Raw genomic sequence first — 1,153,433 nt, forward strand, 5'->3', positions numbered from 1 at the left:
GAGTTCCACAGAGCTAAATACAGTGACGTGCGGTATGTTTGAAGAGGTGTGGCACTGCACTTAGGCACACTTGAGACCAAATAACATGTCTTACATTTCCTCAAAGATATATGATTTATGTATCAGACTCTTTAGAAAGATGAGTGCTACAAAATGATTCTAAATTTTTGATGTTCTGATGTGCAGAGCAGTCTGAGTTACAGTGGTGGAGAGATTTGGAGGGGGGGGGGGGGGGGGGCAGTCTCCACGTGCCCCGTGTTTACTTTTGAGACCAAATAACATGTCTTACATTTCCTAGAAGATATATGTTTTATGTATCAGACTCTTTAGAAAGATGTGTGCTACAAAATAGAATCTGAAAAGTCTTTTTTTTAAGTTTTTGAAGTTCTGATGCGCAGAACAGTCTGAGTAATAGTGGTGGAGAGAGAGAGAGAGAGAGAGAAAGAGAGAGAGAGAGAGAGAGAGAGAGAGAGGGGGGGGGGAAATGAGGAGGGGAAATGGGGGGTTAGTCTCCACATGACCCGTGTTTACATTTATTGATTTTTCTGTTTTCTCTTTGTTTACTGCTCTCACGTCAAATGAAAACAAGACGGATTTCTGTGGCTGGGAGCGATCAAGTGAATTAAAAGTACATTCACATAATTATGGAAGGCTAAAATATGTTACTATTTTATTTCCACCTTTCTTACAGTCAAGCGTTAATTGCCTTGCAGAACAATGAAGCTGTTTTTGTTGGTTTGCTAAAGAAATTTGGCTTTTATTAAGCTTACCTGCTGTGGCAGTTAATTTATTTGAAACGAAGTGTTTAATTGCACACTATTGGCTAGTTTCAACTGTTTGCTGCATTTCAAGTGCATGTTTTCATCTTCTAGCACGTATGGCATTATGCCATAATAAAGAAGCAAACATGTGATGATGCAGTACTGGTACTGCAAGAAAATTTACATCCTGGAAACCGCACTGAAAAGCTTAATATCAGGTCGAGGCCTACGTCATTGGGAATCTGGACATACGAATGTGTGCTTTAAGGCGAAATATGTATTTTAGTATGGTTCATGAAATTCCAACGCTCTTGGAGTATCCTCTGATATCTTGTTTCTTTTATGACATAATGTAGGAGAGATCTTTTAATGTTTTAGATGTACGAACTTACGGGCTTCCTGTGTCACTGTAGCTGCACAAGCGCGGCGACGCCTATTATCTGGCACTGTCTGGCAACTGCTGAAATGAATCTATTTCTAACAGGTCATGGGAAAATATTTCGAATTGTGGTTCAAAAAGTGTTATTTTCAAAGTAAATTTCCTTTTACGCAAGATGAATTATGTGCGAGAATGTACAATGAATTTCTTAAATCACAGAGTGTTTACTCTCATTTAAAAATCATCTCTTTGATGAAGAGCCATTTAGAAGAATTTCGAGACCAGAAGATCAGAGATTTATGTCAGTATTAAAAATTTTACTGGTGTATTTGTGTAATGTATCTTAAAGTGTAACATGCACTAAACAGATCAACATTATATGTGAAAGCTTAGATTCTCTTGTAGCTTATTAATCTTTGAGACAAATATTATATGTGACAGCTTTGCTTTTTGTGTAGCAACACTATGTATATTAACTTAAACCATTTTTTCCTGTTGGTGAATTTCGAATTTATACTTTCGTAATATGAAAATAAATAGCGTACATGTTGCTGCACATCAAAGATCTTTCCAAAACGTGTTTTTTTCCCCTGAGTTTCATTTTCTAAAGTACCGAGAAATTCTACGCTGCTGTATAAAACCATATCCATTCAAAGGACTGACAAGTTTTCCAGTTCCGACAGAAAGTATACTGTCACTTACTATGGAAAAAGTGTATTTTCACCCTGGAGGAAATGTATTTTTAACTTGAGATTCGGGAAAAATCCGGGAATTTTTTTTTCCTTGTCTGCGTATACACCCTGTAGTTGAGAGTTAACATGCATACCTAAAAATTTTGTTGATGGTACACATTCTATGTGCTTGTCATTAATTTTTAGCTTGGTACTGTTCAGTTTTCTGTTTAAGTGTCAACTAATACTTTTTTTTACATTTAGGGTTAATTTATTAGTCTCTATCCACTGGCATACATGCTTAAGTATTTCCTCAGCTTTTTCGTTGAGTACACTTTGAGACTCAGCTTTGATTAAGATATTACTGTCATTGGCAAACAGTACTGATTCACCATGTTTAACACTTTGTGGAAAATCGTAGATCTATATTAAAAAGAGGATTGGGCCCACCACACCTCCTTGGGGGACTCCTATGTTGATGTATTCTGGGTTTGAAAGGTATGAAAAGGTATGATTGGAGTTAGTTTGAGTGATCTCCACCTGTTGGACCCAGTTTTGCAGGTATGAATGAAACTGCATGTTTGTTACTCCTCTTACTCGTAGTGCATTTAGTTTGTTTAGCAAAACTGTGTGGTCTGCGGTATCAAATGCTTTGGTCAAATCAAGGAAGATCCCTGTTACGTGGTCTCCTTTTCTAGTGCTTTGAGGATAACATTTGAGAAATGAGCTACAACTGAATTTGTACTTTTGCCAGCCCAGGAACCAAATTGCTCTTTACTCAGAAGATTGAATTTTGATAAGTACCCCATGAGCCTGTGTTTCATTATGGTCTCTATGACTTCTATGACTTTTGAAAAGTATGCCAGTAATGAGATTGGTCTGTAATTTTCTATGATTTCTGGGTCACCTTTTATATATATAGGTAGGATTTTTGCATGCTCTAGTATTTCTGGGAAGCAACCTGTGGAGAAGTATTCATTGATGTGCACTAAAGGGTCTTTGATGTTGTCTATACAGTCCTTCAGTGACCACACAGGTACTTCATCCATGCTTGCTGAATTTTTGCATTTTAGGTTACTCACAACATTGCATACTTCTTCTGCCGTGCTTGGTCGTAGTATCATTGTGTGTGGTATTTTGTTCAGCGTCTGTAAGTGCTTTGTTTTGTTGAACTTCTGTTGTAGTTTGGTTGCTATGTTGCTGAAATACTTACTGGCAAAGTTTGCTAGTTTTTTGGCGTCATTTATTTTGGTATCAATGTGTAGAAACTGTATGTTTATTGGCTTTAAATTTTTCCTATTAGTTTCCTGTTTGGTGATTTTTCCTTATTGCTTTGATTTTATTATCAGCCTTTTCTATAAATTTGTCATTTTGGTATCTTTTAGCCGCTAATAATGATTTTCTATAGATCTTTCTGTAAGTATGATAATAGTTATGAATTGCTGAATCGTTACGGTAGTTTTTCATTGAGCTAAGGTGCTGGAGGGTTTCAGAGGATTGCCTTATCCCATTGGTTACCCAGCTGTTGTTGCTGCATGATTGAGTGATTCTTAGAACTTTAGGAAACACTTCTTCAAATCTTCATTTATTGCGCAAGTCCATTTGTGTGTCACAGTCAGTCAGTTGATTTGTGTTCAGCTATGAAAGTATTAAATCAGTCAGTTAATTCATGTTCACCTATCAAAGTATTAACTTCTTTGTGACTTACCTGTGAAAAATGTACATTTTTTTTTTATCCAGACAGGATGAATCTACATATCAGTATGCCACCAGATAACTGTGTCCACCCCCAGTAGTTGAGTGCTCAGTGCAAAAGAATGCCAATCCTACGGGTCCAGGTTCAATTCCCAGCTGGTTCGGAGATTTTCTCTGATCAGGGACAGGGTGTTGTGTTGCACTAATCATCATCATTTCACCCCCATCGACGCGCAAGTCACCAAAGTGGCGTCAAATCGAAAGACTTGCAACCGGCGAACAGTCTACCCAATGGGAGGCCCCAGTCACACATTTAAATTTATTTACCAGATAACTGTGTAATATAGTGTTAATGATATAGTCTTTATGAATGTACCTATTCACCTGGCTCTTATGCTTATTGCTTCTGACAAATCTGAGCTCCAGACAATGAACAGTGGTGGTAAATAAACATGAAAAAATAAAAAATTAATAACTACAGTATGGTGTACATTATTTGATATATGTCTCTAAAATAGTTTCATAACAGGAAAATCATTAACTCTGACATGGCATGGACTGGAATTTACTTGGTAATATAGCCTTAAAGTAGCTCACACTACACGTAATAGCATCTTGTGTATAGTATATCTTTTGTTGTGGATATACTCCATGGTTTGTGTGCATATGTAGTAGGCCGCCTTTAACTAAGTCGTGACGATTTGGGTCGAGTGACACATGCAGTTGTACTTTGAACAATTTTTTAATTAAGTGTGGCTTTTAATTGTGGCATTTACAGCAACTCTTAATGCAAACTGCACAGTCTTATCAGGAACTAATGACAGCTACACTGCAGGTAGTGTAAGTGTTAGCGAATCTAAGTAGGACATCTTCTGTGCCGCTGTGTTTGTGGCCATTCAACCATACAAGCAACCTGAAAAGTATGGACCTTTACCATCACCAATTGCATTTGTATATTTTTTGTTGTCAAATTTCTGATGTAGTGAGACAAGACTGTACTGGGAAAATTACAGCCATTAACAAATCTTGAATTTTGTAGGTTGTTTTCTCTGCGGCAAGAACATTTTTCAACAAAGAAACATATTATTGTGGCCAGATTAGAATTTTCCAGTGAAAAAAAGTTCCCAGTTAATTGTATATGGGCTGGGCTGCAGATCTACATCTACATCTACATCCATACTCCGCAAGCCACCTGACGGTGTGTGGCGAAGGGTACCTTGAGTACCTCTATCGGTTCTCCCTTCTATTCCAGTCTTGTATTGTTCGTGGAAAGAAGGATTGTCGGTATGCCTCTGTGTGGGCTCTAATCTCTCTCATTTTATCCTCATGGTCTCTTCGCGAGATATACGTAGGAGGGAGCAATATACTGCTTGACTCTTCGGTGAAGGTATGTTCTCGAAACTTAGATAAACTCCAGTGGAAGACTCTGCAGGAGAGATGCTCAGTAGCTCGGTACAGGCTTTTGTCAATCATCTCCGTAACGCTTTCGCGATTACTAAATGATCCTGTAACGAAGCGCGCTGCTCTCCGTTGGATTTTCTCTATATCTTCTATCAACCCTATCTGGTATGGATCCCACACTGCTGAGCAGTATTCAAGCAGTGGGCGAACAAGCATACTGTAACCTACTTCCTTTGATTTCGTATTGCATTTCCTTAGGATTCTTCCAATCTGTGTGGATTAAGTAGGAATTACAATTTTAAATATTTGTGTGGACAAAATTACAATTGCTCTCCAATCAGAAATTGTTGTAGTATGTTTAACATCTCCAGCCCACTAATCTGCACACTCAGTCCAGAGTTTTATGGTAGAAGAAGACATTATGGCAGTCAGCTCACAGGCACGAGTTATGTGGGAAATCACACCACCTCTGGTGGGGCCCTCACATACTCCACAGCATGAGCAACCTTATAAACCACCACATCACGACAATGGCCCACATCAGTGTGAGCGCCATTGCCTGATTGTGAATATTGTTTCCTTCATTCCACCATTCTGTTGAATCCCGCAGAAGAAGTGTGATATCCTTTTTAATGTCACTGAAATATATTTGACGATATTTCTTCTGCCATTTTCTTCTTGTCATTATGAACCAGATTATAGTGCTGTTCACAAACTGGAGGCACACTATGTCGTTTAATACAGGGACTTCTTCTTGTAAAAATGCTGCTATTCTTTTGTCTTTCATCTGTAGAATTCTAATATTCATCTGAAATAGTCCCTTCTGAAGTCCCATGTGTTGACACAATTTTCTGTTTTGTAAAAGAAAACTTAAAATGGGTTTCAGTCAGTGGAAGTAAAATGTTTGGTAAAGCGTTGTAGCTTAAGGGGAGTGCATTGACAGAAGTTAACTTACCAGTTTGTTAAACTGATCTGCTTTTGTTGCTGTTCTCTTTGTAGTTAGCATTGGTGGCATTGATGTTGCTGTTGTCATTATCAAATTTTTATTAAAGAAGAGCTGTGAAATGTTTCCTTTGTACTCACCCATTACACTGATGGCAAGTAGTTTGTATTTGATGCTGTAGTTGACTGAAGATTATCTATTGATAATGGCATACATTTCTACAATATTGTGTATAAGCATGTGTTATTTCATTGAAGATGTGTGCACCTAAGAAAGTATTTGGAAAATATATAATGTGTCTTAAAAACCAAGAAAGCAAAATGGTGTGGATTTGAGAAATTAAAAAAAAAAGTTAAATCAAACAATTGAAAGTGCAGAATTGAATAACAACAATACAGAAAGCATACACTCCTGTTCTCCACATAGAGGAGGCATTGACCCACAGCTAGGCGCAATGAAAAAGAATGCTAGAAATATTTCACGTTTTGGACAAAGCCCTCATTCAGAAGCCTGAAGTCTCCCCACACACACACACACAGACACACACACACACACACACGCACGCACGCACGCACACACGCACACGCGAACACACACACACACACACACACACACACACGACCACTGTCTTCAGGCACTAAGAATTGACTTGGTCCCTAACATCTGGACACAGTGGTCACATGTGCATCAATTTCTCTTGTGTGAATGTGTGTCTTTTCTCCTTCTGAAGAAGGACTTTGTCCGAAAGATGGAATATTTCTAGCATTCTTTTTCATTTTTCCTGTCTGTGACTCAACACTTCCTCTATACGGTGACTAGCAATAACAGTAAATGCTAGATAGAAACTCAAAACATAATATCAGAACTGTTTGAAATGGAAACTGTACATCTACTTACCAGCTGTTGAAACATGAATGATTTTACCATGTTTGTCTCTCTCTCTCTCTCTCTCTCTCTGCCCCCCCCCCCCATACCCACCCACTCAGCCACCCACCCACTCACACACACACACACACACACAAATGGGAAAGGAAGACATGATGACCTAATTTTTGAAATGTTTTAAATCATCATCCTTTCTCTTCTTTGTGTGTGTGTGTGTGTGTGTGTGTGTGTGTGTGTGAGAGAGAGAGAGAGAGAGAGAGAGAGAGAGAGAGAGGATCAGGTTGGAATGGATGGAGGGAATAATAATAATGATAAATGTCCAAATGATATCATGATGAAGGCATTGCTATAAATATCACAAATTAGAGGTTCAGCAGCCTCCTACCTTGCCATGCATCAGTATTTGTTGGCTATACTTCTATCTTCCTGTTTCAGATGCTGACATGATAACTGTCACTCAGATGAAGAGAAAAATGATCACACTGTATTAGCAAATTTTTTCCTTATGCCTACTACTTTTGTAGTTCCCCTGTGCTTCTATGAACTTTTGAGTTTTAGGAACTGCTTAGTTTGGTATCTAATTAGTATTTCAGGAGTAATTTGGGCTGGCATTGATCTTTTGTGTGTCTTTCTTGTTGCTCACTGAAACCACTTACTTGCCTGTCAAAATTGCAGTATGCTCGTAAATAATAAAAATATGTTTTCTGTTTCACATATGGGTGCAGAATGCTGGAAAATGCATAACGGCATTATCTCGTGTACAAGGCTACAACCCACTGGTTGTTCCAGTTAGTCTTTTAAGACTGATTAAATGCAGGTCAGTTTTCTTAAAATACTGTGTAAAATTATTTGAATCTAAACAGTAACATTTATTTACACAGAGAAAATATGCATCCAGTTACAATTTTTACATACAGTTAGATTTCTCATGCATTTAATATATAACTAAATTCACTCTAACAGACCATTATATTATTTATATATGTATATATACTTTATATCTGTATATATAGCAGTGAATTTTAAACTGTGTGTGTGTGTGTGTGTGTATGATTATAATCACCCTGATCCAAACATTAGTTGAAGATATGTAACATTTCCAGGCAAAACATGTCAATGAAAAGTAATTATTAAAATATTATGTTATTCAATTTGCAGACAATATTGATGTTATGACTTTATGTTTGGTAACAAAAAACTCATCAGTCATCTATTTTCAAGTGCAGTTTACAATTGCAACTTTGCCTTGGAGGATAGTATATTTGATGAAAATAACTTTTCTTTAGATTTCATGATTTCTTCAACTTTTTAAAATTCTAAAAGAGAATGCTTGTCCTTGCAATTATGATTTCTCAAATAACCAAACACTGGCACACATGATTATTGTGATTGATATCACAGGAATTGCAGTAAAACCCTGATCTTGCGTTTGTCATATAAAAAATGAAAAAAAGGAAATGCTAAAAAATTTAACTGTGCAAAGAAAGTATTATAAGCTGATTTGGATGGAAGACTTAAAATCTACTGTGTAGCTACATTCTTAAATCCTACTGGATTTAAGGGGAAGGATAAAAAATAAGATAATTGTTGTCCAGTGATTTATGCAAGAAGAAACAGAAGTCTTTGTTGCTATTTCAGATACTCAGTGTTATGCATAACTTAGAACTTTGTCTATGGAAATTAGAGCAAGAACACCATAAGCTGTGGAAATTAAAGCAAGAACACCATAAGCTACATTTTTAATCTAAAAAGCCATTTTGTTAAGCCTGTAAAGCTTTACTTGCAGAATAGATGAGTAGTATGCTTGTAAATTGCTTTTATATAAAGGGAACATTCAGTACCAGTATCATTAATTGTTTTTGTTTTCAGATTAAACATGAAATGTGTGTAAATGCTTTTAAAGAATATGAATACTTATTATCAGTGTCATACTGATGTCTGAAAAGTTTACTATTCACATGTGCATGTGTTGCTTGACAAGGAATACAAACCATTCTTCAACTGAGAGATCAGTAGCTAAATATATGTCTTATGAAAAAAGAAACTAAAGTTTGAGAATTCATTAATAAGTTGAAAATTAGTTGTGAGATCACAATTATTACATTTTTGTTCACAAAAAGCAAGCTATCAAGAATAATTCATTGTTAATTTGTGGAGCACATACACAGATTGCCTTGTAATTTGTGAGCACCATGAGAGCACAGATTTTTCCAACATATACTTGTACTGCTTATCTCCAAGGGCTTTATGTGAAGTTTTGTGCCCATAATATATTGTGGCAAAGAATAGTTCAACAGTGTGGTGTCCTTTTTTTTTTGTAGGTAAGGAAAATGCTACAGATTCTTTGTCATCAGGCTCAAGAGCAAGTTATGCAGAAATGGAACACAGCAGCTAGTAAAAAGTGGAACACCAAGGCCAATGAAACACAATGATTAGTTACATATCATGTGACTAGCAATGTAGATGTAGTTTTGTTTTGTGTTGTAGTTTTTTTATACAGTTGTGTATTCATTAACAATAATCATAAGTGCAAGAAATTAAGATAGAGGAACGTACCAGAAATTAGTTTTAGCTGAACCCAACACTGCTGTACCTCTTTGTTAAACCATTGTTGAATATGTGAGTTTTATGATATCCATTTTTTAAAATAAATAACTAACCATGCATTTGTATATATATATATATATATATATATATATATATATATATATATATATATATGTGTGTGTGTGTGTGTGTGTGTGTGTGTGTGTGTGTCCTTTTTTGTAATCCTGTTGCAGTTTGGTGTGATGAGATTGTCATCATATTTTTGCAACACTACATATCAGATTGTCATATGGCAAAACATCAAGATACATTTTTTAAAAATATCAGTTTTCATACTTCAGTCATTACTCTATGCCAATAAAAAAGATTTGCTATGTCAGCTAGGTCATACTTTGAGCAAATAGCACAACCATTGGAGCATCAGCAAGTAGGAAGAGAGTTTGTGTAAATCACATATGTTGTGTACAATTTTAGAATTTTAGGTACATACAAAAACATATGCATACATGATTGTATTAGTGTATCTGAGGATTGAAATAGGAGACAAGGAAGTTATTTTTTTCTGTAAATTGACAACTGATTGGCTAAAAATAATATGCATTGATAAAAATATATTATTAATGTATTAGTGTGTCTTTTCAATACATAACAAATTTAACCCATCTGAAATATTTGGTTTTAATTAGCATTCCTGTGTATAATTAAGTTATATAAGTAAGTGTAAAGATTTCTAGCATAATACATATTAAAAGAGCAGCCTTCAAACAGTTTATTACAGTTGTATAGTTAGTTTTTTGAAATATTGAAGAAAGACTAGGAGTGCATTTTAATGTTTTGAGTAGTAGAAAAAATAGTCAAGTTTGATATAAAGCTTTGGTCACAGATGGATTGTCAAGGATTTGTAAAAGGCAGGTGAAAATTTTGTGAGTTATAAGATGTATAACATTAGAATGCTTAACTTCAAATAGGTTTGGAACATTTAACAGTATATTTCTGATTCCAAGTAAAGTTTTGTTTAACACATATGGATGTTAGCTTGTGTTAAATTGGAACCTACAAATGAAAACTGTTACAAAGTTTTAGAATCTTTTTGAGAGAAGTGACAAGAGACTTCAATATGTTTAGTGGAAGGAAATATACAGCTTTAAAAGATTACTTTTATTTCTTTTACTAGATTGCTCTTACTACCACATGCAGTTGAGGAAAGCATAATTTTTGTGGTTGTGAAATGCCCAGTCTGTAATAGGTTACTGTATATTTAAAATTCATTTCCCCCTTATGAAATCTCCTTCCACCAAATAAACTATTTTGTTCCACTACAATATTCTACTGAAAGTAGGAATTTTATGTTACTGTTTATGACAAAAGACTTAATATCTAAAATTATTATTTCAGTTAAACTGTTATGTGATTTTCATAATGTCTAATGTGCAGATGAGATCAGAGAACCTATAATTCCCTGAGGTTATGGTATGTCAGCATTTGGCAAATATGAAAAATGAACTCAGGAATGTACCATAGCTGAAGTAATTGTTGTTAAATTGAAATTCTGTTGCTATAACATTGTTTTAAGGCAGCTGTAGTTTTTATAACAGGAAAGGCCATGAGCTATAATAAAACTCAAAACTGTTTGGTTACTTATTGTAAAAGTGACAGATCAAACATTGTTTCACACTGTGACAATTAGAAATGACATCATCTACCTTACAGTGCATACACTTTTACAAATTTCAGATTGTGATACTTGTGATAGAGAGCAAGTTCTGTTAATAACACTGGGCATTATAAAAAACATAGAAATTTTGTAGGAGCATAAGAGTGTGATTTATGAAGTAAAATTATTGTCATGGTGTATTTTAATATGTATAATTATTTTTCTGAAATATCATCAGGTGGTATTAATTATTGTTTAACAAAACTAACTGATTGTGATTAGAGATGCCTGTTTCATATTTTCATTTTGCAAGGAAACAGAATACTGAAAACAATTAATATGGTTTTATTAGTTATTTAATTGAAAGAGTTCTGGTTAAATAGATGTATTGTTATGCATAGTGTATGCACATATTTGTTCATTTTATGTTTAGAAAGCTTTATTATGCTTCACTACATCATTAAACATATTTTAGTTGATATCTTCATAAAGGTATAAAGGTATTAAATTCCTTTACTTTGATAAGGCAATGCCTAAATAAATCATGTTATATCAATATTGATTGTTTGAAACTGAAGATCTTGCTCATTATTAGTTAGGTACAAGTGTGGGGGTTGTGTACCATGCTCTGCTATTGTAACATAACATATTCTATAAATGGTAATATTCAGAATTTTTAGGAAGTCAATTTAAGTTGCTGTTTTGAAGTGCATAGTAGCTTTAATGGTAATTGTTTTGCATGAAAACATCTGTTGCATGGAAGAGAGATTGTGTTCTGTAAAGACATTATTAAGTAATATCAGAAAGTGTTATTGCTGCTGTTGGGTTGTGATTCCCTCTCTGACCGACTTTCCCTGAATATATTTACAGCTGTTCTTATAATAAGGATGTCTAAACAATTGCAGGTACTGAAAATGTTTATGAAACAGATTGTAGACCTAGTATTTATTGATGGCTGAAATATTATAATGTGGGAACGGAAGAAGAAGGTGTTTCAGGGAGATGGGTGAAGAAATAAAGTAACTGGAGAATAACTTAAACTGTGTGAAATGTTTTACAGAATTATGCCGACATTCATTTAAAAATGAATAAGAATGCAACAATGACAGATATTCATAAAAATAATAATACAGGAACAATAACAGTAGTTATAGTTTTAAAAGAATAAATAAGGTACAGAGTAGACAGTTGAATTTGAAATTCTAGGTTTCATCAAATGTGATTAAAGATAACTGTGTAGGAGAAGATTGGAAAAGTGTGAGATGATGTTGAGCAAAATGGATATAAGAAACTGATAGGCGGTAGATTAAATACTTACTGACAAACAACAAATATAAAACGGCTCAGAACCAGATTCTAGTTAGTGATGCCACGATGGCTAAATACTACACTCAATTAGCACTGGATCAAAATAAAATGATACAGGGCAGTGAATCAGTGTTTCATAGAATTTTACAGACTTGAGTGCAGCAAAGGCAAGAGAAGATCATTAGATAAATTTAAAATAATCTCATATTTAAAAAATAATGGTGAGATAGTGCAAAAGCTATTGCATGATTTTAAATAATACCATTATGTTAGAACAATATGTATATGTATAAATGGAAACAAACCTTGATTTTCAAATGGAAATTCATGAAAAATTGTGACTGAAAACCTATAGGGCATCCACAACTTAATAATACCAAATAGTGTCTGTTTCAGAGAAAAAGTTATAAATGACAAATGACTTGATGGGAAGTAAAGCACAGCCAGTTGAGAACTACAGGTGCATAAAGAAATTAATGGCACTGGACGTAGTGCAGCCGTAATTGAAGCAAGGACAAAACTCTCAAGTAATATCATAAACATTGTCAACTTTCTATTGTCTTGCAACATAAGATTGCTGAAGGAATGATAAAAGGAGTGATCAACTAAAATATCTAAAAAATGCACAAAAAAGGATTGCTATATTCTGATACATTTGAAAGTTAAGTAAAATTTGGTAGTATGCAATGAGATGAACAAAGCACAGAAAGTGGAGGAACATGTAGTTGAAATACAGGGTTGCAGATGGAAGTGCACTAAAAGAAAGGGCAAAGGGGAAACAAACCCATCAGCATCATGAAAGACAATCACAATATGACAATGGCAACAATAAAGCACACAAAAGATGAGTATCTCAGGAAGAAGCAGCAAACCTTTCAGACTACTTGAAGGGGAAAAAATTATCTACAAAGTCATTACCAATCATATAAAATGTTACGTAGGTGTACATATTATTATTTTAGGCTGGAAGCAATGTGTTTAATTGGAAAGAAGTTGAGGCCATTGGTATAAATCGAAAAGGATGTAACTGTACATCAATTAAACCGCTGAATGTGATGTTCTTTCTGTCCTTGCTCATGTGTGTGCGTGTTTGTGTGTGTGCAGGTCTTCTTACTGTCCTTCTATCAGAAAGTTCTTGTATATTGCTCAATACAAAGCAAAACATAAAACTACAGAACACAACAATGGCAGTGTAGCAATTCTTCATTTCCCCCATTTTTAAATTAAAAGTGCTTTGGTAACATAACTTATGTTACACTACTACATATAAATTTGAAGAATACAAATTCTCTAGATAGTGGCTTATTATGGCATAATAATTAATGATATATTTTATCTGAGTAAAATCAGTTTCTCTTGTAGACTGTGGCAGATCAAAAATAAGAAAGATATGTGTGAATTAACCAATTCAAGTATGTCCCCTGAAAAATTGATACATTTATGAAGTTGTGTTTCACTCTTACATTTAGTTCACAAATTATTTTAACTGAACTTGGAGGGTATTTTGGATGCTTAATAAGACATGGCTTGGCCACAGCCATAAATATGTCTTTCACAGTTTCATTTTATCATGTTTAGAAAAGTGAATATTTACTCCAAATTTTTCAGCAGTCTTTTTATTTTTGTTTACTTAATTATTGTGTTTTTCCCAGATTTTTATCCATGCCCTGTATAAATATTGCATATGATGGTGCTATTTTTGTATAGTATCACAAACTGGAGTAACTATTGTACATTCCTGGGCAATAAAATTTTGGTTTTTGGACCCTGATTTAACATTATTGCTTTCCTGATTTCAATCTAATTTGAATTTTAAGTTTTTATAATCTGCATTTATAAGAAACCAAAAGTCACAAAATTGTAATAATTGATGGAGTGGTTAAATGAATAAATTTTTCAATTAAAAGGCACTCTACGATAAATTGATTTGTGGTAGTATTCTAATACAAATAAAGCCAATTGCTTATTGCCCCAGTGTTGTAATTAAACATTATTTGAAGTCACAGATGCAATAATGTGTGACCTAGCAACATGATGTTAGAATATTTATATATAAGAATAAATTATCTTACATATTAATTGGTGTATGCATTATTGGAGATATATTCCTATATTATACATTTTTAATACCATGACAATAACTCTTAAAAAATATTTTTACACAAAGATATGACTTCCATTCAGAAATCACTAAACTATGTATGGAGTTGTATCTGAGAACTGTTTTTTTTTCCTTATAAAGAGCAGTAATACTAATAGGAAGTAACAATTGGTGTATTCAGTCATTGACTGAGATAAAACTGCCTAAAATTATCAGCTACCTACAGACAGAAATATTAGATTAAATAATAACCTAAGCTGATAAAGATATTTTGAGTTCCAGTTGAAACATTTTCTTTAGCTGACATTGTGTTGCCTTCATAGTTGTTGTATTTTTATGAAAATTATTGGTTGTAAAAGCCTCCAAGCATGCTGTAAATGAGAACTGAGAACTGTCATATAGCTTTGATATAAAGTAATGTCATTTTATTAGTTTAAAATATAGCACTGGTGTTCCTGTACTAAAACAATTCGATATATTAAGTACCCTCCCTTAACCGAGGTGTTCCTATCATTTTCATGGCACAATCATTTTACAATGACTTGTGGTTTTCAGAGGCTGTGCAACTGTCTGACAGTAGTTTGCTTATTCTCATTCATTGTGAGAGCACTGCACTACTAATAAGGGTGACTTGTAGAATAAAATGTTCCATTGTGCATCCAGTCCTGTTAGGAGTAGTACAAACTAAGATGTGGTTTACATACTGCCACAGGTGTACTGAATACCTTAAAATTTATAATCTGTCTTTCTGCATTTGTTGTGTATCAGTGGGTGGTTTTGAATCATTAGAAAGATTTCACGTCATCTCCACAAGTTCCTGTAGCAATAAATGACAGTCTTTGTAGAGTATTGATACAGAATGATCTGTTTAAGCCATTCTTCCAAATATTTTTGAACTCATGTTCCATACTTGATTTGCATGCTTATATCTAGTACGAAGAAGTGAAGTAGTGCTCTGTGCCATGGTTTTCCTGCTGATTATTATTGCTTTTTTAAAAGAAGTTGTTATCTTATGCTTTTTTGGGTTTAGAGCAAAGTTGTGTAATTTTTAATTTGTTATCAAGTATTAGCATTTACACGAAATGAATGAAAGACAGGACAACATAGAAGAACAACTTCAAAAATTAAGAGGTGAAAATTGGAAAGTATTGCATTGAGGGACAAGACACAAAGTATTCCTTTCTTAATGATAGGATGAAAGAGCCTTTTTTTAAATCTTAAATCTAGTGTTTCAATAAGTTCATTGCAACTGTTAGTATTAGTTCTATGAGCCATATCTTTGTTTGTTGAAATTTAAGGAATGCAAAGGCTACCTAATATGGATCTTTATGGGTAGCTTAATTTTTGCAGTGTTACTTGTATGTTAATTGCCTGTGATGTACTGCTGAATGTCTCTAATGGACAGTGTTCATTGCACAGAAACTGTATTTTATTTTTGCCCATCATGTGTTTCTGCCTAAATAATGTTCTGTCATGTATCCAAGTTCAAGAATGATGTTGAATTGAAACATGTAGAAGATAGATTAGCAGGTGGTGATCATTATGAAAAGAAACATGCAAAGACATGTTGCGGTTAAAATTACATTTATATTGTTTAGAAGGAATATTGTGTAAATAACATTCTATTATATCTAGTCACATATAAAGACAAACTCTCAGTTTTGTAAATAAAAAAATCTTAGAATAAATAAAGCATTTAACAGTGCAGAAACTGAAATATTGCTGTATTTGTAATGTGATTTATCACAAAATATAAATACAAAAAGTAATCATTGCAACTATATATCATCACAGCCACAACACATAGGACACAGTCAGTGTTGCACCAGATTCACAAATTTGGATCTGTGACAAGGTAATTATCTAAATTCTCTGGAAAAAGACACATATTATTCTGTTTTATTTATAGTTAATAAATCACTAGAAAAAATAACTTGGAAATGAAAAGCACCATGGTGCCAGTTATGTTAACAAGGAAATATGGCACTGACAAAAGAAAGGAAAAAAAAAACTTAATTAAAGTGGTTTGGAGTATTCACTTTCATGTTACATGTAAATTGAGTGTTTACAGCAGAGAGTTTCAAACAAGAAATATGTGATGCCTTCCAGCAGGATAAATTAGCACAGGAGAAGTCAGAAGTGCAACAGTAGTAGTACGAGAAGATGGTGACAACATTAATAATGGACCATTTTAGCCTAAAATGTACAGTTTGAGAATATCAAATCTTAATAAAGAAGAAAATAATAAAATAAATTGTACTGTGTGATGTTCATACAAATGGCAATTTCTATAAAAAATATTACTGAAAATATAGGCAATGAATAATGTGCAGAGGTAAATAAATCACTCTCTTCGACCAATGTGAGAAAGTCCCTCATTTAGAGAGAAAAAATTAATAAACATAAATACAGTCACTGGATTTTGCTGCAGAAGGGAGAAGTCCTAAGAATCAACAAGTAGGAAGCAAAATGAATAGCTATCCAGAAAAACTGAAACAGTAATGAGATCAGAATATTATTCGCTTATGAGAAGTTCTTCGGCAACATTATCACTACCATTCATTTTATAATGTTGACCTCTAATAACAATAGTTCTATTTAGAAAACACTGCTGTATCCAAATGCTCAATGGTGCAAGGGAATTGTTGACAGTACTATTGTAAATGGCAGCAAAAGACAGAGAACTGTATGCTGTCTTTTCATTTTAATAATGTAGTGTGCTGTCATGTAAAGTCAATGAAGTTACAGTGTGTATGAATCATCATAATGCATTCTGAAGACTTGTCATTGCTGAATCACATTGAAAATGTGGACTGACTTTGTAAGCAGCTTCATGACTCAATCTGTCTTTCCTTCTGTTACATGTTTTCTCAAACTATAATTGATTTTATTGTTGTGCATCTGTATCTCTTCTATGAATCCATTCTTGCACAGAAGCACATATTTTTATCTAGTCCATTTCTTTCTATTTGAAAGTGATGTAGGAAAAGAGAGTATAAAGCTTTAAGAGGAAGATAATGTACACTTAGAAATAATATTTCTTTCTTTAAGAAAACTTGGTATGATTAAGAATTTACATTTGAGGAGGAATGGTTAATAGCACATAGAATTTCAATTCGTCAGAGACTACTAAATTCCTGTGCACTTCATATGGGAGTCAGTAGAAATGGGCTAAATCTCTTTAGTAGTCAGGGTAAAGTCTCTTTCTGAAGCCCTATTATTTGGTCCTGAGAAATTTTATTCACACAGGTTGATCAAGGTTATTTGATTTAATACCAAATGATTTTTCAAATTGAGTTGCTGCCAAATGTTGAAAGTGGAACTTAGAAGTTGAAAATATCCACCAGTGACAGAGATAACGTGTTCCAATTTGATATCCATAAGTATGCAATAGAGAACATATAACTTCAGATTTTGTGCCATACTAAGTGAGTGGACCATAATTAACTGTGTTTACTAACTGTATTTGAATGATTCAACATGATCATCACACAAGGGGGGAGTCCAGAAAGTGTGCATAAACTCATCAACACATCAGCTGATAGTGTAATAGCCAGTGTAAACCAGGAAATGACCCTGAATGAATATGTTAGTCTTCATATTGACACATTTTTCATGATTTCATAGCAATGAAATGTGATGCATGTACATGTTGGCAAATTGCAGTGTTGGATTTTGGCAAGTTATTTTTTAGGCGACTAGATGTCTGAAGCTTTAGTGTTATATATATTTACAGTTCACTAACTGTTTACTTGTGGCTTGAAAGAAACTATGTTAACATTTAAGAAAGGAAGATTTGGACTGGTTTTCCCCATCTATTGGAGATAGAGTTGTTATCTAACAAATTGTAAATGACTATTCATTACAATAGCTGTATAATCAGACAAGAGTGAAGTCTACTACCAAGATCACTATTTAATTTCCCTTAATGCTTCACCATCACCTTGTAAGAAACGTGTGAATGATTTGTGCCATGTGTGATTTCTTTTCCTCCCAAAAATGTACAGGTAAACTGGAACTTGTCATTGACTGTACTATTCATATAATCATGTAATAGTTTGAGTTATTTGTGAAAATAGGTGATCCTCCAGTTAAATATATTGAATCAAATATATTACAGATAATAGAATAATGGGCTATGAATTAATGCGGAAATTTGCCCATAAAAATATTTCAAGAGAATAATTTCAGCCAGAACTCAAAAGAACATTATCAGCTTGCTACATAAAAATTCAAAAATATTTTTTTCCAATATTTGTTTATCTGTAGCCCAATCTAAGCATAATTTTCAGCTCTGTATCCTTCCACTGCAATTATAAATATGGTCTTCTTTAGCCATCTTCATTTACTAAATACACACACATCAAGTTTGGTTATACATCACACATTTCAAAAAAGATATGTTAAATCACTAGGTTTTTTGAGGTCTGTGTCTTTATTGCAAGAAATATTTTGGTTTGCATAGTCTTCGCATAATCACTGATCTGTCTATGATCTTCCAGAAAATAGCTGATACTGAAACATTAATGAAATCAATTAACATACAGACAAAGCTTATGTTTCTTGGAAACTACACAGGACTAAGGGGAATGTATAATGCAAATAATGTACTCATATGCACTGTCTTACATTTGGCACTACAAAATACTTCTAACTGTGGGAATCAGGTCACACCCACGTGCGCGCGCACACACACACACACACACACACACACACACTCTCTCTCTCTCTCTCTCTCTCTCTCTCTCTCTCTCTCTCTCTCTCTCTCTCTCTATGCCAGCTTATGCTACATTCAGTACTGCTGAAGAAACTACAGAGCTAGTATTTGCTGTTATTGGCAATGGTAAAATAGGTAAAATCCTGCATAATTTGTGGCAGGCTTTGAAACTCCAAGATCCTCTAGTACATTAGTGGCCTCAAGAAATGGCAGCACTTTAAATAAATGACTGCTGAGCAGAATGCAGTTGGCACAGTCGTTTTGAATATAACTTAAGAAGACTGTATGTAATTTTTCAGAATTTAGGTCTTTCTTTCTTAGGAATTTCACATCAGTGTAAAGATAAAGTAAGTGTAAAGCATGCGTACTACCAAAATGCACAAACAGATATGATGGTGAATTTACTTGTAATGATTCTACAACAATTTATAGTGATTCTGTACCATAATTATATTTTTTATAATCCTACTGGAAACTAGACAGGTACACAAGTTGCAGTTCATTTCTGAAGGTATGGTGCTTACTGTATTAAAAGTGATTTTATCTCTGTCTGTGATGCAGGGTAGTTAAGTTTATGTATGCTATAGTCTGCCTCAGCATAGCAGTAAACTGAGGGATGCATGCATGTATTAACTACATTTATTGATCTAGTGATCAAAAGTATTTTATTTAAAACTATGTAATGGTGAAATACAACCAAAGAGAAGCCGCCTACGTCCAGGGTCCAAATGGAAAATGTTACCTATAAAGATGTTAATGTGTGTGGTGGGGGGCAGGGGGTAGCATTTATAAGTGAAATGGCTCAGACAGGATTTCTGCCATGTTGTCTGCCAGTTATTGCTTAATTTAAGAAAATTCATACCAAAAGCTCATTTGTATTCTGGAAAAATAAGTAAACTGATTGTAAATTATGGGTCATTTGCAAGGTTTCATTACTGCTAGTTTCTTCATTATTGTGCAAAAATTATTATAGTATTTATAGTACTTGGTTGTGTGTAATCTTTCTATCACATTCAGTGGTAATCACATATAATTTGCAATAATCTAGTAAATACTTTTTTGCATTTACATTAATAGCTTTGTAGAGTTGTATCTTTTCTTCTAGGTCATTAAAAGTGTACTGATATAACGGTGTATGGAAAGTTCTGGTTGAGGATTACAAATTATTTAGGAATAAAGGAGATGACTTGCAGAAAGGCAGAAGCACTGTGTCGTCAATAGGTATGGAAACAAAAGCTTTGCTAATTTTTGGAATGAACTTCCTTTTTCAGGCTTGTAGGAGAAACATGCGCACCATCACACACGCACTCACTCACATGCACATGCCTATCTCCTAACATATACTTTTGGAATGCACTTCCTTTTTCAAGTTCATAAGAGAAACACCTGCCCCACTGCTCCTGCCCAATTAAATCACATGACCAGCCATCTGCCACCTGCCCCTCTACCTGCACCCGTGGCTAATCCACAGATTACTCCCCACTCTGCCACGAGCCACTAGACACTTTCCCCTGACCTCTCTATGCCTCCCACCTTGCTTCATCCCTCACCCCACCCTACCCCACCCTGCACCCCCATCTTACCCTGGTACACTTACCGTGGGCCAGGAAAGAGCTGGTAGTCAGCTGAGCATGGTGCAGGGAGACAGGCATGTGCATGTGATTGATTGTGTGTGTGTGTTTGTGTGCATGTTTCTCCTACAAGCTTAAAAAAGGAAGTTCATTCCGAAAGCTAGCAAAGTGCTTTACCTTTTGTTTGTGTACCTATTGACGACACAGTGGTTCTGCCTTTTGGTGAGTTGTCTTCTTTATTTCTAAATAATCTGTAAAAGTGCACTGATGTTGCCAAATGATGGCACACTGCCACATCATTATATGTTCTTTTATATAACTACATTTCTATTAATTTTTACTTTCAGTCATTGTTACCGTATATATAGGCCAAAACTTTATTGTCTCTGACCACTGTGGGGTTGAACGCCATTTGGTGGCCTTGCAAGCACATGATGCAGTACGAAAAGTTGTAATGGAACTGGTATCGATCCTGTACTTGATGGATTAAATATGCCCTTACGCTTCTTTGCTGCAGCACAACTGCATCACGTACAGGGGTGCCCCATAGTTCTAGAAGGGACAGCGTGGCACCTCAAGATCATATGGCATGAAGGAGTGAATCAGTTGTGCTAGAGTCATCACACAAGTAGGATGAGCATGTATGTGGGAAACTTGACTGTTTTGAAATTAAAATGAAATAAAAAACTATGTCATACAAAAATGTTCACATATTGCAACATCGTCATTTACTATTAGAATACTTTGCAAAGGACTGAATTACAGAACAGTGTGGAAGAATAGATAGGGCACATATCACATGCACACAATCAGAACTTTAATTATTGGCACATGTACCTTGGGGAGTAAGTTCACCCTCCAAACTGACTATGTCCGACACTTATTTTTGTAGTGAGCCAGGCTATGGCAAGTGATAATCAAATAATACAAAGTGGTGCCTTACAAAGTATGTTAGCAGAACAGACAAATGCAGAATGATTCCATGGATGGTATAAGGGTTGTAACGGGGGAAACCCACTGACCTAAGCAACTCTGACAGAGGACAGATTGTTATGGCCCAGTGCCTAGGAATGAACAGCTTGAAATGGTGAAACTGTTAAGCTGCTGACACTGCTATCAGCAGCATCTATGGAAAGTGGTTGAAGGATGTTGAAATCACAAATAGGTGACAAAATGTTGGATATCCATGCCTCATTACAGAACTTAGAAGACAGGGACTTTTCCACTGCATACATTTGTGCTTGAAGCCTTGTCTGACAGAGATTCCATCTTCCAGCAGGATAACTGTCCATGCCACAATGTGTTAATCATGCTACATTGGTTTGAGGAGCATGATCAACTCACGTTGATGCCTTGGCCACTAAACTCATTTCATCCGAACCAAACAGAACATATCTGGGATGCTATTGGATAGGAATATACGGCTGCAAACCACCAGCCCATAATTTACAGGATTTGTGTGGTACATAGACACCTAGAGCCACAAACCTCAGAAAACCCACTGAGGATTTGTTGAATCCATGTCACACAGCATTTCTGCTGTATTGCATTTTGCACATGGACCACCATTTCATTAAACAGATGGTCACACTGTTTTGATTCCTCAATGTAGGGAGGTCAAGAGATTGTAAAAACGTAATATATCTCAGGAAGACTTACGAAGCTCAGTGCTTGATGCAAAGACTGGTATTTCTCCCTTGATTTAAGAAAATGTAACATTATGCACCTAGATATATCTAAAAATCCAATATCATTGAACTACATAATTACTGACTATTCACTGTTCCACTCAACCATCAAATATCTAACAATATCTGTCTGATGTGTTAGTTGAATGACCACGTCAATACAACTGTAGGGAAGGCATCGGACAATTACTTAAAAAGAAAATACTAGAGGAATACAGTTCACTAAATACTGCTCTCTCCTCCCACCCCTTGTTAGTCTGCTTATGCATCATGCAAATGAAAGAAAGATTGTTGGTTTTAAAATAAACCATTATTCTTTATTTGTCTGTTGTGTTTTAAATACATTTAGAGACACAGAAAGTAAAATGTTTAATGTCATATACAAATAACTGTATGACAAAGTGATTGTGCGGACATCACCTACTTTTGATGATGTGTGTAGACAAATGTTGGTGCAATCTGATATCAAATTTCCTCTGGATGTATAATATGAAATATGGAACACATTCAAATGTTTTGACCACTAATGCAGATGACAGTCAGGGTGAGAATCTGTATTACGCTATATGCTATTGCATTCTCCTGCCCCTATTATCATGTGATGGGTGTGTCACCAAACTTGTTTTGTGGGGGATGGTAGGACAAGAGTGTGGTCTTAGGTTAATTTATTTATTTGATAAAAGTCAAATCAAAAGCAGTTTATAGAAAATTGGAGGAGGGCATAGATGATTGTCTTAATTTATTGATAACAAGCTTGAATTACCCAGTACAAATCAGATTAAGAGCAATGTATAGAAAGCTATATTGGTACTAGACCAGTACTGGGTAGTATAAATTGATCCCATGAAGAAGGTAATTTACAATATGGTCAGAATGTTGGCTTTCTTACACACTCTTGGAAGAATTTATTGAAACTCAGGATAGAGGTTCAGAAACAAACCTGTGTGAATTATAGAGGAAACCAGGTATTTGATGAGTAGATTTATGTCTTTTAAACATTAGTATTTTTGGCTAACGTTAAGGAAGAATCTCAGTTCAAAAACGGCAAAAAACTTTTTGCTATAAATGCAGATAGAGTATGATCATTCTAACCATGGCTCGTTATCAGTGTCAACTACATAACTTAACAATACTTGTATTTTTATAACCTTAAAACACAATTTTTATTATTTATTCATAAATTATTGGACCAAATTGCTGTTAGTACATCATGTAGTTTTTTACTGTGCATTGGATGCAGAAAATTAAGGAAGGTAACCACCAGAGAATGTGAAGCAAAGAAAACAGCAGGGACAACATGTTGATGACTCAAATAACTACCATTTAGTATTGGATGATTTTGGAAGGAGAATATGAGAAGAAAATTAGTCAAAGATATTGCTTTAGAAGGCTTAGTTGTAGCTCATAAGTAATGCCATATAAGTGTGTATTATAACATCTTAACTCTTTAGAGTCTTGCAGCAACAGATTTCAATGATGTATCATAATCACTCATATGCCAGTGAACGTACTTGACTCACAATGAAATGATTCACATATGAAAAATGGTTGTAAAGCCCAATGTAGAATGATAAGTCACTCTAGTGAGAAGACAGTGACATTTAATGTTAAGTCAAAATATCACTACAAATTGAACTTTTTCTAGGATTCATCAACATTGTACATGTAAAGAAAATCTGAATTTCATGTTAACCTTGATTGAAAAGGTTGCTCTTTTTACAGTACATGGTTAAAAGATGTGTGTTAATTCAATGTGACAAAAGTTGAGATTGTGCAATACAATACATGCTACATTCTTCTCAATTCCATTTCTTATTATATTATATCAGACCTCTTTCCTACCATTGTAAATATTGCAACACGTTCTATCACAGCATAGTAGTTAACTATTTTTTTTTTATATATTTTATCACTGTTGGAAATATTCTGGCAGTAATTGTACAAAGCTCTTGTAGCTGCCTTTAATTCAGCTTTGTAAACATGAAAGAAACATTGTAATGTGTTTCCCACACACTGAAAAACATGTGGCAAATGTGTGCTATTAGCAGCATAGAATGATTATACTGGGAGAGCTTCCTGAAAGTGTGACCTGCAGCTTCCAGAGAGACAGGATGAATAGTTTACTTTCAATGCACCAAAATGTATGGCACAGTTTGTACATAAAAAGCCTCGAGAAGGCAACATTTTCAAGCAGTATTTAAGTGGAAAGTTCTCCGTATAGCAAATTGTAGATTTTGAAACAAATATTATCAATAGCATTTTAAACATGAATTATTGATTAACTAACTATAATGTGCATAGTGGCCATAGTTTCTGGAATTCAGAGAGGCAGAGTTGTTATTTCTGTGATACTGTGACTTTCCTAGGATGGCGGCAATTGAAGTAGTCTTGTTACTATGGATTAAGACTACATTGTATTATGGAGGGTACTTTTCTTAAATTTTTGTACTTGAAACTGATGTTCTATTTGTACAATAAACAACCAATATCATAAGGACTTTCATTGTCATTTGAACAATAGTTGCTATCCATTACAGAAAAAAGAGAATGCTGCAGCTCAAACAGCTGAACCAGTACTGTAGATGATTAATCGTGATGGCTATTTGTTCAAGAATTCTTGTTAGGAAAAAGCTTTGCAAGTGCATGGTAGAGGCACCACTCACAAGTTTTGCTTCCTTTCAATTCCATCCACATCCATAAGTAGAGTTCTATAGTTGATTATCAGCAATAGTACCACACATTTAAAAGTGAATTGTCAAACAAGTGGTTGATAAGTATCTTGCATACTTGTTAGATGTGACTTATACTTGGCAGAACTAATGTGATATTATCTGTAAAGAGACTGGTTCTATTTAGATGCAAGGGTCCAAACACATAAATTATAACTTACTGTTAATGACACTTCTCACAATTGTACAATCATATATTTTTATGTTAATTATTCCTGTTTCTGTTATTAGCAATATAAGGCCCCAGAAAGTGGAGAATATAACTTAAAAAACGACCTGCAACCACATAAAAGGAGTTATAATTAATTCAGCTCCCACACAAAACTATTGTAGGTTCTATTCCACAATCTGTTTTGAGTTTGGCCTGTATTTTGCACTTCTGGATGGTGCTTCTAAGTAATGTACATAATGCGCTAATAATAATCTTGTACTTTCTGATTTTGGATTCATATATATTCTAAAATTCACTCTATTTTGAGGAGGTAGTGATTTAGAGCCTCTGTAACTTTTTAGGACAATGATGGTTTGCACACAGTTGTATTGTCACTTTATTAAACAACATTGTATTGTCACTTTATTAAACAACACGCCTTCAGGCGAAATGTGACATTATTAATCATCTGCATGACAGGTCATAAATATTAACAAACATCATACCATAAACCAATATACCACACAATAGGTGATATGCTCCAATGTTGTAGCTGGATTTAACATGTTGGTGGTGTGATCCTTGTTAGTACGAGGGTAATCCCAAAAGTAAGGTCTCCTATTTTTTTATAAGTACTTAGACCTGTTTATTTCTACAATGGTTTACATCAGTTTACAGCTTGAACATTTAGCTATTTTTCGACATAATCACCATTTCTGTCGATGCATTTTTGTAGACGCTGTGGCAGTTTTTGTATGACCATGTCATACCAGCTTGCTGCCATGCTGTTCAGAAAGTTATGAATCTCTTCTTTCACCTCATCGTCAGAGCTGAATCGCTGGGACCACAGTTAACGCTGACAGGTACTGTGGGACTCTGAAAAAACTCAAACGGGCAATTCAGAACCGGAGAAGAGGAATGTTGAGCAAGGGCGTACACATTCTCCATGACAATGCTCACCCACACATTGCTCGCAAACCGTTGCTGTCCTGCAACAGTTTCAGTGGAACATAATCGCCCACCCACCCTATAGTCCTGACTTGGTTCCCAGTGACTATCACCTGTTCCCTAGGTTAAAAGAACATTTGGGAGGAAAGCAATTCAGCTCCAATGACGAGGTGAAAGAAGAGGTTCATAACTTTCTGAACAGCATGGCGATGAGCTGGTGTGACATGGGCATACAAAAACTGCCACAGTGTCTACAAAAATGCATTGACAGAAATGGTGATTAATGTCGAAAAATAGCTAAATGTTCAAGCTGTAAACTGATGTAAACCATTGTAGAAATAAACAGGTCTGTGCACTTATAAAAAAAATAGGAGACTTAACTTTTGGGATTACCCCCGTAGTTATGATTTCTCATGCATCTCATTAATGATGTCACATTATACATGAAGACAGTCTGTTTACAACACCACCCAGTTGTTAATACAATACAGCTTTGTACAAACCATGACTTTCCTAAAATTCTAAGACTGTTTGACATTATAAAATGAAAGTACTTAGTTCCAAATATTCTTATGTTGTGTGCTTTTCAGTGTTCAGATGAGTTGTGGATTCCATTTTCATTCATAATATTATGACAACTGACCTATTTGTCTGTTTCAGGTGCTGCGAGCTGTGTTATTATGCATATTTGCACTGGGATTTCAACCAGGCTATGGAATGTTGTTGTCATATCACTATTTATATCTGAATTTGACCCCTGTCATCCTCTATGCTTCTGCTTATTAGGTTTTTGGAACATCTACTGATATTCCATGATGCACACATTCTTTCAGTGTTTTCCAGCTTTGATTGATGAGATGGCCAAAGAGATCTTAAGAAACTGTATGCTAGATCCAAAGTTTTCTTTAAATTGAAATTTCTGTCATGATTTTATTAGGTTTTGTATCATCTTTATTTTGAGAGACTTCTTAATTACACTGGCCCAGAAACTTTTGTTTCATTTCATGATTACATTTGAGGCATTGCTTGGCAACAGGTGATTTATTCAGTTGTTTTAGTCAGGGGTATTGCTCATTTTCTCTGCATTTCTTCTTGACTAGTCTAATAGACTGCCCTCACATAAGACATACCACTTTCAAATGGAACACAGAACACACCCAGCTTTTGGAGACATAGTCAACTTTAACATTAAAAATAAAACTTTGTACCCTTGCCGACGAGAGCAAAATACACTGAATGCTGTTTTTCCATTGGAGTCTATTGATCTTCCTAGAGATTTGTTCAGTGTAAGCGAAATAAGTGATACTTGGCTTTTATTTATGTTATGAAAGACCAGTATTGTCATGCAAATGCCACGAGATCCAGCACTCCATTTAGATATTACCAGCCATCCCGTCAATCAGAGCAGGAAAACTCTGAATGTGATCTACAGAATAACAGATTATGCTGTGAAAGAGAAATGAACATTAAACTGTATATGACACGCTTCGAGTCAAACTCAGCTGTAAATAGTCTTGTGGCACCAACAGTATTCCACATGCTGATTGGAGTCAAGATAGTGAGTGCAAAATAATATAAGTTGCAGGATCCAATGATGATGTCTATGTCGGTTGCTGAAAAATAATGCAGAAAGTCTAAATTGACAACTTGTCTGAAGACCCAGAGATAATAAAAAATAAATAGCAATATTATGAGAAGGAAAGTTGCTACTCACCACATAGCAGAGATGCTGAGTTGCAGATAGGGACAACAAAAAGATTTTCACACTTAAAGCTTTTGGCCAATGGCCTTTGTCAACAATAGACACACATAAGCACACACACACACTCAATGCAAATGCAACTCACATGCACGACTGCAGTCTCAAGCAACTGAATCCACACCATGAGCAGCAGTACCAGTGCATGATGAGGGTGGTGACTGGGTGTGGGAAAGGAGGAGGCTGGGGTCGGAGGAGGAGGGATAGTGTGGTGAGGATGGTGGACAGTGAAGTGCTGCAGGTTGGGTGTCGGGCAGGGGAGACGTTGGGGGGGGGGGGGGGGGAGGAAGTAGCAGAAAAGGAGAGAAATAGAGAGAAATAAATAAAAATTTTTTAAAAATGAAAAAAAGACTGGTTGTGGTGGTGGAATGACGGCTGTGTAGTGCTGGAATGGGAGCAGGGAACTTCACTGTCCACCATCCCCACCACACTAGCCCTCCCCCTCCTCGTCCCTGCCTCTCCCTTTCCCCTACCCAGTTGCCACTCCCATCATCATGCACTGGTGCTGCTGCTCACAGTGTGATTCCAGTTTCATGAGATTGCAGTCGTGTGTGTGAGTTGTATTTGAATGAGTGTGTGCGTGCTTATGTATGTCTATTGTTGACAAAGGCCATTGGCCGAAAGCTTTAAGTGTGAAAATCTTTTTGTTGTGCTTATCTGCAACTCAGCATCTCCACTATATGGTGAATAATAACTTTCCTTCTCATAATCATGTTACATTCCATCCTGGATTTTCCATTGTTTAAAAAATAAATAAAATTTACATGAACAAAAGTACATTAGGTTTTTTTTATAAAAAGATGAATACTGTGATACTAAGAAACAATGAATTAAAGAGGATACACGAAAGAAAGTGGGTGAGAACCCTGGCAGTGAAAAAGTCAAGTAAGTAGCGTTAAGGCACAGAGAAAAGGTGCAACTTATACTAAGGGTGTTTGGGTGGGGCAAGGGGGGGGTGGGGTGGGTGGGGAGCACACATGTCCCTCAATTACATTATGTCAGTATCTTGGAAAAATAATATAATAGTGAATGAATGCAGAGAACAGATTTGGGTATTGGATGTGCAAGCACAAGCCATGTTGTTGCTGTGACATACCTATGTTTTTGTCATTTGAGACCACATTTATTTATCCACCTGCTGAAGTGACATTGGACTGAATTATTTGTACCAGAGAGAAGGCCTGTTGGTGACTATTTCAGCCATCATACTACTTGGATAGCATCATCAAAGATTAAAATATTTATGTGTCAAAATTATTAGATGAGTCAGCTCATCTGGAAGTTTGCTTGCTATTTTACCATTCTAAACTTGGATAAATGATCATGAAATGGGCAATATTCAATACCTGAAAACATTCAGTGATACAAGAAAAAATTAGAGTACTTGCTGGAGTCAACTGTTGGAGATGCTGCCAAATTTCCAATACAAGCTCTTCCAGATCTCTCCAGTATATTCTTATTTTATGCAGGCAGTTTCCTTATGTTTCTTATACCTTTACTCCATATGGTTCTATATGTCCTTTTATTTCCTGACTTTTGTCTTTATTCTTGTCAGCCCCCAAGCATTCCCCATGTTTACTGCCATGTACGGTATTGTTTCTCCCCTACAACCATCCATTCATGTATAACATTTTCCTTTTCTCTGTTTCTCACTTTAGCTCATGTCAGTAATTTAATTTCTAGTATTTTGATTCACTTCACCACTATAATCTCAGTCCTTGCTCCAGTTAAGAGATCTGATCTGTCTCATTCAAGATTTAGCAGTTGGAAATCTTCCTTCTAAGGACTGTCATTGATTTTCTCAGCATCTTAACCAATCCTTTCAAGCTTATTTCTTTCTTATCATTTCCTTCTCTTGTGTGTAACGTGCCTTTCTTCATTTACAGCATATTATCTTTCTTTAGGTTATAGGCTCATAGGTTTCTTTTCCTGTATCCATGAAATGGGGGGAAAATTCGAAAGAGGGATAGTGAGTACTGTAAAACAGAAATGAATTCTAAACAAATGTTTAGCTCACAGTAACTGGTTATAATTAATATTTATGATACAACATGAAAGTCATGTCTTCCTATTTTCACTATATATTGTTATCAGTAAACACCATTGACCTGTAATGTTGATGAAAAATGAGGACAAAAATATGGTTAAAAAAAGCAGTGGACAGTCAAGGAGTAGACTGTGAAAGAAGAACGTCAAAGGTATATTTCGACTGCTTATGAAAATCAGTATCTGAGTTTTTCAACACATGTTATGGAACTATTTTACTGCAGATCTCATATTTCTTATATGAGGCTCGAATCATGCAAATAGCAGAACTAAGACATGCTCATAAATTGTGTATTTTGTGAGAACACCAAATAGGAAGAAAAGCAATGGTTATAATGGATTTCATCAGAACTGACTCAGATTTGATTTTGTGTATTCAGTATTATACTTGAATTTCTAAAAGATATTTGAGTTTCATGTAACGAAACTGTAACTGATGCTGTATATGTTAAGATTTACAAATGATTTATGAACTATTTTAGTATACAGGGTGTTTATAAATGAATATCGGGGTTTTAACACTTTATAATATTTATTATATTAAACTTACAGTTACAAATGATATGTCAAATGAAAGACCAACTGAAACAGTTTTACCAAGAACCTTATAAATGTTAAATAATAGTGAAGTACGCAGCTGGTTGAACTTCACTGTACTCAAGTGCTGGATAGGCCACAAGGTGCCCAATGACAGGGCTTGCTTTGCATGGCCTCCACGTTCACCCGACCTAATGCCATGTGATTTTTTCCTTCATCAAGGATCATGTGTACGTGCCTCCCCTACCAACAGACCTCCCTGAATTAAGAAATCGGATTGAAGCAGCTGTTGCTACAATCACTGAAGACACACTTATCAATGTTTGGGAAGAACTCGACTATGGACTTGATGTGTGCCGTGCGACAAATGGTGCTCACATTGAAAATTTTATTAGGTTCTTGGTAAAACTGTTTGAGTTGCTCATTCATTTGACATATCATTTATAACTGTAAGTTTAATATAATAAATATTATAAAGCATTATAACCCCAATATTCATTTATAAACACACTGTATTATTTTTAGGATTACTATTTGAATGAATAACTAATATCTGATAGACCAGAAGTACAAGGCATTAGATTTTCTATTTTGCTGCAAGTGTATTTTTAGATGATAATGGAGACTACAGACTTAAAAGTGTCTGCAATTTTGTTGCAATATTTATCAAGTAATGATATGAATATAATAGAGGGAAACATTCCACGTGGGAAAAATATATTTAAAAATATTTTAAATATATTTAAATATTTATATATTTAAATATTTTAAATATATTTAAATATTTATATATTTAAATATTTTAAATATATTTATCAAGTAATACATAGATGTTAAAGATTATATTTTCTTGTGCTCAAAACGTCTTATCAGCATTGTAGAATATTTAATTATATGTAATAAGAAAAGTGTGCAATGAGAGTGAGGTAAGTGATTCATTCTTCAATACAAGATGAAACATGAGAATGAGACAACCCATAGCAAAATTCTATCAATAATTTATAGTTTTTTCTATTTATATGGCAAAACTATGTAACACTCCTAAAACCAATGCCTTGCCTCAAAATGGTACATTTCTCAATATGTGGGCTAATTACCTAGTTGTTCACACTCAATTAAACTGTTGATTTCTTTTGTTGTGCAACATTGCTGTATATTTTCTGACTGTTATATTTGTTAGTCACATATAAGCATACTGTTTTCTTTGTAATCAACAAACGTAGGTACAAGTTTGCTAATGGTGTGTACGCTTTTTTTTACTGTAAACTAGAAATAATGTTTTTTTTTATTATTTACAGCTGTGCCTTTCTCTTGTCAATTAACTTTTCACCAGTTATCTTTCATACTGTTCTCAATGTTTGTCTTTCAGCCCAAATCGATTTATCACTGTTAAATTTTTGTCTGGACAGCATCACCCGCGAAAAGCCACATGGAACTTCCAACACTATCTACTAGGTCATTTATATATATTGTGAAAAGCAATGGTCCCATATGGTCCCATAACACTTCCCTGTGGCATGCCAGAGGTTACTTTAACGTCTGTAGATGTCTATCCATTGAGAACAACATGCTGTGTTCTGTTTGCTAAAAACTCTTCAATCCAGCCACACGGCTGGTCTGATATTCTGTAGGCTCTTACTTTGTTTATCAGGCGACAGTGCGGAACTGTATCGAACGTCTTCCGGAAATCAGGGAAAATGGCATCTACCTGGGAGCCTGTATCTAATATTTTCTGGGTCTCATGAACAAATAAAGTGAGTTGGGTCTCACACGATCGCTTCCGGAATCCATGTTGATTCCTACAGAGTTGATTCTGGGTTTCCAGAAATGACATGATATGCGAGCAAAAAACATGTTCTAAAATTCTACAACAGATCGATGTCAGAGATATAGGCCTATAGTTTCGCGTATCTGCTCGACGACCCTTCTTGAAAACTGGAACTACCTGTGCTCTTTTCCAATAATTTGGAACCTTCCGTTCCTGTAGAGACTTGCGGTACACGGCTGTTAGAAGGGGGGAAAGTTCTTTCGCATACTCAGGTCCAGTGGACTTTCCTCTGTTGAGTGATTTCAGTTGTTTTTCTATTCCTTCCACACTTATTTTGATGTCAACCATTCTTTCGTTTGTGCGAGGATTTAGAGAAGGAACTGTAGTGCGGTCTTCCTCTGTGAAACAGCTTTGGAAAAAGGTGTTTAGTATTTCAGCTTTACACATGTCATCCTCTGTTTCAATGCTATTATCATCCCAGAGTGTCTGGATATGCTGTTTCGATCCACTTACTGATTTAACGTAAGACCAGAACTTCCTAGGATTTTCTGTGAAGTCAGTACATAGAATTTTACTTTCGAATTCACTGAACGCTTCAGCATAGCCCTCCTTATGCTAACTTTGACATCGTTTAGCTTCTGTTTGAGAGGTTTTGGCTGTGTTTAAATTTGCAGTGAAGCTCTCGTTGCTTTCGCAGTAGTTTCCTAACTTTGTTGTTGAACCACGGTGGGTTTTTCCCGTCCCTCACAGTTTTACTCGGCACGTACCTGTCTAAAACACGTTTTACGATTGCTTTGAACTTTTTCCATAAGCACTCAACATTTTCAGTGTCAGAACAGAAATTTTCGTTTTGATCTGTTAGGTAGTCTGAAATCTGCCTCCTATTACTCTTGCTAAACAGATAAACCTTCCTCCCTTTTTTTATATTCCTATTTACTTTCAAATTCAGGGATGCTACAATGGCCTTATGATCACTGATTCCCTGTTCTGTGCTTACAGAGTCAAAAAGTTCGGGTCTGTTTGTTATCAGTAGGTCCAAGGTGCTATCTCCACAAGTCGGTTCTCTTTTTAATTGCTCAAGGTGATTTTCGGATAGTGCACTCAGTATACGGTCATTCGATGCTCTGTCCCTACCAGCCGTCCTAAGCATCTGAGTGTCCCACGCTATATCTGCTAAATTGAAATCTTCCCCTAAGACATGCTGAGGAGATTGAGTGTCCCAGTCTATAGCTGGTAAATTGAAATCTCCACCTAAGACTATAACATGGTGAGGAGATTTATGTGAAATGTATTCCAGATTTTCCCTCAGTTGTTCTGCCACTAATGCTGCTGAGTCGGGAAGTCGGTAAAATAAGCCAATTATTAACCTAGCTCAGTTGTTGAGTATAACCTCCACCCATAATTATTCACAGGAACTATCCACTTCTATTTCACTACAGGATAAACTACTACTAACAGCGACAAACACGCCACCACTGGTTGCATGCAATCTATCATTTCTAAACACCGTCTGTGCCTTTGTGAAAATTTCGGCAGAATTTATCTCTGGCTTCAGCCAGCTTTCTGTACCTATAATGATTTCAGCTTAGGTGCTTTCAATCAGTGCTTGAAGTTCCGGTACTTAACCAATGCAGCTTCGACAGTTTAAAATTACAATACCGATTGCTGCTTGGTCCCCACATGTCCTGATTTTGCCCCGCACCCTTTGAGGCTGTTGCCCTTTCTGTACTTGCCTGAGGCAATCTAACCTAAAAAACTGCCCAGTCCATGCCACACAACCCCTGCTACCCATGTAGCCACCTGCTGTTTGTAGTGGACTCCTGATCTATCGAGCAGAACCCAAAACCCCACCACCCTATGGTGCAAGTCGAGGAATCTGCAGCCCACACGGTCGCAGAACTGTCTCAGCCTCTGATTCAGACCCTCCACTCGGCTCTGTACCAAAGGTTCGCAGTCAGTCCTGTCGACGATGCTGCAGATGGTGAGCTCTGCTTTCATCCTACTAGTGAGACTGGCAGTCTTCACCAAATCAGATAGCCACCGGAAGCCAGAGAGGATTTCCTCCAATCCATAGTGACACACATCATTGGTGCCGACATGAGCGACCACCTGCAATGGGTGCATCCTGTACCCTTCATGGCATCTGGAAGGACCCTTTCCACATCTGGAATGACTCCCCCTGGTACGCACATGGAGTGCACATTCGTTTTCTTCCCCTCCATTGCAACCATATCCCTAAGGGGCCCCGTTACGTGCCTGATGTTGGAGCTCCCAACTACCAGTAAGCCCACCCTCTGTGACCACCCAGAGCTTGCAGACTGAGGGGCAACCTCTGGAACAGGACAAGCAGCCATGTCCGGCCGAAGATCAGTATCAGCTGGAGACAGAACCTGAAACCGGTACATCAGACAAACTGGAGAGGCCTTCCGTTCAGCCCTCTGGAATGTCTTTCGCCCCCTGCCACACCTCGAAACGACCTCCCACTTTACCACGGTAGAGGGGTCAGCCTCAATGTTGGCAGTATCCCGAGCAGCCACAGCCGTAGTCCGATCGGGGGGATGCATGGAACGAGCTGGCCGTACCCGACAAACCCCCATCCGGACACCCACAGTGATGCCCATTGGCAACAGCCTCAAGCTGTGTGACCGAACCCAACACTGCCTGAAGCTGGGAGCGAAGGGATGCCACCTCAGCCCGCATCCAAACACAGTAGGCGCAATCCCTATCTATGCTAAATACTGTTGTGCAAAGAACGTCTGAACTAATCTACAGAGAGCACAAACAATTCGACACGGTTATTAAAATACAGGACCGCCTAGCAAATCCAGTAATGCTGCTACTTGCGCACTGCTGACACACTGGTCCGCGGCAGATGGCTAACTGTACTGTCAGTAATGTACAAAGACTATTTGAAAGAAATAAACAAATGACACATGACTACACAACTTTACACATCACAGATATAAAAATGCAAATCTGCCCCTGCTAATTACGAAATTACATAATGATTTGACGGATTTTGAAGGCATCAGTATTTAAATAACTGGAACATTTTTTTAATGAGGAACACCTGTATTCCAAAATTGGCAGAATATATTCCAAAAGAAAAGCTATAATGAACAAGACATTGAGTTAATGCTCTGCAAGAAACAATTTCAAGGTGATTCATGTAAACTACCATTACTCAACTGTCTGTTGAAGTACATCTAACAAAATAGACAGCATTATGGGTAGATATGAAAGTCACCCATTTTCTGACAACCCAAGAGGATAAAAAGCACACTCTGCCCAATAAAAGACAGTCTTGGTCTGAGGGTTCCCCAGATTTGTAACACTCCTAGTGGGCGCAGAAATAGTTTGGTCTCTTCATACATACAGTTTCAGGATATTGTGCTGATCACTGACACCACACATATATTGAGATTTGAACAAATTAGCAGTTGTTGGGCATTGTCTCTCTAGAAAAGTGTGGAATTATATTGGATGAGATGTAAACCTTGTTCATTGCACCATCTTTCTGGTGTCTGGTCTTGAGAATGCTATTATGCTTAGAATGAACAAAAAAACAACAGCTACTTTAACAGCAGAGATACTCTTAGTGGAATATAGGAACATGCTTTCAATTTTGAGTGGCAACACAGAGGTATGCTGTGTTTTTACTTTTCCACATGATGTGTGGTGCTAAAACTATTTCTTCACTGTTAGCATCAATGTAATTGGTGGTTGTATATACAAATTCTTTTACTTCTGCACATCATCATTTTGATGCATGTTGCCCAGTTGGTAGATACATTACATGTTGATTTATGATAGTTGGATCTTGATTACAACAGAGGAAATTGATCATTGAGGCCTGACTTGGCAAGAAAACTGAAGATTTCATTCAAGAATGTTGTTGCAAGAAACTGTGTTCCCAGATAGGCTTTCTTGCAGTAAGAAAACTCTCTGTGTGATCTCATTGAATTACAATTAGTTTCTGGATAGGTATGGATTTTGCAATTGTTTGCTCACTGTTGTAGTGCAGACATTGGAAGTTTCATTGGTAACAATAGAAGAAATATGACTGTTTAGGTAATAAATTGTCAGTGTTCTTTCACAGGATGTTAAGAATTGTGAGTTTGCTTACTGCTCATGGAATTATTGGGATGAGAGTTGCCTATAATGTTCTTTCTTTTCCTGTGTGCAGTGAACAGAAGAGTAATGGAAATATAAAATGAAAATAATATTTTGAGAAGCAAATGATGAGTCTTGAGCACCAGGAGTTTTTTGGATGACCAGATGGTATCACCCAGAGATAAAGATAGGAGTACAGATTAATGGGAAAAGAAAGAGGTTATGAAACTGTAACCGGTATTTAAGTAAGAACATCATGAAATTAGTTTTTCCTTGCTATATGTCATTAAAAATGTACTGGAAGATATTTTCTGACTTTCCCACACTTATCTGCTGAAAACCAAAAATTGAATTTTGGCTACTTGTCACATGATGAAAAGTGGAGAAGAGTTTCTTTAAATGTCATGGAGGCTTTCAAATTTTAAGGAACTTCTCGAAGTTTGAAATTAAAACTTACCACAGTAGATTGTCGAAATATAATTTTCTGAGACGTGTAAAAATGCTCTCTTCTTGCGCTGCATTTTATGCAATAAGGCTATTTTAAAGTATACAAATGTTCTGATAAAGTAAACAGTAATCACACTCTGATACATATCTTTCTGGATACTGGTTATATTAAAAAGTGTTGGGTAACTTTACCGATTATGTACAAAAAAATTAGATACGCACAATGATTAGATTAATGTTGTTTATTTAGTTGATTTATGGTTCTTTCATTCCTCACATTATTGTTGAAATTCTTGGAGAATTACTTGTCTCTTTACATTGCATGTACCTGCAAAACCATTTTATTTTCATGCGTGACGTTGGTTGTTCATTGCTATCCTAAAGAATTTTTTTATTTATGGTATGTCCTATAAGTACATGGATAACAATGAAAACTGATGTTGTAAATATGTTAATATAAAGTATGTCAAACCATTAACTGTAAATACTGACATTTCAAAACACTGATACACCTTTAACAATTTTTCATTACATCTAGTCTGTATACAGTAATTTTGAATAGTAAAAATATGGACCACATTTCAAAATACTGAAGATATGTTGTCCTGAATCACTATTCATTTTCATTACTAATGGAAGTGTATAACATGAAACAGATCCTTTTCTCACTGTACCACAAATAAGATTGAGGAACAATATTTTACAAGGTATGTATGTCAAAAGTCATTGTTGGCCATTTTAGCTTGACATTGGATTTGATGTTTGTTTGATTGAAGTTGTTATTTTATATTCCAAGTGACAGCTCAAAAATAATTGAGATAATAATACCTGTATGAATTATTACAATGTATACTTGCTTTTGAAAAAGTAACTAATTAACTGTTGGAAGTAGAACTTAATAATTCCAGCCTTGAAGAAAATATCGTAGTGATGGTATGATATGCAAGTATTTCTCTTTCTCTACAGCAGAGGCACACATAGTAAATCAAAGTGGCTATATATTCATTTTCTGAAGGCACACATTTTGTTGTATCTCCTTTACATAGGATTTCTTTAACTGAATCTGTTTTTATTTCACAGGAGTAGTTCTTTTATGCATTTTTCTCTGATTCTGTTGTATCTACATGTGTGTGAGTACAATATTGTGCTCTTTTAATCAAATTAATGGGTGATTCTGTCAGTCAGAGTTTTAGCTGAAGATGACCCAAATACATGGAAAATCTAGTGGAACTGATGATATGTGTACAATTTATTATTCTTTTCTGTTCACATGAGAATGTATTACTGGAAAGGAAGAATCAGATAGCCTATGTAGCTCTGTAAACACTCAGAGCCTCTCTTAATTTGTATTCCAGACTCATTCAGATGATATTTTAATCTGCTAACTTGAATTGGGGCATTATTTGCCAGAGCAGATTGAAAATGTGAATCCCATTCTCTGTCACTCTACTTCTATTTTTGCTGTGGTGTTGTGTGTACATGTACATTAGGATTTCCTTTTCAGTGCTAATGTTCCCAAGTTATTTAAAAATAGTTGCTTTCTCTTATTGTCTTTGAGTTCTTCCAGCATTGGATTAATCATTTTATTCTTGTGTTGTCTTGCTTACGCAGTTAGGTGCTTTAGTCTGCACAGTAAACTAGCATAACTCACATACAGTGTAATACTGCATTTAAAGTATTTATGTTTTATGTAAAAATAAATTTTTCCTGTCTGTCAATTTAAATTCTTCAAGGTATTGTACCATATCATTGTATAAAATATATTAATTACAATCTGCAAAACTAATTTTTTGACCATATTAGAGTGGCCTTCCTCATGGCAAGACTTGTTTTGGTGGAGGAAGGGTGGCTCTATTTAAAGCAGATGATTGGTGTCAGTACATCACATTTGTGAACTTTTATTATTGGCCTTAGAATATAATAGGCTAGTCAAGACCTATTGGGAGAAGGCAGGAAAGAAGATATTTGTGGGCTAGCCAACTTGTCAGTGATTGGTGACAGCAAATCAGCTCTTGGCACCTGGTGGGCATGTTTTCTTCCTGGTATGTATGAAAATGCAGTGACAATTCTCTTGTAGGTGTTTGGTTAGGGTGTCACATCCGTGTCCAGTGAGGCTTCTGCTCTGCAACCACTCATGGCCTCCTGGACAGGGATAGTCGACATCCAGGATAGCATAAACTTATAGCCATCCACTCTGTTAATGTTACTTGGTGTTAAATAATTTCAGGCACCTCTCGAATTTTACTTTGGCACATTCATGACATTTTTGCCAGCACATGGGCTTCCTGGAACAAGAAAGGTTGTCCACAGTGATAGTGGTGTTCCACTATAGTCGATTTCTTATGCTGTGCTAATCGCACAAACTGTTCATGTTCTGCTACTTGTGTGATAACGTTCTTGTTGCCTCCCCTATGTAGGCAGCTCCCCACTCACAACATAATTCATATGCTTCTGTAGTGTTTATTTTGTTGACTTCATCCCTGGTGGAACCTATGATGTTGTGGTGCCTGTGGCTGCTGTGGAAAATAGGTTTAACTCCTCGTCGGCAGAAGATGTTGCCTAGCCATTCACTGATGCCATTCACACATGGTAAGCACACTAGCAGAAGCTTCTCTTCCTTGCTTTCTTCTCTCGGTTTATTTCACTTGGCCTTGGTTATGTTCCTTACAACATTCTTGTCATAATTGTTGATGCCAAATGGGTGGTGTAACGACTTCAATTCTTCTTTGGTGCTTTTAGTGTCACTTATCAGACAGGGACGGGTAGTCAGTGTGTGCAGAGCTGAATGGATTCTGAGCTGAGTGATGGTGGCTGTCAGCATGCAGGTACCGATTTGTGTGGGTTGGCTTCTGGTTCACTTTGTATCCTAGTGTACCATTCACAGTTCTGTATATCTCCTTGTCCAAAACTGTGGATGGTAAGTGTACTGGAAGCCGACTCAAACAAATTGGTACCTGCACGTGGAGAGCCACCATCACCCAGCTCAGAAGTATTCAGTTCTGCACTTGTTGACTACCTGTGCATACCATGTAAGAGACACTAACAAGAGAAAAGAAGAATTGAGGAAGCTACACTACATGTTTAGCAGCAACGGTTATGACAGCAATATTATAAGAAAGGCAACCAAGGACATATGAAATGAAACGAGAGAAGAGGGGCAAGGAAGAGAAGCTTCCAGTAGAGCACTTACCATGTATGGAGGGTGTCAGTGAATGACCAGGCAATGTCGTCTCTGACAAGGTTTCAAACTAATTTTCCGCAGCAGCCACATGACACAAAACATGGTAGGTTACACAGGGATGCAGTCAACAAACTAAACACTGCATGCGTATACAACCTATGTAGTGAGTGTAGAGTTTCCTACTTAGGGAAGACAGGAAGGCCAGTCAGCACACGAGTAGCACAAAATGAATGGAATGTGGGATTAGCAAAGTATAATAAACAGGCAATAGCAGAACACTAGCATGACAGTGCACAGCGTACCTTCTTCCAGGACGCCTGTTTGCTGATGAGAGAGTCATGGAGGCACCAACGCAAAGGTCGAATGTTAACTGAAGTTATTAATAAGGCAACCAGACACCATCAATAGAGAAGATGGCTACAAACTTCTGGTACTCTGGCTGCTAGCTACCCCTGTCTAATGGGTCATGAGTGGTTGTGGCACAGACACAATAGACATTTTTTTTTATACAGCTATAGGAGAACACCACAAGAATGCAAGTGGTGATTCGCTGACTCTTGCCAGTAACTGACAAGTGGCTAGCCAATGAATAGCTTCTTTCCTACCCTCTTCCCTTTTATCATGAATCGCCTATAATATTCTAGGCCTAATAAAATTTCACGAGAATGATATATTGACACCAATTGTGTGCAATAAACTTTCATCCACCAAAATGAGTCCTGCCCTGAGGAAGGCCCTGGTAATATAGTTGAAATGTTGGTTTTACTGTTCATAATTAAAGTATTTTGTACAGTGACATGGTACAAAACTTAGAAGAATTTTAATCATCATGACACCGGCAGTAGAAGCCTACATAGTTATTGTCCTGTCTGTGTTTATCATCAGGAAAATAAATTTTTACAAGATATTTTTTTTAAGAAGCTGTAAAATGGCAAAATTATCTCAATTATCTTTTAACAGAGAAAGCAGAATATAAAACAACAGGAGGAGTGGGAGAACATGCAGTAGTATACTGTACTACTTTATGGGAAACATGAAATTGAATTCAACTGGATCTCTACCATGAAATTAGTTGGTTCTCTATGAGATATGAGCCGAATAATGTTATACCCAAAGGTTGTTTCAAAGATATACAGGGGCTGTGATATTTGTACACCTACTGTCATGCTCTCGACTTTCTAATAATTGCATTCCATGATTGTCAAATGCCAAGCAAAAGCAGCCATATCACAAATGAGCTGAATCAATATTTAACCATCTACAGCATAAAATCTCTGAGCTGTAACAGTCTTATATAATTATCTATCAACCAACAATCAATGCTAAAATATTTTTCCATATTAATAAATATTACCATCAGATAAACAGTAGGAGTAAAGACTCAACAAGAAAGATCTCAGTGTTAATTTACACATATATGATGCTTGAAACAAGAGTAAGGTAAGTTTTTTAAAGTGAGATACATGTCTTAGGCACAAAAGACACAACACAGAACAACAAGTTAACTTCCTATATAAGGTAAACATTCCATTTAACTGTTACATGGAATTTGTCATGTTACAATTGCCTTTATCTTCAAGTACATTTGAAAATTTATCATTTTAAAATATATTTTTACATTTGTAGAAGAAATATATGTATATATATACTTTTTGATTTCATACTAAGATATTCTGCAGGTGTGAATGCTAGGTTCAACTGGCAAACACAGTGGCAAGAATGCAACTTGTATAGTATTTGCTTTCTGTGAGGATGCAAGTTTTGCTGAAAATCATGTTGTTTACTACATATGTTTAGCTTCTTGGAAGATGTCCAAAACACACTTTCTTTCATTTTAATATATTGGTTTCATAGTCAGTCATATTTGTGAAATTTACCTATACCTTATTTTGCTTGACAAATACTTACTTTTGGAAATTGCAAATTCAGAATAATTATGTAAGGTATTTTATGTTTGTAATTGAATATAATTTATCTCTCTGTCTTGTGTATCTAAATCACAAATTTGACAAAAACAAGGTTGTTTGCTGTTGCTGTATACTTGTTGTGTATCTGTAGAGACTGTTTCAGCAGTTGGGCTCTAATGTAGTATATTAAGCATTCGCTTGTCAACTTGTCTACAAGAGAACATAAATAATTTTGATTGGTTATAATGGGCTGTATTTTGCAACTAATGGATAACACAGATGCATAATTGCTTCAAAAGGCAATTAAATTTCAGTGTTATGAGTATGCCATGTTAATGGATGCTTCTCCATTTCATACTGACTCCTCAGATCTTTGTTTTTCATATCCATTTGTAAATATCACAGAAATAGTTGCCGGTTACCATGTACAGATTATTTTAGTTTCATTTTTCATGCCTTGCTTCGGCTTATAACAATTGTACAGAAATAATAACAGGCATTCTTACACAAACTAAAAATATGACTTGAAATCATAATATTATGTTAATGCTACCTGAGACTTATAATTGTGCTCTCATCTTTCTGTTCTTATTTTCCTTTCTTGGTGTATTCCCATGTTAGGGCAGGACCAAGTTGTCAGTTTCCAGTCAGAATTGTCATTGAATACCATTTTGAGTTCAGTAATTGCTTAAACTAACATAGCTGGCAGTGTTGTAGCTAGGTGGCTCAGCTGGTGTAGCATCAACATAGGAACACAAAAGGTTTGTGCTTGATTCTCACATAGTCCAGACATCCTTTTTTCATATAACTTGATCTCCATGTCAAATCATGCTTTATTATGTCAGCAAGACATGGTAAATTGTATCATGTTGTATTCTGTGTTGAAACTGTCAATACCTCAACAGCTGTTGGGCTGAACTGGTTTTCAACTCATTGCTATACAGGAACATATCAGCTGCTATATTACCAAGCTTAGTAAAATACTGTTCTGTTCAGAACAATGTAGAGTTGATGAACATTTTTAAACCAATGTTATACTCTCAGCTATTTTATGAATTCTGATTGACAAAGCTAAGAGGTGTAAAGCGCAACAGAAGGAGAAATCCGGCAAAAGATATGAAATGAGTAAACACAAATAACCATTCTATGTACTGAAGAGGCATTGAATAGCCTAATGAATAGTTAAATAAAATAGAAGTGGAACATCAAAACTCAGCATATGTCCATCCACCATTTACTGTGAACTAATTAATATCTAGCAAAATACGAAGTTGATACTTATAAAGCACATACAATAATATGATTACGGATTTTTTAAACAAGATAACCATATTTTGTCTGTCTTCTCCCTTTATCTTGTTGAAACAAAGGCCCTCAAGCAGGGAGATAAAAATGTATGAGTAAGTATGTCTGATAACAATTTATGACGAAGTATATGTCATAAGAATGAAGAGTAAAAGATATAAGTGGTTGTATAGACAATGCAGATAGTTAAGAGTATGCTACTTAGTGGCAGTATTCAGCCAACACAAAATTTACTTCCAGTCGTTGTTTAGCTACTAAAACCAGTTACAATAAAACAGAAACTAGTAAACATTTTAAAGTACTCAAAACAAAAAATAATATAATTACTGTTAGAAAAATCTGAGAACTGAACTCTCCAATTCATTGTCCCACAACTATGGAGTCTCCAGGATCACATACTTTTTAGTAAAACGGGACAAAAGAAGTAACTGTGTGGACTGCAGGTGCAAAAAGACAATTCCCTCATCAATCAGACAGATATATCTTAAGTTATTTGCCATGAAAGCACTATTGTTTTTGAACAAGCTGTTCTTTCATTATTTCCGGTAATCCAAAACCAAAAACTGTTTTAAGAAACATCACAAATGAAATAGTTATGTAATGTAATGTTAAATGCCCTGTTTTGTGCTGCTATCAGTCATTAAGATCACAAGCATTTAACAGCATCTTGAAATTAAGTGAAACATATCAGTCTCAAAAGTATTTACTTAAAGAGTGAAGTAAATCATTTAGTATGTCCATCTTCACCTAAGAATGGTTTCCTGATCTGTACCGATGGTAGTATTTGATGTTAAATGAATTTTTATCTTGCTGAATTATCAAACAAGATTGAATAAAACAGCAACTTTACATACAGGGGCACTGGATGTACATAAAGCAATGCTGAATACTGAATGAACAAGAGTGAGAGGAGCGGTACGATGTTTGCATCCAGAAGGTAAGGTAAGGTGAATGCTAAAAAATGAAGACTCTTCAATACATAATGAAAGCATATATAAGACAGATATTTGTAAACAAATGTACTGAGCATAATTAAAGAGTATGAGACAGGATAAAAAGGGAGAAATCTTTAAGGGCAATTATATAGGCAGTAAGGAAAAAGATAAAAATATAAATGAAGAGAGAATGAAGAAGAAAAAGAAAGTGAGCAAGGGAATGAATGTACATATTGCATGTAGCAATGTAGGGTGCAGGAAAGAGTAATAATAAGTTGTCAGCACTTGCTATTGAGCCTCTCATTTCTTTTGCTATTTCTGTTCAACTGATTACATATTCCTTATAGGTATTATAATATTATGAGGATATTTTTTCTTTACAGTTATCTTATGCATTTGCAATTTTCATTTATGATGTTTCCTATCCTATCTGCATTTCTCATTGCTTGTTGTTCATTTCTGTGCTGCTGAACTGGGACTCTTAATTACATGTCATTTATACTTCACCTTCCTTGCCTTGCTCTGGAATGTAGGCCATTGATTAGTAACTGACAAAGCTCTTCCTTTCACATATACTGTTGTGATTTATTTTATTTTATTCTGCATAAGGAAACTTACATGAGATCCTATGTGAGCAAACAGTTATCAATGTTTCTTTGCACTTGTTTGCTGTGCTGTGATCTCATTTTGCAGAGCAATACATCTTTCTTCTGGAAGCTTTCATTTTAGTATCTCATATTTGTTACTCTTCTGAATGGATACTTCTAAACTTGTTTGCAATCTTATATGTTATGTTGTCAGAGTTTTACACTCAGTGAAAAATAAAACTTATGGGAAGACTTTTGCTGGTTATTAAAGCTTTAAGAGATGACTATATCTATTTTGATACAATAAGGTTTTTCACTTTCTATTTGCTAGGAGAAGAACATGAAAATTATATTATGTAAGTTTCTGTTGGTTTTTGGATGACTAAGCCAATATTAACATATGTTACATAACAAAATTAGGAAGTCATCCATAGTTACTTGATTTATATATATAAAGGGACAGATTTTAGAAAATTATGCTATTAATAACAACAAATATTTTTAGATATTTGAAGCCTCTATTAAATTAAGGGCATTCAAGACAGTTGAGGTTTTGGTTTTGGAAGTCATGAGATTTTTGTGAAATAGTAACCCTGAGAGATATAGAGTTGGTAATTATCAATTTACCAGTTTGTGCTGATATTTCAAACAAGCTGTATGTGTAATTATTTTAATAGATAAGAGAAATCTAACTTTTGACTGAAATCGGATGTTAGGTACTAAATATGTAGGACAGGCACAATAATTGTTGTGGCATGATTTGGTCACTTTTATTAAAGATATGCTTTAAGAAAATTATAGTATATTGATTGCATACACACTGGCCATGAGTGCACTACATTAACTGTAAGAAGAGGAATTCTCACTGCCAATAAATAATGCACTCACTGTACTTAGAAGGAACAGGTATGAGAAAAAATGTGAGTGTAGTGTGTTTAGTGATGAGAGCTAAAATACAGTTATTAAAAAGTCATTTCTTCCAAAAATTATTGATTTCACACCATATTATGCACAGTGACACAGATATGTATTAGTAAAATTGAAATGCTAGAGGACGGAAAGAGAAAAGGCATCAAAGACTGGAATGTCAGTAGAGATCCATGTATTAGATTAGAGGCACACAATCTGAAGTGTAATGCCAAATTTTGGTTATTTCTACTGTTACCACATTTCAGGAAATGCAGGTACACTGGAAATGTAGGTGCTGGAAATAGTACAGAAGAAGGAGCAAGCAATATGTCATTTGATATCAATGTTAACAGTTGCTAATATGTAGTCATTATTGGAAACAAGACAGCATGGTTTGACTAAAGAGTTCTGTCTCCTAATTAGTATCAAAAGCTATCAGAATAGACTGATGCAAAAAATATTCTGTTGAGAAATATTAAAATTGTGTTGTCCAACCTCATTTCTCATGGATTCATACCTGTTATGATTGAATTATTAAGTGTTACATTTATATAATAGATACTTTTTGTAGGAAAGTAGCATTTAATGTCATTATTGGTCTAAGATTTCTACCAGTCTAGGTATCTAATGAATTTCCATTATATGTGTGTGTGTGTGTATATGTATGTGTATGTTTGTGTGTGTATATAAATATTCCTCTTTGAAAAAATAAATTTGTATTTTTTATAAGTATATTGTTGCATACAGTCAGTGGGATTATGAAGTGGACTGTATCACTCACTTTTTACAGATAGACTTCATGCAACAAAGACCAGCTTGATGGAAATGTATCAGTTTTATGCATGTAAATGTCAGTGTATAAAATATACGTATGTAACTCAAGTGTGTATGTCCAAAAGTTAAAAACATAATTGTAGCAAAACTTGCACCACTATTTTTTTAATCTGTTTCATTTTCTACATCCAAGAAGGACATTTCCTGACACTAGCAGTCGTGGGTAATGCCCTTCCATTCACAGGATGGTGGTAAGAGGGTCCTAGTGTAATCTGTCTTACCATGCCTGATCCGAGCTGCTGCAGTAGTCCTGATCCTTGAGAGCTGGACAAGCATGCGGATGGTCGCCGTGAGCGTATGCTGCTCATACTGGAACTCAGCAAGAATGGAACACTGCTGCTTGTGTTTGGCATGCTTCCCCCCTGCATAGGACATGAATACAATGTTTTATTAGCTGTACATATTACATATGTATAGGTGAATCATTTGTGTTAGTGCATGTGCACGCAGATGTGTTTTATTCTGCACAATATGATTTACTGACTGAAAAGTTTCATTAGTTTACAATAGTATGCTAACTTATTTATTGTTTGTATGGAATAATGTTGCTAGCAGATTTTATTTTGATATTACCAAAGATTATTTCACCTTGTATGATCAGTTACCAATAAAGATTCTTTACTGTAGATGGTCATTTACTTCACTGGCATGTAGTATGTTGAAGTACACTGATGTTATTCTTACTGCTTCCTTGCTCAATGATAATATAGTTATTATATGTTATTTTTCTGTATTTACATTTAACTAAAATGTGCAGCTTGTGTTATAAGACAATATCAGAGTATCAGGATGATGACTACATGTTCACACCAAGTACAAAAGTATGAATATTAGGTTAGATTGCTATGTACCACAAAGAGAAGGTGTTAAACAGCAGACTTGTACATTTAATAGTAGATGGTTAGATTTGAGCTATGAAAACAGTTCATCAAATGGAGAAACACACACAGACACACACACACACACACACACACACACCTCCTGGAGACGACAGTGGCCATACATGTGTTGTTGTTGTGGTCTTCAGTCCAGAGACTGGTTTGATGCAGCTCTCCATGCCACTCTATCCTGTGCAAGCTTCTTCATCTCCCAGTACCTACTGCAACCTACATCCTTCTGAATCTGTTTAGTATATTCATCTCTTGTTCTCTCTCTATGATTTTTTCCCCCCATGCAGCCCTCCAATACCAAATTGGTGATCACTTGATGCCTCAGAATATGCCCTACCAACGGATCCCTTCTTCTAGTCAAGTTGTGCCACAAATTTCTCTTCTCTCCAATTCTGTTCAATACCTCCTCATTAGTTATGTGATCTACCCATCTAATCTTCAGCATTCTTCTGTAGCACCACATTTTGAAAGCTTCTATTCTCTTCTTGTCTAAACTATTTATCGTCCACGTTTCACTACCATACATGGCTACACTCCATACAAATACTTTCAGAAAAGACTTCCTGACACTTAAATCTATACTCGATGTTAACAAATTTCTCTTCTTCAGAAACGCTTTCCTTGCCATTGCCAGTCTACATTTTATATTCTCTCTGCTTCGACCATCATCAGTTGTTTTGCTCCACAAATAGCAAAACTCCTTTACTACTTTAAGTGTCTCATTTCCTAATCTAATTCCCTCAGCATAATCCGACTTAATTTGACTACATTCCATTATACTCGTTTTGCTTTTGTTGATGTTCGTCTTATGTCATCCTTTCAAGACACTATCCATTCCGTTCAACTGCTCTTCCAAGTCCTTTGCTGTCTCTGACAGAATTACAATGTCATCGGCGAACCTCAAAGTTTTTATTTCTTCTCCATGGATTTTAATACCTACTCCAAATTTTTCTTTTGTTTCCTTCACTGCTTGCTCAATATACGGATTGAATAACATTGGGGAGAGGCTACAACCCTGTCTCACTTCCTTCCCAACCACTGCTTCCCTTTCGTGTCCCTCGACTCTTATAACTGCCCTCTGGTTTCTGTACAAATTGTAAATAGCCTTTCGCTCCCTGTATTTTACCCCTGCCACCTTCAGAATTTGAAAGAGAGTGTTCCAGTCAACATTGTCAAAAGCTTTCTCTAAGTCTACAAATGCAAGAAATGTAGCTTTGCCTTTCCTTAATCTATTTTCTAAGATAAGTCGTAAGGTCAGTATTGCCTCACGTGTTCCAACATTTTTATAGAATCCAAACTGATCTTCCCCGAGGTCGGCTTCTACAGTTTTTCCATTCGTCTGTAAAGAATTCGTGTTAGTATTTTGCAGCCATGGCTTATTAAACTGATAGTTTGGTAATTTTCACATCTGTCAACACCTGCTTTCTTTGGGATTGGAATTATTATATTCTTCTTGAAGTCTGAGGGTATTTCACCTGTCTCATACATCTTGCTCACTAGATGGTAGAGTTTTGTTAGGCCTGGCTCTCCCAAGGCTGCCAGTAGTTCTAATGGAATGTTTTCTACTCCTGGGGCCTTGTTTCGACTTAGGTCTTTCAGTGCTCTGTCAAACTCTTCACGCAGTATCATATCTCCTATTTCATCTTCATCTCCATTCTCTTCCATTTCCATAATATTGTCCTCAAGAACATCGCCCTTGTATAAACCCTCTATATACTCCTTCCACATTTCTGCTTTCCCTTCTTTGCTACGTATCAAGTGTGTTTGTGCCCCCACCCCCCCACCCGCCCCCCATCCTCCCCCTAACCCTCTGCCCTCTTACTCTCCATCTGATGAAGGACTTTCTCTGACAGCTCAATCTAACAGCCCTATTAAATGTGCCTGTCTGCTGTTCAATGCCTCATCTATATGGTGAATAGCAATCTATCCTAAGATTCATATTGTTATTGCATTCTGAATTTTCCATTGTTTGATTTTCCCAGATATAAATATGTTGTAATAGCTTATCAAATCTTTTTTTATTTGTATCCTGCTGTGTTACTCAAGAGTTCGTTTTATTAACAATCCTCTCACATTGTGAAAATATTTCTGATTATTTTATTTGTAGCAGTAATATATTTTTGACAACGTATTCAATGTTGATTCATGATGCTTACTGTCATTCTGACAGTTACCTTCATTTTGTCTGTCATCTACACATAATTTCTGGAGCAACATTGTCTTCGTTAGCCCTTTTGACTTCCAGTGAATGAAGACATCCTCTACTCTTTCCATGCATTGCAGTCTTCAGTTATGAGTATACATTTTTGGGATATCTACATCCAAATTGAAATTAAAATAGTGTGTTTCAGTGGACTGGGAATTCTATGTCTGTTTAATTAAGATCAGACACAATCTCATATTTTTTCCTTGTGTGAAAAGTAAGTTATGAAAAAAGTACTCAGTTTCTTTCTGAACAGTAAGAATTTTATATTTCACACTGACTAATTTTTTCTTTCAGTCTTACTTATAAAACCCGATTTATTGTTCTAGTTCATATAGAAACAAACATGCAAAAAGTTAGCTGTTAGTTTGACCTCATTTTTTAGTTGAAACTACTGCCTTACCTTGCACCAGAAGTAAATCTGCAGGAACAGAAATCTGTAAGAAAAAAAGGTTCTACCCCTCCTCTTGCTAGAAACAGCTTCTGTGATACACAAGCACTCGCGAGCGAGCGTGCGCGCACGCTCATGCACGCATGCACACACACACACACACACAACACACACACACACACGCATGGGCAGAATTTTGCATTCACTTAAGAAGAAATTATTATTTACAAAAAATTACTGAACTGTCCACTGTGTATTTAATCTACACATGAAATTAAGAACTGCTTTCAGTATTTGTAGTAGTTGTCAATGTTAAGCACTGAATGTGTAGTATTCTGATGAATCTGTCTTTCACCTACATTAAATCTCCCTTTTATCTATTGTTACCTTGTTTGAAACTATCCACTGTGTCAGTCTTTCTGTTTCTCATGTTGTTTTCCTGTTGCTTCCCTTCTTTGATTTATTCATTCTAACATGCACACTATCTGATCATAAGTATCCAGACACCTATTAGGTAGTAGACGTCAATATGGGAAGTGTCCACCCTTCACTTTTATGACAGCTTATGCTCCACTGGGGACACTTTCATTGAGATACAGGAATGTCTATGGAGGAATGGCAGCTAGTTCTTCTCAAGAACCACAACCAGAGATGGAAGTGATGTTAGATACTGGGGCCTGGAGTGAATTCAATGCTCTAACCCCAAAAATGTTCCATTGGGTTTAGGTTGAGGCTTTAGGCAGACGACTTTTTTTCATGAATGTTATTAGCCACAAATCATCGCTTCACAGATGCTACTTTATGACAGTGCATTTCCATGCTGATACAGTCAGTGTCTGATTGTTCCTCTACTGAACATAGTATGCAGTGCTATAAGTGGCCTCCATATCCTTCTTAATTTAGTGTCTTCTTAACTGGAATAAGGAGACCACACCCTAACCACAAAAAACATCCCTACATTGTAACACCAGCTCCTCTGTACTCCAGCACTGGCACTATGAGTAATGGCAGATTGATTATAGAAATGTGTGGCTTATGAGAAGCTGCTTGACCATTGTACACTGTCCTTTTTAACTCCTTCCATACAACCACTGTCCTAGCTGAACTGCTGGTAGCTCTTTGGAACTCACGAGCAATTCATTCTGCTGATTTAAAGTGATTTTATACAACCAACCTCCGTCGTGCTTGATGAACCATGTTGGATAGTAGATGAGTTTTACCTGGTCTTGGTTTAGTTATGACTGTTCCTTCATGTTTTCACTTCAGAATCACATGACCAACAGTCAGTTTGGGTAGCTTTAGAAGAGTTGAAATGCCGTGGATGGATTAATTACTCAGGTGACAGCCAATGACCAGTCTGTGTTTGAAGTCTGAGCTTTCCTGACAGACCCATTATGCTGGTACTGATTCAGTACTGACAACACAATTCTCCTTGCCTCTTCTTATATTGGTAGGTCTGCATCTTGTGACATCTAGTGACCAATTTTGCATTACATAGGATGTCCAGTTACTTTTGATCAGATAGTGTACCTTGTTCTAAAGTTGTTCTACACTTTTCAGGCTTGATTCCTTGTCCTGCTCATATAACTTTTATAGTTTTATCCAATTTATTGGTACTAATTTGTAACAATTCAGTAATCTGGAAGAGACATTTACTTCCATTGAATCTTTATGCTTAATTTGATGCATCACGTATTCAGTTTTTTATTTATGTGTCACATTTTGATTTTGTGTTTCGCATTACTGTATTGACCACTAATGTTGGGGGATCTACTGTTGTTTCTTTCTGTGACCAGTTATCAGTAAAGCTTTTTTGTTCCTTTCTCAGTGACTCTTTTCTACACCAATTTTCATTGTCACTTAATTCCGTTTTTATTTTGATTCCTATTTATTTTGAAAGCCTGATGTTTTCCTGTATTTAATTCAAATGAAGAATTTCCCATGACCCCTTATCCCTTGATAGATTTTTATTTTTCAACATTTCTGTATATCCTCAGTTTTAGCTACTGTTTCCTCATCTTTCCATTTCATCCAATTATCAATGCAGCTAAATATTATCTTTAGTCTTTTTATATGCAAGCTTTCCCCTTTTATAAAAAGTACCCATTTATTTCAATTTTCCAAATCTTGGGATGTGTGGTACCATAAAAATTAAACACCTCTAGCTGAATACATTTCTGTACCAAATGTTGCTGTTCCTCATTACAACCATAAAATTGTTCATTACCGTATTTACTCGAATCTAAGCTGCACTCGAATCTAAGCCGCACCTGAAAAATGAGACTCGAAATAAAGGAAAAAAAAAAAAAAAAAAAAATCCCGAATCTAAGCCGCACCTGAAATTTGAGACTCAAAATTCAAGGGGAGAGAAAAGTTTTAGGCCGCACCTCCAAATCGAAACAAAGTTGGTCCATTGTAAAATGAGACACAATTTAGGTCGAATGAATGACGATACAGCTTCAGTAGTTTGGTTCGAGTCGTAAGCTTAGCAGTTAAGCTTTACCACATAGCCATTGCTATGCGTCAGGCGCTCCGTCCGTATTTATACGGGTACCCTTCCTTTTTCACGTGCTTCGTCTGGTTTGAATCGATTGCTTATTTTGCTTTGATCTGATAAGTGCCGTTTTCTTTGTTATAGGTGTCTGCATCACTCTTAAGCTGAAAATGCATTACTGCACTATGTCGTGCATTCTTTGTCGCATTCTAATAGTGCGTGTTTACGGCCTGTCGCGGCTCGCGGCATGGCTTGCTTTTGTACGCGCTACCGCCGCGTACAATTAAAAAAAAAAAAAAAAAAAGAGGAATCGTCTCATTAGCGAAACAATGGCAAGAGACTGCTATTTGTTGTTACTTACACTGCTGCTTTCTTTGATAATGATCAACAAGTATCAAATAATAGACTGCGTATGATAGGACATGTTCTGAACGAGAGTTAGGCGAAAATTTTTCTCCGTTTGAAAATCTTTGCGGCCGCTTCTTTATTACATCAAATTCTGCACAGAAATTAGTCATCTTAGATTTAAAAATGTAGTCACTTGCCGTGCTTCATTTCTGACTGCATCACTATTAGGCATAAGAATAATATGAATATAAACATGACATGATATGTATATTCTTCCGCGTTTGCTTTTGTCTCACTCTAGTTTCGTAGTTTATTAGGCAGACAGGATTTAAATGAGATAGCAGCAAACACGAAAGAATACATGGCAAAATGTTTATATTCATATTATTCTTATGTTGAAGAGAATACTGTATGTGATTCAAATTTCATCAGGTTCCTATTAGCAACCATCTCTTCTCACAGATAGGAAAAAATTCAGAACGTAGAGTTGGCCATATTGACAAACATCCCAAACAGTCTTGCCAGTCAGATTTTCGTAAAACACTGAAATTGTGCCCACATTCTAAGATGAACAATATGGAATTTGTATTTACTTTGTTGGATAATGTATGAAAATGCAGTGGTCGAAACTCGCGGCGGAGAAAAAAAGCTCGTCTTCCACTTCTTTTTAAAAAAATTTATTTACTGACGCAGAGGTTTTGGCACCAGTATTTATCTTTGTGCCTACAAAGCATGCCTGCATAGCGCTACATATATTCAACGGCAGAAGTTAGTTGTGGCGGCACGTACCAACATGTTTCATAACTTCAGCTTGCTTTGCACTCGATTCTAAGTCGCAGGCGGTTTTTTGGATTACGAAAACTGGAAAAAAAGTGCGGCTTAGATTCGAGTAAATACGGTAATCTTACTATTTCATTAGTCATTTTAGACATACATAACATTGCTAGTCTAGTGTATAACATTGTATATGCAAGTGTAGTCAGAATATGGGTTTGCTTCTCTTGCCAGTGGCAACATAGTCCATATTGGTTCATGTCAGTATGTGTAGACTTGCTGTATATAATGCGCTCATTTAATTCCTCATTTTTGCATACAGCTGAAATCAGGGCTGGTTTGAGAACATATCTCCACACAAGCAAATTATCATTCGGCAGCGTCGCTTCCTCCTTTTCCCTCATACATTTCCCCCAGTGCCTATTTTCACTACTAATTGTGATATACTGTGTATACAGATCTTGTACTTGGGTGCCCCTTGGCACCCATCTCTGCTTGGTGCCTCAAGTGGCCATTCTAATTGTGATTAGAAATCTTACAGTTGTGGTGCTGCTGGCGCCGCAAGTGGCGGCTTGTGTTGCTTGGTTAGTGGCTGGAATATCTGGTAACAGAATGTACTTCTCACTTTCATGGTAGATGTTAACATGTCCTTTACTTAGCCCAAAGGCACCACATATTTTTAGTGGAGCCACATACAGAACTGAACCATAAACTGAAACTTCCTGGCAGATTAAAACTGTGTGCCCGACCGAGACTCGAACTCGGGACCTTTGCCTTTCGCGGGCAAGTGCTCTACCAACTGAGCTACCGAAGCACGACTCACGCCCGGTACTCACAGCTTTACTTCTGCCAGTATCTCGTCTCCTACCTTCCAAACTTTACAGAAGCTCTTCTGCGAACCATGCAGAACTAGCACTCCTGAAAGAAAGGATATAGCGGAGACATGGCTTAGCCACAGCCTGGGGGACGTTTCCAGAATGAGATTTTCACTCTGCAGCGGAGTGTGCGCTGATATGAAACTTCCTGGCAGATTAAAACTGTGTGCCCGACCGAGACTCGAACTCGGGACCTTTGCCTTTCGCGGGCACTTGCCCGCGAAAGGCAAAGGTCCCGAGTTCGAGTCTCGGTCGGGCACACAGTTTTAATCTGCCAGGAAGTTTCATATCAGCGCACACTCCGCTGCAGAGTGAAAATCTCATTCTGGAAACGTCCCCCAGGCTGTGGCTAAGCCATGTCTCCGCTATATCCTTTCTTTCAGGAGTGCTAGTTCTGCATGGTTCGCAGAAGAGCTTCTGTAAAGTTTGGAAGGTAGGAGACGAGATACTGGCAGAAGTAAAGCTGTGAGTACCGGGCGTGAGTCGTGCTTCGGTAGCTCAGTTGGTAGAGCACTTGCCCGCGAAAGGCAAAGGTCCCGAGTTCGAGTCTCGGTCGGGCACACAGTTTTAATCTGCCAGGAAGTTTCATATCAGCGGACACTCCGCTGCAGAGTGAAAATCTCATTCTGGAAACGTCCCCCAGGCTGTGGCTAAGCCATGTCTCCGCTATATCCTTTCTTTCAGGAGTGCTAGTTCTGCATGGTTCGCAGAAGAGCTTCTGTAAAGTTTGGAAGGTAGGAGACGAGATACTGGCAGAAGTAAAGCTGTGAGTACCGGGCGTGAGTCGTGCTTCGGTAGCTCAGTTGGTAGAGCACTTGCCCGCGAAAGGCAAAGGTCCCGAGTTCGAGTCTCGGTCGGGCACACAGTTTTAATCTGCCAGGAAGTTTCATATCAGCGCACACTCCGCTGCAGAGTGAAAATCTCATTCTGGAAACGTCCCCCAGGCTGTGGCTAAGCCATGTCTCCGCTATATCCTTTCTTTCAGGAGTGCTAGTTCTGCATGGTTCGCAGAAGAGCTTCTGTAAAGTTTGGAAGGTAGGAGACGAGATACTGGCAGAAGTAAAGCTGTGAGTACCGGGCGTGAGTCGTGCTTCGGTAGCTCAGTTGGTAGAGCACTTGCCCGCGAAAGGCAAAGGTCCCGAGTTCGAGTCTCGGTCGGGCACACAGTTTTAATCTGCCAGGAAGTTTCATATCAGCGCACACTCCGCTGCAGAGTGAAAATCTCATTCTGGAACCATAAACTGATCGGCAACAACTGGTGACACAAAATGTTGTCAGTCTGGATTTTATATCCTCTCTACTTTGGCCATTGTTAGTTATTTTGCTGTCCAAATAACAAAACTTTGCTACCACTTTTAATGTGTAATTTTGTATTCTAATTCTGTCAGGATTACCTGATTTAATGTGGGTACATTTCACTACTTACATTTTACTTTAATTGACATTCATCTTACAACTGCTTTTCAACACACTATCCATTCTATTCAACCACTTTTCCCAGTTCTTTGATGTCTCTGACAGAATTAAAGTGTCATCCAAAAACTTCAAAATTTTATTTTTTCTTCTTGAACATTAATTCACTTTCCAAAATTCTCCTTGTTTTTCATCACAGCTAGATCAGGGCTTGAATAACATTGTGCATTGGAAATGGGGTAAAATCATGTCTCACACCCTTCTCAACTATTGTTTCCCTATCATGTCCTATAAATTTTTATCAACAGTAATTTGGTTTCTGTACAAGTTCATATATAATAATGCAAATACTATGTGTTACGTCATCTCACTGCACCAAAATGGCTAATGGACTCTTTGTGTTGCAATGTACTTGCCATGATAATCTGTTGCTGCTGTATGTGAGACTAAAAGTGTTTCACTTACCTCAGTATCAAACAGAGATCTCATCATTTATTGAGCTATTGCATTTTTATTTACATTTTATTTGATTATAAATTAATAGCAATATAGTTCTGACATTGTGATTTGTTGATTTTGTATGCAGATATAAATGAATAATTGAAAATCCAGGATGGAATAATGACAATATTATGAAAAGGATAGATTGCTACTCACCGTGTAGTGGAGATGTTGAGTCGCAGACAGGCACAACAAAAAGACTGCCAAACAAGTCAGCTTATGGCCAAAAGCCTTCTTCTGAAGTAGAGAACACACTTACATTCACACAAATACAACTCACACATGCCTGACCACTGTCTCTGGGTGCCAAGGACAGACGGCGAGCAGCTGTGTGTGGCAGGAGAAGCAGTCTGGATGGTGGGGGTAAGGAGGAGACTAGGGTGGGGAGGTGCATATATAGCGTGGTAGGAGTGGGGATGGTGAAGTGCTGCTTGTGGAAGCATACAGGGGCATGGTGGGGAAGGGGTAGGGCAGCTTGGTGCCATCTGGGGGGGGGGGGGGGGGGAGTGGTAAAGGAGAGAAGTAAAAAGATTGTGTGAGTGTGAAGCAGAAGGTGATATAGTACTGGAGTGGCAAGAGGGAGGGGGATACCTGGTTGAAGAGCAATGATTAACGAAGGTTGAGGACAGGGGGGATTATGTGTATGTAGGATACATTGCAGTGAGAGTTCCCACCCATTCAATTCAGAAAAGTTGGTGTTGGTAGGAAGGATCCAGATGGCATGGCTGTGAGGCAGACATTGACATGAAGAATGTTGCGTTTGGCAGCATGCTCATTAACTGCGTGGTCCAGCCATTTCTCAGTCACAGTTTGTTGGTGGCCATCCACGTGGGCAGACAGCTGTGTTGCTGTCATGCCCACATAGGGCACAGAACAGTGGCTGCAGCTTAGCTTGTAGATCACATGACTGCCTTCACATGTGCCCCTGCCTTTCATGGGGTAGGTGGGTGTGGGAGGATGTATGGAACAGGTCTTGCATCTACGTCTGTTACAAGGATATGAGCCATGAGGCAAGGGTTTGAGAGAAGGGCTTGAGTAGGGATGGATAAGGATATTGTGTAGGTTCAGTGAGTGCTGGAATATCACTGTGGCAAGGGTGGGAAGGACAGTGGGTAGGAAATTCCACAGATCTCATATTGTTTCCCCATACTTAATCCATTCTGTCATTTTTGTTTCTTTCTTCCCCATATTTTTGCAAATTTTTTCACATGTATTTCTAGGTTATTTGCAAATTTTTATGTGTTTTTATCCTCCACGTTTGTTCTCCTTGGATTCTTACTCTTTCCATCTGAGCTAATACAGAAAATTTTCCTTATCCCTAGGCAGAACAGTCTCACACACTGTTTATGCAGTGTTGTCTGGCTCATGGAATCCCCCCATAAATGACCTTACCATTGAATTACCCATCTCTGCCTACAACCTCTCCTTCCACTATGACGTCCATCAGTTTAGATTTTGCCAGCTCTTAACCCTCACCAACCTAGCCCTGCAAAACCAAGTAAATCAAGCCCAAACCTCCTCGCAGTATCCCCTCTCCATCCATAAAATTCTCCTACTGTGCATCCCAAATTCCTGTATCCCATCTCTCACATCAGACTCTTGCCCTACAGAAACTAGAGCAGTATGTGCATTGCCACCTTGAAAACTGTGGAACCTGTTCACCTCCTACTCCTCCCTTGGACTAGCACTATTCACTGCCTCTACAACAGGCTCCAAACCACTCCCACATGCCCTCATAGCTGACAAACACTGCAATGTTTAGCACACCCTTGAAAACTCCTTCCCACCACCATACAGAATCCAGAACCTAAACAGACTTGGAACACAGTCATGAACCTTCCCTACAAAAGTCTAAGTCCCTCGCTACAGTGGAAACACCTTTTCACCACCAATCCTACCGATCAGACTCAACTCAAAACCAATGATGAACTCCATTCATAAAATTCTCCTACTGTGCATCCAAAATTCCTGTATCCCATCCAATTGTGATCCACCACCACTGCCCCAAAACCATGCCTTCTTAACTTTTCAGAATTTCTTAACCTTGAACCTTGCCTCACGATTATTCCCCAAATCCTTCAACATGCAAGCTAAGCTTTGTGCGCAGAAAGAACTGCAGTCCCCCACCTAAAAACTGACCCTGACATTGTAATTATACCTGTTGCCAAAGGCTCCATCACTGTGGTTTTGAACCCAAGGACTACCTGGCAGAAGGACTCTGCCAGTTGTCAGGTGCATCCACCCACAAACCCTGCCACAGTGACCCCATTCCAGAAATCCAACAGGATCTCTGGTTTCTCCTCAAATCCTTAGACCCATCCCAGAACCTTTCCCCTGAGTCTCTCTCTCTCCTCACCCCCACCACTCCCTGCACTCCTACCTTCCACATGGTTCCTAAAGTCCATAAACCCAACCACCCAGTATACTTTTGGCCGCTTACCATTGCCTCCACTGAGAGAATCTCTGGTCTCACAGACCAACATCCTTAGCCTGTTATCTGAAACCTTCCCAAAAGATACCAATCATTCCTCCACAGACTCTACATAGTTTCTGTTGCTTTGCCACATGATGCCCTGCATGTCACTATTAATGCCACCTCCCTCTACACTAACATTCCAAATGCCCATGGCTTTGCTGCTATTGAACTCTACCCTTCCCAGTGCCTGATGCTTCCAAACCTACAACCTCCTTCCTGGTCAACATGGCCAACTACATCCTCACCCATATGTACTTCATCTTTGAAGACAACACCTACAAACAAATCCATGGTATGTCAATGAGTACCTACATGGCACCATCCTATGCCAATCTATTCATGGGCCATCTAGAGGAATCCTTCCTAACCATCCAGAATCCTAAACACGTCACCTGGTTCAGATTCATGGATGTCATCTTCGTGATCTGGATCGAGGGTGAGGATACCCTATGCACATTCCTCTGGAACCTCAACACCTTCTCTCCAGTTCTCTTCTCCTGGTCCTCCTTGACCAAACAAGCCACCTTCCTCAATGTTGACCTCCACATCAAAGATGGCTACATCAGCACCTCTGTTCATATCAAATCGGCCAACCACAAGTAATACTTCCACTTTTGACAACTGTCATCCATTCCATACCAAGAAGTCCCTTACATACAGCCATCCCACATGTGACCATCACATCTACAGTGATGATCAGTCCCTCTCGAAATATAACAAGGATCTCACTGGGGCCTTCACAGACATAAATTATGCTCCTAACCTTGTACAGAAACATGTCTCCTGTGCCTTATCTCTCCAGTCACTAACCACCTCCCAGAGTCTCACTGTCCATCCCAAAAGAGTATTCGCCTCATGACTTAGTATTATTATGCAGGACTGGAACAACTGAATCACATTCTCTGCCAAGGTTTTGAATACCTCTCACCATGCCCTGAAATGAGGAATATCCTACCCACTATCCTTCGCACCCCTCCCACAGTGGTATTCCATCACCCACTGAACATTCACAATATCCTCGTGCATCCCTATTCCAACTCCGCTCCCACCACCTTGCCTCATGGCTCATATCCCTGTAACAGACCCAGGTGCAAGAACTGTTCCACACATACTCCCATCACCAGCTACTCCAGTCCAATCACAAGCATCGTATTATCCATCCAAGGCAGGACTACCTGTGAAAACAGTCATGTGGTCTACAAGCTAAGCTGCTAGCACTGTGCTGCATTCTATGTGGACATGACAACCAACAAACCATCTGTCTGCATAAGTGGCCAGTAACAAACTGTGGCCAAGAAACAGCTGAGCTACCCAGTTGCTGAGCACACTGACCAATACAACATTCTTCATTTCAGTGACTGTTCCACAGCCTGGTCATTCAGAATTACGCAGGTGGGAACTCTTGCTGCAATATAATCTATGTTCCCATAACCCCCCTGGTCTCAACCTTTGTTAGTCACAGTTCTTCATGCACATATCCCCTTTCATGTTCACACCCCAGCACTACACAGCCTCCTACTCAACCAACACACCCAAAGTCTTTTTACTTCTCTCCTTTTCCACTCCCCCCCCCCCCCCCCTCTACCCCTCTCCTCTCTCCCTTCCCTGCCTGCACTGCACCAAGCTGCCCTACCCTCTCCCCAACACACCCCTGTATGCTCCCACATGCCCATTAGCCTTACCCCTCCATAGCCCAACCTCCTCCTTATCCCCACCATTCAGATTGCTTTTCCCATCATGCAAAATCGCTCGCAGTCTGACCTTGGCGGCCAGAGACAGTGGCCGCAAGTGTGTGAGTTGTGTTTGTGTGAATGTGTGTGCATTGTCTACTTCAGAAGAAGGCCTCTTGGTCAAAAACGTACTAGTTTAGCAGTCTCTTTGTTGTGGTTGTCTGAGACTCAACATCCCCACAGTATAGTGAGTAGCAATCTATCCTTTTCATAATATTTGTGCAGATGAGTATAATGTATGGTGTGTGTGTGAAATTGTTTTGAAGTTTTGCATTTTCTGACACGATACAGAAAATCATCTTATAAATGTCATTTAGAGTTTGAGTCTTATACCCCATATGTTTCCACAAAATGAATTTATATGTACTGTGGCTCCTCAAACTGTTCAGCATGGTATTTAAGAGACAGATGCATTCTTATATTTGGGCAATAATTAAAAGTAACTGCATAACTACAGTGTGCTGAGTCTTGTGAGACAGCAACTGATTTTAGATTGTGAGGCAAAAATAGAGAGCCAGAGTTGCAACAAAAATGGATGTTTATTTAGTTGGCGAACAGTTTTGGGCTATGCCTGTTCATTAATGAACATTAGTTGGGACTATACACATATGTACCCACTTTATTTACTGCTATTTTGGATGGACATTTTAACTGACATACATTGGTTGGTTTGAGAATGGGCATGTTCTGAAGCCATTCACCAACTAAATAGACATTCATTTTAGTTGCAACTCTGGCTGTCTCTTTTTTGCTTCACAATTAAAAGTACAGTGAACTGTACAAGCTTGAGCTTGTATTGGTCAACATGTGTTCATGTAAAAGTGCCTCTGAAGTCAGATGGAAAATTAATGTACACCATAGTAATGACAACTACAAATGTTTACGTCTATATTTTGTTGTGATTTCGAAAATAATATTCATTTTACAATAATAAGTACATCACGATACTTTCATTTTTAAGGAAAAATTTTGATTGTTCTCCTTCAAAGGGTACAATAATATAGCAAAAATTGGAACAACAGAAATATTAGATAATGATGGAAACATTCAGTAGCAAGCAAGACTTTTCACTACAATCTCTACTACATCTATTTCTATAGTTTTCAGAAGGTGTATTAACTAAGAAAGCAAGCATTTCAAGCCACAGTTATTAACACTGTTAGATTAGCATGCCTCTGTGTTCACAGTGCTAGGTATTAACTAATGGGACATTTGACTGAATCAGTGGTACCACTGGGGAGAATCACATACAACCATCAGTGTAGCCAATATTTCCATTTCATTCTCTGCATGAAACATGGAAAACATTGTTTTGTTATTGTTGCTGAAATTAATGCTAACAAAGGAAAACAGATAGGTTGAACCACAGAATATAAAGTTTCCAAATAACTTCATCCCTTTAAAAATATTAAGTACTGTAGAATTCTCACAGTTTATAGAAACAACCAGATGACTTGGGGCAAATAGGCAGATAAATCTCACACAAAAATAAACTGCAAGACTTTTTTAGATGCAGGACAACAGATGATATAATTACAAGGTAATATTCGAATTATACTGGCAAGTACCTTTCTTGATTAGATGCATTCATTATGATCAAGTTCTCTTATTGTGTGTTATTTAAAAGCAAACAACATGAATTTTGAGCTAGGCAACAAGAACTTGGCTAATATATAGGGAATATCATACTGTTATAGTTCACAAAAACTGTCTAATAATATTTTTTTGGAGCTCCCAGTTTGTATGCTTGGTTAACAAATATATCAATTATAAGTGACACTGGACCAGGTAAGGGAAAACAAAAATTTTGTGAAAAATTTTTCGTTGGGTAGTATGAGTGTTGTCTGGGGAGTAAACATTCATTTCAAAGAAAATTTTTCTGAAGCTATATTTATTTTCTCTATACCCATCAATGTCCATAAATTTTGTGTGTCCAGGGTATGAGTTTTGCTTTTCAATATTCCATGTGCTTGCTCAGTTACCCTTTTTACCACCTCTCATTATTAATTGTTATCTATTTTATTCTTCACTCATTTCTTGAAGTTTGTAAATAAGTGAAACTTGACTATGTGTCAAAGCTTTCCACCTGAGGGAGAGGACTGTTCCTGGGTGCTACATCAGTTTGCGGGTAGGTGTAGGTATGCTGCATTTCAGGTTGTCTGTTTTATCAGTTCGGTACTGTTTCTGTAACACTTCACAACAAACATTATCTTGATTTGAATTTTTCTTTGACACTGAGTTTGTGTACCATTCTGCTTCTACTTGTTCTTCTTCTATCTCTCTCTCTCCCTCCCTCCATTTCTTTCTTTCTTTCTTTTTTTTTAAGAAAAGGTGTGTTGTGACTTTCCCAAACTCCCCTTTCACTGTATAACACAGAAAGCCATTTCATTGTCTCATCACAGTCAGACTCTAAAAAGTACTAATATTGGCTGTAAAATCCTGGTTTTAATGTACTTTTTGAGCACAACAGTAGTGCATAATAGCTGTGGATAATGGTGGTGCATCATGCAAACAACAGTGTAAAAAGTAGTGGCAATGATTGTGACAAGTAAGTTTCCTTTTGATTGTATCAGGTTTGTATTTTTACTTTCTGTGCAACCATAATATTAATCAAAGAAGTCAACTCATATGACATAATTGGCTGGGGGACCCCAAGGGGTAGGTACAGCCACCTAGTAGGAGAGGTTTTTCCTATCCTTCACGCACACTTCCTTTACAAAGTGGTAGCTTTGTGTGCATAAGTGTATCTGATACATTCAGTTGACTGTAATGTGTGTGTGTGTGTGTGTGTGTTTTTTTTTTTTTTTTGTGTTTGTAATATGGTATCATGTTTGCCATTCAGTTGACTGTAATGTGTGTGTGTGTGTGTTGTGTGTGTGTGTGTGTGTGTGTGTGTGTGTGTGTGTGTGTGTGTGTTTTTGTGTTTGTAATATGGTATCATGTTTGCACTGTACAATGATGAGAGAAGGGAGTGGGTGCAACCAGTGCCAGCACATGGCCTACTTCTCTCAAACAGCACTAAGAGAGCCACCGACCTTAATGTTACCATCCAATGAACATATCAGCATCATCAGTGTCATGTGCACTCCCTCTATGAGACACTGTGGAGAGATTTGGAATTTAATACAGGACATTGGCGCAAAGTCTGGTGGTCAGGAACTTAACACCACCACCCCTCGTCCATTTTGCTGGAGAGGCAAAGGGAAAATTGCCAAAAGTGTTGTGACATATCTGTGTGGTTACCCATCCAAGTACTGGCCATGCCTGGCATTTCTTAACTTTAGTGATTTGGTGGAAGCCAGAGCGAAAAAGCCATTGGAATCATATTAATGAATGCATGGTTTAATAAAACTGATTCTCTGCTACAGTTTAATATCAGTAATACCAGTACGCAGAAAGAAGTAAGAATTCTTACACGCCAGGCACCATAATGTAATAATTTTAGGTAGCAGCAATTCATCTGTATTCATAATCTTCAAATAATTATGAAGTGTACCAGAGGAAACTTTTATTTTATCATTTGTTAGTGTCTCTCACTATTCTATTCACACGCCAAGCATGAAAACAGATCGAGAGTGATTGGTTAGTACCCAAATTCTATCTTCAACATCTCCACAGCAAAAGTATGAAAATGGATGAAAAATATACACTACTTATCTTTGTAGTAATTTGAGCAGGGTTTTGCAGGATGTATTGCATCATTATTTGAGTGTCTGCCTTTTCCTTCTTTTTTCTGCTGTATTTTTGTAGGTGACTATGACCTGTAATATTTTATAATTCCTGAGAACTGATTTGATTCTCATTCCTGCAGTGGTGCAGTACTTCATTCAGAAAGGAACATTTGAAGATAGAACTCAACTCTTTTTCTGTTCACAGCACCTGTGGTATTAGTTTTGTCTAATCATTTAGTTTGCTTACTTTATTAAATGATGACAGCTCTTTTGATTCTTTAAGATTTTCAGTTAATCCTGTCTGTCAGTAAGATATGCATAGGGATGTGTTAGTTAGATCTCTGTGGCAACAATATTGGCCCATTGGTGCCTGTACCTATAATTGCTGATATAGATGCACTTTCTGATGTGTTTTATCTTGCCAGTTAATCTTCTTTCAAAGGTGAACAGTGAACAATTCATGTGAAGGATATCTGGGTGAAAGCAAATGTGGGTACTGGTCTCATGACTGTTCCTGTTCACCATAATATCAGATAAAGGGTGTTGCTGGTATGATGCCTGGACCAACACAAGTTGCTTCATCCAGTGAGAATTCAGCAGGACTTGCACAAAGAGAAGGGTTTCCTCATGAGTGAGGATGACATAGGTGACAGAGACTCCAAGGAAAATAGTTGCTATCGTAGGAAGAAGATCACTGAACAGGGTGGCAATTCTTCTGGAAAACCTGTAAATCTCAGGGAATTACTTATTACTTGGAAAAATTGAGGAAATCTTAGGGAATTTCATAAAATCTCAGGGAATTCTGTGTTTATAACCAAGCTTGGGATTTAATTTTGGTGAATTTTACAAGTCACAAACTTTAAAATACTTAATATTTCAAAGTATGTTAATCATATGAATATTATCTCATATAAATTATTGATGTCTAACAACTGTGGTCAAACTATTGCTTATGACTAGTATCTCAGTCATGAAGAAAGAAAAGTCTTCACTGTGAAACTCTGACCCCTCCCCCCCTCCCCCTTGCCTCCCATTAAATTATCAGGGACCTGTTCAAACAAATTTCAGGCTTGCAGCCGGTCGTCGTTCAATACTTCGTGCGATATTTCAAGTGGGCACCTGCCAGTCATCTTCAGGTGAGCCGTCACAGACTGCCGATAATGTCCTCCGCTCCGCAATATATAGCATACTGTAACTATTCTGCGCATGCGTTGAAAACTTGATAGTTGAACCAACACTGCCCGCCGGCAGCGCCCTCGCTGGTGGAATAGCGGAACTCAGTTGCCCTCTGCGTTGCTGTTTGCCACGGCCGTCAACGCACTCTGTCGTCTTCGATTTGAGCAAATCATGGAGATGATGGGATTCCATGCACTGTCCAGCTGGTAGCCGCTGTCACGGTTTAACAGATTTTCTGCCAGTCGTATTTCTACGGATTCTTTAATAATGGAGTCCCAGAAAGACGTTGCTGTGGAAAAAATCATTGTTTTCTCATACTCCATTGAATGTCCAGTAGAAATACAATGTTAAGCAATAGCGGACTTGCTTGGCTGCAAAAGGCGGGTGTAACGTTGATGTTCAGTGCAGCGTTCTTTTTTAAGCAAACTCATGGTTTGCGATGGGTGATGGCAACTCGATGCTTGCAGGTATAAATCAGTATGAGTGGATTTCCGGTAAACTGAATGCCCTAGAGAACCATCATTCTTCCTTCGAACCAGGACATCCAAGAAAGGCCAACAACCATCTTTCTCTATTTCCATGGTGAACAGGATGTTGCTATGAATGGAGTTGAGGTGATGTAGAAACTCCATTAATTTATCTTCTCCATGAGGCCACACTATGAAAGTGTCATCCACATACCGCCAAAAAACTGTTGGCTTCAGGGTAGCTGATTCAAGCGCTCTCTCTTCAAAATCCTCCATAAAAAGGTTGGCAACCAAAGGAGACAGGGGGCTACCCATGGTGACACTGTCAGTCTGTTCAAAATATTCTTGATTAAACATAAAATAAGTTGAGGAAAGTGCATGCCTGAACAAAGCAGTGATATCAACAGGAAACATGTTACCAATCAGTGTCAAAGAATCTGCAAGAGGAACTTTTGTAAAAAGTGAGACCACATCAAAACTTACTAGAAGGTCTACACTGCTAAGACGAAGAGCCCCGAGTCTATTGATAAAATCAGCTGAGTTTTGTATGTGATGTGAGCACTTGCCTACGAAAGGTCTCAGTAAGGAAGTGAGATGTTTAGCTAAATCATCATATGTAGGAGCTCCAATGTTGCTCACTATTGGACGCAGAGGAAGACCCTCTTTATGAATCTTTCGAAGGCCATACAGTCTTGGAGGTACACAACCATGTGGTTTTAACCTCTTGATGGTCTCTTGTGGTAAGGAGGAGGAATTTAATAGTGCTGAAGTTTTTCGTTGCACACGTCCTGTAGGATCGTAATCAATCCTCCTACAGGTAGAGTCACTTAGCAGACAATACATCTTATCTTTATACACACCACGAGGTAACAAAACAGTTGCATTACCTTTGTCAGCTTTCAATACCACTACGTCAGGGTCCTCTCAGATTTTGTAATGCAGCCCTTTCTGCAGAGGTTAAACTACTGCATTGAGTAGGAGCCTTCAACAGAGCACGGCAAGTTTCCCTTCTTATTTCGTCTGTGGCATCCAAAGGAAGACGTCGTACAGCTTCTTCAACACCACTCAAAATACTTATTAATGGTGGTGCTGTAGGTGTAGGTGCAAAATTGAGTCCCTTGCTTAATACAGACAGCGTAGCGTCATCCAAATTCTTCTCCGTGAGATTGACAACGGAACGTCGTACCATTATCCCTTCTGGCAACAGCTTCTGTGGCAACAGTCAATCAAATTTTGATATCTGCCGACAATTAGCATCATTGTGGATCCACTCGACCTTGGCCGAAGTCACTCCATCAACTCAGTCCCATGATACAGGAGAAAGATGCCTTGCAACCTTCAGATGTAACTGGTAATGTTCTGCTGAAATAGCATCTAACCTTCGTCTTGTATAGCAAATCCTCTCCTTGACAATAGCATGACTAGCCTCCTCAGTAATCTTCCGTGCAGTAGCGGTCTTAATGAAATGAGTCACTCTAGCAAATTTTGGTATTATGCCATGGTCCCGACATCTCAATAAAAAGGTTAATGAACTTAAAAGCTTTGCTCTTTTACCATGTAGCTTCTCGAAACTTCGGATATGTGAAGCCATCTCCTCGCCATAAAGGCGTCTGATGTGAATTTTAAAATTGCAAGGCATCTTTCTCCTGTATCATGGGACTGGGTTGATGGAGTGACATCAGCCAAGTTCGAGTGGATCCACAATTATGCTAATTGTTGGCAGATATCAAAATTTGATTGACTGTTGCCACAGAAGCCGTTGCCAGAAGGGATAATGGTACGACGTTCCGTTGTCAATCTCACGGAGAAGAATTTGGACGACGCTACGCTGTCTGTATTAAGCAAGGGACTCAATTTTGCACCTACACCTACAGCACCACCATTAATAAGTATTTTGAGTGGTGTTGAAGAAGCTGTACGACGTCTTCCTTTGGATGCCACAGACGAAATAAGAAGGGAAACTTGCCGTGCTCTGTTGAAGGCTCCTACTCAATGCAGTAGTTTAACCTCTGCAGAAAGGGCTGCATTACAAAATCTGAGAGAGGACCCTGACGTAGTGGTATTGAAAGCTGACAAAGGTAATGCAACTGCTTTGTTACCTCGTGGTGTGTATAAAGATAAGACGTATTGTCTGCTAAGTGACTCTACCTGTAGGAGGATTGATTACGATCCTACAGGACGTGTGCAACGAAAAACTTCAGCACTATTAAATTCCTCCTCCTTACAGCAAGAGACCATCAAGAAGTTAAAACCACATGGTTGTGTTCCTCCAAGACTGTATGGCCTTCGAAAGATTCATAAAGAGGGTCTTCCTCTGCGTCCAATAGTGAGCAACATTGGAGCTCCTACATATGATGATTTAGCTAAACATCTCACTTCCTTACTGAGACCTTTCGTAGGCAAGTGCTCACATCACATACGAAACTCAGCTGATTTTATCAATAGACTGGGGGCTCTTCGTCTTAGCAGTGTAGACCTTCTAGTAAGTTTTGATGTGGTCTCACTTTTTACAAAAGTTCCTCTTGCAGATTCTTTACACTGATTGGAAACATGTTTCCTGTTGATATCACTGCTTTGTTCAGGCACGCACTTTCCTCAACTTATTTTATGTTTAATCAAGAATATTTTGAACAGACTGACAGTGTCGCCATGGGTAGCCCCTGTCTCCTTTGGTTGCCAACCTTTTATGGAGGATTTTGAAGAGAGAGCACTTGAATCAGCTACCCTGAAGCCAACAGTTTTTTGGCGGTATGTGGATGACACTTTCATAGTGTGGCCTCATGGAGAAGATAAATTAATGGAGTTTCTACATCACCTCAACTCCATTCATAGCAACTTCCTGTTCACCATGGAAATAGAGAAAGATGGTTGTTGGCCTTTCTTGGATGTCCTGGTTCGAAGGAAGAATGATGGTTCTCTAGGGCATTCAGTTTACCAGAAACCCACTCATACTGATTTGTACCCGCAAGCATCGAGTTGCCATCACCCATCGCAAACCATGAGTTTGCTTAAAAAAGAACGCTGCACTGAACATCAACGTTACACCCGCCTTTTGCAGCCAAGCAAGTCCGTTATTACTGAACATTGTATTTCTACTGGACATTCAATGGAGTATGAGAAAACAATGATTTTTTCCACAGCAACGTCTTTCTGGGACTCCATTATTAAAGAATCCGTAGAAATACGACTGGCAGAAAATCTGTTAAACCGTGACAGCGGCTACCAGCTGGACAGTGCATGGAATCCCATCATCTCCATGATTTGCTCAAATCGAAGACGACAGAGTGCATCGACGGCCGTGGCAAACAGCAACGCAGAGGGCGACTGAGTTCCGCTATTCCACCAGCGAGGGCGCTGCCGGCGGGCAGTGTTACTTCAACTATAAAGTTTTCAACGCATGCGCAGAGTAGTTACAGTACGCTATATATTGCGGAGCGGAGGACGTTATCGCCAGTCTGCGACGGCTCACCTGAAGACGACTGGCAGGTGCCCAGTTGAAATATCGTGTGAAGTATTGAACGACGACCGGCTGCAATCCCGAAATTTGTTTGAACAGTCAATTCGCCGGGAAAATTTTAAAATTCAGTTATCAGGGACATCTTAGGACACCATCATGCTCCCCATACCTGGAAATCTCAGGGAGATTTTTTTTTTGCAAGTTTGAGTAGCCACCCTGATTGTATTCTTAATATACCTAATTTGATATTTAAGAAGTTTCTACTGACAGCTGTTACACGCATTAGGTCCAAGATTCTTGTTACAACTACATACACATCTACAACCTGCAAACCACTGCAAAGTGCATGGTAGAATGTACTTCCTGCTGTACCAGTTATTAATGCTTCTTCGCTTTCCATTCATGTAGAGAGCAGGGAAAGAATGATTGCCTAATCAGTTCTGTGCCCTGTAACTAGTCTAATCTATGCTATGTGTAGCGGGTTCTATGTTTCTATATTTCTCACTTAAAGCTAGTCCTTAAAATTTTTGTAATAACTAGATAGTTGTCTACCTGTGAGTACCTGCTAGTTCAGGTTTTCTAGCATCTCCATGGTGCTCTCCTGATGGTCAAACAAATCTGTGACTATTCATGCTGTCCTTCTTTGTGTTTCTACAACATCCCTTAATAGTCCTATTTTGTGTGGGATTCACATACTTGAGCAATATACTAGGATGGCTGGCACAAGTGCTATAAAAGCAGTTTCCTTCATAGCCATATTGCATTTTTCTAGTAGATTCTTCCAATGAATTGAAGTCTGCTACCTTCTTTACCTAAGACTGAGGCTACATGATTCTATTTCATATTGCTACAAATTCTATGTCCAGGAATTTGTATGAGTTAATCGACTAAAGTTGTGATTCATTGATAAAGCAGTCCTAGGATACTATGTTTTTTTTTCCATTTTATGAAGTGCACCATTTCAAATTTCTGAAGATTGAAAGCAAGGTGCTAATTCTTACACCACTTTTAAATCTTATCAATATGTGACTGAATATTTGTACAGCTTTTTTAGACAGTGCTTTATGCAAATAAATGCATAATTTGTGGAAAGTCTGAGGTTACTACTAATGTAGCTGCAAGGTTTTTAATATAAACCATGAACAGCAAGGGTCCCTATGGCACACATTAAGCTACTTCTACAGCTTGTCAATGACTTTTCATCCAAGATAATATCCTGCATTATTCGTATCAATCACAGATTTCATAAGATACCACATATGATCATACTTTCAGTACTAAGCACAAGGGTGGTAATGAGTCAAATGGTTTATGAAGAAAAGATATTCTGTATCTACCTGATTGTTTTGATCCATGGCTTCCAGGATGTCATCTGAGAAAACTATGATTTGGGTATCACACAAATGACATCTTTCGGAATCCATGCTGGTTGGCATGGGGGAGGATATTATTTTTGAAATACCACATTACATGTGAGCTCATAATGTATTCTAAAATTGTACAACAGACAGCTGTCAAGGATGTTGGATGGTAGTTTTGTACTGGTACATTCCTGTACTTTCATTCAACTACAGACACAATTTCTTGTTCAAGGTATATGTGGTTTTGGCTAACTCTCAAATTCAGCATAGAAACTCATACGGATGCTATAGAGCCGTGGAGCTTTGTTCAGCTTAAGTGACTTCAGCTGTTCCTCAACACCACTGACACTAATTCCAGTTCACTCATCTTTGCTGTGGTGGATAATTGTACCAATACTCCTGGATTTTCTTTTCTAAACGAACATTTGAAAATGGAGTGTAGCATATTTATATTTGTTTTGCTACCCTTGATTTCATCTCCTGTGTCATCAAATGAGTGTTTGGACACTAACTTTGGAGTCACCAACAGCCTTTACATGTGACCAGAGTTTCTGTGGGATTAGTGAGATATCTTTCAATAATTTTCTGCTGTAGCAGCCAGTGATGGCTCCACACATTGCCCACATGTCGTTCAAACACATTTCATTCAGCATCTCTCTTGTCTCTAGGTTTACGCTTTGTTTGATGTCTATTGTGCAGCAGTCTCTGTTACCTTGGAAGTTTCTTTACAGTGTCTACATATTTTGGAGGGTCCTGTTCTATTAGGTATACATCTGTCAATTACATGATCAACTATTCTTTTAAACTTAAATGGCAGTTCTTCTACATGCTCTCATTTATAGTTAAGTGCTTCAAGTTCTTCATTCAGACATAACATTACTGCCTCTCTATCTAGTTTGTACAACATATAAATCCTTCTACCTGTTTTAGCTGGCGTTTGTGTATTTGGTTTATTTGTTACTGTTAGATCAAATATACGCTGGAAAAAAATAAATTGCAACACCAACGAAATAATTAATGTAGAGTAATGAAATTTTCGGAATACATTTGTCCAGATAAGCGATCAACATTGCGAGGTAAGCCACTATAGATGTGAAATGCTGGTACATAAATAACTGGAATAACCACCAGAATCTTGAATTCAAGCATGCAGACATGCATGCATTGTGTTTTACAGGTGCCGGAGGTCAGTTTGTGGGATGAAATTTCTTACTTGTTGCTCTTGGTCAATACAGGGAAGGTTACCTAATGCTATTTGTGGACTGTGCCGGAGTTGTCGTTCGATAATGTGCCAAATGTGCTCAATTGGAGACAGATCCTTTGACTGAGCAGGCAAAGGTAACTTGTTGACACTTTGTAGAGCATGTTGGGTTACTCAATGCTATTCACAAATGATAGCACGGCGGGTCAAATTACCAGATGGACGCACAGTTTTGTAGTCAGAGAGCATGGGATAACCACAAGAGTGCTCCTGCTGTCACAAAATCACACCCAATACCTTAAGTCCAGATGTAGGTCAGTGTGTCTCACATGCAGACAGGTTCATTGTCGCCCTCAACTTGCCTCCTCCTAACCTACACACAGTGATCATTGGCATCGAGGTACATCCAGATTTCATCAGAAAACACAACAGACCGCTCCCTGCCCTCCAGTGAGTTCTCACTTGACACCAATGAAGGTGCAAATGATGATGATTTGGGTTCAGTGGAATGCACACAACAGGGCATCTGGCTTGGAGCTGTCATTGAAGTAACTGATTTGTAACAGTCTGTTGTGTCACTGTGGTGCCAACCATTGTTCAAATTTTTGTGCAGAGGCAGTACAATGCACCAGAGCCATATGCCAAGCACAATGGTCCTCTGTCTTGGTAGTATCGCACCGCTGTCTGGAGCCGGTCTTCTTCTGTCCGTACATTCTCATGATCACCACTGCCAGCAATCATGGACAGTGGCTACATTCCTGTCAAGTCTGCCTGCAGTATTGCAGAAGGAACATCCAACTTCTTGCATTTCATGAACTCATTCAAACTCAGTGAGGTGTTGATATTGGCGTCTTTGTCACCTTAAAGGCATTCTTGACTAACATCAGTTCACCAGGTGCAATCTCAAAGGTAACTAGCACTCATGACCATTACAGTGTGTATTTAAAGCAGACATGATATGCCTCCTCATAGTGGTGCTATTAGTGCCACTCTTTAGTCAGTAGTCTCCTTCTCCAGCATTCTGTCCTCCCTTCCCACCTACCTCTGCCCCATTTAGTAGTGCACAAAACACTACTATCTTGAGCTTTTACTGGTGCTGCATTCCTAACTCCATTTCTCAATGGGTCTTTCATCTCGTAAACCGTACCCCTCTCTTCTGTTTTCCTTTTTTTTTTTTTTGGTTGGGTTTAAGGGCGCTCAACTGCTGAGGTCATTAGCACCCAGTCACTGTTGTTAGAGCACATGGAATCTGGTAAAACTCAAGGGGATGGATGGGACACCAGAAGGACCCGACAAAGATGCAAACAAAATAAGTAAAAAGATTAAATGTCTTTGGACAAGCCAGTTAAAGTTATAAAACGCAGAATACGAGCAGCTGCTCGAGCGTCATCAGCTAAAACATCTGGTAAAGTAGATGGCAGGGACAGGACAACACGAAATTGACTAAAACGGGGACACGACAATAAAACATGGCGCACTGTTAATGCCTGACCACAAGGGCACTGCGGGGCTGGGTCACCGGAGAGCAGGTAGCGGTGGCTAAACCGGCAATGCCCAATCCGCAACCTGGTCAGAAGGACCTCCTCGCGCCGAGATGGTCGGGAGGATGTTGTCCAAGCAGTTGGTAGCGGTTTTACTGCCCGGAGCTTGTTTCCTTGGAGGGATGACCAAGCATCCCACCACAACGACACAAGCCTCTTACAGACATCCCCACGAATGTCGGATGACGGGACACAATGGGAGGCTGGCTGAGGCAGGAGGACTGCAGCCTTGGCTGCAGCATCCGCAGCCTCATTCCCAGGCACTCCCACATGTCCGGGAACCCACAGAAAGCTGACAGAACCACCGTTATCAGCGAAAGAATGGAGGGACTTCTGTATCCGTTGAATCAAGGGATGGACCGGATAGGGAGCTCCAAGACTCTGAAGAGCACTGAGTGAGTCAGAGCAGAGTACATATGATGAATGGTGGTGGCGGCGGGCGTACTGAACGGCCTGATGGAGAGCAAAAAGCTCGGCCGTAAAGCTGGAACATTGGTCGAGGAGCCGGTATTTAAATGTGGCGGCCCCGACGACAAAGGCACAGCCGACACCATCGTCAGTTTTGGAGCCATCGGTGTAAATAAAGGTGTGACCGGCAAGTCGAGCACAAAGTTCGGCAAACCGTGAGCAATACATTGCAGCCGGAGTACCATCCTTCGGGAGTGAGCTGAGGTCGAGATAAATATGAACCGGAGCCTTCTCACCCTCTCTGAAGGTGGTAGGGAGGGCAAAATCCAATTGTCGAAGCAGGCGACGGAAGCGGACTCCGGGGGGCAGCAGGGCAGACACATACAACCCGTACTGACGGTCGAGAGAATCGGCGAAGAAGGACTTGTAAGAGGGGTGGTCGGGCATAGACGACAGCCGGCAGGCATACTGACACAGCAGTACGTCGCGCCGGTAGGTCAACGGTAACTCGGCAGCTTCAGCATAAAGACTCTCGACAGGACTAGTGTAGAAGGCTCCGGTCGCAAGACGTATCCCCTGATGATGGATGGAGTTGAGCCGGCGTAAGAGGGACGGCCGAGCAGACGAGTAGACGAAGCTCCCATAATCCAGCTTCGATCGGACTATGGACCGATACAAGCGAAGCAGGACAGTGCGATCCGCTCCCCAAGATGAACCGCTAAGAACTCTGAGGACATTAAGGGAACGTGTACAACGGGCTGCCAAATAAGAGACATGTGGAGACCAACACAGTTTCCTGTCCAACGTGAGCCCTAGAAACTTAGTTGTGTCCACGAATGGGAGAACAACGGGACCGAGATGTAAGGATGGCGGAAGGAATGCTTTATATCGCCAAAAGTTGATACAAACCGTCTTTTCTTCAGAGAACCGGAAGCCATTTGCCACGCTCCATGAGTAGAGGCTGTCTAGACAACGCTGAAGGCAGCGCTCCAGGAGGCATGTTCTCTGGGCACTGCAGTAGATCGCGAAGTCATCGACAGAGAGAGAGCCTGAGACATTAGGTGGAATGCAATCCATAATTGAATTGATCGCGATGGCAAAAAGGGCTACGCTCAAGACGGAGCCCTGAGGCACTCCGTTCTCCTGGAGGAAGACGTCGGACAATACGGAGCCCACACGTACCCTAAACTTTCGATCCGTTAAAAAGGAATCAATAAAAAGGGGCAGGCGACCGCGTAGGCCCCACCTGTGCATAGTGCGGAGGATACCTCCTCTCCAACAGGTGTCATAAGCCTTCTCCAAGTCGAAGAACATGGCTACCGTTTGGTGCCTTCGCAAAAAGTTGTTCATGATGAATGTCGACAATGTCACGAGGTGGTCAACAGCGGAGCGGCGGCGACGAAAGCCGCATTGGACATTAGTAAGTAGCCGTCGAGATTCAAGAATCCAGACTAACCGAGCATTAACCATGCGCTCCATCACCTTACAGACACAGCTTGTAAGAGAAATGGGGTGGTAACTAGAAGGAAGGTGTCTATCCTTCCCGGGTTTGGGTATAGGAACAACAACGGCGTCACTCCAACGCATGGGGACTTGACCTTCGGTCCAGACGCGATTGTAGGTACGGAGAAGGAAGCTTTTGCCCGCCAGAGAAAGGTGTGCCAGCATCTGAACGTGAATGTCATCCGGCCCCGGAGCAGAGGACCGGGACAGTGCAAGCGCACGTTCGAGTTCCCGCATAGTAAAGGGGGCATTATAGGTTTCCAGATTCAGCGAGTGGAAGGAAGGTCGCCGAGCCTCTTCTGCCTCTTTCCTGGGAAGGAAGGCAGGATGGTAATGGGCAGAGCTTGAAACCTCCTCGAAAAAGCGGCCAAAGGCGTTGGAGACAGCCACCGGATCAACAAGGACCGCATTACCTGAGGTCAGGCCAGGTACCGAGGAGTGGGCCTTAATGCCCGACAGCCGGCGCAGGCTACCCCAAACGACGGAAGAGGGAGTAAAACTGTTAAAGGAGCCGGTGAAAGAGGCCCAACAAGCTTTTTTGCTGTCTTTGATGACTCTACGGCATTGCGCTCGGAGTCGTTTGTATTCAATACAATTCGCCAACGTAGGATGGCGGCAGAAGGTGCGTAAAGCACGTCGTCGAGCACGGATAGCGTCCTTACAAACCTCGTTCCACCAGGGGACGGAAACACGACGTGAAGAAGTAGTACGAGGAATGGAACGTTCGACAGCATGGATGATAACAGCCGTGAGGTATTCGACCTGACTGTCACAACTGGGAAAATCGTGGTCCGGAAAGGTCGCCAGGGATGAGTAAAGTCCCCAGTCAGCTTTCAGTTTGTTCCAGCTCGAAGGACGTGGGGATGGGGTGTGGTGCAGGAGACGAACGACACAGGGGAAGTGGTCGCTCGAATAGGTGTCAGAAAGGACATACCACTCGAACCGACGGGCAAGAGTGGTAGAACATATCGAGAGGTCCAAGTGGGAGTAGGTATGAGTGGAGTCCGAGAGGAAAGTCGGGGCGCCGGTATTGAGGCAGACAAGATTGAGATGGTTGAAGACATCTGCCAAGAGTGAGCCTCTTGGACAGGATGCAGGAGAGCCCCAAAGGGGATGATGGGCATTGAAGTCGCCAAACAATAAAAACGGCAGGGGAAGCTGAACGATCAGGTGCATCATGTCAGCCCGACTAACAGCAGACAACAGTGGAGTGTAGATGGTACAAACTGAAAAAGTAAAAGCAGAAAGAGTAATGTGGACAGCTATTGCTTGGAGTGGGGTGGTCAATGGGATGGGATGGTAATAGACGTCGTCCCGAATGAGCAACATGACCCCACCATGAGCTGGGACACCGTCCACAGGGGTGAGGTCATACCGCTCCAAGGTATAGTGGGTAAAGGCAATATGGTCAGTCGGGCGCAACTTGGTTTCCTGGAGTCCAAGGACGAGCGGACAGTGCAGGCGGAGGAGCAGTTGTAATTCCTCCCGATGAGATCGAATACCTCTTATGTTCCAATGAAACAACGCCATCGCTAGTCAAAAAGTTGGGGGAACGAGACGGGGGAAGAGCTGGTCACCTCGACGGCCGCGGAGGGCCAGGTTGCGAGGGAACAACGCTACAACCGACGGGAGGCGGATCTGGTTCCATCGACTGGTCGCCAGCTGCGGCCGCTGTCCCTGGTTGTGTAGGAGGGGCAGCATCATTTGCCGATGAAAGGCCAGCTGAGCGCCTGGCAGCAGAGCATCCCGGCGAAACTGAGGACGGCCGGGAGCGGCGACTCACGGATGGAGCGTCAGTCGAAACGCGCCGGGGTGGAGAGGGGGATAGAGACTTCTTCTTAGAGGCCTTCTTGGAAGGCCGAGGAGGCACAGGGATGGTGGGCTGGACCCGAAGAAGGTCCTCACGCGCGGGGTCCGTTTTGGAACGCCGGACCTCGGAAGCCGGGGTCCGGAACGTTTCCCCGATGGACGCCTGAGAAGAGGATCGCTTCTCAGGTGGTGTGTGGGGAGAAGGAGGAGGAAGGGTGGCCCCTGGGGCAGAGGGGGTGGGGGCCACGGGGGAGGAGGATTTGGAAGGGAGGGATTTGGGAGGCGGAGGCAGAGCCCCCTGATGGGCGGAGGAGGCGAAGGGGGGACAGGAGAGGGGTGAGGATACCGCGGAAGGAGTGGACACAACTGAGGCAAACGAAGTGGTCAATGGCACGGGATGGAGGCGGTCGTACTTCTTCCTGGCCTCAGAATAAGACAGCCGATCCAAAGTTTTGATTTCTTGTATCTTCTTCTCCTTCTGATATGCGGGGCAGTCTGAGGATCTAGGCGAGTGGACGCCAGGACAATTAACGCACCGAAGTGGTGGGGTGCATGTATGTTCCTCACGAAGAGGACGTCCACAATCGCCACAGAGGGGCTCAGCCTCACACCGTGATGACATGTGCCCAAAGCGCAAACACCTAAAACAGCGCATAGGAGGCAGAACGTAGGGTCGCACGTCACACCGGTAGCACATTACCTTTACCTTCTCCGGGAGAACGTCCCCCTCGAAGGCGAGGATAAAGGCCCCAGTGTCAATGCGACGGTCGTTGGGGCCGCGCTGGACTCGCCGGACGAAATGCACGCCTCGGCGCTCCAGGTTGGCCCTGAGCTCCTCATCAGATTGTAGCAGGAGGTCACGATGAAAAATAACCCCATGCGTCCTATTGAGTGCCAGATGTGGGACAATGGAGACTGGGATGTCCCCTAGGCGGTCGCACGCCTGGAGCGCCGCCGACTGTGTGGCGGACGTGGTCTTGATAAGAACGGACCCTGAACGCATCTTGCTGAGAGCCTCGATTTCCCCGAAGAAGTCCTCAATGTGCTGAACAAAGAACATGGGCTTGGAGGTGGCAAATGTCCCCCCATCGGTTTGAGAACAGACCAAATAGTGGGGGAAGTACTTCGCTCCATGGAGTGGCCAAGGGGGAAGGGGCAGGAGAACCAGAACTAGAAACGGTACCTTTTCTTTTGAAAGACTCGGCCGCAGAGCGACCCGATACGTGGTGACGTTTCATCTGCGAAACGTCCGCCCCGATACCACCCACTCCGACCAGGGGCTCTCCCCATGGGCGCCACCCAGCCGCAGCAAGGGCCACCTGGCAGGATGACCATTGCCGGGAGTCCTGATGCCCCAAGGAGACGGGCATCTACTCCTTGGCCGACTTGGGGAGGGTGCAGCTCAGGTATCGGCAGTACGATCCCTGTGTTGTCAGGGGGCTACAACCTAGAGGGTACATGACGACCCCACCACAACGGGCTGGCTACCGTGCTGGATTTCTGGTGCCATGGAAAGTCCATCATGATCACTGGTGCAGATGGAGACGCACTATGGGCGTAACTGGGACAACCCAAAAGGCGTTTAGGCCCAATTTGAGTAATAGTGGGTATGGTTACAACGCTGGTGCAATGCTGAGTGCCAAGGTCTTAGTGCACTTAGGACCAGTGGTACACCACGTAAGGTGTCCTTCCCCAAAAGGCTCATACTTCTGTAGAAATTTAGAAAAATGGAGGTCAAACCCCAAGGGGGACCAACACATGGAAGGCCGAAACGGTTGAAACTCCTTTTAGTCGCCTCGTACGACAGGCAGGAATACCTCGGGCCTATTCTTACCCCGGACCCGCAGGGGGCCTTCTGTTTTCCTGTTCTCTACTGGTCTCATCCAGTCATCTTCCTCATTCATGTCATCTACTCCACACAACACTAACATTTGCCACAGATAGATTGCTGGACCAAAACACTGACCAATCGTACAGTAAGCATAGGTGGACACTTTAACCACCCAACACTCAACTGGAAAAATCACAATTTAGTTAGTGGTGAATGTGATTAGCCATCCTGTGGAACATTACTAAATGATTTCTCTGTGCTCTCTGTTAAAAAGGAGGTGCTCTATACATATCTACATTTATTGTACATTAACTTTGTTTTTGAGTTTGCTGACAACTATAATTAACCTCAAAAAGTTTCAAGAAACCAACAATTTTTACCACAGGTTTTTCTGTTGCCATAATATAAATCTTTTTTTTTGTGTATTTGCTTCAGTTCTTACAGGTAATTAGCAATTATTTAGCTCAAGAGATTAAAGATGGTCTGATCAGCAGGATTAAATTAAAGTTATTTTTTGACTGCCTTATAATGCACCAGCTGAAATGCAGCCCCGCTGTGAATGATGTCCTTGAACATGAAATGAATTGTTGATATTTGTAAGAAGCTGGAAATCACCCTGACTACTTTCAAATGATTGGCAGCTGCTATGAGCTGATGTGTTGGAAGAGCTCCTGAGAGTCATGTACCTGTGGTACCTGTACTAGACTGTGAGTGGCATTCCAATGGTACAGCTAGTGATCCTGTAAGGGTGGATGGGGACCTAGGAGGTCTCAGGGTGTTGTACCAATTCCCATAACAACAAGTTTGAGGTGGTGCCTTTCACTGAAACTGAAACTAAGCCATTGGGACAGAGTTCACCTGTTTTGAGGAAACCTGTTTTGTCCATTGTCAAGAGGAGGCAAACTCAGAAGGGTAAGGGTCTATTAATTGCCAGCAGTTCAAACGTATAGCAGATGATAGTACCCCTTAAGGAAGTGACAGCAAGGGACAAGAAAGGACACCGAGTACATTCAGTGTGTATGCCAGGGGGTCTCATTCAATATGTTGAAGAGGCTATTCTGTGGGGGAACAGGGTGCAATGAGCTGCAGATTGTGGTTCACATTGATACCTGTTGTCTGGGCTCCAAGGTCATACTTGAGTCATTCAAGCAGCTGGCAGAGAAGGTTGACAAGACCAGCCATGTGCATTTTGGTTTTGAGTCAAATCACAGGACTGACTTGGATACTTCGAAGGTTCTGTGATGAGCTAGACTGCACGTTCTGGACTTGTTGAGAACTATAGGATCCCCCTAAATGGGTCATGGGTGCAGTACACATCAGAATCTGCTACTCAGGTAGCTGACTGTATATGTGCTACACGTGGCGGCCTTTTAGATTAGATGAAACTTCATTCAATCCAAATAACAATAGCTGTAGGAAAACCAGAAGAATCAATGTAAGATTGAAAGAAATGCCTCCCACAGGTGAGAGTTTTAAAATCCTAGTGATTAACAGCCAAAGCATTCACAACAAAGCACCAGAGTTTGAAGTGCTCCTGAAAATCAGTGAATCTCACACAATACTAGGTACAGAAAGCTGGATAAATTTGAAATTGCCAGCAGTGAGATATTTGGAGAAAATTTAAGTGTATATTGAAAGGATAGGCATATTGGAAATGGAAGTGGTGTGTTTGACACTGTAGGCAAGGAATACAAATCCATCAAGATAGATATTGAAATTGTGTGTGAGATTATTTGGGCAAGACTCACTATTATGTTTGGGCATAAAATGATAATTAGATCCTTCTATCGCCCACAAGTCTCATATACTAATGTAACCAAAAAATTCATAAGTTGACCAATCATACATAAGCATAGATGGACACTTTAACCACCCATAACTCAACTGGAAAAATCAGTTTAGTTAGTGGTGAATGTGATTAGCCATCCTGTGAAACATTACTAAATGATTTCTCAGAAAATGATCTGAAACAGACAGTTCAGAATTCCTCTCATGATGGAAATATATTGAATCTAATGGCAACAAACAGATTCGACTTCTTTGAGGATGTCTACATTGAAACTGGTATGAGTGACTATGACACAGTTGTGGAAACAATGATTACCAAAGTACAAAGGACAACTTAACCAAGCATATATATATATATATATATATATATATATATATATATATATATGTCTGCTTGTGTCTGTGTATATGCGGATGGATATGTGTGTGTGTGTGCGAGTGTATACCTGCCCTTTTTTCCGCCGACACCCCAGGAGCAACAGTGTCCCTAATTTGCTGGGAAGTGGCGGTGCGGTCCCCTACGGCACTGCGTAGGATCTTACGGTCTTAGCGTGCATCCGTGCGTCGCTGCGGTCCGGTCCCAGGTCGACGGGCACGTGCACCTTCCGCCGACCACTGGCGACAAAATCGAGGTACTGTGGAGACCTCACGCCCCACGTGTTGAGCAATTTGGCGGTACGTCCACCCGGCCTCCCGCATGCCCACTATACGCCCTCGCTCAAAGTCCGTCAACTGCAAATACGGTTCACGTCCACGCTGTCGCGGCATGCTACCAGTGTTAAAGACTGTGATGGAGCTCCGTATGCCACGGCAAACTGGCTGACACTGACGGCGGCAGTGCACAAATGCTGCGCAGCTAGCGCCATTCGACGGTCAACACCGCGGTTCCTGGTGTGTCCGCTGTGCCGTGCGTGTGATCATTGCTTGTACAGCCCTCTCGCAGTGTCCGGAGCAAGTATGGTGGGTCTGACACACCGGTGTCAATGTGTTCTTTTTTCCATTTCCAGGAGTGTATATATATATATATATATATATATATATATATATATATATATATATATATATATATATATATATATATAGAAACAGATTCGACTTCTTTGAGGATGTCTACATTGAAACTGGTATCAGTGACTATGACACAGTTGTGGAAACAATGATTACCAAAGTACAAAGGACAACTTAACCAAGCACAAAGATATATATATATATAGTTATAATAGAAGGAAACATTCCACGTAGGAAAAATATACCTAAAAACAAAGATGATGTGACTTACCAAATGAAAGTGCTGGCAGGTCGACAGACACACAAACGAACACAAACATACACACAAAATTCAAGCTTTCGCAACAAACTGTTGCCTCATCAGGAAAGAGGGAAGGAGAGGGAAAGACGAAAGGATGTGGGTTTTAAGGGAGAGGGTAAGGAGTCATTCCAGTCCCGGGAGCGGAAAGACTTACCTTAGGGGGAAAAAAGGACGGGTATACACTCGCACACACACACATATCCATCCACACATATACAGACACAAGCAGACATATTTAAAGACAAAGAGTTTGGGCAGAGATGTCAGTCGAGGCAGAAGTGCAGAGGAAAAGATGTTGTTGAATGACAGGTGAGGTATGAGTGGCGGCAACTTGAAATTAGCGGAGATTGAGGCCTGGTGGATAACCGGAAGAGAGGATATATTGAAGAGCAAGTTCCCATCTCCGGAGTTCGGATAGGCTGGTGTTAGTGGGAAGTATCCAGATAACCCGGACGGTGTAACACTGCGCCAAGATGTGCTGGCCGTGCACCAAGGCATGTTTAGCCACAGGGTGATCCTCATTACCAACAAACACTGTCTGCCTGTGTCCATTCATGCGAATGGACAGTTTGTTGCTGGTCATTCCCACATAGAATGCATCACAGTGTAGGCAGGTCAGTTGGTAGATCACGTGGGTGCTTTCACACATGGCTCTGCCTTTGATTGTGTACACCTTCCGGGTTACAGGACTGGAGTAGGTGGTGGTGGGAGGGTGCATGGGACAGGTTTTACACCGGGGGCGGTTACAAGGGTAGGAGCCAGAGGGAAGGGAAGGTGGTTTGGGGATTTCATTGAACCCTGCCTGGAACAGTTTCGTCCTCTGTCACAGCGGGACCCACCTCCTCTTCCTCAAAATCACCCACTCCAAACCTTCCAGGAATTTCTGACTTCCAGCCTTGCCTCTCAATCCTTCTTAAAAAACCTTAATCCTACTCCGAACATCACCACTGCTGAAGCCCAGGCTATCCGTGATCTGAAGGCTGACCGGTCCATCGTCATTCTTCCGGCGGACAAGGGTTCCACGACCGTGGTACTTGATCGTCGGGAGTATGTGGCTGCGGGACTGCGTCAGCTTTCAGACAACACCACATACAAAGTTTGCCAAGGTAATCCCATTCCTGATGTCCAGGCAGAGCTTCAAGGAATCCTCAGAACCTTAGGCCCCCTACAAAACCTTTCACCTGACTCCATCAACTTCCTGACCCCACCGACACCCCGCACCCCTACCTTCTACCTTCTTCCTAAAATTCACAAACCCAATCATCCCGGCCGCCCCATTGTAGCTGGTTACCAAGCCCCCACAGAACGTATCTCTGCTTACGTAGATCAACACCTTCAACCCATTACATGCAGTCTCCCATCCTTGATCAAAGACACCAACCACTTTCTCGAACGCCTGGAATTCTTACCCAATCCGTTACCCCCAGAAACCATCCTTGTAACCATTGATGCCACTTCCTTATACACAAATATCCCACACGTCCAGGGCCTCACTGTGATGGAGCACTTCCTTTCACGCCGATCACCTGCCACCCTACCTAAAACCTCTTTCCTCATTACCTTAGCCAGCTTCATCCTGACCCACAACTTCTTCACTTTTGAACACCAGACATACCAACAATTAAAGGGAACAGCCATGGGTACCAGGATGGCCCCCTCGTACGCCAACCTATTCATGGGTCGCTTAGAGGAAGCCTTCTTGGTTACCCAGGCCTGCCAACCCAAAGTTTGGTACAGATTTATTGATGACATCTTCATGATCTGGACTCACAGTGAAGAAGAACTCCAGAATTTCCTCTCCAACCTCAACTCCTTTGGTTCCATCAGATTCACCTGGTCCTACTCCAAATCCCATGCCACTTTCCTTGATGTTGACCTTCACCTGTCCAATGGCCAGCTTCACACGTCCGTCCACATCAAACCCACCAACAAGCAACAGTACCTCCATTACGACAGCTGCCACCCATTCCACATCAAACGATCCCTTCCCTACAGCCTAGGTCTTCGTGGCAAACGAATCTGCTCCAGTCCGGAATCCCTGAAGCATTACACCTACAACCTGACAACAGCTTTCGCATCCCGCAACTACCCTCGCGACCAGGTACAGAAGCAAATAACCAGAGCCACATCCTCATCCTGTCAAACCCAGAACCTCCCACGGAAGAACCACAAAAGTGCCCCACTTGTGACAGGATACTTTCCGGGACTGGATCAGATTCTGAATGTGGCTCTCCAGCAGGGATACGACTTCCTCAAATCCTGCCCTGAAATGAGATCCATCCTTCATGAAATCCTCCCCACTCCACCAAGAGTGTCTTTCCGCCATCCACCTAACCTTCGTAACCTCTTAGTTCATCCGTATGAAATCCCCAAACCACCTTCCCTTCCCTCTGGCTCCTACCCTTGTAACCGCCCCCGGTGTAAAACCTGTCCCATGCACCCTCCCACCACCACCTACTCCAGTCCTGTAACCCGGAAGGTGTACACAATCAAAGGCAGAGCCATGTGTGAAAGCACCCACGTGATCTACCAACTGACCTGCCTACACTGTGATGCATTCTATGTGGGAATGACCAGCAACAAACTGTCCATTCGCATGAATGGACACAGGCAGACAGTGTTTGTTGGTAATGAGGATCACCCTGTGGCTAAACATGCCTTGGTGCACGGCCAGCACATCTTGGCGCAGTGTTACACCGTCCGGGTTATCTGGATACTTCCCACTAACACCAGCCTATCCGAACTCCGGAGATGGGAACTTGCTCTTCAATATATCCTCTCTTCCGGTTATCCACCAGGCCTCAATCTCCGCTAATTTCAAGTTGCCGCCACTCATACCTCACCTGTCATTCAACAACATCTTTGCCTCTGCACTTCTGCCTCGACTGACATCTCTGCCCAAACTCTTTGTCTTTAAATATGTCTGCTTGTGTCTGTATATGTGTGTGTGTGCGAGTGTATACCCGTCCTTTTTTCCCCCTAAGGTAAGTCTTTCCGCTCCCGGGACTGGAATGGCTCCTTACCCTCTCCCTTAAAACCCACATCCTTTCGTCTTTCCCTCTCCTTCCCTCTTTCCTGATGAGGCAACAGTTTGTTGCGAAAGCTTGAATTTTGTGTGTATGTTTGTGTTCGTTTGTGTGTCTGTCGACCTGCCAGCACTTTCATTTGGTAAGTCACATCATCTTTGTTTTTAGGTATATTTTTCCTACGTGGAATGTTTCCTTCTATTATATATATATATATATATATATATATATATATATATATATATATATATATATATATATATATATATATATATATATCTTTGTGCTTGGTTAAGTTGTCCTTTGTACTTTGGTAATCATTGTTTCCACAACTGTGTCATAGTCACTGATACCAGTTTCAATGTAGACATCCTCAAAGAAGTCGAATCTGTTTCTATATATATATATATATAAATATAATAGAGGGAAACGTTCCACGTGGGAAAAATATATTTAAAAAGAAAGATGATGGGACTTACCAAACAAAAGCGCTGGCAGGTCGATAGACACACAGACAAACACAAACATACACACAAAATCTAGCTTTCGCAACCAATGGTTGCCTCGTCAGGAAAGAGGGAAGGAGAGGGAAAGACAAAAGGATTTGGGTTTTAAGGGAGAGGGTAAGGAGTCATTCCAATCCCGGGAGCGGAAAGACTTACCTTAGGGGGAAAAAAGGAGGGAAAAAGGGACAGGTATACACTCGCACACACACACACATATCCATCCTCATATATGAGGATGGATATGTGTGTGTGTGTGCGAGTGTATACCTGTCCCTTTTTCCCTCCTTTTTTCCCCCTAAGGTAAGTCTTTCCGCTCCCGGGATTGGAATGACTCCTTACCCTCTCCCTTAAAACCCAAATCCTTTTGTCTTTCCCTCTCCTTCCCTCTTTCCTGACGAGGCAACCATTGGTTGCGAAAGCTAGATTTTGTGTGTATGTTTGTGTTTGTCTGTGTGTCTATCGACCTGCCAGCGCTTTTGTTTGGTAAGTCCCATCATCTTTCTTTTTAAATATATATATATATATATATATATATATATATATATATATATATATATATATATATATATATATATATATATATATATACACACACTCCTGGAAATGGAAAAAAGAACACATTGACACCGGTGTGTCAGACCCACCATACTTGCTCCGGACACTGCGAGAGGGCTGTACAAGCAATGATCACACGCACGGCACAGCGGACACACCAGGAACCGCGGTGTTGGCCGTCGAATGGCGCTAGCTGCGCAGCATTTGTGCACCGCCGCCGTCAGTGTCAGCCAGTTTGCCGTGGCATACGGAGCTCCATCACAGTCTTTAACACTGGTAGCATGCCGCGACAGCGTGGACGTGAACCATATGTGCAGTTGACGGACTTTGAGCGAGGGCGTATAGTGGGCATGCGGGAGGCCGGGTGGACGTACCGCCGAATTGCTCAACACGTGGGGCGTGAGGTCTCCACAGTACATCGATGTTGTCGCCAGTGGTCGGCGGAAGGTGCACGTGCCCGTCGACCTGGGACCGGACCGCAGCGACGCACGGATGCACGCTAAGACCGTAGGATCCTACACAGTGCCGTAGGGGACCGCACCGCCACTTCCCAGCAAATTAGGGACACTGTTGCTCCTGGGGTGTCGGCGAGGACCATTCGCAACCGTCTCCATGAAGCTGGGCTACGGTCCAGCACACCGTTAGGCCGTCTTCCGCTCACGCCCCAACATCGTGCAACCCGCCTCCAGTGGTGTCGCGACAGGCGTGAATGGAGGGACGAATGGAGACGTGTCGTCTTCAGCGATGAGAGTCGCTTCTGCCTTGGTGCCAATGATGGTCGTATGCGTGTTTGGCGCCGTGCAGGTGAGCGCCACAATCAGGACTGCATACGACCGAGGCACATAGGGCCAACATCCGGAATCATGGTGTGGGGAGCGATCTCCTACACTGGCCGTACACCACTGGTGATCGTCGAGGGGACACTGAATAGTGCACGGTACATCCAAACCGTCATCGAACCCATCGTTCTACCATTCCTAGACCGGCAAGGGAACTTGCTGTTCCAACAGGACAATGCACGTCCGCATGTATCCCGTGCCACCCAATGTGCTCTAGAAGGTGTAAGTCAACTACCCTGGCCAGCAAGATCTCCGGATCTGTCCCCCATTGAGCATGTTTGGGACTGGATGAAGCGTCGTCTCACGCGGTCTGCACGTCCAGCACGAACGCTGGTCCAACTGAGGCGCCAGGTGGAAATGGCATGGCAAGCCGTTCCACAGGACTACATCCAGCACCTCTATGATCGTCTCCATGGGAGAATAGCAGCCTGCATTGCTGCGAAAGGTGGATATACACTGTACTAGTGCCGACATTGTGCATGCTCTGTTGCCTGTGTCTATGTGCCTGTGGTTCTGTCAGTGTGATCATGTGATGTATCTGACCCCAGGAATGTGTCAATAAAGTTTCCCCTTCCTGGGACAATGAATTCACGGTGTTCTTATTTCAATTTCCAGGAGTGTATTTTTTTTTTTTTTCAGTAAACTAGATAAACAGTCAGCTGTGTCATATCTCAATGAGGAACTTGAAACTTCCAGCACAGGGTAGGAGCATGTAGAGGTACTATGGCTGAAGTTCAGTTGAAATGCACTGGACAGATATGTATCCAGTAGAACAGTTCATGATAGGAGGGACCCCTATGGTAGACAGTCACTATAAAGAAACTTCTAAAGAAACATAATAGGTGTAATACAAAGCAGAGGGCTACAGATAGAGATATGCTGAATGACATACATTTGGCTGTCAAGAGAGCAACGCATGAAGTCTTCAGTAATTACTGTAGTAGAATGCTGTCAACGCATTTTTCCCAAAATGCAAAGAAATCCTGTTGTGTGTAAAGGCTAATAGTGACACCAAAGTTAGTGTCCAGCCACTAATGAAGGGACAGGAATTGAAATAGAGCTTAGCAAAGGAAAGGCTGAAATACTTAACTTGGTGTTCCTTTACAAAGTAAACCTCAAGATAATTGCCTCAATTTAATCCTTCTACCACTGAAAAGATGAGTGAAATAAGCATTTGTGTCAGTGGTATTGAGAAACAGCTGAAATCATCAAAACTAAAGAAAGCTGCAGGACCTGATAGTATCCCTATCAGTTTCTGTATTGAATTTGCAGCTGAGTTAGCCTCTCTTCTAACTGTAATCCATCATAGATCCCTCAAACAGAAACCTGTGCCCACATACCTCAAGATAATTGCCTCAATTTAATCCTTCTACCACTGAAAAGGTGAGTGAAGTAAGCATTTGTGTCAGTGGTATTGAGAAACAGCTGAAATCATCAAAACTAAAGAAAGCTCCAGGACCTGATAGTATCCCTATCAGTTTCTGTATTGAATTTGCAGCTGAGTTAGCCTCTCTTCTAACTGTAATCCATCATAGATCCCTCAAACAGAAACCTGTGCCCACATATTGGAAAAAAGTGCAGTTCACACCCATCTACAAGAAGGGTAGTAGAAGTGATCCACAAAACTACCATCTAGTATCCTTGATGTCAGTTTGTTGTAAACTTTTAGATCATATTCTGAGCTCAAACATAACGAGGTATCTTGAACAGAATAACCTCGTCCATGCCAACCAGCATGGATTAAAAAAACATCAGTTATATGAAATCCAATCTTGACTCCTGGAGAGCATTTGACTCAATACCATACTTATGTTTATTGACTGGACTGAGGACTTTTTGTTAGGGAGGACACAACGTGTTTATCTTGGATGCAGAGTCATCATCAGATGTAGAAGTAGCTTTGGGTGTGCCCCAGGGAAGTGTGTTGGGATCTTTGCTGTTCACATTGTATATGAATGACCTTGCAGACAATATTAAGAGTAACACCAGACTTTTGGCACATGATGGAGTTATCTACAATGACATACAGTCTGATAGGAGCTGCATAAATAATCAGTCAGATCTTTTTTAAGAGTTCAAAGTGGTGCAAAGGTTGGCAACTTGTTTTAAATGTTCAAAAATGTAAAATTGTACACTTCTAAAAAAAACCTGTAATATATGAGTCACTGTTGGAATAGGCCAACTCATACAGGTATGTAAGTGTAACACATTATAGGGATATGAAATGGAATCATCACATTGGCTCATTTGTGGGTAAAGCAGGTGGTAGAATACTGATAAAGTGCAAGCAGTCTACAAAGGAAATTGCTTACAAATGACTCATGTGACTGGTTCTAGAATATTACCCAAAAGTGTGGGGCCTGTATCAAACAGGCCTAACAAGTGTATTAAACATATACAGAGAAGGACAGCATGAATGGTCATGGGTTTGTTTGATCCATGGGAGAGTGTCACAGAGGTACTGAGGAAACTGAACTGGCGTACTGTTGAAGATAGATGTAGACTATCCCAAGGAAGTGCACTAACAGTATTTCAAGAACTGGCTTTAAATGATGGCTCTGGGAATATACTACAACACACTATATATCGCTCATGTAGGAATCGTGAGGAGAAGAATAGAATAATTACATGCACAGAGATGTTCTTCCTACACTCCATATGTGAATGGAATGGGAAGAAACCTGAATAACTGGTAGAAAGGGAGATACCCTGTACCATGTACTTCACGGTGGTATGCAGAGTACAGATTTAGCTCTAGCTGTAGAACACAATTTCTGGAGCTGAGATAATTATTCCAGCTCTTGTTTATGTGTCTGTCTACCACATATTGCTTTCAGTGTAAAGTGGTTATTGTTACTCATTCCATTCTTTGTATTTCAGCCACCACTTTCCAGTACTGGTATCATTCATTGCTTCATCTCTAACATGTAATTAGACATACTGTACAGGCATAATCACTGTGTATGATGAGGGGGGGCTTATGAATTACAGTATGTGTGTGTGTGTGGGGGGGGGGGGGGGGTTGGGTGTGGGTGTAAAAGTATTTTTGGGTACATCTGGTGATACCTCTGCAACTACCCACCACTAGACATTGGTTTTTGTATTTGATGCTATCCTTCAACCCCTCCTTCAATAAAAAAAATTGAAAAAGAAAAAATATGAAAAATATTTAACTCCAATGATACAGTGATGTACCAAGATAAAAGTGTCAACTTCCCAACAGAATTACTAAATCTGTTCAAGGCCCCTAGTATGGTCTTACAAAAAAGCTTCTAAAAACCATCATAGAAACAGAAATATTAAACAAAAAAAAAGAGGGATGTCATTTATGAATTCCACTCAAGTCAAATAACTTACCATTCAGCTATATAAGTCTCAAATTCCCAGTAAAATTAATGTGTAGTATAATGTCAATGAAGCACAAGGGCAAATATTCCATTGCTGTGGAGTGCATTTAGAAGACTCGTTTCTTCTGCCATGGACAACTTATTTGTCTTTGCACCCAAAAGCTTAACAGCAAATTTAGTTTATAAGACTGTACTTCGAATAAGTTATAGCTTATACCAATGAGATGGTCAACTGCACATTTTTCCAGTGCAGGAAACAAATGGGAAAAAAGACTTAGTAATATACCCTTTTTCAGCTAGTAATGAAATGAAAAGGTCTGTATGTAAAAAGGAAAAGGGCTGTCAATAATTGATGAACAAACTGACAGCATAAAAGTACTGTGTGTCTAGTAGGCATCTTTAGGGTCTTTATAAGTATGATACGGGATAAAGTGTACTAACTTCAGTGGTGAATGGGGGTTGGACATTTTCTGGTGAAAATCGTCACTAATTTTGGAGAAGGAAAACTAAAACAAGAAAACTGCTTGACTTTATGGTTAAAGTGAGGAAATGAGCTGTGCAGTGTGTTAAAAAGCAGCATATTTGCACTCACCTTTGTAAACAAGGCATAACATCTTAATTAGATGATATACTTCAAAATTACTTGAGGCAGCAATGGTAATAATTGTGACTGAAATGCAAACATCAGCAGACAACACCAAAACATACAGCATTGCTGTTTCCACAGAGATGGTACTCACGATCATGCTCCGTGCAAGCTGGATAGAAAAGAACAGATAAGCAACAATCAGAGAACATAGAACATACAACTAGCACTCTGTCTTTCATACAGTGAAACTCTAATTTCATATTTGAGACACTGGAGTTTATAAGCCTTTTCTCTTTTTTCCCCTGGATATTTCAAGGTCAAATAACACAAGGAAAAACAAATTATGATAAACATATTTAAAATGTGTGATATTACTGTTGAATATATTTTCTTTGTGTCCTTGAGCAATAAAGAAAAATGTTTGTCATTTGAACTGATACAAAACCAATAAAATTAATATGTGCATACTGAAACAACAAATAATAAAGTCACCAAGGAACATCAACTCAAGACAAAGACAAAGGACAAACACATACGCATTTGAACCCAACTTGGATCATAAAAGTTTTCTAATAGATCTTCACATTCACACACACAGATACACACATAGACAAAACATCAATGGCAGAACACATAGGACTGCCCTGTAAGGCTTGAGTTGACTACAGGAAGTGCTCATCTGTTGCAATGGTGACTATCACCAACATTTATATTACAGCTCCAGATGCTGCATTAAAAGGTGAAATTGTGAGAAATGGGTTCTGTCATGCTTGTATTACACTAATACTTGTAGCTAGATAAGTCTGAAGCATATTTTATTTATAAAGACAAATGTATTTCATAAAAATATATATTGCATGACCACTGAGCACAGTTGTACACATTTATTGTTATATTTCATTGTCTTTGAATGGATTAAGACATTGATGTCTTTTGTGGAAGTTTTTCCATTGAACACTATGTACTTTTAATGCTCTGCTTTGACAGTAATGTTCCAATATATTTGCTCACATGTGATATTTTAAGTTTAATTTAAGGGTCTATCATATTTTCTCTTTCATAGTGCTATTCTTCAATTGTCAAAAAATTTTGCTGTTTACCATATGGATTTTTGTTACATCTTTCCTTTTTCCCCAACAATTTGCAAGACCTTTCTTTTGTCTAAATTTACTGGAATGTGACTTTCAACTGTGTAGCCAATTAAATATAATGAATTGTTGCTTTTGTTCCCTATTTGTTGGAAATGGTTAACATTTCTCTTTGTAGTATCATTTCAGAAATATAAAGAAATTAAATAAATTCTGATGTTACATCTATTGTTACAGTGAAGAATACAAAAGTGTCTTAAAAACACCTGCCTCTTACTTCAAGAAAAGCTTTTTGTTTTGAAAATTAAAAGTGGAAAAGTAATCCAAGCATCCTGCAACTCAAGCCATACAGGAAAGTATTTTGTGTGCTAACTGTGAGCTGGAAGAGAAAGAAAATAAATGACGTCACAGGAACACAGGACACACATTGCGTTCGTTGTGACTTACATACGTCGATGGCACAGACAGACTGGAACCTTCCCTGGACACTGAACTGTAGTGGAGGCCCTGTAGGGGACAACATCAAATTCAGACCTGCATGTAACCTCATTCACGCAGAGCCAGTAATCAGATAAAGAGGGGGGAAAATATATACATATATATGTGTTTGTGTTTTGTGCATGAGAGAATTACAGATAAATAGATAAAAGGAGAGACAGAGAGAGAGAGAGAGAGAGAGAGAGAGAGAGAGAGAGAGAGAGGGAGAGAGAGAGAGAAGCACACACAGAGGCACAGAGAGAGAACAATTTATGTACATCATATACGCTCACATCAGAATGTTATGTATATTTTCAGTGATGGTAGAGAATGGTATTGTACTCCTTACAAGCAAATATTGTCCGTAATGTTACAAACAAGAGATAACAACCTGGACTATCTCTGTAATTTGACAGAAAAGAGCAGCAAATTTCATTTGAAAGTGGTGTTTTGCTTCTCTACATTTTTTATCTTATGTTTTCTTGTACATTCTAATTTAATGGTATGCATTTTATTATGGGACTGAATTTAACTTTTTATATTCATACAATATTTGCTTGAATCTCAAGTATGAGAGACAGCCTTCAGATCACATTCTTTCCTTTATAATTGTTTCAATTCTTAGCCTGCTTCTGCATCAGTGAAAGAATAGTTATTCTCAAAGATCACAGATAATAAATCAAAACTGTTATGACAGTGGATGATGTCGTATGTAGACACATTTTTACATTACATCTACTAGAAACAATGAGAATTTCACTTTACATTTCCATTTTATGTGTACAGATTGTGGCTATAACATATGAAAAAAATTATGTTATCTTTGTAATGAGACACGAAACATTTAATATGTGTTTTGCAAGATACAAATACTGCTTATTCCTTTGTAAATGTTTCAGTTTTATTGTTCATCAGATATTTTCCCTTTTCATTGTTGTCATACATAAACTTCTATGTAAGTATCCATTACCTCTGGGAATAATTTATAGCATACCAAACAGTTCTCATTTTTATGTCAATAGCAAAAGTGGTAATGAAAAGTACCTGGATATTCTCATGCCTCACAGCTTTTTTGGATTAGCTTTGTTCTTTTTCAGTTTTTGTTGAAAGTAACATATGCACACTTCCACAATTGTTTATGTACATGTTATTTGATGTAATTGTAGAGTAATCTGTAAGGGAGAGACTCTTTTCCTTTGTAACAAGCTAAATCAAATTATTATAAATAACAGTTATATATTCAAGTTCAACAATCTTGCCAGTATCAACTGTGCTTAAAGTTACAACTTAAGGATAATATAATTCACTTAATAGTATTAAATTAATCTGTTCAAAACACATTTATGAATTGAACTCTTAGCACATGTAGTCAGAAAAATACTTTTTAGAATTTTGAAATTAAATGGTAATAAATATGAGTGAAAATTATTTGTATTGTATATAAAATTGGGAATATTGATCATATACTAGGCACTGATTGAAAAGAAATGAAAAGTGCTATTGTATATTCACCCCACTTTATAGAAAGAATGTAGGTACACTTGGTTGGTGGTAAAATCTCACCTGAAAATGGCTAATAATGCATAAATAAAGAAAAGACTAAAAAATATCTCTGGTCAAAAAAATGCTTCATTGCTTCCGCATCTTTTTCTTCAGGAGAAGGCTTATGACCAAATCTCTCAGACAGCCACCTTGTAACCAGAACAATAACATAAGGAAACAACAACATAGGGAAAATGAAGAAGGAAACAAAGGTAGCTACATTTGATTTTTTAAAGTTTTCTTGAAGAATCTGAAAAGATGGAGGAGAAGATGACATAACTGTGGCAAAATTTAATTAATTAATTTTCATTTTTTGTTGGATATTTGTTCTTTAGCAAGTCCTCCATCAGTTAATTTTGGCAGTTTTGTAACTTATTCTGTCTGTGGCGGTAACTGTAGTGATACCTGAAGGTTTTTGTATTATTTGGAGACAAGTAAATGGCTACACAACATACCATATTTGGATTGTAGAATGTACATAGGTCATCCATAAGGTTTCCAGAATAAATTTTCAGTGTGTAGCCACTAGTACTAACTCTGACTTCTCATAGATACTGTGTCCTGGAAACGTTGTTGAGCAGTTGTTTCTATTGGCATGGTGGTGACTGTTGTGAGGAGTGAGGCACAATTTCTTTTTTTCCTTTTGTTGCAGCATATCTGTTCACCACTGTTGGAAAATGGACCAGCATGCAGCTATCATGTTTTCATATGAATGTGTGAAAACTGCACTGAACGTATTTAAATGATGATAGTGTTTCTTGCATTTGAATTTGCCTGAGTGGTACAAGCAAACAAAAAGTGCGCACCCATAATGTCACTGTAAGGCAAAAAGCATGGGTAAAATTTATGCTACATTTCCTTATACACAAACAAAAGTGATTCTATCAAATAGCCAGAGCCTAATTCCAATTTTATTACGTTCTTAATCAGTCATAATAAAACATGGTGCTTTCAGTCTGATCCATACACATTACACTTAACTAGTGAAATAAGAAGAGGAAAACAGATACCCAACAAAAATGAGAGGTGTGAAATGACAAACGGTCTTTGTCTTCCACAGTGTCATTTACACAGACTGACAGACTGTTACTGTTGAATTCTCCAATGACAGGTATCATCTCTTCAAAAGATTAAGATGTATGTAGAGCTCAAAATTTAGAAAAGCATGGAATGTTTAGTACAGCACAAAAATGCTTTGGTGTATGCCTCAACTACCATGGCTCTGTCTCTAATCAAAAATCAAGTGATGCACTGCTCTGTTTCTGTGTCACTTAATTTGGCACTTACAGACTACTTTCTTTTCCCAAAACTGAAGGGTCCCCTGAAAGAAACCAAATATGAGTAAATCTCTAGCTTTAAAAGGCAATGATCAATTACCTGTAAGTTTAATCTCCAACTTTAAAAGGCAATGATCAATTATCTGTAAGAAATCTAAAAAAAGACCTCTAAAATGCATTTAAAAATTTTCTCAAATGATAAGAACTGTGTCTTGACAGAGAGCGTGATAATACAGAAAGTAGAATGAATACAATTTTTTCTAAACCCTTGTTCCAATCTTGGAAATTCTCTGAAGAAAATGAGCATAATTCACATGTGTAAAAATTGCTGCACAAATAAGGAGAATGTGTGACCTGCAAATGAGTTTTCTGGAGGGTTGTAGCAATGAGGATAGAAAGTGGAAGAGATAAATGACAATCAGATATTTGAATATCTGATACTTGACCTTCATATGCACAGAAAGATTGGAATATAACTTACAGAGGATTGAATCATATCTGTGCACAGATTGCCATATTAGAGAATTATTGTTGTAGAACCTGAGCTAGCTGAATTTTAGGTGAGCACTATTTAAGATCTACCAGTAAAAGACAACAAAATTAAAGTTTTAGAAATAGAAGTATTTTCTAGAACATACCAGAAACAAGTATTGTAATCATTATGTAACTTGAAATGATACATTGGTAATGTGATGTAGGATACTGCTATCAATGAAAATTTGTCTTATAATTTGATCCTTTGTGTAATATGGATGAAATTGCATGTCAATGCAAAGCAACATTCTAGAAAACAGTATAAAAATTCTAATGAAGCACAGTGATATGTCACCACAGCTATCACTGATAACTGTCACAATATAGCATGGAGTGACACATATTACGATTTTTATGAATAATATTTAGTCACTGGACTGTGTATACTACAGCAATAAAATTAGAACATGATTCCTGTGTGCACATAAGAGAGCCAAAATTTAAGTTCTCAGAGAAACAATAAAAGAAAGCTGTTTTGATACATACTGAAACTGGAAACAAGATTTCCATTCTGATTTTGATGCTTAAGGGGGAAAAAAATAGATAAAAAATAAAATAAAAAAGAAAGCATTTTCGCAAGATTCAACAGTTTTGTGAGGCGCTTAAGATGATTGTACACACAATTGTTATTTCATCTGCATCCATACTCTGCAAACCACTGTGAAGTAAATGGCAGAGGGTAAATCCCATTATATCAGTTCTTAGGGTTTTTTTTCTCACTCCATTCACCTATGGAGCATGGGGAGAATGATTGCTTAAACATCTCAGTGTGTCTTGTAATTAATCTCGTCTTCACAGTCCCTGTGGTAAGAATACATAGGGGGCTGTACTATATGGCTAGATTCATTCCTTAAAGTTTGTTCTACAAACTTTCTATGCAGGTTTTTGTGGGACAGTTAGTGTCTTTCTTAAGCATCTGCCAATTCAGTTCTTTCAATATCTTCATGACACTCTTCCATTAGTTGAACGAACCTGTGACCATTTGTGCTGTCCTTCTTTGTTTCTGTTTAATATCCTTTGTTAGTCCTACTTGTTATGGATCCCACACATTTGGGCAATATTTGTGGACAAGCTGCATTAATATTTGGTATGCAGTCTCTTTTGTAGACTGATTGCATTTTCCTAGTGTTCTACCTATGAATTACAGTTGCCACCTGCGTTACCTACAAAAAAAGTTTTCAATCCAGTTGCAAATGTCACTTGATACCGCATATGATAATAAACATAACTGTGGTACAGAGTCAAATAGTTTTTGGAAATAGTGGACTACTGCATCTGTCTAGCTGCCTTGATATAAAGCTTTCAGTATGTCATATGAGAGAAGTGCAAGTTCATTTTCACATGATCCTTGTTTTTTGGAATCCATGCTGGTTGGCATGGAGGAGGTCATTCTTTTCAGGATACTTCATTACATTTGATCTCAGAATATGTCAGATTATACAACAAATTGCTGTCAAGGATATGGGACAGTAGTTTTGTGGACAGGTGTCACCTGTGCTGTCTTCTGATTACTGGGCATCATTTTTTGTTTGAGAGATCTATGGTATATTATAGTTAACCTAAGAGCTTTGTTCACTTGTAACAGTTTCAGCTGTTTCTCAACGCCACTGACTTTAATATTTATTTCAGTAATTTTTTTTTGGGGGGTATCAGGATTAAATTTGGGCAATACTTTTGGGTTTTCCTTTGTAAAGGAATGTTTGAAAATGGAATTAAGCATTTCTGCTTTTGCTTTGTTACTCTAATTTAATTTCTTGTCTTGTCCATGAATGATTGGTCTCTAATTGCCACAAACAGCTGTCATATGTGGCCAGAATTTCTTTGGGTTTTGTAAAAAGCTTTTGACAATATTGTGCTACAGTAGTCATTGAAAGCTTCACCTATTGCTATCTTGACAACCAAACACATTTCATGTAACATCTCTCTACCTGTAGCTATCTTTGCTTTGTTTGACATTTATTATGCAGCAGTCTGTGTTCCTTCAGGAGTTTATTTACAGTGACTGAATACCATGCAGGGTTCCACCAGTCATGAAGTATTCTATAGGGTATGTATCTATCCAGTGAATGGGCAACTATTCTTGTAAATTTGAGCCATAGTTTCCCTGAATGCTCCTGTCCCAATCTAAAAGTTTCAAGTTCTACATTGAGATACAACACTTCTGCTCCTTTGCTTAACTTTTTGATCATGTAAATCTTTCTACTTGTTTTAGCTGCTCTTTGTATTTTGGTTATCTTTGTTGCTATAACTGCCTCTTTGTCACTGACACCAGCTTTGGTACAGAGGTCTATTTGTTGCCATTAGATTGTATATTTCCATCATGAGTGGGATTCTAAAGCATGTGTTCTAGGTAGTTTTCAGTGAAGGCATTCAGTACTGACCACTAAAAAATGTTGGATGCTTAAACCCACCTCTGGTAATAACATTATGATTGGGAAACTTACTTTCTAGTAAACTGAGATTGTCTCTAAAGTTTTCATTTACATCAGGAGGTGAGTCTTTTGGCTGACAGAAAGATCCAATTATAACTTTATGCTCATACATAATACTGAGTCATACCCAGATGATCTCGTGTGCAGCTTTAGTTTCTATCTCAGTAGAGTTACGTTTCTTGTCTACTGCAACAAATACACCACCTCCATTTTGCATTTGCCTATTGTTTCAATATGCACTTGAATTTTCCCCAAAAATCCCACTGCTTTCAGCTTCAGGTTTTAACCAACTTTCTGTACCTGATGTTATGAGGGCTTCACTGACTTTTAGGAGTGTTTAAAATTTTGATACCTTGTTGCAAATGGTTCAGAAGTTATCATACTGAGTTATCAGAATGTCTTTCCATTCCCATTCCCTTCACATATGGGACACGAGGAGAATGATTGCTTAAACACATCAGTGCCCATTGTCATTTGTCTAACCTTGTATTCAGGAGTCCTATGAGAGTGATGTGTGGAGGGATATAGTACACTGAAGAGCCAAAGAAACTGGTGCACTTGCCTAATGTTGTGTATGGCTCCTGTGAGCATGCAGAAATGATGCAAAATGATGTAGCATGGACTCGACTAATGTCTGAAGTAGTGCTGGATGGAATTGACACCATGAATTCTGTAGGGCTGTACATAAATCTGTAAGAGTACAACAGGGTGGAGATTTCTTCTGAACAGGACGTTGTAAGGCATGCCAGATATGCTCAATAATGTTCATGTCTGAGGAGTTTGGCAGTGGGTGGAACTGTCTAAATGCAGAAGAGTGTTCCTGGAGCCATTCTGTAGCAATTCTGGACATATAGAGTGTTGAATTGTCCTGCTGGAATTGCCCAAGCCCATCAGAATGCACAATGGACATGAATGGATGCAGGTAATCAGACAGGATGCTTATGTATGCATCACCTGTTAGAGTTGTATCCAGACATATCAGAGGTCCCATATCACTCCAAATGCACATGCCCCACGCCATTATAGAGCCTCCACCAGCTTGAACAGGGTACATGGAGTCATGAGGTTGTCTCCATACCTGTACACATCCATCTGCTTGATACAATTTGAAATGAGACTTGTCTGACCAGGCAACATGTTTCCAGTCATCAATAGTCCAATGTCATTGTTGACAGGCCCAGATGAGCTGTAAAGCTTTGTGTCGTGCAGTCTTGTTGATGGCACAGCACTGAAATCTGCAGAAATTTGTGGAAGGATTGCCCTTCTGTCACGTTGAATGATTCTCTTCAGTCACTGTTGCTCCTGTTCTTGCAGGATCTTTTTCCAGCTGCAGCAATGTCAGAGATTTGATGTTTTTCCAGATTCCTGATATTCACGGTACACTCATGAACTGGTCATACAGGATACTCCCCACTTCATCACTACCTCGGAACTGCTGTGTCCCTTCGCTCCAGCTGCGACTATAACACCATGTTGAAACTCACTTAAATCTTGATAACCTGCCATTGTAGAAGCAGTAACTGATCTAACAAATGTGGCAAACACATGTTGTCTTATATAGGCACTGCTGACCACTATGCCATATCCTGCCTGTTTAAATGTCTCTTTATTTGAAAACACATGCCTATACCAGTTTCTTTGGCACTTCCATGAATATTCCTAGAGGCCTCACTTAAAGCTACTTCCTGAAACTTTGTAAGTAGCCTTTTATGGGATAGTTTGCATCTGTCTTCACACATCTGCCATTTTACATTTTCCAGCATCTTCATGACACTTTCCCATGGGTCAAACAAACCTGTGACTATTCATGCTGTTCAATATCTATGTTAGACCTGTTTGGTGTGGGTCTCACGTACTTGAGTGATATTCTATGGTGGGTTACTTAAGAGTTTTGTAAGCAATCTCTTTTTTGTAGACTAATCACATTTTCCTAGTATCTTACCAATGAGCCAGTATCTGCCATCTGCTACACCAATGACTGTGCCTGTGTTATTGTTCCATTTCATATCACTACACATTGTTTCACCCAGTCAACTGATTCCAGTTGTGGTTCATTTCTGAACATTTAAAGCAATTTGCCAAACTTGACAACATTTTGAAAATTTAACATAACCCAACTGATTATTTGTGCAACTTTTTTCAGAGATTACTTCATAACAGATAAACACATCGTCTATGAGAAGTTTGAGCTTACTATTAATATTGTCTGTGATGCCTTTAATATACAACAGTGAACGTCTGAAGACACTGCCCAAGGGCATACCGGAAGTTAGTTTTACATCTGATGATGACTATTCATCCAAGATAACATGCTGCATCTTCCTTACTAAGAAGTCCTCAATCCAGTCACAAATTTCACTTGATACCCTTTGAAAATAAGAGTTGGTGTGCCACTCAGTCAAATGCTGTTCAGAGTCAAGGATGCCACAATAAATCACCCAACAAAAACCTTCATGTGAAATTTCCTTTTTTTTCACGAGTAGTTGCTTTAAACACTCACTGTAAAAAAGCTACTCGGCTATTCTTTATAATCCTTCATTTCAACAATAAATATGACAATTTTTAAAATTACATGAATGTAGCATCACAATAGTGCCATGCATGGTTATTTGTAAAAATGTAAAAGGTGACCCTTGTTGTTAGGGCCAGCAGCCAGAAGACTGGTTTCATGTCGCTCTCTGCATTAGTCTGTCCTGTGGAAACCTCTTCATCTCTGCACATCTATTGCAGCCTACAAACATCCTACTTCTGTCGCCCCTTCCCTGCTCACACACACTTCCATCTATATTAACTATTCCTGCATATCTCAGGATGTGATCTTCCAACTGATCCCTTCTTTTAGTTGTATTTCAAAAGCTTTTAAACTCTTCTTACTGTGTTCCATTCACGTATTGAGTGCAGGAAGAATAACTGTTTGAATGCCTCTGTGTGTGCAGCAATTATTCTAATCCTATCCTCACTAACTCTATGTGAGCGATACATAGGGGGTTGTAGTAAATTCCTAGAGTAATCATTTAAAGAGGGTGTTCTGGAAAAAATTGCCCCTTTGGTAACTAACAGTTATCAAAAACATTGTTCTGATATTTTGCAGGTTTATGACATATTTACAGTGTCCGCTCTCCATGGCATGTCCTGGACATCTTGAAAAATGATGCTGCAGCTACATTTTCTTGAGAGTTGCTTGATATTGCTTGCTCTTTCATGACATCCATAAGTTGACTTCTTTCAGTTAAGTTTCTTCAGGCCAGTTATTTGTCTGGTGTGATACCTTTCAAAAAACTATTTTGTTTATTAGTCACTAACAGTAATGTATGTGGAGAAACCAGAATTTGCCAGTGTGCCTGCAGGTCTTTCACTGAGAAAAATGTTTTGTTTTCACTCATTATGAAATTCTCTGTAAGTTCCAAAGATTTCATCAAAATCAAATGTACACAGTTTCTTCATCAGACATTGGTGCTTAACTATCTCCAAATGCACATATTAACTTTACCATTCCACTGTAAAGGGCAGGTCACAAGTCCCAGTATCCCTGTAATTCCATGTAGTATAAAATGTTATTATGCAGGTTGGAAGCTACGTTCCTTCTTACCTTCATATTTGCATGTTTTTGCAGTTGCAGTCAAGTTTTAATTTGTAGCTATGGCAGATGTGAGTGGTTACAGCTACACTGTTGAGGAGTACTTAGTGACAACAGTGTGAGTGCACAAATCACAACACACAGGGAAGACAATGAGACAGATTATGAGAGCATTCTAGGAAAGATTTAATGACATGAAAGGCAACACTTTTGGACTGCGAAAGATGTGCTTTTGCTTTTGGCAATGTTAAAAAGACAGGCCGTGGAGTGGAAGGAAGAAAAAACATGTGCCACAATCTCTGCTTCAATTGCACAATCTCATTTGAAGTCAACACGTAAAGATGCTTCAGAATTCAATACACTGAGGACAACAATATGCCATATCACTTGAAAATAGACCTCAAGCTCAGACAATTTTGACCAATGTTCATAAACAAGTTATTGGCTACAGACCGGAATGAGCGTGTTTTAGCGTGCTGTGCTTTATTAAATCAATTTCAGGTGTAGTGAACTGTACCAAGGTTATACTTTCAGATGGATGTGCTATTTATCACAACTCACATGCTAGAAATATTGTCATGTGGACCAAAGCACTACCACCTCAGCTTGAGGAAAGGGGCGTTGCATATGGTTGCAGCCAGATGGAGTGCCTCCTCATTACACTCTTGCAGTGTGTGTGTTTCAAGGACAGTTGTGGTTCATCAGCAGTGCCAGCTCCCTTGAAATGGTCATCAAGAAGGCCTGACCTTACCACACTTGACAACTCATTTTGGGGAGTCATTAAGGCACATACAGGGTGTTTCAAAAATGACTGGTATATTTGAAACGGCAATAAAAACTAAACAAGCAGCGATAGAAATACACCGTTTGTTGCAATATGCTTGGGACAACAGTACATTTTCAGGCAGACAAACTTTCGAAATTACAGTAGTTACAATTTTCAACAACAGATGGCGCTGCGGTCTGGGAAACTCTATAGTACGATATTTTCCACATATCCACCATGAGTAGCAATAATATGGCATAGTCTCTGAATGAAATTACCCGAAACCTTTGACAATGTGTCTGGCGGAATGGCTTCACATGCAGATGAGATGTACTGCTTCAGCTGTTCAATTGTTTCTGGATTCTGGCGGTACACCTGGTCTTTCAAGTGTCCCCACAGAAAGAAGTCACAGGGGTTCATGTCTGGCGAATAGGGAGGCCAATCCACGCCGCCTCCTGTATGTTTCGGATAGCCCAAAGCAATCACACGATCATCGAAATATTCATTCAGGAAATTAAAGACGTCGGCCGTGCGATGTGGCCGGGCACCATCTTGCATAAACCACGAGGTGTTCGCAGTGTCGTCTAAGGCAGTTTGTACCACCACAAATTCATGAAGAATGTCCAGATAGCGTGATGCAGTAATCGTTTCGGATCTGAAAAATGGGCCAATGATTCCTTTGGAAGAAATGGCGGCCCAGACCAGTACCTTTTGAGGCTGCAGGGATGATGGGACTGCAACATGGGGCTTTTCGGTTCCCCTTATGCGCCAGTTCTGTTTATTGACAAAGCCGTCCAGGTAAAAATAAGCTTCATCAGTAAACCAAATGCTGCCCACATGCATATCGCCGTCATCAATCCTGTGCACTATATCATTAGCGAATGTCTCTCGTGCAGCAATGGTAGCGGCGCTGATGGGTTGCTGCATTTGAATTTTGTATGGATAGAGGTGTAAACTCTGGCGCATGAGACGATATGTGGACGTTGGCGTCATTTGAACCACAGCTGCAACACGGCGAACGGAAACCCAAGGCCGCTGTCGGATCACCTGCTGCACTAGCTGCGCGTTGCCCTCTGTGGTTGCCATACGCGGTCGCCCTACCTTTCCAGCATGTTCATCCATCACGTTCCCAGTCCGTTGAAATTTTTCAAACAGATCCTTTATTGTATCGCTTTTCGGTCCTTTGGTTACATTAAACCTCTGTTGAAAACTTCGTCTTGTTGCAACAACACTGTGTTCTAGGCAGTGGAATTCCAACACCAGAAAAATCCTCTGTTCTAAGGAATAAACCATGTTGTCTACAGCACACTTGCACGTTGTGAACAGCACACGCTTACAGCAGAAAGACGACGTACAGAATGGCGCACCCACAGACTGCGTTGTCTTCTATATCTTCCACATCACTTGCAGCGCCATCTGTTGTTGAAAATTGTAACTACTGTAATTTCGAAAGTTTGTCCGCCTGAAAATGTACTGTTGTCCCAAGCATATTGCAACAAACGATGTATTTCTATCGCTGCTCGTTTAGTTTTTATTGCCGTTTCAAATATACCGGTCATTTTTGAAACACCCTGTATATCTGAATGTAATTATGCTATAAAAACATTGCACAATACTGTTGAGGATGTGTTCAGCACCACAACACTAGACATACTAAAAAATACGTCAAGAAGAATATGGTGTGATATGGAAATATGTTTACAGTACGATGGTGAACATATCAATTCACTGGACACTTAAAACACAAGTAAGTACTTTTTCCAAAAACACTCAAATCAATTAGAATCACATTTGATTCAAGAGGTGTATGTGGCACATACACGGTTCAAGAACCAAAAGAGGAGGCTCTACACTTGGAAATCACCAGGGGATAAATACAGAAACCAAATCAATTTTATACTGGTAGAAGAAAGATACAGGAATGGAATCAAGAAGGTGCACACATTAGCAGGTGCAGATATTAATAGCAACCACAATTTACTTATGGCAGAAATAGAAATAAAATTGAAAAAACTGAAGAAGGCGACCATGGTGAAGAAGTGGGATCAAGAGAAGATAAGATTCAACAAAGAACAAATTATAGAAATGCTGTCACTTGTGTTTCTAAACACATTATGAGACAAAGAACCACCTGATAATGTCAATGAGTACTGGAATATGTTGAAAGAAGGAATCATTAAAGCAGGACAGCAAAATATAGGATATGTTAAAAGAAAAGCATGGGTCTCACAAGAAATGATTTCCAAGATGGAGGAGAGAAGAAAATTTAAAAAACAAGAACACTGAAGATAGAAGAAAGATGTACTGGAGGTTAAATAATGAACTGCCAAGAGAAGCAGAAAAAGAGGAATATGATGCAGTTGAAGAACTGGACAGGAAGGGAAGATATGACTTACTATACAACAGAGTAAAGACTACGACATGGGATTAAAATAGAGCAGGAAGTGCTGCTGTTGCTATGAAAATTTTGTGTAAAGGCAAAGAGGTAGTGTACAAAGATCATTACGATGTCCTCCAGAGATGGGAAGAATATCTAAAAGAGCTGTATGACACAGATCGCAAACCAGAAACTCTGGAACTTGAATGATGAGAAAGGACCAACCATCATAATGGAAGAAGTAAAGTCTGCCATAGCTGCAATGAAAAATGGCAAAGAGGTAGCACAGATACAATACAGGGAGAAATATTAAAATGCTTGAACCAGGATGGAATAAGAGAAATATTGAGGTTATGTAATAAAATATATGACAGTGGTGAATGGCCTGAGAACTTTCTGACAACAGTAATGATTCTATTACCAAAAAAACAAGGAACCAAGAAATGCAGTGAGAACAGGACAATTAGCCTCATTTCACATGCAGCCAAAGTGATGTTAAGAATAATTAATAAGAGACTTTGTAGCATTACATGAGTATGTCCAATATAGTCGGATCTACTTTGCATCACATGAATGTAGGGGAGTTGAAAAAAGCAGTGACCCATGACATCATACCAACTTGAGATTTTATTTATACATGCAATTCATTTCTAAATTTAATGATTATTTGCAGAGTAAAGAATATGATTATGTACAACATTTAATAGATAATGAGTTTTAATGAGATAGATATAAATATGTTTTGACATAGCAAATCACCTTGTTGCATTATGCATGATACGATTTCTCTTCTGCCGTGTTGCTCGAGTGCACGATCATGTAGTCGTCGAGTGCAGATCTGCTGTAACTTTCGTGAATGGGCATAGAATTGTTAATTTACAACCCAAATTGATTTAAAAATTATTCAAGGGACCACGGCTCAACTTCGGTGCAAACAAATCGCACGCGAATTCTCAAGTATCAGCGCGGAGTTTCAGATATGCGGCTGGATATTGGGCGTTACTGTCATGTGTAGGATTCAGTAACATTAACTGCAATTTACAGACGTTAGCTTGATAATAACTATCAAAGACTTATATGAGTGGCATAGTAATTGTATTGATGCTTAAAGCAAGCGAGAAGCGATTTACTGTCGGAAAACAGCAAATATTAATCATTGCATAGTTAGCTTGTTGATACATAGCTTAGCGACTCATAAACGGACTGTGATAGAATTACTGAAATGATCTTTTAAGTATCAATGACCACTACACACACATCAAAAACTAATTACTCTAACAGTGAGTGACTTCTGGATTGGACGAGTCTTTTTTCTATTTCAGCTAATTGGTATTAATAAACTTCTTTTGAGGTTGAAACTTCATCAATGGTGTCACACTCATTCAGTTTAGTAGAACGAAAGATAGTACTAGCTACACTGCTATTTATAGTTTTAAAAGAAAAGAGAGTACATACCTGTTTTTATTCTGAGAAATGTTTGTACTTCAGCCATCAGTCTTCTCAAACCAGAGGCACAAGTGATGCTCCCTCACGGCACTACGATATTATGAACCACCACACACATGTGCCCCCTTCTCACTACATTTTTGCATTGAAAACCCTGAGATACAGCCGCGGTATGAAGAAGGAAGAAACAAGAGGAAAGATCAGTGAAAGAAGTGGAGCAAAGAGAGAAGTGGAGGTCACAACTTGAAAAAGTAATGGAGGAGAATTTTGGCAAGGAACAGTTTGGCTTTAGTTGGAATATGGGCACCAGAGATGCAATAGGGCTCCTACAAATATTTGGAGAAAGGTTTATTGAAAAAGGGAGAGACCTCTATATGTGCTTCATTGATCTAGAAAATGCATTTGACAATGTGGCTTGGGGCAAGCTGGCAACTATAATTAGGGGAAAGAGAGTGGACTGGAAAATCAGAAGACTTGTAAACTCATATCTGAATCAAAAAGCCTGAGTTAAAGTGAGAGGAGAAAGTACAAACTGGATTGGACTAGGAAAAGGAGTAAGACAAGGATGTTATCAATCACCTACCCTTTTCAACTTCTACTTGGAAAATATGATTGACCAATGCTTATTAGATGACAAAGGAGAAGAAATTGGAGGAACAAGAGTAGGGTGTTTTAGGTTTGCTGATGACTTGGTCCTTCTGGCCACAGGGGAAAAATAATTACAGGATTTAATGGAACCCACTGAAGCTAAGGGAAAAAATTATGGAATGAAAATTAACCAAAGAAAACAAAAGTATTGGCACTAGGAGGGAATACAGAAATAAAAATTATGCTGAATGGTGAATGGTGAAATATTAGAACAGGTGCAAAATTTTAAATATCTTGGAAGCAGGTTAGACACCAACTGGAAGTGCAGCACAGAAATTAAAACAAGGATAGCAATGGCAAAAGTGAAATTTTATTAAATAAAAAAGAGGAGAATTTTCTGCAGCAGTCTGGACAGAGAACTGAGGAAAATACTCATAAAATGTTTTGTATGGAGTGTTCCTCTCTATGGCACTGAAACATGGACTTTGAGGAAGAAAGTCAGAGAAAGGCTGGAGGCTTTTGAGATGCGGACATGGTGGAAGATGAAAAGAATAAGTTGGATGGACAGAGTAAGAAATGAAGAGGTACTGAGAAGAGTGGGAGAGAAAAGACAGTTACTAGATGTAATAAAAAGAAGAAAAAGAAATTGGATTGAGCACATATTACAAAAGAATGACGGACTGATAAAAACAGTGTTAGAAGGTTATGTAAAAGGGCAAAAGATGCAAGGAAGGATAGATTTCAGATACAGGATGGCGTGATGGACAGTACAACATACAGCAGCCTTAAGAAGGAAGCAATAGATAACTGGAAATGGAGAGGCAAAGGACCTGCTAATTTAGCAAAAAACTGATGATGATGATGTGTATTGGGATTTCTTGCCCACCCTGTGCAGTGCATGAAAGACCTGTTTTGCATATGGTGAGAGTAAAAAATTACTACGTAGGCATCCTTATTTGCCCTGATTGCGTTAACTTGATACTCATGATCACTGTATTAGATGTAGGCATATCATGGAGGCAGTGGAAATATTGCACAGTCTGGCTCAGGTATCAGTTCTCTAATAATGTGCCATTTCTTCTAGTGATTCCAATTGCAGTTCTGTTAGCATGTGTATTGCACATTAGCATGAGTTACCAGTGTGGCCCTATCGTCACAGTACAGCCCTAAGTTACTTTGACATCTTCCGTCAGATCAGTTTCATAACCACGAACACTAAATGAGAACTTTACAGAAGGTAACAACAGAGTTTGTATGCTGTTTCCTTTATGGATGCACTGCACTTTTCCACATTCCTGCTATGTATCAATAGTTGTTTGCTAGTCATGCACATCTTCATGGTACAATGTTAGGTCTGCTTTTAACAATATTATGAAATCGAAAGTTGCCACTCCCCATATAGTGGAGCTACTGAGTCGCAGGTAGGGACAACAAAAAAGACTTTCACAAATGGCCAACACCAACACACACACACACACACACACACACACACACACACACACACACACACACAGACAACTGAATGTGGTCTCAGTTGCCTGAGACTACTGTCGTGTGTAAGAGTTTGCATATATGTGTGTGTGTCTATTGTTAATGATGGCCTTACTGACTGAATGCTTTATTTGTGACAGTTTTTTTGTGCCTGTCTGTGACTCAACATCTCCACTATATAGTGAGTAGCAGCTTTCCTTTTCATAATATTGTTACATTTCATCCTGTATTTTCCATTGTTAGGTTTCCTTTTACTAACACTGGTGTTTATGGTGGTCAGAACTGTTTTACTGTTGCTGTAGTTTGTATTGACAAGACTAATGCTCCAGGAATAATAGAGACATTGTTGAATGTGCCGTCCCCCTCCATGCTGTTACCTCCCTTTTGCATTTTCGTGTTATGCGTCAATGGGAAGAGGAGTGGCTGGCAGTCGGTGAAACTAAGCTGCGTCTGGTCAAGGCCACCACGCGGCCATGGCGTACGTCCTACCAGTCATGCAGGCGGGATGAGGTTCTCCTCACTCGCCTCCGCATCGGGCACAGTCCCTTAACGCACGGTTTTTTACTCCGGCGGGAGGACCCCCCAATCTGCAGTGCTTGTGGCGTCCAGATTATGGTCCGCCACATTTTACTTGACTGTCCTTTATTCTCTGACCAGAGGGCGGTGGTTTCCTTGCCACCGGATTTGCCCTCTATTCTGCAAGACGACGCGACTGTGGTTAAGTTGTTACGGTTTTGTGTCCTGTCCAATTTGTTGCCTCGGATTTTAGGGAGAGGATTTTAATGTGCTGCTGGGTGACTGGCTCACCCAGGCTTTAGGTAAGAGGTCCGCCAGTCACGATTACCTACTTGTTTCACTTCGATTTCTGTTCTCTTTTCCTTGTGTTTCCTTTCCTCTTTTAGTGTGTTTCTTCTCCTCTTGTTTTGCCTCTGTATGTGAGGATTTGGAACTGCGTCAGGTCTGTGTCTTTTAGCCGTTCTCCTTGTTCGGTGTCCGTCTTCATCCCTTCACTGCATGTGTTCCTGTTTCTATGCGTTTGGGCACTGATGACCACGCTGTTTAGCGCCCAAAAACCTCAAACCACACACATACACACACACACATTGTTGCTCACAATATGTTAATGTTGAGTGAAGCAGTACAGGCTTTTTCTGGTAATGCCATTGCAAATCTCCTTACTGATTTTACATGTTCTTGCTGTCTGACATCATTTTTTGGCATAATGTTTGAAAATTTTGAAGATGTGTCAGTTCCTGTAAGTTTACCAGTAATGTTGTAATCAGAGATTATTGACTCATCTTCCCTTTTTCATGAGCATTATTTTGCATTTATGAATATTTCATAGAGCGACATGATGTTTAATGCCCTTAGTGATCCTGCTTCCGTCTTAGTCGTTCGGAAGCCACTTCTCTCATGTTCAACATCTACATACATACCCACAAGACACCACATGGTGCATGGCAGAGTGTACCCTGTACCACTAGCAGTCATTTCCTTTCCTATTTCACTCACAGGAAGAGCAAGAGAAAAATGACTGGCTATATGTCCCTGTAGGGGTCCTAAACTCTCTAATCTTATTTTCGTGTTCGTGACACGAAACATACACCAGCAGTCAGCTTCAAATTCTGCTTCTCTAAATTTTCTCAATACTGTTCCCTAAAAAGAATATCATCTTTCCTCCAGGGGTTCCCAACTGAGGTGCCAAAATATCTCCATAGTACTTGCACGCTTTTCAGACCTACTGGAAACAAATGTAGCAGTCTGTCTCTGAATTGCTTCAATGTCTTCCTTTATTCCCACCTGGTGCAGATCCCAAACACTTGAACAGTACTCAACAATGGGTCACACTAGTGTCTATGAGTGGTCTCCTTTACAGATGAACCACAGTTTCCTAGAATCCCAATAAACCAAAGTTGTCCATTCACATCCCCTACTACAATCCTTACTTGCTCATACTATTTCATATTGCTCTGCAGCATTATGACTACATATTTAACCATCATAACTGTATCATGCAACACACTATTAATGCTGTACTCAAACATTATGGGCTTGTTTTTCCTTCTCATCCACCGCAACTTACATTTTTCTGCAATTTTTCTACCATTTAGAGCTAGATGCCATTCTTGACATCAACCAATATATGTCAAAAGTTACCATTGTGCAAAAAGTATAGAAACAAAAAAGTTTTGTGTAGAGAAACATATAGAAGCATGTGCCTGTGAGCTTAAATTAAAGAAAGGCACATTTATAATTCTAACTGTATATAGGTCCCCATCAGGAAATTTTCATCTATTTCTGAAAAATTTGGACTCCTTGTTGTGCTATCTGTCAGACAGGGGGAAGCAAATTATTATTTGTGGGGACTTCAATGTAGATTCTCTGAAAGAGGGTAATAGGAAAAATGACCTTGAAGTATTACTCGGTTCTTTCAATTTGACACCCGTTATTGATTTTCCTACTCGGGTGGTAAAGGATAGCAGCTCACTGATAGATAACTTCTTTATAGACCAAGATAAGTTTAACCAGATAAATGCTCAGCCTGTTGAGAATGGTCTTTCTGATCATGGTGCACAGCTAGTTACAATATATGACATAGCTCCATTCAGCAATACTAAACAGTCCTCCAAAGTAGTATGTTCAGTCAACGATTTAACAATTGCAAATTTCAGGGAAAGCCTACAGCAGTTAGACTGAGATGAGGTGTACCGTGAACCTGATGCCAATTTAAAATATAATTTATTTCATGACATTTTTGTAAATGCATTTGAAAACTGCTTCCCCAAGAAAATAGTTAAATATACTCGTAAGAAACCTTGTAACAAACCATGGCTTACTAAGGGTATAAAAATATCTTGTAACCGGAAAAGGAAAATGTATCTGACAGCAAGAAAGAGTAGTGACCCAGAAACTATCAAACATTATAAAAACTACTGTGTTATATTAAGAAAAGTTATTAAAAAATCCAGAAGTATGTGTAACATGTCTGAAATCAGCAACTCTGATAATAAAATTAAAACAGTTTGGAATATTATTAAAAGAGAAACAGGTCAACCAAGAGCACAGGAAGACAGTATTACCATCAAATTGAATGAAAACTTTACGAACAAAAAGTCAGAAGTTGAAAATATTTTTAATAATCATTTTCTAAATGTTGTGGATATAGTAGGAGCCAGGTGTTCATTAGAAGATGCTAGGCTGTTAATGGAAGAGGCCATACCTATGCAATTTGATACGATTGAAATCTCACCCACTTCTCCCTCTGAAATTAGGAAAATAATAAACTTGCTTAAAAGCAAAAACTCACATGGAATTGATGGCATTTCCAGCAAAATACTAAAAGCATGTTCTCAACAGATAAGTAAGATTCTCAGCCACCTGTGTAATAGCTCTCTGGAACAGGGCATTTTCCCTGATAGACTGAAATATGCTATTGTTATACCTTTGCATAAAAAGGGGGATAGATCTGATGTCAACAATTACTGTCCAATCTCCCTTCTAACAGCTTTATCCAAAATTTTTGAGAAAATAATGTATTCAGGAGTAGCTTCACATATCTGTAACAATGAAGTACTAACAAAATGTCAGTTTGGTTTCCAGAAAGGTTTTTCAACAGAAAATGCCATATATGCTTTCAGCAATCAAATTTTGAATGATCTGAATAACCGAACACCACCCATTGGGATTTTTTGTGATCTCTCAAAGGCTTTTGATTGTGTAAATCATGAAATTCTGCTAGACAAGCTCAAGTATTGTGGCATGAGTGGGACAGTGCACAAATGGTTTAATTCATACCTAACTGGAAGAGTGCAGAAAGTTGAAATAAGCAGTTCTCATAATATGCAAAGATCAGCACATTCCTCAAACTGGGGAACTATCAAGAATGGGGTTCCACAAGGGTCAGTCTTGGGTCCTTTGTTGTTCTTAATATATATTAATGACTTGCCATTCTATTATTCATGAAGAGGCAAAGTTAGTTCTCTTTGCTGATGATACAAGTATAGTAATCACACCTGACAAACAAGAATTAACTGATGAAATTGTCAATACTGTCTTTCAGAAAATTACTAAGTGGTTCCTTGTAAACGGACTCTCACTGAATTTTGATAAGACACAGTACATACAGTTCTGTACAGTGAATGGTATGATGCCATTAATAAATATAGACCTTAATCAGAGGCATATAGCTAAGGTAGAATATTCCAAATTTTTAGGTGTGGCCATTGATGAGAGATTAAATTGGAAGAAACACATTGATGATCTGGTGAAACGTTTGAGTTCAGCTACTTATGCAATAAGGGTCATTGCAAATTTTGGTGATAAACATCTTAGTAAATTAGCTTACTACACCTATTTTCACTCGTTGCTTTCATATGGCATCAATTTTGGGGTAATTAAGAAGTCTTCAAGCCTCTCGCATACCTGGGAACCTATTATGTATGCTTGTTGCTTCTTTAACAGTCAGCAATGTGGGATAGTGTCAAATGCTCTATGAAAATCTAGGAATATGGAATCTGCCTGTTGCCTTTCATGCAGGATCTCGTGTGAGATAAGGACAAGCTGAGTTTCACATGAGTGATGGATGCTTTCTGAACCTTGCTGATTTGTGGGCAGGGGCTTTTCTTTCTCAAGGAAATTTGTTATAGTTGAACTGTGAATTTGTTGAAGGATTCTGCAGACAACCAATGTCAAAGATATTGGTCTGTAATTCTGTGGGTCCGTTCTTTTACCTTTCTCACGCACAAGAGTCACCTGGGCATTTATCCAGTCACTTGGTACTTTGGGCTGGACAAAAATTTGTGATTAATTCAAGCTAATTAGGAGACCAATGATGTAAAGTACTCTTTGTAAAACCAAATTGGAAATTCCATCAGGATCTGGTGACTTATTTTCTTTCAACTCTTTCAGTTGTTTCTCTTCACTAGGTATGCTTATTACTATGTCCCCACACAGGAGTCTGTGAGGTTGTCAAAGAAACATATATTTTTATGATTGTCCTAAGTGAATAATTTCATAAATGCAAGATTTAAAGCTTCAGCTTTACTTTTGCTGCCTTCTACTGTCACATCAGACTGGCCAGTGAGTGACTGGGTAGGAGCGATTTTACATAGCATTTTGTCTATCCAGTTACATTATATTTTCAAAAACTAATGAATGATTATTTTTGTTGATGAAATAAAAGGTTTGATAATTATGAGACATATTTTTCTCCTGGAACTTCAGATCAAATCAAAGACCCACAACTGTACAGATGGCCATTTCCAGACCTGATGCAGAAGAATGGAGACATGCTATGAACAAAGAGATACAAGATTTTGAAGACAACAGTACTTGGTAAATCACAAATTTTCCAGAAAGTGGCAATGTTGTGCAGTGTAAGTGGTGTTCCAGATAGGAGTCAGCAGTGAAGGTAAAGTGTAGCATTGTGCTAAGTTTGTGGTAAAACTCAGAAACCAGACTCCTGGGGGTGATTCCGATGAAACCATGATAAGGTGTTCTACACTTAGAATTATAATGGCTATATCTGTTGAACTAGATTTAAACATCACACATATTCATGAGAAGGTGGCTTTTTTAAATTGCATTCTCAAAGAGAAAACCTTATCAAAGCAATCTGAAGGGTATAATCTTTATAATAATAAAGATCAAGTTTTGAAGTTCAAAAGGGGTATGGGTTAAAACAATCATCCAGAGTGTGGAATAAAAGGGTAAATGATGTTTTTAACTGTTTTGGGTACAAAACGTATAGACTAGTACCTTGCTAATTAATAAAACACAAGTTGCTACAATCTTATTTGTTGATGATTTCTACACTTTTTCAAATGATGCCTGTGAGAGTGAACTCTTGAAAAATTAAGCTTGGTTTGAAGCAAAGGGCTTAGGAATAGCTAAAACCTGGTTTGCGATGGAAATTAAATGTGATAAGATTAGTGAAGTGTTAGCTTGAAATCAAGAGAAGTAAACTGATCAGCTGTTGGAAAGGTTCAGTATGACAAATTGTAAAATTGCAAAAACTACTATTGGATCTATACTTGATTTTCTGATTTGAAAAGAAAATAAGACTGATGATTTCCTTTATGAAGCCCTAATGAAAAGCTAGATGTATTTGTCAGTATTCATAAAACCAAATATTTGTTTCCATGGGACTTTAATAATTCATATTATGATAAAAATTGGAAATGTGCTAAGACATTTTGATATATTTGAAGGAAACTAAGACTCATTATCTATAATTTACAAAAGCTGATTTAGAATTCTGTTGTTTTGTAGACGCAGACTGGGCAAATTGTTATTTAGATAGAAAATCATGTGCTGCTTTTATTGTTAAGTTTTGTGACTCTGTAGCTTGATGCAAAGTGCTAATCAGGCAACTGTTGCTCTTTCTAACACAAAGGCTGGGTATATGGTTCTTTCTGAGGCTTGTAGAGACTTATTTATTGAAGAAGCTTTTGTATGAGCCGATAAGCTATAATAAGCATACAACTTTATTTATAGCCAGAGTGCATTAAATCTTCCTGTCAATCCACCAAAGCATAAAAGGTCAAAGCATTCTGATAATGTTCGAATCATTAGTACATGGGAAGACGTATCCAACAAAACTGTAAAAATACTTTACTTACAGACAAATGATATGCCAGTAGTAGAAAGGATTGAGGAAAAAGAAAAACATTATGAATTTGTGGACTAAATGAGTCTAGGTATTTTTGAAGATGATTATTTAAATGTTTTGAAGTGGGAATGTGTTAAGCTTTGCCAAATAATTTAAATGAGTATCTGTGGTCTCACTGTATATATTGTGAGCCACTATCTTTTGTATGTTCTCTTTCATTTAATATGGTTGTTTTTATCTTTGCTTCTGATATGTATGAAACTTTTGGTGTACATTGTACAGTGCAGAAAATGTGTGAATCCTTCTTCACATGAAGACTTCTAATAAAGTTTTAAGTGATATGTCAATCAGTCTTCCCAATACAACAAAATAATGACAGAACCCTTAACATTTAGCAGACACCTCAGCAAAGGTTATGCCCCACACAGAAATCAAATTGATTGGCAAAAAAGAAAGACACTTCATCTGTATTATTGTCCATTGAAGAATTTGAATTAAGTATGCTATCTATATAGTTGACATTTGCTGAAAGCTATACAGAAGCTCATACACAGCAAATTATTCATAAAATACTTTCACTATTGTATAATTATCAGTTCATAACTTATTTAGAATCAACAATGATTTTCCTAATGAAGTAATGATTTCCAAGTTATTAACAAAAGGAAAAGTCATTAAATGCATGAAGAGCAACATAATGGAAAACATAATGATTTTGTGCCTATATGCTGTCCAGAGTTTTTCAGCTTTATCAGTGCTGTCCAAAGGCTTCATATGAATACAGGTTTTGATCTGAGAAAATGTATCTGGAGTAAAAATGTTTCAAGTGTATCAGAAGATGCTGCACTTCTTTCAGCTGCTGCATTTAATCTGTTTGTGAGCTGTCATCAAATGCAAAAGTGCTTAATTAACAACATACTATGAATTCATTTCAGTGTACCTTCCAACAAATCTGAACTATATAAACATAATTGACATGCCGACACACTTTACCATTACTTTTGATATCCACACTTATGTTCTATACTGTCCTCATATCATACCTTAACAAGAAAAACATGAGCCATTAATTAGAGTATGAGGATTAGTTGTAACATATTTAGATACATAGCACTAGCTAAGAGATCTCAGTAGAACTAAATACTATTATATCATTCTGGGCTTCCAACAACATGAGCTGGTTCAAACTTCATAAACTTTTGGCTAAAGACTGCACAGTCATCTTTAGACAATGGTTGATGTTTACCATGTAGCTAACAGTATCAGTCTAATGCAGTGATAATGCTGCTTGTGAATGACTGCTGTCTACACAATAATTACACAACTGCAGCAGGCCACTGTGTTTATTGAGGGTCATATGTTACAAGGCTTTAAAAGTTGGCAGACTTTTCATGGAGCCATGGGCAGTAGCAATTCCTGTCTTTCCAGGAACATAATTGGAATTAACCAAATTTAATTAACTGACAAAATAACTGACATAAAAAATTCAGATTCTCTAAATTTCAATCACCTATTCTCCTTTAACGACTGCAAGGTTTTGAACTTTGACAATATAACTATATTACCATATTTTTTTGAATCAAACAATACCACTCACTAATTAATTCAGCCAATAATTGGGATTTTGAATAGTTTAGAATCATGAAATGGTTATTTCACAGTGGATGCCATACTTACAAGTAGGGGATTTTAGATGAGACATAATAACAATGTTCCCTGTACTTTTGTGGATAACCTGAAATATGTTATTCATAAGCCAACCTAAAATCAAGTCTTATGAGTCCATATTATGTGATGTATCTTCACTCATGATGTGCATAATTTCAGAGATCATGCATTCATACAGTCCACATTCTGCTTATAGAGGCCACCTGGGTCAGCCCCTTGACACAATCTGGTGAGCCACCAAAGAAACAGTATTATTTAAGTGATTTCTAATGAGCGCTGAGCCTATTCTGTAACCCATCTTACTGTTGTTCAGCCAATGTGCCTGGTGCCATTCACAACCTGCATTTTATTGCATCTTACACATTTCTCTATAAAGTACTATGCTCCATAAATCGTGTTTGTTCTTGCTATAGCAAACTTGGTGACAAATGAGGGTTACGTTTTGTCTGCATGTTAGCATCAGTGCTAAGTCACCCGATGAATGTCTCAATGGAATAAATATTCCAACCTATCATTGCTCACCAGCAAGCTTTTGTAGAACAACAGCAGGCTCTCGCCACTGCCCTAAGTCAAGTGGCATCTCCATGTTCATGGCAGGTCACTCTCCCATCTGTGCAGTGGTCATCCTTCCCTGGCATTCGATGAATGGCCGAAGTCTGGGACTCTTATGAGACACAGTTATACCAACATTTCTAGCTTTTTCATGTTAATGATGCAAACCTGTGTAGAGCTTTCTTCCTTTCCTGTCTTTCACCATGTGTTTATCAATTGTTGTGCCAGCTTGTGCCTGTGCAAGAACTGGCCAGCTTATCATTTGATGAAATGTGCAAGCTTCTCTCAACCTATTACTGTGACAGAATGCATGTGACTGATGTGATGCATGTATTGGAAGCTGCTCAGTCAACCCCTGTTAGGCACATTGTAGGTGTTCAGGATGTCAAGGAAGCGATTGCAGCAGTACAACCTTCAACTCAGCATCACAGGGGCTTCCAGTTTTCAGGCCCACATTACCGTGAAAGAGTCTTCCCATTTTGGTTTTTTTTGGCACGACAGATGCCTGTCACATTTTGCAACTCTGTCAAGGCTGAATAGACTGACATTGCTTGATGTCATTTGGCCTATTTCTTCCAATGAATGGGCTACACCACTGGTCATTGTTAAGAAGCTGACGGGTAAGCTACAGCTCTGAGGGGACTTCAGTGTCACAATTAATGCACAGTTCATGACAGATATATTCTTTTTGCCCCACCCTGATGAGTTGCTCGCAAAATTGTGAGGTGGCCACTACTTTTCCAAGAGTGATTTGTCAGAAGCATACCTCCAGCTCCCTTTGGATGTGGCCACTAGATGCCTTCTTGTTGTCAATACAACTTTCTGCCTGTGCCAATATCAATGCTTGCCTTTTGGTGTCACTACCATGCCCACTATTTTTCAGCATTTTTTAGAACAGCTGATAGCCTCTGTACCTGGCTGCATCAATTATCTATCAATTACCTATCAATTGTTTTGGGTTCTTTCATCAAAGACCACCTCACCCATCTCGATTGTCATTTTCTTTTTTCCAGTCTGCGGGTCTCAAGTGCAACCTTTCCAAATCTCAATTTTTTCAGCCATCAGTTGAGTAGTTTCTTGTACAGGGGTCAAGCCATTGCATCATCATGTTGACACAATTGCAGCTTTGCCACAGCTGACCTCCATTAAGGAACTAGGGGAGTGTCTAGCTAAAGTTGCGTACTACCATATGGTTTTACTGATTGCATCCACTGTTGCTCAACCCCTGCACACACTTTTGCATTATATTGTGCCTTTTTTTGCTCCCCAGCTTGTGACCAAGTATTCATTTTGCTTAAATCGAAGCTTCAATCTGCCTTGCGTCTGGCCACTTTTCAGCTGGGTCAGCATCTCATGTTGGCTACAGATGCCGCTCAGAATGGTCTTGGCATGTTGTTGGTGCAAAAATATATGGACAGATCTGAATGACTCATTGCTTATGCTTCTAAAACTTCAACTCCTCCTCAGCAGCAGTATTCTCAGATTGAAAAGGGGGCTTTAGCAATTGTGTATGCCCTCAAGAAATTTCACGTCTTCTTGTATGGCTCTAAGTTCCATTAACCCCAGATCACAAGCTGACAGTTGCTGTTTTTAACCCTTCAGCTTCTGTTTCGGACAAGGCAGTACATTGTTTGCAGTGGTGGGCTCTCTTCCTCTCCTGTTATCATTATCAGATCCATTACCAGCTGATGTCGCAACACACCAATACTGATGCCTTATTTCGCCTTCCAATCAGGCCAGCCCCAGTGTTTGATGAGGACGAGTTGCTTTGTTTCTGTTTAGATATTGAGAAGCTGAATGCTGTCTATAGTTTTCTGATCACTAGTGCCACAATGGAATTGACCTTTGCCGTGGATGCTGTACTAAGTGGATTCTCTCTTTTGTGCAGCACAGCTGGCCAGAAAAACCTCCAGGCCCTGCCTCGGATCTCTTGCATAAGTATGTCTCCCTCCAGCTCTGCCTTTCTGCATCTGATGGGGTTCTATAGTTAACTGTGAAGGATACTGCTCCCCTGTTGAGATTCTTACTTCCTAATGCTGTAATGCACTGTGGCTTCTGCATGTCAGTCATTAGGTGACCACTCACATCACAGATTTGGCTCCTGGCATGTGTGCTGACCGCACACAGATGGGGACATTACATGCCTTATTGCCGCACTTATGCTCACTGTTTTCGGCAACATGTGGTCATGACAGCATCTTTTTCACCCTGGCCAATGCCACAGCATCTGTGGAAGTGTCTACATATTGATTTTGATGCGCTCTTCAGTATCGGCTCATTGTAGTGGATGACTGTTCCAAGTCTTCCTACATGGTGCACTGTTCATCCATGTCCACAGTGGCCACTATTTCGGCCCTTTCTAAGATTTTTGCAATTGAGGGACTTGTGCATACTGTGGTTTATTTCTTGAGAATTTGTATCTTTTTGTCAGGCTACTGGTGTTCATCATCTCACAACTCCTCCATTTCATCCTCAGCCTAATGGTGATACTGAACACGTGGTGTGGATGTTTAAAACTCAGATGCAGAAGAATATGTGGGGCAGGTCCCCGGAAGCTGTTTTAGATTGTTTTTTGAATTTGTACCATTTCATTCCAGTGGGAGACAAGAGCCTGGCAGAGCTGATAAACGGATGCCAACCATGGACCCTCCTTCAATATGTAATAAAATCTAACCTGGCCAAATCTCAAAAGACTAAGTAGTTTCAGAAATCACATCATGTTCTTACACTTGTCTTTAAATAGCCACCCCTCTCCCAAAATTGGCTGTCTGCAACTGGCCAGCACACAGATATCTCTGTAACAGATTTCATTAGATTCTGTGATATGCAAGCATTCGGATAACACTGTTATGTTAGTTTGACTGAAAGACTGTGCCTACATAGCATGATACTAACATTGTATCTGTGAAAGTTCATTCTGCTCCCCAGCATAATATTCATGACAAATACATTTGTAAATAGTCTGAAACTGAGGAATATCTTTGTGTCTTAAAATCTTGGGTGAACTAGTAAATATGCAGCCTAAAAATGTTCTTCTAGTTACTGGACCATGTCATTAATGTTGTTCATTTTACTGCAAATTATTTCATGTGCACTGTCACTTTCATTGTTCTGTCACTGCATATTATGCCACTGTGAAACTTAACAAATACTGTGACTGTGATTAATGTTTGGGCGAGTTTTCACTCTTATTTGTTCACAATGGAAGAGATGTGCATCCATTTACTTGTATAAACTGGAAACTGTAAAACTGGAACAGGCCATCAACTATGGTATATTGCAAAAAAAAGTGAGATAAATATCTTTTAAAATTCATTTCTTGTTCAGTCTAATCATTTGATAATATCCTTCATATCATTAGTTTCCTGGATATATTTACAGTACAGCATGACATGAAACTTCACGTTATCACAGAACAAGTGCAATGTCAGACTACAGGTAAGTGGGCCATCACAAGATGCGTTCCTTACTTTAGTGAACTCAGCTGTGGAGGCAGATAGCTTGAAGAAACAGCAATAAATGTAGCATTCCTCATGTTCTGGGGCTCACAGATGGGAAAAGAGTAAATGTACAGAAGTCACTCCACTATCAAAACCAGAGGACCGTGAACCTTGGAGGCATTGTATATCATTTGAGTAGCTACTCAGTTAGCCTCACATGGCTGAGTACTCCTCTTTCCAGTCCTCAAACAAGACAAAATCCCTGGCAGTACAAAGAATTCAGCCCATGTCCTACACATGACAGACACACTGACAGCTCAGCTACAGAGGTGGACATGTTGAAGAAAGACATTGATAAATCAGATTTCAATCCTCCACAATAATCTGTCAACTGCTGAAGCCTGTAAAGGGCGATCTTCGTCAAACACTGTTGTTTGCAGCAGATGAGGAGCAAAAACACTGACTTATACAGGGTTATTCATAAGTAGCTCTGGGGTTTCAAAAGACAACAACATGAAAAGTACAAGACATATAGAAAATAACCAGGTATCAGTGGATGGTACAGCTCTCCAAGTTTTTAACTCACATTACAGTAGCTGCTGCAAGTCATTACAAAAGCAAAAACAAAGCTCATTGTGTCATATAGTCAGCATTCAGTTCTCTGCTTGCACTTGTCATCAGTTTCTTTGAGCTCCTGATGAATGATTTCCATACGAACTTCACCTTCTCTGATGACAATTGCCATGACCCACCTGTTATTTCCTCCATATAAGCAGCCAATTTCATGGAATGTGTTGTACTACCTATTGACTGTTTTGTCTGTTGGAGCCTTTACCTGATATCTGGTATGAAATTGACCTTGAACTGTCACAACTGACTTGCATTTAGTGAATTCAGGAACACAAAATGAATGTGTCACTCTTATAGATGTTGTGTTCCTACATGCCTGTGCCCCCCCCCCCCTCTCCCTCCAGTGATGTAATCTGAAACATCACCACAGTGTGTATTAAGAGTCAAAACTTTGAGAGGTGCTCCTTCCACTGATATGTGTCACTTCTCTCTGTGTCTTTTAATTTTTGGGCAGACGTCTTCTGAAACCCCAGAGGTATTTATGAATAATACTATATTTTTATAATAGAAGGAAACATTCCACGAAGGAAAAATATACCTAAAAACAAAGATGATGTGACTTACCAAATGAAAGTGCTGGCCGGTCGACAGACACACAAACGAACACAAACATACACACAAAATTCAAGCTTTCGCAACAAACTGTTGCCTCATCAGGAAAGAGGGAAGGAGAGGGAAAGCCGAAAGGATGTGGGTTTTAAGGGAGAGGGTAAGGAGTCATTCCAGTCCCAGGAGCGGAAAGACTTACCTTAGGGGGAAAAAAGGACGGATATACACTCGCACACACACACATATCCATCAACACATATACAGACACAAGCAATGTCTGCTTGTGTCTGTATATGTGTGGCTGGATATGTGTGTGTGTGCGAGTGTATACCCATCCTTTTTTCCCCCTAAGGTAAGTCTTTCCGCTCCCGGGACTGGAATGACTCCTTACCCTCTCCCTTAAAACCCACATCCTTTCGTCTTTCCCTCTCCTTCCCTCTTTCCTGATGAGGCAACAGTTTGTTGCGAAAGCTTGAATTTTGTGTGTATGTTTGTGTTCGTTTGTGTGTCTGTCGACCGGCCAGCACTTTCATTTGGTAAGTCACATCATCTTTGTTTTTAGGTATAATACTATATTTTGATTGACAAGGCAGCAGTGATGACATGGCAAACAGGAGATGTGGTGTAGTAAGCTGCAATGGCATGCGGGGTAGAAAGCCGCAGTCTCTATTAGTTTGAACCACATGGTATGGCTGGAAGTCCAGAAAATTTTTGAATAAGTGTGATGTGACAGTGATGAGAGCAGCAGAGTCTGAAGTGGCGACTGACCGTTGGTGGCGACAGGTTGACAGCAGACCCACGCCGCTCCTGTGGGCCAATGCTGGAATGCCGGCGCACGGGCAGGCCACCGCCAGGCGTGCCACCAGGCGATGAGGCGCAGCTAGGTGCCACGCGGATCTTGGGTGGCATCATGAGTGCATTGTCCGACAGCCGCCGGTTGGGGAAGGCATTATGTACACGCAGGAAGTTGCTGTCTGGCGATGATGGTGATGCACCAAACCACCAGCCACCTAGCACACCTGAGTCTGCACACAGTACATTTTGCCAAAGTCAGAGGTAGACAGTTTTGTTTATAAGCATTTTTAAAGGGTAGGAGTGGACCTGGAACAGAAAATATCTACATCTATATCTGTAACCTGTAAACCACCCCGAATTGCATGGTGGTGGGTACATCTCAATATACCAGCTATTAGGAGTTTTCCCCAGTCTGTTGATGTATGGAGTGTAGGGACAAATATTGCTTAAATGCCTTTGTGTGTGCTGCAATTAATCTAATATTGTATTCAAAATCCCTATGGGGACAATATTTAGAGGGTTGTAATATATTACTACATTCATCACTTAAAGTTGGCTCAAAACCTTTCTAAATAGGTTTTCAGAGGATAGTTTTAGTCTTTCTTCAAAAGGCTGCCAGTTCAGTTCTTTCAGCATCTTCATGACACTCTTCCAAGGGTCAAACAAACCTGTGGGCCATTTGTGCTGCTCTTTTTTGTATCCATTCTCTATCCCCTGTTAGTCCTATTTGGTACAGGTCCCACACACTTGAGCAGTATTGTAGAATGGGTTGCATAAATATTTTGTATGCAGTCCCTTTTGTAGACTGATTACATTTCCCTACTATTTTACAAATGAACTGCAGTCAACCACCTGCTTTACAAATAACTTCTCGTACATGATCATTCAGTTTCATAACCCTACAAACTGTTCCACCCAGATATTTGTATGAGTTGAACAATTTATGCAGCTTCTTTCAGACAGTACTCCATTACTTCATCATCTACAAAAAGCCTTAATTACTATTAATAGTGTCCACATTGTAATAAATATACAAAATGAACAGCAAGAGTCCCAACAGACTTCTCTTGGGCACACCTGAAATAACTTCTACATCTCATCCATGTTGTGTCCTCCTTACCAAAAAATCCACTCACAAATTTTGCTTGATATTCCACAGAATCATACTTTTGGTAATAAGCATAGATGTTGTACTGAGTCAAATGCTTTTCAGAAACCAAAGCATCTATGTGACTGCCTTGATCCATGGCTTTCAGTACATCATGTGAGAAAACTGTGAGTTGGGATTCACACGATCAATGTTTTTGGAATTCATGCTGGGTGACTATGAGGAGCTCATTCCATTTGGGCTCAGAATAAGTTCTAAAATTCTACAACAAATTTATGTCATGGGCTTGCTTTGTGGCACAAAAACATATGCTTCTTTGCTTTGCATTACAATAATGCTTGTATCATGAACAAATAGGAGTAATATTCTGCCTCCTGATTAAAAAACAGTGGATCAAACTAGTAAATCATCAACATAATGGACAAACAAGACTGGGCCACTGATTAACACTGCAGAGCTCACATTGTAATTTCTCTCCGTGTGGATGACGTAGACTTCATCCTTGTATTACTTGGAACAGTATAGTGTAACTGTCTGCATTCTGTTTCTTAAATAAGAACTAAGCAAGGCATATGTGGAATTTCATATTCCTTAAAGAATTTAACTTCTGTAATAGAATATTATGATTAACACAGTCAAATGTCTTTGATAAGTTACAGAAGAGCTGAACTGGTGATATTTTGACATTATTATGTGTTTAGTGAATGAATAAATAGCTGACTCAGTATAGTGGCTCTTTTGACAAATATATTGTTTGGGAGGAAACAGTTTCTTGCTATTGTTATAATCTTTTTATATATATATACACACCAGCAGTGTCACTTCGATTCATTTGAATGGGCATATTTCTGAGAGTATTTACTCTAGAAGACTGTGATTTATGTTGTTTTTTAGTGGATAGCTTGTTCAACAGAGTTTGGTTTAAAGTCTTTTTTAGTCTGTTCCAAATTTATCCTCATGAATTTTGATGAAAATTAAGCTGACAAATACATATTTTAGCTTCATAAACAGTTAAATTCAACTAGTTTTGCTGTAGGTCTTAGAAATAAAAATAAATATTGATATTTTTGTGGTGGATACAAATAATACAATTTTAATTTACTGCAACTGCTGTTCAAAAATCTTTTTTCTTCCAATATACAAGATCTTCTTATCAAAAAACAAAGGTGCTGTGACTTACCAAAAGAAAGCGCTGGCAGGTCGATAGACACACAAACAAACACAAACATACACACAAAATTCTAGCCCTTGCAACCAACGGCTGCTTTGTCTGGAAAGAGGGAAGGAGAGGGAAAGACGAAAACACACACACACACACACACACACACACACACACACACACACACACACACAAACACATCCATCCACACATATACAGACACAAGCAGACATATTCCTGTCTGCTTGTGTCTGTATATGTGTGGATGGATATGTGTGTGTGTGTGTGTGTGTGTGTGTGTGTGTGTGTGTGTGTGTGTGTGTGTGTGTGTGGAGTGTATACCCGTCCTTTTTCCTCCTAAGGTAAGTCTTTCCACTCCCGGGATTGGAATGACTCCTTACCCTCTCCCTTAAAACCCACATCCTTTCGTCTTTCCCTCTCCTTCGTCTCTTTCCTGACGAAGCAGCCGTTGGTTGCAAAAGCTAGAATTTTGTGTGTATGTTTGTGTTTGTTTGTATGTCTATCGACCTGCCAGCACTTTCTTTTGGTAAGTCACATCACCTTTGTTTTTAGATATATTTTTCCCATGTGGAATGTTTCCCTCTATTATATTCAGATCTTCTTATCAGAAATAGGTGGCATCAATATTTCTTGTGACTCAACAAGGTAGATGCCTGATTCCTTGAGCCTTCTACAACCAACTACAGTGGACAAAAATTATACAATTCATGTGTTATGTAATAGTTGTTGAGTACTAAATGCATAAAATATAATGTATTTTGATTCAGTGCAAGTGTTATGCAACTGAATCATCTTTGTGAAAAGTTTCATTGTTTAAAAACATTCTGTAAGAATAATATCTACAATCGTTTTTAAATAAATTATTGCAGTAGTGAAAATTTTAGAATATAAACATCAAATAACAACCACTCATCTGTCAATAGCATACTCTTAAGATGACCACACTGAACAGTATTACAGAACAAGATACAAGCACTGAAAGGGTCTAATGGTCAACTTTTCTATGATTTTCCAACCTCTCTGCTGTACAATTTCATTGAGACCAAGTGAAAGGTATGGCTTGACATTATCACTCTGAATCATATAGTTGTTCATGAAAGAGAATGTTAAATCCACAAAATTGTAAAATGATCTGTATAGCTGGCACTGACAGTGTTGTTCTTATGAACTGGATCATGATCGAAATAATCTTAACTTGGAATTCTAATACATCATATGGAGTATAAGGCACTCTGTCTTCAGGCCACAAGTGGCCCATCGGGACGATCCGACCGCCGTGGCATCCTCAGTTGAGGATGCGGATAGGAGGGGCGTGTGGTCAGCACACCGCTCTCCTGGTTGTTACGACGGTTTTCTTTGACCGGAGCCGCTACTATTCGGTCGAGTCGCTCCTCAATTGGCATCATGAGGCTGAGTGCACCCAGAAAAATGTGACCAGTGCATGGCGGCCTGGATGGTCACCCACTCAAGTGCTGGCCACACCCGACAGCGCTTAACTTTGGTGATCTCACAGGAACCGGTGTATCCACTGTGGCAAGGCCGTTGCCTCTACGGACTATAAGACACACCTTAATTTTTAAGCAATTTTTAAAAAAATAACATTTTTATTATTGGATTGCAAAACCAGACTAAAAAATTCTTAGTTTATAAAACAAAAATGACCTTTACAGTCCCTGAAAATATTCATATTTCTTGTTCTTGTTGTTCTTCCTTCTTCCTCTTCATCCTCATCATTATCCTATTCATATATAAGATGGTCTTCACTGCCATCGAGAGGGTTACTATGCCACACTTCTTGAAAGATTTAGCAATAATGTCTTCTCTCACTCTAGATCATGACAGTTCTATCCATTGACACACTAGTTTGATTGTCGGTTGTTTTAAATCTCGCTTCGGGATGAATTCATGTTGCATTTCATCCATCATCCATTTGTTCCATTCCTCTCTCATACACACTGTAAATGATTTATTTAGTGAGAAATCAAGTGGTTGCAGCTGTGAAGTAAGTTCTCCCAGAGTAACAGCAAGCTCTGTATTTATGTGTCTCAATTTCTCTTTCACAGAATTTTTCAAATGACTCCTAAACTGATCTAGCACAAGAAGAGAACTCTTATTCAATAAAGCACCTTTCCTTCTCTCCCCCACTCTGTTTATCCATAATTTCATACCAGCCTCATCCATCCAGTCCTTGTCATGTATATGAACAACAACACCTGGTGGTATTTCTGAAGGTTTTGGCATTCTTTTGTGCTTGAAAATATTCATTGGAGTAAGTTTAGTACTGTCAGTGCCACATGAGAGGACAACAGTGCAGTGAATTTTTCATGTACCCTTGTTTTTATAGTTACAGTTTTAGCACCTTTCACGGCAATATTTATATTACTTGGCACATCATGTCAGAGGAGTTTTACCCATATTTGCTGTTTGGGTTAGTTCCACACTGATTTTCTTTTGATGTTGAATAATAAAGCAACGGAAAGATAATATTATCTCATCATACTCCTGTGGCATTTTCTGAGATATTTTGGTTTGGGTTCACGTGGTAAGTGCATGATGCTTCATAAACCTGTAGCACCAACCAGCTCCACCCTTGAAGCCTGTTAAGTACCATTGCAGCACTAGCTTGCAAATCAAATTGTATTTGAATCATTTTTGTATTAATTCCAATGCCATTTTGACGGTGTCTTTCAATGCATTTCAATACATCATCTTCTAGTTTTGGCCATTTTGTGATTAGTCCTCTGTTTGCACATTTAATCTTCCATATTTTCTTCAATTCTTCTTTACTAGCCTGCCAATTGTGAATGGTTTTTCTGTTGGTAGAGGGCTGAAAAGCCACTCAGCTGCTCTGTTTCAATGTTCGTCTACATATGCCATTACTTTCAACTTATAGCCTTCATCTTTTTTTTTTTTTTTTTTTTTTTCCTTAATGAAACTAGCTGTTAACAAAGATATTATTCTGTTACCAATAACACAAATCACTTGTAATTTAAGTTCACTTGCACTGTAGACTGCAATGACATATCATGGGCCAGACTGTTCTGGGTCTTTGATGGTTGGGCACAAGGGAGGCAGTGTTAGCAATGTTGTGAATCCACCCACAACTTATGTTTGTCAAGTCAGTACACTGCTGCTGCCAGTTGAATTCAATGTTTCCAGGTAGAGATAAGTTCCCTGCGGCATCAAATATTTGGCCATTTTTAAAACTGGCAGGAATTTTAAATCAAACAAGTGACATTTTTATATTAATTTTGAATATAAGATGCACCTGAATTTTGGAGGCAATTTTTTGAAGAAAGGTCATATTAAAGTCCATAAAACACAGTAATGGCATTATAAGGTTACAGATTTTGTAAAATTTTGCACATTTGTGGTGATCCAACATGGTACCATACTAGTTTGAAAGTCACATTAGTTTAGGCTCATCAACTTAAGTAATATGAAATTGTTAGCAGACTATTTATGAATGGTAGATATAAAAACAACAACGAAGGCAATATGAGGATATGTGCCAACACATAATCACAGTGGACAAATATGTCACTCCCCTAAAAGAGCTTACTGTTCACTTTTAAGTATTGTAAATGGTGTAGAACTTATACCACAAAGTCATGTGACACTTGATGACACAAGTCATAGCAGTAAAATACGTGCCAGTCAGTTGTACCGAATTAGTGCAGTAATATGGGTTGATGTGGAGACTTGATACAGTGGCAGCTCCTGCCATGTTTCGATGTGCCCACAAGAAGATGAAATGTTTGAAGTAATAGAACAGAGGCATGATGATGTAAAAATTATTTTAGTGGGAATAGTACAATTTTTTAAATAAGAGTTTAATTGAAAATCAGGAACAATTTCAAAATATGGGACAATCAATTATGAGTGTTAATTAGTCAGTTGCTAATCTCTAACTGTCTACAGACTAGAAAGTTGCAATTCTTGAACAGCTATTTGGAAATCAGATTCATAATCTTGGAGAGAAAGTAGGGGGTTTGGAAATTAGAGTTTTGGCTGTAGAAATGAATATGGGGGAAGTAGAATCTTAACTGAGTAGTGAACTTAAACAAATAATAGAAATAATTAGAGCAGACAGAAATGAGTCCAAATTAACACTGTAAATAGTTATGCCGAAATCAAAAATATAGATGAAAATTTCAAAACTTGTACCACTAATGTTAAAACTAATATCAAATGAAATGTTTTCCTGTTGTGAAAGATAAACTCTTACCTGAACTATCAAAAAGAGATGAACTTCCAACCTTAGTTATTGATAAATGTTTGGAATTTGTCACTTTAAAGGATTTGTATGGAAAGAAGTATCTGAAATTTTCAAAACTGTATCTGTTTTTCAAAGATTATTAAGGTTTCACATTCAGTTACAGCTTAACTGCTGGTCAAAGTACCTGAATGAATTATTTTTCGGTAGCCATTTTATAAACAGCTGTATACAGGTTTGTAGTAATCCTATGAATGGATATATACACAACATCAAGTTCTGAGCTGAAATTCTGTAATTTTCACTCACATATTTGAGTCACTGATAAGAAATTACACAAACTTATTTTGAAGCAATACTGTAACAATGCTATTGAGTGATGTAACTAATTTGTATGGAATGCTTGTTTTTAATGAAAAATGTTGTTACTTTTAGCTGACACTTGTTTCAAGAGAGAAAGAGAGTAACCATAACACTGTTCGACATGGGTTCTATTTCTGATATTAAAGTATGTGCTTTTAGACCATTTTACCGTGGTAAACAAAATATCGTTGTCAGAGATACTTTTTATGTAATATGTATGTATATATATGTATATTCACAATTCATGGCAAACACAGAGACGATATAGAGAAATACGGGTATGTTTCCGCATCCAGTAGCGATAGAATGTGATAATTTCTTGTGCAACAGCAGGTGGGAAGAATCAGACATCATTAGGTTATCCCCCGCCACACCTGCCATTAAGACCACCTGAAACATCTCATTAACTCGAACGGCGACAGCCGGTCGCTGCCTCGGCAGTAAAGCTTCCTAGGGGCAGCTGCATCGAGTTTACAACAGTGGTGTTAGCCGCAATTTGTGTCAGTCTTAACGAGTGGGTGTTTTTGCTGACAAATAACTGTCTATCATATTTCCGAGCATGGTTGAAATTTTTAGTTCCTGTGTGTAAACTGATTGAGCCTGGTGCTGAAGGTAAAACGACTGCTTGTTTTTACACATCAGCGTTCCTCTAGTTCCCTACTATTAATTTAATACAGGTGTATTACCAAAGTGGTATTTTTAAATTTGCAGAAATGCCACTTCGTCCTGGATGTTGATATATGCCGGACAACTTCTGCTACATCTGTGGGAAGTTCTCTTTTGCCAGAAATAGGAAGAAAATTTCTTCAGTCATGAAGAAAGCATACAAACATTACTTTGGAGTAGAGGTAGGAGACCAAGATAAAGAATGAGCACAACATTTCTGTTGTGCTACATGTTACTGCAAACTAATTCAGTGGTGGAAAGGTAAAGAGAATGTGGCGTTGTTTGCTGTTCCCATGGTGTGGAGGGAGCCTAAGGACCATGTTACTGATTGTTATTTCTGTCTAACAAAAATTCAGGGTTTTACAAACAAAAAGTCGAAGAGGCACATTGTTTACCCAGATCTGCCTTCAGGGAGAATGCCAGTACAGCATTCCGACAACCTTCCAGTACCTTCAAGAGCTCGAGGTCAAATTCTGAGTGACAATGAAATAAGCAGTACTGAAGAAATCACAGATGATGATTCTTTATATCACTGCACAAGTGAGTCATCGCCACATTTGTTAACACAGGCAGATTTAAGTGATTTTGTATGTGATCTAGGACTAAGTAAACAAAAGGCGCAGCTGCTTGGTTCAAGATTACAAGAGTATAATCTACTGCATGAAAGTACTAAAATCAGTGTGTTCAGGCACAGAGAACATGCCTTTATTTCTTATTTTTCAACTGACGAAGCACTGACATTTTGCAATGACATTGCTGGCCTGATGAAAGTGCTGAACTTCACTTATATTTCACAGGAGTGGAGACTTTTCATAGATGAAAACAAGTCTGAAGGGTGTTTTGCTCCATAACGGAAATAAAATACCCTCTGTTCCAGTAGCTTACGCTAGTTTGACAAAAGAGAATTACAAATTCGTACAAATGATGCTAAATTCATAAAAATACAATGAACACAAATGTAAAATATGTTCAGATTTCAAGGTAATTGCTATGGTACTGGGAATGCAACAAGGCTACACAAAGTATGCCTGTTTTCTTTGCGAGTGGGATAGTCAAGACCGAAATTCTCACTACGTGAAAAAGAAATGGCCTAGGCTAAGATGGAAAGTTGGCGAAAATAATGTACAACATGAAAGTCTGGTAGCTCCTGAATATATACTACTTCCACCGCTTCACATCAAACTTGGCCTGATGAAACAATTCGTGAAGGCCAACAGGCTGGGGGTTTGCATATCTAGCTACCAAATTCCCCCGTCTTTCAGCTGCAAAAATAAAGGAAGGTGTATTTGTGGGCCCACAAATCAGGGAGCTGCAGAAAGATGCAAATTTTGAAGCATGTTTAACTGATAAAGAAAAAACCGCATGGGACTGTTTCAAGATGGTGTCAAATGGTTCAAATGGTTCTGAGCACTATGCGACTTAACTTCTGAGGTCATCAGTCGCCTAGAACTTAGAACTAATTAAACCTAACTAACCTAAGGACATCACACACATCCATGCCCGAGGCAGGATTCGAACCAGCGACCGTAGCGGTCGCTCGGCTCCAGACTGCAGCGCCCAGAACCGCACGGCCACTCCGGCCGGCCAAGATGGTGTCGGAAAACTTCCTCTGAAGAAGAGGAGCTACTCACTACAAAGCAATGGTGAAGGATATGATCAAAGCATATCAGGATTTGGGGTGCAATATGTCTTTGAAGGTACATATGATGGACTCTCATCTGGACTACTTCACAGAGAGTTGTAGTGACGTATCGGATGACCATGGCGAAAGATTCCATAAAGACATTTCGACCATAGAAAGGTGCTATGAAGGGAAGAGGGTACCTTCTATGTTAACAGATTATTGCTGGAATATCATTCGAGAGAAGAAAGATTCACAATGCAAGAGATAAAAGTGATGTGCATTACAAGGCAGTGGCTCATTGTTTGTCAATTTTCTGTAATTTCTCATGTCAAATAAATGCTTCAAAGTGTATACACAAAGGTTACTGTGTTATATGTTAGATCCCACCCTCCATTAATGTGATGAACTTATAACATCATAAATATGTGCATTTGTTTGTCGAATTTCACCTCACATTTGCTGCACTGTATCAGAAACTGAAAAGAGAAATAAAATTGCGATTACTCATAAACTATCCCTGACAGAAAAAAACCAAAAACATTTTTCAATTCAGCACTCAAATGCAACTGGGATCACAATATTTTTTATCAGAAATAGAAAAAAAAGGTTTTTTTGTAGAACAGTGTAATCGGTGAAAGTAAAGCCATATCAATTTTTGTTCAGATGTGATGTAATTTTAGTATGAAAGCAAATTTTAAAAAAATGCTCAAATGTGTTAGAAATCTTATGGGACTTAACTACTAAGGTCACCAGTCCCTAAGCTTACACACTGCTTAACCTAAATTATCCTAAGGACAAACACACACACCCATGCCCGAGGGAGGCCTTGAACCTCCGCCGGGACCAGCTGCACAGTCTGCAGCGCCTTAGACCGCTTGGCTAATCCCATGCAGTGCAAATTTAAAGAAAGGATTAATAGTACAATATGAGAGTAAATGAAAGAAGCCATCTAACATCACTGGGTATAGTGTAGTATATCAATTTGTGTTCGTAAGAGAACAAGTTACTTTCTTCCTTTTGCTATGGTGTGGGTAGTGCATGAATCTATATCAGTGGGTAGTGCATGAATCTAGGTCATATAGTACACTTTAATGATTTTGTTAAGTACTATCTAAATGATTTACTACCCTGTTCTATATGAACTGATGGACGATTTTGTATGATTTGGGCAAGGCTAATGGAGAGATTTTAAATATTTAATGTTTTCTCTCATATTTAAATTTTCTTTGAAAACAAGATTAGCTATACTGTGCAATTTTTAAATTAATGTATGTAGTGGACAGTATACAAAAACTTCGGTAATCTTGGGGTAACTTGCGAACATTAGATATAGTAATAAAGCTAATGATTGAAGGAAGAAAACAGAAGTTACCAAAGCTAGTATTGAAGGCAGGGACCTCAGTGAAAGTAGTTGTGGAACTAATTATGGTAAACAACAAGGTGTATGGTTTGAGAATGGGTGAGTTAGCATGTAACTGGTGACTACTGTAGCAATAAATTGTGTATTCATGCAATTGAGACTGATAAAATAAAAATTTATCAAATTTTTCTCTATATTATACAGTTGTGGACCTTCCATTCCAAACCAGCATGTCTCGAATCAGCAAAACATTATTTTTCAACAAAATTTGTAGTGTTTATTGAACTGATCTCATTCTCACACATAAAATATATTTCACACATATTAATATATTTCACATGTTTTCATACACATATTTCACCTGTATGTCTAGCGAATTTTGCCCTGCAATCTCATAATGACGTAGCTCAACTTTTATGGCATTGTATGTCCCGAACTATGTGCTGTAAAGTGATATAATTTTGCAGGTACATCCAGTGGTATATGTGGCTACTGTGTGCTAAATGTGCTTGAATAGAAATAGTAGTAAAGAAATATTCAATTAAAATGTCATGTATGATGCAGCAGTATCTCGTGTATCTCGGTGTTTATGATGTCATATCTTTGGAACTATGTGTTGTACAATGCTATATTTTTGTAAGTACTTTCAATAAAAAATGTGGATACTATAAGCAAAAGTTCTTTCAAATAGAATAAGTAGCAATGAAGTAATGAATTTAAGCCTCTTGCATGATGCTGTAGTTTTAGATCCATTCTGTGTTTGTCATATCTCCCAAACTAATTGTCGCAAATGATGTAACATTTTTGGTAAATTCAGTGCATACTATTAGAAAAATGTGTCAATCATACTGTTGCTAGTAAAAAAGTAATAAATGTCTTGCTTTATGTGGCAGTTTTACTGCATGAACAGTGACAATGTAGTAAATAAAAAACTTTTTTACTTTCATAATTTTATGGGGCTGTCTGTATGAAAAATGTTTGTAAAGATTTGAAACCGTGTGTAAAGTTTTTTGGGAGTCTCTAAGTCTCTCATTCTCAAATAATGAATGAGTAAATTATGGGTATTCTCATGCCGTAGCTACATTGCTTTTTCTCCCTCACCCCCCTTACCTTTGACACGTAGGTGGTTCTTACCTCCACAGTGATTCTTCCCAGGTAGTAAATGATATGTGTACCATGTTTATTTGAAATTGATCTAGCGGCCTAGAGGAGATGTGGAACATACGCATGTACATATATACATACAAATGTACACTCAGGTGACACAAGAAATGGGATAACCTCTAATATCATGGCAGACCTCCTTTTACCTAGCATGATACAGCATGGACTCAACAAGTCCCCTGCAGGAATACTGAGCCTTCTGGCATAATAGCTACTCTTAATTGCAAAAGTGTAGGTGCCACAGGATCTTGATTATGTCCCATAAATGTTCAATGGGATTCATGTCAGATAATCTGGGTGGTCAAATCATTTGCTCAAATTGTCCTATACGTTCTCCAAAACACTCATGAACAATTGTGGCTCGGTGACATGGCACATACTCACCCATAAAAATTACATTGTTGTTTGGAAACATGGAGTCCATGAATGGCTGCAAGTGGTCTCCAAATAGATAAACATAACTACTTCCAGTCAATGTTCTGTTCAGATGAATCAGAAGATTAAGTCCATTCAATGTAAGCAGAGCTTACAGTGTTCTGGAACCACTACCAGCTTGCACAGTGCCTTGTTGACAACTGGGGGTCTATGGACTCATGGGGTCTGTGCCACACTCAAAACCTACCCTCAGTTCTTACCAACTGAAAGTGGGACTCATCTGACCAGGGCATGGTTTTCCAGTCATCTGGGGTCCAAACAATATAGTCACGAGTGCAGGAGAGGTGTTGCAAGTGGAGTCGTGCTATTAGTAAACACACTCACATCACCTGTCTGCTGCCGTAGATCATTAACACCATATTTCACTTCACTGCCCTAGTGGGTATGTTCGTCATACATCCCACATTGATATCTGTGGTTATTTCGTGCAGTGCTGCTTGTCTGTTACCATTGACAACTCTATGCAAACACCACTGCTCTTGGTCATTAAGTGGAGGCCATCAGCTTCTAGGTTATCCTTGGTGAGACTTAATGCCTGAAATTGGTATTTTCACCACACTTGACACTGTGGACATCAGAATAATGATTTCCCCAATGACAAAAAGGAATGTCTCATGCATCTAACTCCAAATACGATTCAGCATTAAAAGTCTATTAATTCCTGCCATGAAGCCATAATCACGTAAGACACATGAATCACCTGAGTACTGGGTGTTGTGTGATGTCCTTAGGTTAGTTAGGTTTAAGTAGTTTTAAGTTCTAGGGGACTGATGACCACAGATGTTAAGTCCCATAGTGCTCAGAGCCATTTGAACCATTTTTTTCACCTGAGCACAAATGATGGCTCTGTCAATGCACTGCCCGTATATACCTTGTTTATGCAATACTACTGTCATCTATATATGAGCATATTGCTATCCCAAGACTTTTGCCAGCTTGGTGTATAAATTGTAGTGGGACACCTTCCTCTAACATAATCTTTTTTTTATAGAAATAAATGATACCAGGAATATTTTCGAATCTTGTATAAGTTAAAATTATCTCAGCTGTTTGACTATAAGAGTTTCACTTGATTTTGAATATGATACATTATATTTCAGGCTAAAATCTAAAAAAGAAATTCATTTATTACAATCAATATGTATGAACTCTATATGTATGGTTCAAATTACTCTTCTTTTAGAGTATATAATATATTGAAATATCTGGTATACTTAAAATTCCTATTATTATTTATGCAATCTAATGCTAACTATTAAATTAACTTCTGGATTCATGTACATCTACATCTACATCTACATTTATACTCCGCAAGCCACCCAACGGTGTGTGGCGGAGGGCACTTTACGTGCCACTGTCATTATCTCCCTTTCCTGTTCCAGTCGCGTGTGGTTCGCGGGAAGAACGACTGTCTGAAAGCCTCTGTGCGCGCTCTAATCTGTCTAATTTTACATTCGTGATCTCCTCGGGAGGTATAAGTAGGGGGAAGCAATATATTCGATACCTCATCCAGAAACGCACCCTCTCGAAACCTGGCGAGCAAGCTACACCGCGATGCAGAGCGCCTCTCTTGCAGGGTCTGCCACTTGAGTTTGTTAAACATCTCCATAACGCTATCACGGTTACCAAATAACCCTGTGACGAAACGTGCCGCTCTTCTTTCGATCTTCTCTATCTCCTCCGTCAACCCGATCTGTACAAAATAAGGATATAATTTGGTGAAGATCCTTCTTTTGTCAAGAAAGTCTGTAAACTCTTTGGAATATTGTTAGTACCGCAGCATGAGTTAAGGGTACTGAGTATGCCTCTGATGGAATAGGATGTATTTTTATGTTTGGCAATAACAATGTCAGTTTGTGTTCTAAAGTGGAGATTGTAAAGTCAGTGTGAGAGGGAAACATTCCACATGGGAAAAATATATCTAAAAACAAAGATGATGTGACTTACCAAACGAAAGTGCTGGCAGGTCGATAGACACACAAGCAAACACAAACATACACACAAAATTCAAGCTTTCGCAACCAACGGTTGCTTCATCAGGAAAGAGGGAAGGAGAGTGAAAGACGAAAGGATGTGGATTTTAAGGGAGAGGGTAAGGAGTCATTCAAATATCCCGGGAGCGGAAAGACTTACCTTAGGGGGAAGATGATCTCTGCCCAAACTCTTTGCCTTTACAAATGTCTGCTTGTGTCTGTGTATATGCGGATGGATATGTGTGTGTGTGTGCGCGCGAGTGTATACCTGTCCTTTTTTCGCCCTAAGGTAAGTCTTTCCGCTCCCGGAATTGGAATGACTCCTTACCCTCTCCCTTAAAACCCAAATCCTTTCGTCTTTCCCTCTCCTTCCCTCTTTCCTGATGAGGCAACCGTTGGTTGCGAAAGCTTGAATTTTGTGTGTATGTTTGTGTTTGTTTGTGTGTCTATCGACCTGCCAGCGCTTTTGTTTGGTAAGTCTCATCATCTTTCTTTTTAGATATATTTTTCCCACGTGGAATGTTTCCCTCTATTATATTCATATCATTAATTTGAACCCAACAATTACGTTTGTTATTGTCACTGTTACATTTCGTAGTCTTTTCTGTCGTCTTATTTCCTCCTCCTGTTTCTGCCAGCAGTTTCACTTTCTATTCACCTTCTCCTTTTTTACCGTAATCCAGTATACAATTTTATCCCGCCGATATATACTCAATAATACGTAATAATACGTAACCCACTTCCAAACCATAACAAAAAAAAAAAAAAAAAAAAAAAATTCCGCTTTCAACACTACCGCTGCTATAAAATCCACCGTTTCTTGTTCACAAACAGTTCCTTTCAGCTATTAAACAACCTTTTCGGCTAGTTTTAATAACTTTCACTTTATTTCCATTTCCGTTTTTCTCGCATCACCCATCATTTTTAGCCGCTTCCCACAGGTTTTAACGTCATTATTTCTTCATCAGACAATTGTTAGCGTCATTTCCATAATCTGCCACCACCAAACCACTCCTTTTAATACATCCTCACGTAGTTATTTCGAAATTTTCCCGAATTTCTCCACCCTTTAACGTGTTTTGGTGGCAACACAACCACCTAAACTTTATGCACATCATTATCTACCTACACAAGTTCACCAAAGGATCAACATAGCCCAGCTCTAACCAACCCTTTTTCGCCTTTTTTCACACCAGATCTACATTTGCTTAAATAAAAGATCTCTGCCCAAACTCTTTGCCTTTACAAATGTCTGCTTGTGTCTGTGTATATGCGGATGGATATGTGTGTGTGTGCACGAGTGTATACCTGTCCTTTTTTCCCCCTAAGGTAAGTCTTTCCGCTCCCGGGATTGGAATGACACCTTACCCTCTCCCTTAAAAACAAAAATCCTTTCGTCTTTCCCTCTCCTTCCCTCTTTCCTGATGAGGCTACCGTTGGTTGCGAAAGCTTGAATTTTGTGTGTATGTTTGTGTTTGTTTGTGTGTCTATCGACCTGCCAGCGCTTTTGTTTGGTAAGTCTCATCATATATATATATATATATATATATATATATATATATATATATATATATATATATATATATATATATAATAGAGGGAAACATTCCAGAATTTCCTCTCCAACCTCAACTCCTTTGGTTCCATCAGATTCACCTGGTCCTACTCTAAATCCCATGCCACTTTCCTTGACGTTGACCTCCACCTGTCCAATGGCCAGCTTCACATGTCTGTCCACATCAAACCCACCAACAAGCAACAGTACCTCCATTATGACAGCTGCCACCCATTCCACATCAAACGGTCCCTTCCCTACAGCCTAGGTCTTCGTGGCAAACAAATCTGCTCCAGTCCAGAATCCTTGAACCACTACACCAACAACCTGAAAACAGCTTTCGCATCCCGCAACTACCCTCCCGACCTGGTACAGAAACAAATAACCAGAGCCACTTCCTAATCTTCTCAAACCCAGAACCTCCCACAGAAGAACCACAAAAGTGCCGCACTTGTGACAGGATACTTTCCGGGACTGGATCAGATTCTGAATGTGGCTCTCCAGCAGGGATACGACTTCCTCAAATCCTGCCCTGAAATGAGATCCATCCTTCATGAAATCCTCCCCACTCCACCTAGAGTGTCTTTCCGCCGTCCATCTAACCTTCGTAACCTCTTAGTTCATCCCTATGAAATCCCCAAACCACCTTCCCTACCCTCTGGCTCCTACCCTTGTAACTGCCCCCAGTGTAAAACCTGTCCCATGCACCCTCCCACCACCACCTACTCCAGTCCTGTAACCCGGAAGGTGTACACAATCAAAGGCAGAGCCACGTGTGAAAGCACCCACGTGATTTAGCAACTGACCTGCCTACACTGTGATGCATTCTATGTGGGAATGACCAGCAACAAACTGTCCATTCGCATGAATGGACACAGGCAGACAGTGTTTGTTGGTAATGAGGATCACCCTGTGGCTAAACATGCCTTGGTGCACGGCCAGCACATCTTGGCACAGTGTTACACTGTCCGGGTTATCTGGATACTTACCACTAACACCAACCTGTCAGAACTCCAGAGCTGGGAACTTGCCCTTCAGCATATCCTCTCTTCTCGCTATCCACCAGGCCTCAATCTCTGCTAATTTTTAATTTCAATTTGCCGCCGCTCATACCTCACCTGTCTTTCAACAACATCTTTGCCTCTGTACTTCCACCTCAACTGACATCCCTGCCCAAACTCTTTGCCTTTACAAATGTCTGCTTGTGCCTGTATATGTATGGATGGATATGTGTGTGTGTGCGAGTGTATACCTGTCCTTTTTCCCCCCTAAGGTAAGTCTTGCCCTGAAATGAGATCGATCCTTCATGAAATTCTCCCCACTCCCCCAAGAGTGTCTTTCTGCCATCCACCTAACCTTCGTAACCTCTTAGTTCATCCCTATGAAATCCCCAAACCACCTTCCCTACCCTCTGGCTCCTACCCTTGTAACCGCCGTCGGTGTAAAACCTGTCCCATGCACCCTCCCACCACCACCTACTCCAGTCCTGTAACCCGGAAGGTGTACACAATCAAAGGCAGAGCCATGTGTGAAAGCACCCATGTGATCTACCAACTGACCTGCCTACACTGTGATGCATTCTATGTGGGAATGACCAGCAACAAACTGTCCATTCGCATGAATGGACACAGGCAGACAGTGTTTGTTGGTAATGAGGATCACCCTGTGGCTAAACATGCCTTGGTGCACGGCCAGCACATCTTGGCGCAGTGTTACACCATCCGGGTTATCTGGATACTTCCCACTAACACCAACCTATCCGAACTCCGGAGATGGGAACTTGCTCTTCAATATATCCTCTCTTCCCGTTATCCACCAGGCCTCAATCTCCGCTAATTTCAAGTTGCCGCCACTCATACCTCACCTGTCATTCAACATCATCTTTGCCTCTGCACTTCTGCCTCGACTGACATCTCTGCCCAAACTCTTTGTCTTTAAATATGACTGCTTGTGTCTGTATATGTGTGGATGGATATGTGTGTGAGTGCGAGTGTATACCCGTCCTTTTTTCCCCCTAAGGTAAGTCTTTCCGCTCCTGGGACTGGAATGACTCCTTACCCTCTCCCTTAAAACCCACATCCTTTCGTCTTTCCCTCTCCTTCCCTCTTTCCTGATGAGGCAACAGTTTGTTGCGAAAGCTTGAATTTTGTGTGTATGTTTGTGTTCGTTTGTGTGTCTGTCGACCTGCCAGCACTTTCATTTGGTAAGTCACATCATCTTTGTTTTTAGGTATATTTTTCCTATGTGGAATGTTTCCTTCTATTATAACCATATCATTAATTTGAACCCAACAATTACGTTTGTTATTGTCGCTGTTGCATTTCGAAATCTTTCCTGTCGTCTTATTTTCTCTTTATTTTCTCTTTCTGTTTTTACCAGTAGTCTCACTTTGTATTCACCTTCCCCTTTTACCGTAATCTACTATACAATTTTATCCCGCCTATATATGCTCAATAATACGTAACCCACTTCCAAACCATAACCAAAAAAAATTTATTTTCCGCTTTCAACACTACCGCTGCTATAAAATCCACCGTTTCTAGTTCAATTACAGCTGCTTTCACGTATTAAACAACCATTTCGGCTAGTTCTAATAACTTTCACTTTATTTCCACTTCCGTTTTTCGCACATCACTGATCATTTTAGCCGCTCTCCACAGGTTTTAACGTCATTATTTCTTCGTCAGACAATTGTTAGCCCCATTTTCGTAATCTTGCACCACAACACCACTCCTTTTAATACGTTTTTTCGAAATTTTCCCGAATTTCTCCGTCCTTTAACGTGATTTAGCGGCAACACAACCACCTAACATTTATGCACATCGCTGTCTACCAACCCAAGTTCACCACAGGATCAACTTAACCAACACTTTTTCGCCTTTCTTCAGACCAGATCTCCAGTTGCTTTCTAGTTCACCTTTATCTCTCCCCATAGATTTCTATCTTTCATTTTCATTTCAACCTCATGTTAAACTTTCCACCTTCTAATACCATGTCACCCTCACAACACCCCCACAAAGACCCCATTAAGTTTTATTTACATTCCCTCCGCAAACATGCCTCCACCCTAGCCAGATTACGCTCGCACATGTTATTTTCTCAGAATTGTCTGACATTTGGCATAACCCCCAAAGGCCTCACACTTAAAGTTCCCATCTCTGGCTGCAACCCTTCTTTCCATCAGTCCCTATACCAGTTCCAAACTGAACAATCCATTGCCCTCACCCACCTAATCCTTCACCTACACATCAACTCAGCCAATGAACACACCCGTCAACTCCTATCCTTAATAAAAGTCCTGAATCTTTCCTCTCCCACATCCACACCGGCTATTCAGAGCATCCTCCTACAGGCCAACCGCAAATTAGAACAGCATGCCACCCTTCACCTCAAAAAACTATCCAATCTCCTGGTTTCCCACCTCCGGAAAGGCAACTCACTCACCCTTCACAACCTTTCCAGCAAACCTCAACCACCTCTCATTGCACACAAACCCAGTCTCTCCCATGTACTCAATCTCCCACTTCCAGCTCCACTCCCTCCAAAACCTCAAAATTCCAATCAACACAATCTGGTACCACAACGCCCTAATTCAGTAGTTAACCTTTCCTCCAAACCTCTCTCCCAATCCGAAACCTCTGTCCTATCCAAAGGCCTCACCTTCAGCCCCACTCCCAGATTCAACCAAACAGCCCTCGTCAAAGATTTACTGTCCTGCACTCGTACTCTCTGCTGGAAGTATCACTTTGCCACAAAGAAAAATGATGCTAATCCTACCCCTAATGATCCAACTCCCCAAGACACTATCCAAATTGAACCCTGCCTGGAACAGTTCCGTCCTCCGTCACAGCGGGACCCACCTCCTCTTCCTCAAAATCACCCTCTCCAAACCTTCCAGGAATTTCTGACTTCCAGCCTTGCCTCTCAATCCTTCTTAAAAAACCTTAATCCTACTCCCAACATCACCACTGCTGAAGCCCAGGCTATCCGTGATCTGAAGGCTGACCGGTCCATCGTCATTCTTCCGGCAGACAAGGGTTCCACGACCGTGGTACTTGATTGTCGGGAGTATGTGGCTGAGGGACTGCGTCAGCTTTCAGACAACACCACATACAAAGTTTGCCAAGGTAATCCCATTCCTGATGTCCAGGCAGAGCTTCAAGGAATCCTCTGAACCTTAGGCCCCCTACAAAACCTTTCACCTGACTCCATCAACCTCCTGACCCCACCAACACCCCGCACCACTACCTTCTACCTTCTTCCTAAAATTCACAAACCCAATCATCCTGGCCGCCCCATTGTAGCTGGTTACCAAGCCCCCACAGAACGTATCTCTGCCTACGTAGATCAACACCTTCAACCCATTACATGCAGTTTCCCATCCTTCATCAAAGACACCAACCACTTTCTCAAACGCCTGGAATCCTTACCCAATCTGTTACCCCCAGAAACCATCCTTGTAACCATTGATGCCACTTCCTTATACACAAATATCCCGCACGTCCAGGGCGTTGCTGCGATGGAGCACTTCCTTTCACGCCGATCACCTGCCACCCTACCTAAAACCTCTTTCCTCATTACCTTAGCCAGCTTCATCCTGACCCACGACTTCTTCACTTTCGAAGGCCAGACATACCAACAATTAAAGAGAACAGCCACGGGTACCAGGATGGCCTCCTCGTACGCCAACCTATTCATGGGTCGCTTAGAGGAAGCCTTCTTGGTTACCCAGGCCTGCCAACCCAAAGTTTGGTACAGATTTATTGATGACATCTTCATGATCTGGACTCACAGTGAAGAAGAACTCCAGAATTTCCTCTCCAACCTCAACTCCTTTGGTTCCATCAAATTCACCTGGTCCTACTCCAAATCCCATGCCACTTTCCTTGATGTTGACCTTCACCTGTCCAATGGCCAGCTTCACATGTCTGTCCACATCAAACCCACCAACAAGCAACAGTACCTCCATTACGACAGCTGCCACCCATTCCATATCAAACGGTCCCTTCCCTACAGCCTAGGTCTTCGTGGCAAACGAATCTGCTCCAGTCCGGAATCCCTGAAGCATTACACCAACAACCTGACAACAGCTTTCGCATCCTGCAACTACCCTCCCGACCTGGTACAGAAGCAAATAACCAGAGCCACTTCCTCATCCTCTCAAACCCAGAACCTCCCACAGAAGAACCACAAAAGTGCCCCACTTGTGACAGGATACTTCCCGGGACTGGATCAGATTCTGAATGTGGCTCTCCAGCAGGGATACGACTTCCTCAAATCCTGCCCTGAAATGAGATCCATCCTTCATGAAATCCTCCCCACTCCACCAAGAGTGTCTTTCTGCCGTCCACCTAACCTTCGTAACCTCTTAGTTCATCCCTATGAAATCCCCAAACCACCTTCCCTACCCTCTAGCTCCTACCCTTGTAACCGCCCCTGGTGTAAAACCTGTCCCATGCACCCTCCCACCACCACCTACTCCAGTCCTGTAACCCGGAACGTGTACACAACCAAAGGCAGAGCCATGTGTGAAAGCACCCACGTGATCTACCAACTGACCTGCCTACACTGTGATGCATTCTATGTGGGAATGACCAGCAACAAACTGTCCATTCGCATGAATGGACACAGGCAGACAGTGTTTGTTGGTAATGAGGATCACCCTGTGGCTAAACATGCCTTGGTGCACGGCCAGCACATCTTGGCGCAGTGTTACACCGTCCGGGTTATCTGGATACTTCCCACTAACACCAACCTATCCGAACTCCGGAGATGGGAACTTGCTCTTCAATATATCCTCTCTTCCCGTTATCCACCAGGCCTCAATCTCCGCTAATTTCAAGTTGCCGCCACTCATACCTCACCTGTCATTCAACAGCATCTTTGCCTCTGCACTTCAGCCTCGACTGACATCTCTGCCCAAACTCTTTGTCTTTAAATATGTCTGCTTGTGTCTGTATATGTGTGGATGGATATGTGTGTGTGTGCGAGTGTATACCCATCCTTTTTTCCCCCTAAGGTAAGTCTTTCCGCTCCCGGGACTGGAATGACTCCTTACCCTCTCCCTTAAAACCCACATCCTTTCGTCTTTCCCTCTCCTTCCCTCTTTCCTGATGAGGCAACAGTTTGTTGCGAAAGCTTGAATTTTGTGTGTATGTTTGTGTTCGTTTGTGTGTCTGTCGACCTGCCAGCACTTTCATTTGGTAAGTCACATCATCTTTGTTTTTAGGTATATTTTTCCTACGTGAAATGTTTCCTTCTATTATAAATATATAAAGATGGTGCAGCCAACAACGAGAAAATGAAGATAAGGAAAAAAGTATTTTGTATATCTTACTCCTCTCAAAGCATTTGAAACTAAGCAATTAATCTCCCTGAAGAGACTGAAAAATTTACTGATGATGTGTGGGAGGATAAGATTACAATTGGGGGCTCATCTGGGATCAGTTAACTGATAATGAAGTCTTATCTATTGCAGAAGGATAAGGGACAGTAAGTTGTGTCATTTGCAGTTTATATATAAATGAAGTCCCAGTCACGCGAAGCAAGAAGACCCGAAGACTGCCCGACAAAGTTGTATCAACAGTGACAAGATACTATCAACAATGACGGAACAGATAAATTGGAAGAGGACTTTACAACTATGACGAAGGACATTAAAAAGCAAAGATAAATATAAATTACTTATGAATTCTTTTTTATTTTTTTTTTTTTTTTTTTTTTTTTTTTGTGGACTCATGTGATTACTACGAAAATGAATAGAGACAGGGGTAGCAGTGATGAAGTGAAAGCTGTAAGACCCAGCCAGGACATGTTTGAACAAAGTGAATGTGATGTCAGCAAAGAAACAGTAACAACTGATATTTTGCAGTTGATTTTCGCAAAACTAGAGGAAATGAAGATGGATAAAAATAACAAATTTAGTGCAGTTGATGATCAGTTAACTGAAATAAAAACAGATAACAATAGCAAATTGACTGCAGTTAATGAGGAGTTAACTGAAATAAGGACGGACAATGACAACAAATGTACTTCACTACAAGGACAATTAAGGTACTTAAAAACTGAGAACAATAGTAAAATGGATAGGGTACAATGTCAAATTAGTATCAGGTTTCAGAGCTTAAAAATGGCTTGTCAGAGGAATTAAAAGGTGTGAATGAAAAAGTTGATGTCTTAGAATATAAATTTATTGTTTTGGAAAATGAGCTAGTAAGTGAATCTGCATGACACACAAAGAATGTTAATGATGCCAGAGTTGAAAAGAAGGCTGTAGCAGAAAAAAATGGAATAGAACTTGAGTAGTTTGGACCAAAAATTTTTTTAATGTTGAAAACAGTATGCAAACTGATGTAAATGTTTTAGATAAAAATATTTCAGCAGTTCAGGAAAATTGTATTCACAATAATCTGTATTCAAAAAATGGTACTGCATGGTCCAACATTCCAATCAAAAGTTTTCCATCAGACAATTTACATCCAGTGGATTTTCCGCACCACTGTAAAGATAGTTTTATGTCAGGTATGAGTGACAATCAAAAAATTAAATTTGTTAAAGGATATCTTGAAGGTGAAGCTCTGTCTTGAGTGAATCTAAATTTAGGTCAGTGGGAAACGTATCAAAGTTTCGAAAAAAGTTGGTTGGAAGCTGAACAGGGGAGAATTAAAAGTGAATTTTTGGATATAATAGGGATGGTACTTTGAAAGAGTTTTGTAAGAACCAACTTAAGAAATTAACACACCTTGACAAACCGTTTGATGAAATGACATTGACTGATGCACTAAAAAGGAGATTACCAGAAAGGTTGCAGTAGGATTTAGTACACAGACCTGATGATTGCCTTGAACAATTTTTACGATATGTTGACAGGCTGGATAGAGCATTAGAAAGAAGCATGTACCATAACAATCAGAATGATACAGATCACAATGGTAATAACTACAGAAACAGAGATAATGATAATTTATATCAGGGTCAAAACGGGAATAGATAAAGAAATTTTGAACTTCGCCAGAATGGGAATAAAGGAGGTAACCATGGGCAATTTAATAGGAGAAACAATCATATAGGTAACTATTTGGGAAACGGCAGCCCACCTCAATGAAGGTCCACAGTTTTGGGGCAGGAAACACAACAGCCACATTACCCATAAATTACACTTGCCATTAGATCATAATAACAGTGTTAATAATGTGGCACAAGTATCTGAAGTTGAACAGAAGGAACATTGAATTTCTCATTTATGTGAAAATCAAAAGTTTTTGGATATTATGTTTAATTATAGTGATGTACATACCAATCAAAAACTAGAATGTGAGAGTAATGAGAATTTTGATGTTGTGTGTACTAACGATTTCTTCTCTTGGTCAGAAAACAGTGTTATTGATGTATGTAAAACAGGCAATGACTGTATTGGATCTGAATTAGGTGGTATTTTTGATGTACAGGTATAACTGGGGTCTGTATGTCTGAAACTGGTAGCTTACTGCAAATGAATGTAGCTGAGGTGTGTGACTTAGATGGTGATGAGACTTGTGTTGCTAATGGTGTTGTTGATGAAGTAATTTTGGAAGAATATGGTGATGATAATGATGAGTATCAGGTAGTTGTGCAGTTTAAGAATAATGAAGTTTCAGAATTGCTTGCGAATACAGATAAGGTAAGTGATGTGTGTGATGATGTAAGTAAGAGTCATGGTATACCAGTCCAGTCAAAACAGTTTTTCATTAAGGTCATGCAAAGTGATGATCCAAACAGTAAAGGTGAGTTACCTGTAAGCTAGAGAATGGAGCTGAAAACTTTTTGAAATTTGTTTGGGACCAGACTGATGATAACATATATAAATGTGCATTCTGGAATAAGCTAGCTGTGGTTAGTCAAAATTTGTATCAAAATTGGTGGAATGAATTGAACGAAGATCTAAGTAGGATGTGTAATTTTGACAGTAACATATTTTGTGTTCCTTCTGTAATACGTGATGTTAGTTGTGCTATGGAATACATTCATTGTGTTCAATCTTTACATGAGTAACTAAAGTAATTCTATGATACCAGCAAAAATGATAAAGCCTTGCAACAAATGTGTGGATGTAGCATTGGATAAAATTGACAGTGATATGTACATGAAGTATCTAATTTTTTGTTTTGTTTGTTTGTTCTTTTTCCATTGTCATGAATTCAGTATGTAAGATGATGTGATTTCTAGAGTTCTATCTTATCCATTGACTGAGTTTAAATCTATTTGTAGATTCATAAAACTATATAATTGTGCTTAGCTTGTCATCAGTTTAGTATGTAAGATGATATGATTTCTAAAGTTTTGTCTTATCTATTGAGTGAGTTAAAATCTATGATACATTATGTAATTATGTTTGGTAATGGATTTGTGCTTTAGAATTTGATACATATATGTCTTGAGACTAAATGAGTAGATCCTTTTACAATTCTGGAATGGGGCAATGTTCATAATTTGTACTATAAAAATTGGGGATAGTATCTTGGTATATCTGTATCACCTTGTTATTTCATTTTTTTTCCATTGCATTTACCTCTGTTTATTAATGTTGCATATGTGAACACTTTTTAATCGTACCTGACATAAATCCCAAATAACTGACTTTGAAAAGTGAAAAGGGAGAGCATATATTGTGTGATATGAAGAAGGTATCGAACAGCATATTTAGTACACAAAACTATGTTTCAGGATTTTGATGTGAATGCTAGACAGTCAATTACCTATTCATTGGAGGATGTAATGAGAACACTAGGGAGGAAATTAAGAGATGTGGGGGATCCACTCCCCACACTGCTGCCCGCTCCATGAGCGATTAAAATCTGTATGAACTTAACTGTGTTCCATTTGAGCTCTAAACTAGGGAAGCAGTACCATCCCATCTGCTAGGCAGTATTTTTTGTATATCAGATTTAAATTTGTCTACCACTACCTGAATGACTTGGTTATCTTCAGCAAGAATTTTTTGAGCATGTTAGGCATGTCAAGGAACTCTTGTGTTGGTTAAAGGAGATGGGGCTCACAGTCAGCCTTCTACGGAAAAATTTTCTGTCAGACACCATTTTTGAACACATAGTTTCTCTCCAGGGCATTACTATCAATAAGAGCAGTATTGAAGCTATTCGTAACTGTGAAGCACCTGAGTCCCAAGGATGAAAGGTTCATCAGGATGATAATTTTTTTTGGTAGTTCATACCTAACATCACCTAAATTGCAGATTCGTTGAGTGAACTGAGAAAGAAAAGAAGCAAATTTGAGTGGTGTCCTTCGCAAAAAGTGATCTTTGAGGGTCTTAAGATGGCGCTAGCAACATTGCCTTATTAACAATTCCTAAGTTTTCAAAGTAATTTATAGTTCAGTCTGAAGCACCTGTGATGGGTGTGGCAGCTATCTTTCTGAAAGAACACCCATTAGGGAGATGCCAGACAGGGTATGGCTCTTGCAGTTTGTTGACAATAGAAGTTAAATATTCAGTTTACAAATTAAAATTGTTAGGTTGTGCTGTTTGCCCTCAAGAAATTCTAGATATATCTGGACCATCATCAATTCATTCTTGAAATGGATAACCAGACCCTTAGCTGGGCACTAGGAAGACCGAGGTGGACGGAGTACATTGCCAGATGCGCAGTCTGGATCTCCACCTTCCAGTTTACAGTGAATCACATACACAAAGTGGAAAGTGTTATTGCTGATGCCATTAGTTGTATGTTTGTGGAAGACAATAATGAACACTCTAGTAGACAGACATGTCAAGGAAGCAGTCAATGGGAAATAATGTTCATTAGTGCTGCACACACCCATGTGCGAGGGTTGTTTAAGGACATTGTGGAACATCAGGATTCTAACATTAGGTTAAGGGAAATTAAGGTAAAAATGAAGGTAATTGGAAGAACGAAGTCCTATAATTTAAAAGGTAATGTTCTGTGTTGTCCTGTGAGGCAAAATAAATGGATCAAAATAGTTTTACTGTCTGAACTAATACCAGTCATATTTATTACTACAAGTCACCAACTGGTATTCGTTTCTAGACACTTGAAACCCAGATGAATGCAGAGAATTTTTTGTGGCATATCATGGACAAAGAGATCAAGATGTGGGTCCAGTCTTCTAAAGTCTGTGCAGTAAGTAAACCAACACTGAGTACCTGACAGGGATTTTTACTTCCATGGAGAGGGGTGTACATATATTATGTACATAGATTATGTAGGCCCCTTTCCATAGTCATAAGCCAGAAATAGGTTCATTCTGTTTTGTATAGATGCCTTTACCCACTTTTCCTGTTTGTTACTAATGCATAATGCTACCATGCAAGGGAGCATCAATTGTTTGCAGTTCTTGTTTGACACTTTCTGGTAATTCTCTTATCACACCACAGCATTCATCTTGATGCTATTTTGTGGCTTACATTGTGGAAGGGGAATTGCGCATACCACTGCAATCTCATATTACCTTAAACCTACATTCCAGGGCATGTTAATCACAGTTTGTACTCTGCCCTCATAGCCTACCACCATCAGGTTCATTCCAGGTGGAATCAGTCACTTAATTGGTTTGCTTTTGTCTTCAATATTGCTGCCCAAGAATCTCATAAGCAAACTTCTGCCAGCCTTATGTTTGCATGCAAGTCCAAATCACTGATAGACAATATGTGATGGTTCTACCAACTGTTGCCTAAACAAATTGATGCAGTGCAAAATTGTGACATTTGGAAGTGGGCAAGTGCTAATCTGAAGCATAGTGTTTCGCTGAGATGTCCAGAGATACAAGAGGAGGTGGCGTTATGATCTCAGTCTGGGTGGCAGGGTCTGGGTGCAGAACTTTCTGGTGGTGACTAAGGAGAATTTAAACAGTAATTGGGAAGTTGCTGCCATAGATTATGTAGCTGGTACAAATTCTCTGGTCGAAAACCCACAAAGCAGAAGATTTTTGTGTGTTTATTTATCCCAAACTAAACCTGTAAGAAATAGTCTAAGAAGTAATTTATATGGATTTTGAGCCTATGTAAGGAAAACAATGAACTTATTAAAATTGTTGTGCCTATTTGAACTGCCACTGATTTATGTATAAACATGGATTTTTAACGTACATTAAATTTCATATTACTAAAGAAGTCATGATAGCTCCTTAAGCTCTAACCCAATCTCAACATGTGCTATTTTTTGTATTTTTTTTAAAGCTTACACCTTTATAATTAACTGGAGTCACAAAAATGGTATTATAAAGAAAGAACTGCTTCAGTAAGGTCATTTGAACAATATGTCTTAACTGTAGTCCCACCATTGAGTACAGAAATTAACACTGTTTGTCTGAATTGCCCTGCCCAGAAACTTGCTCCCATGGAGATGTTTTGAGGGTAGGAGGATGTGCTGTGATGGACACAGCACCATGACACTAGTACCCCATGGGCAAGTTTAGGAGGTTGTACTGTCATGGACACAGCACCACTACACTTGTGCCCTTTGGGCAAGTTTGAATTTTGCAGTGGCCACCTCGACTACCTACTGAGTGATAGGGGAAATAAGGTCAGTATGGGCCTTAGAGCAGCGATCGCAGACAGTATGACTCCTGGGCCTGAGCTGAAAACATTGGATGCGTGGTTCGGTCAGTGATTGCTTCCAGGTAGCACAGGTGACACACTTGGAAGTCTTGTCAAGTGTGGTGGAGGTTCTCTTACATGACCACATTAACAAGTTTAAAGATGCAACTGCCACATGCTAATAAAGGATAGCAAGAAGAGCTTTTGTAATCATGCGTTAAGGGTAACCCTGAGTATGTATACTGTAAAATTGCCATTTGTCTTTTTCTTATTGGAGTACTGGTGCCATTGGCAGCTTTAATGTGGCTTTTCAGTTTTGGCTGTGATACCTATCCAGTTGAATCCTATCTGTTAAATTCTGATGTTGTCCACAAAGTCTATGCCTTTTTTTAATTTGGCCATTGGAAATAACAAACTTGTTTGTGTTTTTAAAACTTGTACGGATTGGAGGCAATATCTGTGTTGATTGTTTGAATATTGTTATTAAGTCTTGTACTAAGTTGGTTGTTCTAGTAAAATTCATTACAAATAACCCATTTAAGCATCCAGCATTTCCACCCTTCTGTTACTCTGTTGCAATGTTAAAATTCAAAATTCATGACTATATATCTGTTATTATGATGTCTACAACTAAGTACAGGGTGTAACAAAAAGGAATGACCAAATTTTCAGGAAACATTCCTTATGCATAGAGGAGCTTGGATTATCCAGCAAAAGTTGTGTTTCTGATGATTAATGTGATTTTGAAGAGAAGTAGAAATAAGCTCTAACATCAAAGTGTTTGTGGACCCATGTCCATATAATATTCTTCCTTCTTCTACATGTGAGAAATGTTTCCTGAAAGTTTAGCCATGCCCTTTTGTTACACTCTGTATATCTGAAATTATATAAGTCTGTAATTATGTAGCTTATTCGCAATCGCGAATGAAGATAAAGATTCTGATTCTGATGAGTGTCATGCCATATCAATGACAACCGGTTTCAAACTATACAGGAGTTACTGTTGTCAGTGTATGTAAAAGCATCTCAGACAGTGGTCCAGTGATAATTGTGAAGAGAGCTTGCAATCGGGTCCTTCACAAAAGGCCATTGCTCACAGTGACCTTTAAAATTGCACATCTTCATTGGGCCAAACAACACAGAAACTGAATAGTAACTGAATGATGGCATGTAGTTCAACCTGATGAGAGTAGTGATTTTGTCTGTTTTCAAATAAAGCAATATTATTGCGTGTTCAACTCACAGTGTGTGGATGCCATAATTCAGGACGGAGGTGGTTACGAGATGTTTTGGGGGTGTGCTATGACTGGAGCTCACGCCTTTGGGTTACCATGGACGCAAACCAGGTTGCTATTTTAGCATACTTGGTGACCAAGTGCTGCTCTTCCTTGTACATTTTGATGATGAGTACACCGTGAACACTACTGTCCTCTAAGATGAAAACAGTCATGTTGAAAAGGCTGTATGCATACATTCCTCATTCGACAAACACTTAGGCTCCCTGTTGCACCTTGACTGGCCTGGTAAAAAGCCCAATCATTATCTGATAGAAACTGCTTGGGTCTATTTGGAACAATGGGTGAGATGATTTCTGCTCTCTCTCAAAGCTCTGCTGGATCTAATCATCAATGAGTAACTTCAGCTGGATTAGCATACTGGTGGAAACTTGTGAACTCTCTTCCTCAATGAACTGAGGCCATTATCAATGCTAGAGGCAGTGTTACAAGGTATTAGTGTTGTGTCCCCAGGTGGTGACTAATTTCTTGTGCAGTATGTTTAATATACATGATGTCTAGAAATAATTAGTGGGTATCCATATATAATTTGCATTCTGTTGATTCCTGAGTCAAAGGTCTCTTTATCAGAGAGTTTGGGCTCTCTTGACTTGCGTATATATTTAGTCTGTCTACTTGTTTTATTTTAGTTGGATTGTTCAGCAATGAATACTCTTTATGCAGACTTGATGTTTATTGTGAGCTGTGAGGTGCAAATGTTGCATCCATAAGAAGTTAGGAGATGTCTTTAGCAGCTGCATCAAGAGAGAGTGAAACAGTTACAATTTCATCTGGAAGTGCTAAACAGTAAATTATCAGACACTTACACTTTACAGCTTAACATCAACATTGTCAACATCTTTCCTAATCATTTCAAGTGAGCAATTTTTACTTGAACAGAATAGCAGTGGTTATATAGTATCTTGTTATGTCTGTTTGCAATGTAATCATAAAAACATTAGTTTGGTATGGAAATTACTGTTGTCCATGTATAATGCTTTCTGAACACAGATTATGGTACCTGTATCTCATATTAGTTTATTGAACGTCAATGAAAGTTATTTTGAATGTCGATGAAAGACAGATATTTTCTCTCACACAGTACTTGAACAATATAGGATTATGAGTACACTGAGTCGTGAGTACAAGTCTCAATGGGATGACAAACATTAGACAAGTAAAATACACAGTGTGAGCTTGTATAGTCAAAGTTGTCTCACCAGCTGAGTTCTTGCGTGCCATGTCCTCAGCACTGGAGGTCTTGCGCTGCTCGATGCGCAGGTTGGGGATGTTGAAGGGTGGCACGTGCATGTTATCTGAGCTGTACTGGTGACGCAGTGGGCGGTGGCGCTCTGGGCTCGGCAGTGTCAGGTTGTCCAACTTCAGTTTGTTGCGCTGGTTCCTGTGGAAAACACACATCCACATCACTACTCGAGTCCTCACTCTCCACTGTTGCAGCCTGTGGCTAATGACTTGTTTGTCGATATGATTGTGTGTGTATATATATATATATATATATATATATATATATATATATATATATATATATATATATATATATATGATGAGACTTACCAAACAAAAGCGCTGGCAGGTTGATAGACACACAAACAAACACAAACATGCACACAAAATTCAAGCTTTTGCAACAAACGGTTGCTTCGTCAGGAAAGAGGGAAGGAGAGGGAAAGACGAAAGGATGTGGGTTTTAAGACAGAGGGTAAGGAGTCATTCCAAGACTTACACGTGTCTGTGTACATGCGGATGGATATGTGTGTGTGTGCGAGTGTATACCCGTCCTTTTTTTCCCCTAAGATAAGTCTTTCCGCTCCCGGGATTGGAATGACTCCTTACCCTCTCTCTTAAAACCCACATCCTTTCATCTTTCCCTCTCCCTCCCTCTTTCCTGACGAAGCAACCATTTGTTGCGAAAGCTTGAATTTTGTGTGTATGTTTGTGTTTGTTTGTGTGTCTATCGACCTGCCAGCGCTTTTGTTTGGTAAGTCTCATCATCTTTGTTTTTAGATATATTTTTCCCACGTGGAATGTTTCCCTCTATTATTTATATATATATATACACACACACACACACACACACACACACACACACATTATATATACTGACGGAAAAAGAAAAGGAGTTGTGCGACATAAACTAAAGTTGGCAGCCATGTTTCTACATCTGAAAGATGTCTAGATGCTATTCAGGTTTGCTTTAAAGGCACACTATAACGGTCGTGATTATTATTTATCTTTGCAATCGGACATGGTGAGTTGATGTTAGCCAAGAATGCCTTTAAGGTGACAAAGACGCCATTATCAACACCTCACTAATTTTGAACAAGGTCATGTAATAGGGCTACCGGAAGCTGGTTGTTCCTTCTGCGATACTGCAGAAAGACTTGGCAAAAATGTTGCCATTGTACATGTCATCTGGCAGCTATATTCACGAGAATGTACAGTCGCAACGAGACCATGTTCTGGTTGACACGTGTCACTGTCGAGAAGGAAGACCATCGTGTTCGATGTGTGGCTGTGGCGCATCGTACTGCATCTGCAGCAGCGATGTGAACAGCAGTTGGCGCCACAGTGACATAATGAACTGTTACAAATCGGTTACTTCAAGGACACTTCCAAGATAGAATGTAATGTGCATTCCGCTGACCCTAAACAACTGCCATTTGTGAGTACAGTGGTATCAAGCGACAGCTTGCTGGAGGATTTCTGTTGTGTTTTCTGATGAAGGGTGGTTCTGCCTTGGTGCCAATGATGTACATGTTAGTTAGAAGGGGCCCAGTTGAAGTCTTGCAATCAACCTGTCTTCGTGTTAGACACACTGACCTACACCAGTAGTTATGGTCTAGGGTGCGATTTCATATGACAGCAGGAGAACTGTCATTATTTCACGCAAATTTTATGTCGGTCAGTTGGTTCGACCTGTTTTACTGTCATTCATGCGGCATTCCAGGATATTTTCCAGCAGGACTGCGTGGCTCCTCCCACCGGAGGTTCGAGTCCTCCCTCGGGCATGAGTGTGTGTGTGTTGTTCTTAGCATAAGTTAGTTTAAGTAGTGTGTAAGTCTAGGGACCGATGACCTCAGCAGTTTGGTCCCTTAGGAATTTACACATATTTGAACTAAAAAGATTAAGAAACAGTACTTCTACTTGCTAAATTTCATTGCTCTAGTAGACAGTATTACCGAATTACAGTAGATCTGATGTACTATTTGAGTGTCCTTTTTTGCTATTTACAAAACTAGCTAGAAGAATGATTACAGTTTTTTTGACAGTGGAATTGTGATTCTATATACACTCCTGGAAATGGAAAAAAGAACACATTGACACCGGTGTGTCAGACCCACCATACTTGCTCCGGACACTGCGAGAGGGCTGTACAAGCAATGATCACACGCACGGCACAGCGGACACACCAGGAACCGCGGTGTTGGCCGTCGAATGGCGCTAGCTGCGCAGCATTTGTGCACCGCCGCCGTCAGTGTCAGCCAGTTTGCCGTGGCATACGGAGCTCCATCGCAGTCTTTAACACTGGTAGCATGCCGCAACAGCGTGGACGTGAACCGTATGTGCAGTTGACGGACTTTGAGCGAGGGCGTATAGTGGGCATGCGGGAGGCCGGGTGGACGTACCGCCGAATTGCTCAACACGTGGGGCGTGAGGTCTCCACAGTACATCGATGTTGTCGCCAGTGGTCGGCGGAAGGTGCACGTGCCTGTCGACCTGGGACCGGACCGCAGTGATGCACGGATGCACGCCAAGACCGTAGGATCCTACGCAGTGCTGTAGGGGACCGCACCGCCACTTCCCAGCAAATTAGGGACACTGTTGCTCCTGGGGTATCGGCGAGGACCATTCGCAACCGTCTCCATGAAGCTGGGCTACGGTCCCGCACACCGTTAGGCCGTCTTCCGCTCACGCCCCAACATCGTGCAGCCCGCCTCCAGTGGTGTCGCGACAGGCGTGAATGGAGGGACGAATGGAGACATGTCGTCTTCAGCGATGAGAGTCACTTCTGCCTTGGTGCCAATGATGGTCGTATGCGTGTTTGGCGCCGTGCAGGTGAGCGCCACAATCAGGACTGCATACGACCGAGGCACACAGGGCCAACACCCGGCATCATGGTGTGGGGAGCGATCTCCTACACTGGCCGTACACCACTGGTGATCGTCGAGGGGACACTGAATAGTGCACGGTACATCCACACTGTCATCGAACCCATCGTTCTACCATTCCTAGACCGGCAAGGGAACTTGCTGTTCCAACAGGACAATGCACATCTGCATGTATCCCGTGCCACCCAACGTGCTCTAGAAGGTGTAAGTCAACTACCCTGGCCAGCAAGATCTCCGGATCTGTCCCCCATTGAGCATGTTTGGGACTGGATGAAGCGTCGTCTCACGCGGTCTGCACGTCCAGCACGAACGCTGGTCCAACTGAGGCGCCAGGTGGAAATGGCATGGCAAGCCGTTCCACAGGACTACATCCAGCATCTCTACGATCATCTCCATGGGAGAATAGCAGCCTGCATTGCTGCGAAAGGTGGATATACACTGTACTAGTGCCGACATTGTGCATGCTCTGTTGCCTGTGTCTATGTGCCTGTGGTTCTGTCAGTGTGATCATGTGATGTATCTGACTCCAGGAATGTGTCAATAAAGTTTCCCCTTCCTGGGACAATGAATTCACGGTGTTCTTATTTCAATTTCCAGGAGTGTATTTTGTAACAAAACAAGACCTACAAATTTGGAAGGGCAGTTGAGGGTATCTTGAGAAGCACCACGAGGTTAGTAACTCAGGTCTGGAAATGTCGTCCAGCGATACTGCATACTGTCGAATCCGTAGAGACAGCGCCTGTCACGAGGCCACCCATCCGGCAGCAAACATCGGTTTGGACGCTGACGTGTCGTAAGCAGACTCGACGTTAAATCCTGAGCTTTCTGGGGTAGCAGCGAGGGTCCCGAGAAAGACTCGTTCGCCTCGGGTCGCAGGTCGCGACGTGAGCCGCCAAGTACCTGACGTTAGATGACAAACTCAGCGAGCTGTTCTTTTCAAGACGTCAAAATGACTGCAATGTATTTAAGTTATTGTCGGACTTGTTGCGCACAGGCATATTTCTGCACTCTACTCAGACAGCAGGCTGTATAGATTTTATGTCTGTGAATGTATATATGAGCTTTCATCTGACAAGGGGACTTGATGGACTGGCTATGATCGATTTCCTTTACGTGTATTCGTAGAACATGAAAGTCTGTGCCCAGCCATCAGTTTACTAAATCAGTGCGACACAGTTTAAAAAGGCAAAACATTTCAAAGGTGTTTCACAGAATGTGTAACGTCGAAGACTGGACATGGAAGAGTCTCTGGTTTGAATCTTCTTAACAGCATTCTTTTCTGCTTTTATTTAAATTCTATATTTTTTTTCAAGTGCAAATTATAATACAGAAATATTGAATTATAATTTTCTACCGAAAAGAATAATTGTTTTTCAATATGGATCACATAGAACATTGAGTGACTCATATACATCAATAATACTGCAGAACGAATTTTCACTTTGCAGCGAAGTTCCGCTAAAATGAAACTTCTTCAGAGATTAAAACCAGATTATTCTGACAGGTAGTTTTGTCAATAATACTGGCGCATTTCACATGCTCGTTTCTCCATGGGGTGAAGAAAGAAACAATAATGGATATTAGCTGTAAACACAGGAGATATAGAGACAAATTCACAGGCGAATATTATTGATGTATGTAAGTCATTTCACAGGTCTACATCAAATTTCAATTTGTTTCATATGACCCATAATTTAAAATAAAATGATGTTACTATCATTAGAAAATTACGATTCTGTATTTCTTTATTACAATTTCAACCTGACAGAAATACAGAATTTAAATAAAAGTAAAATAAATTACAGGTCATTCGAACCAGAAACCTTTCCATCACTGGTCTGCGACACTACGCACCCAGCTACAGGCATCTACAAAACAGGTGTAAAATGTTTTGCAGCCCAGTATGCGCTGATATGAAATGTGAAATGCTTTGCACTTAACAGCTATCGGAAATCATTTTCAGAGGCAACTTGTTTGAGTTTTTCTTTTCTTGAAGAATTGTGCAGCACTGTTTTAGGAAACTGATGCCTGGGCACAGACTTTCAGATCCAATAATATACGTAAAGAAAATTGGACATGAGCAGTCCACAAGGTGCCCCTAAAAGCTTACATATACGTTGACAGCTTAAAATCCATACAACTGGCTTTCCGACCGGAATGTCACAATAATTCAAATACGTTGCAGTCATTATCACATTTCGAAGAGAACGATTGGCTGAATGCGTCTCGGGAAATACAGATCTTTCACCGTGTGGTTTCCATCTTTTTGCCAGGGTGAAAGTACATCAGGGGAGAAGAGGCTCTGCATCGAAGAGAACTTTCACACAGCACTTCTCGAATGACTCCGCACCAATGGTAGGATTTCTATCGTCGAGGGACTAAGTAATTGATAGAAGCAGAATGTTGTGACCGTTCTTTGCAGAGACTTTGTGACTATGTTGAAAAATAATGTCGTGTGTCGGCATCACTTTGAAGTGTAGCGCAGTATTCTATAAAAGCTACTTGGCCTGCCATAGCAATGGGTAATTTACTATATTATAAGTCACTTCCAAGTCAAAAAGTGTTATTATTACTAGCGAAATACTGTTATTTGTATGAACATGAATCTCAGCCTTTTCGTTCTCCCTCTCTTTCTTTAAACATTTACTTATAGCATGTTAACAAATCCGACTGAGAAACTTAATGATTTCAGTTTTCTCCATGTATTTTAATCTCGTCAGTTCACTAAATCACAAATTGTGTATTGAAATTTTATAATAAACCTTAAATGTTCCGTTATATGCTTTCTTCTAAAATGCTATTTTGGTGGGTTAATTATAATACACTTTTGTCTGGTGGGGTCCATACCACAGGTTCAACCTACGGTTAGAAAGATTGCAAATACTGCCCTGTTCTGGGCACGAGCTCCTTATCTTGAGTCTGTTCCTCATGATATCTTCTATAATCCCTTAAAACTTGTCAGTATCGACCGGAGTGAGGTAAGACACTCCGCCAACTTCGGTGATCTCACGAGAACCACTGCGGCAAGGCCGTTGCCCAGTGAGGTAAGACAGCCAGTGCAAAACGTTGACTTTCCTGAACGGATCTCGGTGTGAACCTGTAGTGGTGGCGAGGGAGGAGGGGGGGGGGGAGAGGGTCGCGTGAAGGCTATCTGTACGCACCTGTCGATGTGGTCGAGCATCTCCTGCAGTACCTCGAGGAGGTTGGTGAACTGGTCGAGGTTGAGGCTGGGGTTGACCGTCTGCGGCAGCAACGACGGCATCACGCGGGTCGCCATCAGGTTCACCGACAGGCCGTACTTCTTGTCGCTCAGCATTAGCCGGTAGATGTCTGCAACACAAGCACCCCTCCTCACCGCGTGCTCCTCTGTTTCACACTACTTGCTGCATTCTCATACACAAATGTTAGTAAGAGCTGCAACACAGAGAAAGGATGAATCCTAACTCAGATATCTAGATGACTGTACATCTACACGTACACTCCGTAAAATACCTAAGTGTGCATCACTCCCCCTCCCCCCGCCCCCCTCTTTTCCTGTTCCCATCACAAATGGTGCGTAGGGCCACGATCGTTGCTAGACCTCCATGTAAGCTCGAATGTCTCTAATATTACCTTCAAGATTTTTTTCGAGATACACCTAGGAGAAGGTAATACAGTGGTCGACTCTTCTAGGAGCGTACACCCTCCATTCTAATTAAACAAACCTGTGACGAAACAAGCGTCTGTTTTTCGGATATACTCGATTTCCTCTATCAGTTACATATGGGAAGGATCGAAACAAGGTCCCTGGCCTTAACGGTATTCCATTAGAACGACAGATATCTTTGAGAGAGTCAGCCACGACAAAACTATTTCATCTGGTGTACATTATGAGGCATCAGAAACACCACCAAATTTCAAGAAGGTAATACGCTGTAAGAAAGAAAAGTAAAAAAAAAAAAAAAAAAAAAAAAAAAAAAAAAAAAAAAAACGACGCACCTCAAAGGAGTTATCCGAATGGGATGGAAATCAGTAGACTGATATGCATGTACAGACAAACAAATGATCATAATTTCAGAAAAAATGGGATGATTTATTCAAGAGAAAAAGCGTCACAAGTTGAGCAAGTCAATAACACGTTGGTCCACCTCTGGCCCTCATGTAAGCAATTACTCGGCTTGGTATTGATTGACAGAGTTGTTGGATGTCCTCCCAAGGGATATCGTGCCAGATTCTGTGCGACTAGCGCATTAGATCGCCGAAGTCCCTAGCTGGTTGGAGGTCCCTGCCCATAATGCTCCAAACGTTCGCAATTGAGACATCTGGCGATCTCGTTGGCCAGGGGAGAGTATGGGAATCTCGAAGACAAGCAGTCTCTCACCGTGTGCAGGTGGGCATTATTCTGCTGAAATGTAAGTTCAGGATGGCTTTCCATGAAGGGCAACCAAAGGGGAGTAGAATATCATCGATGTACCGCCGAGCTGTAACGGTGCCACGGATGACAACCTAAGAGCTCCTGCTATGAACAAATGGCACCACAGAAGGTTGTCGGGCCGTATGGCAAGCGACAGTCAGTTTGGTATCTCACAGTTGTCTGGGCATCTCCAGACACGTCTTCGGCCTGGAATCTCATTGACTGCAGTAGAATTATCTTCAGTGATGAGTCCCGCTTCGAACGGAGCAATGATGCTCGACGAAAGCGTGTCTGAAGACGTCCTTGACAGCTGTGGGATACCAACATGATTGTTTGTTGAACCGCAAGATTCACTTTTTTTACGTTCACCTTGATTATATACCTGAAATTTTGATTAATGTCACTGAGGAACAAAGTGAATACTTTCACGAAGACATCATGACGATATCAGGGCCACTTGAGTAGCAGTATTGTTGGATACTACTGCTGATCACTTCACCGAGCAGCAGAACAATCAATTCACTGGAGGAAAGCGGTAATAGATGCTTTACGGGAAGAGAGAAATGAAATAGTCATCAGTTATCACATGATACTTATTAATCAAGAGGTTCATGCTGAAAAAATTAAATTAGTGTTACAAAATTTCCGTTTTATAACGAAGTCATATTGTGACAAAACTACGTGACAGAAAAATCAAACTGAGGTGAGACATTGATTCGGTGCCCTAAACGCCATAGAATTAATCTGTCACATAAAAAATAGTGATAATAATATTTTTTCGTTGCCCTGTGTAATTACACATTTTAACTGACAGGCGAACCGGTTCTTGATTGCCGGCCGGTGTGGCAGAGCGGTTCTAGGCGCTACAGTCTGGAACCGGGGCACCGCTACGGTCGCAGGTTCGAATCCTGCCTCGGGCATGGATGTGTGTGATGTCCTTAGGTTAGTTAGGTTTAAGTAGTTGTAAGTTCTAGGGGACTGATGACCTCAGAAGTTAAGTCCCATAGTGCTCAGAGCCATTTTGAACCAGTTCTTGATTTCAAGTGTAATTTTTCTGGATGTAGCGTGTGACTAATTACGTTGATACAGTTATACTTCGTACTTTGAGCTGCTACTTCCGAAACAATTCTTGGTGTCATATCTTTAAATGATGATCGGTAATGTGGCGAACCTCCTTCATCTACCCCAGTGATTCCCAAAGTGGTCTATATCGACCTCCATGATCGATTCCACCTTCGACGGGTCCATTTCAGCGGAAGAAAAAGGGGTGCATTAGATGCACTGAGGACAAAAATTAAGCTATTTAGGAAAATATGATGATAAGACATAGCAATCACAGTCAACCCTCAAAGCTCTGCTACCACTTGCCATTCTCCGCGAAGCAGAAAGAGTATTTTACGCTGCTTGTGATGGGCCAGGAACCGCTTCGTCACACATCAAGAGATGTGTTAATTTTGAACACGACACAAAGGGCATAACAAGGGCGGTCCACGAGAGTGGATCCCATTTAGGCGGCCGGCCGAAGTGGCCGAGCGGTTCTAGGCGCTACAGTCTGGAACCACGCGACCGTTACGATCGCAGGTTCGAATCCTGCCTCGGGCATGGATGTGTGTGATGTCCTTAGGTTAGTTAGGTTTAAGTAGTTGTAAGTTCTAGGGGACTGATGACCTCGGAAGTTAAGTCCCATAGTGCTCAGAGCCATTTGAACCATTTGAACCCATTTAGGCAGGTTGCAATCAAAATTCCAGATTCTTCTCACAGAGTTGAAGCTCGCCCATAAGTGTGTCACTGTTTGTCTCATCTGCTGAGAGAGGGGTGGAGCAAATTTTCATTTTCGTTCTCCTGCAGACAACATAATGCGACATTATTAACAATTTTGCTAGCTTCACTTCATAAGTACTGTCCATAGTCCTTCTTCGAGAGGTAGAAAGCGTATCTGGCACAGCCGATGTTGGGCCAGTAACCGCTTCATCACACATCAAGAGATGTATTAAACTGGAACACGGCAAAAACGGCACAACAATGGCGACATACGAGCAATTAATTTTCGCAGCCATTGAAGAGGTTTTAAAAACTGCTGTACACAAACCTGCTTATGATATACCGGTACCCAAAAGAATACCTTTGAGCAGCAACACATTTCACAGGCGTACTGATGAAATGAGTTCTGATGCTGAAAGCATATTGTGTAATTATGCATTTCTCCATACAGCTGAGCGAGTCAGCTTGCCTGATGATGATGCATTTTTACTGGCAATGTTCGTTTTGTTATGGACCAAGAAATCGATGAATAACTGCTCTTCGCGAAAAGTATGACACCAGACACCAAAGATGAATCAATATTTAATGTTTTGAAAGATTATTTGATGGAAAAAGCGATCCCTCAATGCAACATAATATTAGCCATAGAAAATGGAGCACCAGCCGCTGTCGTGGGTTTATAAACAATATAAAACTAAACGCGCAGGTGATGACTGCAATATATTGCGTCGTCTCTCAGCAACATTTATCTGCTAAAAATATAGGTGGTAGACTGCATCAATCTTTTGAATTTTTCGTTAATGTTATAAACAAAATTCAAAGCAAAGCGTTGAATTCTAGGTTATTTACGCGGTTATGTGAAGAAAATGATGAGAACTTCGATTCATTGCTCCTCACTGAAGTGCACTATCTATCAGAAGGCTTATGATTGACAAAGTTTTTCTCACTTTTTGAGACTGTGTTAGAATTTTTGGATGCATCAGATCCAATTTTTAAAGAAAATTTAATCACGTGGAAACGTGCCATTGTTTATTAAACATATCTGTTCATTAAATTTAATGAGGTTAATGTGGTGTCACCGCCAGACAACACACTTGCTAGGTGGTAGCCTTTAAATCGGCCGCGGTCCGGTGGTATACGTCGGACCCGCGTTTCGCCACTATCAGTGATTGCAGACCGAGCGCCGCCACACGGCAGGTCTAGAGAGACTTCCTAGCACTCGCCCCAGTTGTACAACCAACTTTGCTAGCGATGGTTCACTGATAAAATACGCTCTCATTTGCCGAGACGATAGTATAGCATAGCCTTCAGCTACGTCATTTGCTACGACCTACCAAGGCGCCATCTTCAGTTACTATTGATATTGTGAATCATGTACCGTCAAGAGCGACGTTCATCATTAATGGATTAAAGTTAAGTATTCCACCAGGTACGTCCGTTTTTTTTTTAAAGTCTAATTTCCTTGTCCTGTTCCAGACCTCACGCCAGCCTGCGTGAGCTAAAACGCGTGTCTTTCGGCCTCCTCTAGTAACACGGTGTTGGCTCTCCTGCCAACCACAACAGTTAACATGCAATTACATGGTGACACACAAAATTTAGTAAAAAAAAGTCCATCATTTCAGATTTTCTTGCCAGAATGAAACTAATGAAGCAAAATATTGACAAACTGCCAGGATGATGATGTTTTAAGCTACGTTCAACATTTAAATGTTCTTCTCACACACTTCGAAACGAAGTTTGAAGATGTTTTGGCTGTGGAAATACAGTGTATTATCAGTCCATAAAGTGATATTGAAGAAAAGGATGTCGTATTGCATGAAGAACTAATCGGAATAAGTACTAACGAAGAACTCGAGGTATTGTTTGGAAAGTGGTATCAGCAATTCTGGCTTCAGAGACACACACCTGTTACTTATTGCATAGGCCTATTGGGCTGTTATAGACTACCGTAAGAAAGTTTTGATAACTTTTCAACCTTCATACCTCGTGGAAACGTTTGGGGACATCAGATACACACCACTGTGTAATTTTGTGAGTTTTGGGACTCTAACCCAAACACGTCCAGTTGATGGATTGACCGTACTTACGAAAACATTTGCAAATGACGTGACAGCCAACACTGGCGACAATCGAAAGTAAATAAAGCTATGTTTTCATCCATTCAATGACAGCCAGTGTCGTAAAAGAACATTTTTCGGACAGTTTATCACGGTGTTGACATTAGTAGTGTATTTTCTACCGCACTAATGTTTTCTAAAACAGATATGTTAAAAAGTAGTTCTAAATTTGTCCGGGATAACTACATGCCCCAGGGAGCAATATTTACACTGTTTCTTCTTTCCCATTTAGTTTCAGAACTGTTTATTGTCTAGCTGCTAGCAAGTAAATAGCTGTTTAATTGGGCAGCAGCTGTTTCCTCGGCATGCAGTTCCATCTGTGCATCACATTCGCGTTAGTTGTTCGAGCACGTCGCAGTCCGCGTTGTGTAACTAACATCCCATAGAACGGAGATCGAAAAATAGTCTTAACGTGGTAACCAACAGCTGCCAATAAGCCGATAACTCAACAGCCGTTTGGGAAAATGTACACAAGAGCCAGCCGCTAATTACGATTTACCGATCACAAATGGAGACTCACCCCTGCGGCAGGCACCAACATGGAACACGACTGTCTATTTTAATTTATTAAAAGAATGCTGAAAGAACGCAATTCGCTTCCAAAAAAAGAAAAGAAATAAATAAATTAGGCTTTAAATGTCTATCAGAAGTTTCCAACGATGAAATATCCTTCATCAAATTTCTCAGATTTTGTTCTTCGTGTCGAAATCAACTGTTCCAGAACTTGAATATAAAATTTAGCTGCCGCCCAAATTTGAAGATCTTTTTACTGGTGACCACCTTCTTTTCACAGAATCTTGAAATTGAAACCGAGCGAGGATTCGCAGCAGCTAACGCACAATATCGCAATTCCATCATCGCAATTGAAGTTTCCCGAAGTTTCTCTATGTCGATTAAAATTCGAGGTTGACCAGTCCTTGCCCAAATCAAGACTGTGTGTTGACCTTAGTGATCGCGTTGTTGGCGCGACGTTTTGACTTGGGAAAGCGAAGTTAGACTTGATCAAACACAATTTGCGAGCTGATTCAATCATATATAATTGATAACGTTCATACGATAACGGAACAGCTCGGTGTTAGCAGTGTACGGAACTGTGCAAATTCCGACTGCCCCAGAATCTTCATTTATTTATGAATTGTCTGCTATACGACAGTAAGACGGCGTTTGCAAAATCTTTGATATCCGATAGTTTTAAACCCACCAAAAGAGTTATCCCCCTCAGTCAGAATGAAACAACTCGGCGATCGTGGGATCCTGAAGGCAAGCTACCTAAGGCACCCCTGAACGGTATTCTCTCATTTCTGTATTGCACTACTTTCTGAAAGGATAAGTCTATAACGCTACTGGGAACAGAACCCACTCACTGTATGATTCGTTTAGCAGTCAGTTATGGTGACGATTACATCGAAAAAAGACATGTCAGAAATGAAGTTGATGCACATGAATATCGAAAAATATTTTAAAATACAATATGACTATATTTTTAAAAGTTTAAATGTTTCATAGGATTATGCTGTTATTTATTCCAATAATGTAATTTTATAAATAATAATCAATATTTTATTAATTTTAAAACATCTCTTTATAACCATCAATATGCTTTACTTGCTTCTCAGTATCCTAGTTCCAGTCTCTAGGAAGGCACCATCCCTTTCATCTATCGAATGGACTGGTTCAAAGTTCATCAAGACACAAAAAATAAGTTCTATGCATAGGTTGCTTCAGATCGAGAATAAGGCATGGACTGTAGAAAACGTGATGAAATATTTTCCTATAGTGGTAGTTAATGACATTTCCCATGTGCGGCGAGCGTTTCCGTGGGGAATAAATACTGCAGCTCTAGGAAAGCGGTGCCCATTTTCGTGCGTTGCACTGGGTAGTTTTCGCATGAAACCACAATAGCGAACTGCTGTGACATATGTTACATACAGAACTTTTCAATTCATGATGACGCGTTGGCAATCACAGGCAAATTTAATTATCAGCTCTGGCTAAAAGTCGCAACACAAGTTTCACCAGTACCGAATACTTGATCTCGAAGTCGAATCTTAGTTTCAGTATGGGTGCAGGCAAACTCTTACAAACTATGTGCATGGCTTGATGTATCTTGGAAGCGGCGGGAGGGAGGGGGGGAGGGGGGGAGGGGGGAGACGGTGTTACGTAGTCTAGAAAAAAGTTATTTTAATAGCGGACAACCTGATTTCGTCTGTATTAAAATTAAGCCTAGTATTGTAGCTCTTTACCATAGCCCTACAGAGGATAGCGCCAATTCATTTCAGGGACAGGAAGTTTACCTCGGAATCAAGCCGTCAGATCAGTACGTTATGTTAATTCACGTATCTTGTATGATCAGATTTTTCACAAGTAAGGGTTCTTAGACTGACATCTAAAAATAACCAATCGTTCTTGAGGTTTGGGGTTGATAACAATAATTTGCTGAAAAGTACTAAAAGCACCCATTAATAGGAGCATGTAGGGGAACGATGTTTGTCACATTAATATGACCACCTGTCAAAAGCCTGAATAACCAGCTTTTGCAGCGCAGGCCGCTGCGAGACATACGGGAAGAGAGTCACTGACGTTCTGGAAGATACCAGAAGGGATTTGGAGCCATGACTAAACCAGTGCTGTGCCCAGCTGCGCCATGTTTCTCGGTTGAGAACCCATGGCGCATACAGTGCCATTGAGGTGGGCACGTAGACTCTCGATTGGGTTTAAATCCGAGAGCTCTGGTGGCCAAGTAAGTACGTTAATCTCATCCAGATGCTCTTCAGACCGCGTACGTAGACTGCGAGCCGTGTGACAGGTAGCATTGTCCTGCTGGTAGATGCCATCGTACCGACGAAAAACAAACTGTGTGTACTGGTGGACATGGTTCCCAAGGATAGATGAATACTTATGTTGATCCATTGTGTCTCCCAGAATGACGAGATCACCCAGGGAATGCAACGAAAACATTCCCCACAAGATACTCCTGCGTCCTCCGTCCTGGATCATTCAGAAGATTGTTGCAGGATATTTGCTTTCACATGTATCACGCCGTACACGCCAACGGCCACCTGTGCGATGGAGCAAATAACGTGATTCCTGTCAAATCGGCCATCCAGTTGCGGTACTGGCGTGAAAATTCCAGCCTTCGTCGTCGTCAGCATGAGACGCCTGCTGCGGAGGCAAAGTTCGCTGGTCGTTGAGGAGACACTATTGGTAGCCCCTTGGCTGACCCGAGTGGTCAGTTGCTCAACAGTTGCAGATCTATTAACGCGTCGCATCCACACCCCTGTCATCTAAGGCGCGTGGTGCGCCGCAGTTGCCTCGGCGCCAGTTTTCGACAGCGCCATTTTGCCATACATGGTATGCTTCAACCACTGCGACATGCGAATAGCTTACAGCCTTAGCCGTTTCGGAAATGCTTCCATCCTTGGGCCGAAAGCAGATGACCACGCTCTTTTGTACGTCTGATAAATCGTTCCCTTTCCGTATTACGAAAAGGACTGCACTGTTTTTCCGCGTCCCTCGACACGGTTTATATACCCTCCACTGCTAGTGCTGCCGTCTGTAAGTGGTTAATACAAGCTAATGCCGAAGATAGGCGATGGTCACTTTAATGTGAGTGGACTGTGTATTTACGAACTGTTTAACAAAGACTGCAGGCATCTTCTATTTGCGTTTTCAATAGGCTTTTGCTTGAGTTGATGGCTGTTCATGACCAACAGGGGTTTCCAATACGGGCTTCAAACATTTCCTCTTGAAAGATTGGTACTATTTTCTGCAAGAATAATATGTGTCAAGCTTAGTGTCTTATGCGAATGTAATTCACTGTAATCAGTGGAAAAGTAGCCAATAATATTAATATTCTAGTCATGGGTGAGTACTTTAGGTCAGTTTGACTGCTGAAGGATCTTCCCTCATTAAAATTTGATTGGACTTATGGAAGTAAGTAGAAATAAACTGGAAGGTTATTAAAAGTTCTACGCGTTCTATGTACATCAAAACACACAGTTTGAGTCTGCATAATTTTGACGCTGAAGGATGGGAACCCTCCCTTAATTTTAAGTACGAGAGCGATACTGTTGTTCTACATCCATGTACGTACACCAAAAGACAGGGTACTCAGCGTGGTAGCGCGTGTGACTTCAGGCTACAATCACGTGTGGAGCGCGGAAGGAATGGCTCCTTAAAAGCTACTGTATTAATTACTCGGATTCTTTCTTCACGGTATGATACACAGAGGGACGAAGAATATCTCTAGATGCTTCACATAGGCTCCTGAAATTTGGTATGTAAGCTTTTGTGGGAGCATTACGCAATCTACCAGTTTAGGTACTAAACAGTCCTCCAAAGTAGTACGTCCAGTCAACGACTTAACAATTGCAAATTTCAGGGAAAGCTTACAGCAGTTAGACTGGGATGAGCTGTACCGTGAACCTGATGCCAGTTTAAAATATAATTTATTTCATGACACTTTTGTAAATGCATTTACCCTGATAGACTGAAATATGCTATTGTTATACCTTTGCATAAAAAGGGGGATAGATCTGATGTCAACAATTACTGTCCAATCTCCCTTCTAACAGCTTTATCCAAAATTTTTGAGAAAGTAATGTACTCAAGAGTAGCTTCACATATCCGTAAAAATGAAGTACTAACAAAATGTCAGTTTGGTTTCCAGAAAGGTTTTTCAACAGGAAATGCCATATATGCTTTCACCAATCAAATTTTGAATTATTTGAATAACCGAACACCACCCATTGGGATATTTTGTGATCTTTCAAAGGCTTTTGATTGTGTAAATCATGAAATTCTGCTAGACAAGCTCAAGTATTGTGGCATGAGTGGGACAGTGCACAAATGGTTTAATTCGTACCTAACTGGAAGAGCGCAGAAAGTTGAAATAAGCAGTTCTTATAATATGCAAAGATCAGCACATCCTCAAACTGGGGAACTATCAAGAATGGGGTTCCACAAGGGTCAGTCTTGGGGCCTTTGTTGTTCTTAATATATATTAATAACTTGCCATTCTATATTCATGAAGAGGCAAAGTTAGTTCTCTTTGCTGATGATACAAGTATAGTAATCACACCTGGCAAACAAGAATTAACTGATGAAATTCTCAATAATGTCTTTCAGAAAATTACTAAGTGGTTCCTTGTAAATGGATTCTCACTGAATTTTGATAAGACACAGTACATACAGTTCCGTACAGTAAATGGCATGACGCCATTAATAAACATAGACCTTAATCAGAAGCATATAGCTAAGGTAGAATATTCCAAATTTTTAGGTGTGTCCATTGATGAGAGATTAAATTGGAAGAAACACATTGATGATCTGGTGAAACGTTTGAGTTCAGCTACTTATGCAATAAGGGTCATTGCAAATTTTGGTGATAAACATCTTAGTAAATTAGCTTACTACGCCTGTTTTCACTCATTGCTTGCATATGACATCATATTTTGGGGTAATTCATCACTGAGGAATAAAGTATTTATTGCACAAAAGTGTGTAATCAGAATAATAGCTGGAGTCCACCCAAGATCATCCTGCAGACATTTATTTAAGGATCTAGGGATATTCACAGTAGCTTCTCAGTATATATACTTTCTTATGAAATTTGTTATTAACAACCAAACTCAATTCTAAATTAATAGCAGTGTGCATAACTACAATACTAGGAGAAAGGATGATCTTCACTACTCAAGATTAAATCTAACTTTGGTACAGAAAGGGGTGAATTATACTGGCACTAAAGTCTTTGGCCACTTACCAAATAGTATCAAAAGCCTGACAGATAACCAACAAGTATTTAAGAAGAAATTAAAAGAATTTCTGAATGACAACTCTTTCTACTCCTTAGAGGAATTTTTAGATATAAATTAAGAAAAAAGAAAAACCAAAGAAAAAAATTATAAAAAAATAAAAAAATTGTTATATTAACTTAATTATGTTGTTAAATTAACTTAATTATGTCATGTATTGGAAAATTTGACTCGTTCCACATCATTACGAAATATCGTATTCATGATCCATGGAACTAGTATTAATCTTATCTAATCTGACATTCTGTGAGTCAAAAAACATGTGACCATTCTTTGTATGTGTCTGAAATCCCCACTTCACTTGGTCCTGTCTGGTATGGGTCCCGCACACTGTGGCAGTATTCTAAGACGTCACGCACAATTCATTTGAAAGCAGTTTCCTTTGTAGTCTGGCCACGTCCTCCCAATATCTTGTCAACGGACCGATGCCCGCCAACTGCTTTCCGTATAACTGAGCCTAAGTGATTGTTCCATACTGTCTTATCCAGGTATGTGTGTCGCCGACAGATTCTAATTGTGAATTATAAATAATGTATTCATGTGATACTACGTTTTTTTCATTTTTTCAAGTCCAGAATTTTAAACTTCAGTACATATAATGTAAAGTGCCAAGTTTTGTACGGTTAGAAACTTTATCAAGATCTTGTTGAATGTTTCTGCAGCCGTTTCTCAGACAGTAGTACAGGGTGATTCAAAAAGAATACCACAACTTTAAAAATGTGTATTTAATGAAAGAAACATAATATAACCTTCTGTTATACATCATTACAAAGAGTATTTAAAAAGTTTTTTTTCACTCAAAAACAAGTTCAGAGATGTTCAATATGGCCCCCTCCAGGCACTCGAGCAATATCAACCCGATACTCCAACTCGTTCCACACTCTCTGTAGCATATCAGGCGTAACAGTTTGGATAGCTGCTGTTATTTCTCGTTTCAAATCATCAATGGTGGCTGGGAGAAGTGGCCGAAACACCATATCCTTAACATACCCCCATAAGAAGAAATTGCAGTGGGTAAGATCAGGGCTTCTTGGAGGCCAGTGATGAAGTCCTCTGTCACGGGCTGCCTGGCGGCCGATCCATTGCCTCAGGTAGTTGACGTTCAGGTAGTTACGGACAGATAAGTGCCAATGTGGTGGCGCTCCATCCTGCTGAAATATGAATTGTTGTGCTTCTTGTTCGAGCTGAGGGAACAGCCAATTCTCTAACATCTCCAGATACTGTAGTCCAGTTACAGTAGCACCTTCGAAGAAAAAGGGACCAAAAACTTTTCCCTTTGCACAAACACCCATTCTCTGTAAACTGTTTATACCAACGTTTAATACACCACCTATCAGGTGGTTTAACACCATAATTCGTTCGAAATGCACGCTGAACAACTGTCGTCGATTCACTTCTGCCGTACTCAATAACACAAAAAGCTTTCTGTTGAGCGGTCGCCATCTTAGCATCAACTGACGCTGACGCCTAGTCAACAGTGCCTCAAGCGAACAAATGTACAACTAAATGAAACTTTATAGCTCCCTTAATTCGCCGACAGATAGTGCTTAGCTCTGCCTTTTGTCGTTGCAGAGTTTTAAATTCCTAAAGTTGTGGTATTCTTTTTGAATCACCCTGTATTATGAGTAATAGCATCATCTGCAATTATCCTTACGAAGTAAGTGACTGTCTGCTTTCTCACCGCTTGGAACGCTAGTATCGCTTCAGCTATGGTAACAACTTTCGCAACTGAGAGTGTCGTGACTGTATTATTACATTGCGATAGCAGATCCTCAGATACGCTAATTCACTCACTATGTACTGTAGTAAAATTAGATCGGACATCTGTATACGTTGAAGATGGACTGACAATAAACCTATCTTGTCGGTTTCTGAATGATTTATATTATATTGAGTTATGAATTTTTTCATGCAGTAATCCATTTGAGGCGCTAAGAATCATAACGGCCTGAAGCACATCACCGTCGATTGTGAGATTCTAGCATTTATTCGTGCTTCTGAAATCTGTTGATGTTGTCGTAAGTCAGGTTTATCTGTGCTATAAAGCCTCCACTGTGCACATGAAAATTCACAAAAAAGCTGTATCACTGTTTTCTCTGATATCCACTTAAATGTGAGATCGACGGCGGTGTGCTTTAGACCCTTATGGATCTCAGCTCCTCATTTGTATTCTAGTCAAATGACCGTGTTGGTAGATATTACTATTTGAGATTATTCATTTTGACAAACGGCAGTTTGTGTTTGGAGTTTGTTGTTTACTGTGCAGTAATCGGCTTTCGTCTGCAGTGCAAACATGAACTATGTTGAATCTATTTTAAATGCTAATAGAAAAATGAAGCTGCGAGGGAAGGTCGTGAGTCGTGCCGGGGTAAATCAGTCGGTAGAGCACTTGCCCGTGAAAGGCAAAGGTCCAGAATTCGAGTCTCAGTCCGACATACAGCTTTAACCTGCCAGGAAGCTTCATATCAGCGCACACTCCGCTGCAAAGTGAAAATCTCATTCTGGGAACAGAAGAGTAACTTACCAGAAAAAGTTAGCCTCAAAGGAACTAGAGTCTCCGAGAACAGATCCTTTGATTGAGAGAGAGAGATGAAATTAAATAAGCCTGATTACAAGCGAATATTTAATAAGGAAGTGCACGTTGTTTTGTGGGTGCAGAGTAAGAATATCTGACTTTCAGCCGGGAAGTACATTCGTGAACTAATACATCTGTTAGGGATCTTGTACATTTGCCCGGAAAAAATGGAAGAGCATGAAAACTACCACTTATACAAAAATGTGAAACGGAGAGTTGCGAAAGCTTACACATTATTTCGTTAATGGTTCAAATGGCTCTGAGCACTAAGGGACTTAGCATCTATGGTCATCAGTCCCCCAGAACTTAGAACTACTTAAACCTAACTAACCTAAAGACAGCACACAACACCCAGCCATCACGAGGCAGAGAAAATCCCTGACCCTGCCGGGAATCGAACCCGGGAACCCGGGCGTGGGAAGCGAGAACGCTACCGCACGACCACGAGATGCGGGCTCATTATTTCGTTATTGCTTAAATTTAGTTATGTGAAAAAACAACAAAATTCCACGACAACAATTATTTCTTTTGTCAGATTAGTTATGCATTTTATTATTATTATTATTATTATTATTATTATTATTACTGGCAGCGGTTGTAGTTGTATGGACTTGTTGATAAGCATAATTTGTATATAGCAGATGCTATCAATTTCACACTCTCAAATTTACCTGAATCTAAAAATCTGTGAACTGCAAGATTGTAAACTCACGAGCTGCCACTGCTCGTATAGTTAAAATTAGAGCTAACTCAGCTGCCATTATAGAATCTGATATGGATCCTATGCTGATGAGAGTAACGCGATGTGTAAGACAAATGTGTGGCGCTCGGCTGGTAGCACTGTAGGACAGAAAGGCGAGCCGGCCGTGGTAGGCTCAGCAGCGGCAGCGGCGGCCGCGCGGGTCGATGTATCGATTGTCGACGCCGCGGGCCCGCCGCGCCGCCCAATTAATCTGCGGCACAATGGCCCGTCACCAGGGCAGCGCGGCAGCGCGCTGGGCAGCCTGGCAGCCAGCAACAGGTAGAGGGGCGGCTCAGCCCGCGGACAGGGGAGCTCACCGAGGCTACAGTCCTCCGGGATTTCATTCAGATCTCGTATCTCGATGAGATGATGTACACCCGGTTTATAAGAGACAAAGATCATGTTGTGTAAAGGTAGGATGAAGCAAACAGCTTGGTGGAATGACACAGTCAAGGCAGCCTGTAAAAGGAAAAAGAAGGCGTATCAAAAATGGCTACATACTAGAACTCATGTTGAAGAAAGAAACAAAGCCAAACAGATAATTGCAGCATCCAAGAAGAAATCTTGGGAAGACTTTGGAAACAGGTTGGAGACTTTGGGTCAAGCTGCTGGAAAACCATTCTGGAGTGTAATTAGCAGTCTTCGAAAGGGAGGTAAGAAGGAAATGACAAGTATTTTGGACAGGCCAGGAAAACTGCTGGTGAATCCTGTTGATGCCTTGGGCAGACGGAGGGAATATTTTGAAGAGTTGCTCAATGTAGGTGAAAATACGATGAGTAACGTTTCAGATTTTGATGTACAATGGGATAGGAATGATGATGGAAATAGGATCACATTTGAGGAAGTGGAGAAAATGGTCAATAGATTGCAGTGCAATAAAGCGGCTGGAGTGGATGAAATTAAGTCGGAACTCGTCAAATACAGTGGAATGTCAGGTCTTAAATGGCTACACAGGATAACTGAAATGGCGTGGGAGTCGGGACAGGTTCCACCAGAATGGACGAAAGTAGTAATCACACCAATCTTTAAACATGGAAACAGAAAAGATTATAACAAGTACAGAGGTATCTCTTTAATCAGCGTTGTGGGTAAAATCTTCTCAGGTATTGTTGAAAGGAAAGTGCGAGTATTAGTTGAGGACCAATTGGATGAAAATCAGTGTGGGATTAGGCCTCTTAGAGGTTGTCAGGACCAGATCTTTAGCTTACGGCAAATAATGGAGAAGTGTTACGAGTGGAACAGGGAATTGTATCTATGCTTTATAGATCTAGAAAAGGCATATGATCGGGTTCCTAGGAGGAAGTTATTGTCTGTTCTACGAGATTGTGGAATAGGAGGCAAACTTTTGCAACCAATTAAAGGTCTTTACGTAGATAGTCAGGCAGCAGGTAGAGTTGACGGTAAATTGAGTTCAGGTTCAGAGTAGTTTCAGGGGTAAGACAAGGCTGCAACCTGTCTCCACTGTTGTTCATATTATTTATGGATCGTATGTTGAAAACAATAGACTGGCTGGGTGAGATTAAGATACGTGAACACAAAATAAGCAATCTCGCATATGCGGATGACTTAGTTGTGATGGCAGATTCGACTGGAAGTTTGCAAAGTAATATTTCAGAGCTAGATCAGAAATGTAAGGACTATGGTATGAAGATTAGCATCTCCAAAACGAAAGTAATGTCTGTGGGAAAGAGATATAAACGGATTGAGTGCCAAATAGGAGGAACAAAGTTAGAACAGGTGGACGGTTTCAAGTACTTAGGATGCATATTCTCACAGGATGGTAACATAGTAAAAGAACTGGAAGCGAGGTGTAGCAAAGCTAATGCAGTGAGCACTCAGCTACAATCTACTCTCTTCTGCAAGAAGGAAGTCAGTGTCAAGACTAAGTTATCTGTGCACCATTCAATCTTTCGGCCAACTTTGTTGTATGGGAGCGAAATCTAGGTGGATTCAGGTTACCTTATCAACAAGGTTGAGGTTACGGATATGAAAGTAGCTAGGATGATTGCAGGTGCTAGTAGATGGGAACAATGGCAGGAGGGTGTCCACAATGAGGAAATCAAAGAAAAACTGGGAATGAACTCTATAGTTGTAGCAGTCAGGGCGAACAGGCTTAGATGGTGGGGTCATGGTACACGCATGGGAGAAGCAAGGTTACTCAAGAGACTCATGGGTTCAGCAGTAGAGAGTAGGGGGAGTCGGGGTAGACCAAGGAGAAGGTACCTGGATTCGGTTAAGAATGATTTTGAAGTAATAGGTTTAACATCAGAAGAGGCACCAATGTTAGCACTGAATAGGGGATCATGGAGGAATTTTATAAGGGGGACTATGCTCCAGACTGAACGCTGAAAGGCATAATCAGTCTTAAATGATGATGATGATGATGAAAGATCATGTCAGCCGTAAGTTGCACTTTTCTCAAATGACGTCCTGAAAGTCATAGATCGGGGCTGTAGAATGTAGGAGACTTCTAGCGATTCTACATTTGATTACGATGTGTTTGTACAGCCTCAGGTAACGGCTAGGGCGGATTAACAACATTTTCGAGGGAGAGGGTGGGGGCGGTTGGCTACAAGAGAAAGAAGACTCAGGGGTCCTCCCCTTGAAAGTCAAGGGAAAAAGCGTTCAAAAACTACAGTTTAAAGCTGTTTTGAAACAATTGCTTCACTATCATTCACATTTTTATTCTGATCCAGATGTAGACGTTCAGAAAAATCCAAGAAAATATATAAACTATCACTCACTCAAGAGGGTTCATTACATCAACAAGTGCGTCTATCCATGAAAACTCACTTTTCACTGCCTAAGTAAATACAGTAAAACTAATTAATTTCATCAATTAGTTTGATCCATGGCGGTGTACCACGACCCGTTGTGTGAATGTTCAGACGCTGCAGAAAAGCACTTCTCGGTGGCGTCACCTGAAGGCGCCCGAAGTGTTTGGAGATGCTCCTGAATTCTGGACAAGCAGTCTAACAATAGTAGCAATGACAACAATTTGGGGCAAAGTAGATAGTGCCCTAAGGGACTCGTCAAGCGCGTGCTGCTTTGGCAGATTAGGAAGCCCTGCTAATATTTGGTGTCCACAATTCGGACAGGACAGTGAGCACAAACCACTGGTACAGGTAGTACATTCTCTCAGGCACACAAAGTAAGGTGGTTTGAGGTATGCTGAAATAAATAAATCCACTAACCAAGACTCTAGCGTGCTTAACTTCGGCCCAGATTACGAAAATTACCATTTAATTTTAATTTAATTTCAACATTCGGTGGCGGAAGGGGAGGGGGTGATCACCCCCTCCGCCTGCCCCCCCCCCCCCCCCCCCCCCCCCGTCCTTTAATCTGCCCTTTGGTAATGGGCAGACAAGTGATGGCAGCTGACGTTACAAATAGTACTGCACCGAACTACAAATTATGTTCTTTCTTCTTCAATGTATCGCTATTTAATAATTTTAGGACGCCCACATTTTATTTTAGTACCATCACCAACATATGTCAAGTCAAAAGTGCTGATATTCGTAAACAGCTCGTGGCCTTGTGGCTGGTGTTACTGACCCTCGATCACGGGATGCTGGGTTTAGTTCTCGTCCTTGTGCTGGTGTAAGCTGGCCCCAGCACACCAGGCGGCAAAGAGGTTGCGAGAAGATCGATAGAGACCAAAGACAAACTCACAGGAAACGTGCTACCAATGTCCTCTCGTCCGCCTGTATTTAGATCGCCACCGCGACCAGTCATTTCCAGTCTGTCATCCAGTGTACATAGAGGATTTGTACTTCAGCAGCAGTGAGGCTAACGTGGTCTACTTCGGGAGAGCTTGTACCACAACTCCTGGACTATCTTGAGTTAAATAACTTTCTATTCTTATGAATAAAGAACCCAGTTAATATATGCAGTTTGTGTTATAGAAAGAGGATACCGGCCACCAATCAGCGTCCTCTCCTTGCTTCCCGTAGTACAAAGACTATAGTGAAAACGAGGCGATACAAAAGTCCTCATATTTTTATAATTATACATGTGCACATCGATGAAGTGGCATCAAGTAAGACTTTCACTGAGCGGCGCAACATCCCAAGTGGCGGTTTCCTGTCAATTAAAGCCAAAACCACATTACCTTTCATTTTACTGATATACGAGTGCAGCCACGGGTAACCGGTGGAATATAATGCTTATACAATATCAGCGTGTTAAATCCACAGTACTATTACTAAATGCAAAAGTATCCCTGTCGATTAGGTTTTCACGACTAAACCGTTGAACTGTTCTTGATTAAATGTGGCATGGAGATGAGAGGAACCCTGAGGAAGAGCGCAGACTACTTTAAAATGAAAGAAAAAATCGGTCCTTAAGATGGTTTGGTAAGGAATGGAACATCTATTTTTGCGTCAGTTAACATAAACTATGCTAAAAAAATTATTAACTTGTTCCATAATGTACATGTTGTATAACGTGTACGTGCCCACGCCACTCCACACACACACACACACACACACACACGCACACACACACACACACACACACTGCTCGATAGCGATCCTGCGCATACTGTGTGATCGTGTGTTGGAACAGGCGAGGGGTGGGTCCTGATCTATGGTTACCCAAACAAGCAAACATATTAGGGCTGCTGACGTCATTGCATGTACAAAGCTTACTTACGAATACCCATCGTAATGAAACTTTTGATACGCAAATGCAGCCGAAGCCAACAGCTAGTTGTGAATAATTCTTTCTCATTTGCTAACAAGACGTTTTACACATCTGTTTCAAATGTTCATCTATTTTTAAGCTTTTAGGTAGTGAAACTAAAAATATATTGCTTTTATTAGAAGATACGTGTTTCATTGTTCATTAGTTAAGATTTACATTTAATAACAAATAAAGAACGTAAATAAATGTGAAAACAGTTACTACTACCGAGAATCGAACTTTCGATCTCACAATTACAAGACGTTTATGCACCACACTCAGGTATGGGCATTCTTTTATACTGTTCAAAATGTTTCGTACCTAACATCGCTTGCAAATATTTCAATTCTTAAAGCTCGTTTATCAAGTTTATTGAGAACTGCGTCGTATATCCAGGCACTGAGCTTCAAATTCTATAAGCACGAAGAAGATCGAACAAGGCCTGTCTGTAAGGTCAACTTGTAAAGTAAGCGTATGGCGGGCAGCGCTTGTCAGTACTGTTAGGGTTAGGTCACCCAGGTAAAATTCATATCTGTATTACAGTGCCGCTATCCCAGAACATAATTTCAGTAGCAGCTTGCCTATCTAACGGCTTCCTGCGGCCACAAACATTAGATTTTCAGTATTGCGCATAACTATTGACCAAATTTAAACATTTAAAATGCTGTCATAATCTACTCATTGAAAGGTATAACCTTGTGTCAAAAGTTTAACTCAATAAGACAAGTGTTACAGTTAGAAGCTGTCTCTTTTCCTCGAGGCCGTCTAATTGACAGTGCACAGATACCCAGATTACATTTGTGCAGTATTTGAGAATGAGAGCACTTAGCAACTTCGATCAAACCTTTCCTAAACCGTGGAAACATTTCCGAAACGGCAAAATTTGTAAACTGTTTCCGTGCCGCTGTGGTTAAAGTATACCGTGCATGGCAAAATGACGCTATCCTAAACCGGTAACGAGGCAACAGTGGTGCTCCACGGGCTTTAGATGAAAAGGGTGAATGGCGGCTGTGGAGATGTACGGGCGAATAGAGATGCAACGGTAGAGCAACTGACCGGAGCTACCCGAGTGTCTCGCCAACGTTGCTGCCTGGGGGCCTCCCCTGCAGCTGCCTGGAACACGCACCCCTGCTGTGTGCTGCTCTTGCCGACGAAGACTGCAATTTTCACGCCACTACCACAACTGGACGTCCAGTCTGTGGCAAAACATGGCTCTTTCAGAGGAATCACGTTTTATGCTACATCGGACTGGTGACAGTTTTTCAACAATCGTCGGAAGGGCCCAGGTGGGAGGAAGAAGCGCTATGGTCTGGGGAACATTTTCGTGGCATTCATTGGATGATCTCGTCATTCTGGAAGGCACAATCTATCAGCACAAGTATTCAGCACAAGTATTCATTTATCCTTGGCGATGATGTCTACTCCTACAGGCACTTTATTTTTCCTCAGTACAATGGCACCTACCGACAGGAAATGCAAACTGTCACACTGAAGCGTTGCTTTTGTTTCAGTTCATTTCGTTACTTTCGAGTAATAATAGTTTTGATATTGAAAACTGTGCTATCAATAACCATTTCGTACTGTTCATTGATATACTTCGCATGGCGAAAGAAAAGTTGGACTCTCTTGTTTATTTTCTGTTACGTGCCACATTCCCTTTTCTCCTTTCCCTTCCTTGTACGAGTGACCTTGTAAGAATAAGTGCATGTTGAATTTAGCGGGTAAGGGTGGACCAGAGGTAAAGAAAGCAGGGATAAGATCAGCAAAGGGAAGGTGGCACCAAAGATAACCCAGCTGGCAGAGTGAGAGTCCTCAGGTTGGTCTCAGGAGAGGTCGTCGCACCCCCACTGCCAAAGGCCAAAGTCTGGATAGCCGTTGTCGGGGAGCACGCTACGTCCTAGGCTAACGGGACCTGGAGGATGAACGGACGCAACTTGGTGCAGCTCTTCATATCTGGATCACAAAGGAAGGTATTACAATGTACTATTTCGTAGTGAAGAACGCGAATGATATGGGTTTTAAGCTTAATTTTGTCAATGAAAGTTTAAATTTCGGTAAAAATTTTCCCATTACATCGTGGCAAGCTGTTACAGCAACCGGTTTAAAAGTGTTTTAGAATAAAAACAGATGGGCTGCGAAATAATACAATATCAATGACGCGTTTCATCCTTTTGGGGCATCATCAGATTGTGTACAAGAACAAGAAACCAATAAATACGACATAAATGGAGGGACAGCGCGTGGTCCTATCTTGCACGGCTACGCAGACAAAGTGAACTAAAAGTAATAAAAACATAAGTAAAAGTAGCTGGATACATAACCCATCAGTCATAAAACAACATATAAAATAGACACCAAGGCAACTGGATACATAATTCATTCGTTATGAAACATTTAAACCATGCAGTGGACCTAGTGAAAGGAGAGAAACAGCAAGAATAACAACGAAAGAGTAGAAATACGTGGCGGAAAAATTTTCTACGCTTATTGTAGCATACCAGCCGGCTCCGCCTTGGCAGTATAACACAGAGTCACACTTACAAAACCGTGGTAAGAGCCGCATACGGCACAATGTCTGTATTGGAGCACATAGAAACATTACTATGACAAACTGAGATACAGGTGCTGCGTATAGTGCGGCAAGAAGTACACAGGTGGCACGCATGACCGATTTGAGGCAGATTTTCGAAAAACAAAAGTGCGTAAAACTAGTAATAAAATCCATATAAGCAAACCAGTGCAGACACATAAAATGCAAAAATAAAATAGAAGTATCCCCATACGAAGCACAAAGAATAGATAAGATGATTAGACGAAAAACAACGAATCAAAATATGCCATTAAAACTTCGTCACACGAAGTAAAACAGCTAAATTTTGGAGTACATTCATAGTGTACGCATTCTGAATCGATAAAACTTCAGTATACCAACTTCGGGGCCAGTATTAAGCATCGCAAACAAGAGACAAAAATATACTTAGCAGTTAAAATCAGGAAACGTAAGTTTTAATATGTAAAGAGGTAAAGACAGCTGCAATAAAAAACATCTACAATTAAATATTCACTGAGAAGCTCCCTTTTAAATATGGTCCCCCCAGTTTGCCACACAAAAACCAACAAATTGAGATTGATGCTCTCGACATAAAATAATCACTGCAGCGATATTCGGAACACTGGTAACACTGTATCATAATATATTTGATTACTGCTAATCGGTTGATCGTTCAGCTACCTGTCTTCGTCAGCATCGAGGTGTTTAACCGTTTCCAGCTCCTCTAATAGACTCAAGTTTTTCCCTTCTGAGCAAGGTGTAGTATCCTTAGGTTTTGTAGTGTGGGGGAATTGGTGGACATTAGATGCTCAGCAAACACGGAATTACGACCATAGATGTTAAGTCCCATAGTGCTCAGAGCCATTTGAACCAAACGCGGAATTTTACTTAGTCTGACCTTCCTTAGCTAACAAGTGCTCCCTGAACCTGGTCTTGAACCTTCTGTCAGTCTGTCCTGTATATTGTATCTAATGGACTGGTTTCTTGTCTTTGCAGACAATCTGATCATGCCCCAAAAGGATGAAACGCGTCATTCACGATAAATAATTTCGCAACCAATACAGCTTTTGTTCTGAGAAACTTTTAATTTCGGGTTAATTATCATGATTTTGTTGAAATAAGTGGTAGAAAGTAGAGATTTAGTCTTGAGGGGACGTGCAGTGTGGGCCTTCAGTTCTCGCCGTTGTTCCTTTTGCTAGAAGTTTTTATTTCTTTTTCATTTATGTAAAATGTTTTCCTGTTGCTGTAACAATATAATGTTGGTACATTAGTTAAATAATTTTAAGCCTTTTCTTTGCATGAAAATGTACTTGGGCACATGTTGGCACCATTTGTTGCATGCTTTCTGAAGTGTGGTTAAACTATAATGGTATGTCTCTTCCATCGAGTTGTAAACTCAGTTAAAGCCAATAGTCACAACTACAGTAATTTTGAGGGGCAATTTTATTTAATTTCACTGTTTCTTTCATGATTTGTGACTGAGACTAAGTTTGCAACTTTTGCCTTACGTGATCTTATTTAGTCTGGGATTATATTTTGTTGTTACCACATTTCATTAAAAGTAAAGTAAATTCAGAATCTTTCGCGAAGCAGTTTCTGGGGGAATGTTAGTTTATTTGAGCAGCTTTCTTTGTGTGTTGTGGTCAACCATACATCTATTCCATTTTGATGTTAAGGTCCCTGCAAACTTATTTATGAGAATACGAGCTATGTCAGAGAGGTTAGTCGTGAGAATTTTAGTTATTTGTATAGTGTTCCTCGTGCCTGGTGTATGACTGCACGTCGTGTTAGTTACATTACGTAAAAGTTACATTATACCCTTCTGCAATTCTATATAAAACATTGTAGTGTCGATCCATATTACTTGAGATACAATTACAATGAGTGATACATTTTAGCCAGGAAAGTTGGTAATTTTAGAGATTGTTTAGAAGTTAACAGACTGTGTTCAAGCATTCCACCTATTTCATATCTTCCCATGACATGTACTGTTTTAATAATTTTTCTGCATTAAAGTAATCTTTAATATCAGATCTTGCCCCGATTTGAGGGAAGGTAAAAGCACCAGAGAGGCAATTCTGACATTGCGGTTGGTAATGGAAGTAAGACTAGAGAAACACCAAGACATGTTCATTGCATTTATCGACCTGGAAAAAGGGTTCGACAATGTCAGATGGTGCAAGATGTTCGAATTCTGCGAAAAATATGGGTAAACTATAAGGAAAGTCTATTAATATACAATATGTAAAAGAACAAGAGCGAACAATAAGATTGGAAGACTAAGAACGAAGTTCACGGATTAAAGATTGTGTAAGACAGGGATGTGGTCTTTTGCCGCAGCTATTCAGTCTATAATTCGAAGTAGCAATGGCGGGAATAAAAGAAAGGTTCAAGAGTGGGATTAAAATTCAAGGTGAAAGGATATCAATGATAAGATTCGCTGCTGACGTTTCGACCCTCAGTGAAAGTAAAGAGGGATTACAGGATCTGTCGAATGGAATAAACAGTCTAATGAGTATGGAACATAGTTTCAGAGTAAATCGAAATAAGACGAAAGTATTGAGCAGTAGCAGAAATGAGAACAGAGAGAAACTTAACATCATAGTTGGTGATCACGACGTAGATGAAGTTAAGGAATTATGCTCCCTAGGCAGCAAAATAACGCATGACGGGCGGAGCAAGGAGGACATCAAAAGAAGACTAGCACTCGCAAAAAGGGCATTCCTGACCAAGAAAAGTCTACTAGTATCAAACATAGGTCTTAAATTTAAGGAAGAACTTTCTGAAAATTTACGTTTGGAACACAGCATTGTATGACAGTGAGACATGGACTGTGGAAAAACCGGAACAGTAGAGAATAGAAGGATCTGAGATGTGGTGCTACACAAGAATGTAGAAAATTAGGTGAACTTATAATGTAAGAAATGAGGAGGTTCTCTGCAGAATCGGACAGCAAAGGAATATATGGGAAGAACTAACAAGAAGAAGAGGCAGAATGACAGGACATCTGTTGAGAAGTCAGGAAAGGGTCCTTCCGGATGCCATGAAGGGTACAGGGTGCACCCATCTGCAGGTGGTCGCTCATATCGGCACCAATGATGTGTGTCGCTATGGATCGGAGGAAATCCTCTCTGGCTTCCGGCGGCTATCTGATTTGGTGAAGACTGCCAGTCTCGCTAGCGGGATGAAAGCAGAGCTCACCATCTGCAGCATCGTCGACAGGACTGACTGCGGACCTTTGGTACAGAGCCGAGTGGAGGGTCTGAATCAGAGGTTGAGACGGTTCTGCGACCATGTGGGCTGCAGATTCCTCGACTTGCGCCATAGGGTGGTGGGGTTTCGGGTTCCGCTGGATAGGTCAGGAGTCCACTACACGCAACAAGCGGCTACACGGGTAGCAGGGGTTGTGTGGCGTGGGCTGGGCGGTTTTTTAGGTTAGATGGCCTCGGGCAAGTGCAGAAAGGGCAACAGCCTCAACGGGTGCGGGGCAAAGTCAGGACATGCGGGGACCAAGCAGCAATCGGTATTGTAATTGTAAACTGTCGAAGCTGCGTTGGTAAAGTACCGGAACTTCAAGCGCTGATAGAAAGCACCGAAGCTGAAATCGTTATAGGTACAGAAAGCTGGCTGAAGCCAGAGATAAATTCTGCCGAAATTTTTACAAGGGCACAGACGGTGTTTAGAAAGGATAGATTGCATGCAACCGGTGGTGGAGTGTTCGTCGCTGTTAGTAGTAGTTTATCCTGTAGTGAAGTAGAAGTGGATAGTTCCTGTGAATTATTATGGGTGGAGGTTACACTCAACAACCGAGCTAGGTTAATAATTGGCTCCTTTTACCGACCCCCCGACTCAGCAGCATTAGTGGCAGAACAACTGAGAGAAAATTTGGAATACATTTCACATAAATTTTCTCAGCATGTTATGGTCTTAGGTGGAGATTTCAATTTACCAGATATAGACTGGGACACTCAGATGTTTAGGACGGGTGGTAGGGACAGAGCATCGAGTGACATTATACTGAGTGCACTATCCGAAAATTACCTCGAGCAATTAAACAGAGAACCGACTCGTGGAGATAACATCTTGGACCTACTGATAACAAACAGACCCGAACTTTTCGACTCTGTAAGTGCAGAACAGGGAATCAGTGATCATAAGGCCGTTGCAGCATCCCTGAATATGGAAGTTAATAGGAATATAAAAAAAAGGGAGGAAGGTTTATCTGTTTAGCAAGAGTAATAGAAGGCAGATTTCAGACTACCTAACAGATCAAAACGAAAATTTCTGTTCCGACACTGACAATGTTGAGTGTTTATGGAAAAAGTTCAAGGCAATCGTAAAATGCGTTTTAGACAGGTACGTGCCGAGCAAAACTGTGAGGGACGGGAAAAACCCACCGTGGTACAACAACAAAGTTAGGAAACTACTGCGAAAGCAAAGAGAGCTTCACTCCAAGTTTAAACGCAGCCAAAACCTCTCAGACAAACAGAAGCTAAACGATGTCAAAGTTAGCGTAAGGAGGGCTATGCGTGAAGCGTTCAGTGAATTCGAAAGTAAAATACTAGGTACCGACTTGACAGAAAATCCTAGGAAGTTCTGGTCTTACGTTAAATCAGTAAGTGGCTCGAAACATCATGTCCAGACACTCCGGGATGATGATGGCATTGAAACAGAGGATGACAAGCGTAAAGCTGAAATACTAAACACCTTTTTCCAAAGCTGTTTCACAGAGGAAGACCGCACTGCAGTTCCTTCTCTAAATCCTCGCACCATCGAAAAAATGGCTGACATTGAAATAAGTGTCCAAGGAATAGAAAAGCAACTGGAATCACTCAACAGAGGAAAGTCCACTGGACCTGACGGGATACCAATTCGATTCTACACAGAGTACGCGAAAGAACTTGCCCCCCTTCTAACAGCCGTGTACCGTAAGTCTCTAGAGGAACAGAAGGTTCCAAATGATTGGAAAAGAGCACAGGTAGTCCCAGTCTTCAAGAAGGGTCGTCGAGCAGATGCGCAAAACTATAGACCTATCTCTCTGACGTCGATCTGTTGTAGAATTTTAGAACATGTCTTTTGCTCGAGTATCATGTCGTTTTTGGAAACTCAGAATCTACTATGTAGGAATCAACATGGATTCCGGAAACAGCGATCGTGTGAAACCCAACTCGCTTTATTTGTTCATGAAACCCAGAAAATATTAGATACAGGCTCCCAGGTAGATGCCATTTTCCTTGACTTCCGGAAGGCGTTCGATACAGTTCCGCACTGTCGCCTGATAAACAAAGTAAGAGCCTACGGAATATCAGACCAGCTGTGTGGCTGGATTGAAGAGTTTTTAGCAAACAGAACACAGCATGTTGTTCTCAATGGAGAGACATCTACAGACGTTAAAGTAACCTCTGGCGTGCCACAGGGGAGTGTTATGGGACCATTGCTTTTCACAATATATATAAATGACCTAGTAGATAGTGTCGGAAGTTCCATGCGGCTTTTCGCGGATGATGCTGTAGTATACAGAGAAGTTGCAGCATTAGAAAATTGTAGCGAAATGCAGGAAGATCTGCAGCGGATAGGCACTTGGTGCAGGGAGTGGCAACTGACCCTTAACATAGACAAATGTAATGTATTGCGAATACATAGAAAGAAGGATCCTTTATTGTATGATTATATGATAGCGGAACAAACACTGGTAGCAGTTACTTCTGTAAAATATCTGGGAGTATGCGTGCGGAACGATTTGAAGTGGAATGATCATATAAAATTAATTGTTGGTAAGGCGGGTACCAGGTTGAGATTCATTGGGAGAGTCCTTAGAAAATGTAGTCCATCAACAAAGGAGGTGGCTTACAAAACACTCGTTCGACCTATACTTGAGTATTGCTCATCAGTGTGGGATCCGTACCAGATCGGGTTGACGGAGGAGATAGAGAAGATCCAAAGAAGAGCGGCGCGTTTCGTCACAGGGTTATTTGGTAACCGTGATAGCGTTACGGAGATGTTTAACAAACTCAAGTGGCAGACTCTGCAAGAGAGGCGCTCTGCATCGCGGTGTAGCTTGCTCGCCAGGTTTCGAGAGGGTGCGTTTCTGGATGAGGTATCGAATATATTGCTTCCCCCTACTTATACCTCCCGAGGAGATCACGAATGTAAAATTAGAGAGATTAGAGCGCGCACAGAGGCTTTCAGACAGTCGTTCTTCCCGCGAACCATACGCGACTGGAACAGGAAAGGGAGATAATGACAGTGGCACGTAAAGTGCCCTCCGCCACACACCGTTGGGTGGCTTGCAGAGTATAAATGTAGAATGTAGATGTAGAATAGCTTCCATCGTACTATGGGAAGCTGTACAGAGCAGAAACTGCAGAGGAAGACAGAGATTGGGATACCTCCAGCAACTAATGGAGGACGTATGTTGTAAGTCTGAGAAAAAAAGGTTGGCAGGGGCATCAAACAAGTGAGAAGACTGATGACTCAAAAAAGGAAAAGAAAAGAAATGCAGAATGAGGAGGGCGTTACTGCTATCTAGTCCTAGGTGAAATGCTGTTGATTTGCGTAGCCGAGCACGTAGCTTGCACATTTGAGTTTTGAAGGGTGCCGCTTTTATGGCGTTGCACTTTCAATGGCCAGGTTTGTACACTTTTGTCTCCTAGACTATTCATCCACGCGGACGTGTTGTCCGCGCCCGCTTCGTTAAAGACCATGTTGCTGCAACACGAGGGAACGACGGCTACTGACCTACCCCCTACGTTGAAGCGGATTTAGCACGCGTGGAAGAGATTGTGACGGAAGTTTCTCAGCGGGTGGTAGAAGAGCGGCGCTTGTCCTGCAGTGGTATGCCGACCTTATGAAGAGACTCCACCTCTAGGAGAGGTGCAGCAGAAGCAGAGGGGGTGGGGGAGGGGGAGGGGCGGCGGCGGCTGCGGCGCGCTGCCCGCCTCGTCGCCTTATTAATTTAATACTCGGCCGGCAGAGGGGAGAAACTCGGCCGTTATTTCCACGGGCCGGCTGTGAGGCGCGCCGGCTAAATTGCGCTAATGAAAGCCCCTCCGTGCTCCGACGAGATAACCTCTCTCACTGCCGCGCCTCTTCTTCACTCAACAGGCAGCCCGAGATTCTCAGTCGTGCTGTCGCTGCCTGCTTACTACTTGCGCTGACAAAGACTTTAACGTTCTAAAAGGTGTCTCAAAAGGAACGGAACTTTTAGAATGGCTGCCATCTCTGTTGTCTTTGTGGTTACTGTTATGCAGACACTATATCGTGGCAGTTTTAGATGGGGAGTGGTTTGAACTATGGTTGCGTAAGATACAAGTAGAGGTCGAGCCTGAAATATCTCTCCCAAACGCAGAAAACAGTTGCGCCGTAACCATTTCCAAATGCTTTGTGTAGTCCAGTTTGGTTTGACTTATGGATTGCATGTTTTTCTTATTTTGAAATGAGTAAGAGACTAATTCTGGTGCATAAAGGAATTCGAATGCTACTCTCACCATAACAAAAAGGAATCAGCGATCCCTACAACCGTTATGTCAGTTCTCCTTTCGTGGAAGCACAGAACGCGGAAGTGGATGGCAGCCGTGTGGGAGGGAGGCGGGGCCTGTTCCCCCTCACCGCTCCTCTCCCCCGGGGCGGTCTAAGTTATCGTTTGTTACGGTCGCGGCCGACTGCCACGATATACTATCCGTATAATAATGGAGCGCTTTAAAACGGAACTGTGTGTTGTCATTGTGAAGACATATTAAAAATGTGGTGAATGATGTGCAGAGGCTGTCTGCAAGTTCCGTGGAGTATTTGGTCAAAGTAATGCACTGAATAAGTCGACTGTCATGAGTGACTGATAAATTTGACAAAACCGGTTCGCTTGTGGCCATCAAACCATCGAGAGTTCTTCTGAGCGGACTCAATGGTTCAAATGACTCTGAGCACTATGGGACTCAGATTCTGAGGTCATTAGTCCCCTAGAACTTAGAACTAGTTAAACCTAACTAACACACACATCCATGCCCGGGGCAGGATTCGAACCTACGACCGTAGCGGTCTCGCGGTTCCAGATTGCAACGCCTAGAACCGCACGGCCACTTCGGCCGGCTCTGAGTGAACTATTGGGAAAGAAAGGTCTCATCGGTCGCGAAATGGAAACCACAGTGAAAGTAAAAAACAGTTTATTTGCAACTCTTCGCTACACCTTCAAACTACTTCTCTACATACTCGCCACTCAGACTTAGACAGCTGTCGTAGCGTTGTACCAACTTTCCAATAACCTCTTTATAGAAGGCAGCCACTAGTGCTTTTCGCCAATTCTCTACGCTGGTCTACAGCTCGTTGTCTGTGCCAAAATGTTGTCTTTATAGCCAGCTGTTCGTGTGAGCAGAGATGAAACTCAGGGCAATTAATTACGGGTTGTATTGTGGATGATCAAACATTTTCCATCCGAAACGCTGGCGCGTATTTTCATTCATTGCACCTGCAGAGAGCGGCCGAGAATTTTCATGAAGAAGGAAACGCATGAAAGTAACGTTTTGTGGGTTGCATGACATCCGGCGATATCTCTCACCAGGGTTTCATACTTGGCGGGAGACATTATTTTCTAGGCATCTTTAGGTGCTCACTGTGCGCCCAGAACTGAAAAAAAAGTACGTGGTGCGATTGACAGGCATGCTAGAGACACAGACCAAAACATCTGTGCAAAGCTTCAACGGATATTCACTGTGGTTTTCATTTCACGATCGATCGGGCTTTACTTTGCGGATAGTCCTCGTATATCTCGGCGGAGCGCCTATACGCATCGGCCACCTGCGCAACAGATCCGTCAGGCGGGTCCCGGGCCAAGTAGGAGGGAGCGTGTCGGCCGCCAAGCTCACCGGGAGCCGGCAGCAGGCGTCAGATACGCCGCTAGAGGTCGCGACGCACAAGGACTAGTTTACTGCGCGTAGACAACGTGACTGAAAATAGTGCGCAGAGTATTCTGCCACAAGCAGCCCATTTAAGGCCGTGCACGGACAACAGTATGCAGCCCCCCCCCCAAATTCTATAAGTCCCTCCACATCCTTGAGCGTCATGCACTCCGCCTCGCCTTCCGTATATGCCTCCCGTCCCCCACGCGGATCCTCTATGATCTCATTCCTTTCCCCCATCTGCTCCTATTCCTCGAACATATCCGCATCCTCTACACCTCCCGCCGTCTTGAACCCCCTCACCCCCTGGTTGCTCCTCTCCTCTCCCATCCCCGCCCCCTGCCACGTCTTCACCGTTGTGTCCCCCCTGCCCTCCACCTCTACACCCTACATCTCCTTTCCCAAGGTGGCTTCCATCAACTCCCCCTCCCGGATGATGCCCTATCTCCCTCCATTTATCCCTCTGATCCTCACCCCCCTCCTTTCCTCCGTCCTTTCCCTGGGCTCCCTCTTCCTCCCCCCCTTCCATCCTGTGTTTTCTCCCGACCTACCCTCTCCCTATCTCCTTTCTCCCCCCCCCCCCCCGCGTCCTTTTAGACTCCCCTCCTCTGCCTTCCCCACTCCCAGGCACGTCTGCTCAGCACCCCCCCCCCTCTTATGTATCCTCATCTTCCATTGGCTCCTTTCCCCCCTCCCCCTTCACTTTTCCTCTCCTCCCCCCCTTTTTCCCGTCATCTGACCAGTTTCCCCCCACCTGCTCTCGGGTGTGGTATGTCATATTTGTGCCAATTTTTTAGTGCAGTGTTTAAGTAAGTGTTCAGTGTTGTGTGTCTTTCCACAGTGTTGCGAAGAGAAATCATGCTGTCGCTGGGTGTGCTTTTTATATCTCTTGCGAACAGAAACCAGACTGTCGCCGTGTTTTTTTAATTGTCTGTCTATTATTTTTTCTGCGTCCTGTGTATTTTATTAGCATCATCCACTCTGTGTTTTATGTTTTAAGCTCCAGTATTTTCTGCCATTTTAACTTTAAGTCACCGATTTTATCGCCAACTGTTATTATTTTTATTATGTTCATCTTTTTAAAACAAATTCTGTAGGCTGAAGAGCGGCGTAATAGGCTGCTGCCAGCCCGCCCCCTTTAGGGGGAATCGAAACTCAATAAAGGAAAAAAAAAAAAAAAACAGAATGCAGTCTTCGCCGCGTAGCTGACTTTGGGTTTTGTTTTAGGGCGCAAAAACAGCTGTTGTCATAAGCGCCCATGTCATAACCTTACAACACCAATATGTAAAAGAAGTTAAAAGCGACTACACATTGAGCCCAATCGATGGAAGGAAAGAGAACTGAAAACATAAACTTCCCCTTGAAGGAAGAACTACAAAATACGCTGTAGAGATTAAACGTTGTTCGCCTTGTTGCCACGACGGCTAAGAAGTAACACGCGGTCGGCAACCCGTGCGCCTTCGCTAACACGGCCAGTAACTCAGTGCATCCGGGAAGACGCGTTGTAGTCCACCGTCGCTGCCCTGCCGATTCGTGTATCTGGGGCCACCACTACAATCCGGACCATTATCAGTCAACGTGTGGCCTACGACACCGTACCAGCAGTCTGGATCACCTATCAGCGATTAACGTCCAACTCCAGAAAACGTAACTGACGTACTCGACTATTTTTTGAATTACGATGACAGCCTTTTCCAGCCTTCCACCAGACTTTTAACGGGGGCATTAACTATTGCTGCCGGCCGTTGTGGCCGAGCGGTTCTAGGCCCTTCAGTCCGGAATCGCGCACCTGCTACGGTCGCAGGTTCGAATCCTACCTATGGCATGGATGTGTGTGATGTCCTAAGGTTAGTAGGTTTAAGTAGTTCTACGGGACTGATGACCTCAGATTTCAAGTCCCATAGAGCTTAGAGCCATTTGAGCTATTTTTTACCTGTTGTTCTATTAGAACTGGCCTTCTGCCAAGAGTTATTTTGTTGTCTGGGCATTTAGCCAGAATTTATTTGTTATTGCCGTAATTCGGCCACCGGCCAGTTGTTGTTTCTTATTTCGGCCTTCAGCCAAGGTTACCACCACTATAAAGGAATTTGCGTTTACTGGCAGGAAATAAGCACTGTTTCATTAACTAAATAAACACTGTTTTCTGCCTTGTTTCACAAATTTTATTATGGTTACTGTACAACCTGGGTTTCGGGTTGTAAGCCCATTTTCAGGCACATTACTGATTCCAAAGATACTAATGCAAAGATAAACATGATGATAAGGCAAAGAAAGTTATTTCAACTTCTTAATGTATCGATCTTCGGCTTAATGTAAAATTATTTCAATGTTCAGTTGGGACAAAACGTATGGAATTACACAATTCAGCAATTACACTATCGTGACTAAACATACCTAAGAATAAAGTTATCCATCAGCCAAGAACTTTTTATCTATTCCTAGGTATGTTTAGTCACGTTAGTGTAAATGCTGACTTGTGTAATTCCATATGTAATTTGTCAAAAATGGTCATTGTAGTAATTTTACATTAAGCCAATGATCGCTACATTAAGAAGTTGAGACAAGTATCTTTGCCTTATCATCACGTTCATCTTCGCATTATCGTCTTTGGAATCAGTAATGTTCTTGAAAATGGGCCTATAACTTCAGTCCGGAACCGCGTGATTGCTACGGTCGCAGGTTCGAATCCTGCCTCGGGCATGGATGTGTGTGATGTGCTTAGGTTAGTTAGGTTTAAGTAGTTCTAAGTTCTAGGGGACTGATGACCTAAGATGTTAAGTCCCATAGTGCTCAGAGCCATTTGAACCATTTTTTTGGGCCTATAACCCTAAACCTATGTTGTGCGGTAACCATAATAAAATTTGTGAAACAAGGCAAAAAATAGTGTTTGTTAGTTAATTTACAACGTTTCACCAAAAAACCACGGCCGATTAAATCAAAATGACTAAAACTCTGTTTCTTTACGCCCTGAGAATCGTTCTTGTCCCCTAACCGCGAATATAGCATCCTCGTGTTACTCTTTATGCGGAAAACTTCGCCATCGTGAGTGGTAATGTTGCAGTAAGTCCGCAAAATCTAACTCGCCGACGACCACGACGTTTGGATACTCTCGGAGCCAGCACGCAACGAATTCTGAGACAAGTTCTGCACCTTTGGGCCTATGAAATTTAATCGACATAAGAACTGAAGCCATATGATCACGAAAAGCCCCGAGCATTTGTCACTTGGGTATTTGCGGAACAAAGAATGGACAAAAATACGAGGGCAGTTCAATAAGTAATGCAACACATTTTTTTTCTCGGCCAATTTTGGTTGAAAAAACCGGAAATTTCTTGTGGAATATTTTCAAACATTCCCGCTTCGTCTCGTATAGTTTCATTGACTTCCGACAAGTGGCAGCGCTGTACGGAGCTGTTAAAATGGCGTCTGTAACGGATGTGCGTTGCAAACAACGTGCAGTGATCGAGTTTATTTTGGCGGAAAACCAGGGCATCTCAGATATTCATAGGCGCTTGCAGAATGTCTACGGTGATCTGGCAGTGGACAAAAGCACGGTGAGTCGTTGGGCAAAGCGTGTGTCATTATCGCCGCACGGTCAAGCAAGACTGTCTGATCTCCCGCGTGCGGGCCGGCCGTGCACAGCTGTGACTCCTGCAATGGCGGAGCGTGCGAACACACTCGTTTGAGATGATCGACGGATCACCATCAAACAACTCAGTGCTCAACTTGACATCTCTGTTGGTAGTGCTGTCACAATTGTTCACCAGTTGGGATATTCAAAGGTTTGTTCCCGCTGGGTCCCTCGTTGTCTAACCGAACACCATAAAGAGCAAAGGAGAACCATCTGTGCGGAATTGCTTGCTCGTCGTGTGGCTGAGGGTGACAATTTCTTGTCAAAGATTGTTACAGGCGATGAAACATGGGTTCATCACTTCGAACCTGAAACAAAACGGCAATCAATGGAGTTGGCTCCGACATCGACCAGTGGAATGATACCGTGCAGGCATACAGGCCCTCATTTCAAGGTGGCGTAAGGCCGTAGCATTGAATGGAGATTACGTTGAAAAATAGTGTTGTGTAGCTAAAAGATTGGGGAATAACCTGGTGTATTTCAATGCTGAATAAAACAACCCCTGTTTCAGAAAAAAAATGTGTTGCATTGCTTATTGAACTGCCCTCGTATCATCGTGAAAATTACGGACGCTGATGAGGCGCTCTTTGTGTTGAATAGCCTCGTGAACAAGCAAAAGCAAAATTACGGCATTTGGGGCACTGAAAACTCTCGTGTAATATTGGAGAAACCATTATATCCATAACGAGTGACTGTGTGGTGTGGAATTTGGGCTGAGAACGTAATTGGACCGCACTTCATCGCAGGTCGCGCCGGAATGGCGTTTACAATGGAAGACGAACACTGTCGCAATATGTTAAGAGCGTTTGGTAGTCTAACATTTTTGATGATTATACGTCCATCATCAGATGGATCGATGTTTATCAGTAAGACATCGGCGATTTGTTTCTAACACTTTTGGGAAGCCTGTGGCACTCACTGTCTTTGAGGGGCCGCAAGCTGCTTTTCCAGTCGTATTTGCGTTTCATAGTGTTTCTGTCAGTTGAACCAAGTAAAAAATATCGTAGTACAATAAGGTAGGGCAACTGTTTATCCAAACGTTATATGTGCAAATCGTCCATGCTTTATAAGCTGACATAAATCCACCTGGTAATAGAGGCGTAGTAAGAATAATAATAAATGTGGCAGGTTATAGTAAACTTTATTTTCGGTTGATGTAAAATACGTAGGTCAAACTGAATACTGTATGCTACATACTTATGTCCTGCATTGGAGGATTTTCTCGCTTGATTACTCCGTAAGTCCAAAAGCTTCTGGACTGGGGTAGTAAAAAGAAAAAAAAAACAAAAAAAAAAAAAAACGAAAAGTTAAGATGGTGGCGCTTGAGCTGTTCTACGTAGTCTTCTCCTACTTGAGTACAACGCACAGAACGTTCACACAACCATGTGAAAATAGTCCTTCTTTTGGATGTTCAATTCGCGCGTCGTATCCGCACCTTCTTCGGTCTTGGTGAACCATCAGGGACCCATTCTGAAAGTTGACTTTTTGCAGTAGGCTCGTACTGTATTGATAACGCTAATTCGCGTCATATGTGATGATTTTTTCCGGTAAAGAATTCTCCACATTTGCATTTCAGTCAAGTCGCAGTAGGTGTACACGAGTCGCTTCTTTTCTTTTTTTTTCTTTTTTTTTCAGGCACCAGTATGCACGGAACAAAATTTGTACACAGTTTTTCTTTCTGCAAAATATTCTGGGAAATGTCCCGAACACTTGATTTAGAGATGTTCAGTGCATTGCTCAATTGCGATACAATGTTGACGTATTCTGACCGCAAGTCCACTACCTACCACTGCGTGCTCACAAGTGACTAGTCTAATGCTCAACTGCTGTTTACGAAATTCGTTCTTGACGGCTGCAGGTCATCTATGGTATCTGTTCTTTCGGAAATGTCCGAAAGAACAAACACCATATCCATATAAGCATATAAGTATACTGCTGTTTACAGTTGTCATTCCAAGCTACTGCCGTAGCTAGTGCGCTGACATCGCTTGCACGAGAACAGTAAAATCAGTTTCGGAACCTTTTGGACGGAATGTGTCCTATCAATAGTCGAGTGAGAAGAACTAAATGTCGACCTTATGGTCGGAATGAGGTACTACATGGCTGACTAGGTGGTTTTATCAGCCACAGCCTACTGCCCGTCACATCCAGACGCTCTCCTTCCCACAAACGCATGTCGCTCTACTTGTCGTGTCCTAACACAGGATTGAGGGAAGACAGGTGATTTAAGGTCAGTCTGCAATTTCCGAGCAGTGAGAAGCAAATGCAGAAAGACAAATTCCCAGTGAAGGCAGGTCGATGAACTGGATCAGCGCCGAACACTGTCACAGGCCATCTACGAGCGATGTGGATTCTGGGACTCGACAGGGTGCTTGCAACAGGAGAATAATGAAATTCAGTGGTCCGGTTAACACTATTTATTTGCGACCAGACTAATTCTAAACATTGCAAAAAAGCAAAGGAGGCAACTGGCTGCACAACAGGAGTCATACGGGGCTGGTGATAACAGTAGCGAACACTAGCAGCACGTTAAGTACAAACTTGTCTGGTACCGCACGGCGCGGAATTTGAATCCCCGCCAGACGTCATGGACGTCGAAGACCCCTAGAGGTCTCTGCACCATCGCCGTAAGCTGTGGCGGCGCACGACTCCTGGCCCGCTTTTAGTGTGAGGGCGCCACAGTGGAACACGTGGTTCCAGCGGCCAATAGCGGCGCCCCCGATAGAGTACTTAAACGCCTGCCTCTCGCTCAATCAGCCCCTTTAGGGGGAATCGAAACCCAATAAAGGAAAAAAAAAAAGCTCAATCACTTGCCACGTCTTCACCGTTGTGTCCCCCCTACCCTCCATCTCTACACCCTACATCTCCTTTCCCAAGGTGGCTTCCATCAACTCCCCCTCCCGGACGATGCCCTCTCTTCCTCCATTTATCTCTCCTATCAACTCTGATCCTCACTCCCCCTCCTTTCCTCTGTCCTTTCTCTGGGCTCCCTCTTCCCCCCTTCCGTCCTGTTTTCTCCCCACTAAACCTCTCCCTACCTCCCTTCTCCCCCCCAAGTCCTTTTGCATTCCCCTCCTCCGCCTACCCCACTCCCTGTCGCGTCTGCCCCCCACCCCTCTTATGGGTCCTCATCCTCCATCAGCTCCTTTCCCGGTCCCCCCTTCACTTTTACTCTCCTTTCCCCCCTTTTTTGTTTTCCCATCATCTGTCCAGTTTCCCCCTGTTCCCCCCCCCCCCCCCCCACCAAATTATTTAAGTCCCTCCAGATCCTTGAGCATCATGCTCTCCACCTCACCTTCCGTATACACCTCCCGTCTCCCAAGCGGATCCTCTATGACCTCATTCCTTTCCCCCATCTGCTCCTATTCCTTGAACATATCCGCATACTCTACACCTCCCGCCACCTTGATCCCCTCACCCTCTGGTTGCTCCTCTCCTCTCCCATCCCTGCCCCCTGCCACATCTTCACTGTTGTGTCCCCCCCCTACCCTCCATCTCTACACCCTTCGTCTCCTTACCCAAGGTGGCTTCCATCAACTCCCCCTTCCAGATGATGCCCTCTCTCCCTCCATTTATCCCTCCTATCAACTCTGATCCTCACTCCCCCTCCTCTCCTCTGTCTTTTTCCCGGGCTCCCTCTCCCCCCTTCCATCCTCTTTTTTCCCCACCTCCCCTCTCTCTGTCCCCTTCTCTCCCCAAGTCATTTTTCCCTCCTCTGCCTTTTCCCATTCCCTCTTGCGTCTGCCCTGCCCCTCTCCCCTCTTATGAGTCCTGTCCCTCCTTTGGTTCCCCCCTTTTTCGTTTTTTCCTCTCCTCCCTCCTTGTCTTCCCCCTCCTCCAGGTCCCCCACCCCATCTGCCCTTGGCTAGGGAGTGTCATCTTTGTGCTGGCATTTTCGTGCAGTGTTCTACAGTGAGTGTTTTACAGTGAGTGTTTACCAGTGAGTGTTTACCAGTGAGTGTTTACCAGTGAGTGTTTTACAGTGAGTGTTCCGTGTTGTGTGTCTTTTGGGAAGTGTTGCAAACGGCCATCATACTGTCCCTGGAAGTGATTTTTTTATCTCTTGCAAACAGAAACCAGACTGTCGCCATGTTTTTTAATTGTGTGTCTACTATGTTAGTTGTCTGATTCCTGTGTATTTTATTAACATAGTCAACCTCTTTGCTTTCTGTTTTAACTTTCCACAATTTTCCGCCATTTTACACTTTAAGTCCCCATTTTATCGCCTGTTTTTCTTGTTTCTTTTCTTCTTCCATTTTTTTAAAAGTCTGTAGGCTGTAGAACAGCGTACTAAGCTTCTGCCAGCCCGCCCCTTCGGCGGGGGGGAACTGAAATTCAATAAAGGAAAAAAAAAAAAGCTCAATCAGCTCAGCTCTGATCCTCGCCCCCCCCCCCCCTCTCTCCTTTCCTTCGTCCTTTCCCTGAACTCCCTCTTCCCCCCTTCCCCCCTTCTATACTGTGTTTCTCCCCGCCTCCATACCTCCCTTCTGCCCCCCTCCCCGACTTCCTTTGTATTCCCATCCTCTGCCTTTCCCACTCCCTGTCACATCTGCGCAGCACTCCCCACCCCTCTTATGGGTCCTCATTCTCCATTGGCTCCTTTCCCCCCTCCCCCCTTCGCATTTCCTCACCTTCCCCCCTTTCTTATTTTCCCATCATCTGTCCAGTTTCCCCCCGCCTGCTCTCGGCTGTGGTATGTCACATTTTAGTGCAGTTCGAGTGAATGTTCAGTGTTGTTTCGTCTTCCCAAGTATTGCGAACAGAAACCAGGCTGTCGCTGGGTGTGAATTTTATGTCTTTTGCAAACAGAAACCAGACTGTCGCCGTGTTTTTTAATTGCCTGTCTATTATTTTACCTGTCTGCTTCATGTATATTTTATTAGCATCATCATCCCTTTGTTCTACGTTTTAAGTTCCACGATTTTTTCGCCATGTAATCCTTTAAGTCTCCGATTTTATCGCCTGTTTTTTATTACATATTATCTCCTTTTTAAAACAAAGTCTGTCGGCTGAAGAGCGGCATACTAAGCTGCTGCCAGCCCGCCCCCTTTGGGGGGAATCGAAAGTCAATAAAGGAAAAAAAAAGAGCTCAGCCAGCCAATCTAATCTCGCATACGTCTGTGGACACATCGCCTGACGTTAGACAGCTTACTTATCTTTTTGTTCTGTGTACGAGTGGACGTGTTTGTTAGGTTTCCTTGTGACTCCGTTGTTCGATCTTGTTGTTGTTCGTTCTGTCCTTCGTTGGTCGTGTCTGTGGTGTCACCGCCAGACACCACACTTGATAGGTGGTAGCCTTTAAATCGGCCGCGGTCCGTTAGTATACGTCGGACCCGCGTGTCGCCACTATCAGTGATTGCAGACCGAGCGCCGCCACACGGCAGGTCTAGAGAGACTTCCTAGCACTCGCCCCAGTTGTACAACCAACTTTGCTAGCGATGGTTCACTGACAAAATATGCTCTCATTTGCCGGGACGATAGTTAGCATAGCCTTCAGCTACGTCATTTGCTACGACCTAGCAAGGCGCCATTACCAGTTACTATTGATACTGAATCATGTACCGTCACGAGCGACGTTCACCATTAATGGGTTAAGTATTCCACCAGCTACGTCCGTTTTTTTCTAAATTCTAATTTCCTTGTCCTGTTCCAGACCTCACGCCAGCCTGCGTGAGCTAAAACGCGTGCCTTTCGGCTTCCTCTAGTAACACGGTGTTGTCTCTCCTGCCAATCACAACAGTGTCCGTCCTGTCCCGTTGTATTGTTGTTCGCGGGCCTCTCCGCGGGTCCCGCCGCGCCTTCCGTCATTCGAATCCTGCGACCGTCCCGGTCGCATTTACAACAACTTGAGTGCTCCACTCCAAGTGAGAAAAACAGACATGTCGGAGTTTACCGTGGCTGGCCACGAGCGAGTCGGCGCCCCAGCGACCTGAGAACTCCCTCTAAATACACGACCACGGGTTTTTAAAGAACCGTGTCGGCGCACCATTTATCCCTTCCTATAGTCGACCGATCAACACACTGGTCAATCTGGCGAGTCGTTCTACGTCTCCAGGGCGCCTCTGGCCAACCAGATTTCGATTCGTCCCCTTCTCCTGCTCGGTAGGTAGGGATGCTTCTGGACATTACATTAACCAACGCCAAGTTTGGTATCAATAGCGTTCAGCTGAAATCTAAAGGTCACTGCCACTCCTATTATGGCTAGCAACAACAGTGTTTTACGTCACTTGGCCTCGCCCTCATTGTTTTTGTGGGTGGGGACTGTAGTAGCACTCTAACCTGTGTAAGCCACTGACGTTGCAGTATCAAGCTTGCTGCTTTTGCTATGGCGTGCCTTTTCGTGGCCATCTTCTACAGAGACGCCTTACGGCAGCGTCTCGGCTGTGGATTGAGTTACCAGTTAATTCTCTGAAGTGAAAAGCGTCTGCAATTTGCAGGGCTCTAGTGTACTATTTTCTCTGCTAACCTTAAACGCTACCACTTTTGCCTGCTCTTTGCATTGTGTCTCTGATTTGCTATCTTGGAGTGCTCCTTATGGCTCCAAATAGCCTTAAGCGTAACAACGTACAAGTCATTATGACGTCAATATATGACGTACGTCAAGATCGAGGATACATCATGTAAAGAGACGGCAGACTGAGTCACACGATTTTGAATACATGCTTTCTTGGCTGCTGTATCCGATCATTCATTTCTATGAAATTTCAGGTGCCTTGCTACACACCACGATGATAGTAGCTTCTTCTTTGTAGGTGGAGAAGGGAGCCCTGCATGTTTTGGACATGCAGTGTTCAAGGAAGGAAGTGAAGCACACAGAAGGCATTGTCGGATTAGTTCCGGGGCATATATCGGCATGTATGTAAATGACTGGAGTTTCAACTGTCTGTCACAGGTAGAATGGCCCCAGCCTGCGTTAGTATATACTGGACATTAAAATTGCAACACCAAGAACAAATGCAGACGCTAAACGGGTATTCATTGGACAAATATATTATACTCGAACTGACATGTGATTACATTTTCACGTAATTTGGGTGCATAGAACCTGAGAAATCAGTACCCGGAACAACCACCTCTGGCCGTAATACCTTGATACGCCTGGGCATCGAGTCAAACAGAGTTTGGATGGCGTGTACATGTACAGCTGCCCATGCAGCTTCAACACGATACCACAGTTCATCAAGAGTAGTGACTGGCGTATTGTGACGAGCCAGTGAGAGATCTCGAGAATGTGCTGGCCAGGGCAGCAGTCGAACATTTTCTGTATCCAGAAAGGCCCGTACAGGACCTGCAACACGCGGTCGTGCATTATCCTGCTGAAATGTAGGGTTTCGCAGGGATCGAATAAAGGGTAGAGCCACGGGGCGTAACATATCTGAAATGTAACGTCCACTGTTCAAAGTGCCGTCAACGCGATCAAGAGGTGACCGAGACGTGTAACCAATGGCACCCCATACCATCACGCAGCGTGATACGCCAGTACGGCGATGACGAATACACGCTTCCAATGTGCGTTCACCGCGCTGTCGCCAAACACGGATGCAACCATCATGATGCTGTAAACAGAACCTGGATTCATCCGAAAAAATGACGTTTTGCCATTCGTGCATCCAGGTTCGTCGTTGAGTACACCATCGCAGGCGCTCCTGTCTGTGATGCAGCGTCAAGGGTAACCGCAGCCATGGTCTCCGAGCTGATAGTCCATGTTGCTGCAAATGTCGTCGAACTGTTCGTGCAGGTGGTTGTTGTCTTGCAAACGTCTGCATCTGTTGACTCAGGGATCGAGACGTTGCTGCACGATCCGTTACAGCCATGCGGATAAGATGCCTGTCATCTCAGCTATTGATACGTGGCCGTTGGGATCCAGCACCGCGTACCGTATTACCCTGCTGAACCCACCGATTCCATTTTCTGCTAACAGTCACTGGATCTCTACCAACGCGAGCAGCAGTGTGGCGATACGATAAACCGCAATCACGATAGGCTGCAATCCGACCTTTATCAAAGTCGGAAACGTGCTGGTACGCATTTCCTCTCCTTACACGAGGCATCACAACAACGTTTCACCAGGCAACGCCGGTCAACTGCTGTTTGTGTATGAGAAATCGGTTGGAAACTTTCCTCATGTCAGCACGTTGTAGGTGTCCACCACCGGCGCCAACCTTGTGTGAATGCCCTGAAAACCTAATCATTTGCGTATCACAGCATCTTCTTCCTGTCGGTTAAATTTCGCGTCTGTAGCACGTCATCTTCGTGGTGTAGCAATTTTAATGGCCAGTAGTGTATGTAAGGAAATGAAAGACTTCCAGCCGTCCTTATGATGTCGTTTGTTGTATGGATACCAGTTCCATTGCTGCAGTGCACCATCTTCAGTCCTTAGCTGATGCAGAGGGGGTTGAACACCATCCGTATACGCGATGCATCAGTGGCCAACATCTGTAACTGGTTTTCGCATACTACCTCTAACTGCAATGTTGTCTGTTGTAACGGAACATATTAAAGGCTTTACTGTACCGAAGTATGCGATACCCTCCAAATTCAACCAGTTTAACGAGTATTTATGATTATAGAAAAGTTATTGTGTATGTTAACAATGATTGCATAACATGTCTGCATAAACAGTCAACCCATTAAATTATACTGAGTAACTGACCCACACAAAAGTTTATATCACTTGATCACTGACACAGCAAGTGTCATCATGTAAAAACACTAAGTTCATCTTAAATAATTAATATGAAGTACGAAAAATAGTGGCCAACTTAGGTATTTTGGATCTCCTTAAATAAAAATCACCCAGTGAAACCTGTTTGTTCACTAGGAGCGTTTTCACTCAGTATTCACGAAATCAATCCTATTTTAGACGAAAACCAATGTAATTCTTAATAATTCATGTTATTTACTTATTTATGCAAATTAGAGAAGTCAATTGACAAACTTCTAAAAAACGGCCTTTTTGTAACAAAGAATTATTCTGTCAAGTCAACAAATATGTCTGTCATTTTAATAACATGTTAAATTATGTCACTCGATGCAAATTAATAACTTTTCTGCACAAATTATGATAACAGATGTACATGTGTCTTGTAAACTATATCTCTTTTTAGTAGTTCTTTGACAATGTTATAAATACAAGCAGCAAGAACGGTCGGGGGGCAGTCGGAATGTCACTTTGGTAAAGTGTGTTTGTGTGTTATTGTTTGAGGTGGATAAACAATGCAAAGAACATGTAACGGAAATACTACTTTGTGTTGTGTCATGGTCTTTGGTGGACAGTGGAATTAAGATGGCCACCAGAGTAATAAATATTTGAAGTTTACATATTTGTTGGTTTCGCTCGTTCTTTATCATCAAAAGCACATAAAAAACACGGGACCTCATGTTTTTAACCCTAGACAACCAAATGTAGAGCCAGCATTAGCATCGAGAGACAGCAGCGACCCAGCAAGTAGCAGCGATTACTACAACACAATGCATTTTAATGGCGCCAACCTAATATCAAGTGTTAACAAGGTCCGTAAATGGGAGTGAAATAGTGCGATTATAGCAATTAGCAATATCTACGACCAGGCGACCATTACACTGTCCAACCATCAAGTATCAACTGAAGCACCGGAACTGGTAGTCATACAATAAGGACGGCTGTAAGTGTTTCATTTGCTTAGATAAGTGAACGGCCGTAGCCCCGGAGACCTCCGATCACAAGGATGAACATACAAAAACACGCTAGTACTATTCGTTTCTAATGTTGTTACCAGGCTTGGAAGGGTATATGAGGGGCGTGAACAGACTTTGCGTGATCACTGTGAACGACATGGAGGCACCACGTATCCGTGTGACACCGCATCACCGGCACCTGACTCAGTTTTTCAAGAAGCCTCACTGTTGGTCTCATTTGGCAGGCTAGTCGAATCGGGTAACATTCAGATTTGTCAGGTATTCGGATGCGACAGTAGCCTGACGTCGGAGTGTGAGGGAATATGAGGGCAGGCGTACTCGTCATCGAGCTTCTGGTCAACTACGTCTGACCATCACAACGGGCGATCGTCGTGTTGTACATCAAGCACGTGCTAAGCCCTCCCTCCCCTCCCCACACGTACAAGTAATGGGCTCCCTGTAACATTCAGTGTCCCCACACACTACTGGTCAGAGACTGGTAGCAGCGAGAGCAGGCTATTGTAGTCCCATGCGTAAGCTGCCATTAACATCAGTGTGCGTTAGGAGTGGTGGACTACTGATGAACGGCGTCGCACGGTGTTCAGCGACGAATCATTGTTCGCTCTACTCCAGATGGCCATTGTCGGTGACCTGGATGGAGGTCCCATTCTTCGTATGCTTTGGACAGGCACAACAGTGTTACTCCTGGCGTCTCGGTGTGGGGAGCTATTGGGTATGACTTCAGGTCGTGACTGACAGTGACTGAGAAAACTCTGACGGCACGGACACGCCGCGTCCTCACGTGTTACATCTCGTGCGACAGTACCGTGGTGCAATTCTTCAATAGGACAATGTTTGACCACAAACGGCTCCTGGTATGTCAGCTGGCTGCGTAGTCTTGACGCACTCCCGTGCCCAGAATATTGACAGATCTGTTCCCAGCAGAACATGCACCAGCTCCGATGCCACCTCTCTCCCAGTGCAAGTATCCGAGGTGTCCCGAACCAGTTACAGCAGCTGTGGGCCGGCTTGCCTAAGGAGAGGCTATAATGGCTTTATGACAGCCTTCGCAACCGAATCAGTGCATGCATTCAGGCAACAGGTGGTGCAACGTCATGCTGATAAGTGGGCTCATACCATAAAGTTTGCTGTAAATTTGAGTCGATTTTGTGATCACTGATATAATATGGCATACCCTCTCAAATCGTGAAGCTTCATTTCCCGTCACCCTCATCTCCATGGTGCTCTACCGTATCTTCCTTCGCCGTCAGCGTTGTCGTTGTTACCGTGAGACACCGTTATACCAAGAGGAAAGGCGCGTCGATCTTAGAGCATGAGAGATGATGACCTTAAGCCATTGACAACACACAACGGTCACGGTAGCACCTGATTCCAGAATAGCTGCAGTAGTTAAGATCTACGAACTATCCCCTGTTGACCAGGTTCCCAAAACTTAACTCGTAACGAGATCCCTTCAAAGCAAATGGTCATAACGATCGTCTATAAGGGCTTCGTACAACGAGAAGAAATGTTACGGTTGATGGAATAATAACAGATACGACCAAACTGTCTTGTCTCTTCTGCTTTATTTAACATAACTTCGTTCACAGTTTCATTTCGCATTCACCACTCATTCACCGAAACCTTTTGATGAACAGTTTTGGTTGCTTAACACCAACAGTCAATGATAATGATACAGCTTTTCTCCTTTTTATAAATTGAAGCCCGCTCTCCGTGATATAATAAAAAAAACCGGTCTCAATACCGCGTCCCTCGTGAGATGCGAATAGACTTATCCCGGAATTGACCGCCCTGTAGGTGTACTCAATTTAATGACCACACTTCGCTGTCCGCTATTTCGCGTAACTGAATGTCCATTTGTTAGTCTGATTATACACTGTAGCTATTTAAAATTCGCCCCTATATTTCTCACAACGCACAATTAGCACTTCGTTACTTGTTTTTTTTTTTTTTTTCTAAGAGTAAACGGAAAAAAAGACGCCGTATCATGGGCTTAGTCGACATAAAGCAAAACACCTTAATATGCCCAATTTCACCTCTTCTTATAGGATCGGCTACCTTACTCATTAATTTACTACATATTGTTTCCAATAACACTAAACAGGTATCGCCGTTATATTTTAATTGTATTCAAAAGCATGTTACTACTATTATGACCAACCAAATCGTCACAAATCGCGCGGCGTGCGTTTTTAATGATAACTTTATGCTATTCAATTAAATCGCGCGGCGTGCGTTTTTAATGATAACTTTACGCTATTCAATTTCCGTTACAGCTATCTTGACTCGTAATGTTACAGTGCTTCCTTTCTCTTGTCAGGCAGTGTATTTGCACGCTTGGCATTCAGGTAGTCACAGCAGACGAGGGATTTCTCGGTACAAATGCATTCCACCTTCTCCAGTTTCTCGAGATTGACAGCGTCAGTATATGCAAATGAAACAGAAATTTATTCAGTAATCCTTCTCGGCATTTCACAGACAATAGTACTCAAGTACAGTGGTGTGTAAAATTAAAGCAACAAACTGAGCTTCTCCCGTCCTGTTTCTAATTCACGGTATAATGATAGAAACTGTCAACAGATGTCGCCACGATGGTGTTCTGAACAGAAGGTGGCATTCCGATCAACGGACAACCACGGCAGCAATGACATCAGGGCGACCTATTAAGAGGGGTTGTGTTTGTAGGGTAGTCTCACATCCACAATCGCTGTGTACAGTGTCTCAGGCGGTGCAGTGTGTCACAGAGAAGAGGCCTACCAGGCTCTGTGCTGTGGAGGGCCATAGTGAAACGGAACTTGTTGTCACGTTCCATATTTTTCTCAATAAATTCCGGTACAGTAGAATTATAGCGAGAGTGTTTTTACTCTGCAGAAGTAAGTCTGTGGGTAACAATCAGAAGAGAATGTGTTTTTTATTTATTCATTGATATTTTGTTTCGTGTGTGCCACGTTTCCTTGTATTCTTTCCCTTATGCGACCTTGGACTATATGAATAAGATATTATGTGAAGTATCTGAAAGCTTTGGTCCGAGGTCGTAGCATTGCATGAGTAGAGTGGTTCTTGTCGTGTCACCGCCAGACACCACACTTGATAGGTGGTAGCCTTTAAATCGGCCGCGGTCCGCTAGTATACGACGGACCCGCGTGTCGCCACTGTCAGTGATTGCAGACCGAGCGCCGCCACACGGCAGGTCTAGAGACACTTCCTAGCACTCGCCCCAGTTGTACAGCCGACTTTGATACCAATGGTTCACTGACAAATTACGCTCTCATTTGCCGAGACGATAGTTAGCACAGCCTTCAGCTACGTCATTTGCTACGACCTAGCAAGGCGCCATTATCCTTTGCTATTTATCTTGTGATGCCTGTACCGTCAGACCAATGTACACCAATTATGGATTAAAGTTAAGTATTCCAGAAGATCCGTACTTTGTTACTAGACTAAACTCCTATAACTGTTCCAGACCTCACGCCAGCCTGCGTGAGCTTAGACGCGTGCCTTTCGGCTACCGGTCATAATGGATTGGCTGTCTGGCCAGTCCACTACAGTTCTGTGGTAGGATAGTACCAAACACCTAAACGCGAACAAGTTTGGCAAAGATAGTGTGCAAGACAGGTCAAGTTTGGCAAAGATAGTGTGCAAGTCAGGTCAGAGAGGTCGCGAAGGCACGAGTATTGGTTCCGTCAGGTTGGCGATCCGTCCCCTCCACCACCTTTTGAACGAACAACGGTTAGGCGAGGTGTTCGCAGGCCCACTTGTTCCTGGGTAGCGGCGCTGGACAGACGTGGATTTTGGTAATGTTAACAAAGGTACCAGAATGTCTCAAAACTGCTCTTTGATAAAGCCCAGATGTTGAAATCAGGCGTGAGATTATCACCAAACCCCCATAAGGGAGTTCATTTTCATAATTTAGTCAAATTTCAGCAAGAACTTTCCGTTTGTGCCTTGGTCAGGCGACGCACGATAGGCCTTAATCTCAAGGTCGTATTATGGCTCTGTGCTTAACAGAAGTTCATTCATTCAATATACTTTAATGTGATCTTTCTTTTACAGTAATTTTTTTTTTTACTTTTTCGATGTTTTCTTTGTGTACTTGCTTTTCTGCCACGTGGCCGGTTGGAGCAACCGCCACATTGGTGGAGTCCAATTTCGGTCTGAATATGTATCGTAGACGAGTGAATAACCATACGGTAGTGGGTGAGTGTAAGATAGGGAACGAATAATCTTGTGTGTCCGTATCTTTTGCATTTCTGTTGGCTACTGCAACTTCGCAACGTGTGTGGAATAGCATTAATGTGATAATGAGTTAATGTTTCTGTGCACCCACAACTATTTGATTTGCTGGCAAGGTTGTAGGTTACATAAAGTATACGGGTTAAACTCTTGTATCTAGGAGCGTTCATATTTTAATGCCCATTGATGGAATAAAGACTTGAAATTTTTTCCAGACATATGATAGTAAATGTTCTTCCCCCCAGCTCAGTAACGTGGTGTTGTTTCTGACCGCAAGATAAAACCAAAATTTACAGTCATAAAGTGCACCACTTGCTACCGCCTCTTCAACTTACGTTTTAATGAAAATTGAAATATTTAGGCAGATACTCTTCCGCCCTGACCGAGTTCGCTCGTAGAGTCTTTGCTGAACTTGTTCTGTGTTACCTATAGTAATTGAATATAATAAGCAAGGGTTTAAGTATAATTGTGTGCCTGTATAAAATTACATTGAAGCTAGGTCTGCGCTTCCCTCTCCCTTCCCATAATTACGTGGCGAAAGTGAATCATGTTAACGAGACCAGTAGTGATGATGTATATTCAGACAGATACACGGCTAGTTGTTTAAACGCCATCGGAACTGAATAAATATCAATTAATCTATAACCTCGACTGATTATTTCCTCCCCTCAAATGGTTCAATTGGCTCTGAGCACTATCGGACTTAACATCTGAGGTCATCAGTCCCCTAGAACTTGGAACTACTTAAACCTAACTAACCTAAGGACATCACACATATCCATGCCCTAGGCAGGATTCGAACCTGCGACCGTAGCGGTCGCGCGTTTCCAGACTGAAGCGCCTAGAACCGCTCGGCCAAAACGGACGGCTCTTTCCTCCCCTCATCATAAAGAATATGTGAAAGTCAGTACCACAGTGGAATGCTGGACCATGAAAGTAAACAAAGGCTCTATGCTGCCCATTAAGTCCTGCATAGGTGCCTTCTGTAGTAGTTCTAAAAATATTGCGTTATCCTTTGCGTTCAGTTTTTTACCGGTTGGTTAAAACCTCTCGCTAGAAGTTCTTAATACCCCGGCAATAACCCGCAGGGGGCTTTAATTTCGTGGACCGCACGAGTTTGTTAAACCATTACTACAGAGGATAGCTCGCAGGGGCTGTAGGACATGACAAGTGTCGGTAATCTTCCTACCAGGTGCGGGTTTTAACATTAACAATACCGCCGGTAGTAAAAAGATTACATTGCAATAGGAAGAATTGAAGCAGCACAGTCGCAAATTCATGTGGCCTGGTGGGTTAATGTGAATCGTTTTGTTCTTTCTCGGATGAGGCGACAGTGTACAGAGACCGAAACTGTATCCCGAAGACCACGGCAGGGCGACCACGTGTGACTTCAGAAAGAGTGGACCGTTATTTGGCTGCAAGGGCACGACCGTACCGCCTTATTACCGCATTGCAACTTACATCTGACCCCAGAGCATTCCCTGCACGAGTTGTGGCGAGGAAAACGGTGTGCAGAAGGCTTCGGCAGAGCGGCCTTTGCTACTGGAGACCTGCTGCTGTCTGTTTACCTCTGGCGTGTCTTCACACAAGGGAACGTCTGTAGCAGAGCCATCAACATGCCTCCTGGACGGTCCAACGGTGGGCCAATGTTCTTCTCACAGATGAGTTCCGATTTGGTCTGGAGAGTGATTCTCGACGGATTTGCATCTGGAGGGGAAGGCGGAACACGATTTCGTGACAGAAGCATTGTGCAAAGAAACCGATATCGAGGAAGATTCCTAATGGTGTGGCTAGGGATTATGTTGACTATTGGAACACCCTTTCATGAAATTGTACAGGTGAATTGGAAAGGTTTCACTGCTGTCATTTATCGTGACGAGGTTTTGGGACCTCATGTGCGGTTGTTTCGAGGTGCTGTGCGCCCAGACTTCCTATCGATGGAGGATAATGCTCGACCTCATAGAGCATTGGTGGTTGATGTTTTTTTTGGAATCGGAAGATATTGCACACGTGGCGTGGCCTGCCCGCTCTCCCGATTTAAATCACATAAGGCATGTCTGCGTTGCACTTAGGGGACGGGTTGCAGCACATCAACACCTACAAACCACTCTCCAAGACTTGTGAGCTGCTCTGCAGGAAAAATGGCGTTATTGCTTCAACATGAGAGTGATGACACCATTCACACCATGTCCGTCGTATCCAGGCCTGTACTGCTGCCGGAGATGGTCACACCGCTTGCCCAGCACATCAACCAGTTGTCAGAATGTGCGTGCAAGTTCTGTAGGTTGTAAAAAAAACGAAGAACATTTTTGCCTACCGTTATGCACGTTGCAGTTGATTACGTTCTCCATTCTTTGCGTTGTTTCTACTTTACTATCACCTATTTATACTGGTATGTGGCAAAATAAACGCAACTTTGCAAAATTTCTGTTTGTTGCTTTAATTTTTAATACTAGTGTAGAATCTGTGCATGCTGCTCACAAGTCTTTAAAACTGGTTGGTGGATGCTGACGTGGTGCTACCTGTCTCCCTAGTGCATCCCAGATATGCTCTATGGGATTTAAATCGGGAGAGCGAGCAGGCCACGCCATGTGTGCAATATCTTCCCTTCCGCTCCCCCCCCCCCCGCCCCCCCAACACCGGCCGCGGTGGTCTCGCGGTTCTAGGCGCTCAGTCCGGAATCGCGCGACTGCTACGGTCGCAGGTTCGAATCCTGCCTCGGGCATGGATGTGTGTGATGTGCTTAGGTTAGTTAGGTTTAAGTAGTTCTAAGTATAGGGGACTGATGACCTCGGATGTTAAGTCCCATAGTGCTTAGAGCCACTTGCGCTCGTAGAATGCACAGACAAGTTACCACTTGTTTCTAACGTCTGTTGCGCGCCACTAGACGACTGGGGGTGGGGACGACGGAGTCAAGCGCCAACCCTTCCTTTCCCATTTCTTTCTTCTCTACTTCTTCTTGTTGTTGGGCGAAGCCTTCGCCTTAGACGGCGTCGTCGCCTTCTTCGGGCGCGGCGCCTTCGGCTTCTTCGTCGGAACCTTGGCGGCCTTCTTCGCCTTCGACGGCGACTTGGCCTTGGCCGGCTTGGCAGCAGCCGCCTTCTTCGCACCCGCGGGAGCGGCCGACGCCGCAGACGCCTTCTTGGCGGCGCCCGCCTTCCGACCAGTCGCCGCCTTCACGCCACCAGCCTTCTTTGCGCCGGCCGCACGGGCGCCCTTCTTCTCCTTGCTGGCCGGAGCGGCGCACTACTTCTTGGCACCGCCAGCACGAGCCTTGCCGCCCTCGGCAGTATTGCCAGTTAATACGACGGAGTACACAAAAAACGGAATTATTTTTTAAAAGCTATATATTTTCAAACTGAGAGACAATCTCCACTCCTTACAAAGTAACAATGTACCGGTAACTGTGGACTACATGTGGCTTGTATTCACAGAAATAGTATTGAAAGCAATGGAGAGCTTGAACCAAATAAATTAGCAAACGACGGAGCTGATCCCTTTTAGCACACAAAACGGGTCAGAACACTGTTGCAGAAGGAACGAAAAAAGCTTGCCAAATTTAAACTTTTTTGTTCCTGGAAATTTGTGTTAAGTTCCTAGGGCACCAAACTGCTGAGGTCATCGGTCCCTAGGCTTACACACTATTAAATCTAACTTGAACTCCGACATGGGGAGCCACACGAACCGTGGCAAGGCGCCTCAGACCACGCGGCTACCCTGCGCGGCCAAATTTAAACGAACGCAAAATTTCCGAGATTGGCGATCTTTTACAGAAGTTCGAAATTTGGCTCGGATTTCAATGTGAATGTTTACAATAATTTCCACACCGAAACTGTCTCGAAACCTGGCAGAAAATCCAAGACATTCGGGTCGTAAGTAAAATGTGCTAGTGGCAAGACACAATCAATGCCTTCTCTGCGCGATAGCAATGGAAATACTATCGATGACGGTGCTGCTAAAGAAGAGTTATGAAACAGAACCTTCCTAAATTCCTCCACCAAAGAAGACGATGTAAATATTCCAGCATTCGAATCAAGAACAACTAATAACGTGAGTAACTTAGAAGTAGGTATCCTCGGAGTAGTGAAACAACTTAAATCACTTAACAAAAGCAAGTCTTCCGGTCCACACTGTATACCAATTCGGTTTCTTTCAGTGCATGTCGCTGCAATAGCTCCGTACTTACCAATCATATATAACCGCTCGCGCCGGCCGCAGTGGCCGAGCGATTCTAGGCGCCTCAGTCCGGAACCGCGCTGCTGCTACGGTCGCAGGTTCGAATCCTGCCTCGGGCATGGATGTGTGTGATGTCCTTAGGTTAGTTAGGTTTAAGTAGTTCTAAGTTCTAGGGGACTGATGACCTCAGATGTTGTCCCATAGTGCTCAGAACCATTTGAAGCACCCACTCTGCATCACATTAAAACATCCAGCCTAAAAGCATTAGAGTGGGGAACACAAAGGGACAAAGGACATGCGTGAAAACTTATGTAGAATGATCAAAGCCACCGTCAAGTATAAAACGTAAAACTAAATTAGCCGATACGTTATCATCTAAAATTAATGGCAACGTGTCAGGTAACGGAAGAGTCCGTCGCGGGGCAGCCAAAGAAGGACAGCTCAACAAGATATGGGCGCCGACACTGAGGCGGGTCATCACGGCGCAGCAGGTAGCCGTGTGTCACCCAAGCATGGCCAATGCGGAGCCGGCAGAGAACGACAGAATCCCTGCGAGAGACCCCGGTGGAGGTCCTCCACACATACGTAGTCTCCTTAATGGAACGCAGTTTGTTGTGCGTACTGAGGTTATGCCATTCCGTCTCCCAAAGCCGCAAAACCTTGCAGCGTAGTACTGAACGCATGTCAGTTACAGAGAAGCCGCTCTCCATAAGCGGTTTCCGCGTAGCCTGTTTGGCCAGCCTGTTGGCAAGTTCGTTGTCTGGGATTCCGACGTGACCTGAGGTCTAGACAAACACCACTGAACGACTGGACCGTTCGAGGGCATAGATGGGCTCCTGGATGGTCGTTACCAAAGTATGACGAGGATAGCACTGGTAGATAGCTTGTAGGCTCCTCAAGGAGTCAGTACACAGAAGAAATGACTCCCCAGGGCATGAACGGATGTGCTCAAGAGCACGAGATAGAGCCACTAGCTCGGCAGTGAAAACACTGCAGCCATCGGGCAAGGAATGCTGTTCAGTATGTACTCCACGGACATAAGCGAAGCCGACGTGGTCATCGGCCATCGAGCCGTCGTTGTAAACCATTTCGTGGCCTCGGTGCATGTCAAGAATCGAGAGGATGAGGCAGCGGAGAGTCGCGGGTTTAACTGAGTCCTTAGGGCCATGTGTAAGGTCCAGGCGAGGCCGCGGCCTAGGTGTACATCATGGAGGTGTTCGTGAATGTACCTCAAGTATAGGTGGTAAAGGAAAGGACTCCAGTTCGGAAAGAAGGGATCGGACACGAACTGCAATTGGAAGCCCTGACCTCGGCCGTCGATGCGGGAGATGAACCGCCGTGGATGAGAAAAGGAGACAGTAATTCCGATGCGCAAAACTACGAGCGTGTGCAACTTAACTGGCCAGCAGTTGTGCACGCTTAACCTTCAATGGATGGACTCCGTCTCCACCAGGACGCTTGTCACCGGACTCGTCCTAAAAGCTCGTGTCGCTCGGCAAACGCCACAGTGGTGCACTGGATCGAGTAAACGCAACGCTGAGGGCGCCGCCGACCCATAAACCAGACTTCCATAGTCAAGGCGGAATTGAACAAGGGCTCTGTAGAGCTGCAGCAGCGTAGAGCGCTCTGCACCCCAGTTGGTGCTGCTCAAGCAGTGGAGGGCATTGAGGTGCTGCCAGCACTTCCGCTTAAGCTGACGAAGGTGAGGAAGCAATGTCAATCTGGCGTCGTAAACCAGTCCTAAGAATCGATATGTCTCCACTACAGTGAGTGCATCGTCATTAAGGTAAAGTTCTTGTTCCGTATGAACGGTACGATGCCGACAGAAGTGCACAGCACACGACTTTCCGGTCGAAAACTGGAAACCGTGGGCTAGAGCCCATGACTGCGGCTTGTGGATGGTTCCCTGTAGGCGCCGCTCAGCAACACCAGTACTGGAGGAGCAGTACGAAATGCAGAAGTCGTCTGCATACAGGGAAGGTGAGACAGATGGCCCTACAGCTGCTCCTAGACCATTAGTGGCCACTAAAAATATACACTCAATACAGAGCCCTGCGGGAGCCCCTTCTCCTGGATACGGGGGGAACTATGGGAGGTACCAACTTGGGCATGGGAAGTTTGAAGCGACAGAAAATTTTGGATAAAAGTCGTGAGCGGGCGCCGGGTACCCCACTCGTATAATGTTGCAATGACATGATGTCGCCAGCTCATTTCATACGCTTTTCGTAAATCAAAAAAGACGGCAACCAGGTGTTGACGTCTGGAAAAGGCTGCTCGGATGGCAGACTCGAGTGACACAAGATTATCAGTGGTAGAGCGACCCTGGCGGAAGCCGCCCCGACATGGAGTCACGTGACATGGCCACGTGACTCCAGGACCTATCCCAACTGCCGACCCACCATACGTTATGTGTACTCGGAGTCTTTCGCGACGGCATACGTGCGTAAAACGTTCTCGGTTTTCAAGCCGCGGCAATTCGAATAAAATCCCTGAGCTTTCGATGACCATCTCCGCCATCGTCGTCAGGAGTTGACTGACTGCCGGGGCTGCTACGGTTTCTCGCTTGTATAGGCATGATGACATCATCAGCAGCCAATCAGATAGACCCTATGTGGCGCGCGCGCCTAAGTCGACCCGGGCAGCTAGCAGAGCTGTTGCCCGTGGCAGCACCAGTGACGTCAGGTGGCGCCAGGGGCAGGAGCCACGTTTGAAACTGCCGCTCCCGCGTTGCGCATCTGTCTTTGCTTTCTTTCGATGTCCAACGGCCGTCCCCATGCCCTGCCGTGTGTGTACCCCTGGTCTCTGTTGAAACTGTTGTTGTTTAAACGAATCTCGGCCGCTTCCTTTATAAAGGAGCCCCAATATGTAGAAGCATGAGCCAACGCTTTTGTATTTTCGAACTGTATTTTATGTCCGTTCTCTAGGCAATGCTCCGCTATGGCCGACTTGTCAAGCTCCCTTTGTTTTATATGGCGCTTGTGCTCAGCACAACACTCCGCAACCGAGCGAATTGTTTGTCAGATATACATTCTGCCATATACGCGCCGAAGAGCGATGTCGTCTTTAACAGGGTGCAACATATCTCGTATCTCGGGGGCGGGCCGGAACACTGGTCTTAACCCATGTTTCTGCAGCAGACGTCCTAACTTGCTGCTAGTTGCTCCACAGTACGGCAGGAACGCAGTCCGTTTGGCCTCTTCTACTGATTCACCAGGCGTCTTTCGTCTGCAGCCCTTGACAGGGTGGTGGAAACTACTGGCGTTCAAGTACCGATCAATGTATGTTGGTTTCCGGTACACTGAATGACCAAGCTGTCCTCCTACCTTACGGTCAACCACAACATCCAAGAATGGTAGCTTGCCGTGCTTCTCCATCTCGACAGTAAATTTAATGTTGAGATGGACACCATTCATGTGTTCGACGAACTGCTGTAGTGTATCTTCACCATGAGGCCATATCAGGAAGGTGTCATCAACGTATTGTAGAAAGCATGACGGCCGTAATGTCGCAGTTTGCAGAGCCTGCTCCTCAAAGTGCTCCATGAAGAAATTTGCGACTGCTGGGGACAGTGGTGATCCTAAGGCTGTGCCGTCCGTCATCTCATAATATTCATCGCAGTACAAAAAGTACGTTGTCGTTAGGACGTGACGGAACAAGTTAATGATTCCAGACGGAAAATGCTGGGCCAAAAGATCCAGGGCATCTTGTATTGGCACAAAATCCAGGCTAACCATTAATTGGTTTGGGCCTATCTTAATTCTCTTGAGTGTCTCAACAAATTTCTGTGAGTTGACAACATGGTGCTCACAATGTCCCAGTTTTGGTGCTAATAATCCTGCGAGATGTTTAGGAAGTCTGTAGGTGGGCGAACTGATTGCGTTAACAATGGGTCTCAGAGGAACACTTTCCTTGTGTATCTTTGGTAATCCATAAAGCCTGGGAGGTCTGGCAGCGCGAGGCGTTAATTTCTTCACCACTTCATCTGTTAAACCATAATACTTTAATAACTTCCCTGTCTTTCTGACAATGGCCTGGGTGGGAGCACGACTAAGCTTGCGGTACGTGGCATCTTCTAATATATGTAGCATCTTCAGGTGGTAGCCTGCAGAGTTCATAACCACTTTTCATAACAGTTCAAAAGATTTTGGAGCCTATTTTACACTGGTATCCCTACAAGATTCAGAATGCACACCAAATGAAACCCCAGGTAAGCTACAACGCTATGGCTTTGCGCTTCGTTTTTTGGCATGCATGGAAATGAAAGACATGTGGCCGGGGAATATTCTTTGGATGGATGAGGAACATTTTACTCTGCAATGTGCTGTGAATGCACAGAACAGTCACGTATGGGATTGTATTCCATCACATGTTGCGCAGGAACATCCAATGCACTCGCTTATGTTACTGCCTGGTGTGGTTTCACGCAGTCCTGTTAGGCGTACAGGGACGTCTGCATGTTATAAGGACCTCCTTGTGATTCCAGCTACGCAAGAAAGGAGCTGTGTTCACACCACTATTTTGATGCAAGATCGAGTGACACCACATATTGATTACCAGGTGAAAAAATTACTTCGGGAAACTTTCAGTAACGACTGCATCATCTCCAGGCGATTTCAAGACGTGTGGCGTTACAGATTCTCTGACTCAAATACATGTAATCGTGTCTATCAGGGACTTTCCGTACTCCACCTGATCTGAAGGATAGCATACGACGACAAATCGCTCTGATTACACCAGATATGCAGCAAGCAACTGTTGACGACGCCATGTTCCGGATGGAGCATGTTGCTGTGTCGGGAGACGGTGTTGGACGCATTTGTAACTGGTGACTATATCCAAATAAAGCTGCCACAGTCACCGTTGTAATGCGTTTGATCGTCCCTCCTTTCTTCCTGCACACGCTCTGCATTTTGACTCAACTGGTGGTAGAAAGTGAAACTACACTCCTGGAAATGGAAAAAAGAACACATTGACACCGGTGTGTCAGACCCACCATACTTGCTCCGGACACTGCGAGAGGGCTGTACAAGCAATGATCACACGCACGGCACAGCGGACATACCAGGAACCGCGGTGTTGGCCGTCGAATGGCGCTAGCTGCGCAGCATTTGTGCACCGCCGCCGTCAGTGTCAGCCAGTTTGCCGTGGCATACGGAGCTCCATCGCAGTCTTTAACACTGGTAGCATGCCGCGACAGCGTGGACGTGAACCGTATGTGCAGTTGACGGACTTTGAGCGAGGGCGTATAGTGGGCATGCGGGAGGCCGGGTGAACGTACCGCCGAATTGCTCAACACGTGGGGCGGAGCCCGTCGACCTGGGACCGGACCGCAGCGACGCACGGATGCACGCCAAGACCGTAGGATCCTACGCAGTGCCGTAGGGGACCGCACCGCCACTTCCCAGCAAATTAGGGACACTGTTGCTCTTGGGGTGTCGGCGAGGACCATTCGCAACCGTCTCCATGAAGCTGGGCTACGGTCCCGCACACCGTTAGGCCGTCTTCCGCTCACGCCCCAACATCGTGCAGCCCGCCTCCAGTGGTGTCGCGACAGGCGTGAATGGAGGGACGAATGGAGACGTGTCGTCTTCAGCGATGAGAGTCGCTTCTGAATTGGTGCCAATGATGGTCGTATGCGTGTTTGGCGCCGTGCAGGTGAGCGCCACAATCAGGACTGCATACGACCGAGGCACACAGGGCCAACACCCAGCATCATGGTGTGGGGAGCGATCTCCTACACTGGCCGTACACCACTGGTGATCGTCGAGGGGACACTGAATAGTGCACGGTACATCCAAACCGTCATCGAACCCATAGTTCTACCATTCCTAGACCGGCAAGGGAACTTGCTGTTCCAACAGGACAAAGAACGTCCGCATGTATCCCGTGCCACCCAACGTGCTCTAGAAGGTGTAAGTCAACTACCCTGGCCAGCAAGATCTCCGGATCTGTCCCCCATTGAGCATGTTTGGGACTGGATGAAGCGTCGTCTCACGCGGTCTGCACGTCCAGCACGAACACTGGTCCAACTGAGGCGCCAGGTGGAAATGGCATGGCAAGCCGTTCCACAGGACTACATCCAGCATCTGTACGATCGTCTCCATGGGAGAATAGCAGCCTGCATTGCTGCGAAAGGTGGATATACACTGTACTAGTGCCGACATTGTGCATGCTCTGTTGCCTGTGTCTATGTGCCTGTGGTTCTGTCAGTGTGATCATGTGATGTATCTGACCCCAGGAATGTGTCAATAAAGTTTCCCCTTCCTGGGACAATGAATGCATGGTGTTCTTATTTCAATTTCCAGGAGTGTATTAGTCTTCTGAGCATACTCTACGAGCGCCCTGATTAATGAACATCCTGCAATTTATACAACACGCGTTGCAGCACTCGGAAACATCGTCAGTTTAATTATAACCAGCCGGTACAGCTGCGCTGTCTTCTGTAACGTCGCTATCGCACTCTCTAACTCCATACATGTTTTGGTGGCGAGAGCACTGCGCCCTCTTCAACCTTATGATGGTTGGGCCCCAATTTGTGCTTATCTGCAAGCCGCCGTCTTTATTGAGGACGTTTTCAGCAAGTTTTATCTCTATCGTTCTCTTATAGCATATGTGTCCGTTTAATGACAGATGCTTCCTCAAATGAAATTCGGTGTTTGTTTTCTAGAGCATGCTGTGCTATTGCTGATTTCTCGGGATACCATAAGCGGATAGCTGTCTTGTTCTGTCCGGTGCTGTTCAGTAGTGCTCCACGCTCACTCGGTTTTCTACATATTCCTAGCATTCCACGGCTTCCAAGGTCTTTCACAGGCCTCACTAGCTGTCGAATTTTCTCTGGACCCCTGAAGACTGAATCATTTTTATGCCTCCTTAGCAGATAGCTTATATTTCTTGTTACAGAGCCACAGAACAGCAAAGACGCAAGCTACTTCGCATCGTCCTCGAGGTGCCTTCTGCTTACGAGTTTTTGATGAAATAGCTTGCGAAATTTGTTGGTTGTTGCAGCCGTTCTATTTGAAAACTGTCCGTAAGTGGGTCACTTCTTTCGGCAGGTTTCTCAGCGACTGATACGCCTGCTACTGGATGCAACGACGTCCTCAAAAGAGATCGTTTCTGTGCTGGATCATGGTAGCTGGTAAAGTGCAGATACCGTTACATTTGGTATATCACACAACACACCGTATTAAAACTAAACTAAACTGCGTCCGAAGAGGCGTCGGGAGGTCCGTCGTTACTGACCGACCGCCCTGTCATTCTATGCCAATAGGCGTCACTGGATGGTTTTATAGAGGGGCGTGTGGTCGGGATACAGCTCTCCCGGCTGTTGTCAGGTTTCGCGACCGGAGCCCCTACTTCTCGAGCAAGTAGCTCCCCTGTTTCCCTCACAAGGGCTTGCCAACAGCCCTCGGGATATCGGACAGTCAGTCACCCATGCAAGTGTCAGCTAAGCCCGACAGCGCTTAACTTCGGTGATCTGACGGGAACCATTGTTACCACTGCTGCAAGGCCGTTTTAGTTGTCAAAGTAAAACGCAAAACCAATTATTGTCCGCTGGGAACACTAATTAGTTCTTTTACAATGCGACGTTCTTATCCTAACAGCTACTGTTCTTAAGTGAAAGGCGAAAGATTATGTTCCACTCGTGCCAGCGAAATAGCTGAGCATGAATCCTATTACAGTCAGTTGAGTAGCACTGAAATATTTGGAGCAGAAGGTAAGACTTGGAAGTGATCAAACACTGGAACTCAAATTTAAATTTATAATGTTGTAGCAGGTTTGTATATTGATGGAACAAAGGATTGTTGTAAGCGCATGCTGTCTCCTACCTACAATATTTCCAAACAATTTAAACTGCGCGAACAGTTGCCTGATGCAATTAATGATATAAAATGCAAGATATAGTGTGTTTCAAATAAGGCATTTTTCTCTGAGCTTGTAAAATGATAAGTGAAACGGATGTTTTTTAGATCGATAAATGGAGGAAACGTTACTCTTTCTGCTGACTTAAGAACCAAGCTTACTTTGTTATTTTCCAGAGGTATCGCAACGATATATTATTTTTTTAAATAGGATATTATTTTAATCGTGTAATTGACGTACTTAAACCCTTTGTGAAAAAATGGTTCAAATGGCTCTGAGCACTATGGGACTTAACTTCTGAGGTCATCAGTCCCCTAGAACTTAGAACAACTTAAACCTAACTAAGGACATCACACACATCCATTCCCGAGGCAGGATTCGAACCTGCGACCGTAGTGGTCGCGTGGTTCCAGGCTGTAGCGCCTACAACCGCTCGGCCACCCAGGCCGGCCCCTTTGTGAACAAATCTACTTAAATTAAATGTCTGTCAATTTTAGTTAGGAAGCTGAAAACGTTGAAAGTGTTGTACACAACTAGCTGTGCTCAGATTTGTGTTCTGGTTCCTAAACGCTTAAGTCCATTTTTCCTGAATGCAATGAGATGGAAAGTTACACGTGTCGCGGAGCGAGAAGCTTCCTCGATGTGCTGTTTGAAGTCATATTCGGTTATAATGCATGCCTATTGTCTACGCTGCCATATGCAAGGCAGATCGCAGTGCAAAAACAAAGGAGGTTCGTCCTGACACGTACACTAACGCAGAGTAGTAAATGTGGAGCACACGCGTTCCGCGAGTGCGGCTACGTGCCAGCAGACCGTTTATCTGAACACTGGCATTTATAGGCAGCGCATTACATCCAACCCTCAAACTTTCAACGTTTCTAGCTTCCTAACAAAAACTGTTACAAATGTAATTTAAATTGATCCGTAACAGTTGTACTAAATACAGGGTGATTCAAAAAGAATACCACAACTTTAGGAATTTAAAACTCTGCAACGACAAAAGGCAGAGCTAAGCACTATCTGTCAGCGAATTAAGGGAGCTATAAAGTTTCATTTAGTTGTACATTTGTTCGCTTGAGGCGCTGTTGACTAGGCGTCAGCGTCAGTTGATGCTAAGATGGCGACCGCTCAACAGAAAGCTTTTTGTGTTATTGAGTACGGCAGAAGTGAATCCACGACAGTTGTTCAGCGTGCATTTCGAACGAAGTATGGTGTTAAACTTCCTGATAGGTGGTGTATTAAACGTTGGTATAAACAGTTTACAGAGAATGGGTGTTTGTGCAAAGGGAAAAGTTCTGGACGGCCGAGAACGAGTGATGAAAATGTAGCACGCATCCAGCAAGCATTTGTTCGCAGCCCAGGAAAATCGACTCGCAGAGCTAGCAGAGAGCTGCAAATTCCACAATCAACTGTATGGAGAGTCCTACGAAAAAGGTTAGTTATGAAACCTGAACGTCAACTACCCGAGGCGATGGATCGGCCTCCAGGCAGCCCGTGACAGAGCATTTCATCACTGGCCTCCAAGAAGCCCTGATCTTACCCCCTGCGATTTTTTCTTATGGGGGTATGTTAAGGATATGGTGTTTCGGCCACCTCTCCCTGCCACCATTGATGATTTGAAACGAGAAATAACAGCAGCTATCCAAACTGTTACGCCTGATATGCTACAGAGAGTGTGGAACGAGTTGGAGTATCGGGTTGATATTGCTCGAGTGTCTGGAGGGGGCCATATTGAACATCTGTGAACTTGTTTTTGAGTGAAAAAAACCTTTTTAAATACTCTTTGTAATGATGTATAACAGAAGGTTATATTATGTTTCTTTCATTAAATACACATTTTTAAAGTTGTGGTATTCTTTTTGAATCACCCTGTACATCACCTACACGATATCGAAAATAATGTTATATTAAAACAATGCAATTTGTTGCGGTAACTGTCTACAAAATAACTGAATAAACTACATTTATAAGTCCACAGAAAGAGTAAACTTACTTATGTTTACCTGTAGAGCAACTCACAGTAACCAGAAGACCCCAGTTGTGCTGTTCAGTTGTGTTCTCGTTACCTTGTAAGCCACAGAAGAATACGCCTCATTTCACACATCCTGTATGAAGCTTAACAGTCAAATGCAGCGACTATAATTAGCGTTTCTACATGCAGTCCGAAATGACACGTAACAATGTGATAAACGTGAAGAATATAAAGTATATACTTCAATTGCGATGAATATACGCCTACGAACACTGACTTCGCAGTGGTATGGTTCCAATTGTAAATGCTTGGTAGATCACATAAGGCGAAACAAAATAGAACAGTCGAGAAATGCAAATGAAAGAAAGGGTCATGCTATCACTGTGAAGTATACGTTCAGTTTTAGTTTTAAGCAAATCTGATTATGCGACGAAAGGCCCCGAAATCTATAATCTATGGTACTATATAAAGACAAGCCGATGTTTAACGTTGTTACCAAAAATATCGAAAAGTTCTTGACCGACTTACTTCAAATTTTTACACGACACAGTGATAAAAATTCGGACGGACGTAGGCTCTACATTCTCTTAAACAACAGTGATTAGGTTTTCTATTAAAACAGTCTGCGAGACAGAAAATGTTTTGCCATACTGTGCTGGGAAGACGTGCGGTTTCGTTTTATTTCTCGCAGTCACTTTTAACTACAATAGGAACAGGGCATCTAAACCACTGGACTAATTCTCTCATATGTTCTCTTTCTTCTTATATGTAATTGCAACTAGGTGCCGTATGGTTTTCTTCCTCGCAGTCAATATCAAAAGAAAAGTAGAGTTGTACTAATGGTTTATCGGCTTATGATTAGAATAGTAGTGAAGAATCTGAATCATCCAAAACTTTGTAATCCTACCCGTTTGCAGATTAAAAGTGTGCGAAATACTGTCATTGAAGTTACTACTCTGTGATCCCCACCGGTACATCCATTTATTTTAAGCGATTTCAATTCCCAATCGAGGTTTCTTGGGTCTAACAATAAACAATGCTGATGGTCAGCGAGAGGGGTGGGGGGAAGAAGAAAAGGAACAGAGAGGGGGAGGGCGGAATGGACACAGAGAGGGGAGAGGACGAGACGTACACACACACACACACACACACACACACACACGAGGACAGAGAGAGAGAGAGAGAGAGAGAGAGAGAGCCCTATATCCATTGGCGGGTCCGCTAGTCTGAAATAAATTCAGTACAGCGCAATCTGGAGGAGTCAGCTGAGTGAGGCAACGATGAACAGTGTATCCGTCGGAGACTTGAGAATTGTTGCTACGAAGACTGGTAGAAGTGTTGGTCGTGTATAGAACCTCGAGAGGACTGTCTGGTAACGACCACGTGTATATGGTTCTCATTCCAGTGAAAGTGTTTTAACGTTATTGTACGGCGTCGAGACTTTATAGGCTTTAAATATAATTCGGAAAACCGTGATGCGGTACAATAGCTAAATCCTACTCCTTACCAGTATCGGTTAGACAAGAAACCACCGCCAGACATTTACATCCAGCTTCTGACCCGCCCTAGGTTAGCACGGGTGGCACCAACCATCTACGGCCGGACGACTTGTCTGGGGCAGCGGTGATAAAGTGTACAAACAAACCTGCCTCGTGAATCAGTCTACCCAACAGTAAACCCCCTATTCTTTCAAGAATCGAACAACCATGTATAAAAAAAGCTTCAAACGTCTCATTACTTTACAAATGAGTTAGTAATTAAATATTTGTCGTTAAGTATGTAAATGAGAATTTTTTTTTTGAAATTATGTTTTTAGTTTGTCGGAAGTCGTTAAGTGTTCCCTTTGTGAAACTATGGATCACTGTGGTCATGGCAATTCGCACCGCATTGTAAGAAAAAGATTGTTTTTCGTGCATCTTAAAGTTTGTGTCATAGCGCCAGAATTATATGTTGTACAATGATATAATTTTGCAGATGCATTCAGTGGCATACGTGAATACCGTCTGCAACATCTGATGCGAACAGAGTTCGTACTAAAGAAGTAATGCTTAAATTTATCCATGTTATATGGAATGATTTGAGAACTGCTACTGTTATTTTTATGAAATAATTTCTACCTCTTCAAACAGTTGTTAGTAACGTGTTTCGGCAGCGTGTTGCCATCATCAGGCGCATTGCAGTTACATGTTCATTACGTTACTTGGAAGTGTGATCAGATTCATTTGCTGTGTGTACCAGTGAAGTTGTTGTGCTTCGAAATACTATTCTGCATATATATATATTCTTGGAAACTTAGTTGTCTGGCACACACAGCACAGTAAAAAATACGTTACTGCTTAACTGTTTAACAGTGAAATGTTTACATGATTCTAAAACGTTTATCATCAAGATAAAGTAGTTTCCATTGCTAAGAAAGTAATATGCAGTGAAGATGAACCTTTTTCTAGTTAGATGCATTTATGTCTTGGGTAATATTAGATACTACGATTAATGCCAATTATTTATTATTAAAGAAAATGTTATTCCAATAAAATAACCATTCAGTATTGTAGAAGTTTTTGAAGAAATTAATACTGTTGTTTTCTAGTTTATCATTTAGTGACATACACTCCTGGAAATTGAAATAAGAACACCGTGAATTCATTGTCCCAGGAAGGGGAAACTTTATTGACACATTCCTGGGGTCAGATACATCACATGATCACACTGACAGAACCACAGGCACATAGACACACGCAACAGAGCATGCACAATGTCGGCACTAGTACAGTGTATATCCACCTTTCGCAGCAATGCAGGCTGCTATTCTCCCATGGAGACGATCGTAGAGATGCTGGATGTAGTCCTGTGGAACGGCTTGCCATGCCATTTCCACCTGGCGCCTCAGTTGGACAAGCGTTCGTGCTGGACGTGCAGACCGCGTGAGACGACGCTTCATCCAGTCCCAAACATGCTCAATGGGGGACAGATCCGGAGATCTTGCTGGCCAGGGTAGTTGACTTACACCTTCTAGAGCACGTTGGGTGGCACGGGATACATGCGGACGTGCATTGTCCTGTTGGAACAGCAAGTTCCCTTGCCGGTCTAGGAATGGTAGAACGATGGGTTCGATGACGGTTTGGATGTACCGTGCACTATTCAGTGTCCCCTCGACGATCACCAGTGGTGTACGGCCAGTGTAGGAGATCGCTCCCCACACCATGATGCCGGGTGTTGGCCCTGTGTGCCTCGGTCGTATGCAGTCCTGATTGTGGCGCTCACCTGCACGTCGCCAAACACGCATACGACCATCATTGGCCCCAAGGCAGAAGCGACTCTCATCGCTGAAGACGACACGTCTCCATTCGTCCCTCCATTCACGCCTGTCGCGACACCACAGGAGGCGGGCTGCACGATGTTGGGGCGTGAGCGGAAGACGGCCTAACGGTGTGCGGGACCGTAGCCCAGCTTCATGGAGACGGCTGCGAATTGTCCTCGCCGCTACCCCAGGAGCAACAGTGTCCCTAATTTGCTGGGAAGTGGCGGTGCGGTCCCCTACGGCACTGCGTAGGATCCTACGGTCTTGGCGTGCATCCGTGCGTCGCTGCGGTCCGGTCCCAGGTCGACGGGCACGTGCACCTTCCGCCGACCACTGGCGACAACATCGATGTACTGTGGAGACCTCACGCCCCACGTGTTGAGCAATTCGGCGGTACGTCCACCCGGCCTCCCGCATGCCCACTATACGCCCTCGCTCAAAGTCCGTCAACTGCACATACGGTTCACGTCCACGCTGTCGCGGCATGCTACCAGTGTTAAAGACTGCGATGGAGCTCCGTATGCCACGGCAAACTGGCTGACACTGACGGCGGCGGTGCACAAATGCTGCGCAGCTAGCGCCATTCGACGGCCAACACCGCGGTTCCTGGTGTGTCCGCTGTGCCGTGCGTGTGATCATTGCTTGTACAGCCCTCTCGCAGTGTCCGGAGCAAGTATGGTGGGTCTGACACACCGGTGTCAATGTGTTCTTTTTTCCATTTCCAGGAGTGTAGTATCACGCACTGTGCCATAGATGAAAATTCCTAATTCTTGATTCCATTTGATTTCCCCTATGCAATGGATGAAGGTCTTTCATGAAACAGGTGGCCAGTGTCCTTTATGTGTGTGATTTTTGCTGATTTATTGTAATTGTTTGAGTGGTAAGCATTTATATGTTCGTTGTATATTTTCTGGAAGTCTCCCAAGTTTGGCCTACATACAGATCTTTTTATGTAGTACATACCGTTTTATAAATGCCTGATTGTGTGTGTGTGTGTGTGTGTGTGTGTGTGTGTGTGTGTGTGTGTGTGTGTGTCTGTTCAAATGGCTCTGAGCACTATGGGACTTAATATCTAAGGTCATCAGTCCCCTAGAACTTAGAACTACTTAAACCTAACTAACCTAAGGACATCACACACATCCATGCCCGAGGCAGGATTCGAACCTGCGACCGTAGCAATCGCGCAGTTCCGGACTGAAGCGCCTAGAACCGCTCGGCCACCGTGGCCGGCGTGTGTGTGTGTGTGTGTGTGTGTGTGTGTGTGTGTGTGTGTGTGTATGTGTGTGTGTGTTAATGTTGAGTCTCTGTGTGGGTTTCAGTTAGTTATCTGTTGTGAAGGCATTGTTAATCTCGTGCAGTCTGCAAATGTTTGCTGTTTTGTAGGGGAGTTTGCTTGTGGATGATAAGCAAGCAATGGGTTTCTTTTTCATTTTCTGTGGGGCAGTTGTTAACTAGTGCTCTTTATGAAGCACATTTGTGTGTCTCAGGGTGGCAAAGTGAGCTGTGTAAGTTGGTGTCTGTTGTTGCAGTTTTTCTGTTGAATTTGAAGGAATTTGATGTTACCATTCTTTTCATATTCCACAATGAATTTTATATTTTGGCCCTGTTTATTGAGTGTATCGGGTACGTAGTTAATATCATTTGCGCGACCATCACTATACGTGGTAATATGTTACTACATTTTAAGCTAGGATAAAACTTCTTCAAAGACTTCTTTATGTTGAATGCTGATTTTATTGAAAAAAATTTTTTCTTTAGTAATAGGAAATTGTCTTTACCAAGTAATCAAATTATCCAATAGTGCCATGATGTAAATGCATCTAGACAGAAAAGATTTCGTCTTCACTGCATGTGACGTGTTCGGTATTGCGCTCAGTGCGCCAGATAACCAAGTTTCCAAGAAAAATGTAAGTAAACGCACTAATGAAATGATCTAAACACGCAAATCACTTAACGTACACACTGAAATATAAGCATCTTTCTGTACATGATTGCATTTCGATACATAACCTCACTGGTACACACAGCAAATGAATCTAATTACCGCTTCAGATTAACGTAATGTAGCCTACATGTAATTGGAATTCACCTGATTATGAGAGCAAGCTGCTGAAACGTGTCACACTAAATAAATATTAGTAAAAATTGACCGAAGCACTAATAATTATTTAATAAAACAAGAAATAAATTAAAACGTAATGCCAGAGCCGAAGTTAGACAGCAAGAACTGCAAAAATATACTAAGTGACAAACTTTTTCCCTTTCATCACTTTGTGGGAATTGTCAGCGAGAAACGTGTTGATAAAAGTTTGAAACTATGTTTAAAGCTTGTTGGAAGTCTCGAAGTGCTCTCATCCCAAATACTGCATGAATATAGTTGGGGTAATTTGTGTGTTTGTAACCGTAATAGTTGTCCCACTGTGTTAAAACTGTAACACAAGATGATACCTCAGAATGAGTAGATTATGACAGCATATAAAATTTTTTAGATTCGATAAGTAACCATACTAAGAAACTATGAACCAGGTTTGCTTTTCAGTAATACAGATTAGTTGGTTGGTTGGTTGTTTGGGGAAGGAGACCAGACAGCGTGGTCATCGGCCTCATCGGATTAGGGAAGGAAGTCAGCCGTGCCCTTTCAGAGGAACCATCCCGGCATTTGCCTGGAATGATTTAGGGAAATCACGGAAAACCTAAATCAGGATGGCCGGACGCGGGATTGAACCGTCGTCCTCCCGAATGCGAGTCCGGTGTCTAACCACTGCGCCACCTCGCTCGGTACAGATTAGTGAAAACCGTGTAAAATCCCTACGCCAGCGACCTAGCAGCTGTAGTCTCAAAATTGCGTGGTGGAGCTAAACGTTGCAGTTTCTGTTGGCAGCACCGAGCGTCGATTACGTCAGCATTTTCCCCCACACTTTTCCATCCACCGCAAAGACCATTGTTGTCATTTAGATTTTTGTTCGTTAGTTTCAGCATCTGTTTCTAAAAAATGCCAATGTGAAGAAATAGCACAATAGTTGCTTTAAAAATTGTTTTTCAAAGCAACTGGTTTACTATTTCCTCACGTCGGACACATCGTTCTTCCATTCACACCGCCAACCCCCTCCAGTGTGAAAGTTCAAATGTGTGTGAAATCTTATGGGACTTAACTGCTAAGGTCATCAGTCCCTAAGCTCACACACAACTTTACTTAAATTGTCCTAAGGACAAACACGCACACCCATGCCGGAGGGAGGACTCGAACCTCCGCCGGGACCAGCCGCACAGTCCATGACTGCAGCGCCCGAGACCAATCGGCTAATCCCGCGCGGCGCCCCTCCAGTGTAATCGGACTTCTTGTTTGTACCACCTTATACTTGCTTGAGACACTCATAAAGAAAGACGGGACGTGACGAAAGCTCAAAAAGTAGTAAAGTTCTTTCACACACTGAACGTGAAATTATGTTCTGCTACAATGTTAAAAGAACAGCTTCAAATATTTATCGAAAACTGCGTAAAAAATATAATATAAAGATATCGCCTCTCGATATAGCCGTTTCGATATCGATATATCGGTGTATTGGTGAAAAGTATCTCCGACACATATCGTTACATTTCGGAAAAGGCGTCGATATATCGATACGGCCTCCACAGCTGTCCTCGCTTCATTGAGTCGACCCCTGCAGCGTGTGGCTGTGGAGGATGCTAAGTTCACCCAACCTGGATATGATGTGACGTCATTATGACGTATATACACTTTAGTCGATTAACACACCTATCGACTTTTACGAACGTTCGAGATTCTAAACTGTCGTCAGCTAGTGGTTTGTTTTGACACATGCGATTCTGATAACAGCTCAGTGTGGCAGCGTATATGTATTTCGCCAAATCAAAAGTAAAAGAGCTGGATATTAATAGAAATATTCCTGACCGTGGCCTTGAAAACACCACGGACATCACGTTTCGTAAAAAAGTGAAGCCTTCTTATGTCCCGACCAGATTAGATTGTGTGATTGTTGTATTGAACGCTTACGCCGAAAATAATATTTATTTATTATCAATATTTTAGTATGGTTTCATACAATTGGTCTTGTCAGTACAGATTAGATTGTAGCAGCATACTCTTGCTGACTTTTTTTTCTTAATTTATATAGCTGAAAAAGAACTCGTGCAAGTTTGTTAGCTAAGTAATTTATATGTCCGTCCCAAGATAGTCTTTTATCAACCATAATTCCAAGTAATTTTACACTCGGGCCGCAGAGACAGGTACCTTAGTGTCCAGTAATGACTGGTGTGTAGAATGATTGAATTTCGAATTTAAAAAGAAAAATATGAGGCATTGTTGAAGAAAAATCGTCGGCCGGAGATGAAATACGAGGGGAAGTGGATTTCTCAATGTAATCTTAACCAAAGGTTAGTATCTTGACGCATCTAAAGATTTTGGCTGCTCAGTGCTTCTTCTCACCGAGTACGAATAACCGACGCACTTCAACTGGGTCAGAAGTACATCAATTTCTGCTTGAGATTCACAATAACCACGCAATTGCCCGTCCTCATCGATGCTGAACTCTTTCAGCTTTTCTCTCATTAGTCTCTCTGTTGTGTCTATACAAGACAGTCTAGACACAGGGTGAGGTTACCGATAGGCACGCGTACACACACGCCGGCTGGCGTGAGTTCTGGAACAGGATACTTAATTAATGCTATAAGAAAAGTATGCAGCTTCTTGAATACTTAACTTTAATGCATCCTTGTGGTACATCGCTATTGACGATACAAATGAGTCTATCTCCAGATACGGTTAATTACAATCACTGTAAGGCTAATGGCGCCTTGCTAGGTCGTAGTCATGTGCTTAGCTGAAGGCTATTCTAACTGTCTCTCGGCAAATGAGAGGAAGGCTTCGTACGTCTAGTCGCTAGCAATGTCGTCCGTACAACTGGGGCGAGTGCTAGTCCGTCTTTTTAGACCTGCCATGTGGTGGCGCTAGGTCTGCAAGTACTGACAGTGGCGACACGCGGGTCCGACATGTACTAATGGACCGCGGCCGATTTAAGCTACCACCTAGCAAGTGTGGTGTCTGGCGGTGACACCACACTCTCGAATGCTGAACACATAATTAGAGACGAGCAAACGAAAAACAACGCACAGGACACAAACACAGTACAATACACGATTTAAACGCAAGGAGCGCAAAACACATTTAGACGAATGGTGCAGAGTACAGCGCTACCCTGTCACAACCTCTCGAAAGTTCACAAAAGTAGAATAGTCGATATACGGTTTCTATCGTTTTCGATGTAGCGTGTATACGTCATAATGACGTCACATCGTAGCCAAGTCCGGTGAACTTAGCATCCTCCTGCGGCTGTGCGGCTGCGGCGCGCGACAAGATGGCGGCGGCCGCTCGGCTACTCGGCTACTCACTGACGACGCGGATGGTGATCTCGGGGTCGGCGAGGCGGACGTCCCAGAGTAGCGGCAGCACCTCGTCGATGATCTGCGACTTGTCCAGCTTGTCCAGCGTCTTCTCGATGCAGCTCAGCACGTTCATCACGAGCTTGAGGTCGGCCGTGTTCTTCTCGTAGACGGCCTTGGTCTTGGGCAGCACCATGCGCCGCACGGCCGTCTCGTCCAGGTACTCGGACACGTTCGTCACCGCCACCAGGGCCGCGCTCTGCACACGCACACAAACGTACACACATATACACAGGTGTCGTGTGCACCAGTCACCACGGAAGTCATGCACGCCAATGGCCCAAAGCGAACCACACTTGTGGAATGAGAGTGTAGTTCATGGAAGGGTTACAGAATGAGGTACAAATTCATCATAAAACGTTTAGCATACAAAATTCAAAAGTCGAAGGCATACACTACTGGTCATTAAAATTGCTACACCAAGAAGAAATGCAGATGATAAAGGGGTATTCATTGGAGAAATATATTATACTACAACTGAAATGTGATTACACTTTTTACGCAATTTGGGTGCATAGATCCTGAGAAATCAGTACCCGGAACAACCACCTCTGGCCGTAATGCCTTGATACGCCTGGGCATTGAGTCAAACAGAGCTCGGATGGCGGGCACAGGTACAGCTGCCCATACAGCTTCAACATGATACCACAGTTGATCAAGAGTAGTGACTGGCGTATTGTGACGAGCCAGTTGCTCGGCCACCATTGACCAGGCGTTTTCAATGGTTGGGGAGATCTGGAGAATGTGCTGGCCGGGGCAGCAGTCGAACATTTTCTGTATACCGAAAGGCTCGTACAGGACCTGCAACAAGCGGTCGTGTGTTATCTTGCTGAAATGTAGGGTTTCGCAGCGATCGAATGAAGGGTAGAGCCACGGGTTGTAACACATCTGAAATGTAACGTCCACTGTTGAAAGTGCCATCAATGCGAATAAGAAGTGACCGAGACGTGTAACCAATGGCACCCCATATCATCACGCCGAGTGATACGCCAGTATGGCGATGGCAAGTACACGCTTCCAATGTGCGTTGATGCTGTAAACAGTATCTGTATTCATCCGAAAAACTGGCGTTTTGCCATTCGTGCACCCAGGTTTGGCGTTGAGTACACCATCGCAGGCGCTCCTGTCTGTGATGCAGCGTCAAGGGTAACCGCAGCCATGGTCTCCGAGCTGATAGTCCATGTTGCTGCAAACGTCGTCGAACTGTTCGTGCAGATGTTTGTTGTCTTGCAAACGTCCCCATCTGTTGACTCAGGGATCGAGACGTGGCTGCACGATCCGTTACAGCTATGCGGATAAGATGCCTGTCATCTCGACTACTAGTGATACGAGGCCGTTGGAATCCAGCACGGCGTTCCGTATTACCCTCCTGAACCCACCGATTCCATATTCTGCTAACAGTCATTGGATCTCGACCAACGCGAGCAGCAATGTCGCGATACGATAAACCGCAATCGCGATAGGCTACAATCCGACCTTTATCAAAGTCGGAAACGTGATGGTACGCATTTCTCCTCCATACAAGAGGCATCACAACAACGTTTCACCAGGTAACGCCGGTCAACTGCTGTTTGTGTATGAGAAATCGGTGGGAAACTTTCGTCATGACAGCACGTTGTAGATGCCGTCACCGGCATTTTCTTTTGGTCCAACAACACAGTTCATGGCGGTGGGTTTTCGATTCTTCATTGTAAAGTACATGAGGAGTAACATTGCCTTTTTAATCAGAATAACAAAGTCGCTTGGGATACATTCAATTTTTATACATAAACATAATTATAAACAAGAACCGCAGTGGTAATTATCGCAAAAACAAATGAAGCAATAATTTTTGCGACTACTTGCGCAAAATATAAAAGCGGATTTTTTACAATCGCAGGGCGTTTGCAATAAATCTGTACAAAAACATGCCCCATTAACATTTACGAAAATGTTTCGAGTTTCTGATAATTTTGAGGCAAACCAGGCATACTGAATCATGTCTCGGAATATTGATGGTCAGTTATAGAATAAATTTTTATAAAATCTTCCCGGGAATTAATTTCACGATTTTCCTGTAACAATGCGCTGCAATTTTGCAAGCAACAGAAGGAAAAAAAAGTGCCGGAGGAGGAATCAAACCCGAGACCTCTGGCGTAAAGGTGCGAGCGATAACCATGTATGCCAGACGGCGGTTCAGCAATGGACTAACATTTTATACTCATAAGGCACGTAAGAAACTTTGGATAGATTTTTCACGGGATTTTCCGAGTAGCGCGTCCTAATATTTTAACCACGTGAGGTGTTAGGGGTCCTCTCTCACTACACAAAATTGCGGACAGATCCCTGACCCCACGGTCGTGCCGTCTCCTTGTCAGACAAACGACAAAACACTGTTGCAAACATTGAATGTTGTGGTTGTTGTCGGCGGGTATACGTCTCCTGATACAACCTTGATGCCTGTGACCATTGCCGTTTGTCTCTCAGTAAGTAAACGCCTTGTCGACAAGGTCTCGATTCGAATACGTAACCATTGTGAACAACGCTGTGTCATATCCACTACAAGGTGATTCAGCAGGAAAAGTGAATCGTACACAACATTACCAATGAGTATGGCAGTAGAGGACTCTAGGGAATGGTGCATGAGAAACAGTACCACCCTCTACGAGCAAACCATGCATACTGTGACTATGGCTGGATAGTACAGAGCGTATTAGATCGCAGTCTCTGTAACAAAGTAGGACTGAATAAATGGTCTCTAGCATGGAAACCCTGCATTTCCAGACGTAAGTTTATTAGACCGTTTTTGTTCTACATCCTCTCATTGATGAATCCCTAGAGTGTGTGCACGGTGGAAAAAAATCAGGCTCTAGAGATGTGTGACATGCATAGACGAGTATTGTCCTGTTGAAAAATTGCACCATGATACTATCGCTTGAGGGGTGAGTGGTTCAAATGGCTCGGAGCACTATGGGACTTAACTTCTAAGGTCATCAGTCCCCTAGAACTTAGAACTACATAAACCTAACTAACCTAAAGACATCACACACATCCATGCCTGAGGCAGGATTCGAACCTGCGACCGTAGCGGTCACGCGGTTCCAGACTGTAGCGCCTAGAACCGCTCGGCCACCCCGGCCGGCAACGCTTGAGGGGTAACGCATGAGGACGCAGGATGTGTGTGACGTAGCGTTGTACCGTCAGAGCTCTGGTAGTCACCAGCAGCTCGACTTGAAACCATATTCGATGGCTCCCTACACCACGACACCAAGAGTAACACCACTGTGCCTGTCCAAAACTTTGTAAGAATGCCACCTGTCCCCATATCGCCTCCATACTCACCGAAAATACTCATCCGGCTTTGTGCAGTACCTCGATTCGTTGATGAACACAACATAACGCCATGCACCAGCAGTGCATGCTTCCCGGTTATAGGACCACTCCAGACGCGGTCGTTTATGCTGTGGTGTTGACGACAGCCTACGCACTGGATGGTAATGCCCTATTCCAGATGCTGTTAATCTCCAACCAATAATGCGGAAAGACACGTAATGCTGCTGGGAATCTATTACCTGTTCCCAGATGGCAGACACGGATCTATCTGGGTGGCGATATGCCTGGTGCACAGTATTGTGAGCCGGTGGTCAGATTTGTCCAACGGAACTTCGATAACGGGTGTGTCTGCGCTCACGTTCCTACGCAATCACTATCGAACCACTGTCGTATCACGTCCAAATGCCCCAAAAATCTGGGTATTGCACGATTCGACCAGGTGACGAAATGGAGACCTATAATGACGCCCCTTCCAAAATCTGTCAGGTTGTGGATAGCGCTGTTTCATATCAGTACCCTGCATCACCGTGTCCTTCACACCGATCACTCAGCATCTGACGATATTCGTGCCCCTTACATACCCCACTACACGTGGAAGCAACTCTAAAAGCTAACATCAGTAATGCACTTGTGATATGCGTTTTGCATGTCACAGAGAGTTGCCCACTCTAACCATTTACATAACCGCCGATGCAGAGTACGTGTACGTAGTTACATGTCTTCTGGGTGCTTTTCTTCTCTTGTCAGGAGAGTATATTGACGCGTGATAATATTTTTGTGCTACATTCGACGCGAACATGACGTTCATCATAGGGGTTCTGATATTCCCGAGTCGCAGGTTCGAATCCTGCCTCGGGCATGGATGTGTGTGATGTCCTTAAGCCGTCGGCACACGGACCGTGCATCCGAACGTTGAGCGTTGAGCATGCCGAGTTTTTGACGTCATAGCGTGGAATAGCACGCTCGGGAGTCTTTCCGAACGTGCAGAGCAATATCTGGCATGTCAGATATTCTGAGCGTGCGTCTGAGCGTTGACCAATGAGATGGCACAACGCCACCTACGTCACAAGCACTCCGTCTCCCTTCAGTACAGAGTTGTGAGGCGCCATATTGGCATTCATTTCAAGCCTATATGTATATATGCCGTTTCTGAGCACCAGCAAATTGAGAATCACAGGAAAACCCGTTGTTAACTGTGTAATTCGTTACAATAAAATAATGAGAAACATCATATTCGTGGCAAAAGAATTATTGTAACTTGCGTATTGTCAGAGTAGGCTATTTGAAGGCAGCGACACACTGAAGATCGACCCAAAACGTATTTTTCTTGGTACAATTTGTTGTAATAAAATTTCAGTTAGTAACATATCTACGATTAAGGATTTCAGCAAGGGGTAAGACAACCTGATTAGTTGATGGAGATGTGATGTTGGTTTAGAAGTACTTGCTTCGGCAGTACATATACTAAAATTGGAACGATACAGAGAAGATTAGCATGGCCCCTGCGCAAGGATGACACGCAAAATCGTGAAGCGTTCAGTCTGGCGTTAGCTGCCGCAGCGGTCGCACGCTCCTCAAGTTTGCCCCGTGAACGTACAGTGTTTACGCCAGTGTTTTCGTGTTTTGTGACGTTTTGCACGTGAATTAAGCGTTATCAATTGCGCATTTGGTCTTCTTTCGTGTCATCTTTCTACGAAGTGCCGTTGGGATTTCGGCGTTGTCCGAGATTTCTTCGCTGCAGAACACCATGGCAAACTCCGTGAGAAAAAACACCGTGATTTTCACCTTCGACAAGTACACCCGTCGAGTACAGCCCTCTGCACTTGAAATACACGACTGGATTACCGAGGTAATTGGCCTTCATTCTGGATCTGTTCATACCATGCAGCTGGACTCTGATGAATACTGCATTTTTGTAAAGTTTAACGATTCCGCGAGTGTAGACCGCTTTCTGGCAAAATTTGGTTATGAAACGGAATTTATACACCGTGATGGTACTAAAAGTACTGTCAAACTCCGGAATACCGAGTCTGTAATTAGGAATGTTAGGGTTTTGAATATTCCCATAGAAGTAGACAATTCGAAAATTAAAGATGTCCTATCAAAGTATGGGGTTGTCAGGCAAATAGTCAACGAAAGGTGGGCTTCGCATTTCAAGCTGCAGTGCTTTAACGGCATTCGCTCCGTGGAGATGGAAGTGAAAGCAAACATTCCCTCCCACATCTTTGTTGACGGGCACAAGGCGCATGTTATGTACTCAGGGCAAACCCCTACATGTCATGTATGTAACGAGTCTGGTCACCTCCGTCAGGACTGCCCTCGCCGTGTATTTGTGCTAACAAATAACCTTACGCAACACCGGAAATTGACACTCAACGATTTGTTGCCAGCCAGTAATACAACAGAGCCGGCGGCGGTCGTGGATCCTGTTACTACCTCTGAAAATGTTGCACTTAATGTTAATGACTTTCCGTCTTTAAAACCTGCATTAACTGCTGAAATTCCGTCCCGTGACAGCGAGATTCCCACAAAAAAGCGTCCTCTAGAGGACACTGAAAGAAATGTTGATGAGGACTCTTCCTGTGAAACACCCGTTGCCAGGAGGCCGAAGCCCAGTCCTGAAGATCTGTTAGAAGTGGAAAAAGGAGATGGAATGACGGTCGATGTGGCTCCCACTTCCGCACAAGGACTTACACCGCCACGAACAGATAGTGACGCAGCGGATAGTGATTTTTCACGGAAATGTGACCCTGAGCCTGAGGTCACGGCTGAAATAACCGCATCAAGTGCACAACCCATACAGTGCAAACCGTACGAGGAAGTACCAGGTAAAGAACCTGCTGACTCCGAAGCGCAACGCCGCGCCGAAGGAGGAAATACACAAGCATCACCGCCTCGCCAGCAAAACAACACAGCAGACACCACGCCGGAGCCGAACATTGACGACTCGCAAGCCACGGCCGTTGCCCCATTTAGCCACCGCCGGCGGCTGCGACAGACACCGGGTCTTGCTGTCACGCGTCATCAAGCGAAAGTCACACCAGAGAAGAAAGACATAAAGAAAAAGAATATTAAATATGAAGTCATCAGGGCCAACACTGACGAGGAGAAAGAGAATGGCCACAGTGACTTATAGCAATGCGTTGTCAGGATTTCAGGATACTTTTCTTCTCAAGCTATTTGTTTAAAAGCAATGCAAATTTTTGTAGGCAGTTAGTACATGTAATGAGCACACAGCTTGTAAAGATCGTGCCTTGTAGGGAAGCACGTTTGCTGCTATAATCATACCTAACCTCATCTCAAATAGCTTCTTCCGGTATGTCTGTGCTGCAAGCTTATAGCATTACTACTATAAACATTAATAAAATACAGTCACCCTTGAAATTGGCAGCACTAAAAGAATTCTTGTACCAGTCCGGAACAGATATCGCGTTGCTACAAGAAGTTGCGATAGCGGAATTTCGGATCCCAGGCTTTTTTGAAATTGTTAATGTTTCTACGGAAGCCAATATCGGTACAGCCATTCTTATAAGGGAAGGCATTCCGGTGACTGAAATCGAACGACTAGAATCAGGAAGAGCAATAGGCATAAAAATTTTCGATGTGACAGTGATTAACCTTTACGCCCCATCAGGAACTTCCCACAAATTGGATCGTGCGAAGTTTTTTCAAGATGAACTGATTTATTTATTGAGGAAAAATCCGTGTTCTCTTATACTAGGTGGAGATTTTAACTGTGTTTTAAACCAGAAAGATCAACAACCCAACTTCAACTACTCGCCACAGTTAAAAAAGTTAGTAAGTGATCTACACCTTAAGGATGTGTGGGAACTTCAGCACCCGACGTCAGTCGGGTTCACGTATATAACCAGCCACTCTCGCAGCAGACTAGATAGAATTTACGTGTCATCAAATTTGCAAAATTATTTATTAAACGTTGAGACTATTCCAGTGTATTTTAGCGATCACAGTACACTTTTAACTTGCTTTAATCTAAGTGTACAGCCAACCCGTCGATTCAGAGGCCAATGGAACTTAAATATCTCTGTTTTAACTGACGAAGAACTGGAACAGGAAGTAAGGTTTGCGTGGACTATGTGCCTCCGCACAGTAGACAAGCACCCAACAGTCATTGACTGGTGGACAAGGAGGGCTAAACCAAGGCTGCGGAAAGTTGTCATGCAGTATAGTGCAGCGAGGCACAGGGAGTTGAGGAATACAATGGAGTTTTATTATAAGGTTTTAAGAGACTTATATAAACAGGCACATGATTACGTAATTCGTCTGAATGATATCAAAAAAATAAAAGCCAAGTTATTAAGCATTAAACGGCAACAGATGGAGGGACTAAAAATTAAATCGAAAGCCATATCAGTCATAGCAGATGAAACAGCTTCTCTGTATCACTTGGTGCGGCATGCTAAAAATAGACGTCAAACTTTTATTGATGAAGTCCAGACGCATACTGGTACAAAGCTCACATGCCAGAAAGAAATACTGGATGAAGTCCACAGGTACTATGAAACCTTATATGCCCCTACCACAGTGGAAGATGCAGCTCTCGTGGATTTTCTCACTATTTTAGGTCCACAATTGTCGGGAACAGACAACGCTGACATCCTGTCACCTATTACTAAAGATGAAGTGCATGAGGCAGTGCGTAACTCACCTCTCAAAAAATCTCCGGGACTTGATGGCCTCCCTGTGGAGTTTTATGCCCGCTACTGGTCTATAATTGGGGATAAGATCACTTCCATAGCAAATGAGGTCCTGAACGGAAAAACGGTCCCTGCAGAGTTTAAGGAAAGTAAAATAGTACTGATTCCTAAGAGTAAAGGCAAAACCAACTTAAACAATTTTCGGCCTCTTTCGCTACTAAATTCTGATTACAAAATAATTTCGCGTATTATCAACAAAAGACTCTCTGCCTTTTCCAACAAAATATTGAGTCATCACCAATCTTGCTCTCCGACCAGAACGATATTCGAAAGTCTATCTGCATACAGAGACGTCATTGCAATTACCTCAGTGACAAGTATAAAATGTGCTTTAATCTTTATAGATTTCAACAAAGCTTTTGACCGCGTTAGTCATAGATACCTCTTTGCGACGCTGTCAAGAATGGATTTCCACCCCCAGATTGTGAACATGCTAAGGAATATTGCAACAGGTGTAAATGCGAAAATAGCAATCAATGGCCAAACATCTAAACCCATACAGATAAGGCGAGGGGTTCCACAGGGCAGTCCCTTATCAATGTTTTTATTTTCAGTATCTTTAGAGCCCTTCCTCCGCACTGTCCACGCAAGATTAACAGGCATAACATTGAGTGGTGAGAAAACTGTCATACGAGCTTATGCTGATGACGTGGGCGTTGTAATAAGGAATAAGGAGGAGACAGTTACACTGGAAAGAGAAATCCAAAGATATTGTCTAGCGTCGGGAGCGACAGCAAATGAAAACAAAAATCAAATATTGAATCTACGGGGCCTAGATCACCTTCGACTGGCATGGGCAAAACAAGGCAACAAACATAAAACTTTGGGAATCACCTTAATGGCATGTCCGATGCGGATGGCTGCTTTTAACTGGACGGAAACTAGGAGGAAAGTTCATGGTGCTGTAATGGAGAACATCCATCGAACTATGGACCTCGTGCAAAAAGTCAGATTCATCAACTCCTGCGTTTTGTCTAAAGCGTATTTCACTGCGCAGGTATTTCCAATCCCTAAACTAGTAGCGAAAGGGATCATGTCCACTGTTACCAATTATTTATGGAGAGGAGACATATTCAGGGTTGGTGCGACTACGGTTATACTGGATGTCAGAAACGGGGGCCTCGGTTTGGTGGATATTCGCAATAAAGCGTCTGCTCTGTTCCTCAAACGGACTTTCCATATACTCAGAGAACTTCCACAATGTATAACCGCAAAGCTCTTTGAGGCTGTGACACCCCATAGCCTGCAAGCACCGATTGATGTGCGAAGGATTAATGCCCGTCTGCAGTATGTGAGGAACTTTTTCCTCGAAGCAAGTTATCTTAGTGACGAAATCAGAAGCAACACACGTATCACAGCGCGCGACATCATACTTGAAAGGAAGTTAAATGAGGGTAGAAACAAAATTGAAACGAAATTCCCAAATTGTGACTGGAAAGCTGTATGGCGGAACATCAACTATGCCGGGCTATCTACAGACGCTATTTCCGCATGGTACAAAACAGTTAATAATGTCATCAGCACCAACGAGAGACTATATGGGATCGGTTTAAACCAGACACACCTTTGTGGAAAATGCAATCTGGTGGATACACTCAGCCACAGATTCACCTGTGGTGGCAATGTGCATAACTGGAATTGGATCAGGCAACAAATCGCCTTTCTCACCAGATCCTCTACGCAATATATAACGCCGTCGCTCCTCATGAGACCGGACATGACATACTTTCCGAAATTAAAAACCAACGCCATTAGCTGGTTAATGGGAAAATATGTTAGTTATGTCATCCACACACTTGGGTCGGACAACGAGATAGAATTCCGCGTTTACATGAAGTGTGAATATGCAAAAATCAGCACGTATCGCAACCACAAGAAGCACTATGGCAACATGCTGAAGATCATTTTTGAAAGAATGGGTGTTGGTTAAATATGTGAAACCATTACAACACCTTGAACGAGAACGAACAGAAGAAAAATAAGTCACTTGGTTCCTTATTATTATTTACTTTAACCTTGCTTCCGGAACTTTTTCATTTTTTTTTGTATTTTTGTTTTTTTTGTGTTATTGTATGTGTTTAAACTGGTTCATAGTCAAGAAAACTGGTATTAAATATGCTATTATTTTTTATTCAATGGACAGTTTACAAATTAAACAGTGAATTCAACTTTGAAGACAAACCCACTGATTGGGTGACAATAGTTTGCACCTAGAATAATCTCAGTTATCTTGAGCAAAGTTATACTGTAACCACTTTTAAAGTTTGTTTTACCATTATTACTGTATTAGACATATTTAGCATATAAATAGTTTAAAACTGGTTCTTTTTTTTAAAGTTGCAAATGGTTTAATCATTAATTGTACTGTTGAATACTTGAAATGTATGTTTTAGTAAAATACAATAAAAAAAAAGCGTAATGAGTAGAGTCACTGACTAGAGATGAGTTTTATAACGAGGCCGTGGTTCGCGTCTTGACTCTCCCGAAATTTTTTTCCTAACATTCGTGCTTTTATTAGGTTCTGATACTTTATTATTAGTTTAATATAAGCAAATATTATAATATTTGATGTTATGTAAATATAAGTTCACCTTTTTTTAGGGGTGACTTTGTTGGATTGGCTTAATCTACAGGACAGCTTGCGCTACTTATATGAAGATATTTTGTTCCTTTTTCTTTTACGCCTCGTAGTTCACATGTTGCAAAGTTTCTGCTACTGTGTAGGAACAGTGATCAAGTAAGACTGACCTTGGGGTTTTTACTAAAATGTAGGAATGATGAAATCTTATGCGGAGAAGTAATGCACTGTTTGTAATGGAACGTCCATAAGCCTGTGTCCTTATTGATTGGACATGGTACTTTCCTTTTCGTGGACGATGGAGGAAATGTGCGTTTTAATAGAACTAGCGTGGAAATTTTACGCGCTCCCGTTGAGTAAACAGTGTGATTACGAACTAGAAGCATCCCTCAACTGCCGCTGGAGTGCGTTGTGATCGCGTATACCACGTTGGGGCCCACGCATCGTATGCACAAGTCGCATCGTTCCTGAGCGTTGAGCAGCACGTTGAACTTGTCACGCTCCACGTTAACGTTCAACAGCACGGTCCGTGTGCCGACGGCTTTAGGTTAGTTAGGTTTAAGTAGTTCTAAGTTCTAGGGGACTGATGACCACAGATGTTAAGTCCCATAGTGCTCAGAGCCATTTGAACCATTTGACATTCCCGAAAAAACTGTCATTTTCATCTAGAGTAACAGGGAACAAATAGTCCACATAAACAATACCAAGTCACAGTGGTAGCGACCAAAATGTTGGTAGTTTGATGACCTCACGACGTGGTGACACATCCAGCAGAATTTTACTGAAATCTTTTCTGGCAGTGAAAGGTATGCTCATATACAGAGTGGACAATGTACAAATGGCCCAGAAGATACACTGCTGGCAAAAATACGGCACCGCCAAGGACAAGGCTATTTCACTGAGAAGTGGTGTGACAGGTAGTCCATCAAATTCAGATTAAATGAAACACTCATTGTCACAGTGAAGGGTACCCGAACAGTCGCCTCAGTACACAGTGTACACACACCGCTATGGCGGCAACAGAGGCGTATATTCTCGTACGCAAACGATCGTATAGGTGCCGAATAACATTCTGCGATAGATTGCACCTTTTTTTGCAGGCTCTGGAGAATGATTAAGTTCCCTTTCCACTATGTCCCATATGTGTTCGTTTGGGGAGAGATCTGGTGATAGTGCTAGCCAAGGCAGCTGTACACCATGAAGAGCACGTTGCGACGCAGCAACCGTATACGGATGTGCACTGTCCTGCTGAAAAGCACATCACCCTCCTGTGGAGGAAATGGCAGCAGCACGGGGATAAAAACATGTGCTATGGAGCGGGCACTGCAGAAACACCAGTTGTGTAACCGTGAGTTTTAATCGAAACTTCCCCTCTAGCCTCCCCCCTCCACCTACACATACACACCATGAAGCATGGGATGGAACCTGTCGTGGGCGAATACACTCCGTAATATTCCGCTCACCAGGTACGTCGTACACGTGTGCGTCCATCGCCCGCGCACAGACAGGAACTACTGTCATCGCTGAATACAACAGAGCGCTATTCCACTCTTCAGTCAGCTCTTCCACAACGTCAGAGTCATCGTGTTTGGCAGTGTCGTAGTGTCAGCGGTGGCCTGCCCAGAGGGAGACGTGACTTTAGTGCTGCTGGAAGCAGACGGTTTCCACGGTCCTCGGCGACACATCAGATGCAACACTTGAACATATTTCTTTCCTGGATGATGTCTGATCGGTTACTGCTGCTTTCGTAATGTCTAATGTTGATGTGCGTCTGTACTGTAGGGAATTCCAGGACCTGGTGTGCAAGTGTAGGAGTGTATCACTGACCACCGTTGACAGCAACGACACACCACCCATAACTTGTGCCCTATATGCAACCGGCCGATATGTCTACAGGGTGGTTTGGTTGGTTTGTTTGGGGGAAGAGACCAAACAGCGAGGTCATCGGTCTCATCGGATTAGGGAAGGATGGGGAAGGAAGTCGGCCGTGCCCTTTCAAAGGAACCATCCCAGCATTTGCCTGGAGAGATTTAGGGAAAACCTAAATCAGGATGGCCGGACGCGGGATTGAACCGTCGTTCTCCCGAATGCGAATCCAGTGTGTTACCACTGCGCCACCTCGCTCGGTACAGGGTGGCCCATTGATCGTGACCGGGCCAAATATCTCACGAAATAAGCGTCAAACGAAAAAACTACAAAGAACGAAACTTGTCTAGCTTGAAGGGGAAAACCAGAAGGCGCTATGGTTGGCCTGCTAGATGGCGCTGCCGTAGGTCAAACGGATATCAACTGCGTTTTTTTAAATAGGAACTCCCATTTTTTATTACATATTCGTGTAGTATGTAAAGAAATATGAATGTTTAAGTTGGACCACTGTTCTCGCTTTTTGATAGATAGCACTGTAATAGTCACAAACATATGGCTCACAATTTTAGACGAACAGTTGGTAACAGGTAGATTTTTAAATTAAAATACAGAACGTAGGTACGTTTGAACATTTTATTTCGGCTGTTCCAATGTGATACATGTACCTTTGTGAACTTATCATTTCTGAGAACGCATGCTGCTACAGTGTGATTACCTGTAACTACCACATTAATGCAATAAATGCTCAAAATGATGCCCGTCAACCTCAATGCATTTGGCAATACGTGTAACGACATTCCTCTCAACAGCGAGTAGTTCGCCTTCCGTAATGTTTGCACATGCATTGACAATGAGCTGACGCATGTTGTCAGGCGTTGTCGGTGGACCACGATAGCAAATATCCTTCAACTTCCCCCACAGAAAGATATCCGGGGACGTCAGATCCGGTGAACGACCAATCCATCTGTCATGAAATATACTATTCAACACCACTTAAACCGCACACGAGCTATGTGCCGGGCATCCATCACGTCGGAAGTACATCGTCATTCTGTCATGCAGTGAAACATCTTGTAGTAACATTGGTAGAACATTATGTAGGAAATCAGCATACATTACACCATTTAGATTGCCATCGATAAAATTGGGGCCAACTATCCCTCCTCCCATAATGCCACACCATACATTAACCAGCCAAGGTCGCTGATGTTCCACTTGTCGCAGCCATCGTGGATTTTCCGTTGCCCAATAGTGCATATTATGCCCGTTTACGTAACCGCTGTTGGTGAATGACGCTTCGTCGCTAAATAGAACGCGTGCAAAAAATCTGTCATCGTCCCGTAATTTCTCTTTTGCCCAGTGGTAGAAGTGTACACGACGTTCAAAGTCGTCGCCATGCAATTCCTGGTGCATAGAAATATGGTACGAGTGCAATCGATGTTGATGTAGCATTCTCAACACCGACGTTTTTGAGATTCCCGATTCTCGCGCAATTTGTCTGCTACTGATGTGCGGATTAGCCGCGACAGCAGCTAAAACACCTACTTGGGCATCCTCATTTGTAGTAGGCCGTGGTTGACGTTTCACATGTGGAAGAACGTTTCCTTAAATAACGTAACTATCCGGCGAACGGTCCGAACACTTGGATGATGTCGTCCAGGATACCGAGCAGCATGTACAGCACACTACCGCTGGGCATTTTGATCACAATAGCCATACATCAACACGATATCGACCTTTTCAGCAATTGGTAAACGGTCCATTTTGACACGGGTAATGTATCACGAAACAAATACCGTTCTCACTCGCGGAATGATACGTTATAGCACGTACTTATACGTTTGTGACTATTACAGTGCCATCTATCACAAAGCGAAAAAAGTGGTTCAACTAAAACATTGATATTTCTTTACGTACTACACGAATATGCAATAAAAAATCTGGGTTCCTGTTTAAAAAACGCAATTGATATCCGTTTGACCTATGGCAGCGCTATCTAGCGGGCCAACCATAGCGCCATCTGGTTTCCGCCCTTCAAGCTAGACGAGTTTCGTTCATTATAGTTTTTTCGTTTGACGCTTATTTCGTGCGATATTTGGCCCCGTCACTATCAATGGACCACCTCTGTACCTACACAGATACTTCGCAAGCCACCGTACGGTGCGTGGCGGAGGGTACCCTGTACCACTACTTGCAAATAGAGCGAGGGGAGAACGACTGTCTGTATGCCTCCGTATGAGCCCTAATTTCTCGTACTTTATCTTCGTGGTCCTTACGAGCATTGTATGTTGGCGGCAGTAGAATTGTTCGGCAGTCAACTTCAAATGCAGGATCCCTAAATTTCTTCAATAGTATTTCTCGAAAGGAACGTCGCCTTCCCTCCTGGCATTCCCATTTGAGTTCCTGAAGCATCTCAGTAGCACTTACGAGTTGCTAGAACCTGCCGTTAACAAATTTAGCACCCTGCCTCTGAACTGCTTCGATGTCTTCCTTCAGTCCGGTCTGGTACAGATCCCAAACACTGGAGCATTAACTGACGCCCGAACAACAGGTAAGTGACATACATCGAGACTAGAAAATAGTGCACTGATAATGGCTAGGCACTAGCCTAAATCTGGATTTGCCAAATAAAACCTGCAAAAAAAAAAAAAAAAAGACGACTGATTGCCCCGTAATTTATAACTCGAGCAGTACTCAAGAATAGCTCGCGCCAGAGTCCTATATGGGGTCTCCTTTACAGGTCGACAACTTTTTCCTAAAATTCTTCCCATAACCAGTCAAACATTAGCCTTCTCTTCCACAGTTCTCACATATTGCTTTGCAACGTTACGCCAGTTCTTTGAACGACTGACTGTGTCAAGCTGGAGACTAGTAATACTGTATCCGAACATTACAGGTTTGTTCTTCCTACTCATTCGCATTAACTTACATTTTCCACATTCAGGGCTAGCTGGCATTCGTCACATCGACTGGACATTTTGTGTATTCCGTTTTGTATCTTCCTGAAGTCACTCAACTTCGATACCTTACCGTGCACCACGGCATCATCAGCAAACAACCGCAGATTGCTGCAAATCCTGCCAGCCAAATCATTTATGTATACAGAGAACAACAGCGAACTTTGTATGTAAAGAACAACAGCGGCCCTATCACGCTTCCCTGGGGCACTCCTGATTTGTCTCTGATGAACACTCGTAGTCGAGGACAACATACTGGATTCTATTATTTAAGATCTTCGAGCCACTCACATATCCGTGAACTTATTTCATGCAGCTTCCTGCAGTACCATAACGCGACTGTGTTTAAATGGCTGAAATTGTGCAACAGGAGTACATACTCGTCGTCGGAACATGTTGTACCATAGAATGAATGAGCCGTGCTTGGGTCGTGTTCCCACCATCGTGTATTTTACACCCTGTTTTTAACGTACTTCCACCTCACTACGTTAATTTAAATTACTACTGTCACTGAATTGCTGCTTTGCCTGACCGTGAGTCGCACTAGCAGCGCATGTCAATATATCCCCTCTCGTAGTATCTTTGCTCGACTCCTATTACTTCCCGGTCGTTGTCTGTCGTAAACCGAGTTCGGGCTGCCAGTCAGTTGGAACGCGTCTGGAGCGCAGTCCGGACCTGCCAGTCGGGGAGTTGCAATGCGGCACTAGTGCAGTCGGGTTGGAGCAGTGAGATCTGTGTCGACATGGATCGCCCGACCATTGCCGCCACGCATCACTTGAGCCGGGCCACGGTCTTGGTGGATCGTCAGTCGGTCGTCCTACCGGACGACGCGTTTTGGCTCGCCGATCGTACACGAGTCGGCTGTGTGTGTGTGTGTGTGTGTGTGTGTGCATCGACTCGTGATTTGTCGTCGTGCGTGCTCAGTTACTGTTGGGTATCATTCAGGTCTTCGTGCAAGGGTTTGTCAGGCTGTATGTGTAGTCGGCGTTATTTCCACTTACGACTATTTTAGATGTTGTCGACATTCTGAGGGTAGTCGTCAGTTGGTGCGGACCAGGGAGGATATCTCCATGCAGCGCAGTCCGCTGGGTCTGTTGGTGGTCCCTGCGAAATGTCAGAGCGTGTGTGGAGCTGTCCGATCGCTACGAGCATCGTGGTTCACCGACCAAGGACGTCAAAGTTGAGTACTGCTTTCAGCTACCCAAACCACGTCCATTCATGTTGTGATGGTTCGTTTCGGTGGTTTTCTGTTACGGACGTTTTCCTGTGAGCAACACCGAGTGTTTCTACTGCTGAAATTTAGCCATCATGTGATGCAATTAACTATTTTGGCCGACTACAATTTGAGAACACCAGTGGAATTTTCTGTCTTGTGGTCGTTAGTGTTCTGGTTACAGGCCCTGGGCACTGACGTAAAATTCAGACAGTGTTATTTTGAGTGAAGTTAACTATATTACCATGTTCTAAATTCAAGTGTACTAGCGGAATTTTCTGCCTAGTGGCCGTTAGTGTTTCGGTTACCTGCCCTGGCCACTAAAGTAATTTCAGGTAGTGTCGTTTCCTCACCTGTTGTCACTGTCCAACACGGTGTGTAGTTTTGACAGCTTGATAGGTATTTCATTGTGGATAATCACGTCCGTAACAGTTTGGTTTTTGAGTTTTTATGTACCGATTGGTGGCAAGCAAGTCGTTTGGTCCGTCGGTCCGTGAATGTCCCCTGTTTGGGTTACCGACGGATCAAGTGTAGTTGGGCCCACCACCTGCCTCCCTAAGTGAACGTTAATGTTTCGAGAGCAGCCCCCCTTCCCCTAACCCTCCCCCCCCCCTTCCCTGGAGGCGTCTGAGTGCCGTTGTCTATACTGTCGTTTTCATGGGTGTAAGGAAGTTTGAACTCTGGCAAGTGGATATTTTGCTGAAAATTATTGTTGTTGTGCTATCCTTTTATTTGGCGCGCTGTCAGCCACTTAAAACTTAATGATTTAAGGTATTTTGAATTTTTTGTAAAATCAACTGTGGGCCTTCAGCCGCTTAAAGCCTTATTCTTAAAATTTCCCCCTAAGGGAAAACGTTGCGGCCTTCTGCCTTAAAAGATGATGGTAATACATTTTAAAGTTTTGAAATTTAATTGTGGCCTTTAGCCGTTTGTATTGAACCTTGTTTATGTTTGTTCTATCCACTTTTGTCTTGAAGCTTTCAGCCTAGCTGTGACATATATTAATTATTTTATTTGCGATTTTAACTGCGTGTCTTCAGTCACTTGAAATTTATCTTGTTGATTTTTAAGATTTCTTGTTTGGAGGCCTTCAGCCGTGAAAGAATTGGATTTTGAAACTCGTAGTTGTAAAGGTTCGGTTATGTGCCGTTTTGGTTTAAATGTGTTATTGTTGTTGTTGTGGTCTTCAGTCCTGAGACTGGTTTGATGCAGCTCTCCATGCTACTCTATCCTGTGCAAGCTTCTTCATCTCCCAGTATCTACTGCAACCTACATCCTTCTGAATCTGCTTAGTGTATTCATCTCTTGGTCTCCCTCTACGATTTTTACCCTCCACACTGCCCTCCAATGCTAAATTTGTGATCCCTTGATGCCTCAAAACATGTCCTACCAACCGATCCCTTCTTCTAGTTAAGTTGTGCCACAAACTTCTCTTCTCCCCAATCCTATTCAATACCTCCTCATTAGTTACGTGGTCTACCCACCTTATCTTCAGCATTCTTCTGTAGCACCACATTTCGAAAGCTTCTATTCTCTTCTTGTCCAAACTAGTTATCGTCCATGTTTCACTTCCATACATGGCTACACTCCATACAAATACTTTCAGAAACGACTTCCTGACATTTAAATCTATACTCGATGTTAACAAATTCCTCTTCTTGAGAAACGCTTTCCTTGCCATTGCCAGTCTACATTTTATATCCTCTCTACTTCGACCATCATCGGTTATTTTACTCCCTAAATAGCAAAACTCCTTTACTACTTTAAGTGTCTCATTTCCTAATCTAATTCCCTCAGCATCACCTGACTTAATTTGACTACATTCCATTATCCTCGTTTTGCTTTTGTTGATGTTCATCTTATATCCTCCTTTCAAGACACTGTCCATTCCGTTCAACTGCTCTTCCAAGTCCTTTGCTGTCTCTGACAGAATTACAATGTCATCGGCGAACCTCAAAGTTTTTACTTCTTCTCCATGAATTTTAATACCTACTCCGAATTTTTCTTTTGTTTCCTTTACTGCTTGCTCAATATACAGATTGAATAACATGTGTTATTAAATTACAATAAATTACAATTTTGAAGTGAAACTGACCGCCACCTTATTCGGCCCTTTCCACAATCCTAATCACCTGCTCTGCCCTGCGGGTTTAGCGGGCGTTTCAATGAATGCTGCAGACACTGTTCACCTCTAAACTCAGCACAGTAACTGCCTGCGTGCTGCGTGGTTAAAACAGAGGCGACGCAGACAGGGCACCTGAGCGCCATCTGATCGCCAATGGGCATGACAAATGAATCACCAAAACTACAGCCCCTCGGTATGCAGACATTACACCCCTGAGCCACTAAACACAGCCCTTGAGGGTGTTGTACTTTTTTTTACGGCTGTCTATTTCATGCACACCAAGACAGGCAAAACCAACTTATATCATCCTGGCAGGACCCCGCTTTGAAAACTATGTTACCTACTTTGATGGATATATTTTGATGTTACTTTTCATAACGTGAGGGCCACAAATTTTCAAAAATGGCCCGCAAGGAAATCTCAGATCATAATATTCTTCGACGCTGGATGAATGTAATCTTAGTGACCCGGTGACCCGGAAGGTAATTTGATTGAGCGTGATGGGCCGCATGGGGTAGACGCGCGGTCTGGGGATCCTTGCCAAGGTTCGCGCGGCTCTTCCCGTCGGAGTTTCGAGTCTTCCCTCGGGAATATGTGTGTGTGTGTGTGTGCGTGTGTTTTGTCCTTAGCGTAAGTTAGTTTAAGTTAGATTAAGTAGTGTGTGAGCCTAGGGACCGATGGCCTCAGCAGTTTGGTCCCATAGGAACTTGCCATCAACTGAACGTGATGAGGACTTTATTCCAGAACAAGAAGGGTCGGAAGATAACATTGAGGCGGATTCAGAAGAAAGTCACGTTGCCAGCAGAAATTCTTATGCGGATTCCGATGAAGAAGATGAGTCTGTTGTAAAGTGGGGACGCAAGTTAACAAGTTCCATGCCCCCGGTTGTCTCGCTGTCGTCAAACATTTGAAGTGGATCTCCCGGGTCAATGCACGCAACTGATCTTGCACTCATAATGTCAGAATTTTTCAACACGTTCTTTGATGACCGAATTGCAGACATTGCACGCACCTTCACCAATGCTGAAGGGTAACGTGTTGTTCTGCATTACGGTGCAAATACTACTGCGAACCGAACGAGAATTTTGGATAGATGAAGATTCAGTCAAACTGAGAGTGTTTCTTGGTGTGGTACTGATTGCTGGTGCTGTTCGCTCCTGAAAGGAATCAATTTCCGAAAAGTGGACAACAGACGAAAATGAGAGTCATGTAGTTTCTGTTGCTGGCTTGGCAAAGAATCGATTTGCGTAGAGAGTGTTTCCGTAAAAGCGTGCACAAATTTGACAGGACATAGAGGCTGCTCCACTGAACAATTTGAGATAGGGAACCTGGGGTCGGAGAAGCCAGCTTAAGGAGACAACAGGAATAAAACCACAGTACTGTGTACTTTTTTATTTACAGCAGTTAAGTGCAAATACCATCAATGACAATTTGTACTGTATCTTACAAAGTGTGCTGAAACTGACGGTCATCAATATCAGTGCAAGCATGACATCGGCGAACAAGATTGTGACGCACCCTCACAAATATCTCTGGTGTGTTTCGAATCCCATCACAGGCAGCTACAATTCTGGCAACTAATTCCATCTCCGATAGGATAAGTGACTTTAGATATTCTAACATTCTGCGTGCTGTCTGTTTGTTCTAAGTCGTGTCTCCCTACCACTTTCGCGCAACGACGCTCTGAGCGTGTTTGTTAGGGAATTGACTAGTTTGAACCTGGGACCTGTTGCTAGTAAGGAGACGCCAGACCACACATGACATGTAGAATTCAGAAGAGTTCAGTGAGACTAGCGATGATGTAACCAAATACTTAATGATTTCAGCGTCAGCACCACTGAACTCCCTGTAAAAGAATCTTAATACTAACTAAATTTAGAGGAAGGGGTTCAAGGCTTTCCTATTTTAGTTAGCTGGTAAAATAACGTCGAAAAAGCAGTTAAGTTTACCACTGGAAATTTTATTCTACTCACAAAACATTGTTTATAAATTGCTCTATTGATAAAAGGAAATGTTTTAATACAGGATGGTAAAAACCAACTGCGTTCAACAAAAAATGTGAACGTATATTCCCTGAATGGGTTTCCAAGTTCTACAATGGATCGAAGGATGACCTATGCCATATCACATCTATAATCTAGGTTTAAATTAAGTTTCACAAAAGAGAAAACTATCAAAATGGTCTACAGTGACCCTCAATTATCTTTAATTACTTATCTAACTTGTCGTAAATTACAGTGGCTGATGTGGCTTCTCAATAACTATATAACAGAAAAATCATTGCGTTTCAGATTTTTACTTCAAGTGGCAAATGTGAACACCATGAGCTTTAATTGACGATCGACACTAGTATTACGCAAAAAGGGGGTGTAACAGATGAGACTTCTGCAGTTCTGAGTGAAGCTTTATGCACTGTTATGCGGAATCGCGTACGTTCATTACCTTGTCGGTGTTCGTCTGAGGGCGGTGGACAGCACAGCTCTGCTCACCTCGCCGTCTCGGAAGCAACTCTCGTCCTACAATTTACCGAAGTTGGTTTAAAAAAAAACTATCTGGCTGTGTTTTCATCTGACCAATCAGGGTCTCAATGTTAACCTTAAGCTCCGCCTACAAAAATTCTGTTTGTACAATGAGAAACGTTATACTTTTCGTGGTGGGGCAATGTTTTTAAAGTTTGCAACGTAACAGAGCCGCGAAAAAGTCTCACGCTAAAACTTGCGGGTGGTGTGGCCCTTTTTGTGTTATCGTAAGATCTATACTGTTCTTCTGGAGGGCTCTAGCTTTTAACATGGGCTGGGGGGTGGTCCTGACGTAACAGAGACGCGAAAAGGTCTCACGCTAAAACTTGTGGCTGGGGTGTGGTCCTAGCGGTTAGCTGGCGACGTGGGTGTCCGTCCCTTATCGTAGGACCATCAGCTTAAAACGGTTCTGCTCTCGGCTTCTGTTCTCGTTTCTCCCCTCGGAACTGCGTCTGTCTCACGGAGGGAAGGTATGACATGCATTTAGGCATTCTTGTGTTAGTCTGTGGTACTCCATTTGCTCACTCGTTACTCGTATTACTTTGGTTAATTTAATGTCACGATTTATTCGGAGCTATGTGACATACTACTGGATTTGCTTATCATGTCAGGGTTTTCATGGAAGGTGTCGGATTTGCCTGACACCTTACAATATACCCACAGGAAATTATCCAGGGGATTCAGGTCAGGTGACCTCGAAGGCCATGGAATAGGACCTCCCCTTCCAATCCAGCGACCAGGAAATACTGCACCGAAACCGCTCCATCGAATTGTACTGTACGTGTCTGCATAGCACTGAGTGATGAACGGGTCTGTCGTTGATTCATAGCACGTTCTGCCATGGGACAATGTAAATACAATACAACAGAGTCAAATTATGGGCAAGTAAAACAAACAAAACCTGAATGAGTTTTTCACTCTGCAGCGGAGTGTGCGCTGATATGAAACTTCCTGGCAGATTAAAACTGTGTGCCGGACCGATACTCGAACTCGGGACCTTTGCCATTCGCGGGCAAGTGCTCTACTATCTCAGCTACCCAAGCACAACTTACGCCCCGTCCACATAGCTTTACTTCCGCCAGTACCTCGTCTCCTACTTTCCAAACCACACAGAAGGAGGCTTCTGTGTAGTTTGCAAAGTAGGAGACGAGGTACTGGCGGAAGTAAAGCTGTGAGGACGGAGCATGAGTTGTGCTTGGGTAGCTCTGTTGGTAGAGTACTTGCCCGCGAAAGGTCCTGAGTTGGAGTCTCGGTCCGGCACACAGTTTTAAAAGAAATGTTCAAATGTGTGTGAAATCTTATGGGACTTAACTGCGAAGGTCATCAGTCCCTAAACTTACACACTACTTAACCTAAATTATCCTAAGGACAAACACACACACCCATATCCGAGTGAGGACTCTAACCTCTGCCGGGACCAGCCACACAGTCCATGACTGCAGCACCACAGACCGCTCGGCTAATCAGGCGCTGCCACAGTTTTAATCTGCCAGGAAGTTTCATATCAGCACACACTCCGCTGCAGACTGAAAATCTCATTATGGAAACATACCCCAGGCTGCGGCTAAGCCATGTCTCCGCAGTATCCTTTCTTCCAGGAGTGCTAGTTCTGCAAGGTTCGAAGGAGGCTTCTGTGTAGTTTGGAAAGTAGGAGGCGAGGTACTGGCGGAAGTAAAGCTGTGAGGACGGGGCGTGAGTCGTGCTTGGGTAGCTCAGATGGTAGAGCACTTGCCCGCGAAAGGTAAAGGTCCCGAGTTCGAGTCTCCGTCCGGCACACAGTTTTAATCTGCCATGAACTTTCAAACAAAACCTGCATCACGGCATCCTGGCAATAAGGCTCGTCCTCCTCCTCTCCTTGCAGCAAATAAAGAATGTACATGTAAATAAACAGCACAGTACGTGTAAACAGGTACGAATGTTACTTGTAAATAAGTTGGAAAACAGTAATACTACACAAAGGGGTAGACAAGTTTACTTTATTCCCCTGCCTCCTTAAGCTGGCTTCTCCGACCACAGATTCCCTACCTCAAATTTTTCAGTCCTGTTACTTTTTTCAAGCCCTTACGGAAACGCGTTGTATATTCATCAGTTTATCAAGCAATGCGTCAACAGCGCGTTTTTATTTTAAATGTATTTTTAACATCCAAAGAACCTAGTCTGAGTAAGCTTCTGTAATACCAAGCTGCGAAATTAGGAAATTAATTAAGGGGTCCCCCGAAGATTCCAGCTTGTTAAATAACGTTGACGCCTTACGCTCTGTATGTTAAGGCGCACGAAATATTTTCGGGCCAGTCGTGTTTTGTCGCAGGAAAGCGTGACGCTTACTAGAAGTGCAGCAGGCGAGAGGAGAGTGCTTTGGCAGGGCAGGCTGACCCGGCGGGCAAAGTTTGCGCACGCGGCCCGCTCGGGTTGCGGCCCCCACCCCCACCCTCACCTGACGCCCCCGCGGCCATCGGCGCCTCTCGACAGCTCTTTGTCTCCGCTGCGCTGCTGGCGTCCGATGACAGCCCGTGGCGGGCGTCGCTTTCCCAGATCCTGCCCAGCCCTCCCCCACCTGCTGCCTGCGCAGCGAGAGCACTCAGCCGTGAAGCGGCGTCTCCCACCCTGCAGAGGCAAGGCAAGCGCGGGGTGACCAGATGTAGACGCATAAAAGAGAGGAAAAACAGCTTCAAAAAGGAGGACAGGGTCAGAAGAGAGAAGACACACGGAAACACAAGCTGAAATTTAATAAATTAATCAATTAACAGACATAACATACATTCCTTAACTTCTATTGGTACTTCCCTGAAGATACAGTTTTCTGCAGAAGTATTGGCTTGCTTAGCAGATAGCTGTGAAAAGATACGCAAGGGCCGGCCCAAGTGGCCATGCGGTTCTAGGCGCTGCAGTCTGGAACCGCGAGACCGCAACGGTCGCAGGTTCGAATCCTGCCTCGGGCATGGATGTGTGTAATGTCCTTAGATTAGTTAGGTTTAACTAGTTCTAAGTTCTAGGGGACTAATAACCTCAGAAGTTGAGTCCCATAGTGCTCAGAGCCATTTGAACCATTTGAGATACGCAAGGAAATTCTTTTAAATTGTATTAGACCTGTAACACATTCAAGGTTCAGTCTGTTCCTGTCATCAGTCCACTGTGTTGTAATGAGCGGAAAACACGTCTTCTGCATTTACATTGTGCCCTGATATACTGCAAAAGTATTCCGCAAGTTTTAACAATTCTCAATGAAAATCAACAGACCCATTTTCTCAAAAATACTTGGCCCATTTATTATTACAAGTTAGCTCACTAAATTCAGGATAGTTACTATTCTGTTTCAGAAGCTGCCCAAAATGACAGAATTGGTCATAACATTTTACACCTTAAATTTCGAAAGCTTTACATTTATCTTGCAAATATGGTTCAAATGGCTCTGAGCATTATGGGACTTAACATCTGAGGTCATCAGTCCGCTAGAACTTAGAACTACTTAAACCTAACTAAGGACATCACACACATCCATGCCCGAGGCAGGATTCGAATCTGCGACCGTAGCGGTCGCGCGGTTCCAGACTGAAGCGCCTAGAACCGCTCGGCCACACCAGCCGGCTCTTTCAAATACAAAACACTTTTTTAAACATCACTGGAGTTAACATTTTTTTTAAGAGACATCCATTTCAAACAGCAGAAGTCGTGAACAGGCAGAGCAATAGTTTCAAAAATTCATGGCATAATTTACACAACGACACACATTCCTTCATAGACACTTTAATTTTTTGTCAAAGCCTTATTCTGCTGCAATTTCCAGCTTATGTATTACCTTTAGTCAAACAAATTTTTCGTTTATTCGGTCCTCAGGCTCGTTACATGCAGAATGTAAGATATGAATCACTTCAAGCACAGAACTGTTCTCCTTTTCTACTTGAAGAGCCGGCCGAAGTGGCCGTGCGGTTAAAGGCGCTGCAGTCTGGAACCGCAAGACCGCTACGGTCGCAGGTTCGAATCCTGCCTCGGGCATGGATGTTTGTGATGTCCTTAGGTTAGTTAGGTTTAACTAGTTCTAAGTTCTAGGGGACTAATGACCTCAGCAGTTGAGTCCCATAGTGCTCAGAGCCATTTGAACCATTTTCTACTTGAAGAACATTCAGTGAAACGGACATCAATGAATGCAATGCCATAATTAGGTTTCACGTAAACTATTCTCAAAAAACCGAAACAAAAGTTTGGTGGCATGCTTTTAGACAGAAAGTAAGATTTCAGAACTGGATACATTTACAATACCCCTTCAGTGGCTGGGAAAAGAGAGAACCATCGAGTTTTCATATGAGACAGGACTTGTTTGTAAATTACCTCAACAAATTCGCAGAAGGAGTGTAGCTGCTCCGTTCCAACAGAGTAAATAGAAAAAAAATAATTATGAATTTTCATGATGACACACAACGAATCAACAGGAAGATCATCAGCTCCATGCTGAATTGCATTATGTAAAATGTGATCTATAATATCGACGATCCTGCTGTCATCTATAGATGAGTTATTTAAGGAATGAGCAACAGAACGGAAATAATAGTAAATATAAATTTATTACGGTGAACTTCGCGAAAAAGGAGGACAATGCAAAAATGCGTCCGGACCCCAGGCAAAGAGACAAATAGGAGAACTTGTCTGGATCTGTCTGGACGTGTCGTCATGCTATGGAGGCGCATACACAGCATTTGGAAAAAAAACCCTAATCGCCCTATTGTAGACAACTGACTTCCAGAGATTATTTTCTGTAAGTTCTAACGCAGTTGTCACGTATACAGTTGGCATCGACGGTGCACAGTATGCATTACTATACGGTCTATCCAGACATACTTTAAGATTTAACACACGCGGAGGCGCGGACCACACTTACCATATCAAATCCGCTACACACGCCCAATCTTGCATTTCATTCAGCTCGCTCAGAGTCAATGTAAAAACATAGAACTCGTATCAGCGCCTTCCGGACGTGTTTCACAATGTTTTCATTTAAGTTTTATCGGTGGTAATAAACTTTTAAGACGAGAAACAGAAAGTTTACGAGGATGCACTCTTGACGACGTTATAGAAATATTTGATCTGCAGTAAACTCTTTTGTTATTGAACTTAGGTGAATTTGTTACAGGAAAGAAATCTGAAGAATACATATATTTTAATCTACTCCAAACCAGAACTCCCTCACAATACTCTGACGCGAGATAATTTGAGTTAAGCTGCGAGGTGTGTGAGAAAAATAATGAGGCTGACCACACTGTGAGTGGTCCGGCAACGCTGTGTTGTTCCACTTACGTAGACGGGTGTGTTCATCCCATCCAGATGCTCAGTCCGAGTTGCAGCTCCGTACAGCCATCAAGTGATCTTTGAGAGCGCCATCACTGAAGCTGTGTTTTTGTTGTGTGTTACGAAAATGGAACAGCGGTATTTTGGAGCAACGTTACGCAGTCACGGGTGTGACCTTTGAAAAGTTCAGACGGGCCTATGGGGAACATTCTTACCAAGAGCTCTTGGTTTTGAAATGCCGAGAACAATCTGACGATGTACCTCGCCAGGCAGACCTTCAAAAACCGGCGTGAACGTCGAACGAGCGTACTCTCCTCAGATCAGGCCGACGCTTAGCAATACGGATGATGGATGACCAGTTGAATTTAAGCACTTTCACCGTACATCAAATTTTGACCGAAGATTTGTACATGCGAAAGGTTTGTTCCAAAATGGTGCAGAAAAGCCTCACAATTGAGCAGGACAATCGAAGAAACGTGTGCGTTTATCTTCTTCAGAGGACTGCCAATGACGAGGAATGGTTCAGCCGTGTGATGACAGGCGATGAATACTGAATTTTTTTTAGTAGGAAACTTAGACAAAGCGGCAAAGTGAGGAGTGGCACACTAAGACCTTTCCTCGGCCGAAAGAAGCTGGGATGAGTAATTCAAAGAAGTATCGTGTGTAAAGAATTTATTCCTCCAGGACAAACTGTCAACCAAGTGTTTTACAAAGATCTCCTGGAAAGGCTCAGGAAAAAGGTGAATCGAGTGAGACCAGATATTGCACGCAAGTGGTGCTGCACCATGACAACACCCCGCATGTCACAGGGCCACTTCCATCGTGCAATTTTTGACCTCAAAAGTCATTCCTATTGTTCCACAGACCACCTGTTCACCTGATATGAGTCTTTTCGATTTTTATTTCCCCAGAATTGAAAAATGTCTCGAGAGGACGTCATTTTGGGACTCTGAAGAACGTTCAAAAGAATGTGACCTACATCTTAAAGGCCCTACCAGTTGAAGATTGGGAACGATGACTCCGCCGCTGTATTGCTACCGAAAGGAACTACTTTGAAGGGGACACTATTATCGTTTGAAAAAAAATAATAAAAAGTGTGGCAGATAAAAAAAATCTGTCTCATTACTTTTCTCAGACACCTCGTATGACGAATGATGTGCTCGTGATCTCAAACTTCGGCGGTTGTCCGTTTCATTTTCTTGAGAGAAACAGAGCACCATGTTCATAAGTAATCTGTTACTCCGTTTTCTGGTCAAATTTTCTACTTACTTCTACTATCATAAAAATGTACCTACTAACTGAAGCGATGAAACTTACGTTACATATTTGGAAGAAAGTAAAATGGACAAAATACAGTAACACAGTACTGAAACAGTTATAATGCGAACAGGAGGGGAACACCTTAGGCGAGATGAAGTCTGAGTGCCACAGACGAAACTCCTTTGGATTCAGTTACTAATATCAGTCTTTTCATTTATAGTCCAAACTTATGCATATATAATATTGCTGTGCAGGTACTTATACCACACGCCCCAGACAGTCAGCTGAATCCATCTGCAACATTTTTTTTTTGTGATGGCAGAGGGAGAACACTACTGTGACCGCTCTCGCCTCTGTCAGAGGTGCTTGAAGTGGGTGTCTCAGTCACTGCCGTCATTTAATGACGCGATAGTTCCCTATAACGACTGATTTCTTAAAAATAACTTCCTTCCGGCAAGCTTTTTGCACCATACGCTGCGTTTGATTGACGGCTTCCTTCCTGTCTTCAGAGGTGACTCTCGTGACAGCTTCGTTGCTGACTGCCTTGACTGCAGACAGCGTAACTTTTTAAATTCATCACTTAATTCCACGTTTCGATGGTGAAAGCATTATAAATAACAATTATTCGCGTGCACGCACGAAACGCTCAAACTATTTGTCTCGACTTACCTTGCACGGCAGTCCTATGGCCAAGAGAGCTATGTGGAGATTTTCCACTGAATATGTTTGACAACCTTCCCTTTGTAGTGTCGCGGAATAGTAAATAGTTGGAAACGTGGAATATTGTCAAAGTTTTGTTGCCTATGCCGAGAGCCAGAGGCATTGGTTAGCCAAGAGTTAAGAGGATTGCACATGTGTCGTCACGCAGGGGCAGTGGCCTGGTTACACACAACAGGCGAGAGAGAATAGCTTAGCACGCGGGTTTGTGTTAGACGGAGACTTTCGTAGAGTGCAAGACAGAGGTATAGCGTCAGCTGTACTGCATTTCACAACTTCGCGTAAGTCTGCCGTAACAACACGTAACTCTGTCGCAAGAACACCTAAGGGGCGAGTACGACAGATGAATCAGCAGTATAAGTGGAACGAATGCGTTCATTGAAAACGAGCATGACGTCAGGACGTCGCTCGTGCTCCCTTTAAATAAGCCAGCTTTGGTAGCAACAAGGCACTCGCAGTTAGATGTGTACTGGGTCGCTGCGTAGCGCTCAGCTCGGTGATCGACATGTTAATCTTTATTAAGGAGATGTTGCAGTAAGGGTGGCCCATCCAGCAGCAGACGTGAGGGGACAGTACCAGCTCTGATCCTCTCTGCTGCCGCTGTCATTCATCAACCCAGGATTAGCAGACATCGCGGCAGACTCGCTCGCCGCCAATGCTGACCACATCAGTGAGCCATCGTCGAGATAGTGCGGGGCCTAGGCTCTGTGCATCCGCCATCACAACCGGGTGAGCCGACGATGCTGGGGGACTGCAGCCCGTTCCGCCCGTCCACCGCGGACGAGCCACCAGGAGGAGCAGGGAAGAAGGCGGGGTGGGACAGAGTACACTCTGCACTACGAGAACGCCTCTCGTGCCTACAGCGCCGGGACTCCAACCCGGAGCCTCCTACGCGCAGCGGCTTGCTGTCCGCAGCCGAGCCGGCCAGCCAACCGGGCGCCACCAGCCACGCGCGGCCGAAGTACGAAGTACGGACATTCCTTCGCTATATCACAGCACGCGGTGCTGCGCTGGCAAGACTGTGCGGCCCGGAGCTGGTGTCATCGCTACGAGTCAGCGAGGACTTGGGAAGGTCATTGATATCACCAAACCACATTGTATTCGGCAGGAATAAAGGTGTTATTAATTCATAATGTTTCTTTGGCGTATCTGACGCTTCTACAGCCATTTCCTAGCATCCTGACAACTGGAGAGGTCACTGCTCGGTCTCCAGTCCACCGTAGGCGACCGGAACCACCGGGGCGCCTTCACCTCTGACATTGTCCAGTATCACACAACAGAAATAAAAGATAAACTGTTTACCGCACAACTGTAAGAAATTAAAGCAAAATGTTAGTGGGCAATTGCCGATGTCGCAAGACAGCGAGTTGCCAGCATGTGACAAGTGCTACAGTGCTGGTGATGAAGGTATAGGCGTCCGTAAGCAACGGGGGACGAGGGAGGAGAGGGCAACAATGGGCGTCCTCGAATCCGGAATGCACAGTTTTTATTCATTACAGAATTCTCAGACACGTCTAGAAGTGATTTACTGTGGCCCCGTTAAAAATCTCGTTTGGCCAGTTGTAGCATTTCGTGGCTTATGGCATCATGCATCTCCAGCCTGACCAGCTCTTTATAAGAAAAATGGCCAATTTTTAGTCTTGCTGTCCCCTCCCACCCCCTGTTAACGGCACGGAGCTGCTACAGATACAAGGCGTTACTCGTTGGTTCGCTCAGTGCTTGTGATGCCTTCCCCCCCCCCCCCCCCCCCCCCCCCCCGCCCTCGCTCCACTATATCCTCCAAAGCTGTCAATCCTAAAGAAATCCCGAACAGACCACAATGTAGTTATCCGACGCAACGAAACCGCTGTAGTCTTGGTCAGCTAGCAAAATTCTCAAGTACCCTGTGATGTAATTAGATGGTGTCAACTGGATTTGCAGCTTTTGTGAAACACATAACTGTAAAATCTAAAATAACAGTATATTCGCCGGTCTAAAATGTTCGGCGATTCCCAAACACTAGTCCGCTCTGGAAATGCGTTTAAATACGTGCCTTTTGGGGATAGCGGGGTTCAGTCTCGGGTGTAGGTCTTTACCGTCCTGTTCTCATCTACAGGAGAAACACCTGGTGAAGTGAGACATGCACTTTGCAACTGTTTTTTTCCCGACCCATGAGTCTTCTGACTGGTTTGATGCAGCTCACCGCGAATTCCTCTTCTATATCAACTTCTTCATCTCAGAGCAGCACTTGCAACATGCATCTCTAATTATTTGCTGGATGTATTCCAATCTCTGTCTTCCTCTACAGTTTTTGCCCTCTACAGCTGCCTCTAGTTCCACAGAAGTCATTGACTGATGTCTTAACAAATGTCCTATCATTCTGTCCCTTCTCCTTGTCAGTGATTCCCACATATTCCTTTCCTCTTCGATTCTGCACAAAATCTCCTCATTCCTCACCGTACCAGCCCTAATTTTCAACATTCGTTTGTAGCACCACGTGTCAAAGGCTTCGATTCTCTGCTGTCCGGGTTTTCCCACAGTCCATGTTTCACTACCATAGAATGCTGTGTTGCAAACGTACATTCTCAGAAACTTATTTCTCAAATTAAGGCCTATGTTTGATACTAATAGACTTATCTCGGCCAGGAATGCCTTTTTCGCCAGTGCTAGTTTGCTTTTGATGTCCTCCTTGATCCGTCCGTCACTGGTTATTTTATTGCCTAGGTAGCAGAATTCCTTAACTTCATCTACTTCATGACTATCAATCCTGATGTTAAGTTTCTCGCTGTTATCATTTCTGCTACTTCTCTTTACTTTTGTCTTTCACCGAGCGAGGTAGTGCAGTGGTTAGCACACTAGATTTGCAATTGCGATGACGACGGTTGAAAACCTGTGTCCGGCAATCCTGATTTAGGTTTTCCGTGATTTTCCTAAGTCGCTTAGGGAAAATACGGATTGTTTCAAGGAAAGGGCACAGCCCATTTCCCTCCCTATCCTTCCCCAATCCGAGCTTACCGCCCGAGTGGCCGAGCAGTTGTAGGCGCTACAGTCTGGGACTGCGCGACCGCTACAGTCGCAGGTTCAAATCCTGCCTCGGGCATGGATGTATGTGATGTCCTTAGGTTAGTTAGGTTTAAGTAGTTCTACGTTCTAGGGGACTGATGACCTCAGCAGTTAAGTCCCATAGTGCTCAGAGCCATTTGAACCATTTGAATCTGAGCTTGTGCTCCGTCTCTATGGGACGCTAAACATTAATCTCCTCATCCTTCCCTTTCGTCTTTCTTCAATTTACTCTCTAACCATATTCTGTACTCGTTACACTGTTCATTCCATTCAGCAGGTTATGTAATTCTTCTTCACTTTCACTCACGATAGCAATGTCATCAATGAATCATATCATTGATGGCCTTTCACCTTGAATTTTAATTCCACTCCTGAACCTTTCTTTTACCATGAGATAAAGATTGAACAATCAACGAAAGGATAACGTTCTACGAGTCGGAGCGTGGGATGTCAGAAGCTTGAACGTGGTAGGGAAACTAGAAAAGCTGAGAAGGAAAATGCAAAGGGTCAGTCTAGTTATAGTAGGGGTCAGTGAAGTGAAGTGGAAAGAAGACAAGGATTTCTGGTCAGATGAGTATAGGGAAATATCAACAGCAGCAGAAAATGGTATAAAGTGAGTAGGATTCGTTATGAATTGGAAGGCAAAGAGTGTGTTACTGCGAACACTTCAGTGACAGGGTTGTTGTTACCAGAATCGACAGCAAACCAACACCAACAACGATAGTTCAGGTATGTATGCCGACGTCGCAAGCTGAAGATGAAGAGATAGAGAAAGTGTATAACGATATTCAAAGGGTAATTCAGTATGTAAAGGGGGACTGTGGTGTGCGTACTGTAAGACCTTCTGTACACACACCATCAGATTATTTGACTTGTCACTCTAATGAAGTAGGCGAGTGTCAGCAATATGTCTCGTGGTCTTATTGTGGCGTGTTTATCTTCTGCCGTTAGGTCAGACGATAGAAATGCCACTTGCACGCTTAGAGTAGCAGATTGACAGTGACCAACATTAAACAGAACTTGATTAATTTTCACATTCATTTATTAAAATAATAACAAACATAAACATTAAGTAACTTGATTTCGGATGCTGTTTACAATTGACAATCTGAAGTTCCTCTGGCCTTGGTACGTTACTCTTATTCTCACACATCTCTGATACTTGACAAAGTGTCTATACATTTATCTCCATGGCTATGTACAGGAATATGATAATCCTCTTAGGTGCAGACTGAAACTTGACTGTAGACTGGTACAGACTGGTACAGACTGGTGCAGACTGGTGCAGACTGGTACAGACTGGTGCAGACAAATGCAGACTCGCTAATCGGTGGTCTGTACACTCGTTATAATACCTCGCGCGTTCAGGTATCACTGCGCGAGTGTGATCCGCGAGGATAAAAGGTTCTACGTTAGCAGCAATCTCATTGGCTGCGTTACATATTAATACGTGGATCAGTGGAAGCAGAATTTGGTCCGCCTCTAAGGCAGCGCAATCTCGTAGTGCGGAGACGGACGAGCGCTGCGCCTGCGCTGTTGTGCTTAGCAGGGCGCACTCTATTGGGAAAGTTGTGTACGCGCTGGCTACGCGGAACTATGTACACAACAGGGATGAAAATCAAATAGTCATGGGGGACTGGAATGCAGTTGTAGGGGAAAGAGTAGAAGAAAAGGTTACAGGAGAGTATGGGCTTGGGACAAGGAATGAGAGACGAGAAAGACTAATTGAGTTCTGTAACAAGTTTCAGCTAGTAACAGCGAATACTCTGTTCAAGAATCAAAGGAGGAGGAGGTGATACGGGAAGAGTTCAGTTATAACATCATGGTCAGGCAGAGGTTCCGAAATCAGATACTGGACTGTAAGGTTTACCCAGGAGCTGATATAGACTCAGATCACAATATAGTAGTGATGAAGGGTAAACTGAAGTTTAAGACATTAGTCAAAAAGAATCAATACCCAAAGAAGTGGGATACGGAAGTACTAAGGAATGACGAGATATGGTTGAAGTTATCTAAGGATACAGATACAGCAATAAGGAATAGCTCAGTAGGCGGTACAGTTGAAGAGGAATGGATATCGCTAAAGAAGGCTGTCACAGAAGTTGGGAAGGAAGACACAGGTACGAAGAAGGTAACTGCGAAGAAACCATGGGTAACAGAAGAAATACTTCGATGAAAGAAGGAAAAACAAAAATGTTACAGGAAGCTCAGGAATACAGAAACACAAGTTCAAATGGTTCAAATGGCTCTAAGCACTATGGGACTCAACTTCTGAGGTCATCAGTCCCCTAGACTTAGAACTACTTAAACGTAACTAACCTAAGGACACCACACACATCCATGCCCGAGGCAGGATTCGAACCTGCGACCGTAGCTGTCTCGCGGTTCCAGACTGCAGCGTCTAGAACCGCACGGCCACTTAGGCCGGCAAACACAAGTCGCTGAGGAATGAAATACAGTGCAGGAAAGCTAAGATGAAATGGCTGCAGGAAAAAGGTGAAGACATCGAAAAAGAAATGATTGTCTGAAAGTCAGACTCAGCATACAGGAAAGTCAAAACAAACCTTCGGTGGCATTAAGAGCAAGGGTGGAAACATTAAGAGTGCAACGGGAATTTCACTGTTAAATGCAGAAGAGAGGACGGATAGGTGGAAAGAATACACTGAAAGCCTCTATGAGGGGGAAGATTTGTCTGATGTGATAGAAGAAGAAACAGGAGTCGGTTTGGAAGAGGTAGGGGATCCAGTATTAGAATCGGAATTTAAAAGATCTTTGGAGGACTTAAGATCAAATAAGGCAGACGGGATGGAAAACATTCCATCAGAATTTCTAAATTCACTGGGGGAGGAGGCAACAAAACGTCCGCTCACGTTAGTGTGTAGAATGTATGAGTCTGGCGACATACCCTCTGACATTCGGAAAATCTTCTTCCACACAATTCCGGAGACAGCAAGAGCTGACGAGTGCGAGGATTATCGCACAATCAGTTTTACCGCTCCTAAAATAACGCAGCAGAATGGAAAAGAAAATTGAGGATGCGCTAGACGACGATCAGTTTGGCTTTAGGAAAGGTAAAAGCACAAGAGAGGCAATTCTGACGTTGCGGTTAATAATGGAAGCAAGACTAAAGAAAAATCCAGAAAAGTTCATAGGATTTGTCGACCTGGAACAGGCGTTCGACAACGTAAAATGTTGCAAGATGTTCGAAATTCTGAAAAAAGTGGGGATAAGCTATAGGCAGAGTCGGGTAATATACAATATGTTCAAGAGCCAAGAGGGAATAATAAGATTGGACGAACAAGAACGAAGTGCTCGTATTAAAAAGGGTGTAAGACGAGGATGTAACCTTACGCCCCTGCTGTTCAATCTGTACATCGAGGAAGCAATGATGGCAATAAAGTAAACGTTCAGGAGTGGAATTAAAATTCAGGGTGAAAGGATATCAATGATACGATTCGATGATGAAATTGCTGTCTTGAGTAAAGGTGAAGATGAATTACATGATATGCTGAACGGAATGAACAGTAATGAGTACAGTGTACGGATTGAGAGTAAATCGAAGAAAGACGAAGGTCGTGAGAAGTAGTATAAATGAGAACAGCGAGAAACTGAACATAAGGGTTGATGGTCTCGAAGCAATGAAATTAAATAATTCTGCTACCTAGGCAGTAAAATGACCAATGACGGACGGAGCAAGGAGGGCATCAAAAGAAATGGCAAAAAGGGCATTCCCGGCCAAGAGAAGTCTACTAATATAGGCCTTAATTTGAGGAAGAAATTTCTAAGAATGTACGTGTGGAGTACAGCATGGTATGGTAGTGAAACATGGACCGTGGGAAAACCGAAACAGAAGAGAATCGAAGCATCTGAGGTGTGGTGCTACAGACGAATGTTGAAAATTAGGTGGACTGATGAGGTAGGTTCTGCTCAGGTTCGGAGAGGAAAGAAATATGTGGAAAACACTGATAAGGAGAAGAGACAGCATAATAAGACATCTGTTAAAACATGAGGGAAAAGACTTCCATGGTACTAGAGGGAGCTGTAATGGAAGACAGAGGTTGGAATACGTCCGGCAAATAATTGAGGACGTAGGTTGCAAGTGGTACTCTGAGATGAAGAGGTTAGCACAGGAGAGGAATTCGTGGCGGGGCGCATCAAACGTCTCAGAATTCTGATGAAAAAAATATAAATAATAAATAAATATGTATCTGTGCGTAGGCACTGGCCGTTAGAGTTCATGGTGGTCAAGCGGTTAGCATCGAGCTTTGTAAGACGAACAAGTATGGAGCGCCTATTCGACTCCCACGCAAATTTAATTTTTAATCTATATTTTTTCATCACTGGTCATATTATTTAATTTCTATGACATGTCAGAGGTAATATAACTTTAAAAAAACCACGTGTATTTGATGACATTTTAGCGAATTTCACGTTATTTGAATACTTTTTATTTGTAAATTTAATTGTTAGATCAAACATATTTATAATTGTCGACAACTAAACGAACAAACGGATAGAGGTTTCGTGAACATGTATGCCAGTCGTAACTTACGAAATCCCGTATACATTTAATCTGGTAAGGTACCCGAAACCACTTTGCACCTCGACGCCTCGAGCTTCAGACACATCGGCAGGCCCCATTCGGCAGTTCACTTGCGCAGCGGTGAGACGTTGCTAATACAGCAAGAACGACTAGTGTAGTTGCAATGTTTTGGAATATCATAGAAATTGCACTTGTACTACAAAATCTAAGGTTTGAGCAGGAGTCGAACCGTCGTCTCATTACGTTCGTCTTGTGAAGCTCGAACGCTAATAATTTTTTTTTTTTTTTTGCATTTGTTCGTTATTTTTCGTTGTATTTGGTCGTACTGAAAGTCACATGACATTCGTTGAAGTTCGTTGTTGATCCCTTCACTAAGTCTTTTTTTTATTACAGAGACCAGCCAGCTCTCTGACCGAACACGCTGAGTTAGCGTGTCGGCGTCCACTTGGCTCAAATGGCTCTGAGCACTATGGGACTTAACATCTATGGTCATCAGTCCCCTAGAACTTAGAACTACTTAAACCTAACTAACCTAAGGACATCACACAACACCCAGTCATCACGAGACAGAGAAAATCCCTGACCCCGCCGGGAATCGAACCCGGGAACCCGGGCGTGGGAAGCGAGAACGCTACCGCACGACCAGGAGATGCGGGCGGCGTCCACTTGACCACCGTGCACTCTGACATCCTGCACCTGCGTGTTGTGCACGCCTGACCTATTCAGGGGGACCGTGTTCGAAGGTTTGGAGTCAATACGCCCGCGCAGAATTATCCTTCCCAACATCATACGACATGGACCACGTAAACGATAATAATGTACGACAGTGTTCCTGCGTGCATTACGTGTTGCGACCGCTCGCCAGAATCACTACCTATACTGAATCTAAGCTCATCCGAGAAGAGCACATGACCCCACTCCTCGTCGGTCGTTTCCTGATGCCCTCGCCACCGTCGGAAACTGTGCCGCCGATGTCCGGGTGTCGAAGAAGCATAACGGACTGGTCGTCGGGCAAAGAGACCATCCCGAGCAGTCGCTGGACCACTACGGAGAGAGGGACTGCCTGCCCTGCAGACCTGTTAAGTGTGGTTGCAATTGCATCCGCTATTTGGCGTACGTCGTTTCTTGCCTGTTACACAACGTAGCGGTCATCTGCTGCTGTAGCTGAGCGTGGTCGGTCATCTCCTGTCGTTCGCAGCAGACTTCCTGTGGTTCGGAACGCTCCTGCTGCACGTGAAACAATGTTACGAGCAACACCAAAACTCATGGGCTACACTCGTCACACTTCGCCCTTCTTCCAGTTTGCCGACAATTCGTCGCCGTGTTGAAACAGATCTACTGGGAGTTTATTATAGTAGAGTCTCGATCATCCGACCCAAACCGGCCGCGGCAAGGTCGGATAAGCGGGAAGATTGGATAACACGGAAAATAATACAAAAAAAAAACAACACAAAAATGAAACTAAAGTAGGCCAAATAAGTTAAACATTTAATACAATACAATTAGACTGAATAGATATTTACTGTGTGAAGAAGTTAGTAATTGTCTTTTGTTTGCCGCTTTTTGCCGCTAATTCACGTAGTCTCTTACGAAGTAAAATCTCGGTAGACGATTTTTCCTCCAGTTGCTCTACATATTTTAAAGCAGTTTCTAAGGCCTTGTGTCCTTCGTTGTGAGAAATCTCGGTCGCACTTTCCTCACTACATCCGCTTCTTCGTCTTCTTCTTTTTCGTTTACCATGTTGACTATTTCTTCATCTGTCACTTCAAATTCTTCATCTTGGACAATCCATTCATTTATGTCATCTTCTGTGGTGTCAGCACATACCGAACTTTTCGTAACAATGAAAGCAGGGTAGTACATTTTGGTTAGGTCTGCTGTTGTACATTTTCATCGTCTGGAGAATTTTCTTGATTTTCCTGTAGCAAAATTTTCCAGGATTTTGCAACTGTATTTGCTCCAACACTCTCCCTAGATTGGGCCACGTCATAAGCTACGTCTTTCAGATTAATACGGCGCAACTGCTCTGGCATGTCTTCTCCCTTGTCCATAGCATTAATTAAAGAGGAAAGCAAGTTTCTGCGGTAATTTCTCTTCAGTGTCTCTAAGGTCACTTGGTCCATAGGCTGACATAAGGATGTGACATTTGGAGGCAAAAACATGGCCTTTATATCTTGATCTTGAAGTTCATCTTCATTAGGATGACAAGCGGCATTGTCTTGAAGCAACAGTGCTTTGCGGGTAAAGTTGTTGGCTTGCAAAAACTTTTCAGTTTGTGGCATGAACTCATTAAAAAACCATTCTTTAAAAATGTCTGCGCTCATCCAAGCATTTTTGTTGTTGTAATATTTCACCGGTAAAGCATTTTTAGATACATTTTTAAATGCTCTCGGTTTTTTGGCTTACCTAACATAGACAGTTTCATTTGCAAATTTGCTGTGGCGTTACTGCATGCAAGAATTGCCACTCTTTCTTTGCTACGTTTGTAACCTGGCGCTGCCGTTTCGGCCTTTGACGCTAATGTTTTTTCCGGTAAGATTTTGTAATTGAGACCAGTTTCGTCGCAGCTAAAAATTTGATCACCTGTTAAGTTTTCCTTCTCCAATACCTTGTGAAGTTTATTCCTAAACAATTGAACAGCTTCAAAATTTGCTGAAAGCTTTTCACCACAGACATTAAGTTGCCGAATTCCGTATCTTTTCTACCATCTATCGAGCCAGCCTACACTAGCTGTAAAATCAGGTTCATCTTCATTTAGTTCGTTACGAAACTTTAAGGCTTTTTCCTGCAAAATAGGTCCCGACATGGGTACACCTTTATCTTTATGTTGAGTAAACCATAGGAACAAAGCTTCACTTACTTTTTCATAATTACATTTTTGCATGGTTTTCCGTTCTGACAAAACAGCCGAGGCTGCTCGCTGCGAACACCATTCTCAATTTCATTTCGGTTCCTTTTCCAGTCTCCAACTGTTGTTTTCACGACGGTATAACCTTGCGCCACTTTTAATAAAGTTTCACTATTGTCTATTCTTGTTAAAGCTCTAAGTTTTTCTTCCATTGAAACGACCACCTTTTTCCGTTTTGAAGCCATCACCACAAATTTTTACAATAAAGAAAGTGCAACGCGTCCCCTCCACTACAGATCTAAGTTAGCACTGAGGAGTGAGGAGCAGCAGACGGCGACAATGAACAACACGTTAGTCACTGACCAGTCGCCGGCTGGCGCACGGCCGGCGCGGTGAGAGGGTCGGATAACACAGAAGGTCGGATAACCGAAGATCGGATAATCGAGACTCTACTGTACTTGCACTTCTGGAATTTGTACACACTTTGGATGTCTCAAACGCTAAGAGACAGTTTTGAATCGCTTATTATTCGGGCGCAGTCCTTGGACAGAGTAGCTGTGTTGCTGGAAGAGTTGTTTGTTTTGTCATCGCTGCTTGGCAGTGAGGAGTGCGCGAGTTCTGCCGTGATGGTAGTAATGAGACAGACACCGAGCAGAGGACTCGTAGGAATGTAGATGTAAAGGTAAGCGTATCTGCGTTTAAGTAAAATGATTTTGGTTGAATATTGTGAAATACGGGAGAAAGAGTTGATTTGCAATATAGACCAAAATGAGATATATGAACGAAAGGGTATGAAGAGGAATGAAGGAAATACTTTTTATTCAGTGGCACTACTGTAGTGCATAGTTAGGATTCATTGTTCAATGAGACATCCATATCACGGAACTTTAGATTTTTCATTAAAGATTGTGTAATTTTCACTGAAGGTATTTGTTGTGTTCATTAATTATTTGTCTGACTATTGTGAGAGTAAGAGTTCCATATCAATGTTGCCCTTTGTCAATGTTAATGAGTGTTATAACATGTATTTCATACAAGTAATCAGATAATTAAAAAAAACAATTTTTAAAGGAATATTTCACTCAAAAACATTTTCCACATCCTCGATACAAGTCACTTTTTATTTAGAGAGTGTCTCACTCAATAACGGGTATAAAATAGTTTACTTGTTGTCTGGAGCATTGCACTAAGCTCTCGACAGTGGTAGTTAGACATTTGCAACTGGTACAGATAGAGCAGCAAGCCGCCTTTCCACGCAATTGTATTATGAGGTAAGGTATTTTCATTTCAGGATCAGTTTGCTACGAAAATTATCAATGTACAGGGACCATTTCATGAAGAGCATTGTTAGGCAGACTAGAGATGGGGGATCCGCTCCTGAACTAATTCATAGAGTTGAATCTTTCAAAGGAGTGAACAATCAGTGATTCAGAAAAAAAGAACGGTAGCTCCAAACGTTTCCCACGGCAGAGAGAGAGAGAGAGAGAGAGAGAGAGAGAAGGAGAATATCAGCGCCGCCTCTGCTGGTCAGAGCACAGTGCACGCCACACAACACAGCCGGGGCCGGCCTCTGCCCTGCTTCTACCTTGGCTGCCTGCATTGTGCAGTGCCCCATTGGATTTTGTGTTTCACATATGCCGTGCCGTCTCTGTGCTTCCTCTGCCGCGTGCAGTGTCTGGCACAGCTTAACTTAGCATTGCACTCTGTCGGCGATCGTTTCAGTCGCACGTCCTGCCCTCTGGACAGTTGATGCGAGCAACAGGACAGAGAGCCTCCTAGCGGAGAACATAAGAACTACTTGCAACAAACTGCTCGCAAGAGACAGACGATTTGTCTCAGAGCGGGTGACTGGTGGCCGTTCACCGCTCCCCCCACCCTCAGAACTCACCCACTCAACGCTCACCCCACCATTCTCGACTCAAGCCAGAGCGTTGAGCAAAGCAACTCAGGTGTCACTCCGGTCTCTGCGGTCTTAGCTCACGCAGTAATACAGCTCGTGGCTCGACCTGCTCGACTCAGCGCTTCTGCATCGGAGTTCGTCTCTACTGGATATTGTTCTTCGTAGTAATATCGCTATGTATATTAAATTATTATGTTATGTACACATCATTTGTTTTTATTTTATTTTTATTTGTTTAAACTGATCAGATTAGGTTCCTGATGACTCCTCTTACTATAGGATTTTTATTATGGACACTCGAATTTACGCTTTAATTACGAGCGAACTGATAAACGTATCGCAAAATGTGATACACCAATATTTTCCTTGTTTTATTCTGCGTAATGCTATATGCAGAACTTTAGTCTTACAGTCAAATTTATATATTTTTTTCTTATTCTGGTACGGATTTTGCGATTTTAGGCGTCTTCGGAAGGAAACGTTCACTTTAAAAATATATGGCTTGCGATGTATTTGTACGAGGTTAATGAAATTTTAATACATTATAGCCAAATATATTGTTAATGTAAATGTCAAGTTACAACATTTTCTGATCACCCAAAAACCACGATAGTGCAAAATAAATCAATAATCAAAAACTTTGTCATATCATGGAAATTTCAACAAACAATACAAAATTCTTACTCATTATCTGTGTTACTTCAAAATAGGATCAAATAAGATCGAAATACAGGTATAGTACTGGAATAAACCAAGTTTAAAGGGCAATGTGCTTTCCATTTATTTTCTATTGTGAATGAGTGGTGACTCATGAAAAAGAGCTAGTTCATTTCAGGGAGTGAACAGTTCTGATCCGATCTCTGAAAAGAACAGTTTTGCCCATCTCTAAGGCAGACCATTAACGCACAGGGCCCACTGTTTAATTAAAGAGATTAATAGTAAAATTCTGGATTTAATAAGTTTGCACATTTTTTTAGAAAGAGTAAAAACTGGGCCAGAGTCACGTTGTATTGTCGCAGGTAGATATATTTGGTTTCTATTGCAGTTGGAAATGCACAAATTTACCCAAAGCTAAAGAACAGCAAAGTTACAACCGAGCAAGCCAGTACGAGTTCAAAATGAAACGAAAATGAACATTTAAAGGATCTTTCAGTGTGAAGTCATCCTAATGTTGTTTGCGGGCCATGTAGCAGGGGAGAACACCACCACAGTGCAATGCAACAGCTCGCTCATTGATACACACACTGCGTTTTTCCCGTTCCTTCAGCTGCTTCGCGTTGCGGTGCCAGCACCAGCGCTCGCCTTACGCCACGTGACGTCCGACTTCGCGTGCACGACTGGGAGACCTCTGGCAACTTGCTCCCACACTTTCAGTCATTCCCACCGAATACTTTAAGTTACTTTATGTATCTCGTTCTTAAATTTTGCACAACTGTGTACTATCAAACATAGGCCTTAATCTGAGGAAGAAATTTCTGAGAATGTACGGTGGAGGACAGCATTGTGTCGCAGACAGTGGTAACACCGGAAAAGAAGAAAATCGAACCTTTTGGTATGTAATACAGTAGAGAAATATTGAAAATTATGTTGGACTCATAAGTGAGGAATGAGGAGATTCTCCACAGACTTGCTGAAAAATACTGACAAGAAGAAGGTATGGGATGCTTGTAAGGTGTCAGACAAATCCAACACCTCCCATGAAAACCCTGATATGATAGCAAATCCGGCAATATGTCACATAGCTCCGAATAAATCCTGACATTAAATTAACCAAATTAATACGATCAACGAGGGAGCAAATGGAATACCACAGACTAGCACAAGAACGTCTATATGCATGTCATACCTTCCCACCGTGAGACAGACGCATTTCCGAGGGGAGAAACGAGAACAGAAGCCGAGAGCAGAGCCGTGTACGCTAGAAGGCCCTACGATAAGAGCGGGACAATGGGACCCCCGGATCGCCAGCTGACCACCAAGAGGTCAAGCCCCCAGCCCATGTTAAAAGATAGAGCCCTCCATAAGAAAAGTATCGATCTTACGATAACACTAAAAGGGCCACACCAGCTGCAAGTTTTAGCGTGAGACTATACGCGCCTCTGTTACGTAGTAAACATTAAAAACATATCCCACCATGAAAAGTATAACGTTTCTCATAGGATAGGCAGAACTTTTGTAGGCGGAGCTTAAGGTTAACATTGAGATGCTGACTGGTCAGTTGAAAATACAGCCAGACACGTTTTTCCTAAGCCAACTTCGATAAACAGCAGTAAGGATAAGTTTGAGAGAGCTGCTACCGAGACAGCGAGGTGTGTGGAGCTGCGCCCCCAGCCGCCCCTGACGCTGCCTAACTACCAACAAGGAAATGAACTCACGCGATGACGCATAAGAGGGCATAAGGCTTCACTCAGAACTGCAGAAGTCTCATCTGTTACGTCCCCTTTTTATGTAATACTAGTGTCGGTCGTCAATTAAACTTCGTGGTATTCACATTTGATACTTGAAGTTAAAATCTGGATCGCGATGATTTTTCTGTTATATAATTACTGAGAAGCCACATCAGCCACTGTAATTTATGACAAGTTAAATAATTAAATATAATTGAGGGTCACTGTAGGCCATTTTTGATAGTTTCTTATTAAACTTAATTTAAACCTAGATTATAGATGTGATGTGGCATAGGTCATCCTTAGATCCATTATAGAACTTGGAAACCCATTCAGGGAATATTCGTTCACGTTTTTGTTGAACGTAGTTGCTTTTTATCATCCTGTATTAAAATATTTCCTTTTATCAATAGTACAATTTATAAGCAATGTTTTGTGAGTAGAATAAAAATTCCAGTGGTAAACTTAACCGTTTTTTCGACGCTATTTTACCAGCTAACTAAAAATAGGAAAGCCTTGAACCCCTTCCACTAAATTTAGTTAGTATTAAGATTCTTATGCAGGGAGTGCACTGGATCTGACGCTGAAATCATTAAGTATTTGATTATATCATCGCTAGTCTCACTGAACTCTTCTGAACTCTACATGTCATGTGTGGTCTGGCGTATCCTTACCAGCAACAGGTCCTAGGTTCAAACTAGTCAATTCCCTAAAAAACACGCTCAGAGCATCGTTGCGCGAAAGTGGTAGGGTGACACGACATAGAATAAACAGACACCACGCAGAATGTTAGATGCTTGGAGATGCGTTAAGACATCAGAAAATAACTTCTGCGGTACTAGAGGGAGCGGCAGAGTGTAAAAAAAAATGTTGGGGAAGACAGAGGTTGGATTGGGTCTTATTTGATGACCAAGCTGTCTTTTGATCATGTCACGAACCTTGAGCAAACAGCAGACTCGATGCCGCTCTGTCCCGAAGTGGATCTGGCGCCCTGTTTCCCAGGGTGGAGGTTCTCCAAGGATTTGCAGCGCGGTCTGTCCGGCTGGCGGGAAGTGCTGTCGCACCTGGCCTGCCCCCCCCCCCCCCCCGTCGCCTCTCCCCTAAAAACCATCCGGTGTGACGTTACGTTACAGACTCGCGAAACTCGTACCTCTCTCCGACGCCTGTCTGCTGTCTGCTACTCTTGCGTGTCAGCCGCCGGCAACTTGCTGCAGAAAGCTTGTTATTAGTTCTGTTGCAGTCGCTTCTTCCAGCGGACGGCTCCCACCGGCTCTCTACGTCGCCGGCAGAACATTTGTTTAAAGTTGATGACAGGGCGAATAACTTGCCTCGTCAGAAACAAAAGACGGTAAAAAGGCCACTGGGAAGAGCTACTGAGCTCAGACACGACACGGAGGCGCACTGGCCTAGCTAGCGTCTCATCGCTGACGTCATGCAACACGCCGGTAAAGAAAACGAACACACACTGGGTATATTGCCTACGGGAGCACAGCGGCCGTATCGTCACATGTTTTTATCACACACTCTGCCTGCAAAAAAAGAAAAAAAAAAAAAAAAAAGGGTACCAGCGAGAAGGCACGGTCGGATGTCAGTGTAAAGCCGTCGGCACACGGACCGTGCTGTCGAACGTCAACGTGCTGATAAACGCTCAGAACCGATGTGACTTGTCCGTACGGTACGTGCGCACCAACGTAGTATACGTGATCACAACGCACTTCAGCGGCAGTTGCGGGATGTTTCTAGTTCGTAAATCACACTGTTTGCTAAACGGGCGCGCATAAAAATCCCACATTAGCACTGTTAAAACACACATTTCCTCCATTGTCCATATGCTAGTCACGTTGTTCTATATGTACTAGACACAAATAAAAACTTCAATATCCATGTACATGTTTTAAGACGGAAAGGAAAGCACCATGTCCTATCAATAAGCACACAGGCTTATAAACGTTCCATTACAAACAGCGCGAACCAAATTTGCAATAGTTCTCCTCATAAGGTAAACATTATTTCATCATTCCCACATTATATTAAAACCCCAAGGTCATCCTTACTTCATCACTGTTCTTACCTAGTCGCAGAATCTTTGCACATGTGAATTACGAAACGTAAAAGAAAAATAGCTTTATACAAGTAGCGCAAACTGTCCTGTAGATTAAGCCAATCGAACAAACTCACTGCAACATCAAATATTATAGTATATACTTATATTAAACTAATTGTAAAGTATCAGAACCTATTAAAAACGCGAATGTTAGGAAAAAAATAGGTGGGAAGGGGGGGAGACGCGAACATCCAACATCTTATTCAACTTGTTTCTTGTTTTAGAATCAGTCACACTACTCACTACGCTGCACCGACAACACGTATGGGGTAGCCAATAGTAGCATGTTGCTACTTGGTAAAAGATTTAATCGTAGCTATGCTACTAATTGAAATTTAACTATAACAAATTGTACCAAGAACAATGCGTTTTTGGTGGATCCTCAGTGTGTTGTTGCCTTCAAATGGCACAGTCTCATTATACGCAAGTTACAATCATTCTTTTGTCACGAATATGATGTTTCTCATTATTTTGCTGCAACGAATCACACAGTTAACAGCGTGTTTTCGAATGAGACTCAATTTTTCTGGTGCTCAGAAACGGCATATATATGAATGCCAATATGGCGCCTCACAACTCCGTGCTGAAGGGAGATGGCGTGCATGTGACGTAGTGGCGTTGTGCCACCTGATTGGTCAACGCTCAGACGCACGCTCAGAATATCTGACATGCTAAATATTGCTCTTCACGTTCGGAAAGACTCCCGAAATTGCTATTGCACGCTATGACGTTAGAAACTCGGCACGCTCAACGCTCAACGTTTGGATGCAGGGCCCGTGTGCCGACGGATTAACGTCGTACACGTATACGAGGGAGTACCCAAAAAAACCGGAATTATTTTTTAAAAGTTACATATTTTCAAATTCTTTACAAAATAACCTTATACCCTTCAAAATACTCTCCATTACAACTAAACATTTGTCTCACCGGTGCTTTCACTGTTCGTAATATTTTTTGTAGTCACCTTTAAGAATGACTGATGGCTGGTCACTCTTTTCTTGACTTCTTCAATGTTGTCAAATACGTGTACTTTCATGCTCTTTTTCACGCGTGGAAATAAGAAAAAGTCGCACAGAGCCAAGTCAGACGAGTAAGGTGCGTGGGCAACGGAACCTTGCCATTCTTAGCCAAAAGCTGTGTAATAGAGATGGCTCTGTGAGCAGGTGCGTTGTCGTGGTGGAACAACCAGTCTCCTGTCTGACACAAAGCGGGTGTTTTCTTGACTTAACCGATCTCCAAGATAACCCACTAATCTCTGACAGTTGATCAATTGCCTGCCGACGGTGTGTGAACTCAAGCTCTCGAATGTTTTCAATATTTTCGTCGATTCGGGCAGCTGATGGACGTCCAGAACGAGGTTTGTCATCAATCGACATGTCGCCGTTTTTAAATCTAGCATACCACTCGCACACTTGAGTTTTTCCCATAGCGTCATATTGGTAAACTGTTTTCAACATTGACACAGCTCCAGAGCATTTTTACCGCGTAGAAAACAAAATTTCACAGCTGCACGTTGTTTGGCATCACAAAAAACGAAACAAGAACAAAATACCGCTAGCAAAAACTATCACTGCAGATGAAGAGAACACGACAGGTCGACAACACAGGCGTCACTGAGCTGGCAATGAGTTGCGCTGTACACGTCTAGCGGCAGAAATGCGTACTACACAAGTTTCGCCCACGGCACAGTTACTCTGTTTTTTTTTTTTTTTTACGTTGAATTTCACTATCCGTGCGTACGTAAATGATTACAGACTTGGAATACTCTGTGACAGGCAGAACAGACAAGAGTGTGCGTTAGTACTGTTCGTGTTTAGTGCTGGTACCAGGCCTGCTAGGGTATCTTGTAACCGGAAAAGGGAAATGTATCTGACAGCAAGAAAGAGTAGTGACCCAGAAACTATCAAACATTATAAAAACTACTGTGTTACATTAAGAAAAGTTATTAAAAAATCCAGAAGTATGTGTATCATGTCTGAAATCAGCAACTCTGATAATAAAATTAAAACAATTTGGAATATTATTAAAAGAGAAACAGGTCAACCAAGAGCACAGGAAGACAGTATTACCATCAAATTGAATGAAAACTTTACGAACAAAAAGTCAGAAGTTGAAAAAATTTTTAATAATCATTTTCTAAATGTTGTGGATATAGTAGGATCCAGGTGTTCATTAGAAGATGCTAGGCTGTTAATGGAAGAGACCATACCTATGCAATTTGATACAATTGAAATCTCACCCACTTCTCCTTCTGAAATTAGGAAAATAATAAACTTGCTTAAAAACAAATACTAAAAGCTTGTTCTCAACAGATAAGTAAGATTCTCAGCCACCTGTGTAATAGCTCTCTGGAACAGGGCATTTTCCCTGATAGACTGAAATATGCTATTGTTATACCTTTGCATAAAAAGGGGGATAGATCTGATGTCAACAGTTACCGTCCAATCTCCCTTCTAACAGCTTTATCAAAAATTTTTGAGAAAGTAATGTATTCAAGAGTAGCTTCACATATCTGTAACAATGAAGTACTAACAAAATGTCAGTTTGGTTTCCAGAAAGGTTTTTCAACAGAAAATGCCATATATGCTTTCACTAATCAAATTTTGAATGATCTGAATAACCGAACACCACCCATTGGAATTTTTTGTGATCTCTCAAAGGCTTTTGATAGTGTAAATCATGAAATTCTGCTAGACAAGCTCAAGTATTGTGGCATGAGTGGGACAGTGCACAAATGGTTTAATTCGTACCTAACTGGAAGAGTGCAGAAAGTTGAAATAAGTAGTTCTCATAATATGCAAAGATCAGCACATTCCTCAAACTGGGGAACTATCAAGAATGGGGTTCCACAAGGGTCAGTCTTGGGTCATTTGTTGTTCTTAATATATATTAATGACTTGCCATTCTATATTCATGAAGAGGCAAAGTTAGTTCTCTTTGCTGATGATACAAGTATAGTAATCACACCTGACAAACAAGAATTAACTGATGAAATTGTCAATACTGTCTTTCAGAAAATTACTAAGTGGTTCCTTGTAAACGGACTCTCACTGAATTTTGATAAGACACAATACATACAGTTCTGTACAGTGAATGGTATGACGCCATTAATAAATATAGACCTTAATCAGAAGCATATAGCTAAGGTAGAATATTCCAAATTTTTAGGTGTGTCCATTGATGAGAGATTAAATTGGAAGAAACACATTGATGATCTGGTGAAACGTTTGAGTTCAGCTACTTATGCAATAAGGGTCATTGCAAATTTTGGTGATAAACATCTTAGTAAATTAGCTTACTACGCCTGTTTTCACTCGTTGCTTTCATATGGCATCATATTTTGGGGTAATTCATCACTGAGGAATAAAGTATTTATTGCACAAAAGCGTGTAATCAGAATAATAGCTGGAGCCCACTCAAGATCATCCTGCAGACATTTATTTAAGGATCTAGAGATATTCACAGTAGCTTCTCAGTATATATACTCTTTTATGAAATTTGTTATTAACAACCAAACCCAATTCAAAAGTAATAGCAGGGTGCATGACTACAATACTAGGAGAAAGGATGATCTTCACTATTCAAGATTAAATCTAACTTTGGCACAGAAAGGGGTGAATTATACTGGCACTAAAGTCTTTGGTCACTTACCAAATAGTATCAAAAGTCTGACAGATAACCAACAAGTATTTAAGAAGAAATTAAAAGAATTTCTGAATGACAGCTCCTTCTACTCCATAGAGGAATTTTTAGATATAAATTAAAAAAAATATTAAAAAAATAAAATAAAAAATAAAAATAAAAAACAAAAAAAAATGAAAAAGTTGTTATATTAACTTCAGTATGTTGTTAAATTAACTTAATTATGTCATGTATTGGAAAATTTGACGCGTTCCACATCATTACGAAATATCGTATTCATGATCCATGGAACTAGTATTAATCTAATCTAATCTAATCTAATCTCTAATCTGTAAACAGTCAGATGTCGAGTGATCACTGTGAAGCACACTGAGATGCCATGTGAGACAGCGTTACCACCACCTGACCGCGGCTGAAAGCAGAGCATCATTGTGGGTCTCCATTTGGCCAGCTTATCCAATTGTGCAATACCCAGAATTTTGGGGGATTGCCGGCCGCGGTGGTCTAGCGGTTCTAGGCGCTCAGTCCGGAACCGCGCGACTGCTACGGTCGCAGGTTCGAATCCTGCCTCGAGCATGGATGTGTGTGATGTCTTTAGGTTAGTTAGGTTTAAGTAGTTCTAAGTTATAGGGGACTGATGACAACAGACTGATGACCTCAGCAGTTAAGTCCCATAGTGCTCAGAGCCTGATGACAACAGATGTTAAGTCCCATAGTTCTCAGAGCCATTTGAACCATTTTTCTTGGGGGGAATTCGGGTATGACAGGGGCTGGATGTAGGACTGCATAGCAATACGAGCGCAGGCGACGTCGTGAGAGTCTTAAGATTCTGTTCGACCACGTCTGACCACGACAGTGCAGGATCGCCGAATTATGCACGAAACACATCGTCGCCTCCTCAGATTTGCGTCTGACTCCCCGCAACATTCAGTGTCATCCCGCGTCGCTGGTCGGAGACTAGAAGGAGCGGGACTAGGGCGTTACCGTCCTGTGCGTAGGCTGGCATTATCACCACAACACAGACGGCTGAGTCTGCAGCGGTGCAGTCACCGGGAAGCATGGACTGCTGGCGAGTGGCGACGCACTGTGTGTTCGGCGATGAGTGCTGGTTCTGCATTGCCCCGGATGACCGCCTTCGGCAGGTATGGCGGAGACCTAGGAAGGAGGTCTCATTCTTCCAGTACTTTGGAGAAGCACTGCTGTGTTTATCCTGTCCTCATGGTGTGGGGAATCATCGCGTATGGCTTCAGCCAGTCAGTACAGGGTTATTACAAATGATTGAAGCGATTTCACAGCTCTACAATAACTTTGTTATTTGAGATATTTTCAAAATGCTTTGCACACACATACAAAAACGCAAAAAGTTTTTTTTAGGCATTCACAAATGTTCGATATGTGCCCCTTTAGTGATTCGGCAGACATCAAGCCGATAATCAAGTTCCTCCCACACTCGGCGCAGCATGTCCCCATCAATGAGTTCGAAAGCATCGTTGATGCGAGCTCGCAGTTCTGGCACGTTTCTTGGTGGAGGAGGTTTAAACACTGAATCTTTCACATAACCCCACAGAAAGAAATCGCATGGGGTTAAGTCGGGAGAGCGTGGAGGCCATGACACGAATTGCTGACCATGATCTCCACCACGACCGATCCATCGGTTTTCCAATCTCCTGTTTAAGAAATGCCGAACATCATGATGGAAGTGCGGTGGAGCACCATCCTGTTGAAAGATGAAGTCGGCGCTGTCGGTCTCCAGTTGTGGCATGAGCCAATTTTCCGCGGGCTACGCGTGAAACTTGCCCGCACGCGTTCAACCGTTTCTTCGCTCACTGCAGGCCGACCCGTTGATTTCCCCTTACAGAGGCATCCAGAAGCTTTAAACTGCGCATACCATCGCCGAATGGAGTTAGCAGTTGGTGGATCTTTGTTGAACTTCGTCCTGAAGTGTCGTTGCACTGGTATGACTGACTGATGTGAGTGCATTTCAAGCATGACATACGCTTTCTCGGCTCCTGTTGCCATTTTGTCTCACTGCGCTCTCGAGCGCTCTGACGGCAGAAACCTGAAGTGCGGCTTCAGCCGAACAAAACTTTATGAGTTTTTCTACGTATCTGTAGTGTGTCGTAACCATATGTCAATGAATGGAGCTACGGTGAATTTATGAAATCGCTTCAATCATTTGTAATAGCCCTGTAGTGACTGGAGGAACTCTGATGGCACAACGGACATATGCAACCTCTTAAGCAACCTCTTATGTGACAGTACCGTGGTGGTTTTTCCACTTGACAATGGTTGTATACACATGGAAAACTGGTAGAAGTCGACCTCGCGGAAGATCTGTTTGGACTTTGGAAAAATGTAGGAGCACAATTGTCAATATTGACCCTACAGTCTCTCTTAGAACACAGGTTAAGGATAGCGAAACCTACGTTTATAGCTTTCACAGACTTACAGAAAACTTTCCATTATTTTGAATGAGATTCTGAAGGTAGTAGGGCTAAAATATAGGGAGCGAAAGGTTATTTGCAACTTGTACAGAACCTAGGCGGCAGTTATGAGAGTCGACAGGCATGAAAGGAAAGGACTTTTTCAGAAGGGAGTGAGACAGGTTGAAGCCTATCCCCAGTTTATACAATTTGTACATTGAGAAGCTCTAAAGGAAACTACAGAAAAATTTGGAGACGGGATTATAATTCATGGAGAAAAAACAAAAACTTTGAGCTTTGTCCATGAGACTGTATTTTTGTCAGAGACTCCGAAGAGAAATTGAACGGAATGGGCATTGTCTTGAAAGGGAGATACAAGATGAACATCAACAAAAGCACAACAAGGTTAATGGAATGTAGTCGAATTACATCAGGTGATGCTGAAGGACTTTCATTAGGTAGTGAGATATTAAAATTGGTAGATAACTTTTGCAATTTGAGCAGCAAAATAACTGATGATGGCCGAAGTAGAGGTGATGTACAATTCATGCTAGCTGTAGCAAAAAAATAATTTCTGAAAAAGAGCATCTGTTAACATCTAATAAAAATTTAATTGGCTGTATGTATTTTTAAAGTTATTCGTATAGAGTTTAGCCTTGTACGAAAATGAAACTTGCACGTTAAGCAGTTCAGACAAGAAGACAATAGAAGCAAGTGTGGTGCTATAAAAGAACGTTGACGATTAGAGGGGAAGATTCTAAAACGAATTGGAGAAAAACACATTTATCGCACAACTTGACACAAAGAAGGCACCAATTGTCAGGATAAATTTGGTACGTCAAACTGCAGCAGTTAACGTTACCTAATAACTACAGAAAAATCGAGACACGTTCATAGGATTTTCGACCTGGAAAAAGGTTCAACAATGTAAAATCTTGCTAGATGTTCGAAATTCTGAGAAAAATAGGGGTAAGATACAGGGAGAGACAGGTAATATACAACATATACAAGAGCCAAGAGAGAATAATAAGGATGGAAGACCAAGAAAGATGTGCTTGGGTTAAGAAGGGTGTAAGCCAGGGTTGTAGTCTGTCGCCCCTACTGTTCAGTCTATACATCGAAGAAGCAACGATGGAAAGAAAAGAAAGGTTCAACAGTGGAATTAAAATTCAATGTGAAAGGTATCAATGACAAGATTCGCTGATGGCATTGCTGCCCTCAGTCAAAGTGAAGAAGAATTACAGGATCTGCCGAATGAAATGGTCGAATAAAAACAGGATATGGATTGAGAGTAAATCGAAGGGAGACGAAAGTAATGAGAAGTAGCGGAAATGAGAACATTGAAAACCTTATCATCAGGATTGACGGCCTCGAAGTAGAAAAAGTTAAGGAATTCTGCTACCTAGGCAGCAAAATGATCCATGACGAATGGAGCAAGGAAAACATCAAAAGCAGATTAGCACTGGCAAAAATGGCCTTCTTGACCAAGAGAAATCTCCTAGTATCAAATATAGATATTAATTTGAAGAAAAGATTTCTTAGAATGTACGTCTGGAGCAGAGCATTGTATGGTAGTGAAACATGGACTCAGCGAAAACCGGAACAGAAGAGAATCGAAGCATTTGAGACGTGGTCCTACAGACGAATGTTGAAAATTACGTGGACTCATAAGGCGAAGAACGAGAAGATTGCAGAATTGGAGAGCAAAGGAATATGTGGAAAACACTGACAATAAGAAAGGACAGGATGATATGACGTCTGCTTAAGACATCAGGAATAACTTGCACGGGAGCTGTAGAGGGTAAAAACTTCACAGGAAGACGGAGATTGAAATACATCCACCAAATAATTGAGGTAGGTAGCAAGTGCTTCTCTGATACGAAGAGGTTGGCACAAGAGAGGAATTCGCAGTAAAAGACTGATGACTAATATATATATATATATATATATATATATATATATATATATATATATAACCGCTGGATATATTTCGTAAACCACATCAAATACTGACGAATCGATTCCACAGACCGAACGTGAGGAGAGGGGCTAGTGTAATTGTTTAGTACAAACCATGCAAAAATGCACGGAAGTATGTTTTTTAACACAAACCTACGTTTTTTTAGAATGGAGCCCCGTCAGTTTTGTTAGCACATCTGAACATATAAACAAATACGTAATCAGTGCCATTTGTTGATTTGTAAAATGTTAATTACATCCGGAGATATTGTAACCTAAAGTAGACGCTTGAGTACCACTCCTCCGCTGTTCGATCGTGTGTATCGGAGAGCACCGAATTACGTAGGGATCCAAAGGGAACGGTGATGGACCTTAGGTACAGAAGAGACTGGAACAGCACATTACGTCCATATGCTAACACCTTTTTATTGGTATTTTTCACTGACGCACATGTACATTACCATGAGGGGTGAGGTACATGTACACACGTGGTTTCCATTTTCAACTACGGAATGGAATAGAGTGTGTCCCGACATGTCAGCCCAATAGATGTTCAATGTGGTGGCCATCATTTGCTGCACACAATTGCAATCTCTGGCGTAATGAATGTCGTACACGCCGCAGTACATCTGGTGTAATGTCGCCGCAGGCTGCCACAATACGTTGTTTCATACCTTCTGGGGTTGTAGGCACATCACGGTACACATTCTCCTTTAACGTACCGCACAGAAAGAAGTCCAGAGGTATAAGATCAGGAGAACGGGCTGGCCAATTTATGCGTGCTCCACGTCCTATGAAACACCCGTCGAACATCCTGTCAAGGGTCAGCCTAGTGTTAATTGCGGAATGTGCAGGTGCACCATCATGCTGATACCACATACGTCGACGCGTTTCCAGTGGGGCTTTTTCGAGCAACGTTGGAAAATCATTCTGTAGAAACGCGATGTATGTTGTAGTGCTCTCCGATACACACGATCGAACAGCGGAGGAGTGGTACTCAAGCGTCAACTTTAGGTTATAATATCTCCGGATGTAATTAACATTTTACAATGCAACAAACGGCACTGATTACGTATTTGTTTATATGTTCAGTTGTGCTAACAAAACTAACATGGTTCCATTTAAAAAAAAACGTAGGTTTGTGTTTATAAACATACTTCCGTGCATTTTTGTATGGTTTGTACTAAACAATTACACTAGCCCCCTCCTCACGTTCGGTCTGTGGAATCGGTTCGTCAGTATTTGATGTGGTTTACGAAATATATCCAGCGGTAACGTTAGGTGACTCACCCTCCTATATATTAGTCATCATATATATATAAGGTGCGGCAAATCAAAGTGAGCCGGGCGAGTGAATACATTTTGAAACCACTTGTGGTTGCATTGATATAGAAGGAAAAGACCTGCAGCTACTTCCAACGGCATGGAGCAACTGCCCATACGGCCGGCTGAACGTTGACATTTACACAATCTTCACAACTGACAGAATTGTTGGGAGAGGTCAGTCCGGTCGCGGCCCTAGACGGCCACCCAGGTCAGCTGACCCGTCAGTGTGCGATTTCTTTGTGATGGGAGCCCTCAAGTCTCAAGTGTATCGCAACAACGCTGACAGCCTTCACGTACTGAACTAGAACATTGCGGATGAGACTGCAGCAATTCCAACAGTCCAGTTTATATCCGCGTTCAGCAACTTGTTGACAAGGCCCCAAAACTGCCAAGGGATGAATGGTGATCACTTTCAACATGTACTCAAGTCAGGTTAGTGTTGTATTTCCTTTCCTCTGCTGGGTCTCTTTCTACATCTACATCTACATCCATACTCCGCAAACCACCTGACGGTCCGTGGCGGAGGGTACTTTGAGTACCTCTATCGGTTCTCCCTTCTATTCCCGTCTCGTATTGTTCGTGGAAAGAGAGATTGTCGGTATGCCTCTGTGAGGGCTCTAATCTCTCTGATTTTATCCTCATGGTCTCTTCGCGAGATATACGTAGGAGGGAGCAATATAGTGCTTGACTCCTCGGTGAAGATATGTTCTCGAAACTTCAACAAAAGCCCGTACCGAGCTACTGAGCATCTCTCCTGCAGAGTCTTCCACTGGAGTTTATCTATCATCTACGTAATGCTTTCGCGATTACTAAATGATCCTGTAAGGAAGCGCGCTGCTCTCCGTTGGATCTTCTCTATCTCTTCTATCAACCCTATCTGGTACGGATCGCACACCGGTGAGCAGTATTCAAGCAGTGTACTGTAACGTACTTCCTTTGTTTTCAGATTGCATTTCCTTAGGATTCTTCCAATGAATCTCAGTCTGACATCTGCTTTACCGACGATTAATTTTATATGGTCATTCCATTTTAAATCACTCCTAATGCGTACTCCCAGATAATTTATGGAATTAACTGCTTCCAATTGCTGACCTCCTATATTGTAACTAAATGAAAAGGAAATTTCTTTCTATGTATTCGCAGCACATTACACTTGTCAACATTGAGATTCAGCTGCCATTCCCTGCACCATGCGTCAACTCGCTGCAGATCCTCCTGCATTTCAGTACAATTTTCCCTTGTTACAACCTCTCGATATACTACAGCATCATCCGCAAAAGGCCTCAGTAAACTTCCGATGTTATCCACAAGGTCATTTATGTATACTGTGAATAGCAACGGTCCTACGACACTCCCCTGCGGCACACCTGAAATCACTCTTACTTCGGAAGACTTCTCTCCATTGAGAATGACATGCTGCATTCTGTTATCTAGGAACTCTTCAATCCAGTAACACAATTGGTCTGATAGTCCATATGCTCTTACTTTGTTCATTAAACGACTGTGGGGAACTGTCTCTTTGTACCCTGGAACTATGTTCCCGGGCCTCGTTTACTTGCCCCACCCTGTAGCATTCTTTTGAATTTTAGATTGATTTGTGAAAGAGGGTGGACGATGAAGCTGCTGAGACTTGGGAAAAAATGGTGTCTAGAATATATTTCTATAAGAAAAATTTCGTGCTACTTACTATTAAAAAAAACATACAGCTGTTTTTGTACGCATAATGCAAGATGCTACAATTGACTTAGGCGTCTCTCGTGTTGTGTGCTATTTAAATATCGTGTATGCTTACATACTGAAAAAAATAATTATTTTGCTGCTACCATCATTCTGACATTTCCTGGAAAACCACTCTTGCTAATTTGTACTTAAATAGTCTGAAGCGATTTAAGGGAACTGTGGACGTAGCGACCCACCTGCACTTGTATGGTGGTGCTCTCGAAGGCGTTGTAGAGCATGGGCAGCACCTCGCTGCGGATGTCGTCCCGCGGGGTTTTCTCCAGGATGACGTGCAGGTTCTCCAGCAGAGTCACCGTCGCCTGGATCGACTTCGGGATCGAGAAGACGCTCCTGCAAAAATTTGAAACTTTCTGTGGCTGCCGCATGGAGCGCAGAGTAGAAATAGTGCACGCATAGGGTAAAAACAAGTGTCCACTAGAAAGGAAATAGTGGTACACGCTTGAAAACATCAAGACAAGTTTTATTTACAACACTATTACCTGAATACATATAGACTGCTAATCAAGTCTACGGGAAGTGTGAATCAATACATACATGCTGATATGCAAAACTTTCAACGTAATCACTGTGCCTTTCAAGATACGCTTTGGTTAATTCAAGAAATTATTGCATTGTATTTGAGAAGTTTTCGGCAAATATGCATGTTAAGTCGTTAGATGGACCTGTGTGTGGTTCTCATACCAGGATGCTTTAGTTCCGAGAAAAGAAAGATGTCAGCAATTGCCAAATGAAATTCTATAAAGTTTAACGTTAACAATCCATCTATAAGGGACGAGCTGTCTGAGGATGATGCCGGAGCAGCCACAGAACACCACCCGACTGACACCCCTCACCGGACTGCCACGAACGTGTGCTGTGCTGGGCGATAAATCCATGATTACGAGTGTACTGTAAAGCGGCTTAATGGCAGTATACGATGTGATCAAAAGTTAAACAAGAGTATGTTTCCAGAATGAGATTTTCACTCTGCAGCGGAGTGTGCGCTGATATGAAACTTCCTGGCAGATTAAAACTGTGTGCCGGACCGAGACTCGAACGCGGGACCTTTGCCTTTCGCGGGCAAGTGCTCTATCAACTGAGCTACCCAAGCACGACTCACGCCCCTCCTCACAGCCTTACATCTGCCAGTACCTCGTCTCCTACCTTCATATCAGCGCACACTAAGCTGCAGAGTGAAAATCTCATTCTGGAAACATCCCCCAGGCTGTGGCTAAGCCATGTCTCCGCAATATCCTTTCTTTCAGGAGTGCTAGTTCTGCAAGGTTCGCAGGAGAGCTTCTGTAAAGTTTGGAAGGTAGGAGACGAGGTACTGGTAGATGTAAAGCTGTGAGGACGGGGTGTGAGTCGTGCTTGGGTAGCTCAGTTGGTAGAGGACTTGTCAGCGAAAGGCAAAGGTCCCGAGTTCGAGTCTCGGTCCGGCACACAGTTTAAATCTGCCAGGAAGTTTCAAGAGTATGCTTGTCCTAAAAAATGTAAATTATGTCCTCTGCAGTGTATAGTTCCCCTATATCTCGTCATCTGAATTTTCTCAATTTCTATCACCTATCCCCAATTTATAAACAATTTCTATCAACAGTTTTCGTTTTATAAACAATCTCCATCAACAATTTCCACTAATATTACGTCCTCTGAATTGAAAATTGAATTTTACAGTGAAAATACGATTTTACCTCACAAATTCAGGATTACCACCAAAATTTGGAATTCCTGCCAATTGGACAGGTGAGGGAGGGAGATGGGATAGAGGGGAGAGGAGGGGGAGAGTGGGCACCCACGAGATGGCTGGGGAGAGCCTGTGATATCTTCCAGGAGTGGGAGTATGGGCGGGGTGGGATGGGGACAATTAATTGATCCATTAATTAATTTTCATATCAACTTGATAGCAAAAGCGCACCAGAAAACCCATCATCACACTACTCACAGCACCACATCCCGCTATTGGTAGTGTGCTACAGTATAATCAAAACCCAAACTGAGACTCGGTGTGCTGCCTTTTTAAGATGCTGGTCTTTGCTAACATAGCATGTATGTGACAGTTCGGTGAAGTGTGCCACGCACCTGAAGATTCTATTGGGCATTTATTTAACTGCAGTGTAATGGGTCTATCTTTTTTAACCTAATATGTCTTGCTTTTCTTGCAAAGGAATGTAGCGGCACCATTGCTGCAATATTTGGGACATTCGTCATAATGCTACAGATGTTCACTAAAATTGGCACCAACCACATAGAATAAATATTGGATCTTAATTAACCAACGCATCAGGGTGTGGACATGGCAGAATCGGCCATTGTGATTGGTAAAATGGCAATGGTCCAATAGACCAAGTGAGTATGAAATGCGACTTTTCCTGAGATCCATAGATTTAGAGAAAATCCAGGATTCAGCTGGAACAAAATACACTGGAGTGCAAAACGTATGGACAGAAGTAACTTTTGCATGACATATCACTGCTAAGTAACAGGTCTCGATGAAATTTGGACCATACATAGGAAGAACTGTCACAAAATAGTACTGAAAGAAATACGCACTGAGACGAACAGAAATTACACTTTTATTCAAAGACAATAACTGCACTGACTTCAACGAGATTGACGATGGTCCTGCGGCATGGCGGGTTATAAATGTTTGCTCTTCGTCGTACTGTCCACTGAAAAAGTTCCACCTACCTCAGTATGGCGGCAGATCACCACCTGACCGTTTCTCTGTAAACGTAATTACTGCACTGACGACGTAAAAGCAGCGTTGAAGAAAACGCCGTCAATACTTACGTTGCAAAGGCCGCGTGAACTCTGGTAGCAAGCTATCCTGTAAATTCTTATAATACTTTTTCGGGTGGAAAGTGGTTGCTTCGTTCTCTCAGTAAAACATCAAAATACTGAAACGAGTCTTTTATTCTGTTTGAGTAAAAAAAAAAAGTACTTGCTGTCAGCCCACATGTAATTAGCGAACAACATCACAGTCCTCAGTTCACAGTTCAGGCAACCCAGTACACACGCAAGGCAACCAGAAATGTACTTAAATCCAACCCGAACAATTAAGCGATTTCACAGCAATACTCTGCTACTATATCTGAGTTTCACATTCAGTCCTTTTCAGTGGATTTCTATTAAATAAATTGCTCGCCAAATATTAGATATACGGATACGAAAAATGCCACGTGGAATTTTACAAAGGCCGAAAGTTCACACGCGTTTATCTTTCCAACAAAACAATTCTAGAACTTCCAAATTTCACAAAACTTTCCGTAAATGCAACTGCTTCTACGGCAACACAATCTGGATGCGAAATTCTAATAACTTCTTCATTTTACACATTATGACGACTGAAACGTTCAACACGACCTGCACGTCCAATAGCTGACTAGCGACTGCTTCATGCTGCTGCTTCAACAGCCTACAACTACCTGGCAGTGCGCGGGAACTGTTAAACTCTGATTGGTTGATGCCAATCAGAACAGTCGTTCGAGATCATTCTCGAGCCAAAATTGTCCTAAGCCAATCACTATTCCCAGTTGCAATCACATCATTTCAATATGCAAATATTAATACACTCCTGGAAATTGAAATAAGAACACCGCGAATTCATTGTCCCAGGAAGGGGAAACTTTATTGACACATTCCTGGGATCAGATACATCACATGATCACACTGACAGAACCACAGGCACATAGACACAGGCAACAGAGCATGCACAATGTCGGCACTAGTACAGTGTATATCCACCTTTCGCAGCAATGCAGGCTGCTATTCTCCCATGGAGACGATCGTAGAGATGCTGGATGTAGTCCTGTGGAACGGCTTGCCATGCCATTTCAACCTGGCGCCTCAGTTGGACCAGCGTTCGTGCTGGACGTGCAGACCGCGTGAGACGACGCTTTCAAAGCAGTCCCAAACATGCTCAATGGGGGACAGATCCGGAGATCTTGCAGGCCAGGGTAGTTGACTTACACCTTCTAGAGCACGTTGGGTGGCACGGGATACATGCGGACGTGCATTGTCCTGTTGGAACAGCAAGTTCCCTTGCCGGTCTAGGAATGGTAGAACGATGAGTTCGATGACGGTTTGGATGTACCGTGCACTATTCAGTGTCCCCTCGACGATCACCAGTGGTGTACGGCCAGTGTAGGAGATCGCTCCCCACAGCATGATGCCGGGTGTTGGCCCTGTGTGCCTCGGTCGTATGCAGTCCTGATTGTGGCGCTCACCTGCACGGCGCCAAACACGCGTACGACCATCATTGGCACCAAGGCAGAAGCGACTCTCATCGCTGAAGACGACACGTCTCCATTCGTCCCTCCATTCACGCCTGTCGCGACACCACTGGAGGCGGGCTGCACGATGTTGGAGCGTGAGCGGAAGACGGCCTAACGGTGTGCGGGACCGTAGCCCAGCTTCATGGAGACGGTTGCGAATGGTCCTCGCCGATACCCCAGGAGCAACAGTGTCCCTAATTTGCTGGGAAGTGGCGGTGCGGTCCCCTACGGCACTGCGTAGGATCCTACGGTCTTGGCGTGCATCCGTGCGTCGCTGCGGTCCGGTCCCAGGTCGACGGGCACGTGCACCTTCCGCCGACCACTGGCGACAACATCGATGTACTGTGGAGACCTCACGCCCCACGTGTTGAGCAATTCGGCGGTACGTCCACCCGGCCTCCCGCATGCCCACTATACGCCCTCGCTCAAAGTCCGTCAACTACACATACGGTTCACGTCCACGCTGTCGCGGCATGCTACCAGTGTTAAAGACTGCGATGGAGCTCCGTATGCCACGGCAAACTGGCTGACACTGACGGCGGCGGTGCACAAATGCTGCGCAGCTAGCGCCATTCGACGGCCAACACCGCGGTTCCTGGTGTGTCCGCTGTGCCGTGCGTGTGATCATTGCTTGTACAGCCCTCTCGCAGTGTCCGGAGCAAGTATGGTGGGTCTGACACACCGGTGTCAATGTGTTCTTTTGTCCATTTCCAGGAGTGTATAATGTTTAACAAAACCAAACGATAGGAAAAGTAGTCTGTGAATTTATTTAGGAAACTATTACTCTGCAAATGCTATTCTGGCTGCCATCTTATAAAAGCCAGTACTCTTAGAAATACATCATCAGAAATGAGGGGAAAACGCAACTTTCCCACTACACAGTTACGTAATGTGGTACGTTATATAATATTGAATTTCTGCGTGTGTCCGACTTATACACTCTCACTCATTCTCATTCATTCCACAACGACAAAACAACTAGATATTATTTAAATAATAATCTTTTCTGAATTTTATATTACGAAAATGAAAAGTAGTACGGTTTTTAATATGAAAAATCCAAATAAATTGACCTGAAATTTTGTGAACTCCAGTAATTATATGAAATGATACTAAAAGACAAACTGTTATTATTCCTAACTGAGTTTTTTAGTCCAAGATTCGGTTTGGGGTGTTTTGGGTAATTTCCTCTAACTCCGAAACTATGACAGATAGAAGGCTGAAATTTTTATACCATATTCTATTGAATAACAAAAGGCAGTGTATCGGCTTTAAACAATATTAAATAATATTTAATATAGTTTATTTAGATTCTTAAGGGTTTGAATATTCAGTCGCTCGAAGTGACACAGATACCGCTTCCCACGGCTAGCATAGCGACAGATGCGAATGAGTCATTGCTAAGACACAACTGGCTGTCTCCTTCACAGCCAATGGCTCCAATGCTACGGGCTGTTCTGCAAAGTAGTTTACTGCAATAAAGTTATCGCGACGTTACAAGCTGTGGGACATGGTTTTTAATAGCGTGTGTGAACAGCGCGGGCGGCAGTGCATATTCTAAAAAGTGCTCTCAAGGTGGCCACAAGGTTGGTAGAGAGTTGTTTTGCTGTGGTGTGCCACTTCTCCACCAGTGCAGTTGACGATTGCTGAATGGCCGTTGCTGCACGTGACGTGGACGTACTGCAATACGCCTCCCCAACACATGCCATATGTGGTCGATGGGATTCAAGTCATGTGAACAGGCACGCCAGTTCATTCACCGAATATCCTCTCATTACAAGAGCTCTACCACCTGCACTGTTCGATGTGGTCCTGCATTGTCACCCACAAAAATGAAGTCAGTGCCGAATGCACCGCTGAAAATACGCACGTGGGGGACGAATACAGCGTCACAATAACGTTAGCACGTGAACCTACTGAGTTTTAAGAATTTGGTCATTACCCTCGTACCACATTGTGGCTCTCCACATTGTAGTATCTGGACCACCAAAACGATCATGTGCGACAACATTCCTTCGCGCATTATGTGTTCCCACCTCTCACCGTATGAGGGTACGTCCAGAATCACCACTCAGACTGAATCTGCTCTCGACTGAGAAGAGCACGCGACCCCACGCCTCGTCGGTCCAATCCCTACGCTCTTGGAACCATCACAAACGGCGCCGCCGATATGCGGATGTCATCGGAACACAACATTTTGTATCCCGCCTGGAAGGCGGTGCGTGGGTATGCTCCTGAAAACTGAAAGGTTGGCCGAATGAAGGAAGCGAGTGGGAGCAGGTGGAGCTAAAACACGTCGGTACTGCGTGTAAAATTATAGATGTTTACTATAGGCAAAAACAGGCTAATAAATGTGGGACCTGAGTCCCTCCTGGCGTATACAACTTTCAAAAAACTTCCGGGAATTCAGCCAGGTGACACTTTCAGCGACCGCCGATATTTCGGCGGGAGTATAGAGGGTCTATACAAGGGTGATGCAGTTGAGGACAATATTATGGAAATGGAAGAGGATGTAGATGAAGATGAAATCGGAGATACGATACTGCGTGAAGAGTTTGACAGAGCACTGAAAGACCTGAGTCGAAACAAGGCCCCCGGAGTAGACAACATTCCATTGGAACTACTGACGGCCTTGGGAGAGCCAGTCCTGACAAAACTCTACTATCTGGTGAGCAAGATGTATGAAACAGGCGAAATACCCTCAGACTTCAAGAAGAATATAATAATTCCAATCCCAAAGAAAGCAGGGGTTGACAGATGTGAAAATTACCGAACAATCAGTTTAATAAGTCACAGCTGCAAAATACTGACACGAATTCTTTACAGATGAATGGAAGAACTAATAGAAGCCGACCTCGGGGAAGATCAGTTTGGATTCCGTAGAAATACTGGAACACGTGAGGCAATACTGACCTTACGACTTATCTTAGAAGAAAGATTAAGGAAAGGCAAACCTACATTTCTAGCATTTGTAGACTTAGAGAAAGCTTTTGACAATGTTGACTGGAATACTCTCTTTCAAATTCTAAAGGTGGCAGCGGTAAAATACAGGGAGCGAAAGGCTATTTACAATTTGTACAGAAACCAGATGGCAGTTATAAGAGTCGAGGGGCATGAAAGGGAAGCAGTGGTTGGGAAGGGAGTAAGACAGCGTTGTAGCCTCTCCCCGATGTTATTCAATCTGTATATTGAGCAAGCAGTAAAGGAAACAAAAGAAAAATTCGGAGTAGGTATTAAAATCCATGGAGAAGAAATAAAAACTTTGAGGTTCGCCGATGACATTGTAATTCTGTCAGAGACAGCAATGGACTTGGAAGAGCAGTTGAACGGAATGGACAGTGTCTTGGGACGGAGGATGTAAGAAGAACATCAACAAAAGCAAAACGAGGATAATGGAATGTAGTCGAATTAAGTCGGGTGATGCTGAGGGAATTAAATTAGGAAATGAGACACTTAAAGTAGTAAAGGAGTTTTGCTATTTGGGGAGCAAAATAACTGATGATGGTCGAAGTAGAGAGGATATAAAATGTAGACTGGCAATAGCAAGAAAAGCGTTTCTGAAGAAAGTCATTTCTGAAAGTATTTGTATGGAGTGTAGCCATGTATGGAAGTGAAACATGGACCGTAGATAGTTTGGACAGGAGGAGAATAGAAGCTTTCGAAATGTGGTGCTACAGAAGAATGCTGAAGATTAGATGGGTAGATCACATAACTAATGAGCAAGTATTGAATAGGATTGGGGAGAAGAGAAGTTTGTGGCACAACTTGACCAGAAGAAGGGATCGGTTGGTAGGACATGTTCTGAGGCATCAAGGGATCACCAATTTAGTATTGGAGGGCAGCGTGGAGGGTAAAAATCGTAGGGGGAGACCAAGAGATGAATACACTAAGCAGATTCAGAAGGATGTAGGTTGCAGTAGGTACTGGGAGATGAAGAAGCTTGCACAGGATAGAGTAGCATGGAGAGCTGCATCAAACCAGTCTCAGGACTGAAGACCACAACAACAACAACAAACAACCACCCCCCCCCCCCCTCCATTTTCAAGGCAAACTGCAACGGACAGGCGACGATCATGCAAATTTTTAAGTTAATAGATGGTTACATAACTTTGCACAGATGAGCGGAGCGTTAGACCCGTCGTAAGTAGTACAAAGTCTCAATATGAAGCGAAGTGTTCCGCCCGTCTGCTCTTGATCAAATGGGTGAATCCGGAGCGACACTCGTAGAGCTCCACAGCGCCGGCTAGAGGGCGCTGTCGTCGGTGTCTCGTAGTGCCAACTTATGAACTTACACCTACGCCGTGGCATCGTTGCTATCGATACCACACAACACACTGACCGTCGGGCAGATGCAGTCGCCGCAGCACTGTGGAGCGAAAGGTTAAGTGCCTTGCGGTCCTCTTAAATCTGACTGCAACTGCACCCGCTGTTTGACGTGGTTCCCTTCTCGCCCGTTGCACAATGTAGCGGTCATCTGCTGCTGCAGTTCACCACGCTCGACCACCTTCTCTCCCTCGGGCAGCAGTGCCTGTGATTCGGAGTGCTCCCAACGCACGTCAAATAATGCTGCGAAGAATACCAATCCTCCTTCCAGTTTTCCAAAGAGTCTTCCCATGTGAAATGATGAAAATGTAACCTCCCCCTTGGCAGTCCCCTCCCGGAGATCCGAATGGGGGACTATTCCGGAATCTTTTTGCCAATGGAGAGAGCATCATGACACTTCTTCAATTACAGGCCACATGTCCTGTGGATACACGACTTGTGGTAGCCATTAAATGTCGCCTTTGTTCAATTTGGAGGTCATAGGTTGGCCTTTCTACCAATCCGTCTTAGGTGGGGACCTTGCGAAAGCGCAGAGTCGGCTGGCGTGCTTGCTGCGTGTTGGTGCTGCGTCCTCCGGATGATACGGTGCACAGCCCACATAGAAGAAACTGCCTACAACTCAGTTTCAACATTGAGAGGGCGCACAGGATACGGACTTTGTTATGCCTCCCTCCTACATCAAACAAATTATTAGCACAAGACATCAATCCGCAAACGTGAACATGAGCACACACACTGTTTGAAGTACCGCAAGTCAATCGTGAGACAACCCCATTCAGTATAAGGTCAGTGTCTCAGCGAGTATCTCAGGACTCATATACAGTCTCCACTTAGATGAGCCAAAAGGAACATTATACAAGTGATGTTAATCATAATTCAGTGTATTTAGAATTATACCAGTGTTTAACGGCAGATCAGTGCAAGAGAACTTTGAACTATATTGACACGCACTATCTTCATGCTCCAGTTGTCTAATTAAATGTTCTACCAATTAATAACTCGAAATTGTTGCTAATCTGTTTTGCCAGCTACTTTTGTATAGCTGTCGCCTAACCCTGCTTGGTGCTGTCAGCCTAGCCAACAAAGACCGAAATCTGTCGACTGAGAGAAAAACTAGTGTAGTCTCAAATTTTTATACAGGAGTAGGAGGGGGCACCAGAACTATGAAGAACATACTGAGAAGTCCTGACATGTGGGGTTGTGTGGATGGGGGTGAGGGGGTGGGGTAGGCGTGTAAAGGTCACTTTTTTCGGTTTTACTTCAACATCTCGACAACCGCGAAAATGTCTCCCAGAATAAAACTATATTAAATTTCCTTCAACAATTTTTTCTCCTGGACTAACAATTCCTGTGTTCCAGGACACGGAAAAATCGTTGTTGTTGTTGTGGTCTTCAGTCCTGAGACTGGTTTGATGCAGCTCTCCGTGCTACTCTATTCTGTGCAAACTTCTTCATCTCCCAGTATTTACTGCAACATACATCCTTCTGAATTTGCTTAGTGTATTCATCTCTTGGTCTCCCTCTACGATTTCTACCCTCCACACTGCCCTCCAATGCTAAATTTGTGATCCCCTGATGCCTCAGAACATGTCCTACCATCCGGTCCCTTCTTCTTGTCAAGCTGTGCCACAAACTTCTCTTCTCCCCAATTCTATTCAATACCTCCTCATTAGTTATGTGATCTACCCATCTAATCTTCAGCATTCTTCTGTAGCACCACGTTTCGAAAGCTTCTTGTCCAAACTATTTATCGTCCATGTTTCACTTATATACATGGCTACACTCCATACAAATACTTCCAGAAACGACTTCCTGACACTTAAATCTATACTCGATGTTAACAAATTTCTCTTCTTCAGAAACGCTTTCCTTGCCATTGCCAATCTAGATTTTATATCCTCTCTACTTCGACCATCATCAGTTATTTTGCGCCCCAAATAGCAAAACTCCTTTACAACTTTAAGTGTCTCATTTCCTAATCTACTTCCCTCAGCATCACCAGACTTAATTCCATTACATTCCATTATTCTCGTTTTGCTTTTGTTGATGTTCATCTTATATCCTCCCTTCAAGACACCATCCATTCCGTTCAGCTGCTCTTCCAAGTCCTTTGCTGTCTCTGACAGAATTACAATGTCATCGGCAAACCTCAAAGTTTTTATTTCTTCTCCATGGATTTTAATACCTACTCCGAATTTTTCTTTTGTTTCCTTTACTGCTTGCTCAATATACAGATTGAATAACATTGCGGAGAGGCTACAACCCTGGCTCATTCCCTTCCCAACCACTGCTTCCCTTTCATGTCCCTCGACTCTTACAACTGCCATCTGGTTTCTGTACAAATTGTAAATAGCCTTTCGGAAAAATCGTAGATTATTAACAATAGTGTTTTAATGGTATTAAAGTGGCGTTTATTGTTAAACGAAGTTGGTTAAGAATAAATATTAAATTTCTGTACACATCTAAGTACAGTAGAACCATATTAAGGGATAAATTGCGTCCCGAGGGTGTAGCTGGGTCTAAAATCAGAGGTGGAGGTTAGAAGCGTGAGGGAAGCTAGGTCGCCGGGTGGTGGTCGGGCACTTCCCTCTTTTATGGTAGGTCTGAAAAATGAAGAGCGAACAGGCAGTTCCTCATCCTCTCAACAGAGAGGCCACTGCAGGGCCTTTCACAAAATTATACTGTTCCTTCCGCTGCTCGTCTTATTAATCACCGGCGATGCAGTGCGCATACATAGTTGGGAGTCTTTGCTTTCCACACAGCGCGTTAACACTACTGGGGTACTGATGTGGATTACTAATAATAGTAACGCAACAAACGCATATGGACAAAATCTACGTAAATCTCTGCACACTCTTTTTCAATGTTAGAGAGAAATTGATTCAGTCTTCCTGTAGCTTTCTTCGAGGACAGGCAATTTCCCCCACTTAAGTTTACTAACACTATAATCTCCCAGCATTACATGTTTCGCTCTCCTATATGGACAAAATGAGTTCACTGAACTCGTGTTTATATAGTCGAGTAATTTTTAGTTTACTGAGAATTTATTTGAGAGAGGTTTTACGCAAAATACCTTCCTATAAACAATGGCTCACAAGTGCTTGATATGTAAATGTGATGTCGTCAGTGACCTGTATAATGTTGGTGGGAAAGGGGCTGGACTGGTAAATATAGCATCTTGCTAATGTCTTTTGTAGACAGCATTCTGTAAACCCATATGCCGCGTTGTAGTTAGTTGCTGGTGAATTATGAATGACCAGAAACTTACTGCATTTCTCTCACCATTAATTGTCTTAGTGGTAGACTGCAAAAAAACTCTCCCATTCAGGAATCCAACGCGGAAATTATTAGTCCTAGAGAAAACATAGACATGATATTTTGTGTTGCAAATTTAATGTACTTTAATTTTTCACCGGTAAACATTTTTGCTGGAAGCAGCGGTTTTCGAGAAAAAACATAAAGAGTCACCTTTAAATGCCTCCCCTCCGATACACTCACACCTAACCGTCACGATTTTTAGTATGCTGTTCATGGCAGTCCCTTCTACCACTATAAAAATTTGCGACTACACGAGTTTTTTCCCCTCAATTTTCCTTCGTTGACTAAGTGAGGAGTCTGTATATGTGCTGTATGTAAGCAAGCCACTTCGTTAACAACAGTGACTTCGGTGGTGGGGGCTCTGTTCGTACCACATTTGCATGTTTCATGTAGAATGAAGTTGGTGAATGCGACAGGAGGCAAGTCGTGTGTCCTCTGAGGTGGAGGTGGTGTTCTAAAGTATTCAATACTTAACTGGGGAATTAGTTATTATTCATCATCAATGAAGTCATTCTTCCTATAGCGAAACTAGGATCCAAAAGAACATTCCCTTTTGCGGATGTGTATTGCTGTTTAGTCGTTTTCTGACTTTTTAGGTGAGTTCAAAAATTGGTTCAAATGGCTCTGAGCACTATCAGACTTAACATCTATGGTCATCAGTCCCTAGTACTTAGAACTACTTAAACCTAACTAACCTAAGGACATCACACAACACCCAGTTATCACGAGGCAGAGAAAATCCCTGACCGCGCCGGGAATCGAACCCGGGAACCCGGGCGCAGGAAGCGAGAACGCTACCGCACGACCACGAGCTGCGGACTTTTTGGTGAGTCCTGCCGTTCATTGAGACTGCATGGGATCGATGGGGAGCGGCGTCACATCAGATCCGATAGCCGTCAGCACGTGGGTTCTGTCTAAATTTACGGACTTGGTGCAGTCTCATTGAAAGCAAAAAAAATTATACTTCTTTCTGTAGTGTCTTGTAGCGTGGCGTTTTTGTGACTTTTGGATCTTAATTTGGATTGTTATGCAGCTTTGTGTGTGTGTGTGTGTGTGTATGTGTGGGGGGGGGGGGGAGGAGGTGGAGGTTCTTCGTTTAAGATAGCAGCCAGCTGCAAGCGGAGTATGAACTGTCAGTGCTCTACATATTCCAGTCCAGTGACCGGACCTCGGAAACTTTCCATGTGTATATAGGTAACTGGAGCGCACGAATCCTTTGGTTTTGGGAGCAGCGGCAAGTTTATTCCTGTCTCGCAGGTCGAGGGGAGGCTGGCGACCCATATTCAGACTGACTTTATAAGTTTAACGGCGGAGAAAATTGATCCAGGTTCGCCAACAAAATTTACGGAGCATATCTGCAGGCAAAAGGAATGCGTAATTTGTCTGGCGCGCGGCACGCCGCTCCAGTTTGCGCGGTTTGTGGCCGCGGCAGCGAGCGCTACTGCACGCCACGGGAGGCGAGGCTGAGCGGCGGGTCTGACCTGAAGGCGGGCAGGATGATGGACTCGTACTCCTCGATGGTGCACTCCTGGACCAGGAAGATGATGGGCTGCAGCACGGCGGCCAGCACCTCCTGCGTCTTCATCTCCTGCTGCAGGCTCGGCCACACGTGCTGGAACCACAGTTTCTGCAACAAGCGCACCGCGCCACACTCCGTTAGTACAGAGCGCACAGGGGTCACGCTAGCAGATATAAGCCAGAGACACTGTAAAGACTGGCAGTTCAGCTAAGCTCTTACTGCCTTAATCCTTTCGGTAGAGGAAGTAGTGCAAATATAGAATGCCATTTTGTTTTTCGTTCACAAATTTTTAAGTTTTTCACGTTAAGCAAACAAAATATCTGTAGCTCATACTGCGAGATGTACTTCAATGCTTCCCGTGTCTTCGCATACATACTACATTAGGAAAATTTCTAAATTAGGCTTAACACAAAGTTTGTCAGTTTTGCCTCTTAAGATTTTGGGGTACAAACATACACTACTGGATATTAAAATTGCTACACCAAATGCAGATGATATTCGGGTATTCATTGGAAAAAGATATTATACTGGAACTAACATGTGATTACATTTTCATGCAATTTGGGTGCACTGATCCTGAGAAATCAGTACCCAGAACAACCACCCCTGGCCGTTAAAATGGTTCAAATGGCTCTGAGCACTATGGGACTTAACATCTATCGTCATCAGTCCCCTAGAACTTAGTACTTAAACCTAACTAACCTAAGGGCATCACACAACACCCAGTCATCACGAGACACAGAAAATCCCTGACCCCGCCGGGAATCGAACCCGGGAACCCGGGCGTGGGAAGCGAGAACGCTACCGCACGACCACGAGCTGCGGACCCTCTGGCCCTAATAACGGCCTTGATACGCCTGGGCATTGAGTCAAACAGAGCTTGGATGGAGTGTACAGCTACAGCTGCCCATCCAGCTTCAACACGATACCACGGTCCATCAAGAGTAGTGACCGGCGTATTGTGAAGAGCCAGTTGCTCGGCCACCATTAACCAGATGTTTTCAGTTGGTGAGAGATCTACAGAATGTGCTGGCCAGGGCAGCAGTCGAACATTTTCTGTATTCAGAAAGGCCCGTACAGGACCTGCAACATGCGGCCGTGCATTATCCTGCTGAAATGTAGGGTTTTGCAGGGATCGAATAAAGGGTAGAGCCACGGGTCGCAACATCTGAAATGTAACGTCCACCGTTCAAAGTGCCGTCAATGCGAACAAGAGGTGACCGAGACGTGTAACCAATGGCACCCCATACAATCACGCCGGGTGATACGGCAGTATGCCGATGGTGAATACACGCTTCCAATGTGCGTCCACCGTGATGTCGCCAAACACGGATGCGACCATCATGATACTGTAAACAGGATTCATCCGAAAAAAAATGTCGTTTTGCCATTCGTGCACCCAGGTTCGTCGTTGAGTACACCATCGCAAGCGCTCCTGTCTGTAATGCAGCGTCAAGGGTAACCGCAGCCATGGTCTCCGAGCTGATAGTCCATGCTACTGCAAACGTCGTCGAACTGTTCGTGCAGATGGTTGTTGTCTTGCAAACGTCCCCATCTGTTGACTCAGGGATCGAGACGTGGCTGCACGATCCCTTAAGCCATGCGGATAAGATGCCTGTCATCTCGACTGCTAGTGATACGAGGCCGTTGGGATCCAGCACGGTGTTCCGTATTATCCTCCTGAACCCACCGATTCCATATTCTGCTAACAGTCATTGGGTCTCGACGTACGCGAGCAGCATTGTCACAATATGATAAACCGCAATCGCGATAAGCTACAATCCGACCTCTATCAAAGTCGGAAACGTGATGGTACGCATTTCTGCTCCTTACACGAGGCATTACAACAACGTTTCGCCAGGCAACGCCGGTCAACTGCTGTTTGTGTATGAGAAATCGGTTGGAAACTTTCCTCATGTCAGCACGTTGTAGGTGTCGCCACCGGCGCCAACCTTGTGTGAATGCTCTGAAAAGCTAATCATTTGCATATCACAGCATCTTCTTCCGATCGGTTAAATTTCGCGTCTGTAGCACGTCATCTTCGTCGTGTAGCAATTTTAATGGCTAGTAGTGTGGAATAGTCAATTTCTTTCAAAGTTGTTAAAGTTAAAGCAAAAAATGGAGAACCAAATACTGTACAACATAATAAAACAACAAAAGAACATGAAATATACCATTTTCATTTATTAAATATTCTCACATTTTCTCTTGTGAAACCTAGAGCTCTATTAAACGAGGCTGCTGTGGGTTTTCGAATCGAAACATCCCTTCTGTGCCGCTTCAAGGAAAGGCGTAACCACTCTCTTCCAGCGTCTTCACCCAAAAATGGATTCTGGATATTATTGGCTTTGGCAAACTGAAATGCGATCTGTTGAAGACACTTTAGGGTAAGTCCAAAAAATTTAGTTTCAGTTGTCATGCTGTATTCAATCAGCTGCTCTTCCTGTTCGTAAGGTAGACCAGTTTTTCGTACAAGTTCGGTCTCTGAGGCTAAATCAGCTGGTAAATCTGATTTTACTAGCCCACGTAGAGTGGCCCTACGAATTTGGGAAGTTTTTGCTGCCTTTAAGAAGTGCATCTTCTTTTCTCTAACATATTTAAGTCTTGTATGAATACAGGGCCTCGCGGCGATAACATTGAATAAAATGTTCTCGGGTTTCCAACCGCGTCAACTGCTTAAAATTACACGAGCTTTCGGCCAAGCACTCCCTGGCCATTGTCAAGTGGTATGACTGCCAGTGGGCTGCTGGTGCGCCCTTTTATACGGTAGCTGCCGGCTGTGACGTCACTGGTGCCCGTGACATTGCCATATATGGGCATGTTTTGAGTCGGCGTTCGATGTGCCCTCTTCAACCGCGAGATCGCTGGATCCCACGCAAGTCACCGTCTCTATTCAGGGTGGTTGCGGTAATTTTTATTTCAACAGCTTCCTTTATTAAAGTTCTTTTTATTACAGTTCTGGGACAGTTTCTCTTCTAGAAACCTACCGTTCACCGCTGCACGAAGGGGGGCAAGTTCCTTCGCGTACTCTGTGTGAAATCGAACTGGTATCCCATCAGGTCCAGCGGCCTTTCCTCTTTTGAGCGATTTTAATTGTTTTTCTAGCCCTCTGTCATCTATTTCGATGTCTATCATTTTGTTATCTGTGCTATAATCTAGAGAAGGAAGTACAGTGCAGTCTTCCTCTGTGAAACAGCTTTGGAAAAAGACATTTAGTATTTCGGCATTTATTATGTCATCCTCTGTTTCAGTACCATTTTGGTCACAGATTGTCTGGATATTCTGTTTTGATCCACCTGCCGCTTTGACATAAGACCAAAATTTCTTAGGATTTTCTGCCAAGTCAGTATATAGAACTATTTTCGAATTCGTTGAACGCCTCTCGCATAGGTCTCCTCACACTACATTTCGCTTCGCGTAATTTTTGTTTGTCTGCAAGGCTTTGGTTATGTTTATGTTTGCTGTGAAGTTCCCTTTGCTTCCGTAGCAGTTTTCTAACTCGGTTGTTGTACCGTGGTGGCTCTTTTCCATCTCTTACGATCTTGCTTGGCACATACCCATCTAATGCATATTGTACGATGCAGCTGTATTTCCTTTGACAGATAGGTTTTTCCTCCTCAATGCAATGACTTACTCTGCAAGTGGGGTAAGAAAATCAAAAAGTGGCTTGTTTATGGCGATACATCTAGGGAGCAGAGAGTTAACAATGAAACTTGAAGGTAGCATAGCCTAAAGATTCAGTCTGTAACTGGCTGTTTCTGTAAACTACTAGAAGGCTTCTCTTTACCCTAGGGATACTCAATCATAGCCATAACATGAAACAAATTCCACTGGTTCTCAGCTACCCTATCACGGGACACAAACGTCCCAATGGTATTATGGTTCTGAAAGGATTAACGGATACTAAGGCTCAAAAGTGTATCTGATAATGGCAGTACAAGTTTCATAAGCAGCGAGTAAGAAAAAATCTTGGTTTTAAAAAATACGTCAAGCCGCGTTTATTTGCCGACCTATATATGCGGGATGTAGCAAAAAACATACGGCGAGACTTAAAGGCGTTCCACAGAGCGTCTTGAGGAATAGATTGACGAAACGTCATGCAGCGACGCTACAGAGAGCAGAAGCTACAGGGGTCAACACTTGCTGCTAGGCCACCTATTCGGCAGCAGACGTGAGTTTGTACTCTAAAGAACCCCTACTGGTATCCCTGGCAATGGGTCTGATATCTGGGAAGAATACCGAACAAGCTCTTACACCATTTCATCTGTTGGGGGTGCGTCCACATTTACTTTGGGGGTCTGTTTCATGTTCGCTCCACTTCTCTTCAACATTTATACCAACGACCAGCAGTTGACCCCGAGCACGAGGAGATTCTTAATATGCAGATGACATAGCCCTTGCTTCGCAGAGCTCATGCTTTGAAAATTTGGAAAGAAACCTGACAACTGCACTTAGAACACTGTCAAGCTACCATAGTCGGAACCAACTCAGGCCAAACCCTTCGAAGACACAAGTGTGAGCCTTTCACCTAAGAAACAATGGTCAGGCCTCCATCTGCAGCATTATCGCGCCCCTAAGTACTTGGGAGTCACTCTCGATAGAACGCTGACATTCAAACTCCATTGCAAGAACACCACTCGAAACAACCTAATTCGCAAACTAGCAGGGTCACAATGGGGCTCACACCCACAAATTATTCGCTCTTCTGTAGTGGTACTGTACTTTTCTACTCCCGACTATGCTTCCTCAGTATGGTACAGGTTATCTCATACAAGTCTAGTAGATATTGGTTTCAACGAAACCTGCAGGTTGATCACAGGTTGCTTAAGACGTACCCCAACCGACAAGCTCTACTATCTGGCTGGAATAGCGCCACCATGGGTACGCAGAGCAGTCGCTGCCAACAAGAAATTTGGAACAGAATAGTATCCATCCACTGCAAGAGCATAATCCACCACCACAGCAACGGCTGAGCTCGCGAAAGAGCTTCCTGAGGACATCCGAGAAGCCCACCGTTTCACCAGAGAAGGCAAGGCTGGAGTCATGGAAGAGGTCGACGCCTCACCTGCGCGGGTGGATGCCAGAAGCTGGACACAATGAAAGCTGGCTGGTGTGGAAATCAGTAAATAGATAACGATCAGGAGCTGGACGATCCAGAGACAACCTGAAGAGATGGGGCTTCATAACGGAAGACACGTCCTGTGATTGTGGAAAAGGACAAACCACAAGCCACATGCTTCAGTGCCCGTAATTTTTTTTTTGGTCATCAGTCTACTGACTTGTTTGATGCGGTCCGCCACGAATTCCTTTCCTGTGCTAACCTCTTCATCTCAGAGTAGCACTTGCAACCTACGTCCTCAATTATTTGCTTGACGTATTCCAATCTCTGTCTTCATCTACAGTTTTTGCCCTCTACAGCTCCCTCTAGTACCATGGAAGTCATTCCCTCATGTCTTAGCAGATGTCCTATCATCCTGTCCCTTCTCCTTATCAGTGTTTTCCACATATTCCTTTCCTCTCCGATTCTGCGTAGAACCTCCTCATTCCTTACCTTATCAGTCCACCTAATTTTCAACATTCGTCTATAGCACCACATCTCAAATGCTTCGATTCTCTTCTGTTCCGGTTTTCCCACAGTCCATGTTTCACTACCATACAATGCTGTACTCCAGACGTACATCCTCAGAAATTTCTTCCTCAAATTAAGGCCGGTATTTGATATTAGTAGACTTCTCTTGGCCAGAAATGCCTTTTTTGCCATAGCGAGTCCGCTTTTGATGTCCTCCTTGCTCCGTCAGTTATTGGTTATTTTACTGCCCAGGTAGCAGAATTCCTTAACTTCATGACTTTTCTGGAGAGAACATACCTTCACCGAAGAGTCAAGCAGTATATTGCTCCCTCCTACGTATATCTCGCGAAGGGACCATGAGGATAAAATCAGAGAGATTAGAGCCCACACAGAGGCATACCGACAATCCTTCTTTCCACGAACAATACTAGACTGGAATAGAAGGGAGAACCGATAGAGGTACTCAAGGTACCCTCCGCCACACACCGTCAGGTGGCTTGCGGAGTATGGATGTAGATGTAGATTGACTTCGTGACCATCAATCCTGATGTTAAGTTTCTCGCTGTTCTCATTTCTACTACTTCTCATTACCTTCGTCTTTCTCCGATTTACTCTCAAACCATTCTGTGTACTCATTAGACTGTTCATTCCGTTCAGCAGATCATTTAATTCTTCTTCACTTTCACTCAGGATAGCAATGTCATCAGCGGATCGTATCACTGATATCCTCTCACCTTGTATTTTAGTTCCACTCCTGAACCTTTCTTTTATTTCCATCATTGCTTCCTCGATGTACAGATTGAAGAGTAGTGGCGAAAGGCTACAACCTTGTCTTACACCCTTCTTAATACGAGCACTTCGTTCTTGATCGTCCACTGTTATTATTCCCTCTTGGTTGTTGTACATATTGTATATGACCCATCTCTCCCTATAGCTTACCCCTACTTTTTTCAGAATCTCGAACAGCTTGCACCACTTTATATTGTCGAACGCTTTTTCCAGGTCGACAAATCCTATGAGAGTGTCTTGATTTTTCTTAAGCCTTGCTTCCATTTTTAGCCGTTACGTCAGAATTGCCTCTCTCGTCCCTTTACTTTTCCTAAAGCCAAACTGATCGTCACCTAGCGCATTCTCAATTTTCTTTTCCATTCTTCTGTATATTATTCTTGTAAGGAGCTTCGATGCATGAGCTGTTAAGCTGATTGTGCGATAATTCTCGCACTTGTCAGCTCTTGCCGTCTTCGGAATTGTGTGGATTACGCTTTTCCGAAAGTCAGATGGTATATTGCCAGACTCATATATTCTACACACCAACGTGAATAGTCGTTTTGTTGCCACTTCCCCCAATCATTTTAGAGCTTCCGATGGAATGTTATCTATCCATTCTGCCTTATTTGACCGTAAGTCCTCCAAAGCTCTTTTAAATTCCGATTCTAATACTGGATCCCCTATGTCTTCTAAGTCGACTCCTGTTTCTTCTTCTATCACATCAGACAAATCTTCACCCTCATAGAGGCTTTCAATGTATTCTTTCCACCTATCTGCTCTCTCCTCTGCATTTAACAGTGGAATTCCCGTTGCACTCTTAATGTTACCACCATTGCTTTTAATGTCACCAAAGGTTGTTTTGACTTTCCTGTATGCTGAGTCTGTCCTTCCGACAATCATATCTTTTTCGATGTTTTCACATTTTTCCTGCAGCCATTTGGTCTTAGCTTCCCTGCACTTCCTATTTATTTCATTCCTCAGCGACTTATATTTCTGTATTCCTGATTTTCCCGGAACATGTTTGTACTTCCTCCTTTCATCAATCAACTGAAGTATTTCTTCTGTTACCCATGGTTTCTTCGCAGCTACCATCTTTGTACCTATGTTTTCCTTCCCAACTTGTGTGATGGCCCTTTTTAGATATGTCCATTCCTCTTCAACTGTACTGCCTACTGCGCTATTCCTTATTGCTGTATCTATAGCGTTAGAGAACTTCGAACGTATCTCGTCATTCCTTAGTACTTCCGTATCCCACTTCTTTGCGTATTGATTCTTCCTGACTAATGTTTTGAACTTCAGCCTACTCTTCATCACTACTACATTGTGGTCTGAGTCTATATCTGCTCCTGGGTACGCCTTACAATCCAGTATCTGATTTCGGAATCTCTGTCTGACCATGATGTAATCTAATTGAAATCTTCCCGTAGTTCCCGGCCTTTTCCAAGTATACCTCCTCCTCTTGTGATTCTTGAACAGGGTATTCGCTATTACTAGCTGAAACGTGTTACAGAACTCAATTAGTCGTTCTCCTCTTTCATTCCTTGTCCCAAGCCCATATTCTCCTGTAACCTTTTCTTCTACTCCTTCCCCTACAACTGCATTCCAGTCGCCCATGACCATTAGATTTTCGTCCCCCTTTACATACTGCATTACCCTTTCAATATCGTCATACTCTTTCTCTATCTGTTCATCTTCAGCTTGCGACGTCGGCATGTATATCTGAACTATCGTTGTCGGTGTTGGTCTGCTGCCGATTCTGATTAGAACAACCCGATCACTGAACTGTTCACAGTAACACAACCTCTGCCCTACCTTCCTATTCATAACGAATCCTACACCTGTTATACCATTTTCTGCTGCTGTTGATATTACCCGATACTCATCTGACCAGAAATCCTTGTCTTCCTTCCACTTCACTTCACTGACCCCTACTATATCTAGATTGAGTCTTTGCATTTCCCTTTTGAGATTTTCTAGTTTCCCTACCACGTTCAAGCTTCTGGCATTCCACGCCCCGACTCGTAGAACGTTATCCTTTCGTAGATTATTCAATCTTTTTCTCATGGTAACCTCCCCCTTGGCAGTCCCCTCCCGGAGATCCGAATGGGGGACTATTACGGAATCTTTTGCCAATGGAGAGATCATTATGACACTTCTTCAAATACAGGCCACATGTCCTGTGGATACTCGCTACGTGTCTTTAATGCAGTGGTTTCCATTGCCTGCTGCATCCTCATGTCGTTGATCATTGCTGATTCTTCCGCCTTTAGGGGCAATTTCCCACCCCTAGGACAAGAGAGTGGCCTGAATCTCTATCCACTCCTCCGCCCTCTTTGACAAGGCCGTTGACAGAAAGCGGCTAACTTCTTATGCCGGAAGTCTTCGGCCACCAATGCTGATTATTTATCTAGATTTAGCAGTGGCGGGGATCGAACCCGGGACCGAAGATGTTTTTATTATGAATCAAAGACGCTAAACCATGGGTACACCTAGACCTGTAATATAAATACAATTTTTACCTATATGTATATGTTTATTGATGTGTATGGCTGCTGTTAATTTGTATGTTTCTGATTCGAGAATAGTAATAATTGATGGTGATTGACTCATACCGAGTTTGGTGTTTATGGCCAACACGAGCTCTACTGCAGGTGAAGCCACCGTGGAGAACTCGCCGAGACCTTCGCTTTTGCGAACGTGTCGCAAGGACTGGCTACAGAAAATGAATGGCAAAATTTTATGTACGTACTAAGCAATCAACCATTACTTCAGGGCGTCATTCCAGTCCAAAACCGGTTAGAAATCAAATAGCAAATAATTTCTAGAATGAAATTTTCAGCCGGCCGCGGTGGTCTCGCTGTTCTAGGCGCGCAGTCCGGAACCGCGCGAGTGCTACGGTCGCAGGTTCGGATCCTGCCGCGGGCATGGATGTGTGTGATGTCCTTAGGTTAGTTAGGTTTAAGTAGTTCTAGGGGACTGATGACCACAGCTGTTAAGTCCCATAGTGCTCAGAGCCATTTGAACCATTTTTGAAATTTTCACTCTACAGCGGAGTGTGCGCTGATATGAAACTTCTTGGCAGATTAAAACTATGTGCCGGACCGATACTCGAACTCGGGACCTTTGCCTTTAGCGGGCAAGTGCTCTACCAACTGAGCTACCCAAGCACGACTCACGTCCAGTCCTCACAGCTCCAATTCCGCCAGTACCTCGTCTCCTACATTCAAAACTTCACAGAAGCTCTCCTGTCCCGAGTTCGAGTCTCGGTCCGGCACACAGTTTTAATCTGCCAGGAAGTTTCATACCAAATAATTTGTTTTCGAATTTACTAGCTTCCTGATTGATTCCATGCGGCCAGCCACGAACTCCTCATCTCAGTGTAGCTTTTGTACCCTATATCCTCAATTATATGTTGGATGCATTACAATCCCTGTCTCGCCCTATTTTTTCCTCTACAGCTCCCTGTAGTACCACGTAAGTTATTCCCTGATGATAACAATGTGCGACCGCACCGAAGAGCACAAATGGGGGAGCTCTTGGAACGAGACGACATTCCGCGAATGGACTGGTCTGTCCATTCACCTGACGTAAATCCTATCGCGCACGTATTACAGCACATGCACTGTCGACCATCTAGAAATTTTAAACCGCGCTGGTGAAGGAATGAAACGCCCTATCAGAACTCCTTACCGACGTTGTGGCCGGCGTCGGAGCTCCTTTCACAACATGCGGTGCCGTCCGTGGTGAGGACACACCGTATTAAGAACCATTTCCCGCCTTTTGTAATGTCCAGAGGACCATAATGAATCTCGGTGACTTCAATGTAATTACTGTTCAAAATGGCTCTGAGCACTATGGGACTTAACATCTATGGTCATCAGTCCCCTAGAACTTAGAACTACTTAAACCTAACTAACCTAAGGACATCACACAACACCCAGTCATCACGAGGCAGAGAAACTCCCTGACCCCGCCGGGAATCGAACCCGGGAACCCGGGCGCGGGAAGCGAGAACGCTACCGTACGACCACCAGCTGCGGACTGTAATTACTGTGTTTGAATAAAAGTGTCAGTCGAGCGAGGTGGGGCAGTGATTAACACACTAGACTCTCATTCGGGAGGATGACGGTTCAAATGCCCGCATCTCGTGGTCGTGCGGTAGCGTTCTCGCTTCCCACGCCCGGGTTCCCGGGTTCGATTCCCGGCGGGGTCAGGGATTTTCTCTGCCTCGTGATGGCTGGGTGTTGTGTGCTGTCCTTAGGTTAGTTAGGTTTAAGTAGTTCTAAGTTCTAGGGGACTTATGACCACAGCAGTTGAGTCCCATAGTGCTCAGAGCCATGTGAACCATGAACGGTTCAAATCCGCGTCCCGCCATCCTAATTTAGGTTTCCCGTGATTTCCTTAAATCACTTCAGGCAAATTCTGGGATGGTTCCTTAGAAAGGGCATGGCCGACTTCCTTCCCCATTCTTCCCTCACCCGATGAGACCGATGACCTCGATGTTTGGTCCCCTCCCCCAAATCACCCACCCTAAAAGTGTGAGTTCTATTCTTTCCTTTGCGTATTTGTTCCAGATATCTCCTGAAGTATACTGTAGGAGTTCTTTGCAGTTATAGTCCAAGTTTTATAGAGCTGTAATACTTGGCAGTGTTACATCATGCGGGCCGGCCGCGGTGGTCTAGCGGTTCTAGGCGCTCAGTCAGGAACCGCGCGACTGCTACGGTCGCAGGTTCGAATCCTGCCTCGGGCGTGGATGTGTGTGATGTCCTTAGGTTAGTTAGGTTTAAGTAGTTCTAAGTTCTAGGGGACTGATGACCACAGATGTTAAGTCCCATAGTGCCCAGAGCCATTTGAACCATTTGAACATCATGCGGAAGTTACCGTCATCCTTAAGTTTTGCCCACCTGTGTATACGGTATACGTAGTTTTAAAAATATGTAGAATTTTACTCGACATAAAATTCTGTTCCTGAAGAATCAAAAATCTCTTCCAAATAGCTATAACATTTTATACAGAACTTCATGTACACAACTCAAAATACCTAAAGATTCTCCACAAAACACTCGTCATATCTAGCAACAAAAGCAGTAGAAAACGCCGGAAACCGCTTATGCCGGCCTGTTGTGCGGAACGCTTCACACGATTCCGAAATCGATCACTGGATTGAAATATGGACCAGGAAACGTCACGTGTTTCAGGCACAAAGTGCTCGGGGTCCAAAGCTTCTCCGTACCTTCGAAATTCGACTCAGGGAAAGAAAACTAATTCGGAAATAAAGATGGCTTGAAAAATTACAAATAAGTTAGAAATGTGGCCATGAAATGAAATTCAAACGTCTGCAGTTAACATAACAGATGAGAAGCCCACGCGGTTTGCAATAAATGGTTCAAATGGCTCTGAGCACTATGGGACTCAACATCTGAGGTCATCAGTCCCATAGAACTTAGAACTACTTAAACCTAACTAACCTAAGGACATCACACACATCTATGCCAGCGGCAGGATTCGAACCTGCAACCGTAGTGGTCGCGCGGTTCCAGACTGAAGTGCCTAGAACCGCTCGGTCACACGGGCCGGGTTTGCAATAAACAGCTAAAAGAAGGGGCAGAAGGAATAAACCCCTGACATATTTTCATGCTCATCTATAAGACAGCTCCAAAAAACGTCTTGTTCTGGAGGTACAGACAGTAAATTCTTTCCCGAATAATACATTTAATTACTACTAAACTGATACCAAATTCATACGCAAATGATCCGAAACAAATTTATCAGTTTTCTGTCAAATGCTTTTGGGAATCGTCTATAGGATAAAGACGGTGATGTTTTATGACGGTAATTCTGCCGGCCGTGATGGCCAAGTGGTTCTAGGCGCTTCAGTCTGGAACCGCGCTGCTGCTACGGTCGCAGGTTCGAATCCTGCCTCGGGCATGGATGTGTATGATGTCCTAGAATAGTTAGGTTCAAGTAGTTCTAAGTCTAGGGGACTGATGACCTCAGATGTTAAGTCCCATAGTGCTTAGAGCCATTTTTGAACGGTAATTCTGGAATGGACCTCCGTCATTAACTGAGGTGCCACTGTATTTCTTAAGTCGAAATCTGCTATGAATACTTTTCCGAGTAAGTATGGATACGTAGCTAGAAAAGAAAAAAGCACAAGGCGGAGAGCGCTTTTTAATTATGCACGCGGAGCGAGCTGACTTGTTTTCAGTAATTTGCAAGTGAAATACGCCTCTTAAAACTGCTATAAGCGCGCTGAATATTTAAGCACGAAAGTGAAAGACCAATTTCCTTTTGGTTCATTCCAGAGGCATAACTGAGTACTATGATAAAAACGCAGTCTCATCTGTTACCTACACTTGGCAATGATAATCATGATACCCAAACTGAAAGTTCATGTAATCCTATGAATAAAATCATTGTGCCCAAGAGTCCACTGCCACACTTATGGTAGGAGAAATTGGAAATAATGGAGGAAAAAGATAAGAGGATTTTATGAAAAATTCTGGGACCCACCATAGACGAAACTGGCAACTACAAGTTAAGAAGAAACAAAGAACTATGCAAAAATTATCAAACTCTCGCTTTAAGATGCAATCCAGAGAAGGATAGATTAACGGAAAGAATACTGCAATATTTCAACTACAAAAATAATAAGGATTAAATGAAAAGAAAAATAAAGAAAATAAAATATCCACTGTGCGGCTGGTCCCGGGGGAGATTCGAGTCATCCCTCGGGCATGGGTGTGTGTGTTTGTCCTGAGGGTAATTTAGGTTAAGTAGTGTGTAAGCTTTGGGACTGATGACCTTTTGCAGATTTCACACACATTCGAACAACATAAAATATCCAAGGCCAGTTCTGTGTGCAATGTCACTACATAGAGGTTGTGTTTACTATAATCTCTGCAGGATACTTTCGCGTTTGAACAGGACTGCCCATTAGAATGTAATTCTGGTAGCCTAAATAGATCCAGTTATTTGTATGGCTGTTTTCGTCTTGAGCACTGTAATCAGCCTACCGTCAGTCTAAACTCACTACGATGACCCAGCTGTAGCTACGGCAATCTGTCCGTTGCTATATGTCCATATAGCTACGCTAAATCCTAACCGCTTGTTTGCTGTTCGTTGTTCCCATATTCAGAAATGTCACCTGAATTACTAAAGACCTTTGATTTTTGTGAGGGATTTTCTTCTGCGAATAAATACTATATTATATGTCTACAACATTGTCATTTTGTTACACTATAACGTCAAAGTAATATTTTTTTATATTTTTTGAAGTATCATTTTATACAAGCAAAAATATTTGTTTTCCTGTAGCTACGAAATTTCACCTGTGAGTAAAACAAAATATGTTTCAAGTATCTGATTCGCATTTTGTGAAGTGATCATTAACAACCGCTGCAATTTTATGCAAGTTATTATTACACCGAGTGTGCCAGTAGGGAACTGTTAGAGTTAAGTGTTTTTACATTTGTCAGTGAACTATGAGATCCATTTCACGCATGCCTGGCAGACGTCTACAAGGAACCGTGTAAAAGGCCGTGATATGGAGAGCTATAGCGCGGTTAAAATTAGTTGCGCCTTCTGACAGATCAGTACGGAGCGAGTGGGGGGAAGCGTGGTTGCTAACAGGTTCGTTTAAAAACCTGCCACACTGCTACTTTCAAGAACTAAAAAAAAAACAAAAAAAAAACAGGCTTTAGTGCGCATGCGCAGGTATGTAGAAATCCGTTTTTGGTCTTTGAACTGCTTAAGCGCATCTCGTCTCACTTCTGGTTAGATTCCCTCGCACAGTGGTGGATAAACAGTTGATTTTTATTATCAGTGAAGCGTAAACGTGAAATAGCCGATCGCGGGACCTGCAAAAGCTTCGAAACGATTGAAAAACTCGCCACAGACAAAACACGAGACACGTGAATGGTACAGCCACTCTAACTCAGACAGCTATGCACATGCGCGAATCCGGTAGCTTGGCAGCGCCAGAAAAATTTTTCCGCGTAGGTTCTGGCTGCTTGCTCTCACTGCTTGCACACCAAACAGCCGTACACCAAGCAGCCAGGAGCGGGAAGTCGCGTTACTTATACGCGATTTCAGCTCTGTGCATGCGATTCAAGCTGTCTGGAAACTGCTTAAACGAACCCAGCACGTGCTGAGCGCGTCGGCAGGTGACAGTAACGCCACGCCAGCTAAGTGCTGAAACTATCTGGTCTGATTGACTGCATGTATAGCAAGTCGCGCAGGCCGGTCGATCTGCAATGTTTCTCAAACGATTCTAAAGAAACTGTTCGGTAGTAAACTCTGATTGTTTACAGCTCAGTTCGTCAGTTTCGTGATGAACTGCATATCATTTCGGTAATCGTCATAGTTATTGAATGGCAATGCGGGGTCGGCCTTATTACTATTGATTTGGTAGTGTTAGTTGCAGAGGGTGGGCGGATGCCCTTCCTGCCGCCACCCCGGGACGGAAGTAATGTACCCCAGCTCTCTGTGTCTGGTGTAAGCCGTGGAATAGTCGAACGTGTTTCAAACGTCTGCGATTCGTGCAACTGAGGTGGAACGTGGGGACCAGCCCGGTATTCACCTAGCGTGATGTGGAAAACCGCCTAAAAACCACATCCAGGCTGGCTGGCATACCGGCCCTCGACGTCAATCCGCCGGGCGGATTCGATTCGGGGCCGGCGCGCGCCTACGCGAGTTCAGGAAGTGGCGCCTTAGCACCTTCGGTTACCCTGGCGGATCACTGATAATAATCCAGATATTTATGGTTATTCCTCTACTCATTATTCTTCGTGTTTTACTGCTCCTCTTAATTCATATTGATAAAACAAATATCGCACAAGACTAATTTGTAACCGCTCAGTCGAATGTTTTTAACAGGAAACGAACCGAAGCAAACGAACCGACGCTTACCGTCGACACGGGCGTCGTATAAATGATGTGATGAGCCGTAATAGTCTGGGCCGAGTCCAGCTACACCCTGCAAAAACCAAACTGCAAGATCCAGAGACAATGCGCCTGACAACGCTTAGGAGGGACCCTCAGTATAGTTGGTGTGTAAATCGTGCGCTACACGCGGAGTTGGGTCGCACTGGGGTAAAGTCACATTTTACGAGGTGCAGTGGGACCATCGCATGTGGGAACATGAATTGAGCTCAAAATAACATCAAGAGGCTGCCCTGAAGTCATCTTCAATTAACCACTCTGTTCTCATAACGACGAGACAATTGAATATTGTAGACGCCAACACCGTTGCCTCGACAACATAGAGAACCCATAAGAGTGTTCACAAGAGATTAGCTTAGAACTTTGTTAAGGATATCCATTGAATTTCATTGAACGTCGGTAACTGAATGAAACACTAGTCCTGTACCTATGGATCTAACTACACGGTCTTTTCCATAAACTCAGTCATTTATATACTCTTCACGGGTATGCCGCCGTATATGATCGTCTTCATAGGTCTTAAAGGTTTTCCTTTAAGCAAGATATGGAACCCTATTTTATCTGACAGAAAACAACAACGGTCGGGTTTTCGACCCGCTACATCTTAATTTGCGTTGTAACACTTTCGCCACTTTCCACCACCGGCGGCGCTGCATTTCTCCGCTTCGCAGGGGGCAGCTCTTCCGCACCTCGCGCAGGCGTAGTGGCCTGGACCCGGGGTATAAAGCGCCTTCCGTTTCTGATGTGCATCGAGTTCCGGCGTGAGTGCTCGCACCTGAAGATGACGGTGAGATAAATCACCGAAATATCGTGTTGTGAAGACGATCATATCCGGCGGCATACCCGTGAAGAGCGTATACGTACAAGAGCGCCGGGCGTGAGTGTGTATTCAGTGCTCGCACCTGAAGATGACGGTGAGATGGATCACCGAAATATCGTGTTGTGAAGACGATCATATCCGGCGGCATACCCGTGAAGAGCATATACGTACAAGAGCGCCGGGAAAATCTATGGAATCACAACCTTAGTCATTGTTACTTGGGCTAGGATCCTGCATCTTTTCTACTGTAATGAGACGAAGATCTAATTTGTCAATTAAAAAAGAAAAGGAATATATTTCTGAATTATGTCAGTTTTTCTTTATTGGACAACTAGCCAACTTGTTCAGCAATATCGTTTCAATCAGATTGTTCAGTATACAATCAGAGACAGTGAAGATTATTGTAATGTAAATGAAAGTGCGATGAAATTATTGTAACATAATTGAAATGTAATAATACTGGTAAACTTTTCATTTCATGATTGAGTTTGTAAAAGTTGGCACGCTTGATACTTCGTGTTTTCAGTGTTGCAACGTATTTAAATTTTGGTTATAATTATTTCACGCAAAGAGTGAATTATTTAAAAGCTATTTGTGAAGCTCATGAGTTTTGTCTGTGCAGGTAAAGATTACTGTGAGGAAACCAGTTGTGTCTGTAAGCGCCAGAGCTCATCATTTAACTATTTCTGTAACAGCAATTTGAATTTTTTTCCAAATTATTGCATCAGATTTTCTTCAGTAATTTAAAACCCTAGTTAGTACTCGTATATTTCGTTGTTAATAAAATTATTCTGTTGGTAACGTGTGAGAATTATTTAATAATACACGTTTGTTGAAATTATTATGTACATAATAATTTTCTTTTCTGGTAACCAACTAGTCAAAAACGGTGTTTTTCTCCAGTTGGAATGATGATGAAATTAAAAACAGCTTCATCGGTTTGCTGTGGGTTGCTTAAATTTTCGTCGAGCTTTTCTTTGTCTTTTGCCGTGCACAATTTGTTCAACTTCATAACGATCTTTCAGAAGTAACGTACCAAGAAGTAGGAGTAGATATTTGTAGCGGAACTTGTTGCACACCTCAGCCGCTATTATATCTAAAACGATCACCTGATCCGATTAGGCTCACACGAATCACAGTCATTTTCATACCCGGGTAAAGAGGTTACAGTGTGTCTCATTTAATATTTAAAATCTCAGTATAGGACCTAATTCAGCTTCGATAATTAAACACTAGCAAATATGATTTCTTGCAGAATACTCTGGAAAACAGCATCGCGTTTATTCTGGTGTTTAAAATATTTAACTAGGTCTCGTAATTATTTTCCTAGCTCTAGGCTACAGTGTCTTTTCTACAATATACTTTGTTCTCAATCTGAAGGGACTTCATTCCATCCAAGTTGGGAGCGACGGGGTAATGCCAAAATCCGCGGCTCTCCAGCGTTTAACCGTATTTAATTTGGAAGAACGTCACAGGATATTAAAAGCCCTGCACTGCGATGGCAAAATCTCGTTTAATAACGCACATTACTGGCTTATTACATATTCATAGAAGGGCGGGCTCTGAAAGCACGTCCACCCTCTCCCAGATGAATAATGCAGTATCATCTCTATAGTACTACGTATTTTAAATGAGACATCGATCCTGCTCAGTTCTGTTTCGTTTTCATAAATAATTAGTTTGATAAATTGTGATACACTGTTAATGGGGCTCGGGGTAAATGTGGGGTATATGGATCTGTTGATAAACTCGATATTATAAAAAAAAACCTAAAAAATAACGTCAGAAGAGTATCCGCTGCAGTAAAGAAACGATGACGTTAACGCTCTGTTGCGAATTAGGGCTCTGTGAAATTTTAGTGGGCATTTCTGTAAAATATGAAACAAGGCTGTGTACGGAACGTAAGAGGATAATGGAGCGTACAGTCATAAATAAGTCATAGTTGATGAATAAATAAAAGACTGACGTCTGTATCAGGGTCGCGAATAAATATGGGCGGAGACAATGTCAGATCTCTTGTCGCCCAAGCGTATGTCAGTTAAGCCAGTAAATGTTCTTACTTGGTTTGATGAGTTTGAAAAGTAACTTTCTAAATCGCTGGGAAGTATGTATGTGTGAATAATATCTGCACTGTGTGACGTACTTAATTGTGTGTTGTGTGTTGAAATGGTATTTTTTCAGAATGTACCTGTGTGGCGATGATTTCATGTACATTATAAAATAGGTGATCACCTATTAGATACCTAAAGCGTATATGTCATGTACCATTCGGTAATGGTGTATACTGGTCAGGGATGAGACGGGTGTTGTTCTTCAGGAGTTTGTAAGGACACGTTTGTAAGACAAGGCTTCCCGTTGAAAGCTCGGAGGTGAAATTAGGCGATAATTACAGGATAGGATGAATACTGTATAAGGATTAGGTAGGGTGGACGTCCTGCAATTTCTTTTCTATGACGCATTCATATAACCGATTCGCCTCGATGGGCAATGAGGCGCTTCAGTCTGGAACCGCGCTGCTGCTACGGTCGCAGGTTCAAATCCTGCCTCGGGCATGGATGTGTGTGATATCCTTAGGTTAGTTAGGTTTAAGTAGTATAAAGTCTAGGGGACTGATAAACTCAGCTGTTAAGTCCCATAGTTCTAACAAGGGAACCTCCCCATCGCACCCCCCTCAGATTTAGTTATAAGTTGGCACAGCGGATAGGCCTTGAAAAACTGAACACAGATCAATCGAGGAAACAGGAAGAAGTTGTGTGGAACTATGAAAAAATAAGCAAAATATACAAACTGAGTAGTCCATGCGCAAGATAGGCAACATCAAGGTTAATGTAAGCATATGTGCGCAGTGGTCTCGTGGTTAGCCTGAGCAGCTGCGGAACGAGAGGTCCTTGGTTCAAGTCTTCCCTCAAGTGATAATTTTACTATCTTTATTTTCGTAAAGTTATGATCTGTCCGTTCGTTCATTGACGTCTCTGTTCACTGTAATAAATTTAGTGTCTTTGTTTTGCGGCCGCACCGCAAAACCGTGCGATTAGTCGACGAAAGGACGTGCCTCTTCAATGGGAACCGAAAACATTCGATCGCAAGGTCATAGGTCAATCGATTCCTCCACAGGAAAACACGTCTGATATATTCTATACGACACTGGTGACGGCATGTGCGTCACATGACAGGAATATGTTGTCGACCCACCTAACTTGTACACTTGGCGAATGGGTAAAAAGATTCTTCTACCTTTCCCGATTTAGGTTTTCTTGTGGATGTGATAATCACTCCCAAAAAAGTGATGAAAACATAAGAGTTTGTAACATAAACTGAAAACAAAAAATTAAAATTTCCACTCGAGGGAAGACTTGCACCAAGGACCTCTCGTTCCGCAGCTGCTCACGCTAGCGACATGACCAAAGCGCTCCTCAGCTCACATAGCCCTTGAAGTTGTTCATATTGCGCATGGACTATTCAGTTTATATATTTTGCTTATTTTTTCATAGTTCCACTTCTTCCTGTTTTCTCGATTGATCTGTGTTCAGTTTTCGAAGGTCTATCCACTGTGCCAACTTAGAATTAAATCTGAGGGTGGTGCGATGGGGAGGTTCCCTTGTAAGAGCCATTTGAACCAATTACTGTAAATGGTCTCCAAGTAGCCGAACATAAGCCTTTCCAGTCAATGATCGGTTCATTTGTACCAGAGGACCCACTCCATACCTTGTAAACAAAGCCTTCATCATTACGCAGCCACCACCATCTTGCACAGTGCCTTGTTGACACATTGCGTGCACGGCTTCACGAGGTCTGCGCCACACTCGAACTCTACTATCAGCTCTTACAAACTGAAATCGGGCCTCCCAGATCAGGCCACGATTTTCCAGTCGTGTAGGGTCGAATCGATACGGTCAAGAAACCAGTTAGAGGCGCTGCAGGCTATATCGTGCTGTTAGCAAAGACAATCGTGTCGGTAGTTTGCTGCCAAAGCTCATTAATGCCAAATTTCGCCAGTGCCCTAACGGATACGTTCCTCGTACGTCCCACATTGTTTTCTGCGGTTGTTTCACGCAGTGTTGCTTGTCTGTTAGCACTGACAACTCTACGCAAACACCGCTGCTCTCGGTGGTTATGTGGACGCCACTGTGTTGTCTGTGCTGTGAGGAGATGCTTGAAATGTGGTATCCTGGGCATACTTCGACAATGTAGAACGCAGAATATTAAATTTCCTAACGATTTCCGATATGGAATGTCCCATGCGTCTATCTCCAACTAACATTGGGCGTTCAGTATGTTCATTCCCGTCGTGCGGCCATAACAACGTTGGAAAACTTTTTCACGTGAATCGTACAGATGAAAGTTCCAACTGCCCTGTTCTTTTATACCTTGTGTACGCGACACTATCGCCATCTGTATATGTGCATATCGCTGTTCCACGACTTTCGTCACCTTAGTGCATTTTTGTGTCTTGCAAAATTTCACTTATTAAACTATCCTTGCGTTGTGCTTTTAAGTCAGTCCCGCGTGGCAGAGAGCATAAAACATATGAAACACAACGTAACAGTGTTGTGACAGCTTATACTTACAAGATCGTATGCGAGTAACTGTTTCGTTACGGGCGATAGTGGCAAGCTGGTCGGAAATATTTAAGGTCTCGTGAACTCCTCCAATTCTGATAAACTCACTTCTAGCTTTGAGCAATTGATGTAATAAATGTGCACCAAACCGGAGACTACTGAACCTCAACAATAAGTTAAGTTTTTGCCAGATTCGTTTGATAGTCGTTTACCGCCATATCATCCTCTCCCAGAGTGCTGTTGTCTTACAGTCATTCACCACCATAGTTCATATGATTGAGAACAGCGCACTCGCAACCGCACAGCAGATAAGGTCGAGGAAGTGCGGACAGACACGGACGACACGGTACCAGCAGGTACTGGCCATTAAAATTGCTACACCACGAAGATGACCTGCTACGGGTGCGAAATTTAACCGATAGGAAGAAGATGCTGTGATATACAAATGATTAGCTTTTCAGAGCATTCACACAAGGCTGGCACCGGTGGCGACACCTACAACGTGCTGACATGAGGAAAGTTTCCAACCTATTTCTCATATACAAACAGCAGTTGACCGGCGTTGCCTGGTGAAACGTTGTACTGATGCCTCGTGTAAGGAAAGAAATGCGTACCATCACGTTTCCGACTTTGATAGAGACCGAATTGTAGCCTATCGCTATTGCGGTTTATCATATTGTGATATTGCTGCTCGCGTACGTCGAGACCCAATGACTGTTAGCAGAATATGGAATCGGTGGGTTCAGGAGGATAATACGGAACACCGTGCTGGATCCCAACGGCCTCGTATCACTAGCAGTCGAGATGACAGGCATCTTATCCGCATGGCTTAACGGATCGTGCAGCCATGTCTCGATCCCTGAGTCAACAGATGGGGACGTTTTCAAGCCAACAACCATCTGCACGAACAGTTCGACGACGTTTGCAGCAGCATGGACTATCAGCTCGGAGACCATGGCTGCGGTTACCCTTGACGCTGCATCACAGACAGGAGCGCCTGTGATGGTGTACTCAACGACGAACCTGGGTGCACGAATGGCAAAACGACATTTTTTCGGATGAATCCAGGTTCGGATGAATCCTGTTTACAGCATCATGATGGTCGCATCCGTATTTGGCGACATCGCGTTGGACGCACATTGGAAGCGTGTATTCACCATCGCTATGCTGCCGTATCACCCGGCGTGATTGTATGGGGTGCCATTGGTTACACGTGTCGCTCACCTCTTGTTCGCATTGACGGCACTTTGAACAGTGGACGTTACATTTCAGATGTGTTACGACCCGTGGCTCTACCCTTCATTCGATCCCTGCGAAACCATACATTTCAGCAGGATAATGCACGACCGCATGTTGCAGGTCCTGTGTGGGTCTTTCTGGCTACAGAAAATGTTCGACTGCTACCCTGTCCAGCACATTCTCCAGATCTCTCACCAAATGAAAACGTTTGGTCAATGGTGGCCGAGCAACTGGTTCGTCACAATAAGCCAGTCACTACTCTTGATGGACTGTGGTATCGTGTTGAAGCTGCACGCCTGAAGCTGCACCTGTACACGCCATCCAAGCTCTGTTGGACTCAATGCCCAGGCGTATCAAGGCCGTTATTACGGTCAGAGGTGGTTGTTCTGGGTACTGATTTCTCAGGATCTATGTACCCAAATTGCGTGAAAATGTAGTCACATGTCAGTTCTAGTATAATATATGTGTTCAATGAATATCCGTTTATCATCTGCATTTCTTCTTGGTGTAGTAATTTTAATGGCCAGTAGTGTATGTTACAACTGAGTCTTGTACCCCTGTTAGGCTTCAGTTTCCTGGTAAAGGCAGTTATTTCTACATTGTGCTGCTGGTTAGGTTTTGTACAGTTATTTTCTCTCGATATAGAACCATATGTTTTGTTGCAGTTGACGCGAAATAGCCTAAATTCAGTTAACTACAAACACAATTGGAAGTAAAGATGTTCCAAATATGTGGAGAATATCTAGAATGCTGTCGTGTGGATAAAATAAATTCCCTGTGTGGATGTATTTCGATCTTGTATACACTATGTGATCAAAAGTATCCGGACACCTGGAAGAAAATGAGAAGTTCGTGGAGCCCTCCATCGGTAATGTTGCAATTCAGTATGGTGTTGGCTCATCCTTAGCCTTGATAACAGCTACCATTCTCGCAGGCATACGTTTAATCAGGTGCTGGAAGGTTTCTTGGCGAATGGCAGCCCATTTTCTTCACGGAGTGCTGCACTGAGGAGAGATATCGCCGTCGGTCGGTGAGGCCTGGGACGAAGTCGGCGTTCCAAAACATCCCAAAGGTGTTCTATAGGTTTCAGGTCAGGGCTCTATGCAGACCAGTCTATTACAGGGATGTTATAGTCGTGTAACCACTGCGCCACACGCCATGCATTATGGACAGGTGCTCGATCGAGTTGAAATATTGCAATCGCCATCCCCGAATTGCTCTTCAACAGTGAGAAGCGAGAAGGTGCTTAAAACATCAATGTAGGCCTGTACTGTGATGGTGCCACGCAAATCAACAACGGGTGCAAGCCACCTCCATGAAAAACACAACCACACCATAACACCACTGCCTCCGAATTTTACTGTGGCACTACACACGCTGGCAGATGACGTTCACAGGGCATTCGCCATACCCACACCCTGCCGTCGAATCGCCACATTGTGTACCGTAGTTCGTCGGTCCACACAACGTTTTTCCACTGTTCAGTAGTCCAATGTTTATGCTCCTTACACCAAGCAAGGCGTCGTTTGGCATTTACGGCGTGATGTGTGGCTTATGAGCAGGCGCTCGACCATGAAATCCAAGTTTTCTCTCCTCCAGCCTAACTGTCATAGTAGTTGCAGTCGATGCTGATGCAGTTTGGAATTCCTGTGTGATGGTTTTTATAGATGTCTGCCTATTACAAATTACGACTCTCTTTATCTGTCGGCGGTCTCTGTCAGTCAACAGAAGAGGTCGGCCTGTACGCTTTTGTGCTGTACGTGTCCCTTCCTGTTTTCACGTCACCATCACATCGGAAACAGTGGACCTAGGAATGTTTAGGAGTACAGATGTATTACACAAGTGACACCCAATCACCTGACCACGTTCGAAGTTCGTAAGTTCCGCGGAGCGCTCCATTCTGCTCCCTCACGATGTCTAATGGCTGCTGAGGTCGCGGATATGGAGTATCTGGCAGTAGGCGGCAGCATACTGCACCTGATATGAAGAGCGGATGTTTTTCGTGGTGTCCGGATACTTTTCATCATATAATGTATAGACTCTGATGCTTCAGTTGCTTCAGAAGGGTTTTCAAAGAAACTGTCGGAAAGAAGGCGGTGTTGTCATGTGAGGATTTGCCGGATTAATAATTTTTGAGAACTTGTCTCTCTGGAGTATAGCGCTTTATTTATTACTTAAAAATGAAAATGATAAGTCAGGACCGCAATAAACTTTTTTTATTTAAGTTTACTGGTTACAGTTAGTGTAGGTGTAGCACCTGCTCCGTTCACAGCCACCATCTACCATCGTTGTTTAAGATCTGAAGATGGTCTAAAAGAGACCGAAACCGGTAACCTTAAAAAAAAGTGTATTGTGGGTGAGACTGTTCATATTCATTTTTGCTGGATTAGTTCACGGAAGCCATCCGTCTCAAGACCTGTTACGTCTCCCACGAATAAGACGTGCTACTGAATTCCAACAAATATAGTAACGCTGTGGATAATTTCTGAGAGAAGTGCCAAGACCGAAAACTTGAGTCCCACGAAGATAGTTGATACTGTAGGTATATGTAAAAAGATTCATATGGAAAGAGACGGATAATGGCAAGTACCTTTATGTAGTTGTCAAAGATGTCTGTCATGTTGCCTAATAGCAAACTTCCATTATGTAAACATGTAGGTTTTGACGATCAAAAGGACTTCCCTCTGAACCAATAGATTTGGAATGGAATGAATAGTAGCAGTCCACATCGGATTTATGGAAAGAGCGGAGATTACAACACAGTATATCCCATTGTCATGAATGACTAGTAGAAATAGCGAAACAGCCTCGTCTATTGTCAATTTATGTTCCTTCGTTTGGCTCATAGCTTACATTGAGGATACCAAAATTCTACACTCCTGGAAATGGAAAAAAAAACACATTGACACCGGTGTGTCAGACCCACCATACTTGCTCCGGACACTGCGAGAGGGCTGTACAAGCAATGATCACACGCACGGCACAGCGGACACACCAGGAACCGCGGTGTTGGCCGTCGAATGGCGCTAGCTGCGCAGCATTTGTGCACCGCCGCCGTCAGTGTCAGCCAGTTTGCCGTGGCATACGGAGCTCCATCGCAGTCTTTAACACTGGTAGCATGCCGCGACAGCGTGGACGTGAACCGTATGTGCAGTTGACGGACATTGAGCGAGGGCGTATAGTGGGCATGCGGGAGGCCGGGTGGGCGTAGCGCCGAATTGCACAACACGTGGGGCGTGAGGTCTCCACAGTACATCGATGTTGTCGCCAGTGGTCGGCGGAAGGTGCACGTGCCCGTCGACCTGGGACCGGACCGCAGCGACGCACGGATGCACGCCAAGACCGTAGGATCCTACGCAGTGCCGTAGGGGACCGCACCGCCACTTCCCAGCAAATTAGGGACACTGTTGCTCCTGGGGTATCGGTGAGGACCATTCGCAACCGTCTCCCTGAAGCTGGGCTACGGTCCCGCACACCGTTAGGCCGTCTTCCGCTCACGCCCCAACATCGTGCAGCCCGCCTCCAGTGGTGTCGCGACAGGCGTGAATGGAGGGACGAATGGAGACGTGTCGTCTTCAGCGATGAGAGTCGCTTCTGCCTTGGTGCCAATGATGGTCGTATGCGTGTTTGGCGCCGTGCAGGTGAGCGCCACAATCAGGACTGCATACGACCGAGGCACACAGGGCCAACACCCGGCATCATGGTGTGGGGAGCGATCTCCTACACTGGCCGTACACCACTGGTGATCGTCGAGGGGACACTGAATAGTGCACGGTACATCCAAACCGTCATCGAACCCATCGTTCTACCATTCCTAGACCGGCAAGGGAACTTGCTGTTCCAACAGGACAATGCACGTCCGCATGTATCCCGTGCCACCCAACGTGCTCTAGAAGGTGTAAGTCAACTACCCTGGCCAGCAAGATCTCCGGATGTGTCCCCCATTGAGCATGTTTGGGACTGGATGAAGCGTCGTCTCACGCGGTCTGCACGTCCAGCACGAACGCTGGTCCAACTGAGGCGCCAGGTGGAAATGGCATGGCAAGCCGTTCCACAGGACTACATCCAGCATCTCTACGATCGTCTCCATGGGAGAATAGCAGCCTGCATTGCTGCGAAAGGTGGATATACACTGTACTAGTGCCGACATTGTGCATGCTCTGTTGCCTGTGTCTATGTGCCTGTGGTTCTGTCAGTGTGATCATGTGATGTATCTGACCCCAGGAATGTGTCAATAAAGTTTCCCCTTCCTGGGACAATGAATTCACGGTGTTCTTATTTCAATTTCCAGGAGTGTATATGTTTTATATACTATTTAACTGACAGATCTGGGTATGTTATAGTCCACTACGTAGAGTTCACGCTATCGAGGTTGCTGTCTACAGGAAGACTTCCGGTATCCCCTCTTGGTATATCGAAGGTCTACTTTCCTTACATACGGATGAATGTAAAATAATGCTTAGACAGGACATAAAGAACGAATAATATGAGATGACAACATTACCAGGAAACCCCTGGACACTGTGGCGTCATTTAAATACGTAAGGGGACGAAGTGATATGACATGAAAACGAATCCGTGAAGCCAGTAGGAAGGAAGGCGTATGGAAGGCTTTTTTTTTTTTTTGGTAGCATATCGAGATACCGTAGTGTATCTCTAAAGGAAACGCATACGTAACGCTACTACGATCAATTCTGGAGCACTCACTGCCCCAGCGTTCCGAGTTCTTATCGAGCAGTCTTGACTGCAGACGTCGGATCACAAGACTTGGTTTGCATTCAACACGATAAGAACAAACAGCGGAACAAGTGCTGACTCATTGTACAAATGGGGGTAAACAACAGCACCAGCTGTGGTTGTGGTGCAGAACGACGAACTGTTCAGCATATCTTAGATGAGCATCCGAAACGATCATTCCCTGGCAATCCGGGGGACTTCCTAATGACAAGCAAAAATATCAGTTGAGCATATTCAACAACTGGATGTATGCATGTGACCTTCTGTTCTTTGTAAATACGGTAAATTTAATTAAATTATAATGATAAACTTTTCTTTGCGTTAAATAAGTGTAATTGTATTGTTAAAGACAAAAGTATTCTTGTTTAACATGATAGAAGCTACACAAAAAGAAAATAGATCTGATGTCCACGGAGACGCGCTGCTAGGGTCGTAATAAGTAATTACAGCTCATTTGAAATTGCAGTAGAGGAGCTCAGGAGTCTTAAATGGACATCTTTGTAAGATGACTCGGGTCGTATAAGGAATCCTGCTGAGCAAATTTACAAAAGTGCTATTCGTGGAAGATTGTAAAACAATTCTGAATTGACCATCGCATATCTCTGGCACAGATTATGAGAAAGTAATAGAGATTACACATTTTCCCACGCTCGATTTGCTATTGAAATAGAAGAGGAAGCGATTAATGTTGGTAAGACAGACCCTTAATCACGTATTACACAGAGAGAGAGAGAGAGACAGAGAGAGAGAGAGAGAGAGAGGGAGAGAGAGAGAAGAGAAGTGAGACAGAGAGAGAGAGAGAGAGGGATACCACACGGTTGGGGGGGGGGGGGGAGGGGTCAAATTGAACATGCATCTCATCGTATCTGTACGTGGCAAGAATTTAACAAAGCATTGCAAATTTCGAAAAAAATGAGAAACCCCCAAGAGAAATTAAGTGAAAAGCCAGAGAAAAAGGCAAACAGCTGTGTACAGAGAGGCGGAAGCCAAACGCAAGTGGTTCATAGCGTCGGGCAGTAACAGTGTGGGTACAGGCGGAGGGCAGGTTAAAACACAACAGGGGTGGTATTTGCCGTGGCTGGCCTTGTTTGTTGAGCAAACACCTGCTGTACCTGTGGTATTGTTGCAGTCCGGGACCCACTGCACATGGTCTGGCGAGAGCTCTCGGAGCGTGTTTGAACTCTGCGGCAACGTTTAAAAGGGTTTACACTTCGCAGCCCCGATGAGAGGTAAAGTTACAGAATGTAAAACGCGTGGTAGATAGGATCTTGTAATAAGCGCGAATAACTCAAGTAGCTCAATTTGACTTCTTTTGCTATTGGAATTAGTTCATAATGTCCAATAACTCTACCTATTAATATTGTCCATAATGTCTCAACATATTTAAACACAGTAAATATTTACTTTTAAAGACGTACTATTCAACCTTTCCTCCTTTGGCGCACACTGAAGTACGTTTTAAACTGTTCAACAGCCATATCCGTTATTTTTTCCTTGGATGCAAAATACATTTAATACATTTTTTAATTGGTGGAACGACCATGACATACAAATTTTACAAATTTGTTACGTAAGATTCTTCAAAAGGAACATATGAACATAAACATAAGACATTCAATAAAAGAAAATTATTGCTCTTAAGCAGGATTATAAAAAAACAGTGAACACTGAGCCGTGGTAAAAATGTAAGTAGGCTGTTTATGTTTTCTTTATGTAAGTAGGCTGTTTATGTTTTCTTATTGGCAACGTTACGTAGCGCTCTGTATGAAAATCACTGGCTGTGCTGTGTGCAGTCTGTGGCTAGTTTGCATTGTTGTCTGCCATTGTAGAGGGGCAGCTGGATGTTAACAGCGCGTAGCGTTGCGCAGTTAGAGGTGAGCCGCCAGCAGTGGTGGATGTGGGGAGAGAGATGGCGGAAGTTTTGAAATTGAACTGCTATATATATTATGATTATTAAGGTAAATACAGTGTTTGTTCTCTATTAAAATCTTTCATTTGCTAACTATCCCTATCAGTAGTTAGTGCCTTCCGTAGTTTGAATCTTTTATTTAGCTGGCAGTAGTGGTGCTCGCTGTATTGCAGTAGTTCGAGTAATGAAGATTTTTGTGAGGTAAGTGATTTCTGAAAGGTATAGTTTAATGTTACTCAGGGCCATTCTTTTGCAGGGATCTTTGATAGTCAGATTGCGTTGCGCTAAAAACATTGTGTGTCAGGTTAAGCACAGTCGTGTATAATTGTTCTAAGGGGACGTTTCAAAAATTGCTGTTTTGAAGAGCGCGCCGCAGCGCGTAGTGTGAAGCAGTCGCCCTCCGTTTCTGGCGGTGGCGCCGCTGTGGCAATCGCAGCTTTGGTGTCTCCCTTTGGTGGGAAAGGGGAAAGGTTACCTGTTCACGTGCATTTAAGGGACGCTATAAGCTCGCCAGGGGGAGTGAAATTGAGGAGTTTGGTCAGTTGGTCAGCCAAGTCATTCTGGCTCTGTCTCTCGTCCGCTTTTGTGAGGCAGTTAGTGTCTGTCTGTCGTCTGGAACGCTAGTATGTGTTAGGCCGCCAGTCTGCTCGATTTTGTTCAGGCAATGGTCATTGGCTGTTGGATCGATCGATTGGTCGGTCGCGTAATGAGGCACAAGATGACTTCTCCGTGTTGAGCGTCGGCGCATTTGAGGTCGCCACGTCAGTCCAGGGGGCCGCGCCGTATAGCGAGGAGTAGTGGCTTCGCGGTCGACACGAGAGCAGCAGCAGTCAACTCACGACATCGGTCTGGCCGGAACGAGCTGCGACGCCATGAGACGGGAAATCGGCGCGCCTTCCTGCGTCCGTTGGAGCGGCTGGCAGCGGACGGTTCGGGAGAGCGTTTTGGGAGTGCTGCGCCGGGTCTTCACCAGAAATCGCCGTTTATTAGAAGTTAAGTGATTGCTGATATGTTGTTTCATTAACTTGTTAAATTCTACTTGTTTTCTTGGTCAGTCTCTCGTCCCCAGCTTGCTCGTCTGTTTCTCGTCCGCATTTGTTAGGCAGTTAGTGTCTGTTTGTCTGTCGGTCTGCCGTACGTTAATAGCTGCCTATGTCATGTTTGTCGGATTCGGTGTTAACGAATTTATTGTTTAAGGTGTAAAGGCCGAATTCCTGAAGTATGTTTTTATCTTGCCTATCATGTTGAGAGGCGGTATATGTGTAATGCAGAGCATGTTTGTGTATTTTGTGTAAGACTGCATTTCATGGGTTTTTATTTAAATGGTCATTTTAGTATATAAAGTTGCCACCCTTCCACCGTAAGTGTTTTCTTTAAAAACAAGTTGCATTTTCGGTGGCAAGTAATTTACTATTTTTTTTTAAATGTGCGTGTTTTGTATCATTTCCATCCCTCCTACGGGGTGCATAGTTAATGTGTTTGTGTGAGTTGTTAAAATTTTTAGTTTAAAGTAATCTGGTGTGTTGCAGATTTGCACCAGTGTAGTCTTTCAGAGGTTGTTGTGAGCGGTCGTGACTACGGCCGTGTTAAAAGGGAGTGGCAAGGTTCTCAGCCCGAAGCTCATACTGTCAAAAAATTGTTATTTCTTCCTCTGAATAAATTGTAACTTGATATTTACAGGGTGCTTTATGATTATAATTTTTAAATCTGTTTTTTTAAAAAAAAAAAAAAGAAACGAAGGGTTTTTAGGAATAAATTTTCCATTTGTTGAAATTTAATTTGTTTTCCATCAGTTACCCACTGGCAACTACTTCCACGCTCACGCAGTGTGATTAAATGTGTTAATTTTATTGATGAATCGTTAGTAAATAAAGTAAATTCGTTAAGAAAAGATTTTGAAAGTAAATCCACGGTTCAAACACATTAATTACATACAACACATTTTTCGTCATTATGAGACGACTATGAAATAAAAATGATTCACTTCTCATGGTCAGGGTTCACACTCCACGTTGTGTATCCACCGACATCTTTTACTGACGCAGCTGACAGTGCCGACGAAGAGTCAAAGACAACGACGGTCACGTGACAAAGAATCAGAGGGTATCGCCTGCCGCAAAAAAATTTCTGCCAACTCCCAAGATCATGAACAGCTTCTCGAATCAGTTCTCACTGGTATCCAAGATACGGGAGTGGTCATTAAAGAAGACCAGTCTCAGTTGCAGAGGACTGAGGTGACCCTTCTCTGACATGTCGTCAATGATGATGGTGTCAAACCCATGGAGCTTGTTCGACAGTCACTAACCCCACAGACTCATCACAAACTACAATGTTTTTTAGTCATCTTTAACTTTTACTAACATCAACTACTGCATGCGACGGCGATACAGGCTCCTTTCACTTAGGCCGTCGCTGGACCGAATGCACAAGGAAAGAGGAAACTTGCGTGGCCTTCTAACATGCAAGCTGCAATCGACCACGACTTATACGGCCTAGCGGAAGCGGCCGCCCTGGCAAACTTGAAATCGGACGCGCAACTCACTGTCACAACGGACGTTAGCGGTTTGGCCGTCAGGGTGCTTTGAACCATGTAGTTGCAAGAGAAATGCAACCACTTAGCTTCTTCTCCAAGAAAGTCACAGCTCAAAACATGGATCGAACATGGGGCAAAATGATCCGTGTTCGATCGTCAGTTACTTGCAGTGTCGAAGAACTTCGATATTTCAGTGCAGGTATCGAAGGCAGACATGTTGCTATCCATACAGGCCACAAACCACTCGCCGATTCAATATGTCAACCATCGAAGAATGGTAAGTCCAGCCGCCTTTGCCGCCTCGATCTCATCACACAATACATAACGGACATCTGTCATTTACATGGAGCCGACATCATCATCGCCGACTACCTTTCGTGGATTAGAGCTATTTGACACCTCCTCGACTATGCCGCGCTGGTGGACGAACAAGACCGTGATCCATCCATCACAGATTTACTTAACGGTGACACCTCTAATTAGCTCATCGGACAATGAGGGATTCCCGCCACTGACGCCTGAATCCTCTGTGACTCCTCAAAGAATGAAATACGACCTATCATCGCTAAATACTTAAACTGCCCAGTCTTCGACTAGTTTCACAACCTAGATCAACCGATTGTTCAAACAACAGTGTGGCTTGTAACTAAATGGTTCTTTTGGCCGGTTGTCAAACGCGATTGCCTGGATCTGGTTGCAGATGTGGCTGATATGCCAACGTAGCAAGGTTGGTCGCCGTGCACAAGCTCCCCTCGACTGCTTCGGCATATTGCATGCTCTGTTCTCGCACGTCAAACCTGAGCATCATCATGTCTCTCCTGGAATCGGAAGGCTACAAATATGTGTTGTCTATAAGTGAGAGAGGAGGAGGAGGAGGATATTAGTGTTTAACGTCCCGTCGACAACGAGGCCATTAGAGACGGAGCGCAAGCTCGGGTGAGGGAAGGATGGAGAAGGAAATCGGCCGTGCCATTTCAAAGGAACCATCCCGGCATTTGCCTGAAGCGATGTAGGGAAATCACGGAAAACCTAAATCAGGATGGCCGGAGACGGGATTGAACCGTCGTCCTCCCGAATGCGAGTCCAGTGTGCTATAAGTGAGAGAGTCGAATACTGTGTAGAAGTTGGTGTGTTGGCAGAAGAGCCAACACCGTGTTGCTAAAGGAGGCCGAAATGCACGCGCTTAAGCTCACGCAGACTGGCGTGAGGTCTGGAACATTACCATGTCATTAATATAGCAAATAAAGTACGTAGTTGAAGTAATACTTAACTTTATTCCATAATTGGTGAACATCGCTCTTGTTGATACATTATATCATCTCAATATAAACTGGTCATGGCGCCTTGCTAGGTCGTAGCAAATGACGTAGCTGAAGGCTATGCTAACTATCGTCTCGGGAAATGAGAGCGTATTTGTCAGTGTAGCTTCGCTAGCTAAGTCGGCTGTCCAACTGGGGCGAGTGCTGGTACGTCTCACTAGACCTGCCGTGTGGCGGCGCTCGGTCTGCCATCACTGACAGTGACGACACGCGGGTCCGTCGTATACTAGCGGACCGCGGCCGATTTAAAAGCTACCACCTAGCAAGTGTGGTGTCTGGCGGTGACACCACAGAAGTCCTGCCTACAAAAGGCATCACAGCGAAATCTACCACTCGGTTGTCCAGAAACTATTACCACAAACCAAGGGAGGCAATTGGAATCCTCTCTGTTTGACACCTTCTGCCACTTATGTGGCATTACTCACAATCATACAACTGTGTACCAGCCACAGAGTAACAGGCTGGTGGAGCATTGGGATTTCACTCTCAATACTGCACCCATGTGTCACGTCAGACAGTGGACGGAGTCCTTGCAATGGGCGTTGCTTGGCGTTTGTGTAGGGCGACCTATGAGCTTCCCTGGTGGAAGTCCTGTATGGCCAATCCCTTAAGCTCCCAGTACAGTTTTTCCTCCCGACACTAACTTCCGACTAGGCAGGTCTCCCAGCGTTAGTGCAAAGTGTGGAGCACCATTTCCACATTTCACTGGTACCAACCGCTACTACACAGGCGAACCTGAAAACATTCATACACGAAGTGCTATCAGATTCCGACTCTGCCATGCTACGTGGTAAAACGATCCAGCCACCGCTACAACCACCATATGCTGCTCTCTTTCCAGTCGTCAAGTGCGGCTTAAATAACTTCGACATCTTGCTCATTGTGAGAACGACGATGGTCTCCTTGCATAGTTTCAGAGCAGCAAGGGTCTTTCGTGATGCCAGCTTTACATGCACCACGAATCTGAATCTCTCTCAAGATGACCACTCTGCAATTGACACCCTCCCGGCCACATCACCATCTGACAACCCGGCAGTCACCAACCTTGGTGTGCAGGACTTCCAGCCTGAAGATATCAACGTGACTCTCGTCGATGATAACACTAAAAATCGCGCGCCACGATGCCTCTGACACACTCGTTGCAGTGATCGCTCGCTTCCTCACCCGTGTCTACCTACTACTGTCATCTGTGGATGTTGTGCTCACTATCATTGCACCTACACAGGCTTCCTGCCAAAAGTTACTTCATATTATACCACAGACTCTGCCAGACTCTGCCTCTATTACCTCCCATGCCCAGTTACCATCTGCAGCCAGTGTATCCCACTTCGGCTACCCCCAACGACCCATGGCTCAACTGCGACCCATGGCTCACTTTGGGGCCATAACAACTCTACACCACTACCGCTAGGCAGCAGATGCAGAGAAACAGCACTGCAGCCAGCTACGATACTACTGGGCACATACACCTGCTCGTGGTTCACATAACCGACGGCTCTTAGCACCATCACTTCCCACAGTGCTCACCACTACAGGGGGGAGGGAGTAGGCTCTGTGGGGACATCAGCGCCACAGATACCGCTGACCAGAGAGTTCTCATGCTGATGTGGAGTATCTGTGAGCAACGTGAGCAAGATGGTATGATCTAGAACTTGATGTAATGTGGTTGTGTTGTCCTTTGTACTAATAAAGGCATGTTACACTATATTGTGCCGACTACATTTGTAGTACGTCTCCTTATACGAGTTAGGGAAATCTACCACACTTTCAATGTGGCTACGCGATTTTAGCCTGCGTTTTCTCATATCTGAAGAAATGTTGATATACATTTCAATTTCCTTATTTGCTTATAATGTTTATCTTCCTTCTTCAGAATAACTTGGACCCAAAATTTTCCTGATTACTTTTCTTTCTCTCTTATGGAATATTTTAATGTCTCTCTATCTAAAATAAGTGTTCCAGTCCCATTAAGACAGTCTGGTTTGATGACTGTGTTGTACTGTTTTAGTTTTGAATGTTAAATTAGATGCAGTTTTGTTATGGATATCAATAGTACGCCTGAAAATTGTTTCCATTTTGAGACGATGAATTCCATAACCAATCTTTTCCAGGTCTGTTTCTTGATGGTTCCGCTTAAATATGTGAACTGAGGAACTCTTGATTTTTCCTAGATTTGCTTATTAGGACTGTGTGTGCCAGGTAGTTGCTACGGCTGTATTTTGATTTTTCAAATGATATTTGGATTTCTACTCTTTTTGTTGTTTCTTTAAGGCATTTCTATTTGTGCTGTTTGAATGTCCTAACGTAGGATTTCGAGGGGGGCCTGTAAAAGATATTCTATCCTGATACCGATTCTTCCTAATTTGATTGATTTGTCAATTCTAAGCTTCTCCTGGATAACTGTTTGTAAGACACAGCTGAAAAACAGTGGTGTCCATCACCTTGTGTCACTACTGTTTTAATTTCAAAATGCTCTGAAATATAGTATATGTATTTAAGAATGTTACAAATGGTTTTTAATGTGTATTTTTAAGTATTTAAATCTTAGTTGAAAGAACAAAAATGTTTACATATTTCGCCGCGTAAAAACTATAAAGACGGTATTGTTGTTTGTGTAAATATGCACATTTAATGTCCCTTTTATGTGTAGTATGATACAGTAGAATATAATATGTTATAATAAATATTGAATATCTGTCTGTAAAGTTTTAAACATGGCTGCGTGGTCAGCGACGGTTTACAAATTGAAATTAAAGCAATTACAGCCCTCGGTCACAAAAATTAAGACTTTTGACCTGGTTTCGACACTTCTACGAGTGCCTTCATCAGAAATAAAATATTCAAACTGGCCTATAACATAAGTACAAAAATTATGGGATTTTTTTTTTATAAAAGTGTAAGTGCTGACTAACAGTACAAGAAAGAAACAGTACTTACATGTCACGTAAGCTTTAGTCACAAAATCTCTTTAGAAGAGAATACATGAGAGGCACACCACTATCGGCTGCTCACACAAGGCAAGGCACAGGTAGCAACAGACTGAGGCGCCCGCGTTAGCAGCTGCGAGCTCGTGGACGTTACACCAAGAGTGCCATCTAGTAGCCGCAAATATAAGTAGGCTACTTAACGTTCAAAATATACACAGAAGACTGTTAACATGAACATTATTTAGTACATGAAGTAAAAGGCAATGTTTTATTTGACAGCAGCAGACATGGTAACTTTTAGTCTACGTAAAATCGTAGAAGTACAGTTTTAAGATTGAAAACTGATTAACAGTACAAAAAGAAACATTACTTACGTGTCACGTGTAAGATAAATATCAAACTATAAAGCTATAGTCACAAAATGTTTGAAGTAGAAGACGTGGAAAGAAATTTGTGAGCAGGCTGTAGTGGCTTGCTTTCCACGTATTGTACTTTAAAAATTTTGTGACTACAGTTTTATCGCTTGATATTTATTTTATACGTGACATGTAAGTACTGTTTCTTTCTTGTACTGTTAGTCAGTACTTACACTTTTATAAAAAAATATTCGCATAATTTTTGTACTTATGTTACAGGCCAGTTTGGATATTTTATTTCTGATGAAGGCACTCATAGTAGTGCCGAAACCAGGTCAAAAGGCTTAATTTTTGCGACCGAGGTCTGTAATTGCTTTAATTTTAATTGAATATATATCTATGTTTCTCAAGATGTTCTCGCAAGAGTTCTCATTAGCAATTTGTTCAAGCGAGAATACATGAGGAATTGAAAAGAAAAAGCTGGAACTGTTTTCTTCTGAGTTGCTGTTGACTAAACAGACATGCGACCGGATTGCTTACGGACGTTCATTAAATGAGGCAGTCAGAAATGGAAAGCGTGCTGCTGTGTCTAGTAATGGAAGCGAAGAAACTGCATTGTGGGTATTATAAGTGTTCGTTGAAATTGTGGTTAGCTGTATGTATTCCTCTTGGCAACAATGGTCACTCGCGAACTTGGAAAAAAAAACCTAATACAATTTCTTCAAAATATGAAACGAATCCTCAGAAACTTACTGCCAAAAGGGTTAAAAACAACTCTCACCCTAAGTATCTGGAATGACACTGGGTCGTTCACTATCATTTAGGGCTCATCTCACGTCGCCTGCAGACTAGTTAAAGACCAGGAACAACATTATTCGGAAACTAGCTCAAACATCTTGGGTGACTCAAGCTACACATTCCGTACAGTGGCCTTGTCTCTCGAATATACTGTGGCCGAGTACTGTTCACTAGTATGGTACAAGAGTGTGTATGTTAGTAAGATGGATGTTCATCTGAACGACACGATGAGCATCATAACATGTACCCTGAGACCAACTCCTCTGTTATCAGTAAAATTGCTCCCACCACACTTGAGACGAGAAGAAGCAGTGACCAGAGAATGAAAAGAGTTTTCCCGGAGGCTACTTGTCCAGAAAATTGTTCTAAGTCCATCCAGCAAGGAATGATAACATAGGCTCATTTGTGGATAAAGCATGTGGTTCTGTTTATTGCCAGAATACTGGTGAAGTGCAATCAGCCTACAAAGGAGATTGCTTACAAATCACTCGTGCGACCCGTTCTAGAATATTGCTCACTCCTGTGGGACTCGTATCAGATAGGACTAACAGGAGAGATTGAACGTATATAGAGAATGGCAGCACCAATGGTCACATGTTTGTTTGATGTGTGGGAGAGCGTCACAGACATACTGAAGGAGCTGAGCCCGATGACTCTTGAAGGTACACGTAAACTATCGAGAAAGTCTCTTAACAAAGTTTCAAGAAAAAGATTTTAATGATGACTCTAGGAATATACTACAAACCCCTACGTATCACTCACATGGGCGTCGTGAAGATGAGATTAGAATAACTACACGATGAGCAGAGGCATTGTAACAATCATTCTTCCCGCGCTCCATACGTGAATGGAATGGGTAGAATCCCTAATAATTGGTACAATGGGATGTTGCCTCTGCTATGCACCTCTCACTGGTTTACAAGCGTAGACGTAGATGTAGATGCGTCTCAAGGAAACCATTCTGGAAAGTTCGTGAGACCCAACCACTGAAGACTGAAGATGTGTGGAAGGAGACATGGAAAGATAGCACCAGCATACGTCGTTATGGCCTTGAAGACACCACACGCATACCAGGCATACAATTGCCTAGAAGAGCTTTGTGCCAGCAGATCAGAAACCGATGTGGACTGAGAAGAACTAAGTCCTTCGTATACAGATGAGTACTCTTGGACACCTTACTGTGTAACTGAAGCTTGAGAGCAGACCGTTGACCACGTTGTAGAGGAATCTCCCAAAAGATGTTTCAGTGGAGAGGAGAAGGATATCATCATTGTCTCTCCAACAGAAATGCAACGGACATACTCTTCTGGCATCACATTTTAAGGTCAACTGAGACCAAAGCTCTTGGATATTCCTTTCTTACTTCGTTGTGTAAATGTTGCTGTCAAGTGTACATGTGTAGCGATACGATAAATAAATAAAATGACTGATTGCCAAATTGTATATTTGGATTCAAGTACGACACATTCAGAATGGTATCCCACATTTATGTGCTTTGTTTTACATTAAACTAGTTACTACCCCAGAGGCAAATCCCATCTGCTAGAAATATGTCAGGCCCAACAACATACGTTGTGCTCGAGTGTTAAGCTTTGCTGCAACTGCATCGAGGTGTCCTAGGTTCAAATGGCTCTGAACACTATGGGACTCAACATCTGAGGTCATCAGTCCCCTAGAACGTAGAACTACTTAAACCTAACTAACCTAAGGACATCACACACACCCATGCCCGAGACAGGATTCGAACCTGCGGCCGTAGCGGTCGCGCGGTTCCAGCCTGAAGCGCCTAGACCCGCTCGGTCACGACGACCGGCTCCTAGGTTCGATCTGAGGCCGAGTCAGAGATTTTCTTCACTCGAGGACTGGATATTTTTCCTGTTCTAATCATTTCATCTCATCATCATCAACGTACAATTTTCAGAAGTTGCATCAAATAGTAATACTTGCAGCAGCGCCTGACGGACCCCAGACGGGGTTTCCTGGCCAATAATACTATACGAACATTTCGTAGAGTAATGGATACTAAACACGAGATATACCAACGATTCGATAATTTATTCTGTGTTCCTTTGTGATTAAAACATTTTCATTGGTAAATTGTGACCTGTGGCGGCGTTGTTCTCTCTTTGGACCCTCTGACTGATTGGCGTCCCGGTTTCTTATTCTTTCTTTCTTTTCCCCTTTTTTTTAAGTTAACAGTTTCACATAATAACAGAGAACAAACTAAGAAACAATTATATGAATTATAACACTCCTGGAAGATGTCGCGAGTGCCGCACTGATTCTCTCGGTTTATCGTTGTTTACGAGTGAGGAAAAGGCGGGACCCGTGCCGCGGTTGGAGGTGGTGTTGTTGGTAGGAAGTGGCAGCAGCTACGGATTGGGGGCCAGTGTTTTGACATGGTGGCCGTTGGGACCTCTCGGTGTATTCGGAGCCGTATGCACGATAGCATACGTTGTTGCTGATTTCTGGGTTTTGGAGAGAGGGTGCACCACCAGTTTGCCTTCTGCAACGTTCTCGCCGTGTGCAGACTGGATGCTGGCAGCCGGATTAGGCTTTGAGTAATGACATATGGAGTACTAAACAAGTTGTGGCGCGTATTGTGTTTATTCCCTCAGTACACCTCGCTTGAGTGTAACTTTGCTGATTTGCTTAGTGATTTCTATTTATGTGTGTATAAGAAGTGTTGTACTGGCACCTGGTGTGTTACAACCTCCGAGTCGGTCTTGGGTTACATGAGTGGTTGCTTACATGGCCCACTGACTGAAGTGGTAAATTTGTCTTTGAACTCTTTTGCTCCGATTCTGGTGGCGGTACTTAATGTGCACTGGTATTTACATTTGTTGTTCCTTACCCTTAAGTCATTATTTATCTGTTGTAAGTTTTGAGCAATGTTGAATCAGCTTTTGATGTTCTAAACTGACGTTCTTTTAAATTTGTTTTAGATGTGTTTAACTCTTGAGTGTCTGCAACCTCAGTCTTATCTGTACATTTTCAGCCGTAAGTCCGTGCCCTGCAGGCAGGTAAGCTTGTATTTATTATTATATCTTGTATCTACTATTTCGTAGTTTCAAAACAGCTTTCAATGTCTGTTGGTAAATCTACTATTGGTTATCACAAGTGTCTTATCCTTTTATATGAGCAGTTTTAGTACAGTAATTAAAATGTCTGCTAATAATTAAAAGGTTCAAGCCTTATTTACTTAACTTAGGGTTAAGTAATTGCTTAGCGACCGTTGCGTTATTTTAAGAGCTTCATTAATTCTTGAAAGACCTGAAGACCTATTGCCGGAGCTCTTGACTTGGAATGTTGTAATGCGGATGCTACTTGTTGACGGCTTTGGCTTCTGAGCCGTTCGGCCTGTGCATGCACGCGGAAGGCGTCTCCAGTTGCTCTCGCTGGAGTTTTGATTCCAGCTGCAGCTGCTAAACAGGTCAAGTTTCCGGATATTCTATTTGATCGGTGGTTTTAACTAACTGCATTCTCGGTCTTTCCCTGTCTTGTGATCTAACCTAACGAACCTAAAAATCTATTTTCTGTACCTGAGTTTACGAACACGCATCTGCTTTTCACTGCCCTTGGTAATCATCTTGGCCTAATTTGGTTGCACACTTTTTGTAACTCATTGCAAGATTGGCAAACTTGTAGATTTGTCCTCTTTCTCGGAGCATTTATTCTTGTTTTTGATTGTTGTGTAATTTAATTTACGAACCTTTACTTAATTCCACTGCTATACTTCTGTGGGGGCCTTATTCCTGTTTAAAAATTTGGGTTACTTGTTGTCTGAGTTTTACAGAGTGGCCCGTGCGGGGGGAAGGGTGCTTCGACCTACTCATTGTCATAAACAATTATTGTTTCTCCGTTTTAAATTCGCTTTTGTAAGCGAAACTTGTTGTTTAAATTCATAGTTCTCTTGTCTTCAAGACCGCTTATGTAAGACAAACTTGTTGTTGATTATTATATATCAGGTGCAAGAGAAAATTGAGGTTTTAATTATCATTCGGATTGATGGCATATTTTGAATCTAATTTGTAATTTCTTAATGAAAAATGTGCTCAGCTTGCGTTCGCCCTTCCACGTCACCTATCCTTTATCCGTCCTACGTTCGGACATTTGAATTGTTTCTGCAAGAGTATTAACATGATACTATGTGAAATGGATGTAAACGACTATTATGTGAGTGGTCATGGAAAGTGTTCTTTAAAATGTCACTTACGTGAAATTTTTTCCGTATTTTAGAGCGGTAATTAGACTCAACGATGACAGTCTAGTTTCACATGTTTACCAGAATTTTTTTATTGACTGTTTCTAGGTGTATTAAAAAATCAATGACATAGCGAGTCCGTAACTAAACAAAGCCGATGCATGCCTGCAATGTTAACTGTTCTTTTCCTGTTAGCGCGTATGCTTTCCACTTTTAAGTTTGCGTAGCCACGTTCGAGAGCTGAGGGACAGTATCGATAAGTCCACATAGTGTGTACATATTATGAGCACTGACTTCGGTCAGCTTCGTTAGTCGCTGTTACTGCGTCAGACGTTAATTTTAATTGAACAGTGTTCCCACAAATATAAGAAAATGTGTGACATTTTGATAGATGTTTGTTATTCCGAGAAGTTGTGCTAGTACGTTACACTGCCGAATTGCGAAATGCTTGTCTCGCGGCTACTTCACCCAGCACACGGTCAAGTCATTACGTCCACGTCTACATCTAAATCTACGTACATACTACGCAAGTCACCATACGGTGGATGGTTGAGGGTTCCTTGTACCACTACTAGTGGTACCACTGTTCCACTCGTAAGGAAAAGTGTCTATCGATATGTCTCCGCATTTTTTTATGTTGTCATCGTGGTACTCTGGCGGTAATGGAATCATTCAACATTGTCTTAAATGCCGGTTCTGTCAACTTTTTCAGTAGTATTTCGCGAAAAGAACGTCGTCTTCTCCCCGGAATTCCTGTTTGAGTTCACCGATGATTTCCGCAATTAATCGCGTATTCATTGAACCCTCTGAGTTGCTTCGATGTTTTTGCGGGACACCCGATCAGTACTCGAGAGTGGGTCGCACCAGTACTCTATAAGTGATCTCTTTTACAGATGGGCCGAGTGGTTCTAGGCGCTACAGTCTGGAGTTGCGCGACCGCTACGGTCGGAGGTTCGAATCCTGCCTCGGTCATGGATATGTGTGATGTCCTTATGTTCAAATGGTTGAAATGGCTCTGAGCACTATGCGACTTAACTTCTGAGGTCATCAGTCTCCTAGAACTTAGAACTAATTAAACCTAACTAACCTAAGGACATCACACACATCCATGCCCGAGGCAGGATTCGAACCTGCGACCGTAGCGGTCGCTCGACTCCAGACTGTAGCGCCTAGAACCGCGCGGCCACTCCGGCCGATTGTCCTTATGTTAGTTAGGTTTAAGTAGTTCTAAGTTCTAGGGGACTAATGACCTCAGAAGTTAAGTCCCAAAGAGCTCAGAGCCATTTATTTTTACAGATGTGCTACACTTTCTGCAATTCTCCCAAATATACAGAAGTCGACCATTCGCTTTCCCTGCAAGCGACCTTAAGGGGTCGTTCCATTTTATATCGCTGTACAACGTCGCACCTGAATTTTTATCAGACGCTATTGTGCCAAGCAGCACACCACTAATATGATGTTCGAACACTGGAGGATTTGCTTTCCCATTCATCCTATTCACGTGTAAAACTTGCATCTGCAAAGTTCAGTGAAAGGTCTCAGGGAAAAAAGGAAACAAGGCAAAGGTCCCGAGTTCGAGTCTCGGTCCGGCACATAGTTTTAATCTGACAGGAAGTTTCATATCAGCGCACACTCCGCTGCAGAGTGAAAATCTCATTCTGTACAGGAAACAAGAGCTAGAAACAAAGTACCTTTACTGGTCTCCAAAGTAATCACCATTAGCTACAAAGCGTTTCTATTTTAAAGCTTCTGGCAACTGCCGGTAATAGCTTGTTTTGGAATCGCTCGAAGCAGCGTCTTCACGCATTGTTTTATGCCTGCATCAGTACACGAGATGAGACCTGATGCTACCAGTACGGTCTGGAGATCAGGCGACAGTGAATAGCATGGTGTTCATCGTCTTTCCCACCTCCCACGGTTACAAATTCGTAATGGATCAAGCCCTTCTGTCGAAAGATTTTGGATGTTTGTCAGCCCAACTTTTTTGGTAGGTGGGAAAGATGACTGACACCACGCCAATGACTATCGCTTGGTCTTCCGTTCGTATTTTTAGCGCCAAGTCTCATCTCTTGTAATGATGCGGATATCCAGCAACAGTGCTTCGAGCGATTCCACAAGACGCATTTGCTGACAACTTCCAACACATTTAGACTCGATGTCAGACTGTGTTGTATCTAACGCTGATCACTTCGAAGGCCAGTAAAGATATTTTGTTTGTGACTCGGGTGTTCTCTCTATTTCCTGAGACCATGCATCGAATTTTTCGGACGCAGCTCTTATTTTTCTACCTTTAGAGCAAGCTACCATTCGTCAGAGTAGATACAACTCCTGTCTACGTCTTGTTGTACTCTCCTACAGTTATTCAACCTACACACTCTCTCGTACACTCCGGCGTCATCGGCAAACAATCAGTTTTCTGCTCACCCTATCACTCAGGTCGTGCGTGTATACAGATAAGAAGAGTGGTCCTACGACACTTTTCTGGGTCACTCCTCATGCTTAGACCTCGGATTTTAGGTAAAAACCTATTTTGTTTCTCGTTAAATGAAGGCAATAAGAGCTGTACGTACACGAATTACGCCAATTTATGATCGTAAACACCAGTCTTATAGCAGCTAAAAACACCTAGTTTCAGGTTAGTACCTGATTGTAGCTCATTTTTAATAATCCTAAAAATACCTAATTTTATTTTACAGCGTAATTTTTAAAAATCCAGTCAAATAAAATTTGTATGACTTAAACTACTTGAGCCGTGGCGGGACTGGTGCCACGGATATCTTTGGTTACGCACTATAAATTCCCTCTGGCAGAAGTTTGTCTCTGGAACCTGGGCCAGCCCAGGATATAGCGGGCAGTTCCGAGTGGAAAGTGACAACAGCGTTGGGCACGGCACGCGAAAGTGCGCGTATTAGCAAGACGTTGGAGAGACGACAGCGAGCACGGTGTACTCGAGTACGGGCGGCAGTTGGCGCCTGATCGTACTGGGGTCAGTAACAGCGGGCCGGCGCTGTGGCTTCTTGGCAACCTCGTGAAGCTATGTATGTGCTCGCTTCCGTGAAGGAACACGCTGTTACTATCGGACTAAGCAACGTCTGGTGCCTTCGCCACATCGATCCAGCAGCTGGCATCAAGTTAAGTAATTCAAGTCCTACCAACGATTAGTGAAATATAATGATGATTGCTCTTGAGGCAGCAAAGCGTTGCAAGACCTGTGATATGATATTTCATGCCTACTATTAAGTGTGTGCTTCGCTCCTTAATAGTATTGTTCTTACTTCAGCTGGCAAGTGTCTAAAACATTGATCGTGTGCGCAGCCTTACCGAACGATCTATATTCCGTGTCTAAAAATTGCCGTGTGATACCTTACAGGCCACATAAGGTGAAGCAAGGGTTGTTTGATTCCCTGTTGTCGCTTCTGATTTAGTTTTCAGAGATCGGATGCAGTGGGCCACCGAAGTGCAGAGCCTCCCCTTTTAAATTACTAGCGGGCTACGGGCGGTGGACTTCGCCTGAGCTAGCGCGTGCTGTTTGGTTCCGATTTCGGTGTTCTGAACGGGGTGGAAGTACAAACGGAGTCCACGTCTCAATTCGAAGTTAAGTACTCAGTCGCCTCCACCGTTCGTGGCCAAGTCACGGCCTCACAATCTAGGGCCTCAATTGTTGTACAAGCTGCAGTTTTTTTAAAGCTTGTGGTGGGTCTGCAAGGTTGCCCGGACTAAAAGTTCTAAATATTTGTCTTAAGAATTTTGAGGAATATCTAGAAGAAGGTGTCTTAATTGAAACCGTTTTCTAAAATTGCGGTGCAATTCAGCCTTAGTGGCTTATGTCAGTTTTGATGGAGAAATAACTGGGTTATTATTGATAAAACTGTCTATAACCTTGTAAAGTTGTTTGTTAATATCTCACCCGGGAGGGGCGGTTTTTCCATCTATGTGGAAATAATAATTGATTTCCTGGTTATTTGATGAAACGTTTATTTTAAATGATTTACTTGGCCCGAGTGGTGTTTTTTTTTAAATGTTTGTAAAGAGATTAATTCGCTTGTGGTTTCATATAACAAGCAGTTTGTAAAATTGGCCTGAGTGGCGTGTTTTTAAATGTTTGTAAAGAGATTAATTCATTTGCGGTTTTACATAACACGCAGTTTGTATAGTTTGCCTGAATGGCGTTTCTTAAAGAAATTATTATCTGTTTTATGACTGTAATTCTCTTAATGATTTACCTATGATGCAAATAAATATGTTGAAATGAAATGGTCACTGTATGGGTCAAGTCCTTCCACTCCCTTTATAGTAAAGGTTAAGGAAATTGCAGTTCAAAAAAGGAAACGACGTACCACTACTCTTCAGGTCTACCCAGCTACTTAGAAAACAGTAACTCAATGATAACTGGTTTGTTTGTAAGCGGGAACGCCAATCGCGAGTCAGAAGGCGACGGCGTACGCCAGGCTGTTCCAGCCCGCCCTGCTCCTCAGATCTTTGTCGCTCCGTGCGAACCGTCAACCGGGCCGTCACGCCATGGAGCAGCCTCGTGACCTGCCTCCGGCGCCTTCCTGCCCTGTGGGAACAGCCCGTTTAAAACACCTGCGCTGACTTCATTCAGTCGCTCAGCGTGCTGTCTGCATGTAGTGAAATATTTCACAGCGACAGTGTATCTGTGGAAAGTCAAGCATGCCGAAAGTAGCCAGCGCCAAATCATCTGTGATTCGTCGGTGGTTACAAGAATTTCCTGATATCTCTACAGACGGAAGAGCTATTCACTGCAATGTGTGCTACAAAGACGTAAGTAAAACGTTAACCCACTCAGAGAACAGCGATGCCAGTGCTTTTCCCGGGTTAACTTGGACCAGACACATGCGAATGCAAAAATATAGTTTCTAAATCCTTAATGTAGGTTAATTTTGCCAAGCAGATCTCATACGTAAATTCTACCACAAAGTATTTCTTATTTCTTTTTGTTTGATACGTTCTGAGCAAAGGTCGCATTTAAGTCAGCATGTTGCAGGTATTAAACACCAGGCAAATTTAAAAAATAAATCAAGCTTGAATCAAACGTTTGTAACTAAACCAAGTGCAACAAACATAAACGAATTTCATCTTGACCTGTGTCGAGCCATTTTTGCAGCAAATATGCAATTCAATGCAGTTGAAAGTAGGTTGGTCAAAAGTTTTCTAGAGAAATACTGTCACCGCGGCATTCCATCAGAATCCACACTCAAAAAGAACTATTTAGATACTTTATATGAAAATACATTGAGAAGGATAATTGAAGATATAGGCGATTCATACATGAGGATCTGTGTCGATGAGACAACAGTCAGACAAGGTCGGAATGATGATGATGATGTTTGGTTTGTGGGGCGCTCAACTGCGTGGTTATCAGCGCCCGTACAATTACCCAACCTTTGCTCAGTCCAATTTCGCCACTTTCCTGGATGATGATGAAATGATGAGGACAACACAAACACCCAGTCATCTCGAGGCAGGCGAAAATCTCTGACCCCGCCGGAAATCGAACCCGGGACCCCGTGCTCGGAAAGCGAGAACGCTACCGCGAGACCACGAGCGGCGGACAGACAAGGTCGGGATGTGGCTAATTTGATTGTTGGAAAGTTAGATCCTGACACTCACTCTGTACCTCATTTGATCTGCAGCAAGGAGCTAAAAAGGACTAACCAAGAAACAATTGCTCACTTTGTTAATAAAGCGCTCAAATTACTTCTCCTGAACAGTCTAGATGAAAACAAAGTAGTTGTAACCTACACTGATGCAGCCATATACATGACTGCTGCTATTAAATTGGTGAAAGTATTTTACCCACCCTTGTTCCATATCATATGCTTTCCTATGCCATGCATAGTGTAGCTGAGACTACAAGTCTCCAATTTCCACATGTAAATAAGCTACTTTCAACCATCAAAAACGTTCTTATTAAAGCACCTACAAGAATCCAGTTATTTCGAGAGGAACTTCCCAACGTACCACTTCCACCATAACCTATACTTACTCGCTGAGGAACATGGCTGGAGGACGTGGAATATTACAGCGAGCATTTGGAAGACGTGAAGAATATTGTTCTTAAATTGCGGGAAGAGGAAGTGAGCATTACTTCAGCTAAAGATCTTCTAAAGGACCCAACAATTTCCAACGACATTGCATAAATCAAATCTCATTATGCTTTTTTGGACCCTATTATCAAAGCTATAGAGTGTTCAGGGAAACCAGTCTACACGCAACTCCGATTGATAGAAGAGGTGACAGAAAAAATCTACTTGGTCTCAGGTTCTAATGGTATGAAAGTTAATGAGAAACTAAAGACAATGCTTTTTTTTAAAAAAAAAGAGCAGGAATGACTACCCTCTGCACAGTGGCTGACATTTTATCAGGTAAATCAACAAAGATGAGTGTGCGGTCCCATTGCGCCTAATACCATCATTTAAATATGCTCCGGTGAGATCTGTTAACGTGGAACGCTCATTCTCGGCATATAAGATGCTATTAACAGACAAGAGATGCAGTTTGTCAGCGGAAAATGTGGAGAAAGTTATTTACTGTGACTGTAATTATGGACATGGACAATAACATAATGTGGATTTTTGTCTACCTATTTATCTTTCTATAATAATAAAATGTCAGATTTTGGTTACCTCTTCTGATTTTTATAACCAATTCTGTAAGTGATAGAGCCTATTTTAAGTACCTAATTTAAGATTTTTAGAACCTAAAAGTCCGAGGCCTACTGATGATATCTTTGTCTGTGATGAGAAATCGAAGTCCGGCACAACGTACTGGGTTCTACCAAGCACATCAGCGTCAACGCGTTACACGTGGCAACGTTTGATGGACAACGCAGTGCCTAAATTTGTCCCAGATCGTTCTAAACCTCAAACAGTGGCTGACGATGGAGTTTGGCAGGTAAGACAATAGAAGTGTAATTATCCATAATAAGTGACGTGAAGAGCACAGAACTCCACAGCAGGGATGTCGAAACTAGTAAGGACGTGTAAATATCCTGAGAAATGCAGAAAGGAAGTTCAGCAAGAAAATTTGGTTGAAATGCGCAACAAGACGTAAAACTTGACTTGAAAATGCTATCTGGCGTAGTAATGAAGCAAGGTATCATAGACTATGATTTTGCAGATTTTGACTGTACTCAGCAATCAGAATCAGAGTAAAATCTGAATTTATCTAGTAACTTTAGTGCACTGATGAAAAGACTCGTTCTACGATTAGTTATTTTATGTGACCTATCTAAGGCATTTGACTGTGAAAATCATAGTATACTCCCCGATGACCAATCAGTGCATAATTCATATCTAACCAAAAGAAGGTAGAAAGTTGTAGTTACGGATTCAACCAATACAGTACGGGGACGTTATTTCAACCGGGGAGAAATCACATATGGGGTTTCCCAAGGCTCAGTTTTGGGTCCACTATTGTTACTCATGTATGTAAACTATCTCCCGACTGATATATAAGTAGCAGAATTAGTTATTTATGCAGATGACACTAGTATTGTAGTCAACCCATGAATACATACAGCAACAGAAGAAATGGTAAACAATGTTCTTAAAAGTATCATTGACTGGTTTTCTGCGAATGTTTTCTCTCTCAGTTCAAAAAAGACACAACGAATTTAGTTCTCCACATCTAGGGGTATTACACCAGTAGTAAGTGTAACCCATGTTGACGGAATAATAGACAGTGAGGGGGGAGGGGGAATTTAAATTGGAAGTAGTAAATTTTGGAACTCCTAAAACAACTTTGTTTAGTGAGCTTTACACTTCGAATCATTACGAATCTTGGGGAGAGTCAAATCAGTAAGTTGACATTTTTTCATATTTTCATTCAATAACATCATACGGAATAATATTGTGGAGTAGCTCATCCTTAAGAATGAAAGTCTTCATAGCTAAAAAACGTGCTGTAAGAATAATATGCGGTGCTCAATCACAGTCATCTAGGTAGACATCCGTTTGAAGACTCGGCATTCTGCCCATTGCTTCAAAGTATATTCATTTCCTCATTTGTTCATTTGCTCAGGGCTTGAAACTTGACTTGCTATCACTCGGTCACCAGCGTATAATAAATATTAGCATTCTTCATTTATGTGTTTGTCGTTTTTGTAGATTTTAAACTTAATCTGTTTGATCAGTCTATGCCTGCAGATAATTCTGTGACTGAATCAGTATTGCCTGAATTACTGTCTCGTTTTCATAGTCTGAAATGAAGTTTGTTGTAAATAATCGACTGCAGCTCAAAAGGAACAATGATGTACACAACTACAACACCGGATGGAAAAAATGACATTACTCCACATTGGTGTTGTCTTTAGTACAAGAAGGGGTCCACAACGCTGCCCTAAAATATTTGATCCCTTACCCAGTGATACAAAATGGCTGACAGACAGCAAAGTAAAATGTGAAAACAAACTGAGAAAGTTTCTCCTTGACAACTCCTTCTACTCCGCAGAAGACTTTCCATTATTGTAATGTGTAAAAGGTGGTCGGTAGAAATTACTTACTCGAATTTTATGTTTTTTTAAAGAAAATAAAAAAATTATAATTGTGCAGCATGTAAACATATTTACAAATTAATTTGCGATTTGAAAGTAAGATGATTCGTTCCACATCATAACGATTTGTTGTGCGAAATGATTCATGGAACGTGGAACTAACTTACTTACTTAACTAATCAGATAATTCCATGTTTAACTAATTAAATAGCTCATTAACGGCTGATTTGGGCTCCATACCCAATTCCCTGAGCAGAAAAACTGACTCGTCCAATTATAAAATGGAAAAGGCTCTGAAATGATAGCGTGGAAGAATTACCACGGAAGTAGGCTTGTGCTAAGAAAGAATGAGTACTTTTCGAAACGAAACTGAACCAGTCATTAGTAAACATTAGTAAGCATGCGTCGTGTATACAGGGTGTTGTTCACAGGTTATATGAACGATGTGTTGTCAGATTAAAATTGTGAATGAAAATACGACGAAAATGAGATAGTAGTTCAGTTAATACTGATTCAGTCACAAGACAATCTCCAGGTGTAGACTGATCAAACAACGGATTAAGTTTAAAATCCACAAAAACAACGAAGTCTTAAATGACGAATGCTAATATTTATTATACGCTGGTGACCAAGTGATAGCCACTCAGGTTTCAAGCCATGGGCAAATGAACGACTACCTGAGAGGATTACAAGGCAAGTGTGTGACCTCTATCGACGAGAAGCGCACGAAAATGTGTTTAGAATCCAAATCGCTCATCCCAAAAACACAGTGGTGTGAACCATTCGTATACAGAATCGAGCGTCTTACGACGAGAGAAGTCTGAATGATCACATGTTCAAGATCTAAGAGACGAACTTTGATAACGCAAAGAAATAAAATGTCCGCATAATGGAACAAAGAACACACGCCTTGTGATATTGTGACGTGTTGCTATATTTTCCTCTGCTTAAAGTAATTACTCTGTTTGAACAACAAACTTTTTCTACTGGCCTGATAAATGATAATGTTGCACTGCCATTCAGTCTCCAAAGTGAAGGTGTGTTCAATGACGCGATCAAAGCAAAGTGCGACGGAACAGTATACACACCGACTAAATCCACTTTTCTGCATTCAATATTATTTCTGCTTTCAAGCAGTCCAGTATCAGACGCAACACTAACTATATTTTCAAATAATAATATTAGTGTGTCAATGTCACCTGGCTTTGGCAAGCAAAATATAATATAGGCTGGTACATCGATTAGAAAGTTGATTGTGTAACACAAAGTAATGGAGTCCGAGGATGAAATAACGATCGTGTAACATTACTCGAGGTTTTTCGCATCCAAGTCTTACAAAATCAACGAACTTTCTCATGTAGAACTTATATTGCCTAAATAAGTATACATTAAGAGGTTGGTACCATTTCGTTGTCTTCGGTGCAAGCGTATCGCTTTATACGGAAAACTTTGATTTAACAGAGAACGACCTTAATAATCCGGACAGCAATGGCGCTAAAAGACAACAGCTGCGTTTTGAATGCGAGTGTATCATTCAACTGTTTTCAAGATGAACGATTTATATTCTACGCGCATTGTTGTGCGATTCTGAGCATTCGATGTCACTCACTTGCCTTGTCAGAACTACAGACACTCACAAATCAAACTCCACGATGCTCTAAATCTGAAGCCTGAAAATTGCTATGTAGTTCGAGAAAGGGGCCACTTTTTACTGTACTATAAAATACCACCACATTTGTGAATGAATCGTGGGAAGAATGTTTTGTTATAAAACTGCATTCAAGTTTTCGATTTGCTTTATCTCGACGAGAGAATTACGTATACCTTTTTGCGAATTTTTGACCGATTAATCCCTGAAACCAAATTTTCTGCTGCGTAGGTTTCCTATAGATATTAGACGTCTCCCTGCGGGTGCCTCTCTTCTGATATTTTTCAGTATTTCCGATAGAGTACAGTATTTCGTGAGAATCTACATCTACGTGATTACTCTGCTGTTCACAATAAATTGCCTTCAAGCTGTCTCTCTCCCTTTGATTTTATCCATACTGGATGAGAGGTCGTGGTTGTGAATGTCAATGTGAAAAAATATGTCGGCTCAACCAACACTATAAACAAATGGTTGAGCCGACATATTTTTTAAGATTGTCTCTATACCGTTTCAATCTCGAACGGCACGCGGGAGAAACGAGCACTTAAATTTTTCTGTGCGATCCCTGATTTCTCTTATTTTATCGTGATGATCATTTCTCCCTATATAGGTGGGTGCCAATAGAATGTTTTCGCAATCGGTGGAGAAAACTAGTGATTGAAATTTCATGAAATGATCCCGTCGCAACGAAAAACGCCTTTGTTTTAATGATTGCCAGTCCAGTTCACGTATCATGTCCGTGGCACTATCTTCCCTATTTCGCGATAATACAAAACGAGCTGCCCTTCTTTGTACTTTTTCGATGTCATCCGTCAGTCCCACCTGATGCCGATCCCACACCGCACAGCAATACTCCAGAATAGCGCGGACAAGCGTGGTATGAGCAGTCTCTTTAGTAGAGCTGTTGCACCTTCTAAGTGTTCCGACAATGAATCGCAGTCTATGGTTTGCTCCACCCACAATATTATCTATGTGATCGTTCCAATTTAGATTATTTGTAATTGTAATCCCTAAGTATTTAGTTGAATTTACAGCCTTCAGATTTGCGTGACTTATCGCATAATCGAAAGTTGGCTGATTTCTCTTAGTACTCACGTGAATAACTTCACACTTTTCCTTGGTTCAAATGGCTCTGAGCACTATGGGACTTAACTTCTGAGGTCATCAGTCCCCTAGAACTTAGAACTACTTAAACCTAACTAACTTAAGGACATCACACACATCCATGCCCGAGGCAGGATTCGAACCTGAAACCGTTGCGGTCGCGCGGTTCCAGACTGTAGCGCCTAGAACAGCTCGGCCACTCCGCCCGGCAAACTTTTCCTTATTCAGGTTCAATTGCCACTTTTCACACCATACAGATATCTTATCTAAATCATTTTGCAAGTCGATCATCTGATGATTTTACAAGACAGCATCATCTGCAAACAATCTAAGACGGCTACACAGATTGTCTCCTATGTCGTTAATATAGATCAGGAACAAATAATCCGTGACTGCTGCTCTTGGCGGTGGTGGTGGTGGTGGTGGTGGTGGTGGTGGTGGCGGCGGCGGTGGTAGTGGTAGTAGTAGCAGAATTCATCTGTGGATTACTTTTACAAGGATGTTAGACATGTCATGCTGTTACAGTTTAAGAACAAAGAAAAGGATAATTCATATATGCAGGCGGTTACGTACTTACGGATCTAGTTTCACAAGAGTGGGACAAGTAGTTGGTCGTGTGCTGTGTGCTGAAAATAGCTTAACCTCACTCGGTTTATCCCTAGTGTACAGTACCGTTTCACAAAGATGTTATTCAGTAATGTGAAAAGCTAGTGCTGAACTTATCATTCATTTCTTCACTTTGTGTTTCTCAATTCCTGTCCACGCTTTTTCCAGCATTCAAGAAGTGGAAGTACGTCAGATGCACGCCATTTTTGAGATTACACTTGTTATTTACCCTACACCTGAGTGCAGTAAACATATTAAGTGCTGTAAACATATTTTTTTGCCTCCTCTGCAGGCCGATGGATCTAGACGTGAATCAGCTGGAACAACTGATACAGACATGGTGCTTACCTGTCCCTGCAGCGCGACCTAATGTAATGTTATGTGTGCCTCACTGGTTTTTTTTAAAACTAATTTGTGCCTGATTTTATTCTGAGAAGCTCAATAATGTATATATACACCGTAAATGTAAATGTGATTCAAAAAGTACTTGAAATGAAGTGAAGCGCAGCTGAATTACAAGAAACTCTTTAGCGCGGAATCCCCGCAACGATAGTATTAGAGAATCTTTGAGTATGGACTCTAAAAAAAAAAGACAATTGATTTTATTTAAAAAAGACTGTTAATCTGTATCTTGTGGAAAGAGGATGTGTTGCTATGCCGTCGCTCAGAAAGTATTGTTATATTTAATGAAAATTGATATTTTAGTGATAAAACCGAGTGAAGTATGTGTAAGAGTTGCCAAAGATTTACGTATACAAATTTTCTGGAAGTGAAGAATAGAAATATCTTGTTTTTGGAAAAGAAGGTGAACTTCATTGTCGTTGCCGTCTATCAATCGACAGAATTGTAAGTGTACAAAGTTCACTAAAATACAGGAAAAGAAATGCATTCTCTATAGTTTTCATTCAATAAGTAACAACCTCTCATAATTTCTTAATTACAGTAACTGGATTATGTTCTTGTACAATAGTATGGTGCTGAACTCCCTGACCAATTTTGATGTAGCAGGGCGTGTAGTTTGGTAGAAAATCCGAAGAAATTCTGGTCGTATGTAAAGTACACAAGCGGCAAGACGCAGTCAATACCTCCGCTGCGCAGTGCCGATAGTACTGTTACCAACGACTGTGCCGCTAAAGCGGAGTTATTGAACGCAGTTTTCCGAAATTCCTTCACCAGGGAAGACGAATGGAATATTCCAGAATTTGAAACACGAACAGCTGCTAGCATGAGTTTCTTAGAAGTACATACCTTAGGGGTTTGAAGCAGCTCAAATCGCTTGATACGGGCAAGTCTTCAGGTCCAGATTGTATACCGATTAGGTTCCTTTCAGATTACGCTGATACAATAGCCTCCTACTTAGCAATCATATACAACCGCTCACTCACCGATAGATCTGTTCCTACAGATTGGAAAATTGCGCAGGTCGCACCAGTGTTTAAGAAGGGTAGTAGGAGTAATCCATCGAACTACAGACCTATATCATTGACGTCGGTTTGCAGTAGGGTTTTGGAGCATATACTGTACTCAAACATTATGAATCACCTCGAAGGGAACGATCAATTGATACGTAATCAGCATGGTTTCAGAAAACATCGTTCTTGCGCAACGCAGCTAGCTCTTTATTCGCACGAAGTAATGGCCGCTATCCACAGGGGATCTCAAGTTGATTCCGTATTTCTAGATTTCCGGAAAGCTTTTGACACCGTTCCTCACAAGCGACTTCTAATCAAGCTGCAGGCCTATGGGGTATCGTCTCAGTTGTGCGACTGGATTCGTGATTTCCTGTCAGGAAGGTCGCAGTTCGTAGTAATAGACGGCAAATCATCGAGTAAAACTGAAGTGATGTCAGGTGTTCCCCAGGGAAGCGTCCTGGCACCTCTGCTGTTCCTGATCTATATAAATGACCTGGGTGAAAATCTGAGCAGTTCTCTTAGGTTGTTCGCAGATGATGCTGTAATTTACCGTCTAGTAAGGTCATCCGAAGACCAGTATCAGTTGCAAAGCGATTTAGAAAAGATTGCTGTATGGTGTGGCAGGTGGCAGTTGACGCTAAATAACGAAAAGTGTGAGGTGATCCAAATGAGTTCCAAAAGAAATCCGTTGGAATTCGATTACTCGATAAATAGTACAATTCTCAAGGCTATCAATTCAACTAAGTACCTGGGTGTAAAAATTACGAACAACTTCAGCTGGAAAGACCACATAGATAATGTTGTGGGGAAGGCAAGCCAAAAGTTGCGTTTCATTGGCAGGATACTTAGAAGATGCAACAAGTCCACTAAAGAGACAGCTTACACTACACTCGTTCGTCCTCTGTTAGAATATTGCTGCGCGGTGTGGGATCCTTACCAGGTGGGATTGACGGAGGACATCGAAAGGGTGCAAAGAGGGGCAGCTCGTTTTGTATTATCACGTAACAGGGGAGAGAGTGTGGCAGATATGATACGCGAGTTGGGATGGAAGTCATTAAAGCAAAGACGTTTTTCGTCACGGCGAGATCTATTTACGAAATTTCAGTCACCAACTTTCTCTTCCGAATGCGAAAATATTTTGTTGAGTTCAGCCTACATAGGTAGGAATGATCATCAAAATAAAATAAGAGAAATCAGAGCTCGAACAGAAAGGTTTAGGTGTTCGTTTTTCCCGTGCGCTGTTCGGGAGTGGAACGGTAGGGAGATAGTACGATTGTGGTTCGATGAACCCTCTGCCAAGCACTTAAATGTGAATTGCAGAGTAATGATGTAGATGTAGATGTAGAAGTTTGTGTGCCATGCAATCTCCTTTTCTCACGAAAAGTAGATTGCTGTTTGATCTTACTTACTTACAACAATGGTCCCTTAGGTATGAAAAACTACGAAGACTTGGGCTCAAAGCTATCCGCAATACGGCCAAGTAACTGACAGAGTCGTATTTTAATCCTTAAAGAACGGTAACTTCCTCCAAATTGCAATATGTCAACAACTGGTGCAGAAGCTGATCATTCAAGGAGGCAGCAACTAAAATTCAGCTACCAGTTACGACTTAAAGTAAAAATCTCAATCAAAAATCCATCTCTCTCTCTCTCTCCAAACACATATTTAAATATTGATATTATTATTTAAAAAAAGTAGTTTTAGACTACAGTGTAGGCAGGTGGGCCGGTACTCACCCTGGGCACGTAGGGCAGCACGTCCTTGAGAGTGTTGCGGTAGAAGTGCGACTTCTGGGTGGGGTCCTTCATGTTGATCACGTCCAGGAACTGAAGCGCGTGCACCGAGGGGTCGCTGCAACAAACAGTTAGTAACGAATTACGCGCGACTGCTTGCGTCCGAACATCTGACCGTGATTATCAGGACGAGAAAAATATTGCCAGCGATAGGGTGACATTTGTCGACAGACAGCGTAATGGCAGGCGCAGCGCACGTCACTTTGAATCGATGTTAGTAAACGGCTGACCCGTTGCACGGCGTACAGACCCATTTGCAGGTGGTTCAAAATGGCTCTGAGCACTATGGGACTCAACTGCTGAGGTTATTAGTCCCCTAGAACTTAGAACTAGTTAAACCTAACTAACCTAAGGACATCACACACATCCATGCCCGAGGCAGGATTCGAACCTGCGACCGTAGCGGTCGCGCGGTTCCAGACTGTAGCGCCAGAACCGCTCGGCCACCAGCGGCCGGCTTTGCAGGTGGTCTACCTGCTTCCGGCCGCAACAAAAAATTGATTTTTCAGTATCTCGCATAATTACTGAACGAATTTCGAAATTTAAAATGCCGTCATACTCTTCTCATTAAGAGGCATAATATTATGTCAAAGATTTAACACATTAAAACAAGTATTACAGTTGGAATGCGCGTACATGTCTCGAGGCTGTGTAACTCACGACTCGCATATCACTCTGACTATATCGATCCAGTACTTCGAAATTAAAGCACTTAGTGACTTCCAACAAGGTTAGACATGATTTCAACAGTTTTCTCACTTGCAAGCTTATCCTTAATATGTAACGCATTAACTCAATTGGCCTGCCGAAGTGGCCGTGCGGTTCTAGGCGCTGCAGTCTGGTACCGCGAGACCGCTACGGTCATGTCATCCTGATAAGTATAAAAAAAACATTTTTTAAGTCTATGATACACCGAATACTAAAATTACCGCTAGAAGCTAATGAGATCAAAAAAGAAATGACCATCTTAAAACAAATTGCAAAAACCAATTCTTTCGACACACGACAGGTAGATTTCATTTTTAATAAAGTGCAACAATCACAAAGTATTCCACTGATAGGTAGTCCAAAATATATGAAGATGGCATATATGGGAAACATATCAGATAGAATTACTAATTTATTCAAAAATTCTGGAATAACAATAGCATTTACAACTGACAATACTCTACAACAAAAATTAAGACATACCGTAAGTAAAGATAATGGAAAATTTACCAGGTCAGGAGTGTACAAGATCCAATGTAGAGACTGTGAGAAAATATACATTGGCCAAACAGGTCGAAATTTTGCAGTAAGGTACAAAGAACATACGTCGGGTACCTCACGAACAAAGTCTGTATTCGGCCATCATATAGCATTCAATAATCATGCTGAGGGGACAGTAGAGCAGAATTTACAAGTTCTTCAGTATGCAAATAAAGGCTTACTTATGAATATCATAGAAGAAATCGAGATATATGCTCATTTGAAAACCAAATCATCAATGCTGCTCAATGAACAATTAGATTTTCGCGAAAAATATTTTTATGACCTTTTTGACGAAATTTTATAATAAAAGCACCTACTCGTTTGTTTTAAAATATAAGACTACTTATACCCATGGCAAAAGCTATGTATGTAAAATATGTTGTACAACATAAAAGTTTTATTAAATTGACATTGATTATTATAAAAACTATTAGATCAATGAGTTCTAAAAAAAAATTTAGTCAGCAGTCTCATCAGTTATTCAGACATACATAATGCGGAACGTACTCTTGGCTGCTACCCTACTGCTATAAAGAATATTGCAATGAAACTACAGTTAAAGTAAGACGATTCTACAACATCCAACAAAGATGTAATTGTGATGTAGGCGACTCGATATAATCGATATATACCACAACTCCAAGGACTTTCACATCCTTGATGTAACTGACACTGTAATAGTATTAAGGTTACCCATAGAGGGCACAACTATTACACATTGTAGTTTACTGTTTTTGTCTAAAATATAAATAAGCTGTACACATACTAACTATCCGTTAATCAAACATTTTAAATGAATCAATTTTATGTTATTAGTGTATTTCCTAGTTTTATATACTTTGACAATGGCGTCATATTATGAACGCTGATTGGCAGTTGTGAAGCAGTGTGACAGGAAGTAGGCGGAGCTTCTGCATATTTAAGCTCGTGCTCAGCACTCATAACCATCAGTTGACTTCGTAGCAGCTGAGGAGAGCTCCGCATACCATCCTAAGGGAGCCATGGGTATAATTAATTTTATTTTATCTTGTTAAATTTTGACGCCATTTGACACTTTCATTTTATTTAAAGATTGGTTTCTAGTATTTCCTAAAATTAATCCACAGGTCTGATGATGGTTGTGTAAAAATAACCGAAACCGGTTACCTATGTCATTGAAACATATATGGTGTGATCAAGACTGAACTTTAGTCAAAATATAATAATATATCGATCACTGTATTCCAAAAATGTTTACCAAAATTGTACAAAGCTTTGTGTTGTGCAATAATCAAGGGTACACGAGTGGGTCTTCGGCTCCGAAAGCCCATATCAACAATGTTTCGTTGAATGGTTCGCACGCTAACACTTGTTGATGGCTCAGCATTGAAATCTGCAGGAATCTGCGGAAGGGTTGTATTTCCGTCACGTTTAAAGATTCTCTTCATTGGTCGTCGGTCCCGTTCTGGCAAGATCTATTTCTGGTGGCAGCGATGACGGAGACTGCATGTTTTACCGGATATTCACGGTACGTTCTTGAAATGGTCGTAGGGGAAATTCTCCACTACATCGCTAACTCGGATACGCTATGTTCCCTCGCTCATGCGTCGACTTTAACACCACGTTCAAACTCGAACTTGCCATCTACAGCTGCGTCAGACACTTGTCTTACATAGACGTTGTCGACCGCAGTACCGTATCCCGCCAGTAGTTTACATATCTCTGTATTTGAATACGCATGCCTATACCAATTTCTTTGGCGCCTCAGTGAAGCTACGTCTTTATTCCAAGGTTTCCCATTTAAGTCCCTCTAACATTTCTGTTACAGTTTCGTATCTGCCATATCGATGCGTTGCGACGCTAGTAGTGGGTCTGTGAATTCATTCAGTGCGTGCTTTCTCCGCTACTTTATGAGGACCCCAATCACTGGGACAATAGTCTAGAATTCGATGCACTAGTGTCTTGGCAGAAGCGCCACACTTTCCCGGAAAACTTCGAGCGTTTCTAAGTCTTCCTTTCGACTACATTAATTCCCATTTTTAATGACCGTCCCATTTCGTACTGCTTGTTTTTACTGTAAAGGGCGGACTTTCCGTGGACTGCCTACAAGGCCTGCGTTTAGCCTCTACCACAGAATGGTCCAACTCAGTGACAAAGGGATAGCGCGCCAAGTAAACTAAATGAATAGTATTAATATTCGATTGGAGTTATTCAGAAAATTACGTTTCGTTTGATATGCGTCACGTGTTAATTAAATTGTTATTTCAATAGTCGTCATAGTTAACCTTCAGTTACTCGCTATGAAACTATTTTCCCCGACGATCAGAGATGATCATCTTAGTTGACTTAATCCGCATAAACTGTGCTTCATCAGACGGACAAGAAAAAGTTCAGACTTTTGGAGCTGAATGTTTTCTTTGTGTCTACTAAATCTACCAAACATGTTTCGCCTATTCGTACTAAGCATCTTCAGTGGTCTATAATAAAAAGAAATCTATTTCATTATGTTTATTTACAGGAAATCTGTAGTGATTATTGACAGCTCATTAGAATTATCTAACATTTACAAATATGAGGAAGGAGCGGAAAGTAACGCACAAAACCTTTTTATCCTCTGGTTTTGGGGATAGTATACTGAAATTTCACGACGGGATGGTTTAAAGTTGGCGCTACAGAGTGTATTTCGTTTTCACGTGTAGCTCCAGCGAGAGCAGACCGAACTAAGAAATAAACATGGCGCGCATGTTACTGTCGTCAACTTACGATGAGCAGCGGAGTGTAGGCCGATATTTGTGTGCCGAAGAGTGTAAACCCAATTAAGTTCACAGGTACATATGTGGCGTATATGAGGACGACTGCATGGACCGTAGCTATATCTCCAGATGGTGTGGATTATTCCAAGAGCACCGAGTGAACCCTAGTGATACACCACGCTCCGCGCAGTAACAGCTGCAGCCCCGCGAAACGTCGGAGCTATTCAGGCAGCAATTTTAAACGACAGGCGTGTGCTACTACGAACCTTATAGCAGCAATTCAACGTTTCTGGTGGTGCGTTGTACGATATTGTTCGTAAAACGTTGAGATTTCGTAAAGTTACTGTTAGCTGGGTGCCTAAGAACCTGACAGACATCCACAACGGCCAGTGAATTACGACAGCCTTGGTCCACTTAACGCTGTATTTTATCTCTGTCTTCTCTTCAGGATTTCCAAGAGAGTGTTCCAGTCAACAATGTCAAAAGCTTTCTCTAAGTCTACAAACGCCATAAACGTAGGTTTGCGTTTCCTTAGCATACCTTTTATAAGAACTCGTAGGGCCAACATTGCCATGCGTTCTCCTAAATTCCTCCGGAATCCAAACTGATCTTCCCGAAGGTCAACTTCTACCAGTTTTTCCAGTCTTCTGTTAAGAAATCGAGTTAGTACTAGCATTGTGCGAACATGACTTATTCAATTGGTAGTTCGGTAACATTCGCATGTGCCAGCACCTGCTTTCTTTGGAACTGGAATTATTACATTCTTCGTGAAGTCCAAGGGTATTTCGCCCGTCTCATACGTGTTCCACATCAAATGGAAGAGTTGTCATGGCTGGTACTCCTAAGGCTATCACTAACGCCGGCGGAGTATCGTCTGCTTCTGGGGACTTGTTGTGACTTAGATCTTTCAGTGCTCTGACAAATTCTTCTCGCAGTATCATGTCTGCCATCACATTTTTATCTACTTCATCTTCCATTTCAATAATATCGTCCTCAAGTACATTTTCTTTGTATAGATCCTCTATATACTCCTCCCACCTTTAAGTTTTCCGTTCTTTGATTAGGACTGCATTTACATCTAAGCTCTTGATACTCACACAGCTGCTTCTCTTTAATTTTCCCGTAGACGGCATTTATCTTTCCCCTAGCGATATATGCTTCTAAATCTTTACATTTGTCCTCTAGCCATTCCTACTTAGTTATTTTGCACTTTTTATCAGTGTAATTTTTAAGACGTTTATATTTTCTTTCGCCTGTTCCGTTTACTATATTTTTATATTCTCTTATTTCATCGATTAAATTCAATATCTCCTCTGTTATCAAAGGATTTCTGTTAGGCATCGCCTTTTCGCCTATTTGATCGTGTGCTGCTTTCACTATACCATCTCTCAAAGCTACCCATTCGGATTATACTGTATGCCCTTCCTCTGTTCCTGTCAGTCGTTGTGCAATGCTCCCCCTGAAACTCTCAAAAATTTCTCGTTCTTTCAATTTTACCAGATCATATCTACTTATTTTCTTACCTTTTTGCAATTTCTTCAGTTTTAATCTACAGTTCATAGCCAATAAATTGTAGTCAGAGTACACATTTGCCCCTGTAGACGTCTTACAATATAAAATCTGGTCCCGATATCTTATATTATTATTTTCTTACCTTATTATATACCGAAGGCCAAAGAAATTGGTATAGCCATGCGTTCAAATACAGAAATAGAGAGGCATGTAAACAGGCAGAATACGGCAGTGCGGTCGGCAACGTCTATGTAAAACAACAAATCTTTGGCGCAGTTGTTAGATCGGTTACTGCTGCTACGATGGCAGGTTATCAAGATTTAAGTGAGTTTGAATGTGACGTTATAGTCGGCGCATCTCCGAGGTAGCGATGAAGTGGTGATTTTTTCCCTTAGGACCATTTCACGAGTGCACCGTGGATATCAGGAATCCGGTGAAATATCAAATCTCCGACGTCGCTTCGACCGGAAAAAGATCCTGCAACAGCGGGACTAACGACAACTGAAGAGAATATTTCAACCAGACAGGAGTACAACCCTTCCGCAAATTGCTGCAGATTTCAATGCTGGGCCGCCAACAAGTGTCAGCATGCGACCCATTCGACGAAACGTCATCGATATGTGTTTTCGGAGCCGAAGGCCCACTCGCGTATCCTTGCTGACTGCACGACAAAAACTTTTGTGCCTCGCCTGGGTCTGTCAACAGCGACACTGCGCTGTAGAGGACTGGAAACACGTTGCCTGGTCGGACGAGTCTCGTTTCGAATTGTATCGAGCGGATAGACGTGATCGGGTATGGAGACAACCATGAATCCATGGACCCTGCATGTGAGCAGGGGACTGTTCAAGCTGTTGTGGGGCGTGTTCAGTTGGAGTGCTGTGGGATCCCTGATAGGTCTAAAAACGATGTGACAGCTGAAACGTACTTAAGAATCCTGTCTGATCAACTGCATCCATTCGTGTCCGTTGTGCGTTTCGACGGAAATTGGAGATTCCAGCAGGACAATGCGACACCCCACACGTGCAGAATTGCTACAGGGTGGCTCCAAGGGCATTCTTCCGAGTTTAAACAGTCCGCTGGCCACCAAACACCCCAGTGATGAACATTATTGAGCATACCTGCGATGCCTTTCAACGTGCTGTTCAGAACAGATCTCCACCCGGTCCTACTCTTACGGATTTATGGACAGCCCTGCAGGATTCATGGTGTCAGTTGCCTCCAGCACTACTTCAGACATTAGCCGAGTCCTTGTAACATCGTGTTGCGGCGCTTCTACGTGCTCGCGGGTGCCCTTCAAGATATTAGGCGGTGTACCATTTTATTTGGCTTTTCAGTGTATAACAAATCTGAAACACTCTGTTGCCTCATGGTGTCTTCCACGTGTACACCCTTCTTTCATGATTCTTAAACCAAATACCAATTACCCATTCGAGATAGACTCGAAGCCCACGCCTACTACAGTAGTACAAGTTTATATGCCAACTAGCTCTGCAGATAATGAAAAGAAATTGATGAAATGTATGATGAGATAAAAGAAATTATTCAGGTAGTGAAGGGAGACGAAAATTTAATAGTCATGGGTGACTGGAATTCGATAGTAGGAAAAGGAAGATAAGGAAACATAGTAGGTGAATATGTATTGGGGGTAAGAAATGAAAGAGGAAGCCGTCTGGTAGAATTTTTCACAGAGAATAACGTAATCATAGCTAACACTTTGTTCAAGAATCATAAAAGAAGGTTGTATACATGGTAGAATCCTGGAGATACTAGAAGGTATCAGATAGATTATATAATGGTAAGACAGAGATTTAGGAACCAGGTTTTAAATTGTAAGACATTTCCAGGGGCACATGTGGACCACAATCTACGATACTGCGCGAAGAGTTTGACAGAGCACTGAAAGACCTGGGTCGAAACAAGGCCGCGGGAGTAGACAACATTCCATTAGAACTACTGACGGCCTTGGAGGGCCAGTCCTGACAAAACTCTACCATCTGGTGAGGAAGATGTATGAGACAGGCGAAATACCCTCAGACTTCAAGAAGAATATAATAATTCCAATCCCAAAGAAAGCAGGTGTTGACGGGTGTGAAAATTACCGAACTATCAGTTTAATAAGTCACAGCTGCAAAATACTAACACGAATTCTTTACAGACGAATGGAAAAACTGGTAGAAGCCGACCTCGGGGAAGATTAGTTTGGATTCCTTAGAAATATTGGAACACTGACCTTGCGACTTATCTTAGAAGAAAGATTAAGGAAAGGCAATCCTACGTTTCTAGCATATGTAGACTTAGAGAAAGCTTTTGACAATGTTGACTGGAATACTCTCTTTCAAATTCTAAAGGTGGCAGGGGTAAAATACAAGAAGGGAAAGGCTTTTTATAATTTGTACAGAAACCAGATGGCAGTTATAAGAGTCGAGGGGCATGAAAGGGAAGCAGTGGTTAGGAAGGGAGTGAGACAGGATTGTAGCCTCTTCCGATGTTATTCAATCTTTATGTTGAGCAAGCAGTAGAGGAAACAAAAGAAAAATTCGGAGTAGGTATTAAAATCCGTGGAGAAGAAATAAAAACTTTGAGGTTCGCCGATGACATTCTAATTCTGTCAGAGACAGCAAAGGACTTGGAAGAGCAGTTGAATGGAATGGACAGTATCTTGGGAAGGAGGATGTAAGATGAACATCAACAAAAGCAAAGGATAATGGAATGTAGTCGAATTAAGTCGGGTGATGCTGAGGGAATTAGATTAGGAAATGAGACACTTAAAGCAGTAAAGGGGTTTTGCTATTTGGGGAGAAAAATAACTGATGATGGTCGAAGTAGAGAAGATATAAAATGTAGACTGGCAATGGCAAGGAAAGCGTTTCTGAAGAAGAGAAATTTGTTAAGACCGAGTATAGATTTAAGTGTCAGGAAGTCTTTTCTCAAAGTATTTGTATGGAGTGTAGCCATGTATGGAAGCGAAACGTGGACGATAAATACTTTGGACAAGAAGAGAATAGAAGCTTTCGAAATGTGGTGCTACAGAAGAATGCTGAAGATTACATGAGTAGATCACATAACTAATGAAGAGGTATTGAATAGAACTGGGGAGAAGAGGAGTTTGTGGCACAACTTGACAAGAAGAAGGGACCGGTTGGTAGGACATGTTCTGAGGCATCAAGGGATCACAGATTTAACATTGGAGGGCAGCGTGGAGGGTAAAAATCGTAGAGGGAGACCAAGAGATAAATACACTAAGCAGGTTCAGAAGGATGTGGGATGCAGTAAGTACTGAGAGATGAAGAAGCTTGCACAGGATAGGGTAGCATGGAGAGCTGCATCAAATCAATCTCAGGACTGAAGACCACAACAACAACATTCGAGTAACCTTTCGATATTCATTTATATTGAACCCAAAAAGTCATTGCTGTCAAGTTTTGTTTTAAGTAACTTTCTCTGCCTAGAGTTCAAATGGCTTTGAGCACTATGGGACTTAACATCTATGGTCATCAGTCCACTAGAACTTAGAACTACTTAAACCTAACTAACCTAAGGACATCACACAACACCCAGTCATCACGAGGCAAAGAAAATCCCTGACCCCGCCGGGAATCGAACCCGGGAACCCGGGCGTGGGAAGCGAGAACGCTACCGCACATGCCTAGTGTTGTGTGAGTTCAACTGCTTTTTAGGACTGCTTAGAACTTTGGGACTTTTTTACTAAATATTCGCCAGTTAATCACCACGATTTTAATAGTCTTGTCTGAAAGAGAATTTCTTTGGCTCTTGGGTCTTACACGAACACTTCTGGAACTTCAATAACTCTCATTAGTAATCAATACGAACATGCTCCCGGTTTCGAAACCTACCAGAGCTTAAATTTTGATTAATGATCAGCACTGGCGGCCGAAGACTTCTGGCATAAGAAGTCACCCTCATTCTTTCAGGGCAGTCTCTTTTTCTTGGGGTGGGAAACTGCCCCTAAAGGCGGAAGTGTCAGCAATGATGATGAGGATGCAAAAGGCAATGGAAATCACTGCATTAAAGACGCTTGACGTGTATTTACATTACATGTGACCTGTAATTGACAAAGGATTATGATGATCTCCTCAGTGGCAGAAGATTCCGGAATAGTCCCCCAATCAGATCTCCAGGAGGGGACGGCCAAAGGAGAGGTGACCGTGAGAAAAAGAGTGAACAACCAACGAAAGGATAATGTTCTATGAGTCGGGGCGTGAAACGTCAGAAGCTTGGACATGGTAGGGGAGCTAGAAAATCTGAAAATGGCTCAATCTAAACGTCTCGCTCCCAGAAACAATTCACGCACCCAGGGAAATCGTTGCAGAGAAGTAATTCCTCTGATCTGGGGGTTTCCCTTACACCTATTGATTTTTCGACTTTCCCTTGCGATCCCAGCTCTGCAGCGCTGTAGTGACTTGTCTTGCTGTACGTTTGATGAAGTCCTCCAGCTCTCTGCCACCATCATAGCGAATAGGGTTTGATTCCCCATATATACTGGCCCAGTACGACGCTGTGAATCCACGGCTTCGTGCCGTTCCGGGACACGATTGTTTGATGCATCTACACTCCTGGAAATGGAAAAAAGAACACATTGACACCGGTGTGTCAGACCCACCATAGTTGCTCCGGACACTGCGAGAGGGCTGTACAAGCAATGATCACACGCACGGCACAGCGGACACACCAGGAACCGCGGTGTTGGCCGTCGAATGGCGCTAGCTGCGCAGCATTTGTGCACCGCCGCCGTCAGTGTCAGCCAGTTTGCCGTGGCATACGGAGCTCCATCGCAGTCTTTAACACTGCTAGCATGCCGCGACAGCGTGGACGTGAACCGTATGTGCAGTTGACGGACTTTGAGCGAGGGCGTATAGTGGGCATGCGGGAGGCCGGGTGGACGTACCGCCGAATTGCTCAACACGTGGGGCGTGAGGTCTCCACAGTACATCGATGTTGTCGCCAGTGGTCGGCGGAAGGTGCACGTGCCCGTCGACCTGGGACCGGACCGCAGCGACGCACGGATGCACGCCAAGACCGTAGGATCCTACGCAGTGCCGTAGGGGACCGCACCGCCACTTCCCAGCAAATTAGGGACACTGTTGCTCCTGGGGTATCGGCGAGGACCATTCGCAACCGTCTCCATGAAGCTGGGCTACGGTCCCGCACACCGTTAGGCCGTCTTCCGCTCACGCCCCAACATCGTGCAGCCCGCCTCCAGTGGTGTCGCGACAGGCGTAAATGGAGGGACGAATGGAGACGTGTCGTCTTCAGCGATGAGAGTCGCTTCTGCCTTGGTGCCAATGATGGTCGTATGCGTGTTTAGCGCTGTGCAGGTGAGCGCCACAATCAGGACTGCATACGACCGAGGCACACAGGGCCAACACCCGGCATCATGGTGTGGGGAGCGATCTCCTACACTGGCCGTACACCACTGGTGATCGTCGAGGGGACACTGAATAGTGCACGGTACATCCAAACCGTCATCGAACCCATCGTTCTACCATTCCTAGACCGGCAAGGGAACTTGCTGTTCCAACAGGGCAATGCACGTCCGCATGTATCCCGTGCCACCCAACGTGCTCTAGAAGGTGTAAGTCAACTACCCTGGCCAGCAAGATCTCCAGATCTGTCCCCCATTGAGCATGTTTGGGACTGGATGAAGTGTCGTCTCACGCGGTCTGCACGTCCAGCACGAACGCTGGTCCAACTGAGGCGCCAGGTGGAAATGGAATGGCAAGCCGTTCCACAGGACTACATCCAGCATCTCTACGATCGTCTCCATGGGAGAATAGCAGCCTGCATTGCTGCGAAAGGTGGATCTACACTGTACTAGTGCCGACATTGTGCATGCTCTGTTGCCTGTGTCTATGTGCCTGTGGTTCTGTCAGTGTGATCATGTGATGTATCTGACCCCAGGAATGTGTCAATAAAGTTTCCCCTTCCTGGGACAATGAATTCACGGTGTTCTTATTTCAATTTCCAGGAGTGTATTTTCACAAAAAAAAAAAGGTTCAAATGGCTCTGAGCACTATGGGACTTAACATCTGAGGTCATCAGTCCCCTAGAACTTAGAACTACTTAAACCTATCTAACCTAAGGACATCACACACATCCATGCCCGAGGCAGGATTCGAACCTGTGACCGTAGCAGTCGCGCGGTTCCGGACTGCTGCGCCTAAACCGCGCGGCCACCGCGGTCGGCCTATTTTCACAGTGGCCACATCCTGTCCTTTCATGTTCTTTCCCCTCTTCTTAAACTACTTTATCAACTTCAAAACTACTTCTGTTTGTTGCAGAATCCTTGAAAATGTTCTCAGTTCGAATATAATAAACTTTATTGAGGCTGAAAAGCTTGTGTGAACGAATTTACATGGATTTAGAAAGCATCGCTCGTGCGAAACTCAGCTTGCCCTTTTCTCACTCGATATTGTATTGCATTGAACTGAGGACCTAGAAACGACGGAGAGATTTCGTCCCCGCCGTAGCCCTCAGTGGTACACAACCCCACAACAGGCTACAGCAGTCCACTCACCCCACCGCCGCCCCACACCGAACCCAGGGTTATTGTGCGGTTCGGCCCCCAGTGGACACCTCCATCCCCGGGAACGTCTCACACCAGACGAGTGTAGCCCCAAATGTTTGGGTGGTAGAGTTATTACGGTGTACACGTACGCGGAGAAAGTGTTTGCGCAGCAATCGCCGACAGAGTAACTGAGGCGGAAATGGGGAAGCAGCCCGCATTCGCCGAGGCGGATGGAAAACCGGCTTAAAGATCATCCACAGACCGGCCGGCACACCGGAACTCGACACTAATCCGCCGGGCGGTTTCGTGCCGGGGACCGGCGCTCCCTCCCGCCCGGAAAGCAGTGCGTTAGGCTAACCGGGCGGGCTCTCACATGGTATATGGTTCAAACGGCTCTGAGCACTATCGGACTTAACGTCTGAGGTCCTCAGTCCCCTAGAACTTAGAACTACTTAAACCTAACTAACCTAAGGACATCACACACATCCATGCCCGAGGCAGGATTCGAACCTGCGACCGTAGCGGTCGCGCGGTTCCAGAATGTAGCGCCTAGAACCGCTCGGCCACAACTGCCGGCTCACATGATATACTGAGACATGTGGACAAAGGGCATACTTCTAGATTTTTGGAAAACATTTCACACGGTGCCCCATTGCAGGCTGTTAACGAAGGTACGAGCACATGGAATAAATTCACAGACATGTGAGTGGCTCGAAGACTTCTTAAATAATAGAACTCAGAATGTTGTACTCGACGGCGACCGTTCGTCAGCGACAGGGGTATCGTCAAGAGTGCACCAGGGGAGTGTGATAGGACCGCTGTTGTTCTCTGCATGCATAAATGATTTGTCTGACAGGGTGGACAGCGATCTGTGGTTGTTTGCCGGCGATGCCGTAGTGTACAGTGAGGTGTAGAAGTTGAGTGACTGTAGGAAATACAAGACGACTTACTCAAAATTTACAGTTGGAATGATTAATGGCAGCTAGCTCTAAATGTGGAAAACAGTAATTTAACGCCGTTGAATAGGGAGAACAAGCCTGTAATGTTCGGATACAGTATTACTAGTGTTCTGCTTGACACAGTCAAGTCGTTTAGATAACTGGGCGTAACGTTGCAAAGCGATATGATTTTGTGACGGCTCCCAAACCCACGGTCCTCGGCGGTACTTTTGGAGCAGCCACCACAAGTTGTATAAAGCGTGGGTAGTGACCAGGATGTACCTATGTTTGTTGGCCGAAAAATAATTAATGACAAGAATTGCGCCAGCTACAATGAAGAGATAACTTATCTTTATTTCTGACGAAATGTGCACCAGCAATACAAGTCCAAGTAATATCCAAGAGTAACCCGTGTACTGAGCCTAGTCGAATACAATAGCAAACATCACACTGCAATGGCTCCGCTATAAACTCCACTAAAGGCTAGCAATAGACAATAGACTGTCCGTCTCGGGTTTTTTTTCCTTTATTGTAATTTTAATCACCTATACAGGCGGGCTGGCAGCAGCACATTACGCTGCTCTTCATCCTTAAGTGGAAACAATAACATGACATAGAGGTGATACAGACAATACAAAAAACGGCGGGCAAAAAATGGAGATACAAAAAAAACAATAAACATGAAGCCGTTCACGTTGGACGATAGAAACACTAACACTTGTGGACACGGCGCACAAAACACGGAGAACGGCGATGGCACATGTGAACAGTGGAGTCGTAACTGCACGAAACACAAAACGAAGCCCACACACGAGATACTGATGGCGATGATCTCCGGCGCGCGAATGTTCACTGAGCGTGTACGAGTCTGGGGACCTGCCAAGAGAGGAGGAGGAGGAAGGGGAGAGGGAGAGGGAGAGCGAGAGGGGAGAGCAGAGATGCCACAGGCAGGGGAGATAGGGGGGAGGGAGGAAGGGGGAGGGGGAGGGGAAGCCCGGGGGAAGAGGGGTGAAGGGAGGGGATGGGGGAAAAGGAAAAAGAAGGGAAGAGAAGAGAAGGGAGGGAGGGTGCCGAAAGGAAAGCGGAAGTGGGGGAGGGGCAGGGTCAAAGTTGATAGGAGGGGTAGATGGAGGGGACGAGGACATCATCAGGGAGGGGGAGCTGGCGGAAGCCACCTTGGGAGAGGGTAAGGAGGGTGGAGAGATGGAGACCGGGTGGGACGTGCGAATACAGACGCGGCAGCGGGCGGGGGTGGGAAAGGATCGGGGAGACGAGAGGGTGAGGAGGATCAAGTTTACGGGAGGTGTACAGGATCCGTATCCTCCGTCTCGGGCCAGCGCTCCTCCTTATATGCAAAAGGCAGAGGGCGCTGCGGACCCGAGCTCAGCCGTGGCGCGACCTCTTCTGTCGGCGGTGACGCCCTGAGACGCCGACGGCCGCGACGGGAACTGTGGCCAGCGATGTCACGGTCAGGGCGCGCGTGCGCGAGTTGGTTGGTTGGTTGGTTGGTTGGTTGGTTGGGTCCGTGGATACAACATATGAGATTGAACGAGCATGTGAGAACTGTGCTGGAGAAGGCGAGTGGTCAAAGTCGGTTTATTGGAAGAATTTTCAGGAAAGAGTGGTCCACCTATAAAGCAGATCTGATATAGGACGCTGGTGCGAACTATTCTTGAGTTTACTGCTCATTCTTGAGCATACTGCTCGACAGTTCGGTATCCGTACCAGAACGGATTGAGGAAACATACCGAAGCAATTCAGAGGCGGGCTGCTAGATTTGTTAGCAGTAGGTTCGGGCAACACATAAGTGTTACGGAGATTCCTCGGAAGCTGAAATGCGAATCCCTGGAGGGAAAGCGACTTTGTTTTCCGAGAAACATAACTGAGAAAATTTAGAGAATCGGCATTTGAAGCTGACTGCGGAACAATTCTACTGCGCGTTAAGGACCATGAAGATAAGAAAGGAGAAATTAGGGTCTGTACGGAGGCATACAGACAGTCGTTTTTCCCTCGTTCTGTTTGCGAGTGGAACAGAAGAGGAAACGGCAAGTAATGGTACAGGGTACCCTCCGCCACTCACCGTACAGTAGCTTGCGAAGATGTAGATATAGAACTGGTGTCAGCTTCTCGTAATAGACGCACCGGGGAGTATAAAATTATACAAGTGTGTCTCGTGCATTATTGGCCACAATTTCACGAAAATTTTTGGCTACAAAAATTTTTGCAAGTGCGTTGTTATATTTATGAACTGACTCTGATTTCAAGTAAGGTTGTAATTTCTCATCTTTCGAGTCATTCAAAAAGTTTTCAAATGTCTCTATCGAAAAATCTTCGTCAGTGACAGCTTTTAATTATTCGTGTTACAATGGACTAACACTGCTTTGTCACTTTTCACATAATGTCGTCGTGTGCTTCACCACAGTTCTATTGTGTACGTAAGTGCTCCAGATTAATACTTGGGTTAACACGGTGGTTTATGACACGATGGTTGTTATTTTGTTGGTTATTTTTTGTGATACATCTGATTATGATGTCAGATTACACCCGAAGACGGCCCGTTTATGATCGATATTGGTTGCTTAATAAGTGACACTACAGCTGTGCGGAAACTATGACTTTTGTAGTCAGACCAAAGACATTGAAAACAGTGCTCAACGTCTGTCTACAGCGTCGTGTGTGTCCAGTTGAGTGTAGTTCACGACAGCCTGTACCACGATGTGAATCAGGCTGTACAGGGGTGCGCAGAATCGTTCAACATGAAGCGGGAACACAGGACTGTGGGTTGGCGAGGCGTGCCCGACGATATAAATAGAGAGGAATGAGATGGGGGTGGGTGTGCGGGATGGGGGGGGGGGGGGTATGGCGATACACGCCAACGCGAGGAGACCACCGAGCCTTTTTACGGGGCAGCTTATGGAACAGCCATTTGGCGCTGAATTATTCAGTTCTATCGTCAGGCTACGAAGCCCTGGCGGATAAAAGCATTTGGGCGGGGCGTGTTTTAATGAAGGCGGTCAGAGCGCGCAGGTGTGTCCGCCGCACGTGTTCCGTACTGCTCCCCTTTGCCGCTGGTTCTACACCGAGCTGTTCGCTTCGCGGCGCTTGTGTGTGTGTGTGTGTGTGTGTGTGTGTGTGTGTGTGCGTGTGTGTGTGTGCGTGTGTACCCGCCGTCCGATGTCATTTACTGGCACCGGAACTAGGAACAAACGTGATCCGAAGGTAGAAAACTAATTCTTCTGCACCAACTAATGTAACCGCGGAATAAATACTTTCTCGTTTGCTCGTGTGTAGGTGCAGGGTGTCTCAAAAATGACCGGTATATTTGTAACGGCAATAAAAAATAAACGAGCAGCGATAGAAATACACAGTTTGTTGCAATATGCTTGGGACAACAGTACATTTTCAGGCGGACAAACTTTCGAAATTACAGTAGTTACAATTTTCAACAACAGATGGCGCTGCAAGTGATGTGAAAGATATAGAAGACAACGCAGTCTGTGGGTGCGCCATTCTGTACGTCGTCTTTCTGCTGTAAGTGTGTGCTGTTCACAACGTGCAAGTGTGCTGTGGACAACATGGTTTATTCCTTAGAACAGAGGATTTTTCTGGTGTTGGAATTCCACCACCTAGAACACAGTGTTGTTGCAACAAGACGAAAACAAGACGAAGTTTTCAACGGAGGTTTAATGTAACCAAAGGACCGAAAAGCGATACAATAAAGGATCTGTTTGAAAAATTTCAACGGACTGGGAACGTGACGGATGAACGTGCTGGAAAGGTAGGGCGACCGCGTACGGCAACCACAGAGGGCAACGCGCAGCTAGTGCAGCAGGTGATCCGACAGCGGCCTCGGGTTTCCGTTCGCCGTGTTGCAGCTGCGGTCAAAATGACGCCAACGTCCACGTATCGTCTCATGCGCCAGAGTTTACACCTCTATCCATACAAAATTCAAACGCGGCAACCCCTCAGCGCCGCTACTATCGCTGCACGAGAGACATTCGCTAACGATATAGTGCACAGGATTGATGACGGCGATATGCATGTGGGCAGCATTTGGTTTACTGACGAAGCTTATTTTTACATGGACGGCTTCGTCAATAAACAGAACTGGCGCATATGGGGAACCGAAAAGCCCCATGTTGCAGTCCCATCGTCCCTGCATCCTCAAAAAGTACTGGTCTGGGCCGCCATTTCTTCCAAAGGAATCATTGGCCCATTTTTCAGATCCGAAACGATTACTGCATCACGCTATCTGGACATTCTTCGTGAATTTGTGGCGGTACAAACTGCCTTAGACGACACTGCGAACACCTCGTGGTTTATGCAAGATGGTGCCCGGCCACATCGCACGGCCGACGTCTTTAATTTTCTGAATGAATATTTCGATGATCGTGTGATTGCTTTAGGCTTTCCGAAACATACAGGAGGCGGCGTGGATTGGCCTCCCTATTCGCCAGACATGAACCCCTGTGACTTCTTTCTGTGGGGACACTCGAAAGACCAGGTGTACCGCCAGAATCCAGAAACAATTGAACAGCTGAAGCAGTACATCTCATCTGCATGTGAAGCCATTCCGCCAGACACGTTGTCAAAGGTTTCGGGTAATTTCATTCAGAGACTACGCCATATTATTGCTACGCATGGTGGATATGTGGAAAATATCGTACTATAGAGTTTCCCAGACCGCAGCGCCATCTGTTGTTGACAATTGTAACTACTGTAATTTCGAAAGTTTGTCTGCCTGAAAATTTACTGTTGTCCCAAGCATATTGCAACAAACGGTGTATTTCTATCGCTACTCGTTTAGTTTGTATTGCCGTTTCAAATATACCGGTCATTTTTGAAACACCCTGTATGAATTTATGTAGCGTGCGGCAATGTGAACTGAAGTGCACCTAACATGTAGGAATTTTACAAAATAAATAGGACTAAGACAGTAAATCTAAAAATTACTATCAAAGATTTTAATCCATTCAAGGAATACTTATGTTGCTTCGAAGGAATCTTTTAGATTTCTATGGTAAGCTCGTGCGCTACAGCTTGTTACAGTGTGTGTGATGGTCTGATGTTCGTTGCCACAGTCACATGGAGAGAATGATGGCTTTCCCTACGGGGGAGACTTTCCGCATAGATACCGCGGCCTGTACGAATCTTGTCAGTTTCTTCCAAGCACGTCGCGTTAATTCCATGTCGACTGGTCTTGTACCAAGGCTTACGAGGGTGTGATATTTCTCGCGGGCTATGTTACTGATGTGTCGGCAGAAGTGCCAACACTGTTTTGTATGAGGAGACCGATTTGCACGCTAAGCTCACGCAGGCTGGCGTGAGGTCTGAAACAGGATACGTAATGAATGCTATAAAGAAAAGTACGTAGCTTCTGGAATACTTAACTTTAATCCACATTTGTAGAACATCTCTCGTTACTGTACAGGCTTTATAATCACAATATCAATTGGTAATGGCGCCTTGCTAGGTCGTAGCAAAAGTAGCTGAAGGCTATGCTAACTATTCGTCTCGGCAAATGAGAGCGTAATTCTCAGTGAACCGTGGCTAGCAACGTCGGCTGTACAACTGGGGCGAGTGCTAGGGAAGTCTCTCTAGACCTGCCGTGTGGTGGCGCTCGGTCTGCAATTACTGACAGTGGCGACACGCGGGTCCGTCGTATACTAGCGGACCGCGGCCGATTTAAAAGCTACCACCTAGCAAGTGTGGTGTCTGGCGGTGACACCACAGTTATTCCACGTGCCTGACAACTGCCTCCTCGTTTGGAAATACTCTGCTTACAGCGATTCTGCCAATATTATAGTTGGCTGCCTGGACTGTAACCTGCTCATTCCAAGTGCAGGTACATTAGAATGAATTGGGAGATACGGGATTTAATTAGATTTCCCATAGTTCTTGAGAAGCGCATTCTGCTTCCGAGATCCTGTGGCTGAGTGTGCCTCAGAGATGGTAACTGTTGAAGCGGGGTAAATCTGACGGAACCTGTTATTGTCCTCATCGCTACATGTCGTATAAGGGGCGTTCGAACAGAAATGAGCCGGGGGCATAATTACAGAAACCAGTACCTGTATGTTACAACTTTTGACCCTGGCTGTCGAGACACTTGTCCCACTGTGACACAAGGCGGTTAATGGCTGTCTCATAAAATTCCCGGGGCTGTGATGTGAACCGGTTCCCCACGTATAGCTGGGCATCGTCGTTCGAGGTGAATCGTTTGCCCCTCGGAGCCTTTTTAAGGGGACCAAAAATGGCCTAATCAATTTCGGCAGGAGTGCCGCGACCGTGTTGGCCATATGAGGCTTTGCATTGTCATGGAGCAGAATGACCCCATGGGTGGGATTGCCTGGTCTTTTTGATTTGATCGCTTGGCGAAGGGTGGTCAAGGTTTGCGAGTAACGCTGGGCATTCACTGTTGACACGTGCTGTATGAAGTGAATCAGAAGGGGACCATCTTGGTCAAAGAAGAACGTCAGCATAACCTTTCCTGCACTCGTGTGGTGGTGACCCTGGATGCTTCCACTGGAGACTTTGTTGCTTTGATTGTGGTTCGAAGTGATGGCACCATGACTCATCTGTAGCCACCACTCGTGCCAGGAAACCATTCCCTTCCCGAAGATAGCGCTGCAGATTAGCAAGACGTCGCGTTGGTGTGGTTGAAGACTGTGGGGCACCCTTTGGGCACACACTTTGCGCATGTGCAGTCCTCGCACACTTTGCGCATGTGCAGTTCCTTCATGATGGTGTGAACACTTCCAACGGTCAATCCGACCACGGCGTCTATGTCTTTCACTGTCACTCGGCGGTCCTGGGTAATGAGTGCATCCACCAGCTGGACGATGTCATCGGGACATGCAGTGTTCTCCGTACACTTCCGCTGTCAGAAAACGAACAACATCTCTTTGCTCTTCTTTTTACGCCTCTACGTCAGTGTTTGTAATGCGACTGGAAGCGTTGGATGACTGATGCATGCTGCTGCTAGCTCTGTAGAGTGACGTAAAGTGCGCGCGTGCCCTCTAGCGACGGGCTGTGAACTTCCACGCTCTGGTCGGAACCACACCTCCTTACACACGCCACGATATTACCCTCCTGTCACCGGTTTGCGCATTCCACACTCCTGCTCGTTTCTTTTTGAGCGCCCCTTACGGCTAAACATCGATTTTTTTCTCATGTAAACCATTAAGCGACAAAGGAGCACGGTACTGGGCAGCAAAGTAGATGAGTGCTTAGGAAGAATATCGAAATGTTATAGCTGTTGTGCTCTGATCCTCAATCCCCCTCCTTTCCTCTGTCCTTTCCCTGGGCTCCCTCTTCCCCCCCTTCCGTCCTGTTTTCTCCCCACTAAACCTCTCCCTACCTCCATTCTCCCCCCCCCCCAAGTCCTTTTGTATTCCCCTCCTCTGCCTACCCCACTCCCTGTCGTGTCTGCCCCCCACCCCTCTTATGGGTCCTCATCCTACATCAGCTCCTTTCCCGGTTCCCCCCTTCACTTTTACTCTCCTTTCCCCCCTTTTTTGTTTTCCCATCTTCTGTCCAGTTTCCCCCCACCTGCTCTCGACTGTGGTATGTCACATTTTCCAACTTTTTAGTGCAGTGTTCCAGTGACTATTCAGTGTTGTTTGTCTTTCTCGTGTTGCGAACAGAAACCATGCTGTCGCTAGGTGTGAAATTCCGAAGAAGGAAGGTGAGCCATATTCGACTTCCGTGGACTACAGCAGTGCCATATACTCCGACGGTTGAGGGTGATGGTTCAAATGGTTCTGAGCACTATGCGACTTAGCTTCTGAGGTCATCAGTCGCCTAGAACTCAGAACTAATTAAACCTAACTAACCTAAGGACATCACACACACCCATGCCCGAGGCAGGATTCGAACCTGCGACCGCATGGTCGGAAAACGCTATGGGCCGCACACTTCGGCAGCTCTCGTTCCCCTAACAATGGAGTGCGAAACGTAAACTCGATGAATGCCTAGTATAGTGTGTAAAGCGAGACCGATCTCCATGAACGTCTTTCCATGAGTCCACAAGCCGGAGGTTATCGACAATTGTGGCAAGATCAGCTCATGGAGAATGAAGCAGTAACTGGTCTTTGGGCGTTAGAGTGCAGTTTAAATCCCAGTACCGAGGCGTCCTGCCGTCCCAGAATGAGGGCCACGACCCCATCTAAGAAAAAAAGTAGTTAGATCCCGACGCCGACCCGATCCCGGTGACTCGTAATATGATTCCTTTAGATAGTAAGATCAGTACTTCTGGCGTCAGGGAGATGGCGTTGTCAGCAGCTACACCCTCACGGAGGAGGACCGCAACTCCACTACAGTGGCAGACACAAGTGAAACATAAGTCAAGTACCTGAATGGCCGTGTGAAATCTTCGACAAGCACCTCCCGAAGACGGACAGCGTCAATGTAGTGTGCGTTGAGTTTATCTAGGAGCGTGGGCGGTTTATGGCGTGCACGTTTGTTAGTGATACGAGGGCAGGTCAATAAGTAATGCAACACATTTTTTTTCTCGGCCAATTTTGCTTGAAAAAACCGGAAATTTCTTGTGGAATATTTTCAAACATTCCCGCTTCGTCTCGTATAGTTTCATTGACTTCCGACAGGTGGCAGCGCTGTACGGAGCTGTTAAAATGGCGTCTGTAACGGATCTGCGTTGCAAACAACAGGCAGTGATCGAGTTTCTTTTGGCGGAAAACCAGGGCTTCTTAGATATTCATAGGCGCTTGCAGAATGTCTACGGTGATCTGGCAGTGGACAAAAGCACGGTGAGTCGTTGGGCAAAGCGTGTGTCATCATCGCCGCAAGGTCAAGCAAGACTGTCTGATCTCCCGCGTGCGGGCCGGCCGTGCACAGCTGTGACTCCTGCAATGGCGGAGCGTGCGAACACACTCGTTCGAGATGATCGACGGATCACCATCAAACAACTCAGTACTCAACTTGACATCTCTGTTGGTAGTGCTGTCACAATTGTTCACCAGTTGGGATATTCAAAGGTTTGTTCCCGCTTGGTCCCCCGTTGTCTAACCGAACACCATAAAGAGCAAAGGAGAACCACCTGTGCGGAATTGCCTGCTCGTCATGTGGCTGAGGGTGACAATTTCTTGTCAAATATTGTTACAGGCGATGAAACATGGGTTCATCACTTCGAACCTGAAACAAAACGGCAATCAATGGAGTGGCGCCACACCCACTCCCCTACCAAGAAAAAGTTGAAAGCCATACCCTCAGCCGGTAAAGTCATGGTTACAGTCTTCTGGGACGCTGAAGGGGTTATTCTGTTCGATGTCCTTCCCCATGGTCAAACGATCAACTCTGAAGTGTATTGTGCTACTCTTCAGAAATTGAAGAAACGACTTCAGCGTGTTCGTAGGCACAAAAGTCTGAACGAACTTCTCCTTCTTCATGACAACGCAAAACCTCACACAAGTCTTCGCACCCGAGAGGAGCTCACAAAACTTCAGTGGACTGTTCTTCCTCATGCACCCTACAGCCCCGATCTCGCACCGTCGTATTTCCATATGTTTGGCCCAATGAAGGACGCAATCCGTGGGAGGCACTGCGCGGATGATGAAGAAGTTATTGATGCAGTACGACGTTGGCTCCGACATCGACCAGTGGAATGGTACCGTGCAGGCATACAGGCCCTCATTTCAAGGCCGTAGCATTGAATGGAGATTACGTTGAAAAATAGTGTTGTGTAGCTAAAAGATTGGGGAATAACCTGGTGTATTTCAAAGCTGAATAAAACAACCCCTGTTTCAGAAAAAAATGTGTTGCATTACTTATTGAACTGCCCTCGTATTAGTTGTAGCCAGGCGTTAAGTCTGATCGGTCGCCACTTCCAGTAAGTTGTTGGGCACAGCGTTTGCGGCCACCAGGGTCAGCTTCATCAAAGCTGCCGATGCAGCCGCGGTTACTGTGACGTCACGGTGCCAGATACAGCAGAGGGGGCGCCTCCGCTATTGTCGTCCACAGGGCACTCTGATTCTTCTTCGTGTCGCCCGCCCGAGACTCAGATATGACACTCGGTAGCCGCTGGAGAGTACCGTCAGTGGAGGGCTCCGCCAACACCGACTCAAAGGAAGGCCTCAGCGCTTGTTCGTGACGTCACGTCAGCTAGGCACGGCCAACGCCAGGTCTGTTGGAGGCATACTCATAATTGCGGTGTCTCCCTCTCTGACGCAGGAAAATGTGAAACTATTGGCGGTAGTTGACCAACACTCATTGTTCTGAGGGATTTCTGCAATCAATTAATTGTGCAATTCATTACACTTCTTAACAAATAGTGTACTGCTGAACTTAAATTTCCACCTGTTTTAAGGATTGGCATACAAAAACAACTTCACGGTCCAGCAGCAACATAATTCGTGCTTCTTTACCTTATTTGTAAATCTGAGGAAGTTACGTTTGTACTGGGTTGCTTTTACAAGAAACTGTGAACATATTGGTGCTCTTCTTTAGGTATCTTGGTTGACTATGGGGTGAGGAGCACTGAATGTTAGTGAAATATCTTGTACATGTTGGGAGAGGGGGTGGGGGACAGAAGAAGAGGAAAAAAAGAGATACTTGTTTTATCAAATAAAATTTTTTTATCTTATGAAGTTTCTCCTTTCAGTTGCAAGAGGGGAATATTTATCTTCTCTAATGTACATGTTTAAAAAAGTTTAAGCTCAGCAGTATTTTCGTTGTATGAAGCTATTTTGTTTCCTGTTTAGAATTCCTTTCGTTAAAAACGACTGTAATCTAATGACTGGCAACAGTTGGACGTTTACACATATAAATTAGTTCACATTTCCAGTGACGATGTCAAACGAAAATAAATAAATAAATAAAGGAAACGAGTTAATTGTAAGGGGGTTGGGGTAAGTTTCGATAGCAAAAATGGATCAAGTAAATATAGTTACTTGAATGTAAAATTTCCGAAGTTTGCAATGGGGCAAAGCATCTTCTCATATTGATCTACGTTTGTTTCGACAGGATTCAGTAATACAGAACTATGATCTTCATTTGTAGTTTTACGATAGTAAGAAAATCTTTCATCTAAATAAAACTGCAGAATCCAAAACAATACCAAACATTTTGTCCAAAAATAAGAGATTTATAGTGATAAGCACGCCGAGGCGTTTCTGCCTGCAACAGCCCTGGCGTTGGCCGTGCCCAGCTGACGTGACGTCACCAACAAGCGCCGAGGCCTTCCTTCGAGTCGGTGTTGGTTCCGCGCATGCTCAGTGGCAGCAGGCGGACAATCGCCGGCAGGCGAGGGCACTGCAGTCGCTGCGACATCGTGATGACAGGGGTGGGCTACCACGTTAGGGACGGGGTATACTTCTATAGGACGCCTGGGTGACAGTCTTTTGCATCATCCGATGGCGAGTCCTCGTCCTGTTTATGCATTCGAAGAAGCCAGTGATTCAAAAATGGCTCTAAGCACTATGGGGCTTAAAATATGCGGTCATCAGTACCCTAGACTTAGAACTACTTAAACCTAACTAACCTAAGGACATCACACACATCCGTGCCGGAGGCAGATTTCGAACCTGCGACCGTAGCAGCAGCGCAGTTCCGGACTGAAGCGCCTAGAACCGTTCGGCCACAGCGGCCGTCAAGGCAATGATTGGATGCCGTACAGCTGTGCTTCGTGCACTTTCGCGGGGACCGTCGTTTGTGGACCTGCTGCTCCGTGTCGGACTGCGGGCGGCAGTCATCCGACGCTACCTCGTCGGGAGGAAGACGGAAGTCGCTACAGCTCCTGGTTCAGCAGCCATCTTCTCAGGAAGGTCAGCCTGTGGGTGCGAGTCGTCGTTTTGCTTAGGCAGCTCAGTGGGAGAGAAAATGGAAGGATGTGTCTGGCCCGCCGTGCTGACGGCGGTTTCTGTTGTGGCACAACCCAAGTGTTTAGGATCTTTGGTAGTGTTAACTCTACCGCGTGGAGCGCGGGCAGAGCAGAGAGAGTCTGCCTGGAGTGTCAGTGGAGCAGGTGTGTTGTGTGACGCTCCAGCGAGTTGCCGCGCTTCCGGGGTTTGGCAGCGTGTAATTGCGCTCAATTTGCTATGATAGTTTCTGACACGGTGTCGCGGACGGGAAGCATTAGCTGGCGCACATCGAGAGCCCGTTCCGCCTGGTGACCGTGTCGAGAAGGAGGCGCGCCAACATCCAGCTTCTGCAACAGCGACGGCCGACAATGAGTGAGTGTCGCCACCTCCTCGATCGTCGGCTTCAAACCTTCAATCAACCAACAAGGAAGACTGGAAGCACGTAAAGTTTTAGAACTGTATGGCAGACCTCAGCTTTTAAAACTGTTCAAATCACAAAATTACAGCAACGTAGCATGAACCTTTGTTGCTCATTGTCCCAATTGCATTACCAAGCAGGGTCCCTTCCTTTTCCGGAATGAACCCGAGTGTCGTTGAAATTCAAACGCCAGCATTAAAGCAATATTATTCTATTTCACTGCTTTAATTTCAAAGTTCAGTTAAAGTATTCATAGCTGGCTACAATATTTAGATTACACAAGCACAAATTATGAGTGCGAGTTTTGTTACCATATTTTAGGTTACCTGTGACTGCAGCTCAGCTTGGTACGTACTAAATTTTACTATTGTTAATTGTTCAGAATCATTTAATTAAAGTTCAAAGTTAAATCTCTTATTTCTAAATTGCGTAGATTCAAGTAGCTTTTGAAATGATTGTTGAGGTAGTCCAAGACTAACCGTATTTTACTGAATTTCGATGTGCTTCAGAAAGAAAGCTCACTATTAACTTCAGTCACTAAATTAACTTCCAGTTTTCCGGTTTTATTAATTCTTTTGCTAAATTAAGTCAGAGTGTAGCGAAATTTAGTTCTTCTGACAAACTTTCAGTTTTCACACTACACGTGTCAACCTTCAGTTGCCACGCTTCAAGTGCTAATTATATGTGTAATAACCTTTCTTTTTCAGTTACTATAGTAATTGTCCTTAGGACTGGCGACCGTAATTTCACCCAAATCTCAAATACACTCCTGGAAATTGAAATAAGAACACCGTGAATTCATTGTCCCAGGAAGGGGAAACTTTATTGACACATTCCTGGGGTCAGATACATCACATGATCACACTGACAGAACCACAGGCACATAGACACAGGCAACAGAGCATGCACAATGTCGGCACTAGTACAGTGTATATCCACCTTTCGCAGCAATGCAGGCTGCTATTCTCCCATGGAGACGATCGTAGAGATGCTGGATGTAGTCCTGTGGAACGGCTTGCCATGCCATTTCCACCTGGCGCCTCAGTTGGACCAGCGTTCGTGCTGGACGTGCAGACCGCGTGAGACGACGCTTCATCCAGTCCCAAACATGCTCAATGGGGGACAGATCCGGAGATCTTGCTGGCCAGGGTAGTTGACTTACACCTTCTAGAGCACGTTGGGTGGCACGGGATACATGCGGACGTGCATTGTCCTGTTGGAACAGCAAGTTCCCTTGCCGGTCTAGGAATGGTACAACGATGGGTTCGATGACGGTTTGGATGTACCGTGCACTATTCAGTGTCCCCTCGACGATCACCAGTGGTGTACGGCCAGTGTAGGAGATCGCTCCCCACACCATGATGCCGGGTGTTGGCCCTGTGTGCCTCGGTCGTATGCAGTCCTGATTGTGGCGCTCACCTGCACGGCGCCAAACACGCATACGACCATCATTGGCACCAAGGCAGAAGCGACTCTCATCGCTGAAGACGACACGTCTCCATTCGTCCCTCCATTCACGCCTGTCGCGACACCACTGGAGGCGGGCTGCACGATGTTGGGGCGTGAGCGGAAGACGGCCTAACGGTGCGCGGGACCGTAGCCCAGCTTCGTAGAGACGGTTGCGAATGGTCCTCGCCGATACCCCAGGAACAACAGTGTCCCTAATTTGCTGGGAAGTGGCGGTGAGGACTCCTACGGCACTGCGTAGGATCCTACGGTCTTGGCGTGCATCCGTGCGTCGCTGCGGTCCGGTCCCAGGTCGACGGGCACGTGCACCTTCCGCCGACCACTGGCGACAACATCGATGTACTGTGGAGACCTCACGCCCCACGTGTTGAGCAATTCGGCGGTACGTCCACCCGGCCTCCCGCATGCCCACTATACGCCCTCGCTCAAAGTCCGTCAACTGCACATACGGTTCACGTCCACGCTGTCGCGGCATGCTACCAGTGTTAAAGACTGCGATGGAGCTCCGTATGCCACGGCAAACTGGCTGACACTGACGGTGGCGGTGCACAAATGCTGCGCAGCTACCGCCATTCGACGGCCAACACCGCGGTTCCTGGTGTGTCCGCTGTGCCGTGCGTGTGATCATTGCTTGTACAGCCCTCTCGCAGTGTCCGGAGCAAGTATGGTGGGTCTGACTCACCGGTGTCAATGTGTTCTTTTTTCCATTTCCAGGAGTGTATCTAATTAGCGCCAATTAATTGTTAACGTGACGACCGCACATTTACTTTCTTTATTAACTTTACCCCTTTTAAAAATTAATTTCCATCGGTTTCATTTGCATTTTTCCTTTCATTTAGATGTAACCCTTTCCTCCCTATTTGCCGACAAATTAACTTCGATGACGATTGCTTTTCCCAAATTTCCATTAGGTACACGCGGTTTAATTTTTCACTGTCATTAAGGTCGATAAGTGAGGGGGAGGTTACAAAGAGACAATCAAGACTGGACCCATTTCTTTAATCATAACGTCCCAGCATTTTTACTCTCTTGCTACAGCTTTCCTTTGTGCGAAATAATCTATTATTTCATCCAATCCCTTCAAACGGTTTGGTACATGAAAAATGAAAAAGTCGTTGTCTAATATTGAAAAAGCTGTTAATAAGTATTGTACCCAAGACGGGTGTGGTTTCTCAGTGTAATTACATATATTTCTCCACTGTCTGTTAGATAAACGAAATAGGCCTGTGTCATACTGCACCAGTAGTAACACACGGGAAATAAGCAAGACTGCTGTGGCACAAACGGTCATATTTATCTACCTCAATTACATAAAGTAACACGACAGAATATAATTCATGAAGTACCAATATGAAATGTCTATTAGGCCCACTACAAGCAAAAAGTTTTATGTCAGGAAATAGTTTCACTTTCCATTCATACGCTCCAGTTTCTCAAGCTTGAGATCGAAAAGTAGTAGTACACACATAAAAAAAAGTTTTGCATCTGCCCAGTTTCCAGGACTCCTGGAGATAGACGTTGACTGTGGATATTGTATCACAGACACAGACCCTTTGACTATTCAGAGATGTCACTAAACCCGCCCAAAGATGTAAACAACCATACATAAGCAGTGCCTATTAGACCGATGAGGTCTGACAGCCGGTCAGTTCCAGTTATTCGACCAGGAAGGAGGTACACGGCTCATGTTGGCTGGTTAAAATGGCTCTGAGCACTATGGGACTTAACATCTGTGCTCATCAGTCCCCTAGAACTTAGAACTACTTAAGCCTAACTAACCTAAGGACATCACACACATCCATGCCCGAGGCAGGATTCGAACCTACGACCGTGGCAGTCCCCCGGTTCCGGACTGAGCGCCTAGAACCGCTAGACCACCGCGGCCGACTGGCTCCTGTTGTCTGTAGCTCAACGATGCCTAGGACGATCAGTATCGTGGTTCGATCGCGTCCGCATTGTTACTTTGTGCCAGGAAGGGCTCTCAACAAGGGAAGTGTTGAGGCGTCTCGGAGTGAACGAAAGCGATGTTGTTTGGACATGGAGGAGATACAGAGAGACAGGAACTGTCGATGACATGCGTCGCTCAGGCCACCCAAGGGCTACTACGGCAGTGGATGACCGCTACCTACGGATTATGGCTCGGAGGAACCCTGCTGAATAATGCTTTTCGTGCACCAACAGGACGTCGTGTTATGACTCAATCTGTGCGCAATAGGCTGCATGATGCGCAACTTCACTCCCGACGTCCATGGCGAGGTCCATCTTTGCAAACACGACACCATGCAGCGCGGTACTGATGGGCCCAACAACATGCCGAATGGCCCGCGCAGGACTGGCATCACGTTCTCTTCACCGATGAGTGTCGCGTATGCCTTCAACCAGACAATCATCGGAGACGTGTTCGGAGGCAACACGGTCAGGCTGAACGCCTTGGGGACACTGTGCAGCGACTGCAGCAAGGTGGAGGTTACCTGCTGTTTTGGAGTGGCATTATGTGGAGTCGATGTACGCCGCTGATAGTCACGGAAGACGCCATAGTGGCTGTACGGTACGTGAATGCTATCCTACGACCGATACTGCAACCATAACGGCAGCATATTGGTGAGGCATTCGTCTTCATGGACAATAATTCGCGCCCTCATTGTGCACATCTTGTGAATGACTTCCTTCAGGATAACGACATCGCTCAATTAGAGTGGCTAGGATGTTCTCCAGCCATGACCGCTGTCGCACATGCATGGGTTAGATTGAAAAGGACCGTTTATGGACGACGTGACCCACCAACCACTCTGAGGGATCTACGCCGAATCGACATTGAGGTGTGGGACAATCTGCACCAGCAGTGCCTTGATGAACTTGTGGATAGTCTGCCACGACGAATACAGGAATGCATCAATGTGAGAGGACGTACTATTGGGTTTTAGAGGTACCGGTGTTTACAGCAATCTGGACCACCATCCCTGGAGATATAGCTACATGGTGGTACAACACGCAATGTCTGGTTTTCATGAGCAATAAAAAGGGAGGAAATGATGTTTATGTTGATCTCTATTCCAATTTTCTGTACAGGTTCCTGAAGTCTCAGAACCGAGGTGATGCAAAACTTTTTTTGATGTGTGTAGTATGAAATTTTTATATGAATGTGGAATCGTCATATTGTTCCATATAATTTGTGTGAAGTCACCGATTCTTCTCCTTCCTTGTTCTAACAAACAATCGCGTCATCACTAATTCTCTAACTATTTCTGCTATTTTGAAAACTTATTCTCCGGTTAACTTCGCTAACACGTGATCGTTTTCCGAACTCTTCCCAGAATAGAACTGAAGCGGCTGCTGACCGGGCACTTTACAACTGGCTTTCAGTAGTGTAGCGATGTGGCAAAAACTTTCTGTCAAAATTTCATTTTCTTAGATACATCGAGAAGATAATATGTAATATTTTGTTCCTGTTATTCCTTTTAGCCGTTTATTTCCACTCAGGTAGTCTGAATCTATGGATTTCGCTAATAATTATAACAATGCTGATTATTTCCACACCCAGTCAACCACATAAACAAACAGCGATTGGCATTCACCCGTTCGGGTTTATTCGGCTCAACTGGTATAGCCCCGTCCCCTTTTGTCTGCGGAAAGTTTTCTATTTATAGATGCGACGGGATTCACCTAGCAGAATCACGAACACTATGCACGCATTCAAAAATAAACTTATGATTCGTTCAGAAATCAACATTCAAAAATGTTCAAAAACCAACAGGGGTGCGTTTCAAAATTATGTGAATAATAAATAGACCAACGTGCGATGGATGCTAGGCGCTTTGTGAGGCAAGGTTTTTTTCTTCAAGAATATGAATTTGGCCCCCGTGAAATTGCCTCTCGGAGCAGATACTCCTGTTTGCTCCCCCCCCCCCCCCCCCCACTAGGATCCGCGCCGGCATTTGGTGTGCTAATGTTGGCTTTCCTCACACGCGTTACTCCCTATCGGGTACGTGCGCAACCGCTTTTCTTCACGGATGAAGAAAGACAGTCCTCGAGGTTTGGAACTTCATGCACGAACGACACTATGCAGTCGTACAGAACCACAAATACCAGCAGTACTTGACAAATTTTCTCCGGAGCACATTTCATAACCCACATCTCAAGTGGATTATCCATGACAGGAGAAGTCCAACCACGAACCGTTCTTTTTATTTGTTAAGATTCAACTACCAACGGCTACAACATTGATAAGAGAAGATATGCATCGATGATTCCGCAGAGAATAGTACGTAGAGCGTCCTCACGTCGTAACGAAACGACCTCTTTTGTTTTTCTTGTTGCTTGGTAGCCGACTGGCTTTGATTTACCTTCGCCTCGATGTTACGAGACATGCCATAGTAAGAGCTTTTGCAACAAGTTGGTCATGGTTAACAAAATAAATAAAAATTAAAAAAAATATATTCTTTCTTCGTTTTCCTTGATGCATTTTGGCCCTCTTGGATACTATGCCCTCCACCCTTTTTAGTTCTGAGGGGGGAACGAGGCATCGTGGCCAGGCCTCGGGCTGCGACCCATGCCCACTTTGCCCCCGACCCCGCCTTAGCAAATACGACGGTCCTGGGTTCGAACCTTACCAGTTCTTAAATTTTGAATAAAATTCACCAGCAACGGCGGCCGATGATTTCCGGCACAAGAAGCCACCCCGTACTGCCAACGGACTTGTCAAAGAGGGCGGATAAGCGAACAGAGGTTCAGGGCACTCAGATGGTTCTAATGGCTCTGAGCACTATGGGACGTAACATCTCAGGTCATCAGTCCCCTAGAACTTAGAACTACTTAAACCTAACTAATCTAAGGACATCACACACATCCATGCCCGAGGCGGGATTCGAACCTGCGACCGTAGCAGTCGTGCGGTTCCAGGCTGAAGCGCCTAGAACCGCTCGGCCACAGCGACAGGCTTCAGGGCACTCTCTTGCCTTTGGGGTGATAACCTGCCGCTAGAAGGCGGAAGAATCAACAATTATCAAGGGCATGAGGATGCGGAAGGCAATGGAAACCACTGCATTAATGACACATAATATGTATCAAATGGTTCAAATGGCTCTGAGCACTATGGGACTTAACATCTGAGGTCATCAGTCCCCTAGAACTTAGAATTACTTAAACCTAACTAACCTAAGGACATCACACACATCCATGCCCGAGGCAGGATTCGAACCTGCGACCGTAGCAGTCGCGCGGTTCCGGACTACAGCGTCCTAGAACAGCATGGCCACCGCGGCTGGCCATAATATGTATCCACAGGCCATGTTGCCTGTAATTAAAAAAAGTGCCATGATGGTCTCTCCACTGGCAAAAGATTCCGCAATAGTCCCCCATTCGGATCTCGGGGAGGGGATCGGCAAGGGAGAGGTAACCATGAGAAAAAAATTGAATAACCAACGAAAGGGTGGAATGTCGGAGTTTGAACTTGGTAGGCAAACTAGAAAATATTAAAAGGAAAATGCAGAGGCTCAATCGATGTATAATGGAAATCAGTGAACTAAAATGGAAAGAAGACAAGGGTTTCTGGTCAGGTGAGTATTGGGTAACATCAACAGCAACAAAAATGGTATAACGGAAGTAGGATTCGCTATGAATAGCAATGTAGGGCAGAAAGTGTGTTACTGTGGACAGTTCAGTAATAGGGTTTTTCTTATCAGAATCGACAACAAACCATCACCGACAACGATAGTTCAGGTATACGTGCCGATCTCGTAAGCTGAAGATGAAGAGACACAGAAAGTATATGAGGATACTCAATGCAGTACGTAAAGGTAGATGAAAATCTAATAATGATGGGAGATTGGAATGTGGTTGTACAGGAGGGAGTAGACGAAAGGGTTGCCGAAGAATGTGGGTTTGGTAGTAGGGACTGGAGAAGAGAAAGACTAATTGAGTTCTGCAATGAATATTAGTTAGTAATAGCAAATACTCTGTTAAGTTAAGAGTAGGAGGTTTACTTAGAAAAGGGCGAAATATACGGGAAGATTTCAGTTAGATTACATCATGGTAAGACAGATGTTCCGCAGCAGATACTGTATATTAAGGCATACGCAGGAGCAGATCACAATGTACTAGTGATGAAGTATAGGCTGAAGATAAACAGATTTGTCAGGAAGAATCAATAATCAAAGAAGTGGGATACTGAGGTGCTAAGGAGGAAGACATACGCTTGAACTTCTCTAAGGCTATAGTAACTGCAGTAAGGAATGGCTTGGCAGGCAGTACAGTTGAAAAGAGATGGACACCTCTAAATAGGGCAATCACAGAAGTTGGAAAGAAAACCATAAGTAGAAGCAAGATAACTGCGAAGAAACCCTGGGTAACAGAAGAAATAATTCAGTCGGTCGATGAAAGAAAGAAGCACAAAAATGTTCAGAGAAATTCAGGAACTGAGAAATACAAGTCGCTGAGGAATGAAATAAATAGGAAGTGTAAGCAAGTCAGGATGAAATGGTTGTATGAAAAATGTGAAGAAATCGGAAAAGAAATGATTGTCAGAAGGTCTGACTCAGCACACAGAAGAGTCAAAACAACCTTCGGTGGCATTAAGAGCAAGGTTCATAACATCAAGAGTGCAACGGGAATTCCACTGTTAAATGCAGCGGAGAGAGCGGACAGGTTCAAATGGCTCTGAGCACTATGGGACTCAACATCTTAGGTCATAAGTCCCCTAGAACTTAGAACTACTTAAACCTAAATAACCTAAGGACATCACACAGTAATAGGAGAAGAGAGGAATAGACTCAGAAGAGACAAGGGATCCAGTATCAGAATCAGAATTTAAAAGAGCTCTGGAAGACTTAAGATCAAATAAGCAGACGGGACGAAGGATAAAATTCCATCATAATTTCTAAAATCATTGGGGGAACTGGCAACAAAACGACTATTCACAATCGAGTGTAAAATATATGAGACTGGCCTTATACCATCAGACCTTTGATAAAACGTCATCCACACAATTCGGAAGATAACAAGAGCCGACAAGTGCGAGAACTATCGCGCAGTCAGCCCATGCATCCAATTTGCTGACAAGAACGATATACAGAAGAATGGAAAACATTATTGAGGATATGTTACGTAACGATCACTTTGGCTTTAGAAAAGTTGTGCCTTCCACTTTGCTAAACAGAGGCAGTTCTGACGCTGCGACTGATAATGAAAGCAAGACCGAAGAAAAATCAAGTTACGTTTATTGGATTTGTCGATCTGGAAAAAGCGTTCGACAATGTAGAAAGGTGCAAGATGTTCGAAATCCTGAGATAAATAGGGGTAAGCTATAGGGAGAGACGGGTAATATACGTACAATAATCAAGAGGGAACAATAAGAGCGGAAGACCACAACGAAGTGTTCGGATTAAAAAGAGTGTATGGCAGGGATGTAGTCATTCACCCCTATTGTTCAATCTATAGATCGAGGAAATAATGAGGGAAATAAAAGAAAAAATCTAGAGTGGGATTAAAATTCAGAGTGAAAGGATACTAATGATAAGATTCACTGTTGACATTGGTACCCTCAGTGAAAGTGAAGAAGGATTATAGGATCCGATGAATGGAAAGGGCAGTCTAATGAGTAGACAATATGGATTGAGAGAAAATGAAAGTAATGAGAAGTAACAGAAATGAGAACATTGAGGAACTAAACATCAGTATAGGTGATCACGGAGAAGATGAACTTAGGGAATTCTGCTACCTAGGCAGCAAAATAACCCATTACGGACGGAGGAAGGAGGACATAAAAAGGAGACTAGAACTGTTGAAAAGGACATTCCTGGCCAAGGGACGTCTGCTAGAATCAAACATAGGTCTTAGTTGGAGGAAGAAATTTCTGAGAATGTGCCTCCACAGCACAGCTTTATATGGTAATGAAACATGGACTGTGGGAAAACCGAACAGAAGTTAATCGAAGCGTTTGATATGTGGTGGTGCATAAGAATGTTGAAAATTAGGTGGACTGATAAGGAGTGAGGTGGTTCTCCGTGGAATCGGCAAAGAAAGGAACGTATGGAATACGCTGACAAGAGGAAGGGACAGGATGATAGGACATGTGTCAAACAGCCGCATCGTCTCCGAACAGATACTGCAGCCTACGTCCGTTTGAACCTGCTTATTGCATTCTCACGTATGTCTCCCGCTAAAATTTTTTCTCCCAAGCACTTCATTCTATTACCAAATTAACGAATCCTTGATATCTCAGAACGTGTCCTATCAAGCATAGAGACATAAGCGACTAGACTGTCCGCATTAGTTAGCAGTTCTCAAAAGGTACAGGGTCTTAATGACGTTAGTGAAGGCAACAACATCAAAAACCAGTTATACGTTGACGACGTAGAAGGATCTCATGATACAGATAATGAGCCATTTAGAAATAAGTTATATTGCTGGAGGATGTTGCCTTATGTTCTCATCCTGCGAGTTTGTGCGGTGTACACGGAATAAAGCTCCTAACAACTATGTTAGCAAAATTCGTTGGTATCGTTGCAGAATTCATATGCTTTTTCGATATCTGTAAGTCACTTTTCATTATCAACTAGGCCTTAACTGGTGTACAGCAATATGATTTCTTCTTGCCTTGTGTCTGCTGAACCGCGTATACTAACAGCGTAAGAAAGTTAAACAGCTAGTTAATGAGACATACGAATATGAATGAATTTGTTCTGATGTTACAGTCTACAAGATATTGCTATCGCTCACCCTGTTGGGTTCAATTATTGTGAGTTTAAGGAAGCATTGGGGATCTAAAAGATCTAACACCACACTGCCCCGCCTGATAGCTCAGGTAGAATTCCTAGAAACAAACTGTCAGAAGTTAAGAGCGCCGTCATTCAGACGGAATATTACACCACGCCCTGCAGCCGTACTAGAGCAGAAAGTTACGAACTTTTCACCTCACGGCTTCCTACCGTGAATTCTGTATTTCAGCATGTAGAATAAGTAGGCAGTGAAGCCAGCAGGATAGACTTGGTGAACACTTAGCATTTTGTTTAAACTCTCTGTTGTTCCGGGAACTGCAATTTTTTTCATAAGAAGCAATACACTAGATGGCTACTAGGACTGTTGATATTTTTAAAAATATCGGGAATCTGATACAAAGATATTTAAAGAGTGTCATTATCTGACCAAGATGTGTCGAAAAAAGTTATGTATGTATAGATATATCGACGACAAAAATATCGACGTAAAGGCCAAAAAAAATATCCGCTGCATATTGTAAATACAGGGTGATTCACGAAGATATGCGAATATTTTAGTATGTTATTCTACAAGTATAACTAAAGAAAAAAGTTCATAGAAACATAGGTCTGCAAATGTTTAGTTACGGAGTTACTGCTCGTAAAAGAGTTTGCCAGAAATGTAAGAACTTCGCTAATTGTGAAGCCATCGCAAAACCGTACGAGGGTTAAGTAAAGCACGATTTCTATTTATTTCATTGTTATTGATCTGGTGAATCTAATAAAATATGTTCCAGACGTGTATCTGCAGTTGTTTTCCAGAACGTCCAGATTATGAACGCTATGGAGGGTACCTGTCTCCCGTAACATTTGAAATACTCCACTAATGTTTCGTGCATTCGGAATCCTCTGAGTTGGATAACGTACGCGATATTCGTTAACTGCAGCCCTAGCATTACCGTCACATTTGCCATGAATAAACACCACATCGGCGTATTCCTCTGTCGTAAATTTGAAAGGCATTCTTATTTCATAAATTATCCACAAACTACAACAGTCACTACGTGTTTTCACTTAAATACACTGTTGGTATTATGTTCTCTCACTGAACAATTCAGAAAACTAACTCGTTTCAAGATTAGGAAACGACTGAAACTGCTCACTAATGGTCGCCAACAATGACATAAACGTTTCTATATTCTTAATGGAAACTAAACAGATTTACTTGTATAATAATTTTTGATTCTCTGGCTGTTCCGGAAAACTATTGCAGATACACGTCAGGGACATGTTTTAATAGATTCACCAGACCAATAACAACAAAATAAATGGAAATTGTGCTTTACTTTAACCTCGTACAGTTTTCTGATGACTTCATATTCAAATGGTTCAAATGGCTCTGAGCACTATGGGACTCAACTGCTGAGGTCATTAGTCCCCTAGAACTTAGAAGTAGTTAAACCGACCTAACCTAAGGACATCACAAACATCCATGCCCGAGGCAGGATTCGAACCTGCGACCGTAGCGGCCTTGCGGTTCCAGACTGCAGCGCCTTTAACCGCACGGCCACTTCGGCCGGCTGACTTCATATTAGCGAAGTTACTAAATTTCAGGCAAAATCTTTTACGAAACGTAACTCCGTAACTAAACATTTCTGGGCCTATGTTTATATATAAACTTTTTTTTTTAGTTTTACTTGTAGAAAAACATATTAAAATATATTGCGTATCTTCGTGAATCGCCATGTATATTTCCATTTTTAAAGCTGTACATTTAAGTACCGATTTATTATTAGATACTCTGTACATCGCCGGCCGTGGTGGCGAAGCGGTTAAAGGCGCTACGGTCGTAGGTTCGAATCCTGCTTCGGGCATGGATGTGTGTGATGTCCTTAGGTTAGTTAGGTTTAAGCAGTTCTAAGTTCTAGGGGACTGATGACCTTAGAAGTTAAGTCCCATAGTGCTCAGAGCCATTTGAACCATTTTTTTTGAACTCTGTACATCAACAAGCTAGCAGCCTGCAAATCCCCCCAGAGGAAGAACTCAAAGGAAAACAATGCACATTCACGCTTGGAGACAACCACTTTGCTAATAATGGTAACTGCAAGTAAGTGGCACAGCAAAAGATGTCGTTCGGTTTCGTCAAATATCGGATTTGTCCAGAACACTTCATGCCGACTTCCCTGTTTTTTCATTTCTACAAACAGCTACCTAGCAGTTGTAGTGTCAAAATTGCATGGGGAAGCTAAACGTTGTATGTTCAAAATGTCTCTCCGCGGTGCCGTATGATTGTTAGCCGCGCGTGCCGTATGATTGTTCGTTTGCTTGGGTTACTTCCCTTCAAGTGGACTCTCCCAACATTCCACTGTTTCGTTTATCTCAGTAAAAATGTATATTCAATAAATTAATAACTTGTATTTCACCGAGTTTCATTTCGGTATTTTCACTGCGGCATACGGCACGAGCGGCTAACAATCATACCTCACTGTGGAGAGACTTTTTGAACACCCCGTACTTTCTGTTGGTAGCGCCGTTCGCCGATTACGTCAGCATTTCCCCCTCACACGTCTCCGCCCACTCTTATCATTTAGATTTTTGTTCATCAGTTTCAGCAACTGTTCTTGAAGAATGCCGTTGTGAAGAAATAGCACACTAGATGCGTTAAAATTGTCTTTTAACGCAAGTAATGTGTTATTTCTTCACATAGGATATTTTATTATTCCATTCACACTGTTACTCCCGAGTGCGATCGGATTTCTTCCATGTGCCCCCCCCCCCCCCCCCCCATATTTGCTTCAGTCAAAGAGAAGGACAGGACGTGATGAAAGCTAAAACAGTAGTAACAGTTCTTCAAGCAGTGAAAGTAAAATTATTTTCTTCTACAATTTAAAAAGAATAATTTCAAATATTTATCGAAAATTGCAAAAATAGACAATATAAATTAAAAATATCCGCACTTGATATTGTCATTTCGACATCTATATGTCGATATATCCGTGAAGGGAATACTGCAGATATGGAGTCTTTTGGAGGAAATATTGATATATCGATACATCTAAATTTAGTAGCAGCCCTAATGACTGCACAAGGAGTAACCCGATTACAGAAGCAGGAACACTGCAAAAGCAGACGTCCCGCACAGCGGAAGGGAGACACCGGGACTTGTGTGTGCTGTCATCAACCACCGTTGTGAACATCGATGATAAAAAGTAAGTGTAACAACACACTGTACTTCTCGGGAATGTCCTGCAAGCCCATTTTATAACAAGGAGATTGATAAATGTTAATAAAAACCATCACAGCTGAATTTAAGGTACGTATCTTACGCCACAACCGGTTTGGTCTGAAATATGGCTGCGATTGTTTTTATTAAAGGGATTTAATTTCAGTTGAAGGTGGAGGGGGCAGAAGGGAAAGGAAAGGGGAGGGACTTCACGCAGAATCAGCGGTGAGGTGTGAAAATGTAGGCTAGACCAGGATTCGAACCCAGGATCTCCCGCTTACTGAGAGGCAGTTGTGTTAAACACCACGCCACTCGGACACTGTGGACTGCTTCGGCACGCCTCCCGGTCGACCCACACTCCCACCCAGCGCTACTTAACCGCAGTCCCCCGTCCACGTCCTCCGTGCTCGCTACTTTGAGATTCCGCAAGAAGATGGTCGATTCGTTGCCCATCAAGGCGCATCAATCATGTGGATGCGTGGTGTCTGCTCTTTTGGACACGTTCGAAAGAACAAACACCATGCTGTCACACTTTATGTGGGAACGTGCAGACATGGTGCTCAAAGATTTGATAACTGCAGATGTGAAAATAACCTACTTACTATAGGCGACGTCATGGCGACATCAAAGAATGAAGCAGTATCACTGGACTTCGAATAGTGTCCAGCGTGTAACACCCGCCCCCATCACAACCGATTCTTTAAGCAATCGAACGCTTATGTATAAAACAGCTTGAAACGTCTGATCGCTTAACCAGTGTGTTAATGTGTTTATATTTTTTACGTTAAACATGTAAAACCTTGATCATTGAAGACACTGTAGTTTTTCAGAAATCTCATTGTTTATGAGGTCATACCTGCGAACACGTTCATTTATATTTGTGGATATTGCCTGCAAAATCTATCGCAAATAGAACTAGCAGTAAAGAAGTAACAAAATTAAAATGCCATATCCGATGCTGACGGTTTACTGCATGAACAGTGAAAATGTCTGAAGCCATAAACTTTTTTCTGTCATTGTTTTCCTGGGAATATCAACGAGAAAAAGTTTCAGTGTGGTTAAAAATTACGTGTAAAATCAGTTGGAAGCCTAAGTGTTCTGGCTATCAAACACTGACTGAATGTAGTCTGGGTGATTTCTGAGATGTCAGTCTCGTTGCCTCAGGACGTACAGACAGTTTCTAACATTAATGTATTAAACATTTAACGTAGTATAACAACCTCTTAATACACTACTGACCATTAAAATTGCTACAACAAGAAGAAATGCAGGCGATAAACATGTATTCATTGGACAAATATATTATACTAGAACTGACATGTCATTACTTTTTCACGCAATTTGGGTGCATTGATCCTGAGAAATCAGTACCCAGAACAACTACCTCTGACCGTAACAAAGGCCTTGATACGCTTAGGTATTCAGTCAAACAGAGCTTGGATAGCGTGTACACGTTGAGCTGTCCATGCAGCTTCAACACGATACCACAGTTCATCAAGAGTAGTGACTGGCGTATTGTGACGAGCCAGTTGCTCGGCCACCATTGACCAGACGTTTCCAATTGGTGAGAGATCTGGAGAATGTGCTGGCCAGGGCAGCAGTCGAACATTTTCCGTATGCGCTGTTCAAAGTGCCGTCAATGCGAACAAGAGGTGACCGAGACGTGTAACCAATGGCACCCCATACCATCACGCCGGGTGATACGCCAGTATGGCGATGGCGAATACACGCTTCCAATGTGCGTTCACCGCGATGTCGCCAAACACGGATGCGACCATCATGATGCTGTAAACAGAATGACGTTTTGCCATTCGTGCACCCAGGTTCGTCGTCGAGTACACCATCGCAGGCGCTCCTCTCTGTGATGCTGCGTCAAGGGTAACCGCAGCCATCGTCTCCGAGCTGATAGTCCATGCTGCTGCAAACATTGTCGAACTGTTCGTGCAAATAGTTGTTGTCTTGCAAACGTCCCCATCTCTTGACTCAGGGATCGAGACGTGGCTGCACGATCCGTTACAGCCATGCTGATAAGATGCCTGTCATCTCGACTGCTAGTGTACGAGGCCGTTGGGATCCAGCACGGCGTTCTATATTACCCTCCTGAACCCATCGATTCCATATTGTGCTAACAGTCATTGGATCTCGACCAACGCGAACAACAATGTCCCGATACGATAAACCGCAATCGCGATAAGGTACAATCGGGCCTTTATCAAAGTCCGAAACGTGATGGTACGCATTTCTCCTCCTTACACGAGGCATCACAACAACGTTTCACCAGGCAACGCTGGTCAACTGTGTATGAGAAATCGGTTGGAAACTTTCCTCATGTCAGCACGTTGTAGGTGTCGCCACTAGAGCCAACCTTGTGTGAATCCTCTGAAAAGCTAATCATTTGCATATCACAGCATCTTCTTCATGTCGGTTAAGTTTCGCGTTTGTAGCACGTCATCTTTGTGGTGTAGCAAATTTAATGGCAAGTAGTGTAAGCAGATTACGATATTAATTTAAATTTGGAAATTCGGTCAATAATAAGGAGAAATACAGGAAGAAAAACTGCTATCGTCCCTGTGAGCGGTTAGACAGGCAACCTGCAGCTTATTCCGACTGACCAGGCAATTACTTGAAGGTTTCAGCAGTTTGTTGATACACAGGTAGACAGGTGTAGCAGTTTCAATGGCCAGTAGTGTAGCTTCAAAATAACTGGAAGAAATTTGCATATCAAAGCATCTTCTTCCTGTCGGTTAAATTTCACGTCTGTTGCACGTCATCTTTGTGGTGTAGCAAATTTAATGGCCAGTAGTGTAAGCAGATTACGATATTAATTTAAATTTGGAAATTCGGTCAATAATAAGGTGAAATACAGGAAGAAAAACTGCTATCGTCCCTGTGAGCGGTTAGACAGGCAACCTGCAGCTTATTCCGACTGACCAGGCAATTACTTGAAGGTTTCAGCAGTTTGTTGATACACAGGTAGACAGGACTAGGAGCAAAATGGCTCAGGAACTAGTATCACACAGTCGTACAGGTAAGTCCGTATGTCAACCGTCGACGACAAAGTGGGACAACAGGTAACGGAATGGGACAATGAGGGCCCCAGAATACTCTTCCATCGTCCCATTCCGGTGCATTCACTTCGTATTAGAAACAGTCCAAAGAAAGACTGTGCAGTGGCGGAACTGAGATTAACAATGAAATTGATCAGGAAACTGCTACCTCGTAGGCAAAATAACGTGTAACGTGTTGAGCAGGGAGAATATTAGAGACTAGTAAAGGCAGAGAGAGTGTTATTCCTCGGTTAAAGAAGCGTCCTAGTATCTAAGGTCATAGTTTGTGGAAGACACGGGAATGAACGTCTGGAGCAAGGTGTTGTATGGAAGTGAATCGCGAGTGGCAGGAAAATCTGAAAATGATGTTTGAGATGATGCATTACAGCACAATATAGCAGGTGAAACTGTGTATCTAAAATGTTAGACATCCAGAAATACAAAAAAGCTATTAGCCTTTGCGTGGGTAATTTGTACCGATGTTTCATGTTCTAACTTTATTTAATAATAATTTTATGTATTAATACTTGTAGATAGATTTGAATAACGTAATGCAAAACGGGCAAGAAAGAATTAAGTAGTTGTTTTCACGAGCGATTGCCTTTCCGATTCGTCCAATATATTAAAAAAATGTAATCAGAAAATAGATAAGTGTGCACAGAACTGTGAAATATTTTTGTTTTAAGTATTTGTATATTGTAAAAAGTATTTGCAAACGAATGACGGTCTGGTATATGGTGGTGGTGGTAAGTTCCTATGGGGCCAAACTGCTGAGGTCATAGGTCCCTAGGCTTACACTTACACTAACTTACGCTAAGGACAACACACCCACACACCCCCATGCCCGAAGGAGAACTCGAACCTCCTATGTGGGGAGCCGCGCGAACCGTGGCAAGGCGCATCAGACGGCGCAGCTACCTTGCGCGGATCTGGTATATGGATGTTAATTTGACTAGAGTAGTTTATCACGTGAAAAAAAAAACGCGGGAAAAGGACACAAGGCAGAGACCGTGATCTTTGGCGTGCTGGGAGCCGTGCGGGTAGGGTGGGCTAGAACGGCCTGGGGCCACAACTGTTTTGATACCGAGGCAGGATTAGGCCTAAAGGGCTCTTCAGAAGTTTGTCTTCGTCTTATAAGTTTGTGAGCTGTGAACAGAGTGAAATTGCTGTGACTGTGATGCAGTGAGGTGTTTCTTGCCCGTCACTGCTGTGCTAAAACTATTTATAGATTCGTTCGGACCATTGTGTGTAGGACCATCATTCATTGATAAGAACGTTTCTATAAATAAAGCAACGATATAAATCTAACGTGTGCGAAACATACATTGATATCCTTAATTCTCGAGTTCATTGCTCAGTTTACTCTTAGACACCCGTATTTCAATTACTGACCTCATAGGCCAACTTAATAATCGTTTATGTAAGGACATAAAGTATCGGTGTGCAACGAAACCCCAGTGCACTCGCCATCTGCTGGACTGCCAGCAGCAGTAGTTACCGCTAACTGTAGGTGATGTTGCAACTGGAGAATGCTCAAAACTGAATGGACTGATAGAAAAAGAAATGAGAAGCTCCTTAATAGGACTGACGAGGAACATACGGAAAATACGGAGTAGAAGGGACAGGTATAAACTGTAGGGAGAGACAGTTCCAAGTATTGCAGAATTACCGCATCTTGCGTCTGCCACCAAGTTCTCCCCACGGACAGCTCCACGTTGGCTGCTCGCGTGCATACAGCGCCAGAGGTCTCTGCATATACACAGAGTCTCGAAATGTTGTTTACAGAGACGTATCACAGTAAATTTCTGGCTCTCCATACACACCAAGACAATTACGATGTGTTCCGTGCCGGGCACGTCGCAGACAGTTGTGAAATTACTTACTCCCTCCCCCGGCACGTTTCGTAATTCTCTACTCGGTCGCGCAAATATATTTTCCTCGAGTAAACGAGTAACTTGTGACCAAGATGTATTCTGTCAGCCTCTCCTATCTTTTCAGATTTTTTTCCGAAGTGCGGTTTCCTGAGCCGCAAGTGGCTCGCTCATCAATATGTACAAGGGATAACTTTTGTAATGGCGCATACGCGTGGGTGGTGAGCTTCGGTATTAACCGCGAGTTACGCCGCGGGGTGGAGCGAGTAATATAATAATTTTAAATTCAGTGACATTTACTATTCAATTCATTGTCGTTTGTTAAAGAAATGCATTGGACAACTGAACGCACGTAACAGTAGACTGGTGATGCAAGAGCTTCGAAGGGAGGTGGGGAAGAGGAGGTCTGATGTGCTCTGCCTACAGGAGCCGTACTCTCAAGCTGGGGAACTACCCTCTGCAGCCGCTACATGGCAGATTGTCAGCGGTGGGGATGCCCCCAGAGCGGCAATAGTCGTCACCAACCAAACCCTACGGGTAACAACACTCTCGCAACACCCCGACAGTCACTGCACCGCCGTGGAGATACAATCTCCTGAGGGAGTTATAACTATCATAAATATGTATTTCCAGTATGGAGATAACATTGAACAACACTTGGGACAATTAACTAGAGTAGCCACGGCGTTGCGGGGGCGAAAATGGCTATAACAGCTGACATAAATGCGAAATCCCCTCTATGGTACATTGGCACAAGAGATGAAAATGGTGGCAAAGTGGAGGAAATGATCATGCCTGTACAACTTGTGGTGACTAATAAACATAGTAATCCTCCCACCTTGCGGCGGGAGGGGGCCAAGATACCAACATCGATATGACACTAGTCACACCGAACGCTGCAAACATGATACATAACTGGAAAGTCGAAGAGAATGCCACAACAAACGATTATAATCTTACTACCTTTACTTTAGGAGACAGAGAGTGCCACTGGGCCATGGGGTGGGAGCTGAAACTGAATTACAGAAGAGCAGATTGGGAGCGACTAGCAAGAGAGTGCGACATTCCTCCGTTGCCAGAAGGTGACTTGCAACAGGACCTAGACGTAGACAAGAGGGCTGAAGAACTGGTGAGTGCAGTATCCAGAGCGGTGAAGGCAGCCGTTCCAACCAGGAGGAGGGCCGTGGCGGCCTCCCCGTCACCATGGTCAGCTGAGCTAGAGGACTTGCGTCAGTCTGTCAGAAGGCTGAGGAGGCACTACCAGCGCAGTGTCGTCTGGTGGGAAAAGCAAAGATGGCTATTGCAATACCGGGAGGCAAAAGAGAAATTTCAAAAAAGAACTTCGAGCAGTTAGAATACAGAGTTGGGAGAGCTTTGCATTAAATCAATTAGCATTGGACCCATGGGGTGTACGCTGTAAACTAGTTAGGGAAAAGATCCGCTCCCCAATGATGATATCAACGATCAGGCTTAGGGACGTTATGACGGAATTCTGGCGGAGACTGCCGAGGTCCTTCTCGGGTCCCTGTTGCCTGATGACGATATGATTGGAGATACCGGAGATCAGTATCAACTACGGAATGAGGATCTTGACAGACTTGTAAACGATAGTGCAGTCTACCCCTTTTCCGAAGAGGAGGTGGCTGCCCACATTAAATCACTGAGAAGAGGGAAAGACCCCGGGCCAGACGGCATTGTGGCGGAGGTTGTGCAGTTCCTAGCACCCCATCTGGTAGCACCACTTACCCACTTATTCAATGAATGTCTTAGAGAAGAAAAATTCCATAAGATCTGGAAGGTAGGCAATGTAGTAATTATTAAAAAAGGACCTGATAAAGACCCAGCTGAAGCTAAGTCTTACAGACAAATTTGCCTATTAGACATTTTTGGAAAATAATTTGTAAAATTGCTAGCTGACAGACTGACCGCACACCGAGTGCTGTGCGGGATGAGCAGCAGGCAGTTCGGCTTCAGGCCGGGGCGATCGGCAACTGATGCAATCGCCCTGGCGGCTGAGGTCTGTGGCTCTACCCCGTATAAGTACGTTGTTGGCGTCATAGCTGACATCAGTGGCGCCTTTGACAACCTGTGGTGGCCTTCGCTCTTCTCCTGCTTGCGGGAGAAAGAGTGTCCAGGGCCGCTATATGGTTCCCTGAGAGGCTACTGTGAGGGTCCGGAGGTCTGGCTATCCTTCCATAGCGGTAAAGTTGGAAAAACCTTAACTAAAGGAAGTCCCCAGGGTTCCATTTCAGGTCCCCTATTTTGGGATATCCACATGGAACCACTTCTAGACAATTTGCAACAGAGTGAAGAGGTGCAAGAGGTGATAGCCTACGCAAATGACCTCCTTATGCTGGTTGGCGGCCGGAGCCGCGGAGACATAGAATCAGAAATCGAAGGGACCTTGGCGAAATTGCAACTATGGTGCAATAAGATGTCTATTTCACGTACCAAATCAGTATACCTATTGATGAAACGATAGCTAGTAGTAAGTAAACCTACAGACGACTTGAGACTCGCTACTTGGTAGTTACCATCGATGAAAGGTGGAACTTCGGGAAGCACATTGAATACGTAACCCAAAGAGCATTACAAGTACTCAATAACCTCATCTCCTTAGGACACAAAAGATTTCACCTCCCCCCCCCCCACCTAATAAAATTGTACCATAACAGTACACTAACTTCAATAGTGGGTTACGGCTCGGGAGTCTCGGCACACAGGCTTGCAAGGGTGGTGCCTGCCATGACAGTGCGAAGAGTACAGGGAACATGCTGTTAAGATCTGTGGGGTAGGGTAGCGTCTTTGATTCATAATCAAAACGTCTTCGGTCCCGGGTTCGATCCCCGCCACTGCCTAAATTTTGATAAATAATCAGCATTGGCGGCCGAAGACTTCCGGGATAAGAAGTCAGCCTCATTCTGCCAACGGCCTTGTCAAAGAGGGTGGAGGAGCGGATAGAGGTTCAGGGCACTCTCTTGTCCTAGGGGTGGGAAATTGCCCGTAAAGGCGGAAGAATCAGAAATGATCAACGACATGAGGATGCAGAAGCCAATGGAAGCCACTGCATTAAAGACACGTAACGTGTATCCACAGGACATGTGGCCTGTAATTGAAGAAGTGTCATGATGATCTCTCCATTGGCAAAAGATTCCGGAATAGTCTCCCATTCGGATCTCCGGGAGGGGACTGCCAAGGGGGAGGTTACCATGAGAAAAAGATTGAATAATCAACGAAAGGATAACGTTCTACGAGTCGGGGCGTGGAATGTCAGAAGCTTGAACGTGGTAGGGAAACTAGAAAATCTGAAAAGGGAAATGCAAAGGCTCAATCTAGATATAGTAGGGGTCAGTGAAGTGAAGTGGAAGGAAGACAAGAATTTCTGGTCAGATGTGTATCGGGTAATATCAACAGCAGCAGAAAATGGTATAACAGGTGTAGGATTCGTTATGAACAGGAAGGTAGGGCAGAGGGTGTGTTACTGTGAACAGTTCAGTGACCGGGTTGTTCTAATCAGAATCGACAGCAGACCAACACCGACAACGATAGTTCAGGTATACATGCCGACGTCGCAAGCTGAAGATGAACAGATAGAGAAAGTGTATGAGGATATTGAAAGGGTAATGCAGTATGTAAAGGGGTACGAAAATCTAATAGTCATGGGCGACTGGAATGCAGTTGTTGGGGAAGGAGTAGAAGAAAAGGTTACAGGAGAATATGGGCTTGGGACAAGGAATGAAAGAAGAGAAAGACTAATTTTCTGTAACAAGTTTCAGCTAGTAATAGCAAATACCCTGTTTAAGAATCACAAGAGGAGGAGGTATACTTGGAAAAGGCCGGGAGATACGGGAAGATTTCAATTAGATTACATCATGGTCAGACAGAGATTCCGAAATCAGATACTGGATTGTAAGGCGTACCCAGGAGCAGATATATCCTCAGATCACAATATAGTAGTGATGAAGAGTAGGCTGAAGTTCAAGACATTAGTCAGGAAGAACCAATACGCGAAGAAGTGGGATTCGGAAGTACTAAGGAATGACGAGATAAGTTTGAAGTTCTCCAACGCTATAGATAAAGCAATAAGGAATAGCGCAGTAGGCAGTACAGTTGAAGAGGAATGGACATGTCTAAAAAGTGCCATCACACAAGTTGGGAAGGAAAACATAGGTACAAAGAAGGTAGCTGCGAAGAAACCATGGGTAACAGAAGAAATACTTCAGTTGATTGATGAAAGGAGGAAGTACAAACATGTTCCGGGAAAATCAGGAATACAGAAATACAAGTCGCTGAGGAATGAAATAAATAGGAAGTGCAGGGAAGCTAAGACGAAATGGCTGCAGGAAAAATGTGAAGACATCGAAAAAGATATGATTGTCGGAAGGACAGACTCAGCATACAGGAAAGTCAAAACAACCTTTGGTGACATTAAAAGCAATGGTGGTAACATTAAGAGTGCAATGGGAATTCCACTGTTAAATGCAGAGGAGAGAGCAGATAGGTGGAAAGAATACATTGAAAGCCTCTATGAGGGTGAATATTTGTCTGATGTGATTGAAGAAGAAATAGGAGTCGATTTAGAAGAGATAGGGGATCCAGTATTAGAATCGGAGTTTAAAAGAGTTTTTGAGGACTTACGGTCAAATAAGGCAGAAGGGACAGATAACATTCCATCAAAATTTCTAAAATCATTGGGGGAAGTGACAACAAAACGACTATTCACGTTGGTGTGTAGAATATATGAGTCTGGCGATATACCATCTGACTTTCGGAAAAGCATCATCCACACAATTCCGAAGACGGCAAGAGTTGACAAGTGCGAGAATTATCGCACAATCAGCTTAAAACCTCATGCATCGAAGCTGCTTACAAGAATAATATACAGAAGAATGGAAAAGAAAATTGAGAATGCGCTAGGTGACGATCAGTTTGGCTTTAGGAAAAGTAAAGGGACGAGAGAGGCAATTCTGACGTTACGGCTAATGATGGAAGCAAGGCTAAAGAAAAATCGAGACACTTTCATAGGATTTGTCGACCTGGAAAAAGCGTTCGACAATATAAAATGGTGCAAGCTGTTCGAGATTCTGAAAAAAGTAGGGGTAAGCTATAGGGAGAGACGGGTCATATACAATATGTACAACAACCAAGAGGGAATAATAAGAGTGGACGATCAAGAACGAAGTGTCGTATTAAGAAAGGTGTAAGACATGGCTGTAGCCTTTCGCCCCTACTCTTCAATTTGTACATCGTGGAAGCAATAATGGAAATAAAGGAAAGGTTCAGGAATGGAATCAAAATACAAGGTGAAAGGATATCAGTGATACGATTCGCTGATGACATTGCTATCCTGAGTGAAAGTGAAGAAGAATTACATGATCTGCTGAACGGAATGAACAGTCTAATGAGTACACAGTATGGTTTGAGAGTAAATCGGAGAAAGACGAAGGTAATGAGAAGTAGTAGAAATGAGAACAGCGAGAAACTTAACATCAGGATTGATGGTCACGAAGTCAATGAAGTTAAGGAATTCTGCTACCTAGGCAGTAAAGTAACCAATGACGGACGAAGCAAGGAGGACATCAAAAGCAGACTCTCTATGGCAAAAAAGGCATTTCTGGCCAAGAGAAGTCTACTAATATCAAATACCGGCCTTAATTTGAGGAAGAAATTTCTGAGGATGTACGTCTGGAGTACAGCATTGTATGGTAGTGAAACATGGACTGTGGGAAAACTGGAACAGAAGAGAATCGAAGCATTTGAGATGTGGTGCTATAGACGAATGTTGAAAATTAGGTGGACTGATAAGGTAAGGAATGAGGAGGTTCTACGCAGAATCGGAGAGAAAAGGAATACGTGGAAAACACTGATAAGGAGAAGGGACAGGATGATAGGACATCTGCCAAGACATGAGGAAATGACTTCCGTGGTACTAGAGGGAGCTGTAGAGGGCAAAAACTGTAGAGGAAGATAGAGATTGGAATACGTCAAGCAAATAATTGAGGACGTAGTTTGCAAGTGCTACTCTGAGATGAAGAGGTTAGCACAGGATTGGAATTCATGGCGGACCGCATCAAACCAGTCAGTAGGCTGAGTCTTCCTCAGAATTTACACCAAAGAATGGTCTATAACATGGTCACAGAATTATGACTAAAAACGTATGATACAAATTATAAGTACGGAATTATCGTGAAAGACTGGCAGTACTTATATGTCATTTATAAAATAATAAATATGCCAAAAGGCCATTAGCCACAAAGATATTTAAGATAAAAAAAACTGATGGCGTGCCACTTAGGGCTCCTCTTTACTTGCGTGGTGCTGTACTACGGCTTTGCAGTCTGCCAGAACGGTTTGAAACTTCACCGGCGCACAGAACAAACACCAAATGTGAAGCACCAACAAGGACGTTTGTCTGTGTATATTGATGGCTTTTTTTTTTAAAAAAATGTGGGTCATAACTTATTGAAAGACCCTCGTATGTTGTGTGATTCTGCCGAACGACGCCGATGGTGTTAAGTTGTTCGCATCCTATCCTATCTGACCTACTCGTGAAGCTCCTAGAACTCGGATGCAATATATCTAGAAGTGCCACGTATATTCGCTTGCTCCCCAGGAAACGGAGCACTTCCGAGGCGTGTTGTGACCCAGCTGCCCACAAGCCGATTATAAAACTGGACATCCAGACGAGCATTTTGTGTCTGCAATCCAAAGATCTCTGGAGACAGTCAGTTCAGTCCTCAGTGCAGATAAAGTTATTTCTTTGTCTCAAGATGATAAAGCGGATGCCGCCATTGGGATAACTGCAGCGAACACGTAGCAAAATCGCTCATGAACATAGATTACAAAGTTCTCTGCCGGACCACGACTTCATGCTTGCTTCTCAACATAAATTAATTCCAAATATGTATGCTGTCTGTGAAATTAATGAGCTGTTACTTACAATGGGCCACAATACTTCGCTATCTGGAGTTCCAAGCACTGTTAAGAGAGGTCAAGTCACTCTTTCGTTTGTTTTCATATTCAATGCTATTCTTACCTCTAGACGCCAATTTTTTGTGAGATGACAGGAAGTTATCATCAGAGGGCACTGATGGTAGCACGTACATTGTTAATGCATATGGGACTTTCATGATACCTCTCCCATGAATAGTATTTTCTGGAGTTGAGAGGAAGCAAGCAGTTTGGTTGTTCAACAGTAAACGTTGCAGTGGGCATTTGGGGCTTGGAAGCTACGTGCAGCTGGTAGGGAGATGAAAATCTCAAAGTACTTGCTGGGGACGGAATACTGGTCCCAAGAATTTCTTGCACCAGTGTGCAGACAATGCCTTCAGCCGAAAAGACGAAAAACTGCCTACCTGGAACTACCTGTTAGGCGTTTCTGGCCACGGCAGGTACAGGGGCGTAGGAGAGAATGCGGGCCACCTGGACAATTCGATTCGACAGTGTCTTAAACTACCATTGTGTAAAGAACTGGCGTCCACAAAAATACGCAAATTGCTGTGTTCGTCTTGGATTGGACGCTATAGATGGAGCCGTCAGGTGCTGTCATCCCTCAGCCTGCCGAGTTTTTGGGGAAGCCTGGGGTCTCCGGAAAAATCTTTGGACGGAACGCAACGTTTATGGTAGCTCTGAAATAGTACACTACTTGCCATTAAAATTGCTACACCACGAACATGACGTACTACAGACGCTAAATTTAACCAACAGGAAGAAGATGCTGTGACATGCAGGTGATTAGCTTTCAGAGCATTCAAACAAGGTTGGCGCCGGTGGCGACATCTACAACGTGCTGACATGAGAAAAGTTTCCAACCGACTTCTCATACACAAATAGCAGTTGACCTGCGTTGCCTGGAGAAACGTTCTTGTGATGCTTCGTGTAAGGAGGAGAAATGCGTACCATCACATTTCCCACTTTCATAAAGGTCGGATTGTAGCCTATCGCGATTGCGGTTTATCGTATCGCGACATTGCTGCTCGCGTTGGTCGAGATCCAATTACTGTTAGCAGAATATGGAATCGGTGGGTTCAGGAGGGCAATACGGAACGCCGTGCTGGATCCCAACGGCCTCGTATCACTAGCAGTCGAGATGACAGGCATCTTATCCGCATGGCTGTAACGGATCGTGCAGCCACGTCTCGATCCCTGAGTCAACAAATGGGGACGTTTGCAAGACAACAAGCATCTGCACTAACAGTTCGATGACGTTTGCAGCAGCATGGACTATCAGCTCGGAGACCGTGGTTGCGGTTACCCTTGACGCTGCATCACAGACAGGAGCTTCTGCGATGGTGTACTCAACGACGAACCTGGGTGCACGAATGGCAAAACGTCATTTTTTCGCATGAATTCATGTTCTGTTTACAGCATCACGATGGTCGCATCCGTGTTTGGCGACATCGCGGTGAACGCACATGGGAATCGTGTATTCGTCATCGCCATACTGGCGTATCACGTGGCGTGATGGTATGGGGTGCCATTGTTTACACGTCTCGGTCACCTCTTGTTCGCATTGGCGGTACTTTGAACAGTGGACGTTACATTTCAGATGTGTTACGACCCGTGGCTCTACCCTTCATTCGATCCCTGAGAAACCCTACATTTCAGCAGGATAATGCACGACCGCCTGTTGCAGGTCCTGTACGGGCCTTTCTGGATACAGAAAATCTTCGACTGCTGCCCTGGCCAGCACATTGTCCAAGTCTCTCACCAATTGAAAACGTTTGGTCAATGGTGGCCGAGCAACTGGCTCGTCACAATACGCCAGTCACTACTCTTGATGAACTGTGGTATCGTGTTGAAGCTGCATGGGCAGCTGTACCTGTACACGCCATCCAAGTTCTGTTTCACTCAATGCCTAGGCCTATCAAGGCCGTTATTACGGCCAGAGGTGGTTGTTCTGTGTACTGATTTCTCAGGATCTATGCACCCAAATTGCGTAAAAAAGTAATCATATGTCAGTTCTAGTATAATATATTTGTCCAACGAATACCCGTTTATCATCTGCATTTCTTCTTGGTGTAGCAATTTTAATGGCCAGTAGTATATACGTTGGGACACAAAAGCACTTCTCTTAGTTTAGCCGAGGACTTTGGACGGATATGCTGTAACGTTTCGCCCATGATAATGATCTCTGTGATAAATGTGTTGCTCACTTTAGGCCTAAACGCAAACTCTCAAAACATGCTTCCTAAAGTAGGCATGGGAAACAGAATTCGGGAGCGTCATATTTTGTCCTTGCTGTGCGGAAATTTTTGAGTCAGAGTTGGTTGGTTCCCCAGCCGGGAAGCATTGGACAGGAGGTAGAGCTGACGAGGGGAGACGGGGCACTCGTAGAATCTTGTGATTGGCACAACACCTGTGCGGGGGCGGTTGTGGTGGTGCACTTTAGGAGTTTATGCAGTTTTGATGGAAGGGAACAAGTTGAGAAAGAGGGTTTCTAATTTAGCCTCCGGTCTGCAGAGGTGACTCTAGTCTTGACTCTCGTTATGAGTGTGTCGGTTGCACTTGGCACACTCGTCATGAACGTAACTTCGCACATGCGCTGGACATGACTGGGTAGCCGTACCGGCTGTTTAGAACCCAGTCATCTCGGACAACTCGCTGTGCCGAGGACAATCTTATTGGTGTCAGGCCTGCCGCATTGACGTTTGGTCTCCTTGTGTACACTGCCGTGTAAGTGAGTGAAGTTGGTCCACGGAATGACTGGCATGTGGGAGTGTCACACGCTGGAATCTGCAGAGATTTAAGGTCTCCGTTAGAGAGTAATTGTGTTCCGTCTAACAGATCACCCGCCACGACTTTGTATTTTTCGTCTCTGTGATAACGAATTACAGGCGCCGCAGATCGCTATTCTGCAGATGACTGCCGCACGAGCGTCACTTGAGACAGCGCTAGACGTCGAGAAATGAGTGTAGTATTGCTGCACCAGCTTGTTAGCGCAAACAGCACCACGGTCTCGCCACTTGTTCTCAGCTTCTGTGTAGAATAGATCCATCAAAGTCTACTCTTCAGTTTTGAGCAAGGATGAATAGATTAAACAGATAAACTTTAGTCTTTGCCAACCAATCGCCACCCAGTGGAGTGCTAACTATTTGTTGCTTCTGTTTGCGTTGCCAACGGTTCATGATTTGTGTATCATCTCGCTTAACTTGTGTTGTTTGTCCCATTTCATGATTAATAAACTTTTGTCAATTTTTTATATAAAAGATTAACCCCATGTTGATATATTAACCACCCATCAATAACTGGCTACAATAATGATAGGGCCACCATATCATTAAATTTTTCTGGGGATTCAAGTTTTATTTAAAATTCCGATAAAATTGATGACCGCGAATGCAGGATAGCGATAACAGCTACTGTAAGAGGGCAGACTCAGTAGATGGATGGCTAGGTGGACAAGTGGAAGACTGACAAGTTAAAGTGATCGCTGTCAGAGTCGCCCGCAGTCTTTTGAATTAATCCGCAATACCAGCGTAGTCTTGCACTGTCTACGGCGACATCTCATTTTGACGCTTTGAAAACGTTTTTGTCTTGTAAGGCTTTTGCAGCATCTATAAAGGGTAGTCAAGGCAAAGTGAAACCCATTCTTATTATTTCACGCTGTGGTGTTGTAAGGTGTCAGGCAAATCCGTGAAAACCCTGAAATGATAAGCAAATACAGTAGTATGTCACATAGCTCCGAATAAATCGTGACATTAAATTAACCAAAGTAATACGAGTAACGAGTGAGCAAATGGAATACCACAGACTAACACAAGAATGCCTAAATACATGTCATACCTTCGCACCGTGAGACAGACGCAGTTCCGAGGGGAGAACCGGAACAGAAGCTGAGAGCAGAACCGTGTTAAGTTAGAAGGCCCTACGATAAGTGACGGACACCCACGTCGCCAGCTAACCGTTAGGACCACCCCCAGCCCATGTTAAAAGCTAGAACCCTCCAGAAGAACAGTATAGATCTTACGATAACTCAAAAAGGGCCACCCCCAGCCGCAAGTTTTAACGTGAGACTTTTTCACGTCTCTGTTACGTCAGGACCACCCCCCAGCCCATGTTAAAAGATAGAGCCCTCCAGAAGAACAGTATAGATCTTACGATAACACTAAAGGACCACACCAGCTGCAAGTTTTAGCGTGAGACATTTTCGCGTCTCTGTTACGTTGCAAACTTTAAAAACATTGCCCCACCACGAAAAGTATAACGTTTCTCATTGGATAGACAGAATTTTTGTAGGCGGAGCTTAAGGTTAACATTGAGACCCTGATTGGTCAGATGGAAACACAGCCAGATAGTTTTTTTTAAACCAACTTCGGTAAATTGTAGTAAGGAGAAGTTAGGACGAGAGTTGCTTCCGAGACGGCGAGGTGAGCGGAGCTGTGCTGCCAGCCGCCCCCTGACAAACACCAACAAGGTAATGAACGCACGCGATGCCGCATAACAGCGCATACAGCTTCACTCAGAACTGCAGAAGTCTCATCTGTTACACCCCCTTTTTGCGTAATACTAGTGTCGATCGTCAGTTAAAGCTCATGGTGTTCACATTTGCCACTTGAAGTAAAAATCTGAAACGCGATGATTTTTCTGTTATGTAGTTATTGATAAGCCACATCAGCCACTTTAATTTACGACAAGTTAGATAAGTAATTAAAGATAATTGAGGGTCACTGTAGACCATTTTGATAGTTTTCTCTTTTGTGAAACTTAATTTAAACCTAGATTATAGATGTGATATGGCATAGGTCATCCTTCGATCCATTGTAGAACTTGGAAACCCATTCAGGGAATATTCGTTCACATTTTTGTTCAACGCAGTTGGTTTTTACCATCCTGTATTAAAACATTTCCTTTTATCAATAGTGCAATTTATAAACAATGTTTTGTGCGTAGAATAAAACTTCCAATGGTAAACGTAACTGATTTTTCGACGTTATTTTACCAGCTAACTAAAAATAGGAAAGCCTTGAACCCCTTCCACTAAATTTAGTTAGTATTAAGATTCTTTTACGGGGAGTGCAGTGGAGCTGACGCTGAAATCATTAAGTATTTGGTTATATCATCGCTAGTCTCACTGAACTCTTCTGAATTCTTCATGTCATGTGTGGTCTGGCGTCTCCTTACCAACAACAGGTCCCAGGTTCAGACTAGTCAATTCCCTAAAAAACACGCTCAGAGCGTCGTTGCCCAAAAGTGATCGGGAGACACGATATAGAACAAACAGACACCACGCAGAATGTTAGAGTGTAATGGGTGAAAATGGTTACACACGCCATAATTCACTTCAAAGAGAACTGCTTACGGGCCATATTATTAGTGACCAATGCCATATTGAGAAGTGTTTTTAAAAAAGTGGAAAGGCGAATGTCTGCTTTGAACGCTTATTAACAGCATATTACTGAGAGCGCACCTTAGAACTGGATAACTTCCAGAAAGCAGGCGAGATTCTGGGCAAAATGTGGAGATCGATATATTCGACTACCCTTTCTGCCTTATAACACGCTAATCGACGTTGAATTTTTTATTTATGTATACTACAGACATCACTAATACACGGACAAGAGAGTATTTGTGCGTATTAATAGGACTAACGTAGGAATTTTATGCCCATCCAGTTTCATAAAATTTGCAAGCCAGATACAGCTGACCACTGCCGCTGGAAGACGCTGCAGCAGGAAATCGAGCGGAGGAAACGTGTTCTGTGTGAGGTATCAACTCGTTTCTAGCGAGCACCAGCCGCAATGTAATCCAGGCGTGGCGTGCTGCACGATGAAAAACGCCCCATATGAGGACAGCTTTAGGCTAGGCGCCATAACACGTGTGACGTGACACGACACTACAGCGCAACACGCACGTGCCGCACGAGTCGCGCGGGTGAAGAGCATATTGCGACGCGTACACCATACTTCGCACACGCCGACTGGCGACGTTCTGCGCTGACAGAACCGAAGCGCGCGCAGCCTGTTATCTTCCTCAAACGATTTTACAGAAACTATTCACTGAAAATGTTTGATTTTTGTCTTACTTGTAGCGTTATATGTCAGCTTCGTGCCGAAGTGTCAATGATCTCGCTAATGACCATTCTTATATGATGTACACATTATAGTAAGACACTACGAAAAACTCAAAAAGTTTGCAACGAAAATTAAGGGTCGCGTTTGGTGCGTATTACTCCATATGTTTCTGCGTATGAAATTTAGCTCACATGTTGAATTTTTGTTTAGACTTGGGAGGAGGTCTCTATCTGCTTCCGATCTCGAGAAAAAAATAGATCCCTAGTAGCGCGCTCACTTCTGATCTCACGCCCGCGGGAATGAAACACTCGCAACATCTTTCATATCTCCTAAACCGCTCGAGACATCGAAACGAAAGCACACAAGGAGGAGAGTGTTTTGCCAATTCTTAAACACATGGAACTTTCTTATCCATATATCAGTACTTATCTATATATCAGTACTTATACTTCCCTTTTTATTTATTTCACTCCAGTGACTAATTTTTTATGAGTTATCGACAGCTAGCGAAACAAGAGCTTACTAGTATGAAAATAAACATGAAATTTCTTCTTTTATGTTCCTGCAAACCGACACTATGAGGTTTTCCGTAAGCTATTGACCTCTGTTGTTGCCAATTACTTGTTTAATGAGGCACTCCATTTCGGGATTCTGTCTCAATATCTGCTGTGAGATGACTTTGGCAAATTACACTCTGACAAAGAAAGTAAATTAAACCAGTCACCAAGAGAAATGTGGCCGTTACTCACAAACGGTGATGCTTCTTCGAATGAGAAAAGGTTAACAACTCACACAAAAATAGATTGCTAACTCTGTTGGAATTTTGGTAGAATCCCCGTAAACCATCGTATTTTTAACACTGAGCAACTGGAATGGAAACTTGCCAATGAATTTTATTCCTCCTCTTGATCTGAGCAGTATTAAAATAATGACGAGCGTTCCTTCAGGCGGAATGATAGGCACATGCCAGATACTGGTTACTCACCTTCGGCTTGCCAAACCGACAATGTGTGATCGCTAATAAAACAGTTGTTATTGAGAAAAATAAACAATGATCTGTCGCAAAACAGAATGTTCAAAACATGTGTGTGAAATCTTATGGGACTTAACTGCTAGCGTTATCAGTCCCTAAGCTCACACACTACTCAACCTAAATTATCCTAAGAACAAACACACACACACATGCCTGAGGGAGGACTCGAACCTCCGCCGGGACCAGCCGCATAGTCAATGACTGCAGCGCATGGATCGCTCGGCTAATCCTGCGCGGCCAACAGAATGGTCCGTGTATTCTCACCAGCGGAGGATAATGGGTGCGACAGGAATGCAGAAGCTAGCCATGTGTGCCTTGTGAGTTAGAGTTCGAAAAACATTGTCATGAAAGTAGATCTGCCTTTGTCAGCAGTCCATTTCAACAAATTAAATATATCTAATCATAACACACTTTTAGGATATTTCTACTTTCGTAATAATACCGATCATTTTCTTCATTTGTGTAGCATGTTGTATAATTAGTTTGTTGATGCTGATAATGTGCATGCAACAACTTAAATGCTTTTTCTCATCATGGCGAACCAATCAAAACATTGTTATTTGTAAGTGCTTTTCGACTGTTTCTAGCTTACAGTAGAAATGTGATGTTCACATGCATTTAGTACAGTGTGTCATATTGTATTATTACATCCATATCAAAGTAATCACAGTGAGACTTCTATACTTCACATCTTGGACGCTTTTTACCAGGAGCACGGGATCACACCTGTGGAGATTATCCTTTTACAAATTTATGTAAGATATCGCACAGATACGCCAGCATACTAGGCAGCGAAGAGATAACCTTGTTTTCCTTTCCTGCCTTGCTTCTTAATTACATAATTTTATAATATTCCTTGCTTCCTTATTCACTACCCTCTGTGCCTTCTTGTGATCTGAAAACATCACGGAGGGATATGATACAATTCCAGCGGCCAATGGCTCACCAGTTACTGAAGTATGCATTTTTCTTGACAGAAGAAAAACAATACAAAGCAAAACTATACATATACAAATAACAGAAAAGTATAATGTACTAACGAAGAAAGCTGGAGGGTTTAAATGGCGAAAAACGAAACACTACCCAAAGGCAATAAAATTTAGTATACAGTAAGACAAAAATTCTCGTATTCGCAATACTACCACTGCTCATATGCGCAGTTCCGATGTGAGCATATGGCCGGGCTACTTGTCCGCTCCCCGCCTCAAATTCCCCACGGTGGTAGCGAGGCACGCGCGACGCGCGGCGCGAGAAACTGCGACTCACCCGCAACGCCGCGCGACCTGGCGCAGACGCGTGTCGCGTCCCAGTCGCGTCGCGTCACAATTTACGCGGCCCCATTTGAACCTGTGAAGTTACAAAAATGCGCGCTGCGCTGCGCTGCGTCGCGCCACGCGCGCTATACGCGTCTCAATTTGCACCTAGCCTTAAGGCTTTCCACTGCATTTCCACTGCAAGCTAGAAACAGTCGAAAAGCAGTCACAAATAACAATGTTTTAATTGGTTCGCCGTGATGAGAAAAAGCATTTCAGTTGTTGCATGCACATTATTAGCATTAATAAAGTAATTATACAACAGGCTATACAAATGAAGGAAATGATCGGTATTATTACGAAAGTAGGAATATCCTAAAAGAGTGTTACGATTCGATATATTTAATTTGTTGAAATGTACACATGACAAATGCAGATCTACTTTCATGACAATATTTTTCGGACTCCAACTCACAAGGCACACATGGCTAGCTTCTGCATTCCCGTCGCACGCATTATCCTCCACTGCTGACAATACACTGACCATTGTGTTTTGCGACAGATCAGTTGTATTTTTTTTTCTAAGTAACAACTATTTCATTCGCGATCACACATTGTCAGTTTGTCAAGCCGTAGGTGAGTAACCAGTGTCTGGCATGTGCCTATCATTCCGCCTGAAGGAACGCTCGTCATTATTTTAACACTGCTCAGATCAAGAGAAGGAATAAAATCCTTTGGTAAGTTTCCATTCCAGTCGCTCAGTGTTAAAAATACGATGGGTTACGGGGATTCCAACAGAATTGGCAATCAATTTCTTTTTCTCATTCGAAGAAGCATCACCGTTTGTGAGTAACGGCCACATTTCTCTTGGTGACTGGTTTAATTGTACTTCCTTTGTCACAGTGTAATTTGCCAAACTCATCTCACAGCAGCTATTGAGACAGAATTCCGAAACGGAGTGCCTTATTAAACAAGTAATTGGCAATCACAGAGATCCAAAGCTTACGAAAAACCTCATCGTGTCGGTTTCCAGTAATATAAAAGAAGAAATTTCATATTTATTGTCATACTAGGAAGCTCTTGTTTCGCTAGCTGTCGATAACCCTTAAAAAATTAGAGTCACTGGAGTGAAATAAATAAAAAGGGAAGTATAAGTACTGATATATCGCCATCGATAAGAAAGTTCCGTGCCGGCCGCGGTGGTCTCGCGGTTCTAGGCGCGCAGTCCGGAACCGCGCGACTGCTACGGTCGCAGGTTCGAATCCTGCCTCGGGCATGGATGTGTGTGATGTCCTTAGGTTAGTTAGGTTTAAGTAGTTCTAAGTTCTAGGGGACTGATGACCACAGCAGTTAAGTCCCATAGCGCTCAGAGCCCATTGAACCATTTGAAGAAAGTTCCGTGTGTTTAAGAATTGGTAAAACACTCTCCTCCTTGTGTGCTATCATTCGCCAAACTTTCGTTTCGATGTCTCGAGCGGATTAGGAGATATGAGAGATGTTGCGAGTATTTCATTTTCGCGGGCGTGAGATCGGAAGTGAGCGCGCTACGTAGGATCCATTTTCTCGAGATCGGAGGCAGATTTAGATCTCCTCCCAAGTCTAAACAAAAATTCAGCATGTTAGCTAAATTTCATACGCAGCAACATATGGTGTAATACGCACCAAACGCAAAATCATAGCGACCCCTAATTTTCATTGCAAACTTTTTGAGTTTTGCGTAGTGCCTTACTAAAATGTGTACACCACAATACGAATGGTCATGAGCAAGGTGATGGGCACTGCGCCACGAAGCTGACATATAACGCTACAAGTAAGGCAAAAATCATATGTTTTCAGTGAATAGTTTCTGTAAAATCGTTTGAGAAATATAACAGGTTGCGCGCGCTTCGGTTCTGTCAGCGCAGAACGTCGCCAGTCGGCGCGTGCAAAGTACGAGTATGGTGTACGCGTCGCAATAAGCGCTGGCTGGGCCCGCGCGACTCGTGCGGCAGGTGCGTGTCGCACTGTAGTTTCGTGTCACGTCACACGGGCTATACGCGTCTCAATTTGCGCTTAGCCTTAAGGGGCTCCGGAAAGGCTCAAAATCATGAAAAGTTCAATTTTTACTTTTCTGCGTTTTCTGAATCTGCAGACTATTACCTTTTAATAGATATATAATTTATTCAATTCCGATAACTACAACTATTTTTAAATTTTTTTTGAAATGTGTTCTACATGGGCGTGACCCACTGAGGCGCTGTTAAACTGCTGTCAAATGGTGTTGTTATTAACGTCCGTGTTCATCAGGTACATTTTAGTGATGTGAGATAAAGTATGTGTTGTGGCTAACCTGTGATGGTTCAATATATATCGCTGGTGTGATTGTCGGTTGTTTCATGTTTATTTACTCTGTCGTTATCTCGAAAATATTCGTAATTAATTCTGTTTCTTGAGTCTCTGTTTTGTTGAAGTATAATAATGAGTAAAAGTAAAGTTATTAGAAATTAGAAATCCAAAGTGTCGACGAAATGAAGAAGGCTGTTTGGGCTCTTTTTTTTCATACTTCTTCAACCGATGAAAATCCCCAAAATAGCTTGTGTCCCAAAGAAGAAAGTTGGTGTAAATATAACAAAGGATTGCTAACTGGTGAAGTGTACACTCATAAGCATAGTCTGCCTCATGCAATAATGGAGGTGATAAAATGTATTTTCAGAGACTTAGCAGCACCTGAACTGTTGAAAAAGTGTATTCACGGAAAAACTCAAAACCCCAATGAAAGTGTAAATAGTGTTATATGGTCGAGAATCCCCAAGACTGTATTTGTTGGAATAGAAACACTTCACTTTGGTGTGTATGATGCTGTTGCGACTTTCAATGATGGCAACATTGTAAGGTGCAAGATATTTAGAAATATGGGAATGAAGATAGGTTCTAACATGGTACGAGCGATGCTTGCTTTAGACAAGGAACGCCTTCGGGCTGCAGACAGGGCTGTAAAGAGTCTAGAAATACAAGCAAGAGTAAACAGGGGGAGGAACAAGAGGAAGCTGGAGGAGGAGTTTGCAGAGGATGAAGATAATCTATCCTATGGACCTGTAATGCACTAAAAAGTTAATCCAATCTTTGTCGCTCGATTCCCAAAACTTTTATTTTCTCATACTAATTACATGTTTTCTAAGGATCTTCCGAACATATTTGTTTCAAACTTTCAGTAAATGCTACACAGTACCTTCTGCATAATTTAACACAGCCTTTTTCCAAAAAACTGTATATTTTTGAATATATAAATAAAAAATTGCAAAAAAATTTTGTGAATTTTCATTACAATTGAAAAAAAATCATCTTTAATAACTGAACTAAACTTTTCTAAAATCCCTGTGTTAAGTAGTAGCCCATATTCCAATAAATAATCTGTAAAAAGTTCAACTTCCTACCTCAAATACTTTGTGAGGAAAGATGAAATTTATAAGCGTTATTTTAACATTGCAAGTATAGGGCGTTCCGGAGCCCCTTAAGAGATGCAGAGCGCCGGTGGTGAGCGGGCTGCCGAGGTTGACGGCGCGGTAGCGAGCACTCACCTGAAGTACTTGATGAGGGAGAGCAGCTGCGCGGTGGGCCGCTGGCGCGTGTCGCGGCTCAGCAGGCGCACCACCGCCTCCTGCAGCGGCACCGGCACCCGCGGCAGCACGTTGTGCACCTGCTCCTCCAGCTGCAACAGCACCACAGCAGCTGTCAGTGGGGGCGCCAGTACAACAGCTCGGCAGGTGTAGTGGCGCCGGAACACGACGCATCAGGCTGTGTACTGCCTGATCCAGACGCAATAACAAACACGAGAGTAGCTCCAGTTAGCGACACCCACTGTACTGTAGTTTGTTATTGAATACCAGGGTGGTCTGTTAAGTATGGCTAATTTCCATGAAACAAATTAACGTTTTTGTTCCGTCTTCAAGGTTAGTAAGTTTGATTATTCCAAGGATTGTATAAAGAATTTCAACTATGTACAGTGAAAAGTTCATTGTTCACAACGATCTGAATCCCCTGGTTGTTGCGGGTGGCGGAGTTGCCATTGGCCACCTCCGCCATCCCCCTGTTCGACCTCAACCTCTCTTCAATGATCCTGCCGAACACCTGATCCTCAGTCTCTTCTTCCCTGGCCTTACCGTCACCTGTGACACCATTTACATCCGCCCTAATACCCCGGTCCCATATGATTTCCTCGCCTACATAGACCTAGGTGATTGCCGGCGATCTCAACATCCACAGCCGCACACCAGCACAGTTACGGCGGTGGCATTGGTTTATTGCCACCCTCCAACGTGACCTCCTGCCTCTCCCTCAACATACTCACCCAGAATCCAATACCACTCCTGATGTAACCCAAACCTCATTAAGCGCATTACTGCGGATGTCCTTAACCCTATAGGTAGCGATCACCTACCCATCTTGCTCACCCTATCAGGTGGACCTCGCCCACTCTCTGCCCACGACCCAGACCCACCCCTGAGACTCGTCCATGATTACTCCCGTGCCAACTGGGATGCTACCGGGATACCATCGATACCCAGGTTGGACGACACCCCTCACCTGCCAACACCCTGATGACATCACCCATGCCTCTTCCTTTCTCCACTGGACTTTGTCGGAGGCTGTCGAGGCGCACGTTCCCACCAAAGCCATCAACTCTCACCGCCCTACCTTACCACCACAGGCCGTATACCACCTCCACGAATCCCGTCGCGTCCACTCCTTCCTCTGTACCCGGGACCGGTACACACTCCTCCACCACAGGCAACTCCAACGCCATATTAGAAACTTCTTCGCGGCCAGAAGACGCTGGACCTGGCGACAGACATGCACCTGTCTTAATTCTTCACTGCCTATTAACTCCTCCAAGTACTGGTCAGCCTTCCACCGCCTTAATGGCACGAAACCTTCTCCCCACTATCCTCTCCTACACGATGACCACTCTTTGCCTCCCACCTGTCTGACGTCCTATCCATCCCTAAGATCCCATATTTGATTACTCCCTCTTCCCTGACATCCAAGACTGCACTGACACCTCTCTCTGCCCACTTGCTCCTAGCTTTCAGGACTTGGAGGCCGCACCACCATCTGATCTCAACACACCCACTATCACACAAGACATCGTCACCACACTTTGCACCAAACGCAACACGGCTCCCAGTCACGACTGTATTGCGTATCGCCATCTCGAAGAAGCCCACCCTCTCCTTCCTTACAGTCCTAGCCACTCTCCACCAGCTTCTTCCCAAACCTGCCAAACCCCCTTCTCACACCTACTCCTATCGCCCTATCAGCTACATGTCAGTCTTCAACAAGGTCCTGGAGTCCATCCATACCCGCTGCATTCACCACCACCTCCACTAGCACCGCCTTCTTCCCTTGGCCCAATGTGGCTTCTGACCTTATTTCTCTGCCGATGATCTCCTCCTCCACCTGACACACCTCCTTTCCAGTCACTTCAATTCCCATCGCTCCACCATCTTTGTGTCCCTTGACCTTGAACGTGCCTACGACCGTGTATGGCATCCTGGACTCCTCTTCAAACTCTAGACTTATGCCCTCCCCATCAACTATGTTTGGCTGATAGCCTCCTTCCTCTCTCACTGCCCCCCCCCCTATGTTACCATCCACAACTCCAACTGTTATGCCTTCTACCCCTCCACTGGTGTGCCCCAAGACTCCGTCCTTTCCCCTCTTCTCTAACTCATATACACGGCGGACATGCTGCAGCCCCCACCACCCTTCTATCTCCTGCAATATGATGATGATACCGCCTTCCTTGCTCTTGCCCCCCCCCCCCCATCTAAAGTTACCAGCGCCTCCTCTAGTCCCACCTTGACCTGTTCACCGCATGGTGCAACCAATGGCTCCTTAAGATCAATCCCTCCAAGACCCAGGCAATCATCGTAGGCCTCACCACCCCCCACCCCCTTCCACCTCCTAGATATCTACCTTACTATGGTCGACCTATTGCCCTCACTCCCACCCTCAAGTACCTTGGCATCACCCTCGACCACCGCCTTTCCTGGACCACCCATCTCCTCACAGTCCAAGCCAGGGCATGTAACTGTCTCTGTCTCCTCAAACTTCTCTCTGGTCGAACATGGGGATTAGACTCTTCCACTATCCTACATACCTATAAGTCCCTCATCTGCCCCATCCTAAGTTATGCCCACCCCTCTTGGATCTCTGCCCCCTCAACTACTACAAATCCCTCCAAATCCTTGAGTGCCATGCACTCCACCTCTCTTATCGCATCCGTCTCCCATCCCCCATGCGGATCCTTTATGATATGATTCCCTTCCCCCATCTTCTCCTGTTCCTAGAACGACTGCGGATCCTATATGTCTCCTGCAAACTGCATCCCCCCCATCCTTTGGTTTCCCCCATCCTCTCCCACCCTAGCTCGCTGTACCACAGTGTCCTCCCTGGTCTCCATCTCCACATGCTCCATACTCTCGCCCAAGGTGGCTTCCACCAATTCTTCTTCCCGATGATGTCCTCGTGCCTTCCATCTGCCCCTCCTACCAGATCTAATTCCTCCTACCCCCCCCCCCTCCTCAGGGCTGCGCTCCCACTTTCCCTACCTCTCCCCCTTCCCTTCTTCCTCCTCTTCCCCTGCCACACACCTTCTTTTTCCTTTTCACCCACCCCAGTCTTCCAGCTCCTTTCCTTCTCCCCTCCACTGCCCTCTTCCTACCCCCTCCTGGCTTACCACTACCGCCTCTCCCCCTTTTCTTCCCCCCTCCTCGCTTCACCTGGTTGTATGTCCTCTTCCGTGCAGTGATTTTTAACGTTTTCATTGTAGTGTAAGTGTCACTCCAGTGCTGTCTGCAGTGCTATGCTCCACCAGCAACAGCAGTGTCCACAGCGTAGTTCATTTGTGTTCCCACTGTGGTGTTTCTTTGTTTTCATGTCGACTCAGTGTTCATTCTCCGCATGTCTGCATGGCTCTCGTCTATGTTGTTTTTAAATCTACCATTTCTACTCATCTATTTTTGTTCTTGTTTACTCATCACTTTATACCAAATCCCTGTTATGTGTTATTTCTCACTTGACTGTGTTTTTTCTCTGTAACTCTCTTGGCTGAAGAGTGGCGTATTATGCTGCTGCCAGCCCACCACATTTTGGGGAGTGAAATAACAATAAAGAAAAAAAACCATCTGAATTTGTCATTGTGTCGACTGCGATTGAAAATGGGGAAAACCGAGTTTTGTGCTGTTATAAAACATTTACATTTGAAGGTTTGGACTGCCACACAAATCAAAACAGAACTGAATGAAGTTCACACGGACTCTGCACCATCACTGAAGGCCATTTACTTTTGGACTGCTGTATTTAAACGTGGTAGGACAAGCACCAAGATGGCACTCACTCTGACCGTCCACTTGAGGTCTTCTGAAAGGGAACAATTGTCAAAATCTGTGATATGCTGATGCAAGATCTCTGAATAAACATTCGCGAGATTGCTGAGACTGTTCAGTATCTCAACTGAGTGAGTGCATTACATCCCTCGTGAAGAATTGGTTGGGAAGAAGCTGTGTGCGATGTGGATGCTATGGTTGCTCACACTCGATGAAAAGTCCGTCTGGCATATCACTTCATACAATGTGTGGAGATGTTTAATTGCAGTCCGCAAGACTTTTTGCGCCGATTTGTGATTGCTTATGAAACCTGGATCGGAGTCAAAACGGTATTCAAAACCATGGTTAATGCTGCAAGAAGTTCAGCAAAGAAGGCAAAGACCATTTTGTCAGCTGGTGGTGGCCATTATTTTTTTTGGATTCCTAACGAATGATCCTCATAGATTTCTTGGAAAAATGATGTCAGAGAACACTTACTTCAGGAAGACCAGAGAGAAGAGACATACTGTCGGGAGGCCGAAGAAAGTACTTGCTTCAGAGAGATGGGTCATTGGAGACAACTACCGAGAGGGACGTCTCTGACTTGAAGCACAGTGCATAGGTTGAGCTGGACTCAGAACTCCCAACCATTACTGCCGCTGTATTCCACACTCAAACCAGATAAGTCTGGAAATCATGAGTTGGTGCTGCAATAACCTAGTTCAGGCAAATTCCGCGTCCGGCCATCCTGATTTAAGTTTTCTGTGATTTCCCTAAATCGCTCCAGGCAAATGCCGGGATGGTTCATTTCAAAGGGCACGACCGACTTCATTCCCCATCCTTCCCTAATCCGATGAGACCGATGACCTCGCTGTCTGGTCTCCTTCCCCAAAACAACCGCAACCTATGTCTGTGCACACTTGGGAAAACACAGTTAATCATAAAAGCATTCTTGTTGTTTGGAAAGAGACTACTGTCTAAGCACAGATGGGGGCGGGATCAGAACAATTACGCAAACAGTATGCTAATGCTGGGGATTTACGGGATCCTACAGACGCTGGTCTGGAGATGTCCTAATGCCACAGTGGTGGATGAGTGCCGGCAACCCCACCAGAGATGAACAGTCTGCTTCAACTTGTCTTTGAACACTTGCTTTCTCATAACTTTCTGTAGATACGTAGCCTCAATCTTGTTCGAAACAGTTTGTAGATGCTCCTATTCCATACCACGAAGGACATCTTGTGAATGAATGGATCATTCTGATCGGCCCTTACTGAATTTACCCATCAAACTGCTGCTGCTGCTGCCAGTGTGGGAGCACAGTCAGCCATTGTTTTCTGCAGACGAGACTTTCAGTAGCAGATCATCATGTTGCACTGACAGTTAAACCAGGCAAAAGTGCCATACAGATCGTTAAATACTGGCAGACTCTTACTCAATTACACTGCTCTGCCACTGAGGACGGAAGCTTGAATATTAGAGCGTAAAATCTGCCTCCAACCCGACAAAATATTACCGCATACTGCGTCAATGTAGTAAACATACAGTTCGAATCCTGCGCCACACAAAATCGGCCCTTTTCCGTCATTCATATAGCTATCGACCTCCAGACACTCGTAAATATACCGCAAAGACAGACAGTACCGTGTATACTCCTCGCTGCACTAGATATTTCCTTCGAGGTCGGGCGGTTATCCACGCCCAACGGGTGACCAGAGCGACCTCAGTGGACTGAAGTCACTCGCAGAACTGTTGTACAAAGGCTGGGTCTGTCCCATCGACACAAAGACATTACTGTCTATGGTCCCGAACTGCTTGCTTGTTTGCTTGCTTTTCTACGCCCATCTCCAGGCCGTGGGATTACAAGAAAACACGTATTTTTTCACCTGGTTTGCTGGAATATTATACCATTTACGCGATACTTCTCGATATCGAGATGTGCGAGTGCCAGAAATATGGTTCACAAGTGGCTGTAATCATTAAAGGACTTCTCCATAGGATCCAACGCATGTATGTGGTTGAATGGAAAGACTTGATTCCAAATCATAGAAAAAATTTCTACTGAAAGCGTAGCACTAGAGATCTGAAAAGCTAGTGTACCTTTCTTATGACCCCAGTCAGCACACCGTCTACTACTGTTTGTGATCCTTCTCAGTCAACTATCGCCTATAACCCAGTCGATATATCGCACAATCTCTGACATGGCATCGAGACACAATGCATTACAAATACTAAAGGAATACCTAGCGGCGGTGGAGTGAGGGAGTTTGCAAATACCAGTTTCATACCGCAATCCTTAGACGAATCACTTGGAAAATTCGGTAATTTTGTTACGAGGGGGCATCGTTGGTGATGTGTAACCGCACTGTTGGTCTGATACTACACACTCCGGCGATCACCGTCAATATTCAGTGTCTGGAAAAACCATGTAATTCGTAGGTAATGCCATATGGAAATTTATAAAGCTAGTGTAGCTTCAAACATGGATACTTGTGTCCACCTGTAGAAATAAGAGCGCTTGTGATGGTAATATGGGTGTGTTTTTTTAACATATAACGGTTGCAACTCTTTCTAAGACACAATGGCAGCACTCACAAGAAAAACTTATGATACATGTCCACACATCATTGATTTTCGGTCAGTATTATTTCGAATTGCTGATAATCAATCATTGGCGAAGTATCATACTTAGTAGAAGGGGGTGTGTGATAGGTTCGCCTTCAGCATCAGGCTTATAAAGTATGTGTTTGTGTTCCGACATGTGCAAAGGAACTGACTATGTCCAGTCGTAAGGAAGCTATGAATTTGATGTGGAATACTGTGATAGCAAAGAGAAGAGTAGGTCAAGTCATAAGAATAGTACAGATATTTCCATTTCCAAAGCTACAGCCGTCAGCAGGGTGTATTTCTGATACTTCGCTCATTGTCGAACGTCATTCAATTGAGACTGCGATCGTAATATTTAATTGTAAGTACAGGGATAAAATACATATGAGGCCGGTTTCTTTTTCTATAACGATTACATTTGTGTGTGCTTGGCGAGCAGCGCCGGTGACCTGTGGTGGGATGATTCACGTTTCTGGCTAATGGTAGAAGCTGTCTCAATGGAGAGGCCTGCTGGGGTGTAGGAATGTAGCTGACTTAAATGTGTCATTATCGAGACAGCCGAATAGCGGCCTAATACTTGGTATGTGTTGGAGCACTTTCGTGATCTCGTTGAAGTTTGAGAAGATTCAATAGGGACTTGTGTTTGCGCTGGACCGTTATACCCTCCCATGTAAATTGTTTTGTTGACTGCTTCTGCACATTGTGCGCCTTCATTTAGTTGAGGAAACATCGATTGTGGTGTGTGCATCGAGCAGGTGAAAGACAGGTGTACAACATGTTTGCTGCTTCTCTAGACATGAGAAATACCTTAGTTGTCTTTGTAAATTATAGGAATGATTTGGAATCTGTCATATCACCGACATTGGTATTCGCGAGTGGAAATATCAGGTTCCTCTAATTTTTTTTCGAATTCTCACGTAAAGGTCTTTGCTGATGGGATAACTTTATAGTTACTCAGTGGTTTACAACACGCTCCACTTCGCTAAAGTTTCGTGTTTGTACAGAAATAATTCCCAGTCTATATCTTTGGAATTACGTTGCGTGAGAGATCGGTAGGATACTGCTATGTGCTTGATGTAGAGAAGTATCGCGTAAATGGTATAATATTCTGGCAAACCATATGAAAAAATACATATGTTCTTGTAATCCCAGAGCCTGGAGATGGGTTGTTGTGTACATAGTTGTGTATAGTCAGCGCATACACAACTTTCCCACTAGCGCGCGCCCTGCTAAGCACAACAGCGCAGGCTACGAGATGGCGCTGCCATAGAAACGGACCAAATTCTGCTTCCACCGATCTGCGTATTAACATGTAACGCAGTCAATGACATTGCTGCTTACGTAGAACCTTTTCTCCTCGTGGATCACACTCGCGCAGTGATACATGAATGCGTGAGGTATTATAACGAGTGTACAGACCTCCAATTAGTCAGTCTTCATTTGTCTGCACCAATCTATACTCAAGTTTCAGTCTGCACCTAATAAGATTACCATATTCGTGTACATAGCCATGAAGATAAATGTACAGACACTTTTGTCAAGTATCAGATATATATGTGAGAATAAGATTAACGTACCAGTACCAAAGGAACTTCAGATTGTCAATTGTAAATAGCATCCAGAACCAAGTTAAGTAATTTTTGTGCTTGTTATTCTTTTAATAAATGTGTGTGAAAATTAATCAAGTTCTGTTTAAAGTTGGTCAGTGTCAATCTGCTACTCTAAGCATGCAAGTGACATTTCTATCGTCTGGCCTAATGGCAGAAGATAAACACGCCACGATAAGATCACGAGACACATTGCTGACACTTACCTACTTCGAGCGACAAGTCAAATAATCTAATGGTGTGTGTACTGAAGGTCTTACAGTACGCACATCACGTGGGTGTAGAAAAGCAAGCAAGCAGTTCGGGACCAGAGACAGTAATGTCGTTGTGTCGATGGGACAGACCCAGCCTTTGTACAACAGTTCTGCGAGTGACTTCGGCCCACTGAGGTCGCTCTGGTCACCTGTCGGGCGTGGATAACCACCCGTCCTCGCCGGAAATATCTAGTGCAGCGAGGAGTATACACGGTGCTGTCTGTCTTTGCGGTATATTTACGAGTGTCTGGCGGTCTATAGCTGTATGAATGACGCAAAAGGGGCGGCTTTGTATGGCGCAGGATTCGAACTGTATGTTTTCTACATTGACGCAGTAAGCGGTAATATTTTGTCGGGTTGGAGGCAGATTTTACGCTCTAATATTCAAGCTTCCGTCCTCAGTGGCAGAGCAATGTAATTGAGTAAGAGTCTGCCAGTATTTAACCATCTGTATGGCACTTTTGCTGGTTTAACTGTCAGTGCAATATGACGATCTGCCACTGAAAGTCTCGTCTGCAGAAAACAATGGCCGACGGTGCTCCCACACTGGCAGCAGCAGCAGTTTGATGGGTAAATTCAATAAGGGCCAATCAGAATGTTCTATTAATTCACAAGATGTCAAATGATTCAAATGGCTCTGAGCACTATGGGACTTAACATCTCAGGTCATCAGTCCCCTAGAACTTAGAAGTACTTAAACCTAACTAACCTAAGGACATCACACACATCCATGCCCGAGGCAGGATTCTAACCTGCGACTGTAGCGGCCTCGCGGTTCCAGACTGAAGCGCCTAGAACCGCTCGGCCACCATGGGCCGGCTACAAGATGTCCTTCGTCTTATGGAACAGGAGCATCTACAAATTGTTTCGAACAAGATAGAGGCTACATATTTACAGAAAGTTCTGAGAAAGCAGGTGTTCAAAGACAAGTTGAAGCAGACCGTTCATCTCTGGTGGGGATACCGTTACTCATCCGCCACTGTGGCATTAGGACATCTCCAGATCAGTAGCTGCAGGATCCCGTATATCACCGCCATTAGCATTCTGTTTGCGTAATTGTTCTGATCCCCCCCCCTCCCCCCAATCTGTGCTTAGACAGTGCTCTCTTTCCAAACAACAAGAATGCTTTTATGATTAACGGTGTTTTCCCGAGTGTGCACAGACATGATGAAGGCTTTTAGCGGTGAGAACATTTAACGTTTCTGAGATGTATGTTGACAGCAGGACGAACATTTCATTGAAATACGTCAGCCATGCTGGGCAAGTAAAGTAAGCATACGTGTCCTGCTAGACACAGCTCGCATATCCCGTTAGGATCACTAGGAAGAATGCACTGTGTGCTATTCTGGGAAGCATTGGAATGGGTTTCTATAGCGCTGGATCTGCAGCTCTGCATCACCGTGCCAGCAACTGTGCCTACGTGAACATGTATTTCGACAGGGATGCCGCCGCCACATCCTTGCGGAGTGAACTGACACCTGAGCATGGTCCAGCAGCTGACGGCCGCGTCGTCACTTCACGGAGGCTGTCGGTGCATCCTGACTCTTGGGAGTGTGTGCGGTAGCGTCCTGCGTGGTCCAGTGGACAGGGGATGGGGGAATGTGTCTTTTAGTAGCAATCTTTTGTTCACTCTATATTCCATCAATTTCACTGGACGATAGGATGTTGCAAATTAAAGAAACCGACCCCATACATGTGAAGAATATAGATTTAATTAATTTGCATAAATTTTTTATATCAACATGTTGTTAGCAGTACAATACTTAAGGGGAGGGTGTGTGTGAGTGGGTGACATGGAGCAGAGCAGGTGTTAGGTGCAGAATACTAGGTTAATTTGCATAATTGTTATGTAAAACACAGTACAATAGTTTAAGGGGGTGGGTGACAAGGAAGAATGCTCCAGAAATGGCGTTCAAAAGCATGTATAATTTGAAAAGTGTACTAGAAAATGTTGGGTGGACATAACTAATTACTTAATTTGGTATGAAAGGCGGTACAATAGTTTAAGGAAATGAGGGTGACATGGAAAACCACTTAATAGAATAATAGGTTAAGTGTCAACAAAAGGCCAAACATTATGACATTAGACACCCAGAGTACAGTGCTGAACATTGGGTTATGCAACATGTTTGCCTCAGAGTTGTTTGTGTCTCTGCACATCAGTCTGCTGCATTATTTACAAGTAGTTTGCAATTACTGTTGTAATGGTACTTTGACTTCCGCGCCTCCGCCAATACAAAGATATAATTTACGATCGCGCACGCAGAAGAGCGCTGTGTCAGCGCCCGATTTTTATAAATAATTTTGTTCATCTTTTTACTTTTGCGTAGGTTTTTTGTTTTGAACAACTAATTGATGGGACTCTCTCTCTCTCTTGTCTTCATACGAAAGACGTGTATTTTCGGCGATGTGTTGAATGTGCTTTTCGGTGGAAATTAAAATTACATTACAAAGCGAGGTTGTTTCAATAGTGATTCGAGGTGGTTATCATCAAATTTTTAAATTGATCATGACAGTGACAACTTGAAGAAGTTTTCAACAGACGGAGAAAAGTGAAAGATGGGTCGTCCTAAAAGAGAAATTAGGAAGACAGCCATGAAGACTATATTGTAATTAGCACTGCGTATCTAACAAGATTATAAGGTAAACTTCAGTTAGATTCTGATGCTATTTCCGTACAGTCGCTTTTTGTAGTGTTGCCGACCCAGTCTGCCATGCAGGGTCAAATTACAGCACGATCTCAATCAATAATACGAAGTCCGCCTTATCCGTAACTGAAACCACCAAAATTCCAAACCCAGTCAGATTTTCTATTTTATATTTTTCATGGCAGAGCCCCGAGGAGAAGGGAACACTACACTGTGACCTCAAGCATATCAGGGTGAGTGTTTTGGATCAGTGTATTAAATATACTATGTCAAATCCGTCTCTAAATAAAGTGTTCCAAAATAAATAAAGCACACTCCTTCCTCTCTCCAGGGGGCCAGAACAGGCTGAGTCATTTTCTCCCCATTTTTCCCCCTCCAGACCGCCGTCTTGGATTACGTCACGGGAGGCACAACAGTGTCCTCTGGTGGCAGTACTGTATACTAGGTCAGTTGGACTCCGGACCTCATACTGGACACACTGGATGTCTGTACTGCCTCAAACTGTTGAAATAAAGACTGCCTGCAAGATAAAGACTTACATCCATCCTATCCAGCACAGGCTCAGTCCTTTTCCCGTCAATTCCTAGAAAGAGGTGGCAGACGGATGATGTAGGTTAGTGCAGGTAGCCCAAGTGACCTATTTTTCCATCATTTTCTTAGGATAGTGGAGGTGCCTGTGGTGTGCTGCATTGTGCTGCTGGAATTTGAACTTCCCGCCATTATCTGGTGGAAGGGGGATGGTAGGGTGTTAGTCAAATTGATAAGAGGGAGATGGGCTATTCAAATAATTCAGACCTCAAAGTATACCTGTAGCAGAGAGAGGGGAGGTTGGGGGGATGGAGGGGATGGGGAGGGGCTGGGGTACAATGTACTAAGTGCCTGTGAATCAAAAGGAAGGATCCTTTTAGCAGAAGAATAGGTTAAGGACCAAGAACAATACGTTTGCCCTGAGTGCATACCTGCACCTGATGTCGGCAACCCGCACTAACTAATTGCCCTGACGCCTGCTTTGCTCTGCTACTAACATTACCAACGTGATAATTCAACCAACATTTTAGTTCCTGCAGTAAATGAGCTGTTTAAGCTCTAGAAGGGGCAGAGTTGAATCAAGTTTCCACCTCACAGTCTTGCAAAAACAGTTTTCTGTGTAGAGCTTACCTTCACCTCATCGTCCACTGCATTAAATTCAGTACTGGAATTTATCCTTCAAGTATGAACTTGGGTTTGTTGTAAGGGTTCACCTCCGTGTCTTATCTGTGCTGGGTACTCCTCAATACGCTGTTTTGTGTCCATTCACTGGTTTGTAATAGCGCATTACATAAAGGTGCAGCTGGCCGCGGTGGTCTAGCGGTTCTGGCGCTGCAGTCCGGAACCGTTGGCCTGCTACGGTCGCAGGTTCGAATCCTGCCTCGGGCATGGGTGTGTGTGATGTCCTTAGGTTAGTTAGGTTTAAGTAGTTCTAAGTTCTAGGGGACTTATGACCTAAGATGTTGAGTCCCATAGTGCTCAGAGCCATTTGAACCATAAAGGTGCAGGTACAGTTGATTGTGGCTATATTTATATACGTATATACTTATGGAAAATATTTTTTTACGTTTTGCTCGAGTACTTCCAGGCCTGTGCCCCATCACGCATTTAATTTCTGCTCCGTATTATGTAATTTATGGAGCTGCTTTTAATTTCCTATAATACGCCGCTTTTTCAGGATGTTTTCCAAGTTCCTGTTTCGTCACATATTTCAGATGATCTGGCATGTCCCTTCATTTTTTCATTTTATAATATATTTACATTTGGCTATAAATCCATATGTCAGTTCATTCATTTGATGGATCAATGCTGTTTCTAGTTACACACCACACATTAATGTTGAATGTAAATATTTTTAATTACGTAATTATGTTTTGTGTTTAATTATAAATTGACAAATTTTGCTGCTCCCATTGTGACAGATTTGTCATAGGCTATGCGCTTGACTTTAGTTCTATTCACGATGTTCTATAATGGATTCCGAATTTTCCGGCTGCGTTTGGTTACGGTACAAGGAAAGTACAAGGAAAGTAAGAGCAAGTTTGTGTACATGAACCATGGACCTTGTCGTTGGTGGGGAGGCTTGCGTGCCTCAGCGATACAGATGGCCGTACTGTAGGTACAACCACAACGGAGGGGTATCTGTTGAGAGGCCAGACAAACGTGTGGTTCCTGAAGAGGGGCAGCAGCCTTTTCAGTAGTTGCAAGGGCAACAGTCTGGATGATTGACTGATCTGGCCTTGTAACAATAACCAAAACGGCATTGCTGTGCTGGTACTGCGAACGGCTGAAAGCAAGGGGAAACTACGGCCGTAATTTTTCCCGAGGGCATGCAGCTTTACTGTATGATTAAATGGTGATGGCGTCCTCTTGGGTAAAATATTCCGGAGGTAAAATAGTCCCCCATTTGGATCTCCGGGCGGGGACTACTCAAGAGGATGTCGTTATCAGGAGAAAGAAAACTGGCGTCCTACGGATCGGAGCGTGGAATGTCAGATCCCTTAATCGGCCAGGTAGGTTAGAAAATTTAAAAAGGGAAATGGATAGGTTAAAGTTAGATATAGTGAGAATTAGTGAAGTTCGGTGGCAGGAGGAACAAGACTTCTGGTCAGGTGACTACAGGGTTATAAACACAACGTCAAATAGGGGTAATGCAGGAGTAGGTTTAATAATGAATAGGAAAATAGGAATGCGGGTAAGCTACTACAAGCAGCATAGTGAACGCATTATTGAGGCCAAGATAGATACGAAGCCCACACCTACTACAGTAGTACAAGTTTATATGCCAACTAGCTCTGCAGATGACGAAGAAATTGAAGAAATGTATGATGAAATAAAAGAAATTATTCAGATAGTGAAGGGAGACGAAAATTTAATAGTGATGGGTGACTGGAATTCGAGTGTAGGAAAAGGGAGAGAAGGAGACGTAGTAGGTGAATATGGATTGGGGCTAAGAAATGAAAGAGGAAGCCGCCTGGTAGAATTTTGCACAGAGCACAACTTAATTATAGCTAACACTTGGTTTAAGAATCACCATAGAAGGTTGTATACATGGAAGAACCCTGGAGATACTAAAAGGTATCAGATAGATTATATAATGGTAAGACAGAGATTTAGGAACCATGTTTTAAATTGTAAGACATTTCCAGGGGCAGATGTGGACTCTGACCACAATCTATTGGTTATGACCTGTAGATTAAAACTGAAGAAACTGCAAAAAGGTGGGAATTTAAGGAGATGGGACCTGGATAAACTGAAAGAACCAGAGGTTGTACAGAGTTTCAGGGAGAGCATAAGGGAACAATTGACAGGAATGGGGGAAAGAAATGCAGTAGAAGAAGAATTGGTAGCTTTGAGGGATGAAGTAGTGAAGGCAGCAGAGGATCAAGTAGGTAAAAAGACGAGGGCTAGTAGAAATCCCTGGGTAACAGAAGAAATATTGAATTTAATTGATGAAAGGAGAAAATATAAAAATGCAGTAAATGAAGCAGGCAAAAAGGAATACAAACGTCTCAAAAATGAGATCGACAGGAAGTGCAAAATGGCTAAGCAGGGATGGTTAGAGGACAAATGTAAGGATGTAGAGGCTTATCTCACTAGGGGTAAGATAGATACTGCCTACAGGAAAATTAAAGAGACCTTTGGAGATAAGAGAACCACTTGTATGAACATCAAGAGCTCAGATGGAAACCCAGTTCTAAGCAAGGAAGGGAAAGCAGAAAGGTGGAAGGAGTATATAGAGGGTCTATACAAGGGCGATGTACTTGAGGACAATATTATGGAAATGGAAGAGGATGTAGATGAAGATGAAACGGGAGATACGATACTGCGTGAAGAGTTTGACAGAGCACTGAAAGACCTGAGTCGAAACAAGGCCCCCGGAGTAGACAACATTCCATTGGAACTACTGACGGCCTTGGGAGAGCCAGTCCTGACAAAACTCTACCATCTGGTGAGCAAGATGTATGAAACAGGCGAAATACCCTCAGACTTCAAGAAGAATATAATAATTCCAATCCCAAAGAAAGCAGGTGTTGACAGATGTGAAAATTACCGAACAATCAGTTTAATAAGCCACAGCTGCAAAATACTAACACGAATTCTTTACAGACGAATGGAAAAACTAGTAGAAGCCGACCTCGGGGAAGATCAGTTTGGATTCCGTAGAAATACTGGAACACGTGAGGCAATACTGACCTTACGACTTATCTTAGAAGAAAGATTAAGGAAAGGCAAACCTACGTTTCTAGCATTTGTAAACTTAGAGCAATGTTGACTGGAATACTCTCTTTCAAATTCTAAAGGTGGCAGGGGTAAAATACAGGGAGCGAAAGGCTATTTACAATTTGTACAGAAACCAGATGGCAGTTATAAGAGTCGAGAGACATGAAAGGGAAGCAGTGGTTGGGAAGGGAGTAAGACAGGGTTGTAGCCTCTCCCCGATGTTATTCAGTCTGTATATTGAGCAAGCAGTAAAGAAAACAAAAGAAAAATTCGGAGTAGGTATTAAAATCCATGGAGAAGAAATAAAAACCTTGAGGTTTGCCGATGACATTGTAATTCTGTCAGAGACAGCAAAGGACCTGGAAGAGCAGTTGAACGGAATGGACAGTGTCTTGAAAGGAGGATATAAGATGAACATCAACAAAAGCAAAACGAGGAAATGGAATGTAGTCGAATTAAGTCGGGTGATGCTGAGGGAATTAGATTAGGAAATGAGACACTTAAAGTAGTAAAGGAGTTTTGCTATTTGGGGAGCAAAATAACTGATGACGGTCGAAGTAGAGAGGATATAAAATGTAGACTGGCAATGGCAAGGAAAGCGTTTCTGAAGAAGAGAAATTTGTTAACATCGAGTATAGATTTAAGTGTCAGGAAGTCATTTCTGAAAGTATTTGTATGGAGTGTAGCCATGTATGGAAGTGAAACATGGACGGTAAATAGTTTGGACAAGAAGAGAATAGAAGCTTTCGAAATGTGGTGCTACAGAAGAATGCTGAAGATTAGATGGGTAGATCACATAACTAATGAGGCGGTATTGAATAGGATTGGGGAGAAGAGAAATTTGTGGCACAACTTGACTAGAAGAAGGGATCGGTTGGTAGGACATGTTCTGAGGCATCAAGGGATCACCAATTTAGTATTGGAGGGCAGCGTGGAGGGTAAAAATCGTAGGGGGAGACCAAGAGATGAATACACTAAGCAGATTCAGAAGGATGTAGGTTGCAGTAGGTACTGGGAGATGAAGAAGCTTGCACAGGATAGAGTAGCATGGAGAGCTGCATCAAACCAGTCTCAGGACTGAAGACCACAACAACAACAACAAGGATATTTTGTATATGTGCGAGGTGCGTCTAAAAAGAAACAAAACTGTAATTGGAGAGATACAAAACTGTAATCGGAGAGATGTATTCGCAAATTGGGAATACGATGAAACGTCAGCTGTAGAATTTATTGGGGATACGTGGAAATATGTGCCGGAGTGATACTCGAACCCGGATTTCGTGCTGAATGTGAACGATCGCCTTAACTGCTTGGGCTATCCACACACACTTCCCAGACCGATTCAAACTTCATACGTCTCTTAGTGCTCGCATATTTTCTGCAATTCTCGCACAGGGAGAGACATTATTACTATAGTCGTTCCCGCCTGGTGTGACATGTAACACAATTTTGCAATGTATTTTCCAGTGTCTGCCTGTTGCCTGAAGAACATTGCAAAGTAGTATGCACACACTGAAGACGTAACTGAGCAGTAGAGGACTAGGCAAAATTGAGTAGTCAAAAGGGAGCGCTGTGAGTGGCAACTGGAAAATTTTGCTTCAAAAACACGTCACACTTCCGAATAACTAGAATCTGCACTGATGTGGAAGTTTTTTTAATTGGAGTGAAGTCAGAAAGGCAACTTGGGGCAGCAAGCAGAAGGGTTAGTGTGTAACGAGCCATTGGAGAAGAACGGTTTCTTAAAACTATTCGGGGAACGATCACATCAACAAGCTATCGAAATCTATCAATAGCATTAATACTTAGTAAATATTTAGGGTAGAAACTGCCTTTCTTTCCTTCACATGCTACTCATCTGGCTCTTATGCTATTCTCTGTCCACCTCCAGTTTATTTCACTACTCTTTATCCTCATATTAAGAAACAGTCTTCGAAGACGAAAGTAACACATAACTGACGGAGGATATAAAATGCACACTAGCGGAGGCAGAGGTAGTCAGATGGGGATACCGAAATAATACTTCTGTTGTGTGATAGACAATAATGAGAAAACTGAAAATCAAAATCGTAACAGACACATCAGAAGCGATGCACAATCATACGTGACGGCAGGTCACACGGCGTGTCATCTCGTTTCAGTCCGTGTTGTCTCACGTTGTTGATTAAAGTACATAATGATTCATATCAGCTTCTCTCACCAGTGGCATTGCAGCTATTCAGCGGATGGTGCAGGACACTCCATAGGTTAATTTATAAAATGGTGACTGTATTATGGGTGCCAAACAACAGCCTGGTCCCGCTGATAAAGACAACACCAGAAATCAAAAACCTGTTTGAGGTCGTCAGGGTAGAAATATTTCACTGCCTGGCCGGGGAGCCACAAGACTGCATTCGTCCGAGTCCCGGGTGGAACGTTTCATCCGGCAGAAGAAACATTCGTGCGTTGATATGGAGCGGTGTTGCACCTATGATATACGCTAAAAACTGGCACACAAGATACCTCATTGCTCTGCATCCCCACGGGTGAGCAAGCGTTCGTTGGTATTAACTTCTTGGCATTTCGGGCAAGTGAGTGTGCCAGGTTGATCTTATGAAGGCGTTCGTTTGTCTTGCTGTTGACAGAAACATACCATGCAGCTTGTGCATCAGAGTCTCTCGGCAGACCAGACGGTCACGCATCCGGGTCTTATCCCAGCTCAACGGCTGTGTTACCACTGCAGCAAAGCTGTTGGCCTATGAGGAGTAAGGAACAATGTTATTTGGTACAATTTGAAAAGGTTGCTTTGAGAATTTACCACATTTTCTAATCAGTTATTTGGGATTCTTATGGTTATGAGGCACCAACGCCTGAACTGTATGAATTTATGTATGATGTGCTGTTCTTCGTATGACTTGCCACGATATATTACGATATTTGGATTCGATCACGTGCGGCCGGCGGTTTCACTGTATTCACAGAAGAGTTGTTTTGCTACAGCCAAAGGTGGTGTTAGGGTTACTTGGGGTAGGTAACTGCGGTACACACAGAATCGCCCAAGATGAGTGAAGGGAGTTCGGAGGTCTTCTAACGTAATTGGTGGGTCAAGAGAGGCTGGTTCCACAGCAATCAGTAACGTGCTTGTAAGGCATCTACGACACAGCTTTATGTGGGCACTTATGTAGATGGCCACCGCCCTGTCATAGACGCTGATCAGCGTGAGCCCCTCTCTGTGCTTGAGTAGGGTGAGCGAGCCGTGAATTACGTGGCAGCTGGTCGCTAAGTGCATGCTTACAATTGAAGTTTCCACATACCACCATGTCTACCCGTCGACCCTGGAAGAGTTGCACTACGTCCTCTGTGAATAAACGTAAACGCTCCCTGTCCCCCCAAGCCAGAAGAAGCGTAGATGTTAACGAGACGCACGACGTTGGTCGTAATGGCCATGCCCCTTGCATTTGGGAGGTATCGCACACCAGTGGCCGACAAATCCTCACGTAGAAGACGGGTAATCCCACTGTCTCTGGGGAACGCATGTGAGACACAAGCCGTATATCCAAAGAAATCGGGAGAGCTTGCTACATACACTCCTGGAAATTGAAATAAGTACACCGTGAATTCATTGTCCCAGGAAGGGGAAACTTTATTGACACATTCCTGGGATCAGATACATCACATGATCACACTGACAGAACCACAGGCACATAGACACAGGCAACAGAGCATGCACAATGTCGGCACTAGTACAGTGTATATCCACCTTTCGCAGCAATGCAGGCTGCTGTTCTCCCATGGAGACGATCGTAGAGATGCTGGATGTAGTCCTGTGGAACGGCTTGCCATGCCATTTCCACCTGGCGCCTCAGTTGGACCAGCGTTCGTGCTGGACGTGCAGACCGCGTGAGACGACGCTTCATCCAGTCCCAAACATGCTCAATGGGGGACAGATCCGGAGATCTTGCTGGCCAGGGTAGTTGACTTACACCTTCTAGAGCACGTTGGGTGGCACGGGATACATGCGGACGTGCATTGTCCTGTTGGAACAGCAAGTTCCCTTGCCGGTCTAGGAATGGTAGAACGATGGGTTCGATGACGGTTTGGATGTACCGTGCACTATTCAGTGTCCCCTCGACGATCACCAGTGGTGTACGGCCAGTGTAGGAGATCGCTCCCCACACCATGATGCCGGGTGTTGGCCCTGTGTGCCTCGGTCGTATGCAGTCCTGATTGTGGCGCTCACCTGCACGGCGCCAAACACGCATACGACCATCATTGGCACCAAGACAGAAGCGACTCTCATCGCTGAAGACGACACGTCTCCATTCGTCCCTCCATTCACGCCTGTCGCGACACCACTGGAGGCGGGCTGCACGATGTTGGGGCGTGAGCGGAAGACGGCCTGACGGTGTGCGGGACCGTAGCCCAGCTTCATGGAGACGGTTGCGAATGGTCCTCGCCGATACCCCAGGAGCAACAGTGTCCCTAATTTGCTGGGAAGTGGCGGTGCGGTCCCCTACGGCACTGCGTAGGATCCTACGGTCTTGGCGTGCATCCGTGCGTCGCTGCGGTCCGGTCCCAGGTCGACGGGCACGTGCACCTTCCGCCGACCACTGGCGACAACATCGATGTACTGTGGAGACCTCACGCCCCACGTGTTGAGCAATTCGGCGGTACGTCCACCCGGCCTCCCGCATGCCCACTATACGCCCTCGCTCAAAGTCCGTGAACTGCACATACGGTTCACGTCCACGCTGTCGCGGCATGCTACCAGTGTTAAAGTGCGATGGAGCTCCGTATGCCACGGCAAACTGGCTGACACTGACGGCGGCGGTGCACAAATGCTGCGCAGCTAGCGCCATTCGACGGCCAACACCGCGGTTCCTGGTGTGTCCGCTGTGCCGTGGGTGTGATCATTGCTTGTACAGCCCTCTCGCAGTGTCCGGAGCAAGTATGGTGGGTCTGACACACCGGTGTCAATGTGTTCTTTTTTCCATTTCCAGGAGTGTAGATTTCTCGTAAGAACGCAACCTCTACAGGGTGTTACAAAAAGGTACGGCCAAACTTTCAGGAAATATTCCTCACACACAAATAAAGAAAAGATGTTATGTGGACATGTGTCCGGAAACGCTTAATTTCCATGTTAGAGCCCATTTTAGTTTCGTCAGTATGTACTGTTCTTCCTCGATTCAACGCCAGTTGGCACAATTGAAGGAAGGTAATGTTGACTTCGGAGCTTGTGTTAACATGCGACTCATTGCTCTACAGTACTAGCATCAAGCACATCAGTACGTAGCATCAACAGGTTAGTCTTCATCACGAACGTGGTTTCGCAGCCAGTGCAATGTTTACAAATGCGGAGTTGGCAGATGCTCTTTTGATGTATGGATTAGCACGGGGCAATAGTCGTGGCGTGGTACGTTTGTATCGAGACAGATTTCCAGAACGAAGGTGTCCCGACAGGAAGACGTTCGAAGCAATTGATCGGCGTCTTAGGGAGCACGGAACATTCCAGCCTATGACTCGCGACTGGGGAAGACCTAGAACGACGAGGACACTTGCAATGGATGAGGCAATTCTTCGTGCAGTTGACGATAACCCTAATGTCAGCGTCAGAGAAGTTGCTGCTGTACAAGGTAACGTTGACCACGTCACTGTATGGAGAGTGCTACGGGAGAACCAGTTGTTTCCGTACCATGTACAGCGCGTGCAGGTACTATCAGCAGCTGATTGGCCTCCACGGGTACACTTCTGCGAATGGTTCATCCAACAATGTGTCAATCCTCATTTCAGTGCAAATGTTCTCTTTACGCATGAGGCTTCATTCCAACGTGTTCAAATTGTAAATTTTCACAAATAACATGTGTGGGCTGACGAGAATCCGCTCGCAATTGTGCAATCACGTCATCAACACAGATTTTCTGTGAACGTTTGGGCAGGCATTGTTGGTGACGTCTTGATTGGGTCCTATGTTCTTCCACCTACGCTCAATGGAGCACGTTATCATGATTTCATACGGGATACTCTACCTGTGCTGCTAGAACATGTGCCTTTACAAGTACGACACAACATGTGGTTCATGCACGATGGAGCTCCTGCACGTTTCAGTCGAAGTGTTCGTGCGCTTCTCAACAACAGATTCGGTGACCGATGGATTGGTAGAGGCGGACCAATTCCATGGCCTCCACGCCCTCCTGACCTCAACCCTCTTGACTTCTATTTATGGGGGCATTTGAAAGCTCTTGTCTACGCAACCCCGGTACCAAATGTAGAGACTCCCCGTGCTCGTATTGTGGACGGCTGTGATACAATACGCCATTCTCCAGGGCTGCATCAACGCATCAGGGATTCCATGCGACGGAGGGTGGATGCATGTATCCTCGCTAACGGAGGACATTTTGAACATTTCCTGTAACAAAGTGTTTGAAGTCACGCTGGTACGTTCTGTTGCTGTGTGTTTCCATTCCATGATTAATGTGATTTGAAGAGAAGTAATAAAATGAGCTCTAACATGGAAAGTAAGCGTTTCCGGACACATGTCCACATAACATATTTTCTACTTTCCTGAAAGTTTGGGCGTACCTTTTTGTAACACCCTGTATATCTGCTGCATGGAGTATTTGTTGGAGCAAGGTCAACTTATGTCGCATCCAGACTGTATTAATATTAATAGTGGCTAACCAAAGGTTTGTTGTCTACGTCCACCAGCTGGAGGTGTTAGTTCAAAGTGGCTCTATGGGACTTAACATCTGAGGTCGTCAGTCCCCTAGAACTTAGAATTACTTAAACCTAACTAACCTGATGACATCATACACATGCATGCCCGAGGCAGGATTTGAAACTGCGACCGTAGCGGTCTCGCAGTTCCAGACTGAAGCGCCTAGAACCGCTCGGTCACAAGGCCGGCTGGAGGTGTTGCCACAGCAGACAAATGGGAGAAGAGAGAAGATCCGTGAACTTCACAGCCTGCAACTGCAGTTAAAGGAGCTGGTGGTCGGAGGTGGTAGGCGAATGCCATGACCCTCTATCTCCCCCAACACTACATCATCAGCATTCTCAACGTTATCAGCCCATGGGACAAGAGATGGTATTGGTTTGAGTGGTGACTCAACATTCCCTTTATCATGCACTGCTATTTCATTTGATGCCAGCTCTGGCTGGGGGGGGGGGGGGGTGATTTGATGCCTGTAGCGTGACCAAGGTGGGGACATGGGCATTCAGTACCGTCCTTCAGCGTGTCTTCCGAATCAGAATCGTGATTGCTGTTTATGGACATGGACATCTAGGTTTGTGTGTTGTGGACATTCTGTTGCTGCCTCATTATCTGTAAGGAAGGTCGATATTGGCACAACCCTAGCATCCACGTCAGTCTTCTTCTGAGATAAAGCTACAGGCAGCTGGTTGTCTGTGGAGACAGTAAGCGTCGTAAAGTAGAGGGAGAATCGTGGTCTGCAAGGCTATGACAACATCCTGTGGAGGAGAGCTCGTAAGATGATACTGAAGGCACGTCGACCTAACATGGTCTCCTTGCCCATAGATGGAGCACGTTTGGGGTTGGCTGTCATACATCATGACGCCACGACATCCACCCATGGTCATGTTTGATGATTCCAGAGATCGATTTTCACCTGACATACTCCGTTGTAGACCTTGGACGTTTCGAAAGTTTGACATTTTTCCGCCATATGTCCGATCACATTGCCATTCGATCGAAAAGCTGCCATGACAACATCTTCTAGCACCTCAAAAGGAAGCGCAAATACTGCCAAGCCCTACGTGGTCCACCGTGAAGGCTGCGATATGACCTTTGGAGTGTCTGAACTTAGGGGTTTCGATGTACTTTTGACCATGTAAGTGCATGTGGCTGCAGAAATCATCTTTACATAAACGGTATTGGCTGTGACGGAAAACCGTAAGTGTTGGATCCACTGTCAGTTGGTCTCGAAGGTATTACTCTACTTCATAAGCATATGGTTAAGCATGGTTTGGTTGAAAAGTGATATTTATTCTGTCATGCCTATAGGGATGTGCAATAGTGCGCTGAATGGAAAACAAGAACAACCCTCACGTGACAAGGAAATGAACAGACACTACTCACAGATGGCCCCACAGGCAAGATGCAGCAGACATCCTCACTTTGCCACTGTTAAAAGCCGACTGTGGTATGGAAGTGCCCACTGAAAATTAAATGACTTGATAAAAAATAAGAGGTTCTCTGCTGGATCGCTGGGAAATATTGCCTGTTTAAAAAAAGTGCCACATACTCTTACATGAGGTAAGTAGGTAAACTCTGATATTATGACACAAAGTAGACCACCAATCGAAATTCATACACAAAATAACCTCACTAGAATAATAATCTGGGACACAAAAATAGCATTATATTTCCTGGGAAATACACTCCTGGAAATGGAAAAAAGAACACATTGACACCGGTGTGTCAGACCCACCATACTTGCTCCGGACACTGCGAGAGGGCTGTACAAGCAATGATCACACGCACGGCACAGCGGACACACCAGGAACCGCGGTGTTGGCCGTCGAATGGCGCTAGCTGCGCAGCATTTGTGCACCGCCGCCGTCAGTGTCAGCCAGTTTGCCGTGGCATACGGAGCTCCATCGCAGTCTTTAACACTGGTAGTATGCCGCGAGAGCGTGGACGTGAACCGTATGTGCAGTTGACGTACTTTGAGCGAGGGCGTATAGTGGGCATGCGGGAGGCCGGGTGGACGTACCGCCGAATTGCTCAACCCGTGGGGCGTGAGGTCTCCACAGTACATCGATGTTGTCGCCAGTGGTCGGCGGAAGGTGTACGTGCCCGTCGACCTGGGACCGGACCGCAGCGACGCACGAATGCACGCCAAGACCGTAGGATCCTACGCAGTGCCGTAGGGGACCGCACCGCCACTTCCCAGCAAATTAGGGACACTGTTGCTCCTGGGGTATCGGCGAGGACCATTCGCAACCGTCTCCATGAAGCTGGGCTACGGTCCCGCACACCGTTAGGCCGTCTTCCGCTCACGCCCCAACATCGTGCAGCCCGCCTCCAGTGGTGTCGCGACAGGCGTGAATGGAGGGACGAATGGAGACGTGTCGTCTTCAGCGATGAGAGTCGCTTCTGCCTTGGTGCCAATGCGTGTTTGGCGCCGTGCAGGTGAGCGCCACAATCAGGACTGCATACGACCGAGGCACACAGGGCCAACACCCGGCATAATGGTGTGGGGAGCGATCTCCTACACTGGCCGTACACCACTGGTGATCGTCGTGGGGACACTGAATAGTGCACGGTACATCCAAACCGTCATCGAACCCATCGTTCTACCATTCCTAGACCGGCAAGGGAACTTGCTGTTCCAACAGGACAATGCACGTCCGCATGTATCCCGTGCCACCCAACGTGCTCTAGAAGGTGTAAGTCAACTACCCTGGCCAGCAAGATCTCCGGATCTGTCCCCCATTGAGCATGTTTGGGACTGGATGAAGCGTCGTCTCACGCGGTTTGCACGTCCAGCACGAACGCTGATCCAACTGAGGCGCCAGGTGGAAATGGCATGGCAAGCCGTTCCACAGGACTACATCCAGCATCTCTACGATCGTCTCCATGGGAGAATAGCAGCCTGCATTGCTGCGAAAGGTGGATATACACTGTACTAGTGCCGACATTGTGCATGCTCTGTTGCCTGTGTCTATGTGCCTGTGGTTCTGTCAGTGTGATCATGTGATGTATCTGACCCCAGGAATGTGTCAATAAAGTTTCCCCTACCTGGGACAATGAATTCACGGTGTGCTTATTTCAATTTCCAGGAGTGCATTAACCACAGTCACCAAATATGTATCTACTATAAAAATATGGAAGGGAAAGAAAATATTTTTCCTTTCTTTTTCCTAAGATTTCCTTGAGAAAATAAGGGAAACGAATTGATTTATGAGAAAAGAGATTTTTTATATATAAATCTTTTATCTTTTTTCTTTCCCAAGAAACAATTTGGACATCCATCAAGATTCTGTAAGAATTTAGTGAGATGTGGCTCAGTTAAGAAAAAGTAAAATTTTGTAAAAATTGAATTAAATTTCTTATAATTTTTGAACAGTTTTCAGTTGCTGGCCTCATATTTCCTGAAAGTCCATAATGAATAAAACACAAAATATCATCCATAGTCAATAGCAGTAGTGCAGAGCTATTGATTTCATGTTCATTTTTGTTGGTGTCCATTCATAGTGCACTGCCTTTTTCCTATATGATCTTTGCTATCGATTTGATGCTCTTTCTTTTCTGTTCATTTATAGAGCAGAGCTATCGATTTCATGCTCATTTATTTTGCTGTTCATTTAAACCACAGTGCTTTTTCCCTCTATGATTCTTTGTTATTCATATTTGCTATCAATTTGATTCCTTTTTTTGTTCCTGTTGATTTATAATATAGAGATATCGATCTGATGTTCATTTTTTTGCTGGTAATTTATAATGCAGTGCTTTTTTCCTGTATTTTTTTTATATTTCGTAAGAAATGTATAGGTTAAATATTTAAAGGTTGAACATAGAAATTAAAACCATTTTGTAAACTATCTACCTTTTTTCTGTTTCAAATAATTTTCCTCAGCTCATAAAATATCTTGTTAAAGCATAAACCGGTTTTCCATAATGAAGATAATTCTCATTTTCTGTTTCCCAAAATGTAATATGTTACTTATATTATGTAATGATGTGGCCTTAAGTTTCATCATCTTCGAATTTTTTATTATCAATTTTAACAACTTTACAGTTCTCATTCTAAATTTAAACATTTATTCTTTATGATATCTGTATTTAATTAGAAAAATTTTTGATTACATTAAACCTTAATTCCCTTATTAAATTTTTATTCTATACAAATGAATAAAATTTCTACTGTTATTTACCAATTGTGTGAACAAGAAAGAAAAGTTCATAAACAGATCAACATGAGAAAAAAAATTTATCTTCGAACAGTGGGTGTGTTAATTGCATTAAAGAGAAACTGTATAAGTATAGAGAAATTTATTTAGAGTAAAGCAAGGAACATTTCTTTGTAAAATTTGAAAAAAAGTAGATAAGTATAATGATTTATGAAGCAGAAATATGATTTAAACCTGTCAAAAAAAGGCAATATATGAAAGGAAGAAAGCGTTCAGAGTGTGATAAGAATTGTATTTCTAAAAAATGTTCCATACTCATATTCATTTGGAATTTCCCTTATCGTTTTAGGAGTGAAATACTTTGCATCCTCCCATTCAAATCCTCCAGTGGCATACATTGTGACATTGCCCATCCACATGGGTTTTTTGTGTCTATATATATCAAATAGTTCGATTTTTTGCTAGGATCATAATTTTGCACATACTTAGTGTACGTTTTTGCATATTGTTTAATGCTTTGCGAAGTACCACCATGAATTCCTTTCTAAATCATTATCATAATGCATTATCATTATCATAATTTGATAACTGTAGTTCAATTTTAGTCATTTTTAGCAAAGCATCCCATAGTAGGCCTTGTGTTGTCAAATACAATGAAAGATCAGGTTTATAATCATTAATACATGTATTCCTAAAATTTTCAACTATGTCTGTTAATATTAATACATCTGTTAATTTTTAACTGCATCTAAATACTTTTATCTGTCAGCAATTCTTTTATGAACAATGAATATCATAATTGGCAATATTGTGAATATGTATTAGAAGAAAAGAATGCTTTTGATAATTAATATTTCAGATTGTGTGAGTCACGCCTTTAAATTTTCCAGTAAAATGATGATGATCCAGCATTTACGTTTCTGTCTTAGTAAAGTTTTCTTTAGAAAAATGACATTTTATGATTTTTTATTTACTCTCTTTGTTATAATGTGAACATTTTGTTTGTACAGCTCTTTGGTTTTCCTGGATTCCTGTTTAAGCATTTCTACAAACATTTTTGGAATATCTTGTCCCATGTATGGACTATGTGATCAGAAGTATCCTGACACCTGGCTGGAAATGACTTACAAGTGCATGGCGCCCTCCATCGATAATGCTGGAATTCAATATGGTATTGCCCCACCCTTTGCCTTTATGACAGCTTTCACTCTCGCAGGCATACTTTCAGTCAGGTGCTGGGGAATGGCAGCCCATTCTTCACAGAGTGCTGCACTAAGGAGAAGTGTTGCTGTCGTTCAGTGAGGCCTGGCACGAAGTTGCCATTCCAGAATATCCCAAAGGTGTTCTATAGGATTCAGGTCAGGACTCTGTGCAGGCCAGTCCCTTGGGACCTGTGCAGGCCAGTCCATTACAGGAGTGTTATTGTTGTGTAACCACTCCACCATAGGCCATGCATTATGAACAGGCGCTCGATCATGTTGAAAGATGCAATCGTCATCCCCTAAATGCTCTTCAACAAAACGTCAATGACCAGTGCTCTGATACTGCCACGCAACATAAGTGATGCAAGCCCCCTCGATAAAAAACACAACCACACAATAACACCACAGCCTCCGAATTTTACTGTTGGCATTACACACACTCTGGCAGATGACGTTCACCATGCATTCGCCATACTCACACCTTGCCATAGGATCGCCACATTCTGTGCCGTGATTTGTCATTCCACACAACGTTTTTCCACTGTTCAATCATTCAATGTTTACGCTCCTTACACCATGTGACGCGTCGTTTGGCATTTAGCTGTGTGATGTGTGGCTTATGAACAGCCACTTGACCACAAAATCCAATTTTTGTCACCTCCCATCTAACTGTGATAGTATTTGTAGTGGATGCTGATGCAGTTTGGAATTCCTGTGTGATGGCCTGCATAGCTATCTGCCTGTTACATGCTACAATCCTCTTCAACTGTCGGCAGGTTCTGTCAGTCAACAGACGAGGTCGGCCTGTATGCTTTTGTGCTGTATGTGTCCCTTTACGTTTCCACTTCACTATCTCATTGGAAACAGTGGACCTAGGTTTGTTTAGGAGTGTGGAAATCTCACGCACAGATGTATGATACAAGTGACACCCAATCACCTGACCACATTCGAAGTCTCTGGGTTCTGCGGAGCTCCCCATTCTGCTCTCTCACGGTGTCTAATGACTACTGAGGTTGCTGAAACGGAGCAGCTGTCAGTAGGTGGCAGCACAGTGCACCTAATGTGAAAAACGGATGTTTTTGGGGGTGTCCATATACTTTTGATCACATAGTGGCTTATATTCCATGAGAATATTATATGTAGTAGCAATTTGAGTTTGGCGTATACTTTTGGTATTTGTGTGTATAAGACTTGCATTTCATGTTTAATTCTGTTGTGTCTAGACAAGACAGTCTAGACACAGGGTGAGGTTACCGAGGGGCACGCGTCACACACACGCCGACTGGCGCGAAGTCTGGAACAGGACAAGTAATGAATGCTAATAAGAAAAGTACGTATCTAAGTTAATACTTATCTTTATTCCATCATTGTGGTACATCGCTATTGACGATACAAGTGACACTATCTTCAGATACGGTTAATGGCGCCTTGTTAGGGCGTAGCCATGGACTTAGCTGAAGGCTATTCTAACTGTCTCTTGGCAAAGGAGAGAAAGGCTTCGTCAGTGTAGTCGCTAGCAAAGTCGTAGTACAACTGGGGCGAGTGCTAGTCCGTCTTTCTAGACCTGCCATGTGGTGGCGCTAGGTCTGCAAGTACTGACAGTGGCGACACGCGGGTCCGACATGTACTAATGGACCGCGGCCGATTTAAAGCTACCACCTAGCAAGTATGGTGTCTGGCGGTGACACCACAAATTCAGTGTTGTTAATTTGTTGGCTATATCTTTCTCGTAATATTTCTATGTAAATTCCAGTATCTGTCTCATCCTGTGTTACAATATCATAGTTTATAATTAATTCATATTTATGTAAATATTTGGTATCAGAAGAGCTAATAATTTTTAATAAAACTTTCAGAATCTGCATAATATTCATGTGGAACTAAGTGAATGACTGAAATTTTCAAATTTTATTGTATGACCTTTTATGAGCATTAGTTTTTTTACTTATTTTTAAAAGTTACAATCGTTTTCATGTTTATCTAATTTTTTTTGACAATAATAGTATCACAGACATCTATCAGAATAATAACATTCCCCTTTATGTTTATATATTTGACAGGTATCCGATCTAGATAAACCTTTAAGCCAATAATAATATGAGGTAACTTCATTTTTATCAGAAGTAGATTAACATGGCTATATTGTTTGTTTCTGTGTGATAAAGTGGATATACCACAAAATCGTGAAAATCTTCTTCATAAGTATAAACATTGACTGACATAATCCATTTTGTGTCACATTTTTCAATACTTCCTATTTTTATGCTAAATTATATCTTTGATCTTTGAGAAATCTTGTTGAGCTGTATACCACTATTTCTGTATTTGGATACTCTCTGCACATCATGTCCTGCTGGATATAAAGCTGATTTTATTGCATAGAGAAGACTTTTTTGATCACTTTTTGTAACATTTATTACAGCTTTCTTATCCTTGATTTTTGTTCAGTAGATCAATACATGCAGATCCAAAAATTGGGTTATGTTTATTAATGCTCAGTTCAAAACTGTTTATTAAATGTAGAGCCCAGACAATTTCGAATATCAGTTAATATTCTGTCTGTAGAACTGTAGTAATATTCTTTGATACTTGTTGATCTTAATATCAATTAATTTTTCTGTTTTAAAATTAAATCCTTATCTTTCTTCATGTCTTATGAATGTGCAATAAAATGTAATATTGTCTGTTATTGATATTTCAGGTGTTAAAAGTTTTTTATTTTTTAATTACAGAATCCTTAAGTCGATTAAAAATTCTTCTCGTTTATCAATATTATTGATCTGAAATGTGTAGATTCAATTTTTGGATGCTGTAGCTTTTCTATTAATATTTGCAGTTTTATTATATAGAAATCATAATCCAAAGTTCTTTATAAATTGGGTATATGGTATTCTATATTCTGATTTTTGAAAGTATTCTGATTTTTGATAATATAATGTTTACAATTCTTTATGAAAGCAGTTTCATGATCTTCTGTAAGTTTGATTGTTGGAATTTTTTAAGGTTAGAATGACCATTGATGCCTCCATTCTTACAAATATTTTTAAGTTCTCTTACAGTTAATGTGCTTTATGGTAGTTCTGGTAGCACATTACAATTCTTGCTGACAATTTAAATGAGTTGAGATTCAGTAAGTTTGTAATATCCTTGAATTCGCAAAATTTTATCTCTAGCTTTCAGCTCAGTTTCTTTTTGAGTTCTCAAGTTGCACATTTATACATGACCAAAATTTATTAGACTAGTGAGAAAATGAAATTCAAAAGAAGATTTAACATGATTTCATCATCTTCTTCCTAATCTCACTGAGAAGGTTTGCACTTGCAGAGAATGAGTTTTTTTATTTTTTTTTACCATAGCATAAATTTTTTCTATGTAAATTGATGACTGCTCAAGAAGGTCAATAGTGCTACATCTCTTAAGAAATTAATGAGCTATAAGTAAATGTCTTGTATAATATTACTGGTTGTGAATATTTGAATACCAGATATGGAAAGAAAATTTGTATGGAGCTCGATAATTAGTTTTTATTTTGCCAGATAGATATTTGAAACTGATCAATGGTCAGGATTTTCAAGTTTCTGAAGGGAATGAGAATATTTAGAAATAACGATAATGAATTTGCAGATTTGTAATTTTTAGTATAAATGCAACTGGTGCTCAGTTCCATTCGAATTTTTACCATACTTATTGACCTTACCTTATTTTATGTGAAAGGAAAAATGTATAGATTATTAATGATATTTTATACTTCATTTATTATGCAATTTTAGGCAATGGGAGACCAGTGCCCGAAAATTATGAAAAATTGAAAGAAATTATTTCAATATTGAAAAAAAGTGAGCCAGGTCTGATTTATTTCTTACAAAATCTTGATGGATGATCAAATTATTTTTTCAAGAAGAAAGAAATATAAAAAAAATTTATAAGGAAAAACCATTTTTCTAATAAATGAATTCATTTCCTTTATTTTCTTAGGAAAATGTTAAGGAAAATAAAGAATAAGAAATGGTTATTTTCCCTTGAATATTTTTTATAGTAGATACACATTTCGGGATTGTGGCTAATTTTCCCAGAAAATGGTAATTCTATGTTTGTGTGGCAAATTATTTGTTTAGTGAGACTATTATAGATATTGATTTCGAATGGTGACCTGCTTTGCTCCAGAACTCTGAGTGTTTACTACTGAGGTGTCATTGGTCAAAACTGGAAGGATGTGTCCTATAGTAATATGTCCAGAAATGAATACCTGCTCATATATATGGGCCATTTTACGTGTGACTAATAGCCTGTTCCATCCGGTGGTGAAGGCCATCTCACAGCTCCAGTTCATTGCACGTGTCTGCATGGCTGTAATATAAATCCCCAAGCAACCATGGGGGTGTGGCATCAGAATGGTTTTAGTATCAATATATGACATGAAATGTTGTTGACAGACTCATAGTGGCATAAACTTTAACTAACTGATTAACAAGTGCTGTGTATCATCAAGTACTGTGCCATGAACTACCAGCGCTATTGGAGAACACACCATAGCAAAAAGACGACGACTGTGTTTTATGCACGGCAGGACACCAAGCCATTTTCTGCGGATCGCGCAACAGTGAGTTACTGCAACGTCTGATGAGGGACGGATTGTGTTTACCGAAGTTGACTCCGTTAGCTGAAAGCGTTAGTTTATATCCAACCCATCGACAATTTGCAGACATTACAGGAGAGGTGATCAATGTGTGTGATGCTATCCAAATGGAGCCAGGTGCATCTAAAAGAGTGCATGATTAACTGCGAACAAGAGCCAAGGGATGCATCAGGATGCATGCTAACCACATGCAGCAATGACTGCATGTCTTCTTCTACATGCCAAACAGACAGTAAGGGGACAGACTGGCCCATGTCACAGCAGGCACAGGGTTCTGGACACATCATTACAGAAATAATTGTTCTAGTTTTCACCAGAACTAACTCCTGTAGGGATACGTGACGCGTTTTTGAACTCCATGTATCTGGGAAACGAACAAGAAATAGGGTAGGCGTGTTAAGACAATAATATTGTACTAGATGGAGCTTCAAGGGGGAAAACTTTGGGGGAAGACAGAGGTTGGAATACGTCCAACAAATAATTGAGAACGTCAGGTGCACAGGCTGCTCTGAGATTAAGAGGTTGGCACGGGAGAGGAAGTCGTGTCAGACCGCGTCAGACCAGTTAAAAGGCCATTGATTACATACAGGTATAAGTTCTCAGTGTTAACGTTCTTCTACTGTAGCTTTTGTTCCTTCTCAAAGAGATATTGACTGTACCTGAATGCCGGCCGGAGTGGCCGAGTGGTCTAGGCGCTACAGTCTGGAACCGCGCGACCGCTACGGTCGCAGGTTCGAATCCTGCCTCGGGCATGGATGTGTGTGATGTCCTTAGGTTAGTTAGGTTTATGTAGTTTTTAGTTCTAGGGAACTGATGACCTCAGCAGTTAAGTCGCATAGTGCTCAGAGCCATTTCTGTAAAAAAAAAAAAAAAAAAAAATTACCTGAATGCACCCTATGATATAATACTCCTTACAAACCGTTCCTTACAGTTCAGTTGGCTGGTGGCCGTATCACGTTACAGCTACATCTACACTCATACACTGCACATCATACTTAAGGGCCTGCAGAGGGTTCATCGAACCTCCTTCTCAATAATTCTCTATTAGTCCACTCTCGAACAGCATGCGGAAAAAACGAACACCTATAACTTTCCGCGCGAGCTCTGATTTCCCTTGTTTTATTATGATGATCGTTTCTGCCTATGTAGGTCAGCTTCAACAAAATATTTTCGCATTCGGTAGAGGAAGTTCGTGATTCAAATTTCGAGGGAAGATTCCACCGCAGCGAAAAACGTCTTTGTTTCAATGATGTCCACCCCAAATCCTGTATCACGTCCGTGACGCACTCTCCCTTATTTCGCGATCATGCAAAACGTGCTGCTCTTCTTTGAACTTTGTCGGTGTACTCCGTTAATCCTGTCTGGTAACGACTCCAGACTGCGCAGCAGTACTCCAAAAGAGGACGGACAAGCTTAGTGTAGGCAGTTTCTTTAGCAGATCTGTCGCATCTTCTAAGGGTTCTGCCATTGAGAATCACGGAACTACTGGCGGACACTACAGCTGAATGTACTGCATGTGATTGTAACATTTCCATCTATCGTTCAACTCCTCCACTATAGAAATCCGCTTCTCGGTCATAATTGCTGTATGAGCCTCCTAATTACTGGACAACCTGTTTCTCCCCAGACGTTCTCTCAGGTTGCCGATTGCCTGGACACTGTTGCTGGCCGATTTCGATGGCCTTTCTTTCTGATGAGTAATCACCCATGTTTGTCCAGCCTCGGTCAAGTTGTTGGCACTGTTTCACTACTACTGGACGCGACATTGCATTTGATCCGTGCTGCTACAAAATTTCGAGATGAATCTGTCTGCAATTTAGCGGTTTTACCAAGAAGAATTGTACTGTCCCCCGTACCTTGGAGTACGTTCCCAGCTGCCGCACCATTTCCACACTCACACTATGACGCACGTGTCACCCGTAGAGCAGCAGAATTGCCTCTAGAGGAAACCCAGAAGACGTACTTCAGCTGACAGTATTCAAGGTTCTGTAATATTTAGTAATTACTACAGTGTAGAGTTTACTGTCTTCATTGGTACAACTGTAGAGATAAGTTACTGAAAGATAGTTTTAATCTTTGAGGGCTAGCAACAATGGACATGAGGGAAGGGGTGGCAGGGAAAGAGAGAAGGAGACATATGATAAAGTACAATATTATGAAGATGGGGAAAAACGGTAGCGTCGCTGGGTGGGAAATGATCAGAACAAGAAACGCAAATTTGCTTTAGTGCCTGACAGAAGAAAAACTCGTTAACTTTTGGGGAACCGTTATGGAGGTGACAGGGGAAAGTATTTCAGCTTTTTCCACAAAGCAACAGCGCAATTAATTATGCGCAGAGCTTGTTACAGAGGCGGGCGCCAGCAACAGAGGCAGACACAGAGTTTACCAACGTTTTTGTTTCAAGAATGGCCACAGCTGTGGTGCTAGATGAGTGAGCCATTGTGTTCCGAGTGTGATGCGGTGACAGGTACTTAACATCTGATGCTTCTGCACTGGACGCCGAAGAAGTACACACAGCGCGAGGTAGTCTTGTAACTTGTTTTGCCGCAACCAAACTAACTGAAAGCATGAAGCACGGCCAGTGTCACACAGCCGAATGTTCCAGATGTAACGCACACAAGGGTCCATGTCTAACGGTATTTCATTACGGCCAGTGTTCGTCACAGGCAATGTACCGTAAGGAGTGCCCCAGGGAAGTATGGCAGAACCGGCGTTGTTCTCTATACATGGCGTTTCCGTAAGAGCGAACAGAAATTTAATAGGACATAGAAGATGCTCCACTGAACAATTTGAGGCAGGGAACTTGGTCTCAGAGAAGCCAGTTTAAGGAGATAATAAGAATAAAATCACATTACAGTGTACATTTGTTCTTACGTTAGTTACAATTAACTGGCACTATGAGCGTAGCATTAGTACTGTATCTTACAAAATATGCTGGAACTGACGGTCGTCAACTTCAATGCAAGCATGACATCGGCGAACAAGATTCTAACGCACCCTGACAAATATCCTTCACATCATAGGCAGTTACAATTCTGACAACTAATTCCATCTGCGTGTCCACTGCGGTCTCATACACAAATGACTTAAGATATAAGCATACGAAATAATCAAGGCGATTCAGGTCAGGTGACGTCTCAGGCCATGGAGCAGGAACTACGTTTCCAATCCAGCGACCACGAAATACAGCAATGAGATGGTTTCGGACATACATACTGAAGTGAGGCGGTGCACCGTCATATTGTATCAACATCCCCTCACGAACAGCCAAGGCGATAATGTAAACGCGATAAAACAGAGCCACCTTATGGACAAGTAAAGTAAACAAAAACTTCATGATGACTTCCCAGTCATCGGGCTCGTCCTGCTTGTTTCCTTGCAGGAAATAAAGGGTGTATATGTAAATAAACAGCACAGTACTTGCAAACTTGTTCTCATGTTACTTATAAACAAACTGGAAAACAGGAATGCCAGATAAAGCTCTAGAGAAGTTTACTTCCATATTTCCTTAAGCTGGCTTGTCCGACCCCTGGTTCCCTATCTCAAATTGTTCAGTGGCGCATTCGCTATGTCCTGTTACATTCTTGCACACCCTTACGGAGGAATCCTGTATACATAAGTGGTTTGGCTGACAAGGTGGGCAGTACTCTGCTGTAATTTGCTGATGATGATTGAAACGTCACCTTTGAACATTTATACATGACTGTGCTTAAACTGACACACAATATTTTTTAGCGCAACGCAATCTGACTTTCAGAAATCCCTACAAAGGAATGGCCCTGACTAACATTAACCTGTACCTTTCACAAATCACTTACCTCACCAAAAATCTTCGTTACTCAAGCTACAGCAATACAGCGAGCGCCACTTATCAAATCATTATTGGCCACTGCCCAAAACAATTTGTAAAAATTTTTGTGGGGAGCATGGGGGCTATGTAAGTAGGCTGTTTATGTTTTCTTATTGGCAACGTTACGTAGCGCTCTGTGTGCTAGTTTGCATTGTTGTCTGCCATTGTAGTGTTGGGCAGCGGCAGCTGGATGTGAACAGCGCGTAGCGTTGGGCAGTTGGAGGTGAGCCGCCAGCAGTGGTGGATGTGGGGAGAGAGATGGAGAAGATTTGAAATTTGTAAGACTGGATGGCATATATATTATGACTTTTGATGATATTAAGGTAAATACATTGTTTGTTCTCTATTAAAATCTTTCATTTGCTAACTATCCCTATCAGTAGTTAGTGACTTCCGTAGTTTGAATCTTTTATTTAGCTGGCAGTAGTGGCGCTCGCTGTATTGCAGTAGTTCGAGTAACGAAGATTTTTGGTGAAGTAAGTGATTTGTGAAAGGTACAGGTTAATGTTAGTCAGGGCCAATCCTTTGTAGGGATTTCTGAAAGTCAGATTGCGTTGCGCTAAAAAATGTTGTGTGTCAGTTTAAGCACAGTCATGTATAAATGTTCAAAGGGGACGTTTCATGATGCCGTGCTGTACTATAAGGTGTCGAATTTGAGTGACTGTAGGAAGATACAAGACGACCTAGACGAAAATTTCCAGTTGGTGTGATGAATGGCGGCTAGCCCTAAATGTGGAAAAATGTAAGTTAATGCGGATGAGTAGGAAGATCAAAACTGTAATCTTCGGATACAGTATTACTAGTGTTCTGCTTGACACAGCCAAGTCGTTTGAATACCTGGGAGTAGCATGGCAAAGCGGTATGAGGTGGAACGATCATATGAGGACATTGGTAGGGAAGGCGAGTGGTCGATTTCGGTTTATACGGAGAATTTTGGGAAAGAGTGGTTCATTTATAAAGGAGACTGCATATAGGACGCTGGTGTGACCTGTTCGTGAGTATTGCTTCTGTAAAAAATAATTGAAAAGCCACGATCGCTTCAATCGTTTATTAGATGACCGGTTTCAGCATTCTGAAGGTGCCATCATCAGATCTGAAACGTGGATTAACATTTATAAAACCATATGTACATCATGGCATATGAGGCAGACTATCTAATAAAGTCATTGTCACACCCAATAAAAATAATAAAAAACTGCTCTCATGGTCGTCCTTTCCATAAAGTATAAAACTGAAGTCACCAGATAAAACTACCACTGCTCGCCTAACACTTTCAGCATCACCAACCGGTGTTAGGCGATGCCGGCCGGAGTGGCCGTGCGGTTCTAGGCGCTACGGCCGCAGGTTCGAATCCTGCCTCGGGCATGGATGTGTGTGATGTCCTTAGGTTAGTTATGTTTAAGTAGTTCTAAGTTCTAGGGGACTGATGACCTCAGATGTTAAGTCCCATACCGCTCAGAGCCATTTGAACCATTTTTTGTTAGGCGAGCAGTGGTAGTGTGATCGCCCCACGACACACCATGTGTTCACTGCAAAATACGAGGGCAGTTCAATAAGTAATGCCACATATTTTTTTCTGAAACAGGGGTTGTTTTATTCAGCATCGAAATACACCAGGTTATTCCCCAATCTTTTAGCTACACAACACTATTTTTCAACGTAATCTCCATTCAATGCTACGGCCTTATGCCACCTTGAAATGAGGGCCTGTATGCTTGCACGGTACCATTCCACTGGTCGATGTCGGAGCCAACGTCGTACTGCATCAATAACTTCTTTATCATCCGCGTAGTGCCTCCCACGGACTGCGTCCTTCATTGGGCCAAACATATGGAAATCCGACGGTGCGAGATCGGGGCTGTAGGGTGCATGAGGAAGAACAGTCCTCTGAAGTTTTGTGAGCTCCTCTCGGGTGCGAAGACTTGTGTGAGGTCTTGCGTTGTCATGAAGAAGGAGAAGTTCGTTCAGATTTTTGTGAACAATTCTGACAGCACTACCAACAGAGATGTCAAGTTGAGCACTGAGTTGTTTGATGGTGATCCGTCGATCATCTCGAACGAGTGTGTTCGCACGCTCCGCCATTGCAGGAGTCACAGCTGTGCACGGCCGGCCCGCACGCGGGAGATCAGACAGTCTTGCTTGACCTTGCGGCGATGATGACACACGCTTTGCCCAACGACTCACCGTGCTTTTGTCCACTGCCAGATCACCGTAGACATTCTGCAAGCGCCTATGAATATCTGAGATGCCCTGGTTTTCCGCCAAAAGAAACTCGATCACTGCCCGTTGTTTGCAACGCACATCCGTTACAGACGCCATTTTAACAGCTCTGTACAGCGCTGCCACCTGTCGGAAGTCAATGAAACTATACGAGACGAAGCGGGAATGTTTGAAAATATTCCACAAGAAATTTCCGGTTTTTTCAACCAAAATTGGCCGAGAAAAAAAATGTGTTGCATTACTTATTGAACTGCCCTCGTAGTATGCCGCCCCAGGCAGTGGGACATATTTACGCCTTGTTATAAGGATGATGCCGACCGGTGTTAGGCGAGTAGTGGTAGTTTTATTTGCTGACTTCAGTTTTATATTTTATGGAAAGAACGACCATGAGAGCAATTTTTTATTTTTATTGGTTGTGACAATGACTTTATCAGATGGTCTGCCTCATATGCCATGATGTCCATATGGTTTTATAAATGTTAATCCAAGTTTCAGATGTGATGATGGCGCCTTCAGAGTGCTGAAACCGGTTATCTAATAAACGACTGAAGCAATCGTGGCTTTTCAATTATTTTAAAAACATAGTGATCGCCCCACGACGCACCATGTGTTCACTGCAAAATATTGCTTACGTGTTTGGGATCCGTACCAGGTTGCATTGAAGGAAGACATCGAAGCAGTTCAGAAGATGGCTGCCAGATTTGTTACCGGTAGGTCCGAACAACACGTAGGTGTTACAGAGATGCTTCGGGAACTCAAATGAGGTTGCTGGAGGAAAGCCGATGTTCTTTTCCAGAAACACTATTTAGAGATCCGGGATTTGAAGCTGACCGCCGATCTATTCTACTGGCGCCAACATACATTAGGAGTAAGGACCACGAAGATAAGAGAGAGAAAGTAGGGCTCATATGGAGCCATACAGACAATCGTTTTTCCCTCGCTCTATTTGCGAGTGGAACAAGAAAGGGAATGACTAGAAGCGGTACAGGATACCCTACACCACGCACCGTACGGTGGCTTATACAGTATCTATGTGGATGTAGATACAGACGTACATTGCAATAGTGGGGTTTCGGCTGAAAGAGTGATTGCACAATCACAACCACAACCACAGTCAGAATTTCACATCCTGCGGAAACACGTCCCGAAACATTTTAAGGACATAGAGGCAAGCGCAAATCTTCCTTCGTGTGGCAACCAGCTGAAATGCTCGTAAAAAGTTGACAGTTTCTCGATAAGGTATTGCAATACCTTGATGAGATATTGGTAGAACAGGTATTAGTCGATGAGGAACTTTCACAACCAGCGAGGCGGGTAGACACAGCCGGTGTGTGTGTGTGTGCGCATGCATGCAGGGGTATCTCGGCCCCCTGTGCAGCGGGAGCCTGTACACTGCCCCCGGCGCCGCCCCCGGCGCCGCCCCCGGGCGCTCACCTGCGGTCTGCCGCCGTCCCCAGTAATGCAATCGCTGTCCGCCCGTCCAAACAGACGACCCAGGGCCTCTCTGTTGTCAAAACCGCGGATAATACCGTTTATCACATCACAGGTAGTAATTACTTGCCGCTCAAATTCCGTATTTATTAATTAATTTATCGCCTCTGTAATCAACTCCCAAACGCTATTGCATCACACGAGTGAATTTAATACGCTGTTAATTAATATATAAATCCATTAACTTTTTTCATATTGCAGTATTTTCGTGGTGCGATGTATGACCATCGACAAAAAGAAAAAAAAACAACAGAAAATCATTAAATAATTTCTATACCCTGATCCCCGAAACTTTAATAGAATAACTATGATGATACTTAACGTCCTTCGTCAAGGATTATCTTCTGAGCATATTGAGACTGTAACCCCTTCAGTAAATTTTCCGTGACGCCTTGTCCGTTATTTACCGAAGATGTGAAGCGCTTTAAAACCGTGCAACCTGGAGGTCCACACCCTACGCGGTCTACTATTCGTGGCTCCTCAAGCGGCCAATAAGAGACACCAGCGAGCTGCCCCATGGGCCTGTCCGCAGACTTCAAGTGTTTGAGCAGCTGCGAGACACATCGAATCGTGCTGTGCTAAACTCTCTGCCTCAGTTACACCGCACCTTTGTGACCCGCCTGCTTACTGTTTCTGACTGCTGTGCTACGAAGTATTGGCGGATTTTCTGGACCCTGGACTATCCCAATTATTCTATTGGCGTGTTCTACAATGCACGACGACCCGGCACAGATTCGAATTGTGAATTATCAAGTGATTACAGTAGAGGAAGAAGTGAAAATGTTGAATGGAGGTATTAATATGGAATACTATGATTTCTCGCCTTGTAAGTGCTGCACTATAGTTAGCTGCTTAAAAACTAAACTTAGCGACTGTAGACTGTTTCGGGATGCATTCGAATTAAGGCCGACAGCCATTGTCAGTGAGTGTAGCCGTTTTAACGAATTCACCAGGAGGCATAATTATTGCAGGTTGCTGATTTAATTCTTGTCATAACATATTGTTAACATATTTTGTAAAGAGACGTTTAGGTAATACATTAAGCCGTAAAATGGCGAGTTTGTTGCCTGTTTAAGTTTGATTTTCGATTTTATTTGCTTTTCTGAATTTCAAGATGGCTGTACCACTATTATGGAATACTGGTATTCCATATTTGTATCATAGAATTCCGTATTTGTACCATACCTCCACAACCTCTTTTACATAGAGGAATTGCTATAGAAATGACTTCAAGAGCTAGAATGCAGTGGGATGAGTCTGCTAAGCAAACAGGTATTAAAAAGGTTAAAGAAAAAAAATGGGCCACTCCAGAAACCTGGATGTTATAAAAACTTGTACGCGAAACCATGTCAAAAGCTCGTGTCTGTCTCCTCACGCTTTCCACAACATGCGACCGCTGGATAGAATTTTCTTCAGTCCTTTGAAAGTCTATCATTCTGAACTGGTACCCGTATGGATGAGGGGAAATGCAGGTCGATTAACAAACATGGACAACGCCGAACAGAATGGGAAGGTCTATCTCAAGTGCTAGCAGGGGAGATTGGAGTTTAGGGCGACAGGTATATACCCTGTGTGCCGGACCGAGACTCGAACTAGGTCCCGAGTTCGAGTCTCGGTCCAGCACACAGTTTTAATCTGCCAGGAAGTTTCATATCAGCGCACACTCCGCTGCAGAGTGAAAATCTCATTCTGGAAACATCCCCCAGGCTGTGGCTAAGCCATGTCTCCGCATTATCCTTTCTTTTAGTAGTGCTAGTTCTGTAAGGTTCGCAGGAGAGCTTCTGTAAAGTTTGGAAGGTAGGAGACGAGGTACTGGCAGATGTAAAGCTGTGTGGACGGGGGGGGGGGGGGGGGGGCGTGAGTCGTGCTTGGGTAGCTCAGTTGGTAGAGGCAAAGGTCCCGAGTTGGAGTCTCGGTCCGGCACATAGTTTTAATCTGCCAGGAAATTTCATATCAGCGCACACTCCGTTGGAGAGTGAAAATCTCATTCAGGTAAATACCCGTTAAACCCTCATATTTTCACGTATGCGGATTTCATTGACAGCAATGAAGGAATAATTAACGATTTATCTAGTGATCCAATCAATGAACAATCTGCACGAGCGATGGCCTCTAAAAGTGGAAAGGCCAATGTTGAAGTAGAGGGCGGAACATCTGGTGCTACATCTGAAAGTACATCTTCACAAATCTCATCCACTGGACAAATAAAGAAGAGGCCAGGAATGATGTCTCCGTACAAGAGATCTCTTGAAGTATCGAAGACAGCAACAGGAGACGAAGAAGCAGAGGCGACCAAAGCCTAGGAGCCGAGAATCATCTGATTCTGAGGATGATGTTTCTAGTGTGAGAGATAATTCGTCCACCCTTAGTAGCGTTCTGGACAACAGTGTACCCACTAATGAAGACTGGAATTGTCTCTTTTTCTCAGGTAAATTTTCGCAGATGAAGCCAGGGGAAGAATGGGTAATGTGTTTAATGTGCAAAATGTGGGCGCACAGTGAATGTAAAGGACGATACGTGTGTGACTTCTGCTGGTGAAATTACTTAGATTAAGGTGTTTAATAATTGAAAATGTTACAGTTCGTGTGTTTTTCTATTGTGCTGTTATGCTTTATAGTTTTTTCTTCGACAATGAATTATTAGATTTTCCATTATTTGTTTTAACTTTAAAGAGCTTGAAACGGATGAGTATTCCATGGTTGTACCCTATAATCTAAGGTGCTAGAAATGTAAAACTCTTTGTTCAGCCTAATTTAGAAATATTCCTAATGTAGTATGTATTCGAAAGTATAACAAGCATTAAAATATATTCCAAAGTATGTGCTACAGGCATTTTGTCTGCTTAATGTAAGAAACTGAGAAATTTATGAACGAAAAGCAAAATGGTATTCCATATTTGTATCACTATCTCCAGTATGTTGCATCATAGTAGGTTTTGCAGTGGATACCAACCTCGTAGCAGTAGTTGTGTGAGGATCAGTCTTAAGACTGAAGAGCGCAAAAATCAACAACGCTACACCATCGTCCGCAAAAGAACTGAAACTCGCAGAAGATATGAATGTAACCTTGTACTCTTACACACCGTCGGCAGGTATGTAAATGATCACCAGTCCAATTCTCTTTGATAGTACAACGACCACCAGAGAATATTAGTGTTGTTGTCGTTTGGTATCGTTACTGGGAGGTAGGGTAATAAGGGGGTTGGACAGCACGAGATGTTGACTGGTCTCTGTGAAGGACATGGAACTGCGTCATACTCGCGTGTCATCCCCTGGGAGAGGTTGAAAGAGGCCTCACTGGGGGTGTGCAATTGGCCAGCTCGTCGGATCGTGCGGTGCCCAGATTTGTGGGACATTCTAATATGACAGTGGCTCGATATTGGACGGCATTCAGGACTGGTGTACTTCTCATCGACGTTCTGGTTGATCACGTCTGGCCATCACAATGGAGAATCTTTGTATTGTGCTCCGTGCACATCATAACCCCATGGCATCTGCACCTGCCATCTGAGAACACGTAGTGGACTGCCTACAGCCTTCTGGTCATCTCGCTCCATTGGTCACCGGCTAACAGCAGTCGGACCAGGAAATAACCGTCCCATGCATAGGGTGCTGAGAGCACCACAATACGGACGGCTACTTTTGGAATGATGCCGTGTTTGGGAAACATGGACTGCCGATGAAGGCCGTCGCCTTCTGTTCAGCGATAAACCGCGTTCCTGCACTATTCCTAATGACCATCATGAGTGAGTGTGGCAGTGAGCCGGGGAGAGCTGCCATTCTTCCAATGTTCTAGAGAGTGGCAGCAGTGCTGCTCGTGGCGCTGTGATGTGAGGACCCAACAGGTATGACTTTAGTCACGGCTGCTAGTGACTGAGGGAACGCTGAAGGGATAACAATGCGTCAGGGATATACCGCATCCTCATCCTCCTCCTGTAACAGTAAGGTCTACAGATCCGTCGCCAAACATGTGACGGACCAGCTGGGGCGTCAGTTCCGTTCTCCTGCCAGTATTCACATTATCGAGGGCCAATTACGTCTGTTATGGAAAAGGTTTCCTCAAGAGAGGGTACAAGGGCTGTATGACATCCTTTGCAACCCAATCAATGTGTGCACCTGGGCACGGATGGTACAACGCCACACTGGTAAAGTGGTCTCATGCTGTCAGCTTCTTTGTATAGTTGAGTTGATACTGTAATTAATGAATTGTAGGGCTGTTTATAAATCATCGATATATCGTTATCTTCTTCCAAAAAGTAACGATGAATATCGGCGATATTATCTCCCCTGAGATATCGATATCCAGTGTCGATATTTTTATTTTATATTATTTTTTCCACAATATTCGGTAAATATTTGAAGCTGAAGTTAAAATCTTCTGGGTTATTAGGTCGCATAATGTTTCTTCTAAAATGTCCGATGTTTCGACCCCTCTGCTGGAATCTTCCTCAGGATCTTTTGGTGTCCACTACTGCTAGAGCACCAAAAGATCCTGAGGAAGATCCCAGCAGAGGGGTTGAAACGTTGAACATTTTACAAGAAACATGACGCGGCCTAATAACCCAGAAGATTTTTAACTTCAGTGACAACGGGCGCGAAAGCTTGCAGACTTACACAATATTTGAAGTTAATCTTTTGGAACTGTACTAGAACATAATTTTACTTCAATGTGTGCAGAAGTCTTACTACTTTTTGAGCATTCATCACGTCCATTCTCTCACTTTGACTGTGTGAAGCAAGTATATGTGGCAAAAAAAGAACAAGAAGTCCGATTGCAGTGGTGGGGAGGAGTGGTGAATGGAGTAACAAGATTTCCGATATGAAGAAATAGCACACTAGTGACGTTAAAAAGAATTTTTAACGCAAATAGTGTGCTATTTCTTCACATCGGCATGCTGAAAATGATTAACAAAAATCTAAATAACTAAATTAGCGTTTGCGGTGGGCGGAGTCGTGTGGGGGGAAATGCTGATGTGATCGGCGCTACGAACAGAAACCGCAACGGTTAGGTGGTGGTGGTGGTAAGTTCCTGTAAGACCAAACTGCTGAGGTCACCGGTCCCTTAGTTTACACACCAGCTAATTTAAACTAACTTACGCTATGGACAGCACACATGCCCATGCCCGAGGGAGGACTGGAACCTCCGACTGGGGGAGCCACGTGAGGCAAGGCGCCTCAGACGTTTAGTTTCGCCACGCAATCAATTTTGGCACTAGAATTGCCCGCGTCCGGCCATCCTGATTTAGGTTTTCCGTGATTTCCCTAAATCACTCCAGGCAAATGCTGGGATGGTTCCTCTGAAAGGGCACGGCCGACTTCCTTCCCCATCTTTCCCTAATCCGATGAGACCGATGACCACGCTGTCTGGTCTCCTTCCCCAAAACAACCAACCAACCAACTAGAATTGCTAGGTCACTGGCGTCGGCAGAAATGAAAAAATAGGGAAGTCGATACGAAGTGTTCCGATCAAATCCGACATGTGACGAAAACGAACGACAGACCCACTGGGCACATTTTATTGTGCCACTTACGTACAGTTACCATTGTTAGCAAAGCGGTTATCACCAAGCATGAACGAGCATCGTTTTTCTTTCAATTCTTGATCTAAGGGGGATAGGCAGGTTGCTAACTTGCTGGTGTACAGCGTATCTAATAATAAAAATAGTTAAATATGCAGCTCTACAACCGGTGGTATACTTACAACGTGCACACAATATTTTTATATGCATGTACGTCGATGTTTCTTTCGTTGGTATATCGATATACCGATACTTTCTCGATGTGTAGAGTGCTGCTAAGTTTATTTTTTTTAAATGTTGATATATCTGATTCCAGATATTTTTAAAAATATCGGCAGTCCTACACTGAAGTAAATTCGCATACGCTTCCAACCCGTGATAATTCATTTCGTATCTTTCTCTTCTCCCGGACGTTTCACTGTGTCATGCGTGTAGTTTTGAAATTTATATATAGTATATTAAAAACAGGTATAAGGTATTAAGGCTTTTTAATTTTTTGTGTAAATAAGATGATATTTTACTATTTGAAAAGACCTATGCTTATGTGGTAACATAAACAAGGTTAAAAATTCGCTTAGAAACCCACAGTCCCTCACTGAATCTTGTAAACGGAACCCTGTCTAAAACTATGATGACCAAACTTGCTTTCGTAGCTGTGCTACATTTTGCAGTTTAAACGAGTTATCACCGATTATTGGTGTATACTGGGTGTTTCAAAGTCAATGCTACGACCATCTGGAGGTAATGGATCACGTAATGTGGTACAACTTTTGTTACAGACAAAATATTCGCTGACGCTTCCTAGCGACGGCAGGCATCTTTTATAATTGAAATGAGGTATTTACTTAATAGGGAGGTTAATTGAGACCCTAAAAAGTTGGTCCAAAAACAGAAAAGCCGGACTCAGTATTATTCCGGCCGGCATTGTTGACGGCTTGCACTCGCTGTAGGTGATATGGATAGAGTACTTGCCGATGTAAAATCCGCCACACACTACAGTGATTAGGAGACCCTCTTGGGTAGCAATCGTCTTTGAAATGGCTCTGAGCACTATGGGACTTAACAGCTATGGTCATCAGTCCCCTAGAACTTAGAACTACTTAAACCTAACTAACCTACGGACATTACACAACACCCAGTCATCACGAGGCAGAGAAAATCACTGACCCCGCCGGGAATCGAACCCGGGAACCCGGGCGCGGGAAGCAAGAACGCTACCGCACGACCACGAGCTGCGGACAGCAATCGTCTTTGTTGAAGTACTCGGACATTAGTGTACAAAGCGTAACACCCTTCCCTCAACGTCGGGTATTATGGGTCTGGGTCGAACTTCTCGTACATGTTGTGCGAAACGCACGGTTTATCTAAGACGCTAACGTAACCGGCTAAATGTACGCCTGTCGGGCTGCCTGTGGAGAGTGAAAGCTTTTCCGTATAATCGTGCAGCTTCAAGGGCACTGCCATTCGCTTTGCCGTACAGGAAGTGCATGTCAGCGTACTCTTCACTGGTGTAGCCTCTGTCCACGGTGCCTTCACGTTCGTAACTGATTGTGAGGCCGGTACGAGACAGTGCACTGAGCGGGAAAGGGAAGTAGTTGCAAACAAATAGATAGTCGATCCTAAACCTGGAGATACCAACGTAAATACCGCGGTATCCAGGGACTCTTACAGTTGGTTCCAAACTCGAATTAATGCGATACCTAGGCAACGGCTGATTTGCAGACCCATGTTTATTAGAGCTTTCTGTCTACTTTTTGCCTGTACTTTCGATGTGTGAATTATGACATCACTTCTGAAACACCCTGTATACTTACGGCTTGTTTACATACTCCTCGTTATGATCACTCCTCGCGCATACATTATTAGCTTGGAACAGGCCATTGTTGTGCGTTCTCTACATCGTCGTTAAGAAGCCTAACAAAAGCCACAGAGGCCGGACTTGTGTATATTTAGACGCAAACGAGCGAAAAAAGCGGGACACATCCGGTTGATGCCGGAAACTTGAAACCCTAGGAGCAGCTGTTCCTCACGTCCTCCACAACCATTCACGTATCTCGACTATGTATACCTCTCTGTGCCAACGTCTAAGCGGAGTTTTAGTTCTGGAGACAACTTTGTTACCGCCAGCAGCATTTTGCGCTTTCTACTTGGAAACTGCCAGCAGCCCTGCCAGTTGTCATGGTTCTTCTTTCGCCCTTGCAAGTATGGGAAGGGTTTAGCATGAGTTTGAAGCGACACAAAATGGGAACGTGATAGATTACACCAAATTTAACAAAAAAAAAAAAAAAATGGTTCAAATGGCTCTGAGCACTATGCGACTTAACTTCTGAGGTCATCAGTCGCCTAGAACTTAGAACTAATTAAACCTAACTAACCTAAGGACATCACACACATCCATGCCCAAGGCAGGATTCGAACCTGCGACCGTAGCGGTCGCGCGGTTCCAGACTGTAGCGCCTAGAACCGCACGGCCACTACGGCCGGCTATTTAACAAAACCATTCAGAAATATCTTTTATATCATGTGAGAAAACATCGCAATTTTGTCAAATAAAGATATGATTGGAGTTCTCGGCTCTTATATCATATAAACTGTTGATGGTATATAGCAACCAGCCACAAACTGGATTTAGATTACTTTATTAAAAAAGTACTGTTATTGCTTTCGAATTTTTCACAATTCGTCATCAGACGGTTTTTTCATGCTTTCATCAAAACAAGTTATACATTGATTTTCTGTGAGTTGCCCTAGGATAAACAATAATTTTCAATCGCAAACGTGTAACTGTAATGGTGGTGCTACGTGTTTGTGTTGAAATGCAACTTCCATGAAACGCCCATCTGGAGCATTTGTATTTTCAGTTTTCTTGCAGTTAAATACATTCTGAAGGACGCCTGTATTTTCACATTCACAAACGTTGGACTTCATTGTAAACCACTTTTCTTCGGTCACAAAACGAATTCTCAATGTGCACCACATGTTATGACTTACAACAAATCCACATTTTACATATAAACAGCTTACAAATACACAATTTCAAAGATGCTGCAATGCAGTCATACAAAGATATGGAACTTTTTGGAAAAGAAAGCGTAAATTACTGTTATGTTGGATTGAAAAAGTGTCTTACATTTATTCTAAGGCACTAAATGCAGACAGAAACGATAAATGCATGAGATTTTGTGAGCTATTGGGCTACAGACCTATTTTATATACTGATAGAGATGCAGATATTGGCAAGAAGTGTTTGAAATCTTCATGAGCTAACAATGTTCATTATTGTAGACGCAAACAATATTTTAGATTAGTTACTTGCTCTGCGGATAGGTGTACAAATATTATTTATAGGAAACATGTAAAGCATTGTTTGGCAGTTTTTCAGGAAAGGAGTGTTAGCCAATTCATTCTGCTCATTAAGGATATTATCGCAGGAAGTGTTTTGTGTGTACGTACTTCTACAGGGTTATTACAAATGATTGAAACGATTTCACAGCTTTACAATAACTTTATTATTTGAGATATTTTCACAATGCTTTGCACACACATACAAAAACTCAAAAAGTTTTTTTAGGCATTCATAAATGTTCGATATGTGCCCCTTTAGTGATTCGGCAGACATCAAGCCGATAATCAAGTTCCTCCCACACTCGGCGCAGCATGTCCCCATCAATGAGTTCGAAAGCATCGTTGATGCGAGCTCGCAGTTCTGGCACGTTTCTTGGTAGAGAAGGTTTAAACACTGAATCTTTCACATAACCCCACAGAAAGAAATCGCATGGGGTTAAGTCGGGAGAGCGTGGAGGCCATGACATGAATTGCTGATCATGATCTCCACCACGACCGATCCATCGGTTTTCCAATCTCCTGTTTAAGAAATGCCGAACATCATGATGGAAGTGCGGTGGAGCACCATCCTGTTGAAAGATGAAGTCGGCGCTGTCGGTCTCCAGTTGTGGCATGAGCCAATTTTCCAGCATGTCCAGATACACGTGTCGTATAACGTTTTTTTCGCAGAAGAAAAAGGGGCCGTAAACTTTAAACCGTGAGATTGCACAAAACACGTTAACTTTTGGTGAATTGCGAATTTGCTGCACGAATGCGTGAGCATTCTCTACCGCCCAGATTCGCACATTGTGTCTGTTCACTTCACCATTAAGAAAAAATGTTGCTTCATCACTGAAAACAAGTTTCGCACTGAACGCATCCTCTTCCATGAGCTGTTGCAACCGCGCCGAAAATTCAAAGCGTTTGACTTCGTCATCGGGTGCCAGGGCTTGTAGCAATGTAAACGGTAAGACTTCTGCTTTAGCCTTTTCCGTAAGATTTTCCAAACCGTCGGCTGTGGTACGTTTAGCTCCGTGCTTGCTTTATTCGTCGACTTCCGCGGGCTACGCGTGAAACTTGCCCGAACGCGTTCAACCGTTTCTTCGCTCACTGCAGGCCGACCCGTTGATTTCCCCTTACAGAGGCATCCACAAGCTTTAAACTGCGCATACCATCGCCGAATGGAGTTAGCAGTTGGTGGATCTTTGTTGAACTTCGTCCGGAAGTGTCGTTGCACTGTTATGACTGACTGATGTGAGTGCATTTCAAGCACGAAATACGCTTTCTCGGCTCCTGTCACCATTTTGTCTCACTGCGCTCTCGAGCGCTCTGGCGTCAGAAACCTGAAGTGCGGCTTCAGCCGAATAAAACTTTATGAGTTTTTCTACGTATCTGTAGTGTGTCGTGACTATATGTCAATGAATGGAGCTACAGTGAATTTATGAAATCGCTTCAATCATTTGTAATAGCCCTGTATTTCCTCTAACATGTTCATATGGTTCCTTTTCTGTTAAATGTAATATTTTCGTGTTGCTTTCAATGTTTGTTACTGTATGGTTTTCTTCTGCAATGTGGGATGCAAATGTAGATTTGTTCAAGTTTCCATGACTTAAGTCACCCAGGTGTTCTTTGCTCCTAATCTTCTCCGTGTCTGATCAGTGTACAGTTTTGGGCATGAATGACATTGGAGCTTGTATACTCCTGATCTACTGTAGGGGGCCTTGGAAAGATTTACATCACGGATCACTTTCTACTTTAATTTACTACTTGTAGAGAAGGTCATATTTATATTCTTCTTTTTAAGTAAGTTTGCAGTTAGGTATGGTATTGGGCCTACGCGGCGATAACTGTATATTTAGATTTGGCATATGCACGAGGGTAGTTTGTTTTGGACTGAACACAGTGTGACCTGCTGTTTTGTGGAGCTGTGGCTCTTGTGTTTATTTTATTGTGGAATTTGTCTATTATTATAGGATCATAGCCATTATTACGAGCAACTGTTTTAATTAAAGTGATTTCATTTTGTGGATCTGTGTGACTCAAAGGTACTTTTTACATTCGGTGTACCATGGCTGTGAAATATGACGTTTGGTGTTAATGGGGTGAAATGAGAAGTTATCAATGCTGACGTCTGTGGTGGTGGGTTTCAAGTAGATGCTTATTTGATGCTTATGGTTATTAGCACAGTTTTTAAGATAAAAAATTATGCTCAACTGTGATTTTAATATTTTATGTATTTTGCTGAGGTCTGTTGCCAGTCCATCAGTGTCACTGTTTGTACCATCAAAAAGCAGGACTGTGTCATCAACATATCTTCTGTAGTATATTATTTTGTTGGTGATTAGTTTGGAAGTATTTTTGTTCTATGTGGTTGATACAAATGTCAGATAATATCCCAGCTAAGCTACTTCCCATTGCCAAATCATCATCTTTTTGGTAAAACTTGTTGTTGAAGCTCAAATAATTGTGCTCCAGGATGACTGTGAGCATTTCCATGAATTCAGAAAACTCTTCAGTTCTAATTTTCTTATAAGTAAGCAGATTTTTTCTCATAACGTTAATAGACTCTTTAGCAAGGATGTTTGTGTATACACTGACTATGTCTAGTGATGCAAATTTAGTTGAGAGTGCGCTGTGTATGTCTTCAATAGAGACTGTGAGTTCATGTGTGTTGTGAATGGTGTAGTTGTTTTCAAAGATATAATATTTGGCAAAGAGGTCTTTCAGCTCACAGCTTGTAAAATATGTAGGACAGTTTCTCCAGAATATGACAAAAGAGCTTCCTTTATCAGCCTTTACTACGAGTGCTTTATTTTCAGATAATTTGATGTTGATATTTTTCATATCTTTTACTTCAGTATTTCTGTGGGTATTACTTGCTTTTTGCTGCTTCATTATCAATTTGTTTGGCAGAAGGAGGAAATGGAAATAATATTGTGAAGAAAACAAAATAGATACCTACGCTGGATAGGTCCGCAGCTCGTGGTTTTGCAGTAGCGTTCTCACTTCCCGCGGACGGGATCCTGGGTTCGATTCCCTGCAGGGTCAGGGATTTTCCTTGCCTCGAGATGACTGGGTGTTGTCATGTCGTCATCATCATCATCATCATCATCATCATCATCATCATCATCATCTTCACCATTCATCGCTATTACGGTCGACGGAAGGCAATAGCAAACCACCTGCGCCAGGACCTTGCTCCTCGGAGTATGGGACCTCATGTTGGATAGATATAACAGTGTGAGAAATTTAGAACTAAACCACAGTGAAAGTGTACGTGTGAGTGTAAGAAAGTGTAAATCACAAAAACTGTTCTCGGGAACCAAATTTGAAGTGTTCGGGTGTTTCTTCTTCTTCTCCAGTGTTTGTTCTGCAATATAGCGGGTCCGCTCTTTTGGGTTTCTGTCTCCACGTGACGTGATCTTGCGCTTGGGCAGTGCGGAGGTGCGCTATTGTACGACGGGAGGCGTTGTGTCTCTCTCACACATGGTAGTGTGTAATGTGCTGCGAATACACAGAAAGATAGATCCTTTATCATTTAGCTACAAAATAGCAGGTCAGCAACTGGAAGCAGTTAATACCATAAATTATCTGGGAGTACGCATTAGGAGTGATTTAAAATGGAATGATCATATAATGTTGATCGTCGGTAAAGCAGATGCCAGACTGAGATTCATTGGAAGAATCCTAAGGAAATGCAATCCGAAAACAAAGGAAGTAGGTTACAGTACGCTTGTTCGCCCACTGCTTGAATACTGCTCAGCAGTGTGGGATCCGTACCAGATAGGGTTGATAGAAGATATAGAGAAGATCCAACGGAGAGCATCGCGCTTCGTTACAGGATCATTTAGTAATCGCGAAAGCATTACGGAGATGATAGATAAACTCCAGTGGAAGACTCTGCAGGACAGACGCTCAGTAGCTCGGTACGGGCTTTTGTCAAAGTTTCGAGAACATACCTTCACCGAAGAGTCAAGCAGTATATTGCTCCCTCCTACGTATATCTCGCGAAGAGACCATGAGGATAAAATCAGAGAGATTAGAGCCCACACAGAGGCATACCGACAATCCTTTCCACGAACAATACGAGACTGGAATAGAAGGGAGAACCGAGAGAGGTACTCAAGGTACCCTCCGCCACACACCGCCAGGTGGCTTGCGGAGTATGGATGTAGATGTAGATGTATTAGACCCTTCACGCCAGCCCATCTTCCATTATTATGTTTGAGTCTGCATGAATGCTAGCAGCCTTTAATACGCGATGGAAATACTTCGTTATGCAAATCAGTGCTCGGATGTTCTCTACCAACAAGTAAGGGAAATAAACCTTGCGACCGCTGTAGATGTGTCAGCTGCCAGTTTAGAGCGTGGTCGCCGAGGGGAGAAAGCTGACGGATTCCAGAGCCAATCCGCAGTTGCACAGACTAGGGGCGGGCGAGGCTGCTGGCCACAGGATAGGAGCCCAAAACGTCGCCAGCGGCTCACCTTCTGACGTCAGCACTCGGCGGCTAGCGGACGGCCTGGACACCGTTTTACGGGACCGAAAGCTGTTGTCCAAAGCGGCGCGTTTTGAGACAGAGGACGGGGGACAGACGCTACGGCCTGTGGACCTGCCTGCTGGGACTTCGCTGAAGCGGGTGTCCATATCGACAGGGGGTGCGCCACTCAGTTCGCGTCTCCAAAATTAAAGCAACAAGCGGAAATTTTGCTAGATTGCTTTTATTTTGGGATAAAAAGTGTAATCAGGTGATAGTAAAGTAGAGACGGGAGAATGAGGACAGGCAAAAGTTAGTAGAGATTCGTGCTGCTGTAAAAAGAGCGACGCGCGAAGCATACAACCACTACCACCGTCATACCTTAGCAAAAGATCTTGCTGAAAACCCAAGGAAATTCTGGTCTTACGTAAAATCGGTAAGCGGGTCTAAGGCATCCATCCAGTCACTCACTGATCAGTCTGGCCTGGCAACGGAAGACAGCAAAACGAAAGCTGAAATTTTAAATTTAGCATTTGAGAAATCTTTCACGCGGGAGTATCGTACAAACATACCGCCGTTTGAGTCTCGTACAGATTCATCGTATGGAGGACATAGCAATAGACATCCCTTGGGTTGTGAAGCAGCTGAATGGGTTGAAAATAAATAAATCACAGGGTCCTGATGGGATTCCAATTCGGTTTTACTGAGAGTACTCTACTGCATTGGCTCCTTACTTAGCTTGCATTTATCGCGAATCTCTCGCGTAATGCAAAGTCCCGAGCGACTGGAAAAAAGCGCAGATGACGCCTGTACATAAGAAGGGTGGAAGGACGGATCCTCAAAATTACAGACCAATATCCATAACATCGGTTTCTTGCAGGATTCTCGAACATATTCTAAGTTCGAATATAATAAATTTCCTTGAGACAGAGAAGTTGCTGTCCATGCATCAGCACGGCTTTAGAAAGCATCGCTCCTGCTAATCTCAACTCGCTCTTTTTTCACATGACATCTTGCGAACCATGGATGAAGGGTATCAGACAGATGCCATATTCCTTGACTTCCGGAAAGCGTTTGACTCGGTGCCCCACTGCAGACTCCTAACTAAGGTACGAGCATATGGTATTGGTTCCCAAATATGTGAGTGGCTCGAGGACTTCTTAAGTAATAGAACCCAGTACGTTGTCCTCGATGGTGAGTGTTTATCGGAGGTGAGGGTATCATCTGGAGTGCCCCAGGGAAGTATGGTAGGTACGCTGTTGTTTTCTATCTACATACATGATCTTTTGGATAGGGTGGATAGCAATGTGCGGCTGTTTGCTGATGATGCTGTGGTGTACGGGAAGGTGTCGTCGTTGAGTGACTGTAGGAGGATACAAGATGACTTGGAGAGGATTTGCGATTGGTGTAAAGAATGGCAGCTAACTCTAAATATAGTTAAATGTAAATTAATGCAGATGAATAGGAAAAAGAATCCCGTAATTTTTGAATACTCCATTAGTAGTGTAGCGCTTGACACAGTCACGTCGATTAAATATTTGGGCTAACATTGCAGAGCGATATGAAGCGGGACAAGCATGTAATGGCAGTTGTGGGGAAGGCCGATAGTCGTCTTCGGTTCATTGGTAGAATTTTGGGAAGAAGTGGTTCATCTGTAAAGGAGACCGCTTGTAAAACACTAATACGACCTATTCTTGAGTACTGCTCGAGCGTTTGGGATCCCTATCAGGTCGGATTGAGGGAGGACATAGAAGCAATTCAGAGGCGGGCTGCTAGATTTGTTACTGGTAGGTTTGATCATCACGCGAGTGTTACGGAAATGCTTCAGGAACTCGGGTGGGAGCCTGTAGAGGAAAGGAGGCGTTCTTTTCGTGAATCGCTACTGAGGAAATTTAGAGAACCAGCATTTGAGGCTGACTGCAGTACAATTTTACTGCCGCCAACTTCTATTTCGCGGAAAGACCACAAAGATAAGACAAGAGAAATTAGGGCTCGTACAGAGGCATATAGGCAGTCATTTTTCCCTCTTTCTGTTTGGGAGTGGAACAGGGAGAGAAGATGCTAATTGTGGTACGAGGTACCCTCCGCCACGCACCGTATGGTGGATTGCGCAGTATGTACCACTGGCGACAACATCGATGTACTGTGGAGACCTCACGCCCCACGTGTTGAGCAATTCGGCGGCACGTCCACCCGGCCTCCCGCATGCCCACTATACGCACGTCCAGCACGAACGCTGGTCCAACTGAGGCGCCAGGTGGAAATGGCATGGCAAGCCGTTCCACAGGACTACATCCAGCATCTCTACGATCGTCTCCATGGGAGAATAGCAGCCTGCATTGCTGCGAAAGGTGGATATACACTGTACTAGTGCCGACATTGTGCATGCTCTGTTGCCTGTGTCTATGTGCCTGTGGTTCTGTCAGTGTGATCATGTGATGTATCTGACCCCAGGAATGTGTCAATAAAGTTTCCCCTTCCTGGGACAATGAATTCACGGTGTTCTTATTTCAATTTCCAGGAGTGTAGAAAAATTATTGATTCATCAAACGAATAAACTGACAGTATGGATTTATAGCCAAATGTAAATATACTATAAAATGAAAAAATGAAGGAGCACGCCAGTTCATCTGAATTTGTGACGAAACAGGAACTTGGAAAACATCCCGAAAAACCGGCGTAATATAGGAAATTAAAAGTAGCTCCAGAAATTACATAATCCGGAGCAGAAATTGTATGCGTGGTGGGACACAGGCCTGGAAGTACTGGAGCAAAACGTAAAAAAATATTTTTGGTAAGTAAATACGTATATCAATATAGCCGCAAATCAACTGTACCTGCACCTCTATGTATTGCGCTATTACAAAGCAGTGAGTAGACACAAAACTGCGTATTGAGTATTACCCAACACGCATAAGACACGAAGGCGAACCCTTACAACAAACCCAAGTTCTTACTGTAAGGATAAATTCCAGTACTGAATTTAATGCAGTGGACGATATACATAAACGTACTAAGGTAAAGGTAAGCTCTACATGGAAAACTGTTTTTGCAAGACTGTGAGGTGGAAAGAAGGAATAAATGACGATGGAATATTACTCAGACGTTGTTCTGTTTGCTTTATCTCACGTAAACGTAATGGTAGAACAAAGACGAATGATTGTACACTAGCCTGATGATCAGTTCAGTAAGATAAAAATAATGTGTATTCAGTACATCGAAAAGAAAATTAAAAATAATAATAAAATTGCTACAGTGGCTTACAGGTTTTTGCTTTTAGGGCGATTGGAGTCTATGATTCCTTGTGGAGCAAAGTAAATAAACATGGTATAAAACAGATGGAATACTTTTAAGCAAGTAAACAGTGTTTCCATAGTTAATTGCCTAATGCTGTAACGTGTCTAGAATGGAAAATTAACATACACTGTGTATTAGCCATTTTGACTAACAGCAGTGAAAGATGGACTTTAAATGTTGAAACCACTTAACTACTGCGTTTTTCTCACTGAACAGTGGAAAGAAGAATACTGGAAAAACTAGAAGGGACGTATCACGGACCGGACTGGAAGTAGAGACGTACTCGTAATTACAACAGCGGTAAAAATGAACTGGCGGTAGACAGGACACGTAGTTGTGGTTAGAATGGATGATATTGCGCAAGACTTTTCATAATCAAATTCTGCTAGTAGAATGAACCATACTCTCTCACTCTGTCTTGTGATATGCCCTGAAACACCTCTGGTTTCACTTTGACTCGTTTCGTTGATAGATTAACATGGCGCTGTCCTGTCTCCACACGGTCCTATATGGTGACCTGACGGGAGGCGTGATATATCTTGTGGGATTCTCTTTGGTTAGCGATGGCCAATCTGGAGGTTGTCTCAGTTGCTCGTGAGATTTGCACACCTTTTTTACGATACTGGCTCTGTTGAGTCACGTGGGGGCAGGTTGCTGTTCCACATCATGCTGCCACAAAACTGTTGGGATTGCTACATGTTATTGATTAAGCAATGCATTGCAGATATAATCTGTTGCATTCACGTAGGACGAGTCTGTTTTCTGATGTCGCGTTTAGGCACAGTCACTCTCTTGCCAGTGTTTGTCTTTCAATAGAAAACGGTGCTTAGTTTCTGTGTGGGTCGATTTGAGTTTCAGGTGGATCGGAATATCCATCAAGCTAACGCCATCCATGATCATGCTAGATACTGCAACTTCCTTTCATTCGGTAAAAGTTAGTTCGATTCTTTCACGTCGTTATATTTGCGCATCGTAGAAAGCTCTGTTTCAATTTCGCTACTGATAATGGAGTCGTGTGCATATTTTGTAAAATGAATGGCTTTGTGTCTTTTTTCCCCCCCAACTACGTGCTCATACAAACTCACGGCATGCGACAGGCACACAACGATTCCATGCCCTTTTTAATTCTACTGCCGCGCACAAATGTCTGTATATTTCGCCACATCTCACCACTAGTATTATGACGTATTATCTGATTTTTCAAAATTTTTCGGTAAGCACTCGTACAGCAGACTGATGGCAATATAACAACGTAGTCAGCATACGCTGCAGATCAGCTTTATCAAATGCTGTCAGAAAAACTCTTTTGTGCTCAGAGGCCAGAGTTTTTGAATTTCAGTAATATTTAGAGTTGTTTCATATTATATAATCTGTGCAGTGCGAGGAATCGTCTAAAAGAGTTCATAATCTTTGTTCCCCTTAATTCCAGTTATTCTTCTTGTTGTACTAACTAATCATTTCTTTCTGAGACACGGGAATCTCCGTTGCACTTGGAAGGGTTATCTGTTGTCGGCACCTTAATTATAGTCACATGCGTTTACATTGGGACTTGCCAGAGAATCGGCTGTAATTAATAATTCATATACTTTGTTTGAGACAACAGTGAGGCTTCAGCCTGTGCCATATGATTGTTCACACACCATTAACCACGACAGTCCAGTGAAGGAACAGACTACATATAAATATTCTCCATCTTTGGCTGAATCTCGGTTTTCGATAAACAGTTCAGACAATGTGTTTCAGATTGCCAGTTTCACCATATGACAGAAAACAGAACTACTTATACGTACCAAATAAAAACAATTCCGCAGATCAAGTTACTGACTTATCTGAGAAGGCAATGTCACAACAATATAGTATCAAAATTTCATTGTCAGCCACATCATTTCTGTCAACTGTTCTCGTAGGAATGTGATCTAACGCGTTCAAGACAACAGCAAAACATCTTGCGGCGTAACTACACTACACGTCTTACACAGTTTCATATTTTTTTGTTGAGTATCTATTTGTTTAATAGCGGTTATTGTATTAATCGATTCCATGTCATCATTGTAACTTTCTTGCTTCTTTTTTTACGTATCAGTAGGAATGTGTAGCAATTGCACCAAGGAAATTATCATTTCCCCTGGTTAGGCAAATAATATGTTAATGTTTATATCTGTGTGTATCCTGACGCAACAAGGTGGGGAAACCCCTGTAAGATAGATGCGCGCTGCATGTTGGCGTGCGCGTAAAATGTTCAGTACCCGACAGTCCGTAGTGTTGTGTGCTCCAGGAAAGACATACGGTAGCTATTCTGCACTGCGTGCGAGGCAATAAGTAGCCTTAGGGAAAACACAATTTGGCTGACGTCATCGTAAGATAATGATGATTAACCTCGGTTTCCTGTAATAAGTACCACAACCATCGACCATAAAAAGAAAGAATTATTATTTATTTCTTTTTATTTTCCTAATATGGCGTGATTAGCGTTATTCTAGAATTCTATAACATATCACGTGTCACATTCAAAGTGGTAAAGTAATTGAAATCTACCCTATTATCCAAGCTATAATTTGTATCCTACTGATATGAACGAGTTTCATTAAGCATTTGTTTCATCAACGGTACAGAGAAATCCGAAATTACCGTTGCTGCTTCATAGATATGAAGTTCAGTGTGCAATGCAAATTGCAAACTTCTTATGGACTTAGTAGAAGGGGCTTCAGCCATGCATTGTTCTGATGTCCTACTTAAGTAAGGAATCAATTCCAATGCAGCCTTGCAAACTACACTGGTAGCGAATGGATTGTTTCTCCTTTCTTGACGTTCAATCAAAGAAGACAAAACTAAAATTCAATGCAAGATTTCTATCGCATTTCCAAAAATATAAACCTGTCTCGTGGAGTGTCTAATGGTAAATACTGGCTTCTGTCTTTGCCTGTATGCACTACACTACCGCAAGACTGTGATGATGTTAAGTGAAATGATGATATAGGAAATGACATATACATTTAACAGCCATTGTTCGATGTGTCGGTGTGTCTTCAGAATTCGCTTGCTTTAGCACTGTGAATACGTCACGATTTAGCGACACAGTAACTGTTTCATTAGGTAGCTAGTCAGATACTGAGATAAAGTGCGGATAGATTACAAATATGTCATTTTATTACTAATGTAAATTAATTCTAAACATAAAATGACACCAGTAAGTGGCGTAAAAATGAATGCACGGTTCTAACGGCACTGAAAGTTCACATAATAATCCCAACTCATTTGGCGTCAAAACAAGAATAAAAAAGGATAAAAGCAAGGGATAGATAATAAAATTGTAACACTGATTAAGGAAACCTTAACCGACACTATCACTAAAGTTCATGGGAGAAATTTCAAACCATGTGATATAAAGACCGCTGTTAGACAAGGAGATGGACTCTCCCCATTAGTGTTTAACAGTGTTTTGGAAAACGTATGGCGAGAGCAAAAGTCGAGTCAAAATATAAATCAATCAATCAAATTAAGTGGAACTAATATTAGAGTAGATTCCCTCGTGTTTGCAGATAATCTGCAAATTCTAACTAGTGATATTACCACAGCTCAGAAACAAATAGAAATTCTTAAAGAAGTTGCAGAAAAAGTAGGACTACAAATATCATTCGGAAAAATGAGAATATATGACATGCAACAAACAAGAACCAAAGTTTTTGAACACGAAATATGGAAAAATAAAAAGGGTTTCTCAATTTAAATACGCGGGGGAAATCAAACAAGAAAACGATCTGGAAAAAGCTGCAAACGAAGTTCGCTGTCAAAAAATGGCAACTACGTTCATATTAACACAACATATTCAAGATAAAAATCACTTTCTACATTCAGTAAACTTACGCATTATAGCAATATAATGAAACGTGAATGGCTTTATGGAGCAGAAACTTTAATTTTAAGTAGAAAGAGGGATACTGAAGGACTTCAAAAGAGAGAAAGATAATTAGGAAAATATTAGGCCCCAAAATCACTGATGGAGAAACTGATATATAGGCTGAGAAGTAATGAGGTAGAAGAATACACAAATATACATGGTGACATGAGAAAACGGAGACTTAAATTTTTTATGGGCACATTAAAAGAACAGCACCCACTAGGTTGAGAAAACTAATAGTAGAAATCTACGAAAACAGACGTAAGGCCAAAACTGAGCCAATTAAATAGATCGCTGTGATTAAGTAGGATTTTAAAGTAACCATTATAGCTCAGGCAGACGTTACAGATAGAAAAACATTCAGACAAAAGATATTTGATTGGAAAGTTGGTCAGAGGGAAATTAGAAAGCGGACTGGAGCACCGTGGTCTGATGAAAGAAAGAGACTTCATTCTGAAAGGGTGAAACAAATTTGGACACCAAGGAAGCGCGACCATCAAACGCGACATTGATTGCTTGTACCTCGCGTCGTCTTATTGGGCCCATACATGAATAATAATAATAACAAAATTAATACACTCCTGGAAATGGAAAAAAGAACACATTGACACCGGTGTGTCAGACCCACCATACTTGCTCCGGACACTGCAAGAGGGCTGTACAAGCAATGATCACACGCACGGCACAGCGGACACACCAGGAACCGCGGTGTTGGCCGTCGAATGGCGCTAGCTGCGCAGCATTTGTGCACCGCCGCCGTCAGTGTCAGCCAGTTTGCCGTGGCATACGGAGCTCCATTGCAGTCTTTAACACTGGTAGCATGCCGCGACAGCGTGGACGTGAACCGTATGTGCAGTTGACGGACTTTGAGCGAGGGCGTATAGTGGGCATGCGGGAGGCCGGGTGGACGTACCGCCGAATTGCTCAACACGTGGGGCGTGAGGTCTCCACAGTACATCGATGTTGTCGCCAGTGGTCGGCAGAAGGTGCACGTGCCCGTCGACCTGGGACCGGACCGCAGCGACGCACGGATGCACGCCAAGACCCTAGGATCCTACGCAGTGCCGTAGGGGACCGCACCGCCACTTCCCAGCAAATTAGGGACACTGTTGCTCCTGGGGTATCGGCGAGGACCATTCGCAACCGTCTCCATGAAGCTGGGCTACGGTCCCGCACACCGTTAGGCCGTCTTCCGCTCACGCCCCAACATCGTGCAGCCCGCCTCCAGTGGTGTCGCGACAGGCGTGAATGGAGGGACGAATGGAGACGTGTCGTCTTCAGCGATGAGAGTCGCTTCTGCCTTGGTGCCAATGATGGTCGTATGCGTGTTTGGCGCCGTGCAGGTGAGCGCCACAATCAGGACTGCATACGACCGAGGCACACAGGGCCAACACCCGGCATCATGGTGTGGGGAGCGATCTCCTACACTGGCCGTACACCACTGGTGATCGTCGAGGGGACACTGAATAGCGCACGGTACATCCAAACCGTCATCGAACCCATCGTTCTACCATTCCTAGACCGGCAAGGGAACTTGCTGTTCCAACAGGACAGTGCACGTCCGCATGTATCCCGTGCCACCCAACGTGCTCTAGAAGGTGTAAGTCAACTACCCTGGCCAGCAAGATCTCCGGATCTGTCCCCCATTGAGCATGTTTGGGACTGGATGAAGCGTCGTCTCACGCGGTCTGCACGTCCAGCACGAACGCTGGTCCAACTGAGGCGCCAGGTGGAAATGGCATGGCAAGCCGTTCCACAGGACTACATCCAGCATCTCTACGATCGTCTCCATGGGAGAATAGCAGCCTGCATTGCTGCGAAAGGTGGATATACACTGTACTAGTGCCGACATTGTGCATGCTCTGTTGCCTGTGTCTATGTGCCTGTGGTTCTGTCAGTGTGATCATGTGATGTATCTGACCCCAGGAATGTGTCAATAAAGTTTCCCCTTCCTGGGACAATGAATTCACGGTGTTCTTATTTCAATTTCCAGGAGTGTAGGTGCCGTTACAATCTCTGATGGAACTTTTCCCACGAAATTGTTGCGTGTTTCCGGCACTACCCTCGCGGCGGAACTGGGTTCCAGCTGCGTTCCTCAGCGCACACGTGTTGTGTGAGATGACACAATTATGGGCAGTGGGCACCTACTGTGGCTGGTGTTTGCGTCGGGTACTCACCACTTCTAGCTGCTTGAGATAGGTGGACGCGCTGTGGTTCGCCTGTATGAGCGGACGGCCCTGGTTGAAGATGGAGCAGATGACCATGCCCAGCGAGAACATGTCGCTCAGGATGCTGCACGACGACGTCGTCTGCACCTCGGGCGCTGCAACACACAACAGGTACTCGATCAGCTGTGGACCATGTACACCGAGGTGTAGCTGCGTAAACCTTCCCGCTGCATTAACTGCATCCTTGCTGGTCCTGCAGTAGGATCGCGCAATCACGTTGACACGATATTTCAGCGCTCCATCTGGCCAGAGGCTGCATGTCCTGTAAAGCAGAACGGGCTAGGGCAGGCTGTTCCAGCTCGTCGGCTCTGTTGTGAGCCGCAGAGCGCTCCCAGCTCCAGGGAGCCGTGTCGCTCGCTGTGACCATTCAAGTGGACCGGCTCGCCGGCATGTGGCACGGCGGGCTGAGGCAGGCGGCAAGGCAAGCGTTTCGATATGCCAGCTGCGTCTTACAAGATTCACTAACAGTTTTAAAAATGTCACATCCTGTTGCGGTGTAATCGAGTGGTACAACATTCAAGAGGTCTTCAGTTACTTGCAGCTCCATGTCGACACCACGCACAAAGACTACAAGCTGAACACAATCCGATATGTCAGTGCTTTCGTCAAGCGCTAGCGAAAATGCAACAAAGCTCTCCGCCTTTTTCCTGAGTTGTGTCTCTAAATCCGCTGCCATGTCCAGGATTCGACGAGACATTGTTTGCTTCGACAGGCAAACCCCTTCAATTGCCTGCACCTCCCTTGGAAACAAACAGTCTGTAACTGCTACCATGCACGATTTTACGAGTGGTCCCACCGAAAACGGCTTGCCACTCGTCGCAACGATGTGAGCGACCCTGTAGTTTGCTGGAATTGCAGATTCAGTAGTGTTTTCTCCGCTGTCATTCACCTGAAAGTTATAAACGCATTACAGAACTATGTTGCATGTTTGGATATCCTCTGTATTACGAAACCGTTTTTAAATTTACGTCTCCTGGTATGTCGTTTTTAAGCCTGGCTACCAGTTCTCTGCGTGCAACGGCTTCTACCTGATCGTAGTGCGCTGCGTGAAAAGGTGTATAATGTCGTTGTATATTGTACCTCTTCGCAGAATTAAATACTTTATAACATACAAGACACTGTGGACGACCATCCCTCTCAATGAATAGAATGGTATCCTCCAATAGAGGTACAGGGCTCCCGCGGCTAGTCATAGCCGTCATTGAACATGGATTATTGCGTCAGTTGCGGCTGCATGCGGCCAGGGGGCAGTGAGTTCGCTTTCCCCCTCCACGCTGGCTCCGAGCTGCCGCAGTGAGCGCTCCAGAGCGCTCCGGCTCCCTGGAGCTCGGTTGGAACAGCCTGGGCTAGGGCTTGTGGCGGGATGACGACAAAGCACAGTGCCGGTGGAGGCCCAAGTGTTATTGATCACACCGTTCAGAGCACACTGTTCAGTATCGGACTCTGCTGCAGGTGTCTCCCTCATGTACCCACGCTGGCCCAACGGAATCTTCAGTTATGACTGCAGTCGGCAATGGATCACAGAGACTGGCCGGGGACCAATTGAAGGGTGGCTCTTGATCGAATGAACCACGTTTCTTGGTACGCCAGGTCAATGGTCGTTCCCGGAAGGGCCTCATCCACGAGAACGGCTGCGTGAACGCGCTCTGTGCCACGGAAGCAGGCCGGTGGGGACAGTGTTATGCTATGAGGGTCACTGACCTTGATTTCCATCGGACTAAAGCTACTAATCGGAGGCACCATGAAAGCTGTGGACTACGTGTTCAAAACTGTGCACCACCAGCATTCGCTCCTTTATCGATGTCTTCTCGTACAGCGAAAGCATCTCCCACCAAGTTAACTCTGCGTATAGCAGTGCTATAGTGGTTTGAAGAGCTTTATAGCAAACTGGCTATTATTGGCCAACAGATTCGGCTGTTCTGAACCAAATGGAACACAACTGGAGCGCTATCTGCGCCAGTTGAGTGTCCACAGACCACCGGCTCGTAATCTAAGAGATCGGCGTGACGTGTGCGTAGATACTAAACCTAATGATGGCGGGCAAATGGACCGCTGAAATATAGCGATACTATCCAGGTGTTTAAAAAAGGAGGGAGACAATGTCAAAAAATGGTTCAAATGGCTCTGAGCACTATGGGACTTAACAGCTATGGTCATCAGTCCCCTAGAACTTAGAACTACGTAAACCTAACTAACCTAAGGACAGCACACAACACCCAGCCATCACGAGGCAGAGAAAATCCCTGATCCCGCCGGGAATCGAACCCGGGAACCCGGGCGTGGGAAGCGAGAACGCTACCGCACAGAGACAATGTCAGAAGTCTGCGTTTGTAATGTATTATTTCTGACATTCATGGAAAAACATTTCTAGCACCTGTTGCATTATGTTAAAAATATTACCCAGTGGAGAAACAGTGGACAGATAATTTTAAAAAACTGTGTATTTTCCGATTGATTTTAGGTACACAGACTGTGGCCAGCAATTCCTTGTTACGCGGTGTGGCAGATCGCTTTTAAGCCATTTCATCGGGAGGCATGTGTGGATTGTTGGAATCAATTTCCCCAGTATCGAGTTTTCACTATATATATATATATATATATATATATATATATATATATATATATATATAAACGAGCACAGTTTGGCTATCACTAAGGTTTCCCGTGCATGCTCATAGGTTCCGGGTACGTTTGACCTCAGAGACAGATTTATAGAGACGTCAAACGAGTGTGTTCAGGACTTTATGCTGCCATCACTAATAATGAGATCTCAGGCAGACGTGTGCAGTGAGTAAAAGAGAGAGCAGCAAACATAATAATGTTGGACCCCTTAAAGGCTTAAGGGCGTAAAGCGATGGGTGTTGTACTGTCGATAACTTTTTCAGAGGCTGCAAATATGCTCCAGTGGGACAGGTGGGAGCACGATTTAACAACATACAGGGAATGAGATGTCACTCTTACGATCCACTTCACGATTAATGTGGACGAGGTCTCTGGAGAGATTTGATTCTCCTTTATAGTGAGTGCGTGAGATATTTTTATGGCAATCCTGTGTTTGGCCGCAAGCATAAGCTGCGAAGAAATCTTTGTCCGAAGGAAGGAACATCTAGAGTGGGGTAACGTAAGTAAACTGTGATTTTTCTGAAGGAACTAACAAACCTACATTTGAGTAATTGAGGCTGACAATCCTGACTGCAACTTTCTGATGAACACAACACTAGAAGCAGCTCCACAAATGTTTTCTTTGACACCGCGGGGCAAGTGCACACCGTTTCGTTTTCGCGTCCGCCGCATGTGGACGACATATAACACGAAACCCTTCACCTCGGTCAGCTCCGAGAAATTAAAGGCCGTAGTTCTGCTCCGCTAGGGACGATCAAACAAATTCATTCGGAGAAACATTCTCGCTGGTTAGTCCCAGAAAGTGTCGCAGCTGCCTGTGACAGTGAACGTGAGACGTTGTGCCACTCGAGGCAGGTTCGTCCGATCTTGTTCCGTTAGCCACCACAAGTAAAATTAGATGGGTTTGGAAAGGAATCAGGCAACACTATGATCCTATGAAAATCGAGAAGATCTCCGCTGTTCAGCCGATTACTTTTCTAGAGGATTGGTTGTGTGACACAACATCAGTAGAAGCCTCATTGCGAATCTCGTAATACTTACCTTCAGCCATAGCAACCATTCATCTCACTGTCAAAAACATTGTGAATAACCTCGAAAGCAGCTGCAGCCATGAATTTATCGCTAACACAACTTTTACTCTTGTCATGTTCCAAATGTGAAGATGACATATAAGAAATAAATGTTTTTCGATACTTTCCGGGATGAATACATAGTCCTAAACTCTTTCGCATAGGGGCTCGGTAATTTATTATTACTTCTTCTGATATTTGTCCTACCAGCAGCCAACAGCGTAATCAGTGCAGTGGAGTGTCTTTGACTCATTTCAGACAACGATGCTATGCTTCTTTATTCTTTGAGTAACCAGCATGATTAAACAAAGAAGTCACAGATAACATGCAGTATACGTCGTTTACAAGCGTAATCGGTATTTGGAAGAATATAGATGACAGAGTTTCACTCATTGTCTAAACTGTAACTTATTGTATGTTATCTGTGATATTTTACTTTAATGACACTGGCGTATCAAGCCTTGAATAGGCACTGAATGCTACTAAGAAGTCATTTAAAATCTTTCCAATAGATTGCTTGAATGATTTGAATCGAACTATTGGAAGAACACGTTATGCACTGAAGAGCCAAGAAACACTAAAAAACTCGTGAGACACTCGCTACATAGACACAATCACGCAACAGACCTATCAAATATATGCTCTGGCTCTGCTACTCGCTACAATACTACATAACTAAACTTATTGTTGCGCCGCTTGAAATAACATAGCGTTGACCTACTCTACCTCAGTTACGTCTTGCAGTAATAGTGTTGCTAACAATGATTTTGAGATTTCGTTAACTTTGCAGGACGCTTTCGTGAAGAATGTGCAGCGACATACTTTTTTGTCGGTGAAATTCGCCAGAATAAAATACGCCAGAATTTTGGTCAGGTGCGTCCACCAATCAAAATTATGTAATTAAATAAAAATCGTAGTTTGTTTCAGTGCTAGCTATTCCCACAACCTCAGATTTTTGCGATTTCATCTTTCCTTTAGCCTTACATTACGGTGATCATGGAGTGCTAGGGTGCTTTAATCCCACTAGGTAGATCTTGGCCCTTATGACTTCGTGGAGGAATCAATGTGGCCCGCGGACTAAAAAGTTTGGAGACCCCTGGTTTAAAGGATAGTGAGAGCACAACCCGCCCCTGTGCACACGCTACCAAACAGGTTGACTGGTGCCAGGTACGGTCAGTTCCTATCAAACGAGTTGCCTGAATGACAGAGGAGGTACCATTGCAGAAACGGCTGGAAATGCATGCATGATGGAGCACCAGCCCATTTCCTCCGAAATGTTCTGGAACACCTGACACAGACAGTTGATGGGCTATGGATTCGAATGTGTGGTCCAGTTATTTTGGGTAGCTCGTCCCACCGATCTTAATCCGTAGCATTTTTGGACACCACACTGAACAGCCATTTAGCGATGGCTCCAAGTGTAGGCTGCACATGACAGCAATCAGATATCAGTATAAGCTCGACGGTTTCGCAGTAACAAAACAGTGGGTTCTCATTTGTTTACTGCATTTTGCAGGGCGCGCGTAGCAGCACAGAGCTTGCAGAGGAAGAGGCGTGTTTCCACCATGGCGAACCTCGTAAGGTATGCATTTTCGAGCCCATGCTTACTGGATATTTTTGTCTAGTTTTGGTCCATACTGTCACCTCGTAAAATATGGAATATTTTCTTACCGAGCGGGGTGGCGCAGTGGTTAGACACTGGACTCGCATTCGGGAGGACGACGGTTCAATCCCGCGTCCGGCCATCCTGATTTAGGTTTTCCGTGATTTCCCTAAATCACTCCAGGCAAATGCCGGGATGGTTCCTCTGAAAGGGCACGGCCGCCATCCTTCCCCATCCTTCCCTAATCCGATGAGACCGATGACCACGCTGTCTGGTCTCCTTCCCCAAACCAACCAACCAACCAATATTTTCTTTTTTAGCATCTTGTATAAGCGCTGAAGAAACGGATGGAGAATCACCTGTGCCCCAACTAAGCAGACAGTAGTACCCCACTTGAAGTAAATTGCCAAATATCTGTCGCCCCCCCCCCAACCTGATGCCAACCAAATGTAAAAAGATGTCGTCTAAACCTTCTCAGGCGACCCTGGCAGTAAATGCCATAGAAGTAAACATTGCACTTAACTCCTTTTGCAAATAGGCTGTTTAGGTTTTTATGTTGGTAACGCCAAGTAGCGCTCTGTATGAAAACCACTGACTGTGCTGTCTGCAGTCTGTGGATGGTTGGCATCGTTGGAATATTCGCTATTGTAGTGTTGGGCAGTTCGATGGGAACAGCGCATAGCACTGCGCAGTTGGAGGTGAGCCACCAGCGGTGGTGGATGTGGAGAGAGAGATGCCAGAGTTTTAAGAGGTTGCTATAAGCGGACGACCTGGAGGTTTGTCTGCCAGAAAAAGGATGTTTGTAAAGATGGATGTCATGAATTGATAGATATGTATATATGATGACTTTCGAACATTATTAAGGTAAATACATGGTTTGTTCTCTATCAAAGTCTTTCATTTGCTAACTATGCCTATCAGTATTTTTTAGTGCCATCAGTAGCTAGAATCTTTCATTTAGCTGGCAGTACTGGCGCTCTCTGTATTGCAATAGTTCGAGTAACGAAGATTTTTGTGAGTTAAGTGATTCATGAAAGGCATAGGTTATTGTTAGTCAGGGCCGTTCTTTTGTGAGGATTATTGAAAGTCAGATTGCGTTGCGCTAAAAATACTTTGTGTCAGTTTAGTGATGATCAGAATAAGTTAAGAGAAAAATGTCTGAGTACTTTCAGTTTTGCTCAGCTGTTAGAAAATCAAATAACCTTTTCCAGCACTGTCATTTTTAAATTTTTCTAAGGGGACGTTTCATATGCTGGAAAACCTCTTACGTTATTTGATTTTTTAACAGCTGAGCAAAACTGAACGTACTCAGACATTTCTCTCTTTACTTATTCCGATCTTCACTAAACTGACACACAGTATTTTTAGCGCAACGCAATCTGACTTTCAATAATCCCCACAAAAGAACTGCCCTGACTAACAGTAACCTATACCTTTCATGAATCACTTAACTCACAAAAATCTTCGTTACTCGAACTATTGCAATACAGAGAGCGCCAATACTGCCAGCTAAATAAAAGATTCTAACTACTGAAGGCACTAACTACTGATAGGCATAGTTAGCAAATGAAAGATTTTGATAGAGAACAAACCATGTATTTACCTTAATAATGTTCAAAAGTCATCACACACACACACACACACACACACACACACACACACACACATATATATATATATATATATATATATATATATATATATATATATCAATTCATGACATCCAGTATTACAAATTTCCGTTTTCTGACAGACGCACGTCCAGATCATCCGCTCTCAAAACTCTGCCATCTCTCTTCCCACATCCGCCAACCGCGCAACGCTACGCGCTGTTCCCATCTAACTGCCCAACACTACAATAGCGAACATTCCAACAATGCCAAGCGGCCACAGACTGCACACAGCACAGTCAGTAATTTTCATACAGAGCGCTACGTGGCGTTACCAACATAAAAACCTAAACAGCCTACTTACACTTTTAAAGAAAGAAGAAAGCGACCTTATGGAATCATTGTAGCGATGAAAGGGGGTGGAAATGGGGTAATTGACTGACATAAACGACTTCAACCAAGGGCAGATTGTCATGGCCCAGTAACTGCAAACTAGCATCTCGAAAAAGCCAAAGTTTGTCGGTTGTTCACGTGCTGGTGTCGTGATGAGCGCTGTAAGTGCGAGTAGGCGACGTTTAGTCTGGACGTGCATGCCTCCTTCCAGAACGGGAAGGGCGAAGGCTTGCCTCCTCTGTAAAGGAGGACAGCCGTCGAACCGTGGCACTCGATATGGCGACAGGGTACAATGGTGGTGCAGGCGAACGCATTTTGGAGCACACCGTTCGACGAATGTCCTCGAACATGGATCTCCGCAGCGGACGCTCTCTACGTGTTCCCATGTTCCCGAGTATCGTTAGTTACGATGGCAATGGGAACAAACTCTTTGAGACTGTGCCGCGGACTGATGGACACATGGCATGACGAATGAAGTTTCTTATTACAACACGACCATGGCCTAGTCCGTCCAGAGGAAAGGCTGCTCGAAACACGCACCGCCTCACGGAAGCAGACCGCTGCGGGCAGTATTATGATATGGGGGACATTCATCTGGACTTCCGTGAAACCTGTGATGACAATCTAAGGCAGCTGTGGACAGAACTACGGGCCACGTGCATTCCTTCATGCTTATCGTTTTCCCAGACAGCGATGGCATCATCCAGCGGCTTAACTGCCCGTGTGACAGGGCCAGAATCGTGCTAGAATGGTTTGAGGAGTATGATGGTGAGCTCGCGTTCATTTCTTGTCAAACAGATTCTCCTTATCTGAAGCCGATGAAACATTTCTGGGACGCTGTGGAGCACAAACTCCGAACCGCAGATGACCGGTCTGTAATTTACTGGAATTGCGTAATACGTATGTAGACATCTGGGTAGCCACAAAAGACTTTCGGAATACACTACTGGCCAATAAAATGGCTGCACCACGAAGATGACGTGCTACAGACGCGAAATTTAACCGATAGGAAGAAGATGCTGTGATATGAAAATGATTAGCTTTTCAGAGCATTCATACAACGTTGGCACTAGTGGCGACACCTACAATGTGCTCCCATGAGGAAAGTTCCCAACCGATTTCTCATACACAAACAGCAGTTGACCGGCGTTGCCTGGTGAAACGTTGTTGTGATGCCTCGTGAAAGGAGGAGAAGTGCGTACCATCGCGTTTCCGACTTTGATAAAGGCCGGATTGTAGTCTACCGCGATGGCGGTTTATCGTATCGCGACATTGCTGCTCGCGTTGGTCGAGATCAATGACTGTTAGCAGAATATGGAATCGGTGGGTTCAGGAGGGTAATAATACGGAACTCCGTGCTGGATCCCAACGGCGTCGTATCACTAGCAGTCGAGATGACAGGCGTCTTATCAGCATGGCTGTAACAGATCGTGCAGCCACGTCTCGATCCCTGAGTCAACAGATGGGGACGTTTGCAAGACAACAACCATCTGCACGAACAGTTCGACGACGTTTGCAGCAGCATGGACTATCAACTCGGAGAGCATGGCTGCGGTTGCCCTTGACGCTGCATGACAATCAGGAGCACCTGCGATGGTGTACTCAACGACGAACCTGGGTGCACGAATGGCAAAACGCATTTTTTTGGATGAATCCAGGTTCTGTTTACAGCACCATGATGCTCACACCCGTGTTTGGCGACAGCGGGGGAACGCACATTGGAAGCATGTATTCGTCTCGGCGTGATGGTATGGGGTGACATTGGTTACACGTCTCGGTCACCTCTTGTTCGCATTGACGGCACTTTCAACAGTGGACTTTACATTTCAGATGTGTTACGATCCGTGGCTCTACCCTTCATTCGATCCCTGCGAAACCCTACATTTCAGCAGGATAATGCAAGACCGCATCTTACAGGTCCTGTATCGGCATTTCTGGATACAGAAAATGTTCGGCTGCTACCCTGGACAGCACAGTCTCCAGATCTATCACCAATTATAAACGTCTGGTCAATGGTGGCCGAGCACCTGGCTCGTCACAAAACGCCAGTCACTACTCTTGATGAACTGTGGTAACGTGTTGAAGCTGCATGGGCAGCTGTATGTGTACAAGCTATCCAAGCTCTGTTTGACTCAATGTCCAGGCGTATCAACGCCGTTATTACGGCCAGAGGTGGTTGCTCTGGGTACTGATCTCTCAGGATCTATGTACCGAAATTGCGTGAAAATGTAATCACATGTCAGTTTTAGTATAATGTATGTATCCATTGAATACCCGTTTATGATCTGCATTTCTTCTTGGTGTAGCAATTGTAATGGCCAGTAGTGTAAGAGTCCGAAACAGGCCGTCTTGTAAGTAGAAAGAACCTTACAACTGAATCGGTATTTTCAACCTCTGCTAAAATTAAAGAGGTTCGATCCACACAGAGGCAACAATCCATCTTCCCGCCAACAATTCGCGAGTAGAGCAGGAAAGGGGTGGGAAGTGGCTATGGTGCTCAAAGTACCCACGGTTACATATCACGAAGTGCCTTGCGAAGCGTAGATGTATACGAATGAACAGTTTCCCGCCTGCTCGCAGTACGACGTACTCCCGAGCAGCGAGCGTGCGTTAGCTGTGAAAATTCAGAGCGTTCCGAAGAGGCCGTAACTCGCTCGCTCGGCCGTGCACCCTTCTGCAGTGGAACGAGCACCCAGGCGACACGCGGGCCGCGCAACTTGGAACGCGGCCCGCCAAGTTTAGCACGCAGCGCCACAGTGGCGTCGCGACGCCCGCGCCGGCCGTCGTACTTGGCTCGGAAGTCTGCGCGGTTCGGCCGCACTCGTGTGTGAGTCGCCTTGCCCCGCTTCGCCCGGCGTTCGGCGCCTCTGCTTTTCCTCTACTTTTCCCCCCTCCCCTCCTCCGCCACCGGCAGTCCGACACCGCGGCGCCTTCCCTCCGACAGCAAACTGCAGCGAGCGCCAAAAGTCGAGCAACGCAATTGCTCGTGTATCCGAGACGTCGCGCGCGTCTCCAGCGCCCCGATGGCCGAGAGAGTTCCCGTGGCTGCAGCCATAAAAAGAAGAGGGCAAACCCGCTGACTTTGAAAAGTGTCGTAGGTTTTCTCACGAGCCACCCGAACATAACTCATGTGGAAGTGTTTAGGTAACCGCCTTTCGGTTCCGTAAACAAAACAAAAAAGTCGAAGTCAAAGATCATGGCGCGGAATCTGCTTCAAAGCACACGGACTGCTGAATTTGAACCACATTCTTCCGTCCGCGTTTGCTTGTAAATAAATTTGTTTTCGGATATGTTCCGCATGGACCCACTGCATCTTGAGTGTTTTTTATTCCCTTTCTATCAAGTAGCAAGAAAAATTATTCTTTACTGTCTGTACATATAGAATTTCAGTTTTTTAACGAATTCACTTGCTGAGAAAGGAAAAAAAAATTATACCTCTTCAACAAGTCAAGTTAAATAAGTCACGGTTACAAAGTGTAAGTAGGCTTTTTAGGTTCTTATATTGGCAGCGTTACGTAGCGCTCTGTATGAAAATCACTGGCTGTGCTGTGTGCAGTCTGTGGCTAGTTTGCATTGTTGTCTGCCATTGTAGTGTTGGGCAGCGGCAGCTGGATGTGAACAGTGCGTAGCGTTGCGCAGTTGGAGGTGAGCCGCCAGCAGTGGTGGATGTGAGGGGAGAGATGGAGTTTTGAAATTTGTAATACTGGATATCATGAACTGATATATACATTATGACTTTTGAACACTATTGAGGTAAATAAATTGTTTGTTCTCTATTAAAATCTTTCATTTGCTGACTATGCCTATCAGTAGTTAGTGCCTTCCGTAGTTTGAATCTTTTATTTAGCTGGCAGTAGTGGCGCTCGCTGTATTGCAGTAGTTCGAGTAACGAAGATTTTTGGTGAGGTAAGTGATTTGTGAAACGTATAGGTTAATGTTAGTCATGGCCATTCTTTTGTAGGGATTTTTGAAAGTCAGATTACGTTGCGCTAAAAATATTGTGTGTCAGTTTAAGCACAGTCATGTATAATTTTTCAAAGGGGACGTATCGTAAAAGTACTAACACGAATTCTTTGCAGACGAATAGAAAATCTGGTAGAAGCCAACCTCGGGGAATGTTGAAGCACACGAGGCAACACTGACCCTACGACGTATCTTAGAAGATAGATTAAATAAAGTTAAACCTACGTTTTTAGCATTTGTAGATTTAGAAATGACTCTGATGAGCACTATGGGACTTAACATCTATGGTCATCAGTCCCCTAGAACTTAGAACTACCTAAACCTAACTAGCCTAAAGACATCACACAACACCCAGTCATCACGAGGCAGATGTAGACTTAGAGAAAGCTTTTGACGATGTAGACTGAAATACTCTCTTTCAAATTCTGAAGGTGGCAGAGGTAAAATACAGGGAGCGAAAGGCTATTTACAATTTGTATAGAAACCAAATGGCAGTTATAAGAGTCGCGGGGCATGAAAGTGGACCACTGGTTGGGAAGGGAGTGAGACAGGGTTGTAGCCTATCCCCGATGTTATTCAATCTGTATATTGAGCAGGCAATAGAGGAAACAAAAGAAAAGTTCGGAGTAGGTATTAAAATCCATGGAGAAGAAATAAAAACTTTGAAGTTCGCCGATGACATTGTAAATCTGTCAGAGACAGCAAAGGACCTGGAAGAGCAGCTGAACGGGATGGAGAGTGTGTTGAATGGAGTATATAAGATGAACATCTACAAAAGCAAAACGAGGATAATGGAATGTAGTCGAATTAAATCAGGTGATACTGATGGAATTAGATTAGGAAATGAGACACTTACAGTAATAGATGAGTTTGGGGAGCAAAATAACTGATGATGGTCGAAGTAGAGAGGATATAAAAATGTAGATTGCCTATGACAAGGAAAGCGATTCTGAAGAAGAGAAATTTGTTAACATCGAGTATTGATTTAAGTGTCAGGAAGTCTTGTATGAAAGTATATGTATGGAGTGTAGCCATGTATGAAAGTGAACATGGACGATAAATAGTTCAGACAAGAAGAGAATAGAAACTTTCGAAATATAGCGCTGCAGAAGAATGCTGAAGATTAGACGGGTAGGTAACGTTGCAAAAGGAGGAGGTTCTGAACAGAAATCTGCAGTCTTAGGGAATTTAATATAAATGGTGTTTCCGTAAGGGCGAGTAAAGAGTTAACACGACATAGAGGATGCCCCACTGAAAAATTTGAGGTAGGGAACGTGGGGTGTGAGAAGCCAGCTTGAGGAGATAATACGAACAAAATCACTTTACTGTGTACATTTTTGTTTACATTAGTTACAGTTAACGGTAAATACCCTCTTTGACACAATGAACGTATCTTACAAAATGTGCTGAAACGGTCATCAACCCCAGTGCAAGTATGACATCGGCGAATAAGACTCCGACGGACCCTGACAAAAATGGTTCAAACGGCTCCGAGCACTGTGGGACTTAACTTCTGAGGTCATCAATCCCCTAGAACTTAGAACTACTTAAACCTAACTAACCTAAGGACATCACACACATCCATGCCCGAGGCAGGATTCGAACCTGCGACCGTAGCGGTCGTACGGTTCCACACTGTAGCGCCTAGAACCGCTCGGCCACTCCGGTCGGCGGACCCTAACAAATAGCACTGGTGTCTTTCGAATCAGATCACAAGCAGCTACGGTTCCGCAATTAAATCTCCGTATCCACTGCGTCCTCATGCACAAATGATTTCAGATATCCCCATAGGAAATAGTGAAGGGGATACAGGTCAGGTGACTTCGCAGACCATGGAATAGGACCTCCCCCTCCAGCGACCAGGAAATATAGCATTGAGATGGTTGCGGACATCACAGCGAAGCGAAGCGGTGCACCGTCTTGTTGTATCTACTTCCTCTCACGAATAGCCAAGGATACGTTCTGCAACGACGTCAAGTACAGGTGGCCATTCAGACAACCTACTGCATCATGACTTCCTACTTATCAGGCTCGTACTCCTTGTTTCCTTGTAAGAAGTGAAGAATGTATACCTAAATAAACAGCACAGTACGTGTCAACTTGTACGCAAGTTGGCTGTAAATAAGCTGGAAAATAGTAATGCCAGAGAAATCGGCATACAAGTTTATTTTCATTTCTCATTGAGCTGGCTTCTCTGACCCGAGGTTCCCTACCTGAAATTGTTCAGTGCAGCATTCTCTGTGTCCTGTTACATTTCTGCACGCTCTTACGGAAACACTCTGTAGAAAACTTATTTACAACCAAAATTCTGCGATGTTAAACTTCCAGACAGAGAGTTTTAATATAAACCACAATAGTTAATTTCCAAATCCAACCAAGCCCTATTAGCGCAGCTCGAACAGCTGTGGCTTGAAAATGAACAAGTCGCCAGCATAACTAAACGCAACTGGGACAAAATTACAGTAAAATATGTGTTTCTGTTTGTCTCGTACTTTTCTCGCAGTCGTCTTCCGTAACATCGTAGGTGCCAGTGAATCACAGTCTTACCGTTTTGCATAGCTAATATTCTCAGATGTGTAGCGGCTGTGTACAGTGCGGAGTTTAAGGAAAACAGTGATGAAAGTGAAGCGACGTATGCGGAAGCTACGGCACCTCGCAATCTGCAGCGGGTTGGGCTCGGCAGCACGCAAGCAGGCAGCGAGGCGGGTCGCCCGAGGTGGCCGGGCCAGCAGCTGTGAGCGCCAAGCCGGAAAATCTCCCTCGCCTCCACCCCCCCAGCTGCTGTTCAGTGGGCCCACTCAGCCTGTCCACTCCACTCCTCACCTCTCCAACAGCTCCAGTGCTGTCGCGCCACTCATCGCAGAGTGGATATCCCGGCCGCTTGCTCCTCCTCAGCTAGCAATTTGTGACGTCACAGCGCGATCATCGTTCTCTCGCAGCACCTTTATTGCTAAGGCCGGTAATACACTATCAAATTTCTTTGTCCAATATCTTTGTCAAAGATATTTGATAGTGTAATAGGGACTTTGTCAAATGTCGTCCAATATTTGATCAAATCTAGGGCCTCGCTGTATATTTGATCAAAGAAACCGCTTGTCTTCTGTTCACTGTAATGTGACATGTTACCATATGGAGCGCTAGCATCGCCGCAGCGTTCTGTCGTCTGTAGTGTTTTTATAACCATTGCCGGTAAATACAATTGGTGTGTGCCGACAACTACAAAATTAATAAAGATGTCTGAAGCTGATGAGGCGCTTTACAACGTGAGGCACCCTGAATACAAAAATAGATTAGGAAGATTGGAGACCTGACCAGAACTGACTTGACCTGACCTGACCTGACCTAACCTAACATAACCCTCTCCTGTAGCAAGGAATCTGAGTGTTACAGCGAGCCTGTCTTCTGAAGATGTAGCAGTTCTTAAGTGAATATTGTGCTTTGTGATATGAGGATACATTTCATTGAGCACATACAGAAATGTATGCTCATCCATTCTTAAGTAATTGATGTACGACTTGACGTCTTCCACTGTAAGCTCACGTAACAAGTTTTGTTGAATGCTTTTATCGTGTCGTCGTAAAACCCACGGCTTCACCCAAATTAGATTAGTTTTTCGTTCCATAGATCCGTGCTGAGGAGATCCTCGTGGATGTGGAACATGTCGATTTTTTTAAAGCTGAAATAACAATACTAATAGTATGAATAAATACAATCACCATTTGTTTCTATTAAAAATTTCGCCAATGGAGTAGAAGGAGTTGGCTAGTAGTAAGTTTTTCAGGCTCCTTTTAAACTGATCTTTATTTCTAACTAAATTTTTTATGTTTCCTGGCAAATTATTGAAGATGAGTGTTCCTGAGTAGTGGACCCCTTTTTGAACTATAGTAAGTGCTTTTAAGTCCTTGTGCAGATCATGTTTGAACTGAGTTGTTTGTTGGAAAAAGAGATATATTATTTACGACAAATTTCATTAAGAAGTAAATATACTGAGAGGCAGTAGTTAGTATATCCCGTTCTTTGAAGAGGTTTCTGTAGGACGTCTGTGAATTTACTCCACAAATAATACGTATTACACGCTTTTGGACTCTGAAAACTTTTGTTTGACTTCAAGATTTACCCCAAAATAATATCCCATATGACATTATGGAATGAAAGTAGGCAAAGTATGCAAGCTTTTTCATTTTTATGTTGCCTATGTCTGCTAACACTCGAATTCCAAATACAGATTTGTTAAGGCCTTTCTGCAGTTCTGTGGTGTGCTCCTCCCAACTGAATTTATTATCAGGTTGTAATCCCAGGACTTTAAGACTGTCAACCTCGTATGTATGGTTCCATTTTCCCCCCACTTCTTTTCCGCATGTGCACACAATGCGATTGGGGTACGTACAACTGCTGCGGTTAATAACAAGTTGTTGTCAGCCATCTTGAACTTTGACGAAAAATTTGATGACAGTGTAATACCCCTTCTAGCGCTACGTCAAAGATCTTTGTCAAATATATTGGACGGAATATTGGATCACATCTTTGATCAAATCTTTGACAAAGAAATTTGATAGTGTAATACCGGCCTAATAGAGGCAGTGGCACAGAATTATGTCGCTGGGTTCTTGGACGGCTACTTAGTAACACAATTTCATATCTATCAATGAAAAAGCCAGTTGTGGGTACTATACAGGGTGAAGAAAAATTCGCTGGCAATCCAAAAATGTCTCTCCCAAAATTTCTTCCTGCGCGTATTTCGGGCTGTAAATACACGTTAAAGACTGGCAATCTGGCAACATTGTAATCGCCTGTACCGTAACTACCTCGTCACGGGATAGTAGTAGCTCTGTGCAGTTGGTGCAGTGGATAGCGCCTTGGGTTAACATCAGGAATTCGAGGGTTCGATTTTGCGTCTGGGCTTAGTTGTTCTTGTTTGATAAAAGTAGTCCGCGTCGTATGGAATCTAGCGTCTTAATCGTCATACAGTGAGCAGAGTGGGTCATCTACACAACATTTGCACCTACGTACTACGAACAGAGAAATGGAAATACCATCTTTTTCCTGCGCCAGCTTTTAAAGATGCCTTTTGCACGGCGTGGACGCGAATTGTTTCGTGCCGCTGCACCTACTAGATTCCAAACTTGTTTTCTGTGTGTCATCCCCCAATGTTCCCATCGAAGTTATTTGCAGAGCACGTTGCTAGAGCTACTGGTGACGTAAGGCCCTAACGAAATGTAATGGAACGTGGCAAGAATAATAGTTGGTTTTAATCGCTGGAACCATGGGGGGGAGGGTACACGCAAAACAAGCTTGGAATCTAGTTGATGCAGTGGTGTGAAACAATTCGCTCCCACGACATGCAAAAGGCTTCTTTAAAATGCACTTCCATTTCTGTATTCCTATACGTAACAGCAAATATTTTCTGGAAGACCCACTGTACTCGCTGAAGACGATTAAGACGCCAGATACGGAACCACTAAGACTACTTTTAGCAAATAGAAACAAATAGCGTCGACCCAGAATCAACAAATGTTCAAATGTGTGTGAAATCTTATGGGACTTAACTGCTAAGGTCATCAGTCCCTAAGCTTACACACTACTTAACCTAAATTATCCTAATGGCAAACACACACACACACACACACACCCATGCCCGACCGAGGACTCGAACCCCCGCCGGGACCAGACCCACAATCGAACCATTGATTACCTGCATGCCAAGTCTATGCCACTGCACCAACTGCACAGCACTACGCCATCTGCCGACAGAGGTAGTTACTGTACATGTGATTACAGCGTTGCCAGATTCCCAGTCTTAACTTCCATTTACTGCCCGAAATTTGCGGAGGACGAAATTTTGTGACAGACATTTTTATAATGCCAGTATAATTTGTATTGCCATGTGTAATTGTATAATCATGTTTAACTCTCGTCAAAGCATGGATTCTACTGCACATCGATATACAGGATGATTCAAATGTTTGCGCACAAAGTCACAAAGCTGACAGAGGAGCCGGAGGACGACAACTTTGTAATAGGAACTTACAACCTTGGCATTAATCATGTGCCAGTGAAAGCTTTCGAATGTCAGGAACAACAAGGACATCAGTAGACACACACGTTAAGTTCAGCAAGACAATGTACTACTTATGCGAACATTTTTACATTGTAGAAGTTTTTTGGACCTAAAATTAAGCAACAATAATAACTAACACAAAATTGCAATTTAAAGAAAACATACAACGACAGACCTCAGAATGACACTGTTCAAAATGGTTCTGAGCACTATGCGACTTAACTGCGGAGGTCATCAGTCGCCTAGAACTTAGAACTAATTAAACCTAACTAACCTAAGAACATCACACACAACCATGCCCGAGGCAGGATTCGAACCTGCGACCGTAGCGGTCGCTCGGCTCCAGACTGTAGCGCCCCAATGACACTGTAGACGGCGCCGAAGCGGCTCGACAAAGCAACGGGTTTGGAACTATGAAATTGTTACAGTAAACACGGTAAGCGATTTGCACCTCCTGGTTGTCTGTTATTATTTTCAATTTTTCTTTATTTATTCTTCTGATTTTTATAGACAAGTAGAAAGCTATAACATTTTTTCGCCATATCATCTGAAAATGAAACCCATTCATTACACACAAAAAATAAAAAAAATGCAAGATCAAAGCTCAGTTTTGGAGTAATAAAAGAAGTGACAGCCAACACTATGTTTTTTAGGTTTGCTATTGCACTGATTCATATTGTCGAATCTGTTCTAATTAACTACGTTACAATGACCCTGTATAGGACACTGTCTTATGCAGGAATTCTTAGATACACACAAGGATTTGAACCTACATAAATATGAGAAAAATTAATCAGACTGTCATGTATAAGTTTTATATGTCTATGAACATAGCATCAATGTGTATAAATTGACTGGCAGTTTACTTAAACACACTTGGAAATTTATCTAGCACTTGTCTCCTAAACAGATGGCCATAAAGTCGCAGAAATTATCTCTACAATACACGTCTTTTTAATACCGTGTCTCCACATTTTTCAATAAATAAAGTGCCTCATATCAATATGACATTTACAATTATACATTTCTTGTAATTACCTTCGAAAAGAAACTGCTTCTCCTTTTACGCACATCTCTACTTCCGTAGAAACTAAAATACTGCGCCAAAGCTGTTACTAAAACTCAAACGTGCAGAAACGTAGGATATGTAAAACAAGGAGAATATGTGTAATATTCAAGTTTTGCAATTACCACTAACTGTAGACAAGCAGCGTCGCCACAAAATCACGTGATTAGCGCGCTTTGATGTTGGGAACATGAGTAGTAGACTAGGCTCACTCCACAAATATAAATAATCTGTGATCTAAATAATGCACAATATAGCTGGCAAATCATATCTCTGACTACCTAAGATATAATTTGCTTGCATTATTGTAACAATGTGTCATTTTACAAATATTGAAAAAGTAACACTAAATTTCTACAGGAAGTAAATCAGTGACCTATGTTAACAACATAGTACATGAAAGAACTTATGGTCCAAGATGATTTATGGACGTCACTACGTCTAGACGTAAGTATAATGTAAGATAAAATCTCATTCTATTATTATACTGTAATTGGAACGAATCTATCATTTTACAACTGTCAAAAAGATAATACGAAAATCAGCTATTATTCTTCTACAGAAAGTAAGTACGTGACCTATGTTAAGAACGCAGTACACAATACAGTTTGTATTTCAAGATGATTTATAGACGCCACTCAATCTAGATGTAAGTAGAATATAAGATAAAATCTCATAGTACTATTACAAAGACGTAGAGTAAAATGATATATAAATGTAGTGTCGATAGGAACACTTGATAATGCCACATACGCTGTAACAATTCTGTCGTGAACTTATTTAATCAACAAGTAATGAACATCTTACACGTAACTCTGCCAGAAGTAGAAGATGGATGTAATAGTAGCCGGCCGCTGCGTCCGAGCCGTTCTAGACGCTTCAGTCTGCAACCGCGCTGCTGCTACGGTCACAGGTTCGAATCCTGTCTCGGGCGCATGTGTGTGATGTCCTTAGGTTAGTTAGGTTTAAGCAGTTCTAAGTCTAGGGGACTGATGACCTCAGAGCCATTTGAACCATTTTTGATGTCATAGTAGAGACGGTATTCAAGAAGGCGACCACCGCATTCAGTACATTCATAACATCTTCGTAGAAAATTCTAGATCACTATAAAAAGTACAGGAGGCATTGCACGAACCTTATCAGCTGGTGCAAGTATCGTGGGGCGAAGTGTTTCTCAGTTCGAAACGGGTATCACGAGTGTACTGGACTCCGATACGCTCTCACGAAATAAATGAATAAATCAAGACGCATTAGATCACGGAAGCGAGATTGCCAATCACTTGAATATGCCTTCCGCTCCAGCGGTTGGGCTACGTACGTACAGAGTAGCTGGCCTGACAACAGATGGAATGCAATTTAACAAGCAATTGTACGTAGACAGAAGCAGTGCACTATATTTGCTGAACTCACAGTGCGAGCGCATTGCTTCTCCTTGGTATTCCTGATGCTACAAAAGCTCCCACTAGCTGAGGATTACTTCTAAGACCGTAAGTTCCTATTTCAAAGTTACTGTGTCTCTACTCCTATATCAACTGCCTCAATTTTTGCCCAACATTTTGAATCACCCCGTACACAAATGAAACGTATAGTTCTATAAGGTTTTTTACTATTTCTACGAAAGAAACCCATTCGAGAACGAAATTTTTAAGTAACAGCAAGGTTGTTAGATATTTTTCTCTGTCCCGTAAGTATACGAGCCTACGCGACATACCGAGTCAGCGGCCGTGCTCTGCGGTATAGGGCGAGCGTCCTCCTTCACGATTCTAATATTAAATTTATGTATTAGTGAACGTGTAAGTGAGGGCGTTATCAACTACGAAATTGCATCACCCTACGGTACTCAAAAGAACGCGTCACAACTGAACAAAAATGGTCACCTAACGTGGTTTCAAAGTAGCTACACATATGTTTCTTTCATCTCATCCTAGCAGCACTGGCTGGTTAGATCATTAATAACCCTCCGCCGTGCTCCTCATTTTGAAGGGAACCGCGTAACGCTCCTCCTGGTATTCTCCTTGAGTCTTCAAACTAAAGACGTCTCTCTCACAGTAACTCCTGCGTTTAGCAGGCGATATTTCCCCTTTAATACGGCATCGCAGTAACTCTGAATACTTCTCGCAGATGCGCTACTCGTCCACAAATGAAAAGGGTGCCAACAATCTCCGTTGGTTATTATTCTGTTAAAGTCCAGCATGTCTGTAATCAACATCACAATCACCGTAGACATTTTGATAGCACGCATTAGAAGGTACAGTAGGAAGAAAGGAACAAAGGGCCGGTCGGTGTGGCCGAGCGGTTCTAGGCGCTTCAGTCTGGAACCGCGCGACCGCTACGGTCGCAGGTTCGAATCCTGCCTCGGGCATGGATGTGTGTGATGTCCTTAGGTTACTTAGGTTTAAGTAGTTCTAAGTTCTATGGGAGTGATGACCTCAGATGTTAAGTCCCATAGTGCTCAGAGCCATTTGAACCATTTGAATCAAAGGAACAAAGTGAATGCACTGCAGACAAGTTAGAAAACAAGTTCCTCGACTGGCATGATTACGCCATCCTGTTCTTGTTATTTTGCTCAGATTTTCTTAAAATATGTTGTAGAATTCGATTTAATCTTTGTGTTTTTGCCAATTTTTTTGAGTGACCGTCTGTAGACCCCCGCATGGCACCCGCCTCCATAGCCGATGATGATGATGATGATGATGATGATGATGATGATTGGTTTGTGGGGCGCTCAACTGCGCGGTTATCAGCGCCCGTACAAATTACCAATAACCAACTTTTTCTGAGTCCAGTCTCGGCACTTTCATGAATGATGATGAAATGATGGGGACAACACAAGGACCCAGTCATCTCACAATAATCCCTCACCCCGCCAGGAATCGATCCCGGGACCACGTGCTCGGGAAGCGAGAACGCGACCGCGAGACCACGAGCTGCGGACACCATAGCCGAGGTTACTAAGAGATACTTGTGTGGTGGCTCTCGACTCGAATCTTGGTCAATGGAAGGAAATTTTACCGCTGTTATTTGACTTGCAACTGGAGTGGAGGTCGTGACGTTAAGTTCCTGATCGCCAAATTTTGTGACAGTGCCCTGGATTACATCCCAAACCTCTTTTAGCACCTCAAATATCGAAAGCTTTCCCCAAAGTAATAGTATCAGGGGCAGTAAAATGCACACTGAACACTGGCCACTTCTGATAAGGTTCGTGCGATGGCTGCTGAAGTTTTCATAGTCGTCTAGATTTCACCACGACGATGTTATGCCTGTACTGAATGCGGTGGCCGTCATCTTGAACACCTTCTCTAATATGATATCCTCTTCTTTGCACTTCTGGCAAAGTTACCTGTAAGTCATTTATTACTTATTGATTATATAAGTTCACGACAAGCTTGTTTCGGCGTATGTGCCATTATCAAGTCTTCCTGTTGACACTATATTTTATTTTTTCTACGTCTTTGTAATAGTACCACAAGATTTTTTCTTATATTCTACTTACATCTAGACTGAGTGGCGTCCATAAATCATGAAATGAATCCATTCAAAAGTAATCACCGCATGCGTTAAGACATTTATCTCCCTTGGAAACGAAACGATCAATTCCTGTCTCATAGAACGCGGTCGGCCACTGAAAGATCCGCAATCTCATCCACTCTTCCAATTCCATCTCCGACTGAAACCGACGTTGCCAAAGATGTGAAAAGCACACGGAGAAAGATTCTGGCTGCATGGAGGCTCTTGCAGTGTTTCTATACCAAATCGCTGAAGCTTAGCCTTTGTTCGTTTGACACTGTAAGGTCGGGCGTTATCGTGCAACAGGATGATTCCGTCCGGTAGCATTCCTTGTCGTTTTGACTTCATGACGCGTCGCAGTTTCTGTAAAGTGTCTTCATAGCACTTCGCATTGACTGTGATCCCATGCTCGAAGTACTCGACAAGCAGGGGTCCCCTGCAGTAGAAGAAGGTTATCATGACCTGACCGGAACTTTTGTGAATAGCTTCAAATTTCTTTGGTGAGAGAGATGTGGGATGTTTCCACTGTTGGTTTTTGCCGTCCGCTTTCGGTAAGTCGGAATACTATCACATGCAATCATCCTGTTGCACGATAATGTCCGCATCCACATTGCCAACAGGACGGAGGCTATCCTTCAGCGATTTAGTTGAGCAAAACCACTCTGGATCTTTCACTACGTAATTTTTACACATTTGATGACCTGAAGAAAGACATGCTTGGACGTCGGTTTCCCACTCCCGGGTTCCCGGGTTCGATTCCCGGCGGGGTCAGGGATTTTCTCTGCCTCGTGATGGCTGGGTGTTGTGTGCTGTCCTTAGGTTAGTTACGTTTAAGTAGTTCTAAGTTCTAGGGGACTGATGACCATAGATGTTAAGTCCCATAGTGCTCAGAGCCATTTGAACCATTTTTGACGTCGGTTTCTGTCGGATGAGGAATTATAATAGTCGGTGCGATTGTGGGTCTACCAGCGGACGATCTACGAAACAGGAATTGGTCTGCTCTCCCAGTGGGATAAATGTCTTAAAATGTGTGCTGATTACTTTTGAATGGAACCATTAGATGGCCCCGTTGTGGCTGGTGTTCAATTTTCGTTTCTCTGCCCGTCGTATCAGTTAATTAATATACACTAAAGAGGCAAAGAAACTGGTACACGTGCGTAATATCGTGTAGGGTCCCCGCGAGCACACAGAAGTCCCGCAACACGACGTGGCATGGACTCGACTGATGTCTGAAGTAGTGCTGCAGGGAAGTGACTCCGTGAATCCTGCAGGGCTGTCCATAAAATCGTAACAGTAAGGATTCATGAGGTTGTCTCTATACCCTTACACCTCCATCCGCTCGATACAATTTGAAACGAGACTCGTCCGACCAGGCAACATATTTCCAGTCATTAACAGTCCAATGTCGCTGTTGACGAGCCTAGGCGAGGAGTAAAACTTCGTTCGTGCAGTAATCAAGGGTACGCGAGTGGGCTTTCGGCTCCGAAAGCCCATATCGGTGATGTCACGTTGAATGGTTCGCACACTGACACTTGTTGATGTGCCAGCACTGAAAGCTGCAGCAATTTGCCGAAGGGTTGCACTTCTGTCACTCTGAACAGTCGTCATTGGTCCCGTTCTTACAGGATCTTTTACCGGCTCCAGCGATGTCGGAGATTTGATGTTTTATCGGATTCCTGATGTTCACGGTACAGTCCTGAAATGGTCGTACTGGAAAATCCACACTTCGTCGCTACCTCGGAGATGTTGAGTCCCATCGCTCGTTCGCCGACTATAACAGCACGTTCAAACTCACTTAAATAACCTGCCATTTTAGCAGCTGTAACCGATGTAACAACTGCGCCATACACTTACTGTCTTATATAGGCAGCGCCGTATTTTGCCTGTTTACATATCTCTGTATTTGAATACGCATGCCTATACGAATTTCTTTGGCGCTTCAGTGTCAATGAGAGGGCAGTAGTCATACAATTTCAAATAGTTCAAATGGCTCTGAGCACTATGGGACTTAACATTTGGGGTCATCGGTCCCCTAGAACTTAAAACTACTTAAACCTAACTAACCTAAGGACACCACACACATCCATGCCCGAGGCAGACCGCTCGGTCACATCGGGCTGCTAATCATAAAATTTAAATGTAGATATGTCACTCAGCTTAGATTCAAGGAAACTTTATGGTCGAATTATTCATATCTAACTAATTTCTTTGGACTGACGAGGAGAACTATCAATAACATCCTCAGGTGTAGTAATCACTGTACAGTAAGTTCTGATTCGATGGCATTAGTTGCTCATTCATTAACTGAAATCGACAATATGGTGGCCAATGAGAATCATAGAAAGAAGTGAGTGTATTATGACAACTGTACATATTATCTGTAGGGACTGATCGGCGATCATTGTTTCTAGAAATCACACTTATTTTCAGTCTATCGATAAAAGTTTTATTGTCTCAAAATTGCCGGTTTTGGGCAATATCGGTCATCTTCAGATCATAGCTAGAGTGTCATCAATCTTAACGGACACACTACTAATTGCACTGTGATGATCATTTGAGGGTGAAGCTGGTAGTGATCCCGGTAAGTCTTACTACTCTGTAGCTCAAAAAATGTTCAAATGTGTGTGAAATCCTATGGGGCTTAACTGCTAAGATCATCAGTCCCTAAGTTTACACACTACTTAATCTAAATTATCCTAGGGACAAACACACACACCCGTGCCCGAGGGAGGGCTCGAACCTCCGCCGGGACCAGCCGCACAGTCCATGACTGTAGCGCCTAAGACCGCTCGGCTAATTCCGCTCTGCTTACTCTGTAGCTACGAGCGGGTGGTGAAAAGTTATCCCTCCGCATTTTTGCGTGAAAATCCTTACAGCTTTACACATAAAACAAACGTTATTAATATCCTACATCTTTTTTCTTCATGTCCACATATTTGCTGCCCTCTGCCGCTAGAGGGCTGAGAATTGTAGCGTGTAATATGACGGTGTGTACCGTAAGTGTGTCGGTGCGGGAGAAACAACGAGCTGTAATCCAGTTTCGAAACCGAAGAGTCCGCCCACACTTTGAGCACTCTCTCCTTCAGCATGACAATGGTAGACCACACACACGAACGCTGCGACTTCTGGGGTCACTGCCATCGATCATCCTCCATACAGTGCCGACTTGGCTCCATCCTATTTTTATCTGTTTCCTTAACAAAAGACAAAGACTTCACTTTGATGAAGCGAAGAAAGCAGACGTCAGGTGTAGTGGGACGCGAAATTTAAGCGTGACCCATCCACCAGTGTCAGCCCAGTTTGCAGGTGAATATAAGTTTAATTTAGTTTTGTTTATGTATTTCTGTAATATTTTTGTAATAGCTGTGAATTATCTAAAGTTTTTTGTATTTTTTGTATGTTTCATGTACGGAGAGGGCGGCGCAACGAACGGAGACAGCATCTTCGCTGCCGCGACCAGAGAGGAAATTGCTGGCCACTATACGTCGCGGGTCGACAGCCAAAGAGCAACAGAAGATCCTGGAACCGAGTTGTTGCGTCGTGCTTCTAAAAATTGAAAATGAATTTTTTGTACTCTTTTTGTATAACAATGACGTCGTAGAGAGCTTAATCTTATTGAAAATGTCAGTCCTAGTTTGTTAACGGTCAAGTTCACATATGTATGTAGGAAGCTAATAAATTAGTGGAGGTTACTAAAGTTGAAACACGTGTTCTGAGGATTTATTTATGGAGAATTATGTGAACTGATTAATAATATATTTGACAAGATTATTGGATTTTGACAGCGTTCATCGCAATTTCGAATCTGAAAAGTTTAGTCAATGTGTTATTCTGATATCGATTAAGTCAAGATAACGTGTGTCAATATAAGTTCTGAGGAGAAACAAACGAAATTTAAATTGAAAGAGTTTACGCAAACCAATTGGCCCAAGTGACGAAATTCTTTGCTTACGACTCAACTGATGTTTTACAGTTTCGTTCAAGAACCATTCTGTGACAATTTAAAAAGAATATAAATCATTTTGAAGTGGGTTGTAACTGACGTAGGTGACGAAGTCTGCACATGGTCATAGGTCGAAAGAAAACCATTTATAAACAAACCTGTACGTCGTTACACTACACAGGTTGTGGCTCCGTCAAAACGAAGTAAAACATTCTCCAGCGACGGTATCAGCGAACTGGTCTCTCGTTGAGAGAAATGTGTTCGTCGCCAGTTAGAGGGCTCATCGAATCAAATTGACAATAGTTCTCTATTATTCCACTCTCGAACAGCCTGCGGAAGAAACGAGCATGTATATTTTTCCGTGAGAGCTATGACTTCCCTTGTATTATTATGATGATGATCGTTTCTCCCTATGTAGATCGGCGTCAATAAAATATTTTCGCTTTCAGGGGAGAAAGTTGGTGACTGAAATTTTGTGAGAAGATTCCGCACCAACGAAAAAGTCTTTGTTCTAATGGTGTTCATCTCAAATCCTGTATCCTGTCCGTGACACATTCTCCCCTATTTCGTGGTAATAAAAAGCGTGCTGCGCTTGTTTGAACTCTCTCGATGTAGACCCTTAATCCCATCTGGTAAGCATCCCAGACCGCGCAGCAGTACTCCAAAAGCAGATGGACAAGCGTAGTCTGTTTCGTAGATCCTTACATTTTGTAATTGTTCTGGCAATAAAATGCGATCTTTGGTTCGCATTCCCCCACAACATTTTCTATCTGTTCTTTTCGGTTTAAATTGTTCGTAATTGTAAGTCCTAGGTATTTAGTTGAATTTGCAGCCTTCAGATTAGACTGATTTCTCGAGTAATCGACGTTTAACGGATTCCTTTGTGCAACCTCACACTTTTCGTTATTTAGGGTCAATTGCCAATTTCCACACCATTCACATTTCTTATTTAAATCGCTTTGCAATTTGTTTTGATCTTCTGATGACTTTGCTAGACGATAAACGACAGCATCATACGGAAACAACCTAAGACGGGTGCTCAGATTGTCTCCTACAACGTGTATATAGATAAGGTGTTGTGGCGTTGCAAGACAGCCACGCCACTCGGAAGTAGCCGAAATGCACGCGTTAACTCACGCCGGCTTGCGTGAGGTCTGAAACAGGATACGTTATGAATGCTGTAAAGAAAAGTACGTAGCTTGTTTAATACTTAACTTTAATTCATCCTTGTGGTACATCTCTCTTGATAATACAAGTGAGACTCTCAGATATGGTTAATGGCGCCTTGCTAGGTCGTAGAAATGGACTTAGCTGAAGGCTATTCTAACTGTCTCTCGGCAAATGAGAGAAAGGCTTCGTCAGTGTAGTCGCTAGCAAAGTCGCCGTACAACTGGGGCGAGTGCTAGTACGTCTCTCTAGACCTGCCGTGTGGTGGCGCTCGGTCTGCAATTACTGACAGTGGCGAGACGCGGGTCCGACATGTACTAATGGACCGCGGCCGATTTAAAGCTACCACCTAGCAAGTGTGGTGTCTGGCGGTGACACCACATAAGGAATAGCAGAGGGCCTATAACACTCTCTATGGGAACGCCAGAAAGGCTTCTATTTTATTCAATGACTTCCCGTCAACTACCACTAACTGTGCTCTCTCTGACAGGAAATCATGAATCCAGTCACGTAACAGAGACGATATCCCATAAGCATGGAATTTCACTGCAAGCCGCTTGTATGGTACAGTGCCAAAAGCCTTTTGGAAATCTAGAAATACGGAATTAATTTGAAATCCCTTGTTAATAGTACTCAACAGTTCGTGTATGTAGAGAGATAGTTCACAAGAACGATGTTTTCGCAGCAATGTCGTTGATAGCAGTTCCATTGCTATCGCTCAGAGGCGCATTGACTTTTTATTTCTTTTCTTTTCTTGCCGCTAGCATACTTGACATTATTTTCCAGCCCGGCCTTGTACGTAGGGTTACCAGATTTCGGAATACCAAAAAGAGGACTTTTCCATATTTTAGGATGCAAAAAGTGGACACATTCTATTTCTTAAATTTATTACATAAGAAAAACAATAAAAACGTTACACACATCTCACACACCTACGTATTTTTCATTTGACTGAATCTTTTTTAAAACTTCCTTTTCTTGACACAAATATTTAAAAAAAGTTCTGGCAATTCAAATTTCTAAAATTAAATTTCGCCATTGCAATCCCCTTTACAGTGTCAATAGTGAGTCTATTTCTCTCCTTTGTCCACTGTGCCTCTATTAAGGAGAACAACCTCTCCACACAAGCATTAGGAGCTGGCAACGCGAAGAAGAATTGTGCAGTTTTAATTAACTCGCTGAACTGTTCCTCACTGCTACACGACTCAACCTACTTGCACCATTTCTTATGGGCCGGCTATGGCTATGAATTTTTTTAAACTAGAAAACTGATCAAAGCACTTTTCATCGTCAATTTTAATATATTTATTCAACAAAAATTTTATTGATTCTTCCACGTACGACCACGATATATCTGAAAAATCGAGCTACTTAAAACAAGAAAATTCACAAAGTGGTTCCATGCACATATTCAGGTACTCCAAACATCCTTCATTGAGGGCACGAACACGACACTTAAAATCCTTCACCTTCAAAGCATAACCATCATTTTCCATTTGAAACAATCTTTCTTTCACACTCAAAGATATAAAATTTTCATCTTTTCTGTGCTGAAGAACACCACGAAGGGAATACGGTACATTCATGACATCGATAAGGGTGTTTTCTTCCTTTTCTAAGATACTAATATAATTATGCCAACTAAAGACTGGATATGCCATAGATACAGCTCATTGATAGGGTCCATAAAAAATTTCTCTAGGACTGTTGAAGCTTTGTTTTGTGACCGAAAGAACGATTTCAGAGCGGGGAGCATCTCTGTAAGTCTCTGAATGGCTGGAAATAGCCATCGAGTCTTGCTATGGCTGAGAAGTTGTTGGTATTCTATTTCGACAAAATCACAAACATTCTTTAGTGACTCTACACGGACAGTGTATATCGAAAAATGATTATATATTTTCATTATTAATCCTTGTAAGTCAATTTCAAGGAGGTCAGTTCCGTGTTGAATGTAATTATTAAGGACATGAGCAGGACATCCCACTCCAATCAATACCTTGTTAAGTACCCTCTTTAGATTAGCAAATATATTATTTCCATCACCTCTTTTAATGCCACCAAACATTCTGTTGCAACTATCAGCACCAAACGCCACACATGTGTCCTTAATTTTAAACTTGTTAAGCGTATCAGTGATATATGTTGAAAGAGTTTCTGCAGTTTCATTTGGTCTACTTTCTATATTTAGAAGTTTAATTTGCAGTCCTCCAATCCTGTGATCAAAGTGATGAACTATAATGAGGATCATTTTAATATTCCCATGGTTGCTAGCATCTGTCGAGACACAAGCAAAAGGAATCAACTCCAGATCTTTCATGATGCATTCTAGTGAATGAGGTGCTAGAACTGAATTCACTATTGCTTCAGTTTTGGTACGTCCACACGAGATTTTTTATGATATGGACGAGTCATGGAAAATTTCTCTCAACAGTCCGCTGGTACATCAATTCAATGACCGTAGTAAAAAGTACATAAATTGTTGACGGTACGACATGAAAACAAAAATCAAAAGATCTTCATTCCCAAAACCAAAAAATGTGGACGTTAACATAAATCGCAAAAATGTAGGCGGACGCTGCATTTCACGTCGAAATTGACAACATGTCCGCGTAAATGCGGACGTCTGGTAACCTTATTTGTACGTGTATGATGGGCGACACTACCCGAAACAGATAATTTTGAGACAGTGAAAGAGCGATCGACAGACTCAAAATAAGAGTAAATGACGAGGGTGCAGTCGCTCTGGGAACAGTTCGTCATGACGCTGTGCTGCTCTTGCATCTTGAAGCATTCTTGACAACTCTGTGTATGCAGGCTCAAATTAACATTGTTGGATACAAGTACAGACACAGAATTTTAAACTTATTCTCAGAATAAAATTGCGCCCCGGAGAGGGACTCGCCCTGCGACCTCTGCAGGCAAGTGCTCTCCCGACTCACGACCCACCGTCTGCACTGGTTCAGCGTAGATGTTCTCTTTAGGAACACGACACATTCCAACTATTGTTACTGGTCTGCACGTACTTTCAGTGAGAAACATTCGAAGAGGTAACTGTAACGCCAAAATAAACGAATTTCTTTCGTGAAAGGACCGGTAGACCAAGAGTTCAGTCTATCAAAACGTCCAGCAAACAACTCCAACAACGCCTGATAGTTTGTGAGGTCCCGAAGGTGTGGGGAGAGAGAGAGAGAGAGAGAGAGAAGGGAGGAAGCGGTCAGGTGGTGGAGTTCGTTAAGAAGGCTCTAGATTTGTATTCGGGAGATCGTGGTTCGTATCCCTGTGCGGCTGCTCAACTAAGTTTTCCGTGATTTCCATAAATCGCTTAAAAGTGATGCACTAAAAGCAAGACGGCCGATATCAACCCCATTCTCGTCCATTCAGATCGGCCCTCTCTATTAGATTCGTCCCCGACTGGCATTAAACCCTAATTTTCGTTCTTCCCTTCCTTTCTTTGCAGCATTTTACAACTTGTCTTAAACAGTTCAGGTCCCACACTTCGTTGGCGCTATTGACAAGTTTATGCGAAGTTAAGCCTCCATATAAAACGACGAAGCGTAGCAACAAGTAGCTAGCAACAGGTGGCAAAATCAAAGAGAGGAACAACTTCATCACTCGAAACGTTGCTATTATTAGGTAAAGGTAAACGAAAACCTGCGGCAAACATTTTCCGTGAAAAGAAAAAAAAAAAAAACAGGAAAAGATTATGAGACTGGAAATATAGGAGGTAGAAGTAAACTTCCGTTGGCGTTGCTTCGTCTCTGAAATAAATAACGTCTCACGGTGGATATTCAGAATCTGAAGTTCCCATGGTTTGTGCTTCGTGTCATTAAAAGGTACCCTTTCGATACTCCTTCTCCAATCAAATGTATCAGATTCCAGCTGCGAATGATTGCTTTATTTGTTATTTGGCTAACCAAACTACAGGTTCAATAATAAATTTCGACCACCAGTTTTAAGTGTTTTAACACGGAAACGCTCTAAGGTGGCTCACTGCTACTTCCGGTCACACACGCGAGAAATGAGAATTAGTCCTTATCTCCAGTGGAGCACAGAAAATTTTGGTTCGGTGAGACGCAATCCCAAGTATAACAAAATTTGCTACTGACGTTTTCTGTACCATTTGCATTCTGACTGACAGTTTTTTACTTCGTGTTCTAAGTAAGCAAGGAAAGTAAAAGCGTGATTTGTATCCTTATTTGTCATATTTGAATTCGTGTCCAAAGGATAAACTTAAATCTGAAAAAATAAATCGGGAAGAGAAAAAGTGAGCAGCTACCATAAATTACCGTTAAGAATTCTCAACACACCGAAATTGCGCTATATTAATAGAAAAAAGAGTATTCCCTGCTTAGAGCAGTCACGAGACTCAAACGTATCTAATTCATTGCGGTGGACAACGACAGTGTTTCAACTTGTTCTGAGCAGAATGTGGCGTCACGGAGAAGTTTTCAACATAATGGCTCAAAGACGGCATTTGCACTCTGCTTTGCAATGTTCAATCTCGGTTCATTTTGAAGCGAGTATGAAACGTACCGTAGTTACTTCAGCTACCACGCTCGATCTTCTAACATTCCACACCCTGACTCGTAGAACGTTATCCTTTCGTGATCCGAACGGGGGACTATTCCTGAATCTTTTGCCAATGGAGAGATCATGATGACACTTCTTGAATTACAGGCCACATGTACTGTGGATACACGTTACGTGTCTTTAGTGCAGTGGCTTCCATTGCCTTCTGCATCCTCATGTCGTTGATCATTGCTGATTCTTCCGCCTCTAGGGGCAATTTCCCACCCCTAGGACAAGAGAGTGCCCTGAACCTCTATCCGCTCCTCCGCCATCTTTGACAAGGCCGTTGACAGAATAGGGGGTGACTTCTTATGCCGGAAGTCTTCGGTCGCCAGTGCTGGTTATTAATCAAAATTTAAGCAGCGGCGAGATTCGAAACCGGGACCGAACACGTTTTGATTATGAATCAAAGACGCTACCAATTTTTTTTATCATCCGAACGACTTGGTACTATCATGACACTTCAGTAGACCGTAGTCAAATCATCATGTAATATAAGCTGCATATGGGAGAAAAAATTAGTTACGATAACAGAATAATAATAATAATTAAAAAAGGAGAAAGAAACGAGAACGTAGCCGACAAATCACCACCGAGCCGATATGATATGTATCAACAATTATTTTCATATGTTTTTAGTAATATTTTAATTTTGTGTTTTTTATTTATTTTTATAGTTTGTAATAAAATCTGAAAGTTGAAGGAAAACGAAACCAGATTACATTAGAAATAGCAAACTAAGAAAAATCCCAATTTGATTGCAAGGTCTGACGACGCTCATGTGTATCTATACTTCATCTATACACATTTAACAACAGAACTTGAGCGATGCTGAGTCAATACACAAAAGAAAATGAACAGGGAAGCCAGGAGAGGACAGGCCGAAGCAAATGAGATGGGAACATACATAACAAAGAAAAACACTTATCAGAAAAATTAAATTAACCAACACCTTGCCACCGCAGAACACGATTCAACATGTTGGCGAAGAAGTCTCGATATAGAGGCATTCGCAAGCCTGTCCAATAGGCAGTGATCATGCTGTGCATGAAGTTTATATGATCTTCCCCTCGCCTTCTACAACATAATGAACGAAGTGTCCCAGCAACCACATAACGGTATGGGTTTTCGACCGTGGAAAGAAAGAATTATGTGGACGCAATATGATGTCCATAGTGTATGCAGTCTCAGAAGACTGAGTAAGGAAGACCAGTTGTGTCCTGATCCAAGACCAGTTTGCCATATTACCTCCACATCCCATAAAGCGATGTCGTATCGTACCTGCAGACGTACAACGACTACATAAATACGTATGCTAAACCCAATATGGAAAAGTCGCTCGCTTCGTTGGGCTCAAGTTACTTACTACCTTATACCACGAGGACGCTAAGCGCATCGACAAACTCGGAAGACTGATATTGAACCAAACTGTCGTCCAGGTTGTACGCGGGGATTCATTTTCAACGAGGTTCGGGCAAGGGACTGCTTCCCATCGAGTCTTTAGGAATTTCATGATGAGGACAGGTCTCCGTAAGATGTCAGCCCCTAAATAGCTCACCGCAATATAGAAGTCACGAACGTGTTTTAACTTATAATTTATTGGACCAACATCAATAGGGGGTTCAAGACTAACAGGACGTACACAGAGAAATAAATGAGACGTGAATGTGTGAGTTTCTTGAGTCAGCGTCAAAACAGTACGTCGCACATATGGCATCTGCGTACGTCGCACATATGACATCTGCGTCTTCCTTCGTATATCAATTCAATCAGGCCCCTCCCCCCCTCCCCCGAAACAATTGTTGTAGTTCCTTCACCATCATCGAGCCAGTGTACGGACTTTCTGGAGCGCCGCGCCGGGTAGCCGTGCGGTCCATGGCGCCTTGCCACGGTTCGCACGGCTGCCCCCGTCCGAGGTTCGAGTCCTCCCTCTGGCATGGGTGTGTGTGTTGACTTCAGCGTATGTTAAAGTTAGATTAAGTAGCTTAGGGACCGATGACTCAGCAGTTTGGTCCCATAGAACTTACCACAATTTTTTCTTTCTGTGGCACAGTAAGAGAACGCCTTTCATGCTCTAGTATCGCTCCCTGATTTTTTTCCGTAACGAACTTCCAGTTGAGCGTCGCAATTTTGAATGGACAACGATCAATGATGATACCGAGAGACGTATGCCGATGCACCGCAGTAGCCCATGGGACAGCAGCGTCATAAAAACCTCGCAAGGGAAGAAGCTTACATTTACCTTCATTAAGTTTTGCACCTGAACCTCGACAAAAATCATGGATTATAGCCTTCAGTCGAGGTATCTCAGCAGGATTGCGAATTAGAACCATCACGTCATCCGCGTATGCACGAACAGCTTTAGTCCCGCGGGAAAGTGTCCAACCTGTCAGCTGGGATTCTAGCACCCGAAGTAGGAGCTCCAGAGACAACACAAACAAATTCATTGACAGCGGGCTTCCTTGAGGCACTCCCATACGGGCATTTATTGGGGTCGTCAGTTGGCCATTAACAACCACCGAAGCCGAAATACCCGTAAACAGATCTGAGAGAACTCGCCGTGTGTCAACAGTGAAACCAACTGCCTCCAGAATCCGAAGCAGAAATTCGTGATTAACACTATCAGATGCCTTATCGAAGTCTAGAAAAGCAAGGGCACAGGGAGTGGTCGTTACAGCAGCAACCGAAACAACTACACGACACTCGACTATAGGGGTAAGAAAGGTACGACCAGGTACGCAGCTTTGATGTTTTGCAACAACCGTCTCCATCAGAGCCGACATACCTACAGTATGTGTTGAAAATTGTTTCCATGAGCCTCAACGCACGCGTGGACGCAACATGTTTTGTTTCACACGTTCACATCGTCCAGGCTGCACCCGATCAAGGCAGCATGAATATGCTGCTCCACATCTGGAATGGGCTCTGCATACACGATATTTTTGAGATGGCCCCATAACCAGAAATCGCAGGGATTGAGGTACAGTGAATGAGCAGGCCATGATATTGGATCGCCTTGTACGATCCATCGATCACGAAAGAGACGACTGAGATGCGTCTGAACGTTAACGGTGAAGTGGCTGGAGCAGCGTCCTGTAGCAGCCACAGAATACTTCGAATCATCGATAACGCTTCTTCCAGCGTGGGAGGCAAAGCTACCTACAAGAAATGCCGATAGTTCCGATCTTTTAGACGATGTGAAAGGAAGAGTGGTCCCAAAATACAGCTGCCAATTATCCCGGCCAACACATTCCGGCTGCACCGATAGTGATGATGAAAGGTGGCTACACTGAGTCACAGCGCCAGAGATTGCGCCAGAGAGTATTATTCAGCTGCCTCCACAGGCAGTAGTTGTTCAAAAGCGGTGGTAGGCAGTGCTTGTCGTGAAGTCGTCGTGGAGAGTGCTTGTCGAGAAGCGGTGGTAGAGAGTGCTTGTGGAGATGTTGCAGTAGCGTGTCGTTGTTGAGAATATCCCATGGAGAGTGCTTGTTCAGATGTTGTCATATTGCTTTGATGGACTAGAGTGTACTTTCTGTCAATATATATGAAGGTAAAAAAAATTCCTTTTTTTTATTATTTCAAAGTCTTAAACAATAATGCCTCTTGGTAACAGGTTCAGTCAACAAGCATCTGGCTCGTGTTCTTGTATCAGACTGTATTGTGGTTTCTATGTGCAATTATAGTATTTCAGTTTTATTTAATTAATTCAGTATAAATGGTATTTAAAATATCTGGTCTTATTGAGGAAGAACCGTGCCAGATGTGTACGTTGAATCACACTTCCACACACAGAACAGTTACACTTGTGCTTTGTTGTTTTGTAGGTTTTATAGTTGCTGGGGACTTAATTAATTAATTGTGTTAACGGAAGTTTTGTTTCATCGTTTGTTGTTATTTTATGCAGTCAGATTGCGTACTAATACTACTCAGGGCCAACCGGTTACGAGACTGCGTAACCGGACAGACAGTAAAAATTATTTGCATAATATTTAAATATTTAATTAAGCCCCCATGCAATGATTCACTGTCACCATCCCACAGATGACTTATCAAAACTGAAAATACTACTCCGCGTAAAGGTGGCGTCATTGTGAACAGGGTGGGTGACACAAATCCCGGAATCGAGGTAGCTTGGTGAAGAAACCAGTGACAAAACTGCTTCTGGTGTGGAAAGTCTGTCGCTACTAACCCCGACACATGCTGTAAATGATAAGGGTAGTAACAAATGTCATGTTGAATGTTCCACACGGTCATCTGGCTTACATTGCGCTGGTGGGCCAACTGCATGGTACTGACACAGCGGTCGCCTTCCACAGTGTTAATCACATTTTCCCCCAAGTCTGGTGTCCGAACATTTCGGGTAAGTCCTTCATGATTTAGTGCTTCCTGAAACGACCCTGTCTCAGACAAACCGCGAAACACTGTTGCAAACGATGGATACTGTTGTTGTTTTCGGCGGGAGTAGGTCTCCTGATACAACTTTGCTGCCTGCTGCCAGTTGCCATTTGCCTTTCCGTAAGTAAACACCATGTCGGCAAGCTCTCGACTCGAATACGGAACCATTGTGTACAACGCTGTATGACATCCACCACAAGACGAATCAGCAAGATAAGTGAATCGGACACAACATTAACAATTGCTATGGCAGGAGAGGGCGCTAAGGCATGACGCATGAGGAACAGTACCACACTCTGGGAGGAAACCATGCATACTGTAACTGTGGCTGCATGGTACAGCGCATATTAGACCTCTGTCTCTGTATGAAGTACTACTGAATACATGGTCTCAAGCATGGAAACCGTGCACTTACGGACCTTTTTTGTTCCGTATCCCCACATCGATCAATCCCTAAACTTTGTACACGGTGGAAAAAATCACTATGTATATTAAAGATGATGAAAAATATTTTACTCATTGTTGAATTGGTGTTTGCGATGCAGTTTTAATATAAAGACACGAACGTATATTTCTGCTCATAAAATTTCATTTAAATATAAAAATGTATCCAAAGTCAACTGTAAAATTACCATAGTCCTGAATTTATCCTGAGATTAAACCTCTCAGTTGAGGTGTTTCACAATTTTCACATGAAATTTTACAAGTGCTTTATATTGGAAACTTTCCCACTGCAATTTTGATATTGTCAAGACATAACAGATAGTCTTCATATTTATCTAGGTGTCACCACATAATCTAAGGATGGGTTAAGTGTGCTTTATGTCAAAGTCACAGTGAACGTATATAGTATAGGGACGGAACTAGATGTTAACTGCCATCTTTCCACGTCAAATCTTCTGTAATATCCTACTATTAACATGCATATAAAATCAGAAGGAATGCAGCATAAACGGTTACTTTTAAATTTGAGTGATATGTTCAAGATATCGTGCATGATATAGTGGAAGCTAAACGTGCATTTGAAAGAAAATTTGAACTTCAGGAACTCTGAAAGAATGTTGATGTGGAAGAAATGATTGACCGAGTAGTGCGTTCACAGTATGACAGAGCTGTGATGACTGCTCAACACCTATCGATGAGATATCTTAAAATTCACTAAAACTAATTTGAGGTGTAAGAACTATAAAATTGTTCTATCCGACGACAGAAATCTATGAAACGGGATACATCATTATATTTACCGGAAACAAGTATCGTCGAAATTCAGAAGAAAACGCGAGCAGATAATAGTCTGAAGTGTTGGACGAACTGTCGAACTTACACCTGTAAACTTCCGGTTGTAATGGTTCAAATGGCTCTGAGCACTATGGGACTTAACAGCTAAGGTCATCAGTCCCTTAGAACTTAGAACTACTTAAACCTAACTAACGACATCACACACATCCATGCCCGAGGCAGGATTCGAACCTGCGACCGTAGCGGTCGCGCGGTTCCAGACTGAAGCGCCTAGAACCGCTCGGCCACTCTGGCCGGCCAGATTGTAATGATTTGGGTTTAGGGCGCAAGACAGGTAGATCACTAGCGTCCAGTAAATAATGTAACGAGGAGGCTGAAAACCTGAAGAGGTACTGGACAAAAAGCACTAAGATTTCAGAAAAGATAAATATATCAGAGAGTTAATTCGTAGCTCGCATTTAGTAACGATGTAAAGAATGAAGGACATCTTCGTAAGAGTTTTAGACCTAGAGAAACCCACCGACAATGTGAGCTGATGCATAGACGAAATAGTGAGAGACGGAGGCAAAAGTGCAGCAACAGGCCAGAAATACTGAATGCCTAGAAAAGCAAAGTGACAGTAATAAGAGTCATAAATAAATAATGGTGATTCTACGTTAACGAGGAGCGGAAGAAAGAACTGAGAAAATGAAAAAGAAATCATAATGAGAACACATTCAGAATAAAAGCTATGATAAAATTTGCAGACAATGCGTTTCTTCTCGCTAAAACTGAGAAAGATTCAGAAGATTAAAGGAAAGGGACAGAATACCTTATTCAGAATAAGGTTATGGACAAAGTGAGCTAGTAAAGAACACTTGCAGAAAGAAGAATAAGGGTATGTTTACATCAAATCAGGTGGAGATATAGACGAAAGAAAATTAATCAAAGGAACTCTATCGAAAGCAACATGAAACAAGAAGAACGGACAAGGAAGGAAAAAAAAATATGTGCAGAAATTCTGTCAAATACAGAAGTGAATGCAGGAAAGTGTTCATCTGGAGTACAGCTTTGTAAAAGAGGTTAAAGGATGTAAGACGTCGTGGTCTCCTGACCTTCATTGCTAACATATTCCGCCCTCACAGTCATATTCCGCACTGAAATTAGGACAGACGGTGAATCAGAGAATAGGACAGTCGGGGAGCTGCAGAATCAGCAGGCTCAGTTAGACTGGGATAAAATTGAGACAGATCAGACAGATGGGAATCGAAGAGATAACATCGAATTTCCAGAATACGAAATTCCAGGTAGGGCACATTCTGAGCCAGAAATAGACAGCCCACGTAGGAAATGGCAAAGATTAGAAGCGCAGGAAACGCCTTTGTTTGCCGCATGTTCAGGGACAGAATACGCGTCAATACAGTCAATGAACCGGCAGTTAGCTAATGTTCAAAGAGAAGTAGACAGTGAGGAAGAGGGGAAACATTTAGAATACGTCGAACCTATCGTACACATTCTAAATATGCCCCAACAGCAGACACAGAATTTTGCGGAGTTACGAGTGCCAGGAAAAGGTTCCGTAACAGACGCAACTGTACCTGCAAACACAAGACATACACAACAGAGAGGGCAGAATGCGGAGTTGTCTGCGCCACGTAATGGTTCAATGACAAACGCAACTAGTCCTCATCACAGACAGCACGGGTTATTGCAGTTATCAAACCTAGAAACGCCACAGCATAGCCCAGTAAACGACGTAACTGGCCGAGTGGAAAACAATAGATCGAGAATACATAGTTCAGCAGAAGGTAGCGTCAAAGGACAGGACGTGATCATGGAGCTGTTGCAAAAAATGAACGCTAGTATGACGAAACAGAATCAGGAATTGAAACAGGATAATCAAAAATTGAGACAAGAGATTAAGACACAGATCCAACAGGTTAAGATCCAGATGGAAGAAGGGATCGCCAGAATTGATAGTCATATCACTCAGATAAACAAAGACGCGAAAGAATCTAGAGAAAGAATTCAGGTACTAACACAAGGTCAGCAGCAACTACGCACTGACGTGGACAAGGTACAATTGGACATCGTAAACGTTGACAAAAAGGTGGAACGTTTTACGAAAAAAGCCACTCGAACAGCAATACAAATTTCGAAAGAACAAGCAATTCAAAGCAAGGTCGCAAAGGCTGCACTGAAAAAATATGATCAGCGGATCAATAAAATAGAACTTAAGAACAAAGATCAGTTTGAAAAGCTTCGAAGAGAGTTGATACAAACTATCGAAGAAAAGATCGAGACCGATTACACCTGTAGCGAAACAACTGACGCGTCAAGCATTAATTCAGTACACGAACACGCGCCATCTAAGAAAGTTCAAGTAGAACCAAGGCTAGACGTAACACTCGCGCAGAAATCGAAACAGAAAACCCCGATTAAAGTAATACATGACATGCCACAGGACCAGGCACAGTATCTAGAAAAACGGAACACATACATTCAGCCGATACCTATCGAAAGACAGGCAACTGAACCAGTAAATCCAATGACACAACATAATAGCAGCACAGGTACTATACCACGAACGACGAAATACACGAACAACACTTTTGTTCACCAATGATACGATATGACGCGGAGTCAGGAAATTGAGAATAGGCAGACAGGCAGTGGATTACCAGAGAATAAACACGACGACACAAGCAGTGGCAGATTATTTGAGTCCATGAATCAGCCACAAACCGGATTTATGATACAGATCACTTCCTTAAAGTTAGAAAATTTTAACATTTCAAGGAAGAAGACGGTAGCTTGCATGCACGCTCATTCATCGACCAGCTTCAAGTAGGCTTACCAAACCACTGGAGCGTAGCTCACAAACTTGACTTCATTTGTGCACACATGTCAGGGACAGTAGCAGAGGTGATGCGAAAGATCGCGGCTATCTGTACCTCTTACCTACAGTTCAGAACATCATTTCCCGAAAGATATTGGTCCAAGGCGGTGCAAAACAAATACGAGTTACTTCAGATGACACCATATGAAAACTCAGGAGAGAAAAGCGTGGTAAAATTCTTTGATACAATGGACAAAAAGAATCAATGCCTAGACAAACCGTATAGTAACGGAGAGCTGATACGTCTGTGTAGAATGAGTCGGCGCCTTCGAGTATTTCAGTGGGGATCGTCGAGCACAGAAACTGACGCAGCAAAAAAGGAAAAGACTGATATAACACAAATGTAGTTAAGGAAATGATATATTTGTAAAAGTACCTTTTTCCTTTCTTGTAAAAGTAATTACTTTTATTATGTATGTAAGGCCACAATTTGTAGCTATCTTATAACATTTGTAAAGAAACTTAGTTAGTATAGTTATATAATCTCACAAACTCATGGAAAGTCTATTTATTTCTTTTGTATGTAAAATTAGAAAAGGATTTATGCAGGAATTTTCTTGTTTAAGCAACATTCAAAAACACCTTTTCGGGGTAATAATATTAATACCAAGGATAGAATTAAGAGGAAACACTCCTCCATTCATACAAAAAGTACACGTAAAGAAAAAGATAATGCCTAAATAAATAAAACAAAGTAGCACAACAGAGCTTTTACGCAACATTTACGCAAGCTTAACTAAAGAAAAGATATAACCACACTAAAACATGATACACTGTACGCTTACCAGTTTGGAAAAATTAATATTGTAAAAACAAATTTTTGGAAATGAAAAAGAAAAACAGAGACACATACTGGAAACGACAAAGAATAACAACCTTTGTAAAGTCTATATTTGCTTAACAACAAAACATAAATTGTAGAATTAAAAAAATAGAAACAATAACTATAAAGAAATCATTAGAAAAAATTGTTAAGAATGGCTGAGAAAAGTATAATGGAAAATCTAAAAGAACAATTTTTGCCTGACTTTGTCAATGTTTTCCTCGGCATTGACAAACCCCAGACAAAAATTTTGTCAGAAGGAGGGAGGTATGTAAGACATCGTGGTCTCCTGACCTTCACTCCTTACATATTCCGCCCTCACAGTCATATTCCGCACATCAAGATACTTCATTCGAACCCAAACTGGATAAGATAAAGTCAATGTTGTATGAATTCATGTAAACGATATGCAAATAACTAATAAATCGCAAGTGCGCACCGTGGTTGAAATACTCAAGGCTGGCGTACACACATACATTCCAGACATGACGGTCACAAGAGCTTTTAGTTCGAGAGAGGCAACCGCACGCCAGGAGGACAGTCCCAACCCATCTACGTCAGTCGGTGGTCGCCCATGGAGCAGACAGCATTCGCCCGAGGGAAAGGAGGAACGACTCTGTGTTCAGCTTAAAAGCAAATTCCACTTCATTGTGTGGGAGCGGCCAGCCTATGCATTCTTTACATATAACACGCAGTTTCAGAGATTTTCACAGGGAGACAGCAAACGCCAAACGCTGATACTACAGATTTCTGGATTGGTCGCCTTAAACGAGACGTCATTCTCCCGTTTGAGAAGAGCAATGCTGATTGGCAGACAATATTTCTGACGCCTTGAGCTGAAGGAATAATGGAAGAGACCGAAAGACGTACCCCTTCACGTCTGGTGTGGAGAGGCGCCATTCCGTTGTCGCTCTTGGAGCAAGGAACAAGTCTCTCCTCAGTACTTCACTGGGAGAGCACCTCTGTCGAGAGCAACTTGAAGTGCGACTCTACACTGAGTCCTTGCGATTAAGCGTTGTTCACTGTGTTGGACGACACACTTCTTGTGCGGTGTGAATGGACAGAGTTATAGTTAAACGCCTGCGAGCGAATTTTTGAGTGGCATCGCAGTGGACTGGTTATCTGACCAGTGTACCACGCCAATAGTGAGACTAGGGGCGAATAGGAATCCTTGACTTCATCAAGGCGTAGGGAGAGTTTGATTGGCGAAGGTCAATCCAGATAGAACGAGAGTTTTCTTATTTGTCAGCAGCGAGCGGCGCAGAAAGCAGTCATCGCAACTTACTGTATTGTGCCCTACAGCTATTGCGAGCCCCATATTTCCTCCACAACAGTACACTTCACTGCATTTCACATGCGACAGTCGCGACTGTACCTAGCAACATTCTAAAGGATAATTATCCAAGTTGAGTAGGCACACCTCTCAGCCATTCTGCCAAGTCAACAACAATCTTAAACTTCATATAGAAATTTCATTAGCGAATCCTATCCTTGAGAGGTAACTTCAGGTTCCGAAAAGAACCAGGATGTAACTTGTTCAATTCATAAGTAAAAGTGCCATTGTGATTTCTCAGAATTTTTGTAAAATAAATAATAATTTTCGTTAGTTTCATGTTTTTCTTACACTAACTAGCACTAATCCAGTACCCAAGTATCCCACTAATTATGTAAGAAATTTTGTGAATTTTTGTGTCATTTTCTTACAGCGGACGACTCCAGAAGATATTTATTGCTCAAAGTTTTTCAGGCCTTTCTGTTTAGAATATTAGGAGCGTCTATCTGACTTCTGTAATAGTGTGGGGGTGGAAATCGCATCTTGCAGGAGCCACAGGTTAAAGGGTACATCTCAGATAAATCCGTTGCGCAGAATAACAGAATCTCAGATCAACCCCACGCTCACAAGGAAGACTATGGAATAACTGGTAAATAAGCACCTCTAAACGAGGTAGACATTTAGGGAACGAAATGGAGAGTTAATAAATAAGCATATGGGAGGCCACAGATTGGAATGTGTGAAACAGATCATCATTGGGCATTGTAACTGCGGAGATATGAGAGTATGAGAGAATGGGAGACGGAATAAAAATAACTGAAATTCTGATGACTTGAGAAGCAAACTAAGTATAATGTGATCGCCAGCCGGCCGGAGTGGCCGAGCGGTTCTAGGCGCTACACTCTGGCACCGTGCGATCACTACGGCCGCAGGTTCGAATCCTGCCTCGGGCATGGATGTGTGTGATGTCTTTGGGTTGGTTAGGTTTAAGTAGTTCTAAGTTCTAGGTGACTGATGACCTCAGATATTAAGTCCCGTAGTGCTCAGAGCCATTTGAACCATTTTTTATGCCTGTGCGCTTAGATGTATTCCGGTGTATGTTTAGTAATAGAGCAAACCCTACCCTAATGAACATGACGAGGTTGTACAATACAGGTAAGACTGTTTCATAATATTACAATAGTGAACAGTTTAAGTCTGCATCTACATGCGTTCTCCGCAAGCTACTGTACGTACCACTACCAGTCATCTCTTTCCTTTTCCAGTTGCAAATAGAGTGAAGGAAAAACGACTATCTTACGTCTGCGTACTAGCCTCAATTTATCTTATCTTCGTACTTGTTACGCGCAAAGTACGTTGACGGCAGTAGAATCGTTCTGTAGTCAGCTTCAAATGCTGGGTCTGCAAATTTTCTCGATAGAGTTCCTCGAATAGAACGTCGCCCGCCCTCCAAGGATTCCCATTTCAGTTCCCCAAGTGTCTCCGTAACAGAGTCCGCACAGGATACGGTGGCCGATGTGCACTGCCCAGTTCCCGTCCGAAGCGCTGTGTGACTTAATTTGTTTCAGCTGGTCGGCGTTGCCAGAATCGAGGCGCACGCCGTGCAATCTTTCTCAAAAGATTTTACGGAAACTATTCGGCAAAAAAATTATTTTTGCATTTCTTATACCTTTATATGTCAGCTTCACGATCATGTGTCCATCATTTCGATAATGGTCATAGCTAATGTGATGTTTGCATGTAAATAAGACACTGTGCAAAATTCGAAAAAGTTTGCAATGAAAAATAGAGGTCGCTATGATTTTGCGTTTGGTGCATATGATATATGCTGCGTATGAAATATAGTCGATGTACTGAATTTTTGAATTTTTTTTAGGGTTGGTTGGATATCTCTCTTTCCTCTCTATCATCACCAACCTGGAGAAAATTGATGCGGTGTAGCACGGTCATCTGCGATCGCGCGCACCAGCGATAAATCCAGAATGAAACATCCACAACATTCCTTGTATTTCGTAAACGGTTCGAGATATCGAAATGAGATTTTGGCAAATGATAGGAAGCAAACAGAGTATTTTTCCATGTGGTTAGTGTTCAAAGTTTCATTATCTACCATGTTATTCAACTAACTATGGACTTTTTTTAATCTTATCGGGTACGTTCACTGTCAGTAGTTAAAATTTTAACGTAAAATAAATACGCCCTACTCGCAATGATCCCTTTACTTGAAAAAATAATCAAAGAATTATAAGCACCACATGTAATAAATACGTAACTAAAAGAATTTTAATTACATATTAATATAATGAAACAATAAGCAACTATTTGCATAAAAGAAATTTAATTTACTTACAGGTTTCGGGCACTTAGTGCCCTTCGTCAGAAGGTTATGCCTATCGCATTATTTCCGAGAGTCAACAACAAAGAGAATGCAGCTAAATGCCATGGTCTTATGGTTCATAGTATGTGTAACAAAACTAGGAACCTGATTCCTGCAGTACTTTTGCACCAACTTGCAACCTACAATTTATATTATTCTCAATGTAAGGATGAACTCACAACTTTCTCACTTTTCTCCTTCTGTACCGGCAGTAGTAATAATACCATATTATAATATCATCACCAATACTGTGACTAGACACTGTATTATTGGCCCACTGTACACAAAAAAGCGCGCTACATACGCCATTCGCCCACACCCAATGAGACTGATTTTTCTTTTCGCACCGCAAGTGACGTGGCAGTAGAGACTCGTGTCGTGTCTGTGTGAATCTGATAGGCTATTCGAGTCGTCCAGTGTTCCCATCTCTTGCTTGTCAGGTAGCTGGAGACCTGATTTCAGTATCCCTGTGTGAATAGGGCCTTACTGTGGCTCTTACACACTAGTTGTCCGATAATGTGGTCTTCCGTGTACCGTCATTATTAAATTCTAGTGTACGTACAATTTATCATGTAGCAACGTTATCATACATGTTTGTGTAAGATGCAGAACTTCCGTTGTTGACTGAGTTAAACTACTAGAGCCAACAACTCTGTAGAGGAAGCTGAAAGCGTGAAATGGGTGGCAAGTATTGACGGTGATAATGATTTAGTGATATAATAAAACATCTATTGGCTGGAATACAAACATATTTTGAGTTGCAGCACAGTACAGGGATTAGTTTAGGCCGTTAAGAGATTGCTTCTATCAAAAGTTTATTGGCGTGGACATAGACGCATATTAATACAGGGTGTGCATAAAGTCCGGTAACACTTTCAATTAGTTATTGGACAAGAATGAAACACTGTACAGATTTCATACATATGTCATTTTGAAGAGAAACCCTGAAAGGTTTTTTTTTTTCATCTACAGCGCCACAGCGTAGTTTGGTAATTTGCCGATAGTCAGCGCTAGTCGCAAACATGGCGAGTTCAGGTGCGGAGCGAGCTTTCTGTGTGTTGGAGTTCGACAAAAATAAGTGTGCTACAGCTGTTCAACGGACGTCTAGAACCAAGTACGGTAAGAAACCCTCAACAAGGAAGGCCATTTACAAATGGCACAATAAATTCGTTACGATGGGTTGCTTGTGCCCGGCAAGTAGAAGCGGACGTCCCAGCGCGAGTGAAATTAATGTGGAGCGCGTACGAGAGACATTCGTAAGGACTCCAAAGAAATCGGTGCGTCGTGCATGCCGTGAACTCGAAATGCCTCCAGTGACAGTGTGGAAAGTCCTGAGACAGAAGCTGTCTATGGAACGATTCAAATTGGAGCTAATGCAGAATCTCAATGACGACGACAAAGACAAGCGTGTTGAGTTTTGTTCGCAGTTGAAACAATTGAATGAGGATGATCGCTTAATTTTTAGCGACGAAGCCACTTTTCACACTGATGGGAAAGAGAAAAGGCATAGCTGTCGAATCTGGGGTGGAAAGCATCCACACGAATGCAATGAATTTGAGTGCGATTGCCCAAAGGTAAATGTTTTTTGTGCCTTCTCACGTCGAAAACTGTACAGTCCATTCTTCTTCGCCGAGAGCACTGTCACTGGGTATTCCTACTTGGATATGTTGCAGCAATGGCTGATGCCTCAAATGGAATCGGATTCTCGGTTCATCTTTCTGCAGGGTGGGGCTCCACCTCATTCTCATCGTGAAGTTCGTGGGTACTTGAACACGGATATGCCGCATCGATGAATCGGCCGTGTTAAAGAGGGTTTAATTGAATGGCCCCCCGATCAACAGAGTTCACTCCGTGACCTTTTTCTGTGGGGACGCATTGTAAGATCTGGTGTATGTACCGCCTCTACCACGTGATGTAGCACAGCTCCGGGAGAGAATACGGGAAGCGACTGCCACAGTCGACGTCGGGTATGGCAAAAAAATGGTTCAAATGCCTCTGAGCACTATGGGACGTAACATCTGTGGTCATCAGTCCCCTAGAACTTAGAACTACTTAAACCTAACTAACCTAAGGACATCACACACATCCATGCCCGCGACAGGATTCGAACCTGCGACCGCATGTTCCAGATTGAAGCGCCTAGAACCGCACGGCCACACCGGCCGGCGGGTATGGCAAGAATTCGATTACCGCATTGACATCTGCCGGGTCACTCATGGTTCGAATATCGAATGTTTGTAAAAAGGAAAAAAACTTCCAGAGTTTCTCTTCAAAATGCAGTATGTATGATAACTGTACAATTTTTAGTTCTTGTGCAATAAATAATTGAAAGTGTTCCCGGACTTTATATACACTCTTTTCGTTTCATAAATTTGAACGCCATTTTTTTGCCGGAGTATATATTTATTAATATCCCACACGTGTTTCACGTTTTACGCTAAAGCATTTTTGTGGATTTATGTCGCTAACACAGTCTTGCTTTTATAAGCGATACTTGTAGTTAAGAAAACAGTTCAAGTACTAACTTTTTCATTAATAAATTACTACTTACAGTTTTTCGTTTTTTTCGGCAGAAATGTGCAATTCTTCTCATCTGGGCCGGCCAGAGTGGCCGAGCGGTTAAAGGCGCTACAGTCTGGAACCGCACGACCGCTACAGTCACAGGTTCGAATCCTGCTTCGGGCATGGATGTGTGTGATGTCCTTAGGTTAGTTAGGTTTAAGTAGTTCTAAGTTCTCTGGGACTTATGACCACAGCAGTTAAGTCCCATAGTGCTCAGAGCTAGCCTTCTCATCTGGTCACAGGTTAGAAACTGAAATGTCACTTCAATACGACCATAACGTTGCCAGTAAAACAATTTTGCTCGTTCTTCAATTTTGTAAATACTTAGTTGAAAGTAGTAAATAGCATTTTTCGCGTTGTTTAATATAAAAAAGTTAAAACCCCCTGATGATGCTGAAACTTCAGCGCTAGCTGTCTGGGTAATAGAAGAAAGGAAAAACTGTGTTTTGCTCAAGGCAGATACCATCCAAAACAAATTTAAATAGGTATACATGGTGCTCCCGTAAGAGCGTGCAAAAATTTAACAGGACACAGAGGATGCTCAACTGAACAATCTGAGGTAGGGAACCTGAGGCCGGAGAAACCCCATTAAAGGAGATAACAGGAATAAAATCACATTAGTGTGTACTTTTTCATTTATAATGGTCACAGTTAACTGCAAATACTATCACTGACAAAATGAACGTACCATTTGTACTCTACCTTACAAAACGTGCTGAAACTGACGGCCGTCAATCTGAATGCAAGAACGACATCGGTGAACTGAAACGTCCCCTTAGAACAAATTATACAAGACTGTGCTTAAACTGACATACAATATTTTTAGCGCAACGCAATCTGACTTTCAAAAATCCCTACAAAAGAATGGCCTTGACTAACATTAACCTATACCTTTCACAAATCACTTACCTCACAAAAATCTTCGTTACTCAAGCTACAGCAAAACAGCGAGCGCCACTACTGCCAGCTAAATAACAGATTCAAACTACGGAAGGCACTAACTACTAGTAGGCATAGTTAGCAAATGAAAGATTTTAATAGAGAACAAACAATGTATTTACCTTAATATTCATCAAAAGTCATGATATATACAGCAGTTCATGACATCCATTTTTACAAATTTCAAAACACCGCCATTTCTCTCCCCACATCCACCACTGCTGGCGGCTCACCTCCAACTGCGCAACGCTACGCGCTGTTCACGTCCAGCTGCCCAACACTACAATGGCAGACAACAATGCAAACTAGCCACAGACTGCACACAGCACAGCCAGTGATTTTCGTACAGAGCGCTACGTAACGTTGCCAATAAGAAAACATAAACAGCCTACTTACAGAACAAGATTCTGTCGCACCCTGGCGAATATCCCCGGTGTGTTTTGAATCACATCACAGGCAGCTACAATTATGGCAATTAATTCCATATTAGTATTCACAGGGGTCTCATACGCTTGTGACTTTAGATATCCCCATAGGAAATAATCAAGGGGATTCAGACCAGGTGACCTGGAATAGGACCTCTCCTTCCAATCCAGCGACCGGAAAATGCAGCACTGAGACGGTTGCGGACATCCACACTGAAGTGAGGCGGTGCACCGTCATATTGTAGCCACATACTCTCACAAACAGGCAAGGGTACGTTCTCCAACGACACAGCTAGAAGTATTTGCACGAACCTCAAATACAGGTGGCCATTCAGATGACATCATGACTTTCTAGCAATCAGGCTCGTCGACCTTAATTCCTTGCAGGAAATAAAGAATGTACACTTAAATAAACAGCACAGTTCGTGTAAGCGTGTACGCATGTTTGTTGTAAATAAGCTGGAAAACAGTAATGCTAGACAAAGCGGTAGACAAGTTTACTTCCATATCTCCTTGTTCAGTGGAGCATTTTCAACGACCTGTTACATTTTTGCTCGCTCTTAGGGGAACACCCTGTAGATGGCAGCAAGAAAAAGGCGTTTCAACTAAAAAAAACGAATTATTTCATTCGACGTGTTAATTATTTCTGTGTACAAATACAATGCACAGAAAATGGAACATCTTTTTCGAGGTTACAAGAAGATAAACGAGTGGTGGGAAGATTGTGGAATGGCGTGGTGATGTTTTACCTTTCCTGGCAGGACCGAGCTGACCTGTTGTCGCAGATGAGTTGTGGGCTGACAAGCCTACTGTTAGCAGCCAGTCTCTCACTGGCTCACTGTTCATCACGGCGCAACAGAACTGCGAGTTTGGTGTCAGTCAGTTGAATCTCACAGGCTAAAGCAGGCTGCAGTCCTCCCAGCTTGTCCGGGCAATTTGAGTACGGTCGCTCATTGTGGTGTGTTGGCAGAAGAGCCAACACCGTATAGCTAGAGGAGGCCGAAATGCACGCGTTAAACTCACGCAGACTGGCGTGAGGTCTGGAACAGTAAAGTAGTTGAGTCCAGTAAGGAAATAACGTAGTTGCTGGAATACTTAACTTTAATCCATAATTGATGATACAGAAGTGCAATCTCAATATACACTGGTAATGGCGCCTTGCTAGGTCGTAGCAAATGACGTAGCTGAAGGCTATGCTAACTATCGTCTCGGCAAATGAGAGCGTATTTGTCAGTATAGCTTTGCTAGCAAAGTCGGATGTACAACGTCGCTCTAGACCTGCCGTATGGCGGCGCTCTGTCTGCAATCACTGAGAGTGGCGACACGCGGGTCCGTCGTATAGTAGCGGACAGCGGCCGATTTAAAGGCTACCACCTAGCAAGTGTGGTGTCTGGCGGTGACACCACACATTGCGACACAAACGCCTGTCCGTATAATACACGGACAGTGTGGCCGGTGGCAGGGTCTTCCCACTCTGCTGTACACAACTGATATACCTGCCTAATAACCTGTACGGCACCAGCGAGCATGCATAAGTGCCGCAACAAGACGTGACATGACTCGACTAATGTTTGAAGTAGTGCTGGAGGGAATTGACATAATGAATCCTGCAGGGCTGTCCATACATCCGCTAGAGTACGAGGGGGTAGATATCTCTTCTGAACAGCACGTTGCAAGGCATCGCAGATATGCTGATTAATGTTCAGGTCTGGGTTGTTTGGTGGCCAGCGGAAGTGTTTAAACTCAGAAGAGGGTTCTTGAAGCCAGTCTGTAGCAATTCTGGACGTGTGGGGTGTTGTCCGCAGCTCGTGGTCGTGCGGTAGCGTTCTCGCTTCCCGCGCCCGGGTTCCCGGGTTCGATTCCCGGCAGGGTCAGGGATTTTCTCTGCCTCGTGATGACTGGGTGTTGTGTGCTCTCCTTGGGTTAGTTAGGTTTAAGTAGTTCTAAGTTCTAGGGGACTGATGACCATAGGTGTTAAGTCCCATAGTGCTCAGAGCCATTTGAACCATTTGTGTAGGGTGTTGAATTGTTCTGTTGCAATTACCCAAGTCCGTCGGAATGCGCAATGATCATGAATGGATGCAGGTGATCAGATAGGATGCTTACGTAAGTCTCACCTGTCAGAGTCGTATCTAGACGCATCAGGGGTCCCATACCCCTCCAACTGCACACGCCTCATGCCATTACAGAGCCTCCACCAGCTTGAATAGTCCCCTGGTGACATGCAGGATCCTTGGGTTCATGAGGTTGTCTACATTCCCGTACATATCTATTCGATACAAGTTGAAACAAGAATCATCCGACCAGGCAACATGTTTCCAGTCATCAACAGTCCAATGTTGGTGACCGGCTAAGGCGAGGCGTAGAGCTTTGTGTCATGCAGTCATCAAGGGTACACGACTTCCCCTTCGGATCCGATAGCCCATATCGATGATGTTTCGGTGAATTGTTCACACGTTGTCATTTGTTGATGGCCCATTATTGAAATATGCAGCAATTTGCGGAAGGGTACACTTCTGTCACGTTGAACGATTATCTTCAGTTGTCATTGGTCCCGTTCTACCGGATTACTGGTATTTACTGTACACTTGCGAAATAGGCAAGTACATCACTGGTCTAATATTAGTGATTTTTAGGTTATTGTCATCTGTATGCAACTGAATGAAGTATATTTAAGATTACTTAAAGCACTACAGCTATCACCCCACAAATACAGAGCAAAAATTCAGACACAAGTGTAACAACAACTCACTGCTAACCCTGGCCATAGAGATGACGCACCCTCACACAAATATGAACTTTGCTCATAGTCATTACAGTTTGCAACGTTACATAACATTCAACAGAAGTGAGAGGTGGATAGATCGTGATGGTCCCATCGCATGGACTCCGTGCTCTCCTGGTATCACGCAAGTAGAATTAATCTTGTGGGGTTAGGTCAAGGATCGCGTGCTAATGATCCCAGTCATTGTCATTGCTAACACTCCTGTACAAAACAGTGAAGGAATCAGAACTGTTGAAGCCGCAATGTTGATCTGCACAGAGACATAGCTCGAATAGCGTCATGGCGCTCTAAAAATGATGAGTGGGGCACACAGTGAATTTATGGCGTAACAGAAAAGCACCTTGAGAGCTACTAAACGTTTTACAAATATAGTTTCCAAGTTATGATGTTTTAGAAATCGTTTGTGTCCAGATAACGGCGTTTTGAATAAATGGTCTCGCGGCTGCAAATCACTATCCAACTATTGCCCATCCACTTTACGAACGATCGCACAATACGATCCGTGGTCTTCAGTTCGCCTCCTTCTGTATAGCCGCCCTTGGCGTGGCCACGGAGATGCTGGACTTCCCCCTCCCCCCTCCTCCCTCCATCTGGCTCAGCACGCAGCCTCTGTTATTGGCAGGCGCTTTCCTGTCCGCCGCTCACTCAAAGTAAACAGCCGAGATGCGTTTGTTTAGGTTCGCCCGCAGACAACAATACCAACTTCTGGCTGGAATAAACAGCGCCGCTTGCTTTCAGCTCTGTTGTTTCGGAGCACAATGCGAGTTGACTTTGCAGTGTAGCGGCAGTAGCGGGCAGCTGCCAGAAATCGGCAATGGCGAGCCGCAACCGTACCTGCCTTCAAAACTCTACATCTACTCCGAAAAACATCTTCCCTGCTCCCGCCAACCATCCCCTGCACTAACTGCTCTTCCTTTCCAGAAGCTCGTTAAGTTCTGTTGTCTCTAGTTTCGTCATCGCAGTCATTTACTGCCATGACATTATGACCACGTGCTTAATGGCGCATTGGTCCACCTTTGGAAAGCACAGGTCACGCAATTCCTATAAATTATGGCAGGTGGTTTGTGGGTGAACAACTGCCTCCTGTAAGAGTGAGTAGTATGGTAACAGGGGTTCTACTCCAGTTTCGATATCAAATTGATATGCAAGTTAATCAAATTGTGACAGCTGATTGTTTATGACCTTAAACTATTGTTCTGCTAAGTGGTGTTTCATGTAATTCTTCCCCTCCCCTTAAACTATTGTTCTGTTATTGATTTATGACCCCCAGGGATTGATTTATGACCCCTGGGGACGGTCCATCTTCCTGAGAAATCCCTACCCCACCCTACCCCTTCCCCCTCCTTCTTCTCCACCACCCCTCTGGGAAATTTCCTCCCCAATATAAGCACAATCTGATATCAAATTCATTGACTAATTAATTAAATCGATAAATTAAGACCTCCCCTCTGAGAAATCTCCAGGCTGCCCCTCCCAACCCCAACTCCCCCTCCCCTTTACCACCTAAGAGTTGGCACAAAAAGGACTCTGTGCTGGAGAGGAAGGATCTCATGATGAGAAACTGAAGTCAGTGTCAATTACATAGCAGATGATATATTCTTTACTTATAAAATTCAATTTCCTGGGGTTGGATCTCTGGAGCTCTCTATTTGGTAGGAAAATCTCACATCCAGCAACAAAATGTCCTAATTACAGAATTACACAGCTACAGATTGGAGGTGTTGTCTTTTTGGAAAATTTCTCCAAGACACAGGATACGTTCAGGATAGGAACAGGATAGAGCTCATTAGTGGATTCACCACACACTAAATCAGGAATAGGAGAAGAGCATGGCTCCACCATACATTGTGATCAGGATAGTGTTCGAAGGTGGCTCACCATTAGTTATGGCCACTGATAGTGTTCGGAGGTGTGTCCACCATATATTATGGCTGGTATAGTGTTTGATAGTGGATTCATTGTGTGTTCTGGCTGGTATATGATTTGAAGGTTGACCCATCAGGCGGTATGGCTGAGATAGGGTTTGAAGGTGAATCTACTCTTTGCATGTCTGGGGTGGTGTCTGAAGATGAATTCAATGATGGTAGGTTTGGAGTGTGGTCTGGGGCTCCATGTGAAACCAATATGGGCACACACATTAAAGAAAAATAGCACAGTTCATCTAGATGTTGACAACTTTATTTTATTTCCAAGCAATTTTAAAATATGTGATGAGAAGTGATGTCATGGGCACATGAGCAGAAGTGACATAAAATCGGTAAAATTACAAAAATTGATGGAAGATAAATATAAATTAAGGGAAAATACTCCAAAATGTGGGGAAATTGAGGGGGAATGAGGGAGTACTTGCATGTTTGCTTGGTGCAGGAAAATACTGGTACATTGGAATGAGTACGCAACAGCAAGAGGAACACGAAAGAAAGTTGACATGGAAGCACTGGGAACTTGGGAAATATTCATTTTTCGTGGACAGCAATAAGACTGCTGGAATAGATTGCTTAACGTGGATGATCACCAAATGTAGAGCAATAAATTTATATGGTGTCGTGTATTTTCCGCCCTGTGAAATTTCCGCCCAGAAAATGATGAGGAAGGGCCCACTAATCCCCTGGGGACGCGATCTAGCATGCTCAAGCCATATGGAACTAGACATACTATATGTTGCGTGTAACAATTTCAGTGTTATTAGTTCTGATAAGTATCTCTTTTAACATAGAGAGTTCTTACTGATCATTAAAAAAAAGAAAAAAAAGAGACCCTGTTAATTTATGCAGAAATTTGGTTTAGAATACATACACAATGACGTTGCCCAAGTGGCGCACAAAATAAGTAAATAAATAAATGAACAAGTTAATGGTGGTCAAGTTTTTGAAGGTCTATTTGTTGGCTGGTTCAATGCTGAAACTTGTTAAACTTACGTCATAGAAGCACTTGACCCAAAGTAAATAAAAGAAGGCACAAAAATATTATAGTTCAAGAGTACATTTGTAGATGATCAAAAGATTGACGAGACGAACAAAAATTAAGAACCTATTAAGGAGGTGGTTCTTGATAAAACTGAAGGACTTAAGGAAAATGTAGAAAATCTCGCACATTACTGTCATGCGAAAGAAGATAGTGTATTAGTTGAAGAAAGAGCAAATGAAGAAGAATACAATGAATGTAGTAGTAATATTTTATTTTCTGACATCTGTCAGTGACCTTTGACTGTCTTGGAAATCTAACAATTGAGTCATCAAAATAATAAGTGACAAAAAATTCGAAACAAACACTGCTCATTCGTTTTTGTTTAACAGACAATGAAATAAAAAAAGCGTTAACTAACAGTTAACGTCTGACTCCTTCTATATCAGCCACAGCGTGAGAATGTTTTTAGAATTTCGATGGCACATTCAACTAAAAATCGCAATTTGTACTATTATTGTTGCAGTCTCTTTACCACAGGCACGAGTTTGAACAACGCATTTACTCGTAAATTTGTTAAAAGTTTTCAAGCGTGGTTGAATTTTTAAACGTTAAAACCTTAGGAACTGTAAACAGAAATACTTTACCTAGGCAGCACCTCAAACGGAAGAATGGTCCTATTGGAATTAGTAAATAAATAAATGATTTTGTGAGGATCGTAATTGGTAAGGATGACAGAAGTCCGCGTTGGGTTCCAAAATACATAGCTAAACCACTGAGTAAACATCAGTCTGAAGTAGAACAAAAAGTTCGACTTGTATGTAACAAAATAGGAAATTAATACAGTTCCGCCGGCCGCGGTGGTCTAGCGGTTCTGGCGCTGCAGTCCGGAACCGCGTGACCGCTACGGTCGCAGGTTCGAATCCTGCCTCGGGCACGGACGTGTGTGATGTCATTAGGTTAGTTAGATTTAAGTAGTTCTAAGATCTAGGGGACTGATGACCTCAGAAGTTAAGTCCCATAGTGCTCAGAGCCATTTGAACCATTTTTGAACTTCTGGCCAGTTCCAAATCAAATTGGAGACAATGTTGCAGGGAGGGTTGATTTAAGACAGAGTAAGAGTTATGAGATGTCTAGAGAGAAGCCATCTAGAGTTTTGCTCACGATCTTTAACCGATAGATTGAACTAAGGGGTAGCTCGTTTTGAAATAGAGTTAATGTCAGTTCAACACTTTACACAGATCTCAAAATTATAGAAAACAAAAGTGTGATGGTGTACAAATTTGTAGTCATAGACTGCTTGGATGTGTTACAGCAGAAAAACAATGATCACACTGCTTATGGGACGACAACAGAGGAAGCCTCTCTTGTGACAGAGTCTGTGGGATATGGTACTCGTGCAGTACGGGCGATGGAACTTTACATAGGTTCGTGTAAGCAACTTCGATCACTGGCGCCTTGCTCCAGTGGACCAATACACTTATATTTAATATGCTCGATGCCAATGTGCAGATGGTACTGGTTTTCAATATATCGGAAGATAACACGCCATTTATGTTAACACCGGGAGCACCTGTTGGGGTCTGGTACCCGAAAAACACGTTTGATCTTTGCCCAGACTTGGGAAGGTGACATATGGCACCCAATGGTCGAGACGTATCTCTCCCAACACTTCCGTCGTTTGATAAGTTGACGAACGCGAGCACGGTGCTGCTTAAAGGCTATGAGGCGCTCCAGGGAAGAGTGCCGCTTATGTCGCTGCAGAGCTCGCCGATGCTCCTTAATTGCTTCAGCGACTTCCGGCGACCACCAAGGGACTGCCTTTCGCTGGAGGCATCCTAAAGTGCGAGGGATCGCGTTTTCTGCCGCAGAAAGGATTGTTGTAGTCACCTGTTCAACCATCACATCGATGTTCCCATGTGGGGGAGATTCAACAGTGACAGCAGAGGCGAAAGTTTCCCAGTCCCCATTGTTTAAAGACCATCTGGGAAGGCGTCCGTGGGTCTGATGCTGGGGCAGTGTCAGGAAGATAGGGAAGTGGTCACTACCTCACAGGTCGTCGCGTGGTCTCCAGTGGATAGTTGGGAGAGGTCCTTGGCTGCAAACTGATAAATCAATGGCCGAGTAACTACCATGAGCCACACTGAAAAGTTTGGCGATCCCAGTATTTGAGAGGCTGATGTCGAACTGAGACAGTAAAGTTTCGACATCTCAGGCAGTAAGCACAGTGCCACCTCACAAAGGGTTATGGACGTTAAAATCTCCGAAAACTAGGAAAGGTTTAGGGTGTTGATCAATCAGTGCAGTTAATACATTCAGGGGTTCTGTACCATCTGGAGGAAGATATACATTGCACACAGTTATTTCCTGCATTGTCCTTATTCTGACAGCCAAAGCTTCAAGAGGGGTTTGAAGGGGCACAGTCTCACTACAGACTGAGTTTAGGACATAAACGCGAACTCCACCTGACACTCGGTTATGGTCGCTACTGTTCCTTAGTATCCCTCATAGCCACAGAGGGCAGGGGTCCACAACGCCAGGAACCAGGTTTCCTGGAGGGCAATGCAGAAAGCAGATGTAAAGCTTAACAGCTGCCATAGCTCAGGCAGGCAGTGGAAAAAACCGCCGCAATTCCACTGGAGGATGACGTCATCGTGAAACTGGAAAGGCATGGAACATTCAATGAGGCAGTTTACGAATCAGGGTCACCTGCTGCCACCGAATTATAGCCTTAGCACTCTACATTCATTGTGTCTGAGGGTCCGGCGAGATCTAGGTCCTCAGTGGATGCCAGAATCTCCATCTCACCTGCAGACGCAGAGATTGTATGTAGCGGTGGTGTGGGCGCCTCTGCACATCCCTTGGTCTTGGGAATCTTCTTTTTTGGATTTCTTTCACAGCTCCTTGGGTTTCCCTGGCTGGGAGCACTTCACTGATTCAGTCTCCAGACTGAGGATAAGCGTGAAGCCCTACGACCAGCTGCTTTTGGGCTCTTCAGCCACTGGTGGGTGTTATCTTTCCCACTAGCAGAAACATGGGAAGGGAGTGACCCAAGGCACCCATTCCTTGCGAGAGGAGCCGAAGAAGTTGTACGCTTATCCAACTTAGAAGTGGGGATGGATGTCCCTGATGGTTGGGGGGTGTTGCTCCTGAAGTAGGTGGTGCAGAGGCAACAGGGACAGAAGTGCCCCTCCCCCCCTCCCACCACCATTAAGGGGTCGGGTGTAGACTTCTGGCTCTCAGAAGTGACTGTGATTGGTGGAGCTGATGGGGTTAGAACTGTTGTAGTGGTAGCATAAGATGATGTCATGCATACAGGATGTAGGCATTCAAATTTCCTCTTAACCTCAGTGTAGGTCAGTTGGTTCAGGGTCTTGCACTCCATGATTTCCCTTTCTTTCTGGAGAATCCTGCAGTCTGGCAAGCAAGACGAATGTTGCTCTCCACAGTTGACACAGATGGGTTGCTGGGCACATGGAGTATTAGGATGTGATGGGTGTCCATAATCTTGACATGTGATGATGGAAGTACAGCAGGAAAACATATGGCTGAACTGCCAGCATTTAAAGCACCACATTGGGGGAGGGATATAGGGCTTTACATCACACTGGTAGACCATCACCTTGACCTTCTCAGGCAATGTACCACCCTTGAAGGCCAGACAAAAGGACTGGTGGCAACCTGATTATCCCTCGGACCCTAGTGGAGAAGCTGAATGAAATGTACACCTTGCTGTTCTAAACTGGAGTGCCGCTCATCGTCAGACTGCAAAAGAAGATCCCTGTGGAATATGATACCCTGGGCCATATTTAAGCTCTTATGGGGCGTGATGGTGGTAGAAACACCCCCCCCCCCGCACCCCCCAGCTTGTCACAAGCGAGTAACGCCCATGACTGGGCAGAGGATTCTGTTTTGATCAAGACTGATTTTGTACAGTCTCTCCACTTCCCCAAACTTGTCCTCTGAATGTTTAACAAAAAACTGAGGTTTCATCATCATGAAAGATTCCCCATCAGCTCTCGAACACACAAGGTTCCGGGGCGAATAAGAGTCGCTGCCATTCTTAGCCTGACGTTGCTACCATGGTGTGGCCAGGGTGGGGAACGATTTGGGGTCATACTTCTATGGGCTGAATGAGCCCATGAATGCTTAGAGGCTGACCACCAGCAAGAGATGACATACTACACTTCATCATCTGCCATCCGCCCTGATGCCACCCACTCTGACCAGGGGCCCTACCCATGGGCGCCACCCAGCCGCAGCAAAGGCCACCTGGCAAGATGTCCATTATTGGGATTTCTGATGCCCCATGGGGATAGGCATCTACCCCTTGGCCTATGTGGGGAGTTAATGGTGCAGGCATCAGCAGAGTAATTCCTGTGTGGTCAGGTGCCTACAACCAACAGGGCACATGGCGGCCCCACCATAACGAACTGGCTACCATGCTAGATGTCAGGTGCAAACAAGTCCATTACCATCATCAGTGGAAGAAACGATACTGCACAGTGATTGGAGGATGACCTCGCCTAATAGCAGGAAAATGAGAGGAAGTGCAGATCCACATCGACATAGGATGTGAAAGATCTCAAAACATGATGGACATGATGCACCCTTCACCAACTGGCTGGGAAAGTTTTGAAATTGGAGGTCAAACCCTACAGGGGACCATCACATAAAGCCTGAAACGTGAGAGACTCCTTTTAGTCACCTCTTATGACAGGTAGGCATACCTCAGGCCTATTCTAACCCCCAGACGCGCAGGGAGGTATGGCTCCAGGGACAATTTCTCTCTGGATGACTGGCTAGCAAAGTACCAGTATGCTGGGTGAGCAGCAAGAGAAACGAACATGTGTTTTGCTTGGGAAGATTCAATATGGCTAGTGTTTGCACTGGAAAATTGTTCCCCATCATGTAGACTGATCGGCTGGTTCAAAAATGGTTCAAATGGCTCTGAGCACTATGGGACTTAACATCTGAGGTCATCAGTCCCCTAGAACTTAGAACTACTTAAACCTAACTAACCTAACACATCACACACATCCATGCCTGAGGCAGGAGTCGAAGCTGCGTGCTGTTCCAGACTGAAACCACTAAAGCTGGTGATACTGTCTATGACCCATGAAGGTCTTGTACAGTAGACATGTGAATACCTGGAGATGGTGCTGAACTGTCAGTGTGTTTGACATACTGTAAGTGGCACGGTTATTTCTCCATGGTGCACTGTGGGCACGAGCTCAGTGGCAGATGGCACACTCTTAGCAGTCACAGGTATATGTGCTCTGTTGGAGTTTTTCACCAGATATGCTTAGTAAACACGTTGTGGTGGAAGAGTGTGCTTGTGTTTTTAAACGTTGGTGCATACAAGACCTGAGATATACACTCCTAGAAATTGAAATAAGAACACCGTGAATTCATTGTCCCAGGAAGGGGAAATTTTATTGACACATTCCTGGGATCAGATACATCATATGATCACACTGACAGAACCACAGGCACATAGACATAGGCAACAGAGCATGCACAATGTCGGCACTAGTACAGTGTATATCCACCTTTCGCAGCAAAGCAGGCTGCTATTCTCCCATGGGGACGATCGTAGAGATGCTGGATGTAGTCCTGTGGAACGGCTTGCCATGCCATTTCCACCTGGCGCCTCAGTTGGACCAGCGTTCGTGCTGGACGTGCAGACCGCGTGAGACGACGCTTCATCCAGTCCCAAACATGCTCAATGGGGGACAGATCCGGAGATCTTGCTGGCCAGGGTAGTTGACTTACACCTTCTAGAGCACGTTGGGTGGCACGGGATACATGCAGACGTGCATTGTCCTGTTGGAACAGCAAGTTCCCTTGCCGGTCTAGGAATGGTAGAACGATGGGTTCGATGACGGTTTGGATGTACCGTGCACTATTCAGTGTCCCCTCGACGATCACCAGTGGTGTACGGCCAGTGTAGGAGATCGCTCCCCACACCATGATGCCGGGTGTTGGCCCTGTGTGCCTCGGTCGTATGCAGTCCTGGTTGTGGCGCTCACCTGCACGGCGCCAAACACGCATACGACCATCATTGGCACCAAGGCAGAAGCGACTCTCATCGCTGAAGACGACACGTCTCCATTCGTCCCTCCATTCACGCCTGTCGCGACACCACTGGAGGCGGGCTGCACGATGTTGGGGCGTGAGCGGAAGACGGCCTAACAGTGTGCGGGACCGTAGCCCAGCTTCATGGAGACGGTTGCGAATGGTCCTCGCCGATACCCCAGGAGCAACAGTGTCCCTAATTTGCTGGGAAGTGGCGGTGCGGTCCCCTACGGCACTGCGTAGGATCCTACGGTCTTGGCGTGCATCCGTGCGTCGCTGCGGTCCGGTCCCAGGTCGACGGGCACGTGCACCTTCCGCCGACGACTGGCGACAACATCGATGTACTGTGGAGACCTCACGCCCCACGTGTTGAGCAATTCGGCGGTACGTCCACCCGGCCTCCCGCATGCCCACTATATGCCCTCGCTCAAAGTCCGTCAACTGCACATACGGTTCACGTCCACGCTGTCGCGGCATGCTACCAGTGTTAAAGACTGCGATGGAGCTCCGTATGCCACGGCAAACTGGCTGACACTGACGGCGGCGGTGCACAAATTCTGCGCAGCTAGCGCCATTCGACGCCCAACACCGCGGTTCCTGGTGTGTCCGCTGTGCCGTGCGTGTGATCATTGCTTGTACAGCCCTCTCGCAGTGTCCGGAGCAAGTATGGTGGGTCTGACACACCGGTGTCAATGTGTTCTTTTTTCCATTTCCAGGAGTGTATTTAGCACTGTGATCTATTTGAGGCAGAAATTTAATTACATGGTTAGCGATGTTTTTGTGTGTGATTCGCATACATTTAAAATATTTTTTACTACGAATAAGTATATTGTAAGCTGGTGGTGTGGGTTTCAAATGATCTTTTTGACTCCTGTAAACTGTAAACTATTAATTCGATAGGGAGTGCAAATGGACTAGTTCTCTCTATTTTTGGTATCTAAATTGCATCACCTCTCCCTTTGTCCCCAGCATTAGGAACACAGTATTCTGAGGAGGAATAAAAACCTACATCTGCCTGTTTTGAGACATTGGTTCACACACACACACACACACAAATAGCAAGTAGCCTCTTGAGAGAGGCAGAGACAGGAAGCAAGTCCAGAATTTCCTGATAAACAGGAAGCCACCACGTCATGCTTTGGTTGTTGGCACAAGATTTAGGCCAACAGGCAGGGGTGGGAAGTGCAGATGTGAGCTCTTCCCAAGTGGGCGAGCCCTGTCTCCAGCAAACTGATTAAATAGAGAATACGCCTCTGTATATTACTGGCATTAAGTTGAATTTCGGTCATGAGATCCTTCCTCTTGAGTGCAGACTGATTATTTTTCTCACCATTTTACCTCAGAGGGGTTGGGAATGAGGGGGCGACGGTTGGGGATAGGACATCCTCTGATGGTGGCATTTAGCACTAGTTCAGTCGATCCCTGCAGGTCAAGGGTGCACACACAAAAAAAATTTCGAATAGGACAACACTTCCAATCAGCAGCAAAGTAATAATGTAATTAGATCATGTAGTCGCTGGATGTGATCTTTTTCTCCCAAATAAACAGAGCCAACTCCTTAAAATTGAATTTTATAAATAAACAGTGTATCCTTGCTATGTAATTGACATTAACTTCAATTTCGTATCATGAGATCCTTCCTCTCCAGCACAGACTGAGTCCTTTTCCCACCAATTTCCAGGTGTGGTAGGGGAAGGGGAGTGGAGAATCAATGGGGAGGGCTGAGGAATTTCTCAGTTGGTAGGGATTAATTAATTTATCGATTTAATCAAGCAATCAATTAATTTGATATCGAAGTTGTGCTAGTATTGTAATTTCCCAGAGGGGAAGGGGGAGGAGGGGGAGAGGGAGGGTTAGAGGTTTCTCAGAAGGACGGATTATCCCCAGAGGGTCATAAATCAACCCCTGGGGTGATAAATCAATTAAGGGAACATTAGGTTAAGGGGAGGTGGAAGGTTACATGAAAATACAGTTAGTAGAACAATAGGTTAAGGTAATAAATGAATCAGCTGTCTCAAATTAATTAATTTGCACATCAATTTGATATAAAATGGCGTAGAACCCCTGTTACATTACTACTAGTGTACCACATGTGTTTCATCAGGCTCAGATCAGGCGAATATGGTGGTAGAGACATCAATATGAGTTCACTATTGTGCTCGTTAAACCATTTTACAACGATTCTGGCCTTGTGACAAGCACATTTATCATCCTGGAAGATGTCATTGGCGTTGTGAAAGACAAAGCATGATGGTCCACAGTAATATTCACGTAGTCGACAGCTGTCATGACGCTTTCGTTGTGACCAGATGTATGTCACCTGTAGAATAATACAATGTCCATCAGCCTTAGTCTGTAGCACACTGCATGTTTCGGCAGCCGTGGACGGACCATTGACCGAGTGTCACAATTAACGTTATTCATCCAACCAAGCAATATCTTTTCCATTCATCCTTCCGTCTTGCGAGGGATGAAGATTATCCCCAGAGTTTTGGTGTGACTAAGTTATAGAGATTCGATCAGTGACTGGTGAATGATACATGATTGACTCCCTGTGTCTATGGTAGAAAGTGTCAGTTTACTCCTACCAGCTGGTCGTCTGATGCCCACATAAGAAGTTTGCAAGTATTACATCTTACACGGGATGCCCTTTCCCATTTGAAACACGGCACGATTAAGACGCAGGAATCAACAGTTCTTTTTCTTCAGCATATCTTGAAAGATGTGTGCCTCAGCCGCCTTTCGTGAATGTATTATTTGGAATGATTAACTTGGCCTCCCCTAGTTCAGCTGATTGGTGCTCTACTCTTTGCTTACCATAGAGACACGCCTGGAAGAAGGATAGGGAACCAACTGTATGTTAACCTCTATTCATAACCTAATCACAGATAGCTCCGTGATGTATGAATGTGTGGTTGATGAAGGTGCATGTGCGATCGTAGAATCAGTGAAGCTTTCATGTTTCTAATTCTAGAAGTGTGGGTCTGTCCGTTGAATTTTAGCCTTCAGCGTCGGTTTGTGGCGTCTTGCGATAGATTCCCTACACAATCCTTCTTCCAGACGTGGCTCTACAGTAAGCAAAGAGTAGGCCAATGGGTGAACTGTGGAATTTTCCACCGAACTCTTGTTTCGAATTTCGTTTGGTATCTCTAGCAAGACTTAACGGCCGCTGGCATTTTTTAGCATTCACCCGATTCGGCGAAGCGTTTGGCAACGCGGTGTTGTTTTTCGTGAGAGCAGACCACGCGCCACACCCACTCCGGGGATGTTGCATCAGGCCATAGAGTTGGCAATATTTAGAAAGTTTCGTGATCTCTTGGTCTAGCGCGTACTGCTTCTGAGCGCACTTACGATGAAACATTTTGCTTGCGTTTCCAGCTAATCGTTTCTTAGGTTATTCGCGCAGCAATTACCTTCAGTTATCAAGGGAATTACGTGTCCAAGCTTTGCGTCTATAAATTTTATCGGTTTTCAATTTAGTTTTTGGAAGAGAGATTCGTTTTCATTATCAGGAATCCGATAAAACATCAAATCTCCGACATCGCTGCTGCCGGAAAAAGATCCTGCACGAACGGGATCAACGACGACTGAAGAGAATCATTCAACGTGACAGAAGTGCAACGCTTCCGCGGATGGCTGCAGATTTCATTGCTGGGCGAGTGTCAGCGCGCGAGCCATTCGAAGGCCCACTTGCGCACCCTTGATGACTGCGCGACACAAAGATTTACGCCTCACGTGGGCCGATCAACACCGACATTGGTCTGTTGATGACTCGAAATATTTTGCCGGGTCGGACGAATCTCTTTTCAAATTGTTTCGAGCAGATGGACGTGTACGGGTATGGAGACAACTGCATGAATCCATGGACTGCATGTCAGCAAGAGACTGTTGAAGCTGATGGAAGCTCTGTAATGGTGTGTGGCGTGTGAAATTGGAGTTATATGGGACCCGTGATACGTCTAGACGCGACTCTGACAGGTGAAACGTACGTAAGCATCCTGTCTGATCACCTGCATCCATTTATGTCCATTGTGCATTCCGGCGGACTGGAGCAATTCCAGCAGTACAGTGCGACACCCCACCCGTCCAGTGCTGCTACAGAGTGGCTCCAGGAACAGTCTTCTGAGTTTAAACAGTTCCCCTGGCCACCAAACTCCGCAGAGATGAACATTATTGAGTATACCTGGGATGCCTTGCAACATGCTGTTCAGAAGAGAGCTCCACCCCCTCGTACTCTAGCTGATTTATGGACAGCCCTGCAGGATTCACAGTGTCATTTCCCTTCAGCACTACTTCAGACATTAGTCGAATCTATGTCATGTCTTGTTGCGGCACTTCTTCGTGCTCGCCGGTGCCCTACACGGTATTAGGTAGGTGTACCAGTTTCTTTGGTTCTTCATTATATGTGTATAACTGAGTGAAGGGAACAACGATGAACTTACGTGACGTCCTCTACGACCAAATGTACCGAACAATAACGAAACAGAACGCAGAAAAGTATTTTGTAATCTATATTGTTTATGACACGGGTCACGTTATTTAATTTATATGACATTTGAGAGGTAAATTAGTGGAAAAATCTTCCCACGTGCATTTTTATGAATTTCATATGTTATTTATTTGTTTGCTTGTTTTAAATCAATTTTCAAGGTCTTGGGACAGATTTGGAAAGCCCAAATCAAATCTCGGTAAATAATGATGCGAATGGCGTTATTCACAATCAGTAATATAGTAAGTCACAATGTGCCAGACCACAAGAGTAACAATTACTCACCGGATGTGCTCTCGACATCACGTGTTACAGGTTGGTATTTGTCATACAGACATGGAAGACATAAACTGAAGCTTCATGTTAATACAAGTGTTTCTTTCATTATATTACCTCTCAAATGTCCTATAAATTAAATAATATGACCAGTGACGAAAAACATATAGATTAAAAAATCTATCACCTCACAAACGTTCGTCTTAGAAACCCGAACGCTTCTTAACCCCCATGAGCTCTAACGTTCGGCGCCTATGCACAGATACATAAGGAACATGATAGACGCAGAAAACTTCTCTTACGATTTTCTCGGAATTTCCAGAGTTGTGCACCTTACTACTTGCATAGTATTTTGCTTTAATGGCCTACTAAAGGTATACAAAGTTTGACGTAAGTCTGCGATCCCGGCATCGCGGCCTCCCCTTGTGAGGGCAGACTGGGCTGTTACAGAACGCGTTTCAAGTTCCGCAGCGCGATGAAGCATTAAAGCAACGAGGAGAGGAGGTAGTAAAAGTTTCGGAAAAGGAGGAGTTGCTAACCACTGCCGTTGAGCGACTTCCTCTCTGTGCATATGAAGACTCTCCTTCACCTTGCAGACGAAGAAGAGCGCCAGCGAACTGCAACAGGGAACTGCGTTGGTCGCCCGTTCTCCTAATCTTAAGGCGAGTGACGTAAACATGTGGTGGTCCTGAAGTGCAGTGTCACCGGGCATCAGAACTATGTACCGTCAGGGCTTGCTATTCCGTCTCTTTTACTGTAAAGACCTCTCCGTTTTAAATACGGTTTCACTGTTTTAACGATTTGTATTCTACTTGTATATTTTATGGATAACTGAATGAAATATTATTATAATGTATGTCGTATATTACGGTTTTCCTAAGTGAGGAATGTCTTACAGGGGACGCGCCCATCTAGCAGTCTCTTTAATACATCGGTTACATAGAGTAGTGTAATGGTTACACAGTAGATAAATCCCCAAAGTTGGACTAGGACTGTTGATATTTTTTAAAACATAGGGAATCCGATATATCGTCAATTGAAAAAAAAATAACAAAAAATTACCTGCTCTCATATATCGAAATAAACCATCGATATACCGACGGAAAGAATAAGGCATAACGGCCACAAAAAAATGTCTGCAGTACGTTGTAAATATACTGTCGGTTTTGAAGCTGTATATTGAAGTATTGATTAGATATTCCGTACATCAACAAGCTAGCAGCCATCTTTCCCCCTTGGAGCAAAAACTGAAAGGAAAACGATGCAAGTTCACGCTTGGCGATAACCACTTTACTAACATTGATAAATGGATTTGAGTGGCACAATAAAAAGTCTCCGATGGGTCCATTGTTCGATTTCGTCACATATTGGATTTTTTTTTCCGAAACACACCTTGTCGGCTTCCCTGTTTTTTTTTTCTTTTCATTTTTGCCAACGCCAGCGACCTAGCAGTTGCGGTGAAGTTAAACACTGCAGTTCCTGTTGGTAGCGCCGAGCGCCCATTACGTCATCAATTCCCCTCACACGTCTCTGTCCACCGCAAAGGACAATCTCGTCATTTAGACGTTAGTTCATTCTTTTCAGCAACTGTTTTTGAAGAATGTCGATGTGGAGAAATAGCACACTAATTGCGTTAAAAGTTGCTTTTTAACCCAACTGATGTGCTATTTCTTCACATCGGAAATTTTCTTATTCCATTAACCCCCCCCCCCCCCCCCCCCCGGACTACTTCCTTTGTGCTACTTATTCTTCCTTCACGCAGTCAGAGATTGGATGTGATGAATGCTCGAAATGTAGTAAGACTCCTTCACACAGTCAAAGTAAAATTATGGTCTACTACAATTTTAAAAAAAAGAAAAAGAAAACAGCCTCAAATATTTTCTGAAAATCGTGAAAATAATATGACACAAATAAAAATATCGGCACTCGACATTGCAGTTTTGACATCGATATATCGGTATATTGCGGGGAAGAATATCGTCGATATGTATCGACATTTTTTGGAAAAAAAATTGTCAACAGCCCTAGTTTGGACTGTTGCTGTCTGCTGGATTCTCGAGCTACGTAATCGCTCTGAGCCGTTTTTCGATTTGCTGTTTGACACTGCCTTAGCCGTCGCGTTAGTTTGGCACTGGACGTCTCAGGCTTTTTGTGCCCGAGCATTCCTCTAACTTGCGTTTCCTATTATTCCAAGCACATTTACGGGTCATATAAGACGATTTATAATGTTTTCAATTTTCAATTTAATACTAATTTTCTCTTATACTCCAGGGAATATTTTTGTCTCAGCTCATGTCCTAGTGGTGCTCTGTAAGCGTGAACATCCGGATCAATGTCCTAGTTAAACGCGTTTCCACGCTACATCAATTTACAACTTCAGACGAAGCTAATGCATAACAATCAGGGCATGCACCTACACTGGTACTACTGCATGACGCCACTGGAAAAACAAATACTGCGTGAAGAAGACGTAGAGAGAGAATCTTTCAGTTGCGCGGTCAACCATTTCAAATGGTTCAAATGGCTCTGAGCACTATGGGACTGGGGACTGATGACCACAGATGTTAAGTCCCATAGTGCTTAACATCTGTGGTCATCAGTCCCCTAGAACTTAGAACTATTTAAACCTAACTAACATAAGCGCATCACACACATCCATGCCCGAGGCAGGATTCGAACCTGCGACCGTAGCAGTCACGCGGTTCCAGACTGAAGCGCCTAGAACCGCACGGCCTCACCGGCCCGCGGTCAACCATTGTTTACGCGTTGTTAGTATCGTAGTCATTAGCCATTCAGATCTGAAAGTATTTTGCCTCACAAGAAAGTTCAACCGGCGAGCGAGTACACTTTACACCTCTAAAGCGCGAGAATCTCTTAACACCGGGTTCTTTTCTGTTACATCCCTGATGGTTGCCCCACGTGAATTGGTTTGCGGCCTGGCTGGCTGTAGAAAATATTCCAACCAGGGAAACGCTGACCGTAACTGCCAGCATCGAGGCTGATTCGGATATTGAGTCAACAGCCGGAAAGAGCAAACCACAGGCAGTTGAAGGAACGCAAGACAGAATGAGATTTTCACTCTGCAGCGGAGTGTGCGCTGATATGAATCTTCCTGGCAGATTAAAACTGTGTGCCCGACCGAGACTCGAACTCGGGACCTTTGCCTTTCGCGGGCAAGTCCTCTACCATCTGAGCTTCTGTAAAGTTTGGAAGGTAGGAGTCGAGAAACTGGCAGGAGTGAAGCTGTGAGTGCCGGGCGTGAGTCGTGCTTCGGTAGCTCAGATGGTAGAGCACTTGCCCGCGAAAGGCAAAGGTCCAGAGTTCGAGTCTCGGTCGGGCACACAGTTTTAATCTGCCAGGAAGTTTCGAACGCAAGACAGTCGGTAAGAAAAGTATAGCAGGAAAACTGACTTCCCGGAACGCTGGTGAAAGTGACGGAAAGATACAGAATTCCCACCATTTATACGCTCATTTAGTCGCAGTCTTGTGGGCCTGTCTCCACAGTCTTAACAGCCAGAAAGATGGCCGCGCCTACCCATCATCTCTGATTTCGTACAAATTTGTGGTATTAAGGGGCTCCGGAAAGGCTCAAAATCATGAAAAGTTCAATTTTTACTTTTTTGCGTTCTCTGAATCTGCAGACTATTACCTTTTAATAGATATATAATTTATTCAATTCCGAAGACTACAACTATTTTTAAATTTTTTTTGTAATGTGTTCTACATGGGCGTGACCCACTGTGGCGCTGTTAAACTGCTGTCAAATGGTGTTATTATTAACGTCCGTGTTCATCAGGTACATTTTAGTGATGTGAGATAATGTATGTGTTGTGGCTAACCTGTGATGGTTCAATATATATCGCTGGTGTGATTGTCGATTGTTTCATGTTTATTTACTCTGTCGTTATCTCGAAAATATTCGTAATTAATTCTGTTTCTTGAGTCTCTGTTTTGTTGAAGTATAATAATGAGTAAAAGTAAAGTTATTAGAAATCCTCTGAAGGCTTTTAAGAAAAGGAGAAATGTTGGAAAGCCAAAGGTATGTGTTATTACTGTAAATAATAACATTCTAACATGGTACGAGCGATGCTTGCTTTAGGCAAGGAACGCCTTCGGGCTGCAGACAGGGCTGTAAAGAGTCTAGAAATACAAGCAAGAGTAAACAGGAGGAGGAACAAGAGGAAGCTGGAGGAGGAGTTTGCAGAGGATGAAGATAATCCATCCTATGGACCTGGAATGCACTAAAAAGTTAATCCAATCTTTGTCGCTCGATTCCCAAAACTTTTATTTTCTCATACTAATTACATGTTTTCTAAGGATCTTCCAAACATATTTGTTTCAAACTTTCAGTAAATGTTACACAGTACCTTCTGCATAATTTAACACAGCCTTTTTCCAAAAAAACTGTATATTTTTGAATATATAAATAAAAAATTGCAAAAAATGTTGTGAATTTTCATTACAATTGAAAAAAAATCAACTTTAATAACTGAACTAAAATTTTGTAAAATCCCTGTGTTAAGTTGTAGCCCATATTCCAATAAATAATCTGTAAAAAGTTCAACTTCCTACCTCAAATACTTTGTGAGGAAAGATGTAATTTATAAGCGTTATTTTAACATTGCAAGTATAGGGCGTTCCGGAGCCCCTTAAGAGAGAACTGGTCCAGGATTAGCGGTGGCGGTGTGTAGTGGGCGGCACTCCCTGCCATAGTTCAGATACTTCCGCGTAACTTTATTTCCCACTATTTCGCACGTATTTTCCACGTTTGACTTACAAAATTCATAACCTAATATGAAACATTTTCGTGACATGGATATGCATTTCGCCCCCTTCAAGAGAAATAAATAAACCATCTATTAAGATAAATTACGCCTGATGATGGGCCCACAGTGTCTGAAATGCATCGTGTATTTAGTAAGACATGAAAATTTGTGACTGAAGGCGTTTTGTAATTCATACTCACAGAGTAGTGGATACAGTCCCTTTTGAAGCTGCAAAATATGGATAAAATTAAAAAGAATTATAATCCTTCAGCGTAAGATAATGAAATCAAGGAAGTTGAAAAGTTGAATCGGAAGACAATGTTGACGCTTGACTCAGTTGTCAGCTTGATGTTTACAAGAGATGAACTCACTTTTGACTTCTGCACATACACATTCAGACATCCGCACACCGTCTGTAAGCGATACATACACGTTTATTACACACTTGGTGCTGCAATGGGCGAAGTAGAAACCGTGCCCGGACTCTAACCCTTCCGGCGGCGTCCTGGTTGGCCAACGTCGAGTAGCGGGTCTCGGAGTCAGCGGAGTCATCGTCTGGTGCGTTCTGCAGGTGTCTCAGCTGGTTTTGGGGTCTGCCTCGGAGTTGTTCTTCTGGCCCACGTTCTGGTTTGGTAGCTGGCCTGCTCAGATACGTCTTCACATGTTCGGCGTGCACTTTGATAGAACGAAACGGGGAGATGATTTCAATGACTTTATACGCTGCTTTTCCATGCAATTTCAACTTATGGACGTGACCCTTCTCTGGTACTGGTCTGCTCAAATAAACTAATTCTGCAAAGCAGTATTTAGGTATAACAGCTCCGCAGTCATGTCCAGTGGCCTGCGGGGAAATGACTGATAATTTCGAACCTTTACCTGCTTTCATTACCTGAGGTAGTTTGCTTGTCAACTTTCTGACGTGTTCATTGCTGCTGCCTCTTGCTGACATTGCAAAGTCAAATGGTGAGGTCCTTCATCTGCTATAGATGATTTCTTATAGTCGTGAGTCGCGTGGTGATGCGGGCTTGTGTTGTAAGCACTGAGTACATGTGTTACGCAGGTGTCCCACAAACGTAGTGACTTATTCCCATAAGGGTTTGATGAACTCTTTCCAGTCAGCCAATGCCCCCTAGATGAGCTGGCTTTGTCCTTAGCTGAATGTCAAATCAAACGCCTGTCAGCCGTCTAAATTTCCCAACTGTTTTTTTTTTTTTTTTTTTTATTGGTCTACCCGTTTCGGCGGTATATTATGCCATCTTCAAGCCTCCTGACCGACATGTAGCAAGATTTCAAACTCGCTTCCGGCTAAAACAGAGGTCATCATTCAAAGACCGGTATCTGTAGATTTTTGATACAGCTATCATTTCAAACGTCATGGAACTTTTCAATCCAATTTAAACTTCCGGATGTGAATCTTCTTGAGTACTGGACTATTCAAATGAACTAAGTCCCCAGTGGCCTGCTGGAGAAATGACTGATGATTGCGACCCTTTACATGCTTCCGTTATCAAAAATCTACAGATACTAGTCTTTGAATGCTGGTCCCTATTTTGACCGGACACGAGAATGGAATATTCCTACACGTCGGTCAGGGTACCTGAATATGGCGTAATGTATCGCCAAAACTAGCAGCCCAATAAAATAACAGTTTGAAAATTTAGAAGGCTGAAAAGGCTTTTATTTGACATTTTATACTAAACAGCCGAGTTCCTCCTACCATCTCTGGAAAGATGGACGAACAGAGACTTGTCCTTAGCCTGTCAGATACCAGCAACCTGCATACATGCTGCAGTAAGCCAGAAGAAAATTGGAACCTTGTACTAGTTATAGGAGAAGGTGAACCATATTTCAAAATCCAGTCTTTAGCACATAGATGCTCAACAGTCTCAGCACTTTGGTTGGGACTGGTGTTTTTAATACATATCTCAATAAATCATCCAGAACAGTCGCGATATACCAATTTACATCAGAGCTCTTGATATACATACAGCTGCTTCTGTCTTCCCCAGAGGCCTCTTTAATTTTCCTCTAGGTTTTATCTATCTTTACCCTTGTGAAACATACTTCTGAATCCTTGTATTTGTCCTCTAGCCGTTCCCGATTAACCATTATGTACTTCCTGTCAATCTCTTTTTTTTAAATGTCTGTATTCCCTTTCGCATGCTTCATTCGCTGCCTTTTTATATTTTCTCATTTAATCAATGAAGTCTATTATCTCTTGTGTTATCCAAAAATTTCTACTAGCTCTTCTCTTTTTACCTGTCTGATCCTCTGCTGTCTTCACTATTTCATCTCTTAAAGTTACCCATTCTGCTTCTACTGTCTTTTTTAGTTAACCGTTGCCCAATGCTTCCTCTGAAACTCTCAGCTACATCTGCATCTTTCAACTTATCCATGTCCCATTTCCTTAATTTACTACCTTTTTTCAATTTCTTCAGTTTTAATCTACAGTAAATAGCGGTCAGAGTCTACATCGGCCCCCCGGAAGTGTCTTACAGTTTAAAATCTGGTTCCTAAACCTCTGTCCCACCATTGTGTAATCCGGCGTCTCTAGGTCTCTTCCACTTATACAGTCTTGTTTTATGAATCTTAAACCAAGTGATCGCGGTGATTAAGTTATGCTCAGCTCAAAAATTTACCAGGTGGCTTCCTCTTTCATTCCTTTCAGCCAGTCCATATTCATCTACTGTTTTCCCTTCTCTTCCTTCACCTACTGTCGATTCCAATCTCCCATCAAAATTAAATTTTCGTCTTCTTTAACCATCTGAATAATTTCTTTTATCATACATTTCTTCAATCTTTTCGCCTACGATGGTAGCTATGGGTTTCGTGACCATCTTGACTACGCTATTGGCTTCACTGTGCTGTCCATAGTGGCTTACCCCAATTCCTATGTTCTTATTCGTTATTTAACTCACTCTTACATTACCTCCATTTCATTTTTTATTTATAACCCCGTATTCATCTGACCACGAGTCCAGTTCTTTCGTGCTTCTGAACTTAATTCTCACCATATCTAACTTCAACCTAACCATTTCCCTTTTTAAATTTTCTGAACTACTCGTCCGATTAAGGGATTCCACGGTCTGATAAGTAGAACATCCGATTTGTTCCTCACGATGAGAACATCCTCCTGAGAAGTCACTGTCCGGAGATCCGAATGAGGGACTATTTTAACTCCCCATATTTTACCCAAGAGAACGCCATCATCATTTAACCATACAGTAAAGCTGCGTGCCCTCGCGAAAGATTATGGATGTAGTTTCCTCTTGCTTTGAGCTGTTCGGGCACCACCACAACGCTGTTTTCGATAATGTTACAAGATCAGATCAATCAGTCATCCAGACTGTTGCCCTTCTAACTACTGAAAAGACTGTTTGCCCCTTTCAGGAACCACACGTTTATGTGGACACTCAACAGTTACCCCTCCGTTGTGGTCGCAACTACGGCATGGATATCTCTATCGCTGCGGCACGCAAGCCACTCCATCGATATCAAGGTCTCAGATGGAAAACCATTCCTAAGCAAAGAAGGGAAAGATGGAAGGAGTATACAGAGGACCTATACAAACCAGATAAACATAAAGGCAATATTATATAAAAAAAGGAAAGAGGACGTAAGTGAAGATGAGATGCGAGATATGATACTATGACAAGAATTTGACAGAACTCTGGAAGATCTAAGTCGAAACAAGACCCCGGGAGTAGACGATATTCCATCAGAACTACTGACGGTTTTGGGAGAGCCAGTCCTGACAAAACTCTACCATCTGGTGAGCAAGATGTATGAGACAGGCGAAATTCCCTCAGACTTCAAGAAGAATATAATAATTCCAATCCCAAAGAAAGTAACTGTTGGCAGATGCGAAAATTACCGAACCTTTTTTTTTTTTTTGGTCATCAGTCTACTGACTGGTTTGATGCGGCCCGCCACAAATTCATTTCCTGTGCTAACCTCTTCATCTGAGAGTAGCACTTGCAACCTACGTCCTCAATTATTTGCTTGACGTATTTAAATCTCTGTCTTCCTCTACAGTTTTTGCCCACTACAGCTCCCTCTAGTACCATGGAAGTCATTCCCTCATGTCTTAGCAGATGTCCTATCATCCTGTCCCTTCTCCTTATCAGTGTTTTCCACATATTCCTTTCCTCTCCGATTCTGCGTAGAACCTCCTCATTCCTTACCTTATCAGTCCACCTAATTTTCAACATTCGTCTATAGCACCGAACTATCTTATTAAACTGATTATTAGTGACAGCTGCAAAAAACTAACGCGAATTCTTTACAGGCGAATGGAAAAATTGGTAGAAGCCGACCTCGGGGAAGATCAGTTTGGATTCCGTAGAAATGTTGGAACACGTGAGGCAATACTGACCCTATGACTTATCTTAGAAGAAAGATTAAGGAAAGGCCAACCTACATTTTTAGCATTTGTAGACTTAGAGAAAGCTTTTGACAATGTTGACTGGAATACTCTCTTTCAAATTCTGAAGGTGGCAGGGGTAAAATACAGGGAGCGAAAGGCTATTTACAATTTGTACAGAAAGCAGATGGCAGTTATAAGAGTCGAGGGACATGAAAGGTAAGTAGTCGGTGAGAAGGGAGTGAGACAGGTTTTTACCCTATCGCCGATGTTATTCAATCGCTACCTTGAACAAGCATAAAAGGAAACCAAAGAAAAATCAGTAGTGAGTATTAAAGTTCAGGGAAGAAATAAAAACTTTGAGGTTTGTCCATGACATTGTAATTCTGTGAGAGCAGTTGAACAGAATCGGCAATGTCTTGAAAGGAGGATATAAGGTGCACATCATCAGCAAAAGCAAAGCGAGGATAAGAGACTGAAGTCGAATTAAGTCAGGTGATGCTAAGGGAATTAGATTAGGAAATGTGACACTTGAAGTAGTAGATGAGTTTTGCAATTTTCGCAGCAAAAGAGCTGATAATGGCGAAATTTAAGAGGATAGAAAATGTAGACTGGCAATGGTAAGATAACGATTCCGGAATAGGAGAGATTTGTTAACATCGGATATAGATTTAAGTGTTAGGTAGTCTTTCCTGAAAGTATGTATGTATGGAGTGCAGCCACGTATGGAAGCGAGACATTGACGATAAACAGTTTAGACAAAAAGAGAATAGAAGCTTTCGAAATGTGATACTACGCCGGCCGGAGTGGCCGAGCGGTTCTAGGCGCTACAGTCTGGAACCGCGCGACAGTTACGGTCGCAGGTTCGAATCCTGCCACGGGCGTGGATGTGCGTGATGTCCTTAGGTTAGTTAGGTTTAAGTAGTTCTAAGTTCTAGGGGACTGATGACCTCAGCAGTTAAGTCCCATAGTGCTCAGAGCCATTTGAGCCATTTGTGATATTACAGGAGAATGTTGAAGATTACATGGTTGGATCACGTAATTGGTGAGGAGGTACTGAACAGAATTTGGGAAATACGAAATTTGTGGCACACCTCGACTAAAAGAAGGCGTCGGTTGATGGGACACATTCTGAGATATCGTGGGATCACCAGCTTAGTATTTAAGGGAAGTGTGGGGGATTAAAATCGTAGAGGGAGACCAAGAGATAAATACGGTAAGCAGATTCAGAAGGATGTAGAGTGCAGTAGGTATTCGGACATTAAGAGTTTCGCACAGGGTAGAGTAGTATGGAGAGCTGCATCAAACCAATCTTCGGACTGAAGACCACAACAAACGATTTCCATCGTTCCTATAGCTTCTGGGAGTTCTTTCATGATGACGCTTACTGCCTGAGTCACAACGTGAAACGCCACTGTAAGCATCAGATTTAGAGCTCGGCCACTAACAGATTTGTGCTACTGGTAGGTTAGTTGCTCTTTTGCCACTGTGTCCTGCCAATGGACTATCATGGCATTCTTTCAACAGTTGTTTTCATACTACTTGAGTTCTTTAGCAGTGCTGTTGTACAGTAACCCATCAACATCTTCGAATTTAGGATCTTATTTACAGGACTGACGCCGCATGTCAGCCTCTAGCGCTTTTACTGATTCCCGTCCCCTGCTGGTTGTGAAACGACTTCTCTGCTCAATCGATCTGCATTACTGAGTCATTTCCCACGTCGGTGAAACACCTTCAATTGGTATTCACTTCAACATGAGATCCATCTGAGGTCCTTCAGGTTGAGCAACAATCGTTTACTGCAGTGAATTCTCGGCCGACTGAGAAACACCCGTTGTACTTTATGCCACAGACAACTGCACACAATTCCTTTTTGGTTGCTGAGTGTTATATTCGGTTCTGTTCATAAAATGGGAAGTGAATGGATCTGGGTGCTCTTTTCCATTGATTTCCCGTCATAAAAGCCCCCCACGGTGAAACTGATCCTGTCCATCGTTAGGATGAAGGGTTTTGAGAAGTCTAGTTAAGCCAAAATGGAGCAGTTGTCAAAGCTGGTTCAGTGTTTCCATCGCTTGTGAACATTTGGAACTCCACGTAAAAACTGCTCGTTTTTTCAATAACGAAGTAATTGGTCTTGCTCTGTCAGCATACCCCTGAATGTATCGACAGGCGGCCGAAGTGGCCATGCGGTTCTAGGCGCTACAGTCTGGAACCGCGAGACCGCTACGGTCGCAGGTTCGAATTCTGCCTCGGGCATGGATGTGTGTGTTGTCCTTAGGTTAGTTATGTGACCTCAGAAGTTGAGTCCCATAGTGCTCAGAGCCATTTGAGCCACTTTTTTGTATCGACAGCAGAAATTCACAGTGCCTAGGAATACATGCAGTTCACTCGCATTTGTCAGTTCTGGATAGTTCTTCACAGTTGCTACCAGTTTTAAGTTAGGTTGGACTCTGTGGTTATTGTGTTCTATATATTCCTCTTAAGGAACAGCGAAATGACATTTTGACACATATAGGGAAAGATATACTCTACACAGTCTCTCAGATAAGGCACTTAGTTATTCAGCGCGTTGTTGCATGTCTTGGCTAAAAAGATAAATTCGCCAAGGTAAATCAGAAATTGAATGGGTGTTAATCCTCCGAGTACAGTATCCATCAGTTCTTGGCTGGTGAATCCAAAGACCAAAAGTAAGATCGTTGTTGTTGTTTACACCTGCAGGCATAAAAATTATGTGTTAACTCTGTCGTCTGGATGTACAGTCATCTGACTGTACCTACTGGTAACGTCACAGTCAGAGAATATCAAGATATCAAAGGGGTGTACACTATGTGGCAGTGGATGAATATCCGGTAAAGTTGTCCTCCTCTTAATCAACACAATACCTACTTCTGTTCTCCCTTAGGTGATTTCTTCTTTAGAATTACTGTAGGTAATGTACTAGGTGAATCTGACGGTTCACTAGGTTGAACGAAAACCCACTTCTAGCTGTTCCCTAGTCATATTTTCAACTAAGGCTTGTTGACTATACGGAATTCTATATGATCATTGAGCAATGGGTGCTGCTCATCATGTATGTATCCTGTGTTGAACTATGGTGTTGTTGGAAAGTTACCCTTTTTCAGAAAATATCAGAGTAGCTAAGTAGCACTGCTGAAAGTATTTCCTGGTTCACTGGCGACAAATGATTTACTTTAGTGTGCAGCTCTTGTTAGTGTGAGTGCTTGATCAACTGATTTCCTCGCTCTGTCATTAGCTGGAGAGCTCCATTCTACCACTTCTTGTTGATATAGGTTCAGTACTGTTGCCGCAATAGTTCTTCGTGATAAGTCAGCTCCTGCCTCACTTACGAGTATATTAGGAAGGCTTAGTAGAGCAGGCAGTTCCCTACTCGGTTATTCTTTAGTGACACTGAAGTTCTTGCTACATAGCAATGCCTCTGGTGTAGCAAGTCATCGTTAACTGGTGGCCCTGTCAACAGCAAATTACTTCGCATTGCCCTTTGACAACTTGACGTCGAAATACAGAGTTTTGTGTCGCTGCTGGGCTTGCGTATTACATCAGCGGCGCTAACATTCCTTTGAGTCTGACCTTTAGCTCCTATTACAGCCGTAATCGTTACGACCCAATCGGTTTTTTCTCTGTCACACTGATATGAGCGTGATTAGCTGCCAGGAAATCTAACCTCAATGTAGCTTCGTAGCGTTTCTCTTTGCTCCTTATACTTTGCATTTTGGCCACATATATTGGTCTACTACTTAGTCACAACTTCTTGATAATTGTGCGCCTGGTTGCCATTTAACACTTCAATTGTGAAGCTTGGCTGCCGCTAAGTTTCTTCCTTAATTATGCGGCACCACATCAAAGAAATTTCAGCCCCTGTATCGACTAGGGAATCTACATTTTGCCTTAATGAGCAGACCTTTAGAACTCTCGTCAGTGGAGTTTGCAGTGACTGCTGCTTCCTGGAGGTTGAAGATAGCGGTGACCTTTCCGCCCCCTCTGTCGTTCAACGTACGCCTCCCAAAGCTCTGCACCTTCGGCCTCGAGTTCCCCTTACTGAGGTTTGGTGCTATGTGACCTTCCATCCCAAAGGTCTCTGTAGTTCGTAAACAAATCGAACTGCCGTTAATATTGCCTCTTCAAATGTCTTGGAAGGTGGCAATCTGACAGTTTGGTCGACTTCACCCTGTAGCACTTTCAGACACGTATCTAATGATCATCGTCCAGCTTTTCCCTCGTCGTGCTAATCGTGCTCATACGTGTTAGCATTAACATCCCTAATTCGACCCGCATAATGTTCGATTGATTCTCCGTCATGCTCTTGAGTTTCTCGCTGTAAAACCTTTATGTGCTTTTTCTCTTCTACCGTTGCACAATTGTCTGTGTAAATTCGTCACGGGCAGCTGCATTACTGTACGTAGTATCACACACGACGAAATCGAATGCTTCATCTTGGATTCTTAGTTCTGCCACTGTTATTTTGTCCTAGTCACTCCAGGAGCCTAAACTCAGTGCATTTTCCAGTTTACTAAAAACACGCGAGCATCCTCATCGTATCTGCTGCGGAAGACTGTAATTGTAGGCATCAAAGAAAAGTTCTTGACTACCACTGACTCCATTTTACTTTCACCGATTATACTCTGAGAGTTGCTATTTATGTCAGCCATGTCCCTCCTACATTATTCATTTGCTTGTAACCGCTGGATTTCTGAGAGTAATTACGCTACAACAGTCTGCAATTTCACACTTTTCTGTGTCTCTGTCATGATTTATTACTTGTTTAGTGATAAAAAATTTTGCATTACTGCAGTTCGCATGCATGCCGAGCAAAGCCAGTATCTGCTGCAGTCTTTCCTTCAGTGCTAGGTCTCCCTCCGCTGAATCGCCGAAGAGAAGTGCTATGACAGAGGAATGGTGTCTTCATCAGCCTTGGCTAGTTCCACGTACGAATACCACGTAGGAATCCGGCTAATAATACAGATCACTACTACATGCCATGGAAAACTACGTTTTCTTCTCTCCTCAGGAGTGGTGATGGGAAAGGCACCTGAAGAACTAACTTCCGACATTATTTTTCACGGAATCTGGTTCAGTGTGAGCGGTGGCGGGGTATGGGGTCTTGAGGATGGGCAGGTGATCAGTACTAACAGCCATAGCCCGGTTACTGTTACATAACTTCATTCACAACGCGCCCCCTACATACACTGAGGCGACAGAAGCCATGGGATACTTCCCAGTATCGTTTGCCTGATGTAATGCAGCAACTCGGCGTGACGTGGACTCAACATGTCGCTGGAACTCATACTGAGCAATGCTGCCTCTATAGCCGTCGATAATTGCGAAAATGTTCCGGTGCAGGATTTTGTACACGAACTGACCTCTCGGTTATGTCCCCTAAATGTTCTATGGCAGGGGCGGGCAAACGTTGCACGCGGCTCATGAGCGCACAGCGCTGCACGTGTGCTGCTCGCGTGCAATCGTCGACTGGGGCAGTGGCGACAGCCGGCAGGTTGCGGCAGTGTAGTACCAGGCTAAGCTGCGGACGTTGATGCGTAGCGACCACTACGTAGTCAACGTTGTATTTCAGGAACCGGAAAATGCAGAGTGGAACAAGGAAACGGAGAAGTGGAGATTTGCTATCTTCTAAAAAGTAATGGGAGAATCATTTTTTCTTTGTGCAAAAACGTGAAAATTCAAAATGTTTAATATGTGGCAGTATTCTCGCTGGTCAGCGGAAGTTTAGTATTGAAGGCCATTATAACAAATTTCACAAGGACGAGTACAATTTATTGTCGGATGGGGAAATTGATTGAGCTTAAGAAGAGTGATCTGACGATACTAGATGAATCTGTCGTAGTTGCTGTGCTCACGAGGGATCTGCGACTTCCTTTCGTCATATCTCTCATGTAATTGATTTAACATTTTATGGAGCACCGTTTTCAATTTTTCAGGACGTCAACAATAATAGCCCAGCGGTACGAGCTTAATATAGCGAGAGCTGGAAAACCATTTTCTGAATTAGTAAGTGTCGGTTAAGAGCAAACATCAGTGATGAAAATTTAAGTAGCTGCTTGCGTTTGTCTGTATGTAGACGTTTTGTTCCACCCCACCTGTGATAATTAAATAAAACGTATCGTAGGTAATAGGTACTCTTTCAAAACACGACATCTTTCAAGCACTCCTACTAACCTTATTTTGTTGCACTCCACCTGTGATGATTAAATAAAACGTATCTTAGGTAATAGGTACTCTTTCAAACCACGATATCTTTCAAGCACTACTACTACTAATCTTATTCCTACATTCAATAAAGCAAGCTAGAAAACAAAACGCATTGCAGACGAAGGAGCGGACAGAGGGTATGGTGGGGAGGGGAGATAAGCGGGTGGTCAGCTTGCCCCTGTGTGCACGCAGAACACCTGTTAACTGCACGCGTGCAAGTGCACCGCACACGTGCAGGATTCCTGCCCGCCCCTGTTCTATGGGATTCATGTCGAGCGATCCGGGTAGCCGGATCCTTTGCTGAGATTGTCCAGAATGTTTTTCACATCAATCGCAAACATTTGTGGCCCGGTGACATGAAGCATTGTCATCCATAATAATCCCACCGAAGTTTGGGAGGTCCACGATTGGCTGCAAGTGGTCTGCAAGTAGCCGAAGATAACTAATCGCATTAAATAATCGGTTCAGTTCGACCAGAGAACCAATCCATTCCAGGCAGAAACAGCCCACACCATTATGGAGCCACTACCAGCTCTCACAGAGCCTTGTTGACAGCGTAGGTCCATGGTTTATGCCCGTCCGCGCCACACACGAACCATACCGTCAGCTCTTACCAGCTGAAATTGGGACTCATCTGACGAGGCCGCGATTCTACACTCGTCTCCGATATGGTCGCGAGTTCAGGAGACGCGCTGCAGGCGATGTCGTGCTGTAAGCGAAGTCAAACGCGTCATTCGTCTGCTACCATAGCCCATTACCGCCAAATTACGCTGCACTCTCCTAAAGGATACTTCGTCGTACGTCCCACATTGATTACTGCGGGTATTTCATGCAGTGTGGCTTGTCTGTTAGCACTGACAACTCTACGCCAAACGCTGTCGCTCTCGTTTGTTAAGTGAAGGTCGTCGGCCAGTGCAGTGTCCGAGGCGAGAGGTAATGCCTGTAATTTGGTGTTCTCGGCACACTCTTGACATTGTGGATCTCGGAGTATTGAATTCCCTAACGATTTCAGGAATGAATGTCCTATGCGTCTAGTTCCATCTGACATTTCGCGTCCAGAGTTTGTAAATTCGCGTCGTGCTCCCTGCCGCCCCCTTCTGCCGTAGTAATTGCTAATGTCGTGTCCGAGTCACTTACCTTCCTGACTCACCTTGTAGTGGATGTGATATAGCATTGTGCACAATGGTTCCGTTTTCGAATCAAGAACAATAGAGGTAAATGGCAACGAGCGGCGGCCGGGAATGTTGTGTCAGGAGACCTATTCCCGCCGACAAATACCAAGCGAGGTGGCGCAGTGGTTAGCACACTGGACTCGCATTCGGGAGGACGACGGTTCAATCCCGCGTCCGGCCATCCTGATTTAGGTTTTCCGTGATTTCCCTAGATCACTTCAGGCAAATGCCGGGATGGTTCCTTTGAAAGGGCACGGCCGATTTCCTTCCCCATCCTTCCCTAATCCGAGCTTGTGCTCCGTCTCTAATGACCTCGTTGTCGACGGGACGTTAAACACTAATCTCCTCCTCCCTCCCGCCGACAACAACCACAGGATTCAATGTTTGCAACAGTCTTTCACCGGAGACAGTGTTGCTTCGGGAAGCAGGAAATCGTGAAGAACGTACCCGAAATGTTCGGACACTAAACTTGGTGCAAAATGTGAAACACTGTGGAAGGCGACCGCCGTGTCAGCACCAAGCAGTTGGCCCGCTAGTACAGGGTAAGCCAGACGACCGCCTGGAACATTCTCCAGTAGAACTGTTACTACCCTTATCACCTGCAGCGTCTGCTGGGTTTACTAGCAACAGAATTTCCACGTAGGGAGCTGTTTTGTCACTGCCTTGTTCACCTGGTAAAGATGATTCCGGAATTTATGTCACCCATCATACAAATGATTGAAGCGATTTCACAGCTCTACAATAACTTTATTATTTGAGATATTTTCAAAATGCTTTGCACACACATACAAAAACTCAAAAAGATTTTTTACGCATTCACAAATGTTCGATATGTGCCCCTTTAGTGATTCGGCAGACATCAAGCCGATAATCAAGTTCCTCCCACACTCGGCGCAGCATGTCCCCATCAATGAGTTCGAAAGCATCGTTGATGCGAGCTCGCAGTTCTGGCATGTTTCTTGGTAGAGGAGGTTGAAACACTGAATCTTTCACATAACCCCACAGAAAGAAATCGCATGGGGTTAAGTTGGGAGAGCGTGGAGGCCATGACATGAATTTCTGATCATGATCTCCACCACGACCGATCCATCGGTTTTCCAATCTCCTGTTTAAGAAATGCCGAAAATCATGATGGAAGTGCGGTTGAGCACCATCCTGTTGAAAGATGAAGTCGGCGCTGTCGGTCTCCAGTTGTGGCATGAGCCAATTTTCCGCGGGCTACGCGTGAAACTTGCCCGCACGCGTTCAACCGTTTCTTCGCTCACTGCAGGCCGACCCGTTGATTTCCCCGTACAGAGGCATCCAGAAGCTTTAAACTGCACATACCATCGCCGAATGGAGTTAGCAGTTGGTGGATCTTTGTTGAACTTCGTCCTGAAGTGTCGTTGCACTGTTATGACTGACTGATGTGAGTGCAATTCAAGCACGACATACGCTTTCTCGGCTCCTGTCGCCATTTTGTCTCACTGCGCTCTCGAGCGCTCTGACGGCAGAAACCTGAAGTGCGGCTTCAGCCGAACAAAACTTTATGAGTTTTTCTACGTATCTGTAGTGTGTCGTGACCATATGTCAAAGAATGGAGCTACAGTGAATTTATGAAATCGCTTCAATCATTTGTAATAGCCCTGTACATCTACAGATGAGGCCACCTGTTCGCGAAGTGGTATCTTCAACTTTCATACCAGTACTCGGTGAGATCGTATTAAGGAGCCCCGCATGGTATGATGACAGCGAATCATCAGTATCGATGTAGCCGGATGTGGGTTGCGGTAATTTGAATCTGCATTTTGGGACCAGTCCTCCTTCCACGTCGCCGGAACTACCGGCGTATCTGGCGGGTGACTTTGCTTCCGCTGCTGCAAGAAGTGCCACTGACGATTCTAAGGGTTATGTGGCTATTACGTGATGGTGCTCCGGCCCACTTCGTCCGGATGCATCTAAATCGTGTCTTCCCTAGTCGATGGATCGGACGAGTGCGTCCAGTTTCATGGCCTGCTCGTTCACCAATTCTCAATCCGTACAATTTCTGGTTGTGAGACGATCTCAAAACTATCGTGTATGCAGAGCCCATTACATGTAGAGACACTGGAGCAGCGTATTCATGCTGCCTTTGACACTGTTCGGATGCAGCCTGGCCGATCTGAACGTGTGAGACGAAACGCGCTACGGCGCGTACACACATCCGTTGAGGCACATGGTAACCATTTGTAACACATACTGTAACTGTGGTGTCACCGCCAGACACCACACTTGCTAGGTGGTAGCTTTAAATCGGCCGCGGTCCATTAGTACATGTCGGACCCGCGTGTCGCCACTGTCAGTAATTGCAGACCTAGCGCCACCACATGGCATATCTAGAAAGACGGACTAGCACTCGCCCCAGTTGTACGACGACTTTGCTAGCGACTACACTGACGAAGCCTTTCTCTCATTTGCCGAGAGACAGTTAGAATAGCCTTCAGCTAAGTCCATGACTACGACCTAGCAAGGCGCCATTAGCCTTACAGTGCTTGTAATTAAAGTCTCATTTGTATAGTCAAGAGCGATGTACCACAATGATGGAATTAAAAGTTGAGTATTAACTTAGATACGTACTTTTCTTTAGTGCATTCATACGTATCCTGTTCCAGACTTCACGCCAGTCGGCGTGTGTGTACGCGTGCCTTTCGGTTACCCGTCACTGTGGACTGGCTGTCTTGTCAGGCCACTACAGTAACTATGGCTGCGCGTATTAGACCGCAGTCTCTGTAACAGTGCATGGTCGAACAAATGGCCTCTGGCATGGAAACCATGTATTTCCGGACATAAGTTTCGTATCCTCTCATCGATCAATCCTTAGAGTTTGTACACTACAGAAGAAATCTCTCTGTATTGTATTGTAATTTGATAAAAGGTTTCAAAAAGAAAGGCAAAGGAACGTTTGGCAATGCGAATAAATGTCTTAGATGGGATTGTACTTACAGCGTCCACGAGAACTCTACAAATTACTTTAGAACACGGAATTGCAATTGAAGCGTCCAGGTACTCGTATTCCCTAGTTTCATTTTCACCTCTCAGCAGTCCTCGACAACTAATGCAACGGTTCGTGTCTATTTTTGTCGTCAGATAATTTGATCAAAAAGCTTCAAAACCGCTCCTATATAATTGACAGAAACAAACTTACACCACAAGAAGAGTGCATCAAAATATATTCCACTCTACAGCACTATGTATCCTGACGAATGTTTACTAAATGATGCGTTTCGCATGCTTTAGTGCCAAACCGTGCAATGAGAGAGAGAACCTTTAACGAATGAAAAGCAAGCTTGTTTTTTTCCAGAATCGTTAAAGCAACTACGTAATTGTTAAAATGTGACGTTTATAGCGATTGCAAGATGGCGAGGAATTACTGCTTTCCCTGCTTTTATGAAGAACATCACTCCAGCACGTGTAATTCATCAACTGTAAAATGACGAAAGTATGCAATTTTATACACCAAGTTCCTCGAAATTTATTTCCAGTGTCAAATTTTTGTCTGGCTCTCATTTTCCTGCGTTTTATGTACATATTAATAAATACAATATACTAAGCTTTATTTCGGTTTGCTTGCAGCGTAAGAAACGTAAGAAAATCTTCCTACTCGAGGAGTCAACCCTCGGATTAAAGTTCTGTACTCTTGACAATGTGGAAATGTATGTCTAGAATCTACACAAAATATACGACGTATCTGTTTGAAATCTTGCCCGACCCGAGCCAGAAATGCTATTTTTTCTCAACTTTTGGCCATCTTGAGCTGACTCTTCTGTCACTGTCATTTCTGTGCAGGCACCATAAATTTGGACAGAATCGAGTGATAACGAACAGGCATGGACCGCTTGTAAGGGGAATACTAATAAAGTAATAATCGTATGTGGACACTTCGGTTTTATATGTGAAAGTTGCCATCATAGTTATTACACCACCTGCATGACACAAGTACTTCTAAAACTTTTCGACAAATTCTTTTCAGATGATATGTCGGCCTAAATTAAAGTTTCTTCCAGTTACTTTGAAGCTACACTACTGGCCATTAAAACTGCTACACCAGGAAGATGACGTGCTACAAACGCGAAATTTAACCGACAGGAAGAAGATGCTGTGATATGCAAATGATTTGCTTTTCAGAGCATTCACAGAAGGTTGGCGCCGGTGGCGACACCTACAACGTGCTGACATGAGAAAAGTTTCCAACCGATTTCTCATATACAAACAGCAGTTGACAGGAGTTGACAGGTGAAACGTTGTTGTGATGCCTCGTGTAAGGAGGAGAAATGCGTACCATCACGTTTCCGACTTTGATAAAGGTCGGATTGTAGCCTACCGCGATTGCAGTTTATCGTATCGCCACATTGCTGCTCGCGTTGGTCGAGATCCGATGACTGTTAGCAGAATATGGAATCGGTGGGTTCAGGAGGGTAATACGGAACGCCGTGCTGGATCCCAACGGCCTCGTATCAACAGCAGCCGAGATGACAGGCATCTTATCCGCATGGCTGTAACGGATCGTGCAGCCACGTCTCGATCCCTGAGTCAACAGATGGGGACGTTTGCAAGACAACAACCATCTGCACGAACAGTTCGACGACGTTTGCAGCAGCATGGACTATCAGCACGGAGAGCGTGACTGCGGTTACCCTTGACGTATCAAAGTCAGGAGCGCCTGCGGTGGTGTACTCAACGACGAAACTGGGTGCACGAATGGCAAAACGTCATTTTTTCGGATGAATCCAGGTTCTGTTTACAGCACCATGATGGTCGCATCGGTGTTTGGCGACATCGCGGTAAACGTACATTGGAAGCGTGTATTCGTCATCGCCATACTGGCGTATCACCCGGTGTGATGGTATGGGGTGCCATTGGTTACACGTCTCGGTCACCTCTTGTTCGCATTGACGGCACTTTGAACAGTGGACGTTACATTTCAGATGTGTTACGACTCGTGGCTGTACCTTTCATTCGATCCCTGCGAAACCCTACATTTCAGCAGGATAATGCACGATAACATGTTGCAGGTCCTGTAAGGGCCTTTCTGGATACAGAAAATGTTCGACTGTTGCCATGGCCAGCACATTCTCCAGATCTCTCACCAATTGAAAACGTTTGGTCAATGGTGGCCGAGCAACTGGCTCGTCACAATATGCCAGTCACTACTCTTGATGAACTGTGGTAAAGTGCTGAAGCTGCATGGGCAGCTGTACCTGTACACGCCATCCAAACTCTGTTTGACTCAATGCCCAGGCGTATCAAGGCCGTTATTACGGTCGGAGGTGGTTGTTCTGGGTACTGATTTCTGAGGACCTAGGCACCCAAATCGCATGAAAATGTAACCACGTGTCAGTTCTAGTATAATATATTCGTCCAATGAATACCCGTTTATCATCTGTATTTCTTCTTGGTGTAGCAATTTTAATGGCCAGTAGTGTATTTGCTAAGCACTATTTGAAATAAATTTAATAAAGCCTTTTAATACAATAGTGATACGGTATTATCATTTTTAAAATGCAGTGAGAAACGCGGCCTTTCAACACGAGAGCTGGGGGAGCGGAGGGCGACGCAGTGGCGGGGAGCGGCGGAGGGTATTTTGCGTGGATCAGAGGCGCTTTGTTCCTGGGTCGGCTTTACGACAGGTAGAGAGCCGCGTAGTCGGCGAAGCGTCTCCCATCCAGCGCCGTCGTAAATCAGAACACCGCCCCCAGTCGCTACTGCGCGTATAAAAGTTTTTATACGGCACCAGGTGGGGGCGGATTATAGGCAGGCGTGTGCGGCGTTGCCCACCAACACCCGCACCGCTCCACTACCACCGGGTGTGCGCTCCTGTCGGTCTGATGCAGTTACTGGTCGGGACTGCGGAGGTCATTCTGGTGTAGACAGCAGGCTTACTCTGTACTCGGTGGGGGGTCGGGGGTGGGGGTGGCTGGCGAGGAGACGGGGGCGGGGCTTTGGGGGGGGGGGGGGAGCGCTCCTCTCATCATCACCACCGACCCCACTGTGCTTTGGTCGGTGGACACAGAAGAGGCCGAACAAAACTAATTCATCAGCAAATAATGTACGCTCACTGTTCGCCATGCTTATGCCATGCTTTGGACGGACTGGTTGTACATTGAAGCTCCAAAGAAACTGGTGTAGACGTGTGCATTCAAATACAGAGGTAAGTAAACAGGCAGAATACCGCACTGCAGATTTAAGTGAGTTTGAACGTGGTGTTACAGTCGGCGCACGAGCGACGGGACACAGCATCTCCGAGGTGACGATGAAGTGGGGATTTTCCACGACTATACTGTGAGTATCAGGAATTCGGTAAACATCAAATCTCCGAAGTGCAGCCCTTCCGAAAATTGCTGCAGATTTCAGTGCTGGGCCATCAAAAAGTGCCAGCGTGCGAAACAGTCAACGAAACGCCATCGATATGGGCTTTCGGAGCCGAAGTCCCACTCGTGTACCCTCGATCTGTACTCCTCGCCTGGGCCCTGTAATATTATTGGTATTTCCGTCCTACGAAAGCTTTGAGTACCCTTTGAAAGACATTTGTTTTGTATAATGTACATACTGTAAAGATGCGCATCTAGCGCGGACGCTAATACATCGATTGCGCAGTCAAAGAAACATTTTAACAGAAGCTGAACTGTCGTTCCGCTTCGATCTAAATAAAAGATGACGGTAGAAAACTTTTGTAGATCTTCAGATTTTAATGTGCTTCTGCTTGTTATGTGAAAACGTAAAGGAGGTCGACTTTAAGTTAAAAATGTGAGCGGTCTTGCTAGCGTGCAGACAACATTATTAATTAATAAAATTAAGGTAATTCATGTTCGAAACTGTAAATCAGCAAGTTATTGTTATCGGAGGTGTTGAACAGTGCAAGAATTGTCTTCAACGAAAGGAGAAAAGTAGTGCCTATAATTTGTGACAAACGTGAACCAAGGAGACAGCACAGGACAGGCTGAAATCTGATCGCACCATACTGTTAGAAAAGTAATTATGTAAGTTGTATTGTTTATAAATAAGCTCTAATTTTGCTAGTGAGAATTGTTTGAATATATTTAGTGTTTACCAGACTTCTGTTCTTTTCCTTTATACTTTTTTATCCTCCATGCCATATTATTTTTATAAATGTCAAACAGCCTTTACTACAGCAGAGAATACTGCGGCATCCTGGTCGTAGACAGAAGGCCGCTCCTTGTCTTCTATGCAATTCATAGCTGCCCCATTTACTAATGATTTCATTTGCAAATGCATTTTTTTTACTGTTCATTGTGAAAGGTCCCTTAGGTAATTATAAAATTCATACTAATTACGTAAAGAAATCCGGGTTGTTCTTTTCCCAATAATAGAAGTCTTTGCGTAATCAAAACCTAGCCTCCTTCTGACAACGATCAGGAGCCGACCAGAAGACGGACGTCTTCGACGGCTTTCGTGTCTCCTGTGGCAAAGCTGTGCCAGACTGGAAACACAACATTCTAGTATGAAATACAGATTTAAATTGATAGAATTGAAATATATTTAACGTAATAATAATAATAATTTTTTTTTATCATAGTAGAGCCCGTCAACACCGACTTGGCACTGTTGATGACTGCAGACATATCGCTTGGTCCGACGTTTCAAATTGTATCGAGTGGATGGACGCGTACGGGTATGGAGATAACCTCATGAATGCATGGATCCTGCATGTCAGCAGTGGACTGTTCAATCTGGTGGAAGCTCTGTAATGGTGTGGGACGTGTGCAGTTGGTGTGATATGGACCGCTGATACATATAGATACCACTCTGAGAGGTGACACATACGTAAGCATCCTGTCTGATCACCTGCATCCATTCGTGTCCATTGTGAATTCCGACAGACCTGGGCAATTCCAGCAGAAGAATGCGAGACTCCACACCTCCAGAATTGCTTCAGCGTGGCTCCAGGAACACTCTTATGTGTTTAAACACTTCCGCTGGCCACCAAACTCGGCAGACATGAACATTATTGAGCATATGTAGGATGCCTTACAACATGCTTTTCGACCCCCTCGTACCCTTACAGATTTGTGGACAGCAGTGAAGCATTCGCGGTGCCAGTTCCCTCCAGGAGTACTTCAGACATTAGTGGAATCCAGGACTCGTCTTCAGAGGGGGTCGTTCATGAAATTTGCGATGTCATCATAAGAAATCACTCGTGCGCTGGTCGTCAAAAGCAGGCCAGCTCTAACGTCAGAATCTGCGGCCCCGAGGGTTGGCGCCAGCGTGGCAGCCTGCGTAAAGCCTAGTTTACACGACGACACTAGGTTGCAGGCAACTGCGCTACTGGCCACTGCGCAACTCGTCGGTGAAACTAAACACTTTCGGCGTGTTCCAACTCTGGTGACACTAGTTGCATGAGTTTTGAGGTTATGTGTGTTCGTAGAGTGTAGACAAACTGAAATATGCAGTGCAGAACGGAGAATAATGTTCGATTTCTGTATATCTATGCTTTACATAGGTTTTTGTGGGAATTCAGTGATGCTGATTACAAAAATAAACGATATATTGCTGCTCCTGAGACCTTTACATGCTATCAGAACACAGATAGTTTGACAATATCTGAGCTGCAGGGCAAAATGTATTGAATTAGGAGCACATATACAACTGAATTAAGAAAAATACAAGCAAATGTAATTCTAGCTGTGGAAATGCTTTCATCTACAAGACTTAAATTCCATCGAGTTGGCCGACATTTTTTTAAGGAATTTTGTTGACCGGAGGGAACGCTACACGAATCAAGAAGATGCATACTTTATTTAATATTCACCTATTTAAAACGTTGCAGCAGTGCTCCCCATTCACATATGTTTGAATTTTGAAATGTTGCCACTGTACAGATCTATCTTCAAGAGAGCAGTTTGCCAATCAATCTCTACTTAATGCGGCCTGCTTCGAATAATTACTGCTGTTAATGTTAATTATTATTACTGTTAATGTTTATAATTATTGGTGTTAATGAAAAAGCGTCATCACGAACTAAAACCGCATTATATAGCATGCCGAGTGTTCTCGATTGTAATGCACGCAATGTGATATATAATTTCAGTTCTGGCGACAGTGCTTCATGCATTACGGTTCCTTTATTCCTTATCGTATAATGAACTCTATTTAGAAGAAACGTTAACAGTTCTGGTGACATTCTAAGATAATTAAAAGAACTTCTTGGGTCTTCAATTACAAATTATTTCAGCAAGGATGCTGAGCAACCAAGCTGACGTCTTTTCTTCATCCAGTCACGAATCGAAACCACGTTTCGTATTTTTTTCTTATGCAGCGATTCCACGCAACAAGCTTTAACTCCATCACAACTCGTGCGACGTACAGCTGCCAAAACTTTCATTTTAGACACGACTCAGGAACCCACAAAACGACGAAACAAGCGTATTCTGGTTTCGCCGTGTCTACAGTCAAATATGAGACCATTTGCGTGCAACTCATTCCACGCAACGAGTGGCGCAACCCAATGTCGTCATGTAAACTAAGCTTAAATCAGGCTTCGCACCTCCTCTGGGGGAAGACTACTCGACACCAGCGCCCTCTCCGGCGCTGGCATCAAGGAAGCCGACGATAGCGCTCAGATGCCAGTTCGTCGACACTGGTCTTGTCCTCACCTCGGCTCCTGCTGACGACGTCATAGTTACCTCCGCGAGAACCAACACAACTAGGAAGATAGTTTACTATCGAGTTGGCAAAAGACTTTATTCAGAGAATGGTAATGCTTATAATGTTCTACATGACTGCTTCTCAAAAGAGAAGTAAATGTGTTTGGTTATTCAATTATTCCACTGTCTATCGATATTCTGTAGTTTGCCCATGTACCCTGTACTGTCATCGGCTTCCAAGTCTACAAATCACTGTTGTGAGCATCCGACATGCAACAAAGTTGACCGAAAATGTCAATTTTCAATTGAATCTTTATTTAATTGTAGAACTCACAGACAATAAGTTCCAAAAGTTCTGATGATGAAATCGCATCCAAACTGCCACGTCCACTTTTCGAAGCCTCACTTCAGTACTGGCTGAATAACGGTTCCTTGCATCGCTTTCGAGAAAACTTGAAGGGGTACATGTGGAAGGCTGTGATATATAGATCGTCTGTGACACTGTATCGTATCTGCTGGAGTACGGATTATTGTTCATGTTTTACTGTCCCTTTCAAAACGTATCGATAAAACAAATATCGCACTAGACGAACTTGGGACTGCTCTATGGAATGGGCACGTTAAATTCCACTTTAAAAACAATTTTGTTTGTAATAGGAAATAAACCGACATTTTCCATCTACTCTTAGACATGATGAGCGGTACTTGTGTGGGCTGACTACAGCTACACACTGTCAAAACGACATTGCAAGGTGCACAAAGGTGGCAACGGAAATGTCGCTGTCTCCCTCGAATACCAGCTCTATAAATGTACCTAAAAGAATCTCGTGAGAGATATGTTGTTTTCCTTCCATAGATTCTGATACAAGTTCCCCGAGAGTCTCTGTTACACCTTCATATGGCGTATACCAGCCTGTGGCTCCTGATTCCGTTCCCTAAATAAATGATATAACTACTCGTACATTGTGTAATAACATATGGTTATTAAAAAGACCCGAATTATGGTCAACTGAAAGAAAAAAAAAGATTGCAGTCCACTTTTCTGTCCAACTTCCATTTCTGCTCAGACATGCCCATCTGCATGTAGAGGCCCTGCAAGTCCTATATTGACCACACAACGTGCCTATAATGCAGAGCAGCCAACAAGTGGGGGATAGAAAACATTGGTTTGCCCTGTCACAGCTCATATGAGAGCTAGGAGGCTCTAAGCCCCACATTGCTGGTTCTTATGTAGTAAGTAGAGTATGCATAGAATTTAGTTGAAATCAGTCCAGTTTTTTAAGAGGAGATATATACATACATACATGTTTTTTATTTATATACTAGTCTTTTTCCTGTGGCATACACTTTCAACACATATAATGCACACACCTCTTTTTCCCCACATTCTGTTCGTCTGTCTCCAGCTCCCCCTCCCCACATCTGCCACACACTGTCTCTGTCCATTTCCTCCCCCCTTCTCTCCCCATCCATCTCTTCTGCTGCCTCTCTCTTTTTGCAGCTAATCATCTGCCCTTTTTGTAATCTCATCTCCCATTTCCATCCCCATCTCCTCTTTCCCCACCTCTCTGCCCACCTCCTCTTCCATCCAGTCTGTTCATTAGTTCCACCCCTACCTTTGTCCCTTCTCTCCTTCCTCCTCTCTGTCTATCCTGTCCTAGCCCCTCCCCCAGTCCATTCCCTTTTGCACCCCCACTCTGTTCATTCACAAAACTATCCCTCTCAACTTCCCCCTCCCCCCCCCCCCACAAACTATGCCCATTCCCAGATGTAGCCTCTGTGAAATAGGTTGATGAAGCAGGCGATTATAACTCCCACAATATGCCTGTCATGTGGGATAGCCAACACATTGAGTATTTGCACATTTCATCTGGCACACATCTCCTTACAATGTGTCCTCTTGCCACCCGGACACACACACACTCCACATCTTCCACTTCACACCCTATCTCCCTTCCAGGTACATTCTCATCTCCACTTTCTTTTTGCCTGCTGAATATTTCTTCCCCTTCTTACTGTTCCATCTTCCCACCCACCACTCTTTGTCCATCTTCTTCACCCACCTCTCTTCGTTCACCTCCTCCTACTCACTATCCATTTCCCATTACCCCATTCTCTCTGTATAACTCCTCGTGCCCTGTTCTGTGTGTCTATATCCTCCTCCCCATAATCACTTTCTGCCCATCTCCTCCTTGCCCACAGTCCTCTCCTCCCCCTCTCTACCCATCTCCTACTCCCATCTTTCTACAATCTCCTTCTCCCACCTCTCACTGTCTACTTCAACCCCTATCTCTCTCTCTTCAACCATGTTCTCCCACCTGTTTCTCTGTGTCCATCTCTTCCTTCCCCCTCTAGATATCCTTCTCATCATGGCCTTTGTGTGTCTCTGTCCATATCCTCCTCTCCCTCTCACTATTCACCTCCTCCCATCCCTATCTACCTAACCTTGTCCTCTCTCCCTGTCCAACTCTCTTTGCCCATCTTGGTCCATATCTTTCACCTCCTTCCCCCTCTCTTTTCATCCCCTTTGACACCTACAGTCCTTTCATGTTTTCCTGTTGCTATCCATCCACTTATTCTTCTCTATTTCTGAACACTTCATCCTCCCATCTCTGTTCATCACATCTTTCCACTTTGTATACCCATATCTTCCTTGTGCCAATACCAGACCATCTCTTCCATCTCCTCCCTGACCATCTCTTTCTCCTCTCCTCTCTGCTCATCTCTTAATCCCCCCTCTCTTCTCATCTACTCTCTACCCCTCTCTGCATACCAGCTCCTCCGCAATCTATCTGTCCAATCACTCCTGCCCTCCTCTCTGTCCATTCCCTCCTCCATCCATCTCAACCTTCCCCCACTCAAGCTCATCAGCGCATGTGGCCCCTGGAAAACAGATTGATAAAGCATACTGATATTAATGTCACAAATCACATGTTGTTCAGTGCAGACTACATGTTAAAGGCTTTAAAACTGCTACATGCAGTGCAGGTCTGTAGGCTTCCCTGCATTGCAGGTCCATAAGGCAGTTGCTACTCAACACGTTTGTTGTGCAGAGCAGCCTACAAAGCAGGAGACGAAAAAAACATTCTGTCTGTATATCAGCTCCTGTTGGACATAGGAAGTTGTAAAACTCTTGGTGCTGGTGCTTATGGAGTAAGTTGTTAGTGTACCAGATTTGTTGAAATCGACCCAGGGGTTTGGAAGGAGCTCCTGGACATACACACATGTGTGCTGCTTTACACACATTAGACTTTCTAGCTTCGCCTGTGTACTTGTATGTCACATATAATGTGTACATTTCATGGTCAACCTGCTCTTCCTTCCTCTCTGTCCACCACCTTCCCATATCTTCATATCCTCTTAGCCCATCTCCTCTTCCCTTGCCTTTTCTGTTCATCTCCTCCACCCCCTACCTATTTGTACATCACTTCCTCCCCCTCCCTCCCTGTCTTTATATCCTCATCTTCCCTCTCTCTGCCTATATATAAACTCCTGCCATTTCTCTCCCTCTCCTGTCCATCTCAACCTTCTTCCAGGCACGCACACTGACATATGTAGCCCCTGCAAAAATGGTCAATAAAGCTGGCTAGTGCTGGTCACACAATACACCTCTTGTGCAGCATGACCTGGGCTTGAAAACCGCTATTTTCCCATGACTTGTAGGTTGCCATACAAAGCCAGCCGATTAAGCAGGCTGATACGATTCTAACAAAATATGCCTTTTGTGCTGGGCACCCTACATGTGGTGGGATGGAAAACTGTTTCCTACCACTGATGTGTAGCCTGCTCCGCAAAGCAGGTCGATACTATTACCACAGAACACACCTGTCCTAAAGAGTGGAACAGTTCCAGTACAGCACTCGTGGCTGCCGCATAGCGGTCGCAAAGTGGGCCGAGGAAGTTCCAGATAAGTTTTATAGTCTGACGATAATTTATGGATTTGTAGTTTTAGATTGACGATGTCCACTATGGACAAACAGTAGTTACTGTTATTCTGAAGAAGGTTGGATTATTCCGACTGAAACCTAGGTAAATTATACGTAAACGGTGTAACTGAGGCTGTTGATTATTAAAATTAAAATTAATATTTATACAATTGCTGACAGAGCCGCGAAATGTTGAAATATTTAAGACGGAATTTAGTTATACTTTAAGAAAACAACAAAATTCAAGTAGCTTACGTTTACATTCGAAAAGTGTCTTTATAAACATGTGGATTATCTTGAGGACATGTTCGTTTTTTTAAATTTACATTCGACGCTTATCTCTTCACCTGTTTTCGTCCGTTGCTGCAGAATACGTGCGTAGGTATTTAAATAGCTCAGTGGTAGCTAACTAATAAGAACAATCCCTATCGCATTGGAAGGCAAACTGACGATGGCCTACTCCGTACCGTTTTCACTACTGTCTCCTTTCCGGCGTGGAGTGGTAATTCCTCGTATCATCTTAAATAATAAATTGGCACCCAGTATGAAGTGTATTGGTTTGAAAACGGTGCAAACATTTACGATAAATTCATTTTCGAAATTTGTTTTCAGCCAGTATTCAACGAAACTGGCACACAGATTGCGCAGATCACTCTTACAATTTATCGAACACTTTCGTAGAAGGTGTACAAGGGAGCTAATGCAACAAGCATTACGTTCATTGACGTATCATTCACTTATATGCCTTTATTCATTTCAGTAGATACTTGACTTTAATCACACGGATTACCTTTAGCATAAGCACACTGAGTTTGAATTCATGCACCTATTTCTTTAAAAAAGAAATACGTTGTCCTCAATGCAAATGTTAGTGGGGAGTCCACAGTGCTTTATTAGGCGTGTCGTATTGAAAGTCGTATCCTGTAACCTCCATCCGACCTTCGAAGTGACTTAACTATCCACACAGTTGTAGGAGGACCTGTGCACTCAAAACACCAACCACATGCAGGCCTGGAAAAAGTTTTAATTTTATCTAACATTCACTAACCTCAACTCTTTTTAAACAATATGTTCTAGTCCCTTCTCCAAATAAATACATGATTTCGCTATTGTAGCGTCTCTAGAGAAGAACCATTACGGTTTCGCCAGTACGTGCGTAATATCCAGACTTTTACGGTAGTGTTGGTTAATCCTATGCAACATTTAGTACTTCGGGACGCAGCCTTGAAGGATCTGACTGCGACGGCTGGGATGCCGCTTTCGCAGCTGCGCTGCCGGTACTCACCGATGTAGTCGAGGTCTGGCTGCGCCATCTTGGGCAGGCGGCTCGACCACGGCTGGCACGGCACCGACTCCAGGCCGTCCATGTCGTTCACGCGATCTGCGACACAACATCCACTTCAGCTTTAACCAGTCACCAATGTTGTACATATACAAGAATATGTATGACATCATATTCTGAAATGACAAAAAATTTCCTGCAATAATGATATACGAGGTTTGGAACTTTAATAGTGGCAACTATTTATTTATAGCACGTAGAAAAGAGATACGTGTTTCTAAGTTTTACTGACCTTCAAAGTAGTCACCAGTATTGTTTATAACCAGTTGCTAGCGATGTGGAAGTCGTAGGATACTCTTAGCAGTGCAGGTCCTGCAGAAAGTGTCATCACTTCTGTCTCTAAGCTAGCCGCAGGTTGTGTCCCAAAACTGAGCACGTAGAGACAGAAGTGATGACACTTTCTGCAGGACCTGGCCATCATTTTGCAGGACAATGCTTGAGCACGTACAGTGCAAGCCGTTACTGATTTGTTTGGCTGATGGGGCTGGTAAGTGCTATACCACCTACTGCACATCCCTGACTTGAGCCCTTGTAAGTTCAACTCGATTTCTAAACTGAAGGAAACACTTAACGGCATTTGCTTCAGAACCGCTACAAATTCGTCGGGCAATAGACCGCGCCGCTCGAACTGTCAACGCAAATGGCACTGCTAAGAGTATCCTACGACTTCCACATCACTGGCAGCGGGTTATACACAATGCTGGTGACTACTTTGAAGGTCAGTAAGACTTAGAAACACGTATCTATTTTGTACGAGCTATAAATAATAGTTGCCACTATTAAAGTTCCAACTCTCGTATTAAATCAGTAGAACGTTATTAACAATGGAATCATACTGAGAATTTGCTAAGGCAGCATGACATCCTGAAGCAAATTTTTTTGAACAGTAAATACAGCACGTTAATAGTTCTTACATGTACCACGGAAAACAATGTGTACCTGTTTCCTATCGGCCACGTATCAAAGGACACGCAGAAACAAATTTGATTTCTGAACCACAGTGTTACATGCTGGGTCCCGTGTTGTTTCTGGTCTACAGGGGGAATCACCTAAACTTGCACCACAAATATTGCGGAAATGTAAAGTGTTACTGATGTGCGGTTTTCACAGAATGGATTACAAACCAGGGGCTCGTACTGTCAGCCAATCAATATTGTAATAATTCTTATAAAATACATTTTTCTGCAAACATATGCATTTTTAAATGGAACAATGCCTATTGACATTAACAGTCTAAAAGTATAGTAAATCAGAATGTCAGTGGTGTTTATTGTAGGATTCTGGTGCGACTCGTTTACGAAATTTCATATTTTGACAAGTTTCCACTCCGACACTTGTTTGTGCAGAAAAAACCGACATACGTATGGTGGACGGAGAGCTTAGGATGATTGCAGTTAGTTCTTGTACGTGTGTATGTGGCAATGTCAACCACCTCAACAATTATTTATCAACCTCTTCAATCATTTACATGAAAGCACTACTGTAATATCTAGGCAACGTAACGTTACGGGTTACTGTGTGCTACAACAGATACTGGACAAGTGTCGGTGTGACAACTTCTCCATATACGATACCTGGTAAACGACTGGCACTACAATCCTGCAGCAAACACCACTCACATTATAATTTACACTGATTTTTGTTTGTTAATGTCAGTAGGCATTGTTCCATTTATTAAAGTGTAAGTTTGCACAAAACCGAGCGAGGTGGCGCAGTGGTTAGACACTGGACTCGCATTCGGGAGGACGACGGTTCAATCTCGCGTCCGGCCATCCTGATTTAGGTTTTGCGTGATTTCTCTAAATCGCTCCAGGCAAATGCCGGGATGGTTCCTTTGAAAGGGCGCGGCCGTCTTCCTTGCCCGTCCTTCCCTAATCCGATGAGACCGATGACCTCGCTGTCTGGTCTCCTTCCCCAAAGAACACACACACACACACACACATACACACAAGTTTGCACAACAATACACTTTACAAGTATTTTTTGATTGGGTAACAATACGAGACCCTGACTGCCAATCCATGCGATCTATATAACGATGACCTTTTGCTTTATTGTTAGATGATACAAATTTTAACCTTTCTGCAGATGATGGACATATGAAAATAACCTGTAGGTCCAGTCCTCTTACTTAAGAAGTAGTTGATGATGTAATGGTTCAAAATATTAACAGACGGTTGTAGGTAAATGGATTTTCATTACATTTTACCAAGACTCGGTACAGGCAGTTTACTACTTGTTATAAAACTCTAGAAGCCACATGATTGTCTACTCAAACACTGAAATACAAAACGAGATATTATTATATTTTTTGGGATGGCAGGAAAGTCACATTCCAACTAGAAGAATTATTGAACCAGCTTACTTCATCTACATTTACCGTACACAGTTTTCTTGTTGTAAGTGACTGATGATGACGGAGCTAATTCATGCAGCATAATTCTGTTCACTAACGAGAAATTAATAATTTTTTGAGGATGTTTTCATAACAGAGAGAAAAATCGCTTAAGAATTATATATGATGTTAAGTTAGACTTATTAGACTATAATATAATGAATATTAGCAATAATACTGTACTGTGTCATAGTGTTAAGTCATTTCTTTTTATGTTACAATGAAAAAGATTCACATTTTGACGTTTTCTTTGGCGCCTCATAGACCCACTTCTCGTTATTGATGCACTGCGACCGATGAGGTGCATTCGTTGAAAGCCCAAGATGTATAGGTAAGACAACGGTTAAGCTGACAGTTACATTATCTCATTCCAGATTACCTCGAAACGGTGACTTTCTGTAGCTCTCTGTTAAGTGAAGACGTAAAAATGTCCAGAATAACACATTGGTGATTTCAGTACATTTCAGTCTAGAATTTTTATATCTTGAATGTACGTTTTTGAGTTTCCAGTTAAGTTGACGATCTCATTAGCATACAGTTTTCGACAGCCCTTCTTTTCAGATGTTGCGAGTTGTGGTCTTACGTGTAGACCTACTCGCTGGCTGGGCTTCTGCTAGATCGCTACTTATTAGCAGAGTTTGATTCCAGGCGGCTGCTATGTCGTTAGACGCAGACTTCTCTTTTATGCCCCCCTGTCGTTATTCCACTGACGTCAATTGTATAGTTTATTGGCACCTGGTTCAGATTGCACTATGTAAACTATGTAATTGTAAATGTTTCTTTAGTCTGTAGGCTGATCCATAGATACTGAAACATTATTCTAAAAAGCTATTCTGAGTGAAAGTGAAGAAGAATTACAGGATCAACTGAATAGAATGAAGTCTAATGAGTACAGAATCTGAACTGAGAGAAAATCGAAGAAAGACGAAAGTAAAGAGACGTAGCAGGAATAGCAACAGCAAGGAACTGATTCATAATCACGAAGCAGATGAAGTGAAGGAATTCTGCTACCTAGGCAACAAGTTCAAGACATTAGTCAGAAAGAATCAATACGCAAAGAAGTGGGATACGGAAGTACCAAGGAATGACGAGATACGTTTGAAGTTCTCTAACACTATAGATACAGCAATAAGGAATAGCGCAGTAGGCAGTACAGTTGAAGAGGAATGGACATCTCTAAAAAGGGCCAAGTTGGGAAGGACAACATAGGTACAAAGAAGGTAGCTGCGAAGAAACCATGGGTAACAGAAGAAATACTTCAGTTGTTTGATGAAAGGAGGAAGTACAAACATGTTCCGGGAAAATGAGGAATACAGAAATACAAGTCGATGAGGAATGAAATAAATAGGAAGTGCAGGGAACCTAAGACGAAATGGCTGCAGGAAAAATGTGAAGATATCGAAAAAGATATAATTGTCGGAAGGACAGACTCAGTATACAGGAAAGTCAAAACAACCTTTGGTGACATTAAAAGCAACGGTGGTAACATTAAGAATGCAACGGGAATTCCACTGTTAAATGCAGAGAAGAGAGCAGATAGGTGGAAAGAATACATTGAAAGCCTCTATGAGGGTGAAGATTTGTCTGATGTGATAGAAGAAGAAACAGGAGTCGATTTAGAAGACAGGGGATCCAGTATTAGAATCGGAATTTAAAAGAGCTTTGGAGGACTTACGGTCAAATAAGGCAGAAGGGATAGATAACATTCCATCAGAATTTCTAAAATCATTGGGGGAAGTGGCAACAAAACGACTATTCACGTTGGTGTGTAGAATATATGAGTCTGGCGATATACCATCTGACTTTCGGAAAAGCATCATCCACACAATTCCGAAGACGGCGAGAGTTGACAAGTGTGAGAATTATCGCACAATCAGCTTAACAGCTCATGCATCGAAACTGCTTACAAGAATAATATACAGAAAAATGGAAAAGAAAATTGAGAATGCGCTAGGTGACGATCAGTTTGACTTTAGGAAAAGTAAAGGGACGAGAGAGGCAATTCTGACGTTACGGCTAATAATGGAAGCAAGGCTAAAGAAAAATCAAGACACTTTCACAGGATTTTTCGACCTGGAAAAAGCGTTCGACAATATAAAATGATGCAAGCTGTTCGAGATTCTGAAAGAAGTAGGGGTAAGCTATAGGGAGAGAAGGGTCATATACAATATGTACAACAACCAAGAGGGAATAATAAGAGTGGACGATCAAGATCGAAGTGGTCGTCTTAAGAAGGGTGTAAGACAACGCTGTAGCCTGTCGCCCCTACTCTTCAATCTGTACACCGAGGAAGCAATGATGGAAATAAAAGAAAGGTTCAGGAGTGGAATTAAAATACAAGGTGAAAGGATATCAATGATACGATTCGCTAATGACATTGCTATCCTGAGTGAAAGTGAAGAAGAATTAAATGATCTGCTGAACGGAATGAACAGTCTAATGAGTACACAGTATGGTTTGAGAGTAAATCGGAGAAAGACGAAGGTAATGAGAAGTAGTAGAAATGAGAACAGCGAGAAACTTAACATCAGGATTGATGGTCACGAAGTCAATGAAGTTAAGGAATTGTGCTACCTAGGCAGTAAAATAACCAATGACGGACGGAGGAAGGAGGACATCAAAAGCAGACTCGCTATGGCAAAAAAGGCATTTCTGGCCAAGAGAAGTCTACTAATATCAAATACCGGCCTTAATTTGAGGAAGAAATTTCTGAGGATGTACGTCTGGAGTACAGCATTGTATGGTAGTGAAACATGGACTGTGGGAAAACCGGAACAGAAGAGAATCGAAATATTTGAGATGTGGTGCTATAGACGAATGTTGAAAATTAGGTGGACTGATAAGGTAAGGAATGAGGAGGTGCTACGCAGAATCGGAGAGGAAAGGAATATGTGGAAAACGCTGATAAGGAGAAGGGACAGGATGACAGGACATCTGCTAAGACATGAGGGAATGACTTCCATGGTTTCTAGAAGGAGCTGTAGAGGGCAAAAAGAGTAGAGGAAGCAGAGATTGGAATACGTCAAGCAAATAATTGAGGACGTAGGTTGCAAGTGCTACTCTGAGATGAAGAAGTTGGCACAGGAGAGGAATTCGTGGCGGGTTGCATCAAACCAGTCAAGAGACTGATGACTTGAAAAAAAAATAATTTATGTCTTCTACTTAACAGTTTTTTATGAAGGCATTCGAAAATGGCCAGCCCGTGAAGTGCCCTTGCTAAGACCTCAGTTGTTACATTTAGGTAAATATTAATTTCCCAAGATTGCCAACTAACACTTGACAAAGCGTAACTGTCCTGCATTAGACGTTGCCTTCGCTGTAAACGTTCGCCTGTTTAATTATTCAAAGGGCTTCGTACGTGACCCATCGCAGTTGGACAGATAGTTGGCGGCGCCGTGTTCGCAGCCGATGACATTTGTGAGTCGGGGTAACGAGAGGTGCCGTGAGGGCTGCCTACGGACAAGGGGCGCGGCGTCACGCGAACAGCGCGTTATGCGCTGTGGTGAACCTGCAGAGCCGCGCAGTGGCGGGCGCTGTGCGATGCGATGCGGGGCTGCTGCAGGCGCCTGCGGCCGCGTCACACACACACACACACACACACACACACACACACACAAAGTGAGATACAAAAGAGCCGCCGTGCCGCGCTGGTAGCCACCGGCACTATTCGTCACGCAACAAACGTTCCCGCATTCGCGCTCGAAATACAACCGAAGGCCTGTTTACCGCCAGCAGGTAACGGCTTTGCACGCATGCCTTGGCGTCCAGTTGGTTTAGAGAGGCACAATGCGGTAGCAGAAATATGTCTGCGTGTCGAGTCATTTCGTTTGAGAACTGATTTTTTTATCAGCAAGTGGCCAGGAAAAAAAAGTAAACCTAGACAAGAAACTGGTTGAACGAGTACGTACTGTGCATCAAATTTTGTGTCCGTAGTCTGACAAATCTTGGTCACTTCACTGCCTTGAATTACATCGATGCTAAGCCGACGGCGGAAAAAATTTTTTTTGAAAATTTAAAATGCTGTCATAATGCGCTCATTAAAAGATCTAATCTTACGTTAAAGATTTAAGAAATGAAATGTTTCTTTCTCGACAGTTCATAAAATACCCGTCAAACATTTAAATAATGGTAAAAGACATTAAGATTAAATGTTGTTCTCTGTGTAAATAAATCTGCAAGTAAGGAGAAAAGGTCATAATTTAATATAAAAATGTATTTTTTATACTGTTAATATAAAGAATGTTCCACAGAAACGTTTATCTATCGAAACATGATAAAAGACACTCTGAAAAGCAAGTTTTAGGCAGTCACAATAAATCGTTTCGCCTGTATAAAAGCAGGAGCTGTGATCCTTCTCGGGCTCTCTCGCCTGTTTTTGATTGCTGCCTCATGAAAGGTATATGTCGCTATCGTATCTGTAACTTTTCGTTAAACAGTAAGGTTAATTTAATGATAACAGCCGAGTTTGAATCAAGAAACCTACTTTCAAAAATGGTTCAAATGGTTCTGAGCACTATGCGACTTAACTTCTGAGGTCATCAGTAGCCCAGAACGTAGAACTAATTAAACCTAACTAACGTAAGTACATCACACACATCCATGCCCGAGGCAGGATTCGAACCTGCGATCGTAGCGGTCGCTCGGTTCCACACTGCAGCGCCTAGAACCGCACGGCCACTCCGGCCGGCAAAACCTACATTTATCTCTTCCATTAACGTCACAACTGCATTTACGAGGGTTGCCTAGAAAGTAATGCAACCCATATTTTTTCTCAGCCGAAATAATGCTACGCATGCGAAACGTTACGTATATTTTATTTGAAGTCTCGTGAGTGAGCGCGCAGAGTTTCCGTCAATTCCGACTGATAGCGTAGCTGCAGGACAGTTTCAAAATGGCGTCTGTAGGTCATGTACGTTATAAGCAACGTGCCGTCATTGAATTTCTGACTGCAGAGAAAGAAACTGTGGGGAATGTTCACAAACGCTTGTGCAATGTCTATGGAGCATCTGCTGTCGACAGAAGTACTGTTAGTCGCTGAGCACGGAGGGTCAGGTCATCGAAAGGCGGTTCGGCAGAGCTCCACGATTTGCAGCGGTCGGGGAGACCGTCTACGGCTGTCACACTTGACATGATGCAGCGAGCTAAGTTTGTTTGGGTCATTAAAGGATGCCATTCGTGGAAAACTTTTTGAAGGAGATGTTTCACTCAGTGAAGCACGGGCTCCCCCACCAGGACAAGGATAGGTACCGACAGGGCATTCACGCCCTTGTTTCGCGCTGGAGGATGGCCATGGAACGAGATGGAGATTACGTGGGAAAATAGTTTGTGTAGATAAAACACCATTCTTTCGTGTGTGTAAATCTATGTTCAATGAAGAACTGTTGGAGAAAAAAACGCGGTGCATTACTTTCTGGACAACCCTCGTACTACGTTGCATTTTAGAACTTTTCCGGGTTGCAGCGAAGGAGAGTTGCCAACGAATTGTTTGGTGGCGTCAGCCGAAGGCTTCCATTGTTCAAACGGCATTTGCTATATCAGACTTTTATTTCAGCGTCCCTGACATCTCTTTTACCGATCTTTTCTATCAGCATCCGGGCAAAGTAATAACGCAACCTGGGTAATTATGAGATCGATCGCTGGCCTCTAAACAAAGCCCTGTGTCAACGTTCTCGTCGGTCTGATGGAACTCGGGTCCTTGATGGCGGAGTGCCAATTCATTATCAAGCAAGTAAAATTTTTGTATACAGCAATTTACCATTTCAGAAGCTTTGCCACCATGAGAAGTGATCAAAAACTTTATAATCCACACATCAAAAAAAGTTTTGCACCATCCCGGTTCCCAGAACTCCTGGAGATAGACGTTGACACTGGATATTGTATTACAGATACAGCCTCTTTGACTGTTCAGAGATGTCACGAAACCCGATCAAAGATGTAAACAACCATGCATGATCAGCACCTATTAGACGGATGGGGTCCGACAGCCGAACAGTTCCAGTCATCCTACCAGGAAGGAGGTACACGGCTCGTGTTATCTGTATTTCAACCATGCCTAGACGGTCAACACCGAGGTTCGATAGTGTGCGCATCGTTACTTTGTGCCAGGAAGGGCTCTCAACAAGGGAAGTGTCCAGGCGTCTCGGAGTGAACCAAAGTGATGTTGTTCGGACATGGAGGAGATACAGAGAGATAGGAACTGTCGATGATATGCCTCACTCAGGCCGCCCAAGGGCTGCTACTGCAGTTGATGACTGCTGCCTATGGATTATGGCTCGGAGGAATCTTGACAGCAACGCCACCGTGTTGAATAATGCTTTTCGTGCAGCCACAGGACGTCGTGTTACGACTCAAAATGTGCGCAATAGGCTGCATGATGCACAACTTCACTCCCGACATCCATGACAAAGTCCATCTTTGCAACCGCGACACCACTGCCCGCGGTAAGATGGGACCAACAACATGGCGAATGTACCGCTCAGTATTGGCATCACGTTCTCTTCACCGATGGGTGTCGCATATGCCATCAACCAATCGTCGGAGGCGTGTTTGGAAGCAACCCGGTCAGGATTAACGCCTTAGACACACTATCCAGCGAGTGCAACAAGGTGGACGTTCCCTGCTGTTTCGGGGTTGACATTATGTGGGGCCGATGTGCGCCGCTGGTGGTTATGGAAGGCTGTACGATAAGCGAATTCCATCCTCCGATTGATAGTGCAACCATTTCGGGAGCATATTGGTGGGGCGTTCGTCTTCATCGACGACATTTCGCGCCCCCATCGGCTCATCATGTGAATGACTTCCGTCAGGTTAACGTCATCGCTCGACTAGAGTGGCCAGCATGTTCTCCTGTCATGAACCCTATCGAACATGCTTGGGATATATTGAAAAGGGCTGTTTATGGACGACTTGTCACACCAACCACTCTGAGGGATGTTCGCCGAATCGCCGTTGAGGTGTGGGACAATCTGGACCAACAGTGTCTTGATAAACTTGTGGATAGTATGCCACGACGAATATAGGCATGCATCAATGCAAGAGGACGTGCTACTGGGTATTAGAGGTACCGTTGTGTACAAAAATCTCTGAAGGTCTCGCTGTATGGTGGTACAACATACAATGTGTGGTTTTCATGAGCAATAAAAAGGGCGGAAATGATGTTTATGTAGATCTCTATTCAAATTACTGTACAGGTTTCGGAACTCTCGGGACCGAGACATCAGCAGTATTATGAAAATAACGCAAGCACAAAGCTACTGTAAATGATTCATTTGTTTTCAGAGTTCGATATTTTCTAAAGAATTACATGTAAAATGATGCTAAGTGCAAAGTTAGAGTGTCTGCATTACGCTTGGAGTACATTGAAAAACTGACCATAAACCTAGAAAAGAGTTTTTGTGTGTTGAATATGGAGATGTTTATATGTTACGACAATGCAGTGCGCATTCGGAATGAAGTATGAAGAAGAACCGCAAATACAAACAGAGCGTTGTACGTTGGTATCGACAATTTAGGGACATTGGTTGCATGGTACGTGAATAAAACTTTACTAGTCAAGATCGCTAGAAAGCATTTTACTGGGTGACCGGTTTCGACTGAACCATGCTGTAATAATCGGATGTTATGCTGTAATATTTTAAAGCATAGGAAATGATGATAACAGTCTAACTCTGTCAAAATGGGTCATCCAGTAAAATGGTTTTTCAGTGATCTTGGCTTGTGAAGTTTCCTTCAGTTACCATACATTGCCGATGGCCACCATACTGACAGTGTCAGAAATATATATAATATTGGTTGTTTCTATAAACAAGACAAGCACCAGTCGCAAATTATGCCAGATGCAACCGAGGAGAGGGTGACGGAAAATTTCGTACGCAGCCCTAAAAAATCAAAGGTCCGCGCAAGCTGCGAACTGGAGCAACTGTGCGCAAGGTTTTGCGACGACACATTTCAAACCACACCGTCTGCTGCTCGTGCAACAATTAAAACCACAAGATTATGGCCGATTACTAAAATTTTGCATTACAATGCAGGAAGTAGTTGAGGATGAATATTCAGCCTCCAAGCTGATATTTAGCGGCGAAGCCACCTTCCATTCAGCTGGAAAGGTTACTCGCCACAGTGAGAAAGTATCTGACACTGAACATCTTGACGCGTGAACAAGATTTGTCTAAGGTTAATTTTTTCCGTGCAGTGTCATAGACGAAAATGTACGGGCCGTTTTTCTTCTGTGAGAACAATGTGACAAGTACTTTCTACCTGATTCATCATCCTATATGACGGGCACATGTCAGCAGCATCTGTCTACCTAAACGATGCGCGTCTTTGGATTGGTCGTAATGGTGACGGTGATGTGGCTGTTCTCCCTTGGCCGCCCCAGGTCGTCTGACCGAACACCTTGCTACTTTTCCCTTCACAGCCAAGACCGCTGGAACAGCTCAGAAAACTCCTCGACGCTACTGTGAGACATTTACAGGTAGTTACTACAAAAGGTATGGAACAACTGTCGCTTTTACGTGTCTCGTGTGAAGAGAGCGGCACTCATACAACATTCATACAGTACAAAATGCAAACTTTGTGTTGTGTGAAGCCATGCTGCTCTTACATTTCAACAAGATAATAGCCGCTCGCATACGGCGAAGGTTTCTAGTGCTTGTATTTGTGCTTGCCAAAATGCACCTTGGCCAGCAAGATAGACTGACCTCTCCTAAGCTGAGAGCGCTTGGACCATTATGGGCATGGTCCTCCAAACACCTCGGGATTTTCACGATTTAACGCGCCAATTGGACAGAATATGGCGCGACGTCCCCCAGCAGGACATCCAGCAAATCGGTCAGTGGCAAGACAAATAACTATTTGCATAAGGGCCAGAGACAGACCAACTTGTTATCGATTTTCTCAGTTAGTGAAGACATTTCTCTGGAATACATCATACAATTTTTCTGAAATTGTATTGATTTGTTTGCCTGTACATGTACTTCACATTTACTGGTTTCCGTCCCATTCTGAAAATTCGTTCGTGGCGTGTCGTTTCCTTGTCGAAAGCCCATTTTACAGGAACGACTTCCTGGTCAAACTCTACTACACGAAGTGCGTGCGCCTTTCGTGCCTCCGTTTCAGTTAGCGACCAACCACGATGCGAGTACGTCTGTGATGTCAGTAATCTATTCAGGGTGATTTTTTTCCACCGTGTACAAACTCTAGGATTGATCGATGAGAGGATACGGAACTTGTCCGGAAATGCATGGTTTCCATGCCAGTGGCCATTTATTCAATATAGCGTCCCCAGTGAAGTAATAAGAAAAGACTTAAGAACAGTATTTATGAAGAAGAGACATTTAAAGATTGAATAATAAGTGGACACCAGCCGCTCAGGCGAACATATATTTTTCTCATGTATCCGTATTATAATAATTTCTCTGTGTAAGTTTCGAGGGCAAAGAAATATAACAGAATGATCTAAAGAGACGACGAGATACGCTCTTTTGTTAATTATTTAGAAGCCTTCACGTCTTCTTTTGTCTTGATTGCGTGTAGACGGACATCCTGCGAGAGCTGGCAAATGTAAACATACACTCCTGGAAATTGAAATAAGAACACCGTGAATTCATTGTCCCAGGAAGAGGAAACTTTATTGACACATTCCTGGGGTCAGATACATCACATGATCACACTGACAGAACCACAGGCACAGAGACACAGGCAACAGAGCATGCACAATGTCGGCACTAGTACAGTGTATATCCACCTTTCGCAGCAATACAGGCTGCTATTCTCCCATGGAGACGATCGTAGAGATGCTGGATGTAGTCCTGTGGAACGGCTTGCCATGCCATTTCCACCTGGCGCCTCAGTTGGACCAGCGTTCGTGCTGGACGTGCAGACCGCGTGAGACGACGCTTCATCCAGTCCCAAACATGCTCAATGGGGGACAGATCCGGAGATCTTGCTGGCCAGGGTAGTTGACTTACACCTTCTAGAGCACGTTGGGTGGCACGGGATACATGCGGACGTGCATTGTCCTGTTGGAACAGCAAGTTCCCTTGCCGGTCTAGGAATGGTAGAACGATGGGTTCGATGACAGTTTGGATGTACCGTGCACTATTCAGTGTCCCATCGACGATCACCAGTGGTGTACGGCCAGTGTAGGAGATCGCTCCCCACACCATGATGCCGGGTGTTGGCCCTGTGTGCCTCGGTCGTATGCAGTCCTGATTGTGGCGCTCACCTGCACGGCGCCAAACACGCATACGACCATCATTGGCACCAAGGCAGAAGCGACTCTCATCGCTGAGGACGACACGTCTCCATTCGTCCCTCCATTCACGCCTGTCGCGACACCATTGGAGGCGGGCTGCACGATGTTGGGGCGTGAGCGGAAGACGGCCTAACGGTGTGCGGGACCGTAGCCCAGCTTCATGGAGACGGTTGCGAATGGTCCTCGCCGATACCCCAGGAGCAACAGTGTCCCTAATTTGCTGGGAAGTGGCGGTGCGGTCCCCTACGGCACTGCGTAGGATCCTACGGTCTTGGCGTGCATCCGTGCGTCGTTGCGGTCCGGTCCCAGGTCGACGGGCACGTGCACCTTCCGCCGACCACTGGCGACAACATCGATGTACTGTGGAGACCTCACGCCCCACGTGTTGAGCAATTCGGCGGTACGTCCACCCGGCCCCCGCATGCCCACTATACGCCCTCGCTCAAAGTCCGTCAACTGCACATACGGTTCACGTCCACGCTGTCGCGGCATGCTACCAGTGTTAAAGACTGCGATGGAGCTCCGTATGCCACGGCAAACTGGCTGACACTGACGGCGGCGGTGCACAAATGCTGCGCAGCTAGCGCCATTCGACGGCCAACACCGCGGTTCCTGGTGTGTCCGCTGTGCCGTGCGTGTGATCATTGCTTGTACAGCCCTCTCGCAGTGTCCGAAGCAAGTATGGTGGGTCTGACACACCGGTGTCAATGTGTTCTTTTTCCATTTCCAGGAGTGTATTTGTACCAATTAAGCAGATAATATGCAGTCTGGTGAGGTACCCGGAACTACTTTGCTCCTCGACAGTTCGAGCCACAGAGACAGAGCCAGGCACCAGTTGTGGTGGCGGGGAGACGTTGCTAATGTACCAAGAACGAAAGGAATAGATGTAAATTTTTTGAGTATCACAGAATGTACATTTGTACTACAAAAAGGACGGTTTAAAAAAAATTGTTCAAATGGCTCTGAGCACTATGCTACTTAACTGCTGAGGTCATCAGTCACCTAGAACTTAGAACTAATTAAACCTAACTAACCTAAGGACATCACACACATCTATGCCCGAGGCAGGATTCGAACCTGCGACCGGAGTGGTCGCTCGGCTCCAGACTGTAGCGCCTAGAACCGCACGGCCACTCCGGCCGGCGGACGGTTTGAACAGGACTAGAACCGTTGCCTTATACACGTTCGTCTTACGTAGCTCGAACGCTAACCACTTTTTTATTTATGTTATTTTCTTCGTTATTGTCCGTTGCAGTTGTTCTGGGCGGATGTCTCATGACACGCTTTCGAGTTCATCGGTGACTCGTTCGCGCAGTTCCTCTATTGCAGAGGGCAGCTAACCCTGTGACTGGGCACGCTGAGCTACCGTTCAAATGGTTCAAATGGCTCTGACCACTATGCGACTTAACTTCTGAGGTCATCAGTCGCCTAGAACTTAGAACTAATTAAACCTAACTAACCTAAGGACATCACACACATCCATGCCCGAGGCAGGATTCGAACCTGCGACCGTAGCAGTGAGCTACCGTGCCGGCATCACTTGCCCACCATGAACTTGGAGATCCAGTACCTACGCACAAGTACATCCGCTAAATAATAGAAGCGTAAAACTTCTCTTGGGATTTTCTCGCCGCGCGGGATTAGCCGAGCGGTCTTAAGCGCTGCAGTCATGGACTGTGCGGCTGGTCCTGGCGGAGGTTCGAGTCCTCCCACAGGCATGGGTGTGTGTTTTGTCCTCAGGATAATTTAAGTTGAGTAGTGTGTAAGCTTAGGGACTGATGACCTTAGCAGTTAAGTCCCATAAGATTTCACACACACTTGAACATTTTTGGGATTTTCTCGGAATTGCCAAAGTACTGCGCCTTACTACATGCACACTGTGTTGTTCTACTAAAGGTGTGCAAAGTTTGAAGTAATCCTTCACTCTAAGTCGTGACCTCACCTTCGGAGTCTAGTCCACGCCGAGTCAAATCAGCCTTGATGTGTGTAATTTTTGTGTAACAGGTCCTAAAATGAATTCATTTCATGTTTAATCATCTAATCAATTTGTTACATTCGTTTATTCATCCCTAATAATGATAACCTTTTGTTTTTTTGATTCCATTGAATTATTGACATTACTTAATTATTAGCTCCCAATGCGGAGCAACGTGAGGAATATTCTGAATGCCATTTCATGTAAGACATCAAAGAATTATCAAATCGCTATAATACTTTGTTATCGGAGGTGAATGAGTGCTATCCAGTCAACTATGGCAAGACCTGCAGCCCGTTTCGGATCATATCATGAACTCTTAATTGCAAAATTCCGGCTGTAAGTAAGAATAGCAGACGAAGTTACTCCATCTTACCTTCTGATTGTACTATAGAAGTCAACAACAGATCTAATGCGTTTGAGCAATACGACAAAAACCCACAACAGATGTCGACAGAAGTAGCTTACGCTGTCAAGGAGGAAGCAGAAAAACACTTTCCCAGGAAAACTAATTGCAAAAAAGGCCAGATGGCTATCGGCTGAGGCAGCGCAAATTGCAGAAGAAGCAAAGAAAACCAAAATTGAAGAGGGTAGATTAACAATGTTTGAATTACATCTAGAGTATCGGAAATTAGCTAGAAGAGACAAGAACATCTTCTTAAATGCACAGTGCAAAGACGCTGAAGTGAATCGCAGAATAATTTTTCAGAATCATTGTAAAGAATGCAGTGAAAGCGTTGCATTGAACAGTCAGAAAAAAATGGAGAACAGTGGCCAAAAGACTGGAAAAGCTCAGCATTCATCCCGTTTCCAAATAAGGGAATTTATAAAGACTATTAAAATCACCGAAAAATTGCGCTTATGACACACGCTAGCAAAATCATAATTAAAATCTTACAAAACATATTTCACCAATATATAGAGAACTACGCGAAGAACAAGCTGGATTTCGCAAAGGAAGAGAGGCCAGACATGAAATTGCCAGCAACCGATGGAAATACAGAAATATGTGTATCTCTGTTTATTGATTGTGCTAAAGCCTTTGACTGGGTTGACCGCAATAAATTGTGGGAAGTACTCAAAAACATGAGAGTACCAGAGCTCCTCAATTACTTCATATGGAATTATTAACACTCTGACCAAGAAGGTACAGCAAGGAACATATATGTTGTTGTTGTTGTGGTCTTCAGTCCTGAGACTGGTTTGATGCAGCTCTCCATGCTACTCTATCCTGTGCAAGCTTCTTCATCTCCCAGTACCTACTGCAACCTACATCCTTCTGAATCTGCTTAGTGTATTCATCTCTTGGTCTCCCCCTACGATTTTTACCCTCCACACTGCCCTCCAATGCTAAATTTGTGATCCCTTGATGCCTCAAAACATGTCCTACCAACCGATCCCTTCTTCTAGTCAAGTTGTGCCACAAACTTCTCTTCTCCCCAATCCTATTCAATACCTCCTCATTAGTTACATGATCTACCCACCTTATCTTCAGCATTCTTCTGTAGCACCACATTTCGAAAGCTTCTATTCTCTTCTTGTCCAAACTAGTTATCGTCCATGTTTCACTTCCATACATGGCTACACTCCATACAAATACTTTCAGAAACGACTTCCTGACACTTAAATCTATACTCGATGTTAACAAATTCCTCTTCTTGAGAAACGCTTTCCTTGCCATTGCCAGTCTACATTTTATATCCTCTCTACTTCGTCCATCATCGGTTATTTTACTCCCTAAATAGCAAAACTCCTTTACTACTTTAAGTTTCTCATTTCCTAATCTAATTCCCTCAGCATCACCCGACTTAATTTGACTACATTCCATTATCCTCGTTTTGCTTTTGTTGATATATGGAGCAACTAAATGGGTCCAGGTTCAAAAAGCAGTACACAAGGCAGCATATTGTCACCTTATTTATTCAGTCTCTATGCCGAGCACATTATGAGGAATTGCCGGGTTGGATGAAGAAGAAACCGGAATTAAAAATAGCTGGGATAGCTACGCATAACCCTAGGCACATAGATGAGACCGTGCTGATGGCAGAAAGTGAAGAAGAGTTAAAGTTCCTCTTAGTGAAGATGAAAGACGAAAGTGCAAAGGCTGCAATAATGGTTAATGTCAAGAAAACGAAAATTATGGCTTCTACGCCTTTTACTTCGTGGCTTATAGGAGGAGAAACAATGGAATTACGTAGTTTCTATGTTCAGTTATCTGGCTCTCCTGTTGCAGCCACGAAATCTAGAGATCATTGTCACTTGGTAGAAAGGCAAAGTCCAATCTTGATAACGTTTTTAAGAGCAGAGACATAACTTTAACAAGAAAGATCCGTATAGCATGGGCTATTGTCTTTTTATTTGTGTTGTTTAGATGTAAGACTTGGACCAGAAAAAGGTGAAACGGCATAGGGCAGATTCCTTTGACTTGTGTTGTTGGAGCAAACTCCGTAGAGTTTGTGGACCGCATAGAGAACGAGTAAGTCAGTACTACAGAGAATAAAGCCAGACTTCTCCTTGGTAGCTCTGATACTGAAACAAAAACCGACCTGTTTTGGGTACACTATGTGAAGATGCTATGCAAAGTTGGCAGGAAGTGCAAAATGGCTAAGCAGGATTGGCTAGAGGACAAATGTAAAGATGTAGAAGCATATATCTTTAGGGGTATGATAGATATTGCCTACGGGAAAATTAAAGAGCCATTTGGAGAAAAGAGAACCACCTGTATGGATATCAAGAGCTCAGAAGGCAAGAAGGGAAATGTGAAAGGTGGAAGGAGTATATAGAGGGTCTATGCAAGGGAGACGTACTTGAGGCCTATGTTATGAAAAGGGGAGAGGACGTAGATGAAGATGAAATGGAAGATATGATACTGTGAGAAGAATTTGACAGAGCTCTGAGAAACCAAAGTCGAAACAACGCTCCGGGAGTAGACAACATTTCGTTAGGCCTACTCATAGCCTTGGGAGAGCCAGGCTTGACAAAACTCTTCCATCGGGTGAGTAAGATGTATGAGACAGACGAAATACCGCCAGACTTTAAGAAGATATAATAATCCCAATTCCAAAGAAAGCAGTGGCTGACACGTGTGAAAATTACCGAACTATCAGTTTAATTAGTCACGGCTGCAAAATACTAATACGAATCCTTTACAGAGGAATGGAGAAACTAGTAAAAGCCAGTTTGGATTCCAGAGAAATGTAGCAATGCGCAAGGCAACACTCACCCTACAACTTGTCATAGAACATAGGTTAAGGAAAGGCAATCTTACGTTTACATCATTTGTAGACTTAGAGGAAGCTTTTGGCAATGTTGACCATAATACTTTCTTTCAAATTCTAAAAGTGGCAAGGACAAATTACACGGAATGAAAGGCTATTTACAATTTGTAAAGAAACCAGATGGCAGTCATAAGAGTCGAAGGGTACGAAAGAGAACAGTGGTTGAGAAGGGGGTGAGACAGGGTTGTAGCCTATCCCCGAAGTTATTCCATCTGTACATTGAGCAAGCAATAAAGAAAATCAAAGAAAAATTTGGAGTTGGAATTGAAACAAAAACGTTGAGGTAATTCTGTCAGAGATAGCAAATGGCTTGGAAGAGCAGTTGAATGGAATGGATAGCATCTGGAAAGGAGAATATGAGATAAATAGCAACAAAAGCAAAACGAGGATAATGGAATGTAGTCACATTAAGTCAGGTGGCGCTGAGGGAATTACATTAAGAAATAAGAACTTAAATTAGTAAATGAGTTTTGCTATTTGGGAAGCAAAATAACTAATTATGGTCAAAGTAGAGAGGATATAAAATGTAGACTGGCAATGGCAAGAAAAGCGTTCCTGAAGAAGAGACATTTACTAACATCGAGTATAGATTTAAGTGTCGGGAAGTCCTTTATAAAAGTATTTGTAGGCAGTATAGCCATGTATGGAAGTGAAACATGGACGACAAACAGTTTAGATAACAGAATATAAGCTTCTGAAATGTGGTGCTGCAGAAGAATGCTGAAGATTAGACGTGTAGATCACATATCTAATGAGTAAGGCACTTGACCCCGTCCCGCATTGCCGTTTAATGAAAAAATACGATCTTACGGAGTATTGGAGCAAACCTGCGATTGGATTCAAGAGTTTCTTGCAGACAGAACGCTTAACGCAACTAAATCGACAGGTTGTAAGACGTTGTGGTCTCCGGACCTTCATTGCTTACATATTCCGCCCTCACAATCATATTCTGCACATGTTTTTAAGAACTGAACTCGATAAGATGAAGTCAATGTTGTATGAATTCATGTAAACGATACGCAAATATCAAGTGCGCACCGGGGTTGAAATACTCGAGGCGTACACACATACATTCCAGACACGACGGTCACAAGAGCTTTAATTCGAGAGAGGCAGACCACACACCGGGCGGCCGGTCCCTTCAGAGGATGAGTCAACCTCGGCCGCCCGTGGAGCAGACAGTGTGTGCCTGAGTGAAAGGGGGAATGGCGACTTAAAAGCAAATTCCACTACATTGTGTGGGAGCGTCCAACCTACGCATTCTTTACACACAGCACGCAGTTTCAGAGATTTTCACAGGGAGACAGCAAACGCCAAACGCCGATACTACAGATTTCTGGATTGGTCGCCTTAAACGAAACGTCATTCTCCCGTTTTCGAAGAGCAATGCTGATTGGCAGACGATATTTCTGACGCCTTGAGCTGAAGGAGTAATGGAAAAGACCGAAAGATATACCCCTTCACATCTGGCATGGAGAGGCGCTGTTCCGTTGTCGCTCTTGGAGCAAGGAACAAGTCTCTCCTCATTACTTCACTGGGAGAGCACCTCTGCCTAGAGCGAATCGAAGTGCGACTCTCTATATTGAGTCCTTGCGATTAAGCGTTGTTCACTGTGTTGGCCGACACACTTATTGTGCGGTGTGAACGGACAGAGTTATAGTTAAACGCCTGCAAGCGAATTTTTGAGTGGCATCGCGGTGGACTGGTTATGTGACAGGTGTACCACACCAATAGTTAGACTAGGGGCGAATAGGAATCTTTGACTTCATCAAGGCTTAGGGAGAGTTTGATTGGCGAAGGTCAATCCAGATAGAACGAGAGTTATTTGTCAGCAGCGAGCAGTGCAGACAGCAGTCATTGCAACTTACTGTATTGTGCGCTACAGCTATTGCGAGCCCCATATTTCCTCCACAACAGTACACTTCACTGCATTTCACATGCGACAGCCTCGACCGTACCTAGCAACATTCTAAAGGATAATTATCCAAGTTGGGAAGAATCTTAAGGAAATGTAAAAACAAATGTGTGTGAAATCTTATGCGACTCAACTGCTAAGGTCATCAGTCCCTAAGCTTACACACTACTGAACCTAAATTATCCTAAGGACAAACACGTACACCCATGCCCGATGGAGGAATCGAACCTCAGCTGGGACCAGCCGCAAGGAACTGTAACTCATACACGAAATAAGTGGGAAATAAGGCGCTTGTTCGCCCGATTCTTGAGTAGTGTTCGGCTATCTGGGATCCCTATCCGGTAGGACTGATAGAGAAGATCCAACGAAGAGCGACGAATTTCGTCACGGGATCGTTTAGCTGGCGAGAAAGCGTTATGGAGATGCTAAGCAAACTCCACTGGGAGACGGAGAGGCGTTGTACATCACTGAGAGATTTACTATTGAAATCTTGGGACAGCACTTTTCAGGAGGAGTTGAACAACACATTACTCCCCCCGGACACAAACACATACATCTGCATATTGACCATGAGGAGAAAATTCTTCCCACGCACTATTCGCGACTGGAACAGGGTTGAGGGTTGGTGGGATCAGATAGTGATACCGAAAGTACCCTCCGCCACGTACCATTAGTTGGCTTGTGGAGTATGATGTAGATGTAGGTAGATGTACTGAACAGAACTGGGGAGAAATTTGTGGTACAACCTGACTAAAAGAAGAGATCGGATGATAGGACACATTCTGAGGCATTAAGGGATAACCAGCTTAGTACTGGAGGGAAGCGTGCGGGATAAAAATCGTAGAGGGAGACAAAGATATGAATACAGTAAGCAGATTCAGAGGGATGTAGGTTGCAGTAGTTACTCGGAGATAAAGAGGCTTGCACAGGGTACAGTAGCATGGGGTGCTGCATCAAACTAGTCTTTGAGCTGAAGACCACAACAATAACAATGTGAAAACAAGATTGTCTTGAATCTGGAAAAATGGAAAGGGACAACATGAAGAGGGCGACAAAAGATGAGATGGATGGATGGCACCGCAGTAGCAAAGGATTTCAACTTGGAAAGTCTGCGGGACAAAGTGGCATGCCCTAATTCTAGGGGTCACAGAGGGTCGGAATCGACTAAAGCGATAGAACTAGAGAGGATGGGAATGTGGACTAAAAAACAGGGTTGACGTCGTTGTATTAAGGTTGGAGTTCCCGCGATAAGGAAAACCGAAGAAAAACAGTGGTATGTTACGCGGGCAACGCTTTTGAAGGGAGCGGTGATCGCCAGCGAGGCAGCAAAACACTCCGTTGGCCTGAGCGCCGCCCTGGGCCAGAGGCTGCGGATTAGGCCCGCCTCTGAGCCGTGTTTTCTGAGATCCCCTGGGGATCTGAGGCTCCGGCGACGTAGCCAAATCTGAGCAAACACCGGCACACCGACCCACCCGTCTTGCGCCTGCCGGCTCCGCTCTGGCGAACGATGGCCGCATCTCGGGTGCCTCTGTACGCCGTAGTCTTACGTATCGTCAAGTTGTTATCTACACCTGCAAACTCATTGCACTGCTCAGCACAGGGAACTCTCTAAGCCCGACTTACAACGGAGTGACTAGAGACGAGCAGAATCAACGCACCTCGGGGCAATGAAGCAACTCACATCACTGACTAAAAGCAAGTATTCCGGTTCAGCCTGTATACCAGTTAGCTTCCTTCGAGAGTACGCTGATGCAATAGCTCCATATTGAACTATTATATATAACAGCTCGATCGACGAAAGATCCGTACCAAAAGACTGGAAGGTTGCAGAGGTCACGCCAATATTCAAGAAAGGTAGTAGGAGCAATCCACTAAACTACAGGCCTATATCATTAACGTCGATGTGCAGCAAGATATATATTGTGTTCGAACTTCATGAATTACCTCGAAGGGAACGGTCTGTTGACACACAGTCAACACGGATTTAGAAAACATAGTTCAAAAAATTGTTCAAATGGCTCTGAGCACTATGGGACTTAACTTCTGAGGTAATCAGTCCCCTAGAACTTAGAACTACTTAAACCTAACTAACCTAAGGACATCACACACATCCATGCCCGAGGCAGGATTCGAACCTGCGACCGTAGCGGTCACGCGGTTCCAAACTGAACCGCTTAGAACCGCACGGCTACACCGGCCGGCGAAACATAGTTCTTGTGAAACACAAGTAGCTCTTTACGCATACGAAGTGTTGACTGCTATTGTCAAGAAATGTCAAACTGATACCGTATTTCTAGAATTCCAGAAGGCTTTTGACACTGTACCACACAAATGACTTCTTGTGAATTTGCGTGCTTGTGGAATATAGTCTTAGTTATGTGACTAGATTCGTGATTTCCTGTCAGAGAGGTCACAGTTCGTAGCAATTGACGGAAAGTCATGGAGTAAAACAGAAGTGATTTCTGGCGTTCCCCAAGGTAGGGTTATACGGCCTCTCCTGTTCCTTACAGGGTGAGTCACCTAACGTTACCGCTGGATATATTTCGTAAACCACATCAAATACTGACGAATCGATTCCACAGACCGAACGTGAGGAGAGGGGCTAGTGTAATTGGTTAATACAAACCATAAAAAATGCACGGAAGTATGTTTTTTAACACAAACCTACGTTTTTTTTAAATGGAACCCCGTTAGTTTTGTTAGCACATATGAAAATATAAACAAATAGGTAATCAGTGCCGTTTGTTGCATTGTAAAATGTTGATTACATCCGGAGATATTGTAACCTAAAGTTGACGCTTGAGTACCACTACTCCGCTGTTCGATCGTGTGTATCGGAGAGCACCGAGTTACGTAGGGATCCAAACGGAACGGTGATGAACCTTAGGTACAGAAGAGACTGGAACAGCACATTAAGTCCACATGCTAACACCTTTTTATTGGTCTTTTCCACTGACGCACATGTACATTACCATGCGACGTGAGGTCCACGTACACACGTGGTTTCCGTTTACAGTTACGTAGTGGAATAGAGTGTGTCCCGATATGTCAGGCCAATAGATGTTCAATGTGGTGGCCATCATTTGCTGCACTCAATTGCAATCTTTGGCGTAATGAATGTCGTACACGCCGCAGTACATCTGGTGTAATGTCGCCGCAGGCTGCCACAATACGTTGTTTCATATCCTCTGGGGTTGTAGGCACATCACGGTACACATCCTCCTTTAACGTACCCCACAGAAAGAAGTCCAGAGGTGTAAGATCAGGAGAACGGGTTGGCCAATTTATGCGTCCTCCACGTCCTATGAAACGCCCGTCGAACGTGTACCTCACCCCTCATAGTAATGTACATGTGAGTCAGTGAAAAAGACCAATAAAAAGGTGTTAGCATGTGGACGTACCTAAGGTCCATCACCGTTCTCTTTGGATCCTTACGTAATTCGGTGCTCTCCGATACACACGATCGAACAGCGGAGGAGTGGCACTCAAGCGTCAACTTTCGGTTACAATATCTCCGGATGTAATTAACATTTTACAATGCAACAAACGGCACTGATTACGTATTTGTTTATATGTTCAAATGTGCTAACAAAACTAACGGCGTTCCATTTAAAAAAAGGTAGGTTTGTGTTAAAAAACATACTTCCGTGCATTTTTTTATGGTTTGTATTAACCAATTACACTAGCCCCTCTCCTCACGTTCGGTCTGTGGAATCAATTCGTCAGTAGTTGATGTGGTTTACGACATATATCCAGCGGTAATGTTAGGTGACTCATCCTATATAAACGATGTAGGAGACAATCTAAGCAGCCGTCTTAGGTCATTTGCAGATGGTGCTGTCGTTTGTCCTCTAGTGAAGTCATCAATAGATCAAAACAAATTGCAAAACGATTTAGAATAGTGCAAAATGGTGCAAAAATGACAACTGATCGTAAATAATGACAAGTGTAAGTTCATTCGCATGAGCGGTAAAAGGAATCCATTAAACTTCGGCTACAAGATAAATCAGTCGAATCTGAAGGCCATAAATTCGACTAAATACCTAGGAATTACAGTTACGAACAACTTAAATTGAAAAGAACACATAGAAAATGTTGTGGGGAAGGCAAGCGAGAGACTGCGTTTCATTGGCAGGACACTTAGAAAATATAATGTATCTAACAAAGAGAGAACCTACATTAAGCTTGTCCATCCACTTTTAGAGTACTGCTGTGTGGTGTGGGATCCTTATCAGATAATATTAACGGAGTACATAGAGAAATTTCAAGGAGGGCAGCACTTTTCGTATTATCGCGAAATAGGGGAGAGAGTGTCACTGACATGATACAGGATTCGAGTTGGACATTATTGAATCAAAGGCGATTTTCGTTACGGCGAAATCTTCTCACAAAATTTCAATCACCAAATTTCACCTCCGAATGCGAAAATATTTTGTTGATGCCGACCTTCATAGGGGATAACCGATCATCACAATAAAATAAGGGAAATCAGAGCTCGCACTGAAAGATACGTGGTGTATCAGGGGGAAAGGTACGTGTTTTGATGGGTGATAGAATTAGTCATTCTGAACAAAAAACTTAATGTGGATATATGCCCTGTTCCAGATGGTTTCCGAGATAGAACACTTTTAATGTACATTTCTACTTATTCACTGTATTATTCAAAGTCATTGTTTATGAAGTACCACAGTAATATAGAGGAAGTTGAGATGAACATTTGATACAGGACGCTTGTGGTCTATCAAGTCCGAAAACTACTTCAAACTGGCCTGCAAAAAGCACCTAAGTTACAGCGCACGCGCGTCGCGGGAGATTTTCAATATTCTCACCATCTCTCCGCGCAAGCTGTTAGTCCTAGACAAAAAATTAACAGGACCTTTTTTGTAGCAAATTTAATTTAGTTTAGTTGTGTGCTAAGACACATTTTCGTTGGAGTGTGGGGTTTTCGAGTTATTAAAGAAAAATGCACAAAAGTGATATTAAACATGTTCTGTCTCAGAAACAATTCGCAATAGGGCATATGTCCACATGAAGTTTTTTTTGTTCAGAATCACTAATTCTATCACCCATCTCAAAGCATGTACCTTTCCTCCTGACTCACCTTGTATAAGTGTTCTTATATTTACGTTCGCTGTTCGACATGGGAATAATAGAGAATTATTGTGAAGGTGGTTCGACGAACCCTCTGCCAGGCACTTAGTTGTGAGATTTGCAGAGTGTCCAAGTAGATGAAGATGTAGATGTAGAACAAACACAATATGAGATAACGAGCACAGCTACTGAATGCTGCGTTATTGTTCTTTAACGCTAACAATCTTCTTCTTCTTTTGCTACTGCCTTTATCCCGCATTGTGTGCAGGATCGGCAGGGTTAAGTACGGAGTTGGCATGGCTAATTTTATTTATTTTAAGGGGTGGCCGGAAGCCCTTCCTGTCGCCACTCCCTCCCCCCCCCCCCCCCCCCCCCCGGGACGATTAGTGTACCCCAGCTGTCTGCATCTAGTGTAAATCGTAAAAAATTGTGTGAATGTGTTTCAAATTTCTGCGAGTCGAGTAACTGAGGCGGGCCGTGGGGACCAGCCCGGTATTCACCTAGTAGGATGTGAGAAACCGCCTAAAAACCACATCAAGGCTGGCGGCCGTCGTCGTTAATCCGCTGGGCGGATTCGATCCGGGACCGGCGTCCCTACCCGAGTCCAGGAAGCAGCGCGTTATCGCTATCGGCTATCCTGGTGGGTTCTTTAACGCTAACAATCGTCACCCGTAAAACTTTAATATTCTCAGAAGATTATTTCACATGGCGCAGGCACTGTTCTTGACGAAGTAACTGAAGTGGCGTAGGAAAGGAACAATTTGTGTGTCTGGCTTTGTATGTAGGGTTGAAATGGGTGGCGGTAGTTCATTTAACAATGAATTGCACCTTCAACTTTCCTTAACACTATTGCAAAACTTAGCAGAATTGACGGTTGACACATTTTGCTGTCTCATACCAACTTAGGAAGAAACTGAACAGAAGAGCATTAATTAGCGACCACCGTCATAAGAGGTAGAAAGGCTAGCTGATTATTATCGACTGGACATATTTACGTAACTGATTGTTTCGTATTCCAGCAGATACTCTATCTCAAATAGTTTCTGGTATCTGCAGTGACACATGAGAAGCATTTCAACGATTTCATTAAAGTACGTATTTGGAATTTAGTGTCAATAGAATATGATTAATGAAATGTGAAATATACATTCGACCTGTCGCATAGTCATTTAATCTGGTATATATACCGATGGGACTGCCTCGTGATGACTGGGTGTTGTGTGATGTCCTTAGGTTAGTTAGGTTTAAGTAGTTCTAAGTTCTAGGGGACTGATGACCATAGATGTTCAGTCCCATAGTGCTCAGAGCCATTTGAACCATTTTATACCGATGGGGAAAAAATTCTGCAGCAAAAAGGTGTTGTGCCACAGAAACGAAAATTGGTAGGCGTGTTTCTGAAAGATGATGTCTATTCAAATTTCTCGCAGGGATGCAAATCAGGTTTGGTTTAAGAGACGCTGTCAGCGTTAGTTACACTCGATATTAGACGTGGTGGGTTGATGTTAGTCAGAAATGCATTTAAGGCGACAAACAGGCCATTATCAACACATCGCTGAGCTTGAACGAGGTCGTGTAATAGCGTTACAAGAAGCTGGAAGCTGGATGTTCCTTCTGCGATACTGCAGAAACACTTTGCAAGAACGTAGCCACTGTACATGATTGCTGGCAGCGGTGGTCAGGAGAAAATACGGTCGCAAGATGACCGTGCTCCGGACGGCCACATGGGCTACTAACAAGGGAACCTCCCCATCGCACCCCCCTCAGATTTAGTTATAAGTTGGCACAGTGGATAGGCCTTGAAAAACTGAACACAGATCAATCGATAAAACAGGAAGAAGTTGTGTGGTACTATGAAAAAATAACCAAAATATACAAACTGAGTAGTCCATGTGCAAGATAGGCAACATCAAGAATAATGTAAGGTTAGGGGCGCCGTGGTCCCGTGGTTAGCGTGAGCAGCTGCGGAATGAGAGGTCCTTGATTCAAGTCTTCCCTCGAGTGAAAATTTTACTTTATTTATTTTCGCAAAGTCCGTTCGTTCGTTCATTGACTTCTCTGTTCACTGTAATAAGTTTAGTGTCTGTGCTTTGCGACCGCACCGCAAAAGCGTGCGATTAGTAGACGAAAGGACGTGCCTCTCCAATGGGAATCGAAAACATTTGATCGCAAGGTCATATGTCAACCGATTGCTCCACAGGAAAGCACGTCTGATACATTCTATACGACACTGGTGACGGCATGTGCGTCACATGACAGGAATATGTTGTCGTCCCACCTAACTTGTACACTTGGCGAATGGGTAAAATGATTTTTCTACCTTGCCCGATTTAGGTTTTCTTGTGGGTATGATAATCGCTCCCAAAAAGGGATGAAAACATAAGAGTTTCTCACATAAACTGGAAATGAAAAATTAAACTTTTCACTCGAGGGAAGACTTGAAGCAAGGATCTCTCGTTCCGCAGCTGCTCACGCTAACCACGGGACCATGGCGCCCCTAACCTCACATTCTCCTTGATGTTGCCTATCTTGCACATGGACTACTCAGTTTGTATATTTTGCTTATTTTTTTCATAGTTCCACACAACTTCTTCCTGTTTTATCGATTGACCTGTGTTCAGTTTTTCAAGGCCTATCCACTGTGCCAACTTATAACTAAATCTGAGGGGGGTGCGATGGGGAGGTTCCCTTGTAAGAGGGAAGACTGTCGTGTTCAGCACATGGCTTCGTATTGCAACTGTAGCAGCAATTTCAACAGCAGTTGGCACCACAGTGACAAAACGGACCGTTACAAATCGATTACCTCGAGAGCAGCTCCAAGCCGGACGCCTGTAGAGTGCATTCCAGTGACCCAAAACACCGCCATTTGCGACTTCAGTGATGTCAAGCGACAGCTCTCTGGAGGGCGGAGTTCTGTTGTGTTTTCCGATGAAAGCCTGGTCTAACTCGGTGCCAGTGATGCCAGTGTGTTGCTCAGAAGGAGGGCAGTTGAGGACCTGCACCCAATCTCCCTACGTGATACACACACTGGATCTGTCCAGCAGTTATTGTCTGGGGTGCGATTTCGTATGACAGCAGGAGCACTGTCGTGGTTATCCCATGCACCCTGGCTGCAAATTTGTACGTCAGTCCGACCTATTGTGCTGCCGTTTTTTTTTTTTTTTTTTTTGTGGTTTTAGGGCGCACAACTTCAATGGTCATTAGCGCCCTGAGTACTCTAAGAATGCACCGCGAGGCTCAAGTGGACAACAACAACTAAAAGGGAAAACACGATAAAAGACAGACTGACAGGCATAGGATTAAAAAACAGCATCATCAAATGTCCTGAGAGAGGTTTGTCAAATTGATAAAACGAAGAACACGAGCAACTGCTCGTGGGTCATCCGCTAAAATGGCATCTAAAGTACATGGCAGGTTAAGATCTAGACGCAGTGTGTTAAAATATGGACAGGACATTAAAATGTGTCGAACCGTCAGCAAGTGCCCACATGGGCAGAACGGCGCTGGCGCAGCCGTCAGTAGATGGCGATGGCTGAACCGGCAGTGTCCAATTCTTAACCGGGCCAAAACTACCTCCTCCCGCCGAGAAGGGCGTGAGGAGGACGTCCAAGCCACGGGAAGAGGTTTTAAGGCCCGAAGCTTGTTGTCTGTAAGGGCAGCCCAATCGGCATGCCACAGCGACACGATGGGCCGACAAATGACCCTGCTAAAATCGGACGAAGGGACACAACAGGAAGCTGTCCGAGGCTGGAGGACCGCAGCCTTGGCCGCGGCATCTGCAGCTTCGTTCCCAGGGATACCGACATGGCCAGGAACCCACATAAAGCTAACCGGAGAACCGACGTCCACCAGCTGCTGAAGAGAGCGTTGGATCCGGTGTACGAAACGGTGAACCGGGTACGGATCACTGAGGCTCTGGATGGCGCTCAGGGAGTCGGAGCAGATGACATAAGCAGAATGTCGGTGGCGGCAGATGTAAAGAACAGCCTGGTAGAGGGCAAAGAGCTCAGCTGTGAAGACCGAACAATGGCCATGGAGCCGGTATTTGAAACTTTGTGCCCCGACAATAAAGGAACACCCGACCCCGTCATTGGTCTTAGAGCCATCTGTATAAATGAAAGTCATGTTGATGAACTTCGAACGAAGTTCCAGAAAACGGGAGTGGTAGACCGAACCGGGGGTAACCTCTTTTGGGAGCGAGCTGAGGTCAAGGTGAACGCGGACCTGAGCCTGGGGCCAAGGTGGCGTGTGGCTCTCGCCCACTCGAAAGGTTGCAGGGAGTGAAAAATTAAGGTGTTGAAGGAGGCGACGAAAGCGAACTCCAGGGGGTAGCAGGGCAGAGACATACAACCCGTATTGACGGTCGAGAGAGTCGTCAAAAAAGGAACGATAAGACGGATGGTCGGGCATTGACAGTAGCCGACAGGCATACCGACAAAGCAGTATATCGCGCCGGTAGGTGAGTGGCAATTCGCCAGCGTCAGCATGAAGACTCTCTACGGGACTAGTATAAAATGCTCCGATCGCAAGTCGTAAACCCCGATGTTGTATGGAGTTGAGGCGGCGTAAGATGGATGGCCGTGCAGAGGAGTATACGAAGCTCCCATAATCCAGCTTGGAGCGGGCGATCGACCGATATAGACGAAGTAGGACAGTTCGATCCGCTCCCCACGACATACCACTGAGAACACGGAGGACATTTAAAGAACGGGTAGAACGGGCGGCCATATATGACACATGTGGAGACCAGCTAAGTTTCCTGTCAAATGTAAGGCCTAAAAATTTGGTTGTCTCCACGATGCTGCCGTTTATGAACAGCATTCCAGGGGACGTTTTCCAACAGGATAACGCTCTCCCACGTACCTCTATTGTAACCAAATACACTCTGCGGAGTGTCAACATATTGCCTTTGCCTGCTCGATCACCAGATTTGTCTCCAATCGAGCACATATTGGAATTCATCGGACGACATCTCCTGTGTCATCCACAAACAGCATTACGCGTCCCTTTATTGACCGACGAACTGAAACAGGTATGGAAATCCATCTCAAAAACTGACATCCAGCACTTGTACGACAAAATGCATGTACGTTTGCATGTTTGCATGCAACTTGCCTATGGTCACAACAGTAACTGAAGTATCAGCGTTTCACATTTGCAATGGGTTATCTCGAACTTACTTTAACCTGTCATCTTACAATGTTTACCACTTAAATATGTTACCTTGACAAATGTATTCTCGAAATTTCTTTACCGTACATTAATTGTATTTGGCGCTGCGAATTTTTTCTTTCAATGTAGTTTGTTAGATGCCAGACAGCATGATTCCAGGTAAAGCATTTTTATTTAACAACAAAAACTGCCAACGTAACCGTGACACATGAGTCATGTAATTACAGATACCATGAACCGGAGCAACGACAATGACTAGGTTCTTCGTATTTAAAAAAAAATCAATTATTATAATAGATACATATTCGCACTTGTTTACTTTCAATGAAATATATTGTGCCTTCAACAAAGGGGATTACAAAACTCGTGGTTATGCACTTTGTTCCCGTCTCATGCGAGCATCTAGTGAATTTATCGTCTTTTTCAAGTCCCCAGTGCGACCTCTGTGTGTTTTTCGGCAGTTTCCACCAATCGTACTAATTTTCTTTCGGCATTTGTGCTGTGTGTCTCCCACACATCAGAAGCACTTATAATAACCATATCTTTGCGTCAGCAACATTAAATTGTCTTGAGACCATCCATCACTTACCCAACTCAACAAGAACAATAGCAGACTAAGCTTTCTGTACTGCTGGCTGGCGCAGAAGTGGAGGAAACGCGAACTTCCTTTGATGTTTCACTAAAGGACCGACAACCCGCGAAATACGAACGAACACTAGCTGTAGATCGTTGCCTATGTTCGCTGTGGTGAAAACCGGATTTTATTGTTTCGTCCCGTTCCATTCGCGTATGGAGCATGGGCTGAATAACAGCGCAATGCAGTCCGTGCGTGCTGTAATTATTGCAATGTTGTTCGAGAACCCGAGGGGAATACAGCAGTGTGACGTTTTCGAGACTGCCGATACTTGGACAGGTGAAAACGCTGTCATTTTTAAAGATCACTGTGCATGGAAATTTGAATCTTTCCCAGGCAGGGCTACGCCAATCACAACCATAATGCGGCATATGAAGAAGATCAAACCGCACCCACCCACCCTCCCGCCCGCCCACCGACCCACCCACTCACCCACCCACCCACTCACCCACCCACCCACACACCCACCCACCCACACAGACACACACACCCCGTAAAGAACTAGTGCCGCCACACAGTGAATATTAGACATCTATGGTGAGCAAGTAGCATTAAGTCTCTGTCCCTCTGTTGTTTGAGCAGGAAGATAGCAGAATGCCATTCAGAATTTAAGCAAAGGAATCCGTTTGTATTCATAAGGTCACTGTATCCTTAATAACACTATCCTACTACCTGGAAGTGCACGTTGGAATCTCTGTGTTGTTGGATTGCATATGATGAACGGTGCCCGCCGATGATCTGCAATGGCACATGTGGTCGGCTGTTCCAAGTATGTGTGAAGCTTGTGGGCTATACACCTGTCTTCCACGGTCCTGGTGGTCTAACCAATCTACGACGTGACACAGCTGATCGCGAGGCGGTAGACTCGCACCTTACACAAATCGAGACGATCCTTTAAGACCCTGAAAAATCTCTAATCTCAGATGTAGAAGAAAACACTTCATACCAGTTTTTCGCAGAATCTTGTTGCAAATACTACCTGCATGAGCCAAAACGTCTGTAGACGTCAGTGGCACCTCGTTATTTTCATTACTCACCGGATCCAAGGTTGGTCGATAGTGCAACGCCCGTCTGATATGTGTTTCATCACAACTGTTGTGCCGAAAATTTCAAGATAGACGAACTCAGCTGAAAAGCTTTCAAGATATGACATGAACCAAAGTATGACACATTTCTTCACTCCGAGCAAATGGTGACAACTGTTAGCATGAAGATAAAAATCAGTGTGAGTTGACGTCCTATAAATGACATGTCTCAAAGAAACATCCATTCTGCTGACCCAACACATCAAGTCAGAGATGGCACCTACCCTTTCTCTCCTCCGTAATGAAACAAATATTCAGGTGCCTTGAGTTCAAACGTTCTGAGAAGCTGTTCAGATTCTCACTCCCGTGAGGCCAAACCACAAAACTATCATCTACGTATCTAGCACATCTGTTTCAATGCCGCAGATTCCATGACATATTCCTCGAACTCTTCCGTAAACCGATTAGCAATAGTAGGTGACAGAGGGGTCTCCTTCACAGAGCCATCTCTTTGCTCTCAGGACTCAATTCAACACCAGGCCTAACATCAGTTAACTTTAATGAACTAGACATAAGGATAAAAGTAGAGAGAAAAACTACATCAAAACTGACTAATTTCCAGAATCATACAAACGCAAGCCCTCTAATCGATGCAAGAAATCCATCGAGTTTCTGATGTGATGCAGACACACCGACTTCCTAGTAAGTTCCACAGAGCAGGAAACTGTCTTGTAGCACAGTATGTCAGAGCACCAACGTTACTGACAGTAGGCCGAAGAGCGGTCCCTTCCTTGTGGATTCTTGAAAGGCCACATAATGTAGGAGGCATAGCACAATAAAAGACTCTTTGTAATCTCTTGTGGCAACGAACTTTCCAATAAGAGGTTGTTAGTCTTCCACTCAAACGCTTTTGTTGGGTCAACACTGAGGCTGCGATAGGCTGGATCAGATAATAGACGCTGCACCTTCTGATCGTCTTGCTACTTGTCCAACAAAACTGTAGCACTGCCCTTGTGCGCGGATGAGATAAGAATATCAGGATCCACTTGAAGTGAACGCAGAGCAGCCCTCTCATCTCTCGTAATACTGTTGTCTGTCGAACGTGCCCCAGTCGACATAGGATTTGCTTCGCTCCTAAATTCGTCGGTGGCGTCTGGAGGTAGTTTAAAAACGGCTTGTTCGAGAAGACTATTAAAATCAACAACTGGCCAGCAATTAGACACCATTGCAAAGTTCAAACCTTTCCCTCGCACAGATGTGTCGTTTAACGATTTTTCCGCTAGATTGATCACAGAACATCATAATGCGATATCACACTCCGGGCCACAGGAACTTTGAAACGTAGCCGAATGCCAGTCAGACTGTGTCCAAGAAATTCAATCCAGCCAATCCCCAAGAAAATGCCGAAATTGTCGAATCAATCATAAAATCATTTCATAGAAATCAAATCCCACTGTCAGCGAGAATAATGGCCCTCTTGATGAACAAGAGATAAACCAGTTCATTGCTTGATGCTGTTATCGGCAGAAGAGTTAAATGCACAACTTCGGCAAACATCAGAACAATATTATGGTCTTAACACTGTAATACAGACGAAAGTTTACAATGAAATTTCACTCTCTTCTTTCGAAGACAATCTAACTCCCGCAAAGAGCAATACAATGCAATCCCATGGACTATATAGGCAAACAATATTAATGGTTCAAATGGCTCTGAGCACTGGGAGTTAACATCTGAGGTCATCAGTCCCCTAGAACTTAACTACTTAAACCTAACTAACCTAAGGACATCACACACATCCATGCCCGAGGCAGGATTCGAACCTGCGACCGTAGCAGTCGCGCGGTTCCGGACTGAAGCGCCTAGAACCGCTCGGCCACCGCGGCCGGCAAACAGTATTAATCTTGTCTTCGCGGTCCCTGGAAGAGCGATACATATGTGTCTGCTGTATGCTCCTCGATTTCTCACTTACAACTGACTGGTCCCTCAAACTTTGTCAAAGGACAGCTGACGTTCGTCTTCAGTTTCGTCTTGGAGTTTATCGTGACGTTCTCCCACGACCCAAACAAGCCTGTGACGATATGAGCTGCTTTTCTTTGTGCACGTACAGTGTTCACTGTTAGCCCAACTTGGTATGGATCCTACACAATTGAATAAAGCTTTAGGATGAGTCGAGCAGTCGTGTAGGCAATCTCCTTTGTATACTGACTGGATTTCCACAGTATTCCGACAATGAACCGAAGCCTGAAGATTTGCTTTACCTGATACTGAGCTATTGTGATCATTTCATGTCCTCGCAGACTGTTATACTGCGCCGGCCGGAGTGGCCGTGCGGTTCTGGGCGCTACAGTCTGGAGCCGAGCGACCGCTACGGTCGCAGGTTCGAATCCTGCCTCGGGAATGGATGTGTGTGATGTCCTTAGGTTAGTTAGGTTTAATTAGTTCTAAGTTCTAGGCGACTGATGACCTCAGAAGTTAAGTCGCATAGTGCTCAGAGCCATTTGAACCATTTGTTATACTGCAGGATACACAACATCTTCACTCCGATTATTTTAACATACCTATCTTAAGTGTTTTACTTTTCATACACAGTATATGCAACCAAGGTGCTAAGAAGCAGAACCACAGTAAAATAGTGACCGCAGTGTTTGAAATTGCAAGTAGTGGGTAATCTCTGCACCAGATCAGAGAAACATTCATCGGCTCGCGATTCTATTAAACATGTTGAACACTTAGGTGTCTCTTTATAATCATGTGTCTTTAAGGAGATTGTACAGTGTTAAGTCTTAATAGTCTATGACGTACGATGTCGTAATATCTCAGTCTTCACTCAGTATTTATCGCTCAGTACATTGCGTGTAGATGTTTTTCAGTGCAAGGTTGAATAATCGTCCCTAACTTGTCTTTGTCTGCTCTGAACGAGATGCGAGGTGTCTTACGTAAGAGTCGCCAGGCGCACTTTCTCTGGTATTTCAGTAGATATTTTCAACTTCGTTTTCGCACTATGCAGCTGGAGTCAGCCCAGACAAACATTGCTCATCACATCATTCATGCGACACCCATTACGATGGAAAGCGTCAGTTTGTTTCCAGTTGCAAACCAAATGATTTTTAAAGCGGAATTATTCACGCCAATTCGGTAGAGCGGTCCCAGATTACTCTAGTGTGGTATTCATTTTATCGATATATATTGACAGGGACTATAAAACAAGAAGAATAAACAGCAGTTCAGCAGCAACTCACTAGCGAAACTTCCCATCGCAGTCCCCTTAGACTTTGTGGTAAGATGGCCCAGTGGATAGCCCGTAAACTGAACACAGATCAAGAATGAAAACATGTAGAAGGTGTGTTGAACTTAGAAAACGAAGCAAAATAGAAACAGTAAACGTTCCAAAGACAGGAAGTTCAATATACAAAGACGATCGTGAGGTGGTTAAGTGGGTACCGTGTTGGACTACAAAGCAGGCGAGCCGTGTTCGAACCGCCCTTCCACCTTTTTTTTTTTTTTTTTTTTTTTTTGCAGCATTGATACCATCGCGAAGAGCAGGAAACCGGCGTCACGCGGAGGAGGGCGCAGCAAGACGCCAGACTCATTCAGACTATCGACGTATAGGTTTTCCGAGAAGAACATTCAGGTGATCAGAGAATATATCGGTTCTAAGTGTGGAAGAAGCAGGGATCAAGTCTTCATGACAGGAACAGCCCAGCTCTGGGATGGGTTAAGGAGGACACTGCAAAGGAAGTTGGAGAAAAATTGTCTGTCGTTTGGATTGCGGACAACTGCACAATGGTGCCCATTAAGGAACTGCCAAAAATCAAGGATACTTTTCTCGCCATCAGAAATCGAGTAGTGAACTGCGTGTGCACAAATCAGCCTCACAGAGTTCGTCTTTCTCGCGTCCGATAAGAGGAGCAGTTGAGTAGGTATCTGATGAGGAGTCACGTTACCGGCCGACAATTTACGAGAATCTCACGTTAAATGAGAGTAAACACCTGGCCTCACACACCTCCAGAAGGATATGAAGGAAATATCGGATCCACACAACGCCGAATCACTACTGTACTGCGTTTCAAAGGTGGATCAACTAGCTGTATATGCTAGTGCTCGTAAAATGACTTGGCTCATCAGCGTATTAACATAAGAATGAGGTCCCTTGAAACTCACAAATTTATCTTATCAGAACAGCCGATAAAATTACTCCACAGTGTTAGTAACATCAGAAAGGCAAAGGCGTTGTTTTGAAAACCTAGTGGGTAAGGGGCGATGAAAATGCTATGAAACATCTAAACGCCTCACCTAGTAAGCGCTTGGTAGGCCCGTACCCCCGCAGGCGAGAGTATAGAGTGGGTTGCCGCATCGCAGGGGCTTCGCTGCACCCTGCGGCCAGAATCGGCGCGTCCTCGAGTCCTGTTTGCTGGGCTCAGGCGCTTATTAGCCGGTCTGCCGTCTGTAGTGGTGGAGTGGGCTCCTCTCGCCTCTCCACTCCCAGAGACAAAAGCGCCGTTTCAAATTAATTTTAATTTGGCTTCTTTGGCTCGCCCACGCGTTATTAAACTGCTACAAAGTGGACTGCTTTCGCGTCTTCCGCGCCGCTAGCATCTTCTAAAATATTCGCGATACACTTAATTGTATAACCAGTTTTATAAAGAAGTGACAGATTTTTTTACAATCTGTCTTTGCCGTTCAATATCACCATAACCATTTCCCCCTAACTGTTGAGGACTAAATCCGTTTTATGGAGTTCGTTTTTAACGCCTCATTTCTCAGGCATGATTTCGTAGTAGCATACCAGGCCTTCTGTATATCAATCTGGTGTATCATGTGACATAGTGTGATGACGTGTATTATCGCCTTTCTTCAGAAGAGAGGGAGAGAGAGAGAGAGAGAGAGAGAGAGAGAGAGAGAGAGAGAGAGAGAGCAGAACGGTTTCGAGCATCGCCTCAATTATTACGTCTGATGTAGACTAAGTCAGACTGGTCCAATAAACCTAAATCCCTGCTACAGCTACCAAATGGTATGGTGAAATCCTAGAACACCCGACAGCACATTGTTAATATTGGTTTCGCAGAGAACATGCAGTGTCAACCAAAATATGTTGTTGTGGTCTTCAGTCCAAAGACTGGTTTGGTGCAGCTCTCCATCCTACTCTATCTTGTACAGGCTTCATCATCTCTGAGTAACTACTACAACCTACATCTTTCAGAATCTGCTTATTGTATTCATCTCTTGGTCTCCCTTTACAATTTTTACCCCCCCCCCCCCCAACCAGTTTCTCTCCAGTACTAAATTGGCGATCCCTTGATTCCTCAGAATCTACGCCGGCCAGAAAGAAGGACCACACGTGAGCGGCACGGAAACTCAGTTTCGGTGCCGCTCACGTGTGGTCCTTATTTCTGGCCGGCGTAGCTCCGTCTACGTTCGCCTTAATGGTTTTAATTTTGACAGACATAATTTTATGATTATGCGTCTTTATTGTTTTAATTTTTAATCTGTGACATGGCCTGTGTTTGGCTCTCAAAATAAATTAATTTTTTGTTCTGAAGAAGATTCGATTACTGGAATCGAAACCTAGGTAAACGAGTAAAAATTACCTTGCAACTGAAGGCTGAAAAAATTGTTTATTTTCTGTACATTTGACGGTTGCTGACGCGCTGCAATATGTTAAAGATTTGCTAAGGACATCACACACATCCATGCCCGAGGCAGGATTCGAACCTGCGACCGTAGCGGTCACGCGGTTCCAGACTGTAGCGCCTAGAACCGCTAGGCCACTCCGGCCGGCGGAAGCGATCGAACCGCGGCAGGATTGAACTACAGACAACCCGAGCCGTCTACCTCCTTCCTGGTGGAATAACTGGAACTCATAGACTGTCGGGGCCCTGCGTCTAATATGGGTTGCCCATGCATGGTTGTTTACATCTTTGGACGGGTGGGAGGGTTTAGTGACACCTCTGAACAGTCAAAGAGAGAGTGTCTGTGATACAATATCCACCGTCAACGTCTATATTCAGGGGTTCTGGGAACTGGGGTGATTCAAAACTTTTTTCGATTATATATATACTGTTTAGCTACTCAGCATAGACGTGGACAAAATACTAATATGTACTTACTCGACTCGTGCCCCACAGTCTCCTACGAGGGCAACGGAACTAAAAAGTGTTAAAATTTAGCACGGGAAATCTCTATCGAGTAGAGAAGTGACATCAACTGATTCCTCTGCTCTGGATACCGGGATATATTCGAATTAGAGGCAACGAAATTGCAGACCATGTGGTAAAAATGGTGCAGCATGTACTTGCCATCGGCGTACTTCTACTACACACTGATTTTCATTGTAGACTCGTCAACCAAGCAAAAAAGGGACGGACAAAAGTTGTGAACATGGACTGTAACCTCAAAGGCACGTCATACTGGGTGATTCAACAATAGATTTCTCGCCACCCTTGGTTTCTCATCTCACGGAAAGAGTAATTGCTACTATTAACAGACCAAGAACAGGTCTCTTTAATACTAATAAAACATCTTATAATTAAATTTTCCCTGAGACATTAAATTCTCGCCTTTATCTACGATAAGGATAAAAGCTGAAGGAATGACCTGAATTTGCGCCATGGTCGGGACTCGAACTGGAGTCTCCTTACTGACTTGGGTAGTCCGTGCAGCAATATTGACTACAGTGATGCGGTGGTATAAGGGTCAGCGTTTCTGCCTAGTAAATAAGGAGACCGGGTTTCGAGTCCTGGCCTCGGCACAGATTTTAATTCATTTCTTCAGCTTTCATCGTTATTGTACACTAATAAAACAAGTTATTTGTTAAAATGTTTTTCCAGGCTGTGATTTCAGCATAATTGGCGAGGAAATTGTACATATATTAATAGTGATAAATAAGTCATCCAAAGAATAATTACAATGCACAATATTTTAAAAATTAAGGACAATTAGCCTCTTAGAATTTCATGAAAAGGTTAGAGCTTTATGTAGAGGTCTGCTGCCACGTCTATTTGCCACTTTATCGGTCTTTCTGAAACGAAACTTTACAATTAGAGTATCTTTTCTTATTTTTCATTTCGTATTTATAGAACTGTATTTTATGTTCAAATATGGTGTCTTTTTATTGGAATGGTTCAGTGCATCAGTATGTCATTGACTGATCGTATCGTTCAAATATGTTTTTATAAATTGTAATGAATTCAGGCAAATTTCCTGCGTGTATAATTATATGAAGTAATTTATCTGATGAAATTTGATTTGCCTGAAACCAAACAAAATTAATAAGTATAAAAATGAATGAAAATCGGTTCGAGCTGTTGCAAGTGGAGCCTCTCATTCACGAGGTACCGGAACAGTGTCGACTGATTAAAACGAGTAGCTGCTTTCGGAAATTTTTAGTTTATTCCGCTAGCAAGGTAGCGTTATGGAAACAGGAGAGGTAAAGGCTTTACGCCAACATCAGGAAACGTGCTACTGCTCCTCGGATCCCCACCCCCACACCCTCATCACTTCATTTTTTCAACCAATAAGCAATGCATTGCAGTATGTACCCATTAAGAAAGTTAAGTGTGGAAACCTGAAAGAGAAGAGTGAGTTCTAAGAGATTTCCAGAGAATAGGGGAATATTTCAATATACTGAATGGCCAGACGTAGTACGAGTTGTTTTGAATTTACGAGGACAAAACTGTCATTTTTTTCTCCATTTCGAGAAAATATTGGTGACGGGTAATAATTCGTATTGGAGGAATGGTAATAATACTGATTCCATAGAACACAACTTAGAAATCTGACAGTGGATTTTCGACCGATGTGCAATGGACGTGACCAAACAAGATCTAAAAGAAAGCGTTAGACGGAAGGGTGAACCTTTACACTGATTAGTTTTTGAATGATTGAAAATCTAAATACACAGTTTTACTTACTTGTACATGAACTAAATAATATTTTTGCTTTGTGAATTTTAAAGCTAGGAATGCTAAACATTTTTAGTACAGTGCTTAGTTAGTTGCTATACTTTGTTTGAGGATGCTGATTTGATTGTGTCAGAAAAGCTGTGAACCACTGATACAGACGCAGTGGGGCGGTTACCGAGTTGGAGTTGTATTTGCGAGGCGCGGTAGTCATTACCTACCGCAGTTATCCAGTTTTAGGTTCACCACGGTTTACCTGATTTCATTAAAATGCCTGTCCGAACTTGAGGATCTGTAACGATCTCCTTCGACAACTGTTAACGTAATAGTACTCATTCTTCTTTGCTATCCGACTTTTAATTATTGCCTTGAGAGTTTCCTGCTCAGAGATTCGGGGAGTTTAACTGAAATCAGTAGGGCGATAAGTGGGATAAGTGGGGACGTACGGCCTGTTGCTCAGGTCAAGGATTCTCCGAGTGCTGTCAGACAACACCAGGACACTAGACAATGGTAGAGGGGAGCACACTAATTAGCCTTGTGCCGCAGGTCAAAACAAAAACAATTTAATGAACGCAATAGAGCAGCAGGTGGATCCGAACACGCCAATTAAAAACGTTCGCATTCTCTTTCGCGAGAGTAATTGCGTCGGGTCGCGGAGTGGCTTGCGTGATTAAACTGAGGACCACGTGTCCGATAGCAGTGAGAGTTCTTCCGCCACTACGTTGGAAAAAAACATTGACACGTGTCTGCTACTCCTCGTTTCGCGAAAATAGATCACAATTCATGACTTTTATTTCTCAGTGATCTTTCCCCGTGCTAAAGACACTTACAATAAGGGATGTGCACAACTGACGCACGGAATTGCGTATCCGACAGTTGAAAATAATCATGACAAGACGTAATAGTACCTACAGAGCGTTCTAAACGCTGATTACCTCAAAGCATGAATGAAAATGATAATGGGCTGCATGGACTTACGGTTAAGACTATAGGCCTTATTCGCACTCACGAGTTCTGGGAGTAGTGTTTAAAAGGATTTCACTTATCTGATTCTCCTACAAACATACGTTAATGAAACACTTATATTTTTCACACATTAGTTTCAAACGAGATGTATTTTCTACAAGTTATGTGAGAAAATTCCGTAACGAGATGAGGTTCAAACAGAAATGTTACCGAAACTTCAAATTTTCTATCTTTGAATGGAATGTCGTCAATGGAGACTAACGTAAGTCGAAAAGAGAGTTTTCTGGTTAACAATAGCAGCATACAAATCTGCGTTTTATTTACATTTCAGTTTTATTTCTTTTAGAAAACAGGCATAAAAATTAATTAACACTTTGCAACACTGGAAAACGAATGATCTGCTGTTCGCTTCAGTGAGCCAAGAATTAACTTCTCTCGACAACAGTAAGTTGTTTTGAGCAGAATAAGATGTTTTTCACGTGGAACGTAAACCTCCATTCTCCTGAAACTTTACGTCCATATTACTAGCAATGTAATTTTGATATCTACTCTAAAACACCTGCTGTACTATTCTATTGTGGAACAGACAGCTAAGGACGCCCGAGTCAGTCCGCCACTAACTTTCGCTATGACTGCCTCAAGTCTCCAACGGCAGTTGAAACTGGATGTTGACATTTTATCTGTTTGTAGTGAATACCCACAATGGCAGAATAGACGAATAATATTCCTGAATGACACCCAATCACGGGTTACCGATATGCTGCAGAATAGGAAGCAAACGCATCGAGTTATAGAGAACAGAGAAACAAAATTACAAGTGGTGACTGGTTCTTAATATAACAATTATATTAAAGATAGGAAAGTGCACTTGCAGTTTTAACATTAATAACACAAAAAGTACTGTATTTTAAACATAGCTGCGCAACAGCAACGGTTCCACGTAATAAGACTAAAAACAGCCGACCAGTTGCAATGGATAAAGTAATCTTTACCTAGGTTTCGACAGATTTAAATCTATCTTCTTCAGAAGGCGGCAGTATTACATTAATATGGGATGATGTATCATCATCATTTTTACAAATATCTGCATAAATCCATTAGTCCAAATTAAAATATAGCCCTGTAAATAGGGTTTGTCATGTAAATAAAATTTTAGTACATGGATGTTGCAGAGCTAGGGGACGTATGACCTAAGATGTTGAGTCCCATAGTGCTCAGAGCCATTTGAACAATCTTCTGTTCAGTCTACAAGCTGAGCAAAATAAAAGAACCAGAAAAGAAAGTGAAGCACTTGTGTACTTCACAAAACGGAAAAAACCTGGTGTTCTGTAAACATAATATTAGTGAGTCATAATTGGAATCTGTACCCAAATATTTAGTAGGGCCCGGTCGGTGTGGCCGAGCGGTTCTAGGCGCTTCAGTCTGGAACCGTTATTTAAGTTAGAGCGAGGTATGGAAATGAGCATGTCTTCCGTTCAGCCGGCCGCGGTGGCCGTGCGGTTCTAGCGCTGCAGTCCGGAACCGCGGGACTGCTACCGTCGCAGGTTCTAATCCTGCCTCAGGCATGGGTATGTGTGATGTCCTTAGGTTAGTTAGGTTTAAGTAGTTCTAAGATCTAGGGGACTTATGACCTAAGATGTTGAGTCCCATAGTGCTCAGAGCCATTTGAACCATCTTCTGTTCAGTCTACAAGCTGAGCAAAATAAAAGAACCAGAAAAGAAAGTGAAGCACTTGTGTACTTCACAAAACGGAAAAAACCTGGTGTTCTGTGAACATAATATTAGTGAGTCATTTTTGGAATCTGTACCCAAATAGTTAGTAGGGCCCGGTCGGTGTGGCCGAGCGGTTCTAGGCGCTTCAGTCTGGAACCGCACGACCGCTACGTCGCAGGTTCGAATCTTGCCTGGGGCATGGAAGTGTGTGATGTCCTTAGGTTAGCTAGGTTTAAGTAGTTCTGAGATCTAGGGTACTGATGACCTCAGATGTATAGTCCCATAGTGCTCAGAGCTATTTGAGCCAGTTAGTAGGAATATGAAGTGAAACGATCACATAGGCTCAGTTGTAGGTAAAGCAGGTAGCAGACTTCCGTTTATTGGTAGAATGCTAGGGAAATACAGTCAGACTACAAAGGAGACTGCTTACTGCCCATACCAAATACGACTAGCAAGTGCTATTGAGGCCTTGCATGCAAATCTGATGGCACAACACTACGCAACAGACGAGGCGACAGTGCCAAGAAGCCAATTTTCACATGACAGTGCTCTTCTGCCCATGGCACGTGTCTCTTTGGACTGTCTGCCTGATGTTGAGGTTCTCCTGTGGACAACAAAAACCCCAGATCTGTTCCCGACAGAACATGTGTGTGACCATTCCAGACGTCAACTATGTCCCAGTGCTGGTGTCCAGGATATCAACAGTTGTTCATCAGGCTGCCGCAGGAGAAGACGGAATGGTTCCCAACCGGATCATTGCACGCCTACAGCCACACGCGGTGGGATGGGTTGGGTGGGGGGGGGGGGAAGGAGAGTGTGGTGGGGGGCGAGGGGGGGATGCATTGTCTTACTAGTACATGGGTTCCAACTGCAAAGTGTAATCACTGAAATATCCTTTCGATCTGGGATGATTCTGGAGACCAGGAGGTCCTTTGTTAAATGATTACTGTATCCAGCATTGCCTAAGCCTTGTGTCCAGCATCAGTGTGACTGTCTGGAGGAGCGTGTCGATCTGTCTGAGAATGTTTGTTTGTTAGATGCCGATCTACCATGCATTGCTCTTGTTGAGATTACGAAGGTTGACCCCCGATTATCACGGGTACATAAAACAACTTGGGCTTAAGAGTTATATTAACTTGTTTTTTAGCTTGTTCATGCCACAGTACCTGTATTTAAGTGTGGTATGCCCTACACGAATTCTTTACAGACGAATGGAAAAATCAGTAGAAGCCGACCTCGGGGAAGAGCAGTTTGGATTCCGTAGAAATATCGGAACACGTAAGGCAATATTGACTCTACGACTTATCTTAGAAGCTAGATTAACGAAAGGCAAACCTACGTTTCTAGAATTTGTAGACTTAGAGAAAGCGTTTGACAATGTTGACTGAAATACTCTCTTTCAAATTCTGAAGGTGGCAGGGGTAAAATACAGGGAGCGAAAAGCTATTTACAATTTGTACAGAAACCAGATGGCAGTTATAAGAGTCGAGGGACATCAAAGGGAAGAAGTGGTTGGGAAGGGAGTGAGACAGGGCTGTGGCCTCTCCCCGATGTTATTCAATCTGTATATTGAGCAAGCAGTAAAGGAAACAAAAGAAAAATTCGGAGTAGGTATTAAAGTCCATGGAGAAGAAATAAAAACTTTGAGGTTCGCCGATGACATTGTAATTCTGTCAGAGACAGCAAAGGACTTGGAAGAGCAGTTGAACGGAATGGACAGTGTCTTGAAAGGAGGGTATCAGATGAAAATCAACAAAAGCAAAACAAGGATAATGGAATGTAGTCGAATTAAGTCGGGTGATGCTGAGGGAATTAGATTAGGAAATGAGACACTTAAAGTAGTAAAGGAGTTTTGCTATTTAGGGAGTAAAATAACTGATGATGGTCGAAGTAGAGAGGATATAAAATGTAGACTAGCAATGGAAAGGAAAGCATTCCTGAAGAAGAGAAATTTGTTAACATCGAGTATAGATTCAAGTGTCAGGAAGTAGGTTCAGAAAGTATTTGTATGGAGTGTAGCCATGTATGGAAGTGAAACATGGACGATAAATAGTTTGGACAAGAAGAGAATAGAAGCTTTCGAAATGTGGTGCTACAGAAGAATGCTGAAGATTAGATGGGTAGATCAAGTAACTAATGAGGAAGTACTGAATAGGATTGGGGAGAAGAGGCTTGTGGCACAACTCGACTAGAAGAAGGGATCGGTTGGTGGGACATGTTCTGAGGCATCAATTTGGTATTTGAGGGCAAGGGCTTCGGGAGACGCCACGGTGTTGCCAGGTAACCGGCAGTGACCTGCTGGTAGCATAGCTCGGCATTTTGTGGCCGATGCTGGCGTGGGTGCTTTTACGACTTACAGACCCTCTCGCAAGACGGAGCGATCCGCTGAAAATTGTTCTTCTTTGAATCTGAGATGGTCCCCATACTGTTGGATGTCGGACAAGCTTCAGCCAATTCAGCCGGTATATTTTTTTGGAAGCTGGCTTCTCAAGGCAAGTGATTTACAACGGTTGCTAAAAAATAAGCGCCTTGTTTGGGAATCAGGTGATAATATCACGGACGTACCGGTGGCGTCAGTAACTTGTCGTCTTTCTGCTGGGGAACTGGCTTTGCCCACCTCCTGGAGGGAGGCGGTGTGCCTGTTTTTGATTTCGCAATTGGCTAGTAACACATTTCCAGGGGCAGATGTGGATTCTGACCACAATCTATTGGTTATGAACTGCAGATTGAAACTGAAGAAACTGCAAAAAGGTGGGAATTTAAGGAGATGGGACCTGGATAAACTGAAAGAACCAGAGGTTGTAGAGAGTTTCAGGGAACAATTGACAGGAATGGGGGAAAGAAATCAAGTAGGTAAAAAGACGAGGGCTAACAGAAATCCTTGGGTAACAGAAGAAATATTGAATTTAATTGATGAAAGAAGAAAATATAAAAATGCAATAAATGAAGCAGGTAAAAAGGAATACAAACGTCTCGAAAATGAGATCGACAGGAAGTGCAAAATGGCTAAGCAGGGATGGCTAGAGGACAAATGTAAGGACGTAGAGGTTTGTCTCAAGAGGGGTAAGATAGATACTGCCTACAGGAAAATTAAAGAGACCTTTGGATGAATATGAAGAACTCAGATGGCAACCCAGTTCTAAGCAAAGAAGGGAAGGCAGAAAGGTGGAAGGAGTATATAGAGGGTTTATACAAGAGCGATATGCTTGAGGACAATATTATGGAAATGGAAGAGGATGTAGATGAAGACGAAATGGGAGGTAAGATACTGCGTGAAGAGTTTGACAGAGCACTGAAAGACCTGAGTCGAAACAAGGCCCCGGGAGTAGACAACATTCCATTAGAACTACTGATGGCCTTGGGAGAGCCAGTCATGACAAAACTCTACCATCTGGTGAGCAAGATGTATGAGACAGGCGAAATACCCTCAGACTTCAAGAAGAATGTAATAATTCCAATCCCAAAGAAAGCAGGTGTTGGCAGATGTGAAAATTACCAAACTATCAGTTTAATAAGCCACAGCGTCAAAATACTAACGCGAGTTCTTTACAGACGAATGGAAAAACTGGTAGAAGCGGACCTCAGGGAAGATCAGTTTGGATTCCGCAGAAATGTTGGAACACGTGAGGCAATACTAACCTTACGACTTATCTTAGAAGAAAGATTAAGAAAAGGCAAACCTACGTTTCTAGCATTTGTTGACTTAGAGAAAGCTTTTGACAATGTTAACTGGTATACACTCTTTCACAGTCTGAAGGTGGCAGGGGTAAAATACAGGGAGCGAAAGGCTATTTACAATTTGTACAGAAACCAGATGGCAGTTATAAGAGTCGAGGGGCATGAAAGGGAAGCAGTGGTTGGGAAAGGAGTGAGACAGGGTTGTAGCCTCTCCCCGATGTTATTCAATTTGTATATTGAGCAAGCAGTAAAGGAAACAAAAGAAAAATTCGGAGTAGGTATTAAAATTCATGGAGAAGAAGTAAAAACTTTGAAGTTCGCCGATGACATTGTAATTCTATCAGAGACAGCAAAGGACTTGAAAGAGCAGTTGAACGGAATGGACAGTGTCTTGAAAGGAGGATATAAGATGAACATCAACAAAAGCAAAACGAGGATAATGGAATGTAGTCAAATTAAATCGGGTGATGCTGAGGGAATTAGATTAGGAAATGAGACACTTAAAGTAGTAAAGGTGTTTTGCTATTTAGGGAGTAAAATAACTGATGATAGTCGAAGTAGAGAGGATATAAAATGTAGACTGGCAATGGCAAGGAAATCGTTTCTGAAGAAGAGAAATTTGTTAACGTCGAGTATAGATTTAAGTGTCAGGAAGTCGTTTCTGAAGGTATTTCTATGGAATGTAGCCATGTATGGAAGTGAAACATGGACGATAACTAGTTTGGACAAGAAGAGAATAGAAACTTTCGAAATGTGGTGCTACAGAAGAATGCTGAAGATAAGGTGGGTAGATCACGTAACTAATGAGGAGGTGTTGAATAGCATTGGGGAGAAGAGAAGTTTGTGGCACAACTTGACTAGAAGAAGGGATCGGTTGGTAGGACATGTTCTTAGGCATCAAGGGATCACAAATTTAGCATTGGAGGACAGTGTGGAGGGTAAAAATCGTAGAGGGAGACCAAGAGATGAATACACTAAGCAGATTCAGAAGGATGTAGGTCGCACTAGGTACTGGGAGATGAAGAAACTTGCACAGGATAGAGCAGCATGGAGAGCTGCATCAAACCAGTCTCAGAACTGAAGACCACAACAACAACAACAATTGGCTTAAAGAGACCGTGCTGCATGCAGTTGGCGGGACAAGCTTCTGAGCGTGTATCATGTAGAGTGACATTACTCAAAATTGGAGATTGAGGGGAGTTATTTGAGGAGCACGGGAATGAGGATTTCGTTCGGGAAGAATGTGGGGTACACATCGGGGTTCCTTTTGGGAACTCCGAGGAGTGACTACTTCCTTTGAGGATGTATAGTGGCTTCATTCCGGAACTCCAAGGAGTGAGGACTGCATTTCGGGTACGATGTTGTGTACACATCGGGGATCATTCCAGAACTCTGAGGAGAAGAGCTGACTGCAATGTGCAGGCATCGTGGAGATGGTGCTCAAGACGGACGTTCTAGCCTGAGCACGGACTTGCTGCGTGCGGACTTGCAGATTCTTCGTAGCACTGCGCACAGGATTTACCCGTGACGGACAGCTATACGGCTCCGGCACGTAGGGAATCTTCCGTGTTGCTTTACAACCTGAGTGGCATAGCTTTTCAGTTTCACGGTTGGCCATTAGTGTCACATACAGTCATTCAGATAGTTACCGCTGTTTGTGGGGAGGCGTCTGAAAGATAATCTCATCCACTCATCTAACTTTGTCAAGCATGTATTCCTTCTGTGGTCATTCTGATCTACATGTGTTTTGCACGATTTGTTTTCCATATTGTGTAATGTGAACATCAATTCCATACACTATTATGTTGTACTAAATTAGTCATTTCAATGAATAGCATGCACTCTCTTCATTTACTAATTTTAATTCCTTTTTGTGGGGTATTACATGTCAGTTACTGTTTTCTCACAAGTTGCCAACTTAGGTTTCACTGCCAGTGTCAGAAAACATCCATAAGCGTTCAGATATGCCGTTGCTGGATTGCCTGAATAGCACTACGAGAGTCTGAGCAGACAAGAAACATCTCTCCACATAAAAGTCTCTTTTGCTCCAGTGCTTTCTTGATCGGCCACACCTCTACAACGTACACTGAAATGTGTCTTGGTAGACGGGATTTAAAGATACAATGAGGGAGATAGTTAACTAGCCGACATATTCCCCCACGCCTCCCGTTTAGTTTGCCCAGTAAAACACCGTAAAAACATTTTTCCAAAACTATAGGCTGAGTGTGTATCTTGTTCTGCTCCGTCATGTTCACGTTTTATGTGAGCTTGGCAATGATCCAGGAAGGTTGCACCATTGTCTAACAACTGTTAGATACGATTTGTAGAATGCTAAGAAACTCCAACACAGACTGATGAGGCAACTCAGTATGACCGTCAGCTTAGTGTTGATTATTGGTAGGTTTCCGATGGTATCTGACGCCAAATGTCTACGTACAGGTCACGCAATTCCCATAAATTACTGGATGGTGGTTTGTATGTGCAGGACTGCCATGCAATAGCGCCCTGGTTGTGCTCCATCGCGTTCATATCAAACCAAGACATCAACGCGGCATCACTACCGTCCTTCTTAAGCCACTGTAGCACGACTGAGGCCTTATGACACGAACTGTTATCCTGCTGGAAGATGCCATTGCTTTTACGGTGACATCTGTTACTGCTGGAGGTTCGTTGCAAGCCCAGATGACTGTTCCCAATAGCATAATGCTACCCCCATTGGCTTATATCCGCGGTGTGGTGCAAGTTTGGTGCCGACGTCCGCTTGAACGACATATCTCTACTCGGTCCATGAACTGTTGTAACATGAAACGTGATTTACTCGAGCAGGTAATATATTTCATTTATTCCAATCTAGAATCTCTATGATCACTGACCGAGCGAGGGGGCACAGTTTTTAGTATGCTGGAGGACGACGTTTCAAATTCGCGTCCGGCCATCCTGATGTAGGTTTTCCGTGATTTCCATAAATCGCTTCAGGCAAATGCTGGTATCGTTCCTTTGAAAGGGCACAGCCGACTTCCTTCCCCATCCTTCCCTAACCCGATGGGGCCGATGACCTCGATGTTTGGTCCCCTCCCCCAAATAAGCCAGTGAGCCGGTCTATGATCCTACAGCCACTGCAGTCGTGGTTGACGATGTAGTTCACTCAAAATGGGAAGGCATAGATAGTGGTTTGCTGTAGAGCCCCCTGTTCAGTAATATGCACTGATCACTTGTGCTTTCACCAACATTGCACTCTGCCGCTAGTTCCCCACAAAGATCGCCGCCGATCTTGGCTGGGCAAGAGACATGTACGTCCATTAGCTTGTCGCCTTTTCTTAGGTTCACTGTCTCACGACCATTTACCATCGACAGCAGCCTGTGAATAGCAGACCAGCGCCGCCCTTTCCGAGCTGGTCCACCCTGCACCACAAGAATCTGTCTTCTGTCAGTCAATTACGTCAGTGGATTTCTCCATTTGGGACCCAAGATGGAACGAAACAAATTGGTGCAAAGAACAAACGGAAGATACAGTACAGAAGAATAATAAGAAGAATAGAGCCTTTAGGGTATAGTTTCTAGAAATGGGCATTACAAACAAGAGTACCAGACAAGAATGGAGCAGAGGAGAGAAGAGGGTGGACTGAAGAGTGGGCTACAGTGATGGAAGCGGCTAGTAAAGGTTCAAAATGGTCCTGTATTATATGGTTAAAATTAAGATGTTGATTATAGATGGAATAAATTTTAAAAGCGAATAAAATTGTATAAGGAGTAGAAAGTATGGATGGACTCGAGATTATTTGGAGTATTTCGAAGTATTCCTCGAAAAAGACCTGCATAAAGAGAAAGATATTGAGTCGGAATAAGAGGAAATTCAAACAGAAAATGAATTAACACGGAGAGAAATGGAATGGGTATGATGAAGGGAGGGAAGGCACAGGGTTTGGATGAGCTGAGGGTAGTGACTGTGAGGCCAGCATCAGAGGTGGGCATAAAATGACTCCATCCAGAAATTGTGTGGACAGAGAGGAAGACCAAAAAGACTGAAAGAAACGAATAATTAACCAGATTTCCGGAAAGGTGATAGAAAAGAGCTCAAAATCTATTGGGGAACCACACTGAAGACCCACTGTTCAAAGATCTTTGAGAAAATTTTGGAAACACCAATTCGGACGAAAGCAGACGGAAATATGAGAGAACAACAATGTAGTTTCAGTGCAGGAAGTTCGACCGGATAATTTTCGGAAGAGGACAGCTACAGGTACACCACTATGAATATGCAATAAACCTAATGATGGTAATCCTAGACACTGAAGAAGCGTATGATTGTGAGTGTAGAACTAAGGCATGGAAGTCTGCGGGAACAGAAGGGTAGAAAAGGAGACTCTTTGGAGGATAAGAGAAATGTACAATGGGTGTGTGGGAGGAGATAAGGTCAGGTTGGCTGCAGCAGAAGAATGGCTTGAGGCTGTGAAGTGCACTCTCACCTGTGCTCTTCACTGTGCTGACGCTTAACGACCCAAGTAATCGGTGAAGGAATTTTATTAATAAGATTAAGTAGGAATAATTAATATTTGTCATGTTGGAAATAATTGTGGTAGCAGGGAATGTCTGCACCAAAGTATTGTTGGTTGGAGAGACCGCACATTGATATAATTTTAAAAAGGGCGGGAGAGACCGCGTATGGATACATTTTAAGAAAAGAGCGGGAAAGACCGCCCATTGATACATTTTGTAACGGTAGTAGGGATTGTTTGCACCAGAAAGCATTGCTGGCGGGAGAGACCGCACTTTAGCGTTCATAGGAAGTGAGAAGTAAGCGAGATGTGAAGTGAGTCGGTAGCAGGTCTGAAGCGAGAGGTTAAGAGGAGCGGTGTGCCTGCCAGCCACCAGCTATGATTTACAAGAGATTATAAACGGATGTATAGAGACATCAGTTAACTATAAGAGGAACTAATATTATTGAATTATTTTTTTTAGAAACTCAAGACTACTGAAGGTATGTTTGCGCAATGTTAGTTGTAAGATTATTGTAAAAAGTAAGTCCCATTTGAACGTTTATAAAATCATTTCATTCAGAATATAATTAATTTTTGCCAGCAATATTGCATTACTGATTATAATCCATCCCAAAAACCATCAACGTAAAACTTTGCAAAATTTTGTTGTTGTCAAGGAAAAGTTTAACTATGAATTACGTAACTTCAGTCAAATTAATTAAAAAATAGCGTCAACTTTGGTAATAAATACAGCTACTTATTATGACAGCCCACCAGCAGCTAATAGAGTATAGTAAAACAGAGTAAGTATATTCATGTCGCAGTTCGATGTAGCAGTCAGATGGCGATCCAGTAACAGTAAAAAAGGTAAGGAACAGTTTTGGGTTATTGCAGGCAACGACTGAAGGCTACGACGACGATACATTCTATGTTTCGTCGAAATAATCAGAAAATCACTTTTAATAAGCAACATTTAAATTTGTATGCGAAGATTGAGAAAGAGAATTAATTTCAAAGGGAAGATTTCATTTGTTATTATTAAGCAAGAGATATAAATCCTAAGGGAAGGTTTCATAGGTTAAATGATGACTAACTGAAACCCTCAGCTGCCGACAGGTGTAGTTGATATACCTTGTCCGCAGCTCGTGGTCGTGCGGTAGCGTTCTCACTTCCCACGCCCGGGTTTCCGGGTTCGATTCCCGGCGGGGTCAGGATTTTCTCTGCCTCGTGATGACTGGGTGTTGTGTGCTGTCCTTAGGTTAGTTAGGTTTAAGTAGTTATAAGTTCTAGGGTACTGATGACCATAGATGTTAAGTCCCATAGTGCTCAGAGCCATTTGAACCATTTGATACACCTCGATGTGGACAGCTGAAAATGTGTGCCCCGACCGGGACTCGAACCCACGATCTCCTGCTTACACGGCAGACGCTCTATCCATCTTTTTTTTTTTTTCCTCCAATTTATTAGTCATAACATTCCACAGTAGTACATAAGTTTCAACTGACATTTAAAAGTAATAAAACAAACTAAAATTAATTACAGGTTCCTTGGCATTTTAGAAAAAAATCCAAGTCTAAACCAGATAGTGATGTTCGTCACTTGATCGTATTTGTTTTTCAAAGATCAAATTGTCTCTCGTTTCTTCATGTTCTGAATCGCATCATCGGAAATGGAGTTCACATGACTGTTCTTCTGAGGAAATTGGCGTATGTATCATAATAATTATTCATGCGTAGTAGCTTGTGATGCTGGTCGGAAATGTAAGTCCAAAAATCTCCTTCGCTCCTTTCTTTACTGGACAGCAGGTAAAATACCGCGTGTCCCTTCAATCAGTTGACGGCATTTTTCTTCCAGGTGGGGTATAGCTCTTCTTCCGGGTACAAAAGTCACGCTGGCGCTATCAAATACGGCGGTTTTCTCTGCATAGTTGCTAATTTTTTTCTAATTGACAACCATATATTATTAGCATTTCCACAGACAAATTGATGTTCATCTGTATCAATAAGGTTGCAAGTGGTACACAAAGGGGAATCAGCCAGGTGAATGGAATGTAGTCTGGAGTTCGTTGGAAATTTCCTATTCACAAAATAGTACCACAATGACCGCACTTTTGTTGGTAAATACGGGTGGTGTATGTTCCTCCAGACATCATGCCAAGAGTGACCGACGTATTTTTGGTCTATGATGTTCTTGGTCTGAAAGTTCATTTGGTATATTTTCTTGACTTTGATGACATCTTTCTCGGATGATCCCAGTCTAATGTAGCTATATTTTACGAAGAAATGTTTTAGGTGGTAAAGTTCATTTGGGATGTGGTGAACGTCAATTGGGGCGTCCTGGCTGGCCGGCGCTATTTCATTTAACAGAAATGCGGCAACACTGTCGACTGACCGCATCCACAGTTTATATGTTTTACAGAGGTACAGTGATTGTGCTTTATTGTACACGTCTGTAAGATTCAATCCTCCGTTCTCAATCGATAGAGTCAACGTTTGGTACTTGACTTTGAAGATGTGACCGCGGCTCACGAACTGGCCAAAAGCAGCCAAAATCCTGTTCGCCACTTCCCTCGGCATTGGCAGGGCTTGCGCCACGTAATTTAATTTAGAAGACAAATAGATGTTGACGAAAGCCACTCTTTGTATCTCATCAAGAGTACGGAGATTGTGCTGACGTATACAGGCACGGATGGTGTTGAGGATGAGCCACCGAGGACACAGATGAATAGCGCGACTGCAGGGACTTATCCCTCGCACGCTTCCCGTGAGACTCACATTCCCAACTGTCCACAATTCTAGGTTGTTGAAGATGGGAAGGTTGCGTAACAAAAGAGATATGTAGAGGAGACGGGAATGTTTCAGTGTTTGCAGGCGATTTGTTGAGTTGGGGAAACGAGGAGGAGGAAATGCAGGAGTAGTTGGATCTGTAGCAACGAACAGAACGAGGATAAGGCAAGAAATTTAGCATAAGTAATGAAGTGATGATCAGAACCATGAAGACGCAGACAGTTGTAACTGGAAAACCAACTAATGGGGACCGACTGAGAAAAGTAGCGTGTTTCGAGTAAAGGGAATGGAACGAACGACACAGAAATAAATGAGCGGAGAAGCCTGATATGGAACAAAGACGTCCCTCAGAACAGCAAAAGGATTATACAGGGTGTTTCTGTAAGAGCGTGCAAAAATGTAACAGGACATAGAGAATGGTGCACTGAACAATTTGGCTTAGGAACCTGGAGTCGGAGCAGCCAGCTTAAGGAGACATGGATGTAAACTTGTCTACCGTTTTGTCTAGCGTTACTGTCTTCCAGCTTATTTACAACTAACTTCCGTTCAAGTTTACTCGTACTGTGCTGTTTTTCTTATGTGTATTTTCTTTATTTACTGGAAGAAAAGGAGGAGGACGACCTTGCTTACTAGGAAGCCATGATGCAGATTTTGTTTACTTTAATGGTCTATAAAATGACTTTATTGTATCGTACACTCCTGGAAATGGAAAAAAGAACACATTGACACCGGTGTGTCAGACCCACCATACTTGCTCCGGACACTGCGAGAGGGCTGTACAAGCAATGATCACACGCACGGCACAGCGGACACACCAGGAACCGCGGTGTTGGCCGTCGAATGGCGCTAGCTGCGCAGCATTTGTGCACCGCCGCCGTCAGTGTCAGCCAGTTTGCCGTGGCATACGGAGCTCCATCGCAGTCTTTAACACTGGTAGCATGCCGCGACAGCGTGGACGTGAACCGTATGTGCAGTTGACGGACTTTGAGCGAGGGCGTATAGTGGGCATGCGGGAGGCCGGGTGGACGTACCGCCGAATTGCGCAACACGTGGGGCGTGAGGTCTCCACAGTACATCGATGTTGTCGCCAGTGGTCGGCGGAAGGTGCACGTGCCCGTCGACCTGGGACCGGACCGCAGCGACGCACGGATGCACGCCAAGACCGTAGGATCCTACGCAGTGCCGTAGGGGACCGTACCGCCACTTCCCAGCAAATTAGGGACACTGTTGCTCCTGGGGTATCGGCGAGAACCATTCGCAACCGTCTCCATGAAGCTGGGCTACGGTCCCGCACACCGTTAGGCCGTCTTCCGCTCACGCCCCAACATTGTGCAGCCCGCCTCCAGTGGTGTCGCGACAGGCGTGAATGGAGGGACGAATGGAGACTTGTCGTCTTCAGCGATGAGAGTGGCTTCTGCCTTGGTGCCAATGATTGTCGTATGCGTGTTTGGCGCCGTGCAGGTGAGCGCCACAATCAGGACTGCATACGACCGAGGCACACAGGGCCAACACCCGGCATCATGGTGTGGGGAGCGATCTCCTACACTGGCCGTACACCACTGGTGATCGTCGAGGGGACACTGAATAGTGCACGGTACATCCAAACCGTCATCGAACCCATTGTTCTACCATTCCTAGACCGGCAAGGGAACCCGTGCCACCCAACGTGCTCTAGAAGATGTAAGTCAACTACCCTGGCCAGCAAGATCTCCGGATCTGTCCCCCATTGAGTATGTTTGGGACTGGATGAAGCGTCGTCTCACGCGGTCTGCACGTCCAGCACGAACGCTGGTCCAACTGAGGCGCCAGGTGGAAATGGCATGGCAAGCCGTTCCACAGGACTACATCCAGCATCTCTACGATCGTCTCCATGGGAGAATAGCAGCCTGCATTGCTGCGAAAGGTGGATATACACTGTACTAGTGCCGACATTGTGCATGCTCTGTTGCCTGTGTCTATGTGCCTGTGGTTCTGTCAGTGTGATCATGTGATGTATCTGACCCCAGGAATGTGTCAATAAAGTTTCCCCTTCCTGGGACAATGAATTCACAGTGTTCTTATTTCAATTTCCAGGAGTGTATTTACGTTGTCCCATGACAGAATGTGCTACGACTCAACGAAAGACCCATTCACAACTCAGTGCTCTTCAGAGACGTACAGTACAATAAGATGGAAAAGTACCGGTACAGTCTCGCAGAACTCACTGACATGAGCAATCACCTTGTGTACGGGGAAGTACGTTGCAATAATCTCGCTGCTGAATGGAAACCATTTCCTAGTAGGCACAATCCGTCACGACGAGTGTGTATTTCTCTCGATCGATGAGTGCAGGAGACCGGTTTATTGGAAAGAAGAAACGAGGGATCTGGCAACTTGAGGACCACTCGCATACCTGATTTTGAAGAGGAGTTGCTGAAAAGTATTGCAGCGCACCCCACACAGGTACTCGTCGTACTGCACATGATATGGTCGCTACATACTAGCGTGTGGCGACTACTCCACCCGAATCACCCACGAGTCCATGCAGTGCTTGTGACTGAATTTTGGTGCAATGTCGCATTGAGTCAGAAGTTTCTCCAACAATGGATTGATCGAGCAGATTTTCTCCAAATCGTGTTGTTTACTGATGAGGCCTCATTTGATCGTGATGGTATTTCGAACAGCAGGCATAGCCAGCCATGCGTGGTATGAGGAAAACCCTCACGTTGTAGTAGAGTCACACCATCAAGTGTTCCTATCATCCCCAGGTTCACTACCTAAATTTGTTCAGTGGAGCATCCTATACGTCCTGTTAAATTTTTGCACGCTCTTACTGAAGCACCCTCTATATCGGCATACTATGTCCCAATCCCGGCGCATACTTTGGATACCTAGATAACGAAATGAAGAGAAAGAAGGAAGATGCAAGCTGAGACCTTAACTTTTCCCGGCGAACTGAATGTTCAAATAGCTTACGGGTTTGTTGCCGGGTGACGTCGTCGACCACCGCCGATATTTCGACAGGAGCACACCCTGCCATTCTTAAGGCACAACTGGAAGGAGGAAGCAATGTGCAAGGGAATTTTAATACCTCGGTTCGGTTCACAGAGGAGAAACAAGGAAGATACCACACACAGAACAAGTTACCGCAGAGTCAACACACAACCAAAGACAACCAACATCAGAAATGTCGATAGTGACTATTAACGGGTGAGGTAGCACTAATTCTGTCCCTCTGTTTTTTGATGAGAGACAGAGCCGGATTCGAAACAGCATTTTAAAAAAAATACACCATCTCTGTTTATAAGGTTGCTTGATAGTTTGATTTCAATAGCTTCCTTAATAACACTGTCCCAATTGCTGGACGTGCAAGCCAGAATCTCCGTGTTGTTGTATTCCATAGGATGACCGGTGTCAAGGCAATGTCCTGCAATAGCGGATTTGCTTGGCTGTTGTAAGCGTGTTCAGTACACCGGTCTTCCACAGTCCTGATTGTCTGACCAATATATGACATGGCACATCTGCAAGGAATACGATAGACACCAGCTTTACGCAAACCAAGATAATCTTTTACGGACGCCAATAGGGCTTTAAATCTTAGAAGGTAGTCGAAAAACACATATCGCATCATATTTCCGCAAAATACGGCCAGTCCTTTTGGAAATGCTTCCTGCGTAAGGCAAAAAGGCCGTAGACTTAGGTGCCAGTTCGTTGCTATCGTCACTCACCCGTTGCACAGAAGGTGCAACGCACGTTTAATCTGCCTCTCACTATAACCACTCTGGCGAAAGGTGACTTCGGGATGTGACAGCTCAGCTGCCAAACTTTCAGGCCCTGAGATAACGTGGGCGCTGTGGACCAAGGTACGAAGTACTTCTTCACGCTGAGCTGGATGTTGACAACTATCAGCTCGCAGATACATGTCAGTGTGAGTGGGCTTCCTATAAACAGAATGTCCCAACGTACCATCAGTCTTCCTTCTGACCAACACATCAAGGAAGGGAAGACATCAATTTTTTCCACCTCCATAGTGAACTGAATATTAGGGTGGATTGAATTCAGGTGTTCCAAAAACCGATTTAAATTCGCACTACCATGAGGCCAAACAACAGAAGTATCATCTACATATCTGAAAAAAACACGCAGGTTTCAAGGTCGCTGACTCCAATGCACGTTACTCAAAGTCCTCCATAAACAAATTGGCCACAATAGCAGACAACGGGCTTCCCATTGCAACTCCACCAGTCTGTTTGTAGTACTGACCATTGAATACAAATCAAGAAGTGGAAGTCAGCACATGTCGAAACAAATTTGTGAACTCGACACCAAACTTAACCTCAATTAGGTGCCACGAATCAGAGAGAAGGACGCGAGTGAAAAGAGAAATCACATCAAAACTGACTAAAATATAAGAGTCATTCAAACGCAATCGCTGCAATCGACGTAAGAACTCTGCAGAGTTCTTAATGTGGTGTTCACACCTACCTACTAGTGGGCTCAACAAACTAGCAAGATGTTTAACTACACGATATGTCGGAGCATTAATATTAGAAACAATGGGCCTCAACGCGACTGCCTCTTTATGGACTTTAGGGAGGCCATATAATCTAGGTGGTACAGCACAGTAAGAATTAAGACTCCTGATAGTCTCCTGTGACAATGAACTTTTCTTCAGGGGGTTATTAGTCTTTCTCTCAACACTCTTACTAAGATCAGCACCGATTTTGAGATACTCCGAATCAGAAAGTAGACACAGCATCTTTTGAATGTAATCGTGCTTGTTCAGCAAACCGTGGCATTTCCCTTGTCCGCAGGTAAAATAACAATATCAGGATCCATTCTGAGTGAACGTAAAGCAGCCGCCTCAGCTGCTGTAATGTTACACTTGGGTGGACGGGCCCCAGTCAATACACGACAAGCTTCCCTCCTAAAAAACAGAGGGACAGAATTAGTGCTACCTCACCTGTTGATTAACAGTCACTATCGACATTTCTGATGTTGGTTATCTTTGTGTTGACTCTGCGGTTACTTGTTCTGTGTGTGGTATCTTCCTTGTTTCTCCTCTTTGAACAGAGGTATTAAATTCCCTTGCACATTGCTTCCTTCTTGCAGTTGTGCCTTGAGAACAGCAGGGTGTGCTTCTGTCGAAATATCGGCGGTGGTCGACGACGTCACTCGGCACCAAACCCGTAAGTTATTTGAAGATGCAAGCTGGCGAGATGTCAAAGGTGGACAAGTTAAGGAATGAGAGGACCAGGGAGTTAGTGAAGTAGGAGCCATTACAGGATAGAGTAATCGAGGCTTTGATGATGTTGACATTGGAAGCGAATGAAGCAGAAGACACACACACACATTGTAACGGAACATATTAAAGGCTTTACTGTACCGAAGTATGCGATACCCTCGAAATTCAACTAGTTTAACGAGTTTTTATGATTATAGAAAAGTTATTGTGTATGTTAACAATGACTGCATAACATGTCTCCATAAACAGTCAACCCATTAAATTATACTGAGTAACTGACCCACACAAAAGTTTATATCACTTGATCACTGACACAGCAAATGTCATCATGTAAAAACACTAAGTTCATCTTAAATAATTAATATGAAGTACGAAAAATAGTGGCCAACTTAGGTATTTTGGATCTCCTTAACTAAAAATCACCCAGTGGAACCTATTTGTTCACTAGGAGCGTTTTCACTCAGTATTCACGTAATCAATCCTATTTTAGACGAAAACCAATGTAATTCTTAATAATTCATGTTACTTACTTATTTATGCAAATTAGAGAAGTCAATTGACAAACTTCTAAAAAAACGGCCTTTTTGTAACAAAGAATTATTCTGTCAAGTCAACAAATCTGTCTGTCATTTTAATAACATGTTAAATTATGTCACTCGATGCAAATTAATAACTTTTCTGCACAAATTATGATAACAGGTGTACATGTGACTTATAAACTATATCTCTTTTTAGTAGTTCTTTGACAATGTTATAAATACGAGCAGCAAGAAGGGTCGAGAGGCAGTCGGAATGTCACTTTGGTAAAGTGTGTTTGTGTGTTATTGTTTGAGGTGGATAAACAATGCAAAGCACATGTAAAGAAAGTACTACTTTGTGTTGTGTCATGGTCTTTGGTGGACAGTGGAATTAAGATGGCCATCAGAGTAATAAATATTTGAAGTTTACATATTTGTTAGTTTCGCTCGTTCTTTATCATCAAAAGCACATGAAAAACACGGGACCTCATGTTTTTAACCCTAGACAACCAGATGTAGAGCCAACATCAGCATCGAGAGACAGCAGCGATCCAGCAAGTAGCAGCGATTACCACAACACAATGCATTTTAATGGCGCCAACCTAACATCAAGTGCTAACAAGCTCCGTAAATGGGAGTGAAATAGTGCGATTATAGCAATTAGCAATATCTACGACCAGGCGACCATTACAACATGAAGGGAAGGGAAATAGATCGACAGGTCTGGAAGGAGAGAAGGAGTGTATGCGAAAGGAGGGAGAAGACTGGATCGGGGTGTAGATGGAGAGAAGATGCGATGTTCCTGACAGACCTGGGAACTCAGCAAGGTGATGACCCTCGCTAGAACGATTCCCCATTCGCCTCTGCTCCGCTGATACACTTTCCTTACTAGTTCGCGTGCCCGCGGTGGGCGGTGGTGGTAACGTTCCAGCTCTTCAGTGTAATGGCCCGCTGGCTGACAGTGGGAGGGTGGAGCAGCGCCCGCGCCCGCGGCCGCTGCCAAGAGTTGGGCGCTTGGCGCGGCGCGGCCCGGCCTGCAGGCCGCCTGGGCAGGGCGGCCCTGGCGCAGCTCGCTTACTAAATATAGCAGAGTGCCGCGGAGGCGAGGGCGAGGGCGGCCGATCGATACCTGGGGTCGACACCTGCTGCTCGGGCCCGCTACCTGTGGCGGCGGCCGCCGCCGCGCCGTGCTGGGATTCGTCGCCCGTTTCAGGGGAATTACCGCGTCTTCAGGGCAGCCAACCTGTCCGCGCGTGCAGTTAGCACTCGGGGCGCCGGCGCTGTGCTGTACACGCTTGCTGTGAGGCACCAGGTAGCGCAGCGCACTGGACGCCTACTGTGGGTGACCCGGTGCCGCGGGCGGCCGAGTGAAAACTGGCCCTCAGTGCAGCCAAAGGTCGGGCATTCGTCGTGATTAGTTGCTTGCTCCTAGTCTATTTACGGCCACGGAGCAGCACGGCTAACTTCACAGGTGTCATTTATGACGAGCCTCTCCAACTTTGCACCAGGCATAACTTGGACAGGAATATTTGTTTTGAAAAATTCGGGAACTGGCTGAGAAATGCTTCCTCAGCAGATAAACTGGTTTATACAAAAACTCCCATCACTAGCATAGACAATCTACAGCAGCACCTACATCTGCACGATTACTCTGCAGTTTACAGGGTGACAATTATTGAACTGTATGAAAAAAACGTAAATTAGTTACAAACTGTGGCCTGTACACATATTGAGCCGTGTGTCGGCTCTCAACATATATCGCGCTACTAAGATTGTTCTGAGTCCTTCCATTCCATCATTAATTGATTCTTTCATATTTATCGTTATGCTGCGTACGATTCTGTTGAGATTCTCCTCTGGCGGCGTGTCTGGTCTTATCGATCTTCGAGTCGTTGCTTCCTGTTAGCCATGTGTAAGGGAATAAGTTCTTTGGACGGATGGCCGGTTGGTTGCCTAGCGGTGACGAGTCGGTCGGTCGGTTTTTAAAATCGGGAATTTGAGAACGTCGTACGATGAGACCGCGGCGTGGCGTGGCGGTGGAGAGTTGGCTGTTGTTCCGAGAAGCCGCGTGGTCTATCCTGGTGGTGCGAGACGTGTGGGACGAGTTGACGGGACGAGGCTGTAAGCTCTTGCTGTGATCACCCGGGGCCACGGCCGTGGTTCCGAGTCACTACTTGGTGGGAGCGGCAACGGATGTCTTTAAATTGTCCGTCTGGAGGCGGGAATGATGAAGAGTGGTATTTCGCCGCCGTGGGTGCAGAGAAGACGAGGGCTCCGGTCACAGAGCGAGTGGCTGCGTGTCTATGTCCATTTGGGTACGCTGGCGACGTTGACACGGTCGGGTGTGAGGAACCTTTGCATCGAGTTCACCTGGTGTTTCTCTGATAAACTGCAAGTTAAGGTGGTTAAAGGTTTAGATGTTAATTGAAGAATTTTGGTTTGTGCAACCAGCGTCTTTTCTGCCTTGTGGCCTGCTGCGTTCGGGTTTCCTGTCTCTGTAGACGGTGTATTTATAGACAGTGATCTTTTCCGCTTCTTATTAGTACTGCCCGGTAGGAAGTGTATTTTTGGGCAGGGATTATTGTTTCAGATTACATGTTTTCTGCCTTGTGGCCTCTTGCGTTCGAATTTCCTGTCCCTGTCGCCGGTGTAATTATAGACAGTGATCTTTTGACTTCTTATTAGTACTGCCGGGGAGGAAGTGTATTTTTGGGCAGGGATTATAGTTCCTGATTTGATTCCTTCTCCTCCCCTGGCCTCGCGTGAGGTCGATGTCATTGCTGAATGTGAGGCGTTCTGGGTCTGTTAGTCCGCTTCTAGCCTGAGCATCCTTCGGGAGACAATTGTGGCCGCCCTTGCACCCGGTCGGTTAATTATTTCTATCCCAGGACATTTTGGTGGCAGGACATGGATTAAAGTTGTTAGTTATTCTAAAATGTTAAATGGTTGTATTTTACTCTGATTGTTTTTGGCCACTTTTTACAAAGGTCAAGCTTGCCTTTCATTGGTGAGTTTTTTAAAATTATGTGGCTTTAAAATTGTTAGTTATTGTAAAAGGTGAATGACTGTATCTTTACTTTGATTGTTTTAATCTACTTGGCATCCTTTGAAAATGCTAGTTCTGCCTCCCTGTTAGCGAACCCTTGTAATTTAATATCTTGTTGTGGCAAAATTTAAAAGAAGTGGCTCCCTACACGTTCGGTAGCGAAATTGTATGCAAATTGGTGTTTTTGTTTCATTACTTGGAAAGCTTTAATTTTGTTATTAAATGCTTCATCAAAGTCTGCTTTAATTAAAATGGTTTGGCTATTAACGGTCAACTAAAGTTTGTAATTTAATTACTTGGAAAATTTTGATTTGTTATCAAATGTTTTATCAAAGCCAGTTTTAACTAATATGACTTGGTCGTTAACTGTAAACTAAATTGTTTTGTAAAGGCACTCATGCCTGCTAGCTTTTCTGGATCTGTTCCTGGTCAAGTGGTACGGAAATGACTTTTAATGGTTGAAGTAATCAATAAAGAAATTGTAAATTGCAACTCGACAGTAACCAACTAATTTTGGCCCCGTTTCCCAACTGGGGGTTTTCCTGGATTAATCGTAACATCCGTCTCACATATAAACGTTGCTACAGATTCTCGGATTTAGGTTATGACATATTTGATATGCCTGCCACCATGGGCGATGACGTGCCGCAGAAGAATAGCGAAATTCTGCATGACCCGCTGAAGTGCCAGGAACACCGATGCTTTCGATTACCACCTTAATTTCAGGCTAGCAATGGTTTTGGGGTTATTGGCGTAAAGCTTGTGTTTATTATAGCCCCACAAAAGGAGTCGCTAGGGTTCAGATCCGGAGAATATGGCGGCCAATCAAGGCCCATGTCAGTGGGTGCCCCAGAGCCAGAGTGCGGCCCCTAAAGTGCTCCTCCGTGACGCCAAACATTCCACTTCTTCGATGGCGTCGAGCTCCGTCTTGCACGAACCACATCTTGTCGCTATCAGAGTCACTTTTCACAACGGAGATGAAATCATCTTCCAGAACCTTCAAGCACCTTTCGGTAGACACGGTGCCATCAAAGAATATCGCACCGATTATTCCGTGACGGGACATTGTACACCACACAGTCACCCTTTGAGGGTGCAGAGACCTTCTGAACCGCGAAATGAGGATTGCCAGTCCCACAGATGAGCCAGTTATGCTTACTGACGAACGCATCCAAATGAAAGTGGAATTCGTCGCTAAACCAAATCATACAGCGCATGCCCGGCGGCCAATCGTGCAGTTGGAACGTCGTAAGGCAAGCCGTTCAGCAGTTATAACGATATTATTTTCATACCGTTTAATAACTGAAACGCTCGAAGTGACTTGCAGACGGTTCGTCAAACCACTTTCAAGCTATTTCTCTACTCTTCCACTCTAAATAGTTCAAATGGCTCTGAGCACTATGGGACTTAACTTCTTAGGTCATCAGTCCCCTAGGACTTAGAACTACTTATACCTAACTAACCTAAGTACATCACACACATCCATACCCGAGGCAGGATTCGAACCTGCGACCGTAGCGGTCGCGCGGTTCCAGACTGTAGCGCCTTTAACCGCTTGGCCACCCCGCCCGTCTTCCACTCTCGTTTTAATTACTGCGACCTCAAATTCGCCTATCACATCCGTGGCGCTCTTTCCCCTATTTCGCGGCAGTACAAGACGAGCTGCCCTTCTTTGGGAAAAATGCTTTCTGCTGGAAATGAGGATGCACTGAACTAGCGGGCATAACTTGATCGGTATTAGTGGCTTTCCGAAAAATTCCGAACAAAGTCCGTCGTTGTCAATAGCAATTCTGAGGCGTAAGTAATTACGCTGACGATCGTTATTTTCTAATCTACAAGTGAAACTGATCTTTTCATGAAGTTCCACCGACCCCTCATCATCCTCCCCCCCCCACCCTTCCCTTCTCACACGCACTTGTTCTTAAGTATATACTGATCTCCTGAAAATGGAAGATATTTGCCAGCCTGATCTGTCAAATTTTTATTTTTGACAAGTGTTTACAGTGATTGTTTTAATAATCGCCTGAAAATGGAAGATATTTGCCAGCCTAATGTGTCAAATTTTTACTTTTAACAAGTGTTTACAGTGATTGTTTTAACAATAAAAAATATGTGACTGAGGTGATAAAATATTTAGGCTCAGGCAACGTTTCCAATACAGTAATTATTTTCAGGTTTAAAGGCACAGGAATCAGTAAACTAACATGGAAGGTAACCAATACTGCCTGTAAGTACAGATAAGACGACAGCAGGAGCTTCTGAAATGTGGTACCACATAAAGATGCAGAAGATTATATGGGCGGATCGGTAACTAATGAGGAGCTACCTTGTCGAAATGGAGTGAACAGTAACCTTTATGACGCAACTTGACTAAGAGAGAGGTTGGTAGGGATCGTCCTTGGGCTTTAAGGTATGTGTAAACTGCTACTGGAGGGAAGTATGGTGGGGGTAGTAGTTGTAGAGGGCTGACAACAGAACATAGGCTCAAGTGGCCTTACGTTACAGTAGACATGCAGAGATGATAGATGGACTAGTGCGAAGAACTGTATCAACCTAGTCTTCGCCTTAGCACAACGAAAACAAACAACATACACTCCTGGAAATTGAAATAAGAACACCGTGAATTCATTGTCCCACGAAGGGGAAACTTTATTGACACATTCCTGGGAACAGATACATCACATGATCACACTGACAGACACAGGCAACAGAGCATGCACAATGTCGGCACTAGTACAGTGTATATCCACCTTTCGCAGCAATGCAGGCTGCTATTCTCCCATGGAGACGATCGTAGAGATGCTGGATGTGGTCCTGTGGAACGGCTTGCCATGCCATTTCCACCTGGCGCCTCAGTTGGACCAGCGTTCGTGCTGGACGCGCAGACCGCGTGAGACGACGCTTCATCCAGTCCCAAACATGCTCAATGGAGAACAGATCCGGAGATCTTGCTGGCCAGGGTAGTTGACTTACACCTTCTAGAGCACGTTGGGTGGCACGGGATACATGCGGACGTGCATTGTCCTGTTGGAACAGCAAGTTCCCTTGCCGGTCTAGGAATGGTAGAACGATGGGTTCGATGACGGTTTGGATGTACCGTGCACTATTCAGTGTCCCCTCGACGATCACCAGTGGTGTACGGCCAGTGTAGGAGATCGCTCCCCACACCATGATGCCGGGTGTTGGCCCTGTGTGCCTCGGTCGTATGCAGTCCTGATTGTGGCGCTCACCTGCACGGCGCCAAACACGCATACGACCAGCATTGGCACCAAGGCAGAAGCGACTCTCATCGCTGAAGACGACACGTCTCCATTCGTCCCTCCATTCACGCCTGTCGCGACACCACTGGAGGCGGGCTGCACGATGTTGGGGCGTGAGCGGAAGACGGCCTAACGGTGTGCGGGACCGTAGCCCAGCTTCATGGAGACGGTTGCGAATGGTCCTCGCCGATACCCCAGGAGCAACAGTGTCCCTAATTTGCTGGGAAGTGGCGGTGCGGTCCCCTACGGCACTGCGTAGGATCCTACGGTCTTGGCGTGCATCCGTGCGTCGCTGCGGACCGGTTCCAGGTCGACGGGCACGTGCACCTTCCGCCGACCACTGGCGACAACATCGATGTACTGTGGAGACCTCACGCCCCACGTGTTGAGCAATTCGGCGGTACGTCCACCCGGCCTCCCGCATGCCCACTATACGCCCTCGCTCAAAGTCCGTCAACTGCACATACGGTTCACGTCCACGCTGTCGCGGCATGCTACCAGTGTTAAAGACTGCGATGGAGCTCCGTATGCCACGGCAAACTGGCTGACACTGACGGCGGCGGTGGACAAATGCTGCGCAGCTAGCGCCATTCGACGGCCAACACCGCGGTTCCTGGTGTGTCTGCTGTGCCGTGCGTGTGATCATTGCTTGTACAGCCCTCTCACAGTGTCCGGAGCAAGTATGGTGGGTCTGACACACCGGTGTCAATGTGTTCTTTTTTCCATTTCCAGGAGTGTATTTACAGTGGCTGGTATCCTACAGGATAATGTTTTTAAGTTATTCTAATAGTATTATATGCGGGAAAGTTATTAATTAATGTTAAGTTCTTGGCACACACACATAGATCTTGTAAGTAGCTACACTGCCTGACAGAAAACGTGAAGCACCAAGAAGACGTGGTCCGATGTCCACGTAACGTCGTACACGTAGATACCATCGGCGGGTGTGTAAATGGTTGGAGTAGCGATTGTCTGTGGAAGGCAGAACGGCCACGAGAGCGCGTTAGTGTTGTTCATGGTTAGTGGTGTCATCAGACCTGGTAAGGTAACCAAGAGGAGTGAACAACGTCAGATGCTGAGCGATCACAGAGACGGCGACGGAAATGCTAGGTACTCGTATGAGACAGCGCTATCAGCACCTGATAGAGTTTATAAGGAGTCTCATTGCAGGGCTCCATTGGCAGGCTGGTCGATTCGTCCAGTATTGAGATTTGTAGGGCATGTGCGACCCTATGTGGGAACGAGAGAGGAGCATAATAGTCGCCAAGGGTCCGGTTAGGACTGTTGATATTTTTAAAAAACATCGAGAATCCGATATATCGATATTTAATAAATTACCTTTACTGGCTCACTGTATTAAAAAAATAAATATCGATATGTCGAAAGAAAATGTATCAATCTACTGAGCAGAAAGAAAATATCGGCTGCACATTGTAAATATACTGCCAGTTTTAGAGCTGTATGGCTCACATGGCTCTGAGCACTATGGGACTTAACATCTGAGGTCATCAGTCCCCTAGAACTTAGAACTACTCCAACTTAACTAACCTAATGATATAACACACATCCATGCCCGATCCAGGATTCGAACTTGCGACCGTAGCGGTCGTGCGGTTCCAGACCGAAGCGCTTAGAACCGCTCGGCCACATCGGCCGGCTTAGAGCGGTATATTTAAGTATTGATTTATTATTAGATATTCTGTACATCAACGATCTAGCAGCCTGCTTATACCCCTGAGAGCAAGAATTGAAAGGAAAACGATGTACGTTCACCCTTGGCGATAACCATTTTTCTGACAATCTTAACTGCAGGTAAGTGGTAGGACAACAGGTGTCCAATAGGTCCGTCGTTCGGTTTCGTCACATATCGAATTTGTCCTGAGCGCTTCGTGTCGACTTCCCTGTTTTTTTCATTTCTGCAAACGCCAGCGACGTAGCAGTTGTAGTGTCGAAATTGTGCGGTAATGTTAAACGTCACAGTTTCTGTTGGTAGTGCAGAGCCCACTGCAAAGACCAATATTGCCATTTAGATTTCTGTTCATCATTCTCAGCAACTGTTCTTGGAGAATGCCGATGTGAAGGAATAGCACACTAATTGTGTTAAAAAGTATTTTTTAACAGAACTGGTCTCCTATTTCTTCACATCGGATCTCTTGTTATTCCATTCACAAGGCCACCTCCCAGTACGATCCGAGTTCTTTTTGTCACCTATACTTGCTTCAACCGTCAAAGAGAATGACTGGATGTGATGAAAGCTCACACAGTGGAAGTAAAATTACAATTTCTAAAGAGCAACTTCAAATATTTATCGAAAATTGCGAAAAAAATAAGGTAAAATAAAAGCATCAGCACTCGATACTGCCATTTCGAAATTGATATATCAACACATTTGTGACAAAAATATCGCCGATATATACACTAAAGCGGCAAAGATACTGGTATAGGCATGCGTATTCAAATACAGAGGTATGTAAACTGGCAGAATACGAGACTGTGGTCGGGAGCACCTGTAGTATAGCGAAATAGACGACAGAGGGATAGAGAAACAATTAAAATCGCTCAAAACGGGAAAGACCGCTGGACCTGATGGGATATCAGTTCGATTTTACACAGAGTACGGTGTACCGTAGGTCTCTAGAAGAGCGTAGCGTTCCAAAGGGTTGGAAAAGGGCACAGGTCATCCCCGCTTTTAAGAAGGGACGTTGAACAGATGTGCAGAACTATAGACCTATATCTCTAACGTCGATCAGTTGTGGAATTTTGGAACATGTATTATGTTCGAGTACAATGACTTTTCTGGAGACTAGAAATCTACTCTGTAGGAATCAGCATGGGTTTCGAAAAAGACGATCGTGTGAAACCCAGCTCGTGCTATTCGTCCACGAGACTCAGAGGGCCATAGACACGGGTTCCCAAGTTGATGCCGTGTTTCTTGACTTCCGCAAGGCGTTAGATACAGTTCCCCACAGTCGTCTAATGAACAAGATAAGAGCATAAGGACTATCAGACCAATGGTGTGATTGGATTGAAGAGTTCCTAGATAACAGAACGCAGCATGTCATTCTCAATGGAGAGAAGTCTTCCGAAGTAAGAGTGATTTCAGGTGTGCCGCAGGGGTGTGTTGTAGGACCGTTGTTGCTATTCACAGTATACATAAATGACCTTGTGGATAACATCGGAAGTTCACTGAGGCTTTTTGCGCATGATGCTGTGCTATATCGAGAGGTTGTAACAATGGAAAATTGTACTGAAATGCAGGAGGATCTGCAACAAAATGACGCATGTTGCAGGGAATGGCAATTGAATCTCAATGTAGACAAGTGTAATGCGCTGCGAATACATAGAAAGAAAGATCCTTTATCATTTAGCTACAATATAGAAGGTCAGCAACTAGTAGCAGTTAATTCAATAAATTATCTGGGAGATAGGCATTAGGAGTAATTTACAATGGAATGATCATATAAAGTTGATCGTCGGTAAAGCAGATGCCAGACTGAGATTCATTGGAAGAGCCCTAAAGAAATGCAATCCGAAAACAAAGGAAGTAGGTTACAGTACACTTGTTCGCCCACTGCTTGAATATTGCTCACCAGTGTGGGATCCGTACCAGACAGGGTTGATAGATGAGATATAGAAGATCCAACGGAGAGCAGCGCGCTTCGTTACAGGATCATTTGGTAATGCGAAAGCGTTACGAAGATGATAGATAAACTCCAGTGGAAGACTGCTCGGTACGGGCTTTTGTTGAAGTTTTGAGAACATACCTTCACCGAGGAGTCAAGCAGTATACTGCTCCATCCTACGTATATCTCGCGAAGAGCCCACGAGGATAAAATCAGAGAGATTAGAGCCCACACAGAGGCATTCCGACAATACGAACAATACGAGACTGGAATAGAAGGGGGAACCGATAGAGGTACTCAAAGTACCCTCCGCCACACACCGCCAGGTGGCTCGCGGAGTATGGATGTGGATGTGGATGGATGGATGGATGTAGAAGACGACAAGTGTCTGGTGCAGTTGTCAGATCGGTTGCTGCTCCTAGAATGGCAGGTTATGAAGATTGAAGTGAGTTTGAACGTGGTGCTATGGTCGGTGCACGAGCGATGGGACACACAGTCTCCGAGGTAGCGGTGAAGTGGGGATTTTCCCGTACGACTATTTCACGAGTGCACCGTGAATACCAGGAATCCGGTAAAACATCCAATCTCCGCCATCGCTGCGGCCGGAGAAAGATCTTGCAAGAACGTGACCAATGACGACTGGAGAGAATCTTTCACTGTAACAGAAGAATAGAAGTGCAACTCTTCCTCTAATTGCTGCAGATTTCATTGCTGGGCCATCAATAAGTATAAGCGTGCGAACCATTCAACGATACGTCATCGATATGGGCTTTCGGAGCCGAAGGATCGGTCGTGTACGTTTTACGCCTCGCCTGGGAACGTCAATACCGGCACTGGACTGTTGATCACTGGATATAGGTTGCCTTGTCGTTTCGAACTGTATGGAGCGGGTATTGAGACAATCTCGTGAATCCGTGGACCAGAGTTTCAGCAGGGGACTGTTCAAGATGGAGGAAGATGTGTAATGGTGTGAGGGGTGTGTGTCTGGGACCCCTTATACCTCTAGATACGACTCTGACATGTGACACGTACGTAAGCATCGTGTCTCATCACCTGCATCCATTCACGTCCATTGTGCATACCGACGGACTTTGGCAATTCCAGCAGGACAATGCGATTCCCCACACGTCCAGAATTGCTGCAGAGTGGCTCCAGGAACACTCTTCTAAGTTTAACCAGTTCCGCTGGCCACCAAACTCCCCAGACATGAAAATTATTGAGCATATCTGGGATGCGTCGCAACGTGCTCTTCAGAAGAGATCTCCACCCCCTCTTACACTAACGGAATTATGGACAGCGCTGCAGGATTCATGGTGTCAACTCCCTCCAGCACTACTTCAGTGTTACGGCACTTCTGCTTGCTCGCTGGGGCCCTACACGACATTGATCAGGTGTACCAATTTCTTTGACTGTTCAGTCTAAATCACTGGTTTTTCAAAAAAAAATATCGATAAGTCGATATTTTATTAAAGCACTAGTTCCGGGTAACATCTGACCACTATAAAAAGAAGATCGCCCTAATGGGCAGCAAACACTTGGTAAAGCCTTGACATCTGTGCCTTTCATCTGAGGACAAGTATTGGACTCTTCGCAACATTCTGTGTCATACTTCACCACTGATCGCAAAGCGCCTCTAGCCGGACTAGTGAACTACCGTCTCATGCGTAGGCTGGCGTTAACGCCTCGACACATGCGGCAGCGTTTAGAGAGGAAGTGACCGGGAAGCATACACTCCTGCCGAATGGCACCGCATTGCGTGCAGCGATGGGTCGAGGCTCTGCACTGTTTCGGTTGAACATCGTTGACGAGCATGTTGCCGACTGGGGGAGAGGGCCCGTACTTCAACAGTTTTGGAGACGCGTGGCGGTGTTATACCCATGTCATGATGCGGGGAACCATTGTGTTTGACTTCAGTTCAGGTAGTGATTAACGGTACGTCATGGACATCCTGAATCTCCTTGCGTTACCTCTGAGGCGACAGCAGTGCGGTGCCAGTTTTGAAAAGGACAGTGCCCGTACACGCGTAGCACGTGTATCTATGAACTGTCCGCGTGATTTTGAGGTACTCATGTTGCTCAGAAGCCCTCATATCTGCCCACAATACAATGTGTGTGTGTGTGTGTGTGTGTGTGTGGCACCTTCTCACACAGCAACTTCGTCCACTCGAAGGTGTGGAGGACCAGTAACAACAGTAGTGGCCCAGCTTGCCTCAGCAGAGTACACAACTGCTGTACGACACCCTTGCCAATCCAACCAGTACCGTCAAACGCTGGACTTCATACGTTCATTTTCGAAAAGATAGAAATAAAAATACATGGAACCCTTTTATAACGTGGCTGTTCAAAATGTGAGTTGGTGACGTCATTTTACGTAACGTGGTCATGCCATTTGGTTCTTGTATGTCACCGAGGTGCACATCATAGAGAGAGTGAGAGAGAGAGAGAGAGAGAGAGAGAGAGAGAGAGAGAGAGAGAGTTACGTTACTTTTAAAACAATCTTTGGTCTTGTCACGGCACAGTATTTACTTCTAGGCAGTCTGATACATTCACAGTTGAAGTGTCGCAGGTGATGGACGTATTCAGTTGTGCTGTGTTGACTTGTGATTATATCTGTTAGATAAGGGTTTATTGTCAACGATAACAAGGATGAATATGATATATATAATGAAATGTGAAAGAAATATAAGTTTTGAACAATGCAACTGTTTTTGAAGAGAAGTAGTTCGACGTAAGACTGCAGCAGTGAACAGCTAATTTGTTGGAATGATTACTGTCAGCTAGTTAACTTGCTCAGAGCTGAGAGAAAGACCGCCCCACTTCCTTGAGTCATGGATTAATTGATTAAGCTGTTTGACTTTCATAGAAATTCTTTAAAGCATTGTTCACTTTTTTAGGTATAGTATTGTTCAGACCCTTGTTGTGTGTGAAGATCATGCAAAGTATTACTCTGCCTTTTTGGATATATAGTTCATTCTAAAATCGATGTCTTGGCATATCATTTCCAAGGAATAGTTACTCTCCTCACCCAACTGTTTGTCATTACGCATTACCAAATACAACAGTTTGAATATGTATTTAGAAACAGAAATCTAGCTTAGCCGCTCCCTGCTTTCTGTTTGCTGTTGCGCTTTCGAGAATGTTGTTAAGATGCGAGATAAGTGGAAATTTAGATTACGGCCAGATAATGGGTTTTGTTACCGTTGCGGATTTGGTACAAAAACAAGCTCCAGTCAGATAAGTTACAGTTCAGTTTAGTTTAAGTTCTGTTTAGTCAAAGGTTAGCGTACGAGCGTAGGTTGGATAACAGTTTGTGAATACATAGCTTTGGTAATACGCAGACTTTTATAGGGCGGTGGGTAAAGTTGGGCTGAATTTCATACAGCAATAAGTATAGTGGGGGGGCTACAAAGTTAAGTGCCTACTAGATAACAGTAGCAGTTTCAAATGTAAATCACAAGTGTTTCTTGTTCATAATGCTTCTGTAGGTGTTCAGTTACCTAACTGCAAGTAGCCAGCCATATATATATATATATATATATATATATATATATATATATATATATATATATATATATATATATTACTGAAATATTCGTATCTTTGGTTCCGTTGACTCATTCCAGAATAAAATATTCCTCACGAATATAATTTGAGCAACAAGTTACTAGTTAAAAAAACATCTCCTGCTGCCAGTTTTCCGAACGACTAGGTAATACATGGCCTGGTGCACAGAAAATTAAATTGCTTTCCTGGAACGGCAATCGACACGTGACACACCCAAAAGGTCAGAAAGATCAGAAGTTTTTTCTGCGAAACACACGAGTTCGTATTACTTTGCGAGCTCCGCGTATATACTCACAAGCTTCCTGGTGGCGAGTAGGGAACGGCGGAAATCGCGTGGGGTTTTATGCGAGGCGGCAGCAGTTGAAGCGCAGGTTGTTAAATGTGACTAACGACCCGTGAAATTTATGAATGCGACTGCCGGAACTTTAAATAGGACGTGAAGTTTGGCGTCTAAATAACGCTGCCCCTGGAGACGGAAGTGATATGATCGTAACGTCGTTTATGGAGTAAGGTAGTTTGGCAAAATTATAAGGTATCAAATGACTTTATGAATATGCTTGTAATGAATTTGCACTGAGGAACGTCGTGAGACAAACGGAGATTGTTATCCTTTGGGGAAAATTCGTGGCATGGTTTATGAAAAATCCCAGCTTTTACTTGATATCAAACAACATGGAGAGAGTAATTTTAGGGAGAACTACATGCAGGAGTTGAGTGATGGAATACCGATGACGAATTTAAATGAAATCATCGGATGAAGTAAACCATGAGAGTTCTTAATCAATAAGGAACAGACGTGCCATTAAAATAAATAAATTACAAAAGGACACTTCTGTGAAATTTTATAATAATGAGCCTGCTTGTAACAGAAGTCGCTGAGTTCAACGATATCTCATAACAAACTTGCGATATGACGGAACTGAAGACAGGAATAACCCGAGAGAGTAGTTTGCTGCACTCTAGTAATAAAATGGGAGCAGATCCGTTGTACTAAGGGATTCGAACACTCTGCTACGGCTAAGAATTCTGTTATAGTCACTTAAGACGGAAAGTCTGTTTTATGTCCATGACATATTCATTGAATTTTTAGTATTCTCTTGTAACGCCACATTTCAAAAACTCCAGTTTTCTTCTTGTCTGAAATGTTTTTCGTCCATGTTTCACTTACATCAAGGCCGTTCTCAGAATACCCCTGAAAAGCCTATCTGACACTGAAGTCTATATTTAACAAATCTCTCTTCTTCAGAAAGGTCTTTCTTGGTATCGCCATGCTGCATTTCATATCCTCTCTAATTCGGTCATCGTCGCGTATTTTGCTGCCCTAGTAATGTAATCATCTACTGTTTTCAGTGTCTCATTTCCTAACCCTATTCCCTCAGCATTCCCTGATGTAGTTCGACTGCATGATTTTACCTATGTTTTATTTTTCCTGATGCTCCTTTTGTAACCTATCAATTCCGTTCAACAGCTTTGCCAAGTATTTCGATCCTTGTGACAGAATGGAATTGTCACCGGTAAAGCTCTTAGTTTTAATTTCTTCTCCCTGAATTTAAGTTACCTTTCCAAATTTCTCCATGGGTTTTTTCACGGCTTCTTCAACATAACAATTGAATGACACAGGGGATAGGCTACATCCCTGTCCCATTCCCTTCTCAACCACTGCTTCCTCTTCATGTCCTTCGACTCTTATATCTGGAGTTCGGTTTCTGTCCAAGTTTTAAATAACATTTCACCCTTTGTATATTATTACTGAGTAATATTGTGTGTCCGCCTTCATGCAAAAAACTTATGTTGTTTATTTATTTATTCCTCAAACTCACTCCAGCAACCATATCGCCATCATCAGTACGTTCTTTACTTCTAAAATATGTCAAGAGCAGCAAACTTATAAACATTGTAAAATATTATTACATGAGTGCTGTTTGGTTACAAAATTTCACGTTTTGTTAGCCGTTTCATAATACCTTATGTACTCTACGTCACAGCATGGTTTTTACGTTTGTTGCCGCCGTGTCAGATATTATTTTCTGTGTTTTTTATTGCCCTTTTTCGGTATACAGTATGTTATCTGCAGCTGTATGAGTGGCTGTTAGTAACCAAGTATGAAAAAGTGAACTTACGCATGTCAGAGTTATACTACTACAGTAGTATCGTTTGATGAGTTTTAGTGTGCACTAGGTTGCTATGTAATTTGTCATGTACTCACGTTCGTTGGACGGCATGCAGCTGCTTTTAAACACAGGAAAACATAACTTTTGTCACATCGATCATAATCCAAAACATTACGCCATCTTGATCTTGCTGTTCGTTCCCGAGAATGCATCTCGTATTGCGAGAAGGTTTTGAAAATTGTAGGAGGATTTCTGGCGACTTCTGTTCTTTGTTTATGTCTCCCTCCCTCCCTCCCTCCCTCCCTCCCTCCCTCCCTCCCTCCCTCCCTCCCTCCCTCCCTCTCTCTCTCTCTCTCTCTCTCTCTCTCTCTCTCTCTCTCTCTCTCTCTCCCTCTCTCTCTCTGTGTGTGTGTGTGTGTGTGTGTGTGTGTGTGTGTGTGTGCGTGCGTGTTTTTATGTCTGTTCCTGTCCTATGTCCTGTTTCAGTTGTGTTGTTGCAATGTTTTGTGTTTTCATTTATATTTTTCGCTTCCACTAAAGTCTTTTGCATGTAATAATTTTCTTCTGTTGTTAGTTTTTGGCATAAATTGTAGACGTGTCGCAGAATGTGTAGATCAGTTTCGATATTACTGGGGTTGTGGTTTTTATTCACTAGGTGTTCTCCGATAGTGGAAAGTATGCCGCCACTCTACAGAGCTCTCATGTGCTCTGTGTACCTTGTTAGGAAGTTTGTGCTTGTTTGTCTTATGTATTTCGCCTGACTGGAGTTACATATGACTTGGTATACTCCAGCAATGCTGAATTTTGAGTTTTCTTTGTCTCAGCCTTTGTTGAAGTATGTTGTTTATTCTGAATGTTATCGGGATCCATTGCTTTTTCAATATATTTCCAGTTCTGTGTGCTATTTTACTATTGTTCTTTACGGTGTACCATCTATTTCTTTTTCCTGGTATGATGTGCCCTGCTGTGTTTTCTGTGTTCTGCCACTGTGTTTTCAGACCCTTTGGTTGTGCAGTTGAATGGGTGATCCCTGTTATCATCTTTTATTTTTGACTTGTTGTTGAGTTTGTTTATGTTGTCTGATTGTTGTCCATTTTCAACATCAATTTGTTTGATTATTTGATTATACTTAATTTTTGTGTACCGTTATCCGGTTTAAGAGGTGTTCCCATTATCCTGTGGAGCATGTGTGAGTGAAACCGGCATATTTATAAGCTGTCATGTGGTTGCATGAGCTATGCATGATAGAACTTGTGGATGTGGATTTTCTGTAGAGGGAAAATTCATGGTGACTGTTGTGGTTTGAAATTGTAAGATCGAGAAAATATAGTTTCTTGCATTCTTTTCGATTTCCACTGTGAAGTGCATTTGTGGGTATACTGTGGTAGGTTACTGTGTTACATATTGTTGCTTTTATGCAAACACGGACCAGTGTAAGAGTTTCAAGATAAAATGATTGTTTATTACTGTGGTTCCAAAATTTTAGAGAGAATATTCCAGTCAACAAGTCTTCAGTCTAACGTAAAATGTTAATTTCATCACACGAAAAAGGTCCTCAACGTGAATCATCTAGCCGCAAGGGCTCTCATACACAATATGAAAAAAAAGGAAAAAAAATAAAGCATCCAGGAGGGGAGGAGAAAACGAAACGTAGCTTCAATGGTTGGAAGTGTACGTGATATTATTTCTGTGATTACAAGGCCAACTCGCCGGCCGGTGTGGCCGAACGGTTCTAGGCTCTTCAGTCTGGAACCGCGTGAGCACTACGGTCGCGGGTTCGAATCCTGTCTCGAGCATGGATGTGTGTGGTGTCCTTAGGTTAGTTAGATTTAAGTAGTTCGAAGTTCTAGGCGGCTGGTGACCTCAGATGTTAAGTCTCATAGTGCTCAGAACCATTTGAACCATTTTGGAACAAAACCCACTCAGATTTACAAGGAATTTTGCGGTATGGGCCGACGGCACACGATGTTTTAAGTGACTCTGTATCAAGCAGAAATCTACAGATACCCGCCTTTGAATGCTGTCCCCTATTTTGACGGGAACCGAAGCTCGAATCTTTCTGCCCGTCCATCAGGGGACCTGAAGATGGCATAATAAATCGCCGAAACTGATAGCCTAATGAAATAACAGTTTGAAAATGAGACGGCGGAAAGGTATTGGATTTGACGCACTGTACCCTCAATCGCTACCAACTGCGCCCTGAAGTCGTACTAGTTTTGTTTCGGCGTAACGACAAACGCCGGCATGACGATCAAGAACAGACGAACAGAGAGGGCTGTGAGACGACTCCAGTCAATAGCGCGCTGATGGACCCCTCTCTAGGACGACATCGAGACAGCAGCGGTCTCTACACGAAGAGAATACAAGCGCCGCGCCACCTGGACGCGGCCCGAGTGGAAGACGAGCCATCATACACTCCTGGAAATTGAAATAAGAACACCGTGAATTCATTGTCCCAGGAAGGGGAAACTTTATTGACACATTCCTGGGGTCAGATACATCACATGATCACACTGACAGAACCACAGGCACATAGACACAGGCAACAGAGCATGCACAATGTCGGCACTAGTACAGTGTATATCCACCTTTCGCAGCAATGCAGGCTGCTATTCTCCCATGGAGACGATCGTAGAGATGCTGGATGTAGTCCTGTAGAACGGCTTGCCATGCCATTTCCACCTGGCGCCTCAGTAGGACCAGTGTTTGTGCTGGACGTGCAGACCGCGTAGACGACGCTTCATGCAGTCCCAAACAAGCTCAATGGGGGACAGATCCGGAGATCTTGCTGGCCAGGGTAGTTGACGTACACCTTCTAGAGCACGTTGGGTGGCACGGGATACATGCGGACGTGCATTGTCCTGTTGGAACAGCAAGTTCCCTTGCCGGTCTAGGAATGGTAGAACGATGGGTTCGATGACGGTTTGGATGTACCGTGCACTATTCAGTGTCCCCTCGACGATCACCAGTGGTGTACGGCCAGTGTAGGAGATCGCTCCCCACACCATGATGCCGGGTGTTGGCCCTGTGTGCCTCGGTCGTATGCAGTCCTGATTGTGGCGCTCACCTGCACGGCGCCAAACACGCATACGACCATCATTGGCACCAAGGCAGAAGCGACTCTCATCGCTGAAGACGACACGTCTCCATTCGTCCCTCCATTCACGCCTGTCGCGACACCACTGGAGGCGGGCTGCACGATGTTGGGGCGTGAGCGGAAGACGGCCTAACGGTGTGCGGGATCGTAGCCCAGCTTCATGGAGACGGTTGCGAATGGTCGTCGCCGATACCCCAGGAGCAACAGTGTCCCTAATTTGCTGGGAAGTGGCGGTGCGGCCCCCTACGGCACTGCGTAGGATCCTACGGTCTTGGCGTGCATCCGTGCGTCGCTGCGGTCCGGTCCCAGGTCGACGGGCACGTGCGCCTTCCGCCGACCACTGGCGACAACATCGATGTACTGTGGAGACCTCACGCCCCACGTGTTGAGCAATTCGGCGGTACGTCCACCCGGCCTCCCGCATGCCCACTATACGCCCTCGCTCAAAGTCCGTCAACTGCACATACAGTTCACGTCCACGCTGTCGCGGCATGCTACCAGTGTTAAAGACTGCGATGGAGCTCCGTATGCCACGGCAAACTGGCTGACACTGACGGCGGCGGTGCACAAATGCTGTGCAGCTAGCGCCATTCGACGGCCAACACCGCGGTTCCTGGTGTGTCCGCTGTGCCGTGCGTGTGATCATTGCTTGTACAGCCCTCTCGCAGTGTCCGGAGCAAGTATGGTGGGTCTGACACACCAGTGTCAATGTGTTCCAGGAGTGTACAAACGCTACGCCAGTGACTTATAAACTGTATTGTTTTGCTTGGATTGGAATTGTATTCACCGAAGGACATTGATTATTTGAATGTCGGCAATTGCTTGCGATACACCTTTGTGGATACACAAAGAATTGTCATTTATTTTACTGTAATAAACTTCATCAATACGATTTGCTTGAATTGCTGTCTAGCGACCCGAAAAAGCAGCTTTTGTAGGCATGCTATATCGGACGAGTGGGCAGAACACAACAAGTTTGATGCCATTCGTCAGCAGTCCATCATACACGGTGTCGGCACCACGCGAAGTTTAGTCGTGTGCGTTGTTGTGTCAACGGAAGCCTGCGCCTGGGACCGCAATTTCCTAGTTCGGCTCCTGCTAGTCTCCCACCTATGGTGCGAGATGACACAGATGCCGTGTTTCTTGACTTCCGCAAGGCGTTCGATACAGTTCCCCACAGTCGTTTAATGAACAAAGTAAGAGCATATGGACTATCAGACCAATTGTGTGATTGGATTGAGGAGTTCCTAGATAACAGGACGCAGCATGTCATTCTCAATGGAGAGAAGTCTTCCGAAGTAAGAGTGATTTCAGGTGTGCCGCAGGGGAGTGTCGTAGGACCGTTGCTATTCACAATATACAGGGTGATTCAAAAAGAATATCACAACTTTAAAAATGTGTATTTAATGAAAGAAACATAATATAACCTTCTGTTATACATCATTACAAAGAGTATTTAAAAAGTTTTTTTTCATTCAAAAACATGTTTAGAGATGTTCAATATGGCCCCCTCCAGACACTCGAGCAATATCAATCCGATACTCCAACTCGTTCCACACTCTCTGTAGCATATCAGGCGTAACAGTTTGGATAGCTGCTGTTATTTCTTGTTTCAAATCATCAATGGTGGCTGGGAGAGGTGGCCGAAACACCATATCCTTAACATACCCCCATAAGAAAAAATCGCAAGGGGTAAGATCAGGGCTTCTTGGAGGCCAGTGATGAAGTGCTCTGTCACGGGCTGCCTGGCGGCCGATCCATCGCCTCGGGTAGTTGACGTTCAGGTAGTTACGGACAGATAAGTGCCAATATGGTGGCGCTCCATCCTGCTGAAATATGAATTGATGTGCTTCTTGTTCGAGCTGAGGGAACAGCCAATTCTCTAACATCTCCAGATACTGTAGTCCAGTTACAGTAGCACCTTCGAAGAAAAAGGGACCAAAAACTTTATTGGCTGAAATGGCACAGAAAACGTTCACCTTAGACGAGTCACGTTCATACTGAGTTGTTTCCCGCGGATTCTCGTCGATTCACTTCTGCCGTACTCAATAACACAAAAAGCTTTCTGTTGAGATGTCGCCATCTTAGCATCAACTGACGCTGACGCCTAGTCAACAGCGCCTCAAGCGAACAAATGTACAACTAAATGAAACTTTATAGCTCCCTTAATTCGCCGACAGATAGTGCTTAGCTCTGCCTTTTGTCGTTGCAGAGTTTTAAATTCCTAAAGTTGTGGTATTCTTTTTGAATCACCCTGTACATAAATGACCTGGTGGATGACATCGGAAGTTCACTAAGGCTTTTTGCAGATGATGTTGTGGTGTATCGAGAGGTTGTAACAATGGAAAATTGTACTGAAATGCAGGAGGATCTGCAGCGAATTGACGCATGGTGCAGGGAATGCCAATTGAATCTCAATGTAGACAAGTGTAATGTGCTGCGAATACACAGAAAGATAGATCCTTTAACATTTAGCTACAAAATAGCAGGTCACCAACTGGAAGCAGTTAATACCATAAATTATCTGGGAGTACGCATTAGGAGTGATTTAAAATGGAATGATCATATAATGTTGATCGTCGGTAAAGCAGATGCCAGACTGAGATTCATTGGAAGAATCCTAAGGAAATGCAATCCGAAAACAAAGGAAGTAGGTTACAGTACGCTTGATCGCCCACTGCTTGACTACTGCTCAGCAGTGTGGGATCCGTACCAGATAGGGTTGATAGAAGATATAGAGAAGATCCAACGGAGAGCAGCGCGCTTCGTTACAGGATCATTTAGTAATCGCGAAAGCGTTACGAAGATGATAAATTCCAGTGGAAAACTCTGCAGGAGAGACGCTCAGTAGCTCGGTACGGGCTTTTGTCAAAGTTTCGAGAACATACCTTCACCGAAGAGTCAAGCAGTATATTGCTCCCTCCTACGTATATCTCGCGAAGAGACCATGAGGATAAAATCAGAGAGATTAGAGCCCACACAGAGGCATACCGACAATCCTTGTTTCCACGAACAATACGAGACTGGAACAGAAGGGAGAGCCGATAGAGGTACTCAAGGTACCCTCCGCCACACACCGTCAGGTGGCTTGCGGAGTATGGATGTAGATGTAGAATACTGGAGGAAGACCATTACTTCTTTTCGGATGGTAGGTGAAAACGTGTGCACAATACGGTGACCCACCCTCGTGGTAGTTCGACATGCCTAAATTAAATCTCGACGAGTATGCCTGCTGTAACGTCGTTGTGTCCTGACACAGCAAAGAGGATAGGGGGTCTGAGGTCCGTCTGCAGTTTCCGAGTGCTGAGGAGCAAATTCGGTAAAACAAATTCCCTGTGAAGGCAGGCTGATGATTTGGATCAGCGCCAACAGCGCCAATCACTATCACAGGTCACCTACGAGAGGCGCGGATTCTGGGACTCGACAGACGCCTGCATCAGAAGACTCGTGGAATTCAGCGGTCGGATTAGCACTACGTGTCAGGGAGCAGACTAACCACTGCACTGAAGACCAGTTCTAAACATTAGAAAAAGAAATGATGCAATTTGTTGCACAGCAGAAGACAGTATCTGAAGCCACAGGGGCGGATGCTAAAGAAAGTACCGAACACTAGCAGCACATGAAGTACAAACTTGAGATCAGCACTCCAAATGAGAAAAACAGACGTGTCGGAGCTTACCGATTCAGGCCACGAGCGACTCGGAGTCGGCGTCGCAGCCATCTGACTGAGAACTCCCTCTGAATACAAAAACATGGGTTTTTAAAGAATCGTGGCTCCGCACCGTTTCTCCCTTCCTATAGCCGACCCACACTAATCCACCTAAAGCTTCGGCGAATCTGGCGAGTCATTCTGCACTTCCAGGGCGCCTCTGGCTAACAACATTTAGATCCTCCCCTTCTCCTACTCGGTAGCTAGGGATGCTTCTAGGTAGGGATGCTTCTGGACTTCACATTAACCAGCTCCAAGTTTGGCAGCAACAGTGTATCGCTGAAAGCTAAGTGTCACTGCCACTCCTATTATGGCCAGCAGCAACACTGTTTTACGTCACATGACCCAACCCTCCGCCTTTCTGTGGGTGGGGACTGCTGTAGTAGCACTCTAACCTTACTAAAGCCACTGACGTTGTAGTTCTCAGGAGCAAGTGCCGAGCTTGCTGCCTCTGCTAAGACGTGCCTTTTCGCGACCACCTACTGTGACACCTCACAACGGCCTCTAGGCGATCGGTGGAGTTACTCGTTAATTCTCTGAAATGAAACTTCTTCCCTGGGACAACTGCACGGAGAGTCTGCACTTTGCACGGCTCTAGCGTTACTGTTAAGTCCCGGTAACCTATAATCCGTTCATCATAAGAATAAACCTCGTGTAAAAACTACACTATACATTTTTCCGCGTTTTATGGGACCTCATTGGATTTTGTTTCACTTGGAGCGGAAGCCAAGTTGTCTCGAGTACAGTCAAGCAAGATAATAGGGATACGTTTTATGCTGTGCGTTACGCGTCGACTCGGCGATAATTCGGGGCAACAGCGTTACTGGCGCATTTAACTTGGACAACACTGGCCAGGTAAGTGATCCAACTAACCTGCAGCGATGTGAACAGCTGCAGTAAGGTACTAAAAAGAGACGAGCAGAGAATAATATAGCTTTGAATGTCATTTCATTTTTAAGCAGAAGAAAACAATATATGGTAAAACTCAGGCGATACGCTTGTCAGATGACCGGACGGAAAACATAACATGCTCTCGATCTTAGCTGACAATTATTGTAATTAAAAATAAGAGTGATGAAAATTTTTCTGTATGAACTGTGTGTGGTATAAAAGTGCACTGCTGGGATTTCACCATGTAGATAAATATTGAAGCCACTGAAGGTATTACAGTCAGTCGTCTGGTAATTTCTGAACTCCTTCCATATCGAACTCCGAGGAATACATTTCAGTGCAGCTACGTTGATAACGAGGCGATCAGCAACAGAATCTCAAGCCACAAGAAGTGTCCGCATTTCCCCCTCCTCTTTTATGACGGGCTGTTCTGCATTTCGCCATCGTTCGGCGGTAGGTATCACAAAGCTTCGTGCATTACTTCCAATACGTTTGACAGCTTAAACGACTTGTTATTTCTCGCGACAAATCTCTTAACTTGGCTCCACATAAATTCTATTGCGTTCTGACCGTAATGTTAAAATGACACCTGTAAAAACAAAGCATTTGTACAGCGTGCTCGACGCCGGGAAAATTGCTTTCCGTGTTTCTACGACACTTACCACTCTGGCTCGTGTGAGACCACATATGACCTACAAAACAATGAGCATATTCAAACAGATTTTTTTCATTTTTCTCCAAAAATTTTGCGTAATGTAATGTAATATAAGTGATTCACCATACATTTGATGAATTTCTTATTTAAATGATTTAGGTATTTAAACCGGACAAAAAAATTATAGATCACAGGGAGTTTCGAACCACAGTCCGCCAGCATTCATGTGTATTTAACTACGACGCCAAGCATAAATTAGAATTAGCCTTTTTATGTTTAGTGTCTCTCGACAAACATCAAGCTGATTTTTCTCTGTAATCTTGCGAAAAACGTTAACAACTTATTTCTCTCCATTAATGATATTCTACTTGAGTATTTTAATACGAAGCAGGAAGCAGTGTCGTCCATTTTCGAGCTACGTATGAACAGAGAGATAATCAGATCACAAGTAGCGTTTACAGAAACTGTGACTGTACACGACTTTCGAAATAGAAATTACGTAGCTAAAGTATGATTAGGAAAAACGTTGATGATTGTACAACGTACAAGTTCAAATGGCTCTGAGCACTATGGGACTCAACATCTGAGGTCATCAGTCTCCTAGAACTTAGAACTACTTAAACCTAACTAACCTAAGGACATCACACACATTATACAAACACACATTATACAAACGACGGAACAAGGAAGAGGAAGAGGCCTTCAGGTCGACTGTTTATCTACCATTTATTGGGAATATTTCTTCACAGATAGGCAGAATATTGAGAAAGTATCAAGTGAGAGTCATCTTTCGCCCTCCTTCCAAAATTTCATCACTGGTGGGATCCGTTAAAGACGACCTGGGCCTGAGTAAACCAGGTGTTTACAAAATTCCGTGTGAATGCGGCAAATCATATATAGGGCAAACAACACGAACTGTACAGGAACGCATTGTGGAACACCAACGGCATACTCGCCTTCTCCAACCCACCAAGTCCGCAATCGCCGAACATTGTATTTCCATAGACCATTCCATGAATTACAACGACACAAAAATTTTGGCCCATACATCAAACTTTTGGAGCTCGATTATCAATGAATCTGTGGAAATAAGATTGTCTGACAACGAGACTCTCATCAATCGAGATAGCGGTTATCAGCTGAACTCTGCTTGGAATCCTGTTATAGAGAAACTTCGTAGTCGACGTAGTTATCTGCATAAAGATGGAAATCGACCTGACACCGATACGCCAGGCTTTCGCAGTGGAGGGCGCGAGGCGCGGCGCACGGATCCGTTATGAACTCGCACGCTGAGCAGCGCATGCGCAATGTCACCTCAGAAGGCTTTAAGTAGCGGAGCTCTGCGCGTACTCGCCAGTACTACTACAGTGGCATTCACCTGAAGATGGCCAGAAGACTCTGCGCCGAAATATCGTGGCAGGAAGTTACTGATATCCGGCAGTTCTCCCGTGTTTTTATGGAACAATCACACACATCCATGCCCGAGGTAGGATTCGAACCTGCGATCGTAGCAGTCACGCGGTTCCGGACTGAAGTGCCTAGAACCACACGGCCACCGCGGCCGGCACAACGTAAAAGTCATCACGTCGTCAATATATGACAACGTTCGCATTCAATCCAACATTGGCTCAGTGGTGCATCCGAATGCGCGACACCCACAATAAGGCACTTCTCAAATCTCTCAGGTCTTGACTACGTTGCGCGACACGACATGTGCCATTGCTCACATCCTCTACATGCCCTACCAGATCTGGTAGCAAAACTAAATACGAACGACAGTAATGGACTCTGGTGCTGTTGTCCCTTTCACAGAGAACTGTAACTTTAACCACTTACAAATCCTCCGGTGGTGTGTTCGTGTACGAAGTTACGCGGCCATCCGACTATGTTTTCTTGAAACTTCAGTTCTTTTGTCAGGATTTGTAATTACATTGTAACGAGCATGCTACAGACCACACGTCTGTCCTGAGAGGCTGAACTAAACAAAGCGTTCTTTGAACATGTTCAAATGGCTCCAAGCACTATGGGACTTAACATCTGAGGTCATCAGTCCCCTAGATTTAGAACTACTTAAACCTAAGGACATCATAAACATTCATGCCCGAGGCAGGATTCGAACTTGCGACCGTAGCAGCAGCGCGGTTCCGGACTGAAGCGCCTAGAACCGCTCGGCCACAGCAGCCGGCTTTGACCATGAAACTGAGTAATGACAACAGGTGGTCTGACGTAGTGTAAACATGGTAGGGCAGCGACGCGCTTTCGAGACGATATTTGTAATCTCCTCGATAACACTCGTTCGATGCATTCACATATCGTGCCCAGTTCCGCTACGAATCGTGCCACCAATGAACGTAGAGGGAACGCACAGTATAAGCAGCCTAGTTTACGATGCCGTGTTTAGATCGCTGCACTCGCTGAGATAAAAAGAACTTCAGCGGCACTGCACCGGTCTACGACGCATCGTTATTAGGTAGGTCGTAAACACGACGGTCTGTAATGTCTCTTGCAGCGGTCTCTCCGCGATATTTTCAGAAATTTTATAAATTATATAACTCAGTACATATCTCGAAATATCTCTTCTTACCTTACCGATTATCAATGCAAAGTAGTTTCAAGCCCAATTATTCCTTGGAGCGTCCATTTACTCCATGGAATAGCTTCTCTGCTATCTATGTTTTCTCTTAGGAAAAGAATGAGAACTTCTTGCCGATTAGTCGTGAAAGAAGGAGGATGTACACTCCTGGAAATTGAAATAAGAACACCGTGAATTCATTGTCTCAGGAAGGGGAAACTTTATTGACACATTCCTGGGGTCAGATACATCACATGATCACACTGACAGAACCACAGGCACATAGACACAGGCAACAGAGCATGCACAATGTCGGCACTAGTACAGTGTATATCCACCTTTCGCAGCAATGCAGGCTGCTATTCTCCCATGGAGACGATCGTAGAGATGCTGGATGTAGTCCTGTGGAACGGCTTGCCATGCCATTTCCACCTGGCGCCTCAGTTGGACCAGCGTTCGTGCTGGACGTGCAGACCGCGTGAGACGACGCTTCATCCAGTCCCAAACATGCTCAATGGGGGACAGATCCGGAGGTCTTGCTGGCCAGGGTAGTTGACTTACACCTTCTAGAGCACGTTGGGTGGCACGGGATACATGCGGACGTGCATTGCTTGTTTATTATTCTAAGGACAAAAGTTGTGCAGTCTCCTTTAAGCTTTCCCTCACTGTCAAGAAAGATCTCATCGAATTAGGAACATTGTCACCAAGACTGCATGGCTAACCAAAAATTAACAGACCTCGCTTTACGTTTAAGCCTATTGTTAGTGCTATCGATTGTCCTACCTACGGGGTTGCCAAACACTTATACAGGGTGAAAAGTATTTAAACCGACAAACTCTGGGAGGTTGTAGGGGACATCAAAACAAATATTTTTCCCTATTGTCATTTTTTCCTATGAGGAATATTTAAACCGGTTGAGGAAGATTTCTATGGTGGCAAATTAACTAAACCAACAAACACTTTTCCATTTTTTTATGACCAAGAGGCAACACATTAACACAACCCAATTTCAATTACAGTAGATTTTCAAAAATGCCTCCACTGACACGTAAGCAAAGGTTAGACTGTCGGATCATGTTCTGTCTGACAATGGCAAAAATCCCAGGAGTATCCTGAATTGTTCCTGCTGCTGCTACTATCTGGGTAACCAGATCCTCTTCTGATGCAACAGGAGTTGCATGAACAAGGTTGTGCATTCGCCCCACACAAAAAAGTCCAGAGGGGAAATATCTGGGGATCGAGCAGGCCATGGTACAGGACCACCTCTGCCAGTCCACCTTTCTGACAACCGTCGGTCCAGGAATCGACGCACACGACGACTGAAATGTGCCGGCGCCCCGTCATGTTGGAACCACATGCGTTGTATTGTAGGGAGCGGTACGTCTTCCAGGAATTCTGGCAATGCTCTGACGAGAAAATTGTAATACTGCCTGCCATTTAATGGCCTAGGTAGCAGATACGGCCCAATTAAACAGTCCCCACATTATCGTACCACACATTATCGAAGAACCGCACTTGATGAGCGCTAGTAACTGTGGCATGTGGGTTATCCTCACTCCAAACATGCGAATTGTGCGTGTTGAAGACTCCATCACGCCCGAACGTTGCTTCATCGGTAAATAACACACAGGATGGAAATGTAGGATACATTTCACACTGTTCCAGGTACCACTGCGAAAACTGTGCTCTGGGTGGCTAATCAACTGGTTCCAGGTTGTGGACACGCTGCAAGCGAAATGGACGTACAAATTGCACTCGAAGGACTGTTCTTACATTCTTCTGATTCGTCCCCATGTTACGTGCAATTGCACGAGTGCTGATTGGAGGATCCCGCTCCACATGCTGCAAAACAACTTCCTCAAATTGCAGCGTTCTTACCGTGCGACGTCGTCCCTGTCCAGGTAATCTGCTAAATGACCCGGTCTCATGCACATGTTGGTACACAGCAGCAAAGGTCGTATGATGCGGGATACTGTGATTAGGAGATTGTTGTTGATAAACCCGCTGTGCAGCTCGTCCGTTGTGGTGCACTACGTAATATGCACCAACCATATCAGTGTACTCACTCCAGGTGTATCGCTCCATTAGTAAACACAAACAATGCACTGCTACACTGGTGGACAGCAGTTGCCTACAACTGAAGATCGTAATACGGCCCCTCACGACTGAAGAGCGTAATATGGCCTCCACCGGTTTAAATAATGCTCACAGGAAAAAAATATTAGGGAAAATTATTTGTTTTGGTGTCACCTACAACCTCCCAGAGTTTGTCCGTTTAAATACTTTTCACCCTGTATATACAGGGTGATTCAAAAAGAATACCACAACTTTAAAAATGTGTATTTAATGAAAGAAACATAATATAACCTTCTGTTATACATCATTACAAAGAGTATTTAAAAAGGTTTTTTTTCACTCAAAAACAAGTTCAGAGATGTTCAATATGGCCCCCTCCAGACACTCGAGCAATATCAACCCGATACTCCAACTCGTTCCACACTCTCTGTAGCATATCAGGCGTAACAGTTTGGATAGCTGCTGTTATTTCTCGTTTCAAATCATCAATGGTGGCTGGGAGAGGTGGCCCAAACACCATATCCTTAACATACTCCCATAAGAAAAAGTCGCAGGGGGTAAGATCAGGGCTTCTTGGAGGCCAGTGATGAAGTGCTCTGTCACGGGCTGCCTGGCGGCCGATCCATCGCCTCGGGTAGTTGACGTTCAGTTAGTTACGGACAGATAAGTGCCAATGTGGTGGCGCTCCATCCTGCTGAAATATGAATTGTTGTGCTTCTTGTTCGGGCTGAGGGAACAGCCAATTCTCTAACATCTCCAGATACTGTAGTCCAGTTACAGTAGCACCTTCGAAGAAAAAGGGACCAAAAACTTTATAGGCTGAAATGGCACAGAAAACGTTCACCTTAGGCGAGTCACGTTCATACTGAGTTGTTTCCCGCGGATTCTCAGTGCCCCATATACAGACATTGTGACGGTTGACTTTCCCGTTAGTGTGGAAAGTTGCTTCATCACTAAACACAATCTTTGAAACGAACGATTCATCTGTTTCCATTTGAGCAAGGATAAAATCACAGAAATCGATTCTTTTAATCTTATCAGCTGCAGACAGTGCTTGAACCAATTTCAGACGATAAGGTTTCATAACTAACCTTTTTCGTAGGACTCTCCATACAGTTGATTGTGGAATTTGCAGCTCTTTGCTAGCTCTGCGAGTCGATTTTCCTGGGCTGCGAACAAATGCTTGCTGGATGCGTGCTACATTTTCATCACTCGTTCTCGGCCGTCCAGAACTTTTCCCTTTGCACAAACACCCATTTTCTGTAAACTGTTTATACCAACGTTTAATACACCACCTATCAGGAGGTTTAACACCATACTTCGTTCGAAATGCACGCTGAACAACTGTCGTCGATTCGCTTCTGCCGTACTCAATAACACAAAAAGCTTTCTGTTGAGCGGTCGCCACCTTAGCATCAACTGACGCTGACGCCTAGTCAACAGCGCCTCAAGCGAACAAATGTACAACTAAATGAAACTTTATAGCTCCCTTAATTCGCCGACAGATAGTGCTTAGCTCTGCCTTTTGTCGTTGCAGAGTTTTAAATTCCTAAAGTTGTGGTATTCTTTTTGAATCACCCTGTATATTAAAGATTCTAGTATTATTATCGACAGATTAAAATTCTTTAGGTTGAATCCAAAAGATGTTATGGTCAGTTTATTACATTGCTGTTTACTATCGTTCTTCATAATGAAGTGATTCACGGTTGGAAATCAGAAGTGGAAAGTATTTTCGCGAAGGATACGGCAGATCTCATTAAACATTGTCCCAAGAACGTACTTTCAATGAGACAAGTAATTCTATGAGCAAACTGATGTGGCTGCTTTGGCGAGTCGACTCAGCGGAGCTGTAGCGAACTTTCGTGCCTCAAAATTTGAAGAAATAGTCTTTCAGCGGGCTAAGAGTGTTGGTTTCGGTACGTTGACAATAGTTCCGTTATGTGGCCTCGTGAAGAAAAAGAAGTATCAGAATTTCTAACTTCTGGCTACGATATGACTTCCAATGCAAAGTTAACTGTGTAAAACGGGAAAGAAGGTCAAATTTAGTTTTTAGATGTACAGGTACCCAGAAAAAGAAACGGAACCTCTGGGCACTTGGTGTACAGAAGGTCAACTCACAGCATCCCTAACGTTCAAGAAGCGTCACTGGCCTAAAGGAATCTGTGAACTATAGATTATTCCCCACAAGAAAAAAAAAAATGTTCATATGTGTGTGAAATCTTATGGGACTTACGGGATTCCGGAAAGGCTCAAAATCATGAAAAGTTCAATTTTTACTTTTTTGCGTTTTCTGAATCTGCAGACTATTACCTTTTAATAGATATATAATTTATTCAATTCCGAAGACTACAACTATTTTTAAATTTTTTTTGAAATGTGTTCTACATGGGCGTGACCCACTGTGACGCTGTTAAACTGCTGTCAAATGGTGTTATTATTAACGTCCGTGTTCATCAGGTACATTTTAGTGATGTGAGGTAAAGTATGTGTTGTGGCTAACCTGTGACGGTTCAATATATATCGCTGGTGTGATTGTCGATTGTTTCATGTTTATTTACTCTGTCGTTATCTCGAAAATATTCGTAATTAATTCTGTTACTTGAGTCTCTGTTTTGTTGAAGTATAATAATCAGTAAAAGTTAAGTTATTAGAAATCCTCTGAAGGCTTTTAAGAAAAGGAGAAATGTTGGAAAGCCAAAGGTATGTGTTATTACTGTAAATAATAACATTCTAACATGGTACGAGCGATGCTTGCTTTAGACAAGGAACGCCTTCGGGCTGCAGACAGGGCTGTAAAGAGTCTAGAAATACAAGCAAGAGTAAACAGGAGGAGGAACAAGAGGAAGCTGGAGAAGGAGTTTGCAGAGGATGAAGATAATCCATCCTATGGACCTGGAATGCACTAAAAAGTTAATCCAATCTTTGTCGCTCGATTCCCAAAACTTTTATTTTCTCATGCTAATTACATGTTTTCTAAGGATCTTCCAAACATATTTGTTTCAAACTTTCAGTAAATGTTACACAGTACCTTCTGCATAATTTAACACAGCCTTTTTCCAAAAAACTGTATATTTTTGAATATATAAATAAAAATTGCAATAAAATGTTGTGAATTTTCATTACAATTGAAAAAAAAATCATCTTTAATAACTGAACTAAAATTTTGTAAAATCCTTGTGTTAAGTTGTAGCCCATATTCCAATAAATAATCTGTAAAAAGTTCAACTTCCTACCTCAAATACTTTGTGAGGAAAGATGTAATATATAAGCGTTATTTTAACATTGCAAGTATAGGGCGTTCCGGAGCCCCTTAACTGCTAAGGTTATCAGTCCCTAAGCCTACACACTATTTAACCTAAATTATCCTAAGGACAAACACAGACACACCCATGTCCAGGACTCGAACCTCCTCCGGGATCAGCGGCACAGACCATGACTGCAGCGCCCTAGACCGCTCGGCTAATCCTGCGCGGCTCCCCACAAGAGGATCCCCATCAGACGTCAGCGAGACTCCTCGATCTTAACTACCTGTCTGGTGACTTCACTAACCGATCGTTGCGTCGATACGAAAAAACAGTTCGGTTTCCTGAGTTTAAGTTCGAAAGTGCTGTTTCAGTCTTGATAGCCTCTGATTATGTCTTCAGCAATGGAAGATGAAACGCTGGGCAGAGAATTGTGCCTTGGACATCGATCTTTTCCCCTTAAAACGAAAATCAGCGATAACGCAAATATCTGTTTTGAAAGCCTGCAATACATTACGCAATAGCGTTTAAAAGAGTACATGCAGCAAATGCACTGCGTGTATAAATGGTCTCGTACCCTCTCAGAGCTCTACTGGTGAGTGCCTCCTTGGACAATTCCTTGCGAGCTCTTCGTTTCGTCCCGCTCTGGGAGGCATCGTCACCCAGGATTCGGGATTGAGCGCGTTATACGCTCGGCCGGGCGCCGGTCCCGGAACACGGGCTGGCTGGGGGCTGAGTGCCGCCCCCGGGAGGCCGTGCCCTGTGCCCGGGCAGGGCCGCCCCCACCCCACCCCCACCTGCACCCTCCGGCCCCCGGAGGAGGCAGGTCAGCCGGCGACTGATTTCCAGGGGCAAACACGGAGGAGGCCGAGGCAGTGAATCGATTCCAGTTTCCAGTCGGGCGCAGCCGGTCTGTTTGCAGCGGCGTCCCGCGCTCCAAACGGAGGTCTCCGCCAGACTCCAGCAGTCTCCCGGGTCGAGCTCTCACAGAGAAGCTTTAAAACTGCCGTGGCCGTTCAGTAAATACACTGCCGTCCAAAGGTTGGAATACACGACAACTGGGAGCACTTTTGTAAAAATTATGTCGGAATCTGCGCTGAGACAATTAACTACTTGTCGTCAGTTTTACATACAAAGATTATAAACTTTTCAATTTTTTACATTTTTGGGCCATCAGGCTTCCGCCTGGATTGTTGCGACCCGTCACCAATTCCTCTCCTGTGCCAACTTCTTCATCTCAGAGTCGTACTAACGCCCTACGTCCTCAACTGTTTGTTGTATGTAATCCAATCTCTGTTTTCCCCCTACAGCTTTTACCATCTACAACTCCCTTTACTGCTATGTTCGCTGATGTCTTAACACATGTCCCATCACACTGTCCCTTCTTCTTGTCACCGTTTTTTATATGTTCCTTCTTCGACGAGTCTGCGGATTATCCTATCGTCCCTTATCTAGTGAGTCTACCTAATTTTCAACATTCCTCTGCAACACCACATCACAAACACTTCGATTATCTTCTTTCCGGTTTCCCACATAGTCCGTTTCACTTCCAATCGATGTTGTTGGGTTGGGTTGTTTCGGGGAAGGAGACCAGACAGCGAGGTCATCGGTCTCATCAGATTAGGGAAGGACGGGGAAGGAAGTCGGCCGTGCCCATTGAAAGGAACCATCCCGGCATTTGCCTGGAGCGATTTAGGGAAATCACGGAAAACCTAAATCAGGATGGCCGGACGCGGGATTGAACCGTCGTCCTCCCGAATGCGAGTCCAGTGTCTAACCACTGCGCTACCTCGATGTTGTGCTACGAGTGTTCCTTCTCAGAAACATCTTCCCCATATTAAGTCCAATGCCTGATACCAGAAGGTTTTGGTGATGAAATCCCTCTTTGCCTATGCTGGTCTGATTTAATGTCCTCCTTACTCTATCCATTATGGGTTATTTTCCTTGCAAGATGGCAGAATTTCTTAACTTCGTCTACTTTGTGGTCAACAATTTTGACGTTAGCTTCTCGCTATTCTCATTTCTGCTGCTCCTCATCACTTTCCCCTTTCTTCGGTTTACTCTCGATCTACATAAATTCTTGTGCTCATTAGACTATACATTGCGTTCTACAGAACCTGTCACTCTTCTTCACTTTCACTAAGAATAGCAATGCCACCAGCAAATCTTATCATCGATATTCTTTCGCCTTGATTTTTAATACCACCCTTGAACCTTTCTTTAATTTCAGTCATTGCTCGTCTTTGTATAGGTTCAAAAGTAATGCAAAAAGAGCGCATATCTGCCTTGCCACTTCTTATTCAGAGTACTTTGTTCTTGTTCCCACTTGATCTTGTACATATCTTTCCTTATAGCTTACTTCTATTTCTTTTCAGAATCCCTGTCATGGCGCGACAGCAACGTATCCTTTTCAATAATATCCGCTCCCTCTCTGCCAACAAGAACCTCTTCCTGCACACCCTTGCCACCCACCGCTTGGATGCGTTCCTCCTCAATGAAACCTTCCTCCAACCCCACCACTCCATCCACACCTCACCCTATCTCCTCCACCGCTCCGATAACCCCCTCCCAATTGCGCGTGGCGGAGTTGCCATTGGTCACCACCGCCAGATCCCCGTTCGGCTCCAACCTCTCCTTCCCGACCCCACCGAACACCTGCTCCTTAGTCTCTTCTTCCCCGGCCTTACCGTTACCTGCGCCACCATCTATGTCCGCCCTACCGCCCCTCTTCCCTTCGACTTCCTCTCCCACATTGACCGTACCTTCTCCTCCTACGTGATCGCCGCCGACCTCAACATCCATAGTCGTTCCGCCGCCCAGTTACGGCGGTGGCATCGGTTCCTCTCCTCCCTTCAAGGCGACCTCATCCCCATCCCCCAGCACACCCGTCCCGAATCCAACTCCACTCCTGATGTTATCCTCTCCTCCCCCAACCTCCTTGGCCGCATAACGGTGGATGTCCTGGAGCCTATTGGTAGCGACTATCTCCCTGTCCTCCTCACCGTTTCAGACGGTTGTCGCCCTCGCCCCGACCCTCGTACTGACCCTCCCCCTACGTTTGTCCACGACTATTCCCGTGCCGACTGGAATGCCTACCGGGATACCCTTTCCACCCAGGTCGCTAGCCACCCCTTCACCTACCACCACCCTGACGATGTCACCCATGCCGCCTCCTTTCTCCAGCAGACCTTGTCTGAGGCCGTGGAGGCCCACGTCCCTACTGTCGCCATCCACCCCCACCGTGCTACCTTACCCCCACAGGCCGTTCTCCTCCTCCGTGAATCCCGTCGTCTCTATTGTGCCTTCCTCCGCACGCGTGACCCGGACACACTACGACGCCACCGGCAACTCCAGGGACACATTCGTAATTTGCTCGCGGTTAAGAAACGCCGGGACTGGCGACAGACATGCACCCGTTTAAATGCTACCCTACCAATCAACTCGTCCAAGTTCTGGTCGGCCTTCCGTCGCCTTACCGGAACTAAACCCTCCCCCTATTATCCTCTTCTCCATGATGATCACCCTTTCCCTGACACCCTTAGTAAGGCCAATCACTTTGCCTCCTACCTCTCCGATGTATTTTCCATCCCCGATGACCCCCGGTTCGATTACTCCCTCTTCCCGGATGTCCGCGATCGAACTGACACCTCCGTCCCTCCCCTCGCTCCTGGTTTCCAGTACTTGGACAACATTGCCCACACGGAATTCAATGCCCCTATCACTACACAGGATCTCATTGCTACACTCCGCACAAAACGCAACACCGCTCCTGGTCACGATCGTGTCACCTACCGTCACCTTCGTGAAGCTCCTGTCTCTTTCCTCTCCACCCTGGCCAGGCTCTACAATGTAGTCCTGTCCACCGGTTACTACCCCGACCTATGGAAAACCTCCCATATCCTCATGTTCCTTAAACCTGGCAAACCGCCGTCCGCCGTCTCCTCCTAGCGTCCCATCAGCCTTACCTCGGTCTTCAGCAAGGTCCTGGAATCTATCCTCACCCGACGCATCCACCAGCATCTCCGCCAGCACCACCTCCTTCCCGTTACCCAGTGTGGCTTTCGGCCGTCCTTCTCTTCCGACGACCTTCTCCTTCACCTCACTCATCTCCTTTCCGAACAGCTTAATTCCCGTCGCTCCGCAATCTTCCTCTCCCTGGACCTCGAACGTGCATATGACCGCGTATGTCATTCTGGTCTCCTCTTCAAGCTCCAAACCTTCACCCTTCCCATTAACTACGTCCGTCTGATCAGCTCCTTTCTCTCCCGCCGTCCTTCCTATGTCACCATCCATAACACCGATCCCTACACCTTTTTCCCCTCTGCCGGTGTGCCCCAAGGCTCCGTCCTCTCCCCCCTTCTGTACCTTTTGTACACGGTGGACATGCCGCCGCCGTCACCCCCCGTCCACCTCCTCCAGTTTGCCGATGACACCGCCTTCCTTGCCCTTGCCCCCACCCTGCAGCGCTCCCAACACCTTCTCCAATCCCATCTTGACCGGTTCACCGCTTGGTGCAACCAGTGGTTGCTCAAGGTCAATCCTTCCAAAACCCAGGCGATCACTGTAGGCAAAACCACTCCTTCCTTCCGCCTCCTTGATTTCTACATCACCATCTCTGGCCGTCCTATCGCCCTCACTCCCACCCTTAAGTACCTTGGCGTCACCCTCGACCGTCGCCTCTCCTGGACTCCCCACCTCCGGACAATCCAAGCCAAGGCACGCTCCCGACTCAGTCTCCTCAAGCTCCTCTCCCGCCGTACGTGGGGTCTGGACCCCTCCACCATCCTCCACACCTATAAATCCCTCATCCGCCCTATCCTTTGTTATGCCCATCCGGCTTGGATCTCTGCCTCCCCTACCTTTTATAAATCCCTCCAAATCCTCGAACGCCATGCTCTCCGCCTTGCCTATCGCATCCGTTTCCCCTCCCCCACGCGGATCCTGTATGATCTTATCACCTTTTCCCACCTCCTCCTTTTCCTTGAAAGGATACGGATCCTGTACACCTCCCATAAACTTGATCCTCCTCACCCTCTCGTCTCCCCGATCCTTTCCCACCCCCGCCCGCTGCCGCGCCTATATTCGCACGTCCCACCCGGTCTCCATCTCTCCACCCTCCTTACCCTCTCCCAAGGTGGTTTCCGTCAGCTCCCCCTCCCTGATGATGTCCTCGTCCCTCCATCTACCTCTCCTATCAACTTTGACCCTGCCCCCCACACTTCCGGTGTCCTTTCCTTTCGGCACCCTCCCTCCTTTCTCTTCTCTTCCCTTCTTTTTCCTTTTCCCCCATCCCCTCCCTCCACCCCTCTTCCCCCGGGCTTCCCCTCCCCCTTCCTCCCTCCCCCCTATCTCCCCTACCCGTGGCATCTCTGCTCTCCCCTCTCGCTCTCCCACTCCCCTTCCTCCTCCTCCTCTCTTGGCAGGTGCCCGGACTCGCACACACATATTGAACATTCGCGCGCCGGAGATCATCGCCATCAGTATCTCGTGTGTGTGCTTCGTTTTGTGTTTCGTGCAGTTACGACTCCACTGTTCACATGTGCCATCGCCGTTCTCCGTGTTTTGTGCGCCGTGTCCACAAGTGTTAGTGTTTCTATCGTCCAACGTGAACGGCTTCATGTTTATTGTTTTTTTTTTGTATCTCCATTTTTTGCCCGCCGTTTTTTGTATTGTCTGTATCACCTCTATGTCATGTTATTGTTTCCACTTAAGGCTGAAGAGCAGCGTACTGTGCTGCTGCCAGCCCGCCTGTATAGGTGATTAAAATTACAATAAAGAAAAAAAAGTCTTTTCAGAGCTTGTTGTCTCACAAGAGCAAAAGAGTTAACAGGTTATATGACACTCCTAGCTGTCACATTTTTTTTTGAGGAACGTGCCGTATTCGATACTACGAGGGATATTCGGAAAGTAAGTTCCGATCGGTCAAGAAATGGAAACCACTGTGAAAATCTAATAACGTTTTACACATATGTGCTCGACAGTGTCTCTAGTACGCCTGTCGGTTGCATCATTTCACTCTTTTCAGTTCTGAGTGCATGGTGAGCACATAAAGACGAGTAGAAAATAGTGTCTCCCGCGTAGTATGAGGTCCTGGTGAAAGACTTCGCCTGCAGTTATGCAACCCACATTACAGAACTGTCATACGGTTCCTACTTCTGCAGGGCAATGAAAAGTCTCCTGCAGCGTTTTCGATGGAAAGTGTTTGATCACCCGCACTACAGCCCCTAATTGGCTCCCTCTATGTTTCATCTCTGCTCGCATTAACTACTGGCTATGAAGACAACATTTTCACACAAATAACGAGTTATAAATGAGCGTAGAGAATTAGCGGGAAGTATAGGCGGCTACCTTCTATGATGAGGTTGGAAAGTTGGTACAACGCTACGACAAATGTCTAAGTCGGAGTGGTGACTATGTAGAGAAGGGGCTGGAAGCTGTAGCTAACTGTTGCAGATAAATTATTTCTGATTATCACAGTTGTTCCCATTTCGCGATCAATCGGAACTTACTTTCCGAATAGCCCTGGTACATGTGTGAAGAGCTGTATCGAAAATCGGTCCTTTCACCTTGAAGCAGTTGTGGGCAAGACTGGATGAGTCCTTGGTGGAGAGAAATCCGTCTCCCATAGTCTTCTACACGTTATGTAGCATTAACATATACAGAAGCGTAATACGGCAGGAAATTATTGCCCTTAATTAGAAGAAAACACGAAATGTGCTGCATGTGTTCGCAGACACGAAGTGTACGCACCACACAACTTCCGTCCGACGAAAATCGACCGAGCGAGGCGACACAGTGCCTAGCACACTGGACTCGCATTCGGGAGGACGACGGTTCAAACCCGCGTCTGGCCATCCTCATTTATGTTTTCCGTCATTTCCCTAAATCGCTTCAAGCAAACGAGAGGAGGGTTCCTTCGAAAGGGCACGGCTGCCTTCCTTCCCCATCTTCCCTAATCCGATAGGACCGATGACCTCGCTGTTTGGAACCCTCCCCTTAACCAACCAACAAATGAAAATCGAATTTCAGATACCGTGCTTCGCTGTGTTACCGATTTCGCTAACCGAATACAAAATTGGTTTTCCGAGCATCAGTTGTTTTACTCGAATCGTGTAAAAACATTTGCGGTTCCAATTTCATCAGCGCGGCGAAGTGAGGTTATCAGTATTTTGAAAACATTTGAAAAATTTTCAAAAGATATTATTTCCTTAGATATCTCAGTGACAAGGAGGAAGTTAAGGAGATTGTTCCGGGCGGTCATAATTAAACTGCAGCTACTCTCGGAGATGTAGTGTGGGCTGTATTATCCTGTGGCAGCGAAATTTGGGACATATGCTAATGCGTTAAAGCGAACCGATTTACGCCGGAAAAAAGATTAGTTACAGTTTCGGCTGCCAGGTGCAAATCTGGCGGTGTACACAAGCTCTCTGACTGTATGCGATCCACACTGTCGTTCAAGAAGCCATAAAGTGAGTGAACAGTTCGGCTTAAAGAAGAGAGACCGTGCGCTATTAGTGAAACTCTAGTATGTGACCTGCCGTAGTTGCAGTGTTTCCGAGTGAAACGTCTGAGGAGAGACTTGATGTCATTAATCGGTTTAAAGAAGATGATAATAAAACTCGAGAACTGGGACGAGCTTGGTGTGGCACCTGAAAGAGAAAAGCGTCCTACCCGAGATTGCTGTCGCTGTAACTGGCCATGCAGCACGCGCCCTGGTAGTGATAGTGGTCGTGCAGTGTCACGAGAATTGCCCATCCCATGGCCGACAACACACAAAGTTTGGCGGTTCTATTTCACACTGGTACCCGCGCAAGGTCCAGACGGTGCAGCAACTGAATGCTCTCGAGCCGCAGCATCATTCTGAATTTGATCTTCAGTTTCTAGCATGAGTTGATGACGTGTAGCTGGGCAACGTTCTTGGAGTGACAAGGCACATTTTTACACTACAGGGTGTAACGAATACACAGAGGTGCTGAATTTGCGGTACTTTTAAACAGCGTGTTGCGCACGAAGAACTATTCCAGTCGCCGAATGTGACTGTGTGATGTGGAGTCACAGGCTGTTTCATTCTCGGTCCGTTTTTCTTTGAAGAGAATACACACAGAGGGCCTGTCAGATGTACCGTTACCTCCCTACGATATCGAGACCTCCTTGTACAGCATGTGATTCCTGCTATGGAAGAGCGGAACTGCGTGGAAACCTCTGTCTTTATGCAAGATGGGGCAACATCTCATTTTGCTCGCCCAGTGAAACAACTGCTTGCTGGAACTATCCACGAACATGTTACCTCCAAGGCTTTTTCAGCTGCGTGGTCTGCAAGAACACCTGATCGCAATCCATGTGACTTCTGGCTCTAGGGGTATCCGAAATAACGCGTTTACCAGGGACACAGTCACTGTACAGGGATACGTTGCTCCGATTCCACCGGAACTTCTGTGAGCAAATGTTGTTCATGTCGTTTTACGGATGCAGCGTCTCGTCGACATCTCCGATGCTACTACTAAACGAGTTTTGTAAGGGGCGGTTTATAATATCAACATTAGGTCTTTCTCACTTGTTTGACCTTCTCTGTCCATGTCCCGTTGCTAATCCATTTCATACGGAAACATTTCTATACGTATTTCTTCCATTCACAGCGCCGGATTTGTACATCGTTGCGAGAAGTGGAACTAATGTTTTTACAGTGTAAATAGGTTCGTTAGCGCATTGGAGTATACTGAGTTTCGCTGCTAAACGACGATTACACCCACACAGGACCTCTGTGAAGGCCGGCCGCGGTGGTCTAGCGCTTCTAGGCGCTCAGTCCGGAACCGCGCGACTGCTACTGTCGCAGGTTCGACTCCTGCCTCGGGCATGGATGTGTGTGATGTCCTTAGGTTAGTTAGGTTTAACTAGTTCTAAGTTCTAGGGGACTGATGACCATCGATGTTAAGTGCCATAGTGCTCAGAGCCATTTGAACCACTTGAACCTCTGTGAATGGATGCACTTTAATTACACTGAAGAGTCAAAGAAACTGGTACACCTGCATAATATTGTGTAGGGTCCCCGCTAGCAAGCAAGAAATGCCGCAACACGACGAGGCATGGAAGTAGTGATGGAGACAATTGATACCATGAATCCTGCTGGTCTGCCCGTAAATACGTAAGAGTACGAGGGGGTGGAGATCTGAACAGCAAGTTGCAATACATCCCAATATGCTCAGCAATGTTCATCCCTGGGGCGTTTGGTGCCCAGCGGAAGCGTTTAAGCTGTGCAGCAATTCAGCACGTGTGGGGGCTGTCGTATTGTCCTGCTGGAATTGCCCAAGTTCGTCGGAATACACGATGGACATGAATGGATGCTGTGATCAGATAGGATGCTTACCTACGTGTGACCTGCTCGGGTCGTTTCTAGACGTATTATGGATCCCTTGAACTACGCACGACCCACACCATTACAGTCTCCACCAGCTTGAACGGTCCCTTACTAACGTGCAGGATCCATGGATTTATGAGGTTGTCTCCATACCTCTACATGTCCATCCGCTCGATACAATGTGAGACGAGACTCGTCCGACCAGGCAACATGTTTCCAGTCATAAACAGTCCAACGTCGGTGTTGACGGGCGCAGGAGACGTGTAAAGCTGTGTGTCGTGCAGTCATCAAAGGTACCTGAATGGACATGCGGCTCACAAAGCCCATATCGATGATGTTTCATTGAAAGGTTCGCACGCTGACACTTGTTGATGGCGCAGCACTGAAATCCACAGCAATTTGCTGAAGGGTTGCACTTCTGTCGCACTGAACGATTCAGTCGTCTTTGGTCCCGTTCTTGCAGGATGTTTTTCCTGCCGCAGCGATGTCGGAGATTCCTGATATTCACGGCACACACGTGAAATGGTCGGACGGGAAAATGCCCACTTCCTCTCTACCTCGGAGATGCTGTGTCCCATCGCTCGTGCGCCGTCTGTAAGACCGCGTTCAAAGTCACATAAATCTGAATAAACTGCCATTGTAGCAGCAGTAACCGATCTAACAACTGCGCCAGACACTTTTCTTATTTTAGGTGTTGCCGACCGCAGTGCCGTATTCTGCCTGTTTACATATCTCTATACTTGAATACGCATGCGTACACCAGTTTCTTTGGCGCTTCAGTGTACAAGAGGAGACGTTTCAGCACCTTATCAATGCCACTTCATGTATCCAAAATGGTTCTGTTACACGGACCCATATCACGCGAGTTGGGAAAAAGTGTGGAGGGATCACTGTTGCCAGATTATTACAGTCAAACATTTTGGGGACTTGAAATGTTAGAAAATTTCCCACTGTGAAAATATACACATTCGTGTTTCTGCTCGCATAATCAGCGAACGTTTTGTTACCAGCCACTGCCTGTGTACGAAAGCCTTTTTCACTAAAACAGAGAGCGCTTACTGAAGTTTACCATTAGCGAGCTGTACAGAATGTAAGGACTTGTCCCAATCCGTTTCGTTTTTACATTTCAGTAAATATATCCTCATCTATTTCCTCCTATAAAGGTTTGTTTGTCTTCAGTTAGTGAGAAAATCGCTTCGTCCATAGTAACCAATATTTTAAAAGCACGTAGTAATCTGATAAACTAAACAGTGTTCAAATGCGGTAAAGTGTTTCATGGAAAAATCGGTTCTGAAAGCTGAAACCCGGCAGCCAAAGTCGCATTTACAGACTGATATTAGCGTTCTCACGATATGCGGCATTACTAAATGCATTTCCTTATTGCAGTTAGCTGGGGAAACTGTTTGTGGTACCATATAGCATGTATATGACCAATGAAATGGCCGCACGCTGGGAACCAACAATTACGTGACGTCAATAATTAAATGAAAGCAAAAACAAAATGTTGTCTTGTTAAAAAGATGACGTATGAATAGAACAGATTGCTTTGATGATTAAAATATGAACGAAATGTACTTGTTTCAGTATTGTTTATATAAAACCAAAATTTACAAATCTCAGGACCAGTTTGACTGGGCGTGGACTCGACTCAGTTATTAAGGGGAGGGACGTGGGAAGAAATCGTCTCGCCACTATTCGTGACCATTCGTCGTGTAGTGGTGTCGGTGGCAGCATCTGTGTCGGCACGATGCGTCGCTTCTAATCTCTGCGGCGCGAGTAGCTGCGTTCATTGGAACCCGCGACTTTGCGGCAAGACACAGGTACGATCTTAAATGAAACAACAAGTTTACTATTACCAGTCACCGTTTTATTTTATTTTTTCCATGACGCGTTTCGAAGGTTTAAACCTCCATCATCGGGTGGATTTACATTAGTTAGTATTACATATGTGTGTATGTTGTGTTACGATTTTGGAGGAACTTGTGGCACTGCCTCCAGTGGTCACAGGTTCCTTTTTCTGTCGTAACACTTCACATGTATACTGCCATATACTGCCACAAATGTGGCAGTATACATGTGAAGTGTTACGACAGAAAAAGGAACCTGTGACCACTGGAGGCAGTGCCACAAGTTCCTCCAAAATCGTAACACAACATACACACATATGTAATACTAACTAATGTAAATCCACCCGATGATGGAGGTTTAAACCATCGAAACGCGTCGTGAAAAAACAAAATAAAACGGTGACTGGTAACAGTAAACTTGTTGTTTCATTTAATGTCAGTAACAGTCACGGTAAAGCCTAACCTAAAAATGTTCGCATCCAGGTGCGATCGTCGCGTTGTCTGCCCTTGTGCGGGTTGCGTGGCCGAAGCAGTGATATCGCGGGGTCGGATGGCGGATGGATGGATGGAGAATACCCTATGCCCTCTTGCTTCCACACTGTCTCACAGAACCCTTCCACACTTCATCCATCTCTCAGCTCCACGGTTCCTCGAAATTTTCTCCTCTCGCGGCGTTCTCGTTGGCGGACTCAGTTTGCCATACCGCCCAGCGACTGACCGCCATTTCGTGACCAGTGCAGTGTGTAAATTGTTTATCTTGCGCGCGCTGGTGTGCAACATGGGAACTGGCATCTTTATCACGATTTCACTTTCTTCCGATGTTTTTCTGCATTCCGAAGTTGTTGTGAAAGCAGCTACACAACACTTCTTTGTAACCGATAGGCCTGCACAGACTCGTGCATGTGCTACATTTCAGAGTCTGCTGGGTTCCGTGATTTACGATGAACGTCCTTACTGTCCAGAAAAGATCTTTTTAAGAACGCTGTCCTCTTTCAAACGCTTCCCTATGCGAATTCTTCACGCTTTGTGACTCTCCTCCCAGCGTGCGTGGGGTCCTGGAATTGTCGACAAGTTCTTGCATTGTAAGGCAGGTAAAACAACTGTTGCCATGCCAGAAGAGTCACATGCTTTCGTGAGTTCATTCTCGCTGTTCCATCCTAATGGCTGCCGGGGTCCATCACTTTTCAGCATGGTATACTAAACGTGAACAACAAAATGGTTCACATGGCTCTGAGCACTATGGGACTTAACGTCTGAGGCCATCAGTCCCCTAGAACTTAGAACTACTTAAACCTAAGTAACCTAAGGACATCACACACATCCATGCCCGAGGAAGGATTCGAACCCGCGACCGTAGCGGTCACGCGGTTCCAGACTGTACGTGAACAACACTAATGCTCTATATGAATATGAAGATGGTTTCTATACATGTCAGAAAGAACAGATACAATCTTCATATAGTTAAGGCTAACCGGCCATTGACTTCCTTCTGTGCGGATGCACAGGCATTGTCCGAACTCCGATGGGACTCGGTAAGATTGTCTGACGTGAGTAACGAGTGTAATGGGCAGGGCCACTACGAATGTAGTGTGTGAAGTTGGGAATGTGGGTCTCACTGGGAGCGTGCAAGGGATAAATCCCTGCAGTCGCACTATCCTCTGTGTCCTCGGTGGCTCAGATGGATAGAGCGAGCGTCTGCCATGTAAGCAGGAGATCCCAGGCTCGAGTCCCGGTCGGGACACACATTTTCAACTGTGTACATCAACGCCTATCGACAGCTTAGTGTCTTGATTTAATTTTCTTCACACTAATGCAACTCTACCGATAGAGCGTACGTGTAGGAAGTTAATTGACATTAGACCTTTTTTCACTTTTTTATCGTCAAGCAGCGTGTAATGTTCGTGGCTCGACGATGGAGTTGAACGTGTGCGTCATCTTGCAAGAGCAGTAGGGAATACGTCACAGCGAGTAAGAGTTCAAAAATGGCGTAAGAGAGCGACAGCTGTGGTATGAGCACTGATTTTGGCCAACAGCTGGTCAAAATAACTTGCTTTTCCTTGATTCCTCGTCTGCGTGTATAAATCATACTCCTTTAGAACAAACTATCCTTTCTGAAAAGTGCGTGACATTGCAGTTCACAATCACATGGAACCACTGACATATTCAGCCTCTGGCTGTTTGTTTTCCTTCTGCGCCTGTAAAACATGTTATTCCACTATCTGCTGTTATGGCTCAAACGATAGCCACTTTCACGATAAGTTCCACGACAGATTCTCTAACATTCGGTTATATGATAACCATTTCGACCAGTTCTCATCACCTCGTTACACCAATATGATTCTATACGCATTCTATGAGAGTGAATACCTAGCTGAACGTCCTACACGGTTTTTAACTCCCAAGGAGTTCGCCTTCGATCCTGATGCTGCGAATTTTTGTGATCTCTGTGGCGCGCCACTTTTCATTCGGTGTTGATTGTGCAAGTTAATGTTCCGTTTTTAACATTTCCTGAGTGTCAATGAAGTACATTTTTGACGTGTGATACATACATCCCACAGAAGGTTGGTCTCTGCACCTTCCGGACACATTTTCTGTCGCCCTCCTGACGCACATGGTGAGGCATTAGAGCTAATATTTTTCCTGTCAGATCTGTTAACTCAACACTTTCAAATGAGCCTTACTAAAGCTTAAAATTGCGACCTCACACTCAAGGGGTTCCTTGTGAGATTCTCACTAAATCATATTAATGGATGCGATACAGAAAATTACATTTAGAGGTGCACAAATTTGTAACTTAACAATACAATATTTTATATGTTACATTTTTGTCACTCTGTTATCATACGGATTGCGTCCCCATATAAAGACTTTGCGACCAACCAGTAATCCCCATTACCAGCTCTTTAAAAAGACTCGAAATCGCATTTATGAAACAGCTCCAAATGCCTGATTACATTACAAACGAGTTAATGTCTGAAGCAATGCTTAAAAAGCTATTCTTTCTCGTATGTCTGTTTGTGACGTCATGTCTCCGGAATTATGTGCCTTACAGTGATATATTCTAATGCATAGGCCTACATTCAGCGGTTTAGGTAGATACTGTCTGAAAAACTTGTTGCGGTTGACCTAATAGTAAATAATCAATAAATTGAAATGTAGTGCTGAAATTATACAGCATGACCAGTGAAAATATAGTAAGCTATAAACTTATTTGCTTTCATTATTTTCTATAGCGTGTCAACGAGGAAAAGTTTCGAAAAGATTTGAAATTACATGTAAAATTTGTTTGATATCGCTAAGTGCGCTCATTCTTAAATAATGGATGAATATAGTCCGGGTAATTTGCGGGCCATGGGCTGCACTGCCGCTGGGGATGACACAGTTTCTAATACTCGACTTTATGTGTTAAACCTTTAACGTAAGATAATGTCTGTTAACGTTTACATTATGACAGCATTTCAAATTTTTAAATTAGACCAGTAATCAAACGAAATAATTAAAATGAAATTTTTGTTGCTCTTGGAAGATGCCGATAGGCAGGCAACCTGAATTTTATCACTTAGGTGATATGGGTAATTATGCAGCTGTTGCTTTATATGTCATGTGTATAATACCTGTTTTGCAAAGCAAGTGCTTTAATTATTTAAAAAATGTTAACTTTGTCAAAACTTGGACACGTAAATAAATAACTGAGCCTCATCTGATGGATCATAATACTATTTTTAATCTTGGTCTCACACCATTCAGTTGGTGAAAGTGCTACGTTTTTTCCTTTGGTGCCTTTTCTAACGTTGGTCCGCAATGTTACGGGAGCACAATTGAGTCCGACGTGGTCAGACGACATTATAGTGGAGTAAAGAAGCAGATACGAGCAGCTAGTTTGCCATTGCAGTGTTGGACGAAGGGTTCAAATGACTTTAATTGCACCAGTAAGCCTCAGATGCAAGATTTTTGGAGGTATAATAAGTTAATGTTGTTCACTCCACAACTTCATCAAACGCGATCGTTAGAGAAAAGCAATACGGTGAGGGGAAGCTATAATTGTTGTAAGAGACAACGAGATACTAGCGCCTACTTGCAGCCCTGTGGAATCTGAGGGGTGGCGAAGGGGTTTGTGTATCCACAGCCACGGACTCCCTCACGGGTTATCTCTGCACAGGCCCATATTTAAAGTGCTCAACAAAGGTGAACGGGTGCCACTGAGTGTGTTCCTGAACTGTGGGGTGTTAGAGGGTATCTTTTCCGCTTCATTAATGCACGTGTCAATATTGCGTGGTGAGGGATCCTTACCAGAAAGGTTTGACGGAGTACATCGAGAAAGTTCAAAGAAGAGCAGCACGTTTTGTTGTATCCCAAAATAGGAGAGTGTCACTGAAATGATGCAAGATTTGGAGTCGACATAATTGAAACAAAGACTTTTTCGTTGCGGCGGGATATTCTCACGAAATTTCAATCACCAACTTTGTCCTCCGAATGCGAAAATATTTTGTCGACGCCGATCTACATCGCGAGAAACGATCACCATAATGAAATAAGGGAAATAAGAGCTCGCACGGAAAGTTATAGGTCATAGTTCTTTCCCCGCGCTATACGAGATTGGAATAATAGAGAATTGTGAAGGTGGTTCGATGAACCCTCTATCAGCCATTTAAATGTGATTTGCGAGTATCCATGTAGATGCAGATTGTAACGGAACATATTAAAGGCTTTACTGTACCGAAGTATGTGATACCCTCCAAATTCAACCAGTTTAACGAGTATTTATGATTATAGAAAAGTTATTGTGTATGTTAACAATGATTGCATAACGTGTCTGCATAAACAGTCAAACCATTAAATTATACTGAGTAACTGACCCACACAAAAGTTTATATCACTTGACCACTAATACAGCAAATGTCATCATGTGAAAACACTAAGTTCATCTTAAATAATTAATATGAAGTACGAAAAATAGTGGCCAACTTAGGTATTTTGGATCTCCGTAAATAAAAATCACCCAGTGAAACCTATTTGTTCACTAGGAGCGTTTTCACTCAGTATTCATGTAATCAATCCTATTTTAGACGAAAACCAATGTAATTCTTAATAATTCATGTTATTTACTTATTTATGCAAATTAGAGAAGTCAATTGACAAACTTCTAAAAAACGGCCTTTTTGTAACAAAGAATTATTCGGTCAAGTCAACAAATTTGTCTGTCATTTTAATAACATGTTAAATTATGTCACTCGATGCAAATTAATAACTTTTCTGCACAAATTATGATAACAGATGTACATGTGACTTACAAACTATATCTCTTTTTAGTAGTTCTTTGACAATGTTATAAATACAAGCAGCAAGAACGGTCGGGAGGCAGTCGGAATGTCACTTTGGTAAAGTGTGTTTGTGTGTTATTGTTTGAGGTGGATAAACAATGCAAAGAACATGTAACGGAAATACTACTTTGTGTTGTGTCGTGGTCTTTGGTGGACAGTGGAATTAAGATGGCCACCAGAGTAATAAATATTTGAAGTTTACATATTTGTTGGTTTCGATCGTTCTTTATCATCAAAAGCACATAAAAAACACGGGACCTCATGTTTTTAACCCTAGACAACCAGATGTAGAGCCAGCATCGAGACACGGCAGCGATCCAGCAAGTAGCAGCGATTACCACAACTCAATGCATTTTAATGGCGCCAACCTAACATCAAGTGCTAACAAGCTCCGTAAATGGGAGTGAAATAGTGCGATTATAGCAATTAGTAATATCTACGACCAGGCGACCATTACAAGATGAACAACTGTTTGATGTTTGTTTGTCCGTCTTAGGAACGAAATATATCACTTATTTTGCTTGTGTCCTTCCGACACTTGGTTGCTAGGTTTGAGGAGGTAAGCGGCATTAGAAGTCAGCGCACAGCTCATACGATTCGCGTAAATGATGGGCTGCTGATCTGCGTAAGCAGCGGTGGCGCCCGACAGCGAGGCAGATTGGTTCCGTAGAATTCATATCAGGCGAGTATGGTCGCCGAGACATCAGTATGATTTCAAAGAAGCTTTTCAAACCACTGCAGCACGGTCCTGGCTCAGAGAAACGGACAATTATACTGCTGAAAGATGAAATGGTTCAAATGGCTCTGAGCACTTAACTTCTGAGGTCATCAGTCACCTAGAACGTAGAACTAATTAAACCTAACTAACCTAAGGACATCACAAACATCCATGCCCGAGGTAGGATTCGAACCTGCGACCGTAGCGCCGGCCGCGGTGGTCTCGCGGTTCTAGGCGCGCAGTCCGGAACCGCGCGACTGCTACGGTCGCAGGTTCGAATCCTGCCTCGGGCATGGATGTTTGTAATGTCCTTAGGTTCATCATCATCATCATCATTATTTAAGACTGATTATGGCTTTCAGCGTTCAGTCTGGAGCATAGCCCACCTTATACAGTTCCTCCATGATTCCCTATTCAGTGCTAACATTGGTGCCTCTTCTGATGTTAAACCTATTACTTCAAAATCATTCTTAACCGAATCCAGGTACCTTCTCCTCGGTCTGCCCCGACTCCTCCTACCCTCTACTGCTGAATCCATGAGTCTCTTGGGTAACCTTGCTTCTCCCATGCGTGTAACATGGTTCATGGTGTGGGTTCCTGTAGTCATGTCCTAGTTCATGAACCACGGGCAACGTATGAGTGGCCAAGTAAGTGGTCCCGACAGTCGGGAGACCAGTTACTTTGGAATAAGGCTGGCCATCTCGGACATATTCTGAGTCGTGGTCACCTTTGTGCTCATACGGCAAAGACTACCAAATCCACCGGTTAGTCCCTCAGTCGTTAGGGGTAAAACCCAATGGGACTCGGGGCAAGTAAGGCTAGCAACCTGCTTCCCTGGTACTCTAAATATGATGCTGGCAATAATCAGAGCAAAATGCCTCGGACCTTTGGAGGTGACGGAGTCCCACCTCAAACTGACAAACCAGGGACTCCAAAGATACGACTTGTCCTTAGGTTAGTTAGGTTTAATTAGTTCTACGTTCTAGGGGACTGATGACCACAGCTGTTAAGTCCCATAGTGCTCAGAGCCATTTGAACCATTTTTTGCGACCGTAGCGGTCCAGACTGTAGCGCCTAGAACCGCACGGCCACTCCGGCCGGCGCTGAAAGATGACATCGCCGTCGAGGAAGACATCACACATGAAGGGATGCAGGTGGTTCGCAGCTGTCAGCGTGTCTTCGACTACCACCACAGGTCCCATGCAAGCACAGAAGAATATCTCCCGGAGTATAATACTGTTCCCTCCGGCTGTGTCCGTAGCGCGCTGCGCGTCTGGAGCCACCGTTCACCTCGATGACGGCATTTGTGGAGACGATCAGCGATCTAGTGCGGCAAAAACGTGATTCACCCGAAGAGTAGACGCGTTTTCATCATTGACTATCGAATCCCGATGGTCCCGTGGCCACTGGAATCCTTACTGACGATGTCGTTGCGTCAACATGTGAACGCACAGTGGTGGCCTGGTCTGCTCTGGAGCTCAAGTTCAACACTGCACGATGAACGGTATGATCCGAAACACTTGTGCATGCGCCAGCATTGTGCTCTTTTGGCAGAGATGTCACACATCACCATCTATCCTACTTTGCGCAGCAGTGAAGCCTACGAATCCCATGTTCTGTGAAGAGACGTGGACACCCAACCATTTTTTTTTTTTAAATCTTTATTCAATTGAATTATTTCTTACATTTTAACCCACCACCTAATACATTAGTGGGTCTTAAATCTACATTACATTTTTATTGAATATTAGCAGCATTTTTACTTCTACTCTAGTGTTAGTGAACTTACTTGCTACAGGAAATGAGGAGTTAGTTTCTTGTTGGGTAAGATCTAATTCTACACTTTGCTAACTAATCTAGGGCCTACTTCCTGCAGCGTTACAGGCGTGCCAGATGTTTTGTATAAACCTACTGTGTGGCCGTGCCCACTGAGCTAATCCCAGTGAGCATGCCCCTGGCACTGGGCTGGCCTTTTTGAAGATCGCTGCAGGTTCTGTTAGGGGTCTTCTATCTACTATCTACTTAAAGGTTAAACTATTACTAAGTCACAATCGGTGCGCAATTGTCAATTTCGGGTGTTGGCGCTCCCTCCCCCTGTTCCAGAGCGTGGCGGATTCCTACCGTCACGGCGATTGGCGAGTCCACGCCCCGGCGGAATGGGATGGGTCGCCTTCAGTCATGTCATGTCCGGTGGTTCATATGTTTTCCCTTAGGTATTCTCGCAGGACCTTTGCTGATACCTCGCTGGCAAGGCGGTTTACTATGTTAAATGTGGTAGGGTCTCTGATTAATTGATATGTGTTGTTGTGAGGCAACTGGTTTCTTAGGTCACTGGCTACATCATCGAAGATAGGGCACTCATAGATCACGTGATCCGGAGTACCCCATTCAGCTCCGCAGTCACACGAGGGGGCAGCCCTTTTCCCGAATCGGCAAAGATATGCCGGATACGGTCCATGTCCTGTGAGGAAGTGCGACAGTCCCTTACTTGGCTGGAAATGCGAGAGTTGGAGACGTTCTTTAATGTTTGGGAGCAGCTGGTAAGCTTCCCAAAGTTCTTGCCATAACTCTTCTTCTCTCCTCTTGATTGCAAACTTGTCCCCCACCCGCACTCCCAAGATGCTTTCAGTCTTTTCTACATCTCCCCTTTTCACCCAATACCAGGCTGCCTGTTCCCGGATTTTGATGTCTAGGGGACACACCCCCATAAGTGTTAGTAGTGCCCCTCCTGGAGATGTTCTGTACGCTCCAATGGAGCGCAGAAGCATGTTGCGCTGCACCCTCCTCACAGACATAGCGGGCACGACCCTCGTGAGCCTGTGCGCCCACACTCCGTATCCGTAAACCATGATAGAAACAAGAATGGTATTGTGGTATAACTTTATGAGTTATGGTGGAAGATGAAATCTACTGTGTCCTATTGTGATTAAGTTGTTTAGGGCTTCTAGTGATCTTTGTGTAACTGTTTCTATGTGTTTAGCAAAATTCCACCTTTCATCGATTATTACCCCTAAATACCGGGCCTCACGACGCCGAATCACTGGTGAGCCCTCGATTCTTACCGTTGGATTTCTGGCCAATTGGCCTTTCAGTAATAGGTATGTTGACTTGTTAGGCGCACATCCAACCATTTAGCGTCTAGTCATCTAGTGGTAGATTCACTGTCCTACCTCTTTCCGTACATGCCCACGACAGCAGCAAGAACATCGACCAGCTTCGCCGTTTACGAGATATTCTTTCACAGGCTCTGCGTAATGATAATCTGCTCTTTGTCAAAGTAGCTTACTTCAATGGGTCTCCCGATTTGTAGTCCATACTTCCGCTAAGGTGATACCCCGTCAGTGTCTGCTCCGCTTACACACTTTCGTTACCGCGTCACGTGCCTGCAACGCCACCAGATGGCGTCCAATATCACGGTGGGCAGTGATGATCATGCTTTGGCTGATAAGTGTAGCACACTTGTGTGAGCCCTTCTTGAATACTGAGGAAGTGTTTGGGATCCATAGCAGATCGGATTAAAGGCAGGCACCGAAGCAATTCACATGTGTGCTGTTACGTTTGTTACTTTCAACGTACGCGAGTGTTGCGGAAATCATTTGCGAACTCAAATGAGGAACTCTGGAGGGAAGACGACATCCTTTTCGCGAAACACTATTGCGAACATTTAGAGAACAAGTATTTGCAGCTGCCTAAAGATGGATTCTGGTATCACCAACGTACAATTTGCGTAAGGAGCACGAACACAAGGTAACATAAATTTGTTGTTGTGTATTCACCAACAGCCGCGTACTTTTAAGATAGTATTTTGTTTTATTCTGTAGGCGACGAGTTTCGGTATTTCATTATGCCATCTTCGGGCCCCTGCATAATACGAGTATACAAGTAATATGGGCTACAAGGTTGTACAAAGCAAGCTTACAGAGAGTGACGGATAATCATAATACCGCTGAAGCGTACAGAGACACATAGAAAGTCGGTTTCCTCTCACTCCATTTACACGAGGAAAAGAAAAAAAAATGTCTACTAATCGTACATGCTATCCTCCGTCATACACCACGCAGTGACTTGTGGAGTATGTATGTAGATGCAGAAATTTCGGGAAATGGCGATAATCTTTGCAATACGCTGTTCAAAAGAATTACAGTAACACGTGTATCAACGTCCAGTATCTATTCCGATATGGATGGTACATGTGCTCTTACTGCAAGACTTGAGATCTTCGCTGTTAACGTAGGCAACAATTAAAATCATTCGCCATCTATTGGCTGAGTTATGCATTGCAGTGTCAAGTGACCCCTTATAAGGAGATGAGTAGTGATGTCTTAGAGTTTTCTAGTGAGATAGACAGTGTAATGGTCGCCTGGTCGTAGATATTGCTAATTGCTATAATCGCACTATTTCACTCCCATTTACGGAGCTTGTTAGCACTTGATGTTAGGTTGGCGCCATTAAAATGCATTGTGTTGTAGTAATGCTGGATCGCTGCTGTCTCTCGATGCTGATGTTGGCTCTACATCTGGTTGTCTAGGGTTAAAAACATGAGGTCCCGTGTTTTTTATGTGCTTTTGATGATAAAGAACGAGCGAAACCAACAAATATGTAAACTTCAAATATTTATTACTCTGGTGGCCATCTTAATTCCACTGGCCACCAAAGACCATGACTCAACACAAAGTAGTACTTCCGTTACATGTTCTTTGCATTGTTTATCCACCTCAAACAATAACACACAAACACACTTTACCAAAGTGACATTCCGACTGCCTCTCGACCCTTCTTGCTGCTCGTATTTATAACATTGTCAAAGAACTACTAAAAAGAGATATAGTTTGTAAGTCACATGTACATCTGTTATCATAATTTGTGCAGAAAAGTTATTAATTTGCATCGAGTGACATAATTTAACATGTTATTAAAATGACAGACAGATTTGTTGACTTGACAGAATAATTCTTTGTTACAAAAAGGCCGTTTTTTAGAAGTTTGTCATTTGACTTCTCTAATTTGCATAAATAAGTAAATAACATGAATTATTAAGAATTACATTGGTTTTCGTCTAAAATAGGATTGATTTCGTGAATACTGAGTGAAAACGCTCCTAGTGAACAAATAGGTTTCACTGGGTGATTTTTATTTAAGGAGATCCAAAATACCTAAGTTGGCCACTATTTTTCGTACTTCATATTAATTATTTAAGATGAACTTAGTGTTTTTACATGATGACATTTGCTGTATCAGTGATCAAGTGATATAAACTTTTGTGTGGGTCAGTTATTCAGTATAATTTAATGGGTTGACTGTTTATGGAGACATGTTATGCAATCATTGTTAACATACACAATAACTTTTTTATAACCATAAATACTCGTTAAACTGGTTGAATTTGGAGGGTATCGCATACTTCGGTAAAGTAAAGCCTTTAATATGTTCCGTTACAACAGGTGACAGTTTTCTTTTGTGGACGTTGTATTCAAGCAAGCACACGCAATGCAACATCTTGAAGCAGTGCAAATTGCAAGGGCGGTCTGTTTGACCCAAAAATGATTGACCTTCGGTCGTATTACTGCAGATGCCAATGTCTCTCCGTGTGTCCGCCGTAGGTTGTGGACACGTTACAGGGAAACAGGGTCACGGACGCATTACTTCGTCTTGTGAAGGCATATCTGGCTATCTCTGTTTTGCCGCGTCCTAAGGATACGGCCAGAGCATTGCAAGACTGTATCGGGAAAGCCACTGGAGCCGTTGTGTCCGATCGCAATTGTGTCCTTACGATCCAGGCGTCCTGCCTGACACATCTTGCAGCTCGCCTTAAGTTCTACCATTCTCATGTCAACTGGCAGCTTCGTCACTTGAGGTCACGAGCCCACATATCTTCTGACGTAATGTGATGACCATGTTCGTGCGCAGAGACCCGTGCTGAGCTGTACCTTCCAAATGTTCACCAGGAAATCAATAGATGTCCAAGGTTTGTGATGTGGGTAGGCTTCATTGTTAACGGCGACATGGATCTTGCAGTGGTCTATATTAGCCTTGGCGCAAGACAGTATATCGAACAGATCCTGTTGGACCATGTAGCGGCTGCTGCATACGGTGATGGCCAGCCCTGAACTCCTTCTACCGCCATGGTCTATTTGGGAGACGTCAACAGTGATGTCTTGGGAAGCCTGGATATTGAAGTATTGGAGTGGCCGGCGGTTAGTCTCGACGTAACCCCGTCATGCGTACGTGGAACATGGCTGACATGTGTTAGTGTTCGTCCTGTTTCACCACAGTCTTTCCAAGAACTCTCATGAGCTGTCATTGAAGAATAGGAACGGATAGCACACGGTGATCTCTGCAGGCTTACATAGAGCAAACCACGTAGGTGTCAGGCAGTGATAAACGCTCACAGCGGGCATACACGTTGTTGAAACTCTCGAAGTCCAACGAAAAGCATCCACATTGAGGATACGAATGATGTTTTCCGCTCTGTTTCCGAGACCTGTAGGGCATTTGAGTTCTTTTTGTGTAAACGATGTTAGATATAATGTTAATTTCTGAAAGATAAAGATATCATTTGGTACCATACCCAGTCCTCAATTATTGCTCAAGTTGTATGGCAGCTGTCCTCATTCTTTTGAGCAGTGTAGTTTGGATAATTGTTAGAACACGTTAAACGCTTTGCTAAATTAAAATCATTGAAGTAATTCTTAAGGGGCTCCGGAAAGGCTCAAAATCATGAAAAGTTCAATTTTTACTTTTTTGCGTTTTCTGAATCTGCAGATTAATAGATATATAATTTATTCAATTTTTTTTTAAATATGTTCTACATGGGCGTGACCCTCTGTGGCGCTGTTAAACTGCTGTCAAATGGTGTTATTATTAACGTCCGTGTTCATCAGGTACATTTTAGTGATGTGAGATAAAGTATGTGTTGTGGCTAACCTGTGATGGTTCAATATATATCGCTGGTGTGATTGTCGATTGTTTCATGTTTATTTACTCTGTCGTTATCTCGAAAATATTCGTAATTAATTCTGTTTCTTGAGTCTATGTTTTGTTGAAGTATAATAATGAGTAAAAGTAAAGTTGCTGTTGCGACTTTCAATGATGGCAACATTGTAAGGTGCAAGGTATTTAGAAATATGGGAATGAAGATAGGTTCTAACATGGTACGAGCGATGCTTGCTTTAGACAAGGAACGCCTTCGGGCTGCAGACAGGGCTGTATACAGTCTAGAAATACAAGCAAGAGTAAACAGGAGGAGGAACAAGAGGAAGCTGGAGGAGGAGTTTGCAGAAGATGAAGATAATCCATCCTATGGACCTGGAATGCACTAAAAAGTTAATCCAATCTTTGTCGCTCGATTCCCAAAACTTTTATTTTCTCATACTAATTACATGTTTTCTAAGGATCTTCCAAACATATTTGTTTCAAACTTTCAGTAAATGTTACACAGTACCTTCTGCGTAATTTAACACAGCCTTTTTCCAAAAAAGTGTATATTTTCCAATATATAAATAAAAAATTGCAAAAAAATGTTGTGAATTTTCATTACAATTGAAAAAAATCATCTTTAATAACTGAACTAAAATTTTGTAAAATCCCTGTGTTAAGTTGTAGCCCATATTCCAATAAATAATTTGTAAAAAGTTCAACTTCCTACCTCAAATACTTTGTGAGGAAAGATGTAATTTATAAGCGTTATTTTAATATTGCAAGTATAGGGCGTTCCGGAGCACCTTAATTCAATACCAGATTCATTAAAAGTAATCACCAAGAGTGTTAATATATCAGTTTCCTAGAATATTCAGATGTTTAGGTTACGTGCCTGTGGCAACTCGAAGTTGTAGCGGGGTGGAGCAAGTAAGCAGGCGCGACTTAACGCTGCAGTGCTGGCAGCTAAATACCTAAAATAAATTTAAATAAGGAAAATGGATCGTTAAAAACTGTCAAAGGTTTTTTTCGACAGTGCTGCAACATTACAGAAATACCCAGTGAGTTCCAATGGTGGACACTGCGAAAGACGAGTTCTGCATCGCAGAGAGCGCTACTCTCAAAACTCTGCGAGTCCACTTGTCAGTACGGAACACCTTCTACACACACACACACACACACACACACACACACACACACACACAGACACTTCATACGATGACCGCATCGATTAAATTAGAAAAAAATCTGCTTATGCACACTGAGATTGAAACGTCCCCTTAGAACAATTATACAAGACTGTGCTTAACCTGACACACAATATTATTAGCGCAACGCAATCTGACTTTCAAAAATCCCTACAAAAAAAAATGGCCCTGACTAACATTAACCTATGCGTTTCACAAATCGCTTACCTCACAAAAATGTTGGTTACTCGAACTACTGCAATACAGCAAGCGCCACTACTGCCAGCTAAATAAAAGATTCAAACTATGGAAGGCACTAACTACTGATAGGGATAGTTAGCAAATGAAAGATATTAATAGAGAAAAAACAATATATTTACCTTAATATCATCAAAAGTCATAATATATATATGAGTTCATAACATCCATTCTTACAAATATCAAAACTCCGCCATTTCTCTCTCCACATCCACCACTGCTGGCGGCTCACCTCCAACTGCGCAACGCTACGCGCTGTTCACATCCAGCTGCCGCTGCCCAACACTACAATGGCAGACAACAATGCAAACTAGCCACAGACTGCACACAGCACAGCCAGTCATTTTCATACAGAGCGCTACGTGGCATTACCAATATAAAAATCTAAACAGCCTACTTACAAGATTAACAGCCGTCCTTCCTATTCACCATAGCTCGAATGGGACGGGAATAGCGGGAAACTGTTCTTTAAGAGCTTGTGGATCCTACTTCACTGTAACGACGCAAATGTTTATTTTCACATGATTCTTTTAGGAGAACGCTGTAGTACTTCGCTTCCAAAATACGCAGAAACTCGATTATTTCCCTCGCAACCCACTGCAGACAAAGAAGACCGAACGAGAATTCTGCCTACGGTGGCTCCGACGCCCTTTCCACTGCCACGGTGGGGAAGCCAGACGATACGCAAAACAAGTCTGCCTGGTGGGGTGGAAATGTAATTGCCGCTAATGCTGTAACGATTGCGTTCCCAGAAACATGACGCGCGGCCAACCCGAATTCTTAATGACGCAACATAGTTTCCACGCTTCTGTTTCCGAGAACAAAGGCACGGCTTCCTTTCTTTGCCACAAAAGAGGCGACATGCAGCGACCAAACCGAGCTAATTTTCTATGCTGTATGCTTGCAGTAAATTCCATCCTCCCAGGGTACGTTTTGTTTATTTACTTTGGTGAAAATTGTGCTTCCCTTTCGAGTAAAATACACATTGCTGACCATCTACTCTTCAACAGCAAGGAGGATAGCAAATAACGAAATTTTACTTATTGTTGGAATACACTGCAGTTGGAAGAATACATGATTAAATCTGTAGGTTATTTGCGTGTATACAGGGTGCGTAATTTACTCCACAGAGGTACCGCCTGTGTGAGAAACAATGGCGGAACACGGCTGGGCTCTAACTAAGCTTGGACGGTACGAACTTGAATGTCATTTCATTCTGCTTGAACTCTACGCCAGCCTAGTGGTGGTGTACCAGTTTCTAAAAAAATTACGTTTATATGTCACATCTGTTTTTATGGTGTATGTCACTAACGCGCTTCTGATAACTGGAAATATCTGTGCTCCAGTTGTATGCGCCGCCTTTTCAACGGCGTTACAGATTTGTCCAGAGTTAACGACGTACAACATCAATGCCTCTTTAAGTCAGTATTTGAGGCAACTGTGTTTGATACATCAGAAACCAAGATGCTAAAACGACCTTTTCTCCAGTACGTACTTACTATCAAGCACGCAACGTATTATAAGAATATTTATCAGTTTTTTGCGATTTTATGTTGACATCAATGCCTCTTTCTTTTACAGTTCCAGATGATGCTCCACATAGACTGAAACTATTCGCACATTTCAGTAAAGTTTTATACATTTATTTGCAGCATGGTACATGTATGCACTGTGCGTGCGTGTGTGTGTGTGTGTGTGTGTGTGTGTGTGTGAGAGAGAGAGAGAGAGAGAGAGAGAGAGAGAGAGAGTGAAAGGAGTCAGCATGAAGCCCTGTGCTGCACCACAATCTACTCCTAGCGAATAGCTCCAAGGTTGCCTCCAAGGCTAACGTCCTTATCCGACGGACAGATTACCACCAACATTCTCACATGCCCTCACTTCATGAGACACTATAGAGAGGTTTGGTATTTAAAGCTGGACATTGGCGCAAAGTCTGTGATGAGGGACTTTAGGCCACCACATCTTCTCCCCTTTTGAGCCAAATACTGGTAGTGAAATTATTTTGCTCCACCAGGATTCGAGCCGGCTTACCCACAGGTGTGCGCCAGAGCACAAGGGTGCGTTAGCGAACTCGGCTGAGGAGGCCGGTTCGGCAAAGTTTATGCAACAACTGTTGTATATTAACATGTCCTTCGCTGAAATACTTGTCTTAGTACATCTTTCACAATAACATTTCTCGAGAACTTGATACTGGGAATATTATTCCCACGATTTTTCACAGATAGAGTGTTGTGTTTTGTTCACTGTTATCTTAAAGAACCTTGCACTTTATCACCGACGTAGACGTGAATTAGTTTACCTTTATGTTCCAAAGAGATGTTTAAATAAAAATAAACATCTATCTATAAAAATAACCAGTTGATCACATTCCTTCTTTAGTGCTTAGATACTTACGAAGGAGTCTGAACTCATATTACCGTCTACAGACTTAGTACAAAACTAACCTAACTGCTAAAAGATAACTATGTGCATCAAGGCAGCAAGCAGCAAGTGCAGGTCAAGCACTGGAAAGAGAGAGAGAGAGAGAGAGAGAGAGAGAGAGAGGAGAGAGACACAAGGTAAAACTGCGTGCTAAAACGCGATCTTGTTCGCAACGCAGTTTAAGGTGCCAAGTGGTTTTTCGGAAAAGGGAATACTGCGCTACAAAATGAAACATTCATTCAAGAACGGATATAATTCAATACAAGCTCATTAGTGTGGTTCAGCTCAGGTTATACTGCGGTTCATCCGAGCAACACCAACAATTTTTGAAGATACAACAAATGATGCGTTTGCCTTGCAGAAAAGACTAATCTGGACTTCACATGTTTCTTAACATTTTTGGGAGCATATTTAAATACGTTTACTGTAAAATATCTTTCCCACAGTAATTACAAGAATCTAAATAAACCAAGCCTGCTTCATTACTTATGGAGCATTGCAACACTAATTCCTTTCCTTATAAAAGCAGCAACGACTCAATTTTTAAAGAAAGAGGATGACACTGACTTAAAACTGTTCGAATAAGGTTTTTACTATCAAAACATATGAGAATTATCTTTTTCATATCACTTCCGATTTACTGGAATCACTTGCTCGAGGGAGATGTTTTGCGGTTGATGTGTTCAAAAATCCTCTTAGATACCCTTTTTTCATTCATTCGAATCACATCACCGTAAAACATCATTCTATGTTTTCTCAGCGTTACATTTAGTTGTTCTATCATCTGGTACAGATCTTCATTACTTAGTTCTGTTTTACTTGCCCCCAATATTTTTCTTAGTGCTATCCTCTCTTTCATTTCCATGTTTTCTATTTCTCGTGTCTTACTCTAATCCAGGCACTCGGCTGCGTGTAAGCATTGTCGTCCGTTGATGTGGAATATGTGCTCGACTGGGAACAGATCTGGTGGTCGAGCAGGCCAAAGCCACATGCTGACACTGTGTAGAGCATTGTTGGGTTATAACAGCGGTATGTGGACGAGCGTTATCCTGTTGGAAAACACTTTCTGGAACGCTGCTGATGAATGACAGCACACCAGGTCGAATCACCAGACTGACGAACAAATCTGCAATCAGGGTGCGCGGGATAGCCACGGGAGTGATCCTGCTGTCCTACGAACTCGCACCCCAGGTCCAGGTGCAGGTCCAGTATGTCTAGCAAGCAGAGAGGTTTGTTGCAGGCCCTCTACTGGCCTACTCCCAACCAACACACAGCCATCACTGGTACCGAGAATGAATCAGCTTTCATCAGAGAACACAAGAGAGCTACACCTTGTCCCCTAATTAGCTCTCGCTTGACACCACTGAAGTTGAAAATGGTAGTGGTTTGGGGTCAATGGAATGCACGCTAGACGGCGTCTGGCTCGAAGCTGTCTTCAAGTAACCGATTTGTTACAGTTGCTTCACTATGGTGCCAACTGCTGCTGCAGATGCAGTACGATGTGCCAGAGACATACGCCGAACACGATGGTCTTTGCTCTCGGTAGTGCCGCATGACCTCCTGGAGCCCGGTATTCCTGCGACAGTACATTCTCTAACGGCACTAGAGAGGGTTCACAGACATCACCGTACGAATTTTCTTGTCTGTTCCGACTCTCTTAGTGCACTGCAAGCGCTTCACCAAATGTATCCGTTAGACCCGCTGATTCAGCTCATCCATGACTGCTTACAGCAGGGGCGGACAGGAATTCTGCACGTGTGCGGTGCACATGCACGTGTGCAGTTAACAGGTGTTCTGCGTGCACATAGGGGCAAGCTGGCCACCCGCTTCTCACCCCTCCCCACCATACCGTCTCTCCGCTTCTTCCTCTGTAATGCGTTTTGTTTCCTGGCCTGCTTTATTAAATGAAGGAATAAGGTTAGCAGGAGTGCTTGACAGAAATCATGGTTTGAAAGAGTACCTATTACCTACGATACGTTTTATTTAATTATCACAGGTGGAGTTTACAATACGTTTAATGTCTGGAACAAAATTTCTACATACAGACAAACGCAAACAGTTACGTAAATTTTCATTACTGATGTTTGCTCTTAACCGAGACTTATTAATTTTCATAACAGAAAAAAATCTCTCACAAAAGTATGTCAAGCCCAACATTGACTATCTTCATGGCTTCACGATGGAGACGAGGAAACTCTTGCTGTGGAAAGTCGTGATAAAAATCTATTACACGTCTTGCCAAAAGGCACTTGTCTCTCAGACGAGAATTACACTGTAGATCTATTAATTCCATTTGCAAACTGAGATGAATATCATCTACAGAAACCAGATTCTCTCGAGAACTATTCAAAACCTTGGGATAAGTAAGATATATCCCCAAATCGCTTGAGAAAATCCTCTTTTATTGTACGAAGAACGGCAACATACTGAAATTTATTATAATGGCGTTCAATATTAAACTTCCGCTCACCAGCGACAATACTGTCACATATTATACATTTCCAATTTTCACGTTTTTCCACAGAGAACAAATTATTCTCCCATTTCTTTTTAAAAGATAGCAAATCTCCAATTCTCCGTTTCCTTGATTCACTCTGCATTTTCCGGTTATTGAAATACAACGTTCACTGCGTAGTGGTCGCTTCGCTTCAACGTCCGCAGCTTAGCCTGGTACTACACTGCCGCAACCTGCAGGCTGTCGGCACTGTCCCGTTCGACGATTGCACGCGAGCAGCACATGTGCAGCGCTGTGTGCTCATGAGCCGCGTGCAGCGTTTGCCCGCCCCTGGCTTACAGCGACTCCAACGCCGTGGCAAGGAGGTGATCTTTTGCTGGGTACCTCGCCACGTTGGGATACAGGGTAACGACATGGCTGATAGAGCTGCCAAGGAAGCATGTTGGGATGGTGCTGTCGATCAATGTCCCATCCCGTTGCACGCCATTATCTCATTTTCTGACAGATGCGTCAGTGGGAGGCTGAATGATTGCAGGTGTCGGACAACAAACTGCGGTCACTCAAACCGACCACGAAAGCTTGGCGGACTTCGTGTCAGCTCCGCCGCTGGAAGGAGGTTTTGCTTACCAGAGTGCGCACCGGGGACAGCCCTTTCACACATGGCTTCATCCTCCGGGGGGGGGAGGATCCACCTTTCTGTGAAGTTTGTGGCGTGCCGCTTTCAGTTCAGCATATGGTGGCTCCGTGTGTCCTGTATACCGATAATAGGGCAGCCCTCGGTCTCGCTGGAGATCTGCCCACCGCCCCCCCCCCCCCCCCCCCAGATACCGACACCAGTGATAACAGAGTGGTGAAATTTTGTAAACTATCAGGCCTCATCCCTAAACTGGTGGGGAAGGGCGGCAGACTTCAGTACGTTATAAACTGCTCTGCATGTGGTGGGGACAGCCTTCGTCCCCACCCGTGAGATTTCCTGTTGATTTTTCGTCAGGGCGCTGATGACCGTGATGTCGAGCGCCCCCTCAACCCAACTCATCATCAGTACATTCTGGTGGCCATCGCTGCCAGCAATGATGTACGGTGGTTACATTCGTGCCACGTCTTTCTTCCAGTTTCGCGTAACCCTACTGCACGACCTCTTCCAAACTGGGTGAGACGTTGATAATGGCGTATTTGTCGCCTTAAAGGCATTTTTGACTAACGTCAACTCACCACGTCCATCGTCTAAGGTAACTAGCGCTCATGACCACTACAGCGCGTATTTAAAGCAAACATGACTCGGACGCTTATAGTGGCGCTACTAATGCCACTCTTATGCAACTGGCGCGAAATCTGAATAGACATCATCTGTCAGATGTAGGAACAGGCCTACCAACTTCTGCTTATGTCGCACAACTCCTCCTTTGTGCTGCGACTTCGTCAGTGTATGTTCTGTTTTTGTGTACGATAATGTATGGCCTGTTGTTTCTGCTGTTCTTTTAAAAATGCTGATGTTTGATGTTTTCGTTGCTACATGTTGTTGTTGTTATGATCTTCAGTCCACAGACTGGTTTGACGCAGCTCTTCATGCTACTCTATCCTGTGCAAGCTTATTCATCTCCCAGTACCTACTGCAACCAACATCCTTCTGAATCTGTTTACTGTATTCATCTCTTGACCTCCCTCTACGATTTTTACCCTCCATGCTGCCCTCAAATACTAAATTGGTGATCCATTGATACCTCAGAATATGCCCTACCAACAGATCCGTTCTTCTAGTCAAGTTGTGCCATAAATTTCTCTTCTCTCGAGCCGCGCGGGAATAGCCGAACGGTCCGAAGCGCTGCAGTCATGGACTGTGCGGCTGGTCCCGGCGGACGTTCGAGTCCTCCCTCGGGCATGGGTGCGTGTGTTTGTCCTTAGGATAATTTAGGTTAAGTAGTGTGAAAGCTTAGGGATTGATGACCTTAGCAGTTAACTCCCGTAAGATTTCACACACAATTGAACAATCTTCTCTCCAATAGCTGCATAGCTGTATAGTCGCCAAAAACTAATCTCTGAATTTTAGATTCTTGTTTTTACAGCCCAGTTCCATCTGGTCATCTCATTGTTGTAAAATTTTGAAGAACGCAGTTCATCAGAACAGGTATACGTTATCATCTTCATATGGTTCAAATGGCTCTAAGCACTATGGGACTTAACATCTGAAGTCATTAGTCCCCTAGAACTTAGAACTACTTAAACCTAACTAACTTAAGGACATCACACAATCCATACCCGAGGCAGGATTCGAACCTGCGACCGTAGCACGCAGAGAGGTTGGATGCAGGCCCTCAACTGGCCTACTCCTATCCAACACATAGCGCCTAGAACCGCTCGGCCAACACCTATTCGCACATGGAAAGCTTCAGATACCTATCCTATTAGTCTGTAAACTAATTATGTGAATTTTGGCTGTAGAGCCAAGATGTTCTAATTGTCACCGACTGACGTATTCCGAACTGTAGGCCTCAGTCAGGCGTCCAAAGAGCGTTATGAATCGTACTGGTATAGTTCTCAGAGTCTCAGGAGCGTTCTTAGAAGAAACTGCGCGAAGGAAGATGGTGGCGCGCCCGCCTCTCTGCCCTCGGGGACAAGAGTGGCGGCAGTGACGTGATACCGGGGTTGGTTAGAGGGGGGGGGGGGGAGCCGGGTGGTAAGGCGCTTACCGCCCACCGCAGGATTACGCGAGCCGCGATCTGCCGCCGCTGTCGCAGGTAAGGGAAAAAGGGAAAAATGGGGCTGGAGGAGAAATACGACAGCCAGCGGGGAGCAGAAACCTGCGCTTGGTCTCGCGAGGCGTAACCCCGAGGGAGCAGGGAGCCCGGGCAAACCTGCAGCGGCGCAAGTCAACAGGATCACCGGCTACCGGGGCGCACCACGCCTCGGCGAGTCTTACGACCGCTTCCGTACCGCAGGCCGTGTCACAGATCAGCTCTTCACGTCTCTCAGTGGAAGCGCTGATATCCCTCACTAACGAATCATTTCTGAGTATAGTCCTACGAGGGTGAGTCAAATGAAAACCTTAAATATTTTTTAAATGTTATTTATTGTGCAGAAGTGGTACAAAGCTGTATCACTTTACAACATAATCTCCCCCGCGGTCAATGCAGGTCCTCCAACGCTTACAATGTGCATAAATTCCTTTAGAAGTTGCAGGCAACTGGTATATTTTGTGATCTGTCAAAGGCATTTGACTGTGTAAATCACAATATCCTTTTAAGTAAACTGGAATATTATAGTGTAACGGGAAATGCTGCAAAATGGTTCAAATCTTATATCTCTGGCAGGAAACAACGGGTGTTATTAGGAAAGAGACATGTATCAAGCTAACAGGCATCATCCAACTGGGAACTAATTACATGTGGGGTCCCACAAGGTTCCATTTTGGGGCCCTTACCTTTTCTTGTGTATATCAATGACCTTTCATCAGTAACATTACCAGATGCCAAGTTTGTTTTGTTTGCCGATGATACAAACATTGCAATAAATAGCAAATCAGTCTTAGAAAGATCAGCCAATAAAATATTTGTGGACATTAATCACTGGTTCCTAGCCAATTCTTTGTCACTAAACTTTGAAAAAACACACTACATGCAGTTCAGAACTTGTAAGGGGTGTCCCAAGAGTATACGTCTAACATATGATGACAAGAAGATAGAAGAAGTGGACAGTGTTAAATTCTTGGGATTACAGCTTGATAATAAATTCAACTGGGAGGAGCACACCACAGAACTGCTGAAGCATCTTAACAAATCTCTGTTTGCAATGCGAATTTTGTCAGACATAGGGGATATAAAAATGAAAAAGCTGGCATACTATGCTTACTTTCATTCCATAATGTCATATGGGATTATTTTTTGGGGTAATTCATCAAGCCAAGCCAAAGTTTTCCGGGCACAAAAACATGCAGTAAGAGTTATATGTGGTGTGAACTCAAGAACATCCTGCAGAAGCCTGTTTAGGGAACTAGGGATACTAACTACTGCTTCCCAATATATCTATTCCTTAATGAAATTTGTCATTAAAAATATATCACTTTTTCAAACCAACAGCTCAATTCATGGAATCAATACTAGAAATAAGAATAATCTTCACAAGGATTTAAAGTCACTTAGTCTTGTACAAAAAGGTGTGCAATATTCAGGAACACACATTTTCAATAACTTGACAGCAGCCATAAAAAGCTTAACAACCAATGAAATTCAGTTTAAGAGAAGCCTAAAGGATTTATTGGTGGCCAACTCCTTCTACTCCATTGATGAATTTCTTAGTAAAACCAACTGATTTGTATATAAGTACAACATAACTTCTGCACAATTTCAGTGCAGTAATGTGTTCATTGAAAATGTGTGTGTGTGTGTGTGTGTGTGTGTGTGTGTGTGTAAGCATAATCTAACTTCTGCACCATTTAACTGCAGTAATGTGTTCATTCTAAATAAGTATTACAGTAGTTGTATTACATGTTTATTACCTTATAAATAAATAAAAAAAATTTATTTTAAATTCAGTGCATTAGTATTTGTAAAATGACTCTTAGTGTTCATTAAAAAATGACGATCATTCCACTTGGGACCTGTGGAATGGTACATTAGCTTACTTGTTTTAGTTGTAAATATTTGTAGTGTATTGTTGTTTTTCTGACATGTTCCACATCCTGGAGGACCTCCTCACTACGGATCAACTGGAATGAAAGTAAATCTAATCTAATCTAATCTAGAAAAAAATTCTTTTGGTAGTCCGCGCAACCACTCATGCACCGCGTGGCGTTCCTCTTCATCAGAACGGAACTTCTTTCCTCCCATTGCGTCTTTGAGTGGTCCAAACACGTGGAAATCACTTGGGGCAAGGTCTGGTGAGTATGGTGGGTGAGGAACTCAAAATGTAGGTCTGTGACTGCTGCAACTGTTGTACGGGCAGTGTGGGGCCTTGCATTGTCATGTTGCAAAAGGACACCTGCTGACAGTAATCCACGTCGCTTTGATTTGATTGAGGGCCGCAGATGATATTTTAGGAGATCTGTGTATGATGCACTGGTGACAGTAGTCCCTCTAGGCATGTGATGCTCCAAAATGACGCCTTTTTCGTCCCAAATAAGTGTCAGCATAACCTTCCCTGCTGATGCTTCTGTTCGAAACTTCTTTGGTTTTGGTGATGAAGAATGGCGCCATTCCTTGCTCGCCCTCTTCGTTTCCGGTTGGTGGAAGTGAACCCAGGTTTCGTCCCCAGTAACGATTCTTGCAAGGAAGCCATCACCTTCTCTTTCAAAGCACCGAAGAAGTTCTGCATAAGCATCAACACGTCGTTCTCTCATTTCAGGAGTCAGCTTCCATGGCAACCATCTTGCAGACACTTTGTGAAATTGGAACACATCATGCACAGTGTGGTGTGCTGACCGATGACTAATCTGTAAACATGCTGCAATGTCATTCAGTGTCACTCGGCGGTTTTACTTCACAATGGCTCCAACTGCTGCAATGTTCTGTGGAGTCACAACTCGATGTGCCTGACCTGGACGAGGAGCATATTCCATTGAAGTCACACCATTTGCGAACTTCCTACTCCATTCGTAGACTTGCTGTTGTGACACAAATGCATCACCGTACTGAAACTTCATTCGTCGATGAATTTCAATAGGTTCCACACCTTCACTACGCAAAAACCGAATAAAAGAATGCTGTTATTCCCTTGTGCAAGTCGCATGTGGGGCGGCCATCTTTATACTAATACTGCGACGGTATGTGTGCCTCTGCACTATGTTGCCATCTACAGACCATTCTGCACGCTGTTCGTAGCACGCTTACCAACTTACAGGATAACGGCTCGAAATTCCGATTTGTTATTACAAATTTAAGGTTTTCATTTGACTTACCCTCGTATTAAAATTACTTCCTGTTTCAGTGTTGCCACACTCCCTGCCCGCTACCGCTCGGTTGTAAGCGACACACAAACACGGCGGAGTAATGTTGGAAGCGGCCGCCGCGAGGTATGACAGAAATGGAGGAGGAAGGAAGATTGCGTTTAACGTCCCGTCGACATCAACGTCATTAGGGATGGAGCACGGCTTCGGATTAGTGAAGGATTGAGAAGGAAATCGACCGCGCCCTATGAAAGAAACCATCCCGGAATTTAGTTGGAGCGATTTATAGAAATCACGGAAAACCTAAATCTGGATGGCCGGATGCTAACTACTGCGCCATCCCGCCCGATATGACAGAAATGAAAGACCAATAACTAAACTGCGGCAAACGACACGTTTTCTTAGACCTGAATTTAAACTCATGATCTAACCTAATCACAACCTCGCGATGTGCAGTGTATCCGAGAAAATGGCGATCAAAAATCTGCGGTAGAACTAAAATAACGATCACTTTCATCGCGGACTTTAAGAGGATAACCTTTACGAGAAAACTCAAGGCAGAAAACTGCGTAATATGTTTCTTTGCATAGCCATCTATCGCAGCGAAATTTAAGTTTTATGGGCAAAAGCAAACTGCAATTTCTCGCTGTCACTGGATACCTGAAACCTTCGTCACTCTGGTTACACGGTATGCCGAGTTACCAACTGATGAGCAGTTCTCATTTGCGCTTAGTTACAGATTATAGACGACACTTGGAGATTCCGAAAGAAAAAAGAGTTATAGGAAGAAAAATAAGGGCAAATAAAAAAGTCAGAAAAATGATGAAAACGGAGCGGGAAAATATTAGAAATAAAAAATTACACTTCACTCATTTAAGTGAATAAAAATAATAAAGTGTTTTGATTAGATTGAGAAAAATAATAAACGTCGTTGCATTTGACAGTATTCAATAGTTTGATCTTCTACACGTAAGTTTTGTACGTACGCTAACGACAATGCTATGCCATTACACTGCGAAACGTTGTCGTATTTATGTCTCTGGTGTCTCAGTCGCAGCATCTGGCAGCCTTCGAAAATGCGGCTTTACGCAGTGTCTTGCGAAGCTTATGTGACATAAGTCGATCTCTGTGATTATAATGGTCCGCAGCTCGTGGTCGTGCGGTAGCGTTCTCGTTTCCCACGTCCGGGTTCCCGGGTTCGATTCCCTGCGGTGTCAGGGATTTTCTCTGCCTCGTGATGACTGGGTGTTGTGTGATGTCCTTAGGTTAGTTAGGTTTAAGTAGTTCTATGTTCTAGGGGACTGATGACCATAGATGTTAAGTCCCATAGTACTCAGAGCCATTTGAACCATTTGATTATACACTCCTGGAAATTGAAATAAGAACACCGTGAATTCATTGTCCCAGGAAGGGGAAACTTTATTGACACATTCCTGGGGTCAGATACATCACAAGATCACACTGACAGAACCACAGGCACATGGACACAGGCAACAGAGCATGCACAATGTCGGCACTAGTACAGTGTATATCCACCTTTCACAGCAATGCAGGCTGCTATTCTCCCATGGACACGATCGTAGAGATGCTGGATGTAGTCCTGTGGAACGGCTTGCCATGCCATTTCCACCTGGCGCCTCAGTTGGACCAGCGTTCGTGCTGGACGTGCAGACCGCGTGAGACGACGCTTCATCCAGTCCCAAACATGCTCAATGGGGGACAGATCCGGAGATCTTGCTGGCCAGGGTAGTTCACTTACACCTTCTAGAGCACGTTGGGTGGCACGGGATACATGCGGACGTGCATTGTCCTGTTGGAACAGCAAGTTCCCTTGCCGGTCTAGGAATGGTAGAACGATGGGTTCGATGACAGTTTGGATGTACCGTGCACTATTCAGTGTCCCCTCGACGATCACCAGTGGTGTACGGCCAGTGTAGGAGATCGCTCCCCACGCCATGATGCCTTGTGTTGGCCCTGTGTGCCTCGGTCGTATGCAGTCCTGATTGTGGCGCTCACCTGCACGGCGCCAAACACGCATACGACCATCATTGGCACCAAGGCAGAAGCGACTCTCATCGCTGAAGATGACACGTCTCCATTCGTCCCTCCATTCACGCCTGTCGCGACACTACTGGAGGCGGGCTGCACGATGTTGGGGCGTGAGCGGAAGACGGCCTAACGGTGTGCGGGACCGTAGCCCAGCTTCATGGAGACGGTTGCGAATGGTCCTCGCCAATACCCCAGGAGCAACAGTGTCCCTAATTTGCTGGGAAGTGGCGGTGCGGTCCCCTACGGCACTGCGTAGGATCCTACGGTCTTGGCGTGCATCCGTGCGTCGCTGCGGTCCGGTCCCAGGTCGACGGGCACGTGCACCTTCCGCCGACCACTGGCGACAACATCGATGTACTGTGGAGACCTCACGCCCCACGTGTTGAGCAATTCGGCGGTACGTCCACCCGGCCTCCCGCATGCCCACTATACGCCCTCGCTCAAAGTCCGTCAACTGCACACACGGTTCACGTCCACGCTGTCGCGGCATGCTACCAGTGTTAAAGACTGCGATGGAGCTCCGTATGCCACGGCAAACTGGCTGACACTGACGGCGGCGGTGCACAAATGCTGCGCAGCTAGCGCCATTCGACGGCCAACACCGCGGTTCCTGGTGTGTCCGCTGTGCCGTGCGTGTGATCATTGCTTGTACAGCCCTCTCGCAGTGTCCGGAGCAAGTATGGTGGGTCTGACACACCGGTGTCAATGTGTTCTTTTTTCCATTTCCAGGAGTGTAATAATGTTATAAATGACGCTGAATCACGTCTTGTACGGAAGGATACACAACAGTGTTTAGTTAGTGCCGTGTATGAAACGTATGTATTTCGTTAGCATCATCGTGTGTGTGTGTGTGTGTGTGTGTGTGTGTGTCTGTAGGTTGGGGGGCGTGTTTTCATGTGTGATGAAATAGGAAATAAAAGTGCCAGACCAAGGATTCGAGATCCAAACACACCAAACACATGAAGAAAGAAAGCCGTATAAGTAACAGGAAGTGAAGTACTGTTGTGGCTGTTTGGCAACGGCGAACGTTTCGGACCTGACATTGAGTGCTCTGATTGGAGAAAACCAGACAGAACGCGTGAAGTATCAACTGTCAAGTAATTTTAATCGGACTGTAGTTAGAATGTGTCACACAGCCCCACTCTTCACATCTCTCAATGGAACAGTTTAGTACCCCGCATAAAGTAACATTTCTGTCAGCGTACTAATCTGATTTTCATTTTGACTTGCGTAGTTAGTTCAATACAATAGGCTGCTCATGAATTGCGAAACTCTTGTTGTTTTCTTCATTTGTGTGGCCAAAGTGGATGTCTATACAAGTAGGAGAAAGCACAAAAGCACTCTGAAGGACGTCACCTCCAACAGTGACCGAAACGTCGGTAGTTTTACGTATTGACAATGCGGTCACAAACACAGAAAAATTTTACTAACATTTCGTTTTACTGATAAAATACATCTTCAGTGATGGCATTTTATATCCAACTTTCGCACTTGGAACGGGATGTAAAGAAAAACACATTTTCTCTGACTTACGCTGCTGCAAAATGTAAGTTGGTTTCATCTCCGCCATTTTCAAGGTTTAGGATTTCCTTAACACAATGGAGATTATTTACCGAGATTACTACAGCTCACGACACTTATATCACGGAGGTTACAACAGCAAGCAGTGTTCTGCTGGTTTTCCAGTGAGGTCATACCAGCCGGCCTGGCGCAGCGTGGAGGCGTTACGCAACCGCTCCTGACGCCATAGCATGCGTCTGACGTCACCATCCGTGACTGATGTCACTCCTCCGACGAACTTGCAGTTAGTTTTGTGCTGCGTGCGCAAGCCTACAAGTGTTTGGAATCGACGCTCGCCTCAGAACTTTCAGTCGCTCGTATGTCACCTTGATAGAGGACAAATCTGTGCCAAAGACCTCACCATAACTGAACAGAACACTTATTGAAACCGTTTTCATCAAACAAGAAAAAGAGATGTGTATATATTAATTTTTTTCCGTTGTGTAAAAGTTGAATGAATACTCACAAAGGAGCAACGAACTGTATCGTAGTCACTCAGGGGACATTGTAATGCCCCTTTTCTAACAACCTACATTTTATGTAAAAATTTGTCTAAAAGTTTTCCAACTAAACTGTCGATGTTGAAATTTGTATTATCCGTGTAACAAAAGAAGGCACAGCCTTCAAATTTTGTGACAGCAGCTAGGAGAAGCCTGACTGTGCGTACTTGTCTTCCGGCTCTCAAACTCCGTGATGCAGGAATCGTAAGCTGTAGTTGTATTGATTTCAGAATACACTAACTTATTGTGAGTTACTTATGTGATGTCTTGTGGTAAATCCTCCATTTCATGTTTAATTTAATTGTTCACTCCATCATGAGTTTAATCTTTCAGCATTTCTAGCGGGGAAGACTCAAGACTTCGATATGGTACCGATCCGCCACTGGCGTGATTTCGTTACTAATTTACAACGTTCATTCATATATGGATGTGCGGAACGTGGTATAATTCAGAAGAGAATTCTGAGTTTCTTTTTTTTTATTTATTAAAATTAATCAGACTGGAAGGATGAGCAGATTACACATTTTAAATTTCAATCTGTCCACATCCTGTATTACACCGCCTGCTTCATGTATTTCAAGCTACATGCACCGCTATAATCTTTCTCTTCCACTCCCTCTCTGGTTTCTAGTTGAAAGTTGATGTTTTCGTATTATTCTGTCAAACAATAATTTGTTTCAACATATTAAAGTATTCACTATGTTTATTCCTTCTTCAGCTTTTCTTTATAATACATCTCTGCTTTTTACTTTAGCTATACACAACTTAGGCAGCGCAGGGTCAATCTTAGGACAATAGGTTGGATCTGAGCTTCTAAATTAGGTCCGTGTTTAATTAGTCTTTTATTTACTCAAAATCTCGACAAATACTACATTAAAATGACAGAAAATAACTAAATGAACACAGAGTCTCGTAATATTGACTGAGAAATTAGTCCAATGGAATGAGTCAAATGAAATGCAGAAAGCAATTTTGCACTCTGTTTTCATTTAATATGAGGGTGATTCAGTAATTGGAGGATAATAATGGTACAGATTCCAACAGCAATGTTTATCAAAGTATATTGGGTGACCGTCTTTCTAGCTTCATTTGTTTGTATCTTTTTCTTCAAGTATAACTGTTCACCACCATGCACATAACCAATACACTTCCGCCTTATTGACCGTATTAAATTAATCACCATCCTTTCCGTTGCCAAAACGTTCGTAAATCAGGTCTTCACAGTTGTCAAAACTGCACGCATTGGCGTCAGAGAACCGGTTCCGTGGTCAATGCTTCCTTCGTTGCATTCGTGAGATGTTTAGTGCTGCTTCTAATGGTTCAAGTGTTTATCAGTGTCAAAAATACGTAGTAGACTTTCAGTTTTCTCGTGTTGGCACTCTGGTAGACGCTCAGTCAGCTGTTTCAGGGCTGAGTTAGCATCATTCGGCGTCATTCAGAGACGAATGTTTTTATTGTTCGGTGTAAAGAGAAAATCAGTTTTGTTTGGTATTATTCACATTTAAATCGTCAAAAATGGACCGGAAAGGCGAAGAAATGCGCCGATTCTGTGAAGACAGAGAAGCCGGAGGTGATGCACTCAGCGACAAAAAGGGCTTTGAAGGGGAAAACGAGAGCTCATCAGATCAAAGTAGCCGAAAACGATCGTCCACTAGCCGGGGCCAACGTTATTACCGACCAGACATAAGTTTCAAGCTCTGTCCCTCTTTTTTATATGATAATTACTTGGCAAACTTTAAACGCGTTTTTCTCAAAACCTTCTTTTTCGGCATGGCTGTCGTCCCCCACGCAACATTTTTCCTCCGATTTTAAAGGATTTTTGTTCTCCCTTGAAACAAACAGTTCTCTTCAATTCACTGTAGCAAAATTTTTTATGTTGATATTTAGTATTTTTTCCCACCAAAATAGAGGGTTTGAAAAATGTTCATTATTTCAAATATATATATATATATATATATATATATATATATATATATATATATATATATATATACAGGGTGAGTCACCTAACGTTACCGCTGGATATATTTCGTAAACCACATCAAATACTGAGGAATCGATTCCACAGACCGAACGTGAGGAGAGGGGCTAGTGTAATTGGTTAATACAAACCATAAAAAATGCACGGAAGTGTGTTTTTTAACACAAACCTACGTTTTTGTAAATGGAACCCCGTTAGTTTTGTTAGCACATCTGAACATATAAACAAATACGTAATCAGTGCCGTTTGTTGCATTGTAAAATGTTAATTACATCCGGAGATATTGTAAACTAAAGTTGACGATTGAGTACCACTCCTTCGCTGTTCGATCGTGTGTATCGGAGAGCACCGAATTACGTAGGGATCCAAAGGGAACGGTGATGGACCTTAGGTACAGAAGAGACTGGAACAGCACATTACGTCCACATGCTAACACCATTTTATTGGTCTTTTTCACTGGCGCACATGTACATTACCATGAGGGGTGAGGTACACCTACACACGTGGTTTCCGTTTTCAATTACGGAGTGGAATAGAGTGTGTCCCGACATGTCAGGCCAATAGATGTTCAATGTGGTGGCCATCATTTGCTGCACACAATTGCAATCTGTGGCGTAATGAATGTCGTACACGCCGCAGTACATCTGGTGTAATGTCGTCGCAGGCTGCCACAATACGTTGTTTCATATCCACTGGGATTGCAGGCACATCACGGTACACATTCTCCTTTAACGTACCCCACAGAAAGAAGTCGAGAGATGTAAGATCAGGAGAACGGGCTGGCCAATTTATGCGCCGTCCACGTCCTATGAAACACCCGTCGAACGTGTACCTCACCCTTCATGTGTGGGCGAGCGTTGTCATGCAGAATGTGTACGCCCTCGCTCAACATTCCTCTTCTCCGGTTCTGAACCGCCCGTTTGAGATTTTTCCGACTCTCACAGTACCTTCCAGCGTTAATTGTTGTCCCAGTGGGCATAAAGTAGACCAACAACACCCCTTTCCCATCTCAGACCCGGCTGTCATGACTTTGTCAGCAGACTGTGTTTGTTTGAATTTCCGCGGCTTAGGCGAAAGATGATGCCGCCACTGGCGTGATTGCTGCTTGGTCTCAGGTGTAAAGCGGTATGCCCAGGTTTCGTCACCCGCGACAAGTGAGTCCAGAAAGTTGTCCTGTTCGGCTGCAAGGTGGTGAAGAAATGCGCAGGGAGCATCAACTCGTTGCCGCATGCGGTCCTCAGTCAGGATGTGTGGCACCCGTATTGCACACACTAACCGGTAGTTCAATGTTTCCGTTAAATTCTGTGAGCGGTGCTTCGTGAAACCTCAGGAACCAACGTGCAGAGATCATTCAGGGTGATCCGCCGATCTTCACGCATGCTTTGCTCAACCTTCGTCTCCTCAGAAATTGATGGTCTCCCGCTCCTTTGTTCGTCGTGAATTTCGGTCCGACCAGCTGCAAACGCTCTACACCACTCACGAACATTTTTGACATGCATGCACGACTCGCCATACACTTCCGTCAATTGGCGATGGATTTCAATGGGCGCAGTGCCCTTTGCGTTCAAAAACCGTATAACTGCACACAATTCGCCATTGGCGGTAACATCCAACGGGAGCTCCATTCTCAACGGCTGCCAAGCCAGGACTAAGGGCCTCAGCGCGGCGTGCGCATGTTTACACACAGCACGTGAAGCACTCTTCATAACAGTGAGACCAACTGCCACACAAACAGAGTTCTGTACTTATAAAAAAAATAGGAAACCTTACTTTTGGGGTTACCCTCGTAGGTCAACTGAAGTACGAGATACAAATTTTACAGGTGTTGCTTTTTTCGCCTCCTCTACTACTAGCATCCTGTTCTTCGACAGTACCAGTATCGGCTGAAAAATATCGTAGTAATGGTGGTCCTAGAGAAGGCGTAGTGCAGTTGACGAACTCTGCTTCAAGTCTTCCACATTCATAGGTATAATAGATAAATTATTATTCAGCTCCGGCGACGAGGTGAAAGAAGAGGTTCATAACTTTCTGAACAGCATGGCGGCGAGTTGGTATGACACGGGAATACAAAAACTGCCACAGCGTCTGCAAAAATGCCTCGACAGAAATGGGGATTATGTCGGAAAATAGCTAAATGTTCAAGCTGTAAACCATTGCAGAAATAAACAGGTCTATGCACTTATAAAAAAATAGTGAGCAACATTGGAGCTCCTACATATGATTTAGCTAAACATCTCGCTTCCTTACTGAGACCTTTCGTAGGCAAGTGCTCACATCACATACGAAACTCAGCTGATTTTATCAATAGACTGGGGGCTCTTCGTCTTAGCAGTGTAGACCTTCTAGTAAGTTTTGATGTGGTCTCACTTTTTACAAAAGTTCCTCTTGCAAATTCTTTGACACTGATTGGTAACATGTTTCCTGTTGATATCACTGCTTTATTCAGGCACGCACTTTCCTCAACTTATTTTATGCTTAATGAAGAATATTTTGAACAGACTGACGGTGTCGCCATGGGTAGCCCCCTGTCTCCTTTGGTCGCCAACCTTTTTATGGAGGATTTTGAAGAGAGAGCGCTTGAATCAGCTACCCTGAAGCCAACAGTTTTTTGGCGGTATGTGGATGACACTTTCATAGTGTGGCCTCATGGAGAAGATAAATTAATGGAGTTTCTACATCACCTCAACTCTATTCATAGCAACATCCTGTTCACCATGGAAATAGAGAAAGATGGTTGTTTGCCTTTCTTGGATGTTCTGGTTCGAAGGAACAATGATGGTTCTCTAGGGCATTCAGTTTACCGGAAACCCACTCATACTGATTTGTACCTGCAAGCATCGAGTTGCCATCACCCATCGCAAACCATGAGTTTGCTTAAAACGCTTGTTCATAGAGCTCATACTGTCTCAGATCTAGATAGCTTATCTCAAGAACTCGCCCATCTAAAGACAGTATTCAGCGAAAATGGGTATTCCATCCGGCCGATTAACAGGGCACTAACAGTTAAAACTAAGAAGCAGGAAGTGAATAAAGAGGAGAACATGCCGGAACAATCTTTAGCTTTTCTTCCTTTCGTTGGCAACACTTCGTTTAATATAGCAAGAATGCTCCGAAAATTTAAGGTGAAAGTGGTTTTCCGCCCACCATCGAAGATTGCGGACCTTGTGGGATCAGTTAAGGACAATCTGTTACTACGAAAGGCCGCAATTTACAAGATATCGTGCCAATGTGGTATGGCTTACATAGGTCAAACCACACGCACCGTGAAAGAACGCTGCACTGAACATCAACGTTACACCCGCCTTTTGCAGCCAAGCAGGTCCGCTATTGCTGAACATTGTATTTCTACGGGACATTCAATGGAGTATGAGAAAACAATGATTTTGTCCACAGCAACGTCTTTCTGGGACTCCATTATTAAAGAATCCGTAGAAATACGACTGGCGGAAAATCTGGTAAACCGTGACAGCGGCTACCAGCTGGACAGTGCATGGAATCCCATCATCTCCACGATTTGCTCAAATCGAAGACGACAGAGTGCGTCGACGGCCGTGGCAAACAGCAACGCAGAGGGCGACTGAGTTCCGCTATTCCACCAGCGAGGGCGCTGCCGGCGGGCAGTGTTGGTTCAACTATCAAGTTTTCGACGCATGCGCAGAATAGTTACAGTACGCTATATATTGCGGAGCGGAGGACGTTATCGCGACCCCATGAACGTCTATATGTCCATGCCTTTTTACCTCCATTTTCTCCCCTTACTCTGTTTTATGTTCCCTTTTTTTATCTCCTTATGTATGTATCATTTTATTCTTGTTTTAGTTGTCGTGTCTCTCGGCTCAAGAGCGGCGTATTGTGCCGCTGACAGCCATCCCCTGCCCATATGGGGCAGGGGAATGAAAAAAAAAACAAGACGTTATCGCCAGTCTGCGACGGCTCACCTGAAGATGATTGGCAGGTGCCCAGTTGAAATATCGTGCGAAGTATTGAACGACGACCGGCTGCAAGCCCGAAATTTGTTTGAACAAGTGGGCATATGTTAAATTTGTATCCCGCGCTGCAGTTAACCTACACAGATCAACTGAAGTTGGGGATACAATTCATATATGTCAACTGACGTATTCCATGCTAACGTTTCTAAGCACTAGTATCCTATTTTCAGTTGAGCTGTATAGGTCAGTTGAAAAATACGATACTAGAACTCTAAGTAGCGATAAAGTTAACAGTATATTCGAAATATGAATGTACGTGATAAATGTCTACCATGTATTTTCTGTGTCCTAGATTCCTTTGTTTCTCAACATTCGTCTTTGCTGTTAAATCTGTGCAATACATCATCTCCGGTAACTACTGATGTCATTGCTCAAAGGCGACGGGTTGTATCCCATTCTTCAGTAATCCCGAAACGTTCGCAGGCAAGTCGGCGAACAAATGACGGTGGAAGTGGAAGGCAGAGGCACCAGCGTCCTCTGTGCTGAAGTCGAGACGACCCGTCACCTGCCGCCGAGAGGCGGCGTCGGGGCAGAAGAGAAGCGAGCGGTACTCACCGGTGAACTCGAGGCCGCCCAGCTTCCAGGTGCCCTTCTTGGTGACGAGGATGCTGGAGGGGCAGACGTTGCGGTGCAGCACGTGTCCCGAGTAGTGCAGGAAAGACAGCGCCTCCGTGATCTGCGGCACAACAACAAAGACAACATTACTGGAGCTCAGTCGTGTAGGGGGCGACAGGCAAGCACACAGATGGCCATTAAAATCGCTACACCACGAAGATGACGTGCTACAGACGCGAAATTTAACTGACTGGAAGAAGATGCTGTGATATGCAAATGATTAGGTTTTCAGAACATTCACACAAGGTTGGCGCCGGTGGCGACACCTACAGCGTGCTGACACGAGGAAAGTTTCCAACCGATTTCTCGTACACAAACCAGGTGACCGGCGTGGCCTGGTAAAACGTTGCTGCGATGCCTCGTGTAATGAGGAGAAATGCGTACCATCACGTTTCCGACTTTGATAGGCAGTCGCGATTGCGGTTTATCGTATCGCGACATTGCTGCTCGCGCGCGTTGGTCGAATATGGCAGAATATGGAATCGGTGGGTGCAGGAGGGTAATACGGAACGCCGTGCTGGATCCCAACGGCCTCGCATTACTAGCAGTCGAGATCACAGGCATCTTATCCGCATGGCTGTAACGGATCGTGCAGCCACGTCTCGATACCTGAGTCAACAGATGGAGACGTTTGCAAGACAACAACCATCTGCACGAACAGTTCGACGACGTCTGTAGCAGCATGGACTATCAGCTCGGAGACCATGGCTGCGGTTACCCTTCACGCTGCATCACAGATAGGAGCGCCTGCGATGGTGTACTCAACGACGAACCTGAGTGCACGAATGGCAAAACGTCATTTTTTTCGGATGAATCCAGGCTCTGTTTACAGCATCATGATTGTCGCATCCGTGTTTGGCGACATCGCGATGAACGCACATTGGAAGAGTGTATTCGTCATCGCCATACTGGCTTATCACCCGGCGTGGTGGTATGGCGTGCCATTGGTTACACGTCCTGGTCACCTCTTGTGCACTTCGAACAGTGGACGTTACATTTCAGATTTGTTAATACTCGTCGCTCTACTCTTCATTAGATCCCTGTGAAACCATACATTTAAGCAGGATAACGCACGACCACATGTTGCCGGTCCTGTAGGGCCCTTTCTGGATACAGAAAATGTTCGATTGCTACCCTGGCCAGCACATTCTCCAGATTTCTCACCAATTGAAAACGTCTGGTCAATGGTGGCCGAGCAACTGGCTCGTCACAATACGCCAGTCAATACTCTTGATGAACTCAATGCCCAGGTGTATCAAGCCCGTTATTACGGCCAGAGGTGGTTGTTCTGGGTACTGATCTCTCAGGATCTATGCACCCAAATTGCGTGAAAATGTAATCACATGTCAGTTCTAGTATAATATATTTGTCCAATGAATACCCGTTTATCATATGCATTCCTTCTTGGTGTAGCAATTTTAATGTCCAGTAGTGTAGAATCTTCGTCAGCGTTTTCCTGTTGTACACTGCCTCATAGAAAAGAGTGAAACGCCCAAAACGTGAACAGGAAACGAAATCGAACTTCACGGTTTGATAGGATATATAGAAAATGGTTCAAAAGGCTCTGAGCACTATGGGACTCAACTGCTGTGGTAATAAGTCCCCTAGAACTTAGAACTACTTAAACCTAACTAACCTAAGGACACCACACACATCCATGCCCGAGGCAGGATTCGAACCTGCGACCGTAGCGGTCGTGCGGTTCCAGACTGTAGCGCCTTTAACCGCTCGGCCACTCCGGCCGGCTAGGATATATAGATTGTTTTCGTAAGAGCATGCAAAAATTCAACAGGACATAGATCATGCTCCACTGAACAACTTGAGATATTGAACCTGAGATCGCAGAAGCCAGCTTAAGTGATATAGTAGGAATAAAATGACATCACTGTGCACTTTTTATTTACATTAGTTAGAGTCAACTTCAAATTCTATTACAGACACAATGAATGTACCATTTGTACTGTATGCTACAAAATGTGCTGAAACTGATGGTCATCGACCTCAATGCAAACATGACATCATTGAACAAGATTCTGACGCTCCCTGACAAATATCCGTGGTGCCTTTCGAAGCGCATCAGACGCAGCTACAATTCTCGCAACTAATTCCGTCTCCGTATCCACTGGGGTCTCATGCACGAGTGACTTTAGATATGTCCATAGGAAATAATCAATGGGATTGAGATCAGGTGACTTCGCAGGCCATGGAATAAGACAGCGGCTTCTTCCAATCCAGCGATCAGAAATACAGCATTGGGATGGTTGCGGATATCCACACTGAAGTGAGGTGGTGCACTGTCGTGTTGTATCCACATCCTCTCACGAACAGCCAATGCTACGTTCTCTAACAACTCAGGAAGAACTCTTTGCACGAACCTCAAAAGCAGGTGGCAATTCGGAGGGCTAAAAAATGGTCCAAATGGCTCTGAACACTATGGGACTTACCATCTGAGGTCATCAGTTCCCTACAACATAGAACTACTTAAACCTAACTAATCTAAGGACATCACACACGTCCACGCCCGAGGCAGGATTCGAACCTGAGAGCGTAGAGGTCGCGCGGTTCCAGACTGAAGCACCGAGAACCGCTCGGCCACACCGATCGACTCCGACGGCCAGGTAGAAGATATGGGCCAGTGAGATTTTCGCCTACAATGGCGGCCGAGATATTACCAACAAAACGCGGTTGATGGTTTGATTCTACTACAGCGCCAGGGTTTTCTTCATCCCACACATGGCTATTCCATATGTTCGAAATACCATCACGACCAAGTGAGGCACGATTTGGAGGCCTTGTGGTCGATCAATCCATTGTTGGAGCAACCACTGATACAATGCGACTCTTGGTGCAAAGTCAGTCACAAGCATTGCATGGATTCGTCGTGGGTGATATTGGTGTAATTGTTTTTTGTGGATTACTCGACACATGCTAGTATGTGCAACGCCCATTTCACGTGCAATACGACGAGGTAGTGGGTTCCGCTGCAACAAGTCCCGGCACCTTCTCTTCAAAATCTGGTGCGCGAGTGATCCTCAAGTTGCCATGACCCTCGTTTCTTTTTTTCAATGGACGAGTCTCCCACATTCGTCGATCGGGAGAAACACTCCGTCCTCTTGACGGAGGATGCCTGTTAGGAAATCGCTCCCTGTACAGCTTTTCAGCAATGTAAGCGTTGCAATGTACTTCGTCACACACAAGGTGGATGTCAGTGAGTTCTGTGCCGGCCGTGGTGGCCAAGCGGTTCTAGGCGTTTCAGTCCGGCACCGCGCTGCTGCTACGGTCGCAGGTTCGAATCCTGCCTCGGGCATGGATGTGTGTGATGTTCTTAGTTTAGTTAGGTTTAAGTAGATCTAAGTTCTAGGGGACTGATGACCTCAGATGTTAAGTCCCATAGTGCTCAGAGCCAGTTGAGTTCTGCGAAACTGTACTGGTACTGCTCCATCGTACTGTATTGTACGTCACTGAATACCGCTGCGTAGTGAATAGGTCTGTCGTTGATTGATAGCACGTTCTGTCGTGGGACAATGTAAATACGTCCGCAGCTCGGGGTCTAGGGGCTAGCGTTGCTGCCTGTGGATCACCGGGTCTGGGGCTCGATTCCCGGCCGGGATGGGGATTTTCTCTACCTGGGGACTGTGTGTTTGTGTTGTCCTCCTCGTTCAGAATGGCTCTGAGCATTATGGGACTTAACATCTTAGGTCATCAGTCCCCTAGAACTTAGAACTACTTAAACCTAACTAACCTAAGGACATCACACACATCCATGCCCGAGGCAGGATTCGAACCTGCGAGCGTAGCAGCCCCGCGGTTCCGGACTGCAGCGCTAGAACCGCACGGCCACCGCGGCCGGCTGTCCTCATCGTTCCATCATCATCATCATCATCATCATCATCATATGTGAACGTGACTAGATTGGCTTGTGAAAAGAAAATGGTCTGTGTAAAAATTGGGACTTTCTACGGGCGCTAATGACCGCGGAGTTGAGCGCCCCACAAACCAAACACCACAATGTAAATACAACATAATAACCTTATGGACAAGTAAACAAAAACTGCTAGTGGCCAAGCTCCTCCTCATTCTTTCCTTGCAGGAAATAAAAAAAGTGCATGTAAATAAACAGCACATTACGTGTAGAGTTGTACACATGTTAGTTGTAAATAAGTTGGAAAACTGTAATGTTAGACAAGTTTACTTTCATACTCCTTAAGTTGGCTTCTCTGGCCCCAGGTTCCCTCCCACAAATTGTTCAGTGGAGCATTCTCTAACTCCTGTTACATTTTTGCACGCTCTTACGGAAACACCGTGTATCATGGTACTCGAGGTATTACAAAATCTAGTAAGATTTACAAGGATCTTGGTAGTATGAGCACACTTATCGGTATGACGGTGCGCGCCCTCTTGCCTGCATTGGGAAGGCTGGCATAAGTGCGAAGTATCCTGTGCTGAGACAAGCTCGCCCGTAACTGTTGGAACTGCTCCTTGATGTCCTCGTAACTAGCACAGGAATGGAGTTGACGACCGATCCAGTCTCACACATGTACTATCAGGAAAACATCTGTGGATCCTGCTCTCCATGGGACTACATCAACACCACGCAGACAGTTCATAGAGACTTGTTCAATGTGTGGACGAGCATTGTCCTGTTGAAAATGCCACCAAGATGCTATCGCATGGAGGGTAACACACGAGTGCCCATGATATACTGCTATAAGGGTTCTCTCAATCACTACAGGCCGTGACGTGAAGTTATATAGCTCCTCATATCCGTGACGATAGGGGCAGCATCACTCTGCCTCTCCAAAAAATTGGAAGAATGGGACCTTTTCTCAGGCCGCTGGTATATCAGCCGACGACGCTCATCCTGGGCAGTGCAAAACCACAGTTCAGTGCCGGACACAGCGCGATGCCGTTCATCAGCAGTCCATGTTTTCCAGCCAAGGCCAGCCCACGCGTGGGACGCTAATTCTCTAGTCGGGCTGCTTCTAGTCCTCGATCAGTGGTGCCGGATGACACAGAATGCTGCTGGGAGTCCACTACTTCTTGACAAATGGCAGGCGCACATGTGACGGGGCTACCATCCAATAGCACTGTTGATATATTTAAAAATATCCGGAATCCGATACATCAATATTTAAAAAGCATCGACATCAGTTGTCTTAATATCGACGTCACGTATCGATATATAGCTATACGGACAAACATATCGACGTACCCGCCTATAAAAATGTCGGCTGCTCTATGAAAATATATTGCCGGTTTTAGAGCTGTTTGTTTAAGTATTGATTTATGATTAGATATACACTACTGGATATTAAAAATACTACACCTCGAAGATGACGTGCTACAGGCGCGAAATTTAACCGACAAGAAGAAAATGCTGTGATATGCAAATGATTAGCTTTTCAGAGCATTCACACAAGGTTGGCGCCGGTGGCGACACCTACAACGTGCTGACATGAGGAAAGTTTCCAACCGATTTCTCATACACAAAGAGCAGTTGGCCGGCGCAATTTGGGTGCATAGATCCTGAGAAATCAGTACCCAGATCAACCACCTCTGGTCGTAATAAAGGCCTTGATGCGACTGGCCATTGAGTCAAACAGATCTTGGATGGCGTGTACAGGTGCAGCTGCCCATGCAGCTTCAACACGATACCAGAGTTCATCAAGAGTAGTGACTGGCGTACTGTGACGAGCCAGTTGCTCGGCCACCATTGACTGGACGTTTTCAGTTTGTGAGAGATCTGGAGAATGTGCTGGCCAGGGCAGCAGTGGAACATTTTCCGTATCCAGAAACGCCCGTACAGGACCTGCAATATGCGGTCGTGCATTATCCTGCTGAAATGTAGGGTTTCGCATGGATTGAATGAAGGGTAGAGCCAAGGGTCGTAACAAATCTGAAATGTATCGTCCACTTTTCAAAGTGCCGTCAATGCGAACAAGAGGTGCCCGAGACGTTTAACCAATGGCACCCCATACCATCACGCCGGGTGGTACGCCAGTATGGCGATAACGAATACACGCTTCCAATGTGCGTTCACCGCGATGTCGCCAAACACGGATGCAACCATCATGATGGTGTAAACAGAACCTGGATTCATCCGAAAAAATTACGTTTTGCCATTCGTGCACCTAGATTCGTCGTTGAGTACACCATCACAGGCGCTAGTGTCTGTGACGCAGCGTCAAGGGTAACTGCAGCCATGGCCTCCGAGCTGATAGTCCATTCTGCTGCAAACGTCGTCGAACTGTTCGTGCAGATGGTTGTTGTCTTGCAAACGTCCCCATCTGTTGACTCAGGGATCGAGACATGGCTGCACGATCCGTTACAGCCATGCGGATAAGATGCCTGTCATCTCGACAGCTAGTGATACGAGCCCGTTTGGATCCAGCACGGCGTTCCGTATTACCCTCCTCAACCCACCGATTCCATATTCTGCTAACAGTCATTGGATCTCGACCAACGCGAGCAGCAATGTTGCGATACCATAAACCGCAATCGCGATAGGCTACAAACCGACCTTTATCAAAGTCGGAAACGTGATGGTACGCATTTCTCCTCCTTACACGAGGCATCACAACAACGTTTCACCAGGCAACGCCGGTCAACTGCTGTTTGTGTATGAGAAATCGGTTGGAAACTTTCGTGATGTCAGCACGTTGCAGGTGTCGCCACCGGCGGAAATCTTGTGTGAATGTTTTGAAAAGCTAATCATTTGCATATCGCAGCATCTCCTTCCTGTCTGTTAAATTTCGCGTCTGTAGGACGTCATCTTCGTGGTGTAGCAATTTTAATGGCTAGTAGTGTATGAGGGGGTAAACACCACTGCCGTGGGGTGAGCTTGTGTAGTACGCATTTGTGCCGCCTGGCGTGTACGGAGAAACTCATTGCCAGTTTATTGCCACCTGTGTTGTCCACCTGGCATGTTCTGTTCACCTGCAGTGATTGCTTTTGCTACCGCCGTTTTGTTCTTGTTTCGTTTTTTATGAGGGCAGGTTTACGTGAACAGCGCGCAGCTGGAGAATTTTGTTTTCTACTGTAAAAAAGCTACTGAAACAGCTGACCAAGATGACGCTATGGGGAAACACTCAAGCGTACGAGTGGTTTGCTCGTTTTAAAAATGGCAGCATGTCGACTGGTGACAAACCCCCCCCTCCAGTACACCTCTTGCAATATGCTGATGACACCGCATTCCTCGCCCTCGCTCCTACCCTCCAACGGTCCCAACGCCTTCTCCAGAATCACCTTGACCTTTTTGCTGCATGTTGTAACCAGTGGCTCCTGAAACTCAGTCCTTCCAAGACCCAGGCAATCATCGTAGGTCGTACCACTCGCTCCTTCTGGCTCCTGGATTTCTCCCTTACTGTCTGCGCACGTCCTGTCCGCCTCACCCCCACCCTCACCTACCTTGGCCTCACCATTAACCGTCACCTCACCTAGATACCTCATCTCCGCTCCATCCACTCCAAAGCCCACAACCGCCTCCGACTCCTCAAACTCCTCTCTGGCCGGACGTGGGGGTTGCACCCCTCTACCATCCTCCACACCTACAAATCCTTAATCCGTCCCATCCTCTGTTATGGCAGTCCTGCCTGGATATCTGCCCCCCCCCCAAATTCTATAAGTCCCTCCAGATCCTTGAGCGTCATGCACTCCGCCTCGCCTTCCGTATCCGCCTCCCGTCCCCCACGCGGATCCTCTATGATCTTATTCCTTTCCCCCATCTGCTCCTATTCCTCGAACATATCCGCATCCTCTACACCTCCCGCCGTCTTGAACCCCCTGGTTGCTCCTCTCCTCTCCCATCCCCGCCCCCTGCCACGTCTTCACCATTGTGTCCCCCCTACCCTCCATCTCTACACCCTCCATCTCCTTTCCGAAGATGGCTTCCGTCAACTCCCCCGCTCGGACGATGCCCTCTCTCCCTCCATTTATCCTTCCTATCAACTCTGATCCTCACTCCCCCTCCTTTCCTCTGTCCTTTCCCTGGGCTCCCTCTTCCCCCCCCCTTCCGTCCTGTTTTCTCCCCACTAAACCTCTCCCTACCTCCCTTCTCCCCCCACAAGTCCTTTTGTATTCCCCTCCTCTGCCTACCCCACTCCCTGTTGCGTCTGCCCCCCACCTCTCTTATGGGTCCTCATCCTCCATCAGCTCCTTTCCCGGTTTCCCCCTTCGCTTTTACTCTCCTTTGCCCCCTTTTTTGTTTTCCCATCTTCTGTCCAGTTTCCCCCCACCTGCTCTCGACTGTGGTATGTCACATTTGCCAACTTTTTAGTGCAGTGCTCCAGTGACTATTCAGTGTTGTTTGTCTTTCTCGTGTTGCGAACAGAAACCATGCTGTCGCTAGGTGTGAATTTTATGTCTTCTGCGAACAGAATCCAGACTGTCGCCGTGTTTTTTAATTGTCTGTCTATTGTTTTCCCTGTCTGCTTCGTATGTATTTTATTAGCATCATCATCCCTCTGTTGTTTGTTTTAAGTTCCACGATTTCTTTTCGCCATGTTACTCTTTAAGTCTCCGATTTTATCACCTGTTTTTCATTATTTATTCTCTTGAACTTTCTCGCAAAATCTGTAGGCTGAAGAGCGGCATACTAAGCTGCTGCCAGCCCGCCCCCTTCGGGGGGAATTGAAATTCAATAAAGAAAAAAAAACTGGTGACAAACATCGTTCTGGACGTCCATCAACTGCCCGAATCGGCAAAAATATTGAAAAAATACGAAAGCTTGTCCTCACAGACCGCCGACAGATAACAAATCGAGTGTCAGAGATTAGTGGGTTATCTTGGAGCTCGGTTTGCGAATTTTAACGGAAGGTTTGCTGCCAAGTTTGTTCTGACTTATCCAGATTTTCTGTCAAAGGTCATTAATGGTGATTAGTCATGTTGCAGAAACAGAGCAACAGTCAAGCCAATAGTAGAGGTCATCGTCACCCCGTACATAAAATGTCATCAAGTCAAATCAAACACCGAGCGAGGTGGCGCAGTGGTTAGACACTGGACTCGCATTCGGGAGGACGACGGTTCAATCCTGCGTCCGGCCATCCTGATTTAGGTTTCCCGTGATTTCCCTAAATCACTCCAGGCAAATGCCGGGATGGTTCCTCTGAAAGGGCTCGGCCGACTTCCTTCCCCATCCTTCCCTAATCGCTGTCTGGTCTCCTTCCCCAAATAACCCAACAACCAAATCAAATCAAACATCAGAACAACGCTGATTTGCTGTTTTGATGCTAAGGGCACGATTCATTCAGAGTTGGTTCTCCCAGGTCGCACCGTCAGTCAAACCCTTTATTTGGGATGCGCTAAGTGTTCATATAAAAAATGTGGCAGACAGGAGATTGGTTCAGTCACCACGACAACGCACCTGCACACACACCCATGTCTGTTAGGCAGTTTCAGGCTAAAAATGGCATGGTTCTGCTGCCCCAAGCAACTTACTCTCCTGACCTTCCTCCATGCGACTTTCTCTTATTTACACGCACGAAAAGGAGCATGAAATGATGGATGCCGATTTGACAACACTAAAGAAAAAAAAAAAAATGTTTCGAACCGTGGAAGCACCGGTGGGACAAATGTCTTAGCTGTAATGGAGAGTATTTTGAAGAGAATAAGGTTGTTTCCTAAAAAATTTGAAAGTATATAACTTTTAAAAAATAATTCCGATGTTTTTGGGTACCCCTCGGAATGCATGCATCCAGGCGAGAGGAGGTGTAATTTTATAATGACAAGTCGGCTCATACTGCGAAATTCTTTGTAAATTTGACTTGATTTTGTTGCCACTGAAATAACATCAGATACACTCTCAACCTGTGAAGTTTCATTTCGTTTCTTCCTCTCCTTCTGTTTGCTCCACTTTTTTTTTTTTTTTTTGTCGGACGGTGTAAATATGCGTGTGATCCATCTCCTAGAGTGCATCATGCTCGCCTTTTGAGAATAAAAGGAAATCTTGATTCGCTCACAACGTCTGCACCTGGAGATAGAACGAAACTCGTGCCCGTATTGCTTAATGTATTTCCTCGAGCCGAGTCTCAATTTGTACACGTTCGTTCATGCTTTCGTTTTCAGTTTTGTACTAGATGGTTATACACTCGGACGTGTATAGAGTCTTAAAGAGCTTCATCTCGAAGACTCCAGCTTAGTACAGCAGTTTGGCAATTCAGCGGAGACCACCAACAGGTAGGCTCAACTGCATAGTAGGAAAGGATTTTAACCTATCTTACTTCTGTATAGTGTGTTGCTATATTTGTTTTGTATGATGAAGATGATGATGATGCTGATGATGATGAAAAGCGAGAGGGTGAAACCTGGTGGCGCTAGACGACGCACTCCTGTCGAATAGCAGTAAAGGGGCTCCATGAAGCATTCCGAAGTTAGGGTGTAGCCAATAAGAATTCAACTCCCTCGAAATAACGGGTGTTCGGGAAGTAAGGACGAATTTGAATTTTGCGCCATTTTGTCATTTGACGGTTGGCAGCCGTGGTTTTTTCATGTTTGTTATCTGCGATGCTTCCCATTAATTGCCTGATAGCTTTCGTGTGGTGAGCATTGTTGTCTGATGTTTATTTTCGTCAAGGAGCAGATGAAAACTGAGCAACGTATCCACGTGATAAGAAGTTATTACAAAAACAGTGAAATTCCCACGGCAACCGTGAATTTCATGTAATGATACGCCTACATTATCATCAATTGATCCGGAAGTTTGAGACAGCGGGTTCTGTTTCAAACGTCAAGAAAACAGGACGACCGCGTTCTATCCGAACACACGAAAACACTGCTGTAGTGTGTGATAACGTGACCGTAAGCTCCAGAAAATCAGTTCGCCGACGAGCTCAGCAGTTGAATTTATTACCAAGTTCACAGCATGAGATCCTTTAAAACATCTGTAAGTGCATGCTTGCGTACGAGTTTCAACGTATGCAAGAGTTGAAGCCTGCAGATCACGGAAAGAGACATTGATTTGCTTAGTGGGTCTTGGCTCGACAAGCGGAGTACGAGAACTTCAGAAAAAGAATAATTTTCTCAGATGAGGCGCACTTCCACCTCAGTATGTCAGTAAGCAGAGCTGCAGAATTTAGATTAACGAAAATCCGCGAGTGACTGTGGAAGATGATACGCATCCACAATGCACGACTGTGTGGTGTGGGTTCTGGGCAGGAGGAGTGATTTGTCCGTACTTTTTTGAAAATGATGAGGGAACTGCTGTCATTGAACGGCGGCTGTTACCGAAACATTCCTTCTGATTGGTTTTTTCCTCTAATTGATGAAAATGACGATTTTTTGTTGAAACAAGATGGTGCGACATGTCACACACCCCATGAAACGATTGCTCTGCTCAATCAAAACTTTTCTCAAAACATTGTTTCTTTGAGTGGCAACCAGGACTGGGCTGCTAGATCATGCGATCTTACGCCTTGTGACTTTTTTTTTGTAGGGATTTGTGAAATCAAAAGTGTATGTGAACAAACCAAAAAGAATGAACCAATTGAAGGATGAAATTAAAACGTTTATTAACGGCATCCCACCATATGTGTGTGAAGGCGTCATCAAGAACTTCAATGAATGCATTGCTCGTTGCCGCGCGGCCTTGGGTGTTCACGAGGAGGAAATAATTTTTCATGCATAAATGGGAGAAATTACTTTATAAAATTACGTTTTCAATGCGTTTTGTATGTTCTATAGCACTTTAACATTCGTCACTACTTCCCGGACACTCTCTATTGCTGGAGCACTAAACTTTCGCTTGTACGAACAGAGCCACGACTGATTTTAAAATTCGCACATTATCTGAAGGGAGGAATTGTCCTAGTTACCTGGGGATGTCCCAATGAAATATTTCAATGTTGTTCTGATCTGATAGTTCCCTCCTTCACTACTGTAGACATGGTCGAATGAAGTATGGTTTATACCCGGAGATAAATAAGTATCCTTTAATCAGGTACAGACCTATCGAAACTTGGAAACTTGCCTAACTGTTCTCTGTTACAGCAGGAGGTCACTAAAAATGGAAGTATGGGGTGATTAATATTATTATTTTCATATCCAGTTGGTGCCTTATATCGCTCCTCTCTAGAGCCTGTGCATCGGGAGAATGACTGATGCATGCACAGTGACAGATGGTCTGAAGCGGTTGGTTGGTTGTTTTGGGGAAGGAGACCAGACAGCGAGGTCATCGGTCTCATCGGATTAGGGAAGGACGGGGAAGGAAGTCGGCCGTGCCCTTTGAAAGGAACCATCCCGGCATTTGCCTGGAGCGATTTAGGGAAATCACGGAAAACCTAAATCAGGATGGCCGGACGCGGGATTGGTTCAAATGGCTCTGAGCACTATGGGACTCAACATCTTAGGTCATAAGTCCCCTAGAACTTAGAACTACTTAAACCTAACTAACCTAAGGACATCACACACACCCATGCCCGAGGCAGGATTCGAACCTGCGACCGTAGCAGTCCCGCGGTTCCGGACTGCAGCGCCAGAACCGCTAGACCACCGCGACCGGCGACGCGGGATTGAACCGTCGTCCTCCCGAATGCGAATCCAATGTGCTAGCCACTGCGCCACCTCGCTTGGTGTCTGAAGCGCGTTCAGTCGTGTACGTAGTTCTAATTTTCATCCAAGAGAGTACAGCAGCGGAGAGACACTAAAGAAACAGGTCAAGAGAATGTTGTGTGAATTATTCTGTTTATTTCTGGAAGGTGTTTTTTTTTATTTACGTTTGTACAGATCTGTACGTGCTTTTAGTAGTGTGAATGATGCGTGGATGTGGTCTAAAGTAAATTTCTAGATCATTGTTCGACTGATAAACGCTGTACGAACTTATTGTTGTTGTGATCTTCAGTCCTGAGACTGGTTTGATGCAGCTCTCCATGCTACTCTATCCTGTGCAAGCTTCTTCATCTCCCAGTACCTACTGCAGCCTACATCCTTCTGAATCTGGTTAATGTATTCATTTCTTGGTCTCCCTCTACGATTTTTACCCTCCACGCTGCCCTCCAGTACTAAATTAGTGATCCCTTGATGCCTCAGGACATGTCCTACCAACCGTCCCTTCTTCTAGTCAAGTTGCGCCACAAATTCCTCTTCTCAGTTCTATTCAGTACCTCCTCATTAGTTACGCGACCTACCCATCTAATCTTCAGCATTATTCCTGTCTAATCTATTTATCGTCCATGTTTCACTTCCATACATGGCTGCACTCCATACAAATACTTCCAGAAAAGACTTCCTGACACTTAAATCTATACTCGATGTTAACAAATTTCTCTTCTCCAGAAACGCTTTCCTTGCCATTGCCAGTCTACATTTTATATCCTCTCTACTTCGACCATCATCAGTTATTTTGTTCCCCGTACGAACTAGCGTGAGAAAATTTTAAGAGTGTGTGAATATAGACGACGAGGAATTTTGTATCGTAATTTGTTAAGAAAGTTTATTGTAAAAGAAAAGCTAATGCGAGTGCAAATGAGAATAGTCAATAACGCAAAGATGATGAAAATATCAGAATGTTAAATATTTATTTCGGGAAAAGTACAATTCGAAAGCCTGTATTTTGTTGATTGGTTATCCATGAAAAGTGCGGACTAACGCGGGAGAATAATGTTTTTCTATTGGCCTTTAAGAAAACTGACCAATCAGAACGGAGTATTCTTCGCGCGTCTTTTCTCATGGAGATACAGAATGTTTACAGCAGTGTAAGTGGTCAGAGACCAGCTTTTCAATGGTACGGTCGTGTGTAGTGTGAGCTCCGAAGGATGTTATAATTTGCTGGTTTTAGCTGTGCTACATGCCTCAAAAGTGCTTTAAAGTGAGGGCATGTTTATTCCCGAGTTTTTTTTTTTTTTTGGAAAGTACGAATTTTTAAGTAATTCTGTGTATGAGAAAAGACAGTAATTCCGCGTGGCATATTGAGCAGATGGGTGACTAAAAACTTGATTGCATTAGACACCTATAAACTTACTAGTGTGGCGAGCATTTTCATTTAAGAACAATCCGTGCTTAGTAATTATTCAGATTTCGGCAAATACGTTACTATAAACTTGCTAACGTGAATGAAAAGGTTTGTGCATGAATGTGTTAGGACTAGCACGGGCTTGGCAGTGAACGTGTAATTCTTGACTTCAGAATATACCGAAGTTTTCACCTTTCATTTCAAAATTAAGACCTTTCCCCGATTCTTGGAATAGTTGCATTGTATGCAGCTTAGTGCGAGTTGCAGTACGGTAGGTTTCTGCTCGGCTTTCCTACCGGCGATCTGCTGACACGAGTTCACGGGTAGGTCCTGGTTAAAAGGACGAAAGGAACCGCGCCGTCGCACAGTATAGTGCATTTATTTGCAAACTCAAAACATATCTACTATGTATATCAAAGGTTCAGATATTAAATTGATTTTGAGGCCCAGAATTCGGTAATCTAGATTATTGGGACGTTTCCCGAAACCAGCTGCTCCAGTATACAGACCTCAGGCAACAAGAGAAGTTCAGCATCTTCGCAGGTTGCATGTACAGGAATGTAGATAAACCGCTTCAACTTTGTTTACGCCTAGCCACTGCAATTCACATTGGGTTCAAAACCTTCGTCTGATATGGTAGTAGGAAATTAGCTTAGACTGCCACGCTTTCGGGTCGCGACGGCACGCACTCAGAAGCGTCGTTGGACCAGCCTCACCTCCGGCTCCTGCTCCGACACCTGCCGGACGTGCTCTCGGCAGCTGATCCCGCGTATCCCCACGCGGCTTCATCAATTGCCGCACGTCGCGGACAGCAGAATTTCGCACGTGCGTCCAATTTTGTGTTTTTTTCGCAGCCCTGTTAAGGGAGTTCGTACATCTTATTCTATAGTGTTAAATTTGGAATATTGATGACCCATTATCTCAGAACCTTTGTCAAATAGTGATATGAAATTTTTGGGAAGTATAGTTTCACTGCTTTTCCGTTTACTGTACCAGAATCATAATATACAAATAATTAGTTAGTTATGAGTTTTTTATGATTTATTTTCATTTTTTTTTAAATCCACTTTTGCTTCTGTAAGTAAAAAACCACTATAGGTAGAAACGGTTTGGTGGTTTAGCAGCAGCAGCAGCAGTATACAAAGAGGTAACATAATGTAAAACCAGATATATGTATGTGTAACACTTCGTGAATAATGTGTCAAATATTTAAAGAAATCGTTTTCAGTAAATCAAGTTGAAACTTTTCATTTGATATTAACCCACACACAGAAGCATGGAAGCTCCTAGAAACAGCCAGGCCCGTAATCAGCATTATCTGGATCCTGTTCTTGATCATCCTGCAAACATGAAAATTTCTTTCTTTTCTTGCCTCTCTCTTCTTCAGTCATTTCCTCTCCTGCACGCTGGACTTTCATGAACCTAAGTCGGTCCATTCGCTGGAAGGTTTGCAGTGTGTTGGCTCCTGGAGTGTTACCGAGTTGCTCTAGTACCCCAATTCTTCAATCATTACCATCATTAAAACTTATCACAGCATCACAAACAGCCAAGCATAGAGTTTTAATTCCTACAAAGACAGTTTTTGGTATGCGGGTAGTCAGGTCTCCTGATCAGGGTAGAAAAAAAATATAGGCTTGTGCACACGTTATCAAATGAGAAGCGACAACGGCACTGTAAAGGTTCTAATGAATTTTGTTTGCATTTGAGGTGGTTATTATTACCACGCTTGTATTATTTGTTGGGCATTTCAGGATGGGGTACAACCTTCGTTCCGCTTTGGGATTCAGAAGAACAGACTATGAAACTTTTACCAATAATCACCAATCAACCCAAGATTTTGAACATAACACTACTAATTCTACGCCGGGCCGTCTGAAAGATTCACTTGCGTTTTGCGTTCGACCATCGAGACATTTGGAAAGAAGATCAGGATGAGCTACCTCTCTATATGTTGGTTTAATAGCTTCCATCACTGCAGATGGTATGCTATTTTTGTGCCTAAATTGTTCCTCTGTACCCGCTGTCTGAACTTTGCGGTACCTGCACCATGAATCAGCACTAGGTGGGCAAAGACCATGTATAGGTGTATCATCAGTGGATAATTTGTGGAAGAATGTAGCCCACACTGCTATTGTCATCCCTTGTGAGTCGTGCGTATTGTTTCTTATTGCCATTCCATAATACTGCTGGAGTTCATCAATATTTTTGTCTGTAAGTCTTCCTTTACCATTAATAGCCTCCACAAAATACATGTGCATGTATCGCCATTTCTGTTTACACACTACGTCCAACCTCTTAACAAGAACATTAACATGAATTCAACGAAGAAATAGTTGAAAACGACAGCCTTCTACATTGAATAATTCCCGATAGGTTTTTTTTCTTTTTTTTTTTTACACTTGCACTAATAACTTTGAAATAATAAAACTACGTTTTCAATTGGAATTAAGGGACAAATGCTGCATCAAATTATTCAGGAGAGATCAAATGTTATTAAGAGATAATAATCGGAAAACGTCACACTTTGACCAATTTCACCACACGTACTCCTCAAACGAGAGAACTGCTACCGCTCCTGCCGCGCCGATTTCCCGTGCCGCTTTACCTCGATGGGCTTCGCTTGACTGCGGCTGTTCAAAGTCAGACGCCGGAAGCCCGTTTCGTCGCGATATCAGCACCTGGATTTCTGTGTGCAGTGTACTGTATTGCCGGCCGGAGTGACCGAGCGGTTCTAGGCGTTACAATCCGGAACCTCGAGACCGCTACGGTCGCAGGTTCGAAACCTGCCTCGGGTATGGATGTGTGTGATGTCCTTAGGTTAGTTAGGTTTAAGTAGTTCTAAGTTCTAGGGGACTGATGACCCCAGCAGTTAAGTCTCATAGTGGTCAGAGTAATTTGAACCATTTGACATGTACCTAGGGCGGTAAAGTTCACTGAGCGCCAGGAGTACTACGCGGGTTTATTACCGTTTCATCCCCCAGTATTCTGGTGACCCTTCACTGCCAAGCGCGCCACCGAAACGAGTTTTCTCTCCGACCGTGCTGGCTCCCTTGACCGCCAGGCAAATCCGTCTCATTCTCAAACTTACCGCTTTCTCCTATCCCGTGGATAGACGTTGTTCCAGCGAAACCTTGTGTTGACGTCCCCCTCCTGGCCACTTGTCTTCTCACGCCGCCAGACGACGCCGAACAAAGTATTGTAAGCCATTCATAATTCGCTCTTTTCAAAGAATCTACGACGAGCGAAGATCTACCTTGATTAAGAGGTTATGACCCTTGAAATTTTATTGTAGTCGTTAACTTTTAGAAATAAATATCTCACGAATCAGCTCGCGTACCTCTTTCGGTACGCTTAGTCATTTATTATTGTCTTTAATGACTACTGTGCCTTTATAAACGTGCCACAGAACTTAATCCTTAAATCGTTCCTTCAAGAGTGTTCGAAAGTGACTTCAGGGAGCGTACTTAAACTCCGATACGCTGCACGTAACTTAATCCCGACGTGATTCAACACTGAGGTAATCGTTAGTGATAAAGAAGAAATTACTGGCCATTAAAATTGCTACACCATGAAGATGAAGCGCTACAGACGCGAAATTTAACCGACAGGAAGAAGATGCTGTGATATGCAAATGATTAGCTTTTCAGAGCATTCACACAAGGTCGGCGACACCTACAACGTGCTGACATGAGGAAAGTTTCCAACGGATTTCTCATACACAAACAGCAGTTAACCGGTGTTGCCTGGTGAAACGTTGTTGTGATGCCTCGTGTGCGGAGGAGAAATGCGTACCATCACGTTTCCGACTTTGATAAAGGTCGGATTGTAGCATATAGCGATTGTGGTTTATCGTATCGCGACATTGCTGCTCGCGTAGGTCGAGATCCAGTGACTGTTAGTAGAATATGGAATTAGTGGGTTGAGGAGGGAAATACGGAACGCCGTGCTGGATCCCAACGGCCTCGTATCACTAGCAGTCGAGATGACAGGCATCTTATCCGCATGGCTGTAACGGATCGTGCAGCCACGTCTCGATCCCTGAGTCAACAGATGCGGACGTTTGCAAGACAACAACCACCTGCACGAACAGTTCGACGACGTTTGTAGCAGCATGGACTATCAGCTCCCGGGTTCGATTCCCGGCGGGGTCAGGGATTTTCTCTGCCTCGTGATGGCTGGGTGTTGTGTGCTGTCCTTAGGTTAGTTAGGTTTAAGTAGTTCTAAGTTCTAGGGGACTGATGACCATAGATGTTAAGTCCCATAGTGCTCAGAGCCATTTGGACTATCAGCTCGGAGACCATGGCTGCGGTTACCCTTGACGGTGAATCACAAACAGGAGCGTCTGCTATGGTGTACTCAACGACGAACCTGGGTGCACGGATGGCAAAACGTCATTTTTTCGCATGAATCCAGGTTCTGTTTACAGCATCATCATGGTCGCATCCGTGTTTGGCGACATCGCGGTGAACGCACATTCGTAGCGTGTATTCCTCATCGCCATACTGGCGGATCACCCGGCGTGATGGTATGGGGTGCCACTGGTTACACGTCTCGTTCATCTCTTGTTCGCATTGACGAAACATCGAACAGTGGACGCTACATTTCAGATGTGTTACGACCCGTGGCTCTACCCTTCATTCGATCCCTGCGAAACCCTACATTTCTGCAGGATAATGCACGACCGCATGTTGCAAGTTCTGTACGGGCCTTTCTGGATGCAGAAAATGTTCCATTGCTGCCCTGACCAGCACATTCTCCAGATCTCTCACCAATTGAAAACGTCTGGTCACTGGTGGCAGAGCAACTGGCTCGTCGCAATACGCTAGTCACTACTCTTGATGAACTGTGGTATCGTGTTGAAGCTGCATGGGCAGCTGTACCTGTACACACAATCCAAGCTCTGTTTGACTCATGCCCAGGCGTCTCAAGGCCGTTATTACGGCCAGAGGTGGTTGTTCTGGGTACTGACTTCTCAGGATCTATGCACCCAAATTGCGTGAAAATGTAATCACATGTCAGTTCTGGTATAATATATTTGTCCAATGAATACCCGTTTATCATGTGCATTTCTTCTTGTAGCAATTTTAATGGCCAGTAGTGTATTACTTTCTCGCATTATTCACAGCTACACATGAAAAAAAATGCCTTTCTATTCATTATCGTTCACTATTAACACAGTTGACTAAGCAGACAAATAGCACTACTTAACTCGGTAACGAGAGTCTATGGAAGTCTTATTTAATTCAAAAATCATTGTGAAAGGTGATAACAATATAACACGCATCTGTAAGCAAAGACAGTAGTAAACGTCACAAAACCAACACAGTCGGATACGTTTCTCCCGAGATCAGACAGATATGCTCAGACGACCATGTCCGATGACAGACCCAGTTCAGCCAGACATTATTTGGAAACACCAACGCTGGCGAAAAGACCTTAGGGATGGGGCGAGAGATATGTTGAGCTTAAAAATGACCAACCAGAATCTATCGCTCCGTTATAACTTTTAAATCCTTGTCTGAGCCCGTCTTCCGTTATGTCTGTGTCTCTTTTTTTTTTTGAGTCATCAGTCTGATGACTGGTTTGATGCGGCCCGCCACGAATTCCTCTCCTGTGCCAACCTCAAGCACTTACAACCTACGTCCTCAATTATTTGCTGGATGTATTCCAATGTCAGTCTTCCTCTACAATTTTTGCCATCTACAGGTCCCTCTAGTACTACGAAAGTCAGTCTCCTTCCCCAAACAACCCAACCCAACTACGGAAGTCATTCTCTGGTGTCTTAACAGATCCCTTCTTCTTGTCAGTGTTTCCTGACCGATTCTGCGCAGAACCACCTCATTCCTTATCAGTCCACCTAATTTTCAACGTTCGTCTGTAGCACCATATCTCAGATGCTTCTATTCTCTTTTGGTTTTCCCACACACCATGCTGTGCTCCAAACGTGCATTCTTAGAAATTTCTTCCTCAAATTAAGACCTATGTTTGATACTAGTATACTCCACAGGCTAAGGAAAGCCATTTTTGCCAGTGCTAGTGTACTTTTGATGTCCTCCTTACTCCGACCGTCATTCGATATTTTGCTGCCTAGGTAGTAGAATTCCTTAACTTAATCTACTTCAAGACTGTCAGTCCTGATGTTTTCTCGCTGTTCTCATTCCTGCTACTTCTCATTACTTTCTTCTTTCTTCGATTCACTGTCAGTCCATTTTCTGTACTACTTAGTTTTTTCATTCCATTCAGCAGATCATGTAATTCTTCTTTATTTTGTCTCAGGATGTCGTGAGTGAATCGTATCTTTGATATCCTTTCACCTTGACTTTTAATTCCTCTCCTGTACCATTCCTTTATTCACATAATTGCTTCTTCTCTGTACAGATTGAACAGTAGGTCAGAAAGGCTACATCGCTGTCTTACACCCTGTTTAATTCGAGCACTTCGTTCTTGATCGTCCACTCTTACTGTTCCCTCGTGGCTGTTGTACATATTATCTATTACCCGACTCTCCCTGTAGCTTACCCCTATTTTTCTCTCAATTTCGAACATCTTGCACCATTTTACATTGCCGAACGCTATTTCCTGGTCGACAAATCCTATCAACGTGTCTTGATTTTTCTTTAGCTTCGCTTCCATTATCAACGGCGTCAGAATTGCCTCTCTGGTGCCTTTATCTTTCCAAAAGTCAAACTGATCGTCATCAAACACATAATTAATTTTATATTCAGTATCTACCACCATGCAATCCCGAGAATGGTCCCTCCGTTTAAAAAACTAGTGGGGAGAGATTCAGTGGGTGATCAACCACTCTCTCGCTTCAGGCTCCTTGCAACGTTAATTTTCTAACACCCGCACAATCATTTAACGACAGCCACTCATGAACCAGGATAAAAGGAGTTAAAATAGCAGCCATAGGCATAAATCAAATAAAACTCCTAGTCTGAGCCCTTGTCTCACCAGAGGTTTTAGTTCAGTCTTTCCATGGTGAATTTAACGTGGCAAACTCATCAAACATGACGCGCAAGTGAGAAATTCAGTCAAGTTATATGAAACGAACCAGCGGGTACGATTCAACTTTTTGCCTAGCCACCATACGGCTGTTCAGGCAGGCATCTGTAGAGAAGGCACAATATGTACACATGCTCCGACAGAAGGCATTATATGTACACATGCTCCGACAGCAGAGCTCTCCATCCAGGTAGTACAGAGGTGAGTGACTACCCAATGATGGCATGCTTCTGATACTACTGGCGACATCAAACGTCCAGATAACCGAATTGTTACCGTGCGGGCTATGGTACATAATTCAACGAATTATATTATTTGTTTAAGAAATGTCAGGGCACAACCTGACTGAGGTGACAACTTGCCTACCATTCATGTGCCCGCGCAGTGACCCTGACGGTAAACTGGAATCCTAAGCAGTGTCACCCACTGCGTGAACATTCTATTGATTATGTTTATAGTAAACGTTCGTTTATGTAGTGAGACATAGTCAACATCTTCTCGGTCGTAGATCGCCTTGCAAGCGATCTAGTATTGGCACTAATGAGGCTAGCTCCGTACCACCACAGTTACACTGTTGCATAGTTTTTGAAATAGTGTAGATCGTAGACTTTCCCGGGGCGATTCATGATCACATTGACAAGGCCACGACAACCATTACATCTAGCCTCCATAAACAAAGAGCTGAAGGCACTTAAATTCCGATCACAGCTGTCAAAATTACAAACTGAATGACCAAAATCACCAGTCGATTACATCTGTAGTAAGCAAGTAGGAAATCTTTCCCGCGTATCGACTAACGTAGAAGGTCTGAAAATATCAACGTGTTGTGATATCAGACAGTGATATCTGGACAATTCCGTGACCACGTAAAGCACTTTTGTTACCAATCCCAAAATGGCGATGGCAGTTAGGAATAGCCGTTTACTTTCAAATTTTGTTCGAGGCCCAAACGATCTTCGCGTGGGAACACTTTCATTTGATTTTATCCCTCTTTGTGAGAACCAAGGTTTCACTCCCCGGACAGCAGAGACATCACACCATAGTTTTATAAAACGTCTTTTCTCTTACTCCGTTCTATAATTTTCTATTAATCCGCGCAACAAAGGGAGAGGGGTGGGGTAGGTTGGAAGCGGTACTTCATGCCCATCTTTTGAAAATATTGTTATCTATTCAACTGATATACGTTTTAAAATTTTCAATAACATATTTTCTTGTTTGTAGTGGCCTTATACCAGATTCATTAATTGTTTTAAATGTTTATTTAACACGTAACCCAAAAATTGAAGTATTACTTTTTAGTAGTGAATGCGACGTTTCTCAACATTCGTCATATTCATATTTTCAAGTTCAGGACCCTTCTTATGCATCTGCTTATCTCCAGCAAGTATATTGTGAATAATGGTCAACAACAATTAACGACATCTGCACCTTTTTAATTTTTTTGTTGTGGCCCTGAAGTACCTCTACCCTATATTCCGGAAAATGCGTTTGTGTTGCTAACATTGTGCTAAAAGATATTTTCGTCTTCTGGACCCTGCTTGTAATTAGTACCTATTGAGAAATTATGTCGTTAGTAAACGTTAACACAATTGACGGTATTTGTTTCTTTTTGTAATTCTTTTTTGTAGTGGGCGTAAAGTCTCCCCCCCCCCTCCCCCAATCCCCCTTAGTAGTAAGCGTAGTCGGTAATGCGTAGGGTTAATAGTACCATACATATACTGAATTTTAAGAAACTTGTTACCTTTATCTCTATAACGCTGGTAAATTATGTGGCTTCCAAAGTAATCAAAAGTCTTAACTCATTCAATGACTCTATTACTGATATTAATTTTCGATACGATTGGTTGAACTCCTTTAACTTTCATTACCTTTGTGTCATTAACTGAGATCTTCACATTTTATTCTCTGCGCAACAGATGCATACTGTAACTTACTTTCATCGTCAAATGCAATAAACTGATCGTCTGCTGTTCATGGTTTCATACTGTGATATTTGTAACCCACGACGTATTTCTTGGTTCCATTTTCTTAAGATGTCATTAATGTATAAATTAAATGACGTCGGTGATAAAATGCACCCTTGTCTGACATATTGATTCACAGGTGTCATATTTTAACTCCTTTCTCCTGTTATTATTTTAGTGTTGTGAATGTATTTTTCGCCGGCCGCGGTGGCCGTGCGGTTCTGGCGCTTCAGTCCGGAACCGCGGGACTGCTACGGTCGCAGGTTCGAATCCTGCCTCGGGCATGGGTGTGTGTGATGTCCTTAGGTTAGTTAGGTTTAAGTAGTTCTAAGTTCTAGGGGACTTATGACCTAAGATGTTGAGTCCCATAGCGCTCAGAGCCATTTGAACCATTTTTTGTATGTATTTTCCGCAACCTTTATGACGCGTTTACGACCATGTTTCCCTAGTATGCTCTGTAGTATCTGCCTGTTTACAGGACTGAAGGTTTTTGTGTAATCTAAAAAGGCTGCATGCGTTTCCGGATTAAATTCGCGCCTGTGCACGCCTTTCTCTTTCTGTAATAATTATGTTGTTCTAAGCGGACTGTTTCACTTATCGCTTGAAGTCTCTTGCCAGTCATTTTAGCGTATATCATTGAGGCTGTGTCTACCAAGCTTATGCATCTATAATTAACACAATTATTGCGTTTTTCTTCTTTAAAAATAGTGATGACAACTGCACACACCCATACGCTAGGTAAATGGTTCAAATGGCTCTGAGCACTATGGGACATCTTGGGTCATAAGTCCCCTAGAACTTAGAACTACTTAAACCTAACTAACCTAAGGACATCACACACACCCATGCCCGAGGCAGGATTCGAACCTGCGACCGTAGCAGTCCCGCGGTTCCGGACTGCAGCGCCAGAACCGCACGACCACCGCGGCCGGCACGCTAGGTAAATGCCCGTTCTTCCAGCAAATATTAAATAGATGGACTGTTCTTATCTGTACCACCATATTTTATAAACTCAAAGAGTTCATTCCATCCTTCCTGGCCTTCTTTCTATTCTTTAAACTTGGTAACAGTTTCTTCAAGTTCTTCATATGCCAAAAGATTACGCGAGTAAGGTTCGTCTGTGATATTGTCTACTACTATCTATTTTTCACTGTACCGTAACCCCTTGCAATGCTTCTCCCAATCTTCTTGTGATATTGGGTTTATGTTGGCCGTATCCTTCTCCTTGATAGTAAGATGTTTCATCACTTTATGAGCTGCTTTCCAGCTATGAGGAAGTAGAGCATTAACTGAGACTTAATAACCTACAAAAAATAGAAGAGTTGTTCTTTGCAGCCTAGATTCCGAAACTGCAAAACTCGCGGTGTCGTTAAGAGTGGATAGCGGTAGCGACTGGAGAGAGAGACAGCGGTGTTAATGAAAGACTTAAGGTTCCAAAAGGCAGAGGCGGGTAGGGGTAGCAGTTACGACTCTCCAGAAGTGGGTGGGCGTTCCCGTTGCGCCATTAAAGCCGCAGTTAGGCCGGGTTAATCAGCGCCCCGCTCCACGCGTTTCTCCAGCCGTGAAGAGCTTCCCGCAGTAACCACGGTGCCTCATTGTCTTCCAGCAGAGGACCCTCCTGCACACAGCGGCCACTTCACTGCCAATTCCCGCAGCCGAGAACGTCGTCAAACCAGGCTCTTACAGACACTGTCTCTCAATCTGTGTATCCGTCTACCGACATGACAGTCTGCGTCAGATACACATTTATTCTGTTCCCGCTTTTATTTAGCTCTCAGTATGTCAACTGATGTTTGGGAGATTTTTTTGCTATACTTACCGATTTAGAAAAAAATGAAGCTTCGCAACACAATGTCGATGTGTGACTAAGGCTTCCCGTCGTGTAGACCGTTCGCCGGGTGCAAGTCTTACGATTTCACGCCACTTCGGCGACTTAGGAGTCGATGGGGATGAAATGATGATGAGGACAACACAACACTCAGTCCCTGAGCGGAGAAAATCTCCGACACAGCCGGGAATCGAACCCGGGCTCTTAGGATTGACATTCTGTCGCGATGACCACTCAGCTACCGGGGGCGGACACAATGTCGATCTTGTGGCAGGACTGACTCCGAAGACAATTAAATTCGTAATTTTGAAGTGTTTATAAATACGACTATTTCCAAACTCTTAGTACACATCTGTACACGCATTTCATCAGTTTTTCTAGTGACTTTCGACCCTGCAGTTGCATATGAATTCTGAAAATATTAGTAATTCTGCGTGTAACTGATTGTCGTTTCGGGAAAAAGAAATGTTGCTGGAAACTGAAAAAAAAAGTTCAAATGTGTGTGAAATCTTATGGGACTTAACTGCTAAGGCCATCAGTCCCTAAGCTTACACACTACTTAACCTAAATTATCCTAAGGACAAACACAGACACCCATGCCCGAGGGAGGACTCGAACCTCCGCCGGGACCAGCCGCACAGTCCATGACCGCACCGCCTGAGGCCGCTCGACTAACCCCGCGCGGCCTGGCAACTGATTCTCGGCGGTTTTACACCGTGAGACTGTACGGAGGACGTTAAATGTATTTGTGGTTTTGAGCCATGTGGCATGACCTTTTCCCCAAAACACAATAAGGATGATGCACTGAATGACACAAATGAAAGCCAGAAGCGCTTCATACTTCTAAAGTATCGAAGGCAGCTAAGTAGACGAAAGAAATACCAACAGGCCGTTTCTATATTTCACTCCTTCTCATCGCCACAACTACCTCTGGCTTACTCCCACAGTATTTTTATGTAAATATTATCTTATACATACCAAATATGGGTAAAATTTCTCCAGACATTCCTGATTTATGGTTTTATGTGACAAGTTTTGCTCCGAAACCCTCAGCCATAGGGGTGACAAGATTATCTTACTGTCCGAGTAAATTTTTCTAGTCAGCAAGCGATAGGTTTGCCAACTGTGATAGAAATTCCTCCAGGTATTTCAGAGAGATGCTGATGTGTGACTGTCGTTGCACACTCCCACCCCTCCTATACCCTGTCTGAGGGTCAAACGTCATCGTGTGTCACCACCAACGGGTTTGGTGAGTCCAAAAACTTTGGATTTCAAGCTAATGTTGGTTGTTATCGAATATTTTTACGCTTCACGTCTTCTCAATTTTACGCCGTCCCCTCAGGAGAGATGAAAATGCACTTGGTTGAGGAGCTGGTGACATCAGAGCCTGGAATTCCGCTTTCCACTACACTGAGGAACGTAAAGACTCTGGCACGACAGATTTTTGTATCGTCGAGAGAAACAAGACCAATAAGATGAGACATCGTTTGACGTCATAAACGGAACACAGGGGCCGCCATATCGTATGGCGTTAAACATCGTATTTGGTCGGTTATTTTCTCATATAGTACTTCGTATGAATATAAACCATTTCAAAGCATCAGAAAACTGATAGCTCCTGAAAACGCATAGCTTAATTACGATTTGTTACAGTAAAATGGCACGAAAATATATATCGATAGGTAAAGGCTTACTGTAGTTGATGTTTTCAGGGTTAGAACTTGGGTGGTACGAAAGTATACCGTTACATTGCTGTTGTGCAATGATGATACATCAAAAGCGTGTCTTTTTGGTACAATTTGTAGAAATCAAATAAAGACTGTTGTACATACAGTCTGTAGACAGTGTGTGCCTTACAGGGAGTCACAGCTTGGCTAAGTTGAAACCGTTGTGGAGTTGTACGTGTCGAGAACTGTGAGCTATGAAGATAAGGGTAATAGATTCGTGTCCACCTCTTCCAGTTACTTTTTCTCACCTTGTGTTTTCTAAAATATTCTGGGTTTTTCCTATCATTTCAAAATGGTTCAAATGGCCCTAAGCACTATGGGACTTTGCATCTGAGGTCATCAGTCCTCTAGACTTAGAACTACTTAAACCTAACTAACCTAAAGACATCACACACATCCATGCCTGAGGCAGGATTCGAACCTGGGACCATAGCAACAGCGCGGTTCCGGACTGAATCGCCTAGAACCGCTCGGCCACAGCGGCCAGCGCTATTCATTTACTAGAAGCATTATCTCAAAAGTCGGTGTTATTTATAATACATAATGTATTTGCTGCAATTCTTGTCTTGAAGGACAACGACAGGAATGTTTCTGTAGTGGCCAGAAATCTTAAGGTGGCTGACAATCAACGTCAGATTAGTAAACACGAGTTACACATTTCTGATACTGAAAACTTTGTGTGAAATGTATACAGGTTTGTCTGGGATTAAGGACTGACTCAGGTCTGTATCTTGCCAGCAAATATCTTTCTCAGTGTTGGTGAGCAGCTTCGAGAAATGTCCTCTTCCATTGGAATGAAATTACGGAAAGAATCTCAATCTTGAAATCTGTCCGATAAAGTACCTTATTTTGGAGTCTGTAGCCAATGCAACACAGAGAATGTACGCACAAATTGATGTTAGTCACTTTACCTTAACCATACTCAATTTAAAATCGAAAATGGGATGAAACTTCAAATTAGTTAACGAACGATGGCGGAGGAATTTAAGCTTGTTCTGCGCATCTCCGTCACGTATTCTCAGACAGACAATGATCGTTCATTAATGTTCTCAGTGCTCTGCTGTGAATGTCGTAGCCAATGCGAGCATTAAACTTGATCGTAGCGATTTGTTTAGACAATTTTTATTCCATTTGTGAGAATTGTTACTCCTGGTGGTGGCGGTAAGCGACAAATTCTGCACGTGAAAGCGAGAGACATAATTTGCAGTGCACACGCTTTCTTCAAGTGCAGAGCACGTGTATGCGATTGTCGCAACCGTCGCTTGGAGCCGGCAACAGTGCAAGCCCCCTAAGTGTCTCGACCTGCGCGAACCGCCATCGTTCGTGGATCGGGCTATAGCACGTATCTCGGACCATTGTACAGCAGTACGGTGCGCCCCTCTACCAGCAATTCGCTGTTCAAGCCGTCGAAGAGTCCAGAATCTTTTCATGATATTCTCCGGTCGTCTTCGATAACAGTTAACAGCACAGCTATTTTTTGCGCGTCCCTTTTCGTAAGAAAACTGTGCGGTCTTCGAGCCAAATAAAGCCGAAAACTATCGCCAGAGAGCGCTGAGAGCGCAAATCTCCTTGGCCATCTCGTCCCGTGTGAGGACGGCGCTGTGCGCCTCAGGTGAGGCCGGACGCCACGACCACGCCCACGTCTACGTTAGCTGCCTCGTCCCGTATGAGGATGGCTTCAGCGGTGGCTATCGTAATCACCTGCACAATATTTTTATACAAACTGTGATTCATGTATACGCACAATTTGATTGAAACTGTTCGTGACTTAAGTCTGTGTCACTCCCTTTTCACGCCCTTTCCCCTCCCACCCTGCCTGTAATAGATGGTACGTGGTTCTTACTAGGTTTCTTGATATTTTTAAAAACATCGGTCTCCGGTGTGTTGACATTTAAAAGATATCATTACAAGCCCTCGATATATTCAAAAAATATCGATATATATACGGAGAAAATGTCGATTTATCGCTAAAAAAAAAGGTCAGCTGCTGCTCATTTTTAATATACCGGCAGTTTTAGAGCTCTACATACAAGTACTGATTTACTATTAGATATTATGTATCAATAAGCTAGCAGCCTGCTTATCGCCCTTAGAGCAAGGAAAGCGACGCACGTTCACTCTTGGCGATAACAACTTTGCTAGCGGAATGAGATTTTTACAGCGGAGTGTGCGCTGATATGAAAGTTCCTGGCAGATTAACAGTGTGTGCCGGACCGAGACTCGAACTCGGAACCTTTCCCTTTCGCGGGCAAGTGCTCTACCAACTGAGCTACTCAAGCACTACTCACACCCCGTCCTCACAGCTTTACTTCTGTCAGTACCTCGTCTCTTACCTTCCAAAACTTTACAGAAGCTCTCCTGCGAACCTTGCAGAAGTAAAGCTGTGAGGGCGGGGCCTGGGTCGTGCTTGGGTAGCTCAGTTGGTAGAGCACTTGTCCGCGAAAGGCAAAGGTCCCCAGTTCGAGTCTCGGTCCAGCAGTTTTAATCTGCCAGGAAGTGTCTTAACTTGGCTAACAGTGATAAATGCATGTAAGTGGCACAATAAAAGGTGTCCGGTGAGTACGTCGTTCGGACGCCACATATCGGATTTGTCTGGAACATTTTATGTCGACATCCCTGTTTTTTTCATTTCTGCAAGCGCCAGTGACGTAGAAGTTGTGTCAAAATTGCGTGGTGAAGCTAAACGTTGCAGTTGCTGTTAGTAGCACCGAGCACAGATTACGTCAGCATTTCCCCACGTATGTCTCCGCCCATCGTAAAGAAATATCTCGTCCGTTAGATTTTTGTTCATCAATTTCATCAACTATTTTTGAAGAAAGGCGAAGAAATAGCACACTAGTTGCGTTAAACTTGTTTTTTAACTCAACTGTGTGCTATTTCTTCACATCAGGTATCTTGTTATTCCATTTACATCGCCAACCCCAGTACAATCGAACTTCTTTGTGACATCTATACTTGTTTCACACAAAGAGAAAGACTAGACATGATTAAAATCTCTTCAAGTGATAAGACTTCTTCACACAGTGGAAGTAAAATTATATTCTACTATATTAAAAAAAACTTCAAATATTTATCGAAAACTGAGGAAAATATAGTATAAAATATAAATATCGGTTCTCGATGTTTCCATTCCCGATACCGATGTATCGATGATAAAATCTCCACCCTATATCGTGTTGTGGGTTGGCAGGAGAGCCAACAGCGTGATACTAGAGGAAACCGAAAGGCACGCGTTTTAGCTCACGCAGGCTAGCGTGAGGTCTGGAACAGGACAAGGAAATTAGACTTTAGAAAAAAACGGACGTAGCTGGTGGAATACTTAACTTTAATCCATAAATGGTGAACGTCGCTCTTGACTGTACATGATTCAGTATCAATAGTAACTGGTAATGGCGCCTTGCTAGGTCGTAGCAAATGACGTAGCTGAAGGCTATGCTAACTATCGTCTCGGCAAATGACAGCGTATTTTGTCAGTGAAACGTCGCTAGCAAAGTCGGTAGTACAACTGGGTCGAGTGCTAGGAAGTCTCTAGACCTGCCGTGTGGCGGCGCTCGGTCTGCAATCACTGATAGTGGCGACACGCGGGTCCGACGTATACTACCGGACCGCGGCCGATTTAAAGGCTACCACCTAGCAAGTGTGGTGTCTGGCGGTGACACCACATATCGATATCGTTACGTAAAATTATCGATATTTTATCAACAGCCCTAGTTCTTACCACCACAGAATTATCGTGGGCATGAGCACAAGAAGTCACCACTATATCATCATAATCGTTCGAATGGTGTAGGAGCGCCCATAAGACGAACGAACAAATATTGATTTTTATGTATTACGTGTTTCGCCTGTGTGTTAAGTATATTCTGTTACAATTTATATTTGTTTCTGACTTTGTACCAAATATGAATCCTTTCTATACATGTAATCTGCGAAAATATTGTGTGTGTTTCTGATCGATCAATTGTAACATGACCATAGAGAAAACTGGAGGGAAGTCCGTCTGTGTTATGGAGGCAAAAGAGCACCAATGGGAAACGTGTATGGCACGTGGAGAGCGCACCAGGTGAGGGCAAACCACTAGTCAACAGCCAGCCGTCATAGCGGGCACATCTCGGAACGCGCCAACGGATAAAGTTTGCAAAAATTGCGTGCGGAGTGTAGTTCGGATGGTCTTTAGCTCTGGCAGCAAAAATGTGGAATGTGTAAACAGCTCTGCATCGGAGTAGTTAATTACAAGAAGAGCCATGCGTGGGCGTTGAAAACGCTGCGGCTGAAACTACACAGTATTCGTCGACGCCGACGTAGTGCTTCGCATCTCAGTCTCCAGAAAATGTTCTCTGCACTTTACCATTGTAAACTACGTCGGACGGTATTAACTGCGTGTTGTTTTATCAGCAGAGTTTAGTCTACCCCTGCTTACAAATTCTTGCTATTGTTATACAACTGCGATTGTTTTCTCTTTAAAATTGTCACACAAAGGTAACTTCTTCGGTTTTCCATGGGAACCCATCTTCTCTTAACAATAAGTGTAAGGAATCTGTGTTATCTCGAAAAATAATTTACGAATTGAGTCTGCTTAGAAACGGTCATAAACTTTACCTGTTATGTTATATTGTAATAGAATCAGTTTTTCGTAGGAAGTAAATTAAATCTGACAGTATTGTACAATAATTATTAAAGATGACCGATAATTTTTTGCATTTCACTTTTTTTCAAGGTGTTGGAAGTATATGTTTATTTACGCGTACTTTTGTTTATGAGAGATATGTCTAGAGTAAATAAGGTAGGGGATTAAATTCCATGGTTACTTTACATGCTGGTTAGCTCGAGATCATACACAAAGCTTTCGTAACCCTTAATCTGAGGGAGTAATTTGTTGATTAATGAGTGTTCCACAGTACAGCGCATAACAAGTTTTATACGTCAAAGTTGCTTCAAAAGTTTTCTCACGAAGTAATTAATGCAGGTATTTAATTAGTTAAGAAATTTTAGCTTCAGTTATTGAAAATTGTTTATCCGTTAAGAAGTATGTCCGAATGTCACTGCTTACTATAATTTTACCTTCCTACTATACATTATTACATATTAGTGTGATGTAACAAAAGATTCGTAATCTTCATTGTTTTGTAGACAGGATAAGTTACGTTCTGGAGAAGAATAATTAAGACTGAGTCCTGTTGCTTAACTCCATCGTTAGTGGTATATCCAAAGTCAAATGTTTTGCAAAATAATAGTTCGCGTGGCTTGTATAGTGCTGTGTCTGAGGAGATGTTACACACTACTTGCAGTTTTGTGTAAAAGTGATTCTGCTGCCTCTGTTATCGTGAATTTTATGAATCGTTATAGTTTATGACGAAGAATTTCCGGTAGTAGCTTATTAATGTTGTGGCTAGCAGTGTGTGCAGTTCCTTGAAATTGCTTTTATCACTATAATTGCGCACAGTGCAGAAATGTTTGGTGTTGTTGGCGCGGTTAAGAAAATTTACCATCCTTAGATGTCAGAACTTTCACAGCGGTGCTAAGGAAAATAAAGATACTATTATGGTGCCTAAATTGGTATAAGACACTCTTCATTTAAAACGACTTAGTAAATGGCAATGATCTTGCTAAAATAGCATTTTTGATTTGTGTGGCTTCCTTGCCAAAGAATCTGAAATTTGAATACCAGTATTACTGCTCTTTATGTTAAGATTAGTTATGACGATGCCGCAAATTCGTAGAACTTTTGGAATACTTTAGCCGGAATCTATCTGCAATTTCTAGGATTGATTTAGATTAGCTAATGATTTTACCACAGCTAGAAAGCTACTGTTGTACTGACCGGTGTTCCGTGTCCGTGTCTGAGCGGCATTCGATATTCTCAGGTGAATGACAATGCATTCGTACAGGTAAATATTCGATGTACCACTTAATTTGCGAGTAGGAGTTCTCGTAAACGGATTTAAATCAAAATATTCAGTCATTAACTAGAAATAAATTATTTATTAACCGCTAGCTTAATCGGGAAAAAAGTATTTTATTTAGCCTTGTCAGTATTTACTAGGTAAATCGGCATACAGCACTGAATATGTTTCTTTTATTGCGGGGTGTTCTTTAGATTCTTGTTTTGCCTTCAGCTGCGCCGCTTATGTAACATGCAGGCACGTGAATGCTACCCACGCCATATGTTGTTGTTGTGGTCTTCAGTCCTGAGACTGGTTTGATGCAGCTCTCCATGCTACTCTATCCTGTGCAAGCTTCTTCATCTCCCAGTACCTACTGCAACCTACATCCTTCTGAATCTGCTTAGTGTATTCATCTCTTGGTCTCCCCCTACGATTTTTACCCTCCACGCTGCCCTCCAATACTAAATTGGTGATCCCTTGATGCCTCAGAACATGTCCTACCAAACGATCCCTTCTTCTGGTCAAGTTGTGCCACAAACTCCTCTTCTCCCCAATCCTATTCAGTACCTCCTCATTAGTTATGCGATCTACCCATCTAATCTTCAGCATTCTTCTGTAGCACCACATTTCGAAAGCTTCTATTCTCTTCTTGTCCAAACTATTTATCGTCCATGTTTCACTTCCATACATGGCTACACTCCATACAAATACTTTCAGAAATGACTTCCTGACACTTAAATCTATACTCGATGTTAACAAATTTGTCTTCTTCAGAAACGCTTTCCTTGCCATTGCCAGTCTACATTTTATATCCTCTCTACTTCGACCATCATCAGTTATTTTGCTGTTCTACAGGAAGTGAGGTGACAAAATTCAAGGGATATCTCGTAATGTCGTGTCGGATCTCCTTTTGCCGGCGTAGTGCAGCAGCCCGACGTGACATGGACTCAACAAGTAGGTGGAGCCCCCTGCAGATATACTGAGCCACGCTGCCTCTATAGCCGTCCATAATTGCGACAGCGTTGTCGGTGCAGTATTTGGTGCACGAGCTGACCTCTCTATTACGTCCGATAATTGTTCGACGGGATTCATTTCGGACAATATGAGTGGCCAAACCATTCGCTCTAATTGGCCAGAATCTTCTTCAAACCAATCGCGAACAATTGTGGCACAGTACTGCCATCAGTCAAATTTTCATTGTTGTTTGGGAACATGAAGTCCATGAATGGCTGCAAATGGTGTCGAATCGGCCGAACATAGCCATTTCGAGTCAAGACCGGTTCGGAGAACCCAGTCCATTCAGTTATAAACACAGCCCAGACCGTTGTGGAGCCACCACCAACTGGCACAGTGCCTTGTTGACGACTTGGGTCCATGGCTTCGTCCGGTCTGCGCCACACTCGGTCATCAGGTCTTACCAACTGAAATCGGATTTCATCCGACCAGGCGACGGTTTCCAGTCATCTATGGTCCAACCGATATGGTCACGAGCTCAGGAGGGGCGCTGTAGGCGTTGTCTTGCTGTTACCAAAGGCACTCACGTCAGTCGTCTGCTGTCATAGCCCTTAACGTCAAATTTCGCCGCATTATCCTAACGGATACGTTCGTCGTACGCCCCACTTGATGTCTGCGGTGATTTCACGCACAGTTGCTTGTCAGTTAGCACAGACAACTCTACGCAAACACCAATGCTCGCGGTCGTTATGCAAGGCCGTCAGCCCCAGTGTTGTCTGTGGTGAGAGGTAATACTTGAAGTTTGGTATTCACGGCACACACTTAATACTGTAGATCTCGGAATATGTAACTGTCAAACGATTTCCGAAATGGAATGTCCCTTGCGGCTAGCTCCAACTTCGTTCAAAGTCGACCATAATCACGTTGGACACCTTTGTGCACGGGACACTAGCCGGCCGCGGTGGTCTAGCGGTTCTAGGCGCGCAGTCCGGAACCGCGCGACTGCTACGGTCGCAGGTTCGAATCCTGCCTCGGGCATGGATGTGTGTGATGTCCTTAGGTTAGTTAGGTTTAAGTAGTTCTAAGTTCTAGGGGACTGATGACCACAGATGTTAAGTCCCATAGTGCTCAGAGCCATTTGAACCATTTTGAACGGGACACTAAAGCCACCTGTCTATGTGTATATCGCTAACCATGACTTTTGTCTCCTCACTGTATGCAACCGTTGTATATCGGAAGGAGATCGAGTAAAAAATCACGAGACCTCAGGTCAGGATTAAGTTACTTTATTTAGCGAACATACTCGCCCACAAAAGTTTCGTACTGAAATTGCAGTTCCATGGATTTTACAAAATGGTTCGGCTACGGAAAAGCAATGTTCGTCTGGCAACTCGGGACGTTCAATCAATGTAGCAACGTTTACTGCAATATGTAGAGCTCTCCGATTACATACACGCGCACAAATACACGTGAGCCCGAACATTATGACCACGTCCCAATGTGAGTTTGAATGCCACCTAATTGTGCTGTAGACATCTAGATAAGTATTTAGCAGAGCATACACAAATGGGGAACCATTCTAGCGATGGTACGAGTCATTAGTAAGGAAACTGACATAAAAAGGGAAGACTATTACAACCATTACTGAATAATGGTGACAAAACCAGTGGCTGTATTTGAATCTAACGTCGTTTATTATTTTTAAAACATGCCCGAAAGTAAACTGCCAGTTGTAGTGAACAGAACCGTATACAGGGTGAGTCACCTAACGTTACCGCTGGATATATTTCGTAAACCACGTCAAATATTGACGAATCGATTCCACAGACCGAACGTGAGGAGAGGGACTAGTGTAATTGGTTAATACAAACCATAAAAAATGCACGGAAGTATGTTTTTAACACAAACCTACGTTTTTTTAAATGGAACCCCGTTAGTTTTGTTAGCGCATCTGAACATATAAACAAATACGTAATCAGTGCCGTTTGTTGCATTGTAAAATGTTAATTACATCCGGAGATATTGTAACCTAAAGTTGACGCTTGAGTACCACTCCTCCGCTGTTCGAGCGTGTGTATCGCAGAGCACCGAATTACCTATGGATCCAAAGGGAACGGTGATGGACCTTAGATACAGAAGAGACTGGAACAGCAGATTACGTCCATATGCTAACACCTTTTTATTGGTCTTTTTCACTGACACACATGTACATTACCATGAGTGGTGAGGTAAACGTACACACGTGGTTTCCGTTTTCGACGGCCGCTGGTGGCCAAGCGGTTCTGGCGCTACAGTCTGGAACCGCGCGACCGCTACGGTCGCAGGTTCGAATCTTGCCTTGGGCATGGATGTGTGTGATGTCCTTAGGTTAGTTAGGTTTAAGTAGTTCTAAGTTATAGGGGACTAATGACCTCAGCAGTTGAGTCCCATAGTGCTCAGAGCCATTTGAACCATTTATTTTTGTTTCCGTTTTCAATTACGGAATAGAGTGTGTTCCACTGGAAACGCGTGGATGTATGTGGTATCAGCATGGTGGTGCATCTGCACATTCCGCAATTAACACCAGGCTGACCCTTGACAGGATGTTCGGCGGGCGTTTCCTAGGACGTGGAGGACGCATAAATTGTCCAGCCCGTTCTCCTGATCTTACACCTCTGGACTTCTTTCTGTGGGGCACGTTAAAGGAGAATGTGTACCGTGATGTGCCTATAACCCCAGAGGATATGAAACAACGTATTGTGGCAGCCTGCGGCGACATTACACCAAATGTACTGCGGCGTGTACGACATTCATTACGCCAGAGATTGCAATTGTGTGCAGCAAATGATGGCCACCACATTGAACATCTATTGGCCTGACATGTCGGGACACACTCTATTCCACTCCGTAATTGAAAACGGAAACCACGTGTGCACGTGTACCTCACCCCTCATGGTAATGTGCACGTGCGTCAGTGAAACAGACCAATAAAAAGGCGTTAACATGTGGACGTAATGTGCTGTTCCAGTCTCTTCTGTACCTACGGTCCATCACCGTTCCCTTTGGATCCCTACGTAATTCGGTGCTCTCCGATACACACGATCGAACAGCGAAGGAGTGGTACTCAAGCGTCAACTATAGGTTTCAATATCTCCGGATGTAATTAACATTTTACAATGCAACAAACGGCACTGATTACGTATTTGTTTACATGTTCAGATGTGCTAACGAAACTAACGGGGTTCCATTTAAAAAAACGTAGGTTTGTGTTAAAAAACATAATTCCATGCATTTTTTTATGGTTTGTATCAACCAATTACACTAGCCCCTCTCCTCACGTTCGGTCTGTGGAATCGGTTCGTCAGTATTTGATGTGGTTTACGAAATATATCCAGCGGTAATTTTAGGTGACTCATCCTGTACATTGAGCCAAAATTTACGCTGCATGCGATTTTGTTCACTGCCCCTGAAAACGGTTGTAGACGGCAGTTTACGTTGGGGGCCTGAAGATGACACCATTTGGTGTCGAAACTGGCTTTAAAAAGAATAAAAGACGTTAGATTGAAATACAACCGCTGGTTTTGTCATCACTATTCAAGTACGAGTAAGGCTGCAGTCCCACTTGATGGATTACCAGAGATTACGGCCATTCTCCTTGAACGAGCATCTCGCAAACGACGAAGCTAGTCGGATTTTGGGGTTCTACAGTGGCGATCATCTTTGTAAAGTGGTTGAAGGGCGGTGGAACCACGAGTAGGCGACGAGATGCTGGACGTCTGTATCTCATCACAGAATATAACGTTGGAGCCTTCGCCTATTTTATAAAGCAGGAAGGTCGGTGATCTGTGGGAGAACTGACGGAAGAGTACGAGGTGCATTCAAGTTCTAAGGTCTCCGATTTTTTTTCTCCGGTCTGGAAAGAGATAGGAACATGCGCTTTGTTTTAAAATGAGGCCGCGTTCATTGTCAATACTTCCCAGAGATGGCAGCACCGTACGGCAGATGGAATATTACCGGCAGCGGCGAGAATGAGAACTGTTATAAATACTTAAAACGGCGACGTTTTCCTTATTTGAACGGCGTGCAATCATTCGTTTTCTGAATTTGCGTGGTGTGAAACCAATTGAAATTCATTGACAGTTGAAGGAGACATGTGGTGATGGAGTTATGGATGTGTCGGAAGTCCGTTCGTGGGTGCGACAGTTTAATGAAGGCAGAACATCGTGTGACTACAAACCGAAACAACCTCGGGCTCGCACAAGCCGGTCTGAATTGTTTTGGGGGATCGCCGAATGACTGTTGAACTGATCCCCTCCAGAGTTGGCATTTCGATGGGTTCTGTGCACACAATCCTGCATGACGACCTGAAAATGCTAAAAGTGTCATCCAGCTGGGTGCCACGAATGCTGACGGACGACCACACGGCTGCCCGTGTGGCATGTTGCCAAGCAATGTTGACGCGCACCGACAGCATGAATGGGACTTTCTTTTCGTCGGTTGTGACGATGGATGAGACGTGGATGCCATTTTTCAATCCAGAAACAAAGCGCCAGTCAGCTCAATGGAAGCACACAGATTCACCGCCACCAAAAAAATTTCGGGTAACGGCCAGTGCTGAAAAAAATGATGGTGTCCATGTTCTGGGACAGCGAGGGCGTAATCCTTACCCATTGCGTTCCAAAGGGCACTACGGTAACAGGTGCATCCTACGAACATGTTTTGAAGAACAAATTCCTTCCTGCACTGCAACAAAAACGTCCGGGAAGGGCTGCGCGTGTGCTGTTTCACCAAGACAACGCACCCGCACATCGAGCTAACGTTACGCTACAGTTTCTTCGTGATAACAACTTTGAAGTGATTCCTCATGCTCCCTACTCACCTGACCTGGCTCCTAGTGACTTTTAGCTCTTTCCAACAATGAAAGACACTCTCCGTGGCCGCACATTCACCAGCCGTGCTGCTATTGTCTCAGCGATTTTCCAGTGGTCATAACAGACTCCTAAAGAAGCCTTCGCCGCTGCCATGGAATCATGGCGTCAGCGTTGTGGAAAATGTGTATGTCTGCAGGGCGATTACGTCGAGAAGTAACGCCAGTTTCATCGATTTCGGGTGGGTAGTTAATTAGAAAAAAAAATCGGAGGCCTTAGAACTTGAAGGCACCCCGTACAATGTTGATGGAGGCATAAACGTTTCGGAGCTCACCGCACGGCGGTCTTCGTTGAACTTGGGACACGTTGGCAGGCGAGCCAAACGTGTTCCGATGTTGACGGAATTGCTAAGTGCGATTGCTCTTGGCAAGGGACTGTCGAGATTGGACAGTGTCGCTTGGTCGAGTGAATATCGTTTCTTGTTTGACCAGGTTTGTGGCCGTGATCGTATATGCCGTTATCCAGGCCAACGGCTGCTGGAAACATGCACTGTGCCACAGACACAGGACGTAGTGAGCGGTATTACTTTATGGAGAACATTTATCCGGTCTTCTGTGTGACGTGTGGCAGTGACAGAAGGCACCGCCCTGACAGATGTGGACCACGTGAAGATTACTGCGGACCACCTGCATTCCTTCGTACCTGATTTCTTCCCTACTGACAATAACCTCTTCCAGCAGTATAACGGCCGATGTCGCAAAACCAGAGTCGTGCTACACTGGCTTGAGGAGCGTGGCAGTGAACTCTCGTTGTTGCGTCCGCAACCAAATTCGCTCGAGCTGAGGTCGATGGACGCAGACCACCGCACTGGCTCGCAATTTTAGGGAATTGCAGAGACATAGACGCGTATCATCTATTCGTTTTACTACTGATTTATTTCGTATTTAATATATCGATTAATCGATTATTTATTATCGTATTTAACACTTGATAGCCCAAAATTTCAAATTATACCAGTTTCTTCTTGAATTCCTATGGCTTAAGTTTCACTTCCGCATAAGTCTGTGTTCCAGACATACACTTTCTGAAAATTCTTCTTTTTCATCTCATACCAGTCGAGCTTTTATTGAGGACATGAAAAATTAAGATCAAGAACTCATAGAATTACGAAATTCATTACTATGCGTGAGGATGGCTAAAACAGGATATCGGACAATACTCTGAGGCGATTCCACCGCTCATGTCGATGTCCAAATGTTCGTCCCGACCATCCTTGATGGTGGCATTATACGTGTACATCACATACACACTCCGCAGTCCATCACACGGTGCCTGTCAGGGGACACCTTGTACCACTGTTAGATATTCCTCTTGCTGTTCCACTCGCAAATGCGGCGAGGGAAAAACGACTGTCCATTTTTAATATTGAAACACTATCAAGTAACGTAGTTCATGAAATAAGCTCATGGCTTGTGGAAAATAATTTGATGCTAAATCACAGTAAGACTCAGTTTTTACAGTTTCTAACTCACAATTCAACGAGAACTGATATTTTAATCAGACAGAATGGGCATGTTACAAGCGAGACGGAACAGTTCAAGTTCCTAGGCGTACGGATAGATAGTAAGCTGTTGTGGAAAGCACATGTTCAGGATCTTGTTCAGAAACTAAATGCCTCTTTATTTACCATTAGAACAGTATCTGAAATAAGTGACATTTTAACACAAAAAGTAGTGTACTTCGCATATTTTCATACGCTTATGTCATATGGTATTATTTTTTGGGGTAATTCTTCTGATTCAAGAAGGGTATTTTTGGCTCAAAAACGGGCTGTTCGAGCTATGTGTGGTGTTAAGTTCTAGAACCTCTTGTCGACCCCTATTCAACAGTCTGGGAATTCTGACATTGCCCTCACAGTATATATTTTCTTTAATGTCGTTTGCTGATAGCAATATTAGCTTATTCCCAAGAGTTAGCAGCTTTCACTCAGTTAATACTAGGCAGAAATCAAATCTGCATGTGGAATGCACTTCCTTGACTCTTGTGCAGAAAGGAGTGCAGTATTCTGCTGCATCCATTTTCAATAAGCTACCACAAGAACTAAAAAATCTTAGCAGTAGCCCAAACGCTTTTAAGTCTAAACTGAAGAGTTTCCTCATGGCTCACTCCTTCTATTCTGTCGAGGAGCTTCTGGAAGAGCTAAAAAATTAAGCAAATTCCAGTGTTAGATTGTTGATTTTCTTCATTTAAACTAATGACGTGTCGCCTGAATATGTTTCTTATATTTTAATTTATCTGTTTCTACAATTGTGTTATAATTTCATGTATTGACTCGTTCCATGACCATGGAGACCTCTCCTTAATGTGGTCCCAAGGAACAATAAATAAAAATAAATAAATAAATAAATTTCCTTCCGTACGTGCCCAGATCTGATCTTCACGGTCCTTACGCGACATATACGTTACTGGCTGTAGGATCGTTCTGCAGTCTGTGGCACATTTCGGTTCTCAACACTTCCTCAACGACGTTTTTGCTAAAAGAGCATCATCTTCCCTCCAGGGACTCCCATTCGAGTTCGCTAAATATCTCCGTAACACTCGCCTACAGATCGAATATGCCGGTAACAAATCTAACAACACGCCTCTGAACTGCTTGTACGTCTTACCTTAATCCGACCGGCTGGGGATTCCAAACACTCCAACAGTACTCAAGTGTGGCCGGCCGAAGTGGCCGAGCGGTTCTAGGCGCTGCAGTCTGGAACCGCGCGACAGTTACGGTCGCAGGTTAGAATCCTGCCTCGGGCATGGATGTGTGTGATGTCCTTAGGTTAGTTAGGTTTAAGTAGTTCTGAGTTCTAGGGGACTGATGGCCTCAGGTGTTAAGTCCCATAGTGCTCAGAGCCAGCCACTACTCAAGTGTTGGTCGCACTAGAGTTCTATCGCTGTCTGATTTGTAGATGAGCTACGCTCACCTGAAATTCTCGCAATAAACCGAAGTTGACCGTTCGGCTTCCCCAATACCTCCCTTAAGTGCACGTTTCGTTTCATGTTCGCAATGTTACGCCTAGATATTTAATCGATGTCACTGTGCGAAGCTGCACACTACTAACGCTGTATTCCAATATTACGGGAATATTTTTCCTATCATCTGCATTAGCTTACATTCTTCTACTTTTACACCAAGCTGCCAATCATCGCAAGAACAAGAAATTTAGTCTGGAACCGAGCGACCGCTACGGTCGCAGGTTCGATCCCTGCCTCGAGCATGGATGTGTGTGATGTCCTTAGGTTTAGGTTTAATTAGTTCTAAGTTCTAGGCGACTGATGACCTCGGAAGTTAAGTCGCATAGTGCTCAGAGCCATTTGAACCATTTTGAACAAGAAATTTTGTCTAAATCATCTTGTATCCTCCTACACTCACTCAAAGACGATACGTTCCCGCACACCAGCTTCATCAGCGAACAGTCACACATTACTGCTCAGATCATTTACGTACACAATTAAAGCAACAAACTATTTCCCTGTCCTGCGTTTAATTCACGGCATAATCACACAAACTGATGGCCGTACGTTTGATGTTCCACACAGAAGATGGAATTCCGGTCAACGAACAATCACGCCAAAAATGGCGTCAGGACAACTCTCAAACTGAGTTTGCCGGGTAGTCCCACATCCACAATCGATGTTTACACTGTCACAGACGGTGCAGAACGCCACACAGACGACGGTTACCAGACTCTCTGAGGTGGAGGCCCACTGGAAGAATGGAAGCAAGACAGACCCAAACTGATATGGCCCGATGCTTAATGTGAATCGTTCTGTTATTTCTCGGACGTGGCGACAGTCTGTATCCCAAAGACCAGAGCAGGGCAGACCACGTGTGACGTCAGAGACAGAGGACCGTTTTTGGCTGTAATGGCACGGCGGTACCGCCTTAGTACTGCACGGCAACTGGCATCCACTGGAAGTGTCGTATCGAGACAAACGGCGTACAGAAGGCCTCGCCAGAGTGGCCTTTACTGTCGGAGACAAGCTGCGTGTGTAAATCTTGTAAGTAGGCTGTTTATATTTTCTTATTGGCAACGTTACGTAGCGCTCTGTATGAATGAGATGATGAGCTTCAAGGTAGAGAAGATGACCTAGCTATGGGCACTTGTTCAATACAATTGATGTGTTTCTCACCAGCGGAATTGAACTAGCTGAGAGCACTTGTTCAGTAGGAGACACATGTTTTAGAGTAGAGAAGATGTCGAAGTGCTTGTAAGTCTTAAGGTAAGCAGTTTAGAGTCCATGTTAACTGGATCTTTCTGCTTCAAATAACCGTTCCTGTCATATCCCTGTATACTGATTATTTCTCTTGGAGCCAATGCATTGTGACGGCTGCCGACTGATGGCGGTGTGGGAATATTGTGGGACGATTTGGGCCGAAAATTAGAACTACGATGACATAAACGACTTTGTACGTAAACTGAAGGGGAATCACTGCTGTCAGCTGCAGCGGGACGTTAAGAAGGATCAGCGGCAACGGGTGTAAATGTGTACCCGACTGGGATTCGAACCCGGGATCTCCTGCTTACTTGGCAGGTGCGGCAACCACTGCCCCATCCAGAAATACAACGTTGTCGCAACTGCATTTTCTATGTCGGCACGCCTTACGGCCGACACACATTCCCACGAGAGCCCGCTATTCACAGTCCCTGTCCATTATACTCCCGTTCCTACTCAAAGATTCCCACCGGAGGTCGGGCACATTTTTGCATCCGCACTGAATAAGATGGATCCGTTGCCCAGCTTATCAATTATATAAATGTGTGCTGTCTGTGCTTTCTCATGTGTCCGAAAGAATAGACAACAACACGCATTCATATAATTCATATAAACGAGTTTGAAAGAGACCAGATTGTTATGGCCTGTCTGCTGGAACCACACATATCTGAAACAGCAAAGCTGGTAGCCTGGTCCTAAGCCACTGTAACTGTAAGTAGGCTGTTTAGGTTTTCTTATTGGTAACGCCACGTAGCGCTTTGTGTAAAAATCACTGGCTGTGCTGTGTGCAGTCTGTGGCTAGTTTGCATTGTTGTCTGCCATTGTAGTGTTGGGCAGCGGCAGCTGGATGTGAACAGCGCGTAGCGTTGCGCAGTTGGAGGTGAGCCGCCAGCAGTGGTGGATGTGGGGAGAGAGATGGCGGAGTTTTGATAATTTGTAATACTGGATATTAAGAACTACTATATATATTATGACTGTTAAGGTAAATACATTGTTTGTTCTCTATTAAAATCTTTCATTTGCTAACTATCCATATCAGTAGTTAGTGCCTTCTGTAATTTGAATCTTTTATTTAGCTGGCAATAGTGGCGCTCGCTGTATTGCAGTAGTTCGAGTAACGAAGATTTTTGTGAGGTAAGTGATTTGTGAAAGGTATAGGTTAATGTTAGTCAGGGCCATTCTTTTGTAGGGATTTTTGATAGTCAGATTGCGTTGCGCTAAAAATATTGTGTGTCAGTTTAAGCACAGTCATGTATAATATTTCTAAGGGGACGTTTAAATCTGACGCGTCTTCACAGAAGGGAACGTCTAGAGTGGAGTCGTCAACATGCCACCTGGGTAGACGAACAGTGGGCCAATGTTCTTTTTACAGGTGAGCCCGATTTTATCTGGAGAGTGATTCTTAACAGATTTGTATCTGTAGTGAACGTGGAACACGATTTCGGCGTCCAAACATTGTGGTAACAGACCGATATCGAGGAGGATCCCTAATAGTGTGGGCAGGGATTATGTTGATCCCTCGAACATCTCTTCATGAAATCGTACGGGTGAATCGGAAAGGTTTAACTGCCATCAGGTATCGTGACGAAATCTTGGGATCTCGTGTGCGGTTGTTGCGAGGAGCTGTCGGTTGAGACTTCGTACTGATGGACAATAACGATCAACCTCTTAGAGCACAGGTGGTTGATTTTCTTTGGAAACGGAAGATATTGCACGCATAGCGTGGGCTGCTCGCTCTCCCGATTTGAATCCTATAGAGTGTGGCTCAAATAGCTCTGAGCACTATGGGACTTAACATTTCGCATTCGGGAGGACGACGGTTCAGTCCCGCGTCTGGCCATCCTGATTTAGGTTTTCCTTGATTTCCCTAAATCACTCCAGGCAAATGCCGAGATGGTTCCTCTGAAAGGGCACGGCCGACTTCCTTCCACATCCTTCCCTAATCCGATGAGACCGATGACGACGCTGTCTGGTCTCCTTCCCCAACCAACCAACCAACTTAACATCTGTGGTCATCAGTCCCCTAGAACGTAGAACAACTTAAACCTAACTAACCTAAGGACATCACACACATCCATGCCCGAGGCAGGATTCGAACCTGCGACCGTAGCGCTCGCGCGGTTCCGGACTGAGCGCCTAGAACCGCTCGGCCAACGTAGCCGGCTATAGTGTATGTCTGGGATGCACAAGGGAGACGGGTTGCATCACGTCAGCATCCACCAACCACTCTCCAAGTCTTGTGAGCAGTTCTGCAGGAAGAACCGGCATTATTGCTTCAACATGAGACTGATGACATACACTACTGGCCATTAAAATTGCCACACTACGAAGATGACGTGCTACAGTCGCGAAATTTAACCAACAGGAAGAAGATGCTGTGATATGCAAATGATTAGCTTTTCAGAGCATTCACACAAGGCTGGCGCCGGTGGCGACGCCTACAACGTGCTGACGTGAAGAAAGTTTCCAACCGATTTCTCATACAAGAACAGCTGTTGACTGGCGTTGCCTAGTGAAACGTTGTTGTGGTGCCTCGTGTAAGGAGGATAAATGCGTACCATCACGATTCCGAAATTGATAAAGGTCGGATTGTAGCCTAACGCGATTGCGGTTTATCGTATCGCGACATTGCTGCTCGCGTAGGTCGAGATCCAATGACTGTCAACAGAATATGGTATCGGTGGGTTCAGGAGGGTAATACGGAACGCAGTGCTGGATCCCGATCACTAGCAGTCGAGATGACAGGCATCTTATCCGCATGGCTGTAACGGATCGTGCAGCCACGTCTCGATCCCTGAGTCAACAGATGGGGACGTTTGCAAGACAACAACCATCTGCACGAACAGTCCGACGACGTTTGCGGCAGCATGGACTATCAGCTCGGAGACTATGGCTACGGTATTCGTCATCGCCATACTGGCGTATCACCCGGCGTGATGGTACGGGGTACCATTGGTTACATGTCTCGGTCACCTCTTGTTCGCAATGACGGCACTTTGAACAATGGACGTTATATTTGAGGTGTGTTACGACCCGTGGCTCTACCCTTCATTCGATCTCTGCGAATCCCTACATTTCAGCAGGATAATGCACGACCGCGTGTTGCAGGTCCTGTACGGGCCTTTCTGGATACATAAAATGTTCGACTGTTGCCCTGGGCAGCACATTCTCCAGACCTCTCACCAACTGAAAACGTCTGGTCAATGGTGGCCGAGCAACTGGCTCGTCACAATAGGCCAGTCACTACTCTTGATGAACTGTGGTATCGTGTTGAAGCTGCATGGGCAGCTGTACCTGTTCACGCCATCCACGCTGTTTGACCCAATGCCCAGGCGCATCAAGGCCGTTATTACGGCCAGAGGTGGTTGTTCTGGGTACTGATTTCTCAGGATCTATCTACCCAAATTGCGAGAAAATGGAATCTAGTATAATATATTTGTCCAACGAATACCCGTTTTATCATCTGAATTTCTTCTTGGTGTAGCAATTTTAATGGCCAGTAGTGTAATATACAGCATGCCTCACTAGGTCTATGTCGTTGGCAGAGGTAGTCACACCCCATACTGAGCACATTAACCAGTTGTCAAAATTTCTGCTCAAATCCGACAAGTTGGAAAAAAGAAAGAAATTATTGTTTATCGCCATGCATGTTGCAGTTTTTTACGCTCTGTATTCTTTATATTGTTTCTACTTTAGCATCACCTGTTTATATTTTTTTGTGGGAAAAAAAAGACAACCTTGTAAAATTTCTGTTTGATGCTTTTATTTTGGACACCTGTGCATGTAGAGAATAAGAGTCCGCCCCTAACCTTTCCCTGGGGCAGTCTCGATGACACCCTTATCTCTGATGAACACTTACTGTTGAGGACGATGTACTGAGAACCTAATCCATATACCCGGACATTCGTTAACAATCTGCAGTGGGGCACCGTGCCAAATGCTTTCCGGAAATCAAGATATGAGGATTTTGCCTGTTACCCTTCATCCGTGGATTGCAGAGTATCGTGCGGCAAAAGAGGACGGAAGATTTTTCTCTCAGGGAAACATATTTTACTCGGACTTACAATATACTTATTCTGCAGAAAACCAGTGTTAAGGACACCGACCTGAAAATTTGCGTGTCAGTTCCTTTACCCTGGTTATACACGGGAGTCACCGGCGCTTTTTTCCATTCGTCTGCAACTTTCCGCAGGGCGAGAGATTCGCTAGACAAGGAAGCTATGTAAAGGGCCTTTTCGAAGCTGTAAAACCGAACTTGAATTCGTTAGGGACCTGGCAACTTATTTAATTTCAACTCTTGCAGTTGCTTTTCGACGCGAGTGACGCCTATTTCAGTGTCGTCCACTCGTGCTACTGACGGTCTGAATCCCGGCATCTGTAATGCATCGGAGTTTTTTTTTTTTTCTGGAGTCGCGTTCCGACGCGCGAGGGCCAGTGGGGAGCCGTGTAGAGCTCTTGTCGGCTGCACTCTGCGCGTAATGAGCAGCGAGCGCGGGCGGAGTGCCGCGGAGCACATGCTGGCCGCTTCCCACCCCACGCCGCCTCGCGCAATATCAGCGGCGGGCAGCGCGCGCTAAGCGGTCTGGACGGCTGGAGCCTGGAGGCGCGGCGCTGGAGGCGGCGCAGCCCTGCGGCCATCAGGGTCGGCTGCTCTCTGTGGGCGGCGGAGCCCGCAGCATGCGTCAGGCCTTCCTAGTGCTCCAGCCGCCACCTACGCGGAGCGCGTGTTTTAAAAGCAGAGGCCACCCCACAACTCAATCAGTCGCCATCAGTTTATTTGAACAAGTGCACGTCTTCGCAGTTAAGCGGTAAAGTCGCAGACTTTTTCTTTTTTAGTCATTATTGTTCAGAGTGATTCGATGCGGCTCGCTACGAATTTCTCTCTTGAGCCAACTTCTGTACTGTGTCCAGACTAAGCGCCTGCAACTCTCGCTTCCCGCGAAGCAGACCGGTACAGCGGGCCCCGGACCGAATAGGGGTCAGCCTGACCGGTCGTCCCGGAAACATAGACGCTTCCCAGAGACCACCAGGAGGCGTCCACAGCGCCGCAAGAGGTCGCTACAGACGCGAACCTCTTTCCTTCCGCTCGACACGTGACTGAAAATAGAGCCGGCCATATACATGCGCCGAGCAGTATTTAGGCTTGCGCAGGAGCCTGGAGAGGTTCCTTTGTTACGCCCATCCAGCCTGGATCTCCGCCCCCCCCCCCCCCGCCTACCTTTTATAAATCACTCCAAATCCTTGAACGCCATGCTCTCCGCCTTGCCTATCGCATCCGTCTCCCCTCCCCCACGCGGATCCTGTATGATCTCATCCCCTTCCCCCACCTCCTCCTTTTCCTTGAAAGGATACGGATCCTGTACACCTCCCGTAAACTTGATCCTCCTCACCCGCTCGTGTCCCCGATCCTCTCCCACCCCCGCCCGCTGCCGCGCCTGTATTCCCACGTCCCACTCGGTCTTCATCTCTCCACCCTCCTTACCCTCTCCCAAGGTGGCTTCCGCCAGCTCGCCCTCCCTGATGATGTCCTCGTCCCCTCCATCTACCCCTCCTATCAACTTTGACCCTGCCCCACCCCCCACTTCCCGTGTCCTTTCCTTTCGGCACCCTCCCTTCCTTCTCTTCCCTTCCCTTCTCTTTCCTTTTCCCCCGTCCCCGCCCTCCACCCCTCTTCCCCCCGGGCTTCCCCTCCCCCTTCCTCTCTCCCCCCTCTCTCCCCTGCCCGTGGCATCTCTGCTCTCTCCTCTCGCTCTCCCACTCCCCATCCTCCTCCTCCTCTCTTGGCAGGTCCCCGGACTCGCACACGCGTAGTGAACATTCGCGCGCCGGAGATCATCGCCCTCGGTTTAGTGTCTGTGCCGTCGTGTTTTTGAATCAGTGTTTTTCGCCGCCCACGCTCCTTCGTTCGCATGTGTCGTCTAACTCGTCAGTGTTTGTGCACAGTGCCGACAGTTTTCTTGTTTGTTTCGTCGAGTGTGAACGGCTTCATGTTTTTTAATTATTATTGTATCTACTGTTTTTTAACCACCAGTCTGTTACTTTTCTGTCTTCCTTTTCTCTTTTATTGTACTGCTTATGGCTGAAGAGCGGAGTAAACTTTTCCGCTGCCAGCCCACCTTGTATGAGGCGCTAAAATTCCAATAAAGAAAAAAAAAAAAAACCTGGAGAGGTCTTCCGTCCTGTTTTCTCCCCACTACACCTCACCCTACCTCCCTTCTCCCCCCCCCCGAGTCCTTTTGTATTCCCCTCCTCTGCCTACCCCACTCCCTATCGCGTCTGCCCAGCGCCCCCCACACCTCTTATAGGTCCTTATCCTCCATCAGCTTCTTTCCCGGCTCTCCCCCTTCGCTTTTACTCTCCTTTCCCCCCCTTTTTTATTTTCCCATCATCTGTCCAGTTCCCCCCCCCCCCCCCCCCCCACCTGCTCTCGGCTGTGGTATGTCACATTTGCCAACTTTTTAGTGCAGTGTTCCAGTGACTGTACAGTGTTGTTCGTCTTTCTCGTGTTGCGAACAGAAACCATGCTGTCGCTAGGTGTGAATTTTATGTCTTTTGCGAACAGAAACCAGACTGTCGCCGTGTTGTTTTAATTGTCTGTCTATTGTTTTACTTGTCTGCTTCGTATGTATTTTATTAGCATCATCATCCCTCTGTTCTTTGTTTTAAGTTCCACGATTTCTTTTCGCCATGTTACTCTTTAAGTCTCCGATTTTATCGCCTGTTTTTTATTATTTCTTCTCTTCATCTTTCTAACACAGTCTGTAGGCTGAAGAGCGGCATACCAAGCTGCTGCCAGCCCGCCCCCTTTGGGAGGACTTGAAATTCAATAAAGAAAAAAAAAAGAAAAAAAAACCTGGAGAGGCAGTTCACGCCGAGCCAGCCCACTGGTGACATTGTAGCCGCTGCCTATGCCTCGGACTCAGGTGACGCCAACGTGGACGCCGCGCCGCTCTTCACGAGACGCCCGGGGCTTGGTTTGGTGAAGTTGTATGGTTACTACAGACAGTTTATGTTTGGAAGAATCGCTCGTTTAGTTATCGGTAGGCTTGGAGGATCAGTCCTACCTCACGAATATTGTTTTGTAAATTTTGAAGAAAGACTTTAAATAAAACCGCTATAACTCACACTCTGAGATTTTCCTATCCGTGGACGGCGGATATATTATTCTGCATCTCAGAGTAGCATTTGCATTCTAGGTCCTAAATTATTTACCGCATATATTGCTGACTTATTCGAGTGCTTCGTTACAGCATGAAGATCTTTGAGCGTGTTTAGTCCAGGCTCCGCACAATTGTTTCTGTTGTTGTCGTTGTGGTCTTCAGTCCTGAGACTGGTTTGATGCAGCTCTCCATGCTACTCTATCCTGTGCAAGCTTCTTCATCTCCCAGTACCTACTGCAACCTACATCCTTCTGAATCTGCTTAGTGTATTCATCTCTGGGTCTCCCCCTACGATTTTTACCCTCCACGCTGCCCTCCAATACTAAATTGGTGATCCCTTGATGCCTCAGAACATGGCCTACCAACCGATCCCTTCTTCTGGTCAAGTTGTGCCACAAACTTCTCTTCTCCCCAATCCTATACAATACTTCCTCATTAGTTATGTGATCTACCCATCTAATCTTCAGCATTCTTCTGTAGCACCACATTTCGAAAGCTTCTATTCTCTTCTTGTCCAAACTATTTACCGTCCATGTTTCACTTCCATACATGGCTACAATCCATACAAATACTTTCAGAAATGACTTCCTGACACTTAAATCTATACTCGATGTTAACAAATTTCTCTTCTTCAGAAACGCTTTCCTTGCCATTGCCAGTCCACATTTTATATCCTCTCTACTTCGACCATCATCAGTTATTTTGCTCCCCAAATAGCAAAACTCCTTTACTACTTTAAGTGTCTCATTTCCTAATTTAATACCCTCAACATCACCCGACTTAAATCGACTACATTCCATTATCCTCATTTTGCTTTTGTTGATGTTCATCTTATATCCTCCCTTCAAGACACCATCCATTCCGTTCAACTGCTCTTCCAAGTCCTTTGCTGTCTCTGACAGAATTACAATGTCATCGGCGAACCTCAAAGTTTTTATTTCTTCTCCCTGGATTTTAATACCTACCCCGAATTTTTCTTTTGTTTCCTTTACTGCTTGCTCAATATACAGATTGAATAACATCGGGGAGAGGCTACAACCCTGTCTTACTCCCTTCCCAACCACTGCTTCCCTTTCATGTCCCTCGACTCTTATAACTGCCATCTGGTTTCTGTACAAATTGTAAATAGCCTTTCGCTCCCTGTATTTTACCACTGCCACCTTTAGAATTTGAAAGAGAGTATTCCAGTCAACATTGTCAAAAGCTTTCTCTAAGTCTACAAATGCTAGAAACGTAGGTTTGCCTTTCCTTAATCTTTCTTCTAAGATAAGTCGTAAGGTCAGTATTGCCTCACGTGTTCCAGTATTTCTACGGAATCCAAACTGATGTTCCCCGAGGTCGGCTTCTACTAGTTTTTCCATTCGCCTGTAAATAATTCGTGTTAGTATTTTGCAGCTCTGGCTTATTAATTGTTTCTATCACCCTAAATCAATACGGGTTTATCAAAGGAAATGGAACCACAGATGCCATTCATTCATGAAAGTCGGTTACTTACTGACAAACACCTGAAGAAGAACAAAGATATTCATATGTCATTCCTGTATCTGGAAAAGGCCTCCGACCGTGTCCCACATCAGCTTATTTGGCATGTATTACGATCTCACACTGTCCATAAAGGCTACGTCCGATGGGTCCAACTGCTGTATCGAAATGTCTTCAGCAATGTCCGATGTGCAGTGGGAACATCACCCCCTTTTACTATCAATGTCTGAGAACATCTTTCAGCACTGTCACATCTATCGTTTATCCTCTGTATGGACACTGTGACATACGACCTGCAGTCACCACACTCCTGACGATATTTTGCTGGCAAGACGACAGCGTCAAGATCTCCAAGAATAGACATAGCAATGGAATCAATGACTCGGCGTATTTGGTCTTCGACTGAATATCACGATCAGAGAATACATGGTGTGTGGTATTCAAATCAATTGGAGGGCACCTGAAGAAAGTGGAGCAATTCAAGTATCTTGGCTCACTCATATGCAGTGACGCTGTACTTCTACCGGATGTCCGTGCCCTTGTTAACACGACCTGGATAAAATGGCTCCAGGTGACAATCGTCCTGTGTGATCGCCTATGCCTTTAAGTCAAAGATTTACAGGACTGTAGTACGCCCAGTCGCACTTCGTGCGTAGGAGTGTTGGCCAACGACAACGCAGCATGAGCAGGCTCTCCATGTGGCGGAAATGCCTATGCTCCGATGGTACCTTGGCCTGTCCGATATGATCATGCAACGAACGTCAACGTTCAACGGCGACGTGGATCTGCACCTGCCTCAGACAAACTACGGGAAACCAGGTTAAGATAGCACGGACACGTTATGCGCAGTAAAGCAGACTCGGTGGCAAGAACAACTACGCGCCTGGAAATAAATGGCCGACAATCTCGTGGTAGACCCAAGACACGATGGTTGGTTTAAACTTGTTACTGGTGAGCCTCTTTAATTACATATTTATAGAACAGTTTCCACGCCAGATAACAGAGACTAGCCTTTTCAGACCCGCCGTGGGTGGGTAAATTTATTCACATTGGCGGAGGTTTAACGTTTCCTTTACTCCTCATTGAGCTTTACATGCGGTCACTTTTTTTCTATGACATTTTCTGGCAGTTAGACTGAGTCACGAAGATCTGCTCCACGATTTTTCGATCGCCGGACTGAACCTATGAGATGCCTTCGCGTGAGATTTTCGCAAAGATAAACGTCTGAGTCATCAGTATTGCCGCATTAGGGATGAGAAGTGGCTAATTATACTAATAATGATTTTGAAAGTACAAATTTGTGTTACGCAGAAATTAGAGGAACACTACAGAACACTACAGAAGCAGAAGTACTAAAGTGGTAGCTCTTGCTCAAGCCTTTCACTAGCTTGCTTTTCTTGTAACAGTGGTATTATTACTCCCTTTCCTGGCACCCCCGTTCCCAGATCTTCTGAAGATATACGTTGACTGTCGATATTGTGTCAGACACAGTCCCTTTGGCTCTTCAGAGATGTCACTAAACCCGCCCAAAGAAGTAAACAAGCATGCATGAGCAGCGCCTATTAGAGGAAGCGGGGGGGGGAAAGGGTCCGACTGCCGATCACTTCCAGTCATTCCACCAGGAAGGAGGTACATGTCTCGTCTGCAGATCAACCATGCCTAGTCGGTCAATACCACGATTCAACGGCGTCCGCATTGTTACTTTGTGCCAGACCGGACTCTCAACAAGGGAAGTGCCCAGGCGTCTCGGAGTGAACCAAAACGATGTTGTTCGGACACGGAGGAGGTACAGAGGGATAGGAACTGTCGATGACATGCCTCGCTCAGGTCGCCAAAGGGCTACTACTGCAGTGTATGACCGCTACCTATGGCTCGGATGAACCCTGACAGCAACGCCGCCATGGTGAATGATGCTTTCCTCGCAGCCACATATATAAATTTCTCTCCTTCAGTAAAAGATCTAGGAGTGATAATAAATGAAAATCTGAATTGGATTGAGCACATAACTGCAATACGCAAGAAGACATCAGCATCTCTCCATGCCCTACAAAGATATAAAAATCTTCTCCCTCTTGATCTGAAAAAGGAACTTTGAAAAACACTTATACTTCCAATTGTTGATTAAGAGGCTGTTATCCTGCAAGGCATTTCTCAGGACAGCTCACGGTACCTGTAACTGGTTATGAGAACCTGTGTTCGTTATATCTGTGCTGATCAACTGGTTGATTCCCAGAATCCTTTCTGTCCCACTCCATCGTTTAGGCACTTTCCCCATTTCTTTCTCGGTAGCAGGAACAAGACTCAGATAAACTACCGCATTACAGGGTTATTACAAATGATTGAAGCGATTTCACAGCTCTACAATAACTTTATTATTTGAGACATTTTCACAATGCTTTGCACACACATACAAAAACTCAAAAAGTTTTTTTAGGCATTCACAAATGTTCGATATGTGCCCCTTTAGTGATTCGGCAGACATAAAGCCGATAATCAAGTTCCTCCCACACTCGGCTCAGCATGTCCCCATCAATGAGTTCGAAAGCATCGTGGATGCGAGCTTGCAGTTCTGGCACGTTTCTTGGTAGAAGAGGTTTAAACACTGAATCTTTCACATAACCCCACAGAAAGAAATCGCATGGGGTTAAGTCGGGAGAGCGTGGAGGCCATGACATGAATTGCTGATCATGATCTCCACCACGACCGATCCATCGGTTTTCCAATCTCCTGTTTAAGAAATGCCGAACATCATGATGGAAGTGCGGTGGAGCACCATCCTGTTGAAAGATGAAGTCTGCTTGCTTTATTCGTCGACTTCCGCGGGCTACGCGTGAAACTTGCCCGCACGCGTTCAACCGTTTCTTCGCTCACTGCAGGCCGACCCGTTGATTTCCCCTTACAGAGGCATCCAGAAGCTTTAAACTGCGCATACCATCGCTGAATGGAGTGAGCAGTTGGTGGATCTTTGTTGAACTTCGTCCTAAAGTGTCGTTGCACAGTTATGACTGACTGATGTGAGTGCATTTCAAGCACGACATACGCTTTCTCGGCTCCTGTGGCCATTTTGTCCCACTGCGCTCTCGAGCGCTCTGGCGGCAGAAACCTGAAGTGCGGCTTCAGCCGAACAAAACTTTATGAGTTTTTCTACGTATCTGTAGTGTGTCGTGACCATATGTCAATGAATGGAGCTACAGTGAATTTACGAAATCGCTTCAATCATTTGTAATAGCCCTGTATATTAGAGAACTGAACAGCATTTACAATTTAAGAAGATAGTTAAAGACACAGCTACTAAAGCATAAATAATGATTATAACTGTTCCTGTATACATCTTTAACTTTTGAACATCCTTCTTTGTAACCATATTTTCCTCATTTTCCAGTATTCTCTGTTGGTGCAGTCGACTTAAATTTCCTTTCCTCAGATCTCGCTGTATCAGAAAACATATGTTTTATACACATATAAATTCTTTTCAAATCTGCGACAATTATTATTATTATTATTATTGCCGGCCGCGGTGGTCTAGCGGTTCTGGCGCTGCAGTTCGGAACCGCGGGACTGCTACGGTCGCAGGTTCGAATCCTGCCTCGGGCATGGGTGTGTGTGATGTCCTTAGGTTAGTTAGGTTTAAGTAGTTCTAAGTTCTAGGGGACTTAACACCTAAGATGTTGAGTCCCATAGTACTCAGAGCCATTTTTTTTATTATTATTATTTATTATTACTGTTAGTTGTACTAGTGGCAGCAGGAGTAGTACACATACTACACAGTATGAACTTTATTAGTTCAGTCAGCCGGTCGGTGTGGCCGTGAGGTTCTAGGCGCTTCAGTCTGGAACCGCGTGACCGCTACGGTCGCAGGTTCGAATCCTGTCTCGAGCATTGATGTGTGTGATGTCCTTAGGTTAGTTAGGTTTAATTAGTTCTAAGTTCTAGGCGACTGATGACCACAGATGTTAAGTCCCATGGTGCTCAGAGCTATTTAGTTCACAAAAGATGGTTCAAATGGCTCTGAGCACAATGCGACTTAACTTCTGAGGTCATCAGTCGCCTAGAACTTAGAACTAATTAAACCTAACTAACCTAAGGACATCATCCACGTCCATGCCCGAGGCAGGATTCGAACCTGCGACCGCAGCGGTCACGCGGTTCCAGACTGAAGCGCCCAGAACCGCACGGCCACATCAGCCGGCATTTAGTTCAGTCAGTATTATTTACCCACACTGTCACTATAGTCACTTAAATCATTTTAATATTTGATGTCATATTGACATTGTTATTTCCTGGGAAACAACGATTTAAAAAAAGTTACTGTATGTGTGAAACCATAGGCAGATGCAAAAGAGGGCCTGAAGATTATAATCATACGAGGTTAAATAAATAAATAATTAAAACGGTATATTACAGCTGTTTGGAGGATATTCTTCAGTTACTGATGTTTATAGCGAGTAAAATTCCGAATAGTTTACTCGTTGCTGTCCAGGTACGATGTAAATCGTAAAAACTCGCTTTTTCGTTGATGAATGCTATATGATGTTGCAAATTCGATGGTGTGCAGCGTCGAACGCTTTATTTTCTTGGTAGGTACGACTCAGTGACAGCGTTATTTTAATATTTACGTTAAATATCGATCACAGCTGCAAACTGTACTGTGGTTACCAGTCTGGAAGTATACACACATTGACGAGGTTCTGTTTGCTGCCGCGGCGGCCCGTTGCGGTTTCAGTTGCGGAAGGCCACGTAACGGGCGAGCAAGAGTGGTCCGATCGCCAGCAACAGGTGTTGTGTTGACGCCGACCCGCGGTAAGTGGGGTGTGTGTCGCTGCACAGCCATCCCGCAGGCGGGCCGCCTTCGGCGATGCGCGTTGCCTGCTGGTGCGCTCACGTGGGCGCCCCGCCCTTTTGCGTACGCGACAGTCCCTTAGAGCACAACATTAACCGTGGCACATGCCACACTTTCTACACTGGACAGATGGGCAGTTCATTTAACACGAGGTTCAGGGAAATCCTCTTCCTACGACAGCAATGCTGCGTCATTTAACTTTCACCTGCACAGTGAGAGCCAAGTCACTGTAGACAATAGTCACTTTGTTTCCGGTTTCTGTCGTTTTTAGCTGCTTCAAAATTCATGGAAGTATGTTCCGTCTTTGCAGCTAAATGACAGGTAGTTTTGTTTTTGCCATACGCATTTACCTTATTTTATTTACGAACCATCTTCAGTCACTTGTAATAAATGTTTGTTTTTATGTGCACTTAACCACCAAAGAAACTGGTATAGGTATTGATGTGTTGGCAGAAGAGCCAACACCGTGTTGCTAGAGGAGGCCGAATTGCACGCGTTAAAGCTCACGCAGACTGGCGTGAGGTCTGGAACAGTCAAAGGAATGTATAGTAGCAAATAAAGTACGTAGTTGATGTAATGCTTAACTTTAATCCATAATTGGAGAACATCGCTCTTGTTGATACATGATTTATAATCTCAATATAAACTGGTAATGGCGCCTTGCTAGGTCGTAGCAAATGACGTAGCTGAAGGCTATGCTAACTATCGTCTCGGCAAATGAGAGCGTATTTGTCAGTGTAGCTTCGCTAGCAAAGTCGGCTGTACAACTGGGGCGAGTGCTAGGACGTCTCTCTAGACCTGCCGTGTGGCGGCGCTCGGTCTGCAATCACTTACAGTGGCGACACGCGGGTCCGACATACTAGCGGACCGCGGCCGATTTAAATGCTACCATCTGGCAAGTGTGATGTCTGACGGTGACACCAGAGGTATATGTATTCAAATACAGAGATACGTGAACATTCAGAATACGGCAATGTGTTTGACAACGCCTTTATAAGACAACAAGTGCCTGGCGCAGTTGTTAGACCGGTTACTGCAGCTACATTAGCGGGTTATCAACACTGCAGTGAGTTTGAACGTGTTGTTATTGTCGGCGCACGAGCAATGTGACATAGCATTTCCGAGGCAGCGGTGAAGTGAGGATTTTCCCGTGAGACAATTCCACGAGTGTACCGTGAATTTCTGGAATACAGTAAAACATCAAACCTCCGAAATCGCTGCGATCGGAAAAAGATGCTGGAAGAACGGGACCAACGACGACCGAAGAGAATCGTTCAACGTGACAGAAGTGCAACCATTCCGAAAATGGTCGCAGATTTGAATGCTGGGCCATCAACAGCGTCACTGTGAGACCCATTCAACGAAACATCATCGATATGGGCTTTCGGAGTCGAAACCCCCCTCGTGTAGCCTTGATGACTGCATGACACAAACCTGTACTCGTCACTTTGTTTCATCAACATCGACATTGGACTGTTGATGACAGGAAACATGTTGCGTGGTTGGACGAGTCTCGTTTCGAATTGTCTCGAGCGGATGGACGTGTACAGATATGGAGACAACGTAATGACTCCATGGACCCTGCATTTCAGCAGCGGACTGTTCAAGCTGGTGGAGGCTCTGCAGTTGTTTAGGGCGTGTGCAGTTGGAGTGATATAGGACCCCTGATACCTCTAGGTACGACTCTGACAAGTGACATGTACTTAAGCATTCTGTCTAAATACCTGTAGCCATATCCATTCATTCCCATTCTGCATTCCAGCGGTCTTGGGCCATTCCAGCAGGACAATGCGACACCCCACACGTCCAGAATTGCTACAGGGTGGCTCCAGAAACACACTTCTGACTTGAAACACTTACGCTGGCCACCAAAATCCTCAGACATTGCAACACAAGTTTCGTAAGTTTAAGTTACTTAGACAACATAGCTGTGTGGAGATAAGAGTGATTAATTTACCTTAATCAATTATTCAAAATGACAGTCACAATCGCATTAGTTTATTTTGCCGCCAACCGGTTTCAACCCGCGATGGGGTCATCTTCAGGGCAATTTACATCGTTTGGTAGCTCCCTGGAGTTGTCACCCTACCTGTGCACGGTTGGTAACTGTGATAGTTACCAGTCGTGCGCAGACAGGGTGACGACTCCAGCGAGCAACCAAATGTTGTAAAATGCCCTGAAGATGACCCCATCGCGGGTTGAAAACAGTTGGCCGGCCGGAGTAGCCGTGCTGTTCTAGGCGCCCCAGTCTGGAACCGAGCGACCGCTACGGTTGCAGGTTCGAATCCTGTCTCGGGCATGGATGTGTGTGATATCCTTAGGGTAGTTAACTTTAATTAGTTCTAAGTTCTAGGTGACTGATGACCTCAGAAGTTAAGTCGCAAAGTGCTCAGACCCATTTGAACCAGTTTTGAAACCGGTTGGCGGCAAAATAAACTAATGCGATTGTGACTGTCATTTTGAATAACTGATTACTGTTTGTTGTTGATTTCGTGGCAAAGATGACCAGTGAGTTACTGCTTATACTGGTTTAGTCATTAATTCTTTCTTTCTCTTTGCAACGGCTCGTCCATGAAAGTTTTCCTGGAATGTCAGGTGTTTTTTGTTGCTATTGTTAAGTCTCGTAACTTCCATATCCTGTTCCATGCTGTATGGTTCATGTCCATGTTGTTTTAGGTGTTCGGCAAAGATAGAATGGTTGTTTTCATACTTCCAGTTCCTTAAATGTTCCTGATATCGACTTCTGGAATTGCTATTTGTCATTCCCAGATATACTGATTCACGTTATTCGTATTGTAAATGTGATGTACACGCTCCTTGGTATTTATGCTGTTTGCCCATTATTGTTTGTAACTGTGACTGGAGTGGTTTTCCTGTTCCGTAAGCCGTCTGTAATCCTTGTTTCTTCAGTATATTTGCTATTCTGTGTATTGATTTGTGTTTGAATGCTACAGATAACGATGATGCAAAAAGGGGATAAGAGGTGTCTCATTAGTATTTTCGAAGAAATCGAGATTTATAACCACTTAAATAAATACCCATAAAAGATAACAAACGAAAGAAAGGAGTTGAAAAACAGACAGCTGACGACTTCTATACAGCATTGAACGATTTGTAACTGGTTCTTTCCTTTGTTGGTGGAGAGGACCTTCCTGCCAGAAACAGTATGGGATATCATTTTCTCATTTTGATAGTGGACTTCCATGATAGTGGACCTCCATGTCACAGATAGTAAAAAAAAAAAAAAAAAAAAAAAAAAAAATTAAGAATACATTTAAAGCACCATGAACGGAACTGTCATCTTAAAAATGAAGCACTCCACTGTTTATAAAAGTTGCGGGAGTTGCCTTCGAAAAAATGGTCTATTCTTGGAGAGAAAAAGCTATGGCGTTTAGTAGGGAAGCAAGGTGTGGGAAGAAGTATGGATGACAGATTGTATCGATGGAGAAGAAGTGAGTGTTAGAGAGGCAGGAACGGAGAATTAACTATGGGTGTTGGGACTGTCACGTGAAGGAGAAACTCGGTATCAAAAGATTGGAAGGTAAGTGGAAAAAGAGCGGGGAAAACTGAGGAGGGAGAAGAAAGGGAGCCCCAGTGATGTGAGTTGTGTGGGGTAGCATTAACGTTACTACCATGTGTAATGTCAGGAAGGCTTTCATTCTCTGAGAGTGAGACGGTTGAAATTTTGTTAGGAGAGGATGTTAGGCCAACAAAATCAGAGTTCTACCTTCAAAAAATAATTGGAGTTCTGTAAACTGTTTTAATCTCTGAAATAGGCCTTTGGTATGATTAATTTGTGTCTGCCTGGATTCCTGCGTCGAGCATCAGCATTGATGAAAAGAAAACCACCAAAATTTCGGACTTCTCCGTTTTTTTTTCCAACTAAGCCTTTAATCGAAACACCCAAAGTTACCAATAAATTATGCAACTACTGAGACGCTGTTTGATCAAATTTTCCTATATCAAAGCCACGTCAGAGAACAGCAATTTTCACATTTTTCGAAAAATCTCGTTTAGTCTATAAACGTGCAACTTCTCAGAAATGGCCAATTTGACACAAAATTTTGTAGGAGAAGTGCTGTAAGGCTGTAGACTGTGAAATTTAAAAGAAGAAATAGTTCCTATCTCTAACTTGTATGCCATCTAAAACGACAATGCGATACAAGTACATCCCTAATAACGCTGAAACGAGTTTTCACAGATTTGCTTTCCACAAAGGTCCAATGAAGAGCTTCAGGACTGTTTAACTACAAGCTGGCCCAACTCATGTATCTATGTCTGACGACACAGCTCTGCAGAAAGCACAAAAAACTATGTTTTACAAGTTGTTTGACGCCTTTGAAGATACAACTGACTTCGAACGGTGGGAAATGGTTGTAGATGGAGGATTTCTCTCGCGTAGAGTGGCATTGAATGCGAAAGAATATTCTGGTGACATCTCTATTATTGACGAATGTGACATAGGCAATGGCATTTTGGAGGAAGGAAGAGCGATCCCAACCAGGATATGAATACGGAAGAAAGGGACGAATTAGACATAATATTATTTAGACCCTCATCCTCTAAGCGTGTAAAGTGGTAGTGCTGTACAATTAAGAAAACGGATTGTATAAGCCAAACACGAATCTTTTACTCGAAGTAAAGCTACCTATTTTAATTGTATTACTTTAATCCAATTTCATAAAATCAAATCTTATTTAATTTATTGTTATTGAATTCAGTTTCTTTATTCTTTATAAAACAATAATAAACCTAAGATATTTCTTTTCACTAACACCCTAGTAAACCAATTTTTGGCCTTTATATAACATAATTATCCTTATTTCATAGTTTTCAAAACTATAATCTCGACAATGCATGGGTTGGAAAGTATGTAGCAACAGAAAAAATTTAAAAAATTGAATACTGGAAAAATTCATTGAATGGAAAGTAGAAAGTTGGTGTTGGTCGTTAATTATGTGATTTGCATTTAAATAACGGCGGTATTTACTTACCAGCTAGATTTTTGTAACTTTGTTGATACTGTACAACTTTTCTCCCATAAAATTTTCCGTCAAACTGGCCATGTTCAGATGTTGCATGTTTTACAGAGATAAAAGAGTGTCAATCGAAAGGTGTTAAAAATTATCTTCTTTTCTGTAGGAAAAATTGATCAAATAGCCAAGTTTTTCTACTCGATCTATACAAAATTTAAGCCTCTATATTTTTGGTAACTTTGCCTTTTTCGATTAAACGCCTAGTTTTGAAGGAATTTGATTAACAAACACAAGAACTCCAAAATTTTGATGTTTTTATTTTCATCACGGCTGGAGCTCCAGAAATCGGAGCAAATTCAGATTATTCATATCAGAGGCTTGCTTGAGTGATTAAAACAGTTTCCACAATTACAATAACTTTTGGAACGCAACCTCCTTTGTGGACTTAATTTACAAAAGGATCCATGTGGGGTAAGGTAAACGAATGCGGAAGTGAGGCACAGTGCATAACGTTTAAGGATTTGGAGTGACTGATAGAAGTGGAGTGGAATTCCTTGCAGCATTCACATAGGGGACAATGAATCGTATCAAGTTTTTATAGGTGTGGAGCATGTGCAGGGCTGTCGTCCTAGAGTTTTTCCAATGAGTTGTACTAGTAGTCCATTGTCGGCAGCCTGCTGGATGTTTAGTAGGCGAGATTTACATCCTAACTGCCGATCGAGGATTATTCCAAAACACTGTAGCACATCAGTTAACTGGGTAGGGAGGTTGTTAATTGTTGGGGTGGAAATCGTGGAGGCGGAAGTTGCAGGTGGAGTGTCCTATAATATTGCCTGAGTTTTGGTGCGGTTGATCTACAGGAGCAGTGAGCAGGAGGTACTTTGATTGGAATGGATTTGGAGGGATCCTCGGTATTTCTGGAGTGCAGGATAGAGAACAAGGAAAGCGGTGTCACCAGCATACTGAAGGAGGTGGACCAGTGGAGTTGGTTTGGGCATGTCGGCACTGTAGAGGATATAAAGAAGGGCAGAGAGGGCAGAGCCTTGAGGTATGTCTGCAGTGGGAGCGAAGGTACGCGATTTAGTATTCTTAATAGTGACAAAGAATTGGCGACTGTAAAGTCACAATTTTATATCTACAATTTTATTTGTGAAATGACTGACATTGTGCGATGTATGTTGGTATCAAAAGCACTATAATCTTGCAGAAAGATATGAACAATACTATTATCGCTGATCCATATATAATATTTGTTGTTATCTGGAATGTTAATTATTCTGACTGATGTTCTTCGGTCTACTGGTCTCGTTAAGATTATCTTGAAACTACTACAGCTCTATAGATATATTGTATTGTACCAGAAACAAATAAAAAAGCTCATCACAGCTGATTAATAGGTGAGACTCTAAAGAGATTATTCTTCTACAGTTACATTATCATCTATGTTGACGTGCATCTGGAGAAACGCTGAGACGTGGCGAACGAACCTGCAGTCACACAGCGATTCTTTACAGACTAAAGAACTCGCATTTAAATAGCGTCACCAGCGCTTTACTGACATTTTGTCACTAAACATATTACGCAAACGTCTAGTTTAGGTAACTGTACGTTACTTGAAAGCCAACAGTAGAAACCTAAATCTCGTCCAAGTAACATTCCAACACAACATACAACACCACAACAATTTAAATAATATAATGATTCTAGAGGAATTTTCAATAATGTGGACATAGTTAGCTGGAAGTGAGTAAGTCTGGAGTTTGAAAAGGAGACCGGAATGCTGTACACGGCCATAGACTTTCTCCATGTCGACGGAGACAAAAATTGAGGATTTTTCGTTGCTTCGATGGTGGGGTAGAGTGAGTGAGGTACAGCAGATGATCATCGGAGGCGAAGTTGAGACAGAAGCAACACTGGTGAACAGGTAGTAGTTGGTGTTGGTTCAGACGTTCATTGGTGCATCGAGGGAAGATGGATTCAAAGAACTTGCTAAACATTGAGGTGAGACTGATGGGGTTATAGAAGGAAGTATCAGTAGGGGAGGTTCGGGCGGTTTAAGGAAAAGTAGGATCCTCATTTTAAAGCTTCACATGTATTTACGTTTTCTATAAAATAATTTCTGAAAGCAGGTTAGCAGCAGCAGCAGCGATTTGTATCTTATTTTAATGGAAATAATTAATCGTTATAGCAAGTAACGCTTTATATCATTACTGGTGATCGGTTTATGTCTTAGCAGACCGTCTTCAGACCAGAAGGTGAAACAGTTGGTGACCCATATAAACAATGAGCAGTTTTTCTCCCTTTTTAGATACAGGTTTGACGCCTGCATCATACGAGTATGACAATAGTATGAAATATTTTACCTTTTTGGTGTGAATTACGCTAAACATACAGATTGTGTTCATAATTACTGTGGTTGTGTGAAACTGTTGTTAAGGGTGGCACGATATGTTGCTTCCTCACTTTATATATGATTACACTGTTTTACTGTGATGCAAGTAACATGAGTATTTAAATCTTTATACTTTTGTTCTTTTTTCTTGAAGCTGCTTCACTTGTGGTATTGTTTACCAGTAGATAGTTTGATAATGCCCAAGGGGGTGAAATTAGCTACCGGAAATATGATGAAATTAACCGGTTATTTCAATAATAAAACAGCCTACGCAGAAGATGACTACATTAACGAAATAGAAGTCATAAAAGTGAAGTTGAAAGCTGCCTGGATACACCCGAATAAAGTTTCATCACAGTAGCTTTCGAATTTTTTTATTTTGAATGTACTGAAGACACGATCTGTTTTACTTGCTAAAAAAAAAATATATTTATTTATTAAAGGCAACCGATTTCGACAGACTTTGATGTCATCTTCAGGTCTGTAACAAAGCGGATATACATGGAATATGTCAAAACGTAAGATTTAAGACAAAAGTTTTAGTTTGTCATTACAAAAGCCGGAAGTGGAATTGTGCAATTGCATATCTTAAAAATCTTTTCGTTGTAAAACGTGTTCGTTTTACGTTGAACCTCATGCATGTTGTCAAGTGGATAAAACTCAGCACATTGTAAAAGGTTTGTGATAGGTAAAATATTTAAGAACATAAAGCGCATGGTGGAAAAAGCCATGTACGTATAGCCTATAAATCCCTCACGGATGCTTATTACTTCACAAAACAAATTACACAGTAGCGCATCTTCTTACATAAGTTAGAAATAATCTAAGTAGTGAAAATCCACTTTAAATGGCGTATAAGGTACAACTGCCAGGTAGTATTGAAAAGATAACATTTCTATAGCATATTACAGGCACTAGATAGCTCTTACACCGGAAACATGTAACACGCCGTAAATAACTCTCTTTTCATATTTAAAATTAACCACTGTAGCGAGGGATCTTTAAGAATAGTAACGTTTACAAAACTGTACTTTACTTAAAAACTGAAACGCATTTTTAATTCTCACAATCTGCAAGTTCTTATTGCTGCACGCATGACAGCAAATTTAAGATGTTTGCTCTGCAGTAGCTTATTTCCTACTTGGGAGGATTTGTATATGCTTTGCGGTTTGCTGGTGTCTGCTTAAGCTATGCACCGTGACCTCTCCCCATGTGCGCCTGGTCTGAAGTGGTTAAATTTAAATATGAGCAGAATTATTTACGGTTAATTACATGTTTCCGATGTAAGTGCCATCTAGTGGCTGTATCACGCTATAGAAATGTTATCTTTGCTGTTTTACCTGACAGCTGTACGTTATACGCCGATTAAAGTGAATTTTCACTGGTTAAGACTATGTAAAACTTCTGTAAAAAGATGCGCTATGATGTGATGTGTTGTTATGTAACAAGCATCTTTGCACAAGATGCTTTGTATTTTTAAATATCATACTTATGACCATATGTTAATAATGTGCTGATTTTTATCTGTTTGACAACGTAACGTGAGGTTCAACGTAAAATGAACACGTTTTACAACAAAGATTTTTAAAGTATGTAAATATACAGTTTCACTTCCGGTTTTTGTAATGCCGCGCTAAAACTTTTATCTCAAATATTACTCATGTTATGCGATGTATTCCATGTTTATGCACTTTGTTATAGACCTGAAGACGACAGCAAGGTCTGTCGAAACCGGTTGTCTTAAATAAACATTTTATGCGAATTATGCTGCTTTTTTTTTTTTTTTTTTTTCTTTTTAGCACAGTATCTTTCATCACGCTGCCAGTACTGCTTCAGCATGCAGCAGACGAGATGTCTATTGAACTAAAGATACCTCAACATTACCGATAAACTTTAAGCAGGAAAGTCTTTCGAACCGGACATAGAATAGGAATACCTCTGGAGTCAGCATTGTGTTCTGTGCATGTTGTATTCGTAATAGCCGTGGTGAATTACTGTTATTGCTACAAACTCAGAGGGAAATACGTGAAAGAAGAAGTAGTAGGTGCTGCGTTTTTTTGCTCTACCATATTCTGTTGCTTTGGTTGCATTTTTCAATGAATGTATTAAATCTATTACATGTGCAAAATGTGTACGACTGTTGAGCAGCGTCTTCGGTCATTTGCAGCAGTCGTTTATACTAGTGCACTCCGTTTGGATTTTACACACATAAAAAGCAATGAAAATCCACTTCTTGATAGTGATGAAATTGAAAACAGACTACCTGGAAGTTAGACCTTCCGTCCCCAGTTCCCTTACCATAAAGGGAGGTGAGACGGTGCAATTAACCACAACTCTTTACAGAACAGAAAACTGAAAGTAGATAAGAAGTTAAATATGTTCAGCTAGCAATGTGGAATGAAGATCTGTGAACTAAATAAACGCTGTAAGGCATGAAATGTTGTACTGGGTGAAATTTCAGCATGTTTCTTAAATACACGTCCTGTATAATTCTCGTACACAACACTATATACATATTGTGAAACAAATCTCTTCTTATGCTTATCCATTACGGATATTTTAGAACCGTGACTGTATATTAATGTAAATAAGTTATACACAATTGCAACCAGTCACTTTTTTCAATAATAATGCTTTATTACATTAACCGGTTTTCGAACCCTTTCGGGTTCATCTTCAGATGATTTCGGGAGGATCCGGGAAGTTACATCATTACTGATAGTAGCATAATGCTGGGTGCTGGTTCTATGGCAGAAAGATAAGTGTGACCCATCTTCCTGCCATAGAACCAGCACCCAGCATTATGCTACTACCAGTAATGATGTAACTTCCCGGATCCTCCCCAAATCATCTGAAGATGAACCTAAATCTCTTCTACTGCAAGCTCTTTGCTTTCCCTATTTTGGGAAGTGGTAGTATGGATTAAAACAAGAAAAAAAGTCTAGTATACAGGTGCTGTAAAATGCATGCCTTAACAGCTATGAGCACCTGTTTATCTTCGGTTCTTTGGAACAACTCTTCTAATGAACAAGTGATCATAACTTTAAATGTATGCATTTTAGAGCACATGTTTACTGGACAGTTTTTTCTTGTTTTGGTCCATAATACCACTTCCAAAAATGTGGAAAGCAAAGAGCTTGCAATAGAACAGATATGTTTCAAAGTATTGAAAATCAAGAATACCTTATAGTTCTTAAGCTATACATTTTAGAACCCATGTTTACTTGACATTTGTGCTTCTGTTATCGTGCACTTTCAGCCGTGTAAATTTGCGCCATCCTTTTTGATATACCCTGTATATGTATGTATAGACGCAGACCTAGGCCGTGTATTACGCTATGTAAACGGTCAATATGAGATCAAAAATCAAATGACTGAATGCATATCATGATAATGGATACAAAAATAAGACAAACAAAACAAAACACAAAAGCAGTACAACCATTTTAATACATATTAAGCTGCTTTGGTAAAGTTTGCCTTCAGATTAACATGCATCAAATTTTAATACTTAGGATGCCAGCTACCTCTCACATGTGTCATATTTTCCACTTCCTGTGATACTGTTACATTGGCCTGTGATTCAAGAGATGACACTGAAGGGACAACTGGAGAAGAGTGGGATAGTGGACCATTTAAGACCTTGGTTCTGGTGACACAATGATGTGTAACGTAGCTCGAGGTATGTGTTAAATTGGAAGGTGGAAAGTGATAATTATGTTGTTAGTTAGCAAAGCCAATAAATATGAATACGAAATAAATGCCGTGTTAACACATTGACCTGTAGTATATGCTGATATCTAATTAATGCACTTCTCGTTATAAAAATTATACCTTAAAGGAAAATTCAGAAAACTTATACAATGGATAGCCTTGCGACTAGCAATTTGCTGGATTTTGTGCATGAATATCGAACATAATTTACGAGAAATGCAAGGTGCGTCCATCACTTAACTTTTACCAACAAATGTATTATGCAAACTCCGCCCCCCTTTCCCCCCTCCCTCGTCTCCCTCGTCTCTCTCTCTCTCTCTCTCTCTCTCTCGTGTGTCTGTGTGCGTGCTCCTTCAGTTTGCTCTTCAAAGAGCATAGTTCATCCCAGGTACTGTAACGGAGATTTCCTCCGACTCATAACAACAAAGCGCAATTTCAACGATTAACTACATGTGCAATGATGACTATATTTAATTTGCACATCATTAATCCATCTATTTGTGTTTAAGTGTAAATGAAATTTGATGTGTTGTAACATATAACGTAACTCTGATTTTTTGCAATTTATATGTAAAAAAACTTTGAGCGGGCACGTCGAAGACTGACGAATGACAAACGCCAGAGACGTCAACTCTTCGAAGTCCAGCCACGTCCTCCACCTTCCATTATTTGTAAATTCTGTGGTCGTGTGTTTCGTGCTAGGATTGGACTACGTCTTGTAGCAGAGTTGCAAAAAAAAAACAGCAAGTTTGAAGAAGGGAAACAGTTTTTGAGGTTGCCAGTGAAAAAGAGCAGCCGCAGTAGGGGAAGGTTACAACAAAGAAGATAGCAAAATGGAAGATTTAAGACAGCAAAATTTGTCGGTTGTTCGACTTAGAAGAACAGAGGAATCGAGACAGCCAAAGGGGGAGAAAGACGAGATGCCATCACAAAATACGAATATACGGAGAATTCGCTGAGGCACTGTACTGAACAATTATCAGCTCATCTTTTGTTGAAGAGAGTCTGAACTACAGCGGTAATATGCAAAGTGTTATGAAGCGTTAGTGTTTCTCAATCTTTGATGTTTAGAGAATTTGAACTGTGAACACACTAGTATTATGACGACCTGCGTTCTACCCCAAAGTACCGTTATCCAAGATGGCGGCGATGACGTCATCCAAGATATCGACAATCAAGATGGCGGATTTTGGAGGGAATTTTGAATTATGGTGGGAAAGTGCCACGCGCCCCCCCCCCCTCCCTCGCCCAGAAAAATGGCGCGAAGTTCGAATTCCAACTTGATAATGCATCACACCTTAGAAAATGGCGGGAAAAAGGACTTGTCCTTATTATTTAACCAATTTCAAGCAGATGTGTTCGCCGCTGGATCTGGTGCAGCTGGCTTAGTTCATATCAGTGCCAGCAGAGGGGGCCACCGTGACATCAGATCATGACGCAAGTACCGTCATTCAAGAGGGCTGTACCCGATGTGTCCACCAGGAGCTCCAGAGCCCAACTGGCTTAGTTCATATCGTGGCCACCTGAGGATGCTACCATGACGTCGGTTGATGACACAAGATCGTCCGCTCTCTCTCTCTCTCTCTCTCTCTCTCGCACCGCGCCACCGGCCCGCGGGCGTCCGACCGCTTACGTCACACACCCTCGGTCGCCATCGCGCATCTAACCTATCAATTACCTAAGTACTTAATTCCAGTTCAGTCATATTCAATAAATCAATTTACAATTTCAATATTCAATTATCAGATGAGAAGTTCCACATTTTCCCACTATCAGCGCGGTGTTCATTCATCACCTAGCGCACTCCCCTTCCCCCGCCCCACCCCTAGAATGCTGCACTCCTATTGGCTGCTGCATTAGTCACGCGATTTGACTTCATAGAACCTAGAATCGATTTTCACCAATGCCACACCCACCTGGACTTGGAATCGAAGTGTCCACAACGATGCCTGAGTGCACATTGCTCATCACACAGTCGCCCGTTGAAGAGACTTCTCGATGGCGAAATGCGGCTTCTCAGTACCCCAAATGCACCAATTTTGCTTATTGAGAAACCCATCACGTGCAAATATACGACAACAAGGTGCGTGCACATACGAATATTTTGTCCCATCGTAACCCGCGGCCAACCGTGCGCTTTGAACGTCCTAGTGCAAACCGTTCAGAAATTATGACGATTTTATTTCACATAGTTCAATAATTATCACCCTGTATTTCGTGGACACCCTGTATTTGTGATCAATGAAACTAGGAAGGTCTGGAACGGAACTCCACTCGAAGGCAGTCAACACTTGTTGTTCTCCTTATTCTTGTCCTCTCTCTCTTGTTTTAACAGATTCGACGAAGATACTCGTATGTAATCTCACCGTAGTACCAGGAGAAAATACTAGAAAACATGAGAGCTGCGTTTGTCTGGACTCTCGACTGTAACAGAAGGGAGATTAAAGAATGGGTGGTGGTTGGGGCTGAGGGGCTGAGTACTGATCCAATCGATTAGGGCCAGCTCCGGCCGCCTCCGTCTCCGCCCGCAGCTCAGCTCGTATCTGGCACATCAACGGAAAGCCAGCACTCCGAGTTTCGCAGGAAAGTGATTTAATTCCACGGAGATGCATCTGGAATGAGAGCGAGTATACCCGGGGGAAACAGCGCACCCTTTGTCGTGCCTGCCGATGGCGTGGAGAGAACGGAGGTGGGGCTGCAGAGGGAGGAGGGGAGAGAGGGAGGGAGTGGGGGTGAGAACTGAGTCCCGGCGGTGTTTTAAACGCGTTTCAGCGTCTCGCCGCGGTTTTTAGAACTCCGTGCCGAGTGCTTTACTTCTACAGGCTTCCCCCCGCGTGTCTCGGCTGGTAAAACGCGCTGCAGTCGACAGCCAAAGACGTGCTGGCGTCTTAGCAATACGTGACCGACTCACAAACTTTCGCAGTGAGAAATGAAATTCTTTCATTGATTTTTCCAGCTTTTGGTCACATAAATGGCACCATAAAGGATTTGGCTTCGTGGAATGTCGTTGTAAAAGATCTCTTTAAACGGGCCGCTGTGGTCGAACGGTTCAAGGCGCTTCAGTCCGGAGCCGCGCGCCTACTACAGTCGCAGGTTCGAATCCTACCTCAGGCATGGATGTGTGTGATGTCCTTAGGTTAGTTAGATTTCACTAGTTCTAAGTCTAGGTGATTGATGACTTCAGATGTTAAGTCCCAGAGTGCTTCGAGCCATTCGATCTCTTTAAAAATAATGTGAAAAACGTGATTAATAGAATACATTTTCACAGCCTCGCTTCGGGGATCTGTCATGTTGGAAACGTCATGTAAGACGCTGAAAACTGACTCATCAATGATTCTCACTTTTTGCACTATCACCTCTATTGGAGACTTGACATTATAACGATACTTTGCGGGTAGGCGTGTCAATTAGCATCATATTACTTAAAATCGAGGATAAATAGACTTTATTTTCGAAGAATTAAAAAGGGGAAAGTAATACGAAACATTAATAACTGCACAGTATTACTAAGAAGCAATATAATGAAAAGTAATAAAAAGTAAAGTAGCAAAGACCAAGCGGGACACAAAGATAAAGGGGCGCGTTTGTTTTTTAATAAATATAAAAGAACATGTAACACATTATTGAGCTCTCTACCTTCACTTATCGCGATCGGGCTAGTCGATGAAAAAGTGGTACGCGACTGCGAAATTCGTTAAGGAGAGTATGTAAAGACTCTTCAAGCACGTTTAAAATACATTACGTGTGACGAAGTGATCAGAGACGTTTATTGTCGGGTGAAGTGAAAATGATTCCGACAACATAATTCGAACTTTGTGTTAGCTGGAAAAAATACTCTTGGGAAACTATTATGGTTGTGGAACCCACGAAAGTTGTACGCAACGGAAAGCTATAGTTTAGGTAATTCTGCATTTTATAAAATTGTGAAACGCGTGTGCGCGGAACATTAAGAGAATCTTATCCTTGGACGGTTGCGGGGGTAACTGATACAAACAACGCGCTAACATAAAAATAGTTCACTTATTGACTACCAGATATTAATTAACGGGGACCTAAAATACTAAAAACAGTGCATACACCGTTAAATTGAACCCTGCGTGTGAAAGACAATCACATCGAACATTTCGAGAGCGAAGAATAGACATTTAAGTGCCGAATTGAGAGCCTGGGTCGTGTCGATATTTGGACATTACATGACACGCGTTATTCAGAACACGATATTGACTGTTCTAATATTGAAAAGAAGGATAGGATCATCACCTCCAATCCCGATTCATATTTCATATTTAGATAGTGAAAAGAAAAGTGTTAATAAACAAACTACATTTCAATTTTATCCACGATTTTGGCTTCATTACGTAGTCTTGACTACATGATAAACAATATCTGTGGAAGTTGTATACAACGTATCGTCATAATATTTAGCCAACCAATATTGTGGGACACCAAAAATGTAAATGCATGAAATTGTTCTTACAGCGGATGTATAATGTATGAGTGCGACGAACTAGATTGAGAAATTGAACATCCATTGCGTACTTGCATGTTTATCTGCGAAAATAGAATCGCTGGAACATCGCAAACGATTCAGATTAATCGAACATCTAAATACCCAGCCGGCCGAAGTGGCCGTGCTGTTAAAGGCGCTGCAGTCTGGAACCGCAAGACCGCTACGGTTGCAGGTTCGAATCCTGCCTCGGGCATGGATGTTTGTGATGTCCTTAGGTTAGTTAGGTTTAACTAGTTCTAAGTTCTAGGGGACTAATAACCTCAGCAGTTGAGTCCCATAGTGCTCAGAGCCATTTTTCTAAATACCCATAATGCTGGTATCACCAGGATGTGTTCTTTCTCCTGACCCCCGTGGCAGAAATTGAATTAAGAGTCAGCCGGGGATAACATTTAAATCAATTGACGACCATTGAGCTAGCGTCACGAATTTTCAAACGTCCACTGCCATGTATGAAGGAAGGCGAGTGACACCACGAGTGCTAACGTCGATCGAGGGGTGTCGTCGTGATCGTACTGAATGACATTGAGCGGTCACAACATGCTTGACACAGACATCACATCAAACATCACCTGCCGATGGCTGGTCGGCAGATGATGTGTGAAGCGACCGCTGTGTCAGGCAGGAATCTTCAGATACCAGTCTTTGAATGCTGGCCCCTGTTTTGACCGGAACCGAGGTTGGAATCTCCCTGTGCGTCGGTCAGGGACCTGGAGATGACGTAGTGAATCTCCGAAACTAGTAGCAGAATAAAATGACAGTTTGTAAATAGTGTTTGATTTGAAATTCTGTACTGAACAGCCGACTCCTGCAACATCTCTGAAAAGGTGGATGTACAGAGAGAGAGAGAGAGAGAGAGAGAGAGAGAGAAATTCGGTTTGCTTGAGACCATTTGCAGCCTTTCATGTATTTTATTTTCCAAACCAATGGTGGAATTTTTATGAATGACAATGCGCCATGTCACTGAGGCACAGTTGTTCGGAATTGAAGAACGGTCTGGACAGTTAGAGTGAATGACATGGCCATCCTTATCGCCGACATGAATTCCATCAGACATTTATGGGACATTGAAACGTCCCCTTAGAAAAATTATACAAGACTATGCTTAAACTGACACATAATATTTTTTTTGCGCAACGCAATCTGACTTTCAAAAATCCCTTCAAAAGAATGGCCCTGACTAACATTAACCTATACCTTTTACAAATCACTTACCTCACAAAAATCTTCGTTACTCGAGCTACTGCAATACAGCGAGCGCCACTGCTGCCAGCTAAATAAAAGATTCAAACTACGGAAGGCACTAACTACTGATAGGCATAGTTAGCAAATGAAAGATTTTAATAGAGAACAAACAATGTATTTACCTTAATAGTGTTGACAAATCATAATATACATAGCAGTTCATGACATCCAGTATTAGAAATTTCAAAACTCCGCCATTTCTCTCCCCACATCCACCACTGCTGGCGGCTCACCTCCAACTGCGCAAACGCTACGTGCTGTTCACATCCAGCTGCCGCTGCCCAACACTACAATGGCAGACAACAATGCAAACTAGCCACAGGCTGCACACAGCACAGCCAGTGATTTTCATATAGAGCGCTACGTAACGTTGTCAATAAGAAAACATAAACAGCCTACTTACATAAAGAAAAAATAAACAGCCTACTTACATAAAGAAAACATAAACAGCCTACTTACATAAAGAAAACATAAACAGCCTACTTACATAAAGAAAACATAAACAGCCTACTTACATAAAGAAAAAATAAACAGCCTACTTACATAAAGAAAACATAAACAGCCTACTTACATAAAGAAAACATAAACAGCCTACTTACATAAAGAAAACATAAACAGCCTACTTACATAAAGAAAAAATAAACAGCCTACTTACATAAAGAAAACATAAACAGCCTATTTACATAAAGAAAACATAAACAGCCTACTTACATAAAGAAAACATAAACAGCCTACTTACATAAAGAAAACATGAACAGCCTACTTACAACATAATCGAGGGGATAGTTCGTGCACAAAATCCTCCGCCGGCAACACGGACAGACTGAACCATGACAAGTGGTTGGAGATGTTCGGCAGAATATCTCCTAAATAAGCTCCTGGCAGATTACTCACACAAAGGACGAACGACATCACAGTGGCCTTAGTGACGAAATGAAAAACGCGTACGTAAATGAGGGGTATCAGCCTCCCCTTCTCGCAGGAAGAGGTAGCTCTAGCAGTAAATAAACTTAAGAATAGAAAGGTGCCACACATAGGAACACTGAAGAACGCCAGTGTATTGATCACCCCATATTTGATTAACCTTTTAATGAAGCCCTTCTACAAGGAAGAATCCCTGCACTCTGGGAAACTGCAGACGAAATTATTAAAAAGTCCGAAGATAGGGATCCAACAGACCCGAAATCTTACAGACCTATCTGTCTCCTGAACACACCTGTTAAGGTGCAGGAGAGGCTCCTGTGATAGATTACAGGCGCATGGGCGTCTTTTTGGCTTAAAACCCCACCAATATGGGTTTAGAGAACATGAATCGATATATGACGCCATAAACCGCGCCTTACAAATTGGGAAGGGCGGGGGGGGGGGGGGGGGGACACGAAAGAGAAATGTACAGTCGCTGCACTTATTGATATTATCGGAGCTCTTGATAATCTTTGGTTCCCATCACTGTTTGCTAGACTAAGGGAAATTCGAATACCTACTGCTCTAGGTTCCAGCTTTATGGACTACTGCAGGGGAAGAATTGTAGAATGGAGGGCAGAGGCACAGAAGGTGGTTAAGAGAATAACCAAGGGCTGTCCACAGGGATAAATCTGCGGGCCAATTTCTTGGGATATAGCGATTGAGCCTTTGTTGGACATCTTGGATAGGGACACGCGTATAAAAGGTGTTGTCGCCTATGCGGACCTTTCGGTTGTAGTTTATGCACGGTCCAGACTGGAATTAGAAAACAAATGTACACAAAAATGGAGACGATCGATTACTGTTGTAATCAGAACAAATTGAAAATAGCAGGAAAAAACAGTTTACTAATTGCGTAAGGGAGTACTACAGAGGAATCCAAGTATAAAACTGAATACCAGCAATATACAAATAAAACAGGTTACAAGATACTTCGGACATATCTAGATGGACGGCTCTCCTTCAATGAACACGTAAAATTGACTGTAGACAAAGGTGCTAAAATCATGTATAAACTTGCCAGATTAAACTCAATACAGTTCCGATTAGCATTACTGACGATGCATTATAAAGCATTATTTGAATCCATTTCGTGCTTTATTACTATTGCCTGGGCATATTGCCTATGCCTAGCGAGCAACAAGACAATAGTCAGGAGAGGACAAAAAAGTGTGCTACGTAAGATGGCGGGAGCGTTTAGCACAACACCAGTGGAGGCCTTGTATGTAGTCTTAGGAACATGTCCAGTAGGCCTCACTATACGTTATAGAGCTGTCTCATATTAGTTGAAGTAAGGTGAACTAGAAACGGTGTTCCAAATAACAGGGGAAAACATACAAACCAAACAACATTTACACAAATGGAAAATAGACACCTGGCAAAGAGAATGGGAGATATAAGATAAAGGGCGTAGTGTCTTCTCTTCTTTCCAAATATGTCAGAGATACTAAAACTAAAATATGTGGATCCTAGTCGTGGCGCGGTTGACTACTTGACAGGGCATGGACCTTACACAACAAATCTACATCGTATGGGACTGAGGCAAACCGACGTATGTACATGCGGCAGTCCAGGGAACATCTGAACATGTCGTACTAAAGTGTAATTTACTTGACCACGCAAGACCTGCTGTGAGAGGTGACGATGTCTGCACGATTGCCCGAGAACCCGATAAATGGAATACTCTAAATAATCTGGCTGACGCAGTGTCGAGAACACTGCTTGAAATATAAAAAAATAAACATCCTGCTGCTAGAACTAGAACACAGATAGAAACAATACCACAACACAACACATGGCAAGACACAAGTTCCGGCACAGACACGGACACTGGAACAGACATAGACTAACGCTGATACCGACGTTGTAGAAGGGTGAAACTCATTATCACAGCTTCATAAGACTGATTAGTATAAATCAGTTGATATATAATGCAGGTTTCCCTCAGCTGGATCACAACCTTGTCACTTGACTTGCTAGATGTACTATCTGTGTACAATTTTTATAAATTATTATTTATATGTAATCATTCTGTATACATCAATATAAATATAACATACAAACCTAGTTAACAATATATGAACCATGTGTATTTAGTTTCAATTAATTGAATTAATTCAACTATATTTTGAAACATTGTATCCCATATCTAACCTTTTTAGTATATTCAAAACATTTAAGATATATTATCTACAGGGAATTTTCATTACTTGTTCTACAATGTAATATTTTTAATCATTTGCTGTTTTTAATTATTTGTGTCTTTATTTTATGATTTATAAGACAATGTTCGTATTTTAGTAAATCTGTCACTACTTGACAGGGCACGGACCTTACCCAACATATCTACACCGAATGGGACTAATGCAAACCGAGATATGTACACGCGGCCAAGAAGATACAAACGCGAGTGAACCTTGTGAGAAAGCTGGTAGGCAGTACATGTGGAGCAACCACATCAGTCCTCCGAGGAGCATCCCTTGCACTGGTATGCTATGCAGCAGAATACTGTGCTCCAGTCTGGCTCAAAAGCGCCCACATAGTGGAAGTAGACGTCCAACTGAACTCAGTTATGAGAGTAATTAGTGGTGCAGTCCGGTCTACACCTGCTTGCTGGCTACCAGTACTTTCAAACATCTGTCCTCCAGACCTCCGTCGAAAGGCTGCTCTTTACAACCTCTGTCAGCAAGTTTCTGAAGACAACTCGATCCCTCTTCATGGCGATTTGCCATCGCTGCCCAGGAAACGCCTCAAATCTAGAAGATCAGCATATGAAATGGGAGTCCAAATGCCATCCACAGGATTCGACCAGGACGCAGAGTGGAAACGTGAGTGGCAAGCTACAAGAACCCGAATCCACGAACTTGTAGACAATCCAACAGTTCCAGTTCCAGGCTTGCACCAACCAAGGCATGTGTGGGTGCAGTTAAACAGATATCGGACTGAAGAGGGTAGGTGTAAATACAACACGCACAAGTGGGGCTTTCCGAGTAACAGTGTTTGTGACTGTGGTGACACCCAAACAATGAGCCACATTGTGAATGACTGTCCAACCAGACGCTTCCCTGGTGGCACTGAGAAGCTGCATCAAGCATCTCACGAGGCACTCCGCTGGATCGAGTCCATCAACAGCCGAGTGTAGTCTGAGCCGTTTTAAAACTTGTGTACTGTATATAATTTCACATGTTCATTTTTATATATATTTCTTTGTTTCGCTAAACGTGTATTACTGTAATTGATACATGGGATAACAATAATAATAACTAACCATTGTTGATTTTGTAACAATATACTTCATTCACAATTTCATATAGAGAAATTTGGATACGTGCAACTTACAGCTACACGAATATTTTTTTGCATCTAGAATTGTATACGCTTGAATTTAACTTAAGTTGGTTCTAATTATTTTTAAAATTTCATCTTTTATTTTTATTTTTTGTATTATACGTTTATACTTTTATATATTTATATTGTTTCTATTAGTTACGTGGAATTCAAACATCACTGACTGTATTAAATAACATACAGACACACAGACACACACAGAGCAACAGCCACAGCAGAATAATCAGAAACAGGTCCGCCTGCTCCTGGCGGGGAATGACAACGGCATGGCGTGCTTGTCAAGCCAACCGAACTTGGGAGCAGCCTTGATGGCTAAGTGACCTATATGCTGTTTGGCTTGTTACTTGTTTTATGTAGCGCACGGCCCACGTTAGTAACCCATGTGGTGGGCTACTCTTAGTAGCTTTCGCAATTATGGACGGCTATAGGGGCAGCATGGCTCAATATTTACGCAGGGGACTTCCAGCTGCTTGTTTGGTCCATACTACGGCGAGTTGGTGCAGTACACCAGGCAAAAGGAGGTCCTACGCAACATTAGGAGGCATCGCACGACTTTTTGTGACTTCACTATATGTCCTAAAAGGCCTATCAACAACACTAAACGCTAACAACACTGCTGCAATCTGACGGTCGTCCACCTCACAGAGAACTGCAACTGTAATCATTTACATATCCGCCAACGGTGTGTACGTGTATGACGTTATACGAGGTGCATTCAAGTTCTAAGGCCTCCGATTTTTTTTTCTCCGGACTGGAAAGAGATAGAAACATGTGCATTGTTTTAAAATGAGGCCGCGTTCATTGTCAATACGTCCCAGAGATGGCAGCACCGTACGGCAGATGGAATTTTACCGCCAGCGGCGAGAATGAGAACTGTTTTAAATACTTAAAATGGCGACGTTTTCCTTACTTGAACAGCGTGCAATCATTCGTTTTCTGAATTTGCGTGGTGTGAAACCAATTGAAATTCATCGACAGTTGAAGGAGACATGTGGTGATTGGAGTTATGGATGTCTCGAAAGTGCGTTCGTGAGTGCAACAGTTTAATGAAGGCAGAACATCGTGTAACAACAAACCGAAACAACCACGGGCTCGCACAAGCCGGTCTGACGACATGATCGAGAAAGTGGAGAGAATTGTTTTGGGGGATCGCCAAATGACTGTTGAACAGATTGCCTCCAGAATTGGCATTTCTGTGGGTTCTGTGCACACAATCCTGCATGACGACCTGAAAATGCGAAAAGTGTCATCCAGGTGACGGACGACCACACGGCTGCCTGTGTGGCATGTTGCCAAGCAATGTTGACGCGCAACGACAGCATGAATGGGACTTTCAAAAAAATGGCTCTGAGCACTATGGGACTCAACTGCTGAGGTCATTAGTCCCCTAGAACTTAGAACTAGTTAAACCTAACTAACCTAAGGACATCACAAACATCCATGCCCGAGGCAGGATTCGAACCTGCGACCGTAGCGGTCTTGCGGTTCCAGACTGCAGCGCCTTTAACCGCACGGCCACTTCGGCCGGCGAATGGGACTTTCTTTTCGTCGGTTGTGACAATGGATGAGACGTGGATGCCATTTTTCAATTCAGAAACAAAGCGCCAGTCAGCTCAATGGAAGCACACAGATTCACCGCCACCAAAAAAATTTCGGGTAACCGCCAGTGCTGAAAAAATGATGGTGTCCATGTTCTGGGAGAGCGAGGGGGTAATCCTTACCCATTGCGTTCCAAAGGGCACTACGGTAACAGGTGCATCCTACGAAAATGTTTTGAAGAACAAATTCCTTCCTGCACTGCAACAAAAACGTCCGGGAAGGGCTGCGCGTGTGCTGTTTCACCAAGACAACGCACCCGCATATCGAGCTAACGTTACGCAACAGTTTCATCGTGATAACAACTCAGAAGTGATTCCTCATGCTCCCTACTCACCTAACCTGGCTCCTAGTGACTTTTGGCTTTTTCCAACAATGAAAGACACTCTCCGTGGCCGCACATTCACCATCCGCGCTGCTGTTGCCTCAGCGATTTTCCAGTGGTCAAAACAGACTCCTAAAGAAGCCTTCGCCGCTGCCATGGAATCATGGCGTCAGCGTTGTGAAAAATGTGTACGTCTGCAGGGCGATTACGTCGAGAAGTAACGCCAGTTTCATCGATTTCGGGTGAGTAGTTAATTAGAAAAAAAATCGGAGGCCTTAGAACTTGAATGCACCTCGTGTATGCTGTTTGGCTTGTTACTTGTTTTAAGTAGCGCACGGCCCACGTTAGTAACCCATGTGGATGGCTACTCTAGTAGGTTTCGCAATTATGGACGGCTATAGGGGCAGCATGGCTCAACATTTACGCAGGGGACTTCCAGCTGCTTGTTTGGTCCATACTATGGCGAGTTGGTGCAGTACACCAGGCAAAAGGAGGTCCTACGCAACATTAGGAGGCATCGCACGACTTTTTGTGACTTCACTATATGTCCTAAAAAGGCCTGTCAACAACACTAAACGCTAACAACACTGCTGCAATCTGACGGTCGTCCACCTCACAGAGAACTGCAACTGTAATCATTTACATATCCGCCAACGGTGCGTACGTGTATGAAGTTATACTGACGTCCGACCATGCCTTGTGCGTGCTTCCGCATTTTTTGTCAGACAGTGTGATAGAAACTTCCTGGAACATTAAAACTGTGTGCCGGACCGAGACTCGAACTCGGGACCTTTGCCTTTCGCGGGTTAGTGCTCTATATCAGCGCACACTCCGCTGTAGAGTGAAAATTTCGTTCTAGAAACATCCCCCAGGCTCTGGCAAAGCCATGTCTCCGCAATATCCTTACTTCCAGGAGTGCTACTTCTGCAAGTTTCGCAGGAGAGCTTCTGTGAAGTTTGGTAGGTAGGAGACGAGGTACTGGCGGAATGAAAGCTGTGAGGACGGGGCGTGAGTCGTGCTTGGGTAGCTCAGTTGGTAGAGCACTTGCACGCGAAAGGCAAAGTTCCCGAGTTCGAGTCTCGGTCCGGCACACAATTTCAATCTGCAGGAAGTTTCATATCAGCGCACACTCCGCTGTAGAGTAAAAATTTCATTCTAGTGTGATAGAGATTGATATCTCTATCCTCCTAAGAGGACGTGAACATACGTGCTGCGTTTGGACAGCGGGAACAAGCAGGCTACTAGCTATTATTGCCGGCAGAATCCAAACGGCTTTGTGTTGGGAACAAGGACCGTAGTAAGGAGTCACTGCAGCAGGCGTCGAGCGTTACGAAGATTCCAGCTGTTGTCGTGCAGCGGCGAGATTAGTCGTGGCCTGAACGTGATTTGGGGGGCAGATGTGGCGCTGGCTCAGTCTACGGGACAGCAAGGCGAACACACGACGCGGCGCGTTACGCAGCACATCTGCGTGGATGATTAATGTCTGCCGCGCTCCTAATCTGCACTCCATCTGCACACGGGGCAGCAGCTGACGCTACAGCCCAGACTGCTACTGCTAGCTTTGTTTCACGCTGGATTTTGGGTACCACCAGCAGTGAGTGCGCCCCACACGGGAACAATACGGCGTAGGGTAACCGCCAGCAACGCTTCGCTGCGTGTGACTCTGGAAACTCTCATCGGATCCTTGCATTCGCGCCCTACGGTGTCTCAGACCGGTCTACGAATACCTGTATACGGACGAAGGGGACCGCCGCGAATTTGAGTGTCGTTTGCTTACTGTAATGTTTCTTCTGCCACGGTCACCAGTTAGATCGCTAGATATTTTTTCCTTATTTGTAGTCCTGCTGATTTGCTACCATTCTTCTCCCTCCTTCTCCATTTTTCAGTCTACGATTTACTCAGAACACCATTAAATATCTCTTGCACTTACTTCAATGTTGGACGTCCCATGCAGTTCTATCTCTTCTCTCACTGTCTGCCTTTTTTTTTCCTTTCTTGTGCTGTCTCAGAATTCCTACTCGCAGGTTTCTTATAAGTCGTAAGACAACCCAGCCTAGAGTCCTCTGTGGTCTAAAAATCCCTTTTTTCCGTCTCTCAATGCTGATTGTTATCTTGAGATAATAAACTTCGGCAGACAGACCTAAAAATATATATATTTTTTTTAAATGAGGACGAAGTACAGCTCCTACCTGACAATTATGGTAAACTTTCTTTTTATATTGTTTAGTTTGTCTTCTACTTTTCACACTTTATCTACCTATACACATTCCAGTATTCCATTTCAGCAACACACCTCGTCATACACTAACTATACATTAAAACAATATATAACTACGAAAACTGTTCATTACGAAACGTCTTCTGACTCATTTATCTTTGGTTGGCTGGTTGATTTGGGGTGAGGGGACCCAACAGCGAGATCATTGGTCCCATAGGATTAGTGAAGTGTGGGGAACAAAATAGGCCGTGCCCTTTCAAAGGAATCATCCCGGCATTTGCCTGAAGAGACTTAGGGAAATCACGGAAAACCTAAATCAGAATGGCCGGACGCGGGTGTAAACCATCGTCCTCCCAAATGCAATTCCAGTGTTCTAACCACTACGTCACCTCACTCGGTCCATTTATGTTTACGCGAGTTATAAGACGCTCCGTACAGGAGTGACACAGGTTTTAGGTGCATAGCGAATGTACATCTGCATAATGTACTTTGATGTGGCAGCTCAGTGACCTATCCTGGATCAGCACGGTTGAAATTTGAACTAGCATGCCAAAGTGGACGGTAAGACAAAGCACACCACAAATTTGTTTCCGGGGCCTCTGCGGCTGGATGCGTCATGCGCGCGCTGCCTCATTTTTCACGGCTCTGATTGACAACTTCTCTAATGTTTGGTTTCGACAGCCTTTCCTTCGCTGCAACAAAACGGAGTTTATAGTGGCGAGAACGTTGCTCCCAAGCGCACTTTGGAGCCGTATTCGCAGAATTATCAGCTTTCGTAGACTTCGTTCCACGCTCAGAGATCAATATTGGCATTTAATTAATTATCGGTGAATGTAGGCCACCGTTAGTATCTCACTGACTTAATGTTATTACCCGGATTAGAAATTATATGGAGCTTACTTTTTTCTATTTTTGGTGCTTTGCTTTCTTGTAAGGCACGTGGTCCCTTAAAGGACATACACTATGTAACGTTGCTACCCATTCGATAAATAATAATTCAAAGTTATGTTACATTCTCTTAAGTCATTTTTCACCCTGATGCAACTTATATTAAATTACTTTTCTCCTGGGTTGTTTCCATGTGATCATTTATTCTTATTTAAATCGGTAGTTGATGCGAGCACAATTTACTAAACATGTTCTTCCTTCAGAGGAATCTTTACTCAGATATGCTGCCGTCTGTTGCAATAGTTTTGATATCTTTGCATGCACTTTACAAGAAGGGTAAGGTAGGTCTGTGTTTCCGAGAACTTCGAGAATTCATTCTGATCCTGGACATGTTGATAGTGACCGTAGTGAGTCATGTTTATCGTGAACGGGTGTTATATCATACAACGTATGGTTTACGTCTCTAAAGCACGGGTTCTCTCTATGAGAGCGGATGCCTCTCAGATCGTACTGCGAGGTTCGAGTGTGTTGGTAATAATTTTGAATTTACTCAAGTACGTTTTCATGGTCCCTTTATATTTACCGATCAACTATGGGAGCCCTTCCTATTCCTGAATTCATCGTCAACCGAAGTCAGACCGCGTTGTTAAAATTCATGGGTCAGAATTTCGTATCAAAAGGGAAATATTTTCAGGGTATTTACAATGAAGTTATACTGGTTACGTACTCAGAAAAAGTTCAAAGATGAGTAGAAGCCTTTCAACCGTTTATTGAAAAACTTGTAATAACTACGTTTTACTTTATAATATAATTTTTTGTTTCATAAGAAATCACACTGCGTTTGCCCAGAATTTACGTCTGACAAAGGTAGAAACGATTGTGAATCTGCTATTAATTCGAGGGTCGGTTTGAGTACTGCAAAATTTCCTAGGCAGGGACCTGTTGGAAGTGGTTTGCACTTGGCATCCTCTGCCATTTGAACTACGCTGGACGTCACTCACCAGGGGAATACAGTTCACTATGGGCTGCAAACCACTGGGCATCTTGGATAGTCTACATCTACGGAAACCACTGCCAGGCACGGAAGAAGCGATAAAAAGCGAGAGAAACCTAAGCCCGACTGAGATTGAAAAGCTTTAGTCTGTAGTCTGAGCTTTACACACTTAGCCGCCGAACGAGTCTACTATACAATCTGTGTACTCTCACGTTAGTGCAGGTGCCGTTTAAGATGTGCATCTACAATCTGCTTCGACAAATAACATCTACGATGAAGAAGATGTTATGTAATTCGCTTTATGGACTTGGATAAAAACTTTTATTAATGTACCTGTTTTGTAATGGATTGTGGAGCCAGCTGTCTCCCAAATTTAACTATACGTTAAGGAAAATGACTTCCTTCTCTAAGGCCGTATCAAAATCTCTACTTGGTTCCGGGATGAAAATAGCAGCGAACTCACCGAATGTGATACCGTGCTTCATGGTTTGCAAACTATAGTGTGCGTTCGCTGTCATTTTCATTTCGACGAGAGCTTGTGTACTTAATCAGAGGTCCTAATAAATACAGCCTAAGTGGAAAATACATCTTTATTCAATAAATTTGTGGATGTTGGGACCACCATGAAAAAGATACGTACCTAGACACACTGAATTTGAAGTAAAGTGACACGTTTGGTTTCTAACTGACAGAAAAAGTTGGTGTCTCTTTGTTTTAAATCAACGAAAGTAGACTGAATATTTTTACGGTTCCGTGCCTAAATATGTAAGAACGTAAGCCTTACAGGATGTCTTTGTTATCCGGTTCTTAAAAACCCTTCTTCTCATGAACAGGCAGACGTATCGAGCTCAAATTTATGTCACATGCTAGGGGCTACGATCCCTTGATGATGTATGAGATTGAAGAGTCTAAGTCAGTGAAATAAAAAGATACAGCCATGTACATCACATATATTGATACTCGCAAACTGACTCATCGGAACCTGTAGGGTACTTCCACCGTTGATCCACAATGAAGAAATTTGGCAAGAAGTAAGGATTCACAGTACAAGTAAAGGAAAAATCCGAAAATTCTTAATTTGTAATTTCACACGAGAAAATATTGCTTTTATCATTTGTTATCTCATCAACCTGAAATTAAAACAATCAGCAGTTCTCTTTTAAGATTGACTGGGTCGCAATGGTAAAAGTCAAACATTAGGCTAGGAATGACTTTATTGTTCATACACTCAAGAGCCAAAGAAACTGGTACACCTGCCTAATATTGTGTAAAGCACCCGTGAGCACGCAGGAGTGCCGCAGCACGACGTGGCATGGACTCGACCAATGTCTGAAGTAGTTCTGGATGGAATTAACGCCATGAATCCTGCAGGGCTGTCCACAAATCCCACGAGTATAAAGGGACGGACATCTCTTCTGAACAGCATGTTGCAAGGCATCACAGATATACTCAATATTCATGTTTGGGCAGTGTGGTCGCCAGCGGAAGTGTTTGAACTGAGAAGACTGTTCCTGGAGGCATTCTGGACGTCTGGGGTGTCGCATTGTCCTGCTGGAATTGCCCAGCTCTGTCGGACAGGAATGGATGCAGATGATCAGCCAGGATGCTTACGTACGTGTCACCTATCAGAGCCGTATCTAGACGTATCAGGAGTCCCACATCACTCCAACTGCACACGCCACACACCACTACAGAGACTCCGCCAGCTTGAACAGTCCCCTGCTGACTTGCAGGATCCATGGATTCATGAGGTTGTCTCCATACCCTTAGACGTCCATCCGCTCCATGCAATAAGAAACTAGACTCATCCGACCAGGCAACATCTTTCCAGTCATCAACAGTCCAATGTCTGTGTTGACAGGCCCAAGCTAGGCGTAAAGCTTTGTGTCCTGTAGTCATCAAGGGTACACGCGTGGACCTTTGGCTCCAAAAGGACATATCGATGTTGTTTCGTTGAATGGTTCGCACGCTGACTCTTGTTGATAGCTCAGCATTGAAACCTACAGCAGTATGTGTATAAGGGGTGCACGTCTGTAACGTTTAACGATTTTTTTCAGTTGTCGTTGGTCTCTTTCTTTCAGATTCTTTTTTCCGGCCCCAGTGATGTCGGAGTTTTTATGTTTTACGGGGTTCCTGATATTCACAATACACATCTATTCCACCACATTCTGACTCACTTAAATCATGATAACCTGTCATCACAGCAGCAGTAACCAATCTAACAACTGCTCCAGACGTTGTCATATAAAGTCCTTGCAGACCGCAGCGCCGTGTTCTGCCCGTTTACGTATCTCTGTATTTGATTACGCATAATTATACCAGTTTCTTTGGTGTTTCGGGATTTATCACATCATCTGAGATCCAGGAGTGATTAATGCACGTCGATAAATGGTTTCGCATACTACCTTGATGTGTCATATCTACGTGCAGTAATCGCTCTTGTATGTCAGATGCTGGATAAATTCCGAAACGCTTCATATGAGCGATAAAGTCATTCCTTATCTGATATCTGACTTTTACCATTGCGAACCCGTCAGCCTGAATGCAAAACTGCTGTTATTATTGAAATTAAAACATTCTCGAAAGTCTTGGAATCCCTGGGACCTATATCTTGACAGTATCGGTGACAATGGCAGTCAAAATGGTTCTGATTCTCGATTTCCCGGTGGATCAACTGTCTGTACTCTTATACGTAATTAAGTTCGTACGGACCTACGAGGCCTACTCGCACGTGGCCAGTTTTATTTGTTGAAATGACGACACCATAGAGACATCTGGTAGTAGGGCGTCACAACACGGCGGATCTTCGTAACAGTCTCAGTTCTGCGAGAGAGAGAAAATCGACGAGCTTCTACAGAAACTCCATATCTTGCTGATGTTACTCATTGGTGATCAGATCTGGTAGCGGTACCACATTGCGGGAATGCTGACTGTTACGTTTCACCCAGTGTTGCAAATGGTCACTGGCGTTTGCTATGGGGTTAATACCGGGTGATTTCGCAAGCCATTCGATTTGTAGTAGCATGCCTGATGAGCGTTCGTCAAATCAGGTACGAGTGCGTGTAGTCCTGCGGAAACACGGCTTTTGTCATCCCGGAAAAGTGGACTGTCCACAGCATGCCCATCACGCTGTTACGCCCAACAAAAGGGGAACAGGTACTAACCGAGAGTCTCGAAATAAACATCCAGGTTCATGTTCACGATGCGTGACTCCGCGTACCGAAGTAGTGATACCAAGGAGAGCCCCCAGAACGTCACACACCTGCGTCTGGGCTGAACTGCACGCTCTGTTAATTGCAGGTTAGAGGCCTCACGGGGCTGTCAGTGCTCCGTGCTCCCGACGCCTTACGTCACCGGGAAGCAGGCCAAATCGCGACTCGTCGAACTGTAACACCCGCCTCCAGTCACGACCTTTCGAGTTTCTGTGTTGTTTGCGTTTTTAACGGCGTTCAGTTTCATTTGCCAGTGTGAACAATGGCCCTTTGGAAGCAATACATCTCCAAATGACCGTTGCACTCAGTTCCCTTCGCAATGTTTGTTAGGGAACTGTTGGAGATCGACCTGCATTGACTGACAACAGCAGTTTCTCTCATATTTGAAACCGATTGTCATCGAAATGGCGCTTGACATTCGACGTAAGTCCCTATGGAATGGGATCTTTCCACGACCATTGTTCATACGCTGTGAGCGGTGCAAAATTGTTAGTAGACACGTGGGACAGTCAGCGTTGATACATCAACGACTCGAGCCGTTTCATTCACGATGTTGTAACTCGCACGTTTAACACGTCCTCGCCGTCATGTACCACCGATGCGTAAACTAGACCATGTACCACCAGTGGCTCATGCTGCACTGTGCCATCGAGCGGCATGTATCACGCTCGACTCTACCAATTATGCTACCACCAATACAATACCGTATAATGTATTCCTAGCGTTGCGCTCTACCAAAACAAGTTCGTTGTTTTCGTACTCTAAATAAATGTAGCAAATGTTAGATTTACCAGCGGTACTGGTGGAATTGGTAGGGAAATAAACATAAATCAATGTGTAACAGAAATACTTGGAGCCGACGACTTCTCTTTCTTTTTTTTATTCGTTTAGTCGTTTATCTGTACAATTAGAACCACAGCCCACTCAGCGTTAGTCCATTGCGGATTGTATATCTTTACAGGACATAAATTGCATGTTAAAAGGAATAAAAATTACTTGATCACATAACTTGTGGGGTGTTATTTAACGAAAGCAATTACTGTTGATTCAGGTGTAGTTTTCATGTGCAATCATAAAAAATATATGGAGTGTTTAATCACTGACAAATCAAATTGCTTAAACAAACAATATACTGCACTGTGAACAGAATAATTTATTTACTTCAGTTTTATCCAGCGGCCCAGCACAGACTGAGTCCTTTTCCTGCCAATTTACAGACAGGGGACGGGATGGGAGGGGAAGGGAGTTGATGTGGGAGGGCCAACAGCGCCCTCTGGTGATGCTGTTGTGAACTGGGTCAGTTGGTCTCCGAAATTCAAGGTGAACACACAAAATTTGAAATCCCAGCTAATAAAATTGAATTTCCCGCCATTTTTAAATTTCCTGTCCAAATTTCAATTTCCCACTATTTACAGGGATGGAGGGGGGAAAGTAGGGATGGGTAGGAAAGGGAAGGGCAAGGGAGATAAGGGGTGGGCAAGAGAGACAAAGAGTGGGCAAGGGTGATAAGGGGTGTGCAAGGGTGAATGGGGTGGGCATGGAGATGTGAGGCGAGTGGAAGGGTGGGGGGGAGGAGGGGGAGGGTAGAGTAGGGGAGTGTGGGTGAGAGTAGGGGAAGGTAAAGCTGGGGAGGGGAAGGGTGGAGAGGGAAGGGTGGGGAAGGAAGGGAGAGGAGATGGAAGGGACCCAATTGCCAGTTGAGGAGAAACCATGACATTATCAGTGGGTGGGGGATAATTGATCAAATTAATTAATTTGCATAATTAATTTGATATCAATTTTGTTCTGGCATGAAGTCAAGCACTGTCATGCCAGTTGGGAACAATAGAGCAGAGAAGGCTGTGAGAAGGTGTCAGTGAATCGCACACTGATCAGACCTCCCTCAGGGATGACAACATGACAGCAACAGCCCCTATGTGAAGGAGACGTAAGTGGCACAACCGACTGGTGATGCCCAGTTATATAGTGGTGTCAACTCTAGTCACTTCGTTTGTAATCCTGTATGTAGCACAGACTTGGGATTGTCTGTATTGAAGAAGATAGTTTATTTTGTATATTGCCCTTTGTTTGTGACTCACCTATGTAATTGCAAAAGTGAAGTATTGTAATTTTCTTATTGTAGTAAAACTCATTAATATGATTGGTTTGATTTGTTTGTCTATGGTCCAAGTATACAGGCGTCCTAGACGCCACAAATTTGACATCAGAAGTTGTCTACAGCTGTCAATCAAAAGAGAGCAACAGTTAAGGTGGGATTATTAATTTGACAACCAAACAAAGTGGGGTGATAATGCCATTCAATCTTCAATAAATTTGGCAACGATGCAGAGTGGGGTGATGCTGGTGTTACCCTGCTACTGAAAGGAGGGTTGAAGGGAAGGCGAAATGTCGACTGCTGTTTGTGCTACCAAAGGATGATGACGATGATGACGATGATGACGATGACGATTATGACGATGACGATTATGACGATGATGACGATGACGACGATGACGACGACGACGATGACGACGATGACGATGATGATGATGATGATGTTTAGTTTGTGGGGGCGCTCAACTGCGCTGTTATCAGCGCCTGTACAAATTCCCAAACTTTGCTGACTCCAGTCTCGCCACTTTCTAATGATGAAGAATTGATGAGAACAACGCAAACCCCCAGTCATCTAGATGAAGGTGAAAATCCCTGACCCTGCCGGGAATCGAGCCCAGAACTCCATGTTCAGAAAGCGAGAACGCGACCGCGAGACTACGAGCTGCGGACAAGGATGGCGGGGGTAGCACTGGTCGATAGCTTATAGGTTGCTCAGTACAGAGAAGAAACGACTTGCCAGGGCATGAGCGGATACGCTCAAGAGCAAGAGAAATGGCCGCCAGCTCTGCAGTGAAAACACTGCAGCCATCTGGCAAGGAGTGCTGTTCAATATGTCCTCCATGAACATATGCAAAGTCAACGTGACCACCAGCCATCGAGCCGTCAGTGTAAACTACTCCAAGGTCCCAGTACATGTCAAGAATCGAGAGGAAATAGCAACGGAGAGCCATGGGGTTAACTGGGTCCTTAGGACCATGTGAAAGGTCCAAGCGAAGCTTCGGCCTAGGTGTACAACATGGAAGTGTACGTGAATGGACCTCGAGTATAGGTGGTAAAGGCAAGGATTCCACTTCAGACAAGAGATCGGACACGAACTGCAATTGTAAGCACTGACCTGGGCATCCTATGTGGGATATGAAAAGGAGGTGGTAATTCCGATGCTCAGGAGAACTATGAATATGTGCAACTTAACTGGCGAGCAGTTGCGCACGCCTAACCTTCAATGGAGGGACTCTGGCCTCCACCAGGACTCTAGTCACTGGACTCTTCCTGAAAGCTTCTGTTGTCAGTCGAACGTCACAGTGGTGCGCTGAGTTGAGTAAATGCAACGCCGAGGGCGCCAACGAACCGTATTCAAGGCGTTATTGAACAAGGGCTCTGTAGAGCTGCAGCAGCGTAGAGCGATCAGCACCCTCAGTCAGCGGAGGGCATTGAGGTGCTACCAGCACTTCCGCTTCAGCTGACGACGATGAATCCACGTCAATCGGGCGTCGAAAGCCAGCCCTAAGAATCGATATGCCTTCACTACAGTGGATCGTTGTTAAGGTAAAGTTCTGATCCGAAGAAACGGTACGACGCCGACAGAAGTGCATGAGACACGACTTCGCGTCTCAAAACTGGAAGCCATGGGCTAGAGCCCATGGCTGCACTCTGTGGATGGAGGAGCAGTCCGAAATGCAGAAGTCGTCTGCATACAGAAAAGGTGAGACCTACGGCCCGACAGCTGCTGCTAGACCGTTAATGGACACTAAAAAATCGAGATACACTCAATACAGAGCCCTGCGGGACCACATTCTCCTGGACATGGGGGCAACTATGGGAGTCACCAACTTGAACACTGAAAGTACGGAGCGATAGGAAATTTTGGATAAAAATGGGGAGTGGGCTCCGGAGAACCCATAATGTGACAAGGATATGATGTTGCCAAGTCGTGTCGTAAGCTATTGATATACATTCCGGGATGTGAGGTCGTGGTCCAAGAACTTTTCTGCTCCTTATATTTCGTCCAGGACTGCGCTGGACTTCCTAAGAGGCGCTGCTCCGCTGAGTCTTGCCGACAGTCGGCCTTTGAGGAAGTCCAGCGCAGTCCTGGACGAAACGTAAGGAGCAGAAAAGTTCTTGGTCCACGACCTCACATCCCGGAAAGTATATCAATAGCCATGTCAACCGGTCGTGAAAGCCTTCATTCTACAATCGTGTCGTAAGCTTTTCGTAAATAAAAAAGACGGCAAATAAGTGTTGGCGTCTGGAAAAGGCTGTTTAGATGGCAGACTCGAGGGAAACTAGATTGTCAGTGGTAGAGCGACCCTGGCGGAAACCGCCCTGGCATGGAGCTAGTGGGCCATGTGACTCCAGGACCCTACACAACCGCCGACTTAACATACTTTATAACAGCTTCCAAAGAATGTTGGTGAGGCTCATTGGCCGATAGCTGTGCACATCAAGCGGATTTTTACCGAGCTTTCCCGCCATTGCGATGGAAAGACGCCATCGCAACATATCCAGTTGAAGATAACGAGATGATGTCGCTTGTAGTCGGACGAGAGATGTTTGATCATTTGACTGTGGATCCGATCTGGCCCGGGAGCTGTGTCGGGGTAATGTGCAAGGAGGAGCTCACTCTCTGTAAATGGAGCGCTTATGGATTTCCTTTCCATCCGCTGTTTGAGGGTGCAAAATACTGAGGGATAATTCTCTGACACGGAGGCTCGAGCATAGCGCTCAGCGAAATGCTGGGCAATTGCATTTGCGTCGGTAGATAACACGCCATTGATGTCAATGCCAGTAACACTTGTCGGGGTCTGGTACCCACAAACTCGTCTGATCTTCGTCCAGACTTGGGAGGATGGCATATGGCACCCAGTGGTCGAGACTTACCTCTCCCAACACTCCTGTTTCCGTATTTTCATAAGCTCGCGAACGTGGGCACAGAACCGTTTAAAAGCTATTAAGTACTCTGGGGAAGGCTGCCACTTACGTCGCTGTAGAGCTCGCCGACGCTCTTTAATGGCCTCAGCGATTTCCGGCGACCACCAAGGTACTGACTTTCGCCGGGGGCACCCTAAAGAAAAAGAGATCGTGTTTTTCGCCGCAGAAACGATCGTCCTAGTGAGTCGCTCAACCACCACATCGATGGTACCATTTGAGGGAAATTCAATGGTGAGAGCAGAGGAGAAAGCTTCCCAGTCTGCCTTGTTTAAAGCCCATCTTGGTAGACGTCCAGAGGAATGGCGCTGGGAGAATGACATGAAGATGTGAAAGTGGTCACTACTACACAAGGCATCGTGGGCTCTCCAGTGAACAGATGGGAGAAGTTCTGAGCTGAAGAGGGGTAAATCAATGGCCAAGTAAGTGTCATGAGCCACACCCACGCTGAAATGTGTGGCGGCCCCAGTATTTAAGAGGCAGAGGTCGAGTTGAGACAGTAACATTTCGATATCTCTATCTCAGCCAGTAAGCACAGTGACACCCCACAAGGGTTTATGGGTGTTAAAATCTCCCAAAAGTAGGAAAGGTTTAGGGAGTTGATGAATCAGTGCAGCCAATGTGTTCAGGGGTACTGCACCATCTGGAGGAAGATATACATTCCAGACAGTTATTTCCTGTGTCGTCCATATCCTGACAGCCACAGCTTCAAGAGGGGTTTGAAAGGGCACAGGTTCACTGCATACTGAGTTCAGGATGTAGACACAGACTCCACCTGACACTCTATTATAGTCGCTACAGTTCTTGTAATATCCCCTATAGACGCGAAGGGCAGGGGTCTGCATTGCTGGGAGCCAGGTTTCCTGGAGGACAATGCAAGAAGCAGGTATAAAGCTTAACACTTGCTGCAGCTCAGCCAAGTGGTGGAAAAAACCGCAGCAATTCCACCGGAGAATGACTTTATCGTGAGGCTGGGAAGGCATGTAGCATCCAAAGAGGCAGGTTACTCCTCAGGGTCACCTGCTGCCACTTATTGAGTATTTTTATCCATTTCTATTGTGCATGAGACATCAGTGAGATCCAGGTCCTCTGGCGCTTCAGTTTTGGGGGCTTGCTGGGGGGACCTCCGAAGTATCTTAGGCACGGCGGAAGACCGTGAAGCTCTTTGTCCAGCAGCTTTTGGTTGCTTTAGCCACTGGCTGTGGCCTTAGTGGAGACTTTGGGAGAGAGGATCTTGAGGGACCTCTTCTGGACGAGAGGAGCTGGAGGAGGCTGTTGTTTCTGCAGCTTGTGGGAGGGGCCGATGTCCCCTTCATTTGGGGGGTCTTGCTCCCGATGTAGGTACTTTGGGACCAAAGGAAGGAGATTTTCCTCCTACCACCAAGGGGGCGGATGTATTCTGGAAGTGTAGAGGTCTCACTGTTCGCAGCACAGAGTGTGGCACGTCTCGTACTTGTCATGGCGATGGTAATGTAGCTGCAGCGTATGTGGACGTCAACTGAACAGAGTGTAATACTTCAAATTTACTTTTAGCCTCTTGGTAAGTCAATCGGTCCAGGGTCTTGTACTCCATGATTTTCTCATATTTTTGGAGTACTGTGCAGTCTGGCGAGCAGGGGGAATGCTGCTCTCCTCAGTTGATGCAAGGGGGAGGAGGTGCACAGAGAGTATCTGGATGCAGGGGACGTCTGCAGTCTCGAATTGTGGCGTTGGAAGTGCAATGGGAAGATACGTGCCTGCACCGCACAGGGGAGTGGGGACGTATGTTTTAAAGTAACAGCGGTGAACCGTCACCTTCATCTTTTCAGGCAGTGAATCACCCTCAAACGCCAAGATGGAGGCACTGCTAGCAACCCTGTTGTCTTTGGGTCTCCTGTAATTGCGCCATTCTAGATTTGCGCGAAGCTCGTCGTCAGACTGCAAGAGAAGGTCGCAATGGAAAATAATCCCCTGGACCGTGTTGAGGCTTTTATGGGGAGTGACAGAAACAGGAATATCACCCAGCTGGTGACAAGCGAGTAACGCCTGGGACTGCTGTCTGAATCTAGACTGCACCACTTCTCATCTTGGACAGCTCTGTCACTTCCCCAAACTTATCCTCAAGATGTTCAACAAAAAATTGAGGTTTCATAGCTAGAAACGAGTCCCCGTCCGTTCTGCTACAGATTAAATATCAAGGAGAATATGGCTTTCTTTCTGTAGCCCTACGTTGCTCCCTTGGTGTACCGAGGGAGGGAAACGAATTAGGGTCATATCTGTCAGCATTGTACTCGATACTCGATTTGTTCTTCTTAGAGACTGCTAGCGCCGTATGGTCACCAGAAAGAGATAGTCTGCTTTATTGCAGATCATCTGCCCTGATGCCACCCACTCTAATCAGGGGCTCTTCCCACGGGTGACACCCAGCCACAGCAGAGGTCACCTGGCATGATGGCCGTTGCCGGGAGTCCTGATGCCCCAGGAAGACAGACCTATATGGGGAATTTACAGCTCAGGCATCAGCAGTGCGGGGGTACATGATGGCCCCACCACAACAGACTGGCTATCGTGCTGGATATTGGGCGCGAAGAAATCCAATACTTTCATGGGGGTGAATGAGGACAGAAGACAACGGAAGAAGATGACGTACACCGGAATAGTTGAATTGCAGGTGAATATGCAAAGCCGTGACAAGAGGATCAGGAGATGGAATCTAAGGGCACTATGGACAGCTCATGCACCTCGTAAGGCGTCATTCCTCATAAGGCTCGCCCTTTTGTAGAATTTAGAAAGTGGCAGGTCAAACCATAAAATGGGACCTGAACTTACAGGGCACAAAAGTGTGAGACTTCTTTTAGTCGCCTCTTGCAACAGGCAGCGATGCCTCGGGCCTATTCTAACTCCTGGACCTGCAGGGGGAGCACCATTTGGTGGCTTTCGGAGTATGTATGTAGACGGAGAAATTACAGTACTCCCGTTGCGCTCTGAACTCGCCTAACCATTTCACCCACTAATAGAGTATCTGCAGCCCCCCATTTAACAGACGCCATCCTGCAACCTCCCACACCATCGGTGGATGCAGTCAGGCTCGGAACGCGGCTTGCAAGGCGAGTCACGTAGGTGTGGATCGCGCTGGCTGCCGAGGATGGCGGGGAGGGTGGCAGAGTAGGGGGGGGGGGGGATGCCGCTTTCTGTGAGCCATCTGTAGGCCGATGCAGGGCGCGTCTGCCGAGTGCAACTTCTCAGGCGATAGCAAAGAGTTTTCTACTTGTAGCTTCCAGGTCGGAATCTTGGGAGGAAAGAGTACGGAGGTGCCACACAGGAAAATAAGGAAAACTATTGCCGCTTCTGCGATGTGGCTTACGTTGGCAAAGTTCGCTGCTAAATCGCCTGTATCAGATTAAACAAATACGATAATTCCCTCTAAAGTAAATTTTTGATATTACGAATATTCAAAGTTTCTTTTCAGGGGAAAGACAATAATGTCTTGGCTCCTGTAAGGTAAACATCTGATAGGGAAATTTACGCGAACAGCTTTTTTCCTGCTGTGCTTGTGGCATGAGATGCACACACGCATGGAAGGAAAAGCGGAACAAGAAATGAGGAAAGAAAGGAAGGAAAGAAAGGAAGGAAGAAAGAAAAAGAGAAAGAAAATGGAGAGAGGCAAAGAGAAAAAAAATCTCGATCAAAAAAGTCAGAGGAAGCGTTATTCGATCTTAATAGCAGAAGTTAAAGGGTGTATTCGACTCCTAAACTAAACCTCTTCTAAAAAGATAATACTCAGTACGCTGTCTGAAACGAAGGAAAAATTGTTTTGGATACAGGTCTGTAGAAATAACAAAAATTTTACAGCGAACTCTAATTTGATAAAATATTCGTTGTTACACTTTCTACACAACTGATGAAAGGCAATCCTCTCTATTTGTACAAGCGTAGAAACGATAGTGGTGCTAAGAATTTGCTGAAAATACACAGACAGTGAGTACGCCTCGGTAAGTGTACTCATTTCGGACAACATTGCTGATCTGATCGTCTCTATAAGTTAAGGACCCATAAAACTAAAAATGATTTTATTTTTCAAAAATCGGCAGTCATCAACTCGGTCACACAGTTAGGTTAAGAGTTATGTGGAAGCCTTGGTCACTACTTGGGACCAAGCCTTACACACCGGTCTCAATAACTGCTCTAACGTACTTCATTTACGATCGCGCATACTGTTACAGAAAATTTAAAATCCACTTTCATTTCAGAAGTGGGCTTCCAAACTGCGCCTTTCGCTCCACGGAGAGCGTCATAACTAACGCACTAAATACTCGAGAGTAGCTGGAGGGCTTTCAGTCTAAACATTGAAGAAAGAAGTAATGATTCCAGAATGAGCGACCGAGAAACGAAGTAACATTAAACCCATAAAAGTCCCACACACTATCAGTACTGCAAGTAAAAACACTTTCCAATAGTCTTTGCTTGCAAAATGCTTTTGCGTAGAGGATTTTATTTCTCCAGAGGGGTCTTTTATGATTATATAGGTGAAGAACTGAACGAAGAGAATTAATGGTCTCCGGCGGCGTGTGGTGCGATGCCAAGTCGTTGTTGACGGCAGCTCCTGTTTCTGGCAGTAAGGCGACGTGATGTGGACGACCCTTTACCGATTGTTCCTACGTCACGAATAAAAGGCAAAGACGTCGTATCCTGCATCAGGGAGAGACGTAACAATACAGAGTGTTTCGGAAGTGATGAACAATATTGAGGAATATGACAGGAATGATCATTCAAAACAAAAATGTCAAGTAAACATAGGCTCTAAAATGCACATCTTAAGAGCTATGAGCAATTCTTGAACTTTGATTCTGTGAAACAAATCTCTCCTACTTCAAGTTCTTTGCTTTCCATTTGTTTCACAGTACAGAAGGTCAAGAATTTCTCATAGTTCTTAAGGTATGCATTTTAGAGCCCATGTTTACTTGACATTTTTGTTTTGAATGATCATTCCTGTCATATCTCTGAATAATCTGAAACACCCTGTATATGTATTTACTATCAAAAACAGTCTTGATCACAATTTATTTATTACGGTGACCGCTTTCGACCACTACTGTGGTCATCCGCAGACCAATGAGTAAGAACCTCCTTCTGGTGGTAAATCGCTAGCGATAGTCATTGAAATAAAAACATAAAATTTTGCTTAATCATACTTTAAAACATAGTATGAAGATTTCCATTTCTTCCTAGCTTGTAATCGTCAATCAAAATTTTTATTTAACGGCTTTTAACGAACGCATACAAACATTTTAATTGCTTGACGGCGTTGTATAGTACTCCATGATAGGCTGATTAATTGCAGTTATCTACACAAGGTCGCAAGTACTGGTACATTTGGCATTTGCAGTGGCTTTCAGGGAACAATAGGCTCCCGTTCATAATGGAAACTTTGTCGCACGCGAGACATATTTTACTGCAGCCGGAGTGCTCAGACCGCTGGCTTTATTTCTTTTCTAGCAGACAAGTACTCAGAGAGTGCTGCGAAATGGCACTCAAAGGGAAAGTCCATCTGCGTTCTGGCTCTGTCAGCGGAGCGTTCTTTCCAAACAATGCAGCACGCAAAACGAGCCACACCTCGCCCCACCACCAGTACCTGTTGCCTCTTCTACCTGCTACTGGTGTCTGGTACCTCGTACCTGGTACCTGGTATGTGCTCGTGGAACAAGAGCGGTAACGATGCGCCTAGCGGGTAGGCAGTCTCGAGCTTTTTGCGTAACTGGGACTGCGGTGTGCCTCAGTTAAAAAAAAAATGGTTCTAATTGCTCTGAGCACTATGGGACTTAAGTGCTGAGGTCATCAGTCCCCTAGAACTTAGAACTACTTAAACCTAACTAACCTAAGGACATCACACACATCCATGCCCGAGGCAGGATTCGAACCTGCGACCGTAGAGAACCTGAGAGATCCCTCCACTACCCACTACACTGTCACTTATAAGCTTTGCCAGCCTCCCCTTCCCATACAAACTGAGGTGCAGGCCATGCCTAGTGAAACCCGATCTACTGACAGGCTCAATTGGCACTACTGCAGTGTGAGCCATGCCCTCTGCCATCACTGCCTTCTCCAGCTCGATGGTAACACGCCTAACAGCAGCATTAAGATGAGGGCGATCATGATGCTGAAACAGCTGCACGAAATGCACATTAGTGCCACCAGTTTGACTAGCTATCTTTACCAGGTCACCCCTTACGTCATATTCCCCGTCCCTACCAAGATTGTTCCCTGCTCCACCCACTATCACTACCTGATCCTCCTTTGTAAAATTCCTACATAACTCCCCTATGCTGCCAATCACCAGAGCCAACCCTGCACTAGGCTTCACAATGGTGGTGACCTGGTATTCACTCCCCAACACTTCCTGCAACTGCTGGCCCATACCTCTACTGTGCGAACTACCTAGCAGCAGAACCTTCTTTCTGTTAGACTGTGCTACCAACCTAGGCCTCCCAACTGCTGGGGACTGCTGCAAGTTCCCTACATCTACAACTACAAGAGGCTCCTCTCCACTCAACTCTGACACTTGGTCAAATCTATTGCATATACACAAAGTACAACTGTCTGAATACCTCGCTACCTTCTTGCCAACTGCCTGTTCCCATTCCCCAGCACCCTTCACCCTCCTCAGGCTATCTAGTTTCTCCTTTACGCACTGTAACTGCACCTGCTCCTCTATCAACTTATTTCTGCTACATATTCTGCACTCCCAAAAGACAAAAGAGGATCTCGCTATAATGCTCACTGGCTTCCCCACTGCATCCCTCCTCCCCCCCCCCCCCCGAATGAAAATACTTTGAACGAATCCCACATCGTAACCCACTACTCACAAACCTATGACAGAGCCCACACTTTTCACTCATGATGGAATTTTACAGTTACTGAAGAAAACTAAACGTCTATGTTTCCTAAGGGCACTTACACCAGTACAACTGTTTATAGAACTAACAATAGTGGTCTCGAAACACCTTTTATTAATACTACTAAACCACAACTAATACCAACACTTTTATTAATACTAATAAATCACAACCAATACCAATACGAACAAAACTTCACAAAATTCATTAGCTAAAGCCAAAAATGGAAGCGCCACTGGAACACTCAACGAAGTTAAAACAGTGAGTAAAATTTGTACTGTAATATTTCACAAGAAACAATAAGATACGTCAGCTGAAAACTTAAGCACGAAATTTACTAAATGACTTAAAAGTACAGAAAACTCTAAAAAACACTGCGAACGAACGTTTCCAAAAGTTTATTAAATCGTTATTTCTCCACAAAGAGCTCGAAAAACCGTTGAAAACTATTAAGTTTAATAACTGTATAACCGTGCACAAACAACTTTGTCAGTACTTAGATTTATAACCGCTACTGCTGCAGTGCACACCACGGAGGCGTGAGGCTTGGACGAACGACGTAAGCACACTCACGAATAATAGACCACTCGAGTCAATAACAGAGAAAGAAAGACTGAGATTAGTGAAAATCCACTAATAAGTTACTTTTACAGCGAATATTAAGGCAAATAAAGTTTAAAATAAGTAACTGAAGACTAAAACATTGTAAAATATTGACGAACAATTTCAAGAGCAGTCCAGTACACGTGACGTCACACCAAAGACGCACAATGCAACTTGTCTTTACATTAAATGCGCAACTGAAATAAAACAATTATCCTGCCCTAATCAAAATTTCCACTTACATCCCGTCTTGGCAACATGGTTGCAGATTTCAGGAAAGCATAGCAGCAAGCAGGCAGCGGGGAAGGGAGGTGTTCTCTCAGCTATGAGCAAGTTAACTATCTGACAATAACCTTTCTTAGCTGCGCAATGCTGCAGCCTTATCTGAAACTTCTTCTTTTCAAAAATAATATTATTCATAATTTATGTTCTTTTCTCCTTTCATTGTATATTTCACTTCCATCCTTGGTGTCCTTTCTTCATCTAATAGATGAAGTCCACACAGCAGTACTAAATACGTCCTTCGCCTACGACACTTTGACTAAGAATGTATCAGATTGCGCCGAGGCAAAGACTGTGCCATGACAAGACCAAAGATTTTTTGACAGTAACATAACTTGCTCTCTCTTTCTCTCTCTCTCTCTCTCTCTCTCTCTCTCTCTCTCTCTCTGTCGTTCGCACCGATTACGCATAAAAATCAAAATCACATGACCGTCTTACAAAGTTGGTGAACAAGTCATCAAAGTGAGATTACCCTCTAACCACTCAGAGCACTGTAGCACGATTGTCTTGTGACACCATCGAGTGTAGTTGGCATCCGGGCTGTGAGTGCACGTAACGGCACAGCTAGCAACACCTGAAGGAGACGAATAAGTCGGTTTTTGGAACATCGTGCAAAAACAGAAACTACTCGGCTGTACAACGTCAGTCAGTCACATCGAGAAAACCGGACAGGTCGCGTGCGTATGTGGAATTGAATGTGGCAGTGACAACGTATCAGTCCTCGTGGCCCAGGGGGCAGGGGGGGGGGGGGGAGATGAAGCGTTTGGTGTACGAGACGCCGACACACACTCCAGAATAGCTGGTTACCCGTTCGGCTAAATCTGCAGCTATTATTCGTGACACGTCTGATTGTCTTGAGTGTATTGACCATCAGTATCAGGCTGTTATCAGTGGAGCATTAATGTAAACGGACGGTATTTTCACAAACGTCTCTAAAACTACATTCATCATCACACGATGGTTTGAACGCTCTCTCTGAACGTCAAAACCTTCATAGATTCCCACCGAGGAAACATTCCTGTCACATAAAAAAGTATTTCTACACATTTCCTCTAAATATTCTACATCCTTCTACACTTACTTTTTTACTCCCTCTGTACTGATACAGGGTGACAATCATAGAACTATAAGAATTAAAAGCATCATAACGTCAGAACGGTTTGCGTTAGGACGTTGAAACTGCGCTGGTCATGATGCGAATTAGTATGGTTTGGTTTAGCGAAGAAGCCCACTTTCATACGGATGGGCTCGTCAATAAGCAAAACTGGGGCGTTTGGAGGACTGTGAATCCCCATTTCGCGATCGAGAAGTTTCTTCACTCTCAACGGTTGATTATGTGGTGTGCAACGTCCAGTCACGGAATAATCGGTGCGCCGGCCGCGGCGGCCGTGCGGTTCTAGGCGCTGCAGTCCGGAACCGCGGTTCGAAACCTGCCTCGGGCATGGATGTGTGTGATGTCCTTAGGTTAGTTAGGTTTAAGTAGTTCTAAGTTCTAGGGGACTGATGACCTAAGATGTTAAGTCCCATAGTGCTCAGAGCCATTTGAAACATTTTTTTGAATAACCGGTGCGATATTTCTAAATGGAATGGTGAGTACCGAACGGTACTTGCAAAAAAATGGCTCTGAGTACTATGGGACTTAACTTCTAAGGTCATCAGTCCCCTAGAACTTATAACTACTTAAACCTAACTAACCTAAGGACACCACACACATCCATGCCCGAGGCAGGATTCGAACCTGCGAACGTAGCCGTCGCGCGGTTCCGGACTGTAGCGTCTAGAACCACTCGGCACCCCGACCGGCTCGGTACGTGCAGGTTTCGGAAAATGATTTCATTCCCATTTTGCAAAGTGGCATTGATTTCAACAAGAAGTGGTTAATGCAAGACGGAGCTCGACCCCATCGAAGCAGGAGAGTCTTTGAGATCCTGGAGGAGCACTTTGGGAACTCTGCGGTATCCAGAGGCCACAGCAATGGGCCCCGATTGGCCGCCATATTCTCCGGATCTGTACACATGTGACTCCTTTTTGATGGGCTATATTAAACACAAGGTGTACAGCAGTAACCCCAAAACCACTGCTGAGCTGAAAACAGCCATTCAGGAGGTCATCGACGGCATCGATATTCCGACACCTCAGCGGCTCATGCAGAATTTCGCCACGCGTCCGCGCCACATCATCGCCAATGATGGCATCCATATCGAACATCTCAAAACCTAAATCCGAATAACTCTATTGACGTTTACATTTTGAATAAAGTATGTACTCGCTATAGTTTGTAACTAATTTGCGTTTTTTTCATATAGTTCAATAATTGTCACCATCTTATTTCAGAGGTCAGAAACATTTTGGATAGTTATACAAGTATCGCAAAACGCAAAGTCACGATGTCGAGAAAGTAATAATATGATTCTGCGTTGGCTTATTTGCCATACTAGTGTCAAAGAAGTCCTGCACTTGTAAAAATCTGCAACTTAAAAGAACCGCTATGCTGTTAAGGAAATTACGGTTTTAGAGATGTTTTAAGAAATATTTCACCTAAATGAATATTTCACTCTGCAGTGGAGTGTGCTCTGGTAAAAAACTTCCTCACAGATTAAAACTGTATGACAGACGGGGGTTAGAACCTGAAACACTTCGCGGGCAATGCTCCACCGACTGAGCTACCCGAGCACCGCTGAAGACCACTCCTCACGACTTTACTTCCGCCAGTACCTCATCTCCCACCTGACAGACTTCACTGAATTCCTCCCAAGAAACTGGCGGCACTAGCGCTCCTGGAAGAAAGGCTACTGAGAGAACATAGCTGAGTCACAGACTCCTGGATTGTTTCCAGAATGAATTTTCACACTGCAGCGGACTGTACTATGATACGAAACTTCCCGGGAGATTAAAACCCTTTGTTGGATGGGGACTCGAAGCAGGATGCCTTGTCCTTAGCAGGCAGATGTCCCAGGTTCGGGTCCGTGTCCAATAAACAGTTTTCATCTCCCGCGAAGTTTTTATATTTTACCTTGCGCAAGCACTAATCGATTGGCAAGTTTAGAGTCAATAAATTGGCCTAGATGTCACGCTGCTTGTGATACATACTATCTCGAAATGTCGACAGAGAAGGTACCAAAACGATTACACTATTTGTAAGACTGCAGAGTCTCGCGACGGCAACATTTTATTCAGTGTTCTCGGGCCTCTAGCCGCGTCAACTGGTTAAAATGCCACGAACTTTCAACCGAGCTCTCCTCGGCCTTTCTCTATGAATACTTGCTGATGACCTGCCAGTATCACATTACATACGGTTGTGACGTCACTGGCGCTCACAGCATTGGCATATAAGGGCACACATTGGCTCCACGTTTGATGCACCGACTTCAAGCTTGTGGTTACTGGTTCCCACGCAGTGCTGAGCTGAAGACCTCCGTCTCTATTAAGGGTGTTGTCATTGACTTTTATTTAGATGGTTCTTTTGTAATACGCAGTCCCAGAAGCCATTAGTGAGAGCCACTACAGAGGTTTGGCCAAAGTTGATCTAGTGGCCTAGTCTAGAGCGTGCTCAGCTAAAGCTCGTATTTCACGGCAGAGTGACCGATAAAACCCTTTATGCTCCTTCCTGCGTTGTGTACTGCTTATCCGACGTACCGATGGTGGCAATCGCAACGCATCTTGTAGATCTCAGGTGTTCTGAGAACCGCGCGTCTTTAAATGGTGCCAGTCATTGCCGGATTTTTGTCAGAGTCCTGAACAAGTCAAACCGATCTTCAGGATCGAGGAAAATGGCATCAACCTGGATACTGGCGTCTACGGCGCTCTAGATCTGATGAACGAACAGAGCAAGCTGAGTTTCTCAAGATCTCTGTTAGTTAAAGGCATTTTAATTATTACATAGTGGGGATTTCCGTTCTCCAGAAACGTCGTAATATATTATGTGGTCCAAAAAACCAGACACATGTTATTGGACATTAAAATGAGATGTGTTCACCCATTGCCTTTACGACGGCGTGCTGGAGACACTTTCAACGGGGTGTCTGGATGTCTGTGAAGGACTGTCAAGCCCATTCCCCCTCAAGAGTCGAAACCAGAGAATCTAGTGATGTGTGAAGTCAGCAGCGAAATCGATGTACAGCGGAGGCGTGTTCTAATTCATTCCAGAGATATTCCACTGCTTTCTGATCGGGCCTCTGGGCAGGCCAATCCACTTCAGAAAGTATATGAATGTTCTTTCGGGAAGAACAGACACCACACATTCACATAATTGATTTGTCTTGCTGGGAAACGGATCAACCTCCTTCAGTGCGGATGTACAAATACGTTCGACCTCCTGTGGGAATCTCAGGGACTGCGGATAGGTGTCGCTCGACGGGAGTGTGGATCGGCCGTGATGATTGCCGAGGTAGTGAGCTCGGTTGCGATGATGGTGCATACCGGATGCTGCAGTGGTTAACGCACCTGCCCAGTAAGCTGGAGGTCGTGGGCTCGAATCCACGTCCAGTACACATTTTCACTCGTCGCCGCTGATTCCACTTAAGATCTCATGGCAGCTGACAGCAGTGTACCCCTTCCTTTCCTTTCTCCCCCTCTCCAGCTACAATTCACATTTCATAAATGTTATTGTCCACAAACAACTGCCTTTATGAGAGGGTGCATTGTTATGCTGGTACAGTCATTATCTGCGAATGGATCCTCTACCGCAGGGGTTCCCAACAAAATTTTCTCGAGGACCCTGTAATGTCCCCACAGAAAATACCCTCTACCACGCACCAATTAATCATTTTCAATCAAACCATACACATTCATTCACTTTGGAAAAGTTATATGATCTGATTTTCTCGTAATATATGCGGCGACAGCTCGACGACGCCAAAGTATTTTCTAGTGCGTTTATTCTTTGAAATAACAGAGATGCATATATGCATTCTCCATGGTTGTTAGAGTGGTAACTAGGACAGCTTCTGGAGTATCTGTTGAGGGATTGACGTGTTTCTGAGAGATACATATTCTACTTTTCTTCTCGCTAAACCGAGCCAATTAACATTTGTGCCGCTAGCGGTTTGTTTGCGGAGAAAGAGACTGTAAAAGGAAACTAATTAAGGCGTGGAATCACCGGAGATCTGGATATGTAATGGAGATGGATTTAGTACACAATTTCCTCCATAAATAAGGTTTGCGACTTTTTTGTTCTGGAGTAAATGAACGGATGAGTTTTTTTGGATCATTTTATGAGCACGTTGGCCCTGTAATTAGTGGGGAAGTTTCAGCTGTGTCGAAGAGAGCCTGCAATCACTGAGTCTGTGTTAAATCGTCCAAAAAGGCTTCGTACACATTTGGAATTCGCAATCTTTCGTAAAAGGAACAAATTGTTCAAAATATTGATTCTCCCGACTGACTGCAGTGTTTAACAGTAATAATAAATGTAAAGATCTCTTACAGCAAGCCAGCCGCTGATTACCAAGACGAAGGACTCCACCAAAGATCCTATTTGGCTGATTTCACGTAATGAAATATTATATTAAAAACTGTACATAGATAAAGGAGAGAAAGAGAGAGAGAGCGAATGAAAATAGAGATAATACTAATAATCCTCCATTAGTCTAATTTTTCGCCTGTCTTATCACGGATCAGCCAAGAGGCCTTACTTTACTGTATAGATTTATGTGTGAAGGTGAAGGGATCTTAAAGGCAACAGATACACATCTATACAGACAAGACATTACACAGAGATAGCGGCTAGCTGCATTCATCATCTATTCTTAGATAAAGAGACGGCAACTTATTATCCGGACATTTAAAAATGTTAAAACCCCGTAATCGAGCATGATTGGTGCTTGTCATATCGCAGTATCAAGTACCTAAAACAGCCAAATGAAGAGTCTTTTTATACGTTTTATATATTTGGTACTTAGAAAAAACATTGACACATTCATTATTGAAAAAATATTGAGCTTAAAACTTTTTTAATTTAGCCATCATTGTTATTGTTAAGTTTTTGATTATAGCTCAAAATCTTTGTCTTCAAATCTGGGGGTTTAGTATAACAAACTGCTTAGTGTCAGTTATCTCCAGCAAGACGCTAGACGCAGAAGTTAGCGTTCGCTAAAGCTCTGCTCATGCACGAAGCGGCCAAAACAAAAAATGTGTTATCATACGAAATATATTTAATATATTTTTTATTCTAATATCGTGTTGCGGACCTCTCTGACATAGCTCGTGGACCTCTGGGGGTCCGCGGACCACCTGTTAGGAACCACTGCTCTACCGTAGGCAGCACACAAGCTCGTAAAATGTTTACATTCCATTCCACATTAAGCATTTTCTTGAGCGCAATATAGTGAGCACATCCCAAGAAGACCCCCATACAGAGACCTCACCTCCTCTTTACTTCGCTGTTGCCAGTAAACATGACGGCAAGTAACTTTCCCAGGCATTCGCCGATCCCAAACCCTTCCATCGAATTTCCACAGTGTAAAACGCTGTTCATCATTCCGAGTCACTCGTTTCGACGCATCTATTAACCAATGGCGTCGCTCTTTACATCACCTCAAGTATTGCTTTGCATTGACTATAGGAATATGTGGCTTATGTGGAGCAGCTCGACCGTTACATTACTCCCTACGCACGGTACTTGCGCTAGGTGGACTGCTGGTAGCCCTGTGGAACTCTAGAGTGATTTGCCCAAGCTCGTGGTCTAGCGGCTAGCGTTGCTGCCTCTGGATCACGAGGTTCCAGGTTCGATTCCCGGCCGGGTTGGGGATTTTTCTCTGCCCAGAGTCTGAATGTTTGTGTTGACCTCATCATTTCACCATCATCATCATTATTTGTGATAGTGAGTAGATTGGATTGTGTAAAAATAGGACTGTGTACAAATTGGGCTTTGTATAGGCGCTGATGTCTGCACAGTTGAGCGCCCCACAAACCAATCATCATCATCTACAGTGATTTGTTTGACTAATATCACACGATTTTTTACAAGTTCCCTCGGCAATGCTCGATGCCTTCCGACCCTCCATGCATGAGGTCTGGCTCGTTTCGATTTCACGACTACATCACAAGCATTCGCCTTGGGAAGCTGTAGAAGCTTTGAAATGTCCGAGATTTTACTCTTACTCGCATGACACCCATTGTTCGATGGTACTGATCTCTCCTGACCTTCCCCTTCTACTGTTACTGCCTGTCTGCCCACACCCCGCCTCCTTTTATACTGGCGGGTCCGCCTCTCGTGACATCTACTGGCGGGGTGTTCGGATACTTTTGATCACATAGTGTACGTGAGTGTGAAAATTTTTGCATAAATCTACAACACTGACGTCAGCGATATGGGCCTAAGATGATGTGCATCTGTCTTTAAGACTCTTCCTGAAAAACCGGGCGCCAGGTGCCTCAGTGAACCAAGATAAACTCCTACTACAAGCGAAACAGACCTTTGTATTCGACAGGGAGCTGTCTCAGCGACAGATCGAGAACCGCTCGGCCGACTACTGTCTAGTTTCGCATTCCGTAATTACAGGCAGAAACCGCGCTGCGTGACGTCACGAGGTATTTGCGGCGCGGCCGCCGGCAACGCTCCTGGTGGGCGGCGGCGTAATTACCGCCGTAGCCGCAGAGACAAACAAACAGCGCGAGAGCGCGTCTGCGGCGGCCGGCCAGCTTCCGGAAGCGGATTGGCGGCGCCGGAAATCAACGGCGCCGCCCGCTGAGAGCGCTCTCCAGGGGCGGTGGCGAGCCGGCGAACTGCGGGCGGCCGAAACAGCCTCCTTGAACACGTCCAGTGCGGTGGTGCGTGCCGTCCGGCAGTGGGAATTCTGAAGGTGCACCTTCCGTAAATGGCGTATTTATACTAGTGTCCTGATGCACAAAAGAAAAAGAAGATATCTATTTACTGCTTCATTCATTTTTATTTTAAACATCATAACGTTTTAGAAGCATATCATCAACAGGGGGACATCGTGACCACTTCCATTGTATATAAAGAGAAACAACGATTAGGTCACTTTTATATTTTGATGGATAAGCGGCTTCAGTCTTATGGTAATTAACTGAAAGGTCAAAAGAGGGGTACGATCAAGGGCGTCGACAGAAATTTATCTGGGAGTGGGAGGGGGGGGGGGGGGGAAGAAGTGGAAGATTGTGACCGTGGCATTTTTCATATAAATGAGCTGATGAGGTGATTAGTTTCAAGACATATCATGTCATTCCTTTATCTTCCGCCCCCCCCCCTCCCCATCAACCAAACCTTTCCCCCCCATGGGTGCGATGGCACAAAGATAGTCGAAAGCCGACACTAAAAGACACACACTAGCAGTATGAAAAATTAAAATACAATTATGTAACGTAGGCAGCCATAGTCATTAAACCTCATAATGAATTGAAACAAAATTAACCGCAACGGCATGGTGTGAGAAAGGGTCCAAGACGGGTGGGAGTTGGTTATCTAGCTCGTTGGAAACCGTAGTTTTGATCTTTCCTTATTTGTGTCTCTCGCCTTCATTCATGTGCGAGCGTCACTCCAAAAGAAATGCACACTATTTTTGTAAAAATACAGTTTTCATTCTGCATTTATGAAAGTCTTACAGTGTGTAGATACATCCTTGCCGCTTGTTAGTTCAACCTGCTCCCATGAGTGACGCTGTCACAGCATGTCTTCAAGATGGCTGCTACGCTTGACGTTCGTCGGAAGCAACGTGCTGTCATAGAATTCCTGTGCTGTGAAAACGAGACAGTGGGAAACATCCACAAGAGGTTGAAAAAGTATTGAGGATTGTTCTCACAGTGGCAGGTCACGTACTGCACACGCTTGTTAGTTCAACCTGCTCCCATGAGTGACGCTGTCACAGCATGTCTTCAAGATGGCTGCTACACTTGACGTTCGTCGGAAGCAACGTGCTGTCATAGAATTCCTGTGCTGTGAAAACGAGACAGTGGGAAACATCCACAAGAGGTTGAAAAAGTATTGAGGATTGTCCTCACAGTGGCAGGCCACGTACTGCACACACTCCACACAATGTGCAGAGGGTTAACAAATTGGTGACTGCTGACAGACGCATCACAGTGAACGAATTGTCACGCTACATTGGGATAGGGGAAGGAAGTGTTTGCAGAATACTGGAAGTGTTGGCGTTAAAAAAGGTTTGTGCCAGGTGGGTTCCCTGGATGTTGACAGTGGCTCCAACAGATTGGTCCAGAATTTTACCGTGCAGGTATACAGGCGCTGGTTCCAAGATGACGTAAGGCAGTTGAGAAAGATAGAAATTATGTGGAGAAATGAAAATATTGTTCCTAAAGGATGTATCTACACACTGTAAAACTTTCAGACATGTAGAACAAAAGATGGATTTTAAAAAAATAGTTTGCGTTCCTTTTGGAGTGACCCTCGTACTTACGTATGTTTTTTTTTCCCTCGTAGTGCGCCCCCACGTTATTCGCCATGATGTCCATTTTTATTTATTGAGATGGTTTCCCTTCTTCAGTGGTTTAATTTTTCCACTAGGAACTTGGAGTGCATCTCAATAATGTGACACTGTTGCAAGCAAGTTTTAATTTTTATTTTTCTGTCTGTCTGTCTTTACATATGATCGACATGATAGTAGAAAATTTTTCTTAATATTTCTCTAAAAAATGAAAAATTTGTAAAATGTTTTTAAATGATTCTCATAGTATTTGTATTACATGGGATCCTTCTTCTTATATAGTTCACATGAAGATGCTGTTCCCATGAACCGCACCCGGTCGTAACAATAAAAAAATCACCAATTACAGATATCTTGCGGATCATTTTACTTCCACTCATTTCAAACTAAAATACATGAAACAAAATATATCCAATTTTTGCGAATCACAAGTTGTCGGTCGACAATGAATCAGTTAGAACTGCTGACGTTATGAAGCTTGACGGCAGAGAAGTCTACTCACATGTTGTCACCTGGTACAGAACTGACGCCTGTCTCCTCGTTTGTGTTACTACACGGCTAAAATTTAAAACAGTTTAGGAAGTGTAATACACTGTCGGTTCAATATTCTTATTACGGCCGCTGGAAACAGTATTAAGTTTACAGTGTCTGGTCGCCATTTACTGCTCTATAAAGACACATCTAGAACCAGCCGTAGACAGGCCCGGATCTAGGGGGAGGGCAGACCGGGGTATCAGCTCCGGGCGGCAATTTCAGGCGGCGCCAAATCCATATTCTTGAAGAAAAGAGTCTTGTTCCACAAAGCGCCCGAACATGCAACGCGCGTTGGTCTATCGATTGTTCCTATGGTATCGGAACACATCCCAGATGGTTTTTGAAGATTTTTGAACATATTCTAAGTTGATTTCTGAAAGAATCTTGACTTTTGAATGCGTGCATAGTGTACATGATGTCTCTGCGAGGGGAATCCTCATCGCATCTAGAAATACAAGACTTTCCCGCAGACAAAAGGGGACGGCGCTATAAGAGCTGAGCCGAATAAACCCGAGCGGGCCGGCCGGTGTGGCCAAGCGGTTAAAGGAGCTACAGTCTGGAACCGCGTGACCGCTACGGTCGCAGGCTCGAATCCTGCCTCGGGCATGGATGTGTGTGATGTCCTTAGGTTAGTTAGGTTTAAGTAGTTCTAAGTTCTAGGGGACTGATGACCTTAGAAGTGAAGTCCCATAGTGCTCAGAGCCATTCAAACCCGAGCGGGTGAATACCAGTCGCTGTTTGTTATGTGGTTGACTGGGTGTGGGCATGGTAAGTGTTATTATAATTGTTAGTAACATCCACAGATCCGGACTACCAGGGTGGAAATAAACAGGTAATAAAGATTTCATATTCTCGTTGTATCCAAGAAAATGAAATTTTGACAGAAAATTTTCGCCAGATCGCTACACTACCAGTTGTACACTAACCAGTTAGCAACCACTTCAAGTTCCATTCCCAGAATAGTTCGGAAAACGCATAACGGGAGAATAAACGCAGGATAATTGAACCTGTGATTCTAGCAGGGTCAGTGAAGTTGGATGGAGGAAAAGGTTTCACAACGGCAGGTATAACTACAGAATTAATGATGACAAGATTGTTTTTTAGAACGAAGAAGAAGAAGAAGAAGAAAAGGGGACATCACACAAATTATATGGAAGAATATGACGATTCCAAATCTACATACAAATTCCTCCAATATATATGTTTTATATACCAAACTCTTCAGAAAGATGTGAGCTACAAAATATAACGTAATTTTGAATAACCGTTTTTTAAAGATTTTTGACGTCATATCTCAAACGCAAGATGGGGAGGGGGGCACTATCAAGTTTCTGCCGCTGCTCGGAAATATCGTAGATCCGGGGCTGGCCATAGACTAAGTCGGCCACTAACTATCTCCAGGCGCCTTCCAGTTCAAAGGAGTGAGCACCGTTGCCTCGTCGTACAAGAACGGAAATTGGTCAGTTATAATTGCATTGCAGGCTGATGGAAAAATGACGGAAAGACCAAGGAAAAGGTCAAAATAGGCTAAGACGATGGCGTGCAAATTAATATAGGAGGCACATGATACTGGGGGTAAAGGGATTCAAGTACCTACTCGACGGATGAAGAATCAAAGTGCGCGCATAAATATTCGGTTGATGATGAGGGTAAATCTACCCATACATATTATGAAATGTAGATATGTATGCCGGCCGAAGTGGCCGTGCCGTTCTAGGCGCTGCAGTCTGGAACCGCGAGACCGCTACGGTCGCAGGTTCGAATCCTGCCTCGGGAATGGATGTGTGTGATGTCCTTAGGTTAGTTAGGTTTAACTAGTTCTAATTTCTAGGGGACCAATGACCTCAGAAATTGAGTCCCATAGTGCTCAGAGCCATTTTTTTTTGTAGATATGTATGCATGTGTGCATATATTTTCAACATACCAGTTAGTGTCAGAGCAGAATGGCTGTGACGGTTAAGAATCACAAAGTTATGAAAGGATTGGGGGTGGGGGTGAAAAAGAAGTGTAGTCGAAGAGGCACACATACCCAGATTCTGCTCGTCCAGTATTTGAGAAAAAAAGCATTCACCGACTTGAAACACACTTTACACATAATTTCAAGCCTTAACGAAACTCTTTCTCGCTGACAGACCACACAAAATGATGAACGGAAGAACATCGTCTACCGTGGCGACGCTCCCCTTCCAGTTGCTCGCACGTTTTCACGACCCACTTGCCATCGTAGTCTGTTCTGGTCATCAGTTCACTTGGCCAGCTAACATCTGCTCGCTCCACACAGAACGCATGTAAACACTAGAGAGGGGTGCGCGTCAGTGCAGCGTTCAGCTGTAATAATATTTCTTGCCACCAACTAAGCCACAGCTGCGAAATACTAACACGAATTCTTTACAGACGAATGGAAAAACTAGTAGAAGCCGACCTCGGGGAAGATCAGTTTGGATTCCGCAGAAATACTGGAACACGTGAGGCAATACTGACCTTACGACTTATCTTAGAAGAAAGATTAAGGAAAGGCAAACCTACGTTTCTAGCATTTGTAGACTTAGAGAAAGCTTTTGACAATGTTGACTGGAATACTCTCTTTCAAATTCTAAAGGTGGCAGGGGTAAAATACAGGGAGCGAAAGGCTATTTACAATTTGTACAGAAACCAGACGGCAGTTATAAGAGTCGAGGGACATGAAAGGGAAGCAGTGGTTGGGAAGGGAGTGAGACAGGGTTTTAGCCTCTCCCCAATGTTATTCAATCTGTATATTGAGCAAGCAGTAAAGGAAACAAAAGAAAAATTCGGGGTAGGTATTAAAATCCATGGAGAAGAAATAAAAACTTTGAGGTTCGCCGATGACATTGTAATTCTTTCAGAGACAGCAAAGGACTTGGAAGAGCAGTTGAGCGGAATGGATGGTGTCTTGAAGGGAGGATATAAGATGAACAACAAAAACAAAACGAGAATAATGGAATGTAGTCGAATTAAGTCGGGTGATGTTGAGGGTATTAGATTAGGAAATGAGACACTTAAAGTAGTAAAGGAGTTTTGCTATTTGGGGAGCAAAATAACTGATGATGGTCGAAGTAGAGAGGATATAAAATGTAGACTGGCAATGGCAAGGAAAGCGTTTCTCAAGAAGAGAAATTTGTTAACATCGAGTATAGATTTAAGTGTCAGGAAGTCATTTCTGAAAGTATTTGTATGGAGTGTAGCCATGTATGGAATTGAAACATGGACGATAAATAGTTTGGACAAGAAGAGAATAGAAGCTTTCGAAACGTGGTGCTACAGAAGAATGCTGAAGATTAGATGGGTAGATCACATAACTAATGAGGAAGTATTGAATAGGATTGGGGAGAAGAGAAGTTTGTGGCACAACTTGACCAGAAGAAGGGATCGGTTGGTAGGACATGTTCTGAAGCATCAAGGGATCACCAATTTAGTATTGGAGGGCAGCGTGGAGGGTAAAAATCGTAGAGGGAGACCAAGAGATGAATACACTAAGCAGATTCAGAAGGATGTAGGTTGCAGTAGGTACTGGGAGATGAAGAAGCTTGCACAGGATAGAGTAGAATGGAGAGCTGCATCAAACCAGTCTCAGGACTGAAGACCACAACAACACAACCAACTAAAATGGAGTGTTGCCCGAATTCTGCCTGCCACTAAATCAATCAGCGAGTTGGGTGACGAGCAAGTAAGGGTGGCCACGTGCTGCAGATAAAACCGTGCCTGATTGGGCGAGGCGCCCGCTGATTGCGCGAATCGGTTCTTGTCGGGCGATGCTGCCTTTGGACGCATGGCTGGACTCGCCAACTAGATTTGTGATTTGTGAGCACCTCCGCCGCTACACCTGGGGGAGGGGGGGGGGCGCTACCGTCACGCTGCCGGCGGTGTGTGTCTGCCCCGGGGACACGGGGTGCGCGCGTGTAGTCCTGACAGCCATCGAGTACAGTCTGCATCTACAAATCTACAAGCGAGTACAATTCTCTGAAAATCACTGTCAACCCCATCACAGAGGTTACTTCATGGAGTACTACACTACTGGTCATTAAAATTGCTACACCACAAACATGACGTGCTACGGACGCGAAATTTAACCGTCAGGAAGAAGATGCTGTGATATGCAAATGATTAGCTTTTCAGAGCATTCACACAAGGTTGGCGCCGGTGGCGAGGCCTACAACGTACTTACGTGAGGAAAGTTTCCAACCGATATCTCATACACAACCAGCAGGTGACCGGCGATGCCTGGTGAAACGTTGCTGTGATGCCTCGCGTAAAGAGGAGGAGTGGGTACTATCACGTTTTCGACTTTGTAGCCTATCGCGATTGCGGTTTATCGTATCGCGACATTGCTGCTCGCGTTGGTCGAGATCCAATGACTGTTAGCAGAATATGGAATAGGTGGGTTCAGGAGGCCGTGCTTGATCCCAACGGCCTCATATCACTAGTAGTCGAGATGCCAGGCATCTTATCCGCATGGCTGTACCGGATCGTGCAGCCACGTCTCGATCCCTGTGTCAACAAATGGCGACGTTTGCAAGACAACAACCATCTGCAAGAACAGTTCGACGGCGTTTGCAGCAGCATGGACTATCAGCTCGGAGACCATGGCTGCGGTTAACCTTGACGCTGCATCACAGACAGAGGCGCTTGCGATGGTGTACTCAACGATGAACCTGGGTACACGAATGGCAAAACGTCGGTTTTTCGGACGAATCCAGGTTCTGTTTACAGCATCATGATAGTCGCATCCGTGCTTGGAAAGATCGCGTTGAATGCACATTGGAAGCGTGTATTCGTCATCGCCATACTGGCGTATCACGCGGCGTGATGGTATGGGGTGCCATTGGTTACATGTCTCGGTCACCCCTTATTCGCATTGACGGCACAGTGGACGTTACATTTGAGATGTGTTACGACCCGTGGCTCTACCCTTTATTAGATCCCTGCGAAACCCTACTTTTCAGCAGGATAATGCACGACTGTGTGTTGCAGGTCCTATATGGGCCTTTCTTGATACAGAAATTATTCGACTGCTCCCCTGGCCAGCACATTCTCCAGATCTCTCACAAACTGAAAACGTCTGGTGAATGGTGGCCGAGCAACTGACTCGTCACAATACGCCAGTCACTACTCTCGATGAACTGTGGTATCGTGTTGAAGCTGCATTGGCAGCTGTACCTGTACACGCCATCCAAGCTCTGTTTGATTCAATGCCCAGGCGTATCAAGGCCGTTATTACGGCCAGATGTGGTTGTTCTGGGTACTGATTTCTCAGGATCTATGCACCCAAATTGCGTGAAAATGTAATCACATGTCAGTTCTAATATAATACATTTGTCCAATGAATTCCCGTTTATCATCTGCGTTTCTTGTTGGTGTAGCAATTTTAATGGCCAGTAGTGTACATTTTGTTAGTTAATGAAGTACATATTCCATAGATCGCTTGAACAATTCCTTTATCGAAATGACGTGGAACGAATCAATTTACAGAATATGTGTGCAGGATTAGTGTTAACATTAATGACCGCATTATTATTTTATTCCTACTCATGCAACTACATTTAAAAACCAGTCGTTTCTTCTGTTTTCTTGTTTTGTTTTTTGTTTTGTTTTTTAAGGTTTACCAGTCTTTTGATAGAAATTAGTCAGAGGAACATAAGCAGTTGTGAGGACAAATTATTTTAAATTACATTTACAGCTTGCTTCGCTACGTGTCAAACATTTTATGTTAGCAAGCCAATAATCAAAAATATTTATTGTTGCATATTAAACACTTCTCTGAGCTACTGACAGCTTTAACAATGCGTAATAAAAATCATTTTTTCCCCGTGTTGTTGTAGATATGTACGTCACTGTTTTTCTCAAAATGTGATGATTTATTTATGGGGAATTTCATTAGCGAAAATATGTATTGTGACGTGCAGTTAAATTGACTAGTTCCTTGGAAAGGTATTAACATGATGGACATATTGTTCGTACTGCTCGCTTTTGTGCAATCAATACTTGCTTTCTAAGGGATGAATAACACCCGAAACTTATTCCGTACGATATTATTGAGCTGGAATACGCAAAATATGTCAGGAGCTTGATACGTTAGTTTCGAAGGTCTGCAATTATACGAAGAGCAAAAGTATTCGAACCTAGTTCTTTGAGTAGCTCAGTAATACGCTTCTTCCAGTTCACGTTTTCGTCAATATGTACAACAAATATGGAGTATTCCACCCTACTTACTGACTCAAGTACTAAATAAACTGGTGGTATAACTCTATTTGTTGTACGGAACCGAAGGTAGAGTGTTTTTTATTTTTAATTTTTTTTAATTTAGGGAAAATACATTTTCAGAGAAGCACCTAATAATTCATTAGAAAATATCATTTACCAACTCTTCTGTCGCTTCCTCTCTAAGGTTTTTTTTTATAACACAAGTATTGTCTGCAAAAGTAGACATTTTGTTTTTTAAATGTTAAGTGAAAGGCTATTCACATATATAAGAGGTATGAGTGGACCCAAAATTGAACTCTGTGGGACTCCATTCTTTTATTTTTACCCCAATTATTAAAATTTTCTACATTTTCCACATTGTGCGACTTATTCAGCGCAACTTTTTGCATTCTGTTTGCCAAGTATAATTGAAATCAGCTGTGTGAAAAGTGACCAATTCCATGAAACGCGAGGTTTTCAAACATCATATCATGATCTACACAGTCTAAGGCCTTGAAGAGATCACCAAAAATACCAACTGACTATATGTTATTATGTAACGTTTGTACTATTTGATGAGTGAATGTATAAAGAGCGTTCTCAGTCGACCTACCTATATGGAATCAAAACTGTGATTTGCTGGTAAATTGTTTCCTCGTAAGTGTGCAACTACTCTTGGGTACCTTACCTCTTCGAATATTTTGGAAAAAGATGTCAATAAGGAAATTGGACGATAACTGGCTAAATCTGTCTTGTCAACTTTCTCACGAATTGTGTAATAATTACATATTTTAACCTGTCTGGAAAATTCCCCATGTCACTCATGTAGTGCATTTATTACTAAGAACATGACTTACTAAGTTTGTACAAGTTTTCAAAATTCTGTATGAAATTCCACCAAACCCACAAGAGCTTCTGTTTTTTTAGAATGTTTTTAACTGTATTAATTTCAGTGAAGGATTTTGGTGCTACTTCTAGTTGCTTAAAGTTATGTTTAACATATTCTCTTGCTTCTTTAGTTAAACCATTCAATCCTATATGTGCCACCATATCTGGAATGTGGTCGTTAAAAATACTTGCAACCTGTGAATTATCAGTCACAAAAATGTCATTTAGTTTAATTTTTTTGGAATGTAGTCTGACTGATGGTCCTGTCTATCATTTAAAAATGTCATAGATAGTTTTAATCTTATTACCTACCTTATTTACTTCTGTAAGGACATGCATACTTCTGGACATTTTAATGACTTTCCTTATACACACTGTTTTTTTGTGATAGGTAAGTAATGTCGGATCTTTACTTACTCTGACCATTACATAAATTTCCCTCTTCCTTTTACATGAGACTTTAATTCCCTGAGTTACCTATAGCTTACTTGCGTTTTTTAATGGATCTTTTGCATAATTTTTTTGGATAGAAACTTTCAAATATTTACAAAGATTTACTATGGAATAAATTGAATTTGACATTAGCATCTCTTTTTACATATATTTCATCCCACAACACATCTTTTGAAGCATTTAATCCTGTTCTCATTAATAAGCCTTACTACTTTCCATGAACGTGCCTCTGGGATTTAAGATGCTATACTCTTTATTTTCATTCATTTTGCATCATGGTCAGATAGTTCATTAGCAAATGGGTACGCATTAATTATCTCAACCAGAGCACTGTCTATAAAAATATTGTCAATCAGTGTCTTACTATTTACTGCAAATGAGTTGAAAGTTGGCTACTGAAATTAGATTAAAACACGGAATTAACAATTCTGATTCTTTTTAACTGTCCATATCTACATAAAAATCTCCAAAGACTTCTGTTTCTTCTTGTGTGACAGGTAGCTCAATTATGCATCTAGTTTTCTCATAAAGAGCAGAAAGTTTCCTAAATGAGATCTGTAGACTGCTACAACTTTCACAGAGATAATCTGCAGTAACAACTTACATGCATGGCTTCAAGGTTCTGATAAACACAAAATCTATTTGTTTCAGTATGTTTTACGTATGTTTCAACTCCTCTTTTCTTTCTTTGTGTTTGAACTGTAACTGGCTGGTAGTTAATTTCGTTTGTTGGGGTTGTCAGAACCAATGCTGATTATAGCTCTCGATACTAACTTATATCTAGATTATGTGGTATATATAATCAGATATAAGTAGAGGAGAGAGTTGTATGTAGTGGATGGTGTACCTAGAACACGTTGGTTTTTCGCCGAAAATTCAGTCTATGACATGAAGGATTACAGACTAGAGACTATCATATATTCTTTTTGTTACTGTTGAATTTTTTGCAGCATTTGTAAATATTAAATTTTGCAGCACTTGTAAATATTTCGTGTTCTACGCATTTCAAACTTAAGAGCTGTGTAATAAACTCTAAGAAAAAGAAAGGGGAGAGAGAGAGAGAGAGAGAGAGAGAGAGAGAGAGAGAGATGACAAAACACGAAGAAATTATCGGAATGGGAACGAAATCGGTAGATGTGATGTAAATGTACAGACAAGCATATTATTACAAAATCAGAAAAATTGTTTGAGTTATTCAAGAGAAAGAGTTTCACAGATTGAGCAAGTCAATAACGGGTTTCTCCACCTCTGGCCCTTTTCAAGTGGTTATTCGGCTTGGCATTGACTGATATAGTTGTCGGATAATCCTCCTGAGGGATATCACACCAAATTCTGTCCAGCTGGCGCGTTGTATTGTCAATCTCGATCTGGCTGCAGGGTTCCGCCCTTAATACTCCAAAGGTTCACATCTGAGGAGAGATCCGGTGATCTTGCTGACCAAGATAGTTTTTGGCAAGTACGAAGACAAGCATTAGAAACTCTCACCATGTGCAGGTGGGCGTTATCTTGCTGAAATGTAGGACCAGGATGGCTTTCCATGAAGGGCAACAAAACGGGACGTAGAATATCGTCGTCGTATCGCTGTGCTGTAAAGGTGCTGCCGATGACAACCAAACGGATTTAGATACGAAATAAAATGGCACCCCAGAGCATCACTCCTGGTTGTCGGGCAGAATTTGGCACGATATACCTCAGGAGATTCTAAAAATAACCCCAAAAAACTTTGGTCGTACGTAAAATCTATGAACGCTACAAAGAATTCAGTACCTTCTCTTGCTGACAGTGCGGGTAATGTAACGGATGATGATAAACAGAAGGCCGAAATTCTAAACCTAGCTTAAAAAACCCGTTTACGGTAGAGAACTGGAGCACCATTCCCCTTTCAATTATCGAATAAACGTAAGGATGACTGTCAGTGTTTAGTATATCTCGGATTGTAAAACAGTTAAGATCCTTAGATGCCAGGAAAGCATCTGACCCAGACGGTATCCCCGTAAGATTATATGTTGACTATGTTACAAATATAGTACCATTCTTATCCATCATCTATCAGAGGTCATTGGAACAGCGGGAAGTACCATGGGACTGGAAGAAGGCCCAGGTCATAGCAATCTATAAAAAGGGTAGAAAATCGGATGCACATAATTAACGATCAATTTCACTGACATCGATTTGTTGTAGAATCATGGAACATATTTTTTGTTCAAACAAAATGAACTTTCTAGAATCTGAGAAGCTCATCTGCAGCACCCAGCACGGTTTTAGGAAACAGCGGTCATGCAAGACACAGCTGGCCCTCTTTGTGCGTGATATACAACAGGCTCTAGATACCGGCTCCCAGGATATTGCCACATTTCTCGACTTTCGAAAGGCGTTCGACTCATTTCCGCACTGTCGCTTGCTCCAAAAACTGGGCGCTTACGGTCTATCCGATGACATATGCGGATGGATACAAAGTTTTATAACAGACAGAGAGCAGTATGTCGTCCTGAATGGGGTGATTTCAACAGAAACAAGCGTAGCCTCAGGTGTGCCCCAGGGCAGCGTAATAGGTCCTCTGCTTTTTACGATTTACATAAACGATCTGGTTGATGGTATCGACAGCGGCATTAGACTGTTTGCCTATGATGCTGTAGTCTACAGGAAAGTGGTATCACACTAACGTTGTGAACAAATCAATAAGGATTTGCAGAAAATAAATGCGTAGTGTAATGACTGGCAGTTATCTCTCAATATTAGTAAGTTTAACCTACTCCGTATAACAAGGCGAAAATCCCCATTAATGTACGAGTACAAAATAAATGGCCAGTCTTTGGAAGCGGTAACATCCGTCAAGTATCTGGGTGTGACTATTCGAAATGATCTCAAATGGAATGATCAGATTGCACAACTAACGGGCAAGGCGAACTCTAGATTGCGGTTTATTGGTAGAATCCTGAAGCGATGCCTTCCTTCAACAAAGGAAATTGCTTACAATACGTTAGTTCGTCCAGTCTTAGGGTATTGTTCGTCTGTATGGGACCCTTACCAGTTGGGTCTGATTCAAGAAATTGAGAAGGTCCAAAGAAGAGCGGCAAGATTCGTGACTCGTACATTTAGCCATGGCGAGAGCGTTAGAAATCTCATAGAAAGTTTGAAGTGGTACTCACTTGCAGATAGACGACGCGCTAAACGGAAGGGGCTCCTCACTAAATTCCGAAATCCGATCTTCACCGAGGATGTTGAGCATATATTATTACCACCAACTTCTAAGTCGCGCAATGATTACCATTCAAAGATAAGGGAAATTAGAGCTCGTACTGAGGCGTTCAGACAGTCGTTTTTCCCTCGTGCGATCCGCGAGTGGAATAGAGAAAGGGGGGGGGGTGAAATATGACTTTGATGCGAATAGTACCCTCCGCCACACACCGCTTGGTGGCTAGCGGAGTATATGTGTAGATGCTGACCATTATACTTGCAACATACCGTAGAGATCGCCTCTGAACTGCTAATAGCGGTGTATCTGATAGGGACCTCATTATTATTATTAGGAGTATTATTTTATATTATGCGTGATCACTTTTATTGAGCTAGAACTCAAAACATTTGTTTATAGTCATAGTTCCTGATCCCGCTGAATAAATAGATATTAGGAAGATTTTCTTTCATTGAGCACAAGAATAATGCGGACTTACAGACTGGTAATTATAGTCAGTGTGTTCTCCATCGCTTTCTGGCTAACCGCAAAAATAGTTTCCAGACTGTTATAAACGGCGACTATAATTTATCCGCCGCCCCACGCTATGATCGATGTGGTCATGTAGACGTTAAGCCTGCAGTGTGACATAAATAAATGAAGGAGGATCAAAGTTTTCGAAGTAGCGGCTTCCTTTTTAATCTTGCTGTATTAAATAGCTTGGAGAGGGACAAGCCGTCTGGTGTTCCACGTCCCGAAAAAGTCTTCTTCGTGGTGGAGTTTAGGATACATGATGGTCAATCACTTCGATACAGGAATGAGTGTGGTTTTGTCAAAGCTGGGCGAACGGCTACTGGGACCCAGTGCAGCGAGAAATGTTCTTCAGTGTTACCTTGTTCTGGTGACACTCGGATTTCCTGCTCCGTTGTAATCAAACGTATGGTAATTTTGAGGTATGTAAGTGTCTCTATTTGCGGATCTCTCACTTCAGAGGGTAGTGTTCCATCAATATTACACGATACGAAATCTGTGGTGGTTTTCGTTCAGGACAAATACACGCCATTAGAGGCTTGACTCGAATGTGGCAAGCGCGTTTATCACGTATTGTGGAATGGTTTTGCTAGTCTTAGAGAGTGAAGGCTCAGAAGAATTGTTGTTGCTGCTTGGGGTCAAAGGACGCATATATCATTCCAGCTACTAACAGAATTTGATATCTAAATGTTAATGGAGCGTAGTATCACAGTACTAGAATGTTGAATAGTATAGAATATCCGATAACTGTTTGGACGAGCAATTCCTTTCGTTTCTGATATGATCACTGAAAAGTCTGCAGTTACTTTTATGCCAAAATGTTGCAGGCAAAAATACACTCCTGGAAATGGAAAAAAGAACACATTGACACCGGTGTGTCAGACCCACCATACTTGCTCCGGACACTGCGAGAGGGCTGTACAAGCAATGATCACACGCACGGCACAGCGGACACACCAGGAACCGCGGTGTTGGCCGTCGAATGGCGCTAGCTGCGCAGCATTTGTGCACCACCGCCGTCAGTGTCAGCCAGTTTGCCGTGGCATACGGAGCTCCATCGCAGTCTTTAACACTGGTAGCATGCCGCGACAGCGTGGACATGAACCGTATGTGCAGTTGACGGACTTTGAGCGAGGGCGTATAGTGGGCAAGCGGGAGGCCGGGTGGACGTACCGCCGAATTGCTCAACACGTGGGGCGTGAGGTCTCCACAGTACATCGATGTTGTCGCCAGTGGTCGGCGGAAGGTGCACGTGCCCGTCGACCTGGGACCGTACCGCAGTGACGCACGGATGCACGCCAAGACCGTAGGATCCTACGCAGTGCCGTAGGGGACCGCACCGCCACTTCCCAGCAAATTAGGGACACTGTTGCTCCTGGGGTATCGGCGAGGACCATTCGCAACCGTCTCCATGAAGCTGGGCTACGGTCCCGCACACCGTTAGGCCGTCTTCCGCTCACGCCCCAACATCGTGCAGCCCGCCTCCAGTGGTGTCGCGACAGGCGTGAATGGAGGGACGAATGGAGACGTGTCGTCTTCAGCGATGAGAGTCGCTTCTGCCTTGGTGCCAATGATGGTCGTATGCGTGTTTGGCGCCGTGCAGGTGAGCGCCACAATCAGGACTGCATACGACCGAGGCACACAGGGCCAACACCCGGCATCATGGTGTGGGGAGCGATCTCCTACACTGGCCGTACACCACTGGTGATCGTCGAGGGGACACTGAATAGTGCACGGTACATCCAAACCGTCATCGAACCCATCGTTCTACCATTCGTAGACCGGCAAGGGAACTTGCTGTTCCAACAGGACAATGCACGTCCGCATGTATCCCGTGCCACCCAACGTGCTCTAGAAGGTGTAAGTCAACTACCCTGGCCAGCAAGATCTCCGGATCTGTCCCCCATTGAGCATGTTTGGGACTGGATGAAGCGTCGTCTCACGCGGTCTGCACGTCCAGCACGAACGCTGGTCCAACTGAGGCGCCAGGTGGAAATGGCATGGCAAGCCGTTCCACAGGACTACATCCAGCATCTCTACGATCGTCTCCATGGGAGAATAGCAGCCTGCATTGCTGCGAAAGGTGGATATACACTGTACTAGTGCCGACATTGTGCATGCTGTGTTGCCTGTGTCTATGTGCCTGTGGTTCTGTCAGTGTGATCATGTGATGCATCTGACCCCAGGAATGTGTCAATAAAGTTTCCCCTTCCTGGGACAATGAATTCACGGTGTTCTTATTTCAATTTCCAGGAGTGTTTGTCAAAAGTGTTTTTATGCGTCGACGTTGAAGTTAGCAGACATGTAAGAGTACGTCAATAGTTCTTTGATGGGGAAGTAGCAACATTACTGTGAGTCACGGGAATGGCAAATCCTGTGGCTGATTGCCCGTTTTGTCGCCACAAACACGAATTATCGCAACCGAGAAAATTCGTTTTGTTCTATGTCTTTCGTATTTCAGCTACTACTGTATGTGGGAAGTTTCTGAGATGAAAACGGGAAGCATCTGTCTATTTGTTACGCGAACTTGGGAAACCAGTCAAACATATGACTTGTGCTGAGGGTTGTACCAGACAAAGAATCGTTAATCTCAAACATCGTTCAGATCTGGTTGCTGTGAACTTCCCTCTTTTCAGGGGACACATTGGCACTAACATATCCATATCTCTTACGTGTTTTGTTAAATCTCACTAAAATTTTGTACGCTCATTTCGAGGGATCCAAAATGATTTAAATAATTTTTACAAAATTTTTAATAAATTACTGTTCTGTGAGATAATTTTGAATTTTTTTGACATTATTATTTTGCGGCAGACTTTTTCATTATTTATAGGCATATTTTTCTAACTCTCTTATATAGTAAAGTAATCTACACTAGTAAATGTAGATTTACGTGAAGTAGCTCTTTATTATTTCAATTATCTGCTATGATGTTCCTGGTTATGAATTTTTTAAAGACAAATTTTCAGTATATTTCCCCCCGTAAACTGTTTATAGTGTATATACTAAAACTCAGTTCCACTTAAATATTGCATCTCTTTAAAGGAATACGTTTGCCAACTTCAATCTAAGTCGATTCTACAGTTTCTGATATATGTATTCCTCAAAGATGAAAATTTTGTTTTAGAAAAATTAATTTAAATTTTGAATGAAAATTTCTTTAACTGTACCTTAGCAAACCTGCCGATATCCAAATTCCGGTCATTTTTCACCATCTCCTGGTGCTCTTTCAACTCCTCCACTCTTTTGTCTAGGAATTTTTTCTATAATCTGCAGTCGACACTAACGACAGTTGAAATTATTCAGTGAAGTATGTCCCCTCTTCATCCGGGAAACGCCACAGGAAACGGAATATCTTTGCTCTTAGTTGCCCAACAGTTTTCTGGAATAGCCTCCTGAAATGCCACTTTCATGCTCCATTCATCTATATCTGCAACTGCTTTGAGGAGAGTAATGTTCATTGCAGCAAATTTTGGCGGAGCACCAAGCATGTTCATGATATCACATAAAAAGTTTCCACCTTTTCTTGCAAATCTGCACATCTTAGTCCACAACCAAACCTTATATTGGCTTCATAGTTCTACTAATTTCATATGATGTCTTGAATGATATTCTAACATCACAGTTTTGACATAAAATGTGTAATGTACGAGCCAAACCTTTCGTCTTTCCATCATCCACCAAATTCACATTTCCTCCACAAACAGAGCAGTAGCACTCTTTTCTATGTGCCTCTGTTACCAGTTCCAGATTCACAACTCTGAAATAGTTGTTCCTGTCATTATTTGCTTCTCCTGGCACAATACCTGTCTCATGTATTACTTAGTATGCACTCAGTACCATTTTACCTCTTTGTATTCGTATTATGGGACGTATTACGCTTATTAAATAGTTTACCAGGCCATGGCAATGTAAGAAAGGATGAATATATTCACCTTGCATTAAAATATTGCACTAAACAGTAGAAAATTTGTTTCTGAAGCTTAAGAGCAAAAGAAAGATCGAGCAAAAGAATCGTTCCTCCAGTGGAAACCTTAAAAAGTGCGCACCGCACATGATTACACTGTTTAGGCTTCTAATTTTTCATACCATCTGTAGCTCAAATTTCAAAGTAAAAATATGGGCTAATAATCCCAAATATATGTACTTTCAAATAAGCAAATAAAAATATTTTGTGTTTCTTTCATGATGATTACCACCGCCTCCACTTTAAAAATTCGGGGAGCTGATGTTAAGCTATACGGCACAACAATATATATTCGAAATACCACCAGCTGTTCACCAAACAGACAGACAGTTCTGAAATACACAAATTAAAAAGAAGAATGGCTTGAATGCACCAATTGTTCGGACGGATTATGTCGGACCAAATCGCGCATATAGTTGTTGGAAACAGCAGCGCGTAATATTGTCACTGATCGCAGTAGCCAACGAAGCAGGCTAAATGAAACTCACGTGCGATTTAGCGCTAATCTGATGAAATTTCGAGGTTGTTAACTGCTACTCGAATTTTGCAGATAATGTCAAAGCATACCTATTTTTCGCTGAACGCCAAATGTGTTTCAATCAGCAGCCTGTAATACAATACAAGTGACAGTGATCTAATTCTTGCGCTACAAATGACCTTTTGAGTTTCATTAAACAGATTTCCGTCCAAATTTAGCTTCCCTTTATAGGCGATTAGGCTAATCAATCAGCTACTGCGATCCTTGCAGAGTCGCCAACGGCCACCTCCAAAAATTTGTTGCTACTGACTACTTTAGCACAAGCTGAGATCTTCTATTCATTGATGTGTGGACAATTTAGAGCCAATGAAGAAGCACGTTTTGTCAAGGGTCGTGTATTTAAAAAGAAAAAAAAAACGTTGTAGGTTTTGGTTAATATCATAACCAACGAAATGCAATATTTTTGTCTGTTACAATAATACGAGAATCACTTTCAAGAAGTAAAAGTCCAGATCCATGACATAAATTTCTAACAATGCGTGGTATTCATGTTTAGATGTCAAAGAAAGAGAAGCACACTTACAAACCAGGTTACCTGCTTAATGATGTGTTGATCCACCTCTGTAACGCTGCGTAACAGCCATTCTGAGTGTCATGGTTTCGACGAACTGGTGACAGGTTGCGGAGGTATGTGACACCAGATTTGTACTCACAGGTCACGCAGTTCCCGTGAATTACGGGCCGCTGATTTGCGGGCGCGGATCTGGCATGCGATAGCATTCCAGATGTGTTCCATAGCAGTAATTATCTCCCGAAACTGCACATTGTCACTCATGGCACGCCATTTGAGTTATTCAGATATCGCACTATACAGGTATACAATGACAAAGCTGGTCAGTTTCCACCGTTAAGCAAACATCTAAATCCATGCAGCTCCCACAACGAATTTTCACTCTGCAGCGGATTTGAAACTTACTGGCAGATTAAAAGTGTACTTATCTGCAAAAAAGTTTCAAATTAGCACACTTCGCTACAGAGAGAAAATTCATTGTGTAAACAGTGGCCTAGGTTGTGGCTCAAGCTATTACATTCTACGTATTCTTTCTTCCAAAAGTATTAGTCGGGCAGGATATTGAGGAGAATTTGTGTGAAGTTTGGAAGGTACTGTTAGGTGCTGGCGGAAGTAGGGCTGCGACGGCAGGTCGTGAGTAGTGCTTGGGTAGTTCAGTCAGTAGAGCACATGCCCGCGAAGGACAAAGATCCCAGATTCGAGTCCCAATCGGCCATACAGTTTTACTCCTCCAGGAAGTTACATAGCAGCACACACACCGCTGCTGACTGAAAATTCATTCTTGACGTTCTAGTTGTTTCTGCTCCGTAACGCCAGGCTACGATGGCGGATATCGATAGGCAAAATGTATTGCACGGTCCACGAAAACTGGAGTGTTGATTGTCTTCGTACTTCAGTGCTAGTAACAACGGTCCTACTTGTGCTCGCTGCCGTCTGAGGTGTGACGGAGGCGAATGGGTTGGTCTCCAATTCGCATAAAACTGGCGTTTCTACTGCAGCACCACGGCCAAAAATTTAGACGTCTCACTCGCAGCGTGGAAACAGACCTAGGTTCGTCAAAGACCCTCAAACGGTCACTGTCTATGTACGTACTGTGAGCTGAATTTACTGCTTACGTCCTTAATCACTGAAGTTAGAGCACCAATTATCGGTATGTAAATAGGAGGGGAGTTCAGTGACTAATCCAACACTTCTTTTCTCTCGGCCAATTTAGGCTGAAAAAATCGGAATGTATTGTGGGACATCGTGTAATATCCCCACTATAACCTCTACAGTTTCATGAAGTTCCGACAGATGGCGTCGCTATACGTAGACTTCAAAGTTGCCAAAAATATTTATTTTCAGGTGACTGTCAACAGCATCGATATACGTGGAGAAACGCATGATACAGATTGTGCTGTCTTACAAAAACACAGGATAGTGTATATCACTTTTCTCAAAGTAGGTCTACTTCAAAATGTACATCTACATCTACATCTACATGGACACTATGCAAATCACATCTAAGTGCCTGGCAGAGGGTTCACAATTCTTTATTATTCCAATCTCGTATAGCGTGCGGAAAGAATGAACACCTATATCTTTCCGTACGAGCTCTGATTTCCCTTATTTTATCGTGGTGATCATTCCGCCCTATGTAGGTCGGTGTCAACAAAATATTTTCGCATTCGGAGGAGAAAGTTGGTGATTGGAATTTCGTGAGAAGATTCCGTCGCAACAAAAAACGCCTTTCTTCTAATGATTTCCAGCCTAAATCCTGTATCGTTTCCGTGATACTCTCTCCCATATTTCTCGATAATACAAAACGTGCTGCCTTTCTTTCAACTTTTTCGATGTACTCCGTCAGTCCTGCCTGGTAACGATCCCACACCGCGCAGCAGTATTCCAAAAGAGGACGGACAAGCGTAGTGTAGGCAGTCCCCTTTGCAGGTCTCTTACATTTTCTAAGTGTCCTGCCAATAAAACGCAGCCTTTGGTCAGCCTTCCCCACAACATTTTCTGTGTGTTCCTTCCAATTCAAATTGTTCGTAATTGTAATACCTACGTATTTAGTTGAATTTACGGCTTTTAGATTAGACTGATTTATCGTGTAACCGAAGTTTAACGAGTTCCTTTTAGCACTCATGTGGATGACCTCACACTTTTCGTTATTTAGTGTCAACTGCCACTTTTCGCACCATTCAGATATTTTTTCTAAATCGTTTTGCAGTTTGTTTTTATCTTCCGCTGACTTTATTAGTCGATAAATGAAACCGTCATCTGCAAACAACCGAAGACGGATGCTCAGATTGTCTCCCAAATCGTTTATATAGATAACGAAGAGCAAAGGGCCTATAACACTACCTTGGGGAACGCATGGAATAACTTCTGTTGTACTCGATGACTTTTCGTCAGTTACTACGAACTGTGACCTCTCTGACAGGAAATCGCAAATCCAGGCACATAACTGAGACGATATTTCATAAGCACGCAATTTCACTACCAGCCGCTTGTGTGGTACAGTGTCAAAAGCCTTCCAGAAATCCAGGAATACGGAATCGATCTAAAATCCCTTGTCAATAGCACTCAGCACTTCATGTGAATAACGAGCTAGTTGTGTTTCGCAGGAACGATGGCGTATATAACGGAGAGCTATCAAGGAGTTTCTTTTGCCGGAAAGCCAGAGCATCGCATATATTCACAGGCGCTTGCAGAATGTGTAAGGAGACCTGGCAGTGACCAAAAGCACGCTGAGTCGTTGGGCTAGGCATCTGTCGTCATCACAACAAAATCGTGCAAACCTGTCCGATCTCCCACGAGCCGGGCGGTCGACGTGCAGCTGTGACTCCTGCATTGCTGGAAAGTGCGGACAGTCTCATTCGAGGTGATCGACAGAACACAATGAAACACCTCTCTGTACAACTGGATGTCTCTGTTGTTAGTCCTGACACACTCGTCACCACTTGAGAGGTGGCATGAGCCCCCTCTCATATTTCTATCTTACGATTCTCCTCTCTAATTGCATGCGGTGGAAAGTTGCTATTCCTTCACACGCGGACTTCCCACGCAGCGTCTCTCGTCACCCTGGTGGTCCAGTGACAGGCGGGCTCTGCTGATTTTGAAAGGGTAAGCCGACAGGTGTGAGGGAGTCGAGTGAATGCTTTCCAGACGCCGACGTTGTCAAGAGACACGCCCGCAGGGGCCTGAAGTAGTGGCTGGGCTAGAGGTTTCGTTACTTCGCAGAAACTTGGCGAAAACACTTTCTGGCGGGCTACCAGCGAGGCGTGGGAATGACTTGTGTACCCAGGCAGTTGTGGCGGGAAAATTCGCGCGCTTTCTGCAAAATAGTAACTGTGATTGGCTTGCTCAGGGCATAGCTCCGTGACGTAGCAAAATCAGCGAAGAAATTGGCGCCAAGAATCTCCATTGGTGGAATGGTAGTGTTCCGGCAATAGAGTGGAATTTTCCGCCGGTTTTCGAGTTGCTGATTGGAACGGTTAACCACGGTCACTGTCGTGGGGGCGTGAATGTTCTGTGTTCGGTTTTGTACGGGTGCTCTTGTGAGTAGTCGGCTCTCGCCTGTCGGTCGGAGTAGGTTACAAGACTGATCTCTCGCTGCTCTGGACAGCCTGCTTTCCGTTAGCTGTCTAATATACTTTTATTTAATTGTAACTGTTTGACGAAGTTGCTGAAGTTTCGACTTCAACGTAACTTTCCGAGTACAGTTGCAAATTGAGCGTTCTGCGTACAAGCGGCCTATGTTGTCTGTCTGAGCAGTTTTGACTAAAGTTGACTGTATCGGAGTTACAGTGTGACTTCGCTTGTTGAAATCAATCACTGTACCATCAGTGATTGTGTGGCGAGCCTTCTTCGTCTCCCTCAGAGGCGCATTTGTATTGCTAGGAAGTCTTTAGTCTGGAACAACCAAACCAGGATAATTCGTTTCGGGCTATACTCGCGACATTATCATCACCACGAAAGGACGTCGAAGCAACCAGCCATCGCCTCCGGTACGCCAGATCGTGTTCTGGCAGTTAAGAAGACAGTTTGGTAATGTATGTCCGCAGCACTGGCAGATAGGGATTTTCCTAGGTGATAATCAGAGCTCAGCAGAGCGCGCCTGTTCGTCTTTTTCTAACTCTGTTCTGTCCTGGGTAGCAGCAATTAATGTTGGGTTAGCTGTGTGTCTCTCTTAAGATTGAGTGGCAAGGTATTGGCTCCACATACCACTTCGTCATAAACCTCACAATCTAGTTTAGGGACAACTTCACCTTCACAGCGTTTGTTTGAGTATCCAATTTGAGCCAATTTGATGTATTATAAGTGTTTCATGTGTTTTTGTTTATTATTTTGTGTTTAGTCTTAATAAATCATATTGTTATTTTGGACAGAACTTTCATTCTGTTAATCGGTAGAGCAACCCTATCATTTCTCACTACGTTAATGAAACCTTCCTTTATTTAACTCATTTATCAAATTAAATTATTGAAGGTGCCAAACTCTTTTCTACTCCACTTGCAGGGTTGATTACAGTCAGTTCACGTATATTTTTTTATCCATGTGCAACAGCAAAAGTCGGAGTTAGAATAGGGGGGGCTTAGAGCATCATTTACATATGTAGATTCTAGAAGAACTTAGTGTCAAATACACTGCTAGCCGCGGCACCTCGCACACTTACGGTGTGGACCGCTGGATTCCTCGCCGCCTAACGGAAGACCACAAAGAGAGACGAAGGACCATCCGTGTGGGATTCCCTAAACGTTATAAGGTAATAATGACAATTTTTTGTCGAACAGCGTCACAGGCGATGAAACATGGGTTCATCATTTCAAACCGGAAACAAAAAGGCAATCCATAGAGCTGCGGCACATCACCTCCCCTCTGAAGAAAATATTCAAAGCCGGTCCAAGCACGGCGACAGCCTTCTGGTACTCTGAAGGGGTTATTCTGTTATATGTCATGTGCAACGATCCACTCTGAAGTGTATTGTGTTACCCTTAGGAAACTGAAGGAACGACTTCAGCGTGTTCGTCGCGATAAAAATGTAGTCGAACTGTAAGTAGGCTGTTTATGTTTTCTTATTGGTAACGTTACGTAGCGCTCTGTATGAAAATCACTGGCTGTGCTGTGTGCAGTCTGTGGCTAGTTTGCATTGTTGTCTGCCATTGTAGTGTTGGGCAGCGGCAGCTAGATGTGAACAGATGTATATGTTATTTCTATTCTTTTGTAAAGCCGGTATTACTACAAATGTTATCTGTATTGTTATGTTCTTTAATGATGTATTTTGTACCTTTGTTATTGTATTCTTATGTTATAAAATCGTAATTGACACCGGTTCATCATATTAGTAACTTGTAAGTTACATTTCACTGCACACGTTTCTGTTGGTCATAGTATATGGACAATATGTGAGAAGTAGGTACTGTTAGTGTTGGCACGTGTGTTAATAATTCAGCGAGGGACTGGTTAACAGCATTGCTGCTTCTAAGGATAAAAAAAAACTTTGTGAGTGCACAAGTGGTGGTTTCTGGACTTGCTATATTCTCCGCAAGACTCTTTGCTGGTGAATGTGCACCTGCACAGTCGCAACAGATGGCTGCTGGCTGTCTCTACAAGGACTACAGTGGGTCTGCATCTTTGATGACCCACCAATACCATTACTTCTACATGGACTACAGTGGGTCTGCATCTTTGATGGCCCACCAATACCATTATTTCTACAAGGACTGCAGTGGGTCTGCACCTCTGGTGGCCCACCAATACCATACTCTCTACCAGAACTACAGTGGGTCTGCTCTGTGATGACCTACCTACCAATATTCTTCAAAACGTCGAATGACTCTGCTGTGGGTTTGCGCTGTTGTGGCCCATTACCTGTCAGCATGTCAAGAATCAGCACTGTCTTTCCGTTGGAAGGACAAAACTACTTCTTCAAGACTCCATGGAAATCCACTACTTCCGTGTGCATTTTCTTTTACTGCTGAGACTTTGAGGAAAACACTGCAATTTTACAGTGATGAACAATCTGGACTGTCTTTATGGACTGTGAGCAAATTTTAGCTTTTGACCAACATTTTATCAATTAGTGTGTGCATTTGACATCTTTGTTATTGTAATTATGAAAAATTTTATCAAATCATTATTGGCCACTGCCCAAAACAATTTGTAAAATTTTTTGTGGGGAGCATGGGGGCTATGTAAGTAGGTTGTTTATGTTTTCTTATTGGCAACGTTACGTAGCGCTCTGTATGAAAATCACTGGCTGTGCTGTGTGCAGTCTGTGGCTAGTTTGCATTGTTGTCTGCCATTGTAGTGTTGGGCAGCGGCAGCTGGATGTGAACAGCGCGTAGCGTTGCGCACTTGGAGGTGAGCCGCATTTGGAGGTGGGGAGAGAAATGGCGGAGGTTTGAAATTTGTAAGACTGGATGGCATATATATTATGATTATTAAGGTAAATACATTGTTTGTTCTGTATTAAAATCTTTCATTTGCTAACTATGCCTATCAGTAGTTAGTGCCTTCAGTAGTTTGAATCTTTTATTTAGCTGGCAGTAGTGGCGCTCGCTGTATTGCAGTAGTTCGAGTAACGAAGATTTTGGTGAGGTAAGTGATTTGTGAAAGGTACAGGTTAATGTTAGTCAGGGCCATTCCTTTGTAGGGATTTCTAAAAGCCAGATTGCGTTGCGCTAAAAAATATTGTGTGTCAGTTTAAGCACAGTCATGTATAATTTTTCTAAGGGGACGTTTCAGAACTTCTCCTTGTCAGTGGCAACGCAAGGACGCAAGGCCTCACTCAAGTCAGCGCACCCGAGTGGAGGTCACAGAACTTCATTCTGTTCTTCCTCATCCATCCTGCAGCCCGGATCTCGCGCCTCCGACTTCCATCTATTTGGCCCAATGAATGATGCACTCCGCGGCAAGCAGTACTTGGATGACGGAGAGGTTACTGACACAGCCAAGACGTTATCTTCGACGTCTCTCAGTAAAGTGGTACTGTGCGATCGTACAGGTCCTCCCTGTAAGATCGCGTAAGACCGTCGCATTGAACGGAGATTAGGTTGAAAAATACGGTTTTTGTTGCCAAAAGTGTTGGGAATAGTATGGTGTACTGGAAGCCCAAATAAAAGTAACCTGTTTTCAGAAACCATAATGTGTGTTGCGTTACTTACTGAAAGCCTCTCGTAATTGTTTACTACACACAATCAGTTTCATAAATTCCTAAACTCCTGCTGAGGTTATGTGACCACTTTCCACGACTCATCAACTCATTATTCATTTTAAAAGTCTCTTACACCTTCAGACTTGTTTGTCCGACATGGTTTAGAAATTTCTCGAGTGATGTACTTTCAAACTCTTTCCCGATCACAGGAACTTGTCCTTCACTACAATTAAAATTTATTGTTTCATTTAATATCATGCTGTCTTCTGGACTGACATTTTACCATTGAGTCTTCGTGGATTACCCATTCCTGCCCGCCGTCCCAATAGTATAGAAAAGAAACCAGCTGGCTGTACGTCAACCGGTTAGAATTACGGACCCTTCTTGGCTATAATCTTCTGTGTGTTAGGAGGATTCTCACTACAAACGGTGTACAGTGTCGCCCACTCCCACTGAAGAGGAAATCTGTAAGGAAATTCCGTGAAGTGAGATGTCATGAGCGCAAAAACGATTCTGTTACGTTTCACAAACATTCAGAACATAAAAGGCAGCTGATAAGTTTCTTTTCTTTATTAAGGTGAAGGTGTTGGAGAAAACTTTACGTGTTGAGCGCTACAGCATTTCCGAGGAGGAACGTTTGCTCGTGGCTCTCTAATAAAATCTCTGTACTTCTGATACTAGGATCCAAGTGAGGGAGTAGGTGCATGCAAAGAACTATTCCAAATGGGACACTCATAACAATTTACATGACCGTGACTGGGGTTTTGTAATTTGACAGTTTAAGTACGTGAAGATGCACAAATGGTTAGGCTTACAGAAGTGTATATGATCTCTCAAATGGTTTTTTTTATTCCAGTCTTCGATCACAATATTAATTCTTCTGACGATGGCCAGTTTCAGTCAGTAATGACCAAACTCAGATCTTTTCTACACTATGTCCTAAAGCTTTCGAAATGTAGTGCAACAGAAGAATGCTGAAGATTAGATGGGTAGATCACATAACTAATGAGGAGGCATTGAATAGAATTGGGGAGCAGAGGAGTTTGTGGCAAAACTTGACAAGAAGAAGGGACCGGTTGGTAGGACATGTACTGAGGCATCAAGGGATCATAAATTTAGCATTGGAGAGCAGCGTGGAGGGTAAAAATCGTAGAGGGAGACAAAGAGATGAATACAGTAAGCAGATTCAGAAGGATGTAGGTTGCAGTAAGTACTGGGAGATGAAGCAGCTTGCACAGGATAGAGCAGCATGGAGAGCTGCATCAAACCAGTCTCAGGACTGAAGACAACAACGTATTCGAGTTCTAAACAGATTCCAGTCGACTCGAAATTCTTCCTGCAAAATACACTACTGGCCATTAAAATTGCTACACCAAGAATAAATGCAGATGATAAACGGGTATTCATTGGACAAATATATTATACTAGAACTGACATTTGATTACATTTTCACACAATTTGGGTGCATAGATGCTGAGAAATCAGTACCCAGAAAAACCACCTCTGCCCGTAATAAAGGCCTTGATACGCCTGGTCATTGAGTCAAACTGAGCTTGCATGGCGTCTACAGCTTCAACACGATACCACAGTTCATCAAGAGTAGTGACTGGCGTATTGTGACGAGCCAGTTGCTCGGCCACCATTGAACAGACGTTTTCAGTTGGTGAGAGATCTGGAGAATGTGCAAACAACAAAATTCAGCAACACTCATCAACATTCAAAAATATTTGGCAACACTGAACAACAGACAGAAACGCCAAACATATAGGAACACTTGATACGAACAGTCCACAACACTTAGCAACCAGCACTGGACAACACTAAAGGCGTTCAACATCATGTAGTAACACGCAGCACTTGACAGCAACCGTCACCAAGTCTCAACGAGACTTAACATCAGTCGAATTCTGCTTTCCTTATTCGGCGGCACATTATTAACTTTGTAAAAACATAATGTCTGATAGGACAGCAGCAATCAGTGATTTTACAATGTTACTTAAAATCCGTCTTGATTGCAAAATTTTTATTCATATGATCGGTTTCGCTTCATCTAGAACCATCTTCAGATCTGTAACGATAATGATACTAATTTACTATTTCACGAATGCAAATCTTCTTCATCCTATCTAATCAACATCAAATGTACCAGAACGTACCTGATATTTCGGTTACAGGAGCAACCCGTCCAAATCCAGCAACTTCCACTATTCGTGAAATAGTTAATTAGTATCATTATCGTTACAGATCTGAAGATGATTCTAGATGAACCGAAACCGGTCATATGAATAAAAATTTTGCAATCGAGACAGATTATAAGTAACATTATTAACTGCCTCTTTTTAATTTCTGACACAATTCCACGAATGCTATTCGCAAAGTAAGGTCCGATCAGTCGTGAAATAGAAACTACAGTGAAAATAAAAAATATTTTATTTGCAACGGTCTGTTACATCTTCCAGCTACGTCTCTAGGTATTCGCCGCTCCGACTAAGACATTTGTCATGGCGTTGTACTATCTTTCCGTACAAGGCACCTGCCTGTGCTTCCCGCCACTCTCTCCATTGTTCTGCAACTCATTGTCTGTGTGAAAATGATGTCTTCATAGCCATCAGTTCATCTCAGCAGTGATGAACGTCAGACGGAGAGACGGAGCCAAGTCCGGACTGTATGGTGGGTGATCGAATATTTGCTATCGAAAACGCTGCAGAGGCGCCCTCATTGTCCCTGGAGCGTACGGCAATGATTTGTCATGAAGAAGGAGCTGCACGATAGTTACGTTATGTGAGGTTGCATGAAATCAGTCGGAACTTTGCAGTGCACACAATTACTTGGCGGGAGACACTATTGTTTTAGGGATCTTTACATCTTTACGTGCTCAGTGTGTGCTCAGAACTGAAAAGGGCGACGTGACAAGATCGATAGAGGTAAAGAGACACTTCTTTTTCGCGACATATCGGACCATATGATGACTGACTCTTCTCTCGGTTCTTGGTAGAACAACTTCATAATGTTTCTGTAGGTACACTTTTCTTCCTAAGTAAGAGAGATTCTTCGATGAATTTTGCACAGCATACAAGCAGTACTTACAGGTGTATGAAACGCTAGAATTTTCCAAATCTATTAAAAACTGTGTTAGGAATTGAGATAATTAACTATAAAATTTGAGTTTTTTCTAAACAAGAAGTTTAAAATGTAACAGTTCGTTCATTTTTTCATAAATTAAATAAACTCTAGAGTTTCATACACATGTAACTATAGTTTCTGTGCTGTGCAAAACTCATCGAAGAAGCTCTCTTAATTAGGAAGAAAAGTATACCTATAGCAACAAATGCAGCCAGTAGTAAGTGAAAAAATGATGAAATTTCACATGTAAAAAAATGTATTTTGTTACGTTTTTGAGCTTCCACTACTATGAGTATGAATTCTGAATCCTTCCTGATCATGCTTTCAAAGTCTTATGAATTTATTTGTAAAAGTATAGACAGTGGAAATTAAAATGGCCTGTGGTGCCTCTCCTGTTCCAAGTCGGCCCGTTTGACGTCCTACCCCCCTCCTCCCCCCTTAACTGGTTTTCGGATTACAAAGCCAGCTTCAGACTTTTGTTGCAATGTTTCTAAACAACTTGGAAAAGCAGTTACACGTCTACAATGAAGGAGGAAAGTACGGTAAATAACAGCTATGACAGTGTGGTGGTAATGTAATGTAGAAAGTAAATGTTGGACAGAATAAATGTAAACAGAGTAAACAGGAAAAGTTTTAACACAAAACTGGAACAACAAGCCTATATAACAGTTTATAGTAATAAACAAAAGCAATAAAATAAAATTAGTACTTGACAAGGCTACTTCAGGAGGTATAAAACATGGAGAGTGATGCACAAATCAATTGAAAGAAGAAAGACTAAAATGTACGTACTGAGTATATGACGAATTTGAGCAATATCAATAAGATAAACAGAAGTCAATAAATGCAGGAAAATGGAGGAGTGTGAGGGAACATGCAGTAAACGCCATCTTTCAGAGTGTGGTAGTACTGCATTTTAAAAAGTCGAGCAAGATACGAATATAAAATGAGGAATCAGAAAAAAAGATAAACATTAACATTATACTCAAAGTTGTGCTTGTGTAACACTTCGCAGTAAATAAATGAACCAAGTAAAATAAAAGCAGTACTCGATGAGACAGCTACAACAGGTTTTAAATGGCTCTGAGCACTATGCGACTTAACTTCTGAGGTGATCAGTCGCCTAGAAGTTAAAACTAATTAGACCTAGCTAACCTAAGGACATCACACACATCCATGCCCGAGGCAGGATTGGAACCTGCGACCGTAGCGGTCACTCAGCTCCAGACTCTAGCGCCTAGAACCGCACGGCCACTCCGGCCGGCACAAGAGGTATTAATATTAATGCCAGTGTTACACAGTATAATGTTAATGTTTTGCTGTTTGCTCGTTTTATATTCGTATATTGCTCAACTTTTTACTTTCTAAAACGTAGCACCACCAAACTCTGAAAGATGGCATTTACTGCATGTTCCCTCACACTCCTCCATGTTCCTGCATTTAATCACTTCTGTTTAGCTTACTGATGTTGCTTGAGTTCGTGCTACATTCAGTAGTTACATCGATAATCCTTTCCTATTTCAGTTGGTTTGTGTATCACTATCAATGTTTTTTACCTCCTGAAGTAACACTGTCAAGTACTAATTTTATTTTATTGCTTTTGTTTATTAAAATAAACTGTTATGTAGGCTTGTTGTTCCAATTTTGTGTTAAAGTTTTTCCTGTTTACTCCGCTTATAGTTATTCACTGCCTTACCGCCACACTGTCAAAACTGTTATTTACTGTGTTTCTCCTTCAGTGTAGATGGTAACTTCCTTTCCAATGTAGTTTACAAATGTCATAACTTCTTTGGCGACAATAGTCAGTAAATGTCTGAAGATGGCCTTCCAAGCCGTAAACCGGTTAACACAATACAAGTAACACTATAGAACAAAAGCAAACTATCGCCTTTCATTTATTAGCTGACATTGCTTCCCGAAAAGCCCTCACATTTCGAATGAATTAGAATCCTCCTTGTACTTGTCCTTACCGTCATTTTCTGGGAGTCCCCCCTCCCTCCTCCCCACCCCTCCCATCGCACACCAACTTCCACGCCGATATCGTAAGCACACTGGTCGCTGTGAGTCAAGGTTACTAAATAATAAGGTTGGACAGTAAGCGCTCTGCTCTGCCATTGGCTGGCCTCGTGACGTCAGTGTGGGAGCAAGCGCTCACAAGCAGACGACACGGCATGCGCGTTTACGTCAAGTTTTTGGCGGAAGATTTTGTTTATACCAGAAATGAGATGTCTAAACTGCTTTTCTGCTGCTAAAATATTACAGTTAAAACTGATGAGTTATATTCTTTCGCAGCTTATGCCTCACACATCGGTAAAATGTCAGATCACAACCACATTGACACACACTTGAAATTCGAAACCTCGGCTCAAATAAATCAGAAACTATTCATTTAATCGCATTGAAATGAATTTACTTAAGAGCTCGAAGTTGCACACACTTGTTTGTAAGAACAGCATTCCTTCTTTCTAAAGTATTCATGAAAGTATTCATGAAAGTAACTTTATCTGTGTCTGAAAAAACAACTGTCATCTGTACATGTGCTCTTATTATGATGTTTCTTATTTGGTGACAGCTTTTCCAGAGTTTCCAGAGATTTCTTATGTAGTTCTCGTTTCTTATACCGTTTGGTTCTGTCTTCTGTTGCGGGTGACACATTGACAGTCGCACTACTGCACGGCAAATTGCACGAAGGAACTGCTTCTGGCTTGAGCATTCTTTTTCGGGGCAAATTAAGCAATTCAGACTGTAAATCCCTTAAGTAATCTGTTTCTGCGAAATGGCGAGAACATATTCTTGCATGCGCAACACTTAGACTGTCTTTCCTACAACATTTCGACAACCATAGTTTTTGTAATGTTTCATTGCGCGGGAAACTGTGATACATTACGTCAGTTCCCTTTGTGCTCCAGTTGTAGGAAAAACAGCCCGTTACAGCACAGCCTGGCATTGTAAAAAATAATTTTCTCACTCACTTGTAGATTCTCCAATAAGAATTTCACAGGACGAACCATAAACTATAGAGCTGGCGAACACAATGTTGATTCCGCTGTCCACTATCGCTAACTATTTCAGTTCCGAATCAAACATCAATTACAGCAAAAACCGTTAACACTCCCGAATGTTTCCGCTGTTGACTGAGTACCTCAGAAGAAAGAACTCAATCAAAATACTCCTTCAAACACAAAACAACACAAGAAAAACAATCACACACAATTCGAACTGTGTACTGTTTGGCACAGCTGCTTCCACCGTGACGTCATGCGCACAACTGAGAAAACACGTTGCTTTCTGCGCATAGCTTTCTGCGCCGCCCTGGCTGTGAGTTACCACTCGCTCGCACGCTACGCCTCTGACGTTGTCCGGGCAGCCGCGCACTGACCTGCAGGATGCCGTACTTGTACTCGATGTCGAGGAAGCGGTACTCGCGGCCCGCCTGCGGCGCCTGGCCGTCCGGCGTGGAGGCGCCGCCCCCGCCGCCCGCGCTGGCGTTGGCGGCCAGCAGGTTGGCGAGCGAGCCGAGCACGGGCTCGCAGGCGAAGGCGAGCGTGTCGGCGCACTCCTCCACCGGGTGCACCACCTGCACCAGCTTGGGGTGGCGGAAGCGCTCCAGCTGGCGCACGCTGCCGCGCAGCACCTCCGTCACCATCTCCTTGCGCTTCGGCTTGTGCAGCTTCTCCGCGCACCGCTTCTCGAACACGAACACCGACACCTCCTGCAACACGCGAACCCCGCGCTCTTTCACTAACCGAGCAACACATTATTTTTAGAACAAGACGCGCACTTAATAGTGAAGGTACGAGAAAACATGGACAAAGATATTAACCGAAAAATACGAGGGCAGTTCAATAAGTAATGCAACACATTTTTTTTTCTGAAACAGGGGTTGTTTTATTCAGCATTGAAATACACCAGGTTATTCCCCAATCTTTTAGCTACACAACACTATTTTTCAACGTAATCTCCATTCAATGCTACGGCCTTACGCCACCTTGAAATGAGGGCCTGTATGCCTGCACGGTACCATTCCACTGGTCGATGTCAGAGCCAACGTCGTACTGCATCAATAACTTCATCATCCGCGTAGTGCCTCCCACGGATTGCGTCCTTCATTGGGCCAAACATATGGAAATCCGACGGTGCGAGATCGGGGCTGTAGGGTGCGTGAGGAAGAACAGTCCACTGAAGTTTTGTGAGCTCCTCTCGGGTGCGAAGACTTGTGTGAGGTCTTGCGTTGTCATGAAGAAGGAGAAGTTCGTTCAGATTTTTGTGCCTACGAACACGCTGAAGTCGTTTCTTCAATTTCTGAAGAGTAGCACAATACACTTCAGAGTTGATCGTTTGACCATGGGGAAGGACATCGAACAGAATAACCCCTTCAGCGTCCCAGAAGACTGTAACCGTGACTTTACCGGCTGAGGGTATGGCTTTAAACTTTTTCGTGGTAGGGGAGTGGGTGTGGCGCCACTCCATTGATTGCCGTTTTGTTTCAGGTTCGAAGTGATGAACCCATGTTTGATCGCCTGTAACAATCTTTGACAAGAAATTGTCACCCTCAGCCACATGACGAGCAAGCAATTCCGCACAGATGGTTCTCCTTTGCTCTTTATGGTGTTCGGTTAGACAACGAGGGACCCAGCGGGAACAAACCTTTGAATATCCCAAATAGTGAACAATTGTGACAGCACTACCAACAGAGATGTCAAGTTGAGCACTGAGTTGTTTGATGGTGATCCGTCGATCATCTCGAACGAGTGTGTTCGCACGCTCCGCCATTGCAGGAGTCACAGCTGTGCACGGCCGGCCCGCACGCGGGAGATCAGACAGTCTTGCATGAGCTTGCGGCGATGATGACACACGCTTTTCCCAACGACTCACCGTGCTTTTGTCCACTGCCAGATCACCGTAGACATTCTGCAAGCGCCTATGAATATCTGAGATGCCCTGGTTTTCCGCCAAAAGAAACTCGATCACTGCCCGTTGTTTGCAACGTACATCCGTTACAGACGCCATTTTAACAGCTCCGTACAGCGCTGCCACCTGTCGGAAGCCAATGAAACTATACGAGACGAAGCGGGAATGTTTGAAAATATTCCCCAAGAAATTTCCGGTTTTTTCAACCAAAATTGGCCTAGAAAAAAAATGTGTTGCATTACTTATTGAACTGCCCTCGTATTAGTAGCAAAACATAAGGCGATCGAGCCGGTGGGTGTCAGGCGCCAGGCGATATCGATTCTTACTTCCATCTTTGATCGTTGTCTCTGTGCATTGCTCGCTTTGCGTCCTTGAGGCAGGCTGTTTATGGTGGCGCGCGAGCGCAAGTCGAGGGGAGTGGGTCTGCGTATGAGCCGAGTCAGTCTGTGACGTGACATGTCTTCGATCTACATCTACATCCATACTCCGAAAGCCACCCGACGGTGTGTGGCGGAGGGTACTTTGAGTACCTCTATCGGTTCTCCCTTCTATTCCAGTCTCGTATTGTTCGTGGAAAGAAAGATTCAAAAATGGTTCAAATGGCTCTGAGCACTATGCGACTTAACTGCTACGGTCATCAGTCCCCTAGAACTTAGAACTACTTAAACCTAACTAAGGACAGCACACAACAACCAGCCATCACGAGGCAGAGAAAATCCCTGACCCCGCCGGGAATCGAACCCGGGAACCCGGGCGTGGGAAGTGAGAACGCTACCGCACGACCAAGAGATGCGGGCGAAAGAAAGATTGTCGGTGTGCCTCCGTGTGGGCTCTAATCTCTCTGATTTTATCCTCATGGTCTCTTCGCGAGATATACGTAGGAGGGAGCAATATACTGCTTGACTCCTCGCTGAAACTTCAACAAAAGCCCGTACCGAGCTACTGAGCGTCTCTCCTGCAAAGTCTTCCACTGGAGTTTATCTATCATCTCCGTAACGCTTTCGCGATCACTAAATGATCCTGTAACGGAGCGCGCTGCTCTCCGCTGGAGCTTCTCTATCTCTTCTATCAACCCTATCTGGTACGGATCCCACACTTCTGAGCAGTATTCAAGCAGTGGGCGAACCAGCGTACTGTAACCTACTTCCTTTGTTTTCGGATTGCGTTTCCTTAGGATTCTTCCAATGAATCGCAGTCTGGCATCTGCTTTACCGACGATCAGCTTTATATGATCATTCCATTTTAAATCACTCCTAATGCCTACTCCCAGATAATTTATAGAATTAACTGCTTCCAGTTGCCGTCCTCTTTTATTGTAGCTAAATGAGGAGGAGGAGGATATTGGTGTTTAACGTCCCGTCGACAACGAGGTCATTAGAGACGGAGCACAAGCTCGGATTAGGGAAGGATGGGGAAGGAAGTCGGCCGTGCCCTTTCAAAGGAACCATCCCGGCTTTTGCCTGGAGTGATCTAGGGAAATCACAGAAAACCTAAATCAGAATGGCCGGACGCGGGATTGAACCGTCGTCCTCCCGAATGCGAGTCCAGTGTGTTAACCACTGAGCCACCTCGCTCGGTGTAGCTAAATGATTAAGGATCTTTCTTTCTATGTATTCGCAGCACATGACACTTGTCTACATTGAGACTCAATTGCCATTCCCTGCACCATGCGTCAATTCGTTGCAGATCCTCCTGCATTTCAGTACAATTTTCCATTGTTACTACCTCTCGATATACTACAGCATCATCCGCAAAGAGCCTCAGTGAACTTCCGATGTTATCCACAAGGTCATTTATGTATATTGTGAAAAGCAACGGTCCTCCGACACTCCCCTGCGGCACAGCTGAAATCACTTCGGAAGACTTCTCTCCATTGAGAATGACATGCTGCATTCTGTTATCCAGGAACTCTTCAATCAAATCACACAATTGATCTGATAGTCCATATGCTCTTACTTTGTTCATTAAACGACTGTGGGGAACTGTATCAAATGCCTTGCGGAAGTCAACAAACACGGCACCTACCTGGCAACCCGTGTCTATGGCCCTCAGTCTCGTGGACGAATAGCGCGAGCTGGGTTTCACACGACCGTCTTTTTCGAAACCCATGCTGATTCCTACAGAGTAGATTTCTAGTCTTCAGAAAAGTCATTATACTCGAACATAATGTTATCGTTGTGGGGAGTTGGCGACACCATGTCACGTGGCACGGCCGTATGCCGTGAAGACCAGCTGAGTCGGAGGAACGAAGAAGCGCCGGAAAGTAAAAAAGTTGTATTGACACGGCTGGCCAGTGGCGACCAGGATTTGCTAACACCTTGAGAGCTATGTGGATGGATGGCGTGTGAATTTCACATGAAGAAGAAATAATTAATCGCCAAGCTTTCGCGGTGGGTACCTCCTTCTATATACACTCCTGGAAATGGAAAAAAGAACACATTGACACCGGTGTGTCAGACCCACCATACTTGCTCCGGACACTGCGAGAGGGCTGTACAAGCAATGATCACACGCACGGCACAGCGGACACACCAGGAACCGCGGTGTTGGCCGTCGAATGGCGCTAGCTGCGCAGCATTTGTGCACCGCCGCCGTCAGTGTCAGCCAGTTTGCCGTGGCCTACGGAGCTCCATCGCAGTCTTTAACACTGGTAGCATGCCGCGACAGCGTGGACGTGAACCGTATGTGGAGTTGCGGACTTTGAGCGAGGGCGTATAGTGGGCATGCGGGAGGCCGGGTGGACGTACCGCCGAATTGCTCAACACGTGGGGCGTGAGGTCTCCACAGTACATCGATGTTGTCGCCAGTGGTCGGCGGAAGGTGCACGTGCCCGTCGACCTGGGACCGGACCGCAGCGACGCACGGATCCACGCCGAGACCGTAGGATCCTACGCAGTGCCGTAGGGGACCGCACCGCCACTTCCCAGCAAATTAGGGACACTGTTGCTCCTGGGGTATCGGCGAGGACCATTCGCAACCGTCTCCATGAAGCTGGGCTACGGTCCCGCACACCGTTAGGCCGTCTTCCGCTCACGCCCCAACATCGTGCAGCCCGCCTCCAGTGGTGTCGCTACAGGCGTGAATGGAGGGACGAATGGAGACGTGTCGTCTTCAGCGATGAGAGTCGCTTCTGCCTTGGTGCCAATGATGGTCGTATGCGTGTTTGGCGCCGTGCAGGTGAGCGCCACAATCAGGACTGCATACGACCGAGGCACACAGGGCCAACACCCGGCATCATGGTGTGGGGAGCGATCTCCTACACTGGCCGTACACCACTGGTGATCGTCGAGGGGACACTGAATAGTGCACGGTACATCCAAACCGTCATCGAACCCATCGTTCTACCATTCCTAGACCGGCAAGGGAACTTGCTGTTCCAACAGGACAATGCACGTCCGCATGTATCCCGTGCCACCCAACGTGCTCTAGAAGGGGTAAGTCAACTACCCGGGCCAGCAAGATCTCCGGATCTGTCCCCCATTGGGCATGTTTGGGACTGGATGAAGCGTCGTCTCACGCGGTCTGCACGTCCAGCACGAACGCTGGTCCAACTGAGGCGCCAGGGGGAAATGGCATGGCAAGCCGTTCCACAGGACTACATCCAGCATCTCTACGATCGTCTCCATGGGAGAATAGCAGCCTGCATTGCTGCGAAAGGTGGATATACACTGTACTAGTGCCGACATTGTGCATGCTCTGTTGCCTGTGTCTATGTGCCTGTGGTTCTGTCAGTGTGATCATGTGATGTATCTGACCCCAGGAATGTGTCAATAAAGTTTCCCCTTCCTGGGACAATGAATTCACGGTGTTCTTATTTCTATTTCCAGGAGTGTATAATGAATATTATTGTGTACTTAAGTATTCTTCACTGTTGCAGTTGCTCGTGCTAGTTGCCAGCAAATCATTCACTGCAGTACTGGCGAGGCGAGTTATGTTCTGGAAGGGTCACGAAATTATGTTACTAAAGTGGCTAGAAATAGAGCCTCGCATTTGTATGTTTGGATTTGGTGCTTAGTTGCACGCTGAAGGTAGCTGGTTCACTTGAACGTCATTTCTTAATTTAGTTATAGATTTAGAATTTTCTGGTTTTACGAATTAGTGGTAGTTGTTGTTTCTTAATAATTTCTTGTGTCTATGGAAGGCAAGTGGCCATGATAAATATACGCCACATCGTGTTTTATGGTCGGATAGAGGCCGTGTGTATTTTGGTCTGCGGCCATCTGGGCCGTGCATACTGCATTAGCGATCTATTGAAGTGACATTAGTTTTCTATTTCAAATACCTATCTGAAGGTTGATTGTCACTTTAGGTACTGCACGTTTGATTTATGTGGTATCAGCCATTCACCAAAGACAGATTATCTTGTAAGTTCCTTAAGTCATTGGGTGTGGACTGACACATCTTTTCACGTAGTATCTAGAATTTTTTTTTTTTTTTTTTTTTTTTTTTGGGGTGGGGGATCAGAGGAAACTAAGCTCCTTAATTCTGTTCATTGGTTAACTTGTAATATGTTTTCTATATATGTATTTGTGTAACTTGTATATACTACAGTGTGTCTGCCGCTCATGTTTCCCTGTTTTCGGAAACGTGTATACTGGTCGAAGCGAGCGAACCTCGCCCCGCGAGCTTGCAGTGTGACGGAAATCTCAGGATTTGAACTCAGGGCCGTCAAGACGCTGTTAACGCGCGATTTCTCTATTCCATTCAAAGAGAGGCTTGTTTTAGGCAGAAGATTTCCTACTGCCCAAAGCTGAGTATACGTTCACCATTTGGATTGTGTGTTGGCCGGCCGGAGTGGCCGCGCGGTTAAAGGCGCTACAGTCTGGAACCGCACGACCGCTACGGTCGCAGGTTCGAATCCTGCCTCGGGCATGGATGTGTGTGATGTCCTTAGTTTAGTTAGCTTTAAGTAGTTCTAAGTTCTAGGGGACTTATGACCACAGCAGTTGAGTCCCATAGTGCTCAGAGCCATTGATTGTGTGTTTGTGAAATCTTAATGTATTAACGTTTGCTCGCGTCCATCACATGTTCATCAAATTGACGTTATGCCTTAAGCTTGCATAAAGTCTAGAATCTTCCGGACGTTGAGTATAGTAGAATGCTAAGTGTAAACAGAACAATTAATAGTACCTTTCAGGTCAGATAGCGTCACATTAATTTTACCTTTTGAGTAAGTGTAAAACTGAGTGAGAAAGGCGATAGCCGACATTGTAAACATTTGGTTATCTATTTCATCTATTATTTTGGTTGTTGTTACCGGCACCCTAAGGGGCCGTTGTCACAAGTGTAATATTGTAAATACTAATTGTGGATAGGGCCTTGATAGGCAAATGTTGTTAATTGATTATTACTGCTGATGAATTCATGTGTATGTGTAATCAATAAAGAAGTGTTGAAACTACAAACTGGTTGCGTTATTGGTATACAAGGTTAGATTGTGCAATCGCCACACCAGCGATAACGTCGTAAATGAAACAAAACTTGAGGACTGAAACAGTTATAAATGTAGACCAAGAATGCAATTTTAATTAGTTTTTACTGCGAGTAATGCCCCGGTAGAATAACATACAGAAGAACGGAAAAGAAAACTGAGGAAGTGTTAGATGACGACCAGTTTGGCTTTACGAAAGGTAAGGGCGCCAGAGAGGCAATTATAATGTTGCCTTTGATAACGGAACGGAGATTAAAGAAAACTCAAGAAACGATCATAGGATTTGTCGACATGGTAAAAGAGTTCGACACAGTAAAATGGTGCGGGATGTTTAAAATTCTCGAGAAGAATAGGAGTAAGTGGGAGGGAAAGACAGGTAATATTCAAGGGCCAAGAGGGAACAATAAGAGAACCAAAAACGAAGTGGTAGGATTAAAAAGGGTGTAAGACAGGGGTGTAGTCTTTCGCCCCTACTGTTCAATCTGTACATCGAATACATCGAAGAAGCAATGATGGAAATGAAACAAAGTTTCAAGAATGGAACTAAAATTCAAAGTGAAAGGATGTCAATGATACGTTTTGCTGATAACAGTGCTGTCCTGAGTGAAAGCGAAGAAGAATTACAGGCTCTGTTGAATGAAATGAACAGTCTAATGATTACAGAATATGGATTGAGGGTAAATCGCAGAAAGACGAAACTAATGGCAAGTAGCAGGAATAAGAACAGCGAGAAACTTATCAGCATCGATGGTCACGAAGTAGATGAAGTTAAGGAATTCTAGTACCTAGGCAGAAAAATAACCAATGACGGACGGGGCAAGGAGGACAGCAAATCACTAGCAAAAATAGACGTCTACTAGAATCAAACATAGGTCTTAATCCCAGGAAGAAATTTATGAGAATGTACGTCTCTAGCAGAGCATTGTATCGTAGTGAAACACGGATTGTGGGGAAATGAAACAGGAGAGAATCGAAAGATTTGAGATGTGGTGCTACAGACGAATGTTGAGAATTAGGTGGACTGATAATGTAAGCAATGGGCATGTTCTGTGTAGAAACGGAGAGGAAAGCAATATGTGGAAAACACTGACAAGGAGAAGGGACCGAATGGTAGGACATCTGTTAAGACATCAGGGAATAACTTCCATGGTGTTAGAAGGAGCATTAGAGAGCAAAAACTGTAGACGAAGACGGAGATTGGAATACATCCAGCAAATAAATGAGAAAGTATGTTGCAAGTCCTTCCGTCATTGATAACTGTATTAGAGACAGTCGCCTATTTGGATCTAGTTACACTAGATTTTTTCCGTGTTGTCAGCAGCTATGCTAGTGCTGGCGACACGGACACGGCTAATTACGAACGCCTTCTGTTGTCAGTCCAATAATGTCTGAACCAGGAGCAAACACATTTTAGACGCCCGGGGTGGCCGAGCGGTTCTAGGCGCTACAGTCTGGAACCGCGCGACCGCTACGGTCGCAGGTTCGAATCCTGCCTCGGGCATGGATGTGTGTGATGTCCTTAGGTTAGTTAGATATAAGTAGTTCTAAGTTCTAGGGGACTGATGACCTCAGCAGTTAAGTCCCATAGTGCTCAGAGCCATTTGAACCAAACACATTTTTTGTTCGCGCATTGTGTTCCGTGAAGTTGCACAAAAACTCGGTGCATCGTGCTCTCCGTTTTTCGCAGTTTATTACAAAACCGGATGTTCATATTTTTCACCACTCCATAATGACACTAGACTAGTGCATTTCACTGCCCACAGCAGGCCAGCATATCAGGTGTCCCTACGTCTCACGCAACGAGGCGCTTCTTAGTGTGACAAATCGTAAGTGTTACTAACAAAAATTTACTATTTTTTTCATCAGTTGTAAGTAGGCTGTTTAGGTTTTTATGTTGGTAACGTCACGAAGCGCTCTGTATGAAAATCACTGATCGCGCTGTGTGCAGTCTGTGGCTGGTTCGCATTGTTGGAATATTCGCTATTGTAGTGTCGGGCAGTTGGATGTGAACTTCCAAATCGTCCATTCAGCTGTCAGTATTGGCGCATGCTGTATTACAGTAGTTTGAGTAACGAAGATTTTTGTGGGGTAAGTGAGTCATGAAAGGTGTAGGGATTATTGAAAATCAGATGGCATTGCGCTAAAAAAATATTGTGTGTCAGTTGAGGGTTGATCAGAATAAGTAAAGAGAGGAATGTCTGAGTACGTTCAGTTTTGCTCATCTGTTTGAAAATCAAATAACGTAAGACGTTTATCAGCACAGTAATTCACTAATTTTGCCAAGGGGATGTACACCGTCAGTTCATCGACCGTTTCCGGGATCCTCTGTGTACGAAACATGAGTGACTTTGGTTATCGGAGTATTTTAGTTAGGAAACCGAGGGAATGTACGCTTTCAGTTGGAGAGCAGTCTGTTGGACCACTGGCACCGTTTGTTCCTCCAACACGGTTCCCCTCGCGCAGCCAGTCTAGCGACACGGCGGTAATGACATTTTGCGGCTTCCTTTTCAGGCAGGGCAACTCTGTCACGCGGGAGCGGCACTCCACTCCAGTCGGCGTCCGGTTTTGCGACTACTAATTTGTTTGACAGCGACGTAATGGCCGTAATGCGGACGTTTGGCGCGCCGGGGCGACTTGTTGATGCGGTGGGCACTCAACAGGTTGCGGCGTGGCCGCGCTCGGCGCGTCCCGGAAAGTTTCGGCAGAGGTCGGTGGGCGGCGGTCGGGCGGCCACAAGTGTTCTGCGGCCGTGTGACAATAAAGGAGCCGCCGACCGCAGCCACAAAGGAGGGGCCGCGCACAAAGCCGCCCGCCGCCCTCTGCCTCGATAAACGCGGCCCTCCGGCAGGTGGGCGGCGGTGGCGCCGGGCACTGTGCAACTAACAGCGCACCCGCTCCACCCAGAAGGGGGACGCATCGGCTTCCCGATGAGGTATCCCACAGGGTAGCGAACAAAGTCTCTCGTGCAACTGCCAACGTATTTGTGCCGAGTAAACTACGAATCATTTTGTCTGAGAAATATTGACCCAGAACTAATGAAACAGTCAAAAACGTTTCCAAACTGAATCTTCAGATCCGTATGACCGTTTTCGCGCAATCGGCCCATCTTGAGATCATTTGTCACAGTTACTGAGTAACCTGTAGAATACGGAGCTGAAAGTTTAATTCTGAAAGTGCAATTATGACAGCGAATTACTGCTCCACATTCGATAGGTTACTCACTAACTGTGCCAAATGATCTGAAGACAGGCAGCTGGCCCAAAACAGTCGTTACGAAATGAAGGAAAACGGTCTGTAGACTCAATTTGGATAATTTATAAGTAACGACCATGGTAACTCCATGAAGACGAAATATAGAGGGATCTTATACACCAGTTCTGATTAGGGCTGTTGATAAGATATCGATATATCGATGCTTTCTTCCAAAAATGTCGATATATGTCGACGACATCTGGCCACGGTATATCAGTACAATAACGGTGGAATCGAAAGCAGATATATACACTACAGGTCATTAAAATTGCTATACCAAGAAGAAATGCAGATGATAAACGGGTATTCATTGGACAAATATATTACGCTAGAACTAACATGTGATTTCATTTTCACGCAGTTTGGGTGCATAGATCCTGAGAAATCAGTACCCAGAACAACCACCTCTGGCCGTAATAACGGCCTTGATACGCCTGGGCATTGAGTCAAACAGAGCTTGGATGGCGTGTACAGGTACAGCTGCCCGTGCAGCTTCAACACGATACCACAGTTCATGAAGGGTAGTGACTGGCGTATTGTGACGAGCCAACTGCTCCGCCACCATTTACCAGACGTTTTCAATTGGTGAGAGATCTGGAGGATGTGCTCGCCAGGGCAGCAGTCGAACATTTTCTGTATCCAGAAAGGCCCGTACAGGACCTGCATTATCCTGCTGAAATGTAGCGTTTCGCAGGGATCGAATGAGGGGTAGAGCCACGGGTCGTAAAACATCTGAAATGTAACGTCCACTGTTCAAAAAGCCGTGCATGCGAACAAGAGGTCACCGAGACGTGTAACCAATGGTACCTCATACCATCATGCCGGGTGATTCGCCAGTATGGCGATGACGAATACACGCTTCCAACGTGCGTTGAACGCGATGTCGCCAAACACGGATGCGACCATCATGAGGCTGTAAACAGAACCTGGATTCATCCGAAAAAATGACGTTTTGCCATTCGTGCACCCACGTTCGTCGTTGAGTACACCATCGCAGGCGCTCCTGTCTGTGATGCAGCGTCTAGGGTAACCGCAGCCATAGTCTCCGAGCTGATAGTCCATGCTGCTGCAAACGTCATCGACCTGTTCGCGCAGATGGTTGTTGTCTTGCAAACATCCCCATTTGTTGACTCAGGGATCGAGACTTGGCTGCACCATCCGTTACAGCCATGCGGATAAGATGCCTGTCATCTCGACTGCTAGTGATGCGAGGCCGTTGGGATCCAGCATGGCGTTCCGTATTACCCTTCTGAACCCACCGAATCCATATTCTGATAACAGTCATTGGTTCTCCACCAACGCGAGCAGCAATGTCGCGATACGATAAACCGCAATCGCGATGGACTACAATCCGACCTTTATCAAAGTCGGAAACGTGATGGTACGCATTTCTCCTCCTTACATGAGGCATCACAACAACGTTTAATCAGGCAACGCCGGTCAACAGCTGTTTGTGTATGAGAAATCGGTTGGAAACTTTCCTCATGTGAGCACGTTGTAGGTGTCGCCAACGGCGCCAACCCTGTGTGAATGCTCTGAAAAAGCTAATCATTAGCATATCGCAGCATCTTCTTCCTGTCGTTTAAATTTCACGTCTGTAGCACGTCATCTTCCTGGTGTCGCAATTTTAATGGCCAGTAGTGTATAAGTGGCACAAAAGAAGAAGCCGATTGCACTGGGGGTAGGCGGTGGAATGGAATAACAAGACTTATGATGTGAAGAAATAGCACACCAATAGCGTGCTGTTTCTTCACTAAAAGTTGCTAGAACAAAAATATAAATGACACGATTGGACTTTGCTGGGGGCGGAGGCGTGTGAGAGGAAATGCTGACATAGAAAAAAAAAAATTAAAAAAACCGGAAACAACATGGACACAAGAAAGGAAGAGATCTCATGGGGAGAAAATGAGGGAATACTGGAAAAATAGGAAACAGCATTTATTGTGCAACTTCCACGCAGTTACCCTTGTTAGCAAAGTGGTTATCGGCAAGCGTGCATTGTTTTCCTTTCAATTCCTGCTCTAAGGGGCACAGGCAGGCTGCTAGTTTGTTGATGTAGAGAATATCTGATAATAAATCAGTACTTAAATATCCAACTCTAAAACCGGCAGTATATTTACAACGTGATTCCGAAATTATTATGGGTCGGTGCGTCGATGTTTCTTTCCTAGACATATACTGTAGATATGTCGATACTTTATCTCAATATATCAGATACCCAATATTTTAAAAAAATATCAACAGTTCCAGTTGTCACCCAGCTTTTCGAGAGGTTGTCATTGATTGTAAGCAGGACCGTACGGAGTGGGTGGCGACATAGGAACAGATGGGACTGAAAAAGAAAGTCATGTGAGAATGGTTAAACATTGTAATTTCATGTGGGAGTGCTTATACAGGGTCAATTTAAATTCCATTTAGATGTTACAGAACAATCCAGATGATTCAAGATTAAGAGGAATACACTTGAGATTCTTTAACTTTCAAAATATTTTTATTTCCCCACTGACAATGAAGTCACTTAGAAAACACCTTTAGTAATATTTACAAGCTTTTCTCCCAAAATACGACACTCAACCAAAAAGCTCATGACTAGAGAAGAGCCCTATGCTGATTTTCATGTATACACACTTTTTGTTACACAGCTACTTAGAACTCCTAATGGAAGCATACTGTACAATCGAAAAAGGTGAGTTACACATTTCAGTTACACACTATGGTTATACATCATACCAATGAACACAACCAAAGCATATATATTTCTTTCTTTAGTGAACCAGTGTGATGTAAGGCACTTTCTATAATGAACCATCGTGACCTACGGTATGTAAGTAGACGTTTCCACATATTTTGTAACATTTTTGTCATTTTCCTATATATTTTCCTTGTAGCATGTATTTATTTTTCTTTTACCGTTTATTTCATTGCCACTTCTTTTTCGAGTGTTAGAATACATTGAATGGCTGCCTAATAGCACCTTATTACATTATTTGACAATATTACCACATTTTTGCTATGCGAGCTGTTATGACGATGCATCACAACCCCTATCTCGTAGACCACCATTTGGCCACGGTAGGTGATCGGGACTGCATATACACTAGACATTGATAGTACGTCAGTGCTACAGCGGCTCTCTGCAGAGATAGCCAACGGCGACGAACTACTTTGCACGTCCTATTATATAAGTCGTGCCCGCGGCGTAACCAGCGTTTGTTATCTAGCAGTATGTTCGACGGAGAGATCCAGCTGTGAGAATCTTCGAGAATGTCCATAGCAGTAGCAACTACAGCTCCAGCCATGCCGTGCATCATACCGACGAGAGGGTGACACTCCTAGACGTTGTTTAGAATGGGACAGAGCCTGCTTTGTGTAATTGGACTTAGTCCCTGGAGGAATTGTTACGGACTTCTAATTTAAACCAATCTTGAAGTTGAGTATTTACGTTCTTTTAATAAAAGTGTATTTTGGAACATTGCACTGTGATAATCTCAGTAGTTATGTTTTACGGCGCTTGCCTGGGAGTAGCGTGCCATTTATACTGGCATCAACATCATCTCGAGAATAGCTGCTGTTTTTATCACATACGGTAGTTGACAAGCCAGTACTAAGATATTTAATTTATCTTACTCGGTACTACAATCTTTTTCTGTACGAGAAAAATGGCAGCCCATGCCGCTAGCTATGTGATTGGCGACGGTGGCGTGTAGCAGAAACCACTTTGACCCATCACTTCGACATTTGCCATCAGATGGAGTTACTATAGTGAAAGCAAAAGCAAGTGCACAATTTAAAACTTTCATTTTTAGGGAATAAAAAAGTATTAAACGAGAGATACTACGGAAGCAAAAGCAGGCAGTGGAAAATTTAAAGCATAAAGAAGTAGTATATTGTATCTGAGCAATATTATTTTGGAAGGGAACAGCCACATTTGTTTGAAACAATTAAACATTACTTTCTACGTACAGGAAGAATGTTTAATTACACACTTCTGTCCTGGCATGACTCAGATGGTGTAATGTATAAAGCTCTTTTGTATTAGCCATTTATGTAAGTTCGGTAAGAGCTGACATAAAAACATAGACATAAAAAATTGTTTAGAGGCAGGAAAGTCTTTACAGTATTTTTTTATGGGGAATAATCATTTTGATTAGTGCTTTTATGAGCTCCTGTGTTTATTATTGAAATGGCATGTTAAACCTATCTCCCTGAACAAGACGCACCAACCTAGGGACATTTTTCCCTGTATGTTAACGGAATTAATAACACTCACAATTATCATGTGCGTATTAAGTGATACCATTGTTTGAATATAATTATTTCATTACATTTTCTTTAAGGTATAGTTGTGCTAGAAAAATAATGTCAAAATTAGTCGTCATTTGCCGGTCTTTAAAAATTTATGTGAGGTGACCAAGACCAAAGGTTACAGATGTAAGTTACTTCAAATATAGGTCTGAAAGGAACATTAATACCAGGATGAAACTTATGTTTCATTTTTACCGAATACGCTCTTCAATTTACTCATGTTAACGTGCAGTGAGCATTTCACATAAAGTTTTTATAGTTTTTGCGAAAGACCCAGTAAAACTTGAGCGCTTATACAGAGCAATAATAACAGACGAAAGAGAGAGAATTATTGGCTGCCTCGAGAAATTATTTCTACTTTTTTGATTTGCATGCAACAGTTTCTTCGATGCTGACTGATGCATACATCTTTATTCTCACAAAGAATAAACATAGTATTGCTAAGCAGTATTGTATTGACAGTACAATACTTGAAAATTTAAATGTGGAATATTATTACTGCTGATGACAAACACTGTGCTTAGCAAAGCGAATACGCATTTCTCATTATAGCACGAGATTCCGCTGTGTAAATATAGAAACGATTTTGAGGTGGAACTAAGGAAAGAATCTGCAACTTGCGGTTCTACAGTTTGTAGAATATTAGAAGCTGGTGCTTAATGTACCTACAGTTTGTTGGTGGCCTCCACTTGTCATTCATTCTCATTAAATTTCATTTTTTTTGTAAATTTTTTTCTCTCTTTCCATCTTCCTGTTATAATTGATTTTCAAAGTTTCCGCTGCTCCTCTCTTCCTCTCAACTTTCTCCATTTTTCTGCCTAAAAATTTCTCAGTCCCTTTTCGATATAATGTGACGACTATCTATTTGCTACGCGCATATGTTTTCTTGCAGTTACGCAACCTACCGATGTTTCCTACTTAGTGCACAGTGATAACTTCGTGGCACCAGCCACATACGGGCCGTTTCACTGCCTTCTAATTCCGTGTACATTTTAATGTGAAGACTTTACGGGTTACCACATATCTAATGGGAATGGTTTTTAATGGATTTCATTTGGTTTTACTGACGTTCACACACATCATGTTATTTGACATGAGCTTCGTAGCTCAGAAATTTGTCGTCCCTAATAAGTGATTTTTACGTGTAAGTAATTTCGTTTATTATATTTTTATCCTCTACAACTTTTAAAATTTTATAATTCTTTTTAATTATAGTAAAAAACTCCTCAATACGTTCACATACTTCTGGAGAAGACATTTTCAGAATTCTTGAGACCATGGTCAAGAGTTGTTAATAAACCATTATACCTGAAACTCATTGGCTGATTTTCTTGAATAATTCATTCACATTCACCGTTGGTGAACAGCAGCTATTTTCAAAATTTTGATAGAAAAGACATGTTTATGTATGCCATCAGCTGTTCTGTAAACATATTGAAATTTAGTATTACTTTTGGTTTGTGTGGATGATCTTCTGGAAGTCTACAAAAAGTTGTGTCAACAGATTACTTTCTGATTTGTTAAAGATAGTTGCATTGATATTGGCATAGACAGATAAACATCAGAATTTATAATACATACCACTAACAAACTTTCGATTGGTGGACACATCTATACTTTTCAGTGGGAGTTTTTATCAAAAATATGTTAGTGACATGAAATAGAAATATTGATGTTTATCTGTTTAAGGCAGCATTAAGGTAAAAACGTTTAATACATCATAAAACAAGGGGTTGAACAACTTTGTGACCAGTGCCAAAAGATGGTCCACACAGAGTAAAAATAGTAGTGCCTCTCAGTAAAGATTACGCTGTAGCTGATGGAGATAACATAAATGGTGGCACTTCTATGATGTTACTTTTAGTTGCATACCTGCAGTACCTACTGCAAAAATATTTTGCACTCCAAACTTTCACTGTGCTGAGAACTTTTTTCTTAAAAATATTTTTGCTAGTGCATAAACTTACCTGCAAAAGCAGCCCTGTTGCTCCTTACACAACATAAATAATACTTATTCCACGTTTTTTGTTGTTGTAGGCGAAGCATAGAAAAAAAGGCCTTGAGTCACATCTATGTAAATACAACCCTCCATAGCAAAATACTACTTGCACATATCTATAGAAATTGTTAAGCGTCCAAGCTCTGCCCAAAGAAACGATAGCTTTATACTTCTGTTATCTCAAGTTGTCACAAATACCTCCACAAGTGACGTGTTGGTTTTAAGTGCATTGGTTTATGTTATTTTACCATGTTATATTGTGTTTGTGCTTTGATCGTCTCCTTTCCTTCAACAGTTCCACGTGTTTTATACTTGTGTCTGTTGTGTCTTACTTTGTGACAGCCTACCTATGGTTTCTCATTCTGGGACTAAGTCAAAAAAAAAAAAAAAATGGTTTAAATGGCTCTGAGCGCCATGGGACTTAACTTCTAAGGTCAGCAGTCCCCTAGAACTTAGAATTACTTAAACCTAACTAACCTAAGGACATCACACACATCCATGCCCGAGGCAGGATTCGAACCTGCGACCGTAGCGATCGCGCGGTTCCAGACTGTAGCGCCTAGAACCGCTCGGCCACCCCGGCCGGCCATACTAAGTCAATCTTTATTTGTATTTCAATGTAAAGGAACTCAACATAGATTTCCAGTGTAAGGTACGGTAGTAGAGTTATTATACACTGATAAGCCAAAGCATTGTGACCACTGCCCACCGCAACGTGGCGGGCACGTGACGCGGTAACAAAAGTATGTGAGCGGAACAGACTCGGACGGGGGATCACCTCACCTCAGAGGAGGTATGGACTGCAAATGTGGAAATCCAATGAGATCCTTACCACACTAAAATATCATAGACTACCCATCGATCGGCAGCTAATGTGGAGCCCTCACCTACCAACTATCAGCAGAAAGCCCACAATGGACTGAAACTGATAAAACTAACAGGCCGAACTTGGGGATTACATCCCTCCACTGTTCTCGACACCTTCAAAATGATTGTCTGACCCATCCTCTCCTATGCAAATGTTGCATGGATTTCCGCCCCATCAAACTTCTGTAAGTCCCTCCAAACCCTCGAAAGCTGTGCGCGCCGCCTCGCTTCCCGCATCTGTTTACCTTCCCCCCACATGGGTCCTCTACCGTCTCATCAAAGTCCCACCCCTCATCACCCACAACGAACACCTCCGCATTTCCTATACTGTCCGCAAACTAGATTCCAATCACTCCATTGTCTCCACTCTGATCACCAACCCTGATATACTGCCGCGTCTTCACAAACACATCCCTCCATCCCTGCACTAAACACGCGCCATATCCCATCGCAACGCAACTTTAATCAAGGCCCTCGAGAGCAGCCCCGATATTTATACCTCCTACCAACTTAAACTCTTTCCCCCCTGTCCCAGTCCACATCGGGGTTCCTCTCTCTTTTCCCTCTCTGTCCATTCCCATCCCTTTCCTCTTGCAGCTACTGTGCTACCCACACGACACACTACTCTTCACCCTCTGTCTTTCACACTGACTGTATTTCCCGCTATCCACCTCAGCTCCTACTTCTCATCTCCATAGTTTTCCTGCCTGACAGACCCCTATGTTTCTACCCTCACTTCTTAACCTTGTGCAACATACACTCTACTTAATGGAGGTCCTTCACATTTTAAGTGGAAGTGCAGTGCTTCTGTGTATTCATCTGCAGAATTTTACCTTTTTGCGATGTGTTTTTAAAATGTATTCCTTTCTGTTTTTTAACTGCTCGTCTTTCTTTTTTAATTAGAAATAGAAAACAGCCCGAAATTTTGTTCCTACTTCTCACTGTAAACTTTTTTTACTTCGCTTGGCTGAAGAGCGGAGAATTGTAGCGCTGACAGCCCATAAGGGAGGACGATGAAGTAACAATAGAGGAAAAAGTGTAGTTCTTTGTTGTGGGCGTGCATGCCGCAAACGCGATAGGCGCGCGAGCGCACGGGTCAAGGTGTTAGACAAAGGAAGGAAGGGGGGGGGGGGGGGGAGAAGGTGGAGCGCGCAGGCCCCAAACCGCAGCACCCACCAAACTTCATACACAATCCAGTCTTAGAAATAATAAAGCACTGTCGGAGAGAGAAAGGGGGGGGGGGGGATTGGGAACATATGCCCCAGACACTAACAAAGTAGAACTTGCAGTGCAGAGGTTCAGTACACATCATCAAACTACAAGTATGTACAAACCTTCCATTGAAGATTATTAAAGCCCTGAGATATAACTATTTACAACAGTTGTATGTAATACAATATAATCCATAATCGTGTACCTGGTGAGACTAAAAGGAACCATAGTTCAAGCATCAGAAGTGTAGAACTGTCCTTTAGTTGGACACGGTTATACTTCATAAAACTTGCTATAGGTAGGTGCAAGACATACTTAGCTATGGTGGGCTGTGCGTACATAGGTGTGAACCAAGTTGTACTGTAACAGAAAATATATAGATATGTATGACAGAGCAGTTGTCACATAAATAGGAGTATGTGACCTACCACAACAAAAACGTGTAGCACATGTTATTTATGTTATGTAGGCTGCAACAAGGCTACTTTTTAAGGTTAGATTATACAGAAATAAAAATGTTTCTTAAGAATAAAGGTCTCATCAAAACGAAAGCATAGAAATACTATCACTTTTGTGGAAAGGACTCAGACATTAAAAAGCAAAAAGGTACAGTCATTTACGATAAAAATACGGCAGGTCTCTACATTGGAAGATATATGAGGTAATAGTAATATCATAAAACATTTAATAATATAATGGACACAGGGGTTTGTTGAATACTATAACATGATAAAAAAATGAAATTATCGTCTGGCATCGTTGGCCGGGAGGCCCCATCCGGGGAAGTTCGGCCGCGAGTGAAAGTCTTATTTCAGTCGACGCCACACTGGGCGTGCTAGTGATGAATCTGAAATGATGGTGAGGACAACACAACACACATCCCGGCCGGGAATCGAAACCGGGCCCGCTGCATGGGAGACATGCACGTTACCTCTCAGCTAAGCAGACGTACTATAACATGATGATATAGCGTGTCTATCTGTATGAAAACTAATTTTGTAAAACAAGGCACATGACGGTCATTAACATACACTGATGAGCCAAAACGCTATGACCACCTGCTTAATAGCTTGTTTGTCTGGAACGAAATACATGGCTCATTCTGAACGTCGGCGATCCGACAGTTTTGGTATGTTTGTGGAAGTATGTGGCATTACATGTCTACGCACAGGCCGCGTAATTCGCGTAAATAGCGGGCCGCTGATTTGCTTACCCCGTGATAGTGCCCGATAGCGACCCAGATGGGTTGCATAGGATTTACACCAGGCAAATTTGGTCGCCGGGACCACTGCTCCGAGACACGGACAGTTAAACTGCTGACAGATGACATCGCCTTTGGGGAAGACATCAAGCATTAAGGAATGTAGGTGGTTTGCAGCTGTCAGTGTGTCTTCGATTACTACCACAGGTCCCATGCAAGGACAGGAGAACGTCTCCCTTAGCAGAGCTGTGCTCCCACCTGCCTTCATCCGTGGCGCGCTGCAGTTCTCGAGCCGCCGTTCACCGCGATGACGGCGTGTGTGGCACCGAAGATCGACCTAGTGTAGCAAAACTTTTATTCACCCGAAGAGGAGACACGTTTCCATTGATCGACGGTCGACTCGCGACAGCCTCGTGCCCTCTGCAATCGTAATTGACGCTGTCTCCGGGTCAGAATGTGAAAATGCAGGCTTTTGTCTGCTGCGGAGCTCCATGTTGAACACTGTGCCATGAATGGTGTGCTCCGAAACATATGTTGTGCGTGCGCCAGCATTGTGCTCTTCCGTCAGAGGTCCCACAGATCACCATTCGTTCTACTTTACGGAACAGACAAGCAGGAATGGAGGGACGGAAACCGTAGTATCTGCCACGGGCGGCAATTTCAGGAGGGAGGGGGGGGGGCGCAAATTCATATTCTCTAAGCAAACGTCCTTGTTTCACTATGGGCCTAGTACCAAGCGCACGTTGTTATCTTGATTAATCATATGATTTTGAAACGCATCTCAATTGGTTTCTGAACGTTTTTAACACGTTCTTTCCGAACGAATCATAAGTTGATTTTTGAATACCTGTACAGTGTACGTGATGTCTCTACCATACAAACACTCGTCGCATACAGAATTAGCAAACCTTCCCGTAGAAGAAAGGGGACGGGGCTATGCAAGCTGAGCCCAATACATCCAAACGGGTGAATGCCGATCGCTTTTTATTTATGTTGTTGATAGGGTGTACGAATGATCAGCGTTATTATAATTACTAGCGAAATCCACAGATTCAGAACACCGGAGTGGAAATAAGCGACTAACAGAAATAACAGGTAAGAAAGATTATATACACTACTGGCCATTAAAATCGCTGCGCCACGAAGATGACGTGCTACAGACGCGAAATTTAACAGACAGGAAGAAGACGATGTGATACGCAAATGATTAGTTTTTCAGAGCATTCACACAAGGTTGGCGCCGGTGGCGACACCTACAACGTGCTGACATGAGGAAAGTTTCCAACCGATTTCTCATACACAAACAGCAGCTGACCGACGCCTGGTGAAACGTTGTTGTGATGCCTCGTGTAAGGAGGAGAAATGCGTACCATCACGTTTCCGACTTTGATAAAGGTCGGATTGTAGCCTATCGCGATTGCGGTTTATCGTATCGCGACATTGCTGCTCGCGTTGGTCAAGATCCAATGACTGGTAGCAGAATATGGAATCAACGGGTTCAGGGGGGTAATACGGAATGCCGTGCTGGATGCCAACGGCCTCGTATCACTAGCAGTCGAAATAACTGGCATCTTATCCGCATGGCTGTAACGGATCGTGCAGCCAAGTCTCGGTCCCTGAGTCAACAGATGGGGACGTTTCCAAGACAACAGCCGTCTGCACGAGCAGTTCGACGACGTTTGCAGCAGCATGGACTATCGCATCCGTGTATGGTGACATCGAGGTCAACGCACATTGGAAGCGTATTTTCGTCATCGCCATACTGGCGTATCACCCGGCTTGATGCTATGGGGTGCCATTGGTTACACGTCTCGGTCTTGTTACATTGACGGCACTTTGAACAGTGGACGATACATTTCAGATGTGTTACGACCCGTGGCTCTACCCTTCATTCGATTCCTGCAAAACCCTACATTTCAGCAGGATAATCCACGGCCGCATGTTGCAGGTCCTGTACCGGCCTTTATGGATACAGTAAATGTTCGACTGCTGCCCTGCCCAGCACATTCTCTAGATCTCTCACCAATTGAAAACGTCTGGTCAATGGTGGCCGAGCAACTGGCTCGTCACAATACCCCAGTCACTATTCTCGATGAACTGTGGTATCGTGTCGAAGCTGCATGGGTAGCTGTACACGCCATCCAAGCTCTGTTTGACTCAATGCCAAGGCATATCAAGGCCGTTATTAAGGCCTGATTTCTCAGGATCTATGCACTCAAATTGCGCGAAAATGTAATCACATGTCAGTTCTAGTATAATATATTCGTCCAATGAATACCCGTTTATTATTTGCATTCCTTCCTGGTGTAGCAATTTTAATGGCCAGTAGTGATTATCTTATCAGTGTACCCAAGAAAACGAAATTTTGACAGAAAATTTTTGTCAGATCGCTATACTACTAATGGCCAGTTGCACAGTCCCCGGTTAGCAGCCGCTTAAGTTCTGTTCTCGGAATCGTGCGGAAAACTCATTGTACGAACACGTAATAATGCCTAATCGGAGAATAAACGCGGGATATCCGAACCGGTGATTTTGGCAGGGTTAGGGAAGTTAACTGGAGAATAAGTTTTGACAATGGCAGGAATAGTTTCAGAGTTATTGATGACTAGGCTATATCATAGAACGATGAAGGAGAAGAAACGCGAACATCACACAGATTATATGGAAGAATATGACGATTCCAAATTTATGTAAAAATATCGTACTACTACTTTTCAATCTCGTGCTTGAGAAACTAGGGTGTACGAATTTCGTAACATAAAACTTTTGACTTGCAGTAGTCCTAATAGGCATTTCATGTATGTACTTCCTGAATTATATCCTGTAGTGTTATTTATGTAAATAAAGAAGATAAAAATGATCATTTTTGCCAAAACAGTCTCGCTTTTTGGTGTGTGTAACAATTGCTGCAACGTTTGAAAGAGTTATTTCGTTTTATCTAGCGACAGTGACTAAACAGACATAATCAAATCCAGAAACCACACCAGTCTTGGATACTATTCGTGTCAGCAACTTTTTAAGTATTGGACAACGACATTTTGATTTTTCTTATAGCAAAACGTTTGACAAACTTCAATGAGGTAATAGATTCTTTTGCAGAAAGAAAAGCAAGCCTTGTAAAGCTGCAGCAAGATATAGAGAAAAAACTTCTGGGACCTAAGAACTGAAGAAATGTCTCTCGTCTTTACTAGTTTTATATTTCCTATATTTAATGTTATGTCACGTAAAAGAAAAAGGTATTAGCTAATAGGCAATAATGAGAGCAAATTTTGTGAATGGTTCTTATTCTCACAGTCACAAATAATCCCACCAAGTATTAATTCTGAGGATTTTTTAAACAATGAGGAGGTGCCGAAGATGTGAAACTAACCGACGGGGAGCAGGAGAGGCATCACAGGACATTCCAATTTCCACTGGCCTAGGCCCGGCTCCATCACAAAATATACACGCTTGAATTCCACAGAGCGGAATACAGTGACATACGGTAGAAGAATGCTGTGGGATGAGACGTGGTGCGGAATACAGTGACACACGGTAGAAGAATGCTGTGGGATGAGACGTGGTGGGAAGAGACGTGGCACTGCTGCTTGGCACACTTGAGATCAGAGAAGAATGCTGTGGGATGAGACGTGGTGGGAAGAGACGTGGCACTGCTGCTTGGCACACTTGAGATCAGATAGCATGTCTTACATTTCCTCGAACATATATGTTTACATACGAAGCCCTCAAGTTTTTGCCCCGGTTCGGAAATATCGTAGATCCGGGGCTGCAGACGAAATTACAAACCCCACGTTTTGTGAAAAATCTTGGGCGTCCAAGTATTTTTCGCCCAATAGTAGTAGCTCCACTCTCCTTCTACCTCTTTCCGTAGATGCTCACGGCAGTAGCACATGAACATTCGACCAGCCTCTCCGTTTTCGAGATACTCGTTCACAGGTTCTGTGGCACTGCTGCTTGGCACACTTGAGATCAGATAGCATGTCTTACATTTCCTCGAACATATATGTTTACATACGAAGCCCTCAAGTTTTTGCCCCGGTTCGGAAATATCGTAGATCCGGGGCTGCAGACGAAATTACAAACCCCACGTTTTGTGAAAAATCTTGGGCGTCCAAGTATTTTTCGCCCAATAGTAGTAGCTCCACTCTCCTTCTACCTCTTTCCGTAGATGCTCACGGCAGTAGCACATGAACATTCGACCAGCCTCTCCGTTTTCGAGATACTCGTTCACAGGTTCTGCGTAATACCTTAACTTTTGTATTACGCATGCAGTATAAAGAAGGTCTGGGAGGGCATTGTGCGAATTAAAAATATGTTTAGTTCTAAGTCAAGTACAGTTTTGTAATTGTTACTATTCTTAAAGGTCACTCACTAAAGTAGTTAATTTTAAATGTTAGAAGTCTGATTGCATGGTAGCAACGGAATAGGCATCTAATGGCTCCGACACTCGATATAAGTGTTATCTTGCGATACTATCTACCCGTTGTACATTATACGCCGTTTAAGATGGACTTTCAAGGCTTAAAATACGTTCACCTTATGTAAACAGAAGTGCTACTGTGCTACAGTGTACTGTAAGACGCGTGCAAATATTTAACAGGACATAGAGGATGCTACAGTGAACAATTTGAGGTAAGGTACCTGGGGTCGGAGAAACCAGCTTAAGGAGATAATAGGAATAAAATCACATTACTGTGTAATTTTTTTATTTACGTTAGTTACAGTTATTTACAGATACCATCATTAACACAATCAATGCACCGTCTGTATCTTACAAAGATACGTTCGTCAAACTCAGTGCTAGGATGACATCGGCGAACAATATTCTGACGCATACTGACAAATATTCCTGGAGGATTTCGAGTAATATCGCAGGCAGCTACAATTCTATCCACTAGGGCCTCATACGTGACTTTAGATCTCCCTGTAGGAATGAAGGAAATTCAAATGAGGTGACTAGGCAGGCCATGGAGTAGAACCTCCCCTTCCAATACAGCGGCCAGGAAAAACATTGAGATAGTTGCGGACATCCACACTGAAATTAGTGATGCCTGTTAGGAAATCGTTCCCTGTGCAGGCTTTGTGCAACGAGAGCACTGCAACATACATCACCATACACAAGGTGAAGTCAGCAAGTTTTGTGAAACTGTGCCGGTACTGCTCCATCGTACTGTACTGTATGTCTATGAAAATCACTAAGTAGTGAATGGGTCTGTCGTTGAGTCATAGTGCGTTCTGTCATGGGACAATGTAAACACGATACAACAGAGCCATCTTACGGACAAATAAACAAAACCGGCATCATGACCTCCTTGTAGTTAGCCACGTCTACCTTGTTTCCCTGCAGGAAATAAAAAATGGTTCAAATGACTCTAAGCACTATGGGACTTTACATCTGAGGTCATCAGTCCCCTAGACTCAGAACTACTTGAACCTACCTAACCTAAGGGCATCACACACATCCATGCCCGAGGCAGGATTCGAACCTGCGACCGTAGCAGCACCGTGGCTCCACACTGAAGCGCCTAGAACCGCTTGGCCACAGCGACCGGCCAGGAAATAAATAATGTGAATAAAGAGCACAGTACGTGTAAACTTGTACGCATGATAGTTGTAAATAGACTGGAGAACAGTAATGCAAGACAAAGCTATGTAGAATTTTACTTCCACATCTCCTTAAGCTTTTCAGCACAAGATTAAGATCCTTAAGCTGGCTTCGCGGACCCCAGGTTGCCTATCTCAAATTGTTCATTGGAGCATTCTCTGTGTCCTGTTACTTTTTGCATGCTCGTACGGAAGCACCCTGAACATGGATATGGCCTTTTGCATGAGGTGCTTTCTGGTTTTAAATACACTCCTGGAAATGGAAAAAAGAACACATTGACACCGGTGTGTCAGACCCACCATACTTGCTCCGGACAATGCGAGAGGGCTGTACAAGCAATGATCACACGCACGGCACAGCGGACACACCAGGAACCGCGGTGTTGGCCGTCGAATGGCGCTAGCTGCGCAGCATTTGTGCACCACCGCCGTCAGTGTCAGCCAGTTTGCCGTGGCATACGGAGCTCCATCGCAGTCTTTAACACTGGTAGCATGCCGCGACAGCGTGGACGTGAACCGTATGTGCAGTTGACGGACTTTGAGCGAGGGCGTATAGTGGGCATGCGGGAAGCCGGGTGGACGTACCGCCGAATTGCTCAACACGTGGGGCGTGAGGTCTCCACAGTACATCGATGTTGTCGCCAGTGGTCGGCGGAAGGTGCACGTGCCCGTCGACCTGGGACCGGACCGCAGCGACGCACGGATGCACGCCAAGACCGTAGGATCCTACGCAGTGCCGTAGGGGACCGCACCGCCACTTCCCAGCAAATTAGGGACACTGTTGCTCCTGGGGTATCGGCGAGGACCATTCGCAACCGTCTCCATGAAGCTGGGCTACGGTCCCGCACACCGTTAGGCCGTCTTCCGCTCACGCCCCAACATCGTGCAGCCCGCCTCCAGTGGTGTCGCGACAGGCGTGAATGGACGGACGAATGGAGACGTGTCGTCTTCAGCGATGAGAGTCGCTTCTGCCTTGGTGCCAATGATGGTCGTATGCGTGTTTGGCGCCGTGCAGGTGAGCGCCACAATCAGGACTGCATACGACCGAGGCACACAGGGCCAACACCCGGCATCATGGTGTGGGGAGCGATCTCCTACACTGGCCGTACACCACTGGTGATCGTCGAGAGGACACTGAATAGTGCACGGTACATCCAAACCGTCATCGAACCCATCGTTCTACCATTCGTAGACCGGCAAGGGAACTTGCTGTTCCAACAGGACAATGCACGTCCGCATGTATCCCGTGCCACCCAACGTGCTCTAGAAGGTGTAAGTCAACTACCCTGGCCAGCAAGATCTCCGGATCTGTCCCCCATTGAGCACGTTTGGGACTGGATGAAGCGTCGTCTCACGCGGTCTGCACGTCCAGCACGAACGCTGGTCCAACTGAGGCGCCAGGTGGAAATGGCATGGCAAGCCGTTCCACAGGACTACATCCAGCATCTCTACGATCGTCTCCATGGGAGAATAGCAGCCTGCATTGCTGCGAAAGGTGGATATACACTGTACTAGTGCCGACATTGTGCATGATCTGTTGCCTGTGTCTATGTGCCTGTGGTTCTGTCAGTGTGATCATGTGATGTATCTGACCCCAGGAATGTGCCAATAAAGTTTCCCCTTCCTGGGACAATGAATTCACAGTGTTCTTATTTCAATTTCCAGGAGTGTATTTTAGTTATGACAAGCCTTTTGTAATGTGCTATTTTTATACACATGTCAATTTGGCGTGAGGACCAACTTAAAACGAACATCTTTCATGACAAATAGATTTTTTAAGGTACAAAAATGTATTGTTCGACTTTGGTTTTTTGTAATGCTAAGATACATCTTTTGACTCAAACGTTACGTCTCAGGTCATGTTATGAGACATATTTCACGTATAAGTACTTTGTTATAGACCCAAAGATGACAGCAAAGTCTGCCGAAACCGATTGTTTTAAATAAAGAAATATTGATGCGATCTTGGTTTTTTTAGTAAGTTCAGTAGATCTATCGTTCTGTGTTTTCAAAATCAGCAAATTCAATAAAATCTTAAAATAAAAAAGCAGCAAAATACAGTGTAACGGTACTCGATAATCCACGAGAAAAAGAAATGTATTTACGCTGACACGCCTATTTAAGTTTGACAACGCTGACGGTACGTGTTATGTTGTGATTAGGTCTGCCTCGGGAGCTGAGGGATCAGCGTGGCTGAAGGTCAAATGAAGGTCCCTGTGTCTGATGCCCGACTGGGTCGGAGATTTTTTTCCCGCTTGGGGACTAGTCGTGTTGTCCTCAGCATCATTTCATCACCACCGACAAGCAAGTCGCCTAAATGGCGTCAACTAAGAAGACTCGCAACTGGCGGTGAGCCGCCATAAGGCAGAGACAGATTCTTGTGACCAATATTCTAAGCGATGAAGTTCACTTTTTTTATACGTGAGTGAAGATAAATGCTGAATGTATTAATTTACTTTCATTTGTCCAAATCTTTCTTGCCTCACTATTTCGGGCGTTAATGCTCATCACCTGCGGCAACAGCATTAAAATGTATCATCGATGTACGCGCCCTCATGTACAACTTATATGGTGTCGTAGGATGAACTTGACACAGATTGTTCGAACGATGAAGCAGGTTGTTTGCTATACCATCACACAAGCTGTGCCTCAGAGATTATAATGGCCGGCTACACGAATGAGACATTTTAGTACCCATTGACTACATATGCTCTATCTGCAGGTGATGGGCGCTAAAACCAGAAACAGTCAAGAAGGTTTGAATAAAAAAAAATGATTAGTACAAACAGTTTTTGTCGACACTTTCTGTCATACACAGGCTTCATCGCGTACATCAAAGCTACACGGCACCAACATAATGTCTTATAGGTTTTAAGAAACGTAGTGTACTAAGCGAATCACGAAACCCACGTCAGAGAGCGTTTTTGCTGCGCTGAGTGCTCCAGGACGGCCGATATAGGGCGGGGGTGGGGGTTTCTTTGAGAGCGGACGCCGTCGCGCAGCCGGGAGTGGGAGGTGCGGTCTGGTGTCTCATCTTCGCGATTAGGATTCCAGGGCCAGAGTGTCTGTCTGGAGCTGGAGCTGGAGGCAGCCAGCCGCGAAACGAGCCGCTTCAAAGGCGGCGACGGGATTCCTCGTGGCCGCTGCCACCATCACAGAAATAGCGCTGGCACAGCGGCGGTCGTCTTTAGCGGCGCCTCTACACCAATTGGAACTCGCTTACAGGGCCACACCGTTCCACAATCCGTCTCCAAAGGCTGGCCATTTTTCTGTTTACACACATACTTTCCTCGCATCACTTTGATGTGTACTGAGTGCTATCTGTGAAGTACTTTGTTGCAAAATGCTCTTTGGTGTTGTAACATCAGCTAAATGCAGAAATTGGTAAGGTAGAATGGCTATCGTATATCTTTCGGCTAGGACTGAATGAATCTTTTATTATTTCCATTACCTAAGTTTCCAAGTTGCACAGCAAATTAGGTGCTCGAAACGCTGCATTTAAGACCTTTACTTAAGAATTAAAGAAAAATTGCAACGAAACGTTTGATTAAGTTGCTCGTATTACAGAGTTCTAAGGTTCGTTTTCCTCAGTGTAACAAGGAAAGGTGAACTTCTCCTACTCATTGTTATATGGCTCCACATGCCAGTATTATTGTTTTTCCCTTTGTGATCTCTTTTGTTAATAGCACATACACGATGACCACAGGAAATAAGTAAATAAAACATTTTATGTAAAGAGGTATTTGTGATATACTTAACCCATACATCATTTGAACGTAACAAATCAGCTATACTAAAAATTGTATGTTTTAAGATCGACAGAGCACACTTAAAACCCCTCATTTTCGTCTTTTTGACAAACGTCTTGTTGTTGTTGTCTTCAGTCCTGAGACTGGTTTGATGCAGCTCTCCATGCTACTCTACCCTGTGCAAGCTTCTTCATCTCCCAGTACCTACTACAACCTACATCCTTCTGAATCTGCTTAGTGTCTGCAACCTACATCCTTCTGAATCTGCTTAGTGTATTCATCTCTTGGTCTCGCTCTACGATTTTTACCCTCCACGCTGCCCTCCAGTGCTAAATTTGTGATCCCTTGATGCCTCAGAACATGTCCTACCAGCGGGTCCCTTCTTCTTGTCAAGTTGTGCCGCAAACTCCTCCCACGGTACCCGTGGTCTAGGGGTAGCGTCTTTGATTCATAACCAAAACGTCTTCGGTCCCGTGTTCGATCCCCACCACTGCCTAAATTTTGATAAATAATCAGCATTGGCGGCCGAAGACTTCCGGCATAAGAAGTCAGCCTCATTCTGCCAATGGCCTTGTCAAAGATGGCGGAGGAGCGGATAGAGGTTCAGGGCACTCTCTTGTCCTAGGGGTGGGAAATGGCCCCTAAAGGCGGAAGAATCAGCAATGATCAACGACATGAGGATGCAGAAGGCAATGGAAACCACTGCATTAAAGACACGTAACGTGTATCCACAGGACATGTGGCCTGTATTTGAAGAAGTGTCATGATGATCTCTCCATTGGCAAAAGATTCCGGAATAGTCCCCCATTCGGATCTCCGGGAGGGGACTGCCAAGGGCGAGGTTACCATGAGAAAAAGACTGAGTAATCAACGAAAGGATAACGTTCTACGAGTCGGGGCGTGGAATGTCAGAAGCTTCAACTTGGAAGGGAAACTAGAATATCTGAATAGGTAAATGCAAAGGCTCAATCTAGATATAGTAGGGGTCAGTGAAGTGAAGTGGAAGGAAGACAAGGATTTCTGGTCAGATGAGTATCGGGTAATATCAACAGCAGCAGAAAATGGTATAACAGGTGTAGGATTCGTTATGAATAGGAAGGTAGGGCAGAGGGTGTGTTACTGTGAACAGTTCAGTGACCGGATTGTTCTGATCAGAATCGACAGCAGACCAACACCGACAACGATAGTTCAGGTATACATTCCGACGCCGCTAGCTGAAGATGAACAGATAGAGAAAGTGTATGAGGATATTGTAAGGGTAATGCAGTATGTAAAGGGGGACGAAAATCTAATAGTCATGGGCGACTGGAATGCAGTTGTAGGGGAAGGAGTAGAAGAAGTGGTTGTAGGAGAATATGGGCTTGGGACAAGAAATGAAAGAGGAAATAGACTAATTGAGTTCTGTGACAAGTTTCAGCTAGTAATAGCGAATACCCTGTCCAGAATCACACGAGGAGGAGGTATACTTGGAAAAGGCCAGGAGATACGGGAAGATTTCAATTAGATTACATCATGGTCAGACAGAGATTCCGAAATCAGATACTGGATTGTAAGGCGTACCCAGGAGCAGATATAGACTCAGATCACAATATAGTAGTAATGAAGAGTAGGCTGAAGTTCAAGACATTAGTCAGGAAGAATCAATACGCAAAGAAATGGGATACGGAAGTACTAAGGAATGACGAGATACGTTTGAACTTCTCTAACGCTATGGATACAGCAATAAGGAATAGTGCAGTAGGCAGTACAGTTGAAGAGGAATGGACATCTCTAAGCAGGGCCATCACAGAAGTTGGGAAGCAAAATACTGGTACAAAGAAGGTAGCTGCGAAGAAACCATGGGTAACAGAAGAAATACTTCAGTTGATTGATGAAAGGAGGAAGTACAAACATGTTCCGGGAAAACCAGGAATACAGAAATACAAGTCGCTGAGGAATGAAATAAATAGAAAGTGCAGGGGAGCTAAGACGAAATGGGTGCAGGAAAAATGTGAAGACATCGAAAAAGATATGATTGTCGGAAGGACAGACTCAGCATACAGGAAAGTCAAAACAACCTTTGGTGACATTAAAAGCAACGGTGGTAACATTAAGAGTGCAACGGGAATTCCACTGTTAAATGCAGAGGAGAGGGCAGATAGGTGGAAAGAATACATTTAAAACCTCTATGAGGGTGAAGATTTGTCTGACGTGATAGAAGAAGAAACAGGAGTCGATTTAGAAGAGATAGGGGATCCAGTATTAGAATCGGAATTTAAAAGGGCTTTGGAGTACTTACGGTCAAATAAGGCAGAAGGGATAGATAACATTCCATCAGAATTTCTAAAATCATTGGGGGAAGTGGCAACAAAACGACTATTCGCGTTGGTGTGTAGAATATATGAGTCTGGCGATATACCATCTGAGTTTCGGTAAAGCATCATCCACACAATTCCGAAGACGGCAAGAGCTGACAAGTGCGAGAATTATCGCACAATCAGCTTAACAGCTCATGCATCGAAGCTGCTTACAAGAATAATATACAGAAGAATGGAAAAGAAAATTGAGAATGCGCTAGGTGACGATCAGTTTGGCTTTAGGAAAAGTAAAGGGACGAGAGAGGCAATTCTGACGTTACGGCTAATAATGGAAGCAAGGCTAAAGAAAAATCAAGACACTTTCATAGGATTTGTCGACCTGGAAAAAGCGTTCGACAATATAAAATGGTGCAAGCTGTTCGAGATTCTGAAAAAAGTAGGGGTAAGCTATAGGGAGAGACGGGTCATATACAATATGTACAACAACCAAGAGGGAATAATAAGAGTGGACGATCAAGAACGAAGTGCTCGTATTAAGAAGGGTGTAAGACAAGGCTGTAGCCTTTCGCCTCTACTCTTCAATCTGTACATTGAGGAAGCAATGATGGAAATAAAAGAAATGTTCTAGAGTGGAAGTAAAATACAAGGTGAAAGGATATCATTAATACGATTCGCTGATGACATTGCTATCCTGAGTGTAAGTGAAGAAGAACTAAATGATCTGCTGAACGGAATGAACAGTCTAATGAGTACACAGTATGGTCTGAGAGTAAATCGGAGAAAGACGAAGGTAATGAGAAGTAGTAGAAATGAGTACAGCGAGAAACTTAACATCAGGATTGATGGACACGAAGTCAATGAAGTTATGGAATTCTGCTACCTAGGCAGTAAAATAGCCAATGACGGACGGAGCAAGGAGGACATTTAAAGCAGACTCGCTATGGTAGAAAAGGCATTTCTGGCCAAGAGAAGTCTACTAATATCAAATACCGGCCTTAATTTGAGGAATAAATTTCTGAGGATGTACGTCTGGAGTACAGCAATGTATTGTAGTGAAACATGGACTGTGGGAAAACCGGAACAGAAGAGAATCGAAGCATTTGAGATGTGGTGCTATAGACGAATGTTGAAAATTAGGTGGACTGATAAGATAAGGAATGAGGAGGTTCTACGCAGAATCGGAGAGGAAAGGAATATGTGGAAAACACTGATAAGGAGAAGGGACAGGATGATAGAACATCTGCTAAGACACGAGGGAATGACTCCCATGGTACTAGAGGGAGCTGTAGAGGGCAAAAGCTGTAGAGGAAGACAGAGATTGGAATACGTCAAGCAAATAATTGAGGACGTAGGTTGCAAGTGCTACTCTGAGATGAATACATCTACATCTACATCTATACTCCGCGAGCCACCTTACGGTGTGTGGCGGAGGGTACTTATTGTACCACTATCTGATCCCCCCTTCCCTGTTAGGTTAGCACAGGAAAGGAATTCGTGGCGGGCCGCATCAAACCAGTCAGTAGACTGATGAAGGAAAAAAAAAAAAAAAAAACAGTAAAACACGAGTGCCTGGGTGTTACTTTCACTCATAGTGACAATAACACAGAATGCCGAGACAAAGCAAAGTAATTTTGATTTCATTGCATCAGTGTACAAAAAATCAAGTGGCTCACATAACACTGTTACCAAAGTACAATTTTGATAAAAAATATTAATAAATGTTTTTTATTATGTCGTATTTCGTTGTCACATATCTGTTCTAGATCCTCCTTGCCAAGTAATTGTATCAGTAGAAATAAGAAGCAGACAATTAAAAAATTTTGTATTAAATTTTTATAAAACTTTCTGATTTCTGGTAAAATTACCAAATAAAATAAAGCAGAGCAAATGAGTAATTTCTATAATGGAGATGTCACAAGCTGATTATTTTACGTGCATTGCACCGTTTTCAACATCGTGGGAAACGGCAGTGACTTTTTTGTCGTCCCATACAAAAAGAAGGGTGCATAATGCAGCGAATTGCATTATACACTGATGGATCATGCTGTAATTGTATGCTTACTCTTCTTTGATTCTGATTGCTGCTCAAACAACTATCATGACAACAATACCACGTGGTGCATTGCAGTAATCGTGAGATAACTTTCCTGCAGTGTAGGCAGCTTCTGAGAACGCCTACTAGGGGTGAGGTGGGCAGAGGAGAAGCAGTCCTTCCCCTCGCTTCATTCTTCAACTCTGCTGACCATGGTCCGTGTTACTGACGGTCCAAAACAATGTTGCCTCACCACGACATCATTGTCAGCCTTTTTGTGTTTCATTCTTTCTCACTGACAGCCTCCCCTTGCCTTTACTTTTTTCATTCTGTGGTTCAAGATCAAATGCGATTCAGTCGCTGCCTCACGCCATCCCTGAAAAATCTGAATGCTAGTTGTTTCCGGTCTTAGTCTACCGAAATCCACGGGATTACCTGAATTTCGAATCTAATGTCCAGAATGTCCCATGTTGTTAATAAACGTTATGCACTAAACTAACTCACCAAGCCCCCTTACGCAGGCTACACTTCCTTTCAGCATTATGAAATGGTGAAATTAAGAATATCCCAAATGTGTACGAACGGCGATTTATCATTTCTTATTGTGTTACCAGTAGGGTTTTAGAAGTATACAACCTCTTTGTATCCTTTGTTCCATCTCCGTCTTGCTTACTCGTTCACGACACTGTGTATGTAAAATTTGTTTTATGTCCAAATATGTCCTTTGTTAAGCCTATGTCATTTCGTGCTGTTATACGGCTTAAAGTAATTCATACGTTGAATTGTTGAGCAGACTGTAGAATAACATTTCCAGTTTGAGATGGCTGTGTGGGAACGGTCCGAAGGATGACAAATTTAAAAAAAGAATCGAACGTACTCTTTGATGTCTTCTCGCGAAGTCGCCGGCCGCGGTGGTCTAGCGGTTCTGGCGCTGCAGTCCGGAACCGCGGGACTGCTACGGTCGCAGGTTCGAATCCTGCCTCGGGCATGGGTGTGTGTGATGTCCTTAGGTTAGTTAGGTTTAAGTAGTTCTAAGTTCTAGGGGACTTATGACCTAAGATGTTGAGTCCCATAGTGCTCAGAGCCATTTTTTTTTTTTTCTTCTCGCGAGAAAGACGACAAAGCCGCTGTGAAAGCGATCATTAAGCATAGCGCAGTACGCTGGTTCCCGCTCGTGCCGTTGTTCTAACGAAACAATGCTACACGAAGCGCTGTGTTAAGCTATTGTTGGAGACTGGTACGTGGAATTTGATTCCGCTACAATTGCAGTACGCCTTGTAGGCAACTTCAAAATAATACATCGAGGAAGCATGTAAAGGAAGTCGGCACAGCACACAATAGCGGCTTCTTTCAGCATTCGTTTAAACCACAGTACACCGGCATTCTCGTTATTATGGAAGGGATAACGGCCCACAAACGAATGAAGCCCGTGTTCCATAATCGAGTGAAAGTCAATTGTAGTGGAAGCGGAAACGGATGCGGACGAGGGAGGGGAAGTGTATATATTAAGAAAAAAGTAACAGTTGTCTATCAAACACTATTTTCATTATGCAGGATGAATCAAAAAAAATACACTACTGGCCATTAAAATTGCTACACCAAGAAGAAATGCAGATGATAAACGGGTATTCATTGGACAAATATATTATACTAGAACTGACATGTGATTTCATTTTCACGCAGTTTGGGTGCATAGATCCTGAGAAATCAGTACCCAGAACAACCTCCTATGGCCGTAATAACGGCCTTGATACGCCTAGCCATTGAGTCAAACAGAGCTCGGATGGCGTGTACAGCTTCAACGCGATACCAGAGTTCATCAAAAGTAGTGACTGGCGTATTGTGACGAGCCAGTTGCTCGGCCACCGTTGACGAGACGTTTGCAACTGGTAGTAGATCTGGAGAATGTGCTAACCAGGACAGCAATCGAACATTTTCTGTATCCAGAAAGGTCCATACAGGACCTGCAACATGCGGTGGTGCATTATCCTGCTGAAATGTAGGGTTTCACAGGGATCGAATGAAGGTTAGAGCCACGGGTCGTAACACATCTGAAATGTAACGTCCACTGTTGAAAGTGCCGTCAATGCGAACACAAGGTGACCGAGACGTGTAACCAATGGCACCCCATACCATCACGCCGGGTGATACTCCAGTATGGTGATGACGAACACACGCTTCCAATGTGCGTTCACCACGATGTCGCCAAACACGGATGCGACCATCATGATGCTGTAAACAGAACCTGGATTCATCCGAAAAAATGACGTTTTGCCATTCGTGCACCCAGGTTCGTCGTTGAGTACGCCATCGCAGGCGCTCCTGCCTGTGATGCAGCGTCAAGAGTAACCGCAGCCATGGTCTCCGAGCTGATAGTCCATGCCGCTGCCAACGTCGTCGAACTGTTCGTCAGATAGTTATCTTGCAAACGTCCCCATCTGTTGACTTAGGAATCGAGACGTGGCTGCACGATCCGTTACAGCCATGCGGATAAGATGCCTGTCATCTCGGCTGCTAGTGATACGCGGCCGTTGGGATTCAGCACGGCGTTGCGTATTACCCTCCTGAACCCACTGATTCCATATAATGCTAACAGTCATTGGATCTTGACCAACGTGAGCAGCAATGTCGCGATACGATAAACCGCAATCGCGATAGGCAACAATCCGACGTTTATCAAAGACGAAAACGTGTTGGTACGCATTTCTCTTCCTTAAACGTGGCATGACAACAACGATTCACCAGGCAACGCCGGTCAACTGCTGTTTGTGTATGAGAAATCGGTTGAAAACTTTCCTCTTGTCAGCACGTTGTAGGTGTCGCCACCGGCGCCAACCTTGTGTGAATACTCCTAAAAGCTACTCATTTGCATATCACAGCATCTTGCTACCTGTCGGTTAAATTTCGCGTGTGTAGCACGTCATCTTCGTGGTATATCAGTTTTAATGACCAGTAGTGTATAATTATTATGGTATTTGAGATACGTGCATGAGAAACGTAGTGTTGGAAAGAGGAAACTCGAGTTTTACTTGGTTCCCGCTAGGAAGCAGCAGTGAGCGCCCACTGCAAGTCTAGGAAAAATGGTGTCGGGATAACAGAAAGCGTTTTGTGTACTACGGTATGCGCTGTGCGGGTCAGTAATAACTGTTGAGCGTGACTTTCGTAATAGGTAAGGTATGGATCCTCGTACAGTAGAGACCATTAGACGATGGCATGAACAATTCCAAGAAATAGGTTATTTGTCCAAAGGCAAACCGTCGAGGTGTCCGAGAGTGTGTGACACAGACGTCTAACGCATCCGCCATAGTTTCACATGGAGTCCGCAGAAATGCTTTCGCCGTGCATCACGTTAGGTCAAGCCCCCGGTATCTGTCTGGCGTGTGTTGCGTCGAAGTTTACACATGGAACCATAAAAAATTCAGCTGATGCAAGCTCTTTCCGTACATGGCAAACAGCAACGTGTGGAGTTCTGTAATTTCTTTGTTGGCAAGATGGAGAATGGCAGTTTTCTACTGCGCTCAGTGTTTAGTCACAAGAAAAATTCCACTTAAATGGAAAGGAGAACCGTCATAATGTGAGAATATATGGTACGGAACAACCGCATGAAGTTGTACAACGAGAGAGGGACTCTCAAAATTTAATGTACTTTGTATAGTTTCATGGAAAAAGTTATATGATCCATTTTTCTTTGCCGAGAACACTGTTACAGGAAGCACATATCTCGATATGCTTGAGAACTTTGTTTTTGCACAGTTGGAGACTGATTCGAACGGTTTCATTTACCAAAAGGCCGGGCCACGCTGTCGTCAGGAAATGCGGGAATTTTTAAATCGGAGGGTTACTGAACGATGGATCGGTCGCACTGGATCAAATGATTCGGCCTTACATTATGGGGCTCCAAGGTCACCGGACCTGACTGCATGTGATTATTTCTTGTGGAGTTTTATAGAAGACTGTTTATGTGCTTCCTTTACTAACAACAATGAATGAACTGAGGCATCGCATAACAGCAGCTGTGGAAGCTGTAACTCAAGACACGATCGCTACAGATTGGGAACAATCTGAATACCGTATTGACATATGCTGTGCACCTCAAGGAGGGCATACTGAACTCCTATCCTAAGGTATGAAAAAACTTTTTGAGTTTCCCATTCGGCAAAAAACAAAATTCATTGTATATGTTTATTAGTTTCAGAAATATACAGGGCTATTACAAATGATTGAAGCGATTTCATAAATTCACTGTAGCTCCATTCATTGACATATGGTCACGACACACTACATATACGTACAAAAACTCATAAAGTTTTGTTCGGCTGAAGCCGCACTTCAGGTTTCTGCCGTCACAGCGCTCGAGAGCGCAGTGAGACAAAATGGCGACAGGAGCCGAGAAAGCGTATGTCGTGCTTGAAATGCACTCACATTAGTCAGTCATAACAGTGCAACGACACTTCAGGACGAAGTTCAACAAAGATCCACCAACTGCTAACTCCATTCCGCGATGGTATGCGCAGTTTAAAGCTTCTGGATGCCTCTGTAAGGGGAAATCAACGGGTCGGCCTGCAGTGAGCGAAGAAACAGTTGAACGCGTGCGGGCAAATTTCACGCGTAGCCCGCGGAAAATTGGCTCATGCCACAACTGGAGACCGACAGCGCCGACTTCATCTTTCAACAGGACGGTGCTCCACCGCACTACCATCATGATGTTCGGCATTTCTTAAACAGGAGATTGGAAAACCGATGGATCGGTCGTGGTGGAGATCACGATCTGCAATTCATGTCATGGCCTCCACGCTCTCCCGACTTAACCCCATGCGATTTCTTTCTGTGGGGTTATGTGCCAGAACTGCGAGCTCGCATCAACGATGCTTTCGAACTCATTGATGGGGACATGCTGCGCCGAGTGTGGGAGGAACTTGATTATCGGCTTGATGTCTGCCGAATCACGAAAGGGGCACATATCGAACATTTGTGAATGCCTAAAAAAAGAGTTTTTGTACGTGTGTGCAAAGCGTTTTGAAAATATCTCAAATAATAAAGTTATTGTAGAGCTGTGAAATTGCTTCAATCATTTGTAATAACCCTGTAGATGTGCCAAACCGGATGATTCTTCTTGATACACCCACTCTATATTTATGAATGGCAGATTGTATTTAACAAAAACTAATTTTGCCGCTTTTCACCATGCACAATCTATTTCGATGTTCTTTGTATATGAGGCCAGCTCCACTGAATAACTGTTCACTGGCTGCGCTACAGGGAGGAGCTGACAAATACTGGCGAGCTAGTGGCAATAGATGGTGGTGCCTGTGTGCATTTGGTTTACACCACATTAGAGTAAATCTTCTTTTCCTTTTTGTACTCCAGAAGGTTTAACTGTAGCATCGAAAGCAGATTGTCATTTTCGTTAACCATAGTCAGATCTTGCTGATATTCGTTCGTATTTGACATGAATTCTAACGTTTGTAACTATGTTTCTATTTGAGATTCTGTGATTAAGCCACAAATTGTTGAAGGCTGATATTCACTTTCCAATCAGATCCTTACAGAGCCAGTAGCTATGCAGTAATCTTGAGATGAGTTTGGATCTCTTGGCTTTCATCATCATTCAAATTAAGTGTTCGGAACTCAACTTGATCTGTGACGATGCCATTTAAAATCATGGCTGTTATCACGGATCTAAATACGTCGTAATTTTGTACTTATCATTTATGGTCAGTTCTCCAAATCGCATGCTCGTTTTCAATTCATTGCGTAATTTTCTCGTAAAATATTGGAATTGTTCTGTAAAGTGGTCACAAGAACTTGAACTAGCGGTATTGCAACACTATCGACCTATTAGGAGTCGAGACACTTTGCACTAATGAAGCAAAGAATGATATTGGTAAAGTATGTAGTTTATGTGAGTGTCTGCAGAAGACAATATTCTTTGACTATGTAAAGTTTAATGTTTATATGTAATTAACAGATGTTTATAATGCTATGTAAGTAACAATAACTATCTGTTATTGAACTATGTATAATTGTTTGAAAAGTGAAGACAGAACCAGCTCAGAGCTAAAGTCAAATATAGGTGATAACCAGTAGGGATCTCCCGACGTTCTAGAAGGTCGGAAAAGGTGGATATTTTTTACTGTTAACAGAAGCAGGTAGGAGAGGTGAGAAGGGAAGCGGGTCATACAGGCGCAAGATACTGTGGAGGTAGGTGACGAAAGCTGATGCGCGCTTTGCTCCGTAGTATTGTTTAAACAAAGGCAAAATTTTAAGTGGTTAATAGACGTAAGTGAAGGGTAAGTGCTAAGGCACATGTTTGCAACGTTTTAGAAAATTACGTCTGCAACGATTGTTGGTTCCTGGATGCGAAAGGTCTAAGGCATCCATTACTTAGACCGACGCAGATCCCCAGGAAAGCCAAACTCATAATTGCGCTGGTGTAAGTCGCATAATTCGATGCCACGAAGACAAGTAATAATTTCCGTCGTTGCAAAACGGTACATGCCTTCTAAGCATCTAAATCTCCAGCAACTGTGCGCACGACGACAATACTGAAATCAACTGTCCACAGTTCTGTATACGAGCTGTGTTGACAAGTTTTTTGTGTTTTATTCAACAATCATTTAATTGTTTTTTAAACGCAAAACAACTCATTTAACCTAAAATGTTCCAAATAGGGAAGCTTTCCTATATTCAAGAGAAAGAAACCGAGAATCCATTACTGTGGAACATTATTACGCATCTGAGTATTTTCTTTCAAAGTAAATTTAAGTTATCACTCAAATGCAGCAATTAAAGTAAATGTGGAGAATTGTACATTGCATTGAAAGTGCATTAAGTAAATAACAATTCTACCTAGTGTGTGAACTTGGTTATTGGGACCTTTTGCCCAAAAAATTACGTAAAGTAACTTGTTCAATAAAAATGAGAAAAACCAAGTACAAAACCTCTTGCAATCATTTTGTTACTTACAAAAGTATCGTAAAATATTTCTTGTGTATAATACGTGTTTTCAGAAGCAGTGTTGCTGATCTTACCTTCAGAAACGTAAGTAGGTATTATTGTCATTGCGGCGTTATTTTCATGGACCAAAGCTTTCTAAGTGTGTACGTGTGACATATTCCCCAGTCGTTATTTAACTATAGTGATAGAAATTATTAAGAGAAAGTTCTAATAAGAACCAAAATATAGTAAAGGCCAAATTTGGTGAATTTGCTGAATAACGTCAATCGATTCGTCATTTTGGCTGGCGACCGTGTTTTCCAGTATTATCGTCACTCGCAAGAACTAGTTTCGGCATATGAGGTCACCAGCAGTTATTAAGAGGGTAGTTGTGTTTAAGTGCTTCGGTTACCGAAGCTAGAATAACATCTGAGGTTCAAATGGTTCGAATTGCTCTGAGCACTATGGGACTTAACTTCTGTGGTCATCAGTCCCCTAGAACTTAGAACTACTTAAACCTAACTAACCTAAGGACATCACACACATCCATGCCCGAGGCAGGATTCGAACCTGCGACCGTAGCAGTCGCGCGGCTCCGGACTGCGCGCCTAGAACCGCTAGACCACCGCGGCCGGCAACATCTGAGGTACTAAACGTAATTGCAAGACTAGAAACCATGGGTGTTGTAAGCGGCCTTTAGAAAGTGACAGAATAGCACTTACATCGCCATACTACCTTTATAGTATGACTGAAGAAACGCTCGCTTGAGAAATGCTTAAGTTTATAGTAATTTTTTCGAATGGTTTCATTGCTTAAACATTTATCCAGTCTTCAGTTGTGATCATCATTTTAACATAGGTATGAAATTAGTGAATCCTCCAACATTGAAAACTGTTCCATCATACAGAATGTGCTATTCCAGATGGAAATAGAAGAAATTAAATTAACTGACAGGGCCCGCATCTCGTGGTCGTGCGGTAGCGTTCTCGCTTTCCACGGCCGGGTTCCCGGGTTCGATTCCCGGCGGGGTCAGGGATTTTCTCTGCCTCGTGATGGTTGGGTGTTGTGTGCTGTCCTTAGGTTAGTTAGGTTTAAGTAGTTCTAAGTTCTAGGGGACTGATGACCATAGATGTTAAGTCCCATAGTGCTCAGAGCCATTTGAACCATTAACTGACAGGATTTTCATAAAAACAAAACACACTATATTTACTCTAAAGATATACCATAAAATTAAAATTCATTTAAATATATTTCATAATATTTACCACGTTGGGCAATCCTGAATGACAGACAAAGCGTTCCCATCGAATTTTAACTCTGTGCCACCAAGCAATGACTGAAATGAGAGGCAATTTTTTTTTTTTTTTCATTTTAGCAGTAAGTTGCAGGAGCCAGTCCTGTGATTGCACAGCAACCCGAATACAAAGTTGTATCTGATCTATTGCACAACTCACACAATCAAAGCCAGACAGCTACAATATTTTAATCATGTTAGATCCACGAACAATACAGTGTACTGCTTGGTGATATATGCCCCCATCATGAAGTATCGTTTCAAATTTTGCCGATATTACGTCACCTGTATGAAGCTGTCATGATTTCACATTTCAGAATTACGGACATCTTGTGAAAATCGTTTGAAATACCATGAGAAGTCAAACTAAGTAATGAAGTTCCAGAATGGAGATCAGACCATACGTCAGCTGTGAAAATTATTTTTTCAGATTCTTCAAGTAAATTTTTGATTTTTCTTGCCAGCTTATTGAACAATCTATCGCACAAATAGCAAGTACAAAAATCACGACCTTTTAACTTATAATTTGGAAGAGGAGCATTCATTACTCTGCGAACGCAGGCGCCATCCACAAAATTAAACGATAAGTTTTGGACGGAAATAATTTCAGCAATCCCTCGAACCATTTGCTGAGAGTTTAGGTATGAGAAATACCAATAATCATTTACTTGCAGACGTCATTGCAATATAAGTTGTTGCTTATCATCTTTGGCTGAGTAAAAGAAACCAATAACAACGACGCAATAAAAATAGTGACATTTGCGTAGAGTTGTCAGTGCTAACAGACAAGCAACACTCCGTGAAACAAACGCACTAATCACTGTGGGACATACGACGAAAGTACCCGTTAGGCCTGTGCGGCGAAAGTTGGCGTTAATGGGCTATGTATGACAGCAGACGACCGACGCGAATGCCTATGCTAAAAGCACGACATCATCTGCAGCGACTCTCCTGGTCTTAGCGATTGGAACCTAGACGACTGGAAAACCGAGACCTGGTCAGACGAGTCCCGATTTCAGCTGGTAAGAGCTGATGGTAGGTTTCGAGTGTGGCGCAAGACCCCACGAAGCCATTTACCCAAGTAGTCAACAAGGCGCTGTGTAAGCTGGCGGTGACTTCGTAATGGTGTGGTATAGTTTACATGCAATGAACCCGCTTCTGTGGTCCCAATGAACCGATCATTGACTGTAAATGGTTATGTTCAGCTACTTGGAGAGCATTTGCATCCATTCATGGACTTCATATTCCCAAACAACAATGGAATATTTGTGGGTGACAATGAGCTGTGTCACTGACGTACAATTCTTCGCGATTGGTTTGAAGAACATTCTGGACAAATCGAGCGAATAATTTGAGCACCCAGATAGCCTCATATACACTCCTGGAAATTGAAATAAGAACACCGTGAATTCATTGTCCCAGGAAGGGGAAACTTTATTGACACATTCCTGGGATCATATACATCACATGATCACACTGACAGAACCACAGGCACATAGACACAGGCAACAGAGCATGCACAATGTCGGCACTAGTACAGTGTATATCCACCTTTCGCAGCAATGCAGGCTGCTATTCTCCCATGGAGACGATCGTAGAGATGCTGGATGTAGTCCTGTGGAACGGCTTGCCATGCCATTTCCACCTGGCGCCTCAGTTGGACCAGCGTTCGTGCTGGACGTGCAGACCGCGTGAGACGACGCTTCATCCAGTCCCAAACATGCTCAATAGGGGATAGATCCGGAGATCTTGCTGGCCAGGGTAGTTGACTTACACCTTCTAGAGCACGTTGGGTGGCACGGGATACATGCGGACGTGCATTGTCCTGTTGGAACAGCAAGTTCCCTTGCCGGTCTAGGAATGGTAGAACGATGGGTTCGATGACGGTTTGGATGTACCGTGCACTATTCAGTGTCCCCTCGACGATCACCAGTGGTGCACGGCCAGTGTAGGAGATCGCTCCCCACACCATGATGTCGGGTGTTGGCCCTGTGTGCCTCGGTCGTATGCAGTCCTGATTGTGGCGCTCACCTGCACGGCGCCAAACACGCATACGACCATCATTGGCACCAAGGCAGAAGCGACTCTCATCGCTGAAGACGACACGTCTCCATTCGTCCCTCCATTCACGCCTGTCGCGACACCACTGGAGGCGGGCTGCACGATGTTGGGGCGTGAGCGGAAGACGGCCTAACGGTGTGCGGGACCGTAGCCCAGCTTCATGGAGACGGTTGCGAATGGTCCTCGCCGATACCCCAGGAGCAACAGTGTCCCTAATTTGCTGGGAAGTGGCGGTGCGGTCCCCTACGGCACTGCGTAGGATCCTACGGTCTTGGCGTGCATCCGTGCGTCGCTGCGGTCCGGTCCCAGGTCGACGGGCACGTGCACCTTCCGCCGACCACTGGCGACAACATCGATGTACTGTGGAGACCTCACGCCCCACGTGTTGAGCAATTCGGCGGTACGTCCACCCGGCCTCCCGCATGCCCACTATACGCCCTCGCTCAAAGTCCGTCAACTGCACATACGGTTCACGTCCACGCTGTCGCGGCATGCTACCAGTGTTAATGACTGCGATGGAGCTCCGTATGCCACGGCAAACTGGCTGACACTGACGGCGGCGGTGCAGAAATGCTGCGCAGCTAGCGCCATTCGACGGCCAACACCGCGGTTCCTGGTGTGTCCGCTGTGCCGTGCGTGTGATCATTGCTTGTACAGCCCTCTCGCAGTGTCCGGAGAAAGTATGGTGGGTCTGACACACCGGTGTCAATGTGTTCTTTTTTCCATTTCCAGGAGTGTATTTTGAGGTTCATTACAACGACTTTATTCAAATTGATAAATTGATTGTTTTGACAGCTGCCAAATGGCCCTCAAAGATCGCGATTTTTTGAAAATAATTTCTGCAAATAAGTAAATACAAATTAGGCGGCGATACCACCGTCGCTAATTCCTCACTCAGTCGTGTGCTTCCTCTACTGTAATCTGTATAAAACACTCTACTAACGTACACATAAACTGAAAAGCTTTTTATTTGTAACTTCCTGGCAGATTAAAACTGTGTGCTCGACCGAGACTCGAACTCGGGACCTTTGCCTTTCGCGGGCAAGTGCTCTACCATCTGAGCTACTAATCTGCCAGGAAGTTTCATATCAGCGCACACTCCGCTGCAGAGTCAAAATCTCATTCTGGAGCTTTTTATTTGCTTTCCAGTATTTATTAGAAACACTTTAATGAAAACATGTTACTGTAGGAAACTGTATTAAACACTTTTTTAAGACCTTAGATCATCTGCTTTAAACACACCAACCTTGAGCAGGCCCTACTATTCATGTCTATAGCTATCGGACAGATCGACAAGAAGGTTCCTGAAAATAGTAGACACGACTGTTTTAACTGATCGTAAAAAATTGACCTTTTACTGATATAGACTAATGTCACTGAACCTTACTGTTCACATGAAAGACAACATTGTTTGTATCATCTTCCGAGCCTTATTGTTATGTACCTTCTCAATTTCTAAATTAATGTGATGCCTAGGAGAACTCTTGTCAGTTAACCTGAGCAGGAGTTGACAGATGTGAAAATTACCGAACTATCAGTTTAATAAGGCACGGCTGAAAAATACTAACACGAATTCTTTACAGACGAATGGAAAACTGGTAGAAGCCGACATCGGGGAAGATCAGGATGTATTCCGTAGAAATGTTGGAACACGTGAGGCAATACTGACCCTACGACTTAATCTTAGAAAATAGATTAAGGAAAGGCAAACCTACTTTTCTAGCATTTGTAAAGTTAGAGAAAGCTTTTGACAATGTTGACTGGAACACTCTCTTTCAAATTCTGAAGGTGGCAGGGGGAAATACAGGGAGCAAAGGCTATTTACAATTTGCACAGACACCAGATGGCAGTTATAAGTGTCGATGGGCATGAAAGGGAAGCAGTGGTTGGGAAGGGAGTGAGACAGGGTTGTAGCCTTTCCCCGATGTTATTCAATCTGTATATTGAACAAGTAGTAAAGGAAACAAAACTTCTCCATGGAGAAGAAATAAAAACTTTGAGGTTTAATGATGACATTGTAATTCTGTCAAAGAAAGCAAAGGACTTGGAACAGCAGTTGAACGGTATGGACAGTGTCTTGAAAGAAGGATATAAGATGAACATCAACAAAAGCAAAACGATAATGGAATGTAGCCGAATTAAGTCGGGTGATGCTGAGGGAATTAGATTAGGAAATGAAACACATAAAGTAGTAAAGGACTTTTGCTATTTGGGGAGCAAAATAACTGATGATGGTCGAAGTAGAGAAGATTTAAAATGTAGACTGGCTATGGCAAGGAAGGCGTTTCTGAAGAAGAGGAATTTGTTAACATAGAGTATAGATATAAGTGTCAGGAAGTCCTTTCTGAAAGTATAAATAGTTTGGACAAGAAGAAAATAGAAGCTTTCGAAATGTGGTGCTACAGAAGAATGCTGAAGATTAGATGGGTAGATCACATAACTAATGAGGAGGTATTGAATAGAATTGGGGAGAAGAGGAGTTTGTGGCACAACTTGACTTGAACAAGGGATCGGTTGGTAGGACATGTTCTGAGGCATCAGGGGATCACAAATTTAGCATTGGAGGGTAGTGTGGAGGGTAAAAATCGTAGAGGGAGACCAAGAGATGAATACACTAAGCAGATTCAGAAGGATGTAGGTTGCAGTAAGTACTGGGAGATGAAGAAGCTTGCACAGTATAGAGTAGCATGGAGAGCTGCATCAAACCAGTCTCAGGACTGAAGACCACAACAACAACTATAAAATTTAAGGCACTAGGAAAGAACAGTGTGAAGAGAGTTACCATTGGGCAGATAAATGTAAGAAATTTTATTATTTCGGCGATAGCATTCATTGAGCACAGAGACCATTATTTTCAAATTGATCAAGTTTTGTTTTATTACCAGCCCCAATTTCAAATCAACAGTGTTACATGTATACAGTTTGTGTGTTACGTAAATTCACAGAGTTTTGATTTGGTTTAAAGTTATTGACACTTTACATTCTCGCAGCTAAATTAAATTTACATGCTCACAGTCATAAAAGTTCAGTACAGGGCAAAGCACATAAGCGAGAGATAAAATACACGTTCACATGCGATTCCCATTCTAACAGTTATGTTTCAGACTACAATCCGTTACGTAATTTCAATCATATTTCAAACGTGCATGTTTCAGTTTGTCTCGATTTTGGAATAGCTGAAATAACACTGCATACCCTCTCAACCCGTGAAGTTTCATTTCGTTTCCTCCTTCTCTTCTTGGTGCTCCACTTCTTTGTCAGGCACTTATTACTAGATGGCAAAACCGGTTACCTGTCACCTGTTTGCAGTTGCAGTTGGAGTTCTACGTGTACAGGGAAAACGAAAAATTTCAGTATTTCTGACCGAATTTAAAATGGTGTCGTATTCTACTCATTAAGACGCATAATCTTATATTAATGGGTTACCATAAAAAGTGAAGTATTAAAGTTAGAACAGTCTTTATGTCTCGGGGCAGCATAAATCAGGGCACGTAGATGATGCAGACTATGTTCATGCGAACTTAGTGACTTCCTACAAACTTTACAAGTAATTTCAAATCTTTTTGTGATATCTTCTCGCTGACACCACCTACAAAATAATGAAAAGAAAATAGTTTGTGGTTTACTAGATTTTTGCTATTAATGCAATTCAACTTCAACATCTGGCATGACATTTCATTTCTCACTCCTTTACTTCTAACTTTATTCGCAACACCACGCCCGGGTTCCCGGGTTCGATTCCCGGCGAGGCCAGGGATTTTCTCTGCCTCGTGATGGCTGGGTGTTGTGTGCTGTCCTTAGGTTAGTTATGTGTCAGTAGTTCTAAGTTCTAGGGGACTGATGACCGTAGATGTTAAGTCCCATAGTGCTCAGAGCCATTTGAACCATTTTTTTTATTCGCAACACATTTTTGAGTCGGTATCCACATTTGCTACCTGCAGAATTATTTGCATTGTACGACATATAGTTCAGGAGAGATGATGTCATAAATATTGGGATGCGTGAAAAGCTAGTTTTTACGAAAACGAAGCTATTGAAGCTGTTTTACGCAAGGGAATTTCATGCTTCAGAGGATCGGTGGTCGAAGGTGGTGGGGTTACTGGTGTTTGTTGTAAACACAGATCGAGAGCATACACGAATAGAAGATCAGGAGAGAAGTCTTCGGATAAGATAAAACTACTGTGTGACCTGTTTTGCCTGTAGCCAACGAAGGAAAGAAAAGAAAGATTCAGTGAGGTTAAAATTCAAGGCGAAAGGATAGCAGCAAAAACATTTGCTGGTGACACTGGTATGCCTTCTGAAAGTCAGGAAGAATTACAAGCCCGGTAGAACGGAATTGTCTACAGCTTACAGAGTGAGGACTGACAGTAAATCAACGAAAGATAATTGTATTTTGGAAGGGTAAAAATTAGACCAGCGGAACCTAAAAAACTGAAGATCGTATGGTAAGTGAAGTGAAGGAATTCTGCTATCTTGGAAGAAAAATAACACAGGATGGACGCAGCAAGCCCATAAGATACAGATTAGTACAGAAAAAGAAGTCTAGTAGCAGCAAACATGGCTCTTAATTTGATAATGAATTAAAGAGGTTCCGCATTTTTGCAAGAATACTTTTTCTGCTTTGTTTGAACTTCGAACATGTTTCACCAATTCGCCAATGGGCACGGGACAACGCAACAAAACACCGTTATAAATCCTAAAGATGATCTGTAAATAGGAAAGCACATCAAATACTTTTCCAAACGAAAACATCACGAAACATTACCAATTTTTGACTATAAAAACAACAACAACAACAACACATTTATCAGGCACAAAGTGAGCATGTATAACTCAGTTACAGAAATGGTAAGCGCAGGTTCGAATCCTGCCTCGGGCATGGATGTGTGTGATGTCCTTAGGTTAGTTAGGTTCAATTAGTTCTAAGTTCTAGGCGACTGATGACCTCAGAAGTCGCATAGTGCTCAGAGCCAGAAATGGTAAGCGTCGAAACGGGACCTATGGTACTGTTTTACTGGAGTACACCGTTCAGAGGTTATATTCTAAACAACAATTCAGTTTAGACTTTGACCTACGATTCTTGGGTCGCAGGTGACATCCTATATTATAATTGTTGCCGATTTTTATTGGCAGTTACAGGGAACATATAATGTAAGACGAAGCTAATGCCGACATCCAATCTAAGGAACAAAAGAAATCTGATGTCTACCTACAATATTTGTATCAATATGTTTCAGAAACAAGAAAATAAAATAAAAAAGTACAACGCTGAAATTGCCACAACTGTGGAGAAACGTGTTTGGGGATTTTAAAAAAGTGCACTTGCAACAGGGCGAACATTCAAAACCATGAGGTATAAAGAGCAGCAAGATCAGAGACGGATTTAGGAGTGACATATGATATAGGCGAACAGGATTTGGTGACACATACTGGGCAGTTGTATGTGGAATACGACAGAAGACATCCTGAGGAATTCACAGCACTACCTGGAGAAGTAAAAGAAGATTTGCCAATGTAGGAAGTGAATCTACAACAAAAATAGTACGGGACGCAGAGATCGTACAGGAAACAAATACCTTCTACAAAGAAGTAAACAATAAAACACAGACCAGTCATACCCGCGACAGATTTATGAAAGCACTCACTGTACTGGAATAGCCGATGACTCTTACTACACCATTAACACATCTGGTAAGGTATAAGCATCCAGAAGGGGAGTATATTACATTTCCTGTACCTTATATCGTAGATAGAATACATCTCAGAGTGTACAATCTGTCAACAGAAGTGGGAAATCCGGATAAGTTACTGAAGCAGGTTTCTGCCAGAAGACATGAAACATTCTCCTTATTTACTTTGTGCAAGCACTTTGTGATGACGCATGGTCGTATAGCAATCGATTATAGTCGAGTAGGGCAAGACTATCGAATATATACCGTCAGCCATTATGGATATATAGGACAGATTAGTGCCATGAGAAGTGTTAGCGTATTGCATGGGGCTAGAAGAGTGACAGAGGAGTTGCAGTTAGATGTATTGTGCCTCCAAGAACCGTATACGAACCAGGTTACTTTTCGTTAGGAGCGCGAGTGCACTCAACGACTGTTTTATGACTTTCAAATGATGGAGCACAACAATTAGTCGCCCTTTTCTTGCAGGTTTTATTCAGCAAATCTAGATTTCAGATAGTGCCTAGCCATTATCAATGTTCTAGTACGTCAGTCCCCTGTTGTTCGGGTTCTGCCACCGTTCTTTTTCAGAACTGTGACAGAAGCCCGATTGCTGTGTCTCTATCATCTGAAAGACCGTATTAGTATTTTGTAGTTGTGACTTATTAAACTGATTGTTCGGTAATTTTCACATCTGTCAACACCTGCTTTCTTTGGGATTGGAATTATTATATTCTTCTTGAAGTCTGAGGGTATTTCGCCTGTCTCATTAATCTTACTCAGCAGATGGTAGAGTTTTGTCAGGACTGGCTCTCCCAAGGCCGTCAGTAGTTCTAATGGAATGTTGTCTACTCCTGGGGCTTTGTTTCGACTCAGGTCTTTCAGTGCTCTGTCAAACTCTTCACGCAGTATCGTATCTCATCCTCACCTACAGCCTCTTCCATTTCCATAATATTGTCCTCAAGTACATCGCCCTTGTATAGACGTTCTATATACTCCTTCCACCTTTCTGCTTTCCCTTCTTTGCTTAGAGCTGGGTTTCCATCTGAGCTCTTCATGTTCATACAAGTGGTTCCCTTTTCTCCAAAGGTCTCTTTAATTTTCCTGTATGCAGTATCTATCTTGCCCCTAGTGAGATAAGCCTCTACATCCTTACATTTGTCCTCTAGCCATCCCTGCTTAGCCATTTTGCACTTCCTGTCGATCTCATTTTTGAGACGTTTGTATTCCTTTTTGCCTGTTTCATTTACTGCATTTTTATATTTTCTCCTTTCATCAATTAAGGTCCCCGGTATGCCAATAACTGCCCAGGTAATCACAGAAGGGCAGCGTACTATCGCAGCAATAAGAGTACTTACCAAGGCCATAAGAGTGACAAAAATATCACAATATTGTTCAGTACACGTAATCTGAATGAAAGTGTTAACCAGAAGGGAGAGTTGCATCCTGGCTTCCATGTACTTTCAGTGATGAGATCGACGAGCATCTGAGGATATTTGTCACTTAGGGCAAGCTAAGCTTCTTGTGTACTCCGCTGATGCAAATGCGTAGTCAGTATTGTGCCATAGCCTGATGATCGTGGAAGACAGTTAGAAGAAGCCATTAAAGGATTCAACCTTCATGTATTAACTGCACCTCACAATCCGCCAACCTACGAAGGGAGGGTCGGAGCAACGTCAAATATTGGCGTCACTTTGGCGAATACGGCAGGCTGGACAGTTGACAGTGACCATAGTATCACGCGCTGTACCAACACTGGAAGGGAAATCCAAGACGATAGAGAAAACGTGCGCATAAGGCCCAAATATATCATCAAGGACGCCAACTGTGGAGAAGGGTGTTTCAGTGTCTGGGAAGTCCATCGCTGGGTGATAATGTAGACATTAAAGGGCAACAAGTGACAGTGGCTGTACATAAGGCAATGGAGGCATCGATAACTGTCAGCAGAGGTTATTCTAAAGGAGTACCTTGTATCTGGACCGAGGCGCTGTAGAAATTAAGAGCAGCATGACCCAAGAAGAAAGAGTACCAAGGTTGCATAGATACAGGTATATTAAACAACGTTTCAAGTGAGAGTTGTGGAAAAAAATGAAACGATGGAACCAATTCGTGGAGGCTAACTTAGAAACCGATCCCTGGGGTGTATCACATAAAATAGTCTACAAGAAAAGACGATCTCCAACAGTCTTATCCACACTCAAAAGGACTGATGGGACAGTAACAGTAAGTTGAGAACAGTCAGATGTCCTGCTTATGGAAACACTACTTCCTGAAGGTCGATAAGAAGGCGAGACGGATGATCAGCGTAGGTTACGGGTAATGTTATTGGAAGAATAAGGAACAATAAACTTGTGTACCCTTTGCGCAAGAAGAAATTAGGTACATAATATTAAGACTGAAAAAGAAAAAATCTGCAGGTCCGGACGGGATCCCTGTCAAAGTAATACAAGCCTTGTGAGACCAACTAGATAGTTACTTGTCCGAGATGTACAATAAGTGTGTCTCTGCAAGGAAGGGTCCCCTGCACCATGGAAGAACGCTGAAGTGGTAATAATTAGTACAGGGCTAGTTAAGGATCCAATAATACCCAAATTCTACAGAGCAATTTCTCTTTTGGACGGTCCCTGCAAAATATTTGAGAAACTGTTATGCAAAAGATTACAAGATCACAGACTGCTACGCGGGGTGAGCCCCCACCAGTACGGATTTAGAAGTGGCAAGTCAGCTGAAGGCGCCATTAATAAGGCGATTTTGCTAACGCCAGATACTCATTCTACGTACATCCTAGCGATGATGGTTCATATTGCTGGCGCTTTCGATAACCTGTGGTGGCCGACTTTTTTTTTGGTCACCTTTGCGATTTCGAGTGCCCAGAAGTGCTGTATAACTACCGGAGAGATTGTTCCTGGCAGATTAAAACTGTGTGCCCGACCGAGACTCGAACTCGGGACCTTTGCCTTTCGCGGGCAAGTTGGTAGAGCACTTGCCCGCGAAAGGCAAAGGTCCCGAGTTCGAGTCTCGGTCGGGCACACAGTTTTAATCTGCCAGGAAGTTTCATATCAGCGCACACTCCGCTGCAGAGTGAACATCTCATTCTATCGGAGAGATTATTGTCACAGACGACATACTTCTTTAACATGCCTAGGAGAGAAAATAACGAAGACAAAGTAAAAGGCTGTCAGCTGGGATCAGAGTGTGGTGCGGAGCCTTGGGTGGTGGCACTGGAGGCCATACTACAGGAGTTACATGACAGCGGTAACATAAGCGGTCTGGTGGCATTTTGAGATGACGTGCTGGTCGTTGTAAGGGTGACTGCAAAAGAATTTTAGAAGACAAATGTAGTGCGACCCTCCAAGAACTTGAACGCTGGTGTCGAAGTGTTACATTGTATCTAGCACCTTACAAAATAACGTACTTCCTGCTTAAAGGGAACCTAATAAGAAACTCCAATATAAAATTAGATGCTGTAACGATTAGGAGAAGCGCAGTAAAGAGTTGTCTAGGGGTATTTCTTGACGAACGTCATAACTTTACACGTGACATACAGGAAGTAGGCAGGAAAGGTACCAACGTAATGAATAAAATTATAACCATTGCAAATAGGTAATTTCGGCTTCCCTTGAAGACAATCAGAATATACCATCAATCTACAGTACATTAGCATCAGTCGTAGGATGTGGTGATATGGAACGGCTAGTGAAGCCAGAATCAGTAGTGAGAAGAGTTCAAAAAGGCGTGCTACGAGGTGCATACAAGTTCTAAGGCCTCCGATTTTTTTTCTCCGAGAGAAACATGCGCATTGTTTTAAAATGAGGCCGCGTTCATTGTCAATACGTCCCAGAGATGGCAGCACCGTACGGCAGATGGAATTTTACCGCCAGCGGCGAGAATGAGAACTGTTTTAAATACTTAAAATGGCGACGTTTTCCTTACTTGAACAGCGTGCAGTCATTCGTTTTCTGAATTTGCGTGGTGTGAAACCAATTAAAATTCATCGACAGTTGAAGGAGACATGTGGTGATGGAGTTATGGATGTGTCGAAAGTGCGTTCGTGGGTGCGACAGTTTAATGAAGGCAGAACATCGTGTGACTACAAACCGAAACAACCTCGGGCTCGCACAAGCCGGTCTGAATTGTTTTGGGGGATCGCCGAATGACTGTTGAACAGATCGCCTCCAGAGTTGGCATTTCTGTGGGTTCTGTGCACACAATCCTGCATGACGACCTGAAAATGCGAAAAGTGTCATCCAGGTGGGTGCCACGAATGCTGACGGACGACCACATGGCTGCCCGTGTGGCATGTTGCCAAGCAATGTTGACGCGCAACGACAGCATGAATCGGACTTTCTCTTCGTCGGTTGTGACAATGGATGAGATGTGGATGCCATTTTTCAATCCAGAAACAAAGCGCCAGTCAGCTCAGTGGAAGCACACAGATTCACCGCCACCAAAAAAATTTCGTGTAACCGCCAGTGCTGAAAAAATGATGGTGTCCATGTTCTGGGACAGCGAGGGCGTAATCCTTACCCATTGCGTTCCAAAGGGCACTACGGTAACAGGTGCATCCTACGAAAATGTTTTGAAGAACAAATTCCTTCCTGCACTGCAACAAAAACGTCCAGGAAGGGCTGCGCGTGTGCTGTTTCACCAAGACAACGCACCCGCACATCGAGCTAACGTTACGCAACAGTTTCTTCGTGATAACAACTTTGAAGTGATTCCTCATGCTCCCTACTCACCTGTCCTGGCTCCTAGTGACTTTTGGCTTTTTCCAACAATGAAAGACACTCTCCGTGGCCGCACATCCACCAGCCGTGCTGCTATTGTCTAAGCGATTTTCCAGTGGTCAAAACAGACTCTTAAAGAATCCTTCGCTGCTGCCATGGAATCATGGCGTCAGCGTTGTGAAAAATGTGTACGTCTGCAGGGCGATGACGTCGAGAAGTAACGCCAGTTTCATCGATTTCGGGTGAGTAGTTAATTTAAAAAAAATGGGTGGCCTTAGAACTTGCATGCACCTCGTACTAACATTCAAGGGCGCCTACCGCACTACGCCGAATGATGCTTTGTTAGTAATTCTAGAAATATGCCCACTTGACTTGGAAATTGGGAAAAGGGGAGCCTTTTAATTGTTAAAGAAAGGCAGTCAAATGGAAGTACGAACGTGCTTGGAACTGAGGCCAGTTCGGAAAAGGCAATGAAACATCGCGTGTTACGACTGTGGCAAAATGAATGGGATTCTTCAGGCACTGGCAGGAGAACATACGTGTTTCTTCCTAACACCAGGGAGAGAATTAAAAATGAGATTTCTTAACCTATCGAGTGGACTGATACATTACCTGACTGGCCTTGGCCCTTATGCCACGTATCTGTACAGAATCAGAAGACAGATGAACGATAGCTGCGCCTGCGGCATTGTGGGCACACCAGAACACGCGTTATGGGTCTGCGCGCTGGATGAAGACGCAGCGGGTAATGGACGTTGGGTATTAAGGATGTCGGATCCCAAAGCAGCACGAAGGAGCAAGTCGACTTGGTGCATCTTGGACGACATTGCAGCCGCAGTATCCAGGAAGGCCGAGGAAGACTTCACGAGGCATTCAACCATAAGTCAGCATGCTGCCACCCAGGCTAGACAATATACTCTGCAGATGGAGAAAAGATAACAGAGGTCGGTGAGCACCGAGTGAAAGACTGTTCCAAGACTCTCCACTATTTGGTGTAGGTGATCATGGAAGCGTGGATTTTAAGAAGTAACAGTGGTGGGTGGAAGTGCTTGCTAGTGGAAACGCTGCTGACGCGCTGCCCGACACCCAAGGAATCCAGCAACCAGTGGCTGTTGACAGGGGTAGTACGAGGGCGGATCCAGTAGCGGAAACAACCACCTACAAGTAAAATGCACCAAAATAAATGAAGAAAAAGGAAACAAATTCTGTAGTTGATTGTAGTGGATTACTACTGAGTAACTGGTTAAGGAGTTTCATATAGTTTTATAGTAGTAGAACTAGTTGCAGTTTTTTAATCCCTTCTTTAAAAATTAAGTATCGGAAAAAATAGTTAACACACAACTTATAACTATCCAAGGCAATCTGATCTGTATGGCCTATTTTAGCTTCTTAGATAATAGGCTGTGGTTATGAAGAATAAATAAATAAAAATAAATAAATAGATCTAAAACGTCAATACGACGTAATTTGACACGGTATCTCTGAGTAGGACGTTCAAAAACTCTTGCATAAGAGCCAGAGGTGGACTAATTCGTTACTGACTTGCTCAACTTGTGAAGGTCTTTCTCTTGATCAAATCAACCAATGTTTCTGTAACTGTAATCGTTTGTTTGTCTGTACGTGTACATTACATCTAAAAATTTTCATCCCATTCGGATAATTCCTTTGTGGTGCGTCTTTTCTCTCTCTTCTGCACCATAACTAACATACATCGTTCCCTACGGCTGTTACATATCTCGACATCATGTGAGTAGCTGCTACCATCGTTCCAATACTGAATACTGACCACCACCTGTGGTAACGCCGTGCTAAAACACAAATACATACTGCCCATAATTAATACAAATCAACAAGTAGTTCATTTTGTCCCGATTACATCGAGAAAATGCCACTTTTTAGGGCTTACTTCTGAGTTCTAATCTGCCCTGTTACGCATCTTCGAAATTCACCGTAAGATATAACGATTGCTCGGAGCGGGAAACTTCTTTATGGGTTGCAGCCGTCGTTATTAGTCCTTCACGTGCAGAATTTACAATCACTTCAGGTCCTATTTGATCTCTAATGCTGTCAGGCGGTAGCGTAAAAAGGAACGGAGCTGTTTTTTTAGAAAATCTACATGTCGTTGCGTCCACTACTGACCATAATTCTCGGTGTCTATTGTTGTAATAATAATAATAATAATAATAATAATAATAATAATAAAAGGTTGGGTAAAATCTCACAAGAAGCAGCGATAGAGCAATTAGATGAAAAAAAGCAGAAATTGCAAGCATTGGCCAAACGACTTAGAAGATACAAAAAAAGTGAAAATAGAAGGAAACAAAACCAAACATTCAACACAAACCAAAAGAGATTTTACCAAACAATGGATAACACACACATTAAAATAGACAATCCACCAAACATAACAGACATGGAACACTTCTGGAGCAGCATATGGTCAAACCCGGTACAACATAACAGGCATGCACGGTGGATACAAGCAGAAACAGACACATACAAGATGATACCACAAATGCCTGAAGTGATAATTTTGCAACATGAAGTCACCCGAGCAATTAATTCTACACACAATTGGAAAGCCCCTGGAAATGATAAAATAGCAAATTACTGGCTAAAGAAGTTCACCTCAACACATTCACATCTAACTAAATTATTTAACAGTTACATTGCAGACCCATACACATTCCCTGATACACTTGCACATGGAATAACCTATCTGAAACCTAAAGATCAAGCAGACACAGCAAACCCAGCTAAATATCGCCCCATAACATGCCTACCAACAATATACAAAATATTAACTTCAGTCATCACACAGAAATTAATGACACATACAACACAGAACAGAATTATAAATGAAGAACAAAAAGGCTGCTGCAAAGGAGCACGAGGATGTAAAGAGCAACTGATACTAGATACAGAGGTGACATATCAAGCTAAAACTAAACAAAGTTCCCTACACTACGCATACATTGATTACCAAAAAGCCTTTGATAGTGTACCCCACTCATGGTTACTACACATTTTGGAAATATACAAAGTAGATCCTAAGTTGATACAGTTTCTAAACACAGTAATGAAAAACTGGAAAACCACACTCAATATCCAAACAAATTCAGATAACATCACATCACAGCCAATACAGATTAAGCGTAGAATATACCAAGGAGACTCATTAAGTCCTTTCTGGTTCTGTCTTGCTCTGAACCCACTATCCAACATGCTAAATAATACAAATTATGGATACAATATTACTGGAACATACCCACACAAAATCACACATTTGCTATACATGGATGATCTAAAACTACTGGCAGCAACCAATCAACAACTCAACCAATTACTAAAGATAACAGAAGTAATCAGCAATGATATAAATATGGCTTTTGGAACAGACAAATGTAAGAAAAATAGCATAGTCAAGGGAAAACACACTAAACAAGAAGATTACATATTGGATAACCACAGCGACTGCATAGAAGCGATGGAAAAAACAGATGCCTATAAATACCTAGGATACAGACAAAAAATAGGAATAGATAATACAAATATTAAAGAAGAACTAAAAGAAAAATATAGACAAAGACTAATAAAAATACTGAAAACAGAATTGACAGCAAGAAACAAGACAAAAGCTATAAATACTTATGCTATACCAGTATTGACCTACTCATTTGGAGTAGTGAAATGGAGTGACACAGACCTAGAAGCACTCAATACACTTACACGATCACAATGCCACAAATATAGAATACATCACATACATTCAGCAACAGAAAGATTCACATTAAGCAGAAAGGAAGGTGGAAGGGGATTTATAGATATAAAAAACCTACATTATGGACAGGTAGACAATTTAAGAAAATTCTTTCTAGAACGAGCAGAAACTAGCAAAATACACAAAGCAATCACTCATATAAATACATCAGCTACACCATTGCAATTTCATAACCACTTCTACAACCCTTTAGATCACATAACATCAACAGATACAAAGAAAGTAAATTGGAAAAAGAAAACACTACACGGCAAGCACCCGTATCATCTAACACAGCCACACATAGATCAAGACGCATCCAACACATGGCTAAGAAACGGCAATGTATACAGTGAGACGGAAGGATTCATGATCGCAATACAGGATCAAACAATAAACACCAGATATTACAGCAAGCATATTATTAAAGATCCCAATACCACAACAGATAAATGCAGACTTTGCAAACAACAAATAGAAACAGTAGATCACATCACAAGCGGATGTACAATACTAGCAAATACAGAATACCCCAGAAGACATGACAATGTAGCAAAAATAATACATCAACAACTTGCCATAAAACATAAACTAATAAAACAACACGTTCCCACATACAAGTACACACCACAAAATGTACTGGAGAATGATGAATACAAATTATACTGGAACAGAATGATTATAACAGATAAAACAACACCACATAACAAACCTGACATCATACTCACCAATAAAAAGAAGAAATTAACACAACTAATTGAAATATCCATACCCAACACAACAAATATACAGTAGAAAACAGGAGAAAAAATTGAAAAATACATCCAACTGGCTGAGGAAGTCAAGGACATGTGGCATCAGGATAAAGTCGACATTATCCCAATTATACTATCAACTACAGGAGTCATACCTCACAATATTCACCAGTACATCAATGCAATACAGCTACATCCAAACATATATATACAACTACAAAAATCTGTAATTATTGATACATGTTCAATTACCCGAAAGTTCCTAAATGCAATACAACATATACCATACAGTTACAAGGAAGTCACGCTTGACCGAGGTCCGCGTCACGTTCCATTTTTAACCAGACTTTAGTCTGAGAAAAAAAAGTCAATAATAATAATAACTATTATTATTACTGACGATAATTCCAAGTTAAGGAGAATGCTAAAACAATCAATTTTCATGGCTTTTTTATGTCTTTTTCTGTTTTCTTCCCAAAATCTCTGATATATTCACTGTATTTCTTCTTCTCTCCTCTGTTTTCGTTCACCCTATTTCCCTTCTTCTCCTGATGTTGGTTGTAATCGCCTCTGTCTGTTCGTACAGTTCTTTTGTCTGTCTCTTTATCCAGATCTCTCTTTCTGAACTGGCCAGTAGATCTTCCTCGGGATTTTCCTCTCTTGTTTTTCCATCCCCTTATTTTCGTCGTTCCCTTGATTACTGTTGCTTCTGAGGCAGACAAGGCTTCTGGTAAGACTACATTACTGTGGATTTTGCGTGCATGTACTGCGTGTTTTCATTTGAGATTTGTAGTCCTGTTTTGGCTGAGATTTCATGGTCTTTAGAGCTTCCATGGCTTCTTTTATGTTCTTTGTTGTCATGATGGCTACGCCATCGCCAAAAGTCAGCATTTTACGTTGACGGTTCTATCCTTGTGTCTCCCCATAATTACATCGTTGACTCCTTTGTCCCATGTTCTGGTTATTTTCTCCAAAACTGAATTAAATAGGATGGGTGACAACCCCTCTTCCTGCCTCACTCCTGTGTTGATTTAGAATAGTTCCGAAATCTCTTCCATAAACTTCACTGTTTGTTAATGTTTCCTCGATTAGCTTCCTGGTTTTGTTGTCCACTTTCATTTGTTCCAGTACGTTGAAGAGCGTTTCTCTATCTGTGGAGTCGTAGGCGCTCTTGAACTCGACGAATGTTACTGTGGTGTTTACTTGTTGTCAGTATTATTCTCGGTTTATATTGTGATTCTAATAATCTTTTGGGAGTGATCTGCGTCCACAGATGACAGGGGGACCACACGGTAATCGTTTTTTGTACGTTTTTTTATTAAGTTTATGGTGCAAGAAGTTCAAAACTCTAATATTAATACCCCAAAACTGTTCGATGTAACTTTTGAAAAATTCTCTAGAAAATAGAATTTGAAGATTCCTGGCCATCTTTATTATGCTAAAGCAAGGTCGATTTTTCTCGACAGACCTTCTGGCTGTGTGGTAGAATGCTCATCTGCCGTCTAGTGGATTTAGGTTCGATACCTGAGTGATGCACATTTTTAAAAGAGGTACCTGACCTACTAGCAATTCCATGCAGTTTAAAATACATGGAAATGTTGGGAAAAGTCAATAGCTCTTGAGACTGGTTTGAGCCATATTTCGTACAATATTTTTTTCGTTTATTTTCCGTTCAGCCAGATACCAACGTCATTTAAGGATAAAATTAATCAAAAACAGCTACCTAATTGCTACTTTTATGAAAAATGCACGTGTTCTTATTTTTAATTACATATTGCATGCAAGTCCAGTTTCCATTACAAACCTATATTTTTAAATACTGATCTTATATAAAAGATTGTTGAAATAAAAAACACAAATTAAATTCTTTTTCCATCTTTACGTATTTTACGGTTCATGAAAATGTTATTGAAACACGCACCTTTACTTGAAATTTTTGGCAGGGATATGAATCGCACCCGTGTAACACAAGTGGTAGATGAGTATTCTACCACAGGACCACACGACTTGTCGAGAAAAACTGACCTTACTTCGGAATATTAAGTGCGACCGCAAAACTTCAAAGTCGATTTTCTCAAGCATTTTTTAGAGTTGCATCAAACTGCTCTTGTTGTTGTTGTGGTCTTCAGTCCAGAGACAGGTTTGATGCAGCTCTCCATGCTACTCTATCCTGTGTAGGCTGCTTTATCTCCCAGTACTTACTGCAACCTACATCCTTCTGAATCTGTTTAGTGTATTCATCTCTTGGTCTCCCTCTACGATTTTTACCCTCCACGCTGCCCTCCAATACTAAATTGGTAATCCCTTGATGTCTCAGAATATGCCCTACCAACTTATCCCTTCTTCTAGTCAAGTTGTGCCACAAACTCGTCTTCTCCCCAATTCTATTCAGTACCTCCTCGTTAGTTATGTAATTTACCCATCCAATCTACAGCATTCTTCTGTAGCACCACATTTCGAAAGCTTTTATTCTCTTCTTGTCTAAACTACTTATCGTCCACCTTTCACTTCCATACATGGCTACACTCCATACAAACACTTTCAGAAACGACTTCCTGACACTTAAATCTGTACTCGATGTTAACAAATTTCTCTTCTTCAGAAACGCTTTCCTTGCCATTGCCAGTCTACATTTTATATCCTCTCTACTTCGACCATCATCAGTTATTTTTCTCCAGAAATAGCAGAACTCCTTTACCACTTTTAGCGTCTCATTTCCTAATCTAATACCCTTAGCACCACCCGATTTAATTCGACTACATTCCATTATCCTCGTTTTGCTTTTGTTTATGTTCATCTTATATCCTCCTTTCAAGACACTGTCCATTCCGTTCAGCTGCTCTCCCAGGTCCTTTGTTGTCTCTGACAGAATTACAATGTCATCGGCGAACCTCAAAGTTTTTATTTCTTCTCCATGGATTTTAATTCCTACTCCGAATTTTTCTTTTGTTTCCTTTACTGTTTGCTCAATATACGGATTGAATAACATCGGGGAGAGGCTACAACCCTGTCTCACTCCCTTCCCAACCACTGCTTCTCTTTCATGACCCTCAACTCTTATAACTGCCATCTGGTTTCTGAACAAATTGTAAATAACTGCTCTTGAAATAATACAAAACCCGACTGCCATGTGAAGCCGTTGAAAATGGTGTTAGCGCGGTAGCTCCCTGCGTTCAATCAGGGCGGCTGGTCATCCTCTGTGATTAGCACTGTGAATGAAAGTTTTATCGTTACGTTATGAGAGAAGTCTGGCGCTGTCAGCGCAGAACCAGTCTGCCCGAAAAGGAGGGCATCGCGGCCGTGTGGGGGATCCGGGTTCGATTCCCGGTACTGCCTGGGGTTTCTCCATTGTGGGAAACTGATACTGGGTGCATTCAGCTTCTTGAGGCCAACTGAGGATCTGCCCGACCGACTAGTAGCGGTTCCAAGGTAAAGCAGAGCGGCGTGCTCACGTTACGCTCTACCATACCGCACCCAATGACGCCACTGGTAGATGATGACACGGCGGTCGGTCATCTCCGACTGGCTCGTCTTTAACTAACTTAATTAATGTTGTGCAAGTACATGTTCCCTGCTGAATTAGCTAATGCCTACATGTTGCCCGATTTAGTGAGATCAGACCACTCAAGTTGCTACTCGATTATTTTCCATAATTTAAGGTTACCTTTGTACATGGGTCTATAACGAGTGATTTTACAGACCCTGTTGGGTGACGTCACCATAATCGGTATTAGGCGGCGTCACCATAGTCAGTACTACACAGCTGTACCGAGCGGGGTGGCGCAGTGGTTAGACACTGGGCTCGCATTCGGGAGGACGACGGTTCAATCCCGCGTCCGGCCATCCTGATTTAGGTTTTCCGTGATTTCCCTAAATCACTCCAGGCAAATGCCGGGATGGTTCCTCTGAAAGGGCACGGCCGACTTCCTTCCCAATCCTTCCCTAATCCGATGAGACCGATGACCACGCTGTCTGGTCTCCTTCCCCAAACCAACCAACCAACCAACCAACACAGCTGTATACGATGGGCGTTCACTGAGTAACGCAACACTTTATTTTTGTATGAAAGCAGGTTATTTTTAATATATCCGCCGTCCGCGGATAGGAAAATCTCAGAGTGTGAGCTATAGCGTTTTCATTTAAACTAAAGTCTTTCTTCAAAATTTACAAAACAATATTCTTGAGGTAGGACTGATCCTCCAAGCCTACCAATAACTAAATCAGAGATTCTTCCAACCATTGTCTGTAGTAACCATACAACTTCACCAAACCAAGCCCCGGGCGTCTCGTGAAGAGCGGCGCCGAGTCCACGTTGCCGTCACCTGAGTCCGAGGATGGCTCCGGTACGCTGGCGGCGGTGGGCGATGACGCGGCGGCTACGAGGACACCAGTGGGCTCGCTCGGTGTGAACTGCCTCTCCAGGCTCCTGCGCCAGCCTAAATACCTATTGCTTGGCGCATGGATATGGCTGGTTCTATTTGCAGTCACGTGTCGAGCGGAAGGAAAGAGGTCCGCGGCTGAAGCGAACTCTTGCGGCGCCGTGGACGTCTCCTGGTGGTCTCTGGGAAGCGTCTGTTTCCGGGACGACCGGCCAGGCTGACCCCTACTCGGTCCGGGGCCCGCTGTACCGGTCTGCTTCGCGGGAAGCGAGAGTTGCAGGCGCTTAGTCTGGACACAGTAGTTCTTGTTCAGGATTGCAACACAACATATTATTCTCCACTGTTTTGGCTGCAGAGCTCTATTTTTCAACACAATCTCCGTTCAACGCGACAGCCTTACTCCACCTTGCTAAAGGGCCTGTATACCTGAATATTACCACACTAGTGGACGGCATGGGAACCAGCATCTTGCTGCAAAAATAACATCCCTATCATCCACGTAATGCTTCCAGCGGAGTGCGTCGCTCATTGGATCCAACAGATGGAAATCGGAACGTACGAAATTCGGGCTTGTAGGACGGATCCGGAAGAATAATGCAGTGAACTTCTGTGAGATTCTCTCGGGTGTACAGACCTGTGTGAGGCCTTAGTTATCATACAGAAGTTCGTTTACATTTTAGTGACGAGAAAAATGCTGAAATCGTTTCTTCAATTTCATGATGATAGCACAACCACACTTCAGAGTTGATGGTTGCACCATGAGGGCAGACACAGAACGGAATAACCCGTTCCAGAAAACCGTCGCCACAAGCTTTCCGGTTGAGAGATCGACTTTGAACGTTTTCTTCGCAGGAGATGTAGTATGGCAGCATTTCATAAATTGCCGTTCTGTTTCCGTTGAACCCAGGTTTCATAGTCATGTTCGACGAAACTATCGCGATCAGCCTCGTAATGCGCAAGAAATTATTTTCAAATGGTATTTCGTTGCTTTTTATCATCTTCTGTTATGCGGCGAGGAATTCAGCGGGCACACACCTTCGAGCACTCCAGCTGGTGGATGTGAGAATCAGCTTTAACAGAGACGTCCCGTAGTGCAGTGAGGTATTTGTGATCCGTCCATCACCTCGAGTGAGAGTGTCCGCACGTTCCAATGTTGCAGGAGTCACAGCTGTGTGCAGCCGCCGGCACCCGGGAGACTGGACAGGTTTGCGCGACCTTGTTGCGATGATGACAGACGCCGCCTCTCCCAACGACTCGCCGTGCTTTTGTTCACTGCCAGGTCTCCGAAGACATTCAAACTCATTGAGAGCTCTGCTCGGGACGCACCTCCATTACGGACGCCATTTTGAAGTCTACGTATAGCGCCACCACCTTCGGAACTTTGTGAAACTGCGAGGACTGAAGCGGGAATATTCCACGATACCCCACATCAAATTCCACATTTTTTCAACCGAAGCTGACAGAGAAAAAAAATACCTTGCTTTACTTATTGATCCTCCGTCGTGTCTCACAATTATGTCAACTAGTTATTTTCAGGTGTTTGTGCACCGTGACTGCGTGGGATAATTATTTCTTTCAAGTTTCTGTTACCAGTCACTTTTTATTTTATGCTTAATCTGACATAATGCAATGCGTTTCGAACATGTTCTGTTCATCTTCAGGCGTTTATACATACATACATACACACAGAGAAATTTTAATTAAAAATAAACAAACTAGATTAATCTAGAACTCTTTGTTCATTGTCTTTTACTGTAGCTGCTGGTGTGGCATTTGGGGGGAAGGAGGGGGCAGTGTATGGCTAGAAATGGAAATCAGTGATGTCTTCTGCTGGTTTTCTTCCTTGTGGTTGACTATGTATATCACAGCCAGTATCACAGCCTGTATTAACACATAACTGATGAAATCTATCTGCATTCTATACTGGTTGTGATATACATAGTCAACCACAAGGAAGAAAACCAGCAGAAGACATCACTGATTTCGATTGCTAGCCATACACTGCCCCCCTCCTTCCCCCCAAATGCCACACCAGCAGCTACAGTAAAAAACAATGGACAAAGAGTTCTAGATTAATCTAGTTTGTTTATTTTTAATTAAAATTTCTCTGTATGTATGTATGTATGTATGCATAAACGCCTGAAGATGAACAGAACATGTTCGAAACACGTTGCATTATGTTAGATTAAGCATAAAATAAAAAGTGACTGGTAGCAGAAACTTGAAATAAATAATTATGTCAACTAGGAATACTCCAAAAATCAAAACAGGGCTTTTGTCAGTGTTGTCCTAAAAGCTCTGGAGAGTCTACGTAGCGCCCGCACCTGCGTGAACGTGTAACTTTTCAATCTCTCTCCAGCGTGACTAGTTCACTGAAGATTACGCTCTGATATCCGCGGTATTAGACAATCTGCAGCACTTACGCGTGCTATCACGTGAAAACTGTTGACTGCATTCTGCGAAACTGGCTGTGTGTCTAGAAAAAATTTCTTTTCTCATCCAAAAGCACAACAAAGAGATCAACAATTCTGAGGAAATGTAGTCTATTCAGTGGCCTTTGAGCGTTATGTGAAATTTTTACAGCACTGAATTCCTCATCTTATTTACTTCCTCTCCCTTTATGTACGAAGTAACAAAAGAAATGTATCTTTGCGATTGTATACATCTTATCTTGATGCTCCACATTCGTCACCGAATAGCATGTTGTTACATAGCATATTGTAACGTTTCCATTGTCCGTAAACTGCGTTGTGTGTGTGTGTGTGTGTGTGTGTTTGTGTGAAAAGCAGGCAGACTTGTTAACTAAGTCCCGCCTTAATTTTCCGCTTGCCCCACTTCCTCTGTGTTTGCCTTAAGCGGACACACCCTTTTCTCTCCGCCGGCACTCGCGGCGTGCTTTCAGTCTGACCGCGAGTGGTTTTACTGAGAGGGCGTAGTTGGGTGGAGGGTTGGGGAGGGAGGGGAAGCACAGGTAACGGCAGGACCGGACTGCTGGCCTGGGGTCAAGGGCGCTCCACACAGCCCTAACGACCCGGCGCTCGGAACTCAAAGAAGCGCGGGGGCGCATTCACTGTGCGTGACTGGAGAGCGCCAGAGGCCTTTGCTGGCGCAGGGCTCGTAGCCTCCACCCGCGCAGCGTCTTATAATGTTTTACCCCCGAGTACCGCATACCAGAATACTCAGGTCGTGTATCAGTTGGTACAATACTTTATGTCGTGTATCCGGTATTACAATAGAAGCTTCCGCGGCGAAACGTCACCGAATAGTACCAGCAGACGAGTAAATACGTATCAGGATACAATTCTTGATATTTACACTCACGTAATTTTACACTGCTGAATATGTGTTCTCAAGAAAAATTACAATCATGTTTACGACGTACGCACATCGAAAAGTAATATCTTGCGGTGCAATTGAATAATTTTAGATTTTTAACAAAATGATCACATACTGTTTGGAAAAAAAGGAAAAAAAAGCAACATTAAACAAACTATTACAGAACAGAGATTCGTACATAAACTGACGAAACACTTAGCTTCAAAATTTACTTTTTTTTTAATAAGCCACTATCATGAGGTAATTCATGTTTCGTTGAACAACTACGAGGATGGAGTAAGCACAACGTATTTTAGATTACGCCAAAACAGGCTCTGAGCACTATGGGACTTAACATCTATGGTCATCAGTCTCCTAGAACTTAGAACTACTTAAACCTAACTAACCTAAGGGCACATCACACAACACCCAGTCATCACGACGCCAAAACTGTTGAGTTGGGATAAAATCCAAGTATTAAAAACGTACATTGCGTGTCTAATTGAAATTCTAAATCACGACCGATCCGCATAACTGCGGATACTAATATTATATTTAGATTTTTGTCACATTTCAACAATGCAGAAAAATATAGAGTCATGTTCAGAGAAAATTTGTTGTTATGGTTCAGTAAGTACCACAACAACCACCATCGTGGTCCAGTTCCTTCGATTGTTGAAAAGAGGAACGCTGCATTATATTTTTATGGAATGTGATATTCCAAATAAAGAACAATATTTCTTTAAAATTTCCCACCTCTACTGACTAATTAGCAGACATTTAAACAATTATTAATGATCTGCGTAAAGAAGTTAAAATATTTGTTGCATGGAGGAAGGCGTCGCTGACGAGATGTATTGGGATCCAGGTATATTGTATAAATTCTCCTCAAGTTATCGCGTTGCGTAGTTTTACAACCTTTGTTGCAACTTTAGCGCTTCTTAGACATAAAGAGCAAGAAACGAAAATAAATCATGAAGATTATTAAAAGTAGTTGCCAGTTTTATCTACCGCAGTTACATCTAAAAGCAAGTGCCGACAAAGCTGAGACTGCAAGCTCGGAGTTATTAACTACTTAGTTTCAAGTTCCACAGATTATCGACAAGAAAGCGAAGTATACACTACAATCTACATAATAGTCTTAAGAGAATTCGATTATATCCTTCGAATACTCTGGTTCATCTTCAGGTCTAAGTAACTGCACCAGCAACCCGCCTTGTCCGCGTGATAATCGAGTAATACAATCTACAGCTGGGTTAAAAATATTTGCCGTCACGATTTACACACACTGTTTTTCATAAGGATGTAATTGAAAGCCCCAACTCTCTTCGCGTTGTGTTCTTCGGAGTGCTCATTTCATGGACTTTCAGCTGTTTTTTGATGGATTTTTCATATTCTACTGCGCCGACAAACCCTTGATGTGAGCTTTGATCATTTATTTGATTAAACCAGTTATTCATACATTTTTGTCCCCAGTGATGTATTTTGCAGCATTCAGACGACATTTGTTGTAAAATTTGGCGTCACTGCTTCTGATGGGGCAGGCTTTTGCGAAACAAAGGCAGTGTGCCACACGTGGTAAGGCACGCATAAAGGCCTGGAAAATATTTCACGCAACTTAAGGCAGGCAAGCGAACTTATATCATGTATTCCCAACGGAAGGTGTAGTGGAAAACAAAAGAAAATGTGGACAAAAGGCATCAAAGAACTCGTGTGATAGGGGGTGTAAACGTCCAGCATTTCACGGAGGGACACCTTTCATCATGTCACCAGCAATCGGAGACAACCACTCTGTTCGGTTGCATATCATAAGGAGCATGGAATATTTTTCGATGAGCTTTCATTTTTGCCCGCTCTCAGGGTTGATGCTGTAAACTGGATTTCCTGTCTTGAGGTGCATGAAATATTTTCTAGACAACTTTTATTTTTACCAATTTATACCTTGTACCACCTGCTCATTTCCAGTCACGGGTTTGTCAAAGTTCTTAGTTTTGAATGCTGCAACGAACTTGAATACATACACCCATGTTTCTGAGGAGAACTATGCTCCCGTTTCTCCAGCAAACTGCTACGCAACTACTTAGCGCTAATCTCGTCTAGAAGAAAGACATATATCTACTCCAGTGTCTACAAGCTTAAAGGTAATCAAAATGCGAGAGCAAATTTTCTGTACTGATGCCAGGGAGAGTGCTTAAAAAGGTAAATACCCACAACAAAAAAAGTTTTGCATCACCCTGGTTTCCAGAACTTGTGAAGATAGACTTTGATTGTGGATATTGTATCACAGACACAGTCCCTGTAACTGTTAGAGATGTCACTAAACCCACCCAAAGATGAAAACAACCATGCATGAGCAGCGCCTATTAGACGAAGGGATTCCGACTGCCGATCAGTTCCAATCATTCCACCAGCAAGGAGGTATACGTCTCGTGTTGTCTGTAGTTCAACCATGCCTACATGGTCAATACCGCGGTTCGAACGCGTCCGCATTGTTACTTTGTGCCAGGAAGGGCTCTCAACAAGAGAAGTGTCCAGGCATCTCGGAGTGAGCCAAAGCGATGTTGTTCAGACATGGAGAAGAGACAGGAACTCTCGATAACATGCCTCGCTCAGGCCACCCAAGCGCTCCTACTGCAATGGATGACGGCTACCTACAGATTATGGCTCGGAGGAACCAAGACAGCAACGCATGTTGAATAGTGCACTTGGTGCAGCCACAGGACGTCGTGTTAGGCCGCATGAAACGCAACTTCACTCCCGACGTCCTTGGCGAGGTCCATCTTTGCAACCACGACACCATACAGGGCGGTACAAATTGGTCCAATAACATGCCGATGGAGCGCTCAGGATTGGCATCACGTTCTCTACACGGATGAGTGTCGCATATGCCTTCAAGCAACGCCGGAGACGCGTTTGGAGGCAATCCAGTCAGGCTGAACACCTTAGACCCACTGTCCAGCGAGTGTAGCAGGATGGAGGTTCCATGCTGTTTTGGAGGGTGCATTATGTGGGACCGACGTACGCAGTTGGTGGTCACGGAAAGTGCCGTAACGGCTGTATGATACGTGAATGCCATCTTCCGACCGATAGTGCAACCATATCGGCAGCATATTAGCGAGCATTCGTCTTCAAGGGCGACAATTCGCGCCCCCATCGTGCACATCTTGTGAATGACTTCCTTCAGAAAACGACATCGCTCGACTAGAGTGGCCAGCGTGTTCTCCAGATATGAACCCTATCGAACATGCGTGGGATAGATCGAAATGGACTGTTTGTAGACGACGTGACCCACTAACCACTCTGAGGGATCTATGCTGAATCGCCGTTGAGGAGTGGGACAATTTGGACCAACAGTGCCTTGATGATCTTATGGATACTATGGCACGACGAACGAATACAGACATGCATCAATGCAGGAGAACGTGCCACTGGGTATTAGAGGCACTCATATCTGCAACAATCTGGACCACCACCTCTGAAGGTGTCGCTGTATGGTGGTACAACATACAATGTGTGGTTTTCATGAGCAATAAAACGGGCGGAACTAATGTTTATGTTGATCTTTGTTCCAATTTTCTGTATAGGTTCCGGAACTCTCGGAACCGAGGTGATGCAAAACTGTTTTTGATGTGTGTGTTTTGCAACAAAACTTTTCAAACCTTGCAATTTGAAACCGACAATACCGCTTTAAAAAAGTGCAAAACAAGATAAAGTATTCCACTGTCACAGAACAATCAACTGACAAGGGAACCTCCCCATCGCACGCCCCTCAGATTTAGTTATAAGTTGGCACAGTGGATAGGCCTGGAAGAACTGAACACAGATCAATCGAGAAAACAGGAAGAAATTGTGTGGAACTATGAAAAAATAAGCAAAATATACAAACTGAGGAGTCCATGTGCAACATAGGCAACATCAAGGACGTTCTGAGCTGAGGAGCACCGTGGTCCCGTTGTTAGCGTGAGCTGCTGTGGAAAGAGAGATCCTTGGTTCAAGTCTTCCTGTAGGTGAGAATTTTAACTTTTTATTTTCAGACAATTATTATCTGTCCGTCCGTCCGTCCGTCCGACCGTTCGATGGGAGGTAACTGCGCCGTAGTATTGTGACGCTACACCTAAACGGAAAAATTTGAAAACGTCAAAAAAATATGTTTTGACAGAGCACAGGGAAAACCGTGCCACTGTGAAACTGTTGCATTCATTTGTTGCGTTTATCTGACAAACTCTTTATGTTTTCATTACTTTTTTTTGGAGTGCTTATCACATCCACAAGAAAACCTAAATCGGGCAAGGTAGAAGAAACTTTTTACCCATTCCCCAAGTGTACAAGTTAGGTGGGTCGACAACATATTCCTGTCATGTGACGCACATGCCGTCACCAGTGTCGTATGGAATACATCAGACGTGTTTTCCTGTGGAGGAATCGGTTGACCTATGACACTGCGATCAAATATTTTCGGTTCCCATTGGAGAGGCACGTCTATTCGTCTACTAATCGCACGGTTTTGCGGTGCGGTCGCAAAACACAGACACTAAACTTATTAGAGTAAACAGAGACGTCAATGAACGAACGGACAGATCATAACTTTCCGAAAATAAAGTAAGTTTAAGTTAATTCTTCACTCTAGGGAAGGCTTGAACCACGGACCTCACGTTCCGCAGCCGCTCACGCTAACCACGAGACCACGGCGCTCCTGACATCAAACTAACCTTGATGTTACCTATCTTACTCATGGACTAGTCAGTTCGTATATTTTGCTTATTTTTTTCATAGTTCCACACAACTTCTTCCTGTTTTCTCGATTTTGATTTGTGTTCAGTTTTTCCAGGCCTATCCACTGTGCCAATTTATAACTAAATCTGAGGGGGGTGCGATGTGGAGGTTCCCTTGTGAGTATGTGCCACATATGCTTGACATTCCATCTGGAAGGGAGCCAGAGTGACTGATGACGTTCAGTGACAATCCATAGAAATAGCTGCGGAGAGTACTGGAAGGGACGTTGGTGTCAGATGAGGAGTTGCTCAACCGTGTCATGAGTACGAATCATCATGAAGCTCAGTTCAGATGGGCTGCTTCGTCTATGAAGAAAAAATTCAGAGCAGCTGCATCTCTGAAAACTCAGATACGTTGGTATTAGGAACTTGAATCATTTCTGACTGTTCATGAAGAGGGGGCAGCAGTTGTAGTAGTGCAGCGCTGCGGACAGCAACATGAGACCTGTTTAACAGTAGAAACATTAGGCTGTTAGATGTGTGTATGATAGCCGAATGGGGGTAAAAAGAAAAAAAAAATACTTAGCGCCTTGAACATGCCAGAACCTGTCCCTAAAAACGGCATTTGTGGGAAGTGTTACTCTTCTGCTTTTATGCCAAGCAATGTGCTAGAGGGATCGTGTTGAGAACGTGGTCTGTAGGAAACAACAGGTAAAGATTTTTGGATGAGTAACAAAATGCATCCTGGTTGATATGAAGTACCATTAGTTGCTCAAACCGTATCAAACGGTTAATACTGAACGCTACGAACCGCAATTATTCAATTTCTATCACGCGCTTAAAGTCAGACCCCCGCAAATACGCTCCCCAACCGCCAAGTTCACCAGACACTATTTATTTTTGTCCAAGCGGCATGGCCTTTCAGTTCATATCTTTTGGCGCTCTACAAAACGGTTTCTATGGGTAAACCACCTCAAAAGAACCTGATTTTTTTATCGCAGAATCTGTTTGTTACCCAAAATGTGGGAAAGGGTTGTAGCTGTACTACCTTAAACAATTCTGTCAAAACGAACAAGTATTGCGGGCCGGGGTCGCCGAGCGGTTCTAGGCGCTACAGTCTGGAACCGCGCGACCGCTACGGTCGCCGATTCGAATCCTGCCTCGGGCATGGATGTGTGAGATGTCCTTAGGTTAGTTCGGTTTAAGTAGTTCTAAGTTCTAGGGGACTGATAACCTGAGAAGTTAAGTCCCATAGTGCTCAGAGCCATTTTTTGAACAAGTATTTTTTTCCAACGAACAGTGAGAATTAAGTCAAGCAGCCAGTGGTATTCACCTGAGGACCAACGAGGATATAAAGCTTCTGCCCATTAACCTAAATATTACATCACCACTAACGTGGTCTCCTCGAAGCGTATTCTTCTAGCTGCATCAATTTCCATCCCAACTGGCAGCAACGGGAAATATCCGAATTAAGTGAAAATGTAAGTTATGAAGTAAAGAAGAACTTGAAGTGAGTTTGGTAAAATATAGTTTAATATTGTTACTTTCATATGTGTAAGTGTCCAGTGTTACAGGAACGATACGTTCCATTTTTAACGCCGATCTATTCTACGTTCTTTACAGCTATATGTTTATAAACTGCGTTGCTTGTTACGCTGGGGGTATATACGTCGAGATAAATGTGCGAGAAACATCTGGGGAGCTCTGGGAACACCGTTTAAGCCGCCGGGCACGAGGGTCGCGACCAGTCTCCGAGGAAATCAATGTGAGGCGAGGCGTGTAAGGCGAAGTAATCAGCGGAATGGCCGCCGCCGGCGCGCCGGAAAGACGCGCCAAAGGCTGCCGCAGGACAAAGGCCGCCGGCCGCGCGCGGGGAAGTCCCGGACACCGCGGGGGAAGTACCTGGCAGCGTTGGGAAAGTCCCCACTACTGCCGCGCCTCTGGTGGCCGCTACTGGTACGATCTATAGCTTTATATTTATTTATGGCCTTTCGCAACACTGACTATACAATCAGCAATAGTCATAACTGCACAGACGTAACACAGAACTTTCGAGTTAAACTAAAATTGGAGAATAATTTAGCTTTGTGGACTGCACAATATACCAAGGTGATTACATTATGCACACATCTTTTCGTATAGTAGTTTCATATGGAGTATCTTATCTAAGATACTTTGAGTCTACATATACATGTACAAGTTCTTATTTAAAAAAAAATATACAATGAAATGATAATTTGGGTCTTGATGTAAGAATATAAGTTCTTAATTTTGTATATTTTACTGGAGTCATGTGAAATCTGGCATTCTATAGATGTAATGTATAGAATGCCTAAAATCGAATGTCAAATTATGAAAAGACTGATATTTTATACATTCCTTAGGCATTCTATATTTTGCTGGATTGTCTGCTGGAAAAGTATATAATACGTGTTAGCTTCCCATTCCTTTCCCCGCCACCACTGTTTGCAGTGGTGTTTGGTCTTTGTTTAGTGGTTGTGAAGACAGCATATTGTTGTATGACATTGAACTATCATGCCATGAATACCGCCATAATAGTTCTCCAGTGTGTAGCATCCAGCCAAAGTTCCACAGACGCCCTCTCGCCATCCAGTCTCATGCCGACAGGCAATGACAGTTCTGTGATGAATTATCTCATCTAACAGCCAGTGCTGCTGAAAACTGTGTTTCCTAACTGAAACCAGTACCTAAATTAGTCTACAATGTCAAAAACACTAAGACGATCAAAAAGAAGGAACCACTAGTCTACTGGCTGCTAAACATTGTAACATAATGATGGTTAAGAATAAGACTAAGTTGATCTATTATCTCAAAGAAGGTAAGAGTGCTATTCAATTTTATGCCTTAGAATCATTTATTTGACATACTCCATACAGACCCATTTGGCTAATGTTCATGGAGGGTGGGTCAGGATGTTGAAAGAATTATCACTCAAGTGTAAGAACATGACATTGTGTTGTACATCACTTTTGTGAGTCTTGCCAGGAGATGCTACAGGGTGTAAAAAAAGGTGTCGTGGTCAAGCTGATTTTTTTTTTTTTTTGGATTCGGTTCCCATTGTCAAGTCGATCTCATTGATTTGCAATCCCATCCTGATAAGAGAGTACAAGTTCATAACGATCTACCAAGATTATCTCACTAAGGTGGTAGTTCTCAGGGCTCTGACATCAAAGAGAGCGGAAGAATTAGCCTACAATCTCACCGATTTCCTTTTGTTACTTGTTGCTCAAATTATTCTACAATCTGGTAACGGTAGGAAGTTATCAAACAATGTTGTAAGCAGCCTAAAGCAGTGCAGGACCCCCTTGAAGATCGTCCGTTGTAAGCTGTGCCACTCACAAAGGTAGGAGAACTTTTTAGGGCAAATCAGATTGGATGCAAGATGAAAAAGCTAGCTGCTGAAGTGACGAACTGCAGTTTGTCCAAATTATTAAAAACAGTTTTTCACTCTCGGAATAACAGGTCACCATACGAAGCTCTGTCCTGCTGCAGTGCAGACATTTTACAAGAGGAAAAGCTGGAAAAAATAACAGAGAGCACGCAAACAACACAACAGCAGAAAGAAAGACGAGAGGAGTCAATGCAAGAGGCACAGCTCCCTGCAGAAGACGAAGATGAGGGTGCAATCCATGAAAGAGGAAACCAAAACAATAATGAAGGCATCGTTATTGAAGAGCTTCCATTTCTGTGGTTACCGAAAATCGTCCTTGTACTGGTATCTGTTGTATCTGCTTAAAAGAAACCAGCAAGGCTGATACATGTAAAAAATGTAGCCAAAACTTTCATGCCATCTGTGGACAATCTCCTGAAGGCAATGCTGGCGACAATTTGTTGGTGTGGGTTACACACGTTCAGGGGCAGACTTGATTGGTTTATGATCCCTTCCCCCTCCCCTTAACTTATCATTCTGTTAATTGATTGCCCCCATCTCGTGGTCGTGCGGTAGCGTTCTCGCTTCCCACGCCCGGGTTCCCGGGTTCGATTCCTGGCGGGGTCAGGGATTTTCTCTGCCTCGTGATGGCTGGGTGTTGTGTGCTGTCCTTAGGTTAGTTAGGTTTAAGTAGTTCTAAGTTCTAGGGGACTGATGACCATAGATGTTAAGTCCCATAGTGCTCAGAGCCATTTGAACCATTTTTTTGTTAATTGATTAATGACCTCTGGGGGTTGACATATGGCCCCCTGGCCCCCGTTCTGAGAAACCCCCTACCCCTTGACATTGTTACGAGAGAGCGGTTTACTCTCAAGTATATGTGTTGACTATGCATATAGCATGTGCAGTTTTAATATCGTGTTTGCGCTCTGGAAGGGAGAAGATAAATCAAATGCCTGCAGTAGCCTACTTTTCTAGAATAGTACTAATGGGGCAGCTGAAGGACACATCATCATCAGTGTCAGATGAAGGAACCATATCAGACACTGAGGATATGTTTAGGATTTAACACAGAACAATGGCGTCAAGTGAGGCGGTTAGTAACTGTACGTCATCAACTAACTTTCACTTTCTGTCTTTTTTCATTTTTTTTTTCAAGCAACCTGTGTTTCAACTGATTTGACGTTGTTTTCTTACCTGCTGCTAATCTTCACATCGAGAATGATATGAAGCCAGTTTTGCATACTCTACAACTTGTCTATCACAACTACTTTTTCTTCCTACCGCTCCTTCCAGGGCCCAGATAACAGTTCTCGGATGCTGGAGCCGATTTTCCACCAGCCTTTACTTTCTTCAAGTATGTGTTTCCAATAAGTTTACTTCCTCATTTATCCTTTTATCTACTTGTTTTCCACTTAACGTTTAATGGGGTTTTTCCCTCTAGCACGGTCAACGTAATACTTCTGAATCAACTGTCACTGCAATTCCTATCTGCGGTGGATATAGCAATGTAGAACTATCACTTTCACTGACATGTATCTTGGAGCAAAGCAAACATCGTTGACTCTGCTTCATCACTAGTTTTTTTAGCGCTTATATTCCTGACAAACATACTGCAGCGACACAAGTCTAGCGAGGTACCCAGAGCCGCAACTAGGTGTCATTCGCCGCTGACTGCTGCAGTCGATGACCTCTCAGCCACTATTGCACACGATCCTACGACTGTCCCTGCGGACTAGATCTTCCTTTGGGAAGCTTTCACGGGACATAGGAACGCAGCGGCACGACTTCTTCTGCATGGTCAGCTCCAAACAGCAGTGTCTAAACCCCTGGGCCATCCGAACAAACTGTGGGTGCAGCTCGTAATGGTAAACGTCACACTGACGACACAGCCACCACCACCATTTGGTCTCAATTAGCCAACTGGTGCCTGACTGAACAGGCTCTTGAAAGCCAGTGCTCCGACCAAGGCACGACGTGAGGTGTCGTGATGTTCCGCTGCCACCCGCCGCGTTCATCAGACTGGGCACTTCTGCCATCTTCTGCTCGTCTGGGATGCCAGATCCTACCTATCAGCTGTCGTGCTGCTGCCCTTCCATGCTGACAACACAGCAACCGACCACCACAATCCAGAGGTGAAACTAAATGTGCGTGTAGCTAGGGCCTCCCATCGGGAACATTGGTCGCCACTTCGGCGAGTTGCGTGTTGATGAGGGTGAAATGGTGATGAAGACAACACCCAATCTCAGAGATGAGAAAACCTCCGACCCAGTCGCAAATCGAACCCGAGCCCCCGGCATGCCGTTCTGCCTCGCCGACGATTCCTCTACTCAGCCGTGGAGACAGAATTGGCGAAGTAGCACGCTACTGTTCATCTCCTTGAGAGTTGCTTGTATAGGTGCATCTGAACCAGTCCTCTTGGATCTGAGACTCGACAACCGCCGCCTGCCATTTGCCCTCCGGAGGCGCTCTGGTCTACGCTCGTTTATGACAGGAAATAAACAACAAAATATCTGTCACAGTCACTTACACCCTCCTCCAGCAGAGAGCCGCTCGCCTGTACTTTCCTGTCGACAGCCATTGCAATACTGAGAATACTGTAGCATTGACGTGCACTTGACTTGCGAAATGAGAAGCCAAAAATTTCGAAGGGTCGACTGTGATTTTTGAGGTACGTCTTGTAGCGGGAAAAAAACCCGCACACACATTGCTTCAATGATTTGGTTTTAGCCGGCCAGGGTGGCCGAGCTGTTCTAGACGCTTCAGTCTGCAACCGCGCGGCCGCTACGGTCGCAGGTTCGAATCCTGCCTCGGGCATGGATGTGTGTGATGTCCTTAGGTTAGTTAGGTTTAAGTAGTTCTAAGTTCTAGGGGACTGATGACCTTAGATATTAAGTCCCGTAGTGCTCAGAGCCATTTGAACCATTTTGAAGCATTTGCTTTTACGAAAACGCGTCTTTCCTTATGTGATTTTGTAGACATTTTTTTTATTCATTATGAAAATGCTTTGTTTCTCCGAGTGCGGAGTAGAATGTAGGAGATCCACTGTACAAACGTGGCCTATATTTGATTGCTTACATCAATAGTTATGCCAAATTCAACATTATAACTACTTGTCTATTCATGAAACCTTTTTCTAATTCGAAAGCGCCTCGCAATGCAAGCATCTGCAACTGCATTCATAAAAATGGTCCACTTGATCTGAACACTATGGGACTTAACTTCTAAGGTCATCACTCCCCTAGAACTTAGAACTACTTAAACCTAACTAACCTAAGGACATCACACACATCCATGCCCGAGGCAGGATTCGAACCTGCGACCGTAGCGGTCGCGCGGTTCCGGACTGAAGCTCCTAGCACCGCTCGGCCACACTGGCCCGCCAACTACATTCATACACTGAAAATCACTGTGAAACGCGTGGCCGGGGACACTTTCCCCAATAATTTATTAGGACTTGATTACTGAAACGCCTCTACATGTTGTGATGTTACTTTCGCATATCACTATTTGATATTTCATTTTCTGTGCCTATTTCCCGCTTTCCAGTGGGTTTGAGCAGCATTTCTGAAAAAGAAGCCTTGCACCCACCATGGCGGGTGGTTGGCCGCCGGAAGCGTCCTTATGAGTCTGTTGTCGGCAGAAATACCACCGCTGGATCTCATTAGTTTTGGGGAGAATAGACAGTTCGCATAACCCTGAAAACGACCAGGTATGCGGCTACTGAAATCTGTGCTAGCACCTGCATCCTGGGGTTCAGTGTACTCCAGGGCCGCCCTACGTCCTCCAGGGAATTGCTGAGAGCACTATTTCTCCTTTTCTGCCCTCGTGAGTGAATTAGTTCATTCTAAAAATTTGCTTCTGCTATTAGTGTGGTGTCACCGCCAGACACCACACTTGCTAGGTGGTAGCTTTAAATCGGCCGCGGTCCATTAGTACATGTCGGACCCGCGTGTCGAAACTGTCAGTAATTGCAGACCGAGCGCCACCACACGGCAGGTCTAGAGAGACGTACTAGGACTTGCCCCAGTTGTACGGACGACTTTGCTAGCGACTACACTGACGAAGCCTTTCTCTCATTAGCCGAGAGATAGTTAGAATAGCCTTCAGCTAAGTCCATGGCTACGACCTAGCAAGGCGCCATTAACCATTTCTAGAGAGAGTCTCACTTGTATCATCAAGTATGCTGTATACAAATGATGGATTAAAGTTAAGTATTCCAGCAGCTACGTACTTTTATTTATAGCATTCATTACGTATCCTGTTTCAGACCTAAGCAAGCCTGCGTGAATTAAGCGCGTGCCCTTTCGGCTTCCTCGCCTTGTGTCTAGACTGTCTTGTCTAGACACAGCAATTAGTACACTTCGTCTTAGGAAATGTGCATCTTGTATGGAAAAGGAGGAAAGTTACGCATGCTTTCTCCCGCTTTGTCATGGATTTAGCAGCAATTATCGCCCGTTACGCTGGCAACAGAACCTACTCTATGTACAGCTTTCGTGGGCAGCGAGTTGAGGGCCGTGTGAAGTTACATTCTGAACAATCTGCTCTTGGCTGGCGGGGGAACGGCGTTATCTCTGGCTCTGGTTGGTGCTCACTAGCCGTTTAAGTGGATTTCAGCAGCGTAATAGCGTCGGTACGCTGTACTGTTGACTGCTGTTGCCTGTAAGCTCCAAGCATAGCACATGGGTCGACTCGCGCACCCACACGAGCACACGAGACATTCAACTGTTCAGTGTGTTGTGATTAGTTTTGATGTATTCGCAAATTCATCACTTAAAGTTGATTCTTGAAAGTTTGTAAGTTAGCTTTCACTGAATATTTTGCACGTACCTTCAAGTATCTATCAGTTCCGTTTCTTCGCCATCTGTGTGACATTCTCCCATGTGACCATTCGTGACGTCTTTTCTCGTACACATTCAATATCTCCCATTAGTCTATCTGGTACGCGCTCCACTCACTTGAGCACTATTGTAGGCTGGGTCACATGAATGTTTTGGAAGCAATTCCCTTTGTAGACTGATTGCATTTTCCTGTTATTCTGGTAACTGGCCGAAGTCTGCGACACACTTTACCTACAAGTGAGCTTATGTGACGTGTCATCTCAAGTGCCTACAAACTGTTACATCTTATTATTTGTACCAATTGACAAATTCCTGTTGAGACTAATTGATATTGCAGTTTTGAACATGGCTGCTATTCAGCTACCGTATACTAGTTTCAATCTAGGTTTAAACAACCAACCAGTTGCACATAAACGGCACGTACATTGACCTAGGTTTCGACCCTACTTGGGGTGTCTTCATTAGAATGAGATGTTGCTAAATCATAAAATTATATTGCTAAAAAGTGATAGTCAGAATCTGGAGCAGCTACACTTATATCAAAAGTAAAACAACCTGATGTTATTCCCAGGTGGGTACACTTGGCAAAGGCTAGAACGCAATGTTTTACTTTTGATATGAGTGTAGCTGCTTCACATTCTGACTATAGCTTTTTAGCAATGTAATTTTATGCTTTAGCAACATCTCATACTGATGAAAGACCCCTAGTAGGCGTCGAAACCTAGGTGAATTTACGTTCCGTTTTTGTTCAGCCGATTGGCTGTTTAATCCTAGGTTGAGACTCACTGCTATTTTAATCATACTATAATATAATATTTCGTTTTGTGAACTGCACATTTTTATACTGATGAACATTTAAAGCAAGTAGTAAATTTCAACACCACTTTTAAATCTCATCAATATCCGGAGCTTTTCTCTGGCAGTACTTCATTATAGATAACAGAATCACCTGCGAAAATCTGAGATTGCTATTGATAGTGTTCTCAAAGTCATTAATACACAATACGAAGAGCGAAGGAACTTCCCTGGGGCACACCTGATGTTACTTATACACCTGTCGACGCTCTACGCAAGATACCCTGCTGCATTCAAGAAATCCTTCTCCGTCCAGTCACCAATTTCTCTTGATACCTTATAAGATCGTATTTTCGATAGTAGATGTAGCTATTGTACTGACTCAAATACTTTTCGGATGTCGAGATACACTGATTATACCGAACTGCCTCGATCCGTGGCTTTCACAATGTCATGTGAGGAGAGAAGCTCATTTGATGTCAAACATACATGAAAATTTTCGGACCCGCCAGGATAGACGAGAGCGCTAACGGGCTGCTTCCTGTACTCGGGTAGGCGCGCCGCCCCGGATTGAATCCACCCGGCGGATTAACGACGACGGCCGGTGTACCAGCCAGCCAGGGTGTGGTTTTTAGGCGGTTTTCCACATCCTACTAGCTGACTACTGGGCTGGTCCTCACGTCCCGCCTGAGTTACACGACTCGCAGACATTTGACACACATTCACACTATTTCACGATTTACACTAGATGCAGACAGCTGGGGTACACGCATTCCGTCCCGGGGGTATAAGGTGGCGGCAGGAAGGGTATCCGGCCGCCCCAAAAAATTAACCATGCCAAATCTGTACTTAACCCTGCCGACCCTGCGCACGATGCGGGATAAAGGCAGTAGCAAAAGAAAGAAAGAATGAATACATGAAAATTTTCGAAAGGGCAATGAGTTTGACTAGATGTTGCTTGGCACAGAGCGTAAGTCACAGCAAGCAGAAGCACTACGCCCCGAGCTGCTGCAAACAACTGCCGCTCTAGACACTGTGCAGCGGCAGGGGTCAGGGGCAGAGTGAGCACCCTCCAGCCTGTGGTGGGACTGATGTGTTGGCAAATGTGCCAACACCTTGTAGATAGAGGAGGCCGAAATGCACGCTAACTAACGCAGACGGGCGTGAATTCTGGAACAGGATAAGTAATTGAATGCTAATAAGAAAAGTACGTATCTAAGTTAATCCTCAACTTTAATGCATCCTTGTGGTACATCGCTCTTGACTATACGAATGAGACTATCTCCAGATACGGTTAATTACAATCACTGTAAGGCAAATGACGCCTTGCTAGGTCATAGTCATGGACTTAGCTGAAGGCTATTCTAACTGTCTCTCGGCAAATGAGAGAAAGGCTTCGTCAGTGTAGTCGCTAGCAAAGTCGTCATAAACTGGGGCGAGTGCTAGTCCGTCTTTCTAGACCTGCCATGTGGTGGCGCTAGGTCTGCAAGTACTGACAGTGGCGACACGCGGGTCCGACTTGTACTAATGGACCGCGGCCGATTTAAAGCTACCACCTAGCAAGTGTGGTGTCTGGCGGTGACACCACAGGGACGCCCGACCACTTTCCGTCGCGGCACAGCCAGAGGGAAATTGACTTTGTCGGCAGTGAATTATGGGAGCTGTGTTTTAATCTTGGGAGTGGTGCGAGAGACGGTGGCACACTGTAGTCTGTTCAGAATTATTTTGGCGCCGGCAGCTACGAAGCAAGTAATAGGGCGAGGCCCAAGCACAGGACAGCGCACACATTCAGCCAACCTCACGGGAACTACTGTCCAGCGGCAGCAAACACTCGCTGTTGGCAGATCTTCACCCTACCAGTACAACACTACCGGCTTGCAGGTGGCTTGCTCTATTGTGAGATCGTTCGTTACACACTGAGTGTATGTCTACTTTTACTTCTACAGTCGCAGGATTAATATTTTTCTTCATCACTTTGTTGTGTGTGCTGTTATAGTGAACAAAGTCAGAAGCTAGTTCGTCGAACGTTATTCAATGGTTAAGTTCGACGTCTCTCTCTTGGCCAGAGGATCGCTGCTTCGAGGCCAGTCCACAAAAATGGTTTACTTGTTACATGCTTACATCATAAATAATTGTTCTTAAATGGTTCAAATGGTTCCGAGCACTATGGGACTTAACTACTGAGGTCATCAGTCCCCTAGAACTCAGAACTACTTAAACCTAACTAACCTAAGGACATCACACACATCAATGCCCGAGGCAGGATTCGAACCTGCGACCGTAGTGGTCGCGCGGTTCCAGACTGTGGCGCCTAGAACCACTCGGCCACATCGGCCGGCAATTTTTCTTAATTATGCATCCAAACATCATTTTGTTATTTACAAGACGCCAACTACACCATATCATTTTATTTGATTTTTTTGGCAGAGACGCTTGCGTGCGTAGTTCAAACCACTGCAGTCATTTTCCTTCTACTTGCTGGCTATTAGAAACTATAAAAGACACAACGGATATCTTATGAACACCATCACTACAACAGATCTTGGTTAGGCTTCTCTGACACGTTAGCACTTGTTGAATCGGTCAATTATAATACATCTTGAGAAATATTTCATGGTACAGGTTCAACCTCTCATTGTGAGCATAGTGATGAGGAATGCATTCCAGAGTAATATAACTTGTAAAATCAATAAAAGAATCCATAGTGGAAACTTATTTATAACAGTGAATTACTCAGCGACACTTATCACTGCAGTACTTACGAAGTATCAGTTCGACCGGCAATAATTCAAAATATAAGTGTCAGTTCCGTGATCTTATCTAAAAAGCCGGAATCTCAGAGTCGCTACTCAGACTAATCCTTATCTTTTTGATGAGTCAGACGTGTCAGACTTAAACATTTAGGTTTAAGCCTACAATAATTATAAAGCTTGTAAATAACAGATTTCAGCTATCAGTCGTCCTTTAGAATTTTTATTGGAAGATCTAGATTTCAGCTAGAAACTAGCCATTCTCAATGCATTGACCAAAAATGATAGTGCATTGAGAGTGGCTAGTTTCTAGCTGAAATCTAGATCTGCCAATAAAAATTCTAAAGGACGACTGATAGCTGAAATCTATTATTTACAAGTCAAAATAACAGTCGCTGCGTGCAACGGCCTCTGAATGGAGGGTAACCTGATGAAATATGAAGCTTATGCAACGCCACTTGCCGCCAGGTGAGAATGGTGTTGTCGCACTCAGTATTAGCGCTCGGAAACAAAGCACAGTTGTCGTTATTCTCGTAGTAGTCGCAGTTTTGTAATAATGCCTGGTAACCAGTATTACCTTACCATGGCAAAGCGAAAGAAGGAAATGATTGGATTTAGTCTCGAAACGTTGAGTTGACTGTTAGCTTAAGAAAGGTACAGCGTATGGATCTAATATATCTCAATAAACTACGCTTCACACAAACGAAATCGACGAGCTGATAGAAACGTATGGTCACACAGTCATTAGGATGCAGACTTGTCACTGCCATTCCAACTCAGCAGATATGACATGAACTCAATTTAAAGATTAGTCGGGGCAATCAGCGACGTAGCGGTTATTTTTAGTCACTTCTGAAAGTTGGAAGGAAGCCGTCATTAACCAAAGCGCGTCTTGGAAACAGCATGGGTGAAAAAAGCAGTCGTTATAGGAAACGATCACGTCATGAAATGACGGCAGTGACTGAGTCACCATAACCATCTGTAATAGCGGCGAGAGTAATGACAGTAAGTAAGTTTTGATTATCAATAAAAAGGCTGTTATTAGTAACCGAGACCAAAAAGAAGTTCATCTCAGGAACTCACAAAAGAAGTCCCTCTCATGTCTGGATTATAACTGTTGCAATACTTCCAAACAGATATCCTCCCTCTCCTCGATTAACAGGTATATTTTCTATTATGTCAGAAATAAATAGAAAAATGTTAGAAATAAGTAGGTTAATTATGAAGGCAGTCCTTTGTTTGTCTCGATGAAACCAAACGGGCCATGCTGAAATTTTCACTCTCGAGTACATCATTCGCCATAACTCCACGCAAATTATCTCGTGTTAGAGGATTCCGACAGAATACAGATTTGGCGCAGATGAAATTATAATGCAAACTTAACATTTTGCTCCCGCAATGTATTCAACTAAATTCAATGCGACAAAAAGTTGCCTGCATCTCGAAAATTCGGTAATTCCATTGGAAAATGCGTCTTCAGAAACTTCTATGTCAACTAAAAAATTTGTCGCTTTAAATAATCGCTGTGAACGGCGACCGTTACCGAAACATGTACCTGATTGGTTTTTCCCTATTATTGATGAAAATGACGATTTTTGGTTTCAACAAGATGGTGCGACATGTCACACATCCAGTGAAACGAATTCTCTGCTGAATGTAAAGTTTCTTCAAAAAATTATGTCTTTGCGTGACAACCAGCAATTGTCTGCGAGATCATGCGATCTTACGCCTTGCGACTTTCTTTTTTTCTTTTGAGGGGATCTATGAAATCAAAAGTGTACGTGAACAAAACACAAACAATCCACCAACTGAAGGACGAAATTAAAAGGGTTATTAATGGCATCCTACCAATTGTTTGTGAAAGCGTCATCGAGGACTTCAATAAACGCATTGCTCTATGCCGCGCGCCCTTGGGTGGCCATATGGAGAATACAATTTTCGTGTGCATAAATGTGAGAACGTGTTTGTAAAAAAAAAAAAAACATTATATTTATAATAAATTTTGTATGTTTAATAGCACTTTAATATTCATCCCTACTTCGCGGCCACCCTCTAGACACTATAGACCATCAAAGAAGATCATTACAGATCGTCAAAACGTGGAATCAGATCGAAACAACGTGTCGTTACAGATAGTGGATAGCAAAACATCTGCCATTTTAATTCTTTGTAGGTCTAAAGCTACCTCATCGTAAATTGTCATTTCGAGGTAGTTATATGGCAGGAAACAGTCGCTGCGGTGCCTCGTCTTACCACACCATTCATCGGAGCTTTTTGCAGTAAGCTTTTCAGAATTTACGTAATTACTCTGACATTTCCGCACTACTAAAACAATACATTAATAACAGACGCAACTTTATATTCAATATTCTCTGTTTCACGCGTTAATGCAACTTAAGAACGGCCCCTCACTGAGAAATAACAGTCCACGATCAGTGAATAAATTAGCTGGAAGCTAGCGTCCACCTACCAGCCCAGTGCCCTGTTCACCAGTCATATTTTCGCCGATTTCATGACCTGCCACCGTCGTGCAGTACAGTAACGAGAATGCTACAGACCGTGTAGTCCATCTCACACCACGCCGTCGCGTGCGGAGCATAAATGTGAATGTTAATGTTCTGATGTCGATGATTTATCTTGTCTTCCCGTCTCTTGACGATGATAAGCTTACATCTGTGCTCTGTGTACGACTGTAACCAGTGCCTGCGCTACACTAGTATGTGGTGAAGACAAACCCTAGACAGAGTTTTGTCCCTTTATGACTGATGAAACGTAGAAGTGTTCTCAGCATCACACTGTACATAGATTTAAGAGTACAGCACATAGAAACTGGCTGAGTGCGTGCTAGATGTCCACATCTTGCCGGCCAAATGCTACTGGCGGTGTTTGATCCAACACCGAACCTACTGATGGAGAGCCAACACGCCACTGTTGTTCTACATTTCGTGTTCTGACTACAGTAGCACATTTCTTAATGTTAGTTTAGACACCTGTTAAATACACTCCTGGAAATGGAAAAAAGAACACATTGACACCGGTGTGTCAGACCCACCATACTTGCTCCGGACACTGCGAGAGGGCTGTACAAGCAATGATCACACGCACGGCACAGCGGACACACCAGGAACCGCGGTGTTGGCCGTCGAATGGCGCTAGCTGCGCAGCATTTGTGCACCGCCGCCGTCAGTGTCAGCCAGTTTACCGTGGCATATGGAGCTCCATCGCAGTCTTTAACACTGGTAGCATGCCGCGACAGCGTGGACGTGAACCGTATGTGCAGTTGACGGACTTTGAGCGAGGGCGTATAGTGGGCATGCGGGAGGCCGGGTGGACGTACCGCCGAATTGCTCAACACGTGGGGCGTGAGGTCTCCACAGTACATCGATGTTGTCGCCAGTGGTCGGCGGAAGGTGCACGTGCCCGTCGACCTGGGACCGGACCGCAGCGACGCACGGATGCACGCCAAGACCGTAGGATCCTACGCAGTGCCGTAGGGGACCGCACCGCCACTCCCCAGCAAATTAGGGACACTGTTGCTCCTGGGGTATCGGCGAGGACCATTCGCAACCGTCTCCATGAAGCTGGGCTACGGTCCCGCACACCGTTAGGCCGTCTTCCGCTCACGCCCCAACATCGTGCAGCCCGCCTCCAGTGGTGTCGCGACAGGCGTGAATGGAGGGACGAATGGAGACGTGTCGTCTTCAGCGATGAGAGTCGCTTCTGCCTTGGTGCCAATGATGGTCGTATGCGTGTTTGGCGCCGTGCAGGTGAGCGCCACAATCAGGACTGCATAAGACCAAGGCACACAGGGCCAACACCCGCCATCATGGTGTGGGGAGCGATCTCCTACACTGGCCGTACACCACTGGTGATCGTCGAGGTGACACTGAATAGTGCACGGTACATCCAAACCGTCATCGAACCCATCGTTCTACCATTCCTAGACCGGCAAGGGAACTTGCTGTTCCAACAGGACAATGCACGTCCGCATGTATCCCGTGCCACCCAACGTGCTCTAGAAGGTGTAAGTCAACTACCCTGGCCAGCAAGATCTCCGGATCTGTCCCCCATTGAGCATGTTTGGGACTGGATGAAGCGTCGTCTCACGCGGTCTGCACGTCCAGCACGAACCCTGGTCCAACTGAGGCGCCATGTGGAAATGGCATGGCAAGCCGTTCCACAGGACTACATCCAGCGTCTCTACGATCGTCTCCATGGGAGAATAGCAGCCTGCATTGCTGCGAAAGGTGGATATACACTGTACTAGTGCCGACATTGTGCATGCTCTGTTGCCTGTGTCTATGTGCCTGTGGTTCTGTCAGTGTGATCATGTGATGTATCTGACCCCAGGAATGTGTCAATAAAGTTTCCCCTTCCTGGGACAATGAATTCACGGTGTTCTTATTTCAATTTCCAGGAGTGTATTAGCCAGGGGAGGAGCCGGAAAAAAAATCCTGCCGTCTTCCGAGACATCCACATCGGGCCGATTACTCCTCCTGCTCAGAACCCACACAACACACTTGTGCGTTGTGAACGCATCTCATCTGACACAGTGTCCGGCCCCGGTAGCTGAGTGGTCAGCGTGACGGAATGTCACTCCTAAGGTCCCGGGTTCGATTCCCGGCTGGGTCGGAGATTTGGTCCGCTCAGGGACTGGGTGTTGTGTTGTCCTAATCATCATCATTTCATCCCCATCGACGGGCAGGTCGCCCAAGTGGCGTCAAATCGAAAGACCTGCACCAGGCAAACGGTTTACCCGACGGGGGGCCTTAGCCACACGACATTTTTTATCTGACACAGTCACTCGCGGGTTTTCGTTACCCAAAATTCTGCAGTTCTACTTATTGACGTACCCACTGACGTGGAAGTGCGCCTCATCTGAGAAAATTATTCTTCTTGTGAACTTCCTGTTCTCCGCTTGTCGAGCCAAGACCCATTGAGGAAATCGACGTCTCTTTCCATTATCTGCAGGCTTCAACTTTGTGTAACTTCAGTCTTGTGCGCATGCGCGATCTTTTCAGTGTACTGCATGCCGTGAACTTGGTGACAAAATGTAGTTGTTGAGCTCGTCGGCAAACCGATTTTCTGGGGCTTACTGTCACATTGTCACGTTTTCTTGTGTTTCGAACAGAACGCGATCGTTGTGTTTTCTTAACGTTTGAAACAGAACCCGCGGTATCAAACTTACGGATCAACTTCCGAGCAGATTGGAACAGTATTGTGTCACACGCAGTTCACGAATGGTTGCCGTGGAACTATCACTGTTTTTTTAATAACTCTTTATCACTTGGATACGTTGATCATTTGTCAACTGCTCCATGATGAACAATAACAAAATCTATCGGGCTACTAATGGGAAGGATCGCAGATAAGAAACATGAAAAAGCCACCGCTGCCAACCGTCGTATCACAAAATGACACAAAATTCAAATTCGCTCAACAACTGAATTTCGTCACCAAGTTAACGGCATGCAATACTTTGAAAAGATCACGCATGCGCACAAGACTCAAGTTACACAAGAGTTGAAGCCTGCAGAGCATGGAAAGATACATCGATTTCCTCAGTGCTGCGTGTCCAAGATGGTTTCAGGAATGACAGAGTCTGAACATTTGCGCAGGGTTCTTTGATGGACGTGTGACTGGGCCATTCTGTCTTCCATCACATCTAATGGGTGCTGCGTATCTGTTAATCCTTGACGGTGTACTGCATGGGCTCCTGGAAGATATACCACTGGATATGCATCAAGACATGTGGTTCCAGCACGATGGTGCACCACTTCATTTTCCACATGCAGTCTGAAGCATCTGGACCAGCGATTTGAGCAACATTGGATAAGTCGTGGTGGCCCATATTCTTGACTTGCATGTTCTCTCGGCTTACTACCTTTATTTACGGGACCCGTATGGCATGCCAGGAAGACCTACTGATGCGGGCTATGGCTGCAGTGTATGCTGAAGGACCATGGCTTAGTGACCGTGTATACCGGAACATTGTATGGAGGTACTGTATCTGTTGTGATGTCAGCGGTGTAGACCGAGACCTGGTCTCAGGTGACGAGCAGAGAAGTCAGAGGAAAACGAGTGCTGCACAGTGGGAAAATAGTATATTTCAGGATATGAGTTTCTGTGCTAGATTTAACCATTTTGATCTCCACTACAGGGTCAGAAAGTATGTAACAGAAATTCAGATACACTCTGTCTTTTATAACACACATCACCCACCCCCATGAACCGTGGACCTTGCCGTTGGTGGGGAGGCTTGCGTGCCTCAGCGATACAGATAACCGTACCATAGGTGCAACCACAACAGAGGGGTATCTATTGAGAGGCCAGACAAACGTGTGGTTCCTGAAGAGGGGCAGCAGCCTTTTCAGTAGTTGCAGGGGCAACAGTCTGGATGATTGACTGATCTGACCTTGTAACACTAACCAAAACGGCCTTGCTGTGCTGGTACTGCGAATGGCTGAAAGCAAGGGGAAACTACAGCCGTAATTTTTCCCGAAGGCATGCAGCTTTATTGTATGGTTAAATGATGATGGCCTCCTCTTGGGCAAAACATTACGGAGGTAAAATAGTCCCCTATTCGGATCTCCGGGTGGGGACTACTCAAGAGGATGTCGTTATCAGGAGAAAGAAAACTGGCGTTATACAGATCGGAGCGCGGAATGTCAGATCCCTTAATGGGGCAGGTAGATTAGAAAATTTAAGAAACGTTTGTGGCATAATTTGACTAGAAGAAGGGATAGGTTGGTAGGACATGTTCTGAGGCATCAAGGGATCGCCAATTTAGCATTGGAGGGCGGCGTGGAGGGTAAAACTCGTAGAGGGAGACCAAGAGATGAGTACACTAAGCAGATTCAGAAGGATGTAGGTTGCAGTAGCTACTGGGAGATGAAGAAGCTTGCACAGGATAGAGTAGCATGGAGAGCTGCATCAAACTAGTCTCAGGACTGAAGACCACAACTGACACAGCTGCTACATCTGAAAATGGCCACAGGCCAAAACAGTCCAGCAGCGCTATGTTATACCACTAAATGATGCAGTCAAGGCGATCGTGTACAACGAACTTGACAGCCTCCGGTGGATGTTTAAAACAGTTTTATCGTTCACAGATTTCCCATTTGCCTCTGCTCTGCATATGGATCTCCCTCCTCGTGCCTCCTACACCACCAGGCGTCATTCAGCCTCGAGCCCGGCAGCGTCATATTGTTTTGGGTCTTCAGTGTCAGTAAGTCCACCACCCGAACTAAATCCCTCTTCATGCCTGGGATGCCGGGAAACGTGACGTCACAAACACTGAGCCGGCCTCAGGAGACGGCCGTCAGGAGCCAACGGGACGGCAGGTGTTGTGCCTCAGGCCCGCCGCCTTTTAATTAAGGAGTTGGGAACCTCATTCCGGCGGGATGGGCGCCAGATTGAGACGGCCTATGTGCGGCTAATTAGTTTCGCATTAGGCGACGCGGCCCGCGGCTGGCCTAGTGTTTGCCTGCTGGGGCGCCCTCAGCGGTTAAACTCTGCCCCCACCTCACTGGCTGATGCCCGAAGGGGGAGGGGCAGGGTGGGCGCTCCTTACGTAGGCGGTTGAAATTCATCTGCAGTACACGGGAACAGCATAATGTCATGGATAAAAAAAGACAGTGTTTTGATTAACTACATCAGAGCCTTTATCAAAAAATATTCAGAGGACAAACTGCAAACTACACTGAAGCGCGAAAGAAACTGGTACAGGCATGCATATTCAAATACAGAGATAACCAGGCACAATACGGTGCTGCGGTGGTAACGCCTATGTAAGATCTACATCTACATCTACATTTATACTCCGCAAGCCACCCAACGGTTTGTGGCGGAGCGGAGGGCATTTTACGTGCCACTGTCATTACCTCCCTTTTCTGTTCCAGTCGCGTATGGTTCGCGGGAAGAACGACTGTCTGAAAGCCTCCGTGCGCGCTCTAATCTCTTTAATTTTGCATTCGTGATCTCCTCGGGAGGTATAAGTAGGGGGAAGCAATATATTCGATACCTCATCCAGAAACGCACCCTCTCGAAACCTGACGAGCAAGCTACACCGCGATGCAGAGCGCCTCTCTTGCAGAGTCTGCCACTTGAGTTTGCTAAACGTCTCCGCAACGCTATCACGGTTACCAAATAACCCTGTGACGAAACGCGCCGCTCTTCTTTGGATCTTCTCTATCTCTTCCGTCAACCCGATCTGGTACGGATCCCACACTGATGAGCAATACTCAAGTATAGGTCGAACGAGTGTTTTGTAAGCCACCTCCTTTGTTGATGGACTACATTTTCTAAGGACTCTCCCAATGAATCTCAACCTGGTACCCGCCTTACCAACAATTAATTTTTTAGGATCATTCCACTTCAAATCGTTCCGCACGCATACTCCTAGATATTTTACAGAAGTAACTGCCACCAGTGTTTGTTCCGCTATCATATAAAGGATCCTTCTTTCTATGTATTCGCCATACATTACATTTGTCTATGTTAAGGGTCAGTTGCCACTCCCTGCACCAAGTGCGTATCCGCTGCAGATCTTCCTGCATTTCGCTACAATTTTCTAATGCTGCAACTTCTCTGTATACTACAGCATCATCCGCGAAAAGCCGCATGGAACTTCCGACACTATCTACTAGGACATTTATATATATTGTGAAGAGCAATGCTCCCATAACACTCCCCTGTGGCACACCAGAGGTTACTTTAACGTCTGTAGACGTCTCTCCATTGATAACAACATGCTGTGTTCTGTTTGCTAAAAACTCTTCAATACAGCCACGCAGTTGGTCTGATATTCCGTAGGCTCTTACTTTGTTTATCAGGCGACAGTGCGGAACTGTATCGAACGCCTTCCGGAAGTCAAGGAAAATAGCATCTACCTGGGAGCCTGTATCTAATATTTCCTGGGTCTCATGAACAAATAAAGCGAGTTGGGTCTAACACGATCGCTGTTTCCGGAATCCATGTTGATTCCTACAGAGTAGATTCTGGGTTTCCAAAAACGACATGATACTCGAGCAAAAAACATGTTCTAAAATTCTACAACAGATCGACGTCAGAGATATAGGTCTATAGTTTTGCGCATCTGTTCGACGACCCTTCTTGAAGACTGGGACTACCTGTGCTCTTTTCCAATCATTTGGAACTTTCCGCTCCTCTAGAGACTTGCGGTACACGCCTGTTAGAAGGGGGGCAAGTTCTTTCACGTACTCTGTGTAGAATCGAATTGGTATCCCGTCAGGTTCAGTGGACTTCCCTCTGTTGAGCGATTGCAGTTGCTTTTCTATTCCTTGGACACTTATTTCGATGTCAGCTATTTTTTCGTTTGTGCGAGGATTTAGAGAAGGAACTGCAGTGCGGTCTTCCTCTGTGAAACAGCTTTGGAAAAAGGTGTTTAGTATTTCAACTTTACTCGTGTCATCCTCTGTTTCAATGCCATCATCATCCCGGAGTGTCTGGATATGCTGTTTCGAGCCACTTACTGATTTAACGTAAGACCAGGACTTCCTAGGATTTTCTGTCAAGTCGGTACATAGAATTTTACTTTCAAATTCACTGAACGCTTCACGCATAGCCCTCCTTACGCTAACATTGACATCGGTTAGCTTCTGTTTGTCCGAGAGGTTTTGGCTGCGTTTAAACTTGGAGTGAAGCTCTCTTTGCTTCCGCAGTAGTTTCCTAACTTTGTTGTTGAACGACGGTGGGATTTTTCCCGTACTTCACAGTTTTACTCGGCACGTACCTGTCTAAAACGCATTTTACGATTACCTTGAACTTTTTCCATAAACACTCAACATTGTCAGTGTCGGAGCAGAAATTTTCGTTTTGATCTGTTAGGTAGTCTGAAATCTGCCTTCTATTACTCTTGCTAAACAGATAAACCTTCCTCCATTTTTTAATATTCCTATTAACTTCCATATTCAGGGATGCTGCAACGGCTTTATGATCACTGACTCCCTGTTCTGCACTTACAGAGTCGAAAAGTTCGAGTCTGTTTGTTATCAGTAGGTCCAAGATATTACCTCCACGAGTCGGTTCTCTGTTTAATTGCTCGAGGTAATTTTCGGATTGTGCACTCAGTATAATGTCACTCGATGTTCTGTCCCTACCACCCGTCCTAAACATCTGAGTGTCCCAGTCTATATCTGGTAAATTGAAAACCCCACCTAAGACTATAACATGCTGAGAAAATTTATGTGAAATGTATTCCAAATTTTCTCTCAGTTGTTCTGCCACTAATGCTGCTGAGTCGGGAGGTCAGTAAAAGGAGCCAATTATTAACCTAGCTCGGTTGTTGAGTGTAACCTCCACCCATAATAATTCACAGGAACTATCCACTTCTACTTCACTACAGGATAAACTACTACTAACAGCTACAAACACGCCACCACCAGTTGCATGCAATCTATCCTTTCTAAACATCGTCTGTGCCTTTGTAAAAATTTCGGCAGAACTTATCTCTGGCTTCAGCCAGCTTTCTGTACCTATAATGATTTCCGGTACTTTACCAATGCAGCTTCGACAGTTTACAATTACAATACCGATTTCTGCTTGGTCCCCGCATGTCCTGACTTTGCCCCGCACCCTTTGAGGCTATTGCCCTTCCTGTACTTGCCCGAGGCCATCTAACCTAAAAAACCGCCCAGTCCACGCCACACAACCCCTGCTACCCGTGTAGCCGCTTGCTGCGTATAGTGGACTCCTGACCTATCCAGCGGAACCCGAAACCGCACCACCCTATGGCGCAAGTCGAGGAATCTGCAGCCCACACGGTTGCAGAACCGTCTCAGCCTCTGATTCAGACCCTCCACTCGGCTCCGTACCAAAGGTCCGCAGTCAGTCCTGTCGACGATGCTGCAGATGGTGAGCTCTGCTTTCATCCCTCTAGCGAGACTGGCAGTCTTCACCAAATCAGATAGCCACCGGAAGCCAGAGAGGATTTCCTTCGATCCATAGCGACACACTTCATTGGTGCCGACATGAGCGACCACCTGCAGATGGGTGCACCCTGTACCCTTCATGGCACCTGGAAGGACCCTTTCCAAATGTGTAATGACTCCCCCCGGTATGCACACGGAGTGCACATTGGTTTTCTTCCCCTGTCTTGCTGCCATATCCCTAAGGGGCCCCATTACGCGCCTGACGTTGGAGCTCCCAACTACCAGTAAGCCCACCCTCTGCGACCGCCCGGATCTTGCAGACTGAGGGGCAACCTCTGGAACAGGATAAGCAGCCATGTCCGGCCGAAGATCAGTATCAGCCTGAGACAGAGCCTGAAACCGGTTCGTCAGACAAACTGGAGAGGCCTTCCGTTCAGCCCTCCGAAATGTCTTTCGCCCCCTGCCACACCTCGAGACGACCTCCCACTCTACCACAGGTGAGGGATCAGCCTCAATGTGGGCAGTATCCCGGGCAGCCACAGTCGTAGTCCGATCGGGGGATGCGTGGGACGAGCTGACCGTCCCCGACAAACCCCCATCCGGACCCCCACAGTGATGCCCATTGGCAACAGCCTCAAGCTGTGTGACCGAAGCCAACATTTCCTGAAGCTTGGAGCGAAGGGATGCCAACTCAGCCTGCATCCGAACACAGCAGTTGCAGTCCCTATCCACGCTAAAAACTGTTGTGCAAAGAACGTCTGAAATAATCTACAGAGAGCACAAACAAATCAATACAAAATTTAAACGGTTATTAAAATACAAGACTGCCTATTAAATGTAGTAATGATGCTACTTGCGCACTGCTGACACACTGCTGGGCGGCGGAAGGAGAATACGCGATTTTACACTATTCAGGTACTAAAACGCGATGCTAAAACTCTCAAATACTATAATACGCCCGAAATTTATGAATTAAACTGTGGTGTCACCGCCAGACACCACACTTGCTAGGTGGTAGCTTTTAAATCGGCCGCGGTCCGCTAGTATACGACGGACCCGCGTGTCGGCACTGTCAGTAATTGCAGACCGAGCGCCACCACACGGCAGGTCTAGAGAGGCGTACTAGCACTTGCCCCAGTTGTACAGCCGACGTTGCTAGCCATGGTTCACTGACAATTACGCTCTCATTTGCCGAGACGATAGTTAGCATAGCCTTCAGCTACAGTTGCTACGACCTAGCAAGGCGCCGTATTCAATTGCTATAATACTTCTGTATCATCAAGAGCGACTTTCTACAAATGTGGATTAAAGTTAAGTATTCCAGAAGCTACGTACTTTTCTTTATAGCATTCATTACGTATCCTGTTTCAGACCTCACGCCAGCCTGCGTGAGCTTATAGCATGCATTTCGGTCTCCTCCAACAAAACAGTGTTGGCACATCTGCCGACACTTCATAAACAATGCAAGTACCAAAAACACGCAAAGAAATTAAGAATTAAACTATGTAACAAATAAGTGAGCTAAGAGTATACGACATGCTGCTGACAGCTGCTTATCCAATGGCGGCAGGGAGATAAGTGTGTGGCGCACTTGTTGGATCGGTTGCTGCTGCTACAATGGCGGGTTGTGAAGATTGAATTGAGTTTTGTTGTAATCGGTGCTCGAGCGATGGGACACAGCATTTCCGAGGTTGTGATGAAGTGGGGATTTTCCCGTAGGAACATTGCACGATTGTACGGTGAATATCAGGAATCAGGGAAAACATCAAATCTCCGACATTGTTGCGGCCGGAAAAAGATCCTGCAAAAACGGGACCAAAGACGACTGAAGAGAATCGTTCAACGTGACAGAAGTGCAACCCTTCCTCAGATTGCTGCAATTTCAATACTGGGCCATCAAGAAGTGAAGTATTCAACGAAAAATCATCGATATGGGCTTTCGGAGCGAAGGCCCACTCGTGTACCCTTTATGACTGCACGACACAAAGCTTTACGCCTCGCCTGGGCCCGACAACACCGTCTGTTGATAAATGGAAACATGTTGCCTGGTCAGATGAGTCTCGTTTAAAATTGTATCGAGCGGTTGGACGTGTACGGGTGTGAATCCATGGATGCTCCATGTCAGCAGGGGACTATTCAGGCTGCCGGAGGCTCTGTAATGGTGTGCACCGTGTGCAGCTGGAGTGATACACGTCTAGATACGACTCTGACAGGTGACACGTACGTCAGCATCCTGTCTGATCAACTGCATCCGTCCGTGTCCATTTACATTCCGACGGACTTGCGCAATTCCAAAAGGAGAATGCTACGCCCCACACGTCAAGAATTACTACAGAGTGGCTCAAGGAACACTCTTCTGAGATTAAACACTTCCGCTGGCCAGCAGCTTCCCTGGACATGAATATTGTTGAGCATATCTTGCGAAGTGTTGTTCAGAAGTCTCCGTGTATCAGTTTGTTTGGCTCTTCAGTGTATATTCATATCTATACACATCTGCAACCAATCCGTACCATTTTAGTCAGATAATGACGCTTCAGTCTCATTAATCATACTTACGAGCAACTGGGACACAGTCAGTTCCAAAGATGACGTCTACATCTGACAGCCTATAACAGCGACACTACGTCTCTTCTTGGGGCGAACAGTTTGCAAGCAAAATATCGAAATACCACTCCAGTAGTGCCTATCGCAAGATTTCAGTCATGACCGAGGCTCAATATTTTTGGCGCCGATGCATCTGATTAGTTTGGATTATGTTCAGGACAATGCCCATCCTATTGATACGCAAGTTTCCCATGACAGCATTCATGAGGTGTGTGAAAACAAATGGACATTTGTTCGATGGCACTTTGGAACATGCATAGAACTTGCAACCACACATTACACTCGAAGATAATGCTCAACCATAGTTTTAACGCGAACGTCCGGCACCTTACGCCATTGGCAATGAAGTTGCTTCTTAACTCAACAGATTAGAACAAGCTGATGTGTTGAAATCTGTTCATGCTAGTGAATGGCCATCTCCTCTGGTTATTGCAAAAACATCGAACGGGACAGATCAGACCTGGTGACGACTTAAAAGCAGCTGTTAACACTCAAACGGTTTTTGATTCCGGTTTTGGTCATATCACATGACCATCATCAGACCTGGAATTTAATTTAGAAAGTAATAGAAACCTTACTAGATTGACAATAAAATATGACAAAATGCTTATAAGGATAAAATACAATAAGACTTGTTATACCCATGGCATCCTTCGAAGATGGTAGGTGGAGCACTCTTCTCAGCTGCTGTGATTTCAACTGGTATAGTAAAGCTCCGGCCAATGTATATTTTTTTTTACAATCACCACATCGGATCTTGTAAACCCCTGATCTGATGCTATACGATATAAAGAAGATGCATCAGGTACCGCACGAGCAAAATCAGTCTTCGGCCATCACATAACTTTTAATAAGCATGCCGAAGAGACGGTACAACAGAGTTTGCAAGTCCTTCATTACGCTAATAAAGGCTTATTATTAAATATTTTGGAGGAGATCGAGATACGAGGTGCATTCAAGTTCTAAGGCCTCTGATTTTTTTTCTCCGGACTCGAAAGAGATAGAAACATGCGCATTGTTTTAAAATGAGGCCGCGTTCATTGTCAATATGTCTCAGAGATGGCAGCTCCATACGGCAGATAGAATTTTACCGCCAGCGGCGAGAATGAGAACTGTTTTAAATACTTAAAATGGCGTCGTTTTCCTTACTTGAACAGCGTGCAATCATTCGTTTTCTGAATTTTCATGGTGTGAAACCAATTGAAATTCATCGACAGTTGAAGGAGACATGTGGTGATGGAGTTATGGATGTGTCAGAAGTGCATTCGTGGGTGCGACAGTTTAATGAAGGCAGAACATCGTGTGACACAAACCGAAACTACCTCAGGCTCGCACAAGCCGGTCTGACGACATGATCGAGAAAGTGGAGAGAATTGTTTTGGGGGATCGCCGAATGACTGTTGAACAGATCACCTCCAGAGTTGGCATTTCTGTGGGTTCTGTGCACACAATCCCGCATGACGACCTGAAAATGCGAAAAGTGTCATCCAGGTGGGTGCCACGAATGCTGACAGACGACCACATGGCTGCCCGTGTGGCATGTTGCCAAGCAATGTTGACGCACAAGGACAGCATGAATGGGACTTTCTTTTCGTCGGTTGTGACAATGGATGAGACGTGGATGCCATTTTTCAATCCAGAAACAAAGCGCCAGTCAGCTCAATGGAAGCACACAGATTCACCGCCACCAAAAAAATTTCGGGTAACCGCCAGTGGTGAAAAAATCATGGTATCCATGTTCTGGGACAGCGAGGGCGTAATCCTTACCCACTGCGTTCCGAAGGGCACTACGGTAACAGGTGCATCCTACGAAAATGTTTTGAAGAACAAATTCCTTCCTGCACTGCAACAAAAACGTCTGGGAAGGGCTGCGTGTGTGCTGTTTCACCAAGACGACGCACCCGCACATCGAGCTATCGTTACGCAACAGTTTCTTCGTGATAACTACTTTGAAGTGATTCCTCATGCTCCCTACTCACCTGACCTGGTTCCTAGTGACTTTTGGCTTTTTCCAACAATGAAAGACACTCTCCGTGGCCGCACATTCATCAGCCGTTCTGCTATTGCCTCAGCGGTTTTCCAGTGGTCAAAACAGATTCCTAAAGAAGCCTTCGCCGCTGCCATGGAATCATGGCGTCAGCGTTGTGAAAATGTGTACGTCTGCAGGGCGACTACGTCGAGAAGTAACGCCAGTTTCATCGATTTCGGGTGAGTAGTTAATTAGAAAAAAAATCGGAGGCCTTAGAACTTGAATGCACCTCGTATATACCCATTATAGAGATGAATCGTCAGTGCTTCTCAATGAACAGTTGAATTTTCGTGAAATACATTTTTATGATCTCTTTGACGGAATTCTATGAACACGTATGTACTCTTTTGTTTAGAAAATCATAGGAACCAGTTGTATCCATGGCAGAAATGTACCTCAGAACAGTAAGTAAATATTTATATCACAATCTTAAACTTCCAACTAGAAATATTACGAAATATGAATCCCTTTTTAATAAATCACTTTTATGTCATTTTAAAAAGCGTATGTAATATCATAGCACTCTGCAGCCGACCATTCCATTATTACATATACCTCCAGTGGCAAATAAAGTTAATATAAGACAGACAGACTGAATCTAGCAAAGGTGTATACTTGCAGTCGAGTCACAACTCACATATCGATATGATGCCGTAATGCCAAAGACCTTCACAACATCGTTGACCTTGAAAACATTGTGGTAGTACCACCTTAGCCCATAGAGGGCACACTGAGTATACATCGTCTGTACAGATATTTTAAAGCTTTTAATTGATATTTTATGCAATATTTAAGTGGTTTCATCGTTGTAAAGAGATATTTTATACATAACTATTTTTACGTTATTATTGTTCTTTTTTTTACGTTTTGACGGTTATGTGAACCCGTTTTACACTGATTGGTTGACGTGAGGTAGAGGGAGAAGAGGTAGGCGGAGCATCTTCGTATTTAAGCGTAATCCCTTCACTTGCTGGCACAAGTTGACATCGCAGCAGCTGAGAAGAGTGCTCAACCTACTATCTTCGAAGGATGCCATGGATATAATAAGTCTTATTGTATTTTATCCTTATAAGCATTTTGTCGTATGTTATTGTCAATCTAGTAAGGTTTCTATTACTTTCTAAATTAAATTACAGGTCTGATGAAGGTCATGTGATATGACCGAAACCGGTCACCTATGTTCTTGTAGCATACGTGGTGCGATCAAGACTGAATTCCAAAAAGAAAAAAAGAAATTTTAAAATTTTTGGTCGCTGTTCCAAAAATGTTTAGTAAAATTATTATTATTATTATTATTATTATTATTATTATTATTATTATTGTCGTTTAGTTCAGGGATGGCGGTGCCACATGAAAGTCGGCAACGCTTATCGATACTATAGAGGTTAGCGAAGTCTCGCTGCAGTCCTCAGGGACGAATGGAAGGCGCTTCTGAACGCCACGCTTCTACTTTCACCCCCTCGCCAGGAGGTCAATATAGAGCGGAGCCATCTCGTGGTCGTGCGGTAGCGTTCTCGCTTCCCACGCCCGGGTTCCCGGGTTCGATTCCCGGCGGGGTCAGGGATTTTCTCTGCCTCGTGATGGCTGGGTGTTGTGTGCTGTCCTTAGGTTAGTTAGGTTTAAGTAGTTCTAAGTTCTAGGGGACTGATGACCATAGATGTTAAGTCCCATAGTGCTCAGAGCCATTTGAGCCATAGAGCGGAGCTTGCAAGTGCTGTTGCCCAGTGTAGTCAACACCGTAGTGGAGAACCACCGAGTTGTTAAAGGTTCTAATGAACTTCTGAAACGTAGTGCTGTGTTGACCGAACAAGACACAGACTGGGCAAAAGCATCACAGGCGCAAAGATGCGAGCTGGTGGCAGTGCCATAGATACTCGCCACTTGGCCAAGTTCCACCAGCGCCACAGGCGGCGCTGAGGATGAAGATACCGACTTCGCCTCGGCCAATTGACGGCCGTGTACAATCCGCCAGTGACCTGAAGACAACGAACAGAAGCCTACACACAAGATACAAGAGCAGCTCTCGCTCAGTGGGCTATACATCATCGTCCAGCGCTGTCCTAGACAGGAAGGTCGTTTAGCGAACTCTCAGAAGTGAACAGAGAGTTGTTGTAATTGCATTTGTTGTGCGCTGTGTACCTACGATTATCACAATTAGTGGCAGCAGCAGCTGCAGTACAAGGACTGGCAGTATTAACTTCATTGCTTCGTGGTCGGTATTACTTACTCACACTGACACTATATACACTTACTCATTTTAATACCATATGTCATATTAAAACTTTAATTTCTAAGGTAAGTGTGACATAAGGAAAGTGCTGTAGGTGTGAAACCCTGGTCTACGTCTGTACTCTGAAAACCATCGTGAGGTTCAAAAATATGTGTGTGAAATCTTATGGGACTTAACTGCTAAGGTCATCACACACTACTTAACCTAAATTATCCTAAGGACAAACACACACATCCATGCTCCAGGGAGGACTCGAACCTCCGCCGGGACCAGCCGCACAGTCCATGACTGCAGCACCCCAGACCGTTCGGCTAATCCCGCGCGGCCATCGTGAGGTGCATCGCAGAGGGTACGTCCCATTGTACCAGTTATTAGGGTTTTTTCCTTTTCCAATCACGTATGCAGCGTGGCTAGAATGACTGTCTGAATGCCTCTGTGCGTGCAGTAATCATTCTAATCTTACCCTCACGATCCCTGTGTGAGCGATACATGTGGAGTTGTAGTATATCTCCGGAGTAATCATTAAGCCTACTACTACTACTACTACTACTACGTGATCAGGCCCAGTGGACCGCACGCATCTACGAGTTTCCTCCTCCACTGTATTCTGCCCAATGTTGCTATCCGCCATCCATTCACATCTATTGACACTTGGTTTAAATCTTCATAGAGTCCATACCTCCAACGTTTCTTGGGTCTCCCTGGCGGTCTCTTTCCTGTAGGTGTGAAATCCAGGGGCTTCTGAGGCCATCTGTTATCCTCCATCCGGGCCACATGTCCGGCCCACTGCATTCGTTTGTCTTTGACAGTTTCTGCTGTGATGGGCTGCTGGTATAGTTCCTCAAGCTCTTGGTTGTATCTGATCCTCCATTCCACTGTATCTGCATCCAGAACCGGACCGAAGATCTTCCGAAGCACTTTTCTCTCAAAAACGAGGATCTTATGGAAGTCCTGTTTCCGGATACTCCATGTCTCACAGCCATATAGAACAACAGGCTGGATCAGGGTTTTGTACAGTCGAATCTTGAACTTTCTGGAGAGATATTTGGACCGAAGCAGTTTGCTAGGCTGTGGTAAGATCGATTTCCTGCTTGTATTATGGAATTCATCTCTGCTTCACGTGACGAGTTCTCAGTGAAAAGTACCCCTAGGTATTTGAATTCTTGCACTCTCTTTTAGGAATGGTCCTCAACCTGCAGTGATTGTAGATGATCAGCAGTCTGACAATGACCACGCGTCATAACGAGGTACTCTGTCTTGGCTTCATTTATGTTTAGCCCAAATTTGCTGGCAGCCTCCTTTAGTGCTTTGGCCATTTGCTCCAACTCCTTTTCCGACCTGGAGAGTAAACAGACGTTGTCTGCATAGGCTAAGTATGCCAGTCTCTTTCCCTCGATTTCAATCCCTTCGTTCTCTTGGAAGGTCTCGCGTACGATCTTCTCGAGGGCAAAGTTGAAGAGGATAGGGAACAACCCATTCGTTGCCTAAGTCCTGTCACAATTTCAAAGTCCTCAGTTACGTGATTTCCCATCTTCACCTTTGCACGTGTTTCGTTCAGACAGATCTTTATCAGATTGATGAGTTTCTCTGCTATGCCAAACTCCCTTAAACAGTTGAGCAGGCTCTTGCGATGTTTGCAATCATAGACCTTCTTAAAATCAACGAATAAAATATGCAAATCTTTACCATATTCACCCAGTTTCTCAGTGAGCTGCCGTAGACTGAAGATGTGATCTACTGTTGACCATCCTGGCCGGAAACCTCCCTGGTACTCCCCAATCACCGATTCTGCCAATGGCTGAATTCTATGTATGAGGCAATTGGACAGGATCTTATAGCAGACGTTAAGCAGGGTGATTCCTCGATCGTTGTTACATTTCAGTTTGTCGCCCTTCTTATGTATTGGACAAATCAGAGCTGTTTTCCATTCTCCTGGTAGTTCTTCTTTGGTCCATATTGCCTGTATCAGTCGGTGTATTTTTTCTGCCAGTTTCTCTCCTCCTGCCAGGATCATTTCAGCCTGTATTCCATCTTCACCTGGACTCTTATTCTGTTTAAGGTTTCTGATTCTGGTTTTTATCTCATCCAGGGCAGGTGGGGGATAATCTGCGTCAGCTGTAATTGGGTACTGGAAATAAAACTGCAGTTAGGGTTCATCACAATTTAGCAGCTGTCGAAAGTACTCTTTCCATCTGTCAGCTATGTCCCTATCGTTCGTCAGGATCTTATCATGGGAACCTTCGACAAATTTTTGCTTGGCCTGGTGACCTTTGCAGAGGTACTTCACCCTCAGAAACATTTCCCTAGTCTTTTGTCCTCTGAAGTCTGTTTCTGCTTCTATGACGATATCCCTTATATATTTCCTCTTTGATCTTCTCGGAATTCCTTGTGTAGTCTTTCGGACCTCCTCAAATTGTGCTTTGGCCTGTGCCAGATTTGTCCCCTTCAGCCACTTGTTCCTGGCTTCCTTTCTCCTTTCCAGGGCATCTGCACATTCCTTTCCAAACCATATCTTCTTGCCCACTGGGTTTCCCATGAGTGTTTCCTTTGCTGTATCCCTAACTGAGCTCTGGGTGTTTCCCTACATTAGTTCAAGATCCTGATTCGCGTCCATTTCACTGAGTGCTTCAAAGCGGTTACTAAGTTGCAACTGGTATCCGGTCTTCGTTGCCTCATCTTTTAGTTTCTCCACATGGTACCTTTCCACTCTTTTTAACTTAGGCCCCGTTCTTCCTTTACACTGTATGTTTAAAAGGCCTCTGACCAGGAAATGATCACTCCCACCTTCGCCACCCCGCGCTGTCTTAACGTCTAACACCCATCTCTTGGCTCTGAGATAAATGGCAACATGGTCTATTTGATTTACAGTTCTCCCATCTGGTGACACCCAGGTTCCTTTATGTATGTTTTTCCGCTGGAAGTTTGTGCTGGAGATGAACATAAAGCCGGTTCTTGAAACTTTGTTAATAGGCTTTCTCGGGATATTTTACGTACATCTTCAAGAGCCTGCCATTTCAGTTTCTTCAGTCAATCTGAGACACTATGCTATGGATGAAACAAACCTGTGACCATTCGTACTGTCCTTCTCTGTATACGTTCAGTATCTCCTGTTAGTCCTATCTGGTACGGGTCCCACACACTTGAGCAATATTCTAGCACGGGTCGCAAGAGTAATTTGCGAAAAATGTCTTTTACAGACTGACTGCACTTCCTCAGTCTGCCACCTGCTTTACCCACAACTGAACCTTTGTGATCATTCCATTTCATATCTATACGAAGTGTTACACCCAGCTATTTGTGAGTGTTGGCCATTTCCAACAGTGCCTCATTCATACTATAGTCATAAAATACTACGTTCTTTCGTTTTGTGAAGTGCAAAATTTTACACTTCTAACATTTAGAGCAAGCTGACAATCTCTGCACCACATTGAAATCTTATCAACATCTGATTCAATATTTATGCAACTTCTCTTCATTATGGATAACTGCGTCATGTGGAAAAATCCTGATTTTACTATTCACAGCCGGCCGCGGTGGTCTAGCGGTTCTAGGCGCTCAGTCCGGAACAGCGCGACTGCTACGGTCGCAGGTTCGAATCCTGCCTCGGGCATGGATGTGTGTGATGTCCTTAGGTTAGTTAGGTTTAAGTAGTTCTAAGTTCTAGGGGACTGATGACCACAGATGTTTAGTCCCATAGTGCTCAGAGCCAAATACTATTCACATTGACTGCCAGGTTATTAATATACAACATGAGCTGAAAGGGTCCCAACACACTTCACTGCGGCACACCTGAAGTTACTTCTGCATTTGACGATGATTGTCCATCCAGGACAACATGCCATATCCTTCCTACCGAAAAGTCTTCAATCCAGTCACAAATGTCACTTGATACGCCATGTGATCGTACATTTGACAATAAGCATAGGTGCGGTACCGAGCCAAATGCTTTTCGAAAATTAAGAAAAACATCTACCTGTTGCCTTGACGCAAAACTTTCAGTATGTCATGTGAGAAAAGTGCGAATTGAGTTTCAAATGATCGATGTTTTGGAAAACCATGCTGGTTGGCATTGAGGAGGTCATTCTGTTCAAGATATCTCATTATTTTTGAGGTCAGAATATGGTCTAAGAATCTCCAACATATCGATCTCAAGCATATTAGACGGTAGTTTTGTGGAACACTTTTACTACCTTTCTTGTAGACAGGTGTGACCTGTGCTTTTGCCCAGTGGTTTGATATAAAAGCGGTTAAATAAATAAATAAGTAAATAATATACCCCTTCACCTCAGTTTTTAGAGTAGTAATTACACTCAACATCATTAATTGTTTCTTACATATATTGTAATCTGCGTTCTCCTCTGCCGTTCTTGCCTTCTACAGCTCACTCTTGTGTAACGGGAGTTATTTGGCGGTCGTTCCAGTATGAACTAGTGCCCTAAACTGCTCCGAGCTGCACCTATTTACAGCGAACAACAAGAGAGAAAAAAATTTGCTTCCTGATTTGCCTGTGCATTATAATTATTTTTTTTTCTGTACACAGTTTGCCAGGTCTAACCCACTAGGGACGCGTCCGTGCTCGGTGGCATGGGCTCTCTTTGAATGAGAAACAAAAGGCGTGGGCCAATAAAAAAGACTGCAGCGCTAGACAAGTAACTGCTTTGCGTGTGGCTGGATGCCGGCTTTTCAGTTTTAATTACGCGCGTCGCCGCCCGCCATTCGGGCTTTGTGTGGCGCTAGCAGCGTGCATTGTGACGTCACTCCCGATTGTTCGGAACGGCAGCAGCCGCCGCGGGGGTCTCGCCTTGCGTGGCGCATGCGCAGAAGCCGGCGACTGCACACCTGTGGCCACACATCGCTCCGCCACACTACGCAGCCTGCAAAACAAAAACTGCTGCGCCAAAAAACAAAAGAAGTGTAAAGACATGTAAACTCACAAAGATGACGCGTAAATTAAAGTTGAAGGAAATTAACACAAAAATGGAGTCATTATGAATGGACTGCCTTTCACGTACAAAGCCATTCCAGAGTGGTGGCCAGATAGGCCCAGACCAAGCAAACAAGCACAGGGAGCTCAAAAAACTGAAAATTAATGAAATAAACAAGAATGAAAGACTTCATAAATTTCACGGAAGAAGTACGTGAGTTTTCCTACCCTTCCGTTCTAGTCTTCTGCCTACCAGTAGAAACCTTTCCATCGACTCGTGGCTGTAGGTGCAAGTTATTGCCACAGCTTCCATGCTGTGGTATCATGTCGTCCGAGTGACATCTATACATTATTATAAAAACGGATGTATGTATATACAGGGTTATTCGAAAATGAAGAAACAATTTCAAAAAATTATCGCTTCCAAAATACAAAAGATGGAAACACAGTTCCAATGTTCGTGGAAAGAGAAATGTTCAATATTTTTATGCATTCAATGTAGGCACCATGTGTTACACGACAAATATCAAAACAGTGGCTCATTGTCTGCCACACACGAAGCAGCTGATCTCTCGTTATTGAATTTACAGCTTCAGTAATGTGATGTCGCAAACTTTCAAGAGTGTCAGGCACAGGTGGATAAAAACGTGATCTTTTATGTAACCCCACAGATGCAAGTCCTGAGGGTGTGAGGTGTGGGACGTTGGACTGGAAGAGGAGGGGCACAAGTTGAGCTTCATCGCCGGTGGCCTTCCAGGTCTCCAGACGTCACACCTTGTGACTTTTATCTGTGGCGTTATGTAAAAGACCGATTTTTATAACCCCTATCCCTGACACTCTTGAAAGTCTGCGACATTGCATTGTTGTTTCTGTGAATTCGATAGCGAGTGACCAGCTGCTTGTGTGTGTCGCAGGAAATGAACCACCGTTTCGATATTTGTAGGGTAACAGATGTTTCTCCCACTGAATGCATAAACATTTCTTCTGTCTTACAGGAACGTTGGAATTGTGTTTCTATCTTTTGTAGTTTGGAAGCAATAAATGTTTGAAACTTGTTCCTCCTCCTTGAATAGCCCTACATGTATGAATGGATGTATGTATGTCCCACAGCCGGCCGCTGTGGCCGAGCGGTTCTAGGCGCTTCAGTCCGGAACCGCGCTGCTGCTACAGTCGCAGGTTCGAATCCTGCCTCGGGCATGGATGTGTGTGATATCCTTAGGTCAGTTAGGTTTAAGTAGTTCTATGTTCTAGGGAACTGATGACCACAGATGCTAAGTCCCATAGCGCTCAGAGCCATTTTGAGCAATTTAACTCGTTGGGCCTCTTCATACGCTGAGATAACATTGATGCATTTGATACAGGTCATGCTGCGAAAATTATTCTAGCCAGTGATGGTGGGTGGTGGAGGCAATGGAACGGACAAGGCTGAATACATCTTGACAGCGTGTTACACATGGCACAGGTTTTTAACTGTGGCAGACAGTAGACGTCTCCAGCTGCTGAACATTTTTAAGTAATAGCTCACTTAACAACTGCAAGTTATTAAAATCGTTTAAGTAAACTGAAAATTCTGTCTACCCACATAAGAGAACTGGACAGGAAATGCCGGGGAGGTCTAAACAGCCTGTAAATTTAAAAGCTAGAAGTACTCGTGGTGGGGGAAGTTGCCTCTCCCGGAAGAACGCCACAGCCGCCGTAGAAGACGACTAACAAGGAATTTACCCTCTAACAGTGTTGAGCAATGCGCAGATATTACCGTAGACTCTGCCAATAAGCGTTTCTTGCATTGGCGTTATTAGTAGCTCATTCCTGTATTCCATGCACCATTTGATTGACATCCCTCGGCATATATGCATACTGCATAGACAGTGATTCATAAGGCGGGCTGCGGAATGTCGGTAGAATTTTGTGTAGCGTAGTGGGGTAAATAGCGTGGGGAATTACATGCTCGATCTTCGGTGTGCTGACCTGTGGACGAGGGAAGTGCATGAACACAATCCGGCGACTTCCCTTTCCTCGCACTTCTACCCCACACATCTGCTCACCTTCTCTACCCTGTTACACCCCCCAGCACACATTTTATCCCTATACATGGCCCAACTGCGCTGCACTTCTGCGAAGGCAAGAACCACCAGCCTCCTATTTGGGTGGGGATGATAACTTGGAGAAAGAGGGGGGAGGGGGGTGGAAGAGTAGATGACACAGATAGCAAAAGGAAGAAATATTCAAAGATAAACATTAACTTTAAACCGTTAAAGCAATATTTTTAATAATATACACTCCTGGAAATGGAAAAAAGAACACATTGACACCGGTGTGTCAGACCCACCATACTTGCTCCGGACACTGCGAGAGGGCTGTACAAGCAATGATCACACGCACGGCACAGCGGACACACCAGGAACCGCGGTGTTGGCCGTCGAATGGCGCTAGCTGCGCAGCATTTGTGCACCGCCGCCGTCAGTGTCAGCCAGTTTGCCGTGGCATACGGAGCTCCATCGCAGTCTTTAACACTGGTAGCATGCCGCGACAGCGTGGACGTGAACCGTATGTGCAGTTGACGGACTTTGAGCGAGGGCGTATAGTGGGCATGCGGGAGGCCGGGTGGACGTACCGCCGAATTGCTCAACACGTGGGGCGTGAGGTCTCCACAGTACATCGATGTTGTCGCCAGTGGTCGGCGGAAGGTGCACGTGCCCGTCGACCTGGGACCGGACCGCAGCGACGCACGGATGCACGCCAAGACCGTAGGATCCTACGCAGTGCCGTAGGGGACCGCACCGCCACTTCCTAGCAAATTAGGGACACTGTTGCTCCTGGGGTATCGGCGAGGACCATTCGCAACCGTCTCCATGAAGCTGGGCTACGGTCCCGCACACCGTTAGGTCGTCTTCCGCTCACGCCCCAACATCGTGCAGCCCGCCTCCAGTGGTGTCGCGACAGGCGTGAATGGAGGGACGAATGGAGACGTGTCGTCTTCAGCGATGAGAGTCGCTTCTGCCTTGGTGCCAATGATGGTCGTATGCGTGTTTGGCGCCGTGCAGGTGAGCGCCACAATCAGGACTGCATACGACCGAGGCACACAGGGCCAACACCCGGCATCATGGTGTGGGGAGCGATCTCCTACACTGGCCGTACACCACTGGTGATCGTCGAGGGGACACTGAATAGTGCACGGTACATCCAAAGCGTCATCGAACCCATCGTTCTACCATTCCTAGACCAGCAAGGGAACTTGCTGTTCCAACAGGACAATGCACGTCCGCATGTATCCCGTGCCACCCAAGGTGCTCTAGAAGTTGTAAGTCAACTACCCTGGCCAGCAAGATCTCCGGATCTGTCCCTCATTGAGCATGTTTGGGACTGGATGAAGCGTCGTCTCACGCGGTCTGCACGTCCAGCACGAACGCTGGTCCAACTGAGGCGCCAGGTGGAAATGGCATGGCAAGCCGTTCCACAGGACTACATCCAGCATCTCTATGATCGTCTCCATGGGAGAATAGCAGCCTGCATTGCTGCGAAAGGTGGATATACACTGTACTAGTGCCGACATTGTGCATGCTCTGTTGCCTGTGTCTATGTGCCTGTGGTTCTGTCAGTGTGATCATGTGATGTATCTGACCCCAGGAATGTGTCAATAAAGTTTCCCCTTCCTGGGACAATGAATTCACGGTGTTCTTATTTCAATTTCCAGGAGTGTATTTTTCCATCCACTATAGCATCCCCAATGAAATAATACGAAAAGACTTAAAACACAGTATTTATAAAGAAGAGACATTTAAAAATTGAATAATATACATTTTTCTTATGTATCCGTATTATAATAATTTCTCTGTGTAAGTTTCTAGGGCAAAGAAATATAACAAAATGATCTAAAGAGACGACAAGATACGCTCTTTTGTTAATTTTTTAGTCGTCTTCATTTCTTCTCTTGCCTTGGTTGCGTGTAGACGGACATCGTGCGAGTGCTGGTAAATGTAAGCATATTTATGCTAATTAAGCAGATAATATATTGATTTAATATTATTGTTCACTTTTAATTTGTAAGAGGTGATCCCGATTTCATGTCCGCCTTCCTTGAATTAACCTGCATTCGAGTAATTTACAGTGCAACAATCGCAGCGGCCGATGCAGCCAACGACGCCATTACGTGGCGATATTAACTTATAAAATTTAACGGAAGCGAAAAGCTCGCCCGCTATTAACATAATATACATTTTTCTCCACAGCCGCCCGACATTGCAGAAAATACATAGCTTTAAGATTCTTATTTTCAGTACAACAGCCGAGAGCCAGAACCAGGACTCCGACTACAATGCAATGGTTAACGGAGGTAAGAAAATATACTCTTGCGAGTGCGTGGGCCACAATTGTAATTAACAACTAAAGGTTTTTTGCTTTAAAGTGAACTGACTACCCGAGAAAATTAATATGAAAAATTTATTCCATTGTTCAACTTATAAACTCATGTTTTAAGATTCAGCGAGTCTAATTACACTGAAGATTAATATTGTTAAAAAATTTAATTGTAAATCAAAATCGAATGAAATATCATTTTGATTCAGGCCCGACACGTAAGACGGCAACAATCAATATTACCAATCAATTTCTGTAGTAAATAATAAATTAAATTACGACGGCCGGGAGATAGCGCAGAAAGAATTAATAGAACCATTTAAATAAGATATCTAACATAGTTGTAAGATATTTAACACAGTTCAATTTTGCATGTTCACTAGAAACCACAGTTTGGAGCTATTCAAGAAAAATGTTAAAGAAGTAATCTTTAAATGATCCTCCAGCCCAACCACTAGCTGAGTTCTGTTTCTGGCAGAGTGGAAAGACTCTCATTTTGCCGGCTTTAAAGCTTGATCCGGACGACAGACATACTAGAATGACATTTTCACTCTGCAGCGGAGTGTGCGCTGATATGAAACTTTCTGGCAGATTAAAACTGTGTGCCCGACCGAGACTCGAACTCGGTTCCGAGTTCGAGTCTCGGTCGGGCATGCAGTTTTAATCTGCCAGGAAGTTTGACAGACAGACGCTAACTGCCTAACAAATGCGGACGAGAGACAGACTAGCAAGCTGGGGACGGGAGACTGACCCAGACTGACCGACTGCCGACGCTGACGCTGCACAGGCGAGGGTGGACCCCCGACGTGAGTAGGAAGTTCTAGCGCTGGCGGGCTTCGCCTTCCTCGTGGCGGTGTGGCGAGTGGAGTCGTAGCGGTATGGAATGGCACGACGGTGTGCATATGCTTTTTTTTATATCCAAAGACGACAGGAGAGTGAGAGAGAGACAGTAGAAGTGGAGGAAAACGAAAGGCCTCATGTGGCTGGCCAAGTGGTGGTTTTTTTTTTTTGGATAGTAAGAGAGACAGTAAGAAAAGTAGGAAAACGAAAGGCTCAATTGACAAGCCGGTCTTTGAATGAGATTGGAGAGAAGAAGCAGAAGAAAGAATGAGAGAAGAAGAAAGATCAGCAAAACGAAGGCGAACCTAGCCAGTCGGTGACAACTGACGGTGAGGCAGACACGAGCAGAATGAGGGGTGGGAGAACCTAATAAGGGAGAGCAGAGCGGTCCTGGGGGGGAGAGTCTATGGAGGGAGTGGAGGACTAGAACAAGGATGGAAAGAAGGACGAGAGAACGTGGAAGAGGCATGGAGCAGCCAGCAGGGAGGGGGGGAGAAAGAAAGGAAGGGAACGTGGGGAGCGAGGAGGGGAGGGGAGAAGGGGTGAACAGGGATCAGTGGGCAAGGGGGTCAGGCCATCGGGTGGTGGCCAGGCGATGGAGGCAGGTGCCAAGGGAAAGGATGAGAGGATTGGCAGATTGGTGGGAGTGGTGGTAAAAGGAAACAGCAGAGGAGCATATGCGGTCGTGAAGGAGGGGGATACCAGCAAGCAAGTGAAGTTCGCGGGTGGGGAAATGGTACGGGAGGCGGAGGGCAAGCCGGAGAGCGCGGTTCTGCACCGTCTGCAGACGGTGGAGATATGTAGGGGCGGCGTTGCCCCACACAACCAAACCATATTCGAGGATGGGGTAGATCAGGGTCGTGTAGAGGAGGACGCCAAGATGCTGGGGAAGGGAGGAAGTCGGATTGATGAAAGGATAGAACTGACCGAGGCGCCCCAAGGCCTTGCGCCGTATGACCTCAATGTGGGGACGCCAGGTGACGGCCCTGTCCAGGGTGACCCCCAGATATTTGGCGGTCCCTGCCCATGGGGTGGGGGTACTGAGGACAGTGACGGGGTGGGGGGGGGGTTGTAACTGATGGGCCACCGGCGCCGACGCATGATGAGCGCCTGTGTTTTGACAGGGTTAAGGCACCATTTTGTGGCATACTCCATGAGAGTGTCAATGACAGATTGAAGCTTATGACGGAGGAGGGCCTTGCTCCGGGAGCGAGCATAGACCGTCTCTCAGGCTTCGTTTCGATGGGCTTGAATAGCAGCCCGTACCTTGCGTTGCATGCGGTTCACACGGCACTTGGTGGCAAGGTCGCGGTGCGTTGCCAGTTCTTAGCAGTGATGAGGGCACGGATGGCTGGGGGTAGAGGGCACAAGAAGTGGGAGGGTGGGTGAGGAGGATGTGGAGGGGTGGCAGCATCAGCAGCAGCTACGGTGGTATCCGTGAATTGGGCGAGGGTGAGGTCAGCCCCCACCCTGGTGGCGTCGGGGATAGTGGGCAGAGCCACCTCGATGCGTCGCCGATAGGAGTCCCAGTTGATGCCCCGCAAGTCCAAGGAGACACGGGGTGGCTCCAAGGACCCAACAAGGTCGATGCAGTAAATGACGGGGACGTGATCAGAGGCAAGCGCTGCACGAGTGGCGGCGGCGATAGGGATGGGGGAGACCTTTCACAAGGGCAATGTCAAGGACATCTGGAGGGCCACGATGGAGGAAGACGGTGGGGTCGAACGGGCTGACGACGTGGGCAGCTTGCACTTTGATCACGCGAAGGGGGCGACGGCCATGGTTGGTTGTTCGTGAGGCGGCTGTGCCAGGCAGTTTGCTTAGCATTGCAGTCGCCCTCAACGAAGAGGTCGCCGCCTAAAGATAGGACTGCAGCGAAGTCAGGGGCATGGAGTAGGCCGCAGGGCCGACGGTAGAGGGCCGCAAAGGTTATAGGGCCTCGCACAGTGTGCACGACGACGCTGGTGGCCTCAAGGGTGGCAAGGGCTTGGAGGGTAATGGGGTGGTGGCAGAGGGAGGCGCATATATACACAGTGGTGCCACCGAATGCAGTTGGCCGATTGGTCCAGTAGCAGCAGAAGTTGGGGACTTGGACACTGACCCCCGGCTTAAAGTGGGATTCGGTACGGAGGCAAATATCTACCCCTTTGTCAAGAAGAAACTGCCGAAATTCTCCTTGTTGGTGGTGGATGCCAGTGGCATTCTAGATGAGGTCAGTGAGGCCATGGAGTCTAACAGCCATGACGGGGGGTGGGGAGGGTGGCGGTGATGGGGGGAGGGAGTGGGAAAGGGCGGCTGCAATTTGTTGTGCAATGGGATGGAGGTGGGCGTCAAGGGCCCCAGTGACTGCAGAGGTCAAAGCATCTACGACACTGGAGATAAGATCTCCAAAGACCGGGGGACGGGGGAGGAGGGGAGAGGGTGGGGGGAAGGACCAGGATGGGCATGGGGAAGGAGGGGAGGGGGCTGGGGGGGAGCTGGGGTGAACAGGGCTTGCTGCGGGTAGGGGGAGGCGTGGAGGTGGTCAGGAGGGGGGATGGGGGCGGCGAGGAGGGGGGATGGGGAGGGGTGGGAAGTTTACGGGAGATGGGGGGGGGAGGGCTGGAGGGAAGATGGGCCGGACGGACTGGACCATGCAGGAGGACCTGCAGAACCAACCCTGTGGCGCTCCACTTTGGAAGGGGCCGCGAAGTGTCGCTGATGGGCGCTAAACGCTTTAATTTTGGGACAGCCCTGGTAGTTGCCCATGTGGGCGCCACCACAGCGAGCACAGGTGGGGGGGACATCGTGAGGTTTAGAACAGGAGGAGGATTCATGGCCACCAGCTCACTTGACACAACGCACCGCTCGAGTGCAATCACTCGCATAGTGCGCCAGGTCCTGGCACCGGTAGCAACTGAGGATGAGGCGCCGGCAATGGGGTTTCTCCATGGTGACCGAACAATTGTCGATGGCGGTTAGAGTCAGGAGGACTCTATTTGCCGGTGCGTCGTCGGCGGAAACAAAGTAAAGGGGGGTGGGGAGTTTGGTGCTGGGGGAGATGACACGGGAGGTGACAGCAGGGGTAATATTGAGGGCAAGAAATGCCTCCCAGAGGTCATCGGCAGCATATTTGAAAGGGAGGCCGCAAACAACAACCCGAAGCCGCCTCGACCTCTTTGGGGAGGTGGAGCAGCGGATGTTCTGGGCACCAAAGACATGGAGGACCTTCGCGAGGTCGGTGGGGGATCGTAGGTAAAGGCGGTAGAGGTCTTCGCCAGCCTGCTTCACGCAGAAGTCAGATTCAGTGACATGGGTGAGGAGGTTACGGAGATTGGTGTAGGGTTCAGAATATTCTACCAGAATGGGAGGGGGCGGCGGAGGTTTGGGGTGGGAGGGCTGGGAGGGCGGGGGAGGAGTGTCTGCCGCTCCGTCGGAAATAGGCGCAGACTGGTTTTGCAGCGGGACGGTCAGCGGCGCGGTAATGCGGCAGCGGGGCGCTGTCTTGCGGGGGACGGTGAATCCTTCCGCGTCAGATGCTGCCTTCTGCTTCTTGCCCCGAGCAGCGGCGGTGGGGGCGGCTTCGGAGTCGGAAGAGGCCGCAGCAGGCTTCCTCTTGCAGGACTCCTGCTCGACCTGCTTGGTGTCGTCTGCGTCGTCGGCGGCAGCGGCGTGAGGGTACAGAAACCGCCGAGCTCCCAGAGTGGGGTCAAACGGGTACTCTCCCTCCTCCGCAGCCTCACGGAGGGCGGTGAGATGTTCTTCCAGGCCCTCCGTGATGTCGCTGTCGTCCAGGAAGCCATCAAGGGAGTCGCAGTCCGACTGTTCGGAGACATTGACGGCGTCGGAAATGTCCGACATGTCTAGGGCGGACGAGGGACGGGGGAAAGACGCGGAATCCTGCCTTTGCCTCGGCGCGCGCGGGCTGGTCCCACGTGAAGGGGGCCCTGACGCGCCGTGTGCCCTAGCTACTCGCCTAAGGGCGGTGGCATCGATTCCTGAATCGATGCCACATCGCCCAGAAGTGTCAGCAGGAGAGGACGGCGACGGCGGCAAGCCGCCAGCGGAAGAGGCAGCACTCTCAGGCGGAGTTCGAGTGGGGGGCCGGATGGGGCCGCTGACGAAGCTACCTCCGCCAGGCGGCGATCCGCCACTCCCTCAGCTCCAAAACACGCATCAGTCGTAATTGACATCGCAGCTTGACTGACTGCCGAGCTCATAGCGCCCCTTAAATGCACGTGAACAGGCAACCTTTTCCCTTTCCCACCAGAGGGAGACACCAAAGCTGCGATTGCCACAGCGGCGACAACACCAGAAACGGAGGGCGACTGCTTCACACTACTCACTGCGGCGCGCTCTTCAAAACAGCAACTTTTTCCACGGCTCAACCTCATCGGTCAGGATTTTTGGTATGTTGTTCCCAGTACTCCCTCCTATCACTGTACAAAAATTTGAGACTACAAAACTTTTGCCGGCCGGTGTGGCCGTGCGGTTAAAGGCGCTTCAGTCTGGAACCGCGTGACCGCTACGGTCACAGGTTCGAATCCTGCCTCGGGCATGGATGTGTGTGATGTCCTTAGGTTAGTTAGGTTTAATTAGTTCTAAGTTCTAGGCGACTGATAACCTCAGAAGTTAAGTCGCATAGTGCTCAGAGCCATTTGAACCATTTGAACAAATCTTTTCCCCGTTTCACTTACGAAATTCATATTCTAACATAAAACCTTTTCGTGACAGGAATATGCATTTCACCTCATTCAAGAGAAAAAAATAAAGTATGTATTAAGACTAACTACACCTGATGTATCGTGTACTTAATAAAACACGAAAAGTTGTGACTGGAGGCTCTTTTTAATTCATACGTCCAGTCTATCTTACCATTAATCAAGCAATACATTACAACAGACGTCAGTTCTAGACTTGAATGTGATCAGTTCCATTCCAACAGACATCTTGGGAGACCTGCTGTGGATGTGCGATAAGCGGCCCCAGTTCGCCCTACAAGCGCCAGCAATTTATGAGTGGTAAAGATTTACGCAGCGCACCAGTAACAGAACTGGTGGGGAGAGAAGTGCAGTAACTTTCTAGACATTCATTAATTCACCACCAAGTGTCTACATCATAATTACATTGTTTTGCAATATACTGTCAGAGAAAGAAATTAGCAAGGTGCCGACATGTACTAATCCAGTTCATTTCCCACGGATATTACATAGGTCACCGACAACATCGCAGTTGCAGATTCAGCACTTCCCAGACGCTGTTTACAGCAGCGCATTTTACATAAAAACTCACTTCTGCAAAGAAGTAATAATTTAATAAACTGAAAATAATTCCACCGTACATAAGCGAGCTCGGTGAAGTAATATTGTCACTCGCATAGGTGTACTGGATAGGAAAAGCTGGTGAGGTATGGACTGTGAGCGCTTGTGGTGGGGGAAGAACAGTACAGCAGCCGTAGAGGATGACCGGGGTCCAACTTCCCCTCTAGCGTTGTAGAACAGTGTTCAGAGATTTACACAGATTCTGGCAATGTGCCTTTCTTGTATTAGTGTTATTAGTAACCCATATCTGCGTTCCACGTAGCGTTCATTTTGTGGAAAAATTGACACTCTCCGATCATGTCTGCGCACTGTATCACCAGCGATTCTTAAGGCGCGCGTGAAAACTCGGTATAACTTTCTGAAGCACCGTGCGTGTTGTTACATTGTGGGGTAGACAGCGTGGGGAACCACCTGCTCGATTTCCAGTTTGCAGACCTGTGTAGGAGGAAAGTCCATGAACACAATCCGGCAAACTCCTAGAACAATTTATGCCTATATGCGGTTCTACTTCACTTCGACGTGATACACACATTTAATATTTGTTCACAACCCATTTCATTTAACATAAACAATAATTTTACACAGTTAAAACAATGTTTTTAATAATCTGCTATTTTTTCCCTTTCCTCGCAACGCGGAAACTATTATTTCTAGAGAAAAAATGAGTAGGCTCTTTTTTGTACGGAATTAAATGTATGTTAATATTGTGCGGAAAAACCTACGCTAGAGACGCGATTTTCGAGTTATTCACGAAAAATGTAAAAAAGTATCCTTGTAATGTCCTCCCTCCCCTCCCCCCCTACCCCTCTGCCCACAGCTTTCGCCGGGAGTTTCCGCTTGTTGTTCATGGCACTCCTTCACACTAATATAGACGAATTTGCGACTAAACGAGTTTTAACCGATAATTTCCCTTCGTTGGAAATGGTTGACAGCAGTGTATTTGGTTCACCCCACAGCCAACTACACTGACAATGCTGTTCTCGCTGTTTCCCTACCGTATCGTAAGATCGTGGGGGGGAGGCTGAAGAAAACTTCGGTTGGTACGATCTGCTGTGCAAATATGAAAGGATTCAAGAATAGGCAATGTGTGGCTAATTAATAATATTGCGAAATACATTAGTCGTTGTGCCTGCTGACAGCTATAGATTGTATACAGCTAGGTTGGTTCAAATGGCTCTGAGCACTATGCGACTTAACTTCTGAGCTCATCAGTCATCTAGAACTTAGAACTAATTAAACCTAACTAACCTAAGGACATCACACACCCATGCCCGAGGCAGGATTCGAACCTACCACCGTAACGGTCACGGGGTTCCAGACTGAAGCGCCTACAACCGCACGGCCACAACGGACGGCTCCCGTAAACAAATGAATGCTCGGGCATTGGTTGTCGTCAGCATTGCTCAGGCATCTGGAGTCCTAAGACCACTAAAAGTACGAGTAGTAGGAAGTGCGAGTGAGTCTCTGACGAACGCTACAGCATCGGAAGTTTGAAGTCCCTTTCCTAATCACTACCATACTTTAACAAATGAGCTTCTCGTAGCGGGATATAAAATTGTACACTACTGCCATTAAAATTGCTACATCAAGAAGAAATGCAGATGCTAAACGGGTATTCACTGGACAGATATATTATACTAGAACTGACATGTAATTACATTTTCACGCAATTTGGGTGCATAGATGCTGAGAAATCAGTACCCGGAACAACCACCTCTGGCCGTAATAACGGCCGTGATACACCTGGGCATTGAGTCAAATAGACCTTGGATGGCGGGTACAGGTACAGCTGCCTATGCAGCTCCAACACGATACCACAGTTCATCAAGAGTAGTGGCTGGCGTATTGTGACGAGCCAGTTGCTCGGCAACCATTGACCAGACGTTTCCAATTGGTGAGAGATCTGGAGAATGTGCTGGCCAGGACAGCAGTCGAACATGTTTTGTATCCAGAAAGGCCAGTACAGGACCTGTAACATGAGGTCGTGCACTATCCTGCTGAAATTTGGGGTTTCGCAGTGATCGAATGAAGGTTAGAGCCACGGGTCGTAACACATCTGAAATGTAACGTCCACTGTGCCGTCAATGAGAACAAGAGGTGACCGAGACGTATAACTAATGGTACCCCATAGCATCACGCCGGGTGATACGCCAGTATGGCGATGACGAATACACGCTTACAATGTGCGTTCACCGCGATGTCGCCAAACACGGATGCGACCATCATGAAGCTGTGAACAGAGCCCGGATTCATTCGAAAAAATGACGTTTTGCCATTCGTGCACCCAGGTTCGTCGTTGAGTACACCGCGCTCCTGTCTGTGATTGCAGCGTCAAGGGTAACCGCAGCTATGGTCTACATCTACATCTACATCTACATTTGTACTCCGCAAGCCACCCAACGGTGTGTGGCGGAGGGCACTTTACGTGCCACTGTCATTACCTCCCTTTCCTGTTCCAGTCGCGTATGGTTCGCGGGAAGAACGACTGTCTGAAAGCCTCTGTGCGCGCTCTAATCTCTCTAATTTTACATTCGTGATCTCGGGAGGTATAAGTAGGGGGAAGCAATATATTCGATACCTCATCCAGAAACGCACCCTCTCGAAACCTGGCGAGCAAGCTACACCGCGATGCAGAGCGCCTCTCTTGCAGAGTCTGCCACTTGAGTTTGTTAAACATCTCCGTAACGCTATCATGGTTACCAAATAACCCTGTGACGAAACGCGCCGCTCTTCTTTGGATCTTCTCTATCTCCTTCGTCAACCCGATCTGTTACGGATCCCACACTCATGCGCAATACTCAAGTATAGGTCGAACGAGTGTTTTGTAAGCCACCTCCTTTGTTGATGGACTACATTTTCTAACGACTCTCCCAATGAATCTCAACCTGGTACCCACCTTAGCAACAATTAATTTTATATGATCATTCCACTTCCAATCGTTCCGCACGCATACTCCCAGATATTTTACAGAAGTAACTGCTACCAGTGTTCGTTCCGCTATCATATAATCATACAATAAAGGATCCTTCTTTCTATGTGTTCGCAATACGTTACAGTTCTCTATGTTAAGGGTCAGTTGCCACTCCCTGCACCAAGTGCCTATCCGCTGCAGATCTTCCTGCATTTCGCTACAATTTTCTAATGCTGCAACTTCTCTGTATACTACAGCATCATCCGCGAAAAGCCGCATGGAACTTCCGACACTATCTACTAGGTCATTTATATATATTGTGAAAAGCAATGGTCCCATAACACTCCCCTGTGGCACGCCAGAGGTTACTTTAACGTCTGTAGCCGTCTCTCCGTTGATAACAACATGCTGTGTCCTGTTTGCTAAAAACTCTTCAATCCAGCCACACAGCTGATCTCCGAGCTGATAGTCCGTGCTGCTGCAAACGTCGTCGAACTGTTAGTCAGATGGTTGTTTCCTTGCAAACGTCCCATCTGTCGACTCAGGGAGCGAGACGTGGCTGCACGATGCGTTACAGCCTTGCGGATAAGATGCCTGTCATCTCGACTGCTAGTGATACGAGGCCGTTGGGATCCAGCACGGCGTTCTTTATTACACTCCTGAACCCACCGATTCCATATTCTGTTAACAGTCATGTCGTGATACGATAAACCGCAATCGCGAATGGCTACAATCTGACCTTTATAAAAGTCGGAAACGTGATGGTACGCATTTCTCCTCCTTACACGAGGCATCGCAACAACGTTTCACCAGGCAACTGCTGTTTGTGTATGAGAAATCGGTTGGAAACTTTCCTCGTGTCAGCTAGTTGTAGATGTCGGCAACGGCGCCAACGTTGTGTGAATGCTCTGAAAAGCTAATCATTTGCAAATCACAGCATCTTCTTCCTGTCGGTTAAATTTTGCGTCTGTAGGTGGTGTAGGAATGTTAATGGCCAGTAGTGTATAATAGATTACCCACGGTAAAGAAAACGATTACAAAAATACAGCTGTTTCAGAAGGCAGCTTCGTAAGTAATACATACCACACAATCAAACATTACTTAGGGGTTCAGGGTGGTGGTTGATAATGACAGGGGATGACTACAACACTTTGGCACATTACAATAACGAAAATCAAGTGCCAATATCCTGAGACCAACATTTCGGTAATCATTTGTCGGCGTGGGGGAGGGGAGGGGTAGATGATGGCTCTGTTTTCCCGATAAACTGAGTGGAGAACACAGAGATGTGCATGACGCATAGTAGTACGTTTGTGCTCCTGGAATGAGTTTTCTGGACGGACGGAAGGAAAGGCAAGAGCCATAGCAGCATGCCCGTGCTCCCGAAGACTACATCTACATGGATACTCTGCAAATCATATTTAAGTGCCTGGCAGAGGGTTCATCGAACCACCTTCACAATTCTCATTATTCCAGTCTCGTATAGCGCGTGGAAAGAATGAACACCTCTATATTTCCTTACGAGCTCTGATTTCCCTTATTTTATCGTGGTGATCGTTCCGCCCTATGTAGGTCGGTGTCAACAAAATAATTTTGCATTCGGAGGATAAAGTTGGTGATTGGAATTTCGTGAGAAGATTCCGTCGCAACGAGAAACGACTTTCTTTTAATGATTTCCAGCCCCAATCCAGTATCATTTCTGTGACACTCTCTCCCATATTTCGCGATAGTACAAAACGTGCTGCCTTCCTTTGAACTTTTTCGATGTACTCAGTCAGTCCTATCTGGTGAGGACCCCACACCGCGCAGCAGCATTCTAATAGAGGACGGACAAGCGTACTCTAGGCAGTCTCCTTAGTAGGTCTGTTACATTTTCTAAGTGACCTGCCAATAAAACGCATCCTTTGGTTAGCCTTCCCCACAACATTTTCTATGTGTTCTTTCCTATTTAAGTTGTTCGTAATTGTAATGTTGTTGTTGTTGTTGTGGTCTTCAGTCCTGAGTCTGGTTTGATGCAGCTCTCCATGCTACTCTATCCTGTGCCAGCTTCTTCATCTCCCAATATGTACTGCAGCCTACATCCTTCTTAATCTGTTTAGTGTATTCATCTCTTGGTCTCCCTCTACGATTTTTACCCTCCACGCTGCCCTCCAATACTAAATTGGTGATCCCTTGATGCCTCAGAACATGTCCTACCAACCGATCCCTTCTTCTTGTCAAGTTGTGCCACGAACTCCTCTTCTCCCCAATCCTATTCAATACTTCCTCATTAGTTATGTGATCTACCCATCTAATCTTCAGCATTCTTCTGTAGCACCACATTTCAAAGGCCTCTATTCTCTTCTTGTCCAAACTATTTATCGTCCACGGTTCACTTCCATACATGGCTACACTCCATACAAATACTTTCAGAAACGACTTCCTGACATTTAAATCTATACTCGATGTTAACAAATTTCTCTTCTTCAGAAACGCTTTCCTTGCCGTTGCCAGTCTACATTTTATTTCCTCTCTACTTCGACCATCATCAGTTATTTTGCTCCCCAAATAGCAGAACTCCTTTACTACTTTAAGTGTTACATTTTCTAATCTAATTCCCTCAGCATCACCTGACTTAATTCGACTACATTCCATTATCCTCGTTTTGCTTTTGTTGATGTTCATCTTATATCCTCCCTTCAAGACACTGTCCATTCCGTTCAACTGCTCTTCCAAGTCCTTTGCTGTCTCTGACAGAATTACAATGTCAGCGGCGAACCTCAAGGTTTTTATTTCGTCTCCATGGATTTTAATACCTACTCCGAATTTTTCTTTTGTTTCTTTTACGGACAAGCGTACTGTAGGCAGTCTCCTTAGTAGGTCTGTTACATTTTCTAAGTGACCTGCCAATAAAACGCAGCCTTTGGTTAGCCTTCCCCACAACATTTTCTATGTGTTCTTTCCTATTTAATTGTAATAAGTAGGTGTTTAGTTGAATTAACGGCTTTTAGATTAGACTGATTTATCGTGTATCCGAAGTTTAACGAGTTCCTTTACGCACTCATGTGGATGACCTCACAGTTTTCGTTATTTTGGGTCAACTGCCACTTTTCGCACCATTCAGATATTTTCTCTAAATCGTTTAAAAGTTTGTTTTAATCTTCTGATGACTTTATTAGTCACCAGCGGGTTTCTATACTGTCCACAGTGACAGTGTAGAGATAAGTAGAAAACGATTTCTTCTGTTACAACTTATCTAGTGCGATCTGTGTAACAACGAAAGAACATTGTACAGTAAGGACGAACCGAATGAGGCTGAGCACTTGTTACAATGCTGACGTGTTCTGTGAATCCAATAGTGCCTGACTGTGACACTCGGAATTCTACATACATCGAACTTAAAGGACACACACGGGTCATAGGTGCTTTAGTGGATACTGTTCGCCGCTGGATTAGACAGAATAGTAATTTTTGAATAAGTACTAAGCTGTTCCAACCAAGCTGGCTTTGTAGTCAACAACACCACTGTGAAATGATCGAGGTCGGGAAAGAACTATTGGAATAATATGAAAGCTTCTATGGAAACACGGCATCATATTAATTTCACTAACGTGAAAATGGTTAACACTTTCATTTATAAATATGTCCACTCTTCTGGTTTATACCGAACTCCGTCTGAAAGTCGCATGTGGTAATCGAGGTAGCACACAATAGAATTGTTTTGTGTAGGTGTGCGTGACATCAGCGATGTACGCAACTAACGGAGCTAAATGAATCAGCAGCCTACGAAGACTACCTGAAATATAAAAGTGAAATTAGTGACGGCAAAACGGGTATCGTTGTACGAGATCCAAATTTGCAGCATACCATACTTAAAACGTCTATTGAAATACTCATGTGAGAGTCGTAATAATCAAGGGCAAATCAAACGACATTTCGAGTAAAACATTTTTTGTCGTAATCATTCCGGCCATTGAACCCATGTAAGATTGTTATCATTTTATGATGTCATTGGACGTGTTAATATTTGTAAAGGAAAATGATATATTTGAAGAATTGTGGTTAGGGAAACAGTTGTTAGGCAACAATATCTGTGTCTGCGATGGCAGCCCTGTGGAGTCGTAGAATCTTTCGATAGCCAGTAGTGCAAAGCTGCGGTGTGCAGTAGGCGGATTTTTCGTTGAGTGTACAGTGTAATGCATGGACGCAGTTTTGGAACCAAGTGCGCTGCAGATTTATTACGAGGGGGAATGGTGACTCAGAATATTGGTTGGATAGTATACGAACATAAAACAGGTTTTGAAATGAAGAGGAGGAGGATATTAGTGTTTAACGTCCCGTCGACAACGAGGTCATTAGAGACGGAGCGCAAGCTCGGGTGAGGGAAGGATGGGGAAGGAAATCGGCCGTGCCCTTTCAAAGGAACCATCCCGGCATTTGCCTGAAGCCACTTAGGGAAATCACGGAAAACCTAAATCAGGACTGCCGGAGATGGGATTGAACCGTCGTCCTCCCGAATGCGAGTCCAGTGTGCTAACCACGTTTTGAAATGAAGAACAAGGTATTATTTGATAAGGTAAAAATTTTTTCTATTGTTGATCCACTTCATCCTCGTCGCAGATGAGTTTTCGTCTGTTATTTATTGATGTTCTGAGTTAATTTCCTGTACCATAGAAGTTATTAATTTAAATTAATTTTAATTTTAGAGTCTATAATTTTTTTGCAATGTAAGTTCCTTCCTAACTGTAATTTCAGAACTAGAAGTTTGAGCCATGTGTTTCATTGGCATTCTGTGTCAAGATTTGGAACGCATTTTCCCTGGACCAACTGTAGTTAGTTTTTAGCAGGCGTCTTGCTGTGTTGCTGTTTCTGCTAGTACTTCACTTTGCAGGCGAGATTCATAATACGTGATTGTTTCGTTTCCTTTGCGCAATGTAAAATCTGTCAGTTTCTTTATTTTACCAGGGTCATATGTCAGTGCAGAAATTTTCGGGTGTTTCAGGTTACTTTCTTATACAGGTCGACATTACAGTTTTTTTCTTATTTATACAATTACGTTTTTTTCAAACAGTTCGGACTGACCAACTACTGAGCGTGGAATTATTGGTTTGCTTATTTACTTATGAATGAGATCGGTTTCCACACGCATAGGATTCTTTTCAATTTCATGTAAGTGTTGTGGCTTTTACTAAAAGGAAAGGTCAGTAGCACATCTAGGTTGTCAACTCACATTCCCAGGTTTGTATTTAAGATAACACACACTCAAGAAAATGCTGCTCAGTTAGCCTTATCAAAAACTCCACTGTGACGAGGGTGAAGTGGACCAACAAAACAAGTCTACAAAAATAAAAATAAAATTTTTACCGTATCAGATAACACCTTTTCTTCATTTCGAATCCTTTTTTATGTCCTTATACTCTCCAGCTATTGCTCTGAGTCACCATTTCTCCTCGTAATAAATCTGCAGGTTGCAAGATCCCCTCGTTTTTAACTGATTACTCAGCCGCGAGTCCGTAGAGGGTGGTACATGTGACGCACAGTATGACTGGTCAGCATTTCCACCTGGAATATGTGAGTGTAAGTCGGACCTTCCTTGATCCGCCTTGGTGAGTCGTGTCGTCCGATTTCCTCCTACCTGTGCGCGGTGCAGTTCTCGTAAATGTCGTCCCGTGCAGATTCTTCATTGGCGCATTGGATGTCTCTGTTGGTGGAAGCTAATTATCTTAAATTGCTTTCGGTCAACTTTGGGGTATCTATTTACTCGAAATTAACATTCACAATGCCGTAATATCACTTTTATTCCTATTAGATCAATAATGAAACACTCATGTCACAAACTACTCGTAACCGAGAGCATGGCTACGATCTAACAAGATAGGAAGAGCTCTTAACGCCGACTGCCGACTTTGGCGCGCATTCCGTATCTCTTAATAGTTTCGTCACAGTTCGTGGATTTCCGATCAAGTTCGTACTTACTAAGATATGCATTTGTTAATGAACGGGTGTGAATTTTAACGAGGCAAAATTATGATAAATAGTTTTAAACATCCAGAGGATCCTCCTAGTATTGATGTTGTCATAAATGACTTTAATTATTAAATATAAATAAACAAAATCAGTGAATTTGGCACCAAGATGGCGGTACTTCGCGTCATGTATATTTCCCAGGCTGACGCTTGTTGCTACAGTCCAGCGCCGAGCCCCACCCCACTACGTGCGACACATGGTTGCTTCGTCACCTAGCCAGCCAGCGTGGGAAACGCTCTCCGACTCATGGCCGGCTACGGACTACAGCACTTCCTAACTACCGTGAATACATCAATAAGAGACAATAATTTATTAAAACTGGTAAAATGACTTCCTCAAGTAAGAGGCACCTTACAAGCGCACAAAGTACCAAAAATGCGTCGATGCATTACACCGTACACTGAACGAAAAATCCGTTTACTGCTCACGGCAGCTGTCCACTACTGGCTGTCAAAGATTCTACGACTCTCACATGGATGCCATCGCAGACACAGATACTGTTGCCTAACAACTGCTTCTCTGACAAAAATTCTTCAAATATATAATTTTTCTTTACAAATTTTGTATAAACAGCTGTATAGCAGCAACAACACCAGTTTCCTAGACGGAGTCCAGACAGCGAGCACGTGTAAGAAAATGGCTCTGAGCACTATGGAACTTAACATCTGAGGTCAACAGTCACCTAGAACTACTTAAACCTAACTAACCTAAGGACATCACACACATCCATGCCCGAGGCAGGATTCGAACCTGCGATCGTAGCGGTCACGCGAGTCCAGACTGAAGTGCCTAGAACCGCACGGCCACACCGGCCGGCCACGTGTAAGACCAGTAACAGCAGCAGCAGGTAGCGGAAGTCTTCGAAATGTTGTGCACAAAAATACGGAATGGTCAGCTAATCCAGCACTGTCGGGCACTGCTCAGAAACGGCACCAGGCACTCGGATCAAGGTTTTAGCCAATAGGGGTTCCACCTGATGCAGAGCGTTCTATTCGAGGCATTTGAGCGCGAGTGAACAAAACAGTCACCGAACACTGCGCTCCGACTCAGCACTGTTGGTTTTTATGCTTGAGAAAGCCAAACTATGAAGAGCAGCGTGTGATTCCTTCAACAAATTTTAAAATCAAGTTCTGTGTACCGATCTGTCGAAATAACAGTAGTGGCATTTCTCTTACATAACATTAGTTAATTAATATAAGGGATCTATCAAGTTATCAAACTGGCAGTGAAAGGGAAGATAAAGTGCAGAAATACGAAATACTGGTTTCTGTCTTCCAAAATGGTTTCACTGAGGAAGACTGTACTTCGTATGCACTTGCCTACTGTCGGAAAATGGTCGAAGCGTTAGATATTGACATCCAGAGTGCACCGCTTAAATCCGGACGAATTTAAATTTCAATTCCCCGCCATACCATAGTTCGGCCTAAGGTCGCGATTGGCGTTCTTGAAAGCCAAAGGCATCTAGTAAACCATCAAATGGCCGAGATGTTACGGACAAGTAAGGAGTACAATCAAAGAGTCGGAATTATCGAATGTCTTCGCATTGGGCGTTAGCCCACTGAAGTAGTTCGAGCTTTTGGGTTTCCGAGATCAATTGTTTACGATATTGTGGCCAAGTACCTCTCTCATACAATCATAGACGGCGGTGACTTCAATCTACCCTCGATATGCTAGAAAACATATACGTTTAGTGCCGGCGGCAGCCATAAAACGTCTCCTGAAATTGTACTGAATGCTTTCTCAGAAAATTATTTTGAACAATGAGTTCATGAGCCCACTCGAAGCGTAAATGGTTGCGAAAGCATACTTGACCTTTCAGCAACAAATAATCCTGGACAAATAGTGAGTGTTGTGACGAATACAGGGATTAACGATCACAAGGCAGCTGCTGCTAGGCTGAATACCGTAACACCTTCACCCATCAAAAAGAAACGCAAGGCATATCTCTTTAAAAAAAGCTGATAAAAATGCTCTTAACGCATTTTTAAGAGACAGTCTTCACTCCTTCCGATCTGATCATGTAAGTGTAGAAAAGTTGTGGAATGTTTTCAAAGAGATTGTATCGACAGCAATTGAGAGACATATACCACATAAATTAATAAGTGATGGTACCGATCCCCCATGGTACATAAAACTGGTCAGATCGTTGTTGCAGAAGCTACGAAAAAAGGATGCCAAATTTAAAAGAACGCAAAATCCCCAAGATTGTCAAAGTTACACAGAAGTTCGAAATATGGCTCGTACTTCAATGCGAGATGCTTTTAATAAATTCCACAACGAAATTCCGTCTCGAAATCTGGCAGAAAACCCAAAAAGATTCTGGTCATACATAACGTACACCAGTGGCAAGGTGCAGTCAATAGCTTCACTGCACGATAACAACGGTGAAGTCACTGATGACAGTGCCACTAAAGCAAAGATATTAAACACGGTTTTCCGAAATTACTTCACCAAAGAAGAAGAAGTAAATATTCCTAAATTCCAATCAAGAACAAATGTCATGATGAGAAACATAGAAGTAGATATCCTCGGTGTAACGAAGCGGCCGGCCGCAGTGACCATGCGGTTCTAGGCGCTACAGTCTGGAACCGCGCGACCGCTGCGGTCGCAGGTTCGAATCCTACCTCGGGCATGGATGTGTGTGATGTCTTTAGGTTAGTTAGGTTTAAGTAGTTCTAAGCTCTAGGGGACTGATGACCAAAGAAGTTAAGTCCCATAGTGCTCAGAGCCATTTTGTAACGAAGCAGCTCAAATCACTTAATAAAGGCAAGGCCTTTGGTCCAGATTGTATACCAGTCAGGTTCCTCTCAGAGTATGCCGATAAAATAGCTCCATATTTAGCAATTGTGTACAACCACTCGCTCACAGGATGATCCGTACCTAAAGACAGGAAAATTGCTCAAGTCACAAAAATACCCAAAAAGGGAAGTAAGAGCAATCCGCAGAATTACAAGCCTATATCACTAACGTCGATTTGTAGTAGGGGTTTGGAACATATACTTTATTCGAACACTATGAAGTACCTCAAACAAACGATTTATTGACACATAGTCAGCACGGTTTCAGATAATATCGTTCTTTTGAAACACAAATAGCTCTTTATAATCATGAAGTAATAAGTTATATCAACAGGGGATGTCAAATTGATTCCATATTTTTAGATTTCCAGAAGGCTTTCACACCGTTCCTCACAAGCGACTTCTAACCAAACTGCGTGCCTACGGAGTAACGCCACAGTTGTGTGACTGGATTCGTGATTTCCTTTCAGAAAGGTCACAGTTCGTAGTAATAGACGGAAATTCATCGAGTAAAACAGAAGTAATATCCGGCGTTTCACAAGGAATGTTATAGGTCCTCCATTATTCCTGATCTATACTAACGACATAGGAGACAATCTCAGTAGCCCTCTTAGATTATTTGGAGATGATGCTGTCATTTAGCGTCTAGGAAAGTCATCAGATGATCAAAACGACTTGCAAAATGACTTGATAAGATATCTGTATGGTGCGAAAAGTGGCAATTGACCCTGAATAAGGTAAAGTGTGAAGTTATTCACATGAGTGACTGTGAATTCAACTAAATACTTAGGGATTACAATTACAAATAACCTAAATTGGAACGATCACGTAGATAATATTGTGGGTAGAGCAAACAAAAGACTGTGATTCATTGGCAGAACATTTAGAAGGTGCAACGGGTCTACTAAAAAGACTGCTTACACCACGCTTGTCCGCCCTATTCTGGAGTATTGCTGGGCGGCGTGGGATCCGCATCAGGTGGGACTGACGGATGACATCGAAAAACTGCAATGAAGGGCAGCTCGTTTTGTATTATCGCGAAATAGGGGAGATAGTGTCACAAAACACGATACGTGAATTGGAGTGGCAATCATTAAAACAAAGGCTTTTTCGTTGTGACGGGGTCTTCTCATGAAATTTCAATCACCAGTTTTCTCCTCCGATTGCGAAAACCTTCTGTTGGCACCCACCTTAATAGGGAGAAATGATCATCATGATAAAATAAGAGAAATCAGGGCTCGTACAGAAAAATTTAAGTGCTCGGTTTTCGCGCGTGCCGTTCGAGAGTGGAACGGTAGAGAGACAGCTTGAAGGTGGTTCATTGAACCCTCTGCCAGGCAATTTATTGTGAATAGCAGAGTAATCACGTAGATGTAGATGTAAAATAATAGACAATTGTGAAGGTGGTTCGATGAACCCTCTGCCAGGCACTTGAATGTGATTTGTAGAGTATCGATGTGGATGTAGAAGCATACTGCTTCGAAGAAGTCTGGGGAAGGTTCCGCTAAGCCGGCGAGGAAACCTCATTCGAGGAGACGCGTGTCACGAACTGCGGCAGTCATCGAAAAGGCTCAGGCTCTGACTTCTGAGGGCCTGGGACAATCGCTGATAAAACTGGCGTCAGTACTGAATGTCAACAAGCGAACAATGCGTCGCATGGCAGAGTAAGACCTCATACGAGCCATTTAGTTCTAAACTGGCTCTCGGATAACGTTGACATGTTCTGATGAAAGGAGTTCTGGCCCCCAAATATCCTGGATTTGAACTCCCTCGACTACTGTTTTTGGTGCGTAGGCGAAAGAGTTACTAATAAGACGAGGCATCGTAATGTTGCACCTCTACGCACCGCTATTGAAGCAGCATTCACGAATACGGTCAGTGCTGTTTTACAGAGTGCGCGCGATCGCTTCAGGAGAAGACTTGAGGCCGCCACTGCGGCTGGAGGGGGTTACATCTAGAAAGATACCACTACTTATATGTGAAAGGATTTTCATTTTAATTTCTATTTTGTTTTAATATTTTTGATTTTTCATTTGTCCGGATTTAGGCCACGCACCCTATAAACGCTCAACGAATAGAAAATCGACTAATGTCGCTCAGCGGAGGAGAGAGGGTTGGGTCTCAAAAGGTGCTTATGGAAACGCACCACCCTATTTTTAAACAGCAGTTCCTTGTTGCCGGAAAAATTAAGAAGAAATGGAAGAAAGAGATAATTTCATTACCGTTTCCGTACAGTTTCTATGATCATTCGGTGAACCTATAGTCACATGTTGATGACGTTAGTTTGTGCTAGGCTTGTGGATATGGAGCTACAGAGGACATTTTACGCTCGCGTCATATGACTTTTTCGGTTCCCAACAATGCGAACGCAAGCTGAAAAGTAATTCCTCCCAATTTTTATGTGAAAATTCTTACAGCTTTTTAAATAAAACACACATCATTAGCATTTTAACGGGAACACACCGTGGTTCAGGTCGGAAAAATTTGATTTACGGTTTTCATCATATTTCGATAGATCAAGGTTTTATTTTAGTACTCTGAAAAGGTATTAGCTGAAAAAAAAATTTCCGAGCATTTAAAGAGCATTTTCCTATCACGTGTGTTTATGTGCCACGCCCACTTTTATGTCACCCACTTTTCTGCATATATTATACATCTTCAAATCCCCTACATTGCATATTAGGGATTTTGGGAACAAGGCTGAGAAAACTAACTTGATATGAGAGGAAAAAAAATTTAGAAGATGGAAAATTCTTGACCGGACAGGGTCAGTTAACTAAAACTGAAATAGAAAACTGGCAGGTATACTATGGGCATGCAATTAGGAGAAATAAAGAAAATCTGCAGGCAATGCAGAGAGATGTTTGGGCCATATTCTTCCATAAGTCCTCTACTGATGATAAGCCATGTCATAGATTGTGTCCATCAGGACAAAATTCGTGATGCAAATACAATAGGTCTCAGGCAACTGGAGAATCTTATTCTCACCAGCATTCTCTTCCTGCTGCTGTTATTACAGCAATTAAACCTATTTTCAGAGACTTGGCTCATGCTGACCTTCTAAGGAAATGCCTGAATGGGCAGACACAGAAACCAAATGAATGTTTCAACAGCATAATTTGGAACCGCCTTCCTAAAACTGTATTTGTAGGCATGCATACAAGGAAACTAGGAGTTCATGATGCTGTTATTACATTAAGTTGTGGTAATATTGGAAAGTGTTGGGTACTGAAAAAGCTGGGAATTAATCCTGGTGAAAATATGATCACTGGGCTGCAACAATGCTATCAAATGAGGATATCCGATGCAGACTGGTCTGCATCTAATATGGCCAAGAAAGCAAGACAGACATCCAGGAAGGTGAAAAAGAAGCTGGAAGACCTGCCAGAGGCCAAAGAAGGGCCGTCATATGCAGCAGGACAGTTTTAATTAACTGTAAGTAACAAATTACAAAAGTTTTTTTCTTTTTCAGTTTCCCGCAAACTAAAATTTTCAGTACATGTGACCCATTATATCAGAAACTATCATAGATAATTGAATGAAATTTTCAGAGACTCTGCATAATATAAAAAGTTACCTCTGGCAGTACATTAAGTAATATCCCCCCAATTAGGAAGTTCACAAAGAAATATTTTCTGCAGAAAAAAACTCAATATTTTTGTTAATAAATTTAATAAAATACTTCTTAAAAACTATAAAATGGATAAAGTAGATTTTAGTACAGTTGCCTCTATTAACATCATGTAACATACAGTAAAAATATTAAGGTCCTACATCAAGTAGTGTTTTCAGAAATGGGTCAAACACTTGCCTAAATTAACATGGGTTAGATGGGCAGGGTGTGGTGCCCGTAAAACCTTACTTTTCATGTCTACATATTTGCAGGCCTCAGCCGCTAGAGAGCTCCAAATTGTTGCAAGTAAGACGGCGGTGTGTAACGTTAACTATGTAGGTGCGCGAGAAACAGCGTGCAGTAATCGAGTTTCGCATCTGAAAATGGCAGACCACACGCGAACGCTACGTCTACGAAAATCTGATGCCTCAGGTTAATGTCATCGATGATCTTTCATACAGTCCCGATTTGGCCCCATCCTTTTTTGATATACACTCCTGGAAATGGAAAAAAGAACACATTGACACCGGTGTGTCAGACCCACCATACTTGCTCCGGACACTGCGAGAGGGCTGTACAAGCAATGATCACACGCACGGCACAGCGGACACACCAGGAACCGCGGTGTTGGCCGTCGAATGGCGCTAGCTGCGCGATGCACGGATGCACGCCAAGACCGTAGGATCCTACGCAGTGCCGTAGGGGACCGCACCGCCACTTCCCAGCAAATTAGGGACATTGTTGCTCCTGGGGTATCGGCGAGGACCATTCGCAACCGTCTCCATGAAGCTAGGCTACGGTCCCGCACACCGTTAGGCCGTCTTCCGCTCACGCCCCAACATCGTGCAGCCCGCCTTCAGTGCTGTCGCGACAGGCGTGAATGGAGGGACGAATGGAGACGTGTCGTCTTCAGCGATGAGAGTCGCTTCTGCCTTGGTGCCAATGATGGTCGTATGCGTGTTTAGCGCCGTGCAGGTGAGCGCCACAATCAGGACTGCATACGACCGAGGCACACAGGGCCAACACCCGGCTTCATGGTGTGGGAAGCGATCTCCTACACTGGCCGTACACCACTGGTGATCGTCGAGGGGACACTGAATAGTGCACGGTACATCCAAACCGTCATCGAACCCATCGTTCTACCATTCCTAGACCGGCAAGGGAACTTGCTGTTCCAACAGGACAATGCACGTCCGCATGTATCCCGTGCCACCCAACGTGCTCTAGAAGGTGTAAGTCAACTACCCTGGCCAGCAAGATCTCCGGATCTGTCCCCCATTGAGCATGTTTGGGACTGGATGAAGCGTCGTCTCACGCGGTCTGCACGTCCAGCACGAACGCTGGTCCAACTGAGGCGCCAGGTGGAAATGGCATGGCAAGCCGTTCCACAGGACTACATCCAGCATCTCTACGATCGTCGCCATGGGAGAATAGCAGCCTGCATTGCTGCGAAAGGTGGATATACACTGTACTAGTGCCGACATCGTGCATGCTCTGTTGCCTGTGTCTATGTGCCTGTGGTTCTGTCAGTATGATCATGTGATGTATCTGACCCCAGGAATGTGTCAATAAAGTTTCCCCTTCCTGGGACAATGAATTCACGGTGTTCTTATTTCAATTTCCAGGAGTGTATTTTCGAAACTTAGAGAACACCTTCGAGGACTTCACTTTGATACTGATGAAGCAGTGCAAGCAGAGGTGAAGGTATGGCTCTGTCACCGAAGTCAAACATTCTACAATGACGGTATCAACAAACTGGTCTATCGTTGGGAGGAATGTGTTCATAGACTAGGTGACTACGCTGAGAAACAAATATGTGGACATGAAGAATAAATATGTAGAATGTTAATAACGTTTGTTTTATTTAAAAGCTTGAAGAGTTTTCAAATAAAAAATTCAGAGACGTTACTCTTCAGCACGCCCTCGTAATTAGGAGAGAGGCATTGGCACTTAAATGTGATTTACAAACTGGTACACTACAATAATATTTACATTACATTTTGTTGCGATGCGGCTTTCGGCTTTCTCGGTCATCATTATACAACTTAAGAGTGAACAAACAGTCCACGCAATATCAGCGAATGCATCTAACCAAGCAAAAACTTGACTGAAGGTTACACATTCCAGCTAAGAAAAGTGGATGTTGCGTCATAAACGGACATTAAGTCGTGGGCTGTCCGTGACTGCTAATTATATGTTAGGAATGAGTAAATTAATAATATTCGGTCTTCAGTCACGAATTTTATTTTCTGACTACTGTCCAACGAGTTTCGGAGCTACAACTCCATTTTCAAGGATAGTCTGGGCGTAACAGGCGTTATGTCTGCTTCAGTGTTTCATTTGGCACTGACAAAACGACAAAGCTATTAGGTTTAATGAGAAAACTGGGTCTCAGGCGGGATTAATGAGGGAATGCCAAAGAAACGAGAGAAAATAAAGTTTTGCAACGTATTAACTGCGTTTGTCCACGTAACATTCGTCTTCTGCATTGGTGGGAAACTTCTTTACTAGCACTTAGACTTTCAGACGATTTAATATGTTTATGACAATACCACATAACTAAAATGATGGTTATTTAACCTATGTTACAGTGCTGATGGAGTCTTGAATTTACTATTATTTTCATTTATACAGACAGACAAAATTCGAGCGGATATTCTTGAATTCAGTTCACAGCGGCGTAGCAGCAGCGACGATCTGATAAATGTGCAAAAAAACCTATATTTCCGAAGATAAGCGACAGGAGGAAGAGTATGTATTCATCCATAAGACAAGAAAAAAAATTGTTCAGGAGAAAATATAAAGTAACTGTAACTGTGAAACATCAATATACTATGTTTCAGTTTCTAAGGCGAGTATGTTCAGTAGGAAGTACCGATGGAGAACATTGGATAGCGGATCGGTGTGGCCGAGCGGTTCTAGGCGCTTCAGTCTGGAACCGCGCGACCACCACGGTCGCAGGTTCGACTCCTGCCTCGAGCATGGATGTGTGTGATGTCCTTAGGTTAGTTAGGTTTAAGTAGTTCTAAGTTATAGGGGACTGATGACCTCAGATGTTAAGTCCCAATGTGCTCCGAGCCATTTTTTTTAACATTGCATATTACATATGAATATTTGGAAGTAGAAACGCTGTCGAGTAAAGAAATTCTTCCAATCCATATGTGGCATACAGCAAACCAGTGGTTAACTGTATTCGTTGAAAACAGTATTGGTTGCAGTTTTTATTTTATTTTTTATACTACGCGTTTCGCCTTGTTTAGGCATCTTCAGGTTGATCTTAATTCGGTATTTCTTAGAACGATCCTTTAGACAGTGTAGCCAAAGGGCATCGTCGAATACATCAGGCCAACTTCGCCTTCGTTAAACTCAGTAAAAACTCGCGTCCATCTACAAAAGGATCGTTCTAAGAAATACCAAATTATGATCAACCTCAAGATGCCTAAATAAGGCGAAACGCGTAGTTGAAAAATAAAAAAATAAAATTGCAACCCAGACTGTTTTTAACCAATGCTGTTGAGTAAGTTTAGAGAAACAATATTATGAGGAACCCTGCGCATAAATTCTGATTCCACCACCATGCATGTCGGATGAGGATCATGAGAATTAGATGGCAGTTGTCAGGTTGTCTACTGAGCCATGTAGACAGTAATTCCTCCCCCCCTCCCCCCCACTCCCAAGCTACTTGAATAGAACAGGACAGAATCTGTTGCTATGTATTCTCCAGCAGGCACGGAATAGCGCTGGCAGAGTTTACCGGGCACGCGATACAGACAGAGACATCAAAAACGTTTTGGCCACCATCGAACCGGCAGCGCTGTAAATATGAGCGCTGTGGAACCGAACTTTTCTCTATCCGTTTCACAAGTGAGAAAAACAAGAACATGTTATAAAGTTAATTTTGCTGTCGCAGTTAAGTGTTTGCACATTTCCGGCAGTGCTGTAGACGAAACCTGGAAAATTACTCTGCCGAGCTTGCAGATTGGCACTCCCGTTTTATTGCGTCGTAAAGTGGAAACTCGGGATGGGATGCGAGTTTGTGCTGCTTAGTGCTTTATATGAGGCGCGCGGTTCTGTTGCCGAAACGCACCACGCGCTCCAGCTCGAAATGAAACTAATAATGAAGTGCATCCGCTGTGTAAGGAGGCAATCGCTCTTTGGATTATTGGAGAAGTTACACGAGCTACTACGTTTACTGCAAAAAGGGCAAGTACTGGCAAGTTAGCAACGAATAATGCCCCACAGTTTTTTTTCTCGTGACATATTTCTTCTTAAGAGGTAAAATCCGGTGACAATATCAATCAACATTTCTTTTAAGAGTGCTGATTTCCTAAGTAGTCTCTATCACGTTTTGTGGCCTTACGTCGGCATTTTGTTCCCTGTTGGTAAAGCTTTTGCACTGTGCCATGATTTCGACACGTTTTCGCTGCGCGAATTACGCCCACTTCATCTTCAAAGTGTGTCCCCTTAAGTGGGCCAAGTAGACGAAAGTCCGAGAGCGCCAGATCTGGGTTATAGGATCGACTAAGGCAATGATGTCCGATCCAGTTTGGCGATGGATTCCCGGGTTCTGAGACTTGTGTGTGGGGGTGTGTTGGCATGCTGGAGGAAGATTTCTTTTGGATTCTTGTCAGAGCGAATTCGTCGGAAATGCAATGAATGCAACTCCATCTGGCCGGCCGGAGTGGACGAGCGGTTCTAGGCGCTACAGTCTGGAACCGCGTGAACGCTACGGTCGCAGGTCCGAATCCTGCCTCGGGTATGGATGTGTGTGATGTCCTTAGGTTAGTTAGGTTTAAGTAGTTATAAGTTCTAGGGGACTGATGACCTCAGAAATTAAGTCCCATAGTGCTCAGAGCCACTTGAACCATTTTTTTTAACTACATCTTCTGGTGGAGTGTGGGACTACGGCTGTTCATTGTGCAATAAAAACAATACCAATCGTTGTTGTATAGGTTTATTTCTAGGCAACCAGTTTCGACGTTACACTACGTGATCTTCAGGCCGAAACTACTCCAATCCATTAAATGTTATAGTTATAACACGAAGGTTAATGGATTGGAGCAGTTTAGGCCTGAAGATGACGTATTGTAACGTCGAAACTGGTTGCCTAGAAATAAACGTATACAACGGCGATTGGTATTGTTTTTACTGAAAGTCGGAAATGGTTCTTGAGTTTGTTCAGAGTCTTCACTTATGCCTCTGAATTAATGTCTGAGTTCTTTGGCAACACATCCACGAGAATCACGCTATCACTACCTCAAAAGACTGTCATTGTGACTCAGCTGCCTCAAAGTGCTTCTTGTTTGGAGATTACAGGTGGTGTCACTCCAGTGACTTCCTTTTTATTGTCGCCGGCCGCGGTGGTCTAGCGGTTCTAGGCGCGCAGTCCGGAACCGCGCGACTGCTACGGTCGCAGGTTCGAATCCTGCCTCGGGCATGGATGTGTGCGATGTTCTTAGGTTAGGTAGGTTTAAGTAGTTCTAAGTTGTAGGGGACTGATGACCACTGATGTTAAGTCCCATAGTGCTCAGAGCCATTTGAACCATTTTGAACCTTTTTATTGTCGGTTCAAAGCGACGCACCCGGGTTTCGTCACCCGCACCGATCCGCGGCAAAGATACGTCTCCAGTGGCCTCAGATGAAATGACTTTCCTTTGAATCTTTTGTGAGCTTCCTTGGAACTCATCTTGAGCACACCTTTGAATATCCAACTGTCTCAGTCGCTTCGCACCCACTTGCAATGCTCACCGACCTGCGGAGCAAACTGTCGGGCAGTGATGCGCCGTTCTCACGCGTAGTGAGTGGCGTCATCACGATTTGCTGTGTCGTGAGCGGTGGCAGACACGACATCACGAACGTGGCTGGTGGTCATGAAGCTCAGATTCTGCGCTTCCTGACGCTTTAACTCTCTTTGGCCATCGGGAAAAAGTACTCCTATCGGCTACATCTGCATCTACATCTACATGGATAATCTACAAATCACACTTAAGTGCCTGACAGAGGATTCATCCAACCACCTTCACAATAATTCTCTGTCATTCCGTTCTCGAAAATCGCTCTGAAAAAGCGAACACCTAATCTTTCCGTGCGTGCTCTGATTTCTAGTATTTTATTGTGATGATCGCTTCTCCCTACGTAATACGACATCAAAAAAATATTTTCGCATTCGGAGGAGAATGTTAGCGATTATAATTTCGTGAGAAGATTCCACCGCAACGAAAATGCCTTTGTTTTAATGATGCCCATCCGAAATTCTGAATCATGTCCGCACAAGACGTGCTGCTCTTCTTAGAACTTTGTCGATGTAATCCGTTAATCCTACCTGGTAAGGATCCCACACCGCGGAGCAGTACTCCAAAAGAGAACGGAGAAGCGTTATGCAGGCAACCTTTTTAGTAGATAATTTACATTTTGTAAGTTTTCTGCTAATAAAAAGTAGCCTTTGGTTTGCGATCCCACAACCTTTTTCTGTGTGTTCTTTCCAATTTAAATCGTTCGTAAGTGTAATTCCTAGGTATTTAGTTGAATTTACTGCCTTCAAATTGAGCTTATTTATCTTGTAACCAAAGTTTAATGGATTCCTTTTAGCACTCATGTGGATGACCTCACACTGTTCATTATTTAGGGTCACCTGCCAATTTTCGCACCATATGGATATCTTTTCTACATTGTTTTGCAATTTGTTAAGTCCTTCTTATGAGTTTACTAGACAATACACGACAGCATTATCAAAGGGCCTATAACACTACCTTGGGGAACGCTGGAAATCGCTTCTACTCGATGACTTTCCGTCAGTTATTACACATTGTGACCTGTCTGACAGGAAATCACGAATCCATTCACAAAAGTGAGACGATAAGCACGCAGTTTCACTGTAAGCGGCTTGTGTGGTACAATGTCAAAAACCTTTAGGAACTCAGAAATAGAGAAACAATTGAAAGCCTTCGTCAATAGCACAACATGTGCATAAACAGCTAATTGTGTAGCACAAGAACGATGTTGTGTAAATCCGTGTTGACTGTGTGTCAATAGACCGTTCTCTTCCAGGTAGTTCATAATGTTAGAACACTGTTCCAAAATCCTAATGATATGAGCCTGTAATTTAGTGGATTACTCCTACTACTTTTCTTGGATATTGGTGTTACCTGTGCAACTTTCCAGACTTTGGGTACGAATCTTTTGTCGGGCGGGCGGTTGTAGATGATTGTTAAGTATGGAGCTATACTTTGAAACCTAATTCGTATACAGTGTGGACCAGAAGACTTGCTTTTATGTAGTATCATACATTGCAAACAAGCATTTATGGATGTTGTTTTTCCGCAACAAAGAATTCAGTTACAAAACGTTGTGTATAACGTGTGTCTCGTGCAGACGCCATTTTGATGGTACACTACTGCTCTACCATCTTTCGAAATTATTGGTTCAAATGGCTCTGAGCACTATGCGACTTAACTTCTGAGATCAACAGTCGCCTAGATCTTAGAACTAATTAAACCTAACTAACCTAAGGACATCACACACATCCATGCCCGAGGCTGGATTCGAACCTGCGACCGTAGGTTACATTTGAAGCACGTAAGCGGACGTTTTCGTACGCGAATTAATTTGCTGTGATAATAATCACTCTTGCCGTAAAGTGACAGTGTGCGCAAAGGACCCTTGCTGGTGGTTCGCAAATTGAACAGCGTACGCAAGCCGCAGTGTCCCGTTCACAGATAGAGACACAGTTCTCTCTAATGAATTACCCTGAAAGTACAGCTTTACATTTACCTTCGTCACAAAACAATAAGGAAGTCACGGGCCGAGGATCGGTCGGCGAGGAGTTTACACGAGACGGAGCACAAGCGCGGATTGCGGAAGGTGGTGGTGGTGGTGGTGGTGGTGGGGGTACATTTTTTTGTGGTAAGCTCTCATGGGACGAAACTGCTGAGGTCATCGATCGCTAAGCTTTTTTTTTTTTTTTTTGGTCATAAGTCTACTGACTGGTTTGATGCGGCCCGCCACGAATTTCTTTCCTGTGCTAACCTCTTCATCTCAGAGTAGCACTTGCAAGCTACGTCCTCAATTATTTGCTTGACGTATTCCAATCTCAGTCTTCCTCTACAGTTTTTGCCCTCTACAGCTCCCTCTAGTACCATGGAAGTCATTCCCTCATGTCTTAGCAGATGTCCTATCATCCTGTTCCTTCTCCTTATCAGTGTTTTCCACATATTCCTTTCCTCTCCGATTCTGCGTAGAACCTCCTCATTCCTTACCTTATCAGTCCACCTAATTTTCAACATTCGTCTATAGCACCACATCTCAAATGCTTCGATTCTCTTCTGTTCCGGTTTTCCCACAGTCCATGTTTCACTACCATACAATACTGTACTCCAGACGTACATCCTCAGAAATTTCTTCCTCAAATTAAGGCCGGTAGTTGATATTAATAGACTTCTCTTCGTCAGAAATATCTATTTGGCCTTAGCGAGTCTGCTTTTGATGTTCTCCTTGCTCCGTCCGTCATTGGTTATTTTACTGCCTAGGTAGCATTGACTTCGTGACCATCAATCCTGATGTTAAGTTTCTCGCTGTTCTCATTTCTACTACTTCTCATTACCTTTCTCCGATTTACTCTCAAACGATACTGTGTACTCATTAGACTGTTCATTCTGTTCAGCAGATCAATTAATTCTTCTTCACTTTCACTCAGGATAGCAATGTCATCAGCGAATCGTATCATTGATATCCTTTCCCCTTGTATTTTAATTCCACTCCTGAACCTTTCTTCTATTTCCATCATTGCTTCCACGATGTACAGATTGAAGAGTAGGTGCGAAAGGCTACAGCCTTGTCTTACACCCTTCTTAATACGAGTACTTTGTTCTTGATCGTCCACTATTATTATTCCCTCTTGATTGTTGTACATATTGTATATGACCCGTCTCTCCCTATAGCTTACCCCTACTTTTTTCAGAATCTCGAACAGCTTGCACCATTTTATATTGTCGAACGCTTTTTCCATGTCGACAAATCCTATGAAAGTGTCTTGATTTTTCTTTAGCCTTGCTTCCATTATTAGCCGTAACGTCAGAATTGCCTCTCTCGTCCCTTTACTTTTCGTAAAGCCAAACTGATCGTCACCTAGCGCATTCTCAATTTTCTTTTCCATTCTTCTGTATATTATTCTTGTAAGCAACTTCGATGCATGAGCTGTTAAGCTGATTGTGCGATAATTCTCGCACTTGTCAGCTCTTGCCGTCTTCGGAATTGTGTGGATGACGCTTTTCCGAAAGTCAGATGGTATATCGCCAGACTCATATATTCTACACACCAACGTGAATAGTCGTTTTGTTGCCACTTCCCCCAATGATTTTAGAAATTCTGATGGAATGTTATCTATCCCTTCTGCCTTATTTGACCGTAAGTCCTCCAAAGTTCTTTTAAATTCCGATTCTAATACTGGATCCCCTATCTCTTCTAAATCGACTCCTGCTTCTTCTTCTATCAAATCAGACGAATCTTTACCCTCATAGAGGCTTTCAATGTATTCTTTCCACATATCTGCTCTCTCCTCTGCATTTAACAGTGGAATTCCCGTTGCACTCTTAATGTTACCACCGTTGCTTTTAATGTCACCAAAGGTTGTGTTGACTTTCCTGTATGCTGAGTCTATCCTTCCGACAATCATATCTTTTTCGATGTCTTCACATTTTTCCTGCAGCCATTTCGTCTTAGCTTCCCTGCACTTCCTATTTATTTCATTCCTCAGCGACTTGTATTTCTGTATTCCTGATTTTCACGGAACATGTTTGTACTTCCTCCTTTCATCAATCAACTGAAGTATTTCTTCTGTTACCCATGGTTTCTTCGCAGCTACCTTCTTTGTACCTATGCTTTCCTTCACAACTTCTGTGATGGCCCTTTTCAGAGATGTCCATTCCTCTTTAACTGTACTGGCTACTGCGCTATTCCTTATTGCTGTATCTATAGCGTTAGAGAAGTTCAAACGTATTTCGTCATTCCTTAGTACTTCCGTATCCCATTTCTTTGCGTATTGATTCTTCCTGACTAATGTCTTGAACTTCAGCCTACTCTTCATCACTACTATATTGTGATCTGAGTCTATATCTGCTCCTGGGTACGCCTTACAATCCAGTATCTGATTTCGGATCTCTGTCTGACCATGATGTAATCTAATTGAAATCTTCCCCTATCTCCTGGCCTTTTCCAAGTATACCTCCTCCTCTTGTGAGTCTTGAACAGGGTATTCGCTATTACTGGCTGATACCTGTTACAGAACTCAATTAGTCTTTCTCCTCTTTCACTCCTTGTCCCAAGCCAATATTCTCCTGTAACCTTTTCTTCTACTCCTTCCCCTACAACTGCATACCAGCCGCCCATGACTATTAGATTTTCGTCCTTCTTTACATACTGCATTACCCTTTCAATATCCTCATACACTTTCTCTATCTGTTCATCTTCAGCTTGCGACGTCGGTATGTATACCTGAACTATCGTTGTCGGTGTTGGTCTGCTGTCGATTCTGATTAGAACAACCTGGTCACTCAACTGTTCACAGTAACACACCCTCTGCCCTACCTTCCTATTCATAACGAATCCTACACCTGTTATACCATTTTCTGCTGCTGTTGATATTACCCGATACTCATCTGACCAGAAATCCTTGTCTTCCTTCCACTTCACTTCACCGACCCCTACTATATCTAGATTGAGCCTTTGCATTTCCCTTTTCAGATTTTCTAGTTTCCCTACCACGTTCAAGCTTCTGACATTCCACGCCCCGACTCGTAGAACGTTATCCTTTCGTAGATTATTCAATCTTTTTCTCATGGTAACCTCCCCCTTGGCAGTCCCCTCCCGGAGATCTGAATGGGGGACTATTCCGGAATCTTTTGCCAATGGAGAGATCATCATGACACTTCTTCAATTACAGGCCACATGTCCTGTGGATACACGTTACGTGTCTTTAATGCAGTGGTTTCCATTGCCTTCTGCATCCTCATGTCGTTGATCATTGATGATTCTTCCTCCTTTAGGGGCAATTTCCCACCCCTAGGACAAGAGAGTGCCCTGAACCTCTATCCGATCCTCCGCCCTCTTTGACAAGGCCGTTTTCAGAATGAGGCTGACTTCTTATGCCGGAAGTCTTCGGCCGCCAATGCTGATTATTTATCAAAATTTAGGCAGTGGCGGGGATCGAACACGGGACTGAAGACGTTTTGATTATCAATCAAAGACGCTACCCCTTTTTTTATAGCGCCTTTAACCGCTTTTTTTCTTTTTTTATTTTTTTTATTTAAAAAAATACTTTTCCTCCGCTTTATGGTCCAACAACGCGACCACTTTTTTTTCAGCTATCCTAACCACGTTTTTTTTAACAAAAATGAAAAAAAAGGGAAAAATGATTTTGGAAGGTTGGTTTTTCTGCTTTTTTTATTTTATGTTATTTTATTTTATACAAATGGAGGAAAGGAAGGCCGTTCCTCTTCGGCTACATAAACAGAATAATAGGAAGTCGTCCCGTTACGACAAAGGATGCTCCATACTATAGCCCGCTGCGAATTTTTCGATGACTGTCTTCTCGTTGCTGTGTTGTTTCCATTGTTTGTTCAAATCTCATAAAAAAAAAGGGAATTGGGAAGAGGTGCTATGGTTATCTTCTCATGTCATCGATAATCCAGCTGCGAGGCGGATTATGGAATGCGCTCCAAAGAAAATTAGAAAAATATTGCCTATATTTAGGGTTCCTGACGATCGCACAATGTCGTTCGTTGAGGTAATACCAAAAATCGGGTACTGTCTTTTCGCCATTACCGAAGAGGTAGTGAACAGCGTGGCCGCTGATCCAAGTCACAGAGTTCGTTTTTGCTCTGGGGAAATAAGTCTCATCGGGGAAAAGTAGTGATCGGATAGTTATCCTGTCGGGAGTCGTGCGTGTGAGAAAAGCCAATATCTGACGCACTTAATACCAAACGTCCTTTGCCGACCCGCATTCGAAACGATGTTCATCCGTGTCAATCACTTGGCATGTGGCACACAAGGGTGAATCAGCTAGGTGGATGTGATGTAGGCGGGACTGGCACAACTGTTTCCCATTAACAGTGACGTACCATGCAGATTGCACGTCAGTATCAAGGGTGGTGGCATTCACTGCCTGCCACACAGCGCGCCACTTAGTAGTGGGGTGTTTGCTTTCAATCACATTCGGCGTCCTGTTCATTTGCATGGCAGCATATATCGCCCTCGTCATCATCAAGCGTGTGGGTAGTAGTGCGGTGCGGATGTAGCTTAATTCAAGGAAGAACTGGCTAATGTAGAAGAAAGGTGCTGGGATGTCCGATATCATCACAGGGGGTGCGAGTGAGATTGGTCGTAAGGCCTCCAATAAGAGACTTGTGAGGCACGTCGGACTTCGTCGCCACAGTTGCAGGTGACAGCTGACGAACAGGGCCTTCGCTCTGTTCTGAACATGACAAAGGCCTAAACCCCCTCTGCTCCTCGGGAGGGTTAGGGACTCGTAAACCCCTAGACCACGGGTACCTCCCTACTTAATCTAACTTAAACTAACTTGCGCTAAGGACAACACCCACACCCATGCCCGAGGGAGGACTCGAACCTCCTAGGGGGGGAGCCGCGCGGACGATAACAAGGCGTGTTGGACCGCGTGGCGGGGGTGGAGTAGGGGGTGGGGGGGTGGGGGAGGAGACCTACCATGGATTTCCAAAGGTCCCATCTCGGAATTCACCTTAAGCGATTTATGAAAATCGCTGAGGTGCTACCGAGCGAGGTGGCGCAGTGTCTATCACAGTGGACTCGCATACGTTAGGACGACGGTCCAAACCCGCGTCCGGACATCCTGCTTTTGGTTTTACATCATTTCCCTCAACCGCTTCAGGCAAATGTCGGAATGGTCCTTTGGAAGGGTACGGCTGACTTCCTTATCCATCCTTCCCTAATTCTATGGGATCGATGACCTCGCTGTTTGGTCTCCTCCCACCAAATCAACCAACCAAACAACGAAATGACATCCTAAATCTGGAAGTCGTCACTCTGAATCTTGTACACGAAAGAAGTGGCTTAGAAAATACTTATTCGAACTAATTTTTATTATTGCTCATCAGCCTTGGGACTTTATCAGGTAGAGCTTCCTGACGAGATACAGACAATCGAACGCATAGTGGCACGTCCTGACGGGGTCTCATTCAGTAACCGCGACCGCTGTTACGGAGATCCTAAACGAAGTCCAACGACAGACGTTACAGCTGTGCATCGCTGAGAGTTTCACTGTTAAAGTTTTGAGAGCATACGTTCGCAGAAGAATCGGAAACATATTATTTCCTCCCAAATGTGTCTTGAGAAATGACAGAGAGAACAGGAAATCCCTGAAATTAGAACTCTTGAGGTAATTTATAGACAGTCAGCCTCCAAATGCAACGTCCGATAATGAAACCGATGAGGATGAAAGCGAGTCGAAGCAGAGGCATCCTACGCTACAGATCGTAATGAAGCTTGCGAAGAACAGACAGTTCCGTAGTACGCACGACTGTACGTGGCGACTTCAAGTAGTCAAATGAAGATGGAGGAAAAAAACTATGTAAGTCGTTACGGTGATGCAAAACTTTTTGAGTAGTGTACTTCGGGGAGCTGTACACGTACAGGCGGTGGATAGAAATATGGCTACACCAAAAATACACTACCGTGCGCAGTATGGTGTAGGAAACCCGCTAGCATTCAAAATAACTTCCAGTCGTATCGGAGTGGGTAAGTACAGGTCCTGTATGATTTTCAAGGGAATCTTATGCCATTCTCGTTGCAAAGTACTTTCAAGTTCAGGTAACATTGCTTGAAGTGTGTAGCGATCACGCACACTTCCCTTCAAAGGCTCAACAATATTGAGAGCTGGTGGCTGTGACGGCCAGGGCAGACGGGGCAGTACATCCTCCTGCTCACAAAACCAGTCCTGGACGATGCCAATTGTGTGAACAGAAACCTGTCATCTTGGATCACAGCATCACCACTTGGCGACGACCATTGTACCATGCAATGGACCTGATTGCCGCGCAAGGTAGCCGCACTGTCTTGGGCGGCTTGACTTGTTTCGCGGGGCTCGTGCCGTCGGAGGTTGAGTTGTCCCTCGGGCTTGGGTGTGTGTGTTGTCCTTAGCGTAAGTTGGATTGATTAGTGTGGATGCCTAGGGACCGATGACCTCAGCAGTTTGGTCTCGTCGGAACTTACCACCAACACCATCTCTTATTATCCAGAGAATCTTCTGACAGTAGCGATCCGTGGTAGCAGACGTTGCACATTTCAAGAGGCAGATATAGAATCTTATGGCAGGAAAATCTGTGTGTCATTGCGCGATAATAACCGTGTTCTTCATACTCGCAGACGTAGACGAGAGCTCGCACGCAGTAGCAAACTTACTCACAAATCTTTGAAGGCCGTCTCGAGAAGGTGCTACTAATATTGCACCGTTAGCGAACACGCTCCAGATCGGCTAATGGGCGAGACTTTTTAAGTCTTACACTTCTCGCCTGCGGTAGGTTTAACACTGCGAGAGCGACGTAGAAGCGTGGTGGAAGGCGGCTTCGGCTCGGCGCTGTGCGAACAGCAGGTGTCGCGTAGCGGCGCTTCTCTTCCGCGCCCGCACGGAGGCCTCGTGTCCCGTCTCAGCGATCGATGCAGGTGGAGGACGCAGAGCGACGCTTGCAGCCGTGGCACTCGGGAAAACCGCGGCCGCAACGCGTCCTCTAGCAGTGTGTGTGTGTGGGGGGGGGGGGGGGGGGCGTTCAGCACACCGCAGCCTACCCCTGCTTCCACCGCACAGCTGGTATCTGACCCTGGATTGCGGACATTTTTCTCTCACTTCTCAACAGATACACATTCAACAGCACCAGTTTCATTAATTCATTCATGTTAAGGGGCTCCGGAAAGGCTCAAAATCATGAAAAGTTCAATTTTTACTTTTTTGCGTTTTCTGAATCTGCAAACTATTACCTTTTAATAGATAAATAGTTTATTCAATTCCGAAGACTACAACTATTTTTAAATTTTTTTTGAAATATGTTCTACATGGGCGTGACCCACTGTGGTGCTGTTAAACTGCTGTCAAATGGTGTTATTATTAACGTCCGTGTTCATCAGGTACATTTCAGTGATGTGAGATAAAGTATGTGTCGTGGCTAACCTATTTTCAGAGACTTAGCAGCACCTGAACTGTTGAAAAAGTGTATTCACGGAAAAACTCAAAACCCCAATGAAAGTGTAAATAGTGTTATATGGTCGAGAATCCCCAAGACTGTATTTGTTGGAATAGAAACACTTCACTTTGGTGTGTATGATGCTGTTGCGACTTTCAATGATGGCAACATTGTAAGGTGCAAGGTATTTAGAAATATGGGAATGAAGATAGGTTCTAACATGGTACGAGCGATGCTTGCATTAGACAAGGAGCGCCTTCGGGCTGCAGACAGGGCTGTAAAGAGTCTAGAAATACAAGCAAGAGTCAACAGGAGGAGGAACAAGAGGAAGCTGGAGGAGGAGTTTGCAGAAGATGAAGATAATCCATCCTATGGACCTGGAATGCACTAAAAAGTTAATCCAATCTTTGTCGCTCGATTCCCAAAACTTTTATTTTCTCATACTAATTACATGTTTTCTAAGGATCTTCCAAACATATTTGTTTCAAACTTTCAGTAAATGTTACACAGTACCTTCTGCATAATTTAACACAGCCTTTTTCCAAAAAACTGTATATTTTTGAATATATAAATAAAAAATTGCAAAAAAATGTTGTGAATTTTCATTAAAATTGAAAAAAATCATCTTTAATAACTGAACTAAAATTTTGTAAAATCCCTGTGTTAAGTGTAGCCCATATTCCAATAAATAATCTGTAAAAAGTTCAACTTCCTACCTCAAATACTTTGTGAGGAAAGATGTAATTTATAAGCGTTATTTTAACATTGCAAGTATAGGGCGTTCCGGAGCAACTGAGGACTGAATTATTTGAACAATTTTTCAATCTAAAGATCGAGCTAAAATACAAAGCACTCAGAAACAGCCCAATAATTTGCATATGACTCAGTTGACCGACAAGCATTTTTTTGATATCCTTGAAGAACAAGGGCTAGATCCAAAAACCCTTAACCTCATCGAAGAAACATTGACCAATACTGCCTCCAAGGAGAAATTCATGGGTGAAACATCCGAGCCCTTCCTAACCAAAATTGGCGTCCAACAAGGTGGTGGTCTGTCTCCTCTCCTATTCAATGTTGTGCTCGACAAGGTCATCCGCCAAGAGAAAAGGAATTGAAGAATAAAAACTGCTGGAATCCTTTACAGATCGGGCGAGTCAAGGATGGCAAGAATTTCATGTTTAGCTTTTGCTGACAGCCTTAATAGCGGATGATAAGATAATAGCAATCCAACAGGTTAAAACGCTTAAAGAACGTGCAGAGAAAGTCCGTCTGCAAATATCTTTCCTAAAGTCTGAGTTGATCGCCACAAAACTGACACCCAAAACTTGACTACAAAATACGGTCACATCAATAGGGTCCCATATTTTACATACTTACAAGTCCTTGAACCTATGGGGCAAAAGAAGACAGCACAAAACTTTCCCCTCCAAAAACTAAAGAGAGCGTATGAAAGAACCTACAAGGTGTACAATAAAAAATGCGTCTTCACAAACATTAAAATTAGGCTCTATAATACGGTATTAAAACCTGAAGTCCTGTATGCCAGTGAAACCCTGACAGCGCTCATAAAAGTTGACCTGGAAAACTTATTAAAGGAAGAACGTAAAATAATCAGAGAGATACTAGGGGCAAAGGAAACAGAGGAGGGCTATAAACTACAATCGCTTCAAACAACTGAGAACTTGTACAGCCTTACAGCAGACATTAGAAAAAGGCGATTAAAACTTTATGGGCACGTCTATAGGCTTCCCAAAACAAGACTTACGCACAAAATTCTTAAATACATAGAAGGACTTAAAACTATATCTTGGATACAAGAGGTCAAAAAGGACCTACAAAAAAAAATCAGATAAATTATTCAGATATTTTGGACTGAAAAGTATTTAAGCAGAAAGTTGACAGATGGGATGTTAAGCCAGAGAATGAAGCCCTGAGGAAAGCAGGAACAAAATGGACAAAGGAAAGGAAGAGAGCCCATGCAAAAGAAACGAGAGCAATGTGGAAAAAAAGAAGCTTTGCGTGATCCAACAGGGTCTAGTAGCACCCAATGATATATATTATAGAGGGCGTAAATTTTAAATTGACATACCAGAATAACTCGAAAAATAAGCTACACACGAAAAAATGTGTAGAATCCAAAGTTGATTATTTTCGATGGGGACATCTGCTGCCGCTAAAATTGGACACCCACCCCAGCCTCCTGGGAGTGGGGCGGGAGGCAACTTTAAAATTAAAGGGTAACCCTATTTTTTATTGCAGAATCAGATTCTACATTAAAAACAACATATATTTTGTCTTAAACATTTGTTTTTGGAGCTGTAATTCAAGAAAATCCATGTTCTTCCTTTTGCATGGAAAATGGTTACGGATAAATAAAAAACACTTATTTACTTCGTAAATTTTGATTTGCTGAACCTAAAACTCTCCCTCTCTCCCCATAGGGTGGGGATTGAGAGAGAGGAATTAGAGTTTTACAAATGTTGAGCCAAACTTGGACAGGGAGAATTTTAGGTTTAGCGAATCAAAATTTACGAAGTAAATAAGTATTTTTATTTATTCGTAACCATTTTCCACGCAAAAGCGAGAGCATGGATTTTCTTGAATTACAGCTCCAACTACCAAGAATCAAAACAAATGTTTAAGACAAAATGTACGTAATTTTTTATGTAGAATCTGGTTCTGCAATAAAAAATAGGGGTTCCCATTTGAAATTTTAAAGTTGCCTCCCGCCCAACCTCCAGGGGGCTGGGATGGCGGGCTGATTTTAGCACCAGCAGATGTCCCCATCGAAAATAATCAACTTTGGATTCTACACATTTTTTTGTGTGAAGCTTATTTTTCGAGTTATTCTGGTTTGCCAACTTAAAATTTACACCCTGTATATAATGAAAAGGATAGTTCCTACTCACCATATAGCGGAGATGCTATTCCTCGACAGATATGTAATACATGTTCAGATTATTAATATCTAAAAATTATTTATTATTTTCATAAAATTTACCGTGAAAAATCGGATTGTTCTCTACAACTTTGGAAGTAATTTCCCTATAACTTATTCCTGCATGTACGTTCTAACTGACCACCAGCCAGTTTTCCTGGTTTCTGTGCGGGTAGTGTTCGACCCATCATTAGCCCATTTTCCCGGTATACGTCCAAGTGCGGTACGACTCACCTTGCGAACCCATTTTCCCGGTATTCATGCAGGTAGATTGGAGATAACAGAAACAGCTGCTTTTATACCACCGAGTTTCACTGAGCGAGGTGGCGCAGTGGTTAGCACACTGGACTCGCATTCGGGAGGACGACGGTTCAATCCCGTCTCCGGCCATCCTGATTTAGGTTTTCCGTGATTTCCCTAAATCGCTTCAGGCAAATGCCGCGATGGATCCTTTGAAAGGGCACGGCCGATTTCCTTCCCCATCCTTCCCTAACCCGAGCTTGCGCTCCGTCTCTAATGACCTCGTTGTCGACGGGACGTTAAACACTAAATCTCCTCCTCTCCTCCTCCTCCTCGCCACCGAGTTTCGGTTGGTAAGGAAGAAAGGGAACGTGTTGAGAAACCCAGAAATACTCCATTCGTGGGACAGCGACATAGGTAGGTGCTTACCTACGCTCCAACGCGTCTCATTTTACTTTGTGTATTTCTTTTCAGATGGTCCACATTTACTCTCTATGCTAGATGATATTCTACTGGATCACTCTCTTGGAAGAATTTTTTACGGGTGAAAATAGGTGATCAATACATGCTGAGATCTATAGCTCAGAATTCTACAGAGAGGGTCTGGTATTATTGGGGAGGCGTACAGAGGTCGACAATGACGGAGAAGGCGAGTTAGCGACGAAGATAATGACAGGATCCATTCGAGCGATCAACAGTGATGTCATCACGGTTGAGTCTCACAAGCTATAGCAACGAGTGTCTGAGATGAATAAAGTCGACCCAGATGAACACAAATATAGATGATGAATTCCTTACACCGACATACTGTCTCACAGTTTTGGCACGCGAGTTTTAAAGTAATACTCTCCGATTAGAACACTTAAAAATCCGTGCATAAGACCCGTTATATCTCAGTCTTCCTCCACTTTTACTTTCGTGAGTACAGAGTAGTCATCTGCTGACATTAACAAGTCTGTTTCACAAAGACGAAACTGAACTTGCTTGCTGCAAAGAATCAGTGGACTCAGCCAAGTAATTTACAGAGACTGAAACTGCAGCAACTGTAAATGAATTACAAAGTACCCGCACCTTTTTCTACTATTCTAAAATCGCAACAATTCGTCCCCTTGGGTAGTGGGAAGGAGTCGTAATGTCACGAACATTTTTTTGTATTTGCCGTGAGCCGCGCGGGCATGGGTGTGTGTATTGTCTATAGCGTAAGTTTGTTTAAGTAGTTAGATTACATAGTGTGTAGCCTTAGGGACTGATGGCCTCAGCAGTTTGGTCCCATAAGACCTCACCACAATTTGCCAAATTTGTATTTGCTGTCAGCGTTTCGGCTGGTTTTCAGTGATCTGCCACAACATCCCCTCCTATGTCAATCTCTTCACCTCAGAGCGGCACTTGCAACAAAAGTCCTCGATAATTCCGTGGATATATTCCACTTTCTCCCTTTTCCCGTAGCTTTCCCTAGCTCCCTGGTATTTTGGCACATATCATTTTTCCTCTTCTTCTAGTCAGAGTCTCCTAAATATTCCTTTTACGTAGATTCTGTAGAGGAACTCCTCATTTATCAACTCTTTACCACTTAAACTTCAGCATACCTCTGTAAAGCCACAGAGCAGACGCTTGGATTTCCTTCTTTTCCGGCAGTCTCATAATCTGCACAATTCATGATTTTTTGCCATATAATGCTGTGCTCCACAACTAAGTTGCAAAAAAATTGATCGTCAAATTAGCACTAGCACACTTCTTTTAGCGGGGAATGACCTCTTTCCCCATACTATTCTGCTTCTTATATCTTTGCGCTATGTCTACATGTTGCGTTATTTTGCTTTCATGTAAGGATAATAGCTTTCAATTTGTCCAGTTTTTTACTTTTATAGGTAATCCTACTTCTGCTACCCCTCACTTCTTTCTTCTTTCTTTCGTCTATCCTCAGTCCATATTCTGCTTTCATTAGAATGCTCATTTCAGTCAAGAGATCCAGTAACTGTTACTGAGTCTCACTGAGAATAACTGTGTTACTAGCGGATCTTATCATGGACACACTTTTAGTGCAAATTTTAATCGCAGTCTTTACGCTTTCTTTTATTTTCTTCGGTACTTCTTCTATGTGCAAGTTGAACAGTGGGAAGAAAGCTGGACTACTGCGTCTCATCACACCCTTTTTAATCTTAGCACTTCCCTCTTCCTCTTCCATTATTATTGTCATTCTTTTTGTACCTGTGTTATTCGAAGTTGCTCTGACAGCTGCGTACTACGTAAACGTTATTAGGGAGCTCTGGTATCCCTTCATGCTTGATATCTTCCCCGAAAGCGATGGTATCTTCCTGCAAGATAACTATGTCAAAAGGTCAGTGTCATGCTACATGGTTGGAGGAGGATGATGATAGTGGGCTCATGTTCATGTACTGGTCATGAAATTCACTTCATCTGAGTCCTGTGGGGCATATTTTTTGGCGCTTTCAGGCGCCAACTCAGCTCCCACAAACCAACGGCCCGTAATGCACGGGAAATGCATACCTGTGCGTAGAAATATGGTGCCATATGCCTCGGGAAATCTAGCTAGGACTTGAATGCATGCCACCAAGGATCGCTGATGTATTGCGTTGCAAAGGCGGACCAACACGCTATTAAGCGGCGGACATAATATCTTGGTTCATCGTCGTTTGCTGCAACGAAGCCTCCACATACAGTGATTTGCAAGAGTACGGATGCAGGTGCAGACAACTGTTCTGCCGGAGAAAGATATCAGTGGCAATGGAAAATTTTTTTAAGCCAAGTCCAACCGGGCCAGCGTGCCGTGTAGCAGGCAGAATGACATAAAGGCTGAGAAGCGGTACTCCAAATAACGTGGCACCCACCGGGAGCTATTGTTTCACCTTGCTCGAGAGAGAAGCCTGAAGCGTTAATTTAGCAACGTGACGTCACTGAGGAGGGATCATATCGTCATTCTGCACAGCACAGCAGAATGCTACAAGAACGACAGACATTCCACAGGAACACCTTTCAGCCCACAGACATAGTGTAAAAGCACAAAACTGAAGAACTGAAAGCCACCACTGTGACACCGAGGTGCAACGAAGAATTCTGGTGAGCCCAGAAAACGAGAACACGTACTACCATTCTCGGCAAGACATAACACCGCTGTCTCGGATGGACGGCAGTAACACCTGGGCTTCCGCAGCAATATCTGTTGAGTTACAGTGAGTCAGATATGATTGGTACCTGCGGTGTGCTGCCAACCATTCGACAGATGACCGAGCGGGGTGGCGCAGTGGTTAGACACTGGACTCGCATTCGGGAGGACGACGGTTCAATCCCGCGTCCGACCATCCTGATTTAGGTTTTCCGTGATTTCCCTAAATCACTCCAGGCAAATGCCGGGATGGTTCCTCTGAAAGGGCACGGCCGACTTCCTTCCTAATCCTTCCCTACTTCGATGAGACCGATGACCACGCTGTCTGGTCTCCTTCCCCAAACCAACCAACCAACCATTCGACAGATGACTTCTACCTTTGAGCTACCTGCCTAGTCTGCCGAACCTGGTCACCGTCTCGTCCTCTAATGTGACGTCTTGCTTACTTTTACCTCCGGCTAGCTGAGAATCTGGTGCCCTGTCAACCTGTCACTGTACCCAGGAGGTGTGCGAGATGATGATGGAGAGGGCTGTACGGGCGCCCGACGGCAAAGTCTTCAGTGCCGCTCAGTAACAGATTGAGACACGTGTCAAGAAAATACTCAGAACTGTAAGATGAAACAGAACATAAAACACATGTAAGAAGCTTGGAAAAATATGTGCCTACCCACACCGAAACGTGGGACGAAGCATGCCGTCAGCAGTAAAACAAGGACAACACAAGAAGAAAGTGGTAGAGCGAGCTAAAACAATATAGGAGATGGAAGTGGCTGGCTGACCTCAAGGGAAAAAGAGAGGAGTCAGCTACTTTGCAATACACCAGGTTGTTGCTCCCGACTTGCATCTCTGAGGAGACACAAGCGTTTACGGGCTCCCTGGTGGAGGGGTTGTGCTCTGACTCTACACTATCATCTACATTCCGTGCAGAGCTGCTGGAGTTTGCTCTTCGATTTCCCCTAGAGAGCCCTAGCGACAAGAAGTCGACGATCTGGTTATTGATGCCACTGTACGACTACACCTTCTGCCCACTACCGTGTTACTTGAGCGGCAGTGACAGAGGCAACTGCCTCGAGAATGTGCTGAGATGCACGAGTCAGATTCTTCCGAGCCTGTCTGCTGTGTCCACTGCCCTCGAGGAGACGATTCAATTGCTACTCTGAAATCGAATAAATCTATACACTACTGGTCATTAAAATTGCTACACCACAAAGATGACGTGCTACAACGACGTTTAAAAAAAGGTTCAAATGGCTCTGAGCACTACGCGACTTAACTTCTGAGGTCATCAGTCGCCTAGAACTTTGAACGAATTAAACCCAACTAACATAAGGACACCACACACATCCATGCCCGTGGCAGGATGCGAACCTACGACCGTAGCGGTCGCTCGGTTCCAGACTGTAGCTCCTAGAACCGCACGACGACGTTTGCAGCAGCATGGACTTGACGCTGCATCACAGACAGGAGCGCCTGCGATGGTGTACTCAACGACGAACCTGGGTGCACGAATGGTGAAACGTCATTTTTTCGGATGAATCCAGGTTCTGTTTACAGCATCATGATGGTCGCATCCGTGTTTGGCGACATCGCGGTGAACGCACATTGGAAGCTTGTATTCGTCATCTCAATACTGGCGTATCACCCGGCGTGATGGTATGGGGTGCCATTGGTTACATGTCTCTGTCACCTCTTGTTCGCATTGACGGCTCTTTGAACAGTGGACGTTACATTTCAGATGTGTTACGACCCGTGGCTCTACCCTTCATTCGATCCCTTCGAAACACTGCATTTCAGCAGTATAATGCACGACCGCATGTTGCAGATCCTGTACGGGCCTTTCTGGATACAGAGACTGTTCGACTGCTGCCCTGGCCAGCACATTCTCCAGTTATCTCACCAATTGAAAACGTCTGGTCAACGGTGGCCGAGCAACTGGCTCGTCACAATAAGCCAGTCACTACTCTTGATGAACTGTGGTATCGTGTTGAAGCTGCATGGGCAGCTGTTACTGTACACGCCATCCAAGCTCTGTTTGACTCAATGCCCAGGCGTATCAAGGCCGTTATTACGGCCATAGGTTGTTGTTGTGGGTACTGATTTCTGAGGATCTATGCACCCAAATTTCGTGAAAATGTAATCACATGTCAGTTATAGTATAATATATTTGTGCAATGAATACTCGTTTATCATCTGCATTTCTTGTTGGTGTAGCAATTTTAATGGCCAGTAGTGTATCTTTCTAATGCTGTGGCATTAGCGGCAGCTGGCTTTCATCACTATACTTCACGCCTCACCATTATGCAACTGTAGGGCTCTCAGTCAAGGACCTTACACAATGTATTATTTGATCCGTGAAACGAGGCCTGGACGCTCTCAGTCGTCTAAAGATATAATCTGCGATGTACCATTTCACTAGACTCGTGTTACAAGCGGAAGCTATAACAGAGACGAGGGCACTGGACAGAGATGTAGGAATTCGTTACTTAAAATGGCGGTCCTCTAGTCCTGACGGAACGAGGGTACGTGAGCAGTCAAGTTTATCACGCTGTGTGCACAGTGGTGCAGACGCACGGACCGAGTGCTGGTATTAAAGCAAGTGACCCGGATTACGCCCCTGCACTACACGAAACTACTCGCAGCAACTACTGACAGAGATGTCTCAATTGAAGTCGAGCGCCAGTAACCGGCGTCAGCATAGACACGTATCTGCGCTACCGCGGACAACCATTTATGCAGTGCGGCGGCGCTGCCTTGATGCCTCACTGTGGCGGATAGCCGTAATGAGCGCTGCTGCAGAACAATGGCCACCACCGGACGCCTAATAACAAGTCGGCAGTGGGAGCGCTTTTGTGAGGGGCGCCAGATTACAGGGCCCGGCGACGGCCGCGTCGTCAGCGCCCAGGAGGGCGCGCTGAGGGCCTCTGCAGGCGCCGGTGATCAGGCCTCTGGGAGGCAGGCCGCCGGATATCTGCTCCTCTTTGTCGCTGCGTCCACCGTGGGCGATCGCGGCGGATTTCAGAATCAAAGCAAAATTCAGACAATGAAACTCGGTAGAATCACACAGCTTTTTTCTTTCGTAATTTCCTTCGGCATTGACGAGGCTATTGTTACGCTGAGATTCCGGGCTTTGAAGCAGTCACATTATTATTCCACCTCGGTATCAAAACTCTATCGTTTCCGTTGGTATACAACTTTTTGAATATTGCACTGTTTCACAATGTAAAAAAAGTATACGCAATTACAGTATCCATCTTCTTATCTTATAAATGGGCAACTGGGATTACGCCCGCATCTCGTGGTCGTGCGGTAGCGTTCTCGCTTCCCACGCCCGGTTTCCCGGGTTCGATTCCCGGCGGGGTCAGGGATTTTCTCTGCCTCGTGATGGCTGGGTGTTGTGTGCTGTCCTTAGGTTAGTTAGGTCTAAGTAGTTCTAAGTTCTAGGGGACTGATGACCATAGATGTTAAGTCCCATAGTGCTCAGAGCCATTTGAACCATTTGAACTGGGATTACGCAACAACTTCATTTACGTGACATCTACATTTGCATGAGTACTCTGCAAATTAACGCTTAAGTGCCTTGCAGAAAGTTTTTAGAACAGCCCTCAGAGTATTTCTGTACCTTTCCACTCACTAACAGTGCGTGGGAAAAATGAACTCTTAAATCTTTCCGTACGAACTCTGATTTCTCTTATGTTATTATGATGATCATTTCTCCACATGCCGGTTGGCGCCAGTAAAATATTTTCACGTTCAGAGGAGAAGGTCTCGCCACAACCAAAGCTGCCTTTGTTTAAATGACTGCCACTCAAACCTGCTTATTATATCGGTGACTCGTGATAATAGAAAACGAGCTTCTCTTCTTTGGACTTTTTCGATAGCCTCCTTCAATCCTATATGGTGAGGTTACCACCGCACAGCAATAATCTAGCAGGGGACGAACAAGCGTAGTGTAGGAACTCTCTTTTGTAGACCTGTTACCTTGTTATCTTGTAAGTGTTCTGGGAATAAAACGCAATCTCTGGTTTGACTCCCTCACCCCTGTCTACCTGATCATTCCAATGAAAATTGTTCGTAGTAGCCTTTAAATTTTTTGTGATTTTCAAATTCATGTGGATGACCTCACATTTTTCCTTATACTAAGACAACTACCACTTTACGCACCATACAAGTATTTTGTCTAAATGGTTTTGCAATTCAACTTCTCTTCTTCGTTGTTTCCTATTTTCCCACTGTTTTTTCTTCTTCTCAAAACATTTTCTTAATATATTCCATCTACATATTTCTTTTTTTTACCTGAAAGCCTTCTGGACTTAGTATTTTATTCATAGAATAGATTAACTATAATTTAAACAATAACTGGAACAACAGCCATCTTTTATTGTAATTTAACAAAAACAACCAGCCTAGATCAAGAATGCTCTTTGTAGCTCCTGACATCCCTGAGATAGCTAGCACTTGACATATGCCTGTAAGCATGTACTGCGGCTCAGTGCATCGACCCACGGGCCAGTAGTGAGTATATACAAGTTTTATTTACATTTTGTAACTGTGATGTTTGTTTAATGCCGTATAAGACAGACAGCTGTTCTATTTCTGCTTTCTTCATTTCTGTGGTGTCACCGCCAGACACCACACTTGCTAGGTGGTAGCCTTTAAATCGGCCGCGGTCCGCTAGTATACGTCGGACCAGCGTGTCGCCACTGTCAGTGATTGCAGACCGAGCGCCGCCACACGGCAGGTCTAGTGAGACGTCCTAGCACTCGCCCCAGTTGTACAGCCGTCTTTGCTAGCGAAGCTACGCTGACCAATACGCTCTCATTTGCCGAGACGATAGTTAGCATAGCCTTCAGCTACGTCATTTGCTACGACCTAGCAAGGCGCCATTCATTCACATTTGTTATTTATCTATGGATGCCTGTACCGTCAGACCGATGTACACCCATTATGGATTAAAGTTAAGTATTACATCAACTACGTACTTTATTTGCTATATTAATTACATTGTAATGTTCCAGACCTCACGCCAGCCTGCGTGAGTTAAACGCGTGCATTTCGGCCCCCTCTAGCAACACGGTGTGGGCTCTTCTGCCAGCACAATAATTTCAGAGCTACATACTGTTCTAAAAATGTTGTTTGTATGAGAAACCGGTTATCAGAAAAACAAACATGAGATCTGGACAAACTGTTTTGTTAAAATGATTAGTTCTTATATTCCATATTCAATTATTTTCTTTCTTTTTGGAATTGATACAACTGTTGATTTCTTTTTATTTAGAAATGTACAACCATTTGCAATGTTAGCCTGTTATGATTCACTAGGTAGAAGTATCAAAAGAGATTTACCTTCGTTTTGTTATTACTTCCGATAATTTCTATAGTTTTAGGTAGATTTTCTCACTAGTCTCCATTTTAGAACTCTCTGTTGTTAGTGTTATTGCCGTATTTTTGTAATAATCCCACATTCAAGTGTCCGCATTCAGTGTACCTTAAAGTGTACTGTTAATCTTTATTCCAGCTCGAATTAGGCACGAAGTAATTATAATAACAGACAGAAAACGAAAACGCTACACCACAGTCATAAGACCGGAATGTTTTCGCTGATCTCTGCTGATTCTTGCGCCTTTTACAGATAATTTGTCATCCCAGAGGCAACAGGCTGCTCCAAATCTGTGTCCTCTCCTTTGCCTTCTTTGACGAGGCCTTTCGGAGAACCACAAGAACTACTTACGCCGGAAGGCTTTGGCTGCCGCAGCTGGCAGTTTTTATTGAAAATTCGAGCAGCGGCTATGTTCGCACCCGAGATTTAAAACGCCTTTGATTCCTGTTCGAAGAGGCTACTGCTGACCCACTGTTTGCTGTTATCTAGTATTTATTTAATGTTATTGTATCTATTGATATATTTATCGTGTAAGTTTAGGGCCTTGAGACCGTTCCCTCGGCTTAACACGGTAGGCTACATATTTTACATTACGTTCACCTAACGACACAGATACTATAAAGCACACTATATACACTATAAGGCACACTATATACACTAAAGCACCAAAGGAACTGGTATAGGCATGCGTATTTAAATACAGAGATATGTAAACAGGCAAAGTACGGCGCTGCGGTCGGCATGGCCTATATAAGACAACAAATATCTGAAGCAGTTGATAAATCGGTTACTGCTGGTACAATGGCAGCTTATCAAGATTTAGGTGAGTTTGAACGTGGTGTTACACACTCGGCGCACAAGCGATGGGTCACAGCATCTCTGAGGTAGAGATGAAGTGGAGATTTAACCGTACGACCGTTTCACGAGTGTACCGTGAATATCAGGAATCCGGTAAAACATAAAATCTCCGACATCGCTGCGGCCGGAAAAAGATCCTGTAAGAACGGGAACAACGACGACTGAAGAGAATCGTTCGACGTAACAGACGTGCAACTCTGCCGTAAACTGCTACAGATTTCAATGCTGGGCCATCAACAAGTGTCAGCGGGCGAACCATTTAAAGAAACATTATCGATATGGGCTTTCTGAGTCGAAGGCCCACTCGTGTAATCTTAATGACTGCACGACACTAAGCTCTACGCCTCGCCTGGGCCCGTCAGCACCGACATTGTGCTATTGATGACTGGACGGACGGACGAGTCTCGTTTCAAATTGTATCGAGCGGATGGACGTGTGCGGATATGGAGACAACGTCATGTATCCATGGACCCTGCATGTCAGCAAGAGCCTGTTCAATTTGGTGTGGGCGGTCTGCGGTTGGGGTGATATGGGACCCCTGATACGTCTACATACGACTCTGACAGGTGACACGTACGTAAGCATCCTGTCTGATCACCTGCATCCATTCATGTCCACTGTGCATTCGACGGACTTGGGCAATTCCAGCAGGACAATGCGACAATTGCAACAGAGTGGCTCCAGGAAGACTCTTATGAGTTTAAACACTTCCATTGGCCACCAGAGTTCCCAGACATGAAAATTACTGACCGCATCTGGGATGCCTTGCAACGTACTGTTCAGAAGAGATGTTCACCTCCTCGTACACTTACGGATTTACGGACAGCCGTGCAGGATATGCGGTGTCAATTCCCTCCAGCACTACTTCAGACATTAGTCGAGTCCATGCCACGTCGTGTTGCGGCACTTCTGCGTGCTCGTGGGGGTGCTACACGATATTAGGCAAGTGTACCAGTTTCTTTGACTCTTCAGTATATTTCCTGTCGCGCAAAAACAACGGGTCATACGAGCCCATGTCAGAACTGTTGAACACGAAAACGAGAAAGGACTTAAAAGCGACAACACATTAAGCCCAATCGACCGAAAAAAAGCCAGCCAAAAGTCAGGACTTTCTCTTGGACGAAGGCCCATAAAATACGCGATAGACACAACGTAGGTCCCGAAATGATTAAATGTCCTTCGCCATATTCCTGAGACGGATAAAAAGTAAAACGTGATCGACAGCCCGCGCGTCGTTGGCTAAAACGGCTGATAGCTCAAACGGGAAACATAAATTAGAAGGTATGTGGTTAAAAAAAGGGCCTTCTGTCGGGTATGGCGAACCTTCAAATGGTTCAAATGGCTCTGAGCACTATGGGACTTAACATCTTAGGTCATCAGTCCCCTAGAACTTAGAACTACTTAAACCTAACTAACCTAAGGACATCACACACATCCATTCCCGAGGCAGGATTCGAACCGGCGACCGTAGTAGTCCCGCGGTTCCGGACTGCAGCGCCTAGAACCGCAAGACCAGCGCGGCCGGCGGCGAACCTTCAGTGGTTGACGACAATGGGCACAAAAAAGTGGTGGGGGATCACCACTTAACAAATGGCGATGATTAAAAGGCAGTGTTCAATACGCAACCTATCTAAAATGATCTCGCGGCGAGAGGGCCGATAGCAGGTGTCGGCCAGTGTGCGACAAGTGTGGCGCACTGTCGGAAGACAAAGCAAGGTGTGTTGCAGGTCTCCTGCGGACGCAGCTCTGCAGCGTTAGCGTTGTACGAGGTGCATCACAGTATGCGACTGCAATGGTGTGGCGACAGGAAACGTGCTGAAAAGTTGAAGTGCGGGCAAAATGTCAGAACTGCAGACAGCTTCACTGCGAAATTCTGGCGGTACACGGGCGTCCAACCGCAGTTAACCTGACCCATCAATTAGGGCGCTTCACAGACAACAACTCAAGTACAGCTGTTATTCCAAAATGTTATCGTGGAAGTAGGGGCCAGGAGATACTGGTGAAATAACACACACTGCTGAAGATACCTTTTTATTTTAAACGACTTTTTCAATAATAAATTTTTAAGTCGGGCATTTTTTTAAAAAATAATTTCCAATAGCTGACAAATTTTCTTTATGAAAAGGAGATTGCAAGGTATGACGTTAACAACTTGCCAATAATAAGATTTTTATATAAGACAACAGTTAAAGAAAACTCTTTTAAACAGCTGGCAAATTTTCTCTATGTAAAGGATGTTGCATGGTACGGCGTTAAGAAATTGCCAATAATAAGATATATATATTTGTACTAAAGTTAAAATAGTTGTCTCTTGCCAATTAAAGAACATAAAGATGCGTTCAGGTTAGGAAATTATGACAAATCAGCTGTTGCGAACCATATATATGAAACAGGCCATCCCCTTAATAGCATAGAAGACAATGTAGAAAAATTGCATGTAGAAAAGAAAGGGAGGAAACTTGATTTACTAGAGGAATTCGAGATAGCTATCCATGTAAAGAAACAAAGCAATATTCTAAATGCACAAGACAATTTTAAAGAAATGAGATTTTTTAGCGGGTTTTTAGAATTATTTTAGGGTAGGTATGCGACTTTAAACTTGTAGCATGTCACTGACGGAGTTGCGAGAGGCTAACGATGGCAGACCAATGCAATAAGGAAATAAGGCGCCCAATAGCATTGCGTTACCGTCAAGCACACGGATGTAACCACGCCACAACACCTAGGCACGTCAGTCCACAACAGCTCCCGAGCCGGCACAGTGCGACAGCATATTTGGTAGCTATGGGACGGCCAGCGAGTTGTGTCAACAACTTCAATGTAAGACGAGGACCCACAGTGCAATATACTTTTAATTCTGTTTTACTCTATGGACTTCCAAACTATTTGTGATGGTATTTTGTCTTTTTAGTCCGTTTAATTTCATGACATATACCTTACAACCTGATGATGAGAGCATTGTCTCTTGAAACGCGTTGTTAGAATATATGTATAAGAATCGCGGTTGAATGCTAACAGTGATAACCAACTTATATTACACCTGTCAGTTGTTACAAGACAAATGTGAATAAGCCAGCACACAAACTTTCACATATAAGGCAGTTCCCAAAAATAATTTTCCTTAGCTTGGTGAGGGAGTGACACGTCTAAAGGGGCCCAGATCACAAAAGTCAGAATAGTTACTGGTGGTATACAGGGCCACAGCAGATCAGCACTAAAACTTGCATTACAAGCCACCATCTCCCCGAGTTACCCAAAACCAGAAGATGTAGCAAGGGCGGTGCCTGTACAGACTCTGAATCACAGAGACACACGGCATAGACCCTAAATCACCCAATCAAGGTGTGAATGAAAACGGCCCGACCAAGAAGCAATTACCACATTCCCGCGGACAGGCAAACGAAAACTGTGGTGGAAAGACCCCAACAAAACCACTGGTGAGGTAACTCATACACTTCACTGGAACTTGAAAAATCCCTATAACTCTGTTACATAAAACAGTACTCAACTTCTCACACTCCACCACAGCGCCGGGAACACGTCGCACTTCCTTGTGCTCGTCAGAGCCAACAGCTGCCAGCGGTTTCAACGGCCGATAAGAAGACATACGGCCCCACGCGCTGATCTCCTGCACCACCGCTTCTGACAAGGGAACCTCCCCACACACCCCTCTGAGATTTAGTTACAAGTTGGCACAGTGGATAGGCCTAGAAAAACTGAACACAGTTCAATCGAGAAAACAGGAAGAAGTTGTGTGTAACTATGAAAAAAATTAGTAAAATAGACAAACTGAGTAGTCCATGCGAAGATAGGCAATATCAAAGACCCTGGGAGTATAGGAGCGCTGTGGTCCCGTGGTTAGCGAGAGCAGCTACGGAACGAGAGGTTCTAGGTTCAAGTCTTCCCTCGAGTGAAAAGTTTTATTTTTTATTTTCAGTTTATATGACAAACTCTTGAGTTTACATCACTTTTTTGGGAGTGATTATCACATCCACAAGAAAACCTAAATCGGGCAAGGTAGAAGAATCTTTTTACCAATTCGCTAAGTGTACAAGTTAGGTGGGTCGACAACATATTCCTGTCATGTGAAACACATGCCGTCACCAGTGTCGTATAGAATATATCAGATGTGTTTTCCTGTGGAGGAATCGGTTGACCTTGCGATCAAACGTTTTCGGTTCCCATTGTAGAGGCACGTCATTTCGTCTACTAATCGCACGGTTTTGCGGTGTGGTCGCAAAACACAGACAGTAAACTTATTACAGTGAACAGAGACGTCAATGAACGAAGGGACAGATCATAACGTCGCGAAAATAAAGTAAACTTTTCACTCGAGGGAAGACTTGAACCAAGGACCTCTCGTACCGCAGCTGCTCACGCTAACCACGGGACCACGGCTCTCCTGAGTTCACACTCTCCTTGATGTTGCCTATCTTGCACATGGGCTACTCAGTTTGAATATTTTGCTTATTTTTTTTCATAGTTGCCACAACTTCTTCCTGTTTTCTCGATTGATCTGTGTTCAGTTTGTCAAGGCCTATCCACTGTGCCAACTTATAACTAAATCTGAGGGGGGTGCGATGGGGAGGTTCCCTTGTAAGCTTCATAAGCCACGTACATGCGGGTAAGGCAGACTTAGCCCCGGACAGCCAAGAGGTCGTCCAAAGCACGTGGCGAGCAGCTGACGACCCCCAACAGCAGGACCCCGCCCGTGCCACCACCTCTCTCGGTCACCGCCCAGTACGTACTCCTCGATCATCACACGACCGTACACTTGCTACACCTCCCGCCAGAAGGCGGTAGCGATCCAAAGGGCGCCACCGCAAACACTAGACGACACTATTTGACACTCAATCCGTTTATATTTCTTTCCCACTGACATTACTTTCGTTTTGGAGATGCTAATCTTCATACCGTAGTCCTTATGTTTCTGATCTAGCTCTGAAATATTACTTTGCAAACTTTCAATCGAATCTGCCATCACAACTAAGTCATCCGCATATGCAAAACTGCTTATTTTGTGTTAACATATCTTAATCTCACCCAGCCAGTCTATTGTTTTCAACATATGATCTATAAATAATATGAACAACAGTGGAGACAGATTGCAGCCTTGTCTTACCCCTGCAACTACTCTGAACCATGAACTCAATTTACCGTCAACTCTAACTGCTGCCTGACTATCCATGTAAAGACCTTTAATTGCTTGCAAAAGTTTGCCTCCTATTCCATAATCTTATAGACCAGACAATAACTTCCTCCTAGGAACCCGGTCATATGCCTTTTCTAGATCTATAAAGCATAGATTGTGGACATACGACCGATTTGTCGAATCTCGTTGTCGTAACGAGAATGTAACAACGAGAATACCTCTGGAGTGGGCTGCAGGTGCAGCGCTTCAATATACGGCCAACAAGGATTTTACGTTTGCTGCACCATTATCTTGGGCAAGAAATTTCAAATCGGAATATAAAATTCCTCATCGGCACGTCACTAAATACGTCTCTCATAAGGAGGTAAAAAATATAGAGGATATACAGAAAGTGGCGGCCCTTTTCAGCTCGTAAACGGCGTCACTTATGGCCGGTTTCAAACGTGATTACGTGATCAACACCGATCAAACAGAATGCCAGTATCGGGTGAACATTCGAATCGCGTTACCGCATAAGGGAGAAAATCGAACTCTTGTCGCATTTGGTAGTACAAACAAACAAACACGTTCGTACACGGCGCAATATGCCATCACAGCCTCTGGAAAAGTGTTTCCTAAGGTTTTCCGGTGTACACAAGAAACGAATGTTACATTTCGTCTTCGGGTCGTCGTTTAACCGACTCGATGAAAAATGTTTACATTACCTGCTCCAAATCCGGGAAACTGACGAATGCGGTTTACAGAACATTTCTTGAGAATGTTTTAAAATCATACGTTTCTGATAACAAGTTTTGTCTGATATTGGATTCCTGGAGTGGACAAATTAATACTACAATATATGACACAATGTTTATAGATGGCGAGGGTCAGCCGACGTGCACAGTAAAAGTAATACCGCCGAACTGCACACCTGTGTGCCAGCCGTGTGATGTTTATTTCTATCGCCAGGTTAAAAACTTTATTTCCAGGATTCAGAATTGCAGTGTGCTTCTGGAAACCCAGCGGGAATTGCACAACCGCACGAATGCAATAACTATTCACAGCATAATTCATAACCAACTTTCAGCACCGATTTTTCAGGCAATGATATCGTATGCATGGTACGCATCAAAATTAACTGTCGAAAAAGAGAACGTAAACCAAGTTTGTTTTCCACCGACTATTCGGACTGAACAGTGTAGCTGTCGAAAGATTGCATTCATTAGATGTTCTTGGTGCCGTGAGTATATTTGTTTCGAATATTTATATGACAAGCACCATCCATCTAGTTGTTCGAAGAAAAGTGAGGACACCTAACAGTGACTGGAAGAGCCATTGTAAAGTAACCTGGAGTAACATTTTAGTTGTTTACTATCCCAAGAGGTTTGAGAAATTTACTTGCCTACCTTACTATTATCATTCCTTATTGATTTACTTACCTCATTAACCCTCCTATCCCTATCAATTCAGATATGGAAAAATAAAAACGAGAAGGATAACATCCGCTGGGTTTATTCGAGATTCGAACCCGGGTTCTCAGATTCCCTGCCAGTTACCTTGGCAGAAGCGGCAGTTGTAAAAGTTTCTTACCTCGATTTCTAAAAAAGTATGCGTTTTAGTACCACATACCTGATGATGAAAAATTCTCTATTTACAATTATCTACCGATCCCGCCAATTTTGAGTCGATTGCTCGTCATAACCTTTAGGGGTGATTTTTCTCAAAAACGCGGGACTGTTGACCAAAAATACCTTAGATTCCTCCGTTTTAGGTTTTACACAAGCGACCTGCCAAATTTGAGCCGAATCGGTTGGCCGTGTCTGAGGCCTTCCCTTGTAAGCCCTGACATGGCGGAGGTACTCGCATACGACTGGCCGCACGTGACCCAGTGGATGCAGCAAACGGTCTGCGGGGGGGGGGGGGGGGGGCGTCCCTTGCTCTTCTTCTCTCGTGTACTCGAGGATCCTCTGCGGGCCGGGCTGCAGAGTTCTTGGCTTGCTACACTTTCAACTTAGTACATGTTATTTATCATCAATTTACACACATATTTTGTTCCTAGATGTGATCTGGGGGCCAGCTACGTAACAGGTCTTCATGGCTACTGATTTGTAGGTATGAAAAAAGATTTCAGTCTTGTAGGTGGACGAGGTGCAATAGATAATTGGTAATAGTTTTGTTTGTTATAAAATGATATTTGCTGTTGTTAGAGACGATTAACATTTGTTAATCTTCTGCTTGATACGTTTCTGGAAATAAATTTCATTATCAAATGCGTTTTGAGTATATTAAATTTTTGCTTACAAATTCAAATTCATTGTTCTCCTCTTATGTAGAAGCTCGCACTATATATTATGCATCACACTCTTGGTAGTGCACAAAATGATGTAGGCACATTCCATTCCTTTTTAACACTTTTCTATTAGATCGCTTTCTTTTATGTCGGTTTGTCTGTCTCTTGAGTACAAATTTTATAATTGATTTTAAACTTAATTTCCGATACTTTAAGGGCTTTAAATTTTAACCTTAGCTAATAACTGGATAACGGAGCAATACTGTGGGGTAGGAACCATCTATCAACGATGTGGAGATCGGGTCAGAGTGGAAATAGGGTGACAAAGAAGTACAACGCACAGCGCCACCTCCCCAATTGGAGTTCCTACACTATGCCTATGATGGGTAGATTACGTCACAGCCCCCAGAGGTGCACAACTCATACTATTTCTACCAAACTGGGGACACATAACTTGCAACCCGGAATAAAACTGATTTATTTAGAGAGGGTCTGCATTTCGTTTTTTTTTCTCTGGCATGTTTCGCTCAAATTACAGCATCATCAGAGGGTTTTTATTATATTTCTATAAAACAGAAAAAATAATCTTTACTATGTACATATATAAATTTGAGTTTTAAGTCAGTATTTACGTATTTGAAAAGAGAGACAAAGTTTTGTGTATATTCCTTGCTACCACATTCTGTGAATTTCCTGGATTTTTATGTTATTTAATGCAGTTGTTTTGTTTCACAATTTTTGTAATCTGCAACCATATAGAACTTAATGAGATACAGTATTTGCCGGCCGCGGTGGTCTAGCGGTTCTGGCGCTGCAGTCCGGAACCGCAGGACTGCTACGGTCGCAGGTTCGAATCCTGCCTCGGGCATGGGTGTGTGTGTGATGTCCTTAGGTTAGTTAGGTTTAAGTAGTTCTAAGTTCTAGGGGACTTATGACCTAAGATGTTGAGTCCCATAGTGCTCAGAGCCATTTGAACCATACAGTATTTACTTCGAAAATCTACGTCTGGCATGTTAAGGTAATGCCTACCATTAAATACTATGTGGAAGACTGTGTGTGTGTGTGTGTGTGTGTGTGTGTGTGTGTGTGTGTGTGTGTGTGTGTGTGGTATCCTTGTGGTGGCTCAAAGGTTTATTGTTGTGTCCTTTCACAGTCTGAGACAGCCTTGCTATGTGTGTTGTGGCTTCATCGCCACTTCGCTTGTCTCGTTGGGACCTGCGACAGGTGCTCGAGGTCTACGTCTGAGTTTACTGTGCCGCCTGCGGGCTTGCGCCGCGATTCGTCGGCCGCGTACCAACTGTAATGTATTCATGCTTCCTGTGACAGGGGAAGCTTGAACGGCATTAGATTAAAGTGAGATTCGAGTAAAATTTTATTTCTTAAATTTTATTGATTCTAAAGACAGTGACATTTATCCTACTTGTTTTTTTAAGATTTGTATTGTTCTAAAGATAAGAGACGTTTATGCTTGGACATTGTACATGTTAATCAAGAGTTCTGATGTTCAGTAAATGGTTTATAATGATTGCTAAGTTGCAAGAGGTGTTCAACAAGTTTCCCGGTCTTTCATCTACGACCTGACTGTTGGTGTATTTTATGTTGGTATACGTCCTTGTTTACCGTATCAGGCAGTTAACATTAAACATTTATTTTGATTTAAACAATTATTTTTGAAGAGCGGCCAACATGGTTGCGTAAAACAGAAAAATACTTAGCAAGTACAAAGCTCGTTTTCGGAATTTAAAAAAAAAGAGATGAAAATAATACCAAATAATCTACCAATAATGTGGTTCTGTAATGAGAAAACTGAGAATGTTACCAGTAACAATTGCCTTTAACCTATTTCTTTATCTAAAGAAAGAGATTTTACGACATTTTGAGACGAAAGGAGAGCTTATACAGGCCATAGATGGGTATTTTGCAGGCGTTCCAGAACTCACAAACCGGGTTGGAACTGATTCTTTGGAATGAGGTTGCAGAAAGACCATTGACGTAAAAGCATACTAATTCCTTATGTGGCGTAAGAAGCATACACATTCAGCCAGAGAGGATTCCCTTCATTCTGTCAGATGCTCATATAGCCAAAATATTGCTGATTGACGAATATTTTTATTCGAATACAGTATCCTGCATTTTTAGTGATATGTCTGCGTAAGCAGAAGAAACTAACGATAAAGTCCGAAAACAATTTATTGGACTGTTCAATTAACCAAAACAAATTCTCCAAGTATACCACCAACACAAAACAGTGATCCGTCTTCGAATCACAACTACGAGGTGCATTCAAGTTCTAAGGTCTCTGATTTTTTTTTCTCCGGACTGGAAAGAGATAGAAACATGCGCATTGTTTTAAAATGAGGCCGCGTTCATTGTCAATACGTCCCGGAGATGGCAGAACCGTACGGCAGATGGAATTTTACCGCCAGCAGCGAGAATGAGAACTGTTTTAAATACTTAAAATGGCGACATTTTCCTTACTTGAACAGCGTGCAATCATTAGTTTTCTGAATTTGCGTGGTGTGAAACCAATTGAAATTCATCGACAGTTGAAGGAGACATGTGGTGATGGAGTTATGGATGTCTCGAAAGTGCGTTCATGGGTGCGACAGTGTAATGAAGGCAGAACATTGTGTGACAACAAACCGAAACAACCTTGGGCTCGCACAAGCCCATCTGACGACATGATCGAGAAAGTGGAGAGAATTGTTTTGGGGGATCGTCGAATGACTGTTGAACAGATCAGCTCCAGAGTTGGAATTTCTGTGGGTTCTGTGAACACAAGCCTGCATGACGACCTGAAAATGCGAAAAGTGTCATCCAGGTGGGTGCCACGAATGCTGATGGACGACCACATGGCTGCCCGTGTGGCATGTTGCCAAGCAATGTTGACGCACAATGACAGCATGAATGGGACTTTCTTTTCGTCGGCTGTGACAATGGGTGAGACGTGGATGCCATTTTTCAATCCAGAAACAAAGCGCCAGTCAGCTCAATGGAAGCACACAGATTCACCGCCACCAAAAAATTTCGGGTAACCGCCAGTGCTGAAAAAATGATGGTGTCCATGTTCTGGGACAGTGAGGTTGTAATCCTTACCCATTGCGTTCCAAAGGGCACTACGGTAACAGGTGCATCCTACGAAAATGTTTTGAAGAACAAATTCCTTCCTGCACTGCACCAAAAACGTCCGGGAAGGGCTGCGCGTGTGCTGTTTCACCAAGACAACGCACCCGCACTTCGAGCTAACGTTACGCAACAGTTTCTTCGTGATAACAACTTTGAAGTGATTCCTCATGCTCCCTATTCACCTGACCTGGCTCCTAGTGACTTTTGGCTTTTTCCAACAATGAAAGACACTTTCCGTGGCCGCACATTCACCAGCTGCGCTGCTATTGCCTCAGCGATTTTCCAGTGGTCAAAACAGACTCCTAAACAAGCCGTCGCCGCTGCCATGGAATCATGGCGTCAGTGTTGTGAAAAATGTGTACGTCTGCAGGGCGATTGCGTCGAGAATTAACGCCAGTTTCATCGATTTCGGGTGAGTAGTTAATAAAAAAAAAATCAGAGGCCTTAGAACTTCAATGCACCTCGCACAATCAAGAGTAATATAGAAAACAACTGAAATAATTTCCAACAAGTCTCCGCCAGAGACGTCTCCGATATACCAAGCCTAATCGAGAGATCAGTGAGAAGTTCCAAGCCGGGCTGCCGGGGCGGCAGCTATCCACGTCTGCCGACGGTCGATGAACTGCTGATGTGCGACCGAGCGCCGGCCTTTATAGAGCTTCGGCGGATGAGTATCTCGGAACTATTTTCCATCACGTGGTTTGATGTGCGAAAATAGTTCCGGGATCTGCAGCGACCTCTTCCCTATGTTTATGTGGGCCAGTAGTGGCCCCTAATGGCCGCTGGTGTCTTTGCTGTGTTGTTGTTGTTGTTATTGTGGCCGTTCATCAATATTGCCTGTCGGTTGTGTAGTGCTTCGGTGTGCCTGCGAAGCGGGCAACCCGCGGCTGCAGGCTGTCAGTTTGGTTGCCGATACTCTAGGCGCCATGATGTCTCGTGGAGAGGGCCACAGCATTTACTACAAAACTTCAAGTGTTGACACTAATCTGTACTACGGCCGGCCGGGGTGGTCGAGCGGTTCTAGGCGCTACAGCCTGGAACCACGCGACCGCTACGGTCGCAGGTTCGAATCCTGCCTCGGCATGGATGTGTGTGATGTCCTTCGGTTAGTTATGTTTAAGTAGTTTTAAGTTCTAGGGGACTATAATCTCCCATAATGTTCAGAGCTATTTAAACAATTTTGAACTAATCTGTACTGTTCTCATGAAAATGTAGAACTGGAATACAACGCCGCGACGGCTATAAAGCCTCAAATAGGCTGCAGTTGTTTGAGCCAGAGGGAGAGTGCGCGCCTTAATAGGTTTGCCGCTACGCCTGGGCGGATTCGCGGTGGGTGTAGTTATGGCGGCACTCAGGAGGCAGCCACGGAGATGCAAATCGTCGCCTCGATGCGACATCTGGTATGCAAACTGGCGAGAGTGGGGGTGGCCGCCTCTAAAAGCCTCTCAGCTCTCGCGAGAGACAGACTCTTGCATCGCCTGGATACCGAGGCGTCCCAAATGACGTGCAACCGCTCACTCGTTCCAGTCTGCCGTCGCCGTCGTCTCACCGTGTCACGTAATCGTTTCTGGCAGTACGTCTGCAGTTCATCACAATCACCCTACGCAAGAACACGTGCATGTCATTTAATAATTACTTAATAAAACGCGGCCTCTCCCTACGAAGTTTCGAGTACTCCCTCTGGCATGGATGTGTGTATTGTTCTTACACTACCAGCCATTAAAATCGCTACACCACGAAGATGACGTGCTACAGACGCGAAATTTAACCGGTAGGAAGAAGATGCTGTGATATGCAAATGATTCGCTTTTCAGAGCGTTCACACAAGGTTGGCGCCGGTGGCGACACCTACAACGTGCTGACATGAGGAAAGTTTCCAACCGATTTCTCATACACAAACAGCAGTTGACCGGCGTTACCTGGTGAAACGTCGTTGTGATGCCTCGTGTAAGGAGGGGAAATGCGTACCATCACGTTTCCGACTTTGATAAAGGTCGGATTGCAGCCTATCGTGATTGCGGTTTATCGTATCGCCACATTGCTGCTCGCGTTGGTCGAGTTCCAATGACTGTTAGCAGAAAATGGAATCGGTGGGTTCAGGAGGGTAATACGGTACGCTGTGCTGGATCCCAACGGCCTCGTATCACTAGCTGTCGAAATTACAGGCATCTTATCCGCATGGCTGTAACGGATCGTGCAGCAACGTCTCGATCCCTGAGTCAACAGATGGGGACGTTTGCAAGACAAGAACCATCTGCACGAACAGTTCGACGACGTTTGCAGCAGCATGGACTATCAGCGGTTACCCTTGACGCTGCATCACAGACAGGAGCGCCTGCGATGGCGTACTCAACGACGAACCTAGGTGCATGAATGGCAAAACGTCCCATTTTTTCTGATGAATCCAGGTTCTGTTTACAGCATCATGATGATCGAATACGTGTTTGGCGACATCGCGGTGAATGCACATTGGAAGCGTGCATTCGTCATCGCCATACTGGCGTATCACCCGGCGTGATGGTATGGGGTGCCATTGGTCACACGTCTCGGTCACCTCTTGTTCGCATTGACGGCACTTTGAACAGTGGACGTTACATTTCAGATGTGTTACGACCCGTGGCTCTACACTTCATTCGATCACTGCGAAACCCTACATTTCAGCAGGATAATACACGAACGCATGTTGCAGGTCCTGTACGGGCCTTTCTGGGTACAGAAAATGTTCGACTACTGCCCTGGCCAGCACATTCTCCAGATCTCTCACCAACAGAAAACGTCTGGTCAATGGTGGCCGAGCAACTGGCTCGTCACTATAAGCCAGTCACTACTCTTCATTAACTGTGGTATCGTGTTGAAGCTGCATGGGCAGCTATACCTGTACACGCCACCCAAGCTATGTTTGACTCAATGCCCAGGCGTATCAAGGCTGTTATTACGGCCAGAGGTGGTTGTTGTCGGTACTGATTTCCCAGGATCTATGCACCCCAGTTGCGTGAAAATGTAATCACATGTCAGTTCTAGTACGATATATTCGTCCAATGAATACCCGTTTATAATCTGCATTTCGTATTGGTGTAGAAATTTTAATGGCCAGTAGCGTAGCATAAGTTAGTTTAAGTTAAAGTAATGTGTAAGTCTCGGGACCGATACCTCAGCAGTTTGGTCCCTTAGGAAATCACACACATATGAACATTAGAATTTTAATAAAAATGGATTTTAAACTACTATACCGGAAAGAATTTTTGTAATATAGAGGGCATTATTCACACTACATGACGTAAACTGAGGCTGGTGTACTTGCTGTAACAACAGCTTCACTTTCCTTCTGCCTGTAGGTCATTTAAGTCCTATGGTGACATCTACTGCTGGGAGTAGGATTAAAACTCAATGTTGACTAAAATGGACCACTTTTTGGATACCATAGCGCTTTACTTCTTGTTTTGTGTCACTCATTTCTGAATCTGTGTCTAGCGGTTCTAGGCACTCAGTCCGGAACCGCGCGACTGCTACGGTCGCAGGTTCGAATCCTGCCCGGGCATGGATGTGTGTGATGTTCTTAGGTTAGTTAGGTTTAAGTAGTTCTAAGTTCTAGGGGACTGATGACCACAGATGTTAAGTCCCATAGTGCTCAGAGCCATTTGAACCATCTGATTCTGTAATTTCCGTGTATTCTAACGCTGAAGACAGCTATTTATAGCCGAAATAGTTATAAGCAAGGATATAAAAATCCAGTGACAGTGCGACTGATGGCTGTATTCCTGTCCTTCCTTACAATAACATACAGACGCCGTGCACAACGGTTCGGCGTGGAATCAAAGTTGGTGAAACTTGTTACTGTTATTCAAAATGTACTCAAGTAACTTTAAGAGTGCGTTCAAACTAGAGAATAGAGCCAGAAGCACTTCAGGGTACCAGCATCCGGACTAACACACTGCACATAACACAAGAAGAGAGGAATTTATAGTTCCTTAAAAGCTGCATATGCGGTGTGAGCTCGTGGAAACATGTCTAACAAGACATGTATTGGCCGATCCGGTTAATACCGTGGCCTGCCCTATTCTCTCCGCACTATTTCTTTATTTCCTTACGGAATCCCATGCACAAGACAGAAGTTTTTTATAATCTCAATTTTATGACGTCATCTCTCTTGAACAGTGTCTCATGCAATCAGATACTTAGGCAGATGCGTTCAGTGATGTATGTGGATACTGCCTGCAAAGCATGGTGCGATTGAAGTTGGTGGTAAAGAGGTAATAAATTAAAACGTCATAGTCATGCCTAGTCCCCCCCCCCCTCATGAACCATGGACCTTGCCGCTGGTGGGGAGGCTTGCGTGCCTCAGCGATACAGATGGCCGTACCGTTGGTGCAACCACAACGGAGGGGTATCTGTTGAGAGGCCAGACAAACATGTGGTTCCTGAAGAGGGGCAGCAGCCTTTTCAGTAGTTGCAGGGGCAACAGTCTGGATGATTGACTGATCTGGCCTTGTAACATTAACCAAAACGGCCTTGCTGTGCTGGTACTGCGAACGGCTGAAAGCAAGGGGAAACTACAGCCGTAATTTTTCCCGAGGACATGCAGCTCTACTGTATGATTAAATGATGATGGCGTCCTCTTGGGTAAAATATTCCGGAGGTAAAATAGTCCCCCATTCGGATCTCCGGGCGGGGACTACTCAGGAGGACGTCGTTATCAGGAGAAAGAAAACTGGCGTTCTACGGATCGGAGCGTGGAATGTCAGATCCCTTAATCGGGCAGGTAGGTTAGAAAATTTAGAAAGGGAAATGGATAGGTTAAAGATAGATATAGTGGGAATTAGTGAAGTTCGGTGGCAGGAGGAACAAGACTTTTGGTCAGGTGATTACAGGGTTATAAATACAAAATCAAATAGGGGTAATGCAGGAGTAGGTTTAATAATGAATAAAAAAATAGGAGTGCGGGTTAGCTACTACAAACAGCATAGTGAACGCATTATTGTGGCCAAGATAGACACAAAACCCATGCCTACTACAGTAGTACAAGTTTATATGCCAACTACCTCTGCAGATGATGAAGAAATAGATGAAATGTATGACGAGATAAAAGAAATTATTCAGGTAGTGAAAGGAGACGAAAATTTAATAGTCATGGGTGACTGGAATTCGTCAGTAGGAAAAGGGAGAGAAGGAAACATAGTAGGTGAATATGGATTGGGGGGAAGGAATGAAAGAGGAAGCCGCCTTGTAGAATTTTGCACAGAGCATAACTTAATCATAGCCAACACTTGGTTCAAGAATCATAAAAGAAGGTTGTATACCTGGAAGAATCCTGGAGATACTAGTAGGTATCAGATTATATAATGGTAAGACAGAGATTTAGGAACCAGGTTTTAAATTGTAAGTCATTTCCTGGGGCAGATGTGGATTCTGACCACAATCTATTGGTTATGAACTGCAGATTGAAACTGAAGAAACTGCAAAAAGGTGGGAATTTAAGGAGATGGGACCTGGATAAACTGAAAGAACCAGAGGTTGTAGAGAGTTTCAGGGAGAGCATAAGGGAACAATTGACAGGAATGGGGGAAAGAAATACAGTAGAAGAAGAATGGGTAGCTCTGAGGGATGAAGTAGTGAAGGCAGCAGAGGATCAAGTAGGTAAAAAGACGAGGGCTAATAGAAATCCTTGGGTAACAGAAGAAATATTGAATTTAATTGATGAAAGGAGAAAATACAAAAATGCAGTAAATGAAGCAGGCAAAAAGGAATACAGACGTCTCAAAAATGATATCGACAGGAAGTGCAAAATGGCTAAGCAGGGATGGCTAGAGGACAAATGTAAGGATGTAGAGGCTTGTCTCACTAGGGGTAAGATAGATACTGCCTACAGGAAAATTAAAGAGACCTTTGGAGAGAAGAGAACCACTTGTATGAATATCAAGAGCTCAGATGGCAACCCAGTTCTAAGCAAAGAAGGGAAGGCAGAAAGGTGGAAGGAGTATATAGAGGGTTTATACAAGGGCGATGTACTTGAGGACAATATTATGGAAATGGAAGAGGATGTAGATGAAGACGAAATGGGAGATAAGATACTGCGTGAAGAGTTTGACAGAGCACTGAAAGACCTGAGTCGAAACAAGGCCCCGGGAGTAGACAACATTCCATTTGAACTACTGATGACCTCGAGAGAGCCAGTCATGACAAAACTCTACCATCTGGTGAGCACGATGTATGAGACAGGCGAAATACCCTCAGACTTCTAGAAGAATATAATAATTCCAATCCCAAAGAAAGCAGGTGTTGACAGACGTGAAAATTACCGAACTATCAGTTTAATAAGTCACAGCTGCAAAATACTAACGCGAATTCTTTACAGACGAATGGAAAAACTGGTAGAGGCTGACCTCGGGGAAGATCAGTTTGGATTCCGTAGAAATGTTGGAACACGTGAGGCAATACTGACCTTACGACTTATCTTAGAAGAAAGATTAAGAAAAGGCAAACCTACGTTTCTAGCATTTGTAGACTTAGAGAAAGCTTTTGACAATGTTAACTGGAATACTCTCTTTCAAATTCTGAAGGTGGCAGGGGTAAAATACAGGGAGCGAAAGGCTATTTACAGTTTGTACAGAAACCAGATGGCAGTTATAAGGGTCGAGGGGCATGAAAGGGAAGCAGTGGTTGGGAAAGGAGTAAGACAGGGTTGTAGCCTCTCCCCGATGTTATTCAATCTGTATATTGAGCAAGCAGTAAAGGAAACAAAAGAAAAATTCGGAGTAGGTATTAAAATTCATGGAGAAGAAGTAAAAACTTTGAGGTTCGCCGATGACATTGTAATTCTGTCAGAGACAGCAAAGGACTTGGAAGAGCAGTTGAACGGAATGGACAGCGTCTTGAAAGGAGGATATAAGATGAACATCAACAAAAGCAAAACGAGGATAATGGAATGTAGTCAAATTAAGGCGGGTGATGCTGAGGGAATTAGATTAGGAAATGAGACACTTAAAGTAGTAAAGGAGTTTTGCTATTTAGGGAGTAAAATAACCGATGATGGTCGAAGTAGAGAGGATATAAAATGTAGACTGGCAATGGCAAGGAAAGCGTTTCTCAAGAAGAGGAATTTGTTAACATCGAGTATAGATTTAAGTGTCAGGAAGTCGTTTCTGAAAGTATTTGTATGGAGTGTTGCCATGTATGGAAGTGAAACATGGACGGTAACTAGTTTGGACAAGAAGAGAATAGAAGCTTTCGAAATGTGGTGCTACAGAAGAATGCTGAAGATAAGGTGGGTAGATCACGTAACTAATGAGGAGGTATTGAATAGGATTGGGGAGAAGAGAAGTTTGTGGCACAACTTGACTAGAAGAAGGGATCGGTTGGTAGGACGTGTTTTGAGGCATCAAGGGATCACAAATTTAGCATTGGAGGGCAGTGTGGAGGGTAAAAATCGTAGAGGGAGACCAAGAGATGAATACACTAAGCAGATTCAGAAGGATGTAGGTTGCAGTAGATACTGGGAGATGAAGAAGCTTGCACAGGATAGAGTAGCATGGAGAGCTGCATCAAACCAGTCTCAGGACTGAAGACCACAACAACAACAACATGCCTAGTACTGAAGTTTTGTTGCGAGGGCAGCGGAAATGTAGAGAGGCAGAACCGCACAATAACCCTGAGATCGGTGTGGGGCGGCGGTGAGGTGGGTGGACTGCTGTGGCATGTTGTGAGATTGTGAACCACTGAGGGCTACGGTGGTGGGACGAAGCCTCTCCGTTGTTTCTAGCTCCCCGGTTTAATACATACACACACAAAGGCATCGACAACGTTACTATTCGCAGGTGTTCTCTGATTTGCTTGGATACTGGGAAATGTGGGAGGATGTCACAATTCTAATAACAAGGAAATGGACCAGTAACAAAATGTCGTTGCACTATGAAACAGCACTCAACGAAATACAACATTTGGCCGAGGGCAGCCTTCATTGACTTTACGCCATGATAAACGACACAGAACGCATATATACAGCTAAATACAGAGAAATATGATCAAGTCGGCAGCCGGAGAGGGAGTACTGGGCCAAGAGAGCAGGTCAGAATGAGAAATGGAGAGATTCAGGTGAACCTTATGCACCCCCTTAGACGGTCAATAATATTGCACAATAATATAATGAATATTATTGAAGTTCTCCCTAGACAGTTCAATAATATTGTGGTTCGGAAAGTTGGACGATAAAGGCACTGCTGCCGTCGTAATTGCTGTAGCTTGTTGCAAGCATTAAAAAAAAGATGGATGAAAACTTGGATCAAGGAGCGTAAAATATCACTTACAAAATCTTCCTTAGATATTTGGGGTTGGGAAAAAGATATCATAACTTCTTACGTGTTGATCATTCAACATTTGATATAATACTAACAAGGGTTGCCCTCATATACTGTACAGGAAGGAGCCTCCCAACCCACCCAAACCTCCTGCAGTCTGTGGAGGTTTTATTCACTACAAAATTGCAAAACGATTTAGAAGAAATATCGCAATGGTGCGAAAAGTGACAGTTGACCTTAAATAACGAAAAGTGTGAGGTCATCCACATGAGTGCTAAAAGGAACTCGTTAAACTTCGGTTACACGATAAACCAGTCTATTCTAAAAGCCTTAAATTCGGCTAAATACCTAGGTATTACAATTACGAACAACTTAAATTGCAAGGAACATATAGAAAATGTTGTGGGGAGGGCTAACCAAAGACTGCGTTTTATTGGCAAGACACTTAGAAAATGTAACAGACCTACTAAGGAGACTGCCTACACTACGCCTGTATGGGATCCTTACCAGATAGTACTAACGGAGTACATTTCTCTCCCTATCAATTAATACCTGTATATACGCAGCTACTCCTCTAAAAAATCTAATCTATGAACTGTGTATTCTTTTGATCTGTTGTTCAGCGAGTGTTCCACATTCGCTTCCACACAACAGCGTGGGTACAGTCATCACTTTGAGTAGTTGAAGCAATGTATCTATTTTTAAATGTCGTTTAATTGTGCCACATAGATGGCGACATTTCTCTGTCTTTCCACCCAATAAATAAAAATTTGTTGACGCGATTTATTTGCTTCATGATAAATGACGACTTTGGCACTAACTTGTACACGTCCCATACATATAATTAGTGTTGTTGTTCATTGGCAGTTATTTACATTTATCATTTTGACTTACAGATGAAGCCCAAGTTATAGAATCATCATTATCATCATCTTCTTCTTCTTGGTTGGCTCTACAGTCCTTGAAGAACCTTGGCCTCCTGTATCACTTGCTTCAATATTTCTCTGTCCATCGTCTTCATTCTCCAATTTCTTATTCCCATCGCCTTTAGATCTTCTTCCATATCGTCCAGCCACCTTTTCCTGGGTCTACCTCTTCTCCGTCTCCGTCAGGTTTCCCATGGAAACTTTCTTGACACTCAGAGACACCGCCTTATCGTAGTCACCTTCAGTGCCGGGCGGGAGGGTTTTCGCGCTCTGATGAAGTCGAGAGCTGTGCCGACGGTAGTGTGGCTGCTGTAGGGTCACCCAAGCCGGATTGGTCTCGATGGAGGAATCACACAAAATTGTCCCATAACATAGGGCAGGGTGGGAGGGGGGGGGAGGCCTCCATAGGCGTAGGGAAGCCAACCCTCCTAGGGGAGCAAAACCCTAAAAAAAATCCAGGGGTTTGGCATGAGGCTAACAACCCCACCCCGGAAAAAGTGCTGTTGCGGGTACTATACACATAGAATCATCTTCTGTTGCAACTAAACTCTCTTGGTTGTTCGCAAAGAGTGTTGGGTGTAAAGTAGCGTTATTTATTTTAATATATATTTGGTCACACATTGTATAACTCTTTTTTAATGGTGCGTCAAATTCTTATCCATTTCTAAGCAAGATGAAAACAGTTGTAATCAAGATTTTCTATTAATGATTAAGTGCCCAAGAAATGCCTGTTGCTCACCTCTCCAGGAAATTGTGTACAGCAAACAGCTAGTTATTATGTAAATTACTTAAAGATATGCAGCAACAAGTCACATTTTATACGAAATTATTTCTGACAAGATGATTTTCGATGTCTCGCCATGTCCTAAAATGATGTTATAGAATTATATATTTACTGGAGATGGGTGAGAACCTGTAATGAAACTTGGTATAAATAAAATTATGTAAAAAGTAGCTGGTGGCTCTATATTTCTGCAAGTAATTTAATCCACAGGCATGGAGCTTAGCTACCAGTGTCATGGATAGCATAATGCGGTAAAGGTTGCTGAAGGTTTATTGAAGTATGGACAGTTTACATATGAGTGGCTGAATTCGAACGTACCTTGCTTGTCGTAAAGGGATGTAAATTGAAATAATACCAGATCTAGAAACAGAGACGAAAACACAAAGTAAGACCACAATATTGTACAATGAAGGCGGCAAGATTCAGCGGAAACGGGACCACCTCTGAAGACGTCCAACGCAGCACTGGATGAAATGTCAGGAACGAAAAAAAGCTTCGTGGGCCACCAACATGCAACCTGGAATATTCACTAGCACAGTATTGTTTAATGATGTCTGCGTGTCAGCTAAATTGTTGATTCCCTTTTTCTACACGGTATTTCGACGACCAAACCAGTAGTCTTCTTCAGCTCTCTGAGGCAGTGTCTGGCTGCATTCCAACCGCACCCTACATTAGAATCGTTGCATTATTACAGTCGACGTCCATCCCCATCGCCAGCTATGCCATTCGATGCTCTTCTTTCAGAACCAGCACTGTTATTTCATAAAACGCGTATTATCTCAGCGTTTCCGAGCTGTCATGGATGACATGGCAGGCGAGGTCTTAATAAACTGAGTACCAGTTACCAGTCCTTGCTTAAACTGAAACGTCCGTCCAGGTTAACTATGTTTACCGAAATCTTTATTTCGATAGGTTCTCTATCCAGACTAGGGTGTTCCAGAAACTTGTGCTTTGCACCACGGTAATCACGGTGTTTCATTTCATTATCACACTCAAAACAGTGGTCGGCGACAGCTGATTTGCTGGCCGGGACGTTCCTCACAACTCTTCTCGACTCATCTGTAATGGTCGATCAAAAAGTTTGCCTTTGAGGGCGTTGCTGCAGCATATAAGCAACCCAGAGCGACTCCACTGCGGGTATATAAGCACCGATATGCAAGCAATGACGACTGGATCACTCGTAGAGATACCATGAAAAAGAAACGGAATTAATAACTTAGTTGAAGACAGGAACGCACATCATTAACTAAACACTTTGAGTAAACCTGAGAGACCACAACTCAGTACTGTGTGAATTACCTGACGTCATCGGTATTTCAAGGAGTTAACTTTTAGAAGGCTTTGTGTAACACGCGTGCCGAATTTAATGAATGAAAATGCAAAAAAGAGCTCCCCAGCAAATCTGGTTCAAAATGGTTCAAATGGCTCTGAGCACTATGAGACTTAACATCTGAGGTAATCAGTCCCCTAGAACTTAGAACTACTTAAACCTAACTAACCTAAGGACATCACGCACATCCATGCCCGTGGCAGGATTCGAACCTGCGACCGTAGCGGTCGTGCGGTTCCAGACTGAAGCGCATAGAACCGCTCAGCCACTCTGGCCGGCTAGAAAATCTGGACTGTGTCAAAAACAGACTAACTGATTTTGTGCAGCAATTTGCTTCTGCAAAACATCGGTCTGCCATTTCATGCCAGAAACAAGAAATCAATAAAATGAAGAGTGGAAGCTAAAAGCAGAGCATCAGAGAATATGGTGTGTTTCATATGCCAGAAGTGTTTCAGCAGCAGTATTTTTTTTTTTCGATTTCCTCTGCTGACTACCTTAAAAGCAGTAAAATTATGTGAGGCAAGTCTCCAATGAAAGCACATGTGCATGATAAGAGTCATGAACTGCAAAAGAGGGGAGCTGCTCATTACTGTACTTTGGCAATGGGAAGACTGAAGGCTTTGATATACGATTTACATCTACATTACTAATCGACAGTCCACAAGTGCCTGGAAGAGGAATCATAGAATCACCTTCAGACTATTTCTCAATCTTTACGCAACAGAAAGATATACATGGTGAATGTAAAAATTTTTAAAGTTTTCCCCAGCCAGCACGGAGCCAAGCCGAGACAGGCTCGAGCACAGTGTTGCAATGGTAATGAGATATAGTGCAAATACTGTGACACAGAACCGACGGAATAGCCTAACACTGATCAAACGAGGTATCTGAATCGTCAGTTCAGCAAGATGGCCTTAGTGTGAAGGGAATATGATATTGTGACACCACTGCAGGGTAACAATACGTAAATGTTACCCAGGAATGCCATTCAGCCCACTGACACTGTTCAAAGTGCCTAACTGAAGAGCTGAGAGCCACATCCTCTCCAAGATATAACGACTTTACCTCCAACAGACATCTGTATATACTTGGGCTCCTGAGTCCTTCACCATTCCAATAGCAATGAACCACCTTCGAGATAGGACCTGTGATGTAGGCCCACTGACTACCATTCGCCAGATGACTACAACCTTGAAGATTTCAGCTAGCCTGGTCTGCTGGAACTAGATGTTGTGAGCTGCTGATTTCTCTTTTGTCAAGGACAAGATTTGGTATTGTATTCTACCACCTGGTCACTGGGGACAAACAGATGCTGCTGCCCCCTCACTTAGACACTTGCATCTATGGCCTTCCTCTGATGGAGAGGCCATGACATAACTCTGCACCATCATCGACGTGTCGGTCGTTGTGGCCGAGCGGTTCTAGGCGCTTGAGTCTGGAACCGCTACGGTCGCAGGTTCGAATCCTGCCTCAGGCATGGATGTGTGTGATGTCCTGAGGTTAGTTAGGTTTAAGTAGTTCTAAGTTCTAGGAGACTGATGACCTCAGATGTTAAGTCCCATAGTGCTCAGAGCCTTTTGAACCATCATCGACATCCCATGGAGGGCTGCTGGAAACTTACTGGGAAACTCCCATCGGTGTCTACAAGTGTGCCCTAGTAAAAAAATGTCGTTGCATTGTTGGGCGACACCGTTGGACGAGTAACGCTGGCTACCATGCAAGACGCCGCTCTTGCTGCATTAAATGCTGTTACCTTGCCAATGGCCTTGAGAGACTGCTGAGCTGGACACGTCAGCACATTCCACTCCTGCAACCTGCGTGTGTCGCCCTTTTCACTGCTACTGCAGAGAAGCTAATAAATATATAACTCACTAATTCCATCTCATTAGTGCCCAGGATGCATGACAGGCCCTCACCACTGTGCTCCAAGCTTTATGATAAAGGCTACAACCCATCGACTCCTATATATCTATTCTCGAACTATATGTAGAAAAATGAATACTATATGTAGAAAAATGAATACTTAAACCTCTCCATGGGAGCTCTGACTTCCTGATTTTGTTGTGATGATAATTTTTCCTGGTAGTCACCAAAATATTTTTTTCAGGATAAATTTCAGTCATCCGATGCAAATAAATTTTATAATGCTTTACTGGCTTTGATAAGTTAATGTGTTATCTTCAGAAGCTTAGTTTAGCAGATGTCAATTCTGACTTCGTTTTTGACATCCACTAAAAGAAGCTTCTGAAGATGACAAATTAATTTGTCGAAACTGGCAGAGCATAACAAAATTTATTTTCAACTGATGACTGAAATTCACCTTGAAAAAATAATCCTACAGTTGCTGAAAAATTACAACCATAAATAAAATAACAAACTATTTTGTCTTTCAGAATAGAAAGTTGGTGATTGAAATTGCGTCACCAGATATCGCCATTGAAGAAATGTCTTAATGATTGCCAACCCAACCCAACTCATGCATTCTATCTGTGACACTCTCCTCCCTATTTTGCGATAAAACAAAACTAGTTGAACTTTTTCGATGTCTTCCACCAACCCATCTGCTAAGACTCCATACTGCACTGCAATACTCCAGAAGGGAACAGACCGGCATAGTGTGGGCTATCTCTTTTGTAGATCAGTTGCATATCCTTGGTGTTGAAGCAATTAAACATGGTATTTGCTTCACCTTTTGCTCAATGTCTTCCATGCGATTATTCTAATTTAAGTTGTTTGTAACGTGATTGCTTGATATTTAGTTAAACTAACAGCGTTCAGATTTGTGTGATTTGTAATGTAACTGATATTTAACGGATTACTTTTAGTCCTAACGTACTACACTGGCGGGTTTAGAATCATACAGGTATGTAGCCTAAATTATTTTGCAATTCGTTTTGATTGTGTGAGGACTTTATTAAATGGTAAACGACAGTATCACCTGCAAGATCTAACAGGGCTACTCAGATTATCTTCTAAACCCTTTGTTTGGATTGGGAACTGCAAAGAACTGTAACACTACCTTGGGGAACGCCAGGTATTACTTCAGTTTTAGTCGATCACATTCCACGACTTCCTATGAACTGGTCCAGTATTCATGTCGGGAACAAGCCGAGATGGTACCTGTGTACATCCAAGAAGATGAAAACGGTCGAGAGGCAGCACGACTATACCAAAACAAGTACCCTCACAGAAACGAACCATATCACACAACTTTTCGAGTCCTGTTTGGGTGTTTGTATGATCACGGGACCTTCCAGACAAATGAAACTGCGGTGACCTCTCTGGCAGGACATCACGGATCCAGTTGCACAAGCGAGATGATACTTCGTATGCACACAGCCTAGCTGTTTGTAATATCCACGATATTCAGAAGATTTCGCATCCTTTGATACCCATATACAGAAATACTTATCTGAAAAACTTCTTAATTTTTTATTATTATATATTTCAGCCGCAAGTCAAATAAGTGGTATCATTAATACGAGTAGTTTCGACTTATTATCAAGTCATTATCATATTATATGGATAAAAACAATGAAACTGGTTACAACAAAATACTAGGAAACTGAACATAAGACAAAATTAATTTCCATACACTACCAAATGTACCTGATTATGATGCGTACCGTCAACTATGCTTAGCCTGTGATAGCTACTAAGTTCAAACGAGAAGATTCGAAAGCTGTAGGTGACTTCAGAGTTTAATTCCAGGGATGGGTCACTCAAAAAGGGTGCTGGCAACAAAGGGAATAAGATCTACAAGAATAGAAATTTCGATGTAACTGTTCTCGATCATTCATGATGCTGTCGTGAACATTTTGCAGCAATGTACACTGAGATGACAAATGGGATTGCGATACGCACATATACAGACGACGGTAGTATAGCGCACACAAGGTATAAAAGGGCAGTGCAGTGGTAAAGCTGTCATTTGTACTCAGGTGGTCCATATGAAAAGGTTTACGACGACATCATAGCCTCACGACGGGAATTAACAGACAATAAATGTGGAGTGGTACCTGGAGCTAGACGTGTGGGACTTTTCATTTTGGCAATCGTTAGGGAATTCAGTAATCTGAAATTCAGTCTTAAGAGTCTGCCAAAAATATCAGATTTCATCATGGACTATGCCATGGCCACCGACATTCACATAACGACCGAGAGCAGCGAAGTTTGCGTAGAGTTGTCAGTGCTAACAGACAAGCAACACTCCGCGATACACGGAAACGCCAAAGAAACTGGTATAGCCACGCGTATTCAAATACAGAGATGCTTAAACAGACAGAATACTGCACTGCGGTCGGCAGCGCTTGCATAAGAAAAAAAGTGTCTGGCGCTGTTCTTAAATCGGTTACTGCTGCTACAACAGCAGGTTATCAAGACTGAAGTGAGTTTAAACTTGGTGTTGTAGTCGGCGCACAAGCGATGGGTCATAGCATCACCGAGGCGCTGCAGTCTGGAACCGCAAGACCGCTACGGTCGCAGGTTCGAATCCTGCCTCGGGCATGGATGTTTGTGATGTCCTTAGGTTAGTTAGGTTTAACTAGTTCTAAGTTCTAGGGGACTAATGACCTCAGCAGTTGAGCCCCATAGTGCTCAGAGCCATTTGAACAATTTGAACCTTTTCACGAGTGTACTGTGACTATCAGGAATCGCCGGCCGTTGTGGCCAAGTGGTTCAGGGCGCTTCAGTCCGGAACCGTGCTGCTGCTACGGTCGCAGGTTCGAATCCTGCCTCGGGCATGGATGTGTGTGATGTCCTTAGGTTAGTTAGGTTTAAGACCTCAGATGTTAAGTTCCATAGTGGTCAGAGCCATGTGAACGATTTATCAGGAATCCGGTAAAACATAAAACCTGCAACATCGCTGCGGCCGGAAAAAGATCCTGCAAGACGGGGACCAATGACGAATGAAGAGAATCGCCAATTGTGACAGAAGTGCAACCCCTCCGCAAATTGCTGCAGATTTCAATGCTAGGCTATCGGCAAGTGTCAGCGTGTGAACCATTCAACAAATCGACTTGGTCCTTAGGAACAGAAGGCCAACTCGTGTACCCTTGATGACTGTACAACACAAAGCTTTACACCTCGCCTGGGCGCGTCAAAAACGACATTGGAGTGTTGATGACTAGAAACATGTTGCCTCGTCGTACGAGTCTCATTGGAAATTTTGTTCAGTGGATGGACGTTTATGGGTATGCAGACAACTTCATGAAACCATGGACTCTGCATGTCAGCAGGGGACACTCGATGCCTCTGTAATGGGGTGGCACGTGTGCAGTTTGAGTGATATGGGACCCCTATTACCTCTAGGTACGGTTCTGACTGGTGACAGGTACGTAAGCATTCTGTCTGATCACCTGCGTCAATTCATGTCCACTGAGCATTTCGACTTACTTGAGCCATTCCAGCAGAATAATGCGACACGCCACACGTCCAGGACTGCTACAGAGTGGCTCCAGAAACACTATTCCCAGTTTAAATACTTCCGCTGGCCACCAAACTCCGCATACATGAACATTATGGAGCATATCTGGGATGTCTTGCAACGTGCTGTTCAGAAGAGGTCTCCACCGACCCATACTCATACGGATTTATGGACAGCACTGCAGGATTTGTGATGTCAACTCCCTCCAGCACTACATCAGACATTAGTCATGCCACGCCGTGTTGTGGTTATTCTTGCATGTTAGCGGGGGCCTACACGATTTCTGGGAGGTGTATCAGTTTCTTTGGCTCTTCCGTGCATAATGGCAGAAATCAATGTGGAGAGTATGATAAACGTATCCATTAAGACAGCGTGGCAAAAAACCGACGCGAGTGCCTTTTGTAACAGCACAACTTCACCTGCAGGGCCTCTTCTTGGGTCCTGAGCATATTGGTTGGAACGTAGACAACTCGAGGCCTTGTCAGATGAGTATTTCAGCTGGTAAGAGCCGATAGGAGGATTTGAGTGTGGCAAAGACCCTATGGAGCCACAGAGCCAAATTGTCGAGGAGGCGTTGTGCAAGCTAAGGTGTTGGTGCCTTTGTAATGGTGAGGGCTGTGTTTGAATGGAACGGACTGGGTCCTCTGGCCTTACTAAACCGATCATTGGCTGGAAGTGGTTACGTTCAGCGATATGGAGATCATTTGCTGTCATTCATGGATTTCTTGCTCCCAAACTACGATGTCATATTACTGGGCCACTATTGTTGACTACTTATTTTGAAAGAGATTCTAGACAGTGCGAGCAAATGATTTCGCCTCCCATATTACCCGACATGAATCATATCGAACATTTATTGGACGTAATCGAGAAGTCAGTTCGTGCACACAGTCCCGCACTGGCAACACTTTGGCAGTTATCGCCGGTTATAGAGGCAGCAGCTGGACGTGTCGTGGACTCAACAAGTAGTTGGACGTGATGGTGATGATGAGGTCCCATAATCCTTGACAGAGCGAAGGGGAACAATGCGGAAGACCTGCACCGCCAAACTACGAAAGGTCCTAGTGGAGGTGGTTTGCCATTACCTTCCTCCGACCATAATGGGGACACTTGTGTAACAACACCCAGTCATCTCAAGGCAGGTGAAAATCCCTGAACCCCCCCCCCCTCCCCCAGGAATCGAACCCAGGACCCATGCTCGGGAAGCGAGAAGGCTACCACGAGACCATGAGCTGCAGACTTAGTTGGACGTCTCCTACAGAAATATTGTTTTGTGAATGAATGGAGCATTCTGATCTGCTCTTCCTGAGTTTACCCGCCAAATTACTGATGCTGCCAGTGTGGAAGCACTGTCCACATTTTTCTTTCTTTCTGCGGACGAGACTTTCAGTAGCAAAACTATTTTGTAGAGAATGCCACAATGCACTGACAGTTAAAACTTGCAAAAGTGGCCTACAAATAGTTCAAATGGCTCTGAGCACTATGGGACTCAACATCTTAGGTCATAAGTCCCCTAGAACTCAGAACTACTTAAACCTAATTAACCTAAGGACATCACACACACCCATGCCCGAGGCAGGATTCGAACCTGCAACCATAGCAGCCTTGCGGTTCTGGACTGCAGTGCCAGAACCGCGCGGCCACCGCGGCCGGCAAGTGGCCTTCAGATCGTCAAATATGGAAAGACACTTGCTCAATCACGCTGCTCTGACACTGAGAACGGAAGGTTGAATATTAGAGCGTGAAACCGATCTCGAACCTGGCAATATATTACCGCATTCCGTGTTGATGTATTAAACATACAATTCATATCCTGCGCCATACATAATCGCCCCTTATGCATCATGCATGTAGCTATCGACCGCCAGGCACTCGTACATATACCATGAAGACAGACGGCATAAGCACATTCACCATAAGTACACTCCTCACTGCACTAGATACTTCCCACAAGGTCGGGCGGTCATTCACTGCAGCTGATGGTCATAAGTCATCCACTCCTTACACTTGACCAGAGCACCCTCGGTGGACCGAAATCACTGTCAGATCTGTTGTACAAAGTCGGGGTCGGTTCCCCGTGGCACAAAGGCGTTACCGTTTCTGTCCCCAACTTGCTTGCTTGCATGCTATCTATACCCATCTCCAGACTCTGGGATTACAAAATGGTTCAAATGGCTCTGAGCATTATGGGACTTAATATCCGAGATCATCAGTCCCCTAGAACTTAGAACTACTTAAACCTAACTAACGTAAGGACATCACACACATCCATGCCCGAGGCAGGATTCGAACCTGTGACCATAGCAGTGATGCGGTTCCAGACTGAAGCGCCTAGAACCGCTCATACACACTGGCCAGCTCTGGGATTACAAGAACATATACAATTTCAAATGGTTTGCCAGAACATCATGTCTTTTTCGCGAGACACTCGTACATATACCGCGCAGACTGTTGTAACGAGGATGGGTTGGTTCCCCTTGGCACAAAGGCGTCACTGTTGGTCCTGACCTGCTTGATTGCTTGCTTTCTACACCAATCTCCAGACTCTGGGATTACAAGAACAGTTGTATTTTCACGTGGTTTCACAGAATAATTCTCCATATCAGGCACACAGCACATAGCACGCCGGGCGAAAATGGTCCGACGCAATATTAGAAAGTATTCCGTGATTGTTATCGCCTCAATGTATTTATCAGATGGTTCAAATGGCTCTGAGCACTATGGGACTTAACTGCTGAGGTCATCAGTCCCCTAGAACTTAGAACTACTTAAACCTAACTAACCTAAGGACACCACACACATCCATGCCAGAGGCAGGATTCCAACCTGCAACTGTAGCGGTTCCAGACTGTGGCGCCTAGAACCGCTCGGCCATTCATGTCGACTGTATTTATCATTTACAGATTAGGCTATAAAGTCTTTCAGTGCCGAGGATAAAGAAATAGTTGTAAGAGATCTTGTGTTTAGTAGCCTCTTACGGGAACAAGTGTCGTTTAATGCGTTTCTTTGCCAACTTTAGACGCACGTCTTCATTTATGCGGTGTTACACTGCAGAAGCGCCCTGTCCGACAGAAGCGCAGCTTTGTCGCTGCGAGGCGGCCGTATTGCGTCAGTGGCGAGCCAAGTGACGCGGAAAGCGCGGCGCGCGGCCCATTTGCGTAATTACGCACGTCCGCGTCGACGTCGACGTCTGCGTCCCGCGTGCCGTGCAGGTGCCAGCCGGGCCGCCGCCACCCCGCTGCCCTGCTGAGTAATTATGCGGCTGTTGCAGCAGCCCCAACCCCTCCCTCGCCGGCGGTAATTAAATTTGTGCCATCGAGTTGTGCGACTGGCGCGCGCGCCTCCTGACCAAATCAAATTACCGGCCCCGCAGGTGTAAATAACCGGCGCGGGGGCCGCGGATGGAAACGGCGTAGCGCCGATGCGCTGTTCTGGCGTCGCACGGCGCCGTTTGAGCCGTTTACGTCAAGAGCCAGCCACTGAACTGACTGCGACGTGAGCGCCCGCGCGCATCCGGTCCGTTCTAACCGGGCGAGCGGCCAGTGGAACACTGACGTCAGTGAAAGGCGCGACAGCCAGGGAGAATCCTCCAGACACATGCGGTGGATAAAAATATGGTAACGCCGAAAACACAACACAGTAAGTCGCCTAATTTATTTAAATTCCTGTTGTGGCGTAACAAGACAGCCACGCCACTCGGAAGTAGCCGAAATGCACGCGTTAATTCAAGCAGGCTTGCTGATGTCTGAAACAGGATACGTAATGAATGCTATAAAGAAAAGTACGTAGCTTCTGTAATACTTAACTTTAATCCATCATTTGTATACAGCATTCTTGATGATACAAGTGAGACTCTCTAGAAACGGTTAATGGCGCCTTGCTAGGTCGTAGCCATGGACTTAGCTGAAGGCTATTCTAACTGTCTCTCGGCAAATAAGAGAAAGGCTTCGTCAGTGTAGTCGCTAGCAAAGTCGTCGTACAACTGGGGCGAGTCCTAGTATGTCTCTCAAGACCTGCCGTGTGGTGGCGCTCGTTCTGCAGTTACTGACAGTGGCGACACGCGGGTCCGACATGTACCAATGGACCGCGGCCGATTTAAAGCTACCACCTAGCAAGTGTGGTGTCTGGCGGTGACACCACAATTCCTTTAACTCCTTTTGTGAAGCATAGGGCTGCAACAAAGGATCGCCATCTTGTTCCGTCTTCTAGTAGTATTTTCACTTCTTCCCATCCTACATCTACATCCTGCAATGAACCAGCCACAATCGTCACGTAATCCTTCTACATCTACATCTACATCCATACTCCACAATCCACCTGGCGGTGTGTGGCGGAGGGTACCTTGAGTACCTCTAGCGGTTCTCCATTCTATTCCAGTCTCGTATTGTTCGTGGAAAGAAGGATTGTCGGTATGCCTCTGTGTGGGCTCTAATCTCTCTGATTTTATCGTCATGGTCTCTTCGCGAGATATACGTAGGAGGGAGCAATATACTGCTTGACACCTCAGTGAAGGTATGTTCTCGAAACTTCAACAAAAGCCCGTACCGAGCTACTGAGCGTCTCTCCTCCACAGTCTTCTACTGGAGTTTATCTATCATTTCCGTAACGCTTTCGCGATTACTAAATGACCCCATAACGAAGGGCACTGCTCTCCGATGGATCTTCTCTATATCTTCTATCAACCCTATCTGGTACGGATCCCACACTGCTGAGCAGTATTCAAGCAGTGGGCGAACAAGCGTACTGTAACCTACTTTTCGGATTGCATTTCCTTAGGATTCTTCCAATTAATCTCAGTGTGGCATCTGCTTTACCGACTATCAACTTTATATGACCATTCCATTTTAAATCACTCCTAATGCGTACTCCCAGATAATTTATGGAATTCACTGCTTCCAGTTGCTGACCTGCTATATTGTAGCTAAATGATAAGGGTTCTTTCTTTCTATGTATTCGCAGCACATTACACTTGTCTACATTGAGATTCAATTGCCATTCCCTGCACCATGCGTCAATTCGCTGCAGATCATCCTGCATTTCAGTACCATTTTTTATGGTACAACCTCTCGAAATACCACAGCATCATCCGCAAAAAGCCTCAGTGAACTTCCGATGTCATCTACAAGGTCAATTATGTATACTGTGAATAGCAACGGTACTACGACACTCCCCTGCGGCACACCTGAAATCACTCTTACTTCGGAAGACTTCTCTCCATTGAGAATGACATGCTGCGTTCTGTTGTGTAGGAACTCTTCAATCCAATAACACAATTGGTCTGATAGTCCATATGCTCTTACTTTGTTCATTAAACGACTGTGGGGAACTGTATCAAACGTCAAGAAACACGGCATCTACCTGGGAACCCGTGTCTATGGCCCTCTGAGTCTCGTGGACGAATAGCGCGAGCTGGGTTTCACACGATCGTCTTTTTCGAAACCCATGCTGATTCCTACAGAGTAGGACTCCAGAAAAGTCATTATACTCGAACTTAATACGTGTTCCAAAATTCTACAACTGATCGACGTTAGAGATATAGGTCTATAGTTCTGCGCATCTGTTCGACTTCCCTTCTTGAAAACGGGGATGACCTGTGCCCTTTTCCAATCCTTTGGAACGCTACGCTCTTCTATTCCTTGCTGCTGACCTTCGGCTTCAACTGATCGTCTCCCTGTCTCCATGTTAAATTTAAAAGAACACAAAATCTTTTACAGAAGTTCGCAATATGGCGCGTCTTCAATGCGAGATGCCTTTAATTGTTTCCACACTGAAATAGTGTCTCGAATTCTGGAAGAAAACACAAAGAGATTCTGGTCATACATAAAGCACACCAATGGCAAGACGCAATCAATACCTTCACTGTGCGATAACAACGGTGAAGTCACTGATGACAATGCCACTAAAGCAGAGTTATTAAACACGGTTTTCCGAAACTCCTTCACAAAGAAGACGAAGTAAATGTTCCTGAATACCAATCAAGAACAACTGCCAAGGTGAGAAACATAGAAGTAGATATCCTCGGAGTAACGAAGCAACTTAAATCAATAAACGCAAGGTCTCGGTCCAGATTGTATACCAGTCAGGTTCCTCTCAGAATAGGCTGATAAAATAGCTCCATATTAAACAATTATATACAACCACTCGCTCACAGAAGGATCCGTACCTAAAGACAGGAAAATTGCTCAAGTCACACGAATACTCAAAAAGGGAAGTAGGACTAATCCGCTGAATTGCAGGCCTGTATCACTAACGTCGATTTGCAGTAGGGTTTTGGAACATATACTGTATTCGACATTATGAACTACCTCGGAGGAAACGATTTACTGACACATAGCACGGTTTCAGAAAATATCGTTCTTGTGAAACACAACTTGCTCTTTATACTCATGAACTAAGAAGTGCTATCGACAGGGGATGTCAGATTGATTCCATATTTATAGATTTCCAGAAGGCTTTCGACACCGTTCCTCACAAGCGTCTTCTAACCAAACGGCGTGACTACGGAGTATCGCCACAGTTGTGTGGCTGGATTCGTGATTTACTGTCAGAAAGGTCACAGATCGTAGTAATAGACGGAAAGTCATCGACTAAAACAGAAGTAATATCCGGCGTTCCCCAAGGAAGTGTTATAGGCCCCCTATCGTTCATGATCTATATTATCAGCATAGGAGACAATCTGAGTTGACGTCTTAGGTTGTTTGCAGATGATGCTGTCATTTACCGTCTTGTAAAGTCATCAGATGATGAAAACGACTTGTAAAATGATTTAGATAAGATATCTGTATGATTTGAAAATTGGCAATTGCCCCTCAATAATGAAAAGTGTGAAGTTATTCACATGAGTACTAAAATAAATCAGCTAAATTTCGATTACGCGATAAGTCACACAAATCTGAAGGCTGTAAATTCAACTAAATACTTAGGGATTGCAATTACAAATAACTTAAATTGGAACGATCACATAGATAATATTGTGGGTAGAGCAAACCGAAGACTGCAATTCATTGGCAGAACATTTAGAAGGTGCAAAAGATCTACTAAAGAGACTGCTTACACCACGCTTGTCCGCCCTAATCTGGAGTATTGCTGCGCGGTGTGGGATCCGCATCAGGTGGGAGTGACGAATGACATAGAAAAAGTACAAAGAAGGGCAGCTCGTTTTGCATTATCGCGAAATAGGGGAGATAGTGGCACAGACATGATACGTGAATGGGAGTCGCAATCATTAAAACAAAGGAGTTTTTCGTTGCGTCGGGATCTTCTCGTGAAATTTCAATCACCAGTTTTCTCCTCCGATTGCGAAAACATTCTGTTGGCACCCACTTACATCGGGACAAATTATTATCACGATAAAATAAGAGAAATCAGGGCTCGCACAGAAAAATTTAAGTGCTCGTTTTTTCGTGTGCCGTTCGAGAGTGGAATGGTAGAGAGACAGCTTGAAGGTGGTTCATTGAACCCTCTGCCGGGCACTTTATTGTGAATAGCAGAGTAATCACGTAGATGTAGATGTAGATTCTGGGCCTCCCTTGTCTGGATTGTCACTGCGGGATCCAGTAAAGTGCTTCCTTCGCAATGTGTTTATTTGGCCTCCTAAATGCATGTCGTCACCATCTCCACTTCCTGCTTCTCATTTGCAGCTTAATTGGCTTCTGGCTGGTTCTTTCCTAGAGTGTTTCGTAAGAGATGATATTTAGCGAACATATCCCCACGATGTTCCTGAAACCTCTGTTGTTGAATGTCTGTAGCTTATGGAATAGCTGCTGTGTCACTTTCCATGTTTCACATACGTATAGAAGCACAGATTTCACATTACTTTCAAATATCCGCAATTTGGTCCTCAACGTTATTTACTTCGATCTCCAGGTACAGCGCGGAGTTCTAAAGGCGCCTTTGGCTTTGTTGATGCGACTTTTAATGTCCACTGGTGTAATCCTGCTTCCAAGGTAGCAAAATTTATCCGCCCTTTAGATTATCTGGCTCCCACGCTTAAGCTCTGCGGTGTTGTTATAATTTGCCAGCATGTCTTTTGTATTATTGGGCATTTATTATCGAACCGACTTTCTTTCGCCACAGATGTCCGCAGCTCGTGGTCTAGTGGCTAGCGTTGCTGCCTCAGGGACACGGGGTCACGCGTTCGATTCCCGCCCGGATTGGGGATTTTCTCTGCCTGGGGACTTGCTGTTAGTATTGTCCTAATCATTTCATCATCATCACCACCATTCGTGACGCTGGCTACATTGGACTGCGTAAAAATTGGGACTTTGTACGGGCGCTGATGACCGCGCAACTCAGAGCCCTACAAACCAAACATCACCACCACCTTCACCACAGATTTCAGATCTTCTAGTTTCTCTTTCATGTCGTTGAGTCGTGGGATATAAGGCAAAGGTCATCTGCAAAGTCTAGGTCTTGTAGGCGTGTTCCATTGTTCCATTTTTTTCCTCTCACTTTATCCACTGCTTGCGTCATTACAAGATTCAGTACTATGTTAAACAGTGGCGGTGAGAACTAGCAGCCTTGCTTAACTCCTGTTTTCACTCCTACTGGATGTGAATGCAGACCTTTATGTTGAACCTGGCACGTGTAGTTTTCATACGTGTAGTTGACAAGAGCAATTATTTTATTGGTAATTCCAAAAGCTTGGAGTGAATCTAATACGGCTTAGGACGAACGTTGGCATTCAAAACAGCTTCCATTCGTCTCTGAATCGGTAAGTACAGTTCCTGCATGCTTTTCAAGGGAATTTTGTAGCAACGTTCCCGCGAAATAGAAGGAAGTTCAGGCAACTGTGATAGAGGTTGATACCGAACGCACAATCCTCCCTCCAAAGGAGACCACGACCAGCCCAGTAAACGAAGACCGAAAATGGTCGAGTAGGGGAAAAATTCGTGTAGTCGCAAACTTTTGACCAGTGTTACGGGTGTGTGTCGTGAACAACATCCTAATCGGTGTGGTTTGGGCGTTGGGGTGAGGGAGAGGTTAAAAGTCACTTTTATATATTTTTCTCGAATGACTTTAAAACCACGGCTTCTATCGAAAATATTTGCAAGTGGGGAATTAAAATAAATTAAATACTCTACACATGAGGTCGGTGTAACAGTTTCTGCGTTATAGGGGATGGAAAAATCGGAGATAATTAAAAATATTGTTGTAACGATAAAAGTGAGTTGAAACGAATATTAATGTGCAGCTGCTCGTCGTTTCCGCAGTGAACCGGATGTTGTTATGAATGCAGTTAAGATGATGAAGAAACTCCATCAAGTTATCTCCTCCCTGAGGCCACACTATGAAAGTATCGTTCATATATCTCTACAAACGGTTGGTTGAAGGGCAGCTGATTCGAGAATTTTCTCTTCCAAGTCCTTCATAAAAAGATTGGCCACCAAGACAGACAGATGGCTACCCGTGGCGATTCTGTCAGTGTGATTAAAATGCTGTTGGTTGAACATAAAATAGGCTGAGGATAGAGAATGCCGAACAGAGCAGTGATGTCCATCTGAGACTTTCGGTCAGTTAGCACCAAAGAATCTGAGAGAGAGACCTTTGTAAAAAGTGATATCACATCAAAGCGAACCAAACGGTTAGAACTGTTTAGACAGAGAACCCCTAGTCTCTTGATAAAGTCAACTGAGTTACGAATGTGGTGTGCGTATTTGCCCACCAACGATCTCGGCAAAGAAACGACAAGCTTGGGTAAACCGACGAAGTTCTTTCCGTTATGATAGCCTCCCCAACGGCGGATGTTTAAGAACGCAGTGATCTGTTCTACATTAAAAACGCAGAGAAATTACAGTTTCTCCATACAGCTATTATATGAGGATTTGGTTTGTCACCTCACATAATAACTGAAACAGGAATGGCTGCTCAGAAACTACCCTTACACCATTCTGCATTCGATTGCAGTGTTCTGCAAGCAAGCTATGGATTTCTTTTAATAAGTTAAAGTGGCGTAAGACGTGTATTTAACGATAAACATTATACCAAATCTCCCATGTGATTGACAGTGTAAATGTTTTGCTAAAAACTGCCCCATGCGATACTCGACTCGACGCCAATTGCTGGCTACTAACAGAGACATTTAGTGCGCTGTAGTTCATTAAACTGCCCTGAAGGGTATCTGGACCATGCATCATTTCTTCAAGAGGCCTTTCATGGTGACACATAATTCAGAAAATCACTTGCACAACAGAAAATCTGATTCTTATTACTCGTATAACCAGAAACAATTGTACAAATTAAAAGCTGTCCGTTACAATTGTCGTCTTGCGATTTCTCATGTTTTACTTATCTGTGAACTCGCGAACAGATTTTTCTACGATAACCTGCCCCCAGTGGCCCCATCTGTGGAGCGACCATTCGTAGCTCGGTAGTGGCGGTTCATTTCAAAGAAGCTGTTTGATGAGTGCAGTGGCTCGGCGAATAATAATGTAAAGCGACCAATGAGAAAATCTTAACCTATGTTTTTGGATAACGAAGAAAATTTCTGGGAAATACTTCTACTTTCTACAGTGATGCGGTATTGAGGAAGAAATGTGGCTATTCTGAAATACATCGAGAGAGAAAGAAAGTTGTTGATAAGTGAAATTTCGGAAAAATGATTTTTATGATTATAGTTAAATAAGTTTGTTTTGAGAAAAAAGGCATCACATATGCCACGTCCATCTCGCTCGGCTGATCGGCCACGACTAACCGACAGCTGGCTAACTAAATTGACTACTTCACATTGCAGCTGCCTAGTACTTTATAGTCCAAACTGCTGAGGCCGTCCGCTTATAAGCATTTTTATATTTCATTTGTTACGCTGTAAATCAAGAAACGCTGTGCTCAATTTGAAGGTTGGTTTCAGCACTGCAGTGCTTTACTAGGCATGGTGGTGTTCCCTTGACTTCCTCTCACCTCTGAAGAGATACAGCAAGTTAGAAATATGGTACAACTTAACTTGGCATTGTTATCATTGTTATAGGTGAAAGAAGCGATAAGAACAGAGAAAATCGTAGGACTAACTGGGGATCGAACCCTAAGTTTTGTAGTCTGGAACTGAGCCACAAAGGACATTTCTAAACTAACCATTAATAAGTTATTTATAAAACAGAAATGCGCCGAGACGAGGGAACTAGTTTTTTGTAGAAGACGTAAACAAAGAAAATACAGTTGCAATATACGTTATTCGTTATTTAATTTACAGATAATTTATTGGTTAATAAATTTGTTTAAATAACCTACGTATTTGTGTAATTATCCAGACAGAAATCTATTCAAATAACACTCATCTCCTTTCACCACTACACCATATATTCCCTTTCTCTTTCTGTTCATATTGTCAAATGTAATGAGTCCTATTAGTTCACTAGCTTGATTTACTCCTGAAAGCCTACTATGTAGCTGTATTGATGTTTTCAAGTTAATTACAAACAAAGGAGAGAAATGAAGTCTGTTGTCACATTCTAAATGTAAGTCTTTTTAATTTTTTCTGTTGAAAATACATGAAAATGCCAGTGCAATTTTAGCATTAATCCATCGGCTATTATTTCACCTAAATATAAAGTTTCACAACTGAAATAATGACCAATAACATTCTACATTCGCTTATCACTTTAATTTTTGTTACACCGTGGTAGCACTTGTGAATCTCTGGTGTACAGCGCACAGTTTCTCTGTAGTTAAACACGGAAAACAGACAACTAAAAGAAAATTCTAGTTGTAAGTGCATTTGAATGCTCGCTGGACCCATTAGTGCCGGTACGTTGTGTCGATGCTGTATAGACAGAATCTACAGACGATAGGCAAAATAATGTGAACTGTGGTAGTAATGGGATGGTTGTGTTTGACGCTCAACAAGGCAGGTAAATGCACGTGTCGCGCTGGACTGAGTGCTCAGCACGGTCTAGGCATCAGTGAAGGTTGTTTATGAATAGTGCACGCTTCGTATTTACATTCAGAGGCCGAGGGTGACGCGCAATGAAAGACCTAACAGAGTTCCAAAGAGGGCAGATTGTGGAGGTCCGACTAGCTGGAGTGTCAGTAACCAAAACAGGCAACTTATTGAATGTTTCAAGAGCAACTGTTTCAACACTCATGACAGTCTACACAAAACATGGAAAGACATCATCGTTTATACGTAATATTGGGTGCAAATCAAAACTAAATGACAGAGGTCGTACGCTAACACGAATTGTGTCAAAACAGCACAAAACTACGGCGGGTAAACGGACTGCAGAGCTCAATAGCCATCTTCGAGACCTGTATCTATCGACGCTGTCCGCCGACAACTCCATAAAGCGAATGTTCATTGACGACCTTCTGTAATCATTAGTGACGAGAACCAACGCAAAGAAGCGCAAGACATGGTGTCAGGACGATAAATCCTGGACTGCTGGTCAGTGTAAACACATGGTCCGATGAGTCAACGTTTTCGTTATTTCCAACATCGAGCCAGGTTTACGTCTGGAGAATGACAAACGAAGCCTACAACCCTGACTGTCTGATTCCAACGGTTAAGCGATGATGTGGACGTGTGATGGTGTGGGCAGCCATATCATGGTATTCTGCGGGTCCCATCATTACTCGCAAAGGCCGTGTTACAGCCAAAGATTATGTGAACATGTTAGGTGATCAGGTGCACCTCACGATTCCAATGTTGTGCCCCAGCAGTGATGCCATATTTCAGAACGATAATGCAACCATCCACACGGCCAGAACAGTACAATCGTGGTATGAGGAGCATGCAGCTGAACTGTAGCGTCTTCCCTGGCCAGCACAGTCCCAGGACTTGAACGTTATCGAACCATTGTGGGCGGTATTAGAGGGCAGACTCCGTAGCAGATTTTGACTTGTCTCGTCGCTACTGGATTTAGAAGAGGTTCTGATCGAAGAGTGTCATAACATTCCACTGGAGACACACAGTCGTTATATGCCAGTATTCCAATAAGAATCGCAGCTGCATTACGGGCAAATGGGGGTCCAGCCCGCTATTAATAAACAATTCCCAAGTAAGTGCAGGTGATCACATCAGTTTGCCTATCCCATGTATGTTTCCTTACACGCATGACAAGGCCATGCAGCTGTTGCCCATCACTCAGAGAGTAAGATATTTAGATTCATATTTATGAACCAAGAATGTTCACTGAGCGCGTTTTGCCTAAAAGTTGGGACATATTAAACTTCTGCAAGGTCAAATGGTAATTGTTTGGTTAGAAAACTTAATCATCAAAGTGAATTAAGCTTGTCTGTGTCCAATTATTCCAAAAATGTGATTAGATTCTGTTGTACTGGTACTTTCATGGCTCAATATTCATAGATTTAAAAGGGGAATTTTAATCAGAGCAACTTTCAGCAGGCATTGTTGTTAACTCAGATTAAGTTCAGAAACAGGCAGCTTAAAACTGAATTTGTCTCATTGACATATACTTTCCAGCAAGCCAAAAATGAAGTTCGCCAGAAGAAAACAATGTGACTGTTGATCTAGGACAGCAATACATTCCGAGTGAGAGTACTGTAACCCTTGCCAAGTATACTGCCACCATATGTTGCGGATCGGAGCATCTGCCTTATAAGTTTTCTTAAATGTGACGTCACAGTGAGCTACTTCGGCAAGTATATAATGAAATATTGGTGTAATTTAATAGTTTCGGGTCGATAATCGTAACTGATAAAGCGACTCGACAATCGCTAAGTAAGAAATGTGTATTTTAATACATATGCTGGAGTGGTTAGCACGTTACGAAGAAGGCCGTTGATGTTGCGCAGACTAGAGATCAATACTGGCGATGACCTTTAAAGTAGGTCCGGACAGCTGCGCAAACACTCCGATTGCTATCGGACGCCGGACGTTCCACAGGAATGCAGCGACCCTAACCGCAGCGGAATTAATTGTTGTCTCTTCCAGAGACGATGGTCGCAGTATATTCCGGTACCATCAAGTGAGTTTATAGCTCATACCGGCAGTTGTAACAAGCAAGTAACTGAAATTCGTAGAGAGCTGTTAATGTGGAATGAAAAGCCTGATATCGAACTTCCGTGAACCTATGTATCAACGATAACATGACACCATACAACAGAAAAAAATGAATAATAGAGGAACTATAACAATAATAATAATAATAATAATAATAATAATAATAATAATAATAATAAACACCTGCTGGAGATACTGGCAAGTCGTCTTGTTACAAACATGAACATTTTCTCCTTTTATTGCAAGTGGAATGATTATCACATGCAGATTAGGTAACTTCGGGAAGAGAATCGCTGTTTTTGATGGTCCAAATATTTTTCAAATGATTTTTCTTCCTAGGACTTGAAGATTGTTTAGTACTGAACTACAAATTAGACATTCACTTGCATAAAGACATTCTGGTTTTACTACTGTGTTGTAGTGCTGTATCTTCAAATTTTGGGACAGACACCTTTTGTTGTAGACATTCCTAGTTATTTCATAAGCTTTCTCCGTGTTATGTGCTCTTTCTTCTGTAGTGAATTTTTCTAAGCCATTTTCTTGGATAATTTCTCCCAAATATTTAAATTTGTTTACCCTCTTTATCTGGCCAATATCTGTTGCTAGGGATTCTGGAGCATTTTTTATATTTGTCATAATTTTTTTTTCTACAGATATTCTTAAACCTGCTTTGTTGGCTGTTTCTTCTAAGAGATTGATTTGTATTCCAGCATTTGTTAGATTTTCAGTAAGAATGGCAAAATCATCTGCAAATGCTAAACAGTGAATTTCAATACCTTTGTTTTTAGTTCCCAGTTTAATTGGTGATAGCTTCTCTTCTTTTAGTTTTTGTTTCCATTCTCTACTATTTTCTCTACTACACAGTTAAAGAGGAGTGGAGACAGGCCATCACCTTGTCTTACACCTGTTCTTATGTTCAATGCCTCCGATATTTCACCCTGTAACTTTACTTTTGATTTGGTGTCTGAGTGTTTCACGAATAAGGTTTACTAATTTTGATTCCAAATCAGGAGTGATACCTCACAATATCCACCAGTACATCAATGCAATACAGCTACATCCAAACATATATATACAACTACAAAAATCTGTAATTATTGATACATGTTCAATGACCCGAAAGTTCCTAAATGCAATATAACATATACCGTACAGTTAAAAGGAAGTCACGCTTGATCAAGGTCCGCGTCACTGTCCATTTTTGACCAGACCTAACGCCTGAGAAAAAAATTTAATAATAATAATAATAACATTTTATTAATGAAGGGTGTTTTTTGTCGGTACGCATATCTCCCGTATTGCTTAACAAAAATTAATGATTGAGACTTCATTCTCAAGATTTCTTTCACGAGTAATGACAAGAATAATCTATCACGCGATTACAGTCATACATATCGATGCAAAGTATTCAGAAGGCGCCATCTATTGACAATGTCATTTTATTATTTTATACAACAGCGGTTGGAGTTGTTTACTTTCCTTATGCAAACTTTGTATACTGCTAATTTCTTCTGTACTTCAGATTCCCACGATGGCGTAGGGCACAACAAACAGACCGAAAGTGAGACCTCCAACCAGAGGGCGTTCCACACCACTGGAACGTTTCGCAGACCGCAGAAGGAGAAATGACAGGCAAAGAGACGAACAAAGACAATTTCGACTTCAGTGCAATCGCAGACAAAATCAATTCAGTGCCCAACGGCAACAATCAGTGGAAGACAACTTCTCTATGTTACCCCCATCAAAACATCAGTGCAAGAAGACTACATAAAATTCACAAAACCATATTATTTTTCTATCTTTTCCCTAGAGCTAACGAAGTGCAAACACACAGTACTAGTAACATGGACTACATCTGCGTATGTTGCTCTGCAAGGTTGTTTGCAGGGGAGTTCAGTGAAAATTCAGTTCTCATTTGTTGCCACGAGGGAAAGGTTAACTTTGTTAAGAGTTGGTTAACAGCTTCAATACCTCCCATAACAGAATAATGACTGCACGAAGAACTAGCTTGATGATTTAACAATGATTCGGCATTTGCTTCAGTTCAATTTAACTCGGTTGATGTTCCTGGTAGTGGTCCATCCTTTTTTAAAGAACATGGCTGGCTGTATCACGTGGTAGGAAGTCTGCAACATCCCGCAGGAGTTGCCTCGCGATGCTTGATACAAATGGTTCAAATGGCTCTGAGCACTATGGGACTTAACTTCTGAGGTCATCAGTCGCCTAGAACTTAGAACTAATTAAAGTTAACTAACCTAAGGACATGACACACATCCATGCCCGAGGCAGGATTCGAACCTGGGACCGTAGCAGTCCCGCGGTTCCGGACTGCGCGCCTAGAACCACTAGACCACCGCGGCCGGCGATGCTTGATACACACAAATCTTATGCACAATTGATCAAATTCATAAAACATTAGATCATACTGTACCTGACATTGATTTTTACAATGAGACTATTATGTGCAACTTCTGGCCAAAATATAACAACTTTTATTACTATTACTATTATTTTTCCATTATTACGAGTATAATACTGTCGGTGACTGATCAGGACAGAGTTTGAATTATTTGCACTGGTCAACAAGTGATAGTAATACGCATAGAACACAAGATATAAATTAATTTTGCAGCGGTTAATAATGGTCGAGAATATGGGAAACTGACCGACAAACTCTCGCAGAAGGAACGCTTCTAATATTCGCCTGGAAGAATTTGAGACGGTCGCGGAAAACGTAAATAAAGATAGATTCATCAGCTGAAAAATTATAAATCCAACACATTTTATCAATTTCAAGTAGAAGGCGTAGTCACATATAAGGGGCAATCAAATAAGGACATTTTAAAAAATATAGAAATCGCTTTGGGAGAGGTCGGGCCTCTATGGGGTGTGAGGAAGGACTTCCCGAAGCCTGTGAGTCCCGTATCCCATAGGACGAAAGGAGATATTGAACGTGTATGAAGAAGGAGAGCAGGAATAGTCATAGTTTTGTTTGATCCATGGGAGAGCGTGTCGGAGATACTGAAGAAATTGAAATGTCAAACTCTGCTGAACGGAAACTACCCGGCCAACAGCCTCTTAGAAAATTTAACGGACCAACTTTCTTGGAATTTACATGCTTCTACGTATCGCTTCCATAAGAAGGTTGGACTTACTACAGAGTGCATAGAGGTGTGTAAGCAATCATTCTTTCCACCATATGAGAATAACAAGCCTTAATAACTAATACTCCGTCATGCTCTTCAGACTGGTTTGGAGAGTATGAATGTAGATGAAGACGCAGCCTCTAACGCATCTTACCAGGAACAATTCGCTTAGTTCAAGAAGGAGTAGTAGAGGCGAAAAATGATGGGGGCGGTCCATGAACAGAATGTGGAAAAGAAACTATACATGATACCAGGAGTAATGATTATGTTGATGCGAATGGAGTATCACGGGATAGGAAAATGTGTCACATTTGGATCTCTGTTAACGAATCAACGATCACTGCTGAATGTTAGTGGACCGCCTCTGTAGCGTTCAAGTGGGGAGGTGGGTGATCGTCCGAAGCTGTAATCGTTTCTATGTCTGAAGCTGGTGTAGGCTAGTGCCTGCTTAATTAACGGTCTTTAGGATGACCTGTGTCATAGCGACGCATGCGTGTGAATAGCTTCGTCTTGTCCAAGAATTAAAGATTGTTGATGAATATGCCCTACGAAGCGAAGCGAAAAGTTTGGTATGTGAAGTACACATTGGCCAAATTTGGGAGGCTGCTAGAGAATTGCTGACGCTGGAGGAGGAAAATCATCGTCGCTTATTGTTGAGAACTTTGGTACGATTTGGAGTACTGGATGAAGATCGTATAAAGCTTGTGTTTTGGGTTAGAACGTTGAAGACATCTTAGAGAGAAGTTTACGGATGCAGGTTTTCGTATTAGTTCTTGCTAAATCAATAGATCACGCAAAAGTTCTCATCGACAGTGAAATGTACGTGTTCGCAAGCAGGTTGTCAATATTCTGAACTTAATTGTTAGCGTGGACTCTCCGAAGGACACAGATTTCTCATTGAAGTCTCACTTTCCAAGTGGTCATTCAGACTTTGTCAAGAGGAAGAATCTGAGGGAGACTAGTTCAGTTGGTGGAGTATCAGATCAAGAAGAAGATTAAGTTCTATGAATTTGGCAAATATAAATCATTAATAAAGTACTCGAAAAAATATGTAAACAATGTAACCCAGTGTCTAGCATCCCCATCTCTGATGCAAAAGCAACAGGGTTGAATTCCGGGTACGTATTCTCTCTACTCGGGTATGAATAGGTTGGCACAGGAGAGGATTGGTTGGTTGATCGGAGAGAGGGGACCAAACAGCGAGGTCATCGTTGCATCGGATTAGTGGAGGATGAGGAAGGTTGTCGACCGTGCCCTTTCAAAGGAACAGTCCCGGAATTTGCCGGAAGCGATTTATTGAAATCACGGAAAACCTGAATCAGTATGGCCTGACGCGGGTTTGAACCGCATTCCTCCTGAATGCGAGTCCAGTGTGCTAACCACTTCGCCACCTCGCTCGGTCCCTGTAGTTCTTGACATTTTTTCGAGGTTGGGATCTTGATCGGGTTCCACTCAGCCCTTATGAGGCCAAATGAACAGTTGTTTGAATAAAAAACATCAGCATTATCACGAGTCATCTGCTGGCAATAACGGCTGGAGAGATTGGTCACATGTTCATCGAATGTCCCACGATCCCACATCGCTCCTTGTACTGTCTTGTAGGCAGCAGCGACCCCAAGGACCAAGTCCATGGCTGGTGTTTGCTTTGCTTTAGTTTGGTTCCCAGAGTAAACTATGTTTTACTGGAGCATACCCACCAGAATTACACAAATGCGACTGAGTCTCCGTAATCACAATAATTTCTATTATACTACGATATACACTGCATCCGTATGTGCAGTTATCGCTACGGTAGTGCAGGGTGGACAAAAGAAAACTGCCCTGCAAAATACTTCATGCACCTTAAGATAGGTAAGCCAACTTACATCATCTGTCCGCGGTGTGGGTAGTGTAAGCTGCCCGCAGTGGGGATAGTGCAAGGCTTGTTGCCTACCTGAACTCTTTGACTGTCAATTTTGTGTCAAAAACATTAATGTCTGGTTATTTTAAATAATGTCAGAAGTAACAATATGAGAAGAATACTTCCCCCCGTCGTTTCGTTTTCCAAAGTGGTTGGGGATAGTATCTTCAGTGTGTCAGACGACGACTGCACAGATACTGCAAGACATACTGAAAACAGACACACGTCAGTCGACAAAGCATCTCTGCAAGTTTGTAACTCACACTGCAGGTGCTCAATAAGGGCTTCATTTGTGACGTGGTAGCGTCAATCCGTGGATGCGAGTCACTCACGCGATGTGTCCTGGAAGGTGCGAGCACAGCCTGCTTTGCGGATCTGGCAATTGGTTTGCCTATCTGCAGGTGCGAACTAATTCTATGTGACGATACGGTGACGAGGGTTAAATATGAAGCCTGAGGACAGCACAACATACAGGTGCAATTTGTAACTGTAATAATTCTGCAGACAGTTAGTAGGGTTCCCTTTACCAGTGAGACACTGATACGCAGCAATGAGAAGCAACGAATTCCAATAGGTTCTCTCAAAGCCTATCGTGGGACACGTACGACACGTTGGTCGTCAAAGTATTAAAGTTCACGAAATATTTTGCAGGGCAGTTTTATTTTCCCCGTGGCACCTCCTGAATGCCACAGGGAAACATTGCGAAGTAATTGTATCTCACCACGTAACGACAAACGGAAGTTCATCAACAAACGTAGACTTTTTTCCGTCGTGTATTGCCAGTTCAACGGGCGGTGCTCTGCTTTAAATAGGAAGCGTAGCGTGCGTAATTACGGAAGTGACGAAGTGGAGGTGAAAATGGCCGTCTGCTCTGTGCCAACCCTGCAGAAAACAGCAGCGGGCCGCGGGAGGTCGGAGGTTCCACAGGAGGGCATGCCGCACAAAGGAATGCTTCTTCAAAGGGCGCCCCGTCTTCTTAATTACGGGCCGCGGCTCCAGACAGACAGGGGCGGCTTGCCGGCAAAGTGAGCCAACTTCCTGCGTCCCTGCGGCGCCCGTACACAAACGGAGCTCACAGCGGAGGACCAACTTGTGCACCAGCGAGCGGTTCGTCTCCAGGGTAATACTGTCAGTCGTTCACTACTGTCGAAACTGTCTCCCTGCATGTGGAAGTAACTTCTGACTTCATGCTAAAGAAAAGGCAGTGCCTCGAAAAAAACATCAATATATTCGGCAACTGTTGCCTTCCTCCGAGGAGTATTCTTTCTTCTTCTAAGAGCTTCATCATCACCATCAACATGAATGTCAATGATTAGTTAAGGCTGTTGCGCCTTCATCTCATTATTGGTCTTTCCATCTTTTCTGTGGTCGTGCTCTACCATGCTTCTCTATGGCTATCTTCTCCTTCTATCGTAAAGGCTAGCTAAGAGTCACGTTCATGCTACTAGGTTAGCTACACGCTTTCTCCAAATACTCAATCTACTCAGTTTTTTTCTCTCTTTTCCTCTGCATTTTCTTCTTTGTCTTTTAGGAACTTTTCTCCCAGCTCCTTATTTGCTTTCCCTATCTTGCGCTATGTTCCAATTCTTGTTTAATTATGGTAATTTGTTCTGGGGCTTCATGCTCCTTCTGAAGCCAGTTAGGTTTGCTTTCTAAATTTTGAAACGCGATGTAAAATGTTCCTTGTCCGTCTGCTAGTACTCATTTTTTGTATGTGCACATACAAAACTAATTTTTTTTTCCTAGTTCCATCTGTAATTTTTTTATACGTGATTGTATGCTACTGTGTTACTTCTTAATTTAAATGTGTCTGCTGTTTCCTGATATCTGCCTCACAATCTCCCTTCTCTGTTTCCTGATTTCATCACTTTCTTTCACTTATAAAATCACTGTTTCGGTTGCATACGTACATTCTGGCCGAATTACTGCCTTGTAGTGATGAATTTTTGCCTTTACAGCGAACGATTTTTTTTTTTGTACACAGCTTTTGTTAAGTGAAAAGTTCACGTTTCGTTATCTGGCTGTAACTGCTGCTTCTTCCTCTCTATTAGGCTGGATTTCTCTTAGAGGCTGTGATGCTCTGCCGAAAGTTTTCCCACGCTCTGGTGCCTGCCATCTGCTATATGTGCTCCCAGCCCCACTCATATGCTTTGCTCACCGTCTAAAATACACACCATCCTGGGAATTAATGAAGTCATTCACCGTACACCAACCGACATGAGCCTTTCAAAACGACAATTTTCACTATTTTAAGATCCTGTTTCAAATTTGAAGTAATTTCGAAAATATTAAAAATTACCTAAAAACCAAAATTTATAACTTTTCATTACACTCAACACTGAGGCACTTTAAGGTGTTTTTGTAAGTAAATCAGATGATCACTTAAACCCAGTAATTAGTGAACAAAACAGCTGACTAAACAATATTTTGTTTAACAGTGTAAAATACTAATGTTCTCGGCTTCCAAAAAGTAAATATGTTTTCAGTGCGTTTCATATTATTATTTTCGTCTTTCTTGCTCTCTGAGTGAATCAGGCAATGGATGCGTCACGAATGGGGAGTAGGAGTCGCTGTGATTATGAATTACATACTAAGGCTGAATCATTTTGGGAATCTGAAAGTACTGCCATTGCGTGAGCCAAAAAGATGGGAGAAAATAGTATTTGTTTTTGGTATTTTCTTTAAGATGATTAACCGTAGTATTATTTTTTCCTTTTCTGGAATGGGTTATTATGAGATTTTATTTAAAATAACTTCGAAAAGGGATTGGTTCAAAGAGAAAGAGTATCGGGTCATGTGAAACGAAATACGAAGCTCATCATCTGCTGTGTTTTTCGCCCAGTCACGGGAGAGATATTTCCCACTCTTTGGTACTGGGATAGGAACTCTGCGCTTGCGTCGGGATGCGCTGCCCTTTTTACAGAAGGTCGCGTAGCCTCATTATCACTGGGTAGTAGCAGTTTTTTGAAGAAGATGTATCATCGGTGAAAGTTTGTGGTCGTTCATGGATGACATTTAGGGAACTTTCGGTTTTTATTTAAAACTGAGTCTTTCTTTTGAAGGGTATAAATTCCATGTCCAGTGCTGAGCAGTCATAAGGGCGAACTTTCAGAGTGCAAAGTTGTGACCTGCATAGGACCTGAACGAGGATTAAAAGCTATTAAGTACCGGGTCTTTTTAAAAGCTGTGTATAAAATGATGGAAAGTGCTGATCTTTTAGTATCAAGTCTGAGTTGAAACCTTTATAACTGGCTAGCAGGGAGAGAGAGAGAGAGAGAGAGAGAGAGAGAGAGAGAGAGAGAGAGAGAAAGAAAGTGGGAAAGGATTAGTAAAACCTGTCCTTATTTTCGTTTGTTTATTTCTGGAACCGTATACTAGGACTGACTTTTGAGCAAGAGTGTGTACACAAAGAGAAAGCACAGAACACGTGTTTTGACTGAAAGACTTTTTCTAATTTTGTTGCTACAGCTAGACCTGGTGAATGAAATTACTTTAACAGTGTGATAGAGTTAAACATATCTGTGCACCCCGTTGACACGTGTAGTGCGGCCAATTGTTTACAATTGTTCTCAGATGAGGAACATTATACGTCGCTTCAGGATAGACTGTGCTCCTCAATAAGTCACTAATGTGAGTTCTTTCTATGACATTAGGAAGCGTTAACTGCGTCGTTACAGACAGTTATAACAATTACATATTTCATGTTTAATTCTGATTGTTCAGTTTTGTTGTTTGTAACTACATCTGGTTTTTCTAAGGCTATTGGTAATCCCGACTTTCCTGATGTCTGTTTCAGTACAGTATTTGTATCCGGTATTGCGCTACCTCTATACCATCTGGAAGAATTGCTAACCTATCTGCCTTATGGTATTGTAATTATATGTTATTTTGGGATATCTACTACTGGCCATTACTTCAAAAATGGTTCAAATGGCTCTGAGCACTATGGGACGTAACATCTGAGGTCATCGGTCCCCTAGAACTAAGAACTACTTAATCCTAACTAACCTAAGGCCATCACAGACATCCATGCCCAAGGCAGGATTCGAACCTGCCTCCGTAGCGGTCGCGCGGTTCCAGACTGAAGCACCTACAACCGCTCGGCCACACCGGCCGGCACGGCGGAGAGAATTGCGTTGTCAGAGCATAAGTAATAACATCGTAAATGGCTAGTCAACAGACCTCAGTGGCTCCGAACGTGGACGAATCACTGGTTGTCACCTGAGTAACAAATCCGTCAGGGACATTTCAACCCTTTTTAAATTGCCCATGTTTCTGATCTGCATCTGCAGCGGTATTGCAGAGGAAAAACCACATCCAAACAATGACCTGGTAGACCTCATGTACACGGGAAAATCCAGCATTGCGGAGGGTGGTTGTAAAAAATTGAACTAATCACCGAAGGAATCACTCATTAGTTCCAAAGTGCTACCAGCAGTTCATCTGTCACTATGACTGCGTGTAGAGTGTTAAAAAGAACGGGAAGAGTGGTCGCGCAGCTTCCCATAGGCCATACATTTCTGTAAATGCTAAGTGATAGTTGAGGAGGTGTGAAGGGCGACGCCACTGGTCAGTGGATGACAATGTGAGATATTTTGGAGTGATGAAGCAAGATAAACGAGTCAGACAGTCAGAGAACTCATTCAAAGTGTCTCCGACAGAGTTCAAGCCGTCATAAAAGCGGTGGGTGGGCACGTCACATATTAATGTCTTCTGCTAGATATCCGGATCCCTTCCACCACATGGTGTCCTAGTACGTTGGTTGTTTACGTCAATAAAAAATGAAATATACGTCTCAGACTATTAGTTAGTTATTTAAAGTTGCTTGATTTAGGATCCTCTACCACCTTAAAAATTAAACTAATTTCCACCCGAACAGGCCAAGAAGGCCCAATGGTACCGACCGGCCGCCGTCTCCTCCTCAGCCCACAGGCGTCACTGGAGGCGGATATATGGAGGGGCACGTGGTCAGCACATCGCTCTCCCGGCCTTATGTCAGTTTACGAGATCGGAGCCGTTATTTCTCAGTCAAATAGTTCCTCTGTTTGCCTCACAAGGACTGACTGCACCCCGCCAGCAAACAGCGCTCGGCAAACCGGATGGTCACCCATCCTAGTGCTAGCCCAGCTCGAAAGTGTTTAACTTCGGTGAACTGACTGGAACCGGCTCTCCCAGCTTAAGGGTTTAGAACACCATATAAGAGACTATTAAGATGTAATTTTTCTACGATATTGCGAAAGAGACTTAGAGAGTAGGAGAGAATGAAGCATGAACGTTTGAATAAATGCATTTAAACGGAATGGTCTATAGTTTCGCTGATTTCGAACGTTGAAAAGGGAATAAACAATTGATACATTTCACATTAGAGAGATGACTGTCGATGGCCTATATAGTTCGAAATAGCAGTACAAACTGAGCGCTTATAAAATTCACTGCTCTCACTGAGATCTGGATTGGAGCTAGACCCTCGCCGATTCTCAGACGATGCCTTACTAAAAGAAAACTCGCAGAAATTCCGTGTAGGCCGGATTGTTCTGCTATCGAGCGATATACTACTATCGCAGATGTCATTTGAGTACTTTGTAGGGAAGGGAGGATAGATGTAGCATGAAGTTTGGAGGATAAATGGTTAGAATTTCTGATTCAGTACTGCATAATTTTCCGAGACGACTTGGCTGTAGGGAAGTGTGATACTTACCACGGGTTTGCTCAAACTGTCGAATGGACGCCCCAGAAGTTGTTTAGCGGCAGATTTCTGAAGAGACCGTTGATGCACGTTTGCTAGAAATGAGTGAAGCTGAGTATGACGTACTGACGAAAAGTTACATCTAAAAATGAAACAAGCTGATGTAGAGACCATGTATAAAATGAAGAGAGAGAAGTTCACGTGGTCTCTGCTGTGAATTTGTAGCCCATTCGATACCGAGTAAATCAACTTAAAAGTCGCTCAAGCGTTGTATTTTCGAACAGAGGGTTCTTTTTAAGAAATACATGACTAGCATATACATTATCATCACGAGTCATTTGACGATTTTTATTAGATTTGATCGGAGTAAGGAGAGTCCTGGTCAGATTATTATTGGGTAATAAGAATAACGTAATGAGTTACCTAACAGGTGTTGAGATCATAATGAGTATGGAGATAGATAACGTGCAAGATCAGAAACGTTGTACATCGTTGTCCTGGGCACTTTATCCATGGAGGTAAAAAAAGAAGGGAGGCAGCAAAAAATGGTTCAAATGGCTCTGAGCACTATGGGACTTAACTTCTGAGGTCATTAGTCCCCCTAGAACTTAGAACTACTTAAACCTAACCAACCTAAGGACATCACACACACCCATACCCGAGGCAGGATTCGAACCTGCGACCGTAGCGTTCGTGCGGTTCCAGACTGTAGCGCCTAGAACCGCTCGACCACTCAGGCCGGTATGGAGGCACCACTACACAGACATACGCTGTACGTTGTTTTTAAGGCGGAGTGGACGGGGCCTGCCGCCATTTTAAGAAGCCCAAAACGTTAGCAGAATACTGTTTACGATTGCTTCTTGTTCATTATTTCTGTTGCGTGCACACAGCAGCTGTTTTAAACACTAAAAATTATAGAGCTTACATGAATATCACAGTGTAAGTAAGACAATTTCTAATGTTCTCCTGTTCTTGAACGTGTATATGCTCTAGTAATACGACACATTTGGCGTCCTGAACTTGTTTTTTGCTGCAGAAGGAAGTGATGTGAAAAGCGCGCTTTCATAATCCATTTAATTCCACTTCTACTGTATTTGCATCGATAGCAGATGAAACTGGAACACGAAACCAATTCTCGTTTGCTTACTGGTATCGGTACTGCTCCTTGTTTTTAGTGTTCACGTTTGCAGAAAACTTACCGACGTATTTTATCCTAGCCCATACGCGTATGCAATGAGAAAAGAAGCAAGGCATGCTATCGTATCTTGTGCGTGTCAGCAAAGTAAATGATTGTTGGAATGTCAAAGAAACAGAACTGCATAAAAGTATACCGCCACGTAGAATAGAATTCTCTTGTTTTACTAGATTGTCAGTGCATTAGTCTCTCTATATTTTACCCTTCTTCTCACTCAGAAATCTTACCTATGACGCGTCATTCAGTGTGTGCCCAATATCGGCAACTTACAGGGTAAATAAAAATTAAGCATGTTGTCTAGCATTGTGGAATGCTATAAATGTGATTAAAGTAATGGTCTCAAACACTTAAGACCCATTAAAATGGATATTTCGGTCTAATGTGTATGTCAATAAGTTTTTGGTAACGATAGCCAAACCAAAGTAACACGTAGGTCTATCTTTCCAACAGTAGCCGGTTTGCTTCTTTACACCGAATATTTCTTGCCAGTAACTCTGTCAGTTTTTCAGGAATAACCAAACATAGTACAATTGGAATGTGCGTCTACTTTGATCATCTGCTTGATTTTACTTTTGAATTTCACTTTGAAGTTTTCAGAGTATGTACGTCCATACCATACATTGTGATATACCAATAATTAGTTACTTAGTTTCATGTTCCCTATATCATTTGAACGATAAATCGTAATGATATGGAACGAGTCATTATTTATTGACGTCAACTTCATTTCTTTTAAATATATGCCTCCATGCTGATGAACTCTCTGTCAGGTACTTACGTGTGATTTGCAAAGTATCCATCCAGATGCAGATGCAGATGCGGTTCATTTATTAATTTTTATCTTTTTAATTAAAGACAGATGTTATACAGTAATTCCTACCCATCACTATTTACACATTGCAGTAACAGTAAACAGTGCAACCATAAAGAAAATATCGCTTGAATTGCCCCACTTACGAATGAAATGTGATTCCTTTAAACTTTAAATTACGATCGGGTCGATTAGTACACCCGTAAACAACGAAAGCTGGTATTTTTGATGAAACAACTACGTCTCCACACGATAAAAACTGGAGACGGGCACGTCAGATTGAAGTCACTGGGAAGTTTCACCGAGGTGAACTATGGGGGTATGAATTCGGTGAAGCTAAAGTTTTGGGTTATTGAAGATGACGGAAATCAGCTTTACGTTTGTGACGTAATGACACTTCCGTTCTTTTTTGACCTCCATGACTTCATGCTGTGTTTGTGTAATATCATTGACTGTATTGTTGTTAAAGTTACGTAAATGAACAGTCTGTTAACCGATCGGCTTCTACTTTTTTATTTTCTGAACTCGTCGACAAAATTTCCTTGTGCGGAAATCCGGGGACTGGGAGTTCATGGGCTGTCACTGGACGATACTCTGCCACGGTCTTGCCACTGACGGAGAACGGAGCTGCTACAACATTAAAAGGGTACGATGCGATTGTGCGCTGTGGAGAATGCAAGCGGAACATAATTATGGCCCGCGTAACCTGCTGTTCACGTTAGAAGAACAGTAGGGAGTGTGTTGTCGTCAAAAAAACAAAAAAAAAAGTCATGTGGTTGTGCGTATTTAATTTCAAACTGCTCAATTGTTGCACGCCGTAGGCACTAGCATCTCTGGAGAGCAGCGAGTTGCTTCACATAGTCAGTCTCTGCCACAGATACACATTTCTCGACTGGAAATAACGTATACATTATCGCTGGTGTCCTGAAGCCAGCATTTTATAATTGCAATATAGCGGTGAGCGCAGCGGACGTGTAAACAGCTGTTTATTTACTGATAACTGAATCGTAATAAATGGGGATAAAGTGATATAAGTACGTTACCTTTAGACTTTTGATACGATAGTCAAAACATGCGTCGTATTTTCTGTAATTTTTCGTACAACAGACGGAAGATACAAGGAAAGGAACATGTCTCAAAGCAAGCATAACTAGAAACGTATTTTCGCTTTTGTACTGTGTATATGCCTAAATAATTACATTACAGTTTGTCTTATATGAAATATCGGCAGTGTTTAGTAGCGTTTAAATAGTGTTTAAATAACTGTGAATATTTTAAGGGATTTATTAAGTCTACTGTTAACGGATGTAGCCCAGTGCTGGTGTAACACGATTCCTCAGTGTATGTGTTAAACTCAACTGGTACACATATATTAACTCAGCTGCAAAACTAGCTTAGACTACGTCGTGAAACTCACAACGTCATTTAGTATCGGAAAATCGTAATATACCACACACAAATTTCATGACGCCACCACCTTACCTCAGCTGAAGTCAGGCTTCAGTAAAGGGTGTGCCTTTGCCAGTCTAGTAATGTATGTTTATGATGTTTTCTTACCCGGAACAGGCGAATATTTTGAGAGCATGCTTAGCGTGTTATTTGGAAGCTAAGAACAACAATACCTCTGAAACAGTTACGAGATTTGAAAAGAAAACTATACCGTCAGAGAAGTCTTATCACAAGTCTAGTATCCGCGATTTATCAGATGACACACCGTATGAGGGTATTAAACATCGCAGCGAAGGCTTGGAAAAGGATTTGTAACTTCTCACAGCTGGACGATACTTTAGACAATCACCTCTCGAACGAGAACGCGGACTTAGTTCTTATCGACGAGTATGTCGACAAGACGAAACACGTAATTTTCGAGGGCCGAGACGGTATCGAGAAGAAATTATCACTTCTACCGTGACGCCGTGTGTGACTATCTCGTCTGCGTTTCAAATCCCCACGTCAGCTAACCTGCAGTCAATTAAACTCGAGCCAATCTGTAGCCCAGATTTTGGGAACAGTCTGAAAGCCGTATCGATAGAAATGCTTCCGTGTCCACTAGTAATACGTTCCTACGAAGATACATCGACGTCAGCCCAAACAACTACTTACGAAGACACTAAACGAATTCTTCAGGCAATGTATGAAGATCGCAACCAACCGCTTAATACAGGCCCACTTAGACTACACTCCTGGAAATGGAAAAAAGAACACATTGACACCGGTGTGTCAGACCCACCATACTTGCTCCGGACACTGCGAGAGGGCTGTACAAGCAATGATCACACGCACGGCACAGCGGACACACCAGGAACCGCGGTGTTGGCCGTCGAATGGCGCTAGCTGCGCAGCATTTGTGCACCGCCGCCGTCAGTGTCAGCCAGTTTGCCGTGGCATACGGAGCTCCATCGCAGTCTTTAACACTGGTAGCATGCCGCGACAGCGTGGACGTGAACCGTATGTGCAGTTGACGGACTTTGAGCGAGGGCGTATAGTGGGCATGCGGGAGGCCGGGTGGACGTACCGCCGAATTGCTCAACACGTGGGGCGTGAGGTCTCCACAGTACATCGATGTTGTCGCCAGTGGTCGGCGGAAGGTGCACGTGCCCGTCGACCTGGGACCGGACCGCAGCGACGCACGGATGCACGCCAAGACCGTAGGATCCTACGCAGTGCCGTAGGGGACCGCACCGCCACTTCCCAGCAAATTAGGGACACTGTTGCTCCTGGGGTATCGGCGGGGACCATTCGCAACCGTCTTCATGAAGTTGGGCTACGGTCCCGCACACCGTTAGGCCGTCTTCCGCTCACGCCCCGCCTCCAGTGGTGTCGCGACAGGCGTGAATGGATGGACGAATGGAGACGTGTCGTCTTCAGCGATGAGAGTCGCTTCTGCCTTGGCGCCAATGATGGTCGTATGCGTGTTTGGCGCCGTGCAGGTGAGCGCCACAATCGGGACTGCATACGACCGAGGCACACAGGGCCAACACCCGGCATCATGGTGTGGGGAGCGATCTCCTACACTGGCCGTACACCACTGGTGATCGTCGAGGGGACACTGAATAGTGCACGGTACATCCAAACCGTCATCGAACCCATCGTTCTACCATTCCTAGACCGGCAAGGGAACTTGCTGTTCCAACAGGACAATGCACGTCCGCATGTATCCCGTGCCACCCAACGTGCTCTAGAAGGTGTAAGTCAACTACCCTGGCCAGCAAGATCTCCGGATCTGTCCCCCATTGAGCATGTTTGGGACTGGATGAAGCGTCGTCTCACGCGGTCTGCACGTCCAGCACGAACGCTGGTGCAACTGAGGCGCCAGGTGGAAATGGCATGGCAAGCCGTTCCACAGGACTACATCCAGCATCTCTACGATCGTCTCTATGGGAGAATAGCAGCCTGCATTGCTGCGAAAGGTGGATATACACTGTACTAGTGCCGACATTGTGCATGCTCTGTTACCTGTGTCTATGTGCCTGTGGTTCTGTCAGTGTGATCATGTGATGTATCTGACCCCAGGAATGTGTCAATAAAGTTTCCCCTTCCTGGGACAATGAATTCACGGTGTTCTTATTTCAATTTCCAGGAGTGTATTTTGAAGAACTACGACCAAATCCAGTTGAACTTCCTGAAACGGTTAATGCAACACTCACAGAATGCAATAAATGCATCCGAGTTGTGAAGTACTTGTGTGAGGATATAAATGGCTATGACACGGTTCTCATCGCAAAAATTTTGCGCGCTTTCCCTGCAAACATTTGCCGAAGAAGAGGTACTGCGATTAGTGGAATTTTCAGGGGAAGAAGTCGATGATGCCCTTACTTCACAAAAGGACGTGCCATTCATGAGCACGTATGGTCCTTCCGGCTCATTAAATCCTGCCGCAGCCTCTCTCAACGTTAACTCGAAGTAAGGTCGTTCGAAACACAACACCACACGCACCGTGAAGCCTTACAGCATTTTATGCGGCCGTAACGAGACAGTAAAGGATATTACAGGGTGCCTTAAGGTACTAAGATCGAGCAATCAGTGTTATATTTTTCTCAATTGAGGTCACACTGTGAAAGACTATTCGAAGAAAGGAAGAGGTACCCGCTGTTATTGCTAAGGGAGTCATCCTAGATCAGTTTCCGATGATTCGAACCAACCTAAGCCATCGTGCAAATAATCTGTTCCTCTTTGCCTCCCCGTTAATAGTTCAGCGGGCATTACGGTCACAGGACGCACACCTACAGTCGGCACGTGTGTTTGTAATAGGGTCCACAGGCGAAAGCAGACACACGTGTTGTGTTTTGGATGCAGACAGCCAATTCACTTTCGTCTCCTGAAGTTACATCGATAATATAAACCCATAGATTATCGATACTTGGCCTCTGTCAGTAGATAGATTCGAATCTTCTTTGACATCTATGCCTCTCAAATTTGCGCGTTCCAAGCTAAGCAACGTGTACAAGAAAGCTGATCTTAGACTCAATGCTTTCGAGAGTTTACACAGTTTCACGAAACATTTGGTTGTCCCCAAAGATGTAAAGATAAAGCACAAACCAAACATTTTCATTTGTCGGACCCCACTGAAGGGGAAGGTGATATTCCTATATAATTACTTATTGGAGCCGATCAGTGCTGTGAATCTGTGGGCGACGCTGCGCCATAAAGCATTTATCAGTCTCTGGCATTATTGCCCTCCAAGCTCGAGTGGATTGTCAGTGGGTATTTCCCGGGTGTTTTACGAGGAGTGGCCACGACACTGTGATCACAGATTTACTTCAAAGTTTGTACACCTTTAGTAGGCCATTAAAACAGCGTAATGAGGAAGTATTAAGATGTACTACTCTGGCAATTCCGAGAAAATCGGAAGAGAAATTTTACCCGGGTAGTATGTAACTGATGTGTCTGTTCGAAGTTGCCGGATGTAGAGAGCCATTGTGGACAAACAGCGTTCGCGCTTAGCAAGAGGGTCGTTGACGAGGTGACCCATATTTTTTAATCTTTATTTCCTTTATCGCTGGTCACATTATTTAATTTATATGACATTTAAGACGTAATACAGTGAAAAAAGCCATGTCATGAAGTCGTATGTATTTGACTAATTACTGTTTGTAATTAAATTTTCAAGGGCGAGGGAAAGGCTTGGAAAGCGAATTCAAACCCCGATAAATAATGAAGCGCATGACGTTATTCACAATATAGTAAGTTACGATGTGCCGTACCACAAGACTAATGTGTTGTCGACATCACACGTTGCAGGATGGTAATTGTCATACAGACCTGGGAAACATAAATTGAAACGCCATGAAAATACAAGTGATGCTTTTTTCATTATATTACCTCTCAAATGTCACATAAATTTAAAAAAATATAACCCATGATAAAAAAACAGATTAATAATAAAGTTTGAGTGGGAGTCGAAACACCGCCTCCTCCACGTTACGAAACTCGAACGCTAATCATGTGACCACTATGAACTCTAACGTCAGGCACCTTCGCACAGATATATAAGACACATAATAGATGTGTGCCCCCCACCCATGAACCATGGACCTTGCCGTTGGTGGGGAGGCTTGCGTGCCTCAGCGATAGAGATAGCTGTACCGTAGGTGCAACTACAGCGGAGGGGTATCTGTTGAGAGGCCAGACAAACGCGTGGTTCCTAAAGGGGTGCAGCAGCCTTTTCAGTAGTTGCAGGGGCAACAGTCTGGATGATTGACTGATCTGGCCTTGTAACACTAACCAAAACAGCCTCGTTGTGCTGGTACTGCGAACGGTTGAAAGCAAGGGGAAACTACAGCCGTTATTTTTCCCGAGGACATGCAGCTTTACTGTATGGTTGATGATGATGGCGTCCTCTTGAGTAAAATATTCCGGCGGTAAAATAGTCCCCGATTCGGATCTCCGGGCGGGGACCACCCAAGAGGCCGTCGTTATCAGGAGAAAGAAAACTGGCGTTCTACGGATCGGAGCGTGGAATGTCAGATCCCTTAATTGGGCAGGTAGGTTAGAAAATTTAAAAATGGAAATGGATAGGTTAAAGTTAGATATAGTGGGAATTAGTCAAGTTCGGTGGCAGGAGGAACAAGACTTTAGGTCGGGCGAATACAGGGTTATAAATACAAAGTCAAATAGGGGTAATGCAGGAGTAGGTTCAATAATGAATAAAAAGATAGGAACGCGGGTAAGCTACTACAAACAGCTTAGTGAACGCATTATTGTGGCCAAGATAGACACGAAGCCCACGCCTACTACAGTAGTACAAGTTTATATGCCAACTAGCTCTGCAGATGACGAAGAAATTGAAGAAATGTATGACGAAATAAAAGAAATTATTCAGATGGTGAAGGGAGCCGAAAATTTAATGGTCATGGGTGACTGGAATTCAGTAGTAGGAAAAGGGAGACAAGGAAACGTAGTAGGCGAATATGGATTGGGGCTAAGAAATGAAAGAGGAAGCCGCCTGGTAGAATTTTGTGCAGAGCACAACTTAATCATAGCTAACACTTGGTTCAAGAATCATAAAAGAAGGTTGTATACATGGAAGAAGCCTGGAGATACTGACAGATTTCAGATAGATTATATAATGGTAAGACAGAGATTTAGGAACCAGGTTTTAAATTGTAAGACATTTCCAGGGGCAGATGTGGACTCTGACCACAATCTATTGGTTATGAACTGTAGATTAAAACTGAAGAAACTGCAAAAAGGTGGGAATTTAAGGAGATGGGACCTGGATAAACTGACTAAACCAAAGGTTGTACAGAGTTTCAGGGAGAGGGTAAGGGAACAAATGGCAGGAATGGGGGAAAGAAATACAGTAGAAGAAGAATGGGTAGCTTTGAGGGTGAAGTAGTGAAGGCATCAGAGGATCAAGTAGTTAAAAAGACGAGGGCTAGTAGAAATCCTTGGGTAACAGAAGAAATATTGAATTTAATTGATGAAAGGAGAAAATATAGATATGCAGTAAATGAAGCAGGCAAAAAGGAATACAAACGTCTCAAAAATGAGATCGACAGCAAGTGCAAAATGGCTAAGCAGGTTTGGTTAGAGGATAAATGTAAGGATGTAGAGGCTTATCTCACTAGGGGTAAGATAGATACTGCCTATAGGAAAATTAAAGAGACCTTTGGAGAAAAGAGAACCACTTGTATGAATATTAAGAGCTCAGATGGAAACCCAGTTCTAAGCAAAGAAGGGAAAGCAGAAAGGTGGAAGGAGTATATAGAGGGTCTATACAAGGGCGATGTACTTGAGGACAATATTATGGAAAGCGAAGAGGATGTAGATGAAGATGAAATGGGAGATATGATACTGTGTGAAGAGTTTGACAGAGCACTGAAAGACCTAAGTCGAAACAAGGCCCCGGGAGTAGACAACATTCCATTAGAACTACTGACGACCTTGGGAGAGCCAGTCCTGACAAAACTCTACCATCTGGTGAGCAAGGTGTATGAGACAGGCGAAATTCCCTCAGACTTCAAGAAGAATATAATAATTCCAATCCCAAAGAAAGCAGGTGTTGACAGATGTGAAAATTACCGAACTATCAGTTTAATAAGTCACGGCCGCAAAATACTAACGCGAATTCTTTACAGACGAGGGGAAGATCCGTTTGGATTCCGTAGAAATATTGGAACACGTGTGGAAATACTGACCCTACGACTTATCTTAGAAGCTAGATTAAGGAAAGGCAAAGCTACTTTTGTAGCATTTGTAGACTTAGAGAAAGCTTTTGACAACGTTGACTGGAATACTCTCTTTCAATTTCTGAAGGTAGCGGGGGTAAAATACACGGAGCGAAAGCCTATTTACAATTTGTATAGAAACCAAATGGCAGTTATAAGAGCTGAGGGACATGAAAGGGAAGCAGTGGTTGGGAAGGGAGTGAGACAGGGTTGTAGCCTCTCCCCGATGTTATTCAATCTGTATATTGAGCAAGCAGTGAAGGAAACAAAAGAAAAATTCGGAGTCGGTATTAAAATCCATGGAGAAGAAATTAAATCTTTGAGGTTCGCCGATGACATTGTAATTCCGTCAGAGACAGCAAAGGACTTGGAAGAGCCGTTGAACGGAATGGATGGTGTCTTGAAGGGAGGATATAAGATGAACATCAACAAAAGCAAAACGAGGATAATGGAATGTAGTCGAATTAAGTCAGGTGATGTTGAGGGTATTAGATTAGGAAATGAGACGCTTAAAGTAGTAAAGGAGTTTTGCCATTTGGGGAGCAAAATAACTGATGATGGTCGAAGTAGAGAGGATACAAAATGTAGACTGGCAATGGGAAGGAAAGCGTTTCTGAAGAAGAGAAATTTGTTAACATCGAGTATAGATTTAAGTGTCAGGAAGTCGTTTCTGAAAGTGTTTGTATGGAGTGTAGCCATGTATGGAAGTGAAACATGGACGATAAATATTTTAGACAAGAAGAGAATAGAAGCTTTCGAAATGTGGTGCTACAGAAGAATGCTGAAGATTAGAGGGGTAGACCACATAACTAATGAGGAGGTGTTGAATAAGCTTGGGGAGAAGAGAATTTTGTGGCACAACTTGACTAGAAGAAGGGATCGGTTGGTAGGACATGTTCTGAGGCATCAAGGGATCACCAATGTAGTATTGGAGGGCATCGTAGAGGGTAAAAATCGTAGAGGGAGACCAAGAGATGAATACACCAAGCAGATTCAGAAGGATGTAGGTTGCAGTAGGTCCTGGGAGATGAAGAAGCTTGCACAGGATAGAGTAGCATAGAGAGCTGCATCAAACCAGTCTCAGGACTGAGATGTGTAAAATTTCTCTTGCGATTTTCTCGGAATTGCCAGAGTGGTGCACGTTACAACCATGGACATTGTGTTGTTTTAATGGCCTACTACAGATGTGCAAAGTTTGGAGTAAATCTGCAATCCCAACGTCGTGGCCTCCTCTTGTGAGATAAAAGCACGCAACCGCTAATCTCATTAATTTAGCTGTCTAATTGCTGAATGATGACACTATACGTAGCCTTGGGGACTGAGACTCAAACGGAATCAGCGCCGATCAAGAAAGATTAACGGGAGAGGAAGAGTCAGGGGAGAATTTCACGCAACGGACTTGCTTGCGGACCAGTGGTAAGCAGTTAGCCTCCCTCGAAAATCCGCTGTCTTCCTACCCAACAACTTTCACAGTGCCGAGAGGTGTTATGCTACCTTACAAGAAAGACTATTCAGAAATGATGAGCTAAGATGCGTTTACGACAACGTATTGTTAGAATGCACTAACAACGACCAGGTAGAGGTTTCCCCTACAGAAGAATCTGCGAATACATTTTATTTGTGTCATCAGTTCGTCAAACAAGAAAGACAGAGAACCACGAAATGGGGAATAGTCTTTGACGGTTTCTCACACAAATTAGGTCCAACCTCCCTTAATGACCTAATCGTTGACTGAGGTCCGAAATTCCGCCTGCGACGCCTTGTGGTCATTGACGACAATGTTCTCACTTTTCTACAGCTCTCTCCATATCCTGACGATAGAGACTTACTGGTTTCTTCTCGTAGAATTCCAACAATAACAATGTTAAAGATCACATTAATGCCAGGAAAAGCACATGTTATCGATGTTCACGTCTCCCTTTCGGTCTCAGATGCAGCCCGTTTCTGCTTCCAGCAACCGTTCGTGAACTAACAGGCACTTATCACGTAATATGCCTAGTAACTACATCTAACGCAGTGTTTGCTCCTGTCTCATGCTACATTCAAAACAGAACGTTATTGATCATGAGTATGGCAAATTTTAAATATCGTGATACACCATACTGGGTGACGCATATACGGCATGGCCACAGAGTTGTCCTATTTGTCAAACAGCATGGATGACAGATGTATCTTCCACTGTCCCGCACATTCAGTACTGTCTTGTCTGCACAGATGTCAAAACCTGAACCCACCGATAGTGGCTTGGCATCCGCTTTCACTGCCCACCACTGTTGCCTTACTGTTACTGATGGAACAACATTTCACGGAACGCTGTGCAGGTTGTCACCCATAATGGGTAATGATACCCTTCTCAGGACCAACTACGATTATTGTAATTATCATGACCATTTCAGCGGATTTGGTTGTATAGTCTGGCCCATTTCAACAGTCCACCTTATTTCCGAGGCGTCTCCCACTTCTTGGGTGTGATGGAGGTGGAGCAGAGTGGAACAGGGTAGAAGGGCCGCTATTTCAAATTCATTTTCCATTAATCCTCATTCCTCGTGTTGATCAGTCATTTCAATATTGGAGCTGTACTTAACTGCAAGTGGGAATCTCATTAACTCTACCTGTATCCAGGGTCTATTTCTGTGTTCTAACACCCCATGTCTCACTTCCGTATAACAGTGATTATTTGTAATCGGTTTAAGAATCTTTGTTCTATAGTACCATAAGAGAGTCCTACGTGTTGTGCCACATATTTTATAGAATACCGTAAACCTATCTACAAAAGTTACACTTGTAAGTGGTATCACACCATGTACATTTATAATGTGTGACCGGTTTCGATACCACGTCACCGATGCTGATTATTCAGGCGAGGTCCCAATACATCGTAAGTTGAAAAATTCAAACGCTACTGTAACTAGTGAAACTAAATAGATTGCTTTAGAATTCAACCAAGGGATGTGCATTGCGACCGCTTCATTAAAAAATCTATGAACTATGTGAGGTCTTCGCTGTCTTACATTCAGGTGTTAGCCATCTTCACAATGTTTCTTTTTTCTGTTGTCGATTTAATCTCCTGTCTTCCGAGTTATGGGTCAGGATTTTGTTGGGTAGTCTTTCATTCTATTTACATGTTGCTTTCATGCATCTCTATATTTCGCTTCTTCCTCATGTTCATTCAACTCATTTGGATAGTCTTTCAACGTCTTCTTGTGCAACCATTATGATAATCACTACTATTATCGTAGCACAAATATTTTACTGTGATGCCTGTTCAATTACTTTGCTGTCATTTACTATTTTCTACGGTATTGGTCATTCACACTGAAAGACCATAACATTCGTCTTATGTAATAAAATTTTCAGATAAAAATGTTCAGATTATATTTTGTACATATTTGGTTAACGCAATGTACCGTTAATTGGAGTTCATCTTCACTTTTCTGTACTACAAGGTGTGATCACAAAGTAAGGTTGCAAAGCCTGCAATGAAACTTGTAGATTTTATTTCACCCAATAAGTATGTGGCTGTGTTCGTAGTACACACGTTAGGTTACTTTTCGACATAGTCTCCATATCGATTTAGTGACTTTTCGCTTCGTGAGACGAGTTTGAATATACCCTCCTCGTAAAAATCTTGTTCTTGTGTGTTCAGCTACGTTGTGAAGTTTTTCACCTCCTCGTCTAAAGTGTATAGCTGGTGTCCTAGGTGCTCCTTCAGGTGAGGAAAAATGTGAAAGTGGCCTGGAACGATGTGGCCAGTCTGTAGGGAGGATGGTAGATGATGTCGCAGCGAAACTGATTCACCAGTGTGGTGGTTTTCTGGGCAGTACGAGGTCGCGAGTTGTCGTGACGGAAGATGACGCCCTCGAAGATAAATCGTGGCAGTAAAACGTGCACGGAAATCGAATAACTGAGCGGTTTTCTTTGCGAGTTCAGTTTTCGAAACGAGTCATCATTTGTACAACTAGTGCTGAACGTGGCAGGTGGCTGAAACCCTGCACACTTACCGACTGCGTGTATCAGATCTACGGCACGCTACAAATTTCCCTAAAACGGATGAATCACCAGAAACATAGGCCTTGTAACCTTAGTTCCTGGTCATCCCTGGTATTACTTTTAGACATGTTACTATTTTAAAGTCATCTGTCATGTTTTTCTGTCTGTACCTGAAGGCAAATCTCAGGAATTACTGTAGAGATTTTAATACGGTTTTCACTAATATATAGAGTGATTCACGACGAAGATTTGTGTGTACAATAAAATAAATATTTCGTGCAAACTAACTAAACTATGATGATGATGTTTGGCGATTATATCGCGTCTGCTGAGAACTTTCCTGGTGTGCGCTGGCTTAAATTGTTAAAGTTATACTAGACACGCAGTTACTGTTCCGTTACTTAACGTTGTTCTCTGAATTTTGCAAAATTGGAAATTTGTGGTAACCAAACTGCTCAGGTCATCAGTCCCTAGGCTTACACACTACTTAATCCAACTCAAACGCTAAGGACAACACACACATTCATGCCCGAGAGGGACTCGAACCTGCGAAAGTGGGGTGCCGCACGAACCGTAACAAGGAGCCTCAGACCTCGTGGCTACCCTATGAATTGTAATCTTAACTCTACACACCTGCCCGTAAACAAGCTTATGGCTATGCCAGACAAGTTGTCTGGCTGTAGAAAACTTATGGCTACCCCGTTAGTTATACAGAGATGACAAAACACGCGGGATAGTGACATGCAGACATACAGATGGCGGTTGTATCACGTACGCAAGGTAGAGACGAGTAGTGAATTGGCGGAGCTCTCATTTGTACTCAGGTGATTCAGCTGCAAACGTTTCCAAAGTGATTATGGCAGTATGACGGGAATTAACAAACTTTGAACAGGGAATGGTAGTTGAAGCTAGGCAGATGGGACATTCCATTTCGAAAACCGTTACGGAATTCAATATTCTGAGATACAAAGTGTCAGGTGTGTGCCTAGAATACCAAATTTCAGGCTTTATTTCGCACCATGGACACCTCAGTGGCTGGCTGCCTTCACTTAACGACCGAGGGCGTTCGCGTAGAGTTGTCAGTGCTAAGAGACAAGCAACACTGCGAGAAACAACCGCAGAAACCAGTATGCGACGTGTGGTGAACGTATCCGGCAGTGTTGGGAAATTTGGCGATAATGGACCTATTCTAGCAGACGATCAACGCGAGTGCCTTTGCAAACAGCACGACATCGCCATCAGCGCCTCTCCTGGGCTCGTGACCATATTGGTGGGACGGTAGACGGCTGGAGAACCGTGGCCTGGTCAGATAAATCCAGATTTCGTCGGGTAAGAGCTGATAGTAGGGTTCTAGTGTGGCAGACAGCCCACGAAGCTGTGGATCAAAGTTGTCAACTGTGCAAGCTGGTACTGGTTCCACAATGGTGTGGGATGTATTTTCATGGAATGGATTGTGCCCTGGTCAAACTGAACCGATCATTGACTGGAAATGGTTGTGTTCGGCTACAAGGAGACCATTCATAGCTATTCATGCACTTCATGTTCCTAAATAACGATGATATGTCGCCGGGCCACAATTGTTTTCAACAGTTTTGGAGAACATTCTAGACAATTCGAGCGAATTATTTAGCCACCCAGATCGCTCGACCATGAATCTCATAGAACATTTATGGTTCAAATGGCTCTGAGCACTATGGGACTTAATATCTGAGGTCATGAGTCCCCTAGAAATTGGAACTACTTTAACATAACTAACCTGAGGACATCACACCCATCCATGCCCGAGGCAGGATTCGAACCTGCGACCGTAGCAGCCGCGCGGTTGCGGACTGAAGCGCCTAGAACCGCTCAGCCACCGCAGCCGGCAACATTTATGGGACATTAATTCTCCACCGCCAACTCTTTCGTAATTATGGACGGCTGTATGGCTCAATATTTCTCCAGGGGACTTCCAAAGATTTGTTGAGTCCATGCCACGTTTAGCTGCTGAACGATGCCGATCAAAAGGAGGTCCGACACTGTATTAGGAGGTGTCCCATGACTTTTGCCAGCACGGTGTATATTCCCCACGTGAGTAGCTTACATTTTCTTATCCGTGCAATTGCATGTTGCCTTCTGACCCGCTGAGTTTAAAGTGCAGTATACAGGGTGTTACAAAAAGGTACGACCAAACTTTCAGGAATCATTCCTCACACACGAATAAAGAAAAGATGTTATGTGGACATGTGTCCGGAAACGCTTAATTTCCATGTTAGAGCTCGTTTTAGTTTCGTCAGTATGTACTGTACTTCCTCGATTCACTGCCAGTTGGCCCAATTGAAGGAAGGTAATGTTGACATCGGTGCTTGTGTTGACATGCGACTCATTGCTCTACAGTACTAGCATCAAGCACATCAGTACGTAGCGTCAACAGGTTAGTGTTCATCACGAACGTGGTTCTGCAGTCAGTGCAATGTTTACAAATGCGGAGTTGGCAGATACCCATTTGATGTATGGATTAGCACGGGGCAATAGCCGTGGCGCGATACGTTTGTATCGAGAGAGATTTCCAGAAGGAAGGTGTCCCGACAGGAAGACGTTCGAAGCAATTGATCTGCGTCTTAGGGAGCACGAAACATTTCAGCCTATGACTCGCGACTAGGGAAGACCTAGAACGACGAGCACACCTGCAATGGACGAGGCAATTGTTCGTGCAGTTGATGATAACCCTAATGTCAGCGTCAGAAAAGTTGCTGCTGTGCAAGGAAACGTTGACCACGTCACTGTATGGAGAGTGCTACGGGGGAAGCAGTTGTTTCCGTATCATGTACAGGGTGTGCAGGCACTATCAGCAGCTGATTGGCCTCCACGGGTACACTTCTGGGAATGGTTCATCCAACAATGTGTCAATCCTCATTTCAGTGCAAATGTTCTCTTTACAGATGAGGCTTCATTCCAACGTGATCAAATTGTAAATTTTCACAATCAACATGTGTGGGCTGACGAGAATCCGCACGCAATTGTGCAATCACGTCATCAACACAGACTTTCTGTGAACGTTTGGGCAGGCATTGTTGGTGATGTCTTGATTGGGCCCCATGTTCTTCCACCTACGCTCAAACGAGCACGTTATCATGATTTTGTACGGCATACTCTACCTGTGCTGCTAGAACATGTGCCTTTACAAGTACGACACAACATGTGGTTCATGCACGATGGAGCTCCTGCACATTTCAGTCGATGTGTTCGTACGCTTCTCAACAATAGATTCGGTGACCGATGGATTGGTAGAGGAGGACCAATTCCATGGCCTCCACGCTCTCCTGACCTCAACCCTGTTGACTTTCATTTATGGGGGCATTTGAAAGCTCTTGTCTAGGCAACCGCGGTACCAAATGTAGAGACTCTTCGTGCTCGTATTGTGGACGGCTGTGATACAATACGCCATTCTCCAGGGCTGCATCAGCGCATCAGGGATTCCACGCGACGGAGGTGGATGCATGTATCCTCGCTTACGGAGGACATTTCCAACATTTCCTGTAACAAAGTGTTTGAAGTCACGCTGGTACGTTCTGTTGCTGTGTGTTTCCATTCCATGATTAGTGTGATTTGAAGAGAAGTAATAAAACGAGCTCTAACATGGGAAGTAAGCGTTTCCGGACACATGTCCACATAACATATTTTCTTTCTTTGTGTGTGAGGAATGTTTCCTGAAAGTTTGACCGTACCTTTCTGTAACACCCTGCATATTTTACTGAGAACGTAAATGACCGTAGTAACAACTTATCTTTACGAGCGTGCGTTACCTTTTATTGTGCAGTACGAGCGCTAGGGAGGAGGTGCACTGGGACAAGGGCAGCGGGACGTGAGCGCGGCGGCAGTGCAGCGCACCTGGACAGAGGGCGGGGGGCTGCCACCGCCTCGTTAGGAGCCGGGGTAACGACGGGTCCCTCAGGCCGTCGCCATGGCGACGCGCCTCGTTACGGCGGCGCACTTGTTGCTCTCACTGCCACTCCGGGCCGCCCGCGCCCGGCCTCCCGTTTACACTGTCTTTACTGTGGACACCTCACGCCGGCTGGCGGGGGTACCGCTGCGCGTCCACGCTTTCTCTGTCCGTGGCGAAGCGGCGCGAATTAGGGTCGTAAACCTCCCTCAGTCCTGCTCTGATGTAACTGGCCACAGTCGTCACCTTTCGACGGGTAAATACATCTGTCCGAGTAGCACTAGCTCTCCAAGAGACACATTTGTGTCACCAGTGGTATAACCACGAGGCGCGGCTGTTTTCATCGTAATCACGGAAATTTCGAGATGAATAAGTATTCGATTTCTTATCATTAATATATCGACTGCATTTTCGTTCCCAGTCGACACATTTGGTTCACCAGTGGTATAACCACGAGGCACGGCTGTTTTCATCATAATCACGGAAATTTCGAGATGAGTAAGTATTCGATTTCTTATCATTAATATGTCGACTGCATTTTCGTTCGCAGTATCTGGAACATATTTCCTGGTACTCTCATTTAGGAACACCTCGACGTTTCATGAACAAAGTAAGAGCATACGGACTGTCAGACCAATTGTGTGATTGGATTGAAGAGTTCCTAGATAAGAGAACGCAGCATGTCATTTTTAATGGAGAGAAGTCTTCCGAAGTAAGAGTGATTTCAGGTGTGCCGCAGGGGAGTGTCGTAGTACCGTTGCTATTCACAGTATACATAAATGAACTTGTAGATGACATCGGAAGTTCACTGAGACTTTTTGCGGATGATAAGAAATGGTACTGAAATGCAGGATGATCTGCAGCGAATTGAGGCATGGTGCAGGGGATGGCAATTGAATCTCAATGTAGACAAGTGTAATCTGCTGCGAATACACAGAAAGAAAGAACCCTTATCGTTTAGCTACAATATAGCAGGTCAGCAACTGGAAGCAGTTAATTCCATAAATTATCTGGGATTACGCATTAGGAGTGATTTAAAATGGAATGGTCATGTTGATCGTCGGTAAAGCAGATGCCACACTGAGATTCATTGGAAGCATCCTATGGAAATGCAATCTGAAAACAAAGGAAGTAGGCTACAGTGCACTTGTTCGCCCACTGCTTGAATATTGTTCAGCAGTGTGGGATCCGCACCAGACAGGGTTGATAGAAGAGATAGAGAAGATCCATCGGAGAGCAGTGCGCTTTGTTATGGGGTGATTTAGTAATCGCGAAAGCGTTACGGAGGTGATAGATAATCTCCAGTGGAAGACTGTGGAGGAGAGACACTCAGTAGCTCGGTATGGGCTTTTGTTGAAGTTTCGACAACATACCTTCACCGAGGAGTCAAGCAGTGTATTGCTCCCTCCTACGTATATCTCGCGAAGAGACCATGAGGATAAAATCAGAGAGATTAAAGCCCATACAGAGGCATACCGCGAACAGTGCGAAACTGGAATAGAAGGGAGAACCGACAGAGGTACTCAAGGTACCCTCCGCCACACACCGTCAGGTGGCTTTCGGAGTGTGGATGTAGATGTAGATGTAGACAACTGGCGTGTTGTTACACTGAGAGCAGACGAACTGGTGTAAAGAAGTACAACTACATCGCATTGTATGTAGTTTATCGAAAATCGAACAGATATTGGTTTAAAGTATAATCTAAACTAACAAAAATCAGTAAAAAGCAAAAACTTGCAAAAAACCCGGTCGGCTTCAATTTTAACCTTTCATAAATAATTTATTGTACAATGCTGGAAAAAATTAGTGCATATTGAAAAACGACATCGATTTTGATCCAAGGACAGCATATTTCACCTGGGAGATAGTAGGTGTACTGGCAATGGTTTCAACGTCGTCCACCAACATACAGCATAGTGGTGTAGGTCTCTTTAATGGGGAATTTTGGTAGCAAGAAGGCTCAGTGCGGCGCAGGCGTGTGAAGCAACCGAGGAACAATGCCAGGGAGACGCGGTCGTGCTTCCTGCGGGCAACTGAGAGGGTTTGAAATGATTCAGATTGCGGTGTGGCAGGCTGGTCCTTACGGAGAATTCCCACGAAAGTTAGACGTTCTGCGACAGTTGTGCAGTAATGTTAGATTAGATTTACTTTCATTCCAATTGATCCGTAGTGAGGAGGTCCTCCAGGATGTGGAACATGTCAGAAAAACAACAATACATGACAAATATTTACAACTAGAACAAATAAGCTAATGTACACAGGTCCCAAGTGGAATGATCGTCATTTTTTAATGAAGACTAAGAGTCATTTTACAAATACTAATGCACTGAATTTAAAATAAAAAGTTATTTATTTATTTATAAGGTAATAAACATGTAATACAACTACTGTAATACTTATTTACAATGAACATATTACTGCACTGAAATGGTGCAGAAGTTAGATTATACTTACACACACACACACACACACACACACACACACACACACACACAAATTTTCAATGAACACATTACTGCACTGAAATTGTGCAGAAGTTATGTTGTACTTACATACAAATCAGTTGGTTTTACTAAGAAATTCATGAATGGAGTAGAAGGAGTTGGCCACCAATAAATCCTTTAGGCTTCTCTTAAACTGAATTTCATTGGTTGTTAAGCTTTTTATGGCTGCTGGCAAGTTATTGAAAATGTGTGTTCCTGAATAATGCACACCTTTTTGTACAAGACTAAGTGAAGATTATTCTTATTTCTAGTATTGATTCCATAAATTGAGCTGTTGGTTTGAAAAAGTGATATATTTTTAATGACAAATTTCATTAAGGTATAAATATATTGGGAAGCAGTAGTTAGTATCCCTAGTTCCCTAAACAGGCTTCTGCAGGATGTTCTTGAGTTCACACCACATATAATTCTTACTGCACGTTTTTGTGCCCCGAAAACTTTAGCTTGGCTTGATGAATTACCCAAAAAAAAAAAAAAAATCCCATATGACATTATGGAATGAAAGTAAGCATAGTATGCCAGCTTTTTCATTTTTATATCCTCTATGTCTGACAAAATTCACATTGCAAACAGAGATTTGTTAAGACGTTTCAGCAGTTCTGTGGTGTGCTGTGCTGGTAGTATCAGTGGTCACGTGGACATTCTCTCACCCCTCCAAGTGGTTCTGCACGTCCGAGCAGCATATACGCCATGCAGAATCGTCATAGGGGAGCAGTGGCAGATCGTATAGCTACCACAGCGCAGTGTAAGAGGTATGTGCTGCCTGCGATATGTAAGCTATAAGAGAATCTGAGACCAAAGAGCAGTGTTGACTGCAGTACGAACTGTGTAGCAGTAGCAGTAAGTTGTAACTAGCGAGCAGTCGCCTGTCTGCGCTTGTTAGTCCCGTCTGGTGTATTATGTTGGCTGGGCCGGTCGCGGTGCAGCGATGCCGGAGCCTGAGTATTATTGTATAAGGTAAAAAGCAGCCTCGCGCATATCTAGTAATGTTATGTGAAGTCCCATGTAAATCTTTTAAAAATGTCCTAATAATAATCTTCGTGATATAATTTCTAACAAACATTCATTTCAATTTAAAGAATTTACTAATTTCTTCAATCCATGATCATTCCTATTGTTGCAAAAGAAAAATCAGTTACTTCCTTTCATAAAATGACAAATCTATCGGCCAGCATTGCACAGAGCTGTCCCTGAAAAATTTTATATAAGAGCAGATATATTCGCCGTTTTTATTGAGGTAAGAATTATTCCTTTTATTCAGAATGATCTTACAGGGCCATGACGCAGCGCTGCTGTCGTCCACATTCTACCAGGTTACTGAATTTATTTTTTATTACGAGGTTTAGGAATTTTTCTGTTTCGAGCTTACATTAAATGGGAAACAAATTTTGGGTGGAGGTTAAATGTGAATGAATTTCTGTAGGGAGGTTGTAAATGAGAACCAATTTTGTTCTGAGGTTACACTAAAATTAGAATAGCTATCCATAATAATTATTTTAATTACAATTTTTTTGTGGGGACGTTACAACAGGTAAGAGGGCTTGTGAGCCCAGCCGTGTTAACACGAACTGTTGCGAACCAGTTAGTAGCAGAGCGATGACGTGCACGCACACCTCTAGCCAGTCTTCCACCGACGCCACGGCGTCAACGTCCACGGCTCGACTGGTGCCGTCAGAGGATCACTTGGAAGGTGGAACAGGGCCCGGTGGTCTTCAGCGATGAAACCAGATTCCACCTGCACGCAAATTGTGGTCGTATGCTCGTACGATGTAGACATGGTGAGCGCTGTATCGTAGAATGCGTTCGTCCAAGACACACTGACTGCACCACAGCCCTTATGGCAGGGGCGGGCAAACGTTGCACGCGGCTCATGAGCGCACAGCGCTGCACGTGTGCTGCTCGCGTGCAGGCGTCGACCGGGGCTGTGGCGACAGCCGGCAGGTTGCGGCAGTGTAGTGCCAGGCTAAGCTGCGGACGTTGATGCGAAGCGAGCACTATGTAGTGAACGTTGTATTTCAAGAAACGGAGAAGTGGAGATTTGCTATCTTTTAAAAAGTAATGGGAGAATCATTTTTTCTTTGTGCAAAAACGTGAAAATTCGAAATGTTTAATATGTGGCAGTATTATCGCTGGTCAACGGAAGTTTAGTATTGAAGGCCATTATAATAAATTTCACAAGGACGAGTACAATTCATTGTCGGATTCTGAGCGGATGGGGAATTGACTGAGCTTAAGAAGAGCGATCTGACGATACCACATGAATCTGTCGTAGTTGGCCGGCCGGAGTGGCCGAGCGGTTCTAGGCACTACAGTCTGGAACCACGCGACCGCTATGGTCGCAGGTTCTAATCCTGCCTCGGGCATGGATGTGTGTGATGTCCTTAGGTTAGTTAGGTTTAAGTAGTTCTAAGTTCTAGGGGACTGATGACCACAGCAGTTAAGTCCCATAGTGCTCAGAGCCATTTGAATTTGTCGTAGTTGCTGTTGTCACGAGAGATCTGCGACTTTCTCTTGTAATGACTCTCATCTGACTGATTTAACATTTTATGGAGCACTGTTTTCAAGTTTTCAGGACGACAACAATAATAGCCCAGCGGTATGTGCAAGTTATAAGACTGCGCTTAATATAGCGAGAGCTGGAAAACCATTTGCTGAATTAATAAGTCTCGGTTAAGAGCAAATATCAGTGATGAAAATTTACGTAACTGTTTGTGTTTGTCTGTATGTAGAAATTTTGTTCCAGATATTAAACGTATTGTAAACTCCACCTGTGATAATTAAATAAAACGTATCGTAGGTAATAGGTACTCTTTCAAACCATGATTTCTTTCAAGCAGTCCTACTAACCTTATTCATTCACTCAATAAAGCAAGCTAGGAAACAAAACGCATTACAGAGGAAGGAGCGGACACAAGGTATGGTGGGGATGGGAGATAAGCGGGTGGCCAGCTTGCCCCTGTGTGCACGCGGAACACCTGTTAACTGCACGCGTGCAAGTGCACCGCACATGTGCAGGATTCCTGCCCGCCCCTGCCTTATGGTGTGAGGTGTGATAAGCTACAACTGTCGTTCTCCTTTGGTTTTTTCTGCAGGGCATGCTAAACAGTGTTCGGTACATGCAGAATGATGTTAGACCCATTCATTTGCCATTTCTGCTGCAGGAAGGTGTTATTCCACCAGGATAATGCTTGCCCACGCAATGCCTGTGAAACTCAACGTGCTGTGGAAGACGTGAAGCAACTTCCCTGGCCACCACGATCTCCTGACTAGTCTCCATTGGAGGACGTGTGGGATATGGTCGGACCAGAAGTGACTGGTGCGACTCATCATCCAACAACTGTTACAGAACTACGTGAACAGGTCGGGCAGGCGTGGTATAGCGTATCCCAGGACAGCACTCGCCTCATGGGCGATTGACGGGATGCCAGTGTCAGTCCGGGCACTGCCGCCTGTGGAGGCAGCACCACGCACCATTATGGGTGTTTCAGCATGTGTCAGTACCTGGTACCTCGGAAACTGGTGTTCCATTGATCTGTAAACGTTGTCATGTACTCCATATGCACTGTCTTGTGAATTGGTATCAGCCATATGATCGTTGAAAATGATGTAGTTCGTTGAAACCGCTAGTGCAACACACTATCTTTTTAAAGAAAAACTTTATGTACTGTGACTACGGCTTCACTATTCCAGTGTCAAAAAACCATTTAAGCAACATAAAAATTCTAGTAAATAAAAAGAACGATCTCTGCAGGGCATACAGTCTACGTGAGCAAAGCAGTGGATTCTAAACTAACTGTACAAAATGAAGACGGCAAATGTATGGGCAAAATCTATTGTTGCAATATGAAATCATTGTGTCTAAAGTAAGACTACATTTGTGTACCTGCTTCACTTCTCTTTCTTATGCGACTACTTTTAAATACTCGGTAATGGACTGTGATTCACACAGATACTTTGCTATGGCGTAGGTGTAGGTTACGGACTCCTCTGTAATTTCCTGTTTTTCGTGCGGTAGCTTAGACGTTAGGTATACTTGAAAAAAAGAGACAGCATTGGTCGTATATTTTTTTACTATCGCAAAATCGATTTTCTGTCACTGAGTGACCATCTTCAGTGCTATATGGTCACTCAGTGGCAGAAAATCGATTTTGCGATAGTAAAAAATATACGACCAATGCTGTCTCTTTTCTCAAGTATACCTGTTATCTGGTCGTAGTGCACAAGACAACATGGAGTCGCCAATCAATTAGACGTTAGGAATGAATATAGATATTAACGATTGGAATATGACCTGTTATTTAGTGATTGTGACAATCAGTGTCACTGATGTCAGAATCTTCACATTAATATTGCGTTACACAACAACATAGTGAGATATTTAATAGCACATTGGAGTGAGGGGTTTCAACGCATGGAAGAAACCAATAGCGGATTCGAAATACAATGACCTTCGACTTGTAAAGTTGAGTCTAGGATGAAATAGTGTGATGTTCATAAAGAACTTCAGTTCCATCTTCCAGGAATCCTATCCTACGACTTATTTAATTTACACTCATTTTAAGGCATTACACGGGGTGCACTCAGCCTCGTGATGCCAATTGAGGAGCTACTCGACCGAATGGAAAGAAAACCATCATAACGATCGGGAGAGCGGTGCTGACCGCACGCCCCTCGTATCATCATCCTCAGCTGAGGAATGCACGGCAGTCGGATGGTCCCGATGAGACGCTTGTGGCCTGAAGACGGAGTGCCTAAGGCATTACACGGGCAGCAATGAGTACAATTTATTAAAGATGCGCATATACTGATGAAGGTCACTTCCAATAACGTAGGTAAATTATTCAACTATAGGTGGACTCTTAGTCACCAAAGAACCTACGCACTCATACCTGAATTTGGCCGTTATAAATTATTTTTCTGCACAATGTGAATCTTTTCAGAGGCAGACATCTCCCAGGAATGCTAGGCGCTCAATGTATGCAGGAAAACTTTTGGGTGGTTTCGAAGGTAGGAGATGAGGTAGTGGCGAACGGTTGGTGAACCTTGCTTCGATGCCTCAGACGGTAGAGCACTTGCCCGCGAAAGGCAGAGGTCCCACTTTCGAGCCCGAGTATCTGCAGGGAAGTTTCGAATCAGTTCAGACCGCTGCAGAAGGAAAATTCATTTTGGAAAATATATTTGCAGTATCGGTCATTTTGTCCTGGACCACCACCCCAAACAGAATGTCACAAGGGAAACAGGAAACTTTCTTCCACTCAACACCTAATAAGAGATATAGAATACAAGTGAACTGCCGCATGAATCGGAAATCGTTCGTTGGATAATGATGCGATTTTTAACAGACTTAATAAGTTTCTCTCTTTTTACTTTGACTAGGAACCCACATTAACTGTGACGAAATAGGCACAATAAATATTTAACGAGTACAAAAAAATACATAAATGAAAGAAAAAATACATGCAACAAACAGCTAAAAAACTAGATAGAGGCGAGTGTTGACTGTGACATTCACCACTGGTATAGTGCTCTAACACCCACAACTGCTTTTGTCTTCTTGGGTTTGCCTCAGGTGCACAAAGTGAAGATAAATTACGAAAGGAGGACCTATCTCACGGATAAGTGGGACACTGGAAGCATAATAAAAAGGATGAAAGCGTACTAGTAAAACCTCAGTACACCTGTACTATGTGGTTATTGCACGTTACACATAAGGGCCAAATGACTGGATCAAAATCATGAGTCAACAAAATTAAACGTAGAAAAGTTCGCATTGCAACAGTAAAGGACGATTTCACAAACGGAACTGAACTCAGGCACAAACTTTTAGGTCTGAAGTCCAGGACACAGGGAGAAATCAAATATATAAAAAAAATCTGAAAGTTGTTTTAGCTAATGGGTTGCACAAAAACGTTACACTGGTGAACACGAACTCACTCTTTCTTTCACACTAGGTGTGTTAATGACCCCAGAAGAAGGAGAAGAAGAAGAAGAAGAAGAAGATGTCCTCATTTTCGGCGCGATACTTGCTTAATGAACCACACGACACTGCATACTAGTCGATGCTGACACAGATAGGCGAAGGGAACAGTGCGCTTAATAATCGCGTGCTCCGTCTGGAGCTTACGCCGGAAGCGTTATCCTAAGACAACCCAGCCACAGTGTGGCTCAATCGCATCAACTAACTTAGTTCCCTAGTGCTCTATCTGTCTAAGCCACGAGTGGCCAACACGTGCCCAAAGCAAGTATCAGTGTGGACAAAGAAGTCAGCATCCATGAGACGATCGAAAAAAAAAATTCCATAAAATTCCGTTACGAAGAAATGAATATTTTCCATTTGAAACTGCCACCACGCGATGCTGTTCTCTCATTCGTCTAACCCCTTCTTTACATTGCTTCTCGTTCCATACACGAACCCACCGAATCTCATTCTTCCTGGCAGATTAAAACTTTGTGCCGGACCGAGACTCGAACTTGGGACCTTTGCCTTTCGCGGTCAAGTGCTCTACCAACTGAGCTACCCAAGCACGACTCACGCCCCGTCCTCACAGCTTTACTTCTGCCAGTACCTCGTCTGGCAGAGGTAAAGCTGTGAGCACTGGGCGTGAGTCGTGCTTGGGTAGCTCAGTTGGTAGAGCACTTGACCGCGAAAGGCAAAGGTCCCAAGTTCGAGTCTCGGTCCGACACACAGTTTTAATCTGCCAGGAAGTTTCATATCAGCGCACTCTCCGCTGCAGAGTGAAAATCTCATTTTGGCCTCATTCTTACAATCGGCCAGTCAGTCGCGCTACTGAAGTTGCCATTGCGAAACTAAGACACAGCCACACTTTTCGATTTGATACTCTAATTTCAAAATCAATTTCAGGATTCTAGAAAAAATAATCAAATTGTTGCATTTATGTGACACATTTTACAAACAATGTACATAACATGCCAGAAGATTTTCAGGTGGAATGGATAGAGCTACGGTATGACATCCAATAAAAAGAAAAAAATTGATTATGTATCTTCGTGGGACTTAGAGAAATCATACACAGAGAAAAATATCCTTTGCTGCACAGTCACTCATTATATGTCTCATATTTGTTTGGAAGAACGTTTGTTTCTGAACAGTTGTCTTCAAGAATAAAGCAGAAGAAGAGTAAAAATGGAACCAAAATCTGAGATGAACACGTTCAGTCAACTCTCAGAATTGCAACCAATTTAATCGAACCGGATACTGATGCATCAGTTTCCTAACTTCAGAGTAAAATATCAAATTAATTCGATGATTTGAAGTTACTTATATATAAAATTATTAATGAAATCTCATGTAGAATTAAGAACCATAAATTAATAAATTCTAAGTTACTTAAATGTGTTAAATATATACATTTTTCCTCAGTGTTTACTCTTAGTGTTACTTATATTACATATGGCCCAAAAATACTTCTCTTGTTTCAGTGTGGCTAGGTAAGCTAAAAAGTTGCACACCGCAGACCTAAAATCAAAAACGGAAGGAAAGTGTCAGATTACAATTTATGTGTGTGATGAAACGTTGCGAGAGGCTGATTCAATAGTACACCGATAAAGTGCCTGTAGCTCGACTGTGAGGTACATGTTAAGTCGCATGGCATAGTCGACTAGGCAACCTGTGTGGGTTGGAGGATTTGAGGGAGGGGAGGAGGCGCGAGAGGGGGAGATTCAGCTGCCTAACTGGAAAGGATTTTCTTCTTTAGCGAAAAATGGCATGTTTGCTTCATGAAGTATGAGAGCTGTGTGTTTAATGTGCAGGGTGGGCGAAAAATAACAGGCTAGTCAAATATTTCATTCACCTTATGATAGACAACCCAACTTACATTATCTACTTTCGGCAGCCCGGAGTGGCCGAGCGGTTCTAGGCGCTTCAGTCTGGAACCTCGCGACCGCTACGTTCGCAGGTTCGGTATGTACCTGGTGGAACAGCTAGTGATGGTCGAGAATCTCCATTGTATACAGTCTCTATAAGGAAACTTCTAAAGAAACAGGATACTGAAAATAAAGGAAAAAATATCACTGTAGATAGAGAGGGTTTGAATGAAACGTTATTGGCTGTCAGCAGGACAATGCGTCAAGCCTTCAACGACTGCCACAGTAGTAGTAGGATAGAGAAGCGAAAACAGAAATGCTGAACTCAGTTTAGAAAAGAACGTTCAGGACTAATTCTCATTTTGTTGTTCGCAATTCTACAAAAATTAGTTCAAAATGGCTCTGAGCACTATGGGACTTAACTTCTGAGGTCATCAGTCCCCTAGAACTTAGAACTACTTAAAGCTAACTAACCTAAGGACATCACACACATCCATGCCCGAGGCAGGATTCGAACCTGCAATCGTAGCGGTCGCGCGGTTCTAGACTGTAGGGCCTAGAACCGCTCGGCCACCCAGGCTGGCCAAAAATTAGTGGTCTTGAGAAACAGGCTGAAATTTCCAAATCTGAACGAAGCTCCAAGGACCAGTGGACATATTTATCAGGCTCTATAACAATTAGATCTTGTTTTAACGATAGTATACCGTAGATACCCCTAACAAGAAACCGTGTCCAATAGATGAAAAATTAACCAGTGGCGCCAGTCTACAAGAAGGGTAGCCGAAGCGATCCACACAACTACCGCCCAATGTCCTTAACATCCATGTGTTGTAGAATCTTAGAACATATTGTGAGTTCAAACGAAATGAGCTATCTCGAACAGAAGGACCATCTCCATGCCAACCACCACGACTTCTGAAACGGTAAATCGCGTTAAACTCAACTAGCGCTTTTCTCATATGCTACCCTGAAAGTCGTGATTCTAGACAGGCTGGCAGATGCAGAGTTTGCTGAATTCTGAAGAGCATTTAATTGAGTACCACAACTAGTCTTATTACTGGAAATACAGCCATAAGGGGTATCAACGAAATTGGTTCCTGGACTGAAGATTTCTTAGCAGGGAGGGCTGAGCACGTTACCTTGGATCAAGTACCAGTCCCACGGAAGTGTGTTCGGGCCCTGACTTTTCATGTTGTATATTAATGACCTTCCATACAATACTAACAGTAACCTCAGACAGTTTGCAGATGATGCATTTTCTATAAAGAGCTAGTATCTGAAAGAATCTACACAAGTATTGAATCACTTTTTGATAAGGTTTGCAGAGATTCAGGCGTTGGCTTCTTGAACCTGCGACCGTAGCAGCAGCGCGATTCCGGACTGAAGCGCCTAGAACCGCACGGCCACCGCGGCCGGCTCCTCTTATATTCAATGCTTACATCCAGGAAGCTATAGACCAAGTTCGAGAAACTACTGAGGTGGGTATCAAAATTAATGGGCAGAAAGGTAAAACTGTAAACTAAAAAAAACGAGTATGCTACGAGTACATCTCCAATGAGTCAAAAGTGGTGTTGGGCTGGCTATGAGCACTATGGGACTCAACATCTGAGGTCATCAGTCCCCTAGAACTTAGAACTACTTAAACCTAACTAACCTAAGGACATCACACACATCCATGCCCGAGGCAGGATTCGAACCTGCGACCGTAGCAGCAGCGCGATTCCGGACTGAAGCGCCTAGAACCGCACGGCCACCGCGGCCGGCTCCTCTTATATTCAATGCTTACATCCAGGAAGCTATAGACCAAGTTCGAGAAACTACTGAGGTGGGTATCAAAATTAATGGGCAGAACATAGATATGCTACGTTATGCAGACGATATTGCTAAAGAAGATCTAGAGGAAGTCCTCAGAACAGTGGAACAAATTCTATGCAATCAGTGTGGAATTAGAATAAACAAGAAAAAGACTAATGCGATGGTATGCAGTACAGGAGCAGAATACGAACGGCGGGCACAAACGAGTGGTTCTAGGCGCTACAGTCTGGAACCACGCGACCGCTACGGTCGCAGGTTCGAATCCTGCGTCGGGCATGGGTGTGTGTGATGTCCTTAGGTTAGTTAGGTTTAAGTAGTTCTAAGTTCTAGGGGCTGATGACCTCAGAAGTTAAGTCCCATAGTGCTCAGAGCCATCTGAACCGGCCGGCACAAAAGTGGTGTCTACCAATCTGATGATGCCACTATGACCCTAGTACACCAGGACATATTTTTATAATGGTCATTATAGACCGAAACCGGTAGCCTGACGACAAAAAATTTGTGAGCATAGACGTAAAACAAAGGAAATTTATTGGAGATAACAATTTGTAGGGATATGAAATGAAATGACAATAGTCGTAGATAAAGCAGGTGCCAGTCTCTGGTTCATTAGGAGAATACACACTAAGAAGACGCAGTCAATCCTGCAAAGGAGACTGCTTGCATAACACTCGTGGAACCCATTCTAAAATATTTCTGGATTATATGGGAGTCGTACGAAGTAGGAATAAGTGGCGATATTAAACTCCAGAAAGAAGTGCAGCATAATTCCCTCACCTATTTATTTGATCAGTGGGAGAACCTATGTCAAATGGTGGAAAACATTGGTAGACACATTACAGTCTACTTACAAAGTTTCAAGAATCAGATTTAACGGATGAATCTACGAACGTACTGCAACACCCGACGAATCGCTCCCATAGGGATCACGAGAGCGGGCTTACACAGATTAGAGCATACGCACAGACGTCGATGCAACCATTCTTCCCGCACTCCACATGTGAACAGAATAGGAAGAAGTAATAATAATAATACAGTGGGAAGTACTTCGTGTCACAATGATTTCCAGGGTGTGGGTGTAGATGTAAATGTAGATCAACAACGTCACGTACACTTACTTTACGTGGCACTGCATAGGAATTTGGTATTTACTACGGGACATTGGCGCCTGCTTTCTCGATCATGTACTTTGGGTGATCACCTTTCTATCGTTGCCGACCACGTGCTCGAGGTGAACATTATTTACACCAACTGCAGTCATGCCGGTGACGATCGAGTCGAGCGCCAACAGTGGGCCCGCCCTTGCGTTGTGCTGTCGCGTCGACACAGGGACAGTGCATCTGAACGTTAAGCATTGAGGCTGCCTAGTTTCTGATGTCATAGCATAGTTTAGCATGTTGGAAAGTCTTTCCGAAAGTGCAGAGCAATATCTAGTATGTCAGATGCTCTGAACGTTGACCAATGAGATGGCAGAACGCCACCAACATCACGTGCACGCCTTTCGGTGCAGAGTCGTGACGCGCCATCTGGTTTCCAGTTGACGCCCGTATGTATAAATACCGTTTCTGAGGACCAGCAAACTGGGGAGCTCTCGAAAAGCCTCCGTTAATTGTATGATTCGTTGTAATAAAATGACACGAAACAACATATTCGTGCTAAAAGTATTATTATTGATTGTGGGTTAATGAGAGTAGTCCACTTGAAATGACCATCATGTTAAAGATCCATTATAAACGCACTGTCATTGGTAAAATTTGTTATAGTTAAATTTGAATTAGTAGTATAACTACAATTAAAGCTTACAAGATACGGTAGCAATCTATATACGTCGTATGATCATTCGTGGTAGCGGTAGTGCACTGAATAGCGTCACAGTGACATATCGAAATTTTGAAGTGTTGATGGTTTTGATTCCACAACATCAAAAAAAATTTCTTCTTCGCTTTTTTAATATGTTTTTATTAGTTTAATATAAGTGTGTACTCCCGAGCGGGAAGGAGCACCGGTCCCCGGCACGAATCCGCCCCGTGGATTTGTGTCAAGGTCCGGTAAGCCGGCCAGTCTGTGGATGGTTTTTAGGCGGTTTTCCATCTGCCTCGGGAAATGTGGGCTGGTTCCCCTTATTCCGCCTCAGCTACACTATGTCGGCGATTGCTGCGCAAACAAGTTCTCCACGTACGCGTACACCATCATTACTCTACCACGCAAACATGGGGGTTACACTCGTCTGGTGTGAGACGTTCCCTGGGGGGTCCACCGGGAGCCGAACCGCACAGTAACCCTGGGTTCGGTGTGGGGCGGCGGAGGGGTGAAGTGGACTGCGGTAGTCGTCGTGGGGTTGCGAACCACTGCGGCTGCGGCGGGCACGGAGCCTCTCCTTCGTTTCTAGGTCCCCGGATAACATAACGTAACATAAGTATGTACTGTTGTCTTCGATGTTGTGTAAATAAAAGTGCGCTCTTTTTTAAGGGGTAACTTAGTTCGATTGGCTTAATCTACACGACACTTTAACTACTTGAAGTAAGATATTTTGCCCTTTTTTTATTTCAACTTTTGTTATTCGCATGTTGTAGAGATTCTGCTGCTGATTACGAACGGTGATCAAGGAATGACCTTAGTGTTCTACTAAAACGTGACACTGATGAATATTTTTTTATCGTGTGTGAAGAACTATTGTAAATATGTATCGCACTATTTTTAATGGGACTTTTATAAGCCGATGTCCTTGCTGACTGGACATAATACGCCCCTTTTTGTTTTGTAATATTTTCTCGAAGATTGCAGATTTTATTTATGTGTACTACAGACAGAACAACTTGACTAGCATCTGGACAAGAGAGAAAAATACGGTTTAATAGAGCTAACATGGGAATTTTACGCACGTTCATTTACGATCCAGATGCAGCCGACAACTGCCGCTGGAGCGTGTTGCGATCACGTACACCACGTTGGGGCCCACGTACCGTGTGAACAAGGCGCATCGTTTCGGCAACACGTTGATCTCGGCACGCTCAACGTTGGCGTTCGAGTGTACGATCCGTGTGCCGGCGGCCTCAGCGTTCCAAGTTTCGGAGGCGAGAGGAGAAGACAGCTGCTGGGCGGCGTTACGAGTGTAACCGGAGGAAGCGGAGTGAAGTGAGTGAGCCTCGGCAGGTGCGGACGGGCGCAGAGCAACCGCGATTTTTAATTAAGGCGAGTGCCGCCGCCGCCACTGCACGGACAATCATTTTAATGGCGGCGCTCAGGCGAGGGCGTCGGCCGGCCGCGGTTGGCTTTATTCGGCGCCTGAAAGGCCGCCACCCAGCAACACGCACGCCACGCCACACCGCCGCGCAGCGCGCCACTTACATCGACCGACCCACCCGACGATCTGACCGAGGCACCGTGCCAACTGTCGCGCGGTTATTCAGAAACACCTCCGAGGTTTCAAAAGGCGACTGCGGGAAATGTATGTTGTTGTTGTTGTGGTCTGAGACTGGTTTCATGCAGCTCTCCATGCTACTCTATCCTGTGCAAGCTTCTTCATATCCCCGTACCTACTGCAGCCTACATCATTCTGAATCAGCTTAGTGTATTCATCTCTTGGTCTCCCTCTACGATTTTTACCCTCCACGCTGCCCGCCAATGCTAAATTTGTGATCCCTCGATGGCTCAGCACATGTCCTACCAACCGGTCCCTTCTTCTCGTCAAGGTGTGCCACAAACTCCTCTTCTCCCCAATTCTATTCAATACACCCTTATTAGTTATGTGAACTATCCATATAATCTTCAGCATTCTTCTGTAGCAACAAATTTCGGAAGCTTCTATTCACTTCTTGTCTAAACTATTTATTGTCCACGTTTCACTTCCATACGTAGCTACATTCCATACAAATACTTTCAGAAACGAGTTCCTGGCACGTAAATCAATACTCGACGTTAACAAATTTCTCTTCTTCAGAAACGCTTTCATTGCCATTGCCAGTCTACATTTTATATCCTCTCTACTTCGACCATCATCAGTTATTTTGCTCCCCAAATAGCAAAACTCCTTTACTACTTTAAGTGTCTCATTTCCAAATCTAATTCCCTCAGCATCACCCGACTTAATTCGACTACATTCCATTATCCTCGTTTTGCTTTTGTTGTTGTTCATCTTATACCCTCCTTTCAAGACACTGTCCATTCCGTTCAACGGCTCTTCCAAGTCCTTTACTGTCTCTGACAGAATTACAATGTCATCGGCGAACCTCAAAGTTTTTATTTCTTCTCCATGGATTTTAATACCTACTCCGAATTTTTCTTTTGTTTCCTTCACTGCTTGCTCAATATAGAGATTGAATAACATCGGGGAGAGGCTACAACCCTGTCTCACTCCCTTCCCAACCACTGCTTCCCTTTCATACCCCTCAGCTCTTATAACTGCCATTTGGTTTCTATACAAATTGTAAATTTCGCTCCCTGTATTTTACCCCTGCCGCCTTTAGAATTTGAAAGAGAGTATTCCAAGCAACATTGTCAAAAGCTTTCTCTAAGTCAGGGCTTAACAACTGACCGGTTTTGAGCTCGAGTACTCGCGTCTGCTCAGGCCAGCTGCAAGGTCGCGGAGTATGGAAGGAGGGGAAATGCGCGCGCACGTTTGAATAGGGCCGCAGCGTGCCTATTGAATTCGCACCGACTGTGTAACGTTTAAAGTACTACGATCAGCTCTTAACAGTCACTTCGCTGGTTAAGAATCATGTGAAGTTGCCGTCGTGTAACCCCAACCATGCTTTCGCAGTTCAACCCCCATTGGGAGGAATTGTATCTGTTTACTGAAAAAGATGGTGTTGCAAAATATTTAGTATGTCACAAAACGCTGAATTCTTTTACGAAATTTAATTTGCAGCGACATTATATGTCGTACCACGCGAAAGACTACGGACGTGGAAAATGTGATTGACCAGATCGTGCACAGGAAGTTATTAAACTTAAAAGGAAGCTATTCGAAGAAGATCTGGACGACGAAGAAAAATCAACTGAGGCAGCTCTCAGAGTGGGTTACAAAATTGCTTTGCTTTTAGCAAAATCCCTGCGCCCCTTAACTGATGGCGATTTAATAAAAGAATGTTTGGTAGTTGCAGCGGAACATTTGTGTCCATCTCAGGTTGAACAGTTTCGGATTGTGCCATTATCTAACATGACCATTATGCGTCGCATACAGGACATGGCAGACGACGTCCAGAGCCAGCTTGCAAATATCTGTAAAGATTTTATGGCGTATTGTCTAGCTCTGGACGGAAGTGTTGATATCACTGGAACAGTGCAGCTTGCCATATATATTAAAGGTGAGGGAGGAGCTCCTCGATGTAGTCGCCATGAAGAACACTACAACCGGAGGTGATATTTTAAGTAGTGTTGAAGAAAGTGTTGAAAATATAGGATTGTCGTGGAATTCTTTAGTTTCAGTGTCTACAGATGGTAGAGGCATACACTAAGCTAGTAAAATTATGTGGCACGTGTACATTCTCCTTTATTTGTTTCATTTGTCGCAGTAATAATTCGTGAGTGATATCCCTGCAGGTAGCCGCGGATTTACATCGACTGGCGGCAGCTGTTGTGTACCCCACGTGACTCTCCCCACTCTCCGCTCTGGTCCGGTAGTGGGGGTAGCGTGCTCACGCTGGTCCGTGCTCGCGCCTTGCTGCTCACAGCTTGCTCCGCGAGCACGTATGTTGTGAAGCCCTGCTCTAAGTCTACAAATGCTAGAAACGTAGGTTCGACTTTCCTTAATCTTTCTTCTAAGATAAGTCGTAGGGTCAGTATTGCCTCACGTGTTCCAACATTTCTACGGAATCCAAACTGATCTTCCCCGAGGTCGGCTTCTACTAGTTTTTCCATTCGTCTGTAAGGAATTCGCGTTAGTATTTTGCAGCTGTGACCTATTAAACTGATAGTTCGGTAATTTTCACATCTGTCAACACCTGCTTTCTTTGGGATTGGAATTATTATATTCTTCGTGAAGTCTGAGGGTATTTCGCCTGTCTCATACATCTTGCTCACCAGATGGTAGAGTTTTGTCAGGACTGGCTCTCCCAAGGCTGTCAGTAGTTCTAATGGAATGTTGTCTTCTCCCGGGGGCCTTTTCGACTCTGGTCAGCACGAAAAAAACAGTCACATATCAGTGGATAGAGCATCTATCCAAGTTTCTTTCGCAATGGAAATAGTCTGGGTTGCGAAATTATTTAAAGTCAATGGTGCGCTTCATCCTTTTGAGGCATCATCAAATTGAATAACAGTAGCTGGATATGCAACCCATGCGTCGTAGCGCGGCTGACTAAATATCTTCTTCTTCCTTTTCTTTCATTTAGTGTACAACCCTGAGGTTGGTTTGCAGCAGAGCGCCATTCCCCTCTTCTGTCTGCCTTCCTCTTCATTTCCACGCGTGTGTCACATCCAACGTTATTCATGATCTGTTGAATGTATGATATCCTTGGTCGCCCCTGCCGATTCCTTCCCTCAATAGCGATTGTTACAATTATGTTTTTGTGTCGCAGAATGTGCCCTACAAGTTTATCTCTTCTTTTTTGGATGTTCCTCCACAGAGATCTAGTTTCCTGTACTCTTCTAAGCACCTCTTCATTTGTTACTTTGTCTCTCCAGCTGATCATCATCCTTCCATAGTATCACATCTCTAGGGCCTCTCGCCGTCTTCCCTCTTCTCTTCCAATTGTCCAAGTTTCACAATCGTATAGGGCCATACTCCAAACGAAACCTTTCATGATACGTTTCCTTATTTTCAGACTGGTGTTGCTGCTGGTGAGTAAGTTCCTCCTCCGATTAAATGCAATTTCAGCCTTTTGTATTCTGCTAGCAATTTCTTTCCGGCATCTACTGCCGGCCGCGGTGGCCGAACAGGTCTAGGCGTTTCAGTCCGGAACCGCGAGACTGCTACGGTCGCAGGTTCGAATCCTGCCTCGAGCATGGATGTGTGTGATGTCCTTAGGTTAGTTAGGTTTAAGTAGCTCTAAGTACTAGGGGACTGATGTCCTCAGAAGTTTAGTCCCATAGTGCTCCGAGCCATTTGAACCAAAAAGTATCGATATGTATCGGCGGTATCTTTTTCACTGGTATATCGTTATACCGATATTTAAATGGCAGTATCGAGTGCCGATATTTTTATTTTATACTATATTTTTTCGATAAATATTTGAATCTGTTGTTTTGAAATTGTAGTAGGACATAATTTTTCATTCACTGTGTGAAAGCGTGTTACTACTTTTTTAGCTTTCGTTACGTCAGTTCTTTTTTTTAACTGAGTGAAGCAAGTACAGATGGCGCAAAAAAGTAGTCCGATTGCAAGGAGGGAGGGAGGGGGGTGAGCGGGGTGGGAAGGGGTGGTGTGAATGGATCAACAAGATTTCACATGTTAAGAAATAGCACCACAGTTGCGTTAAAATAATAAAAATTATAAAAGAAACAGTTTTAATGAAACAAATTTGCTATTTCTTCAGATCGTCATTCTTCAACTGATGAACTTCTGAAACTGATGAACTGAAATCTAAGTGACGAGATCGGTCTTTGCGGTGGGGGGGGGGGGGGGGGGGGGGGAGACGTTGAGGGGAAATGCTGACGTAGTCGGCGCTCTGCCCTACCAACAGAACAGACAGTGCAACGTTTAACTTCACCACGCAATTTTGGCACTACAAGTGCCAGGTTACTGGGGTTAGAAGAAATGATAAAACAGTGAAGTCGACATGAAGCGTCCAGACAAATCCGATATGTGACGAAACCGAACGACCGACATATCGGACCCCTTTTATTGTGCCACTTACCTGCAGTTACAATTGTTATTGTCATTGAATAGAAGTAGCCGGATGTGGAACCCATCTGTCATACAGCCAAATGAAATGGAAAAATAACGCAACAGCTACTGTTACTGTTACAGCCTTTTTCCACTTGACATGGCTGTATTAGAAATGTCGATATTTTAAAAAATCAGGAATCCGATATATCGATATTTATAGTAAAGTCATTATCGATCTTTCGTGTATCGAAATAGGAAAATATTTCGATGTACTAGTCAAAGGAAATATCGGCTGCACATTGTGAATACACTGCCAGTTTTAGAGCTGTATATTTAAATATTCATTTATTATCAGATATTCTGCACATCAACAACTTAGCAGCCTGCTTATCCCCCTTATAGCAGTGAACTGAAAGGAAAACGAACGTGCATCGACAGTGTATGTTACACTGATGTACAACATTAAATGTATTATCAGATTAAGAAATGTGGTGAATATTCCGTGGACACAAAAGTAACATCATATTCACACAAAGATATCGTCATGCACTTCTTCACCAGTCTCAACATAGAGCGTAAATTGGTTGGCTAAGGGGCCAGAACTACGTAAGTACACAAAAAAATAGTTTTGCATAATCGCAGTCCCCAGAACTCCTGAAGATAGATGTTGACTGTGGATATTGTATCACAGACAATTGACTGTTCAGAGATGACACTAAACACACCCAAATATGTAAACTACCATGCATGAACAGCGCCTATTAGACGGATCAGATCCAGTCATTCCACCAGGAAGGAGGTACACGGCTCGTTCACCCATTCCCAGACGGTCAATACCGCGGTTCGATTAAGTCCGCATTGTTACCTTGTGCCAGGAAGGGCTCTCAACAAGGGATGTGTCCAGGCATTTCAGAGTGAACCAAATGGATGTTATTCGCACATAGAGGAGATACAGAGAGACAGGAACTGTCGATGACATGGCTTCCTCAGGCCACCAAAGGGCTACTACAGCAGTGGATGGCGGCTACCTACGGATTATGGCTCTGAGGATCCCTTACAGCAACGCCAACGCCACCATGTTGAATAATGATTTTCGCGCAGCCACAGAACGTCGTGTTACAACTCAAACTGAGCGCAATAGGCTGTATGATGCGCAACTTCACTCCCGACAGCCATGGCGAGGTCCATCCTTGGAACCACGACACCATGCAGTGCGGAACAGATAGGGTCAACAACATGCCGAATGCACTGATCAGGATTGGCATCACATTCTCTTCAGCGATGAGCGTCGCATATACCTTCAACCATACAATCGTCGGGGACGTGTTTGGAGTTAATCCAGTCACGCCGAACACCTTTGACACACTGTCCAGCGAGTGCAGCGAGGTGGAGTTTCCTGCTGTTTTAGGGTGGCATTATGTGGGGCCGAATTACGGCGTTGGTGGTCATGGAAGGCGCCGTAACGGCTGTACGATACGTGAATGCCATCTTGCGGTCGATCGTGCAACCATGTCGGCAACATATTGGCGAGGCATTCATCTTCAAGTGCGACAATTCGAGCCCCCGTCTAGTGAATGACTTCCTTCAGGATAACGACATCGCTCGTCTAGTGTGGACAGCATGAATCCTATCGAACATGCCTGAGATAATTTGAAAAGGGCTGTTTATGGACGACGTGAGCCAGCAGCCACTCTGAGGGATCCACGCCGAATCGCCATTGAGGACTGGGACAACAGTGCCTTGCTGAACGTCTGGATAGTGTGCCACGACGAATAAAGGCATGCATCAATGCAAGAGGACGTGCTGCTGGGTATTAGAGGTATCGCTGTGTACAGCAATGTGTATGATGGTACAACATACAATGTGTGGTTTTCATGAGCAATAAAAAGGGCAGAAATGATGTTTATGTTGATCTCTCTTCCAATTTTCTGTACAGGTTCGGAACTCTCGGACCAGAGGTGATGCAAAACTTTTTTTGACACGTTATTTGAAGCTCGTCTGAGAGACATCGTGCGAATATCATATTGGCGAGTTAGATCTTCAAAATCCCGAGACAGTTGGAGGGCCCTGCCCTAATATTCCAAACGTTCTCAATTGCGGGTAGATCCCCAAGGTAGGGTTTGTTAACCACGGAGAAAATCATCAGAAACACTCACCGTGTGCGGGCAGGCATTACCTTGCTGAAATGTAAGCCCAAGGCTGCTTGCCGTGAAGGGCAACGAAACGGGGTGTAGGATATTATCGACGTACCGCTGTGCTGTGATGCTGCCGCGGATGACAACACAAAGTGGTCCTGCTATGAAAACAGATGTCATCCTAGGCCATTGGTCCAGGTTGTTGGGTCATATGGCGACTGTCCGTGGTTTCTCCAGACACGTCTTCGCTCGTTATTCGAAGAGGGACTCATTGCTGAAGATAGCTCTACTCCAGTCAAGATATTCCAGGGCGAAGACGTGTCTGGACGTGCCCTAGAAAGCGGTGAGATACCAACCGGACTGTTATGAACTCCGTGCGTTGAGGAACGGACCATCTGAGAACAGCTTTGATTCTGTCGTAGTTTTCATCTAACATGGCGCAGGGAATTAATGTTGTAAGGCAAGTGGCAACACAATTCTTTATTTATAGGCGAATGTACATAAAATAATCTTACTTTTGATACAGTCACGAGTTAGTATTCGTTGTAGGTTTGTAGGAAATTGACGAAGAGAATACTGCCGATGTTGCCTGCAAGTACCCCTATAAGTTTTCGACAGTATTACAGTACAGTTTCATAAACTCGCTCGTACAGTAAGTTTAAAAAAATGCACTTAGAACTATTAATGAAACGTAATTCTTAGATATGATGCCTAAAGCTTTACCTAAGTAATTAAATAAATAATTATTTTATATTACAGGCTGAAACAGAAATGCGTTATGGAAAGTGGAACATAGATGAGCATTATTTAGTTGTAACAGTATATGTAAATGAGAACCATGGATACATTTTTGGCCACAGAAAAAGAGTTTTCCAGCGAAGTTGAAAATGAATTGGAAGGGTATATTCTGACATTTGAGGCGATGCTGTTCGTTTTGTGTGTGTCAGACGTAAGAAACTTTACTCTCGACATTTTAGAAAGAAATATACTGGACCATAATTTCAATGCAGAAAATCCATGGCAGGCAAAAACCGTTCTAAAGGTATCCAACCAAGAAACATCACTGAATTAGAGAGAAATGATAAAAGTTCAAAGCAAAACTTGAAGATCTGATCAAGGAGCCTGTGAGCTCTATGCAAGAAACAAAATTAACCGAAGTAACGGAAGATAAATCTATAACTACAACTTTACCTATGAAAGGAAGTGCCTTGGAGACTGTGGAAAAGCCACCTACAGAAACTCAATCAAAAACTGTGAGTTGTGAGAGGAAGAAGAAATTGAAAAAACAAAAAATGGTCAGACGCATGAAATGCGAAACGTTGGTTCATGAAAAGTCTGCGTGGTTGGCGAAAGAAGATAAAACGCTAAAATGTAATACGTGCAGACAGAAGTGAACTAAAATATGGGACACTTCCTTAAGGCTATAGTAGCACATATCTTTCGGTCAGGGAGACAGATCATAAAGCTGGTACAATTTATGCACCCACTGGTACAAAATAAGAAATCAAGATTCCTAATTTGTGCCATTTGCAGGACTCTATAAAATTAAGTGTAGTGTGATCATTTTTCTCATAACTTCCATTCTGTAAATCATATACCAAGAACGACACCATTTGAGGATGACATTGGTTTAATAATTTTTTAACTTAAATTTAGCCTATACTAAATAAAAACTCAAAAGTGTTACAATTTAGCCAACACTCCCCCTATCAACTGCCCACTGCACACAATGCAGAGACGTATTCCTGTCACTAAAATAACAATGAAAACAATACAACCAGTCAACTAATACGAACAGCTGATTTTAAAAATTTCTGTCAGTATTAAATGAAAAAGGTCGTAGGAATAAGTTAAACATTTCATGGACTCCTGTTGATTGTCAGTATACTGAGAAATGTTGTTAGGTTATAAGTAGACTGCTTATAAAACATTCGTATGTGCCTCAGAATTTGGTTCAAGCGTGTGGTACCCATACTAGAAATGACATATTCAGAGAAGTGTAGCACAAACGGCGACATGTTTGTTTCACCTATAGGGTAGCGTCACGGTGATGGAAGAACATGTACATTTCCACTTAATCTTTTTCTAAGAAATTGTTCCAAGAGCCATAAAAATCTATTGCTTATAACCGTTATTAAGAAAAGATAACGTTTTCTCTGTTCTAGTGTGGGTTCAGTTCGTACATTCTTCAATAAAATTATATTGAATGGCTGCTACATAAGATAATGTGTGAAGGATCTCATTTTCTTCTCTGCCATGAAATGAAAATAAGCAGTAACTATTTCATATCTCTTACAATGTAGTAGCGGCATCTAATATCTGGAATTGGCTGTAGAAGGTATTACGTAACGTGACTATCGGACTTGAAATATGGAGTCGGCCTTCACTTTCCTCCGGTTTCTCTCGTCCATTACAACAATAACGATCGCGGAATATGAAACAGCAATATGAAGCACAATGGTCCTTCTTTTTCACGGAGGAAATGACGTAAACACAAGGTCAAGGTGTATCGGATCCTCTCTCGGGTTTGTAATGGTGTACGGACTTCCTGTGTGACAGTTATTTTCCTTTTCTTTCCCTATGTTAACGTGCCAGTCTTAAGTCTTTCTCATCTGCTGTTTCCTTTCGTATGGTATTCCCCCAGATTGTATCAACGTTTCCATATCACTTCTGCCTTGGAACCCTTTTAGTTTTGAAATTATTCATGTGGAAACGTTTCTTTCCGCTGCTTCTTCTTCTCTTAACAGCTTAATGTTAATATCTTTTCCCAGAGATACTTGAAGATCTGTTTCAGCAACTAATTGTCATTCAGATTCTATAAACGTCCAAAAACATCACCCTTTCTCATAGTGTGTGTTATTTTGTATGTTTCCTTGTATTCCACAATTAGGTCTTATGTATAGGTTGCTGTGCTTCTTATTGGACGTAAAATAATTCTCAAAATATTTTTATCCAATGTCTTTCACGTGTGAGATAAGGAATGACTCATGACAAGCAGAAGTAAAGGTTGTCTTGAAAAAGTTGTAATCCACTGAGGTCGTTAATATCTGTATAACTTACAACTTTTATAACGTGGCAGAACAACGTAGTCCAAGTTTCTATTTTGTAGAGAATAATTATGGGTATTAGGCTGCGTCATTATGAAACGCTAAAAACAACTAAAATAGTGCTCGTCAGGGCAGCAGTTAGTCGCCCTGAAGAGGACCACTAAAAATACAGTCGAAATGTCGATATTTTTCTTGTTCTTAGTGTTCCATAATGACGACGCCTAATACCCAAAATGATTTCATTCAAGCTGGTACTGGCCGTGAAAGCGTGCGAACTTGTGTCTGTTGTTAAACTGTTACGTTTATAAGAAATCTGTGCTCCTTGTAATCGTGGAATGTTTGTGTATGACAGATGAAGGACGAAAATTTAATGTCTGTTGCAAATTTAAGTTTGCAAAAAATGTACAGATTTAACCGTATGTTTGAATACGTATTTAACCAAGAAAGAACTGGAGGCTTGAAACCCAAACATACATTACAACTATGAATGAAGAAGAAGTGGAAGTCACAGAACGATGTATTAGAGCCATTAAGAACATTGTGGTTACATGGTCAGATACGTTAACATCTAAAACTTTATTTCTGCTGTTTACATACTCTTTACGAATATTACTGAAAGCCAGGAATAATTCTCCAGACTTTGGAAAAGGTCTTCACTGAATGTAACCAAACGCTGTCACTTAATGAGGCAGGAGTTGTCTGACAATGACGTTTCGTCCACATGATGTTCCAAGGCATCACAAGCTTTGAGAAAATTCGGGAAAATGAAAACGTACCGTTTGGATATAATCCAGGAGCGGCGAAATGGAACTATACCACTGCCATGTAATCAGTTTTTTAGATATAAAATAAATATTCCGATTATTTTTCCTTTAAGTTACAAAATGTTTTATTCCGAGTAACAATGAAAGACGTGCCACTGTGCATTCTTTGGGAACTGGAATCAATAAAACTGGTCAATATATTATTTATTTCTAAGTCCACCATGACTTACCGTGTGATAAATATACATACCAATATATCTGGAACCAAAATCTGTGCTCCAAAATTTTGAAAAATCTGCAGGAAATTATCATTGTCAATTACTGTTAATAAACATATGTCATCAGGAGGGAGACATTTCCGAAAGGACTGATGTTCGCACCCAACTTTAGACCACGCATGTACATCCAAGTTTGCAACCACTTCAACTCAGAGTTAGTTTCACGACTTTCGTGAAATGTGTCTTCAAGCACATGTAAACAATCTGTCCTCCCTCTACATCTGTTGTTAGACGTTCAACTACTGTTCTACTTGACACTGTAGAAGTGGTTGAAACGATAGAAACAGTAGTTACGGCATCTACATCAGAGTCTCCCCTAAACTCTGAATCTTCGCGTACTTTTCTGTAACCTCTTCTTAGTAGTCCATTTCACGATCAGCTGGAACTTCATCTGCCATGGAACTATACCACTGCCATGTAGTCAGTTTTTTAGATATAAAATAAATATTCCGATTGTCAGTATGATCCTTCTAATTATAAATATCAGGAAAAAATATGTAAGAAATATACCTATCACTATCACGTTTTTGCATAAAGTATTTTCCACATGTTGCGTATTTCCAATAATCATCCTACATGTGCACTGTTAACGGAAACAATTTATATTATCTCAACAGCCAACATTTTCGAGGTAATTTATGAATCAATATTACCTGACATGTATGTTTTTCAATGGAAGAGGCACTTCACAGAGTGTAATCGGTGAAATTATATCCATTATTTACTTGTTCGCTGGTATCTCGAGCCCACGGACACAGAAACATAGAAATGGGACTCATACTCATGAGAGAGACCATTGTGGATATATTGGCAGTTACGTATGAAATCGATCCTTTGTAATAAATAAAGTCGAGGGAAAAGTTACCGTACGTTATCTAGCGTGAGCGGGCAAAACTATTTTTCATGTCGAAACTGCTACGTTCCTGTTATGTAAAGTATTTAAACATTCATAATTTCATTTTGTAAACGTTTGGTTTTATTTACAGTATCAGTTTCAGATTCGACTAAACAATAGATTGAACGTAAAAACCAAAACCGATCGTGTAGCAGAACAAGAAATTTCTAGCAACTAGAGCGGCACGTCTTCAATTCACGACGCAATTCCGGAGCTGCACTACCCTCAACATTGGAGAAACTAATAGTACGGCAAGACCTCGATCAGCTGGGAAGTGACGAGACGACATTCGTGACAGAGATCAGTAGAGAGCGCTGATCAGTGCACGATATCTTCTCTAGTCAATAACAGCAGTATAAGAAGTGCATTCAGAGACTGCAATGTAATGGAATACTCGCACTAGCACGACGAGAGAGTACTGGGCTAAGAGGAAAGCCTGCCAAAATGTCAAGTGCAGGCTTAAGACAAATATTGGCTGGGGTGCAAAACGTGAAGACGAAAGTAGCTTTTTCATGACGTGTCGCTACCAAGCATTATAGCTCTATCAAACGTGGGCCGTAGATGGAAAGCACTGCTAGAGTATAGCACAGAAGATAAGCCAAAGGCGTATGAAGTGAGCCGAAAAGTAATGACACTTTTATTCAGAGACTACAATTGCACTGAAGCCACCGCTGTTGTTGACGGTCCCTTGGACATTATAAAACGCGGGACACGGTGCTTAATAGGGTGTGTGATAATGGACGGTAATGCATGCTCTGCGACGCGCTCCCATCTTGCCACACGGCTGATAAGCTCTTGGCGTAGCGCGTTCCATTCCTCCAACAACGTGGCTGACAACTACTGGACGTGCTGAAATACGAGTCCACAACGAATGTATGTTGGGGGAACACGCAGGCCAGGCCATTTGCAGAGTATCCTCTCGTTCCACGAGCTCTTCCACCTGCGCTGGTCTATGCAGTCTCCAGCTATCAGCCATAACAATGAAGTCAGAGCCGAATGTATCCTTGAAAAGGCGCACATGAAGGAGGAGTGCAGTGTCACAACAAAGCTGTCAATAATGTTCGAAGATTTGGTCAGTATCCCCATTCAACATAATGCTTTCCCACCCATTCCACCTGTATCATCGAAACGATTATGTTCAACATTGCTAGATGTATCTTCAAATGCGAGTGGTGTGAGCACCTCATGGACCTGGGACCATTGTTAAACATGAGCCTCTTCAGATTTTATGGCGTGGGGACGGTACTGACCTCAATATTTGAACTCAGTACATCGCCTGTCGACGTTATTACTTCACCACTCCATGTCCGTTTCGTTCATGGGGTGTCGTGATTTCATTTTTATGGCTGACAATAAGCAGCACCGTCGAATAATGCAGGTGAAGCAGTTCTTAGAATTAGAGGACATTAAGCGAAAGAGCTGGCCTGCCCAAGTCGACATGCGTTAACGACCGTCTGACAGTTGTCAACCACGCTGGTGGAGAAATGGAGCGCTCTACCTGACGAACTCCTTCTAGACTGCATGGGAGGACGTTGCAGAGCATGCGTTGCCGTCAGTGGTGATCACACGTTCTATTAAGGACCGTATCACGTCTTTAACAATATCCAAAGAGCCATCATGAGACACGGTGACTTCAGTATAATCATTGTCTTTGAAAAACAGTGAAATATCTATTTGTCCCATTGAGTATTTGTTTCGGAGACCTTCCGTACTCTGCTGTACTATACTGCTGCAGTTCTTTCTACGTACGGTCCACGTTTCGTCGAGCTGCATGACTTGGTAGTGACACCTCATGTCAAAGTTATCTATGTCCTTACGTTTTGCACCTCACGATAGGAAACTTGGCGGAAGATGTCAGGTCATTCTGAACGCAATTTTTTCTTTCTTTTTTCTTTCCTCTAGCGTATTTTGTATTACAATGGGAATAAGAACCTGAGATTACTTTAGTAAAATTTTCTCGGGCTTCCAGCCGCGTGAGGTGGTTAAAATCCCACGAGCTTTCGACCGAGTTCTCCCCGGTCATTGTCAAGTGGTAAGAGTGACTGCTGTGTCGCCGTGACCGCGGCGTGATATAGCTGGGGTCCTGAACACCGATGAAATGTTATATCGGCTCCTGAAGAGATATAACATTTCATCGGTGTTCAGGACCCCAGCAAAATTTCGTCAGCTCATGAGGCCTCTGAAGTACGATCTAGGGCTTAGAACGCCTGGAGTGTACAAGATACCATGTCAGTGTGGCTGTTACTACGTTGTCCAAACAGTACGCGCTGTGGAGCAACGCCGGACGGAACACGAGAGGTGGTTACGCCTACGCCATCCAGAAAAATCAGCCGTGGCAGAACACGCATTAGAAAGTGGACACCGATTTCTGTTCGACGAAACATCTGTCGTTATGAAGACGAAGGGATTTTGGGATAGCGTCATAAAAGAAGCTATTTAAATAAAAACCTCTGAAAAGACTATCAACAAGGACGGCTGTTTGCAGCTCAGCACAGCCTGAGCCCCGCTATCGCGATGTTAAAACGGGCGCGATGGACACGGGATGAAAACATTACCATATATGGCGAGGAAGACAGCACCAGTGACGTCACAGCCAGCAGTGCGGCTATATAACGACGCGGCCACGGCGACACAGCGCTCAGTCTTACCGCTTGACAATGACTACGGTTAGCTCGGTCGAAAGCTCGTGGGGTTTTAACCGCCTGACGCGGCTGGAAGCCCGAGAAAATTTTATTGATTTATATCGTCGTGAAACCACGCATTCATACATAAAATTATTTTATTTCTTATATACGTCAGTGCTTGGGCATGGATTGTCGAAATTTGCTATTACTAGACAAGGGAGGTGCGCTATGTGAACAATATGAAGAGCGGAGGAGAGGAGATAATAGGAACGACCAGCAGAAAGCAGCAGCTGAACCAGAGAGCATTAATGCTAGAAGCGGATTTTTTAGTTCTACTCAGAAAAATGATGGGTTCAAGGTATTTTTATAAAGGAATCATATGGGTTTAGTTGTAGAGCAACATAAATGGACTGAAGACTTGAAATATTGTATGTAACCAGAAAGATAGCTGTAATAAAATATGTGAAAATGGTAACCTTGATTATTTTATTTGCTTGCTCGTGCAACTATTAAAAAGGTACCCATATTAAATTTGGGCTCATACGGACACGTACAGACAGTCGATTTGCTCGCGCTCTATTTGCGAGTGGAACAGGAGGGGAAAAGACTATTAGTAGTACAGGGTAACCCCTGCCACCCACCGTAAGGTGTCTTGCGGAGTACCTGTGTAAATCTAGATGTAGATGTAGATATATTTCTAGTTAGTAATAAGATTTAAATGATACTCTTTAATTTTTGATTTACTACAGATGCGCGTTGTTATTAACACTGGGTGATCAAAAAGTCAGTATAAATTTGAAAACGTAATAAAACACTGTGAAAGAGGTCTGTCGGATTCCTTTCATGTTAATTTCTTAAATCTGTTGGCATTTACGGCATACATTCCACTTCTAAATTTACTGTGGTGTTTCTGACTATCTGGTAGGAGACTGAGCAGTGAAACGTGTTACTTTTACACATAAACAAGAACGATCTGTTGTCACACTACTACACTTTAAAACACAGTTTATATGTAATTCATGTCATGTCGGAACCTACATCCCCTTTCTTTTTCATGTCGAACAGTCTCATATGGAACCTACATATGCTTTCTTTTATGTACTGTATATGATAAGATACTTTCATCCCTCTTCCCTCCTGTGTGAATGGATGAACAAATGTATTTCTAGTTGCATGCTTGATGGTAGCAGACAAGCCTGTCTGCTAGAGAACAGTAGGACCAACGTCGGAACAGGTAGCTACGCTTTCTAGAAGCAAAGAGGTTTCTATTCTTAGTATGGTCCTGTCCATCCCTTGTCATGTTGGTATAAGAAGCTGCCTCTCTGGTCACTTCCGTTTGTATTTGTGACGCACGCTCGGTAGGAGCCCAGGTCAGTCTGTCCGCGGCGAGCGTCTGAAGTGGTAAGATCGCAAGCTAAGCGCGTGTCTGCTAAGTCCGTAGGGCAGTGGATTTCTTAAGTTCAGCCTAACTGAAAATTTAATCACCTTTCTTTCAGGTTTAGATCTAAAACATCTAATGTTATCTTAAATTGTAACGCAGTGTAATTTGAGTGTGAAGTTCAGAATATCTTCCAGTAGTTGCTTTGTCACTACTTTGTGAGTAAAGTGGAACCACGTGTTGATCAGTAACTCTAACTAAGATCATCAATCTTAAATGCGAAAGTGCGTCAGATTATAACGTCTCGTCGTGACAATATTTTTCAATATAGCAACTTTTCTTTATGTTCAACCCACGTGGGGTGTACTTTGTGAGACCAGTACCACGTGCTTATACAGTTGTTTGACCCATCAGGTTAATAGTAAGACGATAGTTACCAGTTCAAGGTTTTTCTTTTGTAAATTGCTTTTCGATCTAATTTATTTTAATTATCAAAATTATTGTGGAGTTACACTCCTTGTGTTAACCAAGTTGACCACGTGAAGCATGTGGTGTAATCATCAAAGTAGCCCTCAGCTATTCTTTTCGGGAAGAGGAGTTAGTATGAATTTAGTATACCAGTGTGTGGTAATTACATGACGGACAGGATTGCGCTACGAACGTAACTTCTTTGGGTGAAAATTGAATCGGTTGGTTGTGGTTAATTTCCCCTTGCATATGTTTCAATGTTCTTCGTGTGTTATTTTATGAATGCAGTGCTATATGCAGTCTCCCAATCTTGGCTCCATATTTGATGTGTTCCGTAAGATTACAAACTCACATTTTCACAATTCTAAATAAGCCACCAGTTTAGTTATGAATCAAGTTTAATATGCTGAAATTTCGATGATCAATGTTAAAATAAATGTCCAAATATAAACTGATTTATTTGTTTTTATTTAAAATTAAAGCAACAACATTACAACTGAATAATGTAGATAGAGAGGTAAAAATTGACACACATGCGTGGAATGACATGGGGTTTTATTAGAACAAAAAAAAAGTATTGCTAGAAGCGCGTCGTTTGGTGATGATCGTGTGCTCAGCCGCCACTTTCGTCATGCTTGGCCTCCCAGGTCCCCAGCTCTCAGTCCGTGCGATTATTGGCTTCGGGGTTACCTGAAGTCGCAAGTATATCGTGATCGACCGACATCTCTAGGGATGCTGAAAGACAACATCCGACGCCAATGCCTCACCATGACTCCGGACATGCTTTACAGTGCTGTTCACAACATTATTCCTCGACTACAGCTATAGTTGAGCAATGATGGTGGACATATTGAGCATTTCCTGTAAAGAACATCATCTTTGCTTCGTCTTACTTTGCTTTGCTAATTATTGCTATTCTGATAAGATGAAGCGCCATCTGTCGGACATTTTTTGAACTTTGTATTTTTTTTTGTTCTAATAAAACCCCATGTCATTCCAAGAATGTGTGTCAGTTTGTACCTGTCTACCTACAGTAGTCCGTGATTTATTCAGTTTTCAAATTTATACCGACTTTTTGATCACGCGGTATATACAGTGAAGTGAAATTACACACTTTTTTATTACATTTGGAAAGTATGAAACAATTTTATGCCTGTAGTTGGGGGTGTGATGAATCAACGTTAGTATGATATACAGTGCCATTAAATCCTACGTCTCTATGATGCCGTACAGATTGGGTACGAATAAAGTACGTTTCAATGCGTAATCGTAATTGGACGTTTGAAGCAGATTACAGTGCAACCGTCATTTCTTACATCGCAGCCCCAAACAGGGAAAGTGTTGAATTTTACGTCTGACTGGGAGAGGCTAGAGTTCAGAAAAACTAGGAAAGAATGTCGCCAATTTATTGTAACAATGCTTTCAATGGCAGTCAATGGCAGTAACGGACTTGTGGACAACGCAACAGTCAGAACTGTTACGTATCAGTAACGTTTTCGGCAGAGACGACAGAGGGATGAGAGGAGAGGCAGGCGGCGGCACTGACCTTGCCGTCGCTCTTGCGGTAGCCGTCGTGGATGCGCCAGACGAGCTCGGGGCCGGCGCTGGCCACCTGCTTGCCGATCTCGAAGTACTGCGCGATGGGGTTGGCCTCGAGCAGCGACTGGGCGCGCGCGCTGCCGGCGCCGCCGTCGCCGCCGCCTCCGGCGCCGCCGCCGCCGTGCTTGAACTTGGAGAACATGGTGGTGGCCGGCATGGAGACGCGCCGCTTGGAGGAGGCGGAGGGCGCGGGGGCCGCGGCGCTGGCGGGGGCGGAGGGCGCCTGGGGGGCGGAGGGCCGGGCGAGCGCGGCCGCCACCTGCTGCAGCGTGTGGCGCGACGCCGTCACCACCGCGTGGCTCAGCCGCCGCCCCCCGCCGCCCCCACCGCCCCCGCCGCCCCCCTGGCCGACGGTCTCGCCTAGCGCAGACAGCGGGCCCGCGAGCTCTCACATGGGCCGCACCGGACCCGCGCCGCCCCCGTGCCGGGCGGCTGGCAGCTGTTCCGCTCGGTGCTGCTGCGGCTGCGGTTGCGGGCGCGGCTGCTCCCGGGGGCGGTGGCGATCACAGTCGCGATCACGACGACGGTGGGACCGCGCGGTCGATCACCGCAGGCGGCTGCCCGGCTGTGCCCGGCACGGAAGCTGCATCCTCTGCAGTGTGCTGCCCGCCGCTAGCCGCTCATGGCGACCTGCTGTCGCAGCCTCTGCAAAACACACATACGGAACACTTCCATTACTCTCTGCGTCACACTGCTTCTGTCGGCAAAGTCACCTGTGCAACAAACAAATATGTGCCATTTCTCTGGCGCGTTGCGTATCCGGCACTATCGATAGCGACTTGTATTTCTGTCTGGTTCGGCCTGCGCAGGCGCTGTGGCGGCTGCTTTCCTCTGGAGCGTTTTTCGCGGGGGGCCGCGCGCGCTCCGCTCTGCAGCTGGATTCGCACCGAGCTGGTGGTATTTTGCCTTCTGCCCCGGCACGGAGGTGTGGTCTCGTTGTTGGCGGGCCTCGTTGATTTGGCCGTTGTGCGGTGTGGCGTGTTGGTGACGTGCTGTAGTGGACAACTGATGGATCCCCGCACGCGATCGCTCGAGGTTCTCAGCCTCTGAAAAGGGTGCCGAGATATCGCTTGTGTTTCCACACTCAGGAGTTGTAAGGACTGCAGGGCAGGATTTCTGTGTGTATGCTCTGTCCGGTCTGCGTGGCGTGGTTCGTTTCACCTTACTTCAGCTGTTGTTTATATTTTCTGCGTGATTCCGTTTTGGCCGGAGTCTAGGGATCAAATTTTCTGCTGGTGTGTACCCGGTCGTCGCCCCCGTTTTCCCGCCCGGGGGGCAGCCGTATCTCTCGGTGGGAGTTATTTAGCAGTGTATGTTTTGCGTGGACAGGGTGTGCTCACGCCCCCTGATTCTGAGTTGAAGTTACTGTGGTCACGCTGGCTCGGTTGCTGCTGTGTGTGTTATTGGTTTTCTGGCTCGCTGCGGACTGCGCGCGCGCCTGTTCCGTTTTGTGATGTGGCAGCAGTCTGACATTTTTATGTGTGCTTGTTAAGTTGCTAGCAATTGCTTTTAGCCTTGTGCTTACTTATGTTTATTTAAATTGCTGGGCATTGTCATTTGCCTGTTCTTTTACCTTTATTTATTTGTAGTGTCAATTAAGCCTAAGACGATGTCCAAGGTGCTAGCAATTGTTTTTATCCTCGTGTGTACTTAATCCTATTTTAATTCCTCGGCATTGGCATTTGCTTGTTCTTTTACTCTTATTTATTTGTTGTGCCAGTTAGCCCTAAGATGATGTCAGACCTCGGTATCTGTCAACCTTATTTTGGCTACTAGCGCTCAGGTGCAATATTGCCGGGCCTATCCCGGATTTGTCATTAACTGAGATCCTTTTATGCTGTATTTTTAGCAGTAGGTCTGGCAAGTGCACTTGCGTATGGTATTTATTATGTCCCTCTCCCCCCTTTCTTCCTCCTTCGTGAAAACTGATTTTGGTAAGATTGCTAGGTGGCCTGTTCTTTTGTTACCCATGTAAGTTTGCCCGCTGCCGCAGTCGTAACATGTTTTGACCGGCAACCGGCCCAAGCTGGCTAGAGTTTGAATGTGGTCTGCGCTGCTGATGTTGGGCTTTGCCGTACATATATTTATTATTTGAGCTAGCCATGTACATGCTGTTGTGTTAAGGGTTTGAGGGGTTTTTGATTGAGATACCTTTTGGAAATTTTATCACTCTTTTAAAGAAGGTGAACTTCGACTGAAAATTTAATTGTAAATTATACATTTGTGCTTCACATTACAAAATTTAACTGTATTAGGTGAAAGTATGTAGTTTAATGCACAATGATTATTTGTTAATGTATCAAATTGTAAACAGTTTTGAAGTTTCTCTGTTCACCTGTGGCATTAACTTTTTTATTACCTCGTATTGTAAGCAGCTTGATTTGTTTGTGTCACTGTAATTTCTAAGCCACAGTGTAATTTATTACAATTAATTAATTGGTTTGGGGAAATAAACCTTGAATTGTATGTCCCCCTTTTAATTAACTGAATCCCATCCAAATCGTCCGCTCAAAATATTTCTTAAAACTCTAATTGCTGCCTGACTATCTATGTAAAGACCTTTAATTACTTTTGGAAACAATTAAAGGTCTTTACATAGATAGTCAGGCAGCAGTTAGAGTTGACGGTAAATTGAGTTCATGGTTCAGAGTAGTTTCAGAGGTAAGACAAGACATCAACCTGTCTCCACAGTTGTTCATATTATTTATGGACCATATGTTGAAAACAATAGACTGGCTGGATGAGATTAAGGTATGTGAACACAAAATAAGCAGCCTCGCATATGCGAATGACTTACTTGTGATGGAAGATTCGATTGAAAGTTTGCAAAGTAATATTTCAGAGCTAGATCAGAAATGTAAGGACTATGGTATGAAGATTAGCATCTCCAAAACGAAAGTAATGTCAGTGGGAAAGAAATATAAACGGATTGAGTGCCAAATAGGAGGAACAAAGTTAGAACAGGTGGACGGTTTCAAGTACTTAGGATGCATATTCTTACAGGATGGCAACATAGTGAAAGAACTGGAAGCGAGGTGTAGCAAAGCTAATGGAGTGAGCGCTCAGCTACGATCTACTCTCTTCTGAAAGAAGGAAGTCAGTACTAAGTTATCTGTGCACCGTTCAATCTTTCGACCAACTTTGTTGTATGGGAGCGAAAGTTGGGTGGATTCAGGTTACCTTATCAATAAGGTTGAGGTTACGGATATGAAAGTAGCTAGGATGATTGCAGGCACTAGTAGATGGGAACAATGGCAGGAGTGTGTCCACAATGAGGAAATCAAGTGGGAATGAATTCTATAGATGTAGCAGTCTGGGCGAACAGGCATAGATGGTGTGGTCATATTACACGCATGGGAGAAGCAAGGTTACCCAAGAGACTCATGGGTTCAGCAGCAGAGGGTAGGAGGAGTCGAGGCAGACCAAGGAGAAGGTACCTGGATACGGTTAAGAATGATTTTGAAGTAATAGTCTTAACATCAGAAGAGGCACCAATGTTAGCACTGAATAGGGGATCATGGAGGAATTTTATAAGGGGGACTATGCTCCAGACTGAACGCTGAAAGGCATAATCAGTCTTAAATGATGATGATGTTGACGGTGATTAGTATTTCTAATGTCGCGTCGACAACGAGGTCATTATAGACGAAGCACAAGTTCGGATTAGGGAAGGACGGAGAAGGACAGCGGCGTGCCCTTTCAAAGGAATCATCCGGCACTTACCTTAAGTGATTTAGGGAAATCCCGGAAAACCTAAATCAGGATGGCCAGATGCGTGTTTGAACCGTCGTCGTCCCGAATGCGAGTTTAAATATTTGTTACCCACCACCTGATCCTCCCCAAACACTAGCCAAGAACCCTGATTCAGGACTGTGCTGCAGCTTTAGGGGTAGTTCGTATGAATCCAAAGGTCAACTTGGGCATTCGATACCGTCCGTGATGTACTGTTGTGGTGGCTTAGGTCATTAATCAATTACAAATTAAGCATTAGCTTTTCTTGTCTTAATAAAGACCGAAAACTGTGATTACACTTTACAGGCACTTGGAATTATTTACGAATACATTTTCCTTTGTATATGAATTTTTGACTAGCAGGCTACTTGCTTTGGGAGAAGAACGTACAGTTTTATAGGAATGTTAATCTATTAATCACTTGTTTCATTTCGACGCGATTTTTGGCTGGGTATACTAATATAACTTTTTGACTTTTTTTTTATTCTGTTATCAGTTTTTGCCTTTTTGTACTTATGTTGCCGTATAAGTTCAAGTACATTGCTAAAGCGATGTTTTCTATCCCGAGTTTCATTGTTTATCTCGATTTTGGCTATGTGTATTGGTATCGCCTTTTGATATTTTGTGCTGTCGGTTTTTGGGCGTTTGTATTGGCATTGGCGTTCAAATCTTTATTAGTTAAGGTCTTTAAACCAAAATAATTTTGCGGTATCTCAGTCCATTCAGAGGAATATAAGTCAAGCGATATTTTCGACATTGCGTTTCGTTTGTTCTCACAATTTTTTGCTGTGTGTATTCCTGTCGCCTTTTGGCTAGTGAACTGCTATCCACTGCTAGGTTTCTGCATCGCTATGAGCCTTTTCAGTTGAGATATACAAATCAAGTGATTATTTCGATATCACGTTCCGTAAATTGCTGTGATTTACGGGCATCTGTATTGGTATGGCTTTTTCGATGTCTGTATTGCTGGTGATGTTTCGATTTTTACATCGGTATCCGAGTTAAAGTTGACCTATTTAAGTGAAATGATATTTTCGATAAGTCGTTTCACGCCAATTTTGTGTTTTTACGTATTTTACAGTTCTTATTTTAGATTGCCCCGGGCCAAAGCCTCCCATTTTCCGTCCTTCTCCCCTTATCTTTAACATCCAGTATCAATAATTTGTACGTCTCTGTAATTCATGTATGTATTTCGGACTGTGGGAACAGATAATTTCCGTGGTCGCCATTTTGAAATACTTTTGTTTGCATTTTGGGGCTTGTTATGACGTCACTGCTCAATGTCAACTGATGGTTTCGAAGGCTCTGGAAATTGGAAATTTGCGGTAAGGTCCTATGGGACCAAACTGCTTAGGTCATCGGTCCCTAAGCCTACAAACTATTTAAGCTAACTTAAACTACCTTACGCTATGGACAACACACACACCCATGCCCGAGGGAGGACTCGAACCTCCGACGGGGGGAGTCGAAGGCTCTGTTTTATCCAGTACAAATGGTGTAAGAAATCTGCTCCAGCAGTATGTCGCCGAGAAGATGATGAGGAGCGGGCCATCGAGTTCATGATTACGAGACTTTGCGCTTATGTCCATTATTAAACTGAAAACTTCTCTGTAATACCTCACGAAGCGAGAGGTGTAACAATGTTTTTGGTGATCGGTCCATTGATTGGGGACATTAAATTTCAGCGCGGAATTGCCTACTTGGCGGCACAGGCTTTCATTTTCTGCCTTCTTTCGTCATCATACAATGAAAAAACGACACCGCATCACTATCGTAAAAATTGCAGTCACGTATACAGGTACAGTTTGAAACGCCACTGTCATTGACGGCAAGGCATGGAGCCTACGGACGCGGAGGAACAATCAGTGGAGCTCTCTCAGCCAACAATATCACTGGACTCCTTTAAGGAAAACTGACAGCGAGATTATCAACTGTTAAGTACTTAAGAAGCAGTACAAAGAAAGGCAGACGTTTATAATCGAAAGTGTTCAGCCAAGATAAGTATAGCCTTAGAGAGCTATTTGGGAGTACTGCAGATCACCTTTTTTCACAAGGACACGGAACACCTTGGTGACAAGATTAGGCCATCTTCTCGCTGAACAGCCTCACTTCTTTTTTTCGTGCTGCAGCCAAACAGTATTCAACCTCGAAAAGAGAGCGGTACGTACTCTGTGCAGTACCAGATGCGGTGAGTCACCCAAAAGGATGTTCAGAATTACGGAATTTTGTACGCTACGATAGGTACAGAGGTGTCCCAGAAATGTTGCGACAAAAGTCGAGACGCTGTAGAGGGTGTCTTGAGGAACAAATCGGGGATAGGAAATCATGTCCGGAAACGTCATCCAACGTCGCTACAAAGCGTCAAAGTTACAGTCGCCGACACCTGCCACTAAGGCCATCCCTTCGGCAGCAAAGGTGACTTCGTAACCAGACGGACCGCAAGCATAACGTCTCGCAGTGTTGTTTGTTATTCAGTGATCGCGACTGATTGCCACGATCGCCAGTGAAAAGCATGGAGCTAGTTGCTGCTTGAACAGAGCTTCCCTCCTACGAATGCGAATGCTGCCTCGGTGGATAACGGTTTCAGACACGGATTTCAATCCGCAGTTTATTGTTCGCCTAGAGGACTCTAAAATCTCTATTGCTTTTCGGTGTACAGGAGAAAATTACACTACGGATGGAAATTGATGTTCGAAACCGTCATCCACCAAGGCAACAGAGCATCGCATTCGTAGTAATAAGGTTTTTCTAAGCAGCAGGTGACTCCGTCTTCTACACTAGTTATCGTTGCCATTGGTCGCGGTCACGGTCTGTCAGCTTATAAACTCAAGTTTGCTGTCATGGGGATGGCCTAGTGCAAGCCGCTGGCGCTTGTAACTTCGACGCTCGGTAGCGACATTGGGTAACGCTTCTGGACCCCGGTTCTTATCCTCGATTTGTTCCTAGAGACACCCTCTACAATGCCTCTAAGTCTGTCGCGACGTTTCTGGGACACCCTCTATTTATTATTATTATTATTCACATATGGGGCCGGCCGGGGTGGCCGAGCGGTTCTGGGCGCTACAGTCTGGTGCCGCGCGACCGCTACGGTCGCAGGTTCGAATCCTGCCTCGGGCATGAATGTGTGTGATGTCCTTAGGTTAGTTAGGTTTAAGTAGGGCCCCCTACTGCACCAAGCGTCACTTTCAGACGACTTTGTTATAGTTTTTCTTGTCACCCACATCACTGTCACGCTGTCAGAATACGCTTTGTTCCAATCGTCAGTTAAAGCAGTTCCTCCCTTTTTTGGATTTTTCCGCAGGACAACCATGCAGTCGTGAATTTACTGCCTGACATCTTTTCCGCCTAATGTATCAGTTGTGTCGTTGTGTTATTGCTGCTTTCTTCCGGCTTTCTTTTACTGTACCGATCCGTCTTATAGTTTCAGTTCTAGCTTTACTGTAGCTACATAGAATTCCACAACCTGTCTAGTGAATTAGGTTGGTTTCACTCTTTTAATATGTCCGTAGAATTTTATGCAGCGTATTTCTCATACCAAAATAAAAGCTGACATTGTTTTCAATTTATTTACTTTTCCTCCGTCTGTATGTCCCTGCTTCAGTATAGTTCGCACCTAAAATTATCCTGATTACTGCCTGAACGGTAGTTGTGACCGGCTCTTCGAAAAGCGCGCCAGGCGGAGTGCTTTCGCTTCGCGTCTACTGTTTGCGGTGGCGCTTTCGGTTTGGCGCGCTGTTTGGATCGCTACGGCCCTCTGGCGGGAGGTGGAGCAAGTGTACGGTCGCGTGACGATCGAGGAGTTCGTACTAGGCGGTGACCGAGAGAGATGGTGGCACGGGCGGGGACCTGTTGTTGGTGGTCGTCAACTGCTCGCCACGTGTTGTGCCCGACCTATCGGCTGTCAGGGGCTAAGTCTGCCTTACCCGCATGTAGGTGGCTCATGAAGCTTAGAAGCCGTGGTGCAGGAGATCAGCGCGTGGGACCGTATGTCTTCTTATCGGCCGTTGAAACCACTGGCAGCGGTTGGCTCTGACGATCACAAGGAAGTGCAACGTGTTCCCGGCGCTGTGGTGGCGTGTGAGAAGTAGAGGACTGTTTTTATGTAACAGAGTTAGTTACAGATATAGATATAAAAGGGGTTTTTCATGTTCTAGCGAAGTGTATGAGTTTTTTCACCAGTGGTTTTGTTGGGGTCTTCCCACCACAGTTTTCGTTTGCCTGTCCGCGGGAATGTGGTAATTGCTTCTTGGTCGGGCCGTTTTCATTCACACCTCGATTGGGTGATTTAGGGTCGGTGTCGTGTGTCTCTGTGGTTCGGATACTGTGCAGGCACCGCCCTTGCTACATCTTCTGGTTTTGGGTAACTCGGGGAGGTGGTGGCTTGTAATGGAAGTTTTGTGACTGCCCTGTATACCACCAGTAACTATTGCGTCTATTGTGATTTGGGCCCCTTTACACGTGTCACTCCCTCACCAAGCTGAGAAATTTTTTTTGGGAACTGCCTTTAATGTGATGGTTTGTCTGCTGGCTTATTCACATTTATCTTGTAACAACTGACAGGTGTAATATAAGTCATTTAACTGGCGAGAGACAACTATTTTAGCTTTACTACGAACTAGCTACTTAAAGGTGTTTTTTAAAGGAATTGTTCTCTTATAGATGTAACATGTTTAAAATCTTATTATTGGGAAGTTCTTATCGTCATACCTTTGCAATATCCTTTACATAGAGAAAATCTGCCAGCTATTTAAAAGAGTTTTTTTAAATAAATTATATATATATATATATATATATATATATATATATATATATATATATATATATATATATATATATATATATGTGTGTGTGTGTCAAGTTAAAATCTTACTATTGGGAAGTTGTTAACGGCATACCTGCAGTCTCCTATTTATAAAGAAAATTTGTCAGGTATTCGAAAATTTTTTGAATTTTTTTTAATGCCGGACTTAAAAATTTATTATTGAGAAAGCGTTTTAAAATAAAAAGATAACCTTAACAGTGTGTGTTATTTCACCAGCACCTCCTGGCCCCTACTTCCACGATAACGTTTTTGGAATAACATGTATACTTGAATCGTCGTTTGTGAACCGCCCTAATTGACGGTTCACTCCCATCCTATCTTTTGGATGAGTTTAGCGCTAGTCTTTCTTGTAAACTGCATGCTTAAGCCTCATAAAGACACTCTGGTTTGGTGACGGTCTCGTAGTGCGCCACCCACATGAAAACCGCGTAATTTCAACAGTGGACTTCGCGATCGTGAATTCAGTCGTAGAGGCGTGCAAAGAACGGATGATATATAGGTAAGAGGAATACCTTCCCATCATGTGACACCTCCATGGTGACATTGAACATTACTTCGGCGAAATTTGGTGCCAATTTGACATTATTAAGGGGCTCCGGAACGCCCTATACTTGCAATGTTAAAATATCGCTTATAAATTACATCTTTCCTCACAAAGTATTTGAGGTAGGAAGTTGAACTTTTTACAGATTATTTATTGGAATATGGGCTACAACTTAACACAAGGATTTTACAAAATTTTAGTTCAGTTATTAAATATGATTTTTTTTCAATTGTAATGGAAATTCACAACTTTTTTTGCAATTTTTATTTATATATTCAAAAATATACAGTTTTTTGGAAAAAGGCTGTGTTAAATTATGCAGAAGGTACTGTGTAACATTTACTGAAAGTTTGAAACAAATATGTTTGGAAGATCCTTAGAAAACATGTAATTAGTATGAGAAAATAAAAGTTTTGGGAATCGAGCGACAAAGATTGGATTAACTTTTTAGTGCATTCCAGGTCCATAGGATGGATTATCTTCATCCTCTGCAAACTCCTCCTCCAGCTTCCTCTTGTTCCTCCTCCTGTTTACTCTTGCTTGTATTTCTAGACTCTTTACATCCCTGTCTGCAGCCCGAAGGCGTTCCTTGTCTAAAGCAAGCATCGCTCGTACCATGTTAGAACCTATCTCCCCATATTTCTAAATACCTTGCACCTTACAATGTTGCCATCATTGAAAGTCGCAACAGCAACTTTACTTTTACTCATTATTATACTTCAACAAAACAGAGACTCAAGAAACAGAATTAATTACGAATATTTTCGGGATAACGACAGAGTAAATAAACATGAAACAATCGACAATCACACCGGCGATATATATTGAACCATCACAGGTTAGCCACAACACATACTTTATCTCACATCACTAAAATGTACCTGATGAACACGGACGTTAATAATAACACCATTTGACAGCAGTTTAACACCGCCACAGTGGGTCACGCCCATGTAGAACACATTTCAAAAAAAATTTAAAAATAGTTGTAGTCTTCGGAATTGAATAAATTAAATATCTATTAAAAGGTAATAGCCTGCAGATTCAGAAAACGCAAAAAAGTAAAAATTGAACTTTTCATGATTTTGTGCCTTTCCGGAGCCCCTTAACCCAACTCACATGAACTTCTGAGCTATGGGCTTTGCTTCGCCTGCGTCGACAGCCTGGTGTGTGATGTGTCGCTGAGCTCGAGGCTGACGTCGCCAGGGCGCCACGCTTTCGCGACAACACAGGTGAATGGTGTAGGCACCTCTGAACCAAATTTCAAACTTTTTCATAGCAATGGGGTGCAATTACGGCGTTTCCAAAAACTGATCCTTTATCTGTGTTGCAGAGTGTATTTTGAAGAAGATCATTTGCAAGACTTCCGACTGTATAGATATCGGAGAAGCGCGTTTCACGGATGGAATGACTCAGTGGAAACGTGCTTTGCAGAGATAAGTCAACATCGAAGGATGATTGCATATTGGAGCTAGGGACAAAGCATCTCACTGTACGAGGTGCATTCAAGTTCTAAGGCCTCCGATTTTTTTTTTCTCCGGACTGGAAAGAGATAGAAACATGCGCATTGTTTTAAAATGAGGCCACGTTCATTGTCAATACGTCCCAGAGATGGCAGCACCGTACGGCAGATGGAATTTTACCGCCAGCGGCGAGAATGAGAACTGTTTTAAATACTTAAACGGCGACGTTTTCCTTACTTGAACAGCGTGCAATCATTCGTTTTCTGAATTTGCGTGGTGTGAAACCAATTGAAATTCTTCGACAGTTGAAGGAGACATGTGGTGATGGAGTTATGGATGTGTCGAAAGTGCGTTCGTGGGTGCGACAGTTTAATGAAAGCAGAACATCGTGTGACAACAAACGGAAACAACCTCGGGCTCGCACAAGCCGGTCTGACGACATGATCGAGAAAGTGGAGAGAATTGTTTTGGGGGGTCGCCGAATGACTGTTGAACAGATCGCCTCCAGAGTTGGCATTTCTGTGGGTTCTGTGCACACAATCCTGCATGACGACCTGAAAATGCGAAAAGTGTCATCCAGGTGGGTGCCACGAATGCTGACGGACGACCACATGGCTGCCCGTGTGGCATGTTGCCAAGCAATGTTGACGTGCAACGACAGCATGAATGGGACTTTCTTTTCGTCGGTTGTGACAATGGATGAGGCGTGGATGCCATTTTTCAATCCAGAAACAAAGCGCCAGTCAGCTCAATGGAAGCACACAGATTCACCGCCACCAAAAAAATTTCGGGTAACCGCCAGTGTTGAAAAAATGATGGTGTCCATGTTCTGGGACAGCGAGGGCGTAATCCTTACCCATTGCGTTGCAAAGGGCACTACGGTAACAGGGGCATCCTACGAAAATGTTTTGAAGAACAAATTCCTTCCTGCACTGCAACAAAAACGTCCGGGAAGGGCTGCGCGTGTGCTGTTTCACCGAGACAACGCACCCGCACATCGAGCTAACGTTACGCAACAGTTTCTTCGTGATAACAACTTTGAAGTGATTCCTCATGCTCCCTACTCACCTGACCTGGCTCCTAGTGACTTTTGGCTTTTTCCAACAATGAAAGACACTCTCCGTGGCCGCACATTCACCAGCCGTGCTGCTATTGCCTCAGCGATTTTCCAGTGGTCAAAACAGACTCCTAAAGAAGCCTTCGCCGCTGCCATGGAATCATGGCGTCAGCGTTGTGAAAAATGTGGACGTCTGCAGGGCGATTACGTCGAGAAGTAACGCCAGTTTCATCGATTTCGGGTGAGTAGTTAATTAGAAAAAAAAAATCGGTGGCCTTAGAACTTGAATGCACCTCGTACAGTGGAGAATCACATTTTCCGTCGCGTAGCTCCTCCCTTCTGTAAATCAGGAAGATAAACAAAGGCGTTAATAAGGTCAGCAGAGTAAACTAGCCCGGGGCATCACTCTCTCTCTCTCTCTCTCTCTCTCTCCCTCTCGCGGACACACACACACCCACACACACACACACAGGCCACGAGTCAACAGACACTTGGTCCAGGCCAGGGGATCGCTTTACAGGTTACGGGCGTCGTGGGACGACGGGCGCTTAGAGGCGTGCGAAGCTGGAGGCCGTGAGCCGGCGGCCACCCGAGGCGGAACGAGAGCCGCTCATTAGCGCCGGGTCGCCGCTCTAATTAACGCCGCACCGCGGCCGTCTCGCTCTCGTTGCGCCGCGTCGCCTCAGGTAGGCGAGCCCTCGGCAGGCCGCCCTACAACCCTCACCCCCACCTGGCCGACTTCCGCGTCCTACAGGGTCGGCGACACTCAACTGATCCGGCAAATACACTACCGGCCATTAAAATTGCTACACCACGAAGATGACGTGTTACAACCGAGAAATTTAACCGACAGGATGAAGATGCTGTGATATGCAAACGATTAGCTTTGCAGAGCATTCACGCAAGGTTGGCGCCGGTGGCGACACCTACAACGTGCTGACATGAGGAAAGTTTCCAACCGATTTCTCACACCAAAACAACAATTGACCGGCGTTGCCTGATGAAACGTTGTTGTGATGCCTCGCGTAAGGAGGAGAAATGTGTACCATCATGTTTCCGACTAAAGGTCGGATTGTAACCTATCGCGATTGCGGTTTATCGTATCGCGACATCGCTGCTCGCGATGGTCGAGATCCAATGACTGCTAGCAGAATATGGAATCGGTGGGTTCAGGAGGGTAATACGGAACGCCGTGCTGGATCCCAACGGCCTCATATTACTAGCAGTCGAGATGACATATTCGTACGGCTGTAACGGATCGTGCAGCTACGTCTCGATCCCCGAGTCAACAGATGCGGACATTTGCAAGACAACAACCATCTACACTAACAGTTCGAGGACGATTGCAACAGCATGGACTATCAGCTCGGAGACTATGGTTGCGGTTACCCTTGAAGCTGCATCACAGATAGCAGCGCCTGCGATGGTGTACTCAACGACGAACCTGGGTGCACGAATGGCAAAACGTCATTTTTTCGGATGAATCCAGGTTCTGTTTACAGCATCATGATGGTCGCATCAGTGTTTGGCGACATCGCCGTGAACGCACATTGGAACTCTGTATTCGTCATCCCCACACTGGCGTATCACCCGGCGTGATGGTATGGGGTGCCATGATTACACGTCTCGGTCACCTCTTGTTCGCATTGACGGCACCTTGAACTGTGGACGTTACATTTCAGATGTGTTACGACCCGTGGATCTATCCTTCATTCGATCCCTGCGAAACCCTACACTTCAGCAAGATAATACACGACCGCATATTGCAGTTTCTGTACGGGCCTTCCTGGATACAGGAAATGTTCGACTGCTGCCCTGGCCAGTACATTCTCCACATCTCCCACCAAATGAAAACGTCTGGTTAATGGTGGCCGAGCAACTGGCTCGTCACAATACGCCAGTCACTACTCTTGATGAACTGTGGTATCGTGTTGAAGCCGCATGGGCAGCTGTATCTGTACACGCCATCCAAGCTCTGTTTAACTCAATACCAAGGCGTATCAAGGCCGTTATTACGGCTAGAGGTCGTTGTTCTGGGTACTGATTTCTCAGGATCTATGCACCCAAACTGCGTTAAAATGCGGCTGGTCCCGACGGAGGTTCGAGTCCTCCCTCGGGCATTTAGGTTAAGTAGTGTGTAAGCTTAGGGACTGATGACCTTAGCAGTTAAGTCCCATAAGATTTCACACACATTTGACATTTTTTTTGCGACAAAATGTAATCACATGTCAGTTCTAATATAATATATTTGTCCAGTGAATACCCGTTTATCATCTGCATTTCTTCTTGGTGTAGCAATTTTAATGGCCAGTAGTGTATTTCTGGCAGCTTAAGGTAGGCAATTCAACAAGCATCATTCACCCGTGTTGCGTATGATATAAGGTGGAGACACCTATTGTAAGTTGCATGCAATATTTTCTCTTCTGGTTTCCTTTTTCCCACCGTGTACAAGTCGAGAGGAGACTGCTACACAAGCCTTAGAGGAGAAAAACCTGTGATACCCAATAAACACAGTATACCTTCTACACTGACGCGCCAAAGAAACTGGTATAGGCATCCGTATCCAAATACAGAGATATATAAACAGGCGGAATATGGCGCTGCAGCCGACAATGCCTATATCATGAATAAAACGTTCTAGGCTTCCCAGCCGCGTCAATTCACTGTCAGTGAACTGACGACGATGGCGGAGATGGCCATCGAGAGCTCGAGGATTTTATTCGAACTGACGCGGCTGGGAAACCGAGAACGTCAGTGAACTCCTGACGACGATGGCGGCCATCGAAAGCTCGAGGATTTCATTCAAACTGACGCGGCTTGGAAACCGAGAACGTTTTATTCATGTATGTCGTCGCGAAAGACTCCGAAGGCACAATGCATATATCGGTTACTGCTCCTACGAGGGTAATCCCAAAAGTAAGGTCTATTTTTTTGTAAGTACATAGACCTGTTTATTTCCCCAATGGTTTACATCAGTTTACAGCTTGAACATTTAGCTATTTTTCGACATAATCACCATTTCTGTCGATGCATTTTTGTAGACGCTGTGGCAGTTTTTTTATGCCCATGTCATACCAGCTCGCCACCATGCAATTCAGAAAGTTATGAACCTCTTCTTTCACCTCGTCGTCGAATCGCTGGGAACACAATTAACGCTGACAGGTACTGTGAGACGCTGAAAAAGCTCAAACGGGCGATTCAGAACCAGAAAAGGGAATGTTTAGCAAGGGCGTACACACTCTCCATGACAACGCTCGCCCACACGTCGCTCGGCAAACCGTTACTCTCCTGCAACAGTTTCAGTGGAACGTAATCACCCAACAACCCTGTGGTCCTGACTTGGTTCCCAGTGACTATCATCTGTTCCCTAGGTTAAAAACAGTTGGCCGGAAAGCGATACAGCTCCGATGACGAGGTGAAAGGACAGGTTTATAACTTTCTGAACAGCATGGCGACGAGCTGGTATGACATGGGCATACAAAAACTGCCACAGCGTCTACAAAAATGTATCGACAGAAGTGGTGATTATGTCGAAAAATAGCTAAATGTTCAAGCTGTAAACTGATGTAAACCATTGTAGAAATAAACAGGTCTATGCACTCATAAAAAATAGGAGACCTTACTTTCGGGATTACCCTCGTACAATGGCAGGTCAACAAGTGAGTTTGAACATGGTGTTATAGTCGCTCGATGCACGAGCGATGCGACACAGCATCTCCGAGATAGCGATGCAGTGGGTATTTTCCCGTACGACCATTTAGCGAGTGTACCGTAAATATCAGGAATCCGGTAAAACATCAAATCTACGACACCACTGCGGCCGGAAAAAAAGATCCACCAATAAGGAGACCAACGACGACTGAAGAGAATCGTTCAACTCGACAGAAGTGCAATCCTACAGCAAATTGCTGCAGATTCAATGCTTGCCCATCAACAACTGCCAGCGCGCGAACCATTCAAAGAAACATCATCGATACGGGCTTTCGGAGTCGAAGGCCATCTTATGTACCCCTGATGACTGCACGACACAAAGCTTTACCCCTCGCCTGGGCCCGTCAACACCTACATTGGACTGCTGATGACTAGAAACTTTCTCGGGTATTCAGCCTGGTAGCGTCGTCCAAAAGGCGCGATATTTCGGCAAGCCGACTCCTACCCATCCTCAGGCGTTCTTGGAGTCTGATTGATCTCTGATCGATGGCGACTTTATGTAATCTCCACCCCTTTCCCCTCAGTCACCGTCTGGGCGCTTCCGAGAGGTCCGCGGCCGATGGTGGAGAAAGGGAGGCGCTGGGTGGTGGGGGAAGCGTGGCGCCCCGCAACAGTCCATGGGCCGCTATCCTTCCGCGGCCACGGCCGCTTGCGGAACTCTGCCGCCGTGCTGACAATGACTCCTCTTGTTCTTCAGGTGTCCTGACAGGAGCGGATTTCCGTGTAGACTGTCGTTGTGTTTTAATCATACTCAAAGCTGGATCCCAGGCCTTGCCTAACTGGAAACCGCTCTTACTAGTTCGTCATGTAGCCAGATCTCCACTGCCTCTTTGAGGATACAGTCCCAGAAGGTGTTCCACTGCTGTAACACCTTTGTGCCATCGTAGTTCATGTCATCTCCGTGTGAGATGCAGTGCTCTGCCACGGCGCACTTGGTCGGCTGTGCGTTATCTGTGTGGCGTTTATGGTCACCACATCTCCTGTACCATCCGGATGGTCTGGCCTTCATACTCGTACATTTTACCGCACTGGCAATGGATGCTGTAAACTCCCGGTTTCCGGAGTCCTATGTCGTCCTTGACTGATTCTAATAATATTTCCGTTTCGGTCGGTGGGCGAAACAAGCACTTGACATCGTATTTTCTGAGGATTCTGGCAATGGATGCTGTAAACTCCCGGTTTCCGGAGTCCTATGTCGTCCTTGACTGATTCTAATAATATTTCCGTTTCGGTCGGTAGGCGAAACAAGCACTTGACATCGTATTTTCTGAGTATTCTGCCGTTCTTTGCCGATTTGTTCCCGACGTATGGTACAATCGCCGTCAAAACCGGTGTGTCTTCGTCCTCGGAAGGCTGCAGTCTCGGTTTTATCTGCCGGTTGTTGTAACCGTTTGCGCGGAACACGGCCTGCAAGTCCTGCAATTCAGCTGCTAGGCTGTCACAGTCCGAGATTTCGCGTGCTCTGTGCACCAGTGTGCTCAGAACACCCTCTCGCTGTGAAGGAGCACGACAGCTGCAGGCATGCAGGTAGAAATCTGTACGTGTCGGCTGACGGTAGACGCTGTGTCCCAGTGTCCCATCCGGTCTAACTTGACGAGTACATCCAGAAATGGAAACTGGTGGTTTCCCTCTACCTCCATCGTGAACTTGATATTCTGGTGCTTTGAGTTCTTATGCTGCAGGAAGTCTTCGAGGTGTACGGCCACATTACGGATGTATCGTCTACTTACCGAAGAAAGCAAGAGGGCTTGTAGACTGCCGACTCGAGAGCATCTTCAAAAGCCTCCATAAACATATTGGGCACAACTGGTGATAGCGGACAGCCCATCGCTAATCCATCTGTTTGTTCGTAGTAGTTCCCATCGAACAGACAGTATGTTGACGGGAGTACGAATTCGGAACATGTTGCGTGGTCGGACGAGTCGCGTTTCAAATTACACTCCTGGAAATTGAAATAAGAACACCGTGAATTCATTGTCCCAGGAAGGGGAAACTTTATTGACACATTCCTGGGGTCAGATACATCACATGATCACACTGACAGAACCACAGGCACATAGACACAGGCAACAGAGCATGCACAATGTCGGCACTAGTACAGTGTATATCCACCTTTCGCAGCAATGCAGGCTGCTATTCTCCCATGGAGACGATCGTAGAGATGCTGGATGTAGTCCTGTGGAACGGCTTGCCATGCCATTTCCACCTGGCGCCTCAGTTGGACCAGCGTTCGTGCGGGACGTGCAGACCGCGTGAGACGACGCTTCATCCAGTCCCAAACATGCTCAATGGGGGACAGATCCGGAGATCTTGCTGGCCAGGGTAGTTGACTTACACCTTCTAGAGCACGTTGGGTGGCACGGGATACATGCGGACGTGCATTGTCCTGTTGGAACAGCAAGTTCCCTTGCCGGTCTAGGAATGGTAGAACGATGCGTTCGATGACGGTTTGGATGTACCGTGCACTATTCAGTGTCCCCTCGACGATCACCAGTGGTGTACGGCCAGTGTAGGAGATCGCTCCCCACACCATGATGCCGGGTGTTGGCCCTGTGTGCCTCGGTCGTATGCAGTCCTGATTGTGGCGCTCACCTGCACGGCGCCAAACACGGATACGACCCTCATTGGCACCAAGGCAGAAGCGACTCTCATCGCTGAAGACGACACGTCTCCATTCGTCCCTCCATTCACGCCTGTCGCGACACCACTGGAGGCGGGTTGCACGATGTTGGGGCGTGAGCGGAAGACGGCCTAACGGTGTGCGGGACCGTAGCCCAGCTTCATGGAGACGGTTACGAATGGTCCTCGCCGATACCCCAGGAGCAACAGTGTCCCTAATTTGCTGGAAAGTGGCAGTGCGGTCCCCTACGGCACTGCGTAGGCTCCTACGGTCTTGGCGTGCATCCGTGCGTCGCTGCGGTCCGGTCCCAGGTCGACGGGCACGTGCACCTTCCGCCGACCACTGGCGACAACATCGATGTACTGTGGAGACCTCACGCCCCACGTGTTGAGCAATTCGGCGGTACGTCCACCCGGCCTCCCGCATGCCCACTATACGCCCTCGCTCAAAGTCCGTCAACTGCACATACGGTTCACGTCCACGCTGTCGCGGCATGCTACCAGTGTTAAAGACTGCGATGGAGCTCCGTATGCCACGGCAAACTGGCTGACACTAACGGCGGCGGTGCACAAATGCTGCGCAGCTAGCGCCATTCGACGGCCAACACCGCGGTTCCTGGTGTGTCCGCTGTGCCGTGCGTGTGATCATTGCTTGTACAGCCCTCTCGCAGTGTCCGGAGCAAGTATGGTGGATCTGACACACCGGTGTCAATGTGTTCTTTTTTCCATTTCCATGAGTGTAGTTCCCATCGAACAGAGAGTATGTTGACGGGAGTACGAATTCGAAACACGTTGCGTGGTCGGACGACTCGCGTTTCAGGTTATATCGAGTGGAAAGACGTGTACGGTTATGGAGAAAACATCATGAATCCATGGACCCTGCATGTCAGCAGGAGACTGTTGAAGCTCGTGGAAGCTCTGTAATAGTGTGGGCGTGTGCAGTTGGAGTGATTTGGGACTCCTGATATGTCTAGATACGACACTGACAGGTGACACGTCCCGGTACGTAAGCATCCTGTCTGATCACCTGCATCCGTTCATGTCCATTGTGCATTCCAATGGACTTAACAATTAAATCAGGACAATGCGTCACCCCACACGTCCACAGAGTGGCTCAAATAACACTTTTCTAGGTTTACACTCTTCCGCTAGCGACCCAAATCCCCAGACATGAACATTATTGAGCATATCTGTGATGCCTTGCAACATGCTATTCGGAAGAGATCTCCACCCGCTCTTACGGATTTATAGACAGCCCTGCAGGATTCATGATGTCAGTTCCCTCCAGCACTACTACAGACATTAGTCGAGTCCATGCCATGTTGTGTTGCGGCACTTCTGCGCACTCGGGGATGCCCTACACGATATTAGGCAGATGTACCAGTTTCTTTGGCTCCTCTTCAGTGTATATAGACGTAGAGAAATCGCTCTGTGGAAACTTGCACAACTTCGTATGCTGAAACAGAACGCATTTCGAAGTTGTAAAAGTGTCATTAAGGCACAGAAATCGGCAATGGACTCAAGAGCCATGTCACGACTAGCAGGAACCCCAAAAGCATTTCTGGTGATGTGCACGTTGTTGGCTACGCTGAGGAAGTCTTCGACACTCCTTAACCGCTACGGTCGCAGGTTCGAATCCTGCCTCGGACATGGATGTGTGTGTTGTCCGTAGGTTAGTTAGGTTTAAGTAGTTCTAAGTTCTAGGGGACTGATCACCTCAGATGTTAAGTCCCATAGTGCTCAGAGCCATCTGAACCATTTGATACTCCTTATCTAGACAGGTACTAAAGGGACACCTACGATATGAAATGCGAGAAGATGGAACACGTCAAGTACCTGTGGTCACTCGGGTCTCACGCATGAGCTCTGGGAAAACCAAACCTGCTTCCGAGCAGCGAGAATGATGGAGACGTAGATGTTGAAGAATTCAGAGACCAGTATTGAAGGAATCATACATAAAAGGCAGATACCATTGCCAGTGAGTTTTTTATTTTACTGGAGAGATAGGTAGTAAGTGTCGCTGGGGTAGAACGAATCGTGGCGTCGTGGAAGCCAATAGAAGAGAAAAGTGTGAGTAGTCGATGAGATGAGGTGTCTTTCCTGAGTCACCACAAATGGCAGATGGTAACCTTCCCTGACGAGCTGATCACAGTAAACTGCCTGCATCCATTCTGAAAATCCATGAAATAGTTTTTGAGCTATTGGTAAACAAGGACTGACACATTCTCCTTCTGCAGCGTACTTATAATTGGATCATACGCTAGTACTGTCCATGAATATATTCATCTTTTTATCTTTTACTTTCATTTAGCACATGTTTCGTAACTTGATGGAGTGGCGTAACACAAAATTTTGCCATTTTGTCCAGACTTTATATGTGTGTAACTACAAAATCGAGGCACGTATCTCGGCCAGCATTAACGCTAATTCCACAAGGAACAGGAGATGAGGCGAAAACTCGATATTCGAAGTGTTATAGTGTGATACTGACAAACGTCGGGGGATGTTGTGTGTGTCATGTGGAACAAATTTAGGATAGGATCCCGTGACCGGTAACGTCATACAACACACTGCATTGATAGGAGCCAAGGCCTTTCTACACAGCTGCTAGCTCCAGCCATTACTTTGGCGATCGTGATCACTGAATAACAAACAAAATAGTGAGGCTTTCCGACTATGCTCCCTCAGTGTATAATTTCACCTTTCATGTCGAAGTGGTGACCCAGAAACAGGCGCTGCCGGCACTAACTTCCACGCACAGTTCGATGAAGAACAGATTAGCTGAAAAGAATTTAAAATGCTGCCTAACGATTCGTTTCTAGTTCTTACTGAATGTTTAGAAAATTCTCAAATGTGCCTCCAACGAAGCTCTACCAATATTGCCAAAAAGTATTTACGCATAAGTTACACTGAAGAGCCAAAGAAACTGGTACACTTGCCTAATGCCGTGTAGGGTCCCGGTGATCATGCAGATATGCCGCCACATGACGTAGCATGGACTCAACTAACATATGAAGCAGTGCTGGAGGATCTGACACCATGATTCCTGCAGGGCTGTCCATAAGAGCATGTTGAAAAGCATTCCAGATATGTGCAATATTGTTCATATGTGGGGATTTTGGGGGGCAGCGGAAGTGTTTAAACTCAGGAGAGTGCCCCTGTAGCCACTCAGTAGCAATTCTGGTCGTGTGAGTTATCGCATTGTCATGCTGGAATTGCCCAAGTCCGTCAGAATGCACAATAGTCTCGAATGGATGCAGGTGATTAGAAAGGATGCTTACGTACGTGTCAACTGTCAGACCTCATCTAGACTACCAGAGGTCCACATCAATCCAGCTGCACACGCCCCACACCATTACAGGGCCTCCACCAGCTTGAACAGTCCCATGCTGACAAGCAGGGTCCATGGATTCATGAGGTTGTCTACCCGTGCACGTCCATCCGCTCGATAGAATTTGGAGCGAAACTCGTCCGACCAGGCAACATGTTTCCAGTCGTCAAAAGCTCAGTGTCGGTTCTGATGGGGCCCAGGCGAGGTGTAAAGCTTTGTGTCGTGCAGTCATCAAAGGTACACGAGTGCCCCTTCGGCTCCGAAAGCCCATATCGATGATGTTTCGTTGAATGTTTCGCACGCTGACACTTTTTGATAGCCAAGCAATGAAATCTGCAGCAATTTCCGTAAGGGTTGCACTTCTGTCGCGTTGAACGATTCTCTTCAGTCGTCGTTTGTCCCGTCCTTGGAGGATCTCTTTCCGGCCGCAGGGATATCGTAGATTTGACGTTTTACCTGATTCCTAATATTCACGGTACACTCGTGAAATGGTAGCAGGGGAATCCCCACTTCATCGCTACCTCCGTGATACTGTGTCCCATCTCTCGTGAGCCGACTGTAACACCACGTTCAAACGAACTTAAATCTCCACAACCTGCTATTGTATCGGAAGTAACCGATCTAACAACTGCACCAGACACTTTTTATATAGGTGTTGCTGACCGCAGCTCCGATTTCTGCCTGTTTACATAGCTCCGTATATGAATATCATGCCTATACCAGTTTCTTTGGTGCTTCAGTGTAGTACCTGTTGGTCTGCCACGTATGCCATACGAGTGCAGCGTTGCTAACACGACAGTAGGGTCCTCGGAGACGCAGCGGTGAATGATAAGAACACTGAGGTGAGTTCTGGCTAGTCGGTGGATACGCTGGTTATCTTAGTTGTGACCGAGTGTTGGCACTTTTGCCGGCCGAGTCCCTCAGAGGACAGTTTCTCCCACCCCCTGCGCCCTAAGCAGAGCGGAGAGCGACTCTTGGAGTCGGCAACTTAGCCACTTTGGGGCTGCCTTTGTCAACAGTCCGCCCTGTAGCAACAGGTGTCCTTCCGCCGAAATCAGCAAATCTGGACGCAGAGGCCGATATCATGCGTCACGGGACGCTGTCGAATGTACAGCAAACACCGCTATATGCAAGAGGCATATCGGAGGGGAGGAAATGAACGGGCGGCGAGAGTCATTTCGCTTCTGCATTCACTCTGTGTGTTACAGTAATACGCGATCCTGCTAGGTTAACAGAGAGATGGCAAGTATTTGTTTCTGAATACACGGCAGTTCCATACCATTTTCCACTTAAATTACCTTTGAACTGTTAAAGGTATGAACCATCTTTTGGAGACCATAGCTAGCAAACATAAGATGGAAAAATATTAGGCATTATCAAAGACGCAATACATTTATTTTTCCCTCTCTCGTGCATGTTTTAGCAGATCATCTCTTATCCGTCTACAAAGAATTCTGGCAGAAGAACAATTGTATCTTGTATAATTTGGAACTATTCTCCAAATTTTGAAAGGTATATATGACAAAATAATGGCCAAAACAGTTTCCTAACCTCATTACTTACAAAGACATAAATACCAACATTTTAAAAACAAGAATGTTGCTTTTGGTTAAGCAACAGCCGAAATTAAATTGTGTGAGTAAAATCAAGAAATTAATTTAGGTATAGGATGTAAGGTATCCTGTGGGTTGAATGTCATATTATTCGAACACACTCGACAATAAATTGCTTGTCTGTAATTGAAGGTAACTGATCGGTTTTGTATTTTTCTTCGTATGATTTTAATGAAACGCACGTTGCGAATCATTATCTATGTAGATCGTATCTCAAGAATTTAATTTACTGGATAAGAATAGTAAAAAATGTACGTAGCCCAGTTTTTAATAACATGTAAATTGCTTTCAGATCTAAAAAAATGGTTCAAATGGCATTGAGCACTATGGGACTTAACATCTGAGGTCATCAGTTGGTTGGTTGTTTCGGGGAAGGAGACCAGACAGCGAGGTCATCGGTCTCATCGGATTAGGGAAGGACGGGGAAGGAAGTCGGCCGTGCCCTTTGAAAGGAACCATCCTGGCATTTGCCTGGAGCGATTTAGGGAAATCACGGAAAACCTAAATCAGAATGGCCGGACGCGGGATTGAACCGTCGTCCTCCCGAATGCGAGTCCAGTGTTTAACCACTGCGCCACCTCGCTCGGTAGGTCATCAGTCCCCTAGAACTTAGAACTACTTAAACCTAACTAACCTAAGGACATCACACACATCCATTCCCGAGGCAGGATTCGAACCTGCGACCGTTCAGTCGCATGGCTATGGACTGAAGCCCCTAGAACCGCTCGGCCATTGCGGCCGGCTTTCAGATCTACAAACATTTTTTCTTACTAGTAGTTTATTGACAGGGTATTACAAAAATGTTATAGAAATCCATCAAGAACGTTTGAATCGAATGCAGGATGGTTTTTGAATTCCGTCATGTGTTGTTCGCTGATATGAATATACTTCATGAATCTGCCAATTTCGTCATTAGAAAATACCCGTTCGAATAATATTATCAAAGGGGCAGCAGAAGACGTGTTTTTTTGTAAGTGCTGTAATACACTCCCATGGTAGCATTTTCAAGTACTGATCTACATATCTTAAAGGCACCGTACAGTATTGAATAAAGTGAGGTTACGAGAATAATGGGTCCCTTTAAAACATTCATAGTCTGCCACAGGCAATTCATATCCAATCAGACGTTTTAATCCTTATGAGGGGGATAAATTTTTGCAAATTTTAATAACTTGTTCGGAAAACTAACTAGATATTCTAAATCCAGTCTCATAACGTAATTTAATGTCACACATAAAAAGGTGCCACGTTGTAAAATTCATTTCTCTGAGGACTACTAGGAATAGCAGTGCTATAATGAATGCGAATTAAATACCCGTATCACAGTGGATGATACGGTTAGATAAGCACGTTAGTCATTACATTATGACTATGTGATTTTGTTTATGTCAACACTCACATCTGTGCTCCAAAAGCCACCTTGTGTACCGGAGGGTACTCCTGCTACCATTACTCGCTCTTTTTGGTTCAATTCGTAAATCAGCGTCAAAAAGCCTCCTTAGGGATTACAGTTTCTGCTGTTACAACGTGACGGTTATTTCACGAGATGGATGTGGGGAAAGAAATACGTCAGTTGTCGTTCCTTGGAACATGCGATCTGGGAGTGTTGACTCTAATCTTTTCCATGATGGACAACCCACGTCTTCGATCACCTGACACCGGTGTTATTGAGCATCTCTGGGACGCTCTCGAATTTATCAAAGGAGTCTAAGCAAAACATACGACTCATTTTTGGATATTGGCACTGCCCTACGTTCTTCCATAACGTTTGTCCTGGGGTTCTCCCAGCAAATCTCCGTACAACTAGTTTTACAGGGTGGCCAGAATAAAAGTGTCCCATAAAAATTTCATGCCCCTTAAGGTAGGCAACCAGACATTCACTCAGAACCCTGGGGCAGAAGATGTATGTTGGGTTGCCTGTCTTTAAGGGCTTGAAATTCTTCCAGGATATTATGCAGTACACAGCTATTCCAGTTCTGACTGGAGGTACTGGCTAAGTAGTGACTGATTCCAGTGCTGTAGGTCCAGTAGTTAGATCAATCTGTAGTGGGCCCTACCCCACTTTAACCATTAACCCTTTCAGTCATGCTTCATTATTTCTGGTATGGATAATTTGTAGTTTTGGATTGTAGCTGAACTTACGTGTAGAAACTTTTTATACAGTACAAATAAAAGTTCAACTACCCAGATCCAAATTATAGATCGTCCACGACAGAGGACAATTATGATTTATAGGTATAAATTTTCATAGTTTTCAGAATTTTTTTAATGTCGGAAATTATTGAAATGTGGTTTTAAAGGAATGGAACATTTAAACAATATTTTGTAAAATAGTTATCAAAATTTATTAGAAGAAAGTTTACAAAACTGAAATGATGATTCAGCCATGGGAGTTCGCGTGCCTTGATTTCAGGCATTATTCACTGACGCAAATCTATTGTAATTTTTCGCTGATTATCTCTGGCAGAGCGAGTCTTAAAGTAGGCCTTGAGTGGCGTTGGTTGGGCAGCCATTTTCCCACTGATATGGCCGTCGGTTTTCTTTGTCATAGTCGTCTGGGAAAGTATGTTGGCAATAAACTGCGGCAAAAATTTTGCAGATTAAATTGTGATCTTAACTGTTTTTACGGATACTGCATTTAATCCTTTGCTTCATATTTTGTTTGGTTTGACAGGAATTTTGTGTAGTTAATACATGTGTTAAAATTGTGTTGTAGATTTCCATGTACAAATAACACGGAAATGAGCGTTGCTTGTAAAATCTGCTTACTAAGTACCTCTCATACAGGTAAGTTTGTTATGTTCCATACATAACTGTTTGGTTCACGCAAGGCACCTTGTCGTGTGGTTTGGCTAAAATACTGTCAGATCTCATGCTCTGGGCATTTATTAAGTTTTCCTGTATCAAATTTAATTCAGCTAAACGGTTTAAAGGACATTACCTTCGCCACACTTACGCATTCTTGATATATTTGGTTAAAAAAAAATTTCGAAATTTGGTGCCATATTAAGAGGCCTTATGCTGAACATTTCTCGAGAAGGTGGCCATTAATATTTGCGTAACTTGTTTGTTTGGCCTATGTTTCACGTAAGTGGTGTTTGTTAACAGACCTACTTAGTTTTCTGAGATTCACTGCCGGCCTAGGGTGGCCGAGCGGTTCTAGGCGCTACAGTCTGGAACCGCGCGACCACTACGGTCGCAGGTTCGAATCCTGCCTCGGGCATGGATGTGTGTGCTGTCCTTAGGTTAGTTAGTTAGGTTTAAGTAGTTCTAAGTTCTAGGGGACTGATGACCTCAGACGGTATGTCCCATAGTGCTCAGAGCCATTTGAACCATTTTGAGATTCACTGCCGGTTTTTCAGTGGCTGGTGGCCTTGGTGTTTACTGACTGCCTTTCAGGCGCGTCATCGATCGCCTAAGCAAGCTGGTTCCCACTGCCGGCTAATAATTTTAAGTTAAGTAGTGTTTGTATTACTTAATGTTCTGATCTGTGGAACCTTACTTAAAGTTTTACTTAAAGCTGTATATCTGCATTGGAATATGATTGTATTGTCCATGTTATAAATTTGTGGTAGCTATGTTTTTTCTAAAGGTGCTTAAGCACAAGATACAGTCTTGATTTTTATCTTAGGGGGATATTTCCAAATTTTCTACCCGTCATTACTGGTCTGAGCCTAAATTTCGACTGTACTTGCCTCACGTGTGGGAAACCTTGGTCTGCTTTGCTGTCTTGGTACCTGAGAAAATTGTCAGCAGATTTTACGCTGATTTTAGCAGTGTGTTTGATCTCCCGCGTATTAAGGGCCTGTTTGATAAAAGAAAAATTATTAGCTTTCCGAAAAGCCTTTGGTGGAATTAACTGATCTTTTCTTAAATTGTGTTAAAGATATCTTTGCTGTTGACCTTTGAGCAGCCTCCATTTCATAAAGATTTTTTTTTTTAAATTACTGTTTTCGATATATCTTGGAACTGTGTTTTGTGGATTGTTGAGGTAAAGTAATTTGTTAAAGACGATTATTGCTGTAAGTAGCTAGTTACCCTTACCCTACCACTCATAATTATTTGTGACTATTCTATTTATTTATTTATTTATGCTATCACGTGGTGGTTAAATAAATGTAAGCACTGAAACGACAAATGACACTGCTATTCTGGGTTCGCCCTTGCGTGCTTTTCTTGTCGTACCCAATCCTACGTTTAGGGATTTCAATGTGGTGACGCTGTATTTACACGCAAAATTTACTTTTTATGGTACTACAGAAAGCAGTTGTGCTCTCTTGCTGTACAAAGATGGAACTTGTACTGGGCACACTGCGTGTGAGATTCAGAATTGCACGAAGGTCTTTCACACCTAGATGAGATTTTCTGCTGATAAAATCATGATATATGGTCCACAGGATCATATCTGATATCCCCTGCTGGTTTTACGTCGTTTCTATGCTTTCAAAGCACATATTCTTGGATAGGTCTGCCTCTCTTCTTTATAGTCCGTTTTGATGCCACAGTCCACGATTCTGCAAATTTATTGTTCAATAAAGACACTATATCCAAGACTTCAGTCAGAAACATATTCTTTTAAAATGTAATTGTCATAGACTGTATCAAAATCAGGCTCACCGGAATGCTTATCTTCATCTAAATCTTCCTTCTTGGGAAAATTTATTGTCTGGGAGAATTCATCATTGTTGTCCGCCACTGAAGAAAAATTTTCATCTTTATCAAGTTCTTCAGTATCAGATATCATCTTTTTCCAGAATTTTTAAAATCTCTTACACTTTATAATTCCTTATAGTTGTTGAGATAATTCTAAGTAATTACTAATAACGATATATTTGTAAAAATATGTGCAAACACTTAGAAGCAGCACACAAGCAACACGTAAATTGTCGTGGGAAACCAAATATGAGGACGGCTAAAACACTTTGCCCGCTGTCATTGACGATTTTTTTTGAAATTTTACTGTGGCAACTTTAATGTCGGTAACTTACTATTGTAAATAGTCTTGAAATTATGGAATCCTCTTTCAACAAGAAAAAGAAACGCCAGAAATTCATTGAACAGTTAGAAACAAATTTATACGTTTCTAAAAGCTGAGTAGTATACACAGCCTCAGTCTTTACACGATCGACACTTTATGCATTAATTGGAAGTTCAAACATCCATTAGTAGATGGCACTGGCATGAAAATTCTTAGAAGAGAATGTCCACTACGAAGCACGTCAAGGCCAGTGTCTTACAAAGCTTTCAGAAAGCGTGTATCTACTGAAAACAAAATCGTTAACTAAAGTGGACAAACACACCGAAGGAATTAATGTGCAATGTGTTACGTTTGTACACATCGTGTGCGAATTTCTGGTACCAGAAGCAGCCACTGATTCTCAGCAGTGGTTCCTGTGCCAGGGTTTTAAGTTTTTGGAGTTGAGACTTCCCTAAGCACAACGGCAGCATTCACGGACAGCCTCGTGGAACGTCAGAAACTGACCACCAGCTCATTTACAGGCATTGTCAGCAGAAACACTACTGTAGCAGTGCCTTGGTGTGAGCGTAATGTGATTTTCATTTGCGGCGATTACTGCCCATTACGAAATACGTCCTGAGTCCTGTTTGGCAGCAAGTCTTTAGTCCAATCACACAGTCTGTATGGTGTTACGCAATCAGTATTCGTTAGTTCCTAAAGTCAAGTACTGCGGTATCAAATTGGGCTCAGTTATAGACTATCATGTGGATCTCATTTACGGAGAGAGAGGGAGAGAGAGAGAGAGAGAGAAAGATAAGAGTTTCACACGATTGTCCTATGTTGGTTCCAGAGGGAATTTACAGTTTTCAAGAAGGAAGTAAAATATGAGGATTTAGCGCGTAGTATATACATCTACAACGCACTGAAGTGAAACGAAAGTCTATAATAAGTCTTTGAAACGTATGAGAAGTTACTGCAGGTGATCACATTACGTGGCTCAGTCTGTATAGGCAGAATGGTTAGTGTTTCATTAAAACTGACGGCAACCTTCAGTGTTGGCTGAATATCAAGGAGGCACATAGTTGAAATCCTGAGGAAGCCATTTCCTGAAGTTAACAAGTCACGACTGATTGAAAGTGACGTAGTTCTCAGTAACGCCGGGGCAAATGGTAATCCCACAGTATAAGACAGACAAAATCAGGAGTTCATTGTCAAGAAAAGCGGACTTGTCAGCGTACGGAAAATATATCCTTCCCTCGCGCAGTTGCTGTTCGAAACCGGAGACCGCATTAGCATTCGTCGAGCAAATGAAGGCAATTAAGAAGGTGCAGCAGCAGTTAATGGCGAAGATGTGGATGGATATTACACGAGGTCATTAAAACCTCACAACCTACATAAAGAAGCATTTCTATTGATGCTTGACAGAAAGAAACTCTACGCAGGAGGTAGACGCGGTTTATACGGTAGGTGAATAGGCGGTACGCAGTTTCGTCGGATGTGGTCAACAGGCGTTACTTTCTCGAAAGTGAGGAGTCGGACTGTGCGATCTGGCCTCAAATCACCATTGGAAAAGTTACCACAACTTCAAAACGGACTCTGCCATAATGAGATAGTACATCGAAAATGAACCAAAGGCAGCTGTGTGGGAACAAAACGGTAGCTCTGGCACCTCAAGATTTAATGTCGTCTCTGGCCTGCAGTCTCCCCTTATGCACTCGTATGTGCGGCTCTGTGACGAGGTCATGTCTGCACGTGTCAGTCAGTGACACGGGATAGACTGAAATACAGGGTGAACCAGAGGTCAAATGGTTCAAATGGTTCTGAGCACTATAAGACTTAACATCCGAGGCCATCAGTCCCCTACAACTTAGAACTACTTAAACCTAACTAACCTAAGGACAGCACACACATCCATGTCCGAGGCAGGATTCGAACCTGCGACCATAACGGTCGCGCGGTTCCAGACTCAAGCGCCTAGGCCAGAGGTCAACCAGCAAAGTCTGACGCGTCCAGGTCTCCAGCGGCTTGTCACACAGTAGTGGCACTTTGTTTGATTTCTTAACCGCATTTATTTTCGTTCCTGTACTCCACCGAAAATATCTGCAGGAAAGTGCAGATCGCAGTAGTATGCACTGTATGGCTTGTTTGTTTCCACACTTGTTCCATTAACTCACGGTACTTCGCGATGACAATACTCATTCCAGATATCAGTACTGACCAGTTCTGTCTCGGCTTTGTTGGTTGCATGTTAACGGTGATAAAGATACGTATGGATAGGCTTGCTGATAGGAAGTTGTCCAGTAGGCAGCTCATGTGTAGATTCGCTAATTGCAATGGTAAAGCGTAACTACGACGCCACAGAGAGCTGTTTCTGCAGTGATGGTCAACATCACCTAACTTTCACATCTGTCTGAGTAAATGTGTTGATCATTTTAGTAGTTGCAAATTATAGGCTTTATCCCTCATGTGAAAGTATTTTCACAGAAAAAAAGATACTTGGGGTAGCAACCTGAATGAATCACTATTACGTCATTACCTTGTAACTAATCACCAGAAACCAGGCGTGCGAATATCAAAATACCAGAAAATATCCCACAACTCTCTATGAAATTTTATTTGTCGTTTGGAGTTCTTGTTCATCTCGTCTAAAAGTAGTAATAACAAATACTTTGGTCTTCAATACACAGACGTATGATACTGTGACAACATCGGTTTGTTTCGAATTATTCCTGAAAAAAGTACAAAATTGACTTTTCTTGAAGAACTCTGACGTCCAGCGAAGACGTGTCCCAGTAAATTTCCTACCAATAGATCGTGTTCATTTTTTCTGTACGACTAATAGTTTGCACATAGTAGTTTGCGAGAGCATATGAAAATTTCGCGTGTGGTTTTTGAAGGTGTCACAGGTTGCATAGAATTAATCGGTAGGGGCAACTGAATCACCCTTTGAGTACCATGGACTCATGGAATGAGCTTCGAAGAGCACATGCAAGGATTCTCCATCGCTATTGATGGGAAGGTCCTCGTGCGCGATTGTCTTTTTCCGACTTATTATGAAGTGCCAGGTGCGTATCTGTGACTTCTGGATGACTGTGTTGAGTTGTCATACAGTGTAGTGCTGAGTTCTTGTTGTTATGGATGAACGGGAGGAAGGAGTGAAAACCAGTGCCAGGACACATCCTAGGGGTCTCTGAGCTTAACGTACTCATCTGACACGTGGATCGCCGTCGACAGTATCACATGCACTCACTGCATGAAGCACTGCAGAAATGTTTGGAATTTAATTCAAGACATTGGCTCAGAGTCTGATAAGGAGCTCTAGGCCACAAGCCTTCCTCCAAAAAAAAATGGCTCTGAGCACTATGGGACTCAACATCTTAGGTCATAAGTCCCCTAGAACTTAGAACTACTTAAACCTAACTAACCTAAGGACATCACACACACCCATGCCCGAGGCAGGATTCGAACCTGCGACCGTAGCAGTCCCGCGGTTCCGGACTGCAGCGCCAGAACCGCTAGACCACCGCGGCCGGCCAAGCCTTCCTCCACTTCGCTGCAAATGCAAAAGAAAAACTGTCAACAGTACATGGCACACCCATGTGTTTACCCATCCAAGCATTAGCCTCCCTTAGCGATACTATCGTAATTTGCACAGAACTGGTGTACTGAACGTGGCCAGAGATATGATGATGATGTTTGGTTTGTGGGGCGCTCAAATGCTCGGTTATCAGCGCCTGACAGTCCAATTTTTCACACAATCCAATCGAGCCACACTCACGAATGATGATGATGAAATGATGAGGACAACACAAACACCCAGTCCCCAAGCAGAGAAAATCTCCAACCCAGACGGGAATCGAACCCGGGACCCCGTGATCCAGAGAGATGATGAAGGAACGGCAGGGCGCACATTTGGCGACACAGTGGCCGCTTCTTATGGCAGAAAGTGAGAGCGAAGACGTTACGTTCAAACTCGGTAAGGAGACTGAGATATTGTCAGTCTCAGGCCTGGTGCAAAACCTACCTTTTCAGGAAACTGAACAATAATCTTCTGTCATTCCTTTGGGAGGAGCATGGCTCTGGTTCCAATTGAGTTGGCAACAAGGGAGGACCCAGTGATGCGGACTCTGTGAAGCCAACCACCGAAGAGAGGCCAACAATTCTCGGGGTGGATCAAGAGCCCACTTGCAGACACGTGTGGCGCCTCTATGATATATGAGCCTCTGTTTACGACGCTGGCTCAGTGCGTCACTGAGGTTACGGACGCCACTGCACCCACATTACAGTACGAGGGAAAATCCTCTGTGCATAGCAGATCCCAGACGTAATTACTCCTCTCTTTCTTCCCACACTCATTGGACACCTATTAGATTTTCCCGTCATATAACTAGCGCACTGAACTGTTTCAAAGATATAAGCAGCTTACAGCAGGTTTCTTCCGTACATAAATTCTTTTACATGACTAGCCCAAATAATAGATTGTGAGCTGCTGTCCCTATCCACCTTCCAGCTCTGGAATTGGTCCATGGTCACCATACTGTTTTCCAACGCTACAAATAAAATCGAAACAAAGTCGTTTGATTCACAGGGTTTCTTTCTTGATTAATATCTATGGTTATTCTTCTAGAAGGACTGCAGAGCTACGTTAAGCTGACGACGGTACCTTGCGCAATTATTTCATATAGGAGTAGTGGATGCCGTTAGTTATCAGTTTGTTCAGATAGTGACTGGCAGAGCGGTACAACCAAAAATTCGAGACGAAATTCTTGTTATCAAAGTTCAGAGTCAGCGACCAGTAATGACTGAACGACTATGTACATGGTAATGGATAGCACTCAGTCTTTTGTCAGGGACACCCTGTATTTTGTACGTGTCTGTACGCGACAATCGTGTCAAAAGGGGAGCTGAGATTGTCGCAGCCATGGTGGGTTTCTAGAAGAAAAGCAGCCAACATAAAATCTTTGTAAATTTAAGCAGTTCAAAAGAAAAACGTCTGTCGTATGCTGCACATCAAGATTTTTATTTGCCTTACGCACTCATACGCGTTCCGCCTTAGAAGGAATCTTCAGTAAGTCTCCTGAAAGATTACACAATATTTTCATTTACACATATAGATTATCGTTTGAACGTACAGGTTATAGATTTAAAACAGTTCATGGAGTTTTTATAAGATAATGTGGAAGTACTTTCAGATCAGCGTCTAATTCATTATTTGTAAGATAAATATTTTTCTCTCATGTGGGAAATTGACTGAAAATTTGCAGGATTCCTTCTGATAGCTGTTTTCGAAATATAGCTCTGTAACTTTCATTTTTCATCTAGAGTGTCATTCTTTCCTGTACGTGTTGCCAACTTTCTCAGGTTTTGTGTGTGTGTGTGTGTGTGTGTGTGTGTGTGTGTTTGTGTTGTAAAAAGGGAAGGGGAACTGGCAGAGTGAGGGGTACACGGCAGAGGAGTATCTGGTGCTCGTTCGCCAATTACTGGTAACGAATAGACAGCGGAGTGCTCCATTAAGGAAGCAGGGCCGAAGGAGGATGGCTACATTTTTATCCTGAGGGGAGGGGAAATGAGGGCATTGGAGTGCGGGAGGGGGGGGGAGGGGGGGCAAGGGACTACTATTTGATTAGAGCCGGTCTCCGTGGCTGGTTCTCCCGCAAGGAAAAGGCGGAAAGCGGGAGAGATATCGAGAAGCAGCCGGCTGGAAGACAAACCCGCCAGTCTGGGCCTTGGCTGGCGGCGCATAATAAAACGCTCGGATTGGAATTTTCCTTTCTCTACTGCCGTGTCTCCACCCATATAATATTCATGAGACGGAGAAACCCAGCCTCACTCGTGAAACTCTTTGATTAGTTCTCCATAAATGTCTTTGGACGCTAAGATGTACTGCACGACATTTTCATATCGATACTGACATAGTAGTTTTCGACCAGGTAAAACATGCCACATCGAGAAATCTTCTCATATCTGTGCAAAACATTTGAAGATGTACTTGCATAGTTTCGAAATTAGTTTATAGACACATGACTTAGCGCAGAAATGAAATACAGACACTAGAACAACTGAAAGTTCATAAAAATAGCGAAATATATCTGCCTATTACGTTGGCACAGGTAGTGAAGTCCCTTAAACTACAGTATTAGAATAAAGAGCTGAAGAAGAAAATTGTGCTGGACAAAGTGAGTAGGACAACAAAGATGAGTAGGAACGTAATTATTAAATTATACCGAAATGCAATTTCCAATAAAATCCTTATAGTATTAGTTCTTTCAATGGCCAAATTTTAACAGTTGAGAAACCGAAACAGGAATACTAACATTACACATACCATCTACAAATACTTTAATTAAAATGTGGCGACTTTTCATTGCTTTTCGAATGAACTTCGCTGTGAGTGTGTACCTATACAGAAAAATACATGTGGCTTGATTATGAAGCTCAACAAGAAATTGGTATATGCATTCCAAAACTAACAGTATACTGTTTATAGGTTTAAGACAAATTATGAATTTTGTAGGTGGATGATATGTGATAAACATAATAATTTTACATTTGTAGCTCATTATGCTAAAGGTTTCGATTCACAGTTCATATACTCACAACAAAACCAACTACTATCTACACAGGTTCTAAACTGATGTCATTGGAGATAAACCATCTAGAACTGAAAATTATAGATAGCAGCGATTTTGTACAATGCCCTCTTACTAGCTTCCAAAAAACATCTGATTTGAAATAGCTGAAGAAAGTTTACTTCTCACATTTCTTCAATACACAGCAAAATGAAACTTCCATTGGGCCAATTCCTAATATCATATATTATTGTGTTGACACTATGAAACCAAAAGAAAAATAAGTGTTTCTCAAATGGCGTAGTCAAAAAGATCATGAAAATTTGGTGTTCAAAATGAGGAAAGAAATTAACAAATATTGTATTCCTGATGTGGTGATATTGAGGTGGTCTAGAGCTAAGGAAACAATTTCTGGATAGAGCTAATATTGTTCCACTTTGTTATTTAACAAATGCTGGAGTTTATATGGCGGATCTAAATATTTCCCGGGGGAAAGAATTGCTGTACTGGTTAAAGAACAAAAATAAAATTATCATACAGAATCTGTAGCTTGCTTAAATAGTTTAACCACTAATAATATTCAGCATGCTCTTATTGGCAGTGACGTCAATATAAGTGGGGCTAAATTACATGACTTCATTAAGGGATCCAAAATTGTTTATCAATATAGCAGTTATTTTTGGCATAGTTGTAATACATGTTTTAAATGTGAGACAATTAAAAACAAAAATAAAGAAACAGTGGATTGTCTAATCAAAAGACTTTAATAAGAAGTAGTGAAATAGGAAATGCTGCACAATTTAGTGGAAATGTTGGAATATGACTAGCTTAGGAGTGTATAAAAAACTTATGAAATTAAAACAGTTATCTGAAGTTGTCAAAGCATTCAATCAAAGATATTCTCTTTATGGTGGTCAAACTAACACAATAAAATTAAAAGATAAAGCATATGGTGTTTCCACAAAAATAAAATATATCAGTGTATGTAGTCTTTATCCAACTGTGCAGTATCATAATTACTATCCTAAGCAACAACCTAAAAACATATATACCGAGATACTATAGTAAAAATCGTATGGATCCATATAACGTAAAGTATTGGCACCAAGAGGCTTCTGTCATCCTGTTTTGCCAGTATGAATAAAGATTGATCAAAATGAGAAACTGTTGTTTCCTTTGTGTGTCAGATGTGGAGAAGAGAAAATAGTTAAAAGTAATCAAAATGAAGATGAAAGGAGATTCGTTGGAATATGGACAGCTGATGAAGTAAATAAAGCTATACAAAAAGAATACAAAATTTCAGATGCCCATGACATGTGGGATATTAGAAATAAGAACAACATGTAGTTTAAAATTACATGAAAAGCTTTATAAAAATAAAATTAAAAATTAGCTCCCACAATTTTGAAACTAATGAGATGTACTTTTTTTATTTCATTTAATCATATTGTTAGGGTCCCCTGTTGGGCAGACCGTTCACAGAGTGCCGGACTTTGAATCTGGTGCCACTTCGGCGACCTGAACTCGATGAGGATGATAGGACGATGATGAGAACAGCGCAACACCCAATCCCTGGGCGGAGAAAACTCCCCACCCAAGCTGGGAATCGAACCCAGGCTCAGAGGATTGACAATCCGTCATGCTGACCATTCAGCTACAGGGGGTGGACGTGAGATGTACTTAAAACACGTGAAAGAAAACCAGATATTAACTTAGATCCAAAGAGAATATAAGTAAATCCAGGAAAAAGAGCTGTTGCTAAGATATGTGTGAATTGACTATGCAGAAAATTTGGACAAAGGCAAAATATGAGCCAAACTGTGCACGTGACAGATTTACAACAATTTTATCAGATACTATAGAGTGAGATATGGTACGGATGAAGTACAATTTTGAGGACCATTATGTAGAAAAGAATTTAGGTACAAGTATTTTTATAGCAGAATTCATCACATCAAATTTAGGGATTAGGTTGTATGATGTGTTAAATATGCCAGTTTCACACACTTGCTTCACAGGATAAACAGAACACGTCTTAAACCAGAAAACTACGCACAGGAACTAAATATAATCAAACAAAACAGACATCATAAACAAATTCAACAACAAGGAAAAATGGAAACATGCAGTACACACAGACAACACAGCAGACAACACCACTTCAGAAAAAAGAGAGAGATGGTACACACTAACATACAATAAGAAAATATCACATAGAATAGGAAACATCTTGAAAAAGCAAGGGATCCCAATAACATTCAGAACAAACAATACAGTTCAGAAAAGACTAAGACCAGTCAGAAAACCTCAGACAAATTCAGGAATGCTGGAATATATCAACTTACTTGCAACTCCTGTCAGGCCCAATACATAGGACAAACAAGGAGAAATTTCCGAACGAGGTACACAGAGCACATGAGAGCTCTAAAGAGTGACAGCAAAAATTCAACTTTTGCAGAACATCTAATGAACAAAAACCATAACCCCACTAATATCGAAAACGATGTACACATTCTGACAAACAGCAACAGTCTATACTGACAAATAACAATAGAAGAAAATTACTACATGCAAAAGGCTATAGTCGAAGGGAAAAATGTAATAAACGAAAACACAGCACTTTGTAAAAACACACTCTTTACCGCTCTGAGAGAACTGACCAACGACACAGAACAGAAAGCACACACACGCTAAAGAACCACTTCCCCATCACACAAAGAGAGATAAACAATGAACAGAAGTCGTCGTAATTCGCTCTACAGTTTTTCATAGCCTTTCTCGCCACATGCGATACACCTCTCGCGAGACACGTGAACAGCAAGATGGCGTAATTTTCTGGATAAGAAACAGAGTGCGAAAGTTTCGTTTTTCTGTGTAAAAAAAGCAGCCACATACTATCCAACGAACTTGAGTACACGAATAGCCAAGTAACAGCTCAATACACACCAAATAACAGGTTTTCCACAACACTACCCCAATCCCAAGTATATATTGCTGACATACGAAATTCACCTTTTAGTATTTTTGTTTACTAACAGCCACTCACATGTTTGCAGATGACATGATGTTCGTTAAGTAAAAAACGGTAACAGAAACAAAAAGCGCACAGAAAATACGTCGCAGACAGCTACAATTAGTGCTTTAAACATGCTGTAACATACAATAAATAAGGTAGTATAAAAGTGTCCATATGAAAACTATATTTTAAAAAACGAATAGTAAAAATGTAATAACGTGCTACTGTGGTTGTACAAGCATGCTATTTTCTGCATGTTTTAGATTAAAAAACCCACTGATGATGGTGATATATGTCTCCGAAACTAGTTTGGAGAATGAAGAAATAAACGAATAACAAGGTGTTTTGCATCAAGGCGGACTCAATTTTCTGATATTACTATCTACATCTGCATGTATACTCCACAATCTAACATACTCTTTGTGGAGGAGGGATTTGCTTGTACCATTGTCTCTTCGCTCCTTCCCTGTTCCATTCATGAATGGCATGTGGAAACAATATTTAATACTAAAGCTTCGTATGACATCAGATTCTTCTGCATTGTTCGCTTCGTGCGACCCACACATTGTCCGACTCTTCTTGGAATGTACATTCTCCAAACTCCAACAGTAAAACCTCTTGGTGATACACAAAGCGCCGGCCGGGGTGACCGAGCGATT

The 1,153,433-nt window shown here is 43.5% G+C and overlaps 1 protein-coding gene, 1 non-coding gene and 1 pseudogene across 2 annotated transcripts; 2 read left to right on the forward strand and 1 right to left on the reverse strand.

Annotated features, from left to right (window-relative positions):
- Positions 1-90,130: 90,130 nt before the first annotated feature.
- Positions 90,131-714,806, reverse strand: LOC126188795 (SCY1-like protein 2). The gene is made up of 15 exons (XM_049930409.1): positions 714,795-714,806; positions 714,609-714,729; positions 576,717-576,812; positions 480,298-480,443; positions 418,206-418,336; positions 355,802-355,916; positions 300,062-300,207; positions 286,863-287,016; positions 230,177-230,426; positions 159,552-159,720; positions 153,481-153,662; positions 122,769-123,025; positions 92,492-92,551; positions 90,960-91,125; positions 90,131-90,147 (listed from the first exon to the last, which is right to left on the reverse strand). Exons 1-15 carry the CDS (start codon positions 714,804-714,806, stop codon positions 90,131-90,133), a joined length of 2,022 nt encoding a protein of 673 aa, XP_049786366.1.
- LOC126189821 (U6 spliceosomal RNA) lies at positions 234,980-235,082 on the forward strand. The gene has a single exon (XR_007538232.1). It is a non-coding gene; the product is annotated as a U6 spliceosomal RNA (small nuclear RNA).
- Positions 714,807-1,009,229: 294,423 nt separating the features above from the next.
- Positions 1,009,230-1,058,069, forward strand: LOC126188796 (40S ribosomal protein S9-like; annotated as a pseudogene).
- The last annotated feature ends 95,364 nt before the right edge of the window (positions 1,058,070-1,153,433 follow it).

Source organism: Schistocerca cancellata, chromosome 5 (assembly GCF_023864275.1).
Source record: "Schistocerca cancellata isolate TAMUIC-IGC-003103 chromosome 5, iqSchCanc2.1, whole genome shotgun sequence".
NCBI classification, from domain to species: Eukaryota; Metazoa; Arthropoda; class Insecta; order Orthoptera; family Acrididae; genus Schistocerca; species Schistocerca cancellata.

Bases quoted from the DNA above. Each gene is read 5' to 3' on its own strand.
- LOC126188795 (XM_049930409.1), bottom strand. The intron at 576,813-714,608 runs GTGAGTACCGCT...GTTGTGTCGCAG, and splicing joins GGGCGGCCTCGAGTTCACCG to ATCGCGTGAACGACATGGAC. The intron at 300,208-355,801 runs GTGAGTACCGGC...CGCTTGTTGCAG, and splicing joins TGCTGCCCTACGTGCCCAGG to AAACTGTGGTTCCAGCACGT.